The sequence below is a fragment of the Giraffa tippelskirchi genome, chromosome 2 (assembly GCF_054371585.1).
Source record: "Giraffa tippelskirchi isolate mGirTip1 chromosome 2, T2T-mGirTip1v1.2.pri, whole genome shotgun sequence".
NCBI lineage: Eukaryota > Metazoa > Chordata > Mammalia > Artiodactyla > Giraffidae > Giraffa > Giraffa tippelskirchi.
In genome coordinates, this window is record NC_137276.1 from 22,045,738 (window position 1) to 23,020,912 (window position 975,175).

General features: G+C 38.0%; 1 protein-coding gene and 2 long non-coding RNA genes across 16 annotated transcripts; all 3 read left to right on the top strand.

The window, feature by feature from the left end:
* Positions 1–465,745: 465,745 nt before the first annotated feature.
* Positions 465,746–596,851, top strand: LOC145539473 (uncharacterized). Of its 12 annotated transcripts, none has more exons than XM_081573547.1 (7): positions 465,746–469,719; positions 473,685–473,759; positions 474,457–474,592; positions 476,912–477,038; positions 560,352–560,424; positions 564,359–564,404; positions 596,337–596,851. In XM_081573547.1, the coding sequence occupies exon 1, from the start codon at positions 469,048–469,050 to the stop codon at positions 469,417–469,419; it is 372 nt and encodes a 123-aa protein (XP_081429673.1). In that variant the 5' UTR covers positions 465,746–469,047; the 3' UTR covers positions 469,420–469,719; positions 473,685–473,759; positions 474,457–474,592; positions 476,912–477,038; positions 560,352–560,424; positions 564,359–564,404; positions 596,337–596,851. The 12 variants fall into 12 exon arrangements, with proteins under 12 accessions (XP_081429673.1, XP_081429679.1, XP_081429677.1 ...); XM_081573553.1 differs by lacking the exon at positions 560,352–560,424 and adding an exon at positions 566,855–566,929; XM_081573551.1 differs by lacking the exon at positions 560,352–560,424.
* LOC145539474 (uncharacterized) lies at positions 494,288–968,261 on the top strand. 3 transcript variants are annotated; one of them, XR_014077843.1, is made up of 10 exons: positions 494,288–494,418; positions 533,481–533,537; positions 542,780–542,945; positions 704,364–704,446; positions 713,556–713,763; positions 812,417–812,650; positions 830,027–830,305; positions 835,023–835,125; positions 836,270–836,360; positions 967,734–968,140. It is a non-coding gene; the product is annotated as an uncharacterized LOC145539474 (long non-coding RNA). The 3 variants fall into 3 exon arrangements; XR_014077844.1 differs by lacking the exons at positions 533,481–533,537; positions 542,780–542,945 and having other exon boundaries at positions 713,556–713,633; positions 967,734–968,261; XR_014077845.1 differs by lacking the exons at positions 494,288–494,418; positions 533,481–533,537; positions 542,780–542,945; positions 704,364–704,446; positions 967,734–968,140 and adding exons at positions 717,609–717,702; positions 799,582–799,987 and having other exon boundaries at positions 713,623–713,763; positions 836,270–836,398.
* On the top strand, positions 920,948–930,344 carry LOC145539475 (uncharacterized). The gene is made up of 2 exons (XR_014077846.1): positions 920,948–923,102; positions 928,139–930,344. It is a non-coding gene; the product is annotated as an uncharacterized LOC145539475 (long non-coding RNA).
* Positions 968,262–975,175: the final 6,914 nt, after the last annotated feature.

A 975,175-nucleotide genomic window follows, 5' to 3' on the forward strand; every position in this document is an offset into this window, starting at 1 on the left:
TCAAAATTCGAATAGTTGGTTGTTTCTATGGAACCAAGAGCAATTTTTGGAGACTATTTGTCCACAGCTATAGGCTCTTGTAAAACTCAGTTCCTCCTTGGTAAGCCTATCACAACCAATTGAATCATTTTCCCAAAGGAACTCATGCTTATATTAAGCATGCTCACATGCTATGTTAATTAAACATTAAGTAGAAATAATATTTAAAGCATCAATTACATTCAAAGACCTTCTTTAAATCAAAAAGACTCTGGAATTAACTGGAAATGAGTGTTAGTGGTAGCGTCTCCACCCCCCCCACCCCATATCCATCATTACCAGAAGGCCCTTGACTGGTAACTGATACAAACTAGTCATAAGTAGAAGATGATTAATCTTTTATTTATACATTAAAGGTTTAAAAATAACTTTAAACTCCATTATTTCAAGCCAACCGAAGTTCATTAACGTGGTTCTTCAACCATAATCCCTGCTCTTTGAAGCCTATTTCATGCTAAATTTCTTACCACTTTCCAAAGCAGGAGGATTTAATAATGTGTTTTAAAAAACTACCAAATATTTTAATTTTAGGGCACTTGAATTAGTATTTTTCATTAACAAAGTTGAAAAATGAGATGAGTAGGAAAATCTTACCAACTACAACAATAAACTGGGCCTAAATACTTAAATTTATGCAGAGCCAGGAGAACATAGCTTATATAAAACCAAGATGGCAGATATTTTGATTTCCTTTTCATCTTGAAAGTGAAACAAATGCACATTCAGGAAGCAAAGATGAAGTCATTTCTTGCATAAAGATTTCTCATCTTTCAGAGACTTGTTGGAAAAGTTAGCCTCCACAAAATCATTTAGACATTTATTTCACTTTTCTTAACCTTGAACTTATTCCATCAGGGTCACAGAATCTAACGAAGTAGCCTAAACAAATTTGTTGCAAACAAGTCTTTGACATGCAAAATGGATTTTTGTCTTGCCCTACCTAGTTCTTATATTTCATTATTATTAAAAAGTGTCAGTAATATTTTGCCTGCTGGGAATACCAATTTCCCTTCAATGTTTCAATCTTATTCAAAGGCCTGTATTGAATATTTTACAAGTTGTAGTGGATCTTTGTTATTGGTTTTCAAAATTACAAACTATGACACCTATGTTGGCATTTTGCACATGCATACTTGTCAAACATTTATAGAAAAAAAAATGAGAAAACTATTCTTGGATGATTCTAATCTTGCATGTGACCTTCAGAATAAAAATATAATAAGGTTTCATCAAGAGAGTGCGCTGTATTCCTCCACAGTCCACACACACACTCAGCTCATAAGCCTTCTTCTAACATGGTGTGTCACGTACTGCATCAAACACCTCAAATACTATAAACAGTCTCTCTCTCCTGTCCTCCCCACCTACCCCTTCCCCATGTAACACTGAGAGATCTATTGATTAGGGTCATGTGGAAAAAACTGAAAACTTCCTTGTTTCATTCTGTCTTACCTATTGGTTTACAAAGTGCTTATCAATTTTTACTGGTGCCTTCAGAACACTAAGGCTGCCCTAAGAATCCTTAAATCTTCAGCTGGAAGAAATGAAAGGGGACCCAAGGAAGAAATGAAATAGAGTGTTTGTGACAAGGAAGTGAATAGAGGAACACAGAGATTTTAGAAAATATACTTTAAATATTTGGAGTTTGTGCAATAATGTTATTGTAGCTGTTATTCAGTTGCTAAGTCGTGTCCAACTCTTTTGCATCTGCAGGTATGGTAGCCCACCAGGCTCCTCTGTCCATGGGATTTCCAGGCAAGAATACTAGAGTGGGTTGCCATTCCTTTCTCCAGGGAATCTTCCCAACCAAGGGATCAAACTCATGTCTCCTGCATTGGCACGCAGGTCTTTACCACTAAGCCAGCAGGGAAGCCCAATAATGTCATTAGCAAGATTGAAAAGGATTAAAACAGTAAGTATTAAACTGTGTGTGCGTGTGTGTGTGTGTGTGTGTAAAAACACATGTATATACGTATATTTCTGTATATGTCCATTTATTCATAAATTTAAATATATATATATACACACATATCTATAGCTAGATGTTCAAAAACACATATTCACACTAATACCTTCAATTTCATTCCAACACCATAGCACTTATTCTACCTCCTGGCTTTCCAAAATTTTATTTTCTGACAAAATGAGACTAATTCTCCTTTCTCACAATAGATTCACTTAAATGCTCTATTCTAAGAGATACACCATGTCATTTCAGAACAACTAATGCATGCTATTATAGAAAACAAACCTAGCAGCCAGAGTCATTAAACACACACACACACACACACTTTTTTTTTTTGGTCTTTAGCCTGAGGGCAAACCAAGTATTGTATTCAAGAATTATTCCCCATCTCTGTTTATATTGCTCATTTGAAACAGATTCATGTGTTTCTATTTATATTCCAAGTTCTTGCTGTTTCTATTTATTATTTACCTGTTCAAATATGCAAAATAAAATATGGTTCTATTTTTTATTTCCTGGTATTGTAATGTTGTAAGTGAAACTTTATAAACACAGGAAAACAAACTTAAACATAAAAAACTGTCCTTGTATCTTTTTTCACTTGCCCTTTTCTCCTGTCAGCACAGTATACATACCAACTAGAGCTCTCAGTTATAACTGGGCTTCTCTGCTTTCCTTTCCCTTCATGAAAGTTTCAGTGTTTATACCTCTGCTTAATATACTAAAATGGATAGCAATGCCTCTTGATAGATACCAACATTGGCTCCCCAGTCCCTGGGATGTTTGCTTTCTGCTCTAATTTTCCTATAATACCTAAAGTTCATTTTCACTGCTCATATCCTTATAAATCATTTTTCAAATATCTATCTTCCAATATAATATTTTCAAGGTAACAACATTTACCCAGAGGGGTTATTTGATTACTGCACAGCAGGAGATTACAATGCAGCATGTATTCAGTTCAGTTTCCTCCAGTTTCTTTAATATTCCAAATAAACACTTTGCCCTAAAGTTCTTGTCTAGGCATGCTTCTGAGTAACCCAACTAAGACATATTATACATGATAAACTCAGATAACCAGCTCTAAATTGGTGTGCTTTGTTGTGTAATTCATCAACATTCATGCTTACACTCTATCGCACCACATTCCTTTAAGGAGTCAGAAGGGGACTCCTGATTCATTGACTCCAAATCTGACAACCATGGTGCCACAGGCTTATATCTACTTGGTGGGAATTGTTAGATTCAGGGTAATCCTTTTTATTTGATTTATTTTAGTTATAGATGATTTACTTTCCTAATTAGATTTCATTCTATTTAGTCCAAAATCAATTCTTACTCCTAGACATTGTCATGTAACTGAAATGGTTGAAGTTTGACCACAAATATATTAGATGGTGGGAGAACTAGCCTGGCAATGACCTACTGCTATAGGGGAATAAGATAAGTCCTATAGTCACATCTTGAGAATTCACTGTGTGACAGGAGCTGAACCTTCCTGTGTGTGCATCTCAGAATGGTCACAATGTACCAGGACTCTGGACATGATACAGGGCTCTTATCTCAAGAAAAGAGCCGCTAGGATCCATTACTTCCCCTTGACAGTGTTCTATATTCATTTTAACTGTCCAACAGTTGTTATTCTTCTTAGTATTGTTATAATTTTTTTATCAAATTATTTCAAGCATTTATTTTTAAATGGTAAATTGTGCCAATTTTATTAATCAAAACAGTAACAATCTTAGCTATTTCCTTTTCCATCTCTCTCCACCTCACACTTTGTTTCCCTGGAGATAATCCCTTTCAACTCAATAAGGTGGTTTATTTTTTTTGACATAACTATTTAAAATAAAATTTCTCTATGATTATCATCTGTCCTTCCAGTCCTCAAGACAAGAACAGCATTGTGCTGAAAGATGCTGGTCACTCTGGCCTAACATTCTCTTCAGCTTGATGAAAGTTTAAACTTCTGTCTTCCTGACAGAAGACCACTGGCCTCTCCTTTCTTAGAACATTTACTTTAGAAAAAAAATTTTTTTTAATAAATTTATTTATTTTAGTTGGGGGCTAATTAGTTTACAATATTGTAGTAGTTTTTGCCATACATTGACATGAATCAGCCATGGGTAAATTTGCAACTGTAAATTTTTTTTCTGTACCGCTTTGAGGTTTAGAGGCTCTGCCCAGTTTTACAACCCGGAAAGGTCTGGCTCAAGGACATGGTAGATAGCTTTTGAAGTATAATCCTTGAGAAAGATACAGTCTCTCTCTTTCAGTGTCCAGGGAAAGACAGGAGCCTAATAACTGATAAATATCAATGAGCAAACACAGATGAACTTGATCACATTGACCAACTTCCTACCTTAATGCCCCCCACCCCCTGTACTTTTCCACTAGCTTACCCTGGCACTTAAAAACCCTACTACCTTTTGTGTCAGTGAAACTGCGTTCAACCTCTTTTGCCTACTGCAATAGTCACGAATAACATCTTCCTTGCCTGTTTGACTCTGTTCAGTGCAATTTTTCTTTAATGACATTCATCCCTATTTTGTTGTAATAACCTAAAATACAGAGAAGAAGAGAATACAGGAGAGCACAGAAAGACAAGTAGACTTTATAAAGCCATTGGCCCTTATTCATCCCTCTTGCATTCTACCCCGCTACCCCACTCTCTATCATCCTTTGGACATGTCGTTTCATTTCTTTCTCAGCTCCACTTTTTCCCTCTCTCTCAGCCATTCTTCTTTATCCAAACATGGATTCAGATTTTCACATGAAGTGGGCAATCGCCAGTTATAGCTGGGCCAAAAGGCAATAGGGGGGCTTTGAAGTCTTGGTTTTGCTTTGAATTCGGACTCTGCTCTGCTGATAATGATGACTGTTGGGATGTGATTTGATATCTCTGAGCCTCAGATACACATTTTCACAAAATGAGAATAATATTACCTAGATTCCATGATTTCTATGAAAGCAAATGGAAAGCATATAAAACAAATGATATACAGAAAACAAACAACTGAAACATGAACATGAACCAAACATTCTTCCCCTGTAATGAAAATTGGTTAATGAAAAGAAAAAAAGAAACATTGAAGGTAGCAACAATTTCTAATCATTATAGCACAGATCTTAGTCATTAGAATCTAGACTTTCCTTCCCAACTTGACACTGATTTGCTGTGAAAATTTGATTTTTTGAGGACTGATTTACTAGAGAAAATATGTTCTGTGTGTTAACAGTCATTAATGAACATGAGATAGTTGGATGGCATCATTGACTCAATGGACATGAGTTTGAGCAAATTCCACGAGATGGTGAAGGACAGGGAAGCCTGGTGCACTATAGTCCATGGGGTCACCAGTGTCAGACAAGACTGAGTGACTGAACAACAACAAATGAACATTAATAACTGTTAAGGACCTGATTAACAATATGCCAGAAGGATATATTAATTTATAATTTATACCTGTAGCAGAACCTGAGATCTCTTAAAAGTCTCAAGATATTTTCAGAAGAATAGTGAAAAATAATAGTGGTTAAGGTCCCAGATTCATTCATTCCAAAATACAGATAACCTTACCCTCAAGTGAGATTTGCAGTAGATCTTTTATTGGTGGGATCTTAGAAGTTTCATATATAATTAGGAAGCTATTGATATTGAGTCCATAGTAGGAATTTGTGTGTGTGTGTGTGTTTGTTGCTTAGTCATGTCCGACTCTTTGCAACCCCATAGACTGCAGCCCACCATGCCCCTCCATCCATAGGATTCTCCAGGCAAGAACACTGGATTGGGTTGCCATGTCCTTCTCCAAAAGGAACTATAGAAAGAAATAAAGTGATTCCACTCAGTCGTGTCCAACTCTTTGCGACCCCATGGACTGTAGCCTATCAGGCTCCTCCATCCATGGAATTTTCCAGGCAAGAGTACTGGAGTGGGTTGTCATTTCCTTCTCCGATAATAGGAATTTACTTCTCCTCAAAAGATAATTAGATGTATTAATCTCAATTTTAAGAGTAATTCACTGTGAATTCACAATGGGTAATTGTGTCACCTTCATGCGGGGCCAAAAATGATAGTTTCAACACATATTTAGTCATTTAGAAATTCAGCTATTTACTGTGGCCCCCAAACTCCTCTGAGGTGAAATCCCAGGAAATGCAATAAAGTTAATAAAAACAGATGAATGTTATCAGTAGTTATTTAAAAAGAGTTTATTTTTGGAAAGCATATAAGAATATTTTTAAAAGCAGATTGGTTATTAGAGTAGATATATAGCAAATTCAAATGATGTACTAGAGCTTTTTTTCTCTTCATCTTCAGGGTCCCATTTTCCCTGTACAATGTTGCAGTGATCTAGAGAGTGTGAGACCAGAGACCCTCTCTCTTAGCCTAGATGTCCTGAGGACACACTAAATGTACCAAGTAGCCCAGCTCACAGATCAACCACAGCCCCAGGACAGTCTTGCAGCTGTGCTGCTTCCAGTGCACCAAGAGCACATCTACACTTGACAAAAAGTCACAGACAAAACACCCTTTCAGTACCTCCAAGTGTCTAGAAACAAAACCAGGACTTCTCAGTGGTCAAAGTAAGCTTACCCAACCTCCGCTTCCTGTGAATGCCAGAATGTGGAACTTAATCAATTGTCCAGACAGGCTTACAAAATTGTGATGTGCTTTATACATTCACATTTTACTAATAATACTTTTGCAGACACTGACACACACACCATATATTGTACTGCAACTATCTTATTCAGAAGTAATTCAGGACTAATAAAATTTATTTTATCATGCTGCTGCTGCTAAGTCACTTCAGTCGTGTCTGACTCTGTGCGATCCCATAGACGGCAGCCCACCAGGCTCCTCTCTCCCTGGGATCTTCCAGGCAAGAACACTGGAGTGGGTTGCCATTTCCTTCTCCAATGCATCAAAGTGAAAAGTGAAAGCGAAGTCGCTCAGTTGTGTCCAACTCTTCACGACCCCATGGACTGTAACCTATCAGGCTCCTCCGTCCATGGAATTTTCCAGGCAAGAGTACTGGAGTGGGTTGCCATTTTATCATGCAGCACAGTGTTTTTCAGTAATGGCATTCAAGATTAAAATTGATGAATGAACATTTTCTATCAGTTCAATTTAAAATATCTCTACTAATTAATGTATAACATTGTTTGGATTTAGAATAATCCACAAATAATTTGAGAATCTTCAGATGCCACCTTACCTCCGTGATAAGTCATAGGTATTAAAAAAGACTCATGAAAATGCTTTCTGAAGGAAAAATGGAAGTACTACTTTTTGACTCCTTAACATAACTTAAATTATCATTTTGAAGACCAATAATTCCAACTCATTTCTGGGGTTACAACAAAACCTTGACTCTTTTTTTTCCCCAGGTAAATTATTAATTCCATCTTTCCTATCTTGTCAATTATAAATCACAAACTATTAAAGCTCATTAATTAGAGTAGGCCAAATAATCATACAAAATATATACTTTTCATTTAGAGAGTGCATAACCATAAGATCTCACTGTGCCACACATTGTGGATATATATGAATTTGTGTGTGTGTATGGTCAGTCATATCTGACTCTTTGCAACCCCATGGACTGTAGCCTGCCAGCCTCCTCTGTTCATGGTAATCTTTTTAAGCAAGAGTACTGGAGTGGGTTGCCATTTCCTCCTCCAGAGGATCTTCCTGACCCATGATCGAACCTGAGTCTCCTGCTTTAGCAGACAGATTCTTTACCACTGAGCCACCTGGGAAGGCTGATATATATATGAATACTGACTCTCATATCAATGACTGTTCAGGTAACGAAAAATATGCAAATTGCTTGTCTTGTGTGACTCAAGAAATTTTATAATGATGACATTTTAAAAAAAAAACTGTCTACTAAGGTATGAAAGGAATGAATTATTGTCTGTATAAATAGTGTGATCTAAAAAGCTAAAAAGATAATTCAAATTCCTGGGCCACTGACCATTAAAATAGCAAAAAACCAGCACATGCTCATCAATTTGTTTTAAGATTTATGTGTAAAATGAAGTTCCAGTGAAGCACAAGGCAAGCAATTGATAAATAAAGGGATTATAGTCAGATCACTGTTCTTCAGGGATTTGTTAAGAGTGGTTAAGCAAGACTACAACTAATAATAGGTACTGCCTTTTCAGAAAAATACAAATGTATTGCAAATTAGTTAAACCGTTCCTAGATCATATGACAACTCTTCTTTGAAATATGACAAAATTCAGTCTCAGATCAACAAACAGCTATAGTAGCTTGTGCAATAAGTTTTACTCTTGGGATAAAATATGGCCATGAAAATAACACAGTTAATGTTTTGATTGTGATGTATAAAAGGTGGAGTTCTTGATCTTGAATAATGATGACAACTTTTATGCTCATTTGGAGCAGAGAAATTAAAGAAAAGAATGAGATAAAAGGATTTACTGATGAAAATAAGATGTTATGAAAAGCACAGGTTCCAGGTGCTCAGCAAAACCACTTTTTTTTTTTCTTTTCCTTGGATGTAAAGTTACTCTTTATTTCCTAGACCCTCTTGCTGTAAGTGTGACCATGTGCCTGAGTTCTGGACAATGAAGAGAGCAGAAATCATGTGCTCCAATTTTAGATATGATTAACAAAAGTCCTCCCATGATGAACTCACACCACACACAAAAATAAACTCAAAGAGGAATAAATACATAAATATAAGACTTAAAATCATAAAACTCCTAGAAGAAAACATGTGGAACACTTTTTAACATACATCATAACAATATTTTTGGTCTATTTCCTAAAGCAAAGGAAATAAAAACAAACAAAAAAACCCCCCAAAACTATGACGTCTCAAAAACTATGAGACATAGTTAAACCTAAAAGCTTTTGCACATTAAAGTAAACCATCATAAAATGTAAAATACAACCTACTGAATGAGAGAAAATTTTTCCAAATATTACTAATGAAGGGTTAATATTCAACATATATAAAAATCCCATACAATTCAGCATTAAAAATATTTAAAAATGGATAGTAGACCTAAAGGAAAATTTTTCTGAAGAATACATACAGATGGTCAACAGAAACATTAAAAGATACTCAACACTTACTTATCAGAGAAACTCAAATTAAAACCACAGTGCAACATTACCTCACACCTGTCAGAATGGCTATCATCAAAAAGAAAACAAATAACAAATGCTATTGGTGTGGATGTGAAGAAAAAGGAATCCTCAAACTCTGTTGGTGGGAATGTATGTTGGTATGGTCACTATTGAAAACAGTGTGGTTGTTTAGTTGCTGAGTCATGCTCAAAGGGGTTACTCAAAAATCTAAAAATAGAACTAACATATGACTTGATCCAGAAATTAAACTCCTGGGTATCTATCAAGAAAAAAATAAAAACACTTACTTTGAAGAGATACATGAACCTTAATGCTCATAGCAGCATTATTTGCAACTGCCAAGATATGGAAACAACCTAAATGACCATCAACAGATGAATGGATAAAGAATATGTGCTATTACACACACACACACACACACACACAAACGCATGTATCCTGGAGAAGGGTATTGGCACCCACTCCAGTATTCTTGCCTGGAGAATCCCATGGACAGAGGAGTAGGGCAGACTATAGTACATGGGGCTGCAAAGAGTCAGACATGACTGCAGCAACTCAGCATTCACACATATATATACTTATACACAATGGGATACTACTCAATCACAAAAGAGAATGAAAATCTGTCATTTGAAACAACAAGGATGTATTTGGAAGGTATTTTGCTAAGTGAAATAAGACACACTAATACTGGGTAATATCACTTATAGTGGGATCTAAAATAAAACATAGCGAGTATAACAAAACATAAGTAGACTTATAGAAGACAAACTCGTGGTTGTCAGTAGGAAAAAGAAGGAGGGAGGGAACAGATGGGTTAAAGTATTGAGAGTTACAAAATATTAGGTATAATCATAGAAAAAGCAAGAGAGTTCCAGAAAAACATCTGCTTCTGCTTTATTGACTATGCCAAAGCCTTTGACTGTGTGGACCACAATAAACTGGAAAATTCTTCAAGACATGGGTATACCAGATCACCTGACCTGCCTCCTGAGAAATCTGTATGTAGGTTAAGAAGCAACAGTTAGAAGCAGAAATGGAACAACAGATTGGTTCCAAACTAGGAAAGGAGTACGTCAAGGCTGTATATTGTCACCCTGCCTATATAACTTATATGCAGAGAGTACATCATGCAAAATGCTGGGCTGGATGAATCACAAGCTAGAATCAAGATTGCTGGAAGAATATCAATAGTCTCAGATATGCAGATGATACCATCCTGATGGCAGAAAGGGAAGAGGAACTGAAGAGACTCTTGATGAAAGTGAAAGAGAAGAGTGAAAAAGCTGACTTAAAACTCAGCACTCAAAAAACTAAGATCATGGCATCTGGTCCAATCATTTCATGGCAAATAGATGGGGAAACAATGGAAACAGTGACAAACTTTATTTTCTTGGGCTCCAAAATCACTGCAGATGATGACTTCAGCCATGAAATTAAAAGACTCTTGCTCCTTGGAAGAAAAGGTATGACCAAGCTAGATAGCATATTAAAAAACAGAGACATTACTTTGCCAACAAAGGTCCATATAGTCAAAGCTATTGTTTTTCCAGTAGTCATATATGGATGTGAGAGTTGGAGTATAAAGAAAGCTGAGAGCTGAAGAACGGATGCTCTTGAACTGTGGTGTTGGAGAAGACTCTTGAGAGTCACTTTGACTGCAAGGAGATCAAACCAGTCCATCCTAAAGGAAAACTGTCCTGAATATTCATCAGAAGGACTGATGCTGAAGCTGTAGCTTCAAAACTTTGGCCACCTGATGCAAAGAACTGACTCATTTGAAAAGACCCTGATGCTGGGAAAGATTGAAGGCAGGAGGAGAAGGGGACAACAGAGAATGAGATGGTTGAATGGCATCACTGACTCGATGGATATGAGTTTGAGCCAGCTTCAAATGTTGGTGATGGACAGGGAAGCCTGGTGTGCTGCAGTCCATGGAGTCTCAAAGAGTTGGACATGACTGAGTGACTGAAGTGAACTGAACTGAAGCATCACGGATATATTTTATTCAGTTCAGTTCAGGCTCTCAGTTGTTTCTGACTCTTTGCGATATGTTATACATTTTATAGCATGGGGAAATATAGCCAATATGTTCAATAACTATGGGCTTCCCTGATAGCTCAGTTGGTAAAGAATCTGCCTGCAATGCAGGAATCCGAGGTTCCATTCCTGGGTCGGAAAGATCCACTGGAGAAGGGACAGTCTACCCACTCCAGTCTTCTTGAGCTTCCCTTGTGGCTCAGCTGGTAAAGAATCCACCTGCAATGTGGGAGACCTGGGTTTGAATCCTGGGTTGTGAATTTCCCTGGAGAAGGGAAAGGCTACTCACTCTAGTATTCTGGCCTGGAGAATTCCGTGGACTTTATAGTCCATGGGGTCGCAAAGAGTCGGACAAGACTGAGCAACATTCACTTTCACTTTGACTATAATAACTATAAATGGAGTACAACCTTTAAAAATTGTGAATGACTAAGTTGTATACTTCTAACTCATACATATTTTATGCTATGTTGCTGTTGTTCAGTTGCTAAATTTACATCAATTATACCTCAACAAAAAATCTAGTAACAACACACAAAAGAAATTGCTGCAACATTGTTGCATCTCTGTTGTGTTGTGCCATTGGTTCTTCTCTATACCTTAATTCTTTCCCACATTCCAAGGCCTGATTTCAAATTTCCCTCCTTCAGGAGTCTTTCTCTAGTAGTTTGATGTGTGGTTTTCTGCTTTTTATGAAATCCTATATTATTAAGAGTCTAAGCATTAAGCCCTCAGCCTAAGCCTACCTTGCCATTACTACTTATATGTCAGGGTTATAACACAGAAGCAGAACTACTAGAAGTCATGAAATACACACATACTAACACACAGATATATGTATACTCACTCACAAATAATTTATGATTGGAATTTGACCTTAAGAAATGACGAAAGTGAAAGTTGCTCAGTTGTGTCCAACTCTTTGGGTCCCCATGGACTACATAGTCCATGGAATTTTCTAGGTCAAAATAGTGACGTGTGTAGCCTTTCCCTTCTCCAGGGGATCTTCCCAACCTAGGGATCGAACACAGGTTTCCCACATTGAAGGTGGATTCTTTACCAGCTGAGCCACAAGGGAAGACCAAGAATACTGGAGTGGGTAGCCTATCCCTTCTTCAGTGGATCTTCCCGACCCAGGAATCAAACCAGGGTCTCCTGCATTGCAGGCCGATTCTTGACCAATTGAGCTATGAGGGATGATAGGAACTGGTTAAACAGTGTTATGAGGTGGTCATTTCTGTGTCAGGTGTTGGGAACTGAAGCCCACAGGGTCAGGCACAACTTGAAGGAATAAGAAATGACAAATAGGAACCTGCAAGGCTGAGCTTGGTACCCCTCGGGAACTAGAATCATTGCTAGTCTCTCAATGCCTCTAGGCTTCCACCTTCTATGACACTGGTTTACTGGAGAAGGTTGTGCCCTTCATCACAAAGCTAAATATATACCTGGTCCAGAATTTAAAAGCTGAAGCTGAAGATAGAGACACAATAGCAGCTGGACAAGTTTTCGGTCTCTAGGTCCATATTAACTGGGTGAGATGAGACATGACATACAACACACAACAGTTGCAAAAGCACCTATGCTTTGTTTCTGGTTACCTGATTACCTCTGTGGAAGTATTGACTTAAACAGACATCGTGACTTTGTGGGCGTCTGGAAATAGCTTATTCCTCGATGGTTTTGTGTTTACCCAGGTGATTACATATGAAAAATGTATTGAGCTATGTACCTAAGATACTTTACTTTAATTTCAGTTCAGTTCAGTCGCTCAGTCATGTCCAACTCTTTGAGACCCCATGGACTGCTGCATGCCAGGCTACCCCATCCATCACCAGCTCTTGAAGCTTGTTCAAACTCATGTCCATTGAGTTGGTAATGCCATCCAAATATCTCACGTCCTCTGTCATCTTGTGTCATCTCATTCTCCTCCTACCTTCAATCTTACCCAGCATCAGGGTCTTTTCCAATGAGTCAGGTGCCCCAAGGATTGGAGCTTCAGCTTCAGCATCAGTCCCTCCAATGAATATTCAGGGCTGATTTCCTGAATAAGGAGTATGATATCTGATGGGTAATAATAACAAGATTTACTCACTTAGGCTGTTAACATGTACTAGTGACTGTGCAAACACTTGAGTATACTATCTTACTTAATGTTGAGTTATTAAGCCCATTTTACATATAAAAAACTAAGGCATATAAAATTAATATGTATTTCCCAAGATCACCAGTGAGTGAGTAGAAAGCCGTGATTAAAACTCAGGATTTTTCATTTCTGAAGACTCTAATCCCTGGCCTTTACAAAGTCTCATCTTCATGCTGGAAGTGCAGAGAAGGAAGATATTCACAGAGAGAGAAGTAGAACAAGTCTATACTGGGAGAATGAAAAAAAAAATTATGACATGTTGAAGGAAAGTGAAGGAGTTCCATATGTGTAATCACAGATTTGGATTTAACCTTCTACCAAAAAAAAAAAAAAAAACATTAAAAAAAGAGAGAAGCAAAATAAACATACTTAACCAAACTCATCAACATGTCTACCCCTAAATTCCAACCTGAATGGTTCTCCTACATTTTATCTTGTTTAAATCCTATGAGCTACCAAGTCTCAATTTGTATCTTCTCCTAAATATGCCTGCACTAGTATAATATTCTTCACCACCAAGTCTCTTCTGTCCACTATCACACATTATCTCCTTTGATCATGCATTGTTTTAAAATTTTTAACTGGAGTTTAACATTGGTAAAACATTCATAATAATTATGATATTCAGTACTATGAATTAACAATAACCTTCCTTCTAGTACCTGCAACTTGAGACACAGTGCTTGATGCACTCTCTGTAAACACATCTGGTAACAGATCTTACAAAGGTGGTATTCAGCACCACTTATGTGAAAAACATTGAATAACAAACTCCAAAGATGAGTGCCAAGGTTATATATTCTTTACTTAGACTCACTGGTATATGTGTCGATAGAGAAATCAACCCTGAATATTCACTGGAAGGACTGATGCTGAAGCTGAAGCTCTGATACTTTGGCCACTGATGTGAAGAGCCGACTCATTGGAAAAGACTCTGATGCTGGAAAAGATTGAGGGCAGGAGGAGAAGTGGGTAACAGAGGATGAGGTGGCTGGATGGCATCACTGACTCAATGGACATGAGTTTAACCAAGCTCTGGGAAATGGTGAAGGACAGGGAAGCCTGGTGCACTATAGTCCATGGGGTCACAAAGAGTCAGACACAACTTAGCAACTGAACAACAACAACAAATACATATAACATATACACACGAACATATATACACCATGATGCAAGTGCAGACCCAGTTCATGTAGTATAAATGACAGGAATTTGTCTCCCATAAATTGCTATGAGTGAGTACGAAGTGAAAAGACCACTGTTGTTGTTGCTCGGTCGCTAAGTTGTGTCTGACTCTTCGGGACCCCATGGGTTGTTGCCAGTCAGATTCCTCTGCCCATGGGATTTCCCAAGCAACAATATTGGAGTTAGTTGCTATTTCCTTCTCCAGGGGATCTTCCCAACTCAGGGATTGAACCTACATCTCCCGCATTAGCAAGTGGATTCATTAATGCTCAGTTGCCAGGAAACCCCAAAAAGACCACTGCTTCATTTCTCTAACTTTTTACTTAAAGTAATTTCTTAGAGAAAGAAGAAATTCACCAAACTTACAGGAGTACCTTTTATTGTTTTTAGAAGGCAGAGGAGTTTGTATTTCAACATAGGTTTCTAGATCTGAAGCTTGTCAAATTAGGCACTGAAGTGATTAGAACACTAGCTCACTAATTTAGATTAATAAAAATGACAATCAATTGAATTGCTAGAAAGGCCAATTTTTGAGGCATATTTAAAAGTTACAATAACTAGAATCTAATTAACAAAATGCTATAAGAAAATGTTCCACAGAAAGTACCTTGTTTAATGAACTCTTCTTGAAGATTTATTATTAGCATATTTATTGTTAGGGTGCAATGTTCCAGAATTACGGAAAACAGCCTTTTCACTGAAGTTAATCAACATATTCTTTTATACTCGTAACATTATTTTTATTTAATTTAACCTCAAACTGGTTCATTTATATGTAATGCTTTGCAGTTCCAAAGCAAGTTCTCATTTAAACCTTGCATGACCTATCTATCAGATGTGTGCTGTGCTGTGTTGCTCAGTCATGTCCAACTCTTTGCGGCCCCAAGGACTGGAGCCCACCAGACTGCCCTGTCCATGGGGATTCTCCAGGCAAGAATCCTGGAGTGGGTTGCCATGCCCTCCCCCAGGGTATCTTCCCAACCCAGGGATCAAACCCAGGTCTCCTGCATTGCAGGAGGATTCTTTACTGTCTGATCCACCAGGGAAGCCCCTTACTTACTATCAGATAAGTAAGCACAATTGTTAGCTTTCCACAAACAAAAATGTGTGTTTTACAGTTATTTCATGACTTTCCCAAGATCTAAAACCAATGAATCATGAGATGTGACAAAAAATCAGTAGACTCAAGTACACTCTACTATACCAAGTACCTACTGATCTGAGCTGCACCAATTTTAAGGCATTGTTATCTGAATATATTATCTTACACTTTAGAGATTCATGTTGAAGTACCCATAGGAAAAACTACAGAATGAAATCAAACATGCAAAAATCTCCCTTTATTCTTAGACTAATTAAGTTCTTAGGGATAGTGTATAGGAGGCATTATGGGCCAGGAGAAAGTGAAGTCCATTCTGTTGATTTGGGCTGAATTCAATTGTGCTAAAGATCTTATCATGTTTCTTTTTCTTGATATGATACATATGTATATTTATAGAGCATACATAAATTTATATATATGTATACAAATATGTATATATAATCCATATATGTTACATAATGTATGATTATATAAATATATAACATTTGCATCATCCATACCAAATAATTTATATTTAAATAAATTAATGGCATTTTCTTAATTATTTACCTCATGAGAGCAGATAATTGGGCTTAATTACACTTTGCATTTGCATGCAGTATCCTGTCTGTTCTCCTCCTGTAGATATGTTTATAGAAGAAATTGGATTTACTCTTTGCATAAACCAACATATATAGTAGGTGGCTGTGCAGGTCCAATTAATTCTCAAACAATACAAGTGAAATGAGGTTATTGGATTATGTTACTAGAGAGCTGATTTATTGAAATACTACTTCTTGTATGCATATTTAAAGAAAATGTATCTAAAACTACTATATGGAATGGCAAGAACTCAAGATAAAATTGATTTGTTTTAGATGAGGAAGTGTTAACATATGATCACTCATTTATATGAAGAGATAAAGAGAAAAGTATCTTTATTCTTGTTATTTTGAAAACACCAGGAAAATGTTGAGGATGAACTTTGAAGACATCTAATTGGTATTATCAACCTTTTTACCACCAAATCTTAAGATGTGGGATCATCTTGATGGAGCTTAGTATGGACAGTTGAATACAAAGCTGGAAATCAGTAGACACATACAAATATGAACTCTATGGTTGGTTAAGTCACTACCTCTCTGAACTTCCTTTTCCTCATCTGAAAAGTATAAGTAATTATCCTGTTGGATAAAGATTGAATAGGTAATAAACACTGTGTGCTTTGAAGATCATAAATTGCAAAGCATAAACAATGACATTAGAGTAATAAGGAGTTCTTCTGAAATTATTTTAAAGTATAAACAAAAGCCTTGCTCTCCACAATACTGTTGTTGCCAAGAATGAAATTTCAGATATAATTTTTGTTTACCAAACCTCACTTTAAGTGTGAAGATGCACAATTAAGCCTTTCCTGCTGCTGCTACATCTTGTAAACATAAACGGGTAAAAATCCCAGACCTTGTGAAAAACAGTCACAGTGCTTAGCTAGATCGACAGAAACACAGAGGGCTTTTAAGAAACCAAAGGTCGTGCCAAAGGCTAAGTGAGTGACACCAAACAGAGGAAAACTAAATACTTCAGCTCTTGGCTTTCCATCACTCACCCGTATTAATGGAAATTGCAGCTCAGTCTTTATCCGATAATAGAAATAGAAAATCCTCCCAACAACATTTCTGGATTATTATAATCCTCATTTCTAAAGAGAAGAAAGCTGAAGTCCAAGAAGATTAAATAAGCTGTCTAAGATCACACAGCTAGTAGATTAAAGAGAGAGAATTTGAGCCAGACTCTACCTGGGGAGTGCAGGCTTATTTTTTCCCCTACTCCTGAGGCTGAACTAAGAATCAGTTATTTCTTTTACAAAACGCGATAAGCTTTTTCCTTTGTAACTTGCCTATGCTTAGCAATAATCTGTTTTCTTTCTTAGCACCTGCCACTTGCTTACTTATGAAGAGAACAGTCAACTTCTGCAAGCCATCATATGTAAAACAGATGGTGTAAGACCAAGAGGCAGTTGGGCTTCCTCTATTCCCCACCTGGCAGTGGGAGATAGCTGAGCTGTAGAAGGGGGCCACTGAGCAGCTCAGGATGTCATCTGCCTAAATAATGTGTTGGTGTAGGGGGGAAAGTATGGAGGTTATAGAGGACAAAGCGTAATCATGGTCTGTGCACCATCATTAGCTGTAAATCCACTCACTAGGTCACCAGATCAAAGAAAGTCCTAGCTTGCCTTTCCCAAAGATAAAATTAATAATTAGATATTTCCCAATTTACCATCAAACATAAGAAGATCCTTTATCCAAACAGCTTGGAAAATGCCTGTGCCTAGGGCCAGCAGTGAGGATAAAGAAAGTCAAGTGAGTCTAGTTAGTGACAATTTTAGGAAATTCTATAACAACACTAGAAATATTTTGCCTGGAAGCTCTCTCACTTGTGGCATTTATTAGTCCATGAGTTATTAGTTTCCCTACTGGGAAAAATAAAGATGTTTATAAAGCCAGCATTATGAATGTGATCCCTGTATGAACCACTTCCCTTTGCTCTTATGCTGGGACAGTATCCAAAACCATCCAATTCCAGACAGCATCACAGAGAGGACTCTGCCAGAAAATGTGAATGAATCAAAGCACATTCACCCCAATTACTAGAAAAAATGAATTGAATGTTAATTCTACTACTCATGGGCTAATAGTTAAATGATTTAAAAAAACTCAAGTTTTATTACACTTTCTCCTTTTTTAAGACAATTTTTTTGAACTTTTGATCAGAAATATTCAGTAAATAATATTTTCTCAGGCCCTAACTTACATATGCTATTTATGATTCAAAATCCCCTAAAGCCCATCTCTAGATCTACCAGAAATGTTTAAACATCACTCCAGGCAGATAAATAGTCTCAGTCATCTGTATTTCTTCTTAACCTCCCCACAGCCCACAGAAGAGAAAGCTCAGCTTACTATGTCTCATGGAAGAGTTCAAGGAACTTGTTGACAGCCACAGAGTTATTATGTACCACTGTCAGTTTCTATACTTCAGCAGTCAGTGCTGGCAGTCTCTACAAAGTCTGCATTATTTCCTTTCTGTTGCTTATAAGCCACCCAATCTGTAGTGTTTGGTTATAATAGATGCAAAACCTCAAGGCACTGGTGTCTAAGAACACAAGTTATTCTGTTTTAAACACTCAAATACCTAGTATGAGAAGTGGGTGGGTGGGGAACTTTAATAAAATGTTCATGTTTGGCTATGGGAATCACACTGCTCTGCTTTATATGAAGAGCCTACCAATAGATTTATTTCTGTGATAATTAATAATACATCAAAGTACCTAGTACAGTTCCGACACTTGGAAGTACTCAATATTTTTTTCAGATTTTAAATCTAAATTTTGTTCTATGAGATCTCCATGTCCAATATTTTTTGGAAAGTACACTGACTCTTGTTTTCGAAGTTGGTAACTTCTTTTGTTATGACAATAATGGTTATTATCCATGTATTTTGTCATTGATCTCAAGATCTCTGAAGTGACACGGGAGGAGGGTATGTGGTTTGAAGGGGGGTGCGTGGTTAGAAGTGGAAGTTCTTTATGGAAGTTCTAAAATCAGCATTAAGTTAAACATACCTAGGATGCCTAGTCACTGTACACACTCAGCCACTGACGGTCTTTTTTTACTGACAATTACCCTGCTTCCTCATGAAGCTAAGAATTTTTCACATATTCATTGCTCATCAAGTTCCATCACCACTTTTTTAAAATTTTCTTTTTTTTTTTTTCAAATTGGGATTCTTATTGAACGGTTTTTAAAAATAATCCCACATGTCTTGTGCCATCAGACATGTGGGAACTTAGTTCCCCAACAAGGGATCTAACTTGTGCCCCCTGCAGTGGAAGCAGAGTCTTAACCATTGACCACCAGGGACATCCTATGACTATTTTTTTTAAGTTGTATTGACTTATGGTAATCTGTTATATACTCTGGATAGTGTCCCTGTCATTTGTTTATTTAAATTTTGTTCAGGGTATCTTTGAGATACAGAATGATTTTTAGGCTAAAGTTTCACCTACAAATTCCCTGTTTTTGACTTTCTTTTAAAGAAATACTTACTTAAGAATCACATTTCTCTTTACATCCTTCTTGAGGCTCTCAATTTGTGAATGAGGAAATAAAAGATATGCTGAATTTAACTGATTTGTTTTAGGTTAGATCTTAAGCAGTTAGGCATAAATCCAAGTCTTTGAACTCTTTAAGCTATTGTCTCTTTGGACTACAACGGCCACAAAGTATTGCAAAAGAAAACATGTATCCCACTAGTCAAACAGGCAAGAAGCACTTTATTTGAGAGTAATAGAAGAGGGAAGTAATACAAGAGGGAAGGAACACTGAACTTATCACCACTGAAACAACAAGTAGGAGGGGTTTTAACTGCCAGGTTAAGCTAGTGGAAAAGTCCTGGAGGGCATTCACAGGGAGTCTGGCCAATGTGTTCAGGCCAGCTGTGTTTGCTAATTGATGCAGATCCAAGTAAGTTTCCTACTTTCCCAGAGACAGTGGGAGATAGAGCTGCTATCTACCTGGATAATTGTATTTCAGAGAGATAGCTCCAGTTCCTTGAAAAACACATTTCTGGGTTATAAAATATTTATTTCTCAAAGGGCCAGAGAAAGCATTTACAAATACAAGTTTTATAGTCTGGAAGAAAACTGTCTAGAATTGACTCAAGCTAATGGGGACTTTAAGACTATCTTGGTGAGTAAAAAGGATGAATATATTTACATGTTGACTACTCTTCTAAGGAATGGGTCGCTATAATGTGTGGCTATTTTAGGACTTTTGTTTGTTTGTTTAATGAGACAGAAATTCAATCACCCCACCGTGTAGCAGGGATGGGTTTCATGGTCTCGCTCCTATGAGAATCGAATGCTGCCACTGATCTGACAGGTGGCAAAACTCAGGTGGTAATGAGAGCAATGAGGAGTGGCTGTAAGCACAGATGAAGCTTAAACTCCTTTGCCCGCCACTCATCTCTTGCTGTATGGCCTGGTTCCTAACAGGGGACTCCTGCCTTAGAGGAAACTGTGCCGTTTTCTACCCTAGTGAGTACTGTCAAAAATAAGAAAACTTTTTGTGCGTTAAGAAATCCTCTTGAACAGAATTTTGAGCCAATGCTCTCGAAAATTGTTCATGCTACAGGTCAGTTTTAGTCTTATGTTCTCAGTGACAGAGAAGTTTATTATTGTTTTTCTTGTTCACTGCTCCTAGTCAGTAGATTACACAAATTTCCTAATGATTATTTCCAACTAAGAGAAAACCACAAATAAGTGCCCCTTGAGGAGTAGTCAGTCAATGGGAAGAGCATTAGTGGGTTGCTGAGGCATGATGCACCTTCAGTGATCCACTTGGTAGAGGCCTGATGAGGTGACCACTGGTAGGTGTCTATTTCAGTGAAAAAAGAAGTGAGGCTCAACCAATGCTCAATAATTCATGTTGCCAACCGGGTTTTAGTATCCAATCTGTACCCTCTTGGAGGGGTACATTGATTATCCAACACAAAGATTTGGAAATGACATCCTAGAATCAACTTATGAGGAAGAGAATTGAGGTTCAATGCTATTGTATGTTTGGCTCAAATTCACATTGCTCTGAAGAAAAATAAATAAATAAAGCAGATCTCCATTGCTAATCTCCTTTATATCTTTCCCATTGAAAACTTGTTCACATTTAACCTTACGTCATTTGACATTTGTTTAAACTCAAAGAGAATTTAGACTTCACCATGAAAAAGCTCCCATCTTCACATAAATACATAAATGTTGAAAGTTTTCCTTAAAAATCCATATGTACCATGCTTTTCCTATGTTGTCTTCATTTCAAAATATCCTATGAGAACACACTATGAAACTGAAACAAGAGATTGGTGTTTTTAGGTAGTTAATGATAAACTGAACCCTCTTGCAGGTGACTATAGCATTATAAAAAGAGATCTCATCATACAGAATGATGAAACTGATACCCGTATTTTCTCAGGAACAGAGAAGCAGAGACCTTAATTAATTAACATTCAAGATAAACTAGCTTGTAAATAAGTCATTCAGCAAGGAATTGGGTTTAAACCCTCCTAGTCTCTGTTTCTGAAGTTCAGTTCAGTTCAGTTCATCGCTCAGTCGTGTCCGACTCTTTGCGACCCCATGAATTGCAGCACGCCAGGCCTCTCTGTCCATCACCAACTCCCGGAGTCTACCCAAACCCATGTTCATCGAGTCTGTGATGCCATCCAACTATCTCATCCTCTGTCGTCCCCTTCTCCTCCCGCCCCCAATCCTACCCAGCATTAGGGTCTTTTCCAATGAGTCAACCCTTCGCATGAGGTGGCCAAAGTATTGGAGTTTCAGCTTCAAATTCAGACCTTCCAATGAACACCCAGGATTGATCTCTTTTAGGAAGGATTCTGAAGTTCATGTTCTTTCATTTCCATTGCATTATCACGAGGCAACAATTCTTTCTTTCTGTAAAGTTAGTGTTTTGAAAGTGTTAGTGACTCAGTTGTGTCTGTCTCTTTGCAATCTTAAGGGCTGGAGCCTGCTAGGCTCATCTGTCCATGGAATTCTCCAGGCGAGAATACTGGAGTGGGTTGCCATGCCCTTCTCCAGGGGATATTCCCAACTCTGGGATCGTACCCAGGTCCACCACATTAAGGGCAGATTCTTTACCATTTGAGCTACCTGGGAAAACTAACTCCTGTGTTTCTCAATGAATAAAGATTTTGAGAAGATGGTATCCAATCAGGTATTTAATCAGGTCTCATAAACAGAAAAATAGAGAAAGATGTATTACCCCCCTAAATATTACCAATATCAGGAAAATACTTCACAGAATATTTTTTAGTTTTGAAAGCAGAGAAGCCCACTGATTTGATAAACTTTAGAGAGGAGTCAGTGGTGGAATCAGCCTGGAAACCAGACGTTCTGCCTCCAGGGCCAGAGTACATTTTATCACAACTTGCTGCTCAGAAATAGGAAGAGAGAAAGCTTCATTATTTTGATATTAGGTTTTTTTTTCCCCCTAAATAAGTTAAATTGCTTTCTTCACACAAGACAGTAAATTACGAGGATGGATGTTTTCTCCATAGCCAGACTCTGGGAGCTCCCAGAGCATCTCAAAGACCATGATCTCCTGCCTCCTGCTCTCAGCCCCTTGACCCAGAGAAGCTATAATGGAAACACTAGTGAAAGAGTCCTCGCACTGGGCAAGAGGCAGGCCCTGGCAGTTTTTTGATGGGCCTCATACCAGGAGCTGGCTACGTGGCTGCCTCCAGTTATTCCCTTAGTGGGGATGGCCAAGGAAGACAGTACCACTGTGTCCCATCTGAGCATCAGCCTGAATACTTAAAGCAAACTTTCCCTCTGAATAGTCTTTGTACCTTGCAAATCCCAGGGGCAGATTGTTTACTTTTTAATAAATGAAATCAAATATTTGTAAAATGTTTATGAAGTTCTTCTGCACTCACCATCTCATTAAATCATGGACACATCCCAAAAGTTGCTATTTGGGGTGACTTGTTATACAAAGAAAGTCTTACTTCTCTGTAGGCATGAATGGTAGAAGCAAGACTTTGAAATGCAGCCTTCTACTTTCAATGTTCCATGCCAACCTGCCTCTCACCCCACTATCTGCATAGTTTAAGATGACAGATCTCCCTAGACACAAATGATCTTGGCACACTTTAAGATCCAGTACCCCCAAACTTCAGTTTGTGGTTGTTTGGGCAATTTCTTTTCCCCATTCTGGGTTGATCCAGCTGCATGACTTTCGGAGGATCATTTATCCATCTATGGTTTACATTTTTTAAAAACAGCAAAAAAAGAGGTACACGGGGAGAAACATCAAAATCCTAAATTTAGAATATAGAGAAAATAAAATTCCTTCTATTTCAGCGATGAATAAACTATTATGTTAGTGATTACATAAACCATTGAGAATCTAATTAATCTATAAACTTAATAGGATAAAATGTTATGTACATATGAAATTTTAGGGATTTTAGACATCAACTGAAGCATACATTATCAGATTATTAAACTTGCACTGATCAGTGTATCCTAAGACCCAGGACAAATGGTGCTTAAACCACTCATTTGGTATTTTCTACAGAACCTAATTTAATTATCTTATATTCATCTTGCAGGTTTCTCTAGTCTTTCCAACCACAACATTTCATTAGTGTTTACCAAAAAATAAATGACTAAATAAACAGAAACCAACACTGAAAATGTATCAGAAAATAAGCCAAATTTAACAAATACATTCTTGTGATTTGCCACAATTAAAATTATTTCATGGGTACTGATAAGAGATTATATTGAATGTTAAACTCAATAGTGTTATCTTTAAATTTTTATATAAATATACTTATGTTCAGTCACTCAGTGGTGTCCAAATCTTTGCGATCCCATAGACTGTAGCATGCCAGGCCTCCCTGTCCAAAACCAACTTCCAGAGTTTACGCAAACTCATGTCCATTGAGTCGGTGATGCCATCAAACCATCTCATCCTCTGTCGTCCCCTTCTCCTCTCCCCTTCAATCTTTTCCAGCATCAGGGTCTTTTCAAATGAGTCAGTTCTTCACATCGGGTGGCCAAAGTATTGGAGTTTCATCTTCAACATCAGTCCTTCCAATGAATATTCAGGACTGATTTCCTTTAGGATGGACTGGTTGGATTTCCTTGCAGTCCAAGGGACTGTCAAGAGTCTTCACCAACACCACAGTTCAAAGGCATCAATTCTTTGGCTAACCCTTCTTTATAGTCCAACTCTCACATCCATACATGACTACTGGAAAAAACATAGCTTGACTAGACAGATCTTTGTTGGCAAAATAATGTCTCTGTTTTTTTAACATGCTGTCTAGGTTGGTCATAACTTTCCTTCCAAGGAGTAAGCATCTTTTAATTTCATGGCTGCAGTCACCATCTGCAGTGATTTTGGAGTCCCCCAAAATAGAGTCTGTCACTGTTTCCCCATCTATTTGTCATGAAGTGATGGGACCAGATGCCATGATCTTAGTTTTCTGAATGTTGAGCTTTAAGCCAACTTTTTCACTCTCCTCTTTCACTTTCATCAAGAGGCTCTTTAGTTCTTCTTCACTTTCAGCCATAAGGGTGGTGTCATCTGCATACCTGAGGTTATTGATATTTCTCCTGGCAATCTTGATTCCAGCTTGTGCTTCCTCCAGCCCAGCGTTTCTCATGATATACTCTGCATATAAGTTAAATAAGCAGGGTGACAATATACATCCTTGATGTACTCTTTTCCCTATTTGGAACCAGTCTCTTGTTTCATGTCTAGTTCTAACCATTGCTTCCTGACCTGAATACAGAATTCTCAGGGGGCAGGTCAGGTGGTCTGATATTCCCATCTCTTTAAGGATTTTCCACAGTCTGTTGTGATCCACACAAGCAAAGGCTTTGGCAAATCAATAGAGCAGAAATACATGTTTTTCTGGAACTCTCTCGCTTTTTCGATGATCCAGCGGATGTTGGCAGTTTGATCTCGGGTTCCTCTGCCTTTTCTAAAACCAACTTGAACATCTGGAAATTCATAGTTCAGGTATTGCTGAAGCCTGGCTTGGAGAATTTTAAGCATTACTTTACTCATCGTGTGAGATGAGTGCAATTGTGCGGTAGTTTGAGCATTCTTTGGCATGGACTTTCACTGGGATTGGAATGAAAACTGATATTTTCCAGTCCTGTGCCCACTGCTGTGTTTTCCAAACTTGCTGGCATATTGAGTGCAGCACTTTCACAGCATCATCTTTCAGGATTTGAAATAGCTCAACTGGAATTCCATCACCTCCCCTTGCTTTGTTCGTAGTGATGCTTTCTAAGGCCCACTTGACTTCACATTCCAGGACGTCTATCTCTAGGTGAGTGATCATACCATCGTGATTATCTGGGTCGTGAAGAATTTTTTTGTACAGTTCTTCTGTGTATTCTTGCCACTTCTTCTTAATATTATCTGCTTCTGCTAGGTCCATACAATTTCTGTCCTTTATTTTGCCTATCTTTGCATGAGATATTCCCTTGGTACCTCTAATTATCTCGAAGAGATCTCTAGTCTTTCCCATTCTATTATTTTCCCCTATTTCTTTGCACTGATCACTGAATAAGGCTTTCTTATCTCTTCTTGCTATTCTTTGCAACTGTGCATTCAAATGGGCATATCTTTTCTTGTTTTTTGCTTCTCTTCTTTTCCTTGCTATTTGTAAGGCCTCCTCAGACAGCCATTTTGCTTTTTTGCATTTCTATTTCTTGGAGATGGTCTTCATTCCCGTCTCCTGTACAGTGTCACAAACTTCCATCCATAGTTCTTCAGGCACTCTCTTTATCAGATCTAATCCTTTGAATCTATTTCTTGCTTCCACTGTATAATTGTAAGGGATTTGACTGTAGGTCATACTTTAATGGTCTAGTGGTTTTCACTACTTGCTTCAATTTAACTCTGAATTTGGCAGTAAGGAGTTCATGATCTGAGCCACAGTCAGTTCCCGGTCTTGTTTTTGCTGACCGTATAGAGCTTCACCATCTTTGGCTGCAAAGAATATAATCAATCTGATTTCAGTGTTGACCATCTGGAGATGTCCATGTGTAGAATCTTCTCTTGTGTTGTTGGAAGAGGGTGTTTTCTATGACCAGTGTGTTGTCTTGGCAAAACTCTATTAGCCTTTGCCCTGCTTCATTCTGTACTCCAAGGCCAAATTTGCCCGTTACTCCAGGTGTTTCTTGACTTCCTACTTTTGCATGCCAGTCCCCTATAATGTAAAGGACTTTTTTTTTTTTTTTTGGATGTTACTTCTAGAACGTCTTATAGGTCTTCGTAGAACCATTCTACCTCAGCTTCTTCAGTATTACTGTTCAGGGCAAAGACTTGAGTTACTGTGATATTGAATGGTTTGCCTTGGAAATGAACAGAGATCATTCTGTCGTTTCTGAGATTGCATCCAAGTACTGCATTTTGGACTCTTGTTTACTATGATGGCTACTTCATTCTTCTAAGGGATTCTTGCCCATGATAGTACATACAATGGCCATCTGAGTTAAATTCACCCATTCCAGTCCATTTTAGTTTGCTGATTCCTAAAATGTTGACCTTCACTCTTACCATCTCCTGTTTGACCACTTCCAATTTGCCTTGATTCATGGACCTAATATTTCAGTCTCTTGTGGTATCACTGCTCCTTTTCCCAGGTCCTGGTGAGCAGAAGGTTCTGTTTGTGTCCTGTAAGAGTCTATTTCCCAGTCCTGTGTATGTTCTGGCAGCTCTATGGTGGGGTTAATGGTGACCTCCTCCAAGAGGGCTTATGCCATACCTAAGGCTACTGCACCCAGAGCCCCTGCCCCTGTGGCAGTCCACTGCTGATCCATACCTCCACAGGAGATGTTTAAACACAGTACTGTCTCAGTCTCTGTGAGGTCTCTGGGCCCTGGTGCACACAAGGCTTGTTTGAGCCCCTGAGCCTCTTTGGCCGGAATGGGGTTTGATTCTAAACACGAATTTGCACTCCTGTTGTTTTGCTGGGTTTTTTCCTTTGCCCTTGGACGTGGGGTATCTCCTCAAAGAAGTTCCAGCAACGCGCAGCCACCACTCCAGCACCTACCGTCTTGCTGGGGCTTCTCCAGCCTTGGACTTGGGATATCTCCTCAAAGTTGCTCCAGCGCCAAGCAGCTGCCACTCCAGCACCTACTGTCTTCCCGGGGCTTCTCTGACCTTGCTGGGGCACTCAGTGATAAGAGATTGTTTCTCCTTTTTCCCTTTAAAAACTTTCATGGCCAAGTAAAATCTTCAGAGTTGGTTTGGTAAATAAATATATTTACCAACCAGAAAAAAAGTTTTACCCCACAAAGAATCCAAATATTTGATTTATTAATGTAGACTTCCTACTTATGTCTCAGTAGAAATGAGGAGAAAGAAATTTGCCAATCTAACTTCTCATCTACATATGTCTGAAAGTGAAGGAATATCAGATTATTTACTGTGTTAAATTGATAATGCACAATCTAGAAAAAGAAAGTTGCCCCTTCTCTCTTGAGTGATGAATGATCATGATTGTGAAATGTTATTATAAATGTACTGAATCAGGAAATAAAGCTATTACAATTAATCAGGAAAATATAACAAATCTGCTGAAGAGAGAGAAAGGAAAACTTGATCTCAGCGAAATCCCAAACCCACAAAGTGAAGTTTAAAATGAAGCTTAAAATGTTTTTTTCGGGTGGCTTAATAGCCTCCTATTTTAAAACTATCTTATTAAAAGCCACAATAAGGACATATAATATGCTTCACCAGAGCTGACAGACTTAGACCAAGTACTGCAGGACACATATATCATCATGTCAGAAAGCCATTGAAAATAACCATGGGTGTGTTTATCTTCTCTTGTCCAACAAAAGAGCAGAAGCTGTTGAGATCTCGGGCACATGCAACAATGTAGAACTTGTCTGAGTGACTCAATACAGCGTCAAGTTCTAGGTCCCTTTCTGGCATGTTGGAGTGTTGGTTATGAAAACTCATACAATGCCCCATAGAAGCACTGGCTATATGTGTGTGTATGTATTTGAGTTGCTTAGGATATATTTCAATCAGTGAAATTTGTCATAATCCTTGATCTGAATAGGAATAACAAAGGTAAAAAAATTTCCAGGATTAAAATCAAAATGGCAGTATTAAAGAAGGTAACTTTAGGAACCATTAAGGAATCAAATTCACGTTTGGATCTTAAGAAAGAAAAAGTTCTATTCCCAGCTATAAGATCAATTAACTGAATGTCCTTGGGAAATTCATATACTCAGAGCTAGAAAGTGGATGAGATGTTAAAATAGAAAGTGTCACAAGGCACGAACTTCAACTGAAACAAATTTATGAAAAAAAAAATTAGGGGAGAATTAATTGCTCACAAGGTGGAAGTAAAGATAATCATGGAGGTAGGGCATCAGAAAGAGCTGCAGAAAAAAGGAAGAAATTTGAATAAAAAATTTATCAAGACAAAGATTAGACCTTAAATTTTTCTCAGAATCAAGTAGAAACAAAAAGATGGATGGGTTGAATAACCCTGAAAATGTCATCTATCCGTAAGATTCTATGATATTCTGAAAGTCTGGGAATTATCCAGAAGGTTGGCTTACTCTTGTTCTCATAATTTTTTTTTCCATTTATTAACATGAATATTATTATTGTGGCAAGCAAGCTCCTTCAGTTCCTCTAAAGTAAATACTTAGGAAGAAGTAAGTTGATTAATACCATTAAGTATGAAAGCATAGTGTTCTGGGTTGAGATTCCACCAAAAATTAATCAGTTGTGTGAACTGATATGAACATCATAATTCCTTCAATGAATCAAAAATTTTCAAAATTACAAAATGAGAACAATAATGGTGACCTCTGTAATTTTTTGGTTACTGAAGCTCATGCAGATGAAAATGTTACTGTTATACTACAGTGCTCAGAGTTCCATTGAGTTAGACAAGACTGTCATTATGTGATCAGTTTGCTTAGTTTTTTGTGATTTTGGTTTTCATTCTGCCTGTCCTCTGATAGATGAGGATAAGAGGCTTGTAGAAGCTTCCTGATGGGAGGGACTGGCTGTGGGGTAAACTGGTTCTTGCTCTGGTGGGCAGAGCTGTGCTCAGTAAATCTTTAATCCAATTTTCTGCTGATGTTCCCTCACTGCAGTTTGGCCTGAGGTCAAACTCTGGTAGGGGTAATGGCAGTAGTGGTGACTTCCTTCAAAAGGACTTCTGCCAGCAAGTCACAGCCCCCAAGACTATTGTATTCAGTACCTCTGACTGTTGATCCATGCCTCTGTGGGAGACTCCTGGACACTCACAGACAAGTCTGGCTCAGTCTCTTATGGGATACTTCTCCTTTCTCCTGGGTCCTGGTGCACAAAACGTGTGATCTGTGCCCTCCAAGAGTCTGTTTTCCCAGTCCTGTGGAAGTTCTATAATCAAATCCCACTGGCCTGCAAAGTCAAATTCCCTGGGGATTCTCAGTCCCTTTGCCAGATCCCCAGGTTGGGAAACTATTATGAGCCCTAGAAGTTTTGCAACAGTGTGAGAACTTCTTTGGTATATTTTTTCTCCAGATTGTGGGTCTACTTTTACTTCATTGACTATGTTAAAGCCTTTGACTGTGTGAGTCACAACAAACTGTGGAAAATTCTTCAAGAGATGGGAATACCAGACCTCCTCTGAGAAATCTGTATACATGTCTAGAAGCAACAGTTAGAAACATCCATGAAACAAGGCACTGGTTCCGAATTGGGAAAGGAGTATGTCAAGGCTGTATATTGTCACCCTGCTTATTAAACTTATATGCAGAATACATCACGTGAAATGCTGGGTTGGATGAAGCACAGGCTGGAATCAAGAATTCAGGGAGAAATATCAATAACCTCACATACGCAGATGACACCACCGTTATGGCAGAAAATGAAGAACTAAAGAGCCTCTTGATGAAAGTGAAAAAGGAGAGTGAAAAATTTGGGTTACGACTCAACATTCAGAAAGTTAAGATCATGGCCTCCGGTCCCAACACTTCATGGCAAATAGTCTTTTTTTTTTCCCATGGTTAAAGCTAAATTAACTTATTCAAAGAAGGTACGTGACAATACAGGGTCTTTTGTTGTTGTTCAGTCACTCAGTCATGTCCGACTCTTTGTGACCTCATAAATTGCAGCACACCAGACTTCCCTGTCCTTCACCATCTCTCAGAGTTTGCTCAAACTCATATCCATTGAGTTGGTGATTTGTCTTTAAAGTGACTGTACTAGATTTCAAATACAAACCCCTATTATGTCAATAGGAAAGATAACCACCATTTACATAGTACTTTCAATTTTCTCATTTGATCTCAACTATAATCCTAGATGATAGCTATGATTAACACCAGCAGTTCATAAATAAGCTACAGGTATAAAGGCTGCCTTTCCCATTTGAATTCTCAGTGAGTGGTACATCCAAATGTTGACTGCACATCTTTGGATCACAAATGCTGCTCTTCCCACTGTCATCTCCCCTGTGTAATTAATTAGCCCAGTTAATCAAGGGTTAACTATATTCACAATTCTCCTTGTTTCATTCATTTATGTTTGAAGGGTTTCCTCAGTGCCCTCACTGGAGTCCTGAAATCTGTTTTTCTTTTTTATCCACAAAAATTACGCCATCAGAAATTACCATAAGCTGCAGTAAGAAGTGGTTAATTTATTCATTCAACACAGGTGCAATGTGTGGTTTTACTACATCTTGAGCGCTTGTGTTGAGCATAGCAGATACAAAGATATGTAACACTGTATTCTGTTTTCAAAAATTTCATCAAGCAGAAATGGAAACAATTAAGCAGACATTTATAGTAGACATAGAGGTCTTGAGGGAGGAAGTAAAGACACATCTGGGTTATCTGGGAAGTCTTCTGAAAGAAATAACTTTGGAGCAAAGACAAGAAGAATTATTAACAATGGACCAACAAAGAGGGAAGGGGCAGAGTGTTCTAAGGCAAGAAACCCAGAGGTGAGAAACCTTTGGAGATAGAGGGAGAATGACATAGTTCTTATGGCAGGATCTTGAAGCTGATAGTCTGAATGGAGAGCTAGTTGACACCCACATCTAGAGACCCTCTCTGCTTATCATTTAGAGAGTAGCAATGTTCCCCGCCTCCATGAAACTGTAGAAATGCGTAGTATCACACAAATGCACACAGCCATCATCCTCTTTAAAAAGAGGCTTCCAGACATAAGTTAGTTAGTATTTGAAGATTGCTGCCATGTTAACACTAATATGTATGGATAAGGGTTAAAGAATAGAGTCAGAGAAATTGTTTTGCTTTGTTCCCTTTAAAGTACTAGGCAGTTGTGACCTGGGGAAAACAAGCAATGAACATATCAAAACTGTTCAATTCCTAAATATCGAAGGCAATGAAAAGAAACTAGAGTTATTTAAGGTCTCAGGATAGGCTTTACAATAAAAAAAGAAAACAAGTGATGAAATAGCATCTCTAACACTTTAGAAGGGACAATCACACTCTTGAAGCCCAGGAAGCTTGGATTTCAAAGGCTGACGTGTATATGCCACCATTCTATCCTAAGAGATAATCTGTGACAAGTGCAACTGCTGTGGGTTCAACTGCTTCTCCCCGCTATGGACAGAGTCCACCTGCCTCTGGCCTTTCCAATTCCTGTGGGAATGTCTGATGTTAGTCAGTGAAGCAAACATATCCATTGAGTTTCTTTGGAGATGCACAAACAAATTGTACTTGACCTCACAGCTCCACATATACACAAACTGAAAAAGCTGTTGACAGACTGGGTTAGTATGGATTCTGAAGCCCCCTGGGAATGTAGCTGAAGCATCTTTCTGCCCCAGAACTTATCTGACAAAGTTTTCATGTAGAAAGTACAAACTGCTCTTCAGTGTCAGTATCTCTAACTCAATGGTAAAGCTGCGAGTCTCTCAGGAAACTATCCTCCACTGGGATCAACAATCACACCATTCAAGAGTTTTCTCAAAGCCTTGGTGGGCCAATTAATGCTGAACAAACCACAATAGAAACTCATGACAGGTTGTAGGCTCTCAGTGAGAAGTAAAAAATCTCATTAAAAGCCAGTTTTCATAAGATAAAAAACAAGAAAATCAAATTGAACTATAAAGGTAACATTTTTCATGCAAAAATCGATTTTCTGGCTTTGAAAGGAAATATAACACTAATTATAATGTTAACAGATGCTTTCATTTTTTAAATAGAAATAGCCTAAAGGAAAAAAGGAAACTTCTTCATGAACCTACAACTGGATCAACTTTAAGCCATGTCAGTCAAGTATGAGAGGGACGGAGGAATACATGAATCTTCTGAATAATCTAGACCATAGCCCAGGACAATGTCTTGGTTCAATCCTAGCCTCTCATCAGACACAAAAGCAATGTGCAGCAGAGTTTCTGCTTTGATCAATGTTTTCTGACACTGTGAAGAGAAGAAATGAAACACAATTAACTGAGGGAAAAATGTGAAAAGAAAATAAGTTATTTTTAAAGTGGGAGAAGAGATCCACTCTCACAGGCTGAAACTAACAACACTGAATGGGTAGCATTTGTTGAACTATTATTATTTGCGTGCTTCTGTGTTAAGCACTTTATATGCATTATGTCATTTCAATTTTTAAGAAGTAGAGTTTTTCCTCCTCAGCTGGTCACACAGATATTAGCTGATGTAGACATGCTGGTGCAATCATGCTGGGTGATGTGGGGTCGTGGGCATTTGCTTCTGTAGTTCCTGGGGCCAGACCCTGGATATATCACTTCGGTCTGTCAATGATAAATTGCTGCTGGGTCTTCCTTTCTATATTGTTCAGAGGGTAGTGCAGAACCCATCTCATAATACTGCATTTTTACTAAGATCTAGTAACACCCTTTTCAGAAAAGTGTACAATTCTACACTGCATTTGTCATGGCCTTGTTCTAGAACTCTAAATTTAAGTCTTCTAGATATCTCATAACACAGACCCAGTGGGGCATACTGTACAATCAGCAAGGCTACCAGAACTACAGTCTAACTCTGTTTTGCAGCTTTCCATGGTCTGGGCCTCCCTCAATGCTTGCAGCTTTAGGGTCCTCTAGTGTATGGGATGCTACGGTTTCCTTGGGAGCAAAAATGTGCTATCTCTAAAACCTGAGGTATTTTGATGCTTTCATTGTGGAAGGGGGCTTCCCTCATAGCTCAGTTTGTAAAGAATCTGTCTGCAATGCAGGAGACCCTGGTTCAATTCCTGGGTCAGGAAGATCTGCTGCAGAAGGGATAGGCTACCTACTCTAGTATTCTTGGGCTTCCCTTGTAGCTCATCTGGTAAAGAATCTGCCTGCGGTGCGTGAGACCTGGGTTCGATCCCTGGGTTGGGAAGACCCCTTGGAGAAGGGAAAGGCTAGCCACTAAAGTATCCTGGCCTGGAGAATTCCATGGACTGTAAAGTCCATGGGGTCTCAAAGAGTCAGACACAACTGGGCGACTTTCACTTTCACTTGTGGAAGGAGACAGGAGAAGTAATAATGTGTCCTTTGTTTTGGAGCAATATCCTGGTAAACTACAGATTATGAGCTACTAAAAATATCACAGATGTGGAATGTCCTTCAGTCTTTTGAAGTTTATTCTTTTCCTTCTGAAGCACATGTACATTGCTAAATTCTTCAATTTAGCATATTATTTCTTGAACATATAATATGATAACAGCGTGTCATCAATAAAGTGCACCAATGCAATGTTCTGGGCACTATCAGATGGCCTAGGTCTCTTTGAACTATGTTACAATGGAAGGCAATACAGTTAGCCAACCCTTGGGGAAGATTGTAAATTAATCCTACTGCTCATTTCACATGAATGAGAACAGTTTCTCAGTTTCTTTACTGAGAGGTATGAAAAATGATGTGTTTTCCAGATGAACAGCCTTAACATACGTGTACTGAGTTCATGGCAATCTGTTGCAGCAAAAATATTATTGAATACATTACCACTACAAATGGAACTGAGGTTACTACTTAGCTAAATTTGTGGTCATCCACTGATTTTTTTCCAGAATAGATTTGGCTTTTATAAAGGCCAGATTGTGGAATAAAATGGAGATATGGGAAGAGCATTATTGAATCTTTCAGATTACATGAAGCAAAAAGAGTTAATGAACTTCTAAGAATTCTTACTGTGTATATGACATAAACAAATATGCCATTTCCACTGGTACCATTCTCCACATATACTTCAGCCAGACAGGGACAAACATTGCCTCAGACTTCTTTACTTTTGTTAGAAGATCTCAAAAATAATAACTGTTATTTAAAAAAAATCACAAAGTATTGACCTAATTTTGTGAAATTTAAACATGAAAATGAAATAAAAATTTCAGTTATTTTATGCTTATGAGGATAGAATGAGGCAAGAATTCTTGAGGCAGGTTACAGATTTGAGGAAACAGAAGCTTTCAAAGGTTTTACAATTGGTCCACTCTTAAACTATAAAGAAACAACAGAGAAAAATTTCAACAAAAGCCTGTCTCCCAAGACTGTTTTTAACCTCTCTCCTTTAACATCTTGAAAAGAGAGGATATTTTTATGTATTACTTGCTTTGAGGAACTTTCCTAGGGTGAGAAACTTGATATGAAAGAAAAAGCACAATTTCTGGAACCAGAAACATCTGAGTTTGAATACCAGCTACATGGTGTCCTGGGAACCAGGGATAATTGACTTAACCTATTAGAACCTCAGTTTGCTTAACTGTACAATAAGGACAAAAACATGGCACTTGAAAGTCTGCATATGGATTATAAACTATGCTTTCTTATGTTAGTATGTGAAAACTAACCCAGTGCCTGCTACATATCTAGTAATTTGCAAATGGAACTATTGTTTTTACTATTATTGTGAATGGAATTATTTTATTTACTGTGAGAAAACTGCCATGGCTTTATCCCTGATAAACATGTTTTACACATGTTCAGACTGACACATCAGCTTATCTTCACACTTGCCACACAGTGGTATGAACATACCATGCAGAAGGAGAAGGATAACTCAGGTACTGCTTCTAATAATAGAGATAACAGTTCATATATATAGAGCACTTACTGCATGCCATTCATTGTTGTAAATGCTTAAAATATGCTAACCATACCATATGAGGTAGGTGATATTATTCCAACATCCATGACATAGCTGAAAAATTACAGCAAAGAGATAGCAAGTAATATAACTAAGCCAAATAGCCAGGAGAGGATAGAGCTAGGACATGAAAACCATTCAGCTCTAGGTGACTCTGGGCTCTCCACCATCACTTGTGCCGCTAGGACAACCTCAGAAACTTCAACAGAGGTAAATGCAAAAAAGAAGGGGAGTGACATTGTGGCACTTTTGCATGGAACTGTTTTCTTACAAGTAAAACAAACCACAAAAACAGACACAAACTAATAGAGAATCAAGGTAGGTAGTATTGTTCAACCTCCCATTATTAAAGTTCCACACTGTCTCTTCATACTTAGTAAGTGTATGTGTGTGTGTGTTGTGAGTAGGCTCTTCTGTCCATGGAATTTTCAGGCAAAATACTGGAGTGAGTTGCCATTTCCTTCTCCAGGGGAATCTTCCAGACCCAGAGATCTAACCCAGGTCTCCCGCATGGCAGGCACACCCTTTATCCACTAAGCCATCAGGGAAGTCCAAGTAGTAGCACTAGAAAATACATAAACAAACATATTTGAACCCAGGTTTCCCTCAGTGAGTTAATAATTGCACAACCACATAACTAGCCCACGTTTACACAGCACTTTTAAATAATCAAGATTTATTTATTCATGCCTAATCCTCATCTTATCTCTTTGAAGAAGGTGACGATTATATCCACTTACAAATAAGGGAGCTGAATCTCAGTCTGTTTTGACTTGTAAGTCATCCTGTTCTCTGACTCTAAGCTCCAAACATTTTCTTTTCTAAACTATAGCGTGTATGCACTGCTGCTCTGTACCTGACTGTGCTGGACACCAGGGAAAGATACGTTCAGTTCAGTTCAGTCACTCAGGACACAGCATAGTTCGAGCTTCCAGTGTCCTCCTCCTCACAAACGGTGGAAGAGGACGAGAAGAAGACATACAACCAAACAATATATTTTTCTCATTTTTGAAGGCCTGCTTTGGGGGACTAGGGTGCTGGAATGAGAGTGAGAAGGTAGAGGATCTATAAAGTTCTGAATAAGAAAGTGTCTATCATTAGTAAAGTAAAGCTCAAAATTCTCCAAGCCAGGTTTCAGCAGTACGTGAACCATGAACTTCCAGATGTTCAAGCTGGATTTAGAAAAGGCAGAGGAACCAGAGATCAAATTGCCAACATCCGATGGATCATTGAAAAAGCAAGAGAGTTCCAGAAAAACATCTACTTCTACTTTACTGACTATCACAAAGCCTTTGATGCTGTGGATCATAACAAACTGTGGAAAATCCTTAAACAGATGGGAATATCAGACCACCTGACCTGCCTCTTGAGAAATCTGTATGCAGGTCAAGAAGCAACAGTTAGAACTGGACATGGAAAAACAGACTGGTTCTAAATCGGGAAAGGAGTACATCAAGGCTATATGTTGTGACCCTGCTTTTTTAATTCATATGCAGAGTATATCATGAGAAATACTTGGATGAAGTACAAGCTGGAATCAAGATTGCTGGGAGAAATATCAATAACCTCAGATATGCAGATAACACCTCCCTTATGGCTGAAAGTGAAGAAGAACTAACGAGCTTCTTGATGAAAGTGAAAGAGGAGAGTGAAAAGTTGGCTTAAAACTCAACATTCAGAAAACTAAGATCATGGCATCTGGTCCCATCACTTCATGGCAAATAGATGGGGAAACAATGGAAATAGTGAGAGACTTTATTTTGGGAGGGTCCAAAATCACTGCATTTGGTGACTTCAGCCATGAAATTAAAGAATGCTTGCTCCTTGGAAGAAAAGTTATGACCAACCTAGACAGCATATTAAAAAGCAGAGACATTACTTTGCCAACAAAGATCTGTCTAGTCAAAGGTATGGTTTTTCCAGTAGTCATGTATAAATGTGAGAGTTGGACTATAAAGAAAGCTGAGTGGCGAAGAATTGATACCTTTGAACTGTGGTGTTGGGGAAGACTCTTGAGAGTCCCTTGGACTGCAAGAAGATCCAACCAATCCATCCTAAAAGAAATCAGTCCTGAATATTCATTGGAAGGACTGATGCTGAAGGCAAAACTCCACTATTTGGCCACCTGATGTGAAGAACTAACTCATTGGAAAAGACCCTGATGATGGAAAAGATTGAAGGTGGGAGGAGAAGGGGACAAGAGTGGATGAGATGGTTGGATGGCATCACCAACTCAATGGGCATAAGTTTGAGTAAACTCCGGGAGTTGGTGATGGACAGGGAGGCCTGGCATGCTGCAGTCCATGGGGTTGCAAAGAGTCAGACACGACTGAGCAACTGGACTTAACTGATAGTTTTACTTGGGTTGGCCAAAAAGTTTGTTTGAATTTTTCCATACAATGTTATAGCAAAAACCCAATGAACTTTTTGGCCAACCCAAAATACAAAGGGCTCATGCACTCTGTCATCTGGCCATCACTCAGCCTCCAAGAATGACAATTTTCTGCAAACTAGCTGAATTCATCCCTAGAATTCAGAATGCACAGACAGCATGTGTATTTACAGTATCTCTTATTTTACAGTATCTCTTAACTCTAAATAAACGTTAACTGCATAAACCCAGTGCTCCTGTACACTCTCCCTCTTAAAGCTGTGGTGCTGTGCAGGCAAAAGATGTATGTAGAACATGAAGAGGTATTTTGTTATTTCCTTTAATGCTTTCTATATTCAACTGCACTGCAATCATAATATAACCTTTAAACCGCTGCAATCCGTCATATTAAAGTACGACAAAAAATGCTCCCCTGTATTCTGAAACAAAATAACAAAAAAATAAACAAAAAACAATCCAACAGCACACTCATGGACTTAAATAATGAATAATTTCTTTCTAATGTCCACAGAGGACAATAAACTCTCATTACTGACAGATGTGGTGTTGTCTTGTTGAATCCTAACCAATCATTAATAGATCAAATGATGGGTATATTTGATATAACATTGACCCAGCATACCTTTTCCCCATTTAATAAAACATAAAATCAAAGTCTGTAAAAGCATCATAGCCAGGCCCACTGTTGGAAACATGTATGCTATGTGTTGTTCTAATCAAGATGGATAGATCAAAGAGGTGAGGTTCAGACAAACTGGGCTGTGAAACCCACACAGAATTCAAATACTTAAATATCAGCACATTGTTCAATCTCTGATGCCAGTTTAACTCTTTAGAACACACACACACTTCCCAAGAGTTATCAATAGTTGAATTTATTCATAATTACTTTTATTTCTTCATCTACCTCCTGATTATCCTCTATGTGGATGACTTCAGCAATCAATGAGTGATTAATAATAGACCATTAAGAGAGGAGGAAGATAAAGGCAAGAAACTTTATCCTCAGACAGGATAATTAGTTTCTGTAAAACCAAGAGTTAGCTCTCTATATAGTGATACTACAGGGACACCTGGAGTGTGGGATATTCCAAAGAGCTTTGGAGCCCAGTAGATCTGGGTTTAAATCCCAGCTCAACTATCTTGAGCAAACTCTGTACTTCAGCTAATTTGCAAAATTCAGTAGAGTATCCTTGGGGACTTTGCCTAGGACCATGAATATGAAAATCCCAGCTCAATATTCATCACAGCAACATGAAAATAACTCAATAATCATTATTTCTATTCCACTCCCTACTCTTAGTCATTCAGTCATTGTGAAAATGGATTTACATCAAATTCTCCCTCTTAAAACCAGTGCATCAGAAAGATAAACAGATGGCAAAGTGGTATCTCAGCTTCACAATTTTGTTCCCAAAGCCTACTCACAGTATACTTTCTCAAGTGCCCTTTGTAAAGATCCTCAAACTGTTGCTGATCTAGAGCATGGCAACATACTTCATGTGTCCTAAATCACTATTTACAGAAGGCGAGCATGAAAAACTAGTGAGAATGGAAGTAGTCTGACTCAATTTTGGATTCCCATCAGATCATCAGGGAAAGCCAACTGCTTTCAGCACAGGTCACACCTGCTTAATTGGCAGTGATAAGAATCTTTAGATGACCACAGAGGAATTAAATAGCTACAGATAAATGACCCAAAAAGAGTTAACGATGCTGTACCAGAGAGGAACAGAATGCAACCTAATAACATGATTGCACCAGAATTGCAGGTTAATAAACTTGTATTTTGTAATTTAATGGGGCACACATAGTACCAGACTGGAGGCGAATGAAAGGCTATAAATGCATACTCTAGCATTTCATGAATAAATTATTACAACATTAATTGCAATTAAATTGCCTTTCCTTAATATGATCCTGTAATGATACAATACTTATTCAGGGCCTGACTCTCCCTTAAACTGGTATCAAACACAACTAACTTATCTAACAATTTCATGAATGTAGCTTCACATTTTTCTTTCATTAGGGTAGTATGCCAAGCATACTTAACTATATACAAAAATATTATTTTTGTCGTTTTAGATTTGTTTGGTTTTTGTGTGTTTGCACATATATATGGGAAGACTAGAACTATAATGATCTGGGTAAACCTGAGCCTCTTTTGCACTGTGAGAAACATGATAAGTTCTGACTTGGCGCCATCTAAGATGGTAGTTATTGCTAAGGCTTTAGGAAAACTTTTATATTCTCCAGTTTCAATTTTCATCTCTTCTTTGTTATTAGGTAGATGCCTTTCTGGTCAGAATGTGAGCCTGACTCTGGTTTTGTGTAAACTTTCTCCAGGTTTATGTAGGAGGCAGGTGTCCTTCCTTTGTGCTCCCAGCCTTCTCTGTGTAAGCAGCTTCCTTCCAGTGCCTTTCTCACCACATTCATTCATCTGCCTATTTATGTGGGCTCCTGAGACCAGGACCATGATCCTCTTTGTATTCCTAATATCTGAAAAACAGCATGTGCTCTAGAAATAATTGGTAGCCAAAAAAAAGAGGAAAGAAAGGACTATGTCAAATCTGGGGCTTATGTCAACCACTAAAAGCTAGTGTGTATTTATTCACTTAACCAACAAATATTTAGGGTCTTTCTTGTACAGTAATCTCCAAGACTAAAAACCAAACATTTAGGATACATTTTCTCCTTTCAAAATATGAAGAATCATTTGGTTTAAAAAGGAGTATAATATTAAAACCAACCAACCAACAGAAACACTATGTTCTAGATATTGCATTAAATTAAATATTAAGATGTTATTCCTTATGCTATGCTGTGTTAAGTCACTTCAGTTGTGTCCGACTCTATGAGACCCTATGGACTGTAGCCCACCAGGCTTCTCTATCTGTGGTATTATCCAGGCAAGGATAGTGGAGTGAGTTGCCACTATTGATCTTGCTGAAACCAGGGATCGAACCCACACCTCTTATGTCTCCTACATTGGCAGGCAGGTTATTTACCACTAGCGCCCCCTGGGAAGCCCATGTTACTCCTTATAAGAGCTCTAAGGTATAATGCACTATTATCTCATCTTCCTGATGAGGACACTGAGGCCCAGATTAAGAAATCTTATTACCGTCTCTTTGTAGGCAAGTTATAGATCACATTTAAATCTAAACCAAATGGCTCCAGAGTCTGTACTTAGAACAGTCACCCTATGTGACTGTTAACAAATAAATGCTATGGATTCAAATGAGCTGATGTCACTGATAATCAAGAATTAGGCCAGAGAAAGTCTGACAGGAGAGAGAGATGGTGAGCTAAGCCTTTAAAGTTGGGAAGACTTAAATGGGCAAAGAGGAGCCACTAAGGAGAGCAGAGTGAGAAAAGTTACCAGGAATGTGTGAGCTAGAGGACGAGCCTCAGGTAAAGTGCAGTGAGGGATAAGGCTGAAAAGAAGGCTTGTACAGCATTGACTGCTAAGTGAAAAATATTCAGAGGTCTTGCCACACAAGCATCTGATAAAGACTCTCTCCCTGACCAAACCTGAGTCAGGCTACTCTGAGCCTTCTTCTCAACCAGGCCTCAACCTTGGACTACAAAGATTTCTACAAACACTAACAGAGTTTCTAACAACTGATGGCCTGGTGTGTTCTGAGGATGACCCTAGCTCCCTGTAAAGTCGAGGCCTGAGAAAACTCAAGACTGCCAAAGGAATTTACTGTTTCTTCCACCAGGGCCCTGTCTCTTAATGTCTGTGGGAAGAGTCTAACTGTGATAAGTGCTATTAAGCAAACCTACATGGGCTTCACATGGACCGAACCCCCTTCCCACTTTGTGTACTTTTTCACTTTCCTAACTCTGCTCAAGCCCCGACAACTTCCCCTCCTCACTCCCAAGTTCTCCCTCTAAAATGCCCGATCACCTGTGCACACAAGTTTGCAGTTCAGCCCTTCCCCGGACTGTCAGCAGTTACTGAGTCAAATCTGTTTTCACTGCTTTTACTAATGACTGGCTTCATTTATCTTTGACAAATCCCAGAGAGATGGTGCTGTTCCCCACATCTGGCTATGTCTTAGCTCCACAGGATGATACTGCTACTTCAAGAAAGCAACATCTGCAGAGAGACAAAGGACTGAGGTTGTACCCTCTTCCTCTGAAGAATCCAATAACCCCACAGCTGGCTCATAGGCAAGCTTGTGTTAAGCAGAGAAAGGCACTCTCTCCAGATGAGTACACAGCTTGTTGAACAGATGATATCTATTACTAAAGAAAGTTCTTGGGCAGTAACAGCTTCAGATATTCAGCTTGGCTGATGGAAAAAAGTCTGGACTTCAGGCATTCATCTGTTCACCACACCTTCCTGTGCTCAGTATGCCCCAAACTGTATATAGCAGACTTGATCACAGTGCTAATTTTTTTATTCTTTTTTACGTCCTCTAATTTTCAAATATTTTTTTAGTTACAAAGATGGTGTATCTATATACTATACTATACACATATTCAAAGCTGATGATAAAACTCTCACTCTGTGTTTGGGGAAATATGTAGCTATTAATGTTTAGTAAAACAAGTATTACTATACAATAATCCTTAACTCAGTAATTCTGTTTATGGAAATATATTCTGAGGAATTTTTAAAATCAACTTGAGAAGGTTATACACAAAGATGTTCACCATAATATTGTATTTAGTTATATTACATAAATTTAATTCACTTATTTATTCATAATAAATATTTATTAATATACTTATATTAAAATTATTTATATTTAAGTATTTAATATATACTTTCATATTTATTATATACTTACATTCTTATTATATGTAGGTATTTATTTATACTAAAATACTGGAAACAACATGTAATTATTTTTTGTATTTGTATAGGGAATAATACAGCAGCTGTTAAATTAGTTACATTTTGTGTTTGCAATTTCATGGGAGAGGTGTTTACATAATACTAGCAGTATAAAAGGTAGTAAATCAGAGACAGATTTATGATAGCCAACCATGTTTATTCCAAGTGAATTTTAAAAGTAACAAAAATTAAAGTAGGTTGATTTATGGTGGTACTATTTTTTTTTTAAATCATCCTTAGATTTCCATATGTCCAGAATTTTCTACAATGGCAAGAATTATTTCTGTTACTTAAAAGAAAATATCCCAATGCCATTCACTTCAGCATATGCACTTACCAAAAACAAACAAAACAATGTCTGGCATTGTGCTAGAATGTAGATTGTAGACAGCAAAAGTATAATATATGATTCATGCTTTGAAAGATCTCAGTTTGTGAAAAAAATTAGAAATAATTATGCACTTAAGGTGAAAGGAAATTATTAAAAAAAAAAAAAAAAAGATCCAGGTAACAAAATATAATGCGTGACTAGAGGAAACAATTGTTTGGCTGGCAACATGGATGAGGAAAGCCCCATGGGAGTGGTACTTCTCCTTTGGGGCCTTGGAGGCCCTCCTTTCCCACAGTGCCATCTCTCTGTGTGCAGGAGCCCAGGAGTCTGCCTGAGTGGCTGGGGGGTAAGGCCCACAGTCCTGTCCTTTGACGTGAATAAATTAAGAGCCAATGATTCACATTGTTGTATGACAGAAGCCAACACAATATTGTAACACAATTATCCTCCAATTAAAAATAAATTATTAAAAAGGCTTAAAAAAGAGTCAAAGAAGACAGAGAATATGTCCCTGCTCGAAGAAAAACTGAGCTTGTACATGCTGCAAAATCAGTAAAAACATAAATGAATCCTGACAATTGTAAAGAGATACAAAAAATTTTAGGGACTTGATGAAGGGAGAATTCACACAGAAAAAGAGTAGTTATCAACCTTTTGAAAAATAAGAGCATTATTCCAGTTTACTCTATGTCACTGTAAAACAACAACAACAAATGTGATTAGAAAACTCAACAGTTGTCACTCCAATCATATGGAATAGCTTTGAGAGAGACAGATTGGAGGAAACTCAGAGATGTCAGTTAACTGTTATGCTCTCAACAAACGAAGGGATTCAATTCAGTTCAGTTCAGTCACTCAGTCATGTATGACTCTCTGTGACCCATGGACTGCAACACACCAGGCCTCCTTGTCCATCACCAACTCCTGCAGCTTATTCAAACTCATGTCCATTGAGCTGGTGATGCCATCCAACCATCTCATCCTCTGCCTTCCCCTTCTCCTCCTGCCTTCAAATTTCCCAGCATCAGGGTCTTTCCAATGAGTCAGTTCTTCACATCAGCTGGCCAAATATTGGAGTTTCACCTTCAGCATCAGTCCTTCCAATGAACATTCAGGATTGATTTCCTTTAGGATGGACTAGTAGGATCTCTGTGCAGTCCAAGGAAATCTCAAGAGTCTTCTCCAACACCACAGTTCAAAGGCATCAATTCTTCAGCACTCAGCTTTCTTCATAGTCCAACTCTCACATTCATACATGACTACTGGAAAAACCATAGCTTTGACTGGATGGACCTTTGTTGGCAAAGTAATGTCTCTGCTTTTTGATATGCTGTCTAGGTTTCCTTTCTAGGAGCAAGTGTCTTTTAATTTCATGGCTGCAGTCACCATCTGCAGTGATTTTGGAGCCCCCCCAAAATAAAGCCTGTCACGGTTTCCATTGTTTCCCCATCTATTTGCCATGAAGTGAAGGGAGCAGATGCCATGATCTTCCTTGTCTGGATGTTGAGTTTTATGCCACCTGATTCACTCTCCTCTTTCACTTTCATCAAGAGGCTCTTTAGTTCTTCCTTGTTTTCTGCCATAAAGGTGGTGTCATCTGCGTATCTGAGGTTATTGATATTTCTCCTGGCAATCTTGATTCCAGCTTGTGTTTCTTCCAGCCCAGCGTTTCTCATGATGTACTCTGCATATAAGTTAAATAAGCAGGGTGACAATATACAGCCTTGACATACTCCTTTCCAAATTTGGAACCAGTCTGTCATTCCGTGTCCAGTTCTGTTGCTTCCTGATCTGCATACCGATTTCTCAAGAGGCAGGTGAGGTGGTCTGGAATTCCCATCTCTTTAAGAATTTTTTCATAGTTTGTTGTGATCCACACAGTCAAAGGCTTTGGCATAGTCAGTAAAGCAGAACTAGATGTTTTTCTGGAACTCTCTTGCTTTTTCAATGATCCAAAGAATGTTGGCAATTTGATCTCTGATTCCTCTTCCTTTTCTAACTCCAGCTTGAACATCACAATTCATGTACTGTTGAAGCCTGGCTTAGAGAAATTTGAGCATTACTTTACTAGCTTGTGAGATGAGTGCAATTATGAAGTAGTTTGAGCATTCTTTGGCATTGCCTTTCTTTGGGATTGGAATGAAAATTGACCTTTTCCAGTACTATGGCCACTGCTGAGTTTTCCAAATTTGCTGGCATATTGAGTGCAACACTTTCACAGCATTATATTTTAGGCTTTGAAACAGCTCAACTGGAATTCCATCACCTCCACTAGCTTTGTTCATAGTGATGCTTCTTCAGGTCCACTTGACTTCGCATTCCAGGATGTCTGGCTCTAGGTGAGTGATCATACCTTCATGATTACCTGGGTTGTGAAGATCTTTTTTATATAGTTCCTCTGTGTATTCTTGCCACCTCTTCTTAATATCTTCTGCTTCTGTTATGTCCATACCATTTCTGTCCTTTATTGATATAAAGGATATCTATATCCTATATATCATATATACATATATATGTATATCATATACATATATATGTATATATATTTGTATATCATATATGATATATATATGTATACATATACATATGTATACACACACACATATATATATATATATATATACACACACATCATATAGCTATGATAAATCTGCATCTGAAATATTTCCATCAACCTTATCTTGAGGATCTATTACAGTCAGATTATCTGTTAGAGTTAATTCTTTTAGCATTGACACCACATCCTGCTGCCAACCATCATTCCCTAAATTATGATTCTGTTTACATTCTAATATGGCTTATGGGGAAATTTTATTGCTCTTATTTAGTCTTAAGAAATCCTAATGAGCATGTTCAGTGTGCCAAGTCCATAACCACTCCTTGTTACAAGTTGAGTTGTGTCTCCCAGACAAGATACATTGAAGTCCTAATCACAGTACCTTAAAGTGATCTAATTTGGAAATTGATTTTTACAGATTTCATCATATTAAGATGAAGCCATGAAACTAAGTCCTACTTTAATATGACTTTGCTCTTATAAGAAGGAGAAGCTTGGATAGATAAACACAGAGGAAAGAGGATGCAGAGACATGGAAAACACCATGAGAAGATGGAAGCAGAAGTTAGAATAATGCATTTATAAGCCAAAGAACACCAAGGATTGCCACCTATCACAGAAGCTAGAAGAGGGGTACAAAACAAATTCATCCTTAAAGGAATATCTGCCGCTTCTTTAATGCATAACCTTACACATTAATTTTTTCAGAGGATGAAAGGAGGTGGGTTCCAGAAAGGAACCACAGGCTTTGGGGTTTGCCCAGTTTCTCCTCTGAAGACATTTCATAGGGTGTGTTTTCTTGGTTTGAGTACTTATGATGTCAATGTCCGGCTGCTTTGACTAATGGAAGCCAGGATGGACCACAATACTTTGTGCTTGGGAGTACATATCATTGTGTTAGTGCAATCCCCCAGCCCCAAACTACCTCCTGTCCATAGGAAATTAGTTTGCCCCCAAACAAAAGGTGAAATCTATAGCTATTTCAGGCACCAGATATTTAACTAAGTTAGGATGGTGGATGATGGAGATATACTCAGTTCTCATCAATTATGAATGACTTCCTTTTTAAAGAAGACAAGATAGGCCCTCCATATCCAGAGATTGGCAAGTCAGGCAGCTGCATTTGCAGCTACAGGGATTCTGAGTAAGCAATCAGATCTGGCCTTCTTGATCTATGTTCTAATCTAATTCAATTAGCAATTCATCATGCTCAGCCTGACTGACTGAAGAAGGCAACTCTCTACAAGGCAGAGACTGGCCTTCAGGTCCATTTGATCTCAGCTTCCTGGGAGAAATCAAAGTATGGCATGGTCACAGAGAGGATGGCTAAACACAGGGCCTAACTGGGTATCCTGGATGAACAAACATTTCAATTATTTTAGGTTAACATAACTGTTGTTGTTTAGTCATTAAGTCATATCTGACAATTTTCAACCCCATGGACTGTAGCCCATCAGGTTCCTCTGTCCATGGGATTTCCCTGGCAAGAAGGAATACTAGAGTGGGTTGCAATTTCCTTCTCCAGGGGACCTTCCCTACCCAGGGATCAACCTTGTGTCTCCTGCATTGGCAGGCAGATTTTTTACCCCTGAGCCCAGGTTAATATTATCATCACAATAATATCAGGGATGGCATGGCAATAGCTACAATTTGAAAAGCCTTACTGTCCCAGAATCTTGGATGAGTTATTTGATACTCATTACAGCTTAGTAAAGTGTCAACTTTAACTGTCTCTATGTTTCTTCCTCTGTGGTGGTAAAGAACCTAAGTTTTAGAAAGCAAAGTGATTTCCGAAGGCCAAATGCCCATTTATTGTTGGTGCTAGAATTTAAAACCAATCTGTCAGTTTCAAAAACTCATTATCTTAACCCACCATGATCTGTCTCACCGGTGTTCGTTCTAATGCCCCAGGTTAATGGGAGTACAAGGGAACCTGTATCAGATATTCTGAGTTCCTTTTCGAGAGACCAGTAAATATAGACACAGATAAAATCAGCAGCTGTTTAGTGGTAAGACTTGGGGTCTATGGTCTCTTTGAAGGCTTTTGTTGAAATTCAAATTGTTGTGTGTCGGGGAGATTCTAGAGCAGTGTGTGAAATATTTGAACCACCACCAGATTTAAAACAGTATTTTCAGGTATTGTGCAAGACCCTGAAAAATAAGGCAAACTAGCATATAGAAAAAGTAGGTCCAGATTTCATGCATGGTATTTAATAAGGTGCCAAAGACAAACAGGTTTGTTTTGTTTCCATGCAGTGGTGGAGGTCCAAAGTAGAGGGAGTTCTGTGAGAAAAAGACCTGTCTTAGTGGACTAAAAAAATATGCTTTCCATAAGTCTGCTGTTCTCACTGATCAGGTATGAAACAAACAATTATGTAAATGGTATGATCAATTTAGCCCTGAATGGGAACATACAGAGTGAGCCTTATGAATCCTTTTTGTACCTCAAGAAGAAACTGGCTCAAGATATTATTTCCCTTGGGGCTCAGGGGAAAATAAAAAAAGGAGGGGCCCTAAGGGTAACACGGAGAAGGCAATGGCACCCCACTCCAGTACTCTTGCCTGGAAAATCCCATGGACGGAGGAGCCTGGTAGGCTACAGTCCATGGGCTCGCTAAGAGTCGGACGACTGAGCAACTTCACTTTCACTTTTCCCTTTCATGCACTGGAGAAGGAAATGGCAACCTACTCCAGTATTCTTGCCTGGAGAATCCCGGGGACAGTGGAGCCTGGTGGGCTGCCGTCTATGGGGTCGCACGGAGTCGGACACGACTGACGCGACTTAGCAGCAGCAGCAGCAAGGGTAACAAGCTAGAGAAAGCTGAGGACTGGCTCCCTCTCTGGGTTGCTTCCAGAATATAGGCAAATCTTATGACTTGGAATAAAAGGAACTCCTGGATGTGTGCATGCATGCATGTGCAAAAGGTAAGTGTGTAGTTAATCCTAATGGCCTCTTCCTAGACACAGGTCTCTACTATTGGGACAGACCTGGAGTTTCACATTCACATCTGGCTCTGAATCATTCTTATTTTCCTCATTGTACAGATGAAACAGCATGACCTGAACATTCTTTTTTCAACTCACTTTGTTGGGAGGGAGCATGGGGTGACCAGAGAGAATAAAGGATGCTCTCATTTCATTTGACCACTAATGATAAAGCGGTTTTAAGAGTCTTCTTTTAACAGAGACAATAAACGAGGCTTTGTATGTGGAAATGGAAGATCCAGGTTTTTAAACTACCCAGTGCTCTCTGCAGGTGGACTGACGGTGGGCAAAATAAAGAGATATCAGTGGGGAGGAATCTCCTTTTTTGATAATCAAATCACCACAAGTGATGCAAATTATTAGAACAAACCAGTGGCCATATAATTACATTTTCTGCTTCTAACAGTGGCAGTGGAGAAGGCAATGGCACCCCACTCCAGTACTCTTGCCTGGAAAATCCCATGGACAGAGGAGCCTGGTAGACTGCAGTCCACGGGGTTGCTAAGAGTCGGACACGACTGAGCGAATTCACTCTTACTTTTCACTTTCATGCATTGGAGAAGAAACTGGCAACCCACTCCAGTATTCTTGCCTGGAGAATCCCAGGGACGGGGGAGCCTGGTGGGCTGCCGTCTATGGGGTCGCATGGAGTCGGACACGACTGAAGCGACTTAGCAGCAGCAGCAGCAACAGTGGCAGTGCCTTCAGAATACACTTGTTATGGAGATTCCAATCATTGCCAGTTGATCAGAAACATAAAACTGTAAATCTTTTATCTTTGAAAGGCCAATCTTAAAGTGAGATGAAACAATATAGCTGCAGTTTGTCTCGGATGGGGGTTGAAGGCTGAAATAAATCATGGGCCTGGCTAGATAGACTTCAAGTATTTGAGAGCTTAACTCATGTTTAACGAGGCTATCCAAGACTCATGTGCTATGGTTCTTGCACATAAGAAACTTATATTCAGGAAACGGGGATAGGTCTCAGATGTTTGTAATAACTGAAGAAACACACAGGGTGGTGTGTCAGGAAATACAATCAGTATTAGCTGATAAGAGTCTGTTCTTTGCCACTAACTATATTATGGTGCATACTGTATAGGATCCAGACAGAAGTAGATTTGCATTCATGCAGGCTATTTATTAACTGTGCTTCTGTGTATAAGCTACTTAACCCTGTGAAGGTTCATTTCATCATGCGTAAAATAAGGATGATTAGTTGATATTTAGAACTTTTATGAGGATGACTTTAGCTAATGCAGGAAATTTTAGGTTATCATTTTGGATGACTGATGTCCAAGTTTAATTCAACATTACAACTTAGATACACATGACTAAATTGTAAATAATATAGATTTTCATTGGAGATTATTTCAAAACTCCACATAGAATTGCTAAGTCAGGAAAATGAAAGGAAAAAAGAAAGTATGTTAAAAGTTTTCTGGTTATGAAGTAAAAAAATCAATGCAATCCAGAGTGTTGTCAATAGAACCAATTATATCTCAATGGGTGATTACTCTTAGAACTCCTTTTTTAGTGTGATGCCTGAGAGTATGTCACCCTAAATACTGAACTGGAAGCAGACTGACGTGGAAATATAATCCATCCTTTTCTTCCATGATCAACTAACAAACAAGGAAGAGTTTATGTAAATATCTATATTGCAGAGTACATAATTCAAAATGGTGTTAAAAAGCCTTGCCTAAATTAATGTACATGGAGAGAAAAGTTCGCTGACAAATTTATGTGATTCAACCTGTTAAACACTCCTCTGTTGAGATTTTTTTCACTTGCTCCCTTAGAACACAGTTAATCTTGAGGCTTGTCAGATGCTTTCCCCAGCTCCTAATGGACATTAAATCTGCCAGGGAGAAACGTACTAAATTTGACTCAGTGTTCAAACTAGCAGTCTGAGGTTCTGACTCACAGTCGCACTGAAGCTGGCATTTTATGCTGGAAGTCCTCATGGTTGTATAATCCCCATGACCCCCAATTAAAAAGTGGCTGAGATGACATTTGCAATTCCTGCGCCTATTTAAAAACTCATCCTCTAAAACAGCCAAGTGATACAAAATGCAGGGCACATGGACAGAGACAAATGCACACTGTATTCCTCTCTCACCTCACCTTCCTGTGAGAGTGAAATAAAGGAACTTATCATCATGTGATTGCACATCTCCAGGACAAGGTGTGTGTGTGTGGGGGGATGCTCATTATGATAGCTACAAAGAGTGTCTTGAGAAATTAATGGAAATTGGTTTAAAAATTATCATCCAATAAACAAGGCAAAGATATGTTTGTTCTCACAGTTTGAAGCTTCTATCTAGGGGACTGAAGAGCATCAATAAACTTCTCAAGTTGAGGACAGTTTTCCTCTAATACCCTCTGTTGTCTGGTTAAGGTCATAAAAATTCCTTCAACAATAATATTTTAAATTATCAATGTTTTGTTTTTTATCTATCTTATGCCCAAAACAGTGGCCAGACAGCAAACCCTGATCAAAGAAAAAAAGGTTTTGCTTTCTGTGAAATACATTTGATTAAGAATTCCTTAAGCACTTACTAAGTGGATGGTCTACAAAAGAGACCACTCTCTATCAAAATAAAGGCCACCTTATTTCCCTTGTGCCTGAGATGTCCCTACTGAGAGTAATAGAAAAGTAGGTTCTAATTATGTCCAAGAACTGGACCTGAAGATTATCTGAGTCATTGATAGAAACTTCATTTTCAGCAGGAATCAATGCTCAGAAAACACTTTAACCCTTTGTTTAATAAATCAGTTAAACGCCCATCCCAAAAAGGAAGGGAATATTATAGCCTTGGCAAAGCTAGGCGAATCCTAGCTAACTTTCTACAAACCTGTGTGTATGCGGAATAAGTGGCACTTGTAGCTGACCATCATTACTATTTAGATTCTCCTCCATTAGGGGATTCAATCTGCCTGTGTGGAAAGTAGCAAAGAAAAAACTCACTAAAATGCAGTCAGGAGGTCTGAAGTGGGAGCTTTCATGTGCAGACCACTGGACATCAACACAGAACCCCGTAGGAAGCAATGCCCTTGTATTTATGACGGGAAGTGACATGACTTCACTATCACCAGTAGGAGGAAGAGGGGTTGTTTTGTTTTTGGCTGGAAATTGCTCAGACAAGGAGACATTTTCACATTCCACCAATGAAAAGTCACTAGCCTTCAAATTTCCAGTTTACTCCAATGGACTTTGCTTATAACAGCTTCTTTCAATTTTCCCTTTTTACTCTACAAAAGAACTTCCCCGTCTTTGCTTTACCAGACTTGCACAGTTGCATGTCCTGAACTGCACTTTTGCTGCTCCTGAAGAAACCCATTCTGCTGGCTATTTTAGTTTTTAGGTTAAAAAATAGGTGGAGTAGATCATGTTGTCCTATTTACCAGTTCTATCATACAGGACAACCTAGTTAGCCTCTCTGAGCTACAGTGATTTTGTTTTATTTTTTAAGTGAAATGAGGATAAACATATTAGTTTTATAAGGTTGAGGTGAGGACTAAAAGGTGGCATATTAAATGCATAAAAATGATCAATGGTCACACTTCGACTTAAAATATTGTGAAGGAGTAATTTTATATGTCAAGTTTACTGGGCAACAGGGCACCCAAATATCTGGTTAAATATTATTTCTGGGTGTGTATGTAGGATTTTCTGGGATGAGATTAGCATCTGAATTCACACACGGAGTAAAGAAGATTGTTCTTCCTAACCTGGATGGGCCTCCTTCAATCTACTGAAGGAGTGAATAGAAAATAAGATTTGAATAAGATTTTTTTTTTCTTTTTTGTCTTTACATAGGTACACTTAAGGTGAAACATCAGTCTTCTCCTGCCCTTGAAATCAAATGGACACCATAGATTCTCCTGGGTCTGAAATTTTCAGCCTCTATAATCATAATAGATCACATGATTTATTTCATATAATAAATCTATTATATATAAATATACATGTATATATACGTACATATATGTACGTATATATACATGTATACATATTTATTTTTTCTATTGGTTTTGTTTATCTGGGAAACTCTAATACAAATAACACTTGAAATGCATTTCTTTAAGTTAAAAATTTCCTCTCACTTCACAGTCTTACTTTTAAATTCAAATATCCCTGAGGATGTGCTATAGTAAATTATCAGTTGTTTATTATAAATCATTTTAATAGATTGATAGAGGAATGTTCAAGGACAGGGAGATGACTGGTAAGAACAGTTACTCTATTTTACAATAAACAAATTTATAAATGCAAACAACACTCTGGAGTGTCCTATGACAAATTGCTAAATGTTGCACAATTTCCCAAGTCTCAAAATTTTCCTGTTTCTTAAGGTGAAAAATGTACATGTGATGACTGCTACTTTATTATCATAAATTTATGTTAAAATAAAAACATCATTTTCACAATATTGCAAATCAAATATGCGTCAATAAAAATATATCTCAAGCTTATAGTACTGGTAGGAAAGAAAACTCAACATTATAAACTGAACAACAAAAAAAAAACTGAGAAACTGGTACACTACTCATTTCCTTCTGGAAAGAAAAAGATAGAAAAAGAAAAGTAAATGGACAAACCAGACAATTGTCTTTTAGCTTTGTTTATCAAGACAATTTGAGTGTGCCGAGGTTTCCCAAATAGCTCATTAAAAAAAAAAAACAAAAAACCAGTAAGAACAAATAAACAAAATAATCCATTAATTATAACATTTCCCCAAACTGGAGTTTCCAAATATTTTATTTGAATGGGAAAGAGCATATTGCTGGAAGTACATGCTGTGAATACATTGCTTGGTTTTGGGTACCAGACTGAGCACTGCCTATGGTATAAATCATCTTTTACTCTTTAAACCTCAATTTCCTCATCTATGATATGTGAATAAAAATTATAGTAAGAACTGCATAGATTTATATGACAAGTATATGATGAAATGCAATTATCCAAAATTTTATGTGTATGTAACCAATCAATAAATGGTAACACAATAAATAGACAGCAATATAATTTAATCCCTCAAAAGGTATGTTGGACACAGCTTCACAGTGGAGAGGAGTCAAAAAACCAGCATTCAGAGCAACCAGATTCTATTTTACCATCATTATTCCAAATTAGTTAACCTGCAGCTAAGATTTGAGCAAAATTTCTCAGATACTTAAAAAAAATGATTAAGCTTTTTCAGAAGTGCTGAAAGGCTATGAAAATAAAGCCAAGGGAAAAGGAATACAGCCAGAAACAAACGTCTCTCAGGGGAGAAACTGCCCAAGTAAAAGTCCCTCACTCAGCCAAAGAATAATTAGGGGAGAATTTAACTCCCCAGTAACAGAATACAGGGATTCCAACATTCCCAAACACAAAGAGACTTCTAGACCATTGGCACCTGTCTCCCCAGCAGGAGAGGCAAGTGCTTCATGAATATACCAAACACCAGACCCCACAGACAGGCAATTGTAGGCTTTCATGAGCACCCATTTTGCTCATACAAGCAAAAACATATCTAGGACAAACAAAGTATATACAGTCTTACCTGGGATTAGAATTTAGGCTCAGATAAATTCGCAGAACACGCAAAGTATGAAAAACACTCTAAAAATACTAAATGCTTCTAACCCTTACAACTATCATCTTGCAGAAGCTCTTTCTTAGCTATTTCATGTTTTCTTCTGATAATATAATTAATTCAATTTACACAGTAGTGGAGAATTCCTAGATCCAAATTAGAACCAAAGGAAATGAATCAGAATTAAAGGTAATGGGGATTATTTTTCTCTATATTTTTAAGTAGAAAATCTCCAAACATGACCTAGTGAGGAACTGTAACTTCCAATACCTATGCCACAGTATAATCCCCTTCACTTGAAAGTTGGCCAGCCCTGTAACTTCCTTTTGTACAATACTACTGGCAAAAGAGGTACCTTGTGACTTTCAAGGCAGGTATTTTCAGCCGATGTCCTGGTTTTCTGAAATGCTTCTTCTTTAGCCTCTAGGAAAGAAGAATGGATACCTTGAGATCACCATACTTTGAGGAAGCTCAAGCTAATCACACAGAGATGCTGTGTATAAAGGGAAATGGGTAAACAGAAGGCAACTGTTCTACCTACTCCAAATGAGGCACCAGATAGGTGAGTGAGCAAGCTGTCTTGATCTTTATATCACAAGAGTCTTTAGATAAATGTACCAGCTACTGCTCTAATTGACACCCTAATATGAACTGCACTGGTGATCCCAGCCAACTCATAGTTGATAAATTACAATATCTTCCTGAATTTCCTATTTAGTAAACTGAAGATAGTGGTAGTACCTACTCACACAGTTATTTGGAAGAGAAGTTATTACTAATAATAAATGCTACCTTCAAAAGAAAGAAGAAACACAGAAATAAAAGCAAAATAAAAGATATGAAAGACTCTGAAACCATTTCTTTACTTAGAAGTCATAAAACAAGACCAGTTAGAATAAATTTTTCTTATGGTTGATAATATTTACTAAAGGAGCTATTTGTTATTCTCTCAACTTAATTGAAAACATCAAGAAAAATGTAAATGTGAAGAAAACTCCAACAACCTCCTTCCAGGAACCTGTATACCAGAGACCATCAAGTGGAGAGACAGTCCTTGTTTTGAAATTGTGTGAGTATGTATGCATATGTGTTTGTGTATGTATTTTTAAAGAAAATGGATTTTCCCAGAGAGTAAGAAATACAGAAGATTTTGGAGAGTTTGAAGCGAAATACTTTTGTCTGTGCAGGACGATTAAAGATATAATTATTCAAGGTTTCTTAAGAAAAGGTTCAATCACAGTGACATAGAATTATGAAAGTTAAGTGACTATCATACGCCAGTATACAACTGTGCATTTCCTTAGATCTGTAAGGGGCAACACTTCAGCCCCCATCCTTTGTCTGTTATTATCACTTCTCATTAGCTATTGGCACTTTTATAGGTAATTTCTCTCACTATTGTGTGCTTACATTGTAGCATAATGGAAAAGTCACTAGTTTTAAAGACAGCTCTTCTCACTGTTTGGGGTCTAAGATTTAATATATGGAATGACACATTGTCACCCATTAATTTAAAGCAAACGATAATATCCTTGCTTAAACTTAGTAGAACACAGCAGCTACCTGCTTCAGAATACATAAGGGAATTGTATATTTTATTGTGTTTATTAGGATATTTTTGAAAATAAAACATGATACTGTGAATAATTTCTACAGAAGAGAAGTTCCAGTGATTTGGACTGCTCTCTGCAGAAAGGGTCTTCAGGACATCTTCAGTTCAGTTCAGTTCGGTCGCTCAGTCGTGTCCGACTCTTTGTGATCCCATGAATCGCAGCACGCCAGGCCTCTCTGTCCATCACCAACTCCCGGAGTCTATCCAAACCGATGTCCATCGAGTCGGTGATGCCATCCAACCATCTCATCCTCTGTCGTCCCCTTCTCCTCCCACCCCCAATCCTACCCAGCATCAGGGTCTTTTCCAATGAGTCAACTCTTCCCATGAGGTGGCCAAAGTATTGGAGTTTCAGCTTCAACATCAGTCCTTCCAATGAACACCCAGGACTGATCTTTAGGATGGATTGATTGGATCTCCTTGCAGTCCAAGGGACTCTCAAGAGTCTTCTCCAATACCACAGTTCAAAAGCATCAATTCTGCGGCGCTCAGCTTTCTTCACTGTCCAACTCTCACATCCATACATGACCACTGGAAAGACCATAGCCTTGACTAGGCGGACTTTTGTTGGCAAAGTAACGTCTCTGCTTTTAAATATGCTATCTAGGTTGGCCATAATCTTCCTTCCAAGGAGTAAGCGTCTTTTAATTCCATGGCTGCAATCACCATCTGCAGTGATTTTGGAGCCCCAAAAAATAAAGTCTGACACTGTTTCCAATGTTTCCCCATCTATTTCCCGTGAAGTGATGAGACCAGATGCCATGATCTTAGTTTTCTGAACGTTGAGCTTTAAGCCAACCTTTTCACTCTCCTCTTTCACTTTCATCAAGAGGCTCTTTAGTTCTTCTTCACTTTCTGCCATAAGGGTGGTGTCATCTGCATATCTGAGGTAATTGATATTTCTCCTGGCAATCTTGATTCCAGCTTGTGTTTCTTCCAGCCCAGCATTTCTCATGATGTACTTTGCATCTAAGTTAAATAAGCAGGGTGACAATATACAGCCTTGACGTACTCCTTTTCCTATTTGGAACCAGTCTGTTGTTCCATGTCCAGTTCTAATTGTTGCTTCCTGACCTGCATATCAGGACATCTTAAGGATAAGCTGTTCAGCAGAAGCAGGGAGTGAATTTGGTTAGCACTTCACTTGACATACATCCATATAAAAAGGAAGCAAGCATGTACTTTCCATTAGTTGAACATGTTGTGTCATCTAAAAAAGAGAATACAGGGACTTCCCTGGTGGTCCAGTGATTAGGAATCTGCCTTCCAATGCAGGGGACAAGGGTTCAATCCCTGGTTGGGGAAATAAGATCCCACATACTTAGCAGAAACTAAGCCCACACACCACAATTTGAGTCTGTGAGCCTAGAGCAATGTTCCACAACAAGAGAAGGCACCACACTAAGAAGTCCGTGCACTGCAACAAAGGGTAGCCCTTCCTTGCTTACCACAACTAGAGAAAGGCTGCACGCACATAGCAATGAAGGCCCAGTGCAGCCAAAATTAATAAATAAAATACTATGAAAATGCATTTCTCAATATGTTACCAGCAAAGCCAGGGATATCTGACAAAAGTCTTTCCTGCAATCTCGATGCATAAAAGTATTAAATTCACATGATAGAGAAAGAAAATTAAAGTAAAGCAAAATGTTCTTTCGTCACAAGAATGATGAGCTCCAATTTCCAAAATCACCAATTCTCTACAATATGATACCAGTCTGACATCAAGATAACTTAGATGAAAGAGGATGTAGGTCTTTAATGGTAACAAGGTAGACAGTAAGGTGGTCAAACTAAAGAAACACCAAACATAGTCCCTATTCCCCCAAATATTACCCTTATGATGCTACTGTGGGGTCTGTAATTTCTAATTTCAGCTGCTGATTTGCAGAATGGTCAGTGCTAAAATTCACTAGTGTTCCTTCTAAAGATTGGTTTCCTACAGTGAAAGAGAACTTGACAAGGGGTCAAAAGACCTAGGCACCAACCCAAGACCTGCAATGACATTACAATATATCACAAGCTTTTTGATATATGCTTTGCTCCCCTTAGAAATTTGGTATAAAGATAAATGAGAAGTAATGCAAGGAAAAAAAAAAAAAAAAACAAAAATACTTGGATCAGTAAATACAAGACATGGTTAGAAGAGTACCAAATGTTATCACAGTATATTTTGGACTTTGGCTCAAATAAGTATTAATACACAGAAGTAAACTGGTCATTCTTCTTTGACTTTGGCCAAGTTACTTAATCTCCCTGAGACTTAATTTCTGTATCTTTAAAGTGGAGACAATAATAGAACTTATCTTGAGTATTACTGTTAGAATTATGAGACAGCCTATAGAATTGAGCATCCCTTTCAGCTTACCCTCTCGGCCGCAGCCCCCGGCTCCCGGCCCCCGGCTCCCGGCCCCCGGCCCCCGGCCCCCGGCTCCCGGCCCCCGGCCCGGCCTAGCCCCTCTCGGCCGCCGCCCCCGGCCCGGCCTAGGCCCTCTCGGTATGCCAGCAAATTTGGAAAACTCAGCAGTGGCCACAGGACTGGAAAAGGTCAGTTTTCATTCCAATCCCAAAGAAAGGCAATGCCAAAGAATGCTCAAACTACCGCACACTTGCACTCATCTCACATGCTAGTAAAGTAATGCTCAAAATTCTCCAAGCCAGGCTTCAGCAATACGTGAACCGTGAACTTCCAGATGTTCAAGCTGGTTTTAGAAAAGGCAGAGGAACCAGAGATCAAATTGCCAATATCCGCTGGATCATCGAAAAAGCAAGAGAGTTCCAGAAAAAGCAAAAGAGTTACAGAAAAACATCTATTTCTGCTTTATTGACTATGCCAAAGCCTTTGACTGTGTGGATCACAATAAACTGTGGAAAATTCTGAAAGAGATGGGAATACCAGACCATCTGACCTGTCTCTTGAGAAACCTGTATGCAGGTCAGGAAGCAACAGTTAGAACTGGACATGGAACAACAGACTGGTTCCAAATAGGAAAGGGAGTACGTCAAGGCTGTATATTGTCACCCTGCTTATTTAACTTATATGCAGAGTACATCATGAGAAATGCTGGGCTGGAAGAAACACAAGCTGGAATCAAGATTGCTGGGAGAAATATCAATAACCTCAGATATGCGGATGACACCACCCTTATGGCAGAAAGTGAAGAAGAGCTAAAGAGCCTCTTGATGAAGGTGAAAGAGGAGAGTGAAAAGGTTGGCTTAAAGCTCAACGTTCAGAAAACTAAGATCATGGCATCTGGTCTCATCACCTCACGGGAAATAGATGGGGAAACAGTGGAAACAGTGTCAGACTTTACTTTTTTGGGCTCCAGAATCACTGCTGATGGCGACTGCAGCCATGAAATTAAAAGACGCTTACTCCTTGGAAGAAAGGTTATGGCCAACCTAGATAGCATGTTTAAAAGCAGAGACATTACTTTGCCAACAAAAGTCCGTCTAGTCAAGGCTATGGTTTTTCCAGTGGTCATGTATGGATGTGAGAGTTGGACGGTGAAGAAAGCTGAGCACCGCAGAATTGATGCTTTTGAACTGTGGTGTTGGAGAAGACTCTTGAGAGTCCCTTGGACTGCAAGGAGATCCAATCAATCCATCCTAAAGGAAATCAGTCCTGAATATTCATTGGAAGGACTGATGCTGAAGCTGAAACTCCAATACTTTGGCCACCTCATGCGAAGAGTTGACTCATTGGAAAAGACCCTGATGCTGGGTAGGATTGGGGGCAGGAGGAGAAGGGGACGACAGAGGATGAGATGGTTGGATGGCATCACTGACTCGATGGACATGGGTTTGGTTAGACTCCAGGAGTTGGTGATGGACAGGGAGGCCAGGAGTGCTGCAATTCATGGGGTCGCAAAGAGTCGGACACGACTGAGCGACTGAACTGAAGGGAAAGATAAAGAGAGGATCCGAAACATAGCAAGAAAAAGAAAACAAAGAATTGGTCACAAAGGAACCCCCACAAGGATATTAGCTGGCTTCTCTGTAGAAACTTTGTAACCATAAGAAAGTGACATAATATATTCAAAGTCTTGAAAGGGAAAATTTCTGCAACTCAGGATACTCTACCCATTAAGATCATCATTTAGAATAGAAGGAGAAACTAAGAATTTCTCACACAAGCAAAAACTAAAATAACTAAGCAATACTAAAACTATAGTAAAAGAAACATTGGGGAATCTTACCTAAATAGAAAAGGAAGAATCTCTAGAAAAGAGAAAATCATAATTGGAAAGGAAAATATATAAAAGAATTGAAGATCATGTAAATTAGTCAGTACAAAGATTAAGAAACAAAAAAAATTATAAAAGTATTATACCTACAATTAACAATAGAAAAACAAACATGAAACCATAAAATAAGACATCAAAATCACAAAATGTGGGGAATATAGTATAGAATGTAGGTATTTAAGAATGTCTCTAAACTTGTATAACTATCAGTTTAAAGCAACTAGATACAGGTATGGATTAGCATAATTGAACTCAATAGTAATGACAACTTAAAAACACACAATATATTCATGAAAAACAAAAAGAAAGGTAATAAGGCATACAACAACAACAGCAACAAAAAGATCAAACCATGAAAGGAAAGCAAAAAAGAAGAAATGAACAAAGAATCACAAAAACAATAGGAAAAGAAGGATTGAAATGTCTATAAGTACTTATCTAGAAATAATTACTTTAAATATCAATATGCAGTAATGCTCTGATCATAAGACAGAGTGGAAAATTGGATAAAAGAAACAAGAACCTGTAATATGCTGCCTACGAAAGATTCACTTCAGGGCAAATGACACACTCAGACTGATAGTGAGGGTATGGAAAAATATTTTTTATGTAAATGGAAATGATAAGAAAGCAAGACAGCAATACTATATCAGAAAAAACAAACTTTAAAACGAAGGACATAAATAGAGACAAAGCTTACCCTCAAATTGAGGAACAAGACAAGGATGCCCACTCTCACCACTTCTAGTCAACATAATGTTGCCAGTCCTGCCCACAGCAATCAGACAAGAAATAAAAAGTATCCAAATTGGAAGGGAAGTGGTTAAACTGTCACTATCTGCAGATGTCATAATACTCTATATAGACAGCCCTAAAGACTCCAAACAAAATCCATTAGAACCAATAAATGAATTCAGCAAGGAAGCAGGATACAAGATTAATATACAGAAAACTGTTGCCTTTCTTTACACTAATAATGATATAACATTACCATTTAAAAAATTCTATTTAAAAACACATCAAAAAATATATAGGAATAAATCTATCCAAGAAGGTAAAAGATCTGTATGCTCAGAACTATAAAATATTGATAAAAGAAATCAGAGATGATTCTAAGAAATGGAAAGATATACCATGCTGTTAGATTGGAAGCATTTTGTTAAACTGGTCATACTACCCAAAGCAGTCTATAGATTTAAGGCAATCCCTATCAAAATATCCATGTTATTTTTCACAGAACAAAAACAATATGACTGGTTAGCTCAGTTGGTTAGAGTGTGGTACTAATAACACCAAGGTCATTGGTTCAGTCCCTGTATGGGCCAGAGACATTTTTTTCAGAAGAAAAGGCAACCCACTCCAATATTCTTGCCTAAAAAATCCCATTAACAGAGGAGTGAAGTGGGCTACTGTCCATGAACTGCAAAGAGTTAGACATGACTTAGCAACCAAACAACAAAATAAATAATCCTAAAACTTATATGGAATTAAAAAGACCCCAAATTACCATAGCAACCCTGATGAAAAAGAACAAACCTGGAAGCATAACCCTCCTAGACTCAGACAATACTACAAAACTACCATAATCAAAACAGCATGATGCCAGCACAGAAACAGACATATACTTCAATGGAAGAGAAAAGTGAAAGTGAAGTTGTTCAGTCGAGTCGGACTCTTTGCAATCCCATGGACTGTAGCCTACAGGCTCCTCTGTCCATTGCATTCTCCAGGCAAGAGTACTGGAGTGGGTTGCCATTTCCTTCTCCAGAGGATCTTCCCAACCCAGGGACTGAACCCCGGTGTCCCGCATTGTAGTCAATAAACCCACAAAACTGTAGTTGACTGATCTATTGAGAAAGGAGGCAAGAACATACAATTTTAAAAAATGTAGTCTCTTCAACAAGTGGTTATGGGAAAGCTGGACAGCTATATGTTTTTCAATGAAATTGGAACACTCCCCTCACACTATATATAAAAATAAACTCAAAATGGTTTTAAGACTTAAATATGATGTGACACCATAAAACTTCTAGAAGAGAACACAGGCAAAACATTATTGGACATGAATCAGCAATATTGTCTTAGATCAGCTTCCCAAGGCAAAAGAAAACCAAAGATAAACAAATGGGACCTAATTATACTGAAAACTTTTTGCACAGGAAAGGAAACCATCAAAAAAAAAACAAAAAGACAACCCACAGAATAAAATAAAATATTTGCAAACAATTCATCTGAAAAGGAGTTAATATCAAATTACACAAACATGCCACACAACTTAGTATAAGAAAAAACAAACAACCTAATCAAAATTAGGCAGACACTTTTCCAAAGGAGACATGCAGATAGACAATAGACACATGAAAAGATGCTCAATATTCCTAATCTTAGAGAAATGATCAAAACCACAATGAGATATCTCACACTGGTCAAAATGGCTAATATCAAAAATCTACAAATAATAAATGCTGGAGTGGTTATAGAGAAATACAGATGCTGAAAAAACTATCAACGGTGCAATTACACAAGTATAGTACAACGAACCTATCTATGTAGAAAAAGTATTCTTTGACATTTAGAATTCTCATTGATAGATTTTGTGGCACACAGAAAGAGAATAAAAGAAAAATGTTCTCCAAAAGCTTTATAGATGCCATAATCCAATTTATTTCAATATAGCCTAAAACATTTTAAAAACCATTCATGATAATCAAAGAAAATTCAGCATCCTTTAATTTTGTTTTGACTACAAGTAGCTTAACTGAAAAGCAAGCTAGAATGTTACTATTCCAGCCCTAAGTAAGAAGGAATAAGCCTTGCCTGAACCTAAAAAAATGAGAAGACTGAAGGGCTGACTCTTGCTGATAGCTAGAATTCGGCAATGTAAGTCCAACGTTATGGCAACAAGAAGAGTTTCAGGTATGTTCCAAGATTCACATAGATCTATTTCAGAAATTTCAAAAGAAAGGTCTTTCTCTAATGTAGATGCATAGAATTACTGTGGCTCTGGGTCATTAGTCCATTTACCACAATAAGCTTGATTATGGCTGATGATATAGGGGAAGGAATTTATCTTTGCAGGAGAAGTCGATGGCAAGATCAGGGTAGACAGAACGTTAAGGGCCTTGAGAGAGTTAACTTAGGCAGGTTCATAAGGAGTCCAAGCCCAGGGCCTCTTTAAGGAGGAGGTGAACATTCTTTCTTTTTCACATTCTTTTGCCTTAGCCACGGAGGCCTCTTAGGCAGCAGTATCCCTTGCTCAAGGACATGACTTTTTGAGCTATGTAATTAATCTCATGCTTATGTCATCCCAGGATGTATGTGACAGGAAAGGGTCTGGGAAAAATTTTCACAGCCTTGAGGTATTTCTATTCTCTGCAGCTAACAGAAAAGTATATAATGCCCTGCTTAAAACTAGCAAGGCGGGTAATCTTTTACCCCCTTCTGAGGTCTACGCCAGAAGCCTTTTTCTTATTATTTTATGGTTTTATTTATTTTTTTTTTATAAATTTATTTATTTTAGTTGGGGGCTAATTACTTTACAATATTGTAATAGTTTTTGCCATACATGGACATGAATCAGCCATGGGTTTACATGTGTTCCCCTTCCTGGACCCCCTTCCCACCTCCCTCCCCATCCCATCCCTCTGGGTCATCCCATTGCCCCAGCCCTGAGCCCTTGTCTCATGCATCGAACATGGAATGGTGTTCTGTTTCACGTATGATAATATACATGTTTCAATGCTATTCTCTCAGAACGTCCCACCCTCACCTTCTCCCTCAGAGTCCATAAAATTGTTCTATGCATCTGTGTCTCTTATTCTGTCTCGCATATAGGGTTATCGTTACCATCTTTCAAATTCCATATATATGCATTAGTATACTGTATTGTTGTTTTTCTTTCTGGCTTACTTCACTCTGTATAACGGGCTCCAGTTTCATCCATCTCAGTAGAACCGATTCAAATGTATTTTTTTTAATGGCTGAGTAATATTCCATTGTGTATATGTACCACAGCTTCCTTATCCATTCGTCTGCTGATGGACATCTAGGTTGCTTCCATGTCCTGGCTATTGTAAACAGTGCTGCGATGAACATTGGGGTACACGCGTCTCTTTCAATTCTGGTTTCCTCGGTGTGTATGCCCAGCAGTGGGATTGCTGGGTCATATGGCAGTTCTATTCCCAGTTTTTTAAGGAATCTCCACACTGTTCTCCATAGTGGCTGTACTAGTTTGCATTCCCACCAACAGTGTAAGAGGGTTCCCTTTTCTCCACTGTCACTATCACTTTAACAAAATCTCTACTACACAAAGCTCTGAGTGACTGCGACTGTCTTTGGTCCCTAAGTTAAATCTTCTTCAGAGACCACAAATCTGGCTTTCATTGTTCACTGAACACCATAAGCTTTCATCTGCCAGCCTTGCCAAGTAGGCCGGGTTCAGAAATTCAGTCTGGAAAATTGAGTACAGTGTAAAGATGCCAACAGTTTTATGGGCAGAACCAAGGGTGCAAAAAGATGAGGTTGAGAAAGCAGTCATTTATGAATACATCTATATCCCAACCACACAAATGACACAACAACACACATACCCTATGAACTGGCATACCGGAAGTGATCACTAAATTCTAGCTGCTCAGAACAATCTCAAGAATTAGTTAAGGCCAGGCAGAAACTATAAAGGCTCAATGTCATTTGAAAGGGGCCAAATGAAGTAGGAGCTGAGTTGATATTCTTTTTTACAAAAAGATTATATTGGTGGAGTTACTCTCAGTCCCTCTTGAGTGATTCTGTTATTTAATACTTCCACTCCGTCTAATCCATAGATACCATAATGGCCCAATCTGTATGAGAGAACTGAAAAACAGAGAAGTTAAGTAAGCTATTTAAGATCAGACAACTAAGATAATGACAGAACCATGATTCAAAGATGAACTGCTACATTCTAGAGCCTATATAGTTAGCCACCATATTTTAGTGACCTCTCTACTTCTTGGGACATCTTTGGCTGGGGACAGGAAAACATCCCAGGCTCACCAGCTCAAAAGGCACAAACATCCCTCTACCCATTATTTCAAAACAGGCGAGTATATTTTTTTTTCTCTCTCAAAACCCTAAAAGGCCTTCAAGTTTTATAAATAGTAAGTGCTGTCTTTTCCCTGTGTACATGAGAGTGTTTAATTTATGAACTAGACCTAATACTGCCTCAAGTACTGAAGTTCAAAGACCAAAGAAAAAAGCAAAAATCTTGTCTTTAGCACATGAGATTAGTAATTTTTCCCCATTTCATAGAAGAAAAGAGGCGTGAGTGGATAGAAACACATGAAGAAGTGAAGAATATAAAGCATTTTGAAATCAACAGTAATTTGTAACATGTATTAAATTGAATTTATTTTGTCTGCTTTGCAATATATCACCAACCTCTCAACTATTGAAATCAGCATAATGATATTGTAATACAGTGATGAGCTGTATGTTTCACCCAATATACAATTCCTAGGTAAAGAAAAGTTTGTTTAATTTTATTAAGGACTTTGTATTATATTTCAAATCAGAGTTTGATAAATTATTTAGTGAAAGCTAGATATGAATCCAGCACCTCCTGCACGCAAAGTAAATTTGATTCAAGTAAATGTATTTTTGACAAATGACTTGTGCCTGCATGATTTATCAATGTAATGTGAAATGGCCCTAAACCAGCATGGTATCAGCTTGTTTTGCATTTGGTCCTTCAGTGGCAGACTGAGAGTTAAGAAAATATAATTCATTCCTATGAGGAAAGTAGGGGGACAATTGGTTTTGTGTTCAACTGACAGTATGTCTCAAACAACAGAGATTAAAGCTAAAGCAATAAATAAGCATAAAATTTACTTGACTCCACAACCATGGAAATTATCTTTGATTGCTAAAGGAAGAAGATATATCATTAGAACTAATTGAGCTTATTAAGCTGTAATACAAAGCAGTTTCTTCTTGATAAATTTTAAAAGGCCACAGTCAGCTTAGAGGGCACCACCACTTTAGCATTAACTAGTGTTAAAAAAGATTCTCATGTGAGGTTTGCAATCACAGGAACTACTACATCTCAAAAGTTTGCAGTTATTTACCTGAGCAATACAACCAAGAGATACTTAGATAGAATTGCCAGGAATTGATGATAATACTAGATACAGGGAGAAAGAGGTAAAAAGATTATCAAAGATGGCTTCTAAGTTTGGTCATCATAATAAGGATTCAGAACACTGGATTTGTAGCACTGGAAACAAATTGGTTTGGAGCAATATAGACTAAGATAGTAGTTTTGATTTGTTGCAAGTAATGTACTTTTTAGACATCACATTGCAAAAGTGAATTGGGAGTGGAATGTAAATACAAAAGCAGAGCTCATAAGGGAGGTAAGTGGAAAATAAAATCCTCAAAGCACCCTGTATTTGAGGTCATTTGAAAATATATATACACAGACATGCATGTATATGTATATGACTGTGTGTGTGTGTATGTATGTATGTATACGTGCTTCCCTTGTGGCTCAGCTGGTAAAGAATCTGCCTGCAATGCAGGAGACCTGGGTTTAATCCCTGGGTATGTGTATATACATATCCCTGGGTGTGTGTATATATACAAACATATATATAGTATATATATATACATATACAAATATAGTGTGTATATATATATATATATAGTATATACATATATAAATATATATTGTTGTTGTTCACTCAATTGTGTCCAACTCTTTGCGACCCCATGGACTGCAGCATGCCAGGTTCCCCTGTCCTTCACCATCTACCAGAGCATGCTCAAACTCATGTCCATTGAGTTGGTGATGCCATCCAACCATCTCATCCTCTGTCGTCCCCTTCTCCTCTTCCTGCCTTCAATCCTTCCCAGCAACAAGGTCTTTTCTGATGAGTCAGCTCTTCACATCAGGTGGCCAAAGTATTGAAGCTTCAGCATCAGTCCTTCCATTGAATATTCAGGACTGATCTCCTTTAGGATGGACAGGTTGGATCTCCTTGCAGTCCGAGGGACTCGCAAGAGTCTTCTTCAACATCACAGTTCAAAAGCATCAATTCTTTAGCACTCAGCTTTCTTTATGGTCCAACTCTCACATCCATACATGACTACTGGAAAAACCATAGCTTTGACTAAACAGACCTTTGTTGGCAAAATAATGTCTCTGCTTTTTAATATGCTGTCTAGGTTTGTCATAGTTTTTCTTCCAAGGAGCAAGTGCCTTTTAAAGTCACTATCTGCAGTGATTTTGGAGCCCAAGAAAATAAATTTTGTCACTCTTTCCATTGTTTCTCCATCTATTTGCCATGAAAGTGGTGGGACTGGATGCCATGATCTTTGTTTTCTGAATGTTGAGTTTTAAGCCAGCTTTTACACTCTCCTCTTTCACTTTCATTAAGAGGCTCTTTAGTTCTTCCTTGCTCTGTGCCATAAAAGTGGTGTTATCTGCATATCTGAGGTTATTGATATTTCTCCCAGCAATCTTGATTCCAGCTTATGCTTCATCCAGCCCAGCGTTTCTCATGATGTACTCTGTATATAAGTTAAATAAGCAGGGTGACAATAGATAGCCTTGACATACTCCTTTCCCAATTTGGAACAAGTCCATTTTTCCATGTCTGGTTCTAACTGTTGCTTTTTGACCTACATACAGGGTTTGCAGGAGGCAGGTACGATAGTGTGGTATTCCCATTTCTTTAAGGATTTTCCACAGTTTGTTGCTATGCACACAGTCAAAGGCTTCAGCATAGTCAATAACCAGAAGTAAATGTTTTTCTGGAACTCTTGCTTTTCATATGATTTAACAGATGTTGGCAACTTTATATTATCATCAGAAATGCATGAGTATTCCAATTTCTCCACACCATTGTCAATTTGTTTTCTGTTAGTTTATTTATCCTGATAGATGTGAAGTGGTCTTGTTTGTTTTATTCTTCATGTCTCTAATCAGTGGTTTTTTTTTTTTCATGTGCATATTGGCTATATTTACATCTATTTTAAGGAAACGTCTATTCAAATCCTCTGCTCATTTTTTAAATTGGGTTGTCTTTTGTCTATGTTTATTATTTTTTATACAATCTGGATGCCACTCCTATAATAGATGCAGGTCTCTCATTCTGTGGCTTCTCTTTCACTTTCTTGAGTATGTACTTTGTAGAACAATATATTTTATTTCTGATGAAGTTCAGTTCATTTTTTACTCTGTTTGCTTTTGTTTTGGGGGTCTTATCTAAAAATATCTTGCCTAATACAAGGTCACAAAGATTTCTACTTATATTTTCTTTTAAGAGTTTTATAGTTTTAGTGCTTACATTTAGGTCAAGTCATTTTGAGTTAATGTTGTTATTTGGGGTGAGGTAAGAGTCAGACTTTCTGTGGGCATCTATTTGTTCCAATTACTGTTGTTGTTCAGTCGCTCAGTCATGTCCAATTCTTTGTGACCCCCTCGACTGTAGCCCACCAGGCTCCCCTGTCGACAGGATTCTCCAGACAAGAATACAGGAGTGGGCTGCCATTTCCTTCTCTCCCTTGTTCCAATACTACTTATTGAAAAGTCTTACTTTTCTCATTAAATTTTCTTAGCAGTCTTCTCAAATGATTTTTCCCATGGTTTTTTTTTTTTTTTTTACTACATCTATTGTAATGATCAGTTTGTGTTCTTTTTTCTAGTAATCTTCTATGTTGAATCAACCTTACATTTCTGGGATAAATGTCACTGGGTCACTACATATAATATTTTTTATATGTTGCTGGATTAATATAAGTATAATTCACTCAAAATATTATATTAGCTTCAGATGTAATGCATAATAATTTGATATGTTATATGCAACACTTTATGAAAAGTTATTAGAATATTTACTATATTCCCTGGCCTGTATGTTACATCAGGCCAACAAAACTCAAAACCACAGTGAGATATCACATCTGTTAGAATGCCTATAGTCAAAGAGACAAGATATAACAAGTGTTCATAAGGATGTAGAGAAATGAAAACTGTCATGCACTGTTGGTAAGAATGTAAATAGGTACAGCCATTACGGGAAATAATATGAGTGTTCTCAAAAAATTTAAAAATAGAGCAACATAAAATCCAGCAATCTCACTGTTGGATATTTATCCGAATAGAATATAACACTACTTCAAAAAGACACATGAACTCCAATGTTCACAACAGCATTATTTAAAATAGCCAAAATATGTAAGCAACCTCAGTGCCCAAAAAGGAATGAATGGATAAAGAAATTGTGAGGTACACACACAGACACATGCATATGCACATGCACAACAGAACATTAAACATAGAGAAGGATCTAATTTTGCCATTTGTGACCACATGGAAGCACCTAGAATGCATTACACTTGGCTAAATAAGCCAAATCTTTTTTCTTTTTTTTTCTTTAATATAGGCATTTACAACTTTAAATTTCCCTCTAAGTACTGCTCTCACTAAATATCTTAAGTTTTGATATGCTTTTGCATTTATTTCAAAGTATTTTTAATTTCTTTTCTAATTTTAATCAATTCATTACATGTATACTATTTAATTTTCACACATTTGTGAGATCCCTAAATTTCCTTGTATTATTAATTTCTAATTTCATTATTTTAAAATTTACTGAGGTTTCTTTTATGGCCTAAAACATAGTCTATTCTGGATAATATTCCATGCACACCTAACATGAATGTATTTTCTGCTGTTGCTGAGTAGCATGTTATATAGGTGCCTATTAGGTCAAGTTAGTTGACAGAGTTGTCTAGGTGATCTGTTTCCTTGCTGATCTTCTGTCTAGTTGTTCTGAAAATACTTTAAAGATTTTCTGATTTTGCTTTTATTTTAAATCAGTTTCTATTAATCTAATATCTTCAAGTGGCCTGATATCCTTTACAATTACCAAAGATTATAACATTGATGCTGCTGTGAAAAGAGAGGATCATGGTATTGTGATGTTAACAGTAATATTGATACTCATTGCTTTTTAATCATGACTTACCATGTGCCAGTACTTACAATAAGAACTTTCTTAGAACAATGAATAATCCAAGAGAAAATATTAACACTGAAACCTGGCTTTTCATGGCCCATGAGGCCTATAACCACAAATATGTTTTTTGTTTGTTTGTTTTTAAATAACCTTAAAAGCCTTATCGAGGAGTTGGATCAATAATTACTAGAAATTAAATTACCTTGTATGATAGGAAGTTGAGATGAATACTGATTAATTAAACAATATCAGCCTATTATCAATAAGACAACATATATCCACACAATAGATGGCTCCTCTTCCATTAATTTCTCTAATAAAATAAACCTAACTAATGCTTTTAACACACAATATATGAGATAGAAAATTATAATCTGTAGTGATGATTGCCTAGAGCTCAAGAGGGAAAATAAGCCATTGGTCCTTAAAACTGTACATAGACTTTCCAATAAAAAACATACCTAACTTCAGTTTATAACATTAGTCAAATGATTCAAAATATACTGAGTTGGTCAAAAAGATTATTTGAGTTTTTCCATCACATCTGATGGAAAAGCCTGAACTAACTTTTTGGCCAACCCAATATTTACAAGAGAGAATTGAGGTCTTTTTGCCTTTGTCTTTTAGTAAATATTTTGTATAACTGAAAGAATTTTGGTCTCTTTCATATCAAGTTTCACATTTTAGATCCCTCTCTGTTTAAAAGGAGAAGAAAAAGATTAATCAAAAATTCATAGAGAATATTATCCCAAAGCTAATCAAGAGAGAAAGAGTGAATTATAGGAGGTCGGGAATTTACTTAACATCTGAAGAGCCTGGTTAGGGGACTGAGAGGTCAGGGGGACCCAGGCTAACTAATTCTGCCTGGATCTTCTGACAGCACTTGTCAGGAGCTCTCTTTCAGATAAGTGTCAAGGACTCCAAACTGTTCCACACCCTTCCCCTCATGGCACTTTCCATAAGCCATCTATACAATGTTCCATGGCATGGACTCTGACCAGTTCATTAGGTAAGACACATCAGAGACTCTAAAAACTTTTTTGAAGTATTTTCAACAAAACAAGGTCTTGTTTCAGACATTAAACAAGAGTTTTGTTTGGGAAAGAGAGTCAGTCCCTTTTTTTACCTTATGGTTTCATGAGGCATAACTCTGACTCAACCTGGCTTAACTTGAAAGTAAAGTTATAGGAACAACACCAATTTATTAAAGGGCCCTCTACCATGGCTCAGCAGGTAAAAATCCACCTGCAATGCAGGGGACACAGGAGATGAGGGGTCAATTGCTAGGTGAGGAAGACCCCTGGGAGGAGGAAATGACAACTTACTCCAGTATTCCTACTTGAAAAACCCCGTGGACAGAGGAGCCTGACAAGCTACAGTCCAAAGTGTCACAAAGAGTTGGATATGACTGAACATGCACGGACACACAGACCAGTTTATTAGCTTGCCTGGAGAGTCCCATAGACAGAGGAGCCTGATGGGCTATAGTCCATAGGGTCGCAAAGAGTCAGACACAACTGATGTGACTTAGCAGGCACATGAAATTCTAACCTCTTCATGGATCACAGTCTTGTCCTGGAGAAGAGGCTTGTGTAACTCAATGAAGCTGTGAGACATACCATGCAGGGCAACCCAAGACAGACGGGTCATAGTGGAGAGTTACGACAAAACATGGTTCATTGGGGGAAGAAATGGCAACCTACTCCAGTATTCTTGCAAGAGAACCCCATGAACAGTATGAAAAAGCAAAAAGATATGATATTGGAAAATGAGCCCCCCAGGTAGGAAGGTGCCCAATATGCTACTGGGAAAGAGTAGAGGGCAATAACAAATAGCTCCATAAAGAATGAAGCAGCTGGGCCAAAGCAGAAAAGATACCCAGTTGTGTATGCTTCTGGCAGTGGAAGTAAATTCTGATGCTGTAAAGAACAATATTACATATGAACATGGAATGTGAGATAAATGAATCAAAGTAAATTGGACCTGGTAAAGAAGGAGATGGCAAAGAGTGAACATTGACATTTGGAACTAACAGTGAACTAAATGAATAGGAATAGGCAAATTTAAAATGACCATTATATCTACCACAGTGGGCAAGAATCCCTTAGAAGAAGTGAATTCCTTAGAAGAAATAGTCATCAAAAGAGTCTGAAATACAGTACATGGGTGCAACCTCAAAAACAACAGAATGATCTTGGTTTGTTTCCAAGGCAAATCATTCAGTATCACAGCAATCCATGCCTGTGCCCCAGCCACTGATGACAAGGAAGTTAAACTGACAAGTTGTATGCAGTCCATGGGGTCGCTAAGAGTCAGACACGACCGAGCGACTTTGCTTTCACTTTTCACTTTCATGCACTGGAGAAGGAAATGGCAACCCACTCCAGTATTCTTGCCTGGAGAATCCCAGGGACGGCGGAGCCTGGTGGGCTGCCGTCTGCAGGGTCGCGCAGAGTCGGACACGACTGAAGCGACTTAGCAGTAGCAGTAGCATGAAGACTTACAATATCTTCTAGAACTAACATCAAAAAAAGATATCCTTTGAATTACAAGGGATTGGAATGCAAAAGTAGGAAGTCAAGAGATATTCAGAATAAGAAGCAAGTTTGGCCTTGGAGTACAAATTGAGGCAGGGCAAAAGCTATCAGAATTTGTTAAGAGAATATGCTGTTCACACCCTTTTCCAACAACCCAAAAGATGGCTACACATGGACATCACCAGATGGTCAATACCAAAATGAAATTTATTATGCCTGTTGCAGCCGAAAATGGGGAAGCTCTATATAATCAACAAAAACAAGACATGGACCAGACTGTGGCTCAGATGATGAGCTCCTTATTGCAAAATTCATGCTTGAATTGAAAATAAGTAAGGAAAACCACTAGACCACTCAGGTATGACCTAAATCAAATATTTTATGATTATACAGTGGAGGTGACAGATTCAAAGGATTAATCTGGTCGACAGGTTTATCTACCAGATTTATTTATTTATTTGTTTATTTAATTAATTTATTTATTTATACTTGAAAAACTGTGAATGGAAGTTTGTATAATTAACATGCACAGTAAGCAGTGACTGAAAGCATCGCAAAGAAAAAGAGATGCAAGAAGGCAAAATAGTTGTCTGAAGAGGCTTTACAAATAGCTGAGGGAAGAAGAGAAGCAAAAGGCGACTGAGAAAGCAAAAGATATACCCAGCTGAATGCAGAGTACTAGAGAATAACAAGGAAACATAGGAAAGCCATCTTAAGTGGACAGTGCAAGGAAACAGAAGAAAACAATAGAATGGGAAAGATTAGAGACCTCTTCATGAAAACTGGAGATATCAAGGGAAGATCTCATGCAAGGATGCGCACAATAAAGGACAGAAGAGGTAAGTACCTAACAGAAGCAGAAGAGATTAAGAGGTGGCAAGAATACACAAAAGAACTGTAGAACAATGTCTTACTGACCTAGATAACCATGATGGTGGTGTCACTCACATAGAGCCAGACATCCTGGAGTGTGAAGTCAGTTGGGCCTTAGGAAGCATTACTACAAACAAAACTAGTGAAGGTGATGAAATTCCTGTTGACCTATTTAAAATCCTAAAAGATGAAGTTGCTAAAGTGCTACATTTAATATACAAAGAAATTTGGAAAACTCAGCAGTGACCACAGAACAGGAAAAGGTCAGTTTTCATTCCAACCCAAAGGAGGGTAGTGCCAAAGAAAGTACAGACTACCATACAACTGTGCTCATTTCACATGCTAGAAAAATCATGCTCAAAATCCTTTAAGCTAGGCTTCAGTGGTACATAAATCGAGAACTTCTAGATGTACAAGCTGGGTTTAGAAAAGGCAGAGGAACCAGAGATCAAACTGCCAACATTACTTGGATCATGGAGAAAGCAAGGAATTTCCAGAAAAAACATCTATTTCTGCTTCATTGGCCTTGTTAAAGTCTTTGACTATGTGGATAACAACAATCAATGGGAAAACCTTACAGATATGGGAGTATCAGACCACCTTACTTGTCTCCTGAGAAACCCGCATTCAGGTCAAGAAGCAAAAGTTAGAACCTTACATGGAACAAATGACTAGTTTAAAATTGGGAAAAGAAGTACATCAAGGCTGTATATTTTCATCCTGCTTATTTAACTTCTATGCAGAGTACATCTTGCAAAATGCCAAACTGGACAAATCAAAAGCTGGAATCAAGATTGCCAGGAGAAATATCAACAACCTCTTATATACAGATGATACCACCCTAATGGCCGAAAGTGAATAGGAACTGAAGAACCTCTTGGTGAGGGTGAAAGAGGAGAGTGAAAAAGCTGGCTTAAAACTCAACATTCAAAACACCAATATCACGACAATTAGTCCCATCACTTCATGGAAAATTGAGGGGGAAAATTGAAAGCAGTGACAGATTTTATTTTCTCTGGCTCCCTAATCACTGTGGACTGTGACTCTAGCCATGACATTAAAAGACACCTGCTCCTTGGAGGGAAAGCCATGACAAACCTAGACAGTTTATTAAAAAGCAGAGACATGACTTTAGTGACAGAGGTCCATATAGTCAAAACTATGGTTTTTCCAGTAGTTAGGTATGGATGTGAGAGTTGGACTATAAAGAAGGCTGAGCACTGAAGAACTGATACTTCCAAATTGTGGTGCTGGAGAAGACTCTTGAGAGTGCCATCATCTGCAAGGAAATAACACCAGTCAATCCTAAAGGAAATTAACCCTGCTATTCTTTGGAAGGACTGATGTTGAAACTCCAATACTTTGGCCACCTGATGCAAAGAATTGACCCTTTGGAAAAGACCCTGATGCTGGGAAACATTGAAAGCAAAAGGAGAAATGGGCAGCAGAGGATGAGATGGTTAGATAACATCACCAATTCAATGGACAAGATTTTGATCAAACTCCAGGAGATAAAGGGTGACTGAGGAGCCTTTCAGGCTGCAGTCCATGGGGTTGTAGAGTCAGACATGACTTAGTGACTGAACGACAACAGCGCAAGGCTAAATACTCAAATATTTAAGATCAATGGAATATTTTATTCCACTGATTTTATTATTGACTTACTGTGTTATTAGTTCAAAGGTAATCTCCTTATTGAATATAAAATGGATCACAGACTACACTGAGTTTATGTATTATGAGATTAGCAATCCTAGTATAAGAGCCAGGTATGGTGCCATGTATAGACCTTACTGTGTCCTTCTCATTGCCACAAAAGACAGTTAAATTTTAAAGCTTCCCTAGCAGTAAGTTCAGGGTTACAACTAATCATTCCCTTAAAGAATAGTAATTAGATACTGAGCATCTTCTAGATGTTCCATGGCTATATCTGACCTTGTGGTAGGTGAACTCTTTTGTGTTTAAGTGGAAATTGTTGGGAGTAGTTGCTGGCACAAGTCCACAACTCTAAGAACAGTTATTCTGAGGTAAGATTTTTATTTGGTCTATTTCTTTCACACAGATTAGTTTTATAAGTCAACAACTTGAAATTTTCACCTCACAGTTTTCCTTCTTTTATGACTAGATGGTAATACTACTCAATTTAGTGGAGATTTTTCCCTCAAATATAGGAGTGCGTTATGCAAAATCCTTATTTTCTACTAACACTCTTATCTGGATTGGTTTTTATTAAAATGAACACATCTGTCTAAGGGAAAAATAAATTTATTTCCTTGGAAATCCTATGAAAGTAGAAAGTTAAACTTCAGGGTTTATCATTGATATCCTATTTGGAGGATTCTCATTAACTTGAATCTCATTCTGGGGCCAATTTTCATTACAGAAAATCTTGCTTCCATTTAAGAAACAGTTCAGGGAATATATGTATTCAAGAGCACAGCATAAAAAAAAAGTTTCTCTATACTAGGAATTAGGTAGCATAATCATAGAGATCACTATATACAGATAGTTTCTCTCATCTTGATTTTAAGGTTTCATTGCAAAATTCATCTTGCATAATTTCTCAAAGGAAAGTCCCTATTGATTGTGTTGATTAACCCCCTTAACTGCAGATGCACTTTCTTGGTCTTTTAATTTATATGTGAATGTCTATCATAATAGAATGCTATAATGGAGTCAAGTCAAGCAGAAGACACCAAAAACAAAATGTTATCAGTTAAATAAATCAGTTTACAATTTAAAAGAATTTGTTTTGTGTAAGATCATTTCAAATGGAACCAGAATTATATTGAATTTCAAGAAAGAAATGAGGCATAAAATGGTCTGAAGTATGTTTTCTGCTTCATGAAGGTGTCTGCTTTAAGGAAAATAAAGACAACTCAGAGTTCAACAACTCAGAACAGTTAATGAAGGGATTTGTTGACAGGCCTTCTTAGGCACTTTGAAGATAGTAGGCTGTTTAGGTTTAGTGTTTAGGTTATAGATTAGTGGGCAACAGAAGAGCATCTATGGGCTATTAAGCTCAGAACTCTTTGAGGAGAAAGCCAGCAACATTAACATTTGTATATAATGAACTAATGTCTGGACATAGTTTTCCTCCCAACAAAAATGATGGCACTATGGTTCCACATATAAGGAGCTTGAAAGTCACTACTCCATCCTAACAAGAAGTTGAACAGACTGAAAAATCAACTTTTCTTGGATATGTAAGAGAAGGGAGGACACAGAGTCAACACCTGCCCTCAAGACTTAAGAGACAGATAGGCTAATACATATGGTCACAATTCACCACAATAGAGACACAACAGCAGAAAGAACATCGGGAACCAGTGACAGAGCAGGGAAACCTGAATTTTACTTGACAAATTGCTAAGGACTCAAGTGTGGACAATTCTTGAGAGTTAAAAACTCCAGGGAGAGCCAGTCTCAGGGGAAAAAAAATAAAGAAACAACTAGTCACTCAAATCGAGTCCAACTCTTTGAGACTCCATGGACTATAGCCCACCAGTCTCCTCTGTCCATGAAATTCTCCAGGCAAGAATACTGGAGTGGGTAGCTATTCCCTTCTCCAGGAGATCTTCCAAACCCAGGGATCAAACGTGGGGCTCCTGCATTGCAGGCAGACTCTTTACCATCTGATCTACCAGGGACAACCAGTCACAGGCAGCCTCCAAAATTTTATGATACTTGCCTCCAGAAGATAAGTAGCTTCTCACAGCAAGTAGTACAGTTCCAGTACAGGAATGGGAAATTTAAGCATTTTCAAATATGCCAGAACACTCAGTTTTTAACAAGCCTTAACCTCAGGGGAAACTAATCAGGCCTAAGCATTGTATGGACTCTAACTGATTTGGGGGAAGGGAAATAGCCAAGTCCAGGCTCATCTTACCTTACTTTTGCTAGGTTTTTACGGGAAGTTACCAAGTCTTCTGATAAAAACCTAGCAAAAAGAAGATAAGATGAGCTTAGCTATTTCCCTTCCCCCAGGTCAGTTAGGATTCAAATGATAAAGAATCTGCCTGTAAAGCAGGAGCCACAGGAACCACAGTGATTCCTGGGTTGGGAAGATCCCCTGAAGGAGAAAATGGCAACTCACTCCAGTATCCTTGCCTGGAGAATCCCGTGGCCTGAGCAGCCTGGCGGGCTACAGTCTATACGGTCACAAAGAGTCGGACATGTTAGGTAGTTAGAATAGGAAAAAGGAAAAGGAGTCCAGAATGGTGGTGGATAAAAGACAAAGAAGGGAAAGCCCATGAAAATAGAACAAACGAAGGTCGGAGGATGGAGTGAGAACCTCAGATAAAACAAACAGCCCTGCTGGCTAGCCCAATTTACATAGGACAGGCTCAGGGAGAGGAGAAAAAAACATATAAAAAAAGGAGCCAAAATTGAGCTGGGGACTTCTCTTCATCTCTTGCCGTCTTTTGGGTTGGCCCACCCTCATGACTCCAGGGTGTATTTTCCTTTGCTTGCCAAATAAAACTGAGCTGTAATGTGGAGCTGAAACACTGGTCCGTCCATCACTTCAAATTTTTGCTGCAGTGAGACAGAACCAAGGAAATCACAAACTCCCTTAACAGACACGACTGAAGCAACTGAGCATGCCATGTGTCTTCTGACTTCTGCTAACTGAAGACCCTGATGCTGGGAGAGATTGAAGGCAGGAGCAGAAGGGGATGACAGAGGATGAGATGGTTGGATGGCATTACTGACTCAACGGACAAGAGTTTGAGCAAGCTCCAGGAGATGATAAAGGACAAGGAAGCCTGGCATGCTGTGGGCCATGGGGTCGCAAAGAGTCGGACAAAACTGAGTGACTGAACAATAATAACAACACACTGAAGACACAAGTTCCCTTGAAATACATAAATTGTAAGGCATATTAAGTTGAGAATGAGAACAATTTCTATATCCTCTATGGTTGCACTGTTAGAGGTAAATTCAAGGACTGTGAATTGTTCTCTACCACACTACAGATTTTTTAGTGTAATAATGCTTGCTTTCTGTCTACTTTTAAACACCTGCTTTATATCTAAGTAGGATAGAGTCCGCTGGGAACTGGATAAGATGAGTGACAAACTCCAGCTGTGCTCAAAATCTTAACACAATGAAGACTTTGTTCTCAATTATTCTTCCCTCAGGCTTCCCAGGTGGCTCAGAGGTAAAGAATCCACTTCCCAAAGTAGTAGCTACAGGAGACATGGGCTTGATTGCTAGGTAGAGAAGGCCCCCTGGAGGAGGAAAGGGTGGCCCACTCCAGTATTCTTGCCTGGGAAATCCCATGGACAGAGGAACTAGCGGGCAACAGGCCATGGGGTCACAAAGGGTCAGGCGTGACTGAGATTTTTATTTTTCCCTTAGAACAGGGAGCCCCTGAAGAGCCACAAAAATAAACTTTTGGCAGGTCCATATAACATATTGGGAAGGAACATCTGAATCTAAGACTTTTACTGCTTATTTTCCAATTTTCTAGTCTCTATTGTCCTCTAATACTCACGTTCCCCAGAAACAAAATAAAACAGCTACTATATTTTCCTAGCTTTTATTTTAACCCATTAACCTTATTATTGCTCTCTTAAATATGGGACAAGTTATGGCAGTTAACTTGAGAGAGGTACCAAAGAAGGAAACTTTTTGTCATTAACTATCAAATGGTTCATTCAGCCAAGTTTGGAAATAGGCCATAAGCCTAGGGCATGGAGCTAAAATCAGCTGGCATCTTACAGAAGTGACTAACTGATCAAAATGGAAACCAGAAAATACAGTAGCTCCTTAGTTCCAAAAATGTACAATATTTTAATAAAATACAACTTCATTTGATTTATTATGTCAATATCTCTGCTATGTGGCAAGTTTCAGTTCAGTTGGGAGGACAAATTGTCACCCCTGAAAATACATTTGAGTAGCAGAGAACCAAGTACTTAATTGGTTACAGTGAATTTTCATTCTATGAGAATGTGCCAAAATTTGGAGTAGTCATGGAAGTTTTTCGTACTGCAGACAGGAGCAGGATTTTAAAGTGGGAATCAAATTTAGGTAAACACGAGGTAGAGATACATAAGCTAAGAGAAGAAAATGACACATATTCTAAAAATATCTGTTGATTCAGATTTCCCTGATGAGAATTTATTTCTGGTGATATATCTTAGGCAGTAGTAAAAGTAGGTTAAAATGGGGAGTCCATGAGGACCAAGGTGGAAGGGCTTACCCTTGTCAAATAAAGGGGCAAACAGCTTGAAAATTAAGAGCTAAGAGCTATAGAATAAGCATCCTTTTCTATGTTATCTGAGCTTTAATGATGTCTCCACATTTTGTGCTTTCTTGTTCCAACTCTAGACGTGCTTCTTCTCATGTCAACAATAATTTCTCAAGAAGTAATAGTTGATTTACTAAGATTTTAAAGTGTAAATCTGCTGCTGCTGCTAAGTAGCTTCAGTCGTGTCTGACTCTGTGCGACCCCATGGACTGCAGCCTACCAGGCTCCTCCATCCATGGGATTTTCCAGGAAAGAGTAATGGAATGGGTTGCCATTGCCTTCTCCATCATAAGGTGTGACACAGGATAATTTTGACCATCAAAAGAGAGCTTCCAATGAAGAACAGAAGTTTCTCAATGGACTTTATATTGACTCTCATCATTTTTGCAGGCAGAAACAGTTTGGTAAACTATAGTGAATCTAAATGTAAAGACAGAGTTATACCAACATGTTTGTATATAAAATTTAGCAAGAATGTTTCTCTTCCCATTAATAATTCCATTAAATACTGTCACTGTTTTGTTTTACAAAGTCAATTATAATAATATAAAACAAGAGTAACTGTTTTCCAGTAGCAGTCTCCTTTAATTTTTAATAGTAATTATTACTTTAATTTGTTAAGATGGTAATGGAATTTACTGAACTTGGCAGGTATCATGGGTGATGAATTCCACTATTGGGTACCTGTGCATGCGTGCTAAGTTGTTTCAGTCGTCTCTGACTCTTTGCAACACTATGGACTGTAGCCCGCCAGGCTCCTGTTTATGGGATTTCCCAGGCAAGAATACTGGGGTGGAATGCCATTTCCTCCTCTAGGTAATCTTCATAACTCAGGGATTGAACCCACATCTCTTATGTCTCCTGCATTGTCAGGCAGGTTCTTTACCACTAGCACCAACTAGGAAGCTCATAGATACAACTGCAATAGTGGCCTGAAAGACACTCAACAGTTCAACAAGGAAGTCCAGATGAGCATGTTATAGAAGATTCCATCTCACAATAGTAACCAGAACAGGCAGAAGAACATCAGTATTAATGGGTGTAAAACTATCTGCACAAGTGATGGAAAGGCTCCCAAACTGGGTGTTTATTTACTATGTGTGTGTTTTCATTGCTGGCCCTCTGTCTTAAATAACCAGTAAAAATCAAACAAGACATATGAAACAAAGGTTTTCAGAAACTGAATAACATTTGGTGCACTATTATGATTCCTAAGTAAAAATAAAGCATGAGATCAGCCTTGGGATTGTCCTGATAACTGCTTTGAGGCAGTTTTCAAACTGAAGTTGAAGAAACGGTAATCTATACAGAGCCATGTAGTCTTTCTCAGTTTAGAGGAACAGAGTTTGGAGTTCAGAGAGTCCAGTGAAGCTAGAATACATCGGCCAGACTACTGTAGAGGGAGAAATCCTTTGGAAAGAAAGTTCTGATTATCTGAAGACCCTCCTTGAACTCGAATGAGTACTGAACTTCAAATTTGTGAGAGGAAATAACCACAAGAACAGAATGTATTTACTCTTCTCAGGACTCAAGTATGACTGAAAATAGTTGATGTGTCTACCAACTGTGAGACATGATAAATGGACATGAGGTAAAATCTTCAGAGAAATACTGAATTAGTTGTGGAAGAAAGCCCTAAATTAAGAGCAAACTTAACTAGTCTTAAAAATATTAAAAGCAAGCCTTAAGTCTTAGAGGGGGCAATTTGATTCCTAAATCTCAGTTTTTGACAAAAAAAGACAACTTTGATGGAATACAACAAAACCTAATTCTCATTTGAAAAATTTTAAGATGGTCATTATCTAATTAAAAATTACTAGTTATATTCTCCAGATTCTTTGCATAATTTTTAATTATGAAAGATAACCACTCCATAGAAATGGATAAATAAATAATGAAGATGATGACATTAAGTGACACCAGTAAGACAAACAGCAATTATAAACATGCTCACTACCTTCAAGAGAGCAGAGGGAACCATTAAAACATGATAAAGTGAGAAAGGAAAAATGCAAAAAAGATTAAAGGAAACTCTTTGTGGTAAAATGTATATTAAAAATAGATTGGAAAAATAAAGGATTCTATATAGGAAAAGTTTTAAAAACAAAAAACCTTAAAATTTTAAGACACAGCAATGGGAAGTACTGCTTAAGTAAATCTTAAGCACAGGGAAAAAATTAAATGAATAAAGCACCAATAACTAGTAAGACAATAGTTTGTGCTAAAATCTACATGAAATTGGAACACCAGAAAACTAGGGGAAGACAGTAAAAATATTTGTAGAAATAGAAAGCATTTTTTGTTTTTATGTAGAAAAAAAGCATTTTAAAGTTATAATATAACTTTATTATAAACTGGGAGTTGTCAAACTATTCCTCGAAGACCAAATTCAGCATGTGGTCTGCTTTCTATGACCCCTTTATCTATAAATCAACTTTACATTTTTAAAAGGTTGAAGCAAAAGAATATGTGACAGAGATATAGGGACATAAAACCTAAAACAGTTACTATTAGATTCTTTACAGAAAGTTCGTTAATCACCAAGATAAACTCTCAACCAAAGAACAAAGTGAAGCACAGGCCAACTTAATACAAAGAAACAATGCCAAGTGCACTTATAATCAAATTATTTAAAAAAAAAAAAACTAATATAAAAGACATGGTTTTCAGACAAGCAAAACAAAAGTTAGTAACATGTACCAAGGACTAAAGGTAAGAGTGATAGCAGAATGTTTTTCAAAACTGGTACAAGAAAAAAGAAATATTTTGAATATACTGCTGATGGAAAAACAAAACAAAATCTTTCAAACTGTCAAGCTAGCATTTGTATCCAGTGGAAAGTTCTTTCAAAGATTAAAAAAAAAAGTAAAATGCTTTAAAGAAAAAAAAAAAGCAAGATTTTATCACCAGCATGTTTGTACTACAAGAAATGTTAAATGAAGTTCTTGAAAGAGAAGTGAACAAGAACAGAAAGAAAATATAGATGTACACAAACACATGAAGAATACTGGAAATACTCAATATATATATAAAATATTTTTTCTCATTTTATTATCAGGCTCTTTAAAAGGTAGTTGAATATTAAAAAAAAAGTATGTTACAGAATTTAGAGTAAGTGTAATATAATATATGATAATGTCAAAAAGTATGGAAGGATAAATGTAAATGTTTTTTTGTTGTAAATTTCTTACATTATGAATGAAGATATACAGTACTTTTGACCATAGACTATGATAAGTTAAATCATTTGTTAATTACGTAAACCACAGAATCACTGCTAGTGTGTGTGTGTTTGGAGATGGGATTCAATAATTTTTTTTTTAAAGCACTTTAATACAACAGAAAATAGTAAAAGAAGAGAAAAAGGAAAGACTACATGGGACAAAAAAGTAAAATTTAGATATACCCCATATATGCTGACTAAAATAAGGTAAATAGAAAAATTACCAGTATCAGGAGTAAAACGGAGATATAACTACAGACCCTACACGTGCTAATAGGATAATGTGCTGTGGTGTGCTCAGTCATTCAGTCATGTCCAACTTTTTCTGACCCCATGGACTGCAGCTCAAAGGCTCCTCTGCCCATGGGGATTCTCCAGACAAGAATACCGGAGTGGATTGCCATGCCCTCCCCCAGGGGATCTTCCCAACCCAGGGATCGAACCCAGGTCTCCCACATTGCAGGTGGATTCTTTGCCATCTGAGCCACCAGAGAAGCCCAATAAGATAACAAGGAAATATTAAAAACTATTAAAGTCTCCTTAAGACGTACTGACAATCTGAATACTATTGTATCTATATCTAGCACACAGATTCAGATGTTAAGTAAACTGAATTTTAATGTGTATCTCAATACTTCCAACAAAGAAAAGTCCAGGCATGTGGCCTCTCTTACAAATACTAATCCTATATAAATTCTTCCATAAATTGGAAGAGAAAAAAATTTCCAATTTATTGTGTGGGGCCAGCCTCCCCTGCTACCAAATAAGACATTATTACAAGAAAGAAAACTACACACCAATGTCCCCTATAAATATAAAAGCAAAAATTCTCAGTGAATGTTACCAAATTAAATTCATCATATAGAAATAATAAATCATGACTGTACTATTTATTCTGAAAGTGCAGGTTTGGTTTAATATATAAAAAATTATGTAATTCACCATACCACATTATGAAAAAGAAAACAACACATGATCATTTAAAACAATGATGTAAAACATTTGAAAAAAGTTAACATCCATTGATATGACAAAATGTTTCAGCAAACTGAGTAGGACACTTCCTCTAACTGATAAAGAGAATCAACAAAACAACTATAGCTACAACTTACTTAGCTGCGAAAAATTATGCTTTTCCCAAAGATCTAGAACATGGAAAGTATATTCATTCTCTGACATTCATCATCATTCAGGAAGACCTATCATCTCAATAATGCAAGAAAAATAATTAAAAAGTTAGTAGATGGGTAAGCAAGAAATACAACTTGAAGATAATATGATGGTGTAGAAAATCCCCAAGTATCCTACAAAATATTAGATTCTAATAAGTCAGTTTAAAGTTTAAAGGGAACAAGAGCAAGAGAAACAAACAGATTGTATATTTATCTACTAGCAATAGCAACTGAAAAGTAAATGTTAACATATAATCCATAATGTTACTACAATATTCTAGTGGTTTAGTCACTAAGTTATGTCCGACTCTTGCAAACCCATGGACTGTAGCCTGCCAGGCTCCTCTCTCCATAGTATTCTCCAGGCAAGAATACTGGAGTGGGTTGCCATTTCCTTCTCCAGGGGATCTTCCTGACCCAGGGATCAAACCCAGGTCTCCTGCACTGCAGGCAGATTCTTTATCAACATATCTAAACAAGTATGTGCAAGATTTATATGCTGAAAACATAAAACACTTGTCAAAAATTAAGACCCAAATAAATAAGTCTATATTCCGTGATCCTATCTTGTAAAACTCAGTACTATTACCATGTCAATTATCCAAAATCTGATCCACAGATTGAATGCAATCATAATTAAAATTCCAGCAGGATTTTAGTAGATATGGAAAGGCAACTTCTAAAATTTATATGGAAACACAAATGATATTGAATAGTTGGAATAACTGTGCATAGGAAGAACAGAGTCAAAGAATTCAATTTATTTACAATTTATATGATTTCTGAGATGGCTCCAAATGATCTCAGCATTGAGGACCTTGAAATTCTAGAAGGTTTTAATTCTAAGCCACAGTAAGGATCTGCATGGTAAAACTGAAGTGCTTAGGTTAAGGGCCACATTCACTAGAGGTGCATCACTGACCTTGCTGACTGTGTGCATCTGCAATGGCCCCAGACAAATTCAGGGTTTACCTGTGTCCTTCTGGCACCCAGGGATTTCACTCTTATTTGAACAAAGATCCTTGGCTCTGAGTTCAGACCCTGTAACCCCATTGATACTTGCCAGCTAAGTTGTGTTTATTTGGGTTATTCCTTTTGCCTTTCCACATACCTCTAACAAGGGGCAGATTTCTACCATCCTTTAAGAGACAGCTCCGATACCATTTTTTTTGTAAAGCCATTCATAAGTCTCATATCCATCTAAGTTCTATTTGCTTTATCCCTCTGTGCTTCTACCTCACGTGTCACATGGAATTCTATCTCTTTCCATCTCCCCTCTTTTTCTTTCCTCTTTTGCTATTATTTAAAATGTCAAATTCTCACTAATTCTCAAAACAAAATTATTTATTCATGTTATTCCAGCATTTAGCATAGGGCCTAACACATTTGACATCCTTTAAAAATAATTATTGTAACAGTTAATAATCTTCAAACATTCACATGCTCTGTTAACTTCTTTACAGGCATATATTTAAAAAAATATCACATACTTTTATGATAGGAAAAAAATAGTAAAACTTATTTCACAAATGAGGAAACTGAGGCATAGAATAAAGTAATCTATCCAAATTCACACCACTAGTAAGCATCATAGATGATTCTGAGTCTGTTAAACTCAAGAATTCTTAACAATTAAACCACATTATTTTACATATAATTCTGACACCTTCCACCACTCTTGGCTCATAGTTGGTACTCAGCAAATAAGTACCAGTGGATTAACCAAATAAGCACAGAGCAGAGGTATATGATAACAATCACAAATAGGAATACCACTAGTAGAAATTATTTGCTATTACAATAGTGCAAGCTTCAGCCTCTGTAACTATTATTAAGAGGCAGTGGTAGACACAGATTGGTGATTTTTTATTTCTTTCTCATTTACAGAAAACTTGCCTGCCCTCTGACTTTAACATTCTCTAGCTTCTGGTGAGGTCCTAGGACTAGAACTCTGTTAATGAGTTTCAGAGCAATACAGCTATGAAGTTCAGGGGACAAAAGGTGAAAACAATTGCAAAAGAAACTTATCCTCCCTGTGTGTCCTAGATCTGGATCTATATACCTTATTAGCAGCTAATGAGCATTTCATGTTCTTCAATTTCCCTGTACTAATGGTCTGCTTCAGGGACAATTCAGACAATTAGAAAGAACTGCAATGCAGAATATTCTCACTCCTCAACAGCTTTTGTATCACCAGGGAAATTTAGCTTCATCATTAGGAAGAAACTTGAGATAACACAACAATCTCGGAGGATCTGGGATACAAAAATCTCAGATATTTTTCTCATCTTACTTTTTGACAAACATAAATGCATTCCCAGGTTACCAGGTCTAAGACATCTAGACAAGATGTTTAATCATTTCCCTTGGGTATGTCAAGTGTCGTAAGCCGTTTAAGAACATGAAAAGGAAGGATTACCACTTTTTTTAAAATCAGTCTCTGATTTTCCCATAACAGTTTTGCTTTCTACTCTTAGATAAATCTCATACAGACTAAAAAAATTACTAAAATACCCTCTTTCATTTTATAAAGAGTGATCAGCTCAAGAACTTAAATATAAAACAATAACTACCTTTGCTACCAAGCAATGGCTGGCAATTTATTTATGTTACATCACTTATTACACTTAATAGCAATGCTATCAGTCTTGGCATAACTGGAATTTAGTAAAATATGGTAAAAGAAAAAAAAAAAACATGGATGCTGGTCTTTGAAATTAATTACTTACTCAAGCTTAAATATTATCAGCATAAACTCTGCTGAACATACACTGAAAAACCATAATCGTGCAGTTAGCAGGATGTACCAATGAATCACCTTATTGCCTCCTTTCTACTTTTATTCCTTCTTAATATTTAAACTCTCCATGAGCACTGCCTATTATTCTTATATACTTTACAACACACTTTTAGTTATATTAATACAATAATTCTGACTTTGCAGTTGGTCTTCAGTTATTGAAGAAGTCCATTACTGTACTTATATTAAGTTTGGGATAACCTTGGGGATTTTTAAACACTGAGATAGCATGAAGATTTCCTTCAAAGAGCTGGCAACATGTTTGTGGAACTAGACACATTCACATTAAACAATAGAAGGATAATTACAAAGCAACTCTCAATGAAACAAAATAAGGTACTCTAAATTGAATACATACGTGGGTCAATTAATTATGCTTCTATGCTATCCTTGTAGGTTTTATGCTATCCTTGTAGGGTTTTTTCCTACCATTATGTTAACTCCATTCAAGCAGAGTGGGTAACAACCTGCAGAGACACATATGACTTATTTCAATGCTAATTATTTCATTGTTTCTTTTATTCTATCTGTTCAGTAAATGATTATTAAAATAAATTCTTAACATGTTAAAACTCAGAGTAATTCATCTCAGGGTACATCTCACTCATAGCTCTAGAGATACATGATTAGTGATGAGGCTAATGTTTTTGTCATGCTTAGTGATTCTTTGGAAAGATGTTATTTTTAATAGAAGATCACAATAATGAAGTCAACCTCTGGGTATCAACAGACATTCACAGACTCATAGGCAAGGGTGATGAAGGGACAGTTTCCTTAATGAATATTCTGTACTAGGGTTTAATTACCAAAGCAGGAACCTGGCTTTGATGTTTTTTTAATAGAGGGTAGAATACTTTCCTAATTTAGCTTTTTTTGTTTTAAATGCTCATTAGCTACAACATTCCACAGTGTAAAGGATCGTCCAAGTGAGTAAAGTGGTAGAGCTATCCTAACTACATTTTCAATAGAAGCCCTTTTCAGAATTTGCTTCATTTTTTCTTGCCAATATTTCTCTTACCCAATAGCTGGTGCCGGACACCCATTTGTTTTGTTCTCACTATGCAGTAATATACTAGCCTGCAATGCCTCCCTCAGAGAGAGAACTCTATCACTTTATTTGGTACTGGGACTATTTTGGTTGCTGCCAACTCTGAGATGGCAAATCAACTGAGAAAGAACATAAGCTGAGTCTATTGCCTCAAGGATTCAGAGATTTTATTACTCTGCTTACAAATCTTTGGACTTTGGGATTTGAAAAGAGGACCAAAGGCAAAATGATACAGCATTCTCCAAAATAAGAGTTCCAATATTCCATGTCCTAGAGAGAGAGAGAGAGAGAGAGAGAGAGGGAGGGAGAGAGAGAGTCTCTTTCTGATTTTACAAAAGAAAACTCAATATATACACATGGGTTACTGTTAACATTGAATAAACGAAGGAAGAGGAAGAGAGGAAAGACAAGGAGAGAAGAAAGAAGAACAGGAGGAGGAAGACTAAGAAAAATTACTTATCAGTAGGAGACAGTCATCACTAAAGTCTCAGTTAAAGTCGTGCCAAGTGTCTTTGCTACCTGAACTCTGCTCATATTAGTTCTCCAGGTAAAATTTACATGAAACACTTCATTAGTGTGAATTTCATTCTTTCTACTTCATTCAATTTTTCATTAAAGTTGTAATGATATACACATACATATATATTACAAATATAAAATATATAAAATGAAACATATTTGTACTCTATTTTAATGCTTCTTAAACATATTATTTGAATATTTGCTTATAAAAATGATTAAGTGCTACCTGGAAAAATTTCTTCAAAATGAAAAAAATGGCATGGGTATATTTATAATTATAGAATCATGCATAATATATCTTAAATACCCAAGAGAGGTATAATTACATGATGTTTTTGTGATAAAGAGTAATGGGAATAACTGTCCCTTTAATATTAATAATCACAAGTTCTTTAATGGAGATAGATTACAAAATTTATCTGGAGAATATACTTTTAAATGGCCAGATTCAAAGCAGCTATAAAATGGCTTTTGAAAACGTGATTCAACTGGAGCTCATGCAACCAATTAATTTATCTTACAATGGTATTTTACACATGAATGGTGAAGGAGACCTGTTACAGTAAGTCACGTACTCCAGCAACAGTCTATAGTTAGTTCAGTTCAGTCGCTCAGTCGTGTCCAACTCTTTGCCACCCCATGGATTGCTGCACGCCAGGCCTCCCTGTCCATCACCAACTCCACTCTCGGAGTTTACTTAAACTCATGTCCATTGAGTCAGTGATGCCATCCAACCATCTTATCCTCTGTCATCCCATTCTCCCCCCACCTTCAATCTTTCCCAGCATCAGGGTCTTTTCAAATGAGTCAGTTCTTCGCATCAGGTGGCCAAAGTATTGCAGTTTCAGCTTCAACAGCAGTTCTTCCAATGAACACCCAGGACTGATCTCCTTTAGGATGGACTGGTTGGATATCCTTGCAGCCCAAGGGGCTCAAGAGTCTTCTCCACCACCACAGTTCAAAAGCATCAGCTCTTCAGCGCTCAGCTTTCTTTATAGTCCAACTCTCACATCCATACATGATTCCTGGAAAAACCATAGCTTTGACTAGACAGAACTTTGTTGGCAAAGAAATGTCTCTGCTTTTTAATATGTTGTCTAGGTTGGTCATAACTTGTCTTCCAAGAAGCAAGCGTCTTTTAATTTCATGGCTGCAGTCACCATCTGCAATGATTTTGCAGTCCAAGAAAATTAAGTCTGTCACTGTTTCTACAGTTGCCCCATCTATTTGCCATGAAGTGGTGGCAAACCAGCTTTTTCACTCTCCTCTTTCCCTTTCATGAAGAGGATCTTTAGTTCTTCCTTGCTTTCTGCCAAAAGGGTGGTATCACTGCATATCTGAGGTTATTGATATTTCTCCCAGCAATCTTGATTCCAGCTTGTGATTCCTCCTGCCCAGTGTTTCTCATGGTGTACCCTGCATATAAGTTAAATAATCAGGGTGACAATATACAGCCTTGACGTACTCCTTTCCCAATTTGGAACCGATCTGTTGTTCCATGTCCAGTTCTAACCGTTGCTTCCTGACCTGCATACAGATTTCTCAAAAGGCAGGTCAGGTGGTCTGTTATTCCCATCTCTTTAAGAATGTTCCACACTTTGTTGTGATCCACAAAGGCAAAGGTTTTGTTGTAGTCAATAAGCAGAAGTAGATGTTTTTCTGGAACTCTCTTGCTTTTTCGATGATCCATCGGATGTTGGCAACTCAATCTCTGGTTCCTCTGCATTTTCTAAATCCAGCTTGAACATTGGGAAGTTCACCATTCATGTACTGTTGAAGCCTGGCTTGGAGAATTTGAGCATTACTTTACTAGCTTGTGAGATGAGTGCAATTGTGTGGTAGTCTGAGCATTCTTTGGCATTGCCTTTCTTTGGGGTTGGAATAAAAGCTGGTCTTTTCCAGTCCTGTGGCCACTGCTGAGTTTCCAAATTTGCTGGCATATTGAGTGCAGCACTTTCACAGCATCATCTTTAAGGATTTGAAATTGCTCAACTGGAATTCCATTACATCCACTAGGTTTGGTCAAAGTGATGCTTCCTAAGGCCCATTTGACTTCACATTCCAGGATGTCTGGCTCTAGGTGAGTGATCATACCTTCATGGTTATCTGTGTCATGAAGATCTTTTTTGTACAGTTTTTCTATGTGTTCTTGCCACCTCTTCCTAATATCTTCTGCTTCTGTTAGTTCCATACCATTTCTGCCCTTCATGGTGCCCATCTTTGCGTGAATTATCCCTTAATATCTCTAATTTTCTTGAAGAGATCTCTAGTCTTTCCCATTCTATTGTTTTCCTCTATTTCTTTGCATTGATCGCTGAGGAAGGTTTTCTTATCTCTCCTTGCTATTCTTTGGAACTCTGCATTCAAATGGGCACATCTTTCTTTTTCTACTTTGCCTTTCACTTCTCTTCTTTTCACAACTATTTGTAAGGCTTCCTCAGACAACCATTTTGCCTTTTTGCATTTCTTTTCACTGGGGATGGTCTTGATCCCTGCTTCTGTACAATGTCATGAACCTCCTTCCATAGTTCCTCAGGCACTCTGTCTATCAGATCTAATCCCTTGAATCTATTTCTCACTTCCACTGTATAATCATAAGGGAGTTGATTTAGGTCATACCTGAATGGTCTAGTGGTTTTCCTACTTTCTTCAATTTAAGTCTGAATTTGGCAATAAGGAGTTCAGGATCTAAGCCACAGTCAACTCTTGGTGTTGTTTTTGCTGACTGTATAAAGATTCTCCATCTTGGGTTGCAAATAATATAATCAGTCTGATTTTGGTATTGACCATCTGGAGATGTCCATGTTTATAGTCTTCTCTTGTGGTTTTGCAAGAGGTTGCTTGCTGTGACCAGTGGATTCACTTGGCAAAACTCTATTAGCCTTTGCCCTGCTTCATTCTGTACACCAAGGACAAATTTGCCTGTTATTTCTTGACTTCCTACTTTTGCATTCCAGTCCCGTATAATGAAAAGGACATCTTTTGGGGGTGTTAGTTCTAGAAGATCTTCACAGAACCGCTCAATTTCAGCTTCTTCAGCATGACTGGTTGGGGCATAGACTTGGATTACTGTGATGTTGAACAGTTTGCCTTGGAAACAGAGATCATCCTGTCCGTTTTGAGATTGCATCCAAGTTCTGCATTTCAGACTCTTGTTGACAATGATGACTACTCCATTTCTTCTAAGGGATTCTTTCCCACAGTAGTAGATATAATGGTAATCTGAGTTAAATTCACCCATTTTAGTCGATTTTAGTTCGCTGATTCCTAAAATGTCAACGTTCACTCTTGCCATCTCCTGTTTGACCACTTCCAATTTGCCTTGATTGATGGACCTAACATTCCAGGTTCCTATGCAATATTCTCCTTACAGAATAGGACTTTACTTCCATCAGCAGTCACATCCACAACTGGGTCTTGTTTTTGCTTTGGCTCTGTCTCTTCATTTTTTCTGGAGTTATTTCTCCATTGATCTCCAGTTGTATATTGGGCACCTACCGACCTGAGGAGTTCATCTTTCAGTGACCTATCTTTCTTCCTTTTCATACTGCTCATGCGGTTTTCAAGACAAGAATACTGAAGTGGTTTGCCATTCCCTTTTCCAGTGGACCACGTTTTGTCAGAACTCTCTAGCATGATCCGTCTGTCTTGGTGGCCCTACATTGCATGGCTCATAGTTTCATTGACTTAGACAATGTTGTGGTCCACGTGATCAAATTGGTTAGTTTTCTGTGATTGTTGTTTTTAGTCTGCCCTCTAATGGAGAAGGATAAGAGGCTTAAGGAAGCTTCCTGATGGGAGAGACTGTCTGAGGGGAAAATGGGTCTTGTTTTGATGGGCAGGGCCATGCTCAGTAAATCTTTAATTCAATTTTCTGTTGATGGGTGGGGCTGTTTTCCTGCCCTGTTATTTGACCTTAGGCCAAATAACAAACTATGGTGGAGGTAAGGAAGATAATGAAGACCTCCTTCAAAAGGCCCCATGCATGCACTGCTACACTCAGTGCCCCCAGCCCTGCCGCAGGCCACTGCCAACCCATGCCTCTGCCAGAGACTTCTGGACACTCACGGGCAAGTCTGGGTCAGTCTCTAGTGGGGTCACTGCTCCTTTCTCCTGGGTCCTGGTGCACACATCGTTCTGTTTGAGCCGTCCAGTAGTTGATTTCCCAGTCCTGTGTAAGTTCTAGCAGCTCTATGGTGAGGTTAATGGCGACCTCCTCCAAGAGGGCTTATACCGTACCCAAGTCTGCTGCACCCAGAGCCCCTGTCCCTGCAGCAGGCCACTGCTGACCCATATCTCCTCAGGAGACACTCAAACACAGTTCTATCTCAGTCTCTGTGGGGTCTCTGGGTCGTGGTGCACACAAGGTTTTTTTGAATCCTCTGAGGATCTCTGGCAGGTATGGGGTTTCATTCTAAACGTGATTTCACCCCTTCTATTGTCTTGCCAGGGCTTCTCCTTTGCCCTTGGACGTGGGGTATCTCCTCGAAGTCGCTCCAGTGCCACGCAGCTGCTGCTCCAGTGCAGCAATACAGTCAATACACAACTATAGTCAATACACAACTATAGTCAATACACAACTATAGTCAATACACAACTATTGCCTACAGTCATGTCTGAAGGGTTTAAACTGATTAAACTGAAACTGTTTTAAACTGATTAAATATTTAAGGAGGCCCACTGATCTCAACATTCCTTTTCCCCACCCAATCTATGTAGCTTTAGTTGTCAGAAATAATGACCCTTCTTACTACTCATTTATCTTTCCCTATATAGTTCAAAGAAAGGAATGTATTGAATGACTCAGCATAGAATGGGTGTGACTCATACAAACTAGACAGCATCAAGGGGGTAGCTGAGAGTACACAAAGGCATTTGTGCCTCAGTTCAGATGATGCAATAGGTATTGTTCTAAAGAAGAGCTGGGAAAATAAGGTGCAGCATGAGGAAGTTAGAAAGCAAAGTGTATGGACTGGATGAGCCATCTACAAAGACTACCACTTTTCCTTCTGCCAAAAACAGACCTGCAAGTTAGGGGCATACCTTCCTGATATTATACCATTCAGTAGAGAGATCTTATCACAAATCAAATTCCAATTGCCAAGATGACTTCACTGGTAATTAAGCTGGGGGAAAAACAAAAATTCTAGATAGTACTATACAATAATATCATAATCTGAATCAACATCTTTCATGAAGATTTCTGAAAACCTGGCCATGACCAAGATAAGTTTTCTGCTGTTATTGTTCCCTATGCTATCAATTTCTATTTTGCTTTTTTTTTATACAATACTTTAGAAATGAGAGATCCCTCTCCATTGTGAAAGGAAAATAAAAATTCCTAAGAGAACTCCCTAATTTGGAGCCAGGAGGCCATTAAAGAAGTATTACCTATGCATCTCTCAGATTTGTTCAAATTGGAACTTTTTGACCACATATTGTACTAATGTAACCATCCAAAACATCTGCCAGAAATTCAAGATACTTGTCAAACCCTTACCCTAAAATAACTTATAAAAACCCTTCTCTAAAATAAATCATGATTCCTTAAGGATAAATATTTTCTGACTCATGCTAGTCAATCACAATTCTTGTCAAGCAACTTTTTTTCCTTCAAGTTTTATTGCGTTATAATTGATATAGAGCACTGCATTAGGTATGTAGCATAATGATTTGACTTATGTACATCATGAAATGATTACTACAGTAAGTTAAGTGAGTATTCATCATCTCATATAGATACAAAAATCAAAGAAACAGAAAAAATATTATTTCCTTGTGATGATAACTAAAGATTTACTCAATTCTCTGTTTTCATAGAAAACATAACAGCAGTGTTATTTATGTTTATCATGTTATACATTACATTCCTAGTAATTATATATCTTATAACCAGAAATTATACATTTTGACTGCCTTTATCCAGTTCCCTCTCTTCCCATCCCCACCACCTTTGGTAACTTCAAATCTGATCTATTTTCTTAAGAGTTTGTTGGTTTTGGAAAGGTAATTGACCTACAACACTATATTAGCTCCTGTTACACAACAGAAATTCAATATTTCTATACATTACAAAATGTTCACCACAGTAAGTCTAGCTACAATCTTTCACCACACAAAATACAGAGAGATACTGACTATATTTCCCACACTTTACATTTCATATCCAGGGCTCATTTACCTTGAAACTGGAATTTGTACTTCTTAAATTCCCTCACCTATTTCCTCCTCCGCCTTCCCCTCTCCACACTGTCAATCACTCACTTGTTATCTGTCTCTATGACTCTTTACTTTTAAAAGTAAACTGTCCTATTGGTTTACTTATACTTTTGTTTCTGTTGCCAGGCGACTTTCAACGACCTTATGGTTTTCTGTCTTTATGAGCTCCTGAATTCTACCTTTCTCCGAATACTCTTTCAGTTTTACCAGAATCTGTATTGACTGAATTTCAGACCCCAAATAAGCTCTTTTCTTACTTGCAGCCTGTCACATTGCTTTTTGGTTGACACCCATGCAATATATCAGACACTTAAGACAGGGAAGCACAAAAGGAGATAGGGCCAAAGGCAAAATAAATCTGTGAGTACCACATAATAAGCATTTTGGATGACATTCATTATATGTAGGCCTTTCTGTTTTATTTGTTTTTTTTTTTCCCCCTGATATTCCATGTATAAATTCTTTTGTAAAATTAAACTCTTTTTGACCTAGTACCACAGTGCAGTGAAGAGAATGCTCAGAAATATCTGGAAGGCATTTCAAAATGAATGTTGAGAAATTGCCAGAAATGACCAAGACACATGTTAATACAAGGGAGGGAGGGCTAACATGTAGCAAAAAAGCTGATGGTACTGGCAGACATTGTGAGTTCAATAATAAACTACTAATAGGATCTCATTTTATCCCCAAACTCCTTCTAGTGTAAGGACTGTTTTATTCATCACTGCATCCTAAACCTAGTATAGAACTTAATATAGAGAAAACATCAAATAGCTATTGATGAATTAATGCCCATATATTAAATTAACACATCTATATTTATATTACTGTAGAATATCAACTATCCCATTTCACTTGAAAATTTTTGTAGATAATACATGTAATAAATATCTCCAATCAAACTATGTCTTCACTCTCTTTTGCAGATGCCTACTGGGGTAAATGAATTCAGGTAAAAATGTGATAATAGTCTATGAATAAAAGAGGTAAAACTCTTTATATCAAATAGGCAGGGAAAAACGAGGCTGGATCAGTGAAATAAGCTGAGGCTGAATTTCCAATGTTAGAAACAAACACAGTCAATACTCCTAGATAACTACCTTAAATTTTTGGGAATGTAAAAGGAGCAAGGAAATTTTACCTCAAGGAGAGGACTCTGTATGCTTGGAAGAGCTATCCAATGTAATTCTATCTTGGGCAGGCCTTGAGACTTCAGGAGGTAAGCACTAATAGGTGACAACAGAGGCTCATCAAACTGACTGCTAGGGCAGCTGGTTCTAGACACTGGGGCTCACTGATTTTGTTTGGAGGCATATGCAAACTTCTAGCAGAGTTGAACTTCTCAGGATAACAAAGAAGTATCTAATGCATGCCTCAGGTTCCAATTTCTTCTCTGAAACTTTTGTTACAAATTTTGGACAACTAGTTTACAGATATAACTTTGAGGCAGTTGACAGATTATGAGTCCACATCTATGTTTGATCTTCCCAATTGTTGTTGTTTAGTCACTAAATTGAGCCCAACTCTTTGCTACCCCATTGACTATAGTTCGCCAGGCTATTCAGTCCATGGGATTCCGCAGGCAAGAATACTAGACTGAGTTGACATTTCCTTTTCCAAGGGATCTTCTCCACCCAGGGATCAAACCTGTGTCTTCTGCATTGCAGGAGGATTCTTTACTTCTGATCTTCCCAACAGTATAGAGTGAATAATAGTCAGGAGTTTTTGCTAAATGAACAATATCTAAATGAATAGACAGGCACTGGACATGAATTTTAACAGATTTATGGCAAATGCACAAGTCAATGAGAATTTATTTCAAAAGTTTTTACTCAGAGCTCTACTTCATCATGCCCTTCCTCTCTTCACAAGGAGACCTAAATTGACCTAGTTCCTAGAGCCCTCTTCCCCTGCTTTTAGACACAAAAAATGAACCTTATTTAATTCGAAAATGTTTTTCTTCATTATCTCTGTTACCAAGAAACAGCCAAAAGGAAAACAGAAATTGTATTAGGGTCAAAGATGGTTATTGCTATTCTTTATCCAAGAGTGGCAGATTGAGGAGGGTTCGTCAACAGAGGTGGAAAGAATGTGAATATAAATGAAACTATCTGTTTGTAGTTGTAATGTAGAAGATGTTACTGAGTCACAGAAGAATTAAGTTACTTTTAAAAACATCGCAGGGTACGGCCAAGGGAATGAATCATTCAGACGACGAAGTGGCAGTTGTACTTTGTCAAAGTGAGTTAAAGAGAACTTAACTTAAACAGCGCTGCGAAGAACATCGGGGTACACGTGTCTCTTTCAGTTCTGGTTTCCTCAGAGTGTATTTCCAGCAGTGGGATTGCTGGGTCATATGGCAGTTCTATTTCCAGTTTTTTGAGGAATCTCCACACTGTTCTCCATAGTAGCTGTACTAGTTTGCGTTCCCACCAACAGTGTAAGAGGGTGCATGTAAATTATCATATGTGAAGTGAACAGCCAGTCCAGGTTCGACGCATGATACAGGGTGCTCGGGGCTGGTGCACCGGGATGACTCGGAGGGATGGGATGGGGAGGGAGGTGGGAGGGGGGTTCTGGAAGGGAAACACATGTATACCCATGGTGGATTCATGTCAATGTATGGCAAAACCAATACAATATTGTAAAGTTAAAAAATAGATAAATAAACTAATTTAAAATAAAAAAAATAATAAAGAGAACTTAAAGTTTATCTCATAGTAATCAGCATTGGTGATTTCTTTACAGTCACTCAGAGCATTTCATTCTTCTGATCCCACTGAAGGACAAGCAGCAGTAAGAGAGAATCAAAGCAGTTTACAGTCACAATGGCTGGAGTTCAAAAGGGTTGCCAGCCCACATCTCTGGAGTGAAGTCTTGTGGGCTTTCAGACACCGGACTACAGCGAGGTTGGAAGACTATGAAGGAGAGGCAAAGACGGCCACTGGGAACTATAAGTAGAAGAGTGAAGGACTGAGTTTATGGATTGACTACAACAAATATTGAGGGTATATTTCAATACTTCAAATACTGGACAGCCATGTTGAGACATTCTGGCTATGCATTAGCCCACTAGGATCAAAATACACACACTCATTTAACAGAGGAAACAGTGTGCCAGTCAAGGCTTCTCAGGCATTAAACAGGTAACAGAGAAAAAAATCTGATTGTCTTGACAAAGGTGTTTAAACATGGTATATCATGGAAAAAATAGATCACTAAAGGATGACCCAAGATTTACATGGCTTGAAAACTTGAAAAAGATGAGGTCATCATTAACTGAACATGTTTGCAGAGGAAGGCTTACCAGGACAAACTGTGAACTGGTAATAAACATTTGCTTCATATGTGAGATGTCCACTAACATTTAACTGAAAACATAGAGTAGAACATTAGGTATAAGGCTCTAGATTTATAGGAAGAGTTTGGATTAAAGGTAGAAATTTGGGATTTAACATAAAGTCACAAAATTAAATGAGTATATAGGGTAACAACCCACTCCAGTATTCTTGCCTGGAGAACCCCAAGGACAGAGGAGCCTAGCAGGCTACAGTCCACGGGATCACAAGAGTCGGACATGACTTAGCGACTACACCACCACCAGGGTAAACAGATATATAGGGAAGAGAAGAGTCCCAGTTAGTGAGTCTTAAAGTATTTAAAAGGATACACAAGGAACAATCAGCAAAGATTAACAGAAGTCAAAGAGACAAGGAGAAGATGGGAGGCTTGTGGTGACTTGCAAGAAAAGTATAAAAAATGTTTTGTGGAGGATTGATTGGGTCATAAACTGCTGATAGTGATCATATAATTTATTATCCAAATGCTCAGATGCATTAGAGAGTTTAAGTGGAGGCTATAAATAATTAAAACAAGATAATAGACACAAACCAAGGTTGTCCAAGAAAAATGGAATGTATAGTTAAACTATTTATAGATCAACTTACATGGTCTGACAACTGATCATTACATTTAGCAAAGTAGAAATCATTAATAACTGTGATAAGAATGATTTCAGAGGATTGTTGGAAATTGAAGAGTGCTCAAGAGAAAACAGGAGGAGGTGAAAGTGGAAGGGCAGTGAATACAAACAACAAATCAAGGGAATGAGAGCAGTGATAAATGGGAAGTGGAAGAAAGAGTGCTGTGTGTGTGTGTGCGCGCACACACACGCATGTCTGTGCTTTTATGTGGGGTTCTTCTATGTAACATAGTAAAAAAAAATTAGCCATTTTCCCAGTTTCCAGGTGGACTTGTGCAATAACCTTGCCAAAACAATCTGTGTCAAGACAGGGAGCATCTAAATGCAAAACCAGCACTGGCTTCAAATGGCTGATGGACCTTATTTTAAACAAGGATGCTTTAATGATCTGAGCTTATGCAGGGCTGTTGGGAATATTATGTTGCTTCCTCTAGTAGTAGAGTTTAGTATCTTGATAATATAAACTTTCCAGTCTTTTCAGGACCTAAACACTATTAGTCTGACATGAGAGCTTACACCAGCAACAGTAAACCTCACCAGCATGACTAATAACATAAATTAGGGAAGTTAGGGCAGACAATAGGCCCTAAGTTCTAGATACCAGAGTATGGAAGGGCGGCAGCATAGTCAAGAGCATAAGTAGACTGCAGTCAAATTGTATAGGTTTGAATCCAATCTCCAACCAGTTAACTGTTGTAGCTTTAAACCAATCGGTTACACCAATCAGTTGAAAGACATTGCCAAAGAATGCTCAGACTACCACACAATTGCATTCACCTCACACACTAGTAAAGCAATACTCAAAATTCTCCAAGCCAGGTTTCAACAATATGTGAACTGTGAAATTTCAGATGTTGAAGCTGGATTTAGAAAAGGCAGAGGAACCAGAGATCAAATTGCCAACATCCTCTGGATCATTGAAAAAGCAAGAGAGTTGCAGAAAAACATCTACTTCTGCTTTATTGACTATGCCAAAGCCTTTGACTGTGTGGATTACAACAGACTGGAAAATTCCTCAATAGATGGGAATACCAGACCACCTGACCTGCCTCTTGAGAAATCTGTATGCAGGTTAGAAAGCAACAGTTAGAACTGGACATGGAACAGACTGGTTCCAAATCGGGAAAGGAGTACATCAAGGCTGTATATTGTCACCCTGCTTACTTAACTTACATGCAGAGTACACTATGAGAAACACTGGGCTGGATGAAGCACAAGCTGGAATCAAGATTGGTGGGAGAAATATCAATAACCTGAGATATGCAGATGACACCACCCTTATGGCAGAAAGTGAAGAAGAACTAAAGAGCCTCTTGATGAAAGTGAAAGAGGAGAGTGAAAAAGTTGGCTTAAAGCTCAACATTCAGAAAACTAAGATCATGGCATCTGGTCCCATCACTTCAGGGCAAATAGATGGAGAAACAGTGGAAACAGTGTCAAACTTTATTTTGGGGGGCTCTAAAATTACTGCAGATGTTGACTGCAGCCATGAAATTAAAAGACACTTGCTGCTAGGAAGAAAAGTTATGATCAATGTAGACAGCATATTAAAAAGCAGAGACATTACTTTGCCAACAAAGTTCTGTCTAGTCAAAGCTATGGTTTTTCAAGTAGTCATGTATGGATGTGAGAGTTGGACTATAAAGAAAGATGAGCACTGAACAATTGATGCTTTTGAACTGTGGTGTTGGAGAAGGCTCTTGAGAGTCCCTTGGACTGCAAGGAGATCCAACCAGTCCTTCGTAAAGGAAATCAGTCCTGAATATTCATTGGAAGGACTGATGCTGAAGCTGAAACTCCAACATTTGGCCACCTGATGCAAAGAACTGACTCGTTTGAAAAGTCCCTGATGCTGGGAAAGATGAAGGCAGGAGGAGAAGGGGATGACAGAGGATGAGATGGTTGGATGGCATCACCAGTTCAACGGACATAAGTTTGAGTGAACTCCAGGATTTGGTGATGGACAGGGAGGCCTAGCATCCTGGCTCCATGGGGTAGTAAAGAGTCAGACATGACTGAGTGACTGAACTAAACTGAACTGAAACCAATCAGTTAAACTAATTAACTGATTTAGTTTTGTAAATCTTTTTTATTCAGTTTCCTAAACTGAAAAATAGAAATACAACAACAATGTAGTGTTAGTCATTCAGTCTTGTCCGACTCTTTGTGACCCTGTGGACTGTAGCCTACCAGTCTCCTCTGTCCATGGAATTCTCCAGGCAAGAATACTGGAGTGGGTATCCAATTCCTATGCCAGGGCATCTTCCTGACCCAGGGATCAAACCAGGTCTCTTGCATTGTATGGGGATTCTTTATCACCAAGCCACCAGGAAAGCCCAACAACAGTACCTTAACTCTTATTATGAGCATAAAATGTTTCCAAAAATATCTGATAAATAATAAATGCTCAATTAGAGTAAGCTACAGTGATTTGAATGTTGAACTGAGCAATGAGGTCTCAGTCCTTATTATCAAAGAGCAACTAGTTTCTAATTTTTAGATATAGTTCATAGCCTCCAGAGATAACAACAGAAGGACAGTATAACACAGGAGGGAAGAGCCCAGGTGCTGCAATCAGAAATTCTGCAGCAAATTCTGGCTTTAGTCTCAACTGTGAGATACACCTACTATTTCAGTTTCCTCTCTAATAATATAAGGTACTGGTATAAACTCTATCATGTTAGGAACATTATATGAAAAATTTCATGCATAGGTAAGTAATTATTTCGGAGAAGGCAATGGCACCCTACTCCAGTGTTCTTGCCTGGAGAATCCCAGGGATGGGGGAGCCTGGTGGGCTGCTGTCTATGGGGTTGCACAGAGTAGGACACAACTGAAGTGACTTAGCAGCAAGTAATTATTTGATAATACATCATACGTTCTTATTTTCAATTCCTTTTTAACCTTATTCTCACCACCTCCTCTCACAGCCAAGCATATGCGAAGCCATAAGATGTGGATTATCTTCAGAATACACATAAAACCCAGGCTTCTCTGATGGCTTAGTGGTAAGGAATCCGCCTGCAAAGCAGGAGACTCAGGTTTAGTCCTGGTTCAGGAAGATTCCCTGGAGAAGAGGATGGCAGAACACTCCAATATTCTTGTCTGCAGAATCCCATGGACAGAGGAGCCTGGGGGGCTACAGTACATATTTTCACAAAGAGTTGGGCACGACTGAAGCCATTTAGCCCACGTGCATGCGTAAATGAAACCCAAAGAACCAGGAGTCAAATACCACCTTTCAAGCTGCTGCTGATCCTTTGGTAAATCTATAATCATTACTTTTTAAGAGTCAAGTGCTTGATAACAAAAATGTTATTCTTTTTCCTCTGTATTCCAATTCAATGATTTCTTTAACTTTAATTTCAAATTTTAGCTTCCAAGATCCACTGCCTCCAAAACATAGAGTTTAATCAACTACTAAGTGAGAAACAAAATACATAGTATCTTAAGGACCAGTTTCCGAGCCAGTGTTATTTTCGAGAAGTCAAAGGGAAATAAAGAATCAGAAAAAGTGACCAGGGTCTAGAAACGGGTGTTCTTTACATGATAGACTGTTACTTCACACATATACAAATACTTCCCAAGATGACAGAAACCACATAGAAATATCATTAAGGTTTAGGGTATCACAAAGCAGAACCACAGGAGATAGTTCCTTATACAGAAGATTTCTGTGCTATTTGTCAAATACCAGAATAACAAAGTCTGAAAGAGCTATGAAGGCATGGGCATACGATCCTCCCAAGGAGTCTTGCTTCTGTTCTGCATCTGCAGAGTCTCTGCAGAGTAGTTTGGCACTAATGAGGGGGGTAAAGTGTAGGGAAATGGACTTGAATGTGTTATATGACATTAATTAGAATGGGCTTCATAGTCACAGTATTAGAGATTTTCAGAAATTGCAAAGCCTACCCCCAAAGCATGACTTCCAAGTCAGAGCTCCAAATTCTTCAACTTTCATGAGAATAACAATAGTACTTAGAGGGTTGTTTAGGAAAAGCATATATTTAAAGAATATAGCATAATACCAGGCATATGATAAGTATTCAAAATTTAATAGCCCTTGTCACATACTAGCTGTGTGGATTCTTTCATTTATTCATACGTCTATGTGCCATTCACATGCCTGATATTGAGTTGGGCTATTGGGGTTAGCAACCAGGATGGAGAAAGAAGAACAATGGGAAATGAGTTGTTATATTTCTCTTTCATTCTCTGCCAAGTGTAATCATCTGAATTGCTATATATATGATGAGACCATACTATCTCCTCGGAGAGACATAACATGCTCTGAGTGGTCAAAAAAAAAAAAAAAAAAAAAGGGGAACATCTGGTTAGAATTTCTTTTTTTCATTCTTTTGGGTTGGAAACAATTTAAATAACTCAAATGCCTTTTTATAATAGTAACTCTTTGCATCTTTTGGTTGCAGATATTGTCCTGTTTATAACAGATATTTGAATACCAACTGGGTGAAACAGTGTATTAATCACTTCAAAGTGAATAAAATTGTTGATTTCCTTAAAAAGATAATAGCCTTTGTTCTTAACAGAGAGAAAAGATTTTTTTTTTTTTGTAATTCCCTTGAGTAGAAGAAAAGCAGATTAAACCTTCCATAAGCTATGGGCTTGATCTTCTGCCAGTGATAAATTAGGTTAAATTGAATGTTCTTTCACATCAGTTCCTGAAAATACATTGTGAAAGGACCAGGTTGAATTTTGGTTAATAGGTAAGGAGAAATTCTTTAGCAGAAGTATGTTATTCCTTTGATCACAACCTCTATTCCCATCTATGTTTGGAATTTTCCAAAGAGGTTTGGTGCCTTATCTCACGGATATATCCATTAGTTTTACAACAGCATAATACTCCTTTAATATCTGGCAGGGCTAATCCTTTTTATTTTCCTTCTTTTTTCTTTCTTTTTGGGGAAGCTCTATTTCGCTTGTACCAGCATACTTATTTTTTATACTTTAAAATATGTAGTCACTTTTAACCAAATAAATGCTACTTGTATTTTGATTGTTAGGGAGTAGGAATTACATTGAATTTATGGGTTCTTCTGGGACCCTAAGTCTCACAGAAGCCTGGGTAGAAGCTCTCTGAGACCATTCCACTTAGGAAGCAACTGGTTAATGTTTATTCTCAACAGTAGAGACTTAACTGTTAAGAATATATTTCTAGTCATCTAATGGCATCTCCATGGTCCAAACTGAAATTCTGCCTTTGGAGAAATGGGTGTGATTCATGCTAAGAAAATACTCTTTGGCAAAGCTGGGCTAAGAGGAACAGCGTGAATAACCACAAACTCATTGAATTATATCATGCAATAAGTTTATTCCTCATGCATTCTACAGTATTATGCTCTCACTGTGTAAATACCAAAACTGTGTTAGGAATGAAAGATATGGATAAGAATAAAATTTCATTCTTACTATTAAGATAGAGAGCCAAAGAGGTCAAGAAGTCAGAACATAACTTTCTCTGGGCTCTGGACCCTTCCTAGAATCTGAAGAAACAACAGGCTCTCTTATAAGAAGATGTCTCACTCATATTTGCCCTGGGACTCAAGTACATTTCAGAGAATTTTCTGTTAAGGAAACATAAAATATTTTATGGAAGTTTTGCCACAGAAATATGCTTTGAGAATAATGAGGTGGTACACCTAATACTCCTTGGGAATAAGCAAATGTTCCGTATAGATGTCTCCTAACCTAAATCCTAATGTCTAGTTAAGAGTTAGCTGGATGAGGAAGGGCATAAAGAACATGTCTAGAAGATGGCACTATAACGAACAGACCCAGAAACTAACAACAGCACGGCAAGCCAATTAAGCAGGAGAAATAAATATAAGCTATGGATGAGGGGAGAAGAAAGTCAAGTCACACTTAACTTGTATGTAAAAATATATATTTCAAGTTGCTATTCAGAATTTTGATCTAGCAAAATATATACAAAATTTCAGTTTATAAAAACTTTTTTTTTTTTAAAGAGTTTCTATTGTTGAATTGGTATGTGTTGTAGGGAAACACCATATTTATCATGTAAAAATGCTGTCTATGGAGTGAATGGTGAGGTCAAATTATTTTTTGATACTTCCTGCTGTTGATCATGTGGCATGGGTTTGAAGGAAATATGATTGATATCATTGCAAATAGAAAAGTAGGAGGCTCTGGCTGTGTTTTAGTCAAAGAGGTTAAGAACCTGGGGTATACTTTATCTTTTACCTATTTATTTAGTGAAAAACTAAGAAAATACATCTTTCCTTCAAAATTTAAAATCTTATATTTGTTAGGAAAAGTCCTTCAGGTTTTCAACAGCTCAAATCTATAGATGCCTATATATGAATATCTGAGTCTTTGTATTAGTTGTGTTAATATAAAGCCCAAACTGCTCAAGGCCAAACTGTGCATATCTTCCATGACAGGAAATCTTAATTTGAAAATCTGTTAATTTAAGTTCTAGTGTAATATAATACAATTTTACGTGAGACTGGGATAATCTCATTTAAATGAAAATAATAATTCATTATATTTAATGGCAAGAACTAGACTTAGTAACACTTCTAATCAAGCAATAAGAAATTTAAAATGCTGTAAATTTTAGCATGTAAACTTTAAGTTTCCTTTCTGATCAATAAATTTTGTTTCACACTTTGAAAAGTCTGTATCATGTATCTCTTCTACTACCTGCTAGATAAAGGAATCCAAGTCACATCACCAGTTCACTGTATCTTTAGTCATATTCAAGCACATCTAAATCTCAACAATGACCCCAATCTAGACTCAAACTTGAGGTTCTCCTGGCTCACTACCACTCTCCCCATAGTCATCCTGATGTAACCCTTTCACAATATAGCACATTCAATGATATTGTTGAAATCAGAAGTTGGCTCCTTAAATAGTTGATTAATGAATCCATCATACTGAGATTCCAATCTTGAATCATGTTAATGATTACTGGAATACTTCATTTCATATAACAAATGCATGACATAGTCTTAAAATTCACCTAAATTGATTTTTGGAATACACAATATTTTTAATGAACTCTGAAGAAGGTTATGGCACATCCTTTGGGGAGATAAATTATCTCTTCCTAAATGATTTAATTCATAAATTATTTTTATAGGAAACTTTCTTTTTTCATTGAAGCTAACCCACTGAGTTCATTTGATCAAAAGAACAAGATGTCATATACTCATAGATTTCCATTCACAGTGCAAGCAAGATTGAAATTTGGTTTATTAAAAGTGGGTTCCTGGAAAGACACTGCTAGACATCTCATTTTTTACAACACTTCCTTCTACTTCACTCACTTCAAAAGCTTACACAATGATTTCTTCAAAACTATAAAGTTAAAATAGTCCCTGAATATTAAGTAGTAGATCTACTGTAACCTATTTCCCCCATCATTTTGTAAGTTAATTGGAAAGATAAGTTAATTGGAATGTATCCAGAGATTGTGACAGAGCTGACAGGAAACTCTCTCCTACATGGAAAAATTAATAGAATAAAAAGTAGATTAGGGAAGAAAAGATTCAGTACATACATGATAGCTCTTTACAGATATCTGAAAATTTTTTTTCCATGAGAAAAAGGAGCAAGCTTACTCTAACCATCCAGAAACTAGAACTCACATGTAAGAATTAGGGTTTTTCTAATTAAGAAAATTAGAACTTCAAAAAAGATTTGGACTAAATGTGAATGGCTTCTTCATGAAGAAGTGAATTTGTAATCAATGGAAGTATTTCACAAAAGCTGGCTGGTCATCTCTTCAGCACCCCTTATATAAAGAAATGCATCTTTGGGTACTCCTGATAAATTCCATCTCTGCATGTCTATGTATGTAGTACATTGTAACAATCTCCATAGTATGTTATAGTTTCCTTTATCAAGGCATGGAGTCTAGTTGTCATTACAGACCAACTCTGGATTTGGTCATATGGCCTGTTCAGTCAATGAGATTTCCAAGTAGAGACTTGGAAAGAACTTGAGCTAGTCCTCTCTTGCTGCATTTGGGACCCTTTACTGTGTAAACAAGCCATGCTACCCTGCTGGACACTGACGTTAATACCTGGAAGGAATGAGCCACTCCAGCTCTATATCCTCACTACCACCATCAGAATCATCCTCCAGCTAAACTGACATCTGGATGCAAAGGCATGACTGAGTCCAAGACATCACCAACATTGCAAAGAAGCCCAGACAAATTTTCCAATCTACCAAATCTAGAGCTAAAAAAATTATAGTTACACTAACATTCAGTTTTTGGTCATGCTGCAATTTTTATAATAGATAAATATATACAAAGAAAGCTAATAATATAAGGAAATATATAATACTTGAATAAGTATACAGATTTTAAAAAAGTAATAATCTTCAGAATAGAAGAGGTCATGGAGTCTTGTGGTTGTCAGGAATTTCTTGAACAGGAAAGAGGATAAGAGCTTGAAGAAAGGGCAGAGTATAAATAAAGAGATAATTACAGGTACAAAGTATGGAATATCATGAACAGTACTGGCCCAGTTAGGGTCCTTTGATTACAAGAAGAGAAAATAATTTGGGCTAAAGTAAAGATACAGAGGAATATATTGGAAGGATATGATGTTTGGAGAAAACAATGGAGAATCTGAACAAACAGTCCCTTAAAAGGGAAATGCCATAATAGGAAAACTATGAAAATCTGAGTGGCAAGGACTAAGGTACATTCTCCTAAGAATACCATTTATGGTATATATTAGCTTCAACCTATTCTTTCAAAATCTGCCCTTGTGTTACTGCCCAAGATTAAACCTCTTGAGAGAGAAGTTTTGATTTGCCTAAGACGCTCACTCATTCACCTTTGCCTAGAGGAGAAAAGGGATCTCAATTGATGATTCTCTGAGAGCCATGTACAATGAAGAGGTGGCTCCAAAGGAAATTCAAGAGATTGTTATCAAAGTAAGGAGAAAGAGGTAGTCAAAAAGTAACTCAACTGGAGTCCACTACACATGATTTTTACTGGTTAATAACAATTAAATAATATAATAATGGCTAATGCTCAATGTCATTTTACATTGAAATATAAACTCAACCCTAGGAGGACTGGTACTAATAATCTTATTTTATATGAAAAGGGAGGCTATGTGATTCACCCAAGGTTACAGAACTATCAAGTGGCAGAGCTGGAACATGACTCCTTGCTCCCTGACTCCAGACTCTACAGTGAATTGACTTCAATTTCATCCTGCTTCTCAAATGTGAAATAGTTGTTCAAGGAAGTGAAAGAAATAAGTCTGGAGGAAAGGTAAATGAGAAGACAAGAGGTACAAATGCAATATGCAATTCCACATACACAAATTATATACCCACAAATTAGTCTACTTATGGAAAAGATTTTTTAAACATTACTTTATAGGTCAGAAGCAAATTCATAACCTCCATTTCAAAAAAATTCTGGAAAACTTGTCCCCCCACCACACACACACACAATACATAATTGGGACTATGGGGTCTGCTCTTTTAAAACCCCACTATTTTGTCATTGAAAATATAGAGGATTCAGTGCTTAAATATTATCAAAATATTTCGTGTCATACTTATTCAAATATTAGAGATCCTATGAAGAAGGTGAGATTACTAAAACAATGTCATTTTACATATCTCATCACAACACTGAATAGAACCAAATAATTGGAAGCTTAGTGATGCATGACAGGTGATGGTATAATCAAATACCATCCTACCTTTGTATTTGTAAATCAAGACCCTGTGCTTGCAAATAGAGTGGATAGGATTGCTCAGTCTTGATACGGGCAAAGGAAATGAAACCTTTAAGAGGGAGACTTCACAGTGTGGCATTGATACACACACAGCAAGTGATACAGCATGCCACATGATATAAGAAAGTTATACCAAATAAGAAATTTTTATTGGATTGGACTCCAAAATTAAAGAAATGTACAATAGCAGAGCTGATGTAGTATTAATTTTCTGCTGACCATTGAACAGATCAATAATCTATCAGCCCAGTCTTCCTAGCAGTGAGTTTTCATTATAATTTGTGACCTGCATTTGGGGCATTCTACTACTCAAGTTTGAATGAAATAGTTATTTTTCACACTAACATCGACATGTGTATCACTAATTGAAAAGTGTAACATTATATCAACATGACTTGTCCTTTAACTCAAAGACTACTCCAACTTTCTGAATTTTCAATATATTTACATAATAAATGTCTATATTAAGCTTATTTTAGAATACTTTTATAGCTGAAACATTTTAGTAGAGACCTGAATGATCTTTTTAAATACCCACACTTATGATGAAATATCATAAAGCTGTTTCTGTCAAACCATACTTTCTCTTCCACAATTGTAAGTCAAAGGTCCTGTTTGGCATTAAGATTTACTACAAGGACTGTAAGGAGATCAAACCACTCAATCCTAAAGGAAATCAGTCCTGAATATTCATTGGAAGGACTGATACTGAAGCTGAAACTCCAATACTTTGGCCACCTGATGAGAAGAACTGACTTCTTGGAAAAGACCCTTATGCTGCGAAAGATTGGAGGCAGGAGGAGAAGGGTACAACAGAGGATGGGATGGTTGGATGGCATCACCGACTCAATGGAAATGAGTTTGAGCAAGCTCTTGGAGTTGGTGATGGACAGGGAAGCCTGGCGTGCTGCAGTCCATGGAGTCGCAAAGAGTCAGACACAACTGAATGACTGAACTGAACTGAACTGAAAAAGGAACAGCAAAAAAAAAAAAAAAGAAGTTGAATTAAAACTTAAGTTTGAGAAGTCAGAGGAAGAGAAGAGTATAATTTTTGGAACAGATTTTACCAAAAAATAAACACTGAAGAAAATAAAACAAGTTAAAAAAGGTCAAGAAAAACATGCAGGAAGGGAAGACTAAAAATAAGCTCTGTTACATTTGCATAAATACATGTTGAATTGTTCACAAGAAGATCCATTAAGTCACTGAGCTAGCTAATAAATATTAGAGAAATTTTTACAAATGTTTAAACTTTATAATCAACCAGAGTATTTCTTTCTTTGTTGTTTTTGTTTTGTTTTTCTTATTTTAAATAAGTTTATTTATCAATTTTTTAACTTCACAATATTGTATTTGTTTTGCCATACATTGACATGAGTCCACCATGGGTGTACATGTGTTCCCCTTCCAGAACCCCCCTCCCACCTCCCTTCCCATCCCACCCCTCCGGGTCATTTCTGAGGTATTTTGGGAGTTAGGTAAAAAGCAAGAGAAAAATCATTTATATCAAAAAGAATTGTTACACAGCAGAAATATTTATGTCTTTATTCAATAGTTATTAAACCACACCTGAGAAGCTTATTAAATCCACTGGAAAATAGAGATAAAGAGAATATTTTAAAATGAGCCAGCAGGAAAACAAGTACCCATAGCTCACAAGGGAGAAACAATTAGAATGATGCCTGAATTCTCAAATGAAACAACAGAAGCTAAATAACAATAGAATAACTTCTTTAAAAGAATTGACGTGCAGAGGTATGCAGTGGTCAAACTAGAATTCTAGATCAAGTAAAAATATTTAAAAAAACAATATTTCAGAATAATAAAACTTCAGACAATCCATCACCAGCTGCTGTGAACTATACCTGATATGCTAAAGCAAGTTTGTTAAGCTGAATAGAAGCAAGATTGAAAGGGAATTTGAACCTACAAAAGGGATAAGACAAGTGAAAATGATAAATACGTGGTTAAATATATTTTTTTCTCTTTCCTTAAAGTCTTTAAATGACAACTGACTCTTTAAATAAAAAATTTAGAGGATATACTTTCAGATTTATAACATATATAGAAGTAAAGTGTGTGAAAATGCCATAGAATATGAAAAGAGGATGTAAAGTAAATTATACTGTTTGAAGGTTCCTCTATAATATGTGAAGTTGTATAATATTAATTCAAGATAGACTGAATAAATTTGGAATGCATGTTGTAACCACTAAAGCAAAACCGATAACAATATGCAAAGATATTTGCTGCTGCTAAGTAGCTTCAGTCGTGTCCGACTCTGTGCGACCCCATAGACAGCAGCCCACCAGGCTCCCCCGTCCCTGGGATTCTCCAGGCAAGAACACTGGAGTGGGTTGCCATTTCCTTCTCCAATGCACGAAAGTGGAAAGTGAAAGTGAAGTTGCTCAGTCGTGTCCGACTCTTAGCGACCCCATGGACTGCAGCCTACCAGGCTCCCCTGTCCATGAGAGTTTTCCAGGCAAGAGTACTGGAGTGGGGTGCCATTGCCTTCTCCAGCAAAGATATTTAGCAAAATGTTAATAAAGTAGGTAAAATTAAATATTAATAGCTAGAAATAAATAATGTGAAAGAATACAGGAAAGAAGAATCAAAAAAATAAAAAATAATAATGACAGAAAAATTAGCAAAAGGCTGTGTTAAAAGAGAGAAAAAAAACCAAATATATAATTATATTAAATATAAATATACTATTTACTAAAATTAAAGGGGAGAGATTTTATAAATGAATTAAATGCAATATCCAAATATGTGCTGTATGTAAGTGATTCACTTTTCACATAAAAGCATAATAAAATTTGTAGTAAGAGATGGGGAAATTTATTCTATTCAAACACTAAGGAGTATTATGAGATATATAGAGGGATAATTCAAAAATAGTGAAATAGAAAATCGAGTACAGTCCTAAATGTTGACACATTTAATATGAACTTCAAAACAAAGAAAAAGTAAAAAAATTATTAATAAATGAGACAAATAGACTCATTTATAATCATAGTTGGAATAGAAAATGTCATACCACCTGGGAGAATTCTTTGGCAGTTTCCTATAAAGTTAAATACACACTTACTCTATGATCCAAAGATTCCACTGCTGGGATTTAAATAGAGAAATGTAAACTTATGTTTGTAATATATGTTATACATATTCACTGCTGTTTTATCCATAATAGTAAAAAATGGGCTCAATCCAAATATTTGTCATCAGGAGAATAAACAAACACAAAGTAATATATCCTACAGTGGAATACATTCACTAATAAAATGAAGGTAAAAGGAATGAGGACTTCCCTGGTGGCAAAGAAGCTGCCTGCCAATAAAGGAAACTGGGGTTCAATCCCTGGATCAGGAAGATCCCCTGGAGAAGGAAATGACAACCCACTCCAGTATTCCTTCCTGGAAAATCCCATGGACAGAGGAGCCTAGTGGGCTACAGTCCATGGAGTCACAAAACAGTCAGACATGACTTAGTCACTAAGCAACAGCAACAACAAAAGGAATGAACAACTGCTATCTATAACAACTAATCTCAAAATCAGTATGGTAAGTGGCATAAGTCAGGCACAAAAGTGCACATTTTGTGTGGTTTGATTTAGATGAATCAGTTTCATTTTAGAACAATGAAATTAATCTACATTTATAGTACAAATGGGACAAAAAAACTTTCTGTAGTAGTATAAAAAATAGTTCTACATATTGTGATGGTAGCTGCAATCAAAATTAAAGCTGTATTTTATTACATTTAAATTAAACATCAATTAAAAAATAACAGATTGTTAATCACTGCATTGCATAATCTGCCTTTAAAGACTAATTATCTCTCACTGGTAACACAGTGGATAGATAGTTTAGTTCTATAATGTGATCAATAGATATGAGCATTCCTTTTCTCTGGAGAGGGTAAACAGACTGAAGAACACACAAAAAATTTTTTTCAGTCCTTTGCAAATCTGAATTCCAGGGATGCAACATAGAGGGGGGATGAACCTGACTTATACTAAATATTATTACATAAGACTTGATTTTAACTTTTCTGTCTTCTCTCCTGGTTAATTTTTATCTTTTCATTTGAAGTGTTTATTCTGCCATACTGTTTTAGCAATACTACATTTACTTCATGTATTATTAAAATGTTGAACAATTGGTAGGATGGGAGGAATTCTTTTCTCTCTTCAAGGGTTAACAGTCCAAACGATGAACCCTCCCCTTTCCAAGACTTAAGGGAGGAGTGGTCTAGGTTCTAGATGCAGGCACCACAGAAGAGAAATAGGAATAACAGTGGAATGAGAAAACCATGCAACGGAGTCTACATGTTCTATAGAAACCAGAGCATTTAAACCAAGTTTAAGTTGGGTCATGCTTCTTCGCACTTAAACCTCCAAGGTCTCATTTCCCTATGTAAAGTCAGTGTCCTTAGAGGACCTGGCCCACTGCAATCTCTCTGACCTCAACTCAGTCCACTTTACCCTTTGCTCACTCAGTGCAACACGCTGGCCACTTCATTGTTACAGACTATTTGCTCTGTTTAGACTTCTTGTCAGCAGATACCTGCCATGGTTTACTCATTTACCTATTTAAACTCTTTTTCAAACATCACCTTTAACAAGTTCCCATCTGAAAGGCTAATAATTCTCCAATCATGCCTTCTCTGTTACACAGTTATTATTAATATCATTGTTAAAATAATCTACAATTTTCTAAAATACACACTTTAGATTTCTTTGTCATGTTTATCGCCTGCCTTTCCTCACTGGAATGTATACTAAGCGGCAGCAGCATTTTTTTTTTTTTTTTTTATCTTTTGTTCACTCATGTTTCCCCAAGCTTTGGGAACATTAGAGAAGAACTGCATTTTGGACCTTTCCCTTTCCCAAATTTGGAAGAGATTACCCTTCTGCAATTAGCGTGGTGATATAGGAAATGGCAACCCACTCCAATATTCTTGCTTAGGAAATCCCATGGTCAGAGGAGCTAGGCAGGCTACAGTATACGGGGTTGCAAAGGTTGGACACGACTGAGCACACACACACATATATATTATTTGGAGTACTTCCTATTTAAAAATATTAAATGCTCACAGCTATTTTTAATTTTTTTAATTCTCTATGTAAATTGATGTTTCTTTCAATAAACAAATACTGTGTGCATGCGTGCTAAGTCATTGGGTTGATCAAAAAGTTCATTCCGGTTTTCCATAATATGAAAAACTCCAACAAATTTTTGGCCAACCCAATAGTTTCAGAGCTACTGTAAGTCTAACAATAATGTATTTATTATATATTAGATGTCTTATATTAAAAAAAGAAAGCCTTTGGAGCCAGACAAATAAGAGTAAATCCAGTTCTGTTCTTTACATGAGTATGTTGCTTAGCTCTTGGAATATTTAGTTGTTTAATCTTGATTTGGAGATAATAATATCAACCATTTTATTGTAAATATAGAAAAATGCGTAAAATGGACTAAGATAGTTTCCAAAATAAGACACAATCCATAATATTACTGATCACAACTAAAATTTATTGAGCATTTATATTCCAAACACTCTAATAAATTTCACATATATTATCTCTTTTACTCCACAGAATCTAGTAAGGTAAGAATTATGATTCACATTTTACATGTGAGAAAAAAGACCACAGAGGGGTAAGTGAAGAAAAAAGCAGGAAAAAGTTATTTTAACTCATGTATTTATATGTCCAGAAGTGGAAGAGGTAACAGAAGTTTTATACTGTGCTTGGTGTATAAAGTTATACACCATTATCTATAAGGGTATATACATAATGTGTGTAAACCCACACACCATTATGTTGCTACCTTTTCCCATTTCCCTCATATTCCAGAAAGACTTGTACTGTCCTGAATCCCAACAGATTAAATAAAGCAGTTTGTCTCTACCCTTTCAGTTCCGTTCAGTTCAGTCGCTCGGTCGTGTCCAACTCTTTGCAACCTCATGAACCGCAGCACGCCAGGCCTCCCTGTCCAACACCAACTCCTGGAGTTTACCCAAAGCCATGCCCATCGAGTCAGTGATGCCATTCAGCCATCTCATCCTCTGTCATCCCCTTCTCCTCCTGCCCCTAATCCTTCCCAGCATTAGGGTCTTTCCAATGAGTCAACTCTTCGCATGAGGTGGCCAAAGTATTGGAGTTTCAGCTTCAACATCAATCCTTCCAATGAACACCCAGGACTGATCTCCTTTAGGATGGACTGGTTGGATCTCCTTGCAGTCCAAGGGACTCTCAAGAGTCTTCTCCAACACCACAGTTCAAAAACATCAATTCTTCGGCGCTCAGCTTTCTTCACAGTCCAACTCTCACATCCATACATGACCACTGGAAAAACGAGAGCCTTGACTAGATGGACTTTTCTTGGCAAAGTAATGTCTCTGCTTTTAAATATGCTATCTAGGTTGGTCATAACCTTCCTTCCAAGGAGTAAGCATCTTTTAATTTCATGGCTGCAATCACCATCAGCAGTGATTTTGGAGCCCAAAAAAATAAAGTCTGACACTGTTTCCACTGTTTCCCCATCTATTTCCCATTAAGTGATGGGACCAGATGCCATGATCTTAGTTTTCTGAATGTTGAGCTTTAAGCCAACTTTTTCACTTTCATCAAGAGGCTCTTTAGTTCTTCTTCACTTTCTGCCATAAGGGTGGTGTCATCTCCATATCTGAGGTTATTGATATTTCTCCCAGCAATCTAGTTTTCACTTATTTTGCTTATACAGTTCTTTATTTCTCCAGTCTTCATTTGTCAACTTTCCTAAGACATGAGAGCTTCTGATTTCTGGATTCAGCAAACATGATGTTGTATGATGAAGAAAAAAAACCTTCCAAAACTAGTGTATGAAGTTGCTGTGGTGATACCAGCAATTACAAGTATGATTCCAACCAAGGAGGATAAAGAGGGACCTTAAGTGTATTTAAGATGTGAAACAAAGGAATAGGCAAAGCAAAGAGCTTCTGAAACGTAGAATTGTTCTCTTGCATGTGTGTCCAAGGAAAATACAAAATAATAATTATTGGGAAACACACACACAAGAATAAAACTTGATAACATGGCACAGGTAAATTGAACCGACTTTACTGAATGGAGACATCAAAGGGACAAAAATGTAGAAAGGCTACCCTGGATATACTGTTAGCACAGATTGTTTCAAAGAGCAACATAAAGGCTTTAAAACTATACACAGCAAAGAAATAATAAAGTCCTGCATGCACAATCAAAACCTGGATAAGACCAAAACATGGAAGAAAAACACAGAGAAAAAGAGGTAACATAGATCTTTAATTCCAAATAGAGGAGTGGCACTGATTATAAAATGTACTAGATATGAGTAACTCTTTAACATAGTATATGTATACACACACACAGCATATATATGTTTACATCTATACCATATAATATACATACTATATAATTATGCTATAATATATATGTGTATGTGCATGTATTTACATCTATGACCTCATTCAATCTTCATAAAACTTTTAAGAGAGGAATATTACACACTTTATAAGGATGAGGAAATTGAGATTTTAATTAATCAGCATGAAACTTAAGATTGCATAGCTATTTAATGACACGTCTACATTACTTCAAAATTCATTATCTTATTTATATGCCATCTTCTTAAAAATACCTTTCTAGTTCTTGTTGGAGTTACTATTTGAGCTCTCCTAGGAGCAGCCGTACTTACCAATCTGGAAAAGAATGTTCCATTCTGCTATTTTCAGCAATTTGCTGTTCACAACCACATAATGCTCAGCCATGGCCTATTAAATACATATCACATCCTTCTGTGCCAGAAATGGGAATCCATTTAAACAAGCAATTGAGTTTCATCGTCATTTTATTTCTGCCTAACTTCCACTACCCCTTTCTCTAAAGCAATAAGGCAAATATCACACTAGTTGGCTTTGGAGTATATAAAAGTATTTGAGTTGTCAAGAGAATTTAATTAAAGGGAACAGACACAGAGTTTCTGTTATGACATGTTCTTCCTTGTTGGTCATATCTCTTCCTGGAAAGTGTTGGACTTTATTTGTCTTAGGATTTGGATTCACAGGGATAATGCAAAGATCTGTTGGTTATATGGACAGTAGATCATGAAATGGACCATTCAACCAAGAACCCTGTATGCGAGACAGCAAAAGAGACACAGATATATAGAACAGTATTATGGACTCTATGGGAGAGGGTGAGGGCAGGATGATATGGGAGAATGCCACTGAAGCATGTAAATTATCATATGTGAAACGAATCGCCAGTCCAGGTTCGATGCATGATACAGGGTGCTTGGGGCTGGTGCACCGGGATGACCCGGAGGGATGGGATGGGGAGGGAGGTGGGAGGGGGGTTCTGGAAGGGGAACACATGTACACACATGGTGGATTCATGTCAATGTATGGCAAAACCAATACAATATTGTGAAGTTAAAAAATAGATAAATAAACTAATTTAAAATAAGAATAAATAAAATAAAGTAAAAAAAAAGTTTTAGAGAGTGAACTGGATATAATATATGGACAATTAATGTATATTGAGGACTATTCTTGAGGCAGTTTACTTAGTTATGTGTTGCTTCATCTGCTAGGAAGTATGAAGGGTTTTAGACATATTATAAAGTCTTCAACTTCCCTGGAAAGCCAAAGTCTTATCTTGCTACTATCAGTTACTTCTTTGAAGCCCAATGATACATCAGATTCCTAAAAACAGAGGAGAGGGGACTGTTTTGCTCAAAAAAAAAGAAAAATGAATGCTAGAATGCTGGCTAGTCGGGTCTTATTTGATAGGAATCACAGCATGTCTTTGCATATCACTGGAACAATTCATCCCCTGTATAAGTGAGAACAATCAGTAAGATTATTTTCTCCACACATAACAAGGTCTGAACTGTCAAGTTGTGCAAAGTCAACAAAATTGCAAAGACAGCATACCTTTTATTCCTCTATTCGCTCACCCATGAAGGCGAACTCTCTGCTCTTTCCCTCTGAAACTGGGTGTCTTTAAATATTTTATACTTGATTAACTACCAAAAACAAGGATTTTCTTTGGGTACCATCATTTTTATCTGCATGTGCACTTCTGAAAAATCTAGATTTCGTTTTTTGGGTTTTTTTTTTCACTGCAGCTCTGTTTTTTTTTTTGTTGTTGTTGTTATATACCATACCATTTTTTTTAATCCAAAACAGAGAAAAATCACTTAAGCCCTATATATCTGTAAGTCCTGTGAACTCCTTAAGGAAATTTTATTGATAATATGTATCTCTAATATGAGTCTTAAAATATATCAGTGTATAAAAGTGAATGAGTAAACTATTTGTTGAAAATTAATGGCAGAAAACTGAGATGGGTATCAAATAACAACCATTTTCAGCAAAAAAAAAAAAAAAATCATGTGGCAAACTTACACCCAAATCCTCTTATCACCAGTTCCAATATGTCCCATGTTCTTATAGTGGTGGGGAAAAAACTATTTTAAATGCCTAAATTATAGCATGTTGCTTAGGAAATGGACCATATTGACCCATGGCTCTTCTGAGGCCCTGATGGGAGGATCATTTCATTTTATGAAAATACAGGAACAGCTGTTGGCAATAATTTCTAATGACTTCATTTGATTCTGACACCTGATGCCTTGACCCCATCATCTGGACCCATCTGTGAGAATGGCAGGGAGCCCTCAAGCATGGTGGCAGGCCACCAGCCATCAGCAGACTGGTACAGGTAGGAGGGGAAAGGCGGGTGGAGCAGAGCTGGCAGAATACTGCTGCTACCAAGCCAACACAGTGCAGCAGCTTGATCACCTAGCAAATCTGCCCTTACATGCTTTTCCACGTGGCCAATGAGAGTCTGTGATAAATAGTACAAAATGAAATGCATTGAAAGCTCTTAAAGGAACTAAAGGTGCCTTAAAGATAGATTGGATTGGGATCAGAACTGAAAAAAAAAAAAAAGGAAAGGCATTTTAAAAAATGGCAACCCACTCTAGTATTTTTGCTTGGAAAATCCCATGGACAGAGGAGCCTTGAGGGCTACAGTCCATGGGGTCGCAGAGTTGGACACAACTGAGCAAGTAACATTTTCACATTCTTTTCATAGTCAGAGAATGCTACAGCTATAGGATAACTTAAAGTGGAAGTGAAAGTAGTTCAGTCGTGTTGGACTCTTTGTGACCCCATGGGCTATACAGTCCATGGAATTCTCCAGGCCAGAATACTGGAGTGGGTAGCCTTTCCCTTCTCCAGGGGAACTTCCCAACCCAGGGATTGAACCCAGGTCTCCCGTATTGCAGACAGATTCTTTACCAGCTGAGACATAAAAGAAGCCCAAGAATGCTGGAGTGGGTAGCCTATCCCTTCTCCAGCGGATCTTCCTGACCCAGGAATCAAACCGGGGTCTCCTGCATGGCAGGCAGATTCTTAACCAACTGATAGTAAAATGTACAATTCTATAGCTGACAAAACTGAGGTCCATTGAGAAGTATTACATTTATTTATTATTTAGAAGATGCATTGAAACATCTGTTTTTTTTTTTTTTTACTTTTACTATATAGTGAGCTCCAAGAAGATAGAGACTACATTTTTTTACTTAAGGATGTATCCCTAGCACCTAGAACAATGCCTAAAACACAGTGGCCATATGTTAACAGTGTGTAAATAAAAGCATCACTACAAACAAAGCTAGTGGAGGTGATGGAATTCCAGTTGAGCTATTTCAAATCCCAAAAGATAATGCTGTGAAAGTGCTGCACTCAATACGTCAGCAAATTTGGAAAACTAGGCAGTAGCCACAGGACTGGAAAAGGTCAGTTTTCAATCCAACCCCAAAGAGAGACAATGCCAAAGAATGCTCAAACCCCTGCACAGTTGCACTCACACACTAGTAAAGTATTACTCAAAATTCGCCAAGCCAGACTTCAGCAATACATGAACCATGAACTTCCAGATGTTCAAGCTAATTTTAGAAAAGTCACAGGAACCAGAGATCAAATTGCCAACATCCGCTAGATCACAGAAAAAGCAAGAGAGTTCCAGAAAAACATCTATTTCTGCCTTATCGACTATGCCAAAGCCTTTGACTGCATGGGTCAGAATTAACTGTGGAAAATTCTGAAAGAGATGGAAATACCAGACCACCTGATCTGCCTCTTGAGAAACCTGTATGCAGGTCAGGAAGCAATAGTTAGAGCTGGACATGGAACAACAGACTGATTCCAAATAGGAAAAGGAGTACGTCAAGGCTGTATATTGTCACCCTGCTTATTTAACTTATATGCAGATTACATCATGAGAAACGCTGGGCTGGAAGAAGCACAGTCTGGAATCAAGATTGCCGGGAGAATATCAATAACCTCAGATATATAGATGACACCACCCTTATGGCAGAAAGTGAAGAAGAACTAAAGAGCCTCTTGATGAAAGTGAAAGAGGAGAGTGAAAAAGTTGGCTTAAAGCTCAACATTCAGAAAACTAAGATCATGGGATCTGGTCCCATCACTTCATGGCAAATAGATGGGGAAAACAGTGGCTATTTTGGGGGGCTTCAAAATCACTGCAGATAGTGACTGCAGCCATGAAATTAAAAGACGCTTACTCCTTGGAAGGAAGGTTATGACCAACCTAAATAGCATATTTAAAAGCAGAGACATTACTTTGCCAACAAAGGTCTGCCTAGTCAAGGCTATGGTCTTTCCAGTGGTCATGTATGGATGTGAGAGTTGGACGGTGAAGAAAGCTGAGCACCGAAGAATTGATGCTTTTGAACTGTGGTGTTGGATAAGACTCTTGAGAGTCCCTTGGACTGCAAGGAGATCCAACCAGTCCATCCTAAAGGAGATCAGTTCTGGGTGTTCATTGGAAGGACTGATGTTGAAGCTGAAACTCCAATACTTTGGCCACCTCATGCAAAGAGTTGACTCATTGGAAAAGACCCTAATGATGGGAAGGATTAGGGGCAGGAGGAGAAGGGGATGACAGAGGATGAGATGGTTGGATGGCATCACCGACTCAATGGACATGAGTTTGGGTAAACTCCAGGAGTTGGTGATGGACAGGGAGGCCTGGCGTACTGTGATTCATGGGGTCGCAGAGTTGGACATGACTGAGTGGCTGAACTGAACTGAACTGAAATAAATCTCAGAGGTTCCTGTTGAAGTTAGTAGAACATATTTTTAAGAGCTCTGAAGTCAGAGTCAAACACACAATTATGAATGCTGATTTCTATCTACCAGGTATGCAACTCTGGGCTAGTTAGAGTTTTGATTGAATGGAGAAGGGACAAAGCCCTGGCTATACAGAGTCAACTCATGTTTCACCATGTTCTTCAAGGAAGGAAGGAGGAAAGAAGAAGTGGGAAGGTAAGATGAGGGAAGATAAAGGAGAGAAAATAGGGGAAAATAATTGAAAAGGGAAGGCAAAAAAGGAAGAGGATGAGAGAAAAAAAAGAGAAGCCAATAAGCTAATGCAAAGATACTCAAAATCAGCAACCATTAGAGAAATTCAAATTAAAACAATTGTGAGATACCACTTCATATCCATTAGGGAGGCTATTGTTTAAGAAAATCAAAGAAACAAAACAGAAAAATATCAAGTGTTGGTCAGGATGTAGACAAATTTTATGTGTGTTTGTAGGAGTGTGAAATGGTATGACCACTGTGGAAAACACTTTGGTGACTCCTCAAATAGTTAAACCATATGATTCAGCAATTCCACTTCTAGGTATATATACATAAAAGAATTGACAGCAGGGACTCAACCAAATGCCTATGTAGCAGCATTATTCACAAAAGATGAAAGGTAGAAACAACCCAAAGGTTCAATGACAGATGAAAAGATAAACAAAATATGATATTAATATATACATGCAGTAGAATGTTATTCAAACTTAACAAATGATGACACCCATGCATGCTACAACGCAGACAAAATCTTGGGAATGTTATGTCAAGTAAAATAGGTCAGACACAAAGGACACATATTGCATGATTTCACCTACATGAGGTACCTAAAATAGGCATATTCACAGACAAATTATTACAGAGGCTGACAGGTGATAGAGGGAGAGGAGAAGGGGAAATTATTGCTTAATGGGCACAGTTTCTGTTTGAGATGAGGAAACATCCTGGAAATTGATAGCGGTGACGGTTGCACTATACTGTGAAAATACTTCTTGTCACTGAATTCGACACTTAGAACTAACATGATCAATTTTATGTTATTTGTGTTTTACCACAATAACAAAAGAAGGAGGGAAGCTAGTTAGTTAGTGATACAGAAGACTATGAAACAAAAGAAATAACTTTTAAAATATATATATATTGTAATGAATGGTGCTTTGTTTCCTATCCAGTATTTCCGTTTCTCCACTTGTCTCATATGTCTCAGATTTTTCACTGGGTGGTAGTTAAAAGAAATTACTGTAATTTCATGTAGTTTGCCACAATGCTAGTTTAAGAGATTTGTGATGCAGGGCTAAGGCCATCAGATCATTGCATTACTCCGACCATATTTTTTCTTTCTAATTATGTTAAAATTCAGGACTTCTTTTTGATATTTTTAAGAAACAAATCTCTACCACTCTCAGGTTTAAATAAGGAGGAACATACTTGAGTCTCTGGTGCAAGTACACTGGAATGACCAGGAAAGCATCCTGAGAATTAAACCAGCACACGGAGATAGGTAGGTATACGTGTGTGGGGGGAGAGGATTCAGGAAAAAAAATGTCACCTTGACTGGATGAAGTCTGAACCCCACCCTACCTCTGATCTTATTTAAGCAATTCTAAGATGGCTTCCTTTTCTTTTCAGCCAAAATAATTCTGTTAGAAAACTAGAAACATCCAAGGAGACTTTCCTTAGATGTGCTTTTCTCATTCATGGTATAAATATATTAGAATAATGAGATCTTCACAAAGATATCCCCTAAAAACCACAAGTTCATAGTTGCATGAAACACTGCCCCAGACCTGAATTACCCTCTTGTTGGCCTCAGAGAACTCTCATATCCCTACATAAAGAAACAAAGTAATTTACAAAATGGAACTGGTTAGTCACAGGACTGCTTAATAGCAACTCTGTGGTTGTGTTGCTGCACATTTTTATCATTAGATCATACTAATTATATCCTTTTCAGATGATTTTTTATTCAACCTAAGGACCAACCTAGATTGATCTCTTATAGTCTTAACAAAGCAACTCAAAGCAACAGATAAGAGATCATCCCTGACTTTTTTGAAAATGTCAATTATGAAGTGCTAGGATGATCTATTCAAAATTATGCAGATTCAGTTGATTTCTTTAGTAACAAATGATAGAACAAAAAAGCAAAGCTGGCATAAAGCTTCCTTCTTTATGAGCTTCCCTATTTTTCTCAGTTTCTAATAATGTGATACTTTTATTTACCAATTTACAAAGCATAACATTATAAAGGCATACTGTTTGTACACATGTGCACATCCATATATACATCACATGCATGGGGCACAAACATAAAATAAATTTCTTCCCTTTCATACATATATCTTGAGATATAGAATTGTCAAGCAAATTGCTCAGAAGAAGGAAAAGCCTAAGTGGTCACAATAAAACTTGTCCATTTGTAAGATCCTTGGGGAGACTAAATTTTTTATTCCCAAGAAAAGGTAGATCTCCTTTATGGAGGAAAAAACCCAAATGTAAACCTCCCTATTTATTTTCATGATAACAAAACATGGTATTGTTATACAAAAATAAAATAGGCTTTTTTGTACTTGAGGCCACTTCAAAAGCACAGAAGAGTTCTGCTGACCCAAAAAATATTACTTCCAAATGCCAACCACTACATAAAATATCCAGAGAAAATACAAATTCACATTCATCGGTAAGATAGAAACTTCAAAATATAAATAGATCTCTCTGAGAGGAGAGCAACCATATCACTACTGAAATCTACATGTTAGGGAAATACTTGGAGCCAGAATAATTCCTGAGGACGTGTTATACTTGTGGGAGGCTTAGTAAAAAAAAAAGTATTGTATAAAAACAAAATACTGCCTTTACACTCAGGTAATCTTAAATTAAGAGCTCATATTAACCCTTTCATGATTAAACTCATTTAATCTTTTCCAGCCTTGAAAGGTTGCTATCAGGATTGGACAAAATTTAGAACGCTTGGCAGAGTCTATGGTGTTCAACAGTAATTATTCAGAGGGAGCAGCGGGACTTGAAAGACCTGAAGGGAAGAAAATAAGCAACCTTGGAGAAACAAGAACCCAAAGAATAGGAGAGGCTGGAACGTGTAGAGACGACCAAACACACCTGGTGATAAATTTCATTTACCTCCTGCTGTTTCCAAGACCAGCCCTGAATGAAACACGAGTGCCCAGAGTGAGCCTGAGAGATCTTGTCCGCCCTGCACTCTTCAGCTCGCACTTACAGGTTCATGATAACATCCTTCATTTTAATGTTTAACTGGTTCCTAATATTTGGGATATTCTGTGATGGACCCTATCAGATATTGTCAACAAAAAGTGTCATTTGGCGACAGTGATTGGCCCATGAGTTTCCATTGCTAAAGCAGAAACAAGCATAAGAATCAGTTCTGCATGAAATGGAAGATAAATTGTTATCTGCAAGTTGAACAGAGTGTGTTTTAGGAGACTGTCAATGAGCTAAATATAAAGCAGACAGCACATGCTCTAATCCATTATCAAAGTCATTCAAGGTCAGGCTCCTTTAAAAACCAAGTTTTTAAATAACATACATAAATAAATGTAAGAAAACATTTGAAAGATGGTAACGATAACCCTATATGCGAGACAGAATAAGAGACACAGATGCATGGAACAATTTTATGGACTCTGAGGGAGAAGGTGAGGGTGGGACGTTCTGGGAGAATAGCATTGAAACATGTATATTATCATATGTGAAACAGAACACCATTCCATGTTCGATGCATGAGACAAGGGCTCAGGGCCGGGGCAATGGGATGATCCAGAAGGATGGGATGGGGAGGGAGGTGGGTGGGGGGTCCAGGAGGGGGAACACATGTAAACCCATGGCTGATTCATGTCAATGTATGGCAAAAACTATTGCAATGTTGTGAAGTGATTGGCCCCCAACTAAAATAAATAAATTTATAAAAAAAAAAAAAAAAGAAAACAAAGAGCCAGTAGGTTCAAAAAACATTATTTGGAAATATTAGCCTAATGATGAAGAGTTTGGATGTTATTTTTAGGTAATATGAGTCAAAGTATAACATCTACACTAATACTTGCAATTTTTGCCATCTAGGAAAAGTTGCTAAACTCTAACTATCAATGCACTCATAGGGAAACTGGAGGTCACTGTAGTTTTAAATCTTAAAGGATCACTGTGGAAATCAAATTTTAAAATGCAGCTAAAATATTATATTGCATGGACTATACACGTTAAATGCTCAGTAATTAATAGTTCTTGTTATTCTCATTTTCCTATCAGTGCTGAATACTTATAAGCATAAATAAAACATATTACGTAAAAACAAGCATAAATATAACAAAATATACTAAACTCAGACTAGGAATCAAAATAAACCACGTTTCTTTTTAAGTCCATGCCCAGGTGGTGCTAGGGGTAAAGGAACTGCTTACCAATGCAGGTTAGATGTAAGAGAATCAGGTTCGATCCCCAGGTTGAGAAGATACCCTAGAGGACAGCATGGCAACCACTCCAGGACTCTTGCCTGGAGAATCCTGAGGACAGAGAAGCCTGGCAGGCTGCAGTTCATAGTGTCACACAAAATCAGACACGACTGAAGCGTCTTAGCATGCACACACTTACCCATGTAGTAGCTTCCTTTTTATTAATTAGAGGATACTTTATAATATTGTGATGGTTGTTGTCATACATCAACATGCATCAGCATTAGGTATACATTTGTCCCTTCTCTCTCGAACCCCCTGCCAACTCCCTTCCCATCCCACCCCTAGCGTGTCACAGAACACTGCCAATGGGTTCCCTGTGTCATACATTAAACTTGCCTCTTAATGAAAGTTCAGTCTATTCTAATAAGTTGTCCTTCATAAAGCAAATGTTTGAATGCTTTCCTCCTTCATATTAACTTTGAGAAATGACATGTTCTCTCAAAACTGACATTTTATTTATAAAAATACACAAAGGAAATGTGTTTAAAATTGGCATTCTAAGACCTCATTTCACTTGCTGAATAGCCTGACAATTACCATTGTTTTTTGAGAAGCATGATTACTCCCAAGTCATTCATACATCTAAACAGATAACATTGCCATAAAATCAGAGAACATCCTCAGTCAAGGGTATGAAGATAAAAGATCTCTCTTGGGAGGGACAATTATTGAGCAGTGTTTCTGGCCGTATAACAGTGTGTTTTAAATTTAAGAAAATGATTCCCCAAACTTACGTTTACTAACTACAATAAAATACAAGAAACTCCAGGGTTTCATTTACCTAGAAAGATATAAATGAATGGAAAAAAAGAATGTCTTCCAGCTAGGATCATCAGGAACTACATATGGAATGAGAATTTAAAGGATAGCTAGAGAATTTAACAAAAACCACTATGAACAGTGAAAGAAATCACATAGAATCAAAATTTTTCTCTTATTTTAAATAGCACTATTTTTGGTTTTTTACAAATAATAAATAATAATTATAAATATTTGAAAAGTTGAAAAAGTTAAAAAAATTAAAATATCATTATCTCACCAGAAAAGTACATACTCTAAAATTTCAACAAAACACAGACATTGCTTATACTTAGTCCCCTCATAGATGCATGTATATAATTTTAAACAGAGGACTATGCCATATATGCTATTTTGTGATCAGTTTGTTTTTTTTTAATTATAGTCATCATGACATGCATTTAGGTCAAACAGAGTTTTATACAATAATTTTAAATGGCAGGATTATATTTCCTTTTATTTATGTTCTAAAGATTGAAGGTGGGAGGAGAAGGGAACGACAGAGGATGAGATGGTTGGATGGCATCACCGACTCAATGGACATGAGTTTGAGTATATTCCGGGAGTTGGTGATGGACAGGGAGGCCTGGCGTGCTGCAGTCCATGGGGTCGCAAAGACACGACTGAGTGACTGAACTGAACTGATAATTTATTTCTGAATTTCCCACTCCGGAAATGTGGTATATCATTTTCAGTTTTGTGATATGAGAAACTAAACTAGTTAAGCCTGTGTAGCTGTTGTTATTCAGTCATCAAGTCATTTCCGACTTGGTTCCTTTCTCACATCGCTATCTCAGCTTGCATATTGGTAAGATGAGAAAGTTAAGAATGATCTCTAAAGCCTTAACCACCTTCAAACTTCTTAGACTATAAGCTTAGGAGTGCTAAAACAGGAATAACTTGAAAATAACTAATGCACAGAGCAATGAAGATGCAAATTCACCTTTCAATCAGTCACCTAAGAGACATACGAGGTGCTGTCGTAATCTCATTTAACATCATGACATTTTGATGAAATATACTGAAGTATTATAGGCATTCTTTAAATGGGGAAATCAAGGCACAGAAAGGAAAAGACCTCACTCTAAATTATGTAGCTACCCAGTGTCAAAGCTGTGGCTGAACCTAGATGTCAAGTCTGATCTAGGGTTTTAACTGCCAGAAAATCCAGAATATAAGTACTAAATTTAAGTCAAACTGTATTATAATTCAAAAAGGTATAATTTAGAAGATGATGAGTGGAAAACATTTTCCAAATGGAAGACATGTAAAAACTAAAGAAAAAACAATTCCAGAACTCAAACGTGTGTGTATGTATGTGTGTGTTAATGAAAGAAAACCAGTGCCAAAGACCAGTTTTGGCCCATCAAATTTTGAAAATTTTATTTTTTATAAAAATATGTACATGATGTTTTGGTCATTCAACAGGAAATATGTACTCATCAACACATTTCAAATGATTAAACATATCCATGACTTTAACTCAATTATTTTCAGCTATGAAAATTACCTTAAAAATATTCATAAATACCTGGCCATAAAAAATGGAAAAAGAAAACAGTCTAAATTCCTATAACAGATCACTGACCAAATAAAACGTGGATGACCAATATGGCCAATTAAAAATCAAGATTATATATTTTTAGCAACATTAGTTAATACTGGGTAGTGATTTTAAAAGATCATAGAGGTAGTACAGCTCCAAATTTGCAAAATATAGCTATATCTAAATCAAGAAAACATAATTTCACATAGAAAATATGTGCATTAAAATTACTTTTTAAAAATCTTTTCTCCATTTTTCCAAATTTCTATAATTTATACACATGTAGGTATAATTAAAATTAACCAATATTTTTTCCAGCCCCATTGTCAGTAGGACTTGGGGAGCACAATTATTGCTGTCCTAATATAGCCACTCTGTAGTAAACTTAATACAGTCACTTCATCCCAGTTAACAAATCTAACTCAAGTGTTTTCAAATCTGAGGCAGAATCAATGTTGCCCATCATGGTCAAGTCTTGTAGATATTGAATATTTCAAAGGACGCCCCCTTTCTGATTTCCTTCAATGTAATAAGGACATAAAATAACACTTTTAATGTAAAGCAGATGCCCAAAACTTTTAGAATATTGCCTCCAATAAGTCCAACTAAGATCCATGGAAAATAAAAGAGGCTTGCCCTAACCAGGAAATTCCTTAACGCACTAACTCTTAAAAAACCATTGTTTCTTGGTTATCTCATCCTTAAGTTGCATGAATACATACTAAACACTTCCCCAGATTGTCCCTCAAGATGGGTACTCTTTGAGTTGCATCTTTTAAAAGTGTTATCAAGTGTAAGATACTCCTGAAAATGACAAAGTATGGAACATGTATCATTCAATATGAATAAAGACTTTAGATGTAATTTGCTGGACTCCAAATGAAGTCTTGGCTTGCCCTGGTCTTGTGTTTTTAGGAATGTAGCAGTTTTACAATCTCCTTATACCATCCATTATTCAATAAGATTTTGTATTATTATTCAATATAATTTATTCATACAAACATCTTAACTATTTTTCCCTTGATACAATACATTCCCATTTAGATTACTTACATTACAGTGTTTTTAGGAGTTAGAGTGCAATTCTCTTTATCCTTTCCACTCATCAGTCAATTCACTGTACAGTTTTACAATTTTATCTCCTACCACCACATAAATAACATTAACAATCAATCATGATGAAACAGGAATATCTCATTAATCTGCTGCTTAATAACATCCTACTGAAAAAATCCCTATCCCCTCTCTAGATGACACTTATTACTACTTTTACACTAACAGCAGACATTTTGAGAGAAATTAAATGTTATTATCTATTGGAGAATTTTAAGGATGCTGACAGATGAACATGACCAACATAGGATGCATCCAGGAATCATCTCAATACGATGATGCACTGGAAATTCAAGGTGTCTTTAGTAAAATATTTAGAAAGATAAAATATTTTATAATAATATTTATTCTAATATTAAGCATTTCTAGGTAGAATATTTGATGCAGAACATTGAAATTACCAAATGAAAGTGTTAGTTGCTCAGTCATGTCCAACTCTTTGCGACCCCATGGACTGTAGACTTCCAGGTTCCTCTGTCTATGGAATTCTCCAGGCCAGAATACTGGAGTGGGTAGTCATTTCCTTCTGCAGGGGATCTTCCCAACCCATGGATCGAGCCCCAGTTTCCTGCATTGCAGGCAGATTCTTTACTGTCTGAGTTGCCAGGGAAGCCAAAATTACCAAAATCTTTCCTTATTTATAACAAGCAAAACTGTACTTGTGCTCAGCACAAGACAGACCTCAGGCTAACTTATAGGAGGAATGAGACTGATTTCAAATACTCTAACAAGAAATGTTCTTTAACTTAAGCACTGCACAAAAATAAAATAAATCAACTGAACTATAAAAATATTCAGTCCAAATTAAAATGACAACTATCAGAGATACTATAGGAGAGCACTGTATTCATGCATCATAATCTTTATGGTCTTCTCATGATAATATCACATCTGCATTGAGAGTTGAGGTCTCTGTTCCCTCTCCTTGACTGTGAACAGATGAGCAAGTCTTAGAAAGGTCATAGAACCTCCTCTCCCTCTTTTTCCCTCCCTCCCTCTATCTCTCTATCCTTCTCTCCCAGTCTTTGATATACCCTATTGAATCTGAGTGGAATAAAAGCCTAAGCTCTGCCCAAAATGCAGATATACAGGCAAATCAAATGTTGTTTTTACTAACTTTGGGTTTATTAAAAATTCTCTGAACCTGGACCAGAGAGCTCTGTACAATGGGTTGGATGTTTGAGTTTATGATTTTCAAGAACCACCTCAAACTACATAATTGGGATTACTGTTGTGAAAAGTTGCTTCCTGACTTCTTTTGTGGATAAAGGATGCCAGAATCTATTGTCTTATCCTAAAGAAATTCACAGAAACCTCATTCTGCTTTCCTGATAAAGATAGAGTTACAGAAAGGAGATGCAATGTCTAGTTCATGCATCTCTATTGGTGTTTGCTATCTAGAAGACAAAATATGTTGCTGGGAAATAGAAAAAGAGACTAGATTAACAGAGACTGGTTGCTTTCTCCACTGGATTGCTTTATGACCATAGACAGATGCATAACCCATCTGAGCCTCAGCTTCCTCACGAGAAACCCGAGGATAAAAGTACCTGTCTTTCTTTCCAAGATTACTGACAAAATACTTTCAAATCTCTAAATTCAAATAAAATGCAAAATTTATAATCATGTAAGATGTTTTGTTTTAATTAGCTCAGAAGAATGTGATTTTTACCTATTAAAATTATTTCCATAACTCCAATTACCAACAAGTAATAATTTCTGATCATAAATTAAAGAAAATGCATTTCCTAATATCTATGAAATGTTGGACTTGTAGTGCATAGCGCTTGATTATGACAAAAAGGATATATTTGTTTTCCTACGATTTCCTGAAAAAGACTATTTTATTACCTGCTGAGTTTCACTATTGACTTACTTACTGAAGTCCCCTTACAACACCTGCAAAGGTAATTATGGAAGCCATCTGGAACAAGAGCAGAGGGACACAACAGTCACCATAATAGATGGCATGTCAGATCCACAATAATATTAACAAAACTACTTCATCAAGAGGAAGAGGAAAGAGATTTACCTAAAGGAAATCACAATTGTCCCTTACAAGGCACAGTGGACTTATATGAGAATCCACTGCTAAAACAAGAAAAGTTTCATCCCTTTTGCTTTACCAAGTCACCAATCTGGGGCCTTTAGTTTATTCATCACGGGAAGCAGTTCAATCTAATGGACTAAGTGGGAGTGCTGGTTGATAACTCATTCAGTCACCTTGGACAAATTAACTCATGTCTTCAGAATACTAGAATCATTGGAAAAGTATTTCATTTTACCACCAGCTGACCCCAAAAGGTCACAGTATTATTTGTGAAAGACAATGAAATATTAATAAACTAAACCTTGTGTTTGGGAAAACAAAGAAAAACAAAAACCCCAAATTCAGAATGTTTCCAAATATGTTGTAAGTTCCAAATTCCACTTAGTGAGAGTAATTTTGCTCATGCAATCATCAATTTCAAAGTAACCTTCCATGTTTTCTTTCTTATCAGAATCCTCTTGTTGGATTACTTGATTCACAAAACTTTGTTTTTTGTTGTTTTCCCTGAGCACTGTGAGAAAAAAAGTAGGAGTAGCTACTTTCTTACATTAGAAATATATCTTGATTTGAGGTGGTGACAGCCTTGTTCAGCCAGCTAAAAACACTATCAAAGCTGCATCTCAAGTCATCTCAAACCTGGACCCCTTCTATCTGGTAGAGAGAACTGTAGATGGGAAACTTGTCCAAGGCAGGTAGCATCTTTATTTCTGGTTCATGCCATGTGCTCAAAAGGCTGGGTTATTGGCTTGATTTATTCTTTAGAAACTTTGTAGTTTTAACCTTCATTATTAATATTTGACTTGGGGCTGCCCCCAAACCTAGTTTTGCTTTCCTGACTTCAGGACTGCCTCTTCTTTTGATCTCTCATAACCAGAGGATTCTGTAGCGTTTCCTTGATCCCCAACCCAAAGCACATCTACAACAGAGTAATTCAGAATAAGACATCAAAGCTGTTTATGTCTTGGCCCAGTTGTTCACTTGATATGGGAAAGAAATCACAAACCAGCATAACACTGAATCATGGAATGTTTAATGAAAGGTGAATGATATAGAGAGACTACAGTGAAGACCTGAAGCTTTTGACATAACTTTACTCAGAGTTTGTGAGATTGAATACCCACAGAGACCAGAAAGGTAGCACAAAAATAATGACATTACAGAGATCCTGAATACCAGAATAAGCATCTGACAGAAGCAGCCTTTTAAAACATAATCTCAGCGAATAACAGATCATAGAAATTCTGTCTTTGAGTCACACACATGCTTTACATTGCTCAGTGTGGTTAGTATCAAGAACGGTCACACAGTGATACAGCATGCTCAGTCCAGATGGAATGCTAACCTCTACTTCAGTTTTCCCTTTAGCTCTTTCTAGAGCACCATGACTAAAAGCATTTTCTTCATCTGTGGGCTCAGAACTCTACCTTATGTAAGACATCTAGGATGGAGGTAGAGAAGACCTTATTTTCTTTAGCTTTCCTTCTTATACTCCTCCCCAAATTCACTGCACCTTAATTTCCAGCCTTCTTTCTATTTGGCCTGGCAATCATGCAGGACCCAGGGCAGACCCTAGGACTGCTATTCTTCCCAGGGAGAATCCTTGTCATCCATATCCTTCAGTATATGCCTTTCAGGTCCTCATATTTTTCTCTGGTCTGCATCAAACCTTTACACTGCTTATGTACCCAAGCTCTTAAAAATTATACCCTGAACCCTCTCCCACCTAAGTTGTCCCATTAACCCTATTTCTTAATTACAGCTTTGTGTCACTACTTTTAGAAACATTACCCAAACACTGTCCTCAAAATATATGCAAAACAGTCTGACACTTCTTAAACCAATAGAAGGATTTGGTACAAACTTCCCTGCAAAAACAATCTCTCAACCAAGGGCTTCATAAACTGATTTATAAAGCATTTCTGTGTGGTCTAGTTGCACATGAGAAAATGTTCCAAGAATTTTATTTAAAACTCTGATTAATAGACCAGAGTACATTTTTGGTGTTTTAATTACACTAGACAAACAGAATAACTTTGATTACTTTTTCTGCCAATGAAGTTTTCTACATGCTGTATAATCAACATTCTATTAAGTGATGCAGAGAATATATAAGAAAAGTAAATCACAGTCTCACCCTCAAAGAGCACCTGTGGAACTCTTAAAATGAAGTTGAGGCCACAAGGCAAAGACCTGGGAAACAATACAGACTATATGACAGAATATAATCACAATATTTAGCGCTATTGAGTTCTTGCTGAATTAAATGTCCTGCATAAGTAACTTTCTAATCTCACAACAGCCTGGAAATATACTACTTATTGTCATATTTTATAGAATTCTTAGCCCAAGGTCATACAACTGGACAACAGCGCATCTGATTCAAAAGCTGGTGCCATTTCTAAGCCAAAAAATTGATTCTTGGCTATCCATTAATATATTTGAGTATATGTCAATAATACAAAGAACAGGACATCTTCAGGGATTCTGATTCAGATAAAGATGGTAAGTTTTCATAGGGCCACAGGCTATTATCATGAGAAACCAAGGTGAAGAATCACTGCACTAAACCATATAATCAGTATATTGCCCAAACTCTAAAAATGATTCTTGTCAGAAGTAAGAGTTTTCAGACAGCAGCAATTTAATAGTACGTGGACTGAAACAAGACAATTTGCCCCCTGAAACTGGCTTTACCATCCAGAAAAGCCTAACTTTCATGTAAACTACTCCAAAGTCACAAAATTAGTTCCATTCTTCTTCATCAGCTTCTCTTTTATTTTTTTTTTTTAAATGACAACTGTCCTGGATAATAGGGATACATTTCAGCCTCCAACTGATTTTTATATATAACATTATATTTGAATAGGACAGCAACCTGAAGAAGATGTGGCTGTGGCACAGGTAAGGTATGTCTTTCACTAAGGAGAAAATTGAAGTCCAGTGTGGTTATATAACTTACCAAAGGTCACACAATTAGCTAGTGATGCAAACCAGTTCTTACTTCATTATACAACCCTGTATTACTAGCTTCACATCATAACCTCAAGTCACTAAGCCTTCTCAGTCAATTGATGTACTTGATTAAAAATTCAACAAGATACTTATTGAACAGGACACATAGTGTAGCTGCTGCTGCTAAGTCGCTTCAGTCGTGTCTGACTCTGTGTGGCCCCATAGACGGCAGCCCACCAGGCTCCCCCGCCCCTGGGATTCTCCAGGCAAGAACACGGGAGTGGGTTGCCATTTCCTTCTCCAGTGCATGAAAGGGAAAAGTGAAAGTGAAGTTGCTCAGTTGTGTCCGACTCTTAGCGACCCCATGGACTGCAGCCTACCAGGCTCCCCCGTCATAGTGTAGAAATGTATTTAAATTAATCACTTCTTTAAGAGTATTAAAGCTCTTATAACAGGTACAACTCAACCCACATTATCTTAAATATTTCTGCAAGTGAATTATTTGGACTATAGGACACCTGTGACCATTAGCCTTTGTTGAAATGCAAATAAACACATTCCTCTCAAGCTACTTGCTCAGAACATTAGTATTTTTTTCCCAAATGTAATGCACTTAAACATTTCAATACCTGACTAGGAGAAGGCATTAGGAAAGTTGATTTTAGCAAAGGAAAAGTCTCAAATTGGCTTGTTGGTCTCCGTAAAACTACTCTCTTGGTACTGTATTTTCAACAAGTCACCTTGGAATTAAAAAAAAAAAACAAAAACTAGCTAGTGATGCAAACCAGTTCTCACTTTATTATACAACCCTGTATTAACAGTTTCACATCATAATTTCAAGTCACTAAGCCTCCTCAGCAAATTGATTCATTTGAGAGGCACTTCACAGAGCAGAAAAAAAAAAAAAAAAAAACTAAAATATGTGCCTAGTGGTGTTATCGGTGAAAAACAGATGTTTGCAGGTGAGCTGGGACCTGAGGTTTCAGTTCCCAACATGATCTGCAGTGGTGAAAAGATTGCTGTTATCAGACACCCTTGGAAATCACTGAACCCCAAGAACTAATTAGACATGAGCATCAGCTCCAATCTGCGTGAGGAAGGAAAGGGAAATCAGAAAATTTCTCTTTGTCATTAACGATTTAACATTCCTAGAAAATCTGATAAATGGGAATTCTAATACTAGATTGTTCAAAGAAAATTTTCCAAAAGGGGAACTGTATTAGTAATTGGGAAGTAGAGGAAATATCATCACACTGGACTCTGTGATATTTCTTATCAAAAATCACAATGTTTGGTCTTTGTCTCCCTTTTTGGCAGGGAACTCCTTTGCTGTTGTTGTTCAGTTGCTCAGTCATGTCTGACTCTTTGTGACCCCATGAACTGCACCGTGCCAGGCCTCTCTATCCTACACAATTTCCCAGAGTTTTCTCAGACTCATGTCCATCGAGTTGATGATACCATCCAACCATCTCGTCCTCTGTCGTCCCCTTCTCCTCCTGCTTTCAATCCTTTCCAGCATCAGTGTCTTTTCCAGTGAGTCAGCTCTTCAAATCAGGTGGTCAAAGTATTGAAGCTTCAGCATCAATCCTTCCAATTAATATTTAGTATTGATTTCGTTTAGGTTTGACTGGTTTGATTTTGCAGTCCAAGGGCCTCTCAAGAATCTTCTCCAACATCACAGTTTGAAAGCATCAATTCTTTGGCACTCAGCCTTCTTTATGGTCCAACTCTCACCATCCATACATGACCACTGGAAAAACCATAGCTTTGACTATACAGATTTTGTAGCAAAGTAATGTCTCTGCTTTTTAATACACTCTCTAGGTTTGTCATAGCTCTTTTTCCAAGGAGCAAGCATTTTTTAATTCCATGGCTGCAATCACTGTCTACAGTGATTTTGGAGCCCAAGAAAATAAAATTTTTCACCGTTTCCATTGTTTCCCCATCTATATGCCATGAAGTGATGGGGCTGGATGCCATGATCTTAGTTTTTTGAATATTGATTTAAGTCAGCTTTTTAAACAGAACTCCTAAAAACTCTTAGAACTCTTAGAATGTAACTGATGAGAGGGATGCTAATGTGTCTTTTGTTATGTTAATTAGGTGACCTAGATAACCTAGAAAGGCCATATATAACCTCAGGATGGGAAGGGAGGAGATGCACTAGTTGTCAAGGGAACCAATCTTTGACTAGAGAGTTACAACTTTCAATTCAACCTCCATGGAAGGCAGGGAGGTACAAAAGTTGGAGACTGAGTTTAACCACTAGTGATTGATGATTTATTTAATCATACCTGTATACTACAGCTTCCATAAAAAAACAAGGATTGAACTCAGAACACTTCTGGGTTAATGAACACATGGAGATATGAGGGAAGTGGTGTGCTGGAAAGAACATAGAAATGCGTTGCTCCTTGCCTGTAATTTGTATTGTGTATTTCTGACATTTGGATGTTTATGAGTTATGTCCTTAAACAATAAATTGATAACCTAGTGAATAAACTATACAATTCCCTGGTGGCTCAGATGGTAAAGAATCCACCTGCAATGCGGGAGACCTGGGTTCGACTCCTGGGTTGGGAAGATCCCCTGGAGAAAGGCATGACCACCCACTCTAGTATTCTTGCCTAGAGAATCTCCATGGACAGAGGAACCCGATGGGCTACAATCCATGGGTCCCAGAGTTGGACATGACTAAATGACTAAGCACACAGTGAATAAATTAGATTCCTGAGTCCTGTGAACCTTTCTAGAAAATTAATCAAACATGATGAGGGAGTCATAGGAACTTCTGATTTATAGCCATTAGATCAAAAGCACTGATACTGATAACAAGTGGACTTGCCATTGGAACTGGGAGTGAGTGTGCTGGTATGAGGAGGAAGTCTTACAGGTCTGAACTCTCATTAACCTGTGGGATCTGATACTGTCTTCAGGAAAGAATTGAGTTGAATTGTAGGACACCTAGGTGGTGTCTGAGAACTTCTTATTGGTGTGTGTACCATACACATTTTAACTGGTGATCAGATTAGAGTCAGAACAATCTCTCCACATTCTTAGAGCCACTCTTTCCATGTAGTCTTTCATCCTCAAGATTGTATCATTACAATCTACCCACGTCCCATCGATCCCAGTGTTTGATTTATCCATACCAGGACATAACATTTGTCTACTTCTTCCCTTACTGTTCTATGAGCTCACTTCCTTAAGCTGTTTGCCTGCTTATGGATGACACCCTTGCTAAACTGAAAGAATCACTTGAGCCAGCAACTCAAATTATTTCAAAATAATCAAATGATGTTCTTAATCTCTCAAACAAAATCTAACCAGAATAACTGCCAAATTATCCATTGACGTTCAAAATAAGCAACTACATAAATTCATCACAGGGATCCACAGCTTCACAGCAGCACAGATGAACATAACAGAGTGAAACATGAAATGGCTTTGTTTCAGTCAAGGCTTAATTATGGAAACTGTTGTTTAATTGCTCAGTCATATCTCACTCTTTTGCGACCCCACCCTCTGTCCATGGGATTTTCCAGGTAAGAATATAGAAGCAGGTTACTATTTCCTTCTCCAGGGGATCTTCCAGACCCAGGGATCGAAACTGTATCTCCTGCATTGCAGGCAGACTCTTTACCACTGAGCCACTAAGGAAGCCCCAATTATGGAAGAAAATTCACTTTATTGTGTGAATAAGAGACAGATAAAGGTCATTGGACATTATTAAACATAGGAGGGGATGGAGAAGGGAAGCCTAAAAGGGCAGCAGGGGACAATGGATCAGGAAAAGAAACACTAACCCCACCCCCCACCAGTCTCCCAAAACACTAATGTGGGTGGATATGTTGAAATGTGTAGGGAAATCTTAGGAGCCAAGCATGTTTAAGAGGGTAAATGGGATGGTGGTGAGATTCATGGAGATGAGCATAGGGAGATAATACCACCCTATGGTTCATGCCTCTGTGACTCTTCAGCTATCCATTGACTGATAGGCTGGGGGTCACTGCTGGTCTGCAAAAGCAGCTAATGGGAGACATAATGAACATGGAGAGGAGGAAAATAAAGAGAAGCTGATATCTGCAGAGTAGTTCAACATCACCTTATCATATATCTAACTGTGATGCCTCCCAAGAGGCATACTACTTGCTGTACTACTGTCTTTCAAATCTTGCATAACTTCCTTTTTTTGTCCAAGTTGAACACAAAACTATACAGAGAAAAGTATTCAGAAAAGTGTTGCATTCAGTCTTAAACAAGCTAATATAGCACAATCCTACACACATTTGCTTTTTTAAGTCATATTTCTGTAATAATATAATTTAAAAATATGAATTGCTCTTGTAACCAAAGAAAAAGGATCAAAATGAAAGGAACAACACAAAGATTTTAGATGGCTATCCATTCCATGTTTGCTCCTCTTGCATTGGTCTAAGATTTCAATACTTTCTCTTTCCTCTATAGAAGACCAGATTTTCTTCTCTTTAGAGTAGTGGTGATGGTTAAAGTTTATGTCAACATGATTGGGCTACAGTGCTCAGAAATTTAGCCAAACATTGTTTTGGATATTTCTAGCAAGGTGATTTTTGAATGAGATTAATATTTAACTACGTGAACTTTGAGTGAAACATTATGATGTGGGTGGAGATTATCATTATCTTTATGATTATCATCCAACCAGCTGAAGCCTTTAATCAAACAAAGACTAACCTCCCTTGGACAGAATGAATTCTGCCAGCAGCTGCTTTTGTAATTGAACTACAAATTTTTCTCAGTTCTCAATCCTCCCACCACACAGCCTCCCTGCAGATTTTGGACATAGCCAGCCTCCATAATTGCATGAACTAATTTCTTAAAATAAATGGGTAAATAAGTAAATCTCTTTCTCCACACACACATGCATATCTCTACCATGTTGGTTCTTTTTCTCTGAAGAACACTGACCTAATTTTCAGCCCTTTGTTGCCTTGTTCTAAACTCCTTATAAATCATTGTCATTCATTTCATACTGCTCTGACAACCAACCTGAGGTGTGGAATGTGACCAAAAGGCTCGAGATCTGAATTGTCCAGTAGGGTAGGTACTAGTCACATGTGCTTCTTTAACTGTAGATATAAGTAAGCTAAGTGAATACAATTATAAATTCATGTTTCCCGTCACATTACCAGTGATCAATGAACAGAGACACAAGTGGGTTTACATGCTTTCTAAGCCTTCACTGTTCTTGATCTCTAAATGGTGCAGTTATCATTCATCTCCAAAACAGTGTCACATTCTATGATGCATAGACACTGTGTTAACAAGCAGTCCTTGTTTCATCAGAAGGAACAGAGATCTGACAATGAGATATAATACCAGGTAACACATCTATACTCTTGTCTACAACATAAACAGTTTTATGTACTTAGAAAGTGTGACTTACAACGCACACTTTGTTGCCAATGCTCAAGCATTATTTCAAAAAGGAAATCTTCACTTGCAAGTGTAAAACTAATTTTAATTATTTATAACTGCCACTGTTCTGCCTTGGAGGAAATAATTTCAACTTTTTTTGCAAGTATATTTCCATCATTTCAACAGCAGACACTGAGTCAGATTAAGGAGAAAAATCTACCAATAAATAAGCAAATAATAAACCTGTTTTGACATTTATAACATCATTTTCTTATTGTTTCTACATTTCATCCTCAACTAAATAGTGCTTAAAGATTTTTTTTTTATTATTATTCAGAATTAGATGGCTAAATGCAAAAGAAGCAAAACTTTTAAAAGGACAAGGTTCTGCTTTGTCACTTCTACCTGTAAATTGGAGTTCATGTCATTCTCTCCTTTGGTTAACCCCATCTGCCTAGAATCAACTGGAAACATTCAGATGCAACAATCCAAGACAAAGTTGCACCTCAATATCTATGAACAAAGAGAATGGGAGGGTGAGGATAAACAGATGAATAGGGACTCGAATAATCTGAAAAGCACAAGCCCATCTATGAAGTCAACCACTACAATCTTTAATCATTGAAGGAATTCAAATCCAACATTATTTGGATAAGAATCCTGTCCAACTGTTTGTGACCCCATTGACTGCAGCATGCCAGGCTTCCCTGTCCTTCACTATTTCCCCGAGTTTGCCGAGACTCATATCCATTGAGTCAGTGAGGCTATCCAACCATCTTATCCTCTGTCCCCCCTTCTCCTCCTGCCCTTAGTCTTTCCCAGCATTGGGGTCTTTTCCAATGAGTCAGCTCTTCACATCAGGTGGCCAAAGTATTGGAGCATTAACATCAGTCCTTCCAATGAATATTAAGGGTTGATTTCCTTTAGGAATGACTGATTTGATATCCTTGTTTCCAATGTCACTAGATTTTTCTAGTTAAAAGGGAACTTGAAATCCCATTATCTGATTTCCCCATTTTTAACATGTTGGCAGATAGTTCAAATTTTTTTTTAAACCATATAAGCCAAATAAAGTAGTTTTCCTTCAAATTAGATGCAAAAGTGTTCTAGTTTCTGATTTCAGTGAGGCATATCTCCCTGAAAATGAGAGTATGATTGTTTTCTTTCAGTGCAGCCTCCACCAAATAGTGGACAGAGTAGGCCTTTAATAAAGAATGACTCATAAGTTGGGAGTTCACAGCACTCACTCTGGGAAAGGGCACAGTCATGACAGTCACTGATGGAAATGAAAAACAACTATTGTGTTCCATAACTGTGGATCTCAACTGGGACAATTTTGCCTCTTGGAGGCCATTTCAAATTTCATTCCAGTCCCAAAGAAAGGCAATACCTAAGAATGCTCAAACGATCACACAATTGCACTCATCAGACACGCTAGCAAAGTAAAGCTCAAAATTTTCCAAGCTAGGCGTCAATAGTACATGAACTGAGAATTTCTAGATGTTCAAACTGGATATAGAAAAGGCAGAGGAACAAGAGATCAAATTGCCAACATCCACTGGATCATAGAAAAAGCAAGAGTATTCTAGAAAAACATCTACTACTGTTTTACTGACCACACTAAAGCCTTTGACTGTGTGGACACAGTAAACTGTGGAAAATTCTTAAAGAGATGGGAATACCAGACCACCTGACCTCCCTCCTGAGAAACCTGTATACAGGTCAAGAAGCAACAGTTAGAACCAAGCATGGAACAATGGACTGGTTCAAAATTGGGAAAAGCACATCAAGCCTGTATATTGTCACCCTGCTTATTTAACTTATATGCAGAGTACATCATGTGAAATGCTGGGCTGGATGAAGCACAAGCTGGAATCAAGACTGCCAGGAGAACTATCAATAAACTCAGATATGCAGATGATACCACCCTTATGGCAGAGAGTGAAGAGGAACTAAAGAGCCTCTTGATGAAAGTGAAAGAGGAGAGTGAAAAAGCTGGCTTAAATCTCAATATTCAGAAAACTAAGATCATGGCATCTGGTCCTATCACTTCATGGCAAATAAATGAGGAAACAATGGAAACAGTGACAGACTTTATTTTCTTGCGCTCCAAAATCACTACAGATGGTGACTGCAGCCATGAAATTAAAAGACACTTTTCCTTGGAAGAAAAGCTATGACACACCTAGATAGCATATGAAAAAACAGAGACATTACCTTGCCAAAAAAAGTCCATCTAGTCAAAGCTATGGTTTTTCCAGTAGTCATGTATGGACATGAGAGTTGGACCATAAAGAAAGCTGGCTGCCAAAGAATTGATGCTTTTGAGCTGTGGTGTTGGAGAAGACTCTTGAGAGTCCCTTGGACTCCAAGGAGATCAAAACAAGTCAGCCTTAAAGGAAATCAGTCTTTTTTTTTTTTTTTTTTTTTTGTGGATCTTGAAAGCTAAAATTTGAAATTAAAGAAATCATTGAATTGGAATACAGAGGAAAAAAAGAATAACATTTTTGTTATCAAGCACTTGACTCTTAAAAAGTAATGATTATAGGAAATCAGTCTTGAATATTCATTGGAAGGACTGATGCTGAAGCTGAAGCTCCAGTACTTTGGCTAGCTGATGCAAAGAGCTGACTCATTAGAAAAGACCGTGCAGCTGGGAAAGATGGAAGGCAGGAGGAGGAGGGGATGACAGAGGATGAGATGGTTGGATGGCATCACTGACTCAATGGACATGAGTTTGAGCATGCTCTGGGAGTTGATGAAGGGCCAGGAATCCTGGCGTGCTGCAGTCCATGGGGTTGCAAAGAGTTGGACATGACTGAGTGACTCAACTGAACTGAGAGGCCCTTGGCGATATCTGGGGACATTCTTGTTTGCCACAACCTGGTTGGTATCGCAACTGACATCTAGTAGTTATGGACCAGAAATATCCCTGAATATCCTACAATGTATAGAATTTATCAGGCCCCAACATGCAATAATCTTGAGGATGAGAAACCCTTCTTTATATCCTATTTTTCACAGAGGATCAATTCTTATTTGCCTTCTCTTGACACTGGTGATCTCAGGACTGACAAGATGATTTATCAAGTTTGTCATCCCCCTCATTCTTAGCACAGGTATTTAGAACTGGCTTATTTCATTCAGACTGGAAAAAGCCCAGAAACGATTGAACTTTCAGAGATAGTGGTCCATAAAGAAGTAGAAGACATAAGATTGTCAAAAATTAAACAGTCCAAAAAACTCATGCATGGGTGAAGAAGAGGATTATTAAAATTTGTTCATATACATTGTGTGTGTGTGTGTGTGTGTGTTAGTAGGTTCAGTCGTGTCCCACTCTTTGCCACCCTATGGACTGTAGCCCACCAAGCTCCTCTGTCCATGGGATTCTCCAGGCAAGAATACTGGAGTGGGTTGCCATGTCCTCCTCCAGGGGATCTTCCCGACCCAGGGATCGAATCCAAGCCACTAATGTCTCCTGCACTGGCAGGTGGGTTCTTTACCACTAGCACCACCTGGGATAACCGAAGGGAAGCGAGCACAAGGAGCTGGGTGTGCCATGTGCCTGGTGTGGGACGATGCGCGGCGGAAACCCAGGGAATAAGGAAGAGGGTAGGCGATCACCTGGGCCCAACAGATTTGCCCCGTCCTCGGCAAGGACAACCGACTGCCCAGGCTTGGTCCAGGAGGGGTGCAGTGCTTGGTCCACAAGGGGGGTGACCCCTGTCGCGAAGGCCCAGCGGCCCTGGGAGCAGAGCCAGAGACACTGCCTGGTCATGTTGGGGATGGCCAATGTGCCCTCACATCCTATACATTGGTGAAGTACAAACTTGGAAATACAGAGAGGAGGATAAGCCAGCAGTGCTTGTTTAGATTTCAAAGTTACAGATCCTTTAGGAAAAAATTGCTGATCCCTGCTCTACAGCAATGATTTCAAAAATGTGGTCCACAGACAAGTAACATGGAAACCTATTAGACAAATTTTAGGGCCCACAACTTACCTAACAAGTCAGAAACTCTAATGATGGAGCCTAGTAATCTGGATTTTAACTAGCTCTCCAGAGTACTCTGATACCAACAAAAGTTTGAGAACTTACTTTGATAAAAATCTTTAACTCCTCACTGTGCCAAATATGAAAAGGAGTACGTCAAGGATGTATATTGTCACCCTGCTTATTTAACTTATATGCAGAGTACATCATGAGAAACGCTGGGCTGGAAGAAACACAAGCTGGAATCAAGATTGCCGGGAGAAATATCAATAACCTCAGATATGCGGATGACACCACCCTTATGGCAGAGAGTGAAGAAGAACTAAAGAGCCTCTTGATGAAGGTGAAAGAGGAGAGTGAAAAAGTTGGCTTAAAGCTCAACATTCAGAAAACTAAGATCATGGCATCTGGTCCCATCACTCCATGGGAAATAGATGGGGAAACAGTGGAAACAGTGTCAGACTTTATTTTCTTGGGCTCCAAAATCACTGCAGATGGTGACTGTAGCCATGAAATTAAAAGACTCTTACTCCTTGGAAGGAAGGTTATGGCCAACCTAGATAGCATATTGAAAAGCAGAGACATTACTTTGCCAACAAAAGTCCGCCTAGTCAAGGCTATGGTTTTTCCAGTGGTCATGTATGGATGTGAGAGTTGGACAGTGAAGAAAGCTGAGTGCCAAAGAATTGATGCTTTTGAACTGTGGTGTTGGAGAAGACTCTTGAGAGTCCCTTTGACTGCAAGGAGATCCAATCAATCCATCCTAAAAGAGATCAATCCTGGGTGTTCATTGGAAGGTCTGATGTTGAAGCTGAAACTCCAATACTTTGGCCACCTCATGTGAAGGGTTGACTCATTGGAAAAGACCCTGATGCTGGGTAGGATTGGGGGCAGGAGGAGAAGGGGACGACAGAGGATGAGATGGTTGGATGGCATCACCGACTCGATGGACATGGGTTTGGGTAGACTCTGGGAGTTGGTGATGGACAGAGAGGCCTGGCGTGCTGCAATTCATGGGGTCGCAAACAGTCGGACATGACTGAGCGACTGAACTGAACTGAACTGAATTGTGCCTTAGAATTACTTGGAGGTAACTTAAAATGAAGACAGAGGGTCCCGTTTCTGGAAATTTTAGACTAATCTAGGACCAGTGATTACCTCAGTATCCAGGGCTGTTTCCTAGCTTCTGTCAGTAGAGAATCAATGTACTGACATGCTTATGGACTTATTACTATGACCTATGTTTTCATAGGTTATTGTTTCCAGATATAAGAAGCACAGACAACAGCTATCACTGGGCTGGTATCCTGAACTTTTTCAAGTGAAAATCCAAGGGCAAGTCTTTTGGACTTCTTTCCCAAACAGTAGTCCTGAGGCTCTCTTGGCATGTGCAATTTTAGTTTAGAAGGCAGACAGAATCTCACAGTAGCCAAGTTCTGTACTATCTCATCTTGAGTCTTCTCCATACAAACAAGCATCTTTTAATTACTTTCACATGAGAGAAAAATTACCTCACTGATATGCTTAAGAGTTTTCTCCTTTAAGATTCTGTGCAAGTCCTGGGCTTAGCCCTTAACTGGCATAAATTCTGCTTCTGGCCACATGAAAACATTTTCTGCATTAGAAGTATAGATTTTATGAGACCAATATAGTATAAGAGCCCTATCTGTGTGGAGAACCCTGGAAGATGAGACAATACAGAAAGGGATATGATAGATAAACAGCTAGGTGGGTGAGAGAGAGATGAGAGAGACAGAGAGAGAAAAAGACAGACACAGAGGGGTACCATGTGCCTCATAGCTGAATCTCATGAGATAACCCAATGAGAATTGTCTAGTCTGTACACCTGACTGTTAGAGATATTAATAACTTGGTGTTGTAATTTTGAGGTGGTTTACTATATAGCAATAGATAATGACACCATGAAGGGATATTGTTTTGGAAAATCCAAGCAGTTGATTCTAGTTAGAACCAGTAACCTCTTCTTGCCTTAATCCTTATTTATAATAGATCTAAACACTTATATCCCCCACACAAAATTGTGAATTATCAAGTGTTTGTCGACGAATAAGCCAATGATTAACAAATCAGGAGACTGCACATGTGAAACTCAATTTTTATTTTAATGCTGTGTTTATTTATCATCTTTAAGGCTCTGAGAACATTAATTAACTATAGGGATACAAGCCTAATCACACCTTTAATGAAGACAGGACCCATTATAAACAAATTCATAAATTGAGAGATTAAACAATTATTAAGAAGCTATTTGTCAACCAGGCTAGTTGGGCTTAGTTCTAAAAATTTAAAGACTAAAAAAGACATGGTCTTTCCTTCTCTTTCTGTTCTCCCAGTCTACTGATGAGGCTGCAAGAAAGGTGTGAGTGAAGTACTTTGGGTACTTGAGGCCAAATGTGTCATAATTCTTGAAACATCTGGCATTAATGGGGAATTTGATGTATTTACTAGATCATTTAAAATTCACTATCAAACTGAATATCATGGTCATATACTAAGTTAAGCTCAGAGATATGAAATACTGTGTTGTCTGAGGACCCACTACTAGCAAGTAGTAAAGCCAATATGTAACTGAATATAGAATATTAAGTTCTAATTGCAGCATTTACACTCTTTAACTGTGCTATCCAAAAAGTAACTATTGACTCAATGTGGTTGAAATGGCAGCTGGACATTAACCTTCATTGGAAGTTCAACAAGGGACATATTTTGAAGAACCACAGGGCACAGATACACAAAATTAAACACAAACACACCTAGTATACTCCCTAAGCCTGAAGCAAATTGCAGCACTTTTCTACAAAAATATTTGTTTTGGCACCAAAGACTGAACTTGCAATTCAAAAGCGGCAATTTTTTTTCTTACTATATCACTTCTGAAGTAGAACAAGGGAAGAGAACTAGTAAGAAAAACAAATCAACTATGTTACTCTTCAAATTCAAAATCTGAGTGATGAACCTCTTATTAAAATCTTTTGCAGCTTAAAATGCACCCTAAATTATATAGAGAACAAATAGCACCTGACATGTTTCTATAGTTCTTTAAAAGATTTCCTTGTTACTTAGCAATGATGGTGAAACACAGGGTTTGTGTGTATGTGTGTGCTAAGTCACTTCAGTTGTGTTTGACTTTTTGCAACCCTTTGGACAGTAGCACACTGGGCTCCTCTGTCCATGGAACTCTCCAGGCAAGAATACTGGAGTGGGTTGCTATGCCCTCCTCCAGGGGAGTCTTCCCAACCCAGGGATTGAACCCACGTCTCTTAAGCCTCCTGCATTGGCAGGCAGGTTCTTTACAACTTGTGCCACCTGTGAAGTCTGAACAAAGAGTATTGAAGGATACTGGTTTTAGCTGAGTTCTTTTCACTACTGTCAGAATGATGTATTTTTGGACTTGGGTTCTCTGGGAATGTTCCGTAGATCAGAGAATGATGTTCAGTTAGCATCAATACTTTCAGCCACTCACCAGAGGTCACTTTGGACACAGCAACTTTTTTGATCTAAGAGTAGGAAAGCTGCCTTTTGCAAGGAATAAAAATAATATTCCTTCCTAGTGACAGGGCTGTACGAGCTCTTCCCTGAGAAGAACAAAGGAAGAGAAAATAGGATAGGTGGGGAAGTGGGGCAGAGGAAACATGTTAATCAGCTGGGCCTTATACAGTTTCCTACATTCATTAAGTTAGAAAGTTTGATGCTATTAATTCATGAAATACATTTTTGAGGGCCTTTCATGTGTTAGGTTCTAAGCTTGATACTGAAGATACAAAGCTGATAAAAAATAGCTATGGTTCTTGTCCTCATGGAGTTAAAAATGAGAGGGGATGAATACCAGTCCAGAAAATCCCAAAGAGATTGTTGCAAATTGTGTTCCTCAGGAAGCTGACTCTGAGATGGAAATTAGAATGAAGGTTTGTTTTATGACCACCACCTGAGGGAAGGAAGAAGCAGAAGCAAAACTGGGTGGAAATTGGGTTGTAATAGGAGCTGTAGGTGGCTTAGTGGTAAGAACCTGCCTGCAATGCGGGAGACCTGGGGATTGATCCCTGTGTTGGGAAGATTCCCTGGAGAAGGGCATGACAACCCACTCAAGTATTCTTGCCTGGAGAATTCCATGGACAGAGGAGCCTGGCGGGCTACTGTCCATGAGGTCACAAAGAGTCGGACACGACTGAGCAAATAACACTCTCACTCTCTCTGATGATTCTGCTTTTTATATGTATCAGCTAATAACTCTAGCAACAACCCATTGAGGTAAGTACAGCTGGCCCTTGAGTAACATGAGAAGGAAATGGCAACCCACTCCAGTATTTTTGCCTGGGAAATCCCATGAGCAGAGCAGACTGGCGGGCTACAGTCCATGGGGTCTCAAGAGTCGGACACAACTTGGTAACTAAGTAACAAAACTCACACTAGACTACCTCAACCAAAGACCATTAAAATGCAATATAAATTACATAAATTAGCCATTATCATATACTTAAACTAAATAGTGGGCATTATTTGTTTAATAATGGTGAGTTAAAACATGGCCTTAAATGTCACAAATACAAGACACTGTATTTTCTATTTGATTTGCAATGCAATTTTAATGATATAGTTAGCAATGTAAAACACAGTTATCAGATGATATTTAAAATGTAAATAAGTAATTCTTAAGGAGCTCAAGGGCCTAGCTACATATTACTATTATGTTATTTAGTGAAAGTATCCTTATCTGCTATATAAACATACCGACAAATCATTCACTGTTTAACACAATAAAATGCATTAATAATCTATTAAAATGAATGAATAATATATCCCCAGTGAGCCCCCCATATTTTTCATTGTTGCCTACTTTTCCATAGCCCAATAGAGATCCAGATTTCACCCATCTTCAGGTTCTTCCCTTCTTTATACTCCTGTGTAGAATCTCTTCTTTCGGTAAGCAAAAAGAGCAAGGGAGATGGGAAAGGATGGAAGTGGACTATATTATTTCTGCTACCTGCCATGGACCAGAATTTAGTCTCATCACCACGTTCAAGGGGAAAGGATCTTAGGAATATGGACTAGCTATGTGGATGTGGATGTCAATGAGCATCTGTCCTGATTATATAAGTTATTTATAATTCAAAAAGATTGGATAATAGTCACATATTAAAACAGCTATTTGCTTTCTAATGCATTTTATTTTTTCCATGACGGCTTTCTTCACAGAGATATGGAAAGTCTAAAATGAACTCCTACGGCAACCCTTCATTTAGATACTGAAAATTCCAAACTATGGCTAAAGTCCACAGTAAAGAGATGAAAGTTAAGAATTTGTCCTTTATTTTCTATTCTCAGAGATGACTTATTCTTTGATCTCAATGGAGGTTTTGCTTTGTTTAAAGTCCTTACCTAAAAGTTATTAATTAGACTCTTGGATATGCAACACAAATGCACTTGTATGTTCCAAAGTTAGGGTTCAGGGGTTAAGTACAATACTATCATTGATAATGTGGGCACAGATGAAGACAATGATAACTAGTGATCAGAAGTGCAAAGTATATGATGGATATCACATTTTTCCCAAATTATTTCAAACCCTTCTAACACAGATTCCCTTATCTGTACATCACCTTAATGAGGCTTTAAGAATTAACTGTTATCAATGCTATTTTTTTGGAATTTCACAAAAATCTTCCACTTTGTACTATCTCTGGAGTCTCCTTTCTCAAGACAACTGCAGGGAACACTTGAGAATGAGCAGAATGATCTAGGACTCTACATTCACAAAATGACAGCCAGTTGTAATCAGCCCCACACAGTTACAGTGTCCACGAGATAACAAATGCATTTTCTCCTCCAAATAGAAACACATGGAGCAGAGATTGAACTATTTTTTTCAAGTCTAAGCCTGAGTTGAGGTTTCCATCTGAGTTGACGATGATAAGAATGAATGAAAATAAAAGTGATGGAAAGCAAGGGGTGGTTAGATCTGACAACAGAAACTGATTATTCACTCATGTCATTCAAAGTTCTTTTCCAGTCTTAACTCTTTAGCTCCTTCTGAATTCTAGACAGAATAGAGTGAGTACCTGCTACTCACATGGTGCTCTCTGGGAAACACCAGAAATGACTAAGGAAGAGAAGGCTCTGCTGTCATTGCCATCATCATCATCTTAGCAAAGCTTTATTGTATAATTACTGTGTGCCAGACAATACACTAAACCTTTTTACATGTGTTAATTCATTTAATGCTCATTGTAACCCTACAAACTTTCAAGATATTATATTAATCAGGATTCTTGCAATTTCTATTAGAAACTTCAATTCAGTGTAGGTTAAGAAAGTATATGTAGTTAGCAGATAATGGCAGTTCAAAATACTGAGAGATGACTGTCAGTCTGATACTGAGAATATTTATGTATTTTATTTTTCTCTCTCATTCTCTCCATTTAGATCTGGTATCTTTCTCTTCTGTTAAGAACATGACTCCTACGCAGTGGGGATATAGTCACCTATCACAAGTTATAGGTACCCATACTTATTCTAGCTGAGAAGTGCCAAGGAAGAACAGTAATTGATCTGCCTTGGGTCATATGTTCATTTTTAAACCAGTATCATCATTTCGGGGGGAGACTTTTTCTTGTTGGCCTATTCTGGTTCCCATGGCAAACCTGGAGGTCCAGGGAGAAAGTCCCTTTATTGTTGGCCACCACATTCGAATCATTTGGAAAAATACTAAAAGTGGCAGACAAAATGTCATATGTTCATAACAGCTAGGTTTTATTACTTCACTATATTACATTTGAGGAAATAAAGCTTAGAGAAGTCAGGTTATTTGCCTAACATCATCCCCATATCAGTTTTGTGGCAGATTTGATCCAGATTTGATTGATTTAAAAAACCATGTTCTAAATTAATAGGCTGAACTGTATTTCCAAATTTTTAGTTGGAGCTTGGTATACTGGGAAGACTATCGATGATGTGTGAGAGAGACAGAGAAAGTGTGAGTGAGTGTGTGTGTGCGTGCATGCATATGTGTGTTTGTGTGTGTGTGTGTGTGTGTGTATTTCATACTCTTCATTTCAGTTTTGGGCATATATAATAATATAATAAGAACAAGAAATACTTTTGAAGGGAGAAGGCAATGGCACCCCACTCCAGTACTCTTGCCTGGAAAATCCCATGGACTGAGGAGCCTGGTAGGCTGCAGTCCATGGGGTTGCGAAGAGTCGGACACGACTGAGCGGCTTCCCTTTAATTTTTCACTTTTGTGCATTGGAGAAGGAAATGGCAACCCACTCCAGTGTTCTTGCCTGGAGAATCCTAGGGACGGGGGAGCCTGGTGGGCTGCCATCTATGGGGTCACACAGAGTCGGACACGACTGAAGCGACTTAGCAGCAGCATACTTTTGAAGAAAGAAACAGGTGTATTTGAAGAAGGGTTTGGAATTTGCTAATCAAAAAGAGGGAAATACTATCTTTAAAACATTATTAATGTATTTAAAAGACAGTCAGGGTTTTTGTTTTAGTCATTTTGAGTCTTGACATTTAGTTAAGAGAACTAAAGAATTAAAGTGCAGGGAGTTCAAGACTCACAGACTTGTGGTGATTCCACAAGAGAACAGACTTGTGGTTGCCAAGGGGGAGAGGGATAGACTGGAAGTTTGGGGTTGGTAGATGCAAGCTGTTATATTTAGAATGAAGTAAACAACAAGGTTCTAATATATAGTACAGGGAGCTATATTGAGTATTCCTCTGGTAAACCATAATGGAAAAGAATGCAAAAAACAATGCATATCGACTCAATGGACATGAGTTTGAGCAAATTCTGGGAGACAGTGAAGGACAGGGAAGACTGGTGTGCTGCAGTTAATGGGGTCACAAAGAGTCAGACATGACTTAGTGACTGAACAACAACAATATGTGTATAAATGAGTCACTTTGTTGTACAGCAGAGATTGGCACCACACTGTAAATCAACAATAATTCAATTAAAAAATTAAAAAAGAGAAGGGAGCTCAAGCCCAGGTTCAATACAAGCAATGCAAATTCTGTAGGTTACCTAAACCTCCTAACCACCTATCTTATGCAGTTAATCAAGATTAAACTTACTAAACAAACATCAATGATTTTTGAAAGCTAAAGAAAAATCCCCCAAATGATAGTATTACTATTTTGTAATACTTATGTAATCTATGTAGAAAGTATGTGATTGTAATCCTTTTCTAAAAACTAGAGGGAAAGGAAGACCATATTATTACAGCAATTTTATAAGCAGGCAGATTTTACTGCAGCTAATTTACCTCTCAATTCTTCTTTTGTTAAGTTGTCATTGCTGCTGCTGTCAACCTCTCCCTGTCCTCCCCCCACCACTTTTCTTGTTTCTTCCTCTCATTATTAAAATTTCATGAGACTGTCTTTGGTATCTAGTCCTCTAAGTAAAATTCTCAGATTAAATCTTCTATGCTCAGTGAATGGTTTTGTTTACATCCAAATTACAAAGTTTCCTTCTGATTAGGTGTTCATTGACAAGGTTATTCTATTGGTTTTCTGCACACTATGGAGAATCCCAGGGACGGGGGAGCCTGGTGGGCTGCCGTCTATGGGGTCGCACAGAGTCGGACACGACTGACGCGACTTAGCAGCAGCAGCAGCAGCAGCCATTAATGCATAATCTTCTCTACTTTCTCTACCAAGTTTTTTTCTTACCAACTTAAACAATTCTTTTCACTTTTCCTTACAAGAACTCTTTCCCTCTAACATCTTCAATCAACCACAGGCTTATTCCAGATGAAATTTGGGCACTGAATTATAGTAAACCTTCATCCATTGCCTTAAGGAGACAAGGCAATAATGCCACATTTCTTAATAATTGATCTAGAAAATCAACCCCAAGTACAGTAGGATAAAACAATGGGATTTATGCTGTACCTCATTTATCTTGACAATTGTAAAACTCCATGTCTGCTTACACATGCTATACCATTAAGATGCAGGCAGATGGCAGAGAAAAGGAAAGACTGGTCATTGCCAAGGCAGCTCTCACAACATCTCAAAGATTGTTTAATTTTGCCTGAGCTTGCTGGTCATGCAAAGGAGATTATGAATGATTTTCCATGTCTTATCCTACAATGCAATAAATGAGAATAAAAGCAGTGACTCATGGAACCCTACGTTTCCATAAGCCCCCATCTTTGAGATGACTGAATGACCTTTGGTATTGGATCAGTGTTTTCTTTGGACAGACATTAATCCTAAGGGCACTAGAACACTGAAATGAGAGGCACAGGGACCCCCATTTCCTCATTGCCTTTCACCAGATTTCTCTCTTTGAATTCAATATCAAAAATGAGAAACAACAAAGAGGAGAGCTGAGCAAAATATAAAGAGAGTTCATTAGTGGATAAACAAATATACGGTGATAGGGACATATTATAAACAATTATATGTTAACTACCATAGCACTAGAGTCAGAAATGGTTAACAATGGTTGCATTAATGGGTGGGACTGTAGATTGGAAGCAATGGTATGAAAAAGCAACGCTTTAAAGTATGACTTACTGGGACTGTTGCTGAAGCTGAAGATCCAATACTTTGGCTACCTGATGCAAATAACCAACTCACTGGAAAAGACCTTGATGCTTAGAAAGATTGAAAGCAAAAGGAGAAAAGGGTGGAAGATGATGAGATGGTTAGATAGCATCACCAACTCAATGGACATGAACATGAGCAAACTCCAGGAGACAGTGAAGGACAGGGAAGCCTGACATGCTGCAGTCCATGGGGTCACAAAGAGTCAGACACAACTTAGTAACTGAATAACAACAAATGCATGTCTACACACACACATGCAATTACTATAGGTATGCATGCTATTGATAAAAACTATATTCATGATGATTTAAAATATGGTTATAGACAAAAGCAACTAAATTTGACATAAAATGTCAACTAAATCTAAAAATAATAAAACCAGCCTCCACACACAAACCATATTATACAATTTTGGGGAGGAAAAGAATATGGGGGTGTTGATTTAGGCATGAAGTTGTTAAGTTTTCCAACAAGTATCTATCATAGACAGAAGGAAAATAGTGATTATTCCCTGGGAACAGACACAGAGGTTGGAAGGTAGACAGAAATGCATAGAAGTAGAGCAAAAAGCAGACACAAAGTAAGAAGAAAGAACAAATACACAGTAAGAAGCCAACACATAAAGAATGTTTAGATATTTTTACTCTCTAATAAAATTAAAGAGAATAGATAATGAATTATTTATCTCAAGAATCAGGAATCAGAGTGTTCAGTCACAAATTTTGTTTCTCTACTATGAGTTCTCAGCTTCCACCAAAAAGGTATGTGTGTGTGTTTGAAAAAATATCTGTGGGGATGCATATGGTATTAATATGAAAGTGGCCGATAAGGGCTATTTCAGTTCAGTTCAGTTCAGTCGCTCAGTCGTGTCTGACTCTTTGTGACCCCATGAACCTCAGCACGCCAGGCCTCCTTTTCCATCACCAACTCCTGGAGTCCACACAAACCCATGTCCATTGAGTCGGTGATGCCACCCAACCATCTTATCCTCTGCTGTCCCTTTTCCTCCTGCCCTCAATCTTTCCCAGCATCAGGGTCTTTTCCAATGAGTCAGCTCTTCGCATCAGGTGGCCAAAGTATTGGAGTTTCAGCTTCAACATCAGTCCTTCCAATGAACACCCAGGACTGATCTCCTTTAGGATGGGCTGGTTGGATCTCCTTGCAGTCCAAGGGACTCTCAAGAATCTTCTCCAACACCACAGTTTAAAACCATCAATTCTTCTGTGCTCAGCTTTCTTTATAGTCCAACTCTCACATCCATACATCACCACTGGAAAAACCATAGCCTTGACTAAACGGACTTTTGCTGACAAAGTAATGTCTCTTTTTAATATGCTATCTAGGTTGGTCATAACTTTCCCTCCAAGGAGTAAGTGTCTTTTAATTTCATGGCTGCAATCACCATCTGCAGTGATTTTGGGGCCCAGAAAAATAAAGTCAGCAACTGTTTCCACTGTTTCCCCATCTATTTGCCATGAAGTGATGGGACCGGATGCCGTGATCTTAGTTTTCTGAATGTTGAAAACGTTTTAAGCCAACGTTTTCACTCTCCTTTTTCACTTTCATCAAGAGGCTTTTTAGTTCTTCTTCACTTTCTGCCATAAGGGTGGTGTCATCTGCATATCTTAGGTTATTGATATTTCTCCTGGAAATCTTGATTCCACAACCCTCTAAATCCCCAACTGTTCTTTTTAAGACTATATTTATCAAAAAATGAGAAGTTTTCACTCTTGATTTGCAAAAAGATTTTATGCCTGGCTTACAATAATTTAGAAGATGTTTATGTGCTCTTTTGGTGCATGTTTTTTGTTAAATGAAAAGATAAAAATCGATAATGCAATGCTGGTCAGTTTGAACTCCTGGAGCAAAAGAAAAGCACATCTCACAGGTGTTAGAGGACATATAATAGTGAGAATTTTTAATGAGGTGTTTCACTTTTGCTATTGGCTTGGAGCTAATAAGAAGATTATCTTATCTAGCAGGAGAAATTTTTCATTTTACACCTGTTTTGCAGAGCTGGTGATATTTTGGAGGCTGTTTGTGAGTATGACCTGATATTTTTGATTTTCCGGATGCCTGTGGATCTAAGTGTTGGAGTCAGGCTCCTTTTAGAGCACATAGGTAGTGGTTGCTTTTCTGATGCATTTATTTATAAGATACACTCAGTTTATTTGAAGTGGTTAAGGAGCACTGCCTGTGTACCATGCTTGCAGCCTGGATGAGAGCTAATCTGGGTCCATAGTCCATACATCCCAACCAAGTGTAGCTGTGGTTGCAGGAGTGGATGGTCTAGGTGATGTAAGGGTAGACAAGGAATGTCAGTTACTCCTTCAAAATTAAAAATGCATTAAGCTTAGAAAGACTTTTTTCTCTTTTTATCCCCTTGAAAGCTCCTATAGCAATAGGCACAAAGTAGGTTGGTTGTTGTTACAATTTTGAGAGCCTCAGAAGCAAGGTTTAGCAAAGCTTCTAAAAAAAAGTTTCTAAGGAAAACTTCACTGGATTTGATTCTATGCATCTTGGGTAAAGCTGAAAAATCTCAGTGTTTAGCCATCATCTGATGTAAATCTGGTAGCTGGGCCCCACATATTGAGAAATACTGGGCTTCTCTGAAGGCTCAGACAGTAAAGAATTTGCCTGCAGTGAAGGAGACCAATGTTTGATCCCTGGGTGGGGATGATCTCCTGGAGAAAGGAATGGTAACCCACTCCAGTGTTCTTGCCTGGAGAAGCCCATGGGCAGAGAAGCCTGTTGGGCTACAGTCTATGGGTCAAAGAGTCAGACATGACTGAGCAACTAACACTGTCACTTTACTTTCAAATTTTCTTCAAAGGGAAAGGGTACTCTGCAAGACTGAAAGGCCTGTCTGGTTTGAGATCTTCCCAAAAAGGAAGTGACAATGATATAAAAAATAGGTCCAGACAAAGAAAAAGATTATCTTATTATTTTTACAATAGTCTGTGAAGAAATGGTTGATCTTCTTCTTTTATAGTTAAAGTGATGTATATGAAGTTCAAGTTACTGTGGCAGGGCCCCACAGTTAAGAGTTAGAGGAAAAACACTAACAGAGGGATGGTAGAGAAAGTTGTATAATATTACAGGAGGCAGATTGGTAAATGTCATCAAGAACTGGAGGTTTTTGAAATTTCAATTTGAGGGGTCATTTCTAGGTAACAATGGATGGATCATCAGTTCTTTTGTCATTGTTGTTGTTTAGCTGCTATGTTCAACTCTTTGTGACTTCATGGACACCAGCATTCCCTGTCCTTCACGATCTCCCAGAGTTTGCTCAAATTCACGCCCATTGAGTTGGTGATGCCATCTAACAGTCTCATCCTCTGCTGCCCTCTTCTTCTTTTGCCGTTAATCTTTCCCAGCATCAGAGTCTTTTCCAACGAGTCGGCTCTTTGCATCAGGTGGCCAAAGTATTGTAGCTTCAGCTTCAGCATCAGTCCTTCCAATGAATATTCAGGACTGATTTCCTTTAGGATTGACTGGTTTGATCTCCTTGGAGTCCAAGGGATTCTCAAGAGTATTCTCTAGCACCACAATTCTTCACAAATTCACAAATCAGTTCTTTAGAGTTATATCTAAAACTTGACTGTGCTACACACATCATGGTTTTGAACATAAAATTAACAAAAACAGCTTTATTCACAAACTCATAAGTAAAAGCTATTCAAAGTGTAAAAAGTATAGAATAAACGTCTTGTCTTTTATTTACTGATGTTAGGTTATACCTAATATTATGGGGAGAGAGAAAGAGAAACAGCAAAGAAGTTTGGCATATTTTCAAGCAAAGAAAAATTTGATTTGAAGCTTATCAAAACCTGGCCTCTGACATACAGCCTCAATAATTCAACCTGCTGTCTACACCTCTCTTCTGAAAAGAGACAGGTACATTACAAGCTTCTCAGATCATGTGAGAAAACTCCAAGTCATTCTAACCTCAAGCCTTGGTCACTACCTTGACATATCTGTTGTCTATCTCCAAGAATCAATTTGCATTTCACCTTATGTGATTGGCTCACTGTATTCAATAAACAGAATAATGAGAGTGCTTCATCCAGCACCTCAACTGTAAAATATGAATCCCATTTTAACCCAAAATGAGCAGGAAAAAATTACAAATTCAAGTTTAACCTATATTTATTCTTAGCCAACACAAAATCCCTACGTAGTTATGTTTAAACTGCTTGACTCCAGTGCTTCTTATGAGTCTTAACTTGTGTTTTAGAAGCAGTATTGGTATATATTATACAACCAGGTTATTGATTGTGAGGACAATTGAAAATGAGGTTTAAAAGTAAGAGGGTCTTTGTGGCAGCATATAACGAGACTTAACTCCTAAAGATTTAGGACAGAAAAAGAGATGTTCTGGTTTAAAGAGAAGAAAGCTTCCACCAGAGGAGAAGACAACAAACTTTAAGGTTTGGATTTTGCCTGGGCACTGTGAGGTACTCCCTTGGAGAGACCAGTAGACAAAGAAAGACGTCATTCATCTGGGAGCAGCAGCTAACCTCAATCACCAGAAAGATGCGGTGTTGCTGTTACACAACAGGGATGGGAAGAAGAGCTTAGATTTCTGTCATGATGAAGTCGGAAAGCTCAACGTTTCCTTGCAGTGGTTCTTGGTTCTCCCCTGCACACTTTTTGTTGTTAAATTAACAAGTGCCAGTGGCCATGAGAAGACTGTGGTTATCAGGAGCTCTCACACCTCAATGGGAAGAATCAGATCACCCAACCAGGGAAGCCACTGATTCACACAAGAGTGAGGGAAGTCTTAAAGTGCAGAATAGAAGAAAAGTTCAGTGACAATGCCAGTCCCCAAACCAGGTCTGGTCACAGGGGTATGGTCTGTCTCAATATCTATTCTGTTGAAAATTTCCCCAGCAAAAGTCCCACGAGAATCCTAGAGAAGCTGTTTCCAGTGGAATTTAGAGGTGCAAAGAAAGAATGTAGTACGTATCATACATTGCCCACAGCCCCTACAGGATCAATTCACTTACCTTTTCAGCTGACAGGAGACTGCTTGCTGAAACTTCAGGTGAGTCCTCCTCAGGGACTGATGGGAACTGACTCACCTGAGGTTAGACTCTTGCCCCACAGAGGAATCTCCTATCAATTATTGGCCAATGTTTGCCTCAAATTGGAATGTCTTTGAAAAGCTATCCCAGTGTCCCTGAAGGAATGGATGAGGCTTGTGTTGCAACTACATCCCATCCACCATATTTCTCTGCAGGGTCCTTTTCCTCACTCACTTACAGGCACACTTTCTTGAAAGACTCCCCAACAAAACTCTTGCAAGCAAATTACAGTCTCTGAGTCTATTTCCTTTGTCAACCCAACTTACATTAGTTCCTTTGTTTTTGTTTTTCCTTTCCAAAGCTCTTTGTTTGAACAAAGAGTTTCACTTTCTACACAGCTTTGGAAATTGAACACCTGAAAAACTGTACTCAACACCTCCCTGTCCCTCAGTTTTAGCCAAATTCACCCAATCTGTACATGAGTTTTATCAGTTTACTTCAAAAATGTTTCTCAAAACTACCTGATGAACCTATTTGCAGGGCAACAATGGAGACACAGATATAGAGAACAGACTTATAGACATGGGGGGTGGGGTAAGGAGAGGGTGAGACGAATGCAGAGAGTAACATGGAAACATATACACTACCACATGTAAAATAGACAGCCAATGGGAATTTGCTGTATGACTCAGGGAACTCTTACCAGGGCTCTGCAACAACCTAGAGGGGTGGGATGGGGTGGGAGGTGGGGGGAGGCTCGAGAGAGAGGGGACATAGGTATACTTAAGGCTGATTCATGTTGACATATGGCAGAGACCAACACAATAGTGTAAAGCAATTATCCTTCAATTAAAAATAAATTTAAAAAGAATACATGTTCACCAGTATCCTAGTAGGAGCTATTATTATATCTCTCTTTATTGCTTGAAAGTTTCTCCTCTCTTATCCTTTAATTCATCCTTCACACTGTAGTGAGAGAGCTCTTCCCAGGAGACAATGGATGAGTCACCAGTCCGGAATGTCACCCTGGAGGCCTCGGATATGTCAGTGCTGCCTGCAACAATGGTCTCTGCTCAGCTCTTCCTTCATGTCCACTGTCTTGCCATGTTTCTTTGAGCTCTGGACATTTGCACATGCCACCCTGTCCACATGGCCTTCTCCCTCCAACCCAACATGTAAACCTTGAAAGTTTCAGTCTTCTCCTCTCTAAAAAGGGACTAATCTGCCATTTATCAGGGCTGTTTAAAGTTGAAACTAAATAAGCATATATCTGATACATGTTAGTTTTAAAATATCTTATTCTGAATTCTAAGTTTTGTTCTTTAATCTTTTCCTTATAATTTCTGAGAGCCTCAATGTTCAGGGCAAAATTTCAAGGGTTGATTTACATCAGCTAAGAAATTCATAATGCACCTTGCTGTGGAGCATTTTCACTGAAATTGTTCATTGCTGTCAGGTTAATAATATCCCTGAGAATTTTGTGTTTTTGTCAAATATAAATGTTGGCCTTTTATAATTTTCAGAATGATTACCCTGCTTCACAATCTGTTTAAAGAGCAGATAAAGCCATTAACGAAATTCACAGTTTCGGGAGCCCTGATATGAAAAAAGAAGATTACACATAAATGAGCAAGCAAAAGACATTAATTAGCATCTAATTAATAATAGCAGAGTGCAGTGCTTAATAATTGTAAAATAAATGGAAACTTTTGTAAATGTATATACAAGGTGGAAGCATATCTAAACTCTCCTTGAGGTAAGATCAATGTCACGCTAATATATAAACTCTCAAAAAAATGTTTTGTTAAAAAAAAAGTTTCATTTTATAAAGAATATCAGTATCAGGATAGAATCAACTGTTACCACAAGAAGGAAGCACGTTTAAACAACTCTGTAAGCCTGTGAAATGTAGAAGTACGGTGTGGTTCTGAACATAAAAAAAACAAATATTTAAAGCAGCAGCAATGATGTCATTTGAAAAGTCTAGCATTATTAAAACTTCTATTGAAATATCAACAATGTTAAAAAATCAAGAGATAAGTATTTTACTTTAACCAATAGAAACCCTGGGTATATGAGAACTAAATTTAAAAATGCATGTTTAGCATCTTTATGAAATAAATTCCTCACTCAGCAGCATAACAAATTCTCCCTAAGAGAGCTCTTATAATTTTCAGCTCTATATGATCTCAATTGTTTTAGCAAATAGCATTCTGCTTTTAGCAGGAAAGAATCATCAAGAGATGCCAGTGACAAAGATAAAGGGATCTGAGCCAGCAGTTTTGAGTCCTGTCACAGTCCCTTCAACTGAGGGCTTGGACTTTGTCTTCAGGATGATCTGGGCCAGATCCCTCCATTTTTTCTGGTTGGTTGTGTAATTTAGCCTGATTACCTGATATTTTTAAGTCCTAGTTTCCTCATCTGTTAAATAGAGGTAATAATACATGCTTATGGGCTTCCCTTGCGGCTCAGCTGGTAAAGAATCCATCTGCAACGTGGGAGACCTGGGTTCGATCCCTGGGTTGGGAAGATCCCCTGGAGAAGGGACCAGCTACCCACTCCAGTATTCTGACCTGTATAGTCCATGGTGTTGCAGAGTCGGACGTGACTGAGCAGCTTTCACTTTCACTATTGGCACTGTTGTAAGGATGGGATTAAGTACATAAAATGGAGAGCCAGATTCAAAGTCAAGAAGTGTCACCGAGAGGGTTATATTCCTTTTTTTTTCTGGCTTTATTGAGATGTAATTGACCTACATCATTATGTAAGTCTCAGGTATACAAAATGATGATTTGATTCACTTCTGTATTACAAATGATTACCACAATAAGGTGAGTTAACACCTCTATACCTAACATAATTATCTCGTGTGTGTGTGTGTGTGTGAATGTTAAGATTTACTATCTGGACAACTTTCAAGTATATAATATTGCTAACTATACCCATCATGCTCTACATTAGATCCCCAGAACTTACATAGTTTATAACCGAAGTTTATGCCTTTTGACAAACATCTCCCCATCTCCCCTCAACACCCAAGCCACTGGCAACCACCTTGTACTTTTTGTTCCTTTAAGTTCAGCTTTAATAGATTCCAGAAATAAGTGACACCATTTGTCCTTCTTTTTCTGGTTTATTTAATTTTGCATAAAGTCCTTCAAGTTTATTCTTGTTGTTGTAGAATATGGGATATTTTTTCTTTTAATGGCTGAATCTTATTCCATTGTATGAATGTATGAGTGTGTGCATGGGTATCACATTTTCTTTATCCATTCATCTCTTGCTGGACATTGAGGTTGTTTTCATGTCTCGAATATTCTGAATGTGGAAATGAACATGAAAGTACACATATCTCTTTGAGATAGTGATTCTTTGTCTCTCAGATATATACCTAGAAGTGGGACTGCAGGATCATATGGTTCTATTTTCAGTTTTCTAAGGAACATCATACTGTTTTCCATAGTGGCTGTACCAGCTTATGTTCCCACCAACAGCGTGCACGTGTCCATTTTTCTCCACATCCTGGCCAACTCGCTTTTCTTTTTTGGTGATAGCTATTTGGACTGATGTTGAAGCTGAAACTCCAATACTTTGGCCACCTGATGCAAAGAGCTGACTCATTTGAAAAGACCCTGAAGCTGGGAAACATTGAAGGCAGGAGGAGAAGGGGACGACAGAGGATGAGATGGTTGGATGGCATCATCTACCCAATGGACATGAGTTTGGGTAAACTCCAGGAGTCGGTGATGGACAGGGAGGCCTGGCATGCTGCAGTCCATGGGGGTTGCAAAGAGTCGGACATGACTGAGCAACTGAACTGAACTGAACTGATTTTATTAATAACAGGTGTGAGGTAATAGCTCATTGTGGTTTGGATTTGCGTTTCCCAAGACCCACATTCTTGACCTTTACCATAAACTTACAGTCTTCACCTTGATCTTTACATAAACTGCTACACAGTATGTGTGCCTAACATCCAAGAAGTGCAGGATAGGTACACATAGTATTTAAAAAATATTTGGTTCAAATCTTTGAATATTTGTCCAAAATTGGTCAAGATGGTAAGTAATTGAACTTGGCCATAATATATCATTCCCAGATTATTTTTCAGTGTCTAAGAATCAGGTAATCCTGGGAGTGAGGAGAGAGGGGAAAAAAGGAGAATGAAACTTGGGTAAGAAATTGAATAAGTAATCCAATTGCTGGGGGCACTTATGAAGTTAATATGCTTTATGCCTGTGTTATCCTTTTAAAATTTAAATACTATACAATAAAATACAGAGCTCTTAAAATCTGAAATCTCATTTTAATGGGGAACTGTCTAAAATGGGGCAAGAGGGGAATTCCTAAGGGGTGGAAATATAAAAACTTTGTTTTTTATAGTGGTTACTTATAGTGTGTAAACAGCTGATACAACTAATTAAAATGAGTGGGGATAAGAATACTACGTACTTCCTATGCTTTCAATGAATAAGCTAATAGATGGAAACCATTCACAATAATAGCTAGCATACAGCAAGTACTCAGTAACATCTGTTAAGATTATTCTCCATAGGTTAGTATTGAGTAGCCTTCTGAGTGTGCAGAGGTGAGAAATTATGCTTAAGAGAGGGATAAGGGGTCAGATCAAAGAGGCACGCATGGGTCAAATCAAGGAGTTTATATTATAGTCAGATAGCAGCAGGGAATCTTTTGGTCAGGGTATTACATGCACAGATTTTCTACCACATGGCATCACCGTAGCAATAGTGTGGAAGATAATTTGCAAAGTGATAAACAAACATAGGATAAGCCATTCATAACCTCTTGAGTATTGCTTTCCTCATCTGTAAAATAAAGACAAGTGCCTAATATAATTTACAAAGAAGGAATTAACAGAGAAAATAATGTAATGTATAAGAAAAGATATTAACAGATGCAAAGTTCTTTCGAGAGCAAGGGTCAATATGTTGGATATGTAATGATATTGTGTTGTACCAGATTTGCTTACAGATTATGAGCACGTAGCTCTGAAACAAAGGAAAATATTCAATAGTAAATAAGCCCATCCCTTCCCATTTTCAGCTGCCTATTGGTTCTATGGGTGAAATATAATAACAATTACAAAACTGTGACTATATTGGCATATTCTATGTACAAAATGAATAAAGAAAGAAAAGGAAAAGTCTACCCTGTGCAATCACTGACAGCTGGTATGCAGGTCATCCCAGAACTCTGCAGAACTGTGTAAACATTTGCCTAAATAACTTCTAAGAATCACTGTAGAAGGGAAACTTACCCCGGAAGAGGCTCTGAAAATGCCCAGCAGGCCCCTTGCCATTGACTTCACTGTCATTGTTTAGTTGCTCAGTTGTGTCTGACATCTTTACAATCCCAATGGACTGTAGTTCACCAGGCTCCTCTGTTCGTGGAATTTCCCAGACAAGAATACTGGAGTAGGTTGCCGTGCCCTCCTCCAGGGGAATCTTCCCAATCCAGTCCAGGGATTGAACTCGCATCTCTTGCACTGGCAGGCATATCCTCTAACAGTGAGCCATCAGGGAAGCCCTGCCACTGACTTGGGTGGCTATTATTTCTTCTTAGCAAGGTTTTGCTCTGGTGTTTCAGAGAAACAGTGAAGGCTCCTGTAGTTGCCTCTTGAAGTAAGTCAAATATTAGTAACTTTAACCTCTGTCTTTGTTTAATTAAACAAATGGAAAACTTGCCCCTTACCAAATACATTATCTCTTGCCCATTAAGTCATTAACAGAGGCTCTGAGGCTAAATTCTCCATTAAGAAAAACAGATTTCTGACAATTCACTTTTGGATTGAGGGCTCATTAACCTTTCACCCAAATTTAAATTAGGTAAACTGAGCAGTAAAAACAAGAATATTGGGTATAGATTTCTACTATCCAACACAGTAGCTGGAAAACTTCATGGCTACCCACTCCTGTATTCTTGCCGGGGAAATCTCATGAACAGAAGAGCCTGGCAGGCTACAGTTCATGCAATTGCAGAAGAGTCTGACACCACTGCGTGGCTAAACAACAAAAACAAGACAGTGGCTAGTAGCCAAATACGCCAGGCTGGTACCTGAAATATGACTAGTACAAGTTGAAATGTTTTTTAAGAATAAATACTAACTGAACTGTGTAACTTAGCATAAAACCTAGTATATGAAGTATTCCATTTCAATGTTCATTATTTGTTGAGCTAATATTTTAGATAATTGAATTACAATGTATTATTAAGGTGACCAGTTTCTTTTTATTTCATTTACCTCAAAAGTAGCCACACACCTTAATGCATATACTAGAAAATTTTAAACTACATATGTATAACACATTTGTGATTTGTGTACTTCCATTGCATAGTCCTAATATGGACCTTCTATAATTGCATGAGATATAAAATCAAAAGTCACTACAAGAGATGCAAGCATGGTTCAACATCTGCAAAATCAATTTATGTGATTGACAAAATAGAGGATAAAAATCACACGATCATCTCAAAAGATGCAGAAAAGACATTTGACAAAATTCAGCCTTAACTTAGGACAAAAATTTTCAACAAATAGATATAGAGGGACATAATAAAGGCCATATAGGACGAGCCCACAGTAAAAATGGTGAAAAGCTTAAAGCCTTTTCTCTAAAATCAGGAAGAAGACAAGGGTGCTTATTCCTGTCATTTTTATTCAACATATTATTGGAAGTCCTAACTAGAGCAATTGGGCAATGGAAAGAAAAGCAGCTAAATTGAAAAGGAAGAAGTAAAACTGTCATTATTTGCAGATACCATATATAGAACGACATGATACCATATATAGAAAACCCTACAGATGCCACCCGAGAATTTAGAATAAATCATTTAGCAAGGCTGCAGAATACCAAATCAATATACAGAAATCTGTTGCATTTCTACACACTAATACTAAACTATCAGGAAAAAAATTAAGAAAACAATTCCATTTACAATTGCATCAAAAAGAATACAATACCTTGGGATAAATTTAAGCAATGAGGCAAAACCAGTATACTGAAAACTACAAAAAGAAAGAAAATGAAGGACATAAAGATAAATGGAAATATTTTCTGCATATCCATACCATCCAAAGCATTCTACAGATTCAATGCAATCCTATCAAAATTCCAACGATGTTTTCACAGACAATTCCAAAATTCATATGAAATCATCAAAGAGCCTGAATAGCCAAGGCAATCTGAGAAAGAACAAAGATGGAGGGATCATGGACCCTGATTTCAGATTATATTATAAAGCTACAGAAACGAAATAGTATGGTAGTGGAATAAAAAGATACCAATCAATGAAACAGAATAGAAAGCCCCAAAATAACCTCACAAATATAGTCAATTAATTCACACAAAGGAATCAGTAGTATACAATGAGGAAAGGATGATGCAAATCAAAATAACAGTGAGATATCATCCCGCACCTGTAAGAATGGCTACCATCAAAAAGACAAACACAGGTATTAGCAAGAATGTGGGAAATAGGGAAATCCTATGCTTTATTGGTGAGAATGTGAATTGGTATATCTATTAAAAATAGAACTACCATAACATTCAGCAATTCTACCTCTGGGTATTTAACTGAGAAAAACAAAAACACTTTCTCAAAAAGATATATGCACCCCCATGCTCATTTCATCATTATTTAAGATAGTCAAGATATGGATACAAACTAAATGCCCATAAACAAATAAAATGATTTTTAAAATGTGGCGCATATATATATATATATATATATATATATATATATATATATATATATATAGCAAAACACATGATGGCATATTATTCAGCCTAAAGAAATGAAATCTTACCATAGGAGACAACAGAGATGGACCTCAAGTCTTTATGCTAAGTGAAAAAAGTCAGAGAAAAACAAATACTGTATGATCTCACTTATATGTGGAGTCTAAAAAGAAAAAAAAAAATCCAACTTCAAAGAAAGAACAGACTGGGGTGGGGGATGGGCAAAATGTGTTAAAAAAAAAATCAAAGGAACAAGCTTCCAGTTATAAAACAGTCACCAGATATAATGTCCAGCATGATGACCATATATAGTTATTATAATAAGACTGTGCTTCATATTTGAAAGTTACTGAGAGATAAGTCTTAAAGTTATCACAAGAAAAATAAATTTTGTAACCATGTATGCTGATGGATATTGACTAGGCTTATGGTGATCATCTCACAGTATAATTCTCATTGTTGTTCAGTTGCTCAGTCATGTCCAGCTCTTTGCGACCCTATAGGCTGCAGTGCACCAGTCTTTCCTGTCCTTCACTATCTCCTGGAGTTTGCTTAGACTCAAGTCATTTGAGTTGATAATACCATCCAACCATCTCATCCTCTGTCGCCTCCTTTTCTTCCTGCCCTCAATCCTTCTCAGCATCAGGGTCTTTTCCAATGAGTCAGCTCTTCGCATCAGATGGCTGAAGTATTGGAGTTTCAGCATCAGTCCTTCCAATGAATATTCAGGGTTGATTTCCTTTAGGATTGACTGGTTTGATTTCCCTGTTGTCAAGAGACTCTCAAGAGTCTCCTTCAGCACCACATTTTGAAAGCATGTGTTGTATCTTTTTACAGTATGAATAGGCAAAACAACATGTCACTCACAGTATATATAAATAGCAAATCATGACGGTGTACACATGAAACTGGAAGTGTTATATGTCAATTATATCTTGATAAGAAGAAATAAAAATTATATACAAAGTGAAAGTGTTTTCCTATGGCAAAAGGAAGGACACAATTTGAGAATGTATGGTCTTTTTTTTTTAAGTTGAGGTTTGCCCTACTTTTTCATGGAGAGTGTTGACACAGAGCACATTTGCCAAAGTATATTCTGCTACAGAGTCAGCAATTTTGAACTTAAATCATTAGCTGCTTCCTCTGTGAAACAAGAGTATGAGAAAGAAGAAAAAAGGACATACATGTATTATGTCAGGCTAGTGTCGGATGAGGCAAGAAAAGATCTAGACAGAGCCAAGGACACTGGCAGGAAGATTCTGGCAGGTGGCCTGGTTGCTAAAAAATTCTGAATTTAGGGATGTCAGCCAGAGATTGAGCCTGATGGGAGCAGCATATCTAATGAGCAACACTCCAAAGGGCAGAGAGTACTGTAGCTTTTACTGCTCAGGATATATGAAACACGAACGCGCATTCTTGAGCAGAGGCTCCTTACTTTAGATCCATTTCATTTTCCCTGTTCCAAGTGGGTAATTTTTATACATAAAACTCAGATCATACCATGCAAATAAGCTGGTACTTTATTTTTTTTTAGTGAATATTATACCCTGAATATTTTCATATGACATTAAATTGCCTTCGAACTGCTATTGGAATGGGCTATACAATAGTTTATATAACCATTTATTATTATTATTGGGCATTTGTATTTTTCCTAACATTTACTACTGCAGAAAATATCACTGTGACCAATAGTGAACCTCCATCGCCTTTTGTAAAAAGTTATCAAGTACCACTTTTTTGTGGTACTACTTTTTGTACATTAAATAAGACAGTTCATGTTGCAGAGGGCATAGCATATAGTAGAAATTACATGAAGTTAAATTTTTTCTCCTTCCTTATAGGAAGGAGCGAGCTAGAGGGACTTTAAGGAAGCATTTAACTGACCCTAACTCTGGATAACAACAGCTTATTTGAGGTGGTCTCTGAAGAATCAGCAACCTCTCCTAGTGACTGGCCATAAGGTTTCAAGGCTTTCTGCCTGGCTGTATACATCTTTTCTCCCACTTGGGTTCTTTTATTTCTCTTTTTTAAAAAAATTTATAGTGTACTGATTAAGAGTATAAATGCCAAAGTCATGCTCCTTGGGTTCAAATTTCAAATCCACTATTTAGTAACTATAGGATAGCAGTCACATCTGAAGGAGAATAAGGGCTAACAAGTGCTCAGTCAATGTTTTCCCAAAAGATAAATAAGTACAATATTATCCGTTCAGTTGCTCAGTTGTGTCCGACTATTTGTGACCCCATGGATTGTAGCAAGCCAGGCTTCCCTGTCCATCACCAACTCCTGGATCTTGCTCAAACTCATGTCCATTGAGTCAGTGATGCCATCCAACCATCTCATCCTCTGCCTTCCCTGTTTCTTCCTGCCTTCAATCTTTCCCAGCATCAGGGTCTTTTCCAAAGAGTCAGTTCTTCACATCAGGTGGCCAAAGTATTGCAGTTTCAGCTTTAGCATCAGTCCTTCCAATGAATATTCAATGAATAATATTATACAGGGGATTAAGGCTAAGTTTTATGAGCTAGACTATGGCCTAGCTCATTAACTGGCCATCTCTAGCATGGATTATTACAGCAATCCCTCATGAGCCTAGGCTGATTTGTGGGATTAAATAAGATATTTATCAATATTAGCATAGGCCTTATATACAGTACTCATTATCAGCTAGTTAAGAAGGTGATGATATGATAATATGCAAAACACACTCATTTATACTAACAGCTGATTACAGAGTGACTAATACATCTAAGGCAGTGAACAGTTACTATAGGAGGTACGGAGCAGAGTCTCTGCTATTCAGACACAAATAGTATCTTTTGGAGAAAGGTTTAGGGGCAAGAAAAGAAATTCCCAAGAATTAAATCAATCATTTCAAACTAAGCAGATCTTTTCTACAGTCCTGACATTGAGTCACACTTTAAGAGATTTCATTATGACAATCAAAAGTGACTTCAAATTAATTTAAACCCAATTTGCAGTCTCCTTGTAAATATCAACATGAGTTATTGAAACCACTCAGAAAATTTATTTTTTTTCGAGTCTCTCTCATACTTAAGTTTGCATACTTATTGTGGAATATCCTCAATGTATTCTCTTTTCCTTTATTTCAATTAATTCTGGGGCAAAACATCTCTTTCTAACTTAGCACCAAATGAGCAGGCTCATGTTTTCTCCCTACCTCCTTCAATCTTTGGCACAGCTATTTGTCATTCACATCAACTTAGGCTCCTGGCTTGTTTTCTTAACTCCCAAATTCAGCACTGTATATTAAAAAAAAAAAAAAAATCCAGGATCTGACATAGGAATCATGAATTGCTCTGTTGAAGAAGAAATCAGAGAGGGGAGCTTAGTTGCTCAGTCAAGTCTGAATCGCTGTGACCCCATGGATTGTAGCCCGCCAGGCTTCTCTGTTCACAGGGCTTCTCCAGGCAAGAATACTTTAGTGGGTTGCCATACCCTCCTCCAGTTAAAAACTTTAACTGCCAAGGCAGTTAAAAAGCCAGGCCTCTGCTGTTTTCACTGGAAAACATGAAACTTGACTCATTTCTGTGAGGCTTTAATTTCAGAGGATCAGTTTAGTTCAATTCAGTCGCTCAGTTGTGTCCGACTCTGCGACCCCATGAATCGCAACACGCCAGGCCTCCCTATCCATCACCAACTCCCGGAGTCTACCCAAACCCATGTCCATCGAGTCAGTGATGCCATCTCATCCTCTGTCGTACCCTTCTCCTTCTGCCCTCAATCCTTCCCAGCATTAGGGTCTTTTCCGTTGAGTCATCTCTTCGCATGAGGTGGCCAAAGTATTGGAGTTTCAGCTTCAACATCAGTCCTTCCAATGAACACCCAGGACCGATCTCCTTTAGGATGGATTGATTGGATCTCCTTGCAGTCCAAGGGACTCTCAAGAGTCTTCTCCAACACCACAGTTCAAAAGCATCAATTCTTCGGCGCTCAGCTTTCTTCACCGTCCAACTCTCACATCCATACATGACTACTGGAAAAACTATAGCCTTGACTAGATGGACCTTTGTTGGCAGAGTAATGTCTCTGCTTTTCAATGTGCTATCTAGGTTGGTCATAACCTTCCTTCCAAGCAGTAAGCATCTTTTAATTTCATGGCTGCAATCACCATCAGCAGTGATTTTGGAGCCCCCCAAAATAAAGTCTGATACTGTTTCCACTGTTTACCCATCTATTTCCCATGAAGTGATGGAACCAGATGCCATGATCTTAGTTTTCTGAATGTTGAGCTTTAAGCCAACTTTTTCACTCTCCTCTTTCACTTTCATCAAGAGGCTCTTTAGTTCTTCTTCACTTTCTGCCATAAGGGTGGTATCATCTGCATATCTGAGGTTATTGATATTTCTCCCAGCAATCTTGATTCCAGCTTGTGTTTCTTCCAGCCCAGCATTTCTCATGATGTACTCTGCATCTAAGTTAAATAAGCAGGGTGACAATACACAGCCTTGACGTACTCCTTTTCCTATTTGGAACCAGTCTGTTGTTCCATGTCCAGTTCTAACTGTTGCTTCCTTGCAGTAATTAATTTACCTGGTTTAGCAAGAGGTTTGACTCTCTTCCTGCTCAAGAGGAAGATGATCCATCAAAGGAGCCTATAAATCAGCAGCCTCCAGATTAACTCAAGGAGACGGAGGAGAAAGTCCCCTCCCAGCCAACCTTCCTTCATCTCAGCTAACATGTATCTCCCTTTCGTTTGTAGGATGTCTAATTTAAGAAGCTATAGCTCTGCTTTAAAGTCCATATAAATGCTTTACATCCACTGTGTTTGACAAACAGTATATATGGGTATAATAAAATAAATGCTTCATAAAATTTAAATGTGGTTCATAGCATTCTTTGCAGAGAAACAAAAAGAGGAAGATAGGAAACAAGATAAAACTGCTAACCTTGAAGAGTTAAAATCCAAGAGAACAGAATGAAATCTCAGATACTTAAAGTGTGGCATTCAAGGCTCCAGTCCATAACACAGCTTTGTGAAAATTAGAGAACTACTTTGCCTTTTTCAAGTTTCAGCTTGTGCCAGCCTAATGAGAAGAGTGTTGCTGGCAGTGGGCCTCCTGCTGTGCTGCTAGATGGCAGGATCAGCAGGTCAGGCTGTCTGGGTGCCCATGTGACACTTCTTTAGCCCCCAAATCTGGCTCATACCTTCAAAGAACACTAAGAAGTCTGGGGACTTAGATTCTGTCACATTTATTAGGTATTAAAGACAGTAGGTTTTAAAAATGCTTCTTGGTATTTATTAAGCTCCTATCATGTCCCTGATACATGTCTATCAAGTACTGATATAATTGAATAAATGTGTTTATGTTCAATGACAAGTTGGATCTGAAAAGGCAACTTGGATAATAAATCTGTCACAACAGATAAGAAGCCAAAGAGCCAAGGAGAAAGCTTTGTTTCTAAATCTGTCAGCAAGGGAACATTCCTTGGAACTAAGCAGTTTTGGAAAATCACTGAGAGATTAGAGGTAGCAAACATAGATCTGTGATAGTTAGCATCACTTGCTGATATTTAACCCACCAGGGAAGAAAATAAAAATAAAACAAACCAAAACTTAATACTATTATTCTTCCAGGTATTCCCATTCAGTGATTAATATAATTACATTACATTCTTTATTTCTAAGAATCTCAATCCCTGCATGTTCCTGGTTCATCTTATTACTAGAAAAATCTATGTAAGAACTTTGGAAGGTGGAATAAAGCAGCGGTCATTTACACTCTCAGAAGGTCAATATAGGTCAGGACCTGTTGCAGATTATATACAGTGTTGCAGATGTTCTGGTTCATCTTGTTGCTGGAGGTAACAGTCATACTAGTTGGTCCGGATATATGGAATCTCTTGCTTTACTATTTCTAAACCCTGGGCTAGATCCTAGGGTGGGTATATAGCAAGAACTCCAGCTTCTTTTGAATATCAACTGTGGCAGTAAATTTGGAGGCTTGAAAATGGAAGAGGCTAACACATGTTCCAGTGAGAGAGAGAGAGATTCAGTTTCCTGCTCTTTCCTCACATGATCCAGTTGAATCCTTACCTCATTTCAAACATATCTGTCAATCCAAACAACTTGTCCTATGTCTTTCATAGGACATAACCGGAATTAGAAGGAACAGACAAAATGAGACCATTTTACCAACTTCCAAAATTCTATGTGACCAAATTGTTATAATAACATTGTATTATACCATCCCTGATGATTCCCTTTCTCTGAACTCTGGAATTGATACTGGAAACAGTTTCAGAAGAAAAGGACTTTGAGGACAGCTTCTCAGAATTAATTATGGATGATATGAAAGTTATTCCCTGATATGATTAAATTTAGAGGCTTTAACTTAATCTGCTCTCAGTAGTAAATGAAATAGCATTGGTCTATGACATGCAGTGACCAAAAAACTAATTAAATGATCATCTATTAATGATTGTAATCAAATACCTATAGAAGCAGATATTGTCATAAAACATTTGAGTGAAAATAAGGAGTAATTATGGTTGATTTGTTATTTTCAATTCACTGGAAATCTCAGAATAACATTATGAACGCAGGGCTTTAAATTTCCAGGTCAAGAGCAGTTTTAGAGACTCAGAAGTTTCTGTGATTGCCCCTAAATAAAACTTATCAACTATAGCTACAGGATTGCTGCTGCTGCTGCTAAGTTGCTTCAGTCGTGTCCGATTCTGTGCGACCCCATAGACAGAAGCCCACCAGGCCCCGCCGTCCCCGGGATTCTCCAGGCAAGAACACTGGAGTGGGTTGCCATTTCCTCCTCCAATGCATGAAAGTGAAAAGTGAAAGTGAAGTCGCTCAGTCGTGTCCGACTCTTCACAACCCCATGGACTGCAGCCTACCAGGCTCCTCTGTCCGTGGGATTTTCCAGGCAAGAGTACTGGAGTGGGATGCCATTGCCTTCGTCGCTACAGGATTGAGAGTTCTGAAAACCAAATTCAAAGTCTAATCATGCAGATAGCTAAATGACAACATGTTGAATTTCCAAATTTGCGACATTTTTTATGTCAAAGTTAAAGTGTCCCCTGGGGAGGAAAGGGGACCTGGAGTTTAGGATGGGGGTAACAGGGAAGTCTGATGAAGCAGGTGCATTTGACTTTAAATTCAAAGCAGATCTTCCTCTTCTGAGTACAATACTCTTACCATTGCCTAAAAAATTTTAAAACTCTTCTATGAAGTAGGTATAGTACAAGGAAATGATTATTCAGTGCATTATCACCCCTATACACATCACCCCTATTGCTTTAAGACCTATAACAAGACACAAGTCTCGGCAGACTGTGAGCGTGAGGTTCAAAGTATGACCCCTGAGAAGCTGCAATATATACCAAATGAACTGCATTACTTTGAAAATTTATATGTAAAATGCCCAGGAAATGTGTGTGAAAATAAATTCTAAAGATGTTGGATTAGGAATAAAGAGACATTATATTGGAAAAGGATAAACCTGGGCTCATAAAACTGATATTTAGATTTCATATGTTGCTCAAATGCTTTGAGGAATGTTTCTAATAGTTTTCTTCAATAGTTGAATGAAATTTAACCTCTATAATGGCCTATATTAAAGAAATTTGAAATGTCATACCAGTTTCAGTATACTACAGAGAAAGTTATTTAAAAGCGCATCAAGAAGCTTTGTGTTAAGCTCAGAGTTGTAACGACCCTGAAGTAAGCATTCCTATTCTTTTAATGAGAAAAGTTATAAAAATGGAAGAACAAAACTCTTATTTATCCCATCAGATAACTGAGGTTTTAGGGTAAATTATCATTCCAAAATCTGGAAAGACAGATTATCTAGGGAGACACAGGACCCAAGAGTTGCCTATCTGGATTATGGACACATTTAGGTACAGAAAAATAAAAAATACTGATAAATGGTTACTGCCCAAGTGTGTGCTAGTGTAAGAAGAAAGTACTGGGAGCTGCAGTCAAGGGAGGTCTCCACGCTTTCACAAGCTTTATTCCAAAAACCACCAGCTTCTCAGTGAGAAATGGGCAAATCGGAAGACAGCATTTCTCATAACTACAGCTGGGTAAAGAGAGGAAAAGAATAACCCTTGTGAAATCTGACTGGAACTTTCTACAGAACATCATACTTTATCTCAGGAAGGAAATCTGCAGAGGGCAATAGTGAAATCCCATCCCACCTAAAGGAACAGAATGTTGCTATGCACTGCTCCAGCCCCAGTTCAGCCTACCTGTTTTATATAAGAAAAAAAATGATATAAAAGTAATAATCTACAGGGGAGAAAGGTTTAGAACACAGACAGGACACTGGAGACATACTGCAGATAAAAAGGGATTAAGAAGCATGGGGGTATGGGTGGGGGGAGAGTTATTTTCCTAGAGAATAAATAGAAACACAGTGAATGCCACATCTTTCATACAGAGACCTGATATTCACTCAAAATACCTGAGAATTATTCAGAAGATTAGAAAATCCTCCTCACTTCCCCTCACTCTATCTTTATCATCAGGTTAATAAGCCTACTGTAAAAATAATAGTGGATTACAGCTGGGAGAGATTACAGCTGGGAGAGTGGATTATAGCTGGGAGACACAGCCTCCCCAAAGAGAAGCACAAAGAGAAACTCCAAAGCCAAGAGGAGAAACAGAAAAAGGTCACTAAAGAAATTTCAAGCTTTTGGCACCCATAAATACAACAAATATAATATGCAGACCAACTTTGGCCCAGGTAAAAAATTCTCACACTAAATGCCAGTTTGCTTCAGCATCTATTTCTCTACAAAACAACAATAAAACTACAAGGCACGTTGAAAGGCAAGGGGAAAAAGAAAGCCATAAGTAGAAAAGCATTAATCAGAACCAGAATCAGATATCAAAGTAGAATTTTTTTAAATAAATATGATTAATACGTTAAAGGCTCTAATGTAAAACACAGACAACATGCAAGATTAGATGAGTAACACAAACAGAGAGATGGCAAATATAACAAAGAATCACAGGAAATATGGGAAATCAGTGACATAGTAACAGAAATGGAGAATATCATGCCAGGGTTCATCAGCAGTCTCCAAGTAATAATGGCTAAACATTTTCTAAAATTAATGATGGACAGTAAACCCAAGAAGCTCAGAAAATGCTAATAAGATGAACACAAAGACAAAATAAACGAAAAACGAAAGACAGAACACTAGGCACATAGCATACAAATTATAGGAAAAAAGACAAAATCTTGAAGGTAGCTATGTGGATGAATCATTACCTACAGAGAAACAGAACAATTACAGCCAACTTTTAAGTAGAGGCCATGCAACAAAAAGAACAAGAGAATCAAAGTCTGATGTGCTTACAGAAAAGCAAACAATAACAAAAGTAAAAACAAAATGCCAGGCAAAAATTCTAAATCCAAAGAAATGTTCCTTCAAAGGTGAAGAGAAATATATATTTTCCCAAAGACCTATCATATAAGAAACATCAAGTTCTTCGGTTAGAAGAAAACTGATCAACGCCAGAATCTTGAAGAACGCTCAATAAAGAAAGAATGAAGTCAAATATAACCTTTAATGCTTCCTATTATTAATTTACATAAAAGACAAATATTTAGAGCAATAATATTAACAGCATATAGGTTGTTTAAAATATACATAAAACTGAAATGAATAACAACATCACAAGGCAAAGGATGGAGGAATTGAAAATATTCTGCTACATGGTATCTTCACTACATATGAGACAACATAGTATTATTTGAAAGTGGTTTTAGATTAATTTAAAAAGTTTATTGTAAACATGAGAACAAGTACTAAAAAGTTTAACAAGAAATATAAATGATCTGCCGATATAGCAGATAAAACTAATTTTTAAAGTTTGTTTAACTATGACACACCCATTAGAATGCCTAACAATAAAAATATCAATTGATCAAGAGGATGCAGAGCAATAATACCTCCTTTTCATTGCCAGTGAAAATTCAAAAGAATACAGCTGCTTTGGAAGACAGATCAGTTTCTTACAAAACTAAGCCTAATCTGATACATTCCAGAGATTGTACTCATAGATATTTACTTAACTGACTTCAAAAGTTATGCCAACATGCAAATGTTTATAGGATCTTTATTCATAATTGCCACAAATTGGCATCAACCAAATATCTGTCAGAAATCAAATGGATAAACAGTGATACTTCCATATAATGGAATGTTAGTTAGTGGTTAAAGAATAAATCCTTATTAATAAAATTCATTATTAAATAAATAATTTATGAGGAATTATTCTTCTCCTATGCAGAAGAATCCAGAAGGGAGGAAGAAACATTTCACTTTCACCCTACCCTCAAGGAGGTGGATCACAACACTCTTCTCCCTACATGTGGGCTGTGCATACTGACTTCTTTCCCAAAACACAGTAAGAAAATTGGAAGCAAAAAAAGAGTAACATTACAGTAGAGAAACTTGATAACACTATGTTAGCTGGGTGATCAAGGCAAACATTAACTGTGATAAGTCAGGTTAATTAGTATGTTTTCTTTAAATGATCTTACAAAAATGACACTTTGTCTGAAAGATCTTCCTCTACAAAACCCATAACTCTAGTCTAAGCATGAGACAAACTCATGAGGAACACAGGGCATCATGATGACAAAATGAAATATGGTGCCCTGGATGAGATTCTTAACAGAAAAAAAGGTTAAAATGAAGGAAACCTTAATTAATGAATGATTTAGATAAAATAAGTGAAGAGAGGAAAAGGAGGAAGAAGAAACAAAGAATAAATAAAACAAACAGAAAAGAGCAGCTAGTCCATTTTAATGCAGGTATATCAGCAATCAATTTAAATGGTTTATACTCACCAAAGGTAAGGGAGATTTTCCAGATTGAAAAAATAAATAAGTAAAACTCCTTATATATAAAGTCTTAGCTAATCTAAACGTGAAGGGATGGAGAAAGATAGCCCATGCCAATGGTAATCAAAAGAAAGCTGGAGTACCTCTATTAATTTCAGATACTAGCCATTTTCTATGGAAGAAGTAATATGTCTCAGTATGAGAACCAGGAACTCAGAAGGCAGAGCTAAGAGTTTTGGCACATAATTCATTGTAGTAGAAGTGTTAGTCACTCAGTTGCATCCGACTCCTTGAGACCCCATGACTGTAGCCTGCGAGGCTCCTCTGTCCGTGGAATTCTCCGAGCAAGAATACTGAGGTGGGTTGCCATTTCCTTCTCCAGGGGATCTTTCCGAGCCAGGGATCAAACCGGGGTCTGCTGCATTGTAGGTGGATTCTTTTACCAGTAGAAGTTACTCTTTATTAAGGAACTGCCAACATATGCTCTGTTGGATTTCAAAATTGCTATTATCTAATAACTCCTTGTGCTCCCATATTCTCCTTTTTTGTATGAAAAGGCCTATGGTGATTCGCTTTTATCTGCTTCACAGTGTGTGTGTTGCCTGTTTGAGGGAATGTAGCTTCTTTGGTTCATAATTCTCCAGATGTGCAGGAGCCATGTTGAGGAACTGTAGCTGATTAGCAATTTCTACACCAGGACTTGACTTAGATGATGCAATCATGGATTTTTCAGTGATGCTAGACTGAGATGAGGAGTTTGGAGGCTTTGAGATGTAGTGAGTGCACTTTTCATGATGGGAGATTTTACATCACTGAGGCCAGAGGGCAGACTGAGAGTCAGTCTATAGGTTGCTGTTGTTCAGTAAACTAAGGCGTGTCTGACTCTTGGTGAACTCAAGGACTATAGCACGTAGAACTACAGAACATCAGGCTTCCCTGTTTTTCCCTATCTCCTGGAGTTTGCTCAAATTCAGGTCCGTTGAGTCAGTGATGCTATCTAACTATCTCATTCTCTGCCACCCTGTTTCTTTTTGTTTCCAATCTTTCCCAGCATCAGGGTCTTTTCCAATGAGTAGGTGCCGGGAGCCAGCTCACGAGATCCCCACTCATGATAGAGTCATGAGGAGAAGGACTGACGAGCAGAGTAACTCAGGCCTCAGGGATTCTCGAAAGGCTGCCTCAGCGTTCACCTTAAAAATGACATCTCTCTTTCTGATGCTTGCTATAATAAACCTCTTCTTATTTTCTGTGACTTAGGCAAAAGGCCTCTCCTGATTCCCTTCTAAAACAGATCATTCTGAAACCTCATATCAACAAGGCCCCTGAACGGTAGCACCCTAAATAAAATTATCTGGGATATAGAGTATGCTGATCTGAATTCCTTTTGCTAACATATTGGTTTGTTTAATAAATGTACCTGTGCCTTTGGAACTAACGTGCATAACTGCTCCCTAGTAAAAAAACAGCATTGAGAGCCTCCGCACAGAAAGCCCCTATGGGCACAAAACCCTTCGCAGGAAAAAAGGCTTGTTAGGAAATATAAAAAATATTGCTTTGTGAAACTGTTACTTAATCTATATTTACTCACTATGTTTTTACTCTTAACATATTTAGCCTATGTAATGAAAGCATAATAGTTAGGGATTTATATAAATAGAAGTTTAGCTTTAATACAAATAATAAGACAATTGTTGATTTAACTGATGATTCTTGCTTAGAGCTAAATTTCAGCTTGCTGTTCTTTGACTTTATGGAACTACATTCTTTTCTGTTAAGCTCAAGGCATAGAGTAAATTACCAAAAACAAGTTTTACCTTAAAACTTCCTGTTGATGAATTCTTTCCTGATGTGCCCTATACAAAAGTGTTCTGATTGATCAACCTTTATCAATAGAGAGTCACAAGGTGTTAGCAGACCACCAGGCCAGAAGATGATGTAAACAAAATGAGGCTTTTTGTAACTAAAGACATGCAAACGACTTCGATGAGGGTCGAAACTGCTAGCCCATTGAGCTAACTTGATAGGCCCATTAAGATATACCCATTAAGCTAAGTTGGTATGTTCCTTGAGCCAAGTTGGTATGTCCCTTAAGCTGAATCGGTACGTCCCTTAAGCTGAATTGGTATGACTCTATACTCTACATTTGTTTCTATATACCACTAAAAATATAAAAGCTGTCTTAAAAAACAATCAAGTGGGGAGACACTTGGAGACTAGCCGTGTCTTCTCATTTGCATTGCCGACGCCGTCCATCCTGAGGGAACCCCTGGACCTGCTGGAGCTGGACTCTGGCAAGTAGGCTCTTTGCATCAGGTGGTCAAAGTATTAGAGCTTCAGCAACCAACCTTCTAATGACTACTCAGTATTGATTTCCTTTAGGATTGACTGGTTTGATCTCTGCTATCCCAGGGACTCAAGAGTCTTCTCCAGCATCATAGTTCAAAAGCATCAATTGTTCGGCACTCAGTTGATGTTTAGTCCCTAAGTCTTGCCTGACCCTTTTGTAACCCCACAGCCTGCCAGGCTCCTCTGTTCATGGGACTTCCCAGGCCAGAATACTGGAATGGATTGCCATTTCTTTCTCCAAGGGAACTTCCTGATCCAGGGATTGAACTCATGTCTCCTGCATTGGCAGGCAGATTCTTTATTGCTGAGCCATCAGGGAAGCCCAGCCTAAAAAAATAGCTTCTAGTTATCCTCATCTCCTGAAATTCATGCTCCCTAGCACTAAATTTGGACTGATGGTATACCCATTATAAGAAGGTAGATACGAAGGTATATGGTTTTTGAGTCATGAAAGGCACTGCACCTTCTGCCTTGGCCCTTGGAGTTGCCTGCTATAGGGGAAGCTAGCTGCTACAGACACTCCAGCAGCCCAGAGGAGAAGCTCACATGGAGAGAAACTAATCTATCAGCACAAACTGCCAGCCATGTAAGTGAGCTCCATTAACATCTGACTGAAGTCTCATGCTGAGCGCCAAAGAATTGATACTTTTGAACTGTGGTGTTGGAGAAGACTCTTGAGAGTCCCTTGGACAGCAAGGAGATCCAACCAGTCCATCTAATGGAAATCAGTCCTGAATATTCATTGGAAGGACTGATGCTGAAGCTGAAGCTCCAATATTTTGGCCACCTGATATGTAGAACTGACTCACTGGAAAAGACCCTGATATTGGGAAAGATTGAAGGCAGGAGGAGAAGGCGATGACAGAGGATGAGCTGGTTGCATGGTATCACTGACTCAATGGACATTAGTTTAAGCAAGCTCTGGGCTTTGGTGATAGACAGGGAAGCCTGGCATACTGTAGTCCATGGGGTCACAAAGAATCGGACACAACTGAGCAACTGACCTGAACCAAAGTCTCATGAGACACCTTGGACCTGAAAAACTGGACAGGGTGCCACAAAAATTCCTGACCCCAAAAAACTGAGGGGAAAAATTGAATCATCGTTGCTCAAAGTTACTCAATTTCGAATTGATCTGTGAAGCAAAAATATATAACAAATTTGGACAGATAAAAATTCTAGCTAATATTTCTTGAATCATCAATATGTACTCGACACATTGTTTTCATGTTACTAGGCTTCATATTATTGTCACCTTTTATTTTCTTGTCTACCTAATTAAGTAGCTATAAATTCCACAAATTTCCCAGCTGAGAATAAAGCTAAGATTGAAGAAGTAAAATAAGTACCTAGGCCCACAGAACTATCAAGTAAATGAGCCAGGATTCTAACCTAGGTTATATGATTTCAGAACCCACATGATTATCCAGTGCAGAGTTTAGCTGTTCAACCACCGAAAAGTTAGGTAGTATCACTGGTGCCAGAGCAATTGATAAATGTGGAGACTCATAGACAAGGGTTACCTGGGAATTTTACAAACAATTTCTTTTGTATTCTATAGACTATGCTGCTTAGGAACAACACAAAAAGTCTTCTGATCCCACAAGTTTGAGTAGTAACTTCATGGCGAAGATGTGGGATTGCATTGCTTACTGTTTTAAGTCATGAAAGATGATGTCTAACAAAATTTTAGGGTGGGAAGTAGCCCTAGATACTGTCACTAGGCTTTCCATTTGATAGTTGAAGAAACTGGTGCCAAGAAACATGGAATCATGCATTGAGTCACTTAGCAACTCAGAGTCAGAACCAGGATGAGGTCTACATATTCTTCATCTACTGCTTATTTCCCCCTGTCATGCTATTTTCTATTCCTTTGGAAGATTTGAGCAGACAGAGTGAGACATATTTCTTGACCTCAGTATTATTTGGCCATTACAGTCCCAAGAGAGTCTGATTTACCACAATTTTTTTCAGTAAAAGTAAAAATTTCTTCTGTGAGAACCAAAAATGACTCTCCCTTTCTCTAGACCCTACCATGTATAATATGGAGAAAATACTCACACACATGCACATGCAGGATTTAGCATGAATGCTCTGTGATGGGGGTCATCACTGTTTGGGTGAGAGGGCCCTGTTGGAAAATTGAGATAAGCCAGATGCCCTTGAACTGTGATGCATTCTGACCTCTTCCTAAGAGTGTGAAGGAAAAACAAATCCAACAAAGCATTTTCATATTTAGGAATGCCAGGCAATTTGAAATAATGAAACATTATTTCTTGCAATATGTGTACCTTAAAAATGTTTTACCATTGTATCTAGTAAAGCAAACTATGGAAGTGGTCCTGCTACCAAGGGGAGTCAGTAGTCTTCTATCTGACCAATATTTCCAGTTATCTGTTACACACCACACGTCCCCCTTTACTTATCTCTACTTATTGCTACCTGCCTTCAAAAAGGCACTTACGTACAGATATTCAGCTTTGTGAAGCAACAATGCAAGATCTCTAGACTCTGGAGATGAAGGGAAGTAAATGCCCAGTTAAATCTTGGCTGAGCTTAAGAGAGCTAATCAGAAAGTGACCGTTAGAGAAATGTTATCAAGATTAAATCCTCTATGCAGCAGTCAAATAGAAAAAGAAAATCAGGGCATGAAGGCAAGGCATAAAAAGGGGAAAAGTCACCTTGAAGATTCTTCTACTCTAAGTTCAACACTTTCTTTAGATACAGCATGTGTGTGAAGGGCCTTTCCTCCAATCAGAATTATTGAATTCTCAGAACTGAAAATGACCCAGGGACTGTTTATCCCAGTGTACCCTCTTGAATTCCCTTCCTCTTATAATGCCACAAGCTGTTCAGCATCACTTTAAAGAAATCCAGGGATGCTGCACATTTCACTTTGTTCAGCAGCCCACCCCTTTCTTACCTACCTGTATCATACGTTCTTGCTTCCTGAATAGAAAATCAGTGGAATTCTCAACTGTAAACAAATGTATGGAAATGCAATTTTTCCTCAGAGAAGTATAAAGTTAAAAAGATCCTCCCCCCAATAGATCATATTAGGAAATTAGGGAATACGCCTTAGTCAGTCTGGGCTGCCAAAAAAATTGTCATAGACTGGCCCCTCCTTTGAAATCATTCTGCATCCAACCCTGGCCCTTGGTTGGGGTGGTCACCATGATGAACTGCAAATTACCTTTAAGATCAGTCTTCCATTCTCTTAGAAAAGAAATACTGACTTCTTTTTAGAGGGCTGACTAATATCCTTATCAAATTTAGCCATATCTTTAGTGTACTATCTGAAAGAGGCTCACTTTTTTTTTTTAAAATCCAGTAGAGATGGAGAGTAATCCAAACTTTTATTTCTGCTTCCCTTTTTGATTAACAATGCATCTTTAAATCATTTCTCTCTTCTCATATTTTACTAAAGCATTCAGAAGGAAGGAACTAGGATGCTCTTTCAATATTTTGCTTAGGAATTTCCTCATTCAAATACCATTTTCATCACTCACTTTCCACAAAATACCAAGACACAAACACAATTCAGCCAAACTCTTCGCCACTTCATGACAAGGATTGCCTTTCCTCCAGTTGTCAATAATATGTTCCTCATTTCCATTTAAATCTCATTTGAATGGCCTTTGCTGCCCATATATCTACCAACTTTCTGTTCATGAACATTTAGGTTTTCTCTAAGAAAATGGAGGCTTTCGCTACAGCTTGCTTATTTTATTTCTGGGCTCTCATCAGAATCACACTTAACTGTCCCTTCACAGCAATGAAAACTTTTTCTAGCATGCATCTCAAAATTCTTCCAGCCTCTACCCATTTCACATTTCTACAGCCACTTCCACACTTCAGGTGTTTATTACAGCAGCACCTCCACTTCTCAGTACATATTTTCTTTCTTAGTCTGCTTAGGATGCTCAAACAGAATACCATAGACTGAGTAACTTGCAGACATAAATTTATTTCTCACAGTTCTGAAAGCTAAGAAGTCCAAGATCAAAGTGCTACCAGATTCAGTGTCTGGTATGATCCCACTTTCTGGTTCACAACCAGTACCTTCTAGTGGTAATCTCAAATGAAAGAAGGGGTGAGAGAGCTCTCTTAGGCCTCTTTTACTGGAGCACTAATTCTACTCAGGAGGGATCCACCCTCATGACCTAATCATCTCTGAAAGGCCCCATTCCTAACCTTGGAGGACAGGTTTTGACATATGAATTTTGAGGATGGAAGACACAATGATCCAGACCATAGCATGGATGGTTTAATTCAAAGTTACAAATCAATATTTTAGGTTACGATATTGAAAGATTAGTAAATCATACCCTCCCGAAAGAAAGTTGACAAGATACTGCTTGAATATCTAATACTTGCTAAGAAAGGATCTTCTAATGATATCAAGGATGTTTTAACTCACTGGTAATAGTGCTGTTTATCAAGTTGCGTTTGCCTTACACTTACCTTTTTCCAGACTAAACAAGGTATAAATCAGGCAGCAATGAGCAAGCAGTCTCACATTTATCCACATAAAAGGGCCTCTGACAAAAATACATGAGTTTAAGCAAAGGCAAGATTGAAAATCAAGTTGCTGGCATCTTGAATTGTTACAAAAAATGAAATAAATAGCATGTTGTGAGATTTGGAGGGATTGTAAAAAGTGGAGATAGCAATTGATGTTATGTTGTTTCGACTGCAGCTTTCGATGAAATGACTTAAAGCAGGATTATTGCATAAAACCTAACTCAGCCAAGAGTGTTCAAAGGGGAAAGGAAAAAGCATGATATTCCAGAGACTCTATATTAATTTATGCTTTTTATGTCTTCCTTTACCCTCCCTCTTTTTTCTTTTACCCAACTTCCACCAACCACTGTCCTGGAACATGAAACCTCTAGCTAAATAGGAGTGTAAAACTTCCAAGTGGGTATCATGATGTCCTAGAAATCAGTAATATCAATCCTCACTCTCATGATCTGACATATATATATAAATGTACTGAAAATATATTTTTTCTAAATACCTAAATGCCACTTAAGTTACTAATAAGTTGCTTTATTATTTATTCTTCATTACAATAAAATAAAAGTAAAATTCTCCATCCTATTTTTAAGTGTACAGTTTAGAATCACTAATTATATTCACATTACTATGTAACCATCACCATCATCCATTTCCAGAACTCTTTTAATCTGGCATCAGAGGCTGGGAGTCTTGAGAATGGGGGATTGTTGTTTAATGGGCACAGCACCCCAATATTGCCAGATGAACTTAAGACCAGATCAGAACACTTCCCCATCCCCAACACTTCACCAAAACAATACTGATAGCCTATTCACAACAGTGACTTTTACCAGGTTATGTCCAGCTAGCAAAAATTTACAAAGCATATTAAAAGGCAAAAACACAGTTTGAAAAGACAGATAAGCATCCAAACACAGATAAAGGATGCAGAAATTATCAGACCAGTAATATAAAACTATAATTAATATGCTAAGGGTATCTGGATAAAGTAAACAGCATGTGATAACAGACAGGCTGTGTTCATACAGGGGCCTTCCTGGTGGCTCAGATAATAAAGAATCCACATGCATTGCAGGAGACCTGGGTTCAATCCCCGGGTCACGAAAACCCCATGGAGAAGAGAATGGCTACCCAATCCAGTATTCTTGCCTGGAGAATCCAATAAACAGAGGAGCCTGGTGGGCTACAGTCCAGGAGGTCGCAAAGAGTCAGATAAGACTGAGCAGCAAAGCACTATGTTCATAGAGAGATGTAAATACTAAGAAAGAACTAAAAAGCAATGCTAAGGATCAAAAATATAATAACAAGCAAAACAAGCACTCTTTTGATTTGCTTATTAGTAGAATGGACATGAAAGAATTTCTGTGTTAGAAGATATATCAAAACAGACAAAAAACAAGGAAAATATCAATGGACTGTAAGAGAACTACACACACAAAAAATAACATGTGCATGCAATAACACCAAAAGAAGAAAGGAACAGGAGAAATCTTTAGAACAGTATCTGAGGATTTTTCTATTAATGTCAGACACCAAACCACACATACAGAAAGCTCAGAAAACACCAAAAGTCTGACAGCACAAAATCTTGGCCAGGGTATGGAGGAAAAGCAACTCTCATTAATTGCTGGTGGGAATGCAAAATAGTACAGCTATGTGTAAGACATTTTGGCAGTTCCTAACAAATCCCAGGGCTTCCCTCGTAGCTCAGTCAGTAAAGAATTTGCCTGCAATGCAGGAGACCTTAGTTTGATTCCTGGGGTGGGAAGATTCCCTGGAGAAGAAAATGGCAACACACTCCAGTACTCTTGCCTGGAGAATCCCATGGACAGAGGAGTGTGGCAGGCTACAGTCCATGGGGTCACAAGAGTTGAACACAACTTAGCAACTAAACCACCACCACCAAAATTCAACATACGTTTACTATAACATTTAGTAGTTGAGCTTCTTGGTATTTACTAAAAGAAACTGATACTTTATATCCACACAAAAACCTGCATAAAGTTGTTTACAGTAGTTTTATTTATGATTGTCAAAACAAGGAAGCAAAGTAGATATCTCTAAGTACATGAGCGGATAAACTGTGGTACATCTGAAAAAGGGAGTGCTTTATTCAGCACTAAAATGAAATGAGCTCTCAAGTTATGAAAAGACATAGAGGAAACTTAACATGCATACTACTGAGTAAAGGAAGAGAAGTGAGTGAAGTCGCTCAGTTGTGTCGGGCTCTTTGTGGCCCCATGGACTGTAGCCTACCAAGCTTCTCCGTCCACAGGATTCTCCAGGTAATGGTACTGGAGTGAGTTGCCATTTCCTTCTCCAGGGGATCTTCCCGATCCAGGAATTGAACCCAGGTCTCAAGCAGTGCAGGTGGATGCTTTACCCTCTGAGCCACCAGGGAAGCAGCCAATCTCAAAAGAATGCGTTCTATATGATTCCAGCTACTGGGATGGTCAAAGTGTTCATAAGATACAGAAAGACTTGAATGAAATTTTTGGCCTACCCAATATATGATATTCTAATAAAAGAAAACTATGCAGCCTATAACAAGATTAGTGCTTATTGGGAAAGATAGGGAGGAAGAGTAAAATAGGCAGAGCACAGGAAAGTTTAAGGGCAATGAAAAACTCTGTATGATATATACTGAGGGATATGTCAAAATATCTATGATATTTCCTGTAAAAAAATTGAAAAAATGTCTGAATTATTAACAGAATTTATATATTAGATGGTTGCAGTTATTAATGTTAAGTACTTGATTTTGATATGTGTGGTGGACACTTAGGCAAATCCTCTGATGTAAAGAATGCACATGAAAGTATTCAGGGTGGTGAAGGATCATGTCTATAACTTAATCTTAAATGGTTCAAAAATATTGCACATGCACACACCTATATTTATGGCAGATTTAGAGAATTAGAAAAGAAAAGGTGGGAAATGTCAAGAGTTTCAGAATCTAGGTTGTGGGAAGTTTTGTTGCATTATTTTCTCAATTTTGCTATAATTTAGAAATGGTTGAAAAGAAAGAAGCAAAATAAAAGTTCTTAACAGTGCTACCGTGCTGATAACTGACAACTTGTTCTCCCAGAGAGATATTCGTGGGACAAAATACTTCAGGGAAACAGCATCCTTTATATTTTTTCCTGACAAATAACAAGTTGTTATTTTCTGAAGGGCACTAAGATGACAGGTAAGGCCTCGCTGAGGGAAATTCCACCTACTTTACTTGATGAAGGCGGCAAAGCCACTGCGCAAGTCAAGCCACATTTTAAATCTGAAGAGTGGAAACAGATTTCATCTGGGTTCACTCTCTTGGGCTCTAACTTCTGTGTCTGAGGATTATAAACAACTAGAAAAGGGTTTTAAGAAACTTTCACAGGGTTGCCTAAGAAATTTTGAACTGTCACTGCTATATAACTAACTTGTCTCTCAGGACAATGGACTAGCAAGAAATCCCTTGCAAAGCTTTTAATTCTATTTTAAGACTCTGGCACCGCCTCATTTCTTCTCTCTAATAGCTCTGTTAGTTATCAATACATCTATTAATCAACTTTCAGAAAAGAAAAGGTCTTCCAACTTTTTTAATGACAATATTTGGGATCAAACCTTACTTCAAGGCGGTGTCAAAATCTCTGTGGCACATTCTCACAATCGTGCTGTTCTTTGTTTGTTGCTCCAAATCCCATCTATCCTATAAACCTAATTAAAAATTTTTCTACCCTCCAGAGGAAATCCATTCCTAATTCCAAAGACCACTGCCCTGTCCTGATTCATCTCCTACATGCTTCATCCTCGAGTTACCTACTTACATTTTATCTTCTTTACTCAGATTACAAGCTTCTCAAAAACACACTGAGATTTGTTCATCTCTGCAGTCTCCACCTTGATGGGAAAAGATCCCCAAACATAGAACTAATTCAATGCATTCTTCTTAAAACAAGATATTTCAAAGATCAACAATTTAAAACCTATGATAGTTTGCAGGGTGTCCTCCATAATCCTTGCCTCCTAGTAGTCACACCCTTGTATAATTTTACTTTCTAGAATACAGGCAAGACCTGCTACTTGATTCTAACAGATAGAAAGTGTGATAAAAGTGACAACATGCATATAATTATGTGTTGCAACCCCATGGACTGTAGCCCACCAAGCTCCTCTGTCCACAGGATTCCCCAGGCAAGAATACTGGAGTGGGTTGCCATATTCTTTTTCAGGTGATCTTCCCAACTCAGGGATTGAATTTGAGTCTCTTGAGTCTCCCACACATTGGCAGGTGGACTCTCTACACTAGCACCACCTGGGAAGATCCATAATTATGTGTGCTTGGATACAATACATAAGATTATAATAGCCAGCATAAAAGCAGGGTCTCTCCCTGGCTGGCTTTAAGGAAAGAAGCATTTGTGCTGAGAAGGCTTTGTAACAGGAGATTGAGGTTAGCCTCTGGCTAACAGTCTGCAAGAAAATGAGGCCCTTATTCACACAGTTTGTACGAATTAAATGCTGCCAACATCATGCAAGCTTGGAAGAAAATGTTTTTTGGATTGAGTGTCAGATAAGACCCTAGCCATACCTGATGCCATGATTGCAATAAATACTGTCAAAGTTGACTCTTCATTTCCATTTCTGTGTTTCCAGTCCCCTAAATTTTGACTGTGTGGATCACAATAAACTGTGGAAAATTCTTAAAGAGCTGGGCATACCAGACCACCTGACCTGCCTCTTGAGAAACCTGTATGCAGGTCAGGAAACAACAGTTAGAATTAGACATGGAACAACAGACTGGTTCCAAATAGGAAAAGGAGTATGTTAAGGCTGTATATTGTCACCATGTTCATTTAACTTATATACAGAGTACATCATGAGAAACGCTGAGCTAGAAGAAGCACAAGCTGGAATCAAGATTGCCAAGAGAAATATCAATAACCTCAGATATGCAGATGACACCATCCTTAAGGCAGAAAGTGAAGAAGAACTAAAAAGCCTCTTGATGAAAGTGAAAGAGGAGAGTGAAAATGTTGGCTTAAAGCTCAACATTCAGAAAACTAAGATCATGGCATCTGGTCCCATCACTTCATGGGAAATAGATGGGGAAACAGTGGAAACAGTGTCAGACTTTATTTTTGGGGGCTCCAAAGTCACTGCAGATGGTGATTGCAGCCTTGAAGTTAAAAGACACTTACTCCTTGGAAGGAAGGTTATGACCAACCTAGATAGCATATTTAAAAGCAGAGACATTACTTTGCCAACAAAGGTCCGTCTAGTCAAGGCTATGGTTTTTCCAGTGGTCATGTATGGATGTGAGAGTTGGACTGTGAAGAAAGCTGAGCGCTGAAGAATTGATGCTTTTGAACTGTGGCATTGGAGAAGACTCTTGAGAGTCCCTTTGACTGTAAGAAGATCCAACCAGTCCATCCTAAAGGAGATCAGTCCTGGGTGTTCATTGGAAGGACTGATGTTGAAGCTGAAACTCCAATACTTTGGCTACCTCATGTGAAGAGCTGACTCATTGGAAAAGACCCTGATGCTGGGAAGGATTGGGGCAGGAGGAGAAGGGGACAACAGAGGATGAGATGGCTGGATAGCATCACCGACTCGATGGACATGGGTTTGGGTAAACTCCAGGAGTTGGTGATGGACAGGGAGGCCTGGCATGCTGCGGTTCATGGGGTCACAAAGAGTCAGACATGAGTGAGTGACTGAACTGAACTGAACCTTCTTGAGGGCTTTCCTAGTGGCTTATTAATACCGAATTCACCTGAAATTTAAGAGACATGGAATCGATTGCTGGGTCAGGAAGATCCTTTGGAAAAGGAAATGGCAACCTACTCCAGTATTCTTGCCTAGGAAGTGCCATGGTCAGAGAAGCCTGGAGGGCCGTAGTCCATAGGGTCACAAAAGAGTTGGACATGTCTTAGCAACTAAACAACAGCAACAAAATCTTTTTGAGACCAGTGCTCTCAACCTATTTTCATTTTCTTATCCCACTTCCCCAAAGTACCAGTGATTCAGAATCCAGATTATAAAATGCATTTGCCATCGAAACAAAGTTTCCAGGCAAAATTCTTGGAATGTGGTAATCTCCCCCTCATTTGAAACTCAAGCTCTCTCTAACTTTGAAGTACTTTGCTCTCCTTTGAAATATATGTTTTCTGTCCTTGCTCATTCTTTAGTTTCTCTATATATGTTATGCCTTCTCTCTTCAGAGAGACACAGTGGCACTTTAGGCTGAAGCTCAATGTCTGATAGAGAGTAAATCCTCCACACATGTTTTTTCCAAGTAAAAATTCAAAAGTCAAAAGTCTTGAAATCATATAATGGTGTCTAACCCATCACCTACTAGAAACAAAAAACACAGTCCTGTGGTTGGCACCTAAAGTCTCCAGATTTTAGAGAATTCCTGGAAATGTTTAAAGGTAAATAGAACTACTGCTCTTTTAAAATGCATCAGAAAGGTGAGGATAACCAGTGCCCTAAAATAAGAATAACAAATGCAGACCCATGATATGCAATATGCATTTGCTATAGGTGGAGAAGGCAATGGCACCCCACTCCAGTACTCTTGCCTGGAAAATCCCATGGACGGAGGAGCCTGGTAGGCTACAGTCCATGGGGTCGCTAAGAGTCGGACACGACTGAGCGACTTCACTTTCACTTTTCACTCTCATGCATTGGAGAAGGAAATGGCAACCCACTCCAGTATTCTTGCCTGGAGAATCCTAGGGACGGCGGAGCCTGGTGAGCTGCCGTCTATGGGGTCGCACAGAGTCGGACACGACTGAAGTGACTTAGCATAGCATAGGTGGAATGGTTTATGCTGATATCTTATTCTTTAAGGTCCTTGATCAAGGACCACTGACTAGCTGGGAGCTCAGAAAGGATCACTTTTCCCTAAGATTTTGGTTCTCTCTTGGAAGGTCAGAACCTGCCTCAAATACAGTGTTCAGGCTCATCTCTGAGTCTAATGAAGACAAAAGAGTCTATTTGGGGGAGAAAAAACACAATCATGAGGATCAAAGCAAATCAGCTACTCTATCTTGTGTTTCGATTAAGTAAATAAAATTGCACATGTCTCTCTATGGTAAAGATGACATGACAAGATATCAACGTGTGTGGTAGACAGTAAAATGTTAGGTACAGCTAGAAACTGTTGTTAATGTTAATTATTACTAGTGAGTACTGACTTGGTCCTAGTAATATGCTGGACACTTAAGCATCTAACTCACTTTACCTTCCCTAGAACTTGATGACGTTAAGTATTATCAATATAGTACAGGTGAGAAAATGGAGACTCAAAAAGATTGTGATTTAAGCCTTCCCCAGGTCCTGTAAACACCAGAGCCAGGATCCACACTTAGCTTTCTCTATTCCTCAAATCTACATTCTAGAAATAGTTCATTTATTTTTGTTCTGCCATTATCTGCTTTTGGATTCATGTTTACCAGATAAGAAAGTCCATTAAAACATTTTAAAAAATATTCTCCAGTAAGGCTTTTGGAATGAAATAAGTGTTTACCTCCCTGAATCTTCATACCAGTTTATAAAATAAAACCACGACCATAAGAGTCTCACTCAGATGTCGCCAAGAATGAAATTGATAACTGAGGGAGATGGGGGAGTAAGACATACCAGGGAGCAGCTGAGATGAGTAACAAGGTGTCTATTTCACATGGTCCCTTCTTGGATTGTAACTTTACTCCCTGTAATGCCTTCCCATTCCTCACGTTTGAAGGTATTGGAGTGAGAAGAAATTCATTAATATAAGCCTGCTCTTGCCTGCTGAAAAGATGATGCTCATAAACTGCAGGCTAGGTCCCTATAAAATAAATGAAATGAGATACCATGACTTCCCTGAGAAGACTGGGTAACAAGTCTCCAACTATTTATTTGAGATATGCTCAAATTACTCTGAGGAAATTTCCTTTCCTGGCCAAAAGCTACATTCTCTGAGTTGAGACTATCATGTCTCTTATTTTAGAACACACGTGAAATTGTATGCATGCACACATACACAGGAACAACCACAAACCCATTCAGATGTACACCATGTGCAAGCACCCTAATTTTATCTCAGGAAAGAGAAAACACTGTTAGGCATCCTCTCCCAAAATGCAAAAATAAAAGAATCAAGCATTAAAGCATGGAGAGGGGTGAGTCTCAGTCTAACAGACTAAAATCCAAACTCTGGTTCTTGCACTATCTGCAATCTTGGAAGTAACTTTCTCTCTGATTCTAATTTGCCAGCTATTAAAATAAGGACAAAAAATACCTAACCTCCTGGTGTTGCCATGAGGACTTAGTTAACTAAAAGAATGTATGGCAACAAAGAGTATATGGCACATAAGCTGGTAATGAGTGATCTATAACAAATGCTTTCCTTAGACTGTATGAGCATCTAGACTCCCAGTGAAGAGATAATACCACTCTCATGGCAGAAATTGAAGAGGAACTAAAAAGACTATTGATGAGGGTTAAAGAAGAGAATGAAAGAGCTGGCTTAAAACTCAACATTCAAAAAACTAAGATTGTGGCATCTGGTCCCACCACTTCATGGCACATAAATGGGGGAAAAAGTAGAGATAGTGGCAGATTTTATTTTTCGGGCTCCAAAATCACTGTGAACAGTGACTTCAGCCATGAAATTAAGAGACTCTTGCTCTTTGGAAGAAAAGCTCTGACAAACCTAGATAACACATTGAGAAGAGACATCATTTTCCCAACAAAGATCCTTATAGTCAAAGCTATGTTTTTACCAGAGTCATGTACAAATGTGAAAGATGAACCATAAAGAAGGCTGAGTGCTGAACAATTAATGCTTTCAAACTGTAGAGTTGACTCATGAGAGTCCCTTGGACTGCAAAGAGATCAAACCAGTCAATCCTAATGGAAATCAACCCTGAATATTCACTGGAAGGACTGATGCTGAAGCTCCAATACTTTGGCCACTTGATGCGAAGAACTGACTCATTGGAAAAGACCCTGGTACTGGGAAAGACTGAAGGCAGGGACAGAAGGGGGTGACAGAGGATGAGATGTTTGGATGCCATTACCAACTCAATGGACATAAGTTTGAGCAAACTCTGGAAGACATGGAAGCCTAGCATGCTGCAGTTCATGGGATCTCAAATAGTCGGGCACAACTTAGGGACTAGACAATAATGATGAAGAGACAGGCTCCTGTAAGTGTGAAAAAGCAAAGGCTGGGTTATGTTTCAAAAGAGAAAAACTATGGCAAAGTTCTAGGTTGCAGGTCCTGATACAAGAACTCTCTCTTGCTTTCTGAACCAGCTTCATTTCAGCATGTGCTCGTGCTGTTATTTTAGTCGTGTTCCACTCTGTGCGAACCTATGGACTGTAGCCCCTCAGGCTCCTCTTTCCATGGGATTCTCCAGGCAAGAATAATGGAGTGGTTTGCCATGCCCTACTCCAAGGATCTTCCCAATCCAGGGATCGAACCTGCATCTCTTATGGCTCCTGTATTGGCAGGCAGATTCCTTACCACGAGTGGCACCTGGGAAGCCCCTCACTTCAGCGCACATGTACTGAAAAGCCACTACATGGAGGTGATGGTTTGTATTTCTTAAACTTTTCTTCAACCCTCCCTTTCATTGGTCACCATGACCACATCTGGTCTTCCTGGAGGAATTCAATTTGCCTCCTTTTCAGAGATTAGAACTTTTAACACAGTTGCATAAGTAGATACAACATAATATCATTTCATAGACTCAGATGTTTTATTTCTAGGACCCCATACACTCCTAGAAAAACCAAGGGAATTCTAGAAAAGCAAGTGAATTCATAGAAATAACAAGAGAATTCCAGAAAAACACCTGCTTCATTGACTGTGGTAAAGCCTTGGTGCAGACCACAATAAACTGTAGAAAATTCTTAAAAAGATGGGAATACCAGACAACCTTACCTGCTTCTTGAGAAGCATGTATGTAGGTCAAGAAGCAACAGTTAGAACTGGACATGGAACAACGGACTGGTTCCAAATTGGGAAAGGAGTATGTCAAGGCTGTATTTTCACCCTGCTTATTTAACTTATATGCAGAGTGCATCGTGCAAAATGCTGGGCTAGCTGAAGCACAAGTTGGAATCAAGATTGCTGGGAGAGATAGTAATAACTTCAGATATGCAGATGACACCAACCTTAGAGCAGAATGTGAAGAGGAACTAAAGAGCCTCTTGATGAAGGTAAAAGAGGAGAATGAAAAAGCTGGCTTAAAGCTCAACATTCAGAAAACAAAGATCATGGCATCCAGGCCCATCACTTCATGCAAATAGATGAGGAAACAATGGAAACAATGACAGACTTTATTTTCTTGGGCTCCAAAATCACTGCAGATGGTGACAGCAGCCATGAAATTAAAAGATGCTTGCTCCTTGGAAGATAAGCTTTGGCAAACCTATATAGCATATTAAGAAGCAGAGATATTACTTTGCCGACAAAGGTCCATATAGTCAAGGCTATGGTTTTTCCAGTAGTCATGTATGGATGTGAGAGTTGGACCATAAAGAAAGCTGAGTGCCGAAGAATTGATGCTTTTGAACTGTGGTGTTGGAGAAGACTCTCGAGAGACCCTTGGATGGCAAGGAGATCAAACTATTCAATTCTAAAGGAGATCAATCCTGAATATTCACTGGAAGGACTGACACTGAAGCTGAAGCTCCAATACTTTGACCACCTGAAGCGAAGAGCCTACTCATTGGAAAAGTTCCTGATGCTGGGAAATATTGAATACAGGAGGAGAACGAGATGAAAGAGGACCAGATGGTTGGATGGCATCACCAACTCAATGGACATGAACTCGAGGAAGTTCCAGGAGGTGCTGAAGGACAGGGAAGCCTGGTGTGCTGCAGTACATGGGGTCTCAAAGAGTCAGACACGACTGAGCAACTGAACAACAACATTCACTCCTGATTCAGATGCTATTAAGAAGAAGTGAAAATCCAGAGAAGCCAGAGGACAAGATAGAAAGAAAAGAGAATAAAACAGGGAATAAATAATGGGGGACAGAATTGCACAGAATCACTACCCTCAGTCAGTTCTATAAGGGCAGGAACCACACCTGTTTTATTCATTTCATCCGCTTAGATCCTAGAACATGATCTGACAGGTGTCTATTGTATGAACAATAAAGTTGAGAAGAACAAGGCACTGTCAGAGATTGTTAAAAGCAATTTTAGCCAATTAACTCATTTTTCAGCATTTATAAGCATTCTATTTGTAATTATTCCTTTTTATTTGAAAACAATCAGACTTGAAGACAGGGATAAGAGATGTGAGGTCTTGGCTATAAGCAGCTTGCACTGTACATGGTAGGGGACAAAGAAAACTGGAATGTCACAACCAGTTATATTTTTGCTCATTGGACATACTTTTTCCAATAAATCCTAATTTCCAGGGACAAATGTCTCCCAGGCACCAAAAATTTGAACAAAATCAGACTTTTATGCCTCTCCTACCAAAATAAGTATATTTTTTTCTCTCATTAGTATTTTATTACTTTTTGTTTGTTTTTAAAGCACAGGCAGAGATTTTGAAGGGCAGGGGATGAGGGAAACAGGGCACAGTTGAATGCAAAGATGTCTTCTGAAGCATATATGCATCAAAATGAATGAATGAATCATTTAACTCAGTTTATGCAACTAAGGTGTATCCTCTAGACCAAATAAAGGTCTTATTTCAGTAATTACTTCATGCTTTTCTTTGCACAAAGACACAAATAGATGTCTTTTTGTGAGATACTTCAGTATGAAAGCAGGAGACCAAACATACTATCTACAAAACAGGGAAACCTGAGTTTGCCGTCATTAACATCAAATAGCCAATCAGTTCCTAGACAGACTTCAGCAGCATGTGCTAGGATAATGCGCAAAATAATTATACAACATTATATAAACCCAGCATCCATGGCATTAACCCACAAATTAACCCTGCATTAGACCTTTCCATGGGCTTTTCCAGAGCCAGATGTAAGCTCACATCCATGACTCAATTACCATAGTCATCTTCCAACCAGGACAAATTAGTTCAACAACCCTGGACCTCAATGATAGGTGGCATCTCTGTATCAACCAGTGACTTGGTATCAGGTAGCTGGATTATGACCCAGGAAGAGTGCACAGACTAGCTTTCATGTTAATGACTCTACAAATAATTCCCAACATTCATTCAATGGCAATTTTTTTTTTAACCAGCCACTAAATCTGCACTTTCGATTCCACAGTTTCCATTGAGTTTCTCTCTCACTCCTCTTTTTTTTATGCTAATTCAATTGACAGGTGTTGGGCATCTATCATATACCAGGAACTGTGCAAAGTGCAGGGCAGGGAAGACACCCACACTCCTTAGCTTTTGGAGTTTGTATTTTAGGAGAATGGAGGAGAGACGAAACCTGAAATAGAAAGGAAGGGAGGAAAATGAGGAGGACAAGTATACAAATAATGTAATTAGTGACAGTAACTTTTAATCAACCCCATTATACATTGCATTAGGTTTCTTTAAATTTGTGATTAATTTACTGACTCTTAATGTACCTGGCATTTACAAATAGTTGTTCAATAAATCCACCCAACATCTCTAAAAAGTGATTCTCATTCCCATTTTATAGACAAGAGAACTGAGTTTCAGAATACTATGGAATAATAATATCAGTAACAAAGATATTTACAGAATCTAAGATCTGCCAACTCTGTAAGATACGCCAAGTATTTACTCACACCATCTCATTCAATCTCACAATCATCTTGTTGGGAGGCACTATTATTATCCCACTTAACAGGCCACAACACTGTCAGTTAGGAAAGCCAGAATACAAACTCAAGTCAAACTATTCCAAGTCTCTATTTTCAAGCACAGATAAAAGCCTGAGGCCTAGAAAGGCCAGATCTTGTCCTACAATCCCAAACAGAGGAAAATCTGAACCCAGACCCATCTGATTCCAAAGTCCCTGTTCCCACTCTTACCCAGGAAAGATTATTTTCTTCCAGATTCTAAAGGTACACATTAAAGATATTCCTATTTTGATCATTCATATGCTGAATACCTCTAATATGGGGCCTTGTCTCTCAAGCAGATTAAAAAAAAAAAAAAAGAAAGAAATAGGCATGGCTTCCACTTGCCTCAGGTGTCTCACCTGAAGTACAGATCTTCCCCCTCCCTCTGCCAGCCTCTGCATCTCTTTGCCTCGGAGCCCTCTCTCCTCTGCACTACAGCCTCCTTCCTTTTCAGCACATGGCTGGACACTCACTACTCTGCATCTCCTCAGCTCTCATCAGCTGCTGGGGTACTGCTGTTCATTTGTGCCAACATAGACTGCTCTGGCCATGTTCTTTAACCACAGCCCTGTGTGTGTGCGCGTGCACACACACACACATCACCCCTCCTAACCCACCCCCCCCAAAAAATAACTGCCACAGCCAAGGACAAAGAGGACAGAGAGATAAACAGAGAGAAGTGGCAGGTGACAGAAAGGGAGAAAAGGACATGCCACAGAGATAACAGGAGACTGTGGGAAGTCATCAGAGTCAAGAGATTCCCCGAAGCAAGAGACAAAGAGGAATGATTTCCTCTTACTGTGTTAGGCGCCATGCCAATTACATTAGAAACTTTACTTGTGGACCTATTTATATCGATTCTGTATGGGAGGTACTATTGTTCCCTACTTTACAGAAAATACACACACACAGGTGTTACAGAAATTTTCCAGGGTCACACAGGTAATAGGTGAATGAGCCTATTAGTCATAAGGATTTATACCTGTATGGCTCTCCTGTCAAAAAATATTTTCTAAAAATGTAAAAAGAAATAATATCTTCGACAATAGTCCCCACTGTGGCACATACAACCAAAGGATCAGTGAGACTGAATCCTAAGGGCCTCTGTTTTTGGTAACAAAGATATAGGCAAGCCTACAAATTATCATCCATTCCAGGATAATCTGGAGATCAAAAGTAGTGCTCTTAATAATTATGCCAAGAAAACAGGTGTAAATGGGGATGTATAGCCACCCTACTAAGAGAAATTTGCAAGGAGTCCCTTGGACTTCAAGGAGATCATACCAGTCAATCTTAAAGGAAATCAATCCTGAATATTCAGTGGAAGGACTGAAGCTGAAGCTCCAATATTTTGGCCACCTGATGTGAAGAGCTGACTCATTGGAAAAGACCCTGATGCTGGGGAAAATTGAAGGCAGGAGGAGAAGGGGACGACAGAGGACAAGATGGTTGGATGGCCTCACTGACTCAATGGACATGAGTTTGAGCAAGCTCCAGGAGATGGTGAAGGACAGGGAAGCCTGGCGTGCTGCAGTCCATGGGGTTGCAAAGAGTCAGACATGACTGAGCAATTGAACAACAATACTAAGAGAAACTTGGTGACTTTCTAAAAAATAGTCTTAGTAGAGTATGGAAATATGATGGAAAGCTGTTAGCAGAGTACCAAAGAGTTAAGAGGAGATAAACAACAGTAGAAAATGAGGAAAGTGGGATAGAGCTGGACCCTTTGAAAGTGAGATTTTATTTTTTAAATATTTTAAAACTATTTGTATTCCAATCAGAGGTTAAACTTAAGGATGTTATTCTTCTTCCAAATCTGTTTTTAATTATGCAGCAATCACACAAGGAAACAATGCCCAGGATTAAACCCATTTCCACAACTCTTTTTAGCACCTTAGGAGACTGAGAATCTGAGCTAAATGTAAACTTTACTCTGGGGAGATTGCAAACCCTAAAGGAGCATACAATGTAAAAGTAAGTGACTATAATCGCAGCATTAAAATTCTTCCTGGCTAACCCAAGTTTGTTTTGGTGGGCTGCTAAATTCAACACTAACCTAGTTCAGCACTAGGACCCTATGGAGGCTATTTTTATCTTATCTGACTGTACCTACAAACTGTGAAAGGAAGCCCAAATACGGAGACTTTTGCCCTTGTGATGTATGGGGTAAGCAAGGCCCTTTCAACCAGCCTAACTCACTCTACTCAAAAAGGTCAGGCCTGACACTCAGCATTTCATTTCACTTAATCCTTACTATAGCTCACTAAGATGGGTACTATTCTTATGTAATTTTTCATATTAAATGTCTGGAGTCCAGAGATGTTTAAGCTGTTTGCCCAGCATCACACAGCTAGTAATTGTTGGCAGTTCTGCACACTTTCCCTTCTATTCTGTAAATATGTTGAGAATTTTGTTCATTACTTTTATTAATAATTACTTATTTATTAGGTATCTTCAACATGTTACCCAAGGAGTTACTATTATCATTGGGAAAACTTAAAAAAAAAACACATTATAAAAAATGGAATTATCGGTTAAGTTTCAAAAGGAAAGTAAATGCTAAAGAGATTTAGGAGAGTGAGTTTCAATTTTCAGAAGAGATTTCAAACATAGAAGTTGAGAGTGGATGTAGACTCCACAGGAAGGATCTGGAAAAGCAGGATTAGGCAGTCTTTCAGGAGGAGGATGAGAGGCAGAGAGGGCATCTGCTTACACAGCAGATTGGGAATATTTTAAGGCCAAACGGATATCTCGGACTGTCGCATTTAAAGCCAGGGGACTGGGAATCAATATGACATCTAGCTGTATCTGCAATCCTCACCTCAGTTTTCTCATTTGTAACATAAGGAGATTTGCTAAATGACACACACGGTCCCTTTCAACTTCAGAACATACTGTTGTTTAGAGACCAACACTGCAGTCAGAACACAGGACCTCCCGGCTTAAAAAGGATTCCTCTGCTTTGAGACAGATTGTGATCGGTGTATCCTTTCAAAGGTACTGTGATGGGAATGACTAAGTAGTGGCTACTTACCAATGACAACTTCAGTTGTTACTATGGTTGCTTCCTGATAATAATCTACTCATTTGGAAAATATTCACTCAACATCATATATAACAGGCCTTGGGAAAGAGGGGATGGTTATGTACCTCCCCAAGAAGCTTATAATCTAAGAGGTTTTATATAACCTGGAGCCCACGGGTCAAATTAAGGGCACGGATTATACTATTACATTTGACCCAGGGGCTCAAGGTTATATAAAACCTCTTATATTATAAACTTCTTGAGGAGGTACATAACTATCCCCTCTTCACAACAAAGATTAAAAAAAGCAAACGAAATAAATCTTACTCTCATGGTGTAACTCTCTAACTTTAGTCTAGTACCTACTTTTACCATCCAAATATTTGTATCACTTATATAATGAGAAAGGCCATTTATTTTGACTCACATTATTATTACCCAATCTTCTCTTTGTGTTCTTGTGAAATTACATTTATATTCTGGTTCTCAATCTTCATAGGGCCTTGTTGCCTAGTTTATATCTCTTGAACTTAAATGCCAAAAGCCAAGGCAAACCCAGGCATAAAGCACTTGGAAATTTTTTTTCTTGTGCTTGGCCAATTAAATCACACTCTGCTTTGGGAAGTGACAGGCTTAATGATCTGGTGCAAAAACATCGGAGTTGCCATCACACTTGAGTTGTGGTCTGTTTAAACTACAAATCAATTGAAACTCATAGCTTCCATTTTCTAAGAGATACAAATCTTCAAGGTATCATGGAGGAGATAACCACTGAGTTCTAAGGAGGAACTCCCTAGACTTAATGGAGAAGGAGACAGGAATGAATGACATGATTCCTATGTGTCTAATTATCCAAGGAGAAATGTTTTTTTTTTTAAGCCCACTCTTACAGAACAAATTAGAAATACAAGCAATTATGAACCAAAGGCATCCAACAATTGATCTCCAGTGAATTAAATATATTCTGCAAGTTCAAAGTATCATTTTCATTCTTCCTTGTCCTGGTTACAAATATAACTGATAACTAGCTAGCTCTGAACCTTTCTTTCACCTAGTCACCAAGTTGGAATCAAGGATTCTTGGAAAAAGGAAAACAAAAAACTTTGGCTAGATTATATTTAAGTATTTATATAATATTAATAAGCACATTTTTAGCATAACCAATATTGCTTCCATTACTCATCACAGTTCTAATAATAAACACACTTGATCTTCAGTACATGAACACAGCATTACCCTTGTATTTCCAGACTTTTTGGTACCTTCTTTACAGGGTTTTTTTCAGATGAACAATCTGGTTTTAAATTTAAAAATACCTAAAAGGTAGAAGGAGAAGGCAATGGCACCCCACTCCAGTACTCTTGCCTGGAAAATCCCATGGACGGAGGAGCCTGGTAGGCTACAGTTCATGGGGTCACTAAGAGTCGGATGACTGAGCGACTTCACTTTCACTTTTCCCTTTCATGCACTGGAGAAGGAAACGGCAACCCACTCCAGTATTCTTGCCTGGAGAATCCCAGGGACGGCGGAGCCTGGTGGGCTGCCGTCTATGGGGTCGCACAGGGTCGGACACGACTGAAGCGTCTTAGCAGCAGCAGCAAAAGGTAAAAATTGAAGAAAAACAGATTGAGCATACCATTTCAAAGTGCAGTTAACATGCTGTTTAAAATTATTGGTTATTCCATGTTTCTTGATATTTGAACTTCTACTAGATTAGTTTATTTCACTTTCTAGTCCTCCATTTGGAATAAGCAACAGACATGGTCAATCTTGCTTTAGTGAATGACCAAAGGTAAGCTTTGGTTCATTCGGTTTAAAAGTAATTCAAATTATGGATAGAGTTGATGGTTTAATGAAATAATTAAATAAATGAGTTTATCAAATGGAATTGTATATCGTCATTAAATAGAGAGGTAGACTCACAATTATCAACATGGAAAGATGACTAAAAAATAATACCAAGTGAAAGATTAGGTTGTATGTGTATATCAAGCGAAAGTTACTCAGTTGTGTCTGACTGTTTGTGACCCCATGTACTATACAGTCCATGGAATTCTCCAGGCCAGAATATTGGAGTGGGTAGCCTTTCCCTTCTCCAGGGGATCTTCCTAACCAGGGAGTGAACCAAGGTCTCCTGCATTGCAGGCAGATTCTTTACGAGCTGAGCCACAAGAGAAGCCCTGTATGTTATATTATGAGCCAATTTGTATATTTGTGTGTATGTATAAATCTAAACATACGTGTTAACATGCAATATGTTAATCCATGGACGGAAAAAAATCAGGAAAACCTATAAGTTATATATTAAAGATTTTCACATTAAAATTTTTACATATCATTTGTTTATATCATGCACATTTTTCTTTAAAATGTTTATTTCTAATGGGAAGTTATATGCATTTTGACACTTAAATTCATGCAACTGTCAGTGTAAAAATGCAACAAAAAGTATTCACCAAAAATTAAGTTTATAATGCAAAGAGGAAAGATGTTACAATAAATCCAGGTGAAGTGCTGGTATTCTGGAGGCCTCTGCCCAGAAAACCCCCTGCCACTGAGGCTTCCTCAGGAAGCCTCATCAATAGCAGCTGCTCCAGCACTTCCAGCCCCCAGGCCTGGAAACAGCTCGTCTGACACAAAGAGAAGCAGCTCTGTGGGAGACAGAGATGACTGGGAAGGCACACAGCTTTGATATTTTTATTCACCGATAATAAATGCATTCTCATAACAATAAAGATGTCTTGAATACTATTCTAGCAGCTGGAATTTGATCATGTGATATACTGATAGCTTTGCCATTATTGGTTAGAAAAACCTGGCTTCCAGTGGGGGGAATTCCCTGCCAGTTTTCAGCTTCATGCAGTGCGTGCCTTTAGTGCAGCAATGGTATTTTTGGATTATTCTCCAACAATTAAAATAAGAAGATCAAATTTGTAAAAAAAAAAGTATTAAAGAGGTTTGGGGGTTCTTCTGAGAGTCTGAAGATCAGAACAATAACAACACAAACACAGGCGCCAGAGAGAAGCAGAGGAAGGGTATGCAATGCCAAGATGCTTGCTTGTGACTTGATTTCCCCAGAATATCACATCAAAAAATGGGCGGTATTTGGACATAGCCTTGTTCTCTCTAATGAGGCACCAATAACCTCCTGGAGACACTGTTTCTGCAGTTTCTTCCTGAATACATCCTTAGAGAGACCCTAATTGTAGGTCATTGACACTGCAGAGGGGCTGAGAGCACACCCAGTATTCACCACCACACCTTTACCAGTATCACTGCAGGTGACGCACTGAAAACACCATCTGGGCACTGAAATGACATAAGCATCAAGGAGCTAATATTCTGACTTTGCTCTGCCACCATCAGTGAGCCAGGTAAGTCAAAAGGGTTTCCATCTGGGAGAATCCATCCATTGCTGCTGCAGGAGAGAACAACTGAAGTGTCCTCTTACCTCTCATCTCTCACAGGCATCTTTATTACCACTCAAAAGATCCAATCAGGCCCAGTTGAGGATAGAACCCACTTTAAGAGGTGCACACATACTACTTGGGATGAAGTAGCTCCCTCATATAAACAAAGACCTTGTTTTTCTTTCATTTTTCCAAGAGTATCTATTTACTCAGATTTGCTCCTTTAGTTCCTGCCAAACATTTGACTTTTTCCCAGAATTTTAACCACCTGCCTTGCTCTGTCATTTGGAATTAGTGTCCATATGGATGCTTTTGCCTGACTTGGGACTTAACTTTTCTACTCTGTGCCGTGTATGTCTCGCTCAGCTGTGGCCCATGGCTTTGATCTAACCTTGATCAAGCACCTTTGTGATCCTTCAAGCACTGCTTCAGGTCCCTGGACCCCCTCATCTGGCATCCTGAATACTCGCACACTGACCAGAATAAGAGATCAAGGCTTGGCTCCTGGTCCCCTGGCTTTGTCTTCCTCTGTGTGGCCACTGTGGCCTTCAGAGGGTACCCCGCTCTCCTTGTCTGGGGCAGAACTGGCACCCCAGGTAAGCTCTACTTCTCAGTTCCTAAGTGCTTCATGGAAACCAGGATGATTAAGACTCTTTCATATACAGTGTCAGGAGGCCTCAGTGTCCATCTGGCTTTCTGCACAAAGTCACATGTTGCTATTTTTGATACTTATGCCTCAGTGAAGCCGCCTACAGGCATCTTCTCTTCTGCACCTCATCACTCACCACTCCCTGCTGTAAAATTTAAGAGCTCCATAACGGCTGGGGAGAAAGATTCTCTCTAGATGATGGCCGAAGAAACAACGAGATCTGTTACTTTTAACTGATTTGCTGGATCCTTAAAATTTTAAATGGAATAAGAATGGTGTGGAGAACCATGTCTCCCCTCCATCACTAACCTGCATCCACATAGCTTTCTTCTAACCTTTCCCCATATGAGAATCCATCACTATCATTGTGTTCTATAGTAAAATCAAAGTTAAAGATTCAAACATCAGCATTTTCCGGTTTTGAAAATATATTAAAGATTAAGAAGCAGCTGGTTACATGACTCTATACCACAATTTACTACTGAATCCTCCAGTTTACCAGATGTGAACTCCCTTCAGTCTAAAACAGAGGATAGGTATAAACAGGAACCAATAGAGGGTGTTTCACCAAGTATAGAGACACATGAGGTATGTGACTGACATCGAATTATCCACAGATTCTGTTCTTGTGTTACCAGGAAAACATGAACTGCATCTGTAGGGGATTGCTGCACTGGGGCCAACGAGATGAATATCTACCTGGGCTGAGTAGAAAACATGGGTCAGACACAGGCACGCCCTGAGCTCTGGGTGATCTTTGTGTTTTGGTTCCTGACAGCTATTTAGGCTTAAGTTTCCAGAAGCATCTTTTACCTTTTAAAATTAACCCCATGTGTCGCCTTTATAACAATCAGAGTTCCCCAAATATAGGATCAGCTGTATCCTGAGTCAGCGTGCTCCCTAGACAAGTATAGTCTCAATTGTCCAGATGTTAACAACTGGAGGGATCAACACGGCTGCGTTAGATGACCTATCATTTTATATCTACTCTCTCAAATTTGACTGCAGTGTAATAAAGGTGTGATTTAAAATCCAATATCACAAGCAATAAGATAATTATTACTCTTCCCATCATTGTCATTAGTGCCAAAACCTGGACTAGTCAACACTTTATTGACTCTCAGTCCAATGCTCCATCTAACAGTCTTTAAGCCAAAAAATCCAGCAAGGATGAAGAGAGGTGGCACTTAGCTAGTATTGAAGAAAGTCACAGAAGACGGGCTTGGACTCCATGGCTGATTTTTTTTCTCTCTCCACGATCATGAACTCATGTTTCACTCAACATCATAATTTCTAAGAATGCATTACTGAGACCACATCCTATTGCTAAGTCCCTAGACAGACATCTCAGTTCAATAACCCCAGGCAGTTCCTCCCCTTGGCCTGGCTAGTCTGAGGCCGGCTAGGGGCTGACACAAGGAGGGAAAGAACCTGCTTCCATTCAAAACCATAAAAGAGAGCATTCCATGACTCAGAAAACAATCTTGGTGTAGGAAGAGCCACCTACCTTTGAATCCAGGTGAGGAGAAGTCTTCTGCACTCACGGTTGTGTGGACTCTGAAGGCACACGTGCAACATTCCAGCGCCCCCTGCAAATGCACAAGGATGCAGCTACTTATCAGAGGATGGATCTCTTCCTTCATCATCATCTCCTCCTCCTTCCCATCTCTCCCCCTTTCTCATTCTGCTTGTCTTCCTTCTCATTTCCCATTTTCTCTTGTCTTTTTTTCCTTCCTAGCAGTCCATCCTCAGCATATATTATATTCATAAAGTGTTTCAGTATTTTGCTCTACCACACAGATAATAAGGGAAATTTTTAAAAAAGCACTATCAGACAGGTTTCCCCAAATCTTCTAGGTAGGGAGTTGGTAAAGAGAGAGCTATCTCCTTATGTGACCCCAAAGCACATTAAAGCAATGGAAGGTTTTGTGTTGGATAAATTAATGTGCAGTAAGTATGACTGTTATGCTCACTTTGCAGAGAAGGAGACTTAGGCACAGGGATCATGTCCTTTCTAAGGTTCCACAGCATGCAACAGAGCCAGAATTCCACTCCAGAGGTCTGACTCACATAGTTATGTGGTTATTTGCCAAATAAGAAATCATTGCTGGAAAGGTTATCTCATTGCTCAAAATCACACTGTTAATCTGGAGTAGAGTAAAAATAAAACCCCATTCTCCTAAATTTGGTCTAGTGTTCCTTCCTTAACATAAAAATAGTATCCTAGATACAAAGCCCAAGTTTCTCTACAGTACCAGCTCACACACACAGCTGAGAGATGAGCTGATAATCATAGGTCTGCCCTGTTTGCAAATATGAGACCCTTCTTACTTGGGGACACTGCCTGAAAGTAATATTTTGAAGAAATTACTTAGAGATTTGGGCTTCCCAGGTGGCACTAGTGCTAAAGAACCTGCCTGTCAATGCAGGAGACCTAAGAGACATGGGTTTGATAACTGGGTCAGGAAGAACCCCTGGAGGAGGGCATGGCAACCCACTCCACTATTCTTGCCTGGAGAATCCAATGGACAGAGAAGCCCGGCCGGCTATGGTCCATAGGATCGCAAAGTCAGACAAGACTGAAACAACTTAGCATGCACACACATAAAGATTCAACCCATGAACACTGTATGGGCAGAAATTCCTGGGTGCCAGATGCTCTCATATATTAGGACACCCTTGCAACCTCTCAAGGAAGTGGGCAGTAGTATAGCAATTTTTCACAGATGGTAAGAGAAGAAGTCACAGCAGATAAGTGACTAATTCCAGGTCTTAGAGCTGGTAAGTTGCAGATAAGATCTGGGGCCAAATCTCCTGTCTGTGGTTCCAGGATTCTCTTGTTCAGTCTAGAACATATCAGAATCTGATGGTGTATGCCAGTTAAGAGTGTATGAATGCATGAGACAAATGCTCAGGGCTGGGGCAACGGGATGACCCAGAGGGATGGGATGGGGAGGGAGGTGGGAGGGGGGTTCAGGATGGGGAACACGTGTGAATCCATGGCTGATTCATGTCAATGTATGGCAAAAACCACTACAATATTGTAAAGTAATTAGCCCCCAACTAAAATAAATAAATTTATTAAAAAATAAATAAATAAATAAAAAGAGTGTATGAATGAAGATACCTCAGAAAGTGGAGTCTATAAGTAGTTTAAAAGAAGAAAAAAGTTTTTTTTTCTCCATCTGGGCTAGATACTGTACAGAAGAATCCTTCACCTCATCCCTCATTGTGGAATAGAGAGTTCTGGTACCAAGACAAAGGCTGGAGATGTTTAACTTGAATCTTAATCACCTTGACCTTAATGGAATGCTTTTACAATTTCTGCAAATGTCTTACCCTTTAATAATTAATTATACAGACCTCATAAAATGGATAATCCTGACTCTACACTAACAAGCTGTTTTACTGCCCCTCATATAATTTTACTGATTCCTACAAACTTGTCTTATAATAGTAATGCTCTGCTTAAGAATGCAGAGAGAGTTCAGAGGTTTTGTCTCCACCTTGCCTTCTATAGACTGGGGTGGGAGAGTCCCCAAAATACACAGTCAAATATGCCAGTTCTAGAAAAAAAAGATAAAATTTGTTTTTAAGTGAACATAAGTTTCTTTTGAAGAAAGAAATGAAACTAACTGTTAACTGCACTGGGTGGCCCAGTGTGGTAGAAATGAACTCAGCCTCTGACCCACACTCTTTGGCTGTGATGGGTAATTCGATTCTTAGAAGAGGCTGTACATAAAACCAAATGGCAGGCACTTATAGCTTCAAGATTCAAAGAAAAACAGAACTGTGTTTTGGACAAAGTGGATACAGCTATACAATTCCTGTTTTCGTGGAAGGGAGGGACTTAAGAGGCAGAGAGACCTGAGGACACTGCATGCTGTGACATCACTTACGACGTTTGCATTCTTCACTTACGACATTTGCATTCATGATCCCAGCAACAGAAAGGATATTTTGACATCTTTATATAATCTATATGTTGAATGAAAGTCTATACAATTACCTAAATGACCCAAATATTTTAAGCTGAAGCTGTTACTATTAAAAGCCCATTCATGCAGTGATGAAGCTGTAGTTTCCACATAATTGGTTAAACCCAACTTTTAATTAGGTAGGTTTTCTCTCAGCCACAGTGCTGACTTCACATTAAAAGTCATGGCTCTGGTCCACCTGTCAAAGCATTCACCAAGTCAGTCACATACTCTTTTCCTTCCCCAGTTATACACCTGTTCTTGCTCTCTGACTCTCACTGGCTTTCAAATCAAGACCAATTTCTAACCCTCGATTCTTCTCCATGAACCTATGATAGGTTACTGTGAAAAAACAAAATGCAGGAGAAAATAAGGAAATTAAGCAGTAGTTATCCATTTTTGTTCTTTCAATTATTTAATCAAATTTGCATAAATGAATCCCTCATTTCACAAGGGCACAGGAAAATCCCAGGAACAAAGAACAGACTGAGAGCGGATAAACTGCACTGTAAGCCTCTAAAATGATTCTGAAAAGCCTGCTTTCCTTAATGTGACACAATTCTTCATCAGGAATAAACAATTATGTCCAAGAGTTATTTGTGGAGCAGAAATGAATCTATGGTATTTCAACAATATGGCTGGAACTTATAGCAAGCCAGCTTCACATTGTTCTATTGAGTCAATGAGCTCCACCTCATCTAGGGACAGAGCCTCAAAGACTGGCCCTAGAAATGTAGGAAAAAAAAAAAAAGGACTGTAGAACCTACTTTAAAAAACTGAGCTTGTTTGTGATGGGGATTTGGAACAAAGAAACAAATCTGTGAATTACAAATCCACATTTCCGGCAGTCCCAGGTTCCAGCCAAAGCCTCCAGCTCATTACTTCAGCCTTGAGTCCATCAGATGTATTAGATTTTTTTCCAGATAGGAAATAACGTGAATTATTTTCCCATTTTGAAAGATAGAAGTAGAATGATTTAAGGGCTGAAAAGCAAGTGAGTCATGGATTCTTTCATGTTAGAATACAGTTTTCAAAATTTAAAATGTATTTTTAAAAGTGATTGTCTTCCAGGAATTCCCTGGTGGTTCAGTGGTTAGGCTTCAGCACTATCACTACCATGATCCGGGTTCAGTTCCTGGTTGGGGAAGTAAGATTCTGCAAGCCACACAACGTGGCCAAGGAAAAACAACAACAACAACAACAAAAACACAAACTGATTCTCTTTCCCTATAATGTCACTGAGTTGATATGGGTAGTATTACAAAAGACAAAAGAACCAGGAAAAAAGAGATACCGTGTAAATATTAACTAAAAATTACACATTAAAATAAGCTTAACTATTGAAATTAAAATATCACATCAAAGTATACTATTGTACCACCTAACTAAAATCATCTCACACACCATAGCATTACATATAACACACTTAGAAAATACTGAACTTCGTGATTTCTAAAGGTCTTTGCCTCTAAATTCTTACTCTCACCTCCCAGTAAGAATGCAGCCCCAAGGACCCCTTCAGGTTAAATGGCTGCTCTGGGCTGATAAGCATTTCTGGGAATCCAGCTGACCAAACACTCTGTTTCAAGGTTTCAAATACAAGGTGTGATGATGCAAAAAGCTGGAAGCACTTCCAGCAACCACAGAAAAGTGAGGTGTATATAAGCAGCCATAGAGGAAATATCCAGTTTGAGTATGGCCTCTTGCACAGCATAGCTAGTCTCTTTCACTTAAAATCTACACATTACACTTTAGAATCACTCAAAGAATATAAAAGACCACCTGAATTTTGTATAGGGCTGTCAGATTAAGTCAATTAATAGTGAGTATATAACTTCACTATTCAATATTCTAGCCACTGACAACATATAGCTATTAGTCTTTTAATAATTTAAATTAAAAAAATAAAAATTCAGTTTCACTGCTGCACTAGGCACATCTCAAAAGGCCACATGTGGCTAGAAGCTACTGTGCAAAACAGAGCAGAACTCCAGAAAGTTCTATTGGAAAGGACTGCTCTGTAGTCTATTGGTGAACAGTTTGTAGAGGATCTATATATTGGGAAAGAATAAAGTCATGTGAGAAGGTGTAATCCAGCTAAAATTACAGGCATTGTCACACATGCACACACATACATACACACACACACACAATCTCTAGTCCACAATCTCTATCTGCATGACAAATAAAATCCAGACAAAAACCCATGGCTGATTCATGTCAATGTATGGCAAAAACTACTACAATATTGTAAAGTAACTAGCACCCAACTAAAATAAATAAATTTATTAAAAAAAAAAAAGTCATGCCTCATTTTCTTCCTCCCCACTCCTTTCCCCAAGTCTTGGCCCCCTACTTGTGTTTCTATTATCCATAGTTGTTGTGGCAGTAGGTCAGACATGTGCCAAGTAAGATGCTGAGAGCAATAAGTAAATAGATGATTTGGGAAAGGTCAGTGTCCTTCCCTACAACCTTTGGATCCTTCCAACTTGTTCTAAAACCAACCATACTAAGTCTGAGAGTAACACCAACCCCATCCGAAAGTGTGAAGAATGGAGTTGACAGCCTACCAAAACCAAATGTGAAATATCCATTGGTCGTCTAGATTGTTATAAATGCATCAAGGTTCCCATTACCAGCTTCTCTGGCCTCAGGACACCAGGGACCTCTAAAGTGGAAGCTAGGTTCCCTCCGTTTTACAGGTGAAGGAACTTGGACAAACTTGGTTCTCATTTAAGGAATTTTAAAATGATTTGATTTAAAGGATTCTGTCAGGAAGTAAAAATGTTTCATGTACTTTACTGTGGATGACTGCACAGTGAATTGGATCTTTCCCTTCCCACCAAGAGATATTTTAACCAATTAATGAAAGAAATTGCCATCAATTGAACCCAGCAACTCAGATTTCCTGCCCAGCCGCCCATCTAATCAAGCAGGCAAGACTGCCTTCCAACAGAAGGATAAGTGCGCTGTGTACTGCTTCTCATGGAGAACATTTCATCATCGGAGCTCCATTGACAAGGAGGCTTCCTCTACTGATGACACAGAGAACACAATGCTTTAAGTACCCACTGCAGTTTGAGCTCCCCCATATTTTATGAATGAAATTATTTACTACTCCCCAGGAATAGTAAACTTTGAGTGTCACTAAGTATCTCTTGCACACAGAGTATTACTAAGAGAATTTTAAAACAGGTTATTAACCAAAAGAGCTAACTTTTACTGACGTCTTTAGTATATCCTAGGCATTAGGGTAAATACTTTATTTGGTGACTTGTTCAGTCCTCACAACCACCATGGATGCAGATACTATCTTTTGCATCATTTTACAGCTCAGAAAACTAAAGCTTAGAAATACTAATGAATTTTGTTCATCATCACATTTTCACTAAGAGGGAGGACATCAACCCAGGCTGTCTGATTCCTGATTTTGCACTTTTTTATACTGACTCATCAGGTTATACTTGTGGATAACATACCCAAGCTTAAATGGACATCTTTTTCTAACCTATCCACTATAGAGAGGACAATGTTAATAAGGTTTAATAATAAGAATGCCCCTTTCCTTTCAGCTTCTAATCAAAGGGAGGTGATTATGAAGAGAAAATTTAGAGCAATGAACCAGTATTGTTTATGTTTCATCAAAAACATGTGGAAAAGGGTCACTGATTCTGATTAGGTGTGACCTCAAATTCCCTGACCCAACAAGCTAGGAGGTCACCCTATCAAGCTACCTGTGATGCTTAACTCAGAGATTCAGTATTTCTCCCTGAGCCACTTCAAACTATCAGTTTATATGCCTCAAATTACTGTAATAAAATTAGTAACAACTGTTCTTTTTGTATATAAACCTCTATGAAGATTTAAATGTTGAGAGATATCAATTGATTTAATTTGTATAACCATTTTTACTTCCATGCATAAGCCTAGCATATTAAGGAGAGCACTTTGCAGGAAACAAATATATTTAATAATAAAAGTGGTTACCAACTAGCTTGGCATAAAGCACTCTATCATAAACATCAATTTATTCTACTTGACCAGAAAGATGACAAAAACAATCATGGTCCTCCTTCTTTAAAAATAGAAATATACTGAATTATTGTGAAGAAATCAGCCTAAATAATCAAACTCTGCTATAAATGAATCAGCAGTACTTTAAAATAAGTCATTTACACTTTTATAGATTATAAAGAGTATATGTATGTATATGTGCATATATACACATGCATACACATAAACATAAAGAAAATGCTCAAGATTTGCTTTCAGTTGGGGTTAAGGTCTACATAAGGTCCAGAAAAATAAAGTAAGATTGGTACGATTATTTTCAAATCTTTCTCTCCTCCAAACAACCAAGTAATTCTTAAATGTCTACTACCTCCTCCTGTCGGCACCTCTGGAAGTGAAAAATCAAATGATCTTGTTTCCTACCTTTTTATGAAAAAAAAAAATCAAGTGAAAAATCTTACTGAAAAGTATTGAGAGTTCCTTTATCCTCCACACCTTCTCTAGCATTTATTGTTTGTAGATTTTTTTGATGATGGCTAGTCTGACAATTGTGAGGTGATACCTCATTGTAGTTTTGATTTGCATTTCTCTAATAATGAGCGATGTTGAGTATTTTTCATCTGTCTGTTAGCCATCTGTATGTCGTCTTCGGATAAATGTCTGTTTAGGTCTTTCCCCACTTTTTAGTTTGGTTGTTTGATTTTCTGGCTGGTGAAACTTTGTTGTATGACACAGGGAGCTCAAATCTTGTGTTCTGTGACAAACTTGAGGTGTAGGATGGGGTGGAAAGTGGTAGGGAGGTTCAAGAGAGAGGTAACATGCATATAGGCATAGCTGATTTATGTTGTTATATAGCAGAAAACAACACAACATTGTAAAGCAATCATCCTTCAGTTAAAAATAAATAATTAAGAAAATAGTCAATGAGACCACGAATTTGAAGTGCTCAACATAAGATCTGGCATAGACTAATAATTCACCGTTAGTTGTCTATTTACAATCACAACAATAATAAATAACTGATAAAATGTATTTTAAAAAAAGCATTGACTCAAACTTTCAACTCTTCATCTCCAAACTCGCAACAGAATCAGATTTCATTGACAACTCAGAGAAGGACTCTAAACCCAGAAGCACCACAGATATATAAAACAGTCTGGTAAAAACTCGGAATGATCATAAGTTACCAAGTACATATTCCATAACTATAAATTAAGAGATGGGTGGATAAAAGAACCACTAAGTCACCATTTCAGATAAGGAATGTAATGTGGCAGGCACACATTAACATATTTTCCTACAAGTAGATGGAGTATCCAAATCAACAATTTATCTTGCTCCCACTGTTCAATGAAATATATCCAAAATTGAATTGCTTAAAATACATTATTTTTCAAAATACATTACTTCCATCCAATATTAAAACATAAGACACTCTCTAGGCTTTAGTAACAAATCAATTGGATTTCCTGTCTTTGTTCTGTTGTTTACATTCTGTATGTGTGTGTGTGCGCTCAGTCACACAGTTGTGTCCAGCTTTTTGCAGCCTCATAGACTATAGCCCACCAGGCGCCTCTGTCCATGGAACTTTTCAGGAAAGAATACTAGAGTGGGTTGCCATTTCCTACTCCGGGGATCTTCCCGAGCCAGGGATCAAATCCACATCTCCTGCATTGACAGGCAGATTCTTTACTATTGAACCATCTGGAAGGGCCTTATATCCTATATATACCTGGCCAAATCATTGATCACTTTCTAAGCTTCAGTTCTTTTTCTCAGGTAACGGGAATTATAACACCTATGCCACAGATGAATCAAAAATTAAATGAGGTCATAAATATAAAACTAAAAGAGAGCAAATTTTAAAATGCCCCAGATTGGGCTCTTAGTTTAATAGGAAAGATTGGTACATGTCTACTCAAAGATGGACGTACATGGAAAATAATCAGAGTCATGTCTTTTCATACTGACAGTGTGAAGAATATAATAATATTAAAATAAGTCATGAAAACTATTAAAGATGATTTTCTTTGATGATCACTTCTTATAAATGCATTGCCAGTGAAAAACTTTTAAATTAAACCCAGAATAAAAATCTGAGAAAGATATATTAAGAGACACCAGTGATTGCCCTCTATCTAATAAGAATTTTGAAATGATTAATGAACTATTGATGGTGTGGTATTTTGAAACCCCTAGAAGTAAGGATATACTAAAGACATACATACATACCCATACACACACATACACCTGCATTAGCTCACTAAGTATCACTATATAAGATTGAGTCAGGCATAGCACATCACCCCTGAGTGGGCAGAAGTAAACAGTCTTGTACATGAAAAATACTGAATACACACTGTCTTTCAGACCAAAGGATTCTGCACATGTTCTCCCAACTCTGTCAATGGTTCCAAACAGGTCAACTAAAGCTACAGAGCAAGGGAGTCACAGTATACCCATGACATTAATTGACATATCTGTTGTAGGTCTATCTTTAAAGGAATAGGATAGAAAAGGGAAGGAGTCAAGACCACCATTTACAATTCCTGAGAAAAATTCTAGTAAAGCAGCTTACTAGTATCATACATGTTTATCGCTAATGTTGTTGAGATCAGCAGACCTTCTTGGAAAAGACCTTCAATTTTCAAGACTGTATAGGTTAAGTGGGTGTGTGATAACTTTGCTCTAAAGATTTGGGGAGAATTTATTCAATAAGAGAGGAAAACTAAATTAAGTCATAAGAGCTCCCAAGTGGGTCTTCAGGCTTGGGATTTGTGGTGGGAAGTAAGTAATATACTATATTTATGAACAGAACTTGGTAGTATCATTGGAATCTTCTTCATTTGAGAGTGTATGATTTGAAGTAAACTAATCCAGAAAGATATTATCCACTTTAAAGATGGAAAAATTTGGACTCAAATCATAAGCAAGTTGCCAACGTCACACATATGACAAATAAATTGAACTAGAACTTACTTATTCACTTTGATTTTTATTTTGGCAAGTTGCCTTCAAAGAAGGTTTATTTACAAACTCAATATATAAATATGTAAGTATTATATATAAATATAATAATGCAAATATTGTATACAGCTTCCTATCAAAGTGGATCAAATCAGGAAGACTCAAGGAAACTGAATGCATTAGTTTTTTGATGACTTGGGTAATAACAATTTTCTCCCTCCTCAATCCGTGTGTAAATACTGAAAACATAAGCTGTGCATGTTGTGGGGGTGGTCAGGGAAGTTTTGAGTGAATGATTATTAAGGAAAAGATGACTCTATAGAGTAGTTAATGTTAGGATACTCAAAAACATCTAGTAGTCCACCTCTGTATTACTGCATTAGTCTAGAATTCTTTATCTTTCACTCTATAAATTGTAATGCCACTAAACTCTAGTTACAAGCAACTGAGGATGGGAAAAAATGGTAGAAATTGTTTAGAGCAATCCGTAAGTGGTATTGTTGATTAGTCCAAAATATAATCTTCTCATTCTTTCCAATATATTTTAAGAAACCAACTAGATGAAAGAGGTAATAATGCATGAGTGATAATTTACAGTTTAGACAATTTCTAGGTCTGTTGCTTCTTTGTCTGATGACTACATGCCCATTTTTTAAAGTGTCCTTTAATGTCAAAAGCTTTGCATTATTATTTAAATAAAAGGGATGGTTATTCAATTAATTTAGTAAGATCCAAGTTCAAATTGAAGAATTAATTATCATGATCATGACATTAAAACTACAATAGATAAGAATAGGAAATAAGGGCAAACTCTTCAGTCTGAGGGAAAGATTTTTTGCTTCGTGTATTGATGACCACTGTTAAAAAGAAAACTGAGTATCATGGGAAATCCTGTGGACGTTTTGATGATATAAACATCAATAATAAACACTGCCCTGGTCTGCCCTACTACAATCTATATCTGCATACCAAGAGAATCCGTACATTATTTTTTAACGTTCATGACTTTTATTATTAAAAATATAGTAGCAAGCACTACCTACTAATGCGTACCTCTCTCGAAAAGATTTTGGCAAATAAATTACATTTGCAAACATTATAAAAGCTACTAGGCAGGAAAATCATTGCATATCACAATAAATTTTTCAGTTTCTTGAGTGAGTTTCCTTTTTTTTAATTTTTAGTCATCTTTACTTTTAATGGTGTCTTGCCTACTGAATGCCAGGCTGAAGATTTTTTATACTTTGTTAATGGTCTTGAGTTTTTCCATAAAAGTTGTTTCCTTACTCTTTGGGCAAGTTGTTTTCCAAGTTTAGCTTAAACTAGAATAGGGTTCTCAGATTGCAGATGTAAAAGTTTCTGGAAAACTAAAAACTTTTTTGGAAGTAGTTTAGTAGCCAATGTAGCCAATGTTGGCTTTCACCATTAACAATCTGCTTTATTAAACCAAAAGCTCACTCTCAAACTTCAGTGTCAGCCTCCTGTAACCTAGCAATTTCTTTCCTCTCTTTATAAAGGGGAGGTTAAGTCTTTATTTATACTTTTCCCTAGAGAAGGATAGGTAATGAGAGAATGGGGGGGGTGCTGTTACTGAAATATCTGATTTATGTACCACGTAAGATGGAAAGTTCTAGCTAAAACACAGACACAGGGTGCCTTTTAGAAAATGTAGAAATGTTCTATCAGAAAAAGTACACTGACAGTTTCTTAAAAAAAGAATACACTAAGAACATAGATTATGTGAAAATGTAACCCCTTCACCACCAAACCCCAAATTATAAACTGACCCCTTCTTCTTTTGATCTGGTCTTTACCTTGACAAATTCTGGCCAAAAAATCAAGAATTAGGGATTTGTCTGGAAGAAACCACGGCAGTTTTGTAGCACAAAACCATGAAGTTATATTTCTCAGAAGATAGGAATATACTTGCAGCACTTCCATGGTCCAGAGGCCCCATCAATGTCCATTCTCCAACAGATCACTCAACCTGCTTTGATTATCTCTTTATCCTAGACTTGCCAGAGCTTCACAGCTCCTTCTGTTGTGCTAAGTTAAACTAGTGGATCATGGTTGATCGTGTACGACGTCACCTCAAATTCTACATCTGGAAACTGGTGGCTTTGCCCTAGTCATGTTCTGGAGCTACAACCCTCGTGCTCTCCCTCCAAGAGCATCCCAAGGTCTTGGTGCTCCTGCCTCCACCCACTTTGTTCTCTTCCTATTTAGGCTCCCTCTGGCTGCAGAGGGCAGCACCTGCAAACATGGCAAGGGCTTGGCAGGATTCCTGCCCCATAAGCCCTAGTGAGGGGAGTCCCATGCAGTCAGAATCTGTGTGTACAGGTTTGAGTAGGCAGGAGCCACCAACACAGAATCTGAGGATGTAGGGACCAATAGCCCTTCAGATCCACCACCAGTGCCAACTTTTCCCATATGGAATCCATGAGAGAAGCTGAAGGTGTTGGGCTCTCTGCTGGCCAGCACTGGGTCAGGTGCTCAGGTACCCAATTTTAAATCCTGCATTGTCAGGTAAAAAATGGTTACCATTTTTTTAGCAATAAAATATTTTTTTAAGCATACACATTGTTTTCTTAGTCATAATGCTATTTCACACTTAATAAAGTGAAACATCAAACATGCCTGTGTAGAGGCAGTGCCAGGTAGGTAGAAGTTGCTAGGCTGGACTGGGCTGCTGCCACATGCAGGCTCAGCCCAAGTAATTCACACAGGATGGGGCTGAACTGAAGTCACCAGTGAGGCAGGTGCTGCCATGGCTCAAAGCACCATATCCTGAGCTGAGCCGTGCACCCAGGGCTGTGGGGAAACCCTCCCCTTGGCAGTGCATGCCCTGCAGCCTCCTGCTCTGACTCTGCAGACGCAGGTCCCTTCCATAAGCTGGTGTGCTCTTGCTGGTGAGGGAGGTCTACCCTCTGCTGCAGATCAGAGGTGAGGAGGAGTCTACTCTGCCATCTTAGCCTCAATGATCAGAAACCTTGACCTGATTCTCAGAACTCAAGCTCTGGGGTTCAGGCATGAGGTGATACCCTGGAAAGGTAGCAACAAAAAATAATGGTGAGTATGTGTCCATACACATGGATACACAATAAATATGCTTGAAAGATTTTCTAAGGTGAAGATTACTAGTATACTTGGGCTTTCCTGGTGGCTCAGTGGTAAAGAATCCCCCTGCAATGCAGGAGACTCAGGTTCCATCTCTGGGTTGGGAAGATCCCCTGGAGAAGAAAATGGCAACCCACTTCAGTCTTCTTGCCTGGGAAATCCCATAGACAGAGGAGTCTGCTGGTGGGCTACAGTCTATAAGATGGCAAAGAGTCATGGCTCAGACACAGCTGACCACAAGCATTAGTATCCTTCTTGATGGGATTGATGGGATTACATCTAGTTAGTGGGGAAACTGGGTTTTGAAATCAGACTGTCTTTTACAAGATTAAATGTTTTATATAACTCTTCTCAATCAATTTGTAATAGTATATATATACACATACACACATACATATACACATAAAAATATGTGTGTATGCACACATGCACATGTGTATATACATGCATGCACATTTGTACACATACGTATATGCACATGTGTGTATATACTATACACATATTTGTGTGTGTGTGTATATATATATATATTCAACATTGGCTATGATATGGGTACTGGTATTAGCACTTTGGATAACATAATTTATTGAGCAACCAATTCTGGAAACAAGAAAGCTATGTTAGAATGGCTGAAGGGAAAGACTAAATCTGTTTTCGATTTAAATTCTTCTGTTTTAAACAGATACTGCTTTGAGATATAGCCTAGAACAATGACTTATTAGGTCTCAAAATGCTCTCTCAAATACCATTTGGGAAGAACCCTTCTATACTAGGTGATTTTTATTATAAAGTAAAACAAAAAATGACGGAAAGATCTCTGTTCGTTTCCAAGGCAAACCATTCAATATCACGGTAATTCAAGACTAGGCCCCGACCAGTAATGCCGAAGAAGCTGAAGTTGAACAGTTCTATGAAGATGTACAAGACCTTCTAGAACTAACACCCAAAAAATATGTGCTTTTCATTAAAGGGGCTGGAATGCAAAAGTAGGAAATCAAGAAATACCTGGAGTAACAGGCAAATTTGGCGTTGGAGTACAGAATGAAGCAGGGCAAAGACTAATAGAGTTTTGCCAAGAGAACGCACTGGTCATAGCAAACACCCTCTTCCAATAACACAAGAGAAGACTCTACACATGGACATCACCAGATGGTCGACACCAAAATCAGATTGATTATATTCTTTGCAGCCAAAGATGGAGAAGCTCTATACAGTCAGCAAAACAAGACTGGGAGCTGACTGTGGCTCAGATCATGAACTCCTTACTGTCAAATTCAGACTGAAGTTGAAGAAAGTGGAGAAAACCACTAGACCATTCAGGTATGACCTAAATAAAATTCCTAATGACTATACAGTAGAAGTGAGAAATAGATTTAAAGGACTAGATCTGATAGACAGAATACCTGATGAACTATGGATGAAGGTTTGTGACATTGTACACGGGACAGGAATCAAGACCATCCCTAAGAAAACGAAATGCAAAAAAGCAAAATGGCTGTCTGAGAAGGCCTTACAAATAGCTGTGAAAAGATGGAAAGCAAAAAGCAAAGGAGAAAAGGAAAGATATAGCCATTTGAATGCAGAGTTCCAGAGAATAGCAAGGAGAGATAAGAAAGCCTTCCTCAGCAATCAATGCAAAGAAATAGAGGAAAACAATAGAATGGGAAAGATTAGAGATCTCTTTAAGAAAATTAGAGATACCAAGGGAACATTTCATGCAGAGATGGGCTCACTAAACGACAGAAATTGTAGGGATCTAACAGAAGCAGAAGATATTAATAAGAAGTGGCAAGAATACACAGAAGAGCTGTACAAAAAAGATCTTCACGACCCAGATAATCACGATGATGTGATCACTCACCTAGAACCAGATATCCTGAAATGTGAAGTCAAGTGGGCCTTAGGAAGCATCATTATGAACAAAGCTAGTGGAGGTGATGGAATTCCAGTTGAGCTATTTCAAATCCTGAAAGATGATGCTGTGAAAGTGCTGCACTCAATATGCCAGCAAATATGGAAAACTCAGCAGTGGCCACAGGACTGGAAAAGGTCAGTTTTCATTCCAATCCCAAAGAAAGGCAATGCCAAAGAATGCTCAAACTATTGCACCATTGCATTCATCTCACACGCTAGTAAAGTAATGTTTAAAATTCTCCAAGCCAGGCTCCAGCAATAAGTGAACCGTGAACTTCCAGATGTTCAAGCTGGTTTTAGAAAAGGCAGAGGAACCAGAGATCAAATTGCCAACATCTGCTGGATCATCGAAAAAGCAAGAGAGTACCAGAGAAACATCTATTTCTGCTTTAATGACTATGCCAAAATCTTTGACTGTGTGGATCACAATAAACTGTGGAAAATTCTGAAAGAGATGGGAATATCAGTCCACCTGACCTGCCTCTTGAGAAACCTGTATGCAGGTCAGGAAGCAACAGTTAGAACTGGAAATGGAACAAAAGACTGGTTCCAAATAGGAAAAGGAGAATATCAAGGCTGTATATTGTCACCCTGCTTATTTAACTTATATGCAGAGTACATCATGAGAAACATTGGGCTGGAGGAAACACAAGCTGGAATCAAGACTGCTGGGAGAAATATCAGTAACATCAGATATGCAGGTGACACCACGCTTATGGCAGAAAGTGAAGAGGAACTAAAGAGCCTTTTGTTGAAAGTGAAAGAGGAGAGTGAAAAAGTTGGCTTAAAGCTCAACATTCAGAAAACTAAGATCATGGCATCCAGTCCCATCACTTCATGGCAGATAGATGGGGAAACAGTGTAAACAGTGGCTGACTTTATTTTTCTGGGCTCCAAAATCACTACAGATGGTGATTGCAACCAGAAAATAAAAAGACGTTTACTCTTTGGAAGGAAAGTTATGACCAACCTAGAGAGCATATTGAAATGCAGAGACATTACTTTGCCAGCAAAGGTCCATCTGTCAAGGCTATGGTTTTTCCTGTTGCCATGTATGGATGTGAGAGTTGGACTTTAAAGAAAGCTGAGCGCTGAAGAATTGATGGTTTTAAACTGTGGTGTTGGAGAAGACTCTTGAGAGTCCCCTGGACTGCATGGAGATCCAACCAGTCCATCCTAAAGGAGATCAGTCCTGGGTGTTCATTGGAAGGACTGATGTTGAAGCTGAAACTCCAATACTTTGGGCACATGATGCGAAGAGCTGACTCATTTTAAAAGACCATATTGCTGGGAAAGATTAAGGGCAGGAGGAGAAGAGGACGATGGAGGATCAGATGGCTGTATGGCATCACCGACTCGATGGGAATGGGTTTGGGTGGACTCAAGGAGTTGGTGATCGACAGGGATGCCTGGCGTGCTGTGGTTCATGCAGTCACAAAGAGTTGGACACGACTGAGCGACTGAACTGAAAACAAAAAACCTAGATGGAGCAAATATGTTGAGTCTTCTTATCTTTTGTCTCTCATCCTGGGACTGTCCTTTAAAATATCATCAAGAATCAACATATTTTGCCATAGACCTGAAACCAGTCTCTGATTATACAATCGTACCTCATTTTATTGCATTGGTTTTACTGTGGCTCATAGATATTGAATACTGGTATTATTTTTACACAAATTTAAGGTTTGTGGCAACACTGCACTGTCAGTTGATGGCTACCATTCTTTTTAGCAATAAAGTATTTCAAATTAAATTATGTACATTGTTTTCTTAGACATAATGCTATTTCACACTCAACAGAGCATAGTAAACTGTGCACTGGGAAACCAAAAATCTGTGTTATTCGCTCTATTGCAATATCTACTTTATTGAAGTGTTCTGGAACTAAACCCACAGTATTTCTGTGGTATGCACATACATCAACTTAAAGTGGCTTAAAAATAGGATTAAGTCCTTTGATCTCTAAATAGTGGGCTAAGACTCTCTAATGAGCTTTTAAAAATTTTGTAAAAGTTGTCCACTTTATGAACAACTTTGTTGAAATACAAAAAATATTTCTCTGCATTATGCATCTTCTATCTCATCCTAGATCTAAACAAGATCTGGATTTTTTTTTCTAACTTAAAAACTCCCAGAGTTTCTCTGAAAGATAAGTAGGGAGAAGGCATTATCTATATTTCATAGAAAAAAGACATTTACTCAACATCATAGATTCAGCCTCCCAGCCAAATCAATATAATTTCTTTCTCAATATATTGTTCGGTTACATTACTTGGTATGATCATTTTATAAATAACTACTAAGTTTTTAAATAACTTCTATAATCAGCGAAGAAGTAAAATATGACATAATAGCATTATCTTCTTCCACTTCCAGGTAGAAGACAGGTAACGGCAGATCATCAATCTCACTATAGCAAGCAAAATAAAAGTAGACAAAATGAAAGTTCATATAAAAGTTATCAGAGAGCTGTTAACACAAATAAAACTAGATGAACTAAAACTTCAGTGAGCAAGAGTCATTCATAGGTGAGCTGAGAATTCTGGCTGCTTTCTTCTCCAAGAGCATTTTCAGATTTTGGGCACGGACTGAGGATTAAGTGTGTCAATGGAAGAAAAATCTTTACTAGTGAAAAAAATAAAAGGAAAATAGTAGTTTGTGACATGTTACAGATAAATAAAAATAAATTATTATCATTGAAGCACTGGAGGATTTCTCCACAGGATTATTACTCAGTTACAAAGTGGCATAGTAGTCTGGAAAGCTGCCTACTACTATACAGAGCAAAATTTCTACGAACCTGTAGTGCTTAGAAAACAAAGATGTGTGAGGCTACTGTAACAAAAATACAAGAGATTTTATATATGAGACAACAGAAACCAGAGATAATACGTATTGAAAGCTGCAATCCAGTCCTGAACCTACCCAAATACTGAATAGACTGAAATTATCAGCTTCTCACTAGATTTTCTAATAAAATTAAAGGAAAAATATCTCTCCTAAGTAAAATCAAGTCATTAAATATTTACTTTTTATATACACATTTTTCATAAAATTAAAATACTTGAAGAGTAAGGAGGCAGAGAAATTATATTATTCAATGAAAAAATAATCTCACTGATTATCGAGATATTAGATTTAGTGAACATTATAAAAATTTTCACATATACTTTATGTATTACATAATATCCTTGATAAGAATGTAGCTCAGTTGGTAAAGAATCTGCCTGCAATGCAGGAAACCCTGGGTCAATTCCTGGGTTGGGAAGATACGCTGGAGAAGGGATAGGCTACCCACTCCAGAATTCTTGGGCTTCCTTTGTGGCTCAGCTGGTAAAGAATTCGCCTGCAATGCGAGAGACCTGGGTTCGATCCCTGGGTTGGGAGGATCCCCTGGAGAAGGGAAAGGCTACCCACTCCAGAATTCTGGCCTGGAGAATTCCATGGACTGTATAGTCCATAGGGTTGCAAAGAGTCGGACAGGACTGAGTGACTTGCACTTTCACTTCATTTCACTTCACTTTCATGATAAGAAAATAGAAGGAACATGGAGGGATTAGTTTAAAGGTAGAGAACTTCAGAGATAACAAAATTTTAAAAAAAGAATAAAATGAACATCCTGAAATGTAAAGTATATAGAATTAATTCATTGGATGGGTATAAGGATGGAGTAGAAAGATTAGGGCATATCAAGACAGATCAGTATAAAATGTAAACAGAAAAAGTGGTGCAAACAAAACAATGCATTTAACATGTGGAAAAAACAGTCAAAGATCAAAATATATGCTGACTTGTACTTCTGAAAGGAAAAGTAGTCAAAAGATAAAGGATAAATATTTTTTAATAAAATCATGGCTGAAATGTTTATGAAGGTACGACATCAATTCCAGATTAAATAAACTCAGTAAAACCCATGTTAGATAAACACAAAGGAAAGTACCTCTAGTACGAACTCCCATAATCCAAGGAAATGGAAAGTCATAATAATATATATAAAATAAAGACAATTTAATTAACTAGCAATAAGATTATGACTGCCTCTTTACCACAACCTATAGATATCAGAAGACAACTGAACAAGACTTTAAAAAGCAAAAAAGCAAATATTGAAAAAAAATATACAAACCTAGCAACCAGACTTATATACTCCATGCAAATGTCCTTCAAAAATAAGGCAGAATAATAATATTTTCTGGCAAATCTTATGTTGTTAGATGCCATCATACGAGAAATATTGTACAATTTAGTGCAAAAGAACTTGGTATAGGCTGAAAGAATTTCCAGAATAAAGCCTAGTACTGCAAGCAATGTTGATTATGTGATTATATATAGAAAATTATAATATTAACACAAATAAAACAACAATGGGCCATAAACTTTATAACACATAGAAGAAAAATATGTTAACAGTAGTGCAGAGATCATAGTTATGGAGGAAGTGAAGCTAATCATAGATAAATCTCTTGTATCATATATAAATTATTTAAAAAATTAAGTAGACTATAATACATCAAGGATATGTATAGTAATTCCTATAACCACTGAAAGACTAGCATAATAATGTATAACAAATTTCTAATTGAACTAATGTCTTAAAATTGAATAATACTTGAATACATATGAATTTATTTCAACATTCTGGCAAAAATATTGGAAAGAAAATTAATGAGATGATGTTATTTAAAGCTTCTATATAATTTTCCAAAAACTAAGATGTCAGGATAAAAATACCAAACCTGGAAGAGATTTCAGTTAGGGACAGACAAGATCACCTACTGTGCATATTTAGAAAGAATGGTGAGAAACAAAAACAAAGTTATACATGTGTTGTTTTAAAATATGGTTTGGGTCATGATTAGTTGGTTTATTGCACATATTATTAACCACATGACATGTTGGTTTATTGCACACTGAGTTTTTAACAATTTGATTTAATTCCAAGCAGTCTGAAGAGCCAGGGTATAGTTCAGTTCAGTTCAGTCGCTCAGTCGTGTCCGACTCTTTGCGACCGCATGAACCACAGCACGCCAGGCCTCCCTGTCCATCACCACCTCCTTGAGTTTACCCAAACTCATGTCCATTGAGTCAGTGATGCCATCCAATCATCTCATCCTCCGCCGTCCCCTTCTCCTCCTGCTCTCAATCTTTCCCAGCATCAGGGTCTTTTCCAATGACTCAGCTCTTCGCATCAGGGGGTCAAAGTATTGGAGTTTCAGCTTCAACATCAGTCCTTCCAATGAACACCCAGGACTGATCTCCTTTAGGATGGACTGGTTGGATCTCCATGCAGTCCAAGGGACTCTCAAGAGTCTTCTCCAACACCATAGCTCAAAAGCATCAATTCTTCTGTGCTCATCTTTCTTTATAGTCCAACTCCCACATCCATACATGACTACCAGAAAATCCACAGCCTTGACTAGACGGACTTTTGTTGTCAAAGTAATTTCTTTGCTTTTTAATATGCTATCTACGTTGGTCATAACTTTCCGTCCAAGGAGTAAGTGTCTTTTTATTTCCTGGCTGCAAACACCATCTGCAGTGATTTTGGAGCCCAGAAAAATAAAGTCTGACACTGTTTCCACTGTTTCTCCATCTATTTCCCATGAACTGACGGGACCTGATGCCATGATCTTAGTTTTCTGAATGTTGAGCTTTAAGCCAACTTTTTTGCTCTCCTCTTTCACTTTCATCAAGAGGCTCTTTAGTTCTTCTTCATTTTCTGTCATAAAGGTGGTGTCATCTACATATCTGAGGTTATTGATATTTCTCCTGGCTATCTTGATTCCAGCTTGTGCTTTTTCCAGCTCAGCATTTCTCATGTTGTATCCTGAATATAAGTTAAAAAATCAGGGTGACAATATACAGTCTTGACATACTCCTATTCCTCTTTGGAACCAGTCTATTGTTCCTTGCCCAGTTCTAACTGTTGCTTCCTGACCTGCATACAAGTTTCTCAAGAGGCAGGTCAGGTGGACTGGTATTCCCATCTCTTTCAGAATTTTCCACAGGGTATAGTTAGACCTGTGCAAAAATATCTGTCTCAAAGAAGTTCAGGTGCAGACATGTGCCCATATGTCTAAAAAGTCATTAACTGTGGTGCTACATTTTTAAATAAAATTTTAGTAGTTTAAATGCCAAAAATACTTGAAAATATAGTATCAAGTGTTTCCATTATGACATAGCCAAGTATATGTTAATAAATTAGCATAGCATATCTATCACATTAATAAATCTGGGTTGATATCCTGTTGTCAACTAGGGTTTATGATTTATTAAGATTTAGTTTCTGTCTACAATATTTTTCTGTTCCAGAATCCCCTCTATGAGACCACATTACTTATTGTCCTCATGCCATGTATGGACCCTCTTGGCTCTGACAGTTTCTCAAAGTTTTCTATTCTCTGATGATCTTGATAGTTTCAAGAAGAACTGGTGAGATATAATGTAGAATACCCCTCCTTAGGATTTGGCCATTGTTTTCCCAAATTCTGGGCTTCCTTTGTGGCTCAGTTGGTAAAGAATTTGCTGCAACATGGGAGACCTGTGTTTGATCCCTGGGTTGGAAGATACCCTGGAGAAGGGAAAGGCTACCCACTCCAGTATTCTGGCCTGGAGAATTCCATGGACTGTATAGTCAGTCCATGGAGTTGCGAACAGTCAGACATGACTGAGCGACTTTCACTTTCAATGGAATTCTGGAGAAAGGCCACAGTGGTAATGTGCCATTTTCATTACATCATATCAAGGGTTCATACTATCAGTGTGATTTATCACCACAGATGTTGACCTTGATTATATGGCTCATGGCTCAGATAGTAATTGATGGTTTTCTGTACTGTAAAATTACTCTCTTCACCCCCTTTTCACACTGTGTACTCTCTGGAGGAAGTCAGTCACAATGTGACTTGAGAAATGGGAAATCATACTCTTATCCTTTAGGGTAGAGTATCTGCCATAGTTATGTGGAATTTATCTGAATAAGAGATCCATCTCTTCTCTACTACTTACTTATTTAATTATTTTTATCACGATACACTCTTGGATCTATATTTTAGGTTATAAACCAATATTACTTTATTTTGTTTCTTATCTTTTTTCATCTTTCAGTTGACTTCTATGTCCCTATAACATATTCCCATCAATGGTCCTTTTTCTTTTTTCAAACAATTTTTTGGCACAATAAGATACTCGAGACTTATCTAGTCTATGTCTTGTTCCAGTGCTAAAATCAGCTCTGTGTTTAAAGAATCCTGTTCCTTTTTATTGAAGAGCTATTTAGAAATCAAGATCTGGATGTTAGGTATGCTGTTTGTTATTAGGGTGTTGTTTCTTTAAGTCATTTCATCAGACAAAACAAAGATTTGTATTTGTGCATGCTAACATATGTATACACACATGTATATATATAAATATTTTTCTATGTAATCATCTATATTTATATTAAACTAAACATGGTTCATATTGATGTTTCCAACTCTCATCCATAATTATATGTATTATTCTAGCCTCCTCCCTTATTTATCTCTAATTTATATTTTATAATGAGAAGCTTGGTTTCCATTATCTGTCACCCACACATTGTTGTTCAAATCATCTGCATTGTATTTCAATCAGAGAATTGTTAGCCCACATGCCCATGATACATTATATTACAGTGTTTATGCAAATTGTTTTTCCTTTAGTATGACATATTTCATTCATTACCAATAATGTCATATGTATGGTTTATATATGATGCTATAACCACGGTTATATATATGATTCACGCATGTAATTTCTAACAATGCCGTATACATACATATATAACACCACCCACATATATACTATGTCACACATATATACAATGCCACATATGTGTGGCATATTTTATATATATACGGCATATTTTATATATATATATATATATATATATCTGGTCCTTAACATTATCATGTTTTATAACAGAAGAAACTGTTTAAGAAAAAATGAAAAAGAAACATTTATACTACAATTAAAATTGACCTATTATCTGTAGTTATTTTTACACATTTCATAAATTCTAATTAAAATACTCAACTATAAATCCTATCTCAATTGAGAAGTTTAGATTCATGTTATTAACTTGAGAGCAGAGACCAAGATCAGACTATACTATAGAAATAGTCTCAATTATGATATTTTCTCACATTACCAAGGCATTGTGGGAGGACATGGCCCCAAGTTTAACATTTTCAGGGACATTCCAAAGCTCAGTTACAGTTAAACATAATAAATTGAGAAAAATAAATTAACACGATAAATATTTCAGAGGACTAGGATATAAATAACAATTCCTGCCCATATGGTACCTACAGTGTACTAGAATGGGAGGCTGTCATAAAAGCCAAAACGTGATAATCTTTAAAATGAATAAAAGATTTGAAGGATGTATATAATTAAAAAATAGTCAATTTAGAGATAGTAATCAGGAAAAGTGCAATGAAATGGGTATTATTGAAAAGGTATCAAAAATTGTGCCAGTATCAGTTCTAAGAGATGATGGCAGAAAGCTAATGAACAGTATTTGTATACAACATATTCTATAATACAGTATATCTGGAAAACAATTAGACTACTACTTCTGTTCAACTTGGCATATATAAAATTAATAAGTTCAGTCTTAGTATAATTTGAACATTTAGAGTATCTATAGATCAAAGGATAGTCAACATTCATCTTAGAATCATCATACAATGATGATTAATGTACAAGTATACAAGATTATTACATGTAAAGCTGCCTCCTATATCATATATTTCTATAGTACAAACACGAGTCCAGTGTTTTAGTGATGGACCAGTATAATTTAAAAACCCTAGAAAGGAATAAATAAAACTATTTATACTTTGCAAAAATAATGCTGTTGATGTATAAAAGTTGCTTACTCAGGTATTTGAAGGAGTGTAAACAGTCCTATCATAGTCACCAAGAGTCAAGATGATAATTGGAAATGGTACAGGTTGTGAAACTGGTAAAACCAGGTGGCAACAGAATTTATCATCAGGGGGTCTCCTAAGGTTCATATTCTGTCTCAACATGTACACTAATCACATAGATACAGAACAAACTCTTAAATGTGTGTCCACTTATGAAAATTATTTTCCGATGACCCATGGTACATTTGCTGAGATATAAATTCCATATAACATTATGTAAGTTTAAAATATCTATTTCTGCTTTAAAGACTATGTCAAAGCCTTTGACTGTGTGGATCACAATAAACTGTGGAAAATTCTGAAAGAGACGGGAATACCAGACCACCTGACCTGCCTCTTGAGAAACCTGTATGCAGGTCAGGAAACAACAGTTAGAAATGGACATGGAACAACAGACTGGTTCCAAATAGGAAAAGGAGTACGTCAAGGCTGAATATTGTCACCCTGCTTATTTAACTTATATGCAGAGTACATCATGAGAAACGCTGGGCTGGAAGAAGCACAAGCTGGAATCAAGATTGCCGGGAGAAATATCAATAACCTCAGATATGTAGATGACACCACCCTGATGGCAGAAAATGAAGAAGAACAAAAGAGCCTCTTGATGAAAGTGAAAGAGAGTGAAAAGTTGGCTTAAAGCTCAACATTCAGAAAACTAAGATCATGGCATCTGGTCCCATCACTTCATGGGAAATAGATGGGAAAACAGTGGAAACAGTGTCAGACTTTATTTTTCTGGGCTCCAAAATCACTGCAGATGGTGATTGCAGCCATGAAATTAAAAGACGCTTTATCCGTGGAAGGAAAGTTATGACCAACCTAGATAGCATATTAAAAAACAGAGACATTACTTTGCCAACAAAGGTCTGTCTAGTTAAGGCTATGGTTTTTCCAGTAGTCATGTGTGGATGTGAGACTTGGACTATGAAGAAAGCTGAGCGCTGAAGAATTGATGCTTTTGAACTGTGGTGTTGGAGAAGACTCTTGACTTGAGAGTCCCTTGGACTGCAAGGAGATCCAACCAGTCCATCCTAAAGGAGATCAGTCTTGGGTGTTCATTGGAAGGACTGAGATTGAAGCTGAAACTCCAATACTTTGGCCACCTCATGCGAAGAGTTGACTCATTGGAAAAGACCCTGATGCTGGGAAGGATTGGGGGCAGGAGGAGAAGGGGACGACAGAGGATAGGATGGCTGGATGGCATCACCGACTCGATGGACATAAATTTGGGTAGACTCCTGGAGTTGGTGATGGACAGGGAGGCCTGGCGTGCTGTGATTCATGGGGTCACAAAGAGTCGGACACGACTGAGTGACTGAACTGAACTGAAGTTTAAGATATGCAATATGCTGATTTGATTCATTTATATATTCCAATATGATTAACACCATAGCTTATGCTAACACCTTTATCATGCCAAATAATTATCATTTCTATGTGTGTGTGTGTGATCAAAATATTTAAGATGGAGTCTCTTAGCAATGAAGTATATAGTATAGTATGGTTGACTATAATCACTATACTGTGTATTAGTGCTCCAGAACTTGTACATCTTCATTTGCAAGTTTGTACCCTTTAACATCTCCCCAGTCCACCCAAATTCCTAGCTCCTGGTAACCATCATTCTATTTTGTTTCTACTAATTCAACTGTTTTACATTACAAAAATTATTTTCCCCAAATTTGGTCCCATTATTTGCAGAGCACAGGTAGTATCTTTCAAGGTCTGAGGGACAATACAAAAGATCAGGTTGCAGAGTACCTGTTTGGAGCTGGTATGCAGTGAACTTTAAGAAAAGAAGTGTCAATTTTACAATGCTTGGCACAGAGTAAGTGATTGGATGAGTAAATGATAATTTAGCAACACTGCTACTTTTTTCACTCCTCTTACCATGAACCATGCTGTCCTTATTTGTTTGTATGGAAGAATTAGCCAAAGATAACCATGGGCCAGTATGCCCTGCTGCCTGTTATTGTAAATAGTTTTATTATAACACAAACATGTTAACTGATTCATATATTGTTTATGGCCAATTTCATACTACAATGGGAGAATTAAGTTAGTTGTGCTGAAGACTGTCTATGGCCTGCAAAGTCTAAAGTATGTACTATCTAAAAATTGACAGAAAAAGTCTGCTGAACTCTGCTTAATAAAATGGTGTTCAATAGTTGACCATTGGTTATGCTTGAAAATTTGACTAAGAATTGTCACTTTCACAATATTGAGAACTTCATGAGCTCTCAGAGAACATTTTTAAGCCTCATTTTTTATCTAGTTCCCAACACAGAACCTAAAATACAATTATAAAGTTTTATAAATTATTTTCAGTAAACAAATATATATTGATGATGACTTCACTCAGTCATGTCTGACTCTTTGTGACCCCATGGACTGCAGCCTGCCAGCCTCCTCTATCCATGGAATTCTCCAGGCCAGAATACTGGAGTGGGTGGCTATTCCCCTATCCAGGGGATTTTCCCAACTAGAATTGAACCCAGATCTCACCTGCCATAAAATTCATCCTTTTAAAGCATACTTTTTTGGCTTACATACTGTTGGTATTTAAAGTGACTTCCCTCTCATAGATGAGATTATTATTGTAAACTGGCATTATAAGATATTCTCTTACCTTACAGAGAAAGTTGATCTTAAAACCCAAAGATGGCATTTCTTGAGCCTGAGTTCATGTAGTTTCCAACCAAAAGAACTAACTCTAAAAGTCCATTAAAGCTTTCACTTTTCTTCAATTCTTCACAGGCCAGAGTCACCACTAGGATGCTTGGTTTGATGTTGTTTACATGTTCTACAAATGTGAGCCTGAAAAGAATGCTATTGAGACGAGGCCGCAACATTTTCACTGAGCTCATCACAACTCCAAACTGTTCAGGTTCACAGAGGTCATCATATTCATTCTTCAGCTCTGCTAGTTCATTGAGTACCTTCTTCTCAGTTTTTTGTTTTACAAGATTCTGAATTAAGGGCTCACTCAACATGTCTTCATTAACCTCCAGAATAACATTTTTTATTTCTTCATATGGCATACCATACGATCCTAGAAAGATAGATTCTGTGATGTTTTGAGATCCAAAATTCTCAACCCTTTCACTTTCTTCTTTGCATGTATGGTTTTCTTTTCTTCTAAAGCTTCTGTACTATTAAACACATTTAAATACTTTGATAACTGCGGGTATTGCAAGAAAGACAAAGAGAAAAGAAATAATTGTAGAACAAGAAAAAAGTAGCAGACACAATATGTTTTAAAGAGAAAATGAATAAAACGCAAAGGCAAGTAAACAGTTTCAATAATCTACAAACATGTAGATTGACATGTTCCTATTTTAGCAATGCCTATAGCTATGCACTTATTTCCCAGGGACTAAGAATGTATTGATGTAGCCAGTCCTTTCACTGAGACACCAAAATGGTAGGGGAGTTGCTCAGAACTTTGAGAAATTCACTTTAAAAATAGTTTATTCATTTAGCAAGTAGGTTCTTAGAAATAGCCTTTTATGAGGCAGCCATACGCTGTAAGGAACAGCAGGAATCTAGAGAAATGATACAGTCAAAAGACAGAATATGTACAAATGCCTGTCAGAAAGTATTATAGCCTAGATTTATGTCTATCTTCTAAAAGGTGTGCAGAAAACACCTTTCAAAATAAAAATAAAAACTGTCCAGATAAAAGGACTATTGATAAGGAAAGGTTTGTTTTCACTTGAAAACTTTAATTTGAGTGTCTGTATCTATAATTTACTAAACTGTTGAGTAATACACTATATGTCATCTGTCTTAGACATAGCATGGTAAATATTTTATGACTTTAAAATTTTACTGTGATTACAGGTGTATGTGTCTAATGTTTCAAAGCATAAAAGTAAAAAATGGTTACTTCAGTCAATAGCTAATTTTAGGTCTCTCACAATAGAAGCAAGACTAAGCTCTCCTCAGGATGTAAGAATAGCCTCCTGGGTCTTGGTCGCCTAATCTCCCAGCACCATAAAAATGGCATAGAATTCCTTTTTTAAAAATAACTTTATTTTGTTTTGAGGTATAGCTGATTAGCAATGTTGTGATAGTTTCAGGTGAACAGCGAAGTAACTCAGCCATACATATACATGTATCCATTCTCCCTGAAACTTCCCTCCAATCCATAGCTGCCACATAACATTGAGCAGAGTTCTGTGTGCTGTACAGTAGGTCTTTATTGGTTAAAAGTAGTATAGAATTCTTAGTTCATAAAAGAAGTTAGTTTTTGTATGAGATACTGACAAACCTCTTCTCATTGTTGTAAATAGGTTAATAAGTTGGGAAAGCATTAGACTCATCATCAAACCAACAGTTATATTTGACAAATGTTATTCCTCTTACTCTCTTAACAGGTATAGTTGGGAACTGAAGAACCTAATTCTTTAGAACATCATTTCTAGTCTCCTGGCCATGTGGTAATCCAGATAAACTTGCAGTATATGGTAGACGAAGAGAAGTGTTAAGGATTAGACTGAAAAGCTTAGAGATAGCCAGATGACTGATGCCCACAAGAGCCATGATAAAGATCTGCCCTTTATTCTGTGGTCCAAATAGAAATTACCCAGACATACTGTAACATAAGAAGTTTTCTTTATCCCCTAATATCAGAGTTAAAGTGAGCAATTTAACCCAGGTGGATTCAAAGCCCCCTCACAGCAGCTGTCGGTCTATAAGAACCGATTTCAGCATGTTCCCCACCAGAAGAGTAGGATCAATAACTGTGTAAAAGTGGGTAGTCATACAACCACTAGGGGTGCCTGGTAAGAGAGCCATGCTTTTTGTGGAAATGAAGAAGTGAGAAGGATGGATATGTTTTCTCTGGAGCTTGATTATGCACACCATACTTGATAGGTGCCAGAAAAGCATGAAAATTGAGGGTGTGAACTTTGGAAACACATCCTCCCAGATTTACAACCCACTTACTCACTGTGGAGACTTAACCCTCTCTTTGCTTCAGCTTCCTTTATTTATAAGAGGATTTCACATGAGGTGGGTGGGATTTAAGGAGATGACCCATGCAGCACCCTTAACCACTTAACTCCACTCTGCACATAAATTATCAATTCATATTATGAACGTACAATAGCTGGCTAACAACTCATTTTGAATGTTTTTATTGATCCTGTGGTACTGGCAACAAAAAGTATCTTTCAAAATAGAGAATTCTGTATAGGGGTTTTATCTGTGGGGCTAATGATGAATTGCCAAAGGACAGAAGCTTCCTACATTCACTCAAAATGACCACTGACTGCTTATGAGCAAGATAATGCCTCATGGCAGTATGATTCTCAGAAACCCTGCTCTTCCAAACAGAAATATCTGTACTTTCCCATATATTTTATAAACTGCATCCAGCATGTGATAGTTAAAATATTCCTGTCATTTTTAACTTAACGTCTTAAAATGTGCATGAGTCAAAAAATGCTAGGTTTGCATTGACTTGACCACAACCACCTTAGGAAAAGCTATAGCCAACTTCCTCTTGGAAATTACTGCATTTTGCTCAAACTGGCAGCACAGGAGCTTTTACTTCACTTTCTCCAAGAAACTAGTTGAATGCTGACACCTGGGTCCTCATTGTGATGGTTTCTGTGGCACCCTGGACCATCCCAAAGATGCAAGCCTGCATCACTCAACAGCTTCTCACAATGGAGAAGAGAAGCAATGAGCACAAGCATCTCACTCAGGCAAACGAGGCCTCAAGAGATGAGGTCAGTAAATATCCATAGTTAAATTCAAAACCAGAAATCTATTATTAAAGTGTGATCCATGATGAACTCAGGTCAAGGTGGCAGAGCAGGACACAGAAATCAACCCTAACCCCCAGAAACATATCAAATACACATCTACATGCAGAAAAATTCTCACTGAAAACTAGCTGGAGATTGGGAGAAAGACTTTCTGCACAACCAAGGCTGTAAGAAAGGTCCATGTGCAAGAAGGAAACAGGAGCCATCAGTTCAGGACCCATTCCTCTGGGAGAGGACTTGGAGGAAAATGGAAACTGTATGAATGGACATCTTCCCTGAGGAATGAGTGGTTTCAGCCACATATTGGGTGCCCCAGCCCAGGGGTTCAACAAAGGAAAGATAAGACCACTTGGCTGGTTGGAGGTCTATGGGACTAGAAGGAGGCCTAAGAAAAGCCTGGACTCTTTTCATGAGAAATGAATGAACATTTACTTGCCCCACAGGCAGTGCATGGAGGGCACATTGAAACCACATAGGTGGCTGCCTGGTATCCCACACTGCCCTTAGCCCCAACACGCACCACAGCCTAAGCTGAGCAAATACTCCAGCCTCGCTTGCCTCAGCTCATTTCACCCTAGAGTGAAAGTTGTTATGATCAAGGAAAGACTCTGGCTATGAGACACTGATGCAGCTCAAACCCAAAGAGGCAACTGAGCAGGGTGGGCATCAAGTGCTAGTGCTTACACAGGTGGCACATCAGAGACAGTCTAGAACACCAACAGCAGCCAGACAGCATCACTGTCACAGCCCACATCCTGGTCTTTGCCGAGTGCCCGTGCCGGCACTGCTCTTGTTTGAGGGTGTAGTGCTCAGGAGGGAGAGAGTACACACTTGAAAGAAATTGAACAGACTTGAATCCAACCAAGGGCCTTCTGCTACAGTAACTTGGGACCTGACACTGTCCTTGATAGAGTGCTGACAGTCACTGAACACAGGTGAAGCTCTGGATCACAGAGCTCTGGCCCTAGACTCACCACCTCCAATCAAGGTGACAGCTGACAGCACACCCTGAAGAAGATGCAACTTTAGAAGTGAATGTCAATCAGTCGTGTCCGACTCTGTGACTGTATAGTCCATGGGATTCTACAGGCCAGAATACTGGAATCAGTAGCCATTCCCTTCTCCAGGGGCTCTTCACAACCCAGGGATTGAACCCAGGTCTCCCGCATAGCAGGCAGATTCTTTACTAGCTGAGCCATGAGGGAAGCCCAAGATGCAACTTGCATTCTCATAAAATCCGACACTCCCACTAAAGCCACTGGGGACAGGCAGACACTATGTCCCAAATAATGTACTTTAAAAGAACAATAGGAAACTGTTTCACATAGGAATAAACTTAAGTAAGGAAGTAAAAAACCTAAACTCTGAAAACTGTAAAATATTAAAGAAGGAATATGAAAATGATACAAAGAAACAGAAAGATAACCCATTGTCTTGAATGGGAAGAATTACAATTGCTAAAATGTCCGAACTACCCAAAGCAATCACTGCAGATGGTGACTGCAGCCATGAAATTAAGACACTTGCTCCTTGGAAGAAAAGCTATGACCAACCTAGACAGCATATTAAAAAAACAGAGACATTACTTTGTCTGTCTAGTCAAAGCTATGTAATAGCTTTCCAGTAGTCATATATGGATGTGAGAGTTGGACTATAAAGAAAGCTGAGCACTGAAGAATTAATGCTTTTCAACTGTGGTGTTGGAGAAGACTCTTGAGAGTCCCTTAGACAGCAAGGAGATCCAACCAGTCCATCCTAAAAGAAATCAGTCCTGAATATTCTTTGGAAGGACTGATGCTGAACCTGAAACTACAATACTTTGGCCACCTGATGCAAAGAACTGACTCATATGAAAATACCCTGATGCTGGGAAAGATTGAAGGTGGGAGGAGAATGGGATGACAGAGGATGAGATGGTTGGATGGCATCACCAACTCAATGGCTATGAGTTTGAGTAAACTCCGGGAGTTGGTGATGGACAGGGATGCCTGATGTACTGCAGTCGATGGGATCACAAAGAGTCAGATACGACTGAGTGACTGAACTGAACTATCAAAATTTCCATGACATTTTTCACTGAACTAGAATAATTCTAAATATTATAAGGACCAACAAAACATCCCGAATTGCCAATGCAACCTTTAGAAAAAACAAAGCTGGACATGTAAATTTTCTTGAATTCAGACAACACTAAAAATCTAGCATGATACTAACACAAGATAAATCAATGGAACCGAACAGAGAGCCTGGAAATAAATCCACACATTTATGGGCAATTAGTCGATGATAAAGGAGGCAAGAATATATAGTGGACAAAAACAGTCTGTTGAATAAGTAGTGCTGGGAAAACTGGACAGCTGCATATAAATGAATGAAATTAGAACATCTTCTCACACCATATAGAAAAATAAACTGGAAATTGATTAAAGATCTTAATGTAAGACCTGAAACCATAAATCTCTTAGGAAAAAAGCATAGGCAGAACACATTTTGACATATACCAATATTTTTGGATCAAAAGAGAGAGGCATAAAACCGAGACAAAAAAATAAGGCTTAATAAAATTGTTATGCAGTGAAAAAAAAACACTAGCGAAATAAACAGGCAACTTATTGAACGGGAGAAAATATTTGCAAATAAAGCAGGCTAAGCAATGAAGAACTATACAAAATAAACAGAATACACAGAAGAACTAAACAAAAACAATTTTAATGACCTAGATAACCACGATGGAGTGATCACTCAACTAGAACCAAACATCTTGGAATGTGAAGTTAAGTGAACCTTAGGAAACATCACTATGAGCAAAACTAGTGGAGGTGATGGAATTCCAGTTGAGCTATTTCATATACTAAAAGATGATGCTGTTAAACTGCTGTACTCAATATGCCAGCAAATTTGGGAAACTCAGCAGTGGCCATGGGACTGGCAAAAGTCAGTTTTTATTTTAATCTCAAAGAAAGGTAATGCCAAAGAATGTTCAAACTACCACATAATTGCACTCATCTCACATGCTAGCAAAGTTCTCCAAACAAGGTTTCAACAGTACGTGTACCAAGAACTTTCAGATGTTCAAACTGCACTTAAAAAAGGAAGAGGAACCAGAGATCAAATTGCCTACATCCATTGGATCATAGAAAAAGCAAGAAAGTTCTAGAAAAATATCTACTTCTGCTTTATTGACTACGCTAAAGTCTTTGACTGTTGGATCACAAAAACAATGGAAAAATCTTAAAGAGATGGGAATAACAGACTGCCTTACCTGCCTCCTGAGAAATCTGTATGCAGGTCAAGAAGCAACAGTTAGAACCAGACATGGAACAATGGACTTGTTCAAAATTGGGAAAGGAGTATGTCAAGGCTGTATCACCCTGCTTATTTAACCTATATGCAGAGTATATCATGCAAAATGCTGGGATGGAGGAAGCATAAGCTGGAATCAAGACTGCTGGGAGAAATATCAATAACCTCAGATACGCAGATGACACCACCAGAAAGAGAAGAGGAACTAAAGAACCTCTTGATGAAAGTGAAAGAGAATGAAAAAGCTGGCCTAAAACTCAACATTCAAAAAACTAAGATCATGACATCTGGGCCCATCACCTCATGGTAAATATATGCAGAAACAAAAGAAACAGAGACAGATTTCATTTTCTTAGGCTCCAAAATCAGTGCAGATGGTGACTGCAGCCAATGAAATTAAAAGAAATTAAAAGATTCTTGCTCCTTGCAAGAATAGCTATGATTAGCCTAGACAACATATTAAAAAACAGAGACCTTACTTTGCTGACAAAGATCTGTCTAGTCAAAGCTCTAGTTTTTCCAGTAGTCATGTATGGATGTGAGAGTTGGACTATAAAGAAAGCTGAGCATTGAAGAATTGATGCTTTTGAACTGTGGTGTTGGAGACGACTCTTGAGAATCCCTTGGACAGCAAGGAGATGCAACCAGTCAATCCTAAAGGAAATCAGTCCTGAATATTCATTGGAAGGACTGAATGATTGTTGAAGCTCCAATACTTTGGCCACCTGATGTGAAGAACTAACTCTTTGGAAAAGACCCTGATGTTGGGAAAGATTGAAGGTGGGAGGAGAAAGGGACGACAGAAGATGAGATGGTTATATGGCATTACCAAATGGACATGAGTCTGATTAAACTCCAGGATCTGGTGATGGACAGGGAAGCCTGGCATGCTGCAGTCCATGGGGTTGCAGAGTCACACGTGGCTAAACGACTGAACTGAACTGACTCAAGCACCAAAGAATTGATGCTTTTGAGTTGTGGTGCTGGAGAAGCTTCTTAAGAGACCCTTGGACAGCAAGCAGATCAGACCAGTTAATCCTAAAGGAAATCAACCCTGAATATTCATTAAAAGGACTGATGCTGAAGCTAAAGCTCCAATATTTTGGCCACCTGATGCAAATAGATGACTCACTGGGAAAATCCTGATAATGGGATAGATTGAAGGCAAAAGAACAAAGGGAAAGCAGAGGATGAGATGGGGTTAGATAGTATCACGAACTCAATGGACATGAATCTGAGCAAACTTTGGGAGATAGTGGAGGACAGAGGAGCCTGGGTGCTGCAAGTCTTGGGGTTGCAAACAGATGGACATGACTTAGTGACTGAACAACAACAATCTACAAATAGTATCAATAAGGAGTTAATATCCAAAATATATAAGAATCTCATATAACTCAATATTAAAAGCAAACAACTCAATTAAAATGGGCAGAAGACATAAATAGTCATTTTTCCAAAGAAGACATACAAATAGCCAACAGATACATGAAAATATTCATTGTTTCTAACCACACTACTAAAAATTATCAGAACATCTGAAATAAGACTATTGACTCTAAGCAAGAGACTGTATCCTCTAACCAGCTTCAGAAACATGATAATAAGTTCTGAGATGATGAGCTAATTATTGCTCAAAGGTAACTCACTCATAAATTTACACCAAATTAATCTGGACCCAACACTAATAATAATTTGATTATAAATTGACCATTCTTCATTATTTTAGTCCTGATTAGAGCAACTTGGTAGGTTTCTCTTTCAAATTGGAGAGGTGAACAGAGATAAATTGCCAAACAAACCATATTTTAGAGGGCAGTCTACTAGAACCTCCAGGAAATCAAGAAGCTCATTAAGCTTAAACACCCAATGCAATAGCTAAAACCTATGGCAAATTGGCTTACTTTTTTTCAATTATATTTAATTATTCCTGTGATAATAATTCCATGAGCACAGCTGTTTCAATTTTCTACTAAAGAGGTATTCCTCTTGGCAGAAAAACGTTGCACGGAATTCAGAATATCCAAGATGATTTGTTTTGAGCTCACATTTGAGGGAAGTTTGGCACCACTCTATTAAAATTCTCAAACCATTGTGACAGGCAGGGTCTGGCCATTTGCAACTGGAGAGAAGGAATGCTATGAAAAAGACAGTGAATTCAAACCAAGTATCTACTGTGGAATAGTTGCACAATCTTGGAAAAAGCATGTCACCTCCTATGAAGTTACATGAAAACACAATATTTCAAACTATTGCATGCTGTCATACTTTTACAAAAAATTATCACTTTTTAGAGAATGGTTTCCTCCCTCTTGACAATGTCTTCCTGGTAAAATTGTCTTCTTTATATTTCAGCTCAAGCATTACTGCACAAATATACTCTATCCTTTTATTTCCCCATTGGAGCTGACTGGAAACATAAGATCCTTGATGATAATAATGGCAACTTCTAACACTCTTTAGTACCTTCCATGTAAGATGATACAGTGTTAACAGAATCAGTTTATCATATTCTAATTATTTGTCCACATGCTTGAATGTCTTATTAGTTGCAAATTTCTAACAGGCAAGAAATGCATTCCTCAATATGTATATGCAATATATAGCACAGTGATAACACACAGGGTGACCTTATGGACTGCAGCCTGCCAGGTTCCTCTATCCATGGGATTCTCCAGGCAAGAATACTGGAGTGGGTTGTCATGACCTATTCCAGTGGATCTTCCCAACCCAGGGATCGAACCCATGTGTCTTATGTCTTATGCATTGGCAGGTGGGTTCTTGACTACTAGCACCACCTAGGAAGCCAATAACACATAGCATATACTCAATATTATGTGAATATGTTTCTATAAAAAAGTAAAATAAGGATAATGGTTCTTATGGCTTCCACTTCACAGAACTGGTTTTTTGTTTTGTTTTTGTAGTGGTGGGGTTTTTATTAGTCATAAATAAAACTTGTAGACAAAATCCTCAAAGAATACAAAATAATTAAATAATATAATCAACCAATGGGTTCTAATCCCTTTTATAGGACATTTTACAACCAAATAGCAAAAAACAGGTTTTTTAAGTGTGCATGCAACATTAAACAAGATAACCCTATCCTAGTTCATAAAACAAATCTTCACAATATAAAAGAATTGAAAACATACAAAGCATGTTACTTACCACAGTGGAATTAAAGAACTGGTTTTGAGTGTGTAATAAAATGATATGTATCAATATTAAAGTCTTTCATGTCTAATGTACTATGCAAATATCAGAAATTACCATCTCTCATCTAGAAAAATCATATCTACATGAAAAATCTCATGGCTTCTTATTAAGTCTTCATGGAAATGACAAGCTTATTAAAACAGGAATCTTTGTCCTGAAAAAAATATTAATTTAGTTGCAGAACAGAAAAAAAATTTGTTTTACCTAAGGTTAAATAGTGAAAAGAATGACTATATTTGTTATGGAGTATAGATAGATAGGGGCTTCCCTCGTAAATCAGACAGTAAAGTATCTGCCTGCAATTCTGGAGACCTGGGTTCGATACCTGGTTGGGAAGATCCCCTGGAGGAGGGCATGACAACCCACTCTAGTATTCTTGCCTGCAGAGTCTCCATGGACAGGGGAGCCTGGTGGGCTACAGTCCATGGGGTGGCAAAGAGTCGGACAGGACTGAGAGACTAAGCACAGTACAGCACATAGATAAATGGATAGAATGCTTTAAAACAAAATAAACTTTTAAATTTTATTTATTGTTTGTTCTAGATAAATATGGATTTTACATAACTAAAAACCACAATTCTTCACCCTTTCCTGAAATGGTTTATCCCTCCCCACCCCTCAGAGGGCCAGTTGCCTTGCTCTGTTTTCATTCACCACACTCATCAAAGAAAATCCACTTTCTGGTCTTGCCTCTGCTTTTCTAAGATATTTACACACAAAGGTGAAATGGCATGCTGGCAACTCCTTCACAACAGTGCAGGAGAACATATGCATTAGGAAAACCAAAGAATGTGGGGTTAGTTTGTGGGAAGAGAAGAGGGAAAGAAAAGCTCCACTACTCCATGGGTCATTATCTCTTACTACTATTTCAAGCCTCAAAGGCTTCGGACAGTATTAATTCATGTTCCACATGAATACAGAGGTGAATAAAAGCAGCGTACACACTGTCAAAAACAAAAGAGAGGAAATATTCGGGACACATACAGATGATGAATCCAGCCTTAGCACAGATCTTCTAAGAACTGACTATTTTCATAATATCAATCACCAAGTATTAACAAAGTAGCTGATTTCTAGAGCATTACTCCTGTCATTTATTGTAGACATATTTAGTAGGAATAGAAACAGAAATACAAAGAAAGTAGCTGCCTTCTTTCATGAGCACAAGTTCCCTGAAAGATGGTGTATTATTTACTTGTGTTAATAAAGTTTTATACCCTAGAATTTGTCACATAGTAGTCAATAAATATTTGATGAATCAAAATGAGTGAAAGAAAAATGTAGGAAGAGGATAGAGAAAGAGAATGGAAGAGATGGAATTTGACTCTTAGGGAAGTACCAGGTATCACTAACTCAGTTCAATTTCTTACAATAAAAAGCATCTCGAGAATTTGTTTCTATCTGAGGAGACAGGCTGGAACAGGTGAAATCACATAGGCTTATATCTCCAGGTTCAGCCTTACTAGGCTGATTTCTAGAGTTCAGCCTAATGGAGCCCTGGTTTTGATTTCCAATGCTAAGGTACTCCAGGGCAAAAGAACCCTGGAGTTGAAAACAAATAGAATCTTGTCCTGGCTCTGTCAATATTCATTGACATGGCCTGAGTTTTCTGGGTTCACTTTCCCAAACTCAAAAATGACAAGGAAGCAAGCAGCTTAGGTAGTGGTTATCAAAACTTACCCCTGGTGTACATTTGACTGCAGGGAAGAATCAAGGCAAATAGGTTATATGCAGATTTAAATTAACTATATGAGTCAGTGTCTTTTTGACATATTAATATCAATCCAATTTAGGCAAGTTGCTTTTGGGGCTTTTTGATGAGTGTTTGCTTAATTATGCTTTTATACAAAATGTCTAAAAGCATGCAAAACCTCATGGAGGCTGAGAGGTATAAGGTATCTAGGCTTGCTGTTGCTGTTCAGTCGCTAAGTTGTGTCTGACTCTTCATGACCCAAAGAGGCCAGGCTTCCCTGTCTTTCACTGTCTCCTGGAGTTTTCTCAGATTCATGTCCATTGAGTTGGTGATGCTATGTTAACACTTTTTATCTAGAAAGAACGTGGGGAAGCTCAGTGCTCAATCATCTCAGGTCTCCTCTAGATCCGAAATATCTCATGATTTTTCTTAATAAATTTGAATGTGACAACTCTCTCATTTTTCCCTTAAATAGACCCATATCTCAATCTCTTGACTTCCATTACATTCCAGTATGGACATTATTATTTTATGAGTTAAGGATACACTAGATTATTCAAATTACTTCAGTAATTCCCAATACAATAATCTCCTTGATTCCTGGCCACTCCACTTTCAAATGCCTGATCTAAGGATCAAACATCATTCTAAAGTATTAAATAAAAAAGATTTGATCCACATATTTTGCTTTCACTATCAAAGAACATACCACTATTATATCTTAATATCCATATTAGCTAGTTTATTTGTGCAGTAACAGTGGGGATACAAATGTTACTCATTAATTCAATTCTTTTTTACATACTAAAATAGGTAATAATTACTATAATACTGTCTTTAGAAAATAAATGCATTTTTCATTTCTGAAGCAATCGTTTATAGCTATAAATTAAACAGAACTTTACGCTAAACTTGATGCTGTTATTTTCAAGTTCCAGGATTATGATGTACCAATAATGCTTTGGAGCCCACGGAAATAATTATCTAAAATTCCTTATTACATTCTCCAAATTCAAGGGAAAAGACTCCTTTGTTTGATGTCATTGCATAAACTTTTGTTTCGACTTCATAAAGTCATAGAAGACCTGAAATTAAAGAAAAATCTGACACCTGGGGCAGAAAGATATGATTTACAGCCTCAGAAAATTGAACTCACCTAAACATTGTTAAAAAAAAAAAAAAATGGTAAAAGCCCCAGGTAGAAGGACTATCCCAAGGATGCATCTGGACATTTCATGTGACAACTTGATTTTACAGAAATGAAAGTGCTAATAGCAGTAGATGGCTCAGACAGTAAAGAATCAGAAGGAGGCTCAGACAGTAAAGAATCTGCCTGCAATGCCGAAGACCCAGGTTCTATCCCTGGGTTGGGAAAATCCTCTGGAGAAGGTAGGGCTACCCACTCCAGTATTCTTCCCTGGGAAATCCCATGGAGAGGGCTGCAATCAATGGGGTTGCAAAGAGCCGGACATGACCGAGTGACTAATACCTTCACTTTCAATACTGAAATACCACCTAATCAATATATTGCCTTTTAGAGGAATCATCCCACAGCAGATATGGGATTTGAAGAGATATGAAGAGAAGCATATCTTTGTCCTCAAAACTGACATTCATATATTTTTTGGCATTGCATGCCAAAGTAAAACACATTGCAACAATATCCCTAAGAAAATTTTAAATAAACATAACATTAGTTCATATTGATACATCAACAGTTATTCAGTGCTTCCACCTACATGAATATTCTTTGATGGCAAAAAAGGATACTAGTGAATAAAGATAACAACTTCCTCTGGATATAACAAAAATAATATAAAAAAGGAAATCTTCATATATCTCTGGCCTTCAGATCACTGGAATATTATGCTTAAAAATGATTAGGGGGAAAAAAATAAGGGACTCCAGAGTGGGGGCATAAGAACATGGAAAATAGGTCTTCTTCATAAAAGCAATGAGAACACTGGGAAACAATTGGTAAAATAAACTTTTCTGGAACTTTGAAGACTAACCAAAAACTTTCAACAATCTGATGATACTTTATCCAAAAAAAAAAAAAATGATTGGAGAAATTTTAACTAAAGATGACATGACATATAAAGAAAAAGGAAATATAAAATAATGTTTATTATTTTTCATAGGAATAAAAACTCAATAAATACTATCCCTGAAAATGTTGGATTTACTAAACAAAAATTTTAAATCCAAAGAATTGAAGATATGTCTAAAGAAAGCATGAGAATGATGTCTCACCAAATAGTCTATCAAAAAAGAGATGGATATGATTTTAAAACTCAAACAGATTTTAGAGTAAAAAAGTACAAAAGCTTTGATTTTTAAAATAATAGAGCACATTTGAGATGGCAGATTAAAAAAAAAAAACAAACTTGAGATTACCTGGTCTGAGAAATAGGAAAAAAATGAAAAAAAAAAAGAAGACTCAGTATTAAAGGACACCATCAAATATCCCAACATTTGCATAAACACAGTATTAGAGGAAAAGACAGAGACAAAATGGAATAAAGACTGTTTAAATAAATAATTGCTGAAAACTTTCCAAGTTTGGAAAAGAAAAACATCTATAAACCAAGAAGATCAATAAACTTCAAAGAGAATAAACTCAAATGTAACCACACCTAAAGATGTCATAAACAAACTTTAAGCAAAAGACAAAATCTTGAAAACAGCAAGAAAAATAGAATTCCTTTTGTACTAAGAGTCTTAATAAGAATAATAGGTAGCTTATTAGAAATCATGGAGTTGAAAAGGCAGTGGGGTGACATAGACAAAAAGATGAAAAAAAATATGACTATAAGAATTTTATATCTGACAAAACTATCTTAAAAAGGGAGGGAAAATTAAGAGATTCCCAGATAAATAAAAACTGAGACAATTTGTTGCTAGCAGATTTGAGATACAAAATATACCAAAAACAAAAAATCTTTTAGACTGAAATAAAGTGTAACTATATAGTCATCCAAATACATTAGGTCCATGAATCAAGGCAAATTGGAAGTGGTCAAACAGGAGATGGCAAGAGTGAACATCGACATTCTAGGAATCAGCGAACTAAGATGGACTGGAATGGGTGAATTTAACTCAGATGACCATTATACCTACTACTGTGGGCAGGAATCCCTTAGAAGAAATGGAGTAGCCATCATGGTCAACAAAAGAGTCCGAAATGCAGTACTTGGATGCAATCTCAAAAACGACAGAATGATTTCTGTTCATTTCCAAGGCAAACCATTCAATATCACGGTAATCAAAGTCTATGCCCAGACCAGTAACACTGAAGAAGCTGAAGTTGAATGGTTCCATGAAGACCTACAAGACCTTTTAGAACTAACACCCAAAAAAGATGTCCATTTCATTATAGGGGACTGGAATGCAAAAGTAGGAAGTCAAGAAACACCTGACGTAACAGGCAAATTTGGCCTTGGAGTACAGAATGAAGAAGGGCAAAGGCTAATAGAGTTTTGCCAAGAGAACACACTGGTCATAGCAAACACCGTCTTCCAACAACACAAGAGAAGACCCTACATGTGGACTTCACCAGATGGTCAACACTGAAATCAGATTGATTATATTCTTTGCAGCCAAAGATGGACAAGCTCTATACAGTCAGACTGTGGCTCAGATCATGAACTGCTTATTGACAAATTCAGACTTAAATTGAAGAAAGTAGGGAAAACCACTAGACCATTCAGGTATGACCTAAATCACATCCCTTATGATTATACAGTAGAAGTGACAAATAGATTTAAGGGACTAGATCTGATAGACAGAGTGCCTGATGAACTATGGACAGAGGTTTGTGACACTGTAGAGGAGACAGGGATCAAGACCATCCCCATGGAAAAGAAATGCAAAAAAGCAGAATGGCTGCCTGAGGAGGCCTTACAGATAGCTAGGAAAAGAAGAGAAGCAAAAAGCAAAGGAGAAAAGGAAAGATATCTCCATCTGAATGCAGAGTTGCAAACAATAGCAAGGAGAGATAAGAAAGCCTTCCTCAGCGATTAATGCAAAGAAATAGAGGAAAACAACAGATTGGGAAAGACTAGCGAACTCTTCAAGAAAATTAGAGATACCAAGGGAACATTTCATGCAAAGATGGGCTCGATAAAGGACAGAAATGGTATGGACCTAACAGAAGTAGAAGATATTAAGAAGAGGTGGCAAGAATACACAGAAGAAATGTACAAAAAAGATCTTCATGACCCAGATAATCACGATGGTGTGATCACTCACCTAGAGCCAGACATCCTGGAATGTGAAGTCAAGTGGGCCTTAGAAAGCATCACTACAAACAAAGCTAGTGGAGGTGATGGAATTCCAGCTGAGCTATTTCAAATCCTCAAAGATGATACTGTGAAAGTGCTGCACTCGATAGGCCAGCAAATTTGGAAAACTCAGCAGTGGCCACAGGACTGGAAAAGGTCAGTTTTCATCCCAATCCCAAAGAAAGGCAATGCCAAAGAATGCTCAAACTACCGCACAATTGCACTCATCTCACACGCTAGTAAAGTAATGCTCAAAATTCTCCAAGCCAGCCTTCAGCAATACGTGAACCCTGAACTTCCAGATGTTCAAGCTGGTTTTAGAAAAGGCAGAAGAACCAGAGATCAAATTGCTAACATCTGCTGGATCATTGAAAAAGCAAGAGAGTTCCAAAAAAAAATCTATTTCTGCTTTATTGACTATGCCAAAGCCTTTGACTGTGTGAATCACAATAAACTGTGGAAAATTCTGAAAGAGATGGGCATACCAGACCATCTGACCTGCCTCTTGAGAAACCTGTATGCAGGTCAGGAAGCAACAGTTAGAACTGGACGTGGAACAACAGACTGGTTCCAAATAGGTAAAGGAGTATGTCAAGGCTGTATGTTGTCACCCTGCTTATTTACCTTATATGCAGAGTACATCATGAGAAATGCTGGGCTGGAAGAAACACAAGCTGGAATCAAGATAGCCAGGAGAAATATCAATAACCTCAGATATGCAGATGACACCACCCTTACGGCAGAAAGTGAAGAAGAAGTAAAGAGCCTCTTGATGAAAGTGAAAGAGGAGAGTGACAAAGTTGTCTTAAAGCTCAACGTTCAGCAAACTAAGATCATGGCATCTGGTCCCATCACTTCATGGCAAATAGATGGGGAAACAGTGGAAACAGTGTTAAGACTTTATTTTTGGGGGCTCCAAAAACACTGCTGATGGTGATTGCAACCGTGAAATTAAAAGATGCTTACTCTTTGGAAGGAAGATTATGACCAACCTAGACAGCATATTTAAAAGCAGAGACATTACTTTGCCAACAAAGTTCTGTCTGGTCAAGGCTATGGTTTTTCCAGTGGTCATGTATGGATGTGAGAGTGGACTGTGAAGAAAGCTGAGCACCAAAGAATTGATGCTTTTTAACTGTGATGTTGGAGAAGACTCTTGAGAGTCCCTTGGACTGCAAGGAGATCCAACCAGTCCATCCTAAAGGAGTTCAGTCCTGGGTGTTCACTGGAAGGACTGATGTTGAAGCTGAAACTCCAATACTTTGGCCACCTCATGCAAAGTGTTGACACATTGGAAAAGACCCTGATGCAGGGAAGGATTGGGGGCAGGAGGAGAAAGGGACGACAGAGGATGAGATGGTTGGATGGCATTAGTGACTCGATGGACATGGGTTTGGGTGAACTCTGGGAGTTTGTGATGGACAGGGAGGCCTGGAGTGCTGCAATTCATGTGGTCGCAAAGAGTCAGACACAACTGAGCGACTGAACTGAACTGAACTGAAATATATCAGTAAATTTAATATTATATTATAATTTTGTTTGTTTCTTCTAAGATATTTAAAAGATAGTTTAATATAGAAAATATATAATGCTATGTAGACATTTATAAACATATAATTTCTGTGACAGTAATAGCACAAAAGAGGGGGAGAATAAAGCTTTGCTAGAGAAAAATTTTTGTATAAAATTGAAAATAATCTGTAGTATTTCAAGCCTGTTGTTTAAGAAAAAACTTACAATTTCTAGGAAAAGCATTAATTAAAAAGCAAATACAGTAAATTTTAAAAAGGAAATTTAAACTAGTTTTTTACTTTTTTAAGGAAATTCCAAATCATTCTCCATAGTGGCTGTACCAATTTACATCCCACCAATATTGTAGGAGGGTTCCCTTTTCTTCACATCCTCTACAGCATTTATTGTTTGTAAAGTTTTTGATAATGGCCATTGTGACAGACGTGAGGTGATACCTCATTATAGTTTTGATTTGCATCTCACTAATAATTAGTGATTGTGAGCATCTTTTATGTGCTTTTTGGCCATATATTTGTTTTTATTTTTGTTTTTTTAAAAATGTCTCTTTAGATCTCCTGCCCATTTTTTGACTGGACTTTTGTTTGTATGTTTGTTTGTCTTTAATACTGAGTTGCATGAGTTGCTTGTATGTTTTGGAGATTAATCCCTTGGTCAGTTCATTTGCAAATATTTTCTCTCATTCTGATGGTTACTTTTTGTTTTGTTTCCTTTGCTAGGCACATATTTTAATTTTAACTAAATCCCATTTTTGTTTTTATTTTCATTATGCTAAGAGGTAGATCAAAAAAAGTCTTGCTGCAATTTATGTAAGAAAGGGTTCTGCCTATGTTTTCTAACTAAACTATTGGGCTGGCCAAAAAAGTTAATTCAGGCTTTTCTGTTACATCTTATGGAAAAATCTGAATCAACTTATTGGCCAACCCATTGAAAATACAGCTACCATATGATCCAGCGAGCCCCTCCTGGCATATTTCTGGAGAAAACCATAATTTGAAAAGATACATGCACCACAGAGTTCACTGCAGAACTATTTACAACAGCCAGGACAGGAAAACAACCTAATTGTCCACGGACAGAGGAATAGACACAGAAGATGTAGTATGTATATACAGTGGAATATTACTCAGGCACAAAAAAGAACAAAATAATGTCAGTTGCAACAACATGGACAGACCTAGCAATTATCTTTCTGAGTCTGGTTTACTTCATTCAGTATGGCAAACATCATATGATATCACTTAAATATGGAATCTAGGCTCAGACGGTGAAGAATCTGCCTGCAGTGCTCGAGACCCAGGTTCAATCCTTGGGTTGAGAAGATCCCCTGGAGAAGGGAATGGTTACCCACTCCAGCATTCTTGCCTGGGAAATCCCATGGACAGAGGAGCTTCGCAGGCTACAGTACATGGGATCACAGAGTCAGACATGACTGAGCGACTAACACATTAGTTCAGTTCAGTTGCTCAGTTGTGTCTGACTCTTTGCAACCCCATGAACCACAGCACACCAGGCCTCCCTGTCCATCACCAACTAATGTGGAACCTAAAAAAAAAAAAAAAAAAAAAGCTGGGTACAAATGCATTCATCTGCAAAACAGAAATAGTTTACAGATATGGAAAACATACTTATGGTCACCAGGGGATAAGGGAAGAGGAATAAATTGGGAGACTGGTATTGACATATACACACGACTAATAAGGACCTATTGTATAGCACAGGGAATGCTACTCTGTAATGACCTATATGGGACAATAATCTAAAAAATAGTGGATATATGTATATGTATACCTGATTCACTTTGCTATACACCTGAAACTAACAACACTGTAAATCAACCACATTCCAATAAAAATAATTTTAAAATGGTACACTAGAAAATATGCAGTTAGCAATAACAAGGCAATAAAAAATAATGAGGAACAAAAAGATATGAGATGCATAGAAAGTAAACCCAAAATGTCAGAAATAACACCAATCATACAAATAACATTAAATTTGAATGGATTAAGCAATCCAATCCAAACACAGAGATTGTCAGATTTTTCTTTTAAATCCAAGAGTATGCTTTATAAAAGAGACACTTTCAAAGATAAAAATGCATTGAACACTGGAGGATGAAAATAAAAATATATGAAATGTACACAGTAAACTTAAGAGCTGGAGAAGAAAAATTAATATTAGACAAAGTACATTTAAAATGTGTCTAGAATTATAAAGCAACTATACTCCAACAAAAATTAATAAGAAATAAAAACAAAAAAGATTTGAAAAAAATGTGTCTAGAGACAAGGAACGTATTTTATAATGATAAAAAGCATCAATCTATATGTAAGATAGCAATTATAAACAGATAAACTCCTACCAGCAGAGCCTTAAAATGTGTGAAGCAAAATCTGAATGGGCTGAAGTGAGAAATTAAATTTTTTCAATATTGTTTGAGATATCAATATCTACTTGCAATAATTCACAATCTAGTCAGAATATCAGTAAGAAAGTGGAAGACTTGAACAACATTGTAAACTAGCAAGAACCCAACAGATATAGAAAATTTTACCTAACAGCAGCAGAATAAATATTATTTTCAATAGCAAAGTTAGTTGATATTTAACCCATTAAACATATCCATTGCTATCTGTAATGTATTTCCATACATAACCAAGGTTTGAACAAAATCAGGTAGGAGGGCAGTTGAGCCAAGTGAACCAAGAACGTGGTTTGAGTTTGCCCCACATTGCTTTTCTGAAGACTCCCATACCCTCTGCCCTCATTTCTGCCTTCCTCAATGGTTATCAGTGTTTGAACCCTGGATTCTCAGAAAAAAAAATACACACACACACACACACACACACAAACTAACAACAAGGGGCAGGTGGCCCACAAGAGCTCTCTACAGTCACCAGAACCAAACAATTTTTCCCCCCTCATCCTTTATATTGTGTCAATAGCAGAAATTCTAAATGAATATTCAGTTCAGTTCAGTCACTCAGTTGTATCTGACATTTTGTGATCCGATGGACTGCACCACACCAGGCCTTCCTGTCCATCACCAACTCCTGGAGTTTACTCAAACTCATAGCCATTGAGTTAGTGATGCCATCCAACCATCTCATACTCTGTCATCCCCTTCTCCTACCTTCAATCTTTCCCAGCATCAGGGTCTTTCCAGATGAGTCAGTTTTTCACAATAGGTGGCCAAAGTATTGGAGTTTCAGCTTCAACATCAGTCCTTCCAGTGAATATTCAGGACTGATTTTCTTTAGGATGGACTGGTTGGATCTCCTTGTTGTCCAAGGGACTCTCAAGAGTCTTCTCCAACACCACAGTTCAAAAGCATCAATTCTTCAGCGCTCAGCTTCCTTTATAGTCCAACTCTCACATCCATACATGACCACTGGAAAAACTATAGCCTTGACTAGATAGTTTTGTTGGCAAAGTAATGTCTCTGCTTTTCAACATGCTGTCTAGGTTGGTCATAACTTTCCTTCCAAGGAGTAAGCGTCTTTTAATATCATGGCTGCAATCACCATCTGCAGTGACTTTGGAGCCCAAAAAAATAAAGTCTGACACTGTTTCCACTGTTTTCCCATCTATTTGCCATGAAGTGATGGGACCGGATGCCATGATCTTAGTTTTCTGAATGTTGAGCTTTAAGCCAACTTTTTCACTTTCCTCTTTCACTTTCATCAAGAGGCTCTTTAGTTCTTCTTCACTTTCTGCCATAAGGGTGGTGTCATCTGCATATCTGAGGTTATTGATATTTCTCCCAGCAGTCTTGATCCCAGCTTGTGTTTCTTCCAGCCCAGCGTTTCTCATGATGTACTCTGCATAGAAGTTAAATAAGCAGGGTGACAATATACAGCCTTGACGTACTTCTTTTCCTATTTGGAACCAGTCTGTTGTTCCATGTCCAGTTCTAACTGTTGCTTCCTGACCTGCATACAGGTTTCTCAAGAAGCAGGTCAGGTGGTCTATCATATGTTTAAAAAGCATTTGATGCATCTTTTCAGGTCCTTTGGTAGTTGAATTTGAAATAGTAGAATCATTGTAAATGTTACTTGCTTTGTGTCATATTAAAGTGTTAGTCGCTCAGTTGTGTCCAACTCTTTGAGACCCTGGGACTGTAGCCCTACAGTCTCCTCTGTCCTTGGGATTCTCCATTAAGAATACTGTAGTGGGTAGCCATTCCCTTCGACTTCCTTATTCCTTAGTCTTTACAGCAATTATAAGTAAACACATGGAAATATGTTGCTCCAGTTAGACTATAAACTCTGACAGAATAGAAACCTTCTCTTTTGTGTACTATCGTATCTCCGATACCTAGACTAGTACTTGGTACCTAGTGGTGATGCTATACACTTTTGTCAGGTAAATAACTGTGTATGTTGTTGAAAATAGATTCATCATAATGAACTATCATGCACTGAAAATAATCAAATGGAAACTGCTCGAATTCAGAGGTGTGCAGACAGATTTTCTAAACTATTAGATCTATTACCTCTTATCTGCTCCAAGATAAAAAGTTTCCATGTGAAAACTTATTTACTGCCTTTTTAAATCAAATATGTTCACTAGTGCCTTCTTAACTGACTCTGAATTTTGTAATAGCTCCTGTTTAACACACATTCTTATATACACAGCACTAACTAATTATCTAGTAGCTACTATTTTCCAGGTCATTCTTTCCAGTTTACCCTTAGGCTTTCCCTAGATTCTCAGTGTGAGGAGACAGAGATGGATAAAGAATGCATAGGAATGCATGCACGCGTGCACACACACACACACAGACATATTTGGAAATGCAAATACATCTTTCCAAAGTGCAAACGGTAAGCTGCAATGTACATCTTTGTTTAAATGTCTTTCCCCACACGTAGTGCAGTTAAATACTGCTTACATTAACCCCTGAGAACTGACACTATAACAAATTAAGAGGTCCTCGTTTAACATTTTCCCCTTACAGAGCAAGTTTCTAATTGATGTTTAAATTCAAGTTTACTTTTGGATTACTAGAGTGAAGAGATTTCCTGGCATTAGACAGGTAGGCAGAAATCATCAATCATTCAGAAGGTGCATCATTCAAAGTCACGAATAAATGGCACTAGTGCATAAAGAATCCACTGGTTGCAGGTCTCTGCAATGAATGAAAGATGTGACTCCAGTTGAGAGAAAGGAAATGGTTCCTGAGGCACCACAGGAGAAAAACATTTAAATGCTAGCAGAAACGAAAGTAAATTTATTGTAATGATGTCCTGGGAGAAAAACACAGGGGCGTGGAAAACATATAAGTTGGACTGTAACTATTTTCATCGTGTTAAGGTTAATTTGGTGAAGTTTCTCATACAGATTAGGGTAGACAGTGGAAGACACAAGGCAGAATCAGAAACAAAAGGTTGTGTTCTCAACTTTTCTGAACATTCTGAGTTGAACAAAAATTTCAACAATGGACATTAACATAATGGCTTACATTGAACTGTCAGGTTCAAGACCCAAAAAGCACAACATAAAAGACCTCAAACAGGGAGAGTCAGGCTGGGTTCAGGTAGGTTGGGTGAACTGAACCATGTTTCACTCCTACGTGAAGCCCTCCTTCACCACTCCCCACATGCTTGTAGGAGTCTCTTCTGAAGTCTAACTGCTCTGTGAATTTCACTCACAAGTTCCTGAGTTTCTGTAGGTTTGCATTAACTACAGTGGATAAAATACTAATCACTGAGAACTAATGAAGCTGAAACTTTATTCCTAAATTTGTATTTATGTCACCTTGTTTAAAATTGAGAGTGCCTAAATTTCACACGTTTTAGGCCCCACCAAACCTGGATCTCTCCTGCCCTATTTCCGCACAAAAGCTGTTCTTACAATAACTGCAGGGAGTATAAAAGTGCACACTGAGAGTGGCCCCTTGCCTTCCTGTCCACATCCAGGCTCCCCACTCTCTGTAATGCCCTCAGAAATGTCACAAGGAGAATATTAGATGCAAAGTCAACATCTTTCAATGCTTTTGCCTATTTGAATATGGGAATTAGAAACACAAATGGTAGAATTCTCTGGAAAGTGTGTAAAGGATTAATATCTTTGCAGCTCCATGAACTGAGATAGGATCGCAGGGTTTTATTCTTCAGGGGAAATAGAAAAACTAGATGAAGAAATTATATAATTCTAAAAGCTGCAGAACAGCACACAGATGATTTACCAGCCAAGGTTACTGGGATGGTCTTAAATGGGCAGTAGAGCAAAACATACTCAATTATTGACCTTGACCCTACTCATCAGCAAAAACTAAATCTGAAGTTTTGATTTCTGTTTAAAATAGATGGTTGATTTTTTAAAAAGCTAACAAATGTGTAAAACTACCGAGAATACCAAGATAGTAAACTGAAGGTAAAAACAATCAACTTTAAGTAAAGAGATGAGAGAAAATAGCTTCCTTGGTGCCCAGTGAGATGCTGTGGTCATTAATCCTGGGAGCAAAATATTTTCAAAACTCTTCAACATGTGAAAACCATGACCGTGAATTCAAAAGAGGTGCCTACTCCAGGCCAATTATTGTTCCCCAAATTATGAGTCTGTTACCCAACCCTCATCCCCACATTCACTCTCATTCACCTTAATCTGAGGTGCTCACTTACCAAATACCAACTTACTAAACAGTAATTTATATGGTGGTAAACATAGGGCTGAAAAAGCACCTTGTATCTCTACCTTTCCCACATTCTCCACGCACTTCTTTTTCCCATGTTTTTGCATGTTTCTTTCCAAAATAACTTAGAATTTTTCCCCACCTTTTTTTCCTACTTTTGGAAAGAAAGTGTGGAGTATTTGTGGCAAAATAACTAAGTGTTCTATTTTTTTCTTCTGTACTCAAAAATCCATTTCATTTAACAAGTATCTGTTGAGAATGAATTACTTGTAATCCCTTTTGTATTGTTTCATTAATGCTATATATATATATATATATATATATATATATAAATATAATGTTCAACTCTTTAATATATTTATGCTTTATCCTCCCAGCAAGATGAACCCTTTAAAGATAACTATTAAGTGCCTAGGAAAGTTAAAGACATACAGAGTTAACTAAGTCTCAGTCAGTACCCTCAGAAAGTGAAAGTGAAGTCACTCAGTCGTGTCTGACTCTTTGTGACCCAATGGACTGTAGCCTACCAGGCTTCTCCATCCATGGCATTTTCTGGGCAAGAATACAGGAATGGGTTGCCATTTCCTTTTCCAAGTAACCTCAGAGGTTCCCAGTAAAGGATCCTTGGCACAGAAATGTTAGTAACATGACAACTTAACATTTTATTCACTAACAGTGAGGCAAAATTTGAGGCTGCATGCAGAAATGGAAAAGGGACTATATTTTCTCATTATTTCTTCAGCATGAAAACAGTAATCTAGAGCCTGGCACCAGAGTAGGTAATCAGTAGGGGTTTTGTCTTTGTTTTTTGAACATTAATAGGACCAACTCAGTATCTATACAGAATGCAAGTTATGAATTACGTAAAAAGTGTACAGGTCATGAATCAAGGCCTGATGGGGGTAGTGGTCTACTTATAAATGGAAACATTTCAAGACACCTTACAAACAGAGCCATAAGTGTTGCTGGCTGACTTTCTTCCTGCTTTTTCTGATCAGATATTCATCTAAAAATTATAAATCAACTATACTCCAATATATTTTTTTAATTTAAGAAAAGAATTTTCCATTCAGTTTCAAGAAGTGCTGCTGGCACTAGCAACCTCCAAGTGTTAGCCACTGTATGATCTACCTGAGTTTTTCATTCAAGACTATAGACTCCTCAGGCAGCTTCCAACCAGTGACTAACCATGGTGAGTGTACTAGTACCTGGTCATTTCTGCTCAGGTGGGACCTCTCTACTAGCAAAGCTGTGACCCAGGGATTCTATTTAAATAAAGATCAACGAATCAATTTCTTTTCTTTCTGCTTTTGATGATGTATATTAAAACTCACTGCCAAACTAAAGATCACCTAGATTTTCTCTTATATTTTTTTCAAGTTTTCTATTTCTGGATTCTATATTTTCCATTGATCTGTGTTTCTATCTTTTACCTTGCGAGGAGTATTGAAAGTTCCATAAGTACTTGCTGTTCTTGTTTTAATTAAAACTTTATTAGGAAAAACATATAAATAAAAAGAATATAACCTCAGAAGTGAATTTTATGTAAGTGATCATCATTGTGCATTTCCTCAACATATGTTTTATAAAGATGAAAAAAGTACATATTATCAACATCTCTCAGAGGGCTGTATTTGTTACAGTTGATAAACCTACTCTGACACATGATGATGACCCAAAGTCCATCATTTTATTAGGGTTCATTCTTGGTGTTTTACATTCCATGGGTTTGGACAAGGGTAGAAAGACAAGTATCCATCATTACAGTATCAGTATCTTCACTGCCCTAAAATATCCTCTGTGCTTTGTCCATTAATCCCTTCTCCTCACCCCATCCCACCCCACCCACCATCACTTGATTTTTATGTAAATTTTCTTCGTTTTTTGAAACTATATTGTAGGATGAGTACACATTTTGGACTTTTTGTCTTCCTGAAGAATCAAACCTAAATACAATATTTATTGTCTGTCTTTCTCTTTGTAATACTTTGATTTTCAGCAGTTTGTCTATGATGTGCTAGTTTTTAGTTTTATTTGTTGTTTGTGGCTAAGATTTTTTAATCTTTGTGTTAATATGATATATCACTAAGTCATTATTTCTTTATATGTTTTCTCTGTTGCATTTTCCCTCTTCTGGTTTTGTGACTACTATTATATGTATGATAAAATGTTTGATATGACATATCACTAAGTCATTATTTCTTTATATGTTTTCTCTGCTGCATTTTCCTCTTCTGGTTTTGTGACTAATATTATATGTATGATAAAATGTTTCATATTTTCTCATAGTTCTATCATATTCTTTTTTTTCTTCACATGATTTTTTTCATCCATCTTTGTTTTACTTTTAAACTTTTTTTTACATACAATCTGTTTTTAAATGCATCTGCTAGATTTTAAATTTCAAATATTTTAAGATTTAGAATTCCTATGTGAACATTTTAAGTTTATATTTATCTAGTTATGTTTCCTCTAAATTCAACATTTTTAAACCATGTATGCAAATTCCAATGTCTGTCTGGTATGTCTGTAATTACTGATTTTTTCTACTATATTATGTTCTTCTGTGTTGTTCATATCTGCTTTATATTTTGAAAATATTCTTTATTCTACACTATGTGTATATATCTACAAATACTTCATATATATCTATGTGCACGTATATAATGTATAAATATCTATACTTTGTGTTTGTATGTGTATTCATTTTTTTAATAAAAACAGTTTAATTATTAGATTTGATCCTGTCAAGGATTAGTTTTTGGTTTTATTAATGAAAGTTTATTATTCTCCTCTCTAATAAGGTACAAATTCACTGCCATTCTAGGATCCCAACTGAAAACTCATGTTATTCTTCAAATCATTTTCACTCTAGCTAGTTCAAAACTTCAACATATCCCCAGGTCGCTGCAACATCTGAAATTTTTGTCCAGATCTCAACCCCTCATGTAGTTTCTGCTAGACCCTGTGTAGTCTTACTCTACCCACATTCCCCCTAGAATTTACCAAAGGACAAAGAAATTAATCCCAAGAAAATTTCAGGTATGTCTCTAGGGAACCCTGTCTTGCAAACTGAAGTTATCTTGACTTCTCTAAACTTGGCCATATCATCCATAAAATGAAACTATAGCTCTCTGCTCATGCTCCTACATTTAGCACATTTGGGAATTATCCCTAGCAGACATTTGGGTTGAATGTAGTACTCATCTAATGAACTTCCTTTCTTTCAAGGAACAATGCCGCACTCAGTCCATCACCTAATGCCTTAATATAGATGATTTATAATCTTGGCCAATATCTGTAATTACTTAGGATACGAAAGTGAGTCTGAAAGCAACTCTATCATAATCAGAATTATAAGTTTTACAATATGTTAGTAAAACATTGTGGTCTTCTGAGTCCTTATAGGACATTGAATTCTCTAAGAACATTACTAACATCTCTCTTGGTTAGTAGTTTATGATAAATAATTGATAAGCATTTGATCAAAATTGAATAAATGCATGATAAATTTATTAAATGGAATAAGTTTCACTCATCCATTATGATTATTAGGAATCATGAAGGGTCCTCTGAAATTTGAAAGATTTCCAATGCAATGCAACACACTGCTGAACGACCAACAAATCACAGAAAAAATCAAAAATGAAATCAAAATATGCATAGAAATGAATGAAAATGAAAACACAGCAACCCAAACCTATGGGACACGGTAAAAGCAGTGCTAAGGGGAAGATTCATAGCAATACAGGCTTACCTCAAGAAACAAGGAAAAAGCCAAATAAATAACCTAACTCTACACCTAAAGCAACTAGAAAAGGAAGAAATGAAGAACCCCAGGGTTAGTAGAAGGAAAGAAATCTTAAAAATTAGGGCAGAAATAAATGCAAAAGAAACAAAAGAGACCATAGCAAAAATCAACAAAGCCAAAAGCTGGTTCTTTGAGAAAATAAATAAAATTGACAAGCCATTAGCCAGACTCATCAAGAAACAAAGGGAGAAGAATCAAATCAACAAAATTAGAAATGAAAACGGAGAGATCACAACAAACAACACAGAAATACAAAGGGTCATAAGAGACTATTATCAGCAACTATATGCAAATAAAATGGACAACTTGGAAGAAATGGACAAATTCTTAGAAAAGTATGACTTCCCAAAACTGAACCAGGAAGAAATAGAAAATATCAACAGACCCATCACAAGCACGGAAATTGAAACTGTAATCAGAAATTTTCCAGCAAAAAAAAGCCCAGGACCAGACGGCTTCACAGCTGAATTCTACCAAAATTTAGAGAAGAGCTAACATCTATCCTACTCAAACTCTTCCAGAAAATTGCAGAAGATGGTAAACTTCCAAACTCATTCTATGAGGCCACCATCACCCTAATACCAAAACCTGACGAAGATGCCACAAAAAAAGAAAACTACAGGCCAATATCACTGATGAACACAGATGCAAAAATCCTTAACAAAATCCTAGCAAACAGAATCCAACAACATATTAAAAAGATCATACATCATAACCAAGTGGGCTTTATCCCAGGGATGCAAGGATTCTTCAATATCTCAAATCAATCCATGTAATACACCACATAAATTGAAAAATAAAACCATATGATTATTTCAACAGATGCAGAGAAAGCCTTTGACAAAATTCAACATCCATTTATGAAAAAAACCCTCCAAAAAGCAGGAATAGAAGGAACATACCTCAACATAATAAAAGCTATATATAACAAACCCACAGCAAACATTATCCTAAATGGTGAAAAACGGAAAGCATTTCCCCTAAAGTCAGGAACAAGACAAGGGTGCCCACTCTCACCACTACTATTCAGCATAGTTTTGGAAGTTTTGGCCACATCAATCAGAACAGAAAAAGACATAAAAGGAATTCAGATTGGAAAAGAAGAAGTACAACTCTCACTGTTTGCAGATGACATGATCCCCTACATAGAAAACCCTAAACAGTCCACTAGAAAATTACTAGAGCTAATCAATGAATATAGTAAAGTTGCAGGATATAAAATTAACACACAGAAATCCTTTGCATTCCTATACTAACAACGAGTAAACTGAAAGAGAAATCAAGGAAACAATTCCATTCACCATCACAATGAAAAGAATAAAATACTTAGGAATATATCTACCTAAAGAAACAAAAGACCTATATATAGGAAACTATAAAACACTGATGAAAGAAATCAAAGAGGACACACACAGAGGGAGAAATATACCGTGTTCATGGATCAGAACAATCAATATAGTGAAAATGAGTATACTACCCAAAGCACTCTATAGATTCAATGCAATCCCTATCAAGCTACCAATGGTATTTTTCAGAGAACTAGAACAAATAATTTCACAATTTGTATGGAAATACAAAAAAAACTCAAATAGCCAAAGCAATCTTGAGAAAGAATGGAACTGGAGGAATCAACCTGCCTGACCTCAGGCTCTACTACAAAGCCACAGTCATCAAGACAGTATGGTACTGGCACAAGGACAGAAATATAGATCAATGGAACAAAATAGAAAGCCCAGAGATAAATCCATGCACCTATGGACACCTTATCTTCGACAAAGGAGGCAAGAATATACAATGGAGAAAAGACAATCTCTTTAACAAATGGTGCTGGGAAAACTGGTCAACCACTTGTAAAAGAATGAAACTAGAACAATCTCTAACACCATACACAAAAATAAACTCAAAATGGATTAAAGATCTAAAGGTAAGACCAGAAACTATAAAACTCCTAGAGGAAAACATAGGCAAAACACTCTCCAACATAAACCATAGCAGGATCCTCTATGACCCACCTCCCAGAATATTGGAAATTAAAGCAAAAATAAACAAATGGGACCTAATTAAACTTAAAAGCTTTTGCACAACGAAGGAAACTATAAGTAAGGTGAAAAAGCCTTCAGAAAGGAGAAAATAATAGCAAATGAAGCAACTGACAAAGAATTAATCTCAAAAATATACAAGCAACTCCTGCAGCTCAATTGCAGAAAAATAAACGACCCTATCAAAAAGTGGGCCAAAGAACTAAACAGACATTTCTCCAAAGAAGACATACAGATGGCTAACAAACACATGAAAAGATGCTCAATATCACTCATTATCAGAGAAATGCAAATCAAAACCACAATGAGGTACCATTTCACGCCAGTCAGAATGGCTACTATCCAAAAGTCTACAAGCAATAAATGCTGGAGAGGGTGTGGAGAAAGGGGAACCCTCTTACACTGTTGGTGGGAATGCAAACTAGTACAGCCACTACGGAGAACAGTGTGGAGATTCCTCAAAAAACTGGGAATAGAACTGCCATATGACCCAGCAATCCCACTGCTGGGCATACACACTGAGGAAACCAGACTTGAAAGAGACACGTGTACCCCAATGTTCATCGCAGCACTGTTTATAATAGCCAGGACATGTAAGCAACCTAGATGCCCATCAGCAGACGAATGGATAAGGAAGCTGTGGTAAATATACACAATGGAATATTACTCAGCCATTAAAAACAATACATTCAAATCAGTTCTAATGAGGTGGATGAAACTGGAGCCTATTACACAGAGTGAAGTAAGCCAGAAAGAAAAACACCAATACAGTATACTAACACATATATATGGTATTTAGTTAATTGATAAAGATAACCCTGTATGGGAGACATCAAAAGAGACACAGATAAATAGAACAGTATTATGGACTCTATGGGAGAGGGCAAGGGCAGGATGATATGGGAGAATGGCATTGAAGCCTGTAAATTATCATATGTGAAATGAATCACCAGTCCAGGTTCGATGCATGATACAGGGTTCTTGGGGCTGGTGCACCGGGATGACCTGGAGGGATGGGATGGGAAGGGAGGTGGGAGGGGGGTTATGGAAGGGGAACGCATGTACACTCATGGTGGATTCATGTCAATGTATGCCAAAACAAATACAATACTGTAAAGTTAAAAAATAAATAAACTAATTTAAAATTAAAAACAAAATGATCTGCATGTCTTATTTACATTTTGGAAAGAGATCAAGTCTCTAAAAGTTAAGTGGGGAAACCTTGAAGGTCACCCCTTCTCCACCACAACTTCCCCCCTAACATTCAACTCCTGCGTGTAAAGTAGACAAGAAAGATTACACCCATGATTAAGAGTAACACCTCCAGCTACTGTAATTGTATTTCTCTGTCACCACAGCAATCACCACAGTTGCTACTGTGTTCGGAGACTAACACATCTGTCATAGCATGGTGATGAACATTTATTTTGATCATTAACTGTTCTGAAATCATTAATCATAGCAGTCTTAATATATTTGGCTCGACTGAGTCAAGGTATCCAGAGGTATTATGTCACTTCCTGGAATTCTATCGATATATTTTTGTGGCAATATAAGTTTATTACTAAACTTGAAAAATAAAATATTACCTAAAATTGTCTATTATGTTAAAGATTACTAAATTAGGAGAGGGAAACTATCTAGACTCTAGAAGATTTTACATCAGGATACTAAAATTCTGTTTTCTGAAGAGAGATTTTTAGTGATTTAACATTTATTGCATAACAGATGGTGTCCTAATTTTTCAATCGGAGTTTACTGTTTTGTAAAATTACACACAGGTAAGGCCAACCAGTATTCTTTTCTTTTAAACTTGAAATTGACAAATATTTCCTCAAACATATGAACATTTACATTTTGTCTCAATTCCTGAGCAAGAAAAATAGTCTCACATTGCAATTATGCTTTAACCACTGTGACCTTCTACAAAGTACATCTTAGTGATTCCAAGCTAACGCAAATCTACACAGTTTTGTTTTAATCTTTGCTCTGCTTTATGCTGGAGACATTAGTTAACCTCTGCTTAGTACTCATGTATTGAATAGCTCACACATGTATTCTGGATGCCTGATTAAGTACTCAAGGAGTGATGGGGACAGAGGTAGGGGAGCATTTCCTCATTTTAAGGGCAATATAAATAATTCAGACAAGTAAAAATGACATTTTATTGATCATTGTAAACTTTTCTTATATTCTTCACTTGCTTACATGTGAACTCAGACACAGGTTGATAAATAATTTGATAGATATAAACACTGCATAATATCATTCTTGTAGACTTTTTGGAAATCAGCTATTTGAAAAATCTCCTAATTACACTGGTTGCAAAATTCTTCCAAAGTGACCTAAGGTCATGTAGCTAATTCAAGGCAAAGTAGAAAGTAGGATTAGATTATTTAGTCTACTAGTTTTTTTTTTTTTCTATTATTGATAAAAGAATTCAGGCATAGGATAGATAACCAATCATTTATTTAAATTAAAATATTAAGTACTTGCTACATGTCAGGAATTTGGGATTCTGGAATTTATAAGACAGGCATACTCCTTGATCTCACATTTATCATGTAAAGTAGAAGATGTTAAAATCTCTCCTAATTATAATTGGAATCTATATTATTGTCTTTAGCAAAGATTCCACAGAACCAAGTGGGATATTAGTACGATCACTTTAGCTGCAGTGTGGCAAATTTACCAGAAGAACAAAAGTAGAGTCAGGGAGGCAAGCAAGAGAAACTAATGCAGGAAAAAGTGATAGTTAATCTCACGATAGATTCTTACAAAGAGATCAATATGCAGGACTTTATTGGAGAACCTGGGTAAATGAAGAAGGCTTGGGCAGAGGAAGAGATTAAATTATGCTGCTGATAAAACAGAAGTCTCAACTAGCCCTTAAAAATCCTGTGTGCTAAGTCACTTTAGTCATGTCTGACTCTTTGTGACCCTATGGACCGTAGTCTATCAGGTTCCTATGTCCATGGGATTCTCCCAGCAAGAATACTGGAGTGGGCTGCCATTTCCTCCTCCAGGGGATCTTCCCAACCCAGGAATGGAACCCATGTTTCTTGCATCTCCTGCATTGGCAGACGGGTTCTTTACCACTAGCGCCACCTGGGAATCCCTGAGGCAATTTCAAATTAGGCAAGAGTATTTTTCCTTTTTAAAGCAAACGAAGCAATGGACAAAAAATTAATCTCAAAAATATACAAGCAACTCTTACAGCTCAAATCCAGAAAAATAAACCACCCTATCAAAAAATGGGCCAAAGAACTAAACAGGCATTTCTCCAAAGAAGATATACAGATGGCTAACAAACACATGAAAAGATGCTCAACATCACTCATTATAAGAGAAATGCAAATCAAAACCACAATGAGGTAGCATTTCATGCCAGTCAGAATGGCTGCTATCCAAAAGTCTACAAGCAATAAATGCTGGAGAGGGTGTGGAGAAAAGGGAACTCTCTTACACTGTTGGTGGGAATGCAAGATAGTACAGCCACTATGGAGAACAGTGTGGAGATTCCTTTAAAAACTGGGAATAGAACTGCCATATGACCCAGCAATCCCTCTGCTGGGCATACACACTGAGGAAATCAGAATTGAAAGAGACATGTGTACCCCAATGTTCATTGCAGCACTGTTTATAATAGCTAGGACATGGAAGCAACCTAGATGTCCATCAGCAGACGAATGGATAAGGAAGGTATGGTACATATACATAATGGAATATTACTCAGCCATTAAAAATAATACATTTGAATCCATTCTATTGAGATGGATGAAACTGGAGCCCATTATACAGAGTGAAGTAAGCCAGAAAGAAAAAACACCAATATAGTATACTAATGCATATACATGGAATTTGAAAGATGGTAACAATAACCCTATATGTGAGACAGAATAAGAGACACAGATGCATAGAACAGTCTTATGGACTCTGAGGGAGAAGGTGAGGGTGGGACATTCTGGGAGAATAGCATTGAAACATGTATATTATCACATATGAAACAGAACGCCAGTCTGGGTTCAATGCATGAGACAAGTGCTCATGGCTGGTGCAATGCGATGACCCAGAGGGATGGGATGGGGAGGGAGGTGGGAGGGGGGTTCAGGATGGGGAACACATGTAAACCCATGGATGATTCATGTCAATGTATGGGAAAAACCAGTACAATATTGTAAAGTAATTAGCCTCCAATTAAAATAAATAAATTAAAAAACAAACAAATGGACCTGTCATAGGCTATGGGCTGTATGTGGAGAGGAACTTAACACTGAATGAAATTACACCCCACAAATGAGGGCAGTTGCAACAGAGAGACTCATGGGATATAGCATCAGGCAATACCTCTGGAAACTAAAGGAACAGTGACTAAATTCTGAAGAAGAGACTTGAATGGTGCCAGAAGATATCTATGACGGTGGAGATGGAGAGAGAGTAATATGTAAATCCCATGGGAAAAAGGAGTCAAGAATGACTTCTCATCTTCTGATTTAGAAACTTTGTCGATGGTATTGATATTCATTGTGTGTAGGGGATATTATAGTCTCATTTGTGGTGTCACACTCATCAGTTCAGTTCAGTCACACAGTCATGTCCAACTCTTTGCGACCCCATGAATCGCAGCATACCAGGCTTCCCTGTCCATCACCAGCTCCCGGAGTCTAACCAAACCCATGTCCATCGAGTCGGTGATGCCATTCGGCCATCTCATCCTCTGTCGTTCCCTTCTCCAACTGCCCCCAATCCTTCCCAGCATCAGGGTCTTTTCCAATGAGTCAACGCTTCGCATGAGGTGGCCAAAGTATTGGAGTTTCAGCTTCAACATCAGTCCTTCCAATGAATATTCAGGACTGATTTCCTTTAGGATGGACTGGTTGGATCTTCTTGCAGTCCAAGGGACTCTCAAGAGTCTTCTCCAACACCACAGTTCAAAAGCATCAATTCTTCAGCGCTCAGCTTTCTTCACCATCCAACTCTCACATCCATACATGACTACTAGAAAAACCATAGCCTTGACTAGACAGACCTTTGTTGGCGAAGTAATGTCTCTGCTTTTAAATATGCTATCTAGGTTGATCATAACTTTCTTTCCAAGGAGTAAGTGTCTTTTAATTTCATGGCTGCAATCACCATCTGCAGTGATTTTGGAGCCCCCCAAAATAAAGTCTGACACTGTTTGCACTATTTCCCCATCTATTTCCAATGAAGTGATGGGACCAGATGCCATGATCTTAGTTTTCTGAATGTTGAGCTTTAAGCCAACTTTTTCACTCTCCTCTTTCACTTTCATCAGAGTCTCTTTAGTTCTTCTTCGCTTTCTGCCATAAGGGTGGTGTCATCTGCATATCTGAGGTTACTGATATTTCTCCTGGCAATCTTGATTCCAGCTTGTGTTTCTTTAGCCCAGTGTTTCTCATGATGTACTCTGCATATAAGTTAAATAAGCAGGGTGACAATATACAGCCTTGACGTACTTCTTTTCCTGTCTGGAACCAGTCTGTTGTTCCATGTCCAGTTCTAACTGTTGCTTCCTGACCTTCATACAGGTTTCTCAAGAGACAGGTCAGATGGTCTGGTGTTCCCGTCTCTTTCAGAATTTTCCACAGTTTATTGTGACCTACACAGTCAAAGGCTTTGGCATAATCAATAAAGCAGAAATAAATGTTTCTCTGGAACTCGCTTGCTTTTTCGATGATCCAGCAGATGTTGGCAATTTGATCTCTGGTTCTTCTGCCTTTTCTAAAAGCTTGAACATCTGGAAGTTCAGGGTTCATGTATTGCTGAAGCCTGGCTTGGAGAATTTTGAGCATTACTTTACTAGCATGTGAGATGAGTGCAGTTGTGTGGTAGTTCGAGCATTCTTTGGCATTGCCTTTCTTGGGGATTGGAATGAAAACACTCATAAAAGGACATTTTTAGGTATCTAGATGAGAAGCTAAACCTAGATGGAGAAACAGAATGCAAACTGATCAAAGTACTAACAGCCACAGAAGCCATGGAAGTACAGGTGATTGAAGAGAGTGTACAGAGTGAGATAAAGATAAAGATTAGTTGTAATAAAAACCTGAGATCAATTATAAATACTGAGGAGATGGTTTAGAGTTGGGAGAAAATCTAAGAGGATATTTTAAGGAAGAAAAAATGTTCAGCAATGTTAAATGCTACCCTGAGTTTGAGGGGAGTTCATCTTTCAGTGTCCTATCTTTTTCCCTTTTCATACTGTTCATGGGGTTCTCAAGGCAAGAATACTGAAGTGGTTTGCCATTCCCTTCTCCAGTGGACTGCGTTTTGATAGAACTCTCCACCAGGACCCATCCGTCTTGGCTGGCCCTACATAGCACGGCTCATCGTTTCACTGAGTTAGACAAGACTGTCGTCCATGTGATCAGATTAGTTAGGTTTCTGTGATTGTGGTTTTCATTCTGTCTGCCCTTTGATGGAAAAGGATAAGAGGTTTATGGAAGCTTCCTGATGGGAGAGACTGACTGAGGGGGAAACTGGGTCTTGTTCTGATGGATGGGGCCAAGCTCAGTAAATCTTTAATCCAAATCTTTATTTTGGGGGGCTCCAAAATCACTGCAGATGGTGAATGCAGCCATGAAATTAAAAGGCATTTGCTCCTTGGAAGAAAAGTTATGACCAACCTAGACAGCATATTAAAAAGCAGAGACATTACTTTGCCAACAAAGGTCCATTCAGTCAAAGCTTTGGATTTTCCGGTAGTCATGTATGGATGTGAGAGTTGGACTGTGAAGAAAACTGAGCACAAAAGAATGGATGCTTTTGAACCGTGGTGTTGGAGAAGTCTCTTGAGAGTCCCTTGGACTACAAGGAGATCCAACCAGTCCATCCTAAAGTAAAACTGTCCTGAATATTCATTGGAAGGACTGATGCTGAAGCTAAAACTCCAATACTTTGGCCACCTGATGCGAAGGGCTGACTCATGTAAAAAGATCCTGATATTAGGAAATATTGAAGGTGGGATGAGAAGGGGATGACAGAGGATGAGATGGTTGTATGGCATCACTGCCTCGATGGACATGAGTTTAAGTAAGCTCCAGGAGTTGGTGATGGACAGGGAAGCCTGGCATGCTGCCGTCCATGGAGTCACAAAGAGTCAAACATGACTGAGTGAGTGAACTAAACTGAACTGAGATTGGGGATAATAAGGATTAAGAAAAATCAATTGGAATTTCATCATAGAACAGTATTTGTGGCCATGGGAATAATTGATGAGAAATGATTAATGGGGCAAGTATATGCCACTCTTCAAAATATTTATTCTATAAAGAGAAATGAGAAACAAGACAGGAGCTTGAAGAAAACTGCTTTTTTTTTTTGAGAAGTGAAAATATAGGAAAGAATGTGGTCTGACCAAGGGAGCAGAATTTCTAAATAAGAGGCTAGGATGAGTAGAGATACACAATAGAATAATTAGATTTAAGTGGCACATTTTTCATTTTAACAGAAGAGAAAATTGAGACAATACATACCAATGGAGGTCAATTTATGAGGGAAGTTAGTGGAAGTAATGAACCAGAGAGTTTAAATAAAAAACACTCAAAAAGTATCCTTCTAGTGCAGTCTGTCTGTCCTACTACCCTAGCAACTGATGTCATTCCTTCTCTAAAATCAACCTTCCTCTTTCAAACACACTGAATTTTAACCTACTGGACTTAGCTATACTATGCTTAGTCATTCAATCCTGTCAGACTCTGTGACCACATGGACTGTAGCCTGCCAGGCTCTTCTCTCCATGGAATTTTCCAGGCAAGAATACTGGAGTATTGCCATTTCCTCCTCCAGGAGATCTTCTCAACCCAGGGATTGATCCTGCACTTCATGGGTCGCCTGCATTGGCAGGCAGAGTCTTTACCACTGAGCCACCAGAGAAGCCCATTGTCCTTAGAAAACCAACCAAATCCATGATCAAGAACCACAAGATAATGAAGCAACTGCAAAAAGTAGACACGACTTAGTGACTGAAAAGCAACAGGCAGCAAACATGTGCTCATCTGCATCTCTCCTCAGTTCCCTTCCTGTATTCACTGGCATGCAGTTTAATATGCCCAACTGTAACTCCGCAGGTCAGTATCATCTGAATTACATTCCCATACCATCCATTGTTCTTGTTGTTCAGTCACTAAATCATGCCCAACTCTACAAGCCCATGGACAGCAGCAGGCCAGGCTCCTCTGTGTTTCACTGTCTCTTGGAATTTGTTCAAATTCATGGTCATGAGTCAGTGATTCTGTCTAACCATTTCATCCTCTGCCAACCCCTTCTCCTTTTGCCTTCAATCTTTAGGTATAAAAAGTCAAAGAAATTATAAGTAATGCAAGTCCTATACACTAAATCTGTCATCACTTTTTTCTACATGATTTTCTGAGCCTTAGCAATCTGAATGAAGGTATTCAATTTATTACTTACATGATCTTATAAAGACATTCAGACTTTATAGATGAGGAACCGAATACAAATGCCTTAAGACAATGCCTTTTCACATAGGGCTATATGGCTTAGACAGTAAAGAATCTGCCTACAATGTAGGAGACCTGGGTTCAATCCCTGGTGAAGGGAATGGCAACCCACTCAAGTATTCTTGCCTTGAGAATTCCAGGGAAAGAGGAACCTGGAAGACTATAGTCTATAGAGTCACAAAGAGTCAGAAACGACTGAGAAATTAACACTTATTTCTATAATCAGATCAAATTATACATGTATAAAAGCAGTAGTATAGTTTTATTAAATAAATTCTGTCCAAAATACCTTAATCAAAAGGAAAAAAATCAAAATAATATTATTGTAGTATCTCAAGTAATTCAGTGATGGGAAGACTTCAAGTCTTCAGGAAGAAATGGAAATAGGGATTGAATACATATCAGCAGTACTTTCTCATACCACTCATGTATATGCTCCTCTTTATAGTTCTTCATTTTATTTCTCTCTTACACACAGTTTCACATAGAAAGGAACAAGAAGGGATTCCATAGTTTTGTCTTTTTTCCTTCAGTAATTAGAAAAAAAGAAAACAGCTCTGACACTTTTTTTGGTGCTAAATACATTATTGAGAGGAAGATGCAAAAATTTTGGATCAGAGGCCTCTCTGCCCTCAGGGTTCATGTAATTCAAAATGGCTACTTCCTTATTGATAATCATATAGATGAGAATGGGATAAGGGTGATATGGGAATTATTTTCCACAAAACTAGAGCTTGAAAATATACCAAATATATAATACATAAACTCTAACTGCATATCAATTGCTAGCATCATTAAGTCATTCTGACTTAATAACTTGCAGGTGAGATCAAGAATTTAAGTGTTCTCTAACACAAAATAAAGAAAAATATAATGTGAAAGATTTTTTCAAAATTTGCCAGGGCATAATCTTCAAAGCATTTCTACATCCATTTCCACTCAACCTATTATTTCTTGAACATTCTAAATTATTTCTCATGTCATGACTTCTAAATGTGCCTTTACGTAACCTGGAAAGTTACCTTCTTAGAGCTTAACATCTCTCTCACCCTCACTTTATTCAAATTTCTGTTCTAAAATCACCTCTTGAAATACCACATCTTTTTTTCTTAAAGAAAATCTTTTATATTACTTCTTAGATATATTTTCTTTAATTTTAACGTTTTTATTTATAATCACTCCCAGTGGAATTTGAGGGGAGTTTTTATTAGTTCATAATCTCTTATCATGTAGGAAGGTTTCTGTCATGTAATGGAGTTAAAAATTTTTATTGAATAAATGTAAAATGAATAAGTAAATAAATCATATTCAAGATAAAACCTTCAGTAGGAACCTTCATTTTATAATGCTCAGTATAATGCTTCATTTTACAAGGCTTGGAGAGTTTTCTGAGACAAAGGAAACATCACATAGGTTTTAATGTGTGGACAAAAATAAAATGATGACATGCTGTTTTTATATTTATATATTCTAATGTAAGTTGTATTACTGATATATCATAACCAACTTTGGAAGGAAGAAAGCAATAAGACAAAGTGGTTAGAATAGGCTTTTTAGAATTGGAGAAACCTGAGCTTAAATGCTGTCTCTACCAGTTGTGTGACCATATATGTTACTCTTTTTTCTGAGCCTCACTGTAAAATGAGAATTTTTTTTTTTAAATCACCTTATAAAGATTTTATGAGAACTAAATGCACTGCTGAATGTCAACCAACTAGCTTTGAGTGGGGACCATGGCAAAAATTGGGAAAGGTTACCTACTATTGTTATCCTATTGCACACATGAGGGAAGCCACGCCTGTGAAGTATATCACATTCTGGTTTAATACTGTTTCAATAGTAAGACTCTTTCTCTTCAATGTTTTGGAGAAGTTTTCTGAATTCGGAGGAGGTTTTAGTTTTAATTAGATCTCCTCAAGTCTCACCATGATAGAAACACCAACAAAGAACTTCCATTTAATGAAAGAGGACCTTAAAGACAAGAGGAAAAGACAACAGAAGTAGATGAGGGGGATTAGTATAAATCTCAGATAAATTCAGTATCAAGGTTGACTTGATGAACAACTTGTAAAAAGCATGAAACAGTGGCCACTAAAATGTTAAATCAGTACAGAAAAAAAAAAAATACAACCTGTTCAAATATAAAGAAGTAAATAGAGATCATAAAATTAGAGGACATTTTAAAGATGTCCCCAGGTAAAATTTGGTGTCAGTTAGAAACAGAGTTCAAGAAATTGAAATATCTATATTTCTCTAAAATTGATTTTTAAAACTTGAATATTAAAGGAACATATAGTCTATCATAAAAATTTTACATACAGCAGTTAATCCTAACTCATACCAGTTATGTTACATTACTACAAGAATAAGAACAAAATTTTCTGTCATACAGGAAGAAAAAGATTTTCTACAGAAATCCCTTAAATATAACAAGTCTCAGACTTCCCTACATAAACAAGTCAATATAAAAAAATAAAAGATGAGCATTTGTGTTCTGAAAATGTGGATGACAGCTACCTAACAGGCCCAAACATGAATGCCTAGGTGAATAAAATGCCCATAAACTCATTTTTTGGGGAAACAAAATCTTTCAAAATCTCTCTAAAGTATAGCAGTATAAACAAAGAACTCAGGATTGAAGAAACTAATTTTAAAAAGGGAACTGATGGTGAGAAGCAGATCTATTTTTATTTAGATTCTGTATTAAATTGAATTGATGATCACAGAACAAAATGTTAAAAACAGTAAAATATTAGCATAGCTAGCAAAAATAAGCAGTTAAAGGGAAGGGATTATAGGAACTAATGTGAAAGAGCAATTTTCATCTTCCATAGAAAAAACTTAATCTAAAAATCAACATGAAAACCAAAACAAGAAACCCATAATGACTCTATCCTCGTCTTTAATATCTTTATTTTAACCTTAAAGGAATAAATTAAGAAATGGTACATCTTGTGATGAGGAGACATTTACTTGAAATTCAGCAACTATTTCAATTTCTTCTCCTTATAATTAAGTGAACTTGGCATTTAATGCATCTTTCATGAATTGTGATTTTCATTATTTTTAATGAATGTGTATCTGCATATTTACATACTTAGAGTTGTCTGGAAGCATGCTCACCTGATATAAAGATCAGACTTTATTTTAACTTTCAAATTCACTTTGATATTTTTCATCATTGTTTAAAATCTTTATAATTAGCATATAACTTTTAATCAAAAGAGCAAAAACAAATAGATAAGATGTTACTCTGGTTAATTCTCAGAGGTAATATATAGATTATTACTGTCTTTGTATTATTATTTTTATTTATCACACATGACATAATACTCTTTTATCTACATCTTTTTCCTTTCACAGTTCTGGGACATTCTCAGAAGTACTCATAGTTATCATTTTGATGTTCATCCTTTCAGATCTACTTCTATACATGCATGTATATGTATCTTATATTTGTGTATATACATTATTACTTGAGAGTTTACTAAATGGTTTCAGATTGCTCATATTAGTCTGTAGTTTTCCTTTTTCACTTAAGACTTATAAATCTTCTCATATCATTATGTAGTTCTATCTTAGCTTTTGAACAACTGCATAGCATTTCATTAATACAATGTTGATACACCATCATTTAGACAACTATTCTTTTATTTTTGGTAGTTTCAGTTATTCCCTATACTTTCCTATGACAAAAATGCTACAATAAAAGTATCTTAAATATTTCCTGTACAAAGTTTCAGATTTTAAAATAAGACAAGCTGTCAGTTACAAGTCCCTCTACTCACTTTAAACACAGTAGAAAAACTAAGCTTCAACCAGTGAGAACTAACCCCACTTTTTTTTTTAACAAGTTTCAATTGCAACAAGAACCAAAGTATATAGGCAAAAAAGTTATTTTTATTACATATCTCAAAATGATTTGAAATAGAGACTCTCCGGGGAGAATGAATGTAAAGAAGGGATAGAAAAATAAAGGGGAATTAAAGGATAAGGCAATGGAATGTTGAAGTACCAAGTCTGCCTACTCATTTTTAAATAGAGAATGCATTTGGGAGTATTATATTTAAGCTGTAAAACTGCTTTTAATTGAGTTCTCTCTGTGAGTTCCTTTCCAACCAGAAAGTCACGTTTGGATATGACTCAGAATTTCCCAGGATGCTCCCAGAGAGCCTTTCAGAAAAGATACTTGCTCCAGGCAGAGTGGAGCCACACCCTTAAAAACATCCTCCAAAGGGGATCAAGAGCTGCTGCACATGCCTGCCCGCCACCCCCCCCCCCAGAACAATCTCATTCCTTTTGTAAACAGTAACTTCAGCACTTGTGCTACAAAAGGGCTCACTCTGACTAAAGCAGTTCTTATCACCTTTCCTGCTTGTTTCCCCTGTGGGCTCTGTATGGGCTTTATAGTTGGGAACTGTGAAAGCATTTCAACAAAATATGAGATTATAAATAGGTCTTTTCTGTTTCTGTTGTGTCCAGTATCATTGGAACATTTAATATTTCTTCATTTTGATCAGAAAAGTAGGAAAAATATTAAGGGATTTAGGGAAACACACTGAGAGCCTTTGGCTATGAAACTATTAAGAGAGCATTCTATTCGTGTCTAGAGATTAAAAAAAAAAAATCAGTAAAAACCGTGATCCATGACCCTTGGTTTTCTTCTTTTCTACTATCCGATCTCTGCGGAGGCTAGCATCTCTCTACCTGTAGCACTGTCCGTATCCTCTCTCCCCGTCCTAACAAATCTTGATAACATGTCTTCTGCTTGCTCTCTGCTTATCCTTATCCTGGAGCAGGTATCCTTTCTGAAAGGGTCTGGGGTCAGGGATGCTCCTAGTTCCCACCCTTCACTTCTCTCTTCAGACATTTTTCCAGGAAGTCTCACCAACCAAGCTTTCTTAGGACAGATGAAAGGCACGCAACACCCTTACTGTGCAGGGATCTATTCACATTTAAAAACAGATACATCTAACTTGCATTATCCCTGCCTGCAGAATGAACCTCAGCCAAGATATTTATTAGTAAACTATAATCTCCAAATGCCCTAGATGACATTGTACTGAGTATTATTTAAAATCATGCTTCAGGAGGAAATGTTTTAATAATTTATGTCTTTGTGGCTTTTTAAGTGTTTTCTTTATTACATTTTGGCAGGGCACACTAAGTATAAATTGAATAAAATGAGACATCACACACTGAGTATTAATTACCACAACATTAAGAGATTCTACAGCTTTTCTTTCTGAGCTGAACAATGGCAAATTGTGAAGAAGCAGAATTTTAAAGACTGCTTGCAAAATTTCCCCTACTCAGAATGTCAATTATATACATGTTCCTTAGCTTCAGATTTTATTTGAATTCTATTAATAAGAGCAACTCTTGGCCTGAATGAGGCAAAAAAATGACTTGGACATTATATAGTAGATCAGATGAATCTCTTTAAGAGTTCAGAGACAGAAGATATTGGAGTTAAAAATATGAATTCCTTTAGCAGCCAGAGAATCCAGGAAGCTAGTTAAGGCTGAAGATGCCACTCTTATTCCAGAAATAAAAAACATTGTGAATGTCAATGTTCTAGGAAATCTCCACAATTAAAATTTCACACCAACTAGAGAGGGAAGACCCCAGGAAACCCTCCAAAGCAGTGGACACAGAGCTGAGTGGCACTAGGCTAGGAAGTGTTTAAGGATACCATATTATTCTGGTGGATACTGGGAGAGCAAGACCTAAGGAGTATATAATGGGTCTTGGCCATCAAGTTGTCTAGAAACAAATTTTGAAGTCGACCATGAGGTCCCCATACTTTTGTATATCATCTTGAAGGAAATACCCTCCCTCAGAATCTCTCTATGGAATCTGGATTGGTGACTTCACTACAGAAAAAAAGAGTCACCAGTGTAACAGTGATGACAATGTTAATGACACAGCCACAGAATGGTTAGTGAAAACATGAGACAGATTATTAAAAAAAATACTGAGTGATAGGAAGGAAGAAGATGGCTACCCTCGCTCACAGAACCAGACGTGAATGCCACCACTTGACAGGTGATCTCTGATCACCCACAATACTTAAATACTATAAAGCTTCCCCCTTAAGAGTAGGGAACAGAAAATAATCTCTATTACATGTGAATTTAAAAAAGAACAAAGACTGTCACTCATAATCCAGTTATACAAGAGTTAAGTAGAAACCTACTACAGTAACCCACCCACAGTATGCCCTGATTTGAATTCAGGATGAAAACAACAGGATGAAACATTGTGTGGTTTGGATAAACAGACCTCTAGATACTTAAAATGTACATCTCAGGAAGCATTTCTATGTGACCCCAGATTCTTGTATCTTCCCATACACATAAAAAGACTAAAATCATTAACTTGAAATATCTGTTCTTCGTGATTAGCAGTAATATTTTAGAAGATGTGTGCCTGACTGCACACATTTCCTAACCCCAAAATTCATATATCTACTGGCTCTTCCCCTACCTCTTCAGAGCAATATACTCAGAGTTATTGAAAGGCTGTCTCCCAGTCTACAGTCCTCAGTAAGACACTGAATAAAACTAAGCCCACTCCTCTCTTGTGTGTTTTTAAGTTCAGAAATTACAACTTCTATTTCATATTATGCTAAGAGTACTAGCAAATAATATAAAACAATGAAAAAACACCCTATAGCTTTTAAAAGAATAAAATTATACTTTATAGAAGACAAGTTCTGCTTATCTAGAAAATCAAACTGCTATCAGGCAAAACATTAATATTAATTGGTGTATGTAGCAAAGTCACAGAATACATGATTAAATATTCCAAAATGTTATTCTACACATACAACCAAAATAAATTGTAAATGATACCATTTACAACAGCATTAAATTATTAAAAAAAACATTCAAAATCAAATATCTAGAATTAGTATACACATAAATAACAAAAATTATGTTAGACTTCTCACATTGACAAAGTGAACTGCAGTAAAGTTGTGGGAAATGGTCATCTCAACTAGGTAATTCAAATTAGAAGATATATAGAGACATTAATTTCATTTCTTAAAAATGAGTTCCAAATTGATGTCAGATATAAATACAAGAAGTGGTAAAAAATCTTATTTTAACACAAAAAATAGAGGACATCATTTTACTGTAGAGTGAGTAAAGCCCTTTAACAGGACACAAAAACTATAAAAGGAAGGAAAACATATCTAAATATACTAAAACAAAAGTCTATGTTCCCTACAGGACATTAATATAAGAGTAGAAGGCAAATTACTGGCAGAACATACTGGCAGCAGTATATATGACAAAGGCATTGCAATTTACAATTTGTGAAGAACATCTACTAATCATTAAGAAAAAGTCACAGAACTCAATAGAAAAAAAATAGAAAAAAGCTTGTCTCTTTATAAAAAAAAAAACCAAAACAGGCAATAAATTTATGAATATATTCAACTTTAGACATCATAGAAAAATAAATTAAAATATGAATGGTTTAAATTAAAAGATAAGCGCCAACCACTGGCTGTGAGATACCATTCAAGCTATCAATAAAACAGAGCTCTAGCACACTGTTGGTAAGTTAATTTGCACATCCATTACACTATTCAGGGTAATGTAATAAAACACATGAGATGACTGAGGAAGCCTATGGTTATACTTACTGGAAATGATAAGCAAAATGAAAATATAGGAATAAAGCAATATTTGTTATAAGAAAAAAACCCAACTATTCATGTCAGCATTAGAATGGAAAAACTGAAGAATATTCTCACAGTGGCAATATCGCATAGCAACAAAAATTACTAGATGGATATGATAAATATCTTTTAAGAAAGAAATGGGCTTCCTTTCTGGCTCAGCTGATAAAGAATGCACCTTCAATGCAGGAGATCTGTGTTAAATCCCGGGTTAGGAAGATGTCCTGGAGAAGGGAAAGACTACCCATTCCAGTATTCTGGCCTGGAGAATTCCACGGACCATATGCCAGAAACATATATACTTCTGCTTTATTGACTATGCCAAAGCCTTTGATTGTGTGGATCACAACAAACTGTGGAAAATTCTGAAAGAGATGGGAATACCACACCAACTTACCTGCCTCCTGAGAAATCTGTATGCAGGTCAAGAAGCAACAGTTAGAACCAGACAGGGAACAAAGGGCTGGTTCCAAATAGGGAAAGGAGTACATCAAGGCTGTATATTCTCACCCTGCTCATTTAACTTATATGCAGAGTACATCATCCAAAATGCCGGGCTGGATGAAGCACAAGCTGGAATCAAGATTGTCAGGAGAAATATCAATAACCTCAGATACGCAGATGATACCACCTGTATGGCAGAAAGTGAAGAAGAACTGAAGAGCCTCTTGATGAAAGTGAAAGAGGAGAGTGAAAAAGTTGGCAGACGAATGGATAAGGAAGCTGTGGTACATATACACAATGGAATATTACTCAGCCACTAAAAAGAATACATTCGAATCAGTTCTAATGAGGTGGATGAAACTGAAGCCTATTATACAGAGTGAAATAAGCCAGAAAGAAAAACACCAATACAGTATACTAACACATATATATGGTATTTAGTCAATCGGTAAAGATAACGCTGTATGTGAGACATCAAAAGAGACATAGATAAATAGAACAGTATTATGGACTCTATGGGAGAGGGCAAGGGTGGGATGATATGGGAGAATGGCATGGAAGCATGTAAATTATCATATGTGAAATGAATCGCCAGTCCAGGTTCAATGCATGATACAGGGTGCTCGGAGCTGGTACACCGGGATGACCCGGAGGGATGGGATGGGGAGGGAGTTGGAAGGGGGGTTCTGGAAGGGGAACACATGTACACCCATGGTGGATTCATGTCAATGTATGGCAAAACAAACAAACAATAAAAAAAAAATTGGCTTAACTCTCAACACTGAGAAAACTAACATCATGGCCTCCAGTTCCATCACTTCATGGCAAATAGATGGGGAAACAATAGAAACAGTGACAGATTTTATTTTCTTGGATTCTAAAATCACTGCAGCTGGTGACTGCAGCCATGAAATTAAAAGATACTTGCTCCTTGGAAGAAAAGCTGTGAAAAACCTAGACAGCATATTAAAAAGCAAAGATTTATTTGCAGACAAAGGTCTGTCTAGTCAAAGCTATGATTTTCCCAGCAGTCATGTATGGATGTGAGAGTTGGACTATAAAGAAAGCTGAACGCCAAACAATCGATGCTTTTAAACTGTGGTGTTGGAGAACACTCCTGATAGTCCCTTGGACTGCAAGGAGATCCAACCAGTCAATCCTAGAGGAAATCAGTCCTGAATTTTCACTGGAAGGACTGATGCTGAAGCTCCAATCCTTTGGCCACCTGATGTGTAGAACTCACTCATTGGAAAAGACCCTGATGCTGGAAAAGATTGAAGGCAGTGAAGTGGATGACAAGAATGAGATTGTTGGATGGCATCACTGACTCGATGGACATGAGTTTGAGTAATCTGCAGGAGTTCATGATGATAGGGAAGCCTGGCATGCTGCAGTCCATGGGGTTGCATAGTCGGACATGACTGAGTGACTGAACTGAACTGACTGAAGAAAGAAATAATGTAAAGTAGATACAGTATTTTCCATTTTTATAAGGTACAAAAACAAACAAATTATTCTTTACTGTTAAAAAGTAGGACCCTGATAAACCACAGGGTCTAGTAGAAGACTGGAAAAGGAAAAAGAAAAAGAGCAAGCTTCTGGTTAGCTGGTCATATTTTAGGGGCTGGTTGTATAAATATATCCGTCTATAAATATCCATTAAGTGGTAAACATATGATGTATATGCATTTCTCTGTTTATAGTATTTGTAAATAAATAGTAACAGAAAAGTATTTGACAGGGGCACATGCCATGAACTCTAAAAGCAATGCCTGGGTATAAGCTAACTGCCTAACTCTGGTTACTACTTACTAGCTGTGTTTCCTTATGCAAGTTTCATATTACCTTAGTTTTATTGCTCATAAAGTAGGCATCAGAAAAAAATTATTCAAATCATCCCTTAAATTCCTATTGAGGAATTTGATAATTATGGCAACAGATATGGAGCAAGAAAAGCCATTTATATGCCACTTTATAAAAGTTCTCACTTGTACTAAAGAAAATACGAATAACTTGGGTTCAATGCATGAAAATGCAGATCATGGCAAAGAACAGTATTGGAAAGATGACTAAAATTATATCAACCCAAAGAAATTTCAGGAATTAATGAATACATGGCTGAAATATAAACCCAAAAGGAGAAAAAGAGAAACAACAGGGTAAAGGGATAAATGAGAAATAAAAGCATGTAAGTGAAGCAACAAAAGATAACTAGGAAACAAAACAATTCACATTGGAGGCTTTCAAGAACAGCATTTGAATTGCAGAAAAATAAAAATAAAAACTAGATACATTTTTTTAAGTTTCTTCAGAACAGGAGAAAAAAAAAAAGATAAAAATGAAGGCACAGAAAGAAAATCTATCAAAGACAGGTAACACACTGATAGTGTTGTCCTTGAACAGACAAGTTACACAGAAGCAACTACCAAAAGGTAAAACTAAAATAATGTAAAACACTTTTTTAGATAAAGCTAAATGAATAGAATCATTATAAATTTTAAAATCTAAAGAATGTGGTATTAATATTTAGGAAGATAAATTAGGCTTATCATAGTGTCAAGCATATCAGAAGGGATTTAATAAGTTACTATTGAATTAACAAGTTACTAACTTAAAAATGATACAAGATGAGTAAAAATCTTTGCCCAAATGCTTAAAATTGGTAGAGGTAGGTACACAGGCAGCCTTCAAAGTGTACAAAGTGCTGTATGTAGTAGAATTAGCAAAGTTCTAAAGCCAGAATCAGATATGATTTTTCTTTCAATTTTTATTGTAGAAAAATACACAAAATGTACCATTTTGATCATTTTTAAGTATTCAGTTCAGTGGTATTAAGTCCATTCATATTATTGTGCAGCTACCACTACTTTCCATTCTCAAAACTCATCACCTTGCACAACTGGAACTCTATACCCTTTAGACAGTAACTATTTGTTCCCTCTTTCACCCAGCCCCTGGCAAATACTATTCTACTTTCTGTCATTATGGTTTTCACAATGCTGAATACCTTACACAACTGAAGTCATACAGTATTAGTCTTTTGTGACTGGTTCATGACTCGATGGACATGGGTTTGGGTGGACTCAGGGAGTTGGTGATGGACAGGGAGGCCTGGTGTGCTGCCGTTCATGTGGTCGCAAAGAGTTGGACACGACTGAGCGACTGAACTGAACTGAACATCTCACTTAAATACCCCAAAGCATCATGTGTAGTGTAGCAAGTTAGAGTTTCCTTAAGACTGAATAATGTGCATACGTACCACATTTTGATTATTAATTCATGGATCCGCAGAACTTCAGCCACTCACATTTTAGCTATTGCAAATGATGCTGTTATAAACAAATCTCTCAAGACTCTGCTTTCAATTCTTTTGACTCAGAAATGCAAGTGCTGGATAATATGATAATTCTATTTTTAACATTTTGTAACCACCATTTTGATTTGCATAGGAGTTACATCATTTTACATTCCCACCAACAGTACAGAAGGGTTCAAGTTTCTCCACATACTTGCCAATAGTTTTTTGTTTTGGATTGTTTTTCAGTTGCTAAGTCATGTCTGACTCTTTGTAACCCCATAGGCTGCAGCATACCAGGCTTCCCTGTCCATCACTATTCACTATCTCTCTGAGTTTGCTCAAACTTATGTTCATTGAGTAGGTGATGCCATCAAATCATCTCATCCTCTTATGCCCCTACTCCTCCTGCCCTCAGCATCAGGGTCTTTTTCAATGAGTTGGCTCTTTGCATCAGGTGGCCAAAGTATTGGAGCTTCAGCATGAGTACTTCCAATGGATATTCAGGGTTTATTTCCTTTAGATTGACTGATTTGATCACCTTGCAGTCCAAGGGACTCTAAGAGTCTTCTCCAGCACCAGAATTTGAAAGCATCAGTTCTTTGGCACTCAGCTTTTTATGGTCCAACTCTACTGGAGAAACTGTAGCTTTGACTAAAAGGACCTTCATTTGACAAAGTAATCTCTCTACTTTCAACACCCTGTCTAAGTTTGTCAAAGCTTTTCTTCCAAAAGGTAAGCATCTTTTAATTTCATGGCTGCAATCACTGTCCACAGTGATTTTGGAGCCCAAGGAGATAAAATCTGCCACTGTTTCCACTTTTTCCCATTCATTTACCATGAAATAATGGGGTCAGATGCCATGATTTTCGTTTTTTGAATGTTTTTTTTTTTTTTTTTTAGTTTTCTTTTGTGAGTTTTAAACCAGCATTTATTTTTTAACTGGATGCATGTTAGTTGGAATCAAGTGGTATATCATTGTAGTTTTTTATTTTCACTTCTCTAATGATTAATGACGAACATCTGTTTATGTGCTTAGTGGCAACTTGCACATCTTTGGAGAGAAGCCTTTTTGAGCCATTTCTCCATTTTGAATCAGGTTGCTTTTTGGTTGTCGAAAAATATTCTAGATACTAAAGCCTTATCAGATACCATGTGTTTCAGGCAATGTGTTGTGCCCTTGAATACTGAAAAAGCCTATAGGTCAATAACACTAGAAGACTCACTTTACACATGGGAAAAAAAAAAAAAAAAGAAAGAGATTCAGAAAGTAAAAGAATTTCTCAGAGACCTTGAGCTAGTATATTAAGCAATGACTGCTCCAAGAAACATGGGCACCTATTTTGCCTTGCAAGTATATGAGGTACTTGTAAGTTTCCTGGCACAGTCCTAATTGTAGAGTTGGTTTTCAGTAAACAGTTTGCCAAGTAATGATAGTGGCTATAGTGGTACCTGTACCTAAATGCTGCAATGGTCCATCTACAAGAGGAAAAGTATCTCACACATCTGGACAAATGTTGAAAAACTCAGTCAAGGCTTAATAGACATATTAAAAACTTTGAGAGCCTTTAAAATATGTATTTCCCCTAAAGTAACAATATACCACTTTTCACTTTGCTTTGCCTACCCACTTCAGAATAATGAGGCTGGCAAACGGGGAAAGCATGACACTCACTCAATTCTTGACTTAGGCATATTCTCAGAAAGAGGAGTCCAGAAAATTTCCAGGTAGAAACTTATGTTGGAACACAGCATGACTGGTCTCTTAGTCTGCAGTGTGTATGAACCCATAACCTTATGAAACAGGAATATACACAATTTATCCATATAGGTAAACAAATTCATCTTAATTCTTTTGCTTTTTAAATCTAAAGTAAGTTATTTTGATATTCCTGACCTACGCTGCTATTTGTAATTCTCTTTCAAGGGCTACTTTTATCTCCAACTTTTTTCATAATGTTTTGAACATTTAATAACTGCTCTAAGAAAGATACAATATATTCTATTAAGTAAATTTCAAGTGTTCTGAGTGTCCCCCTTCTGATTTCCTTTTTGCTATTTTATACATATGTGTGTATATATTTGCATATGTTTTAGGAAGTTTCCTTGAATACAAACACCTCATGCTTAAATTTTAGCAAGAATTATTTAGGATAAATCATTTCATATAAAATTTGGAGAAATAATCTCAAAACAATAGGAATCTCAAAGACTCAACTAACACTTTTAGATAATCAATTAGATAAGCATTTAAGAGAGAAATTAAGATCTTTCTCTCATACTCAGGGCCAGGCAAAACTGGGTCTGAAATGTTCTTTTTTCTAATGGAGGACTTGGAAGGTGTTTGTTTTTCACACCTGCAGGAGAGGGCTGATTCTTTTTTAGTGTAACTAGTTACAAATGAAAAGGAAGGGTTCCAAATTGATACAACCACTTTGGAGATCAGTAGGAAGGTACCTTTAAAAACTAAAAATAGAGTTGCCTTAAGATCCACCAATCCAACTCCTGGGCATATATCTGTAAAAAGCCATAATTCAAATAGATACATTCACCACAATGTTCCTTGCAGTACTGTCTATAATAGCCAGGACATGGAAGCAACAAAAATGTCCACCAACATAGGAATGGATGAAGAAGATATGGCACATATCTACAATGGAATATAAGCCATAAAAAGAATGAGATAATGTCATTTGCAGAAACATTAATGGACCCAGAGATAGTCACACTAAGTAATGTCAGTCAGACAGAGAAAGACAATTATCATGATATTGCTTATATCTGGAATCTTAAAATATACAAATGAACTTACCTAAAAAACAGAAATAGTTACAGATGTATTGATAGAAAACAAACTTAAGTTCACTGGGGGTAAGGAGAGGAGGGATAAACTGGGAGACAGGGATTGACATATACACACGAGTATATACAAAATAGATAACTAATAAGGACCTACTGTATAGCAGTAGGGAACTCTACCCAAGACTCTATAATGGCCTTTATGGAAAATAATCTAAAAAAGAGGGATACATATATATATAAGTGTGTGTGTGTGTGTGTGTGTGTGTACCTTATTTACTTTTCTGTGTACCTGAAACTAATACAACATTATAAATCAACATACTCCAATAAAATATATTTTTAAAAAATCAAAGAGCAAAAAAATGAAGAGGCTGTTACTTTGGAAACAATTATATACCTATTCAAATACGTTTTTCCAACTAACGATCTTAAATGGCTTAAAATTATACTGAGAAAACTGCAGCAGCTTTTAAACTAATGACAACCCCATGAATAATTTCCTCTATGTAGCACAGAGATGTTAGTGGATAAATCACATATTATTGCAGGAAACTATTTCATTCAATGAATTCTACCTGCAGGAATCTTACTGCTTCATAGATCATGTTAAAAACTTTCAATTAAAATAAGACTAAAGCTGGTTCTGAACAAAAGTCTAAACCCTGAAGCTGAGAAAGCTGCAAATATACTTAGACCTTTCTATTTTCTATTATTTCCTGTGCTTTGAATGTCTTTCTGCACACAGAAACTTTGTAAAGAGAACTACTGAATTAGTGGTTTTAAAGGTTTCTCCAAGTTCCATTCCCTTAATGTGAACTGGCTTTTACTGATAAGTTACCATCTTGCAAGTTATCTTAACCTCACCTTATCTTAATCTTAACCTTATCCTTTGCAGTGGTTTCTGAGGTTCAGGGTGTGTTGGATACATAGATACTGAATGGAAAAAATTCAAGACAAATGATCAGTTCTTGGAAAGCTAGAATAGAAAATGAAAGCACAAATTCTAGCTTTAGATAAATTTAGAAATAAAACACTAAAGCTAATAAAGCATATTTTAATTGAAGGGTTTTTAATTTAATTTTTTCTTATGAAACTATTTTCAGCTAAAATAGGATGAAATTTAATCAGGCAATTCTATTCTCCTTTATTTGCCTATCTACCTTCTTTGTTTAGTTTGATTCCAACCTGAGAAATAAGAAAAAGCCTCCTAGGATAAACTCGAATGTTATAAAATTTTACAAGATCACTTATTACACAGGAAGTCAGATTCTAATACAGAGCTAGTATTCTTTCTCTGAGTTTTTATTGGTTCAAATCTACATCTGGCCTTACGTTGATTTTGTTAGGAATGTTGTCCTTGCAGACACAGAATATGTTTATTCTACTTCAGGGTCAATCCTGTTCCCCAGGAGTGCTGAGCACGCTCATGACGGATCATGACAAATGGCTTTGTTCAAAACTGGCCCATGACAGGTAGAAGCAGTTACTGGTGACATAGTTGTTTTAAACAAGCTGAATTTAAGAGACTTTAAGCATGTAATAGACACAGCCTGCAATAGCAGAACAGGGAACAATGTATTGTGTGTGTGTGTGTGTTTTGTATTCTAGGATCATCCCTCTGTTATACAAAAATAAAGTTGAACTACAAATATAGTGTTGTCATTGCCAAAAATGTGACATTGTAATATCAATGTCAATAACAGGATTGAAAGTATTGTGCTGCAGGAATAAAGAGAACTAGGTGCCTATCCCAGCTCTGCCACATACATACACAAACACATCCACTCAAAATTGTGAGACCTTGCTATTTAACCTAGATGGGTCTCTGTTTAGTGCCCTCATAGAAAATGCCAAGTTTGGGTAGAGCAGCTTGAACTTCTTTAATAATCTGTACCTATAGTATAATTTCACACATGTTAAATTAAAACATTTCTATGTGAAGAGAAGGGGATGACAGAGGACGAGACAGTTGGAAGGATCACCAACTAAGTAGACATAAGTTTGAGCAAGCTCCAGGAGATGGTGAAGGACAGGGAAGCCTGGTGTGCTGCGGTCCACGTGGTTACAAAGAGTTGGGCACAACGGCGTGACTGAACAACAATATGGGAGTGACCATCTAAGTAAATCTCTTTTGTATTCCAGATGTCAAAGAGAAATGTAATGCAAGAGTTATCATTTTTGCCAAAAACAATGTATGAGTTTTCCATATGGTCTGTAATATTACGAGGGACAACTTTTAAAAGTATGAAACATAATTTAAGCACATCACTTCCTAGTTTGTTTTGCCATCAAGTTTAGTTTTGTTATCATCAGGCAAGCTGTGAAGTATTGCAACATGTTGTAGCTCTTTGAGTAAAATTTGTAGTCGATATTCTCCCAGAGCTTCTTCCCCTACTCAGTTTCTTCCATCATCCACTCATCCACTGTATGACCGCCAATAAATACTTGCACCACTTTGCCCTAGACGTCTCTTCAGTAAAACTTTTGTTTGCATTAAACCCGTACTTCCCCAAATAGGACTAGTTATTTGCAATAAAACAAAACAGTGTGATCTATATGGTCCTATCGATGAAACTGTTCAGAAAGTGCTGCCAACTTCATCTTCTCTCATATGTGCTATCATGTTAGCGTTTGAAAGATTGAAAATCCTGCAGAATGGAAACCTGATTCATTTTAATTAACCCAGTATATCCTGGATACATCTATTCATGAAATCTTATTTGAGTAACAGTAGTTGACAAGCACCTCAAAGAATTGCCTAGGGATATATAAAGAAATTTCAGAATAGATGAAGAGACCTTTGCCAGGGTTTCTTGAGGTAGAACATTTTATGAAATTGTGAAGGACAGCTCTTGACAGAAATTAAATGTACAGTGAACTCAGGAACCTATACCCTGGGGGACTTCATTCCTCCATTATTACATTATTAGACTGGTACATAAACTAATTAAGCTCGGCTAGCTCCAAAAACATAAAATTATTAGGCTGGAGGCCAAGTATCTGGCTCCATGGCTTAAACTCAGACTTGAAATTGGCCACTAGGGACTTCAGGCAAATTGTAATACCTCCATGCTTTAATTTACTTATCTGAAAATATACTCTATAGAACAAGACATAATAAAAAGGCAGTCAACACAACAAATTTCACTCTTTGTAGAATTTTGGTGATTGTAGAGAATTCTTTAAATAATCTAGAATTGAGTAGGAGTACTTGTCAATTTAATGAATTTTACCATAGCCTGGAGAAAAAAAACAAGGTGTCTAAGTAAAGATAGTTACGCTTGTAATGTTGGTTTTGCTATACTCCTTATGTGCTGTGCAGTGCTTAGTCGCTCAGTCCTGTCCAAGTTTTTGCGACCCCATGGACTATAGTCCACCAGGCTCCTCTGTCCATGGGGATTCTCTAGGCAGGAATACTGGAGTGGGTTGCCAGGCCCTCCCCCAGGGGATCTTCCCAACACAGGGATCGAACCCAAGTCTTCCGCATTACAGGTGGATTCTTCATTGTCTGAGCCACCAGGAAATCCCTTACTCCTTATATCGCCCTCATTTTTTTTGCAATGTTTCTAGGATACTGGTTATTTGTATGCTATTGCTTAGTGATTTTTAGAAAGTTGATACCTTTCTTGAATAGCTGAGAGAACTTTTGAATTCTGGCAGGTAAGAAGTTTCGAAGTCACTCTGCCCCAACACATAAATGGCCAAAGAAAGTAGGAAAAAAGTCATCTAAGATCAATCAGAGGAGTGAGATCACAATACAAACCATTCCCCATCCCTCTAAATAGGGAAAGATAGGAGAGATACAGAGAAGTATAATTTACCAAAGGAGAAACCCACTAGCAGAAACCTGTGTGGGAAACAGTAACAAGGCAGGAAAACCTGAGTTGTAACTGATGCATTACTAAAGTTCAATGTGACAATTAAAAATTCCAGGGGGACACAGTCATGAATGGTCCCCATATTTTCATGAGTTTTTGCTACAAGGGTTCCACCAGGTCTTCATGTGGCAATCAGAAAACTCCTCTCCGGCTTCCAGCCAAGGGAAGAGGAAAATAGTCATGTTAAAATACCCCAGGTCTGCTGCCTTCAAGGTAAATGTTACCAAAATGTAACATACTGGCATTGTTTTTTAAATCAGCTGGACTGAGTGGGAAAAAATGAAATACCCAACTCCAGCTACCTTCAGTCTTCTACGTGGGAAAAGGGAGATACACAAATTTAGCCCCTTCCACTCATCCTCTCCCATGTGAGGTAGCAGGTATTAAGAAATATTTTGAAGTTTACACAACAAGGGTGCAGGCTCACTAGAACACTAAGACATAATGACAACATTCCAGAATATTTCTTTTCCCCTGTCACCCTTAACATACATTACATCAGTACATTTCAGATGCTCAGTTGTGTCAGGTATTTGTGACCCCATGAACTGCAGCATGTCAGGCCTCCCTGTCCATCACCAACTCCCAGAGTTTACCCAAACTCATCTCCTTTGAGTCGATGATGACATCCAACCATCTCATCCTCTGTTGTCCCCTTCTCCCCCCACCTTCAATCTTTCCCAGCATCAGGGACTTTTCTAATGAGTCAGCTCTTCACATCAGGTGGCCAAATTATTCGAGCTTCAGATTCAGCATTAGTCCTTCCAATGAACACACAGGAATGATCTCCTTTAGGATGGACTGGCTGGATCTCCTTGCAGTCCAAGGGATTCTCAAGGGTCTTCTCCAACATCACTGTTCAAAAGCATCAATTCTTCTGCACTCAGATTTCTTTATAGTCCAACTTTCACATCCATACATGACTACTGGAAAAACCGTAGGCTTGACTAGATGGATCTTTGTTGGCAAAGTAACGTCTCTGCTTTTAAATATGCTGTCTAGGTTGGTCATAGCTTTCCTCCAAAGGAGTAAGCGTCTTTTAATTTCATGGCTGCAATCACCATCTGCAGTGATTTTGGAGCCAAGAAAAATTAAAGTCTGACACTGTTTCCACTGTTTCCCCATCTATTTGCCATGAAGTGATGGGACCAGATGCCATGATCTTAGTTTTTTGAATGTTGAGCTTTAAGCCAACTTTTTCACTCACCTCTTTCAGTTTCATCAAGAGGCTCCTTAGTTCTTCTTCACTTTCTGCCATAAGGGTGGTGTCATCTGCATATCTGAGGTTTTTGATATTTCTCCTGGCAATCTTGATTCCAACTTGTGCTTCATCCAGTCAAGCGTTTCCCATGATGTACTCTGCATATAAGTTAAATAAGCAGGGTGACAATATACAGCCTTAATGTACTCCTTTTCCTATTTAGAATGAGTCTGTTGTTCCATGTTCAGTTCTAACTGCTGCTTCCTGACCTGCATACAGGTTTCTCAAGAGGCAGGTCAGATGGTCTGGTATTTCCATCTCTTCCAGAATTTTCCACAGTTTATTGTGATCCACACAGTCAAAGGCTTTGGCATAGTCAATAAAGCAGAAATAGATGTTTTTCTGGAACTTTCTTGCTTTTCGATGATCCAGTGGATGTTGGCAGTTTGATCTTTTGTTCCTCTGCCTTTTCTAAAACCAGCTTGAACATCTGGAAGTTCACGGTTCATGTATTGCTGAAGCCTGGCTAGGAGAATCTTGAGCATTACTTTAATAGCGTGTGAGATGAGTGCAATTGTGCAGTAGTTTGAGCATTCTTTGGCATTGCCTTTCTTTGGGATTGGAATGAACACTGACCTTTTCCAGTTCTGTGGCCACTGCTGAGCTTTCCAAATTTGCTTGTATATTGAGTGCAGCACTTTCACAGCATCATCTTTCAGGATTTGAAATAGCTCAACTGGAATTCCATCACCTCCACTAGCTTTGTTGATAGGGATGCTTCCTAAGGCCTACTTGACTTCACCTTCCAGGATGTCTTGCTCTAGTTGAGTGATCACATCATCGTGATTATCTGGGTCGTGAAAATCTTTTTTGTACAGTTCTTCTGTGTATTCTTGCCACCTCATCTTAATATCTTCTGCTTCTGTTAGGTCCCTACCATTTCTGTCCTTTATTGAGCCCATCTTTGCATGAAAAGTTCCCTTGGTATCTCTAATTTTCTTGAAGAGATCTCTCATCTTTCCTATTCTATTGTTTTCCTCTATTTCTTTGCATTGATTGCTGAGGAAGGCTTTCTTATCTCTCCTTGCTATTCATTGGAACTCTGCATTCAGGTGCTTTTTTTTGGTTTTTTTTAGGTCTCCTTTTTATTTGCCAAAGCACCTTCTCTCAATTAAAATGTCATTATGTTACACACTCATGGATGGCAATTCATTATGACAAATCTGATCTTGAAAACTGTAAATCATTCTATATATAAATTTGATGATGCTTTGATATTAAAATGTGTAAAATTTGTCAATACTCCAGAAATGTAACATCAGAGAAGAGGATTATTGGTCTACCCAAATAATAATGTAACCATTAAGAGGGTAACATTTTCCAATTGCAATTAGATACTCTAATTTTATTTTTTTTGAATCAAATTGTATTTATTTAATACATTCTTCTAATTTAAATATTCAATTTGTAGGATTAACTATTCATCCTACAGATGCTTATATTTTTCCTTTTCTCCTTTGCTTTTTGCTTCTCTTCTTTTCACAGCTATTTGTAAGGCCTCCTCAGACATTCATTTTGCCCTTTTGCATTTCTTTTTCTTGGGGATGATCTTGATCACTGTCTCCTGTACAATGTCACAAATCTTCATCCATAGTTCATCAGGCACTCTATCAGATCTATTCCCTTAAATCTATTTTTCACTTCCACTGTATAATCATAAGGGATTTGATTTAGGTCATACATGAATGGTCTACTGGTTTTCCCCACTTTCTTCAATTTAAGTCTGAATTTGGAAATAAGGAGTTCATGATCTGAGTCACAGTCAGCTCCCGGTCTTGTTTTTTCTGACTTATTACATAAATAACATATTTACTATAGTTTTGCCTAGTACATCATGTCTAGCTATTGGTGTAAAAAAATACAAAGAATGCTTAAAGTCAGAAAGCATAGTCCAAAGAAACAACCACATCAGAACCAAAGTCAGATGTGTCAAGAATGTTAGAGTGAATACATCAGGATTTAAAGAATAAAAATAATGATTAATACCCTAAGTAATCTAATGGACAAAATGGACAATATGCCAGAACAGAAAGATGATGGAAGCAGAGGGATGGAAAATGAAAATCAAAATAAGTAAATAAATAAAAATAAGGCAAAAAAAAAAGAAAAACACTAATAGAAGTGAAGAATGCCTTTGATAGGTTCAAAGTAGACTGAATGTGGCTAAGAAAAGAATCTGAACTTGATTACACATCAGCAGAAATTTTCAAAACTAAAAAGAAATAAAATAATGTCTAGAAAAAAAGTTAGTTTCCAAGAACACTGGGAAAAAGTTGTTACTTACACATAATGGAAATACCATAAGGAGAAAGAAACAAATACCTAAAATAATAATGGCTGAGAATTTCTCCAAATTAATGTCAGACACCAAACCACAGATCCAGGACCCTTAGGGAACATCAAACAAGAGAAAGGCAAAAGTAACAAAAATACACATTTAGGCATAGCATATCCAAAATACAGGAAAAATAATCAGTCAAAATTGAAAAGAGCTCCATCAGACTTCTCAGAAACCCTGTAAGCAAGGAGACTGAAGTGAAATATTTAAAGAATTAACAGGAAAATAAACAATTCTGTACCCTGAGAAATTATCCTTCATAAGTAAAAAAGAAAATAAAAGATTCTCAGGTGGGCAAAATTTGAGAGAGTTTATTTCAAGTTAACTTTCCCAATAAGAAATATTAAGCTTTTCAGATTGAAGGAAAATCATATAGGTCAGAAACTTAGATATAAAAGAAAGAGCACTTAATAAGGAAGGAGACAAAAAACAATGGTTAGCCTCTCATTTTTCATCTTTTTAGCAGAGTTTATTCAAAATAACAGCAATAATGTATTCAAGTATGTACATTGTATGTGTGTGTACCTAAGTATGGATGATTTTGTGTAAGTGAAATGAATAACAATAAAGATATAAGGAATAAGAAAGAAAAGTTAGGAATACTTCTGTATTATAAAATATATCTACACTACTAGTAAAGAGGCATAGTATTATTTGAAAGGAAACAGGTTAATTGTAAGAGAATATAGAAAATGCTAGGGCAACTACTAAAAAAAAAAAAAAAAGTAGTAAAACAGTATAGTGATACACTCTGAATAGAGTAACAGGAGACACAGTTTCAACCCCTGCGTCAGAAAGATCCCCTGGAGATGGGAATGGCTACCCACTCCAGTATTCTTGCCCAGGAAATTTCATGGACAGAAGAGCATGGCAGGCTATAGTCCGTGGTGTCAGACATGACTGAGCATGCTATGCTGAAGAAGAGAGTAAACAATCATAAGATGCTTAATTAAAAACAAAAGTGGAAAAAGTGGAATATAAAAATAAGAGCAAAGTATAGCTAATGGTAACAAATATGGTAGATATTAATCCAACTGGATCAATAGTCACTTTAAACTGCAGTGATATAAATACTCCAATTAATACAGATTGTTAGACTGAATTAAAAAAATACAAGACAATTACATATTGTCAATAACTTAAATATACATATATTAAAAAACAAAATGGGGAAATATGCCATGCTAACATTATTAAAGAAAGCTCAAGTAGTTTGCAATAATTTCAGATACAGCAACAACTTCACAAAAGGAAAGTTTATCAGGGATAAACAAGGGCATTACATACAGATGAAGTTCTTAAATCTCCAAAAAGACATAAAAATCCTTAATAAGAGAATTTCAAACATGGAGCAAAAACTAATGGTAGGAAATCTATTTTCCTGCACTTCTATCATAGTTGGAGACTTTTCACTATTAGAAATGCATATAGCAGTCAAAATCATAGGATATAATTGAACTTGACAGCATCATAAATCAACTGTATATAATTGACATCTGTGGACTATTTCCAAAAAGTAGAACATACATTATTTAAGCTGATATGGAAAAGTCACCAGATAGACTTATTCTGGGCTATCCACACCTAAACAAATGAAAATAAATGATATAATGTCTTCTGTCAGACTATAATAGAATTAAACTATAAATCAATAACAGAACAATAAATAGAAAATCCCACTATACGTGGAAATTAAACAAAAAACTATTAAATAACACATAGATCGAAAGAAATTTTGAACTAAAAAAAGAAAAGTACAATTTATCAAAATTTGTAGGAGCCATTGAAAGCATGTTAGAAAAAAATGATCTAAAATTTAATAATCTTAACTTCTGCCTTAGGGAAGGAGAAAGTTACATTCAAAGCAAGGAAAAGAAAAATAATTTAGAGCAGAAATAAAGAAAATTGAAAACTAAATTCAGGAAAAATACAATGAAATCCAAAGGGAGTTCATTGAAAATATCAATTAAATTGATACACCCCTAGATAGATTAATAAAATAGGGTCAATAATGATATCAGAAACAAGAAAAACATATTTTGAATCCCATGGACATTAAAAAGATAATAAATATTATGAACAACCCTATGCCCACAAATTTGATAACTTACATAAAAATGGACCATTTCTTAAAAGGAAATATATCAAAACAAGAGAAGTAAAGTAGAAGTAGTAGTAATATACAACACAATTAAGATAACACTGCTGAATGTTACATATGAAAATTGTTAAGGTAATAAATCCTAAGAATTCTCACCACAATTAAAAATATTTTGTTTCTTTAGTGTTGTACCTATTTGAGATGATGGATATTCACTAAACCCATTATGGTAATCATTTCCTGATGTAAGTCAAATAATTTAACTGTACACTTTAAATTTAAAGCCATGTATATTGATTATATCTCAATAAATCTGAAAGAAAAAAAGAAATATAGTCTTTTTGAGATTATTAAAAAGCGGAATAATCTTCCAAAAGAGAAAGCAAAATGTCAGATTAACTTACTGGTGAATTCTATGGAAAATTATACCACTTCACTATAATCTTTCAGAAGATAGAAGCAGAGGAAATATTTAACTCTTTCTACAAGGACAGCATTACTCTGATACCAAAAACAAACAAAAATGAAATTTCTCAACTGGAAAACTATAGATGAGTATCTCTCATGAACACAGACACAAAAATCCTCCATAAAATAATAACAAATTAAAAAAATAATAACAAATTGAATTCAATGTATACGGATTACATTTTATGATCAAGTGTGAATATCTCAGTTATGAAAGGTTGGTTCAACATTTGGAAATCAATATAATACAACATATCAAGATGCTAAGGATGAAAAATCATATGATTATATAAATAGATACAGAAAAAACATTTGACAATTTTTTTTTTAATCTGTTCATGAAAAACTTTCAGCAAGCTTGGGATAGAAGGAAAATTCTTTAACATGATAAAAATATCTATGAAGAACTTACAAATAGCACTATATTTAATGGTTAGACACTAGAAGCATTCCTGCTAATATTAAGAAGGCCAGATGTTCCCTACAACAACTTTTGAACATCTGGAAGTCCTAACTAATGCAATAGGAAAAGGACATGCAAGGTATAGAGATTAATACAGAAGAAATAAAACTGATCACATGTGATATGACTGTCTACATATAAAATCTGAAAGAATGACCAAAAAAGCCCTAAAAGTAAGCAATAATTAAAGCAGGGATACAAGATGTAAGGGCACTATATGAAAATCAATTGGTTTCCTATATACCAGCAATGGACAACTGGAATTTGAAACTAAAAATCACATTACCCTTTACATTAACAGTCCCCCCTCAATGATGTAGGTATAAAACTAGCAAAAACATACAATAAAACCATAAAACTAATCAAATAAAGCAAGTAACTAAACAGATGAAAAGATTTTTGTTTGTTGTTTAGTTGCTAAGTTGTGTCTGACTCTTCTGCGATCCCATGGACTGTAGCCCACCAGGCTCCTCTGTCCATGGGATTTCCCAGGCAAGACTACTGTAGTGGGTTGCTATTTCCTTCTGTAGAAATGGAGAGATAGTCCATGTCAGTGAATAGGAAGACTCAATATTGCAAAGATGTCAGTTCTTTCCAAAATGACCTATAGATTCAATGCAATGCAAATCAAAATCCCAGAACATTATCTTGTGGATACCAACCAATTCTAAAATTAATAGGGAGAAGCAAAAGATCCAGAATAACCAACTCAATATTAATGGAGAAGAACAAAGATGACTGACACCACACAACCTCAGCACTTGGTATAAGGCTTCAGCAATTGTGATGTCAGAAAAAAAATTACAAACATTTCACTTAAACAGCATAAGGAGCCCAGAAAATCACATGAATGTAGCCAACTCATCTTTGACAAAAAGAGCAAAGTAATACAATGGAGTAAAGATAAGAGTTCAATAACTGCTGGTAGAAGAAGTGGACATCTACCTGCCTACAAAAGGAAGAAAAGAAAAATAGACATAGATCTCACTTTTCACAAAACTTAACTAAATGTTCATCATAGATCTAACATAGAACACAAAACTTTAAGACTATTAGAACAGAGGAGAAAAAATTAGATGACCTTGAGTATGCCAGTGACTTTAGGTACAAATCAAAATGGCATAATTCTTGAAAAAATTGACAAGCTGGAATGCATCAACATTAAAATCTTCTGCTCTACAAAAGAAACGGCCAAGAGAGTAAGATACACCACAGACCAGGAGAAATCTTTGTGAAATATGACAGACAGTTATTTAAAATACACAACACTCTTAATTCAACACAGATATCAATCAGCTACTTAAAAGGTAAAGAGACCTGATTAGACACCTTACGGAATATATACTTATTAAAAATGCCCAACACCATGTGCAATTTATTTGCAGTTTGAGTTCTGCAAATAAAAATACAATAAAATGCATTACCCACTTATTAGAATTGCAAAACTCAAAACAGACAACCAAATGCTGATGAGGATCTAGAACAAAAACAAATCTCATTCAGTGCTGGTGGGAATGCAAAGTAGTACACACTTTGCAAGAAATTGCCATGATTTCTTCCAAAGTTAAAATTACTCTTACCATAAGATCCAGCAGTCATGTTCTTTGGTATTTATCCAAGTGAGCTGAAAACTGATGTCCACATATAACCTAAACATGGATATTTATAGAGGCTTTGTAATTGTCAAAACTTGGATACACAGAGATTTCTTTCATCTGGTAGATGGCTAAATGAACTGTAGTGCATCCAAGAAATGGATTTATTTTCAGCACTAAGAAGAAATGGGCTATCAAACTATGCAAAGATGAAGAGTAATATTAAAGGCATATTCCTAAGCAAAACAACCCAATTTGAAGACTTTCTACTGTATTATTTTAGCTACATGATATTCTAGAAGAGGTTAAATTAAGGAGACAGTGAAAATACCAGTGATTGTCAGATGTTGTGGGTAAGGGGAGGGATGGATAGGAAGATCAGAGGATTTTTATAGCAGTGAAAATATTTTCTATAACACCAAAATGGCAGAGAAGTGTTATGTATTTGTAAAAACCCACAGAATATACAATACTAAGTGAAGCCTAAAGTAAACTATGGCTTATGGGAAAGACACGACAGTGCAGGTTCATCAGTTATAACAAATATGCCATCCTGGTGCTGGATGTGTATAATGGGGTGGGCTGTGTGTTTGTGGGTGGGTTGAAGCTATATGGGAACTTCCTGTGATTTCTGCTCACTTATGTTATGAACCTGAAAATACTCTAAAAACTAAAGTTTGTTTCTAAAAATAACTGGATACTTTAGATATTATTAAATACCTGTTTCTGATAGATTTATAATACCAGCTGAAATATAAGCTCTTTGAGGAAAAGGAGATGGTTTATAATTTTCCTCTTTCTTAGCTTTTAGATGATGGTCTTATACAAACTGGACTTCCTAGGTAGTGCAGTAGTAAAGAATCCACCTGTCAATCTAGGAGATGCAAGAGATGTGAGTTCGATCCCTGGCTTGGGAAGATCCCCTGGAGTAGGAAATGGCAATCCACTTCCGTATCCTTGCCTGGAAAATCCCATGGACAGAGAAGCCTGGAGGGGCTATAGTTCATGGGGCCCCAAAGAGTTGGACACGACTGAGTGAATGAGTGTGTGTGTACACACACACACACACATATACACCAAAAGTAGAAGCTACAATACTTAATGAATGAGTATGTGTGTAAATGGATAAGTAAAGAAATACAAATTTGATCTTTCCAGATTTTCTAAATATTTGACACACAAACAAAAAAGCAAAACAACTAATGAGTAACCAAATACATTGGACTCATTGCAAAACTGCACCCGTCCCTCAATTTCTCAGAGGTAATTGCTATAACAAGTCTGATGTTTATCATTCCCATTCATCTCTTTCCCACTCATGTGTGGATTCCTGTAATATAGGACATTCCTCTTCCATGTTTTTAAAGCTTTATAAAATATTTTTATCCAGTGTCTGCAACTTACTTTTTCACCAATAAATGTTTGTGAGGTAAACTCATGTTCAGTTGTGTCTTTCTGTTACACTCATTTCCACTAGTTTTAGCATCCTTTTTATGATCACACAATGTTTTTTTCTGTTTTTAGTGAAAACTAGAAATAACCCTAATTCCATTATTACTACCATGTTGGAATGAAACATCTGTGTACATTTGATGTATGTCATGACTAGTAGTAGAAATGCTGACTCTTAGCCTGCATATAACTTCATTTTTTAAGTTCTTCCAGATAACTCTCAAAAATGGTTGTATAATTTATACACTTATGATTCCTTTTCCAAAACAGCAGTCTAACTTAGCCCTTTTGGCACTGATATTTGTAGGATATTGTTTGCTGTCAATTTTGTTCAAGGGACTGTATCTCAAAATTTCCAATTCATTCTTCCAGTTCTTCAAGAGGAGGGATTCAATATCACCATATTTCAGAGGATCCCAACTGTAATTTCATGGCCTGAAACCACCAGAGTTCAGTGTCAAAGACATATGAGTTCCTTCTTCCTAACCCTCAACTATTTTGAACACTCTCATTTTAAAACACAGCCCTACTATAATTGAAAGTTTGGTTTACTGACAAATGAAGGGCTACATTTATCTAAATGTGATCTGTTCTAACAGGATAGATTGCAATCTGGTTCATATGCTCTAGTCTCTCTGTGTTCTGACAAGCTTAATAAGCTGTTTCATGGTGATGTGAAATAATATCACCACAGAGCAATAATATGGCTGCTAAGATTCTAAGGTCTTGATAACTAACTATAGCTTTCTGCTAATGCATCAAATTTATTAAATGCATAATGTCTCAACACAACAATGAAGATTTCAGGTCTTATTTAAGAAAAAACCCACATTAAATCATTATTTAAATAAGGATTAACTACAAGAATGGCCCATTATGGTTTAATGCTGAGGTTACTATTGTTATTCTTCTACTAACAGTTACTTTTCATCTCAGATTTCTTCTGGAAACCAGTAACCCCTACTATTATGACCACAAAGCAGGATAGACAGAAATATACTTTTATTTGACCTTTGTTCAGTAAGGATTTAAGATGGTTACTAGACTGCTGTTTTGTTTTTTTTTCTTTAAGCACAGATATAACTTGATGAATTTCCCACCCAAGTAAATACATCCATGTAATTGCCATTCAGATGAAGTGAACATTACCAAACCCTGGAAGTGTTCTTGAACCTTCTTCCAAACATTCCTACAAGGTTAACTATTACCACTTAAATTAAAAGACTTTATAATCAAATACTTGTTTAAATAGAACAAGTAGCTTCTAATGAAATCCAGTGAGAAAAGGATCATAAAAGAAGATAGAATAAGAATTAAGCACAAAGTTAGACCTCCTGATGCCCTTCCTGTGTCCATTCAATTACATCCCAAATAGTCACTCAGCTCACACTCACTTCCATCTAAAAGAAGTGAGAAATTCAGTAATATGTTGAACAATGGTTCTGTTACCTTTGCATTATAGAAAATGAGATTCTCCACTCTGGTTGGCAGACTTCTACCCCAAGAAACTCTCCACTACTAGAGCTTCTGTCTCTTTGGGCACTTATCCATTTCAAGATCCTATATGCTCCAGCCAGTGGCAGGTCCATGCTCAGAAGCAGGTCACACAGAAGGATTTGAAACAAGCAGCCGATCTTTTTGGACCTTTGTCTCTGCCTTGGAGGTTAAGCTGTGTCCAGAGCACCTGAGAATTCATAGAGGCCCACCACAAGCTGTACACTCTGGGGTTCTGGCTAGTTGTATTACAGAATATATCACTGTGGAAAACATTACATTTAGCCACCTGAATTTCATTCATCTGGTGTCATTGTTTACTCCTATCCCCTTTCTTAAGCATCCTTTGATTTATCTTGTCTGAGAAAAGTATTCCTATTAATCTATTATAGAGTAGTCTTCTTGACTCAACACCAGAGCATGATGTCATCCTTCTAAATTAAGTATTTTGGGGCTAAATGACAGCAACAAAAAAAACAGCAACAAAAAAACTAGTGGACCAATGCCATCTGTAATGTAATTATACACGGTTATGTTAATGTGTATTATTTTTTCTGAAGAAAAACTAAAAATCAGGCTTATATCAGTCTACAGTCCTAATCAAACTAGCACTCATGGTTAGTATATGTTGGTATCACAATGTTTGTGGATGCACCAAATTTCTCTTCAAGCAAGGTCAATTCAAGACAGCTGCAAGGAGTAAGTACCTGGAACCTTTTGTTAGTAACTTCTTCAGGATTCATCTTAATTTTTGAAATGAGGTTTTATTGTGTATGTGATGACCTTAGCCAGTTGCTGAACAAGACAGTGATACTTAAGGGCAAGTCTTACTTGGATGGTCCTAACCAATGACTGAGTAAATCAACTGTACAATTTCACCCAACATGGAATTCTTCTAATAGGCAATCTTTGTTCTTCTGTTCCCCAAGGGCAGATGGTTGGTAAGGCTGTCATATTTCTTCCACTTCTCTGGCCAAATCCTGTGTTTCTACATCAGTCCTCTTTGTTCTGCATAGCTAATATTCCAGTAAAAATCTGGATTCAATAATATTCAACATATACTTTCTATACAGCCTATCCTGCCAAGACATCTCATAGATTCATATTTCTTAACTTCAAGCCCAAAGCCATTTCCATGATGCTGCTCTCTAAATATTCTGGTCGAGGTTTTGGTATAGTATGGTTCAGTACAAAGAGCTTAAACTTTTACAATCTGCTATTTGTTTTATTCCCAGTTTTACAGACTTCCTTGGTCAAGTTCCCTTAATGCCCTACATATTAAGCTCAGTTAAGGCCCATTGTTCTCTATTTTTAGTATCTATGTTCTTCATGGCAATATTAGTCAATTCAAACTCATATTTTCCCAATTAATTTACGGTAATGATATTAATACTTTCTCATCTCTAGAAGAGGGCTCAAATGACAGAATAGAAGTATTTAAAATAACAGGAGATACCATAAATGCCTGCTGTCTCTAGAAATAGCCTCCCAAGTTTTGCCAACAGATTTCTATGATCCACTAGAAGACTGTAGAGGCAAAGTACTAATCTGCACAGTGTCTTGTTGACTTAAAAAATATTCACAGCCTTAAAGTTGAGAGTTATGTCTTTTTTGGTGGGAATTTTTAGGACTTCAAACCTGGGAGATACATCTCCAGTAACCCTGACAGAACTGCTTCAAGGAGTCAAGAGGAGGACCAGGTTATATAGAAACTTTGCAACAAAGGGTATGCAGTTTGAACATCAAAAGATTATTGTTAATTAAAGAAAACCAGATATCCCAAATTAAGGAATTTAGTGTTTTTCTATGTATGGGAATGTACAAGAGTCTGGGCCCACTGAAATCATTCCTTTTATGTGCATCTTAGCTATCTGGGGCCAGTATCCTGTGTTTTCACATCCTGAGCTTCCTTGGCACTCACTTTAGGGAGTTGCTGTGGTGGTCTGATAATTACTAGATCACAGGTATTCTATTGCTTTTTGAGAGCCTTTAGGATTCACCAGCTCACATTGCTGTTGCTGCTGCTAAGTCGCTTCAGTCCTGTCCGACTCTGTGAGACCCCATGGACAGCATCCCATCAGCCTCCTCTGTCCCAGGATTCTCCAGGCAAGAATACTGGGGTGGGTTGCCATTTCCTTCTCCACCAGCTCACATTGGAAGGCTGCAATTGTTGAGGAATGTGACATTCTTGTTTACTCATGTGGCAGAAAATATTCATTTATCAGTCAGATATTGAGTATAACTGTTAGCCAACAAGATTAGACTTGAGGCCTCCAGCTGGTGAAGGGCATTTCCTTTCCTGAGCATTGCACTCTAAATATACATACAGCTAAGGGCAGATTACTATTACATAGGCAACCAGCATCACAGTCAGAAAACCTGCTCAATCCTATCTTTTGCACACTGAATAATCAACTCTATCTGATCTGTGCCAGGGAAATCAAGTTTAAGCTTATAAACTAGAGCTTATTAGTCCATTTCAATTATCTTGTCTATTCCTAATTAAGGAATTACAGCACACATCAAATGAAATAGTTCATTTCTCAGAGATGTCTCAGAATTGATCATTTTAAGCTGATGTTATTTAAAAAAATTATGGAAAGGACATTTGTCACTTGATAGTGATTGTTACACCTAAAATATGGAAATGAATTTTAGAGAGGGGTTTAGAGAGGAATTATCATGAATACTACTTGATCAAAATGGAAGCATCCAGTTTTATGAGAGAAATACTGCTAACTAGACATGACTTTATGTGTCCAGGGCTATTTTAAGTAGGAGCCGACACATTTTGGGAGAAAGTTTAGTCTATCTGTGTGTGTGCACTAAGTCACTTCAGTAGTGTCGGACTCTGCGACCTTATGGACTGTAGCCTGCCAGGTTCCTTTGTCCATGGGGATTCTCCAGGCAAGAATACTGGAATGGGTTGCCATTAGTCTATCTGGATTCTCACTAATACCACTGGGAAAGCATAAAACTTTGATTCCTTGATTTACATGTAAAATTTAACTTTGATTCTTCTTCCCCTTCCCTTCGTCACCACCACTCAGAACAAGTATTTGAGCTCCACTTGTGTACCAGACATAATGCTAGGGTTCACTTCCCACCTATCTTTGTTATTGATAGTCTGCTTGAACACATCCTGATAACCACCCAAAGCCATCCTTGCTTCTTGCCTGGACTGGTCTCCTACATGGTCTCTCACATTCTTGTACAACCTGAACCACTCCTCACAGAACACTAAAAGCTTTCTCCCCATATCACAGATCTGACCATGGTAGAGAAGACCGTCTTATAAACTCTTTAATGACTACCCAGAAAGCACCTATGGCATGCTTGTTTTGTGCTAGGTTCTAGGGATGGTACATAGGGAACATATGATCTATTGTTGTCCACAGGGTACTTACATTAGCATTCACCTCTCCATTGAACTGGAGGTTCTGTTCAGAGGGGTGAAAAGTAAGAAACAGTCATTTTAAGGCTTTTTCTTAAGGCCATTTTAAAGCCATTTCAATTCAGATTGAACAGGAAAATACTACTACCAAACTAATTGTTTAGGATATGGTGGAACCAGGTTTCTCACACAGTGCCAACGGCAATTCAAGATGGTTCAACCTCTTTGGAAAACAGATAATTTCTTAAAAAAAAGACATAGAGAATGTAAATGAAAAGTATTGCCTGCCATATTAGTAAACAAAGGATGTTGCAGCCATCAAGCCATCATGTTATGCCTGCCCTGATGGTAAGCCCTGAGAGAACTCAGGATAAAAATATAATCCTGCCATTAATTTATCAGACTGCAGTCACCCTCTCCCCCATGGTGCACCCTCAGAAAGTGCAGGAAAAGAAAACACAGGATATTGGCTCCAGGTAGCTGAGGTTCATATGAAAGGAGTGATTTCAATGAGCCTAGGCTCTTACATCTTCCCATATTCTGAAATGTGTTAAATTTCTTAACTTGAGATAATCTGGTTTTCCTTAATTAACAGTCATCTTCTGAAGTTCTGACCACCTTCATCTTTGTTGAAAAAACTCCTATATATCCTGACTCCCCACCTTTCCAATAGCAACTAGAGTGATTGGAGATGCTATGTCCCAAACTTAAGTCCTCAGTTTTGTCCACTGAATAAAACATAAATCAAATTTTAAGTTGGGTCTTTTCTTTTTTTTAATTTCAGTTGACAACACCTTGTGATCCAGCAATTCTACTCCCAGATTATCACTTAAGAGGAATGAAAGCATGTCCATACAGAGACTTATATATGAACTTCATAGCAGCATTACAGGAAACCAAAATGCCAAAATCTACTACATAAAAAATTCAGAGAAAGCCTTTGACAAAATTCAACATCCATTTATGATAAAAACCCTCCAGAAAGCAGGAATAGAAGGAATATACCTCAACATAATAAAAGCCATATATGATAAACCCATAGCAAACATTATCCTCAATGGTGAAAAATTTAAAGCATTTCCCCTAAAGTCAGGAAAAAGACAGGGTGCCCACTCTCACCACTACTATTCAACATAGTTTGGGAAGTTTTAGCCACAGCAATCAGAGAAGAAAAAGAAGTAAAAGGAATCCAGATTGGAAAAGAAGTAAAATTCTCACTGTTTGCAGATGACATGATCCTCTACAAAGAAAACCCTAAAGATACCACCAGAAAATTACTAGAGCTAATCAATGAATATAGTAAAGTTGTAGGATATAAAATTAATACACAGAAATCCCTTGCATTCCTATACATTAACAATGAGAAAACAGAAAGAAATTAAGGAAACAATTTCATTCACCATTGAGACAAAAAGAATTAAATACTTAGGAATAAATCTACCTAAAGAAACAAAAGGCCTATATATATAAAACTATAAAACATTGATGAAAGAAGTCAAAGATGACACAAATAGATGGAGAAATATACCATGTTCATGAATTAGAAGAATCAATATAGTGAAAATGAGTATGCTGCCCAAAGCAATCTATAGGTTCAATGCAATCCCTATCAAGCTACCAATGGTATTTTTCACACAACTAGAAAAAATAATTTCACAATTTGTATGGAAATACAAAAAAACTCAAATAGCCAAAACAGTCTTGAGAACGAAGAATGGAACTGGAGGAATCAACCTGCCTGACTTCAGACTATACTACAAAGCTACAGTCATCAAGACAGTATGATACTGGCACAAAGACAGATATATAGATCAAGGGAACAAGATAGAAAGCCCAGAGATAAATCCACACACCTATGGACACTTTATCTCTGACAAAGGAGGCAAGAATATACAATGGAGAAAAGACAATCTCTTTAACAAGTGGTGCTGGAAAACTGGTCAACCACCTGTAAAAGAATGAAAGTAGAACATTTTCTAACACCATACACAAAAATAAACTCAAAATGGATTAAAGATCTAAATGTAAGACCAGAAACTATAAAACTCCTAGAGGAAAACACTCTCTGACATAAATCACAGCAGGATCCTCTAAGACCCACCTCCCAGAGTAATGGAAATAAAATAAAAAATAAACAAACGGGACCTAATTAAACTTAAAAGCTTTTGCACAACGAAGGAAACTCTAGGCAAGGTGAAAAGACAGCCTTCAGAGTGGGAGAAAATAATAGCAAACGAAGCAACTGACAAAGAATTAATCTCAAAAATATACAAGCAACTCCTGCAGCTCAATTCCAGAAAAATAAACGACCCTATCAAAAAGTGGGCCAAAGAACTAAACAGACGTTTCTCCAAAGAAGACATACAGATGGCTAACAAACACATGAAAAGATACTCAACATCACTCATTATCAGAGAAATGCAAATCAAAACCACAATGAAGTACCACCTCACACTGGTCAGAATGGCTGCTATCAAAAAGTCTAAAAACAATAAATGCTGGAGAGGGTGTGGAGAAAAGGGAACCCTCTTACACTGTTGGTGGGAATGCAAACTAGTATAGCCACTATGGAGAACAGTGTGGAGATTCCTTAAAAAACTGGAAATAGAACTCACATACAACCTAGCAATCCCACTGTTGGGCATACACACCAAGGAAACCAGACTTGAAAGAGACACGTTTACCCCAATGTTCATCACAGCACTGTTTATAATAGCCAGGACATGGAAGCAGCCTAGATGCCCATCAGCAGACGAATGGATAGGGAAGCTGTGGTACATATACACAATGGAATATTACTCAGCTATTAAAAAGAATGCATTTGAATCAGTTCTAATGAGATTGATGAAACTGGAGCCTATTATACAGAGTGAATACGTCAGAAAGAAAAACACCGATTGCCGGAGTCCTGCTCCAGCTGGTCCAGGGGTTCCCTCAGGATGGATGGCGTCGGCGATGTGAATGAGAAGACACAGCGAGTCTAGGTGTTTCCAAGTGTCTCCTACCTTTATTGTTTTTTAAGACAGCTTTTATATCTTTAGTGGTACATAGAAACAAATGTATAGAGTCATATCAAATCAGCTTAATGGGTCAACAGTGTTGACCTTTACCGACATAGTTTGCATATCTTAGTTCATTTTGTTTACATCATCTTCTGGCCTGGGGGCCTGCCAATATCTTGTGACTCTCCTATTGATAAGGGTTGATCAGTCAGAACACTTTTGTATCAGGCACAGCAGGAAAGAATCCATCAATAGAAAGTTTCAAGGCAAAACCTGTTTTCGGTAATTTACTTTACGCCTTGAGCTTAACAGAAAAGAATGTGGTCCCATAAAGTCATAGAACAGCAAGCTGAAGGTCAGCTCTAAGTAAGAATCTTCAGTCAAATCAACAATTGTCTCACTATTTGTAATACAGCTAAACTTCTATTTATATAAATCTTCAACTATTACGCTTTTATTATATAGGCTAAATACGTTAAGAGTAAAAACATAGTGAGTAAATATAGACTAAGCAACAGTTTCACAAAGCAACATTTCCTATATTTCCCAACAAGCCTTTTTTCCTGCGAAGGGTTTTGTGCTCATAGGGGCTTTCCGTGTGGAGGCTCTCAATGCTGTTTTATTATTAAGGAACAGTCATGCACATTAGCTCCAAAGGCACAGGTACATTTATTAAACAAACCAATATGTTAGCAAAAGGAATTTAGATCAGCATACTCTATATCCCAGATAATTTCATTTAGGGTGCTACCGTTCAGGGGCCTTGTTGATTGGGGAAGAGGTCTATTATAGCAAGCGTCAGAAAGAGAGATCTAATTTTTAAGGTGAGCACTGAGGCAGCCTCTCGAGAATCCCCGAGGCCTGAGAAGCCGTGCTCAAATCAGTCCTCTTTCTCATGACTCTGTCATGGGTGGGATCTCGTGAGCTGGCTCCCGGCAACCGATACCATATATTAACACACATATATGGAATTTATCAAGAAGGAAATGATGACCCTATATGCAAGACAGCAAAAGAGACACAGATATAAAGAACAGACTTTTGGACTCTGTGGGAGAAGGCGAGGGTGGGATGATTTGAGAGAATAGCACTGAAACATGCATATTACCATATGTGAACTAGATCACCAGTTCAAGTTCGATGCATGAAGCAGGGCACTCAAAGCCAGTGTATTGGAAGAACCCTTAGGGATAGGATGGGGAGTGAGGTAGGAGGGGGCTCAGGATGGGGGACACATGTACACTCATGGCTGATTCATGTCAATGTATGGCAAAAACCACTACAATATTGTAAAGTAATTAGCCCCCAATTAAAATAAATTAACTAATTTTTAAAAAAATGAATAGTAGATACAAATCTTAAAAATAATAACGTGTTGAAGTATGACCAAAAAAAAAAACATTGCATTTTATGGAAAATTCTATAACATGTATTCTATTCCATTATGACAAAAATCGTATTAGTTGGTTATTGGGAAATAGAAAGTGGAAATAGAGAGGGTCAAGACTGATGATGAACTACAAGTGGGTACAAATCAACTTTTGAAAGTTATAATTATGTGCATTATGTTAACTGTGATGGTTCCATAGGTGCATACATACGTCAAAGTTAAATTTTACATGTAAATATGTGCCATGTGTGTCATACCTCAAAGGTGTTAGTAGTTTATAATAAAGTAAAGATGAGTATTGCTAGAAGGGAAATTTCCTCTTTAAAAAAATGCATTGTTCTGAACATTTCCAATGTGATTTTAGCACTCTGGCTCTCAAGTCTTGATAAGTATCAATGTAATAACCATGCCTTCTGTTTTCTCTATTCAAATACTTGGATATGTGGAGTTTTGTTGACCCAGGAAGAATTCATCCTCCAAGGGCTAGCAAAATTCCTAGAGATGGTAATAGTTTGCCCAGTGACAGTACTTTTCAAATGCAAACAAACTAGCCAAGGGCATATATCCATAGCCACCTTCTTGATGGTGCTCTCTCACTGAGCCACTATCTACCTGCCCAGTTCACTCCAGGACCAGTTATCAGAAAACTAGGGACAGCTTCTCTGCCCCAGAGCACTCTGAGATTATGCAGACTATTTATTCAGTTCTAAAGTTGTTGATTCTGTTTTAGCATTCTTAAGAACCTACAAGGAAGGCTTTTATCCACCCTTTCCTTACCTCCAGGTCATGGCATACTCCCTCCTCTTTGGAACACTGAATAGCAAAGTCTTTTCTGTGTTACTCATTTCATCTGTGGGTCTTACCATATTATTCAATTAATAAAATCTATCAAAGACAGTCATCTTAATTTTGTTAGTCTTCAGTTTCCAACAGAAATATTTATACTTGTTTTCAACATGGATAACCTGTCTAGTTAATGGTATCTCATGAATTAAACTTAAAAAATGGCATATTAACTAAAGTTTTTAATTAACTAATGTCACCAAATGATATTTGGTTGTAAAAGTGATGTATGCATGAAATATTGAGTGATTCTTTGAAACAGCCTCCCAAAATAACAGAATAGTAATCATGCTGTCAAAGAATACTTAATTTTTTTCTCGGAGACCTTTATTGCCCTTGATTTGGATTTCACAGGCTGTCATCCAAACTGTAAGACTCACCACCTCTCCTCTAACTGTACTACAGCAGCCAGTTTTATAAAAGATAAAGTTCTGAAAACCATTTGTCAGAAGATTATTAGTGAATTAGGTGCACAGTTATTAGAATAGCTTAGATGCCTGGGTGGAGAGGTACCCACAAAGGAGTAACTTTTTGGAACTTTGGAGTATGGTCAGCTGCTTTAGAATATATACCTTCCTCTTAATGGAAAAAAAAAAGAATCACCAGTAAAGTATGTTCTTTCCAACTTAATTTTGTCCCTATTTGGCGCTCAAAGGAAAAACTACTCTGAATATGCGGAATTTGACATTTTTGTACCAATTTTTAGGGTTTGCATTTTCATGAATTAAATATACAGCACACATTATTCAACCTTAATGGCTCTTTAAATGTCTGAGTGACCTCCTCACAACTACAGACATTTCATACATAAATCATTAGACACACATGGTGATCTAGTGCTTAGCACCAGGGTTTAAAATCCTTTCTGACTCCTCTTCTTGGTTCTATTATTTGTGTTTCTATAGTATGGTGTGGTTAGTCTACATTCTGTCTAGTTCCTCAAGTGTTCACTTCTGGTCAATATTGCCAATCTGATGGAATTCAGAAGCACATAGAATTGATGCTAGATCCTGGGGAAATACACAGAAAGCATATGACCTATTCCAAGTCTCAGAGTGCTTAGATGAACACTAGAGAAGTAAACTTGTGTTCCAGGTGGCTCAGTGGTAAAGAATCTGCCCACCAGTATAGGAGATGCATGTTTGATCCCTGGGTTGGGAAGATCCCCTAGAGAAGGAAGTGGCAACCCACTTCTGTATTCTTGCCTGAAAATCCCATAGACAGAGGAGCCTGGCTGGCTACAGTTCATGGGGTCACAAAGAGTCGGACATGACTGAGTGATTCAGCACACATAAAGGACAAGATACAAATTTATAATTATATGCTAACTTGAATATATTACATGTGTTAGTGAATCCTTTAGTAAAACCTTTAGAACAGGGCAGTATTCAGAATCAGGTTTCCTACATCGGAATTTTCACTTTACCAGAAACTAGCTTGACTAGAGGCCTTGGGCAGTTTGACTACTACTTCTCAGTCAAATCTGGTTTTCCTGTCCACAGAATAAGCTTTGTGAAGATTAAATGCAATTTTCTATGTAAAGTGCTCAGTACAGAATCTGTTCAAATATATGTTTTACTCAAAATCATAAGCGCCACACACAGCCTCCTTTTACAGTGACAATCCTATCAGGAAAGGATATCATTCTGTATAAAATTAGGTTGGCCTATAGAAGCAGAAGCCAGATGGTGGGAGAGGACTCAAACCATAGTTAAGGGGAAAAGTTGTCATCATGGTCAAAGTGTGTTGAGACCTCCATGGGACAGGGAAAAAAAAGAACCAAAATATTTAACAATTTATAAGCCCTTGAAAAACTTGGAGATAGTTCTACTTTTCTATTCTGATAAATTACACTAAGACTGTGAACCATATTAGAATATTGATAGACAAGCTTACATGGAGTTGGCAGCATAACACAGGGGTTAGCATTCCAGTTATGGAGTCACGCTAAACTAAATGAGTTTAAGACATTACTTTGTTTCAGGGAAGTAAAAGATACATGATATGTATTGTTTAGAATAACAGCAACAGGGTCAATTCCAGGCCTAACATTCTAAGAGTTTACATATAAAATGTTAGTGAAAGTTATAGAAACCTGACCACAGGAGAAACAATTGAGAAATCTAGAGATATTAGGCAGATGATTTATAGGGAACAAATGAGGCCAAACTTAAAGTATAATAGTTGTATGAAATAGATGCTTAATTATACAATTTAAATAGTAATATGAACGCTGCTAATATATATATATAGTATTTACTATGTGCCAGGCTTCCTAATAGATGATTTCTATATTTTAAGTAATTAAATATGTTTAAGCTAGAACATGTTATAGCTTCAGCATGGGTACACAACAATAACTATAAGAGTGCAGCATTACTTGCAAGAGGGGTTCAGAGACAAGAAGACTAAAGAGGTATGCAGATGTTGGTCCACAGATCTGTGCTTAATATGAATAGACAAATGGAGGGCTTAGAGCTATCTTCTTCAGTTACTTGTCAGCAACATCACCACCACCATCACTGGCATCATGACCACCATCCTCATCACCACTACCATTAATATTTTCTGAGTACCTATTTTGTGCTGGACACATCTACTACACACCACACAGTTGGTTAGAACTGTCCCTCCCTGTATATGAATCTCATAAATAATGTTCAGACTAAATAATTAGTTTTTCCAAATTCACAAAAAATAAGTAGAAAAATAAAATCAGGATTTGTGTCCATATTGGTAGACTTAAGATTTCACGGATTTCCCTTGTACATGACCTGACTTTTAAAGCAAGTGTAAAGATGCAACTATCATCTCTGTTTTTTTCTTTAGAGGTACCTGTTACTAGAAATAGACAAGATTAGTATACATGAATCTAAGAAAAAGCCTTTCTAGGGACTCAACTCTCCAATGAGAGAATATTCAGTCTCTGCATCTGTGTCACCAGGATCTCAGGTCTGCTAGTTACAGCTGCAGCAAAATGGGGAAGCCAGAGCTGCTCTGCTTTCGCACGGGCTATAGAATGAATGCTCCAGAGAAATGTTTGTTGTTATTGTTCAGTTAGTTAACTTGTGTTTAACTCTGTGACCCCATGTACCACAGCACACTAGGCTCCTCTATCTGCCACTGTCTCCTAGAGTTTGCTCAAATTCATGTCCACAGAGTCCGTGATGCTGTCTAACAACAAAAACAAATGCAACAGTCAATAAAATCATACATATGGGAGCACAAGAGAACTGAATTCACAAGGCAACATGATAGAGAGATATCCAAATAGCAATAAGCCCCAAAAAGAGATGTAAGGCACAAATCACTTCACCTTTGGCAGCAAAGCAGGGCTAAATTATGGCCAACATATAAGTGGGTAAAAATAAGAGACATACAAATTAATAAACAGAAGCCTCAATAGAGATGAGGGACCAGAAGGGAGAATACACATACCTTGTGAATGTAGCAGAGTCCCAACCAGAAGAAAGACTCTTCTTTCCTGACAAGGACTCAGACAATGAAAAGTCATGGGCACTGTTTACTGGAGCCCTCCCAACTTGCTTTTCCTTTCTGTAAATGGGTTCTCTTTCTCTTGCCCTGAATGACTAGCCATAATTCCAAACCTCTGGTTGCAATTCTCTGCTGATCTCAAATAAACCCATTTTTGCTAGATAAATATCTGGCAGTCTGTCTCAGATCAACATCAATTTCCAAATTCTTCGCCATTTCTAATTGGCATTCTCGAAACAATTATGAACATAGACCATAGTCCAGCACTTAATTTCTTTTCAGTTATTTAATGTTTTATGCCACATTTCAAAATAGCTTCTAGTTGGAAGGCAAAACAGTCTTCTTTTACATCCTACTTTTATAAATTTCAGACTAGATACTCTAAACTTTGTGGAAATACCTTGAAAAACACTGGCCATTGAATATTTGCTTTATTCTCTTAAAAGAGGCAAGAATTCCAAAGTTAAATAGACACATGTTTATGTGGTTACTGCCATGTACTCTATGTCTTTATATAAAGACTAAATGAGTAACTTCATTGTTCTTTATGTACCTTTTAAGGTTAATATCAGACATCATGGGTCTAACACAGCACATGGGTATAACATATCAACTGTTTTCAAACAGATCAGTGATCACAAAAGCAAGCATTCAGTCACTCCCTTCCACTCTTTTCCTTTGCTGACATTCAACCATTCATAGCATATCCCACCCCCACACCTCTCCCCTAACCCTGCCCCACTGAGCCAGGCGAAGACTCAGATTCCTCTCCCAGATTCATGCAAATACTGCCAACTTATAGAAACTGGCCAGCGGCTTATAACCTCTTTATCATCATTGAGTCTAACTAGAATAACAATGAAGCAAATAGCTGAAAAGCATGAAAATACTAAATACATGTTGGAAAATGGCTTGAGATCAGGAATGGCTTCCCAAATGAGTTGATACGACAGGAGACAGATGATTATGTCAAAGTTCAATTTTTATGTCAAAATTCTGTTTACAGAAGTGAAGTGTACATGGGTAGTAAAGAGATAAAGAGTCAGAGAAGCCAGATAATAAATACCTTTGAAAACTGGCACGAAGTTCAAACTATTTGACACAGAGGATTTTAAGCAGGGGAATGGATAAAACATGTTTTCAGAAAAAAAAAGTTTAATGTTTAGAATTAAACATTTATAATTATTTAGAAGATAAATTTGACAAGGTAAGACCAATTCAAAACTATTGTAGGAACATAGGTAAGAGGTGATTGGTGTATTCCAAAGTGGGAATGGGAAGAACTAAGGGGATTACCACTGGGAATGTCAAATAGGTCATGTTTAGAAATAATGACATATTTCTAAATACTAACAAGTGTTCCTCAATATTTTTTTGTTATAGTCCCAGCTCCTTCTCATCCCACAAGATTCTTAAAGCAAACCACACTTATCTTTTCATCTATAAATATTTAAGTGTTTTCTAAAATAATTTTTTCAAACATAACCATTATCACAACTGAAAAATACTGACAATTTCCTAGTATCACTTAACATCCAGTCATTGTTCAGTCTCCAATATTGTCTTTTTTAAACAGTTGTTTCTTCAAACGAGGAACCAAACAAGGCTCCTTTTTGCATGTGGCTAACATATCTCTACGTCTTGGTGACAGTTTACCCCTTCTATTTAAGATACTAAGAGGAGACAGTAGAATTGGAGACCAAGGGAGGAGGTCATGGACACATTGCGCCCTCCAGTTGACCTAAACTGGACTCAGGCAACCAGAGGCTCATCCCCACCTCCCTGTCCTTGCAATATACATGCTGCCTACACCACTCCCATACTAGAAGCTAGTTCAAGGACACAGCCTTGAGAGAATAAGGTATTGTCAAGATCATCTAGACTAAATATGTGTCTGAACCAAGTTAAGGACTCTGTATAAGCTTTTTAAGATTCTGGTGGGCTGTTGAAGAGATCCATTAATTTTATGGCCACCCAGGGCAAGCCAAATAAATTCCTTTGATGAACCCTGCCATTACTTATCTGCCATGGCCTGTCGCTTTGTCCACTCTTTCAGATTTTACCTGAGAAACTCCCAAGGTTGTGACTTATTACCTTTGGACAATAAGGAGAAGGAAGCATAGATTAAAATAATCCATAGATAATAAGAATATAAAAGTTTTATTTGAACCAAAATGAGACTACAGCCTGGGAGATGCAGATTCAAGAGGCACTTGAATTGTGTTCTACCGGACTATGAAAAGAGAGAGGTTTATAAACCACAAGGGTACAGTTAGTTACAGGAATTGTTTAACAATTATAATCGGAGCTGGCAAGAACTAAGGGTGCTTGTTAAGCAAAGGCTGCAAGGGGTCTGAAATTGTTGCATAAAGTTAACTTGAGACCATAAAGTTATGGCTGGCAGCTGCTAGCAAGATACTGTTTTGGGAATGGTTGGTCACGTCCTCAAGTTTGAGAGAGTACAGAAAACTGAAATTCTTAGAAATGCAACAACAGGCCTGAAAGCACATTCACAATGTATCCAGCTCCATTCTCAATGCCTAAACCACAGTTACTACATTTTGAATTATAAATGCATCCTTCTAGTGGTTAAAGCAGATGTGCAATGTCTGTTTGATGGGCCATAAGACATGCCATTTTAGTTAACAAAATTCAAGCCAAATCCAGCATAAACCAGAATGAATTCCCCATACCTCAATACACGAAAATGTTTTCCGTCAGAAGAATGTCTGGATTCATGGATTTTTATCAGGTTAGATGATAATGCCATTTGTTGACATAGAAACCACTGGAGAAGTGAAAACTTGTGTAAGAATAGAAACAATTGCAGTTGATGTTTTCTGAACATGCCTGTGTGGCAAGTAAGTGCCATAGTAGGGTAAGTATTACCAATGTGTAGCTCAGGAGGTAGATATCAGTTTTTAGTTTTGTAATCATGAGTCATGAGTTGAGCTTCCCTCATAGATCAGTCAGTGAAGAATCTTCCTGCAATGCAGGAGACCGGGTCTAGAAGATCCCTTGGAGAAGGAAATGGCAATGCACTCCAGTATTCTTGCCTGGAAAATCCCATGGACAGAGGAGGCTGGCAGGCTACGGTCCATGGGGTTGCAAAGAGTCAGACACAACTTAGCTACTAAACAAACAACAGAGAAAGCCTTGCTTGAAATATTTTAAAAACAAATATGGAGCCATGAAATTCAGCCATATAAACAGAATGTTGTGATAGAAAGACAAATAACAGATTTTTATTAACAAAGTCTGAAAAGGCCTCTTAAGAGGTTAGAAGCTGTCCTCTAAAAACAGGAACTGATAATATGGACAAAGGGGAAGATTCCAGGCCCACATATGGAAGCAATTGTGCAAATGCAGAGAAAGTAAAAGAATAGCATGTGTTTGATGGTTCCCCAAGCAGGTAACATTAGGAATTTGATGTAATGATTAAAAGTTTCTTTACATGTCAAATAGGAATCTCCTCAGTATAAATACTATAGTCACCATCTGCCACCATATGTAAGAATATATCTTAATCCTTTCTGACCAAGTTCATTCATCTAGAGAATTCAAGGCATGCCACTCTAAAGGCCATTCTGGGTTTCCTTCCATCAACTTAAACCCAACCTTATCAAGCATACCCTAGAGAATAGCAGTGAGTTGTTACAAAATTTTTTTTTTATACCATACACTTGTCTAACACTAGATGTTAGTATTTCAAAGTCTGTCTTAAGAAGGAAGTGTTAAAACTATTTTAATTACTTAAATATTAAGAATATCCTTATAATTCTAAATTCCTAAAATTTCTCAACAGGGGCTCTTGCAATGCTAAAGTTTCCCAAGTTGTTACAGAAATAGAGAGCACTTACTCAGCAATAGACATTTTGAAATCATGATTAGTGATCAATTGCTTCTAATCATAACCGAGTCTCTCCTCTTGATTAGAGAGTGTTTTTCTTCCTCTTCTGCTACTAATATGAATATCATATCAAATGCATTCAAACCAGGCTGATGGTCAAGGTTTGAGATTGTCTAAAACAAAAGTTGGCAACTGATGCTCAGAGACCAAATCTGGTTCTGAGGAGAGCTTCACAGGTTCACAGAGGTAGTCTTCTTAGTATTTAATTTTTTTTAAAAAGTGGCCAGTATTTAAAGATTAGGAGATTCAAAGAAAAAATTTGGATGTTTACTAAAAATACAAATATTGAGCCTACATTTTCCTATATTAGCAATCAGCTGTAGTTAATAAGAGGCCAACTATTGTACGAAAGTGAAAGTGAAAGTCACTCAGTTGTGTCCAACTTTTTGCAACCCCACGGACTATACAATCCATGGAATTCTCCAGGCAAGAATACTGGATTGGGTAGCCTATCCCTTCTCCAGGGGAGCTTCCCAACCCAAGGATTGAGCCCAGGTCTCCCAAATATCAGGCAGATTCTTTACCAGATGAGCAGCAGGGAAGCCCAAGAATACTGGAGCAGGTAGCCTATCCCTTCTCCAGCAGGTCTTCCCAACCCAGGAATTGAACCTGGGTCTCCTGCATTGTAGGTGGATTCTTTACCAGCTGAGCTACCAGGGAATCAGTATTGTATAGGGAAGAACAAATCTGACTCCATTATTAGATCTGTTAATTTTTACTTTAACTTTTGTGCTTTACTGCCTGTGCTCTACATCTTTTGTAAAATAATATTGCCTATAACCAGAAAGAGCTCCAAAGCCAACATTTCCATATTTTTGGCCTCACTATGCATTTAGCACATAAACTTGCTGTTGGTAACTCTACCCCTGTTAAAGTACAGTACAAAATGGAGACTAAACAAATTTGAGCAGTGAAACCATTTAAGCCATGCAAGCAAATCTAGTTTTAGCTTATTTCATGAACATAAGTGCAACTTAGGTTATTTCTTGTAAATGCCTCTGATAATCAAGAAATAAATTTAATTCATCTTTCTAAAATAGTATAAGATAAATCATTTTTAACCATTCTTCTGCTATCTAGAAACCCAACTGTAATTTCCAGTCATTGCAAAGGTTAAAGGAATCTTTCATTTTCACTTTATAAGCCATCCTGTAACATTATGCCTCTGAGCTTCATATCAGTTCAGAATGTGAAGACGTACAGTTCAAACTGTTCTATGAGTAGACAACAAGTGCTAGTTTACCAATCTGGTTTTAATTTTTACCATTTCTAGATGTGACACCCTTTACAGTATACTTTCAAGTTTTCATAACTGCTACTACTTCTGATTACTTCTCAACTTTGAAGCCAAGATACAGTTTTCATCTTATATAGCTGTTACACTTAAATTCAAGAACAGGCATACCCTGAAGATGTCAAACGTTTGGTTCCAGACAACTGCAATAAATCAGATATTGCAACAAAGTGAGTAACATAAATTTTTGGTTTCCCAGTACCTAAGAGTTTACATTATACTGCAGCTTAATTGTACAGTAGCGTTATGTCTAAAACAATATACATATCTTATTTTAGAAAGCACCATATTGTTTTAAAAATGCTTAAATAGTAACAAACATCACATCACCAGACAAATATAATTTTTGAAATACTGTGAGAATTGACAATTCTTGTAAAAAAAAATGTGACACAGACACCAAGCAAGCAAATGCTGTTGGAAAAATTACACCAATAGAATTGCTTGATACAGGGTTGCCACAAACCTTCAATTTGTAAGTTACACCCTATCTTCATAGTGCAATAAAATGAGATATGCTGTAGTTTTAAAACCAAAGTAAAATATTTATGTCTCCAGCAAAAGTGTGAGCATTAAGATAGACCAAGAGAATAAAATGTTTATGAATAAGATCTTTATAATGATGAACCAAGAGACCAGACTTTTCTGTAGCAGTTAAGACTATGCCTATGTGCTTAAATGTACAAAGCAAACATGAGTATGTTGGGGGTAGGGAGAAAGGAAACAATCCTGGTTTATAAGTTTATTTTATCAATAAGGGTCCAAGAAAAAAACTCATGCTCTTTTAGGCAGAGTGTTATTATTTAGTTACTGATGAATTGAAAAGACAGGACATGACAAGATAAATATTGCATATTAATGCATATGAGTAGAATCGAGAAAAATTACATAGATGAACTCATTTCCAAAGAATAAACAGAGATACAGACATAGAAGACAAACGCGTGGATACCAAGAGGTGGGATGGATTGAGCGAGCTGGATTGATATATACACACTACTATGTATAGAATAGAGAACTAATGGGAACATACTGTATAGCACAGGAAACTCTATCCAGGGCTCTTCAGTGACCTAAATGAGAAGGAAATCCAAAAAAGAGGGGATATATGTGTATGCATAGCTGATTCACTTTGCTGTACAACAGAAACTAACACACCATTGTAAAGCAACTATACTTCAATTAAAACACATACATACACACAAAACAGCTACCAAAACCAGCTACCAACCCAAAGGCTGAGGAACAATGGGAAGAGATTGGATTTATTTAAATTTGGAAATTCATAGTCCTGCAGAAAAGAAATTCAGACCTGTGAGAAGAGGTTACTCCTTGAAAGTGTTGGTTTCTCAAAGCTGAAGTGCCCCACTTGGCCAGGATCTAGAACTCTTAAGAGGTACTAGCAGGAGGGTGCTGCAGTCTGAGGGATTCAATGAAACTAGTTATGCAACCCATGGGAAAGCTTGGTGGGATCAACTACTGACACTTTAACCTGTCACCACCAGAGTGAAGAAACTGCTGGGGTGTTGCTAACAGGATAGGAAGTTGAAAAAGACAAGAAGCAAAAGGATAATAAGAGGCAAAACAGAGAAAACCCTTTTTACATCAGCTTTCCAGTCCCTTATTACTATTCCCTACAAGATTTAATAGGAATCAGCTGGCAAACCAGAGCTATGGTATGGGTTTCAGCTCCAGCTCAGAGATAATACTCTACTAACTAGCAGTTGCATAACTAGAAATCACTAGTGTTTTGATCTACAAAGTTTTTTTAAGTATGCATGTCATTTAGTATTTTTGATCTTTGCAGACCAGACATGAGAACATCCATTATGCACATGAAGGAACTGGTTTACATATCCAACATCATATGGGTGAAAGAGTCAGCATTAGAACCCAGCAACTCATTTCATTGTTCAAGTAATCAAAAGATGCAAATCCAACAGGCAATTGGATTCTTAAGGCTAATTGATCCCGTGAATCTCACTCTTCTGCAACAACAGAAAGCTGGATGTTTGGAATGCCCTAAATCACAAATGGTAACCACCTGCTGACCTTCTAAATTAAAAATTGCAGCTGAAGATATGGGACATCCATGAGCAATTGCCTACTCTTTACTGAAACAATTATCAGCTCAGTTCAGTCGCTCAGTCGTATCCGACTCTTTGTGACCCCATGGACTGCAGCACTCCAGGCCTCCCTGTCCATCACCAACTCCCTGAGTATACCCAAACTTATGTCCATTGAGTTGGTGATGCCATCCAACCATCTCATCCTCTGTCGTCCCTTTCTCCTCCTGCCCTCAATCTTTCCCAGAATCAGGGTCTTTTCAAATGAGTCAGTACTTCACATCAGGTGGCCAAAATATTGGAGTTTCAGCTTCAACATCAGTCCTTCCAATGAACACTCAGGGCTAATCTCCTTTAGGATGGACTGGTTGGAGCAATTGCATGCCTTTTAAAAACACCTGAAGAACACAATTCAGTTTAGCACCTCAATATCTCTAGCAAAGGCGTCACTCTACCCTACCCTGCTCACTGTTAAGGGTACAGATTCTAGTTGGTTTAAAGTATTTCCCTCACCCTGCAACTACTACACAGAGTAAATTACTGTGACTTCAGTTAAAAAAAAATTCTTCCTCAGTTAACAGCATTCCTCTTTGCTATTGGCCAAAAACAAACATGATTTAGAAGACACGTTTTTTCCAATGACTACTAGGTTAGTGGAAACGAGGAACATTTTTCATTTGTGCACTATACAGCTCAACCAATTCTAACTGGCAGCCTGGTTTCTACAGAACACTAGTTAGTTAGGTCCTTGATAACTGTTTTGTTTTTTTTTTCTGGGTAGGGGGCGCAGAAGATGCATTTTGATAATTAAGTTTAGCAAGTATTTACCGTAACTGTGGAACTTACCAGTATTGTTACTATTTTAATGTGATCCATGGGGCTTCCTTTATTTATTCTCCAAATTTGTGTGTCAAAATACAGATAAAGAGTTTTTAGCAGTGTCTGCAGAGATTTATGCTAATAGTCCATGAAATAAATTTGGAGAAACACATATTTAAGGAAATAACACCCCTTGGTCCTATCTCCAACACCCTTACCTAATTCTTATTGAAGATCTGCTTGGAAAGAAATATCCCACTTACTCTCAAGTTTTCCTTCTTCTTTTTCTTAATTCCCATTTTGCTACACACACACACACACTTAGATTGCTTCTGCTGTTTAGTACACAGCCTCAGTTCTCTTACAATAACAAACAAAAAACACGTATACACACACTTAGATTGCTTCTGCTGCTTAGTACACAGCTTCAGTTCTCTTACAATAACAAACAAAAAAACATGCACAAAATTACAGACCAAAAATACACCAAAGAGACCTTCTCAAAATCTCATATTTTTCAGCAGAGTTGTTTCAAAGGGTAAAGGTAGTCTCAAAATTCCATAACAGACCCTCTCAGCTCTTCAAATATTCATTTCTCTCTTTTCTTCCTACAAACCCAGGATATTTCTTCCATTCTCTAAAAACGTGTTTGTTGTCTGTGACATGAATGTAGAGAGAAGTCTATAAGAACTGGCATTTACATCACTTTATTTGCAGGCTTCCTTGGCACAGGTCTACCTCAAAGGCAGAAGATATTTGAGGGTGACCATGAGCTTTGCTTTCTGGATGGTAAAGAAAATAGAAACAGAAAAGGGAACACAGAATTGGCCAAGATAATTACATATTTTCATTCTAAGCTGCTTTCTCCTATCACAGAATATTACAGCTAGAAAGGTCATCCAACTCTTACCTTGATACAGTGAAGGAAAAGGATGGGGGGTGAATTTTCCAGAGCTCATCAGGTAGCATCTAAAGCAAAAGTAAAACTGAGCTCTCCGATTCCCTCTCCCCTGGTCCATGCTGTTTAATCAGTTAAGAGCTGGGATAGGCTGGAATGATTTGCACGTAGCTATAATCAATGATGCCCAAGCCTAGTTAATCATCAGATTCACCTGGGTCTCTCTTGCACCTATAGCCTTTCAGGTCCCACCCCAAACTTTGTGATAGCTAAATCATGGAGTCTGTTCTTCTATAATCTAAAGTCTGTCCCAATGAGTCTGAAAGCATAAACGTTGGATAACTCTGGAAAAGACCATGGATTTTGAGAATTATAAGATGTAACTTCATTGTCCCAGACTTGCTTTTATTCCGTAAGTTAGCATAAGAGATGGACCTTCCTTGGTGGAGTCAAGGGTATGGTTACTACCTTACACCTAGCCAGACTTTGATAGGTGACCTATGGGAAGTTGCTTAATTGTTTTCAAGTCATATCTATTATGAAAGCTGATTTACAAGGACCTGTCTCTGGGTTCCTATCAAAGCCCAATTAATTATTAAGAGAAAAGATCTTTAACCTTTCAATAAAAATTATCAAAAATTCAATGCTTCTTTTTTTAAACAGCATTTTAAAATTTCAAATATGCCAAGATGAAAGAGAAACTTCTATGTAATTAAAAACAAGAAAATAAAGCATAAATAAAACAAAACTAAAAGTCTGATCTACACATGGACCCCAAAATAATTGGAAGCTCTATTTGAAACATTTAGAGAAGAAACAGGTGCTATGCACTCTAAAATCTATTTCACCCCATGTAGGATAGTTTCTCCTATTTCATTCTCTTTCTCTGTTGGGCCATATCACCTGTTTTTATGAAAATAAAGACAAATGATATTTCTAGCACAGATAAGAAATATATATATATATATATATATGGAAAACTTTGAGGACATTTACCAACTTGCCAATTATGATTAGAAGTGAACTACTATGGAAGATAGAATTAATAAAATTCTAATGAGATCCCTTAAGTATTGGCATGTTTGAAAGGTACACATGCTTATACTGATAGAAATGGGTTTTCAGATCTCACAGACCAAAAGATGCAATTTAAACAGAACAAACCAGTAGCAGAAATCTGACTTCTATCATAAGTCTGTAATTTTTCTTCTCTTTCATTGAAGGTTTGTAGAATCTAAACTGTGTTAGGAATCATGCATTTAGAAACAATTCACTTTCCTGGAACTTGAGGGGAGAACAGCTTTCCTTCTGAGCATCTCACAAGTCAACATTATTAGTAGCCGTCATTATTATCAAGAACAAAACTTCCTTATTGTGGACCTGCTCTGTGTGATTAGATGACAGAATCAACCAAATACTGAGAAATAGCATAAAGTGGTGGTAAGAATATGAGTTCTGACATGACTTCCTGGAACCAAAGCCTGACTCCATCATTTTACCAGGTATTTACATCTGGGCAAGTTACTTAACTTCTCTATGCCTTAGTTTAGTCATTTGAAAAATTACAGAGGATGTGATATCTCCAACACCAAATTTTTTTTCAAGTTTTCGATCACATGCTACATGAGGAATACTCAGCAAACTGTAAGTGTGAGTAGTGGGTAACCAGTAAATGGAAACTTAATAATGAAGAATATAGAAACATAATTCTGGAGTAAATTAAAAGTAACTCCAATGAATATAATATTCTGATTTAACCAAATCACCTAACAAATAGTTATGGAGGTTTTTACTATATGACAGGCATTGGGCTATAAGATAAAGGTGTTATAGAAAGGAAGATGGCACCTTCTTGCCTCAGAGAGAAACTGATAAAGGTAAGGTGTGCAAATCAGGGAGCTCCCCAGTGCCAAAATTTTCATAGGAAAGTCTTAATCAGGACTGGGAGATGGGTGGGTCTCCTTTGATGTCTTTCAGACACTCATATTTGTGGTTTATCTTTGCTTGCCATAGGAGCCAAGGACAAGCTACCAGAAGGGGCTAACAAGATGAAAGAGGTGATTTCTGGCCTCTGCCCTGCAGATATTCAAAGTGTAACCATGGGCAAGCCCCTCTCCCTCTCTCAGATCTCTACTTCCTTCACAGTATCTCTCCCAGACTGGCTATGAGGATTCAATGAGCTAATTCCTGTGACAAGTGCCTTGTGAATTGTCAGAGGCTGTGTCAATGAAAGGGTAAGGAAAATAAAATAAATTTGCTAATACCCACTGAGAACCAATTTTGAGCAAAAAGCAGAACAAAAGGCAAACATTCAGCAGCCCCTGTCTAGCCCCAAGCTTTCCCTCCTAGCCCCAAGTCTGTCAATACCTCTAATCTCCTTTTTTAATTTATGCTGGGCACTGAGCTAAATGCCTTATAAGTATTATTTCCATTACCTAGCACAGCTGCCCCATGAACTGGGCACTATTGGTATCCCTCTTTACAGACCAGAAATCTGATGCCAAGGGCCATCAGGTCCAGAGTGGACCAAACAAGACCTAGAACGCAACCTAGGTTTCTCTGATGCTAAAACCTGTGTCATAAACCACTTTCACATTGAACTTCCAAGTTTACACATCAGGGACCCTGAAGCCAGGGGTCAGCTACCTACATGCTGTTCCTTAGGACCTAGACTTCAGGGTACCTGGGGCTGCCCACTGCTGCCCTTTTCTCCTGTGTTAACTTCATGGTCTCTAAATGCCTCCAATTTGCCTTTTTGATTGTTAATGTGTTCATATAATAAAACTAGATTAAAGCATCTCCATGTCATTGAGAGAACAGAAACACTTATTAAATGGGCCTTTGGTTATTGATGGCCTGTCTTGATGCGGTGGAAGGAGGCATCCCGGAATATTCCACAAGAAACTTCTGACACTTCACTCAGCCACTAACTTTCCACATTCCCTCAGACAAATAGTTTAACTGCTTTGAGCCCCAGTTTCTTCATCTGTAAAAGAGAACACTGCCTGCCATTCCTGCTTTCTCAAATTCCTATAGAGATAAAATTAGATAATGCCTATGGAATAGGTTTATAAGCTCTCAAGTTCTACCATACTAACCATTGCTCTTTAACAGCATCTGTGGTATAATGAAATAATATGGATAAACTGAACTTGAATTCAAGTCCAGACATAACACTAAAAACTCTAGAATATTATCCAGGATTCTATTCTATGAACCTTATTTTTGTAATCTGATAATAAGGGATATTAAAGCCTACTTTTTATAGTGGGGCTATAAAGTTAAAAATAGAAAAATTGCTTAAACCTGAGCTCAATACATTATTCTAATAAATGCTGCAACTGATTACTGTTAGCAGTTATGCATATTAATTTTTCTCTAATTATTAAAAAAACACAAAACAGTATTTGGGCTTATTATGACTTAGAAAATAGACTCAAGATATGTAGATTTATTTGGGAGGCTGTTAAAATACAAACAACCTATCTTAAGGGTTGAGGGGAGGGTTGGAGAGACACAGCAGCCTAAGATGTAAAACCTCCTTTTAGGGATGGAAGGGTTAAGGAGATTTAAAGTATGGCCACTATTACTGATACAGTCTGCTCTGGGCAAGGGTTAGACCAGCTCCTGCTGTTTCTCTTGGCAGGAAGTGTAGGTCTGCTTTCATCAGGCCTGGCCTTTTCACTATTGGAAGAGCGGCAACAGCAGCTTTTCGCTGTGAGGGGCCCTGGTAACCACGTTCTTGGAGCAAGATCAAAACTTTCTTGCAATCTGTGTTGCCCTCGCCTTTGATATGTACCCAGGCCTGACGCTTGCTGTGACCTAGAGGCCCCTACCCTGCATGGAATGGAGTGAAGATGGCCTTTCACATGCCTGAGGTCCCTTGTACTTCAGGATTCCTGACTCCAGAAAAATGATGAGGAACATTGGGTGTTCTGAAAGGGATGAAGTAGCCAAAGAGAAAACAGGTGGTCCCACTTAAGAAAACATAGGTTTATGAGTCTTAAATGGATTTGGGGGTCAGACCCATCACTGTCTAGATTTGTATCTTTAGGGCCATTTTTAAAGTCCCTGTGTTTTAGTTTCCTCATTTGTTCAAAGAAGAAAATAATAACAACCTGTCTTGGTTGTCCCAGGAATTGCCTGAGTTAACAGATAAAGAAATTAGCCTAGCAATTAACTCATTTTGTGTATTCAACTACAATTGCTTTTACTACTGTTTCTTCCCTTTTGCAGATCATTGATGTATGTGGGGACTTTTCAGCAAGCTTCTGGCTGCTCTGTGTCCATCTGAAGAGTTTTCTCTAGCACTGATGTCAGGCAAGGGGATTAGCTAGAAGCTGTGGTTAATACAAAGATGCATATATGCAGGCTCTGTCTTTAAGTAGCTGCCTAGCCAGCTGGTAAGACAGAGCATTCGCAGAGAGTGAGATCCAAGAGAAGGAGATACATATGGGTGCCTAATGAGTGGCCCAGGTGGTGAATGCTACAGGAACTAAGATGTGGGAAAGGTCACTCACTGTGGGATGAAACTGTTGGAAAAGTTTCTTGCAGAAATTAATTCTTTTAGTCAGTCAGTCAAGTAGCTGCTCTCACTGAATGTGCATATGGTTCCATAAACTGTGCTCAGATTTAGGTTTGAGCTGGACCTTAGAGGATAAATAGAAATCTAACTATTACACACTGTCTTCATTTCCTTGGCTGCAATTACCTTATTTTGTTCATCTCTCTACACTCCCCAGCCCTAACTAAAACTTCTGAGCATATCCATCTATCAGCAGGTTCTACTGGAATTTCAAACTCAATATACTCCAAGCTGAGGATATTATCTTTCTTTGTACAGGTCATAACCTAGAATTTCTATTTCAATTCCCATCCCTATACATCCAATAGCCCCAAATTATGAACATTAAAATCAGTTCTAATTATTTTCTCACCATATGTTGTGCAAAAAACTGCTCAAAAGATAAGCTCAGTTCAGTTCAGTTGCTCAGTCATGTCTGATGCTTTGCGATCCCGTGGACTGCAGCATGCCAGGCTTCCCTGTCCATCATCAACTCCCGGTGCTTGCTCAAACTCATGGCCATCGAGTTGGTGATGCCATCCAACCATCTCATCCTCTGCCGTTTCCTTCTCCTCCTGCCTTCAATCTTTCCTAACATCAGAATCTTTTCTAATGTGTCAGTTCTTCATATCAAGTGGCCAAAGTATTGGAGCTTCAGCATCAGTCCTTCCAATGAATATTGAAAACTGATTTCCTTTGGGATTGACTGGTTTCATCTCCTTGCAGTTCAAGGGACTATCAAGGGTCTTCTCCAACACCACAGTTCAAAATCGTCAATTCTTTGGCACTCAGCTTTCTTTATAGTCCAACTCTTACATCCATACATGACTACTGGAAAAAAACATAGCTTTGACTAGATGGACCTTTGTCAACAAAGTAACGCTTCTGTTCTTTTAATATGCTTTCTAGGTTTGTCATAGCTTTTCTTCCAAGGAGCAAGTGTCTTTTAATTTCATGGCTGCAGTCACCACCTGCCATGATTTTGGAGCCCAAGAAAATAAAGTTTCTCACTGTTTCCATTGTTTGCCCATCTATTTGCCATGAAGTGATGGGACCAGATGCCATGATCTTCGTTTTCTGAATGTTGAGCTTTTCACTCTCCTCTTTCAATTTCATCAAGAGGCTCTTCAGTTCCTGTTCACTTTTTGCCATAAGGGTGGAGAAATCTGTATATCTGAGCTTATTGATACTTCTCCTGGCAATCTAGTTTCCAGCTTGTGCTTCATCCAGCCCTGCATTTTGCATGATGTACTCTGCATACAAATTAAATTAGCAGGGTAAAAGCCTTGACATAGTCCTTTCCCAATTTGAAACCAGTCCATTGTTCCATGCCCAGTTCTATTTTTTCTTGAACTGTATACAGATTTTCCAGGAGGCAGGGAAGGTGGTCAGGTATTCCCATCTGTTTCATAATATTCCACAGTTTGTTGTGATACATACAGTGAAAGGCTTTAGTGTAGTCAATGAAGCAGAATGTCTTTTCTGGAATTCTCCTGATTTTTCTATGATCCAATAGATGATGGCAATTTGATCTCTGGTTCCTCTGGCTTTTCTAAATCCACCTTCAGCATCTGGAAATTTCAGTTCACGTACTGTTGAAACCTAGCCTGGAGAATTTTGAGCATTACTTTACTAGCATATGAGATGAGTGCAATTGTGTGGTAGTTTTAGCATTCTTTGGGATTGCCTTTCTCTGGGATTGGAATGAAAACTGATCTTTTCCAGTCCTGCGGCCACTGCTCAGTTTTCCAAATTTGCTGGCATATTGAGTGCAGCACTTTCACAGCATCATCTTTTAGGATTTGAAATAGCTCAGCTTGAATTCTATCACCTCCACTAGCTTTGTTCATAGTGATGCTTCCTAAGGCCCACTTGACTTTGCACTCCAGGATGTCTGGTTCTAGATGAGTGATCACACCATTAAGTCATTAAGATCTTTTTTGTATAGTTCTTCTGTGTATTCTTGCCACCTCTTCTTAATATTTTCTGCTTCTGTTAGGTCCATACAGTTTCTGTTCTTTATTGGGTCCATCTTTGCATGAAATGTTCCCTTGATATCTCTAATTTTCTTGAAGAGATCTCTAGTCTTTCCCATTCTATTGTTTTCCTCTATTTCTTTACATTGATCACTTAGGAAGGCTTTCTTATCTCTCCTTGCTATTCATTGCAACTCTGCATTCAGGTGGATGTATCTTTCCTTTTCTCCTTTACCTTTTGCTTCTCTTCTTTTCTCAGTCATTTGTAAGGCCTCCCCGGACAACCATTTTATCTCTTTGCATTTCTTTTTCTTGGGGGTGATTTTGATCAGGGTCTCCTGTACAATGTTACAAACCTTTGTCCATAGTTCTGCAGGCATTCTATCAGACCTAATCCCTTGAATCTGTCACTTCCACTGTATAATCATAAGGGGTTTGATTTAGGTCATACCTGAATGGTCTAGTGGTTTTCCCTACTTTCTTCCATTTAAGTCTGAATTTGGCAATGAAGAGCTCGTGATCTGAGCCACAGCTAGCTTCCAGTCCTGTTTTGCTAACTGTATAGAGCATCTCCATCTTCAGGTGCAAAGAATATAATTAATATGATTTCAGTATTGACCATCTGGTGATGTCCATGTGTACAGTCGTCTCTTGTGTTGTTGGAAGAGTCTCTTGTGTTGTTGCTCAAAAGACAGGGGTATCCAAACTCTAAAACAAAAAAGATGTTTTCTAAATTTTGTCTCTTCCCCTTATTGCCACATGGTATTGGTGGTGGTGGTGGTGATGGTGGTAGTGGTTTTGCTCAGTTGTGTCCAACTCTTTGCAAGCCCATCATGCTTCTCTGTTCATGGGATTTTTCAGACAAGAATACTTGAATGGGTTGCTATTTCCTCCTCCAGGTGATCTTCCTGACCCAGGTATCAAACCCGTGTCTCCTACATCTCAGGCAGTTTCTTTACTGTTGAACCAAAGAGCTTCTGGGAATTAGGAGATGGATTGCCTTGGGAGAGAGGAGAGGATGTCACATTTTTCAGCTCACCATAGTCAATGATTTAAATTTTGATCATTTAAACAGTAAAGACTTGTTCTGAATTTTTAACTTGTGCCTCTTAAATCTTGCAGAACTTTGTCTATAGAATGTGGTCGTGGCCTGAGGTGCAGGGATAAGAGGAAAGACAATGCACATGGGGCAGGAAATAAGCAGAACATTATGTAGAAGGGTATAAAACAGAAGTTCACAGGTGACAACCCATAAGCATTTTTGAAAGATAAGGGGTATATTGCATATGATGTAAATTATGCTAGCATGCTCTTGAGATAGTCTGTAGGCAAGGTTAACTACCTTTGAACCCCCTTACTATACAACTGTTTAATATCCCTATAACCATACAGGTAAACTTATAATTAGGGTGACATTATAATTCATCACGCAACTCAGAATATTTTTGAAAGGGAAGGCAGGTTCTTTTAAATCTAATACAGAATAACAAGCACAAATTGGGACTCTCCTGGGAAGCCAGCATATGAGTTTACTTTACTTATAATGAAATGTGGTGACAACCTATAATCTAAGCCAAATTGTTCAAGTTCCAGGAAAGATGAACTTAGACTTATTTCTGTACTCTAGAAAATAAAATGTAAGTATGTAAAAAAAGTCACTATTTTGGTTTTTTTTCCTCCTAATTATGAAAATATTTCCAAGGCTTATTCAAGTTATTTGACTTTTTTGTAGTCTATAATGATGGGAAAACACTATAGAGGATTCCTCTAGAAACTACTCAGATATTTAATATACTCATTCATTCATTCATCTATTTTTTCAGTAAATATTTAGTGAGTACTTAATACATACCAGCTACAGTGCTAGGACATATACAAATTATGGCCATAATAGAAGTATATAAAGAACTTTAGGTGAAAAAGGATGAAGGACAAGGGAGGACCTCTTTGAAAGGGCTGAGAAAGTGACACATTAGCAGGAGTGGAAAAGATTCACTATTTATTTTGGATTAAGTGAAGATGGAGGAAGTATTTTGAAGGACAAGGGTGGCTGGGTCCAGATCTTGAAAAGCTGAGCACACACACAATTCCCACAAAATACGCACATGCTATTTTACATGGCAAAAGGGACTTTGCAGAATAATTTAAGGATGAAAAAATTATTCTGGATTATTTGCATAGCCTAATATAACTACAAGACCCTTATAAAAGGGAAGGAGGAGGGTCAGAGTCAAAGAGATACAAGGATAGAAGCAGAAGTCAGAGAGGAGAGAAGATGCTGCACTGTTGGCTTTCAGCATTAAGGAAGGGGCAGTGAGCCAGGAGATGCAGACAGCCTCCCATCACAAGACCAAAGCAGGAAAGAAGTGCTTCTTTAGAGCTCCCTGAAGCAACCAGGCTTGCCAACACTCTGACTTTAGTCCAGGGAACCTGGTTTCAGACTTCTGATCTCTAGAGCAGTGAGAATAAATTTGTGGGTTTTAAGCCACTAGGTTCTTGATAATTTATTATAGCAATGATGGAAAACCAATATACTGACTAACTGGGGAAAAGGGAGATTATATGCTACTATAAATCAAAATTCCATGGACACCTTGCTTCAAATATGGCCTGAGCCAGGTGTTCAAGCAACGTCACCATTGTTTCTCTGTATTCTCATTCTGTATCTCATAACTCACTCTGAACAGGTACTCTAAAATTTCTTTGTATACTATTCTTGTTATTGTACAATCACACACTGTACATGGAGTAGCTTCTTGCTTTCAGGTGATTAATCAGAAGGAAGTCTTTTCCAGTCTGAGAAGACATCACAACCTTCTACTACAGGAAAGTGAAGGATCATGAAAATATATATGAAAAACAAGTCATAGCTGAGAGAAAATGGGGAAATGTATGAAATAGAAGATAGACTATATGGAACATGGATTTTCACCAATAGCCACTGATTTATTAGCAGGCTTTTATTAAGCATCAAATATTTCCTGCTCATGTGTTTTGCTAGGAATACCATGCAGGACTATTTTTGAAAAAAATGAAAGACAGCGACCTGTGAGTGACAAAGAATAGGTATGGAATTTCAAAGGCTGAGGCTTTTCTAGAAGGAGAAGTCTGTGCCAACCTAGAGAAATCAGAGAAAGATTCCTGAGGAAATTAAATCTGACCTGGGCTTCAAAGGCTACGTAGAACCTGATAAACATAGATAATGGATGAAGACATTTAAATAGGTAAAGGATAAAAATACAAATAAAAAGAGATCTAAATCACAAACCACATAATGCACGAGCCTGGACTGAGCAAAAGAACAAAGAGTGGTAAGGAGAATAAAAAAAAAAAGAAAAAAGAAATAAAAAAGTAGATGTGACAGTAAAAAAGAAGAAGAAGAAGAAAACAATAACTAGGTAAAGAATGGGGAGGAAGAAAACTGAGAGGAGGGAAGAAGAGTGAGAGAGAGGAAAAAGACAAAAACAAGTTTAGATGTTCACAAGTTCTGCATTTGAATCCACCATGTTGGTCTCAGAAAGGCTGGTACCATCTAAAAGTTGAACCCTTGTCTCTCTGTTCTTCTCTTGGTTCACCAGATGGGTTGTGGTTGGAGAGCTCCAAGCTGACTTGGTTGTGGTGTCTTAAAACACAGTTTCAAATCTAATGGAAACTATCTGGCACTCCTAAACAAAGCTGGTTTTATAAAAGGCAGAGGAAGTAGAGATCAAATTGCCAACATCCGCTGGATCACTGAAAAAGCAAGAGAGTTCCAGAAAAACATCTATTTCTGCTTTATTGTCTATGCCAAAGCCTTTGACTGTGCGGATCACAATAAACTGTGGAAAATTCTTAAAGAGATGGGTATCCCAGACCATCTGACCTGTCTCTTGAGAAACTTGTATGCAGGTCAGGAAGCAACAATTAGAACTGGACATGAAACAACAGACTGGTTCCAAATAGGAAAAGGCTGTATATTGTCACCCTGCATTTTTAACTTATACGCAGAGTACATCATGAGAAACGCTGGGCTGGAAGAAACACAAGCTGGAATCAAGATTGCTGGGAGAAATATCAATAACCTCAGATATGCAGATGACACCACCCTTATGGCAGAAAGCGAGGAAGAACTAAAGAGCCTCTTGATGAAAGTGAAAGAGGAGAGTGAAAAAGTTGGCTTAAAGCTCAACATTCAGAAAACTAAGATCATGGCATCTGGTCCCATCACTTCATGGGAAATAGATGGGGAAACAGTGGAAACAGAGTCAAACTTTATTTTTGGGGGCTCCAAAATCACTGCAGGTGGTGATTGCAGCCACAAAATCAAAAGATGCTTACTCCGTGGAAGGAAGGTTATGACCAACCTAGATAGCATATTAAAAAGCGGAGACATTACTTTGCCAACAAAGGTCCATGTAGTCAAGGCTATGGTTTTTCCAGTGGTCATGTATGGATATGAGAGTTGGACTATAAAGAAAGCTGAGTGTTGAAGAATTGATGCTTTTGAACTGTGGTGTTGGAGAAGACTCTTGAGACTCCCTTGGACTGTAGGAGATCCAACCAGTCCATCCTAAAGGAAATCAGTCCTGAATATTCATTGGAAGGACTGATGTTGAAGCTGAAACTCCGATACTTTGGCCACCTCATGTGAAGAGTTGACTCATTAGAAAAGACCCTGATGCTGGGAAGAATCAGGGGCAGGTGGAGAAGGGGACGACAGAGGATGAGATGGCTGGATGGCATCACCTACTCAATGGACATGAGTTTGGGTAAACTCCGGCAGTTGGTGATGGACAGGGAGGCCTGGTGTGCTGCGATTCATGGGGTCACAAAGAGTCGGACACGACTGAGCAACTGAACTGAACTGAAACAAAGCAAACAAGTGAAATGAGAGAACTGAAACAGGAATATGTAAAATTCATTCAGTGATTTGTGGGAGAGTTTCTATATTATATTCTATTTTACATTATATTGAGTAAATATATTTCTATATTTACTCAAACTCACATCCATTGAGTCGGCGATGCCATCCAACCATCTCATCCTCTATTGCCCACTTCTCCTCCCACCTTCAATCATCCATGGCATCAGGGTCTTTTCAAATGAGTCAGTTCTTCACATCAGTGGCCAAATTATTGGAGTTTCAGTTTCAGCATCAGTATTTCCAATGAATATTCAGGACTGATTTCCCTTAGGATGGGCTGGTTAGATCTCCTTACAGACCAATGTACTGCAGTCCAACACCCCAGTTCAAAAGCATCCATTTTTCGGCGCTCCGCTTTCTTTATAGTCGAACTCTCACATCCATACATGACTACTGGATAAAAACATAGCTTTGACTAGACAGACCTTTGTTGGCAAAGCAATGCCTCAGCTTTTCAATATGCTGTCTAGGTTTGTCATAACTTTTCTTCCAATGAGTAAGTGTCTTTTAATTACAAGGCTACAGTCACCATCTGCAGTGATATTGCAGCCCCTAAAAATAAAGTCTGTCACTGTTTCCACTGTTTGCCCATCTATTTCCCATGAAGTGATGGGACCAGATGCCATGATCTTTATTTTCTGAATGTTGACTTTTAAGTCAGCTTTTTCACTCTACTCTTTCACTTTCATCAAGAGGCTCTTTAGTTCTTCCTCGCTTTCTGCCATAAGGGTGGTGTCATCTGCATATCTGAGGTTATTGATATTTCTCCCGTAAAATTTGATTCCAGTTTGTGCTTCATCCAGCCTGGCATTTCTCATGATATACTCTGCATATAAGTTAAATAAGCAAGGTGACAATATACAGCCTTGACATAGTCTTTTCCTGATTTGGAACCAGTCTGTTGTTCCATGTCCAGTTTTAACTGTTGCTTCCTGACCTGCATACAGAATTCTCAAGAGGCAGGTCAGGTGGTCTGGTATTCCCACCTCTTGAAAAATTTTTCAGTTTGTTGTGATTCACATGGTCAAAGGCTTTGGCATAGTCAATAAAACAGAAGTAGATGTTTTTCTGGAACTCTCTTGTTTTTTCAATGATCCAAGGGATGCTGGCAATTTGATTTCTGGTTCCTCTGCCTTTTCTAAATCCAGCTTGAACATCTGAAAATTCATGGTTCATGTACTCTTGAAGCCTGGCTTGGAGAATTTTGAGCATTACTTTACTAGCATGTGAGATGAGTGCAATTGTGTGGTAGTTTGAACATTTTTTGGCACAGCCTTTCTTTGGGATTGGAATGAAAACTGACCTTTTCCAGGCCTGTGGCCACTGCTGAGTTTTCCAAATTTGCTGACATATTGAGTGCAGCACTTTCACAGCATCATGTTTTAGGATTTGAAATAGCTCCACTGGAATTCCATCACCTCCACTAGTTTTGTTTGTAGTGATGCTTTCTAAGGCCCACTTGACTTCCCATTCCAGGATGTTTTTTTCTTCTTTTCTTTTCACATCTATTTGTAAGGCCTCCTGAGACAGCCATTTTGCTTTTTTGCATTTCTTTTCCACGGGGATGGTCTTGATTCCCGTCTCCTGTGCAATGTCACGAACCTCCGTCCATAGTTCATCAGGCACTCTGTCTATCAGATCTAGTCCCTTAAATTTATTTCTCACTTCCACTGTATAATCATGAGGGATTTGATTTAGGTCATACCTGAATGGTCTAGTGGTTTTCCCTACTTTCTTCAATTTAAGTCTGAATTTGGCTATAAGGAGTTCATGATCTGAGCCACAGTCAGCTCCTGGTCTTGTTTTGCTGACTTTATAGAGCTTCTCCATCTTCGGCTGCAAAGAACTGAATCAATCTGATTTCGGTATTGACCATCTGGTGATGTCCATGTGTAGAGTCTTCTCTTGTGTTGTTGGAAGAGGGTGTTTGCTATGACCAGTGCATTCTCTTGGCAAAACTGTTAGACTTTCCTGCTTCATTCTGTACTCCAAGGCCAAATTTGCCTGTTATGCCAGGTGTTTCCTGACTTTCTACTTTTGCATTCCAGTCCCCTATAATGAAGAGGATATCTTTTTTAGGTGTTAGTTCTAGAATGTCTTGTAGGTCCTCACAGAACTGATCAACTTCAGCTTCTTCAGCATTACTGGTTGGGGCATAGACTTGGATTACTGTGATATTGAATGGTTTGCCTTGGAAAGGAACACAGTCGTTCTGTCGTTTTTGAGATTGTATCCAAGTACTGCATTTCAGACTCTTTTGTTGACTACAATGGGTATTCCATTTCTTCTGAGTGATTCTTGACCACAGTAGTAGATATAATGGCCATCTGAGTTAAACTCACCCATTTCAGTCCTTTTAAGTTCACTGATTCCTAAAATGTTGACATTCACTCTTGCCTCCTCCTGTTTGACCACATCCAATTTGCCTCGATTCATGGACCTAACATTCCAGGTTCCTATGCAAAACTGCTCTTTACAGCATTGGACTTTACTTCCAACACCAGTCATATCCACAACTAGGTGTTGTTTTTGCTTTGGCTCCGTCTCTTCATTCTTTCTTGAGTTATTTCTCCACTGGTCTCCAATAGCATATTGGGTACCTACCGATCTGGGGAGTTCATTTTAAGTATATAGAATACGTATTCCTTTTTTCTTGAAACATATAGTATAGGGATTCCTTTTTTTTTTGTCTACTATTTCATTTAAATGATTTGTATTAAGTGTCTATTCAATGAAACAGACCGTGTAAGGTTCTGGTGTGGAGTAGGGGAAGGGCACTAAGATGTCCTTGATAGTCACAAGGCCTACTCTCCAAGAAGAGAAGGGGGGAAAAATATGGCCCTGGGACAAAATCATGTTAGGGCAAAGTCTTATTAGCTATTCAGAACACAAAGTACAATAGTTGTTTATCGGTTCCTTTCTGCAATTACTTTGGATAAAGAATCACTCATGTAATGGCACTAAAGGACTGTTGCTGTCAAACTGTAGAGACTAAATGAGATGATCAAGCAAAGCTTCTTTTTAAGGAAAGCTTCTTGAAACTGTGATATTTGGATTGGGACAAGGTTTTAATAAGCAAAAGGGGAGGGGAGAACACGCCAGGAGAAAGACTGGCTGAAGATGGGAATGCAGGAGAGGACAATGTCTGGTACAACCTGAATGCAGAAGATTTCAGAGAAGGTGGCAAGAAAAGGAGGTTGAAATAAGGACTGGTGTAAGGTCCTAGTGTTACAGAATGAGTTCATTTGAGGTCAGTCTTTGTGTTTGATAATAGATTTGAGAGTCTTAGATCCTCCCTGTGGTTTGACCCAGTTAATGGCTCACAGTAAGGTCTCCAGGCTCATCCACCAAGACAGGAGAGTAGAAACTGCCCCAGGAGGACTTTAGAACCTTGAAGCCAGACTGTCTTCTCTCAGAACAGGAAAGTTTCCTCTGGTGAGACAGTTGTTCAGAATGTCACATTGATTCCATGTGCCTAGGCCATATTTGATAGGGGAACAGACAGAAAGAATATTTTCTGCAATAATCACACACACCTTCACTATTTCCCAAAAAGGATGAGGAAAAATGAGCTGTAGCTCCTTGCAAACAAACACAATTCTTCTAGCCTATAGATGAACACATATTCCAGTCAGAGAAGTGGTCCCTGATAGAGTTTAAAATTCCCCTATCCATTCACATTTAAATTACAAAAGCTAGTTAATTTGGCTAATTAACTCTTGGTGGTGAAATACAAAAAAAAAAAATCTAAAATTCAATTTTCACATGAGTTCCTGATAATAATCATTAATCTCAAGGGAAAAAAAAAAAAACTCACTTCAGTTAAAAATAGTGTTGTCATAAGATAAACTTCAAAACATTTTTCCTCAAATAGTTGTATTGAATATTTAAAATAAATTTGTTGAAAGAAAATCTGAACATGAAAGTCAATGAGGAAATGAACACAAAAACCAATCATACTCCCTCCACCCAAAAAAAGAACTTCTGTAGACATTCTGGGTAAGTCTTCACAGTATTATTATCCACTACATATGTATTTCCCATTAAAAATACTCTTGTGCTCTGCTGATATACTTTTACTGTGTCTAAAAAGTAGATTAAAATAGACATTTTCATATTAGTTATTATACTGCTATAACATCATACATTTAAATAGTGAATATGTTTTAATGTAAACTGCTTAGATGCACACATTCATAATTTAACTCACTGAAAATTGTGGCAGGAGATATGGTAACAGTTCCTCATTCATTTTGATGTATTTCTTCAAACCTTTCTGGGCCAGCAGCATCGGCTGTCTTTGCTCAGGTATAAAAGCATGAAGAGCAATGGCTTCCATCATGTTTAGAAAATGATAGCTTAAAACAAACACCTGAACAAACTAACAAACAAGTCCTCCTGGAGTGATATGGGGACCCTGGACTCCCCTATTATCACCCTTGATTGTAACTGAACTCTTCAAGAATTTTCTATTTGGGACCATTAGAGGAAGAACTACAGCTCTAAAAGTCTGACCTGAAGGCAGGTGACAAGTGGGAACACTCCCAGGGCTGCACATTAAATTCACAAAGAACATTTAATAATTAAAAATAACATGTATTTTCATAGTATTTCTTTTCTTATAGCGGCCACTATACTGGGATACAGATTTTAATGTCATTTGAATCTGGATTTATGTGAGAGTAATAAGTATGTTCCTATAAGACTGTCAGTGATTTAGAATTTAAAAAAATGAATTATACTTAAAATATACAATAAAAACTCAGTCTTTGAAGAAACCCTGCTGTGTATCCATTGGAATCTCAGAGAATCCTTGATTCTGTGAATAACTATGGTTCTTGAAAACTTGCTGCCTTGTTTGTGTTATTCAGCATTTTCATATTGAAGGAGGGTAGTCTGTGGTTTTCTTTTAGGTCAGTTTTGTTCATTAATATTTACAAGACTCTTCATTTTAAAAGGTAAGTCTTGGTTTCTTTTGTACCCATTGAGATTCTTTCCTGAAATGTGATTATTTTCAGTTGGCATCACTGTTAATATCATGCTAAATATTTCATATATTCATATTATAGATTATATTTGGGAAAGTAGATTGAAAATGGAGCCAATTAGCACACTATTTACCATGGTTTGAGAGCAATGCAGAACCGCTGCTACTATCACATCAACAAAGATATCCTGGTTCCCAACTGTGAGAGGACAAGAACATGCTCATACAAAGGAAAGCATCAGAGACACTAGAGGGGGATTAAGAACTAACCACAGAAAGCTAGTTATTAGATTTACTGACTTTTACATTATTTGCTTCTGTTGGAAAAAAATAGACAAAAGAGAAAAGATGAGCATAGAAAGATGCCCAAAAAAAACATATCTTTTAGAAAACTATCATGTACAAATTATTCAATGAATAGTTGGCATTTAGATCTATTTATGGAACAAACTTCCAAACAGAGAAAACCATTGTAGACTTTTTTTATTATTTTAGAATGTTGCTACCATAAATACACAGCTTTCTATTGAAATGGGTCACATTTCTACCTGTCCATTATGAAGAATGCAAAGTATCCTTAACAGCATGAGAGTTCAAGAAATGTGCCAAGGATACTGTGGACCATACCTGGCATTTAAGGTTGAACAAAAAAGAAAATATTTTATACTTTGATTATAATATTATAAAAAAATCATATATGAAATAGCACATCTTTAGTATAAATACACTTAATAAATCCACCCCTAGCTCCACGCTACATCAAAAAGAGAAATCAGTTTCTAGCTGGGAATTGGACCATAAAGAAGGCTGAGCACTGAAGAATTGATGCTTTTAAACTGTGGTGTTGGAAAGACTCTTGAGAATTCATTGGACTGCAAGGAGATCAAATTAGTCAATCCTAAAGGAAATAAATCCTGAATATTCATTGGAAGGACTGATGTTGAAGCTGAAATTCCAATACTTTGGCCACCTGATGCGAAGAGCCAACTCAGAGAAGACCCTGCTACTGGGAAAGATTGAAGGCAGGAGGAGAAGGGATGACAGAGGACGAGATGGTCAGATGGCGTCACTGACTCAATGGACATGAGTTTGAGCAAACTCCGGGAGATGGTGACAGGCTGGGAAGCCTAGCATGCTGCAGTCCATAGGGTCGCAAAGAGTCGGACATGACTGAGCGACTGCACAACAACAACAATAGCTGGGAGTTGGTTGCAGATTTATCTCAGATCATGTGTCCTTTCTCCCCTCCTGCATGGTTTCATCATCAGTTGCGAGAGGAAGATGATACCTCACAGAGTCTTTCTTCTAATCATTGTGGGCTTCAGGCAATCATGAAGCAGCACTTGCATTCAGACAGACTGTGAGTCTTCCCAGCCAATGCGAAATGCATTTATGCTATATTTTGGGTTGGTCAAACATTACATTACATCATGTGGAGAAAACCCAAATTAACTTCTTGACCAACCCAATACTTTCTTTTGTCAAATCCACAAGAGTTACATATATATAACCAGTGTTATGAATCTTCAATTATTCCTGGTTCTTTTGTATAAGCTCTGTGGGCCTTATGATTTGTTTACCTTTGTAAATCCTGTCAACCAGGCTGGCAACTGGGAATGGGTAGCTACCTCAAATCAAGAGAGAACATTTTCGCTGGAAGCCCAGATGGGGAGCAGAGCAGAGGGTCCACTCCAGGGCCTTAGGAAGAACAACCGACTGAAAATTTCAGCCTAGAGGCCTGGCAGAGCTGATCTCAGGAGGAAATAAAAGCCCAGATTTGGGGGCCATATGATGCCTCGAGCCTAAGATTATCTCTCAATTTGAGAATGGCTTGATTTAAAGCTAATTCCATTCGAAATGTTTGATACCATTCCTGATAGGTGCTTATGGCAACTCCTTGAAGTCATGGGCTGTATATTTAATGTTCCTAACTGATGTATCAATGTTCTATATATGGATGAACTCCAAGTGTATGGGCTAGTGGACTGATGTGGACTTAAAAAAAAAAACAAAAAAACTTTTACTACACAAGGAATAACCAGTGTAATACCATTTATGCTTTACTCTTACCCTCAAACAGATGTGTCCAAATAAGTGATTCAGAGATCCTGGAAGTTTCTCAGGGCTGCACTCAATGGTCTGGCTTCCTAGGGCTGTTGGGGCAGAAAATGCCACTATGACTAGTCATGATGTTATTATATTTTATTAGGATTTTTTATAAGTTGAATAGCTGAAACAAGGGGATAGGTCAAAAAGAACTTTATATTAATATCTGCTTACATGGTAAATCATCTTATATGTGTATTCATACATAAATATTCTGAGTAAGTTGCCCACTGACACTAAAGAGAGGTTCCCACTGCTGCTGCTGCTGCTGCTAAGTCGCTTCAGTCGTGTCCGACTCTGTGCGACCCCATAGATGGCAGCCCACCAGGCTCCTCTCTCCATGGGATTCTCCAGGCAAGAACCCTGGAGAGGGTTGCCATTTCCTTCTTCAATGCAGGAAAGTGAAAAATGAAAGTGAAGCCACTCAGTCATGTCCGACTCTTAGTGACCCCAGGGACTGCAGCCCACCAGGCTCCTCCATCCATGGGATTTTCCAGCCAAGAGGTTCCCACATCATATTATAAAAAGAGAAAAACACATAGGAAAAAAGTAAAAAGCGAAGGACTTCTCCCTCTCGGACATGCAAATAATGAGAATGTAGAGGAGGGAACTCCACATTCAACCTGCACCTGCACACCCACAATATTCTCACTAAGTGAAGAGTATCAGAGAAAGAAGATGGGAAAATATATTAGAAAAACATCTCATCGAAGACATCTATTCATAGCCAGTAAGCACAGGAAAAGATGTTGAAAATCATAAGGCATTAGAAAAATGCAATTTAAACCACAACTAAATACCACTTTACACCTACCAGAATGATTAAAATAAAGAGACATGTTTGAGAGAATCTGGAACCCTCTGCTGAGAATATAAAAGGCACAGTTACTTTGATAGCTTCCGAAAGAGTTAAATATTATATAAACTCATCATAGTAATCACTTATGCTGACAATTGTGTTTATATGACATGAAATTAAAAGACGTTTACTCCTTGGAAGGAAGGTTGTGACCAACCTAGACAGCACATTAAAAAGCAGAGACATTACTTTGTCAACAAAAGTCCATCTAGTCAAGGCTACGGTTTTTCCAGTAGTCACGTATCGATATGAGAGTTGGACTATAAAGAAAGCTGAGCGCCGAAGAATTGATGCTTTTGAACTGCGGTGTTGGAGAAGACCCTTGAGAGTGCCTTGGACTGCAAGGAGATCCAACCAGTCCATCCTAAAGGAGATCAGTCCTGAGTGTTCATTGGAAGGACTGATGTTGAAGCTGAAACTCCAATACTTTGGCCACCTCATGCGGAAAGTTGACTCATTGGAAAAGACCCTAATGCTGGGAAGGATTGGGGGCAGGAGGAGAAGGGGACGACAGAGGATGAGATGGTTGGATGGCATCACCGACTTGATGGACATGGGTTTGGGTAAATTTCGGGAGCTGGTGATGGACAGGGAGGCCTGGCGTGCTGTGATTCGTGCGGTCACAAAGAGTCGGACACGACTGAGCAACTGAACTGAACTGAAAAAAGAATACCTACAGAAATAAAATGTAAAGAGTGGCTGGTCTGGGGCTAGAGGTGGCAAAGGGAAGTGTATGCAAATGGACACATAGGATCTTTTGGGGGGAGATGGAAATGTTTTAAAATTGGATTGTGGTAAAAGTTGCATAACTGTAAATTTTATGAAAATCTTTGAAATTATACACTTAAAATTGGAGTATTTCATGGTATGTAAATTATATCTAAAAAGCATAAGATTAAATTAAATAACTGTGTTATAATCCAAATGTTTGTAAAAGCACAAATGAATTACTTCTCTATCTACATCAAACCAAAGTTGAGCCAAAAATTTTAAATGTATATTAATACATACAAACTACATATTCATGTAACTACACAGATATTTAAAAATACTAAAAACTCTTCGTAGTATTTTGATGGGTTTTGCTTTGAAAAGTTTAGGTGAATGTATAAAAATAAATTTAATATTTGAAAAGTGACTACTGTTTTCTCAAAGCAATTCCATCATAATCATCACTATTATCTGATTTAATAATCAAATTTGGAAAACTCAGCAGTGGCCACAGGACTGGAAAAGGTCAGTTTTCATTCCAATCCCAAAGAAGAAAGGCAATGCCAAAGAATGCTCAAACTACCGTACAATTTCACTCCTTTCACATGCTAGTAAAGTAATGCTCAAAATTCTCCAAGCCAGGCTTCAGCAATACGTGAACTGTGAAATTCCAGATGTTCAAGCTGGATTTAGAAAAGGCAAAGGAACCAGAGATCAAATTGCCAATATCCGCTGGATCATTGAAAAAGCAAGAGAGTTCCAGAAAAACATCTACTTCTGCTTTATTGACTATGCCAAAGCTTTTGACTGTGTGGATCACAATAAACTGTGGAAAATTCCGAAAGAGGTGGGAATACTAGACCATCTGACCTGTCTCTTGAGAAACCTGTATGCAGGTCAGGAAGCAACAGTTAGAACTGGACATGGAACAACAGACTGGTTCCAAATAGGAAAAGGAATACGTCAAGGCTGTATATTGTCACCCTGCTTATTTAACTTACATGCAGAGTACATCATGAGAAACGCTGGGCTGGAAGCAACACAAGTTGGAATCAAGATTGCTGGGAGAAATATCAATAACCTCAGATATGCAGATGACGCCACCCTTATGGCAGAAAGTGAAGAAGAACTAAAGAGCCTCTTGATGAAAGTGAAAGAGGAGAGTGAAAAAGTTGGCTTAAAGCTCAACATTCAGAAAACTAAGATCATGGCATCTGGTCCCATCACTTCATGGGAAATAGATGGGGAAATAGTGCAAACAGTGTCAGATTTTATTTTTTAGGGCTCCCAAATCACGGCAGATGGTGATTGCAGCCATGAAATTAAAAGACGCTTACTCCTTGGAAGGCAGGTTATGGCCAACCTAGATAGCATATTTAAAAGCAGAGACGTTACTTTGCCAACAAAAGTCCGTCTAGTCAAGGCTATGGTTCTTCCAGTGGTCATGTATGGATGTGAGAGTTGGACGGTGAAGAAAGCTGAGCGCCGAAGAATTGATGCTTTTGAACTGTGGTGTTGGAGAAGACTCTTGAGAGTCCCTTGGACTGCAAGGAGATCGAATCAATCCATCCTAAAGGAGATCAATCCTGGGTGTTCATTGGAAGGTCTGATGTTTAAGCTAAAACTCCAATACTTTGGCCACCTCATGCGAAGAGTTGACTCATTGGAAAAGACCCTGATGCTGGGTAGGATTGGGGTCAGGAGGAGAAGGGGACGACAGAGGATGAGATGGTTGGATGACATCACTGACTCGATGGGCATGGGTTTGGGTAGACTCCGGGAATTGGTGATGGACAGGGAGGCCTGGCATGCTGTGATTCATGGGGTTGCAAAGAGTCAGACACGACTGAGCGACTGAACTGAACTGAATAATCGTGTATGTATTAACCTAACAAACGATGCAGCCGTGGGAACCCAGTCAAGGACACTTGTGGATACAATAACCTAAACATTCATCTGACATCCTCATTGAAGATACCTCTTCCAAGATTAGAAAAAGATTATTTCCTGAGGCAACACATTTAATGGCACTCTGAATCCCAGGAAAACATGTTCAAGTTTCTAACAAATATCTTTACTTGCATGATCTAGAGCAATGTTTTCTGATAGAACTTTCTGCAATAATATAAATGTTTTATAATCTACAGTCCAATATAACGACCACCCTCTAGCAACATATTACTGTTAAGAACCTGAAATGTGGCTAGTGAGCATGAGGGCCTAAGATTTAATTTTAATTAATTCTAATGAATTTAAATTTAAATAACTGTGTATGGCTAATGGTTACCATATTGGATAGCACAGGCCAGAGGTCCATCCAATTTAAATGAATAAGGAAAACTGAAGTCCTACCCCTTCTTGAAAAATCTACTTTTCCTCTTGTTATATTCCCCATCTCAATGAAAGTTACAATCATTCCTCCATTCCAGAAATCTTGGAGTCATCCCAGAGATGACTTGCCATCTGCTTGCCATCTGTCATCCAAACCTAGATATTCTCTACCTTCAAACTGACTCCTCATTCTTGTCTGCCCTCTGTATTTCACTGCTTCTTTTTCATGCTTTTTTATTTCTCACTTAATCTTGTATCAGTTTGTTTTATCTCTGTGTAACTTATTTCACTAGCCTACACCCTCTGTCTCTGCATGACTGCCACACTATATACAAGGCATATCTGAAAATGCCTCCCTACTCTTGAAATCCTTCAGTGTCCTCCATTATATTCTAGATATAATCTAAATTTTATTTGAGCTTCTTCATTACATGGCCCCTCCTGTACTTGTTATTACTCAGCTCTGCTCCCTCATATCCTTTGCACAGGTTGTCCTCTTACATCATATTATAGACTGTCTTCTATGTTTTTATAGGAAAGGCAGGACTCACAGACAACAAGAATAGGTGATCCAGATGCAGACTGTGGGAGTTTAAATGTTTAGTCCCCCACTTAGCTTCTCTTAGTTCACACTTCTAAGCTGTCAAAGTGGGATAATAACAGCAACTACCTCTTAGAGTTAACAATATAATGTTCATAAAGCATAAACTTGTGTTTGAGGTTAAGTATGCATTCCATGAATGTTTGCTATTGTTATTACTATTCCTGACTTGTCCATCTTATGGATCAGTACTAATATTTCAAGATTCAGATACCACATTGCCAAAGACATCATTTGGAATGGCCCTCTTTCTCCCAATCAATTTGTCATATTAAGCTATAATTCTATAATTAAATTGGTATGCAGTTGTATGACTCAATGTATAGAGGATATTGTTAAGTTTTTATGTTCACCTCTTCTACAAAGCCTATAAACATCTGAGGGTAGAAACTATGGTTCATTCAGGGTAACTCACTTGTGCCAACATCTAATCTACTACAGATATTCAATAAATATGACCTTCCTATATGAAGTTAGAAAAACAGTACAGTTTTTTAGGGATGAGCATGTTGTTGTTCAGTTGCAAAGTCATGTCTAACTCTTTGCGACCCCATGAATTACAGCATGTGAAGCCTGCTAGGAGACTGAAAGTTCTAGGATTGATGGAGGTTAATTATTCAATAAGCTTCCAGGTCAGTTGTTGAAATGTGTAATCTACTGGTACTGCTTTGATTACGTTGGACAACCTGTAACTCAAGCATCGAGCAAGGTCCCTAGATCAAAAAGCTGGGATGCAGCCAAACTTGGGTCCGACTAGGTACAGCTTATTTTACTCTAGGCTGTTCATTTAATTCCAAAACAAGTCTTCATCAGAATCCTAACTGGGGAGAAAAACACTAACTATGAATTTTCTCTGATATATCTAGCCCCTAAGAAGTCAACATGTGGGCAGATAGGAGAGGCTATCCTCATCAAGTCAAGATAAAATTCCCTCACTTTTGTCGAAGATGTTATCTTGTCAAAGTGGCTCTAAACTCAGCCCTTTATCAATTTTTAAATGTTTCTCTTCTACCACAATTACACTGCCATAGTTAAGGATATTATATTGAAACCTTTGGTGGTTAGTTCTATGTACTAACAAGACTAAGCTATGTTGTTAATTTGCTAAATCATGTCTGATTCTTTCTGACCCCATGAATGGCCTCATAACACACTTCCCTGTCCTTCACTATCTCCCTGAGTTTGCTCAAATTCATGTCCATTGGGTCAGTGATGCCATCCAACCATCTCAATCTCTGTCACCACCTTCACCTCTTGTCCTCAATCTTTCCCAGCATCAGGGTCTTTTCTAAGGAGTCAGCTCTTTGCATCAGGTGGCCAAATTATTGGGGCTTCAGCTTCAGCATCAGTCCAGCCAATGAATATTCAGGGTTGATTTCCTTTAGGATTGGCTGGCTTCATCTCCTTGCAGTTCAAGGGACTCTCAAGAGTCTTATCCAGCACCACATTTCAAAAGCATCAATTCTTTGGCCTTCAGCCTTCTTTGTGGTCCAACTCTCACATCCATGCATGATTACTGGAAAATCCATAGCTTTGACTATACAGATCTTTGTTAGCAAAGTGATATCTCTGCTTTTTAATATGCTTTCTAGGTTTGTCATAGCTTTTCTTCTAAGGAGTAACTGTCATTTAATTTCATGGCTGCAGTCACCATCTGCAGTGATTTTGGAGCCCAAGAAAATAAAGTCTGTCACTGTTTCCACTTTTTCCCCATCTATTTGCAGTGAGATGCTGGGACTGGATGCCATGATCTTAGTTTTTTGAATGTTGAGTTTTAAACCAGCTTTTTCACTCTCCTCTTTCACCTTGATCAAGAGGCTCTCTAGTTCCTCTCTGTTTTGGCCATTAAAGTGGTATCATCTGCATACCTGAGGTTGTTGATATTTCTCCCTGCAATCTTGATTCCAGCTGTGATTCATCTAGCCCAACATTTCACATGATGTACACTTCATATAAGTTAAATAAGCAAGGTGACAATATACAGCCTGTCCATTGTTCCATGTCTAATTCTAACTGTTGCTTCTTGACCTGCATACAGGTTTCTCAGATGACAGGTAAGGTGGTCTGGTATTCCCATCTCTTTCAGAATTTTCCACAGTTTGTTGTGATCCACACAGCCAAAGGCTTTAGCCTAATCAATAAAGCAGAAGCTTATGTTTTTCTGGAATTCCCTTGCTTTTTCTATTATCCAACAGATGTTGGCAGTTTGACCTCTCGTTCTTTTGCCTTTTCTAACCCAGCTTGTACATCTGGAAGTTTTAGGTTCATGTACTGATGAAGCCTAGCTTGAAGGATTTTGAGCATAATCTTGCTTGAGTGTGAAATGAGTAAAATTGTGCAGTAGTTTAAATATTCTTTGGCATTGCCAATCTATGAGATTGGAATGAAAACTGACCTTTTCCACTCCAGTGACCATTGCTGAGCTTTCCTGATTTGCTGGTATATTGAGCACAGCACTTTAACAGCATTATATTTTAGGATTTGAAATAGTTCAGCAGGAATTCTATCACCTCCACTAGCTCTGTTCATAGTAATGCTTCTGAAACCCCACTTGATTTCACACTCCAGGATGTCTGGCTCTAGGTGTGTGTTCACACCATCGTGGTTATCCAGGTCATTAAGACCTTTTTTGTACAATTCTTCTATGTATTCTTGCCACCTCTTCTTAATCTCTTCTGCTTCCGTTAGGTCCTTGCCTTTTCTGCCCTTTATTGTGCCTATCTTTGAAAGAAATGTTCCCTTGGTATCGCTAATCTTCTTGAAGAGATCTCTAGTCTTTCCCATTCTATTGTTTCCCTCTATTTCTTTGCATTGTTCACTTAAGAATTCTTCACTTTCTTTCCTTGCTATTCTCTGGAATTCATTCAGTAGGGTATGTCTTTCCCTTTCTCCTTTGCCTTTCACTTCTCTTCTTTTCTCAGCTATTTGTAAGGCCTCATCACACAATTTTGCCTTTTTTGCATTTCTTTTTCTTGGGGATGATTTTGGTCACCACCTCCTGTACAATATTATGAACCTCCAGGTTGCCTGAAGATGGTATCTAATCCTTTGAATCTATTTTTCACTTCCACTGTATAATCATAAGGGATTTGATTTAGGTAAAACCTGAATGGCCTAGTGGTTTTCCCTATGTTCTTCAATTTTAGCCTGAATTCGGCAATAAGTAGCTGATGATCTGAGCTACAGTTAGTTCCAGGTCTTGTTTTTGCTAACTGTATGCTAAGTCGCATCAGTCATGTATGACTCTGTGTGACGCCATAGACAGCAGCCCACCAGGCTCCTCTGTCTCTGGGATTCTCCAGGCAAGAATACTGGAGTGGGTTGCCGTTTCCCTCTCCAATGCATGCATGCATGCTAAGTTGCTTCAGTCATGTCTGACTCTGTGTGACCCCATGGACAGCAGCCCACCAGGCTCCTCTGTACACAGTATTCTCTAGGCAAGAATACTGGAGTGGGTTGCCATTTCCTTCTCCAGCTAACTGTATAGAGCTTCTCTATCTTTGGCTACAAAGAATATAATCAATCTGATTTTGGTATTGACCATCTGGGATGTCCTTGTGTAGAGTCACCTCTTGTGTTGTGGGAAGAGGGTGTTTGCTATGACTAGTGCATTCTCTCAGAGAAGGCAGTGGCAATCCACTCCAGTGCTCTTGCCTGGAAACTCCCATGGACGGAGGAGCCTGGTAGGCTGCAGTACATGGGGTCGCGAAGATTCGGACACGACTGAGCGACTTCACTTTCATTTTTCACTTTCATGCATTGGAGAAGGAAATGACAACCCACTCCAGTGTTCTTGCCTGGAGAATCCCATGGAGAGAGGAGCCTGGTGGGCTGCCATCTATGGGGTCGCACAGAGTCAGACACGACTGAAGCGACTTAGCAGCAGCAGTAGCAGCAGTGCATTCTCTTAGCAAATCCCTGTTAGTCTTTGCCCTGTTCCATTTTGTACTCCAAAGCCAAACTTGCTGTGACTCCAGATATCTCTTGACTTCCTACTTTTGCATTCCAGTCCCCTATGATGAAAAGGATATCATTTTTTTGGTGTTAGTTCTTGAAGGTCTTGTAGGTCTTCATAGAATGGTTAGACTTTAGCATCTTCGACATTAGTGGTTGGGGCATAGGCTTGGATTATTGTGATGCTGAATGGTTTGCCTTGGAAATGAACCAAGATCATTCTGTTATTTTTGAGACTGCACCCAAGTACTGCATTTTTGACTCTTTTATTGACTATGAGGACATTTCCATTTCTTACAAGGGATTCTTTCTCACAGTAGTAGACATAATGGTCCTCTGAATTAAATTTGCCCATTCCAATCAATTTTAGTTCAACAATTCCTAAAATGTCGATGTTCACTCTTGCCATTTCCTGCTTGACCACGTCCAATTTACTTTGATTCATGGACCTAACATTTGAGTTTCCTATACAATGTTGTTCTTTACAGCACTGGACTTTACTTTCACCACCAGACATGTCCACAACTGAGTGACATTTCTGCTTTAGCCCAGCCTCTTCATTCCTTTTAGAGCTGCTTCTCCACTGTTTCTCATTAGCATATTGGATATCTACCAACTTGGTGGCTCATCTTCTGATGTCATATCTTTTTGCCTTTTCATTGTGTTCATGGGGTTCTTGAGGCAAGAATACAGGTTTGCCATTCCCTTTTCCAGTGGAGCATATTTTATCAAGTTCAGACTAGCAGGAACATGCCCTTCAGCCACACCACATAGCTGGCTGACATGCCTGGTGCCCTCCCAGTTATTTCATCAAATACTAACCTAAGTGTTAGTATGAAGGTAATTTACAGACATGATTAACATCTTCAATTACTAATTTTAATTATATGAAATTACTCTCAACAGTGTAGGGTATCAAGACCTTAACAGTAAGCAAACAAAAAAATGTTTCCTAGAATAAATGATGTAGCAAGATGGCAACATCAATTCTGTCCTGAGCCTGACAGCTTGTCTTATAGACTTCAGACTAACCAATCCCCAAAATAGTGAGAGACATTTTCTTCAAAATCCTCCCTCCATAAATGGATGGATGGATAGATAGATAGATAGATAGGAGATGTCTATGTACATCTTTTTTGTTTCTCTTGTTCAACTTGCTCAAGAATAAGGTAATGTACCAAGGGGATGAATCTTTCAAGTATGGTTATCTTCCAATATGTCCAGGAAGATTTATCAATACTTCAAGGCTCATTTTCAGAAACTTGACTTTGCACCCCAACAATTTTGCATCCACCCTTTCTGATGATTCAGAATCACCTGAGAAAAACTGGTACAACTATCTGAAGACACAGAAACTTGATAGACCCAGTATGTGATTTTAGCTCTAAAGTCTTAAGTTTTCCCATTTTATTCATCCTCTTTAAACCCTTTCCTGAACAATCCTATTTCCAACTTAATTTCTGAGAACATGGGTGATATATAATACTTAACTCTTGCAAAAATGCATCTAATCCTTCCTACTTCTGCAAATGGATACTTGTACTACTGTTTATATAACAGTAGTATATCACCAGCAGCAGCATATTTTTGATGGCTGTTTATACTAAACACAATGAAATATCCAAAAGAGAAATCAAAATGGCTCTACTCTATTCTTCATGTATACACTAATCAAATAGCTTATTGCATGTGAGTAACAATCCAACATTTTATTATAAATAAGAAATGCTTTTAAGAAAGAAAAAGCTGTTATAAGGCAATTTCAATAAGTTCTTATTACCTCACAGTTTTACACTTAGGTTTATGTTTGATAACTTGATGACTTTTTATATAATGATTTATTATATTGCACTGTTATGTTTATATCCATGAAGGAATTTTATAAAAATTGAGAATCAATATGATTTAGGGAAAAAGTTAATGTGAATTTAACTTTCTATTTAAGTCAAAATAATACCATACATAGATAAGAATACAAAATATTCATATATGGTAGGTTTTCCTCATTTATGTTCAAAGAACACTAACAATTTTCTGAAACATGGCCTTTTTGTTGTTGTTGCTACACATTTTTATAAAACTACAGCATATAAAACACTTAGATTCATTCCTTCTCTGGTCCTATAGCTCCACTGTTGGATGATTCCTGAGATGCTTTCTTGTGCTTCTATTTACATATCTCTCTCCAATTTGTGGACAAACAGATTTAAAAGACTCATTGTTCTTAATTCAAAGAAAAAGTTATGGGAACCAAAGGAACACCTAATGTGTCAATAATTAAGTTACTATATCTGATCTACTAACACACAGGCCTCTACTCTGACTGTCCTCTGATTTTAAAAGCGTGATCATATGAAGAACAGATCTAGGGACTATAGCATCAAGGGTAAGATACTGGGGATGGTTTGGGAATAGCCTTGGCTCTGCACACAGTGTGGAGCTTCTTTCTAATACGAAATTAGATACTGAAAATCTAAATCATGCAATAGACTCAAGATGAACTAAATCACTACTTTTATATTAATTAAGTGTCTACCTAGTAAGAGCATGAGAGAAGCAGATGTCTACTGTGTGTGACCATTAAGCATGAGTGTGCAGTGGGAAAGGCTAAGGCTAATAATCCATATGTCTTATACACTACAGGGCTAACAGAAGCTAAGTAACTAACTCAGCTTAAAATTTCAACTTGTTACATTTTTTAATTAAAAAAGTACTTATTGGTTCTGCCAAGATGGACTATTCTCATCTCCTGGTCCATTCTCTTACAACTAAAAATCTCTGAGAATAACAACAAAACCATGGAGAGACTTCAAAGAGTGTAAAACAAAAGACACATTGGGTTCTCTGGGGTTCCTAACTGCCTCCCAGAAATAGGACATGGACACTTTAAAAGCCTTCAATATAGAACTGCAAACAGGCATAAACAACAAAATCTTTAAGAAAATTCTTCTCATATCAAAGAAGACAAACAAATGGGGAGGCATACTGTGTTCACGAATTGGAAGACTCAACATAGTAAACATATCAATTTCTCCATCTCTAGGCTTAATGTGATTCCTATAAAAAATCCCAGCATGGTTTAGTGATATGTGCATGCATGCATGCTCAGTCGCTTAGCTGTATCCTACTCTTTGCCAACTCTGTGGACTACAGCCCACCAGCCTCCTCTGTCCATGGGATTCTCCAGGCAAGAATACTGGAGTGGGCTACCATGCCTACTCCAGGGGATCTTCCTGACCCAAGGTTCGAACCTGAATCTCCTGTGTACCCTGCATTGCAGGCAGATTTTTAGCATTTAGCCACTGGGGAAGCCCAGGTTTAGTGGTATAGACAAGCTAATTCTAAAGTTATATGGAAAGGCACAGGTCTTAGGACAGTTAAAGCAATCTTTTAAAAAAGTGGGAGAAATTATTCTATCCAATATTAAAGTCTGTTAGACAGTTACAGTAAGCAGGGGAATGTCATAATAGCAGAAGTATAGACACCCAGATCAATACAGTGGAATAGAGAAGCAGACGTAGACCACATAAATATGCCCAGTTGGATTTTGATAAAGGTCCAAAAGCAATTCTATAGAAGAAGAATAGTCTCTTCAACAAGTGGTACTGAAGCAACTGGATATCAACAGACTAAAAATACAAACCTGACTTAAAGCTCAGACCTTGTACAAGAATAACTCAAGATAGATCTCAAATTTAAATGAAATTTATAACACTTTTAGGAATCAACATGGGAGAAATTCTGCAGGATCTAAGCTAAAGAAAACATTCTTAAACTTGGCATCAAAAGTACAATTCATAAAACAAAAAAGTGATATTCTCATCAAAATAAAATCCCTTAAATCTCAGATGAAAAAAAAAATGTATGTAGCTACTCTGTCTTCCTATAAACTCCCTAGTCCTTAAGTGACTTCCATTGGTGGGGAGGCTAACTTCACAGAAGAGAAAACTAATAAACACCACTTCAGTCAGACAATTAATGTTCACATCAACTGAAAAGGCATGTTAATAGTATTTACTCTTGACATAATGTCATGAAAATGGTATATTATATCTGTGGTCTTCCTCCCCCAAACACACAAATCTCACTTAAAAGTGAGAAAAACAACAGACAAATCCAATTAAGAGACATTCTTCAAAAGACCTGGTTGGTACCTTTCAAAATTCTCAAGGCCATCAGAAAACAAGGAACATCTGAGAAACTGTCACAGCCAAAGAGATCCTAAGGAGGTATGGCCATTGAATATAATGTTTCCAGAATGGGATCCTGGAACAGAAGAAAGGACATAAGGTAAATAGTAAGGACATACAAATAAGGAGTAAACTTTAGTTAACAGTAATGTATACATATTAGTTCATTAATTGTACAAACTCACTATAGTAAATCAAGGTACTCACAATCAGAGAAAACTGGGTACAGGAGTTAGGTACTTTCTTTACTTTTTTTTTCTAAATCCAAAATTCTTCTATAATAAAAAGTGAGTAAACAAAAATAGATTCTTTTAATCTGTGGAAAAATTCACAAATATACTCACTATCAGTCACACTTACTGTTTAGTTGTGCTGATTTCAGTAATACATAAATGAATTTACAGATTCAACTATGTTTACTTGTGTCCTACATCCTAAATATCATATTCCTATAAGTTTTCAGAATTAAACTCTTCTTAATTCAATTAGAGGTCTTTCCTGTTGGCTCAGATGGTAAAGAATCTGCCTGCAATGCGAGAGACCTGAGTTTGAATCCTGGGTCTGAAAGATCCCCTGGAGAAGGGAATGGCAACCCACTCGAGTGTTCCTGCCTGGAGAATCCCATGGACAGAGGTGCCTGGTCGGCTCCAGTCCATAGGGTTGCAAAGAGTCAGACACGACTGAGTCACTAACACCTTCACTTTCATTCAGTTAGTTGCCAGATTCTACTAGTGGTTAAATATGTAATCAGTTCCTTCTATATTTTCTAAAACAGGCCCGGCCCAAATACTGATTCATGATTCACTGTCAGATTTTTCCTGCTCCATTTTAATTGTCCCCTAAATTGTCCTACTATTTCCTTTCTTCTTGTTCACTTCAGACCATATTTATTAAAAGAAATCTATGCAATCTCTCCAGAGAGCCTATACATTTGGGCCATAAAAAGGTATCACTATAGACAGATACCTAATTAAGGAGGGAAATACAATAGCAGGTCATAGGGACTGTGTGACTTTTCACACTTTTGTATCTGGAGGAACCAAAGCCCCTTAGTAAGCAGAAATGTACAATACGATTGTCTCATTGTTTTCTGCAGACAATCCTTATCTCTAGAGTTAACAGTATGGTATTAAATCAAGTGAGTATATTTACAGTGCTGTTATACGTATCAAATAAACACATGCTGAAGTAAATAATAATTGCCTCTTGCCTGCCTCTGCTGTTGACAATTCTGGATATATATTCTGTGCTTCACTAGCCCATACTGATGGCATTTGCAAGCATCTTGATATAGCAAAAAAGCCAGGAGCAAAGACAGCTAGATGTCGATTTACTGTTAATGAAGAAAGTGTCAAAGCTGGACTGACCTTTACTTATCCAGATCCCATTTTAATTTAGAAAAATTCAGTCAGCTTGGGCAATGGAAAAAAATAAAGAAAATACTATTTTCTGATTTCCTTTTTCCTATCCTAGGGGAAGGAATAAAGTAAACAGAGCTGCCTGTTAATTAGAAAGGGCCACTTGGCCTTACTTTGATGGGGAGACATGGGAAATTGAAATTTGCAACACCAAGGGCATTGTTCCTTCCTCTGGAGATGGTCATCCTGTTTGCATTTGTATAAATATTACTGGGTTGTTTTACATGTTCATCACATTTTTGCTCATCCAGCTCATTTTGAGAGCATTCTGTAATGGACTGAAGATAGGGCTGCATTATACATGGGCAGGCAGCCTAGGGTATTAATTGGATAAATATCATTACATTTTGAAAATATATTTTTCTCAGACTTTCTTTTGCTTTCTCGCCCTTGCCCCTTTGTCCCTGACTCTTGAATTAATTCTACTCATAAACTCACAGAAGCCAGCTAAGATCACAGGGCCAGGCTGGGAACCTGACAATCTCAAATGTTCCTTTTGAGTGTTCTGCTTACAAACCTGTCAAGAATATGTGGTTTAATCGCCCAAGGCATGTCAGACTCCTGAGACCCCGTGAAATCCTCTGTCCATGGGACTCTCCAGGCAAGAGAGTGGAGTGGACTGCCATTTCTTTCTCCAGGGTATCTTTCCCAGCCAGGAATCAAACCCACGTCTCTTGCATTGCAGGCAGATTCTTTACCTACTGAGCTATGAAGGAATCCCACACCAAACCTGTCAAAGGTATTATTAGTTCCCTAGGGTAGCACAGTTTATTCAGTCTACAAGAGCACCCCATATTTTATAGGCCAAAGAAAGATACTGCATGTAGTATTGTTATGATCGAGAGGCTATGAAGTCAAAATTATCTAAAATAAAAATTCTGCTACATCACACACCAGCTACATACCCTTTCAAAGCCTCACTTTTATCATCTGTAAATTCTAACATGGGATAAAAGTAAGATACTGTAATGAATATAAAGAGAAATATCACAATAACTATACCAGATGAAATAATTTAAAGAGAACTTCTGGGCTAGAATGGGCTTTAAGGAGAACCTACTTATTGCATTATTCCAATGGGTACTCAGACTTGCAGTGGGGAAATCTGGATGGACTGGAAAAAGTTAAGGAGATTTAATCTCTAGTTTCTCATTACCTATTCTCACTCACTATGCCTAAAGCTAATATGCATTTTGGAATATCCCTAACAAGTGTTACTTTAATCACCATTTGCATATCTCGGCTGAAAGAAATTTACTACTTCTCAGAGAAGCCTTGTTCATTCATATTGAACTGACTCTTTCATTTTAATTCATGATCAGCAGACTTAAGTCAGATTTATCTTATAAAGTTGTCCCTCCCACCGACAATCACTCCCCTTTACCTATGGGATAAAAACTCAACAACCTCCATTCAAAATCAATGTCTTCCCCATCTGGCATAACCATGCTTGTTTTTGCAACCCCATGGACTGTAGCTTACCATGCTTCTCTGTCTACGGATTTCCCAGGCAAGAATGCTGGAGTGGGTTGCCATGTCCTTCACCAGGGGATCTTCCTGACTCAGGGATTGAACTGACATCTCCTGCATTAGCAGGCAGATTCTCTACCACTGAGCCACCATGGAAGCCCTATTACTATGCTGTCCACTTTTATTTCTCTCTACATCCTAAGATGAGGCTTCCAAAGCAGCCAAATTGATCCTTCCCAGTCCATTCTTCAAGATTCTGTATCAGTAGTAATCCTTACTCCATTTCCCTATCCATCTAAATCACTTGTTTAAAATATTCTGCTTAAGGGTCACATCTTTTGAAAGCGTGTCCCTTAGAAATACAGCCGGTACTTTTCTCTGTACACTTGCTTTCTACAACTCATTCAACTCAGAATATATTGTTAGAAATCTTTCTGAATGAATATTTTTATTAGAGCTGCTGGAGGGTAAGAAGCTCTTCAAAGTAAAATCTCTTCCATTTATCTGATTAGTTGTCAAACTAAAAAAAAAACACCTTACACATTAACACACTGAACTAGAACAATGATAGAACTGAATACAGTAAAAGTTCCATGAGCAATTAAGACAATCTGTGTTTATTAATGACCTGGCTGTGAGATATTAAACTTAAGAGTCTCAGGGTTAGGCACTGGGGCACTTTAGTTTCAATCAAAGAATTGCCTGACTGAGTAAATATTTCTGAGCCATTGCTTCATATTATCCATAACATGCAAATAAGGCCACTTCCTCCTAGTTACAGAAGAAACTGAGCAAGTGAAATAATTGAAGTTAAACTACCCAAGACCTTCTTGGATAACATCTTGTTTGAGCCCAGAAACCTTAGGGCCACCACCCACCACCGAGTGTATTCTCTTGAGGTATTCTATACTGTATCTGAGGTTTTGAGATGTCTCTAATCTTGGCAAACACTTGTTAAAATAAAGGGCAGCCTGGAGACCGTGGAGAAGAACTCTGTTGCGAAGCCAATTAGCTTAGGTCCACCTCTGATTCTGCTCAGTAGTTGCTCTAAGACTACTACCCTAGTAGTCTTTTCATTGTATAACCTGTAATTAGTTATTGCAACATATAACTTCCATGACCACAGGAAACATTTAACTGCAGCATTAGGACACCTGGGAGAAAGATATATTCTAGGGAGATTGTATGTTGAGTGATTACAGCACCTCAGGCAGAAAATCTCAATTGTCTGAGACATGCCTCTAATTTGAGGATCAAAGAAAGACCTTCTGTTTGCATGTCATACTACCATAGCTGTGCGATCCAGCTGAGGACAGCATGGGCTCCTGGGCACCTGAAACAAGTGTCATTGTCACATCTGGTTTCTAAGGTTGCAACCAAATGCTGGTTTTGATTCTGTAAAAAATATGACCCTCTTCCCTTCACCAAACAACGGAAGAAGGCAATTCATAAACTCATTTCAAGTTACGACAGAATAGTTCTTTAGCAAAATAGTGATAGTTGATTTCACTTGAAATTAAGTTTCATCATCCATCTCTCTCTCTCACACACACACACACACCACGTACGCGATACTACTTCATTATTCACCACCCCACCCCCGACCCCATGCTTTCAGCTCTTGCATTTATTTGAAAATTTCAATAACTAAGTTACTCCTCCTAGGAATATAGTCCTTGCTATTCATCCCTTCACTTTTTCTGAATCCTTACTATTTGTTTAGCACTCAGCCAGGAATTTTGAAAGATATTTAGATCAAATCACAAAAGGCTGTTGTTGTCAAGAAATATTCAGGTTAGCAGGAGGAAGGTAAAGCCAATATTTGTACCTCACTTCTGTGTAAGGGAAATGGTAGTTTATGTGCATTTTGTTTAACATCTATATTAATGTCAGTATTATTTTTCCCATTTTTAAAATAAGGTAACTGATACTTGAAGAGGTTCAATAAATACTGAAAGTTCACAGATATATCAATGTTACAGCTCTAATTTGAACTTAGGACTGTTTCTGAAACCCCTATTCATTACAATGGAATATTACTCAGCCATTAAAAAAAATACATTTGAATCGGTTCTACTGAGATGGATGAAACTGGAGCCCATTATACAGAGTGAAGTAAGCCAGAAAGAAAAACAACAATACAGTATACTAATGCATATATATGGAATTTGAAAGATGGTAACGATAACCCTATATGCGAGACAGAATAAGAGACACAGATGCATAGAACAGTTTTATGGACTCTGAGGGAGAAGGTGAGGGTGGGACGTTCTGGGAGAATAGCACTGAAACATGTATATTATCATATGTGAAACAGAACACCATTCCATGTTCGATGCATGAGACAAGGGCTCAGGGCCGGGGCAATGGGATGACCCAGAGGGATGGGATGGGGAGGGAGGTGGGTGGGGGGTCCAGGAAGGGGAACACATGTAAACCCATGGCTGATTCATGTCAATGTATGGCAAAAACTATTACAATATTGTAAAGTAATTAGCCCCCAACTAAAATAAATAAATTTATAAAAAAAAATAATAATAATAATAATTGTAACACAAATTTTAAAATGATATAGAAAAGCTATCAATTTGGAAATTATGTAAAGGTTATCTTTGTTTGAAACTGTATCTGTGCTTAGTATGAAACAGAACAAAATAAAAAGTGAATAAATATTTGTTGAGAAACTATGGCAAATGAAGAAATGCTTTGTGGCCAGGATATACATCAACTGAACTCATACAATCCAAGGGCCCCGGGTAAGGCTGGCCCTGAAGAGTCCATCTTCTCAAATACATAGAGTTCTCTCCTTAAAGGAAGCTTCTTCACTTAAAGGCATTTTTGTGTATTGTTGTTCAGTCTCTCAGTTGTGTCCGACTCCATGTGACCCCATAGACTGGCACGCCAGGCTTCCCTGTCCTTCACCATTTCCAGAAGCCTGCTCAAACTCATCTCCATCAAGTCAGTGATACTATCCAACCATCTGATCTCTGTCTCCCCTTCTACTCCTGCCTTCAATCTTTCCCAGAATCAGGGTCTTTTCTAATGAGCAGGCTTTTTGCATCATGTGGCCACTGTATTGGAGCTTCAGCTTCAGTATCAGTCCTTCCAAAAAATATTCAGGATTGATTTCTTTTAGGACTGACTGGTTTCATCTCCTTGCAGTCCAAGGGACTCTCAAGAGTCTTCTCCAACACCACAATTCAAAAGCATCAATTTTTCAGTGCTTTTTGTGTATAAATAAATAAAATTTAAAAACCATATTTATGAAACACACAAATCATAATAGTGAGTTAGGCTCAGGTAGAAAGAAACTACCTACCTATAACTCTGTGAAAGTGAAAAGTGAAAGTGAAAGTCCCTCAGTTGTGTCCGACTCTTTGTGATCCCATGGATTATATGGTACATGGAATTCTCCAGGCCAGAATACTGGAGTGGATAGCCTTTCCTTTCTCCAGAGGATCTTCTCAACCCAGGGATCGAACCCAGGTCTCCCACATTGCAGGCAGATTTTTTTACCAGTTGAGCCACAAGGGAAGCCCATAGGATGTCAACTCAAAGGGTTTTAACAAGGGAAAGGTTATACAGGTGTTGGAGGACATTTTACACACATACAGGAGGACAGTCTAAGCAAAAATTGTATAACCAAGAATATATGTCTTTCTTTACTCACTAAAATTGTGGCACTATCTGTCCGGTAGTAGATTCTACTCAACACCATCCCTCTTTTCATTGTATTCCATTCTATTTCCTTAAATTGTCATATTATTCAAAGATTAGCTCTCCTTCCTTGCAAGTCAGAACTCCCATAATCTGAATTACTTATTTGCAGTTGCCGTCACAATTCTCTTTTGCAGTTAAGTGATGTGGATCTAAAAATAAATGCAAACAAATTATGTGAAGCCTTGAAACCTCACAAACCATGAGACTCTGCAGCTTACAACATTATAAATTTTGTTCTGCCTCCAAAACCTTGAATCTCTTCCATGATTCCACAATATTTGTGCACATGCTCTTTCCTCTTTATGGTGTGCTCTATCTGCATTATTTTTCTAGCTAACTCAGACCCTCACTCCTGGAAAGTTTCTGTGGTATCCTGAATCTGGGTTGGCTTAGATGCTCCTCTTTTACGTCTCTATAGCATCCCCTGTGTGTGTGTGTGTGTGTGTGTGTGTGTGTGTGTGTGTGTATGTTACACCTATTTCTGTGTTGGACACATTCTTGGAGAAAATACTATAATAGGATGGCCCCTGGCTTACCATCTCTGAAAAAAAAAAATTTCTTCTTTGTTGTCTCTCAAGACAAGACAACAAGAAGACAATATCTCAAACAAGATATTCTTGAAATTTGTCAGTGGTCAAGCTTGGGACCCCAGACGGCTTAGTGGTAAAGAACTTTCCTGTCAATGCAGGAGACACAGGAGACGTGGATTTGATCCTTGGGTCAGGAAGGTCCCATGGAGGAGGAAATGGCAACCCATTCCAGTATTCTAGCCTAGAAAATTCCATGGACAGAGGAGTATGGCAGGCTACAGTCCATGGGGTTGCAAAAAGTCAGACAGGATTGAGCGACTGAGCAGGCATGCTCCTAAAGGCAAGCTTAGTCAGTTCAGTCGCAAAGTCGTGTCCGACTCTTTGCAACCCCATAGACTGCAGAACGCCAAGCTTCCCTGTCCATCACCAACTCCCAGAGCTTACTCAAACTCATATACATTGAGTTGGTGATGCCATCCAACCATCTCATTCTCTGTCATTCCCTTCTCCTCCCGCCTTCAATTTTTTCCAGCATCTGGGTCTTTTCCAGTGAGTCAGTTCTCATCAGGTGGCCAAAGGATTGGAGTTTCAGCTTCAGCATCAATTCTTCCAATGAATATTCAGGACTAATTTCCTTTAGGATTGACTGGATCTCCTTGCAGTCCAAGGGACTCTCAAGAGTCTTCTCCAATACCACAGTTCAAAAGCATCAATTGTTCAGCACTCAGCTTTTTTTTACAGTCCAGCTCTCACATGCATACATGACTACTGGAAAAACCATAGCTTTGACTAGACAGACCTTTGTTGGCAAAGTAATGTATCTGCTCTTTAGTATGCTGTCTATCTCCTTGCCATGAAATGATGGGACTGGATGCTATGATCTTAGTTTTCTGAATGTTGAGCTTTAAACCAACTACTTCACTCTCCTCTTCCACTTTCAAGAGGCTCTTTAGTTCTTCCTCTCTTTCTGCCATAAGGGTGGTGTTATCCGTGGATCTGACATTATTGGTATTTATCCAGGCAATCCTGATTCCAGCTTGTGCTTCATACAGCCCGGCATTTCACATGATGTACTCTGCATATAATTTAAATAAGCAGGGTAACAATATACAGCCTTGACGTACTCCTTTCACAATTTAGGACCAGTCTGTTGTTCCAGGTCCGGTTCTAACTGTTGCTTCTTGACCTATGTATATTTCTCAGGAGGCAGGTAAGGTGGTCTGCTATTCCTATCTCTTGAAGAATTTTCCACGTTTTGTTGTTATCCACACAGTCAAGGGCTTTGGTGTAGTCAATAAAGCAGAAGTAGATGTTTTTCTGGAACTCTCTTGCTTTTTCAATGATCCAACAGATGTTGGCAATTTGATCTGTTGTTCCTCTGCCTTTTCTAAATTCACCTTGAACATCTGGAAGTTCACGGTTCAGATACTGCTGAATCCTGGCTTAGAGAATCTTGAGTATTTCTTTGCTACAGTTGAAATGAGCGCAATTGTGCTGTAGTTTGAACATTCTTTGGCATTGCCTTTCTTTGGGAGTGCAATGAAAACTGACCTTTTCCAGTCTTGTGGCCTCTATCGAGTTTTCCAAATTTGCTGGCATATGGAGTGCCGCACTTTCACAGCACCATCTTTTAGGATTTGAAATAGCTCAACTGGAATGCCATCACATCCACTAGCTTTGTTTCTAGTGATGCTTCATAAGGTCCTCTTGACTTTGCATTCCATGATGTCTGGCTCTAGGTGAGTGATCACACCATCGTGGTTATCTGGGTCATGACAATCATTTTTGTATAGTACTTCTGTGTATTCTTGTCACTTCTTCTTAATATTTTCTGCTTCTGTTCACTTCAATTCAGTTGTTGAGTCATGTTCGACTCTTTGCGATCCAATGAACCGCAGCATGCCAGGCCTCCCTGTCATTCACCAACTCCTGGAGTCCACCCAAACCCATGTATACTGAGTCAGTGATGCCATACAACCATCTCATCCTCTGTCATCCCCTTCTCCTCCAGCCCTCAATCTTTCCCAGCATGAGGGTCTTTTCAAATGAGTCAGCGTTTCACATCAGGTGGCCAAAGTATTGGACCTTCAGCTTTAACATCAGTCCTTCCAATGAACACCCAGGACTGTTCTCCTTTAGGATGGACTGGCTGGATCTCCTTGCACTCTAAGGGACTCTCAAGAGTCTTCTCCAACACCACAGTTCAAAAGCATCAATTCTTTAGTGCTCAGCTTTCTTTGTAGTCCAACTCTCACATCCATACATGACTACTGGAAAAACCATAGCCTTGACTAGATGGACTTTTGTTGACAAAGTAATGTCTCTGCTTTTTAAAATGCTATCTAGGTTGGTCATAACTTTCCTTCCAAGGAGTAACAGTCTTTTAATTTCATGGCTGCAATCACCATCTGCAGTGATTTTGGAGCCCCAAAAAATAAAGTCTGACACTGTTTCCACTGTTTCCCCATCTATTTCCCATGAAGTGATGGGACCAGATGCCATGATCTTAGTTTTCTGAATGTTGAGCTTTAAGCCAACTTTTTCACTCTCCTCTTTCACTTTCATTGAGAGACTCTTTAGTTCTTCGCTTTCTGCCATAAGGATGGTGTCATCTGCATATCTGAGGTTATTGATATTTCTCCCAGCAATCTTGATTCCAGCTTGTGCTTCCTCCAGCCCGGAGTTCCTCTCATGATGTATTCTGCATATAAGTTATATAAGCAGGGTGACAATATACAGCCTTGAAATACTCCTTTACCTATTTGGTACCAGTCAGTTTTTCTATGTCCAGTTCTAACTGTTGCTTCCTGACCTGCATACAGGTTTCTCAAGAGGCAGGTCAGGTGGTCTGGTATTCCCATCTCTTTCAGAATTTTCCATATTTTATTGTGATCCACACAGTCAAAGGCTTTGGCATAGTCAATAAAGTAGAAATAGATATTTTTCTGGAACTCTCTTTCTTTTTCAATGATCCAGTGGATGTTGGCAATTTGATCTCTGGTTCCTCTGCCTTTTCTAAAACCACTTTGAAAATCTGGAAGTTCACGGTTCATGTATTGCTGAAGCCTTGTTTGGAGAATTTTGAGCATTATAGGTCCGTACTATTTCTGTCCTTTATTGTGCCCATTTTTGCATGAAATGTGCCTTGGGTAGCACTAATTTTTAAAAAAGATTTCTAGTCTTTCCCATCTTATTGTTTTCCTCTATTTATTTGCACTGATCAATTAGGAAGGCTTTCTTATCCCTCCTTGCCATTCTTTGGAACTCTGCTTTCAAATGGGTTCTATCTTTCCTTTTCTTCTTTGCCTTTTGCATCTCTTCTTTTCTCAGCTATTTGTAAGGCTTCCTCAGACAATCATTTTGCCTTTTTGCATTTCTTTTTCTTGGGGATGGTCTTGATCACTGCCTCTTGTACAATATCACAAACTTCCATCCATAATTCTTCAGGCACTCTGTTTCTTAGATCTATATCTTGAGTCTATTTGTCACTTCCACAGTATAAATATAAGGGATTTGATTTAGGTCCTACCTGAATGGTCTAGTGGTTTTTCCTATTTTCTTCAATTTAAGTCTGAGTTTTGCAATAAGGAGTTCATGTTCATGATACAAGCTTTGGCATATGCCTAACCCCAGAACGAGTAACTGAAATCTAACCCACTTAAATCATTTGAGCAAAAAGGAAAAAGATATATGTGTGGTGAAATATTTTCTAAATAGATATTTATTTTCAGTAACCAAGAAAAAATGAAAGGCAAACATTACAGGGGACAAAATAAATTGACTGTCTGTCACCTTGGAAAAGTAAGAAATATGACAACCCTTCTACTATACCCTAAGGTGGACATCAACCAACATCACCAAAGAATTATCATACCTTCTTCATGTGCAAGAAGTTTTGTTTCTTTGGGGTTTTTTTGTCTTTGTTTTAATAAGCAAAGAGATTTTCCCTGAAATGATAAAGATTTATAGAAAAATTAAATTCCATGTTTTGTTTTGAGAATTGGGGCAGTGTGAGGAAAGGACTACTACTTACTGAACTAGTAAAGCATATATCTTATAAATCTCACTTGTTTGTATAAATAATTATGTATCTCATTTCTTTGTACACATGGACTGATCACTATAACCCTGGGTAGGCAGGTGTCCGTTTCACAGATAAACAGGCAGTTTCAGCAATATTGTGAAATATGTCCAGACACCTATCTTGCTAGAAGTGGTCACAGGATTTGAACCTGAGTCTATGGAAACCCAAAGTCCTTGCTTCCTTCAGTAGAGCATGGTGCCTGCTCATACTTGTTTCCTTTGTTGTTTATAGCTGCAGTTACAACCAGGTATTTTTGATGCTTTCCGCTTGGTACATCAGCCTTATACTCTTTTCTACCATGATTTGGTTATACAACACTTGGCCATCTGATGCGAAGAGCTGACTCATTGTAAAAGACCCTGATGCTGGGAAGGATTGGGGGCAGGAGGAGAAGGGGATGACAGAGGATGAGATGGCTGGATGGCATCACCGAATTGATGGACATGAGTTTGGGTAAACTCCGGAAGTTGGTGATGGACAGAGAGTCCTGGGGTGCTGCAGTTCATGGGGTCGCAAAGAGTCAGACCCGACTGAGAGACTGAACTGAACTGAACTGAGGCTAGTTTTTCAAAAGACAATTGAGTGAGAGAGTGGAGACATAGCTGATAGAAGATCTTCCTGCTTCTCTCTGCTAATGTTTTAAGTTTCATTACTGGTTTTGGCTCTTAAACCATACAAAATTGGCAAAAAAGAAATGAGGTATATAATGAAATATAAAAGCCAGTGATATCTGTAAAATGCTTTTTCAATAATCATGTATGGATGTGAGAGTTGGTCGACAAAGAAGGCTGAAGGCCAAAGAATTGATGGCTTCTAATTGTGGTGATGGAGAAGGCTCTTGAGAGTCCCTTGGACCACAAGATCAAATCAGTCAATCCTAAAGGAAATCAGTCCTGAATATTCATTGGGAGGACTGATGCTGAAGCTGAAACTCCAATATTTTGGCCACTTTGATGTGAAGAGCCGACTCATTGGAAAAGGCCCTGATGCTGGGAAAGATTGAAGGCAAAATAATAGAGTGACAGAGGGTGATATGGTTAAATAGCATCACCGACTCAATGGACATGAATCTGAGAAAACTCCAGGATACAGTCAAGGACAGGGAAGCCTGGTGTGCTTCCATGGTGTAGCAAAGAGTCAGACACGACTTAACAACAGAACAGCAACAATTTGTAAAATGTTTACCTGCATTGAACCTGTATTTGATATTATCTTATAGCAAAGACATAAATACAGCATTCCACTACTTTCCAATCTCCTCTATACTGGTACCTGAGTACGATCTTATTGAAAGATTCCATTACAGGAAATATAAATGGACCTCCAGTGTGTTGCCTGCTGTTCTTTAGTTCTCAAAAAGATAATCTGTTAAATGAAAGATTTAGAAGAGACAACTTCTACAAGATTTAGAAAAACAACTGGGACTACAATTAATTCTTACTGTGTGCATACTTTTTGTTTTAACTATGTGCCTTTCATGATGCCAGGCACTGTTTTGGAATATTCAGTTACCCAATAGAATAATCATGGAGATGAAATGAGACAGTGCATGTAAATTGCCTAGCCAGAATCTGAATGAGTTGGTACTGAGATTGATATGAAAGAGCAATATATGAGTTGGTGACCGTCCCTACCCAGCCATCCTGCATATTTATCTCAGTTAGTGCTATTACTTAACAGTAAAATCATTAATCATGTTTTGTAACCAAGAATAGTTATTTCACTTCCCTAGGTCTCCTTCTTTATTTATAAAGCACTAATATCTACTTCACAATGCTATTCTCAAGATGAAAAAAGAGAATATATATATAAAGAACTTAGAATGGTGTCCGATACATAGCAATGATTAGGTACATATTAAGGACTGTTAACAAAGACTGAAGATTTGCAAAGGTGTCTGAGTGGATTTCCTAAAGAATGATAAGGGCCAACGTCTCTCTCCTACCTCACGTCCACAGTGGTCATCACTATTTAGTCCTAGCACCCTTTCTGAGCCCAGGTCAGATCTTAGAATCCTTTCCAACACAAATGATAATGGGATTAGATCACATAAGAGGTAACCCATTTGACATCCCTTTCATGGAAAGTCAGCCTGATGCCATTACTCTTAATCACAGCTGAGACGGAGTTGAATTGGAAAAGAGAGATGAGGTAAGTAAAAAGTAAAGTGAAATCGCTCAGTTATGTCCAACTCTTTGCAACCCCATGGACTGTAGCCTACCAGGCTCCTCTGTCCATGGGATTTTCTAGACAAGGATACTGGAGTGGGTTGCCATTTCCTTCTCCAGGAGATCTTCCTGACCCAGTGATTGAACCCAGGTCTCCTGCATTGTAGGCAGACCATCTGAGCCACCAGGGAAATCCAGATGGACAGAAAAACAACTTTAAAATGACTATGATTCCTTTGAACATCTTCTAAGTCCTTCCCCTATCATGTTGTTGTTGTTGTTCAGTTGCCCAGTCGTGTGTGACTCTTTGCGACCCCATGGAATGCAGCATGCCAGCCCTCCTTGTCCCTCACCATCTCCCAGAGTTTGCCCAAGTTCATGTTCATTGCATCAGTGATGCCCTCTTCTCCTTCTACTCTCAATCTTTCCCAACATCAGGGACTTTTCCAATGAATCATCTGTTCACATCTGATGACCAAAATACTGGAGCTTCAGCTTCAGCATTGGTCCTTCTAGAAAATATTCAAGGTTGATCTCCCTTAAGATTGGCTGGTTTGATCTCCTTGCTGTCCAGGGGACTTTCAGGAGTCTTCTCCATCACCACAGTTCAAAGGCATCAATTCTTCAGAGTTCTGCCTTCTTTACAGTCCAGCTCTCACAACCGTATGTGACCCCTGGGAAGACCATAGCCTTGACTGTAACGTTTGTCAGCAGAATAATGTCTCGGTTTTCAACATACTATCTAGGTTTGTCATCACTTTCCTGCAAAGAAGCAGTCATATTCTGATATATTCAGATTTATAAGGTTCTCAATCATATTCTGATATATTCAGATGTATAAGGTCCCTTTCTCAAAATGGCAGATCTCATTTGTGCAACTGGGGATAAGACAAAGTATAATTCAGAGAATTCCAGCTGATGTTTTTATTTAATTTGTGGCTAAATTTGCCCTTTCTTAAACATTTGCCCATTAGACTCTACTGACCAACCTTTTATCTTGAGGTAACCTTTGAATACTTGAGGGAAGACTTGCCCCCTGAAGGTGACATGATTATTGTTCTTTTAATCTCCTCCCCACCTGAGTAATTTCCATAAAAGTTCTGGGACAAGAAACCTACCTGGGCTTTCTGGGTTAATCCTAGCAAAATTACAATAAAGTTGTTACTGGGAAGCTTATTTATGCTTTTATAAGTTTTAAGGCTCTTATTTCATTACCTCCTACTCACAGCACAGAATCTGTCAGGAATGATAAAGGATCATCCTCATTATAAACTCAAATTTAGCTCCCTTCCACTGATTACATCAACCTTTATTAGAGTAAGGTATGACCGTCAGAAATCAGAGCTTTTCAGCAAAGTTTACTTTCATTTAATATGTGATGCCAAGCAAATCATGGTTTGCTTTTGGTTTATGAGTGGAATGAAGAATGGAAACTGCCATTTAGCGGATACACGGCAGCACAAACATCATGATATTCCCTTCATAAAATAATTTACAGTTTACCTATAAATCATTGGCCCAGTTCTTATTTCTTCTCTCTCTCTCTCTGTCTATGTGTGCATCTCACAGGAGCAAGACAAAACAGAAGAAAGAGAAATGCAGACCAACTAATGAAAGGACAGAGAGGATGAAGGGATGCAGATAATGGATACTGCTTATTTTGAAAGCAGCAGTTTTTGAATTGACTAATAAAATAAATTATATTGCAGCTAGTGTAAGTTAAATAAATGATGTTTGGTTATTGAAAAATGCATTTCTTTCCAATATCTACCAAAATTTAATATCTTTCAATAAATAAAGTGAACCAATACTGGTCTCAGGTGGTAAATAATAAATATTCACCTTCTCCTGTATTATCGTTCACCTAGAGATCACAAAGTTTGCTTGGCAATGCTAGAATTTTACAGTCTCATTAATGAAGATAAATCAAAATATGTACAGAGTGGGTTATTAAGGTCAAATGAGTTTTTTCTTTGTAAATGTGAAAAAATTAGGTCCTTGTTAATAATACCCCCAACTCTGCCAGAGAGTCCCTGCCCTTTAATCAATTCTTTTCCTTCCATTCTTTTGTACTTTGTTAGCCATCGTTCATTTTGTTACTAGTGACAAAAAAAAAGATCTAAGTTATGCTACTTTAAAATTAAAAATAAATAAAAGGAAATCTAAAGGATATTTCTGGAAACAGGTATTCAAAACCATAATTATGATCTTTGCTTTTCTGATGGTTTCAAGAGAATCCCCAAAAGCTTCAGCCCTGAATGATCCTTTCAATCTATGATCCCATATAAGAAAAGTGCATTTCACTATTGAAACAGGATTCTAGATTTTTTCTAGGAACTCGTCTAGTTCCAACTGCATCCTTCTAACATTAGTATGTACCACATAACTCTAATTGAATAAGTTACCATGTGATTGGCTGCTTTCCCTACATTAGTGTTTTGTTTTGCCTGGAAACTGGCCTTTACCCTACTGAGAGTCCTCTAACTGGTCTTTGCATCCATGTAACCTCATGAAACAATCTGCATCACACAACTCTTTGCTTAATAATAGACTACATTAAGTTATTGACATTTTATATGAGTTTGTTCCTTTGTTTCTCCTTTGTTTCTCAACCAGGCAACAAATCCATGCACTGCCTCAACCACATTCAGCTTGTTCATGCAGTGCACACTGTTTACAGTAAGTAGACACTTAAGGATCATGAATATTTTGTATTTATCGTGTAGTCTATTCATTTGGAGCAATAATGAAAGTAATGTTTACAAGGGCTTATCTAGAGTAGGTATGCAATTATATGTATATATATATTAATAACATTCCTAAGGATAGAGTCCATATCTATTGTCTCTTTTCCCTATCATTCTAAGATTTATAAAGCCAGAAGTGGCATACAGCAAGCACCTAACAGTTGCATTGTGCATGCTTGTGTATGTGCTCAGTCACTCAGCCATATCCTACTCTTTGCAACCCCATGAACTGTAGACTGCCAGGCTCCTCTCTCTATGGGTTTGTCCAGGCAAGAATACCGGAGTGGGTTGCCACTTACTCCTCCAGGGGATCATCCCAACCCAGGGACTGTACTTGCATCTCCCATGCTCCTGCATTTCAAGAAGATTCTTTACCACTGCACTACCTAGGAAACCCAATAGGTACATATCACTGTCCATTTGCTACACTGAGTGTTTTTCTCTTGCCAATTTCCTAACAGTACACATAAGGTAGCGTGACTCCCAACATAAATACATCCTTTCAGAACTCAATTTCCTTCTTTAAGCTGAGAGACATTTAATATTTTATTATTTATTTCAGAATGTATAACCCAAGGTCATAGGGATAAGTTTGGAGGCACATTGTGTAAACATATATAAGTTGCAGAACACATGATAACTCTCTCCATTTCTTCTGAAACCATTTCTTCTGAAAGCTGCATGTTAGCAAAAACCAGGGGTTTGGGAAGGAGAAAAGGAAGTGAACAGGAGTCCAGGATGCCAAGAAAACTTCATTTTTTTATTATAATATTTTAATGACTCCTTGAAATTTTTGATGCCCTGAAAAACCTGAGGATTAAATTTAACAAAAATAGACTATTTTGCAGCACAGAAATAGAGGACAGATCCAATAGCTCCTTTAAAAAGTAAAGATTGACAATGTTCAAGGAAAACATTTTAAGTGAAACCATGGAAGCGAGAGCCTTAACACTAACAGTTCTTTGAGTCTATTTCCATTGGATGGGGCTTATAATGAGGTTACAGATTGAGAATGGTTATCTGAAGAGGAAAATCCATTCTCCCTGAAAGGTTAATGATTTTGTAAAAGGCACCCAAAAGTGCCAGTATTTTATTATTCCTTTGATGCCCATATAGGAGCAAATGTAGCACAAAGATAGAAATCATGGGCTTTGAAATAGACAAACTTGAATTTGAGACTCAAGTCTAGCACTTCCTAACTGATTGTGGGCAAACTCTTTTTGAGTTATCTCATCTCTAAAAATTGAAATACTGATAGTATCTCATATCAAAATAATTTAAAATTAAACTGATTGAACAAGATAATAGATGTAAAGTATTTGGTAAAGCATAAGGCACACAGCAAGCACCTAGTAAGCCGGCAAGGACAACAGTATCAGATTTCACACATAAAGTATGGTCTTCAGGAATTTTTTATGGGAAACACAAATTTCACAAATGGTTCTTCAGATCTGGAAATCATCCAGTTCAGTTCAGTTCAGTCACTCAGTCATGTCTGACTCTTTGCTACCCCATGAATAGCAGCATGCGAGGCCTCTCTGTCCATCACCAACTCCCGGAGTCTACCCAAACCCATGTCCATCGAGTCGGCGATGCCATCCAGCCATCTCATCCTCTGTCATCCCCTTCTCCTCCTGCCCTCAATCCTTTCCAATGAGTCAACTCTTCGCATGAGGTGGCCAAAGTATTGGAGTTTCAGCTTCAACATCAGTTCTTCCAATGAACACCCAGGACTGATCTCCTTTAGGATGGATTGATCGGATCTCCTTGCAGTCCAAGGGACTCTCAAGAGTCTTCTCCAACACCACAGTTCAAAAGCATAAATTCTTCAGCACTCAGCTTTCTTCACCGTCCAACTCTCACATCCATACATGACTACTGGAAAAACCATAGCCTTGACTAGACTGACCTTTGCTGGCAGAGTAATGTCTCTGCTTTTCAATGTGCTATCTAGGTTGGTCATAACCTTCCTTCCAAGGAGTAAGCGTCTTTTAATTTCATGGCTGCCATCACCATCAGCAGTGGTTTTGGAGCCCAAAAAAATAAAGTCTGACACTGTTTGCACTATTTCCCCATCTATTTGCCATGAAGTGATGGGACCAGATGCCATGATCTTAGTTTGCTGAATGTTGAGCTTTAAGCCAACTTTTTCACTCTCCTCTTTCACTTTCATCAAGAGGCTCTTTAGTTCTTCTTCACTTTCTGCCATAAGGGTGGTGCCATCTGCATATCTGAGGTTATTGATATTTCTCCCGGCAATCTTGATTCCAGCTTGTGTTTCTTCCAGCCCAGTGTTTCTCATGATGTACTCTGCATATAAGTTAAATAAGCAGGGTGACAATATACAGCCTTGACGTACTCTTTTTCCTATTTGGAACCAGTCTGTTGTTCCACGTCCAGTTCTAACTGTTGCTTCCTGACCTGCATACAGGTTTCTCAAGAGATAGGTCAGACGGTCTGGTATTCCCATCTCTTTCAGAATTTTCCACAGTTTATTGTGGAAATCATTAGAAGTGAATAAAATGCTCAGGAATCTACTAACAATTTTGCAAAAAAGCATATAATGGGGGAAGGCTTAAAATATCGGAGTAAAAGGACCTTAAGCTTACTTCATTTTGCAGGCACACCAAAATCAGAACTAATTGCAGAACAAATATTGATTAAAAAAAAACAAAACCTGGAGCCTGCCAAAAGAAGATATTCTACATCTAAAGACATATAGAAGAAACCCACCGAGACAGTAGGAAGAGTGCACTCACAATATAATCAAATCCCATAAACCCCACATAGGTGATTCACAAATTGGAGAACAATTATAAGGCAGAAGTTCTCCCATAGAAGTGAGAATTCTGAGCCTCATGTCAGGATGCCAAGTCTGGAGGTCTGGAATTGGGAGGAAGAGTCCCCAGAGCATTCGGCTTTGAAGGTCAGCAGGGCTTGAGTGCAGGAGACCCACAAGATGGGAGAAATAGACTCCACTCTTGGAGGGTGCACAAAAGGTCTCATGAATATTGGGATGAAGGCAAAAGCAGTGATTTCATAAGAGCCTGGGCCAGACCTATTTCCTGACTTTGGAGGACCTCCTGGAGAGGTGAGCAGATAGCTGTGACTCACTGTGGGGACAAGGACACTGGTGGCAGACGTACTGGGGAGTATTCATTGGCATCAGCTCTCTTGGAGGCTGTCCTTTTGGCACCAAGACCTGGACCCACCCTGCCCATCTTAGCAGGCAGGCTATCAAAAGGCTTTCTGAATCCACAGCCATTTCTAGACACAATCCTTGATGTGACCCTGCCCACCAGAGGGCCAAGACCTAGCCTCACCCACCAGCAGGCAGGGACCGGCCTCTCCCACCAGGAATCCTGCACAAATCTCTAAACTACCCTCAAACACCAAGAGGCAGGCACCAGAAGCAAGAAAAATATAAGCTGGGAGCTTGGAGGCCGCATTGCCTGGGGGTCCCTCCTCCACACCCACACCTTCCTGGGCCAGGACTGAACCCTCCCCGCGGCCCCCGGGGCTTGACGCTAAAGAATGTTTTCTGCAGCCACAGAGACAGCCCATTTCTCAGCCAAAGCGGAAGTGTCCTGCTTCTCCAGGAGAGATCCCAGGCCTCCTCTGCAGCCGTGTGGGCCCTGGGGCTCTCGCTCTTTGCTCTGGGTCAGCGGCTGCCGCCTCGGCTGCCTCCCTGGGACCAGAGCACTAGACCAAAGACAAAAGTGTCACCCGCCCCCAGCCCTGGCTGTGTGACTGGGATGCGGGGCACTCTTCTGGGCTGTGGAGAGCGTCCCTGACCTACTCCCCGCTGCGTTCGCTTCCGGTGAGGTGGTCCCGGCCCCACCTGCTTCTCCTTCCCTGACTCGGGACTGTGGGTTCCGTCCACACCTGCCCTGCCTCCCTTGCCTCCCTCCCCTAGAGGAGAAGCCGGGCCTGCCTTCGGGTTGTTTCCTGTGTCTGCGGACACCGCCTTCCTTTAGGTGGACTTCTGGGCTCTTGCGGTGCAGCTTCAAATCCGTCCTTTCAAAGACGGCTCAGGAAGGGTTGTCACCGCCTTCCACTCGTGCTGCTTATGACCTTGTCGAGAGCTCAGGTGGGCGGGAGAGCCTCCCCCAGGGCTCCTGCTCAGGAGCCCTCCCTCTCGCTCCCTCCTCCATCCCCAGAGCTGGCCAACCACTGACTTGTGTCTCGTAGGAAAATAGTCAATTGCAGAAGGAGATGATTGAAGTCGTGGAGAAGCTCTCAGACTCAGAGAAGCTAGTCCTGAAGCTGCAGAGTGACCTGGAGTTTGTGTTCAAGGACAAGGCAAGTCCTCTTGCTGACTCTGAGTCCCCAGAGAAGAGCCTGTGGGTTCTGGATAAAGGGCATCAGGGTCTTGATGGAAAATACACAGGAGACGTAATTAGGTTTTTCTGCTAAAATTCCATATGCTGCTCAGTCACTCAGTCATGTCCGAATCTTTGTGACTCCAGGGGCTGTAGCCCGCCAGGCTCCTCTGTCCATGGAATTTTCCAGGCGAGAATACTGGAGTGGGTACCATTTCCTACTCCAGGGAATCTTCCCAACCCAGGGATTGAACCTACGTCTCTTGTATCTCCTACATTGGCAGGCAGATTCTTTAGCACTAGTGCCACCTGAGAAACCTAAAATTCTGTAATGGAGAGGAAATTATTAAAGCTACTTTGCCCGTATTTTCCTCCCCTTCAGGCAGTGCAGGGGTGCATGTGACACCCCAGTGATGCCCTGCATGTTGACAAGGCCTGGACCAGTCAGAAACTTCTGCACAGACCCCAGTGCTGGGGTCTTGGTGGTGGGGGGCATGGAGGAGTGCTTAGAGACCTGGCCCTTTTCGTCACCTTGAGAGGAGGAGGGAAGGGGAGGGAGGTGCCAGGTCTGTGCAAGGGGCCTCCCAGGTGGCCGAGGCAAGAAAGCAGCCCAGGGTCCAGGTGGGATCATGACCACCTTCCTGAAATTCTGAATATCCCTCTGCCCTGAGACGTTTTAAACAAAGGGCAGGGAGGAAGAGGAGGGACAGGTGGCTGTGCCTGCAGATGCTGAGCGTATCGGGGCAGTACGAGGAGACAGCCCACCCTCTACGTGGCCTGAGGTCCTGGGCCTCATTTTTCTGCTTGCCTCTGGCTTTCAGCTGGAGCCCCAGAGCACAGAACTCCTGGTCCAGGAGGAGCAATTCTCAGAGATCCTGAAGGAATACGAGCTTAAGTGCCGGGGTAAGTGGCCCCCTGCCCGGGGGAACATCAGGGGCTGTCTGCTCAGGACTGGGTAGCCCCTCCCCGCTCCTGGCCTCCTCGTGGAGGGGGCCCCAGCCCGGGTCCACAGGAGCATCCCTCCATGAGCCGGGCGGGCATGGCCTCTGATGTGGGCTGCCTTCTTCAGTTGAAGTCTTCTGAGCCTCGTGTGTTTGTTTTCTCACATTTTTTTGGCTGTGTTGCATGGCTTGTGGGATCGTAGTTTCCTGACCACGAACCCACACCCTTGGCAGTGAAAGCATGGAGTCCTAAATACTGGACTGCCGGGGAATTTCCCGAGCCTCATGTTCTGCAAGGAGGCAGATGTGGGGTCAACTGGTCCTTGGCCTATGGCTGATGAGGAGTGTACTGCTGGGACAAATAGGACATCCCCTATAGAGGGCCACTTTTCCAAGGTCAAGAAACATACATAACCTTCCACATACATAAAGATACAAATAGGATGACCCTACCTAGGATCTCTTGTACTTCCTCTTATTCCCCCTCCATGCAAGCATGACTTTTCGCCTTCACCTCATTCAGCTCTTTGTTCAAATAGCCTTTTCTGACTGTCCTATTGCATCTGACCCCCATCTCTCTTCCTTGCCATCCTTCTCTATTTGATTTTTCTTCAGAGAATTTTTTTCACTAATATATACATTTACTTATTTATAGTTCATTTTTGTCACCTTATGCCAAGAATGTAAACATTGTGATGACAGGGAGTTTTTTTCTATTCTCTTCACAGATTTTGAGTACCTACTATATTCCAGCATTCTGTTGTGTGCCTGGTTCCTAGCCTGCCCAGAAGTTTCTGTCTCCTAGCCAGTACAGACCTTTTCATAGCCCAGAAGGGAGTTCTAAAAGAAGAAATGCGAATTTAGCAACTTATTTGGCTTGTGATGATCAGGAGAATTAGCATAATTCTCCCAAAGAGGTCATAATCAGTCTTTACAGCAGAAGTTTTACCTTTCTTTCCCCTGGCTAATTATGCTGAATTTAGACATTAAAAAGTCAGAGATTAAAACATAGTCACATCATTAAAAGTTCATTAATATAGAATTTTCACTTTTTCTAGAAGTATTTGCCTAAAGATGATACATTCTACTCGATATGGTATGTAAGGAAAATCTTACAGGAAGACAGGAAGGAAAAAAATCCACAAGATTAGATGTTAAGTCTCTTAGGAATCTATCTTCTTGCTATAGTTACGATGTGATGAGGCACCCCAGTCAACTGTCTGTGGCTTGGACAAGGCTGACTATCCACTCATATACCATTCCTGCTCTGGATGGTATTAACAGATGTGCTTTATATTTGAAATTATGCTCCTGACTCTGTTAATAAGCCATTCATTTTCAGGACTTTTTCTACAGGGCAAATCCTTCTGTAATGAGTCAAATATGCTTTCTTCCCCCATTTTCCTTCATCGAACAATCACCCGACATTAAAAATGACTGGTGAGGATTTGATCTACAGCCTTGGGCTAGAGAATAGTATAAAGTTAACTGAGTCCCACAACAACTGGCACCCTCATTGTTGACTCAGAATTACAACACCTTCAATCTCTAATAGCATATTTGAGACAGAACTGTACAGTTCTGATGCCATGAGTTAATGCAGAAGTACCTGTTGCAGTCAAGGGTGTTTGAGAGTATCCCCTGCACAGCTAGTGAATGGCACTCTCTTTATCTAAGGTGCTTAAATATGATAGAAGTTTCTGAATACACCAGTTTCCAAGACTGGATATTCTGCCACTTAGATGAAAATTGAGACTCTCCTATACATATTCAACAACTCACTCCTTTTCTCATGCTTCAGTAAATCCAGCATCACTCATTACTTCTTTCCTATTAGTTCTATGATAAATTTGGCAATCAGAAAGTCACTGTCTATCACTTTGTTTATTATAAAGACTCCCTAGTACATGAAACAAAACATTGGCAAGATTCTGATGACTTTGATAGGTCTCTCTCATTGCTTAAATGCACACAAAGTGTTAACAAATATTGAAGAACTAACTAATATTTAGTGTTAATAAATATTGAGGTAGCCAGCAATGTCCCAAGAGTGATGAGCCTATAGGGAAATGGAAAAAGCCCACAGACAGCACTCAGGGGAAATGCCAGTGAACCTTAAAGAAACCCTTCAAATACATTAGAGCTCTGAGGCAAACATCAAAACTAATGATGTGTTTGCAAAGAGATGTGTATTTGCCAGGAGAACAGGGTAAATGAGGCGTGAGCCAAGCAGGAAGCCTCTGCATGTGGTTTTGAGGCAAAGGATTGGGTGGGAGAAAAGCAGGATGTACCGATCTTAAATTCTGGCAAAGTTATTGGCAAGTAAAGTAAAAAAAAAATTAAAGTATAAATTGAACACTTGTTCTTGTCTACCTGGCATTCGTCCTTTCCCCAGTTTCTTTTTTCAAAACACACCTGCCGCTTGTAAATCATGTTCTTGACATATAGAGTTTTGCCCCATCCTCAGGTCCAGGGCTTGGCCTGTGATTCATAAATGGCCTATCAAAACATCACATCTGATTGGTTGAAGCATAGACATGTGACCCAAATCCAGATAACCTGAGTCAATGAGAGTTATTTTATGAACCTTTGTTAGAACCACTGAGAAACAGAGCATTTATTTTGCTGGCTTGAAACTAACAGGATGAAAACCATTAGCTGCAGGGATCAACATAAAAGGGGAGTGAACTTTATAAGAATGCCAAAACAGAATGTAGAAAAGCAATGTGGAGGGAAGTGATTTTAATCAAGATATAATTTCAGTCTTTGAAATAAACCTTGTATTAAACTTCTAATTTGATGACCCAATACATGTATTTCTGCTTAAGCCTATTGTGTAAGTTTTCTGGCATTTTCACCTGAATCCATATTTCTAACTAGAATTTATGAACATTTTCCCACCAATATCTGAACCATAAAAAGGATGCATTTCCCTCCATATCCTTACTTGTGAAGTGTGCAGCATGTTTTAGCAGTACACAGTGTTCCTCATACTATGAGGTCAAAAAACTACCCTTTTCCTCTAAGCTGCTTGAAATTGTTTACTTTATTTACTAGGATATCCACCCTCTATATTCTTATCATCTTCTTCCAGAATCTCTAAGTGCCTCTGACTGCCAACAGCCTCCTCTAAAGATTAAGCTTCCTGTCCCCATATTATGATGCCTTCACTTAATGAATTAAATATTTGATCTTCATCTACTTTTTCTCAGCAACTGAGACTTTTTTTTTTCTTTCTCCAAAGCAAACCTGATAACCTGCAGTCTGGAAACTGACCTCTGCTAAATTCACGTTTCTTAATCTCCAACTACTGTACTCACAGAAGGCACTACTGTCCTTCCATATCTTGGATAAGAAACATTCTCAGTGGAACAAATAATTCACTCTTCTTAATAGAAAAGAACTAGTAAGAATTTTATGTAATAGCGATGCATGAGTCACAGGTGCTTGTTTATATTTCTTGAAAATGAGAGACTTCTTCTCAAAGAGAACTCAGTTTTCATAAACAAAAATTTAAATAAATACAATTTTAAAGATTTTAAATTGGTATGTTTCCTGTAATAGGAATGCACCAAACCCTTAGGGAGTTCATTACCACCAGACCTGCCTTATAAGAAATGCTAAAGAGAGTTCTTTGAGTATAGGTAAAAGGATGCTAATTAACATCATGAAAACAAAAGGTATAAATCTCACTAATAATGGTAAACATATAGCTATATTTGGATTCTGATATATGGCAATAGTGGTCATATTTTATTTACAACTAGAGTTTAAAAGCGGAGAAGGCAATGGCACCCCAAAATCCCACGGACGGCGGATTTTTCGTCCATGGGATCGCTAAGAGTCGGATATGACTGAGCGACTTCACTTCCCATTTTCACTTTCATGCATTGGAGAAGGAAATGGCAACCCACTCCAGTGTTCTTGCCTGGAGAATCCCAGGGACGGTGGAGCCTGCTGGGCTGCCGTATATGGGGTCACACAGAGTCGGACACGACTGAAGTGACTTAGCAGCAGAGTTTAAAAGATAAAAATAAAACATAGTCTAAAAACTATAACTACAGAAATATGTTATTAATTACACAATATGAGAAAAAAGTAACCTGTTACAGCAATAACCTAAAATGTGAGGGGAAGGAGAAGCAAAAATGTGAAATTTACAAATATTACCAAAGTGAAGTTGTTATCAGTTTAAATAGGGTATTAAAGAGCTCCCTTGGTGGCTCAGCAGTAAAGAATCCATCTGCCAATGCAGAAGACAAGGGTTCAATCCATGGGTTAGGAAGGTCCCCTCAAGTAGGAAATGACAACCTACTCCAGTATTCTTGCCTGAGGAATCCCATGGACAGAGGAGCCTGGTGAGCTAAAGTCCATGGGGTAGCAAATAGTCAGAGCCAACTTACCAACTAAAAAACAACATTATAAGTTTAAGATGTTTTAAGTAAACTTCATAGTAACCACAAGGAAAATTCCAGTGGTAATTACACAAAAGAACATAATAAAGAAGTCAAAGCATATTGATATCACCAAATAGCAAAACTAAAAAAAAAAAAAAAAAAATCAGGATAAGAAACAATGGATGTGGAAAACAACAGAAAACATTTAAGAAAATGGCATCAATAGTCCTGGCCTATTAATAGTTACTTTAAATGTAAATAAATTAAATTTTCCAAATAGAAGATGCAGAATGCTTGAATGAATCAAAAAAAAAAGTAGAATCCAACAATATGCTGCCTATAAGAGATTCACTTTGGCCTTAAATACACACAAAGACTGAGAGCTACAAGAAGGGAAAAATATGTTAAACAAATGGTAATCAAAACAAAGCGTGAGTAGCTATACTTAGACAAAGGAGATTTTTAAACTAAAAATGGTTCTAAAAAAAGAGATAAAGAAGGGCATAATGATAAGAGGATCAATTCATCAAGAAGATATAACAGTTGTAAATATTTATAAACCCAACATTGCAACACCTAAATATATGATTCAAAAACAAACACAGCTAAAAGGAAAAACGAATAATATGAATCTAATACCCCACTCTCAACAATAGCTAGATCATCCAGACAGAAAATCAATAAGCAACCAGCAGATTGGAACAAAATCGTAGACAAAATGGGCATAACAGACATATCTAGAACATTCTATTCAACAATAGCAGAATTATTCTCAAAGGCACATGGAACAGAAGGGAATGTGACAGAGGAGCAGGCAATTGAATCCAAAAGGACTCTCTGGTTGCCTACAAAGATTTTATCTGCTGTAGTAGGTAGACAATGAAAGAAGAGGGTTAAGATTGTGGCTTAATATCAATGACATAAAAAACTCAAGCAGGACAGATTTCATATGCCATACGGTAGACCTTGGTTAGGAAAATCTGTTTCTGACACATTGGAAGGGGACAAATGGGTAAATAATCCTTAATATCTTGTTCCTTTGAACACTTTGAGTCTACAGAAATGGCATTCCCATTCCTTTTAAAACTATCATTCTCCCTTTTATGGAAGACAATACAGAGATCTCTCTCCCATAAGACAACTTGAGTTCCACTCCTACCTCCCCTGCTGGCCACTAGGTATAGAACTAAAGTAATATGATCACGACAACAGTCAGAATGAAGTTCAGGATCAGGGTCAAGTCATTCCTCCAAAGCTCTGGCACCAGTGCACCAGGATATTTTCACTCACGGGCAGCCTTGGGAGAACCATGCTCTTCCCTCTGTAACCAGGTTGCTCTAGAGAACTCTACAAAATTAGTTAGGCATGTTGAACCTAAGTCACAGCACATTCCAGCTGGGGACGTGCAGAACCTGATAATGGAGCTACTAGTTTGAGTGGGCAAGTCCTGCCATGAACCAAAGGAACTGAACTAAACTAGGTGTTCAAGACATGCAAATGCCTAGAATTCAAAATTGTAAGTCACCTGAGATAGTAGAATAATAAATGAAGGGCTGTATTACATCAAGGCACAGTTGTCCTCAAGCACTTTTTATATGATAGTTATATATATATATATATATATATATATATATATATTTCAGTCAAAATATGGAGTTTCTACTGTTCTCTACTGACTGAAAGTCCAATAACAATGTTAAGTTTCTTGAGGCACAAAATTAAATCTTAAATGACACATGGTTTATCTGTGAGAGTTACTAAACTGAGGGGCAACTCTAGCTTCTGTCCAGCATATAAACTGCAATTAGGCAATGTGGTACCTGGTGAATAGGGACTCCACTAATTCTTCATATTAATTAAAAAAAAAAAAAAAAAAAAAACTGATTCCAGAATGACACCAGGATGGATACAGAATGAACTCTGGTCACAGCTGGTGTAGAGACAGCAGGGTTGCAGCAAGCATGCCAATCCCATCTATTCACTATATTTCCCTAGGACCTCGTTTTGAAACAGATTCTGAGGGCATGTCTTGTCTCAGTGTCAAAGATTAATGTTGGGTAAAGAGAGTATAGTTTCAGCACAGGAGTCCTGCAGTTATTGTCACTAGCAAAGTGTAATAGGGATATTATATTTTCTTGGTTATCACCATAAGGAAAATATAAATCAAAGGCTTTCATTCATGCCATTAATTCAGGCATGTGATCCTAGAAAAAGGATGACAAGGAAGTTAAAGAAAGAAAGGCAATAAAAAAGGCATCACTGAGTTGCCTACTGCCATGGGATACTTGCTGATGACCCTAGGGAGCATTATATGAAGACATCAGAAATACACCTCAGGAATTTTCACCTGAAGAATGAAAAGGGAAAGTGTCTGACAAATATCTCCCATAGCCATTGGACAGAGATGATCCAGTTGTTGTGTGGGACATGAAATGAGGCTCTGGTAGTTTTTACCCACACAAAGCAAGTCCAAGATTATGAGGAACAATATACTGCCATTAGTTGTATAAAATGTGGGAGTAAGAAGGTATGAAGTTGTACAGAAGAGGTGATACAAACTTCTATCCATCTTTTTTTAGAGTTTATCTCCATTATAGGCAGTGCTGACTCTTTCTTCAAAACTCTTTCAAATGTCACCATTTAAACAAACTGTGTACAACTACTGTAAATTACTCAGAAATTATATTCCTTGGATCCACAGTCTAATAATTTAGTTCAAATTAAAATTTAATCTCTGTACACAGTATAACATGCCATTCAAACTTAAGACATAGCTACAACACAGGAAACAATGTCAATGACATAAAATTAACAATGCAGCATGCTACTAAATTAGGATAAAACAGCACTCCCTATAAAAAGGAATTAGTGTGATACATATACTTACTCTTTTCTGGAAAAATATGATTCCCACAAGATTTTGAAGAATTGTACAGTGATAATAAAGAAGACACAAAAATGTTGAGGTATAAAGTTACCCTACAATGGGTTATAAATTTGTACCTTTGTTGTCCATACATTTTCAATGAACTTGCAAAGTTCTAGAACTTTTTAATTTAAGAGAGAATAGTTTTATTTTTTTCAGCCATAATGGAGTAACTTTCTTATCTATTATTAGAACATTTTCATACTTTCATTAATCCATGCATCATAAAGCAGGAAAAAATTTTTATCCCTACTCTAACCAGTCATTTTACTTAATCCAAGAGGCAAAACAGCTGTTTTCTGCTGATTCCAAAGGCGGAATTAAGACCAATGTGTTCACAGGCCATTGCAGTTACATGGCAGGATTTAAAGTTAGAGTTGCTATTGATATCATCTCTTCTTTGGCATGATTAAAATTGTTGCTACAGGTAAGAGAATGCATATGGATATGGTAAAGACTTTGACTTTGCAAAACAAAGAAACTTGAAATTGTGACCCATTGATACAGTCAATAGGGCACAAAGATTTCTTCATTAGGCACATAGGGAATCTGAGGAGTTACTCATTTCACTTCTCGCTCCTTAATTCTCCAGCTGCTGAGCAGCTGGACTATGTTTGAAATTCACAGATCAAGAAAATTTCAGATCCTGTTAAGTATAAGGTGTGTGCATGCGTGCCCAGTCGTTTCCGACTCTTTTAGACTCAATGGATTGTAGCCCGTCAGGCTCCTCTGTCCATGGGATTCTCTGGGCAAGAATACTGGAGTGGGTTGCTGTGCGCCCCCTCCAGGGGATCTTCCCAACCCAGGAATCTAACCCATGTCTCCTGCGTCTCCTGCGCTGGCAGGCAGATTTTTTACCACCTGAGGTATAATCCAGTATGCTTTATTTGTTCCCCTACAAAGACTACTTGGATGCTTATACAAAATTTGTCTTCAAAAGGCAAAGGTTACTTAAAATGCTTTGGTAATAAATACACAAATTCCTACATGAAATGGGTTTCTTTGAAGCTTCCTCATGTAAGGTTTTTTCCTAAGAATGTGATGGTATAAAAGAGAGAGTGCACAATAAAGAACTCTGATGGCTGGAAAACTGGCCAGAATTTAAAACAATGAAGTTCATAAGACTAAACTATAGGGTGAAATGGAAAGTTTGAACACATGGTTCCATACTGAATTAAAAGTTTTGGGAATGTAGTGTCTCAGTTGCTCTAAGGAATACTATGAGTCTTAACACTAAGGACCCAGGGTTGAAGACACAGGCAAGAGAAATGGGGAGAGAAAGATCAAAGGAAGCTATATTATGACATGGATGGAAAATACAGCATACAAATGCCAACACACCAATTTCCCACACACAGCAGAAAACATCAATTTATCGTAAAAGACTGTACTTTCTGAATTTAATAAAGCCACAAAATTTGTGTGAAGAAAACTCTCCATGCAAACACAACCAAAACTTCAAGGACAATCTTACTCATCATCTCTGATGATTTATGTCCATAATCAATGTTATCTCAAATATTCTAAATATAACGTACCCTAATCCACTGGGGCATTTTGAATGAGTAGTAAAGGATTATTACAGAAACTACCTAGAAATATTCCTACTCTTTAACTTTAGAATGCTTCTTGTCTAAACCCCCATTTATCACTTAGTTATGTATGCACTGTTGTTGCTTACTCACTCAGTCGTGTCCAACTCTTTTGAGACCCCATGGGCTCTAGCCCACCAAGCTCTTCTGTCCATTGGATTTCCCAGGCAAGAATACTCAGGTGGGTTGCCATTTCCTTCTCTAGGGGATCTTCCCAGATCCTGAGGAGAACCTGACTCTCTTGCAATGGCAGGCAGATTCTTTACCACTGAGACACCTGGGAAGCCCCATGAACATACTACCTTGAGATCTGATCCCTTTCTCTAGTAAAAGTAGTTAGCTGCATTTTGTTTGATGGCTTATAAAAAGACTTCCACATGAATCACTATTTCTGATGCTTATAACCATGCTATAAGGAAAAAAATTCCAGCATAATTCCTTTCCCATTCATAAGGAGAAAAACATGGTGATGAAATAAGTTAAGAAACACCCCCCAGATTCTTATTTGTAGTAACAAGAACAACTAAAATTAAAAGTTAGAATTTCAATCAGAGTAGTTGTTTTTCATTAATTTTGCATCTTGGGAGATGTGTCTCAAAGTGCTGTCTAAAAAATGTTAGCTAATACAATGACTTTGAAAACTAGAGGAATAAATTATTTACAACACATCTTCCCAAAACAGCACCTATGGATTTTGTGGTTAAGCCTAGAAAGGTTTTCCTAGCTTTCTTGAGGGTTTTAACCTGCTATTTAAGAGCTGGAAGCCACCTAGTTTAATCTATCAGTTCTGTCTCCAGCATTAATAATACACCAAAACTCTTAAGAGTAGAGCAACCACAGAAATACACAATGACATACCATCATGGAAAGGAGATTATGTCCTCAAATTCCAGGCATTTGTTTTTGCACTTTAAAAAATTATCTAATTATTTTAGGTTGTCTTAAGTAGAATGGCTACAAATGCTATTATATACCAGGAAATTACCAAGCTTTATTAAATTTGCAGGAACATTGCTCAGCTTAACTATCTCCTCAAATATTTTGCATCATTGGCTGTGACACTGTAAGCAAGTAATCTTAGAAAAGACCTATTATCAAAATCAATAAATTGTCCTCTCTCTTCCAAGCCAGTTTCTTCCAGAAACAATGATCCCAGAATTCTTAGCATAATAAATTAGCTTAAAATATATTCCTTAAATGAAGAATTCAATAAGTCATCCTCTTGGTGGTTGCTAGAAATGGCAGGTTGAATGTGAGGAAAATGGTGAAGAGAGTCAAAAGTTACAAACTTCCAATTATAAAAGAAATGGATTGTGAGGATGTAATGTACAGCATGATAACCACAATCTACACTATACTTTTTTTTTCCTGAGCATATATAATCCCTGGAATCTTTTCAAGCATTTCTGCCAAAACTGCCTTGCTCTTCCTAAGAGAAATTCCCATGTACACGAATATTTCTACATCTCTACTCTTTATGCATATGGTTTTTTTTTCTAACTAGATTCTAAGACCTTTTAAAAACCATGTGGTAAAGTGAAATGGTGTCCAGCTTTACAGACAATCATTCCAGATCAAGATACTGGCTCTACTGATTTTCATCTGTGCAATCTTCAGCAGGTTACTTAATTTCTCTAACCTGGAGCCTTCACCTACTTAGATAATAAAATTTATCTCAAAGATGGAATAATGCACATCGAATGTTCTGTATATAATTGGACCTCAATATACATAATTTTCCAAATCTATCTGAATCATGTGTCATATCTGCTGTGTGCATTTAGAACTTAAATTGTTCAGCACAGTAGAGTTTTTGAATGAAGAATTAACAATGTAATGATTGTGGTGTTCTGAGATCCCAGCAGAATGGTGTACTTACTCTAAGCAAAAATCAAGAGCCTCTACACTCTGTTACTACCATTGCCCCATGAAGGATATCTCTTCATGTATCCCCTGAAATGTACAATGTCCTAGAACAAAATTATAATTCACAAATCTGAATGAGAGTATCAAAATGAAAATTGAAATTTACTGTGTGTGTGGACAAATTGGAAGTACAATAGAAAGAAAATTTCTTTATGAAAAAAATCTTTTAAGAAATATTAAAAATACATGCTCTTTAGAAGCACACCCTCAAAAATGACAACCTATACCACTCAATGAAAGTGCCAAACGTGTTATAATACTTAATACTAGTACCCAGAGAAGTAGGTGGTCCATCTTTAATTCTTACTGTACCATAATGTAGGCCAAATTAAATCTTCCTCCAAAACTCACATCCTTATGATATTTATCTAATGGAAAGAGCAAAATCACAGTTACAGGCAGAGCTGAAGTATCAAAGTGAAAAATTCAATGCAAGTTTAACAATATCAGTAGTAGTGTTTCAGAAAACTGTACTCAATTAGTGCTTTGTTTTACTTACATGAAAAGGATGACATTAAAAACAAGCACCAAAAAAGAACTACATGCACCTTGAGGCCTGATGTTCCTATAAGAAAGAAAAAAATATTTCAATAAGTAACTCTGTTCAGTTCAGTTCAGTTCAGTCGCTCAGTTGTGTCTGACTCTGCGACCCCATGAACCACGGCATGCCAGGCCTCCCTGTCCATCACCAACTCCCTGAGTCCACCCAACTCATATCCATTGAGTTGGTGATGCCATCCAACTATCTCATCCTCTGTCGTCCTCTTCTCCTCCTTCCCTCAATCTTTCCCAGCATCAGGGTCTTTTCAAATGAGTCAGCTCTTTGCATCAGGTGGCCAAAGTATTGGAGCTTCATTGTCAACATCAGTCCTTCCAATGAACACCCAGGACTGATCTCCTTTAGGATGGACTGGTTGGATCTTTTTTCAGTCCAAGGGACTCTCAAGAGTCTTCTCCAACTATGAATATAATTAACTCGAGAAGGTGAAATTTTCTGTGAAACACTAAATACAAAGTATATTTGTAAAAAGAAAAACATGCAAAAAGAAATCTCTCCCCCATTTCTCTATCTCCCTCTTTCTTCTCTCTCTCTCTCCCCTCACCACCATACACATAAAAACACACACAGAGAGAAGAAAGAAAGAAAGGAGGGGAGGAGGGAAGGGAGAGAGAGAGATTACAGAGGAAGGGAGAGACATACCAAGCTGTTGTAGACTGATTATAAAAATGTTCAATTCTCTGTGCTTCTCTGTACACAGACTTTGCAGTCAGCTCAACAAAGATGCAGGAAGAAAAGGTAAGAACCACTCATCTGGGTCATTCCAATATTCTGACCCACAGAATACTGAGCCAACTAAATAGTAGCTATTATAAGCAATCACACTGCAATGAAGTTTATTAAGCAATAGCATTATGGTGTCAATAGGTAACAGGTATCCAAGCTTTCATATGATGATTATGCTAAGGTCTTAGTACATCCAAAATCACAGTGCCAGCATGGTCAGTTGAGAGCCCTCTTCCAGGTCCTTGTATCCTTAAACATGACAGAAGGGGCAAGGGAGGTGTCTGAAGCCTTTTTTAGAAGAGCACTAATCCTACTTGTGCTCTTACAGGCTCTGCCAAAACACCTCCTTAAGTTTCTACTTCCCAACACCATCACCTTTGGGGATTTGGGTTCAAAATGCTAATTTTGGGGAGATACAAACACTCAGACCACAGCGGTCTATTTTTATGATTAATCATCAGGCCACAGTGAATAATAGAAAGTGAACACAGAACACAATATTAATCCCATGATGCTGACAGTTTTGTTAGAAAGACAAGCCCCCAGACACTGTCTACCATTGCTGCTGCTGTGCCCATGTCTACATGTATTCTATGACCTTCAAAGATGAGCTGAGCTTAGGGTAGCCTTTTTCACTTAAAGTACTTTTTCACTTATTATATGCAAATACTCAAGGAAATGTAGCATTGTGCATGCTGAGTTCAGCCATCTGATTACATTTTGCATGATCTAAAATGACCTCATTTTCATTCGTGCATGCATCTATTCAATCATTCATTATTTCACAACTATTTGTGGGATCCAACTATATGTGAATTGCTGTGGAAGATTTAAGATAAAAGTAAAAGTGATATAAAGTGTTAGTCACTCAGTCATGTCCAACTCTCTGTGACCCCATGGACTGCAGCCTGCCTGGCTCCTCTGTCCATGTAATTATCCAGGCAAGAATACTGGAGTTGGTTGCTATTCCCTTCTCCAGAGGATCTGCCCAACACAGGGATCGAATCTGTGTCCCTTGCATTGCAAGCAGATTCTTTACCATCTGAGCCATCAGGGAAGACCAGAAGATTTAAGATACATAGCAATAAAATATAAACAAGAAACAACCTCAAGAGGCTTTCAGAACAGGAGTAATAGGCAACTACTGTACAGTGGTCAGTGCTGAGAGGGATTTACAGTAGATTCTTTAGTATAATATTCGGGGCACCTAACCCAGTCTCTGAAAGAGGGTGCATGCTGAGTGAAGTCCTCTAATAGTCAAGTGTTTTAAAGATTGATCTAAAGCCAGTTTCGGGGTGGAGGGGTGGAGATTTGGAGTCTTGTTGAATGCAAATCCCAGGCCCCAGAATAGACCTAATTTATCTAAATCTCTGAAGCTAGGGCTGAGTAACCTACATTTAAATAATTATGCTAGAGCATTCATGTGCCCAGTGAGGTTGGAGAAACACTCCTCTAGATTGACATGATTAATTGACATCTCTTTGAAGATGTCAATTAATTGGAGGGTCTTGATTAAGTTCAAGACTTGTTTCTTCCTCAATGTACATATAAATAAGCAGACATCAAGTTAAAATTCAGTTTTAATGCAGTTCAGTGGGAGAGATTTCTGAGAGAGCACTGATTCAAACGTAAATCATTAACAAACCAAAAATGTTTAACAATGATAACAAATTAACCTGTAGCACTCCATAACTGATGAAAACACAGAGGGCTGTAGAGGTTATTGGGTAAGTGTCCAGCTTCTTGGGCCAGATTTCCTGTGCCGAAACTTTAGCTCTGCTACTTACCATCTGTGTAGCTTAAAGCAAATAGCCTAATCTTTCTGTGCCTCAACTACTTTCAAATATGAAACAAGGATCACAGTCAGATGCTTAGAACACCATTCCATGTTCGATGCATGAGACAAGGGCTCAGGGCCGGGGCAATGGGATGATCCAGAAGGATGGGATGGGGAGGGAGGTGGGTGGGGGGTCCAGGAGGGGGAGCACATGTAAACCCATGGCTGATTCATGTCAATGTATGGCAAAAACTATTGCAATTGGCCCCCAACTAAAATAAATAAATTTATAAAAAAAAAAAAAAAAAAGAAAAGCAGTGAGAACAAACATTCATATATGTAAAGCACTTGATATATGTAAGCTAATACAGGTAAATCGCTCCACATGTGGCAAGTACAATAAAAAGTGTTAGCTATTATTTTAATCTCAGACACTCAAGTCTTTGCTTCTCTAGGCCTGACTTAAACTCACTACTTTCTACTTTCTCGAACATCATTCTTTCATTGTCTTTTCTCATGGGACACATTCATGTGAGTCAGGAGAGGCCTATGAATCAGGCATGCCTGATCTTCATCTGCGAATTGTCATAAGGAGAGATTTGTTTTGCATAGAATATTGGTTTCATCCTGGTTCATCAAGGTCATTTGGAAAAAGTTTGTTCTTAGGGTTATAAAGATCTAGAAATCTGGTATTCCATTTTTATGCCTTATGACCAACAAATCATTCCTCTTTCATTTCAGCAGCATCCTCCCTAGTGCTTCAAATTGAAGTTATTGAAAGTGAGAAAATGCTGAAAATACAAAAATTAGGCAGTTGGCATTTACATGCCCTACTTGTATGTGATGAAATGTACCCCTTGGCTCTTCATTAGGGAACTACTTGAAGCCTCTGCTCTTGGAAACCCCTCATTGCTTCATGCATTCTTCTGTTAAAGTGCCAATAAAAGAGGTTTTGGAAAAAATGAATGTCATTATGTAACCACCACTCTACAATTTTGTAAAATTCCAATGAAATTAAATGAACTTAAAAACAGTACATTGAATATTTTAAATGCATGGAAAGAAAAGCATTAACTGACAAGGCACTGAGGGAACTCCTTGGATTGAGGAAATATTCTTTATCCTTATTGCGGCAACAGTTGCATAATTGTATAAATTTGTCTGTGGACTTACTGAAGTCTGTATGTAAATTATAGTTTGAGAAGCTGATTTTAAAACGTCTTTAAGTTGAAGAAAAGTGATTTACAAAATCTCATTTGTCCCCTCCCCAAAATAAAGGCAGTAAGTGTTCTTTTATGTACATAAACATAGTTTATGGTATTTATAGTCTGCTGGAAGAATCATACCAAATCATACTTCTAGCCCAATGTAAACACTGACAGTTTTAATAGTTCATTTCACTGCATCACAAATTGATTAAATCATTAAAGCAAGTAAGAACTTAGCTATCTAATTTGAATTTTTAAAAGTATTTAAAACCATTCACCTTATCTTCTACTGAAAATTTTATATAATTTGCAATGGCAATCACAATTTTTTTTCTGAGAAAGTTTGAAGCAAATCATTTATTCTTAAATGAAATGTCTGAAAATCAATTAAAATAAAAATCCTCTGAGAAACATGAGATATTGTATTAAATTAATATATTAGAGATTTATGATCTTCATTAAGAATTATTGTCAGTAGTTCCTATGTTTCTTAAACCACTTAAAATCCCTTTGAATACAAGATGAAAGATATGAGAGTAAAAGGGGACACTGAGGATTCTCCAAATATAAAAAATGTTCTGTGGGACTACAAACTAACAAAGAGTTCATAACTTAGACTTAGAAATAAAAACTAAAAATAAATGAACTAAATAAAAACTAAAAAAAAAAAAAAAAAAAACCAATATGGCTGTATATACTCAAGACCCTGTAGTCCCTGAGCTGCCGTGTAAAAGGAAAGGGAAATTAATATATTTACATGACATGACTTATCACACAACCTGTGTATTCAAATAAAAGTGCTTAGAAAGAGCAAGTTACAGAGAACTCAAAAAGTCAGAATGATAAACTTACAGTGCCTACTTCCCACTGCCATGGATGTAACAAGTATCAAGTGTGAAAAACTTACCGTACAATTTTAGGAAGTAGAGAGAGGGACAATGACAGTCAGAGGCCTTCTTAGGGGCGTGGGACTTAAGATGGTCTTGCTGACTAATAGAATTTGGGACGAATTGAAGGAAAAACAGAGACAGGATTTGAAACAAGCCATGGGGAATGAACTGCTTCTACCATTGGGTAAAGAAAAGTCAGAGTGAATCTAGCAACTATTGTCATCATGCTGAGCAATGTCTTCAAAGCACCAAGCCAAGAAGAAAGAGGGTGAATGAAAATATAAACAGTTTCCAAAGGGTATAATTGGGATTTAAATAAACAAACAAATAAAACTACTATAGGCTGCTGATTGAAAATGATAGCTTGCAAAAAAAATACATTTATTAGCAAATTTTTCAGAACTGTGGAAGTGAAAACTGCTCATTCGTATCCAACTCTTTGTGACACCATGGACTATACAGGCCATGGAATTCTCCAGGTCACAATACTGGCGTGGGTAGTCTTTCCTTTCTCCAGGGGATCTTTCCAACCAAGGGATGGAACCCACTGCATGACATTCAAATTCAGATTGAAAGAGTCCAGTGAGTGTTCAACAAAGTGAATAAAATGAATACCAACCAAGTCATGTATCTGAGGAACTTCAGAATGCCAGGAATAAATAAAAGAGTCTATAGGCTTTGAGACAGCTAGATCAGTATGAAAACAGAGGGGCAATACCATTTTCTCTGTCACAGCTGGTTGCTAAAGACAACAGAGCCACATCTTCAAATATTAGGCAGGAAAATCAATTTCAGATTAAAATTATATACTCAGCCACACTTTCATTAAATGTGAAAACATAAAATATCACTTAGACGTCTTTTGATTGCTTTTTGTTAGCTTTAATTTGTTTTATTTTTGTTTTAGGTTTCTGAGCATTCTGAAGAAGCTATGGAGGAGACACCCCACAAAAATAAGATCAGTTAATAAACTAAAAGAGACAGAGAATCCAACATTCAGAAAATAACTCTAAAAGTAACTGATAGAAATTTCAGTATTTGAATGGAGGATGGATAGAGCTTAAAGGAAATAAAACTTGAATCAATTTTCAGAAAAGTTTGAGCCATTTGAAAAAAGTACTGTTAGTCATATGATGGTAATGGTAGACATAATTCTAATGGGTATATTAAAATTATGCAAGTGATAAGAAAAAACATGATCTTAATGCATTGTTTGACTCTTCGGGGCATAACACATACAGAGGCATAAAAATATAAATGTTAGCATTGATGAAATACAATTTTATTAACTCTACTCAGAGGAATAGGAGAATCTGGGAATGAATTACTATGATTATGATAGCACTTAATCTTCATCTATATCAAACTAATATTGACAGATAGTATATAAAATAAACAAGAACATATAGGTATAGTATTATAAATCTATGAATGCCAAGATAATTGCACATCAATAATTAAAAACGGATTTCTTTTGGGAGCCTAACTGGAGAATTTGAAATGGTGAAGCAGGATTCACACAATTATTTTAGTATTTTATTTTTAAATTTATGATTTATTTTTTTTTCTAGTGAAAAAAATGAAAGTACAAAGAGTTTAAAATACTGGGAATATTTACAAAAAAATTAAGCAGCTTCCTGTCTAGGAGGAATGGATAAAATTAACTTTCAAGGTTTCTTTCATTAGGGCTTTAGATTATCATAAAAGTGACTAAACTTGTCAACTAATCTAAGGAATCGTGCTACTGGGAAGAATGGATTGCTTGGTGGTACCTGTTGGTTTGCATCCTTGGGAGTTTTCCAGGTGAAATTCAAACCTGACCCAGCACACGGAGGGCAAGAAGACACCAAGAAAGTTGTAGCATACTCCCACTTGGTAGGTGTCAGTTTTAGTAAGCAAGGGTTCATAAAAGAATATGCCTTTAGAGAAAGTAAGCTTGACATAGTTTGTCTATGGGCCATTCTACTGTATTGGTTGCTGCTGCTGCTGCAGCTAAGTCGTGACTCTGTGCGACCCCATAGACGGCAGCCCACCAGGCTCTGCCGTCCCTGGGATTCTCCAGGCAAGAACACTGGAGTGGGTTGCCATTTCCTTCTCCAGTGCATGAAAGTGAAAAGTGAAAGTGAAGTTGCTCAGTCGTGTCTGACTCTTAGCGACCCCATGGACTGCAGCCTACCAGGCTCCTCCATCCATGGGATTTTCCAGCCAAGAGTACTGGAGTGGGTTGCCATTGCCTTCTCCGCTACTGTATTGGAATGCTTGCTAAATACTCCAGGTCTATACAGTCTCATCTAAAATACAAACTTCATTCAGTTTAGTTCAGTTCAGTTACTCAGTCGTGTCTGACTCTTTACAACCCCATGGACTGCAGCATGCCAGGCTTCCCTGTCCATCACCAACTCCCAGAGTTTGCTCAAATTCATGTCCATCGAGTTGGTGATGCCATCCAACCATCTTATCCTCTGTCATCCCCCTCTCCTCCTGCCTTCAATCTTTCCGAAGAACCTATCAAAAGTTTCAAGATGTAAACATTATAGTGTCCCTGGAGCAGAGTAACAGCGAGGTCTGTAGATCATCATTTGTTGAATGGTTCAAAGAAATGAAGGCTGCTTCAAATGTAGAAGAAACATCTGGTGGCACATGTTAGCTGGCTTCTAACATCTTCAGGCCTATATTAATATTGTTAAAATAACTACTATATCGAAAACAATGTTTTGATAACAGTATTTAGCTGTTAAAATCTTCACAAAGTTATCCCATGATTTTCATAAAGTTTGTATTGTCTCTCATGGATTTTAGATTTGTCTTAAAAAAGCAGAATTATTTCCCCTTTGTGTCTCAGACATAAAAGAAGTCTAAAGTACCAAAGGATCAAGCAAGAGGGGAAAAAATACCCTTCTTGGTTCTCAGAACCATTACATTCTTATTCATACTTAAATTTAAGACAGTAGAATGGTAGAAATAGGAGTCCATTCTTCATTAAAGTACAGAAACACCAGCAGAGAACATAGGAAGAGAAGCTGGAAAGAGGCAGGAGGCACCTAGTCAAAGAGGCCAAAGAATAGAATTTAAAAGTAGCAAGGACAGCAGGAGTACCTTTCAGTTGAGTCAACGGCTGAACCCTCACACTGCACTACTGGAGAAGCATGGCTGGTAACTACAAATGTCCCGCAGATTCAAAGTAGAGACAGAACTTTCTTTGGAAGACAACCTAATGAGCAGAAGCAAATTCCTGTCCTTGCATAATCCAGACCTTTCAATTAACCTCAGTGCACTGAAGGAGTGCATGTGCATGAATTTCCTAACCAGCTTGGACACACATAACTTAGGGACACGCATCTGAAAGTTAGAACACAGAGAGAAGAGAGTCTACTAAATAAATGGATATACCATATAATTGCAAACAATGAGCTGCAGAATTGTGATCTGGAACGTGGAATCATGCAAATAACCAACTTAAGAGCAAGAGACTCAGATTCTTTCACATGAGAGAAGTCATAAGTGAGAGATGGCATAGATTTTGACAAATAAATATCATTTTTTTCAGAGGAGTTGAGTTTGCTAAGAAAAATCTCCAAATTATCTTGGAAGAATGGCAATAAGGAAAAACTCTGTTCCTAGGCATCACCAAGCAGTCATATCAGCTTGATTCTAAGGGTTCAAAACTTCTGAGGTCAATGAGATTGACTCTTGTCCTTAAAAAATACTGTGTGCAAATGTATTTATATAAGAGTTTTGAATATTAATTTCTTTTATTTAAAAGATAAACCTTCCATTTTCCCCAAATACTGATAAGGAGATTTCATTTTTCCTTGCTCTCCACTCTTTTCTTATGGATTGACTTGTTTTTTTACTATTTACTCATATAAAAGAAACAACAAAGTACATTAATCTTGCCATCTCCCTCAGTATAATCAACCCTTCCTCCTTAAAGGCTGGTAAATGTAGAAGCATTTTTACAACGTGTGACTTAAGGAGTCACAGTGATTTCCCAGAGAAAAGTAGAGTTTTAGGGTCAGGAAACTGATTAAACTATCTACTCCTCTCCATATATTACTTATATCTGCTTAAGTTAGCAAAGTAGGTGGGCTCCTTCCACAATCAGTAAGAAAGTGTTGGGTTGACTATTGTGTTGAGTTATCTTAACATTAAACACAACTGCTGGCATTTTTCAGCCTGGTGATCCATTTTATATGGCCCCAATCTTTTTTAAAGTCTTATTATTTATTCTTCAGGGTGGCTAGGATCTTTATAGATGAACGTACACCCATACATAATTTTCATTTTTTAAGATTTAATTGGTCTTTCAAGGGCAATTATCCTTTCTTCTAATATAGTCTCATGCTCAATCACAATCAGAAGCCACAAAAATATACTAATCTCATTTGAATTGTAATCTAAACTGGTGTGTAAGTGTACTGAAGAGACAAAAGTTAAGCTCTCAGGACTAAACAATAATTACTTGGAAGGAGCCCAAGATGCTAAAATACAGTTGCAAGAGGAATTTCAAAAATAAATAAATATGCAAAAGCAAGCAGTAGGGTAGTTACTGATAAACAATAGCTGGAATGAGTGCTCTTAACTGGAGACTGCAAGGACCCATACCTTATCACAATGGACAAGTCAGTGTGCTTCCCCAGATCAGGAATTAAAGAGTTTTCTCTCAGCTTGGCTCACTGCTATTTATCTTTTGTCACACAAATTCCTTTTTTTCTGAGTGGGTTCGATGCCCCTCAAGGACAAGTTTTCCATGTATTTTCAATTACTAGCCTGCATGATGCTTACATGCCATTGAAAATCAATAAAGCTTTGCTGTTAAAATTTATGCAAATTAGACTATATAGTTTCTGCAACTTATGTTGACTCACCTAAAACTTTTTGATTATTAGAGAATTATTAAAAATAGGAAAAGATGTTGAATCCCTAAAATATTGAAGCTTAAGCTTCATTTAAATGAAAAGTTAAACTTATTTGCACTACAAGCAACATAAACAAACAAATCATGTTCAGAGGCAAGGTAATTTCATTCTTCAGCTAGGCTGCTGAATACAGAAATCAGGCTATGATTTTCCCTGCTTTCTGCCACAGATATTAACAATTCAATAAAAATGAAGTAGTTTAATAATATAACAAATCTGAACTGAATGTTTTCTTCCATTATTTTGCTAGCTAGGCAGTATTGCTGTCTCACTTTAGAATCAAACTTAACCTTATTTTCTCCTGTGTGGTTAGTGTTGTTCCAAAACAAGACAAATTTATTTTCTGCAAGCCACTCAACAGTTGTCATTAAAATACGATTGATTCTGAATCTCTCTAAAACAAACATCCCTTGTATTTTTTTTTTGTCAGTTAATGAAACCAGTGTCGTAGTAAAATTCAATTTAAGACATCTTTTTCCACATAGAGTATTTGAGATACCTAACAAATCTCAGTCCTTTCTCAAATGTAAGAGTTAGAAGAATCTTTTTTATACAATATTATTTAAAATTAATATTCTAAGAGAAACAGATGGAAAGGGAAGAATTACTCTTTTCTCAAATAACTCCTCTCCGAAGAAACAGACAGCAATGAATCTTCTTGAGGCTTTCTGTTCATTTTTACTCAAAACAATCAAAAGTGAAACAGACTCAAGATAATTTCAGTTATTTGCTAAAAACTAGTATTTACTGATAGCTAAAATGTAAGATTCATTTGTTTTGCTTACAAACTAAAACAATCATTAGAAACCACATTTTGAAATAAGATCTCAGGAGATAGATATTTTGCCTGTGTACGATAAAGTTTTAATCCTAGTAAATATTCTACTTGCTAATGAACAGTAGCATAATTTATGCCACTGTCATTCATTCAAGCTTTTACCAGTAATTCACTAAACACATACTAAATGCTAAGAGAAATTATAGGTTCTATTTAATTCTATATATACTTTTACAATAGTCTTTTCTGAAACAAAGAAAAGTTTTCTTATTCCCAAGGCTTGTAGGTGATATTTTGATCAATTTTTCAAGATTAAAGAGCTTGAACTGTTTTAGATGATTCCTTTGGACACAATATATATGATGAGTTAGTTGTTGCTCATCACTAAGTCAGGACTGACTCTTTGCAACCCCATGACTGTAGCATGCCAAGTTTCCCTGTCCTTCACTATCTCCCAGAATTTGGTCAAACTCATGTCTATTGTGTTGGTGATGCCATCCAACCATATCATCCTCTGCTGCCACCTTCTCCTCCTGCCCTCAATCTTTCCCAGCATTAGTAATAATTATTTTAAAATTTAAAATATGGCCCATGTTAATATAATACAATTGTTTACAGTTATTAATTAAATAAGAATTATTTAACCAAATATGAATGGAAATAATATTATTGGATTTTCCATATTAGAGTTCCTAGTTTGTTGGTTTTGAATTTATTTCCATCCAGTTACTGGAAAATTAGCCAACATCATATTTTGCTTTAAAATATAGAACTCACACAACCTGAGACAAAACTGTTGTTAGCAAGAGTTAAATAACACTTTTCAACATTTTATTGCAGAAGAATTTTAAAACTTAGAGGCCTGATTTCATTATTATACATGGTTTCATTTCTTCTATAAGTTAGCCAGCATTACCTTTACTGTGATCACTGCTGAAATCTCCATCTTATAGTGTTTCTGTACATATGTGATTATTTGTGTGTGTGTAGCATGCTGCTCTAGCAGCTCAATATCAAAAAACAAACAATCCAATCAAAAAATGAACATAAAACCTAATTAGACATTTCCCCAAAGAATAAATAGAAGTGGTCAAAATCACCTGAAAAGTTGTTCAACATTGCTGATTATTAGAGAAATGCAAATCAAAACTACAATGAGGTATCACTTCACGCTAGTCAGAATGGCCGTCATCAAAAAGTCTACAATAACAAATGCTGGAGAGGGTGTGGAATAAAGAGAACACTTCTACACTGTGGGTGGGAGTGCAAATTGGTACAGCCACTATGGAGAACAGTATGGAGATTCCTTAAAAACTAAAGACAGAGCTACCATATGACCCAGAAATCCTACTGTTGGGCATATATTCAGAGAAAACCATGGTTTGAATGATACATGTAACCCGATGTTCACTGCAGTGCTGTTTACAATACCTAAAACATGCAATCAACCTAACTGACCTTGACAGATGAATAGATAAAAAAGATGTGGCATATATATACAATGGAAGATTACTCAGTCACTAACAAGAATTAAATAATGGCATTTTGAGCAACCTGGATGGATGTTGAGTTTATTACACTAAATGAAGTAAGGCAGATGGAGAAAGAGAGATTCTGATTATATGCAGAATCTAAATAAATTATACAAATGAACTTATATATAAAACAGAAAGACTCACAGATGTAGGAGATAAACTTATGGTTACCAAAGGGGAAAACTGGGGGTGAGGGATAACTGGGAGATTGGAATTGACACATATACATTATTATATATAAAATAGATAACTAATAAGGATCTACTGTATAGCACAGGGAACTATTATTACACAACTATTATTACAGAACTCAATATTCTGTAATGACCTAAGTGAGAAAAGAACTTGAAAAAGATTAGATATACATATATGTATAACTGAATCACTCTGTTGTACACCTGAAACTAACAAAACATTATAAATTAACTATAGTAGTAGTAGATAGCAGTTTTGGTGAATTAAATGGCAACCCACTCCAGTATTCTTGCCGAGAGAATCCCACGGACAGAGGAGTCTGGTGGGCTGCTGTCCATAGGGTCGCACAGAGTTGGACACGACTGAAGTGACATAGCAGCAGCAGCAGTTAGTAGTTTAGTCGCTAAGTCAGTAAGTGCACAATATGCTACTGGAGATCAGTGGAGAAATAACTCCAGAAAGAATGATGGGATGGAGCCAAGGCAAAAACAATACCCAGCTGTGGATTTGACTGGTGATAGAAGCAAAGTCCGATGCTGTAAAGAGCAATATTGCATAGGAACCTGGAATGTTAGGTCCATGAATCAAGGGAAATTGGAAGTGGTCAAACAGGAGATGGCAAGAGTGAATGTCGACATTCTAGGAATCAGCGAACTAAGATGGACTGGAATGGGTGAATTTAACTCAGATGACCATTATACCTACTACTGCGGGCAAGAATCCCTTAGAAGAAATGGAGTAGCCATCATGGTCAACAAAAGAGTCCGAAAAGCAGTACTTGGATGCAATCTCAAAAACGACAGAATGATCTCTGTTCGTTTCCAAGGCAAACCATACAATATCACAGTAATCCAAGTCTATGCCCTGACCAGTAACACTGAAGAAGCTGAAGTTGAATGGTTCTATGAAGACCTACCAGACCTTCTAGAACTAACACCCAAAAAAGATGTCCTTTTCATTATAGGGGACTGGAATGCAAAAGTAGGAAGTCAAGAAACACCTGGCGTAACAGGCAAATTTGGCCTTCGAGTACAGAATGAAGCAGAGCAAAGGCTAATAGAGTTTAGCCAAGAGAACGCACTGGTAATAGTAAACACCCTCTACCAACAACACAAGAGAAGATGCTACATGTGGACATCACCAGATGGTCAACACTGAAATCAGATTGATTACATTCTTTGCAGCCAAAGATGGAGAAGCTCTATACAATCAGCAAAAACAAGATCGGGAGCAGAGTGTGGCTCAGATCATGAACTGCTTATTGCCAAATTCAGACTTAAATTGAAGAAAGTAGGGAAAACCACTAGTCCATTCAGGTATGACCTAGATCAAATCCCTTATGAGTATACAGTAGAAGTGACAAATAGATTAAAGGGACTAGATCTGATAGAGTGCCTGATGAACTATGGACAGAGGTTCGTGACTTTGTACAGGAGACAGGGATCAAGACAATCCCCATGGAAAAGAAATGCAAAAAAGCAAAATAGCTGTCTGAGGAGGCCTCACAGATAGCTGGGAAGAGAAGAGGAGCAAAAAGCAAAGGAGAAAAGGAAAGATATTCCCATCTGAATGCAGAGTTCCAAAGAATAGCAAGGAGAGATAAGAAAGCCTTCCTCAGCAATCAATGCAAAGAAATAGAGGAAAACAACAGATTGGGAAAGACTAGAGATCTCTTCAAGAAAATTAGAGATACCAAAGGAATATTTCATGCAAAGATAGGCTCGATAAAGGACAGAAATGGTATGGACCTAAGAGAAGCAGAAGATATTAAGAAGAGGTGACAAGAATACACAGAAGAACTGTACAAAAATATCTTCACGACCCAGATAATCACGATGGTGTGATCACTCACCTAGAGCCAGACATCCTGGAATGTGAAGTCAAGTGGGCCTTAGAAAGCATCACTATGAACAAAGCTAGTGGAGGTGATGGAATTCCAGTTGAGCTATCTCAAATTCTGAAAGATGATGCTGCGAAAGTGCTGCACTTGATATGCCAGCAAATTTGGACAACTCAGCAGTGGCCACAGGACTGGAAAAGGTCAGTTTTCGTTCCAATCCCAAAGAAAGGCAATGCCAAAGAATGCTCGAACTACTGCATAATTGCACTCATCTCACATGCTAGTAAATTAATGCTGAAAATTCTCCAAGCCAGGCTTCAGCAATACGTGAACCGTGAACCTCCAGATGTTCAAGCTGGTCTTAGAAAAGGCAGAGGAACCAGAGATCAAATTGCCAATATCCGCCGGATCATCCAAAAAGCAAGAGAGTTCCAGAAATACATCTATTTCTGCTTTATTGACTATGCCAAAGCCTTTGAGTGTGTGGATCACAATAAACTGTGGAAAATTCTGAAAGAGATGGGAATACCAGACTATCTGACCTGTCTCTTGAGAAACCTGTATGAAGGTCAGGAAGCAATAGTTAGAACTGGACATGGAACAACAGACTGGTTCCAAATAGGAAAAGGAGTCCATCAAGGGTGTATATTGTCACCCTGCTTATTTAACTTATATGCAGAGTACATCATGAGAAACGCTGGGCTGGAAGAAACACAAGCTGGAATCAAGACTGCTGTGAGAAATATCAATAACCTCAGATATGCAGATGACATCACTCTTATGGCAGAAAGTGAAGAAGAACTAGAGAGCCTCTTGATGAAAGTGAAAGAGGAGAGTGAAAAAGTTGGCTTAAAGTTCAACATTCAGAAAACTAAGATCATGGCATCTGGTCCCATCACTTCATGGGAAATAGATGGGGAAACAGTGGAAACAGTGTCAGAGTTTATTTTCTTGGGCTCCAAAATCACTGCAGATGGTGATTGCAGCCATGAAATTAAAAGACGCTTACTCCTTGGAAGGAAGGTTATGGCCAACCTAGATAGCATATTTAAAAGCAGAGACATTACTTTGCCAACAAAAGTCTGTCTAGTCTAGGCTATGGTTTTTCCAGTGGTTATGTATGGATGTGAGAGTTGGGACAGTGAAGAAAGCTGAGTGCCGCAGAGTTGACGCTTTTGAACTGTGGTGTTGGAGAAGACTTTGAGAGTCCCTTGGACTGCAAGGAGATCCAATCAATCCATCCTAAAGGAGATCAGTCCTGGGTGTTCATTGGAAGGACTGATGAAGCTGAAACTCCAATACTTTGGCCACCTCATGCGAAGAGTTGACTCATTGGAAAAGACCCTAATGCTGGGTAGGATTGGGGGCAGGAAGAGAAGGGGAAGACAGAGGATGTGATGGTTGGATGGCATCACTGACTTGATGGACATGAGTTTGGGTAGACTCTGGGAGTTGGTGATGGACAGAGAGGCCTGGCGTGCTGCAGTTCATGGGGTCGCAAAGAGTTGGATACCACTGAGCAACTGAACTGAACTGACAGCAACGTAGATGGACATAGAAATTATCATACTAAATGAGGCAAATCAGAAAAATACAAATATCATATAATACCACTTATATGTGAAATCTAGCATATGACAGAATTGATTTCACTTAGAAAACAGAAATAGACTCACAGACATAGAAAACAAACTTCTGATTACCAAAGGGGAAATGAGGGGTAGTGATCATTTAGGTGTATGGGATTAGTGGATAAACACTCCTATATATAAAATAGGTAAACAGCAAGGATTTACTGTATAGCATGGAAATATTTTCTATCTTCGTGAAAAAAATTCATTGGGAATTTTGATAGGGATTGCACTGAATCTATTGATGGCTTTGGGAGCATGATAGAAAATGATCCACAGTTATGAGTAAGTGTTACATACTACTGGATTTAAATTACTACAATTTTGTTAAAATTTTCACTTTTATGTTTGTAATGTATATTGTCATACAGTGTTATTTGTTATGTCTTCTCTTCCTTCTGTTTTTTTCTCTTTTATATCAAGTTAATATTGGCTTCATAATGTGATTTTGGAAATATTTTTTCCTGAAAGAAAAATACTTGCTATCCTATTTTAAATAAAATTACCCAATAATTTCATTTTTGCCTATAGTTTTCTCTATGAGAATGTTTTTAACTACAAAAAATTAAGAAAATAAAAATGCAAAAAATTAGCAATTCAAATTATGTATTCTTCAGTAGGCTTTAGTAGTTAGTGTCATTTTAGGAATTTTTCTACTTTATGGAAGTTTCTAAAGTTATTGGCATCAATTTATTTATATTATTATTTTACAGTATGAGGAGACTTTCAGTTCTTTCATCCTTAGTATTGATAATTTAGTTTTTATTTTGTTCATTATCAGTATTTTATTGTTTTTATTTTTAAATTTAAGAAAATATTACTGCCTTTTTTCTATTTTCTTTATTTTCCTTCTTTTTTCAACTTTTATCTTTATAATTTTATATCTTGTGATTAATTTAGGTTTAATTTACTTTTACTTTTAAAGTGTCTTACAGTGGAAGTTTAGGTCATTATTTTGTGCCTGTGCTTCTTTTCTAGTAGAAACAATTAAAGTTATAGATTTCCCATAAACATTGCTTTAGCTGCGTCCCAAAATATTGACTTATTTTGCCTCTATTCTCATTCAACTCAATGTAGTCTTTCATTTGCTCGTGATTTCTTCTTTGACTCCTTAGCAATGTGTTGTTTAATTTCCAAGAGTTGAGGACTTTTCAAATATTTTTGTTGTTTTTTAGTTCTAACACAATTTAGTGAAAGAAGTTACTCTGTCTAATTTCAGTTCAATCTTTTTAAATCAGTTGAGAACATTTTATGATCCAGAATATGGTCTATCCAGGTAAATGTGCCATATACACTTAAAAAGAATATGTATTCTGCTGCTGTTGGATGAACTATTGGATGTCAGTTTCATCTTGTTTGTTGTTAGGGTTGTTCAAATTTTCTGCAGCATGACTAATTTTCTCAGTACGTTTACCACTATTTAGAAGTACCACACAGTTAGGTCTCATTGTATGTTTGTGTGATGAGTGTTTATCCCCTCCTTGTTGCCAACAGACCCCTGGGATGTTTCTGACTTGGATCCCAGGGGAGAACCAAACTCTACCACTTACAGCACTGCAACAAAAGACTAATTCTTAACTTCTCTTGGCCTCAGTTTGGCCATCTGAAAAATTAGAATTATGTGTTTTATCTCAAACTGTCATTGTAAGACCTTTGTTTAATAAATGTACCTAGCAAAGGTCTTAGGCTTGAGGCATAATTTCTTACCTCTGGTTCCTATCTAACTCCTCAGACTCCTCTAATAAATTACTTCCCCACCAAGTCACTAAACTTAAGGCACAATAAGATTCTCATCATTCTCATAGCACATAGAAAAATTTTCAATTCTGTGTACTTTGTCTCTGCTGTTCTTTCTGCAACAAATTTTGAGCTATCTTTATTCATCCGGCAAGTCCTACTAATCCTTCAAATCCCAGAAAACTATAACATGTTTGGTAAAGCCCTAGTTAATTCTCTTGAGTGGGTGGCACGAGTGCTAACCTTATCTGTAATCCACACATCATTTTTATGCCCTTTAATTACCCTTATAGTTTAATATTAAAGTTTATCTACATGATTCTATCAGTCTGCAAAGATTTTGATGGCAGAAGAAACAGTTTGTTCCAAAGATGGAACAGTTTGTTCCATCATTGTATCTACAGTAAGTAAAACTTATTTAACTATGGAGCTTAACATACATACATATTTTTCATAATTCAATCACATGTATTTACTATATACCTGTATGAACCAATCCTTGTTCTTGATATAAAGATGGCAATAAAATTATAAAACTCATTAAAGAAAAGTAGAAACATTTAAATTCAGAATCTCTAAATTATCACTGATTGTACAACTGTGGGTCCCGGTCTCTTCATCTTTCATCTGGAATCATTAAGACATTCTTCCACATAAGGCTTTTTTAAAAAACATACATGAAACTGTGGCTATGAAAGTCAGTTTTTATAGCTGTGTTTAAGTCATGACTCTTTGACTTTATGGAATTCCTTAGACTTACACTGGACATAATTAGGATTAATAATCCATAATCATACAGAAAAATGCAGTAAATTCCATAATATGATAGCAATATAAGATACTAATACTATGTGAGGTATGTTAAAAAAATGGAGCCATTAGACTTTCTTTTTAAAAAAAAATAAGGTATGAATGACAACTCTGAGTTGGGCATTAGGAGAGTATACATAGAGAAGTGATAACTAGAATAAGTAAGATTCAAACATAAGGAGGAATAACTAATTATATTTTTCTGGGGCTACATGTCCTGCAGCACAATGTGAGTTTGCAATGCATCCAATATACAGTTTCAAAAAAAGTGCATGCTGATTCAATATATTTGAATGATGGGAAACAAAAGGCAGATACAGATGCAAAACAACAGCAGTTTCTTCTTAGTAAAATGGTAGTTACAAATGTCACTGTGCAACCTGGTATGTAGCTAGAGAATAGCTTACATGAGAACATGGAGAACCTAAGATGTGGTGGCTGCAGAAATGGAGACTGGGGCTCCAGAGTAGCCACAGTTTCCTAATTTTTCACATAAACAACAAACAGCCTTCTTTCCATCTACCCTTTCACTTAAAGGCAATTTCTGACTCTTGATTATATTGATTTTACGATTTTACAGGGCGCAAGTCAGTGATTCTACTCTCCCTTTTCCTCTCAGGAGAGTTCCTACTCATTCTGAATAATGATAGACTTGCTGAATATTTTAGCCAGATGTTTGAATGCACATTGCAAGTTAAGGCTCCATTCACAGAATGTTCAGTGTTATAGTGAAGTTGTATACCAACAAACACAATCAAAACAGGGAGGGATCAGAGGCAAGCTCATAAGGAGCTGAGTACCCTTTTTGTAGTTGGTCTTAATGAAAATTAAGACTTCTGCTGACTTTCCCTCCTGAGCCACTGATTCATAAACAGCTTCCTTTCAAATCCCTGCAGTATCCTGTCCTCCAATACAGACTAGAAAGTTGTCTTTCCACTTCTTTTTCACTGGTATGACATCTCAGTCCTTTGTGTAGGTAACACACAACCTGTACACCTAACAAACATGTTGAGAAATCGTTATGTTTTGCTTTAACTCACAGTAATGTAGCTTACTGCATCGGCATTAGACCTGGCAATCGTGCACCCAGAGATCTTAACAAAATAAACAAATATGTACTTCAAAGAGACAAAAATGTCCAAATGAAAATAGTCAAACAAAACTTTACTTGGAAATAATTCTGACAACTTATCACAATTTCATGTATTTATCTTCTTGACTCAGCTCAGTTAAATTCGAATTTAGCCAACTTTGTTTTTCAAAGAGCCAAGAATATTTGAAATAGATATTTAGAAATATCCCATTTATTATACTAAGTCACAGCTGACTGGTCCAGGCTCTTTCTACAAAGAGCTGGCTGGAAGGGCCCACCTTGCACTGGTGCCTGCTGGTCTTCAAGAACTGATAAAATCCTGGCAAAGAACTGTTCAGACCTACAGAAGTCTCACTGGGAATGCTCCCTTCCTCCTCTCTCTTAGCCTCAAACTACTCTTGCTTTTCCCTTCTTTAAACCAACTCACTTTTGTGGAAGGAAGATGAATTGCTATTTACCAGACTTTTGTGAATAGGTGCCATTTATTTATGTCCATGATAGAAACAAGAGTGAGGACACTCATTATTCTCTCGGTAAAGAACATCACCGAATGTTCTTTACCAACCCTGTTATAGGCATGATTTCATTTCATGCTCCAGTAATCCTCACATCTCCAGCATTATTTCCATACTCCTCAGTTCTCACGCTTTACACACACAACGGCTTTCTCTAAGTTTCTACTAGCTACCCTGCTTTTCCTTACCACATGGCCTTTGTATGCTCTTTTCTAAAACTAGAGTCCTCACTTTGTTGTTTTCCTCAGTCCTCATCACTAATACATTCCTTTAAGGCCTTCATGTCTTTGTTAAAACATTGTCTCATCGAAAGTTACATTCACCTATTACACACGTATATACAAATTCAGGGACTCCTCTATGGAGCTTTTATCACATTTTTAGTTACTTTCAATGTTGTCTTCCCTGATAGAGTGTAAACAATGTAAAGTTAACATCTACCTTTGTCTTGATCAGAACTCTCTTTCTGAGCCTAAAATATTCTGCAAAAAAGGTCTGTCTTAACTAGCTTTAGTTATGTGTGTCTATGTAAGTGTTGCTTCTTTTAAACTAGCTTTTTAGAAAAGAATTATATATAGGTCATCTGAAATTTTAATTAAAAAACTTAAGACCTAACAATCTTGTGTTAGGATGTCCAATTCCCTTAAGAAAAACACATATTTCTGTGAGTAAACCTGTCTGAACTTCGTTTTAAGTTCTTTGTAAAATATTGCATTTCACTTTTCTTTTGATTCTCAGGAGTTTCAGTTTATCTTTTTACTTGGTGAGAATACCTTCCCTAAGCTTTAATTTTCTGAGAGAGTATTTTTTCCACTCTCTATCATTATATTTCAGTTCTCTGCTTTTCCTTCTGCTCCTTCTCTTCCCCTTCTTTCTGTTTAAACTCCAAGCTTCACATTATGATTTATCTGAATATTCTTTCCTTCCTTATCCTTGGTAGTGGAGTTATTTTGGTTGGTTTGTTGGATGTTTTGCCTTAATATCTATGCATTTATTAAATGGTCTTTCAAATATTTTGAAGTGTTATTTAAGGAATAAGTAATATTTATAAATAAGTTATAAATTCATAGAAAATATGCATAAAGTAAATGTACAAACAAAATTCTTGAAAGATGACATTAGGTGTAACTCACATTTATATCAAGCCCAACATCTATTGTAGTGTCTTATACATCATAAGAGCTCAGCCATGGCTTGAAGTTGAAAATTACACTATCAATTCATTGCCTTGGTATGGGAGATGCAGGGAGGTACAGAATAGATTGCCCAAATCACTGATTTCTCAGATATGTCCCATGTTCTTCTTCACAGTATAACTGCATATATGAATCAGCATAGAGTCACTAAAATGTGTCAAAAACTCAAGACAGATTGGCATATATCCGAAACTGGATGTCTTCGTAGTGCCTGGGTTTAGGTTCTATCTCCGTCACTTACTAGCTGTGAGATCTTTGAGTAATTCACCTCTATGAACTTAAATTTGCTCACCTGCAAAATGAATACAGTAATATAATCAAAATGAATTCAGGTTTAATTCAATCAGCATTTATTGAGTGTCTATCACACATATCAACTGATGTAGTCTTCACATCAGCTGCATGGTTTGGTATCAGCCACTTTACAGAGAAGAGAAACCAAGGCTCAGAGAGCTGAAGCAATATGCCCAAAGTCACACAGTTTAAAAAGGGACATAATTTCTCCTGCTCATTAAGTGTTCATTCATAAACCTCCTTTTTTCTTTTTATAGGTTTCTGCACATTGTGCTCCCATAACAGCAACATGTGTATCCTTATTTTAGCATTAGTATCACCTGTACTATAATTACATGTAATAAAAATATGGAATACTATAACACATAGTATATGCCAAGAGCTTTATGAGGTCCTTTGTAGTTAGTATCTCATATGATCTTACTATCCTATGAGACCAATACAATTTATATGCTCACAATTTGGATGAGGAAACTAAGGCACAGAAAAATGTGAGTTCCCTGAGACCATGTATCTAACCTCTGGAAGAACTAGGATTTTAATCTATATCTCTGACTCAAATATTTGAAGTCCTTCATAGTTCCTAAAATTGCTTGCCAAGAATGTTAAAGGACAAAAATCATGAACAAGAGGAGACCCAAGTAAACAATTAGTCATGGTTAGAGCTACTGTCTCTTGAGAAACCTGTATGCAGGTCAGGAAGCAACAGTTAGAACTGGACATGGAACAACAGACTGGTTCCAAATAGGAAAAGGAGTACGTCAAGGCTGTATATTGTCACCCTGCTTATTTAACTTATATGCAGAGTACATCATGAGAAACACTGGGCTGGAGGAAACACAAGCTGGAATCAAGGTTGCCGGGGTGTTGGAGAAGACTCGTGAGAGTCCCCTGGACTGCAAGGAGATCCAACCAGTCCATCCTAAAGGAAATCAGTCCTGGTTGTTCATTGGAAGGACTGATGTTGAAGCTGAAACTCCAGTACTTTGGCCACCTCATGTGAAGAGCTGACTCATTTGAAAAGAACCTGATGCTGGGAAAGATTGAGGGCAGGAGGAGAAGGGGACGACAGAGGATGAGATGGCTGGATGGCATCACCGACTCGATAGACATGGGTTTGGGTGGACTCAGGGAGGTGGTGATGGACAGGGAGGCCTGGCGTGCTGTGGTTCATGGGGTCACAAAGAGTCAGACACAACTGAGCGATTGAACTGAACTGAACTGAGAGCTACTGACGAATATAATAAATAGGTGTAACATCTACATTGATGTAGGTTTGAATAATACAGCCAAACAACCAAGGAATATGCTTTCCAAATTGCCCTGCTATCTCTGTAAATTACTGTAAACACAGAATACAAGTAGATCAGGTAAGACCCAAGTAGTAGCATTAGGAGAGAAATTTTAGGTGTTCACTAAGTATGTGCTGTTTGACTGGTTAATCGAAGTTTTCCTGCCCTATTCTAAAATAGGGAATCTCTGAGAAAACAAAACAATCTAGCTCTTTGTCTGCAAATAAAGACCCCATTCTCCTAATGCAATGAATGAAGCTATGAAACATCAATTTGGTGTGGATACTTCCACTTGGCCTGTTAGATCTTGCTGGTTGCAGGGAGAACTTAAAATGGAGGTAATGACTTATCTAACTGGATGAAAGTTTGCAACATCACCTATTGCTGGGAAACATAGACACAGATCTATAAATTTGGCCATATTTTTCAAAGGACTTGAGAGATTTAAATTCTTCCCAAGTTTTAATAACACTGTGTACAATGAAAAATATTACCCTTCTCTATGACTGCATTTTGCTTTCTTCAGCTTTAACCACACAGAATCTTTATTCTACCATTGGGGAAACATCCTCCCTTATTGGAGTTCCATTTGGGGTCTTTGTGTCCCATGAGTGTGTGAGGGTTTTGGTACAAGAAATTTCCATTGCTGCTCTAACAAGAGGAATATAATGTATTTATTTATTACAACACTAAACACAGCTGTAAAATGGACCATAAAAAATAAACGACATGAAAATTTCTGTAACTAATGTGTCAGCTGTAATCGAGAAATAAATTAAAAGACCCATCTGCTTCCCACCATTGATTCTACTGTTTTCTTCAGTACTTAGGATATTTAAAATGAAGTCAGCGTTACTTACACTGATTTTTCACTAACAAAAATGTTGCATTGATATTGACTGACTTAGTAATGTAATTTTGCCAATCCCTAACATAATGTTGTTGTTCCCAATGCACTCAAATCTAATGAGTATATGAACTATCTGGATCATTAACGGTCTTTTCTCTTCAACTTATACTATTAAGTTTTATCTGTGTCGGTGACTCACAGGCTTTTGAGTAATAAATGGAACAGTAATCTAATCTATTACTATGGTTATGACTTCAGAGAGTAGAAACAAATAAGGAACTGAAAAACAAATAGATGTGTTCCATGTGTGTTAAATCATACAATATAAACTTGGTGCTAATTTGGTTTAATGGTGAGGGTCAAAATAGCTAGCAGTTACTGGACTGAAGTAACTACATCACACATTTCTCCTCATTATTAAGAATCCCACAATGAGACAGTATATATCAGCTAAGAGAAAACAGCTAGGATTTATTTTTTCAATCAGTTGAAAAATTAACCCTTTCTTTAATGCTAAAACCATTTTTCCCTTAAGCCAGGCATATTCATGTCTCAGCCCAGCAAATTATTTGCAACATTTTGGTGAGACAATGAGCATGCAATGCCGTATTTGCACATGCTTTTTATAGAAATAAATCATTTCACTGTAATTGTAACAGAAAATATAGTTAAGAGAAACAGAATAGTAGTCACCCCTAAGAGTTCCTTGTATCTATACTCCAATTATCATTGTTGTATAGACAACCACCATAAACCACAGTGACTTGAAACAATGACAATATTTATTTTGCTGCAACATTTAAAAGTCTGCAATGTGTGCGAGGCTGGTGGTGGGTTCAGCTCCTCCTTGTTCACTGCCACGGTTCGGAGTGTTTTGACTGCAGGGACTGGAACCACTGGCAGATCTCCTCGCTCACATGTTGGATTCTCTCTGTTTCTGGGACCTAAGCTGGAGCTCTGGCTGAACAAACTACATGTCCTTTTTATGTAGCTGTTTGACTTCTTTGTGGCATAATAATTGTGTTCAGGGGCAACATTAAGCTTTATTCAGACTACACGTGTTTCTACTGTCTTATTTTCTTTTCCAGAATCCAATCCAGGATACCACATTATCTTTATCTGTCCAGCCTACTTAGTCTCTTAAAATCTTTAATAGGTTTTTGGTTCTCCTCTGTATTTTGTGATGTTGATGCTTTTGAAAAGCACTGGTCAGGTAATTTGTTGAATGTCCTTCAAACTGGTTTTCGGTACCTTCTCTGGAAGGTTAAATTGAGGTTGTTCATTATCAAAGGATAACACAAGGGTGTTGTGCCTTTCTCAGTACATAATATCAAAGAGCTGATGATGTTCATACATTTTGTAACATATATCAGGTGATGTTTACCAGGTTTCTGTTTTGTAAAGTCACTATTTTTCCCTTTGTGGTTAACAAGTGGTTTGGGAAAGATACTTTGAAGCTATGGAAGTATAGTATTTCTCCTTAAACTCTGTCCTCTAAATTTGGCATTTATTGGTGGATCTTGCCTGCAGCAATTATTTCTGTGCTACCTTATGTATTGCTTTTACATTTTAGCCTTGGAAGTCACACTGTCAATTTAGTCACGGTTACAGCTCCTCTTAAATAGTGAGATAAGATGTATTGGCTGGGTATCTTTAGAAATACATCTACTGTAGGAACTTTCAATATTTCTTCCTTCTGCATTTACAGTTTCTTTTTCACACACACAAAAAATGGAATGGAAAAGTGCTTTTGTATGACTTATTTTCTTAATAAGATAGAATGAGGATATTTTCATGTCAGTGAATATAGATGGCTGTGATGATTGATTTATTTGTGATGATTTAAATATACATAACATAAAATTTATCATTTTAAGTGTGTAATTCAGTGCCATTAAGTACATTTACAACACGCATAGTCATTTACAACCATCGACATTATCCATTTCCAAAACTCTTTCCTCATCTGAAACAGAAACTTTGTACCCTTTAAACAATAACTCCTCATTCCCTTCAGCTTCTAGTAACCACTACACTACTTTCTGTCTATGAATTTGCCAGCTGTCAATACTTCATATAAGTGGAATCATACAGTATTTGTCCTTTTGTGTCTGGCTTATTTTACTTGGCATGATGTTTTCAAGGTTCATCCATATTGTAACATACACCAGTATTTCACTTCTCTTTAAGGCTGAATACTGTTCATGGGATTCTCATGTCCTATCATGGGGTGATAGGACACTGAAAGATGAACTCCCCAGGTCGGAAGGAGCCCAATATGCTACTGGAGATCAGTGGAGAAATAACTCCAGAAAGAATGAAGGGATGGAGCCAAAGCAAAAACAACACCCAGTTGTGGATGGGACTGGTGATAGAAGCAAGGTTTGATGCTGTAAAGAGCAATACTGAAGAGGAACCTGGAATGTTAGGTCCATGAATCAAGGCAAATTGGAAGTGGTCAAACAGGTGAAGGCAAGAGTGAACATCGACATTCTAGGAATCAGAGAACTAAGATGGACTGGAATGGGTGAATTTAACTCAGATGACCATTATACCTACTACTGTGGGCAGGAATCCCTTAGAAGAAATGGAGTAGCCATCACGGTCAACAAGAGTCTGAAATGCAGTACGTGGATGCAATCTCAAAAACAACAGAATGATCTCTGTTTGTTTCCAAGACAAACCATTCAATATCATGGTAATCAAAGTCTATGTCGTGACCAGTAACGCTGAAGAAGCTGAACTTGAATGGTTCTATGAAGACCTACCAGACCTTTTAGAACTAACACCCTAAAAAGATGTCCTTTTCATTATAGGGGACTGGAATGCAAAAGTAGGAAGTCAAGAAATACCTGGAGTAACAGGCAAATTTGGCCTTAGAGTACAGAATGAAGCAGGGCAAAGGCTAATAGAGTTCTGCCAAGAGAACGCACTGGTCATAGCAAACACCCTCTTCCAACAACACAAGAGAAGACTCTACACATCGACATCACCAGATGGTCAGCACCATAATAAGACTGATTATATTCTTCGCAGCCAAAGATGGAGAAGCTCTATACAGTCAGCAAAAACAAGACTGGGAGCTGACTTTGGCTCAGATCATGAAATCCTTATTGCCAAATTCAGACTTAAATTGAAGAAAGTAGGGAAAACACTAGTCCATTCAGGTATGACCAAAATCAAATCCCTCATGATTATACAGTGGAAGTGAGAAATAAATTTAAGGGACTAGATCTGATAGACAGAGTGCCTGATGAACTATGGACGGAGGTTCGTGACATTGTACAGGAGACAGGGATCAAGACCATCCCCATGGAAAAGAAATGCAAAAAAGCAAAATGGCTGTCTCAGGAGGCCTTACAAATAGCTGTGAAAAGAAAAGAAGCGAAAAACAAAGGAGAAAGGGAAAGATATTCACATTTGAATGCAGAGTTCCAAAGAATAGCAAGGAGAGATAAGAAAGCCTTCCTCAGTGATCAATGCAAAGAACTAGAGGAAAACAACAGAATGGGAAAGAGTAGAGATCTCTTCAAGAAAATTAGAGATACCAAGGGAACATTTCATGCAAAGATGGGCTTGATAAAGGAGAGAAATGGTATGGGCCTAACAGAAGCAGAAGATATTAAGAAGAGGTGGCAAGAATACACAGAAAAGCTGTACAAAAAAAGATCTTCATGACCCAGATAATCACGATGGTGTGATCACTCACCTAGAGCCAGACATCCTGGAATGTGAAGTCAAGTGGGCCTTAGAAAGCATCACTATGAACAAAGCTAGTGGAGGTGATGGAATTCCAGTTGAGCTATTTCAGATCCTGAAAGATGATGCTGTGAAAGTGCTACACTCAATATGCCAGCAATTTTGGAAAACTCAGCAGTGGCCAGAGGACTGGGAAAGGTCAGTTTTCATTCCAATACCAAAGAAAGGCAATGCCAAAGAATGCTCAAACTACCACACAATTGCACTCATCTTACACGCTAGTAATGCTCAAAATTCTCCAAGCCAGGCTTCAGCAATACGTGAACCATTAACTTCCAGATGTTCAAGCTGGTTTTAGAAAAGGCAGAGGAACCACAGATCAAGTTGCCAACATCCACTGGATCATCAAAAAAGAAAGAGAGTTCCAGAAAAACATCTACTTCTGCTTTATTGACTATGCCAAAGTCTTTGACTGTATGGATCACTATAAACTGTGCAAAATTCTGAAAGAAATGGGAATACCAGACCACCTGACTTGCCTCTTGAGAAACTTGTATGCAGGTCAGGAAGCAACAGTTAGAACTGGACATGAAACAACAGACTGGTTCCAAATAGGAAAAGGAGTATGTCAAGGCTGTATATTGTCACCCTGCTTATTTAACTTATATGCAGAGCACATCATGAAAAGGCTGGGCTGGAGGAAGCACAAGCTGGAATCAAGATTGCTGGGAGAAATATCAATAACCTCAGATATGCAGATGACACCAATCTTATGGTAGAAAGTGAAGAGGAACTAAAAACCCTCTTGATGAAAGTGAAAGAGGAGAGTGAAAAAGTTGGCTTAAAGCTCAAAATACAGAAAACTAACAAATGTCATCTGATCCCACAACTTCATGGGAAATAGATGAGGAAACAGTGGAAACAGTGTCAGACTTTATTTAGGGGGGCTCCAAAACCACTGCTGATGGTGATTGCAGCCATGAAATTAAAAGATGCTTACTCCTTGGAAGGAAAGTTATGACCAACCTAGATAGCATGTTAAAAAGCAGAGACATTACTTTGCCAACAAAGGTCTGTCTAGTCAAGGCTATGGTTTTTCCAGTAGTCATGTATGGATGTGAGAGTTGGACGGTGAAGAAAACTGAGCGCTGAAGAATTGATGCTTTTGAAGTGTGGTGTTGGAGAAGACTCTTGAGAGTCCCTTGGACTGCAAGGAGATCCAGTCAGTCCATCCTAAAGGAGATCAGCCCTGGGTGTTCATTGGAAGGACTGATGTTGAAGCTGAAACTCCAATACTTTGGCCCCCTGATGCAAATAGCTGACTCATTTGAAAAGACCCTGATGCTGGGAAAGATTGAGGGCAGGAGGAGAAGGGGACGACAGATGAGATGGTTGGAGCGTCATCGACTCGATGGACATGGGTTTGGATGGACTCCGGGAGTTGGTGATGGACAGGGGGCCTGGTGTGCTGCGGTTCATGGGGTCGCAAAGAGTCAGACACAACTGAGCGACTGAACTGAACTGCTGGCAATTTCTATGTAACTTTGTGCTGTGCTAAGTCACTTTAGTCATGTCCGACTCTTTGCGACAACTATGGACTGTAACCTGCCAGTCGCCTTTGTCCATGGGATTCTCCAGGCTAAAATACTGGAGTGGATTGCCATTTCCTCCTCCAGGGGATCTTCCTGACCCCGGGATCTAACCCGTATCTCCTGCATTGGCAGGCAGTTTCTTTATCACTAGCACCACCTGGGTAACTGCTGAGGAATCACTAAACCGTGATACAGTGACTGTATCACTTTGCTTTCCCTCCAGCAAAGAATAAGTGTTCCAGTTTCTTCATGTCTTTACCACCATATATAAGTTCATTTTTTAGTAAGTCTTCCAATGGGTGGGGGGGGGTGATATCTTATGGTAGTTATGAATTACATTTCCCTAATGACAGTGATGATGTTTTCATGTACTTTCTGGCCATCTGCATATCTTCTTTGGAAAAATGTCTATTCCAGTCCTTTGCTCATTTTTTAATTTGGTTGTCATGATGACATTTAATGGTTACATGTGTCTAGTCGCTCATTCGTGTCCAACTCTTTGCGATCCCATGGACTGCAGTCTGCCAGGCTCCTCTCTCCAAGGGGATTCTCCAGGCAAGAATACTAGAGTGGGCTGCCATGCCCTTCTCCAGGGGATCTTCCTAACTCAGGGCTCCAACCCCAGTCTCTCGCATTGCAGGCAGATTCTTTACTGACTGAGCTACCAGGGAAACCCAAGAATACTGGAGCAGGTAGTCTATTCCTTCTCCAGGAGATCTTCCCGACGCAGGAATCAAACAGGGGTCTCCTGCATTGCAGGAGGATTCTATACAGCTGAGCTACCAGGGTTGCATAGCTATTAGTTATTAAACCAGGAGTATCTTTCTGGACATATATTATAGAGACAGAGACCTGCCCATTGTAAGCAGGCTAAGAATGAGTCTGCTAATTGAGCTTCTATGGCTGACCCAGGCTCTGTTCTGCATACCCACTTAAAGCCTGGACCACACTTGAGTCCCTCTGTGCTGTCTCCACTCAGCTAACCCTAGTCCTCTCCCTGAGTCTCACTGCTGAAGCCAGAGTTTCCGCACCTAGCACACATATGCACCATAGATGTACATCTCTGGCTGAGGAGGTCAGCAAGGTAGCCAGGATTATCTGTGTTGTTTTTGCCTTCTGCAAATCAGCTGCTGCACTCTCCTCTGAGCCTCTGAAGCTCCCTACCTGTCCCAGCTGATCTCCCAGCTGAGAAGAGGATTTCCAGGGTGAAAGAATCTTTCCACTTTTGCAGCTACCTCCCTTCAGGGGCAGAGGTACTGTTCTATTTTTTTTTTTTTCTTTTGTCCTACCTGGTTACTTGGTGATCCTTCTTGCAGGTTTATGAGATCTGCCAGTGTTCAGTAGCTATTCTGTGAGAATTATTCCACATATAGATGTATTTCTGGGAGGAGCTGAGTTCCACTTCCTTCTATTCTATCATCTTACCTCCACTCCAGGTTATATGTATTTGAAAACATTATTTTTCATATGTCTCATGTGCCTGTTGGCCATCTATATGTATGTTTTCTTTGGAAAAATATCTATTTGCATGCTCCGCCCATTTCTTACTCACTTTTTTTTTTTTTTTTGCTGTAGAGTTGTGTGGGTCTTTTATATATTCTACGCATTAATTCCTTACTAGATATGATTAGATATATGATTTCCCAATATTTTGCAAATATGTGAAAGTCTATGAATTGGAATAAAAAGTAAGACATGAATTGCAAGCTAGATACTCTCATCTCTTCTGCTATAACAGACATATCATCTGTATATCCTGACATTAAGGGTAAAAAAAAAAAAGAGAAACTAGGAGAGAACTTCAAAATTAGGCCAAAAAAAGAGCTAAGGAGGATCTTACTGTGTTGCCTTGGAGAAAGCCAGAGAGAGAGATACTGTTAACAGAATCGCCCAAAAGTATAGCAAGTCCATGAGGAGAAGCAGGGGTTAGGTGGTTAGATTTTCTTTTAGGGGGCAATATGTGTAATGCAATGCACACCCAACAACCTGCAGCCCAAGTGTGTCATCTCCTTCTCTACTGCTCACTAATGCTTTGAAAGTGTCTTCTTCTGGATCCAATTTTCCAAGCGAACCTAGCCAAGGAGAGACTGTATCACAGATTTCATAAGTAGCATCAAGTGTGAAGTTTTGAATGAGTGGACATGAAGTTATGAGGTGGGAGTAAAAACTTCTCACTTGTGTTAATGTTAAAGTATTTGCTTCCTTAGCCCCATTTTATAGATGGAAAATAAAACTAACACTGCATGTGTTTTGCCTTCTTAAGTCAGTTGTAGAGCAAACATGTCTTGATTCCAAATCCAGCTCATCAACTGGTCTGCTTATATTCATAGGTACATACATACAGTCCATGTCTTAGTTCAGGACTAAGGTGTGCACACTGACATCCACCTGGACTTGCAGGCTAAATCTTCAGAGCCCTGTGAACATCTAAACTTGCCGAGTCCTATGATGGTCTAAGACACAAGGACTGAGCTTTCAGGTAGCAGTACATGAGTGTAGAGGTGTCACAATTGCCCAACTGACTATCCTATATGCTCATATCCACTGTTGTCTCCTAGCTGAGGGCAGTCCGTTCATAAGCAGTGAAATGACCTGGAAACATTAAGCATTGATGAGACTCTTCTCAGTGATGCCATACTTTTCAAATTTAATGATGGAACAGGGGGAGAAAAGCAAAAAAGAAGATGATTACATTTCCTCTGCTTTGCACTTTGATGATCAGAACTCATTTTTTATTTAAAGTTTTCTCTAGGGCATCAAATAATCTACATGAACACAATTAAATGATGAGTCATCCTGTCTTCTCTGTCTTTTAACAGTCTTGTCCTTGGCAGCTTGTAACTTAACCATGCAGTTTTCTTCCATATCTATTTGAGCCTAATAGAAGCAGGAATTACACAATGTGGTGATTGTAGCAATGCAAAGCTGCCCAGGAACTGGAATTCAGTGTAAGCAAAGAATGTATCAGGTTTCAGGTGACAGAGGAGACCCAGAATAAACTATGAGAAGCAGGCATGTCTGGAAGAAATTTGTGAGTAATATTTTATTTATATCTCATTTGCCAGTTACATTTTGGAGTTACTCAGTTTTATTCTCCTTTGTATATATGGTTAAAAACTTGAATGATTTTTTATTTGCACAACTAAAGTAAGTCTATTCTGTATGACAAAGACTACAACCACAATTTTGTCATACATGGTTCTCTAGATTCAGTAGGTATCAGGCTTCTATAAGTATCTAAGTCTTCTATAAGTATCTAAGTCTTCTATAAGACTTCATTTTCAATATTTCTAAAGCCCAACTAGATGTAGCTGTACAACTAAAGGCATCTGCAAGATGCCATCTTAATACTTTTAGAGATATCAGAAAAAGTATGCTAGTCATATCCTTGGTTTCTTGATGATGTCTTTGATCTTAACAGTAGTGCTCTGGATTCCTTTCCTTTTTTTTTTTGAAGTTGCTTCAAAAATCACACATTTATTATTCTACGCTTTTTGAATATCAGGAGTCTGGGCATTGCATAACTGGATCCTCTGCTTCAGAACGTCTCACAAGGTTGCACTAAAGTTGGCCACAAAGTCTGGGGTCTCATTTAAATGCTTGACTGAGGACAGATCTACTTTGAAACTCACTGAGTTGTTGGCAGGATTCAGTACCTCGAAGGTTGTTAGACTAAGGGCCTTAATTCCCGCTGACTGTTGGTTGGAGGCTTCACAAAGTCTCTAGCTATGTGAACTTGCCTCATCAAAGTGTAAATGCCTGGTGGGCAAAACAGAGATTCTGATAGCATGGTAGAAGCCACAGTCTTCTGTACGCTAATCATGGAAGTGGCACCCCATCACCTTTGTCATGTTCTATTGGTTTTAAGCAAGTCATTAGACTACACTACAGGAAAGAAGATTACCCAAGAACGTGAATACCTGGAATGAGGGAATAATTGAGGTGGAGCATTCTAGGGTCTATTTGCCACAGCAATTATGTATTCAGTATTTTAATTATGTGGTTAATATTGTACTGATTTAAAGGTATGAAAAGAGAACTGTTGGTATATAAACTGCCATGTACTTTGTAAAGACATGATAAAAACACCTGCAAATTTTTTCACCATCCAATTTCTTATTTTACCTTAAAGAAAAAGGAATTAGAATTATCAATGATCCATTACATAATTTATGCAACAATAACCATATAGAAATTCCCTCAGCCATACTCAAAAAGGTCATATAAATACATCAAAAATGTGGGCAGCCCTAAACATTTTTAAGCAAATTAACTTTTGGTGTGGATATTAAAAAAAAATCTATGGAATCCACATATTAGGTGTCAATTAGGAGAAATTACCTATCAAGATAAATGTTTCACAGATATTTAAAGGCACTTGTCAGTAACATTGTATTAAAGGGCAACTTTACAAAATATAACGAGTCTGAATATATATTTTCTTGCAAAAATACAATGTCATAAAAATCAGAATAACCAGTATCTATATTCAGAAATACTGGATTTGGGTTTGGTCCTAAAGTGAAAGTGAAGTCGCTCAGTCATGTCCAACTCTTCACGACCCCATGGACTGTAGCCTACCAGGCTCCTCTATCCATGGGATTTTCCAGGCAAGAGTACTGGAGTTGGTTGCCATTGCCTTCTCCGCAGTTTGGTCCTAAAGGTCATATAATTTAAATGTTTAGAGACAGTATCATTTTATAATATTGCAACCATCATATTTCTGAGCTCTCTATATTTCAATTCTGTTTGTAAATAGAATTGTTCCTGAGCTTATCTCTGCTTTGGTGAATCTTACCAAATTCAGCTAGGAACAGCTTACCTTTTCAACATTATGCCTTGAGACTCCCTCATACAATGCTTTATGTTCATATGGTACATTTCTGCCTTCACACTCACTGTTATCTGTCATGAGCGCTAGTATGCCACTAGCTAATCCAAGGCACATGGTGAAGCCCAGGCTCAGTTGGGAGAGGGATTTACATTCTGCGAACCCTGTGGCCATGGCAGTGAGGAGAAAGTGTGGATCTGTTACATAGTCGTGATAAAATGGAAAGCAAATAATTAACCCACCATTGTATTAGACCCAAGCTGGGTCAATCAAAGTACTATCCTTGGAAATAGAGACTTGAAAATTTGCTTTTGTCAATATCATCTATATAACAGAGCACAACCATTCCATATAAGATTTGGGCAAAGGGAGCCTGTCTAAAGATAAAGAAAACTGAAGCTGCTTTTATTTGTCTCTGAAACAACTATATCTTTACTATATATTATAATTTTTAAACTTTAACTAGTTCAAGTGATACAGTATAACTTGAAACCAAATGTGCTCAAATAATGTAGAAAGGCAGGGTGCTTACTGAAGCCAAAGTTGTGAATCAGTTCCCACAGAGACCAGCTTCCCAACCCCAGGCAATCAAACTACTTGGCCTCTTTAATTTGCTTTACTTGTGAAACTCAATGGAGGGAGTCTCTGAGTGAGCCCATTGTCTTGGGGAATTGGTATCTTCCACACAATAGCATGCGAAGACCACCAAGGGTGAATGAATAATTAAAGATATCACCACTCCATTATTAGAAAAACAATTCAAAGTGCACACCCTGCAGGGAGCATGAGCAACTTGTTAAGAATTCATTGAGTCTATTCTTTCTGGGTCTAAATCTAACATGCTAACTTCAAGATTATTGAATTTTTCTTATGTATATGAAAAAACACAAGAAAAAGTCATAGAATAAAAAGGGAACAAAAACAGTTTACTCAATAAGTTCAAATGGGCTTTACAGGTAGCAAAGATTATATCTATAAAAACACTGCAGGCTGAGGTTGGGGTTGACTGAATCCTTTCATGATATGCATCCTTACATGAAAGATTCTGCAGTCCTTCCTAGGCCAGTGGGTTAGGGAGTCACTCACTGGGTATTCATCATATTAAACCCAATAACTTAATGCAGGATAATGTAGTGGATAGAGTGCATCCTCAAGTTGTCCTACCTTAAGTGACAGTAGTTCTCTTAGTTCTTGGATTGGGCAGAACAGTTTGTGCACTTTCCAAAGACTCTAGCCCCAGTGCAAAAGCCATGAAGTCAGAGTCAGCTTAAGGGTCCTTACTAATGAACATATCATGTGTGTGTATATGTGCATGTGATGGGGTTGATGAAGTTTGCTATCTACAGAATCCTAGTAGCCAAATTTTAGAATGTGTCTTTTTTTATTGATGTGCACTTTAGAGACTTATACTCCTACAAGGAATACTTTAGTATTTACAGAAAATTTCTTTTTCTAGGTCTAAATGTCAGAAAAGGAAAGATATTCCCATTTGAATGCACAGTTACAAAGAATAGCAAGGAGAGATAAGAAAGCCTTCCTCAGCAATCAGTGCAAATAGAGGGAAACAATAGAATGGGAAAGACTAGAGATCTCTTCAAGAAAATTCGAGATACCAAAGATGGGCTCAATAAAGGACAGAAATGGTATGGACCTAAGAGAAGCAGAAGATATTAAGAAGAGGTGACAAGAATACACAGAAGAACTGTACAAAAATATCTCACGACCCAGATAATCACGATGGTGTGATCACTCACCTAGAGCCAGACATCCTGCAATGTGAAGTCAAGTGGGCCTTAGAAAGCATCACTATGAACAAAGCTAGTGAAGGTGATGGAATTCCAGTTGAGCTATTTCAAATCCTAAAAGATGATGCTGTGAAAGTGCTGCACTCAATATGCCAGCAAATTTGGAAAACTCAGCAGTGGCCACAGAATTGGAAAAGGTCAGTTTTCATTCCAATCCCAAAGAAAGGCAATGCCAAAGAATGCTCAAACTACTGCACAATTGCGCTCATCTCACACACTAGTAAAGTAATGCGCAAAATTCTCCAAGCCAGGCTTCAGCAATACGTGAACCATTAACTTCCAGATGTTCAAGCTGGTTTTAGAAAAGGTAGAGGAACCACAGATCAAATTGACAACATCCGCTGGATCATTGAAAAAGCAAGAGAGTTCCAGAAAAACATCTATTTCTGCCTTATTGACTATGCCAAAGCCTTTGACTGTGTGGATCACAATAAACTGTGGAAAATTCTTAAAGAGATGGGAATACCAGACAACCTGACCTGCTCTTGACAAACCTGTATGCAGGTCAGGAAGCAACAGAACTGGACATGGAACAACATACTGATTCCAAATAGGAAAAGGAGAATATCAAAGCTGTATATTGTCACCCTGTTTATTTAACTTATATGCAGAGTACATCATGAGAAACGCTGGGCTGGAGGAAGCACAAGCTGGAATCAAGATTGCCGGGAGAAATATCAATAACCTCAGATATGCAGATGACACCACCCTTATGGCAGAAAGTGAAGAGGAACTAAAAAGCCTCTTGATGAAAGTGAAAGAGGAGAGTGAAAAAGTTGGCTTAACGCTCAACATTCAGAAAACTAAGATCATGGCATCTGGTCCCATCACTTCATGGCAAATAGATGGGGAAACACTGTCAGACTTTAATTTTTTGGGCTCCAAAATCACTGCTGATGGTGATTGCAGCCATGAAATTAAAAGACACTTACTCCTTGCAAGGAAAGTTATGACCAACCTAGATAGCATATTAAAAAGCAGAGACACTACTTTGCCAACAAAGGTCCATCTAGTCAAAGATATGGTTTTTCCAGTGGTCATGTATGGATGTGAGAGTTGGACTGTGAAGAAAGCTGAGTGCCGAAGAATTGATGCTTTTGAACTGTGGTGTTGGAGAAGACTCTTGAGAGTCCCTTGGACTGCAAGGAGATCCAACCAGTCCATCCTAAAGGAGATCAGTCCTGGGTGTTCACTGGAAGGACTGATGTTGAAGCTGAAACTCCAATACTTTGGCCACCTCATGCGAAGAACTGACTCATTGGAAAAGACCCTGAAGCTGGGAAGGATTGGGGGCAGGAGGAGAAGTAGATGACAGAGGATGAGATGGCTGTATGGCATCATCGACTCAATGGACATGTGTTTGGGTAAACTCCGGGAGTTGGTGATGGACAGGGAGGCCTGGCGTGCTGTGGTTCATGGGGTTGCAAAGCGTCAGACACGACTGAGTGACTGAACTGAACTGAACTGAAATGTCAGAAAACCGATCCTATTATACTTGCCAAGCAATAGAAGCAGGGAGTTCCTTATAATAGCATAGAACCTACTGATTGTGTGATGATTAACTTTTCTCACCACAAAGACAGAATAAAATTGATAATGCCACAAAGATAATGAAATATTACTATGAAAAAGTCAACATTTCACTGTTCTTATACAATGTTTCTTCTAGTAGTTTCAGAATCTCCTGAATTAATGTAGAGATCACAAGTGCTTTACTTGGTTAGTTCATTCCATACCAAGTATAGGAATAGTGGCCTCAGAATTGGAAAAACTTGAGTTTGAATATAAGAGCATGACTTACTAGCCTTTTCACTTTAAGTCTGATTTTATTATCTGTTAATAGGAGATAATAGGCCTTTTTTTTAGAACTGTTTTAAGGATAATAAGACACTAAGAGAATTTTTTTAGCATAGTTTCTGGCTATAACAAATACTATTTTTGCTGCTACTACTTTATTATATTTTATTTAATGTGTAAAGTAACATTGCATATGATTATACCCTTGTTGAAAATTAATTTTTATAGGTAGAAATTAAGTACGTTACCCAATGGTATTTATCTTTCATTCATTCATACACAGATATTTACTAGAGTAGGTCAGGTCTATTCCCAATCAGGCTCTGAGTTTTTCAGTCATGTGTTTATCGAATTCTAAGTTAGAAAAGGTCTTAGAAGTAGTTGATCTAGTATAACTTTCACTTCACAAATGAAGAAACAAGACCTCAAAAAACAGTGTGAATTGTTTTTCAAGGGAATTAACTTGGGGAGTGACAGCTGTAAGTAGAATCTCTGGCAGACTGTTGTAGTAATGACACTCATCTGTTGCTGCCTCCCTATGTCAATGCCCAGGTCCTTTGGTAGTCTGTCACAGTGGCTCTGGGTTTAGACATGTGGCTTGCTTTGGGCAATTAGACAATAGAAATCTGGCACATAAAAAGACTTCAAAAAGAATTGTGCATTGAAAGTTGAGGGCTTCCCCAATGGCTCAGCTAGTAAAGAATCTGCCTGCAATGCAGGAGACACAAGAGACATGGGTTCGATCCCTGGATCAGGAAGATGCCCTAGAGGAAGAAAATGGCAGCCTACTCCAGGATTCTTGCCTGAAAAGTCCCACGGACAGAGGAGCCTGCTGGGTTTCAGTCCAAAGTGTCAGACATGAATGAGTGACTAAGTTGAAAGCTGAAGTATGTGATCCCTCCTAAAAAAATAAGGCAGCATTTCACTGTCTTATCCCATCAATTCGTATGTATCTTGGGATCTTGCTACTAAGATATAAAGAAGTCCATCTACTGTAAATAAGAGACTATGTGGGGAGAGATAAGTGATCCCAGGTATTCCAGACATTCTAGTCATCATAGCCAAAGTCTCACCCCAAAACAGTTAAGCCATAACCCAGTAAGTCAGACATGTAATGTGTAATTCACACCAACATAAGAAGGTGTTTTTGTTTTTTGTTTTTTTAAAAGTCATTCTGTCATAGGGAAGTTTGTTAAAAAACAAAATCTAATGGCTATAGAATTGATTACAGTTTACCTTGTGTTTTTCCATCTAACCTGGCGGTGGTTTTTTTGATAAGTCATGTCCAACTCTTGTGACCCCATGGACTGTAACTTGCCAGGTTCCTCTGTCCATGGGATTCTCCAGGAAAGAATACTGGAGTGGGTTGCCATTTCCTTCTCCAGGGGATCTTCCTGACCCAGGAATGGAACCCAGGTCTCCTGCATTGCAGGCAGTTTCTTTACCAAATGAGCTGCGAGGGAAGCCATCTAACCTAGGGGCTGAAATTAAAGATAGGATTTTCTATGAGTTGATCTCCTAATAAGTAAGTAGAAAAGAAAGAGGATGAAGTAGGGAAGAGGAGGAGTCAGTAAAATCCAGAGAACTGTTGTATGTATGTGGGACTCCTGCAGCAGGAGAAAGCATGGCACATTTGACGAAGTCCACACTGGCCAGTATGGCCAGAAGGCAGGTTAGACTGGTCAGAGGTCAGTCAAGAGCCGTATCATTCAGTGCTCCCTTCATTGACAGATTTGAGTTTTATCCCCAGAGTGATGTAACCCTTTGCATTTGAACTTGCTGAAATTTGGAAACTTCAGCACATTACGTATATAAAATACAGCAAGGCTTAGCTTTGATTTAGAGCATATCTCAAACTGGCTTGCATGAATAATACTGTGAATTTTCTCTCCTTTTTAGATGTCTTTCCCAAAGGTACCCTAAATTTTTATCTGATACTTTTATCTTTATAAAATTCATCAAGAGAAATTGTCCTTGACTGCCGGAATAGACAGGCAAAGAAAAAAGAAAAGAAAAAAAAAAAAGGTTCCATAGAGCTGTCTTGTCTTCTGTATGTCTGTTCTTAAGACGCTAGTTTTCCAAATGCACTGCTTTGAGGTTGAGTACTAAAAGTTCAAAGATGATAATCATGGAAACATGATGAGAGTGGTAGAGATAAGTGGGTCTCAGTGAAAAAGTAATTGTATTAAAACCTGGAGGAGAGTTCAATTGTTTCCCCCACTCCCACTCTAAATGTTCCCATGGCTGATATCAGCCATGTTATGCCTGTTAACCTGAATAGAAATGGATATTTAAATGCATTTAATATTAATTTGAGGTTAAAAATCTGAAAATGAAATATACCCCTAGATGTTGCTAAAGTCAGCACCTTGAGGATCATTTCAGCTAAGAAAGTGGCATCAATTAAGGACAGCATTCTTCACTGATTCCAATGATGGCGTTGCTTTCCAAGATTCAACTGGAACTATTTTTCCTTCTAAACAGTCTTTTCTTTGGATGCAGCCTGACTTCACCCACTTCCTTTATTCCCTGGCAGGTGTTCTATCAGTGTTGCATCCCCCCACAATTCCCTCATCCTATCCACCTGCCAAGCGCTTTCTTTTCTTTTTCCTTTTGACTTCCATTGATTTCTTTATGGAGGTGAAATTGTGCAGAGGTAATTGTCTCAAAAATTGCACCCAGGTATAACACGTTGTATCAAGAAGAACTTCCTAACCTTCAGTTCTATTATATGACAGCACGAGTTCCCAGGAGCAACAGTAAGAGGCCAGCAAAGTAAGTTATTTAAAACTCAATTGGACAAAGTTTTGGTGGATATGCTGTCAGGAATTTCCTAGTTTCAGTCACAAGAGAATTAAAAAGACAAAAGATCAAAAGTATGGCAAAAAAAAAAAAAAAAAAAGACAAAAGATCATTAAGGATTTTCTGCTCAGTTTTCCTCTAAGCTGAATTCTATAATTTCTACTGATCAATTATATTAAGATACAACAAGAGTCTCCACTTTTCTGATGACAAATTTATCAAGAACAGGAAGAAAAGATGGATGAGGATACTAAAAATCATTAACTCATGAATGAATATCTGAACTCAGAGTTTGGAAACTTGGATCCTAATTTTAGCTCTCTTTCTGATTGTGTGATCAAAGAAAGAAGTTGTAAGAAAACAAATACTTGAGTTCTGTTAACATCTTCTGATAAACTTGTTTGATTATTTATCATTTATGCGGTGTCCATGTAATTTGTCAACCAAAAAGTGTAAGTGATCTTAAATTAGTATCTTTTTGCCATTAAAAGATTAAGGTGATTTCTCTCCTACCCATTTACTAGTTACAACTACTACTATGACTAATACTACTACCACCACTATTACTAAGTCTATGAATATTATTATGGTACATACCAGCCTTGAAGAACATTCCAGAAAATCACCCTAACCTAAATTATGTGTAATATATACTCTGAATCTTTAATAAAAATCTCATTATGGTTCAATTGATCGATAGTGTAATTAAATGGAATTCCTCATTTATGGAGCATTTTAACAGGTATCCTTTCATTGAAACCTCAGGAAAACCCTAAGTAGTGAATACTACTATCAGTTTTATGGAAAATGAATAAAAGTAACTTCAGAAAGAGGAATGGTTTGTTCAGAGTGAGAGTAAGTCTAAACTCAAACCCGCTTGCATTCAAAGTTCTTCTATGTATCTGCCCTTCTCAAACATTTTGGGGGTTTCATTGTCTAAAAACATTCAGATGGCAAATTGTATACATGAATTACACTTTCTTTCTCCCGTTTCCTCATCTATACATTCCATTCCAAAGCAACACACATAAATATATACAGTTTTATAATAAATGGCTCAGAAAAAAAGAGACTTATTTGCAAGCATTTTATTTCTCATTTACAGAGAAATAATGTTGTACATTCCTTTGAACTGTATGCCTTTTGGTTGAAGTAATTAACCCTTCACCTTATTGGCCAAGAACTCAATCTCTTCTGCCTGATCACCCTGCAGGATGGTCTAATCCCTACTTTCCTTAAACAATTTCATTCACCCACTATAGCAGAGATCATCACATGTTTCACTGTGATTTGATAAAAAAAAGTCTGCAAGTGAAGAAACAATGGTTAGTTTCAACAGATAGAGATGGTAATATGGTATTTTTACTAAGCATGAGCACGAGATATTTGCAATGGTCTGGAATTCATTGCTTATGTCAGGGAATCATCAAAAGCTATCAATCCTGATCCTAAAAATGAAAAAGATTAAATAAACTGGTGACAAAAGAAATGCTGGTGGATTCTTTACCAACTGAGCTACCAAGGAAGCCCAATGTGAATACAGCTGAAAAGAAAAAGTTACCTCTATAGTAAGATGTTTTTTCTATTGTCAAGATGAACTAGTTTTACATAGACAATAATGAAATGAATGTCACAGATATTATATTTAATAAAAGAGGAAAGGCACATAGTGCATACTGTACAATTGTATAGATGATCTTCAAGAATAAGTAAGGTGATTGAAGTCAAAATAGAAGATACTTCTGGGTAAACACTGGCTGGGAAAGGGCCCAAGAGAGTTTTTTTGGATACTACAAGTAGTCTATATCTTGTAGGTATTTACACAAGGTATATGCATGTAACAATTCATTGAGCTTTATACCTAAGATTTACACAGCTTACTCAATGTATCATGTATTCCAAATATGAGAGAAGGAATAGACTATGAAAGGCCTTTTCATTTATGTGCAGGACTTTGTCCTACAGGAAATGGAAATCACTAATATGTATATTAATCAAGTAATTCGTTAAATTTGCATTTTGAAGACTCCTTGCTGAATCTCCAGAGGATTGATTGAGCTGGAGTCAGATATGTACTCCAGAAGCTACTTAAATAGGCCAAGTGAGAAGTGATGAAGGCAGAGAAATACAGAAAGGAGGCAATGACTATTAATAGTAACTAATTAATACTTGACTTTGGAAAACAGTAAAAGAAAAGTTAAGGGTTATTGTTGATCATCTTAACTATGATAATTAAAATTAGATGATCCAATAATTCAAAACATTTAAAGATGAGCTAATTGTCTTCCTCCTATATGTCTTGTGAAATGTGCAAGTATGAGTGTGATTCACATGGAAGATGTCTTGGCTGATAAGGCAAGCTTATGAGTCATTAGCATAAACATATTTAAGCCATTGCCATGTTAAAGATTATCCAGAGATATTATTTAACTTAGAAAAAGAAGGCTAGGAATGAGAATTTGGAGGGACACAAAGAATGAGCAAAGAAATAGAAAATGAGGAAGCAAAACAAAGAGGAACAATAAGAAAAATAGAGAATTTCCCAAGTAGTGCTAGTGGTAGAGAACCCACCTGCCAAAGCTGGAAACATAAGAAAAGCAGGTTCGATCCCTGAGTCGGGAAGATCCCCTGGAGGAGGGCATGGCAACCCACTCCAGTATTCTTGCCTAGAGAATTCCATGGACAGAGGAGCCAGCCAGGCTACAGTCCATAGAGTTGCAAAGAGTCGGACATGACTAGAATGACCTAGCATACACACACAAGAAAAATAGAACATCCAAATGGTAATGTCAAGGCAAAAGAGTTCTAAAGATTAAGTGGTCAGTGATATTTGGTATTAAACTTGCAAAGTCCAAGTAAAATACAGATCTAACGTTTTCCATTGAATTTGGGTATTAGCGGTTGTCAGAGGTGCTTGTGAGTGAAGAGAAGCTAAATTGGTAATGTGGGTAGAAATGGTAAAAATGATTATAATGAACCATGGTGGGGACATGGAGATGAAACATAGAAACTGTGAAAATGAATGTTGAAATAAGTTTGAAAGTTAAAAAATCAAGGCTAAAAACTAGAATCATGAGGTTCTCAATGAATGCTACTTTTATAGACAGATTTGTGGAACTATCCCTGAGTTCAAAATATAATTCAAAGACAGAAATATAAAAAGAGAAGATGGAAGAACATGGGATCCAATGCCTTGTGGAATAATTAGTTTTGGACAGAAGTGTAGCCTTCTATTCCTTTGACAATGTAGACAGGGATAGATTGCAAACAGACACAGAGGAGACAGCATGTTTAAAATTGTTCAAGAAAGAGGAGGTGAGGGGGTAAGTCTAAGATCTAGAGAAAGTAGAGAAGGTTTAGAACAGACACTGAGCAGAATAAAGAGGGATTATAAGCATGCTCTCTTCCTTTTATCCTTCTCAACATTTCAATATCTGGCTTGAAATATTGAAACATGGGAGTAGATAATCACTCAGATTTTAAGATAATTGTGATAGAATGAGAATAAAATGCTACAACCCTCTTTTAAAAACTTACTGACTGTTCACTGACTCTAACTCCAAGTAAAAGTAGAATTGGATGTTAACCAACCCCTTTCAGTCAATGTCACCCCTACTTCAGAATCCTTGCTTCAGACAAGACAGAACTAGGGTGAGGAGAGTGAGGCACTCAACTCAGACACAAAATTTAAGGAAGTATCAAACCACACAGTGATCAAATAATGGCATGCCTTCTTATACTGTGCTTTGCTTTGCCACATGTTACCAATATTGTGTTTTGTTTGGTTTTGGTTTTTACAAATTGAATGTTTATGGAAGCTCTGCATTGACTGCAATAGACTGATTAGTCTATCAGTACCTTATTTATCAATAGCACTTACTCTCTTCATATCTCACTGCCACATTTTGGTAATTCTCACAATATTTCAAACTTATTATTATACTTTTATGGTGACCGAAGATTGATCATCTTTTATGTTATTACTGTAAAAAAGATTACAACTCCCTGAAGGCTCAGATTGTGATTAGCATTTTTTAGTAATAGGTGCTTTTTAATTAAGGAATGTGTGTTGATTTTAAGACAAGGCGATTGTCCATCGAATTGACTACAAGATAGTGCAAACATTAACTTTTATATCCAGGGGGAAGCCAAAACATCTGTGTGATCCGCTTTATTGTGATATTTATTTCACTGTGGTTATCTGGAACCAAATCCAGATCAGTATCTCTGGTGCTTGCCTATATTATAAAGCAATATCTTTTAAAAATTCAAAATTACGGCAAAAAAACCACACTGAACAAAATACAATTTTAATGACATAGACTCTAGCCCTAGATCCTATGACCTTGTCTCACTCCCTTCTCCTTAAATTCTACCCTGCTTATGAAAGTCAGCCAATCTCTAAACCAGCCTTCCATCACTGTGCCTTTAAGTCAGGCAGTCTCTCTGAACCCATGCATTCCCAAAATACTATATAAAATTGGTTCCCTGGTTTGTTCTAAATGACTGAGTTCTGCAACCAAGGTTTCCTTTGCTTAGCAAATACAGCGTAGAGCTTTAGAGCTTTTCTGCAGGTATATTTGCTGATCTCTTTCCTCAATTCAAGAATAGTAGTGGGGCATCTATATTTCTGTGCTAGATAATGGTTCCTAACCTAATCCTGTTATTAATATACCCTGGACTTTGCTAAAATTGAACTGAATCTTTTTTTGTTTGGGTCCCATTAAACATACTCTAGGATTTGTAACAAAAAATATTCTTTTGGATACCTTCAATGAGAAGGTTATTGCAAGGAGACATAGAAATAAATTTGAGGTTGCTGTGGCCATGGCCTTTTTACTATGAGGGATAATAGCAAACCTTGGAGAAAGCCCAAAGAAATAGTTTGGCTTCTTTCATGATGAAGCCAAAGCACTGATTACTTTCTTTTCTTTATTCTTTAATATTGAAGATATAAAAATTTAAAGGTAGAAATTTCTTTGATATCTCTCATAAAATAGGAAGCTAATCTTTGAAGACTTATAAATTATCTGCAATTATGACACTCTTTCAGTTTTTTTTTTACTCATTTTTTCTATTGAAATATACATCTACAGTGTTGTATTAGTTTCAGGCATACAAAAAAAGTGATTCAGATATATATTCTTTTTCAGATTCTTTTCGCTTATAAGTTACTACAAAATATTGATTATAGCTCTAAATTAGGAGATTTGGATTAACATATTCACACCATTATATATAAAACAGATAATCAATAAGGGCCTACTATATAGCACACATTCAGTTATTTTAAACAAAATGAAACTAACAAGCAAATAATCTGGGGAAAGCACATTATTGTGAAATTGTGTCAACCATTGTTAGCTGGGGATGCTAATAAAAATAGAAATCATCACGTGCTAATAATGCTTAAGGTTGTACTCCTTATTTAGATTTTCTTTTAATTCTATGAGGCAGATGCTATTAATATTATTACTTCATTTTAGAGATGAGGAAACTGAGGAGACAGCAGCGCAAGTTTCAACAACTATGATCTAGAAAAATCAACATTTCAACATGGGCTATTTCTCTCTAGAGCCTACATTCCTAAACATTATGGCCTCTGGCTCATAAAATATGTCAAATCATATTTTTAAATTAAAACAGGACTAGAAATTTAAACACATTTGGTTTTTGTTCTGAGGGATATGCGTCAGCAATTGCAAATCATGAGTATCATTGTAAAGAAGACTGAATGATGGAACCATGAAACAACACAGTAAGTTACTGTTTTGAAGTTAAGTCTTAGATATCATAAATATACATGTCAAGGGTGATTAAAAATATTGGTTTAAAATTAAGTAAATGGTAGTTGCGGCTTCCCCGGTGGCTCAGAGGCAAAGAATCCGCTTATAAGGCAAGAGCTACAAAGACGCAGGTTTGATCCCTGAGTTGGGAAGATACCCTAGAGGAGGAAAATGGCAACACACTCCAGTATTCTTTCCTGGAGAATCCCATGGACAGAGGAATGTGATGGGCTATAGTCCATGGGGTCACAAAGAGTCAAACATGACTGAGGTAACTTAGCACACACTTGTGGCTTAAGATTAAAAGTTTTTAGTATTTACACCTGATACTGATTTTAAAAGTGCTGTGTCTCAAACAACTTTAGGAAACATATCTCTCTCCTCTTTATAGTTTTACGTCATTTAAAAGTGGTTCTAACTATGAATTTCCTAAGATTCTGTGAAGAATTTTAAATAAACGTCCACCCATATTTATCCCTCATTTGTAGTACTAAACTGTTTTGTAGTAACAACTGCCTTGCTGTGGTAATGGTTCATATTGTCTTAAAATTGTTTAGTATGTATTTTCTCATTATGAATCAAGACATTCCCTTATATTTAAGGAGGTCAAATATTTGAGCTCAGGTGCTTTTTATGCCATCCACAAAGAAATTTTGATTGTGCCACATTGCTATTCAGCTGTGGAGTATCTTTCTTTAGCAAAGATTGCGGCCAAGCCATCTGACAGACAGTTGACCTTGTTCTGTTCTGATGGCATGTGATTCTCTTTAGCCCTTATGCCATCATCTGCGTTCATGTCACAGGGCTTGGTTTCCCTTATGATGCATTGAGACCTATTCCTGTGGCCCTGTTAAGCACCTGAAACTTGATGAACATCTAAACAGACTGATCTCAGGTCCCCACATCTACTAAACAGAAGTAAAATTAGCTGTTCCATTCCTTTCCCAGAGAGGAGATAACTGAGTTTCTCATGTCCTCCATCTAACTACTAATATCAGAACATAGTGTAGGAAGCATGCTGCTTCTTCACAGTACTTAATGGGATACCTGAATACGTTTTCTAGCTTAAAAAGCCTTAAAGGCCAGCTCAGTGTATGGAATATGTTTGCCACACAGTCAGCAACCTCATCAGGCTATCTGCTACTTTCCAATGTTATCAGAATCTAGCCTGATACTCATGATATATTCCACTCTTTACTGATGTCCTTCATGAATAAGGGGGAAGGGAAATCAACAATTTGTCCATCCAGTGTCCAGTGCTAATGTTATTTTACTTCTGGTTCCCCCGCATCCTCTAAACTCCAGGCTCTAGCTGCACGACTCTTAGCACCCTGATATTCTTTCCCTGAGTAAAGTAATGGAATTCAGAAAATGTCACTTGGAATTGATTCTCTATGTTCTGAAACTGGCTGGTTAATAGAAGAATTGTGAAATAGCCATAGGACAACCAGGATTATAATTAGGTATCTTGAGGTCTCAGTTTCCTACTTCCTTACTTTGGGCAAGGCATGCCACCTCCTTTCTCCTCTGTAAAAGGAATAGTTTGATTAAAAGATCTCAAGAAGTATTCAAGATAAAAAATGTCTGAATCTATGACTGCATACATGTCAGTAAATTTCATTTTCCTCACAATAGTTTAGCTAGTGGAAGCTAGGCACCTTAAATATGACTGGGCCATTCTTAAGTATGTGCTCCGGCTATTTTAGTTTCACTACTATTGTGATGTGACAGTTACTTAACATCTCAATTAATGGGTCATTGATTTATTTGTGTACATACAGTCAGCAAATCTTAGACCCCAGAGGTTAAGAAAAGAGCATGGCTTTATGTGTTAGAAAGTCAAGGGATCAAATGTAGGTTTTTTCATAGGTCAGGTACTTATATCATTTAACTTCTCTTTGTCTCAATTTCCGCATCCATAAAAATTAAGATGGTTATACCTATTTCCAAAATTATCATGAGGATCACGTGATAATATGTGTGAAGAATTAAGCACACTGCTTGGACCATATCTGCACTCATGACAGTCTAGTTTTTTTCTTGTTTTGTTTTACTTGCTTTCTTCCTTAACATTGAAACTGGCCAAGTCTTATAAGATCAATAATTATCCATTTCTCAAATATAGTGCTTGTCAAAACTTAGGCTGAATGAATATCTCTTCCTTTCAAGTTCTCTGCTTCAGGATTCAGGCATATAAAATCATTGGAAAATCCTAATGGCATTCCTCCTGCAACATGCATAAACAGTAAAATAAATTACTTTTTATGTTTTTAAGGAAATACTATGCAACAAATTATTTTTGAAAAGTATATGTTTAGAATGATAGAATCCTTAATTTTTGATGCAACATGATAAATACTATCATTTGACAGTTACTAGTTTACTGATTTTTTAAGTTGTGGTTATTAGAACAACTTACATTTCTTAAATATCATCCAGTGATTCTCTATTATGTCAACATTTGAATATAATTTGCATTGGGATACATACTTGTATTATCCTTTATCAATACATATAAACCTTTAAAGAAAACTGAAAGATATGTGTCTCTACCTTAGACATTAAGCCTCTCAGTCACCATGTGTTATTTAATCTTGAAAGTGACAAAACCCAGACTGTGTGACTAATACTTCTGATATTACAGCCTCCTGAGTTTCCTATAAAAACCCACATTAACCTTGGCTCATGATGAGAAAGCATTTCCCTGTAGCCCTTCTTGTTAGACATCCATAATCTTGACCCTGAGCATTAACCAATGAGTAGCTGATCTTTAACAGGTCAGGGGTGTCAAGTCCAGCAGAAGTATTTCCTCAAGGGCCCTATCACCACTTTCATATTTAATTTGAATTTCTTTGGGTCAAACGCTTAACTGCTCTAGACATTCTCCAGAGCAGTTATATTCAATCTCAATTTGGATAATAGATTGTAGGGAGGGTAAGTCTTTTTCTGTCTCAGTTCAGTCAAGCTAGCAAAAATCTGTTGCTTTGATAACTAGGATCAAGTAACTCTCCTTCGTTTTGATTTTATATTATCATCAATAACACACAGGGATTAGACTAATTCCCTTTTGCCATTAATCATCTTTTGAGATTTTATGACTCAAGTATTTTTAAGTATCTAATATTACCAGGTTCCAGGGGTTTCTAAAGGAAAAAAAATATGCCACTAGCCAAAGAAGTAATTAAGATTCTCCTATTCATTGACTACTGCGATAGAGGTACTGTGGTCATGGTTCAGTCAGCTCAGAGAGAATGGGAAGACAGAAGTAATTGTAAGGGCAATGTATCTTCTTATCAGACTCTTGCCTTGAAAGCACAAATCAGGGAGTGATTAGATATGCCTGTGCTGTCAACACAAATGGATACTTCTGTTTCCTTGTTGAAGGTATATCAGGATAGTGAAGAAGCTGCTAACTTGAGTAGGAATTAGGGCAAGCCAAAATTTCCTCCCAAACTAAAATATCTTCACAGTTACTGCCCATCTCTTTGATACTGGATTGGCCAAAAAGTTCATTCAGCCAACCCAATACAATAAACATTTTATGAAGAGCCATTTTGGCCAGACATTGCATCTGGTACGGAACACTTAAGAACAAATGAGATGCAACTACTGCTCTGCACGATTTCAAAATCTGAGACAGTGACTATCCCTGTAGGAAGGAATACTGGCTCATGGAAAGGCTAATGTATTACTTGTGGCTTGTTGAAAAGGCCTGGGTTCAAATGAGCCCTTTTATCTGTATGCCTTGAGAAAAATCTGTATGCAGAAAGAGCAATCTCTCTGACCTTCATTTTCCTTAACAGCACACATGGCTACTAATCATGAATTCCTCTCAAAGACTTTAACGCAGAGCAGGGAAATGAGAAGAAAGAACTTCAGAGAATCATATGATTAGAGCAGCTGGAGGTAGGAGATTTCAAGGAACTCAGGCAGGAATGCAGTTTTAGTCAGTCAGTCAGTCAGTTTAGTCACTCAGTTGTGTCTGACTCTTTGCAACCCCATGAACCACAGCACGCCAGGCCTCCCTGTCCATCACCAACTCTCGGAGTTCACCCAAACTCATGTCAATTGAGTCAGTGATGCCATCCAACCATCTCATCCTCTGTTGTCCCCTTCTCCTCCTGCCCTCAATCTTTCCCAGCATGAGAACCTTTTCAAACGAGTCAGCTCTTCACATAAGGGGACCAAAGTATTGGAGATTCAGTTTCAGCATCAGTCCTTCCAATGAACACCCAGGACTGATCTCCTTTAGGATGGACTGGTTGGATCTCCTTGCAGTCAAAGGGACTCTCAAGAGTCTTCTCCAACGCCACAGTTCAAAAGCATCAATTCTTCAGCGCTCAGCCTTCTTCACAGTCCAACTCTCACATCTATACATGACTACTGGAAAAACCAAAATCTTGACTAGACGGACCTTTGTTGGCAAAGCAATGTCTCTGATTTTTAATAAGCTGTCTAGGTTGGTCATAACTTTCCTTCCAAGGAGTAGTTCAGTTCAGTTCAGTTCAGTCGCTCAGTTGTGTCCGACTCGTTGCGACCCCATAAATTGCAGCACGCCAGGCCTCCCTGTCCATCACCAACTCCAGGAGTTTACACAAACTCATGTCCATTGAGTCAGTGATGCTATCCAACCATCTCATCCTCTGTTGTCCCCTTCTCCTCCTGACCCCAATCCTTCCCAGCATCAGGGTCTTTTCCAATGAGTCAACTCTTCACATGAGGTGGCCAAAGAATTGGAGTTTCAGCTTCAACATCAGTCCTTCCAATGAACACCCAGGACTGATCTCCTTTAGGATGGATTGATTGGATCTCCTTGCCATCCAAGGGACTCTCAAGAGTCTTATCCAACACCACAGTTCAAAAGCATCAATTCTTCGGCACTCAGCTTTCTTCACAGTCCAACTCTCACATCCATACATGATACTGGAAAAACCATAGCCTTGACTAGACAGACCTCTGTTGGCAAAGTAATGTCTCTGCTTTTTAATATGCTATCTAGGTTGGTCATAACTTTCCTTCCGAGGAGTAAGCGTCTTTTAACTTCATGGCTGCAATCACCATCTGCAGTGATTTCAGAGCCCCCAAAAATAAAGTCTGACACTGTTTCCACTGTTTCTCCATCTATTTCTCATGAAGTGATGGGACCAGATGCCATAATCTTAATTTTCTAATGTTGAGCTTTAAGCCAACTTTTTCACTCTCCTCTCTCACTTTCATCAATAGGCTCTTTAGTTCTTCACTTTCTGCCATAAGGGTGGTGTCATCTGCATATCTGAGGTTTTTAATATTTCTCCCGGCAATCTTGATTCCAGCTTGTGCTTCCTCCAGCCCAGCATTTCTCATGATATACTCTGCATAAAAGTTAAGTAATCAGGGTGGCAATATACAGCCTTGACATACTTCTTTTCCTCTTTGGAACCAGTCAATTGTTTCATGTCCGGTTCTAACTGATGCTTCCTGACCTGCATACAGGTTTCTCAATAAGTGGCTCAAGAGGTCTGATATTCCCATCTCTTGAAAAATTTTCCACAGTTTATTGTGATCCACACAGTCAAAGGCTTTGGCATAGTCAATAAAGCAGAAATAGATGTTTTTCTGGAACTCTCTTGCTATTTTGATGATCCAGCAGATGTTGGCAATTTGACCTCTGGTTCCTCTGCCTTTTCTAATACCAGCTTGAACATCTGGAATTTCACAGTTCACGTATTGCTGTAGCCTGGCTTGGAGAATTTTGAGCATTACTTTACTAGCGTGTGAGATGAGCGCAATTGTGAGGCAGTTTGAGCATTCTTTGGCATTGCCCTTCTTTGGGATTGGAATGAAAACTGTCTTTTTCCAGTCCTGTGGCCACTGCTGAATTTTCCAAATTTGCTGACATTTTGAGTGCAGCACTTTCACAGCATCATCTTTTAGGATTTGAAATAGCTCAACTGGAATTCCATCACCTCCATTAGCTTTGTTGGTAGTGATGCTTCCTAAGGCCCACTTGACTTCGGTTTAAATATAAAATATTTAGCATTCAGGACTGAGCAAGGATTTATTTACTATGATCCAAAACATACAGAGTCATCAAGTGTGACTAAGGATGACCAAAGGTATCTCTGTAGGGTTCTCAGTAGGCTCTTCAGAACCGATCTCAACTTTAGAACTACTGAGATACTGAGTTAAGCATGGATCTCTGCTACACAGTCAGAGCCTCAGGTTTTTAATCTTATTGTTTCATGTTGCTTTAATAAGATATAGTACCTGGGAATGAGGCCAAGGCAACAGACCAGGAGTTAATATCTTCATTTAAAATTTTGTGAACCTTGGAATACTTTTGGGAGGAGACAGAAGTAAAAGGGAACAGATCCGTTGACTATAGAAGCCACTGTATTTCAAGAGAATATGGAAATCTTAAGGATTCATTCTGGGGCTAATATTTACAACCTAGGAATCTAAGGGAGAGAGAAAGCTCTCAAAAAGTCCCCTGGAGGAAAGACAACATTTCATCATCTGATAACATGGTGGGGATGTAACTTCTTGAGAGAATATAAGACATGACTCTCTGGTTAACTTTGGATTTCTCCTCGTTCTCTGGCTGTTTAGCTGCTGCACCATCTGGCCCTAAAAGCCCACACACCTCATGCCCACATAGAGGATAAAGCAGAGATATAGAGATGAAGAGAGGGGCGAATTTGTTCAGCTTGAAATAGTTGACATCTCTTTTTATCATTTAAATTCTTATTTTGAAGTCTGGCTGCCATGGATGCTCTTGATGTTCCTGCAGGGATAACTGGGCTGGAGGAAACTCTTGCTTGCTAACCAGAGATAGTTCCATAAAAATATCTATTTCTGCTTTATTGACTATGCCAAAGCCTTTGACTGTGTGGATCACAATAAACTGTGGAAAATTCTTCAAGAGATGGGAATACCAGACCACCTGATCTGCCTCTTGAGAAATCTGTATGCAGGTCAGGAAGCAACAGTTAGAACTGGACATGAAACAACTGACTGGTTCCAAATAGGAAAAGGAGTATGTCAAGGCTGTATATTGTAACCCTGCTTATTTAACTTAAATGCAGAATACATCATGAGAAACGCTGGGTTGGAGGAAGCACAAGCTGGAATCAAGATTGCCGGGAGAAATATCAATAACCTCAGATATGCAGATGACAACACCCTTATGGCAGAAAGTAAAGAAGAACTAAACAGCCTATTGATGAAAGTGAAAGAGGAGAGTGAAAAAGTTGGCTCAAAGCTCAACATTTAGAAAACTAAGATCATGGCATCTGGTCCTACCACTTCATTGCAAATTGATGGAGAAACAGTGGAAACAGTGGCTGACTTTATTTTTCTGGGCTCCAAAATCACTGCAGATGGTGACTGCAGCCATGAAATTAAAAGATGCTTACTCCTTGGAAGGAAAGTTATAACTAACCTAGATAGCATATTAAAAAGCAGAGACATTACTTTGTCAACAAAATTCCATCAAGTCAAAACTATGGTTTTTCCAGTAGTCATGTATGGATGTGAGAGTTGGACTATAAAGAAAGTTGAGTGCTGACAAATTGATGCCTTTGAACTGTGCTGTTGGAGCAGATTCTTGTGAGTCCCATGGACTGCAAGGAGATCCTAAAGGAGATCAGTCCCAGGTGTTCATTGGAAGGACTGATGTTGAAGCTGAAACTCCAATACTTTGGCCCCCTGATGCGAAGAGCTGACTCATTGGAAAAGACCCTGATGCTGGGAAAGATTTAAGGCTGGAATAGAAGGGGATGACAGAGGATGAGATGGTTGGATTGCATCACCGACTCAATGGACATGAGTTTGGGTATACTCAGGGAGTTGGTGATGGACAGGGAGGCCTGGTGTGCTGTGGTCCATGGGGTCACAAAGAGTCAGACACGACTGAGCAACTGAACTGAACTGAACTGAAGTTTGTAATTCATATTTTAAGAATCATGCCCAATCTTATTATATCACAAGGAAACAAAAGATTAAAGTAAAATTAACACTTCCTGGCTGTTGATTACTGGCAAACTGCTAGACCCTGGTTTGAACAGACAATTTCTATTCAAATGATACTCCTCATTCACCAGAATACAGAATTTGTTTTTTTCAGAATACAGAATTTTAAATACACAGGTATGATATTAAGATGTGTATGAGTTTCTATACGTAATAACAAAAACTGGTTCTATAAACTATAGTCTTAACAGAAAATTCCATCAGAAGTAGCCAAACTTTCCCTTGGTGAATCATACCTTCTTTAGAATGGACCTAACTCAAAGCGTTAGGAATAGATATTGATAGTACATAACCTACTTCTTGAAACATGGCAGTGAGCCACATCATGAGTATCACTTGGAAACCTATTAGGAATGTAGCAGCATATATACATGCAGTGGAAAATTACTCAGCTATAAAGAATCAGTGAAATAACAGCATTTGCAGCAACATGGATGGACCTAGAGATTATCATAATAAGTGAAGTAAACACCAAATGATATCATTCATATGTGGAATATAAAACATGATACAAATGAACTTATTTACAAAACAGAAATAGACTTACATACAGAAGAAGAAAGGAAAGAAAGGAAAAGAAGTGTCTTGACTTGTGGTGCCCTGTGGCCTCAGCTCCAAAACAAAAGATAAGGCATTCACAAAACACTTTTGGTTTACAAAGTTCTAACCTGACTCTGGCAGATGGGCCCGACCTGCCATTCCAGGCGTCTGAGGGTCTTCAGGGTGGTCACCACGGTGTGAGTCTTCCTGGCCACCTCGGAAGCGCCTTTAGTGGAAGATAGTCCCGTGGCCACAAGTATGGGCTGACTGAGGACAAGGGGACTGGCTGTCAGTCAGGTGGGGGGCCCTCCCCTGACCTCAGCCTCCCCCGGACCGGGAGCCCCCGGCCATTGCGCTGGGCTCAGCACGGTCTGGCCCAGCCGGTCACCACTCACCCGGACCTCCCTTGGTGCCTCTCCTCGTGGACTTGCAGCCTGGACTGCGGGGACCGCCTTGCGCATCCCTGCGCTTGGGGTCATCCGCGCTGGTGCACAGCTGACATGGACGCTTCTCAAGTTGCCGAGGAAGCGCTTGACAAAGTGCGGCCCTCAGGCTGCAGGTGCTCTGCCGCCTCCCCGCCCAGCACGGGCCCCAGGTGCTGTCCAGGCCGCGGTTACATGCTTTTGCTCGCGGCCTGACTGCCCAGGTGCCTGAAGCAGCTGACCCCCGTGGCCGGGTCCTCAGTGAACCCACCAAGGCCTGGCTGGCACCTTCCTTGAGGAGTGAGTACCGTTTACTGAGAAGTTGGCCTGAGCCAGCCCAGGCCCGGTTTGCCTGGCTCCTCCCCAAGCCTCCGCCTGAGGCCCCGGGCCCCTCCCTGAAAGATGCTTTCTGACCCTGAGGAAGTTCCTAAAATTCCTCTGCCTCACTTCAGTGTATGTTGAGCTTACATTTACAGCTTTTGTGTGTTTCGGACACTGTGACTGCTCCTTTGATTTGACCACTTCGGTTTTGTACTCTCCTTGCAGGGGCATTGAAGGGTTTTTACCAGTGGTCCATGACAACTTTGGTAACTAGTACCAACAAAGACTTTTAGGCCTTTTCTTATTGGTCTTCTGCAAAATCTGAGTTCCTTTTGTAACCAAATGAACTGACTAACCCTGAGCAGACTTCAAGGAAGGATATTCAGGACCACACCAGGCATGCTTGGTAAAGTGCTGGAATGTTCCACCTTTTAAAATTCCTAAGCAGTAAATATCACCCTGTGATTTTTATTTAAAATATTTAAGATAATTTTTTCCTTGAGAAGAGTGGGAAGTGATGCCAGGATTAAAAATGCATTTGAGTTAAATTATATAGTGTCCTCTGCACATTACATTTGCTTTAGGAATGTGGTTTATTTCTGTTGCTGTTTTACATATATATATATATATATATATACACATATATACATATATATATATACACACACACACATACATATACATATGTGATATTTTTGTGCCTTAACACTTATTCTTGGTGGCATCTGTCAGATATTAAAAGGGATTCAAAATGGGAATTGTTTCAGATGTCCTTTAAGTAACCCAGTGATCTCACCAGGGATTTAATACATTTGTTTTTAATATCCAGAAAAAAACAATTTAAGCTCCAAAATGACCAACAGAAATGTAAACCCTCACTTGCCAAAGGCTCTGGGTAGCGCTGTCTTCCCAGTGTGGGTGGTGCCATGAGTCTGAAGCCCGGGGTGGCCAGCTTTCCCTTTAGACAGGCAGGCAGGGCGGCTGAACAGACAGATAGATATCCAGGCCAGCCCAACGATTTGTCCCTTGGAGCAGGACTGCCAAGCTCAAGGATGCACAAGCCTCCTTTGGCCCCATGTTCAGCCATTCATCCCTCTGTCTTCTGTCTGCATGAGATTTAAAAATAAAGCTTCCAATGTCCAAAAAAAAAAAGAAGAAAGAAAGAAAAAAGAAGGAAGGGAGGGAGGGAGGGAGGAAGGAAGGGTCTTGGGCCCTGCATCAGATCTACTAAACTGGAATCTGCCTTTTGAAATATTTCCCAGGTGAACTATATAAACGTGAATCACTATAGCCCAGGTCTAAAGCAGTGGTTATTCTGGATAAACCCTGAAATCACTAGGGAGCTTTAAAATATACTAATGCCTGATTCTCACTCACAGATGTACAGGCTTAATTAGTCTAAAGCTGGCCCCCAGCATAAGTAGCTTTTAAATCTCTGCAGGTGATTCTAATGCACAAATGCTGATTTTTCAACCATTGGAATGCTTACCTCCCTACCTAGAGTGATTGTTTCAGATGTAGGACTTCAATCTAATTCAACCTATGAAAGGCTAACCCTGAACATTTGTCTGATCTAAGGAAAAGATAAACTCACTTTCAAGCTGGAAGTGAAACTATAGAATTTAGAGAAGCTGTACACCTCTGAGGACGAGTATCATACCTGCCTACATGGAAGAAACAGCTAAGAGAGATGGAGTAAAACAGGTCTCGGTGACATTTTTCAAGCCCCATTTTAAGTCATTCCTTTAGCCATTGTAAGCTTTCTAAACTTATAATCATTTGGTTGATTTTTCTATTTTGTGCAACAGAAAGTAGTTTATTTGATCAACTCTGACCCAAGGAACCTTTTGGTGGACTCAATCTCCACAGGAAAATACTCTATCAATCCATAACAGTTATATAATGTTAAAATTGTAAAGAAACCTACTGTATTCTGATTCAATGTGCATGCATGCGTTCTAAGTCTGTCTGACTCTGTTCGACTCTTTGTGTCCGTATGGACTGGAGTCTGCCAGGCTCCTCTGCCCTTGAGATTCTCTAGGCAAGAATACTGGAGTGGGTTGCAGTGCCCTCCTCCAGGGAATCTTCCCGACCCAGGGATTGAGCCTACTTCTCTTTTGTTTCCTGCATTGGCGGGTGGCTTCTTTACCACCAGTGCCACCTGGGAAGCCCTCTGACTCAATACATTTACTTGATAATTGAGAAGACTAAGGACTACAATGGATTGGGGAAGAGATCCCTGCAAGTGAGGATCAAGTATGGTCAATAGGACTGGACACAGAACAGCAAGAGTAGAACCCAGTGCATCTGCAGAATACTTGCCCTTGCCTATTTCCAATTATCTTCACCTCATTGATATTTCTTTTTTTCCATTAAGTGCTTAGATTTTTTAAAATATTTGAGTTCTGAAGTTCATAACCATTTACTAAGTTTGCAATCTAAGAACAAGTAGCAACCTAGTAGATGAATATACAACAAATGGAGATCTTTGATCAAATAAATTTAAGTGCTTTTTAATAATTTCTGCTTCTTCTGGGAGCATGCCAATTCACTTAAATGTCTAGTAAATGCTTGAGTGAAAACACCTGTTTAAATCATGCTCTTAAAAATACCTATTAATGTAACAGCTCTGTGAATTGGAGTTTTAAAGTAGAGTTGATGTATATAATATGACTATAAAGGAGTTATAGTTCCTTTAAGAAGAACTATAACTTTAACCTTAAGTTAAAGTTCTTAAGAGGGGGTTCAGTTTCTTCCAAAACAAACCATGACCAAAAAAAGCGTAAATAAAATGAATTGTTTAGGAGGTAATGATCTCAGGGAGCAGAGCATCAGTGGGGGAGTAGATGAAGGAGGGGTGGGAGTAAAAGCAAGCAAATTATGTTGATGAGTGAGTCACCACTGTTGGCAGCTGGAGTTCCATCCTGTTGGGATAGCTGGGAACTGGGGTTGAGGGTTGTCCTTGAGTGTGTTAAATGTCCTCTAGTTCTGGTCTACTTTGCACATTGCTGAGCAAATGCTCATTTCACTGCATGAAATTCTTATCCAGGGAAGCAGAAACACACAGAGCTTGAAAGCTGTCAGTATTCCAACAACTTTCCTCTGCAGATGGTGGAGATTTACCAGTGAGGGAAATGGATAAGGAGGCCACACAGAGACATTGTGTGTTGTAGGATGAATCATAATACATTTCTTCCAACTAGGGTCTCAGGTAAACTTAATAAAAACAATTTGGGAATGATGAGAAGGTAGATACAATGTAAGTTATATATGTATATATGTATATATACATACACACACACACACACATATATAAAGCATTCTTCGTGAAAGAAGACTGAGAACTCTGTCCTTCCAGCTCATCAAAAATGAGGGGATTTGGAGAATTAAGACAAAAAAAATTTGCAACCCTTCTACATGGTTGGGGTGTGCATGCATGCTAAGTCACTTCAGTTGTGTCCGACTCTGTGCTCCCCTACGGACTATAGCCCTCCATGCTCCTCTGCCCATGGGATTCTCCAGGCAAGAATACTGGAGTGGATTGCCATGCCCTCCTCCAGGGGATCTTCCCGACCCAGGGATCAAACCCCCATTTCTAATGTCTCCTGCATTGGTGGGCGAATTCTTTACCATGTGGTCGGGGGCAGCAGGATCCAAATAACCCTGCAAATATTTAAACAGAAACTTTGAGTTTGATATGCTCCCAGTGAGTGTTTCTCCTTTTGTCCAATATGTTATATTATAAGGACTGTACCTTTGACATGAAAACATGTCAGTATGAGAACACGTGTCTCTCAACCCACAGGTTTGTGTTTGTAATAAATTCCGCTGGAGGACTTGAGAATCAGTGATCACCTTCTTATCCCCAAGGTGAAACTCAGATTGATCAGATCAGTAAATTTCACATACCTAGGTAAGCAAATAGTCATTTGTTTGCTGACTTCGATTTTTGCACCTTGGTGGATGTCATTCAGAGAGGAATGGTTCTGTTCTATGCTATATGCTTAGCTTAGTGCAATTTCAATAATTAGTAGGGGATAGTAATTTTTGACTAGATAGATTTAGTGGGGCTTAAAGTATTTATGTTAATTCCCACCAATACTGAAATAAAATACCAATTTAGAAAAAAAATTAAGTGCAAATTGAATAAAAATATAGTAAAATGACCAAGAGAAATCAGGTTAATAGTAGCATTTGACAACTTCCCTATAGTTTTTCTTTTTTCAAGGCCTATTTTAGTATACCACTTATGATTTTGTATCTTGAATAACATAAATTTATAACAGAATTATAAGGAGTCTATGCCAACATTTAAAATTAACCTAAGCAAGCTACTAAAAAATCCTTGAAATTTAAGATGTGTGAATAACTGTGGCATAGTCTTTCAGTGGAAAACTCTATAGCACTGAAGATGAACTGTCTAGAACAGCCTGCAAAAAGAGAGCAGGATCTCATGGACAGTGTTAAGTGAAAGAAGCCAGACAGAATAGAAGGCATACTATAGCAACCCATTTACATTAAGGAAAAAAATTATACAGTTAATCTATAATGTCATGCATAATACCTTTCTGGGAATGGTGACTGGAAAATAAAAGTTTCAGGGATGCTAATAATATTCTATTAATTGGTCTGAATGCTGATTACATGTTATGTTCAGTTTCTTTTAATTTTCATTTTGGGCACTTGTGTATACTTTTGTGAACATACTTTATATATAAATAATATCTGTATTTATACATTAACAGATAGAAAATATCATTTATAAAATAGAAAAAAATATTGCCTAAGCAATTATTTCACAGCATTTAAGGAATAACTACCCTAGAAAACTGGAGACCTGTCTTCTTCTGATTTCTTTCTCAATGATAGCTGAATAACTCCTCTCCAGGTTCGTGGTTCCTCTTCTTTTTTAACCTCTTAAATCACTATCAATTGTTAATTTAATTAACAAACTATTGAAATACTTGTTATGAATTATTCTTTAATATACCTTGCAGGTAGACATAACCCTCCCATTTTGATAACTTTATTACAAATCCCTTAATTCTGAATCACAGCCATGGATAAAATTAAAACCTCTACCTTAAAAAAGGTAAAGTTCCCAAATTATTCCCCTGATCATATTTAAGGAGTGTTTGAAGCCTGAGCTCCTGGAATAAGTGATGCAAATCTCTCGTTCTCACTTGTTTCAGGTGGCTCAGAATGCATATAGTGTGTTTTTTGAATTATACAATATATTGAAACCAAAAAATGTTTCAGTCTAGCAAGGGAGGTTCTACCCAAGTAATTGAAAATACTGGATCAGTAACAACCTATGAGTATATGTTATAGTTACATTTGATTCAAAGTAGCTTTGGGGATGCACTTCAATGAGGATTGTGATGTGTTATAAATAAAAAAAAAATATTTTGTTGTAAAGCTAATGATACATTTTCCCCATTCATATTATTTGTATTGAATTGTTTCATTGAAACAATTGATTATTTGATTATTATGAATGCTGGAAAATTCTTCTTGTGATATATATTGTCACATGTGGTAACTGAGAAACATATCTTGGAAGAGTTCTTCACAGTTGGACATGTGTCCTTAGTGCTAATAAATTTAACTTATAAGGAGGCAGTCCCTGGATTCCTATCCCAAAGGTTAAATATATCCTTCTGCTTTAAATCTAATCCTTTTAAAACTAATCCTCTGCTGGCATAACACAAGCATCCTCCTGAGGACTGCTGCCAATAGAGTCTCTCTTTTGTGCTCCTAGAATTTAACTAGACTTTACTCAATTTGAAAGGACATTGTGGGGAAAATCTGGTTTATTGTCCCCAGGAAAATCAGAGACAGAACATGCTCTTGCCAAATAATCTTGGAATTTCTCAGTATATATTAACCCTCAGCAACCCAGGCATTTTTCTTAATCACAAAATACAGTAGTTTGCCCCAAATGAAACAGGTCTAAAAATTATAACCCTGAAAGGAAAACTGCTACAATAACAACAACAAAATTAAGGAAACAAATATGCTATCTGTAGGAATTTCAATCATGTATGATCAAGAAACAAGTGAGCTAACTGACATGAACACAAACAAAATATTATGACATTTACAACAAGCTTTTAAACAAGGGAGAAATTTTTTACTGGATATTTAATATAGATCTTGATTTGTTGAGAAGGTGTAGAACCAATGATTCCTATCAATCAACAAAGGATGCTTAAGTAATTTAAGATTTACTAATGGTTCTCCTAGATTTAGTGGTCCCTAAATTTACTAATCAAAGGATAATTTTAGTTTCAAATATCATAGAGTAGAAGAAAAACTAAATTGTGTCAAGTATGGGGGAAAAGAGGGAGAGTAATCTTTTAAATTATTTTACAGTTAGATTTTTAACATAAAAGAGAAACTGAACATCATTTATCTTTGTGTTTTGACAATTGAAATGCAGTCCCCATGAGGGTATGAGGTGGTATGCTAGGGACTACTAGAAATCAAAGACTAAAACTGCCTCAGCTCTCTAGAAGATTTACCTTCATTTAGAAGATTTTATACATAAAATTGTATTTTACATTAGAACAAACAGGGGTAGATTTTGAATTAAAGTGAGGGATGTGCTTGAATTTTAAAAAGTAAAATTTACGATATCATACAAGCACATCGATCATTGTAGAATCCATAGGCTTTCACTGGTTTTTGGCATCAGGCTTATCCACACAAGCACATTGATCATTGTAGAATCCATCACTTTCACTGGTTTTTGGCATCAGGCTTATCTGAGAGGAATTGCTCTACAAGCACAGAGTGACCCGCCAGCCTCCTCACCAATTTTTAGATCAGGAAAAGTGGGGCCCAGAAAACCAAAATGCCTTGCCCAAGCTATGCCACTGACAATAGCAGTACCTGACCTAGATCCCTGTGTATCTCTAGGGCTCTTTCTCTGCTGTGGCTTTGGGAGGGTGCTGAGCAGAAACGGTAGAGCTAAGCGCCTGACCACACATCTGCCCCACTCTTGGATCCTGCAGTCTAAACACATTTTATGGAATGTTCTTTCATCAGAATATTAATCTCTAGGATAATGTTGCCCTGTCTCAGATTTTAGACTCTCTTTATTCACCCTTGAAGTACACTCCTGTTGAATAGACCCAAGGGACACTTCTGTTTGATTATGTCACTAGTAAGAACATTCAGTTATTATTATTAAACAATTGTTTATGAGTTACCTATCATGTGCTGGGCTCTGTGATAGATGAGAGGAGTTTCATAGCACTTATTATATTGTCTAGACTAACAGGAGAGAAGAATGAGCATGAATATTTTCAACTGACGTTGTTTTACATTTCTACTTCCGTATCCTGACCCCAGCAGGAGTTTTAATGGCAAGGTATGGATGGCCTAGCCACTCTCGTTGAAGGCCTTTTAACCCTCCTCAAGCCTTCCAAAGAAAGTAATTGCTAGTTTTTATGTTGTCCTCGTATGCACAAAATACACCCACAATAAATACAGAATTGAAGCTGTGGAAATGAATTGTATTTGCAAACATGTAGCTATCACTAATAGGCCTTCTGAGTGTAGTATTGGTGGTCCAACCAAGATTCAATGCCATTTTGTTTCATGGATCCCCTTGCACTTTGGCGCTGTGTTCTCTCCTCTTGCCTCCCAGCTGGGTTCCTATGAGCACAGGACAGATATTAGCAACCAAAGCCTGGATAACTATCTAACCAGTCCCCATAGAGGTGACCCATTGCTGTCCTAATCATCGAGATTTTTCTCCTTGGGCTGCTTCTGTGAGTCAAACCCAACCCTATGATCTTTCTAATGTCTCATGTGATCCTCTGTGATATTGAAGGGACATGTACCTTGTTGAAATCAAAGTTATTTACCTAGATCCTCTGGAGAAGGAAATGGCTCTAGATTTCTGAAGCAGACTTAACATGTAAAGTAAAGCCTTCAGACAGAACAAATGTTTGTAAATATTTTTAAATGGGGCTTTCGTTTCAAAATGTATCTCCATTTTGCTATGTATTACATTTCTCCATACTCAGTATCTTGCTTGAAAACAACACAAATAAATAAACAAATAAATATGGATATCATGTTTTCACCTTTTCCTTCTGATTTATTTTATGATGTTTGTTTTTATCTCTCGATGAGTAGCTTGAGGTTATGCTAGATTCCTATTCTGTTGATAAGCAGTTGTATAATTTCTCGCAAAAATTCTCTTTGTCTATTTGGGAGATTAGAATAACTTATGACATATACATGATATGTTAAAAGTATTATTTGTATTTTTATTATCCATTAGTTACTTCACTGATCTAATATTCTGTGAAGTGGATGGCATAGTCACCATTATCTCATGCTACTGACGGGAAGGCCATTATTCAACCACTTTACTAAATGTCTAGGAGTAAATGGGTGATATGGATGGCATGAAATCAAAATTGGGCAAGGCAAACTCTATGTTTTTAAGACACATATCTGATAGGGCTAGCAGGCGTGTAGACAAAAAATCTCAAGAATGTGATTAATGAAAACTATTGCCGCCATAACATTTTATACACACAATATAAATATTAGAAGTTGTCATTGTTATTGAAAATATTTTATACAGTCAAGTCTAACTGAAAAAAAGCCAGAAAAGATTTGTTTCTTGAATGAAGAATTAAAGGAAAAGAAATAATATAGTGGCTCTTATAGAAAAGGGAGGAATGCTTTTCCTGCAAAAGGAACAACTTGTATGAAGGCATGGCAACATTCAGTAGTTTGCATCATAGTGCCTTTCATGCAAACTTGTGGTGAGAGAAGTATGATATCTCTAGGATCATGCAATATTTTAATGTCATTGCTTATGGTCAATTTCACTGCTCTTTGCATAATATCTTTCTCCCCATTTCTAAGTGTCTGGGCTTTGCATAATACATTGAGCCTCCAAATTGTCTTCTCAAGAAAATATCATTTGATATTCTTGATTTCAAGCCACATTTCCTTGGGTGAATCATTCTGTAGTGGCAAAATGAAACAATTTTGATCATAGTAATAATATTGTAAGAATAATCAAATGCAATTGGCATTTCAAACAAAAATACATCATTCCAGCCTGCATTTCTGCTACTGTACTCTTAATTTTAATGCCTTTTTTGGATAACCTATAATTTATGAAAGATTGCCTCCAAATATGATTTAGTTTAGCAATTAGTATTACCCTCACCCTACAGGTTCAAAAGGAAGGCAGATCAGACCTTTTTTTTTTTTTTGAAATCAGATTATATTCAAACCAAGTTAGAGCTAAAGTATTGAAGGCAGGTTATTTATAAATAAGTATATGAAAAATATTATCACTGTTGGGCCAAAGCTGAACTACTGTAAAATTGTGTGTAAATAACCTTTATTAAATGAGAAGTTCAACAGATTAGTCATTTTCTCAATTTACTGAAGCGAGGAAGATGGAATAGTCTCTTGCCTGTTCATGGTTCAGTTCCAGCTCCTTTGGTATTTCACATTATTTTTATCCAGACAGCATCTACTAGGCTTGTCAGTGAGGTTATAATGATCATTCTGTAAGTGTATTTGAATACTTGATACTATTTTTAATTATTCTTTGTTTGCTTTTTTAAAATTTACAATGCTGTGTTTGTTTTTGCTGTACAACAATGTGAATCAGTCATAACAATACATGTATTCCCTCCCTCTTGAGCCTCCCTCCCCTGTCCCCACCCTACGCACCTAGGTCATCACAGAGCACAAGTCTGGGCTCCCTGTGTTATACAGCAACTTCTCACAAGCTATCCATTTTACACATGATAGTGTATATATGTCGAGTGCTTACTTGAAATGGTTTGGGAGGTAACTAATGGTGCATGGAATGGTAGAACTAGAAAACACCCCAAGTCACTTAGAGCAACACTGGTTAATGTTCCTTTTATCCACAGTGAATGTAGTGAGCCTTCCTGGTGGTTAATCATTTATTGTAATTGAGCACCTGTGTAGACATCCTGCATGGAACCAAATTAGAGACGATACTCAGGCTTTGTGACAATTTACACCAACAAATTCGGCTCTGGTAGACGCTTACTACTTGGAAGGAAGGTTATGGCCAACCTAGATAGCATGTTTAAAAGCAGAGACATTACTTTGCCAACAAAAGTCCGTCTAGTCAAGACTATGGTTTTTCCAGTGGTCATGTATGGATGTGAGAGTTGGATGGTGAAGAAAGCTGAGCACCGCAGAATTGATGCTTTTGAACTGTGGTGTTGGAGAAGACTCTTGAGAGTTTCTTGGACTGCAAGGAGATCCAATCAATCCATTCTAAAAGAGATCAATCCTGGGTGTTCATTGGAAGGTCTGATGTTGAAGCTGAAGCTCCAATACTTTGGCCATCTCACGCGAAGGGTTGACTCATTGGAAAAGACCCTAATGCTGGGTAGGATTGGGGGCGGGAGGAGAAGGGGACAACAGAGGATGAGATGGTTGGATGGCATCACCGACTCGATGAACATGGGTTTGGGTAGACTCCGGGAGTTGGTGATGGACAGAGAGGCCTGGCGTGCTGCAATTCATGGGGTCGCAGAGAGTCGGACACGACTGAGCGACTGAACTGACTGAACCGAACTGATCTCCATCCTGGCTTCACACCCTTCATGTACCTGTGGAAAACAAACAGAAGTTTGTTCCCCAAGTTGGAAGCCTGCTGAAGAGACTGAGCATTTGGAACATACAAACAAAGATAGCCAGTTTCTCCAAAGTGTTTTGTTTTAGGTTAAAATGTGCTCTATTAAAATAAATGATATTAAGTGACAAATCTACCAGCAATTCATATTTTTAGGTAAATAAGTTTAATCAGATTGAGTTCTTCTCACTTAGCAGTTTGAATACTCTATGATGCATTTGAATCATCCAGAGGGCTCCTTAAACATGAATTGCAAAGATTTCCTTCCACCCTCAACTCTGTAAATCTGGTGTGTTGCTTGACAAGTTGTGTCCCTAGCAAAGATTCCCAGTGATGCTAATGCTTCTGGTTCAGAATGCACTTTGAGAACTGCTGATTTACCTGTTAGCTGATTAAACTGATCTTCATGGGTTGTTGAATGACTGTTGGCTTTTGCCCTTCCTGAAGCCAGGGAGCAAATAGAAATGTCACTGTTATAAATGAGGAAAGGAGGAGTCATGGCTTAACAAGCAGCACAAAGTAGGATAAGACCTAAATATAGGCTGGGAGCTTGGAGTAATAAAAAGCAATGAAAGACTGCTGGGAGGCTGAGTGAATGGACAGCAAGCGTATGATAGAATCTAGAAATGTGCATGAGTGGCCCCAAAGTTAAGCTCACTCATAAGGGGATTTAACCTAGAGCTAAACACGGACAGTGGACATCAGTGCCCATTGTTTCTCTATTGTCCTTCTTGCTTTTTTTTGGGGGGGTGAGTTTCATTGATTACATAGTTGTGTGAGGTCCTGAATCTCCAAAGTCCCCATTCGATGGAGCTCAGGCTTCTGAAATGACAAGAAAGGTAACACAATGCCACTTCCAATTAAGTCCTCAGTAGTGCAGGTTTGGGGTGATTACCAGGCTGGAGGAGTCATTGTACTGACAGTTTCATAGACAAAAGGATTTTTCCTCACTTGTTTGCTATAATCCTGGGACATAGTTCATAGGCGTCTCTCCTCCTAGCTCAGCAACAATGAGGTCAGCTCTAGACCTGAAATAATTCTGAGCTTCCTAATTAGAGAATTTCAAGGCAGGCAGGAAGAAAACTGCTTCCATCTCCCTCTCATATGGTCAAACTTTATTTGTATCAATGATTTGGACTCCAGTATCTGGAGTCTTATCAGAAGCTAGAAATCTGAAAGCAAGGACTCTGATGCCACCAGGATGATTTTAAATTCAAATAAGCTTGTTAAACAAAAATGCGACATGGTGGTACAGACATCAGGAGAAATGAGGACTGACAGTTTAATTTCTCTAAATACTATAAGCAGAATGATGTCAGCTCCATTGACTGGTAGGTTGCCTGGATTGAGTATAATGGACTATGATGGAGAAATATAATATTAAAAACATACCTTTATAAGATTTTACATGGAGAAACCGGGAGGGACACTTCTGGATAAGAATTCCAGGTTTTTTTTGTTTGGTTTTTCTTTTTTCCCAGGTCTCCTTACAGCAGGCTGAAACAGATTGCTTTATTTACTACTGCCTAAAACCCTAAAATGACCCTTCCTGTTTATCAAAGTGGCTCCTGTGTCTTCTGTACATCACCGCTCATACAGTCTTCCAAAAGTGACAGGTACATATAAAGAATAATTGCCTAAAAGCTGGCAGGTGCATATAAAGGGCTCATGCCTTCTCTATTTAGAGGCACCTCAATTTAATTTATCAAATACTTGGGTTGAAGAGATCAGACCTAATTGAAATGGACCAAAGATTATTTACATGCATGGTTAAGTTTTATTTTCAAGACAAAATCCGAAATCTTGGAATTAGTTTTACAGGCCAAATTTTCTTAAAACAGAAAGCAAAATCAGTTCTGCAGACAGAACACTGGAATCTACTTCGTGAGGGAGGAGGATAAAGTTAGGAAACCCAGGCGCTTTAAACTTGTATTTGACTAAGTTTGAGGATAATCAGAAGAACTCCATGCTGTGAATGAAGTCATCTGTGGGGTGGCAGGCAGAATCATCTATAAAATATTTTTCTAATTTCTTTTTTATTTTGGGACATCCATACTGCACACTGTGATAATAATAATTATAACAGGGATAAGGCTAAGGGCTTCAACAAAGTTAACTCTAATATTTACATGGAAGATAATCTATCCTAATAGATAAGACCCTGATGCTGGGAAAGACTGAAGGCAGGAGGAGAAGGGGATGACAGAGGATGAGATGGTTGGATGGCATCACGATCTCAATGGACACGAGCCTGAGCAAGCTCCGGGAGATGGTGAAGGACAGGGAAAGCTGGCGTGCTGCAGTCTATGGGTTCGCAGAGTCAGACATGACTGAGTGACTGAACAATAACAACAGCAACAAATAAGCAGTGGCAGGGAGAAAAAAATACTTTCTTATCAAAGGTTAAACACATGTTTAAACATTAATAATGGCATTAGTGTTGTTGAAATGAATTTCTAGGACCAAGATGGAACTGCTTGTTCCCAGGGCGCCATGTCAGCAAATCAAAACTTAGGTAAGTCGTGTCCCAGTCAACATTCCACACTGAGTCTCCTGCACATAAGGCAGCTGTTAAGTGATGCGGTAGGACCTACCTCCAGTTTCTCTGTCTCCTGTCCCCTACCCTCCCTCCTTCCCTACCCCTCTGCTTCTCATTTCCTTTTGCTCTCTATCAGTCTCTTGGTTTGGACCATTAATCTCATCATAGAACAATAAAAATTCCCCTAGTCCCTTCAAATGAAGAAGCTGAAAGAGGGAGAAAAAATAAACTTCCAAAGAGATGAATTATATTTCAGGTTATACAAGTTAAATTGGATTTTAACACTTCTAGTATAAGGAAAATACTGGCAGTTTTGCCATCTGGAATGGCAGAGGATGAAACAATGAAAATAGATTGTGTGTGTAGGTGTGAGGGAAACGATGCTGTTTGGGAGGGGCTATTTTCTGCCTGAGCTAGAATGAGAGAAATGGTAGAGTTGCCTCAACTTTTTATTCTGTAGTCATATGTCATTTATTATTCACTGTATCTCCCAAGCCCTGTGTGGCTGAAACCAGGACTACACAGATGGTTTCTGCTAGTTTTGCATGCCTGCTCAGTTGTGTCGGACTCCTTGCAACCGCATTAACTGTAGCCCCACCAGTCTTCTCTGTCCATGGGATTTCCCAGGCAAGAATATTGGAGTGGGTTGCCATTTCCTTTGCCGAGGATCTTCCCGAACCAGGGATCAAACCTGTGTCCCCTGTGTCTTCTGAATTGGCAGGTGGGTTCTTTACCACTTAGCCACCTTGGAAGCCCTGAGGCCAATTGAGTCAGAGACATTTGGGAGAAAAAGGGATGTTTTTCCAAGGCTGACAGCTCAGAAAATTGGAACATTCTTTACTCTATAAATATCTTTCTCATAAAAATACTTTTTTCATGAAAGAATTTTTGCCTTTGTTTCTGCCTTAGACAGAAAAAGGAAAAAAAATAAAAAGAGTTGTAACATGAAAGGCTCATTTTCAATCCTGGGATAACCTGGCCATCTTTGAAGTCTGAGTGTAAATTCTAGTTATCCCCTTTGTAATCTAAATCTACATAATTATCCCTAACAAACAGATGACAATATTCTGAGAAGTTCAGGCAGTTATTTCATTTTGAACAGGTGACCTAGTTCCTGATGAAAAATCTTTTCTCATCTGCATTGGGGTGATGCATGCAGTAGTTTTCCAGTAAATGTTTATTAAGTCACTAAATGGTTTGTTAGTATCCTATTGTTGTTTGGTCGCTAAGTTGTCTCTGACTCTTTTGCAACCCGATGGACTGTAACCCACTAGGCTCCTCTGTCCATGGGATTTCCCAGGCAGGAATACTGGAATGGGTTGCCATTTCCTTCTCCAGGGAATCTTCCCAACCCAGAGATCCAACCCAAGTCTGCTGTATTGCAGGTGGATTATTTTTACCACTGAGCCACCTGGGAAGCTTCTAGTATCCTATTGCTGTGTAACAAATTACTGCAAAGTCAGTGATTTAGAAAATAGCCAATTATTGTCTTAAAATTTCTTTGGATTAGGAGTCCAGGTACACATTAGCTGGTTACTGTGCTCAGGGAATCACCAGGCTAAAATCAAGATATTGGCCAAGGAGTTAATTCTCATCTGTGGCTCAGGATCTTTTTCAAAGGTCACAGATTGTTGGTAAAGTGTACTACCTTGCAGCTGTATTATTAAGATCACATCTTCTTTCTACCTATCAACCAAAGATAGCTCTCTGCTCCTGGAAGTTGACCTCAGTTTCTTGCCTTGTGGCTCCATAGGTATCTCACAACAAGGCCATTTGCTTTTTTCCAGTTAGCAGGAGAGCATCTCTCTGACTTCTTAATTCCTCTCTAATCTGCTAAGAGGAGGTAACATAATATAACATAATGATGGGAGTGATTGTTCTATCTCTATTTGCCATATATAACATAACTGAATCAAGGCAGTAACTATCCATCATATTCATAGGTTCTGCCTTAGCAGGGAAGAGGATTATACTCAGGGCTCCGGAACTTGGGGCCATCAAAGAATTCTGCCTACCACAGGTGGGAGATACTTTTCCTCTTTTGTGATGAAAAATATGTATTTAATTGATACATGAATTTCATGTGGCTTAAGATATGGTCAGGTTTGAATGAGCCATCATGGCTAGGCTATTTTTACATTTTCAAAATCTCTCTTTGCTATTAGTATGCCAATAATTACTAACAGTATTGCTAGTAACTTGACTAATTTAGTAAAAATTATCACCTCATCCCATGGCACAGAAAATACTGGCCAAACTTATTCGCATTTGAACAGGTGGTTTGGTTTCTGAAATAGTTATATTCTTGGTCATGGGGAAGACATCTTTATACTTATGTTCTTTTATTAATTATCTGTTGAATTTTGGTAATCATTTGGTAGAAAAATAAACTCTTCACATGACACACACATACACTCACACACACAGCTTTGTCATTTACAAATGACAAATGCCATTTACATTTACAGTCTTCCTATGTGGCCCCAAATCTTTGTAACTATTCACTGGCTATAGATCATCAGAACTAAGATGAGACAACATTTTGAAATAGAACATAATAAGTATACTTTGTGGAAAGGTATCCATGTGATCAGGTATGTACTAGCCACCACGAGAAACACACACTTAGATAAAAATAATCTTTTCTACAGAGGCAAGTATAAAATGCTCTCATTTTCTGAGGAGAGCAAGCCTTCATCAGTAGTAAGATATGACTTGTCATTCTCAGAACTTTTTTTGGCATCAGTACCTATGACTTTGAATTATTTTAGTTAACAATAATATCTCTCTCACTGCATTTGTCCCTCTGTAGCTTCTACTCAAGAGGACAGCAGTACATTTTATGTCTTACATCATCTCTCAGAAAGGTTTGATTGTTATCATTGTGCCTATCTTGAGAATGTCAGAGGATAGGAACTATGGGCAAACATAAAGGAGTGACCTTGAAGGTTTCCAAATGATTCTCAAGTCAGGGTGAACAAACTGGAGGAAGAACATGGCCTGCCCTCAGCTCCTTCAAAAAAGCACACCTTCATAGAATTGGGCAAAGTGCTATGACGCTGTATATATTCTCTTCCCAGACTACTTTCTATGATTCCAGTGGCCCTTACTTTCAGTAACAGAGCAATAATCCCCTTGTTATTCAGTGGCTAAGGCATGTCTGACTCTGTGCAACTCCATAGACTGCACCAGGCCAGTCTCCACTGTCCTCTACTGTCTACCAGTTTGCTCAGATTCATGTCCATTGAGGCAGTGATGCTATTTAACTATCTCATCTTCTGCTGGCCCCAGTCTCTTTTACCATAAATCTTTCTCAGCATCAGGGTCTTCTCCAGTGAGTCAGCTCTTCCCATCAGGTGGCCAAAGGAATAGAGATTCAGCTTCAGCAACAGTCCTTCCAATGAATATTCACGACTGATTTTAGGATTGACTGGTTTGATCTCATTCCAGTCCAAGGGACTCTGACACAATAGTTCAAAAGCATCAGTTCTTCAGTGTTCAGCCTTATTTATGGTCCAACTCTCACATCCGTATGTGACTACTGGAAGCTTTGAATATACAGAATTTTGGTCAGCAAAGTAATGTCTCTGCTTTTTAATATGTTGTCTAGGGTTCTCATAGCTCTCCTTCCAAGGAGCAAGAATCTTTTAATTTCATGGCTACAGGCACTCTCCACAGTGATTTTGGACTCCAAGAAAACAGAATCTGCAACTGTTTCTACTTTTTCCCTATACAGTGAAAGTGACAAACAGATTTAAGGGACCAGATCTGATAGACAGAGTGCCTGATGAACTATGGATGGAGATTCATGACATTGTACCAGAGACAGGGAGCAAGATCATCCCCAAGAAAAAGAAATGCAAAAAAGCAAAATGGCTGTCTGAGGAGGGCTTACAAATAGCTGTGAAAAGAAGAGAAGCAAAAAGCAAAGGAGAAAAGGAAAGATATACTCATTTGAATGCAGAGTTCCAAAGAATAGCAAGGAGAGATAAGAAAGACATCCTCAGCGATCAGTGCAAAGAAATAGAGGAAAACAATAGAATGGGAAAGACTAGAGATCTCTTCAAGAAAACTAAAGATACCAAGGGAATATTTCATGCAAAGATGGGCTCAATAAAGGCAGAAATGGTATGGACTTAACAGAAGCAGAAGATATTAAGAAGAGGTGGCAAGAATACATAGAAGAACTGTATAAAAAAGATTTTCACGACCCAGATAATCATGATGGTGTGATCACTCACTTAGAGCCAGACATCCTGGTATGTGAAGTCAAGTGGGCCTTAGGAAGCATCACTATCAACAAAGCTAGTGGAGGTGATGTAATTTCAGTTGAGCTATTTCAAATCCTGAAAGATGATGCTGTGAAAGTGCTACACTCAATATGCCAGCAAATCTGGAAAACTCAGCAGTGGCCACAGGACTGGAAAAGGTCAGTTTTCATTCCAGTCCCAAAGAAAGGCAATGCCAAAGAATGCTCAAACTACCGCACAATTGCATGCATCTCACACATTATCAAACTGATAAGCCAGGCTTCAACAATATGTGAACTGTGAATTTCCAGATGTTCAAGCTGTTTTTTTTTTTTTTTTAAGCTGGTTTTAGAAAAGGTAGAGGAACCACAGATCAAATGGCCAACATCCGTTGGATCATCGAAAAAGCAAGAGAGTTCCAGAAAAACATCTATTTCTGCTTCATTGACTATGCCAGAGCCTTTGATTGTGTGGATCAAAATAAACTGGAAAATTCTTCAAGAGATGGGAATACCAGACCACTTGACCTGTCTCTTGAGAAATCTCCATGCAGGTCAACAAGCAACAGTTAGAACTGGACATGGACATCAGACTGGTTCCAAATAGGAAAAGGAGTATGTCAGGCTATATATTGTCACCCTGCTTATTTAACTTATATGCAGAGTACATCATGAGAAACGCTGGGCTGGATGAAGCACAAGCTGGAATCAAGATTGCCGGGAAAAATATCAATAACCTCAGATATGCAGATGACACCGCCCTTATGGCAGAAAGCGAAGAAAAACTAAAGAGTCTGTTGATGAAAGTGAAAGAGGAGTGAAAACATTGGCTTAAAGCTCAACTTCAGAAAACTAAGATCACAGCATCTGGTTCCATCACTTCATGGCAAATAGATGGGGAAACAGTGACAGACTATTTTTCTGGGCTCCAAAATTGCTGCAGATGGTGACTGCATCCACCAAATTAAAGACACTTACCTCTTGGAAGAAAAGTTATGACCAACCTCGACAGCATATTAAAAAGCAGACACATTACTTTGCCAACAGAGGTCTGTCTAGTCAAGGCTATGGTTTTTCCACAAGTCATGTAGGGATGTGAGAGTTGGACTATAGAGCAAGCTGAGTGCTGAAGAATTGATTCTTTTGAACTGTGGTGTTGGAGAAGACTCATGAGAGTCCCTTGGACTGCAAGGAGATCCAACCAGTCCATCCTAAAGGAGATCAGTCCTGCGTGTTCATTGGAAGGACAGATGTTGAAGCTGAAACTCCAATACTTTGGCCACCTGATATGAAGAGCTGACTCATTTGAAAAGACCCTGATGCTGGGAAAGATTGAAGGTGGGAGGAGAAGTTGACGAGAGAGGATGAGATGGTTGGATGGCATCACCAACTCAATGGACATGAGGTTGGGTAAACTCTGGGTGTTGGTGATGGACAGGGAGGCCTGGCGTGCTGTAGTTCATGGGGTCTCAAAGAGTTGGACATGACTAAGCAACTGAACTGAACTGATTTTCCATGAAGTGATGGGACTGGATTCCATGATCTTAGTTTTATGAAGGTTGAGTTTCAAGCCAGCTTTTTCACTCTCCTCTTTCCCCCTTATCAAGGATCTCTTTACTTTTGGCCGTTAGAGTGGTACCATCTGCATATCTGAGGTTGCTGATGTTTCTCCAGGCAATTTTGATTCCAATTTATGATTAATCCACACAGCATTTCACATGATGTACACTACATATAAATTAAATAAGCAGCCTTTTCATAATGCTTTCCCAATTTTGAACCAATCAGTTGTTCCATGTCCCATTCTAATGTACAGATTTCCAAACTGACTGAGGCATGTACTGTATAAAAGCATCCGGAGCTATGTAAAAATATAAATGTGTTAGTTAAGCCATTATAGGTATTCTGAACTTGCAGTATTTCAATTTTCAAGTGAAAAATCGTGCCTGAAAAAATGGAAGTTTATTACCAATAAATATTATCTTAAATGATATATTTTTGTACACACAATGTCATTTATTATTTGTACTATGAATAACTGATAATTTCATTTTATACTTGGAAGACATTTGCCTTAATTATTTGTGTAAATTTGAACAGTCTAAAATAAGAAATAAAAGTCATTTGACATAAACTTAAATTTGGTTAGCATAGAGATTTTTCACCACAGTAATATTTGGTAACTTCACTGATAATAAAAATATTGTTGTTTGTGTTTTAAAACTCCTCTTCTTTAAAATGAAATGGATTTTGAGAATCTAGATTTCATATTTCTGTTTTTTCATGAATATCTCTGCCTGTGATATGTAGGAAAAAGCACCTAGTCAAGGATAAGAATAAGGTGAGAGGGAGGAAACAAATATGCCTGATAACCTTTAGATCCTTTAAATTTTTCAAGGACATTCATATATTAATATTTTTGAGTCCACAAACACTCTGTAGGAATGTGGGACAGTCATTTTAAGCATAAGACAGCAAGGTTTAGAGAAAGTAACAATGTGCCAAAGGTCATGTTTCAAGTACATGAACAGAAACAGGAATTAATATTTTATTCATATATTACTATCCTTGGATAATTTTATAGAACTGCATCCCATCAATATTAAAAATCACCCAGACTAGTCATTCATTACACAATTTTCTGGAACGTGTAATATGTTGCATATAACACAACTAATGTGTGGCTGACAGGATTTCAAAAAAGGACCTAGACTGAAAGGCAGAAAATCTTCATTCACTACACTGAATTGCTATTGCAAAATTACTCCATATCATTACAAAACATCTTAAAAATTAAACACAGCTGATGTCGCCTTGAAAATCTGATATTACTCCATGCACAGACTTGCTATTAGCTCAGCGTTGGCTCATTAAACATCTTGAATTTGAAACAAATTACTTAAGATGCAACATATGTGAAACCGGTATATTGATTAAGCGTGTCTCATAATATAAAACAATGTAATTGCTCGCTGTTCCTTTAAAATATTTAGGAGCAGATATATCTCTGGTCCACGATTTTTACATTCACTTTTTGGTAAGAGGAAATCCTATTTTAGGTCATAAAACAATCTCATATTAGAAATCAGGATGTCCAATCCAATTCCAATCAAAGGTTTGAAGTTAATTTAGCATTGAAATCTCTCTTTGTCCCCAGCTGTAGACTGTATGTGTGCTCAGTATGTGACCCCATGGACTGTAGCCCGCCAGGCTCCTCTGTCCATGGGATGTCCCAGGCAAGAATACTGGAGGGGGTTGCCATTTCCTTCTCCAGGGGATCTTCCCTACCCAGGGATCAGACCTATGTCTCTTGTATCTCCTGCATTGGTAGGTGGATTCTTAACCAATAGCACTACCTATCTTGACTCAAAATGCACAGTGAGAAAGGGACTTCTACTCCGCTACTGTCGGGACCACTATTCAACTTATATACATATATTCTGTTGGAATAGAATTGCCCCAAAACTACTGCATCTACCTTCAATTACCTCATTCATCTTTGGATAGGCTTCTTGAAGTTATATGGGAAGAACTGACACCTTCTTGGCTAATGTGGCCTATCACTATTCATTAGAGAACTTTGGAAAGATGCCCTTTTTTCTTCTTACCGCCCATCCTCAAGCTGATGATACCAAATAAATTATAACAAACAACTTGGGCTTTCCAATTCATTCTTTTCATTTATAACTTTTAGAGTCAGCTTTTGAAATTTCATGTATCATTTTCTTTTTCAGTTCAGTTCAGTTCAGTCGCTCAGTCGTGTCTGACTCTTTGCGACCCCATGAATCGCAGTACGCCAGGCCTCCCTGTCCAGCACCAACTCCTGGAGTCTACCCAAACCCATGTCCATCGAGTCGGTGATGCCATCCAGCCATCTCATCCTCTGTCATCCCCTTTTCCTCCTGCTTCCAATCCTTCCCAGCATTAGGGTCTTTTCCAATGAGTCAACTCTTCGCATGAGGTGGTCAAAGTATTGGAGTTTCAACTTCAACATTAGTCCTTCCAATGAACACCCAGGACTGATCTCCTTGAGGATGGACTGGTTGGATCTCCCTGCAGTCCAAGGGACTCTCAAGAGTCTTCTCCAACACCACAGTTTAAAAGCATCAATGCTGCAGCGCTTAGCTTTCTTCACTGTCCAACTCTCACATCCATACATGACTTGTGGAAAAACCATAGCCTTGACTAGACGGACCTTTGTTGGCAAAGTAATGTCTCTGCTTTTAAATATGCTGTTTCTTTTTAACCTGGACTAATATTTTAGAAAACTGTAAGGGTTGGATGAGGATGATCCATTTCAAGACAAATGTATGAAATGATAAGACTAAAATAAAGTATGTTGAATGATTTCAAGATTACTTGATCTAATAATTTTAAGACTTTGCCATTATATATATATATATATGTGTGTGTGTGTGTGTGTGTGTGTATAATATGCCACACTGTGAGACAAAGATGGGCACAATAAAGGACAGAAATGGTATGGACCTAACAGAAGCAAAAGATTTTAAGAATAGGTGGCAAGAACACAAAGAACTATACAAAAAAGATCTTCATGACTCAGATAATCATGATGGTGTGATCACAAACCTACAGCCAGACATCCTGGACTGCGAAGTCGAGTGGGCCTTAGGAAGCATCACTACGAACAAAGCTAGTGGAGGTGATGGAATTCCAGTTGAGCTATTTCAAATTCTGAAAGATGATGCTGTGAAAGTGCTACACTCAATATGCCAGCAAATCTGGAAAACTCAGCAGTGGCCACAGGACTGGAAAAGGTCAGTTTTCATTCCAATCACAAAGAAAGGCAATGCCAAAGAAAGCTTGAACTACTGTACAATTGCACGCATCTCACACGCTAGTCAAGTAATGCTCAAAATTCTCCAAGCCAGGCTTCAACAGTACATGAACTGTGAATTTCCAGATGTTCAAGCTGGTTTTAGAAAATGCAGAGGAACAAGAAATCAAATTCCTAACATCTGTTGGATCATTGAAAAAATGAGAGTTCCAGAAAAACATCTATTTCTGCTTCATTGACTATGCCAAAGCCTTTGACTGTATGGACCACAATAAACTGTGGAAAATTCTTCAAGAGATGGGAATACCAGACCACCTGACCTGCCTCTTGAGAAATCTGTACGCAGGTCAACAAGCAACAGTTAAAACTGGACATGGAACAACAGACTGGTTACAAATGGGGAAAGGAGTATGTCAAGGCTGTATATTGTCACCCTGTTTATTTAACTTATATGCAGAGTACATCATGAGAAACACTGGGCTAGATGAAGCACAAGCTGGAATCAAGATTGCCAGGAGAAATATCAATAACCTCAGATATGCACATGACACCACTCTTATGGCAGAAAGTGAAGAACTAAAGAGCCTCTTGATGAAAGTGAAAGAGGAGAATGAAAAAGCTAGCTTAAAACTAAACATTTAGAAAACTAGGATCATGGCATCTAGTCCCATCATTTCATGGGAAATAGATGGGGAAACAGTGGAAACACTGTCAGATTTTATTTTTTTGGGCTCCAAAATCACTGCAGATGGTGACTGCAGCCATGAAATTAAAAGATGCTTACTCCTTGGAAGAACAGTTATGACCAACCTCGACAGTATATTAAACAGCAGAGACATTACTTTGCCCTCAAAGGTCCATCTAGCCAAAGCTGTGGTTTTTCCAGTAGTCATGTATGGATGTGAGACTTGGACTGTAAAGAAAGCTGAGTGCCAAAGAATTGATGCTTTTGAACTGTGGTGTTGGAGAAGACTCTTGAGTGTCCCTTGAACTGCAAGGAGATCCAAACCGTCCATTCTAAAGAAAATCAGTTCTGAATACTCATTGGAAGGACTGATGCTGAAGCTGAAACTCCAGTACTTTGGCCACTTGATGCAAAAAATTGACTCATTTAAAAAGACCCTGATTCTGGGAAAGACTGAAGGCAGGAGGGGAAGGGGACAACAGAGAATGAGATAGCTGGATGGCATCACCGACTCAATGGGCATGAGTTTAAGTAAACTCCGGGAGTTGGCAATGGTCAGGGAGGCCTGGCATGCTACAGTCCACAGGGTCGCAAAGAGTCTGACAGGACTGAGTCACTCAACTGAAATATGAGACCGACAGTATCTCACTTCCCTGACAAGGGATGTAATCCATGTTCCCTGCAGTGGAAGCATGGAATCTTAAAGGCTGCCCTGCCAGGGAAGTCCCAGGAGGAATATTTTGGAAAGTCTAATAAAGTTGAGTTTCCTGGGTGTAAACTTTTCCAATATACTTAGAAAGTTTTCTGCCATTTGAATATTTGGCTTGCTCCTTCTCTGACTCCTCTTTCTATTTCTCTTTTATGTGTATGTCCAAAATTAGTGTCCCACATTTTCTCAGGCTCTGTTCATTTTTCTTCTTTCTTCTTTTTCTCTCTGTTCTTGGAATTGCATAATATTCCTAGATCTATCTAAAGTTCTTCAATGCTTCCTTTTGTCAGTGCAAATCTACCTTTGTGCCCTCTGGTGAAACTTTATTTTAATTATGTGTACTTTTCAACTCCAAAATCTACATTTGGTTCTTTTTTGTAATTTCTTTTTTTTTATATTGACTTTTATATAATATTGTCATCATACCAGGTGTTTTTTTAACTTTAACTACAGTTTCCTTTCAATCTCTGAGCATATCTATAATGACTATTTTAAGTCTATTAAATCTGACATTGCTCTCACTGGAAGTTTCCATAATGTTTATTTTTTTTTATTTATTTGTTTTTGTTTTTTTGTCTGGTGTATGGATCACACCTTCCTGTTTCTTTGATTATCATTCTTTTCTTATGTGAATAATATATTGTAACAATTCTATGCACTCATCTGTTTCCAGGGTTGACTATTATTATTTTCTTGCTTGACTGTTTAGTGAGGATCCAAATTATTTATTGAAGTTTATCAGCAACCCCCCTCACCCCTGCTGGAAAACACACACACACACAGTGTGAAGCCTCTGATTTAGCTCCACACAAGACATAGACTTGGATGTGACCACAGTCAGCCTAGGATGACAGTGATTATTTTAGGGCTTTCTTTGTCTCTCTTTTCTTAATCACACAGAGCTCTTAGCTCCATTAATTCTGGTCAATTGCTCTGCTGTTTTCAACAATGTCTTGGGTCACAGAATCCTTTAGAGACAAGTCCAATTTAATTGGGACTCCTTTGAAGGTATAGTTCCTGAGGTCAGAGTTTGATATTTGTCTCTACCAAGAGATATCTTCCCAGCTGGCACTGTCCTTTTTTCTCTCCACTGAAAAGAGGACAAGCACAAACTCCCATGCAGCTTTTATCATCAATGAATCCATTCATCTTTTTCAAATTGTCTTGCATCATAATTTGCACTGCTTTTCATGTGTCTTTAAGCATGAACTTGTCTGCACTTCATTGCAATTGAAATCAGTTCCTTCAGGGTTGAAGATAGAATTCAGGATCTCTGTTTTCTGTACCTGCCTCTCCCTGTGAACAAGATATCTTAACCACTGGTCTGTTACTGGAGGTGGGGACAGTGGTTGGCTTTTCTAGGACTGAAACTATACCTTTAGTTGTTGAATGCTCAGTTGATACAGGATGGGGAATAGCCCTAGATTACCTCAGATCAACAACTTCACTGAAAACTTCCAGCTTAAGAACCCATTCCTTGTAGTTATCTTCACAATAATTTTTGATTTTGTAAATCCAAACTATTCTAAAAGTAGTTTAATTTTTCAATGTGTTGAAAAAAATTATGAGTGAATTCCCATAAATAAATCACTTGGACCACCTCTTTAATTAAATCATCTAAGAAAGTATATTTGAGAGTTTGCGAAAAGTAACATTTATATGGAAGAAAAAAAATCCAAAGCATCTGTATTCTTACCAATTTCAGCCTGGATAGCTATTCTTTAATTCTAGCAGGATGACAAATATCTAGGGCTAGAATATTATGGATACTACTTCAAAATCTACTTAATCCCTTACCCTTCAAAGTCATTTAGGCCCTCTTTTCTTTTTCCTTTGCTTTATCCAGTCCTCTGATTTGTATAGGAATCTACTCGCATTTTGATTTTTAATCTGGTTTTCCACCCATGGAATGATTTTCACAGACTTCAGTTCAGTTCAGTTAAATTGCTCAGTCGTGTCCGACTCTTTAAGATCCAATGGATTGCAGCATGCCAGGCTTCCATGTGCATCACCAATTCCTGGAGCTTGCTCAAACTCATCTCCATCGAGTCATTGATGCCGTCCAACCATTTCATCCTCTGTTGTCCCCTTTTCCTCCTGCCTTCAATCTTTCCAGCATGAGAGTCTTTTCTAGTGAGTCAGGTTTCCTCATCAGATGGCCAAATTATTGGAGCTTCAGCTTCAGCATCAGTCCTTCCAATGAATATTCAGGACTGATTTCCTTTAAATTGACAGGTTTGATCTCCTTGCTGTCCAAGGGACTCTTAAGAATCTTCTCCAACACCACAGTTCCAAAGCATCAATTCTTTGGCGTTCAGCTTTCCTTATGGTCCAACTCTCACATCCATACATGACTACTGGAAAAGCCATAGCTTTGACTAGACAGACATTTGGAGGTAAAGTAATGTCTCTGCTTTTTAATATACTATCTGGGTTTGTCATAGGTTCTCTTCCAAGGAGCAAGCGTCTTTTAATTTCATGGCTGCAGTCACCATCTGCAGGGATTTTGGAGCCCAAGAAAATAAAGTCTCTCACTGTGTTTCCATCATTTACCCATCTGTTTGCCATGAAGTGATTGGACTGGATGCCATGATCTTAATTTTTTGAATGTTGAGCATTAAACCAGCTTTTTTCCTTCTTGTCTTTCATTTTCATCAAGAGGCTCTTTAGTTCTTTTTTACTTTCTGCCATAAGGGTGGTGTCACATGCATATCTGGGGCTATTGATATTTCTCCTGGCAAACTTCATTCCAGTTTGTGTATCATCCAATTATTTTGTATGATGTACTCTGCATTTAAGTTAAATAAGCAGGGTGACAATATACATCCTTGATGTATTCCTTTCCCAATTTGGAACCAGTCCATTGTTCCATGCCTGACTCTAATTGTTTCTTCTTGACCTGCATACAGATTTCTCAGGAGCCAGATAAGGTGGTCTGGTATTCCCATCTCCTGAAGAATTTTCTATTGCAACAGTGATCCACACAGTCAAAGGCTCTAGCATTGTCAATAAGCAGATGATTTTCTGGAACTCTCTTGCTGTTTCTATGATCCAGGGAATGCTGGCAATTTGATCTGTGGTTCCTCTGCCTTTTCTAAATCCAGTTTGAACATCTGGAAGTTCTTGGTTTACATTCTGCTAAAGCCTAGCTTGGAGAATGTTGAGCATTATTTGCTAGTGGGTGAGATGTGTGCAATTGTGTGGTAGTTTGAGCATTCTTTGGCATTGCCTTTCTTTGAAATTGGAATGAAAACTGACCTTTTCCAGTCCTGTGGCCACTGCTGAGTTTTCCAGATTTGCTGGCATATTGAGTGCAGCACTTTCACAGCATCATCTTTCAGGATTTGAAATAACTCAACTGGAATTCCATCTCCTCCTCTAGCTTTGTTTTTAGTGATGCTTCTTAAGACTCACTTGACTTTGTACTTTGGATCTCTGGCTCTGGGTGAGTCATCACACTATAGTGGTTATCTGCATCATTAAGATATTTTTGTAGTGTTCTTCTGTGTATTCTTGCCACCTCTTCTTAATATCTTCAGCTTCTGTTAGGTCCATACTGTTTCTGTCCTTTTTATACCCATCTTTGCATGACATGTTTGCTTAGTATCTCTGATTTTCTTGAGGAGATCTCAAGTTTTTCCCATTCTATTTTTTCCCTCTATTTCTTTGCATTGATCACTTAGGAAGGCTTTCTTATCTCTCCTTGCTATTCTTTGGAACTCTGCATTCAAATGGGTATAACCTTTCTTTTCTCCTTTGCATTTTGCTTCTGTTCTTTACTCAGTTATTTGTAAGGTCTCCTCAGACAACCATTTTGCCTTTTTGCCTTTCTTCTTCTTGGAGATAGTTATGATAACCAGCTCCTGTACAATGTTATGAACCTCTGTCTATAGTTTTTCAGGCACTCTATCAGATCTAATCCCTTGACTCTATTTGTCACTTCCACTGTACAATCGTAAAGGATTTGATTTAGGTCATACCTGAATGGCGGTGGTTTTCCTTATTTTCTTCAATTAATTTTGAATTTTCCAATAAGCAGTTAATGATCTGAGCCACAGTTAGCTCTCAGTCTTGTTTTTGTTCACTTCACAGATCTTCTCCATCTTTGGCTGCAAAGAATATAATCAATCTGACTTCCTTATTGACCATCTGATGATGACCATGTGCGACGTCATCTCTCGTGTTGTGGGAAGAGGGTATTTGCTATAACAAGTGTGTTCTCTTGGCAAAACACTGTTAGCCCTTACCCTGCTTCATTTTGTACTCCAAAGCCAAACTTGCCTGTTACTCCAGGTATCTCTTGACTTTCTACTCTTGAATTTCAGTGCCCTATGATGAAAAAGACATCTCTTTTTGGTGTTAGTTCTAGAAGGTCTTGTAGGTCTTCATAAAGCCATTCAACATCAGCATCTTTGGCATTAGTTGTTGGGCATAGACTTGGATTACTGTGATATTGAATGGTTTGCCTTGGAAAGGAACAGAGATCATTCTTTTGTTTCTGAGATTTGGCTCAAGTTTTGCATTTTCGACTCTTGTTGACTATGATGGCTACTCCATTTCTTCTAAGGGATTCTTTCTCACAGTAGTAGATATAATGGTCATCCTAATTAAATTCGCCCATTCTGGTCCATTTTAGTTCACTGATTCCTAAAAGATCGATGTTCACTCTTGTCATCTTCTGTTTGATCACTTTCAATGTACTTTGATTCATGGATCTAACATTTTCAGATTCCTATGCAATATTGTTCTTTATAGCATCGGATTTTGCTTCTATCACCAGTCACATCCACAACTGAGTGTTGTTTTGGCTTTGGCTCAGCCTCTTTATTGTTTCTGGAGCTATTTCTCCACTCTTCTCCAGTAGCATATTAGGCACCTACCTATCTGGGTAGTTCATCTTTCAGTGCCATATCTTTTCACCTTTTCATACTATTCATGGGGTTCTCAAGGCAAGAATACTGAAGTGATTTGCCATTCCCTTCTCTAGTGGACCACGTTTTGTCAGAACTCTCCACCATGACCTGTCTGTCTTGGGTGGCTCTACATGCCACTGCTCATACATTCATTGAGTTAGACAAGGCTGTGATCCAAGTGATCGGTTTGGTTAGTTTTTTGTAATTGTGTTTTCCATTCTGCATGGGAAGAAAGGTTTAGGAAAGGTTTATAGAAAAGACATTAAACAAATGCTTCTGAAAATTCTAACATCATTGTGAGAAGAGAGAGAAACAGCTCCTGTGGGCTTTAACAAATAGCATTAGTGATTTGGGGAAGGAAGAGGACCACAGTTTCCTTTCTCCCATGTATAGACCACAACTGATGGGCATGTTGCTGTATTAGCTGTGTACAGGTTGGTTTTCCATGGATAAGCCCTTACTTATGGGTATTAAAAATATTTTTGGAAGAGTATTCCAAGCTTCTTCAATGAGTGATCTCAACTACTATTTAGAACACTATCTTATTCATGGAAACATTGAAATTTAATGGGTGAGATAGCTGCTTTGCTTGTTTTTGTTCTTATTTTAGATTGTTGTAAGGAATAACTCTGATGATTCTTCTAAAAACACATCTTACAAAACAATTTGTGCAAGAGAACATGTTAGAAAATGTTTAGTTATTAATGAATAAGAATTACTTTGTTATCTTCAGAGTGGCACCATCAAAGATCCAGACATTGTATTTTTCAATGAAGTTACCATGGAAGAAACAAAATATATATCTAGAAGAGGAACTTTTAAACTTTGTTATATTTATATATTAACTTTGTGTTATATATACTGTTATCTTTCTGGCACCCATTTATTGAATGTTGGGTACCTACATGTGCATACAAGAGTGTTAACTAGTTTTGTGAAAACTACAAAGGAATCTGAAGACATTTCACCATTCTAGAAATAAACTGTCTTCTTGCAAAGATTTGGATTTTAAGAAATACTTTGCAATTTTCAAAGTTGTTTTTCCTCCCCCAAATCTCCATTTGAACTTCATAACAGCAGCAGCAGGAGAACTGGCTTGGTAGATATTATAGTCATACAATCAGAGAATTCTAGGCTTAAAAATGTTGTAAAGGTCATTTAATCCAAACCTTTTATTATATTTTTATACCATTTTTTTATTTCAAAATTGCACCAGACTACAAAATGATGCATAAATGAAATTCATATATACCTTTTGTCTAGCTTTCACAAATATTATATTACCACCGTGTAATTTCAAAACTGGGAAATGAAGTGTGATATGATACTGTCAACTGATTTATAGACCTTATTTAAATTTTGCCAATTGATCCACTAATGTTCTTTTCTTTTCTAGGATCCAATCCAAGATCACATGTTTTGTCTCCTTGTCTTTTACATCTTCTTAAACTGGGGGCAGTTCTTCAGTTTCTTTGCCTTTCCTGATACTAGTATTTTTTTAACTGTACCGGCTTCTTATTTTGTAGAGTGTTCCTCATTTGCCACCCATTCATTTTCAAGTTTAAGCAACCAAGCATGACACTTCCCTGAGATCTCAAAGAAGTTAGTGACAGAGCACAAATAAAAGACTGCTAACTGCATGGAGAATTCATCCTAAGGTTTGACAAAGTGTTTGTCTCCTAGAAGAGTGATGGCTGATACAAGTAAATTGGTGAATTTATGTAACAGTTATATAATAGATGTATATAATCCATATCTCTAATAGATTACTGGTTTCCTATGGAGTCTTGGGTTTGATGCTAACCCCCTGGGTCTACAATAGTATGCAGAAATCAAAACGGTCCCAAGTCCACAGTTTGAGCTCCTTTTTGAGTCCCCCCAGGGCTTTGTAGCATTTTGGAGGACATGGAAGTGTATGCCTATATAAACACATAAAACATGGTTAGTAGCAAAGTACTCTTTCACATAGGACTATGCAAAAATAAGGTTTTAGACACAGTGAGTGGTATAGAAGGTGAGGGAAAGGGAACAAAGCATGGCAAGTTATGCAGAAACCCCTAAATACACATAGTATTGCTATCATTGGAGAGACAGAGGGACAGATAGGTAGGTAAGTAGGTAGATCCATAGACAGGAAGAACTAATATATCTGTATTTATCTGTATCTATAGGTATATCTGAGGCTTCCCTGGTAGCTCAGCTGGTAAAGAATCCTCCTGCAATGCAGGAGGCTCCGGTTCCATTCCTGGGTCAGGAAGTTCCCCTGAAGCAGGGTATATATCTAGGGCTTCCCAGGTGGTGCTAGTGGTAAAGAACCCGCCTGCCAATGCAGGACAAGTAAGAGGAGTTCAACCCCTGGGTCGGGAAGATCCCCTGGAGGAGGGCATGGGCCACCCACTCCACTATTCATGCCTAGAGAATCCCATGGAGAGATGACCCTGGCAGGCAATGGTCCATAGGGTCGCAGAGTTGGACGCGACTGAAGCAACTAAGCTCGCATGCACTCATAGGCATATCTAAGACAGATCAATCTATTGATCTATCACAAACATACAACACACCCCATGTCCTGTAGTACCCTTCTGGCATCTCTCCTAGACCAAGACACATTGCCTGTGCTGCGGTTTAGATCAAATGCCCCTTTAGAGAGTCAAAGGAGCAAAAATAGGAACCTCTCAATTCCTCTCTTTCCAAAGACAATGGTGAGAGTCCTGGCGGTAGAGGACGTCTGGGATCCCAGCAAAGAGAACAGAGGAGAATAAAGCGAGAAACAGCGAAGGGGGGAGAGGGGCGGTGGAGAGAGGATACACTCGCAACGGATGCACTCACAGCCCGGACCCCGCCCTTCCTGGCCCCACGCGAGAGCTCTGCGGGCGGCCGCGCCCCGGTGGTATCGCGAGACTCCGGCCCTCGTGGCGGCGCCTCGCTCCTCGCCGGCCGCCACCTACCCTCGACGCCTCGGCCCGCCCCCACAGCGGCCCAACTTGTCTGGAGTTGAGGTCCTGAGCGTCTACCCCCCAGCAACCGGCCAGTGGAGAGCCTCGCGCCGCCGCCTCGCCTCTGGGATCCCCCGCTCCGCTCCTCTCCGCTCCCGCGACGCGAAAAGTTGGCGAGGAGGCGGCTCCTCAGCCCAGTTAAGCGCGCTCCTAGCCGGTGCGGGGCTCTCGGTCATCTGCGCCCCGGGCGCCTGAGGCGGCGTCTCTGCTGGGTCCTGTGGTACCAGAATTACTTCCGCGGGATCCTCTCACCGGTCGCTGCGAGTACGGGCTCCTGGCCCCGCCTCCCCGTCCCAGAGCGGTGCAAGGGGAGCAGGAGCAGATGGAGCAGGGGTAGAATCGCCGGGGAATTTGGGCAGCGGGAGCGGAGACTCCAGAGCGAGCGTGAGAAGAAGCCACAGGCTGCCCGGGTGGAGGAGCGAGGCTGACAGCGCGGTGGCGGCGCCAGGCACCCTGCCGCACAGAGGCGGCTCCGCTGTCCAGGCCGCCAGCCGGGTGAGTAGAGAAGTGGTGCGGGGCGGATCACCGAGTGAAGGGGAGGTGGGCGTTAAAGCCGGCTGCAGGGGCAGGCGGAGAAGCCCGTAGGAACCTTCTGATCTGGGAAGTGTGCAACATGGAGCCTCTGGCCCCTTGCAGAGAAGTACATCCCTCCCTCAGGGACTTCCATCTCTTTCTCCAGGCACCCGTCCTGAGGGGAAATGCCAAGTTAGCATGTGAATCCTACTTCCTGTCACAGTGATCAATGGAGTTGAAGACCAGGCAAAGAGTGGGATATTATTAAGTATTTAGTATCACTGGGGTCATAGGGTTGGTTAACTTTTAGGGCAGTCTGATGTTTCCCTGAAGTGATTCCCCCTTTACTTGCTCCAAGCTTACTGATGTCTCTAGTAAGTTTAAAGTGGATGAGAACTGCGATGGGCAGTCATTGCCTTTTAGTGTTATTCTTATGACAGGGGATGCAAGTTACAGAGAGCCTGTATTACATTCTAAAGGCCCCGTGTGCGTGTGCGTGTGTGTGTGTGTGTGTGTATGCATGTGTAGAGCTGGAGCTTTGCAATTTGTGAATTATTGTTTGTTGTCCAGTGTGATATAGTCCTGGAAACATCAGTACCCGCTGTGATAACAACCCTTGATCTCCCCCATTGCCTGACCTGCCATAGTGAAGAGCACACACGGGGAAATGTTGACCTTTCCTTATGAGGTGAAATAGATTGATAGATTGTAGGAGACGGGCACGTAGGGACAGAGGGTGTGTGGTGGGCTCTGCTGAACACAAAGAGGTCAGTAAGCTTGAAAGTTAGTGATTTGGGGCCATGCCAGGAGAGGTTTTAGAGCTGGGATTAATAAATCTGCAGCTCTTCAATTTGTCTTCAATCTCTTCAATTTAACAGTGAACCGGGAAATTCTTGTTGGCAGAAATAGTAAAACAAGCAGCTTTTCTGGTAATGATTAGAGACCAATTAAAAAGTGTGTGAAAGTTCTCTAGGCCACCAGAAAGAAATTTGAAAAATTACAACCAAGAATAGACAAAATAAATGCATATATAGTTAAGAGGGGATTCAAGCAGGAGATTGAGAGTTTGCTCTGAAATAATAGATTATCCAGCCCAGCTACTTCTACCATGTGTCCATATGTGATAGAATTTCCAGAAACCTCCCCAGAGACATGGCATAGACTTATACTCATTGTTAGCTTTGAAATAAAAGTTTGAACATTTTAAAATAAATACCTGCTAATTAGGAATTCTGTTGGTACATAGGTATAGACAGTATTGATGCAAATCATGATATTAGCACTCAGTATTCACAGCACTGTCCCAAGCGCATTTATTTGCTCTAATGTCTAGCATTAAGGACACAGTTTCTGGTTTGTAGGTTGCTCATGTACAAGTTTGCCAAAATAATTGCAACAGAGGTTCTCTTCATCAGTCGCCTGGAGATCTTTGCCCTCAACCCCTTCTTTAATAATCGCAATTTTAACATTATTATCATTAAAATTATTCATCCCATTTAAATTTGAATTTTTAAAACTTCTGCACTTCTTCAGTTAGTTGATTCAGAATAAGAGAGTAAAAAACACATCTCTGGCAAACCAGATGCTTGTTCATTTAAGAAATGACTGAAATATATTGTCAGGTTGTGTGTGTGTGTGTGTGTGTGTGTGTGTGTGTTGCATGCATGTCTATATGTTTATGCTTACTAGCCATATAATGACATTGTGGGTGAAATCATGGATGGGTGACATATAGTAGTCCACTAAGGGTACTTATTGTAGTAAGTAATAGGGGTGGTGACTATTAATGTTGAAGCACCCATAATTTTCTAATTAGTGAGCTTTTTCTCTTGTCTGAAGTCTTCATTTTCTTAACGCCAACTCCTTACACATATACCCCCCCACACATATACACACACACACACATCCCTTTTTTAGTATGTGTGTATATGTCCTCAATAACAGAGCTAATCAATTTCATCTAGCCAAATTTATCTGAGCATGATGGAGACAGTAACATTTAATGTTATTATTTTTGTAAATTGGAATATGGGAAATCAAAGGAAACTTCTTGGATGGAGGTGACTTGACATGAAAAGCAAGAATGGAGATTTGAGTTCTGGTTCTGTTTATCACACACGTTTGGCAACTCTAAATAATAATTTGTTGAGTTTGAATTTCTTCATCTGTAAGTGAGGTCAGTGCCAATCAGGATTAGTTGACAGAATCATGTATCTTGATACAGGTGAAAGGGGCATTGTTACTGTAAAGTCATATACACGTGTGTGTCACTGCCATTCCTAACACATTATTCTTTCAGATCATTAAAAGGAACTGTCCATCAACTCTAAATAGGAAGAGAAAGTCAAATTCAAAATTTGTCACTTACACTTCCTCCCTCAGAAAGAGGTGGGATGCAGGCACCACACATCTTTTGGACCTGACTGATCTTTAACTAAATGCCAAGGCTAAGATAGACTAACGATTATAATAACACCTGAATTAAAGATATTGACTTACGGTAATTATAGGCTGCCCATTATAACTTGGCTAGAATTCTGAGTGACTTCTTCACCTCCCTCCTTATTCTTCCTGTCTCCTTCCTGTGCTTTTTGCTGATGCTCTTGGGGGAGCCTTTGGTAGATATAGTTTTTGCTGTGTACTCAGTGAGACTTTTCTCTATTCTTTGAGTGTGATATATGTGTGTCAGAGTAATTCCCCAAATTTGAGAATCATTTTTTAAATCCAGGCACTGATATTAACATCCTTGTCATACAGGACAGCTTTTCTTGATGGAAGTCTTTGCATGATCTGAACCAAATGAAGGAATCCTGTGGCTCCAAGATTGCTAAGTGCAAATAGTTAATCAGGGGCAAGAACATGTTGCTTCTGTGCAACTTAGTTTGTACATGATCTAATTTTTATGATGATATCTGCTGCCTTGTGGTGTGTGTGTGTGTATGTTGTTTTTTCTTCCACTGAGTTCCAAAAAGCTAACCAGCATTAGCTCATTAATCCTTGTGAAATTCTAATTAAGTAGTAGTAAACATTAATATCTCTTTCTCATGTGTTATGCTAAATATGATTCAAATACTTTGATTTCTCACCCTCCTGTCTCTTTCTTACTATCAGTGTCCCTCAAAAACAGTCATCTGCAGTATGCTATTTAACTTACATTATTACGATGGTGTTAATGCTGCATGTATCAAATGCTGCATGACTGTCTGATTGTTTGACATTCATGTCTTCTTCTTCAGATGTTTTTAGACCTGAAATGTATCCACACAACCTTGGTAATTAAGCTGAGTCATTTTTTCTTTGGGGTTTTTTCTTTGGTAAAATGCCTTATTGTCATCATTAATTTTCATACTAGTTTTGTGATAGTCAAATTCTCACTCCCATTGCACAAATCAGCAAACAGGTTCAGAAAGGATAAGTGACTTGGCTAAGGTGTTACAGGGTTATGGAACAGAGCATACCTGTTTGAATCTGATTCCAAAATCTATTCCTGTCTTACAAATTTTAACCTACAGTAAAACTTGGAAATAAGAACCTTTTAAGATTATAAAATTATTCATCTTGAGTTGATTTCAGAGAAGATTAAGAAGTGGTAAATCCTGGTTATGGGAGCTCTCTATCTTTGAGAAAAAGAAATGTTGTTAACATGTGCTGGCACATTTCATTCTTTAGCTCCAATAAAGACTGCATTGCTTGCCAACTTTCATTTTCATCCTTAGAGGATCTTAAAATGAACACTTGGATGATTTATTGAGCATAAGGTCATTGGCAAATTTTGGTATCTGGTCTTGTTTAATACATTTTTGAGTTAACAGGATCTAGTTTTATTTTACATTGACTTTGAAAACTGGGTTTGGTGATTATTTCTGTAAGATCTTTTCGCCTGACCTTTTTAATTTTAATAGAGGTGACTGTCTTTAGCAAACTTATATTTTTACTTTTCCTATCAGGTCCTGATGAAGAATGCAAATGTAATGTGGCCTGGAAGGCAAGATGCTACTGAATAAAACAAAGCATATGTGGAGGTAGATGGACTTTGGTTTTAATCTCAGATCTCCTTACTAGCTATCTCTACAGTAGGGAGATTGTCCGCCTTATGCTTTTTGAGGACAGAGTGTTGATTGTTTCTTTTACATTTCACTCAGGTCTGACACAATGTTTTAGTGTCTTCAACTTGAGAGTGTTGAACATTTTGTACTTGTGAGTCAAGTTCTTGGGAAATAAAGATGGCACATTGTTCTATGCCCTTGACTTGAGAGTGAGCAAATCTTACATTTCACGTGATTAGGTGTGTCTCTGCTGTTTTTATACATATGTGTTTATAAAAATTCAACAGATTTGAATGCCACTATTTAAATCAGGCACTGGTATTTGAAGTAAGATATAAAGGTGTAGTAGTTTGTTTTACATTATCTTTGTGTTGGTAAATATGAAATCTCTAGCTACAAAATGCATAATTTAAGAGTATAAATTAAAATGCCTTTTTGAAATTTGCTAGTACCATCTAGATTAAATTTTGTTAATTTAATTAAACTAAATATTGACTCTGGGAATGATTCACATTTTTAGAGTTATGAGTAGAATAGAACTGGGCACAAAATACATGGCCTGTCTTCTATATCCATGGTGTTAATAATTACTAACATTCAAGGAGTAAAATCTATGTGCCAGTGACAAGCTAACAACCTACATACATTATCTTATCAACTTTTATTTCTACAGATGTTTGCTGAGCACCTAGTATGTTCCAGACACTGACTAGGAGGTGTATGTGAACTGGTACCAAAAGTTATGAACATTTGTGTAAGGCAGTAGAAGATGCATGCCATCTGATGACAAAACTGCTCGAGAAGTAAAGGTGAGATGGAACCCTCTGGCTGGGATGGATATGAGGGCTTGGGGCAAGGGTGATGCTTGCATTGGGCCATGAATAGTACTGAGAACTTTAAAAGGGGAGTTTTGAGATCACAATCCATACATGGTAGGCAAAAGAACTGCAATAGCTAATGTGGAGAGGAAAGAGATTAAAATTTAATCTGTGACATCACTTTTGAATAATTATAGATATGATAAGTAAAGTGAAAGTCACTCAGTTGTGTCTGACTCTTTTGTGACCCCATGGACTATACAGAATTCTCCGGGCCAGAATACTGGAGTGGGTAGCCTTTCCCTTCTCCAGGGGATCTTCCCAACCCAGGGATCGAACCCAGGGCGGATTCTTTACCAGCTGAGCCGCAAGGGAAGCACAAGAATACTGGAGTGGGTAGCCTATCCCTTCTCCAGCAGGTCTTCCCGACCTAGGAATCAAACCAGGGTCTCCTGCATTGCAGGCAGATTCTTTACCAACTGAGCTATCAGAGAAGCCCTAATTATAGATGTAAGGCATGCCAAATGAGAAACTGAAAATCTTATGCCAAGAAAAAGAAAAAATATGTCGTCCCTTAGAAATTTGATTGCCCTTATTTACACATTTAAATCTCACCTTGGATGTTGTTGCTTTTTTTTATTATGACATTTCTCAAATGCAGTTTTCAAAAAATAAAAGACTGTCATTTATTTAGTAAACTGTATCAGAGACATCCTCAGCCAGGCTGCCCAAACTGCCACTTTATGTCTTTACATTTGTATACAGGTGTGACCTACCTTTATGTGAATCTTAATTATTTTCCTACACCTCTAGAAAGTATGCAGACTGCATCTTTGTCTCCACTGGGGAAATTTGTCAAACAGTGTCTGTGCAGTAGCCAAAGATGATGGCCTGAACGAAGTGTGGCCAATGTGAGGAGGACCCAGACTCCTCAGAATGTAATGGTTACTGGAGAGGGCAGGCTTGAGTCTGCAGGTCAGATAGAGGCAATAGTTAAAAGCTTGGCAAGAAACAAAGGTGAAATCCTACCATGTAAGATGTATACTGAAAGAATAGAGCTTATTCTAAAATGTAGGTAGGAATAAAAGGACCTGATGCTCTGGTGTGAACTTTTACATGTGCATAAATGGTCTTGTGTCTCTCTTTCTGCTGAGATCTGCTGAATGTTTTTATAGTACTACCTTAGATCAGTAATGTACCTTTGCACTGTTCAAAATGACTCACTTTTGAAGAATTTTGTCCCATCACTTCAGTTTTATTTTCATTATAGTCTTAAGAGATTAGAAGGACAGATATCTTTATATCTGCATTTTGTGGGAGATGAAATAGGAACTTTGCCCTGTGATTTACACTTCAGTTATTGGAGGAAGAGGGGCTAAAATGTTGGACACAGCATTCCACTGATCCCCTCAACTTGCTCAGGCTTTTTTTTTTTTTTTTTTGCCACAGGTTGGAGACAGAATTTTTGTTTTGGCTGCAGCCAGCACTATCTGTCAGGGACCTCAGGGGTTGGAGAGAAGCATGGAGATTGGGCACCGAGATCCTGGGTTTGAGAAGAACCTATACAAATTACATATGCTGGGCTTTAGATCAGTTTTCCTGGTCCAGGTTGATTTGTGGGTCATTATAAGCCTTTAAAAAGTGTCCATGCCCATCATTGACAAGATTTACTGCAAGTGAGGTGCCATTGCCTGTTGATATAAGTGTTAAGTGCCCTCCATTGTAAATGAGTCATCAATTCCTTCTTTTACCCTGGTGACTAATCAAGGCTGGGGTTTGGGGACAAGGCAGAGAGGGTTTGCGGAACACTGTGCTATCTACATGATAACAGAAGCTGAATTTTAGCAACAATGATATAAATTGCCACACCTTTTGAGCAGTTCTCTGTAATAACATTGCAGAATATCACTGTGTTATTTAATTGAAACCTCACAATAATCCTGTGAAGTTGGTGTTGCCTTTGTTCTAACCCTGTGAAAACTGAGGCTCAGAGGAGTTAAGAAACCTGCCATAAGTTACTTATAGATTGACAGATCAGGGATTTAAGTTTTGTTCTGACTTTGACTCGAAAGCTCTTTCTGCTGGATCACACCACCTCATAGATGGGTTTATTTGGGGGTTGCTTAGAGAATTTATAAGTCAGTTTAGCATGATGATAGGGAGACCCCTTGGCATGAGAGGAAAAATCTTAAGTGTACTCCTTTCCAAGTCACCATGTTCTCAGATTGCTGGCCTGTTTTATTCCTTTCATGACCTCCATTTATCCCTGTGAATAATTCATGTAACATCACTAATGTGTTTTGTCTCTAGCTTGTTATCCAGGAAGAGGTACAGAAGCTGCCATTTGCTTTCTCCTTGCTGGCTGTTGACCCTAAAGAAGTAGCACAGACACCATGGACACTCACCTTAAGATAATGCTACCGAGTTCAGTTATCAGGTAATTGGTGGATCATACTTTGCCCAGACTCAAAGGTTTGAGGGTTCTGGTCACCTTCCCTAACTCAGATGACAGAGGATGTGGGAACCCAAACTCATGGTCCATCTAATCCAGGGCTTGCCTGTTTAGATAAAGTAAAACATCTTTCTCTGGTTTAGTTCTTTACTTTCCACCACTTTCAGTTAGAATTATGAAAAGGGCATTTGTCACCCTGGCTTGGAAACACTGTCTCTAATCTCCACCTGACCTATCTCCTGAATTTTGCCCAGTGGAGGGAGGGATTTTGAACTGGACAGCCATGGGCTCGCTTACTGACAACAAAACTACCTTCAGGTATGATCCTCAGGTTCCTGCATTTAAGTGACCATCCTTTACCCTTTGAATTTGTCTTTGTAACATTCTTGGTAAACAGTTAACCATATATGTGTGCGTGCGTGTGTGCTATGTCACTTTAGTCGTGTCTGACTCTTTGTGACCCTATAGACTGTAGCCCACCAGGCTCCTCTGTCCATGGGGATTCTCCAGGCTAGAATACTGGACTGAGTTGCCATGCCCATATCTTCCCGACCCAGGGATTGAACCTGAGTCTCTAATGTCTCCTGTATTGGCAGGCAGGTTCTTTACCACTGGCACCATCTGGGAAGCCCTGACCATGTATATGTAGGTATATTTATGAATTTCCTATATTTTCAAAATTATTTATATTGTTTTTCTTAGGGAGCAGCATACCATCTTGAGTCTTACTGCTTTATAGTAAATCTTACTTTCATATAATAAACTTATACTTTCATATAAGCTTTATTGGAACAAAGCCGCATTCATTCATTTTTACATATCATCTGTTTTTGTGATCTGTGATACAACAGCAGAGTTAAGTAGTTGTAACAGAGACCATATGTCCTGCAGCACCTAAAATATTTTCTGTCTGGACCCTTACAAGAAAAGTTTGCTGCCCACTGGTCTAGATCATGGGAGGAAATTTTTAAACATTCCTTTTATTTTTGTCTGTACTATTTTGAATTTTTGCCACATGTAAGTATTGCTTTTGTAGTAAAGCTATTAGAACATCTTAAGTGATTGTGCTACATGCTAAGATGTAGCCTTTTCCCTTGAGGTTGCACATACTAGTGAGAATAGACATTTGCACAAACAGAAAAATCATGATTTAGAGTTTTAAATGCATACTAAGTATAACAAGAATTTTTAAAAGTTCTATGAGTATACGAATGGATAGAGAGTCAGCTCATCCTCCTGGAAGAGGGAAGAAGTGATTTTACAAGAAATTGAGGAGCTGGCCTTTATTTATATAGGATTAGGAATTTGCCAAGCCAGGGATGTTTGGGAGGAGGAGAGGCAATCTATACTCATTTTCCTGTCTTTCTTACGAGAATTAGGTCCACCTTTGTGTTTCTTAGTACATGTAACAATATATGATGTCACTCTTCCTTTCTAGTCTCCTCCGTCTCTGTGCCATTTGGGACTCTGACTAACAGTCTTGAAATATCATGTTTGATTTCCTTTTTCCTTTTATGCATCATGTCTCAGACATGTCAGAGACATGATGACTAAACCAAAGAATCTGAGCTCCCAAAAGATTAAGACTTGCCTTAAATCTTAAACATTGCTCTCTCATCTCTTCAGAGTAGAATTCCACTAGCATAGTTGTGACAGTTTCCCCTTCATATTTGTTGTGTTAACTTCTTCTTTACCAGATAGAAATGGGTGATGCTGTCATTTTCTTCGGCATGTGGCCTGAATCAGTGTGGTTGTCGAGGTGATTATGGCAAGTCAGTAGTCATTTTCTGTTAGTGCAGTATTGTTTCCCTAGGTAATGTGGTATGTGAGAGAGGGAATGATATCACCATATCCACAGTTAACTTAGTATATACATGTAAATGTGAGGGATTGGGTACCTAAATTAGTTTAATGCATAGCTCATGGTTTTCATGTTAACAGCTTTCTCGGAGCTGCTCCCAAAGAATAAAGTTAACTCATGTTAGACTTTAATTTTTTTTCCAAAGCCTCCTATCCATTTTTCTTCCTACTATGGGTATTTTAATTTTTTTAAGGTAACTGTACATTAGAAGGGCTTCCTTGTAGCTCAGCTGGTAAAGAATCTGCCTGCAATGTGGGAGACCTGTGTTCGATCCATGGGTTGGGAAGATCTCCTGGAGAAAGGAATTGCTACCCACTCCAGTATTCTTGTCTAGAGAATTCCACAAAAAGAGGAGCCTGGCCGGCCACAGTCCATGGGATCACAAAGAGTCAGACGTGACTGAGTGGCTTTCACTTTCACCAGACATTAAAAAGTGCCAAATCATGACTGCACTGCTTATAGCATTTTCACAAATGAACACACACATGCAAACACACACAGACACACACATACACACACACCCCACATGTGAGTGTAGCCAGCACTCCTGTCATTACAGCGCTTCAGAGTTCCCATCCCACTGATACCCTTCCTGGTCAGGTTCCTCCCCTAGGATAACCTGTGATGTGACTTCAAATAGCATAGGTTGGTTTCAGTTGGTTTTATACTTCACAGTGTTTATATAAATGGAATCCAATTCTGTGTCCTTTTTATATCTGGCTATTTAGTTCAGTGTTATGTTTTTTAATTTCTTCCAAATTGTATTTATATGTGAATGATTTGAGCTATATAATTTGAGATTTATTCTGATATGTGTCTTTTAGTGAACATACAGACGTATCTCCAGTTCTCAGGGTAGTTGTGTTCAGCTTTGGTAGATATGCTACATATTTTTCTAAAGTCATTATATCAATTTATACTCTCATCAGCAGTGAATGAGTGTTTTGATTACTGCACATATACTACCACTTGATATTTTCTACCTTATTCATTTTATCTATTCTTTAATTATGAAATATTGTCATATACTAGTTTTGTTAAGTATTTCCCAGTTTACTACTAGAATCCATTATTCATTTAGCTATTTTCTTTGAATTAGGTATTATTTTTTGAAGTATAGTTGACATACAATATTATGCTACTTTCAGGGGTACTACAGAGTGATTTGACATTTACATAGATTATAAAATGATCACCATGACAAGTCTAGTAACCGTGTGTCCTCATACAAAGTTATTATAGTATTATTGATGATATTTCTGATGCTGTGTGTCAATTATATCACTGTAGCTTATTTATTTCCTAGCTTGAGGTTTGTACCTCTTAATCCCTTCCTTTGTTTCTCCTCCCTTCTGGTAACACTCCATTTGTTCTCTGTATCTTAGTTTGCTTTCATTTTGTTTGTTTGTATGTTTATTCAAATCTTTTGACTTTTATTCTGTTATTTTACCTGTCTTTCTCTTACTGATGTTTGGAAGTTTGGGGGGTTTGTTGTATTTGTGATGTATCTACTTGGGCTGCAAAATGTGTCATATATACATACATATATTCCTACTATGTTATTTACATTTTCACTATCTTAGTGCCTTCTTGTATTGTACAAAAGTTTTTAATTGCAGTCTATTCCTATATAATTATTACTGTTCAGAACTTTTGAGTTAAGGAAACCAGCCTACATCAGAGTCATCAAAACATTTTCCTATAAATTTTCTTATTAAATATTTATTAGACAGTACCATTCACAGCTTGATTTGTGACTCATCTTGATTTTTGTATATGATATGTAATAGTGAAGGTACACGCATACATGATTTTTCACTATGGCTATCCATTTGACATGGGATTATTCACTAGCAAGATTATTCTTTTTCCACTGGTTTGCATAGTGAACTTTGTTACAAATTTGTGGACTGTAAATTTGTCAGGTGTCTTTCTGGACTCCATTCAGATCCATTTGTTAGTTTTCCTTGTATTAATATTATATTATTTTAATATATGGCTTCATCGTCTTCACATGTTTCGCGGTCTTCTGTTGTATGCCATTGTATGCCAGCTAGCATAGAAAAGAATCACAGAGAATACAAATAATACTGTTTTCCAAAAGAGAATTTATCTTTTCGTCTTTTAGGATCATAGGGTTGGAAGTTGACCACCTCAGTTTATGAGAGATTGATCTAGGTTTTATCTGAATTTCAGCTTTGGCAAAAGTCAGCATTTTTTGGTTGTCCCTTGCTACCATGATGTGATTCTCTATAACTTTTTATTGAGGTGTTGGTGTTTCTAGTGTCTTCAGCTTTGGAAAAGAGCTAGAAATGCATTTCTCATCATGGATGTTCAACTTAGCTTTGTACTACTCTCCTCCCCCTTTTAGGAGGGTGTGGAAAATTGTGATGGTTTGGTGTCCACTATTGACCTTGTCACTCAAGCAGTGAAAAATAACTGTGAAAAATAACTGTTAGCTAAGGAACTGTGGTTTTCTGCCAACCATCCAGGCTGGTCCTCAGACTCTAGCTCTGCCTAATATTAGGACATTGTGAAATATGATTTAGATTCTCCTTATCAATTCACCCTTCTTTGTAGGGCTTTAATCAGTTCTTTGTACTGGGTCCTTGCCTACCCCTCCTCCGGATGGGTTTTGTTTTCTAAGCACCGTGAGATGGCAGGATTGACTCTTTGTGTTCTTGTACATCCTCAGAATTCAGCAAATATGTTGTGAAGCAAACTGGACATATAAATCTCTTAGAATGGAGGCAAGGAGAACAGTTAGAAGGACAATCTAGGCAAGAAGTTATAGTGATCAGAATTAGCAGATTACTTATAAAGATGGGTGGGTATAGAAAGATTGGATACAATTTTTAGGCTATACAGCCAGTAACTGTGGGGGATCTAGGAAGGCTGGTGGGAAGAGAGAGAGTCAAATTTATCTATCCTCCGATGGACGGAGGAGCCTGGTAGGCTGCAGTCCATGGGGTCACTAAGGTTCGGACATGACTGAGCGACTTCACTTTCACTTTTCACTTTCATGCATTGGAGAAGGAAATGGCAACCCACTCCAGTGTTCTTGCCTGGAGAATCCCCGGGACTGAGGAGCCTGGTGGGCTGCCATCTATGGGGTCACACAGAGTCAGACACGACTGAAGCGACTTAGCAGCAGCAGCAAAGCACCTCATTATAGTAAAGTCAGGATTACCCTGTTTATGAGCTCAATTTAAATAATTGTTAAAGGCTAAGACATTTAGAGAAAATTTTAAAAGCGTGCTATTAAGATCAAAGTGGCTGAGATTCAAGTTTAAATGGTTTAAGCTGTTGTGTTGTTTCAAGAACTCTCTTCCATTTGGGAAGTTAATCTGAGATGTAAAGTGGAGAGACCTGGGTTAAGGGTCAGAAGACTTGCTTCACATTCCTTCTTTGCTACAAACTGGCTGAACTGCTCTGAGACCTCAAGTATGGCACTTACACTCCATTAATAAGGAGATAAAAATGCCATTTCACAAGTCAGCTATGATGGAGTGAGGGTCTGACTCACTGTACATGTCCAGGGAAATTTTGGTTCAATTATATATGTTGATATTTAAGAGAGTTTATTCAGAAAATTTCTATGAGCCAGGAAGTTTCATAAGACACTCATGGTCATGCTTTGTGAGCAATGGGCCAGGATATATTTTTAGGATCAGACCTGATCCAGAAGATTGGAGTTTTAGTTCAGATTTGTCCTGCATTTATTGTGAAATCTGGGCGCAAGTCTCATAACCTTCCTTAAGCATTCAGTTTCTGCACCTGATCTATAAGAATAATACCTCAAACAGGTTAGTGCCCTTTCTCTGCATATTTCTTATCTGTAAAGTAGGCACCGTGATATTAGCCGCTTCAGAAGATCTTCACAAGGCTAGCATGATTCAACACATGAAAATGTTCTAGCAGAGTGCTTCTTTCATGGTATGTACTCAATAAACATTCATTGGAATGATTTTCCCGTCTTCCTAGAACTCACTTGAGTAAAATTGCCAGTCATAGAAATCGGAATGCTGAGTACCATGTTAATGCCTTGACAATTTTCTGGAAAGAAGAAATAAAAACCTGTCTAATGCTCCCAGTTTTATTTTACTGGCATTTTCTCTCCTTCTCTCTCTCTCTCTCTATTTTTTTTTCCCTTGGGATGATATCTCTTTGTGGCAGAGCAGCAACACCAACAGCAACTACAATCAGGGGCCAAAGGCCAGAAACCATGGATAAGAAAGACCATTCCTCCTGCCCAGTCCTCTTCTGTGCTGCTGGGTTTTCTCTGACAGGAATGCATGTATTTCTTCAGGAGCCCCATAACCAAGAGCACAACAGTTTTCTTGGAACCAGAGGCAGAAGGCTCCGGCTCCCTTGTGGCTCATATTCTCACTCAGCACCCAAGCATGTCTTTATTTGGTGAAGTTCACAGCCTTTCCCTTCCTGCCTCAGCAGCTACTGTTCCAGCCTCAGACCCAGTCACGACAAGTGTAGCTGCTATGTGGATGATGTCTCAGGCAATTCAGAGAGCCTTTCATAGAACATAACTGAATTTGACTGTGACTTCAGCTACGACTCTCTCTTTCTCCTAGAAAACTATTGTGTTGGATGAAGCAAGAAGGTGCAAGCTGTAATACTGTCATGAAGGCCAAAGGTTGAGGAAGAAGTTGCCATTTCTCCTTCCTGTTTACCACTCAAGGATCTATCTCCTGAATCCTTTTTAGAGTTATTGGTATCCTGGCTTTATACAAATACAGTACATATACTGGTGCTCACAGCATTGGTTTAAAGTTAGTGGTTCTACTACCCTCTAGCTGTATGACTTGGGCATTCAGTTCTCTCTGAGCCTCAACTTTCTCATCTTTATGATGGGAGTAGTCATGTCTCTCTGCTTGCCTGGTCAAATAAAATCTCAGCTTCATATATCTGATACCTTAGAGTCTCCTACCTGGGTAGGAAGCTTGCATGTTACTTAACACAGCTTTTACTGCTGAAGATGACCATTCCTTCATCAGCCTCCTGGACAATTGATCCTCTAGTGTCAGACTGAGCTCTGAAGGGTTGGGAAGCTACCCTCCTCAGGAGCTCAGATAGTAAGTTTTTCTTTGTGCTGATCTGAAACCTGAACCCTCCAGTAACTTTTGCCTGCTGGTTTCTGTGTCATCTCTGGATAACAGGACATTTAACCTCAAAGTCTTCTGTAAACTGAAGACTACTGTAAAAAGTTCCATTATTTTTTAAGCTGGATATCAAGTCATCTTTTCAGCTCCTTTGCCTGCTGTGCCCTTGGGGTTCTGATCTGGATTGACTGCATGGAACAGAACATGGTGCGAGGTGTTCCTGAACATTCTCAAGGGTCCTTGTAGCATCAGTAATAAAACATTCCCTGATGACCCTAGAAGCAAGTCTGATTATTACTCATGGTAACTGTCCCCACCCATAGCGAGTCTGCTCAAATCCTAGAGCCATGATTGGCAAACCGTTTCTTAACATGCTTTAAATTATTTTTAACAGGGAAGTAATTTCCCCCTCATTGCGTTGCCATTTCCTTCTCCAGGAGATCTTCCCTACCCAGGGATCAAACCCAGGTCTCCTGTATTGCATGTGGATTCTTTACTGATGAGCTACCAGGGAAGCCATGTTTTATTCTAAAAAATAATAAAGATGCATTAAATTTAATAATAGAAACGACTTAGAAAAAAAAATCTAAAGAATACTATGGAACTTATGTGTAGCCCATTTACTTTAAAAAAAAATAAAATATTTTTATACCTTACACCTTAGTCATGTTTCCACATAAATTATTGTATATTTATGTGTAATCAGTGAAATTATGTAATGTGGTTATGTGCCTATACATTTTGTTCTCTTATTGATCATTGTTTGTGTCTTCCCATGTCATTATCAGTTAAGTATCATCATAATGGTTGCATCATAATACTGAGTGAATATATACTATAATTCACTTAATGAACCCTCTATAGTAATCCCTGATTTGTAGCCAGTTTCCAGGAGCTGCAGAGCTATTCTCTTTGAGAAATGGAATAAGGGAGAAGGCAGTTCCTTTGAATTCTCACAGAAGGATTTTATTTTCCAAATGCTGGGGTAATCCCATTGCTCTGCTCTTCTTTTCCTGTGGGCAGAGTTAACAGGACATGGAGATCAGATCAGGACTTGGAGATCAGCTGGAAAGCTAAAAAAGCAGATTGATTTATGCATATGTATTTACGACTGAGCAACTGAGCATATTAGTGAATGTGTATCCTCACTTCACAAATTCAAGTTTAAAATGTTATACTGATGATTTATGTGATGAACACGATGTTTGGTTTTGTTTTATTTACTGATACAAATGCCGCCCCCCCCCCCCCGAAGGGCTTGAACTGCCTCTTTCTGCGATCAAGGATTTTCCCTTGATTAAGGAAATCAAAGAAATCCAAGGATCAGAGAATTACTCTCCTTCATTGTTAGGATTTAATGCATATAAATCCAGAGCTAGAATCAAAGTATCACAGATTTGTCTTCTGTTAACATAATTTGGGACTCTCTTGTTTGTTAGAGCATAGCTCTGGCAGAAGGAAGGCTCCGCTCTCGTATCATCACATCAGTCATCTGGGGTCATTGTTTAAGGGGCGATACCCTGACTTCTCTGCAGACTTGCAGAACCAGCCACCAAGATAGGGGTACAGGAGTCTTCTTGTTTACAAACTTCCCAAGTGAATTTTGTCAGGTAAATTTAAGAAATGGATTGTGACCTATGCACAGAAAAAGGTATCTAGGCCATCAATTTAGCCTGAAAGAGAATTGCTCTGCCTCCACAACTGTATTTCTAACAAGTCATAACATCTAAGATATTGAGCTTTACTTTGGATTTCATCTGTGATTGTCAAAATCACACTATGGGAAAGAAGTAGTTTCATAAACTTGTAGTGAGGGTGATGAAAGGTTTGTTTTTTTTTTTTTCAATTAAAACATCATTTCTGAAAGAGGCAGCCCACATCTTCCCAAAGGCACTGCCACTGATAGAGAACCAGCCACATCCCTTCATCTCAGGCCAATCCCACCCTTGTGGAATGGATAAAAACAATGTGTTATCACCTATGGGGACCGGCTGATTTGATGCAGTAGCATATGGTTGACTGTTGAAACAAAAATAAAACCAAACAGAAACTTCTGGTTATTTAGCCCTGTTAGAATTCTCAAAACTTATTACAAAAGGCTAAGCTGTGCCATTTCTCCAGCCCAGAGAAGCATTAACCTTATTGGGTCTGGTTGCTAGGGTGCTTCCAACATGCTGCTCAGAGTTTTATGATGTCACAGGTTTCTGATTGTGCAACTGAGAAACTGCAAGTTGTGTATCACATGTGCTTATTAGGAAGGGTGAAAAGTTGAACTACCAAGATGATGTCCTGTTGCTTGTAGTAAGGGTGCTAATATCTGGTGGTCAGGTCCTCATAGTGGTGGGCTGCAGTGAACAGGTTTGAAAGTTCTATGTTCTTCCCCTTCCTGTGGCATAATTTCAACAGTCAGGGAAACTGGGTCTTGAAACTTCTAACTTGGGTCCTAACTCAGGAAAAGGAGTTTATAGGAAGCAGTAGTGTGCCAGTCTCTTCTACTTGTCACGTTAAAAAAAAAGTATTGAGTATCCTGAGTCTGAGAGTTCTGGGCTGCTTGAAAATAAGAATAGCTTCTCATTTCTTTGTTGGGCCATCTGCAGAGAGCACTCATGCTTCCTGTTCTCAAGTATTGTGAGGCTGTTGGACTTTTTAGGCAGGAGATGTCAGTTTTTGCTCTGTGTCAGCAGAGGAGAAGCCACAGTAAACTGGGAGCATCCCTCCGTTGAACTTTTGCCTCCTACAGAAATGCAGATGACCTCAGGGTGATTTATCCATTGTATATGTTTCCTGGAACATCAAAGAAATGAGAAAGAAGCTTCTTAAGTGTGTGCTGAGCTCTCCTGTGGAGAAGGAAAGAGGCGAGAATGGCCCCTATGAGTTATCTCTTAACTATGCTGAATCCACGAAAGCCTTTACAGAGCAGCTGGTCTCTCCCTGGGCAGGGTGCCAGTCAAGCCCAGAGGGTTATAGGTCTCAAAGACCTTTTAGGTAAAGGGTGTATGTAGATGCTGAAAACATCGCAGGCTCATTGCTCTAGAGCAGGGCCTGAAGGAACAGGTACATGTTCTAAGTAGGAGCAGAACCATGGGTACAAGCAATGTGGGCCCAGCTGGCAGACTGAAGGGGCCCACAGAGGAGGACATGAGTCAGAGGGACAAACATTTCAGAGGCAGAACCAAGTAGGTAATCCTAAATCTCATAAAAAGCCAATGACTGTCAGATGTAAAAAAGATAGGTCAAGAGCAGGGCGAGGCCCAGAAAAAGAGGTCTCTTTCAAACTGAGTAGCCACTTGTTCCATCCCAGGAGCTTTTGTTTACTTCATCGAGTGGGGGCATGGTTTGGAGTTTAGGGCACTTTGGGCCTTATTTGTGGTATTAAATAAAAGCATTCATGAGGGATTAAGGAAACACAGCTTGGGTTTCCCCTCCTGGAAGCTCCGCAGATGGTGGCAGAGCAAAGACTGCTGTCTCCCTCGAGTCTCTTCATGTTTGTGACCACAGTGCTCCAGTGTCCCTCACACGTAGGTGTCTTTCAGAAAAGTTCTGCTCAGTGGATACTAGATCTGTTCCCTCAGCCACTCTGAGAAGTGCTCATAAAGGAATGTGAAGAACTACAGCAACAGGAAGCTCTCAACAAGGACCAGACACAGCTCCACAGAGCATTGACATGTTTCTACATTTTCAAAACCATGCTTAAAGGGGAAGAAGGTTAACATCAATCCTGCCATCCTCTTGTTTTCCTTACCTTCCTTACTCCTGAACTTTTTGGGGGAGTTTCATACTCTGAAAATGGCATATAATAACAACTAAAATACTTAATTTCATATTTTTCTGCAAATATTTTTCTTTTGTGATTGTTCAGTATGTTCCAAGCATAAGATGACTCCACCAACTGAATGTTCGTTCACTCAGGGCTAACATTTCAGTGGGTACATCCCCTTGGAAGCCACGTAACTCTGGCCAGTGGTGGTAAAACAGCCAGTGCACCCATGTAACGGTGACTACTCTTTGATGGTCTGGACTTTATGACACCATTCATCTAATCAATAAACACAATAGAACAGGTGTACTCCCTGTCGGTGTCTTTCTGCCACAGTGCTGACTCCACCATTGTCAGATAAACTAGTTTTCTTGCAGACTGTGCATGTTGGAGAATTTGTTATCAGTGGGGTCTTTCTGGAGAAGTTTTGTGGACAGAACACATCTCCCCAGCTTGTCATAAGTTCTGGAGAGAACTTCAGTATTACTTCCTCAATCTTCCTGGCTTAACTGACCATAAACTTTTTTTTTCCTTTCTTATAGCACCTTTTTTGTTGCTGATTAGAAAGGCAATACATACTAGATATAATAAATATTAAGCAACATAAACTATAAAAATCTAGAGTGGCTATCACCCATTATTCAGCTGACATTTGTGGATAATCACTATTAACTAGTATATATTTTTTTAGTCATTTTTTGATGCTTTCATGGATGTAGAGAATGATTGTATATCTATTTATCAAATAATGTTTCAATACACAAACATGCACACAGAGTTCAGTTCATGCAATGCAGATTATAGAATTGGCCTCTTTTTCACTGGCAATAGAATTGAGTCATTTTTTCCTTATCAATCCATGCAGATATATATCATTTTTTTAGTAATTGATTTTAAGTTTCTGGTTTAGAGTGATAGAAAAATTGAGCAGGAAGAACAGAGAATACCCAGAACAGAGAATAACCATTCTACTCATGTGCACAGCATCCCCCTCATTCATCATCCCACTACATATTGGTACATTTGTTACATGAACAAACATTAACACATCATTATCAACTATAGTTTACATTAGGAATTATTTCTTGTGTTGTGCATTCTGTGGGTTTTGATAAATGTATGATGACATATTCTATTATAGCATTAATGTTAATATAGCATTAATATTAATATAATATTAATATTCTCATTATTATAGCATTATAAGCTATTATACAGAATAATTTATGTGCCTTGAAGAGCCTTTGTGCTCCACCTCGTCATCCCCTCTTATAAACTCCTGACAACCACTGACCTTTTTATTGTCTTCATAATTTTACTCTTTTCATAATGTCATGTAGTTGGAACCATACAGTACATGGTCTTTCCAGTTGACATGTATCGCTTTGTGATACACATCTATGGCTCCTCCATGTCTTAATGTGACTTTATAGTTGATTTATTTTTCTATGCCAAGTAATATTCCATTGTATGGATGTACCACGGTTTATTTGTCCATTCACCTACTGAAGGATATCTCCCTTGCTTCCATATTTTGGAAATCGTGTAAGGCTGCTCTAAACATCTGTGTGTAGGTTTTTGTGTGAATCTAATTTTTCAGCTCAGTTTGTTAAATACTAAGGAATGTGAGAGTTGAACTACATAATAAGGATACATACAATGTTGTGAAGTATGCCAAACTTTCTTCAGGAATTTTATAGCTTTGTGTTTTACGTTTAGTTCTGTGATTCATTTTGAGTTAATTTTTATGAAAGGTGTAAGCTCTGTGTCATGTGGATTTCTAGTTGTTCCAGTCTCACTTGTTAGGAGGCTCCTGTATCCGCTGACTTGTCTTTGCTCCTTTGTCAAAGATTGGTTGACACTATGTATGTGCATCTAGTTCTGGACTCTGGTTTTTCCCATTGATCTGTTTATTTAAACTCTTGCCAATACCACACTGCCTTGATTATAGCAACTTTGCAGTAATCTTAAAGTCAAGAAGTGTCAGTCCTCTTAACTTTTTTCTTTTCCTTCTATATTATGTCAGTTATTCCAGTCTCTTGCCTCCCCACATAAACTTTAGGATCAATGCACTGATATCTACAAAATAACTTACTGAGGTTTTGACTGAAATTATACTGAATCTATAGATTAAAACAGGAAGAACCAACCTCTTAACACTATTGAGTCCTTCTATTCATGAATATGGATTATCTTTCTAGTTTTCCTTTGAGTTCTTTCAACATAGTCTTTTAATTTTCCTTATATAACTCTTAAACATTTTTTGTTTGGTTTATCCATCAGGTTTCTTTTTTTCTTTCTTTCTTTTTTTTTTTTTTGGATGCTAATGCTAATGTTACCTTATCCTCTTTAATGGCTGCAAGGGTCTATTCTATGGATGTGATTAAGAACCCTCATTAATTCTTAAGTGTATCTTTAATTTGGCTGACTTTAAAAAGTGAACAAACAAAAGCACCCAGGTGGTGCTAGTGGTAAAGAATCCTCCAGCCAATGCAGGAAGTGCAAGAGGCGTGGGTTTAATCCGTGGGTCAGGAAGATTCCCCTGGAGGAGGAAATGGCAACCCTCTCCAGTATTCTTGCCTGGAAAATTCCAGGGGCAGAGGAACCTGGTGGTCTGTACAGTCCATGGGGCTGCAAAGAGTTGGACACAATTGAGTGTGTGTGTGTGCACACGTGCACACACACACACACACACACATACACAGTTTATTCACCACCCACCACCAAATCAAAGATGGTAATATATTACTTGGTCAAGCTGAAGATCCAGAAAGTAAAGGAAACCAGTCTATATTTATCACTCAGGGTGACAGTTGTCAAATATACCAGCATAAATAGCAGCAAACTAGATTGCATGAATTGGATAAGCCCACTCTAAAATAAATACCTAAAACAACTTAGTCTGATAGATAGGTGTGTGTGTGTGTTTCTAAGAACCATTGATTCAAAATAGCATAGTGGAACCTTAACATTCTTCTAGTTCTCAGTTATATATGTAACCAAGCCAGGGAAACATAAAATGATGTTTCACAATAGAAGTCTAAATTTTGACTGATTACAGACCATTTCTGGATACCTTTGATTTATACTTGCTCACATCTCTAATGTACTTTGTAAGATTAGGCTTCAAAGGAGGGTTTTCCTTGAACATTTAGAAAGAGTTTTAATTTATTGTTTGTCTGGTGTATCGTTTAAAAGCTTGGAAACCTCCTCTTCAGGATTTAGGCAGTTGTCTCCGTGATATCCCAAAGCCTCTTCCATTCCACCTGCTCAGGAAATGTAAGCCCTGGTTGTAGCTGATTTGGAGTTTAAATGGACTGTAACTCAAGTGTGATGGCAACTCTGCTGTTTGTTCAGCAGGCTGTTTAGCCTGTCATTTCCCAAACCAGGCCACAGAGCAAAGTTTTATTTAATTGTTCAAGCAAAAAATAAAAATATCCAGGTACTCTGCTGTGTGAAGCTTTTTTCTTGGATCTTGCCATCAGCTAGCATTTAAGTTAGAGAGAAATAAACTTGGTGAGATAGCTCCATGAAGATTGAAGACCACAATAAAATTGTTATACACAAGGTCTCAAAAGAATAGTTTGGAGATAAAAATGTGGCATAAAAGAAATGTTCTTTACTTTCATATAAATTATTCAAAAAATATTTAGAGAAAACAATCAATAGGCCACAGTTGCACAGTAATTCCAGATGAACAGACCCTATATGTTTGGCTTACTACTTTATCCTTAAAGTTTTATTTATAACACCAGTAATTAATATGAATCTAGCAGTGATAGTACAGTCTACTAACAAGTGATAGGATAGTACAGTCATTCTCATCAGATTGATTCAGAATAAAGAATTTAGACAGGTTGATTTAAAGGAAAGTAAGATAGTGATCACCAGTCTTAAACGTGATTTGGCCTTGGTGTTCAACAATTGAGTTTCCAGCTCCTTGGGGTGAGGGGGATCTGAATGAATTCCCTCAAGGATCCTATATGAGTCACTTTGTTTTGATACATTTTTTTAGCAACAGCTTTAGCACTTTGAACTTCGTGGATGAGGGATGATGAGTTTGAGAGGGAGATATGTTTGGCTATTTTCAAAGCTCTATTGTAGTTTTTAATTACAGTGATAGTTACAAGTGTAGATATTAAGATATTACAGGTGTAGATATGCATTATCTGTAAGGCCACAGATGTCAAGCAGATATGGCTCCTGTGTTAGAAGGTGGTCGACTGAAAAGTGATCACCTAAAGGGGGCAGCAGATGTCCGTCTTCAGCTGAATGTTACACTATGCCAAAGAGAGCGCAAGAAAGAGCTGAACATCTTCAGGTTTGTTTTGGGCCTAGGCAAATGACTTACTTTGGCCAATAGAATGTTTAAAAAGTATTTATCATTCATGTAGAATCTTGAAAAAATTGCTTGCATGAGTTCATCTCCTCTTTTGGAATCCTGCTACCATAAGTACAAGCTTAGGCTAACCTGCCTGAGGATGGAAGGCCACAAAAGGAAGGAAATGTATCCTAGACAACCAGCCTTGAGCTAGCTGATTTCTAAACATGAGGGAGCCCAACCAAGATCAGCAGAAACACACTACTGAAGCTGACTACAAACACATGCTAAGTACAGCTAGGCCTGGCCTAGATCAGCAAAATTGCTCAGTAACCTCACAGATTCATGAGAAATAATAAATGACATTGGTGTTTAACACTGAGGTTTCATGGTTATTGGTTAGACAGCTATAATGAAGCATCAGATAACTGGTACACCTGCCATGGAAAGTGGTCAGTACATGTTAGCTATAGACACTCATATCTCATTGATTCTACGGTGCTTAGATGAGGTGCCTTCTTGAATTTTTTAGAAGACATCTATAGAAAGTTTTCACTCAGTAGCACTATAATTGCCACCTGACTGACATTGACTATTATATCCATCAATTCTAAGATGCATCCTGAATTTTAAAGATGCCAAAATGCATAAATTATGCTTATTGTAGAAAATATTATCAAGAATCCTCAGGATAGTTGATGCTTTTGAGTGTAGCTGGAACCCAACTCTTTGGAGCCAAAATATATTGTAAAAATGGAGGTTGTCAGCATGATACAATATAAAATAAGAATTTTGGGTTTCTAAAGAACAATAGGAGCTGGAGAATGTGTGGCAAAAGGTAGTCTTTGTTAAAGTAGGTCAACACTGTCCTCTTTGACCTCCTAGATGACCAAGGAGGAGCAGATTGGGTGACTCAGGAATATTCTCTGAGTTGCTTAAATAGTACAAGGACAAAGGCTTAAGAAACAAAGCTTTCTTTCACACTTACAGTTTGAGGTTATAAAATATGTTCCCTCGGGTCTCCTTGTGCTGAATTAGTATGGTGTTTAATTAAGCTGCCTATAAATGGTGTTGGAACAGACAGGGAAAGTTTAAATATTACAATTAAAGACACTCATTTATGTTTTGCTTTTTATGTTTCCTTAGGGTCTGTACATTACACAGAGACAAATTACTATTTTATACTATTATCTCAATCTTTTATAATCTTTAGTAGATTGGGCTAAAGGGGTTTATATTGGGCAGTCAGACTTGTAATGGATATTTACAAATATCACAAAAAGTCAATACTTTCATTTTATTATTTTATATTATTTTGGACCAAAACAGGCCCTAGGTTGAAACCTACCCTTAATTCCAGAATAATCTTCTCCTGCTGAAGATAAAGCATATACTCCTTCAAAAAAGAAACCCCAAATTCTATAAACACCTTATGTAGACTCCAGTGGTTACTGCAACCATCTCCCCAAACTGTTTGAAAAAATGGTGGCACTACAGGGATCCTGAGTGTCCCTTCATAGCAAAATCCCAGAAGTAAGCAGTTATCAGTCAAGAGAAATTAGGATGCTATAGGTGAGTGCTGAGCTTATCCTGGGTCCTCTTTCTGCCAGGGGATTCCTCTTCCTCCCTTGTGTCCATGTCTAAGGTGTTACCTTGAATTATTCACCTTGGGAATCAGGCTACTGAATTATTCCCCTTACCTAAAATAAAGCTTTGATTTCCTGCCCAGACCTCTTGTGGCTTCCAGGAGGAGCAAATTCTGGTTCCACTGTATACTAGGCCTGTGACCTTGACTAAGTTTTCTGGTTTTGAAATTCATTTCTTTGTTAAAGATTTGCTGGTGGTGGTTAGTAATACTGCCTTATAATGTATGGTGAAACTTAGGAACAGCAACTGTCCATAAAGACAAGACATAAAGAGGTTACTTCCCATTCTCCTATCTTTGTTCTTTCTTTTCTGTTCTTTTCTTTGGCATGGGGGTGTTATTTTAAATCCTGAGTTTCTCTCTCTCTGGGCCTGGTATAGCTACCACACCTTAATGCCAAACATCTGCCTAAATGTCCAGATTTCCTCCCTCTCAGATGGTGCGTGTCTGTGTCCCCTTGTGACGGGGCAGTCTCCTTTGTGATGAATTTCCCTGAAGCGACCACCAACCTAGATGACCACTGCTCATCTTACACTATGACACAGTTTCTCTAACTGAATGTGTTGCTGACTATCCATGGGCATGCTGTGATCTCTTTCCCTGCCCAAGAAAGTCCTGAGACACACTGCCTCTCCTTTGTAGCACTGGAATCAGTGGCAACCAGGTAAGGGACAATGTGTATGAATCAGTGCAGCTCATTACTATTTTACATACGTGTAAATTGAGGTTTAGAAAAGCTAAGTAAATCACAGATTCTATAGCTACTAAGTGGCAGAGTCAGTATATAACCTCAGGTAGTAAGACACCACAGTTCTCTGTTTCCCTCCAGTTGAAGCCATCCTCAGGTGAGCATTAGTCATTTTCAGACTCAAACAAACTCTCAGGCAAACTGGATATGTTTGAGAAGTTCTTGGGAGCTTGGGGGAAAAGGTCACCATGGTTCTGTTATAAAAGGAGCTATTAATACACTTGTGCTCACAAATGATCAGATTTGGGACCTTGTTAAGGTTTTCTCAGGGGTCAAAAATCAGTAGAGTTTCAGGTACACTGTGGCAAATGACAAAGAGGGAACTAGATTCCCATGGTCGAGTCTATGCACACCAAAGAATGAAACAACTTCTGGGTATAAAGAGAAAGACAGGGCCACATGCCCTTCCCTCTCTTGGACTCTACCCTCTGCCCTATGGCATATGAAGCTACAGGATATTTGTATGAGAGCCAGATTTGTTGCTAACCAGAAGAAACTTCCCTCCTAATTATATGAAACAATGCCACTTGATTAAAAATAAGTCCTCTCAGTGACTGTAAATTAAATAAGGGCATCAGGAATAGTATTTCTTGAAGCAGAAACATAGTGTATGTATTTCTGTGCTTGTACTTCAATATCAAAACTTCGTTATTTAAAAACATAAAGATTCAAGGAGATTTTAAGATGCTTCTATTTGCCTCTCTTCAGGAAGCTTCATCTTTAGCTTTAAGGTCTTGGGATATGAGGTCATCTAATAATTTTCCTTGCCTTTTGGCAATTTCAGGGTATGAAAACTATTTTTTTCCAACACATGCTTTATTACATATAAAGAAAATGTTTTTTCTTTAACCTTTCAAAAATTAAAATTTATTAGGATACATGTGTGGTCACCAGCTCTTGCTTCAGAAACTGTTCTTGTTTGAAAGTCACAGAAATGAACTCTACTTAAAATGTAGGAGAGAGATTTATTGGGGAGAAGACAGCAGGAACCTCAGCAGAGATTCTACCAAAGCAACAGTCTGGTTCATGCACTTCTTAGCTTCAGACATTGCCTTACTCTTAGTATCATTAATCAAGATTCACAGTCCTGAAAAAGAAGATCCAATTGACCAAGATTGGGACACCAACTTACATCTTGGCTTTTATAGGAGATGGAAGAGAGGCGATATGTCCTCCTTGACTCTCATCAGGGAGAGGTGGCAGAGGGAGGTTGGGCTTAGGTTCTGCCAAGAACTTTGGCAAATTACCCAAATTACACTTTGGAAAATTACCCAAATAAGAGATGGGCAGGCTATAGAAACAGAGGTAAAGGGTTGAATGTTAACAAGTCAGGAACAAACAAAATTTTTTTTCTAGGAAAAAAATATATATAAGGACTATATATAATGTGTATGTGTGTATCTTGCCTTATATAATGCACATATTTCTGGTAAGCTTTCTTATTTCAGCTATAAAAAGGTAACCATTTATTTGTAATAATTTGGGCATTGCATCTCTTCACAGCTAGTAATGAAAAACAGAGCCACAGGTTGATTTTGTTTAAAAGTTGAATTGTTCTGTAATGGCTTTCTCCAAGGGAAAGAGGCTGAATATGTAATTGAGATCCCTTGGGGAAGAGGATTCTGAATTCTGCCAGCAGGAAGCTCCTCTCTTGAATAGACCTTGATGGAAGATTTCATCACAGATCCCATCACTTCAACCAGACAATTATCCTTTAAGGACTGAATGTTCTGATATCCCTTTCTTTTTCTTTGTGTCTGTGATCATGTGTGTGATTTTTCTTTGTAAGATGCATGTGATTTCAACTCTGGCTAGAATGATTGATTTTATCCTCTTTTTCAAGGAATCATATTTGTTAGTTGAGTGCCTGCTAAGAGCCTCTGTTTTTCTTTAAAGTCTATTTATGGTGATAAGGATTTCCTTGAGGGACACCATCCCGGGACACATTTTCTCTTTTCCAGAAAACTGGGACACAGAAATCCCATGCTTGATATCTTGGTTTTCTTGTCCTTTCCTACTGATGAACCCCCTGCTAGCCACTCTTTCAGGCAATTCTAGTAAGACATAATGTCTTCTGATAAGACATAATGTAACCTGGTACTTAGGAAAATTATGCTGTTATTTGTTTTGTCTGCACAAAGATTACAAGCAAGGAAAAACGTTCCCTTTATCTCTTTCAAGAAAAATCAATAATTGGGGTTTTTGTGGCCATCTCTGAGAATCTGCACTTAAGAGTTGGCCATTAAATGTGGCTATAACCAAAACCCGATGCCTCCAAGTGGTCTATAATCAGAGCCTAGGGACTAAGGGGGCTTCTAGCCCTAGGGACCCTGCATACTTAGGGATTTCAAGTCCATTCAAATTTTATTTAATACAGAGTGATAAAAATTAAGGCTGAGTTTGCCAAGTTAGTACATTAAAATGAAAACAAAACAAAAAATAAAACACTAAAACCAAACTTCCAGCAGTTAACAATGGAATTCAAAAAGATGTTTTTATCGCCAAAAGGATGAAAGCACATAATCTCAAATGAAAGGATGATAATTTATTTTGAATAAATTTAGTTTTATGAAAAACACATACTTTATTTTCTTATTTTCTCTTATATTTAAAACATGCCTCATTGAAACCATCAGCATTACCCTCTATAATGAAGATAAATCTCCCAAATTTAACAGTGAGTGAAGGAAGCTAGACACAAAATTGATTATGTTGCATAGTTCCATTTATAGAAGTGATATAAACAGGAGAAACTGATCTCTGCTGCTCTGGGTTAAGGCAATGGGTTTTCATCAAGGGATAGATGGAATTATCTGGACAGTAATGAGGGTGGGACATTTCTAGGATATCAGTGATGTTTTGTTTCTTGATCCAAGTAATTCTACATACATCGATTCACTTTGTGAAAATTCAGCAAGATTTACACTATTTTAATGTATTTTGTGGTATATTCTGCTTCAGTTAAAATAAATAAAAAGTAAAGGCTATGTCATTAAAGCCCTGTATAGACCCACTTGGCATTTGGAAAGCACTGATCTGGTTTGGTTTCCCTTTTGACAGATGAGGAAACTGAGGACCTGAGAGGGAAACTATATAATTCAAAGTCCTGAAGCAAATCAGTGATTCAGCTGAGCATGGAGTCCAGGCTTCCTCAGTTGAGTCCAGGGTCCTTGCCATGCTGCAGGCTCCTTCATCCTGAGATAATCATTGTGCTGAAGGCATCTCTGCCAGGCAGGGCCCAACTTCCAGGAAGGTGCATGTTCAGGTGCTTGTACCTGGCAGACATTTATTCCATACTTATTGAGTAAGACCTAGAATGCATATTGCTGTTACCTATCTTCAGCCAGGGAACTGGATGCCTCTTGATAGTTAGCTTACCTCTGTCATACTTATAAAATGGTCATTTTATTATCTCTTTAAGAAAATATATATTTCCCTTATTTTTCAAGAAAAACTTCTCTCCTTGAACTCTTGAAGCTCTCCAGCCGTTCTTTTTCTTTCTAGTGGGTCTCCTGCCCTTCTCCTTACAGATAGGCTGAATATCCCTCTGTCTTAGCAAATATGATTTAAAAAAAAAAAAAAAGCAAAACAAACAAAAGTAGCCTCTTTGTTTGTTCCTAATAGTGAGTAATATGTATTGGGTATCCATCATGTGTGCACCTGCCAGCCCAGCCCACGACCAGGCAAGTCCAGATTCCCTTTTGAATTATTTCTTTACATCTTCCAATTGTTTAAGGAAGACAGGTAGTCATTCATTCTTTCTTCTCCTCATGTCCAGTTTTCCCCGCCAACCCATGGTTATTTGCACTGGTCTGTGGACACTGTTTTATTGAAGGATGTCCAAGTTTTCCTTGTTGGATGTCCCTATATCCTAATTTTCATGGGATAGTTAGAGTATCTGCAGTCCTGAAGCTCATATTAATGTACCCCTGTTTTAATTATTTTTTAGTTAATTTATTTAATTGGAGGCTAATTACTTTACAATATTGTAGTGGTTTTTGCCATACATTGACATGAATCAGCTGTGGGTGTACATGTGTCCCATGGTCCTGAAGCCCCTCCCACCTCCCACCTCACTCCCCATCCCATCCCTCAGGGTTGTCCCAGTGCACTGGCTTTGAGTGCCTCATTTCATACCTTGAACTTGGACTGGTGATCTGTTTCACATATGGTAGTATACCTGTTTCAGTGCTATTCTCTCAAATCGTCCCACTCTCCCCTTCTCCCACAGGGTCCAAAAGTCTGTTCTTTATATCTGTCTCTTTTTCTATCTCACATATAGGGTCATCATTACCATTTTTCTAAATTCCATATATATATATATATATATATATATATATATATATATGCATTAAAATACTGAATTGGTGTTTTTCTTTCTGACTTACTTCACTCTGTATAATAGGCTTTACTTTCATGAACCTCATTAGAACTGATTCAAATGTATTCTTTTTAATCAGTTCAGTTCAGTCGCTCACTCGTGTCCAACTCTTTGCGACCCCATGAACCGCAGCATGCCAGGCCTCCCTGTCCATCACCAACTCCCAGGGTTTACCCAAACTCATCTCCTTTGAGTTGGTGATGTCATCCAGCCATCTCATCCTCTGTCTTCCCCTTCTCTTCCTGCCCCCAATCCTTCCCAGCATCAAGATGTTTTCCAATGAGTCAACGCTTTGCAAGAGGTGGGCAAAGTATTGGCGTTTCAGCTTCAACATCAGTCCTTCCAATGAAAACCTAGGACTGATCTCCTTTATAATGGACTGGTTGGAGCTCCTTGCACTCCAAGGGACTCTCAAGAGTCTTCTCCAGCACCGCAGTTCAAAAGCATCCATCTTCTGCGCTCACCTTTCTTTATAGTCCAACTCTCACATCCCTACATGACTCCTGGAAAAACCATAGCCTTGACTAGACGGACCTTTGTTGACAAAGTAGTGTCTCTGCTTTTTAATATGCTGTCTAGGTTGGTCATAACTTTCCTTCCAAGGAGTAAACGTCTTCTAAATTCATGGCATAGCTGAGTAATATTCCATTGTGTATATGTACCACAGCTTTCTTATTCATTCGTCTGCTGATGGACATCTAGGTTGCTTCCATGTCCTAGCTATTGTAAACAGTGCTGTGATGAACATGGGGGTACACGTATCTCTTTCAATTCTGGTTTCCTTGATATGTATGCCTAGCAGTAGGTTTGCTGGGTCATACGGCAGTTGTATTTCCAGTTTATAAAACTTATAAAGTTTATAATACCTTATAAAGGTATCTCCACACTGTTCTCCAGAGTGGCTGTACTAGTTTGCATTCCCACCAACAGTGTAAGAGGGTTCCCTTTTCTTCGCACCCTCTCTAGCTTTTTTGGTTGTTGACTTTTTGATAGCAGCCATTCTGACCCCTGTGAGATGGTGCCTCATTGTGGTTTTGATTTGCATTTCTCTGATAATGAGTGATGTTGAGCATCTTTTCATGTGTTTGTTAGCCATCTGTATGTCTTCTTTGGAGAAATGTCTGTTTAGTTCTTTGGCCCATTTTTTGATTGGGTTGTTTATTTTTCTGGTATTGAGCTGCATGAGCTCCTTGTATATTTTTGAGATTAATTCTTTGTCAGTTGCTTCATTTGCTATTATTTTCTCCTTTCTGAAGGCTTTTTCACCTTACTTATAGTTTCCTTTGTTGTGCAAAAGCTTTTAAGTTTAATTAGGTCCCATTTGTTTATTTTTGCTTTTATTTCCATTACTCAGGTAGGTGGGTCACAGAGGATCCTATTTATGTCACAGAGTGTTTTGCCTATGTTTTCCTCTAAGAGTTTTATAGTTTCTGGTCTTACATGTAGATGTTTAATCCATTTTGAGTTTATTTTTGTGTATGGTGTTAGAAAGTATTCTAGTTTCATTCTTTTACTTGTGGTTGACCAGTTTTCCCAGCACCACTTGTTAAAGAGATAGTCTTTTCTCCATTGTATATTCTTGCCTCCTTTGTCACAGATAAGGTGTCCATAGGTGTGTTGATATATCTCTGGGCTTTCTGTTTTTTTCCATTGATCTATATTATCTGTCTTTGTGCCAGTACCATACTGTCTTGATGACTGTAGCTTTGTAGTATAGTCTGAAGTCAGGCAGGTTGATTCTTCCAGTTCCATTCTTCTTTCTCAAGATTGCTTTGGCTATTTGAGTTTTTTTGTATTTCCATACAAATTGTGAAAGTATTTGTTCTAGTTCTGTGAAAAATACTGTTGGTAGCTTGATAGGGATTGCATTGAATCTATTGATTGCTTTGATTAGTATACTCATTTTCACTATATTTATTATTCCAATCCATGAACATGGTTTATTTCTCCATCTATGTGTGTCCTCTTTGATTACTTTCATCAGTATTTTACAGTTTTCTATATAGAGGTCTTTTGTTTCTTTAGGTAGATTTATTCCTAAGTATTGTATTATTTTCGTTGCAATGGTGAATGGAATTGTTTCCTTAATTTCTCTTTCTGCTTTCTCCTTGTTAGTGTATGGAAATGCAAGGGATTTATGTGTATTAATTTTATATCCTGCAGCTTTACTATATTCGTTGATTAGCTCTGGTGTTTTTTTTTAGGGTTTTCTATGTAGAGGATTGTGTCATCTGCAAACACTGAGAGTTTTACTTCTTCTTTTCCCATCTGGATTCCTTTCATTTCTTTTTCTTCTCTGATTGCTATGGCTAAAACTTCCACAAGTATTTTGAATAGTAGTGATGAGTGTGGATACCCTTGTTTTGTTCCTGACTTTAGGGGAAATGCTTTCAATTTTTCACCATTGAGGATAATGTTTGCTGTTGGTTTATCATATATGGCTTTTACTATGTTGAAGTATGTTCCTTCTGTGTCTGCTTTCTGGACAGTTTTTATCAGAAATGGATATTGAATTTTGTCAAAGGCTTTCTCTGCATCTATTGAGATAATCATATGGTTTTTATCTTTCAATTTGTTAATGTGGTGTATCACATTGATTGATTTGCAAATATTGAAGAATCCTTGCATCCCTAGGATAAAGCCCAGTTGGTCATTATGTATGATTTTTTTAATATGTTGTTGGATTCTGTTTGCTAGAATTTTGTTGAGGATTTTTAAATCTGTTCATCAGTGATATTGGCCAGTTCAGTTCAGTTCAGTTTAGTCACTGAGTCATGTCCGACTCTGTGACCCCATGAACCGCAGCACGCCAGGCCTCCCTCTCTATCACCAACTCCTGGAGTTCACCCAAACCCATGTCCATTTCGTCGGTGATGCCATCCAGCCATCTCATCCTCTGTCGTCCCCTTCTCCTCCTGCCCCCAATCCTTCCCAGCATCAGGGTCTTTTCCAATGAGTCAGCTCTTTGCATGAGGTGGCCAAAGTATTGGAGTTTCAGCTTCAACATCAGTCCTTCCAATGAACACCCAGGTCTGATCTCCTTTAGGATGGACTGGTTGGATCTCCTTGCAGTCCAAGGGACTCTCAAGAGTCTTCTTCAACGCCACAGTTCAAAAGCATCAATTCTTCTGTGCTCAGCTTTCTTTATATTGGTCTGTAGCTTTCTTTTTTTGTGTGGCATCTTTGTCTGGTTTTGGTATTAGGATTATGGTGGCATCATAGAATGATTTTGGCAGTTTATCTTCCTCTGCAATTTTCTGGAAAAGTTTGAGTAGGATAGGTGTTAGCTCTTCTCTCAATTTTTCATAGAATTCCCCTGTGAAGCCATCTGTGGACCCCTGTTTTTACATTTACAAAAATCGCACAGACTGGAGAGTAAATTACATGGTCAAGACTATCTCCTAGTCACAATTTAAATGGTCATTACTCAGGCCTTGTTCTCACTGACACTTGTCACACTGCTGCTGCTAAGTCACTCCAGTCGTGTCCAACTCTGTGCGACCCCATAGATGGCAGCCCACCAGGCTCCGCCATCCCTGGGATTCTCCAGGCAAGAATACTGGAGTGGGTTGCCATTTCCTTCTCCAATGCATGAAAGTGAAAAGTGAAAGTGAAGTCGCTCAGTCGTGTCTGACTCTTAGCGACCCCATGGACTGTAGCCTACCAGGCTCCTCCGTCCATGGGATTTTCCAGGCAAGAGTACTGGAGTGAGGTGCCATTGCCTTCTCCCTTGTCACACTGGGAATGTGTGTATAGCGATTTTGAGCATAGGCTTTGACATAGTGTTCTGAATCAATTCCTAGCTCTCTTGTGTAGGAGATATCTGACCCTAAGCAACTTCATTGATCATTCTGATTCTTAGTTTCTTCATCTGTAAAAAGAAACTAGTAATAATGGAGTTGCATTGTATCAACCAGAAAATTATTGAAAGTATTTTGTTCAGGGCCTGGCACAGAGTTAGCAGGAGGTCAGACCAGTTCTCAGTGTATCTTCCTTGTTGACTCTAACTCTGAGTTCCCTGCATTGTCATTTTGTCTCGGATAAAGTTTCTTGAGATTCATCTGTCCTATCAGCATTTACTGACAGCACAGTCACTGTGGTTGCCATGTTTAGGGTTTCTGTATTTGACACTATATTTGACACTACAGTAGTGCCTTATTATTAAGCTGTGGGCTGAGCAACCTGACCTCATGCATCCATAATCTCAGCTCTATCACTTAATAGCTGGATTTATTTGGAGAAGTCATTTTACTTGTTGTTGTTTTGGCTACTATAATTATAAAATGAGGTTTATAGTCATAACTAACTTCAAAGGTGTGACCTACTTCAAAGCAGTTATTATAAAGGTTCAGTGAGTTTGGCGTATACCATGTGCTTAGCACAGTACTTGGAACAGAGCAAGGAACCATAGAATGTTGGCTATTATTATCCTCAGGCATTAGATTAGATATTTTGGCCCTGCACTCATTCCTCCCTCTATCCTTCACATATATAAGAATTTATTCTTAATCCTGTGTACTTGTCCTTTCTGGAACCATCACAAATCCTCCCCTTACCTTCACATCACCCTTACCCTAGTTCAGACTTTTATTCTTTTTTTCCCCCCAAATGAAGAAGTAACAATTCTGTCATTTAAATATAGACATTATGTAGGAGACTTGTTTTAATTTACTTAGAATAGAAATTATGCCAGGGACAAAGTCTACACAGAGAAACAAGACAGAGAAATAGGTAAGTGCAGCTCCACAAGGCCAGCAGCTCTTTCTGTCAGGGTTACAAGTGGCCCATGGGTGTCTGCATGTTTGTCATCCCAACACATGGAAATGGAGGAGGACTAAATTCACTGGGTAACTGCTCTAACATGGAAAATTTGCAGATGTCAAGTAGCTCCATCTGTCTCAAACGGGACAGACAAAAGTAAATCACTCCATAGGCTGAGAACATATTCCTTCTTTTTTATCTAGTAGAATAACTTCATAATTAGTTTTCCTGCCCACAACCTGCCCTTCTTCCATCTACTGTCTTTGGTAAATGAGTTGAATTTTCCTGAATCACATTGATGATCATGTGATTCTTTTGATAGTAAGAAATCCTCTGATGATTCCTCCATTGTCTACTGGTTAAATTTCAAACTCTTAATTCCTGCTACTCAAGTTCTCCCTCTCTTATCTTTCAAACATTGTTTCTCTTTTATACATATTTCTGCACCCAGTGGCCCAGCCTAAAGGACTCATTCCCTCCTCCTCATGTCTGACTGAACTACCTCATTGTACACATTGTTTTCATTGTTCCATCCATCTCAGTATTCTCCCCTCTCTAAATGTCCAATTAATACGCTCCTTTGAAGTTCAACTCAGATGTCATCTTCACTTTGACTGCCCTCTACCCCTAAAATGGAAGGATTTGCTGCATCCCATGTATTCCTCTGAGATACTGTCTTCTTCTTTCCAGTAGGTGCAACACTTTCTACCTTGTTTTCTGTCTGAATACAATTATTTTCCCCACAAGATCAGCATTTACAAATGCTTAGTCTTCTTGTCTATTTGTCCTTTATCCTTTATCATCAGTATCATCATCCAGTATCTGTCATCCGGTATCATCAGTTTGCATCAGCATGCCAGGTAGGAAAGTGGTGGGGGTGACTTGATTTAATTAATCCCATTCTTTGCAGGAACTGAAACTTCTGTGGAGGTCACTGCAAAAACCATGAACAGCTCTAATCCTGTCTTGCAGAAATGTAGAACTGAATGGAGGAGAAAGAGTGCACACACTTGGAAATGACTTCAGAACATTCTCAAAGCAGCACATAAACAGGTGCAGATTAATGAAGTGCCCATGGAGTTGATCAGTGCTGAGAGGAAGCAGAGCAGGGATTGCTCATCAGCCTTGCAGCAAAATGTGTGAAGGATGTGCAGAGAAGGGGTGTTTTATAGAGAGAATGGAAAGAGGAAAGGCAAAAGTATTGTCTGAAAAGAAAGGGACAGTTATTCTGGTGTGCAGGATGTCTATTTCCTCAACTGTGTGAGGAGCAATCCTGGTTCTATATTGGAAAAGTTTAGGCCCAAATTACCCATGTCCTCAGGCCCCAACTTAGAACACTGAGGAATTCAGTCCTTCATGTTTAGTAGTAAGAAGATATACTTTGGAGTCAAGTATGATGGGTTAAATCTTCTTTTACTTATCAAGCATATGATTCTGGGCCCATCACTCCCCCTCTTTAAGCTTCAGTTTAAGCCCAGAAGTCTTCAGTACAGCTTGAGGTGCACAACACAGGATCTAGCAGTAGATTAAAATCTACCTTTTGAGTACTGCCTGTGTGACCTTGGAAAAGTCTCTTAACATCTCTGAGCTTCCTCAGCCTGATGGGATATCCATGAAGGTAATTGAAATAGTGTACATAAGAGCCTGCAATATCAGTAAAGATCAATGCATTTTAGATGATATTATCAGCATTATTTGCTAGATTCTTAGGTTCAGTATCCTTATCTTAAAATGGGAAAATTAATAATCATTTACTGCCTAAGACTAATCAGAAAGATGTGGCATCACTGTATTTAATCAGTTGTGTAATACTGTGGTTAACATTTATCTTCCATGCTAGAATGAAAGGATTCAGAGCTTTGTCTGTCTTAAACACTGGATGCCTGGTACTAAACACCATTTCTAAGACAGTGTGAAGTAATATACAGATAAACAGGAGGGACTGAGGAGAAAAAGTTTTAGTGGTAATTATGAGACATGCACAGCTGGTAGATGGTAGATTTCTATGGACTAATGAATTGTGCAAATTATTTCCAGAGTTGTTGGAATGAGGCCATTTGCATTAAATATGCAGAGTATTTGTAACTAAGCTGCAGATTTTTTCTCCAGTGTATGTTCTTCTGTTTTATTTTTGCCTTATTGGCAATAAATTCATGCTCTTGCCCCCATATTCTCAAACTTTGTCCATTGATGCTTATAATTTTCTCTTATGGATTTTATTATTATACAAATTGAAAGATTTATGGGCAAAGAATCATCTTGGTTTTAAGAAAGTACTTACTGTTAGAATCTAAGGCATGATGTGTCTTCTGACAATTATTATAATTATTGAATAACCTTGATCAGATTGGATAAATTCCACAAATGTGGGGGATGAAGGGAGGAGAGGAGGAGGAAAAAAGAGAGAAGGAAAGAAAGAAAAAAGCAAAGGGAAAGATGTTTAGTTATTAATCAGCTTAGTTAGACTTGACTTTTTTCAACTTGAAATCTTGAAAGTGGCTAATACCTTCATTTGCTATGTTACTAAGTGTCTACTATATGCAGTGTTGTAAAGTGTTGTATTAGGTGGTGTGGAGATCAGAGAGAAGAACAGGGCACAGTCTCTGCTCTCATGTTCTTCTATCTTATTTGTAGAGAGAAATATAAATCAGTAAAACTTGAGTAAGCCTCTGGAACACCTTGATTTTAGTCCAGAGATGTAGGCCAATGTGTTGAAGGAGTTTAGAAACTACTCGTATGAGGAATGATGAAAAGACCTCAGAGATGCTGTCTTAGAGAGGTTAAGTAGAAGCAGACTAGGAGTTTCAATGACTAATGGAGTTACATAGAGGAGTGTCAGATTAATTTCATGTGGCTCCAAGGGCAAGTGTTAAGATTGATCTATTTATCATTTCATTCATTCACTTATTTATTAAGCAATATGCATGCCAAGTCACTTCAGTCATGTTCGACTCTTTGCAACCTTATGTATGGACTGTAGCCTGCCAGGCTTCTCTGTTCATGGCATTCTCCAGGCAAGAATACTCGAGTGGGTCATCATGCCCTCCTCCAGGGGATCTTCCCGACCCAGGGATCAAACCTGTAAATCTTATGTTTCTTGCATTGGCAGGTGGCTTCTTTACCACTAGTGCAACCTGGGAAGCCCTATAGAGAACACCAGTTAAGTTTGACATTTTTGTAAATGCCAGAGAGAAAAGAATGCACAAAAATCTACACCCTAATGGAGAGTAATGCCCTAAAGTAAGATACAGAGAAGACCAGCATCAGGAGATGGAGTTCTTCAAGACCAAAGCTTTTAAAAAATGAATCATCTGTAGATAGGGTCAAAAATCTCTCATAGAACTTTCCAATTGTTAATACACAGAAAGCATTGACATATCCATTTACCAATGTATTCAACAAATATTACTATTTACCATAACCTATGAAGCATGCTACATACATGTGGCAAACACAAGGTTAAATAAAACAGACTAGATCTCTGTCTTCAAGGAGTTTATATTCTATGTAGAAGGAGAAGCACAACAAGCAATTATTCAACTAAATATGACAGTTTCAGGTAATGATATACATAAAAATGTATAATGGTAATAAGGAGAGTCAGAATGGGATTTTTTTAATTTATTTTTTTCATTGAGGGATAATCACTTTACAGAATTTTGTGGTTTTCTGTCATACATCAACAAGAATCAGCCATAGGTACACCCATGTCTCTTCTCTCCTGAACCTCCCTCCCATCTCCCGCCTCATCCCACCCTTCTAGATTGTCACAGAGAACTGTTTGAGTTTCGTGAGTCATACAGCAGTTTCTGAATGGGATATTTTAAATTGTATAATCACCTAGCAGTTCCTCTTTAGTGATTACCTTCAGGTAAAAAACTGCCTCACCCAAGGCCATGTTTCCTTCCAGGGGCCATTGAAGGAGTTTACATGTCATGAATCATCAAGTAAGCAGACAAAGACCTGGGCACCTCATCCTAATAAAAGACAGCCTTAATGGCCTTCCTGGCTCTAAAATTCCCCACACATTAGCTGAGACTTTCACTAAAATTGTAACACATTTCTACTTCTCCTTCCCCAAAACTTCCTTCTTCACTCCCTCACAGAGTTGGATCCAGAGAAGAACACTTGCCAGTAAGCTTCTGGCACACAAATCTCTGTTGTGAAGTCAGCTTGCCGGAATCTGCTTTCACGTGACCTGTCATGGACATCATTGATAAGGAGTTGACCATGTAAAAATACATCACGTCTACCCAGCCATTAGCATAAACTAATAAAATTGATGGCAGTATGGTACCATTATTGAAACAAGGCAGTCCCAGAAGATATGATTCCCAAACAAATATGATCCCAACCAGCTGTCTTCTCATGGATGTTCTCTCCTGACCAGATTGCCTTAATATTCCCTTCAGCTTGACTAATGTTGAGACAAGTCTACTTTTGACCATAGTTCCATGACTTCAGTTTTCTTAGGGTGCTTGTTAATACTTTAGAAAACTTGGATTTACAAATGTTTTTCTACCTACCTCATTGAGATATAAATCTTCTCCTAGCACTTGCCAGTTTTATAACCCAGGAGTGTCTTTCTTAAAGACAGAAACTATTACTTTAAATATCAAGAAAGCAGCCTAATTTCACAGTCTCTGTGGCAAAGTAGGAGACTGATTTTGCTGAGCACCAATTAGCAAACAGAGATGGTCTAATCACATTGACCAGATTCCTCTCTAAAGCCATCCAGGAGCTCACCAGTTACTTAAAAACTCTCTTGCCTTTTATTTTAGCACAGTTGAGCTCATTCTGCCTCTCCTTTTACAATAGTCTTGAATAAAATCTCTGTTGCCAGTTAAACTCTGTATAGTGCAATTTTTCTTTGACACCCCCTTTTTTCTATTAGACACTTTGGCAGGCTAGGTGGCTGGCAGGGGAAAACTAGAGTTTACCAGAGCTTGATTCTGCCAGCTGTAAACTCATGTTCTGGATTATTCTTCTGTGTTCCTCCTGGTTAGTACCCTAGGAGACTCTAAGAGTCCCCTTAGTTAGACTTCTGAAGGACAATAACAATATATCTGCTGATATCTCAGAAACACAATTTGATAATGAGATGGCAAAGAGCTGGTCTGGGAGAGCCAAGCATGGGAGCCAAGCCTGGGCTCTGGCTTGGCCTCAATGAGCAATTGAGATTTCAGACGTTCAGATCTGCATTAGCAAGCTCTAAAATTGGTACTGAGCATCTTAGAGTATGATTAATCTGGCTATTTCTAAAGACTCTCCCTGCTATGATTTCACATCAACTTCTCTGAGAATCTACATGGGCTTCAGAGTGCTTATTTGTTATGATTATATAATGGTCTGGGAGAAAGAAATGGCAACCGACTCCAGTATTCTTGCCTAGAGAATCCCGTGGACAGAGGAGCCTGGTGGGCTGCTGTCCACAGGGTTGCACAGAGTCGGACACGACTGAGCAACTTCACTTTCACTTTTCCCTTTCATGCACTGGAGAAGGAAATGGCAACCCACTCCAGTATTCTTGCCTGGAGAATCCCAGGGACGGCGGAGCCTGGTGGGCTGCCATCTATGGGGTCACACAGAGTTGGACACGACTGAAGTGACTTAGCAGCAGCAGCAGCAGCATTGTTACCTAGTTTTGCTATCTTTGTTTGCTTTATTATTATTTTTTCATTAGGATAAATTCCCAGCACTGAGATATCTAGGTCAAAGTGCATACCATTTTTATGGCTCTTGTTACCTGTTCAGATTATTGCCTCTTTGAAAGGTGGAAAAGCTTATTTTGCTGCCAGCACTGGTTGAATGCATGGGTATTTCACAGTCTTGACATCATTTTTTTTTACTATTTTTTTTTTTTTGTTATTAGGTGATTATTTTTATATAATTGCATGTACTTAATTGTGATCTAGTTTGTTTGTTCCTTCTATGTAGCATGACAAAGATTCTGGAGATGTGTTTCAGGTGTCTGTCCCTGGGCCCAATCTTCCCATTGAATCTTTTCATTGATTTCTCATAATTGTCTCTAGGTTTAAATAATTATTTCTGCAGCATTTAAATACTGTGGTGTGAAAAGTGGTAAAGGTAACATCTCAGTGGGATAAGTGCCAAGCATGATGGTATCTAGAGCAGGACTCATTCCTGGACTGTGAGAAAGGGTCCCTTCAGGCTTGGAGAGATGCATGTTGAGCTCACTTTCAGAATTGATTACATCATAACCCAAGCAACTATGAGGTATTATATAAAACCAACTAAGAATAGCTTAAAAAGGTAAGAAAATTCCTAGGGGTTGCTTTAGTTTAAGCACCCAGACAAGAAAGACAAAAAGTGTCTTGACTGGTGGTTCACAGGTTAGCTGGATATAGATGAGATTATGAGATGTATGTAGTTGCATACACACTGTAATGAGTTTAGCGTTTTGCTAAAAGGTTACACATATTTTGAAACAATTTGAAACAATATACAAAAGTATAAATTTGTAAATGATGGTTATTTTTCATTTCCAGTTTTGGGAAGCACATTGTGTTAAGATTTTAGGTATTTATATAGATTTTTAAATATTATTTGAAATAGTGTCATGAGATATTATGAGCATACAAGAAACAATAGTGAATACTATACTGAACATACTATACTATACTGAACGTTTATCTATTACTAGCCATCTTTATCAAATTTATCAAATTCCCATTTTTCAGATTTTTAACATGTCTGTTTTTTCTATGCTTGTACTCATTACTAGATTGACAATTGTTTCATTATTTCTTTCTTTTTAATATAATCAATCTGGATACAGTTCCTCTCCTTGCACTGACATTTTCTGAAGTCAGTTATTCTAGGATAATAGTTTGTAAAATATTACAATCACATGGAGAACTTTTAAAAAATATCTCCGTTATCTATGTCAAGATGTTTGAAAATGTCATTTAGGACTACTGTGTCCTTGCTGGGTATCTCATGGTCTCAAATTATGTTCTCCAAATTACTCAGTTATCACAAAGAAGAAAATAATGTATTCATAGTGAAGGAAATGGGACTCTACCTTAATCCTGTTATCAAAGCTAACATAACCAATATTGGGACAAAAATTTATCAGTATACACTGAAAGCAAATACCATCCCACTTCTGGCATTGAAAAAAAGGCATAAACTGGATCTAATTATGAGGACAGCTAAGACAAACTTAGCTGTTGAAGGACATTTTATAAAAGTAAAATGAAAGAAATAAGAACCTTTCTTCCCATTTAGAGCTCTCATACAGTGTGTACTGAACTGAAGCTAGTTCAGTAAGGTTGAAACTGGTCTACAGTTGGTCTATGTCTGACTCTTTGAGACACCTGATAGAGTGCCTAAAGAACTATGGACAGAGGTTCGTGACATTGTGCTGGAGACAGGGATCAAGACCATCCCCAAGAAAAGGAAATGCAAAAAAGCAAAAAGGCTATCTGAGGAGATCTTACAAATAGCTGTGAAAAGAAGAGAAGTGAAAAGCAAAAGAAAAAAGGAAAGATATACCCTTTTGAATGCAGAGTTCCAAAGAATAGCAAGGAGAGATAAGAAAGCCTTCCTCAGTAATCAATGCAAAGAAATAGAGGAAAACAATAAAATGGGAAAGACTGGAGATCTCAAGAAAATTAGAGATACCAAGGGAACATTTCATGCAAAGATTTGCAAAATAAAGGACAGAAATGGTATGGACCTAACAGAAGCAGATGATATTAAGAAGAGATGGCAAGAATACACAGAAGAACTATACAAAAAAGATCTTCATGCCCCAGATAATCACGATGGTATGACCACTCACCTAGAGCTAGACATCCTGGACTGTGAAGTCAAGTGGGACTTAGGAAACATCATAACGAACAAAGCTAGTGGAGGTGATGGAATTCCAGCTGAGCTATTTCAAATCCTAAAAGAAGATGCTGTGAAAGTACAACACTCAATATGCTAGCATATCTGGAAAACTGAGCAGTGGCCACAGGACTGGAAAAGGTCAGTTTTCATTCCAATCCCAAAGAAAGGCAATGCCAAAGAATGCTCAAACTACTGCACAATTGTACTCATCTCACACGCTAGTAAAGTAATGCTCAAAATTCTCCAAGTGAGGCTTCAACAGTTTGTGAATCATGAACTTCCAGATGTTCAAGCTGGTTTTAGAAAAGGCAGAAGAACCAGATATCAAAGTTCTAGCATCTGTTGGATCATTGAAAAAGCAAGAGAATTCCAGAAAAACATCTACTTCTGCTTTATTGACTATGCCAAAGCCTTTGACTTTGTGGATCACAACAAACTGTGGAAAATTCTTCAAGAGATGGGACTACTAGACCACCTGACCTGCCTCTTGAGAAATCTGTATGCAGGTCGGGAAGCAAGAATTATAACTTGACATGGAACAACAGACTGGTTCCAAATAGTGAAAGGAGTACGTCAAGGCTGTATATTGTCACCCTGATTATTTAACTTATATGCAGAGTACATCATGAAAAGTGCTGCACCGGACAAAGCACAAGTTGGAATCAAGATTGTCGGGAAAATTATCAGTAACCTCAAATATGCAGATGACACCACCCTTATGGCAGAAAGTGAAGAAGAACTAAAGAGCCTCTTGATTAAAGTGAAACAGGAGAGTGGAAAATTTGGCTTAAAACTCAACATTCAGAAAACTAATATCATGGCATCTGGTCCCATCTCTTCATGGCAAATAGATGGGGAAACAGTGGAAACAGTGACAGACTTTTTTTGGGGGCTTCAAAATCACTGCAGATGGTGACTGCAGCCATAAAATTAAAAGATGCTTGCAACCTAGACAGTATATTAAAAATCAGAGACATTATTTTGCCAACAAAGGTCCGTCTAATCAAAGCTGTGGTTTTTCCAGTAGTCATGTATGAATGTGAGAGTTGGACTATAAAGAAAGCTGAGCGCTGGAGAATTGATGCTTTTGAACTGTGGTGTTGGAGAAGACTCTTGAGAGTCTGTTGGCCAGCAAGGAGATCCAACCAGTCCATCCTAAAGGAAATCAGTCCTGACTATTCATTGGAAGGACTGATGTTGAAGCTGAAACTCCAATACTTTGGCCACCTGATGTGAAGAACTGACTTATATGAATAGACCCTGATGCTGTGGTCAAAAAGAGTCGGACACAACTGAGCGACTGAACTGAACTTGCAACCCCATGTACTGCAGCACGCCCGGCTTCCCTTTCACCATGTCCCAGAGTTTGCTCAAATTCACGTCCATTGAGTCAACGATGCCACCCATCCAGCCATCTCATCCTCTGTTTTCCCTTCTCCTCTTGCCCTCAGTCTCTCCCAGCATCGGGGTCTTTTCCAAGGAGCCAGCTCTTCACATCAGGTGGCCAAATTATTGGAGCTTCAGCTTCAGAGTCAGTCCTTCCAATGACTATTAAGGATTGATTTCCTTCTGGATTGACTGGTTTCATCTCCTTGCTGTTCAAAGAACTCTCAAGAGTCTTCTCCAGCTCCACAGTTCAAAAGCATTAATTCTTCAGACCTAAGGCTTCTTTGTGGTACACCTTTCACATCTGTACCTTCAGTTCTGTTCAGTTGCTCAGTTGTATCCGGCTCTTTGTGACCCCATGGACTGCAGCACATTAGGCTTCCCTGTCCATCACCAACTCCTGGAGCTTACTCAAACTCATGTCCATTGAGTCTGTGATGCCATCCAACCATCTCATTCTCTGTTGTCCCCTTCTCCTCTTACCTTTAATCTTTCCCAGCATCAAGGTTTTTTCCAATGAGTCAGTTCTTTGCGTTAGGTGGCCAAAATATTGGAATTTCAGCTTCAACATCAGTCCTTCCAATGAATTTTCAGGACTGATTTCCTTTAGGAGTGACTGGTTAGATCTCCTTGAAATCCAAGGGACTCTCATGAGTCTTCTCCAACACCACAGTTCAAAAGCATCAATTCTTCAGTGGGAAAACCATAGCTTTGACTATATGGACCTTTGTCAGCAAAGTGATGTCTCTGCTTTTTAATATACTGTCTTGGTTTGTCACAGCTTTTCATCCAAGGATCGAGCTGCTTGTTGATATTTAGGACTAGAGGGTGTAGTATGGGCCTTGGACTGTAGGACCACATGCTGTCAGTCTACATTATTTCATCCATCTTTTCTTTCATTCAGCATTTACTGAGCAACTTAATGTACCTCCAATTGTCAGACAATTTTTTTTGATAAAGATATAATAGTATACAAGATATTTACAGTTCTAGTTCTCATTTAATTTATTATCTATATGGCTTACCCTATCTGGATTCCTCAAATCATATACTTGCCCTTAAAACTCTCCAGACAAATTCACGAGAAAGTATTCCTCTCTGAACTGTTTATGGGCCCTTTGTCTTTACCATAATTATTTACACTACGTCGGTCAGACTGCCATGTTCAGTTCAGTTCAGTTCAGTCGCTCAGTCATGTCCGACTCTTTGCGACCCCATGAACCGCAGCATGCCAGGCGTCCCTGTCCATCACCAACTCCTGAAGTCCACCCAAACCCATGTCCATTGTATCGGTGATGCCATCCAACCATCTCATCCTTTGTCATCCCCTTCTTCTGCTCGCAATCTTTCCCAGGATCAGGGTCTTTTCAAATGAGGCAGCTCTTCACATCGGTGGCCAAAGTATTGGAGTTTCAGCTTCAACATCAGTCCTTGCAATGAACACAAAGCTGGTGGAGGTCATGGAATTACAGTTGAGCTATTTCAAATCCTGAAAAATGATGTTGTGAAAGTGCTGCACTCAATATGTCAGCAAATTTGGAAAACTCAGCAGTGGCCACAGAACTGGAAAAGGTCAGTTTTCATTCCAATCCCAAAGAAAGGCAATGCCAAAGAATGCTCAAACTACCGCACAATTGCACTCACCTCACACGCTAGTAAAGTAATGCTCAAAATTCTCCAAGGCATGCTTCAGCAATACGTGAACCATGAACTTCCAGATGTTCAAGCTGGTTTTAGAAAAGGCAGAGGAACCAGAGATCAAATTTCCAACATCCATTGGATCATTGGAAAAGCAAGAGAGTTCCAGAAAAACATCTATTTCTGCTTTATTGACTATGCCAACGCCTTTGACTGTGTGGATCACAACAAACTGTGGAAAATTCTGAAAGTGATGAGAATACCAGACCACCTGACTTGCCTCTTGAGAAACCTATATGCAGGTCAGGAAGCAAGAGTTAGAACTGGACATGGAACAACAGACTGGTTCCAAATAGGAAAAGGAGTACGTCAAGGCTATATGTTGTCACCCTGCTTATTTAACTTATATGCAGATTGCCACAGAGAAGGCAATGGCAACCCACCCCAGTACTCTTGCCTGGAAAATCCCATGGATGGAAGAGCCTGGTAGGCTGCAGTCCATGGGGTCGCTAAGAGTTGGACACGACTGAGTGTCTTCACTTTCACTTTTCACTTTCATGCATTGGAGAAGGAAATGGCAATCCACTCCAGTGTTCTTGCCTGGAGAATCCCAGGGATGGGGGAGCCTGGTGGGCTGCCGTCTGTGGGGTCGCACAGAGTCGGACACGACTGAAGCACCTTAGTAGCAGCAGCAGACTGCCATGACAAATACCATATCCTGGGTGGCTCAAATAGAATAAATTTATTTCTCACAGTTATGGAACCTGAGGAATCCAAGATCAGTATGCCATCATGGTTGGTTCTGGTGCTGGCTCTTTCTGGCTTACAGACAATTGTCTTCTCACTGTGTGCTCAGAGAGCAAAGAAAGAGAATGGGTTGGGGGGAAAGAGAGAGAGCAGCTCTGTGGTTTATCTTCCTATAAGGAACTAATTCTATCAAGAACTTTTCACTCTCATAATCTCATCTAAGCCTAATTTTCTCTCAAATGCCCCATATCAAATATCATCACATTGGGAGTTGGGGCTTCAACATATGAATTTTGGGGAGATATACTTCAGGCAATAGCAGGTATAAAGTGAAATATTTAATCTCCAATATGGGCATACAAAGCTTTTCTGTACACAATACAAAGAATTATTGTAAAACAAAATTTCACTCGAACATTTTCAGGTTAACCCACATAGGTCAAGTTGTCATGAAACTTTAAAGTCTTGTCATTAACTCTCATTGCTGCTCTAGCTTTATGTGAACAAATGGAATGCTTTCCCCCAAGAATGTTAAGCCCTCGTTGAACACCAGAGTAATTCTTTCTCCATGGTATCCTTCACAACACATAACACAGTGCAGACACCTGTTTCTAGAAAATGCAGCAAGGAGGAGGGGAGAAAGCCTTGCAAGGTCCTTTATCAGTGGGTCTCACTGTGCTGGTAGAGTCTAGCACTGTTCATCTTCTTACCATTCGTTACTATGATTTAATTTTTCTGAAGAATTAATGCCAACATTTTTAAGAATCCCAAAGTTCAAAAATACCACCAAGATAGAGCACACTCTTACTTCAAAAACATAATAAACAGAAGATAAGCAAACTAAATTTTAAACAATTTGATAGTTAGATCCACACAATATCTAATACTAATCACTTTAAATACACATTTCAAACATGTGCCGTGGCAAAATGACTAAATTCTTCATATTCTGAAGCTTCAAAAGTGATTCTGTAATGGTCAAGGTTAAATGAGTGTAAGACTGCCACTACCTATTAAGTTGTCTTAACTAATGGCTGTGAAATGCTTAGTTCCCTTTTCTGAGTTTCCATGATTACTGGTAAAAACTATTTGTAATGTGGCACCACTTAGATCAGTCTCTTAACGTGAGGGAGGATCTTCCGCTATATTCTCTAATGATGATTTAGCCTCCAGTTTGAAACTTCCTACTTCATAAAGTACTGCACTCCTTTGTTGGATGTTCCTATACTTAGAAAACTGTTTATCTTATTGAGACAAAATTTGCTTACCTCACATCTTTGCCCTTTCATCTTAGTTCAGCCACACATATGATCATTTATATTCAGTGATAAAGCTTTTATTTCCAAACCAAGAGAAGTCTTTTAAAAGTCTTTAAAAACTTTATAAGCACACATTATAAACAAATGTAAAAGAGGAATATAGTGGAATATATTAGGCATAATCTCACTCTTCAAATGTAATTATTTTTAACTTTTCAGTATATGTTCTTGCAAGTTTAAGAAGTAATTTGGCCTTTAGAAATGTTATTATACTATAATACTCTTCTATGGTACCCCTCCCACATATACACATCAGTACAGTATCATGATTTGGGGAATGAGTACATTTTCTTCTAAATGTGGTTGTCAAATGTTTCATTGTATGGTTGTATCATAATTATCTGAAATAACTCACACAGGGCTTATTAAATGATAAAAAATATTTTATGAAATGCTATTCTATTTTGGGTATCTTATATTTCAATGACATTTGTTTAATTTTTGTTTTAGGATAAAATTCTAGAATTGGAATTACTGATCTAAAATAATCCTTTTCTTAATCATTTTTCAGTTGTTAGGGCATGTCACCTAAAGTGAAAGTGAAGTCACTCAGTTGTGTCCGGCTCTTTACGACCCCATGGACTATAGCCCACCAGGCTTCTCTGTCCATGGGATTTTCCAGGCAAGAATACTGGAGTGGGTTGCCATTTCCTTCTCCAGAGGATCTTCCTGACTCAGGGATCGAACCCGGGTCTCCTGCATCGCAGGCAGCTGCTTTACCCTCGTGTTGTATTACCTCTAAATGAGGTAAATGATTATTTTGTGCAGTTATCTAAGTCTGTAAAAAATGAACTAAAGGGATCCAAGTAAAAATATCTGGCAGAATTCTAGATATGAATATCTGGTTTGACTCGTTGAACATCTGAGAGCATCCACCAAGTGTGTATATATCAAATAGTGTGTTTAACTGTTATTTATATTCTTTCAAGGAGACTATTATTTTATGAAGAGTTTCTATTAGATTCGACAACTAATAATTTCTGTAGTGGATTTTTTTCCTATGTTCTAAAATTATTACAACAGCAACATATTTTGAAATGCTAATACAAGAATACATAGTTCATTTCCCTACTTGACTCTTCTTCATTCCCTGTTGAGTTCATTTCAAAATCATGTGGTTGCACAATATCGGGTGACGAAGAAAGAGAAGGATAACTTTTCATTTTTACAGTATAATTCATGCTGACTCCTAAAGATCATATCTAATTTTTCTCTTTCCCTCCTTGAACTTCCCTAGTTCCTTCCTTCTTTCCTCTCTTCCTCTTTCTTTTCTCCGTTCCTCTTATCCTTCTCTCCTCCTTTCCTTCATTCCAGGGACTTGGAAGCTATCATCTTAATAATTAGCTGTGGAAATTTGAGAACTGTTTTTGAAATGTACTAGGTGAAATAAGTCCATGTTTTATTATTAGAATTAGCTGATAATTGTGTGTATTCATTTGCATTCTTGACTTGTATTTGTTTACTTGTTTTGATTCATGTTTAATAAAACATTGAATATCCATACTCTTTCATAGGAGTAGAACCAAAATCACAGACTATCAACTTGAAAGATGTTATACAGCATCTCATCAAATATTTGAATTTTTATTTACTATGGAGCCCAGGATTGGACTATGGTTTGAGTAATGTCACAGGTCAGCCAGTGGTAGAGCCTGGACCAGATTCCAGGTCATTTTGATGTGGAGCTTAATGCTCTGTCTCCCCCCTCCCTCCCCCCACCTTAATTTTTTTCTTAATTACTCTTGGTTAAGTCAAAGACTGTTGATCTTTTATTTCATCTTCTAAGGAGTCTTTCTATTTCCTTTCTTTCTTTTAATTTCTCCTTTTCTCTTTACTTCACTGCAAAAACTTAGAAGGATCCAAAGAAGGCCTCAGATCCTTCCATAACAAAACCTGTCTTAATTCTGTTCCCTTAAAATTATACACACACTACTGTGTATAATAACCAAGAAGCCCTTGTGCCCTTGTTTGCATGCTTAATTGTGTCCAACTCTGCAACTACGTGGACTGTACCCTGCCAGGTTCCTCTGTCCATGGGATTTCCCAGGCAAGAATATTGGAGTGAGTTGCCATTTCCTTCTCCAGGGGATCTTCCCAACCAGGGATCAAACCCAGGTTGCCTGCATTGCAGGTGGATTCTTTACCATCTGAGCTACCAAGGAAGCCCCAACCAAGAAGAACTAATTTGTGTCCTAGGAATGTACATCCTCTCCAAAGCATTTTCTCAGTGCTCATTGCATGTCAGACACTGTACTAAGTTACATCTTCATGCACTGTATCCTTTAATGCAATTTTTATAATAAACCTTTTAAAGAGATGGTGCATGTGTGTATGCTAAGTCACTTCAGTCATGTCCGACTCTTTGTGACCCTATGGGCTGTAGCCTGTCAGGCACCTCTGCCCATGGGATTCTCCAGGCAAGAATACTGGAGTGGGTTGTCATCCCCTCCTCCAGGGGCTCTTCCTGACCCAGGGATCGAACATGTATGTCTTATGTTTCTGGCATTGGCACGTGAGTTCTTTACCACTAGCACCACCTGGGAAGCCCTAAAAAGATGGTATTATACCTATTTTATAAATGTGGAAAACTGAATCTCAGAGAGGAAACGACATTTAAATTTTACAGATAACGCATAATGGACCTAAAATCTGTGGAGCAACCTGTCAGGCTCAGTCAGCTTGATTTCTTCTCTCTGGAGTTTGGTGTGTGTGTGTGTGTGTGTGTATGTAGATGTGTGTGTTTATGCATGTATGCCTGAATATGTTTGTGAATACATGTGTCTGAGTTCACATGTATGTAATGTTTATGTCTAGAATGCTTTCATGTGTGCATCCATACACACACCTAAATAACATTAGGATGAGGGAAAGGTGATCTTGTCATTTCAAGGGATATGGCTACTGATGAAAAAGAAAGTGCCTTTAAATAGTCTGAGCACCTCTCAACACAAGTAGAGTAATGCCCATTTTCAGTCTTTTCCAGAGGAGAAATGGCCTCTCATTTCATTTTTTATAGGAACATCTATCCCTAGCCTGCAGTTTATGAGAAACGTTCTGTCAGTCGGCAGCAGCATGGGCTCACTGTAATTAATCTCTTTCTTACCCTACACTTCTGAGAATGAGAAATGAAAGGGCATTAAAGGTAGTGTAGTTACAACCCAAGAAGGGACCACATAAAATATTACCTTTTAACTCAACACATTACTCCCTTCATGAGTCCTCATCGTGAGTTCCCATCTCAGCAGAGCAGGCAGGGTGGGTTGCTGGCTGAGACTCACTCTTCATGGTTAGTAGGAGTATTAGCTAAAACTTTGTGCAAAGTTAAGATTTTGTTCCAAATGTTTATCTTTACCCCATATATGTTACAGGTAAGATGAATAAAGGCAAAGAAAAGAGTTAGATTATTGGTGGAATTTAAAGGCATCAGAGAGTTATTGCCATGCAATAACTTATAGTAACGTTAAGTCACTTAACCTTTCTGGACTCAGTTCCCCCATTTGTGGCATAAGCATCATGACACATGCCTCCTGAGTTTGGGGGAAGTGAATAAGTTAGATATATATGCTGCTTAACATAGTACTCGGAGAAGGCAATGGCACCCCACTCCAGTATTCTTGCCTGGAAACTCCCATGAACGGAGGAGCCTGGTAGGCTGCAGTCCATGGGGTCGCTAAGAGTCGGCATGACTGAGCAACTTCACTTTCACTTTTCACTCTCATGCATTGGAGAAGGAAATGGCAACCCACTCCAGTGTTCTTGCCTGGAGAATCCCAGGGACAGGGGAGCCTGGTGGGCTGCCGTCTATGGGGTCGCACAGAGTCGGACACGACTGAAGCGACTTAGCAGCAGCAGCAGCAGTAACATAGTACTTGTCACATAGGTGAGGTAGGGACATTAAATCCTTATTAATTATGAGGGATCAGTCCCATGAAGGGTGACATGAGATCAAATCACAGAGACAACTAGTCTCATCTGGAGCAACAAAGATAAATTCCCAGAATAAGGACCATTTAAGTTGAGATGTGATGGGTAAGTAGTGGGTTGGCAAGGTGATGGATCTCAGAGTAAGCACTGGGAAATTTTGACGGTTTGCAGATTCCACAAACAGAAAGATTTTAAGTTTAACTTTACAATAAATGTATAAGTTTCACTGTATCAAACATGAAATAAGAAAAATATTAATAAAACCAATCACAAGGGTTCTTTTCATAACTATTTGCGGTGGTTCCCTAGTGAGAAACTGAGGTCCTTAGTCCCACAGCCTGGGAGGAACTCGATGCTCACAAAGACCATGCAAGTGAGATTGGAAGGGGACCTGCCCCCCGTGAAACTTGAGGTGACTGTAGCCCCAGCCTGAAGCTGGATTGAAGACCTAGGAAAGGTCTTGAACCAAAGGATCCCCAATAAACCACATCCATATTCTTGTTCCATAGAAACTTTGGGAAAATTACTCACTGCTCTTTTATGTTGCTGGCTAGAGGGGATATTTGTTATGTAGTAGTAGATACTTAATATACTATTCATTGCTGGGATCAAATGAACTTATTTACAAAACAGAAAGAGATTCAAAGACTTAGAGAACAAGCTTCTGGCCAGACTCATTTTTAAATGTCTTCTCTTGAAGTTTTTGTACAAAGCCCTGTAAAAGAGGGTCATGAAATTTCACCTCATAATTTTTCTTAGCAAAGATGGATATAAAAAACAAAATTAACCATACAACTTGAGACTTTGGGGAATTTTCACATTCATAGATATCTGAATGGATTGATTGCCAAGGAAGCATCCAGTTATTCAGAAATAATGCCTTAACAGTGGTAGTGGCTCATGTTCAAACAAGGACCTCGAGGATTCTCATACATGTGATATGCTACATTTTAAGCTAAAGAAAATTAGCAGGAGATCAGAAGCTACCTCCAGGAGGAGAGCAGAAGATGCTGCCATATTAATCTCAACACAGCCTTTTCTACCACTGTGGCTCCAGAAAGCATCTTTGGATACCACACACTATTCCCAGTGAGTCTGTTTCCCTGACTTCCTTTTGTTCTCGGGTTCCAAAAGAACACAGAGGAGACTTGTAATCTCCTGGAAGCCTGTTGCAACTTTTATGTTAATAACTAATGAGACCCTCATTCCCTTGGGGATTTCTGATTCTTCTTATGCCCTCTGCCTCCCAATTTTCTAAGGGGAAAACATTACTGCCCTTAGGGTCTACAGGTTTTCTTTAAACAACAACACAAAGATTTATTTGCAACAAATAGCCTGGTCCCCATCATTTCACTACTTCATAGGAGTAGAAAAGAGTGGCGTGTGGGGGGTGGAAGTGAGTAGAGAGTATAGATTTAAATAAATGAGCTGATCATTGTTAAGGATGAGTTAACATACACAGAAGTTCATGATTACTCTCTTCTTTTCTGAATAACTTTGAAGTATCCCATAATTAAAATTTTACAAAGAAAACAAAACTCTTGGTATGTAGGCTTTAATGGACTGTGGGAGAAGCAGGAAATTTGCATAGGCTTGATTTTTTCTCTCAGCATACATTTCGTATGCTTTTGTGTAGAAATAGCCTATCCTCATTGCCTTCATTTCTCCCAGGACATGCTGCTGGGTATGTATTTTTAAAAGCAGCTCTAAGAATATGCTTAGCGGTAATATTTTCCCCTTAGAGAATACTTCCTATTAGAGTCAACAGTGGATGTGCACTGTGGATTATTTTTTTTCCATTTCCAGGTATGCATATGTGTGTGTGTGCATGCATGCATGTGCGTATGTGTAAACACACACACATAGTTTATTCTTTTGGTAACTTTTCTTTTCTAATAGCATGATCTGAGCTGAGTCCATAGGAACTAAGTTAACATGACTTTGCCTAGATCTTCTGCTTGTTAAGCATTGCCTTACTGAAACCTCACAATAATGCTCTGAAGACAGTACTATTGTTAACTCCATTTTATAAATGTAGGAACTGGTGTGGTGAAATAAAGTCACTTGTCCATGATTTGAAAGTTGATCTATCAAACAAGTGATTAGTACACTTTAACAAATAATTGTGCCATTTCCTCAAAAGGGATGAGTTTTCCTAAAATAAGTTTGTTATTTGTTTTCCATGCATAAGGAAGCAGGATGTGCTCTCCTTTTTTAACTCTTTTCTGAAATAGGAAAGTGAATGCTTGAGGGCATGACAGTGATCGGTTCAGGTTGGCTCAGGACATCCATCTGAAATGATGGGGAATAAATATAGGGAAAAACAGTTTATTTCAGTTCCAATCAGATTAAGAGCAAGTGGATCAATGTTTACCAAAGGAAACTTGCCTAGAATGGCACTTATTTCCTAAGTCCCATAGGTATTACAAACTGAAACAGGGAATGAAAAGCTATTAAAATAAATGATCCTATAGTGTTCTTTAAACAACTATCAGCACTTTGGCAAAAAGGAAACTTATACCCTCCCTTTCTTTTATATTCCCAGAGTTTAAATTCTTGTGTCTATTTTGATAGGTCAGCACTAAATTTGGATAATGCCTGCTAAGTCCTAGACATTACTACTTAAAAGAGAGTAGAAGTTAAAAAGAAAAAGAATTTTCACTGTATGTTAAGCTTATAGGTAGCCTGCTATTGGTCCTAAAGGCAGTTGAACATGTGGCTCTTGAAAAATTTGGGTCAAGTATTACATTTTAATTTTATGTGCTGGATAGAAATGATTAAGTGAGATTTCCAGAACTCTTCTTTCCCATTTCCCCATGAACTTTAAAGGAGATATTGCACTTCTCAATCTTTTTTCTTTCTCATGCTTCATGGAAGTATCTGTACAAAGGGCAAGGGGAGGAGGGCAGTAGTAAAGTAGAAAAAAAAAAGGTGTTTTCTTTTTCCAAAATTATTTGTCATTGGTACATAGAGTTACAATTGCTATTTAGTTTTATAGGGATGGGGGCTTTTTAAATGTGTTTTAAGAAGACAAAGCAAATGTTACTGTAGTGTTTTAAAAGTATGTGAATACACTCTTGCATGTGTATCACATTTTCTTTGTCCATTCATCTGTTGATGGATGGATGTTTAGTTTGTTTCCAGGTCTTGACATTTGTGAATAGTGCTGCAGTGAATACTGTGTTGCTTAGTATTTCTTTAAGACCATGATTTCAATTCTTCTGGATAAATACCCAGAAGTGGATTGATCGATCATACGGTAATTCTATTTCTAATTTTTTAAAAACCTCTATATTGTTTCCCATAGTGGCTGTACCAATTTGTGTTTTCACCAACAGTGTATAAGTGTTCCGATTTCTCCACATCTTCACCAGCACTTACTAGGTTTTGATTTGCATTTTTTTGGAAATGAGTTACTAATCCATAGGCATAAAGTTTCATTTATACAAGATTACTAAGTTCTAGAGATCTGCTGTATAACATTGTACCTATAGCTAACAGTATTGTATCATACAGATGAAAATTGATTAAGAGGGTTGATCTCATGATAAATGTTCTCAACACAGTAAAAAAAAAAAAAAAAAGAAAAGAAAAAAAGTACATGAAGAGATCTAAATCATTTTGTAATTACTTTTATATGTCTGGAGTATGCATCTTTAGTTAAGGGTTGCATTAAAGTGTTCCAGGACTGAACCACATGTGTCACAGCTTTTACAATACATCCAGTCTGTAGAAAGAGATAAGCTACGTTTTTGCTCTGCATTCTTTCTTTCTCTGCTTACTTTTGCTGGCAGTGGGAAAGGTTGATTTAAATGCTTGCCTGGTGCAAAGAAAAGTCCTGAATATACTAAAAGTAAAATTTGGTAAATTAAATAAATGTAAAAAGGGACTAACAATTTTGAAGAACTGGCTTCAGTTTTCAAAGTTCTGCTTGTGTTTCCTGCAATTAAGTTCCCAGATTAAGGTCTTCTTTCATCCTCTCAATTTTTTCTCTCTCTAAGGGGGCTCAAAGCAGATTATTTCTTCAAATATCTTGTCTGATTTACTCTCAGATAGGCTCATTCACAACCACCAGGACTTACTCAAGAAGTATTCAGTATATCTGCAGATTTTCTGACATTCAAGCTTTTGTTTTTGACTAAGCTCTAAGTGGTTGTGGAAGAGTTCAGCAGAAGTGGTTGTGGCCCATGAAGGAGGCAGGCACTGCACTTCAGCAATATTGGTTGAGAACAGAAAGTGCTGCTTTCTAACACATCACTTCTATTAATTTACATCAACACACATGTGTAGCTTTCATACCAGACTGAATGTTATTCTTATCATGAATTTCCCACTCATATATGCTTTTAAGAATGTGGTTGGCTTAAGAATTCACGTGTTGACTGCTAAGCGGAAGCCATTTACCCAAATGTGATCACAGTGTAGTATAGAACCAGATATAACGGTCAGGAATTGGAAAGGCTGTTTACAAAATTAAAAAAAAAAAAAATCGTTTCCCAGAATTTTAACTGACGTGAAACCTCTTGTTTAGGGACTTCTCTCTAAATAATTATTGGTAATAATAATAATAATAATATAATCATATAATATAATAATTATTGTTGGAGAAGACTCTTGAGAGTCCCTTGGACTGCAAGGAGATCCAATCAATCCATCCTAAAGGAGATCAGTCCTGGGTGTTCATTGGAAGGGCTGATGTTGAAGCTGAAACTACAATACTTTGGCCACCTCATGTGAAGAGTTGACTCATTGGAAAAGACCCTAATGCTGTGTAGGATTGGAGGCAGGAGGAGAAGGGGACGACAGAGGATGAGATGGTTGGATGGCATCACTGACTCGATAGACATGGGTTTGGGTAGACTCCGGGAGTTGGTGATGGACAGAGAGGCCTGGCGTGCTGCGATTCATGGGGTCGCAAAGAGTCGGACATGACTGAGCGACTGAACTGACTGATATTATTCTCTATTATCTTGCAAAATTTGCTATACACCTAAATGAGCTGAAACAGAATACCCTCACATACTATGCATACATTTCTGTGTGTATGTATGTGTGTGAGTGTGTTTGTGTCTGTGTGTATATCCAGATAGGTTGATTTGAAATCTATCAAGTGTATGTCAGTGTGGGAATTGTTAGTGCTACTAGAAGACCCAACTTTAAATCATTATAATCACACTGTATATTGTGAGCCTCCCTTTGTAAGAGAATTTCTATTTGCTAAAGCTCAATTTCTATAAGTAGCTTTCTTAAGAATATAGCTAGACTGTGAAATGCATTAGGCATATTACAATGCATCAAGCAGAAATTTGGTTGAAATAGTACACAGATCATCTCTAAGCCTTAAGCTGCCTTGGTGTTGTTAAAAAAAAGTCATCTTTTTTCTCAAGACAAGACAGTTCTCTTTGGCAGAACAAACTGATTTGTTAAAGAAAAATAGACATCATGCTGCCGGCTGTGTGAATTATTCTTAATAAATATACAAATACCTGATGTTGGTGATGTGCTGGTACCTTTTAGATTGCTAATGTTCTGCAATGCACAGCTTGTAGAGTGTATACAATCATTCAGTGATTTGATGAGTGGTTGTGGAGAGCTCATGAGAAGGCCTTTCTGTTTCTACTCTCTTTAGTCCTACCACTTGAGAGTTGGGAGTCATTGAAAATTTGAGGTTGCATGGGTGACGTTCAGATATCATCACCAGGTTGAGGTAGAGTTCCTGGAGGTTATAGTAGCCTCTACAGAATGTACTGGAGTATTGCTACAAATATAAAACATTTCAGGCTACATCAGATATCATCTTATATTGGATCCAGATTTAGCAAGTTCAGTCAAGCTTTAAGGATTAAATACTTGTGAAAGAAAGGTTTAAACCTGAGAAAAATAAGCCAATAATTTAATTTCCTTATGACAGTTGGGTTAAAGTGCTACTTTTTAGGGCTTCTTAGGTGGCACTAGTGGTAAAGAACTCCCCAAATCGGGAAAGGAATATGTAAAGGCCATATACTGTCACCTTACTTATTTTAACTTATACGAAGAGTATATCATGTGAAATGCCAGGCTGGATAAAGCACAAGCTGGAATTAGGATTGCTGGGAGAAATATCAATAACCTCAGCTATGCAGATGACACCACCCTAATGGCAGAAAGCAAAGAAGAACTGAAGAGCCTTTTGATGAAAGTGAAAGAGAAGAGTAAAAATGTTGGCTTAAAACTCAACATTCAGAGACTAAGATCATGGCATCTGGTCCCATCACTTCATGGCAAATAGATAGGGAAACAATGGAAACAGTGACAGACTTTATTTTGTGGGGCTCCAAAATCACTATAAATGGTGACTGCAGCCATGAAATTAAAAGACACTTGCTCCTTGGAAGAAAAGCTATGACCAAACTAGATTAAACTATATTAAAAAGCAGAGACATCACTTTGCCAACAAAGGTCCATGTAGTCAGAGCTATAATTTTTCCAGTAGTCATGTGTGGATGTGAGAGTTGGACTATAAAGAAAGCTGAGTGCAAAAGAATTAATGTTTTTGAACTGTGGTGTTGGAGAAGACTCTTGAGAGTCCCTTGGATTTCAAGGCGATCCAACTAGTCCACCCTAAAGGAAATCAGTCCTGAATATTCATTGGAAGGACTGATGCTAAAGCTGAGGCTTCCATACTTTGGCCACTTGATGCGAAGAACTGACTCATTGGAGAAGAGCCTGATGGGAAAGATTGAAGGCGGGAGAAGAAGGGGACGACAGAGATTGAGATGGTTGGATGGCATCACGGACTGGATGGACATAAGTTTGAGTAAGCTCTGGGAGTTGGTGATGGACAGGGAGGCCTGGTGTGCGTCCATGGGGTCACAAAGAGTCAGACACGACTGAGCGACTGAACTGAACAATACAGGAGAGGAGATGCAAGTGATGCAATTCTGATCTCTGGGTCGGGAAGATTCCTAGAAGTAGGAAACGGCAACCCAGTCCAGTATTCTTGCCTGGAAAATTCCATGGGCAGAGAATCCTGGTGGGCTACAGTCCATAGGGCTGCAAACAGTCAGACATGACTGAGAAACTAAGCATACACAGCCCCTTTTTAAATGCTATCAGCAGAATATCTGTCAAGTTTCCACAGAATGGAGGTTGATAACCTCCTCTGTCCTCTGAGGCAAGGTCAAAATATTGGCATTTGACTTAACCAGGAGCTCCAATCCCGCCATAGGAAGAAACCAAAAAGCTAAAATTAACTGTAATTGTCCCTGGAGATGTCCAGATATAATATTTTTCTTCTTTTGGGGGACATGTTGTAGGATTGCACTAGAAATCAGGTGTAGCCATTCAACTTATTTGCCCAGTGAAATGGAAATAGAAGTAACGTGTGCTGGAAAAAGCCCTGCATCTTAGGCCTCCCTTAAGGTTGACCTCAAGCAGAGCTTCCAGCTAATGCAAAGATGGTGAAGGATGAATGAGTGTTTTAAGCTACTGAGATCTGAGTGGCTTCTCAAATGTCAGTGTTCTTCAGAATCACCCAAAGGGCTTTTTGAGCAGATTGCTGAGCCCTCCTCCAGAGTTTCTGATTTACCTGGTTGATATGGGATCTGAGGATCTCTGATAAACTACAGGGTGATGCCTGTGCTGTGAGTCCAGAATCCACATCTCGAAAATCACTGCCTTAAGTTTTCCTGACCTAGACAGAAAGGAAGAGATTCAGAGAGATGGGGGTTGGGGGAAGGAGTAAGGGCAGAGAGGATGTACTGATTTACTTAACCAAACGTCAGTAATGAACATGGATTAGTCTTTTATATAGTAGATGTTGTATTTTTTAATAACAACCCTAATAACTATGTTGCATTAATGTCATCCACTTTACAGATGGAAAACCCCAGACTTGTAAAACCTAAACTCTTTCCCATGCTCTTTTTGATAGTAACTGTCAGACGTGGAATCTATGTCAAAGGCTGTGTGATATTAAAGATTGTGATGTGGTTATTCTATTTTCTATGGTTCAAACTATTAAGGTGATGTATAATCACTGAAATGATGCTAGTAATCACAATACTTACTTTGAACATAGTCTCATTTAGTAAGATTATATTGAATTACTTTTATTTCAAAATAATTAAATTTCAATATAATTAGATGCTTTCTAGAGGCCATGAAGATAAATATACTTAAAGATGTTTTCATGGAATTTGTAGTATGTTAGAGTATTTCTAAAGGAAGGCAGATTATAAATGTTATACAACAAAAATAAGCAAAGGGGGGCTTCCCTGGTGTCTCAGATGGTAAAGAATCTGCTTGCAATGTGAGAGACTGGGTTCGATTCCTGAGTTGTGAAGATCCCCTGGAAAAGGATCTGACAACCCACTCCAGTATTCTTTCCTGGAGAATCCCATGGAAGAGCCTGGAGGACCATGGGGTCACAAGGAGTCGGACACAACTGAATGACTAGATGATGACTGGGAGTCTAGAGGACTCCCAGAGGAGGGAGGGAGTCCTTTCAGAGAGTAGAAGAGATCTTGTGAGCTGGACTATACAGATTCTGGATTCTGCAGAAAATTAAAAAGGAAATAGTATGCTTTGAATTGTGTTATTGTTGTACTCAGTTGCCCAGTCATATCTGACTCTTTGTGACCCATAAACTGGAGCATTCCAGGCTCCTCTGTCCATGGGACTGTTCAGGCAAGCATACTGGAGTGGGTTGCCATTTCCTACTCCAGGGGATCTTTGTTACCCAGGGATCAAACCAACATCTCCAGTGTCTCCTGCATTTCAGGTGAATTCTTTACCACTGTGCCACCTGGGAAGCCCATACTTGGACTACTGAGCTATAATTCATCACTGAGAAAATCAGTTTGATTCATACATTTTTTTAATTTAAAAATATCCTTGGGATACTCTAAATGCTTCTAAAGGTTAATTAACTGATGCATTGAATATTATGATAAGGATTAATTGAGGTGATGCTGGAGGAATGATGAGGAATTAAAAGTATTATGTAAATTGTTTGCTAGGTCACTTTCCCATGAGACAACTAAATCCAGTAGCAGTGACAGTACCAAATTCCAAATGATATTTCTAAGTAAATTGTTTAAATCCTCATTCTAATTGTTTTTTTTTTAATCTGAAAATGTGATAGCTAATGATTCTAGAGGGTACATATAGATGAAATAATCTGTATAAACTGTGATTTAAAGTATGTTTGACCTCTAGTTGGCCTGAATACTAGAGCAGCACCCTCACTTTACTGGGTAAGACAATTAGGTTCAATGAGGGAAAGGAATTTGCTATTTGTTAAAGGCTAGTGCCCAGCCAGTCTGACTCCAGGTTCAGTGTTCTTTAAACTTAGTCACTCTAAGCAGGAAACGAATTGAGATTTCTCTCTAAGAAGGATTTCCTAGCACCTTGTGCCTTCCATAAAATAGTTGGTCTTTGTTAAAAAGCTAACATTTTCTAGAAATATATGGAGCTGTTTTCATGATGCTTTATTCATGCAAATATGTCACAGAGATGTCAATGTGTAAACTGCCTCATAAATTTGATTGGGTTTTGAATCTCTCTTTATAGTGATCACTTGCTTGGGGAATGTCCAAAGTGTTGATTTGAAACTGCCAGTAAAGCCACTAGTTGACATCTATAAAAGCATTACTGTGAGGTGCCTGGATTATTGACTTTTTCTTTTCCTCATATCTTCTCCACAGTATCCCTCCCTTTGCTTCACCAACACTGCAGTGATTCTAGGCTATGTGAAAGCAGGTGGATTTCACTAAACAGTCTGACCACCAACCCCAGAGTGCTCTCTGCAGGCCCTAGGAACAAAGTGCGGACTCTGCATTTAGACTGCTTGGACCAGGATCTGCAACTTCACCTCCTACTAGGGGACCAGCATCAGAGAATTATTTCTGTTTGAGGAAATTAAGAACAAGGATGGACCTTGGAGTCAGACAGTCAGAGGAACCTTTCTTTAAAAATGAGCCTTTCTACTTAATAGCAGGGGGCATCCTTGAATGAGTCTCTTAATTTTCCTGATGCAAGTGCTAGAAAGGTTTGCAGGGGAGGGCTGGGGGAGGTGGGGATGGGAGAGACAGATGCAGAGGACCTGGAATATGGCAGGGATTCCAAGAAGGTTTGATGCTCCAAAGTTGCATTTGATAACATAAGATTAGAAGAAATGATAGAATTGATGTGGGTATTCTGGTGGGGTAGAAGTAGATAAGCAAGTTGGCCATTTCCAGATGAGTATTCCATTAATGGGACTTCTGAGGTGGCTCAGTGGTAAAAAAATCTGCCTGTCAATGCAGGAGATGCAGGAGACACTGGTTCAGTCCCTGGGTTGTTGGGAAGATCCCCTGGCGGAGGAAGTGGAAACCTGCTCCAGTATTCTTGCCTGGAGAATCCCATCGGCAGAGGAGCCTGGTGGGCTACAGTCCGTAGGGTCACAAAGAGTCAGATATGCCTGAGTGAATGAATACACAGCACATATCCCATTAAAGTCTCTTCAGGAATTCTCTTCTGAACTGTGCTTACTGGATCTCTCCCAGTCACCAAGGTGTCCACCCCTCTGTGTGCTCTTCGTTATCCTATAACATCCAGGGTGAGGTTCGCGAGTAATACCTGACAGAGGGAAAGAGCAGCCTTCCAAAGCAAGAAAAGCACTTGTGTGTATATTAATATAGAAATATTGACTGTAAAACTTACCTATGCATGTCTTTTATTGCAGTCAGAATTTATAGTAAAATGCAGCTAGGGCTTAAGTCTTTGACTTTTCCTAACAGTCAGTTGGTTTGTGTGTAATATTTGTGGAAGAAAGTTTACCGATTATGGTAAAGAATACTGGTTACTTTGGTGTGTATTATTAAAACCTATTATTTATAGATTATTCATCAGATATCAAAGTCATATCATCTAAAGAATCTTTGAAGTACAAGGGGATTTCTTTAGTGGTGTGTTAATTCTAAGTTTTCTAATTTTCACTTCTGAACTAAGCATTTGTTTAACTGAACTGGCTTGATTGTGATTGTTCCTATGTGTGTCAGCAAATGACTGTGTTACCTCTCTCCCACGCCTTGCACTGTTGTGTTAGAATATTCAGAAGGGAACACAGATAATGTCCACTAACACACACATTATGAGAATTGGGGTCAATATTACTGAGCCCTAAGGCATAGCCCATCTTCAGTTTTCAGACTCTGATTTATCTGGGATTTGCCTACTGTAGGACACTGAACAGTAAGATTTGGAGAGGGAGGGTAGTGGGGGAAAGGCATGAAATTAAATACCGTCATAGATCCTCTAAGTCTAGGCTTCCCTCTTTTCTTAAAAAAGAGCTAGGGTATATAAAAATAGTCATGTATAAAGTGAGTTAAATGAAATTTTTATTTTAATAATCACAGCATATAATTGTCCATTTCTACTTTTTCATAATCCCTTAAATGTCATCACATAGTGTTTATTTTCCCATATTATAATTCAAGATGTCATATTTTAACATATTTGGTTGACTTGCTAAAACCTATCTGGTTCTGTCATAGACTTGTTAACTGAAGAAGAATAAGACTTACTCAATCCAACTTGATCCAATTGCTTGAACTGAAAAAATAAAGAAAAACACAAGTAATTTTGACAAACAGCATTGTTAGCAATGAGCTGAAATATCAGTGGATTTATTGAAATATGCTTGGTAGAAAAATTTTGTCTATAGAAAATAAGGGTTAGGTTTCCAATCTTATGAGAGAAAGCTTATCAATATTGTCCAAATTAACTCTAAATAATGGTTGTATTTATTGCAAAAGTATTTTTGTGATTTGAGAAACATTGTATTCAGCATATTTAATGTTAGCATATTTTACATAAATATTCTTGTCAGAATATTTTACATAAAACTGTACGTTAATGTATATTATCATATTGGAAGCGGATCGCTGGTCCAGGTTCGATGCATGAGACAGGGTGCTCAGGGCTGGTGCACTGGGATGACCCTGGGGGATGGGATGGGGAGGGTGGTGGGAGGGGAGTTCTAGATGGGGAACACATATGCACCCGTGTCTGATTCATGTCGATGTTTGGCAAAAACCACTACAATATTGTAAAGTAATTAGCCTCCAATTAAAATAAATTAATTAATTAAAAAAAAACAACTGCACGTTAAGAATTTCCAGTGTATTTGACTGCCATGGCATTTCTGGGCTTGTGGTCACATCTTTGCCTCTGTGTTCATATCACCCCCTCCATCACGCGTCCTCTCTCCTGTGTGTCTATCTTATAAGAATATATGTTATTACATTTAGGGCCTACCTAAACAATCCAAGGTAAATTCTTCTCAAAATCCTTAATCACATCTTTGCAGTAGAAGGTAGTCCTCAGAGGGCCTAGACATCAGAGCCTGGACATATATTTAGGGGAGAGGTGCACAAGATGAGTAGTTTCCTAGTGAAATTGTGTGCCTCATTAGTAGTAGTTGCTATTTTTTCTCCTAGATCTCTCTGTACCACAAGGGACCTTTTCTTAGGCCTCTACAACCTTCATGTGAGCACCTGTTGAGATTACTATAGAGAAACTCAAAGAGCATGCTGACTCTTCTAATTTCACTCATGCTCAGGGGCTTTCTCATCTATGCACATTTGTTCTCCACCAGTTTTCCAATTAAACTCTCATTACTAGCATCCACTTGTGTTTGTATCATATAAGCCAGTGTTTGCATCTTGTCTTTCCTTGAAGATATCTTGTATATGTATAATATATGTTATATCTCATATTATATTATAAATATGTAGATATATATATGTATTTCTTTTACCAGTTTGTTACCTGAAATCCCAGCTTTCTGATAGAATCAAGAAAAGTTGTGAGACTGCACAGGTTATCATCATTGAGAAACATGTTCTGCTAATTTACCCTTTATAAAATGATATCTCACTGCTTTAATTTTCGAATCTCTGATTACTAGTGAAAGTGATATTGTTTCATGTTTATTTAAATAGCTGGGAATCCCACTGAAATGTTTCTGCAGAAGAAGCATCATAGGACATTTAAAGAAGGTATGAACTAATGAACAAGGCCATACATGTAACACTTCAGCGGTTATTTAAACACAGGCTAAACAACTACCTGGTGGAAAGTGTCAAAGACAAAGAGTAATTTTTTCCCATTTATTTATTTTTGGTCACATCATGCAGCTTACCAGATCTCAGTCCCCTGGTCAGGGATTGAACCTGGGCTTCAGCAGTGAAAGCCCAGAATTCTGACCACTAGGCAACCAGGGGACTCCCCAAAGAGTAATATTCAGAATAAAGAGCATTCAAGTCTCTTTGAATCCTGACAGTGTAGTTGTGAATAAAAGATTACATAGAAAAGAACTATATCTCAAAGTGCTAAGTTCAGAGTAGACATGTTTTTGAGGAATTTTTCCTCTCTTTTTATGTTTCCTATTTCCTCATTTTCACTCTACTGTTTCTTCCCTCTCAGGAGCAAGACATTTGTATCATTTATCTAATAGACTCCTTCATATTAGTGCCTACTACAACATGCTGTTTTAGCCTAAAATTTGCTGTCTCTCATCTCTGTTGTCATAAGACCCTATCTTTTTCTTTCCAAAGGACATTTCTCATCAATAAGTTGAAACTCATTATGTTTTAAAGTGAAGTAGCTAAAAGTAGTGTCATTATATTTTAAAGTGAAGTAGCTAAAAGTAGTGTCAGTGAGAAAGGAACTGTTGTGTATAAGAGGTAACAGGATACTGATGAGAAAAAAAAAGCTGGGTCTAACTGAAAATAGAATCAATTTAGCAAATTGCTGTACTAATTTCTAATGATTTCCTGATTTAAAAGACTGCATTATATTGCATGAAAATTCTCAAGTTTTGGTTGTTTCTGGGAAGCTTTGGAGAAACCACAACTAGAAAAACCTGTTTGTTTGCTTTTTTGTTTTGATTTTTGTTGAAGCCTATTCAGAGACTTGATGTTGTTAACAACAACAAATAAATACCCCTGCCAATATTCCAGGAGTCTATCACTCTGTCAGAGGCCAAAATAATGTCAGGCGCAATCCCTAAGGATTCATTCTAGGAAAATAATTGCATAATACTTGTACCTATTTCTCCTGCATTATAAATGCCAGGGTCTGGAGAAGAGGAGAGTCTTTCTTGGTTCTCATTCTGAGGAAAAAATTGATCTTTCTGTTAAGAATTTATTTTGGAAATCTCTTGGGGCTGTTTTAGTCTAGTCAGATCAGTAAGGCTTATAAATCTGTCTTCCTACCTCTGAAATGTTTTAAGATTAAACATCTAAAATCATCAAAAGATCTGTAGCTAGGGGGCTGACAGGGCTGAATTCCCATCCTAGTTTTATCACTTTTCCAGTTTTTGTACTGGAAAAATTTCTCCATGTCTATGGACATCAGGTTCCTCGACCACAAAATGACAGAAATAGAACTGAACAGTCACGAGGATAACTATGAGGATAACTATACAATTCTATGGGACAACCATCTTTCCTATCTTTAAAATTATCAAATAAAACAATATCATCCTTTGCACAAGAAGATATTTCTGAACTTGTGGGGACAATATATGCCTGTGCTGTACCTAAATGTCTTAGGATATAGCATTTAAGGAACATGAATCATATACATTCAAAGTAGCCCCCATTTAAGCTCCTTTACCATTTTCAATAATTGTATTGCCAGTCAAGACTTCAGTGGATGTGAGAATGGTTGGTAGCTGGTATTGCTATGATCAAGAAATGGCAAATCAAATAGGATAGTAGTTAATCATATGGGTTCTGTAGGCAATAATTTGATTTAGAAGTCTAGATTCTCTCCTACTTGTCATGTGAACTTTGGCAACTTATTAACCTATTGAGATTTACATTTCTCACCTGTGAAGTTATGACTATAGTAAACTGACCTACTGAAGTAAATGAAAATATGAAATGAGACCTTCTGTGTAAATTATGATGCTTGTACATAATTTTAGCTATTGTTTTAACCCATCCAAACACTTTTAACTGAGTTAGGAGCTATAAAGTACTGTATTAAGGTATTTTTCCTACTTGATTTTCCTTTTCAGAGTAAAATGACTCAAACTCTATACTTTTATCTTTGTCCTATTAGGTTTTGTTTTTTAGAAATACTTTATTTCACATGATATTTCCCCTGTGAGAAATTTAGAGACCTAGGAGAGTGTTCTTACTGATTATTTGCTTTCCGTTCTGTTGAAAAGGGGACCTCGGTAGCCTATTCAGATCTATTAGGTTGTCAAACCCAGACCTCTCATTTATTTATTCTTCAGATGGTTATTGAGCACTTACTGTGTGTTGTAAACTTCTTCTTGCAGTAGTGAAAAGTGAGAATATTAGGGAATCTAACTTTCCTCTAGCCTTGATGAATGAAAGTCTGCTGCCTACCTGAATTCATCACTATGAGTGCCAGAATTCAGGTTCTCAGGACCTGAAAAAGCTCACCAGGAGCTTTTCGCCTTTCCCTCTTTTTGGATCCTCCTTCTCTTTTAAGTTTAGATCTCTAATCTGCATCACTCTTTGCATTTTCTTTTACCTCTCTCCATGGAAGAAATGTTGCAAAACATGAATTTTAAAAAAATTTGATACTGTTTACTATACTAATTAATTCTCTTTGGGTTTGCCAGATACTCTCAGGGGGTCTGAAAAATTTGTATGGAAATTAGGCAGTATAAAGACTGCAGTTGGGAGGAGAAGGTGATGACAGAGGATGAAATGGTTGGATGGCATCACTGACTCGATGGACTTGAGTTTTGAGTAAGCTCTGGGAGTTGGTGATGGACAGGGAAGCCTGGTGTACTGCAGTCCATGGGGTCACAGAGTCGGACATGACTGAGCAACTGAACTAACTGAACTGATGTCTGTCTAACTAGACAGATGTACTCATACAAGGAGACAGATGTCTGCTGGAATGCGAGCAGGACTGAGCAGGAGGGAAACCCCTCCTCAGCTGTCTTCCCAGGTTAATTTAGGGGCTGTATTGCACAAACTCCAAACTCTCTTGGGGCACTTCCTTGCTCCAAGGGAGAGGGGAGGATATCTTCTTTTTCATATTCAGTAAAGTACTCAAGTTAATCTCCCTCCCAATTGTGACATAATTAATGTCAAATTTAAGAAAAACAAGTTTCAGATTTTCCAAAGAATGGCAGAGACCTACCTACTTTACTGTGTAGAAGTTCTATACCCTGATTGCATGCTAGAATCACATGGGGAACAAGTACTTATGACTAGGGCCATACCAAAGACCAATCACCAGTCATTCAGCATCCTCTCATATTCATTTTAAAGAGTAGGGTATTGATCTCGGTGTGATAAATATTAGAATTTAAAGCCATTGGCATATGTTTGCTACCATGCCTGTTTGAATAATTTAGTAATGTTAATGGACCAAATTGAAATTGTTCCACCTTCTATTTTGTAACATAAACTCATACAACTGCTTAGATCTGATATGGACTCACATAAACACACAACATAGACCAGGCACAGAGACAAATCCTAACATGTTTAGAAATGGCATGATACTGACATACACTCAGGCATCCAGACTCATTCCTATAACCTCACAAACAGGCTCATAGACATATACACTCAGGTATAAGCAGGCACAGAGATTCCACAGGAAAGTGATCCATCACACAGGTTCACACAGATGTAGGTAGTGATACACAGAGACAGAAAAAAATACAAACACATAAATATTTGGGATGCATTCAGAAGGATGTGGGTATAAACTTAGTCCCATATACACAAGAAGACCATCACAGATTCTCAAAAGGAAATCAAGAAAAATCACAGGGTTAAACTCATGGTTTGTAAATTTTGTCTCAATAAAGCTATTAAAAGATTAAGAGAATCGACTGAGATGTGCATAGACATCCAGCAAGCAAAGATATCAGAGGAGACACTCATGCAGAAATTCTCCTTTAGTAGTGTTTTGGTCTATCTTACTTGTGTGTTTTTGTTCTGGTTCTTGGAGTGCTGTTGTGATGTTACTTGCTGCCTCTTGGAGGATGTGCTTTTGCTGGGCTCACTAACAAGCTCCCTGAGCTTTTGCCTTGGTGGGTCTTGTGGAAGGCATGGTTGGAATTATAAACTCCAAAGAGAGAATTATACACATTTTGCTGTAAAAAGGAGATGTTACTGAATATATTGCTCTCATGGGAACCTGAAAATTGGAGAAGCAAGTAAACTCAGGTTTGGATGCTGACAGAGACCCAGAGAGTGGAAGAAACAGCCTGTAATGATGATAATTAAAATAATATCTCTGTGGCCTTTTATAATATAGTATGTTATTTTGAACATACTATATTATATGTATGTTCTCCCTCCTGCAGAGGCACAGATCAGCAGTGGACTCCCACAGGCACAGGGACTCTGGCTGCAGCAGACCTGGGAGGTGCTGCATATGAGCCCCACCATAGAACCACCAAGCAGACAACCCACGAACTGGAGAACAGTTATACCAAAGAAGTTCTCTCACTGTTGCTAAAGTTCTAGAGCCCACACCAGATTTCCCAACCTGGGAATCCAGCAAAGGGACTGAGAACTGCAAGGAAATTTGATTTTGAAGGCCAGTAGGATTTGATTACAGAACTTATACAGGACTGGGGAAACAAACTCTTGGAGGATACAGACAAAACCTTGTGCACACTAGGAACAAGGAGAAAGGAGCAGTGAGCCCACAAGAGCCTGAGCCAGACTTGCCTGTGAGTGTTCAGGAGTCTCCAGGGAAGGCATGGGTCGACAGTAGCCTACAGTGGGATAAGGAACACTGAATACAACAGTCCCGGCATAAGCCCTTTTGAAGGAGGTCATCATTACTGCCATTACTCCAACCATAGTTTGGCCTCAGGCCAAACTACAGCGAGGGAACACAGCCCTATACATCAACAAAAAATTGGATTAAAAATTTACTGAGCATGTTCCAGCCCATCAGAGCAAAACCCAGATTTCTCCACAGCCAGTGCCTCCCATGAGGAATCTTCCATAAGCCTTTTATCCTTATCCATCATAGAGCAGACAGGATGGAAACCACAATTACAGAAAACTAACCAAACATATCACTTGGATCAGAACCTTGTCTAACTCAGTGAAACTATGATCCATGCCATGTAGGGCCACCCAAGACAGACGAGTCATGGTGGAGAGTTCTGACAAAATGTGGTCCACTGGGGAAGGGAATGATCCACCACTTCAGTATTCTTGCCTTGAGAACCCCACGAACAGTATGAAAAGGCAAAAAGATGTGACACTGAAAGATGAACTCCCCAGGTCAGTAGGTGCCCAATATGCTACTGGAGAAGAGCGGAGCAATAACTCTAAAAAGAATGAATAGACAGAGCCAAAGCAAAAACAATGCCCAATTATGGATGTGATGTGGGTGATGGAAGTAACGTCTGATGGTGTAAAGAACAATATTACTTAGGAACCTGGAATGTTAGGTCCATGAATCAAGGTAAATTGAAAGTGATCAAACAGGAGATGGCAAGAGTGAACATCAACATTTTAGGAATCAGTGAAATAAAATGGACTAGAATGGGTGAATTTAATTCATATGACCACTATATCTGCTACTGTGGGCAAGAATCCCTTAGAAGAAATGGAGTAGCTATCATATTCAACAAAAGTAGTTGACTGCAAATGAAGTAGTTGGGTGCAATCTCAAAAATGATAGAATGATCTCTGTTCATTTCCAAACCATAATATCACAGTAATCCAAGTCTATGCCTCAAACACTAATGCCAAAGAAACTGAAGTTAATGGTGCTATGATGATCTATAGGACCTTCTAGAACTAACACCAAAAAAAGATGTCCTTTTCATTGTAGGGGACTGGAATGCAAAAGTAGGAAGTCAAGAGATGCCTGGAGTAACAGGCAGGTTTGGCCATGGAGTACACAATGAAGCAGGCAAAAGGCTAACAGGGAACAAAGCTTTGCCAAGAGAATGCACTGCTCATAGAAAACACCACCTTCCAACAACACAAGAGAAGACTTCGCATGTGGACATCACCAGATGGTCAATACCGAAACCAGATTGATTATATTCTCTGCAGCCAATGATGGAGAAGCTCTATACAGTCAAAAAAAAAAAAAAAGACTGGGAGCTAACTGTGTCTCAGATCATGAACCCCTTATTGCCAAAGTCAGACTTAAATTGAAGGAAGTAGGGAAAACCAATGGACCATTTAGGTATGACCTTATGATTATACAGTGGAAGTGACAAATAGCTTCAAGGGATTAGATCTGATAGACAGAATGCCTGACAAACTATGGACAGAGGTTGGTGACATTGTACAGAGGCAGTGATCAAGACCATCCCCAAGAAAAAGAAATACAAAAAGGCAAAATGGTTGTCTGAGGAGGCCTTACAAATAGCTGAGAAAAGAAAAGAAGCTAAAGGCAAAGAAGAAAGGAAAACATACCCATCTAAATGCAGAGTTCCAAAGAATATCAAGGAGAGATAAGAAAGCCTTCCTAAGTGATCAATGCAAAGAAATAGAGGAAAGCAATCAAATGGGAAAGACTAGAGATCTCTTAAAAAAAAAATTAGTGATACCAAGGGATTTCATGCAAAGATGGGCATAATAAAAGACAGAAAAGGTATGGACCTAACAGAAGCAGAAGATATTAAAAAGAGGTTGCAAGAATCCACAGAAGAACAATACAAAAAAGATGTTAATAACCCAGATAACCACAATGGTGTGATCACTCACCTAGAGCCATACATGACAGAATGTGAACTAAGGTGGGCCTTAGGCAGCATCACCACAAACAAAGCTAGTGGAGGTGATGGAATTCCAGCTGAGTTGTTTTAAATCCTAAAAGATGATGCTGAGAAAGTGCTGCACTCAATATTCCAACAAAATTGGAAAACTCATCAGTGACTACAGGACTAGAAAAGGTCAGTATTCATTCCAATCTCAAAGAAAGGCAATGCCAAAGAATGTTCAAACTACTGCACAATTGCACACATCTCATACACTAACAAAGTAATACTCAACATTCTCCAAGTGAAGCTTCAACAGTATATGAACCAAGAACTTCCAGATGTTCAAGCTGGATTTAGAAAAGGCAGAGGAACCAGAGATCAAATTGACAGCATCCGGTTTATGGATCATAGAAAAACAAGAGAATTCCAGAGAAACATCTACTTCTGCTTCATTGACTAAGCTAAACCTTTGATTGTGTGCATCACAACAAACTGTGGAAAATTCTTCAAGAGATGGGAAAACCAGACCACCTTCCCTGCCTTCTGAGAAATCTGTATTCAGGTCAAGAAGCAACAGTTAGAACAAGAAATGAAACAATGGACTGGTTCCAAATTCGGAAAGGAGTACGCCGAGGCTGTATATCGTCACCCTGCTTATTTAACTTATATGCAGAGTACATCATAAGAAATGCCATATTGCATGAAACCCACGCTGGAATCAAGATTGCCAGGAGAAATATCAATAACCTCAGATATGCAGATGACACCACCCTCATGGCAGATAGCAAAGAAGAACTGAAGAGCCTCTTGATGAACGTGAAAGAGGAGAGTGAAAAAGCTGGCTTAAAACTCAACATTCAAAAAACTAAGATCATGGCATCCAGTTCCATCACTTCATGGCAAATAGATGGGGAAACAATGGAAACAGTAATAGTCTTTATTTTCTTTGACTCTAGAATCACTGCAGATGGTGACTGCAACCACTAAATTAAGATGCTGGCTCTTTGGAAGAAAATCTATGACATGCCTCGGCAGCATATTAAACACCAGAGACATTATTTACCCACAGTGCTCCTTATAGTCAAAGCTGTGGTTTTTCCAGTAGTCTTCTATGGATGTGAAAGTTAAATCATAAAGAAAGCTGAGTGCCAAAAAATTGATGCTTTTGAACTGTGGTGTTGGAGAAGACTCTTGAGAGTCACCTGGAGAGCAAAGAGATCAAACTAGTCAATCTTAAAGGAAATCAGTCCTGAATATTCATTGGAAGGACTGATGCTGAAGCTCCAATACTTTGGCCACCTGATGTGAAGAACTGACTCATTGGAAAAGGCCCTGATGCTTGGAAAGATTCAAGGCAGGAGGAGCAGGGGACAACAGAGGATGAGATGGTTGGATGGCATCACTGACTTGATGGGCATGATTTGAGCAAGCTCCGGGAGTTTGTGATGGACAGGGAAACCTAGTATGCTGCAGTCCGTGGGGTCACAAAGAGTTGGACATGGACCAACTGAACTAATGTTCTTTTGAACCTACTAAGTCAGTTATTCATGTCACAAAACTATTTAGTGTAATTTCATTTGATCTCCCTGATAGCTCAGTTGGTAATGAATCTGCCTGCAATGCAGGAGACCCTGATTCGATTCCCCATTCGGGAAGATTCGCTGAATAAAGGATAGGCTACCCACTCCAGTATTCTTGGGCTTCTCTTGTGACTCAGCTGTTAAAGAATCTGCTTGCAATGCGGGAGACCTGGGTTTGATCTCTGGCTTGGGAAGATCCCCTGGAGAATGGAAAGACTATCCACTCCTGTACTCTGCCCTGGAGAATTCCATGGACTCTGTAGTCCATGAGGTCACGAAGAGTTGGACACAACTGAGCCACTTTCACTTTCATTTGGTCTTCAGAGCAACCAAGTGAATAAGAATTATTATTATAAGCATTCTTGTGGAAATTAATGCCAAGAAAGGCTGTGTAACATTTTTGAGGCTGGTGCCACTAAGTTTCTTGCTTGGAATTCAAATCAAGTCTGATGGACTGAGACACAGTACTCTTGGAAACCTGGTGGCATAACCTCTGCAAATAGTGAGCTTGGAGTCTGTATTATGGCTTTTATGTCTTTGCATATGAGAAAACTGAGGAGGCTAAGTACTTTACATCAAGCTTCCAGGGACACACACAAGACTTGAATCTAGTATTCTGATGCCTATTCCAGGGCTGATTTCAACAGAGGAATGAGCCTTTGGACCATTCTATGAACTATATGTGAGCTAGACTAGGTGAAGATATTGAAGCTTAGGAAATATGACTGAACTTAAAGGGCAATGATTGTGCCTTGAACATCCTTCAAAGGAGCCTGGATCGCCCTAGAAGACATTGTATATGTGTTTGTGTTCAGTTGTGTCCAATTCTTTGTAACCCCATGGACTGTAGCCTGCCAGTCTTCTCTGTTCATGGGATTACCCCAGCCATAATACTAGAATGAATTGCCATTTCCTACTCCAGGGATCTTCCTGACCGAGAAACATGCATCTCTTGTGTCTCCTTCATTGGCAGGCAGATTCTTTGATACTGCACCAAGAATACAATGGGGGATTTCCAGTTCTTTCTCTGCCCCTTTGTTGCTGCTGTGAGGACTGTGAAACTGCTCTCCCTGACGTTCAGATCAGTGACATCTCAAAAATCTCTTGGAGGGGATTGCATCCTAGCCACAAGAATGGAGGTATGGCCTTGACTTCAGAAAGAAGCTTTGTCTGTTTGTCATTTTCTCACAGTCTGTGTCTGGCTGTAATGAAATGGGAAGCCATCTTGACCATATTTTAGAATTTCCTCTTAAATTCTCTCCTCAAAATCTGAATGTGATTATAAAATCCCCTGTTATTCCACAATTATTGAGGATGTATCAGGTGCTTTACCCTGTGTTATATTCTGGATACGAAGTAAGAGTTCATGTTCCCAATGAGCATATGATTAATTGAGGGAAAAGTAATGATTAACTAAAGGAAAAGTGATGATTAGATGATATAAAATGTTTAGAAACAATTGCACCATTATTAACAAGGCAAGAGTTGGCTCTTGGGGGGCATAAAATTCTTAGATAGTACAATGATTTGTGATCCTTCCTTCAGATCTCAACCTTATCTGATAAAATCATATTCCTTAGTATTTAATTTCGTGGGTAAGTGATTAGGAGAAAAAAAATGCTTAAGACTCCTTAGGGAGGTGATAATGACACAAAAGTTGAAGAACACAGCATTAGAACATACATCACAGATCAGCATATTATTCATTTAAACATTTAAAATTGTTATGGACTTGAAAGATCAAGAGATTTTGTATAGAAATCTACGTTTCTGGTTTCTTTTAAAAACAAAAATCAGAAGATCTGGCAACTCTGAGCCCATGGTTCCTATAGCAATATTTGGCCAATCCTGTGTAGCCCCTTCATTAGGTAGGCCACATCTGCCACAGTCTCCAGCATTCCCCTCTTAATTATATTTATTCTCATCCGTTTCATTTATTTGTGTTGCCTTTCTAAATATTGTCGGTATCTATTTACATTCCCAGGATTCAGAGAAAACTAGTTACAGTATCAGAGACAACTGTTGAGCAGTCTAGGGAAAGAGAAGTTAGCAAAGGTTTGAGTGTTCATAAATGGCTTCATAAGGAAAGTGGGAAATAAATGTTTTATACTAAATTAGGATCGAGTGGGGGAATAAAGGTGGGGAGGCCCTTGGACTCTCTGTGTAAAATAATATTTTTTTTGGATATGGATCATTTTAAAGTCTTAGTTTGTTACTATATTGTTTCTGTTTTTTGTTTTGACTTCTGGCTGGGAGACATGTGGGATCTATTTCCACAGCTAGGGATCTAACCCACATCCCCTGCACTGGAAAGCAAAGTCTTAGCCACTGGATCACCAGGGGTTCCACAAAGTAATATTTTAAACATTTTAAACGTTGAGGAATAAAATGCAAAACGGTGTGTTTATTATCTTAGGTTTGCAATGAATTTCCTTTTTAAATGACATACAAAATGACACACCATAAAAGTGAAAGTGGGTAAGTTTGAATCAGTTCAATGAAAAACATCTGTTTGCCTAAAGGTATCATGAGGTAAAAAGGTAAGCAACATATTTTAAGAAGCTATTTATGCATAAAACTGAAAAAAGTTAAGTATGCAGAATTTACAGAGAGCTGCTACAAATTGAAATCAAAAAAGATAACCCACTAAAAGTGAGCAAAATATGTGAAATATATTTTGAAAATATATGAAAATATCATTCATAAAAATAAAAGACAAATGGCCAGTACTTACATGAGAATGTGCTCAATCTGACAAGTTGTCAGGGAAATGCAAATTAAAACAATAATAAAGTATTATCCCATACCAATGATACTCACATAAATCTGAAGTCAAGTAACTCCAAAAGGCTGGGTAAAGATGTAGCAAATTTAGGTATTTCATATAGTGTGGGAGTGGGAGTTGATAATATTTAATAAATTCTATTTTTATAGACTTTTTAACCCAGCAATTCTATGCTAGGTACAAACCTTGAAGAAATTTCACACATGTGAAAAAAAAATGTATACTTAAATGCCCTTTATATTATTGTATGTGACAGGGAAAAAATTAAAAACATCTCAAATGATTTCCAGCATCAAAGTTAATAAATAAATAGTGATAGAGTCACAAAATAAAAAGCTATATGATTATTAATGTAACTGTACTAATACAGCACATATCAAATTAGCTAAGTCTCCAAAACCTTCAAAAATCAAAATGCAGACAAGTACACACAGTATGATAACTTTTATCAAATATAAAAACATACAAGATAAAAGAGTGAGTAACATGATTGATGAGGAACCTGTAGGGAAAAAATATGTTTATGTGAAGGGAGAAAGGTTGTCAACATGTGGTCCAAGGTACACTGAGGCCTAGAATAGGGAAGTCTGTATGTGAAAGGGGAAACTTGTTGGAGAAACTTTGAATGTTACTGTGTTTTCGTTGTCTAATCAGGTAACTACTGGCAAGGTTTCTTTTCAAGGCTACTGCCTGAGAGAAAATATCCATCATTGATTCACATGGCAGAGGTAGTTTCTAGTTTCAGAAAATTTACCTGAAGAAAGAAGAGTCTTTGCAGCCTGTCCTGAGGGACAGAAACATCAGTTAATGTTCTCTTTGATATGGACATCCTGTAGAGGGAAAGATGTGGGTGCCCACAAATTGTTCACTAAATTAGATTAACTACTTCTTTGTTCAGATGTTTACAATGACCTTCCTACTCTCGTTACCCTTTATCTATGCCTGGTCTCTGCCTCATGTATACATACACACCTTCCAAAAGCAGAGCTCTGACAATTCTATTTCCCTTTTCAAAATATCCCAGATCTTTATTATCTTCTGAATAGAGTCCAGAACCTGCATTCTCTGACATTTTCCTCTATTATATAGACTATATTTTAGAGCAGTTTTTGGTTCACAGCAAAACTGAGCAGAAAGTTTAGAGTACCCTTATACCCCCCACCTCCACAATCACATATCTTTTTACTGTTTTAATTTTTTTTCTTTTCCAGAAAGTCATATAATTGAGATTTTACAGTATGAAGAATTTTCTGATTGACTTCTTCCACTTAGTAATATGTATTTACATTTCCTTCTTTTCTTCTTATTGCTTGATAGCTCATTTCTCTTAGTACTGAATAATATTCCATTGTCTGGATGTACTGTAGTTTATCTATTTACCTACTGAAGGGCATCTTGATTGCTTCCAAGTTTTGACAGTTATGAAGTTTCTATAAATGTTTGTGTCAAAGTTTTTGTATGGCCATAAATTTTCCACTGATTTGGGTACAAACGAAGGAGCATGATTGTTGGATTGAATAGTAAGATTATGTTTAATTTTATAAGAACCCGCTAAACTATCTTCCAAAGTGGTTGTACCATTTTGCATTTCTACCAGCAATGTATGAGAGTTTCTATTGTTCCACATCATCCTTATCAGCTTTTGGTGTTGTAAATGTTCTGGATTTTGGCCATTCTAACAGATGTGTAGTGGTATCTTACTGTTATTTTAATTTGCGTTTTCCTAAGATCCCCTGGAGAAGAAAATGACAACCCACTCCGGTATTCTTGCCTGGGAAATCCCATAGACAGAGGAGCCTCTTGGTCTACTGTCCGTGGGGTCTCAAAGGAGTTGAACACAACTTAGCGACTAAACAACAACAATGTCAAATTACATGGAACATCTGATGCTCAGTTATTATATGTATATCTCCTTTGGTGGGGAATCTGCTAAGATCTTTTGCCTATTTTTTTTTAATCAGATTATTCATTTCCTTATTGTTAAGTTTTAAGAGTTCTTTGTATATCTTGGATGTAAGCCCTTTATCAGATAATGTATTTTGGAAATATTTTATCCTGAAGAGAAAATGGCTCTTTTTTCATTCTCTGGAGGTCTTTTTTTTTTTTTTTTGCAGAGCAGACATTTTTAATGTTAATGAAATTTAGCCTCTCAATTATTTCTTTAGTGGATCTTGCCTTTGGTATTGTGCAGCCTCTGATTTTTGACTCCAGCTTTACTTTCTACCCTCCCTCACCTATTTACAAGTCATGTCAACAGATGTTTACTGTAAACTTTGTTGTGCACGCACTGTTGTGCACAGTCTGTTGGAAATTGAGAGGGAGCAATACAGACCAGGGTGTTGTTCTCATGGAACTCATATACCAGTATAGAGACAAACCATGAGCACATTGACAAGCAAATGAAAGAATTTCAGCAAATATAAGTACTATAAGACCTGTAAAACAAAAATACAGTTTAACTAGGGACATTAGGCAGGGTGCACAGGTAAGGCCATATTGGAGAGATGAAATCTTAACTGACAAAGTAGGATATGAAAGAGCCAGTCATTTCAACATCTGTGGGATGGATGAGTCAGTCTTTTCTCCTGTGTTTTGGCCCAGCTGGCCTCCTTGCCCTGAACACAGGCTATTCTTTCAGGTCACTGTGGCTTTGTCCATGTATTTTTTCTACCTAGAGCACTTCTCCACTGATACTTGCATGTGAAAGCCCTACTCTGCCTTGAATGTCACCTCCTCTGGGACATTGTACCTGACTTACCTAAGTCAGTACTCTTATCTCATTACTGCCTATCACTTCAGTAGGAAAGTCAGCATATTCTCTCTATTTGTCAAGGCTATTCTATTACAAACTATTGGAACACTGAAATGGGCATAAGGGAAAGCAATAGATGGCATATATTTGGTTAGTAAACATGCCATTAAAACCAGATAACTAGTAAGAGCACCCTAACCCTACCTTCTAAGTTTGGAACATGCCTTCTGAGAGCAGAAGTTTACTAACTCTGGCACAGTCTATCACTGTTATACACACACACACACACACACATATATTAGGTGCTTATAAAATGTATGTTGAGTAAATATTTCTATTTCATTAATTATTGTCTTTATTGGCTAACATTTATCCAGAACTTATGATATGTCAAACTCTATGTTAAGAATTGCTTATGCATGGTCTTATTTAGTCCTGTGTGTAGCCTGTCAATTTAGGAGTATGATTATTTCCACTTTGTAGAAAGGTTTTCAGCAAAAGTATTAACTACAACAACAAGACAAGTTAGTATTCTTCAGATTAGAGCTGTTTGGAGAAGCTTTTCCATTTTGAAAACTGTAAACTAACCTCCTATTTCCTGTTGATCTAATGAAACAAATCAATAGTGGCCAGGGCTGACATGTTGAGTTATATCAGTTGGGCCTTCTCAAGTCATTGCAGCCCATCTGTTATGTTCAAGGTCATTTTATTGGCCTCTATTCTTTGTCCCTTCCTTGATATATATATATATATATTTTTTGCTTTGCTCTTTCCTCTCCTTTCCATTTTTGTATTGCATATTTCCACTTCTTTCTGAAAAAAGAGGAGTGTATTTTTCATGTCTGCTTGCCTTTGTTCTTGGTATCGTGACCTGTTTTGGCCTATGGAGCATGGGAAGAGGTGAAAGAGTTCCATTTCTAAGTCTAGACCTTAAAAGACCTGGTGTGTTTCCACTTACCTTCTTCTATTCCTGTCATTTCCTTGAGAATAGTTTTCTCTGGGTATCTCTCACCCCCTCAGTCTGGGCCCAGAATGAACTCATGTGAATCAGGACTGCCTCACGTGACTACTCACCAAAGGCTGCAGCACAAAGTAGAGTGGCTGCCACCCCAGAAACTTAAAGCTGAGCCATACCATGAGAAATAATGTGTGCGGTTGTATTTTACTACTGGTGCTTGTTGCCTCTGCAGCAGTAAAGTTCAAATGCCTACCTATTTTTTTTTTAATTAGTAGTGGAGGTAGAAGTGTTTGAGGGGCATGGCCACCCCAGGATTCACATTTTCTGTCATCACAGTGTGTTAATACCAAGGCACAGTGTTATTTTCTCCTTTCATTAAGATTCCTTTCTCTAGCCTTTTTCTTTTGACTAAATCAGGTTTAATAGGGTTGTTAATGCGAGCCAGCATGGTAAAGCTTTTTTGCAATAAAGCATGTTGCATTGTGCTGAAGTGAGGACCAGAAAGAACAACCAAGGCAACAAAACAGAAAGATAGAGCCAAGAGGAAGCCAGTGTGGATTAGAAAGATTTGATTTGATATCTGAGAATAGATAAGGTGCAGAGAAATTACTTTCATTCATTCCCCACATCAGCTGGCTCTCCTACTGGTTTCAAGTTTAGAGCACAAGAAAGTATTTGTGGCAAAGAAAGAGACATTGTAGGGAGCTTGTATGTGTAATGCCTAGAGCATGTCAAGATCTTACCAGATCTTGGTCAAGTAAATGAACAAGAGAATAAATGCTTCATGAACAAATGAAAGAACTGATCAATGAATGGGTAGGAAAAAAAATTGTCCAGAGAAAAGGTTATCGGTGGTAACAACAACAATACCAGTAGAAACATGATTTCCTAAACATTTTCAGTGTCGCAGGACCCTAATTCAGTGTTTCTCTTCCTTTTTCCCATCAAATCCTCAGAATGCCCTGATGATGTAAGTGAGAGTGAGCCAAGAAATGAGAACATTGAGAGTTAAGCAATTAGCTCAAAATGAAATAGGTAGTAAATTCTAGGTTTGAGATGCTATTTCCAGTTTCTCTATTCCAAGTAAGTTTCAGGTTTACATAAACCCACTCTTTGAATTGCTTTTTTGTTGACTACTTCCTATTTTATAGGTTAGAGAGCTTATGCTTAAAAAGATATGGAAGTCTTACATAAGCCCCTTAAATAAGTGACATTGGAGAGTATGGAGATAGAGAGTACCTAGGATTTGCACTATGGAAGTAACAAATTTGGGGGGAAGAGATGTGATTCCAAGGCCAAGGATGCCAGCATTGAAAACAACACCAGTGCTGCAATCTGCAATCACATTTTGATAGCCACAGGAGGCTCAGCCACTGGTGATCTTTGCTCTGCCATGCTGACTCTTCCTTCTGAAGGCAAGGATGTATCTGTGTTCTGCTGCTTACTTAGCCTCTCTAGGAGAATGCCATTGTCTTTATACACTGTGATTCTTGCGAAGAAGAGCTTTAATTTCTTCTCAACAAGTATTCTTTCTTAACTCTCCTCACTGCCAATTATGTTGAGAATTATACTGCTTAGTGTTTTATTCCCTTAGTCTGGAATTTCCCAACCCCATCAACCTCGTCATTACTAACATTTACACTCATATAATTCTTCTCTTTCCTTGTCCTCTTCCTTCCTTCTCTCCACCCCTCCCGTCCATCTTCTTCGGGGAGGTGGTTGCCTTGTGAATTGTAGGATGTTTAACAGATTCACTGGCCACTCCTCAGTGTTGCAAGAACATCCTACCCACCAATCCCTGTTTGTGACAACAAAAACTGTTTAGCTCAATTAAGAATTTAATTCATAAGATTCTAGGGTGTTCATTAGGTTAACTTATCAATTATCGTCTTCGGCATAGAAGTATCAGTTTCCGTCTTGAGAATAAATGTTAATGGAATGGTAATAAGAGGAAAAGAAATAATGAAAGAATCCTAGGCAGTAAGGGGCAGGGAGGTTTCAGGCATAAAGATATTGACAGCAAAGACTTGAAGTGACAGAGGCTAATTTTCTTTCCTTACATTTTCCCTCTGCTTTTCTCTTTATATTCAAATATTCCCTGTTAATCCACACGTATGTTTCTATCATCTAATTCAGAGATAGGAATACTAAAAAATCCCTCACATTTAATGTCTTTTGAGGAAATATTTAAATAAGACATAGTCCTGCATGTTTAGAACTTACATGCATGTTAAGAAACTCAGGTTCTTGTGATCCTTTCATAACCCAAATCTTTTCTTGATGATGTTGCCTTGTCTTGTCCTGCATCAGACATAAACATATGAAACACTTCTCTTCAAGTATTTCAATACTCAGCCATGCAAGGTCACAATTTAGGTAAAAGGCTAACAACATTTAACCTAAAAGTGAACTGTCAACAATTTACTTTCCTTTAAAGAAAGTGTATTCAACTATTGAAACTCCATTAAGGACTTAATTGTAGGGTGCTAATAGATTTGGGAAAGGGAAGGCTTGCTTGCATTAGTTTAATTTGAAAATGAAGATTAAAGTCCTGATTTGTTATGCTACATCAGGCTGTAAGCACCATGCTCATTTATATAAAACAGTAAAGTTCACTGGCTCTCAGACCATCAAGGGCCAACAGGGTTTTTTACTTTTACCTTTTTGTTTTATATTGGAGTATCGCTGATTAACAATGTTGTGATAGTTTCAGGTGAATAGCAAAGGGACTCAGCGGTATATATGCATGTGTCCATTCTTCCCCAAACGCCCCTCCCATCCAGGCTGCTATGTAACATTGAGCTGAGTCCCTTGTGCCCATAGGGTTTCTTAAGGATCTTGTATCCCTGGGGCAGTTTCTTTCATCCATCAGTTCCTTCAAACATATGTGTCCACTCAAGAGCAGGATGACCTGTTGCTCCCACTTTCACTGCCAGTGATTTTTCAGGACGGACTTTTTCACATTTCACAGGTTCTGCAAGAGGAAAATGCATTTTGAACATAGAGATACCATTCTTTATTCACATCACATTTCACTGATGGTCTGTTAGCCACTGGAAATGATACCAGGGAGGGAAATTCTCCTTAGGAAAAGGAGAAGCTTTCTTGTGATGAATATTCTAAGACATCCCAATAAATAAAATAACTCCTATATATTTACCTTATGTGCTTTATTCTTTGTGTTCCTTTATATTTATCATCACATCCTCTTACACATTTTTACATTTTCTCTTTCATGTAGAATCATGAGATTTGGTTATCAAGTGTCATTTCCATGTTACAAGTGAGGAAACTGGAGCTCAGAAGGGTTGAGTAATGTGCCCTGCTCTAGTCACTCACTCCTCCCACTCATCCCCCTAACAATGGCCAGAAGGTTTATATTGTTTTCCTAGGGCTGTCCTGACGTAGTACCCAAAGTGCCACGAACTGGGTGACTTATAAAAACTGAAGTATACTGTAAGTCTTTTCCTTCTCTTGTGTTTCCTGCCTAGAGAATTTCCTTTAGCATTTGTTGTAAAGGTAGTTTGGTGGTGCTGAATACAGAAAATAAACCCAAAACAACTAAGAAAACCTTAATAGGATCATATATATTGATCATTATCTTAAATGCAAATGGATTAAACACACCCACCAAAAGACATAGACTGGCTGGGTAGATGAAAACATGTGAATATATGCACTTCTACTTACCACATCACTCTGTTTGACCCCCCATATTTTATGTAATTATTCTATATTGTTAGGTGAATCATGTTCCTGTTATGGCTTGCAATTGTAATTATCTTTTATATTTTGTCTGGCTATTGATTGTGAAAACTGATAAACATCTTTTACTATTGTACAAAAGCCCTGAAATTGTCTTACAGTTCTAGAGGCTAGTGTCTGAAACCCAACTTTGGCAGGGTTGGTTCCATCTGAGGGCTGTTGGGGAAGACCTGTTCTAGATCTTTTTACTTGGGCCGTCGATGGCTTTATTCATGTTCACATGATGTGTACACATTATATAATAATCCCTGTATGTGAATCTGTCTCTGAACATCCTCTTTCTATAAGGACATTAGTCACATCGGATTTCAGCACACCCTGATGACCTTATTTATAACATTAACTGTGAAGACACTATCTCCAAAATAGATCTCATTCTGAAGGTACTAGGATTTAATGAAGAATCCAACATATGAATTTGGGGGGAAACAATTCAGTCCATAACAGAGAAATTCATTAAAATATATCTGATTAAACCACTCCTCATTGGCTATGGAAAAATATGAGTTTCTAACAATGAGCCACAAGCCGCTTCTTGACATGGCCCTTGTCTACAGCCTCAGCCTTATCTCTCTTTTTTTCCTATGTGTCTATTTTTAAAAAAATTGACATTTTTTTTTTATTCACAATGTTGTGCTAGTTTCAGGTGTATAGCAAAGTGATTCAATTATACATATATATCTTTTTTTTCCAGATTCTTTTCCCTTATAGGCTATTAAAAAATATTGAGTATAGTTCCCTATGCTATACAGTAGTGATTATCTGTTTTATCAATATATACATATATATGAGCCAACAAGTAGAGTGTATATATATATATATATATATACTCATCTTAAACTAATTTATCCCTCCCCTGCTTTCCCTTTTGGTAACCATAAGCTTGTTTTCTGTGTCTGTTTATGTTTTGTATATGAGTTCATTTGTATCATTTTTTTTCGATTACACATATAACAGATAACATATGATATTTGTCTTTCTTTGTCTGGCTTACTACACTTAGTATGATAATCTCTAGGTCCATCCATGTTGCTGTTGCTTGTTGTTGTTCAGCTGATCAGTCATGTCTGTCTCTTTGAGACCCCATGGACTGCAGCACACCAGGCTTTCCTATCCTCTACCATCTCCCAGAGCTTGCTCAAACTCAGGTCCATTGAGTCGGTGATGCCATCCAACCATCTTGTCATCTGCTGTTCCCTTCTCCTCCTGCCTTCTATCTTTCCCAACATCAGGGTCTTTTCCATTGAGTCAGCTCTTCATATCAGGTGGCCAAAGTATGGGAGCTTCAGCTTTAGCATCAGTCCTTCCAATGAATATTCAGGACTGACTTCCTTTAGGATTGACTGGTTTGATCTTGCAGTCCAAGGGACTTTCAAGGGTCTTTATCCCACACCACAGTTTGAAAGCATCAATTCTTGGGTACTCAGCCTTCTTTATGGTCCAGCTCTCACATCCATATATGACTACTGGAAAAACCATAACTTTGACTATACAGACTTTTGTTGACAAAGTAATGTCTCTGCTCTTTAATATGCTCTATAGGTTTGTCATAGCTTTTCTTCCAATGAGTAAGTGTCTTTTAATTTCATGGCTGCAGTCACCATATTCAGTGATTTTGGAGCCCGAGAAAAAACAGTCTTTCACTGTTTCCATTGTTTCCCCATCTATATGCCATGAAGTGATGGGACCAGATGCCATGATCTTAGTTTTCTTAATGTTGAGTTTTAAGCCAGCTTTTTCCCTCTCCTCTTTCACCTTCATCAAGAGGCTGTTTAGTTCCTTCTAGCTTTCTGCCATCAGAGAAGGCAGTGGCAACCCACTCTGGTACTCTTGCCTGAAAAATCCCATGGACAGAGGAGCCTGGTAGGCTGCAGTCCATGGGGTCGCTAAGAGTTGGACACGACTGAGTGACTTCACTTTCACTTTTCACTTTCATACATTGGAGAAGGAAATGGCAACCCACTCCAGTGTTCCTGCCTGGAGAATCCCAGGGATGGGGGAGCCTGATGGGCTGCCCTCTATGGGGTCGCACAAAGTTGGACACGACTGAAGCAACTTAGCAGCAGCAGCAGCAGCAGCAGCTTTCTGCCATAAGGGTGGTGTCATCTGCATATCTGAAGTTATTGATATTTCTCCCAGCAATCTTGTTTCCAGCTTATGATTCATCTAGCCCAGCATTTCACATAATGTACTCTGCATATAAATTAAATAAACAGGGTGATAAATACAGACTTGACATACTCCTTTCCCAAATTTGAACCAGTCTGTTGCTGTACATTCAGGCTAATCTCTTACTACTGCACAGCAGGAACTTGAGCCACACTGAACTACTTCATGAAAATCATTTATTTTTATCAAGTGCTTAAAGGCACTCTGCTAAGTGCTTCACATGTATGCATAATGTAAATATGGTGTACTGATCCTGTTATTACCACCCTATCATGAATTCATTTATCCATTCATTCATTTATTCAAAATAGTTTTTGGATGCCTATTATAAAGAAGCAGTATTCAAGGTACTAGGGGTACCATTGCCAATAAAATGGGAAAAAAATCCTTAGCCTCACAAACTTATATTCTAATGAAAGAAAATGGATAATAATACATTAAAAATTTTAAATATTAAACAGCAGGAAGAGAATGGGACAGAGATGAACATGCTTCAGAGACAGATGCAGTTTTTTAAAACTGTAAAGTGAAAGTGGCTCAGACGTGTCCAACTCTTTGCGACCCCATGGATTTTACAGACCATGGAATTCTCTAGGCCAGAATACTGGAATGGGTAGCCTTTCCCTTCTCCAGGGGATCTTCCCAACCCAGGGATCAAACCCAGGTCTCCCACATTGCAGGCAGATTCTTTACCAGCTGAGCCACAAGGGAAGCCCAAGAATACTGGAATGGGTAGCCTACCCCTTCTCCAGTGGATCTTCCTGCCAGGGAATTGAACCAGGGTCTCCTGCATTGCAGGTGGATTCTTTACCAACTGAGGTATCAGAGAAGCCCTTTAAAATTATATGAAATAATTTTATACTTATGAGAAGGTTGATAAAAACTCTGCATTCAGAATCCACAAATGTTATTCTGAAATAATTTAAAATGTATAAAGAAGTTGCAGAAAAAATTTGCAAAAAATTCATGTAACTCCTTAATCCAGAGCTTGCTATTGTTCATTTGTCAGCATTTGCTCAGATTTTCCCTTCTCTCTTTCTCTACCTATAGTTCTGTATTTCAGAAACATATGGTACTATAAGTAATATATATTTGTTACTTCAACAAATTAACATTCTTAAGAGTTTTTATTATGGTAATATTAATCTTATCTCAGCAAGAACTTGGCTATGCTTTTTACCTTATACATCAATATAAAATTCAATTATTTTTCAAATTATTGAGCACCGCACTCTGCTCTTACAAATTAGATGCTAATTAATACTCCTTTACTTGTTCATTTATTTAGAATCTTCTTTTTTATTCCTGTCAGGGCCAGTGAAAGTATGTAAATTCCATTAATTGTTTTTACTAACTCACTAAATAGATTGTAGAACAAAGTAGTAATTTTGAAAATTATAGCTATCCAATACCACACTTGAAAAATTGCAGTATTCTAAAGGATATTGTTAAATAGACAGTAATTAAAAATTGCAAGGAGAATGCTTCACAGAAAGATTTGTGATAATTGTAATGAATTTCTGAAATAAGATAAACACATCTTTAAAGGATATGTCTAACCTTGAAAGTCTATGAAATTACAACCATCGAAATGGTGGAGAGGGCTATATTATTTAACATGTTTTCTTATGATTATTAGAGAATATCTAAAATGCTTGAGCATATTTCAGAAATTCATTGCAATCTAAAGTTTTTCAATTCTAATCTAATTTTAAATTTGACTCTAATCTAAAGTTGTTATATTCCCATTTCATAGATGAGACAACTGAGCCCTGGGGTTATTCAGTAATTTATGCTCCTCTAATGGGAACATTCCAGACAAAGGGATACATGTGAAAATGTGAAGTTAAAGAAATGTGGTGGGAGTGATACATAACAAACACTTGCCTGGCGTATAAGGATGGAGGGAAAATGGTTTGAGCCGAGACCATGAGGTAGGAAGGATGGTTCATGTGGGATTTTCCTGGAAATGTTAAGGATCTGGGACATCAGCCATTGTGGTTTGAAAATATCACTCTTGTCACACAGAATAATTGCTTGGAGGAAATGAGTGGGTGAAAAGATGCTAGGATACTGCAGATGTGTTTGGGAGATGATGATGATGGAGATGATAAGGAGAAGGAGGATGATGACAGTGATACTGATGATAATCATAGTAATGGGAATACTGTGGACCCCAAAAAGGGAGAGTTCATTTGTGGGTGATTTAATAGGGAGAGTGATAGAGATCAGTTATTGATTGCCAAGAAGGTTGATGATGAGGGAACGAAAGGTATCAGGATGATTGCCAGGTTTTCAGAACTACTCAACTGTGTGGAAGTTGGCAGAGGGCACTAGAGAAAGAGAAATGAGCAGCTAATTTTCTGAATTTGTTCTAGGACCTCAAGGGCTGGACTGAGACATATAGAAAAGGTATTTGAATGTACAGATAAAGAGTTAAGAAGAGATGTCTGGACTGTAAGTTTGAAAGCAAAAGTAAGGAACATTTTAAAAATTAAGTGTTTCATCAGGAGTCCTTCAGGCTTCTCATGTCAGAAACCCTTGCATATCTATCTCATAACTCAGTAGTTTTTCAGGCTTTAAGATGCATTAGAGTCACCTAGGTACAGTGTAGTAAGGAAGATGGAAGCTCTGAAATTCCCACTATCTTATTTTGAATCAACTTGGACACTTTCTAGAATAAACTTGAGCAACTTAGCCTCTGTGCTGCAATTTTTTTTTTCTCTGTTAAATGGAGATAATGGTTACTGTATTGAATTTCTTGAAGATTACATGAGAAAATGTTGATGATAAGTTGGCTTATATAAAGTCTTCAGAGCACTTAATGGCACTTAGCAAATGGTCAAAATAGGGTAAGTTAGTCGTTATTAGAGGAAGGCATGGCGACCTACTCAGTATTGTTGCCTGGAGAATGCCATGGACAGAGAGGCCTGGAGGCTACAATCCAAAGTGTTGCAAAGAGTCAGACACGACTGAAGCGACTTAACATGCACACACACAGCCATTACTATCATCCAGATAATCATTAAAATACAGATTCATGGATCATCAACTCAGAATCTTGATGTAAATGTCATGTTACTGGCTAGTGTGGTTATTTCAGTGTTAATATGGTTGTTTTGAATTGGAGGTAGAGGGTGAACTGGAACTCAGTGGTTCTGGCTAGGATACTTCTGGACCCTACCATGTTTATTAAATTATGGTGTCTTTGTTCACAGGCCAGGAAATCTATATTTTGAAATCAATTCACAGTGTCTTGGTGATGCTGATCTACAGGCATGCTTGAGAGGGATTATATTAGACCGGACTTTGTGATTCTCATTATGTCAGGGCTGGATGTCTGCCACAACATTCAGTCTCCCTTTTATAACAGAGATTATTTTGCTGGGAAGTGACTGGTCAGCCAGTGAGCACATTGCATGCCAAGTATAAATATATAACTAGTACTGACTAATGGATTGTAAATGAAAAGTGATGTTGTCAGAATTGGACTGCTTCTAAGAAGAAGTCAAATCTTTTCACTTTGGCTCAGCTAGGCAGAGGACAATAAGCCCTAGGTGATGCTAGAGCCATAAGAAGAAAGGAATCTAGGGCACTGAGTTGGTAAGAAGTTGGTTTGTCATTATATGAATAAGAAAATAAAAAGATTATGCAAATGAAAAAAAAGTTTCTAGTATTTTATGTTAGAGAAAAGTTGGCAATTACTTCTTACAGTAGTTGGTGTTACTCCACTAATTGCTCTAGAAGGTGAGATTTCTCCACAAAGCCAGGATTTATCAAACGCTCCTTGGTGAACAGTATCATTCCTTCACAATCAGTATGCTAGACTCTTAAGATATGAACAATAAAGAGATCTCTTGTTTGGTTCTTGAAACATAAGTCTGTGTGTGAACAACCTTAATGTTTCAGTTGTCACTGGTTGCTTTTATTTTTGTTGTTGATTTAGAGTATATAGTTATTAGGAAAATAAGTATGCATTCAGAGGAAAATTTTACATTTCCTTAGTAGAATTTGAGCATAAATTACTAGCAATTGGTAACTTTGTGTTTAGTATCACACTCTTCTCTGTGAGCTTGGGAAACCTTCCAGTGCTGTTGGTTTTTGCCTAAAAGTAGGAGATGGGTCTGCATCTCTTTAGACAACCAATGCTTATTTTTATAAAATAAAACAATGTTGTTTGAATATGGATCATTACTTAAAGCAGTAAAAAAACATTGCCAAACAGTGTAAACATCAATACTCATGAGTTATTATTCTTTTAAGAATGTTGACTAAATTTACATATAGATTAAACTTAGAATTTATGAAATGTGATTTTTTTTCAATGTGATGTCATAATGCCACTGGTGTTTTATGGACAGCGTTCCTGTACAGAATGCTCTTATGTTTTTCCATGGGACTGAGGACATGGAAGACCACATCACTGGCAGAACCCATGGCATTAAATTGCAAATTGAATTTGAGATGGCAGAAAAAAGACTTGTTGGAGAGTGACTGAAAGCTGGAAATTAGAACTACATGGAGCTAACATATGTTCCTAGGAAACTGATAATGAAGCTACTTCTTCATTAAAGGGGATTTACAGAGAGCAGGTTTCATTTTTGAGGTCACATGTCTGGTAGCCACTTTTGATCAGCACTAAACTTGTTTTGTATAGATGATGTCAATCTCCTTTCCTAGAGGTTTATTACACACGCACACATGCGCGCACACACACACATACATGCACACACACTTGGGTTGGGTCCTCTCTCCCACATAGCCTGATTGTGGATAGAAATGAAATCAGACCCTCATGCTTCATCTTGATTATTAGTGCTTCACACATTTAATGACTTTTACCTGCAGCTTTAGTGACACAATCTAACTTCTTTGGCCGATCTGACAACATTAAATTGCAAATTGATTTTGAGATGCAACAAGATGTGGCAGTTACTGAGGACTGGGAATTAGAATAGCATGTAGTTAATACATGTGACCTGAGAAACTCATAATGACCCTTCGCGCTCTCTAATGCAGATTTACAAACAGTAGGTTTAATTATGGAGGTCATGTGTTGGTTATCAACATTTGATCAACACTGACTCAGCTTGTTGTCTGCATGGAGAAGTCACTAATCTCCTTTCCTGATCATTTATAGTGCATGCACACGCACGTGCACACGTACACACACACCTCTCCCACATAGCCTGTGATAAAGAGAAACAAAATCTTTGTTTTCACCTTGATTCTTTCATCCTTTACATCTCAATGGCTTTCCCATTGGGATTTTGGTGACAAAACCTAACTTTCTGCTTCTTTCTTTATTATTTTCCAATGACATGTGATTTAACATAGTTTCTGAATAATCATTTTTTCTTATAACAACCATTGTCACAGAACCCACAAATTTTGTGTTCTTCCTACTTCTCCCACTCTAACATTGGCTTTGTCCATTTTTCTTTCCAGTTTCCTCAGCTGTTAAAAGGGCATCTGCAGTAAATTGGAATATGGATCTTCTTGAATCATTGGGACAATGAAACAATATCATTATGTCTGTTTTTCTAAGTCTGTGTCTGTTACTTTCACCGCTGTCACTTAATTGCTGAGAGAGGCAGGGATGGATTTTTTGTCTTATGGGGGTCTTTTCCAGTGAACAGCTTAACCTCCCTAAATAAACAATGTGGGTAAGAGTTAGGCTTTGTGGGAGAAAGGAACAGGAATTGACTAGCAGGTCATGCACAGAATATTAACAAATCAATCAGCAAGATTTGATTACTATGTGATTTCTCAAAATACAGTTCCCAGCTCAGTAGATTTACCTTGTTAAATATTAAGACTCCTAGACCTGACTCCAGACTCATAGCAAAAGGTCTGGAGGTGGTTCTTGGGAAGCTAGCTTAGAAACAAGATCCCCACACTATCCTAGAAATCATGTAAGTATGAGAAGCACTGACCTAGTGTATAACTATTGCAGGGGTAGTTTTAAATGGGAATGAAAAAAATCAGATTTTCAAAATAAATTTTCTTTCATTTTTATATGGTAATGAAAATCTCTTTCCTTTCCCCCTAACCATATCCAGAGTTCTCTTTTGCTGGAACTCAACAGAAGTAACACTCTCTCCTCCCCCATTCAGAACCAAGAGTATGGTAGAACATCTCTGCAAGGTATAGAAGCAAATGTACTTTCAAACATTGCAGATTCCTCTTGTAAGTAGAAAGATATAAATTATTAATAAGTAAATTAGGAAATCAATGACAACTCAGTAAACTCTAAAAGGAGTGTTGGGCCTCTATTCTTCAGATCCAAGAGTAGCTATGAAATTGGCAAAGTGAGTCACAGTCATTGAAACCTGACACAGAATTATCACCAGCTCCACAGAGTAGGCATGAAACGAAAGCCTTTCCTGTGGGAGAGTGTTCTCTTTTATCAGTCCCAAGCCAAAAGCTACAGTTAAAACACCTTATTTATTATCTCCACCTTTATATGTGTTTTAACACCTGCAAGATGTGATTTTCTTGTACACCAGGGTTCATGTTCATCAAGACTATTGATTTTTGTTTTTCACTAAATTAGAAATAAGCACTAGTATAGTCTATAACTTTATTTTCAATATCCAAGAGTAAACAGTAAAGTTTTTAGGGGGGTAGATGAAAAAATACCTTCAAATGTCTTAATTTTTCTGATAATTCTAGACCTCTAGATGGACTGTAAGTGAACCAGAGATTAACGAGTGTACTTCTGTGACTAGTATGCTCACCTGAGTCATGTTGCTCGTATTTACTCTCCATGCATCATATCTGTGCTGTGTGTTTTGATATATATGGTTTTTTTACAAACAGAACACACACAAACACATATGCACACCCTCACTCACTCCCGAGTATGTAGAAACTGGTAGATAATTGTGAGAAAACACAATTTATGTCTGAACTATCTAATACTTGGTTCTATGAAATAAACGTCTAAATTCTAATTGTGCAGAGCATCAACCTAAGTCGTCTTATTTCATTATCTTTTCCTGAGGGTCAGTCTAAGATTTGTGTTGTTGGTTTTGTTTTGCTTCCTTTTGTTTATCTAAAACAAAGAAGGAATGCTCAGCAAAATAGAAATAATGGATGGGTAGTTTTGTTTTGTCTTTCTATATTTAGTCTCCTGTATCTTTTTTTGTGATATTTGTCTCCCTTTCTCTAAATTTGATGAGCTAATGCTTTTTGGACATTAAGTATATTCCATTATGTTCCCTGAACTATGTAGCTTTATGCACATAGTACTCCATGCACATGACTACACAGAAGAGGTACCTGAATTTAGGAAAGGAAATAATTTATTTAATATGATAAAGCTAGTAAGCTAGTAAATGAACACCTTCATTCATTAATTTCACCAATATTTATGGCTCACTTATTATCTGTTGCTGTCCTTGGTCCTGAGATGTGTCAGTGAAATGAAGGGCACAGTCTCTGTTTTTCATTCTAAGGAGGAGAAACACAAATGCATATATAAGGACTATAAACATTATGAAGAAAAAATAAAACAACATAAGAATTAGAAGCTAGTGAGAGTGACCTGTTTGTGAGAATGTGACTGTGACATTTGAATTAAGGGAACTGAATGATGTGAAGTAATGACTTGTGGGTATTTGGAAGATGTGAAAATCTTAATGAGGCCAATAAGTGAGTAGGATTACTTCCTTGCCCTTCCTTGTTATCTCATTTTCCCTCTATTCTATCCTTTATTCTACGTGTTTCATAATTTCTCTTTGTTTTCAAATGCATTACACATACGTACTCTCTTAATTTAGACTCTTCACCTGTGCCGTACCCTTTATTTCTACTATAATTCTGAATGCCCAAATTTTGTGTGGCTATTTTGTGCTTTCTGTCACAGGATGTATATCCTGGTGACACAATATTTAACAATTATCTTTTTTTAAAACAGTTTTATCTGCTTTCCTTTTTTTGTTGTTAAAGAATATGACCCATGAAGGAAATAGATATGTAATCGAAAGGGTGGAAAGCAGAACTTCAAACAGATGCTTGTACACCAGTGATCATAGTAGCATTATCACAATAATCAAAAGGTGAAAACAACCTGTACCCCTCCTCCTTCCTTCTTCTTCTTTTTTTGATAACAAGAACAAAAAACTTGAAACTCTGAGCCTCCTATGGGCAGCAACTTAGCTAGAATGGCATCATATAGTTCATAGTGTTGTTATTCTAGTTGTTAAATTTTAAAAGTGATACTGGATTCTCTTAGGTGGTCCTACCAAAACGTTTACTTAAAAAGTATTTAAATAATCTGATTTAAAGAAAATATCAAGAACAGTAATAATACAGATGAATCAAGGATATTTTAAACACCGGGAAGGTGTGATAAGAATGCCTGAGGTGAATTAAAAGTCACCCCTAACTCTGGGGCCTCTGAACATCCTTGAGTTTGGGTCTGCCTTTGTCTGCAGCAGTGTGGTTGGTAGCTGTCTCTCCCTCTCTATATCCATATCTACCCCTCCTTATGTTTTCTGTGCCTTCCTCTCTTTCTTTCTGGCCTTTGCTTTCTGCTGGTGGCCCCATATTGCACCTCTGCACCTTCCTACATCTCAAACTCTGTCTTTGCATAGCTGTCACCCCCATGGTGCCAGGGGATAGGAGAAAAGTGGTGCTTTTTCCTGTTCCAGATATATCTCCCGTGAAAAGTTCATAGTCTCTTGCTTTATCACCTCTGACTTTCCCCTTGAAAACTCTGGAACTTTCTCCTCTCCTTCTTTAATTTCCAGTGTGGATCTCAAGACAGCAGATGCTGACAGAGGTTATGAAAATACAAAGGGGTTATGACCTGCATCAGAGAGGAATGATACTTTGAACTGAAGTGCATAGTGCATTTACTAATTTTATCACCTCCACTGCTCCGAGTATGCACGCATGCACACACACACACACACATACACAGAAACTCCGTTTTATGTTTTAGAATTAGACCAAACCACAGTTATAGATACCATATCAGGGGAGATGGGCTGTTGTAATCTGCTGAATGATTAACTGAGTCCTCCATTGAAAAGGAGTGTCAGATCACTTCAGTTAGGGTGGGGACCTTGGAAATGGGACATGAGGGGTATGCGTGTGTGTGTTTCTGTGTACCATTCTGGTAATTAAAATTATTTTTTCTTCCTTTTTTTAACTGCGGAATCATATTTCCACAACAGCTCCCCAACTTCCCCCTCCCCTGTATTCAGCAACAGGGTAACAGTGGATTGCAGGGGAATGGCTTATCTAAACTCTTATTTCTACTTCCATGTTACTTTTCATCCAAAAACATCAGGTTTACAAACCCAGGGCAGAAATGCACAGAGACAAGATGGAGGTCAGACACAGAGCACAAGAGATCTAAACTCTTTACTTCCCCACCAAAGACTCATTTCCATTGAGAGAGAGGGAAGGAGGGAGGGGAGGGGGAGAAAGAGAGAATAACTAATGCCCAGTCATATTCTGAATTAATCTCCAAGGAGAGGCTGTTCAAGCATCACTGCAGACAGCTCGATGCAACAGGCTTTACATTTCACAGAAATCATGACAGTCAGAAAAGCTCTGAATGAAATGGATGCCCCTCTTCTCCAGTAAGAAAGCTGTGATGAATGATAGGAGAGTGGCCTGGGCTGCCAGGTCTGCCCTGCTGTTTGTCTGTCCATGTTCTGGTCTGCACCCTTCTTAATCCTTTTCTCTGGCCCCACTTTAGTAAGAGACATATATTCCTTGGCTCTGCTGTTCCCTAAATCTTGGCATTACCGCACTACACCTGACTGTGGTTCACTAATTCCAGTATTCTCCTTCTGTCAGAGATGATAAATGGAATGGCATATCTGTCACCCTTACAGCATTAGGACTGTGTCCCACTCATCTCTGATGTCTTATCATGTTGTGGCTCAATGGCTTACTTATGCATTATTTTCAAAAAAATCTCACAAAAGTTTCTGATTTTCTTGAAATGTAGAAAAATAATATTTATAATAAAGTATGCATATATATATATATATAAAATCTTAGAACAATATTCAGTCAGTTTGTATTTTCAATCTGTTTTAAATCTGAGGTCAGTGTCTCTATGGGTAAAAATAGCTTTCTTTTCCTGTTGTTTGCTTTATAGTCATTTGCCTCTCCTGACTCGTCTTTGTGAATATCCCCTTTGTCAGGTGAGCAGAAGATGGGAAGAATGCTGACCTCTGAGTCAGGAATCTGGGTTTTCTCCTCATCACCAGGTCCTTGACTTATGAGTAATCTTGGAGGATTTTCTCACTGGTTTTGAATCTCATTTTTTTCACTTGACAAATGGAGCAATAAACTTTAACCTTCCTATATTATTATCATTATTATTATTGTTTCTCAGTTAGAAAATGAGCGTAAATATTTATATTATCAATTAATTAACCTAGTTCACATTCTATCTAAACTCATTTTTATTTTATAGCCATATTTTATAGTATCTTTAATAATTATACTTGTCAGAGTAACACATGGCATAGTAAAAAGAAATGTGTATTTTTTATCAGAAGCAACAATTTCTCACCTCATTGCTGCTTGTCTGTGCTTTCCTACTCTCTGAAAAGATTTAATAATTTATAGATTTCAATTTTAATCATTTGTTTTAAATGTTTTTGATCGTTAACTCATAGATCTTCAGAAATATTGTTATATTTATGTTAATAATATATGTATGTTAATTTGTTATGTTAATTTGTATGTAATCTGTATGTTAATTTGTTAAATTTAGACATATATTTATTTTGTAATATTTTGTAATAGTTTTCTTTGCAGCACTGTTTACTTCTTTTTCATCATAGTTTTTCATCTCATCTTTGCAGAACACTTTTAATTATTTTTCTATCCCAAACTTGTGCCCAAGAGAGACAAAGTCAAAGACAAAGATAATCTTTGCTTGTTCCTTTCCTACATATTGAGGGTCTAGAAAATTTTTGTCCCTGGCTAGAGGGAGTCCTGACCTGAGAACAAAGGTCAGCCTGGAGGAATCGCAGATGGGTATCAATGAAAACATGTTGTCTGTGCATAACAGCTGTTAGTGGATTATTTATTTATTCGATGGTCATACATGGAAAATCATTCAGAATTCCCTTCCTAGTCATTAATTTGCCAAGAACACAGGAAGTAGCTTGGTGCTCTACTCAGGCAAAATTTAATGGTCCTTCATCTGCAATGAGAGTTGCTTTGACAGTAACATGTCTTTTCCTTTTTGCCAGCCTCTGCCTGTAGTTTTAATAGCAGCACAATTGGACTTGGATTCCTGCAACTGTCAAAATGAATGAGATGAAGCATGCATTCCATTGCTTTATCCTGCTACATTTTCAGTTGGTTTTCTAAAGTAATTATTCACAAGACATAGCACTTCACTTTGTTTCTTCACAGCGGTGGATGAAGACTCACTGTAAATCGATACCCTGTTCTTATCTAGAATTACATAGGAAGAGAGCCCTGAAGATGACTGGAGATGTTTGGAAAGTTTCTTCAAAGGAAAAGTGAATTTCAGGACTGCTTAGCTTGTAGTGGAAAAGTTTCAGGAGAAATAGTGCCAAGGAATATAAATGAAGGACAGTATGAGGAAAGTCATTAGGATATCCCTGTTTGCTGATGAGTAATAGCTACAAAAATAATAATTTGCATAGAAGTAAAACATTTTGGGGGCACAACATTTAATCCATAGTACTTTGTTCCATATGGTTAGTTACAAAATTTATTTTTACCAGAGTAAATATAATAGTGATAGGTAAGAAGAGAATGAAAATTCAAAGGTAAATTAGTTGGTTCAAAATGCTCCTCTTCAGTTACGAAGTTATAAAACTACTATATGATAAAGACCTACTTTCTTACTGATTTTAGAAATTATATCAGCATACAATACTATATAACAGGACTATAAGGAAACAAATATAAAATAATAATAATGCCATCTAAGTTGTGCTTTTAGATTTTTAATACACTTTGAAATTTTCTCCCCAGTATGAATCACCAGAGACTCTGTGAAATAATGTGGCAGGATAGTGTTCTTCTAGTTATTTATTGGGCTGTGCTGGTCTTGGTTGAGGCATGCAGAACCTTTGACCTTCAAATTGGGATATGGCATTTGGGATGTTTACTTGTGATATGTGAGATCTTTAGTTGTGGCATGTATGTGAGGTCTAGTTTCTGAAAAAAGAATGAACCTGGTTTCCCTGCAATGGGGGCAATGGAGTCTTAGTCACTGGACCACCAGGGAAGTCCCAGTAGTATTCTTACTTTATAGATGAGGGGCAGCCTGAGGCTCACAGGGTGTATATGATTTGTCCAAAATCATATGTGGGGTCAGCAGCTAAGCCTGGATTTGACCCTGCTTCTGTTTAACTCTTAGCTTTCTAATTTAGCTATAAGAGAAGCAAACCAATTTCTCTTTAATTTTAAGTTCCATAAAATTTAATTTAGTGTTAAAACTTTGAAAAAATGTTTTTTTTTATTTTGTAATTTATTTAATTAGAGGCTAATTACTTTACTATATTGTAGTTGTTTTTGCCATACACTGATGTGAATCAGCCATGCTACATGTGTTCCCCATCCTGAACCCCCCTCCCACCTCCCTCCCCATCCCATCCCTCAGGGTCATCCCAGTGCACCAGCCCGGAGCACCCTGTCTCATGCATCGAACCTGGACTGGTGATCTGTTTCACATATGGTAATATACATGTTTCAATGTTATTCTCTCAGATCATCCCACCCTTGCCTTCTCCCACAGAGTCCAAAAGACTGTTCTATACATCTGTGCCTCTTTTGCTGTCTTGCATATATGGTCATTGTTGCCATCTTTCTAAATTCCATATATATGTGCTAGTATACTGTATTGGTGTTTTTCTTTCTGACTTACTTCACTGTATAATAGGTCCAGTTTCATCCACCTCATTAGAACTGATTCAAATGTATTCTTTTTAATGGCTGAGTAATATTCCATTGTGTATATGTACCACAGCGTCCTTATCCATTCGTCCGCCGATGGATATCTTGGTTGCTTCCATTTCCTGGCTGTTATAAACATGCTGCAATGAACATTGAGGTACATGTGTCTCTTTCATTTCTGGTTTCCTCAGTGTGTATGCCCAGCAGTGGGATTGGTGGGTCATATGGCAGTTCTATTTCCAGTTTTTTGAGGCATCTCCACACTGTTCTCCATAGTGGCTTCACTAGTTTGCATTCCCACCAACAGTGTTACGAGGGTTCCTTTTCTCCACACCCTCTGCAGCATTTATTGTTTGTAGACTTTTGGATAGCAGCCATTCTGACCAGAGAGAGATGGTACCTCATTGTGGTTTTTATTTGCATTTCTCTGATAATTTGTGGTGTTGAGCATCTTTTCATGTGTTTGTTAACCATCTGTATATCTTCTTTGGAGAAATGTCTGTTTAGTTCTTTGGCCCATTTTTTGATTGGGTGATTTATTTTTCTGGAATTGAGGTGCAGGGGTTGCTTGTATATTTTTGAGATTAATTCTTTGTCAATTGCTTCATTTGCTATTATTTTCTCCCATTCTGAAGGCTGTCTTTTCACCTTGCTTATACTTTCCTTCGTTGTGCAAAAGCTTTTAAGTTTAATTAGGTACAATTTGTTTATTTTTGCTTTTATTTCCATTACTCAGGTAGGTAGGTCATAGAGAATCGTGCTGTGATTTATGACAGAGAGTGTTTTACCTATGGTTTCCTCTAGGAGTTTTATAGTTTCTGGTCTTACGTTTAGATCTTTAATCCATTTTGAGTTTATTTTTGTGTATGGTGTTAGAATGTGTTCTAGTTTCATTCTTTTACAAATGGTTGACCAGGTTTCCCCACACCACTTGTTAAAGAGATTGTCTTTTCTCCATTGTGTATTCTTGCCTCCTTTGTCAAAGATAAGGTGTCCATAGGTGCATGGATTTATCTCTGGGCTTTCTATTTTATTCCTTTGATCTATATTTCTGTCTTTATGCCAGTACCATACTGTCTTGATAACTGTAGCTTTGTAGTATAGTCTAAAGTCAGGCAGGTTGATTCTTCCAGTTCCATTCTTCGTTCTCAAGATTTCTTTGGCTATTCAAGGTTTTTTGTATTTCCATACAAATTGTGAAATTATTTGTTCTAGTTCTGTGAAAAGTACCATTGGTAGCTTGGTAGGGATTGCATTGAATCTATAGATTGCTTTGGGTAGTATACTCATTTTCACTATATTGATTCTTCCAATCCAGGAACATAGTTTATTTCTCCACCTATGTGTGTCCTCTTTGATTTCTTTCATCAGTGTTTTATAGTTTTCTATATATAGGTCTTTTGTTTCTTTAGGTAGATTTTTTCCTAAGTATTTTATTCTTTTTTGTTGCAATGGAATATGTAATTGTTTCCTTAATTTCTCTTTCTGTTTTTCTCATTGTTAGTGTATAGGAATGCAAGGGATTTCTGGGTGTTAATTTTATATCCTGCAACTTTACTATATTCATTGTCTAGCTCTAGTAATTTTCTGGTGGAGTCTTTAGGGTTTTCTTGTAGAGGATCATGTCATCTGCAAACAGTGAGAGTTTTACTTCTTCTTTTCCAATCTGGATTCCCTTTATTTCTTATTCTTCTCTGACTGCTGTGGCTAAAACTTCCAAAACTATGTTGAATACTAGTGGTGAGAGAGGGCACCCTTGTCTTATTCCTGACTTTAGGAGAAATGCTTTCAATTTTTCACCATTGAGGATAATGTGTTTTCAGTTCACTTCAATCGCTCAGTCGTGTCCGACTCTTTGCAACCCCATGAATCGCAGCACGCCAGGCCTCCCTGTCCATCACCAACTCCCGGAGTTTACCCAAACCCATGTCCGTCGAGTCAGTGATGCCATCCAACCATCTCATCCTCTGTCGTCCCCTTCTTCTCCCGCCCCCAATCCTTCCCATCATTAGGGCCTTTACCAATGAGTCAACTCTTCGCATGAGGTGGCCAAATTATTGGAGTTTCAGCTTCAACATCAGTCCTTCCAATGAACACCCAGGACTGATCTCCTTTAAGATGGACTGGTTGGATCTCCTTGCAGTCCAAGGGACTCTCAAGAGTCTTCTCCAATACCACAGTTCAAAAGCATCAATTCTTTGATGCTCAGCTTTCTTCACTGTCCAACTCTTACATCCATACATGACCACTGGAAAAACCATAGCCTTGACTAGATGGACCTTTGTTGGCAAAGTAGTGTCTCTGCTTTTAAATATGCTATCTAGGTTGGTCATAACCTTCCTTCCAAGGAGTAAGCATCTTTTAATTTCATGACTGCAATGACAATCAGCAGTGATTTTGGAGCCCCAGAAAATAAAGTCTGACACTGTTTCCACTGTTTCCCCATCTATTTCCCATGAAGTGATGGGACCAGATGCCATGATCTTAGTTTTCTGAAGTTGAGCTTTAAGCCAACTTTTTCACTCTCCTCTTTCACTTTCATCAAAGAGCTCTTTAGTTCTTCACTTTCTGCCAAAAAGTGTGGTGTCATCTGCATATCTGAGGTTATTAATATTTCTCCTGGCAATCTTGATTCCAGCTTGTGTTTCTTCCAGCCCAGCGTTTCTCATGAGGTACTCTGCATATAAGTTAAATAAGCAGGGTGTCAATATACAGCCTTGACGGACTCCTTTTCCTATTTTGAACCAGTCTGTTGTTCCATGTCCAGTTCTAACTGTTGCTTCCTGACCTGCATACCGGTTTCTCAAGAGACAGGTCAGGTGGTCTGGTATTCCCATCTCTTTCAGAATTTTCCAGTTTATTGTGATCCACACAGTCAAAGGCTTTGGCATAGTCCATAAAGCAGAAATAGATGTTTTTCTGGAACGCTCTTGCTTTTTTGATGATCCAGCGGACGTTGGCAATTTGATCTCTGGTTCCTCTGCCTTTTCTAAAACCAGGTTGAACATCTGAGAGTTCACGGTTCACGTATTGCTGAAGCCTGGCTTGGAGAATTTTGAGCATTACTTTACTAGCGTGTTAGATGAGTGCAATTGTGTGGTAGTTTGAGCATTCTTTGGCATTGCCTTTCTTTGGGATTGGAATGAAAACTGACTTTTTCCAGTCCTGTGGCCACTGCTGAGTTTTCCAGATTTGCTGGCATATTAAGTGCAGCACTTTCACAGCATCATCTTTCAGGATTTGAAATAGCTCAACTGGAATTCCATCACCTCCACTAGCTTTGTTCATAGTGATGCTTTCTAAGGCCCACTTGACTTTCCATTCCAGGGTGTCTGGCTCTAGGTGAGTGATCACACCATCGTGATTATCTGGGTTGTGAAGATCTTTTTTGTACAGTTCTTCTGTGTATTCTTGACACCTCTTCTTAATATCGTCTGCTTCTCTTAGGTCCATACCATTTCTGTCCTTTATCAAGCCCATCTTTGCATGAAATGTTCCCTTGGCATCTCTAATTTTCTTGAAGAGATCTCTAGTCTTTTCCATTCTGTTGTTTTCCTCTATTTCTTTGTGCTGATCACTGAGGAAGGCTTTCTTATCTCTGCTTGCTATTCTTTGGAAGTCTGCATTCAGATGTGTTTTAGTTAAACCTAATTAAGTAGCATTTTTCTGCCATTCCATTTAACCATGTACAATAACTTTCTTCCAAGAAGTCTTTTATCATTCTTATTCTACTCAAATGCTCTTATATATATTTCACTTCTAGAATTGATGGGAAGATTCTGGTTGTCCTGAATAAAGCATGCACCATATTAAAGATAGTCCTTTCAGTAGGTTGTAAACATATCTACACCTCAGATCAAATCTTGCTCTCTCAATTATACATGGATACTATTCCACTTTACCAAATTGCCTTAACTTCAGTTTCCTTATCTGTAAAACTGTTAACTAAATATACCTCCCTGATGTGGTTATTGGCCTTTTTTGGGGGTCTTTCTCCTCATCAATCAGATCTATTATAGTAAACTTGCTAATCAAGAGACCACTTGCATGTGATAAGCTAATATATGACCTAGGACAAGCCAGTCAGACATGCAGCCCCTTGGTTGTGGTAATTGGTACAAGGATGGATATGTAGTGCTCTTCCTTAGGCCTTCTTTGGTGGTGTAATTACAGATAGCTGTCCCTTGCAGCTGCATTTTTTTGTATCTTTATCCTATGGAGGAAACATGTCTATGGGATAGAAAGGTAAAGCTAAAGCCAGCAACATCAGTAAGGGAGAAAGAATGTACAAGAAGTGGATTTAATAATGCCTCATCCATCCATTTTGGCACAATCTTTACCTGTTAAGACTCTTCATTTATTTTAATATCATTATTATATTTCATTTTAGTTTGATATATCTTGAGTTGTTAGACTTTTCTCATAATTGGAAGAGCTCTGATGAAAGGCAACTTGACAGGTTCTCTGGAGAACCCTGAAACAGATATTAAAGACATTAACATTCTTTGCCTTTCTCTTTTTCCCTTTTATATAGAGAAACGAAGTTCTAAGACTCCCATGCAGTTAGATTTGTTCACGTGACACATTTTTTCCAATATGTTTTAAGTGGAAGCCTTTAGATAAAGTTTCCAAGAAAGTGTTTAAGATCAATAGAGTAGGTGGTATAATTTTTCATCTGTCTCCTGCCTGGGACACAGATGCAGTGCTTGGAGGTACAGCATTCATAATGCAACCATGAACAAGAAAGTCATACACTAAAAATGACAGTAGAAACATGGAAAGTACTTGGGTCCTTGGTAGCATGCTGATTGCCATATAAACATGGAATTACCTTCCTTGGGGCTTCCTTTTCCAAGAGACAAATATTTAAGCCAGTATTAGTGTTATTTTCCAGTTTTGAAGCCAAATAAATATTTGACTTATGCAAAGTAAAAGTTTGGTAATGTATTCAAAAGTTTAACAGGCAGTTATGACTTAATAAATCTAGAATATTAAGCAGATTACTATTACCATAAATTGTTTTATCCTCCAACACATAGGGAGAAGCAACTCTAAACCAGACCCAAGACCCATGTAGTGATGCCTACTAAGGAGAAGCTATGACTGTTGTACATAGATGTTCTTTGTCCTAGATTTTACTCTCATTTGGGGCAAGAAGTGGTTTCTCATTTCTAAAGCCGTGGTCCTGATGCCCTTGAGCCTTCTGCCCTGGTAGTGCAAATGCAAATCAGCCTCCAGCAAGGAGTGGACCAGGGGACACTGTCATAATGGCATATTTCCATCTTGTTTTGATCTTTTCCTAGATAGCTTCTATCTGCTTCCTCATCTGTTGGTTTCTTTGGAAGGGCCTCTGGGAACCCACACTTGAGCATAGGCTGCAAGGAATCCTTCAAAAAGGAAAGAGAAACCACCTGCCTGTTCTCAGAATATCTGTCTCACAGAAATCACAAACTTGCAGAGTATAGATGTAACTCAAGTCAAAGTTGTATTTTGTTTTACTGACAAAGTATCTAAAGCTTTTTAAAATAGTTTGTACACGTTTTAAACTCAGGATATTTTAGCTACTAATTCAAACTCTAGCTTCCTTTAAAATTAGAAAAACCTGGCATCTGTGAGCTTCTGATCCTGTAGAACATCATACACTCTTTGGTTTTCCATAATCTTCCTGTTTGATTATACTCAAGCTGCCTCATTCTTTCTTGTTACCTATAAGTGCTTGAAATCACAACAGCTTGTCTTACCTTGTTGGTTTGGATGACTTCAGGGACGTGCTTTAACCAGAGGAAAAGAACTGACAAGGACTCTAGTCAACTTGTGTTAGGATCAAGTCAGAAATCTGCTAATGACCCTTTTAAATGTCTTGCTTTTTGCATTTAGTCAGTGTGTGGAAATAATAGGCTTTTAAGCATCAGTAACAAGTCATCATAGTGGAAAAGAGGAAGGATAAAAATCTTACTTTAAAGTACTACAAAAATGGTAGTTTTTAAATTGAGTTATCTGTGGCTTTCTTATTTGTTTGATCTTGAATTTTCCCTGACTTGGTTGGTATTTACTATTGAAATGATAGAAATTTTCCAAGGGTAAAAGAATAAAAGATCCCCTCAAAGGCATATACCAGGCAGTCATGAAAATTAACGTTAGGTTTTCACCTGCATCCTCAGATTACTATTTTGAAAGAATGCATGGTCAGTGTGGAAATGTACATAATCAGTCTTTTTTTCTTTCCCATACTGAGATAAGTAAAGCTGATTTATGATACACAGGAGGGAGAGGATCAACAAGCTTCCAGCATTGTATCTCACTGTCTTCTCTCTCTACCTTGAGTGGAGGAAGGGAGTGACTATTACACATTTCTTCGTATTTTACAAAAGAAGAAAACCATCTTTGGGTTGGTATGGTTGGACAATATCGAGATCACAAACAATGCAGGCCTAAAATCGTGTAAACTTCTAGCATTATGCATATTTCCTGATCACTTTTGATAATTACTGAATGCTCTCTCTGGTCATGTCATAACTGGTTTTTGTGTGTTGGGTGTGTGTGTGTGTGTGTTTCATGTGTTTGCTTGTTTCTTAACATGAGCTCATCTGGCTTCTAAAAGTTTTGCAAGCAGAACCTAGTCTACCTTCAACTCCTTGAGAGAAGAGGTGAGGTTTTTTTTTTTTTTGACTAAAGTTTTCTGCATAAATGTGGGAGGAAGGATATTGCTTGGCATTTTGGTCACAGCAAAAAGTAAAAAGAGTAGAGGAAGGTAATTGGAAATAATTTTAAAAAGGGATTCCATATTGTGTCCCTGAAGGATAGTTCTCCTGGGGAGAAACCTGATCAGCTATAGAGGAAAAAAAAACCCAAAAACTGATGCTCTGAATGTGAGCATGGATCCCCACCTGCAGTAGACCTTTTACCACTTCTTTTTTTTTTTTTTTTTTCTCGCTCAAAGCACTGGGCTGCATGTTTATTTTAAGCATCAGGTTTTCTTTTATACTTTTACGAAAACATTAGGTCAGAGGTATGACATCTTCAGTTTCCCCTCACCCATATTTACTTTTACCACTTCTTGTTATGTGGACCTAAGTTAGCCCGACTCATAAAACAAGCTTTATCTCAACACATTCAGCTTAGAAAGAGGTTCAGAATGTTGGTCTCTCCTCCACATAAACATTACTGTGATTTCCAAAAGGAATTCCAACATCTAATGGCAGAGTTTCAGAGAAAAATTCCCCTGTTTTTATTGCTGAGGTCCTTGGAAATGTCTGCATTCTGATGCTTTCCAAGAATTTATTATTATTTTTTTTCATGGAAAGACATTATATTTTAAATATAGCAGTATATACATATCAATCTCAAACTCCCAACCTACCCTTCCCCCCATACTTCCCTCCCATAACCATAAATTTTTACTCTGAGTCTGTGAATCTGCTTCTGTTGTGTAAATAAATTCATTTGTATCATTGTTTAGATTCCACTTATAAGTGATATCATATGATATTTGTCTTTGTCTTAGTTCACTTAGTACGATAATTTTCAGGTCCATCCACATTGTTGCAGTGGCATTATTTCATTCTTGTCAATGGCTCAGTAATATTCCACTATATATATGTACCACATCTTTATCCATTCCTCTGTTGATGGACATTCAGTTTGCTTCCATGTCCTGGCAATTGTAAACAGTGCTTCAGTGAACACTGGGGTGAATGTATCCTTTTGAACCAATTATTTATTAGACTCAAATACCCTCCCTATTTGTTTAGGATGGTTTCTTTTGTGACCAAAGGAACCTAATGTGTATTCTACAGTCTCCACAGCTTTTGAGCAGCTGCTAGATATTTAAATCCAGATCTAATAGACTCCAAGATTTGGAACTATTTCTGTTCACATCCTGAACAGTTTTAATGATACATAATTCCTTAGTTAAGAATAATATTATGTTAAGTACTTGGTTTGAAGAATAACGTTGATGTTTTGTTAATTTATTCTTTGTTAGTTTCTGTTGCTTTAAATCAGTATATTCAATTCATTTTTAATTTAATTTAGTTTTAAATGGAAAGACATTCTAATCACTTAAGAATTTTTTGTTTCATTTTCTCCACTGTCTGGTTACCCATAAGCACATAACTAAGCTTAAAATAGTTTCTTGAGAGTTTGAAGATTGTATGCTTTTCTTTCCTGAGATTTTCTAGAAAAGGTAAAATTATTCACACAGCACAAGTGAATGTTGTGGTCCCTGCCTTCCACATCATTCAGAATGAAGCTAGTTCTCACACACGATTAGTTACAGTGTGCAGGGATTTCACAAAAGTGACTGATAACACTGGACTTCTTTTTCTTTTCAAAGATCATTTTACTTTTGGAACTAAAGTCACTGATCCCAGCTCAACAACATACCTGCTGTTCATTGATAGCAGCATCAGGCATGCCTAACTCAGCTGTGCAAGCTGTTCTGTAGATTCCTCCTAAAAAATGTTTATTCTGGAATGAGATGCTGAAAGTACAGTCCCAATAGTGTAGGTTTGCTAAAATGAGCAAACTTATTTGTCTTCTCCCTATTCTTGAATGGACTATTCTGACGCCTTCACCTGTTTGTGGTTGACTTGTATTTGTTTATTATATTTGAGAAAATACATATTAATGTGCTTGATGAGCAGCTTGAGAATAAATGTGCTTATCAGCATTTTACCTAAAGCTAATGGGCATGTAGTTTATAATCTGAATAATTTATTTAGAAGGATGATTATGACAAGGTGGGTTGAGCTGCAGCTATCACATGACCTTTGAGAGTGCCTCTTGGAGAAGCAATACCTCTTAATGTATCCAAAAACGTTGCCCATTCAATTAGTAGCTCCTTGAATTATTGATCAAACACTTAAACTTACTGAAGTGTCTTGATGTCTCAGTTGTGTTGAAGGAGCCAAATTAGAGTGGTAGGATAATTAACTGTCTATGTGACCTTCAATAAGTCATTTGCCCACTCCACACTGAGCCTCACTTTCTTCACTGTTAAATAAAATATCTTCCCCATCCTGTTTCTGGATTATTGTTTTTGTATTTAATATCAACAGATATGCAGATATTTGTAAATATTGAACATTTTATGGAAAAATTACCTCATTCCAGGTTATTATTAGTAAATTACCACCTAAAGAGTAATGTCTTCTGAAACTTTAAACCCTGTATAATTTGAGCCACATAAATGCTCAAAGTGTTTCTTGGAAAGAATACCATTATTTCAGGGCTGTTGGTCTTGAGTCCCATACCAGTTTATCATCTCAAGGGTAGAAATTATGGCATGCTTTCCTTCTGCACCCCAAGAAAAGAAATATAACCATTTATATGGAAGCATAGCACATATTTTTATTGTTTTATAATCAGGGAAAAAAAGAGAAAAGCATCTTTAGTTTTGTTGAATGTATTTAAAACTACCAAAATTGCAGTCATAAACTCAAAGTTGGTTTATATAGATACCAAGAACATTGATCATTTGCTTTAAGACTACACAAATTAAAAAAGAAAATATTCGATGTGCTTGTGGAGCCAAACAACAACTCATTTAAAGGATAAGCATATTTAAACTGAGGCATTCCATTTGATTCAACACTCTAATGAATAAAGCTGTGTCCAGAAATCTGAGAGTGCCTGGGTCTCCTTTCTGAAAGGATCTGTGAAGAAGCTCAGAACTAGAAACAGGGTTTCTTTAGAAGATGAGGGTGGAGATATAGCTGACGAGTTTGAGTGAGTGGATCTGAGGATCACAATAGAGAAGTCACAGAAGAATACCTTGTGAGGAATCAGAGGCCATACTTCTCAGGGTCAAGGCAACAGTGAAGGGCGAGTCTGAGGAGAGCAGAGGTACAAAGTTCACCCTGAGATCACCATACATGATCAGTTTCACAGGAAGATAACCTTAACTACGATGCACTGAATTATGTGAGGGTGGTAGGTGGGAAATGGATTATATATTTATTTTAAAATGTATTTTATTGAAGTACCGTTGATTTGCAATGTTTTGTTAATTTCTGTGCGTGTTGGTCACTCAGTCATGTCCAGCTCTTTGCAAGTCCATGGACTGTAGCCCTCCAGGCTCCTCTGTCCATGGAATTCTCCAGGCAAGAATATTGGAGTGGATTGCCATGCCCTTCTCCAGGGGATCTTTCCAACCCCGGGATCAAACCCAGGTTTCCCGCATTGCAGGTAGATTCTTTACTGTTTGAGCTACCGAGGAAGCTCAGTTAAACCCCTGTCTCCTACATCACCTGCACTGCAGGCAGATTCTTTACCCACTGAGCCACCTGGGAGTCCCCCCATTACTGCCAGTTCATAGTGATAGGGAGATGTTAAATTATGGGACTAAGTTAAATGCTTTGTTTGGTGTCTCAAATATCCTGTTTTATTGGGAAAGTGGCTTCCCTAATAGCTCAGTTGGTAAAGAATCTGCCTGCAATGCAGGAGACCCCAGTTTGATTCCTGGGTAGGAAAGATCCACTGGAAAAGGGATAGACTGCCCACTCCAGTATTCTTGGGCTTCCCTTGTGGCTCAGCTGATAAAAAATATACCTAAATGCGGGAGATCTGGGTTTGATCCCTGGGTTGGGAAGATCCCCTGGAGAAGGGAAAGTATTCTGGCCTGGAGAATTGCATGGACTGTGTAGTCCATGGGGTTGCAAAGAGTCAGACACAACTGAGCGACTTTCACTTTCACTTTATTTTCTTTCATACAGCAAAATGATTCAGTTTTTTACATATATATATACATATATATAAATGTACATATGTACACATATATATACATATATATATATACACATATATGTGCAATGCATATATATTCTTTTTTATATTCTTAAATTGAATATAGTTCCTTGTGCTATACAGTAAGACCTTGTTGTTTATCCATCTATATATAATAGTTTGCATTTGCTAATCCCAAACTCCCAATCCATCCCTCCCAACTCTTCTCCTCTTTGATACCCACAAGTCGGTTCTCTACTTCTCTGAATCTGTTTTTATTTCATATATAAATTCATTCGTGTCATATTTTAGCTTCCACATATAAGAAATATTATGTGATATTTCTCTTTCTGACTTAGTTCATTTAGTATGATAATCTCTGGTTGCATCCAAGTTGCTGTAAATGGCATTATTTTATTATAGCGTTCCATTGTATATAAGTACTACATCTTCTTTATCCATTTATCTGCCACAATGTCTTGACTACTGTGCATGGTGCTGCTGTGAACATAAGGATGCATGTATCTTTTTTAATTAGAGTTTTATCTAGATATATAGCCAGGAATGGGATTGCTGAATCATACGGCAACTCTATTTTTTTTAGTTTTTTGAGGAACCTCCATGTTGTTTTCCATAGTGGCTACACCAGTTTACATTCCCACCAATATTGTAGGGGGATTACCTTTTCTCCACACCCTCTACAACTTTGGTTATTTGTAAAAGTTTTAATGATGGCCAACCTAATTACCTTTTTGTAATTTTGATTTGCTTTTCTCCAATAGTTAGTGATGTTGAGTATCATTTCATATGCCTGTTGCTTGTTTGTATCTTTTTGAAGAAATGTTTATTCAGGTCTTCACATTTTTTGGTTGGGTTGTTTGTTTGTTTTGTTGTTGAGTTATAGGAGGTATTTGTATATTTTGGAAATTAAACCCTTGTTGACTGCATCATTTGCAAATATTTTCTTCCATTCCTTAAATTGTCTTTTCATTTTGTCTATAGCTTATGTTGCTTGTAAGTTTGATTAGGTCCCATTTGTTTATTTTTGAAAAGCTGGATTATTTAAAAATTTTATTCTTAACTCAGTTTTGATACTGAAATGGAGATGGGGCTAAATAGATGTGGAGGACAGTAGACTTGAAATTGGTAAACGGAAGAAAACCAACTCAAGGGAAGTAAAGGGAGAAGGATGGCATTGTTGCCCAACTGAACCTCCCATTTCATTGAGTGAGACTGTAGTGGAAAGGGTCTGTTAATATGGAGATAAATAGAAATTATATACTGCAAAACAGAGAAAAAATATTTTTAAAAATTAGAGATTTAGCAAATTGTCCTGCAATATTAGGGGCTATCCAGGTGGCGCTAGCGGTAAAGAAGCCAACTGCCAATGCAGGAAACATAAGAGACACTAGTTCAGTTTCTCGGTTGGGAAGAGCCCCTGTAGAAGGGCATGGAAGAATAATAGGAATGGAAATATATATGTGTGTGTGTATGTGTGTGTGTGTGTGTATACATATATGTATATATGCTGTGCTGTGCTTAGTTGTTCAGTCATGTCCAGCTCTTTGCGACCCCATGGACTGTAGCCCGCCAGGCACCTCTGTCCATGGGGATTCTCCAGGCAAGAATACTGGAGTGAGTTGCCATGTGCTCCTCCAAGGGATCGTCCCAAACTAGGGATCGAACCCATGTCTCCCGCATTGCAGGAGGATTCTTTACTGTCTGAGCTACCAAGGAAGCCCATAAATGTATGTATATATGTACACACAGATGAGTTCTATCAAATATTTAAGGAAGAAATAAAACCCATCTTACACAAAATCTGTTAGAAAATAGAGAATACTTCCCAATTTGTTTTATGAGACCAGAACAGACTATTACCAAACACTGACAAAAATACTTACAGTAAAGTACAAATTATTAGCAAGATAAATCCAGTATCATATAAAAAAGATAATACATTATTAGGTAGGATTTATTTTAGGAGTACAAAAATCAGTCAGTATAGCTCACTGTAGTAAGAAATTTACAAAAATAGCAGCTATACAATTATCTCAATTCAAGTATCAAAAAATAAAATGGATCTATAATTGGATAAATTTATGGATAGATAGGGAGATCTGTGAAAAAGCTTTTATACTGAAGGTAGAAATTATTTACTGTTTACATAATTATTCAAATATTCTATAACTTTAGAAATGTTTACAAATGTTGTTTAAAGACATCATTGTAAGCATTTTGGAATACAATTCATTTTGCTTTAGAATTATTTTCTAGGGATAAACTTCAAGAAATGGGATTACCACATTAAAGGATCTGAATAGTAAGGTTTAAGTTTATAGAATTTTTCCTGTAAATATCCATCTGTAATTCTTACACATGTCTAGTGAACTGCACAGGTCAAACAGAACTTTCTTATTTTGTGGTTTAGAAACTGAACCTCCTAAAGGAGATTAACTGACTTGTTCAAGATCCAATGAACAACATGTATCAGGGACAGACCTAGAGGGAAGATCTCCTAGTCTCAAGAATTTTCTATAAACTGAGATGGCAAGGGGAGAGAATATGGTTTTCTTTTGTTTTAAACTTACTATTGATTGTGTCCAATTTTCATAGTATTTTTATGGTTAATTATGAGATTTGAGGAATATGTCAAAAGAAGAAAGATAAGAAATGCCTTCCTTGGCTTAGATTTACAACAAATGAAATAAAATAAATATAAAATGGAATAATAAAACTTTGCTTTGATTTAGTACTAAGATATATGAAGTGATTTCTGAATTACATCACTGAATTCTAACTAAAGTCATATAATGTGTTCATCACAAGATTTGAGAAGAGGCCTAAAGAAGTACTATAGTGAAAGTGAAAAAAGAGAAAGTTGCTCAGTTGTGTCTGACTCTTTGCGACCCATTGGACTGTATAGTCCATGGAATTCTCCAGGCCAGAATACTGAAGTGGGTAGTCTTTCGCTTCTCCAGGGGATCTTCCCAACCCAGGAACTGAACCCAGATCTCCTGCATTATAGGCAGATTCCTTACCAGCTGAGCCACAGGGAAAGCCCAAGAATACTGGAATGGGTAGCCTATCCCTTCTTCAGCAGATCTCCCCACCTAGGAATCGAACCAGGGTCTCTTGCATTGCAGGTGGGTTCTTTACCAACTGAGGTATCAGGGAAGCCAATTTCCCAATAAGAGAGGATATTTGAGACACCAAATAAAGCATTTAACTTAGCCCCGTATTTAACAGGATTTCCCTTGTGGCTCAGCTGGTAAAGAATCTGCCTGCAAGGTGGGAGACCTGGGTTCTATCCCTGGGTTGGGAAGATCCCCTGAAGAAGGGAAAGGCTACCCACTCCAGTATTCTGGCCTGGAGAATCCCATGGACAGAGGGCCTTGGCAGACTACTGTCCATAGGTTTACACAGAGTCAGACATGACTGAAATGACTGAGATGAGAATGATCAGTAATGGATCAACAAATTCAAGGATTATTAGTAACATGTTCTGAATTGTGGGTTTAGTTTTCCCTTTGTTTTTTGAACTACATGTGAATAATGAAGTTCAATGTTAGAACAATCACAATGTCATTTTTCCCTTTAATCCATCTAAGTCCATAGGGTGGGTTAATGGCAAGATTTCTAAATTTTAATAAGGATTCTAGTGCCCTGAGAGCTCAGATAACTTGCCCAAGACCCCTAAATGTGTCCTCATTCACGCAGGCAGCTGAGCTCTGCTGGCTCTGTGATAAATGGGCTAAGGTCCTATGCATGTGGATAGGTAAGCAATAGGCAAAGCTCTTCAGACTTTCAGGAGTGTATTACCATGGAACTTTACCATGACTGATAATAAGCAATCAGTAATTCATTTATGTAAAACTCTGCTCTCTCTCCTTGACTGATGGTGAAGTTTGTATCATCACTGTGTATGCTGCTGCTGCTGCTGCCAAGTCGCTTCAGTCGTGTCCAACTCTGCGACCCCATAGACAGCAGCCTACCAGGCTCCATCATCCCTGGGATTCTCCAGGCAAGAATACTGGAGTGGGTTGCCATTTCCTTCTCCAGTGCATGAATGGGAAAACTACCATCTATTATAGTATGTTATTTGGAGCAGGATTTTTTTTTCATTTCTTCTAGTTCCAGATGGCTTTCATAGTTGGTTTATTAACTTTTCAGATATTGTAGGAAAATTTTAGGGTGTAAACCAATAATGGATCACAGCAGCTAATGAAAGAAAGCTTCTGAACATTTTATTTACTGTGAGAAAACAACTATATTATGTATGTTAATGCAGGAAACATGGATCTTGAGCCCAGATTACCTAATATTTTAAGAACAAATTGATCACCAAGATAGTAAAAGAACTATTATCTTTTGGAAGAGAAGGTCTTATAAGTACTGAGTTTACTAGCTGAGAATCAGATCTTCCTCTTAACAACCTTATAGAAAAATTTTATAACTATAATCTCGTGTATTTTTATATCATATTTCCTTTTATAAGTGTTTTGATGACATCCCTAAAAGAAATAAAGAAAATTAATATTATCCCCATATTTCTGAAGAGTAAGCTGAGGTGATTTTATTTTCTTGGGCTCCAAAATCACTGCAGATGGTGACTGCAGCCATGAATTTAAAAGATGCTCCTTGGAAGAAAAGCTATGACAAACCTGCACAGCGTATTAAAAAGCAGAGACATTACTTTGCCAACAAAGGTCCATATAGTCAAAGCTATGGTTTTTCTAGTAGTCATGTATGGATGTGAGAGTTGGACCATAAAGAAGGCTGAGAGCTGAAGAATTGATGCTTTTGAACTGTGGTGTTGGAGAGGACTCTTGAGAGTCCTTTGGACTGCAAGGAGTTCAAACTAGTCCATCCTAAAGAAAATCGGTCCTGAATATTCATTGGAATGACTGATGCTGAAGCTGAAACTCCAATATTTTGGCCACATGATGTGAAGGGAGGACTCATTAGTAAAGACAATGATGCTGAGAAAGACTGAAGGCAGGAGGAGAAGAGGACGACAGATGACAAGATGGTTAGAAGGCATCACTGACTCAATGGACATGAGTTTGAGAAGCTCTGAGAGTTGGTGATGGACAAGGAAGCCTGGTGTGCTGCAGTCCATGGGGTCGCAAAGACTCGGACACGACTGTGTGATTGAACTGAACTGAAGACACAAAAACAACCTAAATGTCCATCAACTGATGAACAGATAAAGAATTGTGGTACATATATACAATGGAATATTACTTAGCCATAAAAAGAGTGAAATAAATACCATCTGAAGCAACATGAATGGACCTAGAGATCATCATACTAAGTGAAGTTAGCCACACAAAGTCAAATAACATATGATATCACTTATATGTGGAATTTTTTTAAAGATACAAATGAACTTATTTACAAAACAGAAATAGAGCCATAGACATAGAAAACATACTTATGGTTACCAAAGGGGAAGGACGGGTAGGGATAAGTTAGTAGGATAGGATTAACAGATACACACTATTATATATAAAATAGATAACCAACCAAGGACCTACTGAAGAACACACGGAACTATACTCAATATTTTGTTATAACCTATAAGGAAAAAGAATCTGAAAAAAAAATATATATTTATGTATATACATATACATATCTATGTATAACTGAGTCACTGATCTGTACACCTAAAACTAACATGATACTATAAATAAACCATACATCAACTTAAAAAATAAAATATTATGATACCTAGTAGTCACAAGAAACAGGATCAAATGTCACTTTTAGTGTATTCAAATTTTAACATGTAGATGAGTGTATGTTGTGCTTGCTAATAACTGCTCTTTCCCATAGAGAAGAGACTTAGGCATTTGTCAATATTTCAAAAGCTAAATTTACTCATATATTTTAGCCTGACAATTCTCTCCATATAGAGATTTATACCAGACCATCTGACCTGTCTCTTGAGAAACCTGTATGCAGGTCAGGAAGCAACAGTTAGAACTGGGCATGGAACAACAGACTGGTTCCAAATAGGAAAAGGAGTACGTCAAGGCTGTATATTGTCACCCTGCTTATTTAACTTATATGCAGAGTACCTCATGAGAAAGGCTGGGCTGGAAGAAACACAAGCTGGAATCAAGATTGCCGGGAGAAATATCAATAACCTCAGATATGCAGATGACACCACCCTTATGGCAGAAAGGGAAGAAGAACTAAAGAGCCTCTTGATGAAGGTGAAAGAGGAGAGTGAAAAAGTTGGCTTAAAGCTCAATGTTCAGAAAACTAAGCTCATGGCATCTGGTCCCATCACTTCATGGGAAATAGATGGGGAAACAGTGGAAACAGTGTCAGACTTTAGTTTTTTGGGCTCCAAAATCACTGCTGATGGTGATTGCAGCCATGAAATTAAAAGACACTTACTCCTTGGAAGGAAGGTTATGGCCAACCTAGATAGCATATTTAAAAGCAGAGACATTACTTTGCCAACAAAAGTACGTCTAGTCAAGGCTATGGTTTTTCCACTGGTCATGTATGGATGTGAGAGTTGGACGGTGAAGAAAGCTGAGTGCCGAAGAATTGATGCTTTTGAACTGTGGTGTTGGAGAAGACTCTTGAGAGTCCCTTGGACTGCAAGGAGATCCAATCAATCCATCCTAAAAGAGATCAATCCTGGGTGTTCATTGGAAGGTCTGATGTTGAAGCTGAAACTCCAATACTTTGGGCACCTCATGTGAAGGGTTGACTCATTGGAAAAGACCCTAATACTGGGTAGGATTGGGGGCGGGAGGAGAAGGGGACGACAGAGGATGAGATGGTTGGATGGCATCACCGACTCGATGGACATGGGTTTGGGTAGACTCTGGGAGCTGGTGATGGACAGAGAGGCCTAGTGTGCTGCAATTCATGGGGTTGCAAAGAGTCGGACACGACTGAGCGACTGAACTGAACTGAACTGATATGTAATTACAAATACATAAATATTTATAAACATTATGAATTATGAAAAACTTGAAAAAATTAAAATTTCAGTAAGAGGGTGTTGGCCAACTAAACATCAGTAATTAAGAATGATGGGTAAAAATATTGGGCCAATAAAAATCAAGTTTCAGAAGAATAATTAATTGCAAGATAAAATAGTCACAAATCACTGAGGAAGAAAGTAGGTAGATAACAGATGTTCTATGATTCAATTTTGTAAAGTATACATAAAAATGATTGGATGAATAAACAAGAAAATGTCATAAGTTTCCAATCTAGGGCATGAATTATGAGAACATTTCACTTTATTATTTGGTACTCTTATTTTCTAAACACCATTGACAGGCATAGGGAGTAAGAGGGGATGAGAATTATTACCCACCACCTGCTCTGCACTAAATTTCAACATAAGTGTTCTCAAAACTGAGTCATGAAAAAAGAACACATGTTTCTTGGATATGCCTGTAACTGTGGACTTTAACTTAATAAAACTCTTTTTTCTAATGCTTCCTTTCAGGCAGTAATGGCATCTGTCAGACGATGTAAAGAAATACTTAGGAACAAAACATTTAGTTCACAACCTGAATATAACTCAAGTCACTGGGAAATTTAGCATGTGTAAAAAACTCATGACTTTAGCTACTTGTGAAAAGTTAATTTGCACTTTTAAGTTTCATGATCTACTTAATAGTGATATGAGGACATTTTATTTTGTATATAAAGACCCTCACAGTCCCTTAGCTACATTTCCTGTAGCTTCCAAGTTATCAGGAAGGAAGTTGCTTAGAAGTGATTAAACACGTGTATGCCAGGCAGTATTCTAAAAGGGGCTTCACAGGGGGCACAGTGGTAAAGAATCTGCCTATCAGTGCTGGAGATACAAGAGATGCAGGTTTGATTCCTGCATCAGGAAGATGCACTGGAGTAGGAAACGGCAAACCACCCCAGTATTCTTGCCTGGAAAATCCCATGGACAGAGGAGCCTGGTGGGTTGCAGTCCATGGATTTACAGAGTCTACACAACTGAACACTGAGCAGAGCATAGTATGCTAAAAACTTCACATGCATTTCCTCGTTTAATCTTGACAAAAGTCTTGCATGGTAAGTACTATATCATCCTCTATGTTAGATAAGGAACTGATGCTAATGTAATTTAAATAATCTGCTGAGGAATATTCAGTTAATAAGTATTTAAGGTGGGATTGAGTTCCTGGAAATCTGAATAAAACTACTGTGTTATCTTTACTTATGAGTCTTAGAATAAAAGCATGATTTGAATTCAATATACTGTTAACTCTCAAATACACACAGTAAAATTAATGACAGGTCAAACTATTTCCAACATCTAACATAAAGGTCATTTACATTCTCAGTGAGTTCTCAGAACACATAAAGTACATGTAATATTAGCCTAAATCAACTTTAATTACTGTAAACCAGTCATTGAATCCCTGTAAATGCATTATAGTGACCAGATGTCAACAAGATTGTGGACCAGGTAGTTACAGCCCCTCCATCCTCAACAGAAACACAGAGCTAACAATATATAGAAAAGAATACCTCTTTGAGAACTCCAGAGAATGGTTTAAAAGCCACAGCACCCAAGCCATTGTAAAACCAAAAAGGGATTCCAGTGTAAGAGGTAGAAAAGTGTGCAGAGTTTGGCTAGCCAATCCGTGCCTCTCACCTTCCGTAGCCCAAGGCAGAGCAGTTGGGTGGACCCCACACTCCCAACTAGGTTACATGCTTCAAGAAAGAAACAAACGTGTGAACTGGACAGTGCATCTAAAGTTCTGGCTTGACTGGGGAATACACTCAGAACTCTTAATAAGTTTCACCGAAATCAGAGCACTGACTGGATTGACCCCACAGTTCAGAAGCTACTGAAAATAGAAGTGAGCAGTAGTAGAAATGCAGGTTGGCAGACAGACTCCAAGGGGAGCAAGGGATCAGATCAAGTTAAGTACAGTGCTAGAAGGTGAAGATGGTCTCCTGCTGCAAACCCACATCTGGGACTGGTCTTCATAAGGGTTAAGCATGAAACAGATTTTTTGCCCAGCTTCCTGTCTCCATACCCTCTGTTGTTCCTCTTCGTTCTCTCTGTGTTGCCTCTCATCTTCCCTTTAGGCTCTCAGGGTCCTGCTTCTCTCTTCTAAGAATTATTTCCTATGTATGCCATCAGTTTTTCCAGATGCAGTAGAAACCCGAACAAATAAACAAAAAACCAATTTTTCACTTTTATAAAAATTTTTGCAGAAATTTTTAATACTAGTAATGGTGGCATAACTTGGATAGACCAAGCCTCCTGTGAGCACTATTATAAAACCTTGAGGGGGTGAAAAGGAATTTTTGGAGAACAAAGTAGGGAAAAAGTAGAGATATCAACCCATGATAAACACAGTGTGACAGGTGAGATTTGAAAATTTGAGGCTTTTTCCTGTGAGCTTTACTTGGAAATAAGTATATAGGTATGCAGTTACCTTACCCATGACTGCACTTCTCTGTACTCCTCTATAATTCAAAAGGACCCAAAGAAAGCATGGCGCTCCAGTACATTCCAGGAAGAGATTTAGCTAATAAAGAGACTGCATAAAGGAGAAAATGACTCCATTTCTGTTCATTATAATCAGATTCATCTGCTCTGAGAGACATTTTCATATAATCTTAAGCCTAATATGATTTGCCTTAATGTAGTAGAGTGTGTGGTAGGTGGAGTTGATAGTCAAAAATAAAAACAAAGCTCAACTGCATACTTAAATGGATCCTGATAACCCAGAAAGATGTGATATATTTTTTAACAGGACATGGCTAAAAGCCATGTGTCCATAAAGAGCAAAGTGGATTAAAAAATAACACACTGTTAAAGAAAAACCACAGCCCCCAATAGTGTTACTGTCCTAAAGTCCATTATACCAAAATTACACTTAGTACTAACCTTGTTGCAATTTCAACCTTCACCAGAAATGTAATCTTTGTTGTTCAGTCTCTAAGTCATGGCCAACTCTTTGCAGTCCCATGAATTGCAGCATGCCAGGCTTCCCTGTACTTTACTATCTCACTCAGTTTGCTCAAACTCAAGTCCATTGAATCGATGATGCAATCCATCCATCTCATCCTCTGTCACCCCCTTCTCCTCTTGCCCTCAGTCTTTCCCAGCATCAAGGTCTTTTCCAATGAGTCGGTTCTTCCCATCAGGTGGCCAAAGTATTGGAACTTCAGCTTCAGCATCAGTCCTTCCAAAGAATATCCAGGGTTGATTTCCTTCAGCATTGACTGGTTTAATCTCCTTGCTGTCCAAGGGACTCTCAAGAGTCTTCTCCAGCACCACAGTTTGAAAGCATCAAATTTTCAGCTCTCAGTCTTCTTTATGGTCCAACTTTCACATCCATATATGATTACTGGAAAAAGCATAGCTTTGACTATCTGGACCTTTGTCAGAAAAGCGATGTCTCTGCTTTTTAATACACTGTCTAGGTTTTTCATAGCTTTTCTTCCCGGGAGCAAATGTCTAAATTTTGTGGCTGCACTCACCATCTGCATTGATTTAAGTGCCCAAGGAAATGAAATCTCATACTGTTTCCACTTTTCCCCCATCTATTTGCCATCAGTTGATGGTACTGGATGCCATGATCTTCGTTTTCTGAATGTTGAGTTTTAAGCCAGCTTTTTCACTCTCCTCTTTCACCTTCATCAAGAGGCTCTTTAGTTACTATTCACTTTCTGCCAGTAAAGTGTTATCATCTGCATATCTGAGGATGTTGATATTTCTCCAGGCAGTCTTGATTCCAGCTTGTAAGTCTTTCAGCTCAGCATTTCATATGACGTGCACTGCATATAAGTTAAATAAACATGGTGACAATTTTAGCCTTGATATACTCCTTTCCCAAATTTGAACCAGTCCATTTTTCCCTTGCCAAGTCTTTTGCTTCTTGTCCTGCATACAGGTTTCTCAGGAGGCAAGTAATGTTGTCTGGTATTCCTATCTCTTTAAGAATATTCCACAATTTGTTGTGATCCACACAGTCAAAGTCTTTAGCAGAGTCAATGAAGCAGAAGTAGATGTTTTATTTTGTTTTGTTGGAATTCCCTTGCATTTTATACGACCCAGCATATGTTGACAATTTGATCTCTGGTTCCTGTGCCTTTTCTAAACCCAGCTTGTGTATCTTGAAGTTCTTGGTTCACATACCGCTGAAGATTAGCATGAATGATAACATGTGAAGTCAGTACAATTGTACAGTAATTTGGACATTCTTTGGCATTGACTTTCTTTGGGATTGAAAAGAATACTGACCTTTTCCAGTCCTATGGCCACTGCTGAGTTTTCTAAATTTGCAGGCCCAATGAGTGCAGCACTTTCATAGCATCATCTTTTAGGATTTTAAACAGTTCAGCTGGAATTCTATCACCTCCACTAGCTTTTTTCGTAGTAATTATCCCTAATGTCCACTTGACTTTATCCTCAAGGATGTCTGGTTCTATGTGAGTGATCACACCATCATGGTTATCTAGGTCAGTAAGAGCTTTTTTGTACTATTCTATGTATTCTTGCCACCTTTTCTGAATTTCTTCTGCTTCTGTTACATCCTTACTGTTTTTGTCCTTTATTATTCCTATCTTTGCATGAAATGTTCCCTTGGTATCTCCAATTTTCTTAGAGTTCTCTAGTTTTTCCCACTCTGTGTTTTCCTCTATTTCTTTGCATTGATCACTTAAGAAGGTTTTCTTATCTCTCTTTGCTATTCTCTGAAATTCTGCATTCAGTTCAGTATATCTTTCCCTTTCTCCTTTGCCTTTCACTTCTCTTCCCTTCTTAGCTATTTGTAAGGCCTCCTCAGACAACCACTTTGCCTTCTTGCATTTCTTTTTTCTTGGGAATGATTTTGGTCACCACCTCCTGTACAGTGTTATGAAGCTTTGTCCACAGTCCTTCAGGCACTCTCTGTACTAGATCTAATCCCTTGAATACATTTGTCAACTCCACTGTATAATCAAAAGGGATTTGATTTAGGTCATACCTGAATGGCCTAGTTGTTTTCACTACTTTCTTCAATTTGAGCCTGAGTTTTGCAATAAGGAGCTGATGATCTGAGCCACAGTAAGCTCCAGGTCTTGTTTTGCTGACTGTATAGAGCTTCTCCATCTTTGGCTATAAAGAATATAATCAATCTGATTTCAGTATTGACCGTGTGGTGATGTCCATGTGTAGAGTTGTCTCTTGTGTTGTTGGAAGTGAGTGTTTGTTATGACCAGTGTGTTCTCTTGGCAAAACTCTGTTAGCCTTTGCCCTGTTTCATTTTGTACTCCCAGGACAAACTTGTCTGTTACTCCGGGTATCTCTTGATTTTCTGTTTTTGCATTCCAGTCCCCTATGATGAGGACATTTTTTTTTTTCAGTTAGTTCTAGGAGATCTTGTAATCTTAATCAAACATTTAGAATTTTCTGATCAATACCAGAGGCTTCACAGGTGTCACTAGTGGTAAAAACCTGCTTGCCAAAGCAGGAGATGTAAGAGATGTGGATTCGATCTCTGGGTGGGGAAGATTCCCTGAAGAAAGGCATGGCAACTCACTCCAGTATTCTTGCCTGGAGAACCCCGTGGAGAGAGGAGCCTGGTGGACTACAGTCTATGGGGTCACAAAGAATCAGACATGACTGAAGTAACCTAGCAGCAGCTGCAGGTCGATCCCAACAAGGTAACCATCACATCCCCCAGAGGAAAATAAGAACATCTGTGTGACAAAGACCCATGCCATTCTCTTGCACCCCAAAAGACTTCTAGGTCCCAAATATCGCTTTTGTTTCTTTGCTAATGACTTCCTTGATCCACCCTCCTTTCAATAGAAGCCATTCATTGTGTACAGTCCCAGGGAGGACCCTGCCAATTATTAGATGAGGTGCTGCCTGATTCCTGAATCTTTGAATAAAACATATTAGTTCTTCACATTTACTATGTTGAATTTTTTTTTTCAATATTAATCCTCTGCTTTTCAGTTTGGTAAGTGAGGCCTCTCCTCTAAAACATTAACACCCTCAATGTCTTCTCAGTGCACTGCCCCTGCTAGAGGATACAGATACTATTTTGACAAGAAAACAGTGATAACAAAAAGTGGCTTTCTTAGAGGCGAGCAGAGTGGGTTAAAAGCATAGGCTTTGAGATAATGCAGATCTGGTTATAGAATTAAACAGCAAAAGGACCATGACCCCATTACTTAATACTTTGTAGCTCAATTTCTTCATCTTTATAATGAGGATAGTAATTCTCTGATAGGATTGTTATGAGGATTAAGTGGTAGAAATCCTGCATAAAGTGCTAAATAGTGTCTGATGTATAATAAAAATTCATAAACAGAAGGTACTGCTTCAGATGCATGCTGAGGCCCTCAATCATTCTTCTTTCTTCAGTTATATTTCTGGGATAACATGCATCCAGCCAACCTTGAAATGTTATATGTGTATTGTGTATAACTCCAAAGAATTCCTATCACTTTTGAAAAGAACCAGTGTTTACACTGTATAGCAGGACAAATTCTGCATTTTTATTCACTTGAAGCTTCTTTTGACAGATCAGCAGAAATGGGCACTTTACTCCAGCAGTGTTTTAACTCCCCCTGCCCCTAGAAGTAGCAGCAGCAGCCCCTAGAAGTTATTATTCAAACTTGTTATGTGTGTACAGACAAACAAGACAGTGTTTCTACATTCCCCCAGATCTCAAATTCATCTATTCTTACACTTCTTTTCCAGGAAAATGCTTCAGGTTCCCTGTTTACTCTCCTTTGTATGATTTTCATGCAAGCTTGCAAATGTGATCCTTACTATAACAATAGCAGCACTAGACAGTTTTCTAAAGGCTTTGTTTCCTTATTTAAGTTTGTTCTACATTTGCTTCCTGTATGACCAACCTAGACAGCATATTAGAAAGCAGAGACATTACTTTGCCAACAAAGGTCCATCTAATCAAAGCTATAGTTTTTCCTGTAGTCATGTATGGATGTGAGAGTTGGACTATAAAGAAAGCTGAGTGCTGAAGAATTGATGCTTTTGAACTGTGGTGTTGGAGAAGACTCTTGAGAGTCCCTTGGACAGCAAGGAGATCCAACCAATCCATCCTAAAGGAAATCAGCCCTGAATATTCATTGGAAGGACTGATGCTGAAGCTGAAACTCCAATACTTTTGCCACCTGATGCGAAGAACTAACTCATCTGAAAAGACCCTGATGCTGGGATAGATTGAAGGCAGGAGGAGAAGGGGACGACAGAGGATGAGATGGCTGGATGGCATCACCAACTCTATGGACATGAGTTTGAGTAAACTCCAGGAGTTGGTGATGGACAGGGAGGCCTGGCATGCTACAGTCCATGGGGTCACAAAGAGTTGGACATGACTGAATGACTGAACTGAACTGAGCTACATTTGGAAACCAGGAGCTTCCTCACCTTATCTTGGGTCAAAATGGAGGTGTACGTCATCTTCTCCTTAGAACAAACACTTTTCTCCATGAATCCCAGTGGATGGGAGGAAAGTGACTAATGATCTTGTAACTGGGAAGAATCAATTTTGACTCTTCCATGCTAGATCTGTATCTTTAACAGCTTTTGCTATTAAGTTGTTGTTTAGTCACTCAGCCCTGTCCAACTCTTTGCGACCCCATGGACTGCAGCACATCAGGCTTTCCTATCCTTCCCTATTTCCTGGAGTTTGCTCAAACTCCTCCATTGAGTCGTTGATTCAAGGGGCCATCTCCTGTTTCCCTCTTCTTCTCATGCCCTCAACCTTTCCCAGCATCAGGGTCTTTTCCAATAAGTTGTCTCTTAGCATCAGGTGGCCAAAGTATTGGAGCTTCAGCTTCAGCATCGGTCCTTCCCGTGAATATTAGGGATTGATTTCCTTTAGGATTGACTGGTTTGATCTCCTTGCAGTCCAAGGGACTCTCAAGAGTGTTTTCCAACACCACAGTTTGGAAGCATCCATTCTTCAGCGCTCCTTCTTTATGGTCCAGTTCTCACATCCATTCACAACTACTGGAAAGATCATAGTTTTGACTCTCTGAACCTTTGTCAGCAAAGTGATGTCTCTGCTTTTTAATATGCTGTCTAGGTTTGTCATAGCTTTTCTTCCGAGGAGCAGGCATCTTTTAATTCCACCATCCACAGAGATTTTGGAGCCCAAGAAGATAAAGTCTGCCACTGTTTGCATTTTTTCCCAATATATTTGCCATGTTGTAATGGGAACAAATGCCACAATCTTCATTTTTTGAATATTGAGTGTTAACACAGCTTTTTCACTTTCCTCTTTCACCATCTTCAAGAGGCTCTTTAGTTTCTCTTTGCTTTCTACTACTAGGGTATTATCATCTGCATATCTGAGGTTATTGATATTTCTCCCAGCAGTCTTGATTCCAGCTTGTGCTTCATCCAAACTGGCATTTCACATGATATACTTTGCATATGAGTTAAGTAAACAGGGTGACAATATACAGCCTTGCTGTACTCCTTTCCCAATTTTGAACTAGTTCCTTGTTCCATGTTTGTTTTTATAATCACATATAATGGCCTGCCTCAGAGAACCCTGCCCCTCTGCTTGACCCCTAAACTTAAGTGCCTTTGTTTAGCTCACAGGCAGATAATGTGACCCTACCCACTTGTGAAAGAAAAAGAAACTAACACCTTCCCCTGCCCGAGGCTTACCTTGCTAGGATATGCTTGCACGAATTAAATGGCCTTTTTACTTTATTTCTATACCTCCTCCCACCTCTGATCCATCTAGACCCCAGCAAGATGGTCATTTTGAGACATTAGTCTGCCATCTTCTTAGCCAGCTAGCTTTCAAAAATAAAGTCATATTCCTTGTTTCAACACCTCATCCTTCTGATTCATTAGCGCCTCATATGGAAAGCAGAGCTAGCTGGGACTTGGCAAGAGTCTGATGAAGAAGAAACAACAAAGGATACATCAGGAATGACTCCTGAGGAAGGAATGATAGCTCGGGAAAAGGAAGATGAAGGCAAAAAAGAAAGAAAAGACTCCACACCTCTGAAGATCTTAAATAGTTGAAGTGTATTTCTGGTTTCTCCTTTGGTATATAATGAGCTCAAAAGAGGGCACTTGTATTGTTACAATAAGAAAAAGCTGAACATACTAAAAGTCAACAACTCTTCTTAGACTTATCAGAAAATTAAGGACACAAGGGAAAATACTGCACCAAAATTGGAGAGACAGGCAGATACATACAATCACAGCTTATTGGAACAGAATTCCAGGGTTAGAGGTCTACCACTTGAATCAGTAATGGTGTATAAAAAGTTGAACTTTAATTCATTACTACTTGGGGCTCAATAAAGATAAATTTGAAAGTTAAAAACTCCTAGTTTTAGAGAGACTCCAAACTTTCCTGAGATTTACCTTCAGGAGTCCCATCAGGTTCTCAGTGTGAAAATGTGAAAAAAAAAAGTCTCCTGCTCTGGGCAAGAGGTAGGGGATAGTAGTCCTTCTCTATATATAAAATTAGGGAAAATAATACTATTATATAAACTTGTATTGAGGGATAAAGGAGATACTACATATGAAAAACTTATCATAATATTTGAAATACATAAATTGTTCAAGTGAGTTTAGCTAATATTCATGCTTTGAGGGCCTATTCTATCATAGACACTGGCTAGGCCTGTTCCTACATTATTATCTTTGACTCAGATGTAATAGTTTTCTTATCCTCATATTACAGCTAAGAAAACTGAATATGCAGAGAATTAAACAACTTTGTCAAGTCATGTACTGAAATAAGAGAAGAACTTGGATTAAGTTTCAGATCTGTCTTATTTCAGCATGTGTTCATCCTCTCCCTCCACTCCACCAATATATGTAATTTTGCATGCAATTTAAAATAAAATAAAATAAATAAAAAATAAAGCTATCTAGGTTATACATACAGTTACTCAAATTTGCCTATTTCCAAATTAAAAATGAACAGAAACAGGAGGAACAAGGCAGGGATGTTAGGACTTAATTATTTAAATACGACCATGTTCAAGTGCTATATGTGGAATACTAATTTCAGAATGTGTAAACTCTCAAAAAGATTTGATTGGTAAAAAGTCTCATATTTCACTCTTTTACAGTCATGTTTCCTCTTAAGAAATAATGAAATCAGGGGGATCCTGAGGCTTCTCTGGTTAGTTTTTACTTTGAGACATATTCCCATCTAAGTCTCTTAGAAGGGTTGCCCCATCCTTTGCTTAGGACTGCATGTATCCAAATTCTAGACCTCTTGTCTTTTAAAGCAATATTAGAGTCTGAACTGTAATTCTTTGAGACCATGTATAGTGATTTTACATTTTGCGTCTCATAATTTGGCAGTTTCTAGCATATATAAGATTCCATTATGAATTTGGTGAATGTGTACTATAAAAAAAAAATGTGTGTTTGAACATTTCTGTAGTCCCCTCAATTTTTTTCTGTCATTTTTATGATCAAGATGATTCTCTCCCTCCTCCTCTCTCTCTTTCCATCTCCCTCTCTCCATCCCTTCTTTCCTCTCTTTCTGTCTCTTCCTCCTTTAAATTCTAAGAGGCAACTCATAAGTTCAGTTCAGTCACTTGGTCATGTCCGACTCTTTGCGACCCCATGGACTGCAGCACGCCAGGCTTCCCTGTCCATCACCGACTCCTGGAGCCTGCTCAAACTCATGTCCATTGAGTTGATGATGCCATCCAACCATCTCATCCTCTGTTGTCCCCTATATGTTGGCTGGTGTTAAAAATGGTTCACTAATTCATTTCTGATACTTCTTTCCTCTAATGTTAACATCTGATAACTTGTTTGGTGGCTTTAAGAAACTTCCTTGGATAATTGTTTCAGTATCTGTTTACTCTGTTTGTTGGTGTTTGTTATCTCTTGTCTTAGCTTATCTTTGTTTCACAGCTCAGCTGCATTTTTTTGGTTCTCCATGGTCCTCTTGTAATTTATGTATGTTTTGTGATAATTTGTCTTATAATAGAATTTCATTTCTTCCCTCTTCCTTCCCAAATTTGGAGGTTAATGCAGCATCTTCCTTCCCAAGGCTTCTGTTCTTTTAGATCTGCACCATCATAGAAATATTCTCCAGAGACTAGGCAAGGAAAACTATCTTGGCCTCAAAACAAGTTGAAATATGTAAAAGTGGTTCGTTATCATGGCCTTTTCCACACTAATGGAATACTTTACTTATATATAAAATAATTTCTCTTTATAATAAATAAGATATGCTCTTGATCTCTATTTTGGAGAAAATATCATGTGAAAACTTACATCTGAGAATGGAAAGAATGGATCAAATTATGCTGGCAAAAATTCGCATTCTTTATTGAACTAGATAAGCTTTTCCAATATTCAATGAGATAAGATTTTTTAAATGTATTATGTAATTTTTCCTTCTGTTTTCATTCATTTCTATTACTCATTGTAGTTCCTTATAGAAGATTTCTAAATTTTTGTTCATTTGTTGGCCCTTTTCTCCAAGTTGCCATCTCCAAGTGGACGTGAATGAAAATCTTGACAGCAACATGGAATTGACTTTGAGAACCTGTTTTGATGTAAAGGAATACACAAGAGTTCGTCTGATTGTAAAGATCTGCAAAAACTCATGTATTTCTGTTATGATTTCTGAGCATCTTTTAAAAGATCAGAGTATTTTAAGCTGAATAGAATGATGCAAATATAAGGATCTTGAAAGGTCATGAAGTTGCTCAACCTTTGAGGGAAATAACAAATTCATTTTGAGTTAATACTCAGGGGCAAGTACATTAATAATATTTAAGGTAACCCTTAATTTCACTCAAAGCTAGACTTTTGATGATAGAATGTTAAAAAAAATACATCTTGATTTATAATGAAAACTGCCATTAAAAGATTAGAGTTAGCAGATTGATATTGATCCATTTAATGGGTAGCAGCAAACTTATTTCTTTTCATCAGGTTTGCATTTGCACATTTATCTGTTTCAGAGGCCAATCCAATAAAGCCTCTTATTTGACATTACCTTCCTGTGTCCTGCAGTGTTTGCTTTAGTTGAATTAAACCCTGATTGGTGCTAGTTTCCTGAGGGCATTGGTATACTTGCCATTGTAGAATGATTTCTTTCACAAGACCTTTTTCTTTGTACCTTTTGAAGTTGGTATCCTTTCCACTGTGAAATGACCTGGGTTTGTAAGCAGGAAGATAACCATGGTATCTGATTGTACCACACCACCTGGTAATACCTGCTATGCTTAAATAACTCTCCAATTATGTGGCCTTATTCCATATTATGATGAGAACTGAATGACATTTTCTCAGTTATCTTATCCACTTACAGGTAGAAGTTCTAATTTTTGAATGAATAGCAAAATAAATTTTTTGGTAACAAACACTGAAGCCCCTAATTTTGATAAAGATACTGATCTTTGGAAAGGACAAAGACTCCTAACTTCCAATTATATGTGATAAATCATTAAAATGAAAGCATTATGTGTATGCATATGTATTTATAATTGCCCAGGCTTTGGTGATTTTGCAGCCATAAATTTGCTTGTTTTCTAAAATAAATGTTTGAAAACTTTTTCCATAGCAGAATGAAATGTAATGATTAAATAGCTTAATGCATCCATATCTTTGCTTTTCTTTGTTCCATTCTGCCTTGTCTACTTCAGCATCATTGAACATATAGCATACATTGGAGAAACAGCATAGCATAAAAGTTCAAGACCCTTGAGACACATAATCTGTATTAAAATCCCAAAAGATGAAAGTGAAAGTGGCTCAGTTGTGTCCAGCTCTTTGCCACCCCATGGACTGTAGCCCACTGGGCTCCCCTATTCATGGAATTCTCCAAGCAAGAATGCTGGAGTGGGTTGCCATATGCCCTCCTCCAGGGAATCTTCCTGACCCAGGGACCTGACCTGGGTCTCCTACGTTGCAGGCAGATTCTTTACTGGCTGAGCCACCAGTGAAGTCCATTCAAATCCCAAATCCCAAATATGCCTTTAAATGTTCTCTGGCCTTGCATGTAAAATGTGGATAATAGCACTTGCTTGTAAGATTATTGTTAAGGTTAAATGAAATAAAAATATGTCAAATATTAGTGTCATTTATTATTAATGCCCTCCCATTACCATATTTGGTACCCACCGCAGCATCCCATGTCCTTCCTCGGTGATAATTCTTTTAATTTCCTTGGGAAAATCCTCCTTAATGTGATTTTGTAAAATCTGTACTTCATGTGCTCTGTCTTGCCCAAGCCAGAGGGTGAGCATGAGACTCTCCTAGCCAACTGGAACATCATTCCAAGTAGTTTAAAAACAAACAAACATGTTTATTGATGAGTTATTAATAAGCAGTAGACTACACAACTATTAAAGAGTCCAGACTGGTGAATTTTTACACCCTTATAAACCCATGGAACCACTCAAAGATAAAGATAGATAATATTTCCTATACTACAGAAACATGCTTCATGCCATTCCTAGTCACTACTGATAAGGTAACCTGTATAGTGACTTCTATCTGCATAGGATAGTTTTGTATATTTTTGAGGTTACTGTTACTGTAATTATAATATATATTATATCATTTTGTTTTTTGGTGTTTAGGTCTTTTTTGGTGACAATATGTCTGAAGTACATCCATATTGTATATGTCTTGTTTTTCATTGCTGTATATTAACCTAATTTTAGGAAGATATCATACTTGATCCAGCCTACTGTTGGTAAACATACCGATTTGCTCATTTTAAATAAAGCTGCATGAATGCTGTGATACATATCTTTTGATGAGACAATGCATTCAGTTCCATTAGTATGTAAGTAGGAGTTGAGTCACTAGATCATAGACCATTGTGTACAGAAAATTATCTTTTTAATAAACGCTTCCAAAGAATTTTCCAAAGAAGTTATATTTCTACCATCTATGAATGAGAATTATAATTGTTCCAAATCCCTGGCAATACTGGACATTGTTAGGCATTTTATTGCTGCATATGAGTTTATATTAGTGATACCTAATGAGTTTACTTTGTTATTTCCTGAATACTTCTTATGTTGAGCTACTTTTAATGATTTTTTGCCATTCGGATTCTTCTTTTATGAAGTATCTGTTGAAGAATTTTCTGCAGTTTTTATTGTTTTTTTCAATCATTGTCTTAATAATTTCTAAGAATTCTTTATATATTCTAGAAATGAGTCTGTTACTGAAATATACATTGCAGTTATTCTTCCCAAATCATGATTGCATTTTTACTCTTTCGTTGTTTTTGAGGAACAGGAATTCTCAGTTTTAATAACATCCATTTTATCTTTTATCTAATTTTTTCACTAATATTTATTTTCTGTTTAAGAACTACCTACTCCCAAAGTCATGATGGTGATTTCTTATGCTGATTTCTCGATTTATTTTTTACCTCTCACATTTAAATCTAGGCATGCTAAGTCGTGTCAATTGTGTTTGACTCTTTGTGATTCTATGGGCCATACATAGCCCACCAGGCTTCTCTGCCCATGTGATTCTCCAGGCAAGTATACTTGAGTGGGTTGCCATGCCCTTCTCCAGACGATCTTCCTGACCCAGGGATCAAACCCACGTCTCAAATTAAAATTTTTTGTATACTGTGTTAACCAGCATCTCTTATTTAAAAAAATCCTGTTCCCTATTTGATTACCTTGGCACCTCTGTCACAAATCAAGTGATGTCATATATTGCTTCTGTATATTGACTTGTGAAAATTATATTAAATTGGACTACTTTGCTATCCTTAGTCCAACATTTATATCATCTTAATTACTGAAACTTTATAATGTATCTTGTTATTCAGTAGTTTAAACCAATAATGTTGATTTCTTTATAGGAATGTCTTGGCTATTCTAGTTTGTTCATATTTTCATATAGAATTTAGTATCAATCTCTCAACTTACATAAAAATAAATACCTGAGACCTTGGAACATTTAAAAAAATTCTATAGATCAATAAAGAGAAACTGACATAATGAAATATTGAGTCTTGCATACTATAGATATGGTATATCCCTCTTTTTATTTACCTCTCCATTATTTTCATTCCATATTTTGTAGTTTTCAGTAGTCTTGCATATATTTTTCTGGATTTATTAATGGTAACATGGTAGTATTTTAAATTACATTGTATCTTTAAGTTTCTATTGTTTATTGCTGCTATATAAAATACTATTGATTTTATATAGTGAGTTTGTAGCAAATAAATCTTTAGGTTTTCTGTATGCATATTTCTAAAAATTTACAATCTTTATACTGTTTTCCCTTATATCACATTATAGTGGCTGACATATTTAAGAAAATGTCAATTAAAACTAGTGTGAGTAAATATGTTTGCAGTGTTACTAACCTCAAGGAGAAAGTAAAAAATTATTTTGTATTTCTAATTTGATGAAATTTTTTGTCTTGAAATATTAACTTTTAGGAAGTGTTTTTTGGCAGCTATTCAGATTGTCATATGTTTTCCTCTTTATTTATTTAATGTGTTTTCAGTTAATTTATCTGGTTCACCTAAATTCCCAAAATGATTAGAATAAAATTATTAATAATACATCTTCACTGTATATTTTGATGTTTCCAGGTTTGAGGCATATCCTCTTTTCTATTCATGTTAGTAAAAATTTGTATTTTCCCCCTTTTTATTATTCTAACTAGAGGTTTAATAAGTAGAAGAACAAGAACCAATTTTATCTTTGTTGATTTTCCTTATTTCATGATATTTTCTATTTCAATAATATTTTAATCTTTTTATTTTTAGTTAATCCTTTTATTCCCTTAGTTTATTTTTTATATCATTTTGAGATGGAATATTAGATACATAACTTCCAGGCTAATATAATTCTAAACATGTCCCTCTAAATACATTTTTTAACTGTATCCAGTGGATTTAAATGTCATACTTTTAATTTTGTTGTGAATACATTCTAATTTTCATAGTGATATCCTTTTTGACCCATGCATTGTTTAGAAGCATGTTTCTTAATTTGCAAGCAATTTTTTGAGGAATTTTTATCTTGAGAAGAATACCACAGGAAAATGGTCAAAAGTGATCACATTAATGAGGCTGTTTTTGAGTCTGCCACCAATATCTTCTTACCTACCTTCCCCATTCAGTGCTTTCTTGATTTCATGAATTACTCCATATCCATCCGATTAATTTATCATTTTTTTTTGCTTATGCTACTCATAGTTGCTTTCTGTTTCTTTAATTGAGAACTTACATGACACTCTATTTACAAAATACTCTGTTCTACAATTCTTTGTATCTTTCTGTTCAAATTTTGTCCAATAGCCAAGATCCAATTTAAGTCACACTTCATTTGAGATATACCTACAACCTCTTTTGCAAACTAAAAATGCTCTTTTTCCCAATTTATTCATTATCAGCCAAAATTGAATTCAGAACAAAACATATTACAGGGGGTTAAGGGGAGGGTGTATCAAAAATGATAAAATGTTGATGTCAACATAATTATCTTAAATGGGTATGCACCTAACAACAAAACTTCAAAATGTATAAAACAAAAGTAGATTAAAAAAACTAGAAAGGAAGAAGAGACAGACACAAAATTATATTTGAAATCTTTAATGTTTAACACCCTTCAATCCTAGATGTCCAGTAATTAATAGACCCAGTAAATAGAAAATTAGTTGACTATAAAAGATTTAAATGTCACTGTCAGTGCATGTGAACTAATTGACATTTATAAAACACTTCAACCAATAACAGAAAACTACTCATTTTTTTCAAATGCCCATGGAACACTCACCAAGCTGCACCATATTCTGAGCTAACAGTCAGTTATCTTTTTTTATAAAGAGCAAAATAATAAATATTTTAGGCTTTATGATCCATATAATATCTCTCAGCACAATTCACCTTTGCTGTTGTCATGCAAAAGCACCTCTAAACAATACAGAAACAGCTTCACAATTTTTTATGAAGTCAGATATCCATTTGCCATTCATTGCAATAATCTCCTTCCTCTCTAGATTTTTACCCACGTGAAATAAAAATGTATGTTTACACAAAAAATCTGTGCACAAATGATTTATTGGCTTTATCTATGATCACCAAAACCTGGAAATAATACAGATGTCCCACAACTAGGGAACGGATTAACAAACTGGTGCATCCACAATGGAAGAGTACTCATTTCTACAGAGAAATAAATGGCTGTTACATGCAACTGCATGGATGCATCTCAAATGCCCTATGCTAAAATGAAAGATGCTAGTTTAAAACATGCTATAAACTGTACGATTTGATATATATAACATCTGGAAAAGACAACACTCTAAGGGCTGATGACATATCAATGACTGTTAAAGGATTTAACAGGAGTTTAGGGTAAAGGTTAACTGCAAAATTCTAAGGAAAACATTTGGGTAGTAGTAGAACTGTTCCATATCTTTATTGACAGTGATTGTGTTGATTGATGTGTTTTTTAAAAAACTTATAAAACTTCACACTGTTTATCAGTAAACTTTACTATATGCCAGTGGCCTTCCCTGATAGCTCAGTTGGTAAATAATATGCCTACAATGCAGGACACCCCAGTTCGATTCCTGAGTCAGGAAGATCTGCTGGAGAAGGGGTAGTCTACCCACTCCATTATTCTTGGGCTTCCCTTGTGGCTCAGCTGGTAAAGAATCTGCCTGCAATGAAGGAGACCTGGTTTGATCGCTGAGTTGGGAAGATCCCCTGGAGAAGGGAAAGGCTACCCACTCCAGTATTCTGCCCTAGAGAATTCCATGGACTGTATAGACCATGGGGTCTCGAAGAGTTGGACAGAACTGAGCCACTTTCACTTTCACGCGTATTCTTGAAAGGCCCTGAAAATGACATAGGAGTCGACACTGGGAGTGAGGAAACTGTGAAGGGTCTCTTTATCCACTTAAGTACATCATAATTCAACCTCAGTTTCAAAGAGAAACTCCCTTTGCCTCTACTTTATGAATTAAACTTAAAAAAAAAAATGTTTAACTTGAATAGCAGAGTATACTTTGTTGTGTACTAGATTCTGGTTTATAAGAAAGAAAACATCTCACTATATAGTTCCTGGACTTTGTTGCCCTTAAGAATCCAGAGAATTTTCTTAAAGAAGCTACTTCTACTGCGCCTTTGTCATTTCTTGCACGGACTATTACATGACCTCCTCCTTCCCTGCATTTGCCAATGTTACTTGTGGGCACAGTCAGGGAGGGAGAGAATGGGATGAATGGAGAGAGTAGCATCAACATATATACACCATCAGGTGAAAGATGGATAGCTGGTGAGAAGTTGCTGTGTGACACAGGAAGCCCAATCTTGCCCTCCCTTAAATCCATTCCACATAAATGATAGTATCAGTTCAGTTCAGTAGCTCAGTCGTGTCCCACTCTTTACGACCCCATTAATTGCAGCACGCCGGGCCTCTCTGTCCATGATACAGTAAATATGGAGAACAGAGAATAAAAAAAAATTGGGAATAAATCTACCATATGACCCAGCAATCCCACTATTGGGCATATACCCTTAGAAAACCATAATCAGAAAAGACAAATGTACCCCAATGTTCATAGCAGCACTAATTACAATAGCCAGGACATGGAAGCAACCTAGATGTCCACTGACAGATGAATGGATAAAGAAGATGTAGTACATATATACAGTGGAATACTACTCAGTAATAAAAAGAATGAATGAGTCAGTTCTAGTGAGGTGGATGAACCTAGAGTCTGTTATACAGAGTGAAGTAAGTCAGAGAAAAGAAAATATATTAATACATGTGTATGGAATCTAAAAAAAATGATATTGAAACAATTTGCAGGGAAGGAATGGAGATGCAGATGTAGAGAATGGTCTTGTGGACACAATGGGGGAGGGAGAGAGTGGGATGAATGGAGAGAGTAGCATCAACATATATACACTATCAGTGTTAGATGGATAGGTGGTGAGAAGTTGATGTGTAGCACAATATGCTGTGAAGCCGAATCTGGTGCTCTGTGATGATCTAGAGGGATGGGATGGAGGGAGAGGAGGGAGGCTGTGGAAGAAGGGGGTGTAAGTATAATTATGGCTGATTTGCATTTGTTGTATGGCAGAAACCAATACAATGTTGTAAATTTTTTAATTAAATAAAAAATAGAAAAAAGTAAAATATTTAAAGCTTGATCATATCATATCATCAAAGCCCCTTAACTAGCTCCCTCCATGTATGTCACAGTATGCATTTTAAAGATTTTTTCAAAGTGTCTTAGGGCCTGCCACTTGGAGTGAACATAATGTGAAGAATGGCCCCTTCCTTTTTCTAGATACACTAATTTCAACAGAGAAACTTTTCATGAATTAAAATTCTTCTTTGGGTTATTCAAATGAAATAATGTATCTTTAGAAATAGGTTAAAACCATAAACTCTTATGATAAAGGATGTTTTCTTAATATGACAAATAAGTCTGTGGTGATTTATTCTATTCTGTCCTCTCCAACACATTTACTACTGCTGCCCTACTATTTCCTTAGTGCTACGGAATTTGCTCACTGTGGTTTTACTGCCAGGAATGCCCTTAATCCTTTCCTTTCCTTTCCTTGGTTAAATTTTACTAATATATTTAGACTCATTTAAAGAGGTATCTATATGGAACCCAAACTGGGTTAGCTATTTCATTATTCCATTTTATATATTACTTTGAGCACATTTTCACATTTTATCAATTGCTTAAGTGAGTCAGGCCTCATCCTTTGGATCTCTTTTGGTCTGTTCTGTTTTGATCTACACCCACTCCCTTGGTGATCTCATTCACTTCCATGCCTTTTTATATCATCTATATACTGATGATTCACGAAATTATCTCATTTTGACATAGCCATTGAAATAAAGACTAGTATAATGAACTTCTTACTTAAAATTTTCGTTTGTATGTGTAGTAAGTAGCTCAACCTTGTTCAAACTGAACTTCTTTACACCTCCAGTATAAATCTTTTCTTTATGAAATATTTCATTTTTTAGCTAATAGCAATAGTGTTAGCCTTGTTGTCAGGCCAAAATCCACAAATACATGCCTGACTCCTTTCTCTTTAACAATCAATATCTGATACATAATACAATCCCTTTATTATCAAAATATACTAATATGTTTCCAGTTATAATATTTCAGTGTATTCCCCTTAAAGGCCACTTCTTCAGCTAATTACAAATATACCTCTGGACAAAATTTAAAAGGAATTAAATGATATATTTTACAAACTCGGGGTTTTATTATAACCCTCTAGAGGATGTTGGTGTTTTTGTCTTAAAAAACAAATTAGTTATGTTCAGACTGGGCAGTTGTTCAGTCACTAAGTCATTTCTGACTCTTTGCAACCCCATGGACAGTAGCCCACCAGGCACCTCTGTCTATGGGATTATTTCAGGCAAGAATACTGGAGTGTGTTGCCATTCTCTTCTAGAGGGAATCTTCCCCACCCAGGGATTGAACCTGGGTCTCCTGCATTGCAGGCATTATCTATATCACCTGAGTCACCAGGGAAGTCCTCAGACTAGGCAGAGTGATACAAATCCCACTTTAGTTTTTAAAACCTTGAGTCTGTGGATGTGCAGCTATCTTTGTTTGCCAGTGCAATTGTATGGTAGTTTGAGCATTCTTTGGCATTGCCTTTCTTTGGGATTGGAATGAAAACTGACCTTTTCCAGTCCTGTGGCCACTGCTCAGTTTTCCAAATATGCTGGCATATTGAGTGCAGCACTTTCGCAGCATGCAAAGAATAGCAAGGGGAGGTAAGAAAGCCTTCCTCAGCGATCAGTGCAAAGAAATAGAGGAAAACAACAGAATGGGAAAGACTAGAGGTTTCTGCAAGAAAATTAGAGATACCAAGGAAACATTTCATGCAAAGATGGGCTCACTAAAGGACAGAAATGGTATGGACCTAAGAGAAGGAGAAGATATTAAGAAGAGGTGTCAAGAATACACAGAAGAACTGTACAAAAAAGACCTTCACGACTCAGATCATCACGATGGTGTGAACACTCACCTAGAGCCAGACATCCTGGAATATGAATTCAAGTGGGCCTTAGAAAGCATCAATATGAACAAAGCTAGTGGAGGTGATGGAAATCCAGTTGAGCTATTTTAAATCTTGAAAGATGATACTGTGAAAGTGCTGCACTCAATGTCAGACTTTATTTTTGGGGGGCTCCAAAATTGCTGCAGATGGTGATTGCAGCCATGAAATTAAAAGATGCTTACTCCTTGGAAGAAAAGTTATGACCAACCTAGATAGCATATTAAAAAGCAGAGACATTACTTTGCCAACAAAGGTCTGTCTAGTCAATGCTATGGTTTTAGTGGCCATGTATGGTTGTGAGAGTTGGACTGTGAAGAAAGCTGAGCGCCGAAGAATTGATGCTTTTGAACTGTGGTGTTGGAGAAGACTCTTGAGAGTCCCGTGGACTGCAAGGAGATCCAACCAGTCCATCCTAAAGGAGATCAGTCCTGAGTGTTCGTTGGAAGGACTGACGTTGAAGCTGAAACTCCAATACTTTGGCCACCTCATGCAAAGAGCTGACTCATTGGAAAAGACCCTGATGCTGAGAAAGATTGAAGGCAGGAGGAGAAGGGGACACCAGAGGATGAGATGGCTGGATGGCATCACCTACTCAATTGACATGAGTTTGGGTAAACTCTGGGAGTTAGTGATGGACAGGGAGGCCTGGCGTGCTGCGATTCATGGGGTCGCAAAGAGTCGGACACGACTGAGCGACTGAACTGAATGGAACTGAACTTATTTGCCAGTTTCAGTAATCAGATTGAAATTGTATGGATCCATACATAGAGTTGGGCTTTCCAGGTGGCATTCGTGGTAAAGAATCTACCTGCCAATACAAGAGATGTGTGTTCAATCCCTGTATTCAGGAGATCCCCCAGACTATGAAATGGCACCCCCCCCCCCAGTATTCTTGCCTGGAAAATTGCATGGACAGAGGAACTTGATGGACTGAATTCCAAGAGGCCCCAAAGAGTCAAACAAGCAATAGATAGAATTAGGTGTCATTTTCTCTGGCTCGCCCCACCTGTGGTTTCTCTTCATTCAGTGGCTTACATTATCTGCTTTGTACGCTTCTTTTGGCTATAAAGTTGGCCTGGTTGCTAATGGAGTTGTAGCTATACTCTGCTCTCCTCTATTACTGGAGAATACACTTGTGATGAAACTATAAGTAGAGGGAAATAATAAACTCAGTTTGGCACTATGCTGATTACTTCTCTGCATTTTAAATACCCACGAACACTGCGTGTTTTCATTATTGTTGATTTTGTCTTCTCTGATTTTTTCCTTTGTTAGTCTTCCTAGATATTTGTCAACTTTTTGAATTTTTCCGAAAAGAAGAGTATTGTTTCATGGATTATCTTTTTTTTAATTTGCAATTTAATTGATTTCTGATCTTATCCTTATTATTTCTTTCATTCTACTTATTTGAGACTTATTTTACTCTAAATCTTGAGATTGACGCTTAGATTATTGACTCTAGACTTTACCCTTTCCTAATAATGTATACATTTAGTATTTTAAATCTATTGCCCAGCACGTTTTGCCATGTCTTACAAATTTGGATATGTTCTGTTTCTATTCAGCTCAATGTGTTTTTAATATGTAATTTCCCTTGAAACATCCTCATTAATATATGAAATATTCTATGTATTACTTAGTTTCCAAAATTTTGGAGCTTTTTATAACTTTTGTTTATTGATCTCTGGCTTAATTCCACTGTGACCAGAGAACACACTTGATTTCAATTCTGCTGACTTCATTGAAGAATGTTTTATGGCCCAAATATGACCTATCCTGGTATATTTCAATACCACCTGAAGAAAACATATACTCTGCTATTTGGTGGAGTATTCTGTAAATGTCAATTAGATTTTTCAGTGGATGTTGTGTTTCTATGTTTTTTATGATTTTCTATGTAGTTTTTATATCAGTTGGTGAAATGGGACATGCATGTCTCCAAATATGATTATGAATTTTTCTTTTTTCCTTTTAGTTATATCAGTTTTTGCCTCACATATATTCTATAGTGCATGCATATTTAAGACTATGTCTTCTTTGTAGATTGGTCTTTTTATAAACATGTCCTTTTCTGTCTCTAGCTATAAATATAAATATAGTTCTGGATTCCACTTTATCAGATATTAATATAGCTACTACTGTTTTCTTTGATTAAAGTTTACATGATATACCCTTTTTCTTATACATTCAGTATACCTATATTTCTACATTTGAATTTAGTTTCTTCTAGGTAGACTATAGCTAGATCATATCTTTAAAGCCTACAATTGGGTCCATTAAGCATATATACCTGTTAAGACCTAAGTTGGACATTTTACTTTTTATATTTTTTTTCTCCTTTCATTATTTTATTAATTCTTCCCCAGGCTTCTTTTGATATTCTTGTACTTGTATCAGAATTTCATTTTAATTTACCTATACTGTTTTTGTTTTTTTGTTAGTGTACCTTTCTTTCTTTCTTTTTTTTTAATTGGTTGTTGTAAGTATCAAATGCACATAACATGAAGTCTACTCATGTCACCATTTTTCCAGTTTAGGTGAAGTTTATGATTCTCTACCACTCTCAATTTATAATATAATTGTCTTAACTATTCTCTCTATGAAAATTCAGGAGAACATTAGGAGGTGTAATTTTTGCTTCTAGCACCAAACATTAATTGAAAGTGAAAATGTTTGTCTCTCAGTTGTGTCTGACTCTTTGCAACCCCATGAGCTACAATCCAAGCTCCTTTGTTCAAGGGATTCTCCAGGCCAGAATACTAGAGTGGATTGCCATTTCTTTCTCCAGGGGATCTTCCCAACCCAGGGAATTGAACCTGGATGTCCTGTATTGCAGGCAGATTCTTTACCAACTAAGCCACTAGGGAAGATCCAAACATTATTTATAAAATTCAAAAGCAGAAGGAAAATATATTATTTGTACCAATATTCTTTACTTTGAATTGTTTATTTCTTCATTCTTAATAATGCACAATTTCTTCTTTTGTTGTTTTCTTTATGTTTAGAGAATTTCCTTTAGCCATATTTTACGGGCAGATTTGCTGGTGACAAGTCTTCTTAGTTTTTCTTCTTTTGAGAATGTCATGATTTGCTCTTCCTTCCTAAAATATTTCCACTGGATATAAAATTCTAGATTGATGGCACTGTTTTCCAGCACTTGAAAAATGTTGTGTCTCTCCTTTTCACCTTCACAATATTCTGTAAGAAATATTTTCATTTAATTTGTTTTTTTCACTATAGGTATAGTGTCATTTCACTCGTAGCTTTTTTAAGTGTTCTCATTGTCCTGAGTTCTCAGAAATCTTACTACAATATGCGTGGTGTAGAGTTCTTGAGTTTCCTATTTGACATTTACTTAGGTTCTTGAATCTGTTGGTTCATATCTTCTACCAAATTTTAGATGCTTTTAACCATTATTTGTTAGAATAAATTTTCAGTCTCACCCTGATTCTTGTTTCCTGGGACTTCAATAAAGAAATGTAGATCTTACAGGTAAGATCTCACAAGTCTGAGACACCATTCTTTTTTTAAGCTGATTTTCTCTCTCCTTTTTTCAGATTGTGTGATTTATACTGTTCTCTCTTCACAGTCACTGATCCTTTTCTCTCTTTAAGTCTTGTCTTGAGATCACCTATTACACTTTGATTTCAGTTATTTTAAGTTTCTGTTGCATTTCTTTGTCTCTATAACTTCTACTTCTTTGCTGACATTTTCTATTTATTGCTGAGAACTTAGATTTTTAAAAATTTGTTTCTAGTATGCTTCTACCTACTTGGGTTTTTCCTCCCAGCTTTATTGAGATATAGTTGACATATACCATTATATAAGGTTAAGATGTACAATGTGATGATTTGATCCTCATAAATATTATGAAATGTTCACCACAGGAACATTACTTATTATAAAATATTTTTATCCCTGAGTTGGGAAGATCCCCTGGAGTGGGTAATGGCAACACACTCCTGTTTTCATGTCTGAAAAATCGCATGGAGAGAGGAGGAGCCTAGCAATCTACAATCCATGGGGCTGCAAAGAGTTGGACATGAATGAGCACAAAGTATCTCACAAATTATCATTTATGTTATTGTTACGAGGAGAATATTAAAGCTCCATTCTCACAGTGATTTTCAGGTATACAGTACTTGGTACAGTACTTATGCAGTACTTATTACAGTGTTGTTATTATAGTCACCATACAATACATCAGCTCTCCAAAACTTATTCATTTTTTAACTGCAAGTTTGTACCCTTTGACAAACATATCCCAATTTCCCCACCCCTTAGCTCCTGAAAAGCACTATTATACTATCTTTTTCTACGAGTTTTAAATTCCACAAAAAGTGAATTTACATGTCATTTGTATTTCTTTGTCTGATTTATTTTGTCTAGCATACTCCCCTCAAGATCTATCCTTGTCATTGCAAATGACAGAATTGCATCCTTTTTTATGACTGAATATATGTATGTGTATATATATATGTATGTATATATATATATACACACACACACACACATATGTTCACATAAAATGCACATAGGAGTACAGATATCTCCTTGAGAAAGTGATTTTATCTTCACCTAACTTCACCTTCACTTCATTCAGAAGTGGGATTGCAGGATATATGGTAATTCTATTTTTAATTTTTTTTAAGGAATCTCCATGCTATTTACCAAAGTGGCCACACTAATTTACAGTCCCACCAAAATGCACCAGGGATCCCTTTTATTCACATCATCACTTTTTTTTTTTTGTCTTTTGAAACAATTTTATGAGCGATTCTTTAAAATCATTGTGAGATAATCGTATCATGTCCATCACTTCACTTTTGATGTTTATTGATTTTTTAAGAATTGAGTTCAGATTTCCTTGGTTCCTGATATCATGAATGACTATTAATTTTGGAGATTTTGAGTATTATGTTAGGAGAAATTGGATTTTACTTTAACCTTGTATTTAAATTGTCATGCCTAGACATGGTTGTTGCAGGCAGAGAAAGGAATTCTTTATGTTGAGTGTTAGGAAGTCTAGGCTTTAACTTTTGAAAATATCTTTTTTTTTTTATTCTCTATTAAAAGACTATTTTTACTGGATTTAAAATAAAAAGTTTATTTTTTTAAATTTTATTTTCAGCTCTTTAAAGTGTTACTACATGTTGTTTTTTTTTTTTTGATTTACATTGTTTTCATTGCAAGGTTTAAAGTTATGTTATGCCTCTTTTTACCATTATAGACAGATTGACTTTTATTTTTCTATAGCTGCTTTAAAAATTTCGTTTTATTATCACTTGGTTATGGTATAGCCTTTTGATTTGTTGAACTTCTCAGATATTTGAATGAGCTGATATTTGTATAAATATGTTTCTACTCTTCCAATTAGACATATGTTAGACCCTTTGAAATTATGTCACAAGTTCTTGGTCATCATTGAGCACTTCATTCTCCTGTGGTTTGGTTTGGACATTTTCTCTTTCTATGTCTTTAGGTTTACTAATCTGTTCTTACAGAAGTGTTTAATCTGTTTTAAAGTCCATGCTCTATCTGTTGGTATTTTTCAACCTTCAAAATTTTATTTATATATCTTCCATTTCTTTCTTTATTTTAATCATGTTTTCTTTTAATTTTTTGCATATATTTATAATGACTCCTTTAAAATCTTTATTTGCTAGTGCAAATATTTCTGTCCTTTGTGTTTCCTTTAATACTTTTTTTTTTTCCTACTAGGGTCATTGTTTTTTTTTCCTCTCTCTTTTTTGCATATCTAGCATGCTTTTATTACATACTGGGTATTGTGAAGACTGGTTTAAATGAATTTTATTTTCTTTCTTTAAAGAATGCTAGTTTTTCTTTTGGCTAGGAGTTAAATTTCATACTAATCAGTGTGGTTTTCAAAAGCTTTTGAAAGCTTTTTATCTCAACTGACCTTAACTCTGAGGCTAATTTATCTATGCTAAAAAATATCTGAAGCTTCTGAAGTGTATTCTGAAACCCATAGGTGTTTTGTGAGTTGTTTCTCTGGCAGCTAGGACCTTGAAGTTCTCGATCCATGTTAGTTCTTTTTAAATGCACAGGTCCCTTGTTGTTCTTTCTCCAAAAAATGTCCTGTATGCAGTAAGGAAAAATATTTTGTAGAAAAATGTGAGGGATAATTGCAGGATTTAGCTCATTTGCCCTCACTTATTACTCTCAGGGGAGAAGGGAATGGCAACCCACTCCAGTGTTCTTGCCTGGAGAATCCCAGGGACGGTGGAGCCTGGTGGGCTGCCGTCTATGGGATCGCATAGAGTCAGACACGACTGAAGCGACTTAGCAACAGCAGCAGCATTACTCTCAGGGATCACTGTCCTGCGGTTCCTGTTGTGTGATATCTATGAGTTGCTTTGCATATTTTGTCCTGTTTATACTTATTTATGACAAGACTACAAGTTCAGATTCAGTTATTCTGACACCTCTGGAAATGGATCATTATTCAATTACTAGATATTTTGTTTATTTTATTATCTCTCTTTTCTATTACCAGTTGAGCTCTATGAGGGCAGTGAGTGTGGTGTTTTTGTTTGTTGGTTTTGTTTTCTCTTCTGCTAGAAGAGTTCCTAGTACAGAGGAATAATATAGTGAAATATTTGTTGTTGTCTAAGCTGCTTACTCTTTTGGAGGACAGCACTGTCCTGAGTCTTTAGTTGATTACCTAAAGATTCCCTACGATTACACTCAAACCTTATGGACTGGTATCCTTTTTGAGTGAGTGGTGTCCAAACCCTTCAGCTGTTAAATACATTGATTCTCTTTCCTGATTATTTTCTCTGAAATGGGAAAAATAAGCTTTTCAAGGTCCTGAAGATAAATCACAAATACTATTACCATTTGGTACATTTTTCTTATGTTTTACACTCATGTTTTTTTTTTTTAAATGCTGCTGCTACCTCATCACCAGAATGACTCATTTTCCTGGGCAATGCTTTAAATATAACTGAAACTCTCATCACTTGGTAAAATCATCTGCAACCTTTCAACTTGTAACAGCTATTTCCAGTTGTACCTAACAGCCGCCTCCATCCTCAACACACACACAAAGTTCTCTGCTGGAAAACTTCATCTGTCACTCTTAGTTATGAAGCAGCAGCTTCTACCAGCCTATGTCCCTAAGCTGATTCTATCCATAGATACATTAACAAAAGGTAACTAATGAATGTGTTTCTATGTTTATCATTATTCTTTTTTTGATTGTCCTGGGAACAAAAGCAGAGAATACCAAAACTTATTTTGATGTAGGAAGTTTTGTTGAAAGAAGGAGGAGGCAATGAAGCAGGCCTGAGCTGAAGGGGTATGGGGGAGTTTCAGTTAGCACAGAAGCTAACTGTGCTTCAAATTAGAACCATATAACACAAATCTCTCTTGATTACTTTTTTTTAGGCTGTGAGTAGATCAAAATTTGTGACCAGTGGCCATCAATTCATTTAGCCTCATTCACCTAGCTATAATTTATGCATGTTTAGGCAAAGCAGAATTCAAGTATATGGATCAGCAATTTTTTCTCATATTCCTCGTATATCTGTTCAACTGTGTTTTATGGAGAGAGATGGAGTGTTGTGTGGGCAAGCATGTGAAGCGAGGGCATAACCTACGGATCGTTCATCCCTCTCCATTATTCTGACCAGTTCGCCTCTTTCCCAAATGTGCATTCCTTTCTCAGTAAGAGAAAAACAAAACAAACAAAGAAACCAGTCCTGCACACATACCCTCTGTAGATGGCAATTAAACTGCTCTCTGTTATTACATAAGTAGGCATCCTAGGAATCTCAGGCTTCTCCTGACAATTTTTTAAAAATTAATTAAATGTCTGTACATTTATTCTTTTAAATTAGTCTCTGTCCTCTCCTTGAGCTATTTTCTTAAAAAAAAAAAAAAAAACCCTCAGTTTTGTGTGTGTGTGTAGTTTCTTTCTTTTTTTTTTTTAACCATATTACCTTTTAATGATACTTTTAACACCCAAGTAATAAAATACCTGAATTAGAGATACTATGGAAAACTACCTGGTTTTGTTTTTAGAACTGACTTCAAACTTGATATTTGTATTGATGACAAATCACCTTTATTGAATAATTTTTTTATTGTTCTTTTCTTTGATTTAAGGAGTTTCATTTCTTTTGTTCTTTTGGATGTACAGATTTTACCCTGAATCCCATAAACTTTACTGAGTTGATGATGTTTACTCAAATAACTGTTAGTAAATGGAAACAATTACTCTATTTAATGCCAATGGTTGAATCTAATTGTAGGGATATGTACAAATCTGATATACACTTAGCATTTAATCTCATTCATCCATTAATACCTAACATAGAACTCCAACTTTCCCTAATTATTATGGTTGATAGATACTAGGAAAGAGAGCAGGATCTTTGCTTTCAAAGAGCTTACTCTCTACTAGCAGTAATCAGAGATATATAGTTATTATGTTTTTTTTAAATATAACTCTTATTTTTATTGAAGTATAGTTGATTTACTTGTGTTAGTTTCTGGTATGTAGTAAAGTGATGCAGATATATATTATATATATTCTTTTTCAATTCTTTTCCATTATGATTTATCACTCACTATTGAGTACAGTTCCCTGTGCTATATAGTAAGACCTTGTTGTTTATCCATTCTGGTTTTTAAATTTTTTTGGAGTGCAGCTGATTTACAATGTTGTGTTAGTTTCGCATGTACAGCAAATGAAAGGTGCCTTATATCCATTCTTTTTTTTCTTTTTTTTGATTCTTTTTCCATATAAGCCATTACAGAGTATTGAGTAGAGTTCCCTGTGCTACAGCAGGTTCTTATTAATTATCTCTTTTATATATAGTAATTCATATTTCCAGTATGATAGACTTCAAATACAAAAATATCATATTAATATTTTATCTTGGAATTAGATGGCCAACCCCTGCCAACTTTCTAGCCATACTAGAAGCTCTCTTGCTTAAAAATCACTCTGGTTAATTTTAGAAGCCCTTGTATGTGTTTATTACATGTGTCATCAAAATATTTCTATATATACTTGCCACTGGATTCTAGAACAGTGCAAACACTTTAAAGGATGTATTTAAAAGACTTTAAACTCAGAATTTCAAAATGAAACTATTGCAAATGGTGATTCCTACTCATACTGAATGTTATCTACAATGCTTGTAGAAGAAGATCAGTGATTCTTGATGCCTCTACACAGATCTCTCTTATCCCTCTGTTCTGCTCTTCCTCTGTGTCCTCATTGGCACAATGGAGGTCAGAGATCACTCAGATTATATGAGATGTTCATTGGGGTTGTGAGCAAGTGGGAGTTTAAAATCAGCTGAAGTTTATGAAAGCAACTGAATGAAGTTATTCTGTTCCGGAAGTAGCACCAGCAAGCACTACATGCGAACTGGTATTAAAAAGTCCTGCCAGAATATACCATATTAAACTCTCACATTTTTCCATAGTACTTTCTGGGTTTTTATTTTCCCAATAATTTAATTTCCAAGGCAGAATTACTACGACTAACTTACGGCAGTGAATTTAAGTCACAATATGTGGAAGCCATGGTAAAAAAACTCGATAGCAATTCCATTTCTTTCTCAAAGAGAAATGGTCTTTTCCACCAGTAACCCATATAGACAGGTACACATCACTTTAATTCCAGGGACCTTTCACACAGAACATACAAGCTACTTCTTAGCTTTCTCAGGTTTCTCCTTATTGTCTCACCTCCATTTTTTTGTTTTTAAATGCCTGTTCCAGTGAACAGCACTTAGTTGGAATAACAAAAAAGGTTTGTGCTATCTCAGATATTGCCCTATTATGGTTAGTACCTGTGCACCCTTTTTCCTTCATCTTAAACTCCAAAACCACTGCTTTCCTTTCACTTTTTAGTCAGAGAGAAGGGTTTAGTAGAAGAGTCATTACTACAGTAATTGCCCCTAACCCACGGTTTTGCTTTCCACAGTTATAGTTACCACAGTCAACTGTAGTCCAAAAATATTAAATACAAAATTCCAGAAGCAAGCAAATAATACATTTTAAATTGCATGCCATTCTGAGTAGCTTGGTGAACTCTCTCTGACCTGCTCTCTCCTGCCCTCACAGTGGTGGAAATGGTAGTCATCTATGTGCTGTCCTGGTGTCACAGTCCTTACATACAAGTAACTCTGTTTTACATAATAATGGCCCCACAGGGCAAGAGTAGTAACCTGAAGAAGTTTGTCAAAGAGAAGTCATAAAGTGTTTCCTTTAAGTATAAAGGTGAAAGTTTTCTACTTAATAAGAAAAAAAAAATCATATTCTGCAATTGCCAAGATCTATATTTTAAGAACAAATCATTTATCCATAAAACTGTAAAGAAGGAAAAATAAATTTGTGCTAGTTTTGCTATCCTCCCTCAAACTGCAAAAGTTATGGCCACAGTGCATGGCAAGTGCTTGCTGCTGCTGCTGCTAAGTCGCTTCAGTCGTGTCCGACTCTGTGCGACCACATAGACGGCCGCCCACCAGGCTCTGCCGTCCCTCGGATTCTCCAGGCAAGAACACTGGAGTGGGTTGCCATTTCCTTCTCCAATGCAGGAAAGTGAAAAGTGAAAATGAAGTCGCTCAGTCGTGTCCGACTCTTAGCGACCCCATGGACTGTAGCCTACCAGGCTCCTCGTCCATGGGATTTTCCAGGCAAGAGTACTGGAGTGGGTTGCCATTGCCTTCTCCGTGGCAAGTGCTTAGTTAAGATGGAAAAGGCATTACATTTGTACAATAGGATAATTTGAGAGAGAGAGAAAGAACATCCCTATAAAATGTATTACAGTATATTGTTGTAATTTTTGTATTTATTATGAGTCATTGTCATTAATCTTTTACTGTGCTAACTTATAAGTTAATCATTATCATAGATGTGTACCTGTGTAGGTCAGTATAGGAAAAAAATATAGTGTATAGAAGGTTCAATACTATCTACATTTTCAGGCACCCACTGGATGTCTTGGAACATATGAATAAGAGGTAGGTGAGAGGCTATGGTACTATTAGGAAACAGGTTTTCAAGTTAAAAATAATAAGGTCATAATTTATGTGAGTCTTTCCAGTCTGGACAAAACCTTACAGATACTACTGAAGAAAACAGTTTCACATTATATCAAAGCCTGAACCAGTCCTTTTTCCCCTGTGCTCACTTCTAAGATCCTATTATGATGGAAAGGGGCTGTGAATGAGCTCCAATTGCATCCAAACTTAAAAAGCTTTATCACAACTTCTTTTAATCTGACTATTTAAACGTATAACCTCTAGAGAAGATTCTCAATCTATCTCCCTTATAGAAATAGAAATTAATAAGGAAAAATAGTTATTCCCAAATTCCCCTTATCATATGGAAACATGAAATTATGCTTTTTTTTTTTTTTTTGCTGTTTAAGATAGAGAGTTCTTGGTGCCATAATTAAAAACATATTCCTGCCTCACTTATTCATGCTGAAAAAAATCAATCCAGAAATCTCTTATTGATGGCTTACAATTAAATGGGCAAATAATATGCTTAGAGAACATTTAAGCAGGTCTAATAGAGTGGTAATTCATTTCTTTTTCAATATATATAAAAAGAACTGCCTTTAATGTATTCGCCATGAAGAATGAAAGTCCACAGTAATGTAATTTTAAAATCTAGTGTTGCCTGCAAGTTTCAGAGGAAGGATTAAAAAGAGCAAAAGCTTAAGAGACCACGGCAGTGCTTTACTCAAATATACAGACTAGATCATCAGCTCCTGCTAAACACCTTTATTTCTCTGGCCAGTAACACATGCTTTTTCTCCTTTGTTGAATCCAATATAAATTATTACTATAAAGCCAATAAGGATTATGTTTGTTCTTGTGTACTAGTTATCAACCAGCTGAAACCATGATGGGTTTATGGGACTCAGTTTTGAAGATAGCCCTGGGTTGACTTCTATGGGTGACTATTTCAAAACCCCAGAGATACAGAGATATGTTAGGGTAAATATTCATTACTTAAAGAATACTTAAGTAAATACTTACATAAACACTTACGAGTAAATTCTTAAGTAAATACTTAAGTACAGTTAAGTAAAGAATCCGCCTGCAATGCAGGAGACCCTGGTTTGATTCCTGGGTTGGGAAGATCCCCTGGAGAAGGGAACTTCTGGCTATTCACTCTAGTATGTTGGCCTGGAGAATTCCATGGACTGTATGTATAGTCCATGGTGTCTCAAAGAGTCAGACAACACTGAGCAACTTTCACTTTCACTTTTAGGCTAAATATTGGATTGTCTGAGGTCCTCAAGGTGATGGACCTAGTTCTCTTTCTCACCTAAACTTGATTTTTCAGAGTTTACAGCATCCAAATTGCCCCTAGTACTAAGTAACACAGAGTTCTTCTCTCTCTTTGGAAAGAAATTAAAGGTTAATATTTTATAGCGCAATGAGGAGATGGAAAATTGGCAAAGGACCATTTATTGGGTAACAACAAAAGAGTTAATCTTGAAGGGGTGTGCTCTTTAAAATAAGGCTTCCCTGATAGCTCAGTTGGTAAAGAGTCTGCCTGAAATTCAGGAGACCCAGGTTTGATTCCTGGGTTGGAAAGATCCACTGGAGAATGGATAGGCTACTCACTCCAATATTCTTGGGCTTCCCTTGTGGCTCAGCTGGTAAAGAATCTGCTGGCAATGCAGAAGACTTGGGTTCAGTCCCTGGGTTAGGAAGATCCTCTGGAGAAGGGAAAGGCTACCCACTTCAGAATTCCTGCATAGAGAATTCCATGGACTATATAGTCCATGGGGTTGCAAAGAGTCAGCCATGGCTGAGCAACTTTCACTTTCATTCTTTAAAATATAACTTGAATACCTCCACTGGCTTTGTTTTTTCTTTAGTTCAATTTTTGTTGCATGTGGAATGTAAGTGCTATAATTGAAAACTAAATTGTTATTTATTTTAAGTATATTTCCATGTTTTTAATATGTTATTTTTAAAATTGGTAAATAAAAATTGTATGGATGGAGGTGTACAATATGGTGTTTTGATATGCATACATGTGAAATGATTGCTATAGTCAAGCTAATTAACATATACATCTCATTACATACTTTTTGTGTGGGCTAATGAACTTTTAAAATGAAAAATGCTAAATTAGGAAATCATCCTACCTTTCATTAAAAAATCATCAAGGCTTAGGCTCCTGCCCTAGTAATTAAAGACTAATATGGAATATTCATGATAGTTTTAATTCCTTCATTTCTTTTGCAAGTAAGTCTGTGAGTGGCTATTGATATCCAAGATTGGCTTCCACTTAATTACTATGATCTTCCCATTAATACTACTTTTTATCCCCAAAACCTTCACCCTATGACTATTCATGAGTCATTTCCCCTGTATATAAGATGTAACCCAAGATGAATTACCTTCATTTTAATGAAGGGTTTAATTTTAATGATCACCTGCTGCACAAATAAGGAAAGCAGTGAAGCTCTCATTATTGATAAAAGTCTCATGTGTTTTGATACATATTATATTCAGCCACTCTCCTTGAAGTTTTCTGTAAATTTAAGATGAGCTACCTAGCATGGAGTAGGACAAAATCACAAAGAATGCATAAAGACATAATTAAGAGCACAATGATATATTTGAATTTTAGTGTCTTGTTTTAAATTGTTTACAATGGTTTATTATTGCCCTTCTGTTATTTAATATTCATGTGCCATGTTGTATAACTGGGTAGTAGTATTCTCGAAGGCATTTTGTAGGATGTCTCAGTATTCTGAATTTCTTTGAGTGTTTAAAACTGAGTATGAACTCAAAACCAACTTCTTCCTAACAGAAAATTTAGGAAATGAGCAAATATAATGAGTTAAGACAGGTAGGCTGAGACACAGATGTTGTACACACACACAAAAAAAAGAGTGTTCAGGAATATTTAAAGGATTAGACAGTAAATAAACATGAGGACCTACTGGAACATCCAATCTTAAATATTTTGGATTTCTGGTTAAATATAAAAGGCATAAAGGACCACATAATGTGTTCAGTTCAGTCGCTCAGTCATGTCTGACTCTTTGTGACCCTATGAACTGCAACACGCCAGGCCTCCCTGTCCATCATCAACTCCTGGAGTCCACCCAAACACATGTCCATTGAGTCAGTGATGCCATCCAACCATCTCATCCTCTGTCATCCCCTTCTCCTCCTGCCCTTAATCTTTCCCAGCATCAGGGTCTTTTCAAATGAGTCAGCTCTTCACATGAGGTAGCCAAAGTACTGGAGTTACAGCTTCAACATCAGTCCTTCCAATGAACACCCAGGACTAATCTCCTTTAGGATGGACTGATTGGATGTCCTTACAGTCCAAGAGACTCTTAAGAGTCTTCTGCAACACCAACAGTTCAAAAGCATCAATTCTTTGGCACTCAGCTTTCTTCATAGTCCAACTCTCACATCCATACACGACCACTGGAAAAACCATAGCCTTGACTAGACGGACATTTGTTGGCAAAGTAATATCTCTGGTTTTTAATATGCTGTCTAGGTTGGTCATAACTTTCCTTCCAAGGAGTAACCATCTTTTAATTTCATGGCTGCAATCACCATGTGCAGTGATTGTGGAGCCCAGAAGAATAAAGTCTGACACTGTTTCCACTGTTTCCCCATCTATTTGCCATGAAGTGATGGGACCAGATGCCATGATCTTAGTTTTCTGAATGTTAAGCTTTAAGCCAACTTTTTCACTCTCCTCTTTCACCTTCATCAAGAAGCTCTTTAGTTCTTCTTCACTTTCTGCCATAAAGGTGGTGTCATCTGCATATCTGAGGTTATTGATATTTCTCCCAGCAATCTTGATTCCAGCTTGTGCTTCCTTCAGCCCAGCATTTCTCATGATGTACTCTGCATATAAGTTAAATAAGCAGGGTGACAATATACAGCCTTTACGTACTCCTTTTCCTATTTGGAACCAGTCTATTGTTCCATGTCCAGTTCTAACTGTTGCTTCCTGACCTGCAAACAGGTTTCTCAAGAGGCAAGTCAGGTGGTCTGGTATTCCCATTTCTTTCAGAATTTTCCACAGTTTATTGTGATCCACATAGTCAAAGGCTTTGGCCTAGTCAATAAAGCAGAAATAGATGTTTATGTGTAGCTCTGAATAAATAATTTGTTTCAAATTTGAGTGTGCATTTTTTTTTTTGAATCTTACTTTACTGGCTGCCTCATGTTCCAAAATCTATAGTAGTACTGGTAAGCATAATAAATGATGCTTACGGGATAAATGTCACATGCTAGTTGGTAGCAAAACTGGGAAATTTACCATTGCATCCAAAATAATGTTGCTTTAAAAAAAATAAAGGAATCAATGAATCTTATGGGATGATATACAATTATGCTAGCAATATTAAAGTAAAGTTCTTTTGGGACCAAGCTTGCTGTGCATGAGCAAGTGAACAAAGGTGAGGTTTAAAGATTTTCATTCTGAAGACAAGATGGTGGAGGAATAGATGGATGTGGAGTACATCTCTATCCACGGATGTGTCAGGGATATATCTTCAGATGCAGAAAATCTCTAAGAACATCAGCTGAAAGTGAGCAGGAGTGCCTAACCACCAGAAATATATAGATCCAAACAAAACTTGGTAGGATGAAGGGAGGTAGGGGAAAAGAAGAGAATGAGCAGGACTGGACCTGCACCTGGGGGTTGGGTCAGATCCCAACATCAGAGCAATTGTTTGGGACAGAGGGGAAGCATTTGATGCTGTTTTATAGTGCAACAGCTGATCTGTGACACTATGAATGAAGTGAGAACCACACAGACAATCCTTGCTGTAGCCCTACATACCCTGGACAGGGATGGAAGTCCACTGGAACATGTGGCAGCTAGGAGCTGAAACAGGGATTATAAAGCAATCCCAGGGCAAAGTCTGCTATTGACTGATGGGAGATGGCCTGAGGGGATGTGAGGGAGGAAATTGCAGTGGGGAATGCCTTTGGAGGAAAGACAGGCAGCTGTGGAGGCGAAGTGATACTGCTGAGTCACGCACAGGATGGAGCCATCACTGTAGCCTCTCTCTCCCTACACACCAACACCAGCAGCTGACCAATAGAGAAAGACTCCAGAGAGTGTGGCCCTTTAAGTGTCTCCTGTGCCAAGCAACAGAGAAAGATCAGCCAGGGAGGCCCTTTGAATGCCAGCTGCCAGAGGCTAGAAGAAAGCACTAGAAGTGCTATAGCTCCTGTGCCTGAGGCCACCATCATCCCTGCACACTTGGTGTCGCCGAGTCCCTGCAGTCTAAGCAGCTGTACCACCTCCATGCTGGATTCCCACCGGGGTAGAGCTGCCAAAAGCTAGAAAAAAGCCTAAGAACACCATGTCTCCTGCTTCTGTGGCCACCAGCTCCCCTGCATACCTGGCACTGTCAGAGTCCCTGAAATCCTAGCAACTGTGCCACCTTCACACCGTTTCCTCACCGGGGCAGACACAAGTCCTCCAGGGCAGCCTCAGGAGCAAATTTCTGTGGATGACACACATGCAGAGATGGGGATAAAACCACAATTGAACTCCAGGGGCAGTGGGGCTAAGGAAGAGGATCTAAAACCTTCCCAATACTTGTACAAGCTGCAGATAAACTCTCCATGATCAACTAGGCAGACTCTGTGTCTATTGAATATAGAAAAGGACAATGAGAGTTCCCGGAAAAGAAAACAAGCTAGCTGTGTAGCTGTGGACATTGGAGGCAAGAACATGCAGGAGGAGGGCCAGATTAGAGTCTGAGCTGTCTCCACCATAGGTCAAGAGACCAGCTCAGTGTTGGAAGGCATCCAAGGGAGGAAGAGGTGGACTGTGACTTACAGTGATGGAAAGGATGCAGACAACTGAGATCCGAGAAAAATATTTATTATTATTCTTGCATTTTGATTTGTTCTGTAGTTGTTTTTTGTGTATGTGTTTTAATCACCCTGAATGCTGTAACAAATGGCTTGTTGAATCTCAGTTCCTTGGCCAGAGATTGATCCTAAGCCTTTGGAGAGGGAGTGCTGAGTCTAGGACACTAAATTGCCAGAGAACTCCTGACCCCAGGAAGTATCAGTTAGTGAGAACTCCAATGAAGGCCTCCACCTGTATCGAAGAGCTGGCATCAGTCAATTGCCAAAGCAGCACCTAGTGCAGGATGCCTCACCCAAACAACAAGCAAGACAAAAACAAACCCAATCATTAGCAGACATACTTCCCACAGACACCTGAAGACATACCACCTGACATAGCCCTGCCCATCAGAGAGAAGGAAAAAAAAGCAAACCATTTCCTCCCACCAGAGCACAGGCACAAGTCCCTCCCAATACAAAGCCTACACAAACCACTGGACCAACTTTGCCCATCAAGGGCAGAAAAGGAAGGAGGAATACAATCCTAAAGTCTGAGAAAAGGAGACCTCAAAAACAGTAAGTTATTAAAAAATGAAAAGACAGAGAAATATTATACAAATAAGGAACAAGGTAAAAACTCATGAGTGAAGACCAAATAAATAAAGAGAAAGTTGGCAAGCTACCTGAAAAAGAATTCAGAGTAATGATAGTAAAGATGATCCAAAACCTTGAAAATAGAATGAAGAAAGTGTAAGAATCAATTAGCACATTTAACAAAGACCTAGAGGAAATAAAGAATAAACAAACAGGGATGAACAACGCAATTACTGAAATTAAAAATACTCTAGAAGATATGAATAGCAGAATAACTGAGGCAGAAGAATGTGTGAGCTGGAAGATAGAATGGTGGAAATAACTGCTGAAGAGCAGAATAAAAGGAAAAAGAATGAAAAGAATTGAGGATTGTCTCAGAGGCCTCTGGAACAATATTAAATGCACAAATATTTGAAGTATAGAGTTCTCAGAAGAAGAAGAGAAAAAGAAAGAGTCTGAGAAAATTTTTGAAGAGATTATATTCTAAAGTTTCCCTAACATGGGAAAGGAAATAGCCGATCAAATCCAAGAAGTGCAGAAAGTCCCATGTAGGATAAACCTAAGCAGAAACATGCCATGATACATACTAATCAAAAAAAGATTAAACACAAAAAGGAATATTAAAAACAGCAAGGTAAAAGCAACAAGTAACATAGAAGGGAAAGCCCATACAATTAAGAGCTGATCTTTCAGAAAAAACCTCTGCAGACCAGAAGGGAATGACAGAATATATGTAAGTACTGAAAGGGAAAAATGTACAATAAAGATTACCCAGCAAGGATCTCATTCAAAACCAATGGAGAAATCAAAAGCTTTACAGACAGCAAAAGTTAAGAGAATTTAGCACCACCAAACCATCTTTACAACAGTGTTAAAGGGATTTTTATAGGCATGAAACACAAGAGAGCAAAAGACCAACAAAGCAAACCCAAAACAATTAAGAAAATGCCAATAGGAACATACATAAATAATTAATTTAAATGTAAATGGGTTAAACGCTCCAACCAAAAGACACAGACTGGCTGAATGGATACAAATACAAGATCCATATATGTGCAGTCTACAAGGGACCCACTTCAAACCAAGAGACACATACAGATTTAAAGTGTATGTAGGATGGAAAAAGATATATCACGCAAATGGAAATCAGAAGAAATTCAGAGTTGCAATTCTCATATCAGTCAAAATAGACCTTAAAATAAATAATATTATAAGAAATAAGGAAGGACACTAGATAATGATTAAGGGGTCAATCCAAGAAGAAGATATAACAATTGTAAATATTTATGCACCCAACATAGGAGCACCTCAGTACATACGGCAAACACTAACAGACACAGAAGAGGAAATTGGCAGTAACACAATAAATATTTTGGGGTTTTAACATCCCACTTACACCAATGGACAGATCAGCAAAACAAAATTAATAAGAAAACATAAGCCTTTAACAGACCAAATGGACCTAATTGAAATCTTAACAACATTTCATCCAAATGCAGAGGAATACACTTTCTTCTCAAGGGCACATGGAATATTCTCCAGGATAGACCACATCTTCAGTCACAAATCAATCCTCAGTAAACTTAAGAAAACTGAAATCAAATCAAGCATCTTTTCTGACTACAATGCTGTGAGACTAGATGTCAATTACAGGAGAAAAAAACTGTTAAAAAACAAACACATGGAGATTAAACAACATGTTTTAAATAATGAACATGTTACTGAAGACATAAAAAGGGAAATAAAAAAATACCTAGAAACAAATGTCAACAAAAATATGGTGACCCAAAACCTATGGAAGACAGCAAAAACAGTTCTAAGAGGGAATTTTATAGCAATACAATCCTACCTCAAGAAACAAGAAAAACATCAAATAGACAACCTAGATTTACACTTAAAACAACTGGAAAAAGAAGGTAAAAAAGCAAAGTTATTAAAAGGAAAGAAATCATAAGGAGCAGAGCAGAAATAAATAAATGAGAAATGAAGGAAACGATAGTAAAAATCAATAAAACTAAAAGCTAGTTCTTTGAGAAGATAAACAAAATTTACAAATGCTTAACCAGACTCATCAAGAAAAAAAGGGAGAAGAATCAAATCAATAAAATTAGAAATGAAAAAGGAGAGGTTACAACAAACAATGCAATAAATACCAAGGATCATAAGAGACCATTAAGAGCAACTATATGCCAATAAAATGGACAACCTGGAAGAATGGAAAGATTCTTACAAAAGTTCAACTTTCTAAGACTGAACCAGGAAGAAACAGAAATTATGAATAAGCCAATCACAAGGACTGAAATTGAAACTGTTATCAAAAATCTCCCCCAAAAAACAAAAGCACAGGGCCAGGTGGCTTTACTGGTGAATTCTGTCAAACATTTAGAGAAGAGTTAGCGCCTGTCCTTCTCAAACTCTGCCAAAAACTTGCAGAGGAAGGAACACTTCCAAACTCATTCTCTGAGGCCACCATCACCCTGATACCAAACCCAGATAAGAATATCACAGAAAAAGAAAATTACAGGCCTGTATCACTGATGAACATAGATGCAAAAATCTTTAGCAAAATTCAACAACACATTAAAAAGATCATACACTATGATCAAGTTGGATTTATCGCAGGGATGGTAAGATCAGTCATCCAGTCCCGTCACTTCATGGCAAATACATGGGGAAATAATGGAAACAGTGACAGACTTTATTTTCTTGGGCTTCAAAATCACTGCAGATGGTGATTGCAGCCATGAAATTAAAAAAACACTTGTTGCCTAGAAGAAAAACTATGAAAAACCCAGACAGGGTATTAAAAAGCAGACACATCACTTTGCCGACAAAAGTCCCTTAGACAACAAGGAAATCAAGCCAGTCAATCATAGAGGAAATCCTCCGTAAATATTCATTGGAAGGATTGATGCTGAAGCTCCAATAGTTTGGCCACCTGATGCAAAGAGGCAACTCATTGGAAAAGACCCTGATTCTGGGATAGAATGAAGGCAAAAGAGAAGGGGATAGCGTAGCATGAGATGGTTGGCTGGCAACACTGACTCAGTGGACATAAATCTGAGCAAAATCCAGGAGATAGGTGAGGACAGAGGAGCTTTGGTGAGCTACCATCCTTGAGATTGCAAACAGTTGGACACAAGTTAGTAACTGAACAACAGTGAAATTATTTACCCTCCTTGTGACTCAACTGTGATATAGTATTAAGGAATAGGGTTATACAATCCATTTATTTTCTTAGATCCCTGCTCTGTCATTTATAAGTGGTTTGATGTTGGTGATTTACTACTCTTAATATAGGTTTCCTCATCGACACAATGATGATAATCACAGCACCTCCACCTAAGGTTATCATGGGTGATGTAACACATCTAGTATCTAGCACAGTGATGACATATAATAGGCTCTTATAAAATGAAAGCAATTAGAACACAAAATGAATAGGTTAGGGACTTTTAACAGTGTTTTACTCCTTTCCAAAGTGAAGGTTAAAATCCACCTAGCATATATTCCAGGTATTTGTAGGATGATTCTAATTAAGTGTCTAGATTGTTGATGGTTCCCTATTTTACAAATCTAATGAAGCAACTACTTCTGTTAGGGTCCATCAGGCTTTTACAACTCAAATCTGTTTTCTTTCTTTCATTTTATGTTCATTCTTTAATTGAAACAAATTCTAAAGATGAAAACTTTTTTTCAATGATTTTAACTATTCCTGTCATTTACAGTGCCATCTTAAAATAAATGAAAAAAACATTAAAGAAATAATAAATATATAGATAGATGGTAGACAGATGTGATCATATCATGGGAGGCTGTTGAATTTTCCATGTTTCATGCCATCCTCATCATGTGGTAAAACAGTAAGAGAACAAAACGGAATTAGTAATAAGAGAAAAAACTACCAAAAATTTTTTAAACTCAGGATGGCATATAGTGCATATATTCAAAAGAAATCCATATTCATAAAAGAGACAATAAGTGGAAAAAAAAAAAGCTTGTTTCTCCACAGAAAGTCTCTTATGATTGTTGAAGATGTTAAATTCTCTCAAGCCTTATGAATTAGTCACTTCTATGATAAAGAAGCCAAGGATACAGAAGGCTAATTATATTGTTGGTTTCAGTCCAACAATGACTTATTCTTGCAAGTTATTAGGGCGTTTAAGGCCTGCTAAATCAAGAATTTATTAAAATAATCTGTGTTTTCCTTGATTTTGCCAAAGCATCAGGGTTATAGAGGAGGATACATAAGATTATATAATGTTAACTAAAAGATCATAAGCTCAGGTTTCTAGCTGAAGTCAAACTAATTTGATTTAAAATTAGAAGAGCTTTATTTCACACTTGGTATTCTTAGCAGGCTCATGCACTTTATGCAGGAAGTTCACTTTTATATAAGAAATTTTGTCTTAAACTGGGGTGAAAATGGGTAATTTAGGGAAATCTCTACTGCCAAAATAGAATAGAAAGAGTTGAGTTTCTTTTTTATATCCCTGGCTTCTAAATGGCAGATAGTTTTCCCATCATTTGCTTGGGAACTGTTCTCTTTTTCCCATTTAAAGCTACTTTTTATATTACATGAAGTTTATCACTGATGATGAGATCCCACCAGTAGAATTAGGATCAATAGAAAGTATTTGTAGTACGAAAGTGTCACTTCTTCATTCAGAACAGCTACCTCTCCCTTCAAGCAATTTATATTAATATTTTAAGAGTCAGCTCTGTTGCTTACCCTCTGTGAATTTTTCTCATGGCTATTATCATTCCCAGTGAATTTCTATGGTAGACTCTGTTATAACAAATTGTTTGGTTTTGTGTTAACCACAGTTCTTGCTTGAAATCTCATAGGTAACAAATTGTCATTCCAAGAAAACTGAAAACTACTGAGTAGCAGAGAAAGCCATGTCACATGATGAGTAAAATTGGCTTCATTTAAAGATCAAGCATCCTTGGAACTGTCTAGAGAACACTCTATTTTCTATAAATGGTATCTGAATAAGAAATGTCACCTAATCTGTGGGTTATAGTCAGAGAAGCAGCTGAAGTAAAGATGTTTGTTTCATTGGTACTCCACATAGTAGCCTAGTTGACTAGCCTTAGATTTAAAATAGCAAAATTAGGGTTTACATGGGGAATGATGATGAGAAAAGAACAAGTGTTTAGTGATTAAACAGTGGAGAAATAGGAGTACTGAAGGTGAGGAGAGGGGAGCAATTGGAGGGAAGAGCAGGTGAGAATTACCTCTGATTTAGAATAATATGTGCTTCCCCTCAAGGGACTATACCATTTCTTTCCATGAAGGTTCCAGAGCTTCCACAGGGAGAACCTGTTCTGTGAGAGAAGAGAGATGCTCCTCTGGAGAGCACAGTGTCCATCACTTGGCTGTGTTCTTGGTCTACCGCTTGCACAGCTCATCTCTAAATTGAATGTGAAGCAAACGTTTTCAAGTTAAAAACAAGAGCAAAACCAAAATGAAGCAGAAGGAATTATTGTATTGCAATCTCTGAAACACTCTGGGACACAAGCAACATTTCTTGAGTGCCCCTCTCACAAAATATGACCCCAAAGAGGAGGAAATATTACCTTTCTCAAGATAGTACAGTTTCACCTGTGCAAGAGATAGATCTGGGTGTTCTTAGAGGAAACAGCAGCACCTGGTGGGCAAGTGGTAATCCACGAGGGTTGTATAAGGCACTAAAGAATTCTATGGAGCAGTAGCAGGGGGAGCCAATAGAAAAACTGGTTTGTTTGTGAGAATAAGTTTTTAACCTCTTTGAAGATCCCAGATATGTTTGGCTGGGGAGGAGAAAGGATTTTCTAGAGGATTAGAAATCAAAGTCAATAAAAGTTGCTCTATTATTATCACTGTAATTCCACTTGTGCCACAGTATGTTAAAGCGTAAATAATTTTCAATATTTGCCTTTCAATGAGGGAAGTCTTAGAAAAATCTTTCAAACTTCAGAAAAAGAATCAGAGTAAAGGATATAAAAATCTTCTTCTCTGAAGTATAGTTATTTGTAACTTTTGAGTATGAAGTCTGTAAGAAGTTGGTTGACTCAGGCTCTTATAGACATTAACAATTCTTCCAGATATGCCAGAAATCATTAAAGCAATATAATCACTGAACAATTATTTTATTTCATTTTTAATCTTATTGGACTATAGTTATAGGGCTTCTCTGATAGCTCAGTTGATAAAGAATCCTCCTGCAATGCAGAAGACCCTGGTTCCATTCCTGGGCCAGGAAGATCCATTGGAGAAGGGATAGACTAACCACTCCAGTATTCTTGGGCTTCCCTGTGGCTCAGCTGGTAAAGAATCCACCTGCAATGTGGGAGACCTGGATTCGATCCCTGGGTTGGGAAGATCCCCTGGAGAAGTGAATAGCTACCCACTCCAGTTGATTTACAATGTTGTGTTAGTTTCTCCCATACAAAAAATGCAATCAGTTAGATATATAACACTTTTAGATTCTTTTCCTATATAGGTCATTACGGAGTATTGAGAAGAGTTCCCTGTGCTATACAGCAGGTCCTTATTAGTTATATATTTTACACACTGTAGTGTGTATGTCAATCCCAATTATTTTGAACATTTACAGTACTTAGACAATTATTTTGGAGGTCATTGATAAATATAGTGGGACTTCTTAATTTTTTTTTTTACATTTAGTGAGGCAAGCATCTTTTGAACAAAGGACAGTTAAACTAGAGAGTGTAGGTATTTTTGAAAATTCTCTTGCTCTTTAAGTGTGAAATTTTAGACCAGCTACAGAAATATTTTGGTAAATTTCCTATTAAACTCAGAGATTGAACTCTTAAGATTTTTAGGAGGAACAAAATCTTATAATTTATTTTGAGCAATCACTGAAAAGGGAAGAACAGAGATATGAGTGAGCTCTCATGGATGCTCCTAGGAAGCCTGCATGATCTTGACTTTTTAAAGGCAACCATTCTTTCCTTAAGTTCCTGTGGACAGGAAACAAAGACTGAGAGATACAGCGGTTTGGCTCCTATTTAGCCAACCAGGTAGCTTGGGGCTTCCCTGGTTGCTCAGTGGTAAAGAATCTGCCTGCAATTCAGGAGACTTGGGTTGAATCCCTGGGTTGAGAAGATCCCCTGGAAAAGGGAATGGCTACCCACTCCAGTATTCTTGCCTGGAGAATCCCATGGACAGAGGAGCCTGGTGGGCTACAGTCCATGGGGTCACAAAGAGTTGGACACAACTGAATGACTAACACTGTGTTTTCCAATCATAATATTAATTGCATTTTCACCTTATTAGTTTCATGAGTACTTAACATATGTCAGGCACTATAATAAATGATATATTTATTCATTTGAGTCTCCTAACAATCTGTAAATAAAGTGTTTTTAATCCCACTTTTCAGATAAGAAAATTACACATAAGTAACGTACAAGTTCACAGATATAAGTGGCAGAGCAAGGATCTGATCCCAAGTAGTCTGACTTCAGAAATTGCCTTATTAATGGTGGAATTCATCCTTCATGTTTTGTATTTGGCTAGATAAGGGGTTCTGCTGTTGTCTCTTAAAGAGAATTGTAGCCAAGCTGTTAGTGGACTTGCTTCAGGTAAGAGAAAAAAGCCATCAGTCAAAAACAATTTGTCTCAACTTGCAAAATGATCAAACATGTACTTCCATAAAACTGCATGGCTAGAATGCTTTGTTTTGGGGGCAGGATATTAACACCTTTCATCCTGAGAATGAAGATCAGTATCCTGTTTTTTAAAATTGGTCTTTCCTGTCTTGTTATTCGGAGAAGGCAATGGCACCCCACTCCAGTACTCTTGCCTAGAAAATCCCATGGACGGAGGAGCCTGGTAGGCTGCAGTCCATGGGGTTGCTACGAGTCGGATACGATTGAGCAACTTCACTTTCATGCACTGGAGAAGGAAATGGCAACCCACTCCAGTATTCTTGCCTGGAGAATCCCAGGGACGGCAGAGCCTGGTGGGCTGCCATCTATGGGGTCGCATCGAGTTGGACACGACTGAAGCGACTTAGCAGCAGCAGTCTTGTTATTATTCACCAATTTGAGGGAAAATCTCTGACTTCCTTAATGAATATCATATTCTCCTCCCACCCTCGTATTACCAGCCATGATTGGTTTTGAGAATCTAGCATCTATATTAGTTTGGTTAATTAAACTCACAATTCTACCTTAGGACAACTTAAGTTTTGTTTTGTTTTGTTTTTCATCACAGTCTCAAATGTAAAATCATTCAATGCAATTTCCTTCCTTTTTTGCCTCATTCTCTCTCTATATCCTTTCATCCTTTCTTACCACCTTCCTTCTGAAAGGAAAACATGTGTCAGGCACTTGAATAGAAACTGGGGTTTTGATAAAAAGAAATAGATACTTTTTGCTTCTGAAAATGTAATAGGAAAAGATCAATGTGGAAACCCATTATTGTAGTATGGAACAAAAATTATGCAATGGAAGCTCAAAAAAGATGGAAGCAGTGGAATCTTGGTGAACCAGATCTCAAAGGAGAAAAAAACAAAACAAAACTATGTGACATTTACCAATTTCCAGATTGTGAATACCCTCTCCGGAAGACAGCAAGCTACCAAAAATCACATCACCAAATGTTTCTCCCATAAGATGGTATAAGCCACCTAGAGCCCTGTTTTTGCTGTAAGTGATTAACCATACACAGGTTTGGAAGAAGCAGTCACAGTGGAGTTCACATTTGATTTGTTTCTCATGTCTCCTGAACTCTTCAAGTCCTTGATATGTAGCTTTAATCCTTTTATTCCCACCCTATTCATATAAACATATGATGAGTTCACTAGTTCAATATAGATGGAAAGATAGAGAAATACATATCACTAGGCTAAACTACAAAACATACATATAAACTACAAAACATACATGGAAAGATAGATAGGTATGATAGCTTATGGGGAATGGTGTCGGATTCGTTATCTCTGAAGAAGATTTAGCTTTGGGATCAGGCACCAGGCTTGATCACTCAAGAGCTTTTGTGTAGCAGAGTTTTATTAAAATATAAAAAGGACAGAGAAAGCTTCTGACATAGACATCAGAAGGGGGACAGAGAGTGCCCCCACTTGCTAGTCTTAGCAAAGGGAGTTATATACTTTTTTAATTGGTTATTGCAGTAAATCAAAAGAATGTCTCAAGATTGTAAAGATCTTACCAGACCCACCTCCATAATATATATTTTAAGATGACAGGATTAGTCAGAAAGTTCTTAAGAAAGAGAACCAAGCCCTCAAGCAGGGTACATTATTGTTTATCAGTGGTACAGTTTAAGGAAAAAAACATCCTTGAACAAGAAAAGCTATTTTGTTGTGTAATCATTAGCTCTGGGCTTAAAGAAAAAAAAAAAAAAATGTTTGTCCTTTTCTCATTCTTGAGAACCTCAGACCCATATCTCCTCCTTGAGAACCCCAGACCCCTTTCTCTTCCTCAGGGACCCCAGACTTCTTATCAACCTACCTAAGAATTGACTCTCTCGGGTATAGGGATATGGCTATAAATGTTCAGTTCAGTCGCTCAGTCATGTCCCACTCTTTGCAACCCCATGGACTGCAGCACATCAGGCTTCCCTGTCCATCGCCAACTCCTGGAAGTTACTCAAAGTCAAGTCCATCAAGTCGGTGATGACATAGATGTGAATTAATACAAATAGTAATAAATATTAATTTATAATAATATTAATAATTAAATATTCTCAAGAGGACAAACAACTATAAGTATGCCTAAACTACTATATTGCTACATGCAGTCATAAGCCTTTTCAACATCTACTTGTGAATTCTTATTAATTCACTTTATTTTGTCTATCACTGCTGCTCTGTTATCCTTTTGTTGACCTTTTCTTAACTTTCCATTTCTTTATAATTGCTATTACAAATGTTTCCTACTATTCTGCAACCATCATTTCCACTTTTGAGCTCTTTATTCTCACAAAATAACCTCAATTCCATCTCTTCTGGGATCAAGTTCAAACAACATGAAGCTCTTCTTCCTTTTTTTGTGCCTCAAAATGCTGCTTCTGCTTCATTAACTCCCCATTAAACTTACTCATGTATGATTCTAGACTTGCTTATTCCTGACTTCTTTGAAAGTTTTCCCCAGCATTTGTCAATATTATGTCCTATATCTTCATAACTCTATTTTATTGGCTATTTCCCCACAACTATAAACAAATTTGACATTTTTTACCCACACAAAAATTTTTCTTCAGTTGCATATAAATTCAAGCTATAATTTTAGCTTTCTTTTTTTTTCTGTAATGTATACTTTTCAGGAGAGTTTTCTAAACTATTTTTCTCTTGTTGCCCATTTAACATTAATCTCTTACTTTCACTCCAGCTTCTCTCCACTTCTCTATGATAATTCATATTTTGAAGGTCATACTACATGCCCAAAGAGAAACTCCCAAGACTGTTTTTATCAGAGTGCATATTAACTGGCCTCTTTGTACCTGGTTTTCTTGAGATGTGTCCTATGCTGTCATTTTGGTGTCCTTCTCCATCTCTGACTGCTTTTCTGTCTCATTGTATGCCTTCTTTCCCAATCCCAACTCCATACGCATATTCTCCTTTTGTTCCTTTTTTTGTGGCAATTGTATCTACTCAATAATTCCAGCTAATAAGATAGCTAGATGATTTGCATCCTTTTGAATATTTGGTATTAGACATTTAACTTTACAGTGTGTGTGTGTGTAGTGGAATCACAAAGTGTTTCCACTGATGACTAATGGTGTTGAGAGGCTCCTTTTCATGCACTTTTTTTTGTGTGTGAATTTTGTGTAGGAATATATGAATATTTTGCTTTGAATTGTCTTTTCAAATTTTTTTCCATCTTCAATTCTGTGGTTTGCTTTTCTTCATTGATGTGTAGGAGTGCTTTACATATGTTCTAGATGGCAGCTTTTTGACAGGTGGTTATCTTCCTTTCTAGTGCCTTGTCTATGAATATTTAATGTTTTTTTTTTGAAAAGCTGATGTTTTAACTTTGAAGTCCAATTTATTTTATTTAAATTTATGATGGCTCTGGCAATGTCCTATTAAGTAAACATTCCCCATCTCAATGTTGTAAAGTTAGCTTCCTTTATAGTTTTCTGGATGCTGAAAATGTTAACATTTATATTTATGTATATGATGCGTCACATATTAGTTTTGTATGAAACATGAAGTAGTGGTTGAGGATTACTGACTTATTCTGGAATCATGTGTTAAAAAATACTTTCCTCTGAACTATCGTTGGAGGAGATCAAAGTGACCACCAGTTGACGCAAGAGCTTGACCCAGGAAATTGTAGGCTCCTCACCAACTCCCCTGTCCTTGGAATGTGCATTCTGCCCACTCTTCCTGTGATAGAAGTCATTTTTAAGGACCTAGCCTTGAGAGAGTAAGGCATTGTTGCAACCATCTGAATGAATACTTGACTGAACCTTAGTAAGGCCTCCATACAGTCAGCCCTCTGTGGATTCTGAATCCTGGGATTCAAAATGCTGATTGAGAACACTTTCTTAAAAATTCCAGAAAGTTTCAGAAAGCAAAACTTCAATTGCTGCCTGCTGATAACTGTTTACATGGTATTTACATTGTATTTACCTTATATTGTATATTATAGATAATCTAGAGATGATTTAAAGTATACAGGAATGTATGCACAGGTTATCGGACGATGCTATGTCATTTTGTATAAAGGGCTTAAGCATCCTCAGATTTCTATGTCTGCAAAAGGTCCTGGAACCAATTCCCTGTAGAAACCATGGGACAAATGTATAAACTTTTAAGATTCTCATGAGCAGGGGCAGTGATCTTCTTCTCTTGTGACCACCCAATACAAACCTTGTAAGTAAATTCTCTTGCTCATATCAATCTGGAGTAGCCTGTCCCTCTGGCCCATGGGGTATGGGGGCCAGTTTGCCAACTGACAATTGTTTGGCACCTCTTTAAAAATCAAATGACAGTGGGTTGGGACTTCCCTGGTGGTCCAGTGGTTGAGACTCCATGCTTCCAATGCAGAGGGTGTGAATTCCATCTCTGGTCAGGGAAATGAAATCTTGCATGCTGCATTCTGCGGCCAAAAAAAAGAAAAGAAAATCAATGACAGTGGGTTTAGTTTCAGTGTTCCAATGATCAATTTTTCTATCCTTGTAATACTAACAGATTATTTTGGTTACTGTAGCATTATAGGAATCTTAAATTGGATAGTATAAGTATTCCAACTTTATGCTTCTTTTTCAATGTTAATTTGGGAGTTTTAGTACCTTTATGTTACGATATATATTTTAGAATAAACTTGTCAGTTTCTGCAAAAAAAAAAAAAATGCCTGCTGGGATCAAGATGGCAGAGTAGGAAGATTCTGAGCTCACCTCCTCCCACGGGTACACCAAAACTATTAATACAACTACATATAGAACAACTGTCTCCAAGAACAACCTGAAGATGAGCGGAAAAGATTTTCTACAACCAAGGATATAAAGAAAAGGTCACATTGAGGGGGACCAGGAGCAGAAATGCAGTCTAGTCAGACCCACATCCCTGGTGGGTGGCCAAAAAATAAAAGCGATACCATAACCACAGAGGTCCCCGACTGAGGAGCAAGGGGTCTGAGCACTGGGGTCCCCTACCCAGGATACCTGCAGCAGGAAGATGAGTCCCCATAACATCTGGCTTTGAAAACCAACAAGGCTTATGTCTGGAGGACTATAGGAATCAGAGACTCCACTCCTGAAAGACGCACATGCAAACTCAGTTGATTCCAGTCGCAGCACAGAGATGGCCGCTTGAAAAGCAACTAGGTCATAGTAGAAGGATAGCAGAAGGAGATTTACTGATGAATATTAGGTCATATTCCAGAGGAGCAGTGATCTGACGAAACTTTCCTCAGAGATGAAAACAGCACTGGTGGGTGCCATTTGTTTTTTACTCTCCTTCCATCCAGCTAGACTGGTACTCATGGACACCTATTTCTTTCACTCTAAATCAACCTAGCCAACACTATTTGAACCCCTCCAAAGTGGTTCCCACACCACCCAACAGGAATCTACAGTTGGTATCAGTGCCCTCTCAAAGTGGCTCTTGCTTTACGGGTCAGTCCTGTACACCATTATTTCCATAATAGTCATGACCATGACCATATCTGGCAGCCAGATGCACAAGGGGCCAGCCCTGCATATCAGTGTACCCACAGCAGTTGCAGCAAGGCCTTATAAACAGCCAAGCCAGGAACCAGCCCTGCCCATCAGGTTATCTGAAGTGACTGAGACACAACCACAACAGGAGATGCACATAGCACCTACAGGGGATACTCCTGGAGCACCTGGCTTTGGTGACCGAGGAGGATTGTGCCACTGGACCCATCAGGAGACCTTTTATATAAGATCACTCTTCTAAGACCAGGAAATGTAGCTGATATACCTAATACATAGAAAAAACACAGTGAGTAAGGCAAAATGAGATACTTTGACACAAAAGAACAAGACAAAACCTCAGAAAATGGACTTAAAAACTGGAAATCAGAAATTTACTAGAAAAAGACTTCAAAGTATTAATCATAAGTATGCTCACCAAAATCAGAAGTATGAATGAATGCAATGAGAACATCAATGAAGATATAAAAATATCTTAAAAAATACATCTGAAGAATACAAAATTGAAATGAACCAACAGCAGATTAGAGGATACCAAATAATGGACCATGATCTGGAAGACAGAGTAGTGGAAATAATCAGAAGAGCAAAAAGAAAACAATTTATTTTAAAAATGAAGATTTGGTTTAAGGAAGCTCTGGGACAAAGTTAATCATAATAGCATTCACATTATAGGGGTCCCAGAAGGAGAAGAGAAAGAGAAAGGGACAGAAAATGGATTGAAGAAATAATAGCTGAAAACTTCCCTAACCTGGTGAAGGAAACAGACATCCAAAGCACAGAATCTCAAACAAGATGAAATCAATGAGACCCATACCAAGAGACATTATAATTAAAATGTAAAAAATTAAAAGAGAGAATCTTAAAAGTATCAAGAGACAAACAGCTAGTTATGCTAATAGGTATTAGGAAGCCCCCATAAAATTATAATCTGATTTTCAGCAGAAAGTTTAAAGCCTAAAAGGGACTAGCACCAAATATCAAAGTGCTGACAGGGAAACAAAAACAAAAGCAGACAAACCAAAACAACCTTACATGATCCACTTGCTTTGGAAAACAATCTAGCAATTCTTCAAAAGATTAAACAGAGGGGAACACATGTACACCCATGGTGGGTTCATGTCAGTGTATGGCAAAACCAATACAATACTGTGAAGTAAAAAAATAGATAAACAAATATATTAAAAAAAAAAAGAACTCTTTAATAAACTAAACATCATTAAGAAAAAACAAAAAAACAGAGGTGCTACCATATAACCCGGCAATCCACTCCTTAATGAATATCCAAATGAAATGAAAACCTACATCCACACAAAACTTACAGAAAAATGTTCATAGCAATGTTAGTTTTAGTAGCCAAAGTGGGAAATTTATTAAATTTATTTATACAATTTTATTTATACAAATTTATACAAAATTAATACAAATTATACAAATTTGTACAAAATTAAATTTATACAAATTTATTTAATCATTCATCATTCCATCAAATGATGGATGGATAAATAAAGTATTATATAGTCCATACAGTGGAATATTATTTGGCAATAAAAAGGAATGATATACTGATCTGTACTACAACATGAATGATCTTTGAAACATGCTAAGTGAAAGAAATCACAGAAGACTACATATTATAAGATTCCATTTATATTAAATGTCAAAAATAGGCACATCTATAGAGACAGGAAGTAGATTGGTGGTTGCCCTGGGCTGGTGGTAGGGATTGAGGGAAAGGAGGAGTATAAATTGTACACTTAATCTGTGTACAATTTCTTTGTAATGGAGGTGATGAGAATCTTCTAAAATTGATTAAAGTAATGGCTTGCACTATTCAATGAGCATACTAAAACCCACTAAATTGTGTGCTTTAAATGGGTGAATTTTATCTTATATTTCAATAAAGCTGTTATGTTTTTAAAAATAAATAAAATTTTGAATGTGTGTTGACACTGTCAAGTTCTTTCTCTGCTTCTACTGAGCTGATTATAATTTTATGTAGCCTTTATTCTATGAATATGGTGAACTATATTTATCGAATTATAAATATTAACTTTGCATTCCTGATATAAATTTTCCTTGTTTTTTTTTCTCATTATTACATAATGTTAATTTGCTAATATTTTGTTAAATTTATGCATTTAAATTCATGCTGAATGTTAGTCTGTGATTTTATTTTTTGTATTGATCTTTGTTCTAGTTGTGGTATCAGAATTATTAGATTATTCTGGCCTCATAAATTGAGTTAGAAATGCTGCCTCTAAATTCTGAAATAGTTTAATTGGCATTACTTCTTCTTAAAAATTTTAATACAAATTTCTGATGAAGACATCCAGGCAGGGAATTGTAATTGTGGGAAGCTTTTGAATACAAACTCTATTTCTTTGGTAAGTATTAAGCTATTCCTTTGTGTATATTGTGTGTAAGTATCAAAATTAGAGCATAGAGAGTATACAACTGAGTTTCTCAAAACTTTAGAGTTAACCAAAAATACCCTCAATTTTAAGATGAACAAAATGTATACATTTTGCAAATGAAGACAATTTTGAGATGTATTTAGTGAGTCTTTATTGTGCCAGATAGACGTGAATACAGATAATGCTAAATTTCCCAAGGGGAGAGAAGTATGTATAAAATGTGAAACTCCCCAGTGTTCCCAGAGGTAATCAATCACTGACGGGCTGCTTGCTTTGGACTGACCTGGATATGAATGTCAAGAAGCATCCAAGCTGTCTTTTGAGGCTTTCACTGAGGCTGACAAATGCACACTAGGCCACTGTGCCAGTAAGGACCTCCATATGGTTGAGACTCGGTAAAGTGTCAGCATACTTAAACAACAGAGGATGGAAAGAAAAATATGATGCACCTGCTGCTGTTTTCAAAAGCCAAATCATTGTGTGAAATCATTGTACCTTACTTATGACTATTCTCATTTAACCTGAAGTCACTCTCCAACCACTAAGATCATCTGAATGCAGCATATAAATATTTTTAAAGTTTATACACACTTAAATATTCAAGTGTCATGTATATAAGATTGTTGGAAATAATTTGGAAGATACAAAAAAGGAAAGCAAAAATGAAAAAAAAAAAAACACCTCAAGAGCTTACTTTCAGAGTTAAACTCAGAATATTTACTTAATAAAAGAATGTGTTTATAATTCATAAGTAATATCATGCTATATGTTTATCATTGGAGAAGCAAATGGCAACCCACTCCAGTACTCTTGCCTAGAGAATCCCATGGACAGAGGAGCCTGGTAGGCTATAGTCCATGGGGTCACAAAGAGTAGAGTTGGACACGACTGAGCAACTTCACATCATATGTTTATCATATAAATAATTTATATAAATTTTATAAAACACTTTTAAGTTGTTTATTTTTTATTAGTATAGTTTTCCCATTTAAGGTATACTTTTAAAATTTTCTTAATAGTAAAATATAATGCCGTTCTATAACTACACTGCTGCTGCTGCTGCTGCTAAGTCGCTTCAGTTGTGTCCGACTCTGTGCGACCCCATAGACGGCAGCCCACCAGGCTCCCCCATCCCTGGGATACTCCAGGCAAGAACATTGGAGTGGGTTGCCATTTCCTTCGCCAATGCAGGAAAGTGAAAAGTGAAAGTGAAGTCGCTCAGTCGTGTCCGACTCTTAGCGACCCCATGGACTGCAGCCTACCAGGCTCCTCCGCCCATGGGATTTTCCAGGCAAGAGTACTGGAGTGGGGTGCCATTGCCTTCTCTGATAACTACACTAGAATTTGTTTAATCATTATTTGTTTTGATTTGCATAGTATATTTCTATATATTCCTTTGGTAGATTTTCTCATTCTTTGGATAGGTCCTATAAGATGAAATAATGAGTCAAATGGTATAGACTTATTCTTAAGATTATTGATACTATAGTCCTACTTTGTCTCTTAAAGAGCAATGGGAATATTTAAATTCACACAGTGGACAAATAAAAGTATCATTTGCATGCTTGCAAACACTTGATTTTTTAAATATCTTTGAACATTTGCTGGATAAGTATTTTATTGTTTTGTTAATTTTAATTTATTTAGATATTCATATGATTAAACATTTTAAATAAATATTATTAATAAATACCTTTTTCTATAAATCACATTATTCCCTTTCCCTACTTACCTGTTGGTATTTTAGTGTAATTTTTATTAATATATAAGCTCTTTAGAGAGCAAATATTCTCCTTGTCCTTATTTGCCTTTTAATTTAGTTTATGTTTTGATGTGGAAATAATTATATCTGCATTTAAGTTTTTTAGTTCTTTTCTGATTTATTTAATCGCACATATTTTTAGATTATCTCTTTTCATATTTATATGAAAACTATTCACCTGCATATTGGCAAGTGTCTTACAGTTTCTTTAATTTAATTTATCTGGAATTTATTTTGGAGTCCTTAGCCTTGCCGTAAAGGAATCTGCCTTTTGATTCTCATTGTTAAATTTAAACTTACTAGGTAATTAAGCAAATCTTAATAAGTAGTGAAGTTGGGCTTCACTTGTTGGTTAGTCATTAAGTCATATCTGACTCTTTTGTGACTCCATGGACTGTACACTTCCAGGCTCCTCTCTTCATGGGATTTCCTAGCAAGAATACTGGAGTAAGTTGCTATTTCCTTCTTCAGAGGAATCTATCTGACCCAGGGATCGAACCCATGTCTTCTGCATTGACAGGCAGGTTCTTTACCATTGAACCTGCAGAGAAGCCCTTGTACTTTAATTATTCCAAAAATATTATTTGTATATTTCTATATGTTAGAAAAGTCTTCAATAGTGCACTACAGTTAGTGACTATGCATCTTTCCATTGTACAAGAAAAGAAGACACCTTTTCCACAGGAAGGACTGAAGAATAATCATAGGAGAGGGAGAGAGAGAACAGTATTTGAGCTAATGAGAGAATAATAGAAGTCTGTTTTCGAGAAATAGACTTTAGAAAATCTGTTTATAAAATAGAAAGTCTATTTTCATGTAAAATAGTAGTATTGTGGTTCTGTAGGGGAATGTCTTTGTTACTGAGAGATGGATTCTCCAACATTCTTGTTCTTGAGATGCACATGCAGAAGTATTGCTATTGGATGTACCCATTCTTCAAATGGTTTGGTCTATTACCTAGGGAGACTATACCTATGGAGAGAAATGGAGCAGTTGGTGAATATGGGGTGTTTACTGCAATTATTTTCTAACTTTTTATTGGTCTGAAAATTTTCTGAATTTTTCATGCATTAGGATAATAGCAGTTTCTACCTCATAGGCTTGTTATGAGCACTAAACCTGCTTGTCTATGTGAAGTTATTACTATGTTTAATAAATTGTTACTATTTAATACATGCTAGCTAATATTAATGGAGAAGGCAACAGCACCCCACTCCAGTACTCTTGCCTGGAAAATCCCATGAACAGAGGAGCCAGGTAGGCTACAGTCCATGGGGTCGCTAAGAGTCGGACACGACTGAGCAACTTCACTTTCACTTTTCCCTTTCACGCACTGGAGAAGGAAATGGTAACCCACTCCAGTATTCTTGCCTGGAGAATCCCAGGGATAGCGGAGCCTGGTGGCTGCCGTCTATGGGGTCGCACAGAGTCGGACACGACTGAAGCGACTTTGTGGCAGCAGCAGCAGCAGCTAATATTAAATCACAGAGAACTTTTGTACAAGAATGCTGAGAATACATTTTCCAATGATGATGATGATAAGGATGATGGTGATGATAATGATATTAGTAATGATTTAGCCCAATCCTCCATGTAATGTCTATATCTTTCTAAAAAAAATCTTGCACACATTTTTTTTCTCAATTCATGCTTGAATGCCTCAAATAAGATTACCTTATTATTTTAAAACTTTTATTCTTGCACAGACTCATTTTTTGTGCCATTTTAAATCCCTTTTCAATCATATTTATCAAGAGTATACTTCTCAGTTGAGATTAGCATTTTTTTCTTAGTTACGAATTAACGTATTGCTTATGTTACTGATCTAGGCATTTAGATGTACAACTCTTGTTTTCCCTGCCTGATTACTCTAAATCCTTCAAAGAATGCAGTATAGTACCAACTAGTAGTGTGAAGCCAAAATGGTTTTAGAGCATAAGGAAAAAAGATAGCTTAGGAGGAGTAATCTATACGTGTCAGGAATTACTCTTTAAGATTGTGCCCAACTGTAAAAGTAGTTTTCAAAAAAATCTGAAATTTAAGTGAGAAAAATCATATTCCTTTAAAGATTCCTCTGATTGCATTATACAACTCAGTACAAAGAAGGACTAGATTCTTCTGTGTATTCAGAATTCTAGCATTCCCTTTTTATTTCCTAAGTGCACAGATATTATCTATAATAAAAGAAAAACTGGTCCCAGAATAAGATTAATGTAGATGAGATTCCCTGAAGCACCATACCGACCATGATCCCTTCAACTTAACTTTCTACTTCCGTAGGTTTTGCAAGAAAAGAAATTTAATTATTCCTGAAGACAAATGTATTAATATTTAATAAAAACAAAGTCAGATGACAGTGTTAGCAAAAAATAAGAAATGTAGATAAAGCCTATCTCTACCTGAATAAGATGACTGAATTAAGCAACTTTAACTCCTAGACATGAAATAAGATGTGAGTGAAAAGAAAAATTTCAGGCAGAAAAAAAATTTTTGGCTATCAAGCTAAGAAGTTGAACAGATAATTTGTGGAACTAGACCACACAGCTTTATTCTCATTAAGATTTTTTCAGATATTGGTAGATACATATGTAATTACTAATGGTCTAGTTAATCAACAACTATGTTAACTATGAGTTACCTACCATAAGCTAAAGACTATAGAATGTATAGTGGGCACAAGTTTTTCCCATCTCTGGTCCTTTGCATTCTGACTCCTTCAACATTCTCTGTGTTTTACTTTTGGCTAGTTCCAAGTTTGTTGTTCAGTCACACAGTTGTGTCCAACACTTTGTGACCCCATGGACTGTAGCGCGCCAGGCATACCTGTTCTTCATCTCCCAGAGCTTGTTCAAATTCATGTCCATAAGTCAGTGATGGCATCCAACCATCTCGTCGTCTGTCGTCCCCTTCTCCTCCTGCCTTCAATCATTCCCAGCATCAGGGTCTTTTCTAATGAGTTGGCTCTTCCCATCAGGTAGCCAAAGTATTAGAGCTTCAGCTTCAGCATAAGTCCTTCCAGTGAATAGTCAGAATGGATTTCCTTTAGGATTGACTGGTTTGATCTCCTTATAGTCCAAGGGACTCTCAAGAGTCTTCTCTAAAACCACAATTCAAAAGCATCAATTCTTCAACATTCAGTCTTCTTTATGGTCCAACTGTCACATCCATACATGAGTACTGGAAAAATCATAGCTTTGACTAGACAGACCTTTGTCAGCAAAGTAATGTCTCTGCTTTTTAATACACTGTCTAGGTTTGTTATAGTTTTGCTTCCAAGGAGCAAGCGTCTTAATTTCATGGCTGCAGTCACCATCTGCAGTGATTTTGGAGCCAAAGAAAATAAAGTCTGTCACTGTTTCCATTGTTTCCCCATCTATTTGCCATGAAGTGATAGAACACGATGCCATGATCTTATTTTTTTGAACTCAATATGAGTTTTAAGACAGCTTTTTCAGTGTCCTCTTTAGCCTTCATCAAGAGGCTCTTTAGTTCCTCTTCACTTTCTGCCATAAGGGTGGTGTCATCTGCATATCTGAGGTCATTGATATTTCTCCTGGCAATCTTGATTCCAGCTTGTGCTTTATCCAGTCTGGCATTTCACATGAGGTACTGTGCATATAAGTTAAATAAGCAGCTCCAAGTTAGGCCTGGCCCCTTGGATTATTCTGAGCTCTCACATGGTATGTAGTTCATAGATTAGCATGCAAGACAAATTAGTCCACCAAGGTTTATCTCTGACACTCACATAAATCAGGTATTGTTTTAATCAGCATAAGCTAGGATATGCTACAGTAACAAATTAACCCTGACATTTCAGCAACATAACAAAATAAAGATATATTTATAAGTCAAGGAGAATCCAGTTTGTTTTGGGCTGCACTCTTTCTTGTGACCTCACCATATGAAAAGTGGTTGTCAAGACCATGGCACCAGGAAAAGGTGGTGGAAGACACAGAAAAGTGTCTAAGAGCCAAGCCTGAGTGAACTTAAATAATTTCCTCCTACAAGTCATTGGCAAGAGCTCAGTTACATGACTCCAACAAAATGGAAATACTGCTAGACAATGGGCCTTCCTGTGTGCCTAAGAGGAAGAATCGACACAGTGAAAATGTCTCCATCTCAGTACTTTTCCTGTAAAGATTAATAGTCCCATAAAATATAAGCCCTGAGTAAATGTTGTCCACTTCCCCCCCTCCAAATATGGGGGGAAGGTCTTCATAAGAATCAAAGCAGACAGAGAGGCATTGTCCTGATTATATCATTTGAGCCTCTCATGTGACTTCATAAGTATTTCCCTCCTTTTTCCTAAGTACAGTTTAAGCTGGATTTCTCCTTCTTACAATTAGGAGTCATTACCAATTAAGAACTGTTACACTGTCTAAGTCCAATGGTTCCTAAAATTAGTTTCATTAATCAATGAGAATCCACAGTAAATAATTTATTAATTAAACATTGTATCCTTAACACTATAGTGCACTTGGCAAACTTCTACTCATCGGTCAAATTTCATTCTAGTGTCACCCTCTCACTGATGTGTCTTCTTCATATTCTTTACACAGCTCCTCCATCAAGTCACATAATTCTTACTGGCAGCATGGCATGGAAAAATAAAAGCATGGGCACTGAAGTTAGACTTTCTAACTTAGATGTAAATGTTGGCCTTCCAATTATCAACTTTGTGACATCGGGCACTTCATTTCATCTATTTGTGCCTTAGTTTTTACAACTGCAAAGTGGTTGTGATATGTTGTTATTTTAAGGAGACTTTCTTCAATAGATGCCAGATATTTTATTACTATAATTATTATTTTTAATAAACTGAACTTTTTAAGAACAAAAGCAGTACTTATTAACTTAATTTTTCTACAGTGCTTAGAACATGCTTATTCTCTAGTTAGTACTCATTGAATTTTAGCTGAAAGGATTACATTAGCATAACTATATTAGTAGTAGTAATTATGATAGCAACTAGCATTATTAAGCATTTACTATGTGCCAAGCATGGTTCTAAGTGTCAAGCATGTATTAAATTGTATAATGAATGAATAGAGGAAGCAGTATATCACTCAGGGTAGTTAACTTTTTATTGTAATTAAAAAAACTTTAATTGTTTTAAAATATGAGATTATTTTTCATTGCAATAACATTTAGTTTTGATATTGCTGTTTGGATAAGTCTCCTATGCAGCACTTCTAAAGGTACTGACTCAGGGCTCCAATCTTTGAACTTGGTGCTAAGTATTCTTTACAAGACCTTCCGATGTTACCCTGGAATGGAAGAGATAGAAGAATCATAAATAGGATTTTGTTTTATCTTTTAATTAGGACCCTGTCTATAAATGTGTCTATTACTTTCATGTCCATTCTGATTCTGTTGGCCAGACTTCCAACATGATTGCACAACAATGAAAACAAACAAACAAAACACAACTCAAGCTTCCTTTGTGATCATTAGTGCAATTGAAGCATCTGATAAACTGGAAATTTTAAAAATCTACTTGGAAGGAGACAAGATTAGCCCTCAAATACTTGAAAAATAAAGATAACTACTATTGGAGAAAGCTCCACTAAAGGAGAACTTGAATGTGCCCTGAAGGATGAGAAGTTGGATGGTTGGAAAAAATGGTTAAGCTATTCCAAGTGAGGTGAGTGGGACCCCTAAATGTGTGGATGAAGACTTAATAGGAACAGTTCCTTCTAGAGAGCTGACAGGTGTGAAAGCTACGGAATGAATGAAATCTAGCAACAGATATAGCACATGGTAACTAAAATTACGTAGCAATTGATCCAGGCATCCTTCTTTCTAGAGAACCATTTTGACATAGAACTAAGCATATTCCCGACTGAAGTTTAGATTGACTTCACTGCCCTTGGTGGTGAGAAAAACAGATTCTTTAAATCTGAATCCACTCTTTTTTCTAACCATGATATTCCACATAAGATGATCTTAGAATGATGGCACAGTTTCAACCTGTTGCACTAGTACTGAATCCCAATTGTTTTTATAGTCTAGTCTGTCATTTCAAGCTGACTAGATTCTACTTGAAAATAGAGACTATTCCATGTTCCAAGCACAGCAAAAGGAAGCACAACAGTTGTTTTAAAACTATTTCTGTATCTTTGATTCAATAGATACTTTTTTATAGATAGCTGGTGCAGCAATTCTTTTCTACTTCTGTTGTTGTTCAGTCACTAAGTTGTGTCCAACTCATTGCAACCATGTGGACTGCAGAACACCAGGTTTCCCTGTCCCCTACCATCTCCTGGAGTCTGCTTAAACTCATGTCCATTGGATCGGTGATGAAATCAACCATCTCATCCTCTGTCACCTGTTTCTCTTCCTGTCTGTAATCTTTCCCAGGATCAGGATCTTTTCCAATGAATCAGCTCTTTGCATTAGGTGGTCAGACTTTTGGAGCTTCAGCTTCAACATCAGTCCTTCCAATGAATATTCAGGATTGATTTCCTTTGGATTGACTGGTTTTATTTCCTTGCAGTCCAAGGGACTTCTCTTCCAACACGACAGTTTGGAAGCATCAATTCTTCTGCATTCAGCCTTCTTTATGGTCCACTCTTACATCCGTACCCATACATTTTTACCCATACATAGCTACTAGAAAAACCACAGCTTTGAATATGTGGACCTTTGTCAGCAAAGTAATGCCTCTGTTTTTTTAATACCCTGTCTATGTTTGCCATAGCTTTTCTTCCAAGGAGCAAGCATCTTTTATTTTGATGGCTGCAGTTATGGTCTGCAGTGAATTTGGAGCCCAAGAAAATAAAATCTGCCACTATTTCCATTTTTTCCCTATATGTTTGCCATGAAGTGATGGAATTGGATGCCACGATCTTATTTTGAGTGTTGAGTTTTAACCCAGCTTTTTCTCCTCTTTCACTTTCATCAAGAGGCTCTTCAGTACCTCTTCTCTTTCTGTCATTAGGGTGATATCGTATGCATTCTGAAGTTGTTGATATTTCTCCCTGCAATCTTAATTCCAACTCGCAATTCATCCAGTCCAGCGTTTTGCACGATGCACTCTGGATAGAAGTTAAATAAGCCAGATGACAACATACAGCCTTGATGTACTCCTTTTCCAATTTTGAACCAGTTCATGCTTCCTCAGTAGCTCGGATGGTAAAGAATCTTCCTGCAATGCAGAAGACCCAGGTTTGATCCCTGGGTTGAGAAGACCCCCTAGAAAAGGGAATGGCAACCCACTCCGGTATTCTTGCCTGGAGAATCCTATGGACAGAGGAGCCTTGGCAGGCTATAGTCCAAGGGTGGCAAAGAGTCAGACACAACTGAGCAACAAACACTACTATTGTTCTATATCTGATTCTAACTGTTGCTTCTTGACCTGCATACAGATTTCTCAGGGAGCAGGAAAGGTGGTCTGGTATTTCCATCACTTTAAAAATTGTCCACAGTTTGTTGTGATCCACATAGTCAAAGAATTCAGAGTAGTCAATGAAGCAGGAGTGGATGTTTTTCTGGAATTCTCTTGCTTTTTCTATGATGAAGCAGATGTTGGCAATTTAATCTCTGGTTCCTCTGTCTTTTCTAAATCCAGCTTGTACTTCTGGAAGTTCTCTGTTCATATACTGTTGAAGCTTAGCTTGAAGGATTTTAGCATTACCTTGCTAGCATGTGAAATGTGCGTGATTGTACAGTAATTTGAACATTCTTGGCATTGCTGTTCTTTAGGATTGGAATTAAAACTGACTTTTTCCAGTCCTGTAGCCATTGCTGTTTTTCAAATCTGCTAGCATTGTGACTGCAGCATTTTAACAGGCAATAACATAATCCCCAAATTCTATGTATTTTTTTCTTTTTTTAATAATTATTCCTACTGGCTAGTGAAAGAATAAAAGCTAAGTTGTGACATTTCATGTCATGGGATCGTCTTGATCCCTGCAGTCCATCTTGAGAAACAGCACAGCTGACAAATACCTTGCCTTGTTGATACAACCACCAATAATCCATATGCTGTTGTATATGCTGTTCTCTGATACATTATGCTTTCACTCTTCTGCCACATTTGAAGGTTGGGTGCCATATTAGTTTGTGTGGGTGTCCAAGTGTGACTTAAAATTCTAGTGCCTTCTCTCGTTCAAGTTCTAAGGCATTTAGGGGAAGTGTAATGCTTCCTGAGAATGCATCTGCCAAGTGATGGATTAAATAAGTAAAGGAATAGAGATGGCATATCATGTAAAGCTCAATTCAGGTCCAACTGGGGTGTCTCCAAGAAGCAATTTTTAAAAATAAGTTTTAATCCATATTAAATTTGTATCTTAAAGTAAATGGTTACAGAGAAAAATGGCTCTCTGTGAGAAAATAATTTACATAAACTAACTCTTAATCTGAAACATGTTTTCTCTAAAGTTCAAAGTAGTTGGTTGACAGTGTTCTATCCTTCAATGAATTGCATCTTTAGGCTTCTGGATAATACGTGTGTGTGTGTGTGTGTGTGTGTGTGTGTGTATTTTTTTTTTTTCCTATGTTGAGCCAGTGAGGTCTGGTTGAAGGCATATGAATTAAATTTTGAGGCCAGAGGTTAAAAATTTGTGTTAAGACAAGGAGTGTTGTCTTCACTATTGCAGGAAAAAAAACAAAACAAAACACTGTCCCAAGGAGGAGAAAACAAATCAGCTAAATGAGGCAACTTTGTTTTCCTAGAAAAAATATTTGACAGCCTAAGTAGGTCTGGCTAATGAGGAGCCTTTAAATGCAGGATCTCTTGTAGGAGCCAGGAGATATTATTGTAATAATTATTTTCATTATATCAGAGTTCAGCTTATAGATTTAGGCTAATGGCAAAATCGGACAGTGGACAAGAAGAAATCAGGAAAAAAGGATTAGAATAAAGAGTTTTCAGAGAAAAAGGAAATGAGATAGAGGGTTACTGAATCTGGGCTCCTCTCTCTCTGTATGTATGTGTATCTGTTTCCATAATATATGATTCTTTTCAATCTTCAACTCATAACCATTTCCTAGTCCAACCATTTGTGAATAGAGCAGCAGGATTAGTTTCATTCACTCAATACATGCAGAAATAATAAGGCTCCACCTCCTAGTCAAGAAGAAATATATCAGGGATGCTTTCCTGATGCAGTGAGTCCTCCACTTTTATATGTAAGCTATATAAGACTCAGAATTCAAGGTTAAGGATCAGTGATGAATGCTGGGATAACTGTGATGGTAATCAGCCTGATGATGGTAATGGGAGTGGTCATTAATGTTCAGATTTTACTTTGTCTCTCAGGCTCTGTTTTAAGTAAATGTCATATAATTCATTTAATCTTCACAGTAACACTTTGGAATAAATACTATTATTGTTGCATATTTTACAGAAGGAAAATGAAGCCTAAAATAGTTAAATTTTTTTCCTAATTAACAGAGCTAGGAGATATCAGGGAAGATTTAACAGTGATAAAACAAGCAAAAAATAAAGCTCTAAACTGAAATAGCTGGGACTTTGTAGTGGAAGGAAATAGCACCAATAAGCCTTGTACATTTCTGTAGTTTTTTGTTTGTTTTGTTTTCTCTCACAAAGCAGTACAGATCTCCCCAGTGAATCTCTTTTAGAAGACATCCCTATCAGAGGGATGGAACTTCTGGAATCTCAATATCTAAGGTGATAATGTGAGAACCTAATTCTGATTTTTTTTTCTTGATCTCCTTTACCACTCAGGATAGAATGTAATTTTCACTAATTACAAAAGGATGTTGGTGGTTAAAGGATGGTTTTGTTCTCCTTCAACTAGATTAGATATGCACCTAAATCCCAGTTATCATGGTGGGATAGCTTAGACACTCTGCCCAACTACCTTGTTCCATTTTTCCACATTCTCATTTGATAACCCTGCAGTAAAGATTGAATGCAGGCACTCTCAGAAGTTATAAGTTTTATACTTTATTTGTGGTAATTGTTCCTCCAAGACCACAAAGAATAAACTACCAAGTTGGAGCACACTTCAGGTTACTGATTCCCCCAAAGGATTCAAAGCTAATATGTAAATTTCTGTTTTCAATGTGTATCCTTTCCTGCTATTGACATGTTAGAGGTTAGGCTTTATCTGACAATTAAAAATATAAAACCTTGACATTAATATAGATTACATGTCAATATGAAATCTGGCAAGATGGTGCTATCCAATATATCTGATGGGAAGAGTTAAATTTCGTTCCATGTACCAGCATTGGAAATTACATTTGATTGAAAAATGAGTATTCTCACTTACATGAGAGGCAGCAGATTTCAAGTAGTCATATATCAATAAATAGCTAATAACAGGCATTGTATATATAATTAAATAATCATAACAATTATTCTTCTTCAATAGGACTGGAGTACTCTGTGTTCTGCAGCTGAGTAAATTATCGCATTTGATGGTTTCCTCTTTTACTCTAAAAAGCAAAGACTGTAAATAGTGTAAGCTGTTAACTGTCACACAATTCATATCATTAGTAGAAGGAATATTTATAGAACCCCAAGGAAACCTAATATGACAGAAACAGGAAAAAAGAGAGCAAAATTGTGAATAGAAATATTAGTAGAAGTAGCAAGTAATACAGTAGATAAAATATAATAAAATCCAAATTGATTTTACATAAGCTTTCTTCCCATCAAAATATGTTTAGATGCTAGGATGTTCTTTTATATTAATACTTAATGAGATATTTTGGTGGAAAAGTATGTACTGAGTTTTAATATTATCTGTTATTGGCTGACGTACAAAAGTCTGTTTATATCAGAATAAGAATAACAGGTTTCAGTTCAGTTCAGTTCAGTCGCTCAGTCGTGTCGGACTATTGCGACCCCATGAATCGCAGCACACCAGGCCTCCCTGTCCATCACCAACTCCCAGAGTTTACCCAAACCCATATCCATCGAGTCAGTGATGCCATCCAACCATCTCATCCTCTGTCGTCCCCTTCTCCTACTGCCCCCAATCCTTCCCAGCATTAGGGTCTTTTCCAATGAGTCAACTCTTCGCATGAGGTGGCCAAAGTATTGGAGTTTCAGCTTCAGCATCAGTCCTTCCAATGAACACCCGGGACTGATCTCCTTTAGGATGGACTGGTTGGATCTCCTTGCAGTCCAAGGGACTCTCAAGAGTCTTCTCCAACACCACAGTTCAAAAGCATCAATTCTTCGGCAGTCAGCTTTCTTCACCATCCAACTCTCACATCCATACATGACCACTAGAAAAACCATAGCCTGACTAGATGGACCTTTGTTGGCAAAGTAATGTCTCTGCTTTTAAATATGCCATCTAGGTTGGTCATAACTTTCCTTCCAAGGAGTAAGCGTCTTTTAATTTCATGGCTGCAGTCACTATCTGCAGTGATTTTGGACCCCAAAAAAATAAAGTCTGACACTGAATCCACTGTTTCCCCATCTATTTCCCATGAAGTGATGGGACCAGATGCCATGATCTTAGTTTTCTGAACGTTGAGCTTTAAGCCATCATTTTCACTCTCCTCTTTCACTTTCAAGAGGCTCCTTAGTTCTTCTTCACTTTCTGCCATAAGGGTGGTATCATCTGCATATCTGAGGTTATTGATATTTCTCCCGGCAATCTTGATTCCAGCTTGTGTTTCTTCCAGCCCAGCGTTTCTCATGATGTACTCTGCATATAAGTTAAATAAGCAGGGTGACAATATACAGCCTTGACATATTCCTTTTCCTATTTGGAACCAGTCTGTTGTTCCATGTCCAGTTCTAACTGTTGCTTCCTGACCTGCATACAGGTTTCTCAAGAGACAGGTCAGATGGTCTGGTATTCCCATCTCTTTCAGAATTTTCCACAGTTTATTGTGATCCACATAGTCAAAGGCTTTGGCATAGTCAATAAAGCAGAAATAGATGTTTTTCTGGAACTCTCTTGCTTTTTCGATGATCCAGTGGATGTTGGCAATTTGATCTCTGGTTCCTCTGCCTTTTCTAAAACCAGCTTGAACATCTGGAAGTTCACGGTTCATGTATAGCTGAAGCCTGGCTTGGAGAATTTTGAGCATTACTTTACCAGCATGTGAGATGAGTGCAATTGTGCGGTAGTTTGAGCATTCTTTGGCATTGCCTTTCTTTGGGATTGGAATGAAAACAGACCTTTTCCAGTCCTCTGGCCATTGCTGAGTTTTCCAGATTTGCTGGCATATCGAGTGCAGCACTTTCACAGCATCATCTTTCAGGATTTGAAATAGCTCAACTGGAATTCCATCACCTCCACTAGCTTTGTTCGTAGTGATGCTTTCTAAGGCCCACTTGACTTCAGATTCCAGGATGTCTGGCTCTAGGTGAGTGATCACACCATCGTGATTATCTGGGTCGTGAAGATCTTTTTGGTACAGTTCTTCTGTGTATTCTTGACATTTCTTCTTAATATCTTCTGCTTCTGTTAGGTCCATACCATTTCTGTCCTTTATCAAGCCCATCTTTGTATGAAATGTTCCTTTGGTATCTCTAATTTTCTTGAAGAGAACTCTAGTCCTTCCCATTCTGTTGTTTTCCTCTATTTCTTTGCATTGATCGCTGAGGAAGGCTTTCTTATCTCTCCTTACTATTCTTTGGAACTCTGCATTCATATGGGAATATTTTTCCTTTTCTCCTTTGCTTTTCGCTTCTCTTCTCTTCCCAGCTATTTGTAAGGCCTCCTCAGACCGCCATTTTGCTTTTTTGCATTTCTTTTCCATGGGGATTTTCTTGATACCTGTCTCCTGTACAACGTCACGAACCTCTGTCCATAGTTCATCAGGCACTCTGTCTATCAGATCTAGTCCCTTCAGTCTATTTCTCACTTCCACTCTATAATCATAAGGGATTTGATTTAGGTCATACCTGAATGGTCTAGTGGTTTTGCCTACTTTCTTCAATTTCAGTCTGTGTTTGGCCATAAGGAGTTCATGATCTGAGCCACAGTCTGCTCCCGGTCTTGTTTTTGCTGACTGTATAAAACTTCTCCGTCTTTGGCTGCAAAGAATATAATCAATCTGATTTTGGTGTTGACCATCTGATGATGTCCATGTGTAGAGTCTTCTCTTGTGTTGTTGGAAGAGGGTGTTTGCGATGACCAGTGCATTCTCTTGGCAAAACTCTATTAGCCTTTGCCCTGCTTCATTCTGTACTCCAAGGCCAAATTTGCCTGTTACGCCAGGTGTTTCCTGAGTTCCTACTTTTGCATTCCAGTCCCCTATAATGAAAAGGACATCTTTTTTGGGTGTTAGTTCTAAAAGGTCTTATAGGTCTTCATAGAACCGTTCAACTTCAGCTTCTTCAGCGTTACTGGTTGGGGCATAGACTTGAATTACCGTGATATTGAATGGTTTGCCTTGGAAACGAACAGAGATCATTCTGTCGTTTTTGAGATTGCATCCAAGTACTGCATTTTGGACTCTTTTATTGACCATGATGGCTACTCCATTTCTTCTAAGGGTTTCCTGCTTACTTAAGTATTAATAGTTCTCTGAAATTGTTTTCATATAAGACTTTGAGTCAGCTCTTCATAATAGTGTATGGGAATAATAGTAACTTAAAGAATATAGAAGAAAAGAGCCAGAAATTTGGACTAGCATTCAGTGGAAATCCAGTCTTCTTATGATTTTCCTTCCTTCAACTTGTATCACATATCATCTAACTTTAAGATGCCTTATGTTTCAAAATGATATCTGGAACTCCAAAAATCTTATCTATATACTAGTTAGCATAAAGGAGTAGGGCAAAGAGGCTGACTCAGTATGCTTTTAGGGACCACTATTCAACCTACTGCAATCATCAACCAGATTTGAGGGAAAAAAACCTTACATGTTGCTTATAATATATTCATCTTATGTGTAAAGTTGAAAGAAAAGGAATTAAAAATGATAGTATCATACAAACACTAGCCAAAAAAGCTATAGTAAATTTATATCAGAAAATTCAGATTTTAAGAGAAGAATTATTATTAAAGATTGTTGTTGTTCAGTCACTAAGTCATGTCTGACGCTTTGTGAACCAATGGACTGCAGCATGCCAGGCTTCCCTGTCCTTCACCATCCTCTGGAGTTTGCTCAAACTCTTGTCCATTGAATCAGTGATGCCACCCAACCATCTCATCCTCTGTCACCCCCTTTTCCTCCTGCCCTCAATCTTTCTCAGCATCAGAGTGTTTTCCAATGAGTTGAGTCTTTACATCAGGTGGCCAAAGTATTGGAGCTTCGACTTCAACATCAGTCCTTCCAATGAATATTCAGGGTTGATATCCTTTAGGATTGACTGGTTTGATCCCAAAAAAGTAGAAGAAAGGAAATAATACTAGTAGAAGCAGAGACTGAAAAACAAAATATCAATAATTATCAGAAATCCCAAAGTTTGTTTCTACCAAGGCTAATAATATGATGAATCCAAGGTTAAACTGAAAAGGAGACAGAGACAGGCTATGAGAGGAGCCTCTGGATTGCCAGGTGATAGGCAACCAGGTTGAGCAACCAGTTCTGAGGTGCCCATTTCTGGACTCTTCCTTCCTCTCTAGGCTGATTGCTTATATCTACAGATAATTATTTCCTTTTTGCTCTTGATGTACCCCTAAGAATCATACCAGTTTAATAACGTTGGCCAAAGCATTAATTTTTAATGTTGAGATGCAAAAGCAAAAGTATCCAAAACAAAGACCATCTGAATGAAAATGATACTTCTTTTAGATTCCTGAGGTCTCCATAGATCAATTTCAGTAGGAGAGTCTGTGTTTCTGCTGCAGAAACTTGAGACGATTCTAGTTAGGAGGGGATATAAATAAGGTTTAGTAAAATTTATACAACTGAGTGGTCTAAATACAGGAAAAGAGGGGGAAAGTAGAATTAAAGGGTAGGTATAGTGGACATTGGGAATCCAGATCACATTTCTAGGTCAAACCTGTTAAACTACTTACATCTATAGCTTATACTTTTTCTGTCTCAAAGTTTTTCTAAATAATCCTGACTAGATCATGAGGACCTTGTAGAACATGGAGTAACATTTTTATTTTGTTCTAAATGTCAAGGGGAATCACTGGGAGGGATTTTGTGTAAAAGGTCATTTTGGCTATTGTTTGGAGAATGGATTTCATCAACATGAATGAAAGTGAGGAGACCAGTCATGTAGCTGTAGCTGTTGTTCTTGTGTAGTCACTAAGTAGTAGCTACATGCACCCAGCCAATCTCTGGGAGATCAATGTTCATGAAACTAATGGGTCTAAATGACTCTGACCCATGGCTATGTCAGATATGGGATTACTTCCTCAAGCTGTGTTAATTAACCATCCTCTTGCCTAATTATCTTGGGGGAATCATTTTTCGCTGTGAAAATGATTTTTGAGAGAATACCTCTTCCTTTCTTTTTTCTTAAGCAGAGAGGAAGCTGAAAATCAAAAGTCTTCTGTTTATAGCAAAAATAATATGAAAGATGTTAGAAATCTTTCAGCTAGAAAAATAATTACCCCAAATCAAAGGCATGAAAACGCTGACTGGGTCTTATAAATGTATTTTAGGTCATGTAAATGGTGTTAAAAGTTGCAATTAAAGATGGATTTTTCCCTCTGGGAAAGCTACATGCAATTTTCAGCTGCAGAAATATCCTTTCTCTTTGAAACTGAGGCATCCATCTTTGCAAACGGGTAATCTGTTTTATACTACATGTAAGAATTGTGCCAAGGTCAATGTCTTAGTTATGTAATGTGGGAAGAATCACCTCTTGTGCCTGATATATATTTTGTGTTAGGAATATTAGACTGAAATAGTTGGATGGCAGATGTTATGGAACTAATTCTCTATTTCCTTTCTGATTTCTAGGAAATTAGTTAACTCTAACCCATCAAAAATTATTCTCTAACATAATTTTTTCTCCACTTTTCTCCACTTGTAGGGTTTTAAGATTATTTTAAGAAGCATCTTTGCTTCTACACTCATTATATAATTTTAAAGGACTAAGTTTTAATATTTTTTTTGTCTGGAGTTTTTGGTCATTCTTTATTATAGTAAGCCTTCAGGTTATATTTTATTTGTGACGTAAACTCTAAAGAAACTTTGAATAGCCTCTAAGAAACATTTGGCTTTAGAAACTAGAAAGACTTGTTCATATTCTTATTTTACAGAGTTCTGACGTATCAATTATCAGTGCAGTGTTTCATGAGCATGACTTTCATCCAGTCATTAATAAACACTGAACAGCATTTATGTAACAGGCACTGTGTTAAGTTATCGGCATGCAGTAGCTAACAAAACTGATGAGATTCTTGCTCCCAAGGAGCCTTCAATCTAGTGTGAGCAAAATTCCATTCATCCAAGTTCCTCACTCTGCTGAGCTCCGGTAAGATGTAGAGAAGCCACCGCGCACTGCATTTAAGAGTTTCTACTTTATTTTGAAGATGAAACTCTGATATTTCCTCTATGGCTTTAGATTTGCACATGCATTGCTTTTGGGCCAGGTGTCAAGTTGTGACTATGAGACATTGGCTTTTAAATGGTTTTAAAATATTTTTTAAAAAATTAGACCCATAGATTTTGAGTTGCTGTTTTGCTGGTCAGGCACTTAAATGTGTGGGTGCCGATGCACATGTTTGTGTATGTATTTGCTTACCCCCTTTCTGCCTATTCACTGACCCCTAAAAGAGATCAATGTGATCCATTTACAAATATGGTAGCTATTTTGAGTATACAAGATGTAACCTCAGGAAGAATTTATTTTTTCTTAAAGCAGAACTCTATACTCATTTCCCTTCTCTGGGGACACAGTGAATAATGTGTGAGAGTTAGGGAGTAATTAAGAGTAATGACAATGTCAACCCTAGGACAAATGATAAATCTTATTTTGTTTATGACTTAGAAACTTTATTAATGTTTAGTCAAAAGACTACTTCTGAGCAGTCAAAATATGTTACTACTTCTGAGTAGTCTAAAACATGCTAGAGTGATACTTTAGCTTCAGAAATGGAGAAATAGACTACCAAAATATATGTTCAAAAATTTCCTCCCAGGAAGCATAAAATAAACTTTGATATTCCACAGATTATTTTAGAGCATGTACAAATTATAGACTTTTCTACAGTATTTCACTTACCTTTAAATATGGGTATGTCTTTGGTGCCTACTTTGTATACTGAAGTTGTAGTTCCCACTCTAGGTGATCATGGGGAAGTGTGATGAAGACACTAAAACATAAATAACTGCAAAAATGTGATTAGTACAACAATAACATTCTATACAAAGTGCTTTGGAGTTACAAAAGTTGTGATACTCAAATTAGTCCTTCTAAGGAAGGAAATGCTATGTCAGACCTAGAGCTTTCAATTTATTATCCTGTTGTGGGGTCCAGCTTAGGCATTTGTTTTGAAGTTTCAATGATATGTCTATATGGAGACAAGATTGGGAACCACAGATCCATCTTGCTGAGTTTCCTTGCTCTTGGCAGTAGCAGTTTTATGATTTATCCTGGAGAAAAGGGCTTGTTACAATGCATACTTCTGGTAACCATCCCTAAGGACTTTGATACAGTATGTCTGTGGAAGGATATAGAAATGTATATTTTTAATAAGCTATTTCTGTGATTTTTATGTAGGGAATCTAAGAACATTGAAAAACAACTGCACTGGGGCTTGAGAAGTGTCAAGTGGTACCAATTAAAGGGTTTCCTGGATTTTAGAAATTTCTAAAATTAATAGGAGATTAGACAGTAAAAGATGTTTTTAGGAATAATGGAAGAGAGATTTCATACATGTTCCAAAGTACACCTTGGTTTTAAAACAGTACTTTCATGTTGGAAGGGACTTCTAAGGTGATTTGATCCGATAAAATATATTGATATCACTTACAACATCTCAAATGAATGGCCATGTAAAATTGGCTGAAATTCTCTTGGGGAGTTTCTTACATCTCTGTCCATTTGTAGATAACTCCAGCTGTCCACCTAAACTGACAATCCAAGTGAAGTGTTAGTCACTTGACCATATCTAACACTTTATGACCCCATGGACTGTAGCCCAACAGGTTCCTCTGTGCATGAAATTCTCCAGGCAAGAATACTGGAGTGAGTAGCCGTTCCCTTCTCTAGGAGATATTTCTGACCCAGGGATCAAATCTAGATCTCTTTCACTGCTGACAGATTCTTTACTGTCTAAGCCACCAGGGAAGCCCAAGCTAACCATCAGTTCAGTCGCTCAGTCATGTCTGACTCTTTGTGACCCCACGGACTGCAGCATGCCAGGCCTCCCTATCCATCACCAACTCCCAGAGCTTGCTCAATCTCATGCCCATTGAGACAGTGATGCCATCCAACCATCTCATCCTCTGTCATCCCCTTCTCCTCCTGCCTTCAATCTTTCCCAACATCAGGGTCTTTTCAGATGAGTCAGTTCTTCTCATCAGGTGGCCAAAGTATTGGAGCTTCAGCTTCAACATCCATCCTTCCAATGAATATTCAGGACTGATTTACTTTAGGATTGACTGGTTGGATCTCCTTGCAGTCCAAGGGACTCTCAAGAGTCTTCTCCAATGCCACAGTTCAAAAGCATCAATTCTTTGGCACTCAGCTTTCTTTATAGTCCAACTCTCACATCCATACATGACTACTGGAAAAACCATAGCTTTGACTAGACTGACCTTTGTCAGCGAAGTAATGTCTTTTTAATATGCTGTCTAGATTGGCCATAGCTTTTCTTCCAAGGATCAAGCGTCTTTTAATTTCATGGCTGAAGTCACCATCTGTGATGATTTTGGAACCCAAGAAAATGAAGTCTGTCACTGTTTCCATTGTTTCCCCATCTATTTACCATGAAGTGATGGGACAAGATGCCATGATCTTAGTTTTTTGGATGTTGAGTTTTAAGCCAGCTTTTTCATTCTCCTCTTTCACTTTCATCAAGAAGCTCTTTAGTTCCTCTTCACTTTCTGCCATAAAGGGGGATGTCACCTGTGTATCTGAGGTTATTGATACTTCTCCTGGCAATCTTGATTTCAGCTTGTGCTTCATCCAGTCTCCATCATCTTTCTTAGTGAGAGAAAGAGCTATAGCCAATAAATATTTATTGAACTCAAGATGAAGGACCGACTCTGGGAAATAGTGAAGGACAGGGAAACCTGACATGCTGCAGTCCATGGGATCGCAAAGAGCTGGACACGACTTAGTGACTGAACAACAACAACAATAATGAAGGATCAATGGCTAAGACTTTTGCTTCTGGCTATGATGTAGATGCCTGTGTCAGAATAACTCACATTAGCAGAAATGCAAAAGGAAGTCATTTAGCTAGAAGGAAAATAATCCCAGATGAAAGAGGAAGCAAATTAAATATAAAGTGGGGGTGGGGGGAAATGTAAGTAAATCTAAATTAATACAGGCTGTTTAAAACTACAAGGATAATGATCATGAGAGTTTTAATATATATTGTAAGAATTGTAAAAATATTTTTATTGTTGGTAAAATGGTACAGGTGATCATTTATTATATACTTTGATAAGACTATGCAGGAGCTGACCATCTCTTCAAATACAAACTGCTCAGCTGATGCTCTGGATCGCAGCTCCCTTTCAGCTCTTACGGACCTCCTCCATGTATCTTCCACTACTGCCTCACTATTCCCCACATTTCACCAGCAATAGGACATGCAAAATCTTTCCCATCTTTTATTAAAAGTAAACTTCAGTCAAAACTAAAACCATAGTAACTACTTCCAAGCCCATACTTCCCGCCAGCTACTTCCATTTCATTTCTTATTCTCAGGTGAATCTCTCAAATGAAGTGTCCTCACTCTTCTTTTTCACCACCCATTCCCTACTCAACCCACTTGAATATATATGTAACCCTTTCTACTCCAGTACAACTGCCCTCACAAAGGTCAACAGTGGCCTTCCCTTTTGTAAAGACAAAATACATTTCTGGATCCTCACTTTAATATCTCAGGAACATTTGATTCATTTGAGAACATCGTCCCTTTAAAATCATGTTTCCTTTGGATCTGCTAATTCACAAAGTCTTGGTTTTCCTATTTTGAACTTGTTTCATTTCGGTTTCCATTTGTGAATTTTTTTTCCTCACCTTTAAATTTTCTACTTTGATTTACATGTTTTTGTTACCTATTGATGTATAAATTACATATAGTTCTGGGCTTAATTTTAACCCTTCAAAATCCATATGTTGAAGTACTAACTCCTTGTACTTTGAATGTGACAATAAGGTAAAATGTGGTCCTATGGTTGGGTCCTAATCCAGTGTGACTGATGTTCTTTTATTAGAAGATAAGTATGGGTACAGATACATGTAGACATAGAGGAAATATCAGATAAGGACACAGCAAGAAGGCAGTCATCTTTAAAACAGGGAGAGAGGCATCAGAAGGAATCAGCCCTGCTAACATCTTGATCTTAGACTTTTAAGACTCTGGAGAAATTGTTTGATGTTTTAGTAAGGGTCAGGCCACTTCTGGTTTGTCCCTCTTTGTCATACAGGAAATTTCCTGACTTATTATTTCAATCCTGGAGCATCTTTATTTCCTCATCTCCAAAAAGAAAAAAAGATATTCAACTCCATCCTTCAGACATTTTGAACTTTGCTCTGTAGCCTCTTTCTTTGAAACTTCAGTAAGCAAATCTGAGGGAGATCTGAAATATGTGCTTGAAGTAGGTCTCTCTGGCAAGATTTTGCCTATGAAGCACTGAAAGATTATAGAAAAATTTTTTTTTCTTTTTTTCTTCTTCTGCCTTTTGGAAGATGCTTTCTAGTCCTCAAACCTCCTGATCATACCCTGACTGCTCTTTCAAGGCTCTGTAGGTTTTCAATCTGTTTCCAAGGGTTTTGTTTCTCTGCCAAGGGTTTGCTGATCTTTTCAACTATTTTATTAAATCTGTGTGAACCAAAACTGATCCTAAGTCCATGACCAACTTCCAACATGGTGCTAGTGGTAAAGAACCCACCTGCCAATTTAGGAGACAGAGGAGGCGCAGGTTAGATCCCTGGGTGGGATGCCCTGGAAAAGGGCATGGCAACCCACTCCAGTATTCTTGCCTGGAGAATCCCGTGGACAGAGGAACCTGGTGGGCTATAGTCCATGGGGTCACAAAGAGTCGGACACGGCTGCAGAAACTTAGCATGCACGCATGCTATGACCAAACTCTACAAAGCCCTCAGTCTTGAACATGGCCAGTGATAGCCAACCCAATTTGGATGGGCCCCCTTGCCTCTGAGATTTCAATTCATTTGTGCCTATGGTTCACATGGTGCTCTGGTTTCTTTGAAATATGATTTGTGTGGTCTATACAGATTTTTCTGTTTGTTGTAATGGGTATATTAGGTGGCTTATTCAACTTTCTACATCTATATGGAAGCAAAGGGCATCTGCTAGGATACTAAAGTTTGGAGCTTCTTGGAACTTAAGTATTGATGCTCTTTTACTTATACATTTTTCCTTATTGATCACATCTTTACAAGATTTTACATTTATTTTGCCAGACAAGATCCTTCTTCTGAGCTCAATATTATTTCATAAAATGGCCTCTACAGCCCAACCTCTGTTATGCTACAAAGCACCTTAAACTTTTCAAGTCCAAAATTAAATACATGCTTATTTCCCCTACGTGGGCTCTTGCATGTTTTGGTGAATAGTGGCATCATGCAGCTTGTAGCATTTCCATTCACTGCCCAGAAGCCTGGGGATATTCTTTGACTTCTCCCTCACTTATACTCCCCTGGGGCATCACAAGTCTTTATCATTTTACCAAATTTCTTCACTGCATCCAGTTCTCTGTATGTATACTACCTTCCTTCTGGTCCTTGCTTCCATCATTGCTCACTTCAACTTTTGCAATAGTCACATAGCTCTTCTTGCCTCTATTCTTGATTTTCACAATTGTGACAAGTGTTTGTTTCCTCTGTCCAGGCTGCTATAATAGAGTACTGCAGACTGGGTGGCTTATAAACATCTGAAATTGATTTCTTAGAGTTCTAGAGGCTGGAAAATCCAAGATCAAGTTGCACTGGTAACTTTGGTGTCTAGTGAAAGCCCACTTCCTGGTTTTCACTGTGTTCTTACAGGCTGAGGGGGTGAAGGACCTTTCTAGGGTCAGATTTATAAGGGCACTAATCTCATTGCCTTCATGATCTAACCATTTCCCAAAGTCTCCACCTTCTAAGACCATTAGACTAGGGATTAGATTGCAATACATGAATTTTGGAAGGGGATACAAATATTCAGTCGATAGTACTTTAGTGTCTTATAAGTAATGTTTTTACCTGATCCAATTTATTTATAGCTCCCAATATTTCATTATAATATGTATATAATATTTTAAAAAGGCATTAAATCTCTGTGTGATTCAGCAAATAGGCTGATTGGCAGCACTCTTTGCTTTATTTAGCTTCAGTTTGAGTGTTTTGGGAGTTTTTTGTTGTTGATAATCCACTTAACTTCTCTCCACTTCAAAGATTTTCGTATATGTTGTTACCCTGAATTAAACACTTTTCTCTACTTTATATCAAGAGGATAGCTCCTACCTATTTTTTAGTTCTAAAATAAATATCACCTTCTTGGAAGAGCCTTTCATGAGTCTGCATCCTAACGTTGATATTTCTCTCTCATACGTATTATACTCCCCTTTACTCCTCTATGACACTATCGAGAAAGGGTTTCTTTTTTATAGAGAAAATTTCCAACATAAACAAAAGAGAAAATAATATGATAAGCCACCATACACTCATCATCCAGATTCAAAAATGGCCAATTTTTTTTTCATCTATACCTATACCTTTCATCTATACCTAATATCCCCCTTTAATCACTTTTACTATTTTGACATAAATTCTATAAACATTGCAATATGTATATTGAAAGTTCCTTATCTTATGCCACTGGTCACATATAAAAATCTACAGTATTTTCAATATTTTCATACTATTATAAAATACTTAGTCATTATTTCTTTGTCTCTGACCCCCCTTTTTCTCTCTCATCCCATTTTATTTGAATCAGGATTCTAAGCATGAACCAGAAAACAAGAACACTTTACAATGGATTGGCATCTTTTTAAAATATGTTTTTATACATGATTCTTTTATTTTGTTGTTGGTTTTGCCATTTATTTTTTGAAGAATCATGAGTTATTTGCCATGTTAATTTCTCCAATTCTTTCATTGCACCCTATAATGACATTTAACATATTCCTCTCTCTTTGGTTTTGCTATTTTGGGAAAACTGTGACCCAGGTGGTCTCATGTGCTTTCATCAGGAGGTACATTATTCTATTTTAACCTTTTCTTTGTGAGCTCAGTTTTCATTGATTTCTGTGATCATTATCCTAGGCTATTTTCCCATGTATTATATATTCCACAAGGGCAGAAGATATTCACATCCTGTGTCTGATAGAATACCTGTCATTAATAATGTGTTCAGTGTATCCTTAATTGACTGAGTGAATGAGAATACATAGCCTGCTCTTTTAATTTATGGCATTGTCATAGAGCATTTGCCTCCATGTGGATTTTTGGGTTGCTACAGTGACAAACTCTCATAAGTTACTTCCTGGGCTGGACTGAAATTGTTCTCACATTATATATCAATGAACTTTTTAACAGATGCTTTCGATCAATCATGCACTTTTCCCACACTACAGAGAACTATCAGCTGATGAAAGATTTCAAAGCATGTAAACCTCCAGAATTTGGTTGCTCTAAATCTGAAAATGGTGGTCAAGAAAGTAAGTCAATCCACTTTTCAGCTGTAGCACTTTTCATCCAAACTGCTCCTAGTTAATCCATGCCAGTGTTGTTGTGGCCTTTAAACCTAAACTGACTGGAACGGCTTGGAACTAAGTTTACAACGTGATGTAAGCTTTGTGGTTTACGGTTTAATATACTGAACACTAGTGGTGCTTTTTTTTCTTCAGTAGACATAAAGAATTTCCATGGTTGAAGGTAAAAGTAAACATTGTGTGCCTTTATTGCTTCTGTTGTTTGATCTATATGCTGTCAACTAAACACAAACATAATATTTTTTCAACCTTTTCTTAGATATGTTTTATTTTTTGCTTTTCTCCTCTTTGTCTACAAAGACAGGACAAAGTGAAAAAGAAGCCCACTACTTTGCTGTTGTAGGCCCATTTCATATGTTGATATAAATAATATGAGAAGTCATTTGTCAAAAATACATTTATTGGAATTAGAATTACTTTATGTGCAGAGAAGGCTGGATTGATTTGCCAGCTCTTACTAAATAATTAATCAAATCTTGATTTGCTAAAAATAAAATACAAAAGGAACACATAATAAAATTAAACAATGTTCTTCTATCTTGTAATAGTACTTGGAAGAAAATGTAATTACACCTCATTGCTATACCATTGTGTAGAATTCAGTAATCAAATATGCACAGCCATATTTCAAACTAGACATAATAATCAGTGGTTATATTTTATGAATACTCTTAATTTCAAAACTGTTTCCAGTCAAACCCATCACCCCTTCCCAGGTTTCTCTCCCTCTGATGAAGACAAAATAATAAAAAATAATCCTCTTTGATAAAGACAGAGCCTTTGGTTGCCTCCTAATTAAGCTCCAGGTACTGAGGAACCAGGTTTTACTTACTTGTGAAATGCTATATTAAGCAATATTTTATCCTGTGTTTCTGTAAAAATCACTGGAATCTCCCTCTAACCCAGCCATTGAAATTAAAATTCATTAGTCTTCCCAAAAATTAAAGAAAAAATGTAAAGCATTTTCAAAAATTATTATGATTCCTGCCACTGAGGAACATAACAAACTTTTCTATTAATAGATTTATTACATTAATTTAAGAAATGGTAATGAATACATCCCCTTTGTAAAAACTCATTGGGAAATTTTCTTGCAACTTTCCTTGTGAGACCTACTTCTAAATCTCTTAAGTGTTGTTCAACTTTAAATCTTGTGAATTCTATAATTCACAAGCTAACCATATTTTCTCTTTTCTTTGGTTATTGGGCAAATTTAAAGTCAAGCTGTGGGCCATCTAGAATTTGAGCATGATCTTTCACCCATCTTTTGAATATTCACCACCCTTAACGTGGGAGTGGATAGTTTCCTATCTTTATGTTTTTGTTTGTTTTAAATTCTAGAATTCTTTCATATTACTTATGAAAATTAGAAATGTAAATCTCAAGGTATCTTATCTTACTGTACACAGTCACTGTTTTTGAACTAGTTGTAAGAGTATTATATTTTTTATTCTATGTTCCATTTCAATTTATCCTATCAAGTCTTTTTAGGGAAATTTATTTTTTGCTTATTAAGTTTGATGTTTCCATTTCATGATTTGTATTTTCCTGATTACTTGGTAATTCTTAATGCTTTTTGTTTGTTTGCTCATTTGTTTTGCTTTAAAAATCATTTTCAGAGTAGTTTCGCATAATTTCTTTAGTTGTTTTTCTGTAGATCTCATTTCTTATGCTGTCTTACCTTCAGAATCACTTTAATTTTTTGTGTGCTTTTGGCAGCTATGATTTTCATTGTCTAGCATGTTTTCTATAATTGAAGAAATTTTTGTAATTTCATGGATGAGAAGACTATATCAGCCCAGTTTGCCATCTTAATTCAGTCTCCCTCAATCATCACTTTTTATTCTGCTGAAGGAGAGGTATTTCATTTGAGGATGTTTGTATATCCATTTCTAGATTATCTATTCTGTTTGTGTTTATTGTTTCAACAATACCAGACTCTGTGATCACTTTAGATTTATAGTAAGTCTTGAAATGGAGTAGTTTGTCCTCCATCCTTGTTATTCTTCTTCCAGGTATTTTGTTTGTTAGTTTGCTTTGTTTACTGCCTTTCCATACAATTTTAATAACAGTTTGTTGACATCTACAAAAGAGCTTGATGGGGTGTTGATTGTGATTGAATTGAAGCAATAGATCAAGACGGGGATAATTGAAATTTTGACAACATTGAATGTTACAATTTAATGAGTATATAATATCTCTCCACTTGCTACCGCTGCTGCTAAGTCGCTTCAGTCGTGCCCGACTCCGTGCGACCCCGTAGACGGTAGCCCACGAAGCTCCCTTGTCCCTGGGATTCTCCAGGCAAGAATACTGGAGTGGGTTGCCATTTCCTTCTCCAATGCATGAAAGTGAAAAGTGAAAGTGAAGTCGCTCAGTCGTGTCAAGCTCTTCGTGACCCCATGGACTTCAGCCTACCAGGCTCCTCTGTCCATGGGATTTTCCAGGCAAGAGTACTGGAGTGGGGTGCCATTGCCTTCTCCACTTACTTAGCTCTTATTTGATTTCTTTATCAGAGTTTTTATGGATTCATACATACTGATCCTAAAAATAGTGTGTTAAACTTATAGAAGTATTTCATTTTGGATGCTAATATAAATGATATTGTGTATTTTAATTTCAAGTTACAATTAGTTTTTGCTGATTTAAAAGCAATAGACTTTTTAATAGTAATCATCTGTCCTGTAGCCTTGCTATAAGCTTTCATTAGTTGCAGGAATTATTCCTTGATTCTCAGGGATTTTAAACATAGACAGTCATATCATCTGCAGACAAGGCCAGCTGAATTTTATCACTTGCAATTTGCATATTGTTTATTTCCTTTTCTTGTCTCATTGAATTAGTTAGGTATTCCACCTACAGTGTTCATCACAGGCAAAGAGTACATTCTTACCTTGTCCCCAGTCAAGCATTCAGTTTGTAATCATTAAGTACAATATTAGCTGAATGTTTCTATAGATGTTACCTACAAATTGAGGAAATTTCCCTCTATTGCTACCTTGTTGAGAGTTTTTATCATGAATGGATAAACTTTGTCAAACAGTTTTCTGCATCACATAATATCATTATATTTTTTTTCCTTCGGTCTGTTGAAGTGATGATTAAATTGTGTTTGAAGTTTGAATAAGTCTTGTATACCTGGAATAAGGCACAATTGATCATAATGCATAATTATTTTAATACACTATTAGATGCAATTTGACAGTATTTTGTTGAGATTTTGGCATATATGCTTAAGAGATACTGGTATGTAATTTTTCATTCTTGTAATGTCTTTATCTGTTTTCTTATTAGAATAATGCTGGCGTCATAGAATGAGTTAGGAAATATTCCTTTCTGCTTGTATTTTTTGAAAGAGACTGCAGAGAATTTCTTAAATGTTTCTTATTGAATGTTTGGTATAATACCGCAGTGAAATCATTTGTGCCTGTTACTTTCTGTTAATGAGAGATTATTATTTATTGATTAAAAGTATTTAATAGTTATAGACTTGTTTAGATTATCCATTTTTCCTTTTGTGAGTTTTTTTATTCTTTCAAGGTATAAATTTATTTCATCTGTTATCAAATTTGTAGGCATTGAGTTGTTCACAATGTTCCATTCTTATTCTTTTAATGGACATTGGATATATATTTTTATTTGTCATCCTATTAAAAGAACACACTATCCTTTCTCCATTATTTATTTTTTGTTTGTTTATTTTTGAAAATTCTCTTTCCTACTCTTGACCTTTCAACAGCCAGTTTCTTTCCCAGAGGCAACTACTTTTATCAGTTTCTTTGTATCTTTTCATAAACATTTTGTAAATAAACCAAAACTAGGTGCATATTATTTTCTCTCATGTTGCACAAATAAACATTGCTTTGCACTTATTTTTCATTTAACAGTAAATCTTGGAAATCATTCCATATCAGTTCATGGACTGATTACTCATTCTTATTCTGCATATTCTATTTTTAAATGTTATATCATTTGTTTACTCAGTTCACTATGGATTGACATTAGTTTTTAATCAGTCCTTTTTTTTTTTTTTACTAATGGCAAAACAGTAAATAGCCTTCCACTGATATCGTTTAGAAGGAATCTTTAGGCTAAACTCATAAAAGTGAATTTTCTACTAAATAGTATGTGTATTTTAATTCTGATGCATGTTTGATTATATAACATGCCATATAGAATTTTACAGATGTATACTTCTCCAGCAATGTAAAAGATTATTCATTCAATCTGTGCCTTGACAATACATGACTTTTTTAAAGTTTGACAGTCATAAATGAAAAATAATTTTAGTATAATTTTATATTGCATGTATTTTATCATGTGTGAAATATTTTTAACATTTAATGCCATTTCAATTCCTATTTTGTTAAATTTTAATTGTTATATTTCATTTAAATTTAAATATTTTTAATATTTTTAATATTAAATGTTAATATTTTATTTTATTTTATTTTATTTTATTTTATTTTTTTAATAAATTTATTTATTTTAGTTGGGGGCTAATTACTTTACAATATTGTAATAGTTTTTGCCATACATTGACATGAATCAGCCATGGGTTTACATGTGTTCCCCTTCCCGGACCCCCCACCCACCTCCCTCCCCATCCCATCCTTCTGGATCATCCCATTGCCCCGGCCCTGAGCCCTTGTCACATGCATCGAACATGGAATGGTGCTCTGTTTCACATATGACAATACACATGTCTCAATGCCATTCTCCCAGAACGTCCCACCCTCACCTTCTCCCTCAGAGTCCATAAAATTGTTCCATGCATCTGTGTCTCTTATTCTGTCTCGCATATAGGGTTATCGTTACCATCTTTCAAATTCCATATATATGCATTAGTATACTGTATTGTTGTTTTTCTTTCTGGCTTACTTCACTCTGTATAATGGGCTCCAGTTTCATCCATCTCAGTAGAACCGATTCAAATGTATTTTTTTTAATGGCTGAGTAATATTCCATTGTGTATATGTACCACAGCTTCCTTATCCATTCGTCTGCTGATGGACATCTAGGTTGCTTCCATGTCCTGGCTATTGTAAACAGTGCTGCGATGAACATTGGGGTACACGCGTCTCTTTCAATTCTGGTCTCCTCGGTGTATATGCCCAGCAGTGGGATTGCTGGGTCATATGGCAGTTCTATTCCCAGTTTTTTAAGGAATCTCCACACTGTTCTCCATAGTGGCTGTACTAGTTTGCATTCCCACCAACAGTGTAAGAGGGTTCCCTTTTCTCCACACCCTCTCCAGCATTTATTGCTTGTAGACTTTTGGATAGCAGCCATTCTGACTGGTGTGAAATGATACCTCATTGAGGTTTTGATTTGCATTTCTCTAATAATGAGTGATGTTGAGCATCTTTTCATGTGTTTGTTAGCCATCTGTATGTCTTCTTTGGAGAAATGTCTGTTTAGTTCTTTGGCCCATTTTTTGATTGGGTCGTTTATTTTTTGGGAATTCAGCTGCAGAAGTTGCTTGTATATTTTTGAGATTAATTGTTTGTCTGTTGCTTCATTTGCTATTATTTTCTCCCATTCTGAAGGCTGTCTTTTCACCTTGTTTATAGTTTCCTTTGTTGTGCAAAAGCTTTTAATTTCGTAGTGATGCTTTCTAAGGCCCACTTGACTTCAGATTCCAGGATGTCTGGCTCTAGGTGAGTGATCACACCATCATGATTATCTGGGTCGTGAAGATCTTTTTTGTACAGTTCTTCTGTGTATTCTTGCCACCTCTTCTTAATATCTTCTGCTTCTGTTAGTTGTTCAGTTGCTGGCAAATGCTCTTGGCAAGTGCCAATTTGGAGTTACACTCCCTATGCTACACATCACTCTTTGCTTAACTGTTTTGATTGACTTAGATCCTTATAGAATTCTTCTTTTTGAATTTATGGCCTCTATTCTTTCCTAATTTATAATTCCCCCTAGAATCAAGGAATCTAGAGTGAACTGGATGTATTTAGAAGCCACCTGAACTTTTGTTACTTGGGCTTGTCATGTTAAATTTAAACCATCATTTAATACAATTTAGCATTTTTGGGCACTGGAGCTTATTGGATATTAGTACTTCAGCGATTTCCATATTCATTTAACTCTGGAATCTCAGCTATGTATTCCTACTTCTAAATTTGGTCAATTGTACAAGATATATATTCTGTATCCACTGTGAGCAAGTCATAGCACTCTGCTTGGCATTGTATGACAAACAAAGATATTTAAGATCAACCTCACCTTTCAAGAAACTTATAGACAAGCACAGAGTTAAAATAGTAGGTCAATATTATAATAAATATTCAGTTCACTTCAGTCACTCTGTTGTGTCTGACTCTTTGCCACCCAATAGACTGCAGCACACCAGGCTTCTCTGTCCATCATCAACTCCCAGAGCTTGCTCAAACTCATGTCCATCTAGTCGGTGATGCCATCCAACCATCTCATCCTCTGTACTCCCGTTCTCCTCCCTCCTTCAATCTTTCCCAGCGTCAGGGTCTTTTCTAAGGAGACAGTTCTTCACATCAGGTGGCCAAGGTATTGGAGCTTCAGCTTCAGCATCAGTCCTTCTAAGGAATTTTCAGGACTGATTTCTTTAGGATTGACTGATTGGATCTCCTTGCTGTCCAAAGGACTCTCAAGATTCTTTTCCAACACCGCAGTTCAAAAGCATCAATTCTTCGGTGCTCAGCTTTCTTTATAGTCCAACTCTCACATCCATACATAACTACTGGAAAAACCATAGCCTTGACTAGATGGACCTTTGTTGGCAAAGTAATGTCTCTGCTTTTTAATATGCTGTTTAGGCTGGTCATAGCTATTCTTCCAAGGAGCAAGTATCTTTTAATTTCATGGCTGCAGTCACCATCTGCAGTGATTATGGAGCCCAAGATATATAGTGCGTCACTGTTTCCATTGTTTCCCCATCTATTTGCAATGAGGTGATGGAACCAGATGCCATGATCTTAGTTTTTTGCATGTTGAGTTTTAAGCCAACTTTTTCACTCTCCTCTTTCACTTTCATCAAGAGGCTCTTTAGTTCCTCTTCAGTTTCTGCCATAAGGATGGTGTAGTCTGCATATCTGAGGTTATTGATATTTCTCCCGGCAATCTTGATTCCAGCTTGTGCTTCATCAAGCCCAACATTTCACATGATGTATTCTGCATATAAGTTAAATAAGCAGGGTAACAATATACAGACTTGACATACTCCTTTCCCCATTTGGAGACAGTCTGTTGCTCTATGTCTGGTTCTAACTGTTGCTTCTTGACTTGCATACAGATTTCTCAGGAGGCAAATCAGTTGGTGTGGTATTTCCATCTCTTGAAGACTTTTCCACAGTTTGTTGTGATCCACACAGTCAAAGGCTTTGGCTTAGTCAATAAAGCAGAAGTAGATGATTTTCTGGAACTCTCTTGCTTTCTCTATGATCCAGTGGATGTTGCCAATTTGATCTCTGGTTCTTCTGCCTTTTCTAAATCCAGTTTTAACATCTAGACGTTCTCAATTCATGGACTGCTGAAGCCTGGCTTGGAAACTTTTGAGCATTACTTTGCTAGTGTGTGAGATGAGTGCAATTGTGCGGTAGTTTGAGCTTTCTTAGGCATTGCCTTTCTTTGGGATTGGAATGAAAACTGACCTTTTCCAGTCCTGTGACCACTGCTCAGTTTTCCAAATTTGCTGGGATATTGAGGGCAGCACTTTAACAGCATCCATCATCTTTTAAAATTTGAAATAGCTCAATTGGAATTCCATCACCTCCACTAGCTTTGGTCGTAATGATGCTTCCTAAGACCCATTTGACTTCGCATTCCAAGATGTCTGGCTCTAGGTGAGTGATCACACCATTGTGGTTATCTGGGTCATGAAGATCTTTTATGTATTGTCCTTCTGTGCATTCTTGCTACCTCTTCTTGATATCTTATGCTTCTGTTAGGTCCATACAATTTCTATCCTTTATTGAGTCCATCTTTGCATGAAATGTTCCCTTGGTATCTCTAATTTTCTTGAAGAGATCTCTAGTCTTTCCCATTCTACTGTTTTCGTCTTTTTTTTTTTTTTTTTGCACTGATCACTTAGGAAGGCTTTCATCTCTCTTCTTGCTATTATTTTGTACTCTGCATTCAGATGGATATACCTTTACTTTTTTCCTTTGCCTTCATTTCTCTTCTTTTTTCAGCTATTTGTAAGGCCTTCTCAGACAACCATTTTCCTTTTCTTCTAATAATAATAGTTTTCTATTAGGAGAAAATAGTTTTCTCAAAATTTATAGAGTGAAAATGTTATGGAAGTACAAAAGAAGGAAAAATGTCATATGTTTGTGAAGGATTTAGGCAGGAAAGCATTCGTGGAAAAGGAAGTATTTGAGATGGTCACTAGTAGTTAGGATATCCTCTTTAAATGTCATCCTAGGATATGAAAATCTGAAAAAAAAAAAAAAGGTGGAAGGATCAGAAAACTTCCCACACAGGTAGAATTCTTGTTTAACTGGGATATATAATATTTACTGAGGAGCAAGGAGAACTAAATTTGGGAAGGTAAATTGGCATCAAGTCAAGAATGGCATTTACTTAGAATTTTCAAGTAATAGGGAACCATTAAAAGTTTGAAAAGGTGGAGACTCACATAACCTCTTTAAAAAAAAAAAAAATAAACCAGGTAGTTAGAAAAGGTCATTAACACAGTTTTATTTATGAAGCATTTAAGAAGTAATCATTATTTCTGCTGTGGGAAATCAATTCCCCTGCCCTTAGGATTTTCTACCTTATATTTTATCAGCATGTGGTGGGTTGAGGTGGATGTAATACTGAATATGGGGCTCCCTCCTAAAACCTGGTAAATCATAGGAGTGAAATAATAAGTAAATGTTGACTTTGGAGTTTTGATTTTGTGCCTCCCATAACAGGAAAAGACTTTGGTGTTTCTGTTATTCTGTGGGGCAGTTTTGGGAAGTGAAGTTACTTGAGGTGAGTCTTTCATCTGTGTTGTCACTCTGAATGTGCTTTAAGGACTGGTAGAAAATCACATAATGTCTTTAGGCGAAAACAAGAAGACTATGCTGGAATACTTTGTATGACTGTCTAGCTTTTTCTCAAAACTTCCTGGAAGACTTCTAGCAATAATGCATTAAAAAAAAAAAAATTGTCATGTAAATTTAATTTGCTAAAAAGCTTACGAATAAATAACCAAAATAACAGTCTAATCAGTATTTTAAACTTGCATAATTATGTGATGTTAACTTGAAGGAGAGGATGGAGAGCTGACTGAATGCCTTTGACCTCTTGCCCTGCACCTATCCACACACCTTCCTCCCTTCCTTGAGGCTTCAATTTATAAAAAATGTTTACTTCACCTTAGAAGGCAGAGTGACCTTTGAAGCTCTGACCCCCAAAGGTCAGGGCTGACATTTTGATTTAGCACCTAGATGTCCATATTACTTTTTTTTTTTTTCATCTAACACTGCCAGAAAGACTTTCCTGGGGAAGCAAGATTTCTAATAGCTAAGCCCTTTGAGTAACAGATGACATCTGGGGTTCTTTTAGAGTTATATAGCTGGACTTCTATTTCTACCCTGGCTCATGAGGGAGAAAGCCATATTTCGTATTTTACCTTGCTGGACATTAGAATAAATGAGAGATACTGAGAGAGAGGGAGAGAATGCACTGAGTAATAATCAGTATGGAGGAAGGGAGTGTGAAAGTACATGCAGGAGTTGTAAGAAGTTAAGGGATGCTGGGAATATAAGAAATCAGGCTGACAAGGAAGTTAGGGAGGGTACCCAAGATAGCAGCCCTTATCATATCTCAAACTGCAGAATTTCCTCTGTGATTGATCTGGTTACTGCCTTTAGCCAAAGGCTTCTTTGCCCCTTAACAGTAACAGATTCAACAAGTACATATCCATCACTATTGTTTACGAAGTATATGTTACATACCAGGATCTCAGGATCTCTATTATCTCAATGATGCTATCATCAATCATGTTGAAAGAAAGGGAAACTGAGCCTTGGTGTTTGAATCCAGATCAATATTAACAGAAATGTCTCACTTCTTGGTGAGATAGTGTAAGATATAATTATTGGGTTACTTTTGAAAGTACTGGAACCTTAGAAGCACTTTCTCATATTTGTAGAGTGCTTTCTGTGGAAGAAAGAGAGGACAGGCATTCCAGGGCTATATTTTATCCTGTCAAATAGAGCCTTTGGCTTCCCATCAAATGTGAGTACCCGGACAATTAACCGAGGCATTATTGAGGTGAACTCTGGCTTGGAAACTTAGAAATATGCTTTTGAAAGCAATTGTAGGAAAGGAAAGGCTAAAAAAGTCAGCATTTTTGAAGCAGAAAGAAAAAGGTTTACAAAGAAAACTCTATTAAGTCATCAGCTTTCCCTTGCTTAAGGTCAAAAATGTACAGTATGCTGGAATACTATTATATCTCAAATGAGTTCCAACAATCATCTGTTTCCTTTCTCTTGTCAGGTCTCTGCCTGAGGTCTTTCTATTTGATCACTGTTGTGTTAATGACTGAAAACCTGAGAGTTGGCTATGATATCTACACATAGAGAGGGAGAAGCAGTAATATGTCGGTGGATATTGTCTTACATCATGGAAGTCTGTCTGCTATAGAAAATATTGACTTATAGTTGAAGGCAAAGAAATTTGTCAGGAAAGTAAACTCAAGCAGAAAAAAGCACAAAAGTCTTAGTTAAAGGGGTATATGGAGTCCTTTCTCCAGTTTGTGTTTGGCAACATCATTGAGATCAAAGTTCTGATTTCCAGAAGATTATTCTTCAAGGCAAATTAGTCTCTGTCATTTCCATAATGCATTAAGGTCGGAAAATAGCTTTTTAAACCACTTAATGAAATGAACACATGGATAGAATTTGAATCTTATCAAAGATAGAGACTTCAGTCAAAATATGCATGCCTAGTTCTAGACAGGTATACAATGTATTTTTAAACTTCCTTAGGGCAAGTACATAGGGCTTTCTTGGTGATTCAGATGGTTAAGAATCTGCCTGCAATGCAGCATACAGAGAAAACATTTAATAACTATAAATACATGAAAGAACGGAAATAAGGGAAGGAGGGAGGAAATGAATAGGCAAGTGTCAGGATTTATAAGCGTATTCTATAATTCTAGAGCAAACATTGTGCATCAGAATTTTGATCAGTGAAATATAATAGTATGGGGAGGCATCATCCTAGGGTCTGTGAGGTTAGTTCTATAAAGGATTTCAGTAATCACCTACTCTGTATATTTATAGTAAGAAATTTGAGGGTCAGAGAAATGTAATAATTAACTAAGGTTGTAACTCTGGTCAATGTCAAGGCTAGGATGAAAATTCAGATTTCCTGATATTCTCTTTGGTGAACATTTGGACTCTATTTAAAATCCAGTATCAAGGTCAATAAACTTTTAATTTTATTCACATTTCTTCCTGCATTACTCACATTCAGTTCAGTTCAGTTCAGTTGCTCAGTCGTGTCCGACTCTTTGCGACCCCATAAACCGCAGCACGCCAGGCCTCCCTGTCCATCACCAACTCCTTGAGTCCACCCAAACTCATGTCCATCGAGTCAATGATGCCATCCATCCATCTCATCCTCTGTCGTCCCCTTCTCCTCCTGCCCTCAATCTTTCCCAGAATCAGGGTCTTTTCCAATGAGTCAGCTCTTTGCGTGAGGTGACCAAAGTATTGGAGTTTCAGCTTCAACATCAGTCCTTCCAATGAACACCCAGGACTGATCTCCTTTAGGATGGACTGGTCGGATCTCCTTGCAGTCCAAGGGACTCTCAAGAATCTTCTGCAATACCACAGTTCAAAAGCATCAATTCTTTGGTGCTCAGCTTTTTTTATAGTCCAACTCTCACATCCATACATGACCACTGGAAAAACCATAGCCTTGACTAGATGGACCTTTGTTGGCAAAGTAATGTCTCTGCTTTTTAATATGCTATCTAGGTTGGTCATAACTTTCCTTCTAAGGAGTAAGTGTCTTTTAATTTCATGGTTGCAGTCACATCTGCAGTGATTTTGGAGCCCAGAAAGTAAAATCAGCCACTGTTTCCACTGTTTCCCCATCTACCTGCCATGAAGTGATGGGACCAGATGCCATGATCTTAGTTTTCTGAATGTTGAGCTTTAAGCCAACTTTTTCACTCTCTGCTTTCACTTTCATTATGTATTATCTAATAATGTTCACTTTTGCAAATATGTATCGAGTCCCTGTTGAATGGCAAATACTGCTCAGGACTATGATTCAGCAATGAATGAAGCAAGTATAGTCTCTGATCTCCTGTCTAATGGAAGCCAGATATTAAACAAATATTTATAAGTGTATAAATACAGGTGTTAGAAATCTGGAGCCTGGTAGGATCGTTGTCATTGCAGTCTTTATTATTTCTACTTTGCAAGTGGGAAAGTATTGATAACAATCCTCCAGGCTCTTATACACAGCTCAGCCCAAAAGAAGAAAAGATACGGCTGAGGACAATGAACTTTCATACATACTTGAGTCCACTTAAGAACATTAGTCCTTTCAACTGTCTTCAGGAGAATCCCTCTGTTTCCTACTTTGTGCTCCCAGGCCGAGACGATTGTTCTCCAGTAGCAACCCCAGGCCTTTGATTAGGCTTTGACAGCAGTGAGCCAGGAGAACTCAAGACTAAGATGTCATTATGTTGATGCATACCCATGCCCAGCACTCCTTGTGGAAAGGAGATGATCCAGTACTACCTAGCTCTGCGAGCTTAATGGTCACTTGCTTGCAGCCTCAAAAAAACTCCCCTTTAATTACATTTTAACAAGATGTGTATCCTCTGATACAGAATGATCAGCACAGTATTGGGTAACACATTCAATATGTTTGGTTCAGGTGTGGTGAAGTTAGACAGTTCCATAGAAATGTCTTCCATTTGCTTGAGAGAGTCTACCTAAAACCATGTGATAACTCCTTTTTCTATTTCCAGATATTATTCCAATTCTTTTAAAGCATTTTGCCAATCTTCTTAATTGCTTATTTGACAAGTTATCTGTGATTGGGAATCCCATACATGACTTGAAGGCTTTATTTTTTAGACACCTAAAATTTATTCAGTCCTTAAAAGAGGTAGTGTAATAAATAGATTTTTATAGATCCTTACACTTAATATTCCCAGAAAGTCTATGATAGAAGTACTGTTATTATCCCTATTTTAAAGAAGAGGAAATCGAGGCTCAGAAAACTGAGATGCTTGTCCCAGAGCCACAGTGAATAATTAGGAACATTGGGATTCAGCCCTGGGCAGTATCCTTCCAGAGCCTATTCTTAGCTACTGAGTCCTTGATGCCTCTATGAAAGTTCTAGGCACCCAGGGGCTTGTATTAGTTTATTTTTATTGCTGCTGTAAAAAAAAAAATACCATAAACATTGTGGCTTTAAGCAACACAGATTTATAACCTAATAATTTTAAAGATCAGACCCCAAAACTAGTCTTATTGGGCTAAAGTCAGGGTGTTGGCAGGACTATGTTCCCTGTAGAAGTTTTGGTGGAGAGTCCATTTCTCAAAGCTTTTAGAGGCTGCTCATATCCCCTGGCTTGTGGCCCCTTTGATTTTCAAAGCTAACAATGGGCAACCCAGTCTTTCTCGTGTAACATCACTCAAACACTTTTGCCTCCCTTTCCCACATTTTTTTCACTTTAATTGACACAGAACTGGAAAATAGAAGTAGTATATTTTGTGGTATACAAAGTGGCATTTTTGTACATGTATATGTTTTGAAATGATTACTACAATCAAGTAGATTAACATATCTATCAACCCATATAGTTATACTGTGCCTACACATGTGAACGATGAGAATATTAACGGACTAAGTGGGATGCTTACTTTTAAAAGGAGTTCTGAGGCTCTAACTCAGACCAGTCTTGGGTAGGAGAAACAGAGCAAGAATTATCATTGAAAATAATTCTCCAAGTGGCTTTTATGCTGATGGTTCACAGGCTACACTTTGAGAAACAGAGAAACACTCTCAACCTTCTCCATATTTAAGGACCCTCATGATTACATGAAGTCCACCTGGATATTCCAGGATAATGTCCCCATCTCAAATCCATAGCTCAGATGGTAAAGTGTCTGCTTGCAATGTGGGAGACCTGGGTTTTATCCCTGGGTCGGGAAGATCCCCTGGAGAAGGAAATGGCAACCCACTCCAGTACTCTTGACTGGAAAATTCCATGGATGGAGGAGCCTGGTAGGCTACACTCCATGGGATCGCAAAAAGTCAGACACAGCTGAGCAACTTCACTGGCACTAGTGACCTTAATCCATTTGCAACCTTAATTTCTCTTTGCCAAGGAGTTTAACACATTCACAGGTTCATGTCAGAACATGAACACCTTGGTTGTTATTATGCCCACTTCTAGGTTTAAGACCTAGAAATACTTTAGTGATCAGTTTGTACCTCCTGGGAAACCCCTGGTTCTGAAGACATAGAACATAGGAAAACTTTTCCTGGGGCAAATGTGGGTGTTCCTTGAATTATTTATTTAAAGTAACTGGCCCCTAAAATACAATGAGACAGTACTCCTTTTTCCCTAAAGTGAAGCTAAGTCAGGGATGAGAGAAGCCAGTATAATGTAAAAATGAATTAAAAAAAAAAAGTAGAAGGTCACAGAGGGGATTTATCCCTCTCCTCTTCAATTCTGAGATCATCCCTGGTGGCTAAGATGGTAAAGTGTCCACCTGTAATGCAGGATACCTGGCTTCAATCCCTGGGCCAGAGAGATCCCTTGGATGGAAATGGCAACCCACTCCAGTATTCTTGCCTGGAAAAACCCCATAGACAGAGGAGCTTGGTGTGCTAGAGTCCATGGGGTCACAAATAATTGGTCACTACTTAGCAACTGAACAATAACAATTTGGGGTTACCATAAAAGTTTTCTCTTTGCCAAGATTGATATTAGTTGAAGTCCATTGTCCCAGCAAAATTGTTAACAACATGTTTCTCTCTAAATTGTCCTTATTTGAAAAATAAATATATGGTCCCTGTAGTAGGTTGGGTTCTTCTGGAGATGGACTCTGATAAAAGGTTTGATGTGCAAGATATTTACAGGGAAGTGCCCTTGTAATCACCACCTCTGGAAAAAAGAGAAAGACACAGAATTGGGCAGAAACTGAGCTGAAGTAGCCTGGCTGAACCCATGGGGAACATTGGAGTTAGAGAGGCGCTTCAGAGTCATCCAGGGGACTGAGATGCACTGACAAGTTCTTGGATATAGGCTACCTTGAAAGGGGCATGACTTGAGTGGAGCAGGTGTCTCCTGCTGAATGAATTACTGAAGAGTTCCTCTGCTGATAGCAGTTGGACAGCACAATCTTCATTAAGGGGAGATCTGGGTGGCATCTTAGCATTGTTCTGCTCTTACTGAAGTATAGCTTTATGGGGTCCAAGCACCTCTCTGGGCACCAAGTAGTTGTCCCATTTCATTTCTATGCAGAGAAGAGTTGCCTCTAAAACTAGCTACCTAATGAGAAGGGATCCCCACAGACCCAAGTAGAAGTGAGATACTTTTCCTAACAGTTCTCAGGATATGTGTGGTCATAGTGGTGAATAAAAGTCACTTAGTTGTATTAGGCTCCTTCGTTGTAAATTCCTCAGTAATTATGCTACAAGGCGTAATTGCACGCAAAGGACAAAGACTTTCTCTGAAGTCCTCCCAACCTAAGACTTTCTCTGCTTGGAAAGAACAGTCAAGTTTCCATGCCTTCAGTCCTTTCTCTGGGGAGGTTAATGTTTTTTAACACACACATACACACACACACACACACACACACACGACAAATACCATCAGCACCAATAAATATATCAACATCAATTAAAGAGTAGATTGTTGTTACCCTGGTTGCCTTTGAGGTTCAGGACTCTAGAAGGTGGTTTCTCTTTCAAATTCACAGTTTCCTTGTTTGACAGATTTTCAGTTAGATTCAAGGAGATCTCAGATTATGGAAAGGATTCTTTCAGACTATCCTATTTTAGGTCTTTTACTAAAAGATGTACCTGGATTTTTCTTTTCTTTCTTTGCATTCTACTTTTTCTCCCTCTCCTTCTGAATTTATTTAGTTATTAATAAAAATAAATACTCTGGCCAATAACCCTAAAAGTAGATAGTAGTATCACGTCCACTTTAAATATGAAGACTCTTAGACTCAAATATGTTAAGTAACCTGCCCAAAGGTTTTTCACACTGAGATGGAGCTGAAGTTCAATCCAGGCCTGTCTGGATCCTGAGCTCATTCCCTTTACCTTGAAGACTCTGTCCTGTGATGAAAGAATCACTATTTAAAAATGGGTAACCTTGCAGAGTGGAAGCTCTCCCTGCTTATCCTGTTTCACTGACACTTGGAAACTCACTGGTTCAACTTACAGAGAAAGAGTGATTGAAATGTGAATGCGTTAAAGGAGGTTTTTGAATGACCCAGGTTCATTTTGGGTAGTGGCAATGTGTGGGGCATCCAACTCAAAATAATTAATATTGTGGTAATAATCAGTTCTTTTCAGGATGTATTGTGCAGTGGTTAAAACAGGGTTCAGGGAAATATGTGTTATTTAGCAAAGAATCATTAGAGGTTTAGAGAAAAATGAACCATTATTTGTCTTTCATTTCAGTTTTTTTCCTCGGGCTCCTAATTTGGACCCAGGATTTCCTCATTAATGGTATAAATGGGATTAATGACTTCATACCAGCAGAGAACATAAAGTACTTAAGAACTCCAGCCACATGACACATTATTGTAGTAGCAAATGGTGAGGTATTTAGCATTTATATTGTACTTTATTTGCAATGTGCCTATTCTGATCCCATACTCACACACACATTATAACCCTAATGATTACTTTGTGCTTTTCTATTTGTTATGCTTTTATGTATTTGCAGCCATTTAAATGTATAATATTAAGCAAAATTAATGCTCTTGAAAGCCTGCAGCTGCCTGCCCTGTGTGGTCTGATGATTCATTTATTCATAGAGCCTTTGTTTCCCCTGCTGAGGATTTTCACCCAAGTCTTCCGACCATCTGGGTGGGCTGTTTGGGGTCAGGGACTCTAGATCAGTCATCTTCTGTTGGTGGAGAATTGAATGATGCCCTAGGGTTATTTGGTTCACTGAGAGGCTTCTATTTAGGGCAGCTTCTCCACTGAGAGTTCTCTGGCTGCAAATTCTATAGCCTCTTATCCCTTTAAATAGTCCCAGACTTTTCTTGGATGCCCGTTTTAATTGACCAACTCCTGGACGATAGTGATCTAGCGAAATGCAGAGTAGATTATGGTGCTTTTCCATACCTTTCCAATGAAAACCTTTCATGACTCCTCCAGTTTCTGTGTTTAAGTGGTGGTGGTGATGATGATGATGATATAATAATATTGACAGCAGTAATAGTAATAGAATAATAAATATGACTCAGAAGTTATGTAAGTACTCTACATATACTATCTTCTTTACTCCTCAGAAAACCTCTTGGGTTAATTACTAATATTATTTCAATTTTAGAGAGGTGGAAGATGAAATTTGGAAAGTTCAGTTGACTTGCCTGTTGTCCCATGTCTAGGAAGTCTTATTCTAGTATTCAGATTCAAGCAAAATGGACTCCAAAGCAACTAACTATGAACTTTAATTCCACCTCAAATCACTTGAGTCTCACAATCAAAAAGAGGATGTTATGCTGGTCATTGAAAATAGGCAGTGCCATCTGTGATCCAGTTTGTGCACTCAAATTGTTCTGATACTTATGATTAAAAGTCAAGACATTATCCTTAGGGAAACATTTCTCTTGTCTCTCCATTTCATTTTTCCCTCCTCATTTTTTTTTTCCTTTTAAAAGTAATTGCCACTTTCTTATTATTGTGCTTTTCCTGTTCAGTTTAGAATTCAGAGTTTATAATTCATCTCTTTATGCCCCCTACTTTAATAGAATTTAAGTGTCTTGGGAGTGTTGCTATTTAATTACCTACTTATGAAATAAGACACTGTCAAGTGGCAAGTGGTCTCATATTTTTGTATAAAGAATGTGAATTTCATTGACATTTGGAAAATTGCAACCTCTTGTTTATTTGTCTTTCCTGTACCCTCTTACCTCTGGCTGCTCTAGGTCTCCTAAGTAACTCCCCTGTCATCGGGAGGTGATCTGGGGTATAGTTTCATACCTGGTGTCATAACTTAGTAGGTTAACTCTGTCAGGGGAATTGACATTAATATGACTGCATGTCATATCAATGATGTAAGAAGGGTGGTGTTTGAATTAAAGAAATGTTTCTCTAGTGGTAAAATTTTAAGTAAATTGAAGTGACAATATCTTTTTTTTTTTTTTAATGTGCTTGCTGGTTTTCAGACAAGATAATAAACTCTCTCCACAGTATCTCAAACTCTGATCTGTTTGCTTCTACATACTGCACCTAGGATCTAACCACTGAGGTCTGCCTGCATGGAGGGTCATGTTGACAGGAAAGTCTCCCATGTAATGATTAGCCAGAAGTACCACACCTTTTGCCTACAGGCAAAGGTGTCTCTGAGAGAGAATTGAGCCCTCACTCTCAAGGGTAACATTTTCCTCCCATTAGGTGAGAATTTACTTGGCTTCTAGAGATGAGGTGGCAGAGGTGAGGCTATTGCTGAGGGAACAGTTTTCTGTCCCAGAACCTGCAGGAGCATCTCCTCTGTGGGCAGAGTTAACTTTTCCCTTCAATTCTAGTAGAAGACCAGTGTGTCCTTTGTGAGGGAGGACCGCTTTTTGAGCACTTACTGTGTACTAGACACTTTTAGACTTACGGAAAATTCATTACTTTTTACCTCTGTAAACACTGCTGAAACACTGCTCTATAAGGCGGACAGATGGAAAGACACATGAAATAACTGACTTTGCAGAAATTGCCCTTCTTGGCTTTCCTGTTGCTTTCATTGCCCAAGGGCAGGATTTAGATAGAAGACTCCTGAACCTCTCCACTCTAGAATGCTTCTACACACACAGCTGGCATTTGCCAACTTTAGAATAAATGTTTTGCCCCTACCTTTTCTCCCAAATGATACTCCTAAATTCTCAGCGTGGACTTGGAGGTCCCTTTTTATTATTAATTACTGTCCTTTTTAATCTGGAAGTGAGAGTATCTCATGGCTCTGAGTTCTATTTACTATCACACCCACCCCATGAAAAAAAATCAAAAGAGAACACAGTATGGTTGAGCAGTGCTCTTGCTGTCTGAGGTTGTGTGTCACAAGCCTGTTTTATAGTGTTGACCCCTGTAAATGCCACTTGGAAAAGTCCTTGTCACTTTTAGAGCTGCTGCAACTCAGGATCTCAGACAGCTACCATTTGTAGCATCAAATCAGCGTGAATAAGTTGCTCAGATTTAAAGTCATTTGAGACCCAGGGAAAGATCATCCAAAGAGCCCGAAGATTAACCAGACTTCCTGTCTCAATAGGAAGTGAATAAAAAATGTCTGTGAGTGAAAGTGTCAGCATGTCGAATTTCATAAATCTGTTAGCAACTTAACACTGCATGTACATGACAGAAAACAAATCATGTTTTCATCTAATTTTAATTTAAATAGTTTACTCTGTGTTATAGATAAACTACTTCCTAGTTGGTAGTCACACTTATAGGGGACATGAATGCATTTTATTTTCATTTTAACCTGCTTCTGATTCAGTGGTTCAGGTGACAAGTGACCAAGCAACCAATTAAGAAAATAATCTGTAATAGGTGAGTGTGAACCACTTTTGACTATGTCCAATGAGACATAATTGGTGATATTGACAATACTTTTAATTGCATTGATTTTCCAATCCAGCTGAACACCTTTTTATTTTCACCTGTGTTATTCCTCTTTCTTATAAAACAATTTGTACAGTAGAATAAAATGTTAGGTACAAGTTCTACACACATGTCTATGCTGTCTTCCTGAAGGAAATGTATTTGGATATATGCCATCTGCAAAGACATCAGAATAGTGATGAGCTAAGGATTACTGCAGAGAAGGCAATGGCAACCCACTCCAGTACTCGCCTGGAAAATCCCATGGATGGAGGAGCCTGGTAGGCTGCACTCCATGGGGTTGCTAAGAGCCAGACATGACTGAGCGACTTCACTTTCACTTTTCACTTTCATGCATTGGAGAAGGAAATTGCAACCCACTCCAGTGTTCTTGCCTGGAGAATCCCAGGGATGGCGGAGCCTGGTGGGCTGCTGTCTGTGGGGTCGCACAGAGTCAGACACGACTGAAGCAACTTAGCAGCAGCAGCAGCAGCAAGGATTACTGACTTTGCAAGTCCCCCATATACTGTTGTGCAGGTTGTTCATTACACAAGTGCACCCAGTCAGGGAGAAAACTAGCATCTGGAATCCTGACTATACTTTATTTGCCAATTTAGCCACCCAAAAGAAGGGGCCCCTTTTTCTAATTTATTCAAAAATACCAACATATGAGCAAACAGAAGTGCCAGGAACAGACTACACATTCTATATACTGTGTATAAACCTCATACAAAATATTTATTCATTTACTCACACCAGCAATATGGGAAGTGAAACTCAGAGAAACGAAACAACTACCCGGAACCACATGGCTGGCAGGTGGACATGTTGGATTTTGGTTCCTTGTCTGTGCCATTGTAGACCTCTGGGCTTATTCTAGTGGGTCCTAAGTCCTATACTAATCTCAGAAATGGTTTCCTAGGGGAAAGTCCTATGTCATGCCTGAGATAAAATGGATAAAAGGTAACATCTCTGTGACTGCCCCAGTCAATTATAGAATCTTTTATTTTTTCTTATTTCCCCAAATTACTCTCACAGCATCACCACTATGCATTGACTCTTAAAAAAAAAAAAAAAAGTTTATCCCTCGAACTTTCAGAAGGAACACAGGGCTCTTCTAGTCAAGAATCATTTTGTGGCAAGAAAGACTAAGACGTTCAAATGCAGAGAGAGAAAGGACCACAATGATGTCTCAAGGGAACAGAAGAAAAGCTGAATGCTTTTAGACCTGAATTTATCTTCTTCTTGTGGCGTCTGTGGATCTCTTCCCTCACATGTTCCATTTTGTTTCCCTCATCTGCTTCCTTTGATCACTAATTCTTCATAAATATATGTGCACATCTTCTAATACTGTGAGCCTGATCTTGACTTTGCAGCTACTCTCATATCCACAGTTTGAAATTTAATTGAGTACCCTGATTCAAATTTCCAACCTTGGGCATCCCATTGGCTTAATTTCTTTCCACTTTTTCCATCCTACTCAGGCATCTTCTCCTATTATGTTTGGTGGACCTGGTTTCTGTAGAGATTTTATTAGGGGAAAGGATTTAGGATTGGGGTTCGTGTGCTTCAGGGTGCCAAGAGTTGGGAGCCCATGTCAATGGGCATAGATAGGTAGTTTCCTGAAATAAATTTTATGTACTTTCTAGATTCTTGAAGTGATCTTACACTTAGGAAGGGTCTTTAACAGATTCAATTCATGGCAAAGGCTATAATAGTTAAAGTATTATTTCAAGTATAATGTTTGATGTGATAAAAGAATAAATATTGATGAGTCTTAGAGTAAGAATGAAGAGAATAGAGGGGCTGTTAGATATAGGGGGGTTCTGGTCATCTGTCTTTTAATTTTTGTGCCCATACTAATTGTTGTTTTTTGTGGCTAAGTCATGTCCAACTCTTTGGGACCCCATGAAATGTATCACGCCAGACTCCTCTATCTTCTACTATCTCCCAGAGGTTGCTCAAATTTATGTCCATTGAGTAGTACTACCTCTTTAAATACTCTAGTCCCACTTATGACTGGTGGCTTGGAACCAATGGTGTCCTCAGTCATCTGCATATTACGTCTGATATGATGCTAAGCTCTGATTCTGACCCTCTGCTTAAAACCTCCCTGAACATCCGGTTCCCTGAGTTAAGATGTCTCCAGCTTCACTGGAGTAACCTGTTTAAATTTCAGTTCTTGACTAGCCTCCTTGGACTGGCCATCAATTTTCAGATGACCTTCTTGGCAAACCCTTAAGATACAGCTTTTCATCTGGAGGCTTGAACTCCATCTGCCCATACCTAAGCTTGCAGTTTTACCTTTCTTTGTCTTACATGTTATCCCACATTTACCTAAGTCAGGCACTATATCTAGTTCTTCTCTAGCACTGGCTCATTTAATCTTCAAAAAGACCTTCTGTGGTGGCTAATATTATTATCTCTATTTTATGAAGAGTAAAATGAGCTTTGGAGAGATATAATATCCAAAATAACCTAGAAACTAGAAAGCTCATGAGATTTAAATCTAAACTCTGCAGCCTATACTCTGATGCACCACACTACCCTGATCTGTGACAGAGCACCAGATGAAGCCCCCTCACACTGAATCTGCTGTGTGAGCAGCAACACACTCATTCCTCTGGTTGTTAACATGCCTAAGAGTTGCCTAAGAGCCAGACATCCTGGAATGCGAAGTCAAGTGGACCTTAGGAAGCATCACAACAAATAAAGCTAGTGAAGGTGATAGAATTCCAGTTGAGCTATTTCAAATCCTAAAAGGTGATGCTGTGAAAGTGCTGCCCTCAATATGCCAGCAAATTTGGAAAACTGAGCAGTGGCCGCAGGACTGGAAAAGGTCAGTTTTCATTCCAATCCCAAAGAAAGGCAATGCCAAAGAATGTGCGAACTACCACAAAATTGCACTCATCTCAGACACTAGCAAAGTAATGCTCAAAATTCTCCAAGCCAAGCTTCAACAGTACATGAACCATGAGCTTCCAGATGTTCAAGCTGGATTTAGAAAAGGCAGAGGAACCAGAGATCAAATTGCCAACATCCGTTGCCTCATCATAAAAGGAAGAGAGTTCAGAAAAACATCTCCTTCTGCTTTATTGACTACACGAAAGCCTTTGACTGTGTGGATCACAATAAACTGTGGAAAATGCTGATAGAGATGGGAATACCAGACCACCTGACCTGCCTCCTGAGAAATCTGTATGCAGATCAAGAAGCAACATTTAGAACTGTACATGAAACAATAGATTGGCTCCAAATTGGGAAAGGAGTACGTCAAGGCTGTATATTGTCATCCTGCTTATTTAACTTATATGCAGAGTACATCATGTGAAATGCTGGACTGGATGAAGCAAAAGCTGAAATCAAGATTGCTAGGAGAAATATCAATAACCTCAGATATGTAGATGACACCACCCTTATGGCAGAAAGTGAAGAAGAACTAAGGAACCTCTTGATGAAAGTGAAAGAGGAGAGTGAAAAAGTTGTCTTAAAACTCAACATTCAGGAAACTAAGATCATGGCATCCGTCCCATCACTTTATGGCAAATAGATGGGGAAACAATGGAAACAGTGAGAGAGTTTATTTTCTTCGACTCCAAAATCACTGCAGATGGTGACTGCAGCCGTGAAATTAAAACACGCTTGCTCTTTCGATGAAAAGCTATGACCAACCTAGACAGCATATTAAAAAGAGACATTACGTTGCCAACAAAATTCCGTCTAGTCAAAGCTATGTTTTTTCCAGTAGTAATGTACGGATGTGAGAGTTGGACTATAAAGAAAGCTGAGCACCAAAGAATTGATGCTTTTGAACTGTGGTGTTGGAAAAGACTCTTGACAGTCCCTTGGACTGCAAGGAGATTAAGCTAGTCAGTCCTAAAGGAAATCAATCCTGAATATTCATTGGAAGGACTGATCTGAAACTCCAGTATTTGACCACCTGATGCGAAGAACTGACTCATTGAAAAAGACCCCGATGCTGGGAAAGATTGAACGTGGTAGGAGAAAGGTATGACAGAGGATGAGATGGTTGGAGGGCATCACCGACGCAATGGGCATGAGCTTGAGTAAGCTCCAGGATTTGGTAACAGAGCTTGGCATGCTGCAGTCCGTGGGGTCACAAAGAGTCGGACACAACTGAGGGATTGAACTGAACTGAAGAGTTGTTTACCTTCTTAGACTTAATGTCTTGTGGTCTTAGGCTACTTGGAGGCACAAATCAAGTTTTCGAAATCTTATCTGATGGGAGTTGTGCTATACATCTGCTCTCATCACCATTGAAGGAAGCTCTTACTATAATTAGTGTGTGTGTGTGTGTGTGTGTGTGTGTGTGGTGAGTGTACATGTTCATGTATGTGCTTTCCTCTCAGCTTCCTCTCTTTTCCTAGAAGAAGAAGACTTGTAGTTGTTTCTCTGAGCTTTAGACTAACTGTCAACGATTGGACTTCCCTAGAGCATAGGTTTTATTTTGAAGCAATTAGCACTTTTACAATTAAGTGTGATTACATGGCTCATTGATTTCTTCTGATGATTGATTTACTTAAGGCATTTGATGTTGATGATCATGATGATGACAATTTGGTGTTGATAATAACAATAATATATTATTTGTATTATTTGGCCCTGGCAAAAATCTCTGAATTCCTTCTCCCATGTAAATGGAACTCTGCATAGTGAAAAACCTGACATCTATCACTTCCATCATGAAATATTGGTCATTTTAAACCATCTGATTTAAAGGCAGATGTTAATAACATGCTTTTATCACTAATGGGTGATTTAAAACAAACAAAAAAGTAAGGCAAACTGCTTTGAATGCTATCTAATCTCCTCATCTTCAGTCAGGTGATCAGAAAACTCCTCAGGTCATTCTGGACTATATTGACCAAGATGGATGAGAAAAGAAACCCAAGGATAACGCTGAGCCACATTCTAAAAACAAAATAATGGCATACCCCCAGCTCCTTTAAGCCAATTTCTGTGACTCAGAGGAAAGCATCACAATTAACTATACCTCTGTATCCCAACATGCCTTATCATGCTCCCTCCCTGCACATGTTGTTTCAGGCATCTATTGCTGCTACTCAGAAATTTAGTAGTTGAAATGACAACCACATAATTATAACTCACGTTTCTGTAGACCAAGAAATCAGGCAGCCATTGTGTAAGTGATTCTTCCATACTGTGTGGCATCAGTGGAAGTCACTTCAGATAAACAACTTTCAGGCAATCTTGTTTAGAGGATACATAATCGTTTAGTCACATGTCTGGTACTTTAGGCTGGAATACTGAGCTTGGTGGGATTGCAGACTGAGGAGCCCACTGATGGTCCTTCCAGCATGACAGTGTCAAGTTATTTAGATTTATGTGGTGTCTCAGGGCTCTGAGAGGGAGTTTGTCATAAACAATAAAGATATTTTATTGTCTAGGTCTTATATGACCTAGACATGAAAGTCATATTAATGTCACTTCTGCCCACTCAATTGGTTGAAGCAGTTACATATCTATCTAGATTTCAGGACAAGGACTTCATATCCTAATGAGAGGAATAGCAAAGAATGTGTGGCTATGTTTTGAAATTATCACAGTTATATAGACACATTCTTTTATTCCCCCAAATTACAAGATCTAAGTATAAACAGGAAATCTGTCCCACACTTAAAGGTGCAAAGTTCATTATCTTTCTCCAACTTTTTGCTTTCAGAGGTGACTTCAATCTGCTCCAGTTTCTTGGGCTACATTTTTTCTAAAAAGAATTATTTGTAGCTAAATGTCCAGTTTGGAACAGGCTCTACTAATTTTGGACTATGCAACAATAGATGAGACACTCACCATGCTAACCTCAATGTCCTCATCCTCAGAAAGGAAATGAAAATGCCCACTCTTATTTTTCTTACATGTTTTTTCTGGGAACAGAATGAGATGACATATGCCAAAATGTTCAACAGCTACACAGATACTACTTTGTCTATTATTGCTGTATTTTTTAGACATAAATTATATAAACTATATGAATAGTATGCCTGGACCTTAAGAGTAATTTAATGTGGGAGAGAGGTGAATTTCCTTTTAATCAACTAAGACAAATCTTGCCTTTCTGAAAACTCAAGAAGTAACAAACCTGCCCTTCTCACATTTGCATTTTACTTAATGCTCTGAGATCTGCACTTTCTTTTTCTCCATGTTGTTTGTCTTATTTCAAACTTGTCAGGTAGTATGTGATGTCAGGGAAAAGTCCAAAGAAGCAGTTCACCTCTGTGGATGGTTAAGTGAGTTTTCTCTCTCCTTTTCTCACTATTTCTTCATGTCCACACTCACCACAGGCTGAATTTGAACACAGTCTTCCATGGTAACTCAAAAGTGTCTTGGGCCCATATAAAGCATGTAGAATAAATTTGAGACCAAGTGAAATGTAGGTACTTCCCTAAATTGTTAGTAACTAGCTACTGATTAGTTTGTGCATGGAACAGGACCCCAAACAGCAAAGAAATGGGCTCATCTGAATGGGGTTCAACTATATTCTATTAGTGTGGGTTAGTAGGTCATGAAACTATTAATAGCAGGGTTTCATGTAATGTTAAGATTGTGTGAAACTTTAGAATAAGGAAAACCTGGGCTTAAATTGGTTGCACCAATTGCTAGTCATATTACCCTGTGTGGTTCGCTAATTTTCTAAGTTTCAATTTCGTTATCCAAACAAATGTTGATTGGAATAATATCCTGCTCACAACACTTGTGGGAAAAGGAAATGGCAACCTACTCCAGTATTCTTGCCTGGAGAACCCCGTGGACAGAGGAGCCTGGTGGGCTGCTGTCCATGGGGTCACGCAGAGTCGGACACAACTGAAGCGACTTAGCAGCAGCACAACACTGATGTAGGATTAAGTGAAATATATCACTTACCACAGTGCCTGGCTCGGAGGACATACCCTTCAAATCATGGCTAATACAATAACATTACTGTCCTTTGTAGATATAATTAGTGATATTGTTTGTGTATAATAAGATATTTCTTTGTGCCAGACATCCAACCAGCTCCCATCATTCATTTAGTTCCGTATATTTTTGTCCTGTTTAGTTTTTCTCACCCAGTTTCCCAGGGACTTCAAGAAGGTCAGGGCTGGACTCGTAGGGAACTGTCCTCCCCAGTGAGTCAGGTTGAGCCCAGGATATTGTGACTGCATTAGATTGGCACCTGGATCAGCAGAGTCAAATCTGATCATCGGCTAACTCAGAAAGCCTGTTCTTCCAGATGTAGAACCTGGCTGATCTCTGCCACCACAGGACCTGCCGACTCCACCCCAACCCCACCTTTTTTTTTTTTTTTCAAACAGCTTATTCATAATTGATAAGGTTCAAGGACATCTCCATCATCTACTGTCCTTATTTAATGAAATATATTGTTAACTAAAACAGTAGTGCTTAAAATGGCTATTAATTCCTACTTTCATCTGGGGACAAACTAATTTCCTTTGAATGATTATTTTACTGACAAAATGAGATGAACATTCAAGCATTTCTCTTCTTGGTTCATCTACAGCATGATGTCACAATTGCTTAAAGAAACCAGATATTTATAAGTTAAACACCAGCTAATCAAGAAAATATTCCTTATGAGACTTCTACAAAGGGGGAAATGGGCAGATACCCAGTCCTGTGGCTCCTAATTGGAACAAACTTCCTTTCACTTAATGTGTTGCTGAGTAAGAAAGGAGAGGGGCTGTGTTTATCTAATTGCTTCTAAAGTATTATTAGAAAAAAAAAACTTGATAGGCCTGGGGAGAAGAAAATGTTATAATTTAAGTGTACGCTTGGCCAAGAAATTAGTGTGTTAGTCTGTTGTTGTGTAAAAAATTACTACAAATTTAGCAATTTAAAACAAGATTCATTAATTAGCTCTCAGTTCTGAAGGTCAGAAATTCAGAGACAGTGTAACTAATTTTTTTGTTCAGGCTGAAGTCAAGGTGTCAGGATGCATTCTGATCTGGAGGCACTTCCTTTTCACATAGGTTGTTGGCAGAATTCAGTTCTTAGCAGCTGTAGGATCAAGGTGCTTGTTTCGTTGTTGGTTGTCAGCAGGGATCCACTCTTGGCTCCTAGAGGTCAGCCATATTCCTTGATACACAACACTCTTCATCTTTAATACCAGCAGAAGAATTCTCTTGTGTTAAATCCCTCTTACAATTGTAATTTCTGACTTTTTGTCTCTGACTTCTAGACTTAGAATTAAGGGACTCATGTTGATTTTGTCAGGCTAACCTAGATAGTTTTCATGTCTTAATGTCAGTTGATTGAAGGTCATAATTATGTCTATCAAATCCCTTTATATTATTATCTGTATTAGTGTTTGGGTATCTGGGAAAAGATGTCTATATATCAGTTATTAGGAATCTTAGAATCCTGCCTGCCACACCAGAGCTAAGGGTTATATGAATGCCATGGTTGGAAACCCTCTTCTGTCATCTTAGCTAGGGAAAGGAACTTTTGAAGAAGGTTAGCAGACATTTGGTCTTGTTAAAAATGTCCATGAGATATCTGGTTCATGAGACATAAGACATTTAATCCATTCCAAAGGTCCTTGATATTTGAACCTGTCCAAAAGCATTCATCATGGACCAAATATATTCATGGATGTTTTAGACAAGACAGAATTTCAAGAATCTTTTGGTGTGTCTCAATGGATGTTTCAGACATGACCAAATGGCCTATGAGACTTGCAGAAGTAACAGACTTTTGGCAAATGTTTCCAGTAACCACTACTACAGAGGTTAAATAAATGCATTTCAGTTCATTTGAATGGTCATGAAGTACTTTGTGTATTGAATATATGACTTAAACATTCTTTGAAGCAAATGAAGGCAAGAAAATTTCCTTCAAAAGCATAATTACTTTGAACTAGAATGTAAGCAGCATCACAATTCAATGAACTAATAATAACAACAATAGCTATAATAAACATGTAAATACGTATTTCACTTTTCATTATCTTATTAGGTCTTCCTTCAGAAAAAAAATACTTGAAATCAGCAACATGAGGTGGTTTATGGTCTCTAAAATATGATGCAAGAGCCAATGATAATAAATGACTGAGTTACTGAGGAAGATAAATGTTAAAAATGCAAATCCATGAGCTATATCCTAGAATCTACTGAATGAGAATCACTTGGGTGTTTGGCTTATGAATCTGCCTTTTAAACAAGCCTTGAAAGTAATTTGTTTGCACTGAAGATGGATGATATTCCTTTCACTATGATAAGAGTTCAGCAGTATAAATTTTTGAACTCTTTTCCCTGCCCCTTTACTCCGTCTCAGGTGATACAGAGTAATGGGTGTTTCGGTTAAATCGTAGACTGGCAAAGAATACACTAGGCATGCTTGGCTTACCTCATCTTCTTGTTTTTGGGAGAACCTGACTGTCCTCCTCGGGCAGGTTCTTTCTCCAGGCCCTATATAAACACGGAGGCTGCCCTGTTCAAAAGTGACTGAATTATAAATATGCCTAATTCTTCCTTCTATTTATGTAATTCATTTTGTTAGGTTACTATATCAAGCTATATTCTCCTATTCAGCCTATTTTATAATGAGGATGATATTTTGAGCTCTTATTTGCCTTGCTATTATCCTTCATTGCTTATTTCTTTCAGAACCCAGGTAGGGCAGAGGATTTTTTGTTTGTTTTTGTTTTGTTTTTTTATTATTGGGCCTCCCAAAATCCCTAACACCTTTTATTGACTATTCCTTCCAGCATCAAATTCACTCATCATAAAAGAGCATTTCTCTGAAAATGTGCTTTATTTGATGTCTTTACCTTCACCCATTCACTTTGTTTGGAAAAACATCTACTTTATTAGATACTGATAGCTTTCTTTTTCTCCCAGAGAAAGAGTGAACTGGCATCTCTTCCCGTAAATCATAAACTCTCTTTCCTCTGCTGAATCTCCCTTCTCAGCCTACTCTCCTTAAAATTCCAATTCTTTATTTTAAATATATATATATACATATATATATATATATATTCTCTTCATGCAAGAGTGATTTGCTTTTCCTTTAATCTTACTTGAAATCAGGAATACTTTCGTTTATTTAGTCAGAGTAGGAGACCTCAGAGCTCCCCAGCTGAAGACCCTACCATAAAGGACATGGCAGCAAGGAGTTCTTCCTTTAAGGCCCTGAACACATAGAGCTACTTCTTTTACTCTTTCTTCAACCAGTCAACTCCTTCCACTCACTTCTGAGAACATGCTACATAAAAATTTTTGAAAATTATGATTTTGTCTTTAGTCATCAAATTGTTAGTTCCTTAAAGGCAAGAAACATGTTTTTTCCCTTTAATCTTTTGAGAATCTAGCAGAATTCCAGGGAAAAAGTAATTGTGTAATAAATGTATATGTGTGTATGTGTGTGTGTGTGTGTGTGTGTGTGTGTGTGTGTGTGTTCAGTTGCTCAGTCACGTTCAACTCTTTGCAATGCTATGGACTGTAGCCTGCCAGGCTCTTCTGTCCATGGGATTTCCTGGGCAAGAATACTAGACTGGGTTCCATTTCTTACTCCAGGGATCTTCCCAATCCAGGGATCAAACCTGCATCTCCCATGTCTCCTGCATTGGCAGGCAGATTCTTTAACACTGAGCCACCTGGGAAGCCCCATAATAAATGTGTATTTACCATGAAATCCCTTGGGATCTCTTACTATTATTTGCAATAATGCAAGCAATACATACAAATGTAGAAAATATGAATATATACAAATAATTTGATACCATATTTGCTGTTGTGTTTTAACACATTTAAAACTAAGTTAGAAACACTACTATATATAAAATAGATAACCAAAAAGGACCTACCACTGTAAAACACAGAGTGCTATACTCAATATTTTGTAATAACCTATAAGGGAAAAGAATCTGAAGAAGAACATGTAAAGAAAGAAACACACACATACATACATGTATCTATGTATGTGTGTATGTGTTAATACATATATATATATATATTTATACACAGACATATGTATATATTAATATCTGAGCACTCCTCAGGTGGTGCTAGTGGTACAGGAGACATAAGAGATGTGGGTTCAATCCCTGGATGGGAATATTCCCTGGAGGAGGGCATGGCAGCCCACTCCAGTACTCTTGCCTAGAGAATCCCATGGACAGAGGAGCCTGGTGGGCTACAGTCCATAGCATCACAAAGAGTGGAACACGACAGAAGTGACTGACTACATGCATATATATCTGAATCACTTTGCTGTAGAGCTGAAAGTAACACAACATTGTAAATCAGCTATACATCAGTTTTTAAAGTTATATAGATACAATTTTATAGTTAAAACATCATAATATGGACATTTCATAATATTATTACAAACAAAAAGTAAAATTGTTAATATTTGAATATTCCAGTGGATTTACTAATAAATAGTTTATCACTTCCAATCTGTCTATAGACTACCCTGAATATCTTTCTGTATAACAGCTTTTTGAAATTTAGAGAAAATATTTCCTTAGTATTTACTCCCATACTAGAGATACAGGGTTAAAATTACTATTAACTGTAATCAGTAATTTTTATAAACCTTTATCACAATGTTTGCAGCCACTTCCTTTGCTTGTTCTTTGATGAGGCTTTCATCAAATTTGAGTATGGATGTGTGCGTGCATGTGTGCATGCTAAGTATCTCAGTTGTGTCCAACGCCTTGCAACCCCATGGACTGTAGCCTTCCAAGCTCTTCCGTCCATAAGATTCTCTAGGCAAGAATACCAGAGTGGGTTGTCATGCCCTCCTTCAGGGAGTCTTCCTGACAGGCAATCGAACCCATGTCTCTTATGTCTCCTGCATTGGCAGGTGGGTTCCTTACCACTAGCACCACCTGAGAAGCCCTAAGCATGGATATCTATCATTAATTTTTATAAATATAAAAATCATATAAATCTCAGTTTTACAGGACAACTTTTATAAAGCTTTTCTTTGAGATCAGCACTATACTGCACAGTTTTATAAAGTTTATACACTATTCAAAGTCTCCTGGGTGAGGGAGTAAGTAGGATTTACAGTCTTAACTAGTGTTGGACTCACCAAACTCTTCACTTTGGGCTGTCTCTGCTCAGTGGTGTTCCTTTCTTCTAATTTGTACAGGGGCATCCCATTCTCACCAAGCCATTTGCCCAACTGCAGATGGTACTTTTTCTAAATAGCACAAACACTTCTTGTAGGGCAGAGAAGCCCTGACCAAGATTTTAAAGGCAAGTGGAACCAATTTGTACATTGGGTTTCCCTGGTAATGCTACTTCCTAAAAGAAAGGGTGATCAACCTGTGGAGATTAGCTTTGGGTGAGGGACACATGCAAACACAGTGAAGAGCTTGGAATATCTAAGTTTTGTTTTGTTTTTTTAGCATGGCAGTTGAAGTTTTTCCCATGAGATCTGTCCAGTTTGTTTTCTCATGTTTATTACTATCTTTTATGCTGCTTTTTCTCATACTATCTCTTCATTTCTTTCCCTTTGTTTTTATAAATCTGTCTCATTATTTAAAATAGGTATAGATGACTCTATACCTAGTTTATTCAGTTCAGTTCAGTCACTCAGTCATGTCTGACGCTTTGTGATCCCATGGATTGCAGCACGCCAGGCTTCCCTGTCCATCACCAAATCCTGGAGCTTACTCAAACTCATGTCCATCGAGTTGGTGATGCCATCCAATCATCTCATCCTCTGTCATGCCCTTCTCCTCCCGTCTTCAATCTTTCCCAGCATCAGGGTCTTTTCCAGTGAGTCAGTTCTTCACATCAGGTGGCCAAAGGATTGGAGTTTCAGCTTCAGCATCAATCCTTCCAATGAATATTCAGGACTGATTTTCTTTAGGATTGATTGGTTGCATCTCCTTATAGTCCAAGGGACTCTCAACACCACAGTTCAAAAGCATCAGTTCTTCAGTGCTCAGCTTTCTTTATAGTCCAACTCTCACATCCATACATGACTACTGGAAAAAACATAGCCTTGACTAGATGGACCTTTGTTGTCAAAGCAATGTCTCTGCTTTTTAATATGCTGTCTAGGTTGGTCATAGCTTTTCTTCCAGGGATCAAGTATCTTTTAATTTCATGGCTGCAATCACCATCTGCAGTGATCTTGGAGCCCAGAAAAATAAAGTCAGCCACTGTTTCCACTGTTTCCCCATCTATTTCCCATGAAGTGATGGGACGGATGCCATGATCTTAGTTTCCTGAATGTTGAGTTTTAAGCCAGCTTTTTCACTCTCCACTTTCACTTTCGTCAAGAGGCTCCTTAGTTCTTCTTTGCTTTCTTCCATAAGGGTGGTGTCATCTACATCTCTGAAGTTATTGATATTTCTCCTAGCAATCTTGATTCCAGCTTTTGCTTCATTCAGTCCAGCATTTCACATGATGTACTTTGCATATAAGTTTAATAAGCAGGGTGACAATATACAGCCTTGACGTACTACTTTCCCAATTTGGAACCAGTCTGTTGTTTCACATACAGTTCTAACTGTTGTTTCTGGACCTGCATACAGATTTCTCAGGAGGCATGTCAAGTGGTCTGGTATTCCTATCTCTTTCAGAATTTTCCACAGTTTATGGTCATCCACACAGTCAAAGGCTTTGCATAGTCAATAAAACAGAAGGAGATGTTTATCTGGAATGCTCTTGCTTTTTCGATGATCCAACGAGTGTTGGCAATTTGATCTCTGGTTCCTCTGCCTTTTCTAAACCAAGCTTGACCATTTGGAAGTTCACGGTTCATGTACTGTTGAAGCCTGGCTTGGAGAATTTTGAGCATTACTTTACTAGTGTGTGAGATGAGTGCAATTGTGCAGTAGTTTGAACATTCTTTGCCATTGCCTTTCTTTGGGATTGGAATGAAAACTGACTTTTTCCAGTCCTGTGGCCACTGCTCAGTTTTCCAAATTTGCTGGCATATTGCGGGCAGCACTTTCACAGCATCATCTTTCAGGATTTGAAATAGCTCAACTGGAATTCCATCACCTCCACTAGCTTTGTTTGTAGTGATGCTTCCTAAGGCCCACTTGACTTCACAATCCAGGATGTCTGGCTCTAGGTGAGTGATCACACCATCGTGATTATCTGCGTCATGAAGATCTTTTTTGTACCGTTCTTCTGTGTATTCTTGCCACCTCTTCTTAAAATCTTCTGCTTCTGCTAGGTCTATACCATTTCTGTCCTTTATCGAGCCCATCTTTGCATGAAATGTTCCTTTGGTATCTCTAATTTTCTTGAAGAGCTCTCTAGTCTTTCCCATTGTATTGTTTTCCTCTATTTCTTTGCATTGATAGCTGAGGAAGGCTTTCTTTTCTCTCTGTGCTATTCTTTGGAACTCTGCATTCCAATGGCTATATCTTTCCTTTGCCTTTAGCTTCTCTTCTTTTCTCAGCTATTTGTAAGGCCTCCTCAGACAACCATTTTGCCTTTTTGCATTTCGTTTTCTTGGGAATGGTCTTAATCACTGTCTCCTGTACAGTGTATGAACCTCCATCATATAGCTCTTCAGGCACTCTTTCTATCAGATCTAATCCCTTTAATCTATTCCAGGTTATTAGGAGGCAATTCTCTGAAGATCTCTTGTGTTGCTACCTGTCATGTGAATTGAGCTCTTGACTGCCTTTTCTTCTGAACTATATTTTCAAAGATTCTTCATAATGAACAGATGTGGAATATACAAATAGCAAAGGGAGTTTTAGTTACAGCCTCAGAAGACAAGAATACTGTCTCCCATTGAAGCAAAGATGCTGGTTTTCTTATTGCCTGTTATAAAAGATTTGCATTCCCCAAACTTAAGGCTCCCCTTCTTACTGTGTTTCTGTACTCCTATAAATATTGGAGATTGAAGAACCAAGGTAAGTGCTGTTTGCTGTAATAAACTTCCCGTTGTTTCTGACCCTGGAGTTTCATAATCCCTACCAGTGTTCACTAAACTCTGGCTGGATAACTCATTAACTTGAAAGCAGGGTAAAACCTCAAACCTTAACATTTTTAAAAATTTTTGTGACTATTTTTTTAAGTCACTACAGTTCTTAAAAAGCAATGACCTTTTCCTCCTTTGAATGCAAAACATCCATATTTTTGACAATCATATTATGTTGCAGTTAGTGTACAGGCTCTGGAACCAGATTACCTTGTTTAGAAAGTATACTTCATTGCTTATACTTTGAGAGGCCCTGGGGAAATTTATTACATTTTTTGTACCTCAGCTTCATTATCTCTAAAATGGTAATGACAATAGTACCTATTGCCTGGACTTAGAGTGAGAAGAAACACATGAATATGATTATCACTGCAGTGATTAGCAAGTCATCTTGCTGTTTGTTTTGTGCGTATAAACCTTGTTTTGTCAAATGAACTCTTAAGTTATCAAGAGCAGAATTTCCTTTACCTCTCTTTCTCTGTGTATGTGTGTCTTTAACTCTATCTTTTGATTCTTATAGATCTCTGCACAAGCCAGACACTGTTTTCTTAAAAACAATGCAAATGGACAAGCATAAATCTGACCAAACTATAGGTTATATTTCCTTACTTTCTTTCTGTCTCCCTCCCTCCTTCCATTTCTCCTTGCTTCCCTTCCTTCTCTCCTTCCTTCCATGAATTAATGTTTATTGAACACCCAGTGTATTCCAACATCAGGGGATGAAAGAGAATAGAGAATAATGATCCAGACCATAGAAGCCCATATAAGCAGACACATGAACAGATGATTGGGATGTGGTGAGAACAGTGTATAAAGCTAAACACAAGAAAATTTTTAGTGTACAGAAGGGGAACAACTGACTTGGATGAAACCAGGAGAGGTTTACGCATAGCTAGAACTTAACTGTAGAGTGACACTTATATAGTATTAAGAAATAGATGATAGATGAAATTGAATGACTGGGAATCCATCACCTCTTGGAGAGAGAGTTGAGTCAGCACTGACAGTGTGTCTTTCATGAAAGAGGGCCCAGTACAGGTTTACCTTCTTGCTCTAATAATGCTTTCTCTTTGTTGTTCAATTTCTCAGTAGTGTCCAACTCTTTGTGACCCCATGGACCAGAGCATGCCAGGCTTCTCTATCCTTCACTATCTCCCAGAGTTTGTGCAAACTCATGTCCATTGAGTCGATGATGCCATCCAAGCATCTCATTCTCTGTTGCCCCCTCTCCTCTTGCACTCAATCTTTTCCAGCATTAGTGTCTTTTCCAATGAGTTGGCTCTTCACATCAGGTGGCCAAAGTATTGGAGCTTCAGCATCTATCCTTCCAATGAATATTCAGAGTTGATTTCCTTTAGGATTGATTGGTGCTTTCTCTATGCAGATGCATATCCTAAAGGGGAAAAAAGTGAACAAGGTAATCCTTTTAGCAAATAATTAATATTCCCATCAATTTCCACCCTAATGAAAGAAAAAATTTGGAGATATATTCACAAACATTTTAGCTGAGTCAAATACTTTTGTTTGGTTCCTTTTCAGGCAAGAACCAGGCAGCAAGTCACTTGTGGCTTAATTAGTATATCATATTAAAACAAGGTAATTTAATTGCAATTAGTGTTGGAATAATTTATTCATAAAATGCCAGTATATATATTTATTTCCTATAATCAATTACTTCCAGCTTGCCATTATGTGTGCTCCATTAAATTATCAAGTGCAAGGTCATTAACCTACAATTCTGCTTGCCATCATGTTTTTAGATTGCATTCTGTTTGCTCTTTAGTTGGGATTAAATTGTTAACCCTCTTAGGTCATTTATCTTTAGCTATTTAATTTCTCTGTGATCATCTAAAGGCTCTGATTATTGCTAATTAAACAGGTGTGACCTACTCAGAAAACAGTTGGCTTTCCTGGAACACCTGGTAGGGATCCAAAACTGAGTCAGCTCTCTTTTTCGTCCATTGTTCCTCATAATTTTCTCACGTCATTAGTGATTCTAAAATTGAAATACATGTCTGCATGTTCTGGACTATTAGAGTTTTGGTGACCTTAACAAAGATCATTTGGGTGATCAGTTGATCATCCAGATAGTGTATCTGCAGTTGTAGAGGGACTTTTCCCGGGCCAATACCTTTACATCGAGGGATTAAAAAAAGAAAAACTTATTTTACCAGCACAGAATGCTTGCATCTCTAGTCAAAGCAAGAGTTCTTTATGTTCTTTCTGAGCATACTTGTTTGAAAAGGAATAGATAATTCAGTCCAAACCCACTCACACTGTTGGCAGATTGACTGCTTGTTGGGTGGAGTAGGGAGAAATCCAGTGTATTAAGTTCATCCTGCCAAAGTAGCAGGAAATGTTGAGATAGAGATTTTTCAGATCCACAGCCCCAGGCAAATTTTCTAACTCTTTAAGAGAAGTACTACTACAAACACCATCTTGTATAGAGGGAGAAACTGAGACCTAGAGATACAATTACTTGCTCAGTATATCTGGCATAAAAGTCAAAGCTAGGTTTCCAAGATTCTGAGGCTCAGTTTTCCCTTTAGCATTACCACATTCTATTTTCCCTTTAGCATTACCATGTACGGAGTATCTATTTCAGGAACTAAACTGTTTAAGAATTAACCACATTTTGCCTTTTTTCCCATTCTATTTCACATCCTTGCTATCCTCTGCTAAACATGAGATCTCTGGAGAAGTGGGGAAGGAAAATGTTAGGCAATCTATTTTATATACTGCTGTTGTGTTACTGAGGTCATACCTTCAGGACAAAGGTATTCACTATCCCAACTTCAGGAACGTTGCTGCTGATATATCTCAGCCAGGTTTCTCCCCAGAAAATGCTTTTGGGCAAAAGAAACTGCTTCACCTAGGTTAAGACCCCTTTTCTACAGCACCCCTCATCTAATGCACATGGCATTTGAGAAATACAAAGCAGTTACTATAGGAACGGTGAGACAGGATGGTTGTGATTAGGGCTAATCAATGTATTGTAGAAAGACAGCAAAGTGAAATTCAGAGGGCAGTTAATCACCAGTTTGAGGATAAGGACTATTGGTTTTGCAATTAGAGTACAGAAAATAACTAAGGATCAAGTCTGCTACTCAAATATAAGGGAAACAGAAGATTCCAGAGAAGGTTGAATTCTCAAAAATATCAAGTCTGCTTTGCTGGGGCAGAGCCCTGACTGCAAAAACTGGTGAGAGTCTCAGTATTAGGCTGGAGTTATCTGGTTACATAAACTCATAAACCTGGATCCACACAAGTACCTAAACTGCAAAAGTAGAACACCTTTCTCTGGTAAAGGCCAATGTACCTAGTCATTTGAAAGTAAAGACAAGTCCTCTGCTCTATAAGACAATATAAATACCCTTTGAGAACTCAGCTTCACCACCCTTACTGGCCAGAGGACCAATGTGTAACATCAGTCACAACACACACTAGTCAGGGAAGTCTAGGCTAAAAGTGGGAAAAATACTTTACCCCATGGAGCTGCAGGAGTTGCAGAACAAAGCCAGCTCAAACTGACAGTAGCCAGGAAATTACATGTGGGACTAGATGATGAGGAATCTTCATCTAGGGGCCGAACATAGAGTTGGACAGGAATGAACGTTGTTTGGATTTAACACCCTAACAAAGATTCTGGGAGACAGTGCTAACATGCATCTAGAAGGGCTCTTGAAAGTCTGAAAAATGTAAGCATTCTTGTAATAATGGAAGTAGAAATGTCAGGGCTGCTGAGGTAGATATTGGGAAAAAAAGATTAAAATGTTCAGATGTGGAAATACTAAAGTGTACATTCTATGAAAGGCCATTAAAAAAGCAACAGATTTTGTTCTGTGAGAGGGCTAGAGGACTTTTTGTTCCAAAGAGATAATGAATGTGTTGGTGAAAGGAACCCAGTCATTACTGAAAAGTTCACAGCCATGGTCATCTGTTGTTTAAGGCTATGATAGGAGACACTATTATAAAACTGACCTGCCTAATAGCAATGGAATGATAGGCTATCAAAATTGCAGGGACTAGGTTGCTACAGAACTGAAATTTTAGAAAGATAAACACAATGATCATAATGAGTTATAAGGTCTGAATGACAACCAAGGCAGCCTAACTCATAGAGAAGTATGGAAGAAGTTAATATTAGTCAAGCACAGTATTTCTGGGGGTGAAAGGATTAGGCAGGATAAAAGGGCAATGCTCAATCGGTACAATCAAAAGAGATCAAAGACAATCAAGGGGCTAAGGGAAGAGACAGTAATCACAAACCACAATTCTTTGCCCAGTTTATGAAACTGAGTCAATTTTCAGATGTATCACACACTGGTGAAGAGGTCGAGTCCAAGGAAAGAAGGATCATGTAACATCACAAACATATACAGTAATGGAGTCCCTTGTTCTCAGTGAGAATTAAGACCATAAACTTGGATAACTTTTCATTTGGATAAAGAGTTCCAAGGCTTTTTGAGGAATGTTGGATGTAGGATCTGCTTTGACATTCAAGTCCAAGGATTAATAATGTCATTATAGAGCTCCTTGTAGAGAAAGGTATGACTCATTCCCACTGACCATTCCCTAGTCCTCAAATGTATGGATAGAATGAACAGTGTGGTTGTTGGCAGGACCTTCTGTTAATGCATTAGACTGTGGGGTAAGGGCTGCCAGAGTGAGGAAAGAGAAGTAGACCAAGATTTTAAATTAAAAACAGTATTGTGTTTCAAGTAGGACCAGGACTAGCGTGAAGAAAACGAGAGACCTAGGGGACAAAATTTAAGAAACTACTTTCAAGACTCTGCTTCCTAACCCTGACCATGATCCTGAAAGAACTAAAGAATGCAGGGGAGATGGTTCCAATGTTATCCATTTTTAACGGCCCCATCAAAAATGGATGGGTATGGGAATATGGCAGTGAAGTGTTCCAGCTCCACAAAGTAATAGGTTCAATGGCAAATGCTATGCCAGATGAGGTACTTTTGCTAAAGTAGATTGAAAAGCCTCAGGTACATAGTATCACATTGATCTGGAAAATGCACATTTCCTTATCCTTGCCAAGAGGAGGTATCAGAAATGTTTTGCATTCATGCAGGGTAATAAAAGTATGCGTGCATGAGTGCTAGTCACTTCAGTTGTGTCTGACTCTCTAAAACTCTATGAATTGCAGCAAGAATACTAAAGTGAGTTGCCATGCCCTCCTCCAGGTGATCTTCCCAACCCAGGGATCGAACCTGCATCTCCTGTGGCTCCTGCACTGCAGGTGGATTCTTTACTGCTGAGCCACTGGGTAAGCTACATTCATTTTCTTATCTCTTGGTATAATATCCTTTTGGTATAATATCATTTCAAATGATCTTCACTGTCTGGATTTTCTAGAATATCATGTTGTTTCTACTATGTTATGTTATTATGTTGTTAACCGTATCAGATGAACATGAGGCAGCAAAAATGTTGGAAACTTTGGTAGACATATATACTCCAAACAGGTAGGTAAAGTCTACAGTTTAGGGACCAACACAAAACTGAAGTTTTCAGGGCTCTAGTGGACATGACAGTATATCTGCTCCAAAATAAAGTACAAAAAATTGCTTCTTCCACTTCCTACCACTAAGAAATACTTACAACATGACAATCCTCTTCAGGTACTGCAAGCACCATATTTCACACATAACAAAATTAGTTCAGTGCATTTACCAAGTGACATAAAAACTACAGTGGGTCCTAATGTGTATAAAGGCACTGAATAAAATTCAGGATGTGGTGTAAGTTATGACCTGTCCTATCTTTTAGTATTACATTTACCTGCAATAGGAAAATAAACCACATAGATTTTATACTCAGATTCAGTAAAAGTACCAAAGCATAGACCCCCTATACTTCTTTAGTCAGGCCATGACATTACATAACCACATGGTCATAACTACTGGTCATGAGCTGCTTTCCCTCTGACTCAGCAACAAGTGTGGGCATTACTAGATAACAATTGTATATACAAGATTAGGCAGGAGTCAGGCACCAGTAAGCAGATTAATAAGGTTTACCAGACACCCATGTTATCTACCACTTTTGCTATATTACCTCACTCTCTGCTAATACCTATGGTGCTGCTGCTGCTAAGTCACTTCAGTCGTGTCCAACTCTGGGAGACCCCATAGACGGCAGCCCACCAGGCTCTGCCATCCCTGGGATTCTCCAGGCAAGAACACTGGAGTGGGTTGCCATTTCCTTCTCCAATGCATGAAAGTGAAAAGTGAAAGTGAAGTCGCTCAGTCGTGTCTGACTCTTTGAGACCCCATGACTGCAGCCTACCCGGCTCCTCTGTCCATGGGATTTCCCAGGCAAGAGTACTGGAGTGGGTTGCCACTGCCTTCTCTGATACCTATGGTGACCAGCCAACAAATAAAGAAAAGTACTCACTTGATCCAAGGGCAAGTTAGCGCAGTATATTGAGGCATACTGAAATGCTTCTTAAATACATTACAGACTCACAACAGTGAACTGGAAAGATAAAAGTGAAGAGGAATTATTCACACTGGTAAAGTTATAAGAGATATACCTTAGAATCCATTTTTTTAAATTCAGAGCTATATTTTTTAGAGTAATTTTAGGGTCATAGCAAAATTTAAAGGAAGATACAGAGATTCCCCATGTATGCATGTAGCCACCCCCCCACATGCATAGCCTCCACATAATCAACATCCCCCACCAGATTAGTGGTTTGTTAAAACTAATGAACCTGCATTGACAGATTATAATCATCCAAAATCTATAGTTTGCATTATGGTTTACTCTTAGTGTTGTACATTCTAAGAGTTTGGACAAATATGTAATAGCATGTATCCATCATTATGGTGTCATATAGAGTATTTTCACTAGCCTGAGCATCCTCCATGATCTACCTATTCATCCCTCCTCATGCCCCCAACCTATAGAAACTACTAGACATTTTAGTGTATCCATAGATTTGCCTTGTCCAAAATGTCATATAGTTGGAATTATGTCATATGTAGCTATTCCAGATTGGCTTCTTTCACTTAGTAATAATGTATTTAAGGTTCATCCATGTCTTTTTGTGGCTTGATTGTTCATTTCTTTTTATCATTGAATAAAATTCCGTTGTCTGAATGTACCATAGTTTGTTTATCCATTCACCTACTAAAGAATATCTTGGTTGCTTCCAAGTTTTGGAAATTATGAGTAAAGTTAGTATAAACATCCATGTGCAGGTTTTTGTGAGCACATATGTTTTTCACTCATTTGGGTAAATTCCAAGGAGCACAATTGCTAGAAAATATGGTAAGAGTATATTTAATTCTGTAAGAAATCACCAAACTCTGTCTCAAAGTGGCTGCACCATTTTTTAATTTCCATCAGCAATGAGTGAGTTTCCTGTTACTCCACATCTTCCCCAGCATTTGGTGTTGGCATTCCAGATTTTGGTCATCATAATAGATATATAGTATCATAATACACTTTTAATGAAATGATGTGGCCTGAGATGTGGCTGTATGAAATCATGGACCAAATGGTTGATCTGGGGCCTAGAAGGAGAAAGAGTAGAGAATTGCAGACAAGAAGTCTTGAGAAGAGATCTACGGATAGACTTTGTAGAGTAGAAATGTGAAGACCATTACATCACAAACTAACATCTGTTGCAATGCATCTCTCATTCAAAAGTCACTAAATAATCAAGTGGACAAAAGTCAATTGGTTGATCACACTATTGCTAGCATAAAAGGTACATGAGTGGAGAAGTTATAATGACCAGAATGGAGACCACCCAGGGCCAACAGCATGGGCTTGCGCTCACCAAAACTTATCTAGCTATTGCCGCTGCAACAGATGTCCAATTTGCAACAGAAACAAATGGCGAGCTCCAGTATCACACCAACCCTCAAAGATATAAATCATTCACTAGGTGGCAATTCAATTAGATTGAGTTCAATCCATCCTGAAAAAGTGCATCAATTCCTCTTGATAAATTTGACACACATTCTAACTATGGTTTGTGGTTCCTTGCCTACAGACCTTTAGCAAGCACAACTATCCAAAAGTCTTACAAAGTATTGATCATTGTATGATGCTATATACCCTAATGCTGAACATAAGTGTCTAGGAATCAAGGGGTAGATATAGGAGAAACCCCACTCAGTGACCCACTTGGAGAATGTGTGCTTCCCATCTCTTTAACTCTGTTTCTGTAGGTTGAGATGTTCCTAAAACTACCACTAACATTTCATTGTTCCTGTGAGCACACAAGTTACTGAGGTGATTCCTAAAAAGTGATTTTTCACAGTGTTCAAAATACGGTGAACACTTCATGTAATGTTATTTATCATTTAGCTATTTGATTAAGCAGAAATAAAATCTATATTTCACAGTCTTACGTTAAGCAGAGATAAAATCTTTTCCACAGCTAAATGCAAATTATCTTTTAAAAGACAAAACTTCATTCACTTACATTTATATTTACAAAAAAAATTTTATTTAAGTTCATGTTGCACGCTAAGTCACTTCAGTCATGTCCAACTCTGTGCAACCCTATGGACTGCAGCATGCCAAGCTCCTCTGTCCATGGGATTTTCCAGGAAAGAATACTGGAGTGGGTTGCCATGCCCTCCTCCAGGGGATCTTCCTGACCCAGGGATGGAACCCGTGTGTGTCTCTTACATCTACCTGCATTGGCAGGCAAGCTCTTTACCATTAGCACCACCTGGGAAGCCCCCAAAATTATATTTAAATATTAAAATTTATTTGAATAAAATTCACACTAAGATGAAAATGACTAAAATCTGCATTTGATGACGTCTTTACACTTTGCTAATGATCCAAATGAAAAGAAGAAAATTAGTACATGGGCCAAATGTGTTTCTCTCAAAAAGTTTATGTTGAAGTTCTGTGCTGTGCTTAGTCACTCAGTTGAGTCCAACTCTTTGTGACCTCATGGACTGTAGCCCGCCAGGCTCCTCTGTCCATGGAGATTCTCCAGACAAGAATACTCCAGTGGGTTGCCATGCCTTCCTCCAGGGGATCCTCCCAAACCAGCGGTCAAACCCAGGTCTCCTGCATTGCAAGCGGATTCTTTACTGCCTGAGCCACCATTGAAACTCTAGCTCCCTATAACTCACAATGTGACTTTATTTGATGTTAGGGTATTTATAAAGGTTATTAGGTAAAATGAGGTCATTAGGATGACCCCTAATTAAAAATGATTGTTGTCCTCATGAGAAGAGAAAATCTGGACATAGACATATAGAGGGAAGGTATAAGGGAAAGAAATTATCTACATGCCAAAGAGAAAAGTCTGGAACACGTCCTTCCTTCATAATCCTTAGAAAGAACCAACTTGCTGACATCTTGATCATGGACTCCTAACCCCCAGAACATGAGGCAAATTTCTATTAAGTCACCCAGTCTGGGGTACTTTGTGATGACAGTCCTACCAACTTAGAGAATTTGGGAGACATTTTATTTATTGAGTTTTCTCTTACTGCTTTTCTGATGAGATTAATTTTTCCTTTTTGCCTTGTGAGGGGAACTAGAGTCATTGGATTCCTTTTAGCTGTACTTTAAGGAATTAAAGTCAGGACTCATAAGAACCACACATTCTGAGGCATAATAAAGATCTCTCCTCAATAGTCAGAATTAAATATTGGACCAAACAGGAAAATAAAGAAGACTTTTTTTTTTTTTTTTTAGCAGAGAAAGACACTGTCTTTTATCATAACAGATCCATTGATCGATCTATCTATATAATGGATCTATTTATAGTAAAAAATTCTAATTAAAAATGTTTTCACTTGGTATTCACTTGACATACTTATTTACTATAATCATAAGTACTTTGGTGATATTTCAATTAAGCAACATAATCACAGAATATAAAGAAACTGATTTTCCGTTTTGTTTTGTTTTGTTTTCTTCCAATTTGGCTTTTTTCTCTTATGACTTAGGAGACAAGAAAACAAAAGATTTATCTGCCTCATGTGTTGAACTATTCTGATCGCTTCACTTACAGTTTAGACAAATGAAGCAGGCATCATTATAATCATTTTAAAAATGAGAACATAGAAGTTCAGAAATATTTGAAATTTTCCAACAGCCTATAGGTAGTAAATGATAAAGACTGCTGGATTCCAAGCTGTGTTTTCCTTCCTGTCTGCTCTCAGCAGAAACTAAATGTTGCTGCATCCTCTGTATCAGCAGGAAGGCTTCAAGTTTCTCAACTAAGCAAACTTATTCCCTTTATTCATACAAATGAGCAAATAAATTACCTTTTGCCTTGTGAGAGAGCCATTTTTCTGCAATTTTTTGCTTTATTTTCATGCAAAGGGAAAAGATAAAAGTATCAACTAATAAAATAAAAATATCAATATTTTATATTTCTGCATGGGATCTTTTCCTTATCATCGTCAATAAGCAGACATAATGTTTTCTCTTAGTTGTGAGCAATTCAAGTTGTATTTTGCTCTTCCTTTTAATATTGCATAATAAATGTTTATTCTTTCTTTTGCTTGTTCAACACCTAATCACTTGCTATAGGCCAGCTCTCTGCTAGTCATTCAAAATGTAGGGGATTAAACATGCCTTTTGCCCTTGCAAATCTCACACTCTACGGAGGTAAAGAGATATGGACATCAAAGATGATAATATGGGGAGACAAATGTTACAAGTGGTACCTCTGTCAGCTTAAGTCAAGGATAATTGGGACAGGAAGGGAAGGTTTCCTTGGCAAAAGTAGAAAGAAGTATGAAACAGTAATTGTAAGTGGCCAAAATGTATATGGGGGAGGGGTGTCAGGTGGCATGGTTAGAGTGGAAAACATTAAGTGGATCAGTAAATGGGATAAATGGTAAGCAAACAAGTGGATTTAAACAGTAAGCAAGAACTCTAGCCTCTGTTGCTTTAACATCTCCATGATGAGAAGTCAGTAAAAATAGCCATTTTTACAACAGCCATTTTTCTACACTGCCCTGTGCTAACATCTGGAGGAAAGTCATACAATCACAGGGGCAATAGAATGATTTACTGGATGTATAGGACTTTGATGATCTTGTTTTCAGAGGAATTTTAGATTTATGTTTGACCATAAGCAAGCTTATTTTAAATTTAAATAATTAGAGGGAATTGGGTAATTTATCACCTTTTAATGTTTTCTAGGGGGAAGTGAATTGGATTATTCTTTCCTTGTCATTCTATCCTATTCGAGTAATTTAAATTTGCATTTATCTGGCTCTGAAGTCTAAGTGCTTAACAATATTGCTGCAATTCTGACATAGTTTCTAGGTCTAATATTATATGGGTCCGTACGGCTGCCCTTTCCTAGCCTTTTCATTCACAAAGTGTGTGTTTTCATCACCACAGTGCTTGACAAATGACCTCGCTGGGGCTTGTCCACAGTTTTGGCTGGAAATCAGAATCACCTGACAGTGTTTAAAAGTTCTGACACTCAAACCAAAACCCATGACAAATTAAATCAGAATATTTGATATCTGGAGCTGGGATCAAGATGTGTGTGTAATTTTTCCAGTTATTCTAATGGATAGTTAAGGTTAAAAATGACGGGTATGTGGTCATCAGCATGAACCATTTATATTGTTTTAAATGCGCATACTAGACATTCACTATGTACCTGCTCTGTACCTGCTAGCAGAATGTTAAGCACGGACTGGAACAACAAAAGGGATAACACCAGGTCTTATTCTCTGTTGTTGTTGTAGTTCAGTCACTAAGTTGTGCCCAACTCTTTGCAACCCCATGGCTGCAGCACACCAGTCTCTTTTGTCTTCTACTATCTCCTGGAATTTGCTCAGATTCATGTCCATTGAGTCAGTGATGCTATCTAACCATTTATAGAAGGTTACATTTTAGATTAAGACCCAAGTCAATCATATATGAAATGGTAATCAAAAATCAAGAGAACATAGAAACGAGGTGTTGCATATATATTCCACATGTATTGCTCTTTTCTATGGAAAATAGGGGCTATATGCTTAAGTTTGTCCAGAGACAGTAATGGCTTACCCTTGTTTCCTTGCAGTAATTGTTAATAACACCTTATGTAATCTCAAATTTCCTAGTTTAATTATATGATTACCCTAAGTATTAAATAATGAAGCAATGGGAAATGTTGGGATGGACCCATGGAAGAGGCAAACACAATGGGCAAATATAGAACTGGCCAGGAGAGAAAGAGATAAAGATAGAGGGCCTCACATGAGCAAGCAAATCTCAGATTAGAATTTCTTTTTATATTCATGGTAGTATAAATTTATTTTACACAAACACAATGGCAGCTTTGGTCTCTGATTTGATTTTTTTTTCATCTTTCTGCAATAACTGTCTTGTGATGAGCCTGTCACTCCCTCAGTGCCCACAGTTTGCTCAGCATTGATTGACCGACTAAGGCTTTTAGAGGATTTTTCTATAATATGATTGTCAACCCCCAAATAATGTGATTTGTTGAGAGATTTTTCAGCTCTTACCACTGACAATAAAATTACCACATTTGTAATATGGTGACATCAAGCAGTATTGTGGATAAAGTTGGTAGAAAGGAACAAAGTATATACACAGAACAATTTTTCAGGGGCAATACCTCTCCCTTATAAAGTCAAGGCCACCACAGGAAGTTAATTCAGTTTATAATTATTAAATATTAATAGAGTGTTCAGTTATGTACTTGATCCTAAGCACACAGCACAGACTTCTAGTCTCTGATGAAATTCATAGTCTAGAAACCTCATATTCTGCACGGGAACCTACATCGAGTTGTTATATAATTTATGGAACTAAGATAAGTATTTACTACTCTGTACCATAGCATACTCTCTTCACTGGCCCCAGGATCAGCGCTCCACCCCATATAAAGCAGCTAAGAGGCTTCCCTGGTGGCTCAGACCATAAAAAGACATGTGTTCAATCCCTGGGTCAGGAAGATCCCCTGGAGAAGGGAATGGCTACCCACTCCAGTATTCTTGCTTGGAGAATTCCATGGACAGAGGAGCCTAGTGGGCTGTAGTCCATGGGATCACAGAGAGTCAGACATGACTGAGTGACTAACACAAACACACACAAGAGATGCTGCATCCATAGCACTGGAGCTATATTCTATTCACATGTAGAAATCTGTTCTTCAGCAATTTTTACAGTCCACAGAAATGTGGAACTCTGCATTCAAGGACAATCTTTATGTTGACATGTCCAATGACGTTTACTGCAATCATTGACTTCAATCTGAAATTCCTCTAGGAGCTGAGGTACTGGAAGACTCTGTAACCAGGTAACATAAAAGAATGCTGGGTATCTTTCTCGTCACAGAACCTCTTCATCAGGAGAGGATTGTCCCTGGAATGGGCTAGTTCGGTGTCCTAACACATATATATGCCATTCTCCCATATCATCCCACCATCTCCCTCTCCCATAGAATCCATAATACTGTTCTATACATCTGTGTCTTTTGCTGTCCGCAAAAGAGACACAGATGTATAGAACAGTATTATGGATTCTATGGGAGAGGGCAAGGGTGGGATGATATGGGAGAATGGCATTGAAGCATGTAAATTATCATATGTGAAACGAATCGCCAGTCCAGGTTCAATGCATGATACAGGGTGCTTGGGGCTGGTGCACCAGGATGACCCAGGGGGATGGGATGGGGAGGGAGGTGGGAGGGGGTTTCTGGAAGGGGAACACATGTACACCCATGGTGGATTCATGTCAATGTATGGCAAAACAAATACAATATTGTAAAGTTAAAAAATAGATAAATAAACTTATTGAAAAAATCATTTGGCTGAATTTCCCAAAACCAGTGAATAAATGATTTATCATAAACATGTATGTGCTCCAGTGCTATATTTAAATGGCAGAGTCAGCTCACTTTTCACTACTTTTTAAATTATTTTTCCTTTTTCCTTCTTGTCTTTCTCCTTTTTCCCCTCTTTTTCTTTTACCTGATTGTAAGCCTCTCATCAACTCTCCAGCTTCATTTTTGTTTGCATTTTTAACCAAACTATCAGATGAACAAATAACTGGTGTGCAAGTGATTGTTGTGCATTAAAGATATAGACAAACTTGAAACATAAGGCAAAGAAAAGCAGAAATATTGTTAGGCAAAGCATGTAGCAATAATTAGTTTACTTCTTGGAAATTCTTCCCTACAGTTCACTGTATTTAAACCTTGTTGGCATGGAGCTGAGCTTAATGGCCAGTCTTACACTATATGTAACAATCACATCGATAGCAATTTATTTTCTGTTAACACCTATGAAAAGGAATAGCACTATGGAATAGAGGAAACAAAGAGCCCTGGTTAATTAGAAATTATCGGAGCAATAGCATTATAAAAGCATAATTTTTTATTCATATCCATTGTGTCTTTGTATCTTATGCAGTCGCCTAAACTGGGGGATACCAGCTCCTTCAGCATCTCACAGACCAGAGATGAAAACAAATGCACAATTACCAAAGATGTAAGTGCTACTGAGAAAGCTGGATGGAGATGTGATCTCATCTAAGGAAACTGGAGAATTCTGGGGGGAAGAGGAGAACTTGAAGCTCAGATTAGTAAGAAGAATGGTGAAGATTGAGAGGCACCAAGGGGTAAGGAGGAGAAAGGGTTCTAGTGAGAAGTATAAAACACAGAGACAAAAGAGATTATAACATAATAGGAAACATTAAGTAACTCAGTGTGGCAAAATAGTAGAGTTTAAGGAGAGGCATGGGAAATCTGTATCTAGAGAGGTCAGCAGGGCCAGATGATACAGATTCTAGAGGGACTTCTCTATGCTTACTTATGGAGAGCCACATTACCTTCAGGAGCTCATGATAATATGGACTTTCCCATAGATAACATTGTCAGCATCATTATAAATAGCAATACTGCCATCCACGTTTCTTAGCTGGTAAGTATGCAGAAAAAAATGTGACAGCTACAAATGTCAAGGCTGGACCAAGAGTGCCTTTTAGCCAAAGCTGTGCAGAGTGTGGGGAAAAAAGCTAAAGTGAGAATAGATCAAATCTGGCAAGAGAAGAGTCTATATGATTCATCAAAGTCAGATGAAAGTTAGAAACACATATCATTAAAGTGAAATTCCTACGTAGGGAATCATATAGAAAGAAGCACTGGATGGAATCAGTAGTTTAGAGGACACATCTGGACAGTCCTTAACTCATGAGTTAATGCCAGTGGCTGATAGACATGTGCCTTCTGTGTTGGAATGCTTGCTAATGTCAGAAGTTCAACAGTGGAGGAGACTGTTGGATCCCTTGATATTACTTAGTCACATCTTAGGCCAGATTCTTCAATATTGTTTCACTTTGGCTCTATGCCCTTACCTCTTTGGCTTCTCTGGTGCCAGGATTTGACTGGCACAGAAGCATACAGGTCTGTTATTTCCTGGTTTTCCATATCCTTCAACTGGCAAATGCCAATAGAATTCTACTGAGGCAGAATGATGCTTCTTAATAAAATAATTTAATCAATAGTTATAAGCCCTCTGACATAGAAAAATACTAAATTATAAGTAGAAATGTTTTCAATTTGAGTTTGAGGTCAGTCCAACAACTCATGTTCCAACATGTCTAGACATGGGTGGCTGATGTGTAGGGCATCTCAACAGTTGCCTGTTTACATATGGGACCAAGTTGCATCTGAGGAGAGAACTCTCAGGGAAGACAGTAAATACGGAGAATAACATGGTTTTTACTATATAGTTTGCCCCTGAAAGTGAAGTCGCTCAGTCATGTCCAACTCTTCGCAACCCCATGGACTGTAGCCCGCTAGTGCAGCCCTAATGAACTCATATCTGGGTCCTATATAGAGATGTGCTTTAATCAAAAATAAAATGATTTGCTTATATAACATGTTTTGTAAGACATTGTGGAGTAAGGGAAGATTCCATTGATAATCATGTGGCAAAGTTTAGCGTAAATAAAATCCCTGTGCCCAGGACCCAGCTTGCTTGATGACTTCCAAAATTCCAGGAGCTCTACGATTGCAGCATATCATATTTCGACTGCAAAGCCTGAGAGTAGAGGCCATGTGGTCTATGCCTTGAGCTGCCAGGAGGAGAAAATATATTCTTTGAAGGTCCTGAAAGCAATGAACCCAGTGAACAATATTGTCCTTGTGGAGAGAAGAGAGATGTTTAGCCTCTCAAGCAACTTCCTAGATAGCAAAGAACGATGAAAGACCAGTTGTAGCAGAATTTGTTCAAGGACATGTGAGGCCTCAGCTGGGAATTTCCAGATATAAATGAATAAAACCTAGACAGGAACTGACATTTTCGTCTGTGTCAATGGGTGGGGACAAGAGCCAAAGAAACCGTGTTGATTGACGGTGTCCCCAGATCTAGTGTCTCTTAAAGGTTTCTGTATGTCTCCTTCTTGAATGTTAAGAGATCCCTCTCATGTTGCATGGCACTTTATGATGCATTCAGAACTGATTTATGGGTTTAAAATTCTGGTAAGTCTGTCTGTGTCTAGAGACATGAAAATAGGTAACACTATAAAGTTATTAAGTTTGTTTATTCCTTCATTGCGTGCTCAGTCACTTCAGTCATGTCCAACTCTTTGTGACCATATCAACTGTAGCCTGCCAGGATCCTCTGTCCATGGGATTCTCTAGTCAAGAATACTGGAGTGGCTTGCCATTTCCTACTCCAGGAGATCTTCCTGACCTAGGGATTGAATCCATATTTCCTGTATCTCCTGCATTGGCAGGTGGGTTCTTTACCATTAGCGCCACCTGGTACTATTGAGAGCTAATTAGGGTCCATGTACTACGATAGGTACAAGGGATACATAGGAGAGTAAGCATGGTTTGCATTCTCAATGTCCTAAAATATAGGAGGATAAAGAGAATTGTTAAAATGATGATGGGGCATTAACTATCTACATCTCTTATAATGTAGATTTAGTGACTTGATGGATTATAAATATAGTTAAATAAACATGGTAATGCATTAGGTAGGGAAAATGTGACAATTAGTGAAAAGAAAGGGCTTCCCTGGTGACTCAGATGGTAAAGAATCCTCCTGCAGTATAGGAGACCCAGGTTCAATCCCCAGGTTAAGAAGATCCCTTGGAGTAGGAAATGGCTACCCACTCCAGTATCCTTGCCTGGAGAATCCCATGGACAGGGAATATCCATGGGGTTGCAAAGAGCCAGACATGACTGAGTGACTAAACATACACACACACAGTGAAAAGAAAACCACTTGGATACTAAATTTTTTTTCCTATACTTGGAGAATTTCGTGGTATGTTAGGATTCAAAGGAATATAAAATGTTATCCAGCTTTACTCTGTCTTGTAATTGGTTTGGGGACATATCTAGTGCAGTTTAATTTTTTTTTAGCTATTATTTTTTCTGCTTGGGAAAGGTTTCCATTTTTTGTTGTTGTTTTTTTTTTGTATTAAGATTAATTTTTCACTGAGAAATAGAGTCCTACAATATTATTTAAATAGATTTAGACATGCCTTGAAAAATATACTTTCTGTCTAAGCATTCACTGTAGGTGAAAATTTAATCAGGAACAGAATGTCCACATAAAATAAAAAATATCTCCCCACAAATTGTGTATTAAATAGAATGCAGGAAAATAAGAACTTTCAAATGGGAAAAAAGTTATGCAAACCATCTGAACCAATTTAATATCATCAAAAATGGAACAAATCAGTATCAGATACTTATACTGGAAAGGACAATAATTACCAACACAGTTTTGTTGTCAAAAATGCATGACAGGGATCTATTTATGAGTGAAACATCAAACACAAATTAACTGCACTAGTCTCTTCAAAGAGTCAAGTTTACGAAAGACAAGGGTGGTGTGAAGAATTTTGCAGAATAAAGGACACCAAAGAACCAGGTCAGCTAGATGCTGTTTGTAATCCTGGTTTATATGCTGGATCAGGGAACAGTCACATAGACAGAGTTATAAATAAAATCATTGTAAAAGTTGAAGATATTTGAATATGGACTGAACTTGAATAATATATAATATTCTTACATAATATTACATTTCATTATTGTGCTAATTGTGCTTTGGTCATGTGATAGAATATCTCTCTTTTAAGAAATATATTCTGATGCATTTAAAGGTAAGTGAATATATCTCCAAATTCCTTCGAAGTATTTCGGAAAGAAATTGGACCTGTATGTGCATAAGTGAGAGAGAGAGATTGAGAGAGACTCTGTTTATTCCTAAGATTGCCTCCTTTGCCCCTTGACTGACCCTGTTGATTCTGCCTGTGGCCCTGAGGTATGTGGCATGTCCCCTTCTCCTGGGAACTGTGAGCAACAAACTATTTTTAATGGCAATTTTCTCCTGATCTGTTGCCCTGACCATACCTGAATATAAAATCGACATTTTAAAACAGGTCCTGGTGCTCAGAATCCCTCATTTGCCTGGTCTTTGACATTTGACTTTGGTTTCTTACAGAATCAATCAAAGTGACAATTTGCTTTTCCAATTGTCATGGACTTATTTATGCCTTTGGAAAACCCCATTCACATTCACAGTATATTTGCAAGAGGTAAGGAAGAGGGATGACTAGTTAAAACAATTATCTTATTATTGCCTTAGGAAGAATTTTAATATATGTAATAAAATCTCCTTGTACTGTAGTTTAAAATAACTTCAGAAGGAATACCTATTATTCAACACTATTTCATAATCAACGGTTTATGAGTTTTACTTTGTAAAGCCCATCATGTGCATTTCTTCATTTGATCATTGTGGCATCTGGCTTATTATTTCCACTTTCCAGATGCAAGACAGTAAGTTTAGAGAAGTTGTGACTCACTAGGCAGCAAAGTTAACATTAGAACTCTGGTCAACATGGTCCCAGCCTTGTGTTCCTTCCTTCTTATCATGTTGTATCCTATTAATGTTACTTTTCATGATGAGATAGAGATAATAATGATAATGAGGTATATTCAAAGTATTACATATCTTTCATCTTTATTTTTGATTTCTTCAAATGCAGCCTTTCCTTTATGCCCAAACATAGCTAACAGGTCATATTTCATGAGCCAGAGAAAAGAAATTGTTCTAATTTTTCCCTAGGCTTTTTCCTTCCATGCTAAGAACTATTTTTCAGTGTTATTTTCTTAACTGTAAATAAGGTTACAAGAGGGAGTATTGAAGCAAAACAATTATAATTGGCTACAAACATAATCCAATAACTTCATTTCACCCATATTGTTAAAAGAGTTAATTGGACCTGCACAGACAGCCACCAGTTAAATATACTGCTGAATGCACACAGTAAATCTGATTTCCTCCATAAACATCCCTCTTCTAAAGTGATGTTCATTAAAGGGGATGCAGGGAGGATTCTTCAGTGTAACTCCCAAAGTTTATCCATTTGTCCATGTGGTTTCGAATATGTAATCCTGTCAGTTCAGGAAGGAGAGAGAGTAGGGGGGAAAGAGAAAGAGAGAGAGAGAATGTATCCATGTATCTAACACCTATATATTGGGTTGGCCAAAAAGTTCATTTGGGTTTTTCCATAAGATGTTCCAGAGTATGTTTGCAATATCTTTGCAGACACAAGAGGTAAACAATAAAAAGGCATAACTTTAACATTGCAGTCAAGCTCAGGCCTAATCTGAGAGGGGCTTCACTTCTTTTCTACCCCCAACCACTGCACTTAACATCTATGCGCATTAATCCAGGGGAGGTGAGGTGCCTTTTGTCTAGGTAGATGTTTCCTCTCTGGGCCCATCTGTTGAAGGAAGTGAGATCCCTTCCAGGGCTCGAAAGTGAGCTCTTATCTAATACTGGGAAACGAATTGAATGAGGACATACACATACTGACAAAGCAAGAGACTTTATTGGAAAGGGGCACCTGAGTGGAGGGCAGCAAGGTAAGGGAACTCAGGAAAACTGCTCTGACATGTGTCTCAGGGTCTTGGGGTTTATGGTGATGGGATTAGTTTCCAGATTGTCCCTGGCCAATCATTCTGACTCCAGACTTTTCTAGTGGCACAGGCATTGCTCAGCCAAGACGGATTCCAGTGAGGAGGAATCTGGGAGGATGGTAGGACACGCAGTGTCTCCTTTCGACCTTTCTCAAATTCTTCTGGTTGGTGATGGCTTGTTCCTTACCAGGACCTCCTATTGTAGAATAACTCACACAAATGGTTACTATGGTGCCAGTCAGGTGGGTGGTTTCAGTCAGTGTGTTTCTGCTAACACATCAGCATAATTTTTCTCTTGAAAAACTCAAAATATAGTAAAATCTTATTTTTTCAGAACTTACTGACTTGGAAATGTACTGTTTAGGTCAGTAGTTACCCCATTAGAGGTATTAGAAAGATTTCTTGTGTTTATGATACTTTGGCCAACTGATGTGAAGAACTGACTCATTGGAAAAGGCCCTGATGCTGGGAAAGATTGAAGGTGGGAGAAGAAGGGGGCAACAGAGGATGAGATGGTTGGATGGCATCACCAACGCGATAGACATGAATTTGAGTAGGCTCTGGAAGTTGGTGATGGACAGGGAAGCCTGGCATGCTGCAGTCCATGGGGTCGCAGAGTCAGATGTGTCTGAGCTACTGAACTGAACTTGTGTTTATGAACTTCTGGTTCCAGTGCACTCTATTCATATTGCAACCAGTGCCAGGAAATATTTAAGCTTACATGTTTTACTTTTGAAAAGGAATCATAATCACTTTTTTAGTTTTACTAATGGGGTCATGAATAAATGTGAATAGATTTTTAAAATATGAAATACAGATGTGAGATAACATTAAACCAATTCAACAAAAAATAGTATAAATAAGTATAAAATAAAATGTCTCTTATTTCCAAATACAAGTTGTATTTAGTCATTTTTAGAACATAAATTATATCTTAAGAAATGAATTTCCATGTGCAAATATCAATGGTTAGTTCACTAAGAAAGAATTTTTTTCCTTGAATGTTTTTTTGGTAATACTTTGCTAATTCAAATTTTAGTTGTTGTAGCCTTTAATTACACCTCATAATTGGGACTTTCCCCAATTCAAATTGCTGTTCATTTCAATCAGTCGGAATTAATAAATTTGTATGCCAGCCATTTTCATGGTCTGAGTTGACAAGTCTCAGACTCGGGATTTTGTGTTAAGGTTTAAACTTGTCTTCTTCTAGAAAGTAAATTATCTTTGAAAATTTATTAACTACTGCTTAATAAGAAAGATGAAAAACAGAGTTCTGGTTTCTCACTCTGAGCTCATTACTAATGGAGTATTTTACCAATTCTGTGTTTATCTCTTAACAGTATAATTCAGTATTTACTAGCCATTTATGTCTCAAGAAAGAGATCATGCCCCTGCCACTCATCTGTTCTGCTTCCTTTTAGGATGTTAAATGCACTTTGTTTAATTACGGCTAACTTTGTCTTCCCAAAATTTGTTCTTATTCATGTGTTTACCAAGAGCATACTCAGCATTGTGCTATAAGCTGCAGGAGCCAGAATGGAGGTAATTTTAATTGTTAGTGTACCAATAATAGTCATTATAATAAAGATTTATGGAGTTTTCAGTCTTGTAGAAGAGACGAACCATAATCTCCAAACAGTTAATGAATGATACAAGATCATTTATGATTAAGGAAAATGATTTGAGAATCTAGCTGTTAGTTTTATGGGAATGGAGAAATGATTGAATATAATATTTATAGAAGGTGAGACTTGATTTGAAACTGGGGGTAGGGATGACTAGGATATAAATAGAATAAAATGTAAAAAGACAGATTTCAGATTTAGGTTGCAAAGTGCAACTTCAAGGCCAAAGCTACTGATTTCTTTGGATGAGTGAGTAAGGCAGGCTAGTCTTTTTTATCCTTTGATTAATGAAGGTAAATCCATGGATGTCAGTGATTTGAGCTTTTCCTAATTTATGCAGCTTCAGTGGTACTTAATTGTTTTTTCCGATCTTTAATCTTTATTGGAATAGCAATCTACTTCCCCTTGGAATGTTCCTCCTAAGCCCAAACTGTTTATTTTCTAAAAGGATTTTTTTCCCCTAGGATCCTATTGATATATATACCTACTGCCTATATTTGATTGAATCTGGACAGGACCTTGACTTGAACTTAATAAATGAGTCACCTATTCATATTCAAGGTTTTTGGTCTTGGAACAAGGGAGATCATTAGGTCAGTTTTTCTATTTACATCTGTAAGATGTGAAACTTGAAAACGCCCATCAATCTGGGATTGACCATGTGTAAAAAGCTCTTTGAGGTAAGAGGGAAGAATGAGACTGATATACAGAGAGAAATGGGAATGTGTTTGGTGTGTGGGGGTAACAGAGAAAGAGAGATCATCTTAAGCATGTTGATGGTTCTGTTAGGTGTAAGATCTAATGATAGTCTTGTTCTCAGCTTACTGTTTTAGTGCTTGCAAGTAAAAAACAAAGAAAAGGCTAAATTATTCTTTAGTAAATTCTGTGGTCTTAATAGGGCTTCTCTGATGGCTCAGATGGTAAAGAATCTGTTTGCAATGCAGGAGACCCAGATCTGAATATGTGTGTCTTCTCCAAAATTCATATGTTGAACTCTTAACCTACCAGGATGATGATATTAGGAGGTGGAGACTGTGAGGAATGATTAGGTCAGGAGGGCAGAACACTCATGAGTGGAATTCAAGCATTTATAAAAGGGCCCCCACAGAGCCCCCTAGCCCTTTCCGCCAAGTAAGGATATAAGAAACCTGCCATGGGGATCAGGGCCCTCTCCTGACAATGCTGGCACCCTGTCCTTGGACTTGGAGCCTCCGCAACTGTGAGAAATATATTTCTGTTGTTTACAAATCACCTAGTCTCTGACATTTGTTATAGTGGCCCACAAGGACTAAGACAACAAATTACCAACTGATTTGGAAATGTAAAGTTCAGCCTGTGCTGATCCATATAGCACCATTGTGCAAATTAAAATAAAGATACCTCTTTTGATTGCCACAGGAGCATAGACTTTATCAATGGGATTACAGAGTGCCTCACAACTCCTACTCACCAAGCCCTTAACCTATTATCTTTGTGCAGTAAATAAGCTATACAACCATTCAAAGCAGTCTTAAAAAGAGGTCCTAGATCTTTGATCTTGGCTATAAAAACTCTTTGTTTTAATGATTCCCCTCTATTTTTTTTAACTGCCAATTTATTTGTTTCCAGCCAAAATATCCTGTGGGTACTCACAAGGTATTTACACTACTGATATGGAGCTTTGTAGTCATTAGGAAATGTTTTGTGAGCACCTTCTTTTTCCAGTGACCTGCACAAACAGAACTTTTTTTTCTTTCAATGAGAATGAGAAGTAGCAGTAGACATAGTTTTATGATTTGAATACTCTAGGCAGGAAACTGTACATTGGTTCTTGAGTTGTTAATCCTTTTGGCAGTTACACTAACCTTGGGCACCAAATAATGTTCCCAGAGAAATTGAAAATTGGTGTGTACGCATTATATTGCAGCAAAAAATGAAGTCATAATGCAAAGAAAATGTTCACAGCAGGAATAGTTATTCCTGGGCAGGTCTAGTTATGCCCCATGGCCTCTAAAATCAGAGGAACACCCCCCACACACACACAAGCCTTGAGAACAGGCAAGGGTTTTTATTTTCATGTGTGGGGAAATGCCTTAATGGGGTATATTCTTCACCATAAATTATTGTGAAATTTGTAATATTTTTATTAAAAAGAATGCTACTTAGCTTAGCAGCTCAGAGATAGAAGAATCCATTTTATACATAAAGGAGATATCTTGCAGAGTAACTAAATATGGAACTATGAGGAAATAACCTTACTAAGAACAGAAATTATTCAGCAATAAATTTACAGATAAAAAAAATCTCATTGGGAGGTTGGCAATTTGTGATTTTTGAAACCAGTCAGTCAGCCAAAGTTTATGTGAAGAGCGGGTAGGAACTATAGTTGAAGACACTATTCCGGCCTCTTATTGAGTATAATTTATTTCCATCCTCAGAACTGTTGTTTAGATCCTAATTTTCTCTTATCCGGATTATGACGAAAGCTTCCCAATATCTCTAATCTTAATGTTGTTCCCCTTGAGCTCTGTGACCAAAGTTAATTTGCTCAGTTATGAGAGGCATGTATCTCTACAGTCAGACTCAGCAGTGTGTGCATGTTCAGTTGTGTCTGACTCTTTGGACCCCATGGTATCTCATTGTAGTTTTGAATTTTATGGCACTCCTGTCAATAATCAATTGGCTAAAAATATATGGATTTATTTGTGAACTCTTATTTTTATATCTGTATCTATCATTATGCTAATATGACAGTCTTGATTATTGTGAATTTATTAAATTCGAAATCAGGAAGTATGAGTCCTACAACTTTGTTCTTCTGTTTCAAGATTCTGTTGGTAACTCTTCCCCTTGCATGTCTACGTGAATTTTAAGATTATCTTCTTAATTTCTAGGGAAAATTAAGGGCTCTTAGGGTTTTGATAAGCATCACATAAATCTGTAGATAACTTTGGAGACTATTACCATCTTAACAATATTGTCTTCTAATTTATGAACTTGATATGTCTTTTCATTTATTTATGTCTTTAATTTATTTTACAAAGTTTTATAAATTTCAGAATATAAGTCTTACAGTTTGGGTACATTGTGTCATTCTGGGAGTTTTTCAATGTCACTTAGTTTAACTAATTTGGAGTATTCAATTGCTGACAATATTCCTTTTTAGTTCTTTTAACTACCTCACAGTTCTCAAACTACCACACTGTTGGCAGTCATCTCACACGCTAGTAAAGTAATGCTTAAAATTCTCCAAGCCAGGCTTCAGCAATACGTGAACTGTGAACTTCCAGATGTTCAAGCTGGTTTTAGAAAAGGCAGAGGAACCAGAGATCAAATTGCCAACATCCGCTGGATCATTGAAAAAGCAAGAGAGTACCAGAAAAACATCTATTTCTGCCTTATTGACTAGGCCAAAGCCTTTGACTGTGTGGATCACAATAAACTGTGGAAAATCCTGAAAGAGATGGGAATACTAGACCACCTGACCTGCCTCTTGAAAAACCTGTATGCAGGTCAGGAAGCAACAGTTAGAACTGGACATGGAACAACAGGCTGGTTCCAAATAGAAAAAGGAGTACGTCAAGGCTGTATATCGTCACCCTGCTTATTTAACTTATATGCAGAGTACATCATGAGAAACGCTGGGCTGGAGGAAGCACAAGCTGGAATCAAGATTGCCGGGAGAAATATCAATAACCTTAGATATGTAGATGACACTACCCTTATGGCAGAAAGTGAAGAAGAACTAAAGAGCCTCTTGATGAAAGTGAAAGAGGAGAGTGAAAAAGTTGGCTTAAAATTCAGCATTCAGGAAACTAAGGTCATGGCATCCAATCCCATCACTTCATGGCAGATAGATGGGGAAACAGTAGCTGACTTTATTTTTCTGGGCTCCAAGATCACTGCAGATGGTGATTGCAGCCATGAAATTAAAAGACACGTACTCCTTGGAAGGAAAGTTATGACCAACCTAGATAGCATATTAAAAAGCAGAGACATTACTTTACCAACAAATGTCCGTCTAGTCAAGGCTAGGGTTTTTCCAGTGGTCATATATGGATGTGAAAGTTGAACTATAAAGAAAGCTGAGTGCAGAAGAATTGATGCTTTTGAACTGTGGTGTTGGAGAAGACTCTTGAGAGTCCCTTGGACTGTAAGGAGACCCAGTCAGTCCATCCTAAAGGAGATCAGTCCTGGTTGTTCATTGGAAGGACTGATGTTGAAGCTGAAACTCTCATACTTTGGCCCCCTGATGCGAAGAGCTGACTCATGGAAAAGACCCTGATGCTGAGAAAGATTGAGGGCAGGAGGAGAAGGGGACGACAGAGGATGAGATGGCTGGATGGCGTCACCGACTCGATGGACATGGGTTTGGGTGGACTCAGGGAGTTGGTGATGGACAGGGAGCCCTTGCATGCTGCGGTTCATGGGGTCGCAAAGAGTCGGACATGACTGAGCAACTGAACTGAATTCTTTTAACATATGTAAGGTTAGTAGCAATGGTTCCTCTTTCATTTCTGATTTTAGTAATTTGAATCTTTTCTATTTATAATTTCTTCATCTAGTTAAGGGTTTATCAACTTTATTGATCTCTTTAAAGAGCAAACTTTTTGTTTCACTAATTTCCTATATGTTTTTCTATTCTTTATTTTATTTACTTCCTCTCTAATCTTTATTATTGCTTTTCTTTCAGTTTGTTTTTTTTTTTTTTGGTTTAGTATACTGTACTCTTACTAGTTTCTTAGGGTACAAGTAAAGAATTGATTTTGATTGTTTTATTATTTTTATGTATACATATATAGCTATAAATTTCTTTCTAAGCACCACTTTTGCTATATCAAAAATTTTGCTATATTGTATCTTTGCTTCTGTTTATCTCAAAGTATTCTGATTCCCTTTTGATTCACTTTTTAAATCTTTGGTTACATAGCAGTGTGTTGTTTGATTTCTTCATATTTGTGATTTTTTCAAATTCCCCTTTGTCTTTGTTTCTTAATTATATTTCAATGTGATTAGAGAACATACAACATATTTTTTTCAGCATTTTAAATTTATTAAGATTTGTTTTACGGCCCAATATATGGCTTATCCTGGAGAATCCTGCTGTTGTTGAGTAGAGGGGTCCCTTAGATCTAGTTGGTCTACCGTGGGTCTCAGAATTCAACACTGAAGTACTGAAATATCACACTCAAACTGTGATCTTCAAAATATTGCTAGCCGGGACAAATTTAGGACTGACATTTGTTGCTTTCCCATCTATCAGAGACCATAGTTTTGCATTTCCTGTTTGTCAATATCTGAAAACAGTTATTTCACATGTTTGTTTCTACTTTTTAATGGCTAAAAATAAGAACATAAGTCCAGTTCCAGTTACAGAATCAAAGTTGGAATCAAAAGGTCCCATCCCTCCTAGCCGATTTTTAATTCCTTGTTTTTTCCCTAAATACTTCATGTAATGAGAAATTTTAAAATGCACTGAAAGATTTATTAGCAACAGTAATAAGAAAAGCATCAGTCTCTTGCTTAACCTTTCCCCCTCATCTTATCAAGCCTTCCAAAAGCACTTTTCTCTGTTTCATCTGTTTCTTAAAAATTAGCCATCAGTTCCCTGGACTTTCTTTCCAATATTGACACTGATTTGTTGCTTTTGGTTAAGAAAAAATTCTTCTGTGTATTAATAACCAAATATTATTCTCTATACATTAATGCTACTGTTTTCAAGGATAAAACATGAAGCTCATTAATCACTTCAGCATGTACCAAACCCTGTGCATTAGAGTTTGGAAATGCTTTTAGATGAGTGGTGATATACAATTATGGTTAAAGGTCCAAACTTTAGATTTAGAAAGACAACTCCGTCTCTCACATTTGCAAATACTTTAGCATTTTGCAAGTTGCAGAACGCTTTAATTTTCATTTGGATTATGGATATAGTAGGCTATAGTAATACCTACTTCACAGTAATTTTTCTGAGCAATAAAAGAGATATCAGTAAAATGCTTAGCCTAGTATATGCTGTTTTTAGTATATGGTGCACATTTAAATTTTATCAGTGTGTTAGAGAAGTAGAAGAAGGAGGTGGGGAAGAGAGGAGTAGGAAGAGAAACAATAGCGAGGAAAAGAAGGGAACAGGAAGAAGTCATGAAGTATTAAAAACTCTCAAGGAGTATTATATGAAGGCTTAGGTGGACTCTTACAAGTGAAGTGCAAGTCGCTCAATTGTGTCCAACTCTTTGTAACCCCATGGACTTCAGCCTACCAGGATCCTCTGTCCATAGGATTCTCCAGGCCAGAATACTGGAGTGGGTAGACACTCCCTTCTCCAAGGGATTTTCCTGACCCAGGGATTGAATTTGGGTCTCCCTCATTGCAGGTAAATTCTTTACCATCTGAGCTACCAGGGAATATTACAACTTAATTTTTAATAAATGTTTCACTCTGTCATTGCAATGTACATTTATTTAGCCCATTGCTATTGAGCTGTATAACTTTACTTTTCCACCAGAAGAAAAATTTAATCTGCTAATTGCATCAGTTAAATACCTGGAAGGGTGGAAAGAGTAATTTGTGGGGGTACTGTCTGTCATGCCGTTCTGACATCTTTGCATAGGTAGAGTTAATAATAGCCTCATTAAAATTTTTAATCACATGTAAATATATACTGTGGCCCCTGGGACTCCAACCAAAATTAAACCTCAGTAAAATGATAGTACATAAGGGAGATGAATGCTTTCAATAACTCCTTTAAAAATAATCTTCAGGGAGTACAATCGGAAAGTTTTCCAAACCAGACTGATTATTAGAGTACGCAGATATTAACTTCAGATACAATTGATATTTTCTTCCTCTATCTTCAGGCCCCTCTTCTTTCCTTAAGGATGTTGTTAAAACCATAAAGTATGACACAAAGTCACTTGCTCCCAGAGCCCAGATATTCTGTGGTCATGGTATGTGTACCCCACAACCCAGCTCAAAGATCAGGTACAGCCAGGGATAGGTATGCAGCTACCTTAATTCTGGGGCTCACAGAAAACTTCCAGATAATTCTTCAAATTTCTCCTGATGAAGAGTCAGACACAGAACCTGTTATATACCCAAAGACACCTTGGTCCCTGAGTTCACACCTAGTAACAGAATTAGGGCATCATATAGGTGAACAGCTATGTAATAAATATAGGCATAGCAACTGCTGGCAACTCAGAGAAGAGTTTCAACTCTTAATACACAGTAGATATTCAACATATGAATGTCAAACTGATATAAATAATCTGTAAAACACTATAACAACCAGGCTTATTTCACCAACCCCCAACATGTTCCTGGCTAAACACCATGCCACCATTTGATGTCCTAGAAAGAGTGGTTCCTTTCACAATAGCTGGATAAAATTTACTTAGGGAAAAAACTGCTGTAAATAAAAATAAAAAGCCATGTAGAGATGATATTATAACTATTTCTCTGTATTTTCTACTGAGAAAAATTGGCCTGCTGCATTATGCCTGTACAATCTAGAGTTATTTACTTACATTTGGGCTTCCCAAGTGGCTCAGATGGTAAAGAATCCTGCTAATGCAGGAGACTCGGGTTCAATCCCTGGGTCAGGAAGATCCCCTGGAGAAGGAAATGGCAACCCACTCCAGTATTCTTACCTAGAGAAATTCATAGCAGAGGAGCCTGGTGGGCTACCATCCATGAGGTTGCAAAGAGTCAGACATGACTGAACAGTTGACTAAGCATGCATGCTCTTACACAAAATCAGCATGCTAGCTTTTGGGCCATTATCATAACCAGCTAATTTACTTTGCTTTTCAAATCACACACACACATATATGCACACATGTGTGTATGTATATATGACTGTGTATGTGCATATATACTTATATAGAGAGAAATATGCGTATATATGGGCTTCCCCAGTTGCTCAGGGGTAAAGAATCCACCTGCAATGCAAGAGTTGCAAGAGATGCATGTTCGGTCCCTATGTTGGGAAGATCCCCTGGAGGAGAGCATGGCAATCCATTCCAGTATTCTTACCTGGAGAATCCCATGGGCAGAGGAGCTTTGCGGGATATGTATAGTCCATGGGGTTGCAACGAGTCGGACAAGACTGAAGTGACTTAGTACGCATGCATGCATGTATATATACATATATAGACTATAAACATACATATACATAGGCAAAGTAAAATGCAGCATAAACAAAAAACTAGACAGAAGCCAAATTTTATTTGGAGCTAGTGTTTTATTAACCACATGTGCATAGCTTCTATATGATATTCAGATAATAAGGCAATGCTCATTCCAGACAGTATCTCTTAAGACTGGATCTATTCTTAAAGACAATGTCCTGTGAGTAATGTTTTTTTTTTCAATAAATCTCTGTTGTCAGCATATGCCTCATTGACATCACCAACAGCAAAAGATACTTATGAAGACTTACATTTAAAACATGTGCTTGGGGCACAGAACACAGTTGCTAAATAAAGAGGTAGCCAGGGTCTATTTAATGTTTGTGCCATTTATTCTTATGCAAACACTGAAAGAGAGTTCACTTTATGAGTTAACAGAGGAAGTCTCAAAGACATTAAATAAATTGTCTGTGGATACACAGCTTGTGTCTTACACAGCAGAGATACCTACAGGTTTTCTATTCAGCATTCTTCCATACTCTGTTATATCAAAATACAAACAACAAAAAAAATTATATTGGCTTCAGTAACCTATCTAAAAGGGGTCTATGTGGCAGGTTACCTCTTTGGTGTTGAAAATTCTTGATTTACTGGCTTAAAACTACATTTCTGGGGGAGAGTGAAGCTTCAGTTAGGTGAGGTATTAAGCCCCCATTTGGTAGCATAACCAAGCATAAATGACTCCATTTTGGGCCTACCATTGTCTTTTTAAAAGTATACTACATCAAAACTTTCTACAGACAGGAAAGAGAGTAGGTCTTTCTGGAATTTCTGTCTTCCAGGAATATTTCAATATATTAATAATTTTTGCAAAGAATCGATGTGATATAAACTCAGTGAGGAATGGGTTACATTCTCAGTACAGCCTCATTGTTTAATGACATTGATTCTTTGTGTATACATGGGAGCCAGAATTCAGTTATCATCACTACACTTAGATTATATTTTCCCAATGGAATGAAGGTGGTTGAGACACTTCACTCACACAAGATGAGACAACAGGCCAGGGGAAAGAATGGTGAGGACCAGTCTGCAACGTCCGTAGTAATAAGGCCTTTTGCTTATCAATATCTCAGTGACCCTCTGCATTTTTACTACTGCTAACACTCAACTAGAGAGATTAGCTCTTATTCTTTCCTTTAAAATGCATTTCTAGAATGCAAGCAGAGAAAATAGTGGCTATATAGGAAATAATGAACACCCTGATTAAGTTTCCAAGAAATCCAACCAACAATACTGTCAAATGCTTCATTATAAAGATATATGTAAAGGGCAACAAATTGTGCTTGAGAATATAAATTGCCTGGAGTGCTAAAAATGCTAGTTAAGCACTTACTTAATAAAAGTATAGAAGACATGCAAACTGTTTTTCATTAGATATATTTTGTTTCTGTATTCCAAAATAGGACAACTTGAGTAACTTTCAACTTTTATTCAGTAACAGATAAATCAGTTCATATATATTTTGATGTCACAAAGTATTGAAGCTTAAGATAAAACTCTGTCCAGTACTTATAGTCAAAGTAGTTGGTAAATAAATGAGTTAGGGTAAAAAGAAAAGTTCAGCAAATTAATGAAGTAGAGGTCTGCTTATACTTCTAATGTGAAAGATAATTCAATTTTCATTTGCTCAGAGTTAATCATAAAAACAGAACTTAAGGGAAGTCCTAAAGTAAACTAATAAAATATACAAAGTTAAAACAGAAGTGAGAAGAGAAAAAACATCTTAATGGCCACTCATGATAATCAGGATAGACCATCACACTGTTAACAAATTATTACTCTTGATGGATAGAAATGTGCCTGTTGAACTTGGCCATTATTTTTCTCTGCTCTATGCTTGAGATAGTTATTGATCTCTGCCTATGACACATATTTATGATGCCTTTGTCACCAGTCTTTGTGTAGCTTAAGAGGCTAGTGGTCTTGACTCATTCTTTCTATGCTATTCTTACGTAACTATTCTTCAGAAGTGCTATTTGAAAGTCTTTGGTTTTAGCTAATTTGATGCATGGGTTCTAGTTGGCTGAATGCACTTGCTCAGAATCAACTCCCCTTTACCTCTTAATTTTGTATTAAACATGCCCACCTATTGCTACATGTTCTCATTGGTCTCCTGCTCTGCTTCTACTTTATCAGACAGACTTAAAGATGCATCTAAAGTGTCTCACTTTTTTTGCCCACACTGCAGCTCTTTGTCTAGATGGACTAGATTTTAAAACATAGTACCTTATTCTACTTGAGATTACAAAGATCACCAGTTTTTCTCACTATACTCACTACAGGAACTCAGAGTATAACTTTATGCACACTTACAAGCATGCAGACTTTACTTCAGTCCCTTTTGGGATAATATTTAATTAAGGAAAGCAAGGAATAAAAAGAGAGATGGAGTGAAGGAAGGAAGGAAACAAGGAAGGAATGAAAGAAGAAGAGGTTTGTGTTTTTCTATTTTTTATGCCTCCTGGCAGAGCTCATCAGCAATATGCCCTTCTCACATCACTCTCAGCTAACCGACCAACCAAGAAGACTAAAAAGGGTACATATGAATCTTGTGACTTATTTACCCTGTAGAAAGTTTTTATTTTAAGGTTGAAATTAGAAAATAGATCATTTTAATGGTTGAGTATAGGTGTCATTCCTGCTTTTCAAGCTTTCTGGGAAAGCTGCAAGATGACTGATACACTAAATGTGGCTGAGAGGCAAGAAATCTGCCCCTTTACTCTTTACCCACCGTTTATAATGATTGTGACTTTCTGTGATCATTTTCCATGACTTTATGACCTGTTGGTTTTCCATGAAGACATGCTTGATTGTCCCCAAGAGTTCTGTGTTCCAGCATTGTTTGCTGGACTTGCTCCAAATAGTGTAGTCCAAAAAAAGATTCAGAGGGCTTCCAAGGTGGCGCTGGTGGTAAAGAATCCACCTGCCAGTCCAGGAGAATCAAGAGACATGAGTTCAATCCCTGAGTTGAGAAGATTCCCTGGAGGAAGAAATGGCACCCCACTCCAGTATTTTTGCCTATCAATCCCATGGACAGAGGAGCCTGGTGGGCTACAGTCCATGGGGCTGCAAAAATTCGCATCTAACCGAGCACATTAAAAAATGATTCTAGGTGTAAGAGTGGCATAGGTAGTGTGGTATGCTAAGGTAGCTGATTTGATTTTTATGGAGGTTTAGTCCTAATCACTGAGCTATATCTGACTGCTGATCAAATTTTATGATAGAGGTTCTCATCTATATTCTGTGCTGCTCATTGGTAGGCATAAGGGACCATTATAAGGACTGAAGGTACCTGCTCTTTGGGATAATAAAACAGTTGCCTCTGAAATTTACAAAGGGTATGAGCGTTCCCCTTTTTTCTCTGTGACCTCTATTTAATTAAGGTTCCTATTATTAAATTTTTACATTTCTCCTTTTGGATCAAGATCTTTCTCTGAAAACATCACTCATCAAGTGTCAGGCTTTCTAGTGTCTAGAAACCTTGGGGAAACTGTCTCATCTAGTATTATTTGCTTCAATTTAAGGAAATTTTACTTTCAGTTCACCAGATAATGTGCAGGTTGAGTCAGTTGTTTGGCATTTCCCTTAGATATGTCACATGAATCCAAGAATCTATTCCTTGGAGTTTCATAGTGCAAGAATTGGTTAGCAGTACCTGATTGGCAACTTCCCGGTGAGACTGAAGAGAGTTATTCTGGAGGTGTCTTTCCCAATAGATGAAATCTCCATCTGATATAAATCAGAGAAACCAGGTTAATAAGTTTGGATGACTATATTAAGTTCCTCAGCTACTCTGAGGTTCTTCACTTAGTTTGGAAAAATCTTTGACTGTTGCTTGCAGTTCAGCTTTAGTCCAGGGGATATAAGAAATTAAGGATTTAGCCTTTGGATCCTAATAAGACTCAATTTTAAAAGGATAGATTCTGATAAATTCAGAGGAAAAGGAAATGGGGAGAGTTTCAGAGAAAAAAAAGTACCAAGAGAGAACTTGTATGGGGGAACTGTGAGTATGGAAACGTTGAAGAATAAAAGAGAAGGAGGAAGATAACACCAGAGATGGAGCCTGAATGCGAGGATCTTAGGGAGAAAAACAAGCCAGTGCCAAGGCAGTCTGAGGCGAGAAACAAAGGAATAAGAGCGTGAGGCTTCTGGAGCCATTTTATCTCTTTAACTGATTATTTTATCTCTTTAACTGATTATTTTGGTTAGTCTTAAAAATCTTACTTTGCAGAGAGGTGATTTTAAGCTACTGATAATGAAGAGAAGCCTCAGAGTATCAGTCAAAATAGGCATTCCATTCAGTTCAAGAATTTTCTGAGTTATTGTAATCCAGTTTGGTTTTAAGAAAGTTGAATTTGGCTATTTGAATTTGCCCATAATGGCCAATGATAATCTAAATTGCCTTTGTTCAAGTCGGTCTACTTAGTTAAAACTGTATGTAAGGAAGGACCACAGTTTTTAAACATAAAATAAGCTGGACTCTGTGTGCAGGGGAAGGGGGCACCCTCAAAATATTTAGATAACTGGGGTCCATTTCTCAGAGATTATTTCTATAGAGTAAAAGAACAAGTTTTAAACAGCTTATAGCTCAAACAACTCAAATCAAACAACTTGCTATGGATACAGTCTGCAGGTCTAACACCAGCCAGTTCTAACGAAACAGCTTGGTCCCAGAGAAGCCAAGCTATGAGCTTCTCAGCCAGTTTCCAATTCTAAGGGAAGGGGCTGACAGCTGAATTTGCACCATTCAGTGAAGAAGAACCTGCTCCTGAAGGAATGGACCGAGAGCATCTCAACCAGCTTTGTTTGAAACAGTCTGATCTCAAAATCATAACAAAGTGCCTTAACCAGAAGGAACACAACCTTAAAATAGATCCCAAATAAAGCCTGGAGAGTTTCAAATGAAAAGGGTGTGAGGGCAAATCAAAGAGAAATACTCAAATTCCAAAGTTTGTGAGAAAACCAGTGAGTTCAGTGGGCTCAATTTGTGGACACCACATCCTTTTGCTCAGCAGCATTGGAGCCTTTGTGGGGGCAGGGAGGAATCTTCTCTGGTCCCTGGATAAGCCATCAAAATGTTGATCATAAACAATAGACCATAAGATATTTCTCCAGCAAAAATGGGTTTATTCAGCATTAAATTGCAATTCAGGCTCTGCAACCATGGCAAACCATGTGGAAGAGCATGTAGAGCAAGAGAAAGAGAACACGTTAATAGAGAAATAAAAATTGGAAGGGGTACAGAAACAAACAGTTCAGGGTTTTTTATTGGCTGAGTTCCTTCAGGATAAAAGAAGGGTCTTTCTTCTTCCTGTTGGGTTCTGCTATTATTGCAGAGTGTAACAGTTTCCCCTTCTGGTATACTGATTTTATTTCATTAAGGTTTCTGTTCATTAATTTTGTATAACCCAAACTCATTGCTCTCTTTTCTAAAATACCATTAATCTTACTTAAATCCAAGATTCTAAAGAAAGTGAGATTCCAATTAGAGAGATTTCCTAGTGTGAACAAGGCAATTTTTAAAAATTGTTTTATGGCCTCCAAAACCTGATAGTTCAGAGGAAGTCCTGTGAAAAATACAATTTCTTAATTTGTCTGTCTTTCTCCCCTTTCCTGTTTGCACTGTGTCCCTCTTCTTATTCTAACTGTGATCTTTCCAAAATTTTTGTAACCAGCACGACCCCTCCCCAATGCTTTGTCTCTTCTGTGAAGTATGTAACACTGCTATTAGGAGAATTTGACTGTTTGGAGTCTTAAAAGAGCATCTCTACTTGGTATTTCTAACCGTCACCTGTTCTTCTTCAGCAGACAGTTCATTAGCTTCTAGAATCATCATGCCCTCCCCAGAAATCCTCTTCTTCAAACAATCTTCTCTTTCAATATTCATCATCCGAGTAAATGATATCACTATCTCATTTGCAATCCAAGCATAGATATTTTTCCATTTTCTACTTTCTCAAACTTAGATCTAATTGTTACCAGTAGTTGTTAACTTTGCATTCAGTGCTATTTCCCAAGCTGTCAACACCTTGCCAACTACAGAATTTCCCAGTGTATTTTTTCCAGCTGAATTACTGCAAGATTCACAAAGCTGTTGACTCTAGTTTTTGTCCCTTATCATTCGTATCCCCACTGTCACTAGTACAATTTTACTACTATACACATGGGATGTTGTTTCTTCCTTGTTTAAAATTCCATGATGGTTTCCTGCATCTCAGAGTGTAAAGTTCAACCTCCTTAGTTAAAATTACATACCAGCCTCTTCATGATCTGTCAGCTTTCTCATATTATATGCTAGTCTTTCCTACTCATACCCTTCAGTTCTGTGCACATTTGAAGTATCATGCTTCCAAATGACTCTGCACCAGTGCACACACTGTTTCTTCTTAAAATGCTTCACTTACCCTTCTTTCCCTAGAGAATCAGAACTGAGACCTCAAAACAATACTAAAATATTACCTTGTTCCCTTTCCAAATTGTGAACCAACTAGTAACTTTTCCTTTGCATTTAAATTTTTATTCTTTAGTCTTACACTATTTTCTAATTCAATATGTTCTGATGTTTCTACAGAACTGTGAATTTAGAATGTCATGGACTATTTAGAATTGATGAAATCATTCAAAAATAATAGAGGATACTTTTAATTCTAGCCAAGAAGAGGTAACCAGGGCTAAATTTACCTTACTGCACAAAATAACTAAAAACTGGAAAATAAAATATAAGAAGCAACAGTTTTCAAGACATTGTAAACCTGAGGACAGTGATCTCTGAAAATGGACAAGGTTGAGTATGATTAACAGCTTACTGCCTAGAGAACACACCTGGGTCATAACACAGTGAGGGGAATCCCCAGGGAGAGCCTGGTGGTCTTCTTGAGTTGAGGAGATGAGGCTAGATGTCTTTTAATTTCATGGCTGCAGTCACTGTCCGCAGCAAATTTGGAGCCCAAGAAAATAAAGTCTGTCACTGTTTCCATTGTTTCCCCACCTATTTTACAATGTATCAGTTAAACTTGATCACAAGGATGAAAGTGAAAGTGAAATCACTCAGTCGTGTCCCACTCTTTGCGACCCCATGGACTGTAGCTCACCAGACTCCTCCATCCATGGAATTTTCTAGGCAAGAGTACTGGAGTGGGTTGCCATTTCCTCCTCCAAGTGATCTTCCCAACCCAGGGATCGAACCCTGGTCTCCCGCATTGCAGGCAGATGCTTTACCATCTGAGCCACCAGGGAATCCCTATCACAAGGATATTTCCCATATATCCACATATTATCTGTAGTTCAATAAAGGAAAATATATAAATCTAGTGTATATAAAATCTAGTGAAATATGAGGGCTTCCCTCATAGCTCAGTTGGTAAAGAATCTGCCTGCAAGGCAGGAGACCCCGGTTCAATTCCCGGGTTGGGAATATCCCCTGGAGAAGGGAAAGGCTACCCACTCCAGTACTCCAGTATTCTGTCCTCCCAAAGAGTTGGACACGACTGAGCAACTTTCACTTTCTTTTCATAGTAATGTTATGTAACTCATTATCTTGGTAGGTTAATGACAAATGGCACAGATAGACATTTGATTCCATACCCAGAATATAAATTCCTCAAAGCAAAGCTTATGTTACATACTTTTAAAATATTAATCAGGGTTTTTTATCTTTGACACTGTTGACCTTTTGGGGCCGATAATTCTTGGTTGTGAGATGCTGTCCTATGCATTATAAAATGTTTAGCCACATGCTTGGTTTCCAGTCAGTAGATGCTAGTAGCATCTCTCCTCCACAGCTGTGACAACCAAAAAAATGTCTCCAGACACTGCCAAATACCCCGTAAGGGCAAAATTGTCCCTGTGCTAAGAAAGACTAACGTAAATAAAATTTTAGCACAGTTCTTCAGTAGTATTTTAAACAGAAAATGGAGAGATCTTTGGATGTGCATTCTTCCATGAGAGCAATGGCATATGCAAGAATGGTTGGCAGGACAGCTTGAAGGAGGAAATTGTATCTACATTCTAATGGGGTTCAGAGTATGTCACCTTGTCATACTGAATATTTTAAGCTGAAGGAGTGTGGAGAAAATGGCAGAAGCAAGGAGGTCTCTCTGACCTTTCTCTCTGCCTTTCTCCCCTGAGGCAGGTCTTGAGACCCTCATGTGATGGGTGCCTTCCCTGTAATAGAAGAGGGAAGAAACATCCTTATCTCCAAGACTGAGGGACTCTGAGAAGAACCCACAGAACAGACACAGTTAAATTCCTCTCACTTTACAATCCTTAGTTCATACTCTGTCCTATCACATTTCTCCACAACTGTCCGCTCTCCATCAAACTGAGCATAAAACACTTCACAGTAACCGCTTCTTCAGGTCTTTGTTTCCTTATGAAGTCTATGTCACAGAAAACTTATATTACGTAAATGTATATGCTTTTCTCCTGTTATTCTATCTTCTTCAGTTTAATTTTCCAACCCAGACAGGAGCCATGAGAGGGTCGAGGAAAATTTTTTACTCTCCTACATTTCTTTTTTTATTTTTATTGGAATATAGTTGCTTTACAATATGGTGTTAGTTTACTCCTCTACATTTCTTATCTGGTGTATCCCCAGAGTTGAAAATCCCCACATGCTCAAGATCAGAAATTGACTTATGGATTAATGAATTAGGAAATGAATGTCAATGAAAAATTTTAACTTGCAAATTGGACTTGCTAGTTATTTTCAAATTCCTTATGGATATGCTCAATGGGATAAAAAAAAAATTATTTGTTGTGCTTGATGTTAAGAGTGTTATCCCAGATCAGTAAGTGTGATTTTACTCAGGAGAGTACAGTTCCAAATAAGGAAAAATGCTATGTTGTCTTTGCTGATTCAATTTTATCTCTCAATATATTCTTTCCTCTCTAGGGTAGGAATCACATATCCCTTGATCACAGTTATGTTTCCCTTGCTAGCTGAATGACAGCTAAGTAGTATACATTATTTAAAATTACATACACTCATATGTGAAAAAGTTTAGAAATTTTCAAATATGAAAGTAGAGAGTTCCCCATCATTGGAGATATTTCCCAAATGATTACATCTCCCAAATGATTACACAGTGTGGATCTTATAACAAGAAAGCTAGCATCAGATAGAAGTTGAGCTATATAATCGGTAAGACTTTTTGCCTATTCTGACCATTATATTGTAGAGTTCCATTAAATTTATGACTATAATTTGCCTACTTTTTATACAAGTGTCCTACCATCTGTGAAGCATTCCTCAAAAGATGAAGTTCCTTGATATGTGAGATGAGAGAGCCGAACCTCTTGTCATGGGGCCATGAGATGAACCTTTTATTAATGGCTTGCTACTGCTGCTGCTAAGTCGCTTCAGTCGTGTCCGACTCTGTGCGACCCCATAGACGGCAGCCCACCCACTTAAGAGTCCTTCTCTTTCTTCTTCTTCCAGATCATCTCACCCTGTTACATAAATTTCAGAATTTTTAGGTTTCCCAGAACTGTGGTAAGAGGCCCCCTTGCTAGAGACTAACTGAATAAATTTTTCTTCCTAAGTGGTGGCTGATGATGGGGTTTCTGTCAGGGAATACACCACAGAAGTCAAGCTATAGTCAATAAAACTTATGTTGTTAAATGTTCCTCAAGTGCTGCTCCAAAGTGCCATACAAATGTTACATACTGTGATGTGTGTGCATTCCCTTCCTTGCGGATGTATTAAGAGAGTAAATGGAGAGCAGTAACAGCAGAGTTTTTAGGGCCTCCTAGCTCCTGGAATACCTTTTTCTGGAGACAAAATCACATTGGTTGAAATTCCTTTTCTGATAGAAATATTCTTTATTGGAAGACATTCCCAGAACAGCATGGTCTGCTGCCACAGAAGAGCATCTTAGTTTTAAAAATAACACCTGCTGAGGTTTTCTTAATCTGTCTGGAAATGATTATGTGCCAGTTGGGCATTTCCCAGCTTATTTCATCTCCCATGCACATAATGCTCGATATAAACATAATTTATTATTTTCATTTCTTAATTTAAAAATAGCATCAGCATTTGAGAGCAAATAAAAATAATAATTAGTAATAAATAATGGCTTCAGAATGCTGAAAAGTCTGCAAAAGGGACTGCAGTAGATCATGAAATGGTCATAGTACTTTGTAATACCTCTGATTTAAAGATGAGGTTTCAATCCCTACCTGTTCTGCTGCGCTGTGGTATTTTGACTTGTCTGTGGCAAAGATGACCTTGTGCAAGTTCACAGTCAAGGCTTCAGGATACCTTGCAGCTCCACCTGTTGCTGCTTTTGGATTGTTACACTCCTGTGTGAAGAAATTGAAGCTTATAGACTCCCACTTTTGCCAAAGCTGACAACCTGCCAAACGCAGGTTGGGAGTGAACATGTTCTTCCTCACGCAACTGCTAGCCAATCTGCTACCTATGGCCAACTGACTACAGACTTTTCTTCCAGTAGTGTATATATGTTAATCCCAAATTCCCACGTCATGTCCCCTTCTTTTTCCTTTACTTAGACATAAGTTTGTTTTCTATGTCTATGAATCTATTTCTGTTTTGTAAATAAGTTCAGTTGTACAATTTTTTCAAAATTCCACATATAAGTGACATCACATATTTGTCTTTCTCTGTCTGATTTACGTCACTTAGTATGATAACCTCTATGTCCATCCATTCTGCTGCAAATGGCAACATTTTCATTCTTTTTATGGCTGAGTAGTATTCCATAGTGTATTTATGTGTGTGTGTACATGTGTTCTTTATCTGTGCATCTGTCAATGGACGTTTAGGTGGCTTACATGCTTGACTACTGCAAATAGTGCTGTAATAAACATGGAGGTGCATGTATCTTTTCAAATTAGAGTTTTCTCCAAAGTGGGAATGCTGGATCTTATAGTAGCTCTATTTTTAGTTTTCTAAGGAACCTCCATACTGTTCTCCATAGTTGATGTACCAATTTACATTCCCAACAACCAGTATAGGAGGGTTCCCTTTTATCCACACCCTCTCCAGCATATATTATTTGTAGACTTTTTGATAATGGCCATTCTGACTGATATGATGCATTCAGTTCAGTTCAGTTCAGTTCTGTCGCTCAGTTGTGTCCGACTCTTTGTGACCCCATGAATCACAGCACACCAGGCCTCCCTGTCCATCACCAACTCCCTGAGTCCACCCAAACCCATGTCCATCTAATCGGTGATGCCATCCAACCATCTCATCCTCTGTCATCCCCTTCTCGTCCTGCCCCCAATCCTTCCCAGAATTAGGGTCTTTTCCAATGAGTCAACTCTTCGCATGAGGTGGCCAAAGTATTGGAGTTTCAGCTTCAACTTCAGTCCTTCCAATGAACACCCAGGACTGATCACCCCTAGGATGGACTGGTTGGATCTTCTTGCAGTCCAAGGGACTCTCAAAACTCTTCTCCAACACCATAGTTCAAAAGCATCAATTCTTCAGTGATCAGCTTTCTTCAGAGTCCAACATTCATATTCATACATGACTCCTGGAAAAACCATAGCTAGACAGACGTTGACTAGACAGACCTTTGTTGGCAAAGTAATGTCTCTGCTTTTAAATATGCTATCTAGGTTGGTCATAACTTTCCTTACAAGGAGTAAGCATCTTTTAATTTCATGGCTGCAGTCACCATCAGCAGTGATTCTGGAGCCCAAAAAAGTAAAGTCTGACACTGTTTCCACTGTTTCCCCATCTATCTGCCATGAAGTGATGGGACCAGATGCCATGATCTTAATTTTCTGAATGCTGAGCTTTAAGCCAACTTTTTCACTCTCCTCTTTCACTTTCATCAAGAGGCTCTTTAGTTCTTCTTCACTTTCTGCCATAAGGGTGGTGTCATCTGCATATCTGAGGTTATTGTTATTTCTCCCCACAGTCTTGATTCCAGCTTGTGTTTCCTCCATCCCAGTGTTTCTCATGATATACTCTGCATATAAGTTAAATAAGCAGGGTGACAATATACAGCCTTGACATACTCCTTTTCCTAATTGGAACCAGTCTGTTGTTCCATGTCCAGTTGTAACTGTTGCTTCCTGACCTGCACACCGGTTTCTCAAGAGACAAGTCAGATGGTCTGGTATTCCCATCTCTTTCAGAATTTTCCACAGTTTATTGTGATCCACACACTCAAAGGCTTTGGCATATTCAATAAAGCAGAAATAGATGTTTTTCTGGAACTCTCTTGCTTTTTCGATGATCCAGTGGATGTTGGCGTTTGATCTCTGGTTCCTATTACCTCATTGTAGATTTGACTTACATTTCTCTAATAATTAGCAGTGTTGGGTAGTGTTTCATGTGCTTGTTGGCCATCTGTATGTCTTCTCTGGATAAATATTTACTTGTCTTCTACCCGTTTTTTGATTGGGTTGTTTGCTTTTTTGATATTGAGTTATACAAACTGTTTGTATATTTTGGAAATCAATCCCTTGTCAGTAGCATTGTTGTAAATGTTTTCTCTCATTCTGTAGATTGGCTTTTTGTTTTTGCTTATGGTTTCCTTTGTTATGCAGAGACTTTTGAGTTTACTTTGGTCTCATTTGTTTATTTTTCTTTTCTTTCCATTACCCTAGGATACAGGTCCAAAAAGATATTGCTGCAGTTTATGTCAAAAAGTGTTCTGCCTATGTCTTCCTCTATGATTTTTATAGTATCTGGTCTTACATTTAACTATTTAATCCATTTGGGTTTATTTTTATATAGTACTAGAGAATGTTCTAATTTCATTATTTTGCATGTAGTTGTTCAATTTTCTCAGCACCACTTATTGAAAAGGCTGTTTTCTTCATTGTATATTCTTACTTCTTTTGTAGTATATTAATTGACCATAAGTATGTAGCTTTGTTTCTGGGCTTTCTATCCTGTTCTATTGATCTTCGTATCTATTTTTGTGTCACTAGCATACTGCTTTGATTACTGTAGCTTTGTAGTATAATTTGAAGTCAGGGAGCATGATTCCTCCAGTTCCATTCTTCTTTCTCAATATAATTTTTGCTATTCAGGGACTTTGTTTCCATACAAATTTTAAAAGATTTTTCTTCTAGTTCTGTGAGAAATGCCTTTGGTAGTTTGATAGGGATTTCATTGAATCCATAGCTTGTCTGTTGTAGTATGGCATTTTAACAATACTGATTCTTGCATTCTAAGACCGCAGTATATCTTTACATGTGTTGAATATTGAAACAATTACGTTTGGTAAATGTGATTTTTTTTTTAGACTACACTTATAGTAAGTTCAGCTTAAATCAATCAGAGAACTCCCAACTGACTCCCCCATTATTGTGAGCTAAAAAAAAAGGTGATTGTTTTAAGCTAATGAATGTTAGTATAATTTGTTACATAGCCAAAAATATCTGAAAAGTAAATTGCTTCATAGAAATGAGGTAATGTGGTAACAGATTTTAATCATATGCCTGTTTTTAATTCCTTTCCTAGAATGCAGACTTACAAAGCAGAAAACTCATATTTCTTGCTTGTGGCTATATGGCTAGTAACCAAGACAGTAAACAAGTAAGAATTAATTAATCCAATTTAGTGGCAAATACTTTCAATGTAACACTGTATTAATTTTACACTATTCTGTCCTGCTTTTATACTCTAAGAAAACTGTGATCAAGGGGCAACCTCTGTCCAAGTCAAACTATAAGTGATCTCTCTCATGAGTATAGATTGAATTTTCCTCTTATCCTGAGATACAACATCACACAAAGAACTATAGTAAGCAGTCTCTCTCTATCCCCACCTCTTCTTTTTGTCTATAAAGTAGAGTTTAATATACAAGAATTTAGCATGCCTTGCCTCAATAGTCCAATAATTAATCAGTCACAGGCACATGGTTACAACTGGTTTTAGAGCCATGTTACTGTCAACCATAATATCTAAAGATACTTGTCTTTGAGGAAAATAACTTTATCTACAATTAGACTGTGATAATGATATAAGAAACGCAGCTCAGTTGTAGCCTGAAATAACTGTATTCATGAATAAGAACTTCATGCTCACTTCAGGGAATAAACTGCTCTTGAATGGACCGTGATTTGGGGGAGGAGAAAAGCTAGGGATTATATTTCCTTGATTAGGTATAGAAGATTAGCAAAATATTATCCTGACACATTCACAAAAGGCAACAGCAGTCTTATAAATTTTGTAAACGCAGACAAACCTGACAGGTCTTAAGCTAATATCAGATGGCTAATGTCACTGTATACACAGGGAAAATAAATTAACAAACAAAAACAAAGGCAACCTACTATTTCAGTCAGTAGTGGAAAGAGTCAAATATTATAACTTAAATTTTAATAAATGCTGAACTTCATAATTGATTGTTACTAACTGCAGGCCACAATTGACTAATTCATATTATTCATATCATAATAAGTTTATGTAAAATAAATGAATACGTATTATATAAAAGAAAGGAAATACAATGTTTATCTTTTATTTAGTTAATAAATTGATCTGAGGAAATGATGGGATTGATCAGTAACGTCTATCAGTTTCCTACAAAAATTTTAAACTTCAAAATGTTGCTGATATATTCTAATATTCTGATTACTAAATGCTATCCCTATACCCCACCCTACTAATGTGGATTCTTAGATCAGCAGCCACTAGAGACGAAGGGTTTAAAATTAAAACGTTATTTTACTACTGCAGCATATATGGGTTAAAAACAGATAAACATCTTTTGAAAATATTTTAGTTTTATTGGCATATAGTTGATTCAGATATTCACTTTTAATTTTTTCATCTAGCATTCCTTTGATTAAATGACTGATGCCCTTTAAACATGGTGAGGATGACAAGAGTAAGGTAGAACAACTAAGGAAGCAGAATAAAGAAGCTTAAATTAATCCCCCTTCCCTTTTCTCTGAGTTGTTCAACACTAGAAACACTAGCTGGCATTTAAGTATAGATTTATATATGTACACAAATATGTATACATATATAATTAGTTCTCCAGTTTCACTAGTCACATTTCAAGGGCTTGGTACCCACATGCGACTACTGCTTGACATTTTAGGCAATACAATATAGAAAATTTTCATTATCTCAGAGAAGTCTGTTAGAGAGTACTGTACTAGAGTATGATTTAATCAGTTTCGAATCCCACTCAAAAGCTATATACCACAGCCAAGTATGGGTGAAATTTTATTTTTTTTAATTTATTTTAATTGGAGGCTAATTACTTTACAATATTGTAGTGGTTTTTTGCCTTACATTGACATGAATCAGCCATGGGTGTACATGTGTTCCCCATCCTGAACCCCCCCTTCCCCCTCCCTCCCCATCCCATCCCTCTAGGTCATCCCGGTGCACCAGCCCTGAGCACCCTGTCTCATGCATCGAACCTAGACTGGCAATCTGTTTCATATATGATAATATACATGTTTCAATGCTATTCTCTCAGATCATCCCACCCTCGCCTTCTCCCACAGAGTCCAAAAGACTGTTCTGTACCTCTTTGTCTCTTTTGCTGTCTCGCATGTAAGGTTATTATCAGTACCATCTTTCTAAATTCCATATAGATGCGTTAGTATACTGTATTGGTGTTTTTCCTTCTGACTTACTTCACTCTGTATAATAGGCTCCAATTTCATCCACCTCATTAGAACTGATTCAATTGTGTTCTTTTTAATGGCTGAGTATTCACTCCAATCACTTCACTCACTTCATACTTTATCACTGGAGAAGGAACTGGCAACCCACACCAGTATTCTTGCCTGGAGAATCCCATGGACTGAGTAGCCTGACAGGCCATGGTCCATGGGGTCTCATAGAGTCGGACACAACTGAAGTGACTGAGCAATTGAGCAATATTCCATTGTGTATATGTACCACAGCTTTCTTATCCATTCATCTGCTGATGGACATCTAGGTTGCTTCCATGTCCTAGCTGTTATAAACAGTGCTGCGATGAACATTGGGGTACACGTGTCTCTTTCAATTCTGGTTTCCTCGGTGTGTATGCCAAGCAGTGGGATTGGTGGGTCATATGGCAGTTCTATTTCCAGTTTTTTGAGGCATCTCCACACTGTTCTCCGTAGTGGCTGTACTAGTTTGCATTCCCACCAACAGTATAAGAGGGTTCCCTTTTCTCCACACCCTCTCCAGCATTTATTGTTTGTAGATTTTTGGATAGTAGCCATTCTGACCTGCGTGAGATGGTGCCTCATTGTGGTTTTGATTTGCATTTCTCTGATAATGAGTGATAAAAACTTTTATTCATATTATTGTTTTAAATTGAAATATAGTTGATTTACAATATTGTGTTAGTTACAGGTACAGAGCAAAGTGATTCCATTATATGTATACCTATTTTTCAGAGTTTTGTCTATTATATGTTTTTATAATATATTGCATATAGTTCCTGTGCTCTACAAAAATATTATCTGCTAATCCCATATTCCTAATTTATTTCTGCCCCACATTGAATAATCATGTTTTTTTATGTCTGTGAATCTATTTATGTATTGCAAATAAGTTTGTTTGTATTATTAATACTCTCTAGTTTTCCTTTAATTTAAAAATGCATGTAGCAAGACTTTTCACTGAATTTAAAATATTTGTGCTCATGATGGCTCTTTAAGAGAAAGTATAATATATGCATCGATTTCTAAAGTTATTTAACCTAAGAAACCTATTTTTTTTAATAAATTTATTTATTTTAGTTGGGGGCTAATTACTTTACAATATTGTAGTAGTATTTGCCATACATGGACATGAATCAGCCATGGGTTTACATGTGTTCCCCATCCTGAACCCCCCTCCCACCTCCTTCCCCATCCCATCCCTCTGGGTCATCCCATTGCCCCAGCCCTGAGCATTTGTCTCATGCATCGAACATGGAATGGTGTTCTGTTTCACATATGATAATATACATGTTTCAATGCTATTGTCCCAGAACGTCCCACCCTTACCTTCTCCCTCAGAGTCCATAAGACTGTTCTAAGCATCCGTGTAGAAACCTATTTTTAAGAAACCTATTTTTCACTGGGCTGTTCTTATTAGGAACTCACAGTTCTGTTGGCAACATTCATTTTGCTTTATCAAAAAGTACCAGCTAGCAATACATAAATTACAGCAACCCTCCTCAAAAGGCCACAGATTTTCTCTGCACCTAGGAAAGTTGCCCATCCAAGAAAAGTTGTGTTTATGTTAATGGCAGAGCCTGCATATCTTCTTAAATTTTTTCTTATCCTATAGATGTAGTAGGTTATTAAAACTAAACATTCACTCATTGAATCTTAATAACTCAAAGAATACTGGAGTGGGTAGCCTATTCCCTTCTCCAATGGATCTTCCCAACCTGGGAGTCAAACTGGGGTCTCCTATATAACAGGTGGATTCTTTACCAATTGAGCTATCAGGGAAACCCAAACATCACAGCAATGGGCAAGATTTCTTCTAACATTCTAACCTAAGTAAGGGTAAGGTGAGATATTAAGATTCACTATCTTAATAACTTTTGTGATCTATCAATCACCAAAGTGTTTACATCAGTCCTTAAAACTCATGAAGAAGAGAAAGAGTGACGGAAATTCAAATAACAAGATAAGTCTTGTTATTCCCCTTTCAGTTAGCAACCAAGGCTCGTGTGTTTCTCTAACACAGAAATGGTAAATGGTGGAGCTGAGATGGAAAAACAAGACTTCTAATTCCAAAAAGCCTTTTCCTCCTTCTTCAGCCAAAACTCTACCAATTCAAGTGGCCCCTCTTGATGGGAAAAAAGGAATTTTAGACTCACACAAAGAATAAGAGCTGGATGGAATAGGTTATCCCATTAAAAAAAAGAGTGCAATGAGAGGCAAAGAGCAGTCATCAGACCATAGGGATTCAGAAATCTGGTTGGAAACATATTTGTTCCTTGACTAGGGTTCAGTTCCACCACTTGAGAATGATTTTTTGAAACTTTTTGGTCTGCCTTCTCACCTCCTGGTTCTATTCTCTGAATCTTTTTTCCTTTAATTGCAATTCTCTTAAAATGTTTATGGGGTTCTTCTTAATGTTTTGGTGTTCAGTTTATTAGAAAAAATCACACCTGCAGATCTTTACAAGATAGGTTCCTCTCTGCTTGGGCTGAGAACCAGAATGCAGAAAACAATACTCTTAAAGATTCTTAAAAGCCTCTTTATCTTGTTAGCAGCGTCTATGAAGCATGGCTTTAAATTCTTTCAAAATCTTAACAAAAGACTTTGGTTTTAAAACTTTTAAATGTTATTCATCCTGTTGACATTTTTTACTTTGAGAGAGGAATCTGGCTTTTGGATAATATGATAATGATAAAATAGGTTTATTTTTAAATCTAGAAAAGCCAAACTTATCTACGTTTCATATAAATGTTGCACACAATAATTGTGTGTCTACATTCAAGATAGAAAGATAGATAGATAGATGTCCATATTTTATCACCAGTCACCAAAAGAGACCAGATGGCACTTTCAATGATTTACTTAGTGATCATCTTAGCCAAACCACCAGTTCATTACATGTATTTTATATTTTCCATTTTACCCCAGGTGACAATGTTGTTGCCAAGCTTTAGGCCACCATATTACAATGGTGGTTTTTAGCCACACTCCAGTATTAATTTCTCTGTCTTTCCAGCCTTCACCATCAGTCTGCCTGAACTTTTTTTAAACATGTCAACCACCCAGTCCAATTTCAATGCCACATTTCTTTTTTTTTAATTAGCTTATTTATCTATTTTTTTAACTTTACAATATTGTATTTGTTTTGCCATACATTGACATGAATCCACCATGGGTGTACATGTGCTCCATTTCATAAAGTTGTTTTTTTTTTTTTACAGCAGAATCCCAATACTAGCTACCAAATTCTATCCCAATAAGCTATTGTTTTGTAAAACACTACTGCAAAACCTAGTGGCTTAAATTATAAACATTGTAGTTCAGGGCTTTGGGCAAGGCTTGGGCTGTGTAATACTTCTGTTCACATAGAATTAATGTAGGTCAGTGCAATGCATTTGTCTGCAGGATAAGCTGGTCTGGAGGGTCCAAAATGGCTTGATTCACATCCCTTGTGACTCGGTGTGGACAGTATGGAGATTTTAGTTTGGATTTCTTACTCGTTGGCTCAACACTCTCAGAGAGTTTTTTAAAGATCCTGCACGGGAGCTACATGGCTTCTAATGACCTAGCATCAGATACCTCAAAACTACTTCTCCATATATATTTGGTCAAGCAAGTTTACCAGGTTCAATAACAGGGGATTATATTCTACCTTCTAGGTACTGAGAAAAGTAGCAAACAATTTTTCAGTCACCTTTAATCATGAAAGTTGGTTTTTCACAGGACTGTGAAGTGTAGGTTCACAATGGATACAAATAAAAATTCCAGATAATTTTTTGTTCTCCAAAGAGTTTTTTTTTTTCTCTGAAACCTTAGTGTTTTCCAAAGTTTATACATTTGTTCAATAATCAGTTAGATTCTTTATGGTATAAATGACTGAAAATCTGACTAAAATCAGATATACAGATACATTCTTTTTAAAGTCTTGGTCCAAAGAATAAATTTTTTAACCCAGGTAACAGAAGAGACCATGGTGGCTGACTTCAGATGATGTTTAAACCAGGGGACCAAATTATGCCATCAGGTCTCAATATCTCCATTTTATGACTCTAAGCTGATTCAGTCTTAGGTCTATGAAATGGCAAATTTTCTATAAGATTTTTTAGGCCTGTATATTCCCATGTTCAAATCCAGTGGCAAAGAAGCTTATATTTTCAGTAATCAGAAAAAAGTTTCAGGATTAGTTCTGATTGGATTTGAAGCAATGGTTGTGAACAGGAAAATATAAAGAGTGGGCCAAGATCATGTGCCTGGGAGTACATTCACTCCTGGAGCAAGGCTGTGTGTGAAATCATCTTGATTCAAAAAGCATGAAAGTGGGACAGATGCTTCCATAGAAACAACTTGTTTTTACTAAGAAAATAGGGACCTGATGCCAAGAGGCAGATGCAACAACTTTATATCACACTTACACTCTTACATCATATGAAGAACTGGCTCTCACCAACTGCAGCTAATGAATCCATCCAAACCTTGCAGGTCTGTCTACAATACCAGCTCCTCTATGAAGTTGGCTTTGATTCATTCACCCATTCTCTTACCTTCACTGGATGTGCTTCACAATTTGTCAAGTTAAATGTAAACTTTCTCATCTAGATTTATATAATAAACCTTTCCTATAGTTGTTCTTGCAATTATTTTAGATTCTCCACAAATGGGTAACATTCTTAGAAGGAGAAGCTGTGTGTTAGTCATCTTTGATGCCTTTGCAGACCTAGTCCAGTAGCCTATACTTAGCAGATATATTGTAAAGATTTATTGAATTAAATGAGCTTAGTGGACATGAAACAACAGACTGATTCCAAATAGGGAAAGGAGTACATCAAGGCTGTAGATTGTCAGGCTGCTTATTTAACTTATATGCAGAGTACATCATGAGAAATGCTGGGCTGGATGAAGGACAACCTGGAAATCAAGATTGCCAGGAGAAACATCAATAACCTCAGATATGCAAATGACACCACCCTTATGGCAGAAAGCAAAGAAGAACTAAAGAGCCTCTTGATGAAAGTGAAAGAGGAGAGTGAAAAAGTTGGCTTAAAACTCAACATTCAGAAAACTAAGATCATGGCATCTGGTCCCATCACTTCATAGCAAATAGATGGGGAAACAGTGGAAACAGTGACAGACTTTATTTTGGGGGGCTTCAAAATCACTGCAGATGGTGACTGCAGCCATTAAATTAAAAGATGCTTACTCTTTGGAAGGAAAGTTATGACCAACCTAGACAACATATTAAAAAGCAGAGATATCACTTTGCCAACAAAGGTTCATCTAGTCAAGGCTATGGTTTTTCCAGTGGTCATGTGTGTATGTGAGAGTTGGACTATAAAGAAAGCTGAGCACCAAAGAATTGATGCTTTTGAACTGTGGTGTCGAGGAAGACTCTTGAGAGTCCCTTGGACTGCAAGGAGATCCAACCAGTCAATCCTAAAGAAAGTCAGTCCTGAATATTCATTGGAAGGACTGATGTTGAAGCTTAAACTCCAATCCTTTAGCCACCTGATGCGAAGACCTGACTCATTTGAAAAGATTCTGATGCTGGGAGAGGTTGAAGACGAGAGGAGAAGGGGACGACAGAGGATGAGATGATTGGATGGCATCACTGACTCAATGGACATAGTTTGAGTAAACTCCAGGAGTTGATGATGGACAGGGAGGCGTGGCATACTGCAGTCCATGGGGTCGCAAAGAGTTGGACAGGGCTGAGCGACTGAACTGAATTGAGTGACCCCATGATTATAAGATACTAACTAATGTTTCATTATATATTTTTTAAATTTTACAATATACTTTTAATTCCTTCTTTCTTTTTTATTTTTTTAATTTTCTACTGTCAATAGTTAAAGGTGATCCAGGCGACTGATTCAAAAAGTATGAGAAGGGACCTTCCCGATGGTCTGGTGGTTAAGACTTTGCCTTCCAATGCAGGTGGTATGGGTTCAACCCCTGGTCAGGGAACTAAGATCCCACATGCCTCACAACCAAAAGAACAACCCAAAATATAAAACAGAAGCAATATTGTAACAAATTCAATGCTGCTGCTGCTGCTAAGTCGCTTCAGTCATGTCCGACTCTGTGCGACCCCATAGATGGCAGCCCACCAGTCTCCACCATCTCTGGGAGTCTCCAGGCAGGAACACTGGAGTGGGTTGCCATTTCCTTCTCCAATGCATGAAAGTGAAAAGTTAAAATGAAGTCACTCAGTCGTGTCCGATTCTTTGCAACTCCATGGACTGCAGCCTACCAGGCTCCTCCACCCATGGGATTTTCTAGGCAAGAGTACTGGAGTGGGACAAATCCAATGAAGACTTTATATATGGTCCGCATCATTTATAAAAATGTGAGAAGAGATCTTCTGAAGGGGTCTCTGAGTAAAATGTCTTTACTCTTGAAAAAAAAAAAAAGATTTTTCCCATGTCCTTGCTGAGACGTTTCATATTAATGGGACATATATAACTATAGCAGATAATGTGTGGCCCTTAGTGGAGTTAGCTTGACGGATAAGGCAAACACTGTGAGTCTGGAAAAGCATAGATGAAAAGAGCACAAGCTAAGATGCTGCTATCAGACTTCTGTCTTAATAATCCACGAATTGCCAAACACTTCATGTGATAAATGCGTTCATTGTTTAGGCCAATGGTGTTGAGTTTTCTATTATTTGTAGCCAAAAGCATCTCTATTAGCGACCAGAGTCAGGAATGGAATATGGGTGTATTATTTTCCAACTTATGGATTTTTCCAAGAGATTTTTACATTTAGTTAGAAAGAGGAACTCTGCCTCTAGCTGGGAAATAGTGCAATTTGTGAGTCTGGCCTAAGCTGATGGAGAGTATTGCTTCCCTGGATACCCATTTCACAGATGTAATGCTTAGGAAATAACATGCTAGAATCTTTAGATAGCCTTGGAATAATAGAGATGCATTCAGTATACAGTTTCTGTCCTTAACCGTGTTTCATTTTTACCTCCTATCTTATCTGAGAACTGACCCTTTCTGACTCAATGCGTTATAGCAGATTTTTCTGCTTGTTATCTCAGCAATGCTAGGTAGGAGGTATGCTGGCTCTTGGTCACTTGACATGTACAAAGTGATTGACTGAGTGTGTGACTCCAGAGAAAACAAATCCCAAGAAGCAGAGAGGAAGAATAGGAAGCAAAGGACAGAAAGAAGAATTTGGCCAATTCTGCCTCTGGGGTGAAAACATCATCCTGATTTTTATTTTGAAATATGACCAGGTCTAGTCTTAGAAATTGGTGGTGACTTGCACTTACAGTTCAGAGCTTCCGTGTGGATGAATGAGGAATATCTCATAAATTATAAAGCAGAAGCTGTTCCTGGTCATTCTTTCCAGCTTGCCATCTTAGCATGGCAATTATTGTGTGTGGGTATACCCTGAACAGATATTTAAATCAAGAAGCAGAGAAGGGAGTAGAGAATCATGTGGTTGGACAATAGTTATATTCCTTTGTTCAAGTTTTGGCTCCTTTGAGCTGAGGTGTGTTTCCTAAACATGGCACAGAATCAATTGTCACATTTTCTTAGAGAGTTGTGGTACCATTAAAACAAAATAAATCGAAAAACTAGTCTGTGCCTTCTTATTTGTTGTGATTTATTTTTCCAGTTTTATAAATTAAGCACCACAGTAAAATCCACCCTGACTTCTAAGTGATGGGCAGATGAAACTGAATTATAATTTAACTTCCACAGTTTTAAAATGTGTTTTATTTCCCAGAGAGAAAATATAGCTCAGAAACTGGTATTTTCTTTCTTTTTCTTATGAGCTGATTGATTAGGACCTTTTCAATTGACATGATTTAATAGACTATCCTTTTATTGTCTATGTTGTGTTTACAATGAGTTTATTCATTAAATGTTTATTGAACAACTACAATGTGCTAGTCTTCCTCCTAGATAGTGCATTAATTTCCTATCAGTGATGTAACAAATTGCCACAGCCTTAAAACAATACCATTTTTTCTTAAACTTCCAGGAGTCAAAAATCTGAAATGGGTTTTACAGGGCTAAAATAAAGGTGCCAGCACAACTAACTGCTTCTGAAGGCTGCAAGGAAGACTGTGTCTTGCTTTTTCTACTTCTAGAGTCTGCTGGCATTGCTTCATCCGTTCCTACATTCCTCCAGTCTGTCCTATCTGTCATCAGCCTACTATTACTCGTTCTGCTCTCCTGCATCCCATTTGTAAGGATTCAGTTCAGTTCAGTTCAGTCGCTCAGTTGTGTCCAACTCTTTGCGACCCCAAGAATTGCAGCACACCAGGCCTCTCTGTCCATCACCAACTCCTGTAGTCTACCCAAACCCATGCCTATCGAGTCAGTGATGCCATCCAGCCACCTCACCCTCTGTCATCCCCTTCTCCTCCTGCCCCCAATCCTTCCCAGCATTAGGGTCTTTTCCAATGAGTCAACTCTTCGCATGAGGTGGCCAAAGTATTGGAGTTTCAGCTTCAACATCACTCTTTCCAATGAACATCCAGGACCAATCTCCTTTAGGATGGACTGGTTGGATCTTCTTAGAGTCCAAGGGACTCTCAAGAGTCTTCTCCAACACCACAGTTCAAAAGCATCAGTTCTTCGGAACTCAGCTTTCTTCAGAGTCTAACTCTCACATCCATACATGACTACTGGAAAAACCATAGCCTTGAGTAGATGGGCCATTGTTGGAAAAGTAATGTCTCTGCTTTTAAGGATGCTATCTAGGTTAGTCATAACTTTCCGTCCAAGGAGTAAGCGTCTTTTAATTTCATGGCTGCAAGCACCATCTGCAGTGATTTTGGAGCCCCAAAAAGTAAAGTCTGACACTATTTCCACTGTTTCCCCATCTATTTCCGGTGAAGTGATGGGACACAGACAAACATGATGGTGTGATCACTCACCTAGAGCCAGACATCCTGGAATCTGAAGTCAAGTGGGCATTAGAAAGCATCACATGAACAAAGCTAGTGGAGGTGATGGAATTCCAGTTGAGCTATTTCAAATCCTAAAAGATGATGCTGAGAAAGTGCCACACTCAATATGCCAGCAAATTTGGAAAACTCAGCAGTGGCCACAGGACTGGAAAAGGTCAGTTTTCATTCCAATCCAAAAGAAAGGCAATGCCAAAGAATGCTCAAACTACTGCACAATTGCACTGATCTCACATGCTAGTGAAGTAATGCTCAAAATTCTCCAAGCCAGGCTTCAGCAATACATGAGCCATGAACTTCCAGATATTCAAGCTGATTTTAGAAAAGGCAGAGGAACCAGAGATCAAATTGCCAACATCCGCTGGATCATCGAAAAAGAAGAGAGTTCCAGAAAAACATCTATTTCTGCTTTATTGACTGTACCAAAGCCTTTGAGTGTGTGGATCACAATAAACTGTGGAAAATTCTGAAAGAGATGGGCATACCAGATCATCTGACTTGTCTCTTGGGAAACCTGTATGCAGGTCAGGAAGCAACAGTTAGAACTGGACGTGGAACAACAGACTGGTCCCATCACCTCATGCAAAGATCTGACTCATTGGAAAAGACTCTGATGCTGGGAAAGATTGAGCGCAGGAGGAGAAGGGGATGACTAGGTTGAGATGGCTGGATGCATCACCGACTTGATGGACATGGGTTTGGGTGGACTTAGGGAGTTAGTGATGGACAGGGAGGCCTGGAGTGCTCTGGTTCATGCGGTCGCAAAGAGTCGGACACGACTGAGCGACTGAACTGAACTGAACTCATGGAACCATATGCCATGACGTTAGTTTTCTGAACGTTGAGCTTTAAGCCAAGTTTTTCACTCTCCTCTTTCACTTTCATCAAGAGGCTCTTTAGTTCTTCTTCGCTTTCTGCCATAAGGGTGATGTCATCTGCATATCTGAGGTTATTGATATTTCTCCCAGCAATGTTGATTCCAGCTTTTCTCATGATGTACTCTGCATATATGTTAAATAAGCAGGGTGACAATATACAGCCTTGATGTACTGCTTTTCCTATTTGGAACCAGTCTGTTGTTCCATATCCAGTTCCAACTGTAGCTTCCTTACCTACATACAGGTTTCTCAAAGGCAGGTCAAGTGGTCTGGTATGCCCATCTCTTTCAGAATTTTCCACAGTTTATTGTGATCCACACACTCAAAGGCTTTGGCACAGTCAATAAAGCAGAAATAGATGTTTTTCTGGAACTCTCTTGCTTTTTCGATGATCCAGCGGATGTCGGCAATTTGATCTCTGGTTCCTCTGACTTTTCTAAAACCAGCTTGAACATCTGCAGTTTCATGGCTCATGTATTGCTGAAGCCTTGCTTGGAGAGTTTTGAGCATTACTTTACTAGCATGTGAGATCAGTGCAAATGGGCGGTAGTTTGAGCATTCTTTGGCATTGCCTTTCTTTAGGATAGGGATGAAAACTGACCTTTTCCAGTCCTGTGGCCACTGCTGAGTTTTCCAAATTTGCTGGCATATTGAGTGTGGCACTTTCTCAGCATCATCTTTCAGGATTTGAAATAGCTCAACTGGAATTCCATCACCTCCACTAGCTTTGTTCCTAGTCATGCTTTCTAAGGCCCACTGGACTTCACATTCCAGGATGTCTGGGTCTAGGTGAGTGATCACATCATCATTATTATCTGGTTCATGAAGGTCTTTTTGTACAGTTCTTCTGTGTATTCTTGCCCCCTCTTCTTAATATCTTCTGCATCTGTTAGCTCCATAACATTTCTGTCCTTTATCGAGCTCATCTTTGCATGAAGTGTTCCCTTGGTATCTCTAATTTTCTTGAAGAGGTGTGTAGTCTTTCCCATTTTGTTGTTTTCCTCTATTTCTTTGCATTCATTGCTGAGGAAGGCTTTCTTATCTCTCCTTGCTATTCTTTGGAACTCTGCATTCAAATGGGAATATCTTTCCTTTTCTCCTTTGTTTTTCGCTTCTCCTCTTTTCACAGCTATTTGTAAGGCCTCCTTAGACAGCCATTTTGCTTTTTTGCCTTTCCTTTCCATGGAGATGGTCTTAATCCCTGTCTCCTGTACAGTGTCATGAACCTCCGTCCATAGTTCATCAGGCACTCTGTCTATCAGATCTAGTCCCTTAAATCTATTTGTCACTTCCACTGTATAATCATAAGGGATTTGATTTAGGTCATACCTGAATGGCTTAGTGGTTTTCTCTACTTCCTTCAATTTATGTCTGAATTTGGCAATAAGGAGTTCATGATCTGAGCCATAGTCATCTCCCAGTCTTGTTTTTGCTGACTGTATAGAGCTTCTCCATCTTTGGCTGCAAAGAATATAATCCATCTGATTTCGGTGTTGACCATCTGGTGATGTCCATGTGTAGAGTCTTCTCTTGTGTTGTTGGAAGAGGGTGTTTGCTATGACTAGTGCATTCTCTTGGCAAAACTCTTAGCCTTTGCCCTACTTCATTCTGTACTCCAAGACCAAATTTGCCTGTTACTCCAGGTGTTTCTTGACTTCCTACTTTTACATTCCAGTCCCCTATAATGAAAAGGACACCTTTTTTGGGTGTTAGTTCTAAAAGGTCTTGTAAGGATTACTGTGGTTAAATCAGACCTACCTGGATAATCCAGTACAATCTCCACATCTCAAGATCTTTAACTTGATTGCCTCTGCAAAATCCATTTTTCCTTACAAGGTAGTATTTACAGCTTTTGAGGAGTAGGAAGTGAAGATTTGTCTCTTTTTCTGAAGGGGGTCACTTTATTAACACATTTAATTACAGTGCTTTATAAGACTAAATACAAGAAAGAAATCCTTGTGCAATGTGAGGTCAGAAGAGAGAATATTTATATATAGCTAAGGACACAGTAAATGTTTACTAAAGGGGATGACTGAGCTGGAATTTGAAATATGGGGATATTTGGGGCTGCACTGATGCTAATTGACATGTTTTTGAATACTTTCTAATAGAGAGGGCACTTTGGTAAGTGCTTTACAAATTCCTTCATTTTTTATAAGTGCCTCATATTGTACGGGCTACTTTCATTCCAGTATAACAAATGGTTAGTAGGGGATAGGGATAGATTAAGCTATTTGCTCCAAATTACACAGTTCATGAGTGGGCAAGCTCTGCTGCAGGAGATCCAGGATGAGGTAATAGGAACGGTAAGGGCAAGGACATAGAGGCAAATAGAAAATGACTTTACTTCCTCCACCCCCTACACCCATCACAAGGGCTCCATGTCATAGATACAAGTCTCAAGGCCCTGGTTGGGCAGAGAAGTTACCTATGCAGCAAGAAATGTGGAGACTGGAGACATAGGAAAGCTAATGTATCCCGAAACTCTTAAAAATAACTCTGCTTTTGTTTTTTTTTCAGTTTATATAAAAAAAGTGTCATCTAGAAAATATTCACCTGGCATAGCAGACTTTGTACTACAGTGTGACTTTAGTTAACAATATTGTATTGCATACTTGAAATTTGATTAAGAGGGAAATACTTAAGTGTTCTCACAGGAAAGAAAGAGGAAGGAAGAAGGCAAGAAAGAAAAGGAAAATAGTGACTATGATGTGATGGATATCTTAATTAGCTTGATTATGGTGATTATTTCACAATGTATACATATTTCAAAATCAAATTATATACGTCAAGCATGTACAATTTTATTTGTCAATCACACTTCAGTAGAACTGGGAAAAAGTTACTTCTAAGATTGGGTAGAAGAATTCCTTTCTCTGAGCCATGAAGCCTCTAACACATGGGTCAAAATCATCCTTATTTTAGAGGAAAGTCCTGTGCCAGTCCTCCTAGTAGATGATTGGAGAACGATCAGAAGGAAACTGAACCAAGCACATGGCTATACTCACAGAGTTATACACTAATGGAAAGATGGCAGCATAACTTGTATTTATGCAACCACTAAAATTATGATGGGAATCTATAGACAAGGAAAGATGGCAGTCTCTTGTTAATTGGAAAAAATATGGTACAGTCTCATAGTACTTCAGTTCAGTTCAGTCGCTCAGCCATGTCCAACTGTTTGTGACCCCATGTACTGCAGCATGCCAGGCCTCCCTGTCCATCAAAAGCTCCTGGAGCTTGCTCAAACTCATGTCCATTGAGTCAGTGATGCCATCCAACTATCTCATCCTCTGCCATCCCCTTCTCCTTCTGCCTTCAATCTTTCCCAGCATCAGGGTCTTTTCCAAGGAGTCAGTTTTTCGCATCAGGTGGCCAAAGTATTAGAGTTTCAGCTTCAGCATCAATCCTTCCAATGAATATTCAGGACTGATTTCCTTTAGGATTGACTGCTTGGATCTCCTTGCAGTCCAAGGGACTCTCAAGAGTCTTCTCCAACACCACAGTTCAAACACACCAATTCTTCGGTGCTCAGCTTTCTTTATGGTCCAACTCGCATATCCACACATGACAACTGGAAAAACCATAACTATGACTAGACAGATCTTTGTTGGAAAAGTAATGTCTCTGCTTTTTAATATGCTGTCTAGGTTGGTCATAGCTTTTCTTCCAAGGAGCGAGCATCTTTTAATTTCATGGCTGCAGTCACCATCTGCAGTGATTTTGGAGCCCAAGAAAATAAAGTCTGTCACTGTTCCATTGTTTCCCCATCTATTTGCCATGAAGTGTTAGGATCGGATGCCATGATCTTAGTTTTCTGAATGTTGAGTTTTAAGCCAGCTTTTTCACTCTCCTCTTTCACTTTCATCGAGAGGCTCTTCAATTCCTCACTTTCTGCCATAAGGATGGTGTCATCTGCATATCTAAGGTTATTGATATTTCTCCTGACAATCTTCATTCCAGCTTATGCTTCATCTAGTCCGGCATTTTGCATAATGTACTCTGCATATAAGTTAAATAAGCAGGGTGACAATATACAGTACTCCTTTCCCAATTTGAAACCATTCTGTTGTTCCATGTACGATTCTAACTGTTGCTTCTTATACCAACATAACACTTCAGTTTTGTCTAAAAATATGAGTACAGTACGTTGGACAAATGCTGAGAGAACAAACAGGGTATTAGCTGTGGTTATATTTGCTTGTTGAGAGTATAGATGATTTCCATTTTGTTTTCTTTTTGTTTTCCTTTTGTTCTATCCTTACTGCCCACCCAGCCCCCGTTTTTAACACTGAACTCAAATTTTAATTTGTAGTAAAAAAAAAAAAAAAAAAAGATGTCAATAAAGAACGTTTGAAAGAGCGTTTAACATTCTTATTCCCGTCTACATCACCCCAAATGTTGCAAATAATTTATTGTATTAACTCAGGTGTGTTCCTGGCGCCTCAAAAAAAAAAGAATGTTCCAGAGCAGAGAAGCGTGAACATGAAAATGTTTGAGAAATCAAAGTAGGCTTTGCAGCTTTTCCTCACACTGACTTGTTTCTCAGTGGGAGGATTACAACAGTGAAGTAGGAAGAAAAAATAGTTCAATTATACTTAATTAGTTCCAGTGGCTGTTGGCTATTTTAGCCCTCATTTATGAATATTATTAGCAGGCAGACTGAATCTTGTGTTGCAACCTATGTAAAACAGGTTTATTTTCTTTTCTTCACTTGCTTATTTTTTTATTCTTTGTTTGCTTTCCTTTTTCTTGGCAAACACTGCCATAGTAATGGATTAAATTACTGTTAAGCCTATTTTATGAGATATTATTTTGGCAGGGCCTATAAGACAGTAATAAAGAGGAAATTCAATAATATTGGCATGATAAAGTGGAAACTATTAATAAGTAGAAAGAGTTCATCATAGTCATTAGATCTGAGTGTTGGAAAGAAGCACAGTATGATAGAGGTTGGCAAAATTACATTACAAAGTCATTTAATTTCTATATGGATTTTTTTTTAGTAAGTAATTAGTATAAATAGTTCTGACTGGTTTTAAAAACCATGGATACTGACAAAAATAAAGGAGTAGATGATGGGAAGCAGATGGATCATTTAATTTATTTCTCAATTACAGTTGACATATCAGGCACAGAAACCTGCAAGTCATCTATTTCTTTATGGTCCATTTTGCAGCTGTGTTTATTGTCATAACAAATAAGTACATTATCTCATTAATGGAATGCTGGATATTTTTAATTCCAAAAAACACATTCAAATACAATGCTTTTTCTACAAAAGGAGCACAAAATGGGGGGAGGTAGAGGGTATTTGCCCAACTGAATGCCACAGAGGAGTAGGCCATATATGGAGTGAAGGCTTCAGAAAAGAAGATGTAGTCACAGCAAAGTGTAACCTGTTCTCATTTAGATATGATCTACTAGTCATTCTCAGAGAGCCATGCTATCAAACAGAGTCACACTTGTAAATCTTTATGCATTTCCTAGTTAATGCATATTGAATCTGTGATGCAGATGGATAATAAACTTTATTGCAGTACATTTTAGAGTCTCTTTTCAACTAGAAGTGCCAGAAAAACTGGAGGAAATATCAGAGCCTACCTCTGGTGCTGTATTTAAAGTTGTAAAAGCAATATACGTTGGATTAGGAACAAATAAGTGCTTTATTCTCAAGTGAACAGATGGACTATTACATTGTAACGGTTTCCTCATTCGAATAGTACAGTTGCTGGTGGGTTTTGTTTGGAGTGGTTGCTAAAGACTGAATCTAAGGATCAAAAAGCATACAATTTTTGATTACTTATTGTTTCTTCACTTTGGATTAGTAACTCATATGGTCTATGAGTATTCCATATTGGTAAGGATTTTAAAAAATGGGAATGTAATTATTGAAAACACAATCCTTGGCTTTATTTGAACCTATAACCCATTAATTAATCCAATTCATTAATTTTTTTGATTATTATATCCTTTGTTATCTGACCAAATGGGTCACCTTTATTCAATAGTTGTATCCATTAAAAATGCATGCAAACCAAATCTTAGGAATATTATATTTAATATACATATTCACAGAGATCTATATATAAATCTAAGTTTTTCAGATTTTACTTTTATGACCTTAGATTATTGATCTATTACGTTGATGCAAAAGTAATTGTGATTTTACATTGATGAAATTTGCCATTTGATATTGGAATACATTCTTAAATAAATGTGGTTATGTTACACTTCATTTTAATGCACATTTCTTGCTTTATGTTTTTTTGCTAATGACTTATTGTGCTGTGCTGTGCTGTGCTTAGTCGCTCAGTAGTGTCGGACTCTTTGAGACCCCATGGACTGTAGCTCACCAGGCTCCTCTGACCATGGGGATTCTCTAGGCAAGAATACCGGAGTGGGTTGCCCTGCCCTCCTCCAGGGGTGCTTTGCCCTCCTCCAGGGGATCTTCCCAACCCAGGGATCAAATCCAGGTCTCCCGCATTGCAGGGGGATTCTTTACCATCTGAGCCACCTGGGAAACCCAAGAATACTGGAGTGGGTAGCCTATCCCTTCTCCGGGATATCTTCCCGACCAGGGTCTCCTGCATTGCAGATGGATTCTTTACCAGCTGAGCTACCAGGGAAGCCCAATGACTTATTACTTTTACTGTTTATTTTATATTTATTTTATACTATAGAAATGATGTTAGACCAAAAGCAAATTTGAGCAGTTTTTTTTATTAATGTTCAGAATAGGTGGTAAAGCAGCAAAGACAACTTGCAATATCGTCAATACATTTAGCCCAGGAACTGCTAATAAATGTACAATGCAATGATGGTTCAAGAAGTTTTGCAAAGGAGATGAGAGCCTTGAAGATGATGAGCATAATGACTGGCCATTGGAAATTGACAATAGCCAACTGAAAGCAATCATCAAAGCTGATCATCTAACAACTACATGAGAAGTTGCCAGAGAACTTAATGTTGACCATTCTATGGTCATTTGACATTGAAGCAAATTGAAAAGGTGAAAAAGCTCAATAAGTGGGTGCCTCATGAACTGACTGAAAACAAAAAACAATCATCCTTTTGAAGTGTCATCTTATTTTATTCCTTGCAAGAACAACAGACAATTTCTTATTTCAATTGTGACGTGTGATGAAAAGTGGATTTTATATGACAACTGGCAATCAACAGCTCAGTGGTTGGACCAAGAAGAAGCTGCAAAGCACTTCCTAAAGCCAAACTTGCACCATAAAAAAGATCATGGTCACTATTTGGTGGTCTGCTGCCAGTCTGATCCATTATGACTTTCTGAATCTTGACGAAACAATTATATATCAGCAAATCAATGAGATGCACTGAAAACTGCAATGCCTGGAGCCGGCATTGATCAACAGAATGGGCCCAATTGTTTTCCACAAAAACACCCGACCAATGCTTCAAAAATTGAAGAAATTGGGCTACAAAGTTTTGCCTCATCTGCCATATTCACCTGATTTCTCATTGACCAACTACCACTTCTTTAAGCATCTCAACAACTTTTTACAGAGAAAACACTTCCACAATAAGCAGGAGGCAGGAAATGCTTAAGAGTTCGTCGAATCCTAAAGTGCAGATTTTTACACTACAGGAATAGACAAAGTTATTTATCACTGGCAAAAATGTGTTGATTGTAATGGTTCCTATTTTGATTAATATAAAGATATGTTTGAGCCTAGTTAAACAATAACAAATAATATCATAAACTAATACCTCTGGCCCTCAGTTTTCTAATCTAAAACATAGGGGTGATAAGAGTATTTCATTGTCTTGTGACATTAAATGAGATAATTCCTGTGAAAGATTAGAAAAATGCCTAGCACAGAGTAGGCACTAAAATTACTGCTTTAATATTATAATATATATGACTACATCATAACATGTTCATATTATATATTGTTATAATCTTTGGTATGTAATGAAAAACATAAAATACTCCACTAAGGTGGAGAAATTTATTATATGTATTGTGTATCAGCTTCCTCAGAATATAAGTTTTGAGATTTGTGTTGGATAAATTCTTAAAGCAGACTATTTGTATACCAGTTTAGAATATAGAAAAAATGACTCGTGTTCCAATAAGGCATGCTAATCCAATAAAACATAACTTCAAATACCTTATATCTCCATATAAAACTAAGGTACAAGCCTAATGTGCAAACCCTAAGGCTTCAGAAAGATTGCCAATGATCGAGCTAAAGTTAAAACTTCGCTCTAATGATAAATTTGATGTCATTCAAGTCAATTGAGGGAAGGTGGTTTGGATGCCAGCATATTTGAATATCTGGTACCTTTTATACACCTATCACACACATACACACATCCAGAATTCTGGGGTCTATGCATTTTTGGAGATCTAGTGTTGCCTGGCTGCAGTGTTCTCATCCCAGAATACTTCCTAATGATGTATGTATTTTATCTTTCGATGAGTCTATAACAGAGAGAAAAGCTGACTAGAGAAGAGAAAGGAGAAATTAACAGAGGAGAGAGTTTGGGTCTGATTCTGATTTGTAGGGTGCTAAAAAAGATTTCAGGAGGGAAAATATGAATGCTAGCAAATTGGTTACTATTTGGCTTGTCATTTGATTCATGCTTTCTTCATGACTTTTAAGTCCCTTTTCCCTTTAACAACCTCTAAATCTTCAGTGAGATAAAAGTTAGTGAATTAAGTGTGTGGCTATGGCATTGATGGGTTAAACATTGAAGATTAAACATTAAATATGGTTTAGGGTCTAGGAAACAAATGAAGACACCCATCCCACAAAATAGGAGAAGTCAAGGAAACTGAGGCCCAAATGAAATTCACAGAAATATTTTGGGGAGCTGCAGACTCCCACAAGCCATGGGATTGTATGTGTCCTATACTTAAGCAATTTTGCCTAGGTCTGTAGGGTCAGAAGCTCTAGAAAGCATCTGAATTGCATTTATAATTTACAAGGCACTTACCATTGAGAGTTTGTCCCCTAGATATGCTATGTGAGTAAGAGCATTGGCTGTCTAGACAGTGATGAGGAGGAAGGATGAAGCTGCAGCTAAGTCCTCTGTAGAGTCATCTGCAGAGGATGTTTTTATCTTTCAACAATGATGAACAAAGAGAATGCAGCCCATCCTGATACTTCTCAGAAGTATAGTTTGTAAAACTCTGGGCTGTCTCTCTCTGTGAAGCTCAATTTTCCTGTGTTTACAGCTCAGCTTACTCATGAGCAAGCTCAGACAATCACTCTCTTGATCCCCGCCTGGTAGAGTGTTGCATGAATAATGGTGACAACTAAGGACAAGCAGGCCTGGGGAACAATTGTGAGAAAGCAGGCATGGTTGGCATGGGTGTTCAGGAGAGTGAAAGAGTGTGTGGGTTCCTTTAAGATGCCAATTCCATGAGTCTCAGTGGGCAGCAGTTGGAAAGATAAATGAGGAAACAGAGTTTTAATTTCATGCTTAGGTCACAATTACAATAGAAAATAAGTGACAGGTGGTGACTGCTTCCCTACAGTGACTTTAAACTCATTTAAAAGTTATGTGGGTTGGCCATCAAGTGGCAACAATTAAGACTGGCATAGACGACTTCAAGTTTTTAGTCCAATGTTGTCGTTTTCAACGTATATCATGTCTATCTCAAATTAGAACTAGGATTAGACATGAATTTATGCATATTTAAAACACAAAACCTTGGAGAGAGTATTAGAAGTATCTGGCAGAGTAGTATATAGGCATGCCTGCATTTGAGAATGTCAGACAGATGATGAAGTTGCATCCCAACAAAATGCATGACAAAATTTATCATTTCTTCCTAAAAATGGATACTGTAATTAAGTTTTGCCACCAAAAGAGAAAAATTTTGGTTCACTATCATGGTTATTACACTTAATAATTTGTACTAAGGTAATTAGTTCAAGTAATCTTTGGAATACTGTTAGCTATGTATTTTATTAGACTGTATGTAACAGAAAGCCTGTGATGTCTTAACCAAATGGAGATTATTGATGCTCATCATGTAATAGGAATCCAAAGTTGAGTAGTCCTGGGCTTCTGCAGCTACTTTAGAAACCAGGATCCTTCTGGCTTTCTTTCTTGCAAAAAGGCTTCTCTCCTTGTCTCAGTGACTGTTTCAGGTAGAAGAAAGAAGTAAAAAGGAACTGTAATGGTTGCATTAGCAAAGCAAAACCTTTCCAGAAATTCCCAGTAGATATTTTCTTACACTTTATTGGAGAGAAGAGAAGTAAAAAACAAGGGAGAAAGAGAAAGTTACATCCAACTAAATGCAGAGTTTCAAAGAATAGCAAGGGGAGACAAGAAGGCATTCTTCAATGAATAGTGCATAAAGCTAAGAGAAAACAACAGAAGGGGGAATACTAGAGATCTTTTTAGGAAAATTGGCCACAATAAAGTACAGAAATAGTATAGACCTTGTATACACTGAAGAGATTAAGAGGAGATGGAAAGAATACATGGAAGAACTGTACAAAAAAGATCTTAACAAACCGGGTTACTACGATGGGTAGTCAGTCACCCAGAGTCAGACCTTTTGGAGTGTGAAGTCAAGTGGGCCTTAGGAAGCACTGCTGTTAATAAAGCTAGTAGATGCAATGGGATTCCAGTAGAACTATTCAAAACCTTAAAGGATGATGCCATCAAGATGTTGCATTCAATATATCAGCAAATCTGGAAGACCCAGCAGTGGCCACAGGACTGGAAAAGGTCAATCCTCATTCCAATTCCCAAGAAAGGTAGTACTAAAGAATGTACTAACCATCAGATAATTGCACTCATCTCCTATGCTAGTAAGGTCGTGATTAAAATCTTGCATGCTAGGCTTCAGCATGTTAGCCAAGAATTTCCAGATGTCCAAGCTGGTTTAGAAAAGGCAGAGAAACCAGAGATCAAATTGTCAACATTTGCTGGATCATAGAGAAAGCAAGAGAATTCCACAAAAACATGTTTTTTTGTTTCATCGACTACGCTAAAGCTTTGACTGTGTGAATCATAACAAATCATGGAAAGCTCTTATAGAGATGGGAATACCAGACCATCTTACCTGTCTGCTGAGAAACCTGTATGCGAGTCAAAAAGCAACAGTTAAAACCCTGTATGGAACAACTGATTTGTTCAAGACTGAGAAAGGAGTACAACAGTGCTGTCTGCTGTCACCCTGTTTGTTTAACCTATAGGCTGAGCACATCATGAGAAATGTAGGGCTGCTGCTGCTGCTAAGCGCTTCAGTCATGTCCGACTCTGTGCGACCCCATAGACGGTAGCCCACCAGGCTCCCCCATCCCTGGGATTCTCCAGGGAAGAACACTGGAGTGGGTTGCCATTTCCTTCTCCAGTGCATGAAAGTGAAAAGTGAAAGTGAAGTCGCTCAGTCGTGTCCGACTCTTAGCGACCCCATGGACTGCAGCCTACCAGGCTCCTCTGTCCATGGGATTTTCCAGACAAGAGTACTGGAGTGGGTTTGCCATTGCCTTCTCCAGAATGCAGGGCTAGATGAGTTATAAGCTGGAATCAAGATTGACTGGAGACTCATCAACAACCTCATGTATGTGGATGATACCACTCTAATGGCAGAAAGCAAAGAGGAACTAAAGAACCTCTTGATGAGGGTGAAGGAGGAGAGTGAAAGAGCTGGATTAAAGCTAAATATTAAAAATACTAAGATCATGGCATCCGGCCCCATTATTTCATGGCAAATAGAAGGGGAAAAGGTAGAAGTAGTGACAGATTTCCTCTTCTTGGGTTCTAAAATCACTGTGGATGGTGACCCTAGCCATGAAATCAGAAGACAATTGCTTTTTTGGCAGGAAAGCTATGACAAACCTAGACAGTGTGTTGAAAAGCAAAGACATCACTCTGCCGAAAAAGGTCCATATAATCAAGGCTATTATCTTCCCAGTGGTCATGTACGGTTGTGAGACCTGGACCATAAAGAAGGCAGAATGCCAAAGAATTGATGTCTTTGAACTGTGGTGCTGGCGAAGACTCCTGAGAGCCCCTTGGACAGCAAGGAGGTCAAACCAGTCAATCTTAAGGGAGGTCAATCCTGCATACTCACAGGAAATACTGATGCTGAAACTGAAGCTCCAGTATTTTGGTCATCTGATGCAAACAGACGATACATTGGAAAATTCCCTGATGCTGGGAAAGAGTAAGGGCTGAAAGAGAAGAGGGCATCAGAGGATGAGATGGCTGGATGGCATCACTGATGCAATGGACATGAACTTGGGCAAACTTTGGGAGATGATGAGGGACAGGGAGGCCTGGCGTGCTGCACTCCATGGGGTCGCAAAGAGTTGGACACTACTGGGTGACTGAACAACAACAACGCTATGTCCTTTGCCTTCTCTTACATTCAGGAAAAACTAGAAAATTTAAAACTTAGTTAAGCACATCACTAACCAAAATAAATAAAGTTTATATAAAAGAGAATAAAAGTAGAAAGGGTATCCTGAAGACAATGAGCCATGTCACCTCCTATGATGGTCTTGTTCAGATGAGTTTCTGCTGTGGAGGAATCTAAGCCATGAAGCAAATATTATTAGTTCATTTATATATTCATTTACTCACTAAGCAAATGTTGATTGAGTTATTATAATAGTGATACAAAGGTAGATACAGCCCATCCACTGAAGTATATTATAGTCCAGTGAGAGAAACAGACCCCAGATGATTGCCCAGCAATCTGGTCTCTGCTGTAAGTGGAGAACCGCAGGCAGCCTACTAAAATACAAGGGCAGCTGACCTCCCAGGAAGGCAGTGAGTGCAGTCTTTCCAGATTAGGGACCCTCTAAAGAAACTCTTACACTTTACATTTCAAAAGGATGGCCTTGATTATCATGTGAATTAAGCTTTAGGAAATTTCAGAGTAGATGTGCTATGTTTTAACTATGTGATGTTGGTCAGTTGCTTAATCTTTCTGAGTATCAATTTTCCTCTACTGTTTTTATGAAAATCTCAGGACTAATAGAAAGATTAAATGAACTAATAATAAATGAAATTACCTTGCAGTGGTAACTACTAAATTATTGTTGACTGAAAACAAGACTCAGCACAAATTCTACCACAGTCTCCATTTCATACCTCAGGCCAATGTGGTTCTGAAATGTTGTCTGCCTTTTCACACGTCTAGTGAGAGAGTGAGAGAGCTGAGGCCCCTCAGCTCAAGTGTGAGCGCTGAGGCCCCGAGCCCAAGAAATCTGACTCTAAATGTCACCTGCTCTACACCATTTTCACCTCTACCTTGGCATTAAAAAACATCCAATAGATACAGATTTTGCTGTGGATTGTAACATTCAAACAACATCCATGAAGAAAATGTGTGAGTTTTATGAAGTCATCAAGTTGGGGTATTTTGGTCTTTCTGTCCCATCACTTCACATCCAAGTGATCTGATTCAAACAACAATAATAGAAGATATCTCCTGTTTTGAAAGCACTGTAAAAGACACAAAGAGCACGTTACCTATGATAGCAGATATAGTGAAACTCCCTGGTGGAGCTCTAATATCTGGAAGTATTCTTGCTTTCAGGAATGTCTAATGTGTGTATAAATATTAGCTATTTTTCCCAAGAGCTTTCCAAAAATGTTTGAAATTATGTTTAATGAAATGTACAAATAGCAAAACAGGGTGAAACTCTCTAACCCAAAATTCCAAATCAATGTAACAAAGTTCAAATATACCTAAATATAACCATCAAAGGAAAGGAAAGAATTAAGTAATAATGAGTAATAATGATGGGGTGAAATCAGAAAATCTAAATTTGAGGACTGCAAGGTTGTTAGATATAACACTCAGCAATGATTTTCCTAGAATCAAAGTAAAAACTGAAATAGGACATATGACAGAGTTCTTATTGCATAATAAAAGGAAGTGGTTCTTCCTATGTAATACAAGAATGGAAGCCAAATTTTAATATTTGTTTTTTCAAAAAGCAAAGATCATGGCATCTGACCCCATCACGTCATGGCAAATAGGAGGGGAAACAATGGCAACATTGACAGATTTTATTTTCTTGGGCTCCAAAATTACTATGGACAGTGGCTGCAGCCATGAAATTAAAAGATCCTTGCTCCTTGGAAAAAAAAGCAATGACTAACCTAGACAGCGTATTTAAAAGCAGAAAGATTACTTTGCCTACAAAAGTCTGTGTTGTCCAAGTTTTTCCAATAAGTCATGTACAGATGTGAGAGCCGGACAACATAAAGGCTGAGTACCGAAGAATTGGTGCCTTTGAATTGGTGCTGGAGAAGACTCGTGAGAGTCCTCTGGACAGCAAGGAAATCAAACCAGTCAATCCTAAAGGAAATCAATCTTGAAGATTCATTGGAAGGACTGATGCTGAAGCTGAAGCCCCAATTCTTTGGCCACCTGATACAAAGAGCTGACTTATTGGAAAAGACTCTGATTCTGGGAAAGATTGAAGGCAGGAGGAGGAGGGGATGACAGAAGATAAGTGGTTGGATGGCATCACCGACTCAATGGACGTGAGTTTGAGCAAACTCTAAGATATGGTGAAGGACGGGGAAGCCTTGCATGCTGCAGTCCAAGGGGTCTCATTGAATCAGACATAACTGAGTGACTGAACAACAACTAAATTTGAAATCACAGGAAGCCTAATTTATAAGATTGTTAGGTTCTTGGTATTTTAAAAATACAGATATCCTACTTATCAATGTTCTAAAAGAACTATTTTAAAATAGGTAACTATCAACAGATGTGTCTAAGACCAAAATTGGTTTGATGCTAAGATACAGAGTAGACATGGAATCTTTTGAGGAACACATGTATTCTGTTGTTCTGAACAAGCAGGTATCTGTAATTGTGTTGGTTCTGTAACATCAACAAGGGTCTCACACTAGTTACGACTTTGCAGGCAGCTGTCTACAGAGAATAAACCAATTACATCCCAGAGAAAGGGGCCGGAAACTCCAGCCTTGCCTTTAATTGGCATAATATTGTTTCCAAACATCTTTTCCCAATGTCCCCTAAGTATTTGAGAAACAAAGCTTGTTTTATGCTAATTTCAGTGAAATGAAGCAGGAAGACAAATACAGATACCTCTGTTATACTATCAGTTCAAAATTATTTTCAAATAGTGCTTAATTTTATCATTTGCATCTGCACATTCCTACCATTTTAGTTTGTTAATTTTATTCTAAACTGTACATGGCTGATAGCCTAGTGCAGTGTCTCCAGGGGAGAATTATTTTGTGAGAGGAAAAACCCAACAATGCTGGGATGTGTTTATAAGTATACAGCTTCTGTGTTTACTTAATGAAGCATTGGAATGTCATACCAATGAAACAAAAACATAAATGGAATCCTTTTTGTGTGTGTGTGTAATTGGAGACCTGGATATTGGAGAGACTTGGAAGGGATCACATTTGGCAATCAATGGCTGGGGCTGTTAGTTAAAGAAAGTCCACACATTCATTAAAATCACTGAACAAAAATCTCAGCTCAATATGAATAGACATAGTGTTTTTCCTATTTCATATTTAATATATTTATGAGAAGAAAAGAAATCTCACTTCATCACTGACAGTTCCATCAGAGCACTTTTGACTTACAATTGGCATGCAAATGCCTGGGTGAATTGTTCTGCAGATTCATTACTATTCAGAGCAGAGGAACAGTCCCAGGGAGACACAGCAGAATCACTGACCTGCACATTATTAAACCCCCATAATCTAGAGTTAGAAACTGCCTTGAAATAAAAGATTGGGTGAGGAAGGTGGGGAGAGAGTATAGAGTTTTTGTCATGGATGTGGAAATGAGGGCCACTGGCAAACCTTGGCTCTATTTTTGATCTCGGATTCTCCAGATCTGCCCCCAGCCTCTCTTCAGCTCTATGTCTTACCCAAATGTTTCTTTAATTCCATTTCAATTTTATAATAATAATAATGAATTATAGTTTCCTGAAGTATAAATTCTTGTTGTTTCTTACCCGTAGCATTCCTTTTGTCACAACTGTCCACATAGATCAGACAAGCCGATAGCTAGTCATACCAGTTACAGTAAATTAAGGTCATATTACTCATGTAAACTCATCTCATATAAACTCAGAAAGTCTCCACTCCCTCTATCTGAATGTAGCTATATCGTATTGCATATCCATCAGCTTTTAATATCTTAAGTGGAGCCAGAATTCTCATATCATTTTCATAAGCTTACTCTATGAAATATTTGAGGTTTATACATGTAACAACCTTTCCAAACATCAATCAACAAATACTAATGCTTCCTTCTAAGAGAAAGACATAATGTTAATCTCCAAAAGACTTAAAAATAGCATCTCTGTTTTCATGGAGCTTACAGAACACAAAGGGTAACAGGACAACCATAACAAACCAGTTCTATCAGTTGGCAAATCAGGAAGTAAGAGCTCACAGTATCTATTTATATACTGATTCAATGAATATTAACTGTTACCCTGACCTGGCCGCTGTGCTAGATTCTGCAACTACATTAATGAGTAAAACCCACAAGACTTTGCTTCCTTAAACTGCCAGTGTTTAATGAAGTGGCAAACATTTAATAGTCAATCAAATAAGTCATGCAGTATCAAATTCTTTTGAAGAAATAGTCCAAACTACTATAAAGGAAAAAAGCAGGAGGACTTAATTTATATTGGACTCTCAATACACCCTGTCTGAAGATGTGAATTTTATTCTGAATGTGGGAATAAATGAAGTGAGGTGGAAAGAAAGGAATTCAAAATATTAGTTTGAACCCAGGGAAGACATGATCCTGGTGCATTTAAAAACAAAAAGAATGCAGATGTATCATCCAGAGGAAGGTAAATGTGATTAGATTTAAGAAGGTAGGCAGGGTTGTTATGGAAGAGATGGAGCTTCAGTCTTGATAGACTACTACAGAAAGTATTCTTCCTGTGATGGGGTGAAAAAGTGTGACCCTCTCTATCCAACAATGGTCTGTGGTCCCAACAAGTTTCATCAGTTATCATCATCCATACTGAAGTTATTTCCAAAGCCCCTTGGAAAAGCAAAATATGAAATACATTAAATCAAAATTTATCTTGAAGAAGGTCAGCTATTTGCTTAAAATGTTTCCTTGGCTTCCCACATGAAACAATATGGTTTCTGAGCATTCTTCAGTGCAGTTTTCCAGACATATTTTGACATTTGGCACCTGGCTAGTTCATGGATGCTCAGTGCTAAAATCGGATTATGGGAAAAGCTTTTTCATAAAAATTCCTCCATGTCTTCCCCATACTGCATTTCTATTTCTCCCCCAATCCCTGTCCCATCCACCTCAGTATATGTATACCATTTGCTAGAGAGACTGCAGGAATTTGAATGGTTAAAGCTCAGAGATTGTTCCATTTGAACTGAATGAGTCATGGCTTTTGTCTCTTTGTTCTCTTTATTGCCCATTAAGACTGAAAATTCAGACAATACATTTGATTTCCTAGCCTACTTTGAGGTTAGCTGGTACCTAAAGTAGGTCAGTTGGAGAAGGAAATGGCAACCCACTGCAGTATTCTTGCCTGGAGAATCCCATGGACAGAGGAGCCTGGCAGGCTACAGTCCATGGGGATGCAAGAATTGGACACGACTTAGCGACTAAACTACCACTACCAAAGTAGGTCAATGAGAGCTAGAATTAGGTTAAAGAGTAAATACTAGGAGAGATCAAATATGACAGAAGGTAAGATGGGAGAGGTAAGCAATCAATTTATGAAAGAAATGCATGAGAATTTATTTCCTTTGCTCCCATTGAGCATAGACATACAGGAGCATGCCTATACCAGTGACAGTTAGCTCAGATTCTGGAGGGCACAGACCTGGGGGTTGAAGCCAACAAGCTGAAGATGGCTAAGGAGAAAGATGGAAGCACTTGGTTATCGATGGTGCCAGTGTGATGCTTAATAAATAAACCCTGGGAAGACCCTCTATATATTGCTGAGTGACAAAATATATTTACATACTCTGATTCAATTTTAATTGGACTATTCCATTAATTATAGCTGAAATCTTTCTGATTTGAGTCCATTATATACTTTGTGGGTTTCTTCACCCTACTGCCTCTTATACCATGTTTAAATCCAACAATGCTAGAAGGAAGGTGATACATTCTTATTAATTTCTAAGAGATGGAGGGAATTTTAGAGGTAATAAATGAAGCTGATCTGTGAAAAGTACATGGAATGACTAAATTTTGAACCATGTATGAATTATATTTATTCTGAACTCACATAAAACACACAATTTTGATTAAGGCAGATATAATATCAAGCAAAATGTGAGCACTAGAAAGGACTGGACAGGAAACTGCATGCCCTCTGGGATGTAAACATGCTGCTGTTGTTCAGTTGCTAATTTGCTTTGCTCTTTGTCATCCTATGGACTGCAGCATGCCAGGCTTCCCTGTCCTTCAGTATCTCCCAGAGTTTTCTCTATTTTTTATGTCCATTGAGTCAGTGGTGCTATCTAACCATTTCATCCTCTGCCACTCTCTTCTCCTCCTACCCTCAGTCTGTCCCAGCATCAGGGTGTTTTCCAATGAATCAGCTCTTCTCATACCAGGTAGCCAAAGTATTGGAGCTTCAGCTTCAGTGTCAGTCCTCCCAATGAATATTCAGGGTTGATTTCCTTTAGGATTGACTGTTTTGATCACCCTGCTGTCCAAGGGGCTCTCAAGAGTCTTCTCCAGTACCGCAATTCAAAAGTATCAATTTTTTGATGCTCAGCCTTCTTTCTGGTCCAACTCTTATATCCATACATGACTACTGGTAAAACCATAGCTCTGACTACAGATATTTGTTAGCAAAGTGATGTTGCTGCTTTTCAATATGCTGTCTAGGTTTGTCATAGCTTTTCTTTCAAGGAGCAAGCATTTTTTAATTTCATAGCTGCAGTCGCCATCCACAGTAATTTTGGAGGCCAAGAAAATAAAATCTGTCACTGTTTCTACTTTTTTGCCTTTTATTTGCCATGAAGTGATGGGATCAGATGCCATGATCTTAGTTTTCTGAATGTTGAGTTTAGCCAGTCTTTTCACTCACCGCTTTCACCTTCATCAAGAGGCTCTTTAGTTCCTCTTTATGTTATGCCATTAGAGTGGTATCATCTGCATATCTCAGGATATAAGCATACCCTATTACAAAATAATAGTCTAGAACCAACTCAAGGCTCATTCAGCTCTGACATTTGAGAAAGGCAGGCTATAAAACCTGTAATTGGTCCTCTGGGTGGGCTGCAGTTAATATAAACATGGCTAAATCAGGAAGTGCTATTCATTATCTTCTGACTCTTGTCAGCAACATTCAGTGGTCTAGGGGGCATCATTAAAACAATAATGGCCACATGACTAGATTGTGACTTTTGTGTTGGTTTAGTTACCTATTCGCCTCAAACTCATCTCATGTAAATAGTATTGAGATTAGCTGAAAGAAGGTGATTGCTTCTCCCAGTACCCTGTAATAAACAGGTATCTTCCTCAGGGTAAAATCATGCACAGCTCCAGTAATAGTTGAGAATTGGGGGAATTTAAAAATGACACATCTGTTATCACTTGTTGATTTTTTGTTCACTAGAGAACATTTTTAATTTGTTTAATTATTTTTCAAGTTGGCTTTTGCTTCACACTTATTGACCTCTGGGAATCTTACTGTAATCTGTCTATTGGCTGTGGCCAACTATGTTGAATATAATGATCTAGATTATTAGTTTGATATTTTAAGAAACAGAGCTTCATTACTGAAAAAAATTTACATGTGTATTACTGAAAAAAATTTACATGTGTATTTTATTTCCAAGAACATGGGCTGGTTACATGGAAATTATGGGAGTATAGTCAGTAAATTGGTCCCCAACAAGTGCACTGTGTCCCCTGGGCTGGACTGCTGTTCTTAGTAGCAGGACTTGTTGCTTAATTGCTTTCATCAGCATGTCAGGCTGAGGTTGAAAAACAAACAACATGTTTCAAAATGTCTTCTCTTCTAATTAAGTATGACAGAGTAATTTGCTTCAATCTTACACCAAGTCAGAGTTTGACAGTATTTTTTTCTTCTTATAATGTTAAGAAGAGCAAGTTAATAAAAGCATGGAATAAACATATGTGTCCTTGCACAATATTTTTAAATGAGATGTCCAAAAGATTTTTACAATTTTGCTAAACTCACTGTTATAAATATTAATTTTTTAAACTGACATCATCCTTATATTATCATTAATTAACTAAGGAAAATGAGGTCTAGATGCTGAAATCATTTGGCAATTATTCAAAGAGTTGGAGTGTCTTCTCCCAGGAAGAATTATGAAAGGTGAAGTATCAGTGTTGGATGGAAACATATTTTCTACATTCCTCAGTAATTGGGTAATCAGTGGAGTTATTTCTGATATTGGGAGTGCTGAGAATTCTTTACATAGAATATCAAGTAAAAGACTTCAACTCAACAACTATTATTATATCTTGACTGTGTTTTTGGGTATCAGCCCTCCTGCCTCACACACATTGAGCCAGTTATAAAATTGAGATTACAGATAGTTTGCTACTCATGAATAAAAACACCTGCCATTTACTGAGGAGAATTAGGTTCAATGCTTGAAATTTGTGATACTCCAAACAATCCTGTAGGAAGTTGAAATACTATCCATTTTACAACTGTAGAGAATGAGGCCCTAGAAATTTACGAATCATGTTCTGGAAGGGATTCAAATAGAGGCTTATTTTGTTATTTCACAACTAAGATTTTAACCCTCTGTGCAACTCATTGTGCACACCTCTGAGCATGTATGTCTGCGCACACACACACATATACATACACATACACACATGCATATATGCAATTCAGGGGATGTTGCTGTAGGGCTGATGCTAACTACCGTGAAGGAATGGAGAAATACTTTACTAATTGGGTGAATTAATAAGAGGCAAAGCCAATTGTTCCATTAAACTTCTCCTACCTTATCATAAAAGGATTTGGTGTCTGTTACAAAGAACAACTATAAGACACAACTGTAGGCTCCAACTTGAAAGCCTGAAAGCAAAATTATGAAGCACCTCCTGTGCCCAGATAGAGATGCACTAAAAACTACCTGAAGAAATCCAGTACAGACATGATCAGAGCATAATCCTATTAATATTTGCTTTAAAATGCTTACTTTATAAATGTAGAAAATCATTTTAGATACTTATATACTAATTTCCCAATGAATTTTTAGAATGAATATGGTTAGCAGGAAATATCATGCTTAATTTAAGAATTTTGAACTCAAATATCTAAAACAATATAATCATATTTTCATTTTAAAGATATTATTAAAAGATACTATAAAGTTGATTTGGGAAAGGAGTAAATTGAAAAGGGCAATTGTAAAAGTAAATATGACAGTAAAAGTAAACAGGAACTAGATGAGCACTTAACACATGGTAGGTGCTAATTAAATATTTGACAGACGACTAAATGAACAGCAATAGCAATGTAAAATGATAACCTATTGCCTTGTAGTGTGTGAACATTTACTATGATGAAAATTTCACTGAGCATTAGCAAAATGTCAATGTCTTGAGATTTTATTTAAGAAATAATACATGAAAAGATGTTTCTTTATGGGGAAAATAGAAAAATATCTTGCATTTGAATCACATATAAAAATAATAGTTATTGTAAATAAGATAAAAAAAAAAATCCCCAGTGGCTTGTTTCATTTTAGATTAAGATTTTGAACAAATAATCACTATGAAATTCTTCCAAAATAATGAGTACCACCTATTCCTCAAAGACGATATACCCAAGGACAGAGAAATGCTTCCTTTTTTTTCCAAATGAGTTTTAGATTTTTCATTTCATGAAATTATTTTAGGAAAAATTCCTTTTTTTTTACTTCTATGTTCCAAAAATGAAAGATACCTTTTTGAGTCTAAGACTCTCCTGGTTAAAGTAATATTAAATTGAACTTTGAAAGACAGTGGGGTGTTTTTTTTTTACACTGATTTTTTTTTCAAAATATAAAATCAAGGAGGGGTTGGTTGAGACATATTCAGAATCAATATTATCTTAGTGGTGACTACTCAATGACTTGTATAAAATAATTAGTCTTGTTTAGAACAACAGGAAGCACACAACAGAAAATATAGTTAAGATTTAATTTTAAAGTAAGACAGCATGATTGCCTCTCTGGGAGAATAACAGAAGAAAATATTCAGCTCATCCTTGTTAAATTATTAACCTAATTTCCTTTTTACAAAATCATCAAAGTTTGAAGCAGAAAATGGAAGTGGATGTCCAACTGTAACTTCTCTAGGCAGCGACCTTTAATTCAAAGAATTAAATTATCTTGGTTTAAATGCATTATATATGCGTTGGGCTTATTATAGTCCAAAGAAAAGATTTATTTTTTTTTCTGTTAAGAATGAAGTTTAGTATGAAATACAGAACAGAAATTTACTTAACTTTTGCTTAATTTTGTACTATTCTCAAATCTGCAGGATTTTTTTCCTTTTTTTTTAGGTGATTCATAATAAGCTAACGAATCTAATTCATTCCATTTGCATCAATGTTAACAACAGATGTTTGATGGAGTACTGGTTATATGCAAAGCACTATGTGTGCTAGGAATTGGCGCTAGTGGCTGCTGACCTACCGAAAAACACTAATTTGAAAGATGCAGTTATTTTCCAACTCCAGCAAAAGCAAAACTCTGACTTCTGCGCCAGGAAACTGAGGCTCGTTCACTCTGACAGGACCGGCACTATTCTTAGACCCACTTAGAAGCTTTTTACCCAAATTACTGTATTAGGGAAATTATTTCTGCCCTTGCCCGAGTATTTACTTTTCAAATTATTATTGCAAAGTCATTTTGGTTTCTGTGTAGTAGGAACAGACTGTTTCTATATAGTAGGAGTTCAATATTTTTTTCTGAGTTTTTCCCTCAGGAGCAGGTAAGTCAGGTTTAATGCTCACCTCATATTAGTGCATGTCCATTAGTGTATGCCCCATGTCAGCACACACCTGATAATAGTCCATGTTATCATATATCAGCCCACCTCATGGTAAGGCGTGTTCCATTTTAGTGTATGTCCTATGAAAGTGAGAATCCTTGTCAGTGTATATTAGTGTACTTGTCATGTTATCCCTTGTTAATGCATACCTCAGATTTGCATAAGTATCATTTTAGTGTGTGTCCATGTTAATGCATGCCCCATATGAGCTTACATATCAAGTTAGCACACAGCCCATATAAACACATACATGCATGCACAGTCACTCAGTTGTGTCCGACTCTTTGTGACCCCATGGACTGAAATCCACCAGACTGCTCCGTCCATGGAATTTTTCAGGCAGTAATACTGGAGTGGGTTGCCAGAGCCTGGTAGGCTACAGTCCATAGGATTGCAAAGAGTCATACATGACTGATCAACTTCACTGGTTCACTGGGTTGCCAGTTCCTCCTCCAGGACATCTTCCCTACCCAGGGATTGAACCCACCTCTCTTGTGTCTCCTGAATTGGCAGGTGGATTCTTTACTACTCTACCATTTGGGGGGAAGGCTTCAAAATCACTTCGGATGATGACGGCAGCCATAAAATGAAAAGACACTTGCTCCTTGGAAGAAAGCTATGACAAACCTAGTTGGTGTATTAAAAAGGGGTGACACTACTTTGCCAACAAAGGTCCGTCTACTCAAAGCTATGGTTTTTCAGTAATCAGGTAACAGATGTGAGACTTGGACCATAAATAAGGCTGAGAACTCAAGAATTGATACTTTCAAAATGTGGTGCTGGAGAAGACTCGTGAGAGTCCTTTGGACTTCAAGGAGATCAAACCAGTCAATCCTAAAGGAAATCAACATTGAATATTCATCTGGAACGACTGATGCTGAAGCTGAAGCTCCAATACTTTGGCTACCTGATGGGAAGACCTGACTCATTGGAAAAGACCCTGATGCTGGGAAAGATTGAAGGAAAAAGAAGGGGTGGCAGATGATAAGATGGTTAGATAGCTTCACTGCCTCAATGGACATTAATTTGAGCAAACTCTGGGAGATAGTGGAGGACAGAGGAACCTGATCTGCTGTAGTCCATCGGGTTCCAAAGAGTCAGGCACAACTTAGCGACTGAACAACATATAAACACACATCCTATTTACCATGTTAGTGCAAATCCCACTTTAGCACACATCTTATATTTCCCCACGTTTAAGAATTGAAGTACAGAGGATCCAGAACTGGAGTTACTTCTAAGTGATGGCATTTGAGGTATAGATTTCTTCTGTCTTTTCTCCTGCTTTTTTTGGTAGGTTCTATGATCTAAGTCTCAGATGGGCATACTGGCAGGAAGGGAGATGATTGGAAAGGGGTGGAATCAGTGGAACCTGATTCTACTGATCATATGGAATCATATGGCACCTTCTTTGTGTCTTTTTGGCCAGCATTGTATTTTTGGCATTTCTCTATCTACAAGACAGTCAAGCAATCTAGGGTTTTACCTTTTATAGACTCCTCAATAGGAAGAGGTAAGGGAAAAAGTGGGTGAAAAATAGAAATGGTGTGACCAATGTAGTATCTGGTAGTGATGAGAATGTGTCAATACAATTGACCCTTGAGCACCAGGCATAGTGGGATGGTTAGTGGTGCCAGAACTCTGCAGAGTAGAAAAATTATATTTTAAACATGTGATATCTATATATGCTCCATCCCTCCCCATCCTCAGATCTGCATCTGACTCAACTAGTCATGGATCCTGTAGTCTTAGTATTTACTCTTTTAAAAAATTCATGTATAAGTGGACCTATGATTTTCTAACCCATGTTCAAGAATCATCTGGATTCCCATATTTTATATGAAGAAGTGTTATGCTAAGAAGTTATATTAACAGTTTATATTAAGAAGCATTATCACTAAAAGCTCTGTGCAAGTTATTTACAGCTTATGGATTTTGGGTTTTTCCAGTAGTCATGTATGGATGTGAGAGTTGGATTATAAAGAAAGCTGAGCACTGAAGAATTGATGCTTTTGACTATGGTGTTGGAAAAGACTCTTGAGAGTCCCTTGGACTGCAAGGAGATCCAACCAGTCCATCCTAAAGGAAATCAGTCCTGGATATTCATTGGAAGGACGATGTTGAAGCTGAAACTCCAATACTTTGGCCACCTGATACGAAGAGCTGACTCATTTGAAAAGACTCTGATGCTGGGAAAGATTGAAGGCAGGGGGAGAAGGGGACGACAGAGGATGAGGTGGTTGGATGGCATCTCTGACTCAATGGACATGAGTTTGAGTAAACCCTGGGATTTGGTGATGGACAGGGAAGCCTGGCGTGCTACAGTCCGTGGGGTCACAAAGAGTCAGACATGACTGAGCAACTGAACTGAATTGAACTGAACATCTAATGTATTTCTTTTCAACTATGTGAGAGAGGTTTTTTAATTAAGAAACTCAAATTACCTGAAAATTATATTGAGTTAGTAAAGCACCAGTAAACAATCACTACTTATGACATCTATAAAGTAAAGGTATTTGAGGGACCTAGGTTATATCCTTTATTTAAGATTGATTTATTTCATTTTTCTAGGCCTAAAGTTTGATTTAGTCAATTTGGTAAATTCCATTACATTACAGATAACTCTTTGAGATATCCTGGGTTTTCTACATTTCTCAGATGGACTTCCTGAAATCTGTTTCCCTCTCTAATATTTATTCTGGAGTCCTTAAATGTCCTGTGTGGTTATACAAGCCTGCCCTGGGCAGAGGAGTATGTATTGATGTGAGGCTAACTCTAAGAACTATATCACTCAAGGGAGGTGATTCTTCCATATTTATTAAGTCAGCTTCCTGACATAGTTCTATGTTAGCATGGTAGATGTAGGATATTTGTGGTCACCATCTACTTTAACTTGGAGAAGGAGATGGCTACCCACTCCAGTATTCTTGCCTGGAGAATTCCATGGACAGAGGAGCCTGGTGGACTACAGTCCATAGGAACGCAAAGAGCTGGACACGACTGAGCAACTAACTCTCTCTACTTTAACTTTCACTTTTCCAAGCACCTCACCTTGTGGAGTTTCAGGGACAAATTCAACCCTTAGCACTTCTCATTCTGATGTCTTACCCAGCTCCAGCTTTTGTTTTGTGTTATGTGCTTGTATATATGACCTTTGATTAAAAGTGGATTCCTAATGCTCTCTCCTGTCATCAGTGTGAATATCCACAGGAATCTGAAGGTGCTGAGAAAGTAGCAGTATTATGGAGTCTTTCACTGGCTTGGCCTTCTGGTATTTTAGACCTCCTTCATGTTAAAGATGCTAACACAAAGGAGAAGCTCTTTTTGCTCTTTAAAAACAACATTAATAACGTGGAGAAGATTAATGAAAGATCAAAGAATGCATTTAATGTGCATCTAAAGATGTTAAGGTGAAATTGAAATTGTTGATCACTCAGTCATGTCTGACTCTTTTCGACCCCATGGACTATAGCCCATCAGGCTCCTCTGTCCATGGAATTCTCCAGGCAAGAATACTGGAGTGGCTCACCATTTCCATCTCCAGGGGATCTTCCTGGCCCAGGGATCAAACACAGGCCTCCTGAATTGCAGGCAGATTCTTTACTGTCTGAGCCACCAGGGAAGCCCCAAAGAGGTTGAGGTTTCAGCCAATACAACTATGGTGAAGTTGGTTTTTCTTAAAGGAAAGCAGCAGGCACTAAGAACTGGGTTTCAGTTCAGTTCAGTCTTTCAGTCCTGTCTGACTCTTTCAGACCTCATGAAATACAGCACCCCAAGCTTCCCTGTCCATCACCAGCTTCCAGAGCTTGCTCAAACTCATGTCCATCGAGTCAACGATGCCATCCAACCATCTCATCCTCTGGCATCCCCTTCTCCTCCTGCCTTCAACATTTCCCACCATAGAGGTCTTTTCCAATGAGTCAGTTATTCACATTAGGTGGCCAAAGTGTTGGAGCTTCAGCATCAGTCCTTCCAATGAGTATTCAGGACCGATTTCCTTTACGATGAACTGCTTTGATCTTCTTGCCATCCAAGGGACTCTTAAGAGTTTTTTCCAATACCATAATTCAAAAGCATCAATTCTTCAATGTTCAGCTTTCTTTATGGTCCAATTCTCACATCCATATATGACTACTGGAAAACCAAAGCTTTGACTAGACCTTTGTTGGAAAAGTAATGTCTCTGCTTTTTAATATGCTGTCTAGGTTGGTCATAGCTTTTCTTCCAAGGAGCAAGTGTCTTTTAATCTCATGACTGCAGTATGAGAGCATGACTGCTCACTGCTCATCTGCAGTGATTTTGGAGCCCAAGAAAGTTAAAGTCTGTCACTGTTTCCATTGTTTCCCCATCTATTTGCCATGAAGTGATGGGACCAGGTGCCATGATCCTACTTTTGATGTAATATGAATAACAATGACCAAGAGGATAGAAAATGCTATTACATGAAAAGATGCTCAATATCACTCATTATCAGAGAAATGCAAATCAAAACCACAATGCGGTACCATTTCACGCCCGTCAGAATGGCTGCTATCCAAAAGACTACAAGCAATAAATGCTGGAGAGGGTGTGGAGAAAAGGGAACCCTCTTACACTGTTGGTGGGAATGCAAACTAGTACAGCCACTATGGAGAACAGTGTGGAGATTCCTCAAAAAACTGGAAATAGAACTTCCATATGACCCAGCAATCCCACTGCTGGGCATACACACTGAGGAAACCAGAATTGAAAGAGACACGTGTACCCCAGTGTTCATTGCAGCACTGTTTATAATAGCCAGGACATGGAAGCAGCCTAGATGCCCATCAGCAGACAAATGGATAAGGAAGCAATGGTACATATACACAGTGGAATATTACGCAGCCATTAAAAAGAATACATTCAAATCAGTTCTAATGAGGTGAATGAAACTGGAGAGCCTATTATACAGAGTGAAGTAAGCCAGAAAGAAAAACACCAATACAGTATACTAACTCATATATATGGTATTTAGTTAATCAGTAAAGATAACCCTGTCTGCGAGACATCAAAAGAGACACAGATAAATAGAACAGTATTATGGATTCTATGGAAGAGGGCGAGGGCGGGATGATATGGGAGAATGGCATTGAAGCATGTAAATTATCATATGTGAAACAAATCACCAGTCCAGGTTCGATGCATGATACAGGGTGCTCGGGGCTGGTGCACCGGGATGACCCAGAGGGATGGGGTGGGGAGGGAGGTGGGAGGGGGGTTCAGGAAGGGGAACACGTGTATACCCATGGTGGATTCATGTCAATGTATGGCAAAACAAATACAATATTGTAAAGTAAAAAATAGATAAATAAACTAATTTAAAAAAATTTTAAAAAGTAGGGAAATAAAAAAAAAGACATAAATGTTTAAGGTAATGTTAAATATCTCACACCATTGATCTACTGGTGGTTGTGGCTACATGAATGCATACATTGGTCAAAACTCAAAAAGTTATATGTTTAAATTTATCTATTGTCTATAAATAATAGCTAAATAAAATATCCCCCCCCAAAAAAAAAGAAAATGCTATTACTGTTTCTTAAGGCTCTATCAACACTTTGGAAAACTGTATCACAATGTAAACTTATATACAGTTTCATTGTCAACCCAATTGTCCAGATTATTTAAAAATAGTTAACTACAACTATTTACACTACTCAAATAATTAACTCCAATGTTTTAAAAACTTGAATATAAGACTTGAAACCGTAACAGTTCTAGAAGAAACACAAGGGGAAATTTTATGTCTTGGTAATTATTTTGTGAATGTAATATCTAAAGTACAGGAAACAAAAGCAAATGGAACTACATCAAATTAAACAACTGCTGCAAAGGAAAGGAAACAATCAACAAAATGAAAAGAAAATCAATGGAAGGGGAGAAAGTATTTGCAAAACATATATGTGATAAGGGTTAATATCAAAAATGTAGAAAAAGGATATATGTCTCAATAGCAAAAAAAAAATCTTATTTAAAATTGGACAAAGCACTTGAATAGACATTTTTCCAAAGAAGACATACTAATGACTAGCAAGTACATGAAAAGGTTATTAGCATCCCTAATCATCAGAGAAATGCAAATCAAAAACCATCAAATAGAATCTTACACCTGTTAGGATGGCTTTTATCAAAAGACAAGAGCTAATTCAAATAAATAAAAAACAAACCACAAGAGGTAATGAGTGTTGATAAAGATGTGGAGAAAGGGAACACTTGTACACTATTGATAGGAATTTAAATTGATTTTACTTCTGGATATACATCTGAAGAAAATGAAGTCAGTATCTCAAAGAGATACTTGCACTGTCATGTTCATTGTATCCTTGTTCACTGTAGCCAAGATATGGAAGCATTCTAAGTGCATATTGAGGCATAAATGGATAAAGAAAATTATATATATATATATATATATATATAATGAAATAATTTAGCCATGAGAAAGAAGGAAATCTGCCATTTGTAACAATGTGGATTAACCTAGAAGACTTTCAGTTCAGTTCAGTTCAGTTCAGTCACTCAGTCATGTCCAACTCTTAGCAACCCCATGGACTGCAGCACACCAGGCTTCCCTGTCCATCGTCAACTCCTGGAGCTTGTTCAGATTCATATCCGTGGAGTTAATGATGCCATTAACCATCTCTTCCTCTGTCATCCCCTTCTCCTCCTGCCTTCAATCTTTCCGAGCATCAGGGTCTTTTCCAATGAGCCGGTTCTTCACATCAAGTGGCCAAAGTATTGGAGCTTCAGCTTCAGCATCAGTCCTACCAATGAATATGGGAAGGATTGATATTAGAATACATCATGCTAAGTGAATTTAGCCAGAGAGAAACAGACAAACACTGTATGATCTCACTTATATCTTAAAAAAATAAAGTTGATTCATAGACATAAAATAGAATGTTGGTTTACCAGGGGCTGAGGGATGTGGTTGATCGGGAGATTCTGGTCAATGGATAGAGGCCTTCAGTTATAAAATGAATATACTCTTAGGGTCTAATATAGAGCAAGTGGACTAAACTTAATAATACTCTGTTATCTACGTGCAATTTGTTTAAAGAGTATGCCTTAAGCATTCTCACTGCACACACACAGAAATAATGGTAAATATAGGAGGTGGTTGATTTGTTAATTAGCCTGATTGTGGTAATCATTTCACAGAATTTATGCCTGTCAAATCATCATATTGCACACTTTAAACATGTACAAATTTATTTGTCAATGATACCTCAGTAAAGCTCCATCATGCAGTATTTTCAAGCTTTAGGAGATCATTTGATTTATTTCAGGACAGAGGATCATTCTTACTCTTTTGGAAATATTCTCTAACTCTAGAATCTTTAATGTCTTCAATTTCCAAATTCAAAAAATGCCTTTGAATTTTAAAGTTAAAATTCAAACATAAAAAAGCTTACATCAACATTTCTGTGACATTTCTGTAACACTTTCTCCCCTTTCCAGTTTTGCTCCCCAGAGGAAAGTTCTTTTAAATGACTTAGAGATATTTATGTTGGTACTTCTAAATAATTTATGTACATTGATATGTTTTAAGTTTCTTGGTTTGTTGAGTTTCTACATTATCTACTTATGTAGAATTATCACTGTTAAACACACCACTATATCTCGTCTTCCCCATTCTCCTAATAGAGTTGTATCAAATGTTTTGTGTGTGTGCTCAGTTGTGTCCAACTCTTTGTGACCCCCATCGACTGTAGCCCACCAGGCTCCTCTGTCCGTGGGATTTTCCAGACAAGAATGCTTAAGTGGGTAGCTATTCCCTAATCCCGGAGATCTTCCCAAACCTGGGATTGAAGCTACATCTGCTGTGTTTCCTGCATAGGCAGGCAAATTCTTTTATCACTGAGCCACCTGGGAAGCCCCATCCGATGTTTTGGTTAAATGTGTAATCACCATTTAAATTGTTTTATAAATGACTTATGTTATTATATATCTGTTGCTCATCTGAATTGTTAGGTGTCTGTTTTGTTGCGTATCATCTGCTCACTAAATAGATGAATAATAGCAAATAATCTTGGGCTTCTTTGAGGGAATATTTGGGGTTTCCTAGAGTTAATAGTGATTGTTTTTTACTTGCATATTCTATAGTGTGCTTAACATCATTTACTTTTGTCACTATTAATATGTGGAGATCAGTAGTTTTACTATTGTTATTAGTTTCATTTTTGCTCCCATTTAACATGGTTAAATCTTTCAGAGAATCTATAAGTTCTTTTTTTTTTTTTTTTTAATAATTTCCCTAGAACCTTCCCTCCTGGATCTTACGTTCACCAGCCATTGTATGTGTTGCTCTTTTGCCTTACTCCAGAGTTACTGTTTCCTGAAACTTGTCATTTCCTTTTATTGGATTTATTCACCACATTTTGTTGGGAAACAACCTATTAACTTTTTCAGAAAGAATTCTGGGAGGAAAAAAAATGAGTCATTGCATATCTTAAAAGGTTTTTGTTCTATCTTCATACTTGCTTGACATATTGGTTGAACATATAATTCTAGTATACAGTGATTTCCCCTCATAATATTACTGAAGCTGTGGATCTGATGCCTTTGACACCTCCAGTTGTTGTGAACCCTGATGATATTCTGGCCTTTGTACTGTTTCAGCCACCATGGAATATTTTACAGTCTACTCTTTATATCCCTGTTGTTCTGAAATTCCAAAATATATTCCTATATTTGAATTTATTTTATTCATTGTGCTGAAATAATAGTTAACTGTTTCAATCTGGAAATTAGTGTCATTTAGTTTTCAGAAATTTGGAAAGTACGGTAAAAGTATTGATTCCCACTATATTCACTGAAAACAAACACATTTGTTTCACCCCCTTCTTGCTTCTTTGAGACTCTGAGAACATTGTCTGACATAAACATGATCATTTCTAAACTCATGCCTTACTCCCCTCCACCTCATACGATGCTCAGTCCAAACTTCATGCGTTTTTCAGGCCCTCTCTTTTTCTTCCTTCCACTCATTCAAATTTTATTAGTCACCAGTGCTGAGCCCAAGTCCCAGGAGCTCTAGCAAGACCTCTGACAATTCTGATTTTCATATGTCTATCATTTTGAATTTTGCTATCAACATCTCACATTTTAGCACCAAATTAAATGCATGGCCATAGACATGAGGGACAGTAAAATTATTAGTTTTCTGTTGTTGTTATTGTTCAGTCACTGAGTTGCATCCAACTTTTTGTGACCCCATGGACTGCATCATACCAGGCCTCCCTGTCCTTCACTATCTCCCAGAGTTTGCTCAAATTCATGTCCTTTTAATTCATGATGCCATCCAACCACTTCATTCTCTGTCATCCCCTTCTCCTCCTGCCCTCAATCTTTCCCAGCCCCACTGTCTTTTCTAATGAATCAGCTCTTCTCATCTGGTGGCCAAGTATTGGAGCTTCAGCACCAGTCCTTCCCATGAATATTCAGGGTTTCCTTTAGGATTGACTGGTTTGATCTCTTTGCAGTCCAAGGGACTTTCAAAAGTCTCCAGAACTACAATTCAAAAGCATCGTTCTTTAGTGCTCAGCCTTCTTTATGGTCCAGCTTTCACATCCATACATGACTACTGGAATGACCATACAGTAGTCTATACAAACCTTTGTCAGTAAAATGATGTCTTTGATTTTTAATACACTGTCTAGGTTTGTTACAGCTTTCCTTTCAAGGAGTTTTTACCAATCTCTTTCATTTAGTATCTCTCTCTTATTTTCTCCCTTTACTTTGAGGTCAAAATACGTTAGGTAACTTAAATAGCTTAGTAACTATTTATGATAATGTTGATAATAATTGTAATAGGTTAGAACTTTAGTTTTTATAGAGAATCTAATATTGTTTCACACATTTTCCCTTGATATCTTCTTCCACCACTTCATCTCCCAAATAAACTATACAAATTCTTTTCAATTTTCCCAATGTTACACCATTGTAAATTACTAGGATATTTTCTTAGAGAAGACAAAAATGCTTTCTGAATGCCTTAAAAAATTAAATTTAGGAAGTGAAGCCCTTCCTTTCTCACTGTGTCTGAAATAAAAGCAGGCTCCAGTGAAAAGGAACATGAATCAGTTGCAGTGTTCTCAACACACGCTCTGTTATTTTCCATCTAGTACAGTATATTAGATGCCATTAACCATATCTAAGTAGGCAGAAAAAAACTACTTCCATTAGATGTTTTCACTCAGATGAGACTTTTTAGGTTTCTCCGTTCTACCTAATATGTGCATTTTAATTTAAATATATTCTTTTTTTAAAAAATAAATTTATTTATTTTAATTGGGGGCTAACTACTTTACAATATTGTAGTGGTTTTTGCCATACATTGACATGAATCAGCCATGGGTTTACATGTGTTCCCCATCCTGAACCCCCCTCCCACTTCCCTCCCCATCCCATCCCTCTGGGTCATCCCATTGCCCCAGCCCTGAGCATTTGTCTCATGCATTGAACCTGGAATGGTGTTCTGTTTCACATATGATAATATACATGTTTCAATGCTATTCTCCCAGAACGTCCCACCCTCACCTTCTCCCTCAGAGTCCATAAGACTGTTCTATGCATCTGTGTCTCTTATTCTGTCTCGCATATAGGGTTATCATTACTGATGTGCTCTATTCTGTTTTACTCCACATCAGTGGACAGGTTGCAGCTTACTTTTCTGCTTTTTACAAGCATGTTTCATTCGAATTTGGAATGGATACTTCAAAGTACATGTGACATGGACTGGCATTTTTCCTATTTTTCTAAAGCACCTAACCTTGGAGATAGTGCTGCTTTTCCAAGTTTTAACAGCTAGTTAGTATCTCATTCAGGACTAGAACCCACAGTAAAGAATTTAAGAGGTAATTTAACAAACTTAATGGAGAACCCCTCCAAATATTAACCAAATATTAGGTTAATAAACCAATAAGACATTTTCTTGTTTAGGAAGACTGAAAGCATGCTCCAAAAAAGAGACTTTGCAGTCAGCATGGTAAAAAAACTGAGGTCTGAACCAAGCACAATGAAATTACAGAGGGGGAAGAAAATAATTTTGAGTTAAAAGGAAAAGCTGGAGTGTTTTTTAAATATTTATTTATTTTTAATTGATTGATGATTGCTTTAGAATATTGGTTTGATTTCTGTCATACATCAACATGAATTAACCATAGGTGTACATATGTCCCCTCCCTCTTGAATCGCCCTCCCACCTCTCACCCATTCCCACCCTTCTAAGTTATCACAGAGCCCCAGTTTGAATCATATAGCCAATTCCCATTGGCTATCTATTTGCCTATATTAGTGTATATGCTTCCATGCTACTTTCACCATTCTAAGTCATTGAGGAGGAAAATTATGGTCTTGGCTATGAGTCAGAGGGGAGCAGTGCTCATGCTCAGTCACGCCCAACCCTTTGAGACCACGTGTTCTGCAGTCTCCCAGGCTTCTCTGTCCATGAAATTTCCCAGGCAAGAATACTGGAGGAAGTGGCCAATTCCTCGTCCAGGGAATCATCCTAACCCAGGGATCAAACCCATGTCTCCTGCCTCTTCTGCATTACAGGCAGATTCTTTAGCACTAAGCCACCAGGAAAGTCCAGAGGGGAACAGAGGAGCATTCAAATGTGTTCCAGTCTCAGGGAAGAGGATGAGCAAGGACTCAAAGTGCCTAGCCTACTGAGGGGGCCGGAGGGCATTGCACATAACTAGAGTGGGGTCCAAAAAATGCCGGTAGGGATACAAGCAGGCTAATATATTGGTGTCCCTCTAGACCATTATAAATAAATAGATATCAGTGTAAGTACATGCACATACACCTGCAAATATTCATTTACTTTTTAAAGAGTGGTTTACTGTCAATTGAGAGAAAGATAAGGAAAAAGATTATTGTGAAAGTGGTTTTTACTATAGTGAAAAGGTCACCTCTACCCTAATTTCACCTCTAGCTCACCTTTTGTTCCCTGGTTAGTGTCTCAGATTGAATTGTAATGACCAGATGATGAAATTTAGGCTTGCATTTCAGGTGTCTCAATGTGTAACCCAAACAGTCCAGCAAAATGTTACTTAATAACCAGTATAAAGTTTCCCCCACATGAAATGTAGTCAGTGAAATATTTTCCTTATTGTAACAATTTGTGTACTGTTTTAGTGCTCTTTATAGATTACTGTTCTGAGCAACTAGTTTCCCAGCATGTCCCTTTGGGCTGAAGCATGGGTGTGTGTGGGGGAATACAAAGTGACAGAGGGGAAGGCTGATGGCAAATGGTCTTGCGAGTCTGGTTACAACATTTGAGTAAATTCTTCAGCCCATTGAAAGAGTCAGGGAGGAGGGAGCTGTGTGTGTGTGTGTGTGTGTGTGTGTGTGTGAGCTCAGTTCAGTTCAGTTCAGTTGCTCAGTCATGTCCAACTCTTCAAGACTTCATGGACCACAGCACACCAGGCCTCCGTCCATCACCAAGTCCCGGAATTTACTCAAACTCATCTCTATTGAGACAGTGGTGCCATTCAACCATCTAATCCTCTGTCGTCCCCTTCTCCTCCTGCCTTCAATCTTGCCTAGCATCAGGGTCTTTTCCAATGAGTCAGTTCTTCACAGCAGGTGGCCAAAGTACTGGAGTTTCAGCTTCAACATCAGTCCTTCCAATGAGCACTCAGGACCGATCTCCTTTAGGATGGACTGGTTGGATCTCCTTGCAGTCCAAGGGACTCTCAAGAGTCTTCTCCAACACCACATTTCAAAAGAATCAATTCTTTGGCACTCAGCTTTCTTTATAGTCCAACTCTTACATCCGTACATGACTACTGGAAAAACTGTAGCCTTGATGAGACGGACCTTTGTTGGCAAAGTAATGTTTCTGCTTTTTAATATGCTGTCTAGGTTGGTCATAACTTTCCTTCCAAGGAGTAAGCCTAGTCGTGCCCTACTCTCTGTGAACCCCATGGACTGTAGCCTGCCAGGCTCCTCTGTCCGTAGAATTTTCCAGGCAAGAATACTGGAGTGGGTTTCCATTTCCTTCTTCCCTACCCAGGGATTGAACTCAGGTCTCTTACATCTCCTGCATTGACAAGCAGGTTCTTTACCACGTTAAGTCAATAACTTGGCCAAAGTACTGTACTGTCTCAAAACACTTCTTGTGAAATGACCTGAGTGACCTAAAGTGACCGTATCACAAGTTGTTGATGATCTCAGGAGATAAGGTACACAGAGAACTAGCACAGTACACATGCAACAGATGTTCCAAAATAGATGCTCATAATTAAGTTTCATTGGATGAGGTCAGGCAAAGGTGTGTGTCAATATAGCTCTGCTCCTGTTGTGACAAGCTAAAGGGATTTAAGGCCTTCAATAGAGTGAGACTTCATTGAACATTGTACCCCTATTAGATTTAATGATCTGCTTTCTTTTGAGCTATTTTTTTTCTCCTGTAGAATATGTATTGTCATTTCATTCTACCAAAAGCTTTGAGCACGTGATTTCAGTATTCAGCTGTAAATCTGAGGACCGAGTGTAACTCATGAATTTTGACCCTAGTTGTTTTCTGAGTCTAGAACCCAACCTGGAGCCCATGGTGCATTTCATGTAGGCTCTATTTCAAATGGCACAATGCATTTCGGTGATACAAAGTACATATGTGCAGGCCATAATTATGTGGAACATGTTCCATAATTTTAACAAAGCCAGGTATTACCTTGGTGTCTACTTTCATGTATATCCATTCTATTTAAGTCAGCTAAAAAGAGCAATGAAGTTTCAGTGAATAAAGCTACTGCCTTGAAGAATTGGAAAGTATTTTCTTCTCCCATGGTGCATTACTATATAATTTTCTGAGAAATTGTTCGTTCTAGGGACAAGATTGCTACATTATACAAGGCTGCTTTCAAATCCAAATAGGTTACACCTAAGATTTTATGTTAATCACTTCTGTTGTGTCCGACTTTTTGTGACCTCATTGACTGTAGCCCACCAGGCTCCTTGCCCATGGGATTTCCCAGGGAAGAATACTGCAGTGGGTAGCCATTCACTTCTTCAGGGGATCTTCCAGACCCAGGGATCAAACCTAGGTCTCCTGCATTGCAGGTGGATTCTTTACCATAGAGACGTAAGAGTTGCTGGTTTGATATCCGGGGTAGGGAATATCCCCTTGAGGAGGGCATGACAACCCACTCCAGTATTCTTGCCTGGGAAATCTCATGGACATAGAGCCTGGCAGGCTATAGTCTAATGTGTTGCATAGAGACAGACACAACTAAAGTGACTTAGCACACACACATAGAAGACTTCATACATTACACAAGGCTGCTTTCAAATCTAAATAGGTTACACCTATGACTACAGAAAACCTTGGAGGTGCCTCTATAGTCTCCCTAGTCCCTGACTAGAAAGGAACTTTGAAATAACTTATTTTCGTGATTTCCAAACTTATTTTAGCTGGTGATATTTTTTTTCCTCTCTAAATCAATCTTGGACAATTAATTCAACACAAATAGTACATAGAAACCAAGTCTCTGATTAAAAATCCAGATTTTCAGCTTAGCATCTCCAGTTCCTAAATACGTGAATTTTTTTAAATGTGAAAGAAAAGTCACTTAACTTTTCTGAGCCTTATTTTTAATCTTTGAATGGGAAAAAGAGTACCTGCCTTAGTTCACAGAGTGCTTGTAAAAATCAAACAGGTAATTTATGTAAAAATATCTTTAAATTATAATATGCATCTAAAATATTATCAAGGTATGAAAATGGAAACACCCAAGTTAGCACATTTTAAAATTAATAAATTGTGGTATAATCCAGGAGTATTCTAAAAATGGAAAGAATGAAATATTCTTGGTAGTTTATGTAATGACTCTTTTCTGGATATTCTTTGCTGAACCCAAGAATTAGGATTTAGCATATTGGGAGCTTGGGGATAAGTATATACTTTTTGCTGTGAGTAGAATAGAGTGCTGTGCATTTACTTTTTACTAGATTATCTTCTTTCCACTCTCCACTTTTGTCTAAGTTCTTCATTCTTGTTCCTTAGTGTTAGGACCCTTATTATTTCTCAGGATACATAGGGTACATTGCTCACAATTGCCCAGTAAGGCTGGGAATCACACAGTCAGGATTTCATTAGCATGGTTTGTGTCTCAGGAGTCAGAATCTTGCTGTTGTGAATTCTGACCCCTCTGGCAGCTGTTTTGTTTCTTCATAGAGTACTCTCTACATTATGGCTTCCCTTGTGGCTCAGATGGTAAAGAATACATTATAGCACACTAAATGATCACCTGAGGTGAGAAAATCTTACTGGGATCCATATCTCTGGAGACTGACAATTTACTAATAGAACACTGTAAATCCCTCTTCTCTCTTTCTTGCACATTTTGAATGGAATCCAAGTGTTCTGTGTAGGGAGAGGGAGAGAATCGTGAATGTGTTTAGTAGAAAGAGGAGAATAGAAAGGCCTTATCTGTGAACAGTAGCTGTAACTTCCTGAGCTAAGATGTGTTTATCTGTTTTCAAACCTGGCGCACCTTCTTGGCCACTGTGAGGTGGAGCAGGAGGATAAGATATGCAAACCCACGGGCTTCCTGTAAATGTGATGAGAAAGTAAACTCTATGTTCTAGAGGCAGCCCTGGTGCCTCCGGATGTCTCATGTCTCTGTACTGCCTCAAAAATCCAGAGTCTCTTATATGCACGCAGAAATTCTGCTGTTCAGAGCAATAACCCAATTATGCCAAAAGAGGTGGTGACAACAGCATTTCTATGTCTTGATCTTGCCCTTCTAATTGTGATGGCTCATGAAGATACTGGCCTTCAGTCTATCTTTGGAATCAGCAGAAAACAACCATTTTCCATTCTGAAACAGGCATGATGACTGATTGGAGTAGGTATAAAAATCACTCTCTGCTTTATGATGTGTGGATTAATGAAAGTATTAAACCATTCTAATGATAGATAAGGAAATTATTTCCACTGTAGTTGGAAGAAATAAAACTGTTCAATCTTAAATTAAAGAGGTCTAAAACTTTGCAAGCTCATCAAAAGTGCATGGGCAACAAAGAGGTACAAGTTTATAACCCATTCTGGAGTACCTTAAGTTCTTAACATCCATCATTTTTCTGCTTCATTACTGTTGGTGTGCTCTCAAAAGCTTCTGGGAAAACTATTTTTTGCAGAAAAGAATAAATAAATGTGGGTCAGGCTAATATGTTTTTTTCATAGGGAATATAGGGATTTCCCCCCATTTTATTAACTTGATGTACTGTTAATTTTATTTCACTGACACGGTTGCCTTTGTAACAGCTGGGTCCTAGCTTGAATGGCATGATCTGCTACTCAAAGATTAAATCTGAACGTGAACAAAATCCAAACAGTGTCATTCTTGAGAAGGTCACAATTTGTGTGTACACCCCTTAAATTGGTGAGATTGGTCAAGTTTTGTTTGTAGAGTCAGCATAAGCTTGCAGAAAATAGGAATATAAAAAGTGATGTCAGATATATGTATCAAGCATCTCCTGTGCAACACTTTTCTCTCAGTCCTTCATCTGATTTTAGAAAGAGTTACAGTCCCCAGTTTAACTCAGACTCTGACCAACTTTGCTCAAATTCCAGATCTGAGGGCGCCTACCCTTTGCTTAATGAGGTTGTGGCCTAGGAAACTGATAGGAACTTATTTGGCATTCATGCATGCACAATGGGAAAGTTCAGTCCATTAAGGACCTTAGCCACTGGGCGAGGGGCTTGGAAATACACACTTCCCTTTTCATTCCCTGGGCAAGAAATTTAGAGAGCCATTTCACATCTTCTCAAAAGTCATCCTGGGTTCAATCACCCTAACTGGCCAAATCAATAACTTGTCCTTGTATTGGCTTCATTTCATTTCCCCTGTCCCTCATACCTGCTCTATGAGGTTACATTATAAAGTAAACTACATTCTCAGAAAGTTTTATCTCATGCTCAGCTTTAAGGGGAACCCATACTAAGACAGGGCTTCCTGATAGCTCAGCTGCTAAAGAATTAATGTGCAGTGCAGGAGACCCTTGTTTGATCCCTGGGTTGGGGAAACCCCCTGGAGGAGGGCATGGCAATGCACTCCAGTATTCTTGCCTGGAGACTCCCCATGGATAGAGGAGCCTGGAGGGCTACAGTCCATGGGGTTGCAAAGAGTCGAACATGACTGAGTGACTATGCATAGCACACAACACACACGAAGACAGCATTTCTATTCTTTAAAAGATGTTAATTATGGGTCACATGTGCGTTCTCACTTCTCTTCCCACCACTAATGAATCACAGAATTCTTCTACATTCAGCCAAGGAATGGCCTTATAAACCCTCTCATTATAAAGTCCAGATCTATCACTCATTTTTATTTGGCACATATTAACCTTCCTTGCCTTATGATCCCTTCCTCTATTCCAGTGTTAACATGTCCTCTGCCTCTCTTTCTGGAATCAGTTGCTTTCTATAAGTGCTTGAATAACTAAGTCCTCCATCTATCTCTTGTGTGTTTCATTGTAGATACTGCGCAGCAAGCGAGGCTACTCTTTAGCCCATTTCTCTTTCTTACGTGTCACTCAGTGGAGTTTAGGGTTCAATTTTCTGTCTCATGAAGTTTCAATCATTATTATATAGTCAGAGCTTTGATCATAGTAGAAACTTCAAATGTCATCTCTGAAAAGAACATGTTTCCACCATTTAAAACCATTGCCCAAGACCATTTGCCCCCCAACCTAAATTAGGTCCACCTCTACCCTAACATTCTCCCAGAGACACTGCATGTTTTAGTTCAAGACTTTTTTTTTTTTTTAATCTTTGACCTCATCACTTTTTTTCTCCAACTTACTAGCATAGTATCCCAAAGTTTTCCATTCCTCTTTTGCCAAATTAGACTTCTGAGGTGCTAAATATGTTTTGATTTCTTGACTCCAAATCATTTTCCTCTTTCATCTCTGAAACCCTGGAAGTTTGTCCTTTAAACTAAAACATGTAAAAATTACTTCCAGAGCTAAGAATGAGAAAACAGTATGGACATTCTGATACCTATTTTTCTCCAGTTATTTCAAAGCAGTGTGAAGGTGGCTTGTATCTCTGGGTAATTTTTACATCCTCAATATCATTGCACATCAAAGACTTACCATAAATAATTGTTGATAGAAATTATTAATGGATAAATTGATAATGGATATTAATGGATTGATATCAATTAATTAATAGATAAATTGAAAATGGCTGGAGGAAAGTCAATAATCTTGAAGGATATCTTGACAAAGTGAAATGAAGAATCTAGGCAATAGAGATGAGAGTTGTTCCTTAATCTCACATCCTGTTGGCTATTGTAAGTTTCTGAAATAGACCTTGAGAATTTCAATTAAAAAGAACATAAAGGGAAAAGCACATGTCTGAGTGCTCTACACATAGGCAGAGGGGAATGCTTTATGGGATGTTACTCTTATCCAAACTTGCCCCTTCTTGGTCCACGTTTTATTCTGGTTGTTGTTGCACCTATAGGTACAGTCAGGTGTAAGCTGATAGCACTTACGCTGAGCTGCTTGTTTCTATCCCAGACATTGCACAGACTGATTCTGAATTGGATACCTGTAGAAATCCACTCAACCATTTTGATGCGTGTGCAAACCTAGACATGGAAGATATTTAATGCCCCAGTGAAAATCCTGCCATCAATGATGAAGGAAAGTAATACATAATAGTCCCTCTTTTGTCCTTTTGTTGGAAAATCATGGTACTTCAGAAGATTCACATTGAGATTTAGTCAGTTACAATAAACTTAGTAAGTCATTCTTGAATTAGTTTTCTTTCCTTCTATTATTCTCTCTTAGAAGACCCAATCTCAAATTCCCTGGGATTCCTTCTAAAAACATACTAAACAATATGCAAGTCTTCATCTGAGGCTTTAAGTGGGATCTAATTTAAGATGGTTTGAATGAAAGTGGCCTAGAAAACAGACCTTCAGGACAGTATTCTGAAACTGGACCACTCACAGTTCAGTGACAAAAGGCTCCCAAATGCTAATGATAAGTGGATTGATGACAACACATGGCATGTGAAATCATCATGATAAACCAGATTGTCCCTAGTGGTGCATTATAATTAGATGACATAAGAAGGTAAGGTACAGGCAGAAGATATTAAGAAGAGGTGGCAAGAATACACAGAAGAACTATACAAAAAACATCTTAATGACTCAGATAATGGTGATGGTGTGATCACTAACATAGAGCCAGACATCCTGGAATGCAAAATTAGTTGGCTTTGGAAAGTGTCACTACGAACAAAGCTAGTGGAGGTGATGGAATTTCAGTTGAGCTATTTCAAATCCTGAAAGATGATACTGTGAAAGTGCTGCACTCAATATGCCAGCAAATTTGGAACACTCAGCAGTGGCCACAGGACTGGAAAATGTCAATTTTCATTTCAATCCCAAAGAAAGGCAATGCCAAAGAATGCTCAAACTACCACACAATTGCACTCATCTCACATGCTAGCAAAGTAATGCTCAAAATTCTCCAAGTCAGGCTTCAACAGTATGTGAACCATGAACTTGCAGATATTCAAGCTGGTTTTAGAAAAGGCAGAGGAACCAGAGATCAAATTGCTAGCATCTGTTGGATCATTGAAAAAGCAAGAGAGTCCCAGAAAAACATCTGTTTCTGCTTTATTGATTACGCCAAAGCCTTTGATGTTGTGGATCACAACAAACTGTGGAAAATTCTTAAGGAGATGGGAATACCAGACAACCTGACCTGCTCTTGAGAAACCTGTATGCAGGTCAGGAAGCAACAGAACTGGACATGGAACAACATACTGATTCCAAATAGGAAAAGCGACTGATCTCTCATTAAAGTGGTGTCATCTGCATATCTGAGGTTACTGATATTTCTCCCTGCAATCTTGATTCCAACTTGTGCTTCATCCAGCCCAGCTTTTCTCATGATGTATTCTGCATATAAGCTAAATAAGCAGGGTGACAATATACAGCCTTAACGTACTCCTTTTTCTATTTGGAACCAGTCTGTTGTTCCATGTCCAGTTCTAACTGTTGCTTCCTAACCTGCATACAGATTTCTCAAGAGAGGGGTCAGGTGGTCTGGTATTACCATCACTTTCAGAATTTTCCACAGTTTATTGTGATCCACATAGTCAAAAGCTTTGGCATAGTCAATAAAGAAGAAATAGATGTATTTCTGGAACTGTCTTTCTTTGTTGATGATCCAATGGATGTTGGCAATTTGATCTCTGGTTCCTCTGCCTTTTCTAAAACCAGCTTAAATATCTGGAATTTCACGGTTCACATACTGCTGAAGCCTGGCTTGGAGAATTTTGAGCATTACTTTGCTAGCATGTGAGATAAGTGCAATTGTGTGGTAGTTTGAGCATTCTTTGGCATTGCCTTTCTTTGGGATTGAAATGAAAATTGACATTTTCCAGTCCTGTGGCCACTGCTGAGTGTTCCAAATTTGCTGGCATATTGAGTGCAGCACTTTCACAGCATCATCTTTGAGGATTTGAAGCTCAACTGGAATTCCATCACCTCCACTAGCTTTGTTCTTAGTGATACTTCCTAAGGCCCACTTGACTTCACATTCCAGAATGTCTGGCTCTATGTGAGTGATCACACCATCACAGTTATCTGGGTCATTAAGGTCATTTTTGTTCAGTTCTTCTGTGTATTCTTGCCACCTCTTCTTAATATCTTCTGCTTCTGTTAGGTCCATACCATTTCTGTCCTTTACTGAACCCATCTTGCATGAAATGTTTCCTTGGTATCTCTAATTTTCTTGAAGAGGTTTCTAATCTTTCCTGTCTATTGTTTTCCTCTGTTTCTTTGCACTGATTACTGAGGAGGGCTTTCTTATCTCTCCTTGCTATTCTTTGGAACTTTGAATTCAAATGGGTATCTATTTCCTTTTCTCCTTTGCTTTTTGCTTCTCTTCTTTTCACAGCTATTTGTAAGGCCTCCTCAGGCAGCCATTTTGCTTTTTTGCATTTCTTTTCCATGGGCATGGTCTTAATCCCTGTCTCCTGTTCAATGTCTCGAACCTCTGTCCATAGTTCCTTAGGCACTCTGTCTATCAGATCTAGTCCCTTAAATCCATTTCTCACTTCTGCTGTATAATCATAAGGGATTTGATTTAGGTCATACCTGAATTGCCTAGTGGTTTTCCCTACTTTCTTCAATTTAAGTCCGAATTTGGCAGTAAGGAGTTCATGATCTGAGGACAGTCAGCTCCTGGTCTTGTTTTTGCTGACTGTATAGAGCTTCTCCATCTTTGGCTGAAAATAATATATTCAGTCTGATTTCGGTGTTGACCATCTGGTGATGTCCATGTGTAGAGTCTTCTCTTGTGTTGTTGGAAGATGGTATGTGCTATGACCAGTGTGTTCTCTTGGCAAAACTCTATTAGCCTTTGCCCATCTTCATTCTGTACTCCAAGGCCAAATTTGCCTGTAACTCCAGGTGTTTGTTTACTTCCTACTTTTGTATTCCAGTCCTTTATAATGAAAAGGACATCTTTTTTGGGTGTTAGTTCTAAAAGGCCTTGTAGGTCTTCATAGAAGACACGAAATGGAAGCAATGAGAGGCTTTATTTTTGGGGGCTCTAAAATCACTGCTGATGGTGACTGCAGCCATGAAATTAAAAGATGCTTGCTCCTTGGAAGAAAGGCTATGACCAACCTAGACAGCATATCAAAAAGTAGAGACATTGTTTTGCCAGCCAAGGTCCATCTAGTCAAAGCCATGGTTTTTCCAGTAGTCTTGTATGGATGTGACTGTTGGATTATAAAGAAAGCTGCACACTGAAGAATTGATGCTTTTGCAGTCTTGTGCTGGAGAAGACCCTTGAGAGTCCCTTGGACTGCAAGTGAAAGGTTGTTGTGGAACCACGAAGAAACACTGGGATTCTTGCCCTCTGGAGGAGAAGAATTCAATCTGGGGCCAGAGATGAGGCTTGATCACTCAGAGCTTTTGTGCAGTAGAGTTTATTAAAGAATAAAAGGGGTAGAGAAAGCTTCTGACATAGACATCAGAAGGGGGCAGAAAGAGTACCCACCTGCTAGTGTTAGCAATGGAATTATATACTTTCTAATTAGTTATTACACTGAATCAAAAGAATGTCTGGAGGTTGTAAAGACCTCACTAGACCTACTACCATAATTTACATTTTAAGATAACAGGATTAGCCAGAAGGTTTTTTCCAGAGACTGTCTTCAAGCAGGATATTATTGTTATATAATCCTAAGGAATGTAGAGGGGGAAAAAAAAAGTTTTTCTTTTCTTCCTCCTTGAGTATTCCAGATCCCTCTCTCCTTTGGGACCCCTAGACTTCTTATCAACCTGCCTAGGAAGTGACTCTCTCACGAGGAGCTCCAACTAGTCAATCCTAAAGGAAAACAGTCCTGAATATTCATTGAAAGGACTGATGCTGAAGCTGAAAGTCCAATACTTTGGCCATGTGATGCAGAGAACTGACTCATTTGAAAAGACCCTGATGCTGAGAAAGATTGAAGGCAGGAGGAGAAAGGAACAACAGAGGATGAGATGGTTGGATTTCATCACTGACTCAATGAACATGAGTTTGAGCAAGCTCTGGAGGTTGGTGCTGCACAGGGAATCCTGGCATGGTGTAGTCCTTAGGGTCTCAATGAGTCAGACACAACTGAGTGACTGAACTGGACGGAACTAAACTGAAGAAGGTAAGGTATTATCATATTGAATGGTGATATTTAAACAACCATTAAAAGGTGAATCATTCATTTATAAATGTTTTAGAGTTGATCGATACCTTTAGAAATCTTTTTTTTTTTTCTTTTTTTTTTATTTTATAAATTTATTTATTTTAGTTGGGGGCTAATTACTTTACAATATTGTAATAGTTTTTGCCATACATTGACATGAATCAGCCATGGGTTTACATGTGTTCCCCTTCCTGGACCCCCCACCCACCTCCCTCCCCATCCCATCCCTCTGGGTCATCCCACTGCCCCGGCCCTGAGCCCTTGTCTCATGCATCGAACATGGAATGGTGTTCTGTTTCACATATGATAATATACATGTTTCAATGCTATTCTCCCAGAACGTCCCACCCTCACCTTCTCCCTCAGAGTCCATAAAATTGTTCTATGCATCTGTGTCTCTTATTCTGTCTTGTGTAGAAATCTTGAATAATGAATGCAACATGCTCAGAGTTAGCCAGCTATCAACTCATGTCATGCTGGGAGACTTAGAGTGGCTCTGTGGTAGTATTTAAATAGATCCAGGACTCTGGCAGTGTCAGGGTGAGTGTGCTAAATATTAAGCTCAGGATTTAGCTGTAAAGCTAGGAGAGCTACAAAGTAGAGTGACAAAGCCTCAGTAAGTTTGTTACAATATAAACAAAATTATGGGAGGAAACTGAAATCTTTGTAAAGGACATTTAATACATCAGTATAAGTAAAGTGAATGCCTATATTTTCCCCTAAGTAACATGGCCAGAAGAAGCAGCAATATATTCCATATAAGAGGTGGCCTTGAGATACAGCCAGTAGTTTCCCCTGTGTCAGATGCATTAAAAAATTGACCTCTGCTCTTCTCAGTATTGGCCTCACCTTCCCTTATCGCAGTCACACTGATAATATGATTACATTTCATCTCAGCCCAAATAGAGAAATACAGTGCATATATTAGGAAAACACAGTTTATATCCTCCTCCCCCCACCAATAATGCAATATCTGACTATTGTTTACTGGAAGAAAACAAGAGGAGCATGTGTTAGGATGAACCTTGAGGATGTTGGACCAATGAGGCTAAACAAAATGCTGGGCAGAAGATAGACATGAGAGCTGGTGAACAGAAGGCTCACTGCAGGTGTCAAAATGAAAAATTATGCTGTCACTGAGTTTTCAAAAGAAAACCAGTTTTCATGGATTGAAAGAAAGACTGTGTCCCCTTTAGGAAGGATTCTAATGTCATTACCTGTACATACGATATGTAATACATGCATGCTAAGTTGCTTCAGTCATATACAACTCTTTGTGATTGTATGGACCATAGCCTGCCAAGCTCTTCCATCCATGGGATTCTTCAGGCAAGAATACTGGAGTGGGTTGCCATGCCCGCCTCCAGGGAATCTTCCAGACCCAGAGATTGAACCCACATCTCTTACGTTTCCCTCATTGGCAGGCGGTTTCTTTACCACCTGGGAAGCCCATGATATATTAGTCTGTTGTTTTCTCTTAGGGATTTGTAGTCATTTACAGAAAACCTGTACTCTAGAGAAAGAATTATGCCCATCATTACTGATTGGCTTTTGGTAAGAAGTCTGAATTAATATTGAAATTAATGCTTTGGTACAAGCAAAGTAGAATCCAGTACAGTGTGGATTTACAGAAGTCAGATCACAAGTGGAGTACTGGTAAGTTTAGTGGATTTAAAAACACATCCTAGAACCCGAGTACATAATTGGGATGTAGCCCTTGGCAAAACCCTACCACTGACTTCTTAGTGGAATACGAACAAGTCCTCCACACCCACTCAATGAGATGACTTCCCAAAGTAAAGTATCCACACAATAGCCCTCCTTTTAAGCTATGATTTTTGAGGGGACTCTAGTCTGTGACCAATGTCTCAATGTATAAGACAGATCTCCTTTTTAGATCTTCTGTTGGAAACTGTTGAGAAAGAGAACATCACTTACTGCTAACCTTGGCACTATTTGCTGTACACGTGTACCTGCAAAGGACCACCTTGCAGGGGAATCTTCTCCAAAACAAAGCCATCACAGCATAAAAGCAGACTGGAAATATGGAAAGAACTGATTACCAATACAGCTGTTTGACCATGGATTCAGACTTATTTAGGTTTCACATTTGGTTTGACCAACATATAACATTGTGTTCTAAAGCCAATTTGAATTATATTTTTGTCACAAGCAACCCAGACATTTATTTCTGAGTTGTCTGGGCCAATGGTGACATTCATTTATCAGGCCACAGTTGCTGAAATTGCCTGTTTACAGTTAAACTTGGGCATGGAGGTAGCGATGTATATTCCAGGATATTAATGAGGGTCAAACACAGTCTTTTGTATCCACTAATGAAGTAGCACCTATCTTTTGATGATCAGGGTAAATTAACAACACTTCTATGGGTTTTCTTTTTTTTTCTTTTTCTTTGCCTACGAGGAGGCGTAAGTGACCAGGTGCAGCTTCAGATTTTAAGGTCAGTGAGACTCACGTTACCTAGTTAGGGTGACCTGCCATCCCAGTTTGTCTAGGGCTGATGACAATTCTGGGAAGCAGGACTGTCTGTTTAAAACCTGGATGGTCCCATGAAAACCAGATAAGTTGGTCACCCTAGCCTTTGTTAAGGTATTCCCTGATCAGGAAATAAAAGCCTCTATATCCGCGGGAACACTATGCAAAAATGCTCCCAAGTGGTTCACCACTGCTTCCAAGTGGTTGGAAGCAGGCCACTCTTATCTTTACCCCATAAATCCCAGACCTGTATATTCTACTTATAGTAACAGTAATACCATGTGATGACTGTTGGTTTAAGTTGAAAAAATATTGCCTAATACTGAAAGTCAACACAATCTGGTGCCTCAGCTGTGCCTTCAAGAGGCAACTATTACTGTAGTTTGTTCCGCTAACCTTGGTGTATTATGTCTCTTAAAGAGATTAATAGCTTTTAATAGGTTTGCCATAGCTTAAGAGCCTTCTTATGAATTGGTCTTAAGGTAAATGTTAGTGGATCTGAGCAGTCCAAGGGATGGACTATATTAGGAACTCCCTGTGGCTGTTTAATGGAACACCTGCAGGACCTACTTAGCCATTTCTAAAACCTGTGCAAGTCTGAAAATGGAAAGAAGTTAAAACTCAACAAGGCAGTCTGTGACCCAGGGTAAATATTCTCCTTTCCTATTCCTTGCACATAAAGTATTGAGGCTCTTTCTACATGGAGTCTCACAAAATCCCTTATGGCATCCAGCCCCATTTGCTCCTAGCAGTGATAAACTTGACAACACACTGTTGAGTTGGCTCCTCTTCCATCCCTGTTTCACCTCTGTTCCTTGGGAACAATTACCAGAATAAACTAGCCGCACACAGCTTTGTTTCAGACTATGATTTATAGGGTGTATGGGTGAGTTTCAGATATTATTAGCCTAAAACCAAAACCTTAACACTTTGTATAAGGCAGAACTCTTCCTTGCAGGTGATACAACTCTAATCAGAACTGGTTTAAACCCATAAGGTGACTCATTAGACAAATGACTTGTTAACTCAATGAACCTATGAGCCATGCTGTGTAGGGCCACCCAAGATGAACAGGCCATGGTGAAAAGTTCTAATAAAACATGGTGCTCTGGACAAGGGAATGGCAAACCACTTCAGCATTCTTGCCTTGAGAACCTCATGGACAGTACGAAAAGACAAAAAGCTATGACACTGAAAGATGAACTCCCTGGATCAGTATGTGCCCAAAATGCTACTGGAGAAGAGTGAAGAAATAGCTCCAGAAGGAATGAGAAGCTGAGCCAGGGGAAACAACACCCAGTTGTGGATGTGTCTGGTGATGAAAGTAAAGTCCAATGCTGTAAAGAACAGCATAGGAACCTGGAATGTTAGGTCCATGAATCAAGATAAATTGGAAGTGGTCAAACATGGCAAGAAGATGGCAAGAGTGAACATCAACAGTTAGGCATCAGTGAATTAAAATGGACCAGAATGGGTGAATTTAATTCAGATTACCATTATATCTACTACATTATATCCCTTAGAAGAAATTAAGTAGCCCTCATAGTCAACAAAAGAGTCTGAAATACAGTACTTGGGTGCAGTCTCAAAAACGACAGAATGATCTCTGTTCATCTCCAAGGCAAACCATTTAATATCACAGTAATCAAAGTCTATGCACCAACCAAGAAAGCTGAAGAAGCTGACATTGAAAGGTTCTATGAAGACCTACAAGACCTTTTAGAACTAATACCTAAAAAAGATATCCTTTTCATCATAGGGGACTGGAATGCAAAAGTAGGAAGTCAAGAGATACCTGGAGTAGCAGGCAAGTTTGGCCTTGGAGTACAAAATGAAGCAGTGAAAAAGCTAACAGAGTTTTGTGAAGAGAATGCACTGGTCATAGCAAACACCCTCATTCAACAACACAAGAGACAACTCTAAACATGGACATCACCAGATGGTCAATACCGAAATCAGATGATTATATTCTTTGCAGCTGAAGATGGAGAAGCTCTATACAGTCAGCAAAAACAAGACCAGGATCTTACTGTGGCTCAGATTATGAACTCCTTAATGCCAAATTCAGACTAAAATTGGAGAAAGTAGGGAAAACCACTAGGCCATTCAGATATGACCTAAAGCAAATCCTTTACAATAATACAGTGAAAGTGACAAATAGATTCAAGGAATTAGATCTGATAAACAGAGTGCCTGAAGAACTATGGACAGAGATTCATAACAGTGTACAGGAGGCAGTGATCAAAACCATCCTTAAGAAAAAGAAATGCAAAAAGGCAAAATTGTTGTCTGAGGAGGCCTTACAAAGAACTGAGAAAAGAAGGGAAGCAAAAGGCAAAGGAAAAAGGGAAATATATATCCTACTGAAAGCAGAGATAAAAAATAGCAAAGGGAGATAAGAAAGCCTTCCTAAGTGAACAGTGCAAAAAATAGAAGAAAACAATAAAATAGGAAAGACTATAGATCTCTTCAAGAAAATCAGAGATACCTAGGGAACATTTCATGCAAAGATGGACATAATAAAGGACAGAAACAGTAAGGACCTAACAGAAGCAGAAGATATTAAGAAGAGGTGGCAAGAATACACAGTAGAACTGTACAAAAAAGATAAAAAAGATCTTAATGACCCAGATAACTGTGATGGTGTGATCACTCACATAGAGCCAGACATCTTGGAGTGCAAAGCTACACGGGCCTTAGGAAGCATCACTACAAACAAATCTAGTGGAGGTGATGGAATTCCAGCTGATCTATTTCAAATCCTAAAAGATGATGCTGTGAAAGTGCTGCACTCAATATGCCAGCAAGTTTGGGGAACTTAGCAGTGGCCACAGGATTGGAAAAGGTCAGTTTTCATTCCAGTCCCAAAGAAAGGCAATGCCAAAGAATGTTAAACTACCGCATAATTGCACTCATTTCACACACTAGCAATGTGATGCTCAAAACTAAAGAGCCTCTTGAAGAAAGTGAAAAAGGAGAGTGAAAAAGTTGGCTTAAAATTCAACATTCAAAAAACGAAGATCATGGCATCCAGCCCCATCACTTCATGGCAAATAGATGGGGTAACAATGGAAACAGTGCCAGACTTTTTTTGAGTGGCTCCAAAATCACTGCAGATGGTGACGGCAGCCATGCAATTAAAAGACACTTGCTCCTTGGATGAAAAGCTATAACAAACAAAGACAGCAGATTAAAAAGCAGAGACATTACTTTGCCACCAAAGATCTGTATATTCAAAGCTATGGTTTTTCCACTAGTCATGTATGGATGTGAGAGTTGGACCATAAAGAAGGCTAATCGCTGAAGAATTGTTGCTTTTGAACTGTGATGTTGGAGAAGAATCTTGCGAGTTCCTTGGATTGCAAGGAGATCAACCCAGTCAATCCTAAAGGAAATCAACCCTGAATATTCATTAGATGAACTGATGCTGAAGTTGAAGTTCCAATTCTTTGGCCACCTGATGCAAAGAGCTGAGTTGTTGGAAAAGACCCTGATGCTGGGAAAGATTGAAGGTAGGAGGAGAAAGGAAAACAGAGGATGGAGTGGTTGGGTGGCATCACCAGTTCAATGGACAAGAGCTTGAGCAAGCTCCCAGAGATGTGAAGGACAGAGACGCCTGGTGTGCTGCAGTCCTTGTGGTCTCAAGGAGTCAAACAGGACTGAGAGACTGAATAACAAGCAAGTCTGGACCGAGGGGCTCAGGTCATTTTATTAGTGTGTGGTCCTTTTGCATCTTTGTGCTTTGCTTCTTTTCTCTGGTAGCTTCTTTTTAACCTGATTCCCTCTGTCCTCCACTGTCTCCCAGAGTTTGCTCAGATTCGCTTCCATTGAGTTGGTGGTGCTATCCAACCATCTAGTCCTCTGCTGCCCACTTCTCCTTTTGCCTTCAATCTTTCCCAGCATCAGGGTCTCTTCAATGAGTTGTCACTTTGCTTCTCTAACCTCTATCCCTAAACAAAACACTCAGCCCTCCTGCTGGGACTCCAGGTTCTCTTCCACTGCTCTTCCTGGTATACACACATTGCCCCTCTAATGTCGGCTAACACACCTGCAGTGCCCTCTGTGAGATTCTCCATTTTTTACATAACTATCATTCAGGGAAAGTCACTCACTCCATCAGTACCATTTAACACTGTTTGCTTTTTTGTGTGAGAGAGCATTCAAGCAGCAAGGGACGCCTCCCGAGGTCTTCACAATTTGCTGATGCATTTTGTCAAGTACCAGGGAGTCTCCATAATAAAAGAGAAGCAACCTGAGACATTTTGAGTGGCTCAGTTCATCATGGAACTAACAGGACATGTGAGGTGGGCTGATGGAGAAATGCCAAGGGGGTCAGGGAGAAATGTATTGCTAAAAAATGCCTAGCCAAGCTTCTTTTTTTATGTTTACTTCACAAGGTTAGGACTTGATAATGGATCTGTTTTTCAGGATCTCATGCAACTATTCTATCTTGAGTCTCAAGGAAAGTTGCAGTCTCTGCTCTCCCTGCTGCTTGACAGCTATGTGGTGGGGAAACAGAGCCATCCTTGATTGGATCAGGTACTTCTCCACCTACTCATGTCAAAGGGACTAAAAAGTATTGCCTATTATAACTATTAAGTTGTCCATGGTTGGTGCTCAGTGCAGTCTATAGTGAAGGATTTGGTTCCTGGGTGTCCTAGTTAACTTTAGTGCCTGTCCTTGGGCTACACCTAAATCTAATTTGTCACTTCGTCAAGTGGCATTATTTTATCACAATATGAATGAAGGGAGAGAGCATATTAGGTCAGTGCATGAGGCCTTAATCTTACTGGAAAAGGGAATCATTGTGTGTGATTTATTCATGATGAGGTCAGGAATGTCATTTTCATGATAAAGAACACCCAGTAATGAGAGCATGATTCATGAGTTGTCAGGTGGACCAGGAGCCCTGGAGGCTCTGCCTGACCCCCCATCCCTTCTTATAGCTACAGAAATAAGACGAATTCCTAAAAGTCTCCGAGTAGTGTGTATCGTGATTTCCTCTCTAGCTCAATTTAAGATCTTCATAAGTAGCTCTATCAGAAAGATCATGCGCCATTTTTCAGAGGACACATTATTCCTAAACAATATTATGTGCACAATGGCCTCACATTTAAATATCGCACAGTAGATTTCTGCCACAACTCAACATTTAATCTTGTCTTTCCATTGTCTATGGATTACATTCCAAATTTTTGGCTGTCAAATTAAAATTTTCAGCATTCTGCCCCAACCTGATATTTCAACCATAGCTATAATCACACACTGTCCATTTCAAAACTACACTATATCCACTGATGCCATAATGATGTTATAAATGTTTTTCATTCAGTGTGAAATTGCTTTCTCTTACTTGGGATATTCTATATCTAGTCAGATAACCTATATCCAAAGATGTATGAGAAATCTTTCTAAATTCAGCAAATGTTAATCCCTCCATCCTCTGTGCCTCTCAAGAAAAAGGGCCTGTTTTTATTTTATTAGAATTGTTAGTCGTATTTTGCTACCAGATTTAGCTTTTGTCACTGCTTCACATAACTGGTTTATAATAAATTTGTTCCTCCTTCTTGACATTTTTCTCCTTTATTCCTTCATTCCTTCTTCCTTTCTTATTTCATTCTTTTTGCCTCTTTATTTAATATATATGTACTTATACTACTTATAGCTAACTATGTGTTCAACACTGAAAAAAAAAAAGACAAAATTCCTGGCCTCATAGCATTTTCATTTTAGTGGTATGACCCCCTGCGCCCCACGGTGTATGCTGAATAGTGATATGTTGTTGTTGTTGTTGTTGTTTAGCTGCTAGTTGTGTCTGACTCTTATGCGACCCCATGGACTGTAGCCCACCAGGTTCCTCTGTTCATGGGATATCCCAGGCAGGAATACTGCAGTGGGTTGCCATTTCATTCTCCAGAATAGTGATATTGACCATGGTATTTATGACAAAAGGCAGTTTTACAACTTAGAGGAAGGCCCTCATGAAAGTTAAGCTCTTACTCCCCTAGAGACTGTGAGATGAAGGACTCTCTCTTCTTTAGTGATTACATTTCACAGAAATGACTCTCAGATTCTTGAGAAGAATATGTAAAGCTAGCAAGAGGCTTTTAAAAAAACTTTATGCCTGAAACAGACAGATTAAGAATTTACAATTGCAAATTTTCTAAAGAAAGTATTTTTAGAAAAGGGAGGGCAGGGATCTCAAGTCAGGAAGAAGCCTGTCTCAAGTTGAGGTGAGCCGAGGGCAATGTTGAGGTCCTCTCAGTGTGGGTGACTAGACTAGGACAATCTTGGAGGAGGCAATGTTGCTCTGCTCCTCGTAGTACCTCATTCTCCAGCAAAGTAGCTCAGACGTGTCCGCATGTCAGATTCAGAGGTCAGAAAGTCAGAAATAGAGTCTGAAAAGACTGGAGTCTAGGCTCAGATCTGGTACACTGTCACACTACATTCCATTGACCAAATTACAAAAGTCTTCTTATAAGAAGCCTAAAAGTATGGCAATAAATTCCACTTTTAATGGCGGGAATAGGGAGGTATGGAAATATACAAGTCACTTTGGAAAATGCCATAGGCTGGAAAATCGGGGCATTTTGGCACCAAATTACTCAATCAAGTGATTCTCCTTGCAGGACTGTAATTGCCAATGGCAGAAATACATATATTATTTTGAATCTCTGAAAACCAAGAATTACTTCTCTATAATCAGGAATACAAATTTTTTAAAATAGCATATTCTGAATATCTCATAGCTACTAGTGTAGAAAACACTTAGTAATCCATGAAATATATTTTAGCAGTCTTGTATTTATTAACTTAAATTTCAGGAAAATGAATGTATTCCCTCTGCTCGTAGCCAGCATGTGCAGCTGAGTATTCAACATACTTTTCACAGTGCAGAGAGCCTGCTAACTTGCTCCTAAACTTCTGTTTTCTCCCTGTGGTTTCTGTCTGTACTGTCTCCGCCTGTGGTATCACACATTCACCCATATTGAATAGATCTCTTGGATTGGGCTGAAGGTGGAAACTTGTGGGGATATTTAATGTGACAGAATTCACAGAACTGATTGTCTAGAATCATGCATGCTAGTAACTAAGTCATTCAGTCATGTCCGACTCTTTGTGACCCCATGGATTGCAGCACACCAGACTCACCTGTCCTTTACTCTCTCCCAGAGTTTACTCAAATTCATGTCCATTGAATTGGTGATGCCATCCAACCATCTCATCCTCTGTCATCCCCTTCTCCTCCTGCCCTCATTCTTTCCCAGGGTCAGGGTCTTTTCCAGTGAGTCAGCTCTTCGCATCAGGTGGCCTATGTATTGGAGCTTCAGCTTCAGCATCAGTCCTTCCAAAGAATATTCAGGGTTGATTTCCTTTAGGATTGACTGGTTTGATCTCCTTGCTGTCCAAGGGACTCTCGAGAGTCTTCTCCAGCACCAAAGTTCAAAAGCATCAATTCTTCGGCGCTCAGCTTCCTTTATAGTCCAACTCTCACATCCATACATGACTACTGAAAAAACATAGCTTTGACTATATGGACCTTTGTTAGCAAAGTGACATCTCTACTTTTTAACACACTGTCTAGGTTTGTCTAGGTAACTAAGTTATTGATACTCAGTTTGAACACCTGTAAATAACAATGTTGGATTTGGGTTTTTCCAGTTTTAGGGTTTCCCCCGCCTGGGATTTAGTACCTGTATGCAATTTTTCATGAAACTTTTTTGACAGAAACTTTCAGAGAACTTTATAAGCGCCTTTAAAAATCTTTGTAGTGTGTGATATTGCAGGTATGGTGTCTAGAATTATTATTGTCATTATTGTTCTCTTTAATTGAGTGTTTTTGATATGTCAGGTATACATTACCTTATTTAGTACCCTCCTCAGATAATCTAGTAAGAAATGTACTATTATCCTTATTTTAAAACTGACATTAAAACTAAACAAAGCAAACAAGAAACTCTGAAACTTGAAGGGAGCTTGCCCAAGTTCCCATACTAGGAAATTATTAAATCTTTGTTAGGTTTTGGTATGTGTGATTCAGGACTGCCCCAGTGACTTAGCAGTAAAGAATCTGCCTACAATGTGGGAACCACAATACACATGGGTTCAATCCCCAGGTCAGGAAGATCCCTTGGAGGAGGGCATGGCAACCAACTCCAGTTTTCTTGCCTGGAGAATTCCATGGACAGAGGAGCCTGGTGGGCTACAGTCCATAGGGTCACACAGAGTCGGACACAACTGAAGCATCTTAGCAGAGCATGGCATGGCATGTGATTCAAAGATCATGTTCTCTTCTACCAGCTCTGTTCCCCTCTACATGCAGAGTAAGAGCAAGCAACAATTGGGCCTTTTCAGGATTCTTTACAAGGTCCAGAAATATAAGGACAAGTTTTCCATTCTCGATCACTCCTATCCCAATCAATATATTCCCACTATGTTCTTTAAAACGAAACCTCTATATCTTACCTTATCCAATGATAGTCTCAGAAACCTGATAATATTGTTTCCAATATTTATACTTTCAAAGTATTTCCCATACATATGTTTCCATTTTAAATCTTTTTCACTAAGAAACTAGTGGGTGTGACCTTAATTTCTGTGGTACAAATATGTATAGATGTATTCTGAATATACCATATATTTACCCTGATTCTGAATTTTCAAAATATGAATACATTTAGTCACAGTAATCTATAAATTAAAAGCCAAAATTCAGAGTGACTGTGTACTGATATTGTAAACCTCTAAACAGATGGTTGAACAAGACACACAAACATTTTTTTCCCTTGTGCTGAAACTTTGAAAGTGAAAATCGGTCATACTTAGTCCTTTAGTTGCATTTTTTCACAAAAAAAAAAAAAATGGAGCTGGTCATTTCCTTAGAAGCACCACTAAAAGATGAGGAAAGCAAATAGTTCCACAAACAACTGCACAGGAATCTTAAACTACTCTCCAGAGACTGTGGAACCAGAGGGAAAACTGTTGGGAAGACTTTGCATATATTGCTTGCCTATGTTTATTTAATGTACATGCAAATGTTTTCCTGTGACCTTGACTTATATATTTGAAAATCCAATAAAATTTGGAAGCTTCTCTTTGTTTTGAGGAATGAAACTCATAAGTGGCCATTATTCTATATTATCACCGTGAGGGACATGGTAAAGGAGAAGAACCTATGTGTCAGAATCAAGCACTCATATATATACACTGAATGCCCAATGGAGGCCACCTATTAAAAGCCCTACTCTTGAGTAGTTTGTCAAACAATTATGGGTGCATATGTGTGTGTACAATTTATTAGTTGTGTGCATACTAAATAGTAAGTGCTTTAGAGACATCATCTTCCACAAGCCCTAACAGGTTAGTATTATCTCCATGTGGTGGCTAACTAAATGATTGATTCAAAATGTACAATCTTTGAACATATAATCAGGATATATGTTTGTATGTATGCAGTGTGTTAGGCACAGTGGATGATAAAGACAAAATTTGTGGGATCATTGGCAAAATAAGTATTATATGAAATACCACAAAATATACTATTTTATCCCAGCAGTAAAAGAGTTTCTAGGCAAAGGGAGTTCTTTTAGGGGAGAGCTAGTGGAAATAGTATAAGGGAACAACTTTTCCAGTGGCGACAACAGCACAAGCAAAGACATTCAGGTGGAGAAATGTAATAACAACATTGTGAATTCAATGATTTGTATTATTTATCAATACTAATATTAGGAAGGAGGGGCTAATATTAATTAAGGGAAGGATGGATAATCTGGCAGAATTCTTCAGAAAACAATGTATTATAGACTGTTTGTCTCTTTTGAACTTTCCCTTCCCCTCCCTGTGATTCTGCTGTGGCTGCTAATCAAGGGATGTTCCACATTTCTTTCCCAGGAAAAGTTTGCACCAGCTCAGCCAATAGCATCCATTTTGAAGACTGAAGTGAATGGACAGCCTCTTGATCATCAGCATTAAGGGCCACCTAGCAGTGCAGCTCCTGTAAGTCAGGGGACTACTACCCCAGGACATGACCCACCTAAGTCAGAAACCAAGAAGCAGCCACAGCGCTAAGAACCTGACAGAATTCTGATGATGTAAAGGAGTCACCAAACACAGACCTCCCCACAGGTATAATTTCAGCTTCTTTATTTATCTTTCCATGAAGGAGAATTTCATAGCTTTAACTGCAAGAAACAGAAAGACTTTGGGATCTCTAAACAAACATTAAATCAGGAGAACATTAATATTTATTATAAAACATTCACAATGCATGTTGTTCTACCTTGTCTTATTTAGACATATTAAAGTGTGTCAGAAGCTGGGTAAAGATGCATTTTTCAATCACCAAACATCATTTATTTAACTTGTGCTGCTGGTTTACTATTTCTTTCATGGGAGTAATTTCACATACTGCTGTTTTCAAGAGAGCACTATCTCCCCTTTCTCCACCCCTCTCATCCCTTTACCAGTAAGTTTATATGACCGTTGTTCTTTTTTCCCTTCACTTCCTCATCACTTTCCATCTCAGAAAGAGGATCTAACTCCAAACAGGGTGAGTGTGCTTGGTCACTCAGTTGTGTCTGACTCTTTGTGACCCCCATGGAACTTGCCTGCCAAGTTCCTCTGCCCATGGAATTTTTCAGGCAAGAATACTGGAGTGGGTTGCCATTTCCTATTCCAGGAGATCTTCCCAACCCAGGGATCAAACCCAAGTTGCTTATGTCTTCTGCATTGGCAGACAGATTATTTATCACTAGCATTGCCTGGGGAAATGATAAGAAACCTAGAAAATTATCTTCTAAAGAGGTTGAGTTATTTTTATTTACCCCCAAATGACATTTTTTATTCCTTATCTACACCAAAACAAAAAGTGGTGACTTGCCTACCTTCACACCTTAAATGTAAGTAAGCTTTAGTCATTATCTGTGGATTCTTATGGTCGTGCTTATGCTAATAAAATTTGAAGTAATGGGTAGCGTAGAGATAAATTTGAGTTTATAAAGAGGATGAACCTTTATTTGTTCCCAGTGGGTCTTGTGCTCTGGGTAGGCAGTAATTAAGTAAGCTTCTCATGATTCATAAAAACATAAATAAGTTTTCTAGTAACAGATTGCAGTTAGGCTCAGATTAAGCTTATAATAACTATGTAGGCTTTGTTGACAAGGAGCTATTTCAGAAATCATAGGAGGTATGTTGAGACTTCCAGCTGATGACCAGTTCTGTTTCAAGTGTCCTCAAAAATGTATACATGCAACTGATGGGGCCTATTACAGCTATTATAAAGGACAAAATAGATCTCTGAGAAAGGCTTCGGATTCAACATGAATTCCTCTTATGTAGAATAAAATGTTCAGCCACTAAACTTAAGAAACACTTGTGTCTAAGCAAGAGGGGATGAGCTGGGTTTGCACCTAGAAGGAGTTAAGCTAGGCGGTAGTAAAATCGTCTGACCAGGTAGATGGAGAGACTTCAGAATGGAGGTCAAAAGGTAGTAATGGAAGCTATATCTCTCCAGGTCTGGACTGGACAAATTCTCACTCATGGCAAAGAAAAAGTCCCACAGTGTCCTCACAAGATTACTTCTCATTACAAAACTAAATGTTAAGGCATGTGTTTGAGAAAAAGGCATAAGAAGAAATAGATTTGTTTCTCCTCTTTCTGCCTCTAATTCATAGCATAGAGAAGAAAGAGAGAGCAGAGAATGAGGCAGGTGGTGGGAAGAATGAGTGAATGAGCATGGAAGCATGATAAGAAGCAAGGAATAGGGAAGCCTGGAAGAAAGCTTAAGGCATATGTGTCAGTCGTTTAGTGACCTGCAGGACAGGTGTAATCAGGTTGAAATGACTATCAATGGTATTCAGAGGATAAGAATAGGAAACTTACTACAGTGGCAACTTTCAGCATGGGAGCTGGAGTGCATGAAAACCATAAAAGGGATGTTGCTGCAAAGTCAGTCATCCTAGTTTTTTCTCGGTATCAGACCATGACTTAGATCTGGAAGGTTTCTTGTTAATTGCATGAGTCCTTGGTTCTTTTTGTAATCTGTTGGTAGTAGCACCTTTCTCTTCCTCCCTCTCCCTCTATTCTATTTTCTGTTTCTCTAAATTAGTGCATTAAATACTCTGATCATGAGACAACCCCATGGTTGGTTCAAATGTCCCAGTTTGATACATGCTAATTATAGCTGAAAATAATGAAGGGAGGAAAGATCTGAAGTAAATGATGTAGGTTCAGAGAGCCTAGAGATAAACCTGGGTGGGATATCCTGCATTAAAATGTATCAATATAATACATACTGCAGCTTTACCAAGTCTGTGAATCTTGCTAAGACTCAGTTTTCTCATCTTTTAAATGTGAGTAGACACATTTATCTTGTGATTGTGATGGAGAATGAAATAAAGAAGTGCTTGACATGCTTCTTGCCACTGAATATTACAATATTTCATAAAAATGAGGTAGGCAATCCAAGATTAAATTCTTGATACTGAGGAAGAACAAGAGACAGCATAGGGCCCTAGAAAGAGCTTTGGCTTAGGACATAGTTATTCCAACCCTTTGATGTACCAGCACTTTGCATTAGATATGCCATTTTAGTTTCTGAGCTTCAGTTTGCACATCTGCAAATGGAAATGATCTACTTTGTGGCTTTTTTAAAAGGATTATTTAATGCCCAGGAAAGAACAACTCAGTCATAGAGAGGGATAATTTATGTCAAGAGGATATGGAAAGAGTATGTGTCCTTTTTATGCTGACTCTTCAATTAGGCTATGGGGATCAAATTAATAATGAGTAGTTTGGGTAAAGATTATCAATCCCTGAATAGAAGATGCAGAAATTGCTTTGACATGTTACTTAAAGCTTGAAGAACACCTCTCATTAGCAATGGAATTACTGTCTAAATGTTGGAAATGGTGGGAAAAAACAGGGTAAACCGGTGAGCATGTTGACAACTACCAGCGTGATTATCCTGTTAAAAAAGGCAAAGAAAATGTAAGAAACAAAGCTATCAAATAATCACCTTAATAAGCAGTGTTTGTCTCTGTCAAACTCATTCTGACTTGTCTTCCTAACTAAACATGCAGCCACATTTCCAGGAGTTTTCAGATCCCAGAAAATTAACTTCTGGGAACCCAGGACATGGCTATTTACCTTCTCTATATTTCTCATTACTACTTCTCCTTGTTTCTTTCTCTCTCTCTCCTTCTCACTTTCCTCTTTGCAGAGCCCTTTTGTCTGCTATGGAAGCCCTATGATTGAAGAAGATAGCCCCCCTCAACTCTGAAATGTGCATATTGTAATTCCACACAAAAGCAACAACTCACTCTGTCCAAATCATCCCTGAGTCTGCATTCAGAACACCTATTAGAGAGAAGGCAATGTTTGTTCAACCCATATCAAAGACCAATGGGTGGTTCAATCTACTGTTCCAGAGGTTCAGGGTCATTTCTGTGGTCAAGGAAAACAGTATGAGTTAGTACAAAACATAAATAAGCAAGTATTGCCTAAAGAGATAGGACCAGTTTCCCATGTTACCAAGAGCACTTAGTGAGAGACTGTTTTTCTCACTCATTGACTCTATTCATGTGAAGTGGTGGGATGTGGATGTATGGAAGAGAAGGAATGCTCAACTGGACCAAGTCAGCAGGGGGAAATTCAATGTAGTTTTCCCCTGCCAGCCAATCAGAATAACAGAACAAACCAGACTTTTCCACCATTCTTGTCATGTTTCAGTTTCCCATCAGAATGTATTTATTGCTTAGTTTAAGCTAAGAATTTTCTTGGGGAGTCAGGGTGAGAGAAGTTTATCCTGACTTCCTGTTCAAATAAAGGAGCATAGCTAGAGTGAATGCACCAAATCCCGTTACTATAAAAGCATTAGACCAGTAATTATCTGTATTGATGGTTAATCAACTTTCCTGTTAAGTGAAAGAATAAATTTCATGGTATTTCCCCACTCATTAAGGATACTGCCAGATGACATTCTCTACATTTTCCCTTCTCCACACCCTAAGTTGCAGAGATAAATTCTACTGTCATTTTTATGGAAGCCTCTATATGAATCTGAAACTTTTATTATGTTAGCATTTGCATTGATAAATTTTCAAAAGTAGGTAATTTTAAAGTCTTGTAAATCACTACACTGGATTAATGAAGAGTGACAGGAGAAGGAGATGATCAGAAGCTATAGGGGTGTCAGGCAGTCTTTGCCCTCTTTCTGAGTATCTTAGCCAGCCCCTACTCCTTCCTCTAGCTCAACTATCTGAGCAGCAGTTCAGAATAATTTCAGCATAGGATTGGAAAATTGGTTATATCTCAGTTTAATAATGGATTAATAATGCTCTTTAGAATATGTGTTGTAAAGAATTCTGTGTTGTTTCTATATTGGCATTAAATCACTTGGAATATGATTGGCAATTGATGCATAATTATGCTCAACCTGATCTCTCTCTCTCTCTCTTTTTTTTTTCTCTCTCTGTCCACTAACTACTGTATGAAGTAGGTACTATTATCTTTACAGACCAGGCCTCTGAGGGAGTAGTGAAATTGGAAATCTAGGCCAGGAAGTCTGAATTTAGTACTCTTAACCCCTGTGCTATATGGGCTCCAGATTGTAGGGAATTAATGCTGATGGTGGCGCTAGTGGTAAAGAACCCACCTGCCAATGCAGGAGACAATAAGAGACCAGGTTCAATTCCTGGGTTGGGAAGATCCTCTGTAGGAGGGCATGGCAACCCACTCCAGTATTCTTGCCTGGAGAATCCCCATGGGCAGAGGAGCCTGGTGGGCTACAGTCCATAGGTTTACAAAGAGTCAGACACGACTGAAGTGACTTAGCATGCACAGCATGCACGAGACACAGATGCAGGACAGTCAGGTAGAGACTTTCGTGAGCTCCATCATATGCTCCTTCATACCCACTAGCCTCACTACTAGCTTAATTTAGATCCCTCCTTGTCTCTTTGACTTCCATAGTAACCCTAGGGGATAGTTGTAATTACTCTTACATATGCACCTTTAGGATGGTTAGATAACACTCAGGACAGTGACCGCTATAACCCTAAATAAGAAGAGCTCCAAGTATATTTTGCTCTTTAGTTAAGACATTGGCATTTGGAGAAGGGTTCCACAGAATCATAAAGGCAGATGCATTTGCAAGTCCCTGTTAAGTCTCAGCAATGGTATATTTCAATGAAGAAAAGTTAAAGGAACAAGTTAAAAAGAATTCTGGTTTCTGTGTTTATGTATATTTATTGTCAAATAGTATCAACTTCACTTCATTGAAGGTAAATATTTTGTGAACTCATTTGTGTTTATAATTCATTGTGTATCTTATTTCTCATCTGTCAGTTATTTATGCTTTATTTTGAAAGACAACAAATTCATAAAAATTATAGTATTAGCAAAACCTTCCATCAACCTCTTTTCATTATTCTGCATAATTTGTGTCTAGAGAATTTGTTTCAAGTTGATTTATTTTTATCAAACCTTTGCTTGGAAACATCTCTTTTCTGCTTATGACCAGCACAAATAAATCTTATTCTCCTCTTTCCCAATCCATTTCCTAAGCAACACACACAGATGGTCAATAGTTCACAAAAGTAAGCAACAGACCATGTAAATAGTCTGCAAATTATTACCAGTGCATCTTGGTAATAAAGCCAAAGTTCTGCAGAAGAGCTGATTGCATGTGCACACCTCCATATCATTTCCCCTAGGAAAGACAACAACCAGTCTCCCCAGTACTATGTGATTTCAGCCTATTATTAGCGTGACTGCTTCTCCACATCAGAGAAACATCAGAGAGCATCAGAGAAAGAAGCCTCAACTGGCAGGAAAGGGGTTCATTTTCTCTACTATTTTTTAGAGTCAGAAAGGTTTATCTATGAGAAATGAGAGGAAAGAAGATCTGTCAATGTGCCAAGTGGAAAGCCAGAAATGTGCCCACCTACCAGCCAGAAGAGAGGGAACACTCCATGACGTAGTGGAGTAAGCAAGGTCTATTACTCATACAGAGCCAGAATCAATCGTCTTTTGATCATTCACCATCTGTGAGACTCTCAAGTAGGTTGCTTAATATTTTAAAGATTATTTCTTCATCAGTGAAGTAGAGATGATGATAGTCAAGATTGTTGTGCTGATTAAATGAGATAATGTCCACAGTACTCTGGCTAAATGTCTGAATCAACATAGTTGTTCAGCAAAAGCCAGTTCACTACTGTCCAGTAGCTCCTAGCAGAAACTAAGATTTAATTTGAGTCTCAAATCCATCATTTTGGCAAAGACCTTCGGTTAACTGCAAATGAAGAAATATGGCTATAGGAGAAATATGGCTTCTCTTTTGTAGAATACTAGTGATATCAAGGCTGGTATTTCTCCTTCTTTTCATATGTACATGTATGGGTGTGTGTTGTGTGCTTGAGTAGGGTTGTCCAATAATTTCAAGGTCATTTTTCCTTTGATCCATTTAGCTCCCTCTAATTATTTAACTTGCCCTTTTGCATAATTTTACCCTCTGCTCCCCTCCAATGTACACTTGAGAAATCATCACTTTCCCATATTCCGTTCATTCAGTCTGGGTAAATAATATATCCTGGTTCTAGGGGTAAGCACATAATTCAGTCTCTTGCCAGTTAATGCTTTTATCGATCTTTTTATTATAGCAAATTCAAGAAGACCATCTTTTCCTTCAGAGATGGTGGGCCAGAATCTAACGTACAAAGAACTTTTCCCCAGAATGTGTCTAACATTGGGATAAAGGGCAGGGGAACAGATTTTGTTGGCATAATTTGAGTCCTTAGATCCAGCTATATATGAAGAATGTGTAAGCACAGGATGCTAAAGGATGAGAGACTTCTTTTCCAGACTGAGTTCAGGGTGCCAAAGATGTCTTCCCTGAGAGAAGTGTTTGTCCAGGGTTAGCCATGAAAAGGATGTAGGTAACGCTGAGTCTTGAAAAAGAAGTACAAGTGCACCACTGCATTAATATGGAAGAGGAGAGAGGTCTTGGCAATGGGAAGAAATTAAGAAAGACTGGAGGTGTAGTTTGATGGGGCAAGTATGTGGTGAAACATTTTTGTCATTGGCTCTTTCCTACTTTTCTTTTTAACTCATCTTCCCTTAACAGCAAAAGTGAATGATGAAAAAGATTTCCAAGAATTAGTGGAAATATTCAAGACTACATGTTTCTGAGGAAGGAACACTGAGTTATCTGGATGATAAAACATTCAACAGTTCAAAGAAATGGGTAGAACCAAATATCAATGGGGAAATAAATGAAAATACTATTTACTACCACCAAAGTGGTTCAAAATTCCTAGCAGAGACAGAGAGGACTATTTTCTTCATATATATCTGTGCTTAAACTGGTTTTTCATGCATTATGTAAAATATTCTCTCTTTCTCTGTTCCCTCCTTTTATCTATTCCTTTCTACCTCTTCTGGAAGACCCCAGCAAATTCTTCCCATATAAGCTCAGCCTGCAGTTTACACTGTCTTCCATAGCTATTATTTTGCCACTATCTGTATTGAAGTTCAATAAATATGTGTTGAATGAATGAATACATGAATATTAAATGAATGCATTGAATCATTTGTTCATTTATTCAGTAATTAACTATTGATTCCAGATTATTGGAAACTGAGGATTTGGAAGTAAAATCTTCATTCCTTGTCCTCAAGGAGCTCACATGATTGTTTACCGGTGGAGAGTTTCCTGAGAGCAGGATTTGTTTCTTCTAAATATTTCCCAAGATGAAATATTTAGAGCATGAATACAGTTTAATTGACTTACCCTATTTTGTGCATTATGAAAAAGGGGTCAAGTAATTTTCTTTTTTTTTTAATTTATTTTAATTGGAGGGTAATTACTTTACAATATTGTATTGGTTTTGCCATACATTGACATGAATCTGCCACTGGTGTACATGTGTTCCCCATCCTGAACCCCCCTCCGACCTCCCTCCCCATCCCATCCCTCTGGGTCATCCCAGTGCACCAGCCCCAAGCAGCCTGTATCATGCATTGAACCTGGACTGGCGATCTGTTTCACATATGATAATATACATGTTTCAGTGCCATTCTCCCAAACCATCCCACCCTCACCCTCTCCCACAGAGTCCGAAAGACTGTTCTATTACTAGAGAGGAAGTGGGGTAAAGCTGTGTATTTGGTGAGTTCCTTATGATATTCCATTCAATATCACAGTATAAACCATTCAATGTCACGGTAATCCAAGTCTATGCCCCGACCAGTAACGCTGAAGAAGCTGAACTTGAATGGTTCTGTGAAGACTTAACAAGACCTTTTAGAACTAACATCCAAAAAAGATGTCCTTTTCATTATAGGGAACTGGAATGCAAAAGTAGGAACTCAGGAAACACCTGGCGTAACAGGCAAATTTGGCCTTGGAGTACAGAATGAAGCAGGGCAAAGGCTAATAGAGTTTTGCCAAGAGAATGCACTGGTCATAGCAAACACCCTCTTCCAACAACACAAGAGAAGACTCTACACATGGACATCACCACATGGTCAACACCAAAATCAGAATGATTATTTGCAGCCAAAGATGGAGAAGCTCTATACAGTCAGCAAAAACAAGACTGGGAGCGGACTGTGGCTCAGATCATGAACTCCTTATTGCCAAATTCAGAATTAAATTGAAGAAAGTAGGCAAAACCACTAGACCATTCAGGTATGACCTAAATCAAATCCCTTATGATTATAGAATGGAAGTGAGAAATAGATTTAAGGGACTAGATCTGATAGAGTGCCTGATGAACTACGGACAGAGGTTCATGACATTGTACAGAAGACAAGGATCACGACCATCCCCGTGGAAAAGAAATACAAAAAAGCAAAATGGCTGTCTTAGGAGGCCTTACAAATAGCTGGGAAAAGAAGAGAAGCGAAAAGCAATGGAAAAAAGGAAAGATATTCCCATCTGAATGCAGAGTTCGAAAGAATAGCCAGGGGAGATAAGAAAGCCTTCCTCAGCAATCAGTGCAAAGAAATAGAGGAAAACCACAGAATGGGAAAGAGTAGAGATCTCTTCAAGAAAATTAGAGATAACAAGGGAACATTTCATGCAAAGATGGGCTCGATAAAGGACAGAAATGGAATGGACCTAACAGAAGCAGAAGATATTAAGAAGAGGGGGCAAGAATACACAGAAGAACTGTACAAAAAAGATCTTCATGACCCAGATAATCACGATGGTGTGATCACTCACCTAGAGCCAGACATCCTGGAATGTGAAGTCAAGTGGGCCTTAGAAAGCATCACTACGAACAAAGCTAGGGGAGGTGATGGAATTCCAGTTGAGCTATTTCAAATCCTGAAAGATGTTGCTGTGAAAGTGCTGCACTCGATATGCCAGCATATATGGAAAACTCAGCAGTGGCCACAGGACTGGAAAAGGTCAGTTTTCATTCCATCCCAAAGAAAGGCAATGCCAAAGAATGCTCAAACTACCGCACAATTGCACTCATCTCACATGCTAGTAAAGTAATGCTCAAAATTCTCCAAGCCAGGCTTCATCAATACGTGAACCATGAATTTCCAGATGTTCACGTTGGTTTTAGAAAAGGCAGAGGAACCAGAGATCATATTGCCAACATCCGCTGGATCATCGAAAAAGCAAGAGAGTTCCAGAAAGACATCTATTTCTGCTTTATTGACTATGCCAAAGCCTTTGAGTGTGTGGATCACAATAAACTGTGGAAAATTCTGAAAGAGATGGGAATACCAGACCATCTGACCTGTCTCTTGAGAAACCTGTATGCAGGTCAGGAAGCAATAGTTAGAACTGGACATGGAACAACAGACTGGTTCCAAATAGGAAAAGGAGTACGTCAAGGCTGTATATTGTCACCCTGCTTATTTAACTTATATGCAGAGTATATCATGAGAAACACTGGGCTGGAAGAAACACAAGCTGGAATCAAGATTACTGGGAGAAATATCAATAACCTCAGATATGCAGATGACACCACCCTCATGGCAGAAAGTGAAGAAGAACTAAAGAGCCTCGTGATGAAATTGAAAGAGGAGAGTGAAAAATTGGCTTAAAGCTCAACGTTCAGAAAACTAAGATCATGGCATTTGGTCCCATCACTTCATGGCAAATAGATGGGGAAACAGTGGAAACAGCGTCAGACTTTATTTTTTTGGACTCCAAAATCACTGCTGATGGTGATTGCAGCCATGAAATTAAAAGACGCTTACTCCTTGGAAGGAAGGTTATAGCCAACCTAGATAGCATATTTAAAAGCAGAGAGATTACTTTGCCAACGGAGGTCCATCTAGTCAAGGCTATGGTTTTTCCAGTGGTCATGTATGTATGTGAGAATTGGACGGTGAAGAAAGCTGAGCACCAAAGAATTGATGCTTTTTAACTGTGGTGTTGGAGAAGCCTCTTGAGAGTCCCTTGGACTGCAAGAAGATCCAACCAGTCCATCCTAAAGGAGATCAGTCCTGGGTGTTCAATGGAAGGACTGATTTTGAAGCTGAAACTCCAATACTTTGGCCACCTCATGCGAAGAGTTGACTCATTGGAAAAGACCCTAATTCTCGGAAGGATTGGGGGCAGGAGGAGAAGGGAACGACAGAGGATGAGGTGGTTGGATGGCATCACTGACTCGATGGACATGGGTTTGGGTGGACTCCGGGAGTTGGTGATGGACAGGGAGGCCTGGCGTGTTGTGATTCATGGGATCGCAAAGAGTCGCACACTAATGAGCGACTGAACTGAACTGAACTGAACTTATGATATCTGCTATGAAAGAAAATTGTAGGGCTCCAGACGTCCTGGCTTGTTGAAAGCTGAGCACTTTGTTTTCATACCACAGACCTGGGGAAACTCTCAATACTGAAATCCCGAGGTGGGGTTCCGGTTTACAAGTGAGAGGGTGCCTGGGATTGAGCTATATCATCTATAGTGTGAACAAATATTGATATCCTTATAAGAAGTTTAATTGTCCCTTTTGGCTGCAATGTGAAATGATATAAAAGCTGGGAAGAGGGAAGGAGTCTTGCTTTCAGTTATATAAATGTTTAATGCTAAAGTTCTAAATTATCCCAGTGTTAATAGTTTTGTCTGAGTCATAATTCATAAGTCAGACTTGATCAACTTTGAATATTTTAACCAGATATGAGCTACCATTATGTATTCATTGTTACATTATAAGATACTTGATCATTAGAATTTTTCTGTTTATAGTGGAATTTTTGATTTTCTATTTTTTGATAAATAATATGTAGCACAAAGTGGAAGGCAGATGAAGGATTTTTAGTCCTTCTTTTTCAGCTTTTGATTGGGAAAATTTCCCTAGTTTCTCTGTGCCTCTGTCACCTCATCTAAAAAATGGGGTAATATTCCTGGTTGATTGAGCTGAAAGTTTATTGATTCTGTGAGGACACTGTCATGATCACTCCCTGCTCTTAACCTACTTCTGAATCATTCTTTTCTTTGTATGTTGAATCCTGAGACAATCCTTCACATTTTCTTTTCTCCCTAGGTTGTACAATTATTGAGGCCAAAGACAAGGCCTTATTTGTTATAGTCACAACACAGCGTAGGTACTAGTTAATGTACTTGGGAGAGAAGAGAGAGAAGGAGGAAAAATAATATTTATTCATTTACTCATTCAATAAATACATACAGGAGAAAGTATCATATGAATCCAGGTATTAGTAGTGTTTACACCAGTAAGACCATGTGATTTCAACCTTAGCTGTCATTGTGCTCCTCTCCTGGGAGAGCAGCTTATGGGTATTATATCCACTTTATCATCTCAAAACTCTTAAAGTCCTAAAGCAGTGAAGCATATCTAAACATCTACTGAATAGATTGGGGAAAGGGAAGATCAAGCTGGAAATAAAATGACTGACATAAACTTTTCCTAGTGCACGTCTCTGAGTACTAGTTTTCTCCAGCAAATGTAAGCAGGATTCCTTGATGTCTGTGAAAGAGCATTCCCTCTTAGTTCAGTCTTCTTTTTGTTCTCTAGAACAAGTGTTTTATATATTTTATATATTAACAAGTAAACATTATAAAGATGGAGTGCAGTTGAAAGAATGTATGTTTTGGAAAGAGTAGATCCTAAGTTCTACCACCACATCTCTACCACTGATAATCTAGGCCTGAAGAAAAATCACTTAACTTCTTTGAACTTCACCTTTCTCCTCTTGAATATGATATAACAATACATACCTCATGATGACCCTTGAAATAATGAATGGCAGTAGCCTGATCTGTATGTAAGAAAAGGGATAAGAAATAAAGACTCTAAAATGTTTAACATTCTAAGATGCCAAGATTCAGAAATCAAATTTGAATAAAATTTACTATTTAACAAATATTAGTCTGTTCTGTCATAAACCTAAATGTAAATGTATCTGTCTTTATCTAGTTCTTTGTTGGTGGGAGAGAACTGTACTCACTTTAAAGTCAAAGTCAAGACCTGACAAACTCCCCAGCACCTAGAGTCCAGTCTTGGTAGTCACCTTTGGTCCAGGAGCACCTGCTGCTTCCCACTGGATCACACATTTCTGATAGAAGTGTTCTCTATGGATGGATGATAGGATGTCTCAGGTCATACCCCAAGTCAGGGAGCTGTTTCTAGAGTTAGCATGTTATGTCCTGAGATTCTATAATCACTCAGCATCTTCTCTTCACAGATTTAACTTCCTTCCAAATGACCTAATGTTGTAGATAAATGCTTCCTGTGGTATGGGAATTTATAATAGGCAGTAATTAATTACAGGTTAAGAAAATAAAGTAGGAAATAAGGTAGTGGTTTTAAAGTTCTAAACAGAGTCAAGGGTTGAATCTAAACAAATTGGCTTCCTGATGAAGCATCCCTCCAGGGGCCCTGCACGACCTTTTATTTTAATAAGCATTTGCCAAGACTAGAAGCTTTTCTAGGCTACTGCCACCCAGTTACCATAAAAAAAAAAAAAAAAAAAAAAGGCTGAGGAGTCTAAACTCTGTAACAGATCCAAGGTTGCTGGATTCAAAAGGATATTATACCAAAAAATTACACTGCAGTCTGGGATAATTAATTTTTCCTTTCTCCAAGTTACCACCCAAGGGATCTTATTAGAATGTTATGATTGTGTAGAGTTGAGACGGAATGGAGGGGATTTGCTCTGTCAAAAGTCTGTAAATTAAAACTGAGGCTTCCTCATCTTCAAATCTGTTCTACTATAGCCCCACTCAGCCAGGGAATTAAGAAATTTCTGTGTTTTTGTCAATTATGGAGTAACTTCTGTTTCGATTATTGATATCATAAGTGACCCTTTGATATTCTGAATCATTGAATTAGCCATTCAAAGATGGTCTTCTCTTTTAAGTGCTCATTATAAAGAACCTGCCTGCCAAGCAGGAGATGGGAGTTTGATTCCTATGTTGAGAAGATCCCCTGGAGAAAGAAATAACCACCCACTCCTGGGTTGTATTTCTGGCCTGGAAAATCCCATGGACAGAGGAACCTGATGGGCTACAGTCCATGGGTTGCAAAAGAGTCAGACATGACTTAGCAACTAAACAACAACATATCTTTCTACTTAAAGAAATAGGACATGCACATGCAAGAGATTACCTTGTGCTGTATGCTTTTTAAAGAATTGGATAAAGTAGTTCTAATATCACCAGTGGCTACTGTGATAAGTGAAGATTTCCCAAAAGAAGTGGCAGTTAACCAATATTAAAATAAATAGGACTTTGATGAGTGTGAAAAAAATTATGTGGCCATGGTAAATAAAATCTCTATTAATGCAGAATAGAGCATTTGTGGAATATTAATATCCTAATATTCTATTAGATATTTTGAAAGCAAAAAAATGTTTGGTGGTATAACATTTTTGGTTTCCCTTGTGGCTCAGTCTGTAAAGAATCCACTTGCAATTCAGGAGACCACCTGCAATGCAGGAGACCTAGGTTTGATCCCTGAGTTGGTAAGATCCCCTGGAGAAGGAAATGGAAACCCACTCCAGTATTCTTGCCCAGGAAATCCCATGGACAGAGGAGCCTGCCAGGCTACAGTCCATGGAATCGCAAGAGTTGGACATGACTTTAGCAACTATTCACCTGAACCACATAACACATTTCATTTCTACAGGTAGGAGTTGGTGTCTAATTCTACATGCCTGGAATATATCCTGACCTTGGTGACGTGCTTATAGCAAATAGAGTGTGGCAAAACCATGCCTCACAACTTCCTTCAAGGCTAGATCATAAAATATGTTAAAAGCCTTTGCCTAGCTTTCTCTTTTAGAACCCAAAATTACTATGTAAGAAATCTGTCTGCTCTGAAGTTGCTATGCTGGAAAGACCACATGGATAAACTACTAGAGAAAGATGAAAATGCTTGAGGAGATCCAGCTGATTCATCCCCCGGGTCTGGGTATTCCCAGTTCATGTACCAGACTTGTGGATAAAGAAGTTTTTGAGGCAGCTTCAGCCCCAGCTGATGCCTGTCTTTAACTGCAAAGATGCCAAGCAAGGATTGCCTAGCTTAGTTCAGACAGCACCAAGAGCTATGAGAGACAATGATAGTAAAGGCTTGATCTTACCTCTAAGTTTGGTGTATATTATTGCATAGCAATAAATAACTAAAATAGGAGAATAGTGACAGGAACAGCATGGCTGGAGAAAAAAATATATGTATCATGCTGGGGATAAAAGTAAAATAAAACTGGAAAGTATGGTTAGACCAGACTAACAGAACCTTGAATGTTGGGCTAAAGAGTTCAACATTTTCTCTTTAACAAAAATAAAATATTTGGCATCTTCAGAAGATAATTATGGTAGGATGGTACAGACAATCACTTGGAAAGAGGTGACCAAGTCTTGGCAAGATAATTATTGGAAAGCTCTAAGTAGTACCATAAAAACCCTAAAACAGAGGAGTGCTAGAAATGAAGATAAATAGATTGACTCTAAATTCATTTTTTAAAATCCCATTTTATTTTATTTTTTTTAAGATTTATTTATTTATTATTTTCTTGGCAAAGCCTCAAAGCATGTGGGATCTCAGGTCCCCTAACAGGGATTGAACCTGTGCCCCCTGCATCAGAAGTCCAGAGTCTTAACCACTGGACCACCAGGGATGTCCCCTTAAAATCCCATTTTAACTTGTGGCAGATCAAATACTCCTGACTTATTCTTGTTTTATTATCTGTATAGTGTCTCACACATGCTGAGCACGTGGTAGTCCCACTACATATATTCATGGGCAAGAAAGCGATCATGGCTTAATAAAAATACTTTGGGATTGATAGAGGGGGGACTTGGTTCTGTTATTGGTTTCACAAATTACTGATCATGTAAAAATTAAATAAACTCCATGGGACTCATTTTCTTCTGTTGTAAATGCAATAATATTGCATGCCTCAAAGGCTTGCTGCAAGCATCTAATCTTCATTTTAAATCTCTCCTTGGCCAATTATATATTACCTCTGCTATGTTGTATAGGCAGACCCTTCTAAACTCAAGTCTCTGCCCCCCAATCTGCCCCCCAAATTCAGAACAATATATTCACCTGTCATGGCCTAGTGATAATTCAGAATGGAAATCAAAAATAAAATTAGCCATCTCCTTGTTTCAAATCCTCCACTACCACACAGTCTAAAATATGCTCCTTCAAAGGGGCTATGACTTAAGTGAAAACTAAATTCCAGTGACAAAATCTGGCCCCAGTGAAAGACTATTAGAGGAAAATTGTTTGATTTTGGAAATTGTCTGTCACTACTTACATTTTTTATCTCATACCCAACTATCTCTTCTAATCAAATTTAGATGTAACCAAGTTATCTAGTGAAAGCAGTGACTGATTTTTTTTTCTTGGGCTTCAAAATCACTGTCAATGGTGACTACAGCCATGAAATTCAAAGACACTTGTCCCTTGAAAGGAAAGCTATGACAAAATTAGACAGTGTATTAAAAAGCAGAGTTGTCACTTTTCTGACAAAGATCTGCATAATCAAAGCTATGGCTTTTCCAGTTGTCATGTACAGATATGAGAGTTGGACTATAAAGAAGGATGAGTGCCGAAGAATTGATACTTTTGAACTTTGGTACTAGAGAAGACTCTTGGGAGTCCCTTGGGCTGAAGGGGATCAAACTAGTCAATCCTAAAGGAAATCAACCCTGAATATCCATTGAAAGGACTAATGCTGAAGCTGAAGCTCCAATACTTTGGCCACTGGATGCAAAGAGTAGTCTCATTGGAAAAGACTCTGATGCTGGGAAAGATTGAAGATGAAAGGAGAAGGGGGTGGCAGAGGATGAGATAGATGTCATGACTGACACAATGGACTTGAATTTGAGCAAACTCCAGGAGGTAGTGGAGGGCACAGGAGCCTGGTGTGCTATTGTCTACAAGGTCACAAAGAGTCAGACACAACTTAGCAACTGAAAGACAAGTTACATCTTGTACTTTCATTTATTGTTTAAATATGAATGAATTAATGAATGGCAAGATTGATGTGCAGTGTAAACATGTGTAACTGATGGATTTATGCTCACATTAACATACTTTAGCTCACCTACAGCTAACTCAGCTGCAGTCTGAAGGAAACAACAAATTGTTAAATAAAATATGTAACCAGGACACCTGATAATGCCTTAGACAGTGTAGGTATCTGTGATTATATACCCGTTGCCTGTTGTCTCCAGAATATCTCGATTTTCTTTACTTAGAAAACACAAAGTATCTATAGTAGCTATGGGGATTCTCTGAAATCACAGGATGAAAACTCAAATCATAGTTGACACATGGGATTCTGAACAATATTAATTTGGACTTCTGAATTTGAAGGAAATCAGGTGACACAGTTGAGTCCATATTTTGTAACCAAAGTGTTACAAAATGGATTATAAACAAACCATAAGGAAATAGAGCTGTGATGATTTCCCCTTGCTGATGAAACTTGGAAAGGGATTTTAGACCAAGAATCTCTTTGTACCTCTGGACCTTACCAAGTTCTCTTTGTACCTCTGGACCTTATTCTGTGATACCCCTTGTCAAGGAAAACTCTAAGCTAGATTTCAAATCAATCTTAGTTAAGATTACAGCTGAGATAAGAACTTCCCTTCTAGTCTGAATAATTGAACTTTTACTCAGTGTGGGCCTGATGCATCATTTTACATAATAAGGGATGTGGAATAAATTGTAGCTCTTCAGCCCAGAAGCTTCTTATAAGTCAGTGAGATGGAAAGTTTTGAAGAGTTTCTTCTGCTCATTTTCTTAGTGGCTGGTTTTTTTTTTCCATTTTTTTTTCCTTTCTTTTTTTTAGCAGCCTGAACTGATTTACATTTTATATTTGGCAGGTTTGGAGGCAGCTGGGGCAGAGCCTAGGTTTACTGAGGGTGACTGAAGAAGCTTAGGCTGATGGAAAAGCACAAGCCAAACTCTAATCTGCATAAAAGGAGGCCTGGTTGACACCACCCAATATGTCACCTGTTTTCTGGGCATCCAAACTGGCTTCTGTCTTTCTTTTCAGATGATCATCTACATGAAGGTTCAGCTGTCTCTGATTGCAAGGAATAAGTCATGACTAGCAGGTGGTGCTAGTGGTAAAGAACCCATCTGCCAATGCAGGAGACATGAGAGACACAGGTTTGATCACTGTTTCGGGATGATCTCCCAGAGGATGTCTTGGCAAGCTCCTTCAGTATTCTTGCCTGGAGAATCCCATGGACAGAGGGGTCTGATGGGCTACAATCCATAGGGTTGCAAAGAGTCAGACACCACTGAAGCAACTTAGCATGGCATGCACAAGGTAATGCTACTTACTTCTGTACCGTAGATATAATAAAAGTGAAGTCATTACTCCTCTCAAAATCCTTAAGAAATCATTCTTTAGGAAATGGCTAGAAGGACCCTAGATCATAATAAAAATATATGAATTTTTTTTCTAGTAGTCGGAAAAACTGATACTTATATAAACTAAACTCATTATCACAAAAATATTTCAATGCAATTAGAGGCAATGTTTACCAAATAAAGCTATTTAATAACTACATTTGAAATGTGTTATTCATCTAAAGTGCTAAGCATAAGCTATAGTCTCACTTACTATCAATCCCAGAAATGCAAAAGATAATATTTCTAAAAGCATAATGTTTCTTGAATACAATGAAGACAAAGCTCAGTAGATAAGTAACAAAGAAACTTCCTGGTAATGATAGAAATTGAAAGGAAAAGGGCTGATTCCAGTTCCAGTAACACCAGAATGCTTTGTATTATATTAAACCTCGTTAAATAAAAATTTTAAATTCTAGAAAAAACTCATAAAAATACATTTGCAAGTACTATAGAACGAGAAAGAGCAGGCAAAAATGTGAGATTAATTGGGCTTTGAATGAAGGAAAAAACATTGTGTGACATCTTTGTTTTATAGATTTTATCCTTGGGAGGCACTCCACATTATTATGACATACTTCTACTTTAGAAAACTATAGGATTATGGATGTGATGTGGTAGATGACATAAACTTCAGCTGCCATAGTGACTGGAAATTGAGAGAATAACTCAAAAAAGGAAAGAGCCACAGTTGGGGCAGCTCCGATATTTACATATGCTGCTGCTGCTGCTAAGTCTCTTCAGTCGTGTCCGACTCTGTGCGACCCCATAACGGCAGCCCACCAGGCTCCCCCGTCCCTGGGATTCTCCAGGCAAGAACACTGGAGTGGGTTGCCATTTCCTTCTCCAATGCATGAGAGTGAAAAGTGAAAGTGAAGTTGCTCAGTCATGCCCGACTCTTAGCGACCCCATGGACTGCAGCCTACCAGGCTCCTCCGTCTATGGGATTTACCAGGCAAGAGTACTGGAGTGGGGTGCCATTGCCTTCTCCGAGTACTATGTTAAGCAGCACGTATATCTAACTTATTCACTTCCCCCAAACTCAGGAGCCATGTGTCATGATGCTTATGCCACAAATGGGGGAACTGAGTCCAGAAAGGTTAAGTGACTTAACGTTACTATAAGTTATTGCATATGAACTAGTCTCAAATCCATAGCCGACCCCTGAATTTCACATGTACAGGGAAAACTCCAGAAACTAAACAGAAAGCAGTCATGGAAAAACTGAAAATACTGAGTAGAAATTTTAGCTTCTCACTACAGCAGGGGAGGGCTTCCCTGAAAGCTCAGATGGTAAAGAACCTGCCTGCAATGCAGGAGACCCTGGTTGAACTCCTGGGTTGAGAATATCCCTGGAGAAGGGAATGGCTACCCACTCCAGTATCTTGCCTGAGAATTCCATGGACAGAGGAGCCTGGCGGGCTATAGTCCATGGGGTCACAAAGAGTCGGACATGACTGAGGGACTTTCACTCACTCACTCACAACAGGGGAAAATGAATGAAGAGTTTGGAGTTTGAATCCTACAAATTAAACAGGTGTGGTAAGAACACTGAGGTTTCCATTGAAACATCAGAGAGGCTGAGTCTTAGGAATAGAGACTGGATCCCAGCACTCAGAATTCACCATAAGACTAAGGGCAAATCTGAAGGAAGGAAAACAACAACAACAAAAAAAAAAAACCCTAACAAAGTATAAGCAATGCAAAATTTCAATGTGATGAACTAATAATTTGGTTGTTAAAATGAGCACTTCAAAGGAAGATAGCAGAGGCCAGAGTCTACAGTGTACCATTTAAAATGTCCAATGTACAGTCAAAACTTTTTAAAAATGTGAAAAAAACAACTATTTTTGCTAGGATTGAGAGAAAAAGCAGTCAATAGAAAAAGTGTCACTATGACAGAGTTGCCAAATTAGCAGAAAAGAAGTGATCTCAAGGTGAAAAATCAACAGATTAATTACTTGTAAAACAAAGTAAATGGGAATTCTAGGATCTCAGAGTGAAATATTTCAATTGGAAAAACGGACCAATTGTCTTAACAGTCAATTGCAACTGCAAAAGAAAATAGCCTCCGGGATAATGATCAGTAGAAATTACTCAATCTGAGAAGAGTGAAAAATAGATGAACAAAGCCTCAATTACCTGTGAGATGAGTACCAGTGACTTACCACGTATATAATAGAACCCCTAAAAGAAGAGGAGGGAGACGTAGTGGATTGCTTACTGAGAGTTACAATAAGTATCATGCATTAAGAACTTACCATGTTCTAGGCATTATACTAAAGCCGTTTCATACAGAACACCACTTTTAGTTCTATCAACTCCATGTTTTAGGTATTAGTACACCCCAGTTTTATAGATGTGTAAAATGAGACTCAGAGAATTTAATTGAGTTTCCCAAGTTCCTACAGTGACAGAGAAATCTAAATGCCACGCACACTTTGAGTCTGACCAACCCTCATGCTTGTGCATCTGCCACATATTACCTTCCATTAATGTAAGTTTTTTGAATTATTTCAAGCATTCTAAATCTACTGCTGGTGCAGTTTTAATGGAGATATTATTCCTCATCCTCTACTGACAAACTAAGAAGGAAGTATTCCAGGCATCATCTTGTCACAGCAACATTTTTCAGATTGGAAAAAAAAAAGAAAGTGTCATGTTTGAGAGCCAGTTCTTATGCTGCAAGAGCCAATTATACATATCTTTTTCCAGGTCCATGTTTAGTCGCATTGGGCTGGTAGCTTGAAATTGGCATGGTACAACATTTATACTGTTCTACCATTGGCAAATATTATAAACTGGAGCTTTATTTCCACTCCCATACTAGTTCCTCTCCCTCTCTACAGAGCCAGCTGTAAACATTTGCCAGCATACCACTGACATTTAACAATATACCTCTGAGTCCTGTCCTAATGACTTGAAATAAAATCTATTTTTCCATAAACATGCACACTCACACACAAAAATCAAAGATAACATTTATCTTCATGTGCCATATACATCAAGAGGCAAATATTATCAATTTAGTTTTCTCCCTATATGTGGGTGCCACTTTCTTCTCTGTATTGACCCCATTTCAAGCAGACTCTTACTTTGTGATGAAAGATGGCTAGAGAATTTCCAAAAGAAACAAGCAAACAACATCCCTCTCTTGCTCATTCCAAACACATCCTAAGATTAGTTTTATCAGTTCTAAGTTTGTTCCCTAATTATCTGTGCATCCAGTTTTGTGGCTAAGGGAGAGGCTTAATCCTAAATCACACGCCTCTCTCTGGAGCTGGAAGAGGGGTCAGCCCCTCCCAAGGCACAGAACTTGAGATAATAGAAACTACACTTCCTCCAAGGGAAGTGACATTTTTACCAAAGAGGGATTCTAAGTTGCACAGCTGAAATAATAGCAAACATTCACTGCAGAACACAGCACATACATGAATATTCTATCTTAAACCATGGTGTGAAATAGAAATCAGTGTCATTCCTAGGCCAAGGCATGAGAGAAGACTGATAACACCTTTCCAAGACTAAGGGGTCTTGTGACCCCTCTACCACATGCGAGTCTTTTTATGCCCACTGGCGGCTTCTCTCACACAACATCTTTTTTGCCACAGAAGTATTTGAATAAGATCTCAATCAAATTTCTTAAGAATCTGCCTGCAATGAGGGAGACTTGGTTTCGATCCCTGGGTTGGGAAGATCCCCTGAAGAAGGGGAAGGATACCCACTCCAGTATTCTTGCCTGGAGAATTCCATGGACTGTATAGTCCATGGGATCACAAAGAGTCGGACATGACTGAGCGACTTTCACTTTCCTTTTCCTTTCAACCAAGTTTCTTAGTGACCGGATCTTGTGCACATTGTACCTTAGTGCAGTCTGGACACCTAGCACAGTCCCAGAGCAGTGTGGATGAATGACGCTAACCTGGTTATGAAGAAGGAATTCATAGGGCCCGGACTCCATCTTAGGCCTGTTTGTGCTAATCATGTTCGGCCACCTCTCTATTGGACTCTGAACTCTGTGCTTAGTGCCTGTGGAAACGACAATAGAAGGTTTTTTCTGTAACCTCGGGCTTATTGATTATTGACTGTTTGGAATGTAACCTGGGGCTTATTGATTATTGATTGTTTAAACACATAACACATGAATGATAGGGTTATTGTGATTGTATTTACCTTTCCTTTGTTTATGTAAGTCACAAGGAAATTGGGTGGTGGGTTTAGACACGTACACATGGGGTATAAAAGATTTTCACAAATGCTGGTCTGGGTCCTTGGCTAAGAGGAGACTCTGCCTTGGGCCCGCCGGTGTAATAAACTGCACTTCACTATCTGCATCGTCCTTCTGAGTGAGCTTGTTTCCCGGAATGCGTGGCTATAACAGTTAAAGGATGGGGAAAAAAAAAAAAGGAAGAGCAAAAACTTTATTTTTCTAATGTTACAAGAGAATAAGAAAGAACATGAGTTTAATCTTCTGTGGGTTTTTCAACCACGATCTGGGGTTTAGCATAAGAAATATTAAATGCAATCTGAAACCTTGAAACATAATGTGAATCTATGTTTTAGTCTTATTTAAAATGAATGAGGCTGCCAGTTCCCGTTTCAGCAACAATATTTTATAAAGCTCTGCTTTGTAGATTGATCCTGCTGCACACATGGATTACCAGAGAGGTACTGCTCGAGTTTCCAAAGCAGAGGAGTGGTCCTTTGAGACGCAGCTAAAGAATCAAGAAGAGGCAGGTAAATCTCTGGCTTTCAACTTATTTTTCCCTTTTTCACATCCGCTTGCTTTTTCAATAGGGTCACATTGCTCTCACAAATGCTTCCTCTGCCTTGGATATGTTTACTATCTCCTTTTGCCCAAAATGAAGCTGGTCTACATAATTCCAGACCAGGGTCGAGGTGAGGACAAGAGACTCTGTTGGTCAAACGCATGGTCAAATTTCACTACTATAAAAAGATGTGTGTGTTCTCTATGTTGGATCAAGAGGCCACCTTTTCTCAAAAACCAACACCATTTGAAGTCACTGCATCTCAGATCTTGTGATTATGACTTTGGGCAGCACTTACACAAATGTGTATGATCTTCATCTTCAATTGTTGTTGTTTTTAGTCGCTAAGACATGTCCAACTCTTTTGAAACCCCATGGCCTGTAACCCACCAGGTTCCTCTGTCCATGGGATTTCCCAGGCAAGAATACTAGAGTGGGTTGCCATTTCCTTCTTATGGGGATCTTCCCAACCCAGAAATGGAACCCGCATCTCCTGTGTGGCAGGCGGATTCTTTATCACTGAGCCAAATACATCCTCTCAACTCTCCATTAATCTAAACTTTATTACAACTTCAGATTTATTCATACCATTCTTTTTCCCACGGCAATATCTCTTTCTCTTTCATCCATCCAATCTACATCCTGATCACATTTTAAGACCTTCCTCATATCATATCCCCTCCTTCTCAAACCATTAGCATTTACGATAGCTGATCACTGATACCCTATAGGACTCCTGTTTACAGTGCTCAGTCGTGTCTGATTCTTTGCAACCCCCCACCAGGCTCCTCTATCCATGGGATTTCCCAGGCAAGAATACTGGGGTAGGTTGCCATTTCCTCCTCCAGGGGAACTTCCCAACCATCAGCGTGATTCATTTTAACACTTAATCATGATTTTTTTTTCTTGTGTATTTTTTTGTGCTTTTTTGTTTTATTTTTTACATTTCTAGAGCCAAGGCCACCTCCACACACCTAAAGAGCTGGCCCCACAATTTTGTATTCCTCATTATAATAATGTTTGTTTCTGTAGTGACCCCAATTACTTCCTTGTACATTATCACATTTCTCTTAACAACTGATTTCTTAATTCTCAAATTTGATGTATTTCAGTATTATCCAGGGGGATCGAAAAAAGAGAAAACAACTCATTCCTGGGATTTATTCCTGAGATTTCAGTTCAGAAGATCTTGGACAGATTCAGGTACTATGCTTTCCTTTTCATAAAATTAACCAAAATTATTCTGAGGCTCATGAGTCAAGACTGAACTCTGAAAAAATGTTTATATGAAACTTTTTATTTATTCTTTCCAGTGTATTCCTGAGTCATTAGTAAATTGTTGTCCTAAAAAAAAAAAAGAGAGAGAGAGAGAGAGCATCCTGCTATCTACACAGCCGCACAACCCCCCAAATTTTAAGCATTAAAAAGAGCTAAGCCTGAAAATAGAAGAGATTTATCTTCTGAATGTGAAGTTTAAAGACACCTCTGGGCCTGTAGATGCTGAGTGACCCAAATTCCTCTCACAACTGAATTGTCCTGATGGAAGGGTTCACAGAGAAGGGTCATATACTTGGATGGCCAATCAGTTACACAACACTATCAGAATTTTCAAAGAATATTAGCTGGAATCCTGGGCTATCATTTGCCTAAGAAATAATGTAATATGATTATGAATTGGAGTGGATTACTTATGACCATTTAGAAACACAAATCGGTGGAGAGTGGGGTCATCTCACAGGTATAGGTTTCTTCATATTTATTTACCTTATAAGAAGCATTGGGAGTCACGTAGGAAGTTTAGATGTTTCAGTGGCTCATCCAGTGCCCACTAACAGCTCCAGTGAGGTTTTCATTTGTGAAGTTCCAGAGAGTATGGACCAGGGAGGCTCAGGAGAATGGTAGCAGAATGGTTACAATATCAATGGGCCATCCTGGTTCCAAGAGACATGAGTCCTGACGCCCAGTCTCTATAAATTAACGATAGCGATCTTTGTTAGACCCTTTGCTAAAAGTTTTTATTCATTTTCTCGTTTGAGTTTCCCAACAAAATTACTATGGTCAATTTTTCAGCTGAAGAAACCATGTTACAGAAGATTAAATGATTTGCCTAATAGTGCAGAGCTTGTAAGTGGTAAAATGGGGGTTTGAAGCAGGCAGGCTAATTCAGAGACTACACCAGACTACTAAAATATCGTGTAACTGCTTCACATTTTAGAGATCTCAGATAACTTAATCTATATACACCTATTATATACAGGTACCTATATGCTATATTCTATATATATGCTATATTATATACGGGTACCTGTATTCTGAGTACTGCATAGGACTAACCTATATTTCAAGTAAAACAAATCATACAAGAGAGGCAAGATAAAGTTAAATGCCTACAGTGCCCTGACACATAATATGGAGGATATAATTCCAGTTCAAAGGTAAGAAGCATTTACCTCCAACCCATTATGACTATGTGGAAATGCTGATCTAAAATTGCAAGATCTCTTAATGTTGTTTTCTGGAAAAGTATGTGAAATATTTGAATTTTAAATATTAACTAAAAAGACTATTATAAATTTAAAAAAATTCTCTAGAATGCTAGCCTGACTTCTATGCATTATACAAATGTAGCCTTATTCATAGAAATAGGCTTTGTACTAGAAGAGAGGAGGAAATTTTTTAGCCAACCAGGATCTCTGAGGTCTTGTCCCTATAATGGATCTGAGTGTGAGGTATCTTCACTGTATATTTTCTTAACATCTTCAATTCTAAACCATTCTAAATCTTAATATTCTATAGAATATGAGAAATCATATCCTTGATCTTGAGCAACTTACTTTATTGATATGATTGAGGGTATGGAAATCACATAAATAAAATTGATAAAATTGATCTGAAATTTCTTTTGCAAAAGCTCACAGAAAGAACATACTCCCTACCTGTTAGAAGCAATTGGAAATAAAATATTAAAAAAATTAAACCTTCTCAGGCATAAATTATAAGAGAACTGTAAGAAAAAGGTCACTAAAACTCTACCAGTAGGAATATATTTGAGAAAATTGTTTAAAAAGAAGCTAATATTCTAGGTAAAGGATTTTGTCAGAATGCATAGCCATATGGGAGAGGAGACCCAGGAAGTTAAGTGTTTTCAAATAGCTATAGGGTGTTTTAATGGAGAGAAGATTCAAATTTTTCCTTGATAGATCTAAGGGTTAGAGTTAGTAGTGATTCAAAGTCAGCTTTTGTTTTGGTAAAGGGAAGCACTTCTCAAAACTATCACATGTAGATAAGTCTGTGCCAAGAAATAGTGAGTTCCTTGTCACTAAAAATATATAAAGCAAAGCTAGAGGAACAAACATTGGGACTGCTGAAGGAGGCATTTGAACATTAAAAGGTGAGGTGAATATAGTGCCAGTTTACAAACCCGACAGCTCATCAAAATCAACAATATCTTGAAACATGGAATTATAAGAGAATCTGATTCACTAGGTCTAGGGGGAGACTAGAACTTGTGTTTAGGATAAGCAGTGGCTTCCCCGGTGGCTCAGATGGTAAGGAATCTGCCTGCAATGCAGGAAATTCAGGTTTGATCTCTGGGTTGGGAAGATCCCCTGGAGAAAGGAATGGCTACCCACTCCAGTATTCTTGCCTGGAGAATCTGATGGACAGAGGAGCCTGGTGGACTACGGTTTATAGTGACTACAGGTCACAAAGAGTCGGACGCAACTGAGCGGCACAACACAGCACAGTACAGTGATGGAGTAGGAAACCTACTACATATGCTGCCGAATGCATGTTGCATTGTATTTAAGAAGAAAGTTGCCCCTGGAATTAAGGATTCTGGAAAAGCAGAGAGGAGGTGACTCCAGAAAGATAGTACCACCTGTGGTAGTTTTGTGAGCCATGGCTCATGTAAAGTCTTCTGCCTCACCCAGAATAGTCATGATTACCCGTCTCCCAACCCACCCTAGAGCACCCAGAGCCTCCCATAGCCTATGAATGAAATTCATTCAAACGACAAGAATAGGGAAGAAGGAAGCTGCAAAAGAAGAATCTTTGGGGGAAAAAAGATTTTCCAAATGCAATGATATTTATCTGATTAATGCCTTGGCTGCTTGCCTATATCTTCACTAAGAGGCACACAGAATTTTCTGAAAAAGAGCTGATTGAGCAGGAATGCGGTGGATATGTAAAGCACACTCAATAACAAACACAGTCATGGTGACCAGTTTCAGAGGAGGGGCAGTGCTCATGGCATTACAAATTTCCATTTCTGATGCCTCCTCAGCAGCAGAAAGGCAGCAAGGGCACCTTGTGATGATCAGATGGCTCTGTGAAACTCTAGTTTCATTTTCCCTCCAGGATAGGGCAACGGAAATAAGAAAGACTTTTTTTTCTCAGTCCAAAGCAGAACAAATTTTGCTAAATTAAAAATGATTCTGGACAAGTAAAGGTCAGTCAGATCTTAGGGCTCTTTCTTCATTAACAACAAAAATCAACATCCAGTATTGTTGCTTCAAGCTCTTTGTTTTTTTTTTTGTTTGTTTGTTTAATCAAATGGAGGTTCTGGCAGATGCCATCAGCAGAGTCCGGTGAGGCTCGTGTTATATTACCAGAATCATAAATGGCCAGCTTTGCGTGCGTGCTCAGTCATGTCTGACTGTTTGCAATGCCATGAGCTGTAGCCTGCCAGACTCTTCTGTCCATGGAATTTTCTAGGCAAGAATACCAGAGTATTCTTTACTCTAAGAGGATTTTCCTGACCCAGGGGTCAAACCTGCATCTCCTCCATTGGCAAACAGGTTCTTTACCACTGAGCCACCTGGAAAGCCAGCCAAGAAAAAAGCCAAAAGCCAATCTTGTGTGTGTGTGTGTGTGTGTGTGTGTGTGTGTGTGTGTGTGTGTGTGTGTGTGTGTGTATAGGCTTCCCTGGTAGCTCAGACGGTAAGGAATCTGCCTGCAATGCGAGAGACTCAGGTTCAATCCCTGGGTTGGGAAGATGCCCTGGAAAAGGGGAGTGGCAACCCATGGAAGTACTCTTGCCTGGAGAATCCCCATGGACAGAGGAGCCTGGCAGGCTACAGTTCATGTGGTCTCAAACAGTCAGACGCGACTGAGTGACTTACACACACACACACACGCACACACACACACACACACATGCACATATATATACACAGTCATATAATAATACTGTAACTATATATATACTCACATAATAGCATATCATAGGGCTTCCCAGGTGGCACTAGTGGTAAAGAATCCACCTGCTAATGCAGGAGATGTAAGAGACATGCATTTGATCCCCAGGTTGGGAAGAGCCCTGGAAAAGGGAATGTCAACTCATGCCAGTACTCTTGCATGGAGAATTCCATGGTCAGAGGGGCCTAAGGGCTACAGTCCTTGGGATCACAAAGAGTTGGACATGACTGAAGTGACAGCTTGTACACACACATACACTCATATAATAGCATTATAACTATATTTCAATGTTTTGAATAATACTTTTCACTAGAGATTGACCTTTCTGGAAATAGCAATGGGGCAATTGTACAGTATAATTTTGCTTACTCAGGTTCGATGATCTTCAGAAATAAGACTGTAACAACAAAGGAAATCAGATGGCCTCTGACACATGGTGACAGTTCTCTTTATGAATTGGACCATGTTGACATAATCTTTGAAGCGCAGAGTATCTGTGAGGTATCAAGAGAAACTATCTACAGATCTTGTAAATAAATGTAATCTGGATGGCATAGAAAAAGATTAAATAGAAAACCAAGTTGGAGACTTTTATAATGAGGCAGTAACAGTGTTGTTGAAAAATTAACTGAGACATATTAAAAATTTTAAGATTTTATTTGCGCAAAAATCTATTTGGATTAAGTTCAGTTCAGTTCAGTTGCTCAGTCATGTCCAACTCTTTGCGACCCCATGAACTGCAGCACACCAGGCCTCCCTGTCCATCACCAAATCCCTGAGTCCACCCAAACCCATGTCCATCGAGTCGGTGATGCTATCCAGCCATCTCATCCTCTGTCATCCCCTTCTCCTCCTGCCCTCAATCTTTCCCAGCATCAGGGTCTTTTCCAATGAGTCAGCTCTTCACATCAGGTGGCCAAAGGATTGGAGTTTCAGCTTCAACATCAATCCTTCCAATAAACACCCAGGACTGATCTCCTTTAGGATGGACTGGTTGGATCTCCTTGCAGTCCAAGGGACTCTCAAGAGTCTTCTGCAATACCACAGTTCAAAAGCATCACTTCTTCGGTGCTCAGCTTTCTTTATACTCCAACTCTCACATCCATACATGACCACTGGAAAACCATAGCCTTGACTAGACAGACCTTTTTTAGTAAAGTAATGTCTCTGCTTTTTAATATGCTGTCTAGGTTGATCATACCTTTCCTTCCAAGGAGTAAGCGTCTTTCAATTTCATTGCTGCAATCACCATCTGCAGTGATCTTGGAGCCCAGATAAATAAAGTCAGCCACTGTTTCCCCATCTATCTGCCATGAAATGATGGGACCAGATACCATGATCTTAGCTTTCTGACTGTTGAGCTTTAAGCCAACTTTTTCACTCTCCACTTTCGCTTTCACCAAGAGGCTCTTTAGTTCTTCTTCACTTTCTGCCATACCGATAGTGTCTTCTGCATATCTGAGGTTATTGATATTTCTCCTGGCAATCTTGATTCCAGCTTGTGCTTCATCCAGCCCAGCGTTTCTCATGATGTACTCTGCATATAAGTTAAATAAGCAGGGTGACAGTATACAGCCTTGTCGTACTCCTTTTCCTATTTGGAACCAGCCTGTTGTTCCATGTCCAGTTCTAACTGTTGCTTCCTGACCTGCATACAAGTTTCTCAAGAGGCAGATCAGGTGGTCTGGTATTCCCATCTCCTTCAGAATTTTCCACTGTTTATTGTGATCCACACAGTCAAAGGCTTTGACTTAGTCAATAAAGCAGAAATAGATATATTTCTAGTACTCTCTTGCTTTTTCGATGATCCAGTGAATGTTGGCAATTTGACCTCTGGTTCCTCTGCCTCAAATCCAGCTTGAACATCTGGAATTTCACGGTTCACGTGTTGCTAAAGCCTGGCTTAGAGAATTTTGAGCATTACTTTACTAGCATGTGAGATGAGTGCAATTGTGCGGTAGTTTGAGGATTCTTTGGCATTGCCTTTCTTTGGGATTGGAATGAAAACTGACCTTTTCCAGTCCTGTGGTCACTGCTGAGTTTTCCATATTTGCTGGCATATTGAGTGCAGCACTTTCACAGTCCCAAATCAGAAGAGGTTGGAGGTGCTCCAATGACAGGAGCTAGGGGAGAGACTGTATACTCCTTAGAGAAGAGACAGAAGCAAATCAAGGAAATTATTTGATTAGTGGTTGCTTAGTTCAGTTCAGTTCAGTTCAGTCGCTCAGTCGTGTCCGACTCTTTGCGACCCCATGAACCTCAGCACGCCAGGCCTCCCTGTCCATCACCAACTCCCGGAGTCCACCCAAACTGATGTCCATCGAGTCGGTGATGCCATCTAACCATCTCATCCTCTATCGTCCCCTTCTCCTCCTGCCCTCAATCTTTCCCAGCGTCAGGGTCAGCTCAAAATAGTCAGCTCTTCACATCAGGTGGCCAAAGTATTGGAGCTTCAGCTTCATCATCAGTCCTTCAAATGAATCTTCATGGTTGATTGCCTTTAGGATTGACTGGTTTATCTTGCAGTCCAAGGGACTCTCAGGAGTCTTCTCCACCACCACAGTATGAAAGCATCAGTTCTTTGGTACTTAGCGGTCTTTATGGTTCATCTCTCACATCCATACATGGCTACTGGAAAAACCATAGCTTTGACTCTATGAAACTTTGTCTTTGTCAGCAAAGTGATATCTCTGCTTTTTAATATACTGTCTAGGTTGATCATAGCTTTTCTTTCAAGGAACAAGCATCTTTTAATTTCATAGCTGCAGTTACCATCTGCGGTGTTTTTGGAGCCCAAGAAAATAAAGTCTGTCACTGTTTCCATTGTTTCCCCATCTATTTGCCATGAAGTGATAGGACCAGATGCCATGATCTTAGCTTTTTGAATGCTGAGTTTTAAGCCAGGTTTTTTCACTCTCCTCTTTCACTTTCATCAAGAAGCTTTTTAGTACCTCTTTGCTTTTGACATTAGGGTCATGTCATCTGCATATCTGAGGTAATTGATATTTCTCCTGGCCATCTTGATTCCAGCTTATGTTTCATCCAAGCTGACATTTCACGTGATATTCATTGGAAGGATTGATGCTGAAGCTGAAACTCCAATGCTTTGGCCACCTGATGTGAAGAGATGACTCATTGGGAAAGACCCTGATGCTAGGAAAGATTGAAGGCAGGAGGAGAAGGGGACGACAGAGGACGAGATGGTTGATAGCATCACTGACTCAATGGACATCAGTTTGAGCAAGCTCTGGGAGATGGTGAAGGACAGGGAAACCTGGTATGCTGCAGTCCATGGGGTCACCAACAGTCGGACATGACCAAGCAACTGAACAGCAAGAACTTTGAGTGCAAGTTAAATAAGCAGGGTGACAATGTACACACTTGATGTACTCCCCCCCCCCCAATTTGAAACCAGTGCATTGTTCCATATCTTGTTCTAACTCTTGCTTCCTGACCTGTGTACAGGTTTCTCAGAAGGCAGGTAAAGTGGTCTGGTATTCTGATCTCTTTAAGAATTTTCCACACTTTGTTGTGATCCACACCATCAAAAACTTTAGCATAGTCAATGAAGCAGAAGCAGATGTTTTTCTGGAACTCCTATTCTATCATCCAATGGATGTCAGCTCTTTGATCTCTGGTTCCTCTGCCTTTTTAAATCCAGCTTATACAACTGGAAGTTCACAGTTCATGTACTGTTGAAGCCTAGCTTGGTTTTGAGCATTACCTTGCTAACATGTGAAATAAGTGCAATTGTGTGGTAGTTTGAACATTCTTTGGCATTGCCTTTCTTTGGGATTGGAATGAAAACTGACCTTTTCCAATCCTGTGGCCACTGCTGAATTTTCCAAATTTGCTGGCATATTGAGTGTACAATTTAACAGCATCTCCTTTAGGATTTGAAATAGCTCTGCTGGAATTCCATCACCTCCATAACTTTGTCCATAGTGTTACTTCCTAAGGCCCATTTCACTTCACACTCCAGGATGTCTGGCTGTAGGTGAGTGATCACACCATCATGGTTATCTGGGTCATCAAGACCTTCTATGTGTAGTTCGTCTGTGTATTCTTGCCACCTCTTCTTAATATCTTCTGCTTCTCTTAGGTCCATACCATTTCTGTCCTTTATTGAGCCCATCTCTGCATGAAATGTTGCCTTGGCATCTCTAATTTTCTTGAAGAGATCTCTAGTCATTCCCATTCTATTGTTTTCCTCTATTTTTTTTTTTTTTTTGCATTGATTACTGAGGAGGTCTTTCTTATCTCTCCTTGCTATTCTTTGAACTCTGCATTGAGATGCGTATATTTTTCCTTTTCTCTTTTGCCTTTTACTTCTCTTCTTTTCTCAGCTATTTGTAAGGCCTCCTTAGACAAGCATTTTACCTTTGTGTTTCTTTTTCTTTGAGATAGTTTTGATTATGTCTCCTGTACAATGTTATAAACCTCAGAGTGCCAGAACTATGAACAGAGGTCCTTAAAGGCAAATATAGTTATATATTCTATTGGGTTAACCAAAAACATGGATAACCTTGAACACACTTTTTGGCCAACCCAACATTTACATACAGTATGAAGGTAAAATATGTGTCAGTATAGTTTTACTATTCTGTTACCTTAGTTAAGAAAAAACTTTCTTTGTATGTGTATCCAGAATAGTACAGGTATATATGTGCATAAGTATTTTCATATTTTCATCTGTTCATAGTGTTTGGGCTTAAATAGCAGGTTAATCTGTATAGATATTACTCCAAATCAAATAAATTCTCCTTCCATTTGTTATAAAATCGTTTTGTTAAGTATAATTCAAAATAATACAATAAATAATTATGTGAGAAGATCAAACATAAAACAAAAATATTATTTAACAAGAAGTTTTAGAAATTGCCATTTAAGAGGTCTTCATTTTCTAAATGGCTTATCTTTCATAGTGAAACAGGATATGGGAATTCAAACGCCATAGTCAAAAGAGTAGAACTATTTTGACTATCCAGTCAAAAAGAGTAGTACCACTCAAAATTCCTCAATTCCTCTCTCTCTGTTGCATTATTTTTCCTGTATAGTCCACAAAACTATACTGGAGATGGTGAAATATTATTCCTTCTAGAGGAAAATAAAGGAATCAGAAGTGTTTTTGCAATAGTTAAATGTTATATTTAAACCATTTTCTTTGGAATGAAGACAAACAGAGAAAATGGGTTGGACTGGAAAGTTTTTAAGAGAGACAAATAAGAAGGAAAGCAAGCACTAGATTTAGAAAATCAAACTACAAATTGGCAGACAGAAATTTTGGACTTCTCTCAAGTTCCTGTGTCTACAATTAATTATACCATTAATTGCCAGATAACCCAGAGCAAACAGGAGGAAGAGTCACAGACATAATTTGGACTCAAAAGCAAGGATTTAAGAAAATGAAACTTACCAAGCTGAAAATTCCAGATAAGAAGTTTGGAAGTTGAATGTATTGTTAAAATTCTGGCCCTCTTGTGCATTCCCTGATCAATGAGCAAGTTTGGAGAATTTGAATAAGAAACAAAAGATATGGGAAAACAATCTCCTCTACAAATTGTAAATGCTGTCACAAGGTCAAAGAGCGTATTCTTAACACCAAAAATGGTGATATTTCTAGAAAGAACAAAGCAGTCAAACTAATAAGGGCTGTTTTGAAAGCCTGCTAGCTTAAGATAGGAAATGGGCCTCATTCGCATGCTTATTGCTCTTGGAAATTTAGAAAACTGGCAGATTTAACATAATGTAGACATCATGTTTCCATCAGATGTTGATGATGATAAATTCACAACAACTTGATTTCTCAGTTCTGATATTTTTCATCATAAATCAACCTATGCATGATTCATTGACTGACTGTGGGTTTGAAATCAATTGAATAGCTTAGAATAAAAAAAGTGAGCTGTCTTTCTTGAGCCAAGGTTTTTCTGGATCACAATTGTTTTGATACAAGTTTCTTGAGGCAGGCCGGAATTATCAGCTCTTATGCTAGTCAGTACTCAGGTGCCAGAATATGATCTAGAAGCTGACTGAGTAAATAATTCCACTAAACTAAAAAATTTCAATCCTTTAGCAACTATGGATTCATGACTACACATATTTCCAGCTAAAGCTGGACCCTAATATTACTTAACTTCATAAGAAAAGCTCATATTTATTGAACTAGTCATTGGTATGAGGGACTCAAAGCTAAATGAGGCACAATCCCTTCCCTCATTATGATTACTTATAGTTGTCTGAGAGTTTTGAAATTTTTATGTTGTATAATATATATTATCATATAGGTATGCCCAGGGTTTCATGATATTAGCCAGAAGTGTGATATTAGCCAAAAGGATGATATTAGCCAGAAGGTCAGATTTGCATTTTATTGAATTTATTCCAAGAAAATTGTGAATAAGTGAATTAGAGACAAGTGAGACGAGAGACAGGGAGACAAGTTCAAAAGCTGACATATAATCCAGGTTAAAAACAAAGAGAACCTAAGTGAAGCAGGGGTTGTGGAATGTAGAGATTAAACAAGAATTAAGCTGTGAAAAGAAGAGAAGTGAAAAGCAAAGGAGAAAAGGAAAGATACCCATTTGAATACAGAGTTCCAAAGAATAGCAAGGAGAGATAAGAAAGCCTTCCTCAGCGATCAGTGCAAAGAAATAGAGGAAAACAATATAATGGGGAAAAGCTAGCTATCTCTTCAAGAAAATTAGAGATAGCAAGGGAACATTTCAAGCAAAGATGGGCTCAATAAAGGACAGAAATGGTATGGACCTAACAGAAGCAGAAGATATTAAGAAGAGATGGCAAGAATACACAGAAAAACTGTACAAAAAAGATCGTCACAACCCAGATAATCCCGATGGTGTGATCACTCACATTCACCTAGAGCCAAACATCCTGGAATGTGAAGTCAAGTGGGCCTTAGGAAGCATCACTACGAACAAAGCTAGTGGAGGTGATGGAATTCCAGTTGAGCTATTTCAAGTCCTGAAAGATGATGCTGTGAAAATGCTGCACACAATATGCTAGCAAATTTGGAAAACTCAGCAGTGGCCACGGGACTGGAAAAAGTCATTTTTCATTCCAATCCCAAAGAAAGGCAATGCCAAAGAATGCTCCAACTACTGCACAATAGCACTCATCTCACAGGCTAGTAAAGTAATGCTCAAAATTCTCCAAGCCAGGCTTCAGCAATACGTGAACCGTGAACTCCCAGATGTTCAAGCTTGTTTTAGAAAAGGCAGAGGAACAAGATATCAGATTGCCAACATCCACTGGATCATCGAAAAAGCAGGAGAGTTCCAGAAAAACATCTCTTCTGCTTCATTGACTTGGCCAAAGCCTTTGACTGTGTGGATCACAATAAACTGTGGAAAATTCTGAAGGAGATGGGGATACAAGACCACCTGACCTGCCTCTTGAGAAACCTGTTTGCAGGTCAGGAAGCAACAGTTAAAATTGGACATGGAACAACAGATCGGTTCCAAATAGGAAAAGGAGTACGTCAAGACTATATATTGTCACCCTGCTTATTTAACTTATATGCAGAGTACATCATGAGAAACGCTGGGCTGGATGAAGCACAAGCTGGAATCAAGATTTCTGGGAGAAATATCAATAACTTCAGATATGCAGATGACACCACCCTTATGGCAGAAAGTGAAGAAGAACTAAAGAGCCTCTTGATGAAAGTGAAAGAGGATGCCGGATAGGGAGGGATAGAGGAGGGTGGTTCAGGATGGGGAACACATGTAAACCCATGGTTGATTCATGTCAATGTATGGCAAAAACCACTACAATATTGTAAAGTAATTAGCCTCCAACTAAAATAAATGAATTAATTTTTTAAAAAAACAAAGTGAAAGAGAGTGAAAAAGTTGTCTTAAAGCTCAACATTCAGAAAACTAAGATCATGGCATCCAGTCCCATCACTTCATGGCCAATAGATGGGGAAACAGTGGCTGACTTTATTTTTTGGGGCTCCAAAATCAATGCAGATGGTGATTGCAGCCATGAAATTAAAAGAGTCTTACTCCTTGGAAGGAAAGTTTTGACCAACCTAGACAGCATATTAAAAAGCAGAGACATTACTTTGCCAACAAAGGTCCGTCTAGTCAAGGCTATGGTTTTTCCAGTAGTCATGTATGGGTGTGAGAGTTGAACTATAAAGAAAGCTGAGCGCCGAAGAATTGATGTTTTTGAGCTGTGGTGTTGGAGAAGACTCTTGAGAGTCCCTTGGCCTGCAAGGAATTCCAACCAGTCCATCCTAAAGGAGATCAGTCCTGGGTGTTCATTGGAAGGACTGATGTCGAAGCTGAAACTCCAATCCTTTGGCCATCTGATGCGAAGAGCTGACTTATTTGAAAAGACCCTGATGCTGGGAAAGATTGAGGGCAGGAGGAGAAGGTGACGACAGAGGATGAGATGGTTGGATGGCATCACCTACTCAATTGACATGGGTTTGGGTAGACTCCAGCCGTTGGTGATGGACAGAGAGGCCTGGCATGCTGCAGTTCATGGGGTCGCAAAGATTTGGACACGACTGAGTGACTGAACTGAACTGAAAAGTCATTTAAAGTTAGAGTTATAGGACTTGTGAAACAACTGTGGAGAGAGGTAAGTCAGAGTAGGGATTGTGGATGGTTCCTTGGTATTAGGTTTGGCCAACTGGATAATTGTGTCATTCATCGAAATATGGATTATAGGAAGAAGAGGGACAGCATTAGAAGGAAGTAATGTTTACATTTTTTCCAGGTCAAGAGGAATTTCTGGGTCATCCGTGTAAAGATATTTGCAGAAATATATGTGTTTAGGATTCAGTTATGCAATGACCGAGGATGCAGGATAGATTGCCTTAGTGCAGATATAGAGAAGAAATTTAATCATCAGATGGGTGTTTAGGTTAAATGCCATGCATATTGACTGATATGTTCTAAAGGTTAGGTTGTAGTAATGGAATATTTAGTAATATATCTGCTTACATTAGTACCTAACAATGATGATTATATGCACTTACCTAATAATGATGATAACATACACAGGATTTTTTAAAATGGCTCCAATGGTCCTCTCCTCCCAGCATCCACATCTTTTGATACATCTGTGTCCCTTTGTACCTCTTCCTATCATCATGAGCAGTAGGAGTACCCAACCTTTAATCTGGGCTAACTGTTCCCTTACTTTGGACAATAGAAGTCATCAGAAGTTCTGAGTTGGAGTTTCAAGATGTCTTGCACACTTCTACTCTCTATCTCTTCAAACATCACTACTACCATGATAAGAAGTCCAGGCTAATCTGTTGGAGCATGAAAAGTGACGTGGATTAAAGTCCCTGCTGACCTAGCCAAGGCCATTCCAAAGCAGCTAGCCAGCAGCTGACACACCAACTGCAACATAACCAAGCCCTGTGGCACTTCCCACTGACCTCTAGTCTCTTCAGCAATAGCAAATGCTTGTTGTTTCAATCCACTGATTTTTTAAATATTTTGCTGGCTGCTAAGACCTCTTTGAATGTTTAAATCATCTATGCAGTTTTCTAAAGGAATTCTGAAAAAAAAAATATTAATGAGAATATAAGGTCTAAAAATACTTCAGTGATTAAATAGACATTCAATTACACAAAAAAGTGGCTTTTGTGTTCTGTGATGTATATATATATGACATATTCATATATTTAGGCATATGAATATTCATATTCATACACTCAAATATTCATACATTAAACACAGAATGTTTAAACACTGACCTAAAGAGAACTTTTTTCCTGGTATCTGAATTACTTGTCATTAAGATATAGATAGTCATTCAGATCCTTGGAAGAGGTGGATCCAAAGCTAAATCCCATTCTGCATACTCATTATTATCATGGCCCAGGGCAGAAGCCCCTTTATTCTTCATTTTCCTCTATATTTTTCCTATTTTTTGTAAGCTCATGCAGTTATATCTTTTTATATTCATGGGCAACTGACTCCTTGTGCGTGAGTGCTAAGTCACTTCAGTCGTATTACAGGGCCCTATGGACTGTGCCTGCCAGACTCTTCTGTCCATGGGATTCTCCAGGCAAGAGTAATGGAATGGGTTGCCATTCCCACTCCAGAGGATCCTCCCAACCTAGGGATCAAACCCATGTCTCTTAAGTCTCCTGCATTGGCAGGTGGGTTCTTTACCACTAAGTACCACCTAAATAAGAAAAAATATATTCTGTTGAGTTTTCATCAGAATAGTTATAAAAGGATACTGCTCTGCCCCCTCAATCTCCAATACTTCCAACATTTCTTTAAAAGATGATTTCCAATTAAAAAGAGATTCAGACAAAACTTGTTCCATTGACCACATGCTACTAATCAGGAGCCCATGAGAGCAAGACTATGGCTTGTCCATATGCAGCTTCCACATGCTCTGTTTTAGATCCATTTGGGCACATCTCATTGACTGGATAGAAGATATTTTTCAGTAAATGATTTTCTGGCTCAAATCAGTCTACCAGCCCATTCACTCCTGGCCCAGTCTTCTTCTATGTATTTAAACTAAACTGGTTCCTAAATATCACAGGCCTCCTGCAAAACTGCACTATTCTAAGGTCCCAGGCAGCCTGAGGTTCAGAGAGTAGACTAGTTTCTTAAAAACACATAAGGCCTTCCTGCCTAAGGCTGGCTCTGATGGGCACATCTTGCAGGGTTGGTCAAGGCTCTTTACAGAGGAGTTAGGACTTTGCTCTGCTCTGACATGACCGTGTTTCTCTTGGGGTCCCAGGTTCCACTGCCTCTTTTGACTTGATTATTTTGTCCCTTTTCCAATCTTCCTTAACAGTCCCAGTTCTGTCTGATGAATCCATAAAGATAAATAAAAGTAGGCAGGGTTCCTGCCTGCACAGGTCTTGTTCTTATTTTTAAAGTGAGATCAATTTTCAGTTGGGCTTCCCAGGTGAATCCACCTACCAATGCAAGAAACAGAAGAGATCACCCAGGACATGGCAAGCTGCTCCAGTATTCTTGCCTGGAAAATTCCATGGACAGAGGAGCCTGGCAGAGCTACAGTCCATGGGGTCATGGAGACTCCCCATGTCTGAGCAACTGAGCATGCAAGCACAAAATTTTCAGTTGTGACTTTCTGTGTCCTATAGGGGAGTGGAAGCCTTACACTGATGCTAACTTAAGGGATGACATTTCTGCAAGTAAACACGTGACCACAAATTGAAACTATTACTTATCATCCAACCCCCACCCTGTAAATGAGCAGAACTGATCTGATAGTAAGGTCAGGAGGCACTCTGACTTCAATGTGAAAATCTAAACTTGTACAACTAAATCCAAATATTAACGCCATTCCTCTTCAGAATACAAAAGTATTAAAAATAAAAGTAAAAAGTGTTGGCAAGAATGTGGAAAAATTGGTAAACTCATGTACTGCTGGTAGGAATGTTGAGTGGTATAGCTGTTTTGGAAAATAGTTCATAACTTCCCTAAATAGTTAAGCATATAATCATCATATAAATCAGAAATTCCTCAACAGGGTGTACACCCAAGAGAAATAAGATCATATGTCCACCCCAAAATTTGTACATAAATGTCCATAGCAGCATTGTTTATGATAACCAAAATCTTTATACAATTCAAATGTCCATCAGTTGATGAATGACTAAGTAAGATGTGGTATAACCACTGATGGAATATTGTTTGGTAATAAAAAAAAAATGTGAAGTACTGATAGATTCTACAGCATAAATGAACCTTGAAAACATAAAAAGTGAAGGGGCCAAACACAAAATAGCATATATTTTAAATTCCATTTAAGTAAAATATCCAGAACAGACAAGTCTATAGAGACTGAAATAGATTACTAAGAAGGGCTGAGGAGGTTTTGTTGAAGGCCAAGGAGTGTAGCATTTATTTTGGGGACAATGAAGATATTCTAAAGTTAGTTGTGGTGATGGATGCTCATTTGTACGGATATATATTGAAAGCCATTGAAATGACATATGATGTGTGAATTAAATCTCAGTAAACTGCTTAAAAAATAAAACAAAATAAGCCTTTAAATATTCAGAATATTCACCGCAATTTTCCCTCAAATATTGAATTGTGCTAGTGAATTACCATGATGGATAAAATGAGAGTCAAGTTTTAAAGCCTATTACTGTAGTATAAAATAAGGCCTTGTGGTGTGAGAATTGAGTGGATTATATTGCCACCTGTGGCCCAGTGAAGTCTCTTTTCAAAGTGGAAAAGTCCCATAAATCTGTCAGCCTGATTTTTCCCTATAGGACTTATTGGCATGAGTCAAATACAAAGCCTCTGAAATGTTTCTTACAATCATCTCCCTGAGAGTCAGCCTTTTTAGCTGCTAATCCAACGTTAATTGCTCTTGACAGAGGTGAAATTAGGAAACACAATAAAGACAATCTAGAATGACCCCTCAGTCTAAGAACGTTCACCATCAACAAGATTTTACTGTCTGAGTAAATTTTATATATATATATATGTGTGTGTGTGTGTGTGTGTGTAAAGCATTATATATATATATATAGATAGATGTAGTACATATACATATATATATGCTATATATATATATATTTATTTATATATTCTCTACCATGTATATTGTTGTTCAGTCTCTTAGTCATGTCTGACTCTTTGCGACCCCATGGACTGTAGCACACCAGGGTTCCCTGCCCTTCACCATCTCCCAAAGCTTGCTAAAACTCATGTCCATTAAGTCAGTGAGGCCATCCAACCATTTGTCCTCTATTGTTCCCTTCTCCTCCTGCCTTCAGTCTTTGCCAGCATCAGTGTCTTTTCTAATGAAGTAGCTCTTTGTATCGGGTGGCCAAAGTATTGGAGCTTCAGCTTCAGCATCAGTCCTTCCAGTGAATATTCAGGACTGATTTCCTTTAGGATTGACTGGTTTGGTATCCTTGCAGTCTAAGGAACTCTCAAGAGTCTTATCCAACACCACAGTTCAAAAGCATCAATTCTTCGATGCTCAGCCATGGCAAACAATCTGGTGGCCCTAGTGGTAAACAACCTGCCTGCCAAGGCAAGAGACACAGGAGACTTGGGTTCAATCCCTGGGTCAGGAAGATCCCCTGGAGGAGGGAATGGCAACCCACTCCAGTATTCTTGCCTGGAGAATCCCACTGACAGAGGAGCCTTTGAAGCTATGGTCCACAGGGTAACAAAGAGTCAGACATGACTGAAGCAACGTAGCATTCACACATATACATGCACACGCGCGCGCGCGCACACACACACACACACACACACACACACATACATACTTTGTTGGTGTACCGTAAAGGATGGTGACCTTCCTTTATAAAAAATTGTGCAACTTCAAAGTCAAGTTATTATCCTCAGAAAAGACAGTTTGTGATCCTCTTGGGGCAGCTAGAGTGAGACAAGAGGATGGGTGTAATAGAGGTGCCATCACAATCCAGTGTGTCCTTCTTATGGAGGATTAAACCTGTACAACTACAATCCATTATTTTTATCCCTATTACAGTGAATAGATCTTTTTGTGTTTTCAAGAAAAGTTTGGCTTCAGTTAATATTGGGTTTAAAATAGCAAATCTTGGCTTTAGTGCTTTGTTGGTAATCTCTCTGATTTCTTTAATACCATCTTCACTGGTGGCTGCCGTGTCCTGGGGATATAAAACCCTTAGTGTTCCAGGAGACTGTCTTCTTCCAAGGTTTAGTTCAATCTGTGGACCCAGATCTATCTCATCAGCCTTGGAGTCAGAGATAACTAGAGCTTCTGTCTGTAGGTGTCTCTTCTCTGATATTAGGCACTTGTCCCAGTTTTAAAGTTTTTCTCTAATCTAAGACCACCAGCCTTGTACTAGCATCTTACCTGACATGGGATCATTGGATGCTATTCTTGTACTTTGGAAGATTATAGTCTGTGTAGAGTGCGTGGTGGTGGTGGTGCTGCTGGTGGTGATGTGTGTGTGTGTGTGTGTGTGTGTGTGTGTGTGTGTGTGTGTGTGTGTGAGAGAGAGAGAGAGAGAGAGAGAGAGATAGTGAGTTAAGAAAAGCGAAGTTATTAAGCAGTGTAGTAATAAAACTCACTGAGTTTATAGTCACAAAAGCTGACCTTATAATCATCTTAGTAGGGGGATGATACAGAATAAGCCACGAGTTTCTCAAAATCTCATTTTTCTGATCTGAAAAATCGGCAGAAATAGTGAATCAATTAAAGCCTTGTCCTGAAGATAAAATATGGTAAGATACATGAAATTACTGTAAATATAAGGCAGTCTTTGACAACAGTAATTTATGTGACCCCTGGTTCAGATGGTATGTGTATTAAAGGTTGAGAAGAGGGGAGAGTAGCCTTTCACACTATGTGGGTCCTAACCAGTGCTCTGCTTCCATTCTCATGAATGTGGTGTCCTTTATTTTGATTATTTTCCTTCACAGAAGTAAAGTCTCTCTTCCAGCTGTTTCAAACCGTGGAGCAACCAGGGCAGGCTCTGAGCATCCCACAGTGTGAATCAGCCAAGTACTTCCTCTTCTCTCTGCATTTTCAATAGGATGCAGGCAGCTGACCCTCTCAAAACAGGCTCCAAGTATAAAGCTCAATTATGTGAAATATGCACCCTGGGGCACTTGCAGCTGCCAATAGAGGGAATTTGGGAAATTAGATTGAGAAATTGGATTGAAGTTGTAAGTACTGCCAATGTGCATTTTCCAAAGCTTCTAGAGACTGAGGTTACCACTTAAAGGATTAATGGGTAAATGTGTTGACTCCCTTGCAAGATTTTTGCTGCTATTAAATAAATTTCTTAACTAAAGACCAGTCCCTTTCATGAAAGTAGCATTGCACTGGCCTGAATGCATGCAAACAACCCATAGCCTAGTTACACTGAGGCAGCCAAAATATGACCTTCAGTGAAGCAGGATAGAACCTATTACACGTTGCTTTAAGGTTTGACTACTTGAGCAAAATATCTGCCTTTTGCCTGAGGCTAGATTATGCTGCAAAAATGTGCCCTAATCCAAGATGGCTATTTCTAAACTGGATCTTAAGATGTGAATGGAGATTTCTACCATAGACACCCTAATATATTATAAAACCAGAAGATGATTTGGGGGGGATTTTTGAGGCATCTTTCTCAGATTTCCTCTTCCTGACCATCAGTGATGGTCTTTACATCAATCAAAAAACAATCCCTCCAGTCTCCACAGTCCATAGGATTCTCCAGACAAGAATACTGGCGTGGGTTTCCATGCCCTCCTCTAGGAAATCTTCCCAACCCAGGGATCAAACCTGCATCTTTTACATCTCCTACATTGGCACTAGTGCCACCTGGGAAGCCCATCCTCACTCCTACTTCTAATTGAAAAAACACACCAAGAAAGGATCTAGTATAAGCCATTTACCCCATATGTGTGCTGTGTGCTCAGTGGCTTCAGGTGTGTCCAATACTTTGCCACCCCATAGACTATAGACCCCCAGGCTCCTCTGTCAATGGGATTCTCCAGGCAAGAATTCTTGAGTGGGTTGCGATGCCCTCCTCCAGGAGATCTTCCCAACCCAGGGATTGAACCCATATCTCCTGCATCTTCTGCATTGCAGGTGAACTCATTACCCACTGAGTCACGTGGGAAGCCCTTATCCTGGATCGTGACTTTCAGTTAGGAAGGTAGAATCAGTGTGAAAGCATGAGTTTTATTATTAGTGTCAACTGAAATCGGTGGTGATGGTCTGGGGTACTTCATTAAGAGAGATTCTGAGGTTATTTGTACACTCCAAGTGGGGCTCCTGGTGGAGAGTAAAGTGCTTTGAAGGAGGTGCAAGGATCAATTATGAAGGACTACTCTAAGTTTAGGCATCCCTTATTCTCAAAACAATCTCTACTCTCTGGGAACGCTAAGCCAAACTTTAAAGGAATATTAGTCTTTTTTCTCTGCTCAATTAGTGGGAAATAAGAGAATCCTGTGTTGACACAGCTCCCTCAGTGGCACAAGATAAGGGCTTTTTCACATGCATTCACACCAACATAATTCTACTTGCAGGGAAGAGACTGTCCCTTTAGTTACTGAAATTTATTACATTTAGTTATAGCTCATATTTTACTTTCAAAGTAGAGAATTTTATTTCTTCTATTTTTGTCATCCCCCATAAAAATATTCCTCTAAAATTTCTGGTATGGGGTCTTTCCACTTCAGTATGAATTAGAGTGGGTGATACCTGATCTTTAGAATGGGAAATAGGTTTCAACCTGGATACCTCCACTGATCACTAAAGGCTGCTTGGGGTAATGTACTGAGGAAGATAGGAGACTATGTCCCAGATGGGGGAGGGATGATGGAATCCATCAATTGATTATCAACGTCTACTACAGGCATAAGAATGGACGAGTGGAAGCTGATGTCTTATATCATTGGCTAGTAAGACTGTATTACTGAATGTAAAGAACACCCAAGACTTGTCAATACACTAGCCTTTGTTTGTAACAAATTGTCTGATAATGGTTAAGTGATATTACCAGTGATCAAGACCATCCCCAAGAAAAAGAAATGCAAAAAGGCAAAATGGTTGTCTGAGGAGGCCTTCAAATAGCTACAAAAAGAAGATAAGTGAAAGGCAAAGGAGAAAAGGAAAGATATACCCCTTTGAATGCAGAGTTTCAAAGAATAGCAAGGAGAAAAAAAGAAAGCCTTCCCCAATGATCAATGCAAACAAATAGAAGAAAACAATAGGATGGGAAAGACTAGAGATCTCTTCAAGAAAATTAGAGACACTAAGGGAAATTTTCATGCAAAGATGGGCACAATAAAGGACAGAAATGGCATGGACCTAACAGAAGCAGAAGATATTAAGAAGAGGTGGCAAGAATACACAGAAGAACTATACAAAAGAGATCTTCATGATCCATATAATCATAATGGTGTGATCACTCACCTAGTGCCAGACATCCTGGAATGCAAAGTCAAATGGGCCTTAGGAGGCATCACTACCAACAAACCTAGAGGAGGTGATGGAATTCCAGTTGAGCTATTTCAAATCCTAAAAGATGATTCTGTGAAAGTGCTACACTCAATATGCCAGCAAATTTGGAAAACTCAGCAGTGGCCACAGGATTGGAAAAGGTCAGTTTTCATTCCAATCCCAAAGAAAGGCAATGGCCAAAGAATGTTCAAACTACCACACAATTGCCCTTTCACACGCTAGCAAAGTAATGCTCAAAATGCTCCAAGCAAAGCTTCAACAGTACGTGAACTGTGAACTTCCAGATGTTCAAGCTTGTCTTAGAAAAGGCCGAGAAACCAGAGATCAAATTGCCAACATCCATTGGATCATCGAAAAAGCATGAGAGTACCAGAAAAACATCTACTTCTGCTTCATTGACTACAGCAAACCCTTTGACTGTGTGGATCACAACAAACTATGGAAAATTCTGAAAGAAATGGGAATACCAGACCACTTGACCTGCCTCCTGAGTAATCTGAATGCAGGCCAAGAAGAAACAGTTAAAATTGGACATGGAACAACAGACTGGTTCCAAATCAGGAAACGAGTACATCAAGGCTGTATATTGCCACCCTGCATATTCAACTTATATGCAGAGTACATCATGAGGAATGCTGGGCTGGGTGAAGCACAAGCTGGAATTAAGATTGCCAGGAGAAATATCAATAACCTCAGATATGCAGATGACACCACACTTTTTGGCAGAAAGTGAAGAACTAAAGAGCTCTTTGATGAAAGTGAAAGAGGAGTGAAAAAGTTGGCTTAAAACTCAACATTCAGGAAACTGAGATCATGGCATCGGTCCTATCACTTCATGGCAAATAGCGGGGAAACAGTGGAAACAGTGAGAGATTTATTTTTGGGGGCTCCAAAATCACTGCAGATGGTGACTATAGCCATGAAATTAAAAGACACTTACTCCTTGGAAGAAAAGTTTTGACCAACCTAGACAGCATATTAAAAAGCAGAGGCATTTCTTTTCCAACAAAGGTCCATCTAGTCAAAGCTATGGTTTATCCAGTAGTCATATATGGATGTGAGAGTTGGACTATAAAGAAAGCAGATTGCTGAAGAATTGATGCTTTTGAACTGTAGTGGTGGAGAAGACTCTTGAGAGTCCCTTGGACTACAAGGAAATCCAACCAATCCATCCTAAAGGAACTCAGTCCTGAATATTCATTGGGAGGACTGATGCTGAAGCTGAAGCTCCAATACTTTGGCCACCTAATGCGAAGAACTGACTATTGGAAAAGACCCTGATGCTGGGAAAGATTGAAGGTGGGTGAAAGGTACGACAGAGGATGAGATGATTGGATGGCATCAGCATCTCAACGGACATGAGTTTGATTAAACTCCGGGAGTTGGTGATGGACTGGGAGGCCTGGCGTGCTATGCTCCATGGGGTTGTAAAGAGTCAGACATGACTGAGTGACTGATCTGAACTGAACTGATATTACCATTTGGGCTTTGATCAGTAAGTATTAGAAGGCTGTTTACTAATTCATAAATCATAGGATATTTTTATGTTCCTTTAAATTTTATTATAATGTAATTTCAGGCTTATAAAAAGTTGTAAGAATTATACGAAGAATTTGTATATATCATCACAAATGTTAATATGTTCTTTCTTGTTTTCCCTTTCTGTGTGCAGACACATACAACTGTGTTTCCACTGTTACTTGCTCCCTCTCCATGCCTCCCTCCACCTTACCTTCTCTCTCTTCTCTTTCTCTTTCACGTGTTTATACATTTGCCTATAATGTATCTCAACACATGCTTATACATGTGTATATTTTTTTAAACTTTCAAATAATTACAAATAGAACTACCATATGATCTGGTGGTCCCACTTCTGGGTATATATCCAAGGACGTGAAATCAGTATCTGCACTCCCATTTTTTCTGCATCATTGTTCACAATACCAAAATTTGGAAACAGTCAAAGTGTCCCTTGATGGAAGGAAGAATGTGATATAGATCTATCTATATCTGTATCTATGGTGGAACATTATTCACTCTTAGAAAGGAACAAAGTTCTTCCATTTGCAGCAACATGAATGAACCTGGAAGACATTACACCAAGTGGAATGTCAGAGACAGAAAGACAAACACTGTGATATCTCACTTGTATGTGAAATCTAGAAAAGTCTATCTCACAGACACATCTTATTCACCACTATTTTACACACCAGTTTTAACATCTATTAATGATTTTTGGTTGAAAAAATATTTATAATGATTATTGCCAGTTGACAATTTTCTATACTCACCGCTTAGATTTTTTACTGTATAATAAGAAAGAATTTTTCATTTATTTATGGATTTATATAGAAGTGGACTCATGGATTATTTTAGCATATGGGTTAGCAATTCTTTACTATCATTATATTTTTAAATATGCTCAAGCAGTCTCAGATTTAGCAAATGGTGCCCATGAAGCTGGCACTCTTTGAACACTTCTTTACTTTATGGCACAAAATTATATTCTAGGCATATCTTGTTCTGTTCTACCCTATCTCTGAAATCAACAACTTCTCCAAAGTCTCCTAGATTCTTTTCTAAATTAAGTTTTATTGAAGTATAGTTGTTTTACAATATTGTATTAGTTTGTAATCCTAGATTCTTTAAATAGAAAATGGTATGAGAAATCAAGATCAGTGCTCAATGTTACTTGGGGATCACTGCTTCTAAGCTCTCTTAATGTATGGTTAGTAACTATATGTACATACAAATATGTGTACACAGGTATATAAACACTCATGCATTTATACCTCTATGTATTCCTCAACATATCTGTATTTATTGATGTATCTATATACATACAAGCCTACATACACATACACACACACACACATATATATATGAATATGCATACTGACCCAAAATATCTATAATTATTTCTTTGTTTATATTAAAATTGTAAGTTCATACTGATACTACCAATTCCAATCCAATACCAGAGTTCATAATGTTCTTCTCCCTTTCAATCACTTCTTATGACAATGAGAAACTTGCCTCCAATTTGCTACATTATAGTTTTTTAATTTGTTTAGCCTCAGAAAACACAGAAAGTTGTTTTCAGAATTGTTAACCCATCATTTTGTGAAAAAGAAACCTAACCAAAGTCCAACATATTTTAGAACTAATTTTGTCTTTAGCCTGAGGCATATAATCTAAATACTGAAAAGTTGAAAAGTTACCTGATTTATTTTTTTTTCCCTCTCTGCAATGTGGTTACATTATTTCTCCAAATATAGTCTGTAAAATGCTTCTAGTTGTACTGTGTTTCAGAAATCCCCTCATGCACATTAGTTTTTGTTTTGAGAATTTGAAACATTCACATTGTTGTAAAATTCAGTGTTCAAAATGGTATGCTCAGAGAAGCATCACCTCCCGTCTTTTACTTCTGTACGTTACAGCTTTCTCACCCATGTCGTATAAGCAACTGAAATTATGAATCTGTGGTTTATATTCCTGTGTTTTGATATGCATAATTAAAAGATACAGGCATATTTCCTCATGTTCCTGTCTTTCTTACACAAAGAACAGCATACTTCATACAGTCATCTGTATTTTGATTTTTTCACTAAATTGTTTATCTGAAAAATTACTCCATGTTACAGAGATCTTTCTCATTCCCATTATTTTATTCTGGCTATATTTTACTCCATTTTATGAATATACCATCAATTACTGAACTGTTTTTTCTATTTATTAGCACATAGGATGTTGTTAGTATTTTGCATTTTTAATCAACATTGAAATGGACACCCCCTTACATATGAATTTTCCTATTTTAGGAGATATATCTTCAGGGTAAATTCATAGAAATTGGATTTTTAGGCCTCAGTGTGAACACACATGTTTTTATGTTGAAAATGAAAATTTTTCCTCTGTAAGTTTATTAGCAAAGTTTATTTCAAATAGCATTTCATGAGAATCAGAGTGACTGCTTCTCCACATCTCCACCAACAAAGTATTATATGTTGTGCGTGGGTGCATGCGTGCTCAGTCCTTTCAGTTGTGTCTGACACTTTTCAACCCTATGGACTGGAGCCTGCCAGGCTCCTCTGTCCATGGGATTCTCTGGGCAAGAGTACTGGAGTGGGTTGCCATGCCCTCCTCCAGGGTATTTTCCCACCCCAGGGACTGAACTGATATCTTCTTCATCTTCTTCATCGCAGGCAGATTCTTTACCACTGAGCCATCCCAGAAGCCCATTATATATCACCATATTTATTTTATTCTTGCCAATCTGATATATGAGAAATGGTAACCCAGCACAGTTTTATTTTCTGTTTTGCCAAGTATGAAACAGAGAAGGCAATGGCAACCCACTGCACTACTCTTGCCTGGAAAATCCCATAGACAGAGGAGCCTGGTAGGCTGCAGTCCATGGGGTCTCAAAGAGTCGGACACGACTGAGCGACTTCACTTTCACTTTTCACTTGCATGCATTGGAGAAGGAAACCCACTCCAGTGTTCTTGCCTGGAGAATCCCAGGGATGGCGGGGCCTGGTAGGCTGCCGTCTATGGGGTTGCACAGAGTCGGACACAACTGGAGCAACTTAGCAGCAGCAGCAAGTATGAAAGAGATTAAATATATTTTCATATCTTTACACATTTCCTGAGAATTATTTGAAAATGTGTATTGCCTCTTCTCTGTCATACTTTGGGCAATTTGTCACTCATATTCAGAGTTCTTTACATCAAGAATATTAATTCGTTTGAGATATACATTGCACATTTTGTTTTCACCTGTGTTTTTAATTTGGATATAAGAAAATATTGCCATTCAATTATTATTTTGCTGTCAAACTAATTTTCTATTCTACTTCATCTAGACATGAAAAGACCTCAAATATAATGACTAACGCCACTAAATAGATGGGAAAATTGAGCTTCAAAGAGACCAAATTGTCCAAAATCAATATATAATGTGTGTGTATAGAAACAGCTGTGTTAGTCGCTCAGTCTTTCCCCATTCTTTGCCACCACATGGACTGCAGCCCGCCAGGCTCTGTCCACGGGATTCTCCAGGCAAGAATACTGGAGTAAGTTGCCACGCCCTATTCCAGGGGATAAAAACAGATAAATACACACATATATACACATTTTACATATACATGTATAAAATAAACCATATACATTTAAACTTTTATTTTCTAACACAGGGCCCAATCCCCAGCGGTGCCTAGACCTTGAAGTACAGTGAGGTTGGCGCCGAACCCCTTTCCCTTCCCTCTTCCTTCTCCCCCCACCCCGTCTCTGCAGGCACCTGCAGGTGCCCACAGGTACCCAGGGTGGGCCTCGTCAACCAGTTCTTCCACTGGCTGAGGAGCTTCTGGGACCATGAGGCATTGCACGGCAGGTGGACAGCCACGTGCTGGTGGGCGGGGTTACCCAGCGAGGGCGTGCAGACACCAGCGGCCTCGGGCCTCCGCCTCCTAGCGACTTCCGCTTCCCCTAGCTGAGGCGCTGCTGGGAGCGCGAGGAGTCAAGGGGCACCTGAACCGCCAGGTGCTGGTGGGCGGGGTCGTCCAGGAGGGCGTGAGGAGGCGGGCTGCGTGCAGCTGACAGTTTGCTTGTTCTTCTGGGGAGCTGCGAGCCGTTGGTAGCTCCCTGTCCACGCTGGCCTGTTTCAGGCTCCCCAGAGAGGTCTTGTCGCGGGCCACTGGTCAGGGCACACCCTCCAGCCACTGGGGTGGCCCAGCTTGTTCCTGTTCACAGGTTTTTTCTGCTGAGCCACCAGGTCATGGTCCAATGGCCAGTGTCCGCAGTGCATCCTTAACAGGGCCCGGCCGAAGTCCCTCTGCAGGCAGGGCCTGGAAGTGGCCCACCACGTGGCAGGACAGGTAAGTGGCAATTATATATTAGATAAATGTAACCATAAATGTTTATATTTAAACTTATTAAACTGGTTGTACCTGAGGATACGGTGATGAGGATAATCAGAGATGATTGATCTTGTCAGCAAAGTTATTGTGACTATTTCTAATGGAGTAAGAAATGAGACAGGACTTAAAGTATGTGTTAATTAGAAGATGATTGAAGGAGAGCAGAACTGTAGACCAAAAAGAAGACACTGTGTGTGTGGAGGACAGTGATTGTAAGGAGCAGAGGCAGACATACTAGTTGGTTGTCACCTGAGAGAAAGGGCAGAAGGGGTATGGCAGGGGCCTGTAGAGTGAGAGCGAGAGTGGCTAATTGATGTGGTTCTTGAAGCAAAAATTAAATCATTTAAAGTGCAGAAAGGAAGATGACATGATTTTGTTTTGCTGTGTAAGTGACCAGATTATTTGTCAAATGAAGAATTGATAGAGTGGTACTAACTTAAAAATATATATATTGAAGTCTGATTGATTTATAATGTGTTGATTTCTGCTATATGGCAAAGTGATTCAGTTATGCATGTATATACATTATTTTCATATTCTTTTCCATTATGGTTTGTCACAGGGTATTGAATGTAGCTCCCTGTGCTATACTGTAGGACCTTTTTGTAAATCCATCTTATGCATGTAATAGTTTGCATGTGCTACTTCCAAACTCCCAGTCCAGCTCTCCCCTACTCTCTGCTTCCCAGTTGGCAACCACAAGTCTGTTCTCTCTGTCTGTGAACCTGTTTCTATTTCATAGATATATTCATTTGTGTCATATTTTAGATTCTACATACTAGTGATATCTTATGTTATTTGTCTTTCTCTTTCTTCACTTAGTATGATAATCTCTAGGTCTATCCCTGTTGCTGGAAGTGGCATTATTTCATTCTTTTTTTATGGCTGAGTAGTATTCCATTGTATGTATGTGCCACATCTTTATCCATTCCTCTGTCAGTGGGTGTTTAGGTCGTTTCCATGTCTTGGCTGCCTTGAACAGTACTGTTATGAACATAGGAGAACATGTATATTTTTGAATTATGATTTTATCTGGATATATGCCCAGGAGTGGGGTTGCTGGATTACATGGCCAATCTGCTTTTAGTTTTTTGAGGAAACTCCATACTGTTTTCCATAGTAGCTGCACCAATTTATATTCAGAGTGGAACATACTTGAATTGAGGTAATCGATTCAGAAACACTTGACCCAAGCAAAATTTTTACTGGTGTGTTTATGATATAGATTCTTTAATTCAAAATTTAAATTTTGAGTTCTTTCTATGTGTCAGGCCCTGGATTCTAGGCTAGAAGTAGAAAGATGTGGATAGCTATAAACAATAGTTAAGTGCTATAATGTACAGTACATCTTTATAAACTGTATGTGAAGTGTAAGGCTATTTTTAGGATGACACTCAAGTTTCTGGCTTGTGAAAACAAAACATACTTCTCTTGTAGTTCAGCTGGTAAAGAATCTGCCTGCAATGCAGGAGACCTGGGTTTGATCCCTCGGTTGGAAAGATCCCCTGGAGAAGGAAAAGAATACTCCAGTATTCTGACCTAGAGAATTCCATGGACTATGTAGTCCATGGGGTTGCAAACAGTTGGACATGACTGAGCAACTTTCACTTCACTTCATTATGTTTGGGGAGGAAATTCAAGCATTTGGACTGGACATTTTGAGAATTTATAAAGTAATTGAGACAACGTTTGGGAAATGTCAGAGAGATACCTGGTCAAATGAATCCAGAGTGCAATGAGATGTATGTGTCAGAGATGCAGGCCAGCTTATGAGTTGCCTGCAAATAGTTGGTATTCAAAGGTGTTGGTAGGTAAGATCCTCTAGGGAGAGTGAATATAATAGGAAAAGAGCAGAGCTTGTATTTAGCCTTGAGGGGCAGCAGCATGAAATGACTGGGTGGAGGGAAGTAAGCTTGGCAAGAGATGTAAGAGGGAAGCTAGAATAGCATGGTGCCATGGAAACTAATTGGCTGTAGTTTTGAAAGAAGCAGGAATGTATGGATAGTGTTGAGTAATTCTAATAAATCAAGTAAAGAAGAACCAAAACTATTCATTTGATTTAGTTAAACAGATCCCATTCTGGAACTCTATGAAAGCTGGGGAGTGAGGGAGAGGTGAGGAAATGGAGGCAAATGAGGGAAGTCTGGCTGAAAGGAGGAAAATGGGAGATTAAAAGTTGGATAATTTTTCAGTGAAAACATTTAAGTTTTCTTTGGATCTGAGATTCTAATTTTTTTTTTCTTCATTTAGTTTAGTTTCCTGCTTTATCAAACCTCCCAGATGTGGATTTTTGGTCTTCATAGGTGGTACCCCCAACAATTAGTTAAGAGAACCCACCCAGGTTCTGAAATACACATGAAGATCTCACAATAAGCAAATCATCTCAGAGAATAAATGCCCAGGTTGCTGGTGGAAGGGTTCCCAGGGTGGGGAGATAATATCTTAACAACCACCATAAGGGTTTTATCTTTATTAACCAAAGTGCAGCTCTGGGGAACATATGAGTAAATGATGCATTTGCTAATGCAGCTAGCTTTCAAAAGTAACAAATTTATTGCTTTACATGACAAGTAATAGTGACAGTTCTCTTTTCCTAAATAATATATCTCATTCACTGAAGCTGTGTGTTTTCTTAGCACTAACTCACTCAGTGCTGTCACTTTTCTAAACACAAACTGCTTGAAACTGATAGATATTCTTTATGATCCCTGAAACTCTGCATCTCTATGACTCCTTTTGTTTTTGAGTGAGTTTTATTGTGGCAAAGAGGTTGCAAACTAAGACTTGTCACTTTCTGGTGGCAGTAATTTAGCACCTAATGAGGAAAATCCATAAGCCCCCAAAGAAGCTCAGTAGCTCAGGAGCTGATGCTGGGGGCACAAATGGACTTGACTTTAAAAGACAGTGAAGGTGACTCAGAAATGGAAATCAAGCTGAAAAAGCATTCTCCAGTGTGTATGTGAGAAGGAACAAAAAGGAAATACTGAATTCTGATAATTAGAAGTTAATCCAACTGAAGATGGGCAGCTGATGTCTTGGTAGTAATGTTAATAAAATAATAATCCTGATATTAACAATAGCCCTCATTTATCAAGTGCTAGAGACTGTTTGAAAGCTCAACTTGTTTCATCATTCCCTTGTGAATTTTGCAAATGTTTTAACTTCTTGAAACTCCAATTATAAATCTGAAAAATGGAAATAAACATAATGACTGAAATCACAAAGCAAGCTTCAAGTCATTGATTTTAAATCTGGGTTCATTGTTCAAACTCTTAACCACTATGTGCATCATTAAACTTGTACTAAGGATCTTTCCACACATGGCTACAAATCAGCTATGTGATTCAGTAAGGGAGAGGCTAAGTGAAAGGTTTACGTATATATTTTGCCCCATATGTAAAGTAAGGAGATGGAACTAAACAAATTATCCGATCTTATTCAGAGTGAATCATTTATCCTTTCTATTGCTAGAAATTTCTGCAGAATGGCTGCATCTTAAATCCCTACTGTCCCCACTGGAGAAAACAAAACTTTAATAGTCATTCACAGCCAAGGCTCCAGATGTATAAACCAAGGATTAAAAAGGTGAATGAATGATCAAAGGTCTTATGTTGGTGGCACTATTTTAAGTGCTGTGGAGATATAATACTATGTGAGAATCAGAGTCAAGACAGAGACACCAGCTTCCTCTGACATCCCTGACCTGAAATGTTTTCTTATGTAAGAATTCTTAGGCTAGGTTGAATACTTAGATGTCATCAAAAGGATCTGTCCCTCATTCTTGGTGCAATGAATCTCTCTAATGTTTTTTTCTTCCATTTTGGTTTTCCAATATGCAATGTTCCTGAAGTGAATAATGTATTTTCCTATAGATTGGCTATTACTGGTAAAATGCAATTAGGTGGCTATCCTTAAGTACAGATATGTTTATAAGTCTACACTTATTTTAATATCAGGATCTCTGGGACCAGAGAGTACATTTGGACATCAAATACAACTTCATAATGCATATCATATATTGGAAAACTTTATATTCAAATCAATTTTCTCTGATCTCAGTACTAATATATTAAATTTTTGCTTAATATTTATTTGGCTTATTTTTTGCATTATTTCTGTTTGGTATATCTCTTATAATCTGTATATGAAACGATTATTTAAAAATCTGGAACATGTTTTTTTAAACATGAAAATGGAATCAATTTAAGTTTATTAGCTTACAATTGCATTTATATTTCAGTTTTATTATTTTGTTTCATCATTTATCTCACTTTCCCCTCCTTCCCTTCTTCCTACATTCTGTTGTGTTTACCATCTTTTTCTTCCTGAATTGTACTATTAAAGATTTCTCTACAATTCTTTCAGCTAGTTTATTTTTTCTATAGATATTTGCCATTTGGTCTTCTTATTCATTTGAAAATTGTTATAGTTATTTTATAGTCTCTTTTACTTTGTTTTCTTTTGATTTATTAGAAAGGATGATTGATTTTATTCTATAAATTCTATTTAATATTTATATTTTAATCTCATCTCATTTTTATCATAATTTTATTTTTAAAAATAATGATAGGGTTGTGAAAGCAACCCAGATGTTCAATCAGTGAATGAATGGATAAATAAAATTTTGTATATACACACAGTAGAATATTGTGCAGTCTTAAAAGGAAAAGAAATTTGATGTATACTCCAACGTGGATAAACCTTGAAGACATTACATTAAGTGAAATAAGCCAGTCACAAAAAGGTAAGTATTATATGATTCCACTTACATGAGGTACTTAGAGAAGTGAAAATCATGGAGACAGAAAATAGAACATTAGTTGTCAGGAGCTGAGGGGAAGGGAAGACTGATGTGTTCTTGTTTAATTAGTATAAAGTTGAAATTTCACAAGGTGAGAGTTGTGGAGATGGATGGTGGTAATGTTAGAATAAGTTTTATGTATTTAATGTCACTGAACTATACACTTATAGATGGTTCATGTGGTAAGTTTTATGTTTGTGCATTTTCCAAAAATAGAAAATTTGGGAAACAACCCTATGGTGGTGTGTTTTGTTTTGTTTTCCTGTGGCTGGTCCATGCACTCATGGATTTCTATTGAGTTTTAAAATCTCTTCTGCCAGGAATCTAGGAATTCATTGATTCTAGATGAGTTTTGTGTTAATACTTCAAACAGAAATTTCAAATTCATGAAGCTCTTTAAAATGTGAGTCACAAGCTATCTGTGGTCCAGATTTAAGTAGTGATTTCTCAAAGTTTTTTTTTTTTTCTTTAAATCTCCTTTTGTCCAAATACTATCACAAATACTGCTTATTTCAGCAGCTAGTAGGGAAGGGATTATCTCATCAATTTAGCAAACAGAGATGACTGTCAGAAGTGAATTAGCCAAGATTTTTAATAATTTGAAAACAGAAATTTAATGTCTAGTCTTATATTTATAGTATTCAGTTACTTCATGTTTTTACATATCTATGCATGATCTCATGCCATGAGTTAAAAATACAGAATTAGCATACGGTAAAAAAAGGAAATAAAAAAGTATTAAAGTATTAGATAACTGAAATTTTAATTAAAAATATGTTTTATACTTTCTGATCCAATAATTCTACCTAGGAATTTACCCTAAGGATATAACTAGAGAAGTGTGTAAAGAAATATATATATATATGTGTGTGTGTGTGTTTCTGTGTGTGACTATGTATATGAATATTCCTCACAGCAGTGTTGATTATGTTAGAAAATCTGCACCAAAGTACAGTCCAATGATAAGTAATTAGTTAAATTATGACATCAATACAATAGAATATGATAAAGCTATTAAAATGATGTTCAGTTCAGTTGCTTAGTCGTGTCCGACTCTCTGCGACCCCATGAACCGTGGCACGCCAGGCCTCTCTGTCCATCACCAACTCCTGGAGTCCACCCAAACCCATGTCCACTGAGTTGGTGATGCCATCCAACCATCTCATCCTCTGTCGTCCCCTTCTCCTGCCTTCAATCTTTCCCAGCATCAGGGTCTTTTCAAAAGAATCAGCTCTCATCAGGTGGCCAAAGTATTGGAGTTTCAGCTTCAATGTCAGTCCTTCTAATGAACACCCAGGACTGATCTCCTTTAGGATGGACTGGTTGGATCTCCTTGCAGTCCAAGGGACTCTCAAGAGTCTTCTCCAACACCACAGTTCAAAAGCATCAATTCTTTGGCGCTCAACTTTCTTTATACTCCAACTCTCACATCCACACATGACTACTGGAAAAACCATAGCCTTGACTAGCCAGACCTTTGTTGACAAAGTAGTGTCTCTGCTTTTTAATATGCTGTCCAGGTTGGTCATAACTTTCCTTCCAAGGAGTAAGCTTTTTTTTAATTTCATGGCTGCAGTCACCATCTGGAGTGATTTTGGAGCCCCCAGAAATAAAGTCTGCCACTGTTTCCACTGTTTCCCCATCTATTTGCCATGAAGTGATGGGACTGGATGCCATGATCATAGTTTTCTGAATGTTGAGCTTTAAGCCAACTTTTTCATTCTCCACTTTCACTTTCATCAAGAGGCTCTTTAGTTCTTCTTCACTTTCTGCCATAAGGGTGGTGTCATCTGCATATCTGAGGTTATTGATATTTCTCCTGGCAATCTTGATTCCAGCTTGTGCTTCCTCCAGCCCAGCATTTCTCATGATGTACTCTGCATATAAGTTAAATAAGCAGGGTGACAATATACAGCCTTGACGTCCTCCTTTTCCTATTTGGAACCAGTCTGTTGTTCCATGTCCAGTTCTAACTGTTGCTTCTTGACCTGCATACAGGTTTCTCAAGAGGCAGGTCAGGTGGTCTGGTATTCCCATCTCTTTCAGAATTTTCCACAGTTTATTGTGATCCACACAGTCAAAAGCTTTGGCCTAGTCAATAAAGCAGAGGTAGATGTTTTTCTGGAACTCTCTTGCTTTTTCAATGATCCAGCAGATGTTGGCAATTTGATCTCTGGTTCCTCTGCCTTTTCTAAAACCAGCTTGAACATATGGAAGTTCACGGTTCACGTTATGTAAATTTATTCATAGAGGTAGAAATATGTTTATATTTAGTTGCTTTTATAAGTTACAAGATGTTATTTTATAAGTCCACTTTTTAAAGAAAAATTACAAAAATATGTAGAAGCTTACATATCAAAATTAACAGATTATTTTTATATTGTTTTTAAGAATGATTTTTACTTTCTGTTTTATGATTATTTAAAAATTTTCATTCAATGCGTACATAATTTTATGCCAAGTACATATAAATAAAGATTTTGAGTATTTAAAATATTTTTCTTTAGTTAGGTTTTGCTGGAATTACTACTTGCAATTGGCTAACAAATGTGAAATCTAGAAATTTTACAATTTTTTTTTCCAACTGAGAGCAAATTAATCAAGCTAATATCTAGCTTTTAGAATTAAAATGTGATCATCTAAATAATTCATGAATTGACTTTTTCCTGCTTCCTGCTGGGGTCATGGTACCCACCCATGGGCTGTCCAGAATTGGAGAGAAAACAAAGCTTGTCTTGCATGGGAGCTGCAATAGAAATGCCATATTCACTTTCATTGTGAGTCATTCTGCACCCACTCACAGCTCTTTCCTAATACAGAGCAAACACTTAAGGATTCCTTCTGTGACATTCTGACTGCAGAAATTATCCTCCTTTAAGTCTATATTTCTATCATATAAGACCTGATCAAATGGAAGAAATATGACTCTCTGAGCATCTTGTCTCCCAGAGAAAATTTCCTTGCCAGAATGGAGGCAGTGTGGCCTCAGGGCCCCTTGTAGATAGCTCTCCTTCATTTGGTGTCACTATGAAAAAAGACCTATGCGAGAGTAGTAGCTCAGCTTATACTAACTGGCCTGAGAATGCTAACTGCTAATTGCTAAGTAGGTAATATAAAGCATGCATTATGACAGCATTATTTTTAAAAATATTGCATTTGATCAAATTGTACTAAATTGTTTATATTAGATTGTGTTGAATTGATCTGATCTGAAAATATTTAGTGCCATGAATGCCAGTAAATTAACTAAAGTGAATTATTCTATAATGATGAAAAGACTGGGATCATAACATTCTTTCTTCTTACTCTGAAACTCCCTTTGTTACTTTTTGTTTTATAATTATCCCACATTCAAATTAAACAACATACGTATCAGGGCATTTACTTTTTTCTGTGTCTGCAGTTTTACATATGTCCTTTATTCTACTTTGAATGCCTTCTCTTTTCATATTGCTTATGTAGCTCCTATCCTCTCAAATATTGCCTCCCAGAACCTTGATTGCCTCGCCACCAGAAGCAAGAGTGTCCTCTCTTTTCAGATGAATAGTATGTCTTAGTGCCTAGCATATATATCCAATGTAACTTGAGACCTAATGAAAGCTAGTTGCATTAACAAATCAATGGATAGACTCTAATATATAGCACATAAGATATATCTATATATTTACATATAGCTATTTAGTTACAGCACATATAGATATATAGATATAGCACATTTTTTTATGCCTTACGTTTCTTGGGGGCACACCTTTTCTTCCTGTTTTGATGCTAAGTCATTTTAGGCCGGGGATTAAGTCATTGGTATTTCTGTACCTTTTATTGCAACAGTGATAGTCACAGTTTTTCACATAGGTTAGGAATTCAATCAAATTGATTGAATACAAGATTTATATATAAATGAATATACTTATTGCCATCATGCATGTTTTATAACACTCATATTGCAATATTCTCATGTTACAATGTATTATATGTAAGTCTTTTCCTTTTTTATTGAATAGTAAATCAATCCAAGAAAGAACTTACATCTTGTACATATTTATACATACTTCACCTTTTTCCACTTTCTGTGTCTGAAGCTGAGCTCTCATCATGCACTCATACTGTGTTTGTTGAATAAATGTTTGCACAAAAAGATACCATCACATCCTTCCAGTCAGACTTTTATTCACTCTTTTATTCTTTTATTTGAGGCATTTCATCTATGCCAGACGTTAACTTTACTCACTGTATATTCCAAGTACTCGGCACAGCTGTGCTCACAATCAGCTCCGTGTGTTTGTCTGTACACTCATAGAAGAACTCATGGTTTGGAGTAGATGGAGGAGGTAGAATTTACGCTTAGCTCACAGTCGGCCTTTCTATCATGATGATAATGATTGGATTGTACTTGCTTTGGGGCATGGCTAGAAACTGGGTTTACAGCAGGAAGGGCTAGGCTTCTCTAAACACAGATCCATACTTTGGGTTCTGATGACATATCCAGATGAAAGAATTGAGAGATCAGTCTTGAAAAACCTAGAGAACTTGAAGACTATGGTCAAGGCAAGATGGGAATTTGGGAAGTTTTGGCAGCAGAGAGGAATCCAGGATTGGCACCATTCAGAAGTGAAAGGAGTCAGGCATTTGGCAAATGGAGAACTTTCTAGAAATGACCTTGATTAATGCTTTCATTTTAAGAGTAAAGGAATAGCAAAATCACACTTAAAGAATGTAAGAAGGAAACGGAGCTATTGTGGCATGAAAAGAAGGACAAATCACAAAATAAAATACTAATAATATAGACATAGTAATTAAGAACTTTTATTCATTGAACAGCATTATTAATAATGAAAAAGAAAATCAGAGACAAGGAGAAAAAAATTTTCAACATATTTAATAAATGGCTTGCTACCAGAATACATAAATAACTCCTTCAAAGTTATCATTTAGAGGTTAATACCAATAGAAAATAGATAAAATAATTGAAGCACCTCTTCACAGAATGAGATACGGCAAATAACTGCATAAAAAAAGGGTGTTCAAATTCATAAGTCATTGTGATGTGTGAATTAAAACTATTGTGAAATACCTGTGCATGTACTAAACAAAATTACTAAAATGATAAAGACAGACAATAGTAAGCATAGGTGATAATGAATCTAGAAACTCTGTTACTGCTGGTGTGAGTGTAAATCGGTTATAACACCATTTAAAACACTTTGCAGCAAGCAAAACTGAATCTGTGCATATTTTATAAAGCAATGATCATATTCCTAGGTATCTACCCAAAAGAAATTCTGAATCTTCAAAAGATCTGTGCAAGAATTTTCAATAATAGTTAAATAAATCATGATATATTTTTACCTTGAGCTAAACATCAGTAAGAATGAGTGAACTATAACTATACACAGCAATATGAGTGAATCTCATAGTAAATACTGAGCAAAGTACATACTATATGATTACAGACAATGGTAATCTATAATACTGGAAGTTAATGTAATAATTACTCTTGGTTGTAGGGATAGGGCAAGCAGTGGATAGACAGACAAAGAAAATAAAACTTTTTATTATGAAAATATTATAAATTTGTTTTGGTGCTAGATTCATACATTTATTTCATAAAAATTAGTTTTGCTCTATTATAATTTTTCCTTTTTTGTGTGTGAATTCAAAAATAAACATCTGAAGCATCTAAAAGGTTATTTGTCATTTTCTCTACCCGTGTCTTTTTCTTTTATTCCTTTTCCCCTCACTCTCTCTACATTAATTTCTTATTCTTCTCTTCTTATTTTTCTTTATTTTATCTCATCTGTTTTCTCAATCTGCTCCATCAAATACTTCCATTAATTGAAGCTTGTGGACTGTGGGTTTCCTGACTGAGCCCAGACTTTCTGTGTCTCTATACTTCTCTACCTGTTAAGAGTGCCCTCTGCCCTTGTCTCTGTTTCTCTGATGATGCCCAGACTTCATGAATCAACAGATCCCCATTTCTACCATGAATCCTTTTCTTAGTTCTCCAGCTGGCATAGACAACTCCCTCTTCAGAGATTCTGTCTTACATACTTGCCACTTACCTACCATTGCACAGATGGCATATGTACCTCAAAACATACATTGTGGAAACATACATGCCCAGCAAATAGTAAGTTCTCTGGCAATGCTTGCTGATCAATCATGGTAGCTGGTGAGAAAGAGAAACTGGGAAACCAGAGACATGTACTTTCACAGGCTTCTTATTTATCTTTTAATTCTTTCAATAATCTGTTCTCTATACATTTTCTGTTATGACTTGTCCTTCATTGTTTCTTGGTTCTCTATTTTATTTTCCTCCTGTTTTATTCTCTCACTTCCCTTATCCTTTGCCAGGAGATCATATCCTTTTTCTCCTATTCCTTCTTTGAAAGATTTCCAAGGCTATGAAACCCCCACGTCCTCCTTTCGACCCTCCTCTTCAGTTCACCCACCCACACACTCTGTAATTCAAGTTTTATTTAGAATGAGTAAAAATGAAATTGCTCCAGGGCACAGACCATGTAGGCCAGCCTTTGCCTGGAGACAGTATTTACAGCTGAGTGATAAATTGGGATTGTTATCAAGGGGTTGACAGCCTGTTAACTAAAGCAAGGCTAGAAATTTTGTCATAAGAATTGCTCAACATGGGAGAGTAAATACTTAATGGCTCCTGCAGTAAAAATAAGTGCATAAATAGCAACCAACATAATAAGAATTACTGTGATCAGTTTGGGGACAGAATTGTGATAAGTGTAGGCCTGTGAGAACAGACTCACCCCGGCCTGAAGACATGACCTCCAGAATAAGACAAGGATGGGTTGGAAGTCTAGGCTGACAGATTTTGCAATATAGGGGTCTAAGAGCTAGTCCCTAGACAAATAGTAGCTGAGTGACTCTTTCTTAAGCTACAGAGTTTCCTGTGTCAAAGTACTAAAAGTATAATAAAGACTGGGATTCAGATAAAGAGAACAAGATAAGAAGCTAGTTTTGCAGACTGGATCACAGATTCCCCAACCCCAGGAACCCAGAAGAAATAATTTATTAGATTCACTGAATGAAATCCAAGTTCCTTCTGTGTTCAGGGATGAGCTACATTTCCCCTTGCACTTAGATTTAGCTATGTTCTTAAGTTGTGACCAATAAAATGTAGGGGAGAGGAAGTCGTATATGACCCCCAGGCTTCCCTGCTAATACTGTCTCATGCACACTCCCATCCTCCATACCTTTCCCTAGCTGTGGCTGATTGGAGAAAAATTTGAAATGGTGAGTCTCAAGATAGAAGCCTAGAATCTAGAGTTACTCCTTAAGGAGAGTCATTCAGAAAAAAAAAAAAAGGAAAAAACAATTAGAAACAGACACGTCTAGTCACTTGCACTCAGAAAACCTTTCTCAGCTTGTAGATTGCATAAGAAATCAGCTTTCATTTTGTGAAGAAATTAAAAATGGACAGAAATTAGTCTACCATGACAAATATGCTGCTGCTACTGCTGCTGCTGCTAAATCGCTTCAGTCGTGTCCGACTCTGTGCGACCCCATAGACGGCAGCCCACCAGGCTCCGCCGTCCCTGGGATCCTCCAGGCAAGAACACTGGAGTGGGTTGCCATTTCCTTCTCCAATGTATGAAAGTGAAAAGTGAAAGTGAAGTTGCTCAGTCGTTTCCGACTCTTAGCGACCCCATGGTCTGCAGCCTACCAGGGTCCTCCGTCCATGGGATTTTCCAGGCAAGAGTACTGGAGTGGGGTGCCATTGCCTTCTCCTATGACAAATATAGGATTATAGAATAGTTGATAGTAAGCCTGACCAACATGATTCATGGGTTGATTATGATGTTCCAGTTTTTGCCATTCTTCTTTTTTGTTTTGTTTTGTTTTTTGTTAGTTATTTCTACTCACCCCATTTTATGTGGGAAAACAAGATATTAAAAATGTCAAGACCCTGTTCAGTGTCATAAAGATTGCAAATAATATTACTGAGATTCAAACCCAGACTCTTTTTCTTCAGATCCCACATGGAATCAGTAAATTAGAAGAGCTTCTGAAATGAATAGACCTCAGCTAAGGAGAATAAACTTAGGAAAAATATGAAGAAACAAGGTACAAGGTGTAATTTCAGAGTTGCGAGATTTTGATTTTCTAATTATATGGCAGTGTGGTGGCAAGTTCCAGAAAGAGGAAAGAACTGGGGATCATTTTACATTTAGAACTAGAACTGTTTAATAATGGTATCAGAGAAGAACCCCAACTTCATAAAGCAAGACAGAATAAAAACATGGATAAGCCAGCAAGCAGGCTGGCCTGCATTAGCTGCATGGGGTGCAAAAAGTAGACAATGAGACTCAATGGATCTGAATAAGACAGGATGTTAATCACTGCACAGCAAGGAAATAGCCAGGCTATGAACACAGTAGCACTGATCTCCTGCCCCCAAGGTTCACAGAGTGATGTGATGGGCTTGATGGCATTTACACATTGAGTGGATTGTACTGCAGCTGGGCCAAGGGCAAGTAAATAGGACAGTCCCCAGTCTCCAGGGAGTAAACGGTAGAACTAAAGTCATGCTACCTCAATCTTGGCCAAACTGATTACCTACACAACTAGCAGCAGAAATGACTCAGGATCAGAGGATAATTAGGCCTTGAGGGTTGGCATACCCATGAAGAATGGGTACGAGCATCAGGGCCATGACAGGCAGCCTCTCCTAACAGATAGTGATGAACTTAGTCAACATAAGAACTACATAGTGCTCATTTTTTAAGAAAAGGTAATAATTTCAGTATATATGAGAATGTATTGAATTTGAGATACTATTAGGATATCCAAAAAGAGCTACACCCCTAAAACCAGTGAGAAGAATTTGGAGTGAAGGCAAACATACAGTAATTACCAGTAGGTAGTGAAAGCCACAGCTGAGGAAAAAATAAATGGATTTTTTTTTTTGCTTTACTTGCCTAAAAACATGAAGAAATGAATCCCGATTTCTCTTTCCTCTCTGTATTTCCCACTTCTTCAAAGTCCAACTCAAACATGACCCCTAGCACAGTTTTGAGGACAGTATTGCCATTCACTAATATTAGGGATTGGCAGACTAACTGGCAGATAAATGAAACATGTTTGTGTGTGTGTGTGTGTGTGTGTGTGTGTGTGTGTGTGTGTTTGTGTGTGTGTGTGAAAATGTTATCTAAGAACATTCATTTACCTCATATGAGTTCCTTTAACATGTACTATCTTGATCATTTATTAGGTCCCATGTGTATAAAACCTTTTGCAACTCATTTTTTTCCTACTTATGTTCCACTGGCTTGGAAAATATTTAAGGACGAGGGCTACTATTAAGTGAACATCTTTATATTCCCCACAGCTTCCAGCAAACTGCCTCGTCTGAGATTAGTACTAAACAAAGGCCTTCATTTTGACACAAGCAAGCAGAAGCACAGTACATATTTTTGTGTTTCTATCTATGTTCCCCAAAGAGGAAAATGTCAAAGAAATAGCTTTCATATTTGACCATTAAGTATGTGACCATCACAGTACTCCTCTCATTATCTACATTTTCTCATTTAATAATATTTAATCACAGCAAACCAGAAAGGCTAGCATTATTATCCCCTTTAAACAGATGATGAAACTGGGACTCAGAAAGAATAGATCATTTGTCTAGAAATATAAAGACAGTGAACAGGAACTGGGTTTTATGCCTAATATATCCAGTTCCAAACCCCATGTTAAACACAAGTGTAACTTGTTTACACTTTTTATACTGCTTCTTTCTTTGAGAAAGTCACAGCTGTTAACCAAAATCATTATTTCTTAAATCTAAATTTTAGGAATAAGACTATCCCTGTCCAGACTACAACCAATGAGTAAGCCTTAAGTGCAGCCAAAAATGAAGGAACTGGACACCACAGGTGTTAGGGAAGTTCCAAATTCTTGGTCTGCCCATCTCACCCTACACAGCAAGACACTGCTACGTCTACTCTCCCAAGGGTTAAGAGGCTGAGGATGATGAAAGCAGATCCGCTGTGGTCCCTCCTCTTGACAATAGGACCTGCCCAACTCATTTGCCTGTCAAGGTGACATTATTAGTAGTAGTCAAGGGTTTTTCATCCACCAAGTCTTCTTAAACCCCATTACTGAATGGAATTTTTCATCTCAGACAGTTGACCTTTTGGTAGCCAGCGCTCAGACTGTGGAACAGTCTAATCATTTAGGCCAGGTTACTCCATGTTTATACAGGCTGCTTTGGCAGCTTCCAGAAGACCCCCAGCAGCCTGAAGTCCTTTCAGCAAATCTTACTCATCTCTAATCTTTGTGTTTATTTACTTGCATTTTATACTTTATTTCCTGTCAACTACCAATTATGGTAAATATTAGAATGATTTATGAACAACTAATTTCTAAGCAAACACCCTAATTAATCTTCACAGAAATCCCATGAGAAACCTTGTGCCCCCATTTTTCAGATTAGAAAGCTGACACTTAGGCACTTGAAGTGACATGCACAAACTTACTCTGACAATAAGTGGCATCACTTCAGAGGGGAATTCAGCTCCTGTTAATCTAATTGCTTCTCTACAGCAAAGCTGCCTGTCAAATAACCCTTTCCATTTGTTTAGTGCTTTACAGTTTAAAATTTCTCACCATATAGATGATCTGACCTCATCCTTACAGTGGCCCTGATGAATAAGGAAGGCAGGCAATATTCTCTTCTTTTATAGATGAAGAAACTGAGGCCCAAAGAGTTTAAAATATCTGTCTGAAGGAACTTAACAAGTGAGTACCTGAGCCAAAGCTGAAAGCTGCTCTCAAGAGAGTCCCATCGTTGTTTTGAGTGCCATCCTACAAGGCCACTTATTCCAGAAAGTTCCATTTTCTAACTGTCTCTTTCCTGTCAATGAGAAGAGGACATGATTGTGTTAAGTTTTCAAACGAACATACAGTTGACCGACAAAGTGATATTTGGGTGGCACAAAGATGATGCAGATGGAAGGAAGATAGTACAGAGCTCTGAGTACCCTGAAGCCACGTGTCAAGGAGCAGCATGTGAGAATCAGGCCCCTGGCTGCAAGGGCTCTGTGGTGCAGCCATACAAGCCCTATGGCAAAACTTTGTAGCCAGACTTTGGCATCCAGTAGTTTCAAGGCCATGTCATCAATGACCTTGGGTTGTTTATATGTCTTACCTCAGTATTATTTTCTTCATTTGAGAACTGAGGTAAAAATAATGCCTACTTCATGGAAAATTTGGGAGGAGGAGAAGGAGGTTAAAAAAACATGTCACAAATACACAGTATTTTGTGACTGAAGACAAGGAGAATGAAATGAGGGTGCACATATGAATGGAGGTGATGTGTATGAGCTGGAATGGAAAGGAAGTATACAGGAGATTGAAGTCTGGCTTTCTACTGCCTTGTGTCCAGAACTTACTGTGAGTTTAAAATATCAGACTTATTCTGCCTCTCTCAATCTTGCATTGACATTCTCCATGACAATTTGCAAGGCAGTTTCATAGAAATGCCTAGAAACTAATTTTCACAGCCATCAAAGTGAGAGAGATACTAGAGGGGAAATTTACCCCACATTATCCATATTGCCTGCTCTGTATATGCCCACTAGTCAGGGAAAGGAACACATCCATGGAATGATGAGAGGGAGAGCTCAGAAATTGATTTTTTAGACCAATATACCCATTTTTGTGGGACTTACATAGGACAGCCACTGAACTTGGGCTTGAGAAAAATGTTAAAAGTCAGTCATCCCTCTTCTAGTCAACTCTGGACATCCCTATTATGATTTTGGTGTTGAGTTCTCTTCACGGTCTCAAGTAACTCTTTCCTTTGACAAAATTCTTCACCTTCACTCAAACATTCCTCTAGGCCCAAATTCAAGTATTTACCTTATTGTCTCTTCTATTCATCTAAAGAAGAGGAATCGGTTCCCCCAATAGGATTTACTCACTGACAGGTAAATAAACCTACATTTCCAAATGCTATATCCTGTGTATTTTATTACTAGGTTTGGAATATCTTTTCCCTCCTTTCATCTAAGCTAGATGTATTCATCCTGTAAGGAATAATTTATATTTTTCCCCACATATGATCCGTCCTTAGCTCACACCAATCTCTCCTTTGAATTTTAAGCCCAAATTTTTATTCAGATTGTCTGGCAGTTGATCATACATAGAGTTGCTTGTGATTCATTAACATGTATTCATGCCTTACTCTCCTACCCATATTGCCTCCTCCCTAAGAAAAGGAAAGGTCATTTTAATTTTTTGTCACCTATATTGTATAAGCTGTCACCTAGCAAGTATTATTAAGATTTAGAAAAATATATGTTGAACAATACCTTTAAATTAAAAAGAATAATCTTTCTTGGCATTGTGATTGATTCAGTACAGCTTAATTAATAGTTTCTTGTATGATAAATAATGATAGTGCCCATTTATTGGGGCTTCATTATCTGACAGTCCCTGTTGTACATGCTCTGCGTGGATTATCTGGTCTTATAATTGTAATAACTCAACCTATGACAAAATAGAGGAAGAGAGAAGTTAAGTTGCCGAAAGTACACATCTAGTAAGATGGTGGAATTGAGTGTTGATCCCAGGCTGTCTAATCTCAGAGCCTACATTTTAAAACTACTTCTTTTCCTGGTGGCTCAATTGGTAAAGAATCCGGCTGTAATACAGGAGACTGCCGGCAATACAGGAAACCTGGGTTCAATTCCCTGGAGAAGGAAATGGCAACCCACTCCAATATTCTTGCCTGGGAAATCCCATGGACAGAGGAGCCTGGCAGGCTACAGTCCATGGGCTTGCAAGAGTTGGACATGACTTAGCAGCTAAACTACTACTTATATTTCTCCTTAGTACTTGGTTGACCCTGAGATTCCTCTACATGCAGTAGATACTTGTAAAAGAGTTTCGTTGCTGGTCATAGTGTTGAAAGACAAGATGCCATGTCATTGATGCCATGCCACAAGAATAGGAAAGCTATTCTCATCTCAGATTTCTGGAAAATAATTGTACCTGAATAGAACATTTGTAATCCAGTTTTATTCTGACATATCTACAGTAAAAAAAGAAGTGACATTAAACTCATGTGCTTTTATACCTGCTCCCAGCATTTTGCCCTGGATCCCCTTTCCATAATTATCCTTATGTCTTCCTTGTAAAGTATATAATACCCAAATAATAGAAAGGGCTCCTGTGTTACCATTCCCATTTCCTGGGTGATTCTTCCTCATTCTAATATACTCAGCTCATTCATTCACTCAGCCTAGCTCTTCTTACTTCTTTTGAGTCAGTTACTATCCTAGACACAGTGAGTAGAGTAGGGAAGAGGACCAAGTGTCATCTCATGGAGCTTACATTTTATTCTATGAGAAGGAAGTCAGTATTCATATGTGAGGGGAAATAGCTAGTACAGATGTAGAGTTTGTGACCAAGTGAGACAGTGAAATAAGAGATAGTAGGGACCCATGATAAGGCAGGAGAAGACGGGATGCAGAGCACAGGCCAGATTAGCCTTGGGCAGGGGGGTCTCTGGCTTCACCGTCACTAGAGGGAAAGAGAACGGTAGCCAGAGTGCGAGGACTAGTTATCTTCTCTGAGCAGGTTGAGATGGACTTTCAAGGCAAGTAGAGAAAGTTCAAAATAACCACCACAGGAGAGGGGCGTTTTGCAGAAAGAAACATTGAAACAGGAGGGGAGTGATGTTGAGACCCTGTTTGTGTTTTATAACCACAAAATTTATGGACGTGCCAAATTTTATGGATTGAGTAATGATGTAGTCCCAGAAGTATTCCAGGTATATGAGGTAGGTAGAGTCACATCAACTCTCCTGCCATATTTTCAACTACCCTGGTTTTTTTTAAAGATTTGTTAATATGTCTGATGATCATCTGAGTTTGGGAACCATTAGTTTGCATCACTTGCATTTCATCACAGTCCAGCCTCCTGAAGCAACATTTCCAATGAATAAACAAGGAGGTATAGGGGAGGAGGTTGGGACCTCCTCTGTGAACAAGCTGAGGCTTTAGGCAAATCGCCTCTCCACTCTGTTTCTTCATCTATAGAAGAATGGAGAGTAGGTTAGAAGATCCTCCAAGTACCTTCCCCTCTGATATTCTTTGATTCAGGAAAGGGAAAGTAGTGTGAAATGAAAAGATAGCAGCACCTTGGCCAATTACCCTTCCTCTCTCTCCCTCCCCCAGCCTCCTTGAAATCCAGAAAGCAAAGCTTATACTCTCTCCCCCTTTATCTCTCTTTGCACTTGAGGGATGTCTGAGCTGAGGCGTGCTGCGAGATCAAGAGAAGCGAGGACTGCCTTTTACAAATTTCCTCTGTACATTAATGTCACACGTGACAAGACAATTTTACAGGGAAAAGAGGAAATGTACTTGTTTTGTGGGAATGAAAGTGAGAGATTAAAACTTGAAGATTCACAGGGCCTTTTGGGGAACTTTAAAAATAATTCTACCCTAAGAAAACTCTTAAATTTCTGGGGGGAGCTGTTTAGCCTATTTTCTGTCAGTAATCTTTTATGGCCTTTATGAGAAAAATGGTTGCATGTTACTCATAGTAACCAAGATGAAAAAAAGAAATGAAAGTTGGTAGCTCTGTGATAGATTTAAGAGATCTTGATGCCAAATCTCTTCCTTAACAGGAGTTATAGAGGAGTTGACTGGGTCTATGTCCCCCAGTCACTAAGGTGTACATCAGGACTAATAAAAATGAAAAAATGAGGACATGTATTGCGTGTATTAAAGCCCTGTTATTAGGTTGGTACAGACATAATTGTGGTTTTTGCATTGTTGAAATTTGCCACTTGATATTGGAATACATTCTTAAATGTGATTTGTTATGCATCATTTTAACACATATTCCTTACTTTATGTTTTTTTGCTAATGATTTATTACCTGCTGTTTATTTTGTATTTATTTTAGGCTATGGAAATGATGTTAGACAAAAAGCAAATTTGAGCAATTTTCTTCAGTTCAGTCGCTCAGTCATGTCCGACTCTTTGCGACCCCATGAATTGCAGCATGTCAGGCCTCCCTGTCCATCACCAACTCCCGGAGTTTACCCAAACCCATGTCCATTGAGTTGGTGATGCCATTCAGCCATCTCATCCTCTGTCGTCCCTTTCTCCTCCTGCCTCCAATCCTTCCCAGCATTAGGGTCTTTTCCAGTGAGTCAACTCTTCGCATGAGGTGGCCAAAGTATTGGAGTTTCAGCTTCAACATCAGTCCTTCCAATGAACACCCAGGACTGATCTGCTTTAGGATGGACTGGTTGGATCTCCTTGCAGTCCAAGGGACTCTCAAGAGTCTTCTCCCAACACCACAGTTCAAAAGCATCAATTCTGCGGCGCTCAGCTTTCTTCACTGTCCAACTCTCACATCCATACATGACCACTGGAAAAACCATAGCCTTGACTAGACGGGCTTTTGTTGGCAAAGTAATATCTCTGCTTTTAAATATGCTATCTAGGTTGGTCATAACGTTCCTTCCAAGGAGTAAGCGTCTTTTAATTTCATGGCTGCAATCACTATCAGCAGTGATTTTGGAGCCCCCAAAAATAAAGTCTGGCACTGTTTCCAGTGTTTCCTCATCTATTTCCCATGAAGTGATGGGACCAGATGCCATGATCTTAGTTTTCTGAACGTTGAGCTTTAAGCCAACTTTTTCACTCTCCTCTTTCACTTTCATCAAGAGGCTCTTTAGTTCTTCTTCACTTTCTGCCATAAGGGTGGTATCATCTGCATATCTGAGGTTATTGATATTTCTCCCGGCAATCTTGATTCCAGCTTGTGTTTCTTCCAGCCCAGCGTTTCTCATCATGTACTCTGCACATAAGTTAAATAAGCAGGGTGACAATATACAGCCTTGACATACTCCTTTTCCTATTTGGAACCACTCTGTTGTTCCATTTCCAGTTCTCACTGTTGCTTCCTGACCTGCATACAAGTTTCTCAAGAGACAAGTCAGGTGGTCTGGTATTCCCATCTCTTTCAGAATTTTCCACAGTTTATTGTGATCCACACACTCAAAGGCTTTGGCATAGTCAATAAAGGAGAAATAGATGTTTTTCTGGAACTCTCTTGCTTTTTTGATGATCCATCAGATATTGGCAATTTGATCTCTGGTTCCTCTGCCTTTTCTAAAACCAGCTTGAACATCTGGAAGTTCACGGTTCATGTATTGCTGAAGCCTGGCTTGGAGAATGTTGAGCATTACTTTACTAGCGTGTGAGATGAGTGCAATTGTGTGGTAGTTTGAGCATTCTTTGGCATTGCCTTTCTTTGGGATGGAATGAAAACTGACCTTTTCCAGTCCTGTGGCCACTGCTGAGTTTTCCAGATTTGCTGGCCTGTCGAGTGCAGCACTTTCACAGCATCATCTTTCAGGATTTGAAATAGCTCAACTGGAATTCCATCACCTCCACTAGCTTCGTTCTTAGCGTTGCTTTCTAAAGCCCACTTGACTTCACATTCCAGGATGTCTGGCTCTAATCTCACCATCATGATTATCTGGGTGATGAAAATCTTTTTGGTACAGTTCTTCTGTGTATTCTTGCCACCTCTTCTTAATATCTTCTGCTTCTGTTAGGTCCATACCATTTCTGTCCTTTATCAAGCCCATCTTTGCATGAAATGTTCCCTTCGTATCTCTAATTTTCTTGAAGCGATCTCTAGTCTTTCCCATTCTGTTGTTTTCCTCTATTTCTTTGCATTGATCGCTGAGGAAGGCAATTTTCTTATTTGAGTTCAAAATGGGTGGCAAAACCCCGAAGACAACTTGCAGCATCAACAACTCATTTGGCCCAGGAACTGCTAACAAACGTACGGTGCAGTGGTGGTGAAGAAGTTTTGCAAAGGAGACAAGAGCCTTGAAGATGCGAACATAGTTGGCAGCCATAAGTTGCCAACCACCAACCAGTGAGAGCAACACTGAAGCTGAACTTCTTAAAACTGCACAAGAAGTTGCCCAAAGAACTCAACTTTGACCATATATTGCAGTCATTCAGCATTTGAAGTAAATTAGAAAGGTGAAAAACTCGATAAGTGGGTGCCTCAAGAGCTGATGGCAAATCAAAAAAATCTTGGTTTTGAAGTATCATCTTCTCTTATTCTGGACAACAACAGCAAACCATTTCTTGATTGGATTATGACTTATGATGAAAAGTAGATTTCACATGACAACCGGTGATGACCAGCTCAGTGGTTGGACTGAGAAGAAGCTCCAGAGTGCTTCCCAATGCCAAACTTGCACCAAAAAAATAGGCCCTGGTCACTGGTGGTCTGCTGCCCTTCTGATCCACTATACCTTTCCAAATCCCAGAGAAACTATTACATCTGAGAAGTATGCTCAGCAAATTGATGAGATGCACTGAAAACTGCAGTGCCTGAAGCCAACACTAGTCAACAGAAAGGGCCCAATTCTTTTCAACTACAGTGCCTGACCACACATCCCACAACCAGTGCTTCAAAAGTTGAACGAGTTGGGCTATGAAGTTTTGCCTCATCTGCTATGTTCTTCTGACTTCTTGCCAACTGACTACCACTTCTTCAAACATCTTGACGACTTTTTGCAGAGAAAATACTTCCATAACCAGCAGGACACAGAAAATGCTTTCCAAGAGTTTGTCAAATCCCAAAGCATGGATTTTTATGCTACAGCAATAAACAAACATTTCTCGTTGGCAAAAATATGTTGATTATAATGGTTCTTATTTTGATTAATAAGGATTTGTTTGAACCTAGTTTTAATGATTTAAAATGCACTCTCTGAAACCACAGTTACTTTTGCACCAACCTTATTAATGGAAGAGATAGCCAATACTTATGTAATATGAAGGCCAGTTCTCTTGAAAGTCTATAATTGAGAAAAATACCTTTTTCTCTATTTATTTATTCTCTCCATTTATTCTCTCTGTTTTGCTATCTCAAATTCTTCTTGTTTCCAAGCATATGTCAGTATCCTCAATCTTTAAACACTGTCTTTTGGATTGTTTCATTACTAATTCATTTCTCTATTATTCTTAGTAGAATTTTCAAGAGTCTTTTAAACATGATACCATCCAAAATCCTCACTTGTTATTAACAATTAGACCTGTTATAAAATGGGAACTCTCTATTTTCATGAAAACTACTCTCATCAAGTATATCAACAAACTCCATGTTGCTTGATCCAGTACAGACTTCAATTTCCATCTTAATCTTTTGACCACATTCAACACACATAATTGACCATTATTACTTCTAACTTCTGTGATACTATACTCTTTCAATTTTTTAATAACTCATGGACCATTCCATTAGTCCATGTGCACACATACACACACAGGTATATGTACGTATGCCCACAGATGTGTATATGGAGTAGGGACAATATGCATAAACTTAGCACTTCCATTCAGTGATTTATTTCCATATGCACACATTTGTGTAATGACCATCCAAACAAAGATATAGAATATTTTCAGAAGTCTCTCTTATGCCACTTCCCAGTCAATACACTTCTGCTCAAAGAGGTAAGTACTATTCTGACTTCTGTAAACATATATTGCAAGGCTCCCAGTAGCAGCAAGAGATGGCAAGGCACATTAGTCTACACATCTCTGTGTGAGAACCATTCTTCTAATATCCCACTGACCAAATCAAGTAACATGGACAAGCCCAGATTAACAGTGGAGTAAGACATGCCCCTTTTTATTAAGAGGAACTGCAAAGGCACATTACAAAGGAATGTTTCCACTTTTGCTAAATATACAGAGAGAAGAAGGATAGAGAGGTGTGTCTGTGTATTGTCTTCCTGTTTACCACCACTTTTGATGTGGGTAACGTTACATCATGACACAGACCAAGCCTACAGTGTTTTCCTGTTGGTTTTTAGTGCCTAGTCTACTGACTGTTCCATAGATATTAATAAATGATTTGTTGAAGGGGGAAAAATGACTAATGGTTGGTATGCATTTAGCTTCAGATTTCATAACTCTCATTTGGTGCTTAGAGAAAGGCCTTTCAGCAGAGTTTTGTAGATTTGCAGAACAAGGAACCCAGGATAGTGTGCAGATTATAAATATGGGTGAATATTACAAACAGATTAAGCTGAGGTGACAAGTCTTCTCCCAAATTTCTATGTTCCAATGCAAGAAAAGATCTGTATTCCTTTGCTTTCTTAAAAAAAAACTTGCTTCTGTTTTGTTTGCTTCTTTGTTTTCTGGAGAAATTTTTATTGTCCCTTTAGCTTTTGATTATATTCGATAAAACTGGCAGTGATAATAACAGCTAGTATTTGTTGAGTACTTTCAATATGGTAAAAAATCCACCTGCAGTGCAGACGACCTTGGTTCGATTCCTGGGTCCAGAAGATCTACTGGAGAAGGGATAGGCTACCCACTCCAGTATTCTTGGGCTTCCCTGGTGGCTCAGCTGATAAAGAATCCACCTGCAATGCAGGAGACCTGGGTTCGATCCCTGGGTTGGGAAGATCCCCTGAAGCAGGGAAGGCTACCCACTCCAGTATTCTGGCCTGGAGAATTCCATGGACTGTGTAGTCCATGGGGTCACAAAGAGTCGGACACAACTGAGGGACTTTCACTTTCAATATGGTAAGCACTGGGCAATTATTACATTTAATAATTACATGTAATTATTAAAATTATAATTTTACAATTAATAAATTATAATTTAATTATTACATTTAATTCTCAAAACTTGTCTATGTAGTAATATTGTTATTGTCCCCATCTCATAGGGTAGGGTACTGAGACTAAGAGAAATGAAGTAACTTTCTTATGGTATCAAAGAAAATATGTGGTGAAACTGGGACCCAAACACAAAACTGTTTCCAAGCTCATTATCTTAAGTGCTATGCATCCTGGCTCTCATGATTATATTTATTTGGAACTTTTAAGAGTTAAAATTTAGTGGACTTTATCTGCAAAAACAGGTTTTTTAGAATTATGTACAACTTTTAATGTTCCCTGGTTCAACATCCAAAATTTCAATCATCTCTGTAGTGTACCTGACAAGCACTTGCCTGATTATTTTTGTGATCTCTTCAGTGATAAGGGAGCTAACAACTTTACTAGAAAGCCTCTGACATTTCTAGGGTAGAAAATTTATTTTATAACTAGAGTGAGGTTGAAACCCAACAGATCCTCTTGAGTTTCTAGGTGGACTAATCTTATAGTCGCCCATCTTAATGTCAGTGAATTAGTAACTGAAAATCAAAAATAAGCATCTAATGGAAATTACGTTGAGATGCATTAATTTTATTACTGGAAAATCATTTGTGGCTTCCCACCTCAGAACTTAATTTAAATTTACCTGTCAGATCATAAGTGAATGAATAGACTTGGGATGGTAGGTTGACTGCATTGTGGGGAGGAGGACAAAAGAGGGAAAGGATCTGGTTCCAAGGCTCTGTAATTTGGGGCAGGTACTCAACACTCAAAGAAAGTGGGTGGACCCCTACTCCCAAGATTCCAGTTCAGTACACATTCCTTTCTGTTTAACCCTGTTGATGTTAGATTCTCCCCAGTATCTCTTTTTAAATTAGGAGATTTTTTTAAAAGGATCAGAAACTGAGAGAATGGGCCAATGAAATGAAATATTCTCTCAGAAATGCCAATTTTGGAGTGTATTGTCTTTGGGACTGTGCAAATGTGTGCAGATTGGAGAAGCTGAAACAAAATTCTCCTCCGGAAATCATGAAGCATGAGAAGTTCCCCACCCGTGTCTCAACAAGAACTCCCACATCATCACTTGGGAAGGAGTGAGACTCCTCTCATAGCAAAACTGAAATAAAGGATAGTAAATATCAGGGGAGAGGAGGATGTTGTTTCTTTAGATAACTGCTATTCCAGAGCTGCTTCACAGAACATTTTCCCTGGAATTAGTCCCTGAGGAAAAGATTTTATCCTTCCCTGCCCCCTCATCCTTTGGTCCTGGAAAACCGGGGAATACAATTGTCCTCTTCATGCAAAGAGTTGACTCATTGGAAAAGACCCTAATGCTGGGTAGGATTGGCAGGAGGAGAAGGGGATGACAGAGGATTAGATGGTTGGATGGCATCACTGTCTCGATGGACATGGGTTTGGGTAGACTCTGGGAGTTGGTGATGGACAGAGAGGCCTGGCGTGCTGCAATTCACGGGGTCGCAAAGAGTCGGACATGACTGAGGGACTGAACTGAAAACCCATTAGCTTATTAAAGGATGTGGCAAGTACAAAAATTGAAACAAAGCACACTCGTTAAACATAGCTATATATCACTGATTTCCCCATATAAAACTTTTTAGTAGGCTATGGGACTACTGTCTGAGGAAACACAAGCTACTGCTTACTGTTGCTCAAGTTGTACACTGTGCAAGTTGAGGATGACTGTTGCCTTTCTCCTCCTAGATTTGTGTAGCTATTACAACAATTTTCTGGCAGATGGCAATAAAATTTCTTAAGGTAGGGATGCCTCCCCCCACCCCTGCAACTCACCTAAATTCACCCTTTACAGATGCAATGAAAATATCACCACTCATTTTAGAGCCATGGTCTTCACTGGCGTGGAAGAAATTCTGCAAACCAGGACATGGTTCTTTTAAGGTAATAAGCTGAGTTGTATTCCTTGAGGGTTTTTTAAAGACATAAAATTGGTGTTCCAGAAAACATTAAACTCAATTGTCCTCACATACCCCAATACCTTCAACTGGAGACACTTTTTTTTTTCTTTCTCTTCTTTAGAATCATAATAAAACCAGTCAGCAAACAGATGGGTTTCATCTCTGACCTGAGGCAGTGAGCCATGCCAAACACCAGAGTTCTTTGCCCCAAGGCAGTGGGATTCATGGACTTCATTAATTCTAGGAGTCCAGTTACCTGTGAATTTATAGAGGTCACCTGCTGCAGGGGTTGGACATTGAGCTGGTAGACAGGGTGTCTTGTTTCTGATTCTGACTTTGTGACACATATGATTGTGATATATCAATGGCCGTCTATTTACCTCAATTTTCTCATGTGGAAAATTGAGATGATCATATCCACCATTTCTGTTTGTCTTAATTGTGGAGTTGGGATACATTAAATTGACCAAAAAAATGTGGAAGGTCATTATAGACCATAATTTGCTATATAAAACATTAAAGTTTTTAAAATACCATTTTGATTTTGTCTTTAAGGCGAGGATCATGAGGTCTAGTCTTTAAAGGACCAGTTAGGTAGTTGTGCCAGCTATTAAGCTATTGATTCTTAACTTCCAACCCACCTTTCTTTACACTGTTTTGTAATCTTCGGGTATGAAAACAATATTTTAGCTTAAAAGCCACTGCAAACTCTGTCTACAGAGGCAACAAAAGGAGACTGGGAGGCGAGAGGAGGGTCAAATAATTTACTCTTTTTATTTTACTTCCTTTTCCTATTTTACTTCAATTCCCGTTTTTGTTCTGTTCCTACTTCTGCATTTCCGTTTTTATCACTACCAGCATAGCATTTCTCCACCTCAGTAACCATGGTACATTCCAGAACTAGCAGTTAATTCCAGTTTGCAGATTGTCAAACTTCTGCAGGTTGTCTCATCATACCTTCCAGACACCCACACAAGGCAGTGCCCTTTTCTGCAAAAGTCCAGGTTTCAGCCTCAGAGGTTGATTTCTTCTCTGCAAGGGTCCTCCCACAGAGCTTCATGTTTAACAAGTACAGTCTCTTCCCTGATTTTCTCCCAGCCCCAGGGGTGGCAACTGCTTATAGTTGTATAATTTCTAGTTCCTCAATTGGCTCCTGATTAATACAGAAATATAAATTACTGAAGTAAGCTTTGTCTAATTGTTATTCTTGCATATTTACACTTGATTTGCATAGTAAATGCACAGTGGTCTTTTATTTCCATAGATTTATGTGATCTTCCTCTATTTGTTGTCCATTCTTTCTTTCTGGTTTTTAATGAAGTGTGTAATGCTCTCACACTAGCTCAATTTATCCATGCCTGCTAAGTATATGTCCAATGAATATTTCCAACTTTAGTGGAAAAATTAAGCACAGCTGTAACAAAAAAGGACAATCATCATTGGAACTCAGGATTTGGGGGAAATTGGGAGAGATGGAGAAAGTGACAGACTAGAGATTTCACACCAAAGGTGATGACTGACTCAGTTCCTGCCAACTGTTACCAGGGAGGCATGAGCTCATGTCCCTGTGTCCCCATATTTTTCTTAAGAAGCCAGAACTCCAGAGCTTTATTCCTAAATATATATACACTTAAAGTTACTGGAAAGTAATTTTAAATATTGTGCTGGCCAGAATCATGTAAACCAAACAGTAGCCATCTGTGGTCAGATCTTGCCCAGTACCTGTCAGAGTTGCTTTGTAATAGCATTTGATCCTATTTCTATAAACCAAGTTTTCATACACACACTCATACTTTCAGATAATCACATTACAACAGAAGAATGAACACCTTGTAGCTAAGAAGAAAAGCACAGGTATTAATGGAAAGCATTGATCTCATAATCATGATTTCAGAAAGACCTATTAAGAAGTAAGTTATCTTTATAACTGAATCAATTTAAGGGAAAGTTGCTGTTGAAAGGTTTTGAGGAATAGAAGCTAGATTAGAAAGAAAATCCTTTAAATTACCTTTTTTAAATCACTTGAATATAATTGGCATTTTCTTCTAAAATATAAACCTCAGAATAGTAATAACAAGTTCCAACCCATGAATAGTACAGCAGTTACTTGTACAGAGAAACTGCTGTTCACTAGGGGACTTGTGATAAGTTTTGGAAAATGCTGAAGGCAGGTTATTACCTTTCCAATATCGTATGGTTTTAGAACTTTTTAATTGTATGAAACTGAAACAGATTTGGAGTAAAAGATATTCTTGCATGTGATGATGGTGGGTTGTAAGCATAGCATTTACAATTGGGAGATGCCTGTTTTAGTTTAGAATCAATTAATTTGTCAACAAATCATTCATTCAATATGACTGCCTGCTAGTCAGCTGAGAAACTGTGAAGTATGCTTTTCTCTTTTCCTCTTCACTTCTGGTCAACCTGTTTCAATTACTTAGATTCCCTCCCTATCATATTCCATTTCCACCTGTCAGAGCAGTACTGAATTTTCAGTACTCACCTAGGTAGATAACCTTTTATAAAAAGACCATTTTTAAAGCAGTTTTAGGTTCACAGCAACATTGAAAAGAAGGTATAGAGATTTCCTAGAAATTGATGAACTCACAGTGACACATTGTAATTACCTAAAGTCCATAGTTTACATTATGGTCCATTCTTGGTGTTGTACATTTTGTGGGTTTAATGTGAATGACATGTGTCCATCATCATAGTGTCATACAGAGTGTTTTCATAGTCCTAAAAATCCTCTGGGCTCTGCCTATTAGTATTTCCTCTCGTCTCCAACACCTGACAATCTTTTGTCTTTTTCAGAATTCCATTTAGTTGGAATAGTACAGTAAATAGTCCTTTTAGATTGGTTTCTTTAAATTGTTAATATGCATTTAGGTTTTCTGTGTATCTTTCATGGCTTGATAGTTTCCTTTTAGTACCAAGTAGTGTTTAGAAGATCAGTCCTGGGTGTTCATTGGAAGGACTGATGTTGAAGCTGAAACTCCAATACTTTGGCCACCTGATGCGAAGAGCTGACTCATTGGAAAAGACCCCGATGCTGGGAAAGATTGAGGGCAGGAGGAGAAGGGGACAACAGAGGATGAGATGGCTGGATGGCATCATCGACTCGACGGACATGGGTTTGGGTGGACTCAGGGAGCTGGTGATGGACAGGGAGGCCTGGCGTGCTGCGTTTCATAGGATCACAAAGAGTCAGACATGACTGAGCGACTGAACTGAACTGAATATTTTATTGTTACGATATTTTATAGTTTATTTATCCACTCATCTACTGTAGGACATTGGTTGCTTCTAAGTTTGGGCAATTATGGTTAAGGCTGCTGTAACCATATATTTGTTGGTTTTTAAGTGGATGTAAGTTATCAGCTTCTTTAAATAGATACCAAAGGGTATAATTGCTGGATCATATGGTAAGAATATGTTTTTGCTGGTTCACATCCTTACCAGTGTTTGGTGGCGTCAGTGTACTGGACTTAGGTAATTCCAGTAGCTATGTAGTGGTATCCCATTGTTGTTTTTATTTGTATTTCCCTGATGACACATAATGTAGAGCATCTTTAGATATGCTAATTTGCAATTTTTATATGTTCTTGGAACAAGTGTCTGTTGAGATTTTTGGTCCATTTTTTATTATTTTCTTGTTGTTGACTTTAGAGTTTTTTGTATAATTTGAATATCAGTCTTTGTCACATGTCTTTTGCAAATATTTTCTCTCAGTGTGTAGCTTATCATCTTTTGATACTGTCTTTCACAGAGCAGAAGTCCAGCTTATCGGTTAATTGTTTTATGGATTTTGACTTTGGTGTTGTATTGAAAAAGCCACCCCTATACTCACAATCATCTAGGTTTTTGCGTATCTTCTAAAAGGCTTATGGTTGTATGTTTTACATTCATGTCTATGATTCATTTAGAGTTAAGTTTTGGTGAAGAGTATAAGATCTGTGTCTAAATTCTTTGTTGTTTTTTTTTTTGCATAGAGATATCCAGATTTTCTAGCACTATTTCTTGTAAAGACTACATTTTACCTGCTTTGCTTTTGCTTGTGTCAAAATTAGTTGACTATATTTTTGTGGGTTTATTTCTGATATCTGTACCATTAATCTACTGTGTATTTTTTCACCAATACGACATAGTCTTAATTACTGTATCTTTATTGTGATTCTTGATGTCAGGTAGTTTCAAGCCTCCACCATGTTCTCCTTCAATACTGTGTCAGCTATTTTGCATTTTTATCTTTCCATATAATATATAAACTTTTAAATATCCTTCACTGATTTCTCTAAATTGTTTTGTTTTTCTTCTTGTCTCTTGGTAGACTCTGTGTAGTTGGCTTCCATGATTTCATACTCTGTCTTCTAAGAATTCTTTAAGTGAGACTTTTCCACTGCCTCTGCTTAAATATTTAATTTTTGAGGTTTAGTTTTCAGTTCCTTTTCTTATTTCTCAATATCCCTATGCTTAGCAATTTTATTAAACTTTTCACTTTAATTAAAATATATGTTCTGATAGATCCTAAAATTATAGATTGAGTTCCATCCTCTTTACTTGATTTCAGACAAATCACTCTACTTCATTGTTGGGCATCTCCAAATGGCCATCAGTTAGGCATCTTCACTTCCAAATCATCACAACAGCCCTTGCCTTTTTCCAACAAGCTTCCCCTTTCACCATTGATTTCTACCATCTCTCTTGGAGTTGAAGCCATTAAACCTGAGCATTTACCTTGACTTTCCCATCTCTCTTGTCTTTCACAGCTAATCAGTCACTAGACTCACTCATTTCCTCCATCATAGTATTTATCAAGTCTTTCTAACTTATCCCATTCCCACAACTGCTGTCATCTCAACTGAGGCCATAACGCCTCTCTTACCTGTATTCCTGCTACAAACTGTGAACAAGTCTTGCAGGCTCAAATACTGCCATAAACCAACCCATTCTCCACATCATGGCCAAAAAGTTTTACCAAAGCTCAATTATGAGCCACTGTCCAGCTTACAAAACATGCATTGACTTGGTTTATAAATATTATTGTCATCTAACCTGTGATTGACATTACAGCTTTTTTTATATATTTCCTTTTGCACCCTTTACTCCTGTGTTAATACAGGCAATTGCTATTTCACTGAACTTGCGTTAATTTTCAATTTAATATGTCAACTGATTGGAAAGCCATTCCCAACCTCTTTTCCATCCTTCTATTAAGTATTCTTAATAGAAGGCCATCTAAGATATGGGAAAAAACCTTGATTCAGAGTCATCCAGGTACAGTTATACATTCTTGTTCTACACTCAATAACTTTATAATTTTGTGTAACAGAGTATTCTCTCTGAATCATCCATAAAATGAGGATTATAGTATCTACTTCCCAGAATTTTGTGAAGATTAAATGAAATAATGCATGCAAAGTGACAGACATGAAGGAGGTGCTCTTGAATTGGAAAGAGCCTTGACGGTGGAAGCAACGATAATGATGGTGCTGAGGGATGACAGTGCCAAGGGAGTAATGATGGTGTTCCAGATGACTTTGGTCAGGATGCAGACTCAGGACCTTCTAGCTCTATATTCCAAATATAGCACTGAGGCCTGGCCAGTCTCTCCAGGCTTCTTTGACCTCCATTTTCTCTGACCTTCTACAGCATGAAAATCTATACCACCACAAAATTCATTTCAGAAACACATTCATCTTGAAGGGTTAGCTTCTGCTTGACATATTTTCTTACTCAGGGAAAATTTCTTAATCACGTTTTGAATTTTACTATAGTGTTTGGAAGTTCACAGATGTTTTTCTTATTAAGTCAATTAATATGCACAATATACTTGAAGTAAATCATGCCACATAGTAAGTCCTATATAAATTTTAGCTGCTATTATTTGTATTAAATCTATTATCAGTATTACATGTTCGTTCATGTAATTCTTGCAACAACATACTATGAAGTAAGTAAAGTGGATTTTTAAATTCACAGTGAACAGAATAAGATGCTAAACCTCAGAAAAATCTAGTGATTGCTAGCATTTAGCTTTCTGCTCAAAGACAGGGAATTTTTTTTTGCTTAAGATGACTTTTCCCAGCACCTGGTGCTTGGCTCCTCACAGAGCACTTGTTCTCCATCGCTATTGTTAAATGCTTATGTAGCTGATTTATAAAGACCATAGGAAAAAATTGTCTCAGAAGCTCAGTTAGGTATAAGTCAAGTATAACATCCATATTATTTTCAAAAATCAGAATGAATAACTTGATTCAAACATGTATATACAAATAAAACAAATGACAACTAAAACTAGATGCTATATAAACTGTATGAAAGCTTTGCTTGAAATCACAAGGTCTTGAATATGTGCTGACCCTTCAGATATCCTCAAATGACTTTACTTTAACTGCTGTTGTTACTTTTAAGAAAAGTCTGAAAATGGCTGGTGATCAATACAGTACTTAGGGAACTGGACAACAGAAGTAAATGTCCAGGCTCTTGACTGGGACAAAAATGAGATAATCTCAATGATTATCTCTTCAGATAAGGTTCACTTATGAGTAGACCTTGGTGTCCGCCTTTATAGAATGTGGTAAAAGAGGCAGAGACATGTAAACTGCTTAACTCACAACAACAACTTGTTAAAGAAACATATTTAACTAAAGTCAAGAAAAACAAATGTTCTAAAGTAATTCTGATGCTGGGAAAGATTGAGGGCAAGAGGAGAAGGGGGAGACAGAGGATGAGATGGTTGGGTGGCATCACTGACTCAATGGACATGAGTTTGAGTAAACTCAGGGAGATGGTGAAGGACAGGGAAGGCTGGCGTGCTGCAGTCCACAGGGTCACAAAGAGTTGAACATGACTTAGTGACTGAACAACGACAGCAAAAGTGACTTGACCCCAGTGGGGAGGGAGCATTTGCATTCTCAAGGGCCACTAACCTCAGGCAAACTGCACTAGAGGGGGTGTGTGTGGATGTGGGAGGTGGGGGGGGCGGTCATGGGGTAGTGTCTGTGCTACACCGATAATTCATAGAACTCCAACCATTTTTTTTTTAACAACAGTGTTCATCACTCAACGTCTAGTATTATTTTGACAAATGCACCAGGATAATTTAAGATGATAACTGGCAAAGGAGTATACGGGCTTGTCTCTGTATAATTTTTACAACTTTTCTATAAATCTAAGATTATTCAAAAATAAAATTTTTATTTTAAATTATACATTACGTTTTCTATTAGTGTGGCAAGGGTACAAAGGATGACTTGGATAATTAGGGAATGTTTCCAAGAGAAAGTGGCTGCTAGAAAGTCTTTTTAAAAAATGAGTAGTGGTAAGTAAGTTGGGGCAGGGATAGGAGAGTAAATATTTAATAACCTAATGTTTTTCCCAGGTAACATTTCACATCTTGCTGTGTCAATTACTGAATTTCATCATTTTTACTCGGTACAAGTAGTTTCTGGAATAGATATACACTAAATTATGTTGTTATGAATATTTAGGGTATTAACATTTTTCCCTTTTTTGTAACTCAATCTGTAGGAAACTTATTATTTCCACTTATATTTTAAGTACTTGTTTAATTTTCTCCCAGTAAACTGTAATCTTTCTGAGAACAACAGCTGTGCTTATCTTGTGTACTCATTAGTCCCCAAAATATGCTGCTAAGTCGCTTCAGTCGTGTCCGACTCAGTGTGACCCCATAGACAGAAGCCCACCAGGCTCCCCCATCCCTGGGATTCTCCAAGCAGGAACACTGGAGTGGGTTGCCATTTTCAATGCATGAAAGTGAAAAGGGGAAGTGAAGTCGCTCAGTCGTGTCCGACTCTTAGCGACCCCATGGATGGAAAATCCTCCATCCATGGGATTTTCCAGGCAAGAGTACCGGAGTGGGGTACCATTGCCTTCTCTGAAAATATGGTATAATACTTAATAAAACTTTATTGAAGAGATGAAGATGTAGTGTATGCAAAGCCATGAATAGGGAAAAAAGAGTAAGGCAGGTAAGAAGCTTACAAGTAGTTTTTTACAGCTGGAAGGAAGGATGCTCATTGTGAAATTTGGGGAGACAGGAAATAAATTGAAGGGTTGACATTCACTCTCTAATACGATCAACAAAATGTTTATTTCAGATTCAGTCTGTGTCATGCATTGTAACTAAAAGATAGGGAATACATTTGCTCATCCAGGGAGTTTATAAGATTGTAGAAACTACAATGTGAAGGACTTTTCTTTCTCTTTGTCATAAAAACTACAAGAAGCCTTTGAAATATTCTAAAACAGGAATCTTAGATCTTTGCGTCAGCTGTAATTCTTCAGAAAGAAACAGAAAAAGGCAATATTAGGGAACAGAAGCTCAGAAGTTTATTGCAGTAGTCTAGGTAGAAATGATGAGTGCTTCCACTAAATTAATTGTGTAGAGACTACAAAGGCGTGGGATCTGGAGGGTCAGCTAAGATTAGGAGGAAGTGATGTGGTGGTACCTGTGAGAGGAGATTTAAGAGGAAGACAGTGGATTAAGATCAGCTAGGAGTCAGCATCAGCTATCCTATATAACTGATTTGTTGTGGAGAAAGAAGAAAAAAGAAATGGAATACGGATCTCAATTTGATGGCTTGCGTCACTGGATGATGGGTGGAAATAGCACACACTGAGAAAGGTAAGATCAAAGACAGTGCAGTCTGTTATGGGTATGGAAAGGGCTTTTGGAATATGTTGAGTTAGATTTCACTCTGAAGCTCCTAGGTGAAGATGCCCAGAGAGTGCTTGAGTATCCTGATTTCTAAGGCGAGAGCTCTGGGCTGGAGATATGGATATATGTAAATATTGATTTGAATGACCATGTCTCTAGTCCCTCCTTTATATAATCATTGCAAATGAGTTTACTCAGGGACACTAAGTAGACAAGAAGGAAAGATAACCTTGAGTGGACTGTGGAGAGCGTCACTGTTCAAGATGAGAAAAAGAAGAGCATAAAAAAAACGCATTTGAAAGTCACGGTCAGAGTGGTGGCAGGGTTAATAGGTGAGAATGATTCAGGAGGTGTATTAGAGTGTAGTTCAGGAAGTAGGAATAATTCCACACTAGCAGATGTGAATGAAGGAATCAAATGATGATACCCCTATAAATGATAGGATGTACACAGTTACGAAGTCATCCATTGTCTAAATTAGAGCAATCCTACTCTTGCCTGGAAAATCCCATAGACGGAGGAGCCTGGTAGGCTGCAGTCCATGGGGTCGTGAAGAGTCAGACACGACTGAGCGACTTCACTTTCCCTTTTCACTTTCATGCATTGGAGAAGGAAATGGCAACCCACTCCAGTGTTCTTGCCTGGAGAATCCCAGGGACGGCGGAGCCTGGTGGGCTGCCGTCTATGGGGTCGCACAGAGTCGGACACGACTGAAGCGCCTCAGCAGCAGCAGCAGCAGCAGCAGCAGGCACTGTGCCAGTTCATAACAGGGAAATCTGCATTTAACTTACACAACAGCTTATGAGGCAGGTAATATAATCCTAATTTTACAGATGAAGAAATGTTAGCTTAGCTAACTGATACACAGCCACACAACTAGTTAGAGATAAAACTCATAATCAGACCTAAGAATGCTGATGCTGAAAACTCCACTTCAAGTAACTAAGCTCTACTGTGCCACCCACTGACATACCTAATTATTTTCAATTTAGCACTGGACAGCTTAGAGTTTTATTTTATCCTTCAATTTTTCAGAAACGTATTAATTCTCAAATGATATTCTGAAAGTATCCTTCGGACTAAGTCATATCATATGCCTCAGTGTGTTCCCCCAGTTTTTAGTCCAAAACAAGTTACCCATAGGTGTCTCATGAATTCCATTCAACAACTTACATTGAAAAGAAATGAGCATTTAAAGTTTTGGAGTAAAGGCAGAGAAGCCAAATTGTTGTCCAGTGACACAAGGGGAGATTGAAAGTCACAATCCACTCTATTGACTATAATCCCTGGTTCTAAGCACCAAATCATTATACTTCTCTAACGATTTATGTGTGATATTTCCAAGGTTATAAGACTATGCTACACAAATGAGGTCACACTCAGGGGCTACATCTCTGGTGGGTAGGTCCTTTGAGCTTAGAGTCCAGAAAAACTATTGTAGAAGGAGTATACTTTTATCTTCCAGCCAATAAATAAATCACCAGTTGTTTTATATTTCAGAACATCTGAACAGCACCCCAGGGCTCTGTAAAGGTTTTATTCTCTAGGTCCATGGCACGCAAGCCATTGTCTTAATTGTGTGTGTGATCATCTACTTAAGAGACACCATGGGTGTTGCATTCTTCTGAAAAAATGGACACCATGGATATATTTTGCATAAAATTAGCTTCCATGATGTAATTAAAGAAGAAATAAATTTTACCATCTTGATGACAGCATGTGAAACCAAGACTAGGCAATATAGATGGCTTTGAGAAAATGGAATCTTGTATTTTTTGACAGTGTAATTATTACTCTGTCAGCTTATTCAACTTTTTCATAAAATCACTTAATACTTCACAAAGATATTACTTTTGCCATCAAATATCACTTTGGGAAATGTTAAAAATTTAGGAACTTCTATATTAAAAATGGCTAAATCACTAAATGTATGAAGTGCCGTAACCTGAGAGTTCTCCCATCTTGAAAGTTTTGTTTGAATAGTTCAGTCCCAATGTGAGAAATTGGAGAGACTTGGAGGGCAGCATTAAGTGTTTACTGTCTGATACTGGGAACCCTGAGAGTCAACAGTTGCAAAGAATTTAAGAAAGTAATGCTACTATTTTTACAAGAGAGAGTTTTCTCTCTAATAAAATGTCATTATATGTTCATTTTTTTAAACATACCTAAAGGCTTGTCTTGAAAGAGTCTCGTTTGAGCTAAAGTACACTAGTAATTGACATTTCTTTTTATCTTTTTAAGCTGATTTTTATAATTTATTTACATAAAGTAAAATTCACCGCTTTTGGTATAGACTAACATGAGTTTTAACCAACATATTCAGTCCTTTATATACCATAATAGAAATACAGATTGATTCTTCCATGCCCTCCAAATTCCTTTGCTGTGCCCTTTTATATTCAATTTCCTCCACCCTACTCTAGTCCCTGGCAGCCATTGAGCTATTTTTCATTCCTGTAGTTTCGCTTTTCACTGTTGTATAAATAAAATTATACAGGAAGCAACATTTTGAGTCTGAATTTTTCACTTAAAATAATGCATTTGAGATTCATCCATATCATGTATATCAAAATAGTTATTTTTAATTGATGAATACTGTTTCATTGTATAGAATACCATAGCTTATTTATCCTGAAAAAATACATTTGTAATGCTATGATGGCAGTATAATAATGACAAATATGCAAGTGCTTATTGTGTGTCAGGCATTATTCTAGCTCGGTCCTGTTGGGGGAAGTCATTGAGAAGACATGACCAAGAGTTTGACCTGCGAGTTGGACCTGGACAACTGGAGGCTCATCACCCTCTTTCCTGTCCTTAGAATATGCCTCCGATTTGCCTTTTCCATTCCCAGAAGCTGCCCCAAGGATTTAGCCTTGAGATAATACTGTGGTAATGAGACTATCTGGATTGCTCTGAACCCACTTAAGGCCTCTATATAAAATTTTAAGATTCTGAGTGGGGGAGATGCAGAAATCCACTCACCTTGGGGCCACCCAAAACAAGCCTTGTAAGTCAGTTCCCTTGCTTATTAAACCTGCCTTTACAAATCTAAAGAAGCAGGGCTGCTTCTTTCTTTGCTCTCTCCCTGCCCTCTGTGTAAGGAAGAAAGTCTGTTCAATTTTACACCTGATAATTTCCTAAGAAGGACCATGAATCAACGATGCCTCACTTAATTTTGTTGTCAAATCACTATTCAACTTCATAGAAAAGAAAATGGAGGCAAGAATATTATATAACCTCCCTAGGACCACTCCAGGTGTTTCCTGACTTCCTACTTTTGCATTCCAGTCTCCTATAATGAAAAGGACATCTTTTTTGGGTGTTAGTTCTAGAAGGTCTTGTAGGTCTTCATAGTACTGTTCAACTTCAGCTTCTTCAGCACTACTGGTTGGGGCATTGATTTGAATTACCGTAACATTGAATGGTTTGCCTTGGAAACGAACAGAGATCATCCTGTCGTTTTTGAGATTGCATCCAAGTACTGCATTTCGGACTCTTTTGTTGACTATGATGGCTACTCCATTTCTTCTAAGGGATTCCTGCCCACAGTAGTAGATATAATGGTCATCTGAATACAATTCACCCATTCCAGTCCATTTTAGTTTGCTGATTCCTGAAATCTCTACATTTACTCTTGCCATCTCCTGTTTGACCACTTCCAATTTGCCTTGATTCATGGACCTAACATTCCAGGTTCCTATGCAATATTGCCCTTTACAGCATCGAATCTTGGTTCTATCACCTGTCCCATTCACAACTGGGTGTTGTTTTTGCTTTGGTTCCATCCCTTCATTCTTTCTGGAGTTAATTCTCCACTGATATCCAGTAGCATATTGGGCACCTACTGACTTGGGGAGTTCATCTTTCAGTGTACTATCTTTTTGCCTTTTCATGCTGTTCACGGGGTTCTCAAGGCAAGAATACTGAAGTGGTTTGCCATTCCCTTCTTCAGTGGACCACATTCTGTCAGACCTCTCCAACATGCCCCATCCGTCTTGGGTGGCCCCACACGGCATGGCTTAGTTTCACTGAGTTAGACAAGGCTCTGGTCCATGTGATCAGACTGGCTAGTTTTCCATGACTGCAGTTTTGGTCTGTCTGCCCCCTGATCCCGTCTCTCAGTGCCTACTGTCTTACCTGGGTTTCTCTTACCTTGGACACGGGGTCTCTCTTCACAGCTGCTCCAGCAAAACGCAGCCACTGCTCCTTACCTCAGGTGTGGGGTATCTCCTCTCGGCTGCTGCACCTGGCCTCTGGCCCAGGGTAGCTCCACTGGGCCTGGAATACAAAAGTAGGAAGTCAAGAAACACCTGGAGTAACAGGCAAATTTGGCCTTGCAGTACAGAATGAAGCAGGGCAAAGGCTAATAGAGTTCTGCCAAGAGAACACACTGGTCATAACACACACCCTCTTCCAACAACACAAGAGAAGACTCTACACATGGACATCACCAGATTGTCGACACCGATCAGATTGATTATATTCTTTGCAGCCAAAGATGGAGAAGCTGTATACCGTCAGCAAAAACAAGACCGGGAGCTGGTTGTGGCTCAGATCATGAACTCCTTCTTGGCAAATTAAGACTGAAATTGAAGAAAGTGGAGAAAACCACTAGACCATTCAGGTATGACCTAAATCAAATCCTTTATGACAACACAGTGAAAGTGAGAAATAGATTTCAGGGACTAGATCTGATAGACAGAATGCCTGATGAACTATGGATGGAGTTTCGTGACATTGTACAGGAGACAGGAGTCAAGACCATCCCCAAGAAAGAGAAATGCAAAAAAGCAAAATGTTTGTCTGAGGAGGCCTTACAAATAGCTGTGAAAAGACGGGAAGCGAAAAGCAAAGGAGAAAAGGAAAGATATACCCATTTGAATGCAGAGTTCCAAAGAATAGCAAGGAGAGATAGGAAAGCATTCCTTAGCGATCAATGCAAAGAAATAGAGGAGAACAATAGAATGGGAAAGACTAGAGATCTCTTCAAGAAAATTAGAGATACCAAGGGAACAGTTCATGCAAAGATGAGCTCAATAAAGGACAGAAATGGTAGGACCTAACAGAAGCAGAAGATATTAAGAAGAGGTGGCAAGAATACACAGAAGAACTGTACAAAAAAGATCTTCACGGCCCAGACAATCACGATGATGTGATCACTCACCTAGAGCCAGACATCCTGGAATGTGAAGGCAAGTGGGCCTTAGGAAGCATCACTACGAACAAAGCTAGTGGAGGTGATGGAATTCCAGTTGAGCTATTTCAAATCCTGAAAGATGATGCTGTGAAAGTGCTGCACTCGATATGCCAGCAAATCTGGAAAACTCAGCAGTGGCCACAGGACTGGAAAAGGTCAGTTTTCATTCCATCCCAAAGAAAGGCAATGCCAAAGAATGCTCAAACTACCACACAATTGCACTCATCTCACACGCTAGTAAAGTAATGCTCAACATTCTCCAAGCCAGGCTTCAGCAATACATGAACTGTGAACTTCCAGATGTTCAAGCTGGTTTTAGAAAAGGCAGAGGAACCAGAGATCAAATTGCCAACATCTGCTGGATCATCGAAAAAGCAAGAGAGTTCCAGAAAAACATCTATTTCTGCTTTATTGACTATGCCCAAGCCTTTGAGTGTGTGGATCACAATAAACTGTGGAAAATTCTGAAAGAGATGGGAATACCAGACCATCTGACCTGTCTCTTGAGAAACCTGTATGCAGGTCAGGAAGCAACAGTTAGAACTGGACATGGAAGAACATACTCGTTCCAGATAGGTAAAGGAGTATGTCAAGGCTGTATATTGTCACCCTGCTTATTTAATTTATATTCAGAGAACATCATGAGAAACACTGGGCTGGAGGAAGCACAAGCTGGAATCAAGATTGCTGGGAGAAATGTCAATAACCTCAGATATGCAGATGACACCACCCTTATGGCAGAAAGTGAAGAAGAACTAAAGAGCCTCTTGATGAAAGTGAAAGAGGAGAGTGAAAAAATTGGCTTAAAGCTCAACATTCAGAAAACTAAGATCATGGCATCTGGTCCCATCACTTCATGGAAGATAGCTTGGGAAACGGTGGAAACAGTGGCTGACTTTATTTTTCTGGGCTCCAAAATCACTGCACATGGTGATTGCAGCAATGAAATTAAAACATGCTTACTCCTTGGAGGGAAAGTTATGACCAACCTAGATAGCATATTAAAAAGCATAGACATTACTTTGCCAACAAAGATCCGTCTAGTCAAAGCTTTGGTTTTTCCAGTGGTCATGTATGGATGTGAAAGTTGGACTATAAAGAAAGCTTAGCGCTGAAGAATTGATGCTTTTGAACTGTGGTGTTGAAGACTCTTGAGAGTCCCTTGGACTACAAGAAGATCTACCCAGTCTATCCTAAAGGAGATCAGTACTGGGTGTTCATTGGAAGGACTGATGTTGAAGCTGAAACTCCAATACTTTGGCTACCTGATGCGAAGAGCTGACTCATTGGAAAAGACCCTGATGCTGGGAAAGATTGAGGGCAGGAGGAGAAGGCGACTACAGAGGATGAGATGGTTGGATGGCATCATTGACTAGATGGACATAGGTTTGGGTGGACTCCTGATGTTGGTGATGGACAGGGAGGCCTGGCATGCTGCAGTTCATGGGGTCTCAAAGAGTCGGACACGACTGAGCGACTGAACTGAACTGAACTGAACTAGGACCACACCATTTATAAATGTCATAACCTACATTTGAATCTGAGGAGGCAAACTTCAGAACCTATCGTTGTAACCACTTTCATATACTGCTCACAGCTAACAATTATCGAGTTTTTCTTTGGACCATGGCAAGCATTTTCTCAATTGATTTTTACATGAATAAGGGTAGTTTTGGAAAAATGAAGTTTTCAGAGATTATGAAACTTTGCCCCAAATCACACTGATTACATTACCTAATTTTCAACAAAACTGTGAAAACTAGGCCTCAGTACTTTTAAGAGTATTAAGTTTTGATCAGTTTTGTGCTTTCAATTATTTTATAGTATCCTGCTATAACATTGCATTTCCAATTCCTCTCCACATGCAGAGAATCTTTTGCAATTGGGATAACTTGTTGGACATTGATACAAATCATCTTCCAACCTTTAAGATTATATAATAAAATATATTTGATACAAAAGATATCTAGTCTCTATCTTGATTTATTTCTCCCTGTGGAGAATTGAAAAATTTTTTTAAAGTCTACTATTCCGGATTCAAACTATGTGGAGTTGACGTATGAAAAAAGTTATATTCATTTTAACTTCATGTTGTTCCTAAAGAAGCTCAATCTTTATTCCAGAATAAAAATAATAATAAAATTTGTTCCTGGATTCCTTATGTTGTCACCTTATCATGAGCACTGTAGAACTGGAAACAGCAATCTTCTGTAGAAATGACTAAAGGAAGGATCTGCTTTTATTTTTCAGCTGTATAATAGGAGTAATAATATAATTGGCTCAAGACTTTAAGAAAAAGGTCTTGAAGTACTCTACATATTATAATTAACACGGTACTAAGGACAAAGATATTGTATCAATTTTATTGAGGGATAGGACATAGAAAACAAATTTGAAGACTTAGGGTTGAAGTCATGGCCTGCTGATAAAAATAATGTTTTCTGGTAGAGACAGATTTATTAAATGAAAGACTGGGCAACAACAACCAGCAAACTCTGTGACCTAACATTTCATCAAATAGGCACCCTGTATATCCCAGTGGTCCTTTGGATTATTAATTTCTCACTAACTTACTGTATGGACCTTCTCATATGGCTCAGTGATAAAGAATCTACCTGCCAGACAGGAGACTCAAGTTTGATCCCCTGGGTCAAGAATATCCCATGGAGAAGTAAATGGCAAGTCATTCCAGTATTCTTGCTTGGATAATCCCATGGACAGAGGAGCCTGGTAGGCTTTGGTCCATGGGGTTGCAAAAGAGTTGGACACCACTTAGCGAGTAAACAGCAACAAGGACAACAAACTTGCTGTAGAAGAAACATGTATCCTGAATACTCTTTCCTACCCTCATTTCTGGATTCATTTATGATATATTATTGTATGGAGGAGATATCTTTTTTCTGAACAACCTTAAACATTGTGGTCAATTATCTCATCTATGATTTTTACTCCCATATACATTTGGCTTAGTATAGGAAATTTGCCATGCAACAAAAAATGTGTTCTAAAATGAGATTAGGACAGGACCAGCCTTAATATGGAGCAAAGATTATGGCACTGTTACTAGTTCTTCATGTGAGTGGTAATTATCAACTACTTGCAAATTTTAGCTCAGTATAAGGTGATTATTTTTTTAAATAATTGGAGTTGTCCAGAATAGATTCATTTGTCTTTGTAGGCAGTGAATTATAAAGAAAAGATTCCTGCATATAGTGGGTGATTTTACTAGATACAGAGCAAGGCTTCATCCAGTTCTAAGAAGCTGACTAGAAAATTAGTTTAAACTTTTAATAACAAATTTATTGAGGTATAATTTACATATGATAAACTAATGCTTAAAATATATAATTTGATATGTTTATTTTGCCATGTTAACCATTTTTAATTGTATAGTTCAATAGTGTTCGGTCAATTCACACTGTTGTGCAACAGCTCTGCAGAGCACTTTCATCCTGCAAAACTGAAACTCTATATCCAAGAAACAATGCTCCACCCTCCTCTTCTGCCCAGATCTTGTAATCACCATTCTGTTTTTTGTTTCTGTAAATGCCTCACATAAATGGAATCTTACATATTTGTCTTTTCTGTAATTGGTTTGTTTCACTTAGCATAGTGTCCTCAACTTTCATCAGTGTTGCATCAGGTGACAGGATGTCCTTCCTTGTTGATACTGAATAGTATTCCATTGTGTGTATATAACTGCATTGTGTTTATCATGATGGCATCTGGGTTGCTTCTTCCTCTTGGCTATGGTCAATATGCTGCTATGAACATGGACATGCAAGTATATCTTTGAAATCCTGTTTTCACTTATTTTACTTTTATTATCCAGAAGTGAGATTTCTGAATTATTTGGTAATTCTGTTTTAATTCTTTTGAGGAACTGCTATACTATTTTCCACAGTCCATGGAAAATTTCCATTCCAGTGATACATTCCTACTAACAGTGGTCATGAGTCTAAATCCCCCACATCCTCAGCAACACTTTAAAGAACACTTTGTTGTTTAAAGAACATTCCTACTAACAGTGGTCATGGGTCTAAATCTTCCACATCTTCAGCAACACTTTAAAGAACATTTTGTTGTTCTTTAAAGTGGCCATTCTAGTGGTTTGTGAGATTTAGTTCAAACTCTCATAACTGGGAAGTTCATGAATTGAAAACCACAAAATTTTCCTGATTCAGATAATTTTCATTGTTACTAATTATAAATATCTTTGTACAAGCTACTTCACCTCTCCTTGCAGTTTTTCCAAGACATTAGATGAGACTAAGAATAATAATAATACATATCCTAAAAACAGAATTTTGTGTGTTACATGTGCTACATATAGACAGGTATATCTACAAACATAGTATGTTGAAAGATGTGAATATAGATAATTAATTATATGTGATGGGTCGTTATACATGATTGAATCCTTGTATACAATAAGATGTAGTAAACAGATATATGGTAACTTCTTTGGCAAATTTCACTACATAGCTGCCTTCCATTTTCTGTCTCACTCCCCACTTCTCTACGATCACATCCCAAATTAATTCTTTGCCTAGAGTCCTTGTTTCAGAGTCTGCTCCCAGGGAAATCAGACAAATACAAATACCTAATCCTTTTAAATCATGCAAATATAATATTTATTTAAAGTTTGAATTAGGAGGCGTATATTTGATGAACCTAGCATAGTTCCTAGCAGTTATCTTTATTTCTTGTGTTACTATTTTGATGATTATACTCATCATATAGAATGAAGAATAGTTAATAATTCTTTAACACCCTCCCCATCTCTTCCTGTCGAGGGAGAATGATAGCTCTGTATATGGCACTACACAATCAGAGGTTGAGAATCTCAGGCCTGAGCAAGACCAATAGCAGCACAAAGGCCATTTTCTCCATGTCTGTTAGCAAATATAAGGGCTGTGTTTGACAGTCTCATTTGTCCCTCTGTATTTTCTCTCCTAATCATCGGAAGATGAGCAGTATGAAAAATAAGAAATAGAAATAGGAGTTAATTCTTTGCAAATTTAAAGAGTATTTGAGCTTCCTGACAGTGATTCCTGTAAAGAAGTATGTACAGAATGGATTTTTCTGTTCTGGTGAGGCCCACATTAAATGCTGTAATCTTTGGAAAATGGTAGCGATATAAATGAGTAGCAGTCAAAACACACTATAGGCATGAGGATGCAGCCTCTGATTTTCTTATGAAATCCTTCCTTTTATTGATTTCTGCCTGCTCTAACCTGTCTCAATAATCATTTGGATCCTCTGGAGGTGGGATCAAAAATGAATTAAAAAAAAAAAGTGTCTTCCATCTTTGTCTGACAGCAACCTCTGCACAACTCAAGTTCCAGATCTTCACTAAATCCTTCCTACAAGTCACCCATCCCCAGATCAGTGTTTTTCTTCTCTTGCCCATGTTTCCATTGTGTTCTGTACTTCTGCCTTTGTGAGTATCATTTTGTATTAAACTGCATTTACTCTCAGCCTGGATTGAATGTGTGCTCTTAGGGGATAGAAACAAAACTTTTTTTTTTTTCTCTCTCTCCTCCTCTGGGACTCAGCATAATGTATGGCATATATTTATAGATAAAAGTTTAGATATCTGTCATTAAATCCATAAACTGTTTTATTTCAGTGACTTGAGAGCAGTGGATATTACTGACCACCTACTCTGTGCTAGGCTCTCTGCTAAATGCTTTATAAAATTTGTTTAATCTCACAAATGCTATATACTTTATAAGTGGCTGCAAAACAAACCATCTTAAATTTAGTTGCTTAAAACAAAAGCCACTGAGCCTCTAAAGTTAATCTTCAGAGGGCACTGCCTTGGACATGTGCAAGATCACCCTGGAATGACAGTGGTTGTAGCAGGTCTCTTTGTGACTGTCTCTCTCCCTAAATTTTTGTTAAATTCTCCCTTTTAATATGACACCTACCTGTTAATCTCTATTCTTTTCTGGCTCATTGCTCAATTGTTATTTACAATGCCACAATTGATATTGCTCAATTGATATTTCCACACAACCTGAGCCAATTAAATTTGTGACCTTTTACTGAACTAGTTTTGAGACCAGTCTTTGAGATTTGTTCTGACCTAGTGGTGGACTTTTCTTAGTTGTCTCTTTCCTGGGTTCTCATGGGTAAACTAGCTGGCCTATGGTTTAGCTTCTTATTCTCAGGAAGTTACCTGCCTCCTCTTATTTGCTGATGATCATAATATCCATTTTGGGGAGGGAAGTAGAGTTCCCTTAGGGTTGAATTGCTCCATACTTTGTTTCAAATAAAGTGAGTTTCTTTAAGGACAGCTTCAGGGTTGCCTGTTCTTACCGACTCCCTTCATCCCTGGGGAAATTCTTGGAGCACTGATCTGGAGCCGAAGGCTCAGAGCAGCGGTCTGCTTTTCTTGTAGATACACCCACTTTGTAACAAGGTAGTTGTTTGGGAGCAGTAGCTTCTGGCTTTCTCTACTTGCCTCTATTGGTATGGAGCCCCTACCCTTATGAGTGAGCTGCAGAAGGGCAATTGTGGCCCTAATATTGTTAGACTTTATGCCTAATGTAGAATCTCTACTCTATTTGTGGGAGGAGAAAGGAGCCACTCTCACCAGGAACTTAACCTCTGCAGTTCACAGGTGGGATAGTGGGTGAATGAGAAATGTTTACCCTTTCTTCCAGAAACAAAATGCCCAAAGTCATGCCACTTGTCCTGTGATGATACCATTGTGCTTTGATGCTACACAGTGAGCTAAACTGTAATCACTGCTGGCATGCCCACTTCTGAACCTTGAATGTGGCTCTTTCTGCTGCTGCCCTCAACAGAATTGACTTGAAAATGTGCTTGTGTTGTTATTGTGACTCACTATATTAAGAGTCAAAGTTGAGTATGTGGATGCAATTGATTTGAGAATCTAGGTCACAGCCCTGCATCCTATCCACAAAAGAAGTTGGGGAAGTGAGCATCTAGTATTTTCATCCTGATAGTAGGAAGTGAATCTTGTCTTCTGTCAGTAAGTATGAAGTTAGGAATGCCTTATAGGCAGAAAAGATGCTTGTTATACATGTCTGTAGAAAGCATATTTTGAATTAATGAATAACAGAACTAGGAATAGTTACTATGAGAGGTTATACTTAACCTCGTCTCTCTCAAACACCAAGAGTAGGAGGACAATGAGTCAATTATACGTATGTAAATATCTTGTAAGTATTAAAAGAGTGGGATGTGACCTAGGAAGAAGATAAAGCCAAAGCTTATCTGGGAAAAGAATGAACAAAGATCTAAAGAATAAAGAGAAAAATAGCTATGTAAAGAGGAAATGGAGAGGGTAAATCAAAAGTATTCCTGATAACAGAGGAAAAACAGTTGCAAAGGTCATGTGGAGACTGGAACAAGGTCCTCTAAGACACTAAAAAAAAAGCAATTAATGGATGGGAGAAAATTTTGTGCAATTTCAGGATGCAAATGGACACAGGGATAATATTGAGTTTTGGAGAGCTTATTAAGACTAGGGATTTTATCCTAAGAACTGTGGGAAGTCATGGAGGGATTTTGTAGCAGACTCTTCCTCTGATAATCACATTTATGTTTGGAAAAGGTAACACTAGTCCCAGTGAGGAGGGTGAGTTAGAGAGTGCATGAGTGGTTACAGGACAACAGCTAGGAGGCCGCTGGACTAGCCTAGATGAGAGGGGTTAGTGGCTTTGCCTGCAGTGGCAGCAATTAAGATAGAAATAAAATATATACATCCTAGGATGAATATGAGGGGGGTGCAGGAGAAGTAGGTGGCAAGGAAGACATACACCAGTTTTGCACTTCAGTTCAGTCGCTCAGTTGTGTCCGACTCTTTTCAACCCCATGAACCACAGCACACCAGGCCTCCGTGTCCATCACCAATTTACTGAAGCCCAATTTAATGCTCTACAAGGGCTGGCAGACAGAGTCCTGCCAGATCAGACTTTTCCCCAAATTCAGTTCAGTTCAGTTGCTCAGTCATATCTGACTCTTTGTGATCCCATGGGCTGCAGCATGCCAGACCTCCCTATCAATCACCAACTCCTGGAGTTTGCTCAAACTCATTTCCCCAAATTTCCCCAAACTGAATTTCCCCAAATTCATCATCTAACTACTGTTTAAAATGAAGCTTGTCATAAAAAACAAAATATATTTAGGTTCTCCCTATTCTTCTCTAATAAAATTTGAAACATCAAATCCACCCTATAACGTTCTTGATAACTTATTTTTATCTCTATTTTTAAAGTCACCTTTTAAATATTTTAGGTTGTTGATGTTCAGTTGCTCTGTCATGTCCAACTCTTTGTGACCCCATGGACTGCAATACGACAACTTCCCTGTCCTTCCTATTTCCTGGAATTTGCTCAAACTTATGTCCCTCGAGTTGGTGATGTCATCCAACCGTCTTGTCCTCTGTCGTCCCCTTCTCTTCCTGCCATCAATCCTTCCCAGCACCAGGGGCTTTTCCACTGAGTCAACTCTTCGCATCAGGTGGCCAGGTATTGGAGCTTCAACTTCAGCATTAGTCCATATTCAGGGCTGATTTCTTCCAGGATTGACTGATTTGATCTCTTTGCAGTCCAAGGGACTCTAAAGAGTCTTGTCCAGCACCATAGTTCGAAGGTGTCAATTTTTTGGTGCTCAACCTTTTTTATTGTCCAGCTTTCACATCCATACATCACTACTGGAAAAACAAGAGCTTTGACAATACTGACCTTTGCTGGAAAGTAATGTCTCTGCTTTTTAATATACTGTCTAGGTTTGTCATTGCTTTTCTTCCAAAAAGCAAATGTCTTTTAATTTCACGGCTGCAGTCACTCTCCACAGTGATTTTGTAGCCCAAGAAAAAATCTGTCACTGTTTCCATTGTTTTCCCATCTATTTGCCATGAAGTGATGAGACCAGATGCCATATTAGTTTTTTGAATGTTGAGTTCTAAGCCAGATTTTTCACTCTCTTCTATCACCTTCATCAAGAAGCTCTTTAGTTCCTCTTCACTTTCTGCCGTAAGGGTGGTGTCATCTGCATATCTGAGGTTATTGATATTTTTCCCTGCAATCTTGATTCCAGCTTGTGCTTCATCCAGCCTGGCATTTTGTAGGATGTACTCTGCATAGAAGTTAAATAAGCAGGGTGACAATATACAGCCTGTACATACTCCTTTCCCAGTTTTGAACCAGTCTGTTGTACCATGTCCAGTTGTACCTGTTGCTTCTTGACCTGCATACAGTTTTCGCAGGAGGCGTGTAAGGTGATCTGGTATTCCCATCTCCTTAAGAATTTTCCAGTTTGTTGTATCCACACAGTCAAAGGCTTTAGCTTAATCAATGAAGCAGAAATAGATGAATTTCTGGAATTCTCTTGCTTTTTCTATGATCCAGTGGATGCTGGCAATTTGATCTCTGGTTCCTTTGCCTTTTCTAAATCCAGCTTGTACATCTGAAAGTTCTCAGTTCGCATACTGTTGAAACCTAGCTTGAAGGATTTTGAGCATTACCTTGCTAGCATGTGAAATGAGCACAATTGTACGGTAGTTTGAACATTCTTTGCCATTGCCCTTCTTTGGGTTTGGAAATGAAAACTGATCTCTTCCAATCCTGTGGCCACTGCTGAGTTTTCCAAATTTTCTGGCATATTGAGTGCAGCAATTTAACAGCATCATCTTTTAAGATTTTAAATAGCTCAGCTAGAATTCTATCACCTCCACTAGCTTTGTTTATAGTGATGGCCCACTTGACTTCATGCTGCAGGATGTCTGGCCCTCAGTAGTGATCATACTATTGTGGATTTTTTAGTTTTGATTGTGCAGGGTTAGTGCCCTTGATACGTGTGTTGTTCCAGGGTCAACTATACTTCTTAGAATGGTATCCCAGGAATTTGGGGATAGCTCTTAAATGCTCGGTGGGAATCATAATTACCAGATCTTCTGTACTTGCCATTGGTGGGAACTAATTCACAGGAACCATGAAAGTTTTGAGGGATGACACATTAAAATCATAAATTTGGGGCCCATGGTACTTCTGAGGCTACACTGAACAAAGATATGGCAGTGGACATTTCTGAGTGGATAATGATTGTGGAAACAGATAATCCAGAACAAACTTAAGTAACTTCACAAAATTGCTGGGGCCCCCCTGACACCTATCTGGATAGTCTTCCCATGGTTTGTCACTGCTCACCCTTGTAGAAACAGATCTGTGATACTTCAGAGGACAGTGGTTCTTGAAATAATGGTGTCCAGACCAGCAGCACAAGCATAAGAAAGGAAAACTGTTCACACTGCACATTTATAAGTAAAGTATACTTTAGTGGGTATTTTAGGAAAATCAGAGGAAGGGTTCTGAGTGTACACTCAGCCTGATATCCCTGAAAGGTCTATCCTCCTATCTCTTTCCTTGTCTCCTCCTCTAGGGCTGTCTTGGGAGTTTCAAGTCCTTTTTGTTTGTGAGTTGAGTATTACTGTCACTTGGCATCAGACCCTCAGAGTTCACTTCTGCACTTAACCCCTAACAAAAATGAGTCAATAAAGCTAAAGCTATCTTCCACCAAAAGAGAAGCTGTGATTGTAGATGCCCATTTCAGAAAATAGAAGGCAAAGGAATTTGGGTCCATACCTAGAAGTAAAAAGTCACTAAGTGGGCTCTTGGGCTTCTCTGGTGGCTTAGACTGTAAGGAATCTGCCTGCAATGGAGGAGACCAGGGTTCGATCCCTGGGTCAGGAAGATCCTCTGGAGAAGGGAATGGCAACACACTCCTGTATTCTTGCATGGAGAATTCCTTGGACAGAAGAGCCTAGTGGGCAGTCCATGGGGCTGCAAAGAGTTGGGCATGACTGAACAACTAACACATAGGCCCTTGAGCAGAAGTGTGACATGACATTAACTGTGAATAATTCCTAGGAATTACTTCCTATATGGCAGACATTTTCATGTACAGAATTTATACACCCTACTACCTTGGAGGTGAGAGCTTATTGGCGTTTCAAAGATAAGAGAACTGAGACTCAAAGAGAGGCTGAGTGATGATTTTCCCAGGGTCATATAGATTAAGTGAATGATAGAACTAAAATCCATGCCAGAACCCACATCCAAGGCTAGTGCCCTTTAAATAAAAATAAATTAGGCAGTTGTGTGCAAATAGACACAATTTTCAAAAAAGAAAATTATTGGTCTTGAAGTGGCACTCTCTTATGGAAGGTAGGAGAAAATGGTGGGAGGTAGGAGTGAAAGTAAAGTAATGCTCAAAATTCTCCAAGCCAGGCTTCAGCAATACGTGAACCGTGAACTTCCAGATGTTCAAGCTGGTTTTAGAAAAGGCAGAGGAACCAGAGATCATATTGCCAGTATCCGCTGGATCATCGAAAAAGCAAGAGAGTTCCAGAAAAACATCTATTTCTGCTTTATTGACTACGCCAAAGCCTTTGAGTGTGTGGATCACAATAAACTGTGGAAAATTCTGAAAGAGATGGGCATACCAGACCATCTGACCTGTCTCTTGAGAAACCTGTATGCAGGTCAGGAAGCAACAGTTAGAACTGGACATGGAACAACAGACTGGTTCCAAATAGGAAAAGGAGTAGGACTGATGTTGAAGCTGAAACTCCAATACTTTGGGCACCTCATGCGAAGGGTTGACTCATTGGAAAAGACCCTAATGCTGGGTAGGATTGGGGGCGGCAGGAGAAGGGGACGACAGAGGATGAGATGGTTGGATGGCATCACCGACTCGATGACCATGGGTTTGGGTAGACTCCGGGAGTTGGTGATGGACAGAGAGGCCTGGCGTGCTGCAATTCATGGTTCGCAGAGAGTCGGACACGACTGAGCGACTGAACTGAACTGAGGGGTGAAACTCTCAGCAGATGAAGACTCCACACAGGAAATACTCAGAAATACTCCAGGTTCCCAGTCTGTTCTGAATCAGTTGAGGACCAAGAGGTACCCAAAGCAAAGAGCAGCAGTTTAGCAATCTGAACTTTCACAGCATCACCATTCACTGGGTTGTAAATTAGGTCCCAGAGAAATCACAGCAGAGGCAGGCAAGGTGAGGAATGGATATTTCCTCTCTGAATGTGAGCCAATGCAGCTTTGTCACTCCAGTCAGTTCCTATCAACTTTCTCAGCTGAGTTTATGTCCACTTTGAGGTTTCTTGATTTCCTGCTGGGCCTCTAATAGACATGTGAACCCAGAGTGAAATTGTGAATTCAGGGAGGGTGAGGTGAGGGTAACAAAGGAAAAAAGAAGGACAGAAGGAAAGGAGTCCATACACAAAATCTGTAACTGTTCAGTGACATGATCCAGGAGTTTATAGGGTCACACAGCAGAGAGCCATCTCTGGCAAGCAAACATTTCTGTGGAACTTTGTGCAGGCGCACACATCAAGATGATTACAGGAAAGTGTTGGCAGGCCCATCAGGTCAGGCTGCCATTTTGATTCTAGGAAGGTAGGAGCCACTCAGAGAGGATTTTGGATATCTTCTCTGTATGCTCTCTAGTCAAGCATGGCTTTTGTTCATAGTTCCTTGAGGGTTATTTTTTTTTCAATGTTCCCAGAGACATGGCACACTCATCATTCCTTGTTTACATGGAATAGATTGCTCTTTCTGTCAGTTGAATCTCTCTGCTGGAGATGAGAAATGGCCCTCACTGCTTATACCATCTTATTTGAGATAGCTGCCAAGAATAGAGAATATTAGATTTTATTTGAGTTTCAAGGATAAAATTAGTATATTCATAAAATCATTGCAAATAATTGTGTTCACATGATTAGTTTTAGATACATTGCTCATTTACCAATGTACTTTTATGAGTAAGGCACTGGGATAAATTATTTTATATATTATCGTTAATCTCAACCATGTTCTTTTTTTGCCACTTTTTTTTTAATTGAAGGATAATTGCTTTACAGAATTTTGTGGTTTTCTATCAAACATCAAAAAGTGTCAGCCATAGGTACACCTATGGCCCCTCCCTCCCAAAATCCCTCTCATCTCCCTCCCCATCCCATCCTTCTGGATTGTTACAGAGTCCCTGTTTGAGTTCCCTGAGTCATACAGCAAATTCCCATTGGCTATCTATTTTACATATGGTATCGTAAGTTTCCATGTTACTCTCTCCGTACATCTCACCCTCTCCCTCCTCCCCTCCCCCATGTCCATAGGTCTGTTCTCTATATCTGTTTCTCCATTGTGGCCCTGAAAATGAATTCATCAATACCCTCTTGCTAGATTCCGTATACATGTGTCAATATACTATATTTATATTTCTCTTTCTGACTTACTTCACTCTGTATAATAGGCTCTATGTTCATCCACCTCATTAGAACTGACTCAAATGTGTTCCTTTTTATGGCTGAGTAGTATTCCATTGTGTATGTGTACCTCTGCTTCTTTATCCGTTCATCTGTCAATGGACATATAGGTTGCTTCCATGTTATAGCTGTTGTAAATAGTGCTGCAGTGAACATTGGGGTACATGTGTCTTTTTCAATTTTGGTTTCCTCAGGGTATGTGCCTAATAGTGGAATTGCTGGGTCATATGATGGTTTTATTCCTAGTTTTTTAAGGAATCTCCATATCGTCTTCCTTGGAAATGAACAGAGATCATTCTGTCGTTTTTGAGATTGCATCCAAGTACTGCATTTCAGACTCTTGTTGACTATGATGGCTACTCCATTTCTTCTAAGGGATTCCTGCCCACAGTAGTGGATATAATGGTCATCTGAGTTAATTCACCCTTTCCAGTCCATCTTAGTTCACTGATTCCTAGAATGTCAATGTTCACTCTTGACATCTCCTGTTTGACTACTTCAAATTTGCCTTGATTCATGGACCTAACATTCCAGGTTCCTGTGCAATACTGCTCTTTACAGCATCGGACCTTGCTTCTATCACCAGTCCCATCCACAACTGGGTGTTGTTTTTGCTTTGGCTCCATCCCTTCATTCTTTCTGGAGCTATTTCTCCACTGATCTCCAGTAGCATACTGGGCACCTACCCACCTGGGGAGTTCATCTTTCAGGGTCCTATCTTTTTGCCTTTTCATGCTGTTCATGGGGTTCTCAAGGCAAGAATACTGAAGTGGTTTGCCATTCCCTTCTGCAGTGGACCACATTCTGTCAGACTTCTCCACCATGACTCGTCCATCTTGGGTGGCCCCACATGGCATGGCTTAGCTTTTGGGGCTCCAAAATCACTGCAGATAGTGACTGCAGCCATGAAATTAAAAGCCGCTTACTCCTTGGAAGGAAAGTTATGACCAACCTAGACAGCATATTAAAAAGCAGAGACATTGCTTTGTCAACAAAGGTCCATCTATTCAAAGCTATGGTTTTTCCAGTAGTCATGTATGGTTGTGAGAGTTGGACTATAAAGAAAACTGAGCACCAAGGAATTGATGCTTTTGAACTGTGGTGTTGGAGAAGACTCTTGAGAGTCCCTTGGACTGCAAGGAGATCCAACCAGTCCATCCTAAAGGAAATCAGTCCTGAATATTCATTGGAAAGACTGATGCTGAAGCTGAAATTCCAATCCTTTGGCCACTTGATGCAAAGAGCTGATTCATTTGAAAATGATGCTGGGAAAGATTGAGGGCAGGAGGAAAAGGGAATGACAGAGGATAAGATGGTTGGATGACATCACTGACTCAATGGTTTGGGTGGACTCTAGGAGTTGGTGATGGACAGGGAGGCCTAGCGTGCTGCGATTCATGGGATCACAAAGAGTCGGACACGACTGAGCAACTGAACTGAACTGATGCCATCTTCCATAGTGGCTGTATCAGTTTACATTCCCACCAGCAATGCAAGAGGGTTCACTTTTCTCCACACCTTCTCCAGCACTTATTGTTTGTAGACTTTTTAATGATGGCCATTCTGATTGGTGCGAGGTGGTATCTCATTGTAGCTAACCATGTACTTTTAAGTAAATATTATGTCTTCCAGTAAAAGAATTTGAGCATTAGAGAGCTAAATTTGCTTGTCTAAGATGACACAGCTCATACATGGTGAAACTGGGATTAAGATTCTAGTTTCTCTCTCTGAAATGTTAATACTATCTCTACTGAATTCTCAATCAACAAAATATTCAGAGGTTGGTGTCACACAGTAAGAGCTTTGGTTGGAGCCAGAAAAATTGAGTGTGCTCTATATCCTCTGTTTCCTGATAAATTGTTGAAGGCTTCCTTTTCTTTTCCCATAATTGACATGTCTGATTCTTTTTTCTCAGAAAAGACATGTAACAAAACACTGTATAGTGTTCTTATCATATCAGTTAATAAAAATTATCATCCGGCTTTATTTTCCCATATTTTACTGCTTATCCATAAAGTACTAAATGCTGTATCAATCCTTCTCAGAAGTATAGTTTCATTCTAAGAGAGACACCAGACAAGGAAGTAATGCAGCATGAGTGGAAATGGGATAGACTTATTCTCCATAGTATAGAAGCAAAGTGATGCCATTTCAAGGATCAGAGCATTACATGTTACATTTCAGTGGAAGAGAAAGTTGGAAGAGTGATAATGCGACACAACAAATTTAAAACACACAGGGCATCAGAAGGCCAGTGATCTAGTCCTAAATCTTCTACTATGTCATGGAAGGACCCAGTAAGGAAGGTTTCTTCCCTTTGGGTCTCAGTGGAGTCATATGTAGAAGGAATAGTTTATTTAATTCGCATTTGTGTGTGCTAAGTGGTTTCAGTTGTGTCCGACTCTGTGTGATCCCATGGACTGTAGCTGACTAGGCTCCTCTGTCCATGGGGTTCTCCAGTCAAAGATACTGGAGTAGGTTGCCATTTCCTTCTCCAAGGGATCTTCCCAACCCAGGGATCAAACCTGCATCTCTTAGGTCTCTTGCATTGGCAGGTGAGTTCTTTATCCCTAGTGCCACCTGGGAAGCCCAATTCACATTTACATCTGCTTAAATTTCAGACATATTATTAGCAAAATTAAAAACTTATTTATAAAAAGATAAGTATAAATACATGTGAAAATAAAGGTAAAAGCAATTTGTTCAAACCCTCTATGAAGTCTCATTTTGTTTGTAGGGATTACCTGTTGGTATAGGAATTCTGGGAATAAAATTAATAAGTAGTGAAGAAAGGAATATCATTAATACCCTTAGCTCTGAAATAGAGTGGGCTAATGCAGGCAATAAATTTTAAGTAATCATTTAACATAGGCTTCTCTTTGAAGTATATCCTGACCACTACAGAGTTCAAATTATTCTAATAAACTTTATTCTGAAAACCAGAAAAATAATAGAGATAAGAAGCACTAAGTTGAAATCCAGTTAAGTTACAATGACCACAGAATTTTAACAGCGGTGTTGTTGCTTAAGATGGTATGATCCCTCAACATAAAAACACAGGATATTAAGGATGTCAGACAACAGGAAGACCGGGAGAACTGGATCCACAACTTTTTGTTAAGATAGCATTTACATAAGCACAGCTACTTTTATCTTAAAGGCAAAAATCAATTATGTTGTCTTTCTAAAACTATATATATTTGAATAGTTGAAGATTAAGAGAAACAAATTCTTATACCCAGACACTTAGAAACCATGGTAGTCTCAGATCATGCAGCTATTGTGGATCCTTTGCATAAAGTTAGGACAAAGCCCCTATCCTTGAACAGATACCAAAGTTTATTAAGGGGATGGAGGCACAGCACTTGGACAAGATAAGCAGCAAAAAGTATCCACTCACAGAAATCAGTGCCCAAAGTTCCAAGACATGGTGTTAGAAAACTAAAATTTGTATTATAAGGATTGATAGGAAAGCAAATTGTGCAACAATTTCAAGTATTACCTCATAGTACCTTGAAAAGTTGAGAATAAGAAAATCTGTTACTTGGCGATTACACTCTGGGGCTATCCCTAGACAAACTTGCTCACATCTTCACACATAGATATCTATAAAAGCATTCAATAATTTTTTAAAGTGAAGCAATCTAGATTCTAAGCAATGGTAGAATGGATAAATAAGTTGTAGTATGGTCATACACAGAAGCACTATTCAGAAGTGAAAATGAGTAAAGTAGAAGAGCACTGTCTAAGGTTGGATATCCTAGAAAATAGACTCCAGGTCACACATTTCACACAGGAAGTTTAACGAAGCAGAACTGGGCAGAAAATTTTTCTGCTGTGATACAGTCATAACTGAGACCTCAGTTAATCCCATGTGGAGCTCTGACATGGGGACAATTTTCAAAGCTATCCAAAATCCACACAGGGCCAGACCACTGTACTTTAATTAACTAATTATTAGATAGTTGCTCCCGGGAAAGTGTGACCTGCGGCTAGGCAGATACCTACATTTGGCTAAGGTCAATTCCTGGAAAAAGCAATCCCTGGTGAAGGTCTCAACTGAGAGCAACCAGGAGACAACAAGCATGTCCAATTCCTGAGTGGCTCAGTTCTGAGATTTCTGAAAGAAAATATAAGAAGCATACCAGGACATCCAGAATAGACACACATCAAAGTGATTTCATTTCCTAACATAATGTTGAAGCAAAAAGCAAGTTACAGAAGAATACAGAAAATCACAATGCAATTACCATCTAACATTTAAAAACATGAACAAACAGTGATGCATGTTATTCAGTTCAGTTCAGTTACTCAGTCATGTCTGACTCTTTGCGACCCCATGAACCACAGCACGCCAGGCCTCCCTGTTCATCACTAACTCCCTAAGTCCACCCAAACCCATGTGCATCGAGTCGGTGATGCCATCCAGCCACCTCATCCTCTATCGTCCCCTTCTCCTCCTGCCCTCAATCTTTCCCAGCATCAGGATCTTTTCAAATGAATCAGCTCTTCGCATCAGGTGACCAAAGTACTGGAGTTTCAGCTTCAACGTCAGTCCTTCCAATGAACACCCAGGACTGATCTCCTTTAGGATGGACTGGTTGGATCTCCTTGCAGTCCAAGGGACTCTCAAGAGTCTTCTCCAACACCACAGTTCAAAAGCATTAATTCTTTGGCGCTCAGCTTTCTTTATACCCCAACTCTCACATCCATACATGACCACTGGAAAAACCATAGCCTTGACTAGATGGACCTTTGTTGGCAAAGTAATGTCTCTGCTTTTTAATATGCTATTTAGGTTGGCCATGACTTTCCTTCCAAGGAGTACGCGTCTTTTAATTTCATGGCTGCAGTCACTATCTGCAGTGATTTTGGAGCCCAGAAAAATAAAATCAGCCACTACTTCCACTGTTTCCCCATCTATCTGCCACGAAGTGATGGGACCAGATACCATGATCTTAGTTTTCCGAATGTTGACCTTTAAGCCAACTTTTTCACTCTCCTCTTTCACTTTCATCAAGAGGCTCTTTAGTTCTTCTTCACTTTCTGCCATAAGGGTGATGTCATCTGCATATCTGAGGTTATTGATATTTCTCCTGGCAATCTTGATTCCAGTTTATGCTTCCTCCAGCCCAGCGTTTCTCATGATGTACTCTGCATATAAGTTAAATAAACAGGGTGACAATATACAGCCTTGATGTACTCCTTTTCCTATTTGGAACCAGTCTGTTGTTCCATGTCCAGTTCTAACTGTTGCTTCTTGACCTGCATACAGGTTTCTCAAGAGACAGGTCAGATGGTCTGGTATGCCCATCTCTTTCAGAATTTTCCACAGTTTATTGTGATCCACACAGTCAAAGGCTTTGGCATAGTCAATGAAGCAGAAATAGATATTTTTCTGGAACTCTCTTGCTTTTTCAATGATCCAGCAGATGTTGGCAATTTGATCTCTGGTTCCTCTGCCTTTTCTAAAACCAGCTTGAACATCTGGAAATTCACGGTTCACATATTGTTAAAGCCTGGCTTGCAGAATTTTCAACATTACTTTACTAGCGTGTGAGATGAGTGCAATTGTGCGGTAGTTTGAGCATTCTTTGGCATTGCCTTTCTTTGGGATTGGAACGAAAACTGACCTTTTCCAGTCCTGTGGCCACTGCTGAGTTTTCCATATTTGCTGGCATATTGAGTGCAGCACTTTCACAGCATCATCTTTGAGGATTTGAAATAGCTGAACTGGAACTCCATCACCTCCACTAGCTTTGTTCGTAGCGATGTTTCCTAAGGCCTACTTGACTTAACATTCCAGGATGTCTGGCTCTAAGTGAGTGGTCACACCATCATGATTATCTGGGTCGTGAAGAACTTTTTTGTACAGTTCTTTTGTGTATTCTTGCTGCCTCTTCTTAATATCTTCTGCTTCTGTTAGGTCCCTACCATTTCTGTCCTTTATTGAGCCCATCTTTGCATGAAATGTTCCCTTGGTATCTTTAATTTTCTTGAAAAGAGCTCTAGTGTTTCCCATTCTATTGTTTTCCTCTCTTTCTTTGCATTGATCACTGAGGAAGGCTTTCTTATCTCTCCTTGCTATTCTTTGGAACTCTGCATTCAAATGGGTATATCTTTCCTTTTCTCTTTTGCTTTTCGCCTCTCTTCTTTTCACAGCTATTTGTAAGGCCTCCTCAGACAGCCATTTTGCTTTTTTGCATTTCTTTTTCTTGGGGATGTTCTTGATTCCTATCTCCTGTACAGTGTCACCAGTACTCTTGCCTGGAAAACCCATGGATGGAGGAGCCTGGTAGGCCACAGTCCATGGGATCGCTAAGAGTTGGACGACTGAGCGACTTCACTTTCACTTTTCCCTTTCATGCACTGGAGAAGGAAACGGCAACCCACTCCAGTATTCTTGCCTGGAGAATCCCAGGGATGGCGGAGCCTGGTGGGCTGCCGTCTATAGGGTCACACAGAGTCGGACACGACTGAAGTGACTTAGCAGCAGCAGTACAGTGTCACAAACCTCCATCTATAGTTCATCAGGGATTCTGTCTATCAGATCTAGTCCTTTAAATCTATTTCTCTCTTCTACTGTATAGTCATAAGGGATTTGATTTAGGTCATACCTGAATGGTCTAGTGGTTTTCTCCACTTTCTTCAATTTCAGTCTGAATTTGGTAATAAGGAGTTCTCTGATCCACAGTCAGTTCCCGGTCTCGTTTTTGCTGACTGTATAGAGCTTCTCCGTCTTTGGCTGCAAAGAATATAATCAATCTGATTTTGTTGTTGACCATCTGGTGATGTCCATGTGTAGAGTCTTCTCTTGTGTTGTTGGAAGAGGGTGTTTGCTATGACCAGTGCGTTCTCTTGGCAAAACTCTATTAGCCTTGCCCTGCTTCATTCTGTACTCCAAGGCCAAATTTGCCTGTTATTCCAGGTGTTTCTTGACTTCATACTTTTGCGTTCCAGTCCCATATAATGAAAAGGACATGTTATTAGACATCCATAAATGAGAAATAAACACATTAAATATGAATAGTAATGAAAACATCCAGTTCAATATCATAGTTACTACTGAATACAAAAGAAGATATATGTGTATTTTCACTATCTAGGTGTCTAGATGATGTATATTTAGTAACTCACAGAATTCTTAACAAATATTTATATGTTTGATATATTTTATTGGGAAATAGTAAAACTTTAATCTGAAAAATAAAATTATGATTTTTAATAAGCTCATTAATCCCTCCACTCATTATATACACACACACATACACACACACACACACACATATCTATACACATACACACACACACACACACATACACACACAGTTGTTTTATGGCTGAGCATTCCATTGTATATATGTACCATACATTTTATGTATATATGTATAGACACATACACACACACACACGCATACACACACATATATATATATATATAAAATACATTTTAAAACAGAGGTTAGGTCTAAAATCAGCCTCTTAAATGCTAAGAGAAACAAGAGAAATATAAGGCATGGCCCTTGCTCTCAAAGGGCTTTATCTAGTCTGGGAAATACAAAACCAACAAGAAAATTAAGACAATAATATAAGATTTATGTAGTTGTTGGGCTTCCCTGGTGGCTGAGACGGTAAAGACTCTGCCTGCAGTGCAGGAGATGGGATGTGAACTGGGATCTGTAAGATCTCCTGGAGATGGGAATTGCTATCCACTGCAGTATTCTTGTTTGGAGAATTCCATGGATAGAGGAGCCTGGCAGGCTGCAGTTCATGGGGTCGCACAGATTCAGATATGACTGAGCGACTAACACTTTCTTTCACTTTATATAGTAGTCATTGTTCAGTCTCTAAGTCATCCCCACTCTTTGCAACCTGGTGGACTGTAGCTTGACAGTCTTCCCTGTCCTCACTGTCTCCCAGAGTTTGCTCAAGCTCAGGTCTGTTGAGTTGGTGATGCTATCCATCCATCTCATCCTCTGTCACTCCATTCTCCTACTGGCCTAAACCTTGCTCAGCATAAGCATCTTTTCCAGTGACTCAGCTCTTCACATGAGGTGGCCAAAGTATCGAAGCTTCAGCTTTAGCATCAGTTCTTCCAGTGAATATTCAGGATTGATTTCCTTTAAGATTACTTGTTTGATCTCCTTGCAGTCCAAGGGACTCTAAAGAGTCTTCTCCAGTACCACAATTCAAAAATATCAGCCATCTTTATGGTCCAGTTCTCACATCCATACATGGCTACTTGAAAAACCATAGCTTTGACTATATGGACCTTTGTCAGCAACATGATGTTTCTGCTTTTTAATATGCTATCCAGTTCTGTCATAGCTTTCCTTTCAAGGATCAAGTGTCTTTTAATTTCATGGCTGCAGTCACCATCCACAGTGATTTTTGAGCCCAGGAAAATAAACTCTGCCACTGCTTCCACTTTTTCCCCTTCTATTTGCCACGAAGTTATAGGACTAAGTGCTCTGATCTTTGTTTTTTTGAATGTTGAGTTTTAAGCCAGCTTTTTCACTCTCTTTCACCCTCATCAAGAGCCTCTTTAGTTCCTCTTGCTTTCTGCCACTAGAGTGGCATCATCTGCATTTCTGAAGTTGTTGATATTTCACCTGGCAAACTTGATTCCAGCTTGTGATTCATCCGCCCCACATTTTGCACAATGTATTGTGCATATAAGTTAAATAAGCAGGGTGACAATATATAGCCTTGATGTACTCTTTTTCGAATTTTGAACCAGTCCATTGTTCCATGTCCAGTTCTAACTGTTGCTTTTTGACCCTTATATCGGTTTCTCAGGAGGCAGATAAGGTGATCTGGTATTCCCATCTCTTTAAGAATTCTCCACAGTTTGTTGTGATCCACATTATCACTGAAGCAGAAGTAGATTATTTTTTTGGAATTCTCTTGATTTCTCTATGATCCAACAATTGTTGGCAATTTGATCTCTGGCTCCTCTGCCTTTTCTAAATCTAGTTTGTACATCTGGAAATTTTTGGTTCATGTACTGCTGAAACCTAGCTTGAAGGATTTTGAGCATGACCTTACTAGCACAATGAGCAGAACTGTACAGTAATGTGAGCATTCTTTGGAATTGCCTTTCTTTGGGAGTGGAGTGAAAACTGACCTTTTCCAGCCCTGCTGCTGTGCTGAATTTTCCAAATTTGCTGGCATATTGAGTGCAGCACTTTTAACAGCATCATCTTTTAGGATTTGAAATAGCTCAGTGGAATTTTCTCACTTGCACTAGCTTTGTTGATAGTAATACTTCCTAAGGCCCACTTGTCTTCACACTTGAGCATCTGGCTCTAAGTGAGTGACCACACCATCATGGTTATCCAGGTCATTAAGACCTTTTTTGTATAGTTCTTTCGTGTATTCTTGCCACCTCTTCTTAATAGCTTCTGCTTCTGTTAGGTCCTTACCTCTTCTGTCGTTTATCATGACCATTCTTGTATGAAATGTTTTCTTGGTATCTCCAATTTTCTTGAAGAGATCTCTAGTCTTTCCCATTCTATTGTTTTCCTCTGTTTCTTTGCATTGCTCACTTAAGAAGAAACTTTCTTATCTCTCCTTGCTATTCTCTGGGACTCTGCATTCAGTTGTATATATCTTTCCTTCTCCTTTGCCTTTCACTTCTCATTTTTTATCAGCTATTTTTAAAGCCTCCTCAGACAACCACTTTGCCTTCTTGCATTTCTTTTTCTTGGGGATGGTTTTAGAAGATTTATATAGGAGAACCTGTATATAAAGTGAAGATACAGCTTTAAACACTAGCACATAGTATAGGCTGTCTCTCAAGGACCTGGATAAAGTTAAAAGAATGTGTGAATGTGAAGCAAGAACACAGGAAAAATAAAACCCTCTTTGAGTCCTTCACTTTCCTTTCCAGGATGCAGAGAAATCTATTAACTTAACACCTCTGTGCGCCTCTGTTATTTCAAATGTTTCTTACAGTGCTCTAAAATCCTGAACCAAGAGTGATTTTCATTCATGGTATGTCTTTCATGAAAATATCACAACTCTCTTAGAGGTGTATCAGTGATAGGAGCTGTATTAATCAGTCATTATGATATCCTGTGTAAAGTAATACTTGTAACTATGTTTCTACCTTAAGAATTTTTTATTTATGAAGATATATATTTATACCAGAAGATATCTTTCTTCTTAGTGGAGAACCAAGTGATTTACTATAGGAGAGTTCTGGGTACTTGACAACCATTTTTGAAGGATTGTATAAACAGGATTTACTTACCACTTAAAGGAATGACTAGAACACCAGGGAGGACCTATCGGTACTGATATCTATACTGATATCTGTTATAACATCTCTGGCTGCCTTTAAAAATTGTTGTGCCATTGTCCTCCATGAATCTCCTTAAGTCCCACAATTTGTTGTACTTGATATTGTTTCATTGTTTATGTAGAATATGCATTGGATAAATTTAGAGGTAACAATGTCCAAAATGACTTCTATTCATGTGAACATAATGGGATAGCATATATTTTTCCTCTGTCCATAAATAATCTAGTTTGAGAGGCAAAGGAAAGTTCAATGTTGTGATATTTCAGTGTTCTAGTAATTCTCCAAAAAATGTCTGATGCCACCGAGCCCATCTGAAGTTATGTTATTAAGCTGCCCGTATTTGTGATAGCTCCAAACCCAAGCTGCTCATTCAGCTTTCATTTTTGCTTCATGAGAAGCTATTTAATTTTGAGTTATATTTCACACGCTTTTACATTTTTATTTTTATTTTTTAACATCCTCGTAAATTAGCGATATTTCATGAGGAAACTGAGATCTAGAGAGACTATGATTTTGCCTTAGGTCAGATGGTGGCCATTCCAAAACTAAATTTAGAACCAGAAAGTCTTTAGCAGTTTTTTAATCTACCTAGTGACCAGTCATTGAATATTGCATTGAAATGTGAACCAAGAAGTAATGTAAGTAAGGTGATAGAATATGAGCTACCATTACGACTCAACAGAAGTATAATTTTTTTTTTTTATTGGAGTATAGTTACTTTACACTGCTATGTCAGTTTCTGCTGTAAAGCAAAGTGAATCAGCCATACATATACATCTGCTGCTGCTGCTGCTAAGTTGCTTCAGTCGTGTCTGACTCTGTGCGACCCCATAGACGGCAGCCCATCAGGCTTCCCCATCCCTGGGATTCTCCAGGCAGGAACACTGGAGTGGGTTGCCATTTCCTTCTGCATGAAAGTGAAAAGTGAAAGTGAAGTCGCTAAGTCATGTCCGACTCTTAGCGACCCCATGGACTGCAGCCTACCAGGCTCTTCCATCCATAGGATTTTCCAGGCAAGATTACTGGAGTGGGTTGCCATCCCCTTTTTATTTAGATTTCCTTCACTTATAGGTCACCACAGAGACCAAGTAAAGTTTCCTGTGCTATAGAGTAGTTTCTTATTAGTTATCTGTTTTATACCTAGTAGTATATGTATATATGTATTATATGCGACGAACTTACTCATTGGAAAAGACTCAATGCTGAGAAAGATTCAAGGCAGGAGGAGAAGGAGACAATAGAGGATGAGATGGTTGGATGGCATCACCAACTTGATGGACATGAGTTAGAGCAAGCTCCAGGAGTTGGTGATGTACCTACTCCAGGGAACTCTGGCATGCTGCAGTCCATGGGATCACAAAGAGTCAGACACAACTGAGTGACTGAACTAAATTGAATGTATGTATATCAGTCTCAATCTCCCAATTCATCCCACCACCTTCCTTACCCCTTGGTATCCATACATTTCTTCTCTACATTTGTGTCTCTGTTTCTGATCTGCAAATAAGATCATCTTTGTCATTTTTCTAGATCCCACACATATGCATTAATATATATTTGTTTTTTTTTTCTTTCTGGCTTACTTCAGTCTGTATGACAGCCTCTTGGTTCATCCACATCTCTGCAGATGACACAATTGTGGTCCTTTTTATGCCTGAGTAATATTACATTGTATATACATAACAAATCATCTTTATCAAGTCCTCTGTTGATGGGCATTTAGGTTGCTTCCATGTCCTGGCTACTGTAAATAGTGCTGCAGTGTACATTGGGGTGAATGTATCTTTTTGAATTATGGTTTTCTCTGGGTATATGCCCAGGAGTGGAATTTCTGGGTCATATAGTTGTACTATTTTTAGTTTTTTCCTCTGTAATGTTCTCCATAATGGCTGTATCAATTTACATTCCCACCAACAACATAAAAGGGCTCCCTTTTCTCCACACCCTCTCCAGAATTTATTGTTTGTAGACTTTTTGATGATGGCCATTCTAACTGGTGTGAAGTGATACCGCATTGTAGTTCTGATTTGCATTTCTCTAATAATTAGTGGTGTTGAGCATCTTTTCATGTCTTTTTTGGTCATCTGTATGTCTTCTTTGGAGAAATTCAAATTCATACTTTTGTGGGAATCTTTCTAGTCCAGCAGTGAAATTCCAGCACAACTTTGGAGAAAAAAAAATCGAGAATCAGTGCATCAAAGAGGGTAAGAAAAACAGTTTTACTTTACTTGTGTCAGCCCTTCTCCAAGGTAGCATAGATCAGTGTCTAGAGAGACCTTCTCAGCCTATAATTTCTCCCACAAGTGAAAGTGAAAGCATAGGGTGAATGAGTACCTGGATGACCTGGCCATTACAGATACTGTCCAGGATGTCACTTCTTTCTTTCCTCAGCCACATTACTGAGGAGATCAGCACTGCTGAGTCATTGGGAGAGGCTGAGACCAGGGGAGAGAAGTTGCACACCCTACCAATCCCACTATAGACTCCAATGGGAAACCTGCCCATGAGTTACTTGGGACACCTTGATTGTGAACCTATCCCACATGATGTGTGAGTATGTCAAATGCTTTGTGTCCCTCACTTTCTCCCTCTCCAAGGCTGGATCCAAGTACACCCCTGTGGACACTGAGAACAGGTGTCTCAGACAACTTGATTCTGTGGGACTAAGAAAATGTACACAAACGTGGGCATATCACACCACCCTAGAAAAAGAATAAAGAGATTATCAACACACATTCTTGCTTTGCAGAATAGAGAAGATATTCAATCTTAAGAAAAAAAATCCCCTACAAGGTGTGGAGTGAGTACGTTGATGTATGAGAAAGAAATGTAAGAGAGCCTTAGATCCCTGTCCAGTCTGCTAGTAAAGGTGTTTCTCTCCTAAAACTAAATCAGAGAGACTGAAGGAGATGATTGCTTCTTCAGTTGCAAAGGCAGCAATTCAAGACTTCAAGGAACATGGAAAGTCAAGGAACCATGACACAAAAGGAACAAAATTATGTTCCTGTAGCCAATCTGAAAGAAATGGAAATCTGCAATTTGCCTAACTAAGAATTCAGTATAATTGTTTTAAGGAAGCTCAGTGAGCTTCAAGAGAACACAGATAGAAATTCAACAAAATCAAAGAAGCAATACATGAACAAAATGTATTCAATAAAGAAGTTCAATAAAAAATAGAAATCATAAAAAAAAATTAGAAATTCTGGAGCTTAGAATACAATGAATAAAATTAAAAATGCAATAGTGAGACCCTTAGCAGTAGGCTGGATCAAGCAAAAGAAAGCCTAGGGATTTTATGGTACATCTTCAACAGAGCTAACATTCTTATAATGGTAGTCTCAGAAGATGAATGAGAGAAGGAGGCAGAAAGTCTGTTTAAAAAAAATAATGACTGGGAATTCCCTGGTGATCCAGTTGTTAGGATTCTTTGCTTTCACTGCCAAGGGCCTGAGTTCACTTCCAGGGCTTGAGTTAGTCAAGCAGCAGAACCAAAAAGAAAGAGAGAATGAAAGAAAGGCTGAAAATCTCCCAAATCTGGTGAGATATATTTACATCCTGGTCCATGAAGATAAGAAATATACAATGAGGTTAAACCCCAAAATATTTCACAGATACATATTAAAATCAAACTGTCATAAATGAAAGACAAAAAAAGAATCTTTTAAAACAGCAAAAGAAGCATTTCCAAGCTCAGTTTATGAGGCAACCACTACCCAGATACTAACGCTGGACAAAAATTAAATGGATTGATTGAGGATTTTGCTGTTGGGTTGTGTGAACTGTTTATATACATTGGATATTAACTTGCTTTCAGATAAATAAAAGTTTTAAAAATAAAAAATTGCTGCGTGTTTTCATGCGTAATGTTTGGGTAAATCTTAGTCAGGAAGTGCTCTCCCTCTTTCCCTGCTGTCTGGTATCATTCACTAATCAACTGAGTGACCTTGGATAAATAACTCCATTTCGCTATACTTGAATTTCCTGTTTTACATTTTAATAGGGTTAGCTTAGACAAGTGTTTTTCAACATATGTTTGACAAGATACAGCAACACCTGAAAGAGTTCTGTCATCAAAGTGAAAGTTACTCAACTGTGTCTGACTCTTTGAAACTCCGTGGACTATACAGTCCATGGATTTTCCCAGGCCAGAATACTGGAGTATGTGGCCTTTTCCTTCTCCAGGGGATCTTCCCAACCTAAGGATAAAATCCAGGTATCCTACATTGCAGGCAGATTCTTTACCAGCTGAGTCACCAAGGAAGCTCGAGAATACTGGAGTGGGTAGCCTATCCCTTCTCCAGGGTATCTTCCTGACCCAGGAATCGAACTGGAGTCTCCTGCATTGCAGGTGGATTCTTTACCAGCTGAGCTACTGAATATATCTGGGGGAAAAAATGTATTCAGTATGCCTTATATCTATTCTTTGTTGTTGTTCAGTCACTAAGTCGTGTTCGACTCTCTGCATGGACCCCATGGACTCCAACATGCCAGGCTTCCCTGTCCTTCACTATCTCCCAGAGTTTGCTCAAACTCATGTCCTTTGAGTCGGTGATGCCTTCCAACCATCTCATCCTCTGTCATCCCCTTCTCCTCTTTCCCTCAATCTTTCCCAGCATCAGGGTGTTTTCCAATGAATTGGCTCTTCACATCAGGTGACCAGTGTGTTGGAGCTTCAGCTTAAGCATCAGCCCTTCCAATGAATATTTAAGTTGATTCCCCTTAGGATTGACTGGTTTTGTCTTCCAAGGGACTCTCAAGAGACTTCTCAAGTGCCACAGTTCAAAAGCATCAATTCTTCAGCACTAGCCTTCTTTGTGGTCCAACTCTCACATCTGTACATGACTACTGGAAAAACCATAGCTTAAAGGTTAACCATTAATATTCTAAAGGCTCTGAAAATTCCTACATACCTATTAAAAATTCTATTAGAAAAAGATTATTTGAGAGTCATTATTAATGGTTGCCACCAATGGTAGAGGATTCTCTAAGCAAATAAACTTGGAATAAATTCAACATTTCTGTTGAGCAAGAAAATAAGAACTGTGACCTTCCTTACTGAGGGTAAGTGCCTTACTGCATGCAGAATTCATCAGTTACAAATTCCTATTAAGAAATATATCCATATAGATCTTGCTTACCCCCTTTCTAGGGAAATAATAGCTCTTTTTTCTCATCTCTAAATGTCATCTGTGCAGCAAAGCATAAATAAGAGCAGTAATCAGAAGAAATATGAAAATTATCTAGCTCAGAACAAAAGAACGGCAGATGGCAGATTTAGCTTCTCTTTATAATGTACAGTGGAAGGAAATACTGAGGTGCATTTAGTCATTCTGATTTTTGACTAGAGGGAAAAGGAAGATCTTAGAGTGTTTCTCTTCAGCCACTTGAACATTTGTTGTGGGGCAGATTTGTGTCATCACAGAAGCTCATATTGTAAGAGAAAGAACCGCACTAATTCCATTAGTTTCATAATAACAGATTGCAGCCAGTTTATGACTGTGCATTTTGCACTTAAAGAAAACTGGGTAATACAGTCCAGTATTAGATTTACCTTACAAAAGATTCTGGATTCAATCCCTGGGTCTTGGAAGATCCCCTGGAGAAGGGAATGGCTACCCACTCCAGTGTTCTTGCCTGGAGAATTCCACTGAAAGAGGAGCCTGGTGGGCTACATACAGTCCATGGGGTCACAAAGAGTTGGATACAACTGAGTGACTAACACTTTCACTTCACATAATCTTTATATATATACATCAGATATGTAATGACTGTCCAGATACCTGCATGCCCATGTAAGTGCAGAGCTCATGGATTTTTTTCTAAACCAAACATACCCATGCAGTCAACACTCAGATTAAGAACAGACCTCCACCAGCACCAGCATCCTTTCCCTTATGATCTTTTCCACATTGGTCCCTGTTGTATAAATGTAACCTCCTTGCTGACAACATGTATTAGTTTTGACTGCTTTTGAAATTTACATGAGAGTATAACTATGCAGTATGTACTCTTTCATGTAAATTTTTTAGTTCAGTAAATATCAATATCACTGTGTGTATGTCTTTACATATTCAACCATGGATTAGCAATTGAGGAGTTTCCAGTTTGGGGCTATTGCAATTAATACTGCTATGTACATTCTGTCATTCCATATATTACCTTAACTTGTTAATTGGTCACATCTGTCATTTCTCTTTTCAGTGTTTCAGTGGTGCTCAGCTGTAATCACCCAGTTCTAAGGCCCTTGTAATTACTATTTTTCCCAGACTTGTCAAATCCTGGAGGTACTGCACCACTCCTCCCATCAGTATCCTGCCCCAGTCAGCAGAGATAAAAGCCTTAGCCATTGTAATGCCACTGCATGCCAGTGGTTATTTACCAGTATTTCACTTTCCACTAGTAATGGATGCCTGCTTGCCAGCTAGCCAAAAAATGCTTCACATCTGGAATCTTCTCCTTGGAAGGACCAGCTGTCTTAGGTCAGATTTTCTAAAAGGAGCCCCCAAATTTAGAGTATGTATTCACGTGGTTTATTAAGTAAATGTTCACAGGGAAACTAGCAAGTGAGTGGGGAAAGTACATCAATGAAAATAAAGCCAAGCTAGAATTCAATTTCAGTTGAAGCCCTGTACTCCATCTGATGTCACAAGAAGCATCAGAATCTAAACAATTCAGAATTTGTCCTACATCGATAAAAGTTGAGTTTTTGTATTATTTACCAAGAATTTACTGGTTGTGAGCTGCTGTGAAACAGGGTGGGTGGTATGACTCATGGAAATCTCTAGAACTTCATAAAAACTAAGTGCCCCTGGTAGCCCAAAGGCATACTCTAAAGAAAGTTGTTGGTGGAAGCCCTTAACAGGAAAGCTAATAGAAGCTCAAATATGATTTCAGGGGAGCAGTAAAGGGGATTAGAATGAATCTGGGAAGAGCACCAAGAGCATCTGCTGCACTTCTGTAGCTTTTCTGGCACCCAGAGAGCACTTTGGTAGTGTAGTGTCATGTTAGTACTGATGCCTGGGAATTTGCTTGGCGTTAAATAGTTTACATACACTGTCTTCTACATTTACAATATCTAAGTAGGATAGGCAAAAGCGATATTATCTCTTATAATTGGTGAAGAAACAGTTATAAGGTCATGAATTAGTAAGTGTCACAGTTAGGGCCACAGCCAAATAGTCTGACTTCTTGTCCAAGTCTCTGGTTCTCCCATTAACAGATGCTCCTTATTATATCTTTGAACATCCCCTAAGCTTGTTGTTCACCTGTCCAAAGTTTTCTATCTGTGTCACTTTTGCTGCCATAAGTCAGTTTTGAACAGAATTGATATTCTGTAGAGCATCAAATATCAAGTATGTGATCAGCAATATAGTAACAGACGCGGGTGGCATGGGCTTCCCAGGTATCGCTAGCGGTAAAGAACCCGCCTGCCAATGCAAGAACATAAGAGATGCAGGTTCCATCCCTGGGTCGGAAAGATCCCCTGGGGAGAGGGCATGGCAATCCACTCCAGTATTCTTTCCTGGAGAATCCCATGGACAGGGGAGTCTGGAGGGCTATAGTCCATAGCTTTACAAGGAGGCGCACATGACTGAAGCGACTTAACATACACACCGAACAGGTGGCACAAAAGAGAACGAGAGCAGCTCCTTCGTCTGTAATGGGCTTATGATATGTTACATGTTGAATTGTATCCCTAAAATGATATGTTAAAGATCTAACCCTCATTACCTGTGAATGTGCCCTTATTTGGAAATAGGTTCTTTGTAGATTTACTCAGGTTAAGATAAGGTCTTTAGGGTGGGACTTCACCCAACAAGGCTGGTGTCCTCCACTAGAAGCCAGGGAAAAACAAGGAAGGATGCTCCCTCTACAGGCTTAAGGGAGCCTGGCCCTACTATCACCTTGATTTCAGACTCCTGGCCACCAGAAATTTGAGACAATAAATGTTTATTGTTGTAAGTCTCACAGATTGTGGCTCTGTTTTGGCAGCCGTAGGAAACTAACACATGATTTTTGAGGAAATACAAGAATACCAGGCATGATAAGACTTAGCATATGACTGATAAATGTAGAGGCAACATTAAACGACTTACTTTAGAATCTTGAAACTGGAAGGTCTAGGTTTAACTTTGTATAAATCATTTGACCTCCCTGAATCTTAAGTTCCTCATCGAAGGTATCTTGTTCCTGCCTCAGACATCAGTCAAGTAAAGGAGCAGTGAGGCAATGAGCAGTCAACAGTACTACCTGCCCAATTTCTGTTTTAACTTGAGAGTAGAGATTCACCTATTACTTTTTAATGCTGGTGTAAAAGCAAGAGTCTCTTTATAATTTTTTGAAAATATTTCAAAAGCAGCCAAAGATACAAAAACTTCTCTAGAATTGGGCAGCATTTACCTTCTCTTTACAAATTTCTGGGGAGTTGCAGGCATTTAATTTGTTAGGGTTACTTACTTAACTGACAGACATTCATATATCTGTGCCATATCAAAGAGAAGACAGAGATAAAATGAGAAGGTGATATTGTTATAATGTTTGGGTGATGGTAGCTCCTCAGGAAAAAGCCAAGCCACAGTAAGGATATTAAAACCTGTGCAGAATTGTAAGAAATCATTTATGTCACGGGAATACTGCACCAAGTTACTGTGCATAGAAGACAGATGTTTGGAACACAGGCCCTCCCAGAGAGTGAAAAGTTCTGCAATATATTCACAGCTATCTTGTCTCAGGGTTAGGTTTTGCTCCAGAGCCAGTTTGAGTCTTATTTGAAATAAAAGCTCTTACTCAATCTGTAATGAATTGAGATTCCAGCAGGTAGAACTCATTGAGTGAAATTGTTTCTTGCTATGATATATTCATTCAGATCTCTGAGCTATTTAGAGGAAATTATCCATGGATTTGTATTATTAGCTTAAAAGCTGCTGCAGTTGTTTTGTTTGTTTTCATCAGTGTAACTTGAAAACATGTTAGAGCATTAGTGGGAAAATATATTTTCAATGCATCTAACTCTCTATTGCTGGAACTGGGACATCAGAAATTTATTTTTCATTTATAGCCAATTACATAGATAATGGAGAAGGCAATGGCAACCCACTCCAGTACTCTTGCCTGGAAAATCCCATGGATGGAGGGCCTGGTAGGCTGCAGTCCGTGGGGTCGCTAAGAGTCAGACACAGCTGAGCGACTTCACTTTCACTTTTCACTTTCATGCATTGGAGAAGGAGATGGCAACCACTCCACCAGGGACGGGAGAGCCTGGTGGGCTGCCGTCTATGGGGTTGCACAGAGTCGGACACGACTGAAGCGACTTAGCAGCAGCAGCATAGATAAACTTGAGAAAAGTTAGCATTCTCCTACAAATATTATAAGCTGTAATTCCCGCTTGGTAAGCCCTTTATTAGAGAGACTTTGTCTGATCTGGGAATAGTGAGAGAGAAAAGGTGCCAAATTCCATTGTTGAAAGCTACTCTATAATTAGTCACCTGGTTATATAAATTGAGTTTTTGAATTTCATATGGAATTTGATCTACCACGCTAAATTCAAAATGGAAATCAAATTATCCTGAGTTGCATATAAAATTGTTTTTGCTAATATAACAAAAATATAAAAAGATATTCATGAAGGAAACATTGAAACGCTGGGGAAATAAGTGATGGGGATGTTAATGCCTTCATAGCGTGTCATATGGGTTTTCCTGGCAAGAGAATTTTAAATAGCTAAAAGAAGAGAGTAAGTAAATGCCTAAATAAATAAATACTCCAAGGAAGTAAATGAATGAACTTTGAAAGAAAATGTATTTGTATCTTATTATTTTGCTTCAGGTAAACCAAAGCGTTTTTTAGTTGATATTCTGTTTATTCACTTCATTTTGTTTTGCTTTTCTTATAAGAAATGAATGATTGTTGATGAGCATGAGGGAATGTGGACCTTTTTCTTCCCGAGGTCATTGCTGTAATGTTAAACATACAATGTTTGTCTGTAGTTAAGAGTAGTATATAGTTGATTTTTCCGTTTAAATAATCTGAAAATCTGAAAACTGTCACCTGGAATAATTCACCCAATTATAACTAACATTATTAATGAGATAGTAGGTTTATAGCTCCCATCTTTATTTTCCATTTGTCTTGTGTTTTCTGATACTTTTTGTTATTCTTTCTTTTCTTCATTTGAATTAACATTTGAATTAATCTATTTTATTAATACATTAGTTGAATTTTTGTAAATTTTATTAGATATTTTAGAAATGACAGAATGCATCCTAGACTGACTACAACCTAATGAAAATCATTAATTTTACCATTTACTCTTCCTATTATAAATTTAAAATTTTAAAACAGTATGTACTTCCTCATTTTTAAGTTGTCTTCCATGGATTATTTGCTAAGTCAGACATTATTTTCTTTAACTACATTTTGACTATTCTCGTAGCAGCAGCTTATCCTGACCACGTGTACGTGAAAATTAACTTAGTTATATTTTTTTTCCTTTAAAGATAGTGTCTATTATTGATCTTGTGTTGCTTTTAATAATATTACTTTCTCTCTGATTATCAGCATTGTTTGCATGATATACCAAAGTTCACATTGTGTGTTTATATATGTGTGTCCTGCTTAGTGTTCGATGAGCTCCTTTTGTTTTAAGATGTATCTTTTAATAGTGTAATACTTTCTCAAGCATTTTGTCTTCAGATATCAAATTCCACTCTTTTCTCTATGATTCCACTTATACATTTTTGCTATAGCCCAAATCGGATCGATTTTTATCTTGTACATTTTATAATTCTCTATATAATTCTTTATAGGAATTTTTGTTGGAATTGGTTGATTTTGTGTTCATGAGTTCTTCAGTTAGCTGATAATCTAGTGACTGAATAATTGCCCCTTCTTTTTTCCCCACTTGAATTGAAGTATAACATATACAATACTCAACAATTTAAAGTGTGTAATTTCAATGGGTTTTGATAAAAAAAAAAAAGGTATACAATTTTGTAACCAACCTGACTCATATAGAAAAACAAAAACTAAATGTTGGAAGTCAAATTATCCTCAGAAAAATTATCTGAGCTTTTTCTATCATTGAAACCTCTTATAGCAATCTACAGTGATAATACATACACTGAAAGATATCTAGAAAATTTTGAGACATTTCTAGTAGTTTAGAATACTACTTAAGAACAATTTCTATAAAGTATTTAAAGTAACTATGATTATAAGATATGACTTTGTATCAAACTTAGCAAAACTCTCAGAAGTCATTCTGGAGCTTCATTGTTCTACTTGTTGCTGACAGTGAGGAAACTTAGTTTTCTAAGTATGATAGCATCTTAGGAATTTATGTCTGGCTTCTTACAGCTTCTTCAGTCATAAATCAGGAAACATCATTGCTATTTTCACCTCTGTCCAAATTTATAATGCTGCCATTATAATTTAGTTTCAAGTCACCTAGCCTTCTTTTTACATGTATGTGAGAGTAGAGTTGAAAAGAAGTGTAATTCAGCATCTATTTCTCTTCATACAAAATAAGTTTCTAAACATTGGGTTGATGAGGAAATAGCATGGCAAAGGATAGGCACAAATGTCCATTTTGAGACTCTAATGTGATAGGTAAATTCTAATAGGGAGTTAGTGGAATAAAGTGAAAGAAGGGCCAGGAATCACTATAAACAGCTGTATTTTTCAGAACAGTGGTATAGGGGTTGGGTAGGTCAAATTGGGGGTTTATAAAATCCAGTAGAAAGTATTAGGTTCTATTTCCATTCAATGTTTGTTGATTAAATTTAAAACTAACCTTAATGAAACAGAGAATTGCACAGTCTTTTGAATCAATGTGTATTTTATTTTCTTTCCCAAAACAGTCTTGGTAAAGTTACATAAAGGAAACAAAACAGGAGAGGAGGGCATATTTATAAATACAATGCAGTAAGGAGCAGGCTCCTGTTTCTACAAATCCCGGAGGAGGTGACCTTGTGGACTATTCTGATCATTACAGTCACCTCGAAAGGCCAGCCAGCATGGTTGATAAACCTGGGCACGCTGTTCTATTGTTTTCTCACTTTGCTCTTGTGTGAGATACCATCAGAAGGGGTGCTTGTTTTCATAGTGTACACACAAAAGATATGGAGCAAGGGGGCCTAATGACTTGAATATTAGGGACAGGAACCTGGCACTTTTTCCACAAAATTCCCCTGATTCAACTGTGAAAATGGATTTTCAAATCAAACAGACAATCAAATCTCAATTTCCTGCCTACAACAGTAATCCTGTACAAATAAACTGATTTCTCAGAGACATGTAGTCACCATCTATAAATCTAAGCTAATAACTAATACTAGAGTTTTGTGAACTAAATATTATGATATGTATAAAATAGTATGTGAAAAACACAGTGTCTGGTCTGTATGATTAAGTGTATGGGAAAGAATCTTTAAAAGGAGAAGAGAAAGAAAGAATATCCTATCCTAGTTAGGTTTTTAATACACTTTGGTTTACATTTTTCAATTTAAGAGAAACATGACTCCCAGTATTCTAATCCAAGTAATTACATAATTAAACAGCATATTTCCTGACTAATTTTTAAAAGAACAATTTAATGGTTTGCTTTTATAAATATGTGAGAATACAGTGTAATTGTATGTTACCTTTTAGATTTGTTTAAGAATAGTCACTGGAAAATATTTAAGATTGAAGATCTAAATATTTTAGGTATTTAATGACACAGACAAATGGCAATTTCTACTATTTTCTTAATGTTAGGAAAGTACGTGACTGTGGCAGGGAGAAGGCAAATCAAAGAGAAACAACATGTTTGAAAGGGACTGTTTCCCCATCTCCCCAAATGAATGCAAGAACACGTGCACACACATAAACACACACATACTCACACACACACACACACGCATACACAAAGCAATTCTCCACAGCTCTTTTTCCTGGGCTCTGAACTTTTCTTCCCCATCAAAGTCATTATTCCTTGTCCATGAGGGAAGACCTGTGTTGCTACTGAATAGCCTTGTGCCTCCTTGCAGAAGATGAGGAATTCAGAAGACCCTTTTCTCTTTGAACTGTCTCTGTACCTTTAACAGTTTCATTAAAATATTATGGGATTTATAAGCATCAAATTATAATTTATGTCTTACATAAAAATTACATTCACTAATGTCCTGGAGACTGGTCCCTCTCTAACTTGGGATTGTCAGTGTGTGTTGTGGGTCATTATGCTTAATGTTACTGGTAGCCCTCCAATTTTCTACCTGAGAGTATGCACACAGCAGCACTATAAACATTTCTGAGGTCGTAACAAAAGATGTTATAACCATGCCTTTGATGTAGCTCTGCCATAAGACCGAGATTTACATGCAGTGTGCACGTGTGCTTAGTCGCTCAGTCATGTTCGGTTCTTTAAGACCCCGCGGACTACAGCCTGCTTCTCTGTCCCTGGGGATTCTCCAGGCAAGAATGCTGGAGTGAGTTGCCATGCCCTCCTCCAAGGGATCTTCCCACCAAGGGATCAAACCCAGGTCTCCTTTATTGCAGACAGATTCTTTGCCATCTAAGCCACTAGGGAAGCCCAAGAATATTGGAATGGGTAGCCTATCCCTTCTCCAGGGTATCTTCCTGACCCAGGAATCGAATCATGGTCTCTTGCATGGCAAACAGATTCTTTACCAGCTGAGCTCCCAAGGAAGTCCTTTACATGCAATAATCAATACTTTATCTTATTCTGGGGCCATTTGTTACTTAGAGACCCTTTTCCCAGCACAACTGTTAAAACTTCTTGTTTGATTCATCTCCACAGAATTCTTTCTTGCTTTCCTTCATTCCATATTTGTGTCCATTTTTGTCCATAGTGCAAACTCAGAGTCTAACCAGTGTCAGCACTTTTCCTTATTTGCACAATCTTATATTACACTAAAATAATTTCAGAATTGCTTCACCCATACCACTTAAACAAACTTAAGACAGAGAGCTTAGTTAATTTCTTCCTATCCCAAATGAGCATAAACAGGTAAATGAACCAAATTCTGTGCATACAAATTCACTTGAATTAAGTTATTTTATTTTGTTCAGTTTAGTTCAGTTGCTCAGTCATGTCCGACTCTTTGTGACCCCATGAACCGCAGCACGCCAGGCCTCTCTGTCCATCACCAACTCCCGGAGTCCAGCCAAACCCATGTCCATTGTGTCAGTGATGCCATCCAACCATCTCATCCTCTGTCGTCCCCTTCTCCTCCTGCCCTCAATCTTTCCCAGCATCAGGGTCTTTTCAAATGAGTCAGTTCTCCGCATCAGGTGGCCAAAGTATTGGAGTTCATTTTTCCTTCAATGTCACCATATTGTCTATTTTGGATTAAATTGGGAATATGTGTCTTGGTATGATTTGTTTTAGTTCTCTCCCTTTAGTGGACTTAGTGGGATTTTTTGGTTTGTTTATTTTGTCTTGTTTTAGAACATCAGATGCCTCCATAAATCAAAAGAGATACCGTGGCATCTCTTTATATAAATGTATCCCTTTTGTATTTTATAATGTCTTTTACTTTATTTCTCCCACACATGCCCTGAACTCCTGATAGGTGTTTGCTTCAACATTTTCTGTTTTGTCTTTCCTCTTTTTTTCATAAAGAAAAAATTGTAAATATATAATTGTAAAATGTTTTATATATTACATTATATTTAATTATATGTATATAATTATTCCCATTAATTTCTTACATCATATATATTATTTTCTGGTTTTTGCTCTCTTCATACCAAAAATCACACCATTTTATTTTATTTTCTTTATTTTCAATTGCAACTTCGTAATACTTCATTTGATAAATATGTCATAGTGTATTCAACTCAATTTCTCTGTCTAGATATTTAGGCATGCAATATTTGGCAATTACAAATAATCTTGAAATTTTTCTACGTGAAATTTTTATTTATGAGGATTTTTCTTCAGAGTGGTTTCCTAGAAGAGTCATTTCTTAGAGAAAATGTAAATGCATATGTAGCTTTGTTAGATACTGCTGAATTTTGTACCAGAAGCAGCAGTAACATTTAAATTTTTTACCAGTATAATAGTTGAGAAATTATATCTCAATATAGTTTTAATTTACATTTTTACATCTCATAAATTTAAACACCATTTTATATATTTATGGTAAATTAGCTGTTCACATCTGTGACCAACTTTTTGAGTTTATGGTCCTTCTACAAAATTCTTGGTATTTTTCTTCAATTTGTAAAAGTTCTTTTTTATATTAGGAATATTAACATTTATTTTGTACATACAGCATATTAAAAAGCAGAGACATTACTTTGCCAACAAAGGTCCGTATATTCAAGGCTATGGTTTTTCCAGTGGTCATGTATGGATGTGAGAGTTGGACGGTGAAGAAAGCTGAGCGCCGAAGAATTGATGCTTTTGAACTGTGGTGTTAGAGAAGACTCTTGAGAGTCCCTTGGACTACAAAGAGATCCAACCAGTCCATCCTAAAGGAGATCAGTCCTGGGTGTTCACTGAAGGGAATGATGTTGAAGCTGAAACTCCAATACTTTGGCCACCTGATGCAAAGAGCTGACTCATTTGAAAAGACCCTGATGCTGGGAAAGATTGAGGGCAGGAGGAGAAGGGGACAACAGAGGATGAGATGGCTGGATGGCATCATCGACTTGATGGACATGGGTTTGGCTGGACTCCGGGAGTTGGTGATGGACAGAGAGGCCTGGCGTGCTGCAGTTCATGGGTTTTCAAAGAGTAGGGCACGACTGAGTGACTGAACTGAACTGAACTGTACATATGTTGCAAATATTTTATTCTAATTTTTAGTTCTATTTTATCTTTTCCTGTAAAGATTTTCTCATGAAACAATCATTCTTATTTTTATTTCATGTAGTCAAATTTATCCATGTTTACTTTTATTTAGTATAGAATTTGGGTCATAGTTAGAGAGCTTTTCCTTATGTTTAAATTATAAAAGAATTGGATTTTCTCTTAGTATTGCGTAGATTCAATTTTTACTTCTCTATAACACAAGAAGGGCTTCCCAGATGGCTCCGTGGTAAAGAACCCTCCTGCCAAGCAGGAGATGCAAATTTGATCCCTGGGTCTGGAAGATCCCCTGGAGAAGAAAATGGCAACCCCACCAGTATTCTTGCCTGGAAAATCCCATGGGCAGTGGAGCCTAACAGGCTCAAGTCCATGGAGTCACAAAGAGCTAGACATGATTTAGCCACTCAACTGCAAACAACGAATGATTTATGGACAGTAACTAATTTTTTATATTTTAAAATAGATTTATTATTTAAAGTCTATCCTTGATTCATTCATTTTAGATACAATCTTTCTCACATCCTGGATTTCCAAAGGAAGTTGGGTATATTTCTCAAATTTCTGCTCTATTCCATTTTATTACATTCCCCTACCAATTCATTCATCAGGATCATAGCATTTACACAGAAAGTCTTTGTACCATGTTTTAATAGCTCTTAGAGTAATTCTCTTTCCTGGTTCTTCATTTTCAATATTTTCTTAATTATTCTTGTATGTTTATTTTTCTTTATGGATTTTAGAATCAATTTTCTAGGTCCATAAAAACTTTGTCAATCATCTCTTTGGGATCATACAAAATTTTTAAGTTGATTAGAGGAAACTAAACTTTTGATGATTTTGAATACAAAACAAAACAAAATCAGTGTCTTTACACTTTTTAAGTTTACCTTTTTGTCTAGAGGGGATGTATGCATAGTTTTCCAAACAACATTCTCAACAGGAAAAATCGTGTTATCATAATAGCTGATACTTGATATTCTTTTGAAGTAAACGTTGTCTTTTATCTGGAAAAGAGTGTCATGATAACTATGTTGAATAGAAGGGAATAGAGGGTGACACAGTATTAAAATATCAGACAGAGAAGAAATACTGCCCTGGAGACAGAGAAGAATTCTGAATTTTGGGAATCATCCAGAACAAAATGGAAAGAAAGTTAAAATTGGCAGAGGAGGGCAGAGCCAAAAAAGTGGTAGAAAGTTGTACAAGACATAATGTGAACTGTGTCCCTTTCAACTTCTCTCTGGAAATCAAAAAAAAAAAAGAAAGAAAGAAAGAAATCTTGTAGAAGTCACAAGAAGACATTGAGTCTTCTGTCAAATTTATAGTTCTTAGGGAAAGAGCTTTCACACAGAGAAGCAGAAATGTGATTATTCATAATGAAGAACCACGGACACAGCAGAGCAACTGAACTGAAATGAACTGATAACGAAGAACCAGAAGTAACTCAGAATTGAAGCTCCACAGTGCTTGGTGGAAATCTTACGAAGGAACACATATATCCAATTGGTAGGGGTTTAAATTAATTTAAATTACTTTTAAATTATCATTGCCTTGGATACTTAGTGACAGTGAGGTTCTCAGTGACCTTTGGAATTACAACAATAAATAAGAAATTAAGAACATCATTTATAAGTACTTTGACACACTAACTTAAAAAGGGGCTAGAGAAGAATATCATCCCATCATCCAGCAGGTATGAGGCTCTTCAGTTCAGTTGAGTTCAGTTCAGTTGCTCAGTCGTGTCCGACTCTTTGCGACCCCATGAATCGCAGCATGCCAGGCCTCCCTGTCCATCACCAACTCCCGGAGTTTACCCAAACCCATGTCCATCGAGTCGGTAATGCCATCCTACCATCTCATCCTCTGTCATCCCCTTCTCCTCCTGCGCCCAATCCTTCCAAGCATTAGGGTCTTTTACAATGAGTCAACTCTTCACATGAGGTGGCAAAAGTATTGGAGTTTCAGCTTCAACATCAGTCCTTCCAGTGAACACCCAGGACTGATCTGCTTTAGGATAGACTGGTTGGATCTCCTTGTAGACCAAGGGACTCTCAAGAGTCTTCTCCAACACCACAGTTCAAAAGCATCAATTCTGCGGCGCTCAGCTTTCTTCACCATCCAACTCTCACATCCATACATGACCACTGGAAAAACCATAGCCTTGACTAGACGGACCTTTGTTGGCAAAGTAATGTCTCTGCTTTTAAATATGCTATCTAGGTTGGTCATAGCATTCCTTCCAAGGAGTACGCGTCTTTTAATTTCATGGCTGCAGTCACCATCAGCAGTGATTCTGGAGCACCCAAAAATAAAGTCTGACACGGTTTCCACTGTTTCCCCATCTACTTCCCATGAAGTGATGGGACCAGATGCCATGATCTTAGTTTTCTGAACGTTGAGCTTTAAGCCAACGTTTCACTCTCCTCTTTCACTTTCATCAAGAGGCTCTTTAGTTCTTCTTCACTTTCTGCCATAAGGGTGGTGTCATCTGCATATCTGAGGTTATTGATATTTCTCCCAGCAATCTTGATTCCAGCTTGTGTTTCTTCCAGCCCAGCATTTCTCATGATGTACTCTGCATATAAGTTAAATAAGCAGGGTGACAATATACAGCCTTGACGTACTCCTTTTCCTATTTGGAACCAGTCTGTTGTTCCATGTCCAGTTCTAACTGTTGCTTCTTGACCTGCATACAGGTTTCTCAAGAGACAGGTCAGATGGTCTGGTATTCCCATCTCTTTCAGAATTTTCCACAGTTTATTGTGATCCACACACTCAAAGGCTTTGGCACAGTCAATAAAGCAGAAATAGATGTATTTCTGGAACTCTCTTGCTTTTTCAATGATCTACCGGATGTTGGCAATTTGATCTCTGGTTCCTCTGCCTTTTCTAAAACAAGCTTGAACATCTGGAAGTTCACGGTTCTCGTATTGCTAAAGCCTGGCTTGGAGAATTTTAAGCATTACTTTACTAGCATGTGAGATGAGTGCAATTGTGTGGTAGTTTGAGCATTCTTTGGCATTGCCTTTCTTTGGGATTGGAATGAAAACTGACCTTTTCCAGTCCTGTGGCCACTGCTGAGTTTTCCAGATTTGCTGGCCTATCAAGTGCAGCACTTTCACAGCGTCATCTTTCAGGATTTGAAATAGCTCAACTGGAATTCCATCACCTCCAGTAGCTTTGTTCATAGTGATGCTTTCTAAGGCCCACTTGGCTTCACATTCCAGGATGTCTGGCTCTAGGTGAGTGATCACACAATCGTGATTGTCTGGGTCATGAAGATCTTTTTTGTACAGTTTTTCTGTGTATTCTTGCCACCTCTTCTTAATATTTTCTGCTTCTGTTAGATCCCTACCATTTCTGTCTTTTATCGAGCCCATCTTTGCATGAAATGTTCCCTTGGTGTCTCTAATTTTCTTGAAGAGATCTCTTAGGGATGTGCATGTCAAAATGTGTAGGGCAAAGGTGACCTCCATAAACTGAGGAAGGCCAACTATGCAGTACTACCATAATTGACAATAATATAATGATAGCTAATAGTTTTTGAGTCATATGTATATATACATACATACATATATATCTATACACGCATATCACATCTTTTAAGAGTTGCTCTCTTTGGAAGAACTGAAGAAAATACATGAAAAATAAAATAAAAAGGATGTCAATCTTTGGAAAATATTTATAACGTCTGTTCTGTTTTGGAGGGGGAAAGAAAAAAGGTAATTTATTTATTTATTTACTTTCAAATTTTGCCCCCATTGGCCATTGTTAGCTCTGAGGGCACAGCCACAGCCATAGCGCAGGATCTGTTAATATTGTGGTAATTAAACCATGCTGTATAATGTCTCATTACTTCAATGTATGCTTCCTGTGCATTGCCAAGATGCAATAAAAGAAAATTAAAATAACCGAGGAGGCATAATTTATGGCATTTTTTCCTAAAGCATGCTTTTAAATAACACTCAGTCAGAGCAGTGTCATCCAAGGCATTTGGGGATTACACATTGTACTATTTATAAATAGTTGGGATAAGATGAATTATGTTAGTAATGGCGATGCAAGTTAGATGTATATTTCATAGTGTGAAGAAATGGTTTCCTGGGGGATGGTGTGAAACATCCTTCATTTGTCACCACATGAGCACAAGTAGATTATGGGAAAGAGGTATTGGGAAAATGTCAGAAGATCTGTGAAGATAAGGATCAGAGGCCACCCCACCCCCAAAGTCAAGCATCTTTTGACTGAAGAAAGAACAATAACTATACCAGACTGGTGGAAGGGGCTGGTAAAGCCATCTTCCATTTCCCTCCTGCTTGTCTACAGAGAGTCATGGTCATGAAGATCTTATCGTGGATAAATTAGTTCTCTGTCTCTAGGGTGATTCTTATGGCTTGGAGGGGGTCCCTTATAAACACAATGGCTTCATTTAAAGTCATTTCTTGATGTGCGCAAACCTTATTTCTCCACATAGACGGGAACAGTACAGAGAACAGAAGAGTTGAGTGTTATGTGGCTAAGAAAAAAATAACGGACTAAAAAGAATACATTATACATTTTCATTTGCATTTCATTTGTAGTTTTGATTTGCATTTCCCTGATAATTAGTGAAAAATAAAAGGAAGTACAATCTGTAGGAACACTGTATGATTCCACTTATACCAAATACCTAGAACAGTCAAAGTCATGGAGTCCAAAAGTACATTGGTAGATGCTAGGGGCCCAGGTAGGGGAGTGGGGAGGGGAATGAGACGTTTGTGATTAATGGGGACAGAGTTTCAACTGAAAACTGTAGTTTTCAGTGTGCAGTTCCCTGTAGACAGGGAGCATACAGCTATGAAAAATATGCTCAACATGAGTAGATAAGGCAGATTTTCAAAGTAGTTATACCAATACCCTCCAAATACAAGTATGTAAGAATTTTGATTGAATATTCAAATAATAACCAGGTATTTTTCCATCTTTATCATTTTGACACTTCTGATGATTCTTTGCTGCTGCTGCTGCTGCTGCTAAGTCGCTTCAGTCGTGTCCGACTCTGTGCGACCCCATAGACGGCAGCCTACCAGGCTCCGCCATCCCTGGGATTCTCCAGGCAAGAATACTGGAGCGGGTTGCCATTTCCTTCTCCAGTGCACGAAAGGGAAAAGTGAAAGTGAAGTCGCTCAGTCGTGTCTGACTCTTAGCGACCCCATGGACTGTAGCCTACCAGGCTCCTCCGTCCATGGGATTTTCCAGGCAAGAGTACTGGAGTGGGGTGCCATTGCCTTCTCCAGATGATTCTTTACTGCTATTTTATTATTGTTTTAATTTTGCGTTTCTCTGGTGATAAATCTGAGCGCTTTTCATAGCTTCATTAGACCCTTTGATATCTTACTTTCTGATGCGTCTCATCATCTCTTCTATTTTTCCTACTGAACTATCTCTGTATTTTTCTTATTGAATTTTAGGAGTTAATAATAAATATGATTAATCTGTCTAACCCCTCTAAGCCAAATTTTCTTATTCCATGCAGGGTGCATTTTCTCTCTTTTAATTTGCATCTTTTAGTTAACTAGCATTCTCAATTTTAACACAGAAAAATTTATTATTTCCTTATTGTTAATTCTTTACTTATCCTGCTTAAGAAAATCTAGTCAACCACAACATTTTCTCTGATGCTTTCGTTTAAAGCTTCTATCTTTCCTTCTTAATGTAGGTTTGCAACTAACTTAATTGGCAGAGATAGCATCAGTATGCAAAATACCATACTTTCCCACTTTTGCTGTATGTTAGGTTACCAAGTAAAAATGAGTGAATTTCTAGTAGTTTTACTTCATTCCATTGTTTATTTTATCTATTCTGTGCCAAGACAATGATGTGTTACTATAGTAAGTAATAGATTTTTAAAAGTCTTGGTATTTTCAGTAGAAGTCCATCAGCTTTGTTCTTCTTCAAGACTATCTTGACAATACTTGACCTTTTGCAGTTTCATATACATTTTCTAAAGAGTTTATTAGTTTCTGGAAAAATTACTAGAATTTTTATTATAATTATATGGTATTTATAGATTATTTTGGAAGAACTGACATCTTTCCGGTACTTAGTCTGCCCATCTATGAACAGGGATTTTTGTTCATTTTATTTTGGTCTTCTTTAATTTGTCTTATTTATGTTTCATAACTTTTGGGATAGATATCTTGCACAAATATTAGGAGAGTTGTTCCTAGGTGATTGATTTTTAATACTAAAATAAAATCAAAGCTGAAATCAACCAAAATGGCTTTCAACAGTAGAGTAGATACACTTTGGTACATTCATATATAAAAGCTAACCAGAAAAGTCTATGTGCTGTATGATAGCAGTTGCATGACATCTTGAGAAAGGCAAAATTACGGATATGGCAAAAAGATCAGAGTGTTAGAAACCCGTGCAGAGGGGAGCAGGAAGAAAGGTTAAATAGATGAGTCACCGGAAGTTTTAGGATGTTGAAACTATTTTTTATAATTCTGTAATAGCAGATACACGACACTATGCATAATAATTGTCAATACATAGACTTTTATAGCACAAAGATTAAACCTTAATGTATGCCAGTGTTAGTCATTTCAGAAGTTGGTGATCCCATGACATAATAAAGAATGTAATATAAACTTCCCTCTTAGAACTGCGTTTGCTGCATCCCATAGGTTTCGCATCATCATGTCTTCATTTTCATTTGTCTCTAGGTGTGATAAATGATGTAACTTTATTACAAACATCTGAATCACCTTTTCTGAAGAATTTGAGGGGAAAGAGGCTGATCCAAGTAACTTTTGCAATTAGTGATATCTGTAACACTAAAAGCAAAAGAAACAATATATAAGCACCATACTTTAGTTGATAAAGCTGCTTCCCATGGGAGTATAACTTCACAATTTGATACCACTATACATGTTTACTGGAACTTAAAAATTAGCAAACTGGATCATGCATGACAGGAACAAAATTTCTCAGTGCTGGAGTAGAAATTTAAAGGTAAGCAAGGTAGAGAAGCTAGACTGATCTGTGTGTTAATGGATTAGTGTTGGAGAGCTCAGTATACAGTAATATTTAGATTAACATCATACAAATGGTTACATACAGAAATATCTACAGATGTGAGTATATGAATGGGTTAGTATTGGACTGGCCAAAAAGTTCCTTCAGGTTTTTCCATAAGATGATTTTGGCCAACCTAATATATACGTATGTTTCCTTGCTCTGTGAGCTGGGAGGGGTTAGAAATGATAGAAAGCCCATGACACACATATTACTTGATCTCTAATGCCTAGAAGCCAGCTGAAAAAAGGGTTCAATGGCCAAAGCGGGAACAACTGGGCAACAAGATAAAGTAGTTATGGATTACAACTCCAAGTATAAAACAAATATCATGAATCCATCCTGACATAAATGACTGAATAAGTAAATAAACAAAAAAGAAGGAGCAAATCTCCCAAGCAAAAGAATCCAAATAATTTATGTGCATACTCTATCCTCTCCAGATGTGAGATGGCTTTCTACTCTTTAAATGCGGGCTGCACGTAATCACCTTCTTCCAAAAAGTCCAGTATGAAAAGGAGAGAGGAGGAGGGGAGAGCAATTTTACAGTGAAGAAATCTGACAAGACTTCAGCCAAGTGATCAAAGTCAATGTCAGCCATGATAGCCATGTTAATCATTGATACCGTTTAATGAAAATGACCCTTTATTTCAGTTTTCTTCTTTCTGTCCCCAACTCATAATACCAGTCTCTGCTTAGTTGTTTAGTTGCGTCCAACTCTTTGTTACCCTTTGGGCTATATATACCCTTTGGACTATAGCCATGTTAATCATTGATACAATTTAATAAAAATGACCCTTTATTTCAATTTTCTTCTTTCTGCCCCCAACTCATAATACCGGTCTCTGCTTAGTTGCTCAGTTGCGTCCAACTCTTTGTGACCCTTTGGGCTATAGCCCACCAGGTTCCTCTGTCCATGGGATTTTCAGGCAGGAATACTGGACTGGGTTGCCATTTCCTCCTCCATGGGATCTTCCTGACCTAGGAATCGAACTCCATCTCCTGCATCACAGGCAGATTCTATACCCACTGAGGCAACAGAGAAACCCAGTCCCAGTCTAATCATGAGAAAAATATCATGCAATTTCTGTTTGAGAGACATTCTACCTTATCAGAACTCCTCAAAATTGTTTGGGTCATAAAAAAATCAAGGAAAGTCCAAGAACTCTCATAGTTCAGAGAAGCCTAAGGAGAAACTATAATTCAATGTAATGCAGTGTGGTATCCTACATGGGATTCAAAACAAGAAAAAGAAAAGAAAAGAGCACATTAAGTTAAAAAGGGGGGAAAAAAAGGAAACCAAAATAAGATGTAGTATTTAGATAGTCATATTGCTTCAAAAATGGCTCATTAATTGTAACAAATGTACCATACTAATGTAAGATGTTAAAAATAATAAGGGAAACTGAGTGTGGGATTTTTGAGAATTTTCTGTGCTATTGCCATACGTGTGTGTGTGTGTGTGTGTGTGTGTGTGTTGTCTATTCAAAACTATTCTACAATTGAAGGATTTTTTAAGTAAAATTGAGAATCTTTTTCTTTTTCTCATTTTACTCTGTCTTTAGGCTTCTGAATAAAATACATTATGTATTTCTGTAATGACCTTGAATCCATAGACCTCATTAATTCACTTATTAAATTTAATTCTTTTTAGATTTGTATTTGTATTTTCTTAGTTCAAAAATCAAATCATTTGAGAATAATGATAGGCTTTTTTTTTTGCTCCATTTTTAAACTATGTGCTTTCCTTTCATTTGTTTCTCTTGTGACATTAGTTAGGACTTCCAGTACACTCCACAATTTCCTGTCCTGTGTAATATCCTTGTCACATTTTGGAATCAAAGTTAGCTGGCCTCAGAAAATGACAGTTAAGAATTTGCCCTACATTATTTTTTTTCCTTTCTCTTTGGAAATGTCTGTTGAAGATTGATGATACCCTTGTCTTAAGTACTTCTCTTAAATTACCAGTGAATTCATATGAATTTTTGGTTCTTCTTCAGAGGAGGCATATTTTTTAAATAACACTCTCGGCTTCCACAGATTTAAGAATCATCAGTTCTATTCATTTTACTATAAGGTTTGGTCAGGTTCATTTTCTGAGTATTTTCTCTTAATTTATTAAATATATTGGCATAAATTGTTCATAACATAAAGGGATTTAGTTTCTTTTTGATGCCCATAAGATTAGTAATGATGTTCACTTTTGGGGGGCTGGAAGGATGAAAAGGTAATAAAGAAAGTACATAGACAATAGAAAGATAAATATAAAATTTGATTAAATATCTAAAACAACAAAAATGGCAAAATCTTGAGGGGACTGTAACAGCATAAGCATGAGTAGAATATACTCTGACCATTGTAAACAGTAGATTTTGCTACATGAGCAAAAAACCAGGAAGACTTTGGATACATCCGCATATAATGCTGCATTATGATCAAACACAATATAGAACAAAGCTAACCTCAACTACTTCTAATATTTATAATCACAGTAGGTAATAGCAACTGTGTACTAATCATACATTTTTAGTAATGGTAGGAGCCTTAGTAATCAACCTTATGCCTCATATAATTGTAGTCAAAACTAAAATCAGGAAAGGAAATAGAAAACCCTTAAGTTACATTTCACCACTTCATCATATTGCTCTTGACTAGCCCAGCTAGTTTGACTTTATGCAATTGCCAAACAAAATCTTGAGCTACCAGTTGTCTGGTAGTTAACTACTTCATGTGAGGGCCCTGTTCATAGCCCTCATTTTGTCAGACTCCCAGAACTGGTAGTGTACGCCGAGTGGGGGAGATTAAGAATGAAAGAGCATTTCAATTATGATTTTCTTTCTTCTATACATTTCTGCTTTTCCATTTAGAGAAGACTGTTCAGATACACACTACTACATGTAAAATAGATAAATAACAACGTCCTACTTTATAGCACAGGAAACTATATTCAGATCCTGTGATAAATCATAATGGAAAAGGAAAAAAAAAATGAAGGAACAAAGGGAAGGGGGAAGGAAGAGAGAATAGAAATAATGTTATCAGACAAATATAGAAAAATGTGAATAGTAAAATCTGAACGTGCATGAGGTGATGTTCACTGCAAAAATGTTTGATCATCACTGTTTCCAAATAATTATAGTAAAATGTTGGAAATATTAGAGTGACTGGAAGAGATATTTATAGTCAAAATTCAAATTTTAGAAAAGAAAAAAAAGTGAAAATCAAGTATCTCACTTTCCAGTTGTAGAAGAAACCTAAAAAAAAAGTTAAACTAAAGTATAAAAATTGAAATGGAAATAAAATACTTAAAGAAAGATACAATGAAATAGTGTACATTTTAACATAGATAGTCAACAGATAAGTCAAAAAAGCCAAAAGTCGTTTCTTCATAGGGACTAAGAAATAATAAAGCCTTATAATTCTGATCAAGGAGAAATGGACAGAGACAGAGATAGAGAGAATTAACAATACATATCTGTAGATAAGACTACAGATTCTGTAAACATATAAAAACATTTTGAAAAACTATGTGCACATAAATTTTAAAACTTAAAGTATACAGATTTATTTTGAAAAACACAAAAAGTGTTAGGAAGAAATGAGAAATTGCATAGTCCTTTATTTAAAAATGTAAATCTATATTTTAATATTAAGTAATTAAATATATTTCTCTCAAAACTACCTGGTTCAGCTGTCAAATGGAAGAATATTTCTAAATTCTGCCATTTATTTAATGAATAAATAATGCCAGTTTTATACAAAAAGTTCAGAGAAAAAGAAAAACATTTAAAACACTCTCATTTTTTTGAGGCAGGCATAGCTTTGATATCAAAACTTGGTAGAATTATAATAGTAAAATAATATCACAAGGTTCAATCTGTATTAACATAGGTTCAAAATTACTAAAAGAATTATTAACAAAATTACTATAAAGAAATTTTAATTAAAATATTAACACGCACAACAATCACATGGGATTTGTTTTAGCAATGTGATGGTTAATCATTTGAAACTGCTTCATTGCATTACACATCAAAGATTGTTTTAGACATATATTACCATAATTGATGGACACGCATTCTATAAATTTCACCACCCATTCAAAAACTGTCAGCAAGTTAAGAATAGATGGGAATTTCTTTTCAGTAGTGCCGCGGATGTCCTAGCCAGTAAAATAAGGCAATAAGGTAGAGTACTATCTGATAGATAGATAGCAGATATAAAAGTAAATGTCAGTAAATAAAGAAAAAAACCTTTATTAATAAACTTTAAAGATTCTATGTTGAAAGTTTTTCAAAAAGGAATCTACCAACAAACTGAAAATCGTAAACAAATTTAACAAAGTTTCTGAATACATTTCCAACTGTAAGATCAAATGTATTTCTACATGTTACCAATCAAAAATAATGGAAAACACAATTTCAACAAATGAAATTTACCACATAAAAATAAATATTTATGAATAAATCTAAAAAAAAATCACTTCTACACTGAAACTTAAAATATGTTGCTGTGGTAAATTATAGAATAACTAAATAATTTGGAAGATAAGTAATGCTCATGAATCAAAAACCTAAACAATGTTAGAATGTCAGTTTTCCTCAAATTTATCTATAGGTTCAAACCATTCCACTCAAATTTATAATAGTAAATATAATTAAATAACATTTTGTAAATGTATGAAAATTGGCATTCTGGATCTGAAATTTACATGGAAATAAAAAATGTCTGTAAGAACCAAGACAATCTTAAAGATGAGCAACGAGCAATTGTGCTACTAGATATCAATATAAAACACAATAATTGTTTCAGTTTTATATTGGCAGAAATGAGGACAAGTGGGCAGAGAGAGTATAATAGAGTCCCAAAACACATCAATATATGATGGGCACTTTGTTGCTGTTATTCGGTCACTTAGTTATGTCCGACTCTTGGCATCTCCACAGACTGCAGCACACCAGGCTTCCCTGTCGTTCACCATCTCCCGGAGCTTGCTCAAACTTATGTCCATTGAATCAGTGATGCCATCCAACCATCTCATCCTCTGTCATCCCCTTCTCCTCCTGCCTTCAATCTTTCCCAGCATCAGAGTCTTTTCAAATGAGTCAGCTCTTTGCATCAGTTGGCTAAAGTATTGGAATTTCAGCTTCATCATCAGTCCTTCCAATGAATATTCAAGACTGATCTCCTTTAGGATGGACTGGTTGGATCTCCTTGCAGGCCAAGGGACTCTCAAGAGTCTTCTCCAATACCATAGTTTAAAAGCATCAACTCTTCGGCACTAAGCTTTCTTTATATTCCAACTCTCATATCCATACATGACTATTGGTAAAACCATAGCTTTGGCTAGACAGACCTTTGCCAGCAAAGTAATGTGTCTGCTTTTTAATATGCTGTCTAGTTGGTCATAGTTTTTCTTCCAAGGAGCAAGTGTCTTTTAATTTCATGGCTGCAGTCACCATCTGCAGTGATTTTGGAGCCCCAAAAAATAAAGTCAGCTACTGTTTCCATTGTTTCCCCATCTATTTGCCATGAAGTGATGAGACCAGATGCCATGATCTTAGTTTTTTGAACGTTGAGTTTTAAGCCAGCTTTTTCACTCTCCTCCTTCACTTTCATCAAGAGGCTCTTTAGTTCCTCTTTGCTTTCTGCCATAAGGGTGGTGTCATCTGCCTATCTGAGGTCATTTATATTTATCCCTGCAATCTTGATTCCAGCTTGTGCTTCATCCATCCCAGCATCTCCCATGATGTACTCTGCATATAAGTGCATTGCAACATACCCAAGAGAAATAAGTACATAAATCCACCAAAATATGAATTTACCTTTATTCATAATGGCTCAAACCTAGAAATTACACATGTCCATTAGCAGTGGAATGAATAAATTTTTGTACATCCATCAAAAGAACAAAGTACTGATACACATGACAATATGGAAGAGATTCACAATGTTTATGTTCAGCTACAGAAGCCAGATACATGTCGTACAATTCTGCTTATATGATGCTTAACAACAATCTGTGCATTAGAATTTTAGCTCAAAAAGATTACCTCTGTGGAAGTATTGACTTAGACATTGGGGCTTTGTGGGGGTCTGGAAATAGTCTATATCTTGATGTTTTTGTGTTTACCCAGATGATTACATATGAAAAATGTATTGAGCTATGTACATAAGATACTTTACTATACCTTTCATTTAAATAAAGGGAACAAGGGAAGTAAGAATCTGTGAATGAATGAATGAAGCATGTGCTGTGCTACCTCATCTTGTGTCTGTTAAGCACACCTGACAATAGCCTATCAAGAAAGCATGATTGGTGCTGTCTTTAATGTCCTGAGTTATCGTGATGTCTATTTTACTCTGAAGGAGGTAAGCAGAATGCAGTTGACCACGGGATCCACTCATTGTGCCATATACTACCTCTCAGACATTACCTGCTAAAGGAGGTGAGGATGACGCTCTGGGGAGTTGAGGTGTTGTCCTTTAACATTTGTTATACTTTGAAACAACAGTCTGTATGTGGGGTAGTTTCCCAAACAGGTAAAAAGTATGGGTAAGAAAATCAGAAGATGGATTTAGAAATGTATTTACTCACCATCATTCTCAAAGATACATCTGGGAACTCTCTTCTCCATTGTATTCGTTCAGTTTTCCAAGAAGCGGATGCTTCCATTAAGAAATGAAATTAAAGTTCTATTAAACCTGATAAAATAGATGCTGTTGGTCATTTGGCTTCTTCCTGTGTTATATAAGCAGAAAAAGAAAGGAGTTGCTATTCTGATAGGAGTAATATTCTCAATTATCATGAGATCTGGTTGCTGTTAGATAATGGATAGGAAGAGATGCCTGTTATTTTATGGTATTCACTGGGATATATTTTGGTACTTCTATCCCCAGTAATAACCCTGAAGGGGCAATTACTACCAGAGCTTAACAAGGGCATAATAAATAGATCAGACCTTGTAGGAATACACATCTGATTTATGCTACAGGATAATCAATCTAGAGGAGCCAAAGTGCAGGACCAATTTTTAGGGGATTTTAAAATGTTTGGTAGAGAACAGGGTGTTCAAAGCAGAGGGTATCCCAACAAGAAGTGCGCAGAAGAAACTATGTTCTTTGTCTCTGTCTCCATCTCTGTCTCTCTCCCTCTTAAATGTTATAGGCCATACATCACTGAAGTATCAATGACAAGATGAGCTAAATTTAATATGGTGCTGAGTGGATGCATGGTGAAGAAGATGGACTGTAGCAGACACTGTGCTGCTCAGACCCTGTACTACCTGAACCATGCTCTCCTCCAATTATCCTCATACGTATGTCTGTGCTTGAAGGTCACTTCTACCAACTTTGCCTACATTGTCAAGTATGCTGAACATTCCAGAGAGTCAGTATCACTTGGGAGCAACCCTCAACAAACGAGGAATGGATAGTAATATACAAATGCTCTTTCATTTGTTGGGTGTGATAAATGTGAGACACATGCATGGCACTAGCTTCAAGAGTTGTCCAAAAGTAATAAGCCTTGTACACCCAGTGGTACCTTGCTTCATGTGCATCTTCTATTAATTGCCTCCACTTACCTACAGCTTATCCCCACTTATTTACCAGAGTGTCTTAGAATCACCTCTGATAGAATCCTTATGTCAAAATTGGCTTCTGGAGGAACACTAAACAGAGTGCTATATGCAGTATTGCTTCATATATTTTTAAACACAACAAAAAACTATATGTCACGAAATGCATTTATCGTGCCTTTGATGGCAACTGTTCATTAAAAAAAAGAAAAGAAAAGCATTGAGTTTAGAAGATAGGGGAAAAGGCCCCAGCTTTAGTTACTAAGTGATCTTGAAAAAGTCATGTAACATCTCTAGATGTCATTTTCTTCCATTGTGAAATGAACTCTTGATGCAAAACTAGTACTATATAATTCAGTTCTTTACATTATTCTACTGAAATGTTTTTTCCACTCCTACCCTTTTTCTTCTGTTTCTCTCAGGCATGGCCTCTGCACCACATCATTTTTAAATACATTATACAAATTATATTTTTGTCTGGTTACTATGGTGATCAGTGCAACTCGAATGCTCGGATAGAAGTGCTGAATTTTGTTCTCATCAAAAATAATTCTTATTGTTCCTGTTGTATCTGGTAGAAAGTAGAGAAACCTGTGAACTGGTGACTGGTAGTACTTGAGCATCTGAACACATGCTGAAACTCCCTGCAGTAAGAGAAGGAGAGGCAGAGACAAAGGAGTACAAGGTAGTAGCACACTTAATAATTGAAAAATAATTTTGTACAAAGGATCAGTGATGTTCTATAACTCTGGGACAATTTACCTCTTTAATTTTAGAAGTGAACCAATTAAATAGGTGATGAGTGAGGACTGCTGAAAGATAAAAAGACATTTGAAAGTTGCAGTTAAATTTCAGACTAGTCAGATTTTCCGGGGCATAATTCTTTAAGTGACAAATAATAGACTCATGTGAATTTTCCTCTATAAATATCTCTGACTCCAACCTAAAATACTTTCCACTAATGCTTCACAATATAGATGAAACCCCTATACTTCCTTAAAAAGAGAGGTATTTGTTTTCTGAGGTTACAGGATGGCAGACCTTGGGCTGGATATAGGCCATATTTAGGTTTTTTAATTAGAGTAACCAACAGTTCTAGTTGTCCCTGGATTCAGGACTTTCAGTTTTAAAACAGTGTCTATCCAATGTAAGTCAGGATGAGTTGGTCACTCTAGTTTTTTCCTTTGAACTACACAATATTTAAAAAAAAATTGATATCTTGAATCAATATCCCACATATTGAAATAGAAAATTACTACATAGTTATTTAGAATTTGAATTTCTTTTGTAAAACCATACTTGGCAACATGGGACCTTCAGAACCTCGTAAGTATTTGAATAGCAGCTATTCTTTCCAGATGTAAGGCTAAAGCTCTCCAATTTGCTGCTATCCCTACTTCTCCCTGTTGTCTCCCAACAGTGTGACCAGGACATTATCTTCTCTCTGATGCTGTTTTTCTTATCTTTGCCTAACTTTTAACTATTTATAATACCTGCCTTGCCCCTCGATGTTTTTAAGATCACAACTTACATTTTTTAAATGTCACTTTTTTTCTTTGCTATAAAGGCCTAACCTCTTGCTACACTCAGAAAACATATTCTTATATTTAAAGATGATTCAACCATGCTTTGACATACTCTAAAATTTGAGTCGAATATTTCCTTATATACTTTTCCTCTCTTGCAAATCAATAAAACATTCATCACATGATGAGTTCAGTTCAGTTCAGTCGCTCAGTCGTGTCTGACTCTTTGCAACCCCATGAGCTGCAGCATGCCAGGCCTCCCTGTCCATCACCGGAGTCCACCCAAACCCATGTCCATTGAGTCGGTGATGCCAACCAACCATCTCATCCTCTGTTGTCCCCTTCTCCTCCTGCCCTCAATCTTTCCCAGCATCAGGGTCTTTTCAAATGAGTCAGCACTTCACATCAGGTGGCCAGAGTATTGGAGTTTCAGCTTCAACATCAGACCTTCCAATGAACACCCAGGACTGATCTCCTTTAGGATGGACTGGTTGGATATCCTTCAGTCCAAGGGACTCTCAAGAATCTTCTCCAACACCACTGTTCAAAAGCATCAATTCTTCGGCACTCAGCTTTCTTCACTGTCCAACTCTCACATCCATACATGACTACTGGAAAAACCATAGCCTTGACTAGATGGACCTTTGTTGGCAAAGTAATGTCTCTGCTTTTTAATATACTATCTAGGTTGGTCATAACTTTCCTTCCAAGGAGTAAGTGTCTTAATTTCATGGCTGCAATCACCATCTGCAGTGATTTTGGAGCCCAGAAAAATAAAGTCAGCCACTGTTTCCACTGTTTCCCCATCTATTTGCCATGAAGTGATGGGACCAGATGCCATGATCTTAGTTTTCTGAATGTTGAGCTTTAAGCCAACTTTTTCACTCTCCTCTTTCACTTTCATCAAGGTGCTCTTTAGTTCCTCTTCACTTTCTGCCATAAGGGTGGTGTCATCTGCATATCTGAGCTTACTGATATTTCTCCTGGCAATCTTGATTCCAGCTTGTGCTTCTGGTTAAGTTATTTATTTATAAGTATTTCTATTTCCCTGGAGACCACTATATACAGAAGGAGAGACAGAGAGAGAAATAAACATTTAATATATCGTCAGTTTATTTTTAGTATAAAATCTGCAAAATGTAAGTTGAAGTAGGGAGGTGATATGGAGTAAGCATTGAAGAGTGAAAAGAACTCATTTAGACAATTCTGCTGATAAGGATGAAAATCCATAACACTTTGGATAGCAATGTAAAGAAAAATGTGTGTTCCTAATGATCCATCAATTTCACTTCTCAACATCTACCTTAGAGAAACAACTACATCTCAAAATGCCTGCAGGCTGATGCTCCTTTTAGCATTTATTCAAATTGTGAAGATTTGGAAACAAATTAAATGACAAATAATGGAGAGATAGTTAAATTGTGATATATCTATTAGGAAATATTATACTAAAATTCAAAGAATAAGATAGGTATTTACTATCTTTTTAAATCTTCAAACGAGCAATTTAAAAGAGCAAAACAAAATATGCAGTACCAAAATATTACCTATACACAAATATAACTGAAACTATGTGTGTAAATATACTAGGACGTACATTGAAAAAGAGTCCAGAAGGAAGCACCTAGGTGGTAACAATGAGTATCTCAGGATGAGAAAAACATTTTAATGTCATCAGAAGGGGCTTGAAAGTGAAAGTCACTCAGTCATGTCCAATTCTTTATGACCCCATGGACTATACAGTCCTTGGAATTCTCCAGGCTAGAATACTGGACTTGGTAGCTGTTCCCTTCTCCAGGTGATCTTCGCAACCCAGGGATTGAACCCAGGTCTCCTGCATTGCAGGCAGATTCTTTACAAAGTGGGCTTAGGCTATTTAATCTTTTTTTTTTTTTAAGAAGGAGAATTAAAAATTCAGAAAAAAAAATAGCAAGCATTCATATTACTATCACTGATAATCAGCCACTATTAACTGTTGCTTTTTGCTTCCACTTAATCATTCAAAAATATAATGCATGCTTATTATAAAAATCTTAAACACTGTGGAACAACACAGATAAGTGAAAATAACACAGCTCAGAAAGCAAGTATATTTTATATTAGGTGTACATCATTCCAAAAAGTTTTCTTAAGACTGTAAACAAAGAAACCCCTAGGTATATATACAGGATTATTTTCCAAGTGTGTCCTCATAATGCAAATTGATGCTCTTTTGAGTAAAAAATGTAGAACAGAAGAGAGTAAACTAAAGCAGCTCTTGAATTTAAAACATGTAATGCACTACCACAGAGACATTATTTCCTAAATTGTAGCTTAAACTCTAAGGAATAAAAGATTAAGAAAAAAAAAAAAGGGTAAAAACATAATATGTTTCTTTAACTTTGTGTTTATTTAATGTAGTATCAATTCACTCCTGCTGTGAGAGACAAGGATAATTGACTCCTTGTGTTCCCTTTTACCTTCTGATATTTCACTTTACATTGTCAATTCTAAGTCTGTTCTGTAGCATAATTTGATATAGTTTGACCTATAAATTTATTAACTATTCACCGTCAGTCCTTTGGTGCAGTTTATCTATTCCTGAGAGGTTTTTAAAATATCTTAAATCACAGTATTAGAACTTTTTTAATTCAAGAAGGATTCACAGGTGTTTTATTCCCTGAGATAATTCACATTTCAGACTGCCTGCCTATTGACTTTGAATATTCCTGAATTACACTTTCTTATCTTCAGAACATTGTTTCTGTAGAGCAATCTGAGGTCTATCAGATTTTTTTATCCTGTGTTTTTCTTTTTTCTTTTTTTTAATACCTGAAGTTTCTTTCTTTATTCTTAAAGAGCTTAAAGAGTAGCTTGTATATTTTTTATCACATTTTCATGGACAGTTTCACAATCTTTCACTATTTAGATATACTATACCTAATATTTGGATACAGTTTTTTTTTTGGATATGTTTTATTAAGTAGCTAAATGAATTTTCTCTTTAATGTTTACACAAATACTCCAGTTATTCTTACATTGGAATGTGTTTATCAATTGTTAGTTTGTCAGTGATCAGTTCTTATTTTAATGAATTAAAATTATATTTATATAGTAGCATCAAATAAAAAAAACACAAGCAATCTCCCTATGTTCCTTGAAATGTATTATATTTATTTAGATCTGAATGTTTTTATCCTTCAGCATGTCTTTATTTTCTTCCTTTTCTTTCAATTAGGTTTCTTGATCTAGGGAATTCTTGGAAATTTTATCAGTTCTACACTTCACTGCATCACCCTAAAATTTCACTGTTTTGTCAGAGACAGCCTATTTGTTCCCTTTTTCACAAGTTTGTGATTCTCTTAAGTCAAAAAAAGGTGAAACTTATAAATATTAATTGTGCTTCTTTCCCAGTGGGTGTACTAATAAGAATTCTCAGAATTTTATTGACGCACTGAGAATGTTTGGGATTCTGGGGATCCAGGCAAGAATCAAAGTCTCACTGTAGCTCCTGGCTTCACTCCAGAATATCCTGTTTCTTTCGTGTTCCACCTGTTTTTGAAGACTACCAATTTCAGTTCTAAATCCTAGATTCATGAGACTCATTTGGGAATTTATTTTTTTACTGCAAATACCTAGGTTCTTGTTTCTCAGAAAATGGATCTGGGTTGAAATGTGAGCATCCTCTTTAAAAAAAAAAAAAAAAAACAAATTACTTGGTAAATTCTAATAAGCAGACAGGTTTTAGAACTACTGCTACATCATTCCCTGCCTCTCTCCTTGTTTGACTCTATTAACAATTGCTTTTTAGGGAGTGGAGTTAATTTTTTTCAGTTAATTAAGGGTAAGAATCTGAGAGACAGCATCAGTTCACGTTCTCAACATTGAAATACAGTGCATTTTTCAGAATAGACTATTTCTGTATCAAACAGTCTCCAGTATTAGAGTCCTATGACAATAGTTTTTGTAGCATTGTATATGAAACATCTAACATAGATGCTTTTGACTATTTAACACTCTTGAGCAGTCACAGACCACAGATATCCAGGTGTGGTTCCACTATGTTCAAAACATGATTTGTAAATTATGCTGTCATCATCCAGCTGGCAGGTGGGGGAACGGAGAGACGATAGAGAGAGCACACTTCTCACTGCCACCAGCCTGGAAGGCACTGTATTATGTGAGGTGAATTAGATGCCCAGCATGGCCCATAAGGACAACCAGCCACTGGCTACCACATAGGCTCATTAATGATTGTATGATTTTCCACAACAAATACTTGTGTATTATTAGCTACAACTAAATTTGGTCTCTAAAATAAAGAAGAAATTAAATAATCTTGACAAAGAGATCAGGCAGTGAAGAGATCAGGTTGCTTAGAGAAAAGAGAGTTTTCTGAAGAAAAAAATAATGGTGGATTGGAGAGAATAAACAAACCCCCCAAAGGAGAACATGGACTTCTAGGCAGATAAATTTAAATTAAATAGAATTTGGCAACAACAGCCGCAAAGTTTCTTGGTCAGGGGCAGAAACATTATATATCAAATGATCATGAATTAGAGTTTGGAAAATTAGACAAGATCTTTGCCAAATTCCCCAAAGATACCAGAAAATGGTGGTATGTAGTTAGGCATTGTAGTTAGTCTTGTTCATGACTTCCTGTCAGAACAGGTAAAATGAAATTCTGTTTTCTGTGCTCCCAAATCATTTCTTTGACCTTCAGGTACAGAATTAGAGAGGCAAGAATGTTTATAAGAAAAACAAATATAGAAAGTAAACACCATATCCCGACAACAGCCTCCAATTTCTTGTGGAAAAAGTGATAACAAAGCTAAATAAATAAGGGTCTTCGTAATTTGGGAGGGAAGAATCGCTTTGCTTCCTGCAGATGTTTAGAATAAAACTATCTGTTGAAACAGAGCACTGCTGACTTCTCTCCCTGACAAATTCCCAGAGCTTCCATCTAAGAGGAAACTAGTGAGGTTGTAGTCTGCAGCTGAATAACCTCACAATCTCTGTTCGTATTCTTCCCTGCCATACTCTATCGAATCTTTCAGAAACGCTGGTGGAATGGTTCCCTGAAATGTGGTGCTGTCTGTTGGCTGGACCCCAGCTCTGAGTACACATTCTAGCACAGTTCTTGGCACACGATAGGGGTTAGTGATATGAATAAATGCATGTTTACCTACTTTGCCTTCTGATAAATAGTCTTAAAAAAATAGTATCATGGAAATACTTTGGAGTCCAGAGAACTGAGTCCTAATTTCCATTCTGCCTCTAACTTAAAATGTGACCTTGAATCACTCTGAGGGTTTTGCAACCTGAAGAAAGAGCTGGTCTCCAAATTTTTTAAAAACCTAACATTTTGTCGTTCTGTTTGTTTGCCAATCCTCTAATTTGTGTTGAATTTTTTTGTTTGTTTTTTAGTTTTTACAATGTTATGTTGGTTTCTGCCATACAACAACGCAACTCAGCCATAATTATACATATATCTCCTTCCTCTTTACAGTCCCTTTCCCCCCCACCCATCTAGGTCAGCACAGAGCACCAGACTGGGCTCCCTTTATTATACAACAACTTCTCACCAGCTATTCATTTTACACATAATAGTGTCTGTATGTTGGTGCTTCTGTCTCCATCAGTGCTACTCTCTCCCTCCTCGATGGTGTCCACACGTCCATTCGCTACAGATGAAGAGAAGAAGAAAATTAGAAAAAAAGAGTCAAATTTTGCTAATAGAATGGATAAAAATAAAATGGTTTTAATCAGTACCTTGTTATTACATGAACTTCTAGTAAACATGTAGTGAAAAAACAAACATGTCTCCATCCCACCTTCTCTATGAAATTGAGCATACAGAGCACACATTCCCATTCACTGGGATGCCAAGTGTGAAATTAATTCATGTTGCCCACATAAGTCAAGGAAAAGAGAAAGAAAAGCTAATGTCTCAACATTTGTTAGCTTGTAAATACCAGAAGATACAATTATAATTTCACAGAGTGGCCACATTAACTCATCCATACATTCTCCTCCAAAATTATTATTCCAGCTAAAAAATTCATCAAGATAGGAATACCAGTATTTTTCAGGAAATATGTAACAGTGTTAATCTGAAAAATAAAATGCCAGTTGGCCTTAATTGCATGTATAATCTCAAAATGATCAGTGCATATAAATTCCTAAAATAAAATGTCTAAGCAACACCTGATAATCATAAATGTTTAGTGAAATGATTCACCACTTGAGATTACAAAATCTGTCTGAAAATAAAAGCTCAATATATTTTTGATGAGGTAAATTGGCCTTCCTATGTTCATGATAGGTTTATTATTTGAGTAGCATTTAATATCTACAATACTGACTTTAGCTTATTTTCATTATCACTATTATAAACAACCTTGGACTATTCATGTTTTGTACTCCGTTCAGTTACTTATCATAAGTTGATAGTGGAATACTAGGGAGTGATACATAATCTCCTGGGTACCCCACCACCAAAAGTAGCTAATATATTAACAATATTATGACAGGTACCTTGGGAATTATTAATGATCAGATTAATTACTTATTTGATTGTCATGACAGATGTTTTAGTGTCCATATACAGAAGTAACTAAATGTGAGTTGCTGCTTAGAAAAATATAAAAAATGTAGCTGCTGAACTGGTTATTCTTCATATCATGTGATCCTTTAGGTCTACTCTGTATCCTAGAGTCAGATATCACCAGTGAAATTAAGAAGGTAAGGTTATCATCAGCATTTCCCAGATTCTCCTTTCAAAGCTTCTCCATGTGGTATCACATTTAGACACATCACAGCCAAATATTGCCTTCATGTTGTGTTTTAGACACCCAAAGAGGATCCACATACAGTCCAGGCCTCTCCAATCAGTATTCACATGCAGGACCTCTCACATTGGTCCACACCTACTCTTTCTGACTTTAGTTCTATGCACACTCATTAGTATCGTCTCTTAGATGGAGGTCAGTGAAAAAGAACTGGTGGATTTCATGGCGAGAGTGTTAGTTATCCTGCTCTTTCATTTCCAATGATGAGATAAAACATATTGAAAATGTCTTGCTCATCGTCCATGGCTCCATGTGCGTGCTTGCTCAGTCGTGTCTGACTCTTTGCCGTCCTGTGAACTGTGGCTCGCCAGGCTCCCACTTCACTGTTTTTCTACAAGAGAGTGATTTATCTACCTAGGTATATTCAATCACTTGACTTTTAATCCCCTGCCTTTGTTGCATGCTTTATGGAGTGGGAAGCCATAGGGATCTTCTTTGGCTGTGTCTCTCATTGAGGCTGGACAGATTGAGTACACTGACTCACCATCTCATCAGGCTCTCATTAGATCTCTCAGTGATGATTCAGTCCATTTCAGTGACAATAGAAAGCCCTCCTCCATCCTCTGATCTAAAGTTGGGTTCTCTCCATTTCAGGTATACTATTATTGATGTATCTCCTTTTTCCTCGTTGATTTTTAGAACCCAGAAAAGAGGAGAGATACTCAAAACTATTCAATATGCAGAGCAAACTAAGCAGACTGAACAGTGTTTACACTGAAATAGGATGTTACCCCTCGCATGCACGTATGCTTAGTGGCTCAGTCGTGTCCAACTCTTTGCGACCCAGCGGACTGGAATGTTTTCCAGGCAAGAATACCCTTAGTTATCACAATGAAAAAACAACTTAAAAGACATTTTGTTTATATTAATAGACTAGTGCAAGAGAAATTTGAGGCTAGGAGACTTAGTTGAGGTACCATAGACATAGGAAAGCATTTATCTCCCCATCTCTCCACTCCAAAGATGCGTATTTATGATTGAACATGCCATCAGATTTTACATCATTTTGCTTCAGAATACAAATTTTGGATCCACTGCTTATGGATTCTGAGCCCTGTTCACCTTGCTAATAGATCGGTGACTCTGGGTATGTTAGTTAAGTTCCCTATAATTCACTTAGCATACCTGCAAACTAGAGAAAATATTACCAAACTCATTGATTGTTTTGAGAAATAAATGAATTGATGCTTAAAAATTAATAGAATAATACTTGGAATATAATAAGGATTCAAATTCAATAAATGAATATTATGATAATTATTATTTTAATGATGTATTTTATTCCTTCTTTAGCTTTCCCACCTTTCCTTTGTATCTTGCTTCTTCATCCCCTCTCTCTTTTCTGCCCTTCTGAGTTTTTATCCTTCATGCTTACCACAATGTATTGGTTACATGCATTTCTTTCTCCTTGGGCTGTGTTCTCTTCTGGGGCTTAGGAGAGACATTGACATTCACAGTTCACAGTCAGTAATGTATTGAAAATTAGCTGGACACTTGGAATATGCTAAGCAACTTAAAGTGTTGGACACATTTTGAGACGTTAAAGCTCATCGCTCCAACTGGAATTTATCCAGAACAGCCATGGAAAATGTATCGTGAAGATTTTATTGACTATAAGTGGCAAAGACCTTGATTTTATGTGTCTTCTAAATGACAACACCTCTCTTCTCCCAGTTGTCTGCCAGAAGTAGAGGAAGACAAATTGGTCCTCTCAACAGAGATTACTTGGACCTAAAATGTCACAAAACCATTTTTGTGTTTTTTTTTCAGGAGTAGCAGCAACACAGAAAGTCTATAGAAGGCCAGGTGATAGAGACTCAAAGTCTTGAGTTTCCCTGATTTCTAATTCTCAGCCTGCTAATTACTGACTGTGAGGCTTGGACAAGTGACTTATGGATTCAGAGTCCAAGTTTTCTCATTTGAAAAATGAGAATGAAGCCATCTAAATGACAAGTTTGCTATGAAGAGTAAAAGAAGTAACATTCCTAATGGGCCTTGCACAGGGCCTGGTTGGAGTAGGTAATCAACAAACCTTGCTTTTATCCATCTGATTACAAAATCTTCCCTTGTTTTCAGATTTCACTTTGGCTAGAATCTGGGTGAGTAAGTCAACTTTTTCTTGTGCTGTTATCCAACCCAAGTAAATGGTATCCTCGGATATGAGGTATAGCTCAGAAGGCTTCCTTTTCAAGTCTTATGGATTCTACCACTTTTGAGACTTTCTCATACCCAGTTGACAATCAAGATGTTTAGTTATTATTAATTTATTTGATACATTAAAGTATTTTTAAAAACTGCTGTGGACTAGGGACTTTCAAAGTACTAAGTAAGAAAAATCAAGACTCTTGCTTTTGAAGGGCTTCAATTCTAATAGATAGTCAGAATGAATAAACAGCAAAAGAAGATCATTATAGAAATTCAAGAGAGCTGTGAACTAAATCAGAAAACTGAGAGACAGTGTCTAGGTGGAGGATATAATTTTATTGATGAGCTTCTTTGATAAATATTTGAACTCATGTATATATGTTCTTTAGAGAAGGAAATGGCAACCCACTCCAATATTGTTGCCTGCAGAGCCCCATGGGCAGAGGAGCCTGGCAGTCCATGGGGTTGCAAGAGTCGGACATAACTTAGCGACTAAACCACCACCATATACATTAATATACAATATTTGTTTTTCTCTTTCTGACTTCACTCTGAATGACAGTCTCTAGGTTCATCCACATCTCTGCAAATGACCCAATTTTGCTTCTTTTCATGACTGAGTAATATTCTGTAGCATATATGTACTACATCTTCTTTATCCATTCCTCTGTTGGTGGACATTTAGGTTATTTCCATGTCCTGTCCATTATAAATAGTGCTACAGTGAACATTAGGGTGCATGTGTTGTTTTGAATTATGATTTTTCTCTGGGTATATGCCCAGTAGTGGGATCACAGGGTTACATGATTGTTCTATTTTTAGTTTTCACAAAGCAGAAATAGAGACACAAAAGAAAAGAACAAACATGAATACTAAGGGAGAAAAAGGGTGGGATGAATTGGAAGAGGGGGATTGACATACATATGCTACTGATACTATGTATAAAATATACAACTAATGAGAACCTAGGGCTTCCCCTGTGGCTCAGTGGGTGAAGAATCCATTTTCAATACATTAGATGCAGGAGACGCTGGTTCGATCCCTTGGTCAGGAAGATCCCCGTGGAGAAGGAAATGGCAACCCACTCCAGTATTCTTGCCTGGCAGATCCTGTGGACAGAGGAGCCTGGTGGGCTATAGTCCATGGGGCCGCAAAAGAGTCAGACACGACTAAGCAACTGAAGACACACACAACACACAATGAGAACCTACTGCATAGCATGGGCTTCCCAGGTGGTTCAGTGGTAAAGAATCCGCCTGCCAGTACAGAAGGCACAGGAAACGCGGGTTTGATCCCTAGGTTGGGGAGATTCTGCTGGAGAAGGAAGTGGCAACTGGCTCTAGTATTCTTGCCTAGACAATCCTATGGACTGAGGAGCCTGGTGCTAGGGTCAGTCCATAGGATCACAAAGAGTCAGACACAACTTAGTGACTAAACCACCACTGCCATGTATATATATATATATATATATATATAGCTGATTCTCTTTGCTGTACAGTAGAAACTAATACAACATGTAAAGCAGAAATACTCCAGTTATTTTTTTTAATGAAATTAGAAGTCTAAGGAAAGCTTAAAAAAAAAAAGCTGAACTGTTTCTAAATGGTAAGAACCTAGCTTTGAGAGAATCTTTGTGAAGAGGCTTACAGGAAGAGAAGAAGGCAAATTCGAAGTCTTTGAGGTGAGAACAAGCTTAGAAAAGCAAAAGATTTTTGGTAACAAGAAATGTTAGGAGAGGAAATGGAAAGAAGAGGCAAGAACCATATAGGAAGAATCTTGAGATCATGACTCAAGCTTGGATTTCATTCCATGTGCATATTCCATGTGAAATAATTGAACAGTTTTAAACATGGAAACAACCTAATCTGGAGGCTTTTAATATTTTCAAGGAAACTTTTAGCTGAAAGTCAAGAAAGACTCCTGGAACTGGAGATGGTTAATAGGTCTTTCACCTCAAATTTTTCATTTTAAGATGATAAAATTGTTCCCCACTCCCAGAATATTATTTATTCAAAAGCTTGCATGTTGTTACTAATGAAAGCAGAAACTTAACATGAAATTTTGGTCTTTTGGCTTAAGTTCTTACTATAGTAGAGCCCCAAGCTCTGCTTAATCTCACCCAGGTTCTCATTATTGCTTCCATATAAGAAAATAAAGCAGATAGAGTACCTCATGAGAGTCCTCCTGAGAATCTTTAGGAGTCTCCAGGAATGCCGCCATCTATTAGCCAGTATATCTGTTCAGATATCTTTTCCTGCTCTTTCTCAATTTCATCCACTTAATGTCTTTATGATAACACCATTGTCTTTGTCTGGAGTACCAGCCTCTTGTGCTCCAAAGTTCATCAGCCCTGAAGGGAACAACAGGTTTCTCTACAGCATGGGGGAAATTGTCCTTACCTGCTCTACACAGCCTTTTGTCTTCTAAACTCCACATTAACACTACTTGGGCTATAGACTCATGTGGCTACCATTAAAATAGCTCCCTCACCATCTCTCTTAACCAGTCTCTCCTCAGGGACCTCAGTTGGTCCTCAAAACTGGACCAACTGACTGGACAAAGGGATGCATCCTCCTCTTTCTTTCCATCCCTCCCATATCAACTGACAGTCATATATTTGTCTAGTCACTAGATTGTGTCCGATTCTTTTGCAACCCCAGGGACAGTGGCCCAGCAGCCTCCTCTGTCCATGGGATTTCGCAGGCAAGAATACTGGAGTGGGTTGCCATTTAATTCTCCAAGTAATCTTCCCAGCCCAGGGATCAAACCCACATCTCATGCATTGGCAGGCAGGTTCTTTACCACTGAGCCACCTGGGAAGCAACAATTAAATAACTTCCTGCCCAAATCAAAACCTAATGAAGCAAAATCTATGCATGTCAGTTTATGCAATTGAGTGCCCTCAGGAGTCATTTCTCCATAGTTTTTTTTTTTCCCCAAACAGCCCAGTCTGGATCCCATTCTGGGTCACTCAAGAGTCTCTGCTAAATGATAACTAAGGGAGATGTAGCTGATGGAAGTTGTGGGCCCTGCCCAAAGTCCTCCCTGCTGTGACTTTAGCAAAAAGTTTTGCTTTTTTAGGATGTTATCACTTCAGCAGAGCCCTGCATTTCTCTGTGACTTAAGCAATGCCATTACTGCCTAGAGAATGGAGAGATAGGGGATTTACTGCTTGAAAGACTTCTTAATAAGTCATTGGCCTCAGCAGAGGTGCTTTTCCTTAATTTATAGAGGAAGTGATCAATCACTGGGAAATACATCCTGCTCATTAAAGTGAGCCATTGGCCTCCAGCCAACTTATTCCCCTAAACTACAGGGTCTGGGACAAGGGAGTAAGGAACAGCCCCTCTCTGCCACAGGTTTTCAGGGCACAGTTATGAGTTTTATCATTGGATCAGAGGCCTCAAAGTGTATAAAAAAAGCCGAGACTTGGAAAAACAGTTGTGTGGGATGATATATGAGAGGAAAAGAGATTTATATTTCATGTGGTTACTGAAAGAAAGAAGCTTCCAGCTCTTCCTGAAAGTATAAATGATCCTTGTAACAGGGATCATCTGTAAGTCTTGGAAACCTAATGCTCAAACTAGGGATTGTGAAATGTACAGTGAACACGGAGTTATCAAACTCCTACACCTTTCCTTTTCAGTGTAAGGGGAAAGGGCAGGAGGAAGATTAGAAGAAACAGGAAAGCAAGGGGAAGGACAGGAGGGACAGGAGGAGTGAAAGAAAAGAGAAATTGAACTCTTCAAATCAAGGAATCAGAAGAGAAAGAGGAAGTTAAAATCAGAAGGCATATTGTGTCTAAATTGCTCAGCAGTCTGGCAGACTTGACTCAAATCTAATGTCATTCTTATTTTCAAATGTTCGGAATCACTAAGAAATCACTGTTTTTCTCCCTGCCATTTGTAGAAATGAAAAAAAAACCCAGACTTCAGGGCAGCTAGTCAGACATCCCCTATCACACTTACCTGGTTCTTTGGGCCCCAGAGAGGCAGCTTCTGGCTTACTGCTTCCTGACCCACAGGTCCCCTCAGTGAGCCCCTTGCCCTCTGGAGAAGAGGAGGGCTTTGGCAAGTAAGAGCAAATGAGAGCTATTTTGCTCTCCTACTTTTATCAAGGCATCGCTATAGGGGCCTCTGAAGATCAAATTATGAAATAACCCACCCTCCCCTGGTGATTTTGTTTCTTTCACTCAAGGCCCTCATAGGAGAATCCATTTACCTCTCTCCCAGTACAATCTGCTCTCACAGACATCATTGACACTAAGATGTCAGTGGATTTATCTGTTTGTAATCCCTAGGTCTAAAAGTATTAATTGCTAAAAGTAGACTTTAGTTTCAGTTTAGCCTGTGAGAAGTCTGTAGTTGTCCAAGATCCAGGGAAATCACCCTTGGTGTGATCTCTAAGATCCTAAGTGATCTTGCCTCTCCCCAGGTTTCAGACCCTATATTCTGCTGTGATGTTTCTTTTTTTCCCCCTCTCAAACCATCATCCAATCAATACAGGGTCTTTTTATGTGTTCTTTCACCTAGAACTCTCTTTGACTGCTCATCACATAGTAAAGTCAAGCTTAGCCTTTACATCTCAGCTTACATGTCACTTCTTCATGGAAGACTCCCTGCCTTCCCAGACTGGTGCTCAAATTCCTGTGCACCACTCCCCTGTAGCATTTACCATTTGTTTCTTATTGGAATCATTCTATCAATGGCCATCTTTTCCTCTCCATTGTAAATAAGGAGTCTGAAAGTATATATTCATTTTTAGCATTGTTTTCTCAGTACTAAATGCAAATCTAAGGGGGTAATATTCCAGACAAAAAGGCAAGCTATTTTAAAGGCTCTAGAGTATGTGTAAGTCTGACATGTCCCAGCTATCAGAAGACAGAGAAATATCAGAAAATGAGATTAGGGAGGAAGATAGGAACAGATCATGTAGAAACTCCAAGGTCTAGTTCCATATTTTCTTCTAAACAAATGAGAAATGTTTGTTTCTCCATTTTTTCTCATTGAAGAGGAGTATATAGATAGATATAAATTAAATGTATAAATTAAAATTTATATATATATATTTGTTTCATTTTACTTTTAATTTTTTCAAAAATACTGTCAATTTCCTGTGTACCTTTCAAGCAGCCTTCCATAATATAAACACCTGTACATTATTAAAATCAAGAAATTTGCATTGATACCACTAACTAAACTACAGACTGGATTTCATCAGTTTTACATGCACTGTGTGTGTATGTCTGTATCTGTAGTACTATGAAATCACATCACATGTATAGATTTATGTAACTAGCAACACAGTTAGGATATAGAACAATTCCATCATCACAAAGGAACTACCTCATGTTACCCTTTTATAGCCCCAATTACCAACCTTATATCTTTCACTATAATTTTGTCATTTCTGCAGTGTCATATAAATGGAGTCATATAACATGTCACTTTTGCAATTGGCTATTTTTGCTCAGCATAATGCCCTTGTTTATAGTCATCTTGCAGAGATGAAATGGACACCTGATGCAACATTTGGTTTGAAGGTCAACATTTGATTTGGATGCTACACACTTACCAAGAAGGTACGGAAATGTTTATTGCTCACAGAATGAGGCTTTTTGGTGAAAGCAGAATATTCTCCCACTTCAGTTCAGTTCAGTCACTCAGTCATGTCCGACTGTTTGCGACGCCATGAACCACAGCACTCCAGGCCTCCCTGTCCATCACCAACTCCCGGAATCCACCCAAACACATGTCCATTGAGTCAGTGATGCCATTCAACCATCTCATCCTCTGTCATCCCCTTCTCTTCCTGCCCTTAATCTTTCCCAGCATCAGGGTCTTTTCAAATGAGTCAGCTCTTCGCATCAGGTGGCCAAAGTATTGGAGTTTCAGCTTCAACATCAGTCCTTCCAATGAACACCCAGGACTGATCTCCTTTAGGATGGACTGGTTGGATCTCCTTGCAGTCCAAGGGACTCTCAAGAGTCTTCTCCACCACCACAGTTCAAGAGCATCAATTCGTCAGTGCTTAGCTTTCTTTGTAGTCCAACTATAGAATAGTCTCCCAATCAGGTACAAAAATGTCTTGAGAAAAAGAGCAGGGGAAAACTATCTTTGGTTTATTATGATAAAGGAGTGGGACTATGGTGAGGGTTACTAGATGCAGCGCACGGCTTGCATTTTTGCATACCCAACTGCATTCTGTCTGGATGCAGAATTATATGATAGTTCCATTGGCAACCCACTCCAGTGTTCTTGCCTGGAGAATCCCATGGACAGAGGAGCCTGCTAGGCTACAGTCTATAGGGTTGCAAAGAGTCGGACACAACTGAGCGACTAAGCACACACACAACCCCAAAAACACAGGTACAACTGGACATCTACTCTGTGCCAAGGACTGTCCTTGATGTTGGAGACCAGAGATGATGAAGATGCTGTACTTGCTCTTGTGAGCAGACAGATTTGTTTGCTCAAATTTGAGCATTATAAGCAGCTTTGGATGAAATAACTAGATATATGTTATAAAATAATTTTCTCTTGTGCTATGCCGTGAGGTTATTGACTGGGTTCTTATCACCTCTACACCTCCAAAAATGCCTGAAACTTAATATATTCTTTATTAAAATAAGCATTTTGTTTGGAAGACAAAGCAAAAATAATGGAAAACTTGAACAATATTATGAAGGTAGAGTAAAATGCAGTAATGTAACTCAGAACTGATAACAAATATTTATTTACCTGAATTCCATTTTTGAAGGCAATATAAGAAATGAAATTCCTGTTTACCCTTTTTTTAACAAACCTTGCAACTTTATGGGAAGGTGGCAAAAAAAAAAGAAAGTGTACTGAAATAATTCTAGAACATTTAGAAAGAATGTATTAACACACAAGGAAAGCAAAGCACATGAGGTGGGAAAGCTAGCATGTGCAAAATGCTCACTCTTCAATATTTCGCAGTGGTTTAATTTATGCTTTGGGAAGCAAGCAAACCTGCATTATGGTTAGTAAAGGGAAAGAGTGTGGTTGAGGTTTGGCTACAAGTCATGAGATACAAAAAGCAACAGG

Coding starts and splice junctions, on each gene's coding strand:
- LOC145539473 (XM_081573547.1), top strand. CDS start 469,048: ATGCACTCACAGCCCGGACCCCGCCCTTCCTGGCCCCACGCGAGAGCT.